This window comes from Acanthaster planci, linkage group LG13 (genome assembly GCF_054643075.1).
Source record: "Acanthaster planci isolate LZ-2023a linkage group LG13, COTS_SCS, whole genome shotgun sequence".
NCBI lineage: Eukaryota > Metazoa > Echinodermata > Asteroidea > Valvatida > Acanthasteridae > Acanthaster > Acanthaster planci.
The window spans coordinates 11,819,756-12,848,041 of NC_141789.1; the positions used below are offsets into that span (position 1 = coordinate 11,819,756).

The window sequence follows — 1,028,286 nt, forward strand, 5'->3', positions numbered from 1 at the left end:
CATAAAAGGATCAGCAACTCATTTCAGAAATATTTCAGTGAGTTAGTTCATTGAACTGGAGTCGTCGGGTTTGGGTACACTCTAGCTCTGTTGCGAAACTTCGGAGCGTTGTAAGAGAAACCATGCTTTTAAAAATGCATTTGTTGTGTCTGAGTCTTGGTATTTTTTATTGGATACGAATTATAACATAGGATAAATCTATTTAAAAGATGCAGAGATGTGTCAGTTGATCATAGGCCCATTTGCTTGTGAACTTGGGCGTACTTATGTCGGCGAAGGGGCGCGCGGCGTGAGCAAAGTGGCAAATGGGCGGAGTGGCAAATGGGCGAAGTGGTAAAGAGGAGAAGTAACACACCGGCTTCATTGATGACACTTACATTGTGTGCAAGGACATCTTATGAGTATGATTAACATTGCAGTACATTATATTACAGATATCATGACATTAACGAACTTTGCATATAAGGTACCGTACAGATCGAAATTTGCACGTTTCACAAATGCACAAATTGTTCTTGTGTACAACTTGTGCACGGCAAATAAATTAGTGCAAGACTGATAATTAATTTCAGTGACAGCATCTAGCATCTTCGGGTGGTGGAATTTCATGAGACTAATTATATGCAAATTCAAAAGAGCAAATTATAAACAGATATTAAAAGTGTAGGCCTGCACCCGATGATGCTGTTGTTGTGTTGATTGGGAAAAATTGTGGATCGATCTCAAACGAGCCTGTGCAAGTATCCGCCCCGAGTTGAAGTGCACCCCTAAGCGGCATATGGTAGTAAGTTTTCCAAGTGCTTTTCTTGCATGCGTTCTACGTGTACGCAAAGACCATGCATTATCATCTTCTGATATCTGTGCATTGATCTCATTGTCTAAATAATGGAGATCAATGATTTATCTCCATTATAATGGAAATCAATGTATTTTGTGTACATTAAAGAATAAATTCTGTACGCGTACTTAGCTCGCTCCACGTCAATCTTCATCACAAACGCGCGCCTATATTTCTATATGCGGTGAGAACATCCGGCGGCGCAACTAAAAGCAGGTGGACTTGACTGCTGTTCACACCCCTCCACATTGCTTCGCTTACATAGTGCATATATGCAACCCTGTGTAGGGTGTAAAACACCGCTTGGTGAAGGGTACAGGACTGCTGAGATAAAATGAGAGATTGTTTTCAAAATGTAAAGAAAAATGCATTTGTGTGTTTGACCGTAAAGACTCCTATTATGTAATTGTTTGGGCACGTATTTCTCTTTGTGAGATTGTAGACCAGTGATCTCTCCCCCAAAGTTAAAATGGAACATTCGATCGTAATGACATTTTGCTGCTGCCAGCTTTAAATAGCACTTTGCATATTGCAAGTTCTGTCAGCCGTCGTCGGTCTGTCACCGAAACGATCAGCGAAATGTGCTGAACACAACACCTTGTGATCCGCATTTATCAGGTTGCAGACTTCATTTTCAAATAGAAACCATGGGGAGTTTTAGGGGCATTTGGTTGTTCTTTCTCCTGTCGTTGTGTCACCTTCTCGGGACAGAATGCAGAATTTACGAACTGGGTGCACGGCTGTTGTACGGGCAATCGGATGCTGCATTGGCTTTCCTTGGCAATGCCGGGGATGTCCTGCAGGACAAACATTTCGGTTTTGGATTGGAAGGGTCACTGGATTTCGAACTCGAGTGCGAACCAACAACACATGTGAGGACGACTGTGTGTATTTCGTTGATTATTTAGTCGTATATAGAAAATAATTATCGATATCTGGTTGGAGGCTCTTCAACCTCCATCATGAACTGATGAATGTACACAGGTCCGCCGGGAAGGCCTCGGTACTGGGAATTAGGGAATTACTTCGTTTGTTCTTTATTACAGCAGCATCAAAACATGAATACAACTGTTTGTGTATGATGTGGGACATATTAATATTGCGTGAATTGGGAAATTTGGGGGGGGGGGTTGATGAAAAGGTAAGTTGTCAGGTAGTGTTGAGACAATAATCAACAAAGTATCAACAAAGTCTGCCAACTGCTGAATTCAGTATTTCCGAGTCCTGCCAGGGTGTGGCATTGAATGCATGTAGCAATCTTCATAAATGTGCTTAGATATACTTTATTGTGTAACAGTCGTCAGGTTTTGTTTTCATGTACAGTACATCATTGGTGTAAGCAGCCAGCAGTAAAAGACAGGATATAAGCTCAGACATCCGGTTGAAATCAGTCACATTTTTTTTTTATGCCCGTATTTTTGTATAAATCTTTCAGAAGAATTCAGAGATTGCCATCCCAAACCTGTGGCTTCTGGGCTGCACAGCATTAGAGAAAAGAGAGGTAAGACAGCAGACTGCTTGCATCTGACAGCTACACATAGTCTCTATGTATGCACTCTATGGTCATTTCTCCAGACTACTGTAGTCACAAGGCCAGACAGAAGACTGGTCAAAAGTAACAGGGAGAACAGTAGCAGAGGAATGTTTTTGTTTTATAGTTTATTTGAATGGCTTGTGACGCACAGTGAGACTGGAGGTCTTGTGTTAGCCGTTGGGTGCACAAAGCCGATCAACAGGAACCGTTCACTGTGCGACAGCGCGCTCATGTGCACTGGTACCCAACGGCCGTTGCTTGTCTACCTTCAGTTTAGGCATAAATAATGAGGAGCCCTGTGATTGGTCAGTGTGACCCTCAGCGCGCCGCAGCCAACTACCATTTCAACCAGCGCGGCTAAGAATTGCACTCACACACATGTACGGAAAGTGGCTGCAGCCAGTTTCCATGTCTTGTGTATCGATCGCAGCCGTAGTCAAGGATTTGGTCGCGGCTCGTCTTCGCAAGTACATAAGTGAACCGTGAGACTCTAAGACACTGATCAGGAAATATTTGCTCCTTTTTTTTGGAAAATGGCATGCTTTTGGCCCTTTTTTTTCTTGGTACTGAAAACAAAGGTATGTAAGCTATTTTACATAACATTTTTGGGGGAAATGAAGCAACATTTCTATGGGTACACAACTCGAATGGAATCCCTGTTCGTCATGTATAACCTATGGCAGAAAAGGCTCTTTTTCTGTAAGGTTCGTGGGAGAGGAGTGGACGTCGGACCCCACAGTTCTGGGGGTAAAGTCCGATTGGTTCAATGTCAGAACAACAACTGTGTGTAATCCAGAGTGGCTATTTATACCTGTACAAAGAACAAAACATTCGATCCTAACATCAAACAAGGGAAAAGCATAAGAAAGAACAAATACAGCATGTAGTGTGGCAAAGACAACTTTACAGGCTCAATCACAAGAGAGCGCTAGCACAACCCAGCAATTTGCGCTATTTACATGAATCTCTGGCTCTCGCACACATGGTAATGATGCATAATGCACTGTCAGCACAGCAGGTCTTGATGGTGCAAACGTAGCGTGAACGCACTGGCTAGATGCCATGCATGCTATCAGGTAATATTAGAGATAACCAGTAATCATTAACGAATAGTCAATAACTGAACTAGGACCTCTTACTTGTTCTTGACTAATTGAATGCACGTACTGAGGTCCTTTTCTTTTCTTTGTGGGAATTTTCGAAAACTTTGATGGCTGATGATTGAGTAAAGTTAGGCTGATTTTATTTTGTGTCTTATTTTTCTGCTCCTGGGGCTGGTCTGGTTGGGACCACACGTTTTGCTCATTGGTCACAGGTGGAACAAAACGCTGTTATGATATACCAAAGCCCTCCTACAATTCGTTGTAAAAGAAATCTTCCCATGGCATCGTGCCAGCCAGTGCTCATTTATTAACCTCCTTGGAAAGTATGCCATTTGTCAATTAGTGAGTTAGCAAATATATTTGTGTACTTAGTGACTGGCACTCTAGTATCTGCCACTGTCATGATGTGGCTACACAAGAATGCACTTTGAAGTGTATTGTATATTGCTGTTTTTGAAATTCGCTCATCGCCTAGCGCCCGAACAGGGTGCTGTGAAGGGCTGATGGCCTTGCATAGATTTTAGTGAAGGAAATCCATCACGCGGTCAAAGCTAACAATGTGCAGAGCATTGCTGGTAAGTTTCTGCCAGGTGCAGAACATATTCTCACTATACTTTATTAGTTCATCCAAAACTGATCAGGATAACCAATGATTTGAAATATATTGCCAAAAGACGTGATCAATGACACTTAAAAAGAAGATAAATTACCGTGATTGCATCAAGGCCATGTTTTTATTATATAAGCCGACACTTTGGCCGTATCAAAGTACATGTATTGCCGTTGGCTAACCAGAAACTTAAAATGACGCCCCGTTAACAGGAAGTTATAATCTTGTGGTTGGAGGTCGTGCACTAAGTAGTCAATCACAGTGCAAAGGGCACTGGGAGATGAGCGAATTTTTGAAACTATTATGGACATCCAACAGAGGTCAAAGTTTAAGTCTGCCTCTCTGCTCTTGTGATACATACATGTAGATAATGGAAGCCGGCCGTACAGGCTTAAACCAAGCCTGTCAGAAACTGCAGTTTCCCGAGGCCGAGGAGAACTTCACCATGCTGTGCGAGGCTATACCCATGCAGCCCCTGGGCCAGTCCCCGGGGGGCAACCTCTGGGACGCCCACCACAGCATCCACCGGGACACCTTCCTGAGGTTCGTCATGCTGCAGTGTCCCCGGGAGGTGCCCAACAAGACCCGGACCAGGGTCGCCGAGGCCCAGTGCAAGGTGATTGCAGTGGAGAAATCAAGATTGGGGCTGGATTGTCTGATACAGGCACTATGCTCAAGACCCATGAGAAATGTGAAGGCCCGTGAAAGTTTGAGAGCCCACAAAAATATTACAATATGCCATAAAACACATATCAGCAGACCTTTTACGAATAGAAAAGGTACTTTTTAAAATTTAGAGTCTTTCTCTGAAATTTCAGTTTCTGGAAAGCTTCACCCTGGAGCTACTACATTAACATAAATGTAATGTAAGTCTCTGTTGCTTGCCAGTGCCTTGAAATTGTTGATGGAACATTGGTGCAGACCTTGCTGTCTCTGACCAGTGGTTAATCTGTACAGTTGTCTCATGCACCTTTACAGTGTTGTCTTCATGAGCCCTAATGCACTGTAAGAAGTGCATTCAAGAATCCTTCAGTGTGTTTTGTTGTAGAGACAATCAGTGATGGATCCTGTTTGGTTTGGTCATATTGGGCATCAAATGGAGCTTTGTGTCAAATCAAACTGGCTGGGCTCTAGACCCTCCTCAGTCCTACAAAACCCTTCAAACCCTCGCACTGGATTCTGAAGAGTCTGGGGGGTTCAGGGTCAGTGTCATCTTCATCAGTAATTGTCAGTGTGCAGAAGCCATCCGTTGCCGTCCCCACAACAGCCCACTTATCCCCTTGGACATAATAATCACCCTTGCAATGTGGACATTTCACAGGGGAGGCTGGTGCTGATGAACAACAACGGCTACAGCCACCTGAGCAAGGATGAAGGATCCCTCCCGCCCATCTACAAGACCCTGTTGGTGTTGTGGATCGTCCTCCTTGCCCTCTGGATTGTGAACTGGTTCAAGTTCAGACAGGTACAAAAAAACAAAAAAAAGCGGTACAAAATCTGAGCAGTATCATCTGCTGAGCAGGTGGTACTGCTCAGCAAATGTATGTGATCATGCAGACATCAACTGGGAACCGGTCCTAACTAACATATTGTATGACATCTTTGCTTGTAATCCGTTTTTGTGAAGCAAATATTTCCTTTGCTTTACAAATCTGTGTGTTCAGCAACTCAATGAAATTTTACGCTATACAAGCTCAGGTCAGCAGTTCGTAAGATTGAAAGAAGCTAATGCTCATCTGTAGCGGCTTAACTCTAGGGAGTGAGGCGTGTAATAGTAGAAGTCTGTGCCCCATGGGTGGCTGGCTGCCCCCCCTCCCCATTGCCCACCATCCCGTTTGAAATGTTGGAACGTGCACAGCCCCAGTCATTTGCTTTCAATGCCTCCTTGGAAAAAAATGTGTGCACCCCTGGGTGCCCCTTCAGAATTTTCGCCCGAGTTGCGCTACTGCCCATCTGTGAAATTACTCTCTGCGCTCAGGTTTACATTTGATAAATTTACCAAAGCCATGCACCGGACACAGGTGCGGCTATCATTGCGCCCCTCTGCATCAAACTACATGTACTAGTACTTGTGGATGGCCTGCGCCCTTGACTCCCACTTCATCATTGTTTAGATATGGAGCAGATTTGTTCCATTTTAAGGGTAAAAACGTAAACTTAAATTGCCCTTTATATCTGCAAAAATGAGTCTTTTTAAAACGACTTTGTGCATTTTTGTTGCCCGTCTTTCTTGGCAGTATTCCAACCGCCTGCACAAGTTACTCTTTGTTGCCCCTTCGTTTAAGTTCCTGCTTCTCATCCTGACCCTGGCATGGTGGGAAGTCATTGCAGCCACAGGTAGGCCATCACAGAGGGTACGGCAGATGATAAGGGCCAGTTCATACCTGGCACATGAGCAGACATGAGCACAATTTTGTGATGTCTGATCGAAATACTTGTGCTGTGAAGTTCCTGAAGTTGAACATGTTCCAACTGGGCGAATATCACTGCAAACATTTCTTGGCATTTGCCTGAAGTACGAGTCGGTCTTTTAACCCCTTCATGCCGGGATTCTTTTGACCGTGACTGCTGGGCTGCGGTATGCCCAGTGTGCAAAGCCCTGTCCAGCAGCAGGCCCACAGATGCATGATGAATAGAGTGTATGTGTGCTATGCACTAATCCTCACACAAAGCCGCTGGTGTCGACGTCTCCCGGAACGAAGGGATTAAAGGGGTTATGTAGCAAACTTCCATGTTGTCACCGGGCCATTCTGTGCTAATATGCAAAAGAATGAAAAGTATCTTACATAGACCTTTTTGCAACAGTAAAGCATCAAAATTGTAGCTCCCAACTCCCAAGTCATTCCTGGGACGTGACCCCAGATAAAGTCAGGTTGGCCTCCCAGTTTCCTCACTCTTCTGGTTTAGTCTAAGTTATCCAACGGTCAAATATTGAATCCCTAAAGTTCCATAGAATCTTATTAACAGCATTCGTTTCTCCAGATACATGTAGTGGTGTCAGCAGAGTACTTCATTATCAAGTACCATTTTCAAACTACGTAGTGTTCAAAAACCAACTAAGTCTCAAGTGTGTATGGAGTCAGTTGCTGAGGTTGCTGAGGTAATGGTCAATGTTTAGAACCAACACTAAGGCAACTGACGTCACCCTTCATCACTCCATTTGTGTCATTACTAATGATCTGTTTAAGCACTGAATAAGACTCAGTGAGTTTCTCAGCAGTAGAAGCCGCACACGTGTATTTACGACATATCGTTTCATTGGTTAACTCGCAGGCTACGAGAATACATCCCTACAGATGTGTCGGGACATGGTGCAGAGTACAGAGATCGCCATGCTGTTCATGAGCATGATGCTGGCCGCCGAGGGTTGGTGTGTCATTAGGCCTCACATCAGGAACATACGCTGTGTCCTGATACCAGGTGAGTAAATTAAACCCACCTGGGGAACCTCACAGGAGAGAGTCAGGCAAAGCCTACATTAAACTTGCGGCCAGTCAAGGGTTAATCCTGGATTTGAAGAAAAGTGGGGTGGGCATTCCAACTTCAGAAGCCCAAGTTGATAGACACAGTTATGACTCTCAGAGCTCACATTGCATTGGGTTTTGTTCCCGTTTATTTTTCTGTTGTAGGATTATTTCTTGTGTTCCTCGGCTCCTCAATATGTGTCATCTGGGTGCACAATTACTTCATGGTGAGTTGAAATTTGCCTTTTATGCATTGGAGCATTTTTTGGTGCATGTATGTTTGAGTTAGAGACAGACTTTCACATCACAGGCAAAATTTGAAATGTCATAAACGTGCCTTGTTGGTATGTAATTTAGATATACAGCGAAACAAATTTCAGGTGTCTCTGGACACCTTCACTCTAATGCTCCTGGATTCTTCCAAAGCCAGCATGAGGATTCATCAGGGGATTTATCTTACACAGAACATGCTGCAAGTAATGTTGTAGCATTTAGAAGGTGCACAGTATCTCACAGTTCCTGTCATTCAAAGGTGCCAATAGGTGCACAGTATCTCACAGTCCCTGTCATTCAAAGGTGCCAATAGGTGCAAAGTATCTCACAGTTCCTGTCATTCAAAGGTGCCAATATTTATCATTATCCCTGTACATCGGACTCATGTCATCTAAACATTCCTGGAACCATCTCAGCACCCTGGGGAGTATACTAGCTCAATGCTGCCATATCAAGTGTAAAAGGCTAAACACAATAACCATATCTGCCTTCCCAGGTACCCAATTAGAGGCATAGAGAGGTTAATGTAACTTGCTAAAGGTCACATATAATCACCTGCTAGGATCTGAAACCCCCACTCTGTGATCAGAAACCGCACACCTTAACTGCGAGGCCACATATCCCCACGTCGTGTTGACTTCCTGCACGATTTTTTGGAAATGCTTAGCTAAGTCTGCCTGTAGGGGTTTGTGTGGATATTTGGAAGAGTTTTTTTTTTCCGTCCTCTGCTGATCTAGGCATTTGCTGTGTGTAGTATTGTGTTCGTTATCTACCGTGCCCTTAAGTGGTGCACCTACAACCTGGACTACCTAACACAGCAGGTCCTGCGCAGCCTGCACACTGCCGCCGAGAAGCGCCTCCGATTCCGTGGCGTCAGCATCGCCAAACAGCTCACGGAGAAGCGCAACATCTTTGTCCGGTTGCGGCTGGTCTGTGCCATCTACACCATTGTCTTTGCCGTGACGGTTACCATGTCCACCTTCCTGACAGAGTACGCCTGGGCCCGGACACTAGCCGCCGAGCTGCCCGAAGTTGCGGCCTTTGCCGCCCTGGGGCTGATCTTCAGGCTGCGGGACTTTGGGCCGTTTGAGCGCATCGAGGTCATCCAGCCCAAGGAGAGCTCGGTGCTCATGCTGCTGCCATTCTCAAGCAAAAAGTGTCCGATCAGACAAAAAATTGTGCTCGGTGATCCGGTGGAAAGTTCCACTGAGTATTCGGACGACGACGGCTATGAGGATGATAAGACATGAAGAGAAAAGTGGTAAACAGTCTCCATACCACAAGCCAACTCACAGCTTGAAAAGCTGACTTCTGTCTACAACCCCAAGAGGCTCCGCCTACGTGATCATTGTGTTAATTCCTTTTCATCACCTGTATTCTGGTAGCATGGCAGTTTATGGAGGTTTACATGGTCAGAGTTTGAATATTGGCCTTTACCCTTTTGCCAACACTGTGTTTGAAGTGCTGTACTGGTATATTCATTGTTTCACCCAGTGGCCTCTCTAGGTCTTAGATTGGGGGGGTGTTGCATAATGGAGGTTTCTTCATCTGCAAAAGAATCCTACTCCCCAGAAAGGTGACAGTCCTGAAATCGCCCATGCTTTCATTCCTATTTATAAAATTAAAACTATTGGTAACAAGTCATTAGCAAATCCCCCCGAACTTGATCGGCCTCTGGTTTTACCAAGAATTTGTTACATAAATCTTCACAACCATACTGTGGTGGGACTCAAACCCGTCACCTCCTACTCATGCAGAGATCTTGGCATTCAACCACTGAGCTTAATAGCGGGGTAAATGCCGGTCCAAATCCAGTCTAGCAACAGAATAGGCAGTAATCCTTTTGTGAGATAAATTTGAATAAAATCTGGTACCCTGAGCTTTATAATTACACATAAACATAATAATTCGAATTCCCCAGACTAAAGACACTGTTGCCATACCCCGTGATTCGGAGCAAGCTTTTGCATAGCGACCACCGTCTCTGGAATGGACTGGTTCCTTTGTGCCCTTCTTATCCATTGAAAACTGTGTATTGATACAAGGCGTCTCTTGTGTAACTAAGCAAAAGCTTGCCCCGAATCACGAGGTATAGAAACAGTGTCTTTAGTATCGATAATTCAAATTACTTTGTTCACATGAATTTAAAGAACTCAGTGTACCAGTTTTTATTCAAATTTAACTCGCAAAAGGCTTCTTGACAACTTCAACTATCTGAGGCAAACATAAAGTAAGTTTCATAATTTTCAAAGTAGTTGAAAACCTCACTCATGCATGTGTTTCCAATGTAAGAGTGCCCATCATCCACCGATGGAGATCAAAAGTCACACATTGCCTTCCTAACTGGAGTATTTTTTGGTGAGAATATTTATATCCGGTTGTAGTCTTCAAGACTGTTCTTTTTTTAATTGTGACATGGGTAACATTAACCAAAGCATTTCCACGTGTATATTTTTTCTTTGACCTCTGGACGCCAAGATTTTTTTTCAAAATGAACCTAGCTGGAGAATCATTCATGGCTCAGAGCTACCATGTTTGACATAAGCTAGGCTGTTTAAAGAAAGCCAGATGCCACAAATAGTCTTGAGGGGGAGCAGCTGCACAATATCTGTTCTGTTCTTCTCACTTCAACTTTCGCAATACTCAGAATCTCATCATTTCCACCATGGAGCAAAATTTGCCATGATGACAGGCTGCATATGGTGGCCAAGTTCAACACGGGGTCTGCCTCCTTCCACTTGTTTGTGTATGTGCTAAATGAACGAGATGTTTGACGTTTTCACCACACTTGTCACCCACATTTATGAAGATACCAACGTGCCCTCCGTGAAAATGTCTTTGAAAATCATTATTAGTATTTATTCATCCTGTGCTGTCAGTTGGTTATAGTAACCGCGTACTCTGAATAATGTTCCTTTTATATTTAACTTTAGACACAACTAACTCTGGATGTAATTTTTTTATGGTCCACCGGCGAAGCTGAAGGGGCTTCCTGTATTTGTTTTTGGACCCCCCATTATGTCAACAGTCATGATTAAAACAATAGAAATGGATTTACCATCATAACTTGAGAAGAACTGGGCATATTAGCTGCCAACTTGGTATGCAGATTGGTCTTGGTGTCTTCTGGAAGCCTATTGATTTTTCAACTTTATAGGCTAAAGGTCATATATTTTAAACAACAGAAATGGGTTTTCCAAGGGAGATGCTTTGTGATGAAAAATTAAAGTCGTGGTTGTAGGCATGGGGTTTTGAGGGGCACCCCTGTATGGGTAATACTCCATTCTTGGTTTTTAAAAGTATAAATATGTAAATATTCAACTCATGAATAAATTACCGTATCATGGACGCATACTTCAATCAGCTATTCAGCATTATTGGTGAAGGTGCTTTTACTGAGCATGCAGATGTTTTTATCAATTATAATATGGCACAACGATAACGTACATGCAAGGCTACACTATGCTTGCACAATTCTTTGTCGGCACCGTCCCATTTCAAATGTTTTTGTGTGCAAACGATAGGATCATTTGATCAATCGTGAATTTTAAGTGCATTGTGTAATAAATTCTCACTAATTTAATGTGCTTAAATTTTATTTAGTGCAATTCTGCATCCTGATACTTGTTTTTACTGTTTGTTCTGGATTTCTGGATAATGAAATTTTATAAATGTATAGATTGTATTGGGATTGCTAAATTATGAGCTGTGAAACCACGAGGCTAATTTTAAACTGCGCAAGTGAATGTAGCTTAGAGCAACCATGTTAATATGTAATTGGTCTCTGGCCTCAAGGTGAATCCACATTTGTGGCATCACTATTTTTATGTGTGCTGCCAAGTCACAAAAAATTAATACATTTTAAGTTGGATGAATTTTAGCAAATGCTTTGTGCATGAATTTTTACACGTGTTCACTTTTACACTATCAACTAGTTGCAAACTGCAGTGCCACAAAGTCAGGGACTAGCTGTAACCTAAGAAAGATTTCATACTGAACCTCCTGGAAAGAAGCAATCAAGTAACGAGAATGTAAAGTTTGTTAAAACTTTGGTTTGTTTTAATTTGGATCATGCATCAGAATTCAGAATTGTGTTCATTTTTACAAAATAAATATCAACTTTTATTTATATTTGATAGAGCACCAAAGTGTACATGCATCTGTGAATTGTATTTCCACTAGGAAAGAAAAATAAACTTAGGAACATTAACAACTATAACATCAACGTCGATGACTGAAAATTTGTTGTTAAAATGTGGTGGTTGTCTTTATTCCGTGAACACATTGAACAGCCTTGTGCTCAACATTCTAATAAACAATACAGAGGAGTGCTCCTTTTCCGGAACTGAATACGTTTAAACCTATTGCCAAAGACAATTTTGGCTTGGATGCATCTATCCTCAGTCCTTCAAAATCCTCCCATTGCATCCATGGAAAATTTGGATACAGTCTCAATCCTCCAAAATCCTGTCATTTTCCTGAACGTTTTCTTGGAGGGGTGACCACTGCCTTGATCCTTCAAAGTCTTCCTGCAATTCCTGTCATGTTATTGTGCAAGTGGTATCCTTGAGCAGCGTGGATGATGTCGCATGTAGTCTAGGTCTGAATTAATGCGTGGCTCGGCATACACAGCACAAGGTCTAGCCCAGGACCTTAACATACCCTTCACGATCAGCCACTCTCTTGGTGATTAAGCTTCAATCCTCCCAAATCCTCCAAAACTGCCTACAGAATTGTGGGTTGAGGAGGTTTGAGTAAACGAATTGGACCATCCTTATGAAAGCCTCTCCCCCGGTTGTTCAGCCTGTCACATACTACCATACACGTGATTTATGCACGTGACAATTTCCTTCTTTCATCTCTCTGTATATCACAAATTAAATAATTTAGATTAGATTAATGATAACTGAAAACAGTTTGATACTGAATACATAAAACCTCTTCGCAAACCAGTCTCCAGCCTTCCTACTGGCAAGCATACAAGTGTACTAAAAGTTTCTTTAATGTTTAAGGCCTTAAAAGACAAGCTACTTTAACCACTTGCTGCTGGGTGGTTTGTTACAAGGCCCAGTTCCCTTTGTCCGATTTCGGAGACCCCGGCCACGCGTATAAACACACGGTGCGCAAAACTGGAGTCCCCGGCAGCAAGTGGTTAAATGTTTATCACCAGCTGCAGTGAAAGGAAATGACAATAGGTAAATAAAGAGCTCAACCATTACTCAAACATGCAATGGGACATACTTCAACCAAAGTAAAAAGTCAATATAAAAATCTGAGATATGATGGTGCACAACGAACACAAATCTATTGGCAAGACCAGTGTTGACCAGTCAAGACCATCACGACATTTCACCTGACCACAGACATGACCAAGTGTAAGACCCGTCACAAGACCCGTCACAAGTAACAGGGTGAACAATGACAAAGGGAAGCTTTTGTTGCAGTTTGTTTAAATGGCTTGTGACTTGAATTCAGGCTTGGCGTCTAGTGCTGGTCTTTGATGGTCTTATTGGGTCTTGTAATTGTCTCGACTACAACCATGTTTTTGACAACAAAACATGGGCATCACCATGAGTTTGTTTGTTTTTTGGGGGAGGGGACACTTTGCAGTGATCTGACAAATTGTAAATGGCAGGAGTAAATTCCAAGGTACTTTCAAGCACATTGGTGATTTTCACCCCCTTTCCCTCGCGTTTTTCCATTTGTTTGTTTCTCCTTCCTCTTTTCCAAAATAAATTGGGAGAGGGGGGTCGACAAGTGCCTCCTTCCCCTCCCCACCCTGTGATTATAGTTGCCAGTGGATTTTTTTTGCTTAGCACAAAAAATACACCAAACAATGTCTCCTACTTAGCACGAACTAGATACAACTGCTCATGAAATCCACAAGTTTCTCATTCTGACAGGAAAGTGGCCTTTTCCCATCATGTGGAACTTAAATTGACACCTAAAGGCATGAACCCACACAACTCATCATCAGATACGTCAAACAAAATATGCTTGCTTTCTTTGCCAGAGTTCACTCCTTTTTTCAATTCAACAAGAATATGAAATATAAGTGGTAAAGTGGGTATAAACTTCATGGACCATCTTGCTTGTTTTCCATTCAAAGTAATGTGACCAACCTGAGGCTGGAAGGAAAATTAGTCTGTTCCCTTTCATCAAAATTTGAAGTTGTATTATTATTGCTCAAGGGGCTACGGGAAACAAGACAAACATGGCAGCATCAGGATGAAGGTCTTTAGAACAGAAAGCGTTCAGGCTATTCAAGTTGCTTCCAATTACAAGACTGAACTCGAGTAAACAGGTGTACCAGAAATGTCATGAGAATTTGCAAACAGACTCTGAGTCCGAGTACTGAGGTTGAGTACTTTTACAAATATCTGCATATTTCTTGTTTATCCGTGTCACCTGTGTGCCCAAGTACTTGTTTTCCCTTCTTACATGAGGAACTCAGCCAACTTTGTCGTGGTACTTTGGTCCTTTTCCTGATGGCTACATTTAAACTTAATTGGGGGCTTGGAAATGAACTAGACCACTGCCCTGCTATTCCCCAAAGCTCATGCCCAACGGATAGAAGACTTCGGCTGTGTCCTCCCCATCCAGATCCTCCCGCAGTCTCTCGGACAACACATGGGGCAGCGAACGGGGCACGGCGTGGTTGATGAACCGCAGGGTCAGCTGGTAGAGCAGGGAGCGTTGGCTGGGCGGCTTGCAAATCTCCAGGTGGTTGACGTCCAGGGAGTGATACTCACCGTATCCAGGATCTGGGATGTTTTGGTCATAAAGAATATACAGCCAAGTCAGTCACTGGGACAACGAGCGAGTTCAAACGACAACTGATACTGACCATGAGACAGCTTCTGGTCAATTTTCCTTGGTAACCTGAGAGCAAACTATATCTTGGGTACCAGGCAAAATCAACCAGTGGTTAGCAAACGGTCTTTGCTCAAACTTGTTCAGAGTTTGAAGGTCTTCCGGTATTCCCTGTATCACAAAGCATAGTACTGTTCACCTTTTCTCATATTCCTTTTAATGTAAAATCACAAGCAACACCATGAACGACAGGAAGGCAGCCCCATTTCTAGACGGCCGGGGAACATCACTGAAGAGATGCGCCAAAAAGCAATACGTGTGTGCACAGCCCCAAATGAGACTGACGCAACGAGCGATGGTATTTGGTCAGGACAAGTGACATAGAGAATGGTGCAAAGGAGAGATAGCTAGGAGAGATGGGTAATAGAACAGCTTTGCTCCAGAAATGCACCTGGCTCTAACTGGTCATTCACTTATGTTGCTTTGCTTCATGCCACACAGCCGTTCTAAGGCAAACATTTTAGCAATTTGATCTCAACAGATCTCTTCTGCCCACTGAGGCTGCATCCGAATCGCTTGTCTAGAGTTAGGTCTAGGTCTTCGCTCCATTGGAAATGCGTAGAGACGCGAAGACAATAGACCTAGCCGTAGCTCTGGAAGCGCGTTTCGGACACGGCCTAAGCTAAGCATCTGCATCTCACGTGAGGATTCGACAGGCACCACCACAGTCTTGACTCCCAGCCCGATACTCATGGGCTTGGTTTCACCAAAGCTGAGTACAGGCAGACGTCTGGACTGCACAAACGCCCGGAAACGCCCATGGAGATTCTTCAGGGATGGGGAATCTGGTAAAAAAAGACCATAAGCAAACAACTCCAACTTTAAATTACCTTTTTTTCAATTAACGGCATTTGGAAATTACAAAAATAAGAGCTAATTAATTTCTACCAAAGAGAAACCAGAGGAAAATATAGGAAATCAATGAATTCTGGAAAAGAGAGACAACTTTTTTTGAATATGCACAATCATTTGTCTAAACTATGTCACAGCTTGGCTCAAACATACATGTATCATCATATAATTTTCGTTCAGTAAACTCAAGGTTTTTCCAAACATTTCCGTTGGTAAGTTTTCAGGTCACAACTTACCATGTACACCCTCAAAACTGATTCCTGAAATATCCTTTAAAATATTCCGAGTCTAACAGGACTAACAAGGTAACAACAGTGCTCAAACATAGCATGGAAAGTGGAATTCTAACCATTTTCTCTCACAAACCACAATATCATTTCACCTTATACCTTGGATTAGTTCCTTGACTTCCACTGATGGGTATATAAGGAGCTTGGCCTGCTGCGATGCCGCGGCCAGCACAGAGCCATGGTGGGGCGTGCTGAAGAACACCACACCATGTGTTTGGTCGGCAACCTCCTGAAGTTCCGACCGCTCGCAGGCATCCAAAAGCATCTGTTTCACCAGAAGTCCTGTCATTGAAAAAACAAGATATCCTACCTTATGGTATGTAGCAGGTCAAGGTGTGATTTTCATGGATACAAGCGTTTTGGGGGAGAAAATGACATGAAGAGGGAGCTCACCTGAAAATTAGAATATTTTTCATCATGGTTGTGCATCTTACCTCCCATGGAGTGCGACACCCAAATGATTGGTCTTTGGCCCACACCTGCGCGATGTAATTTATTCAGTATCTCTGTCGAACGATTGGCAAGTGAGCGTCTACAAAAAAAATTTTTTTAATGTAATCTTTTAACTGAAGTTGTCTTAATAACAGGAATAAGCAAGATGTAAGTGTTCATTTCCCTGTCAGTTTGCACCTGATGTGACAAGCACAAGAACTGCCTTTGCTAATATTTCTGGCTTTCAAGTTGGACAATTATGTTTGAATGATACACTGTCATAACCAATTCCAAGGTGTAACCACTGACCCCTAAATGACACTTTTTTCTCCAACGTTCATATTTTGTCTGATCCCTGCAGCATACTATGCATAGAGAAGCACAAAAAGTGTCTTTTGTAATGCACATGCTGTGATTCTGAATGGCTGAGCTACTTCAAGTATAGGACTTAGAGTCAATATTTGTATCATTCAAAATAAAACCCCGTTCAACGGTGTTCAAAGCTCTCATCCCAACTAGTACGGGGGTTTACCCTACCAAACGTTCTCTAATGCACTTACTTTTCACTCTCAAAGGGGCACTTGGCGGACCACTCTGACATGTGGGTGTCATAAGAGATGGTCAGTACGCGCATGTGGGGGCAGTCCTTGGCCAACCAGGTCTAGATGAATTTGAAAAGCAGATATACCAATCAGGTACTCACCTCTATCAATCAACAGAAATCCAAACCTTGTTGAGAAGCCATAATTTAATATTGTACTTTGTTAAGTATCTGTGTGAAGTGTGAAACAGATATATAAGATGTTTTTACAATGGGGCAACATCAAACTTCCAGATGACAAACCTTAGCTAAAACCTCTCTTGTTTGATTTGAAACCTAATTTATTTTTCCCCAAACAGTCATTTTCCATGTTATTCAAAAACCTTCATCCCTAAACAGAAAGGTACTTGTGAATGTTAAGACTTTATGGGGAAGAAAAAAATGAGATATACGATCAGCCTCAGGTCAGGAACATGGCAAAAACACTTCATGGTAAACAGGGGAATGGACAGAAAAATTGCTCCAGTCTCTTTCTGAACCTTTGGCCAGCAGTCTGTCCATTTCTCATCGGCCGGGCTCATCTCATCTTCCTTTGCCTCTTCACGCTGGGGCTCTTTGGTTTCCTTGTTGGCCTTGTCCTGCTGCCGCCACGTCTTGAAAGCTCCTCCCAGGAGCCCGTGCACAAAGACCACATCGGCCTCCAGCACTTGCCTTGGAGAAGCGTGAAATTAAATAACGCCTTAACTCGATTTCAGTAACTTTCAATAGCTTATGTCAGACGGGAAAAGTTATCAAGAAATGTACTTAAGAAATCAGTTGAATAAAGCAAACACCAAATATCTGTTATTAGCAAGGTTTTGAGCTATACCACCTTTGGATGGTATTATTTTGTCTGAAAATTTGGACTTAGAAAATGACACAGAAGTTAATTTTTGTTAGGCTGCAAAATGCCACAAAACTAACTTGCTAGAGTCCTATTAGCAATATTTTTGCGGTCAGCAGTATTTTTCTTGTCGGAATCTCATATGTTTCAATACCACCAAGTGTGTCTGCAGTGTGATATTTGCGACTGTAACAGGCTGTGCCCAGCGGTCGTATTCAAGTTCAACACACAGGCTGCCTTCAAAGACAATTTTGTGCTTGTATGAAATAAATGGCAAACTGGCTTGTACAAACATCACCCAGAGGTGGATCTGGGCGTGCATGGCGATTTAACCCATCATGCGTGCCTGCGTGCATACATATAGCTTGATCATTTCTAAACGTTCTCCGTCACGAATGTGGTAACAACTCTCTCAAATCAGCAAAAGTCACACACATCTGGATATTTGCCAAGGAGTCTTTACTTGGAATAAATGATGATAAAAGGATTTCGTGATATCTTTGATACAATTCCAAGAAGTTCACTTTCTGGTCATTCTCGTTGGTGTTTTCCGCACTTTTTTGAAAAAGAAATGTAGATCTCCTCACCTCGTTCTGGTTTGGGGATGCAGGAGGAAAATACCGTCATCTAGCTTCTCTGTCGCACCATCACGGTCAAGATTGATCAGAGCCCTGGCAGCGTGAGCCGCAAGGGGGATATAATTGGACTTCATCCACGAGGCAAGAACGGTGACCCAGCCTGAACAGGGCAAAACGTGGCATTCAAGTAACACTGCAAAATGTTACTGACTGCCACCACTGTGATTGGACAAGTGCTTAAATGAACTTATTATGTCATTCCACATTGACAAAGTGTTGTACAAGTACTCTTTTTTTTTGGCACCCACCTGCCTGAACAATCTTGATGTGCAGGTGCTCATTGAGCGCCATGTTGGCCAGGATGCGAGCGATGTAGCACTGCACCTTGAGGCTGCCCACTGCTGCCTTGGACATGCACAGCTTCATCAGCAGCTGCAGGCCTCCCAGCTTCACTATCTCCTCACAGTGGCTTGGGACCTTGGGATCCGATTAAAAAAGTTTTTTAGATCACACCTAAATCTTCGTATCGCGTAGAAGAGAAGTGGCAGGGTTGATCTGGTTTGCCCTGGAAAACCCAGGTTATTTGAATTCTGATTGAAGCATCATAGTGTGGGCACTTGAATGAGGAGCAAGAGGAACAAGAATTGCCGATGAAAGATCTTGCAAAGTCAAGGGCAATCCACAGCACTCCTCTCGTGTGACTACACTACTTTTTGTGCACATTCCGGTGAAAAATTCTTTACTCACCTTCTTGTGCTCCGCATATGGGAGTTTACCATTTGACATGCATACCCTAATGTACAAACATGATGAGCTCTCACAGCACACTTGCTCCCAATCAGGGTATAAATGGCATGGAACTCCCTTCTATATGTGAAGCAAGTCTAAGTGTCAAAGGCTCTGAAATGGACATGGAGCAATGGTGCTCTGTGCACGTGACAGAAAGGCCAAGCTAACAACTGAGCACTGCTGCCATCATCGGCCGTCAAAGACCATACTGGTTACACATGCATTCACAGCAGGCACATGCTGTGCTATAGACATGCAGGCGATTGCATGCACTTGGTGTGTCAGCCCCCATGGGGTGTTACTTCCGAGTACCCTTCCTGGTTTATGCAAGGAACCAATGAGCATACCTCGGAGTGACTGACCAGGGCCTGCAAATTGACTGCCTCCCTGGCCTCCTCGGGGATCTTGCTCAGACCGGTGACAAAGGTCAGGGTGTTCCCGCCAAAAGACAGCATCCCGCTCTGGTCGAGGGAGAGAACAGACACTCTTAAGGGTCCAATTCCGATCCAGCTGTTCAGAATTACCGGTACTTGTAGTCTTAAGAGCAGGGGCAATAGTGTGGTGCTTTCCTTAAAATGAATGATGGCTTTTCTATATCAAAGCTTTCCTGAAGCTTTTTATGTTTGGTTTGGATGTCCAGGCTTGTGTCTTCTGTATGAATTGTTACACTACAAGTTTGAAAGCAGTTTCCAGCACATGAATATGTATTAACATCTTAAGGAGATCTGCACATATTTTGGACACAAATGTGATCCTAATTGGCTTCACCTGAATAAGCAATAGTCACACATAAATTTTGATCCACGCTGGATACTACGGCTTAGATCTTTCAAAAATCACAAAGAGGTTTTGCAAGATTTTTCAAGATTGAGGAAGTTGAAGTACCGAGAATACGCCGTCAGTTTCCTGCACAGTGGTGGATTTTAAAAAGACTTAGGAATGGTCTAGCAAAAAACAATGGCTACAGAATTATGGTCAATAATAATAACAACAATAAAAAAAGACCTGATCGTGGGCCTGGACTGTTTTGCCCTCTGCCATGGCTCTCAGAGTGAAGAACTCGGTGCATCTGTCAATTCTGTCCCTTGGTAGAGCTCCTAAGAGCCTCTTAAATCCTTCCTCTCTGCTTTCCTAATAATGGAATGAAGTGAAACATTCATAAGTTATTACACGATTATTGTTACTCTAGTCTCTAGCAATTGCTGAGATTGACAAGAAACAAATCCTTTTTAAATCCTATTTAAAGGTGCTTGAGACGCAAGTTTGACTTATCATATTCTGGGCGGTAAACTTAAGAAGGCCATCCCTATAAATTAACGACTACAAAAACCAGCTGGGGTGTTAATATACTCAATGAGAATCAATTATTGCATGGTTGCCTGCTTAAGGACACATCTTCACAAATGTTCATGAGACTCGGCCACAAAAATCACATAACTTGATTACAACTTAGGAAAACATTTTTTTTTCAACCTTGGAGTCCTCCAGAGAGGGCGGGGCCAGAAAGAACCTGGCATCCACATCAGCTGACCTGGCTAGACCAATCAGAGTCCTCTGATCACATGCCTGTGCAATGGCTCTATACTCGGCATCTGATAAAAAAGTGGAACCTTAAAGCTACTGATTAAACAAATCCTTTTCTTCAAAATGCTGGCTCAACACTCCCAAGTCTTTCACAACTTCAACATTTTGGGGACCAAACGGACCATCTGTGCAACTATGATGCTAACATGGAACAACTGTGCAAACTAATTACATGTACTTGTTACATAACGCTGCATTTTTCTGAAATAATTTAGATTTCAATTCCTCTTTGGGAAAATTGAATAAACACAGTGAAGGTCAAAATGACCAAGCACATCCTGATTTTCTCAACTGAAAGGGCAGTGGGTGTAATCAGTTGGCAATTGTTGTGAGCCCATGGCATTAAACGTTGTACATTAAGATACCGCCTATGGGTAACTAATGCAACCAATAGTCTTGCAATTGACAGAACAACCACAACTGGGCTCAAATCCACACTTGGACAACTCAGCCACCAGTCTGAACTTTAACCAGTGGACCACAAAGCTCTACAAAGAAGGCAGCACAGAACCAACACAACTTATTTTTATTACTGTTGCTGGGGACAGCAACGGTTTAAGATGGCGCGAGTGTGGCAGAGCCAAAATTTCGAGTAGACATAGAACACATGTAGTCCCCCTAAATGTTGCATCATGGCTGTATTCCCTCATTGTTTATCTTTTACTAGCTGCCCTGTGTGCAGATGTTGCTTATATCAGGTACCATGACTCACTCCCAAGGAATTAGTTGCAGACCCCCCCCCCCTTAGCTTAGAACAAAGGCCCCTCTCAGCCACCCCTTCAGTTGGCAGGTCAGCAGTGTTGGGAGTAGGCATGCCGGTCCTCTCCTCCTCTGGTTTCAGAGTGTACTTGACTGCTAGCGTATTTTCCCTTCCCTGCCCGAGTCAGTGAGTTTTGTTGTTTAGATTGCTCAATTTGTTTACCATTATTGGGACACTGTGTTGGTTTTATAGTTTCCTGTTTTAATTTCTGGTTTAAGTTTCTGGGTTTTTTAGTGTTTGTTTTATTATTTTCTTTGGTCTTTTAAGTTGTTTGTGGCAGTCTTTTCAAATATAATAAATTCTTTTTGTCATTTTTTTTGTGGAAGTCTAGAATTGGTGTCTGAGTCCTTGTTAATACAGTTTCCCTGCGCCTTTTCCCTAAAAGATCTTTGGTTTTTGTTGTTTGTTGCGAGTTTCCCCCTAGTGTCTTAAGTTTTGTTAGGTGAGTCATTTTTCACGGTTACATTTTTTTCTTTTTGGTGGAGAATCCGGGTAGGGAATATGTTTTTTAAACTTAGCTTGAAACTGTTTTAGTAGGGACTAGATATTTAATTTTTTTTAGGATTTTAAGCTAGTTTCCCTTTTTTTTTCTGGTCTTGGTGGCCTTTTGTTTTGGTCGGTCTCAGTCAAACCAACACAGTGTTCTTGTAGTGGGTGACAATATTGTTCATGATGGCAACAGAAGTCCTGACTCCGCTTCAGTTGTGTGGGTTTGACCCCATGCCGGACAACTCCAGTCCTGTGCCCCCTGATGTCCCGGTTGCTGAGCCGAGCTCCAGTATGTTGGAGGTTTTGAGGCATCAAGCCTGTATGCAGCAGGTCATTCTGCAGCAGTTTGAGGAGATCCAGACACTCAAGTCTGCCCTAGCTAAAGTTGCTGGAGAACAGCAGAGGCAACATCACTACATTCGGAGCTTAGAACGGACCCTATATGTACATCAGTCACAACTAAACAGGACGAAGCGTACTGAAGATGAGCCACCCACCTATTTCCCGAGCAAGCCAGCAGCCGTGACAGAGACCCCCTATGTTCCCTCACCAAACCCCGATGAAGTGCCTGCCATTGCCCCGTCAAGTAGCCAGCCAAGTGAAGGTGACGGAGGCGCAAGATGTGGCCCAAGTCTACAAGAATCCCAAAGGAGCGATCCAGCTGTAAGGAGAGTGATGGAGCTCAAGTTGGCCAATGCCAAGAGGATGAGTAGAAGGAAGATGGCGAAAGAGCCTAGGGTAGTCCAGAAGCTGCTCGGCGTATGGGATCACCTTGAGGTGAGGGGTGGACTGCTGTTCTTCAGGAGAGGCACAGAGAACGTTCGGTACCTAACTGTGCTCCCACGCAAGTTACGAGAAGGAGTTCTGAAGAGTCTACACGGCAAGATGGAAGAGCTGAGCTACGCTAGAGTACTGAAACTGGTGAAGGACAAGTTCTACTGGCCAGGCCTCCATAATGAAACAATGGGACACATGAGGCAACACTTGCGGTTTTTGCGTGCACATCAGCAGAGTGACGAGCCACATGGAGAGCAGTTCACGGATGTCCCACCACCGGTAGAATTTCAAGACAAGCCTGCTAGATTCACTTGAATTATTACCCATGATTGTTCTTGTAAATGCGCAGTATGTTATACTTTGCTGTTTCTTTTGTGTTAATGGTTTATGTATGTATAAGCTTTACTTATTTTTATTACTGTTGCTGGGGACAGCAACGGTTTAAGATGGCGCGAGTGTGGCAGAGCCAAAATTTCGAGTAGACATAGAACACATGTAGTCCCCCTAAATGTTGCATCATGGCTGTATTCCCTCATTGTTTATCTTTTACTAGCTGCCCTGTGTGCAGATGTTGCTTATATCAGGTACCATGACTCACTCCCAAGGAATTAGTTGCAGACCCCCCCCCCTTAGCTTAGAACAAAGGCCCCTCTCAGCCACCCCTTCAGTTGGCAGGTCAGCAGTGTTGGGAGTAGGCATGCCGGTCCTCTCCTCCTCTGGTTTCAGAGTGTACTTGACTGCTAGCGTATTTTCCCTTCCCTGCCCGAGTCAGTGGTGAGTTTTGATATGGAAATTTTTTGTCCGATTATTATTATCTCATTATTATTATTAAGTTGTCTTTAAGTGTTTTTTTGTGTGTTAGAAGATAAGGACCTCACAGAAAATTCATACTTATTCGTGGAGATTAAGTTCATTGTTTTGTTCACTAAAACTTGTGGTATTTACGTTCTCTTCTTTTCTACTTGCTCTTGATTTGCAGAGTTTTGTTGTTTAGATTGCTCAATTTGTTTACCATTATTGGGACACTGTGTTGGTTTTATAGTTTCCTGTTTTAATTTCTGGTTTAAGTTTCTGGGTTTTTTAGTGTTTGTTTTATTATTTTCTTTGGTCTTTTAAGTTGTTTGTGGCAGTCTTTTCAAATATAATAAATTCTTTTTGTCATTTTTTTTGTGGAAGTCTAGAATTGGTGTCTGAGTCCTTGTTAATACAGTTTCCCTGCGCCTTTTCCCTAAAAGATCTTTGGTTTTTGTTGTTTGTTGCGAGTTTCCCCCTAGTGTCTTAAGTTTTGTTAGGTGAGTCATTTTTCACGGTTACACATCCATAACATTAAATACTTACCGATCCAGTGATGTTTCTTGGCCAATTTGGCCACTGCTGTCCGTCTGCGTTGGGGGTTATCAAACTGGGCCCTCTTGAGTAAACGCCAGGGGTCATCATTTGTCCGGTCCAGGGGCAACTTGGAAAGGACTGTTTGAGGGTAGAGAAAAATGTCTTAAAGAACTACCTCACCAAAAAAACCAGAAGAAAGTCTAAGCTATTGTGTCAACTTTCAAGCATGAAGCTTAACAGTTCTTTTTGACACTTCATCAGTGAATCAGTGCTCACTAATTAAAAGCAGGTTTTGTCTCGCAGAACAGGTTTTTGAGGAAGGTCAATTATGTTCAATTCTTTAGCCAACAGTCTGGTGATTCTTTTTAACAAGTAAATGGATTTTTGGCTGACCTGTCTCGGAAAAATATGCATCATGCAAGAACGACAAGTCCAAGTTTCATCAAACTGTTGTTAAAAGGGCTGTACAATGTTAGCGACAAATCTCCTCAAGGCTTGGTACATTAAACAAATGCAGTGAGACGGCATTGGAGGAAAGTGACGGGGACAGATTCCATCCCTGCCCCAAGCTCTTTTGGGGTTCAATCCTTGGGAAATCATACCATCGGGGTGTTTGTCTTCAAGAAAGTGCTCCAGGATTGAAAGTCTCCATTTCACTTTACTCCTCATTTGAGCAACCAAGTCATCTGATGGCAGAAAGGTTCGATATTACGAGTTAATATCACTGACAATTTATACTTAACAAGCAGAGTTTATTGCTCTTCATTTGGGGACAGTTAAATGGAACACAAAATCTTGTTTTCAATGGATTTCTGCTGTTTAGGTGTGCTGGCTAAGGAATATTTTCTGTTTGGCACCCTCATGAAATCTTCCAGTTATCCTTTTTATTTTCTTATCCTCTTTTTTCCCAGCCAAAGGAAAAACAAGAAAAGTGGCCCTAGTGTTTGTGATTTCTCTAAATACCTCAGTCAACTTCATGCATATGCACAAAGGTCACAGGGTAAAGATCATAGGTTACTTTTTCTGCGGGCTACAAAGACATGGTGTGGTTTTTACCTAGCCACAATATCCTGCATGAAGATCACATAGTCCTGTTTTTTCTTTATTGGGTGTTGGACACCCACTGGAAATGATTCCCTTTTTGCAACTCAAAGTAGATACCTAAGGCAGGAATTGTGAAAAACTGAGAGTGTCTACGGGGAGTCTGGCAAATAGCGCCACATGCGGGGTCACGCACCTGCAGGGGGAGTTGGAGTGATGTAGATGTAGGTATGCCGCTGGTCTGGAATTGATGGATCCATTTTGTAGTTGAGCGCTCGGTCTAGTCGGAGCCACTCACGATATAAAATGATCCCTCCCCTGAAGTAATTAGAAAGGAAATGCATAATTACTATTCTAGCCTGTTGCTTCACATTCTACATGTACATGTAAATTGTTGACAGAACAACAAATGCTTCAGAACTATGAATTAAGTATCAAGTAATTTCTGATTGGTTTCTTTGCTTTTCTACGATTGGGGAGTTAGTGGCATTTTTACTTCAGGTAAAAGCTTGTACATTTTCCTGGGCATGTGCTGGATAGCATATATTGTACAATAAATGTTGAACTGCAGATGACCAATAAAGCAGTACAAAACTTGCACAATCAATCGGTAACACAGGAACTGCTTGGCCAGCAATGGCCAGAGATGTGGGTAGTTGATGGCATTCTTTCTCTACACAACTGCTCTGTCCTGAGTGACTGGCCATGATCGAGAGGTTCGTTGAGCAGTCACTTTGCCCATGTCCCACTTTGTCTCATTGGTCACTGTGCCCACCACAAAAATGGACATTTTATCAAATACCCCCCAAAATTCTGCATAACTCCCGAATTATGAAAGTTTGACAGTACTAAAACAAGAAAGGGACATGGAGTAGGCCTACAGCTAAAACCTACACGGGCACCTGTGAACGATGAGGTAAAGTGGTTGTGGGCGAAGTGGAAACCACCAACACGTGTAACAGGGGTTATAACATGTGTAACTGATGGCGGTGTGATCAGCCAATGAAATGATTGACTGATTGTGCATCTGCTCAGCAGAATCAACGAATAGATGAAGTATGCTGCAAATCTACCAACTGCGCCCAACATTTTCTCAAGCAACAAACCCTATTCCAACAGTTGCCACTACTGCCACCCCTCGCAGCTTTCCTCTCCATCCCTTGGCAGCTGCCTCTGTCTTTAATTTACTGCTCAGGTTCCGTCGACAGACGAAGTTGAACATTCAGGAGAGATGACAGATCAATTAGCTGTTAATAATGGGAAGGAAATCACAAAAATTGTCAAATTAAGGGGCCTACACTTTAAACCCTGTACCTTTCCCTGAATAACCGAAGTAATTGCTGAATACCCTGCCATGTGAAAATAGCCCTAAAAAGGCTTCGTAGTCGAGTGGAGGTTGTTTAACTTACAGTATTGAAGTCATTTTTGAGAATGAAGCACTCACTTGAATTACACACAATTACAACTCACCAGGGGACAACTAAAACTTTTCTAAGTCCAATATGGGTCCCGGGGAGTGGCTACGGGGATATTGGGATATGAAGTGGGCCTTGTGTGTCATGCAATGCAAAGTGGATGGGGAACCGGGTGGAAGAATTTTCTAAGTCCAATGTAGGTCTCGGGGAGCAGCTACACGAATAGAAGTGGGCCTTGTAGAATACGAGGTGGGCAAGCATGGCAAGGTGAGTGGCAGGGTATTTTGCATTTGTGCCGAAAAACCTTCAGGGAACCCATTACATTCTAGACATAACCATGGCTTAAGTTACAGTAGCCTATCCCCCCTACCCTCCGACAAAATCTCCCCACCACCACTAATGCCATGCCTGTAAAGCAATTTCAAGAAGCTTGAGCTTTGTGCACTCCTGCAAAGGGGGGAGTGGGTTAGTGTATAGGTTCTTTCCTCACTTTGCACCAATGAGGCCCGGGTTCGAGTCCCGGCCTGGCCCAGGCTTTAAGTGCATATGGTTTCCAGTCCATACTCGCTCTCGCACTCCTGCTTCTAAAACTGGACCTTCTTCCTAACTCCGTAATGTGATGCTGATTAATAAAGTGTATGAATAAACGTACAGTTATTGGCACAAATAGGCTAGCCATAGGCCGTTTTCCAATACTCAAATTCGGCTCCGTCTCAGGCTTCAACTGTTTTTTAACTAGCTGCCGTTGAAGCTGTAAGCGCAGGAATTAGTCTAATAGTGCCACGAAACATCAAATAAGATGCAAGAGAGCCAGAAGTTACAGTAATCCAATTTAATTTAAACGCTTCAGGTCCACAATCGGGGATTGGTTTTGGGAACGAAGCCTGAGAGCCCAAGTCGAGTATTGGAAAAGGGCCATAGTTGCTGAAAGCGCCATTGAAACAAAACAACAACAACGCTCGCGCAAATGCTCAAGCTTCTTGAAATTAATAGAGCGTACTTCTGACACAGAAACTTGGAACCTGCGTCTCTTCCGATTAGTAGTATTTTTCTCAATGTCTCCTTCTTAGTTGTGTGTAAAATCCCGATGGTTCGCCAACCATTGCTAACTTTGTTGTTTGTTTACAGAGTAACCTATTTCATGGGCGCCGCCATATTCCGATGATCGTGCGCGCGCGCCCTGGCCTGCCGGGCCCAGCGCGATCAGAGCCGGCCAGAGGCTCGGCACTGAACGAACACAGCAGTCCTTGAGGGATATGCAGACACAATTAAGTACTGTACATAGTGATATTTACTATGCGGGAAAAAGCCGTTTCACTTTTCCCGTTCTGTAACTTGCTACAGAATCATTCGTTTTCTGCCCATTTCCCTACCTCGTTTATGCAAGATTTCTTGAATTAGTCACGGTTCAAGAAACTGTAAATTATTTTTGAAACAATCAAAACAGGCCTCATCATGTAGCGGAGCGGACGTCGCACCCCACAGTTCTGGATGGAGGTAGCCTAATGTCGGAAAGTGTGGTTGGAAAAGAAAGAAGACGACAAAATGCATTAAAATTGTATCTCCTGCTACCAGTGAAGAAAACATAGGATGCTACACCTTGTTTCCATGAGGGGAAAAAGTGCCGGATGGCGCCAGTAGTTCTTATGTGGGATTCGAACCCACTACCCTACTGGGTAAACCAATAAACTTTGTACCAAAAGCTCGTTAGAAACGAAGTAACCACTTGGCTGAAGCCGGCACAATTTCAGATGGGGTAATCTATGCTTATATTCAATTTAATTAAATTACGAGAAAAGTTCGTAAAAAAGAGGTTGCCTAAAGCCCATGGCTTATCACAAATCAATCAAGTTGTGTACACCTGACGAAGAAACTCAAAACCAAAGATCGAATTGCACCGCGTAGCACTAGCAGTGCAAGATGGAGAATTCTGCCCTAAAGGTGTAATCACCAAGGGCTCCATTCGAGTGTGGACGTTCAAGCTTAGGCGCAGGTATACCCAGGGCCGATTCGGGTGTCTTCTTCTTCCTGTGTGACGTTCACGAACAGCTCGATTTGTTGTTCGTGGTCGGCCGCTCGAACGCCGGGAACAAACAACCGGTTATCGCTGGTATAGTGACAAGCAACATTCAACATGGCGGCGTCCATGTAGGCCACGTTATTCGAGAGTTAATGTTCGGATGGGCTGAATTCTTTTCTATATAAACAGGAACATTCATTTCTGTGTTACGGAAAATAATTAATGTTAGTTTTGCAAAAATTTCCATTTTCTATGGCTTTAGAAGCCATCTTTCTACTTTTTGCAGCTGTTCAAAAATCAAACTCTCACGAGTTTTTCCGTGTGTTCCTGTAAAACCCTGACGAGGAGGTGGGGTGTGATCCTGTTCCCAGAACATGTGTTCTTGAGTCGTGTTCCCGCCGTTCGAGCGCGAGAACAAGAAACCCGTGTCAAGAACAGGCCGCCCGAACTGGACCCAGGGGTGCGAGGGCCGAGCGGGGCTGTTGCATTAACCCTACCCAAATGGCGCCTGCACGATTACAGCTTTAACGTGTATTTTACGGTGAAGGTCTCCATGATTCGCCGCTACGCTGAAAACCTGTGTATCCGGCATTTCTGTTTTCCGTGTTTCGGTAAAATCCCGCTGGTGGTTTGTCAACCTTGTTTACAAATTTCATGATTCCTGCTTGCATGCGGAAGTTCACGCCAATGTGTGTTTGCCGGCAATGAGCTGAAAATCGTAGTATTATTACTATTATTATTATTATTATTTATTCATGCCAAAAATTCAATATACATCACAAGCAAGATGGGCATAGGGGAGACAAAAGTAATACGGAATCACTGTGGTCACAGACCTGTCTCCCCACATCAAGATGTGGGAAATTAACAAATTAATAAAATAAGTATACTGTATATACATGTACATGTAAAAACACTGAACATGAAGACATTAAGAATAAATTTTAAAAAACACACATTTATGCACATCCTCGATCCTCCTTTCTCAGTCAGCCATGGAGGTAGAAATAGATTTCTACCTTCACCTTCAGCGCACCTATTGTGATTTTTAAGACGCGGATTTTTCCGTCTGATTAATGGTTCAAACGTTCTACAGAATCAATCATTTTCTACCTGTTTCTTCGATGTGATGATACACCTCGTTTCATACACTCCCTAAAATCGTGCTCCGTGAAACGTGTGCATGCAAGAAATATCCTAGCCATGGTTTAAGAACTTGACGCAAAATTGATCTCGAATCGTGTTGAAAAATAGAAATGGGGAAGAACAGAGAACAAAATGGAACGAAAAACTTTATCTCCTGCCATCATACAAGGAAATTTATCGTGATGCATTAAACCAAAAAGGAAAAATGTGACGGATTGCGCCAGTAGTTCTTACACGGGATTCGATCCCACCATGTACGGTTACACAGCTTTTTTCATCGAAGTAACCACTTGGCTGAGCCGTCCGCGAAAACAAATGTTGCGATTTCCATTTATAACTTATTACATGTACGTGTACATGTATATCGAAAGTTACGTGCGCAGATTTTAAAATAGGATTACTTATGTAGGCCCAGTCACCCACTTTTCTTAAGGATTAGCATGACATGCAAGCATGTGGAAAAATATTTCAAACTGGGCGGTCCCAATAGTTAAAAATTCTTACAATTTCATTTAATTTTCGTTTTAATGTTTTCAATATTAAAATTCTGTCGGATCACGCACTAGGCTGCCGGTGCCATGCTGCCAAAGCAGCCCTAGTCTGGTTCCCCGCCTAAAGATTCCCTCTTGAGTCTGGTCTCCAGACTGCAGACATGTGGGGCGGGCCGGACGCGTCGACGGGGCCCGGGGCCGGAGGGGCAAGTTGGAAAATTGGATGGAGCAGGCTGACGTTGGCGGCGTCCTTCTTGTCGTTTAGGTCAACAAAATTAGTGAAAAGACGAGTTCTGACGGAAGTTCTCTTTGATTCTGTGGAGGGAAAATCATTTCTTCTGAGCGACATTTGGTTTATGTGTAAGTAATGTGTTCTTCACTGTTTGTCCACATCTACGAAAGTGTTATTACTTTGACCTTTGGGAGTGGTTTTGCGGAGAGTGTGTTGTTGTCAAGGATTCCCTCTGCATTTTCTGCGATCATGGCAATGCCATTTTGATTGTGTTGACATGGATGAGCGCGAACGTTAGGCGAAAGGTTAGCCACGTGAATTTCTTTTTATTCACCTTTCCCCAAAGATACCTCAAAAATAGTAGTAAAACTATGCGCTCAGCTCTGAGTATAGCTGCCCGCCTCTATCCAAAATAGGCCTGCAATTTTGGGCTTTTTGTGAAAGAAATAGGCCTAGGCCTACCCCGAAGTGGAAACTAGGGCCTAGGCTCTACCACCTACCCATTTCCAAATTCGGGATTTATAGAAATATTTCTATAATCCCTCCTGATTACGGCATGTCTTATTGTGAAAACCCCTTGGGATCACAAAATATCAATGAGCTCACGCATAGAAATCCAATGATTTGGTGGAATGCACCCATTAACGATCGGGAGTTAATCGCTGTAGTAAGCAAATGACTGGTGTGAAGACGACCAAATTAAACTACATGGACAAAATTGCCCATATTAATACAGCAATGGTCAGTTGGGATGAACAAGCCATACGCGTGAAATGGGATTCATAGAAGGCATTTTTGCGGAGTCTCCACTTTCAAGACTTTTTGTAGTGGACTGAATTGTGTGGCCAAGGAGGTAGTCCAGTAGATTGGCCCCCAGTCTGGAGCCAACCCTGGCTGTGCCGTGTCGGTTTGATTGTCCAACCTAGACATACCGTAATGGGTCTCTGAAAAGTTGGTTTTGCACGATGGAAGAAAGGCATTCAATGTTTGCTCCTTGTTCCTTCCCACAATGCCTTTCTGCTATTTTGCAAAATCACCCATGCAGTACTTGCAGTAAGGCTTATGGGGAATATATATTTTGGGACCCCAATGTTTTCTCATTTTAATCTTGCAGAGCTGGTCAGTTCCCTCCCAAATCAAAGGTAATCCTCTCTTTATTTCGCTGCCCCTATTTTTTGGAAATTTTGACTTATAAATTGTGACCAGAAAATGTAACGTTACATTAAACCAGCCATGCAGAGTTGAATCCACCATGTGTCAAAACACTCACACTTCCCCTCATAATTTCCCTCAAAACCCTTCCTTTTTTCACAACATAAATCCTACAGTTACTGTGCATGAGGTCATAGTCATCTACCAAGGTGAAATTAAAAGTTAAAATGTAGGTCTCCCTTCTATTTTAGGCATATGGTCCCCAACTATACAATCTCCCCATCATGCTGCAGTGAAAGGCTATGAAATCTGTTGACCACACGAAGGCCTATGATGGAAAGAGGGGAAGAATTTCTGAGCATGCATGGACATCAGTGATTTTCCCCCAGTCATCAGTCAGCCATGATAAAACAATAACATGTTCAGTCTGGAGTATTACCATATTTGGACAGCCTTTTATGTTACAGTCTTGCTCAATCTGACCAATCACAATACTTGTTCTAGCAGCTTGCAACGGATTGCTTGGGTGTTTCCATGTTACAGGGTGCATGTCTTACATGTTGCAGCATATGGAGCAAAAAGAAATTTTCAATTACAAATTGTTGATTGGTTGTGCAAAAAAACCTGACTACCAACAACAACTAGAAGTTCTAAAACATGTTTGTACTGGCATCAGTGGGATTTAAAATTCATCGTTGCCAACTTGAGATATTCAAAATTGAATGTTCAGAAAGTATAATTTAGCAGTTTAGCATGACACACCAAAGATTCTTTTTTTGTGTTTGTTTAGGCATTGCATGCATGTAAAATTAGGACCTAGGCCTACTTAGGTGGGGCCAAGTCCACATACAGACAGCACAAATTTTTTCCTGCAGTAACCTGTCAGCAATATGAAAGCAGTAAAATGTCCCAAACAGTCTAATTAAGCACTCTTAGTATCATTTAACCCGAGGCTGGTATAAAAACACAGATTTTTTCAGGCACGTCTCATAATAGGCTTTTTCCACAGGGTGTCAAATTGCATGCATAATTCTTTCCCTCAGACAACTCAACTGTTTGCTAACTCGACTCGGAACAACTCAACTGTTAACTGGTTGAAGACAACTCGGCCAGTACATGTAGGACAACTCGATCGTATGTGCTTCAAATGAACCAATAAATTGACCATTGACAACTTGGGTATTTACATATAAGTGAGTGTGCATGCACTTTACAGTTACTCCCAAATTGTTCAAATTAAAATACGTTTTTTGGGGGGACAGATTTACTGTTTCCCACACAAGAAGACTGGCAACTGATTATCAGTGCAGCCAAAGCACCTGTGCACAGCAAATGATGCGCCGTGCCACATTGTATGCCGCATTGCAGCCTGGCACTGTGCTGGTTGGGTAATCGATGCACCACCCTTTGGCGCCAGTCCTATACATGCAGCGTTTCCGGGTCCCTGTGCATGGCATACCTGGCAAGTGCAGTCGGAAAGTTGCGTGACATATTGCAAATTCACTCAACTCAAGGACACGGGATGATATGGTAAGTGATCGAGTTGTCCCACTGGTTGATTTGTCTCCACAAGTCAAGTTGTCCTGCATCTTAAGTACATGTACATCAGAAATATTTTGATATATTTTTCTTACTAGGTTAACATTTCACAGATTGTCAGTATCACAATGAATCATGCATCTTTGCTACACCATTGTGTGGCTATTCTGGACAGCTACAACCCCGATGCTTTTGGAGTAGAACAGCATCTCAAGACCTATCTCAGTGAGAATAAGGTAGGCATTTTTAGCAGAGAGCCTTCTAGACTTCTGTTGAAGAGGCAGACAAGAAAACAGTCTTGATAGAAAGAGCACTTTTTTGCGAAGAACTGCTAAAGAAAACGAATTGTAAAATCCAAACTCTCAAATCTCCCAACTTTCAAATTCCTTTTGATTTTCTACATTATTTTCCAGTCCTTTTGTAATAATTTTCTGGTTATGACAAGGGCCCAATTTTATTGGGCTGCTTACCACCGAATTCCACACTTACAATCTCCATTCTGCGCTAACCGCACAAGCAGAAAATTCTCTGCTAAACCTTTAAGCACAGAATCCTTTGTACGTACGCATGCGCACAAGCCAAAATTCCTTGCTAACCCATGAAATACTTTTGGTGTAAGTGCAGAATTTTCTGCTACGGTAAGTGCCAATTTTTTTGCTTGCGGTAAGCAGCATTGTGAAATTGGGCCCAGGTAAGTTGGCTAGTCCCAGTGAATTTGTAACAGTTGAGTTGAGTGTACATGACTCTCCCAGGCTCTACATGTAGCACAATGGTTTTATTCTCAAACATTCGAGGGGTCCAGTGTAGGAAGCAGGAGTGACTAATTTGATTAGTTTTTCTGGCTCACACCTCCAAAATCTCCAGATGGATCTTGGAGGATCTTGGAAGGGCATGGCATCATCACTGTGTATAAAGAAATTACATGTTCAGTAAGGCAGTAGATTCAATTTTGTCAATTTTTTCACAGGCTAAGTATGAATAACCAAGATTTGAAAAATAAAGTACCATTGTATTCAAAAGATAAGGAAAATTGCAATTGAAATAAAAATTGTGTCCATCCACAGAGCGTTAATGATGAGGAACAAGTGTTTCTCACTGAGGTCTTCTCAGGGTGTGTCCGCCACACCCACATCATGGGTGTGGTCATCGATGGCTTTTACATCAAGGCAGGCAAGAGTTGCCTCCGAACCGACATCAATCTCTACACAGGTGCAAATAATTTGATATTGCAAATGTGTCTCAGATTCCTCAGTAGTCTTTCTCAACAGTAAAACTTTCTGTGAACGACCTGAACGTACATGTACGAACATGGGTAATTCCAGAAATTAGGGGTCCATTGTTTTTTTTCGTGTCCCTGTCACATCTGACATATGATGTTGTAAGTTCAAAACACATTTCCTAATTTCCAAAAGTGATGAATTAATGCAAATTACCTGCCAAACAAATAGTAATAGTTTGAAATCAATTCTGGTGATATTTCCGTGTCAAATAACAAAGGTTAGATGTAACACGGACACAAAAATATCACGCTTTTGTACCCTTCTTTCTGGAATTACCCATATATCTTGTTTGAGATACATTTTAATAGCAGCCCACCAACACGTTGTTGCTGCGTCAAATGCCTGTGAACTAAATGGGTAGCTCATGCCGACTGAGTTTTGTTTGAACACATCGGTCCATTCTTGAATTGACGCTAATCAACCTGAACATGGTTTCTTGATTTGCTGGATCAGAATAATTTGGATCTTAATACTTTATTCATCTTTCTATCCCCCTTTTATTTGATAGTGTTGTGCTATTTGGCGCTGTTCAGGCTGGACGAGCTGGAAATGGTCAACTTCAGGAAGTTTGTCCGATCGCAAGACGTCAACAAGATGCACAGGGTATGATTGACTTAGCTACAGAGAGATGCTTGCTGCTGCCGCTGTTGTGGCTGTCAGTGCTGTCAAACGTGCCCCTGCTGTTACTGATGCCGCTGTGACTGCAGTAACTGTTTTTGCTGCAAATCTGTTTTTCTTTTATTGGATGATTTGTCGTGATGCTAGAATCACTCAAGGCAAAGGACTTTTTTGGATAAAAGTTGAGAGGTTTGTGGATCCTGTAGGAAAGATTGGCGGTTTCTCGTTTCATTGGGCAATGGGTTTCACAGATAGAAGGAGTCATTTTGGCGCAGCGGTTCTTTCCTCACCTGACATGTACATGTCTGCAATGCAAAACCAAATATTTCTTCACTGTCTTCTTCATTGCCACTGAAAATCATCCTTTAATTGTCACTTAGGCAGCAATTATTGAAAATAAGAAGATGTCACTGTAACGTCTTTCTCCATCTTGCTCTTCCTCAGTTTCTGGCCTTCTTTCTGGACGAGTCTAACCTGAAGACTTGGATCAAGGATGAGTGGTGTAAGATCTATGAACACAGCTACGTCCAGGTGCAACTCGTGTCCCCCATCCTCAGGTTGGTGTAGAATCTTAAGAAAGAGATGCACGGGAAAAGACAGGTCGTGCCATGTTTTTTTACTTAAGTCAAAATGTACTTGAGTTGCTAAAATACAACGTCGTGGCTGCGTGCGTAATGTCTCTCATAGCTGCATAAGAGGGCTAGAAAGCATTATTTTGCAAATCTCAAATCCTCCAAACTTTGATAACTCTATTTTGTTGACCCAAGTAGTGTCCAGGTCAGTCAATTTACCCAGTGCAAGTCCCCTATTTGTAGAGTACAAGGGCCAGTTTATTTGGTCTCTTTGATGTCCTTTATTAGCCACCAGTAATAAGAACTTATGATCTCATGGCTGTACTATTATTTCCCTGAGAAGGTACTGCCGTACTAGTCACAATAGATGCTACTCCTTCCAAATGATGTCATGTCCTTCAAATGTATGCTTTGACCCACTTGCATTTTTCTAACAGTAACATTTTGATTTAAAAGTCCAGACTCAATGAAACTTTGGTATATTCACCAGAGGCCACTTGTGGGATTAAATGTGTGTTACAACATTGCAAAGAAAGCCGTTCATATGATGTCTTATATTCTGTCTTATATTCTGTCTTATATTCTGTCTTATATTCTGTCTTATATTCTGTTTTATGTTCTGTCTTATAATCTGTCTCAAAATGTTCAAAGTTGATCTAATTCTGCTTCTCATTATTTTGATGCTCCTCTTCAATCTCAGATGGCTGCCTGAGTTGACGGAACTGGTCAACCAGCTAGCTGATAAAATTGCCAATAAAGTGAAGACGCAGAGGAAAGTGAAGACCCCCACAGGTAAGCTGCTGGTTATGCGCGCAGGTGCTCATCTCAGTGCGAGTTTGAGTGACGACTACAGTGGACCATAGTTTGACTGACGCCACCCAAGCAGTGGATGCTTGGATTACTCCGATGGACCATTTAAAGAGCCAGACCCCGGGGCGTGGGTGCATCACTTGGTTATTAATAGCTTTTTGCCTGATTCATCATTGAGGGAACAATTGACATTGTGCGGCCAGTAGCACAATGCAAGTGATGGTAGGATTTCACAGAAAAGATTGGACAAGGGTCATTCACGCAGAACCGAGTTACACTTTGGTAAAACGTAGAAGTTAATCAGAGAATGATGTATGGTTTTACCATTTGAAAATGACACCACAAACTGAAAGCCTGTATTGAATATTATCGTATATGTACAAGGTGTTTTCCCTATGCTTTCAGTGGATTTGGGGGCCACTTATCAATTTCACATTCCTTGGCAGACGTGAAGCCCTTCAACATCACGCAGCCTCGGCCCAGGAGTGTCCCTATGCCGGAGAAGATCCCACTGGTGCACAAGCACAAGCCGGTCCCCAAGACCACCTACTCCGGCCCCAGGGAAGAGAAACTCATCCTAGAGGCCAAGGAGAGAAACCGGAGGCGGGCAGAGGTATGTGTAGGCTTGGATGTTTCTTTTCTTCAAGTTTTTGTTTCATAACTTGATATCTGATTTTTTTTTGTCGTTGGTTGACAAGAATTTGTATGAACACAGGTTTGCTTGTCATTGAGATACAATACTATCTGTGGTTCACATGTTCAGCATGCTCAGAAAAAAAAAGTAATAATGGAACTTAATAGTAATAATGGAACTTAATAGTAATAATGGAACTTAATAGTAATAATGGAACTTAATAGTAATAATAGTGGAACTTAAAGCAGAAGCTTCATGGTTGCTAGTGCATTCAGCCAGCAAACCTGTGTTTCACTCGGTGCTGTGTAGTTTGCAGATTTTCCTAACATCATCCGATTCCTTGAGTTTCACTTCCAGTTACAACATTACAAATTTTATGAAGTATAGAGTTTTGCACAGCTTGGAATTTCTTGGTCTTGTTTTTACTTTGATAGAATTTTCTACTGTGCCCAGTGCCAGAATCTTTGTTGTTATAACTATAATGTATCAGGGCTAAAGAAATTTGGCATAGATCTCTTGACCTTGAAGATTGTGTTTTTGTGATCTCGGCTGCTTTAGTGAGAGTGAACCAGAAATGAACCCCCTGTAAAGACAGTGAAAATATAAAGAACAAGTACACAGTCAACATTACTTTCAATTTTGATGGTAGGATCTACTACCATATCTAGACGGGTTAAAAATTCTTTCTCGAAGACTGACACTTGACTGCAGATCATACTGCATGAAACCTAACACCCAAGGCTCTACTCGTTTATACAATTTGCCTGATTTATCCATCTCCCTGATCAACGATGTCTGGTCATCTGTTGGCTCTTGCAGGAGCAACTTTACAGCGCCGCCAAGAACCAGTTTGCCTGCGCCAATGCGGAGAAGTCGGAGAAGACCCAGCGGCGGCTGAACATGATCCTGGCTCAGGAGGAAAGCAAGTTGCAGTTCGACAAGCAGAAGACCAAGGAGATGCCAGCCGCCATCACCGACAACATCCCCATCAAGCTCAATGCCGCCACCATACTGAGGGAGGGAGCCCTCTACCAGAAGCGGGAAGAGGAAGAGATGAAGAAGTGAGGCTGTGAATGAATCTATCAACGGCTGGGTCTAAGTCTTTACCAGTCTTGGAATACAAATTTGGAGATATTTGGATTATGTGCCAGAAATCTTCTTTAATCACTGCATCACGGAAAATCAACATAACTGACTAAATCTTGCAATTTCTACTGATTAAATATATATTTGTGATATTTGTGACATTGATCGTATTTTAAACCAACCTTTACAGTTTTGAACACATTTGATTGAAAGTCACTGCTAATAAAAAACCACAGTAGTTCGAATTGCTTTGTAAGCACATGGTGGAAATAGACATAGCCACTGTTCAGGAAGCCTATTGGAACCCAAGTCTGATCTTGTTTCTTATCACACCAGTTAACATGCAGCAAAATGCATCCTTTGTTCGCTTCAAAAAGTTGTTAATATTAACTAGTCCCCAGTGTCTGAACAGCCCTGAACTTCTCAACAGATAATAAACCTGTATGCAATACTGAGGTCAGGTTTTGGAAGAAGAAGAAAAAAAAAACTAGTTGCTAATTGGTGACTGTTCCTTCCTTCTGTTACGTCCTCAGGCTAGAGCTTCTGGAGGCAGGCGCCAAGGATGCCTCCCAGTTCCTGGAGTGGCAGCAGGAGATGCGGCAGAGGGACATGGAGGAGCAGCTGGCCGACATTGAGCGGCGGAGGCTGGAGGGGAAACTCAGCCATGAGGAGGCCATACTGGCCAGGCAGTCACTCATCAAGGACAACAGGGAGAAGGTGCTGGAGATGAAGAAAGAGGTAGGCTTGTCAGATAGATTTTGGACAGAAAAGAATCTGCTAATTTATTGCCTTTGTTGTATCTCAAACAGTGAATTTCATTATTTTAGTTATCTAGTGCATGCGAGAGCAAGAGTTGGAGCAGTTTTAAGTAACGGCGACATCTGGTTGATGGAGACACACGAGGCTTGTACTTAGGTTTGTGCATGTTTTGCACAGACTATGCTGAGCATAGTCAATCAATCAATATCTGTGGGTTGTACAGTTTTCGCATGTGGGCCAGCAGGTAAGCAGTTGAACCAATCCCCAGCAACCTACCGTTTCTTTGCGAGTGAGGAAGTTACTGCTTCATTATAGAGCAGATATTTGCTTTTGAAAAGTTTGGTTTAAAAGGGGCTTCATTTTTCCCATGAAAGTCTTTAATTGCCATAAGCCACTCATCATGCCTACCATTCAGTCAGCTGTTGGTGTGGTCTGCAGAGGGGCTGCGTCCAAATCACTTGGCTGTGGCTGGAAGTTAGGCAGGACTCTATGGGAACTGGCTGCAGCCACTTCTCATAGAGCGGTGTGTGATTTCAGGCTACAACCCAGTAATTTGGTCTTAGCCATAGACAAAATGGTGGGAGAGCTAGCTATGAAGTTATAAAAGGTTTGCTTTTAATTATCTGTTGTTGTTTTTTCTGCTGTGATTTTTCGGCACCTACCCACAGGCCGAGCAGATGATGCAGGAGTACGTCGCCAGACGACTGGAGGAAGAGAAGGTGCTGAAACAGATGGTGGAAGACGTCATCTCGGGACACAAGAATGCCAAGGAGGCCAAGAGCAGGATACAGGAATCCAAACGCAAGATAGGTGAGACCTGATTCTAACCCTTGGCATTGGCATCAGACTCCAGCGTGAGGGTATTGTAGCTTCTGACTTGAAAGACTCAGGCCGTGCTTAAAGTGTTTGGCTGTAGCTGTAAAAAAATAGAAACACCTGCGACGGTGGCACAAGCATGGAGCCACAAACTAGCATAGGACAAAGCTCACATTTTAGAAATGGTCCAAGGATATGCTTCAAGTACAGATTGTGAAACAAAACTGCTGTATTAGATTCATATCAATCCAAGAAATACAACAGGAGATTATTTTTAAACAAATCCCTGACTTTGAAATTAGTGGATTTGTCTCAATCTTGCAGTGGAAGAAGTCAGTGAGGAGAGCAGAGATCTTCTCCAGCAAGCCTTTGAGCAGGTAAGTTGATTAGTTGTGGTTCATCGTACAGTTTTTGCGGCCTGAATTGAGGGTTACTTCAAATTGTAGCAGAATTCAATGGAAGGGGGGGCAGTTATGAGACCATGGGAGTGAAGGTCGCTGTGACCACGTCGCCCATTTCACTTGTCCAGAGGACACTGCTTTGGAACCTGGCAAGAGTGGGGCCATGCCACCCCAAGCAGTGACAAAAAAGTGGAAGCCAGTGACTCTCTTCACCCCGTTATTTGGCTGCTGTTGGCTCACGGTTAAGTACTGGGTATTTGGAAAGGTTAGGTCTTGTCCTCTGTTTCGCCGATTTTTTTAGTCTGTTCCAATTTGTATTGTGTTCGCAGGCTGAAGCAGAGATGAAGCGTAAGATGGAGTTGATCCAACAGATCCGGGCCATGGAGGCCACGCCTAAGAACCGCACCAAACTGATTGATTGGACGGCCACGGCAGGCCACTCCCTGCTGTCCGAGATGTCCATCGCCGAGGTATGAGGAACTTTATGATCAACCTTATCTGTGGGGCTGTGAAAAGTTCACACACTCTGGCACTTTGGTTGTGGGGACTATACTGAAACATGGACATGATTTAGACCGAACAGGTTCTGGGGACAACGTTTTGTCTCCAAAACTCAGTCTCAAATTTCCTGACCGAAGAAATTGTCCCCTCGCCGCGATAACAGCCTGGGCACACATTCTGGCCCTGTAGCTGTGGGGACTACATACATATTGGAATGATATAGCAAGGGAGACAAATATTATTATGGGATTTTTTTGTTTGTCCTCACAACGCAGTCCCAGACCTCCTAACAAAAGAAATCTTGTTTTGCACGGCAAGAGGGCAAGGTCAGGCAAGAATGCATTTCTCTTCATATGTACATGCACAAGGGTCTGTTTAATTCGGCATGATCCAAGTAGGAACCTGTTGCTGTGACAGAGTTGTCCCCCAGAAGAACATAACAAAGAAACATATCTCTACATTTGTTAAGCACCATTAGGAGTGTGCATTTCTGGGTATTTTTAGAACTGGGTACCTGTTTTATGTCAATACCGGATATCTGGGTACCCTTAAAATATAAATAACATTTAAATGGTATTGTGCACAATCCTGAAACCTTAAAAACGGGGCTCTTTTTTTGTACGTAGAAGCAGCACATTGTTCTAAATGTTAGACAGGAATCTGCCCCTTCCTGTTATTAACAGAAGTGTTACCTTTAATTTGCAACAAAAGTCGCGCCATCGATCTACAGCGGGTTTATCAGCGGCACGATGATTTTCAGCAATTCTGCCCCTCATTATTAAAGTTCATGTTTTATACGTGGGATTTTTACAGTTACCCAGCCCGAAACTACCAGGTTTTGATATCAACGGGCAGGTACCAGGGTTCCCTGCACCGGCCTAGTCACCCTTGTTGTGATTTGCCAAAATGCATATGTTCCTCAGGTTCAGAATGTTCCACTGCCGTAAGCATCTCATAAGGTTAGTCTGTACATCCATGTACTCTGAACACGTTTTAGTTGAAGGAGCGGTTGGCACTCCTGGCCACGGAGCAGCAAGAGAAACTGGAGAGCAAACGGGATGAGATTTTGGAGAGCAAGGAGGCCAAGGACAGGCTGCTGATGGAGAAACTACAGCAGATATCCAAACACAGAGCAGCTGAGGGACAGCTCTCTGCCGTCAGGTGACATCATTGACCCCTCACCTCTCGTTTCTGAACTCTGACCCTTGACATTATCACGATCTGAATGAAAAGCACCTTCATGCATCATGATTCTGAAAGTTTCACTATATTACAGTTGTTACACAAGATCACTGCCTATAATGATTTCTGTGACTTGTTAATCTCAGAAATCTTGTTTCAGGGGAAATTGTCTTTTTGCCACATAATAATGCAGACAACCGCAATCGTTTTTGAAATACAACTTCCTTCTTTCACCTTTCTTCCTTAGACAAGAGAAGAAGAAGGCGACCAGGAACCAGCGTCCAGAGATCAAGGACCCCAAGATCAGCGACCTGCAGGAGAAGCTGGAGAGACGCAAAGAGGAGAGACTGCGAGCCAACAAAGAGATGAAGATCTCGCCCAGCAAGCAGTCCACGGCCAGGATTCAGAGTCTGAATAAGCAGAAGGTAGGGTCAGAGGAAATTCTCTGTAAAATGCCGACTTGTTAGGCTACTGTGGAGAAGCAACTGTCCAGAGAAAGGAGTCAGGCAAAGATATTTAAGCCTGATTTTCTCCCCTAGATATTAAGGGGGGTTATTGAAGGTCAGAATAGGCTGATTGAGTAAACCCCACTCACTGCAAACCATGGGTGTGTACTGATGGGTAGTAAGGCAATTACACGTATGTACCCATTGAAGTGAAATATAGGTACTTGAGTGCCCATTAGAAAGAGCCCATCCCTCAGATTCCAAGAAAAACAGGAAAAAAATTAAATGAAAATGCATTCAAATCGGCAAACACGGGCATCACTAGAGGGGGGGTGTCACACTCCCAGTTGGTTAGTTTTGTTGGCAAAATCATGGTCTGTCGGCAAAATAAGAAAACGTCAGATAGGTGACGGTCTAGGGAATCAGACTACAGTAAGGTCGTTTTGTGTGACTGTCTGTTGGCAAATTTCATGTGGTACCCCCCATTCAAAATGGTCCAGCGACGCCCGTGTTGCCACTTTTTCCTCAAATATCTGAAATGCTCATGACCAATCTTTGCGCAGTAAAAGTGAAATCTGTTGTAGCATTCTGTGTAGCCTGTTTTATTTCAAAATTTCCCATAAAAACAAACTTTAAAAACTTTCTTTTTGTTGTCCCAAAGTTTTGTCGTATTCGACGGTGTCACACTGAGTGTATCAGCCAAGCACATCGTACGGCGTGTCAGAATTCTTGCATGCTTGTCAGGCACATGCCACAGCTGTGATTGGTATTTAGGGTTGTCAGGGAGGACTTAATGGATTAGTGTGTCGATAACAAGTCATTGTTTTTAGAATCTGCATTATTGTACCCTACAAAAGAACATTCATTTGGATTTCCACACACCTCACTTACTGGGTTAAAATTAGAATGTGAATCAAAGTTCCATTCATCCCCCTGCAGATGATGACAGAGGAGAAACGATGGAAGGAGCTCGAGCAACGGAAAGAGCGACAAGCCGCTCTGCAGTCCAAGGGGATTATGACTGACGTGGCCGGCCAGAAACTGAACTCATTCAGCCGGAGCAGACAGCTTGCTGCTACCGCTGCTCTGTCATAAAAAAAAATGAATCCTGCTTGTGAATTTCAATGCTCTACTGCAATCTTCTTGTGACTCCGTCCATGATATGACGAACCACTGATAGTGGTCTTACCATCTTCCAAATCTATCTTGAGAAATAAAGGGTCCAAATCCCTAACTGGCTTCTGAGGGATTTTCAAATCTTCCTTAATCTTCCAGCATCTTCCATTGTGTGGAAACCCAATGTCACATTCTTTGTACTCAATATTTCAATGGGTATCAAGCCTTGTGGAGGGTCACAGTAGCTGGGCTGCCCGTCTCCTTTCATCCTCTTTTACAAATCCTGGTGGTTATGGTAAAGGAAATGCTGTTGAAACATGAAGCGGTGCTCCTCGTTTAGAAATTAGTGCCTGTTCAATTCTGAATCATGCACTGTTGCCTAGAAATGCCAGGAATTTTGGTGTATAAAAGCCAGTCAGTGCATTTGCCCGCCTCATTGAGCACAGCCTGGTCCAGTCATGACCGTGATAAAAATGGAGCACATTTCTTTAGAGACCAAGCCGTGTCCCCTTATAACTTCATGAATGACAAAGGAGTTGTTCTGACTTTCAAGAAACTGTCCTCAGTTGGGAGAATGTCGTCCACAATGAGTTTGAAGTGCCCCCTCACTGGCACAGAAGAGAGGGGCTGTTGGAAAGTTTTCTAATGGAGCATGTGCATTTTCACTTAAAACGAGCGAGAGCGCATATTCAAACAGAAAATTAGTCATCTATGCCCAATGTAGCCTTGGTCAAGGCATTCGTAATTCGGCGCAGCGTGCACCTGCCGCTCGAAATTTCTTAGACCGCGTGAGGTCGCTCTTCGCCTCGATTTCGAGCGGCAGGTGCATGCTGCCGTGCGCTGTGCTGCGACGAATGACGAACGCCTTGACCAAGGCTATGCTCAATGTGTCTTGTGGTAAATGTGCAGGACCATGTGCAAGGAGTGAATTTCCACCAAGGAATATCATCGTCGTGTAAAACATTCCCTTTCTTGTTTTTGCTTGTACATGTAGTTGAATTGCAAAAGTTCTCTCTTAAATTAGTTCCTGGCAGATTCACAATTGCAGTGAATACTGAGAGTGCTTCACCATAATTGCTGCCCTGTTTCCAAAAACAGAGCCTGCTGTCGACTTGCGTTTGGGTATTCACCACTCATTGGCAACTGTTGCAGCATTTGTGGCCCCAGTTTCTAACCCTGCCTGTCCTGACACATTCTTGTCAAGTTACTTCAACAAAGGGATGCAATAATAGCAAAATGTCTTGCTCAAGAACACACAAAACACTCTACCTGTAAATCTGTTCCCATGGGAGGGCCCAGTTATGCAGTTCAGCCATTAGCCAATACAAGATGTAACTGCCTTATCCTTCAATGGTGCAGTTCAACCATATTTCCTTGATTGTAGGCGAGTTGGTAAGAGGCGAGTCGGTCAGGGGGCGAGTTGGAAAGGGGCGAGTCGGTCAGGGGGTGAGTTGACCTGACACCATTTCCTTTACCCCAGTGCATTTTAAAGTAAAGGCCTGCATTGATCAGTTTGTGCATTTTACAAACGAATAATAACAGGTCTGTGCTGGCTCTACTTCCTTGTATAAAACAGATTTTTAAATTCTTATTCAGTGTACTACATCTTTTCTTAAATTAAAAGGGTCTAAGTTACTACATGTATTTGTCAAATTGTATAAAGAGTACACTATTGTTTTTACTTGATTTGTTTTATACAAAGTATCATAGTTGAATTAAGTTCATTGTTTATTAAAGGAAAGTGTAAAGTGAAAAAAACATAAAGTCCAGGGCTCATTCGTTCGAAATGTTTTGTACCCCTACGAAGGGGTGTTTTCCAAACACAAGTTGGTCGCCTGGTAAAACCAGCCTGCCGTTTTCAAAGAGGTTCTCGCTGCCTCTAGATTTAGCACTCCAAAGCTCAAGGGCAAGTTGTTCATGAGTGACATTTGCAAAAGACCCCTATTTGCCTTATAATTCTTGGAAGTCCAAACTATGTTCCTGAATATAAAATAGTGTTCTTTTTCCTTGCGGTATGAACTAAAAAATGGGGCACGGCAGTTCAAGGTAGCTACACGTGACGAATATCCATCATGTCCATTCAGAGCCTCCGTACTGTACTATGTCCCGCGTACATAAGAGAAACTTCTCCTTCGGATTACGCCATGGGAAATAAACGTTAAAACATTTAATTCCTTTATCTGTTTTCACGAAAACCTTTTGATGCAATTCATTTGTGCCACCTTTCGTGCTCTCGGCGTGCCCAGCTTTTGCAGGTCTCCGGTGCATGTTTGTAACAAAGCCATGTCGGCGAGATGGAACTCCGACATGACAGCTTTCCGCGAGGAGTTCTCCCGTGCGAAACGGGTGCTGGTGCTGACAGGCGCCGGCGTCAGCGCAGAGAGCGGGGTACCCACCTTCCGAGGGGCCGGTGGTTACTGGAGACGTTGGCAAGCTCAGGTGAATGTATTTCCGCAGTTGTAGTGCTTTGGGATGGGGAATAATATCCTCTCTGTTTTGTTCACCCTTGTTGTTGTTTTGTTTTAATGGCGCTTTCAGCAACTCAGGCTATTTGCGCCAATAACTACGTTTATTCATACACTTTATTAATCAGCATCGATCACATTACGGAGTTAGGACGAAGGTCCAGTTTTAGAGGCAGGAGGAAACTGGAGTACCCGGAGAAAACCTGCGAGAGCGAGTATGGACTGGAAACCAAATACACTTAAAGCTTGGGCCAAGCCAGGACTCGAACCCGGGCCTCATTGGTGCAAAGCAAGGAAAGAACCGCTACGCTAACCCGCTCCCCCCTTTGTTCACCCTTGAAAATTGAGGTCTTTCTTATACTGTTGTCCGAGGCTATGGCGGTGAAGAAATTGTGGTGGAGGTGAAGGGGGGGGATCTAGATTGCATGTGGTTTATATTTTCGGAATCTGGAAAATAAAAATTCGTACTATCACCCATCACCTTATGTAGGTTCTAGGCCCCAAATACAATGCAATTTCCAATTTATTTTCCATTTATTGTAGGAAAATTTCATTTCCATTGCAAGTTTTTAAAATTAAATTTCCCATTTGTTTTGTCACGGAGGTAGTGTGTGGGGGGGGGGGGGTTAAGGGAAAGCATTCAAGTGCTATACCAAGTACTAGGCCGACTACTAGGTAGGCCTATCATGGTACTATGGAGCCAATAGGAGGCATGTAGCTAAGGAGTATATGTAGGGCTCTACTTACTGATCTGTCCCTCTCCTAGCTTGTTTAAGTTAAGGATAATGAGGGGTTCAACCCATCACTGCCAGGATTTAATTTAGAGACATTTTGACCTACATGTACACTTCAACAGAGCACACGTTGCTTTCATTGTAGTCTACACGTACATGTATGTATGGTGGATATTGTAATTTTTTTCTTCAGGATCTAGCTACTCCCGAAGCCTTTGAAGCCGATCCATCACTTGTGTGGGAGTTCTATCACTACAGAAGGGAAGTGATGGCCACCAAAGAGCCCAACAAGGCACACCTGGTGGGTTTTTGCATCACTGCTGTTGTCTTTTGTCACTTAGTGCTGAATCCTAGATCCGTTGAAGGTTGGATTGATAAAGATATTTATAGCCTGTCAAGCTCATACAACAATCTGTATCGAAAATGGCGACTAAACCTACAATTGGTCTACTTAAACAGATCATCTATTATTATTATTATTTTTAATATTTTTTTATTAAAAAAAATGGGGGGGGGGTGATAATCCCAGTGCTCTGAAATGTTTAAGTCTTATCTATTGGAAGGTAACAGTGGTTACACTGTACTTATCTCACTGTTTCACCTTCTTTGTATCGTTTTTAAAAATCTGTGCATGCCCATTGAAGGTAATGAATGTTTTGTGGACGAATAGAACTGTTTTCCACTGCAAATAATACATTTTTTCATATTTTATGAACTCTCGTGGGCTCCTTTTGTGTATTGATGCCTTAGGCTATTGCGGAATGTGAGAAGCGTTTAGCCAGCCAAGGACGCATTGTAACAGTTGTCACACAAAACATAGATGAGCTCCATCGACGGGCAGGGACGACCAACCTCATTGAGATGCATGGTAACGTATATTGAATAGGCCATAATGAACGAGTTTTACCAGTGGATTTACTGATACATGTAGCTTAGCCAAAAGGTTAAGTGACTGGTTTATGAATGGGGCCCCAACTTTCTACCAAACATAGAATTCTGTGCTCACAGTCTTACAGCGTAAGGAAAGACATCTCATGTTCATCCGGCATTGAAACTGCTATGCACAGTTTCATACAGGACTGTTTCTCAGAAAATGAAAAGTCATTCAGAATGAGCCATTTTTACAACTGAAACACGCTCTCTTAATGTTGGCCCTCATAGAATTTGTTAGAATCTGTTGGGCCATTTTGAAGGATATTGGAGGATTCAGCCCAGAGACTATTGATGGTTCTTGGAAGTGCCGTTTGGGTTCCTGCCCAGTCACAGATTACGGACAACTATTGACAATGTCTTAACCATGCAGGAACCTTGTTTAAGACGCGGTGTGTGAGGTGTGGCACAGTGAAAGAAGATAGGAACAGTCCCATAGTACCAGCATTAGGAGGCAGAGGGTAAGTCTCAATAAGGCTCCTGACACATTCTTAGCCTCTAGCAGATACATTCACTTTAGTGTCATCAATTTTAATTTTTGCCGCGGAGTTCGACATCTTAACCTAGGTTAATGAGGGCAAGGTCATGAATATAGATTTAAAGTCACATGATCATATTTTGGTTATTTTGCCTCATGTTAGCATATTACAAATCAGTAACTGAGTGCATGAAAGACATGAAGAGTTGATTTTGTTGAGTTAATTATGTTGTTTATGACTATTTAATTTTTTTTCTGGTGTGTTACCCAGGGATTAATTAGGGTCCTGTTTCAAAACGAATGACTGTGGAAAGTCCTGAGGCCTGTCTTGAAATTGTAGCATGGTTTTCATGCATGTTGATCACGCAGTTAAGACAGCAAGTGACTTCTCCTGACATTTGGTTTCACTCTGTGATTCAGGGCCCCAGATCCAGATGCTGAAGATGCCAGAATTCCAGAGAAGGATCTTCCAAGGTGAGCCTTATCTCCTTGTGCATTCGCTTGCTTTGCTTTGATCCTCCAAATTGTAACATTGCAAGAAATCAAGGGCACATCCTATCCAGCCCTCTGTTCAGTAACAGTGGCTGGGCTCTACATTCCTCAGTCCTTCAGTATCTTCCAAAGTCTCCTGAGGGATTTGTAAGGATCTGATTGGCTTGGGGTAACAGGCACAGAGGTGGATTGAAAGCCATTTTTTTTGGGGGGGGAGCTGAATAAAAGGGGGGGAGCTGTAACATTTTTAAATTTTTTAACCTTTTCATGACCTCGGGGTGGGGTGAAGCTACGTTTTGAGGTTTTTTCATGTTTGGGGAAGAAAGGGAAATGAAACAGACCCCTCCAAAAATGCACCTCCCCCCATCACTTTTCTAACTTGTTTTGTTTGCTCCTTTATTGGGGTGTGTGGCTCCAGGTGGGACACCCCCTCACCCCCATTCACCAGTGAACAGGCAGTGGAATTCAGTCTTCTGTGAAAAAAAAACATTATATGCAACATTGACGGGTGCTGCTCTAGAAAGTCCATTTACGTACGTCTAAATCGGACTACTATCTTTTTTCAATCCAACAGGTGCAAGGAGCAAGGGTGCGACTCCCTGCTACGGCCACATGTTGTGTGGTTTGGGGAGGGGCTGGATCCGGACGTGCTGTACGCCATTGATGTCGAATGTGAAAGCTGTGACTTGTGTCTAGTGGTAAGACCAAGATTCCAGAGTGCACCTTTTTTGGCTGATTTATTAAAGCCAAAATTAGCTGAGTGGGACCTTTCAAAGGAAGAACACGGTGCATGGCAGGGTGGTTGGTAACCTGTTTTGGCTGAGCTGAAATATTTTCTTCAAGAGGCTGATATCTTGGTGTTCCATTTGACGAGTGGTTAGGGCTGTTCTTAAATACAACTGATCGGGACTTGTGTCTTGTCAGTCACAAGTCACAAAACCTTAGCATTAAGCAGTATGCGAGAATGCAACTGGGACTTCAGAAAAATTGAGAACATTCCTAACTGTGCAAGATTTTCTACAGTGTTTTTCAATTTGTGATGGCATACATGAGCACAATGTGAGGAATTCAGCTGAGCTGAAGAAAAATTGCCCGCAGTGTCATGTTAAGCGACCTCCAAATGGTCTGGCACGTGACCCCTCATATTCCTCCATACCCCCACTCAGATTGGCACGTCGTCCGTAGTGTACCCTGCCGCCATGTATGCCCCGATGATTGCAAACCGGGGAGTCACGGTTGCCGAATTCAACACGGAAGAGACGCCTGCCACCAGCTCACTCAAGTAAGCAAACTTTTGCTGATCTGAAATTGATGTGTTGCAGTTCATCTTCCAGACATTGAACACAAAATCAGTTGATAAAAGCGTTGAGTGGTTGAACAAATTTCCTGACATTGCAAGACAAAGGATCAACAGTGTGACATTGTTTGAATTCTACGCACTGCACTGCTTTTGTCACTGCAGTCTGCTCTGATGACATAAATGAGGTTGTCATCAAAGTTACAGCTCTTCAGAACTTGCCGCAAACCTTCATGTTCAACCTGATCCAAAGCTTTTTTGAAGTCGATAAGAGTTATGGTGGAGGTCATGCTCATGTTGGAGGTGTTTTTTGGGTCAACAGTTGAATATTCAAGATCTATTTAGTCCTACGTCTCTTCAGTCCAAATCCTGCTGGTTCTTCTGTAAGAATTTTTGTGTCTTTCCCTCGAGTCTTTTCAGGGGAACCAGCAGCATGGCCATAAAATGGCGTCATCCTGAGCTGGATGGTCAGTTTGTTCCGAGCCTGTGTGACACAGTACTGGCATTGTTTTCAGGTCAGTACTTTTATGCTCATTGAGGATTGTTGTCACTAATATTTGAGTTTGATATCCTTTGACAGGTACCACTTTCACGGCCCAGCGGGGCAGACTGTCACAGAGGCGCTGACGAGGCATCCAAGTGAGCCTCCGGAATGACGTAGATTCTGAGAAGTAATTCCAAAGTGTACTGCACGTTTGTGAATACTCAAGATTTAATGATATTATGGCATTCTCTTCACTTCTCAGATTGTAAGAAATCAAAGGGGCAGAAGAAAAGAAAATCTGACCATACTGCTTTTCGGGGGGGGGGTTGAAATCTAAGGATTGGCACAAAAATCCTTCACTAATTACAAGTCAGGATTTTTGAAACTGCAGGAAAGTCAGGAAGTGTACATAGCGTTAATATGCTCATATTTGTTGTGGAAGGAAGAATGAAAAAATTGCCTGTCTGCTCCAGGAAACCTTTTTTCAGTGACAATTGCTACCGTCATTGAACAAGATCTCAATTTTTTTTCAAATAAGCATTACAAATAAATGTCCGTGTGGAGAATCACAGGGAATAGCCCATGTGGATGAATGGCAAATTGCCGCTGGCATGCCAGAGGTATGTTGGCTGTGCAAAAGGTGGAACGCTGGAGGAACAGTGCCAATTAAATTGACGGAATTGTCACTGTTTTGGATACCATTCAATAGAGGAAAGACGATGGCCTTATACTGTGTAAAGGCAGGTAGAAACTCACGTATTTCTGTTCAGGTTGATTTTGCATGACCCCTCTCAAAGATTTGCAGCACCTCCCCCATTTTTCTCCCTCTCAAGGCTTGCTGTTTATAATACAAGATGCATTTTTATTGTGAACAGTGTTCATGATATCTGATCACAGAGTTTCAAATTTGTTCCAAAAAATGTGATAAATAAACATGTTACTATAGAGCCAAATTATATTTGTCAATACATTTATTTCTAATTTCTTCTTTTACTTTTAAGCCTCTTTACAATAAAGTTACTTGGCCAACTAGAGGATTGGAGTGGTGTTTTAAAATCACTGAGCTTTTTTTTTAAACCTAAAAGTTGTACTGAAAATGGCTTTAATAAGAATACATTTCAAAACTGAATAAAAAGCTCTTTCAAAACTACAATCGTGACATTTCTTGGAAAGTGGATCATTTTGTAAAAAAAGTACTAGATTTGAGTTTCAACTCAAGGGTCATGTACAAGGTTTTGCCAACAAACTACCCGACTCTGTCAATGCTACATCCTTAGCAAGTCCTTGTTGGGCAATTTAATATCTTAAAATTGACAACTTCATGCACACACAAATATCACCTATGTACTCTGCGTCACATGACAAGTACTTATTCAAATAACGCTGACAATTCTTGGAAGGACGGCATCTCCTTTTGATTTACCTCATGCTCCAACGCATCTATTGCACTCGTGCCCCAAACCACAAACACAGTTACAGGTAAGGTTTGCATGCATGGAAATTAGGGGTTGAAAGGCTTAAATACTAACGTAACGATGGAAATTCAGCCTGAGAAATAGCCACTACTCTGTCATTCTAATATCAGTACTTTTTCAGCCAAAAGTTCAACCACAGTACTTGTAAAAACTGAAATCAGTCAGAAAAGTTGATGTATGTAGAGAATCATACACTATCTGCCTTGGTTTCTATGTCTTTAAATTGGCCCTGTGTAATAATTTACATTGCTTGAATTTACATGACGGTGCACTCTGAGTGACAAAAGTGAAGCACCCAGTGAAGGGTGCATGCATGTAAGGGTGTGCGACTTACGACCGAGTTTCATTGTCCTTACAATATTGCATCTGGCAGCACAGATCACTCGCGATAAAATCTCACATAAAGATTAGTTACCCTAAAATAAGCTCTGATGCCGCAGATATGACCTACCCGTGTCTGTGCACCCCTAGTTATGTGTAAACTTAAGTTTGACGCAATAGTTGAGGTCATCACTATCAAAATACATTAATCAGCCAGTCTTGGACCCAGGAGTATTGACGTATCTGGACCAACTTTATCCATGTGCTCAACAGTGAAATTTGCTACGCAAATAAAATATTTCCTTTGCCTAAAACAGATTACTGGCCAAAAAGTCATTCGGTGTACATCACTTGTTGCTAGTTCTCAGTGGGCATTTGCAGTTTCATCAATTTGCGTCCCGTCTGACCAACAAATAACTACCCTGACGGGGCAGGGGTCAAAGACTATGCCACAACAGGGCACTGTCTGTCATCATCATCGGCAACACTACAACACTATGCACAGTGGTATTTACGTAGAAAGCCTTCAAAACACTGGTAAATAGCCAACATAATGAGAAAACAGAGCTACCGACCAGATCCCCATGATGGTGGTAACTGTCAATTGGAAAGGTGATGACCATTATGCTGCCTGAAGAAGAATTCACGGTTTATTTCACCTGAAAAAAAAAAAGCCTCTCTGTCTAGTGTGCAGTGTCTAGTTGCTAACTAAACACTTGCCCACTGGAACGGTGGCCAACCCTGGGAAATCACGTGGTCACGCGGTAACTTCAGATCTTCTGATCAGACCCTCTTCCTCCAATCAGTGAAGAGAGCTATCTCCTGTACGGGACGGTGTTACTGCAAGGCCGGAAGGGCATGGAGGATATGGGCTGCGTCTGGGCCAGGCGTTTCTTCTCCTTAGCCTTACGCTCCTCAATCGTCCTCTCCCACTGCTGGTAAGCCTTGACGCTCCCCACCTCCTTGTTGGCCTTGGCTTGCTCCTCTTCACGCCGCTTCTCCTCCTCGGCAGTCTTCTTGTCCTTGCGCTCCTTGAGGATGCGATCGTCCTTGGTACTTTTCCTGTGTACATCACAGAGAAATGATGCGTCAGGCACTGTGCTGTGGATGTGAAATGCCCTGCATCAAGTACATCAACCATGTCGTAGTCTGAGATGTCAGTGATTCCAGCTATCAGTCACATTTGTCATCAACAGCAAGTATTTACAAACATTAACCATAATCCTGAGCAATTGGTGGAAAATAAGTGTTTAGCACTGAATTAGGGTAGTAAGAACCTTCAAAATATGCACTTTGCTGGAACGTTGGCTACTCTTTCAAATTTACTAGTTGAAACCCTGCTTTGAACTGACGATGAGACTTAACCTAAACCCCGAAGAGCGTTGTAAATGACACAGAACCTTGGTTATGCCCGGTTGGGGATGGAGAATAACCTGGAAATTTACCAAGATTTGTAAGCGGACTGGGCACTCCTGGCCTTGAATTCCTTCTCCTCCTCGACGCTGTGCATCCTCTCACGCTCGCTGCGGGTTTTCTCCCTGTGTTTCTCCTTGAGCTGGTCATCCTTGTCTGACTTCCAAGCCTCAAATGCCTGTGGGTTACAGGGGTATACACTTCTTGTCACTATGGGTGTGAGTTTTCAGCATTTGGGTATCATAGAGAAGCAAGCTAGGGAAGGAATTCAATGAGTGTGCAATTGGGGAAGTCTGAAAACTTCAACACAAAGAAGATTTTGTGCTGCACAGTGTTTTTCACTTCGTAATGTTATACATATGGGAAGCCCCCCCAAAAAAAATTGATAAAAAGCAAAACAAAAACCCAAACCAAAAGCTAATCAGTTGATCTAATGAGCAGTTGAATGGCTGAATCAAGTATGTATCAAGGAAGGTGGGATTTGACCAGGCGACAGAAGTGAAGTATGATGGGCGAGTTTTTGTCCTTCTCCCACTGCGTTTGAACCTTTGAAAAGAGCTGAAGAGGGACCAGTCTGTGGAACTCGTTACACTTGCTGGTGTGCATTTGTTTGTATCACTCAGTAATCTTAACTGGCACAGATTCTTTTGAAGTTTACCACAGGGTTTTGAAGAATTTTTGCAGGACCGAAGACAGTAAAGCTCAGCTACTCTGACTTTTCAACAGAGCTTGCTGGCCCTCAACAGTGAAAGTGCCAAGGACCTGGTACTGGTTTCCTCCACAGTGGTGGATTTTAGGGGATCCAGGAAGGCTCACAGCATACATGTCTTCAAAGTTAGAGTTAATATTTTAAGAGTCCTTGCATATCAGGGAAAATAACGGAACGCTGAAATGACGAACAATGACAGCGGTGTTGTTCTGTACTTTGTAACTGACAGACAATTCTACCTGAAGCCTAGTACCAAATGTAACCCAACCTGACAAAATGAGACAAAAGTCGCCAGAGCAACATTTTGAGAGAAAGGCCTTTATTAAAGAGAAAGAACGGAATCGTGCACTGTGCAAATCAATAGGAACCCTGAACCTGTTCAACCCCCAAGCGGCCACCTGAACAAAGAACTCAATTTACTCTTTCTTATAAGGTATTAAGACTCATTTTGTGGGATCTGGTCACAAATGTCTAATACAATGGCACTTTAAAACAGTTTCCACAAGTACATACAAGAGGGCCAATCTCATGAATGCAGGAATGCTGAGCAGAGAAAAAAACTAGTTCAATAAACACAGGTTACCAGCTAAAGTGGCATGCAAAGTAAACTGCTTGTGAATGGTTCCCCACTGATTTTTGCTTAGTAGGTAAATATGAATGGAGTAAGTCTATGTACTGATGACGCCGCGCTTTCTTTACATGTGCACTCTCTCCTGTGAAGCCAGCGCGAGGCCGACGGTCCGTCAAACACCACAGGAAAACACAGGCATAAACAGAGTGTTGTGTCATCAGTACAGAGGTCTACTGGCACCAGAGGATGCCAGGCAGTCACTCGCCTTCTTGGCAGTAATCGTCTTCATCATCTTGTCTTCCTTTGCTTCTTTCTCCTTCCTCTTCTTCTGTGCCTCCTCCCGGGCCTTCTTCTTCAGGCCCTCTTTCTTGTTCTCCTTCCAGGCATTGAAGGAGGCAGCGGACTCTGCCCGCTTCTCGAGAGTCTCCTGCAGTAAACAGGGAATGATAGCCCTTTGAAAGTTTCATGCAACTTGAGGATCGGGTCATGAGGAGATCTCTGTGGGATTCCCTTTTAATTCCTGATTGGGTATTAACGAAGTGAATGCTTTCCTGAAAAATTGTCACTGCTTAACATTATCATAGAAGTTGTTTGAAAATTAAAAGATGAAAAGAAAAGAATCTGCAATTTCTCAGTATTTGGAAACCTCCCAAATAGCAAATCATCAAAAGGTGTTGCCACTGAAAATCTTAGTCTCCAGCACAAACACTAGTCATGATGAAGAAAATCCTCCACCACGCTGTCATTCCTCCAAATCTCTCTGCATCTCACCTGCTCCTTCTTCTTTTTTTCTTCCTTCTCCCGTCTCCTCTTCTCCCGGGCCTGCTTCTCGGCCGCCTGCTGCTTCTGGGCCCTCCACTCCTCGTAGATGGCCTGCCGGATGCTGGCCGAGTCCTCTACATTCATGCTGCTATTCAGGCTGGAGTTCAGAGAGCCTCGGCTCCCCACCGCACTGCCTCCCTCAGTAGATGTGGGTTGTCTTGCCGTGGGCTTGGCGATGGTTATCCTAGCAAAGATTAACAGTAGTCAGAGAGGAAGTTATCTTCAGCAGTGAATGAGAGACAACGTACAGAGAATACGCCACCACCACACTATTTTCACTGTCCATACTCACACCAAGTCAAGTTTTTATGTTTCAAATTTTCCAAACCAGAACCAATTTCAACACAGGCTACTGAACTGAGGATTTTTTGTGAAGGGGTCTTTAGACTACCACACATTTTTTACTTCTCTGGTTAACATGGCCAACAACTCCTTTTCCACATGAGGTTAAAAAGTTGCAGACATCCAACAGAATTTTTGATGGCGTCGTAAGAATGGAATAACAATGAATTAATAAACCGGATGTGCCTTTTCAATCCTCATGCAGCATTCTTCTGTCCTCGCTGACAGAACCTATGCTTCTAATTACAAATATTTAGATCTGGAATAAAATGAAATGTGTTACTTGGGGTAATCGATAGAATATTAGAAATAATAGTTATTAGCTTGAGGCTCACCCAGTTTTCTGCTTTCCACTGTCGTCTTCACCAGCACTCTGGTAGCCCTCCTGTCAGTAAATTCCGATAAAAGTCAACTGGGAAATTCTCTTTAAAAAATCCCCAGAAATGTCAGCAGTCACTTGGTGCTGACAATCAGCGGCATAAATCAGTGTTGGAAATGGGAGGAGGGGGATGGGGAAAGGTGGGGGGGCATTGACTTGCCCAGCCATGGAAATTTGAAAATAAAGATGTACGTCTATAATGTGTATCAAGTTCATGCATAATCTTACATCAGAATGGCATACACAGGGCTGTTTAAAATTGCTTTCCCATATTAGTGATATTGCAAGCATTGCTGTCGCTGGAATATCCAGAATATTCGTTGCAAGCCACTTCAATTTTTTAGTTTATCACAAAAGGGGGGGGGGAATGATTCGATAGCCCATTCCCCCCCAACAATGAAGGCGGGCATATATATACCCCCATGCCCCCTCCCCCCGGATTTACGCCCATGATAACAATACTGCTGATGAATTTTCCTCGTTTGATTGGAAGAGGTTAACAAAGAGAAGTTGAAGACATGTTACATGTATGCTGTGGTATGCATCCCAAGGCCTGTGGCTGATGGGGCCTAATTTTAAGAAAATTCTTGTTGCCTAATGTAGGGTTGCTTGTAATACTGGTCCATTTCAAGTAGCATATCCAGGTGGTTTGTGGGAAATGTATGATGCCAGTGCAATCTGTGACATCTTCAACATAAAACTAATCCGCAAAGCATTTTGAATGGCATTTAGTTTCAAGTATTTCTACATGAAACAATTTAAAATAGCACATGTAAATCACCTTAGGCCTCCTTCCTGTGATAACAGGTGGTTTCCTCTTGGATTTGCTTTTCCTGAAGACTTCTTCATCATCAGAGTCGGTGTCATCATCCTTGCTATCCTCTAAGAAATTCTTGGCCGATTTTTTCTTCTTCTTGCTCTTGGGTCTCTGCTGACCTTCGAGGGCATCCAGCAGAGATGTCTTTCTGGCTGCATCACCGACACTCTTGTCATTGTCACTGTCGCCAGAGCCGGAATCCAGAAAATCATCCACTTTGAAGCCCTGCTTCTTAGGTTCTGGCTTAGCCATTGACGGTTTTGCCTCGGCCTTAACTGAGGCCCCTCTGGGCTTGGGTGAGGGAATGGCAGCCTTGGATCCCTTTGGAGATGGTGATCTGGACCTGCCCTTTGATTTCACCTTGATGTCAGCATTGTCGTCCGATGAGTCTAGCAGGCCTTTTTGATTTACACTCTTTCTCCCTCCGATATCCTTCAAGTCCTTTGGTGATGGCGATCTGGACTTCTTGCCCAACCTCCCTCCCGTTTCTTCATCTGATATTGAATCCAACAGCCCTTTTCGTACTGAAGATTTCCTACTGCCCTCCAGACCCTCCCTTGTGGGTGAGGGTGACTTCCTTCTCCTATTTACTCTACCCAATTGTTCATCATCATCGCTCCCATCTGAATCTAGGATTCCCTTCTTTCGTCTTGAGTTTTCTGCACGTTCAGGAGAACCATCCCTTGCTTTGAGCCTGGGCTTTGGTTCTGGAGATCCACTTCTCGATTTTGGTTTTTTGGACATCCCAAGCAGATCATCGAGGACAGAGTCTGGTTCGACCTTTTTCTTTTCTTCCTTTCCTTTCTTGCTGCTGCTCCCATTCAGTAGATCGTCCAAAACTGAGGGGGATCTACTCCGTCCTTTAGGTTCAGGAGAAGCACTGCGCGATTTGGGCTTCTCCCCATGTCCCAGCAGGTCATCCAGCACTGATCCCCTTCTGGTTTTCGAATCAGGGGACTTGGCACCGCTGGAGCTCTTTTTGCGGCTGCCTACCGGCGAACCTTCACCACCAGCTGTGGATGTTCTTGACCTCTGCCTTGGCTCCGGGGTTTGATGCTGACTTTTAGACTCTGGTGATTTGCTGCGTGTTCTCGTCTTGGAGCCCTCCCCTAGTAAGTCATCAATGATTGAAGGCGATTTGGTCCTCTGTTGTGGCTCGGGGGATGATGATCTCTCACTGGCTTTACGGCCAGGTTTTGTTCGAGGTGGCTCATCCTCTTCCGAATCCATTCTCCTGGGGGTTGTCTTCAAGGGAGCCAGTCCCCCCTTTTTATCTGACTGCTCGGACTTCAGCCTAGGGGACTCCCTTGGTTTGGGGAGTGGCATTTCCCTGCCTGGGGAAACAATAGAGTCGTTGGTGTTCCTTCGTGAGCGAGGCTTCGGAAGGGGAGTACTTCCTTTGTCATCCTGTTGTCTGTTGGGTGAGGAGGAAAGTCTCCTCCAGGGAGCATCCTCAGCTTTGTCGATGGACTTGGTCCTGGCCCGGGGTAGAGGCGATGGAAGGCCCCTGGGTGAGGGGAGGCCCCTCGGCGAGGGAGATGGGGAAGATCTGTCAGATGGCTGACGCGGACTTGCATGTGGGGGAGCCCAAGGTTTGGAAGATCCAGCATGGGATGACAAGTCTTTTGAGGTTGAAGTAAACTGGGACAAAAAATCTATGTACAAAACCAAAAGTTACAAAAATCACAGAAAAATTGTTGCTTTCCAAGTTGCTCTTCATATTTAAACAAGAATGCAAAGAGATTACACTGATGACTGTGGCTGTGTAGATAATCTATTTATGATTCTTCTTGCTCTAGCTTTGCCAGAGTCATTTTTTGTAAGATCTCAAAATGAAAGAGCCGGACCTCTTTTTTTCTTACCGTCTCCAGCAGCTCCAGTGTCCAGGCTATCAGCGCTGTCACTCTCCTCCGCCGTGTCACTCAGCCCGTGGGTCAGCCCCCGTCTCTTCCTCTCCTTCAGAGTATGGCGCAGCTCCTCCTCAAAGTTCCTAGGCTTTGTTTGGGGATCAGTCCGATCACCTTAATCACAGAAATTGTGTGTTAAAAACTTACACTTCATTCTCAACAATAAGGGGGCCAGATGGAAGTAATCATCATAAACCAAGAAAAACGTTTCTCTGATGACTATACTATGCCCGAACCACAGCAACGAAAAGCCATGAGAGTTTTTAGAGTTTGAGGAAGTATCATCTGTAGTTTAGTGCCTGCTTATGTGACAGGGCTCTTTCGCCTACAATCCCAATAAGTGCTGAATCAGTAATTACACAAAGATTGTGGAAAAGTTTCAGAAACCAACATTTAGGCCTACATGTACATTACCTTTGATTTTTGTGGGCATCTTTTTCAGTTGATCCTTGCTCTGAAATCTGTATTACAATAAATCAATGACGCAGCAGATCAGTTACTATCTCCATAAACTTTCTAAGCAATGCTAGATGGAAATTTATATCCAGCACAATGAGACTCGAGCTGGACCAAGAGAGGGCGCAATTTTCTTAGCAACGGAGGCTCCTTTGGTCAGAACTGAACTTTGCTGGTTCATGAACGACTATGAAACGTATGCGTTACGGTTGAATCATTACCAACAAATACTTCCACCCAATATGGCTCTTTTCAACCGGTGAGGGGGTGCTTCTGCTCGAGGCAGATAGGCTCGTGACTTGAATATGACCATATCATGAGCCTACTGCACTGGATATTTCAAGTTTCAAAAAGTAATGCATGAAATCACTGGCTGCTACTGCTAGATTGAAAAAACACGGCAATAGCCTAATGTCTGTTGACATGTTGCGTGCGACTGCACTGATTGCGGGTTTATGCCATGTAACTGACTACATGTACATGTTGGACAGTTTAACCGTTTACCAACTTAACTCAGGACACCACGAAAACTGAGAAAACTCGACTGGAGGGACAACTCAACCTTTTACAAAGTCGTCCATTTAGACAAGTTGACTTTGACATGGAAACAACTTGACTGTGGGAAATGTCTACCATGTAGGCTATGTGTAGGGTTTCAACAAAGATCACAAATTGATTCTTGGGAGCATTTGTGTGTAGCATGATGTTGCGATTCAACTCGGGACAGCTGCAACGGCAAGTCAGCGTGCAAGGTGGCACGGTGCACCATCCACATTATACAGGCATCCTAGATGCACTCATCATGATCAATTCAAGTCAGCTACTCTGCCGATGTAAACATGTCAGCAGCGCTTTTTTATTTACCCTACTGATATAAAGATCAAACCCGGCCAAAAAATGTTAAGACTGGTTCCAATAAGAATTTGACTACTGAACACTTCACATTCACAAAAGTACCAAAAGATGCCCGAAAAAAAGTACAACTCACTACAAGTCCCAATATTCTGGCTCACCCACATTCACGCACAACCACCTGCCCACACAGCCAAGTCAACTTGTCTCAACAGACATTACTCCAGAAACTGTGGGGTTTGTCGTCTGCCGCATTCCCACATGAGAGTGCAGCGGAAGACGAACCCCACAGTTCTCTAGGGTATCCTTCCATATGCAGCACAGATGGTTAATATGGTCAAGTTGTCCCATCAGCTGATCGGTCAAGTCAAGTAGTCTCAATGGTCAAGTTATCCTAATTAGTCAAACTGACACACGCGTCAGAGGAAGTTGTCCGAGTCCCTCTGTGATTGACTGACAACAGACCATGAAAGAAGGAAAAGCAACGCGCTGATGTTGCAAAATATGATGATTATTCTCACTCAAGCTCTTGCAGACTACAACTGATAAGGGTCCTTCGTGAGAAAGGCAGAAACAGCGCCATCTCTATCCATTCCTCTGTGTTCGTAGGCTACATGGGGACATGCGTAAATGAGTGAGGGTGTTGTTTATTTGGGAACTCATTTCTTGGAAATTGTAAGTTTGTCTTTTTCCGCTCCCCTATTAATATTTCCGATTTCAAAATGTTTAAAATTTTAAGCAAAGCCAGTATTTAATTCATTGAAATAACGCACGAATAAGAACAATGATTTATGACAATCTGAATTTTAAGCTTTTCATTCAAAATCCACATTCATTTTTGTACGAAAAATCAGTTTGACCTCTGCAATGCACACACGTACAAAAACATCTCCAAAATACGACAAAATACCCCTGCTTTAAATCAGTATTCCTTTGCTTTGCAGAGTCTGATTGTCGGTTGGAATCCAAAATTATATAAAAATGTTTATTATTACATCCTCTCCAAGATCACTTTAAAAAGAAAACAGAAAAAACAGGCCTAACTTTAGTTCAAAAAATTACCTTAAGCTACAAAAACACCATAACACAAAACACAAGAGGTGGAACATCCCGAATGGAGCCAAATTATAAAGCAAGTTCTGCACGACGGCCAGACATTACAGCAAAGACCCTCTTGGAACTGCAGCACAACGATTTATATCTGGAATTTCATACAATCATACAATTTAAAGTTACCTTTATTTACTGTGGTAGAAAAATCCAAACGACATGAACGAGGAGCCGCCTCGGGCATCTCGTCTCGGTCTCGCGCATGAGGTTGTTGACGAAAAAATTGTGTACGCTAGTAACAGTAAATTCTTCAGTATCTTCAACACTATTGGTCAGATTGTTTCTGGAAAACAAATGCGCTATGCCAGTAATTTTGGTTGTTTTTTAAATTTATCTATTGAAATGTTGTAAACTGACATAAATTATATGAAAAGTTACATTAATTTTTACTTTATAGCTCACATAAAGGCAAATATGCGAAATAATCTATGCCTCTGGAATATCATAATAGCCAATGAGTATCTGCGTTGTAATTCAATTATTTCAACGAGCTCCAAAATTTAAATAACTTCTCGCATGGATCCAGTGTGTGAACGGACGTGAACGAGCTCCGCGTGCATTTTGTTGCAGGAAACCCTAGTCTAGCTTGACACTTTCCAGAAGGAGTTTTGTCAAATTCCATTGCATCAGTTATTTTGGTTAACTGCATGTACTTGCAACCAAAGTGTGTCGAACACACGGTAGCAAACACGTTTGTTTCAATGGAAGTTTTGAGGAAAAGAAGTCATTATCTTTGTGAGTGCCACAACATCGACAGTGTTCCCGGTAATGGTATTGACAGCTTTATTGCACACCACCAACACAAGGATTTCCACAATAATGTCGACATGATGATGAACCACGACGCTGCCGGCGATCACATCTTCGGACTTGTGCGTGTATTTCAGGCTTTTGAATATTAATATGGATGTTGTGAGGCACGTAGATAAGCCTACCCCTGAACTTATGGGGTTATATGTCCGACCCCACACTACAGTTCTGAGGGTAGCACACGGAGTGTGCCTCATTGAGTAGGTTGATGGTCAGCATGGTCAGTGTAAAACTTGTCATTTATTCTGCCATCAGCCAATGGCCTTTTGTTTACGATTCATGGTAATTGTGAAGGTGAAAGGGGCGAAGGGAAGTAGGCCTAAAGTTGGAAAGTTCATGCAGAATTGCACAGAGAGTTTGGGTGATGGGGCCTAGAGTGCAGATGGGCTGATCGCACCCAATGTGTGGGAAACCAGAAGGCACCTCCAGTAGAACATGGAGGCACATGTACCAGGGTGTTGTGTACTTCCACCGCCCACCATGTTGAGTACAATTTAGTGCAACTGACCAACGTACATGTAAATCGTAAGACAGAAATAGGAGTAGGCCCCTAGGCCATTTTTAGTAGGTCTAGAGAATGCATTTGAAATTTAAGCCCAGCTTAAAATTCCTGTCCAATTTAAGTTTCATTGATGACATCAGTTGAACGAAGGTGACTGGTCCCATTCAAGCTGATATTTGTCCATCAAATGGATTATGTTGGACCTTGCAAGTTACATGCTCCCTTTAAATTAAAAAAAAAATACAATTTAATGTAAAAATAATACAGGTTTCTACCTTTGCAGCTTGTTACCTTTTAAAACGCCAGGCTACATTTGGAGAATGATTTTATAACATGCATTGTGAATGAAAACAATTACATGTAAGTAAATTATGGCATGCCCAAGGTGTTTTTTCAGAGCCCAGAGTTCGCGAAAAAGATTTTGATATTGCTATCTTGTGGAGCTCAGGAACTATAGTTTAAAGTACTTGGGAATCAGCTGTGTGATTTCTTAATATGTCTGTATGTTTGCAGTACACATGTTCATGTATTGTTCTGAACATCATGGCCTTGAAATGTGGTGCTTCTGTTGGTGTCCCAGGTGTCTTAATTCCACTGACGTGGATTAATATTAATTTTTTTCTTTTAACGCATTCCTCTTTTTCTAGCAACAAAAGCGCAAGTGCAACGGAGTGTCTACTTACTCATCACAAGCGGACCATGCAAAAGATCATGGAGCTCTGCCTGACAAACGTTCGCCTCCTTTGGTAGCATCCATGGGGAATGAAACTGTTGCCATGGCAACTGACACTGTTGCTGTATCTTACCGTCCACACATTCCAGGAAATTCTATACACAGTTCTTGTCACACACCGATGGACTGTGGCGGAGATGCCACAAACACTTCAATATCACGGCGTCCTCAGGTATGCATGTCTTTTTGTTGGGGAAAAAAAAAAAAAATTTGGCTTTCCATTTCCCCACCTACCCTATTTTAACCATTTCCTGCCGGGTGCTTTTAAAAATGCAGTGCCTACATACGGGCGATTTTTTAATATCTTCAGTTTTCAAAAATCTTCAAAAATTGTTGTCTTTTTTTCCTGAACGCCTGAACCCCTCGGAGTGTTTGTGTGAGTGGCTCCTATAATTGGACAGACAACATCTATTGATGCCCTTGTAAAAAGAGCCCAGATTGTGTGGTGTTACATAAGTTTCTCTTGTTCCTGAAACTGGCACAGTGCGCTGCTGGCGTCTTTTCAATACGGGCCAGATTGTCGTGCAGTGGTATTGTATCGCTCATCTCATCTCATGCTGGTGCGCTTTTGTCCTTGGTGGTAATCCGCTCACGCTGAATGCCACAAACAGAGGTATAATCTTTCAAGACAATGACAGATTACCTCTGCTATTGACAAATGAAAAAATGTTGGCAATTCGCAGCAGCTCTGTCTTTTGTTCCGAGCACGGTCTTTTGTTACACCCCGGCTATGCGTGCAAACCCAAGGTACCCAAAACGGGCTCCCCGGCAGGATATGGTCAAAAATGTAACCCTAATGTTCTTTGGGGAGAAAAGTTTGAGAAAATGTAAAATCGGAAAAAAAGGAGAAAAGGTGTCTATTGGTATATGAGAGTGAATGCAGTGAAAAAGATTTAACGAATTTAAAATATGCATGCAACTTGTACCCTTTAAAGTGTTTAATTTATTTGAAACAATTTGCCAACTGACCTTTCTTGCGGTTGCTATTTTGATCCAGATATTCCCTAGTTTAAAAAAGTGAAGCAAAAGAAATAGCAATTCTTACCTACCTACCTACCTTTTTTAAGATGTCAAGTAAAGGGAAGCAGAACTATTTGTTTGCTTTATTTTTTTTGTTTGCTGACAAGAAGTTTCTGACACTTCATGTTAGGAATCAGTACTTTAATGCAAGTAAACTGTTTTTTTGGGAATGGCTTCCAAACTTGTCTTGAGCTCTGATTTTTTTAGTGCTATTTTAAATCCGTGAAATGATTTCTTGTGTATCTGAAAGAGAGGTTAAAGAAAGGGCACCATAACAGTGGAACGAACCCCACAGTGGCACACTGACTCAATGCCCCTGAGGGATACTGATGTTTGGAATTCAAAAAGTAGGAATTTTCAGGGTGTAGTTACCTGTTTACTTTAAGAGACATTTGGTTGAAATTTCAACCCAAGAAAGTGATTCTGATACAGCTAGGAGTGAGACAAGGGAAAGTACTCCGCCTGAATACAAGTGGAAGTGTGTGCCCATGTACTTGACTATGTTTATTGCTTAAGAATGAAGAAGGTACTGTGACCGTTAGGTGATTCAAGTTGTGCTTTAATCCATTTTGTTTTACAGAATCAAGTGAGGGGAGTGTGTCAGAGGTGTCTGTCGGGGGAGCCCGTGAGTAACTTATCACTGCCGCCTTTTCTTTCCACAAAAATCTTCGGCCTATTTCAACACTTCTAATTTTTTTTTTTCATTTGACTTAAAGTGTGCCCGTGGAATACAGGCACCTGCTTACAGTCTTCACAATACAGGTACCTGTTTTGTTACATCAACTTCTGTTTTTCCCTTCTTTTCTCAGGGCCACATCACGCACATTCTGAGTTAATTGCAACCAATGACCCTCCGTGCTTCTGTGACACCAAGGAGACAGCAGGCTGTCTGAGCAGTTATCGACATGCGAAGCCTCTTCGGCATTTTTAATTGTACAGATTTCTTTCATGTGTGTGTATTTATTGGTAGGGTTTGTTTCTTTATGTGTGTGGAAATAGATTCCGTGTACGCTGTAGTTGCGTCGTACGTCAAGCATAGTGTGTTGAAATTCTAAAGTTTATTTTGCAAGTTGCATTGAAACCAGTCCACTCTTGATTAACGTAGAACTGGATTAAGTGAAGAGAGTGTAAACAATTTTGTGGTAATGGAAGACCACTATTTACTCAGGTCATGCTTTGATTTTAAAGGTGGGAAAGCTTGTAGAAAAGAGATGTGTGTGGATTATCCAAGTGCATGTACGTGTTTACTGTATATGAATGCAGTTACATAGCGAGTGTGATGTGATAAGATGAACTTCATTTAATGGTTTTATTCTTCTACGAGCAGCAAACTCAGAGGTCTTTAATTTACACAAAAAACAGTGCTTGAAAGTGTTTTAGTCATATTTTACACGCACAACATATCTGCAACATGTTTCAAACCTTACATGTAGATAATCACAAACAGATAAATTCAACTGCATCGTAAAACTCGGAAAAGGAAAGTAAAAAGTATTAAAATATTCAGTGAACAAAAATATGTGTCTTCCTTCTGTCCCTCTGAAGTCCCATATATTTTAATACCGAAGGATTCTTGCATGGGATTGTACGTTATGTAAACCAGCCTGAGAGTTCTTGCAAATTATGACGCACGGAGGTCGCAGGTTCAAATCCCACTCGGTTTCTTTATTCATGGTTTAAATTAATACATATGTACAAGCACGGCCTAATCAGTTTCCTTATAAGGTCTGATAAATTGACTCTGTGGTCATTATTACACCGTACTGTTATCCTTTCGGTTGCTTTTTACACTAGTGGCAACTGTTTTCTTTCAGTGCCTGTCCATAAAAGAGGAAAAATTTCGGATTGAATTTAGCGGTAACCTGAGATAAGTACACATAACGGGAAGGCCTAACGAGACAGTGTGGGACTGCAACCTGGAAATAAATGAAATTGCCCAAGGTAATTAGGCCAAGGGCGGTCCTTTCAAATTCTCTGCAACAGTCTCTCTCTTTTTCAAACACAGACTCTTCTGGATCCCACAGCAAAAGCAATTACAAGTTATGAACGGATTTTGTTTCATGTGTATGTATTCCACTGCATATACCTGTACATATGTAATGTCACCCGTTCCGGACCCCGTCTGGGTCAGATCAGAGACGTGCCACTCTGTGTGTACGGCGCCGCCACGTGCTCTGCACCGTGTGTTCATCATATCAAGGCTGCTGGTGGGAACTCAAGGCGTTTTGTGATTGGTCAACTGTGCTGTCAGCTTGTGACGAAGTTGATACTCGGGTGGAACACTTATGGGCAAGTTGCGCGTGTTGAGCGATGAATGAACAGGCGGACATGATGAGCAAGTTGTGGACCGTCGCCCAAGTTGTCGTACGTACCGCCGGGACAGCTCATTAATGTGGCATGTTTGTCAGAATGGAGCATGCAGTGGCAAACAAAAACAAGTTGGACGCAACCAAGTTAGAACATCAGAACTGAAGTCTTAAACACAAGGTAGGCGTAGGCTTAACTTTGTCGTCGCATGTTCCAGCTGTCTGAAAGGTGGTGTGCGGTGACTAACCTGAGTAAACTCTGAGTCTGACGCTTACTCTACGAATCGCCCAAAACATTTTGACATGGTCAGGCGATCTACCGGTAGTATCGGTCGCCCATACATGTTAAAATGTTTAGTAGTCCACGTTAATACTCGGACTATATGCGGTCACTTGATAAATTAGGAACATCGTGTCCCACGGCTAAAGGAAAGGAGACAGTTGAAAATTTTACATTAACGTGTAGCCCCCCATGATTTTTTTTTTAGTAAATTGGTAGTCTAAAATATTTGGAAAAGAGTTTGGCATATTCGTCAGTGTGAGTGTTGAATGCCTGTCTCTTAGCCGAGCCCGGAACAATTCACAGACAGTGGTTTTGAAACAAACATAAAACCACTGACCTAGTATTTCAAATACAGCTTGTCAAAAATTGATTCTGCTTCATTGGCTGTTTCGGCAAGAATGCCGAAACAGCTATTGTTTTTGTTAAAGTTTTTTTTTCCTTTTTCAGACTATTTCTTCAGCCAGTCGACTTTTGCACCATAATAATCCGATCGACTTCAAACTTGGCACAATGTTAAAACATCATTCAAGGACAGTCCTAGAAGAAATTTGGCATGATGACCTCTTCAATTTATTTATTATTGATTTTTGAATATTTAATTTTTTCCCATAGACTTTGTGCATAGATTGGAGGCATCATTTTCGTCACTTAGCAATCTCAGATCGTCATCAAAGTTAAACTGAGCAACTACCTTAAGACTAAGACAATACTGAAGTAATAACGGCATGATGATGTCATCACATGATTTATTTTTAAATTTTGAATATTTCATTTTTCTTTATAGGTTTTGTACAGGTTTTTCTTCTACGCGATGTTATCAATCTTAATGAGAGTAGTCCTGAACTTTGGCTGAGGATTACTATGAAAACAAAACAGAAATCATTTTTTTCTTCTTCTCCGTTTGATTACAAATATACCCAAGAGTCCAACTTTCAAATGATATTTCCTAATTTTTTTTTCAGTATAAATGCAAATCATGTTACATGTACATGTACATGACTTTAAAGCTGCAGTTTTTTTCCATAGGTTTTGTGTACGTTTTTCTAAAGTCAAAGACTGGTGCACTCATACATCTGACTGACTTTGTATTGGGAGCATATGTAGTCATCAATCCCTGGGGCTGTCAAAGTAAATTCGTCACAGTGACGTCATCAGGGGTCACGTGACATGAGATTAAAGTTGAAGTCTTCTCAATAAGTTTTGTATACTTTTTTCACTTCGCCCTTTTATCGATCTTATCGGTGGTTCACCTGGGGATTACTGTGAGAATTTCAGACAAATCAGAGGAAACTTTACCTTACAAAAATGATAAGCCTGAAAAATTAAAAACTCCAAAACAGCTCTGTGTTTGTCCACAAACACATCTCGTTTACATATATTTCTGTTCATTGTCAACTTTCAGGCAAGTTGAAACCGCCATCATGAGTTCTGGAAAGCATGACATCAAGAAGAAGGGGCGCCCCAAGAAACTTCGCTCCCAGGTTGCCCTGCCTGGTCCCTGGCGCAACTCCTCCTGGGTCAACAGCTTCGGAGGGAAGGGGGCTAGCCCTCTGAAATACCAGGAGGTCAGCCCTGGCTTCGTCCTGAGACAGCTCCTGGTCTTGATTGAGAAGGGCAAGTTCATCGACGCCTCGCAGCTGGTCAACAAGATCACCATGGATGCCCTGAAGGACGTCGTGAAGGACATTCCCATTGAGTCGACCATTGAGTGCATTCCACAGTCGCTCATCCTGTTAGAGAGTCTGTACTCACGGCTCTTTATCAGCGATGCCGACAACTTCCCCGTCGAGCAGTTCCAAGTAGAGGTTATGGTGTTCCACATTGTGCGTTACTTGTCTATGCTGCAGAGCTCCATGGAGTATAAGTATCCAAAGCCGGAGGATGCCAAGAAGTCCATCATGAACATTTTGAGGATTGTCCTGCACGTGAACCCTGACCTGGTGCGGACTCTCTACAAGCGGAAGAAGCTTATGGACACGGCGCTCCAGGGCATAGGGGAACATGGCCTGATTGAAATGAACGGGTCACTCGTCAGCCTCCACGATGCCTTGAAGCGGGAGATTGGGAGGAACATAACAGCCTACCGGGGTGCCGTCAACACCCTGGAGCACTTGAGCTTCTCCCGCACCAAGCCCATCTCGCTCGCCCTCAACGGCGACAAGAAATCGAGCCACGGTCACAACCACCAGGCCCTGACAAAGCTGAATGAGAGCCAAGTCAAGAGCCGCCTATTCAAGAACAAGGCCCTACTGAACGCCATCGAATCCAGCATCAACAGCCAGCTGCCGGCCCTGGTGGCCACCCTCAAAAACCGCATCGAGTATGACAAGAGTGCCCTGCTGGCCTTTGGGAAACTGAAGTCGGAAATCAAGACGTTCTCCTCCCACACCAAAGTGGTCCCCCTCCTCGCGCAATACTCCAGCAGCCTGCATTCGGTGCTTAACATGTTCAAAGAGCTACTGGACGAGCACTGCGTGTCAGACAAAAGCTCCTATTCTACCCTGGGTTACCATAGCGATGAGGAAGACATGCTCAGTGTACAGGAAGCGGCTGATGATAATGTGAGCCCAAAGCCAGTTGAACAACCAGAAACAGGTAAATTAGATGCACTCATATTATAGCATTTAACAGGCATCCAACTGAATATTCAATTGAATAGATATTTGTTTTGAATTCTCCGATCAAACAATACAAAGTGGAAAAATATAAAATAAAGTACCAGGCTATTTTAAGTAATAAAAAGGAGGTAAGTACCACCAATTATAAAATAATTAATTAGAGCTAATTAATTAAGCTTTGTTTAATATTTAGTATTTGGTTGGACAATCAAAGGGAGATTGTAAATTTGGTAACCCTGTTCCTTTAATACAAGGAAGAGCTACATTCAAACTTTCGACATCATATGCTCAAGAACTGTTAGGGTTGATGATGTCAAAAAAGGGGCAGGGTTTTGAGTTTTGAGGGAAATAAAGGAAAACTGTGAATGAACACACGACACATGGTGGATTCAAATTTGCATGGCCAGTTTATCAGTAAGAAAGTCAAGTTTGCTCATAATTTAAAACTTGGAATAGGGTCAGCACAATAAAAAGAGCTTTGCCTTTGTTTTTTGGTGGGACTGACTAGTTTTACAAAATTAAAATGACAAAAAAAATGGGGGGTCCCCAAGTATACAATCCCCAATCAAAATACCGTACAGTGTGGATATTTTTGAGAAAAAGATGAAGTTAATTTTAAAGGCCTCATAGAATGCATAGTATTGATGCAGTTTTCTTTAGGTACAGGTAGAACATTCAGTGTAAGTTGAATGTACATGTGTAGAGTAAATGTATATAAATGGGTCAACCATGAAAGGGGGTCTTTTTATCACCTCCTTTCAATCAGAGCTCACAAACAGTTTAAAAGACTAACATTGTTATTGGATTGCTCCTGTAAATGCCATGTGCAAACAAGTGTTCATGTAACACATCAAAAGCTCCAAGCCACTGTGACAGTTACATGATTAGATCTTTGGTTTACACATTTTAGCCATAAAGAAAACAGTGATTTTCCATCCTGCACAGAATGTGGATGGTAGCTGGGATGTGTGTTTTGTGGAAGGGCTGAATGCGAGTTTTGACTTTTGGAGAACTGTTCCCCCACAGAGAGAAACTCCTTTCTAGTGTAAATTGTACACGTTCAAGGATTTTTGTGTCAATTTGTATCAATTTCTTAAGAGAAACACACAAAAATATTTGAAAAAAAGTTTCATCCCAGGCTCCCGGCCTGGGGCCTCATTAGAGCAATTTAATCCTGTCTAAAATATTTCAAAATATTTCTGATTTTTTTCCATAAATCAGATTCTTAACTTAAAATGATGCAGTTTTGGGAGACATTTTACATGCATGTATTTTCTGTAGCACTGATATTGTACAAAATATTTTGAAGTGCTATACAATTAAAAAATAAATGGGATGTGATCAAATTAAGTTTACACAGAAGCACAAGAGCGGAGCACAATTACCACAAACATTTACCAAGGCAAAGAAAAATACAGTGCACAAGGACACCTGTAAATCACAAAGTCCGACTGATGTTTACTGCACGCTCTCATCTATCAGTAACACTCCTCCTGAAAGTACATGTAGAATGTGATGCAGCTGCAATCAATGGAAAGCTTTCACAGTTCACATCTCATTAAAAAAAAGATTAAGTAAGCGTAAATTTTTTACTTTGAACACTGGAGAATGTGTATGTTGATGTATTGTGTGTGTTTGTACGTGTAGCTGAGAGCTGAAAGTTTAATACTTTTTAGCTGTTGAAATTTGAAAAGCTAGATTTCAAGACTGAGACATTATTACTGGGCAAAGAGCCTTTGAGCTAAGCTGGTATCAACATGTGATAGGTTCTCAATTCTCAGTGGAAATCTGCTTTCTCCTTAATCTGCTTCTTTTGGGAGCTTAATTCTAACTTACCATTTTAATGACAGTGGTAGTCATACCAACTCCATGCATGTGTACTAATGCATACGTTGACCCCAGGGACTTGGACAGGAAAGATAAATTGGGGTTAGATTAAATGGATCAGTGCTGCTTTCCGTACTTGTAACTTTATTTCCTCATCCTCTGTTCATGTTTGCATTATGAATGCTTTGAGGTTTAAAATTTGCTGCGCAGGGTGAGCCAAAGCTCAATTTTGTTGCAGATTTCATCCACAAAAGGGTAGCCTGGGGGAAAACAGTCTTGAAATGCAGCCGTAGTCCTAGAACTTAAAACCAGTTAATTAGCTTGTATATAGCAACCATTAGAATGTGTTTTAATGAGGGATTTTGTTGGCTTTCATTTGGTAACTTATGGACAATGATAAGGTAGGCCTGCTATGTACATGAACTTCGTTATTTGTACAGTGCTGTCAGCATTTAGGAAGCTTCGGTCATAACTTGCTCGCGATTTAACTTAAACACAATCAGTAAAAAATACTTGAATGCTGCAAAAGGATGTGGAAGATCACAAGCAGACAGATACCACACATCTAGGCCTATACCTTCACATCTATATTGTTTCTTTAAAAAAAAGGAGTATTCGAGACAAAGGAAATGAAACTCTGCAGTAGATGAGTTAGATCAGAGCTTCCAAAGTTATACTTTAAAAACCAGTGGATGGTTAGTTGTCACAAAAACATCCAGCTCACATTTTTACCCTTGCCAATACCAACTGAAGCCTATTATTTGGGGATTAGGTTACTGTGTACATGAACGTACACATGTACGTCTTTATCCCAATCTGTTTTCTTTATAATTTTGCAAAGACCAGCTGATCAAAAGCACACCACACAATTCTCCCCGTCCTTGTGTCTATTCTTTGCCTCGCCCCTGCTGAGACCAAACTGATTGTTGGCCTTTGCTGTAAAGGGAGAAATAGAAATCTATAAAAGTGACTGAACAATGCAGCGACGACCTCCAAGGTCTTTGGTATGGAAGTATTTTCTTTTATTATCTGGCTAGATAAAATGAATGCAAATACTTGTACACTTTGTGTTCATACCCGGCCGACCTCCAATACTTTGTGAAGGTAGTTCCACCCGATGAGCAATAAAATGTCCAGTGAAGACACAAACTCCAACTGTGAAGATTTTATGGCACATTCCTCTGGCTAATGTTAGTCTACAGTACCAGGCTGCTTTGATGTTGAAGTTTTTCACTTAGATGTAATACTACTGATGTCCCCCAATGCACAATTTAATGGTCCATAAAAAAAACCTGCACAGTTTTTAACCACTCACCTTTATTGCATGTGGTGTATAATAAGTGTGCTCAAAGGAGAATGAAGTCTGGCATAATGTCCTCTGGAATGCACAGTACCCTTCTCTTAGCTAACTATGAAATGAGATAAATGTACATTTATTGCATTTCTTTGAGTAATAACAGGCAGTTTACTCGCCATCATCACTCGCAATAATCGTAACAAATGATGCGGAGACTATTTTCCTTAAAGGAGAGTTGGACCCTGTAGGCCGCACACAATTCATGAATGACCTGTCATCATTGGGTGGTCATATAACTGTAGTTGTCTCATGAAAGCTTTTACTGGCTCTAAACGTTGATAGCTGCATGTGTAGGTAGTGGCCAAATCATATATGGAGATGGCTTTAAAAGAGGACCATCACTGTAGAAATTTCTTTCTTTCTTTTTTCGTGGGGAGGGCAAAACAGTCTTTACCCTGAGCCTTTGAATTAATCTGTTTTTACAATGTTTTGGAGCACCATTTAACAACATTATTTTCACAGTGGATTTAACCTGAAAACACTCACTTTGTCAATGTCTACCCTTTTGGCTTCACCTTTGATTTGCAAAATCTCCAAAATGTGCCATTCTGGTACCCATTAGCACCCATAACTGCTCCTTATTTGTCTTCAGCCAGGTTTTACTGGTTTCTTTCAGTTAAGCACAGCAGAATAAACTATTGATAATACACTGAAAAAGTAAGTTAATAGGGACCCTTGATATACTGTTGTTATTCTGGAACTTTTTGTAATATGTGTGTGTTAATTTTTTCACTTTTTCCAAAATCCAAAATTCCAAATATGCGGCACACACATTTTTGGAAGCACACTCTTTGTATTTTAGATACAAGTTTTTCACTTTTCCCTACCATATTCAAAAACTTAAAGAATGAAGTCACCGTGAACAGTTTTCTTTTACTTATGATCCTCCACTTCCCCTTATGCTTAGCTCATACTTTTATATTTTTGAATTTTGGGAAAATTCTTTGAAATGTAAACACCCTGCAGATCGTACATGCAAATAAATGACAGGAAGCTTTACTTTTCCTTAATTGAAATAGTACATTTGTTTAATGGGGAGAGACCCAGGTCAGAGTTGTCATTTGATCAGATACAGACTTCATTTTGCAGTATTTTTGGCAGTGTCAATAATTCTGCATATCATTTTGTATAGTTTGCTCTCCTATCATTACCAAACTGTTACTATTCCAGGGGCAAATATAATAAGTCTGTCGTATCTGCCCAGTGTGTGGATCACAGTAATGCATGTCTTTGTTTTGCTAGACTGTGACTCCCATGCCAACTCAAGCATGCTCAATGTCACCCATGGCAGAAATTTTTCTCACAGGGAATGAACCATTCACGAACAGAGATGTCATTGTGTCCCTCCTTCACAGTTGGACGGGTTCTATTCTTCACCCATTTTTCCCTTCCAACGTCGCCCACTTTTAGGACACGTCCTCGATTGTTGCCCTCTGAAATAAATGCTGAATTTGAAAGCTGTTTGGGCTGAATCTCGAAGTCAAGCGCAGTGGTTAACCTGCCTGCTTGCTATTATCCAGGCTTGCCAATCACTTTGATTGTGTTCAATGAACGTGGGAAATATCTAACCTTCAAATACCCATGAAAGAGGGGTTTTTGGTTAATACATGTGCTGGCATTTTCTACCATAAACATGTAGGATTGAAATAAATCCAGGAAATGTGATTCATGTATTTGGAAAAATAAAGTGTTACAAACAAACAGAATGGAACTGAGGCATACTCAGGAATTGAAGTGGTACAAACTGAAAGTGTCCGCAGGTTTATTCAAGTCATTCCTTAAACTTCTGAAGTGAAAATGATAATCAAATACTAGTGTTGTTACCTAGTCATTTTTTTACATCAAGTCACAAGTTACTTTTCCACAAGTCAAATCAAGTCACAAATCAATTGTTTCCCTAGTCAAGTCACAAGTCAATTTTTCAGGATACGTGGCTCCATAATTGACTCTGTATTTGTACACTTTTGCCAAAATACATGAATGTTATTGCCCGTGTCACAACAGATATTTTGCAGAACTGGTATAGCATGTGCCTCATGTTTCTGTCATGATCTGATGTTTCGTGTAATGAAAAATCGTCAAGGTAATAGAAATGGACAAGTTTTTCTTTGCACATATCAAAATCGCAGACATTCTTGCATTTATATCAACAAAAAATAGCAATGTCAACAAGTCAAGGCTAATGTCCCAAGTCAAATCCGATAAAGAGACCTCTTTGTGCCCAGTCAGGTCAAGTCTCAAATCAGAAAACAACATTGCATTTTGAGTCTTACTCAATTCCAAGTTCTGCAATTCAAGTTGACAACCACATGTAAGCTGACCGGGTATTTTGTACATACATTTTGTACTTGTACCCTTACATTTATATCAAGCGCTGTCGGTTAAAAAAGGAGCATAATCTTGCTGTATGTTTTTAGTGGTTTTCTGTATTAGTAAGATACAACTCCAATAAGCACGAAACATCATATACCAGGGTTGTAATTGAACTCTTCTCTGGCATTTTCTGTTGAAGGCAGTCCCCCTTCTTTTCGTTTTTAAACTTGACCCTTTTGAAATTACCAGTTGGAAAGTGGGCTTTCACTGCAAGTGTTTGTCTAGTTGTTATATGTTTAAAAAACAGCCAAAGATCGGGCTATAAATGTTACAATTGCACAGCAAGGTAGTGCACACAATTACATGTACTTTGGAGCACTGTTGGCTTAGTGTGTAAGCGTCCAAATGTCTGACGTTGTGTTGTGTCATTTCAAATCAGAACAATAATGGGGTAAGCTTTCTGTCACTTCTAATAATAAAATACACCCAGTCCCAGATTATTGAACAGGCCAGGCCCAGAGCTTATGAAAAGTTCAGGGGCCTACAAAAAAGTTAGGGGCCTACCACAGGTGGTTTGCTAGAAACTGGCGGAAGTCTGCTTGTAACAATTATTTCACATATATGTTTCGTGCATGCAGGAATTGTTTGAAAAGTTTTGTCCTTCTGAAGCATTTTGGTACGTACATGCTGACTGACTTTCAAAGCTGCAGTATCAGTTAGGTCTGGCTGGGGAAAACCTCAACATAACAATTTTTGGATGAGGGTGATGTTTAATCTATGGTTGTTTGAAAAGTCACTTTCCTTTCAGCAAGGTTTCGAAAACGTTTCTTGTAAAATCCTTCCAATAAACAAGTTGATTGGGGGACCTGCCACTCTTGGATTATGTATTGAGCATCAGGGTACAGGCCTAGCAAAAGATGTTCACCTGATCTTACAATGTACATCAGTTTTGATTGATGAGACTGAGAGCTCAAGCTCAACTTATGCTCAATTACCGTTAAATTCCACAGTTGCTTGATCACACATGTACTAGATCACTATATGGCTGAAAAAAAAACCTCACATTTCAAACTATTCAATACCAACTTCAGTTCACAGACAGCCTTAATATCAAGTTCCTGATCCTCTTTGTTTGTACTCTGTTCAGTATTTCTCAATGTGCTTTGTATTTCTTTGCAGAAGAAAATACCCCCAAGGAAACGCCCCCGGCCGATCCGATCGAGCAGATCCTGAATCCACTGCTGGGCGAGCAGACTAGCCTGGACAAGCTCAGCCTTCCGGGGGAGGAGGCTCCAGAGAAGCGCTCGCGCTGGTGGAATCATCACAAGCGCAGTCGCTCTGTGGACGTCGGTGGCAACCGCGGGGGCCAGCGCCGCAGGCTGTCAGCTGGCAGTGAGTCTGGGGTGCTGCGTTCACGCAGCAGGTCCGCGGACCGCATTGCCATCTCCAAGCCGCGCCGGGAGAGTGTGGAAGAGAGCCAGGAGTTCCAGACGATGATGACCAGGATCCGGGACATGTCTGCCTCATCGCCAGGTACAGTGGGAATGAGGAACAGGACATGTAAAGTAAACCATTTGCTAACGTCAAATGCGTGGAATTGATTTCATGTATAAACTCTTTGCCTGCTTGCAATTTAGAGCCACAAGTCTTGTCAAATTGGTGGCAAGTTCACTTGTGCTTGTTCCATAGCACTGGTGGTGGAAATTGGGGGGGGGGGGACAGTGGCTCCCCCCCGCCCACTTTTTTGACTGGGAAAGCATGGTTCTCCCCACATTTTGTACGTCCTATAATAGAGTGGGACCTAATAGGCTGGCGTATTAATGGCAGATGTCTGATGGTCCCACAACTCCCGCCGCTTACAAAATCTTTCTGTCATCAGTGTTCCATAGTTGAGGATACCACGTACAGTGTACTTGATGAATAATACTTACTATGTGGACCCAAATTATTGTGGGAACAGGAAAAAGGGCCCAATTATGATGATGTTGGGGTAATCTCCAAAATATAGTCCTGGCAAAAAGAGGCGTGTTTTTACTTTACCATAAGCAGCAGACAAAGCTTCCTGACCGGCAGTGATGAATGCATTCATTAGCTCAGTAGTGTCATTCTGTGCGTAAGGACAATGTGCTGTCTTCAGAAACGTTTGTGCCAGATCGGGTCTTTATTTTGTTAATTTCAAAATGACTTAAATTTATGAAATGATAAAACTAACAAGGTCTCTTAGGTGGTGCTTTTTGAGTAGGAGCATGCATGGAGGTGTGACGCATTGGTTCCTTTTTTTTAGCAATCGGCCGTCGTCAGTTGGAACGCCGTGGTATCAGCCAACCACGGAGTAGAGATTCCTCCATCTCGCCGGCTGCTCTCCGAAAACATTTCTTTGGGGGTGGATCGCAAAGCCCTTCCATGAGTTCTCAGAGTAAGACATCTGAATGCCTTTGACCTGGAATTTACATGTCTATGTTGATAATGTACCACAGAAAGTAGAAATTAACCTAATAGTCTGATTCAGTAAGCCCCGCCCACTGCATACGTGAGCACTTAGAATGTGTTCTTCTCAATGGCACACTACATGTTCTGCGCGTGCATGCATGTTGGGCTTTTATGCACGCATGTCGGACACAAATCACGCCTGGCCACGATTGGTCAGAAGACAATGGAGCGGGGCCTAATGGATTGGTCTGTCTTTATACAGGATGATTGATGATCTGTTGGCAGTCAATGTGAGCCATTTTGTGCTTCGTTGACTCAATATTTCTTTGTGCACTCGGCTAGTGGCTTCCATTTCACCTTAGTCTTGCCTAGGGAAATACACTGTATGGATTCTTTTGCACAAGTACATCCTGTTTTCATGGTTCATCCATACCCAGGTGCATGCCTATGTGAAGAAGCTCTGACTTTATGCACATTCAGACGAAAAATTGGAAGTGTGCCAAAAGACCCACACTTGAATTGTCTCAGGTTTAGAGATATTTAAGGAATGTGTCCCAATGAAAACCTGAATTGCTGAGCTTGCCAAAAAGGTTTTGATCTTGTTTTATGGCAATTGCTGTGAGGTTCTCTTTAATGTGTTGTGCTTTTCCACTCAAGCTGATTTGAAAGACGATCTTGATCCTCTATACGCCACCATCAAGCCAAAAAGTCAGAGGACCAAGAGCTCCGACAAGGAGGCCTCGAAAGATGACAAGGACCTGTCCCAGAGACTGGAAGATGCGCTGAAGGAGCGAGATCGCCTGGCCGAGCGAGAGAAGAAGCTGGCAAAGGAGAACGATCGGCTCAAGGACCTGCTGCGCCTGGTCACTATGGAGATGGAGAAGATGAAGGAGGGGCGGAGTGAGTCAGCCAATGATGAGTGAGTCGGTTGAGTAATTTTTCAGGGTGAGGTAGAGCGAGTGGCCAGCGTTTCAGCTGAGGCCATTATAAGTCCTCTCACAAGTCTGGTTACAAGTCTTTTCATAGGACCAGTCACTGAGTATTAGGGTAGACAGTGACAAAGGAACGCTTTTGTCACTGTCCATTTGAATTCCTTGTGACTTTTGGGACTGGATGGCTCATGATGGACTTGCGATGGGCTTGTAGGAAGTTTGTGATGGCTTGGTTTAGAACAACGTGAGGTGCATTTTCATTTTTTGGGTCGGTGCATGTAGTTCAGTTTCTGACGTCCAGGAATCGTGACTAAAATGCTGTTTCCTTCAGAAGAGGGAAGTATGGTATCAGGCAAAGCCAAACTCTGGTCACTGAGTTGATAGTGAGACTCAAATGTCACCCTATGGTGGCCGAGGCCCTGTCTTTGTCACTGTGCTTGTGCACCGGTCCTTCAGAAGCAGCTCTGTGCCAGCAGCCACGGAGTGGTGCTTGCGAAGCGAGCATGTTTGCAAGTTTAAGAAATGTGTGTAGAGAAGTGCATCCGGGCAGATGCACATATTTGCAGTGCCCGGAGCAGTCTGCTGTGATATCAGTGAAGTAGAGACTAGCAGTATCTTTTCAATGACATTTGATTTTTCTGCCTCATAATGTAAAGCATGTGTTTTTGTCATTTCGGCAGAGTTTTCCTGCTTTCACCCGATTCTGTTGAAAATGGGCCAAGAGTAGCAGCTGAGCTGGCATTAGTGGCAAATCCAGTGGAGGGATTCATTGTGTCTTCCGGTGCTGGTAGTAGTGTCTCAGATGGGGTCTCCCCGGTCTTGTCCGAAGCGATTCCTGTCCCAGAGCAGTTTGCAACTCCAGACCCGGTTGCATCAGCTGAATCTCCCGATTCACCTTCAGAGCAAGTGTATGTCCTGTCAACAGATCAGCCAAACCGGTCGCCACCCCAGTCAAGAAAGACGGCCTCCTTTGTTGAGCAGCAGAAGGCTGTCCTGCGAGAGCAAGCTGAGCGTCTGAGTCAGTCTTTCTCCAAAATTCACCACCAACCACCAGAGGAGCTGCCTGAGTCTATTGTCAAGCAGCGGAAGGCGTCCTTTGAGCGACAGGTACAGGCTTCTCAGCAGGAACCCTCCAAGTCCCCACCTCAAGTCAAACGCCTTGCTAATCTTGATGAGAAGCCTGATGTGCCAAGTTTAGCCGCACCACAAGAGCAAGTCTCTTCTGATAAACAGGAGGAAGGACGTGGAGATCTAGAAACAGTCAAGCCATCACAGAATGAGACAATTCAGGTAGGGTCTTCCTCTGATGATGAACAATCACCTGCACCTTCTGCCGGAACATTGCAGCCTGATAATGAGCCACGAGAGCCTGTTGTAAAGCAGGAATCACTAACTGAGCCCACATCCTCCATGGACTACCAGGAACCTGCAGAATCTCCGGCCCCAATTGATGAGCCTCAACCCACTGCCCACAAGAATGCTAAGTCAGCCGTGTTGTTCAACCAGCCCCACCTGGCCCCAATTCCCGAGACCTCCTCCCCGGTTCTCCACCTCAAGTCCGCCAGCCTGGTCAAGCAGGCCAGGTCACCGGACGGCTCCAACAACCGTCCCTCCAAAAAAGTGGAACAGAGAAAGAGCAAGACTACCCACACCAACCGCCACCTGCCCAAGAATATCATCCGCGGTGTGATGGACGATTTGCTATACGACTACGACAAGTTGTACTCTGAGCAGCGGGCCGTTGCCTGGACAGGCCTCACCATCCCTCCCGAGGACAAAGATGCCTTGCTCTTCTCAGTCATTGTGGTATGCTCTTCAAACTAACATCATTTGAATTTTACATTCCTTTCCAGTCACAGCCCTCTGTCCCAGCACTGGAAAGTTTCCCCAAGAGTGTTAAAAGAAGACATTTCGAGTAAAGGGTGTTTAAAAACACTGACTACTTAAAGTGAAACATGACACATGGTGTTTTGTCAAGTAGAAGAAAAAAATTGCTGATAAAAAATATTAATTATAAAACAAACGTCAAATGAATATCAAAGTCCTTATGAAACCAAATTAATTTTACTGTGCGGGGGACCGATTTCGTCTACTGCTTTACCATTTGGTCTTTTAGTCAAGGATAAGACTAAGACAAAACTGCAATAGCAGTAGCCGCTATAAAGTGCACTAAAAAGTAATCTTCATATTGTTTCTTGCTTTTATTAATGACAAACAACTGAAAGATTAATGGAAGGGATTGCCCAATGATATGGGAGGTCCACTGTTGACTTGCTCCTCTTTTCATCTGACTGGGTTTCCTATGTGGATATTCTGGCAACCAGAGAATGAATGCAAGTGACTGGTCAAATGCTTGAACTAAACTGTGCGTCAGACTCGCCAAGACTTTTCTTTGCCCTCCCCACCTTCTGTCCTCTTCCAGTTTGCCTTCCAGAGTGCCCAGACCACCATCCACGAGCTCCACATGGCCAGGGCCCGGATGCTGCTGATCCCTACCACGGACGATGAGGAGAGCGTCAGCAGCTACACCATGGACATCCGGCCGGACAACAGGTCGCAGGTGGAGCTGCTGGAGCACCTGCGCAAGATGGGCGACTCTTTCGACCTCAATCCCATGATAACGGTGAGACTGCTATGGTCTGCTCCAAGGAGAGGCCGTAACCAGGGTGGCCCACAGTCACAGAATGAGTTTGAATTTATCTATTCAAATTCTCAAACTTTTAACCTCTGATCTGAAAGATCTCACTGGCATTCAATAGCAGCACCTTTGGAACTTCCAAGTTATTTTTCTTTAAGAAGGGGTGAAATTTGAACTGTCAAATATTCTGCCAACCTCCGTGAAAAGTACTGCTTCTAACCTGATGTCTTGCCACAAGAAGTTTGCTTGGTTTTCAGAAAAACCATAATTCTATCTAAAAAAAATAATAAATGCTTCATTTTTGGTAATCTTTTTTATGGCACACAGGACATCCTGGAGCGGCTGTATGAGACATCAGAGCATGCCCCCCTCCTGCAGAGCTCTGCCCCACTCACAAAGTTTGTGACCAGCTGCGTCAGCCTGGCCTGGCAGCTGTCCATCCAGAGCGCCCCCTATGTCATCGACTTTGAGCTGCGATCCTTTGACGCGTCCCTGCACCAGCGGGCGCAGGGTTGCAACCGGAAGAGCGCCCGGGTCAAGGAGCACATCTGGCCCTCGCTCCTGGAGTCCTCCAAGGGCATGTGCGTTTACAAAGGGGTGGTTATCACGTGATGGCAGACCGCAACTGGAGCAGCAAGGCCTGGTTTCCATATCAACGGAAAGTTTGGCAGATAGAGCATTGCTGAGCAGTTTCCGACGATACGCAACCATTTGGAAATATTTTATCCCAACTGATGTAAACAGGGACGGCGACAGTTGGCAGAGTTGAACTTGGTTCAACTCTGCTGTCTGCGTTCAATCACCAGAGTAGGCCTGTACAAACACCCACGCTGGTATGACGGTCATAGTGCCACTCATTTTGCCAATTTTGTCTTTATTCCTAACACATGCAGGACCCAGTTCTGAACAAAATAGCTGACTTTTTGGGGGGTGGAATGACGTCACAAAGCATGTGTTCTGCAACTGTGTTTTTTTGGTCTTGCGTGCGGTCGGCAAATGTGACAACCATATGGAAACCAGGCTTAACTTGGGTTGAAGGATTTAAAAAGTGGAAGCTTGTACGGATGCAAATGTTGATTGCATACAAATCTGTTGTCCAAATAGCTAGGTCTCGGTCTTGTTTCCACTGGAAATACGTGAGGCCATGCTGACCAGAGCTCTAGATGCCCATTTCCGACAGTTTTTGTCCCATCAATTAATACAAGAATTAACTTTACTAGTCATGGAATCCTCCCGAGCTTGGTCTTAGCTCTAAGTAGAGACAAGTTGATAGACTACTCTAAACATTTAGTTTATGGTCCCAGGGTATAATTATGGTGTCTAGCCTGACCCAGACCTGCAGAGAGAGTAGTGGCAAGTTAACGTCAGACTTTGGAACCAAAATGGCTGCTCATTTAGTGTGCAGTACAGCATGCAGCTATTGTGAGCTAATTGTGCATTTTCACTAATGCATAATCCACAATATTGGTTCCAACAATTGAGTCATGCATGTCGCAACTCTCTTTACATGCAGTACAGCTCTTGGCCTGACCTTTTCCCATGCTGGAAACCGTTCCTTTACATTCCGGTATAATGGCCATCACTCTGCGAAGCAGAACCATTCTATTCCCGACTTCATGTACATCTAGTTCAGCTGATTTACAGTAAACAACTGCCACTTGTGAGGAACTAGCTCAGGTGCACACTTTGCAGGTGTCTCTTTTATATTCAGTTGCCTCTTGGATTTATGCAAAGCTTAACAAAATTGGGAAAAAATTACCATGACCAGAATACATCTTGGAGGTGTGCTTCCAATTCTGTGGAAGCACGCCTCCACAGTTAGATGCACGAACGTGTAGAGTAATATCATATCTTTATTTGCTAAAACTCTCAACAGCTAGGGTGGCCTATTTTTGAAGTATAGGGGGCGGTATTATTCTGACCAAACAGAAATTTCCAAGAAGCAAAAACTTTAACTAGATTTTTCTCAGTTTCATATCTGTGTGGCATATCAGGTTCAAGCATGGGGCCACAGAATTGGTTTAGTGCTTCTGTCGTACACAGGTTCTAATAATATTGCTCTCCATCAGTAGCCTTTTTCAGCAACATCTATTTCTGTGATTGTATATCCATTGTTGTAATCTCACTGCAAAATGCATATCATGGCAATGAAGGTTTACATTTTGTATACAAGGAAAATTTGGTAATTATAAATAGATTATTATATAGCGGTTTTGATACTTGGTACAAATTCCAGCTTTGTTTGTTGCATATGGGTAAATATTAGCAAAATCAGTCGGTTCAGTTTGGTAAAAAAATGCAGATAAGAACAGATTTCATGGAAGAATACTCAGAAAGACTGGCTTTGCAGTGGCAAGAGACTTGACGTAATTGTAAAGGCAAGTTATGAAACTTTCCTGCAATTTGACTCTCAAGACCTTTTTTTAGCAACTGCAACTGTGCCCTCATTTCTACTTGTTTAACCACAGATATTGAGTTAGCATGACAGTAACTGTCTTCGAAAAGAGTTTTTGAAAAAAATGACCCAGAATATTTCTGATTCTTGACAGGTTCAAGGGTGCACTAGCTGCATGTTGTGCACCTTCGCTGAAAGTCAAGCGTTGACAGATTTAAATCTAGCTTTGAAGATAGATACATATCTGTTTACTTGGGGCTTTGAAAAATGCATGGGTAAGGTGTTTTGAGAGTGCTTTAAATTGTAGTTTTAGTATACATGTACTTTGGCAATTTCAAAGTATAATTTTCAATATTTCTGTGGCAATTGCATTTTCCCAGAATTTTTTTGCCAGGCAAGGCCTGAATATGAGCCGCACAACTTTCTTTTATTTTTTTGAGAAACATTCAGGCTGTTTTATTTTTTCTTATGCTAAATTAACATTCAAGAGTTATCAAAATTTTTAATTTCTTGGCAATTCTGTTAATTTTTTTTTTTTACGTTTTTGTTCTCCAGATGTCCTTGGAATATTTTATTTTCTGGCAATTGAAGTATTTCATTTCTCTTTTACAGACAAGACTGTCATCTTGTAAATATGTTTCCCCCATATTTCTTTGGATGTGAGCTTTCCTGTTTTCTCTTAAAACTAAAGACAATAAGACTATAGTCTTTGAAATATATTTTTCCTCGCCTCCTTGTCTAAATACATTATAGTGCTTGCTGAAAAATTAAGCGCCATTTGTTGTTGTTTTTCCATATTACCCAACAAATTCCACATTTACCAGAAATTTCATTTCCATATTTCCAGTGAAGCACAATTTTAGTGTTACACCCTTGGCAGTTTAGTTTTCCCGCAATCTTTAACTTAAGTCCAAGGCTATAGTCTTGTCAGTTTTTAAGCTCTTTGAAATTTCAGGAGTTTACTTCCAAACGTAAGGCTGTTCAGTCTTTTCAATTCTATAATTCTATATTTTCATTGCGATTGCTGATTTTTCATTTTCCTTGGAGACACAAGGCTGCATTCTTGTTGAAGTCAAATATTTAAACAATTCTGTAGTGAAACTAAGTTCACCAAATTTTATTTCAACAAGACTATAATCTTCAGACTTCCAAAGTGTGAACATTTCTACAGCAATGTTTTGGTTTGTTTGATGTTTCTGAAAGAGACCTGTTTCATCACCAATGATGCAAAAGACAATGAAAGAAAAAGTAATGCAATCAAGATTAGTCTGCCAGCTGTTGTTTACCCTTTTATTTAAAAAAAAAAACAATTCAAATATGCCTTACAACAGTACATTTACGGCTTGTGCACAAAGGATCTCTGAAGTGATAAGGAACAGCAAACCTAAGAGCTTCAGACAGCCTCACACCAAGACCACAAACCAAAAAATACAATACAGAGCTAGTAATCGATATGCGTATTTTAACCATTCCACCCAGCATGTGGTCACCCCATTTATGAAGACTGTGCATGTTTGTACCACAAATGATAAATGATGAATGTATGATTGTTGACTCGTGGATTATCATTTGTAAATACTTTCATTTTACCCTTAAAAACTCCAAACTGTCTCAAATTTCATTGGAATTACATGTACATGTGCTTGCAGCAAACCTGACAAAAAATACAGTCTCCTTGTAAAAAATCTGTGAGAATTCCGTGCTTTTCAGATGCCATTACACCTGTATCTGTGGGGAATTTTTTTGAAAAATATTTGACTGGTTCCTTGGTTTACATTTCTATGAGGTCTTGAGTTTTAATCAAATGTAAATATCAAAAAGTGATCAACTCTCATCACTGTGCTCAGAACTTTGTAATTCATCGAACCATGATGAAACATTAATTGTGAATATATTGGTAAAGTTGCAAATGAAAACAGTTGCAAATGAAGAGAACTTTCCTTCATGAATGGGGACACACCATTCAGCTCTTTTCACACATACACGTTTGTACTGTATGGTGTTTTTAAACACTTAGAGAAAAAACATTCTTCCGTTTGTGGTCAAGCACACCAAATTTGGGAGACACTTTGCAAGTCGAGATGTGTACATGATAAGAAAAGAAATTATCTCCATTGACCAGCGATGGCCATCTATGACAACTAAACCATCCTTAAAAACATCAACGTGGTGGTGCTTTGTGCTATTTAAATTGCTGGATGATAACACAAATCAGCTTCAGTGACTGATACCTAATTACCGTCTCATCTGGTTACATTTTGCCCAACCATAATGGCAAACAGCACCAGCTTAACAGTGGCACCAGAAGCTTTGCATGGTAGCTGTCTTGCAGGGCACTTGTTTTGTTCCACAGGGAAACCTCCTTTGTGCATACCCTGTGGAACAGAAGCACTAGCCTGCAAGATGGCAGCCAAGCAAACCCTCTATTGGGTCTCAATGCGAGCCAACTTTAGCCCTCAAAAAGAGTCTCACACACCAGAAATACAAGGTACAAAATTCTAAAGAGTTGTAATGAGAATCTACACAGCCTAGGATGCATCTGCCAGTGGAGTCACTACACCAGCAGAAAACTATGCATATTGCAGTGAAAATCTCAATGAATGTCTCAATTTCTGTTTGAAATATACGAGTACCTCAGGTTGTTGCTTTCAAATGACAAATTCTGCAGAGAATTCATTATTTCTTCATTTTTCAAGTCCATATCTCACAAATATTTGATTCAAACCCAGCAAAAGATGAGCATAATACTTCTAAATCCTCCAAATGGATTTGAAAAATATCCTCCAAATTCATAATTCCATCAATTCACACAAAATACAATCCCTTTCATAAAAATAAAATCAAACAGGTACTGAAAAGTTTCAAAAACTGTTAACTGCTTCCAAACTTAAGTATTTGATCCAAGGTCCACAAAGCCAAATGAAAGTTTCATAAAAACTATAAATATTGTTTATTATAGCTATACAAGAATTATATAATCTCACACATAGATCAGACATCTCAAAAGTTATTTCAGAGGCATAAAAACCTGGACACATTTCTTTTGTGTAAGTTGGTAAAGGACAACATGCAATAAACCAAAACGTCAGTGGTGTGTTGAATTAAGTGGCCACCTAAAATATTAAACAGGAACGCCGAGTTTGACATGCGCCCTCTACAGTTGATTGCAAGGTAGTTTCCACTGCAAAGCAAGTCAAACTAAAAACACAGGACTTATGTATTTTGCTAGCAACACATGAATGTAGACAATCTTTATTTTGTCCATCACCATGGAAAATGCTCGGATTTCCACAAACCAGGGCCTTCTTTGCACTAAACACGAACTTCTATGCCTTGACAATTCATCAGCAGATTAGAAAACGCACACATTTAGTTTTAGATGTGAACAGGCAAAATAAGGCAGTGCAAGCCATTTGACATTTCACAGGCAAAAGTAAACTTGATTGGGAGATCCGCTAATCCAGCAAGTTTGGCAGTTTCCCGGAGCTCTTCTAAATAAACTGTTCTTGGATCACTTCAAGCCCGGCCCAGCTCAGTTTCTATTTGCTAATTCTGTCAATCCCCTCCATTGGGAGGAGTAGAGGCCGAGAATGAGGCAAACATGGCCTTTGATTGAGGAAAAATGCCATGCATGGTGCAACACATGTCTCCAGAGTGCTGAGACAGAAATCATGTGCGGTATAATGAGAAGGAATGTGGCATGTTTTCCCCTTGTTTTGGCTGACCAGGCTGTGTCTTGGATCAAATTTTGACCGTTGTGAAGTAAACAAGTCTGGGCAAGGTCTGATGAATGTTGATGTTGGTGCACAGCCCAGTGATACCCTATCCATCAAAGTGTAACCAATTGCAAGACACCATTCACCAAATGCACTTCCAACTAATTGGTTAACAACGCGTTTTCGTGAAGCTATCAAAGCATATGTATGTTGGGATCCATACTTCCCACATCAAGTTGTGGAACCAGTCTCTTTCGGGCAAGGAATAAAAAGCTAGTGGTCACTAGTTATCACATTTATTTAATTTGGCAACAAGCCACTCCAGCATGTCACATATTATGATTTATGCATGTGAACGAAGAAATGCATTGATAAGTTCCTTGAACTTCCTAAAAAATGCATTAACACCGAGTTCATTATTTCCCGTTTCTAAGCTAGAGCAATTCAGTGGCAGTAAATTCTGGTCGACCTCACAGCTTGTAACAAGCGTAACTTTCAAAAAAGCAACCTCTTGCCTTTCTGTACAGTCCCAAAGTATATCTTTCAACTGAAGCATTCTGACATCCAGAAAATAGTCACTACATAATACATATCTCTATGCTTTCTCTGTACAATAGAAATATTACATTAGAGCCTAAATTTACAATAGAATTCGCACAAAATATCTTTTGTTCTGGCCCACACAGTTGGCACAAAGTTTCTACAAACACTGAAGACACCGGTTCATACAATACGATAGACAAATTAGTTTTCTTTCTCTGGTCAATTACTCTACAACTAAAGCAAAATAATGGCTCATTGTGACGACAGCTGACAACCGTGTTGCCCTGCAGCTGGTCTCTGTGCAGACCCTCTGTGAAGCACTATACAAGTAAATGGATACCTCTTCAGACCTTAATGATGGTATGCAGTGGAAACAAGTAACGTTTAAATTTTTTCTCGCTCGACTCAGTTCACTGAAGAGACACCTGTCTCCAAGAAGGGCACAATGGACCAGTCTCGATAATCTGCACAGCGTCCTTGCTTAGTACGGGAGAAAAGCACTTTAAAATGAAGTACCTTTCACTCATGAAAATTCCAGATACCGTACATGTACCACACACATATATCGTTAAAAAAAAAAAAAAAATTCCATGTAGACTAACACGTCATGAAAAATTCAATTTCAACTTATTCAACTTGCTACCCCCAGAGCATCTTCAGGAATTTTCTTTGAGATCCAAAAATCACTGCATGAGATGCCGAAAAGCTCTCATTTTAATAAACATTTGGCTACATGCCACCAAGCCCGATGAAATAAGAAATTACGAAATCTTGGCTTTTCTTACTCTCGGGTTTTTGCATGCACTAGAGACGGCCATTTCTGCCACACGATTCGACATCCCGATGAGTATTGACAGCAGCGTGGGCGGAGATGTTGATGGTTCCAATTGATTTCCACGGTGCAAAATTTGATCAAGGGCCTGCAATTCAATGGGGACTCTGTCTGGTGACTCCTGGCTCATGTCGACTCATACATGTACATGTACAATGACATTTTAACATTCTCACAACTGTCAGCAGGCGGACCGCTGCAGGTGCCATATGCAGGCTTGAACGGGAAATAAAAAAAATCTACCCATAGAACATGCAACACAGAGCGGAAGAAAGACGGGGAAAAGACTGATCTGCTGTGCTCAAATCATTACCTCCAGCATGGGTAATTACAGAAATTCAAACAGCTCTAGGTGACTGTAACCACCCCCCCAAAAAAAAAAAAACTTACGGCAGCAGAGAAGTCTGCTGAAGTCTTGGAAGATTCCAACTTTCTTCAGGGATATCATGAGTGAGAAACATTAAAAACCTCGAGAACTACAACTCGCTGTGGATGATTTGAAATTGAGTTTGTGTCTCATTGTATGTTTGTTGTATAATTACAACCTGTCAAGAGTAAAGACACAAATGTAAAAAAATAAATTAATAAATTAATAAAATTGACTATGACTCTAATTGTCTGCTTCATTCTTATAATGTATTCAATGCTGTCTTCCATTTCACCTGTTCCTTCTCTCTGGGTGCAGTGAAGATGTCTCAAGTTACCCTTACTGCAAACACTTGGTCCCACTTGCAGGAGAGGCAAGGGGAAATAGAAGAAAATTGGCTTCCGCAAACCATACAAACTCACTCTTCACTGGTGTAACCTGACACAAGGTCAGACTGAATGGTGCGGCATTAATGCTTTTCAAGAGATCGATCAGCTAAATAAAAAAAAGAATACAAACTTAATTTATTTTTTGAGTTTTCAATCGATATGTCTGCAAATTCAATTTCAGTTTTCCTCAAAGTTCTAAAAATTCCTAAAAAAATCTAAATGAATATGGCAACCTGCTCTGGTTTACACCTTTAGTCATCGAGCTGAAAATATTAAATGGGATTGATGTTTTGTGCCATCTGAAATAATGTTGGCTTTCCAAGGACTTTACCACAAAAAAAAAAAACCCACAGGAGAATAACTAAATCCCAGAGCTGCGGGAGGAACCACTCCATGCCACCTTGGTCGACATCAATTTTGTCCAGCATGCTACATGCATTGTGAAAAACAATGGAGGAGAAGAGAAACTATTCCAAGTCTTTAACAATTAAGACTTCTTTATCTTTACCTGGAGGGAAACAGTCTCTTTTTGATGGATTTGGGTCCTTCTGAGGTTTGCAATTGTCAGCCAACAAGCTGAGAACTGGTCACGGTGTTGGGAGTGCCAATTCCAAAATCTCTTATGGAACACTCTTGAATGAATCAAACTCATCTGACCTCTGTGAATGTGCATCCTAACAGTTCTAAAATAAAATGGCCACTAGTATCTATAGCAACTACTTGACTGAAAGTCTCCATAAACAATTTTCAGACCAAATTACTCCTTAGGTCTATGCATTTTTTAACTACGTTCCGACAAAATCAGATCAAATCTACTACTTCACAGTGCCAACAGTCAGTCCTTTGCCTTACAGAATACCAACATGCAACTGAAGAGCAAACAGATGCCTTATGAATTCTTTCTTTCTTTTTTAACTGTAAAAAAAGGTTCTTGAAAGAGGCAGCAAAGGTCACGTTTAGTTAGGGGGGGTCGGTGACATCATTCATACGGTGTCCAATCGCTGCCTTCTGATTCCTCTGCCGACGGATCCGGCTCAATGCACATCGTCTGGATGCCCTCTTTGACTTGCGGAGTGCCCTGGTCCTTACCTGCAGAAAGGATATGGGCGGGGGGAGGAACAAGAGGGGGAAAAAAGGAGGGAAAGGTTGATTACATCAGGTTACCATGGAGACAAGATCTCACACAAGGCTTACAGTGCTCCAAGCAATCAGGATTTCTCTAATGAGGATGAGCGCTGTACTCAAGTGGGTTTTTGACATTTTTACACTAAATGCCAGGCACTCATTAAATAGCATTTTCAGAGGCGTACGCAGCATAGTGGCAGATCCCGACTCGTTAAAAGACAGGAATTCAAACAGGTTGAGGGTGCCATGACCCTGTGTGCTCCACTGCATGTATTTCAATGAATCCAGATCCACCCTTGCAGCAAATGTAAGTATTGTAACTATACATCTATGCATCTGTATGTATTTAACATCTCTCCAAATAGACGAATGCAGAAAGCAAGCGCAGGCTTTCCTACGGAACATTACGCTTGAATGACTGCACAAGTGCCCATGAAACACTGATCAACAATGATGGAGGAAACAACCAGCCACAAACGTACACGTGTGTACATGTACTGGGTGACAGTCAAGCAACTTCTAGAACTTTTTTTCCAGCAACATGTGCTCAAAAAGCAAATGAAGGCGGCAAAACTCCTTTGCTGCATCCGCAAAGGCATGCACTCATTACAGATGGTGGTACTTACATGTACCTACGACTACATGAAAGTGCAAGGAAAAACACTCAGCAACAAGAACTAAAGCCGCCATCTTTGTCTAGTGCCATGACCTCTCCCATGATTAACACACTGCCAATGGGCAGAATATTCTAGGGAGCATTCTATCCCCTGAACCTCAACTTTTCTTCTTCTAACGTGTAACATGATGGCAAACACAAAACCAAGACATTTACACTTTATTTTGTGCCCAAAAAATGAATAAAAATTAAAGAAATTAAAATTCACACCTCAAAGAAGTTTCAATCTTAAAAAATGTAACGCACCTCTCATGGGAACAGTCAAAGTACATGTGTATCTGATGTTGGGGAAGAGCAATATATTTTGTAACCTCAAACAAAGCATTTCTGGCCCATCTTGCACTGAAGCAGTGCTGCACTGCGTGCCCCTCGACGACGCGCCTACATTCTGGTCAGCTGCACTTTCAATTATTCAAGCCCTCGGCAACGGCACGGTCTCTCTGGAGATGTATAGGGTGCTTCCATTAATCTTCAATGACCCCCCCCATCTCTTTCTCCCTGCAAGACCCTTTTGCACATGTGCGTGTCATCATCAGGATCGCCGGCACTCTAAAAGCTTGGATAAGATCGTCAGTTTTTGACGCTATCTTCTGTTTGCTTGTCAAGTGGACCGTACGCGTATTTCCTTGTTAAGTGGATGCTGAATGCATGCTTGTATAACAGGAGACAATCTGAAAAATAACACACCCCCTTTGCTTGCCCTGAATCTTGATAGCGTTCCATCAATTTTGTAACTTCTTCCCTCTGCCCCATCTCTCAATGGCATGTGCTGTCTAAATCTGATAGCCATTTATCTGAGTTTTACTGAAGTCAAATACTGCAATTCATCAATTAGGTCTCCCTCTTAACTAAGGATACTGCGTGACTGAACGTGTGGCTCAGAAGTACACACCCACAACAGATAAAGGTTCAGAGAGCAAGTGTAGACTTATCAAGAGTACAATTCTGAAATATTTTCGTGGACGTAAAGACTTCTGTCGGTACGCCATATTGTTACTATTTTGGGGGCTGCCACTTCATGCAAAAGACATCAAATCATACGGAAATTCTGAGATGACTAAAATACGTACATCTACATACGGCGCGTTTAGACTGATCATTCTCACAGCTGAGTTGAGGTTTGAAGTTACAGATATGCATGTGCCAACGATTTTAAGTAAAATGATGGACTTGCCGACTGTGATCCCTCAGAGTGATCTTGCCCTCAAAATCAAATATCCAACTCCCAAACTGGAGAAAGAGATGGCGAGAAAGGCAGAAGGGAAAGATAAGGGGGGGGGAAATTGGCAAGAGTTTCTTTTAAAGCTATCCTGCCTTGGCTGCCGCTTAAGTGCCAAATTAATCTCGAGGCAACTGTGCAAGCGACAGATGTTTGCGGGAGAAAAACAAGTGAATCCCGGGGAATCCAAGGCAATCCGGTCAACTTGATTTTCTTCTCCTCGACAGAAAGTGAAGATCCCCCGAGCTATGCGAATTTGCCCGAGATAAACACCGAGCAAGCATTGTGTGTGTGGGTACACGTTTCCTTTCTCTCTTTTTTCTTGATTTTTTTTCTCCCCTTCCTCCCCCCATTGGATTCCCAATTCAGGTCAGGTGCCTGGACAACGGTTGCCGGCTAGCTGGCTCATTTTATCCGTTAATAATTGAGATATCGGAGGGGTGGGTATGCCCAATGTCCAGAGGTCATGCCAAACAACATACAAGACAGGGGAAAAAAGTCCTGGTCATCGCGGGCAGAATACCAAACTTGTTGTCGGGAAGGATTTGCAACAATCAACAGGATTCTCTGCATTCAGAAAATCATACGTACAGCCTCTATCCTGGAGGGAACTGCAATTGGCTCAATCTGGATATGCAATCCCTTAAATCATTTATGGCGCTGCACTGCAGCACTGCCACATGCTTCGAGCGGAGACGGACTTGTTTAATTGTTTTTGTAAATTGATCCAACGGCAATTACAGATGAGTTTCCTGTTCCAGACTGCACTTTGTAAATTCTTTATCAGTTAATGCCTAAAATAAGGGAACCCAAGCAGATTGGTTTCAATTTTCTAAAGGTGGCATCAAGTGATGAAAAAAAACGTAAAAACTGCAAAGACTGTAGACCACCGAGTATCTCTCATCTGAGATCCCCCGATATCAGCATTAAAGGTGCCTCACATACGAAAGCAGTGTTTACTCTCAGCGATCAAAATAGCATATGAACCTGTATGCCCTTTTGAATTCTATTGAAAAAAACAACACTTCAAGAGGTGCAATGAGAAGTCAGAGTATGCAGGTTGGAAAAAACTTTCTCTAAATTGATTAAAGTGTGGCAAATAATTTAAAGTGCTATAGGCGTAGACATTAAATTCCAAGAAGTCTTGAAACGACAAAGCACCTCTTATATTCTTGGAATTAGTCCCAACACCAGCCATTCCCTTTGGAAATTTTTTCCCAACACTTTCACTTTTTATGCAATATGTAAGCACTGTGCATGTGATAAATGTACGATACATGGACATTCTACCTGCTTTGACAATGGACTCGACCAACCACCAATAAACTGTTCTTTAAACCAGCAAGATAAAAAACCCCACAAAACTACATGTATATATACAAGCCAGGTTACGATTTTCCAACATCAACTACAAAAGACACTCACCAACGTACATGTATAAACGGTAAAATAAATCACTAACAGCTCTGACAACAAATTGAGAAAATCCAGAAAGCAAATACCCCATCTATAGAAAAAACCTTCAATGTCAACAACAAAAGTCATCCGCGAACGAAAAATCTCTACGTGTTTCTTCTGAGCACGCTGAACTTTTACGGTATTTCTGACGCTGTTGAGCGTTTTACCGCATGCATCACTCTTGGTTGTGAGTTCACTGGCCTTTTTTTTTCTTCCTTTGCCGACGGCACAGAAAGAAGTAATCAGGTTTCAGAGAAGCTGACAAGTTCCAAGGCTGCGGGGCAGCAATTGGTGTAGCAAAACAACACCAGACTGACGATCCTGATGAGTCTGATCAATGTGGCTGGCATGGATGGTGTTTTGGACTTCCCCGGTCACTTTGCCAAATGCTTGTAGCAACTACATGTGCATGAACATACAATATTTTTTCCAGCAAAGTGTCAGTGCCTGATTTTTTGCAAGACTGATACAAACTTATAGCATAGTTTCCTTTTTTGGGGGTCAGCCCATGGGCCTGTTCACTGCAAACGCAAATGCAAAGCAAATTTGACACCACGAAATACAATCCTTGCACAATCTGCCGCAGCTGAAACGCATGAACTCGGGCACAGGCATGGTACTGATCCTTCCAGCAATGTTGCAAAGTCGCATTTGTGGTTAACTCTTGTGCCCAGTATGAACCGACCTGAATCTGTTTCGCGTCTTTCTTTCCATCAGTCCTTTTATTGGATTTTTTTACCCCCCCCCTAAGCTGATTTGGGAATTCTAGAGATCAATGAAGTAAATTAGGACAGGATTGAAGACGAAAATAAATGCCAACATTGGCTGTCAAGACACCGATCCTTTTGTAAAATTAGAGACCAGTCGCCTGATCATTTGCTGAAAAAGAAAAGAAAAGAAAAAAAAAATGCTTTACATTTTGTCACAGAGCTTGTTTTGTTGTGTTTCACTCTGATTTTTTTTGGGGGGGTGGAAGAACCAGATGGCACCTGATCAGAGCAATGACCGACTGGACAGACTGTGTGAGCACGAAGCTGAGAGGCATCTTTGCATAAGCACATTGGAACGGTGGGGTGAATGATGAAAGCATAATGCCATGTGACCACACGATTTGCCGGCGAGTACATGAACGGTACACGTTGCTCTAATCGACCCAAGCTGCCTAGTCTACTGACAACGAATAGAGAACAACAAATCAAAAACACTGCATCAAATTTGAAGGCTCAGGAAAAAACACAGACAAATAACGAACACGAAACAAATATCTCCAGCCTGCATCAACATTTTGTTAATTCTTACAGCATTAGCCACATGTTAAACACTGCATCTTAACTAGTGCATCAGCCCCCAAAACACATGCCTCCACACAACGGCAAATCCAAATTCCTGCTTAACTTTCATTCATGCAGAACTCTTCCCATGTCAGAGCCCACCGTAACATTACAAAGCAGCAAATGCAGCACACAGGTAGGCTGAGGATGGAAACTGCATTGGACAATCTGTATTTGAACTGCAACACTTCAACAGCGAAGGTTCAAGCGCCTTGGAACCAACTGGCTATGCATGGTATCGGTAATATTCGTGATGGTACAGTCACCAGTTCCCTATTCAGCCATTTTTACTGTTCAACCAACTAGGCGTCACGATGGGTGGTGAAATACGTAGGGACCTGGCGACTATACAGTCACGGATGCTATACTAATAAATTAAACCTGCTCTAGCTTGATCAAAATTTCTTAGCAAATGCCTTCTTTTTTTCAGGTTGAGTCGCTTCACACCAACCTCAATGCATTTGACAACTGACTGAACTGACGACAAGCAACGGAACAAAAAAGCAGAGGAAAGCCGGCCAATTCCTTGGACAGGATGCGGTGGAAAAGGTGACCATAGGAATGACTGTGAAGCTGACCAGATGAAAGAGCCAGGTCAGCAAGGCTGAATGAAACAACCGTGCGAAGGAAGCGTGTGACACACCCTATCAACCCCAGCCAAGGCACAAGGGCAATTGGAAGTGTCCCTACCCCCCGCCCCTCTTCTTTGCATTTTATGCCAAATATCCACACAGGCGTTTTCGTGTTCAATGTTTCAATGTGCCTTGAAAGGATGGCAAAAATGCTTTGTGTTTTTTTCTCCCTCAGTTGTACAAGCAGCCAGGGACTCTGACCGACATGCTTTCTCGTATTGGGCACTCTGACCCATAAATCTGGCAGTGTGGCGTCTGCCTTTTGATGATAACCATCATTTTTCCTGTTGAATAGTCAGCCTCCCATGGCCAAATTCATCACATAATGTTTGCAAAGCCACTCATTCCTGTGGTGTTATCGTGACCATTCATCAACAGTATGTGTAATCGCTGTCTGTATTCACAAATCTGGTCAGTTTCTGACATCCATTTGACTGGGTTTTCGTGCAATAATACCCACTGACCCTCCAAGCAAACTACAAAATGCCAGTCAGGCTACTTTTCAGGAGGTCACTGAGTAAACAAGAGCCAACAATCACTGATTAAAAAGGACGCACGTACCTTTCAACTGTCAACATTTACACTTAACAACCTTTGCACGGATTTGATAGAGCGTGTCCACACTAACAATTGCAATTTGACAACACGTGCACACCTACCTGGATCTAAAAAGTCAAAGACAGAAATCGAAGAGGGCTGAGACGCTATCCCGGGAAACTCCGACACACAAACACAAACAGGAAAAAAAACAAAAAAAAAACAAGAGCTACAACAATGGGAAAAAGATTCTGCAACGGGACTTTGTGAATACTAAACACATTCAGGAGAGGGAAAAAATATTTAACTTGAAGTTAACTTGTAAAATCTGTTATGTCATGAGTGTTCAAAGTGAAACAGTACGTAAGTGTGTCACAGTGTCTGTGCAAGTGGAAAGAAAAGAAACCAACACCACAAACATGACAAACAGCAGTGATGACTTATTTCTATAGAAGGAGATGGGGTTACAGTAGATGGGACCTGGAAGGGGGGAGGGTCAACTGCATACGTGAAACATGCACGTGGTACATGCATACAGAGAGGTGGAGCGATGAAGCGGTAGGCACTGCCGATATCGTATTTTGGCCGATAGTGATAAATCGTATTTTTTGTATCGATATTTTTGATACATGTATATCGATATTACCAAATAACTAACATCGGTGATACTGATATCAAACCCATATCGATATATCGGCAGTGCTTATGAAGGGGTCAGTGTTGGTTTACTCTACATGGAAAAGGGAGAAATCATTTGAACAAAATAATGTTGAGGAGGGGTTATAAACAAAGGGCCGTTCCAATTTTGGACGTTACACCCTGCTGTTGAATTATAAAAGTAGGAGAATGACATCAGCTCTACAGGAACTTGACCTTAGTGAAAGTACCGGTCAATTCCGTAATACACAGCCCTAGCAAACAGCAAGTGGGCCTGTTTTCCTCGTGGTGCCCGCAAGCTTCTTCGAAGCCCAGAGCATGACAATATGGCCGGAGAAGTCTGCAAGGACCTAGAGGCCAGAAACAAGCTCAACATCATCCATGAAAGAGCCTGCATTCCACTCTCCTCCACCAAGAACACACAACAGCTTGGCATTCCCCAGCCCTTAACCCTAAACGAGCGGGGAGGCAGAAGGGGAGGCAGAAGGGGAGGTAGAGGCTGAATCTCCCTTGACATTTTCCCTGATGTTGCCACAATGCATTTTCTCCCCCCCCCTGGCACCGAGCCTTCAGGCATTTTTCCATTAATGCCTTGCAATTACACCTACCGGTACTTCGACGCCAATTTTGTGAAGATCAGAGATGCCATTCTCACAAAATGCCAATATTTCCCAGGTCAGCCTAAAATGTACACTTTTTTGCCACTGACATGCTCCATGCATACGGGCAGACAGAACCCGACGCCATGAACTTCAATTAGCCATAACGTAACCATATACCGTATGTACGTCAAATGGAATTGAAACTTAAACAGATGTATTTATAATGACTGTTTCCTCAAACATGCCAAGCTCTAAAAGGATTAGGCATTGGACGGTCGAGTTCTTAGGGAGGCAGAATCTGCCTCTCCCCGGCTGTGAGATGGTCCCATTAAAAGCCCAGGTCTTTTAGGGTTACATGCGTACAGCCCCTTTTCTTCGTGAGCCCTGTCTCGCTGTGCGTGTGTACACTGCGCTCAAGTTGTGTCCCACTCTAATATTGACCATTCGTGCTGTTGACACTCTCTCCGCTCAACTGCCACCCGAAATACACCTCATTTGTCTGGGTGAGCGGTGGTGTTTTCTTTGCAACAAGCGCATCCGTTAGAAACAAGCAAACAAAATTTCTGAGGGCAGGTTTTCCGAGCACCACGGCAAAGATTAAAGGAAATTTACACAATCTATACAGGTGCTGATAAAATCGGGGGCACTGAAAGGTGCCATTAATTTCATTGCCTGGAATGTGGAAGAATACGTAAAACTTGTGTACACATGTGTATTAGAACTTTCAAAACAAAAATTTTGTTCACCCTGACACCCTGAAAAAAAAAGATTAACTCCTATGCAGGTGAAGGATATCATTTATTTTGCAACTTTCCCATGTTTGTGTTGGTCTTTTGCTTACTTTGGAGTGCATGTACATGTGGTACCTTAAAAGCAATTCACTTAATCACACGCAGATCTAGTAACAAGTGGTCACTAGTAGCAACGATATTTTTTTACGGAAAAAACAAGTCACAACTTATTTGAAATATTTGCCAAAATGATTCAATAAGAAGCTTTGGGTCAGCAATCACGATGCAAATTGAGCACATTACCAAAAGCGTGTACTGTCGTTCCATGTACTGCACCATACATGCATGTACATGAACCAGTTCTAACCCTTTAACTTTTTTCCATTCCCCTCAATCTAATGAACCAAATTGTTGATCTGACTGTGATATCCTCTCCCCCATCCAATCCATCCAACCATGCAACGATTTCCTAGAAGATTATTTCCCTGCCTAATGCCAGTACCGGTAGGTACTTTTTGGAGATGGGCACAGAAATCAGAGGACTGCTATCTGTGCTTGGAAATGACAAGTACAGTACAGTCTTGACAGGGCCCATGTGGAAATGGTCTAACAGACCACATCCATTCACATTCAGCAAGAGACGGGGGGGTAGGTAAAAAAAAGACATTCATTCGCTCGTTCACATGGAAAGTTCTCTCTTCTGTAGAAATGAATATGGACAGCAAATCTGTATCTTAAACAGGTACATGTACATGCACAATATGTAACAATTCTGACGATACTGTGGTGCGAACCATTTCTTAGACTTAGACTACGACACCGTGCAGAGTTTCTGAACAGTGGGCAAGCCTTGAAGGCTTTGATCAAATGGCAGAAAGTACAAGAAAACTGCAGAGCTAGCACTCATCGTTGAATTAACATGATAATGACAACCATGCATGGCACTCATAGTGACCATACCGGTTCCATTTGGTAAAGAATTCAATTGCTAAGGACACGCCTGCCTATACCAATGTGGTCCAATCATCAGCAAGCCTTGTGGTCATGTGGTATTACCACACCCTCTGATTGGCATCCGCTATAAAAAGCGTACATGTACAGGTCCTACACTCATGTACATGTACCATGAGTCAATCCGGTTCGTAAGTGTGACATCACTTCAGTTTAAACCACGCCTACTGCACACGTGCACTGCACATAGGGTTACATGCATTGATCGCCGTTTACATGGAACCATGGAACGGGAAGTTAACGTGTAACTTTAGCCATTGTCCAATGAAAGCCTGCAAATCATGGCGTGTCTGCCTTCGTGACAAAGTCACTTACGAACTGGATAGATTATCGACCTAGCAACCAGAATTAGAGGTGACTGCAGTGGCACACTCTCTCTATATACTTCAAATATAGAAACTGCTTGTTGCTAGCTAGGTGGAAAAAATTAAGCTACACAGGCAGACTATGAAAATTAATTGTTGCTGAGGGTTACAAAACAAAAACAAGCAAACCTTCATTTTGCAGAAGGTGACCATTTTAGTGAAAAAAAGTTACTCTACGTGAATGACTGTGAGGAGCTACCCACCTACACATACCGTACACATTCATGTACGAGGTGGATTTGTGGGATCCATGCTTCCTTGTGTATGTACATGTATCTCAAGAGAGCCTGTATTACGTTGAGGAAAACAGAGTTACTGTACGCAGGTCTGACAACTATTGAGGAAAAAAAGAGTGAGATTTCAATGCATATTGCACGTAATACGCATGCATGTAATCTTTAGCCTCCGGCCATCTGGAGATGCCATATCTTGTGCAAACACCACTCGTATTTTAAACTGTGACATTTCTCCTTCTTTTTCCACATGACTGTCCCTTGAAAAAAAAAAAAAAAAGGATTTTTTTCGAGCCTTGATGAGTGCTCAGCGCGATGCATGCGCCACAAATACATGTAGCTGGATTTCCCCACGGTGTTCACTGTCCATGCCAGGGGCATTTCTCTCAGGATCATGGATCAGGCGCTTTCATGGTTTTTTTTTTTTTTGGTCCATTCCAGGTTCATACCTTCTGACGTTGAAAAGCAATAACAGTGCATTCATCAACCTGAAATACCGGACAGTCTCACCTAGAAAACTGGGGCAAGTAGGAGTGTACGAATATATGAGAACTCTCAAAATGCGTGGGGTACTCTGCATTTGAACATGTTTAAGAAGACTCCATCTCACACACTTGAATGTCTGACACTTTTGTTCATACGGATACATGTATTTGTCTCAAAGTAGCACATTATGGTGAACCTGCCTTGATCTCCCGAGTGTGTTTGACATCTGAACCTTATGGGGGGGATGTAAATGTCCTCAGGCAGGACCCTTTACAGTGATGCTATTAAGGTGCATTATCAGGAGTGTGTTCCACTTGTGTTTGTCAGGGTGCACCGCTGTGGGGTTTTCTTCCCAGCGCTTAATGTACAGCACAAAAAATCGAAGATCATTTTAATATGAACCCATGTTTTTGAGCCCATCTTTGCAATCGGTTGGAAGCATGCACATTTCAGTAGCCAAAACATATACATGTATATGTAGACATTTACATCGACTGAGAACCAAGAGTTTCTGGTCAAAGAACGGCACATTACATTGCAAGTGTACAGTATAGTTGCTCCACCATTAATCCCAGAGTCAAATGTCTTGCGCAGGGACTGTGCACAGGTGCCTGAGAGCGATCATTCCATATAAAAAAAATAATACTTTATAACCTCTGAATGGTTTGAACACTTGGTGATCACACAAAATCAACACGTGACGGTGGGCTCTTACAAACCGATCTCATGGCCTTAGTTTGGCCAGAACACAGACAAATGTCTCTCAGAAGCAACATGCAGACTGACGGGAGTACACTCACACGTAGTGCCTTAGAGTGGACAGAGACTGCGAGGAAGCTGGAAAGACAGGGAGCCTCAAAATATCCGACACATCTTTAAATGTCATAAGGGAAGAGGGGGGAGAAGAGAACTGCAAAAGCGATCCAAGTTTAGAGCTGGAAATCAATGCCTCCAGCCCTACATTTTCCTGTAAATGTCAAGTAACAATGGACTCTGAGTGAGTAATTAGCGCTTGTCAGGCTTGTCACTCGCACAGCCTTTGCTGTGCCTCCCCCCCCCAATGTTCTGGAGGTTGTATCAGCATGGGGGATGTCTTCCCCCTGTATTTCCCTCGTGGTATCGACCGACAGTTAATGCTGCAGCCAATAAAAGCCACTAGTCTTGACAGAAGTGGCTGGGGAGCCACCGGCACGCTCCGACTGCAAGTCTGCATTGGTTTGGACACCGATGGCTCCGTCAAACTCCATAATTGCTGATTTGACGGGCAGCGTGTAATTGCGAGTGGCTTACAATTCTTGCCTAGAAGAAAATAAACATGAAGCTTCATGTTTCTAGAGGTATACATTTCTTGTGCAACTACATTTATCTGTTTAAGAGAACTTCTGCACTGTGATTTTTTGTTTGACGAGAGGACAACAGAGAACTTTGGTGGAAACAAAGTTTAAAAGAGGAAAGTCTATTATCTATACATGTGCATTGACAGAAATATGATATATGTACACAAATACACATACGATGTACATACATATGCAAGTCCTTGTAGCTCTTAAGTGTGACATATATTCCTGCTGAGAGCGAATAGTCTGGGCTTAATTCTCTGCTGCTGCCCTTAATAAACCTGCTACATGTACGAGGGCAATCAAGCAAATCTCAGATAATCCAGTATAACGGGAATGGTGCAAAGCTGCGCACAATTAGGCAGAGGGAAAACCCATTAACCGCGATCCTGTAACAGCGGTAGAACGCAGCCAACAGGAGGTGAGGCGATGAATTATGAGACAGGCAACGATGCAATGCGGTGGAGACAGGAGATGATAGAATAAGGGCTCAGCATCCATGAGGACATCTTGAGTGTTGAATGGAGGATATTTTTTGGGTTCTCCGCTTGAAGAAAGAAAGTCGACCGCAGTAGCATTGGAAATGAATATAAAACCTGATAGTTCGCAAGGCCAACAACCACACAGAAAGAGTCTCTGCATGAACTCCACATGTTGCTCTACCGGTAGATGCAAGGCAAGGTCCAAAGTTGGGGACCCCCCAATATGTGCAACCCTGCGGTGTGCGCCCATTGTAGAACTGCCCACATATGGCACTGCACATGTAGTTGTGAGGACTGCACACCAGGGCCCAATTTAGCAATACTAAGGACACAACTCCGGTAGCAAAAGAGGAAAAATTGCTTCGTAATGTGACAAAAGAATGGAAATCTCTAGGCGCACATAACCGTAAACATAACCACTCCCAGCACTGCCACACGTGAAATAGTGCTCATAGTTAGCTAAATTGTTTTGCTATTTGAAGCATGACTTGTCTGCTGTTACACCGAATCATGAATCTGCACCCCACTGAACAATAAATATTGCGGCCATTAAATCTTTGTCTCCGCAACTCAGTTCTGACTTGTCCAATGAAAGAAATTGTCCCAAAAATATGGTAACGGCGTCGGCCAGTACACGTATTAGCTTACATTTAATTGCACATTTAACAGTAACTGAAACATTTCTGCATCACAGTAGCAAACCCATAAGCTTCAATAGCCTGGAACAGCGCATCTCCAACCAAAACAAGTGCGTGACGATATTTAACAAGTGTACATTTTCTTGAGATGAAAGTGGACTCTAGCCTCACCAGTGAGGAAACTGCTTTGATTTCAAGTGCAACTTAAATTTGGATAGCTGGGGCAAATCTGTTTGAGGTACGCGGTAACATTGACATTTCTGTCAAAAAAAAAAACTTTCTTAGAAAATTCCCAGGTTGGGACGGTAATGGATTTTTGTCCCCCTCAACTTTCCTTGGGACGCGCTTAATGCAGTCCACTCTGGGGATCGGATTGTGTTACACGAGTAAGTGGCCGGATGAGTGTTTTCTGTGACAACACAAAGTCTCCTTGTTTTCCTCCAGAAAAAACAACGTGTTCGGCGTACAACTTCATGATTTAGCATTTGTTTGTGAGATGGAAAAATTGTGAGAGGAGCACTTAATGATCAATCCGCGAAACACGGGAGGCTTCAAACATGTCAGCTTCTGGCGGCAAACACAGTACTTGTATCGTATACGTTATCTGTGTTTGGTTAATTTTACTATCCACGCACCATATACACCATCTTGTATGTTCAGCTGTCCAAAACCATTACCAATGGCGGTGATGACAACTGCAACTCAAAGCATCTTGTCTGCAGTTGATCTTGCTTGGAAACACAAGTGACACGTATGGTACTTATCACACTGCACACGTACAGCCCCGTACCTGTTCAGAAGTTTATCCCTTTCAATCCAAATTGGATAGTGCAGGGGAAAATTGACACTTTGCAATTGCTACACCATGAAGCGTAACCAAGCGAGACCCATGCCGTGAATAGGCATATTAGATGACAGCGCTGCAAGATGGCACTAACTGATGACCTGTACTGGTATACATTTTAGCACCGGTATCTGTTCCTGTGCACAAACTCAGTTATAAAGCGTAACGAGTCTTACTGTCACTGGACTGGCCCTTCTCAAAAAAAGAAAAAAAGGGAACTACGTTCATGGGTGAATGAGAGTGGTAACACAGCTACAAAAACAAAGCCAAGCACGTTCCCAAAAATTGATGAAAACGAGCAAAAAAAAAAAAATAATAAGAATAAACAGAACAAGAAATGAGCAACAAAAATGCAAGCAAACAGAACCAAAATGACATGGGTCTGAGGAAACGCACACTGAAGAACAAAACTCAAACCAGGGGAAAAAAAAGAGAGAAATGAGATTCTGCAGAATGAGATGAGTGGCTGTGCTGTATCTGTGGAGACAGGAGATGCTATTAGTTATGCACAAACCAAGGTGTTATTTTCCACAGACAAGAAGTGGCAACAACCTGGAAATTGTCCTAACAATATCGGATTTCTTACATGTACAGGTACTGTATATTGAACCTAATTACTGTCTATGCGGACAGTTTTTACACTAGCTTTGTCAGGCATCAGTTCTACGGGCACATGTACATGTAGATTGCCCGGAGGTTGATTATTTGTGCTTCGCAGAATGAAAAAGCTTTTGGCGCAATAAATGTCAAGGATACATGTTTGTATGCCCTATCGGTACAATCTCGAGCAAAAGTGACATTTTCTTCATGAGTGCATCCAACACAATTTGCGCTATATTTTGAATGTAATCAAAACGACAACAAAACAGGCAGCTCTACTACATGTATTTCTGAGAATGCTCATTTTCATTAAATTTTGTTGACCTTTGAAAAATTCTCTATGTAATGAGCACATACCATGCACGAACCATGTTCTGACATTTGTAAAAATATTTCATTCACAGTAGGGTTTTTGAAAATTCAGACAAGCTTTGAGCCGACTTACTTATGAACCGACAGTGGAGTATAACTTTGACAACGTTGCTGGGTTCTGTTCGGCTGACCAGCTCAAACTGTTCCGATACGACACCGTCTCTGTGGTTGACAAGTTGAATAGTGATATCATGGCCCTCACCTGAAATGAGAACAAGTCCAAAAAGCTTCCAAATGATTTTTTCAGTAACGAAGGGCAAACTTTCTTTTAAAGAAAAAAAAATCCACAATAATCAAACTCTCACAAAATGCAGCAATGTGAGTCAATTTAACTGACAATGTTTCAAACACAAATTACTCTTTTTGATGTAGTGGTGGCTACCCGTACTGTACATCACAGTCATGGAGGGCCACCCAGTGTCCCCCCTCTTTTTTAACAGCTATATTTGTATATTGTAACTATTTAAGGGGGATACCTTTTTCCTCTCCCCCTGTTTTTTTTATTTTTATTCTCAACCAGTTCAAATTATCACTAGAAGTAGGCCTCGCCTAGGTATCTTTGGCTAGAGCTCATTAGGGAAACCCCTTGTAAATGCTGCATACCCCCCCTTCTTTGTACCAGTAAATGCTCAATCCACCTGTGCATCCTGCAAGCACTGGTTGTGGTCAAATTCTACACTGAAGTGTCTGACAAAGTCAACCAAAAAATTCACTAAGCATACCTAGGGGCCTTTACACAACTCTACAAGTACTAGAGGGTTCTTAAGTTTTGGCAAAAAGACAGAAGGCCTGTCTGGAAAGGGATTTTTTGTGATGCACTTTGCTGTTAGCAGGGGGTTCAGATTCATTAAAACTGACAAGTTTTTTGTTGGCTTTTGCTAAGGTAAACTTCCCAAATCCATATAAAAATCTGATGAGCAGAAGCACTCCCTCATCGGTTGAAAATAGCCACGTATGGGAAGTGTTGGTGGCCAATCTACTTTAGTGTATGCATTTCATAGTCGTTCGTGGACCAGCAAAATGCGGTTCCCACCAAAGGAGCCTCCGTTGCTTGGAAAACTGCGCCCTCTCTTGATCCAGCTCGGGCCCATGAAACAAAGACCTTTCAATGGCCAGTTACCATTAATGTACACATACACATCACCCTCTGATTGATTTCAATTACATGTAAATCAAGTACAAACAGGTAACCATTTGTAGGGCCTCCTACATGCAATGTCCTTGAACACTTGACAAGAATTGGATAAAAAAAATGGTGACAGAAGATGACGAAGCCTGATAAACAAGGCTAGCAGATAGAAAGGAAGCCATCAATCCAAGCCACTGAATGAGATAACAATCACAAGCTGTCACTGGCAAGCCGGTGACATCGGGATGCACTTTCTTCGACTGCCCCGTCTGATGGTATCTCATGCTTCGCCATGACAACCGCATCATTCGATCATGAGGCACACCTTACATCACGCCAGCTGGAAATAACATGATCAAGTTCTCTGCAGCTATAATCTGTCCAAAGCAGCCTTTCATCGGCGCTAAGCTAAGGCAATCATCGTTTCCCATAAACAAGATGCAAATGACAGACTTTGCCGAGGAAGGAACAGTTAAAGGTGTAGAAACAACTTGGGAAGACACATATGCATACATCTGGACAGATTTACACACAGGTGGAAACATGAGTTTTTACCATGATCTGCTGTATGCATTGAGAGGTGATCAAACATGTACCCTCCCCCCGGTACCAGTCCACAGACATACAACATGCACCGGTAAGAGAAGAAAAGTTTGGAGTGGTTAAACTGTCTACAACAGGAACTTGGTGCTGATGTCACAAATATCTCTATGGTGAAAAATGCGGGGGAAAAAAACGTTGAACAATTCTCAATCCCCCCATGTGATGCATACATGTACATGTACAGTACGCTCTGAACCAATGAGACGCTGTATGCCTACCTTCCATTTGTGTTTTACCAGTATACATGTACATGTACTTGTGTGAACCATCTGCATTTCCTGCCACATACCGGTACTGGTACATGTACACATGTACGTGCCCCCTCTAGTGAGAGTACCTGCACATGTGCATGTATATTAAAGCTACGTTATTTACACTGTATATCAAATGGGGTAATTCCTCAATTTGCCAAAGGTTAAAACAACTTCAGATAGTGTCTGCATGCCTCACTATTGCGTGTGTTTATTTTGGACAGTAATGATTCACCTGAAGGCTAAACAGCAGATGGTAAACAAGGCCAGTCAACGGCCATGAATTGGCCCCAATACACTCAACTGAAAAAAACAAAAAGACAAGAAATCTACCCACTGAAGGTTAACAACACAACAGGCTGGGCCCTGTCAGTTTTATTGCTACTGTGTACCTGACGACAGGATGACATATTCATTGAGTTTTACGAAAAGCACAATAATCGCTTTGGTTCAAATAAACTGTGCCCTATGTGCTCATGTAAAATGGATTTCGATATAATGAAGTTAAATTTTAAAAATCAAAACAAGCTTCAGGGGAGAGTGCTATTGCTATTCCGTATCGACTGCATCTGAAGTAGCTCTGCTTTTAGGACAATATTGAATATCATACCCGGTACCATTGTGGTCGGTGCCGAGATGCCATCAGGCAAGATTTTTAACCAGGCATGTCAAAAGGACGGATGAAGTACATGTACAGAGAGGCAAGGAGGAGATCAAACATCCGATAGCGTTTTTTTATTTTTACTCTCTTTTCGTCCCTGTTCAAGGATTAGCGTCTCATACTCATCCCACAGCATCAAGGGGAGGGGGTGTGGATTACGAGGTCAACTTGCGAAAACGTGCCGCAGTTTCATTTTCTGTCCTTTCTCTTGCTTTCTTCTCAAACCGGGAGTCTCCTGGTTACGTGGCTATCTGCAGGCGGTTCCAGGGAAGTCAGGCAGGCTGTATTTTTCCTCTTTTTTTTTTTTTGTCTCTCTTTTCGGAAGAAGCGAGTTGGAGATATCCGGTTTTGTTTGCCCTTCGTGGAGGGTGTTCTTCCTATTGTGTACATCCCGGGCCACGGCGGAGCGCTCATTCCGAGGGGGGAGCCCGGTTAATTATCAGACAGGGCTTTTCTCCGGTACAGTTTTTGACTACCGCAGCTTTGCCAAACCTGCCCACGCTGGTTCCCATCATTCACACAACTGGCATGATGGTACACTGCTGTTTTCTTTTGGCCAGCAGGGATGGTTTTTATTTGGTGTTTCAGGTTTAGATAAACAATGGTACGCTTTTAACACCCAAACGTTGGTCAACTACAATATGCCGGGTAGCAATGAACAAAATTACATGAATGGCGTCTTTTTTTCCGGGGGGAAAAAAAAAAAAAAAAGAAAGCAACAAAGATGACTTCAACACAGCAAAAAAAAAAACATAAACCTTAAAAAAAAAAAGAGAAGGCATTGAACAAGTCAATGTAAATGCCAGCACTTACATGTAAATGAGGGGGGAATGACATAAAACAATGTTTGCTGCCCACAGAAAGGAAAAATGTCACCTGCAGTCGAACTGGCACCGGGAAAAAAAACCCAATAATGTATTCTCCAGCACTCTTTGGCAGTTGTTTATGCACGTTTGGAGTTTTACTCATCAGAGCATTTTTTTAAAAACTCTTTTATCAAATTCATTTTTTGGGCTTATCAATGCATTCACTCGCACAGACATGACTTTTACGGCCTCTCTCTACATTCTGTTCAGGATGAAATGAATTGAGGGATCTGAGATTTTTTTCCTTGCTTCTGATGATGGAAAAGTATTGCTTGTGAGCATGTAACAGAAAGTGGGTGATGTGGAAACATTTAACAATTGTAAAGGTACAACCTTTTAAAAAAAAAACCACAAAACTCACAATTGTGAGTTTCATGACATTAAGTTGCATTTATGCTTGCAAATAAAGTATGCAGATTTATGATGGACATGCACCGGGTATGCAGAAATGATTTTCAAAGCAGGGACAACATTTTTTGCAGCACTGGTAAATGGACAAAGTGCGAGGGGAAAAATTACCTTTCCTGAAGCAAAAATGCCGGCTTTAGAAGAAATTTACAGTGTTTGTACTAAATGTTTGTACTAAATGAGTCAAAAGCAATCAAAACAATGGGGGGGGGGGAAACGACTGCAAATGCTCAGAGATACCAGTATAATTTAAATTTAAATTTACGGCATTAGAAGCAGATCAATGTCAAGTTATCTGCAGTAAACACGCCGTCAAGAGTGAGTGTATATAAATTCGTTACCTTTTCATCCAGGGGCCAGAGGAAAAAAAATATAATAAAAACGAACATATTGATGGTACGTGCATAAAATAGCCGGCATTCCCAGGGGAGAGGGATGATGGATGAGACCAGGGTATATAATTTGTCTGGTGACCCCCCTCCCTTCCCTTTCCTGAGTGCCAATTAAAATGTTTTCAGACTTTAGCGTTGTCTGATCGGCTACAGGGCGTGAGGGCACAACCCAGGGATGGGTGGCCGTGCACATCAAAGAAAAATAAATCTCATTTGGGGCTGACAGTTAATAAGCAAGCATGCTTGGGAGTACCGTATAATTTGCTTGATTGCAATAACGTGAGGATGACGAGTGTCCTCGACTGAAGCTAATGCCGTCTCCGGTTATATTTTCTGGGATGTACATGAATCTTTTTATACACAAGAAGACCTACAGAGACTTTAATACTTCTCGGGAGGGGAATTCAAGTTATTACTCGGTACATGACAACAAATCAAAATAATTTCCCCAGGTACAGGTCCAAGGTACAGTAGTGTACATGTGCAGGGTTAGTTAAAACATAACCAAGAGGGAACACACACATGAAGAAAGTTACATGTACATGTACATGTACAGTAAACCAGTTTCCAGCATGACGGATATATTGTAACACCAGCCCACTGTACATGTACATGTCTGTAAGTTTTGAAAATGTGCCCAAACATCCTGTTTTGTTGCCCTGCTGCCAAATTTTTCCAAGTCTAACATGCCACAGAAAATCTAAGGGTACGAGTACAGTTCAGTCAATGCAGACATGGAGATATTCTTTTGAAACATACACGAAATATCAAACAGACCACGGTGCCATTTGTAATTAACCAGCTCATTAAAACATACCGGCATAAAAAGCACCTGCCAAAGGGTGTACACTTTTGCAAAATACCAGTAACCATCTCAGGCTTCGTCTCCGAAACCCATCCCCAATTGTGGGCCTGAAGCGTTTACGTTAAATTTAAGTACTGTAATATTTGGCTCTTTTGCATCTTACTCAATGTTTTGTGGCACTATCAGACTTACTACTACGCTTACAACTTCAATGTCAGGTAGTAAATAAGAGTTATTTATAAATAAGCTTGAGACGGAGCCAAAGTCAAGTACAGAAAAATGGCTTTTGAGTGGCACCATACATTTGAGTTGTTTACATGCACAATGTACCAGTTCTAGATAACGTGCACTTACATGTAACATATATCATCAAAGTAAACTACACTGTACATGTACAAAGTAAATTACATAAAAGTCAGTACCGCTACCAAGTACAATTATTTTAAGTAGAAGTACATGTAAGGTACCTGAGCGAGCATGGAGTTCTAACGTACGAAGGGCATTTTGACGGGCACAAATATGGACAAATGAATAAAATTTCCTCGCCAGCCATGCCATGTTTGTACACGTATAAATTTGCCTTTGCATGCATGCCAGCGTGGAGCAATAACGCATCATTATGCACTCCCTGCGTTACTGTTACAAAAGCGTTGCCCTCAAGCACGGTACAACAGAGAACTACCGGTGTTAAGAATGGGCACTGGCGCCAGAGGGAATTCCTGATTAAAATTCAGCAATTCCAATGTTCTCCGCACAACCTCATTTTCCTGGGATTTCGCCCCCTCCCCTTTCCCATTTCTAATCATTCTTCCATACAGTAGGTCATCGGGTTAACGTCCACGCTTAGGGCAGTTGGGTCCTCATCTGATTTGCCCAGTGCTGACGGTGGCAAATTTGACAGCATGCGCTGAAGGCATTCGTGTCCACCGCGAACAGACTAAAGACTGAGCTGTGTTATTGAGTCCTGCTTGTGTCATGCATTCATTGCTTACCCCCGTACATCAACGTATGCATACATGCTTTGTGACGATGTGTACTGAGAGGAGTAACCGGTACATGAACCGTATATCCAGAATGTCACAAAACAAGAGGCAATCATCGATGTGATGTGTCAGTAAAGTGTTCAGCTATAGGGACAATTCACAATACATGTACACCACCGAGGTTGCCCAAGAGAGACCATTTTTCACGTTTGTATTCTCCAGACTTACTCATGTATGAATGTTATGAACATTTTTGAGTGAGGACATACCGGGTACCACTATACGACTTTAAACATTGGGATCTGCCATTGGCTGCATTATGTTTTAGGCACAATCTCGGTGACTGGTACTACAATGAACCTCCACTGACCAGAAGAACTTGCACTGGTACTTTCTGCCCCCTCCTCATGAGCAAAGAAGAGACAGACTGGTGGGCATGGGCACTGTGAGGGCCCAAGGGGGAAGGGGAGTAACGGAGGGGAGCATGAACCCATCACAACACTGATGCAGTTGGTGGTGCCACCTTTATTCATGATCTCCTTTGGTGACTTCACTGGCAGTCCATCATGCAGACTGCCAGCTTTGCCCTGGTCTCCATCTCAAAGTCTGCCTTAATTGATTGAACAGTATCTTCTCTGCCTCCCCTCCCCCTTTGCAGCGCATGTCTTCTCTTGAGATTGACCACACTGACAAGGTTGTCCTCAATCAAGTGATAATCGGGTTCCCTTTCAAAGAGTGAAAGAGTGAGCTGATGATGATGTGGAGACCATCTCCGACTACATGTAGGATGCTCATTCCATCAAGTGAGGCTCTTTTGGAAAGCTTTCAAATCTCCACTGAGCGGGTGGTTGGCTGACGAGTCCACAGAGAGAGATTCTGGGCCTGATTAAAATCTGATTTGACAAGTCACGTCTGCCTTACCATGCAAGGCCAAGAAAACCACGAATATTATAAGCGTTGCTACGAGTGAAAGTTGTAACGGTACATTTTGCTTTGGTGTCATTTACCCCACATACACACTGCCAGGTACATGACACCAAGAGATCACGAATTTTTGGACTCCGAAAAATATATTTACATGTAGGCCTTTATCTAAACATAACGGTCATATCATATCAGTAAATTTCTGATGAAATAAGCAGACAAAAAGTACACGAGCATGTACTATATCTTCCACGCAGGTACATATGCATACACACATACATGTATGTAAAGATATGAAAGAAAATAAATGTTTTCCGAAGGAAATTTTCAGGCCTCCACTGAAAATTTCAATTATTCCTCCAAATTTCAGTGATTGACTGTTTGGAGTACGCGTAGACATGGACCTGTAAAAACTTTGACCCCAGCTCTATCCTTTATTGCTCAATGTCTGGCTCAAGACATTGCATTTGTTTGCCGCTGTACAAAGTTTAAGTACATGTACATGTACCAATCATAGCCTGATATTTATGTTTTTGAGCGTTTGATAGAAATAGTTTGTTTCACCTTTAGGATCCTGTTGGATTCAGCAGTGTCCTTTAAAAAAGTCAAACAAAAAGTAAATTCCATTTATATGCACTCAATCTAATTACTTGGGACAAATATAATACATGTACAAAACTGCTGCAAATGGAGCTAAAATTGGTGCATCATATTCATGTATACATCTACATGTACAATGAATATCTTTCACAAGGTGAAGGACAATTCTTCTTTCAACCAAATCCGCTCAAAATGGTTTGTGACTGAAGACAATTTTGTACATGTAAGTTTGTACCACCTCATCCCTTCAAAAACAAAAACCGCAGAGTTCACTCAAAAGGACAAAAAAATAAAACAAATACCCAAAACAAATAAACAAAACACAACTTAAAAAATTACTATTGGGTAGTCGGACTGAAACCATCAAATCAACAAATTTTTTAATGCTTTTTGAAATTTGTTGAAATTAATTTTAGCACTGCATCAGTCTGTAAAAATAAAAATTCATCTACAACAGCAAACACGCACATCTCGTGGGGTTTCTTTCTTTAGGAATTGACAGACTTCTGATGAATGACCGCAGCCTCTTAGATCAAGGAACAGCCAAAGCCCTGGGGGATCCCTGGTGTAATCCCTTCAAAGCTCAACAAACAAGTCTTCCTGAGAGAACATGGGATGCAGGAATTAATTTTCTGTGTGGACGAGACACACAGTGCTGGCAGTGTGAAATGTGCACACTTTAGAGTTGAGCGGGAGCCATGCCCGTTTAACCTTTTGTATGATACACACGTCACACACACAACTGCATGCTCTGCGTTTACCATTAGTTAAATGTGTACATTACAGAATACCTTTTCAGTGGTCTTTTGGGGGAGGAGCATGATACCATCCTCCTCGAATGAATTGATATGTGTCTTGTACACATATTGGTTGGTAGGCATTCGCCGCATTCAGGGGACAAGTTCTTTGGTTAGGGAAATTTGAACTGAGTTGTGGGGACATTTGAGTCCCCACAACGTTTTCGGTCCCCACAAAATAGGTGAAATGTCAAGTGTATGTCCCCACAACTACGGTGCGGGAGTAGGTACATGTACATGTATGGTCCATTTACATGTAGCAAGTAAAAGCTGGATTATGAGCTACATGTACATGTACTGTACATGTTGAGGCACAGGTACGGTACACATACATAATTGACCTGTGTAATTTTGTAGTTACGTGTACTCTTCAACTGTGAGTTCTACTACATTAACATGCCGGTGTGTACACGTACATGTGTATACATGTACTTCTTCTGCACTTACTCATGAATGGAAGCACATTTGATTTCACTCTCAAATAACTTCTTGTGCTTACTGAAGCCGAGCGTACCGGTAACTACATGTACACTGTACATGTTGACCTCCGGATCAGGCCAGTTAGGCTAACATGTACTAACTCATTCGAGACATTTCTGCTAGGAAACCTTCTAAATCTTCCAAAGTTATCACCACCAGAGGTGGAGCACCCCAACGGCATGCTCTTCAAACACTGAAGGAATGCCAAAGTCCCATGGAAAGCAACCGAAAAGAAATGTTAGTGTGTGGTTAAAAACCTTCCTTTAGGGCCTGCCCTCCAAGATTTAATGGATTTTCCAGGATCTGGAATGGTAAGCTTTAACAACTGGACCTGAGTAGAAGACAAATGGGTACAACCTTTCCTAAGCAAGTAAGATCATTAACATTACAGACAGTTACCAGTACAAAGTTTCCAGCTGCTTTTGTTGCTTACCCTCACATTTCCATAAAATTTTCCATTTTCAAGTTCTTTGTTGGCATCAGTACTGTATTTGTCATCAGTGACATGAATGCACAATACCGGTATATATAAAAAAAGCAGCCACTTTTACACTAATCTCTGCTTTACTGCTGTGACGAGACAGCAAATGACTGACATGACCAAGAAAACAAGGCCCAAACACTGACAGAAGGTTCCCCCCCCATTCCATCCCCTCAAACGATAATCACCGCTCCCTGTGCCATCACTAAATGCCAAGCTGTTGACAGCAGAACATGTACACGTAGGACTGGTTTAATGAAAGGTCGAGAAGAAAACTGCAGTATGCCGGTAAGAAATTTCCAATAGGGGACGAGCTGCGTGCCCAAATGAAGTGATAACCCATCCTCTTGCTGACGGTACATGTTGGGCAGACAGGGGAAAAATTTTGAGGCTTGAACAACCGGTATCGTACGTGCCCATAAGCCCCCGTGTGGAGACCCCCATGGGATTTGTGCATTTTCAGATATACACATTACTTGTTGTGTGCGCCGTGCCAAATGCCTCAAAACAAGCACGCGTACATTATGTGTCGGCCTTAAGCAGCAACGTTGCCATACCGGTAGGTAACCACTGCTCTCTCATGTTTGAGCACAGGTTTGAACATACAGGTGTGTAACATAAGGCTGCAAGTACTGTATACCGGTACGTGTACTGGCTGGACTCTCCACAATCTCATTCATTCAATTTGAATTCTTTCTATATTTGAAAAAGTACCAGTGCCCTGGTTTCTGGGGCCTACATGTACATGTAAATGTATGTTTCTAATGACAACTCATAAATTTATACTGGTATCGGTGCTTCAAGTAGATGTCATACCGGTGTGGTTTTGGTGTATCATTCCGACAGTTTTATTGATGGATGTGGGCAGGATGTGGGTAGAGACATTGTCGGTACTGCAAGATCCTTTCAAAAAGCCTACAATCTACACATCTCTGTTGACTGGACTAAATTTTTGCTGGATAAGGGCACATTTACGTAGTGCACACAACTGAACAGTACCACGTGTACATGTACTGGTGATGTACATGTACATAAAATGAACAGCTGAGAGGGTTATATGTACATGTACTTATACACATGTACATGTAGAATGTGTTTCTTGCAAATTTCTGAGCCTGTGCAAAAGACCTCATTAGCCTCATACCGTATGTAAACGGTACCTGTAGGATACAAGTACATGTACGGTAGGTGCCCTTGGATGCTGCATACATGTAGCAACAGGGATTATGTTTGACACACAAAGCACAAACGTGAAACAGTGCTTGCCCAAAAGAGGAACCGGTACTGCAAATGCATCACTTGGCACCATGTTCATATTAAAGCCGTACTTGCCCTCATGGAGGTGCAGTATAAGACAATCTTGAACCAATGCAACAAAGTTTCTACATGTACATGTACATGTATGGTATCTCTGTGGTAAATCAACAAAAATTACTGAAGCCAGACCACTTCACCCAAAAAAATTACAATGTTAATAACCTGAGAAAACAGGGATGACACCCGGTATTTCTGGGGGTGGGGCGGCAAGGTGGGGACAAACCACTTTTTTACAGGTGGAAAATTTCCGGGGGGCGGGGAGGGCAAAGCACTTGCCATCAATGAACTGGTAAACCTTATCAGTAAGGGGTGGGGATTCAATTTCAAGGTTTTTTAATATTTGTTTTCACACCAATTGGTCATTTTTATCTGCTTTCATTACTTTTGTTTTCCTCTCTTTCACTTTGTTTTGTTATTTTTTTTCCCTTTTTACTTTTCAGTTTTTCCCCATACCCTTGTGAGCCGATTTGCGCCACCCTGTGCATGCCGGCCAATAATCTCCACATGTTCCCAAGGCAGCCAATGCGATTAACAATCCAATTTTCCCCACTCCGATATTAACCAGCAGAATGGCAGGTTAGCAAACTCAAATCCCACTTTATTCAATCAACCTTTCTCCCATGCATGTCCATTAACAGGATGCTGTTTTTGGGCCCCGCTGCGAGCCAAGATGACGAAGCGTGTCTGTGACTCTCAAAATTAAATTTCGTTCCAGGGTCCCTCTCCATTTTTTTGGGGGGTATATTTTTTGTTTTTCGGGGGGGGGGGAGAAGACAGGTTCTTGCTAGCTGTGTCATGTTCATATCCAGGAACCATTGAACCAATATTGGAGTGGGTACCGGAGCTCCACTGAAACTGAGACACGTACATGTACAACAGCCTTCGTCTTTCTGCCGTGCAGTTGGAACTTTCTACACAGATTAAATTACCTCACGAAGCAGAGAAAAGCAGGATAGAATACAAAAACAAAATTGGACGATGTACAGCACGCGTTTAATTTTGACCAGTCAAACTAATGCACGTACCCTAACCCCAATATCCGGTCACTTTGAACATGTACATGTACTTTACAATACACCTGTTCATGCAATTAATCAAAGAAAAACCAGGTTACATGTACATCTTCCCAGGACAAAAAAAAACATATAATTATTACAACTGATAACACAATGCTGACGGACAAGGGTATTGTGTTTAAAATTCTTGGGTGTAGTAAACTTGAGCGCCCTGTAAATTTAACACGAACCTTCACTTAAATTTTGGAAATATGCTAAATTTGACCAACATTTTCAAACATGCATAACCAGTACATACATGTACATGTACATGTACTAGTACATACCGGTATGCAAACACATACATGTACATGCATGTACATTCAAAAATTTGTATCCTTGTGGAGACATGGCTTTGTTCTCCAGCGCTAACTCGGTTGCCTGTGGAACGATGTTTTCAAAATGCTCCCCTTTCAACATGAATCACTCTCTTGGGCTGAAGTTTTCACCGAATGTCTAATATACATGTACCGGTATGAAACACTTCAATTTGTGACAGATTGTGACACATTAAAAATTTCTCCTTTTTCAGCGATTTCCAATATCAGTTTCATGAAATCCTTGTGGAGACCAATACACTTTTAGAAATTCCTAGTGGGGACCTATTTAACCCATTCTCCTGGGTCTCCACAGAGTACCACATTCCGAAACTTGTTCCGTAGATGTGGGGAGATACTGTAGATGTACATGTACATGTACACTCCTCAATGCATTGATTTGGCGGGGACAAAATGTAGTGGGGACAGGGACATGTCCCCACACTTCGGCCTATGCAGTCACTGTACGAGCATATGCTCTGACTTTGAAAGCTCTTATGCCATTTGCTCTTTTGACTTGGCTGGCTGTACTGAACACGTGGGCAAATATAGCATGAATGCACACATGAACTGCACACGTTGATCAAATACAATGTATACTCTAGCAGACGGGTGCTGCAACGCAAACTTGTTTTTTTTTCCAAGACACAGAGACCGATCAATATACACATATGCCAGAAGGTCCTTCTTCCCCTTTATAACAGGATATTTCCGACCCTCCCTTTGCCAAGGATCTTGAGTTTTCATATTTCCTAGCATCATGTTCTGAAGCCGTGTCAAAATTACATGTACTTGGATGTGGCTTGAAATCACACACAGCTCTATGAGAAGTGGCTGCAACCAGTTCCCATAGAGTCCTACCAAACTTCAAGCCATAGCCAAGTGATTTGGTCGCAGCCTTATATGACCAATGGTGCAGAGGCATATTCTACGTGTACCTGACCCTCCCCTTTGCCAAAAAGTAAAATTGAACTCACCAAGCCCTCCCTGCTCCCTTCCACCCTGGCATTTTACCAGGGTGTGAGGATACGCATGACTGGCTGTGGACATTCCCCCCTCCCGGAAACAACTACATGTACGGTGTTGCGTGTGTACATGCCAGCTAACAAAGCACTTTGCGAGTGAAATGTCAGACAAAACACACACTGACTCTGACAAGCGATCAGTGGTGATGTTGGGCCATTTTCACTGGCCCCTCATCCCCTACATGAGTACCTGTATCGTGCCCGTCTATTGTCTCCATAGGGGAAGAGAGTCCTCCCTCCGACCCTAACCATGACTAATCTCAGTGTCACTTCCATGTACACGAGTACATGTAGGCCTATGTACTGTACCATGGTCCGTGATGTAATTCAACAAAAACCAGCAATGTTTTATACATGCATCCACCGGCACGCCTGACTGAGGAAAATGATTTCATGGACTGTGATGGTAATCTCTCTGCAATCCATGTAGTGATTGCATTAAGTGGTCTACTCACCCCATGGTATCCATGCTTCAAGTAATAGCGTAATTTTATACCTCCACACTCTACATGCGTCACCTCCATGTACATGTGTATGTATGCACACTTGCATGCGATCAATTTTCAAGCATGAGCTCTCGGTAAATTTACATGTACCGGTACAGTATACGAACTAGTACATGAACATGTCGCAAATTAGGATACTAATAAGGTTTCTGATTACAGTCATATTGAACTAAACTTTAGGCCCAGGATGTTGCAAGTTTTTGTCACAATATACATGTACACTGTACATGTACATCGATTTGACACTTACCGCGGAATATAATCCCCCTGTGCTGTTTGTTATCCTCAACAAAATATGGATACGCGCATAATGTACGAATACTGTACTTACAGGTGTGGCATGCGTGAAATGTAAAGCTGCTATCCAAAAGGTCCCACCAATTTCTAATTCACCTTAAACGAAGTTCAGTTTCAAGTAATGACTCAAACTTGACACATATGAACGGCACGTAGTTCCCCTCTGGACCTCTTGGACAAATGCTGCAAGGATGGAGAGGAAGGTGGGAACTTGATAAAAGTGCAGGCGGTCGCATGTCTTTGTGCCCGCCTCAATGCACATGCCCAGTGTAATGCAACCTCACGCACTCAAGGCAGGGAGAATTTGATGACCAGGGGCCTGCCTGCGCATGCATTGATCTCACAGGGCAAGCGCACCTGGAGATTACAGCAAGTGCGAGCAAAGATACAACAGGAAGAGAGCTTTGAGAAGAGGCGTGCCTCCTTGCCAAAACCCGCAACGTTAACGCGCGCTTCACGTGCTTAATTGCCTTGGCATTTCATTGACATCACTTGAGGCAGTTTAACCTCTACGGCAAACAGTCTCAAAATGTTAAAGGCAGAGAAGAGAAGCGTGCATGTTGGGCTGACAATGGTGAATAGCATAAACCAGTACAAAGTGAAATCTGCTTTGCTCTTGCATTCACTTGAGAACTGTACAATGTATGTACACAGTACCCTTTACTCATTAACCCTAACACTCCTCAATCCTTCACCTGTTGGAGGACTGAGGAGTGTTAGGGTTAAGTACTCTTCAGGTTTTACTGTACATGTACATGTACGGTAAGCCAGATACGGAATCAGTGCTTTACAACATTTGAAGTACATGTACATGTAAAGTCCCACTTACTCCATACAATAAGATGCATTCCTAATGAGCAAAAGCACTACTTTTGTACATTCAACTGAAAAATGACAATTCAGTTCACTGCACTACAGTGCAGATGTACATGTAGGGTATAGGGTACATGTTCCGTACTGTACATGTACAGTACTTGTTTCTGTGGTTGTGGGGCCCAAGTTTTGCATGGTAAACACTTTGGGGATCACAACTGTTTTGGGGAGACACACTTACATGTACACATGTAAGTGTGTCTCAGTTGTGGAGACATGCACTTGTCAAAATATCATATTTGTGAGGGCCAAAACACATTGTGGGGGCAACAGAAAGTCCCCATAACTCTGACCAATTGTAATTGGCCTAACAATAGAAAACTCCCCCCTAATGTGGTGAGGGCCAACCCGTAAAAAATACCAACCGTTCTGTGTCGGGAAGGCTTCGGCTGCCACTACCCCGGTGCTTTTGTCCTGCAGCGGTATGTCCACGTCTCCCTTGATGGAGTCGCCCACCGTGAAGCACACCCGGTAGCGGTGGCTGCACTGCAGGAAGCCCAGGTTGACGTCAATCATGCCGTCAGCCTCCCGCGAGACATGGATCTCTGGGTCGTGGACGTCCTCCGGGAAGTGGACGCGGGAGCTGCCTCGAGGCCTCGTGATGCGGGGCTTATCTGAGGACAATACATGTAAGAAGAAAATAAACTAGGGATGCATTCTAAAGACTCTTGCATCTTTGAGGACAAAGATAAATGTACAAAACTCCCGACACGTCTGTGATATCTTGATTCAACTGACTCGGGCTGGGACTTCATATACCATTGTCCGCTCTGTCTAGAAGAGCACCCTCACCGACAAAGAAAGGAAAAGCTGGAGGGGTCCATTTCAACCAGGTGCAACACGCACTGTACCGTGCATTCCAACAGAAATCAAACGTAAGTGCTAAGCACGGCCTGTGCCAAGCATACACAAACCAGTGCATGTACACACCGTGTCCACACCGAAAAGACATCGTTGATTTGTAAAAAATATTTCATCTCTAATTCATTCAGAATTCTACTATACATGGACGCCTCAGACATGAATGCAGTACATGTTCCTCAGGCGAACACTGTACATGTACATACATTAAACTACCGTACAGTGTATGTACCAGTAGTTTGTATGGCATAAGTACATCTATATGCACAGTCCTGCTTAGAGTTCGTCACTTCGTAAGTGTGCTGTTTCAATAAAACATGGCTGCTTTTATAAAAATCGATACTTTCCAGCAGTCTATTTGTCTTTCCTACAAGCAACCCTGGCCTGCAGATGGTTCTGTTCCTTTCATAAGGCATCAAGCACAATGGTGCAAGGATGGTCTCCATCGGCCTATTTCTCTTTCTTTGTGTGCTCATCACACATCCATCTGGCAATTAGCTCGGGCTAGAAGATGACTAGTCTTGTTATAATGTCCAGCACACGACTGTACAATGACTGCATACTGCACATGTACATGTACGTTTATGTGTACCTGTACATGTTAACGTACGTGTATGTAAACGTAATGCTGAGTTCAACTACTCTCAGGTAAAGGTCATGCTCAGGTGTTTACTGCAAATGCAGAACATGAAGGCCTGTAAACTTGCAAAAACATGAACGAGTACATGCTGGAGTACCGTACATTATGATGTACCTGGTATGTACATGTACGTCAAAGAAAATGCACTATACGGTACATGTAGGTGCCTGTACATACCAATAAGATCATGTGCATTACAGTACGCTGGCCGGTCATGGCATGCTCTACGGATTCACATGTACTCATAATGCAGACATGGTGAAGGTACTGCACATTACATATATACACGTAGTCCTCCATTTTTCTTGCAATGTAATTGAATTTCCTCTGTCTGGCAGAACACCTCCTTAGACGAGCCGTACACTCACCAAACTAGGAAATGCTGCAGTTGCATTGTGCACAAACAGACAAGTTTGCATTCCATTACCTTTGCGAAGCATGCTGCCAAATATTGCAGGCCTGTACCATGTATCCCTGCACCTTGTTCACTGTTTGAAGGCTTGTCAGGTAAACTGATTTTCTAATTTTCTATTAGACTAGCATTGCCGTTACTGGCCTGCATAGACACATACGTACCAGTTCATGTACATGTCCATGCAACAGTGCATACATGTGTGCAATAATGCTGTCTGATGCAGACAAGAACTTTCTTGTCACAACCATGCTGATCTGTACGGTGCACACACACACAGCAGCAGCGGCAGTGCCTCAATCGTCAGTCATGCTCCTTTTAATACATGACTGACCTTTCAGAATTGTCATAAAAGTTACAATAAAACCTTTTCAGGCATGAACGGAATTGGCTTTCATGGGTACCTGACTGCATACCAGTATTTCCAGCATGTGTGCGTGGGGGAAGTGGGAAGGAAGGATTTTGTTTGGTTACGGTAGATTACTTCCTGTGCCAAGGAGAGTAACAAATGGAAAGTTCTGATTGGAGGAGAAAGGCAAATCAAAAGTTTGAGGCAACTCTTACCCCGCGAGCCTTCTCCCCCAAAATGGTAATTAATATTTCAATTATTCAAAGACAGTGTAATGCATTTTTTGAGTAGATTTTTGTGTTATACTGGTGCGAGTGAATCTTTTTTCTTTACAAAGATCCATGTCTCCAAAATCCTGTTGGCTGATTGCACTGTATTGGCTAGACTAATCCGGTTTCTCCTGTAAGTTTACACTGGTAAATACTCAATCTGTAGAACTTCTAAAGAAGAAAAGAGCTGACGAACGTTGGAAACAGGTGACATTTTAAATGATCAATACGGGTGATAGCGTGCCTCCAAGAGTTTGCAACACTTTGGCCAATCACAATATGTGAAATCCGTCAACCCTTTCCAAACGTGCCTTGGGTCAACAGGTTTCACACACTGTGACTGGCCAACGTGTTGCAAACTCTTCGAGGTGCACCTTTGTGAAACGCTCCCATCATTCTGAAAATAAATGCATCATCTTCATTATGGGAAGACCTCAACGATGAAAACCATCAGTAGTATAAACCAGATGTCCAAGCAATAGAAAGTGAAGTACATGTACTGGAGAGTACCACAGTGACTACGCCACGTGCACAATTATGTGTGTAAAAGGCATTAGCGCAAGAACCAGCGCGTAAACCAACACGGGTGCGTATTCCATTTATTTGTACTACACTTTTTGATTCAAAACGACGTCACGCTTCGGTACTCTCTACCAGATGGGATTCACACACTACTAACAAAAAACCGAAATTAAACCTCTACATGTATAAAAATCCATCATCGAAAGCCTGAAACATGGACAAAAAAATCATGACAAATCACGCCTGTGAGTGTTGCTTTAAAGCATATAAAATACACGTACACGTACATCAATTGAATATCAGTTACTCAGCTACATGTACATACTCTTCATGTAAAGCCCGGCAATTCTTGGGCGCTTAATTAGTATTGCTGGGGACGACCGATGGCCATGAGAGCTGTTTACATCAGCCGCTCCACAGTGCTGTCAGTGTCACTGAATAAGAGACTAATTGAGTTTGGATTGGACGATTGGTCCTCCACTCAATAGCAAATAGGCCATTATCAAATAAATGGAGGAGAGGACATGCTGAATTGCTGCCCAAATTGGGACTTAATAAATGATTATTCAACATGGTTTAGCAGTTTGTCTACAGGTTGATGTACAGTGTATGTTAGCTACTGATGGTGTGTTAGGATCTTCAAGCATGTCACAGTTTTAGATCTTTGAATCAGCATGCATAAGAAACGTACATGTCTGACCCGTAAGTATCTAAGGCTCTCCAAGTGGACTGATAGCACTGCTGGTACAAATGGACTTAGAAACAGAAATTTCCTTGGGAAATTTCTACTAATGTGCAGGTTTGACAGTGGAGACAGCATTTCATTTAAATTCGTAGTGCATTTGTCATGGATGAAAAGCAGACACCCTCCACGGTACATGTACATGTAGTTACACCATACCGGTACATGTTCTATGCCCAACGCCCAACCTTCAAACATTGTACTGGTACTGTACATGTACAGACCTGTACAAGTGCATGGAATTCTGAATACATGTACACTGTACACCTGCGTACGAATGTGTCGGTTTCTGTTTCTGAACTACCGGCAATTATTGAACAATGACATCCAATGTGTCAAAAGCTATGATGATGACGCATGTGCACTATTGATGTTACAGCCATCTGTGCGGACTTGATCTAGGGTCTATAATGAAGACTACCAGACTGCCTAGTGCCACCTGTCGCTCACGTCACGTTAATGGAGATCTCAAACACATGTATGGTTGTCTCACGGAGGTGGCATGAAAGTACAGTTAGCTTATTTACTGAGTTCAGGAAAATTTACATCTACCCCTCAAGTGTACTGTCACGCAGGTGCATACATGTAAATGCAGTGCTATTGTAATTTTAAAGAATTTTCCATTGCTTTTTAACTAGCATTGATCAATAAAAAGGCTCTAAAAAAATCAACTCATGTGAACAGATTGGCTGCCAAAATAGGGAGTTAATCTGACTGCCTCCCCTCCTCCCCGAGGAAAAATGGCCTAGGTAAATAGAATATTTGAAAGAAGGCATGCATGCAGACAGAGAGGAGAAGAAAAGAAAAATTCCTAAACATAACACTCCCCTCTAATCACATTGCTGTGCATGCAGATGGCTTCACATCGCTGCATAGTACATTGCCCCATGGTAAACAATTACAGCTATACTGGACAGTATGCAAGAGCGCACAGTTCTGGAGAGGACACAATTCCATGTAATTCAATTGCATCCTTTCACTGCGACTGGAGGAGTCCATCTCAGACACAGATTCCCAGCACATGCACAAAGTTTATAAATATATACACATGGGTGAACATAAAACTGGAGAACCTGAGACGCCGCTGTGTTGGAGTGGGCACCACACTCGTGCGAATGTTATACATATACACATTCTGGTGCACAGTTTGGCAAGTTGTGACACTCTCACTCCAAGAAGCAATCAGTGGGTGCATGCTGCCTGTGCACCAGCATTGTACATGTACATGTACATGTATGTACCACAGCAGACATGGCTTCTATGGTATTCTACCAGTACACGTACATGTACTTCTAGTCTACAACGCCAAGACTGATGAGGGACCATTAGTAATAATGCTCGGGTACATAGTAACCACATTGAGGGGGATGTACCGTATCTTTTGTTCAGAAAATCATCCCGATAACATTTTGGACCCCAACGTACTCTGCATGTACCAGCACGTGAGTACCAACCCTATTGCCATTTTGTGCAGTTACTGTACATGTACATGTACATGTACCAGCACAAATGCATGTATTTTAGAAATCATTCACGTACATGTATGGAACCCATGTAGCGGTATAGTGTACGTATTCATGAACATTTTGATTTGAAATGCACATTGCTTATGGCATGTCCGATAAAATAACCATGCCAAGTGGTTATTTAAATTAACTGGCAAATTTCCTCAAGACACATTCATGCACAAATCCCACACATGTACCGTTTCTAATGGTCCCTGCTGTTAATGTGAACAACATGAGTACAGTACATACTTGTTGCTGCAGACATGACCCAGACAGGCAGAATGAACACAAGTAATGTGGAGGTACGGTATCCGTAGTTGTATTCACGTCTTTGAACAATGAAGCACTAAATATTATGTACAGGCAGGTACCACTAAGTACATATAAATGGTTGTGTTTTCTTCTTTAATATGTAAAACGCGGTTCTTTATAGCTGCTGATACACCGGCTACGAAATTCTGAATGTATAACTAACCAGTGGGATTGCAGACGCACCTGTCCATATGCAATGCTGCACTGCACGTAATCAATTAACAGATCCAGCCGACAGGTCAAGTGGTTGGAAGTATTCTCTAATCTCAAACCGGGTGTGATAACTGAGTTATCAACCAAACTTTGCCCGCTAAAAACCAGGAGTGGATTTTTGATTTTTTGTGTGGTCCAAACGAATGTTGGATCTGACCTTTGAAATGTTTATTTTAAAGGGAACTGCTGAATGGTGCACTGCTTGGACAAATGCATTTAGAAGTAAACTAACGACTAAAATACTCGTCTCATCATTAAGCCAAATAGGAAAACATAAAGGAGTCAGTTTCAGAACACCTCCTGTAACTTGCACTTTTGACATATTAAATTTCAGCCGTGGATAGATAAGGGGAGCACTCAAACTTAAACAGAGAATGAACACTGAGTTTATGTACCGGTTTAAGGCTTGGAAAAAATCAATATGGCCCAACGAAGATGGTAAAGCGATGAAACTGACTGTTCTGAGATTACAGAATAATGGGAAGTTCACTACACAGAGGGATTAATTGAAGAAAATAAAATACAAACTTGCACTGCACAAGACTTTTCATAGATTTTGACAGCTGAAAAGGTACTAATATGGCATCTTTTTTTTTAAATAAAAAAACAAACACTGATTAATCCTAGAAGAGCAGGACATTTTTAGACCATCTTAACAGCAGAAAATATGGAAAACTATAACCTGGGAAAAAATACCGCTGGGTCTGGTCTAGGGTATTGTCTACATCCAGCATGAGTGGATACCAGGGAAGGTGATGTTGGAGTAAAACAATATGCAATATGAACTATCAGGCAGGTTTGAAGTCCGGGCCATCAAACTGTACAGTGCACATGCACGGTACTGGTACCTACTATATTCTAATTTGATTTGTTGCCCTGGGCTATAACACAATGGAGACATCCTTCTATTAAATTTTACTTTTCTGAAGTCCCTTGATTCGTTATTCCTGCATTGCAATCTGGAAATTTTGTCACATACATCCCTCCATTACATTCTTGATTGATTTGTGGTCATTCTTTGCATTTAGCCTTGCAGGCTGCCTTTGTAAAACACTTCGTGGGGTCAGGGTTCAACTGGAAAACCTCTGGGGAAAAATTACAAGCATGTACTGTGTACTGAATAACATTCTCGAAGTTGTTGTTCTGGATTGGTAAGGGTTCCTAATGTACATGTACACCAAGAGTCTCTTCTGCTGTTTCCATCTACCACACACTCCGGTGCGGTGGGCAGGATCGTAATTGCGACTGCACTTTTGCCGGACCCACTCCACAGGCCGTGGCTGACATCAACACGACGCTAACGAGCCACATGATGAGCTGCCGGATATATAGGGGAAAAAAATTCACTGAATTACTGACGTACCAACAGTTCCAAGGATAACAGGATGCCAGTCAGGGCTTACCTTCTCTGCTTCAGGAGAGAGCATTGAAAAAAAGAATTGTGCAGGGGCAATTTGGAGACTGATCTTCAAACCAAAAGTCGTGCTCGGGTTCACAGGCAAACAAATTACTTCCAGAGCTGAGCATTAACAGAGGTATGAAATGAAAACAATGGATGCTGTTCAACTGAGAATGATTAATAGCGAAGACTTTATACAGGGTTTTATTTGTTGGCTGGAATATCATACACATCACTGACTGAGATTTCCGGTTGCTTCTCCTGACTGGCGAATACTTGATCACTTGTACAAACATTTGCCAGATACAATGTTGATGAAACTATCCTAATTTTAAGCAATATGCAAAAGTATTATTATGCCATGTTTATAAAAGATGCAGGTACTACAGAATGTGCACAAAAGTATACAACGTCCTGTACATGCGTGCATGTATGGAATAATTTCCCAAATGAGATGGTGAGACCTCATCAGGGTGACATTAGATGCATGTTGTACTATAGAAGATTTTATTAATTTGTTAAAACATGTATAATTCATTGTTTGCATATTGCCATGAATATTCTGTTGCGCTGTTTTGTGTTGGCCGAATAAGTAATAATAAATCACATTCATTTGAGTCCTATGGTGTATTTGATTAAGTGAGCCGGTTTTTTTTGGGGGGGGTAATTTTTGTCCACCTTTCCTATTTGATTTCTGTTCAGCGTTCAGTGGTTATTTTATCTGGCTCCTGGATTTGAAATGGGCATCACGAGTAATGAATGTTTTTCAGTTGAAGAAGAAAACAGGAAAAAGAACTTAGCCTTCTGAACAGAATGAGTGCCAGCACCTGTGGGTTTTTTCAGCAATGTTACTTCTGCCAGTCCAAGTGCATGTACACCTATGTATACATACACGCCATTATATTAACGTCAGGGCAAAACCAGGTATGAAATGCACTGATGATGTACATGTACAATGGTTTGCAATTGCGCTTCTCGGCACTCATCGCTGCTGAAATACAAAGCCGACTTTTCGAGTGCAGGAAACAGGGTTATCAACAAACAAGTGAAAGCATCTTGACAGAATGCTGAAGAGGAAGAGGAGATTCTGCACAAGGTGTTTGTCGACTCCATCCATCTCCCAAGTCCCACATATACTGAATATCCACCCCTGCTCGCTGCAGCCAAGGGATGAGGCAAGGTCCCAGCGGACCCACGGCCAATAACGGCCTGGCACCAATCTCAATCCAATCAGTCAAGATTGCAAAAAGCTGGCTCCGGTTACAAAGACCGCTCAATCTCCCCGGCTAAGGTGGCCAGCAAATTGTCAAGATATTTCCTGCCAGCGAGGTACGGTACACGTACCCAAAACGAGTACAGAGAGGTGGCCCCTGCCCTTGGTGTTTTGTGACCAGCAATCCCTGGCCCATGCGCATCATTGTAATTTGTGAGATGTGGTTACACGGGATATAAAGCATCTTGGGAAAAAAAAAAGAAGTGACGTTTAAATACCATCAATGGATATTGTCACAAGTAGGGCCCCCCCCCAAAAGTCCCACAAGGGTGCACTTTCCGGGTGGATGTTGGACCCAAAATGACTTCTGATCTGCAGATGTTGTCACTTCTTTACTGTCCTTTTCCATGCTTTTGGGCTTGTGCTGAACTGTCATGTACATGTGCATGTATGCTGTACCAGAGGACAGACCACGGAGGGAACAAAGGATGTCTCCCTGTCCTCAGAAGTCAGTCTATTGTCCTCAGTGGCATGTAAGTGTACAGGGTAGACTGCATGAGAAATAGGGGAATGTTACCAAAACCATGTTAATAATAAGAGGACTATTGATACTGCATTCAGCTTCTGACAAGGAAATTTTAGGTTCCAATCCTTTGTTCTCCAATTTTCACTCCTGATAATATAAGGTTTCTGTTACACGTACATGTAATCTGTAAAGTCCAAAGGACCTGCTATTGATGAGGTTTGACTACACCCTCTCTAGTACCAAATTACCAAATCGAATCAAGCAAAACTGTATGTGTACATGTACTGGATGTTGAAATGTACTTGTGCATTTGATCCCCCTCAAGTGGGCAAAACAGGACCTGTAACCCAAACTCAAGTTTGCATCAGTTTTCAGAGCAATTTAAAAACCACGGCAAAACAACAGTGCCCTCACCGTACACCTACGTGTACCTGGCAGCACCGAGCAATAACAGCGTGGCCTCAGGCTCTGTTCAACTCATGTACGCATATGTACCATACATGCATGCACAAGAAGTCCATGAAACATTAACTCCCAGCTGCAGCGTGTCCGACTTGAAATAATATTTGTCGGTAATCCACACGAAAGAGAATCTTACTATCAGTCTCCTCTTCTGACCAGGGAAAAAAGAGAGAGAGAAAAAGGAGAAACACGATCTTCCAGAGCTGCCTTCACGAAGCCAGTGAAACTCCCAAGGACCCTTAGGTTCTTAAATCAACAAGATGTCAGACGCTGCGAATCTTATACTTGCAGACGAGAAGGGACATGTTTTTCTCTTTGATCTTTTTTTTTTCTAAAGTTTCCTGTCCATTCCCCTCTTGTTCTTTTCCCGAAGCAACAGATTCAAGGAAATTTTTAAATGTTAAGTCTGCTTGAATTGGCCTTGTTTTAGGCCAACCTAGCGCAGGATGAAATCCTATAGCTGCTGTGTGGAATGCATTACAGAAAATACTGCCCATGGCGATTCAGGGTATTCAAGAAGAAAATTAAGGGGGGGAGTTGAATCAATGCCAACAGATTACGGAAATTGCATAGATGAGATCAATACATTTGTTTCTCTGTGATTAATGTGCACAAAGTTTTAGATCTTTGTTAGTGGGAGGGGGAGGAGGGAGGGATAAACATTGGTGAGAAGTGCTTCAAAAGTCTCCAAATGCCGAATTGTTCTCTCCAAGAACTCAAGATCAAGCTTTAAGAAAAAAAGTGATGCCGGCAGTTTACAGTGTTCGACGGTGGGGATGACAGAAGGATCCGACAATCCTTAATGTGAGATACCATCCCAAACAAACAAGCATAATACCGGTTGGGTATATGAAATTGCACTCCCGTTAACAGCATACATCTACATGTATGTGTACATGAACTGGTACATCATGTGTACTTCATGAAACAATGAGAATGCGAGCATGCCTGGAAAGATTCACTGTACATTTACGGCACAAACAGTGAACACGTACAGTATACATGTATTTTCTAGTACACACGTAGTATGCAGTACATGTACATCCGTACACAGAGTAGGATGCTACACAAATAATTCTGACAGCCTACATGTAGCTATTCCAAACTTTATGAATAATCATGAAGTTCAGTGGTCTGAACACACAAGTACAGGAACCATATACTAAACCTTGCAGGGGTTCAATAGTTCTTAAGTGAAATATGGTTTGTTAATCACACAACATCTGGAATACCAGTCCAGCGGTTCATCATGAATCTTCGGAGCACTGAACCCTCAGATCTCCGGACTATCAATCCTTGACTAATGTCTAAAGTGGGAATGAGAGACCAAAGTCTGTCACTGTTTCAAGGCAATTTAGGTACATGTAGATCCAGAGAGATATCAAGAAAAAAAAATCTGAGGTGTTTGGGTTTGAACAGCAAAAGCGAGGCCACTCTTAAACTACGTCACCTCTTTTAAAAAAAGATAATCAAATGGTTGAAATGCTGGACACTGATCAACACGGTTATTAATCTTTGAGGAATTTTTGAAGAAACAACAAGTTAGCCTGTGAGGCTCACCAGACAACTACTGGTACATGTACATATACCTGTACAGTGTACATGTACAAGGGAACAGGCTCACGCATCTACTGAAAACGGTTTCCACAGCGGCGCCATCTCAATCAAGGGTCTAATCACCCGTCATATTTGCACAGTTGATGTCACGAGCACACTGCTCAGATTGGGAGGGGAGGCAGAAGGATTTCCAATTAAATTACTGTACCAATTTACTAGAGACACTAAAACCCATCCATCATGGGTTCATTTTTCTTCCTAAACTGGATCACATCATGGTCCCTGGAGTGTATTAACAAGGCAATGCAAATCAACAAGAAAATTGGCTGCACAATTTAATAGGTTGAATTCGGACACGAATGCTTTGTTTGGCGAGGGAAGGGGAGAAGGCTATTTGAAAGCAGGGAATTAAGACAATGAGACATCCACTTAATGGAATGGGGGTTTGTTAAATCATGTTGAGCAGTACAAAGTGTGCCCAATCTGTGAAATGAGCATATTTGAGGGAAGAGTTATATTTGAGGGCAGAAGACCTGACAACTTAGAGGCCCGCCACACAGGTACATGTACATTGGAAAATTGCAGTTCCTGCAACATCGAACAAAAACCAATACCTGCACATGTAATTGGGAAATATCAGACAAAATGTGCTTTCTCAATAAATATCAAAAGCCATTAACTCCTTAAACGACTGTCTAAAGGATAAATGTTCAATTCAATGTGCCAATGTTCATGACATAGAGGGGTAAGTACAGGTATATATGTACATCTGAATACATCACACTGCAAATGTAAGCAACCAATACCTACATGTATGAAACTGATCTGAAACAAACTGTTTCCAACATGAATACCTTAATGTTTTCCCTGGTAAATTCATTTTTCTTCATGATTTGTTGCAGAAAGAGTTCCATACTTGTACATGTATACGGACAACCCTAATTTTCCTTTCATATAACCAACTTATTATATAACTGCCATCAGAAAGTGATAACATCTTAAAATGAGGTTTTTTAGCAAGCTCTCGGACAAGCACTGAGCATACAGTGCTTATCAATATACGCTGAGTAAGGGCAAAACCTGTTATATATAATTAAGATCTCCCCAACGCAAAAATACATCTTGAAAATAGTTCGCGGTACCCGCTGCTTCATTTGACTCGGACCGGCCAGCCGACCCCGGCAAGCTCGGTGGTCGAGTGGTTAAGACATCTGCACTAGTAAACAGGAGGTCGTGGGTTCGAGTCCCACCCGAGTAAGCTTATGAGGTTTTTTTTCGCAAGCTCTCGGACAAGCACTGAGCGTACAGTGCTTATCAATATACGTTGGGTAAGGGCAAAACCTGTTATATATAATTAACATCTTAAAAAGTGAAATTTACTGGTACATGTAGGTAGGAAAATTCCCAAGCATTTACATGTACTTGGTGCACACTTAGGTTTTTTCGAACAAGTTTCGTACGTTTGTGTACAGGGGCATCAAGTGTTCTCTGTATACGGAACTCTTTCCTTTGTTGCTGGAGGTTTTTTTTAATGGGAGTTCATTGTAAAACGGCCAAGAACCTTCCAGTTGGTAACACACAAAGTTGTGCATGGTCCACTGCTGTATTAACAGCAACAGCAAAAATATAAAAGAATTAATCACTGTGGGCTCTGTTGGTTTAGTCCAGAAATTCTGGACCAGTACTGTGTTTGTAAACCATAGTGGATATTTGACACATTTGCTCCATTTTACTCATCCACCAGTACTGTGTTTGTAAACCATAGTGGATATTTGACACATTTGCTCCATTCTACTCATCCACCAGTACTGTGTTTGTAAACCATAGTGGATATTTGACACATTTGCTCCATTTTACTCATCCACCAGTACTGTGTTTGTAAACCATATTGGATATTTGACACATTTGCTCCATTCTACTCATCCACCAGTACTGTGTTTGTAAACCATAGTGGATATTTGACACATTTGCTCCATTCTACTCATCCACCAGTACTGTGTTTGTAAACCATAGTGGATATTTGACACATTTGCTCCATTCTACTCATCCACCAGTACTGTGTTTGTAAACCATAGTGGATATTTGACACATTTTGCTCCATTCTACTCATCCACCAGTACTGTGTTTGTAAACCATAGTGGATATTTGACACATTTGCTCCATTCTATTCATCCACCAGTACTGTGTTTGTAAACCATAGTGGATATTTGACACATTTGCTCCATTCTACTCATCCACCAGTACTGTGTTTGTAAACCATAGTGGATATTTGACACATTTGTTCCATTCTACTCATCCACCAGTACTGTGTTTGTAAACCATAGTGGATATTTGACACATTTGTTCCATTCTACTCATCCACCAGTACTGTGTTTGTAAACCATAGTGGATATTTGACACATTTTGCTCCATTCTACTCATCCACCAGTACTGTGTTTGTAAACCATAGTGGATATTTGACACATTTGCTCCATTCTATTCATCCACCAGTACTGTGTTTGTAAACCATAGTGGATATTTGACACATTTGCTCCATTCTACTCATCCACCAGTACTGTGTTTGTAAACCATAGTGGATATTTGACACATTTGTTCCATTCTACTCATCCACCAGTACTGTGTTTGTAAACCATAGTGGATATTTGACACATTTGTTCCATTCTACTCATCCACCAGTACTGTGTTTGTAAACCATAGTGGATATTTGACACATTTGTTCCATTCTACTCATCCACCAGTACTGTGTTTGTAAACCATAGTGGATATTTGACACATTTGCTCCATTCTACTCATCCACCAGTACTGTGTTTGTAAACCATAGTGGATATTTGACACATTTGTTCCATTCTACTCATCCACCAGTACTGTGTTTGTAAACCATAGTGGATATTTTACGCATTTGCTCCATTCTACTCATCCACATACTGCATGAATAAGTGCTGCCTGTAATTCCATATAGGCGCTACTAATTTTTCCCTACAGTAACCTATCAGCCATCTGAAAGCAATAACATGACCTGAAAAGTCAAATCTTTGACCAAAAATAGAACTCAATTTAAAACCTGACATTGCATACACATGTACATGAAAATGCACTTTGTTTGCTTTTACAAGTTGGAAGTCAGTACCACACAAGCAAAACACGTGAATCTGTGAACACTTGGCACTTGATCTATTGAGCATTTAAGCTACTGATGTGGCACAATCATCACCATAACTTAACCGTAACTTAACATAACTTAACTGCTCCGTCGTGCCCATGCAGGAACAAGCAATGGCGTGTACATGTAATTACAAACCAATGCTGTGTCCCTTTCGTGAGGACTCATTGTGAGCACGCACAGGTTGTTGCATATTTGCGACGGGCTGTGCTTACCACCCACAACCAATTTCTGTTGCATTGGAATGTGCGGTCTCCTCTTGTGGGCCAAGCAGGTGCAAGAGCCCAATGATAAACTTCTTTACGTTAGGGCTTCCTTCTGTAAAATTGTAAATCACTTGTAAAGTTGTTCGTATTTTCGGAAAGAGTTCCGTAAACGGACATCACTTGACACCCAGTACACAAACCCTATGCTTCAAGTTCAAGATTTTCAGTCCTACATGTACATTTAAATTTGACTTTGTAGTACATGCCATCACTTTCTGATGGTTTTACACTGCAAGGGAAAATAAGATACAATGTCCTTATATGGAACTATTATTGGTCGCGGGTGACTGATTTTTACCAACAACAAATGAAATGGGCCTAGGCCCTAATCAAAAGGCCAATTTCCCATTCGATCCCCATGCTGATTTTAGCACCCCCCCGCGAGTAAGTGAACAAAGCTAGAGGGGAACCAAATGTCTACAACAATAACAATCATGACCATCCATTCGCCAAACGTTATGCAACATTTTTGTTATGAATTTGTTCCCCTCTGTTAAATCTTCTGAGCATGCACACATGAATTGATGAAACGTGAAAATGTTTTATCATTTATGCTCAACTAATAAGCCTTTTGTCAATAGGGCATGAGTGATTTTGCACAATGATAGAAAGGCATTGTGGGAAGGAAAAAGGAGCAAACCTTGCCCCCTATTTCTTCCCACAATGCCTTTCTATTATTGTGCAAAATAACTCTTGCAGCATTAGCAACTTCTGCCATTGGCTGTAGGTCATGTAGGCTTACAGCCAATGGCAGAAGGGCAGTGAAGTCCAATTTCTTCATTCTAGTTATACCTTCTTCCTCCTCTTCCTCAATGACCGTGGTTTCCTCTACCACGACCTTTGAACCGCCCGTCTCCATCTCCACAACGGGATCCGCAGACACTGATGGGGCAGTGAGAGTCGAACATTCAGCCGTTGCCATGCCTGGTCAAAAAATTTCCCCACTTGGGCTGTCACTGATCAGATAGATTTGCGGATTGAGACAGTCGACGCTTGCAACTTGCAGAGAAAGTGGAGGTACGGTTCGCAGCCTATATCCTCTCAAGTTAACGTGCACTGCTGGGTGTGCATGTAAAATACACTCCGTTCTGCCGCAGCTCTGAAATGTCGATAAACCAAAGTAAAACTTCCTCACAAGGAAGTTTTCTTTACTTATCAGTGATGCAGTGCGAGTGCATTTGCTTTGCGCCGATACATTCGTCCTCGGCAACCCGCAGCGTATGCCGGTTGCGCGGTAATGCACTCGATTGAAATTGATAGTGTAACGAGACTGGTACCGTCGGCTGGAGAATTGACTAGTTCGCAAATTACATAATGACGTCCAGGAGCTTCACCTAATAAAAAGTGAAACTAGCAACGCCTTATCCGAGTCAACTGGCTGCGGCCGGGAGTAGCGCCTGCATCTACGGCAAATAGCTGCAGCCGCTTGTAACTTTTAACAGCCAGTGGCTTCCATTCCATTAAACGCACGTGGGGGAGATATGGGAAGACACTCTCACTTTTTAATTAATCGGAAGTTGCGCCCTCTTTTGAGGAACAGTTCCCAGTCATTCCAAGGATGTTGAGAGTTTGCGACGGCAAACTTCGAGCATTAACATTTTGACTGATGCCTTAAATTAGTTCCCCAATCTTTTTTCTTTACATACAGCAAAATTCTGCATCTAATTGGAATGGGGAGGGGGATTTTGGTCAACGGTTTAGGACTTTCTATATGAGGTGTAGACCGTCGGGTATTCAGCACAACACACAAAGTACCGAGTAGCAACTTTGTGAAATGAACCAAGAGGCGTGCGCTATGACTAGTTTTACATATTTACTGACCTGTAAATTTATTGATAATTCAATTGCAAGGATGAAGAGGAAAAAAGCTCCACAACGTAAACCAATGTCGGAGGTGATGATTTTTTTAGGAATGGTTTGATACTTATGGCTGACAATATGACTCTAATTCTTATAACATGCCTAGCAAAAGTTTCATGATGAAACTATTTTTGGAGAAAACAAATACAGATAACAGGTGAATTCGGGAGGAGAGGTGGGAAGGCAACCTATGAATTTCTTTTTCAAATAATAGATATTTCTTTGTAGCTAGCTGGTAACAGGTACGCAAACAAAATCCCGACTTCATTCTGTTCAATGCATGAGAAACTACCTGACAAGTGCAGTTACGAAGATTGGGGCTCTGCCCAATGTTTGACATCTTGGTGATGGCGAGGTACAAATCACGCTTAAATACACCCGCCCACACAATGAACAATGTAAGACCGTTCAAAAACTGCAGCTTATTCTTTGGTTCTGGAACTAGCTGTGACCTCCAGGGTTCAAATCAAATGAAAAGATCTCCACATTTGTCCCTTTGTGCTAGCTGCACGATTCGATGTCTCCGAAAGAGGAAACTGACCCAAGCTGAGATCTGTCTTCGATCCAGAGCACCTACAGTTAGGATTAAAAATCTGCTGCCTGAGGCCGACACTTCATAAAATGCCACTTTTTAAAATATAAATGGTCCATGAAAATAAGGTGATGAGAACTACCAGCCCTTTAGAGGGTTATCAAAATGTATCTCAAAAGTAGTTCATGGAACTAGAAGGGGTTGGAGCTCCATCACTTAATGATGGCTCACTATGTGATGATGGGGAATACGAGTATAATAAGGGTTTAGTATATGAGGAGAAAACTGTGGAATTTATTTGGCATCATCTCGCTTTGACTTTCTGTTTCGATGTCGACGGCTGGTCCGTCTCCTGTTCGTACTCTATCTCTACGTGCGCCCTCTTCCTCCGAAGCATCTTCTTGGTTTTCTCCTCGTCGTTGTCTTCTTCCGAGGAGCTGCCCTCCTCGCTGTCTCCGGCTCCCAGCCTGTCCATGTCCTGCAACAAGATAGAACCCGCCAGTCAGGTTGACCGTCACTGACCCCAAATCCCTCACCATTAATGCAAGGCGTCTTTCCTAATCCGTCAAGATTGACCGTCACGCAAGAAGGCAATGCCACATTCCTTGTAGTTCAACTTCCTCGGGACATCAGTCCACGTAATAGAGACCTAGCTCTACCTTCCTTACAGAGGGATACTGGGTGAATATTCAATGCCAGCGCCACTTACCTCAAAATCACTCAGGTCACTCTCCTCAAAATCTTCCTCGGCTACATACTCTACTTCTTCCTCCTCCTCCTAATAAAAATAGAGCGAAAAGGGAAAAACCAACTACTAAGTAATTAAAACCATTTAATTTCTACATAAAATAATTCACTGGAAACACAACACGGTGGTTAATGAAAGCCCTACTCAGTGACAAAACACTTGTTATGAGTGCCGGAAGACGTGACAGAAAAAAATTCACATGCGTCAATTCGCAGCACAAAAGCGTTGTGGTCGAGTCCATCACAAATCCTTTTGCTGATTGCTTCATAAGTCCCCTTCGGAAGTCCCTTCAAAAGACCAGTCATACATAACCAGGTGCACAATGAGAAGGGAACGCTTCTGTCACAGTTCATTTCAATATCTTGTGGCTTAAGACCGGATGACTTGTAATGGACTTGATGACACCACAGAGCAGTAATACCTCCAAAGCCATCACTAAGCCAAACGTATAGGAAGCATTATTTGATCTCTTTCCGAGAAGCTGACAATTTGCAATGATTCAACTTCATTTGTTTTACCTCCTCGTCTTTTGCCTCCTCGTCTTCTCGTTCCTCGTCCTCCTCATTTTCCTCCTGGTCATCTAAGGCTCTGTCAAAGGCTGTGACTGGGAAGTTGTAGATGTCGCCATACTGTGATGGAAACAAAAAATGGATGCAACATTTGTCTTGATTCAATACGGCGTGTGCCCAGCAAAAGGTCGTAAGCATGCTTACATCCTTTTTGCCGGGAAGCATGATCACAGCAGAAAAAATGTTACTGGCAAAAGGGCGTAAGAAACACACTCTCTTCATTCAGTAAAAACGGATAAAATTTACTGCAAAATCAACACAGGCTGTGCAAAAAGCAACCTTCGAACAACTTATCAAACAACTTGGCACAGTTACATAACTACGTCCTTTTGCTGGGAAAAGTTTTTTGCAGTGATCATGTTTCCGCCAAAAGGGCGTAAGCGCTTACATCCTTCTTCCAGGCACACGACAATTTCATTCTTCAAAAAAAATGTAAGTTGCAAGTTTTGGGTCCCAACTGATGTCTGAATGTAATGCTGGATGAAAAGGAAGTTGATTCATGAGATTTAGATTACTCTTCTGCAGTTACATAACGAAACTTCAAACTTGCGCATTTACATTTACAGTTGTCAAAATGAAACTAAGCGTTTGCCAGGTAACTAAATTTCATTTTGATGTGGCCTTCCTAATTCCACTGGACAACTGGTTCAGACCTCTTTGTGGACTTTTGCCTCATCTTAAATTTTCTTAAGTTTTATTTTGGTAACAGATTCAGTAACAGGCAAAGATTATGGATGGAGGGCAAATTCATGGAGAGCCAATGTAGGAACGGTGATGTCAAAATCTTTAAAAATCATTGCAGCAGTGAACCGATGATAATGGCTCAACAACTTACAGAGCAGCCAAAATTCAAGAGTGGGCTGGAACAATTGGCCATCTTTTGAGGATCAGTACTTGGGGTGGTCCCCCTCGATGACAACTTACCGTTCCCTTCTTCAATCTCTCCAGGAGTTCCTTCTCAATGGCAGTGTCCAGGCGGGCAGCGATAAGGGCTTTGTCTTCTCTCCGCTTCTCTCGCCGCTCCACCTTGCGATTGAGGGGCACCAACTTTTTCCTGCAGGTCGGTTGAAGAGAGAGATGTCAATAGTGTCCTGAGTGCGAAATTTTCAGTGAAATGTACAGTCACCCCACCAATGTCTCTTACTTCTTTGCAGGTGAGGGGGCCCTTGATTTTGGAATTGACAGGGCCCCAACTGTATAGTTCCGTGAAAATGCAACCGAGGTACCAAACTGTACTTCTGAAATACTCTGTCACTGTGGCTTAACCCTTACTGGATAAGGTTCTACCAACACAGCCAGCTGAACACAAAAGAATCAAAAACAAGTGAAACGACAACCCTGCTGAATTACAACTGTATATAACAAACTGCAACAGAGGTGTTTATGGCACTGCACAGAGCAGTAGACAATCACCAGCCTAGGCACTACCAAGTTACATGGTGTACTCAAGCCGCTGATGCTGACTGCTAATGGACACAATGTACAACTTTTGGCCTATAGTGGATTACGTTCCATTTAGCGGGGCTAGGGTTACTGTGGTTCCAACGTCATTGTCCACGGGGTTAAGCAGCGTGCACATGAATATGTATGTATCTGCGAGACAAAGTACAACGCGGTGTTATCGAATAGGGCCAATCGAGAGAAACCAGCGACTCACTGTCTCTTTAGCGTGAGTTTGCGCATGCGGATCAAGTACTGGGTGATCTTGGTGAAGCGCTGTTTGCATTTGTGCTTGATGAAGCCCGGCCAGTAGATGAGGTGGGTGTTGATCTGCTCCAGGGCCTTCTCGTAGTTACGGGACAGCTTCACTTTCTCCCACATCTTGGCCGGGAAGGCGGCTCGTTCAATGGTCTTCATGTACAAGTAGCACACACCTGGGAGAAAAAAAAAACGTAAGGGAGTCAGGCATACATTTCATTCAAAATATTTGAAGGATGCAGTGCATTTAAACTATGCATACGTCCAAATAATTTGTTGAAAATTCTTTTCAATGCAGGAATAAAATTCCTATCTTTGTGATCTTTCTTCTATATCCTGGATAAGGGTGACGCAAAGAGGGTCAACCTGTACGCTGCCCCACTATTGTTTTCTCAAGCCCCTAAATTGCCTCAATCGCCCACATCAGATTTTGGAAGGAAACAAACAAGTAAACATCCAAAAACACTGTGACTTTATCAATATAAAAGCACCAAAAGATGGATGTGTAAGATCAGGAATGCCTGAGCACTTACAGTACACTGGTTAGGTCACTCAGTGTTGAGACACGGTGGTTAACGTGACAAGTGCCTTACACTCGGTATGAAGGCATGAATATGAAGTGGGTATCTTGAAAATGTGCCACTTTGTTGATGACACTGCTTCCACTGTGCTCACAAAAAGGTTTTCCCAATAAGTTACACTTTTGGCATATTGTTTGATGACTTTTATGCACTACACCAACCTGCTATAAAGTTGTACTCCATGAAAATATGGGGAGTTGTTCTCCTCTTGAACAATTAAGCAGAAACAAAGTAACACAGACAAATGGCTTAGGGGAGTAGGTTTCGATTGGTAGATCTGTATAATTGTTGGATCATGATACAGTACAAGCCAATCCGGTACAAAATCTGTCAATCATGCCGTCATCGGTCAATCACCTTTTCCTTTTAATTCAGGGCAGCGGAACACTGTTTCGGAAAGAAGTGAAGTCTGAGACTTTGTATGAGATAGGCCGATAGCGCAGCATGATCAACTGATAGCATGGCTCGATTGACTGCACTGAATGTAAACGCTTACCATTTTCCTCCCTGATTGTGGCATACTGGCTGTTGGCCAGGGGGCAGGAGGACCTGTTGCACAGACCAGTCAAGTTGTACTCATTCCGACAGAACTGGTGGGTCTTGGCATTGACCTTGTAGGAGCAGAACGTTGTGTTGATGATGCTCCATATTACCTATGAGAGACACATACAGTTTGTACTCAGTAATCCACTTGCACTCTCTGAATTACATTTAGAAAAGGAACATCAGTCAACATAAAAATCATGGTGGCTTGGCATTACAGTTGTCCTGACTACATTTGGGCTTCTCCTGCGGTTTCGTTAGAGGACCATGTTCACTCATAGAGGAAACAGTCATTGGTAACATTCCTAAGTGTCACGATCAACAAGTCGGAAAGAATTCCATATACGAAGTTCACTTTTTAGGAGAAATTTTTGCTCCAGGACAGATTTAAAAAGGGGCGACATTTATTTTTGGGGGATAGAGATGTGAAAGGGGGTTCAGTAACTTAGGGGGACAGGTTTAAAAAGAAGGGGCCCCACGCAATAAAACGGCAAAAAAGTGAGTCCTTTTGCCGTTCTTTTTTTCCCCTACTATATCGTCTACCGTTTCCTTTTCCTTCACTATCCCGTCCTTTTATTTCTCCACAGTTTTCCTGTCATTAGTACAAGGATTATTACAGTTAGTATACACATTTAATACATTTAATCCAAATTGTGTCGTAAAGGGGAAGCGAACCTGCAATGAAGAGAACTGTTAGGTATAGAAATACAGCAGTCTAACTGACCACGCCACACGAGCGCTTGTTGCCGGAGGAACTCGATATGTTCCATATAAAGTTACGGTTGAATTAAGGAGAGGTCACGATGAGGTCAAGATGAATATTTAAAAAAATTAAATATTTATGAAACTGAATATGTAATTATTCACGAATATTTGTATAAATTAGAATATTTGAATATAAATAAATGTGGCTATCCGTTGTTAATATAAGTAGGTTGTGCCAAAGGAAATCAACTAGGTAAGGTACATGTCTGAGCACAATTGACTGTATGACGTGAGTTATCTCTGTCGTATTATGTAAACCAAAAGAGAAAGAACAAGTAGAAATGCAGTCGGCCGTACGAAAGAAGGAATTTCGTTCCAATGCTGTATAAGAACTCAGGCTAGGTGGAGTCTTGCTTCATCCATTAGCAATACATGCACTATGAGCGAGAATTGGAGTCTTACGCGCAATTGGTGAGAGAGGTGACTATCCACACAGTGGAAGCGACCAGTTTGGGTTCTACCTGGCCGAATACATGTGGCGCTGCCGACATGCAGGAGTAGACCACTTCAATCAAATCCTTAAGGATGTTCTTCTCCTGTACAAGCCTCCCCTCACATTTTAGAGCGCAGATAGCCACACAATAATCTAAAGACAGGTTTCAGCTCCCTTTTCCCCTTCCCTCTGTATAAATATAGAAAAAAACTCCTCCAACTGACAAGCACTCTCTAAAAGAAATTTGTCCCTTTTTTTCCTTCTAAACAAATTGTCCAACTTACAAACTGTCTGTAAAAGAAATTGGGCCCCTTTTTTCCTTCTAAAGAAATTGTCCAACTTTAAAATTGTCGCAAAACACGCACTATTTTCCCCCAAGTAAAAATTGTACATGTACATGTACAGTAGGGCACATTGCGCAGCATTTCGTGAACTGTGTAGATCCATCCAGACAGATGACGGCCCTCTGCACTCCTCGTGTTGCGGATTCATGCATAAAATTACCTCAATGCTTGTGGCAGCCCAACCCCTATTACATAATGGTTCTTTCCGGATATGATTCGGTTCATGCGCACACGTCGTGCGCATTCGCCATGTTCTTCAGAAGCAAAGATGGCCGCCTGTCGATGTAAACCTGGTCCATGTGTAGCTCCAAAAGTGTGCCCAAAACTCCATATTTCTGTCCTATGATGTTCAGCTCTTCAATGCCTATTGGAATCGTCTTCATTCAGCGATCATAGTAAGGATACTTTTGTAGTAATTACGCGATATTACAGTGAACTTCGTATATGGAATTCTTCCCAACAAGTCTTGTGCTCAGACCACGTATAGGCCACTCACGCGTGTTTCTGGGAGCACCATGTTTCACCCATAGAGTTATTGCTTATTCTAAATCTCACTTACACCCATTTGAAAGGTATAGGCAACGAAAAGTTCAAGCGCTGTGCGTGTGTCAGGCGAAAACGGTCAGATTTTGAAAGATTTTGAGGTAAGAAATTTCATTGAAGCCCCAACCGTTTGACGTTGGCATTTACGGAAGCCAGTAGGTGGAGTTATTTTTGGTGAGTCTTTGGAATTTTTGAGAACCATTTCAACCTTACTATTTGTACAGGCATAGAGCATTAGAATGACAATCCCGCCCAAAATCGAAAAAGAGGAATAGGCCTACTAACACTAGTAGAGCTAGCCTAGACTATAAGCCTTATCGCAAATACTGCATGGGTGATTTTGCACAATGGTAGAAAGGCATTGTGGGAAGGAAAAAGGAGCAAACATTGCCCCTTTTTCCTTCCCACAATGCCTTTCTACCATTGTGTGAAATCACCCATGTAGTATTTGCGATAAGACTTAGGCTATATACTAATTTAGTTAGGCCTGTACATGTTATACCGCGTGAGGCCCGGTCAGCTGGTAGTGTACACAAAGTAAAAGGTCTCAGGCATGTCAGGTCGTGCTGGTTAATAAGTAAATAAATGGGGACAAAAAAGAAAGAAACGACCGTCGAATATCTCATTTTTTACCATGGTTACGTCATGTACGTGTTAAACTACATTTAAACATGTAGGCCTACATGCACGGCCATTTGTCCGGAAATTGGGCAGTGACAAAGTGTGTGTGGGATGACATAAATCATCAAACAAGGATAACGCACAACATGCGGAATGATACTCACATCGTCGTGCTGCATTCTGAAAAGAAAATAATTACAACATTGCACGGAAATGCAGCCCGTTCTTTAAAAATTCCTCCCAGGAGTTTCATTCACATCACACGTGCAAAATTTACTGTATCACCGTAGAACTTGCTGCAACAATGTGAACACAAGGGGGCGCTAGTGACATCGAACAACAAACCCCTTTTTAGGGTGCATTGAACCAATTCAAGCTCCATTGAAAATAGTGTAAAATCAACCAAGTTTGGAGCCCCATGGCAGGCAACTGAAGTCCATGAGGCCTCTCAAACAAAAAAACAATGTGTTGTTTGGTCCTTCAGATTTCATTTGATTTTCAATTTTTAATAGGTTAACCAATGAATTTTTTAATTATCCGCCCCAAACAAACTCACCCCCCAAAAAGTGAATGTTGCCAAGCCTTCCAAGCGGCCATTTTTCAAATGACATCCCTCACCTTCTCGGGCTCTTCTGACTAATTTTCAATCCCATTTTTGTCTGCTTTGCCCCCAGGTGGGTGCCCCTGAATCTACAGAGATGATCCTGGGCCATTTCTTGGCCCAAACAGACCCCTCTTTTCGAAACAATCTATGGGGGTACTTTTTTGTGCGCCTCCGCCTGGCGGACTTTGAATTGGGACACTGCACCCCTGAGGTCTCATCTCGATCTATCTTTCCCCCCCTCTGGCATTTTTATTCGGGATGTTATTGTGTTAGGCCTTTACGTTTACATCGAGTTTGCATCGTAGGCGCTGTGTACTCATGTTAACGGTACTTTTAGTAACCTTTTTCGGAGTGTGATAACCTTGTTCTTTTTAATCCATGCATTTGTTAAAGTTTTGTATTAATTTTCTAAATGTTTTCCTGAAATTTTTAAACAGCGATTATGAAGAATTCATCAGCCTCTTATCCAAATTAATAAAGACATAACCAATTGGAGAGACTGAAGTCAATGTTCGCCATTTGCTGTTGAATAATTTACATTATAAACGGGTAATACGCCTTCAAATTCCAGTCGATTTATGGATTTCAGAGGTCTCAAATATCAAATCAGTCTATCCCACACGGCTACAGTAATGTTAATGTTTCCCCGTATCCCCCATGTCGTAAACATGGTGGCTTTTATGCTCGTAGATTCACATAAATTCCATAGATAACAAACTCAATCGATAAAAATCTGTCAATGTTAATAGACCGATCAGATGTACAAAATTGTGTAACATTTAGTGGGGCTCACGGTTTAATTTGTTGCGCCCACCAACGGTTTGTTTGATTTGGTGCCTACCTACCTGCTGCTTGTTAACATTGTCAGCAGCAGCCATTGAAAGGAACCAATAACGATATGACCCAGAAGTCAATAAACACACCTGTGTGCCCGCGGACTTCTCCACTTGTGCCATGGTTACGGTGAGGGGATCTCACAACGATGGTTCCAAGCGAATAATTGCATTATGGTGAATTAACCCAATCAAGGATACACTGGATTTGACAACAGGGGTACCAAAAATCTGCAGGTAGTCTAGTGGTCTAAGAGATGGTGAAACAGAGAATGAGATCGCAAAAAGCGAAAGAAATCGGCCTTTAATTCGGGACATGGGCGTCGCCAAGATTCTTGTGGTTTTTTTCGGGAAGGTGGTGGGGGGGGGGCAAAGCACCCAGAAGCAGAAAATTGACAATCCATAAACTGTGCAAAGGAGTCATTTTCAAATTATTTTGAAGCAAATTATCGTTTTCCAATCCCTTTCATCCTTTGCATTTTTTTGCTTTTGCCATTTAACGTTTATCTTTTCTCCTGCTTCTAGCGGGGGGGGGGGAGTAAGCGCCCTCTTGCCCCTGCGACGCCCATGATTCAGGAGGTTATTAAAATCAGTTCAATGATTAACTTTAGATTCTGCGTAGATACTGCTGTGCATTTAAAACACAATTGGCGGACATTAAACATCAACTAGTACTCGATGGATATACATTGAGTATTGTAATTGCTGGAATGAGGATATCAGATATGAACTGATCAACATCTTCAACATCGCCTGGCAGATTTGATGCGGGCTATTTCCGTCAGGCGCACATCCGTCATTCGAATAGCTTTTTGTTTGCCGAGAAATTATAGAAAAAAAATAAGTTGAAGTTGTTCGATAGATGCAAAATGAGAAAAGGAGAGGTTGACGTAGGAGGGTATACCTTGGGTGAAAAGGTGGACATGCTGGCACTAATTGTTTCACGAAAAGGGAAATAACCGGAGACATAATTACCCAAAAAGAAAATGAAAGTTGAGTACCGTTATTCGGGTACATCAGACGAGTGGTAATCAACTCAATTATCAACTGCACTTCGTTTTTGCCATCACTTGAAAGGAATTTCCCCTCAAACTGTGGGCATTTGATACCTCGACTGACGCTGGGCAGGACTTATCGTCCATTTTATTTGTAACTTTTATTCGATTTTAGAGTGTACGAAAAAGGTCCGATATTTTTCTTCCAAAGCACTGTATTCCCTCAAAAAGAAATGTAAGACTAATTTCATGAATGCCGAATTATTAAGAATTTGCAAAATAAAAACCAGTCAACTGATGAAAAAGTATGTTTACTTTGGAAAATCATATCACAAATGTTATCTCAGCAGCGACGCTAACTCAAGTGCTCTTGAAGGAACAAGACGTAATGCGTCCAAATTGAGGTTCAAGAGGGCGACATTACGTGCGCTTGACCTAGACTGGCCGATTCAGGGTTGGGTCAGGAAGAGTATACAAGGTCATGGCGAAATGAGACCGTGTCACCCTGTCATTGGAAACGCGTTGAGGTTAAAAGGGTTTGGTTCAGCAGGTAATTTTATAAACCCGATGTCATCTACACAGGACCGCAGCACACCGACACAGACACCCCCGGTCTTGTTTCTGTGCGAAGTTATCCCTCCGACTACAATGAGACATTCCGACCAGAAATCACGGCGCGTCGTATTGCAGACCCACTCGAAAATAAAATCCACCTCCAAACTTTGCCCAGCGAGTCGCTATATGCTATTGCACTGGTTCGAAACGCGGCAACTTAATAAACTGTCTGGTACGGTGTGTTTGGGGGTGATTTTTATCAATTTTATGGTCGTTTATGACAATATTGCCAAGCATCCACAGGGCCAAGTGTTTAGCAACAGTAAAGGCAATCGCTGGGGCTGAATCAGGGATGATCTAATAAGGGTCTAGTGCTTTCGGTCAACGTGGATCGTATGCATGATACACACACACCAACAGAGCACCATGCTCCCTCACCAGAGATCCTCATCGACCCCGAAGGAAGTGCTGGTGCACAACACGGCCGAGCAAGAGCAGTATCGCAAACGGACCGTGGCAATACAGCGCGAACTCAGAGCAATGGCTGTCTCGCTCAGCGTCAACCGACGCCGGTTCCTGAGGAGGCGGGCCGACCTTCTCCGGCGATCGACTTCGCTCGACGGCGAGCCGTCAGCGGCCGTGACGGAGCAGCGAAAAGCCGACGAAGTCCGCGGGAATGCCGCGGTCAGGGCTCTCTCCGCCGTGCTGGAGAGACCGTGGGACGAGGGCGCCGAATTCGACCCAGGCCGTCAAGGGCAAAGCGGGACGAATTTGGACCGACACGAGAGCTGCGAACGGCAACCGCCAGACACTGCTGGGGAGACAGTCAATCAGACCGGCCAATCTAGCGGTGAAAGGTCCCCTAAAAACAGTGTCGTAAAATACAGGCAAGAAGTGCAGGAGGCCGTCGTGGAGTCCGTAACAGAAACTGCGAGCCGAAAACTTTCCTCGGAGGAAAAGGTGCGGATGAAATACACCCGAGAAAGTAGCGTACCGGGAGCCCTTCATCTAGACGACACTGGGAAATCTGTTTTGAACAGAAGAAATATGAATCGCAGCCCGTATGCAAGGCTTAGGTCTGAGTCCCTGTCAATGACCGTAGTCACACCTCGACAGTCGGACGACGAAACAAGGAATGAATCATCAGTCATATCACGACGGATGCGAGGCATGACGGTGGGCGCCACGGAGCAGCTCAACCTGTCCCGTCTTCGGCAGATCCGCGACGTGCGTGTCGGGTCCGACTCCCTGGACGAGGAGCAGAAATATATCGAGAAAACCCACCGGCGCATCAGGGACTTCCTGGACCGCACCAGCTCCGAGTCGGTCGTCAGCGACGCCTCTGACCTAGCCAGCGAGTCGGGCTCGGACGTTTTTGCCCGGCCACCCCCGGACCGGCGACGCACCGTGAGCCGCGTCTACGCCCTAGAGCACTCTCCTCGGCTTCGAAAGCGCAGCGTGCCCGCCAGGTTCGCCGACGCCGTCGTCGAGGAAGAAAACGATTCCAAGGACAAACTGAGACTTCCTCCTCTGTCCTTGCCGCCAGTTCATTCCAACGTCCCGCTGAAGCTCCGGCACAGGAATTACAGTAAGCGCGGGAATCACTACAAAGAGAGCACTCGCATCTGGACGGCCGAGGAGTGGGAAGACTTAAAGCATTGCAGATACCTGCGCAACAAATCCATCCCTTGATATGATAAAAGAAAGAGACGCGATAACGAATCTGCATTTCATCGGGCATTATACTTCATGCATTATTTGAACTTTTTCATTTAATTTTCACCGGCTTGCACCGTATCTCAGTAATTCAATTTTTAATCGGGCAAGCAATGATTATATGAGGTTTGAAATTGTTCTATCTCGACACAGCAAGACCCCCCATTATCAAAATTGATCGTAAAACATTAACTTAAGACGTTCTACATTCGACGGGGTCTCAACTCAGTTTTATCATGGAGGTAGAATCTACACAAAACGAGGCGCCCATAAGGAATCCCAAATCCTTCTGATTAGACTTTGCACAACTAGTCGTCACATTATTTTTGTCTGATTTGTGTCTAAACCTGCAAAGTGTGCACATTGTGGATTGTATAGGCTTTTGTATAAAGCCTCTTGAACTAACAGTTACTCTTGAAATTAAGTTTCAGTGCCAACAATTGCAATGTATACCGGTAAGCAATGAAGCAACCTTTAACCTCACAGACTGAATGTCAGTGACACATACAGTGTATATATGGCATAACGACCCGGCCAAAATGAGCTAATTTAATATAAAACAAAACATCAAATTGCAGTACAAAATAATAATCAAACGCTAAAGTATTTTCCATGTTTGGTGTCGCTTTGTTGGAAAACTAAACCCTGAATATTGGTTCACCTCTGGTTGTTACAAAGAAAAGAAGCATAACCACAATAGATTCGGTAATGCAAGACAGCCTGGAGCCCTTGAACAGCCCTTGACGTACAAGTGAATTTCTGAATCCCGTATCTCGTGCCGAAGTTGCTCCATGCTGAATTCGAAAAAAAAGCATACGCAGCAAGGTATGAGATGGAGAGAACCCCCCCTGCTTTGTGTTGGTTATTGTCTCACAGGAATCTGGGGAATTCCTTTCAGACATCTTGGGGGATGTGTTAAGTAACAATAGTCTGGAATGTGTATAGGGATTGAACATGTTGGGGGGGGTACCCCTCGGTCTCATTTCTTGCTGGGTATAAAAAAAAGAGTGTCCGTAAACGCATGCTTTCAAACATTCACCAGCTACAGTAGGCCTACTTATTGAAGTGAAGACCGAGTAGAGCTCGCGTGCGATGCGGGTACCGCGAGCAATGGTTAAAATCCAGCACGGCCAATCTCAGCACATCACGGGCATCAGGCACTGGGAGACATCTCGAGCGGAATAATCTTTGAGGTCAGCCGCCAAGGTTATGCTCGGCCGTCAACATGATCGGATTTCCCCCTTGGCAAAGTGCGATCACAGGTACAAGGCAAAAATATCAAATAACCAGGGTCACTGATTTTCTTTTTACAGCACACGCGGTGCCAGCTTTCAGCCTTGGGGACGTTGGCATCCTGGTTCACACACGCTGCCTTGTATTTTGTGGCAATTATCCCGAGGTTGATAAAAACAAAGAGAATAAATAAACAGGAGGCGGGTATTTTTCACGTGCAATCAATCAGTTGCACTCCAGGGGTAAAAAATTGAATGAAATTTTCCATGGTTTAATGTGTAATATTTCAAAAACACAAAAATCTAATGACGGAAGCACACACTGTTTTACATCGGGGCTCAGGGGTCAAGCACAAACAGGAAGAATGTCAGAAAAAAACAGACATGAAACGCGTGGCCGTTTCTACGGTTACTTTTTTCGGGCGGAATGGTTGAAGCATGGTAGGAGCAACTCGTTTCCTTGTTCTTACATGTGATTGATGAGGGTTGGTTTTGGCGGATCTGTGGGGCACACCAAGTCCTGCTTTAGTGTGCACACGTCAGGATCTGTCATCTGGGCACAAAGACTAGTGGGAACGTACGGCTGGCTCAGCCCCGACGGGACACGCTGGGTAAAAAAAACCGACCCTGACGGCACGGCAGTATCGGGTAGAAACTGGGGCTGGGAGTTCGCGACGTCATCCTCAGCGATCAAGAATCGCGGCAACTTGCAGAAATATCTCAGTATATAGTTATCTTATCAGCTACTTACGCAGTAAGCTTATACCTCGCTCGTTACTTCGCTCGGTGAAGAAAACGGGTGGAACTGCATTGATCAGGACACCCTACGAGTCAACAGTCTTTCTTTCGGGCACACCCCCTCAATTGTGAAAAAGTACAGAAGAGAACATGAAAGAAACTGTTGATATATTTCAATTCATTTTAATAGAAATACATGTAGTTGGTAACGATGACCTTGCCAATGAGGGATTGAAAATAAAAAGAGATGGGGTTTAGCGGGCACTCAGGCTGTAATTTTTTTTAACAAATTTGGTTATTCCTAAATATAGGTGACAAAAATGGCACATTTTCACCCCCTTTGAAGCGAAACCCAAAGCTGTAGCAAGAGGCCAAACTCAGGGAGTTGAGCGATCAGAAAAAAAAAAACAAAAAAAAACAGCAGCGCAAGGCTACCAGAAGTCTCGTCGGGAATTTTTTTTTTCAGTTCACGAAACAGGACTCCAGCTGGCGGTCTGACAGTGTTCGCACTGGGAACTCGAGTCGATCGGCTTTGGCATGGGGACAGTTACGAGGTTAACAGAATTCCCTATGGGAATACATGTGACATGATAATATTGGTTAGCCGCATGGGAAAAGGGACAGCAGAGTTTTGGAAGTGTTCCACGTGATGCGCAGGTTTAACTCGGGGACCGGGGGAAAACAAAAACAGCTCATGCGGCACGCCTTTTGATGCTGGCCACGTTGAATTTTTTCCCACTTAAAGCTCTTCATTTACCGATAACACAGTTCATTTTAACCCTTAATTATTGTCGACTGTCAAGGGTCACAGCTTTGGGATGATAAAAGGTTCGCTACTGGATACTGGCCACGGTGAAATATGATACAAGTTCGGCTGGTGAGATTACAGTCACGATGAAATTCTTGACTTCCGTACGGAATTTGTCCTCCAACTTCGAATTCGACCCCCTTCTACATTTGCGTTGGCGCCAATTCGGTCAGTTATCAGTCAAAACAGGTTAAGCTGGGCGATAACCCAAATGTGTACACAAAGTGATTGGTGAATTCTTTATAACTAAAATTAATCAGTCAAATGGTAGCATTTATCATTCCCCCAATCCCTTTACTGGGAACAATGAGGCTTTTCTCTAATAAATCCAAGGGTTGAGTGTTTTTGGTGCCAGGAACTTGGGCCACTGTCCGTAACTCGAGAAAAATCCTTTCCCTCCTTTACCAATTCTGTCTTTTCTTTAAGTGCACACGACGTGTAGATCTGAGTCACTTTTAAATTTGCACAATACTAAAAGTACCAATGGGAAAACACCGAGCGTTATCTACCATATGTCAAAGTGCTTGTAACAAATGTTTCTTTATTTCTGACAAATTTTCCAGCACTTTTCTTATTAAAAGGGCCAGAACAAAAGTCTGTACAATATAACCCACACATACGGACAAGTCCCTTTGGCAGAAACGTGTTTCTGAATTGATTTAGCTGTCGGACGAAAGGTAGTCTTAGCCCAAGACGTCAATGATCTATACAAGTAAAGCGATTGCTGTTTCATCATGGATAAATCTCTTTCTTGAGTATGTGTGGTTCTGAGAAGAATAGGGGAATAACTCGACGTTTCGAACAGTGTACTCCGTCCGCCTTCAGTCGTTAGGGGGCGCTATGTACGGTGTCCGCTATCAAGCACTAACGTCTTGAACCCAAGACTAGACAAAAGACCAAGAGGCTTTCACAAAGGCTTGAAACACTAGGGTCACACTCACCCCAACCGGCTACCCAAAACTGTTCAACAGTTCCCATACATTTCCAATACGCCAGGTTTGTTGAGGGGCCAGCCTCAGGCTTGAGAGCTCATTGTCAAATTCAGATTTTCAAAATCATTGGGGAGACAGACTAGATTTTCAAAATCATTGGGGAGACAGACTAGATTTTCAAAATCTTTGGGGAGACAGACTAGATTTTCAAAATCATTGGGGAGACAGACTACTTCAAGATCAATTCATGACCGTGTCACTTGCATGATAAAGGGTTCCGCCGGAAATCTGAAAAAAAAATCAACGACACCTCCGGGACTTTAAATATAACAATTTCCAAGACATTTCATGCCCATTTCGCGGAGAAAAAATTGTTTGATATTATGAGCCGGAAGTATGCCAAAGCAACCTCTTACATAGCCTGCAAATTTATCATTATTATGTTACCATATCCATAATCAAAAGGGTTTAATAAAAAATAACCCTTGAAGGATCTTGATGTCTGTGATTTTTCCGTGGCTTTTTTTCCCTCTGACGATAGGAGTCTAGGACACCCTATTTTCCCCCCAATTTTCCAAGACTTCCCACAAATTTCCAGGGCAACCTTTCCCCCAGGATTTTCAATGACTTGTGGGAATTCTGATGATAACGGAAGGGTGATGCTTCATTACCCCCCTCCACCGTATTCTCTGTGTTGTACGGCACGAAATGCTCTCAGGACACAAGTTCGTAGCCCAGCGGGTCCAGGTTCTGGTTCAGCAGCTGCAGCGACGACTCGCTCAGCTTGGACAGGAACTGCTGCAGCTCTGGCCGTCTGAACACCTGCAGCGAGAAAGGGTCAGAGGTCATTTGTCTCGGACCAACTCCGACTACAAATCAAAGTTGGATTATCAATCAAAGTGGGTTAATGAGGTTTTAGTACAACTCTCGACTGTGGTACGCTGTTTGACATAAATCACCATCCTTGCTAGAAGAATCATGTCACATTGCGAGGGCTGCAGGCTACCATGAACAGTGCCCCCTACAGTCCAGTGATGTCCAATCCTTCCTTCCCACCTGTTCTTCTTGGAATCTCCCGCAGTTGTCAAATTTCAGGAAAATTTGATCTGATCAACAGATCAGAAGGGTGGCAAAGACCAACTCCAGAACGAAGAACGAGAAACTCCCCCTCATGCGAATTATCTAAACCGACTTTCCACTGACGATGCAAAAGCTTACCTTGTACAGCTGGTTATCCTCGGAGGCTAGGACATCAGCGAGGGCCAGGCACTCCTTGTACTGTTCTGTGGTGTGGAGCACTGTGTGAAGCAATACACATAGCATGGGCAAGCACAGCTCCCGAAGGCCATTCATCTGCTCCAGGCGTGTCTCGTCAACCTTGCCATCCTGTCAAAAAAGTCGAGACACTTACTCACTCTAACTCTAGCTAGTGAATTGGGGAAAGCCCTAAGTTGTCACTCTGGAACTCCAACCGGACTCAGCACAACCTGACCCCACCATACACCCCACCCAATCCTGCCTCACCCCAATCCAACTTTACCCGACTCAACCAAGCCAACCCAACCCACCTTAACTAAACCAATCCAACCCAAGACCAGCCCAGCCCAGCCCAGCTTAACTAAACTAAGCCAACCCAACCAAGACCAGACCAGCCCAACCCAACCCAAACCCAACCTACCCCAACGTAACCCAACCCAACTCAAACCCAACCCCACCCCACCCAACCCAACCTAAATAAAACCCAACCCCAACCCTACCAAACTCAAACCCAACCTACCCCAACGTAACCCAATCCATCTCAAACCCAACCGAACCCAACCCCACCCAATTACAGTGAGACCCTGTCAAACTATCTAGGTAGTAGACAGAAAAGTAGAATAATTCTCTTTAGTCCTTCTGATGCAACTTTAGAGATATTTGGGGAATGAAACCATTTTGCGTGTGAACTGTTCGTACCATTCTCTTGTCAACCATCCATCCATCAACAAACAGCAGCACATTGTAGATGTACTCCTTCACACCCATGCTCTGACTTCCAAGTGCTTGTCGCCACCTCTCCAGCTCAAGCTTCGGGAGAGAAAACATAATGATTCTGGTCACAATGTGGAACTGTTAAGCTATTGGTACTGAGAGAAAAAAAGTAGAGAGCTGTAACCCTGGGGTCTTCGGCCAATCATTAAAGTGCTGTAGTCAAGTCCACTGCATATCCCTGCCAGTCCTTTACAAGTCTGTTACATATAATCCAGTCTTAGCAGTCATATTTGATCAACTGTCAAATATACAAATGTTTACTTTTAAAATTGAATATTCGGAGAAGAAACTCAGTGAAACAAAAGAGACAAATTCAATTATTTGGTTATAAAATTGGATTTTGAAGGTGTTATGAGTAAACTTCAGGGCACCTGACTGTGTGTGCCTAACGTCAAGGTCAACAATTATTTGGCCTGTCAACTTTTTCTCTTATTCACTTTTTGTCGATAAAAAATGCACGTTTTTGTTTCTGCTTTTGTGGGAATTTGGTACAACCAAATATTTGATTCAACCGAAGATCGAATAGTTTAATATTTGAATTCAATTCTTCAAAATGAATCAGCCTCGAATCTAAGCCAAATCACATGCCATTCAAATGAACTGCAACGAAAGCATTCCTTTGTCATTGTTCACCCTGTGACATGGGACCGGTCTTGCGATGGGCTCTACACGTGGATGCCGAAGAAAATTAACGAAGGGTAGCTTTTATCTAAGGGGTCTCTGGGTCAACCATACCTCATACTCCTTCTGCTCGTGCTCAAAGCGCACCATCTCGTGGAAATTGCCGTTGTCTGGCGCCGAGGGCTTCGTCGGTTGCTTGTTGTGGTAGTGTTCGAACCAGTCATTGAAAGAGTCCAGGGCATCCTGTGAGAAAAGGTGAGAAGAGAGATATGACTTACAAAAATTGCTACATTATGATTTGGATGATTATGCCGTCTCTGACGAAAGAAAAAACCTGTATAAAGAAAAGCAAACTGATGACCATTCCTCCTAAACTTACTAGGTAAGCTTTGATGCAGAGGTACTCATTGACGGCGTTCTCATCCTCGGCGGGAAGTCTCTCCCGGCCGGCCTGAGCTTGCCAGTTCCGGCAGATCAGATCGATGGAGTCGGCTGGGATCTTGTGGAAGACTTCTTTGGCCGCGTCGTGCTTCTTGGTGGCTGCAAGAAAAATTGTCAGGGAAACTTTGTTGGTATGTGAATAGGAAAAGAACAGTACGTGCAAACATTTGGTGTGGTTTATCAAAGCCGATGTTACAGTCGAGTCCATCTGGAGTCCTTGACAAGGCCATCATCACAAGCCATGCTGTCACAAGGCAAGTCACAGGCCACTCACAATGAGCTCACACAAAAGTATTCCTTTGTATCTGCTTACCCTCTTTTTAACGACTGGTCTAAATGAAAAGACTTATGGCTGGACTTGTGACAGGACTTCTAGTAGCCTTGCCTACAAGACTGTTTGGGGTTTACACCGGAAACTGATACCACTTATTCTGTACTTAGCACAAATGCTGGTGCTGGATGCAAGTCCCAATTCAAACTAAGTACTTGGAACTCTGCAAAAACTACACAGCCATTCAATATGAAAGCCACAATTTTGTGGTGTCTCCTCAATTCTGAATCAAAATGTACAGAACGTTACCCATGTGGAATGAGCCAATTGCATTCAACTTAAACAACCCCTTATCCAAAAAGCTCTCTGAAAAAAGGTCTTCAAAACACAATACTAAGGGACACAAAGCTATCGAGAGTTTTTCTGTTCGCCAAGGCTGGAAGACAAATTCAGGAAAACTTAAGATGCAAGGGGATGCTTCAAGATAGCTTTTAAAGAGATGTACAATATTAAGGTTGAGAGTGTGGTTTACAAGCAGGCTTGACGATATGAGACGGAGAAACACTTAGGATTCTGGGGGCAAGTTGTGTCTCACCAAGGAATGTCCTGATGATGGCGTTGCTTTGTTTGACTGCCTCGGCTCGCTGTGATGGATCAAACACCAACCAATCAGTGGCCTCGATCTTACGACGATCCTCCTACATGGTTACAGAACAAAGTGATGGTCAGCCAATCAGAAGACTGACGCTTGAACTTGTATCACAGGGAACATTTGAAGACATTGGACAAAATGTTGATATTACCAGATCCGAATACAACAGAACGGCATTATCACAAATATGGCCCCCCCCAAAAAATCTGCAGGTTTAATTCTGCATCCGTCTTCATTTTCAGTATACTATTGGCTACGTACTGCTGAGGTGGCTGCCTCCAGTAAGGACGAACGCTGCGTGTGAGCCGTGAACTCACTCTCGTCCCTGGTGCGGATATTCTCGACGACTGTCTTGGTTATCTGAGCAACATCAAGTCCTGTAATGATGAAATCACGAACAGACAGGGCATCCCGAATTAAATTTCAAACAAGAAACTGTGAGCCTCTCTGGAAAACATGATGGATTTCCAGACACGAAATACACGATGGAAATAGAAACCCGTCTATTTCCTGGGCATCTTTCTCCTGCATTTGAGAAAGCGTCTGCTCGGATCAACAGTCAGGCCCTCTTCCTTTTCCAATAAATACATTTTTGGTCACCGTCACTGTAGCCAGCGAGCAGTTCCCAGTATTGATTTGTCTTTTAGATTTCTAGTCAACTTACCAGCCTCTTCAGCTAAGTGTAGACAATGCTGCCTTTCCTCCTTGTCGTGGATACCTGGTAATCAAATTGGACAAGCGGGAGGGATACGGTGAGGGGGAAAAAAGTTGAAACTTGTGCATTCTAATTTCCATTTACAAGTACGGCCCTGCATAAAACTTAGGTCACAGCAGAAAAAGGGCTCATCTCTGCGGGACAGATAAATCTTGTCATCGTTTTTAAGGTTTCAAGTTTGATGAAGTGGTTAGAAATCTAAACCACTTCCCCGTAATCTGATCACAGATCCACACAAAACATGTTAAGACAATAATCAAACTGAAGAAAAGCCAGGAGAAATCAAGCACTGAAACTGGAATGATCTCTGGGTTGCCTGTAAAAGAAAGGACTCACCCTCTAAGAACCTGGCATACCAAGACACCTGCATGTCGTAGGGTAGCTGAGCTGTGTACATAGCCACCAGCTTGGTGTGCTTCTCGGTGATCAAATCCTGAAATGACCGATTAAAAAACAATAATGCCGACCCAACAACTATTCGGTTTTGGCACAAATGAGTCGACGAGAGTAACAACAACCAAACTCCCCTTGGGTGTAACCTCCCCGCCCAAAACAAATCCTATTAAAGTCAGAGAATGGCATGGACCATCTCACATGGGGGGGCCAATCCTACCTTGACGTAGGCCTCAATGATGGCCACGCAGATGGCATCTTTGGTCTGGAGGCCTAGGGCGCGCAGGAAGAGGACGACGTGGGCCATGAAGCGGACCAAGTGATGGGAGGGCCGGCTGACATCGTCATATATCCAATCACCCATCTCCTCAATCAGTGCTGTGTATCAAGAACACCGAGTGCGACACAAACTTGCCGTGAATGAGCCTTCCTCCTTTCACTAACTTAACCCTCCTATGGTTTTACAGCACAAATGTGCACAAATGCCCACAGTCACTGGTGAGCATGCAGTTTCTACATGGAACTCAAACATGCACAGGTTCAGTGTGTACACAGTAGGTTGTCAGCACAAAATGACCCAGGGTCTTTTGTGCAGTCCTCTTCACGGCATTTGGTTTACTGCACAGTTATGCACATGAAACAGTGAAGCACAGTTGTTGGGCAGCACAAAAGTGCAATTTAATATTCCTGTGAGGGACAGTTGATGCAGTGCACAACACAACACAACACAGCTGTGCTTTTTTGAGATGTTTACCAAATGACCCAAAGAGTGACTTCAGCATAGAGGGGTTAATATAATGCTGAGAAATCTGCAACATAGCAGCTGGCACCGGTGTTGCCAGAGCAATAATCCTGGACAAGTTCCTGACAAGATTCCCTACGACTGGAACACTATCAAGGGTTACTGCAGAGCTCTTAAATCTAAGCAGGCTTTGTTTTACTTACTGGATCCAATCTTTATATTAGCAACTGATAAATAAACAAATTGCGAAAAATGGTACTGAAACAGAGAATTTGTGTAAGGATGCTCAGATATATATTTGAATGCTAGCACGCCTGTCTACAAAATACTGTTTTGAATTCCACTATCTAACAAGATATCGGTAGTGAAAGTACACAGTTTGTAAGCTACAACAAGTCAGCACTCTGGGAAAAAGTCAACCACAGAAACTGTAGTATCCCAATGACACCTGCGATTCTTTTTCGGCAAACAGTCCTCTACTCAGCCAAGCTGTGGCCAATGACCCATCTCCTATTCCACTGAATACAGAGTTTCTATCGGGCAAAGTGAAGCGTACAAGAGACTATTCTGAACTGTTCATGATGTGTCCTTAACAACTGAATGTACCACATCCTATGGCCCGTCTTACCATCAACGTCTCCAAGAATGATGAACTTCTGTATAATGTGATGTTTTTCCTTAGACTGCATCTCAACAATCTGCAAGAAAAGTAACAAAGGGATTCCGATTTTCATAAATTTAAGAAAAAGGCAATATTTATGCTCCATAACCCAAAGAAGGCATCGGACGAGTAACAAGTTAAGTGTAACCAAATCACATCTGATAAACCTCCCTGACCTACTTTTTGAGGAATTTGTCAGGGCTGGTGGATTTTTGAGCCCATCTTGTCATCACTTTCAATAAAGACCAATGTACACAGAGTGCAACTGGTTAACAGCGCGGCATTGATTTTTGAAGCGTTCCAGACGGTTTCACTCAGGTTTCGGTTTCGTACAGGATCGGGCTCAACAAGTAACAAAAATGTATTTATTTTTCCTTTCTTTTCTCGCTTTACCTGTCTTGGGTGGGACTGAAGCTCTTGAAAAATTCTTGACGGTGAGAGCCTGAAAAAAGATGTAAAAAGAATGCATGACTTGGGTTTGAAGAGCTGAATGAGTAGTAACCGTGAAGCACTTAAGAGGTTTAATGAGGACCCCTGCGGCTGACAGCAGAACAAGATAAGAATGCCCACAGTGTTTAACCACTTCCTGCCGGGGCAGTTATCAATGTTGATGATGCTGGGGCGGGATATTTATCATTTTTTTCTGTTTTCAAAATTCTTGTCTAGTTTCTTGAGGAGGGAACTGATGAGAAGATATTTCGTTCCCTCCTGGGCAGAATCAAGAATCATTACCCACTTTGGGGTACTTCCCAGCTGAGCTGATGCCAACATCCAGTCCCACTCCTAGGTGGAGAGAAGCAAGTAGGGTAAGGTTGCTTGCTTGAAGACACATCATATGGCCAGGGGATGGATGTGAACCGGTGACTTTTGAATCCCTACCACTCAACCCCAGCCAACCTTGCCAAATTTGAAAACAAAAAAAAAAATTGGTCTAAATATGGCGACGGCCACCTACTCTTTCTCATAGTAAGCGTCTGGCAGGGCTTCCAGCTCCCGGCTCAGGTTCAGCTTGTCCCGAATCTCCTGCTCCACCTGGCGATCCACAAAGACCTTGAAGTAGGCCCACAGGCAGTCATCCCAGCTATCGCAGGCCGGCAGGAGCTGGGATGTGAACAATGCAAGAACCAAGACAGAGAAGCGGTGAATGGAGGTGAAGACAGGAGTGTGGTTAGAAAAAACTCGGGGATGGGATTGGTTAAAATTTCTCAGACAACGGGATCAACTCACATCTACCGTGGAGTATTTGCGTCAAAAAAGGTCATTTTAACTTTGTGATTGACATCTTGTATGCAGTATCCTACAATTAACCACATGTTGTTCAGTATAATTGGATGATTGGAAGATTTGGTTTTGAGGGTTTAAAAAACTCATCATTGCCACAAAAAAACAAAATTAAACTTGTGCACCGGAAGACAAAACAGCTGCCAAATCCTTACGCGACTGGCGCACAAATGTCAACTTTGTCACAGTGCATAGGAAAAAAAATCGCGCCTGCATGGTAATCTCCAGGCAATGCACTGTATTCAGAACAGACCTCAAACATACTGACGTTAAGCTTTGTTTACGCGCGTGCTTTCCTATGGGGGCTTGACAGATCATATTCAAACCTCGTACCTCGTACACAGTGCGTGACATCATTACGTTATAGGTCTATTGTTCCCACTGGCAACTGACAATAGGTGGAGTGCTCGACCAACAAAGGATCAGTTGCCAAACTGCCCATGAACATTGTCTCACCTCTTTGAGATTCCCACTGAGGGCGGCATAGATGGCCCGCTCGTACACGTTGAATCTCTCGTCCTCTGCCATGCGCCAGCACACCGACTTCCAGATGTCACGGTACTTGTTGCCCTTAATGTGCTGCAGCTCCCCTGTGGCTGGCACTGTGCCAAGAAAAAGGCAAACGATCAACAATTTTACGAAAGTGGAGAGTAAAGCTGTGGAAATCCAGTGATGACATTTTAACCGGATGCAGTGCAAGAAGAGTTCTCACAATGTTATCATCAACGCTGATGTCTGAAAAAGTTGCATGGAGATGGCAAATTTAAACACTGTAGATATGAGACCTGTGGCTTACATAGCCTTGATCACTAAAGCATTTACACTGCTGCAGTCGAGTCTAACACGGGCACCTTCTAAAGTCCCCGCACCAGTCCTTTCATAAGACCAGTTGTGGTTACAGGTGAAAAAGACAAAGGAATGCTTGTCACAGCTCGTTTGACTAGCTCTTAGGCCTGTGCCGGGTACCCGGGTACCCGCCCGTCGATTTCAAAACCCGGTTCCATTTTTCCGGGCCGGGTACCCGTAAAAAAGTAAATAAATTAGGAACAAACATTCATGCATAAAATGTCTGTGAAATTTCTTACTGAAGGACAGACTTCATGGAAAACCACCGTGCCGATGAAAATCCGGTCCCGCAGTCATACATGAAACTTGAATTCGGAGATCGACAGCTAATTTTTTTACCCACTCCGCCCATTGCACCGCAAGTCGTTTTCCTAGTTCCGGAATTTCCTAGTTCACAAGAGCGAAAAAAACACTAAAATTCACGGGCGATAGGTCACTCGCTACGTGTGATTTTAAAGATTTCTTTAAATTGAATAGTCATATAAACCTTTGCATCTAATGTCCGCTTAATCAAAATGACTTTTTTAGAGTTTCCGTTTTTGTTAATTTAGCGAAAACTGCAAGCTTTTCCCCACTCTCGGATCGCGCGGCGTTACCACGCAAAGTCGTTGCGAACTCAACTACACGGGCGCAGCAGAAATGTATGTGACGTAATGGGTTCGTCAACTGTGCGGCGCGGGGAGGATAACGTTGATAGCTCACTGTACAGTTTAAAAGTCGAGTCAAACCGTACGCAATTTCTACCTTTTTAATTCATTAGAATTCTTATTTTTCATCTAATTTTCTCAAAATTAAAAGATTCTCTATTAGAAAAGCAACTTTTTACAATGGTTTTGGCTGAAAATGGATTTTTCGTGTGGTTACTTTTTATTTGTGAAGACGTTTTTGTCTAGATCCTAAACCGATCCAGAACTAGGAAAGGTGTCATCATCACTTTCGTCGATCGATCCTGTGAATCCAAATATAAAAGCTTAGATTTCGAAAAAAAAAATTGAAGTATATCCAAAACACAAAGTTGACTTCTGACCATATTTCACTCGAATTTGAGGATTTTTTAGCTGCAGGAAAATGACTGTACCAAACCTATATGAACAAGAGACCGAAGGAGTTTTGTCTTATGAGGGGGGAGCGCTGTTGATGTACACTTGCATGACTGTATTTGTAACTATCAAACCCTGTCGGCCTAAATGACTTTTGTGCAGAATAAGTAGTGCTTACTGTTTGAATTAAGAGTATTTTTGTCAAATAAAACAATATGAATGAAAATTACTTTATGTTGGGATTGACGACGAAGCGAGAGCGGACTGTGTAATATTCCTGCGGTACTGGGACTCCACGCCGCGTGCGGTAAGTAGTGATCACGTACAAATTGTGCGGTTGATCGGCCTCTTTTGTAATCAAAGCACTAAATGTGCGCTACAAACCCAAAGAGTCAGAGAACCAGTTTAGTTAAGTTTTATACTAAGAAATATTCCGTTTCAAAATTATTTTTAAATTAAAGCAACTTGAATTTCCTCAGTGATTCAGCGGAACTGTGGATGAGGAATTGACCAAAAAAGCAGGAATGATTTTTTCTGTATGTACTAAAGCATTTCAAATCCAAGTATTTTTTCATTCGAAAAAAAGGAAATGTTGACAGGTGCAAGTCATAATACAGTCGGCCAATCAAATATCACTTGTCCAAGTACTTATGCATTAAAATCTCGACAATTTGAACCTCAGGGGAATGGAGTTATCCTGAAAAGTATTTATCAAACTAAACCACTTCATCGTGGTACGTACCTTCGTGTGGCAAAACTTTCGTATCGCTTAGTCATTTAACAACGTGGAGCGCTGCTATTTTTTTTCACTTGGGCTTCCTTATGTGTGGTCACATGACCTTTCTTTTTACGGTCACATGGCTGCTGCAGTGTCAGCGATTGGACTGCCTGAAGGGGACTACAATTGGGCCCGCGTTGCAATCAGGTTAGTTTCAGCGTCTTGAAAGCCAGGATTACACAGTTGCAGCTACGTTGATTTATGCAACGTGCTGGTCCTCGTCAGAAAAGAAATGAACTTGCGATGACTCCTGACCCTATCTAGACTTCCGATTCTTTCAACGCCGTTTGAAGCATTTTGGTGGCGGTTTTTTGAATCAGAAACTTCAAAATAAGTGGATGTAATGGTGTGGGCATTGTTCGAGTTACGGTGGTATTTTTGTACATAAAACTTTGAGCCTTTTAACCCGTGACGTACATAGCACTGATCTGGTCCGCACGTGACACGACCAGCGCTCACCATTCGTGCACGCCACATGCGTTCCGCGTGTCCGTGGTCATGCAGCATCCGGGACATTTCCTTTGAGCGTTTGCAGGTGCGTATATCATGTACGTGGTTTGCAGCTCTGTTCTTTTTTCTGACGTTTCCCGTGAAGATTTGTTTTTCTGTTTCATACACCCACACAAAATTTGAAAACTGAAGGTAACAATTTCGTTTGATAAAAAAGGTAGGAGAGATTATCTCCGACGTTTAGAACAATGTTCTGCTTGCTTCCTAGGTACCAAAAAGAACCGTGTTTCGGGCACATGATCCACCGGGTTGCGCGCAATGCCATTATCAGGCGATCTCTTTTCCGGGTACCCGGGTACCCGATGTTAACAAAAAACGGGTACCCGGTTCTAAAAATACCCGCAAATGCACACCCCTACTAGCTCTTGACGTGATTTAGGACTGGAAAACTTGTGATGGATGTAAAACACCTGACTCCCTTAGGATTTGGGTTAAAAGCTTTCTTTTGAGGCAATCTTCTCGAAAACACTCAGAAAACTGAACACCATAGGATTTTCAGTGCCTGCTGTTGTCTGACGCTTTCAGAATGTTACCAGTAGAAGGTGCTTTGAGGCACTCATTGATATATGGGTTTACCTTCGCTGATGTTGGGATCGTCGTACAGCCTCCAGCCGTCCAGTGTCGCTGCCCGCCACGACTGGCCGCACTTCCGGCAGAGCCGCTGCGCTTCCTCCATCCGCCCCGCCCGGATGTTGCCAAACACTTCGCGCAGGAGACGCACTTCATCCTCCTACGGAGATCCCCAGTGAAAGAGCAAAAAAAAAAAGCGTAAGTACAGTTTTACTTCTGAATAGCCTACTCCACTTTTAGCAAAATAAAGTGGAACACTGGATACAGAAGCAATGCAAAATAGGAGTAGCCTCGGATTATCAATGAGCTAGTTGCAAACAGACAGGGCGTTGGGCGAGAATAAGTCTTGAACTGCATCATTCCAAAATCTGAAACCTGGCACCTAGGTTTGCGGCTCTGCTGAGAAATTCTCCACTGGCGACCACCACTCCGTCCTTGCAGCGCTAATACAGAAAGTCCGCATGAACACCGACAGCACAGAGAGCTTTAGGGATATTCCACTGAGATTAGCAGCGATTTTTGCACGCATTAAGTGAAGCTGTAAAGTTGGACCGAGGTGGTTTATCTAACCTTATAAATACCGCTGCACCCTGCAACTGAAGTCCAAATACAGTTCAGGTATAAAGAATTTTCAACTAGTTGAATGCCCGATGGTGATCTTGGAGTCTTTAACAAGGAGAACACAAATTCGTGAAAAAATGTTCATGCTGAGAATTTGCAGAAGTGGAACATCTTCCAACTTGCGTGGATCTCAACCTAAATGCTTCCTGGTAAAAAATCTGTTTTCCCGCCAAGTGCACACTGGCTTGACTACTTCCACAATTAGGTTTTTTTTTGTGAATGCACCTTGTCAAGGTCAGCCAAGGGTTTGCTCTCTCTGATGGGGGCATCTGGGTCCAGGTGAGACAGTGAGGACTGTCGCTGGCCAGTACCAACCTGCCGCTTGAGACCATGGAGAGTGTTCTCCCTGAAATATGACCACACATGGACTTCTGAATCAAGGAAGCAAAACATAGCAAATGAGGAACATGGAACTGGGCAGTGCCACTCCACAGGTTGGTCGAAATTCAGAGGACTCTGATAAGTGAAATTCATGAACGTTTAGCAGGGTCATACATATTCTGAGACTTGGTAACCAATGTAAAACAGGGAGCAAATCCATCAGACAGATGAAAGTAACAAGGCAAGAAAGCATTATAAAATGTCCCCATCTGAAGGCTTTCAAGGAATATGTACAACATTGGCCAATGGAAGCTTGAAGTTAATGTGTACTGAATGTAACAAAGGGAATTATAACCAACTGGAAGTTAGAAGTTAGTTTGCCAAACCTTGACCAATGTGGCCCTTGGTGAGCCTGTTCTTAGATTTGTTCACCAGATTCAAGGGGGATTCATTCCTACCAGCAGATGGACTTAGAGTAGAACTCGGCCCTGTCGTAGCCGCATCTCAAGACATCTTGGGCGTTCTCCTCCAGCCAGTCCACCACGATCTGGCTCTGTCGGACTTCGCTGTTGCGTAGAAAGAAGGCCTCCATGATGTCCTTCTCACTTTGGCTTGGCGTCTGTCCGGAGAACCACCACATTTGGGTTTTAAGAACATGACGCTGAACAGCGTGGAAATGTGCACCTTTCAGAAGACTTGGCTTGAGTGGCAATAGGAATGTCAGTGCTGACATGTGACGCTATAGCAAGTGTTTGCACTGCGAATCGGCGACACACAACGCTGTGTGACAACAGCGTTGCGATCCTATTTGCCTTCGCCCAGACTGTGAGATGGCCTTTGAAGATCTTCCCAAAAGGATCCACTCTGCTTTTAAATGCATCTAAAATTTATGCTTTAAGTACAACACATCTTGCAAACTTTACAGTCGAATGATCGGAAGTGTCACCCAAGGAGCGCTGGCAAACATGCCGAAGAGCTCCCTCTGTGGTTCCTACCTCTAAATTGACGTCCATATCCTCTTGGTCATCCTCCAGCACGCTCTGTCTATCCTGATATAACGAGCCAATCAGACGCCATGAACATTTCTCCTGGTCAAGCAGGCGCAAGACTTCGACGGTGCGGGCGAACCTTGGCAAAAAAAAAAAAAAAAATGAAAAAAAAAAATAAAAAAGAGCAGCGGTCTCAAATGGGTGGACAGTGTCTCAAACTGCAGAATTAGAAAGTTGGGGAAAGGGTTTGGAATGTTAGTTTTTGTTCAAGTGACTTACTTCTTGGGAATGCCATAAGATGACGTCACGCCTGCCTTCCGGACAAGGTTATTGAGCATGTCCACTTGTTCCATGCACACCTCCTGGTACTTGGCCACCAGTGTGAAAACATCAGTTGGTGACTGGTGCTCGGTGAAACATTGCATGAACTTCTCAAAAAGTCCTTCGGAAGCTATATACAAGAGATAAGACATAACGCGGCTAAATACCGTCAGCAAAGCAGGAGACTTAGAAAGTCAAACACACTTTGTTGTTTTTCACAGATGTTGACTTACAGAGGACTAAAAGCAGCTTAGGATATAAAGAGAATGAGTGAAAAAAATTCATGAAAAATCCAGGTAAAACTGTCCAGATCATTTGACATTTTGTATATATTCCATTGATTGTTGAATGTTACAAATATATACATTTTTTGAAATTAAATATTCAGAGGTGAAAATCTGTGAAATAAAAAAAAGGAAAAATTTCAATTACTTGGTAACCAAATTGCATTCTAGAAGCATACTTTGAGGTGTTACAAGTTAACTTTAAAGGCTGAGAGCACGAGACCAACAATAAAGCCAAACATTTTTCCCCTTAATTTTCTATTCTCACTTTAAACCAAACATGTAAATTTCTTCCCTGTTTTTGTGGACATTTCGATTCAGCTGAATATGCAATCAAAAGGTTGAATATTCAGATATTCAGTTATTCCAATTGACTAAGCCTTAGCATTAGACAAATAGCTTGCAATGTTGAGCTTCTAAAGGAAAGCTGCCATGTGAAAGAAGGCATCGCCAAGACTATCGTCAGTCTGAGCTTCTCAACAAATTTGGTTGTCTTTCAAGATAAGAGTGCAATGCTGAACATGAAAGTTCCTTTCTGTACCTGCTATGCCTGGGTCTTCCGCCAGTAGGAGGTGGACATTGGTGCTGGTGAAGTCTTCCGTGCTACCCCCTGGCGTCTGAACGGCAGTGGATTCCAGGTCTGCCGCAGTGGGCTGCCGGGGTGTGGCCAGGAACAGGGAGGTGTTGAGGCGTGTCTGGTCGACCGCTGACAAGTTGAACTTAAGAAAGTAGAACGTTCAGGAAGAAGTAACATTTCACACGGAACCGCTGCATATTGTTTGATAAAGGTATGATTGTGTTATTAATGAGCATTTTTCCACAAAAAAATCTGTGCATGTGTACCAGTGTGGTAGTTGAGACTCCCAAGACCATCTCGGGACCCCATCACAGGACCAACACAAGACCTCGTCTGAATTTTGGTCACAAGCAATTCAAGTGAACTGCGACAAAAGCATGCCTTTGCCACTGTTCGCCATGCTCCTTTGACTGGTCTTGAGATGGTCTTCACTAAAACACCACTGAGTGCAACGTGTCCGTCATACTGGAGGTATCTCATAAATGCACGGGTCCACAGTGTTCAAGACGTTTTTGAAGCAGAAGCTGTTTTGATATCTTGTACACCAACAGGCAGTGCCAACTTACCGTGGGTCCTGGAGTCATGAGGGACCGGCTTGGCGTCTGGCCCATTAAATCCGAGACATCGAACTGGGAGGCTGTCGGGGGGCGTCTTGGTGTATCTGCGGCCAAAATAAGAATGTTATTACTGAAACACGTATAGAAAAGAATATGCACAAGATTGAAACTCCTGCAGCAATTTTGTTCATCAGATGAAAGTGTCTAACAACCTCATTCCTTAGAATCATTACTCACATGTGCTATGCTTGAGTGCACTGCCTGGTGTGCGGGGTACAGGATGCCCTGGGGTGGTAGTTGTGCCCGTTGCTTGATCAAGTAGACCAATGGCTGCTGAACAAGTTACGGTTCAATCTTTCAATTGGAATCTTCGGTAGACAGTTTTAATTCTTAAGTCATGAATCTGCACTGAAAGTCACTGGTAAACAAATTTGGGGAAAATCAATGTGATTCCTGCCACAGCAGTCAAAATTCGCATCCTCAATTGTTTGTGCATTTTGGCTCTTCTCCAGCCCAAACTCAAAAGATTTTCCTGCTCATTTGAGACACAATCCGGCGGCTCTCTAAGGAGAATAGGGTTTGAGAAATAAATGAGCTCACGCAGCATTTTTGCTAGAGTTGTGGATGTTAAATGGGCATTCTCAGTTTCGTTGTCTTAAGGGCGGTTGGGGCAATTGACTCTTTCAAAACTATTTCTGTAACTATATTTTAAAGATTTTAATAATTATTCCGTTCTTGTCTTGTCTTTTCATAATAATTTAAAAATCAATATTGGTGTCTTTAGATCTTGTATTTCGTCACCAACCCCACGAAGTAACACAAATCTACAGATGTGTGTGCGCTTCAACGCGTATTTTATAGAAATGTGATTTTTTTCGTTTTCACGAAGAGGAACAAATGTCTTGCGTTACGTGCTCCGTGATTTGCCCTATTCAGAAATCGATGTTCTCCTTAATTTACACAGTTACGAGTTTTAAGAGCATTTTGCTTCAGTTTAGTCACCCATTTACGGGGAAAATAAAATCATTTTAGACATTTAAAGCTTTTTTTCTATGCTATATTGACAAAAACACACATTTGTGCTTCTTCATGAAAACGAGATTGTTCGATAATGCATGAGTGTACAATATGCGCCGCACACACATTTGTGTCACTTCGTGAAACCAAAACTGCTCTAATCACGCTTTTCACGAACTAGCACAAAAGTGAAGACGTGTGTCAGTTCATGGTGTTGGTGACGAGTTGTAGATATTATGACGAGATCGATTTTTGTAGTGTGAGGTGAGGGCCCAAATGCCTCACACTACAAAGGATGGGTTATCCTTATTTAGGATTGTTTTACATACACAAAGCAACCAGCAGACAGCATTAGAACATCAATTGACAGTAAAATCTTTATGTTTGGTAAGGATACATCTCCTGATGTGCTCTTGGTTGAGGGTCCGACTCATGTGTTCCTCTCTGGGTGCTGGGGAGTTGGAAAATTGCGAACTGGGAAATGACAACCGGTTGCCTGGTCTGTAGAAGGCATAGCAAAGGAGAGAAAAAGTCATTTACAATGGGTCAATGAGCTGGAGTGTTCAACAAAGCTGCATTTAGGCCTTTTCACATGAGACAAATCTCGGGGTTGATGACTCATACTTGAAAATTTTCAACCCTGCGTCAACCCTGAGATTGATTTCAACTCAGACTTCAACCCTGTTCCAGGTTGAAAATTTTTGGTGCTCATTTCAAGGTTGAACTCACCCTGAAACACCGGGTTGAAAGCGAGGTTGAAAAATCAAACTTTCAACCCAGGGGAGTCACAGATTCACCTAGGGTTGAGTTCAACCTGGGTTGACAGGCTGAAGTGTGAAAAGGCCTATTATTTAGGGTGAGCGATTAGGGGAGGGGTTCAAAGCAGGGTAAAAACTAATCACCTCAGGCCTTGACGAACTGCCCGTTTCCTGTCCACAGATTCGTTCATTGTTTCCGCATTAAATCCTTGACTCTGCCCCTGTGAATACTGAAAGCAAACAAAACATAACAGGACTGCTGTTACACTTGCTGATCACGTGCGTGTGTACATGTACATAAATATGGGGAACGATTGTTTGAGCCTTGCATTTGCACTGGCTCTGGACTGTCAAGAGAAGACTCGGCCCTACAAAAAGCTCATTGAAAATTGTTAAAATCGCCAGGGCTCAACACGGCTCGAGTTTCTCAAGCAAAACGTAGGCCACTAGGGATGGTCAGGACTGGTCACTGCTCTATTCTGGTACTGGGACAATGGATTCTCTCAATATCTAACACGGTGCAATACCAAAAACGTGGTGCATATCTACACAATCTCCTCAGCAAGGTTTACTCAACTGAAATATGTGCACGAACCCTGTTCCACATTCCAACTGGAGATTACATCAAAAGGACGTAATGGAGAACAGTATGTTCCAGTGACTGCCCATTCTATTCAAATTTTAACTAGCACAAAATAGTCTATCGGTCTAAAATCTGACCCAATGCTATAATGCTCTTTTTTGGCTACTTAAGTTAATTCACATTTCCCGACACATATCCCTGATGCAAAAGTACATGTACATCTTGAAATAATTTGCAGTGCAGGCTGCTACATCTGACTTGGACTGGCCCAAAACTCGACTCCAAAACATAAACGCAAACAGCTTTGCAAAAAAACCAAAAAACTAGTGACTTACACTGACAGTTATGTTCATGTCAGGTGTCACGATCATCAAAAGTAAGGTGTGATGTGACCACTGGTAGAAACTCAGGTAAATGTTAAAAATATAAAAAAAGATTTTCGTAGATCAGCTGCGCTAAATTTCCTGCAAAATACATCATCCCACGGGCGTAGGCGTATTCATGGTATTTAGTAATTTCAACACAGCATTTATGGAATAAACCTTTTTGACGTTTGCAATGCGTTAGGGGTTTGGTAGACAAACAAGCAGTGCATTTTATACACAACCCTATGGGGGAAGTGAACCAGTCAGAAATCAGTTTACAGTTTTCGACTATATATTTTTATGTATCTGCTTAGTAAGTCACAGATGTATGCGTATTACCAGATTATACAAGAAACACTTTCATATACGTTTTCAAATGTTTGTAAGCAAAGAAATAACCCTTGGTTTTGTCTTTTTTTAAGGGTACCAGTCACTCTATGGGCTGGTGACTGGTCAATGCAGTATGAATGAGCTACAAATCGTGATTTTGATTGGACCATAGAGCATTAATATTCATGATCTTAGTCAAAGTAGGGTCCAAGACTACAAGTGGTGTTGTTGGATGGGATTCTCCAACTTTTCCTTCTCTGCCAAGCTTTAAACTTCGAAGTTTGTGAATATCTTCATCCCAAATCAATAATGCAACACGTTGTCAGAAGGGGGTGGCTTGAATTGGAGTATGAAATAAAATGGAAACTGATTTAACATTTTGCAGGTGCACTTCTCCCATAGGGTTGTGCATAAAATGCATTGCATGTTTGTCATCCAAACCCAGGTCTACTGAGTGGAGCGTTAGTATTCCTCAGGGATCAGTCATACTAACGCTCCGCGGCAATACTTCGTAAAGTGACGACGGTTGTCAAAAATTCTAGAGACTCACCAAAGCCCTTTTCACCACCTGTGCCTAGTGGCTTTCTGAAATAGTTGTCACTGTACTAGATCATATGTAATGTCGTATGACCGATCCCGTCCAAAATTCGAAAAAGAGGAATCAAACACTCCAAACCTATGCATTTCTAACGTCTGAACATTGAAAAGGTCTATTTGGCTCAAATTTTGGGATACATGCCATACATCATACAAGGCATTTTTCAAGATGTATTTTTTTTTTTTCAAGATGTATTTTTGCGTTGGGGAGATGTTAATTATATATAACAGGTTTGCCCTTACCCAACGTATATTAATAAGCACTGTGTGCTCAGTGCTTGTCCGAGAGCTTGCGAAAAAAAACCTCACAAGCTTACTCGGGTGGGACTCGAACCCACGACCTCCTGCTTACTAGTGCAGATGTCTTAACCACTCGACCACCGAGCTTGCCGGGATCGGCTGGCCGGTCCGAGTCAAATGGAGCAGCGGGTACCGCGAACAATTTTCAAGATGTATTTTTGCGTTGGGGAGATGTTAATTATATATAACAGGTTTGCCCTTACCCAACGTATATTAATAAGCACTGTATGCTCAGTGCTTGTCCGAGAGCTTGCGAAAAAAACCTCACAAGCTTACTCGGGTGGGACTCGAACCCACGACCTCCTGCTTACTAGTGCAGATGTCTTAACCACTCGACCACCGAGCTTGCCGGGATCGGCTGGCCGGTCCGAGTCAAATGGAGCAGCGGGTACCGCGAACAATTTTCAAGATGTATTTTTGCGTTGGGGAGATGTTAATTATATATAACAGGTTTGCCCTTACCCAACGTATATTAATAATTATATATAATCATACAAGGCACTTGTGAACGACATTTGAGCTGCCTCCACCAGGTAAAACTGTGAGAAAAAAAAAGAATGAAAAAAATTTCGCGATGACAGGAGGACTTCATAGCCTGGGCGTTAGCTGAATGCAATGCATGGAAATTGCAATGTAAACGACGTCCACTGGGCTAGTTCAGCATGCAAGCAGCTGCAGCATTTGTTGTCTGTACTGTAGCTAAGGCATGCAGCATGGCATTGGCAGGCAAAAAATCAAACAAGAATAGAAAGGTCTTTCATGCCTTCCATATGTAGCCCAATGTGGTATCAACTGGTTCCTGAAAAGACACAGACAACCGATCTCCTCCTTCAGGTCTCCTCGTCTGGTACTGCCCGTGCTCAACCGGCGACTGCCTTGTCGATGTCCAAGGCTCACACGCTTCCTTTCTGACTCCCGCCATTGTTATTTCATCGCCATTTCATAAACTAGCCAGCTTGGCGCGATCGAAATAAAATAGCTTTCACTGTACATAAATTTTCATATAAGAATGTTTAATTAAACTTAATCTGATAAACATTAAAATACTTTTAAAAACGTAAAGGCAAAAATCTATTCCTTTTTTTTTAAAATTTAATGAACACTGAAGTTAAATGCATTCATCGAGGCTAGAGGTTAGTGATTGACCCAAGCAACGCAATACCAATGCAAATTTCATCCAATGAAAGGTTAAAGAAATTAGTCATTACTAGTTTCAGTGTGGGTACGAACACAAGCCTAGTTGTTCGCTGCAGTATACCACGCCGCGTGTTCACGAGGTCGTCTAGATACCTGGGTACGTTACATTTGACCGTGAACGTATGACCTACGCGACATGCATGATTATGGTGTGACCCTGAGACCGAAAAGCGTAGCCGTATTGTCTAAGTAAAACTAAAAAGTCTTCAAATATGTCGCGATTTTGTCAATTTATACCTACAAGGTACGGGTGCCCAAAGTTTGTTGACAATTGTCTTTCAGTTTCAAGACTCAAAGGTACGTAAAAACTTGTGATCAGATTCAGGAGGAGAGAGATATGATTCAGTCAAATTAAGAATGAATGAACAGGATGAAGCTCGCTTGAACCATGGAGGAAGGAACACTGAACTTCAACTTAAGTTCAAGTTGAAGATCAGTCCAGAAGTCTTGAGCATTAGCCTATTGTCTGGGCCATTATGGAGGCCCTAGCCGCATACCCCCTTAGCCTACCGCGCCTGGCTGCGAGTGTGCGGTGATGTTGGCAGTGACGGTTGGCCCGACTAACTGACTATATCATGACGAACATGACATCTTTAACTTCATGTAGCGTTTGTATGGGGCCCACTATTTAGTCGTAGGCTAGCATTACAAAATACACAAAGTGACAAACCCTGTGAGACTGATCTGAAAAATTCTAAGCTACGTGTTCTCTAAGTAAACGACTTGGTTTTTTTTTCTTCCCAAACTGAATTTTTCTGGACATATTTTTGCTTTCTGAAGGATAGGCCTAGGTCACTGTAGGGAATAATTACTGGTGTCTGTATATGGAACTCTTCCCAAATATGATTGCATAGCAAGTAATGATTTAATGGTTTGGGTCTATAAGCAGGTCAGGGACCAAACCGCAATCTAGCGACGACGCCAGACTATGCATACGCTCCTCAATTATGCAACAGTGGTGTAATTTCTGAACTATTTTTAGATCACGGTTCACAGATGACATTGCTCTCTTTATCGGCTGAAAACTTCAATACAAATTTCTCTGATTGATCAAATTTATAGGAAACATGCTACCTCAGATCTAAATGAAACTTTCCTTTCATTTGGTACACGTATTTCTAGAAGTGGATCAAGGAGATTTTTTTGGTTGAATCTTGCACTGGAGGTGTTGAATTCAGTGTGTAGGCGAGTTCAATTCTGCCGATAAAAATGTTTACGCGAAGAAAATTAAGCTTTGCCAAAGTTTACTTTATGCACGAAAATGTTGCCATTAAAAACTTCCATCGATTCACCGTGGCACATTTTATGTTTACCTTGGCGATTTTCCAAAATAGTGGTTGGAAATAGTTTTGTCGTATACTCTGATAGTAATGGCAACGGCAGCCAGCATTTCAAATCTCGTTATTTTTCCTAAATCTTGTGGGAAAATAACATCATTATCAAATGACCTGATAAAAATGATGTCATTGGAGCTTGAACAAGCTACAGTGTACGTAAGCAGAAACTGGGGACATCACTAGTAAACTTTGTGGTTTGGTCCCTGACCTCATAAGCAGGGGCTTTTGAACATGGAATACAGACTCCACTTGACACCCTGTGAACAAACCCTGTGAGACTGGACTGAAAAATTCTGTTTTCTCAGTAAACGACTTTGTATTTTCCCTCCTAAAATGAACCTTCTGGACGTGTTTACCCTGTTGAAGTTTGCCTTAATGGGTACTGTGGCCCTCTCACTTTTTTACAATCACTTTTTCCATCAGGAGTTTTGTGCTGTAGTTTTAAAGATTTTGTAATGATAGAAAGCTTCCCATTGAAATGGTATTTATGTGTAATATGTAATATTATGTTATAATTACACTACTAAGGACAATCTTCCTTGTTTCTGACCACAATGATCCCAGCAGTTGGGGATGGATATGCAGCATGATGGTGTGTGAGTTGGTTTGAATAGGTACTTTCTGTCCATACTCTTTGTACTGTGCAATGGGCCTGCTGTACCCAATCAAACAGAATCACATAGGTATTAAAGGGCAATTCTAAGGAAAACATGGTTTTTTTTATTTTTATCTGTTCAAATAAATTGGAAACATTCAAATCTAACACACTGTCGTTTGTTTTCAGAGCTCAACTATAACAAGCTAAAAGGGCTTTTTTCCTGTTCATGCCAAGATGCGAATTCTGAACATGCTGAATGTAGATTGCGTCATTCTGAGAAAACAGAGAAAACGAGGGGAACCCTTGTCCTGTGTTCATAGTGGACAAACCTTTGGCTATTGTTTGGCGTGCACAAGAGAATTATCCACTACGAACACAGTACAAGGGTTCCCCTCGTTTTCTCTGTTTTCTCATAATGACGCAATCTACATTCAGCATGTTCAGAATTCGCATCTTGGCATGAACAGAAAAAAGCCCTTTTTAGTTTTAAAAGTTGAGCTCTGAAGACAAATGATACTGCGTTCGATTTCTCTGCTTCCCTATTTATTTGAACAAACAGATTAAGAGAAAACATATTTTCCTTAGAGTTGCTCTTTAAGACAGGTGGAGTTTGTGTGATTAGGGACTGTAAGGTAGGAGTTTGATTTCAAGGTGCTGGGGTTTGTGTGATTAAGGAGGGATACCACCAACAGTCCTAGGGCAGTTAGGGTTAACATGCTTAAGGCTTATCAATATGGTAATTTTGGCCCATAAAAGTCTTCCTTCACTTTACTTCTTTTTTTAAATCACTTTGGCATTTTTCTGCCTATTTTGACATATCCTTGGTTGTGTCCATTTATCTTGTTTGATTTCAGCTGGGAGTGGACCCTGGATTCGGGCTGTTAGTGCTCTACCAAATATATCAAACCATGAACAATACAGGTATGAAAAATAGTTTTCGATATTGAGCCCTAATTATGTGTGGCTGCAGTTAAATGTGAAAGGAACTCACAGAATGTGGAGCCAGTTGTGTACTGGTGGTTTTTTTCGCCTACCCTATGTCATCAACAGAATACTTTGGCCCCTAAGCAGTTCACGCATGACCTGTCCCCTGACAAACAAAAATGTGACTTGACCTAGTGAAATTAGCCGCAAGTCACCAGAGCCAATTTCGGGTCGAAGCCTCTTGAAAGAATCTTGTACAATGCAAATAAGTGGGCTTCCCAACATCCTTCACTCTCAAAAAAGTGCATTTTTTCAGGGTGCGAAACTCAGTGATGTATCAAACAAGGAGCTGAGTTCTTTTCTTCACAAATTTCTGGGGGGGAGGGAAATTGGCTAGAAGATACATTTCATTGGATCTGGTCACAGATACATGTGTATTGGGGGCATAACAAATGCAAGAATTTACTTTAATTAACATATTTGTTTCTTTCCAAGAGTATATCACTGTGCTGCACCAATCAATCCTGAGCTGGTACCATTGCGGAGACCCATACTTTCATCACAGATCAGCATGTGCTGTTTATATGAGTACCAGCAGCCGAACAGGACTGTGCCTCTCGGGCGACCTGTACTTAGGTACAGCACGACCGTTTTATATTCAAACGGCAGGACTCGCTTGCCGCACGAACGAGGGTTCCACATATCCCGGCCTGCTTGGAAAGAACTGGACGAGACGGACACCAAAATCGAGCAGGCCGTCAAGGTCCTGAAGGAGAAAAGGAAAGAGAAGGAGATTGCCGAGATGGTCAAGACTATGATGCCGTCTCCCGAGCAGGCGGCAGACCTGTCCACTTCCCAGGAGGTGGCCCTGCCCAAGAAACCCCTGATGACCAGGATCATGGACGAGATCAAGCATTACTGGAACGGCTTCCGCCTCCTGGGCGTGGACCTCAAGATTTCTGCCAGGTTACTCTGGAGGGTTTTGAATGGACACGTCCTAACGAGACGGGAGTACAAGCAGGTGCGTCGCTTGAAAAGTGCATTGTGTGTCCGGATTGGAACTAATTTACATAAAAGGCACTGTACGAATAATCATCTTTATATCTCCTTTCAAACTGTGGCAAGATATGCTTGACCGTGTTAAAGTGATGTATTGGCTGAGTAGCACTGTGCTTTATGGGGTACGTTACTTGTGCGTAGATCTTAATACATGCACTTGTGCATGTGGGACATAATATCTCTAAGCTTGCTAAGTGGTGTGAAATAACAACCCTGACAGGGTCACAACTCATGAGATCACAAAATTGTCTTTATTGTCAAATATGGTTCTCTCATGTCTACGCTGTTGAATGCTACAGCATTAGATGTATAGCTTGTACTGTAGGTTAAAGAGACAAAATTGTTTATGGTAAAATCTTGGACAAAATAGCTCACCTGCGTTTTACTTGTAATTTGTTGTAGATTTCAACTGAAGGTTTTCAAATTTTCTTCTCTCTCTCAGTTCACGCGGACGGTCTCAGATCTCTTCCGCATGGTTCCCTTCTCCGTCTTCATCATCATCCCCTTCATGGAGTTCTTGTTGCCGGTTGCCCTCTGGCTATTCCCGAACATGTTGCCCAGCACATTCCAGTCCCGGTCGGACAAGGTGAAAAGAAAGCCACCCCTAAAGACCAAAACATTTAACCTCACTGAGAAGCCGTTAGCCCTTGTCGCAATATGAAACCTTTTCGTGGTTTAGACCCGTTAGTTTGCAGCGAAGGTTGACGTACAATTTGTAGCTTGAAATGTCTTTCTAGTTCCTGTTTACGTTGGTTGTTGATGAAAGGTTTTTGTGAAGCCTTGCTTTTCTTGTCAAGTTAGATTAGCACCCTCTGGAGGCAATTAGTAGGTTGATTTATAATCAAATGTGTGAATTAGTTTACTTGACAGTTATAGGAATTGCATTGACTTGTTAGCCGCTTAGTTTTATAGTTAACGGGTAATCAGTGTGGTCGTTGGCATCCCCACAAGTCGATCACAGGTCACCAGTCTTAATCTGTCTTGAGTCAAGTCACAAACTATTCAAGTGAAATGTGACATAAAACATTCCTCTGTCATTGCTCACAATCCTTACGGCTGGTCTTGTGAGAGGACTCGTGAAGGGAAATTTGACAGGACTTGTTATTTTCTTGACTTGTTATTGGCCAACCGTGCAGTGACGGTGACTTTGAAAACTTGTTGCATTGTGGTATCTTGCATACCCCTCTTTGGTTTGCTGTCACTCTGTCTGATGTTTAAATAAAACGGACCTGCGCTGTGTTTGATGTCCCATCACGGGTGCACGAGGAGAGGCAGATTCGTTTCCAACATCTAGGATTGTCTTCTTTTCCCCGGTCTCTAGGAGAAGAAGCTGAAGCAAGAGCTGAAAGTGAAGCTGGAGATGGCCAAGTTCTTACAGGACACGATCGAAGACACCGCCCTGCAGAGCAAGAAGCCCAAAGCCACAGAGAGGGCCAGACAGTTTGCACACTTTATAGAGAAGGTACGGGCCCGACCCCAGGAGTTTTCAAAAGGCAGTGGATACGTAGCCGTCACTGGCAGATTTAACCAAATGATATTTTGCCAAGCACATGCGAAGTAACTTTTTTATGGGGACTTATAAATTCTTAATGTGACAAATCTTAAGTGAGACAAATTTGTGGTAACGCCGTGTAATAATACTATCTCTTTTGTGAGAGTGGTTCTGAGAAGAACCAGTGTAGTGGTTTTTCTCTTCGTTTCGAACAGCGTGCTCCATTTGTCATCAGGACATCAGTGACAAATCTTAGTCGGGTTCTGTGCCACCATAGTTGTTGTGACTTAGTATTCGCAAGATGAGAACCTGACCACTTTACAATTTTTCACTTTTTTCCTTCAAAAATTCTCCAGAGCCATGAATCAGAAAAAGAAAATGGTGTACTCTGTGATACATGATTTAAAAGATTACAAAAGAAAAATTCTTAATTTTTTGGGACCCCCCAAAAAGGACGACAGCTGGGGATCGAAACCAGCCTGAAGCTTATTATGCCATCGCAAAATGTGTGCATTAATATTTGTTTATACGTCTATGAGGTACGTAGATGTAAAGTGGAAACTTGCTTTTGAAATTGGCAAGGCTGTGTTTCTTGAGCAAGAATAAATGAAAAAAATAATCCAAACATCAGCCAGACCACATTATTATGGAAGCTCAATGCGTACACGTTTCCTCCCAACCAGATACGCACCAGTGGGGAGCAGGCCAGCAACGAGGAGATCATCAAGTTCTCCAAGCTGTTCGAGGACGAGCTGACGCTGGACAACCTGAATCGCCAGCAGCTGACGGCTCTGTGTCGTCTGCTCAGGCTGCAGCCGGTCGGCACCAACAACTTCCTGCGCTTTCAGCTGCGCATGCAGTTGCGATCCCTCATGGCCGACGACAAGGTGAGAGGTTTTTTTGTTTCTTGTACACGCTGCTTGCAATTTTTGTCTTCTTGTTTTTGTTCTTTTTTTCAGTTGCAAACCATAGCAATATCAGCGATTCAGTGTCGTAAATAAGGGGGGGGGCACACGAAGGCTACGTCGTGCCTCCTTCCCCATGGAAATCCAAGCTTCCCCCTTTCAGATTTTGAAATGTACACAGCCCATGCACGAGCCACAGTTAAAATTTCCCCTCATTTCACCCTAGTTATGCCACTGCAGGTAATTATTGACAAAAACCATTTGCTGGTGGGGTAATCGAATGGTTGCCCTTACAGCTTTGAGATGGAAATAAACAAAAAATAAATACGTTTTGTCAAGTGAATAGACAAGTCGCTCAAAATGGAGGAGAAAGATGCATCTTTGCCCGACTTAGTCTGAGTCCCTTTTGTTCTGCGACCTCTTTGTTTTCAGATGATCCAGAAGGAAGGCGTGGACAGCCTCACTGTGTCCGAGCTGCAGGCAGCGTGCCAGGCCCGTGGCATGAGGGCGTTGGGTGTGCCGGTCGAGAGACTCAAGTCACAGTTGCAACAGGTAAATTCATGAGATTACAAACTTAGGTTGCATCTGAATCTCTTGTCTAGACCTAGAGCTCTGGAAGCCCAGTTTCGGACATGGCCTGTATATTCACTTTGGGTGTTTCATAATTGTGTGACCCCAAGAGTTTGTAATGCATTGACCAATCACACTGCGTGAAATCTGTTGACCCGGCGTGCGTTTGGAAAGGTATGACAGATTTTGCACTTTGCGATTGGTCAATGCGTTGCAAACTTTTGGAGGCGCAGTATTGTGAATCGCCTGTATTCCTTATGTAATCTATTATTGTGATACTTCTGTCAGAAATGTCTCCCAAGTCCTTCACAGATTTGTCAAATTTAGGATTTTCTGTCAATGTGAGTTTGTGTAAATATCATGTAAAAGAAACATCAACAAAACAAGCAGCCAGTGCCGATGTTACAACATGATATTTTAGACTTTAAAAGACCATTAAATTTGCATTAAACCACCTCCTTAATTTGAGATACTTAACTTTAATTTTGACAAGAAACTGTGTACTTACACTGTCAGGTTTGGAGAAAAAAGATGGTTCATCCAAGAGGAATTAAGTTATTGCTTAATGCTTTGATCTGTGTATGGCCACAGCGAAGTGTTTTTAACAACTTGTGCTCACTTTTTTCTAGTGGCTTGATCTTCACATCAACGAGCAAATTCCGACGTCGCTGCTGCTCTTGTCGCGGGCATTGTACCTGCCGGAAACGCTCTCCACCCCTGACCAGCTCAAGGCCACTATCGCCTCTCTACCAGAGGCAACGGTAAGTGACAACATCCTGGACCGCGAACAAGAAATCAGAAGAATCCTGATAATGCAGTAGCAAAGCCAGTGTGCACAAGGAGTGTGATCTCTCCAGATTTTAACTAGATTCCGGACTTTTTCCAAAATTCTTTACTTTTAGATTTTTCATCATTCAGGTTTTGCTACTTTGTTGGACTTGGTACAAAGGAGCCAAGTGCAAGATTCATTGCATTGGCGATAAGAACTCATGCTTGTCAGCTCGTAAAAACCTGGATAGATTACATTGTTTTTTTTTTCTGCTAGGTGTTTTGTGAAATTCTCTTCATCCCCTAAGATCTCCCCCAAGATTGTAGGCTCAGGTGCCAAGATCCAACTGTCTCTTTCCTTTGTGGAATTGTTGACATGCGAAAGGATTGAAACTCCAAAATTACATGCTCATTGAACAAGAATATGCCAACAACTGGTCACTGATAGCATAACTCACCATTGATTTTCTTTGAACAATATTTTTGCCATTATAGCATTTTTGGTATAAATTCCCCGTGGCACGCAAACTTGCACACTTTTCCAGTCTTGGCTTCTTAGTCAGAGATGGAAGATAATTGAAAGTGCTGTAATTGGAATTGTACAGGCTGAGGAGGCCAAGGTGAAATTGGCCGAGCTGGAAGGCGAGAAGGTGGACAACACGGACAGGCTGAACATCATCCGCAAAGAGGAAGAAGAGATCAAGAAGGAGATGATGGAACGGGCAGAACAACAGGAGCTGGAGAAAAAGAAGGTAAAATATCGGAGGGAGGGTTAAGGGAGGTTTGACAATCCATTCCTCATCCAAGAATCAGAGGGAGGGGAGGGTTAACGGAGGTTTGACAATCCATTCCTCATCCAAGAATCAGAGGGAGGGGAGGGTTAAGGGAGGATACACAATCCATTCCTCATCCAAGAATCAGAGGGAGGGGAGGGTTAAGGGAGGATAGACAATCCATTCCTCATCCAAGAATCAGAGGGAGGGGGGAGGGTTAAGGGAGGATAGACAATCCATTCCTCATCCAAGAATCAGAGGGAGGGGAGGGTTAAGGGAGGATAGACAATCCATTCCTCATCCAAGAATCAGAGGGAGGAGAGGGTTAAGGGAGGATAGACAATCCATTCCTCATACAAGAATCAGAGGGAGGGGGAGGGTTAAGGGAGGATAGACAATCCATTCCTCATCCAAGAATCAGAGGGAGGGGAGGGTTAAGGGAGGATAGACAATCCATTCCTCATCCAAGAATCAGAGGGAGGGGAGGGTTAAGGGAGGATAGACAATCCATTCCTCATCCAAGAATCAGAGGGAGGGGAGGGTTAAGGGAGGATAGACAATCCATTCCTCATCCAAGAATCAGAGGGAGGGGAGGGTTAAGGGAGGATAGACAATCCATTCCTCATCCAAGAATCAGAGGGAGGGGAGGGTTAAGGGAGGATAGACAATCCATTCCTCATCCAAGAATCAGAGGGAGGGGAGGGTTAAGGGAGGATAGACAATCCATTCCTCATCCAAGAATCAGAGGGAGGGGAGGGTTAAGGGAGGATAGACAATCCATTCCTCATCCAAGAATCAGAGGGAGGGGAGGGTTAAGGGAGGATAGACAATCCATTCCTCATCCAAGAATCAGAGGGAGGGGAGGGTTAAGGGAGGATAGACAATCCATTCCTCATCCAAGAATCAGAGGGAGGGGAGGGTTAAGGGAGGATAGACAATCCATTCCTCATCCAAGAATCAGAGGGAGGGGAGGGTTAAGGGAGGATAGACAGTCCATTCCTCATCCAAGAATCAGAGGGAGGGGAGGGTTAAGGGAGGATAGACAATCCATTCCTCATCCAAGAATCAGAGGGAGGGGAGGGTTAAGGGAGGATAGACAGTCCATTTCTCATCCAAGAATCAGAGGGAGGGGAGGGTTAAGGGAGGATAGACAGTCCATTCCTCATCCAAGAATCAGAGGGAGGGGAGGGTTAAGGGAGGATAGACAATCCATTCCTCATCCAAGAATTAGGTTTTTAACATCAGGTTCTATTCAACCAGCAGTAATTAAATGAAATCAGGAGATGTCAAGAGTATTGCTTGTCTTTGTGATGGAAGGTGAAATCTGCCTTCATTTATTGGGGGAGAGCCACTGTTCTGGCATATATTTCCCTTTTATCCACCCAAACGATTTTGTATTCAATGTTTTCTTGCCTGAATGTTCTTTTCCATTTGCTTTGCAGGTTGCCGAAGCCATGGCAGCAGAGGAGTTGGTGGACAACGCCAAAGTTCAGGCGCAGCACGTCATCATGGTCCTCAGAGAACCTCAACGGGTAAGGCAGTGTTTATCTCTCTCTCTTCATCTTTATATCTGGCGACAGCTTGAAGGTTCAGTCGTGATTTGGTCACTCCAGATTTTTGACCCCTTCTGACTCTCTTTGTACCAGTAAGAATTAACATGGGGTGCATATACATTTGAAATGTCATATCATTGTATACACGTGCCTACATTCAAAAGCAGCTTTATGTTGCATTCGGATTGCGGTTAGTCGAAACTCCTTAAAACCAGAAAAAATGATTGCCAAATACCTGTGCTAGTTTCAATCAAACATGTTTTGCTCTTCCTCATATGCTTATTTGTAAGACCATGCTTGCAAATCAACAAATTTCAAGTCACAGAACCAACATGTACTTTTTACATTGTCTTGTTTGTTGAGCGGTAAATTATAAATCAACGGCCTAAGCCTCCATTTTGAATGCGTCCATGTGTGCCCAGTAAGCTCACGTGTGCTCGCTGCCAATTTTGTTTCAACTTGTAGATGGAGGAAACTACTGAAACAGAGAAGGTATGAAGTCACGCGACCAAGTTCCAATTATTCATCTGCTTGCAAAGCTCGCTTGTTATGCATTTTCATTTGGATTTGTGTTATCATTTTCCCAAGCTTGCTTTGGCTTGTTTCATTCAAATAGATCACATTTTATCACCACAAACATCGTAAATTATGATCAAACGCAGTCGAGCGTATCAGTCTGGTCCTGCAAAACGGTTTCCTTGGTTCGATGGTTGTTGTGATGGTAATCTGCTTATTTGAGATAAACTGGTCAAGCATGCAGAGTTTGCACGTGCGCTTGTAAGGTGGTCGAAGCTGCCCGTAGGAATATATGCGATCACCGTGGCCATGGCGGTCCACACGTGGTGGTATTGTTTACATTTAGCGCAATCCAGTCACGTAGGTGAAAAAGGTCTATTAATGTGTGGTGGTGTTCCCTCACTGTCAAGATAGCTTTCCTCTGCCTGCTTTACTGCTGCTGCCCCTATAGTTCATTCAACAGGGAACGTTAGAAATGGGATACCTATGTGGCCCAGTAAAACCGTTTGGTTATATCACTATTTTCTGCAGTTATTTCAATACAAATAAACATACACATGTATATGGGTAATTCCAGAAATTAGGGGTCCCATTTTTTCGTTTCCTTGGCACATCTGACATATGATTTTGTCAGTTTAGAACAAATTTTCTAATTTCCAATAGTGATGAATTAATCCAGAATACCTGCCAAACAAACATTAATAGTTTGAAATCAATTCTGGTGATATTTCCATGTCAAAATTAATAACAAAGGTCAGATGTAACTGGGAGGCCAAAATGCCGCACTTTTGGACCCCAAATTTCTGGAATTACGTATAATTGAGAACATTGCTCGTAGTGCATTGGATAAAATGACCACACAAAATAGTGACATGACTGGCCAGGTTTTCCAAACCACATACGCATATCATTTTTAACAGTTGCTGTTATAAAGGCTAGCCATGCAGTCGTTGGTACATATTTGCAAGTTTTTACAGGTTAGTTATTTGATGCTTTCATCGCTGGTTGGTTTCTTGGTTTTTTTACAGCTGCTTTTACTTTAAGAGGCTTGCAATGTGCTTGCTACTTCAAGCTGTATATTTTGTTTATTTCTGTGCAGATTGTGTTGGCATCAAGATTGCTTTTGCTTAACATGTTGACTGCCACGTCTAATTTCAAAGGGGCGTTCCCATTTGTCAAGTGTTGTACGCATGTGCGCATATTTAATAGGTACCTTGCAGGTGTCTGTTTGAACATTAGCACTGCCAGCAGCGTGTTTGTTGTGTTTTTCAGTGATGCCGGTGTATTCAAATTGCATTACAATAGCTTTTCATTTCCTACGAGTATATTCGTAGTCGGCCGTCAACGTGTTAAAGGAGGTTTTGTGTTGTGATGTGCTTTCCTCCCATGATGCTCTTTGGTCATGCAATATTTATAGGCTGTTATTGACCTACAAAGCTCTATGCATTTGATATGCCTTTTCACAGCATCATTTTTCCTCGTTTACATGATTTCACGTTAGCCAACACTTTGGCTGAATTTCCTGTTTTTTGAATAGACCCCCCTGAATTACTTATCAACTTGAAATAAGTTGAATCACAATTCTGACGTCACATTTTGGCATTCATCATAGGACTCTGCCAAGATGGTTGAAATTTTCACGAATGCAAGAACTTAAAAAACCCTGTCAGTTCATTCCTCTTGCTCTTCCTTTCTCAACCTGTCTGCATCGTGCAGGCAGATGAGGAACTGATGACCAAGGAGGACCTGCAAGACCTCGGGGAGGTCATCAAGGAGATTGCGGAGGAGAAGGAGAGCATGCTATCCGAGAAGGGTGAACTGCAGGAGCTGAGGCAGGACGTGGAGGAATACAAAGAGGTGGGCATTAAGAAAAAAAAATGGATTGATTGAGTCATGTGGGGTAGTAGCACAGTGGTATCTGGGAAAAAAGGTTGTCAGATTTTTTTATCCTGGCCCTTCTCCGAGGTTCTGCTGCAGAAAGCAATTAATTTTTACAGGGTTCCGGCATTCAGTCGCTAATGTCGTCAATTAGGAAATGTTCACAAACTTTGCCTATTAATCTGAGCAGTGGACAAGAAGAAAAGTTGCATTTAGCACAGCGTAAGAATAGTTTGTGTTTAAGCACACAGATTGTGTGTTGAGCTGAAACTTTGCATATTGCTTAGACTTTTCCAGCAGGAACCCTATATCATGAGAGAGCCTCTCAAGTCCATGCAGATGTGATTTTTCGCTATAGCACTGTCAGAACCAGTGGTGGGGCAAGCGTTAATCTGTGACAATCCAGAGGACAGTCGCTCAGGGTCCATGTCTGAGGAAAATCTAATAGAAAGCGAGAGCTTCGGAAGGCTGCCCTCTGATTTTTAATAATTCCTTTACTATTTTTTTTTTTCTAAGTTGTGCTTGTCTGCCTATCCGATACATGTTTTTGAGATTCTCTGGATTGTTCCGTTGTCGCGGCAGGACCTCGCGGACCTGAAGAAGGAAGTGGAGGTGGACCAGGAGGACGTGCCCAAGCTGGTGGAGGCCAAGTCCTCGGCCCGGCTTGGCAAGCGGGTCAACCGCATGGTAGCCCGGCTGGAGAACATCGTGGCCGAGCTAGAGGTTGAGAAGGCGGCGCTGGTGAAGGAGAAGAAAGAGCTGAAGGCGGACTGGGAGCTGCGGATGAAAGAGGAGCTGGAGCCCGACGCTGAGATGTCCCAGAAGATGGAGAGCCAGCTGGATCTCAAGAAGTGAGTTGGCGCGCTCATGCAACCCCCCTCAGTGGCACAGAGAGAGAGAGAGAAAGATGCTGGTCAGCGATCATGGGCACCTGGTGCCGAGGCGGAGACCACAGATTGCAGTAGAAATATGGGGCACTTGCTCTGCCCCGTATGCGCCAAAGTTGTACATGTACGTGGTGTTGCCCCCGAAAACAGGATTTCACTGCTGCGATAACCACTTGCTGCCGGGTGCCTTTGGAAATGCAGTGTCTAAAACCGGGCGATATTCAATATGTTCGGTGTTCAAAAATCTTCAAAAATTCATATCTTTTTTCCTGAATACCTAAACCCCACTAAGTGACTGTCTGGTGGCTACTCTTATCAAAACTGGCACAGTGCGCTGCTGGTGTCTTTTCAATAGAAGCCAGATTAGCGTGCAGCGGTATTGTATTGCTCAACACTGGAGTGCTGGAGCGCTTTTGTCCTTGGTGGTCATTCGCTCACACTGAATGCCACAAACAGTGGTGTAATCTTTCAAAACAATGAAATAACACTAGAAGTTCAACTTGGTACATACACAGTTTAGCCCTACAAGATCAACACCTAGAGAAACACAGTACTTGCCTTGATAAATTCGGAGAGCATCACGTTCATAGAGAAAGGGTAGAGGGAGGAAGTCTGAAGAAGTGTGTTTTGATTCCCTGTTAACAGAAAGAGCATCCTTAGGGTGGAGGAGCTGGTCAACGCCATGCAGAAGTTTGGCAAAGTGTCGGATGAAATGAAGCTGAAACGCATAGTGGAGGTGCTGGACGAAGACAAGGATGGCGTCATCAACATACAGGACGCCATGAAGGTACGATCCAAGGATGATAAGTAAGAACAGAGGGCTTTGCAGAAGGGGGGGGGATTTGTTATGTCTCTCCATTTTATTTTTGTTGTTGTCAGTATAAGACTGTTGCCTAGTTGGCAAAAGAAGCAGGCCAGAAACGTCATTAGTATCAAAACCTGTAAATTACCTCTCACTTGGAATGATACAATCTGGTGTTGGATGATTTCTATCAACATAGTTTCCTCATAAACTTTGACTGCACTCCCCTTCCTTCTTCATCTTGGCGTTAGGTTATTGAGGTGATTGCCAAGGAAGACATTGCCCTCAGCACCAAGCAGGTTGGGGAGATCATGGACCTGATTTGCAAGGAGGAGATTCTGGCCGAACTGGAGGAGGCCGTAGAGAGAGAGGAGCAGGCTGCCACGGAAACCGCCAGCGAGAAGAATGCCTAAAAACACGGGTTTAAAAGTTGTTATTTATGTTTTTATATTTTGAACATTCGACAATTTATATTGATGTCTCTGAGGGTATTTTTTAGTCAGACTCGGCAGATGAGGTAAAAATGATTGAAGCTCGTGTCATGCGATTTGAGAATTTTGGGTTTGAACCCTACTAAAGGACTTGCATGATTATCCTTGAGCAAGGTACTTTGCGTTGTCTGCTTGGTGGAAGCTGAAATCTCAGATTGAAGTTCAAGACTTGTGATTGGAAGGTTAAAGGTTCAAACCCTGCTGAAGGCCACAACTGGTTATCCTGAGCAAGGTACTTTGCATTGCCTGCTGGGTGGGAGCTGAAATGTTGCACCTATTGGCTCCTTGTAAGAGCTGCGTAAGGGCCGTGCTTGCCATGGCACTTTCAGTAACAAGGAAGAGCCATTTTCTGGGGGGGGGACACTCTAAGTCTGGTCATGGTTTCAATGACCTCAAAGTTTCACCTTTTTTTTCTGGATGGAGTGAGGGGAAGATGTTGGGGGGTTGCTTCAAGTTGTTTCTTGGGTGCTTGAGAATGTCTGGCTTAATTGTAAACTTTCAATCTTAGTTTTTTTTGGAGTTGATGTATATTGTTCTTATATTGTACTGGATGATCAAATTTGAATATTTTTTATCCATAAAGTGGTATTTAGTATATGTAAATACGTGTACCTATGAAAACATACGTAGGTGGACTCCCTTTGTTGGAAAGAACAACCCTGTTTGTTTCTGTGTTGAAATAATGAGAATGAAAACAGATTGAAAACATGACATAGTTCACATAATTTGAATATATTATGTATTCGTAATGTTGCAAGGGTGCTTTGCTTGTTAGTATGAGGCTGTGTCCAAACTAGAAGGGGGCGCTTTGCAGCCTTAAGTACAAAGATTGACTGTGGAGTGTGCTCACAAATCAGACTCGATCCAGTGATTGGAGTCCAACTTGAGTCACCTTGGTTTGGTGACTCAACTCAAAGTCCCAACAAGTAAATGACTCAAGTCACTGTGAGTTACTGACTCGGCACAAGTTGCTATGTCAAAATGACCTGACTTGACAGCGATTTGTGTCGAGTCATTTTACTCACAGTGACTCAAAATTGAGTCATTTACCCATTTGGACTTGAATAAGCCAAGAGCATATAATTACCAAAGCTTTTCGTTTGCATAATTCTTGGACATTCTCGACAGTGATACTTTTCTTCCATGAAGGAATGTGTTAGGGAATGTGACTGTGGACTTGACATGACACACAGAAAATGGTAAAAGAAGACTGAAGAATATTTTTGAAATAATTGTTTTTTGAGTGTTTGAAATGAAATGTAACAAAAAATATGCTGCATACTTAATGGAAATCTTCAAAGATGGAGGTGTTGCAGTAATTTTGTTCCAGTTACGCAACAAAATGATGTCTGTTATAGAAAGTCTGTCTCTCAATTAAAAAAATAAAAACAGAGATAAATGTACTTGAGAAATCCCAGCATATGGTGGTACATAAATGATGATTTGGACAGATGGTGCCCCCCAAAAAGGTTGAGATAAATAAAAAACATGATTGATAAAAACCAATGGCTATGTTGAAATAATCGATTTCATATACTTTGAAATCCTTGTTTATCCTTGTTATAATAATGTTTGATTTAATCCTTTGAAAAGATCATCTTGTTCCTATTTCCTCCTCTAATTCTTCATTCTATACTGTTGATATCCTGGGTACAGCATCTGAGGAGCGCAACATATCTCAGAACACCAAGACAAGCAGTGCAACTGAAAAGTGAATTGAAAACCCATTAGTGCTTCGGAAATGTCAAAAGATTCTTTTGCATGTGTTTGTTATGAATTATAGCACAATTAGCCTCTTGATGCGGCATTTCCCATTCTGTCACAACTTCAAAGTGGTCGGATTGCTTCTTGCAATTGCTTTAGAATTGTGGGTTTTGTTCATTTTTTTAAGCATGCAAAACTGCCACAGAGTACCGAAGTGTGACGTCATTTTGAACCAGAAATTGTAGTGCAAACAAATAGTGTACACGAGCATGTTGGTTCACATGCTGGTTACACACACGTAATTGTGCACGCGACGTATTCACTCTATGTTTGAAGAGGCCTGTTTACTGATGACATTGCACTTTGTTTTAAAACCTGTGTGCTTTCCCATGGAGCTTTGAATCCATTATCCCCACATGGAAAAGCGCACATGAATAAGACGTGTGACATCATCGGTAAATAAGCCTATTGTGGCAAGCTTGCACATGCGGTGAAATGCGATATGGTTGGAGGTTATAAATTGCCTCAGGTGCCGTTTGAGATATTGGGGGTGTGCCTTAGAATTGATTGTTTTGTTTTGGGTTAGTTTCATATTAGTTGTTTGGAATGAAAAAATTTGATGTTTCTTCGTATGCAGCTCCTTGCAGTTATTTGTTGACGGAAACGTCACGAATGGTGCTGGGATAAAGATGTGCGATTTTTGTTTTTATTTTAATCCATGAAAAGGCTTTGTACGTTATGACAATGCAAAAAATCTCTTTTAAGATTCTGAAATAGGTAAGCCCAAGCAATCAGTGATGTACAGTAGAAATGTCCAGTAATGAATTATATCTCAGACACTGAAGTATGTGCTATGAAAAGTGGTTGCACTTTTGTTATGTGAAACAGCATAAATAAATGTATTGAAATGAAAGGACACGGTGTTTGGAAGTCAATTCATGCCTCTCTCTCCGCCTTGAGCAGAAGCACCTCTTCATCGGTTGAAAGGGCCATGTTTGTCGGGAATGTCCATTTTGCTGAACCAGCAAAGTGCAGTTCTGACCAAATGAGCTGCCGTCGCCAGGAAAAGTGCACCTTCTCAAGGTCTGGTTTGGAGCTCATAATATTTTGTGTCAAATAATAGGATATAACTGCTATGCAGCAACAGCGGGCGTGGCATTTTTACACCTTGCGCTCTACATTTTACAGTGGAGTAATATTCAGCTGATGAGTGCAGTGATAGTATGCCCGGACCTCTTCCACGAGGCGCTGAGTGTCTGGAGGATTCCTCAAGCCCCGTCCCTTCCACTATAAGGTCTCTTGTTTACATATACATGTACATCAGTTTGGAGAAGACTCTTGTTAACTTGCCAACACTCATTACGCAGACTCCTTTATCTATCTGATAAATTTCTCTTGCATATCTTTTCTCTCTCCTTTGTGCATTTTTACAGAGTGTGAGATGATTACCCAAATAACCTACGAGTGACGCTGACTACACTGCTACACTACACTGCAGGGCACCAGTCTGCCGTATGTGCCATTAATCTACAACAACAGTGATAGAACATTCTGGAATCTGCTAGCTGCCCCGGTAGCTTGTTAGGACTGACTGCCGTGTTAAAACTACAAGATTGCAGGCTCAGAACCCAGCTGAAGATTTTTTTTTTGTTTTTGCAATTCTTGTAAGATATTAACGGTTGATATAAAGCATCTTTGTGGATTTGGACATTAGTTTCGGAAAGGAAATATAAAACATGATAGCCCGTCTTGCTTTGACCATCTTTTACACTGTCTTAACAAGCAGTGAAGATATATGTATGGCAAATTTTTGTCTTTTTTTCACTGTTTGAATCCAAATGCACCGATCGGAAAGATTCACGGCTGTGCAAGTGTGACGTATTGATACTTGTAATGGCTCTTAACAAGAGGGTCAAGGGTTCCAATCCAGCTACTGCCAGCTCTCGCCCGGGGGTATAAATGGGTACCGACACGAGCTGGGGCGCAACTTGTGATGGACTGGGTTCCCATGCTGGAAAAAAGAGAAATATTCTCAGCGGCTTCATGACAAGGCAGCCGCAGATAAATGCCGGCCTAACGAGCCAAATTGGCCCATGACAGACGTTGCTTTGCACCTGCAGTTTTTCTGCTGGTCGAAGAAAAAAATGGGACCAAACGGAAGCATTCAGAGGGTAATTTGACTGTTTCAACATGACTTCCTGGCCATTGGTTGGACATTCTCCTTGAACCATTTGAATTTGGAAATAGTAAAATAACAGCATGTTCCTTGTACATATACACAACAAGGGCCCTCCCCATGTTACAATGACTTTGGCTGGAATGCCACGCTGAAAATCAAAACAAAATAGTGGGGATTTTAGAGGGAGGCGATCTAGTGGTCAAAGGTCACATCCTGCATCCTGGATGGTCACATCCAAATCTTTGAACAAACCTGAACAGAACAAACATGCAACACAGCGACAATATGCTGCCCAAATCTATAATCTGGTCCCTTTTTCTGTCCATTACACATACAGAAATGCATAAACATGTTCAACACTTGTCATCAATTCAGTACATGTACAATATATGAAAATATATTACGCTATTTAATCCGTCATAAATGTGCATTAGAAATTATGAAACATACAAATACAGATAAAAATATGACTGACTGTAAATTCCTAATCACCATATTGCAACAATGTACTTATACTTCATACTGATTATACAATGCACAACTCTGCTTGGAAGGAGCAAGACAGACACTGGTACATAAAAACATGGTTTTTAATCAACACTATAGAAGCTGTTACTGTTCTCATATTAGAAATTAAAAAAAAACAATCAGTTTACCTGATGCAACTCCAATGTCTTGGACATTTAAATTTATCCCCAAAAAATTGCAGTAACCACCACTTAACCAATTCCAACAATATGTGACGTGTTACAATAACCAGTTCATAGAAAATAGTGAGACCAAACAATTAGGAAGCCCTTTAAATATATTACACTTACAATACAGGCAATTCACAATAGTGTACCTTCAAGAATTTGCAACGCGTTGGCCAATCACAACGTGCAAAATTTGTCGACCCTTTCCAAACGCGAACTGGGTCGACAAATTTTGCATACTGTGACTGGCCAACATGTTGCAAACTCTTCGAGGTGCACTTTTGTGAAACGCCTGTATTTATCAGCCTTATTTATTCAAACCACACCCCTATAATAAGTAATCATAGTACTGAGAAATGCTAGATCTTATGCATACACGTAGTCCGTTTTTTTCCTGAATGCTTGAATCCGAACTGTATTATTTTCATCAACATAAAAACACCAGTGCAGAAAAAATCAATTTTATAACTGGTTTTCCAACATTTAGAAAATCACCAGCTGTTTACAAGAAAAGACTGACAGTGGGTAGTAAGAACTGTTCACTTCTTATTAAACATGTCATTTCTTGTGGGAGCTTTAAACTTCATTTCTGACCCAACCTCTGAGCTGATTGGCAAGTCACCAGCATCATTTTCTTGAGTGACGTGACCTTAATATTCCTGTCTTGAATACTATATTTTCATTGGTCCAGAATGATCATGTGACTGGTCAGTAAAAATGCATATTTATACCCTCATCCAGATCATTTTTGATGTCATAGACTAGTCCCTGCCCCACAATCTAAGCCATAATGCAGGGGCCGCTAACCAGACTACTTGCATCTATTGGAGCATGTGCTACTTTCCCTTGTACAATTGACAAAAGTTAACTCTAGAGGGAGCCGTGAACCAGCAAATGATCAACTGTTAGAATGCTTTGTCAAGTTCGAGTTCATTTAACGCAAGTTTGTTTCTTCATACAAATTTCTTAACATGACGTTTGCAGAGATTGATGACACACATCCCCCCAAATGTTTTTTAAGAGGGAAAGACACTGCTTTTGAGCAAGACATGGGCGACAAAACAGAGTCCATACATGTCAGGCAGCAACCGACTGAGATACTTATCGCTTCAACTGACGTTGAAACATTCCAGCTGAGGACAATGTTGCCACAAGGAACTTATGACGGAGGTATAACACAACACTGACGGCTGTCTTGTGGGACGCCATGTTTTCAACACCCTCAGGGCTACATATCACCCCCTTCAGGTGTTCAAATCGATTTTCACATAACATCAGTCAATAATTGTTTAACAGTCCATGTTCCCATCCAGAAATTGTCTGGATTTAACAGTGCACCAGACAGGATGGTGCATCAATGTGATTGAAGGGGCGAGGAATGTTGTTCTACAGCATGAGAATACATAAAGCTATAAAAAATGCATCCCACACTCATTTTGTGGGATTCAGATACTTTTGAAAATCTATACAATTTAAAATTACATGTTCATTTCCATACAAGCATTTTATAACATCAAATTTCAACAAAAAAGGGTTGCTTCTAGTGTCACGATTAATACTGCACGATAATTTGCATCCAGCAGAATTTTCATGGCATTAAGGCCCCCTTACTAAATTGTTCAAAATGTTTCTCGCTATCCAAAAATTTTTGGGGGCCATTCTGGGCTTCACGGAGAACACATTTTTACTCAAAATGTGGTTGCAACGGCAAGAATTATGCAAAGAGAGTGGAAGAACTTCAAATGCACTGAAGCTGAGTTGAGTACTGGCCAGTCTGGTTGAGCAAAGTGTACTCTGGGGTCAATTAGGACTTTCACAGACCTAATTGCAATATGGGCAGGTCAATTGCAAACCAAAATTAAGCAAGACTAAATAAAAAGTGTACAATCCAAAATTTGTATTAGTTGACAAGTGTGCTAACTCCTCCTTCCCTTTGCAGAGATATTTTGAAGCTGTCCTGAGCATAGATATTTAGAATTCATGTGCATGTTTGTAGAACATAATGAAATAGGATGGAACAAATTCGGAATAATGTACTCTATTGTAAAGGGCAGGTGCAATATTCGTGTATTACATAAGTGCTTTTCAATTGATATAATATATCTGCAAGCCTTACTTCACAAATGCTTATTAAAGTGATTGCACATTTGATATTTTGGTATACCAACTGTGATGTCACATCATTTTTGAGAATACACGCTCACATATATGCAAACAGCTTTTCAAACAGCCACACAAATTCTGAGTTTTCCAGAAGTTTATGCACAAATATGGATATACCCACCAGGCTTTGATTTTGCACAAGGAGTTGGTGCACTTGTAATCAGGTCCCCAACTGATACCTAAAAAATGCTGGAATATGGTCAACTTCATGAAAATAACCAATTATATTTCCTTATTTTCAATAACACTATGGAATAATTAAAACAAAAAAAAAACACCAACAAAACCTGCCCGTCACAACAGTGCCCTCTACAATCCCGCATAGATGGGGGCGCCATCCTTGGAGACTGACGACAAGAGCGACTTTTCCACTTCCAGCTTGGCACGTGAGTGCCGGAGGCGTCTCACGACACATGCCAGGGTGACGACAGCCACCACCAAAAGTAGGCCGATCACAACGTAAAAGGAAGCCTCAGGCTTGCAATAATTCTGAATGCAAAATGAAGCAAGGCTAAATATGAGTCACTGTCTAGAGAATAGAGATGGTCGGAACACAACAGAAATTACAAGAGCCTGGGCCCTTTCCTGGTACACGTACATGTATAGAGACATATATGACCACGGCAATGCCATCACTGGTAATTTGCACTGGCCCCTTGTAATGGCGGCAAGTATTGTGAGAGCTACTGTACAGAACCACTCTTCCGTGACAGTCGCTCCGTACAAAACCCAATGCAATGGTTACCACTACTCAAATGGCCATCAGGAGTACCCGGTGAAACGCCAGTGGCTTCGTCTATAACATAATAGTACCACAGCATTTGTAAGGTGCACAATATCTCACAGTGTCTATCTCTCAAAGGCACTGATGCATATAGTGGGCTCACAACATCTGAACATTCCTGATCTCAGCTTCCTGGGTAGGAAACTAGCTCCAGCCATTTCAAGATGTAAATGGCTGTAACACTTTGACCATATCTGCCCTCACAGCTATCCATTTACTCCTGGGTGGAAAGAGGCACTCAGGGGTAAAGTGACTTGCCCGAGGTCATAACGTGTAACCACCTGCCAGGATTTGAACTCCCGACTCTATGATTAGAAGTTACAAACCCTACCTAATAAGCCGCATATCCTTAGCCTCTAAGACACAGTAGTCACATGAAACAATCTCAAAACTTTAAAGAGCAAACTGGAACATCTGGTTGCATGTGCCAGTGTTGTGACCGAGACTATAACAAAATCCAACACAAGACCAGACACAAGACCGGACACAAGACCAGACACGAGACCAGACACAAAACCAGACACAAGATCAGACACAAGACCGGACACAAGACTGGACACGAGACCAGACACAAGACCAGACACAAGATGGACACAAGGCCGGACACAAGACCAGACACAAGATCAGACACAAAACCAGACCACTTGAATGGCTAGGGACCTGAATGCAGACTGGAGGTTTAATGCTGGTCTTGTGGGGATCTCAGCCACAACACTGTCGTGGTTTTGAGTCACGATCTCAATGATTCAGAATCTAACAAAATCTAACAAAACAATTAATATAAATGGCATTTCATGAATCTGGAAGGGTAAGGATTCATTTACAAGTACCAGATTTGAAAATGTCAAAATGAACATTTGAGTAGTTTCCACTTCTGTGTGAAACATAGAAACACTCGAAGATCTCCAAATTCTAATCGATAATTAAGCCGGGGAGGAGGGGGGAATATCTGTCACAAAATTTTTCTGAATTACCTGAGGTGTTTTAGAGAACAGAGGCGAGCAGGTGAGGAACTTTGGCGTCATGCTCCCTTTGGGGCAGTAGGCCTCCGGGGGACATTCCAGGGGCTTGCAGTACTTGCACTGAAAAAGAATGGATCATCCATACCAAAAAGAGGGAAAAAATTCATGAAGTGAAAATTCTAATGTACCTCCGGCAATTTCACTGTCCTTATTGGTTGGAAATCTGTCACATGGATAGTGTGCAGTAGGCCTTAGTTAAATAACAATAATTGTGGATTCTGAGAAATCTTTGGCAAGTGTTGATACAATTCGAGCAAGCAAATTTATGACATGACCTGCCCTATTGGGCAAAAAAAAAAAATTGTCGCGGCCTGCGACCGAACAAGGATTGCTCAATGTGGCTGCGTGTGCGGTTCTGGTAGAACCAGGATAAAAAAAGTGAATTTCGACCCCTGACACTACACATTACAACTCTACCTTTTATATAATATGGCAGATCAAAACTGGTAATGGCAGAACGGAATTGATTCTGTTATGACATTTTGTCCAAGCACTTTTTTGGTCTAATTTCCCACTCTGGGTTGAGAGTTTGTCACATGGCCATTAAATGGTTGATAAAGCACCGTCTGGCTTTGCACCACTCCATGCAAAAAAGGTCAAGTGCACGCTGATCTTTAGACAAGGAGCTTGTTCACGACTCCTCATGCGAGGCACGTGCTACAACGTGTCTAGAGGGATGTTTGACAAAAATGCATTACAATTGTCGAACAAAATCGTTGGAAACTCATAATTTTTTAACTTGTTTTGACTTTCCGACCCAAAAAGTATTAAGAATGGGGATAAAATACATGCATGTGCTTGGCTAGTCTCTGGAGAACTGATGCTCTGATACAGCTCGGGACATTACTGGCATCCATTCTCCTGACAGAACCCAGCACTTCTACACTGTTTCACTCACAGGACAGAAGTACCCAGCAGGGCACTCAATGCAGGTGGACTGGCCGGTCTTGTTCTGGTACCATCCATCTCTACACTCAGTGCACGCATGGCTACTGGCCACCGGCTTGTATTTGCCCGAGTCGCAAGGGGTGCAAGACTTGGCCCTGTCCTTCAGGGATTCGTGGCCAGCCGGACAGTTGTAACAGCTGGGTGGACACAACAACTCGGCTTGATTAAGATTCAGTCACAGATTAATTGTTCGGTAAAAGGATGTATTTTAAAAACTGTAAAATATTGTTTAAATACAGAACACACATTTTGATGAGATTATGTGACTCATCAACAACATGATGCTCTTCAAAGGCATGTTAGGAATACGTTTAAAGCAATACTGAAACAAAAGCAAATATTCTTTCAGTGAGAGCAGGAAATATTTTCTTGAAGAATATTTTAAAATCTGTTTTCTCTATTGTGCAATTTATTGCAATTTCTGAAAAGCTTCAGAAACTATCTGAAAATTCTCTTCATATAGAACCAATAGGTGTGTAGGAAATTTGGGGAAAAAAGTTGTAAAAATCTGTCTGCGTGCCCAAAATATTGGTGAATCTTTTCAAACAAAAAATACACAGAAGAGGAACCACATATTTTTTTCTCTTTCACAAAAACTTGCTTGAACAAAACGGTTGCATTCTCACCTAGTGCAGCCATTCTTGGCACAATATGTCCCCTTGGTACATGGTAAGCACTCTGAATGACCTGCTAATCCTTGGAACGTCCCTGCTTGACACAGAGTACAGTTCACAGTCCTCGTGGTGTCCGACGACGAACCTTGAATTAAGAAGAGCCAATCAGTGCAGTGGATTTGTGAGGTTCTGGGTCGGACCTGTTGCTTCGATGCAAAGAAATGGCTGACAAGACGGACACCCCTTGTTCCCCGGCTTGAGATGATGGTCTTACACATGTAACCCATACATACGATATCGCGGCAAACCAAAGGAATCTTAAGTGAGGACCTTCAAGTGAAAAGCCAGCATCAAGAAGGTGTATAAAGAAAATTGAGGCGGCAATGGCTTAAGGAAATGTGAAGTAGCAAAATCGCCGACTTTGCTATGTAAAGCCACAAGCCAACCCCGACTCCTTATGAACACTTTTCTGACTCCGCTTAAGGAGGCGAATGATTACAGGTCCCCAGCTGGCTACAAATCTGCACTCGGGGGGGGGGGGGATTTCTGTCTCCAGAGATTTCCAAACAGAAATCTGAAATTGTTATCTGTCGTCACTCAGTGTGATGTTAAGATCAAGAATTAAGAAAAGAACAAATGTGACCAACCATTCCAAAACAGGGCTGAAGGCTTCTTAGCGGTTATCTGGACAATGACGCCAGTCTTAGCAATGTCCACTACTTTCACTGCCTGCGACTACCACAGCTTGATCACTTTGAAGAGCAACAATCAGGAAAAAGAATTGTCTATGCCTATTTCAGTCTGGTTTTGAAGTGGTGAGTCACAATTGACCGTGATGATTAAAAATCCCAGGATGGAAAGGACGGGTTTAGAGTTCTGATAGTGTTAGATTTCACCGATGACTCACCAGGCGGACAGGGCAGGCATACTGCACTACCAGAAACATTGGCATAGGTACCAGTTGGACAATTGGTACACTTGGCGCAGCCGTTTCTCCTGTCACAGTAAAAAATCAATCAAATTCAAAATCAAATCAAGCACCCACAGCCGAATATTGCACCATAGAAGTGAATGGGCATGAGAGGCTGGCATGAGAGGCTGGGCACGGCAGTGTTCTGCCACACAGGGAGGAGAGTTACACAAAAAGAAGAAAGGCAATGGGCATTATGTCAAGCCACCACAGACCAGAGTTGTTGTCAAAGCCTTGTCTGAGTCACGAAGCAAACCGAAATATAAGATAAAGAAGTGGGAATCAAGTAATGAGGCAGCATCTAGAGAATGGCGCTAGCTACAGTGTACCTTTACATAATCCACTGGGCTTTAGTATAGCATACGCAATGTTATTCTGATTTAATTTCAGATAGGTGTGATCACTGCTCGTCGTGATTAAACAGGTGATCCGTTGATGAAACAAAGTATCAGGGGACTCATTGAGCATCGGCTGAGTTACCCTAAGATAAGAAGGAATGAAAGTGTCTGCATAGACGTTTTTGCAAAACACTTGGATATTTCTGATATATCTTTTTTGATCAAACAAACAGATTCCTGTTCGAGTCCCACCCGAGTAAGCTTGTGAGGTTTTTTTTCGCAAGCTCTCGGACAAGCACTGAGCATACAGTGTTTATTAATATACGTTGGGTAAGGGCAAACCCGTTATATATAATTAAACAGATTCCTTCTTGTAATCAAAAATACAAGTGTTCACAACAGGATGTTTCAGTTTTAAGCTTGATTCCTGCTGGATTAGCTAAATTTTGATATACATGTACCTCTTGGACACGGCCAAAATGATTTGACGATAACAATGAACGTCATCCATGCTGAAAGGGTATCAACGTGTGCATATGGGTTGTATAGTCCGCTCTGAGCAAGAACAAGAGAGGGTGTGTATTTACATAGCAGCGGCAGCCCTTTGGCAGGAACTCATTGCATGCACGCATAGGTTCATCGGGGGTGTTTGCAAACATGCTGAGGGAGCATGACCAATTTCTGTCTGAATCACCGATCTCTGTCCCTGAATGGTCTTTGCATGTGAGCTCTGGTTGGAAAACCTTCCCACCGAGCTGTCTCCCCTGTGCCGGTGAGGGGTTCGCTTCAACACGGGGTTGGAATACTTGCCTCGCTTCCGTGCCAGTTTCACAGGGCTTGCAGCTGGCTTGCCCCTCCTTGGGCTGGTAGTACCCCAGCGCGCACTTGGTGCAGTTGGACGCCGCCGTGGTGTTGGAGAACGATCCCGGCTGGCATGAGTAGCAGCTAGGGAGTCTGGTTACGTTGGCAAAATGGCCTGACATGAAAAGATGGAGAGAGAAAAAAAAGGTTATGCTGTCTGTGAATATATCTTCTCTTTGTCTGGACTTTGTACTAATCATGTACACATACTTTAACCCTAACTCCCTAGGGTGTGTGCAAAATCATATTGAAATTGGAGGATTCAGGGCTGTTAGGGTTAAGCTTGTGATCAAAAAGTTGAAATACACTTGCACTGTAAGTGTCTACAGTAATTAAAAGTTTTCAGTCTGTCTCTAATCATGGGAACCATTCCTTGCTAAAACTTTTCATCTACGACATCTACTCTACTTTCAATACTTTACTGATAAGTTTATGCAAGTAAATTGGGGGTGTTGGCTGGTCAGCTACAGAAATGGAACAATTACCACAAAGTGTCCGAGTCTTAAAAACTGCAAATACTGTACATGCAGATCCTTTCTGTCCAAGCGTATAAAAATAAAGCATTCAAACTCCACTGCAGTAGCAAACTCTTACTCCACTTCATGAGACAAAGTGTCTGAGATATCTGAACATTATTGAAAGTTGTTTCGGACTTGGCAAGAGTGTTTATCTAGCAAAGGGCAAATTATGATGAAAAACACTGGAGCACCATCCTTCCAAGGAACTCATTCAAGAAAGAAGAAGAGAGTTGAAGGCTTACCATTGTACTGAAATCCTGGACAAAGGAGTTGGAACACCTTCTGGAAAGCGCGGTGAAAAGATCCCCCTCTCCCCCATTTAATGTTGCGGTCATTTATTGGTCCAAGATTCGGCCCAGCTTACCCAATGACAAACAACACTGACAGGGGGCGAGGGGGAGGCATGTTCCAATGAGATTTGTCCAGAATTGTCTCTTAAAAGTCCCCCTAATCCTTATAGGGAGTGCGTACATCCCGTTCTTAAAAAAATGCTGCACATGTGAGCGCGATAACAACCACAACGGTACACCACCTCAACTGAACAAAAGGAGAGTCATTCACATCCTTTTTCTTTCTTTTTGGTGGTTCACCATTGCAATGTTTCATCTGAAACCCAGCCAGAAAATGCATAGAGCTCAGACAGAATTGTGTGCTCCTCATGTAACCATAAAGCCCTTCACACCGAATAAATAACTTCATTTGAGAGAGATGTGTGCTGAAATTGTATGGTGCACCGTTCACGATGCGCCCAACTTATCCCATTTCCAATGGCCAACTTAACTCTTGTTGCTGATACCTGCGAGCAGCAATCCCATCCTCGCAAAGTTACTATGAACGTTACTATGAAACAAATCCTGTACCAATGGGTGATCATAACCCATAGCTGTTGTATCACTAAATATTAAATAACCATGTATTTAAAGGTACTTTTTTTTGGGGGGGTGGGCTTATTATGCTCTTGACAGGGCATACTACCACACCTTGCCTATAATAGTCATTATTTATTCCATTCCAAAACCATCTGATGCTTACAGCATCACACGGCAGTGCCCAAAACAGAAACGCGGAAAACCCCCCGCCCTCCTGGGTAACACAGACCCACACTCATGACACCCACTTTCCACTAAGAAACGCAGACAATCCTGGACAGTTGTGGCAGTGCGAATGGCATTCTTGAGTAGTGCGGTTGATTCAAAAGAAATATCGGGTTGAATTTATGCACGACTGAGCAAGAACAACACAAGGTCCAACCCACGCCCTTCACTCATGGCATCCTTCGCAATCAGCCATGCACTTTTGCTGTTCACTCTCAATCCTCCCAAATCCTCCAAAATCGCACAAAGGATTTTGGAGGATTGAGGAGGGTTAGGGTTAATAAGGGCTTTGAACTATTTTAAAGTTGAAATATGCAGAATACAGAGGAGCGTTCCTGGCAAAATGCAAGGGTAAATGCAGTTAATTGCTAAAAGAGCCTGATCACTCAGAAAACTTCGAGCATGTCACATGTGATCTGATCTTGTTCTTTGGTGTACATTTGGCAAAGCAAGAACAACGTGTGCTTATGATTGTTTTGTAAAATCAAGTCCAACCAGCGAATGAGGCAAGAGCTCACCCGGCGTACAGGCCGTACACTTGGTTTGCCCGCTGTCTTTCTGGCTGTGACCTTTTGGACACTCCCTGCAGATGCGGGAACCCGTCTCGTTGGCGAAGCTTCCCGGCCTGCAGGGCTTGCAGCCAGGGGCACCAGTGATGTTGGAGTAGTGGCCCAGACTGCATTTCTTGCATAGCTGGCTCCCTTCCTCACTGCACAAACCAAAAAGCACCGTGGGGAATGTTAACAGTGGAATGCTTTCAAATGAACACTGATGGGGTTGAACAATGTGCATGGTTCAACTCATGGGTGTACTAGACACCATTTTCAACATCAGGAAAGAACATAAGGAACCCTAGTCTAACATCAGGAACAAACATTTCCCCATTAAGCAGCCCCAAATGTGGATGCACTGAATATCAGATCTATTGATGAAAAATGACAATGTATTTTATTGGTTTTCTTTATCACTGTATTCGTTGTAGATAGTGTGAATGTGAATGACTTCTGGGAAATCCAATTGTTTAGTTATGCAACTCAGTGTCCATTTCTGGTTAAAAATCTCTGCTGGAGAATCCACACCAGGGATGAGCAGCCGCACAACTTTTTCAAGGCTTGTGTCAAATATACAAATACTCCAGAGCAGGGTTTTTATCTAGGACCTGTCCTCTCCCAGGAAAAGCTTTGAAAGTGTCACCCCTAGGTGCTATCTGAGGCCATATTTCCACTACAGCAGGTGTTTTATAAGGAAATGCAAAGATCTTTTCACCAGTGTTGAAGATTTATATGACAAATGGGGGCTTGTAAATTTTGAACAAGCAAAAACTGCCTGTCTGAATTTGTTTTTCCTGTCCTTGGGATAGGTGGACTGGTGGCCAAATGAAACACTGCTTGAAAGACGGTCAAATATTCCCTTCTTTTTTTTATTCTTTGTGACCAAAACATCTTCTTAAAGCGCAATCCAAAAAACGAAAATAACAGTTCTGCTTTCAAGTACCAACTAATCTCAAGTTATTTTTGTGATTACATTTATAATGAATTGTTTCGTGTATAATTTGTACATTGATTGATACCCTGTACAAAAGTGTTTCTAGGGAGGCTACGTGCACTCGCCTGAAACTGCACATTACAACTAAATACTGGAACATTTGATCAAATGTCTGGTCAAATATTGAAATCAATGCAATGTAACTCTGCCCCTGACAACTTTGCTTGCTTACTCTGTGTATTCTCCCGCCGGGCACATTTTGCAGATGGTCTGCCCCGGGTCTGGCTGGTAACTACCCCTGCCGCACTCATAGCAGCCGTCATCGCTGCACTCTCCATGCAGCTGGGCCTCGGCACAACAAAAACATTCCTCTGTACCTGCCATCCACCCAAAAAACGCTATCAGCTCTCAATCCATTTTCAGACTATTACAATTTTTCGTGTGCCATTTTCTTCTGTATTGGTCCATCACAATTCTCTAGTGGCTTGAATACCAATAGGGTATCCCCCGACTTAGGAGGATTTTCAAGTGAGGAGAAGGGGTTTGGTACATGTACATGTTCATATACCTGGTGGCAACAGGTTTCGATAAAGCATTAGGCTCACTTTGTTGGTGTTTGTGACACTTGCAAATTGTGATGGTCCAACATGGAATGTTATCCTTTTCTTTCATGTGCTCTGAGCGTCTTTGGGGAATTTACCATGAGATATCTTCATCCGGTTGCATGCTTACATTACAATTGTCAACTTGTATTCACACGATGGAATTCAGTCCTATTGCAATTTCAGCTTTTCCTCCCCTTAAAAAAAAAAAACAACCAAACATCCAGACCTACGGTTTACAAAAAGAAAAAGTGAATATCACGCAATCTAACCTATGATTGGACTTAAAACAATAATGGCAAATGTTGTGATTTTTGGGGTGGTAAAAAAAGAAATTGGCAACTGCAGGGTTGTACATGCTTACCAACTATGCTACGCAGTCACTCCCTCTGAAGTGGGCATTTAGTAAGTACATAAATTCAACAACAACGGAATAAGGTTGATAAAATGTGCTCTTTTTCAAGCATTAGGAAAAAAAATCAAAGAGAATTTACTTGTGTTGGCAGCTGTTCCAGGCCGACAGGCTTTGCACAAATTTATTTTGAAATCTGTGCAGTTAAACTGTTCAAACTGTGCTTTATTCCACAGGTTGAACCACATTGACGCCTGCACGATAAGTGCTGCAAAGGATCAAAAGTAAAAAAGAGATTTCAAGTGTTACATGCATCAGAATTAAAGTTAATTTAATGTGGGGCTACAGATATGGAAGCTGTCACATGACTTCTAAGCTCTCTAGTTACGGCACTGCACCGAAAAAAAAAAAAAAAAGCTGAAATCCATTCATCATGTTCTTTTCTGGTTCCTGTTTTCAATAGTGCAGACTGGTTAGTTAAAAGTAGATAGCAACCAGTTTAAAGTGCTGTAACTATAGCAACTGAGTAAAAGAACACAGATTGTCTCTGCAAAAGTGTAACATGATCTACATACGTGTACCATCCCAAACTTAATTCATAATTCGTCTGTCTGTAGCCATATTTGCAGGAACTTTGTGAATGAAGAGTGTGTGACTATCTCACATGTACACGCAGTAATAATCTTTGCTCTCTGCTATGACAATATAATCAGGGATTATGGAATGGAAAGCATCCTATACACGGATATAGTTAGTTTCTCTCTGCAGTGTGGTAGATCGGCCATCAGAAATTGATATTGAATTCACATGACCTAAAATGTCCAGGTAAGCAGGGAAAATATTGAAAAATTTACTTAGAAATATTTAAAATTATCAGACCGGTCAGTCCCAGTCTTATGGGTTTGTGCACAGGGTGTCAAACGATGTTCATGCATGCAACTCTTCCAGTACTGGTAACGACAGCCTTAATCATGTTAAGACTGCCCCCCAAAAAAGTTGTTGATTGTCCCTGCCTGATTGACCAAAATACTTCGACCCCACTCCATCTTCTTCTTTTCCAAAACAGTACATACGGTGAAGATTCAGATATCGCAGGAATTCAATTCGGGGTACAAAATCATATTCCACATATAAACAGACAGTAAGAGGACAGACAACTAAGAGTGGGGGCCTTTTTAATTATTTACAAGGTTATATTCATATTAACATTACTTTCTGTATTGGTTGTTAGTAGTTTTTAATACCATGGAGTTCTAGGGGTAGGCCTATATGCACATGAAATTCACACACGATTCCACATTCACATCGGACTTTTTGGAAAGAGTATACGGACAACACTTGATGCCCATGTGCACAAACCTGTGAGACTTGTCTGAAAAGACCTAAGTGTTTTCTAAGCATTATCGTTAATAACAGTAGAGACGCACATCACAACTCGGGAGACTGTCCTTGTACTTGGAGAAGTCCCTTTATTTGAGGACAAAATCAGTCCGTGGAAAGAATGTCCCTCTGTATGGGGTCAATTTTTTTTAAGCGGGCTTGGTGATCCTACCAATGCTCTGGGGATCCTTTTAATGCCTTAATTGGATTCAGCAGAAGAAAACACCTAAGCCTACTTTAAAAAAAAAATTCTACTAATTACTTTTAGGATTACAAGCACGAGCCTTCAATGGCACATAAAGGGTGGGAAGAAGACGACATAAACACAATTTTAGAGAAAATCAACTCTTTATGATATAGTTAATCATGTGACATGGCACAACCTTCATAAAAACAACTCAAATAACTAGGCCTAAACATGAATGGAAAATATGAGAGAAAAAATTGATAATAGCATGTGGATATTTTTGACGTAAGCCCACTTGGGAAAAACCCGCCTTTTAAGGAGACATTTTCCTTTTCAGGTGACTGGTTTAGTCCCCAAATAAAGGGACTTCTCCAAATACAGGGACAGTCCCCGAGTTGTGATGTGCACCTCTACTTAAAGAGTACAAGTACATGTTTGAGTGATTTTACGCGATGCTAGATAGGCATTGTGGGTGGGACAAAGCAAATAAATGCAAAATGCAAATGCAATATGTACATGTACCTGAATGCTGCGTCATGACTGTCCTTATTTATTTACATGTAGTTTTACACAGCCTGTATCGCCATAGTTTTTTGTATTTTTACCCACCTTGAACTAGAGATGAAATGAAAATGATCCACACGATGGACAGAAGCCGTGATGACCTGACAAGCTCAGCCATGATAAGTGGAAACTTCCAATTCCATCATTTTCCAGCTAGCTGTAGCCTAGGCCTAATCATCTTTCCGTAGACTCCGTATCGCTCCGTGAAAAAAATCATCTGATTTCAGCCAAACACAGTAGACTGGGTCATTGCTCACTTGTTTGTGCACAGAGTATTATAGAAGGCAGGGTTTCTGTCAGGTGGGGTGTATGCCGTAGACATACGTTCATATGCCGTCTAAATTTATTGGCTACGGCTGGAGATAACGTGGGCACCAATGGAAGCCGCTCGTTAGCGCTAACGGCTGCCTCTATTTCCAAGGATGGACTTGCGCCGGGGAGATGTTAAAAAGCACCTCTAAGGAAAACACGTTTTCTCTGATTTTATCTGTTAAAATAAACATGGCACCATCCAAATCGAACGCAATGTCACTTTTCTTCAGAGCTCAACTATGACAAACTAAAAAGATCTTTTTTCAGTTCATGCCAGTATGCGAATTCTGAATGTAGATTGCGTCATTCGGAGAAAAATTAAGCACTCGACCACCGAGTTTGGCGGTGTCGTTTGGCTGGTTCGAGTCAGTGGGTACCGCAAACAACTATTTCCAAGGATGGATTTGCGCCGGGGAGATGTTAATTGTGCGGGGGGGGGGCAAATTTCCCTGGGGTTGTCGGGACGCCGGAATTCTTTACAGTGGGGTAACCTTAGCCACCACCTTCCTGGGTTTGCCACAGATTTCTGGGCAGTTTTTAGCCGCGTGAGGAAACGCCTCTAAATTGGGTGAACATTTTGTGCCAGATTAGACCATAATTTCTTTCTGCGAGCGACTGTCATGACATGCCTTTCAAACATAACAGAAAACCAACCAGGAACATCAGATTATAGACACCCACTGGGTCCCTTCACAATATGATATTGGGGAAAATGTCTCCAGGTGACAAACATTGTAATAATCGCTTTAACACTTGTTTTCTATTTCCCTCTTCCATGTAGTTATGGTATGTTGTCCGACTACTGCCACGCTGAGCCTGCCTTTTAGTTTTACTGGTTTCTTACAGTTGTTGTTACAGTAGGCCTTTAGAAAACTGCTAAAGAATTGACTCTTACTAATTAGGTATCAACACAAAAGCAGCAAAGAACAACAGTACAGGCAACAAAAGCACGTGTTCATTTTTAGCCCTTATATTGCAGTATTTCAAAGGATTTGATGTTTTTCTTTCTGGAGTTCTCGGTTCGTCACCAAAGCAACCTATGCAATGTATGCAAAGACATATGACGTCAACGCACAAACGTTCATTGTAGGAGTGAAATTCCAATTAAGAATATAATCGCGTACTTTTTACATTTGCCGATAATTTTCTCGTGCAATGACTCGCAACTTGATGTAGCGGTGACTTTGGTTTCTCGATTCATGAATCAAGTAGGCATAATGACATGGGCAGAGTACGTATAACTTAATCAGCTCAAAACAACTTCTCTATTTTATTTTTATGAAAAACAAAAGGATTCAGAAAACTTTTGCTTTACTCTCCAACCGTCACCAAGGGTGCCAGTAAATCCAGGAGGGGGGTATAATCCCTAGCCTTTTGGCTAACGATGAGCGATGGGATCACTTCTTCCCCTCCTTTTGGTGTTGAGAAACAAACAATGCGTACATTCCAGTTGCAGAAAAGAGGAATAACAAACTGCAAAAGTTTTACGGAGCTTGCAAATACACGAGATTAAATTTGTATCAGAGTCCAACTCTATGGACAGTAATTACGAACAGCGCCCCCTATTGTAGTGTGGTATCTATAGACCCCCCTCCACTTCTCGAATTTCCTTTAGGTAATTTTGATCAAATTAATTGGGTAATAACACGGTTAACCCCCACCCCTAATATCGGAAACGAATTTACCCTTTTGTCTTCAACAATTGTCAAAGTCAGGATTTGGTGTTTTGTTAGCTCTTGGGCGAGAATTTGAAAACAGTGGTTTGGCAAGGATTTGGGGTCACCGTATTATTGTGAACCACATCCTTGCCAGTATCAGTGTGTTCTCCTGTCTTCGTATTTCCTAACCAAGTGCATTCTACTACTCTGACCCCCTTACGCTGGCCGCGCCACGTTACTGGCTTGATAACAGCTATATAACAGTTTGTGGGAAATCTGAAAAAAAAGGCACAATGCATGAGGATTTGCATAAAAAATAAATTTCAATTTGCATGTACATTAGAAACCCAGAATGGAAGGGTTCCACATCCTTAGCTTGTTCAGAGGAATGTCAGGTAAGCATTCATCATCAAGATATTAAGTAATGATGATGTCAGTTATTTCTTTGAGCCAGTATTATTCTGAAGAACAATTTAATCCGCACAAACCATCATGAATCAGCGGCTGTCATTTATCACCAGCACCCGGTGAAATAGGCGTGGACGGTGGTGCGGCTGAGATGAAACTTGGGATGGGGGACTTAATGTAATTGCCTGTAGTTTTGTCATTACCCTGAATAAAGGAGCAAAGGCTAATTAATTATGCAACCCACAAATGACATGGTGCCTTTGCACTCACCAAACCTCAACATCTACCGTAGCAAATAGTTTTCTGTGAGGGATTCATAGTTCATGTCTCCATCTTGAAGTATAAATTATTGATTTGTAAATACTGCGTTTTTATAATCCACGGTAATTCTACTAGTTTGTAATGGTTGGGACAGAGGTGTGACATGTAATTGTCATTTTTTGAATGGCGGAGTGATATGTCTCGTAAGAATCCTTACTTCAGACACGGCCTCCAGGCGCTAGGTAGGCCGGCCGGCGCCGGGCGACGCTGCAATTTGTACGAGAACGTGTGTGTACGTACATACGTACGTATGTGTGCGTCTTTTGTTTCGCCGCTGGTGCTCGGGCAATGCCCAGGTAAGAAAGTTTGCCCCAAATTTCTCACATCCAGTAACTTTGTCTTGTTAAGTGCCCTAGCTTGACTTGCATCATTGTGACTGCTAATCATCCTAGAAAATGTTAGTTGATTCCATACTCGTGGATAATAGTGTTTTAGTCCATTTTGGGAGTGCTTTTATGACCACATTTGTGGGACTGCTTTTGCAGTAGATTTAACATTCATTGATACGTAACGTGTATAATACGTAAGCCTACATTGCATTAATTAATGCTGTATGTGACATGCATGTACGGCGGGATTTGCGTACGACGCGCCCGCTGTTCGGGACACATCACGTGGGCTTACACCTACAGACTTTAGAAGCATGGTGGACACTTTATAAGAAGGTGCTCTTTGAAGTGGCTGATAAAAGACTAATGGGCGTGGCATGACAGCGATTATTACCCATCAGTGTTGTAGTCGAGACCATCTCAAGACCAGACACAAGACCCACCATAAAAGTAACGGGGTGAACATAGGAATGCTTTTGTTACGGATCATGTAAATTAGCGTGTGACTTGAATTCAGACAATAGGACTACAACACTGTTTCCCATGATTGCTGATCTATATATTGGGGAGTAGGCTCCCTGGGGTTCGTGCAGTGTGCATTATCTAGTCTCCTTGCCCTGTTTTAGTATTATTTTATTGTGTGTACTTATTACATGTTGGTAGCTCCACTTTGGCAAGTTCTGCAACCCTTGCTCATGGTTACATGTGGGCCAGCCGTGGTGTATCTAGCGAAGGGGGAGGGTCCTTGCGCCATGGTTACATTTAGGCCAGCCAGTGGTGTATCTAGCGGGAGGGGGGGCTCTGCTATCCTTGATTCACGGTATGGTTACATGTGGGCCAGCCAGTGGTGTGCCTAGTGACGGGGGGGGGGAACTTGCCCTCTAGACAGATTTTCTTCAATCGAATATTAATTAATAATGATATTTTATTTACCAAATAATAGCACCAAACCTTAAGAAAACAGCACCACGAAATAAAAGCAATGATGTCGAGAGCGTGTGTAAGGCTTTTAATATGTTTCGCCCCAGCATTATGTTGAATAAGCCCGAAGCCACATTCGCTTTTAAATTTGGCCCCATACACGGAAAAGCTTGATACTCTGAGTCCAGCCAACCTCTGACAGTGACAGCCTTGTTAGAGTCAAAGGCTAAGGTTCACTACCACACTGGAATTAGTTTACCTAAATGTAAATTTATATTTCTATCACGACTTCCCCCCCCCCCAAAAAGTTAGTTTATAAGTGTATATTAAACATGAAACGCTTTTAACTTTCAACTGTAGGTACATGACATGATTTTGCACACGAGTATATTTACTTTGCCAAGCGAGTGAATCATCAATGAAATCACCTGATCATACACCTGGGGTGTGTGACTTTGTCCTTTGGGGTTGTATACTCTGTGCCTCTTCGTCAGAACCTAGTACCCCACTGTGAATGCCTGTAGGCCTATGTCGAGAATTATATCGGCCGATATGTCAAGAACTAGGGCAAAAACGAAGGCACGTCTGGGGATAAATTCGTTTTTTTTATTATTTAGACTTGATACATCTGCCTCGAGCTGAAGCACCCGTCGTTGGTTGAAAAGAGCCGCATTGGTCGGGAGTTTAATTTGTTGGTAGCAATGCGACCGTGACGCGTATATTTCTTTGTCGTTCGTGAACCAGCGAGATTCAGTACCGACTAACGGAGCCTTCGTTACTAAGAAATTCTCTTGGTCCTGCTCGGGGCTCATAGGTCGAGCTCAGGCGACCTGTTCTTGACACGGGTTTCTTGTTCTCGCGCTTGAACGGTGAGAACACGACACGAGACCCAAGAACACTGTTCTCGGAACAGGATCACACACCACCCCGTCGCCAGGGTTTTACAGGAACACAAAGAAAAACTCGTGAGATTTTGATTTTTAAACAGCTGCAAGAAAAGCAAGACGGTATAGGCCTACAGTGTGGAGTTTTGCTAAATTAACACCAATAGTTTTCCATAACACAGACACGAATGTCCCTTTTAAACAGAGAAGAATTCAGCTTAGTTCCGGCCATGTTGCTATTGCTTGCCACTAACTACGTTCCAAAACGTTGCGTTCGAGCGGCCAACCCACGAACAACAAATCGAGCTGTTTTGCGAACATACGAGAACAAGCTGCCCAAACTCAGCCCTATACTAATATAATTTGAGTAGACGCCGTACCTGCTTTGACACCGCTATCACACCTTGACGCGTGCTTGCATTTGGGAAACCACGACACCGCATTGTTCGAAGAAGCATCTGCAGTAATGGTTTCTAATTCTGGTTGTCGAATTACACAATTGGGACTTGAATTAAAGTTATCATTTGAAGGTTTTGTTTTTCAAACTTTTTTTGATTTTCCCATGAACAATACGTCGTTCAGACACTAAAGTATTTCAGATAGACAACATAACCAGGGATCAACAGTGCCGATTTCTGTTGTTGATGTATTGTTTTTATGTCAGATTTGTTCAGAATACGAGTGACGTGACCCGAGCATACACTGCCAGTAACTCTAACTCTGACGAAATGACTGGACTCGGTCGAGTCGTAAAATTAGGAGGCCTAAGTCAGTTTGGTAACTTGGGCGCCTTTCCAGAGAGAAATCCTTCAGATTGTGGACTACAGACAAGATAAGACGAATCACACAGAATGATGCTAGTGCTTTTAATAAATATGCGTACATCATGAAATGTCATTACAATGTATTAAGTGTCAATTTTTAGGAGTAAATTTTAAATCCACATAATTTAAATTCTGCAAAGATTAAGCTGGTGATGATCGCCGGAAATTACGTGAAGTTGGGTAGTTAAGTTTTTGACATACTTGTGGTATCTCTCCTTTGTTTCTTTCACTGCATTAAATTAGCTATCGCTTTGATTATAGTGTACTAGTAGATGCACTCATTTTGGGCGATGTATTGTGTGCAACGCACAAATTTGTTAACAATTATCGATAATACAGAAGAAAGTGTAACAGTGTACACATATATTTTGGTATATTTTGCATATTTGTATTTGTATTAGTTATTTATATTTATCAAAGGTGCGGTCTGCACTATGAATTTGCATATAGCGCGTAACAAAGTACAGCATACGCTGTGTCAAATGACCTTGATGTATCAGTACGTGTGGACTATGCTAAAGCCAAAGCAATAAAATTCAATAAAAAATACACATGAATAAAACATACATTTTACTAAATAATGCCATTCAAAAGTGGTACAATTTGTGATGTTTCCTCACAAACTCGACGCAGCCCTGAAACCAATAAAAAATTCCTGAAAATGTTTCCTTATGAGCATTGGCACATTATTTATAGTGGGAATATGACATCACGAATTGCAATTAAAGGTGATGTGGTAGGATTAATACATGCTCTCGAGCTTAACAGTATTCAATTATCATAGTACACAGATTATACTCAATACAAAGCCCACCAGAATACCTTAACAGACGAGTTACCAACTATTTTCATATTATAGTATCGATCATCAGGAGTATGCAACGATTATACTTAATACAAAGCTTACCAGAATATTTTAACAGACGAGTTACCTACTATTTCACGTATGCTATTATAGTGTCGATCATTTGGAGTAAGGTAACAATTATGGCATCAGCTTTCACAAACTAAGCCAAAACATCCCCAAACTTCAATACTCTCCAGGCTGCAGTATATGATATTACAGAATATATCTTTTTTCTTTATAAACTTTTTTTTTCACAGAAGTCAAGAATGGTAAAACGTATAATATTGACTGCAAATTATGTATAAGCATATTATCGTAGTTTTGGTGAAAACAACACGGCATATAAATGTAGTAGACGCTTACATGTCACAGGTACACTAATTGCCAGTTAATTAACGTTGAAATATTACTGACAGATGACGTGATGTGACGAGGTATAGTATATCACGACAATTTCCCACGATAAAGTGGCACGGTGTAACGTATTAATTTAATTTTATTAATTAAATCCCTCGCAGCCGCAACGCCAAAAAAGAGGGACCTTTTCTCCACGCGGAGAAAAGCATCGACACATCATTTCCCGGAGTTTCCGGTCATGCCTGAACATGTAAGACTGTTTTATGTTAACCAATACATCCCACAGGCCCCCTCTCTAACTACATTCCATTATGCTGCTGTGGAAGTACATTTGTAGCCACGCCCCCGAAATAACTCCGATCAGCGAGGCGGATGTTTTTACCACCAGGTCATTTCAGGGTCATATGGGCGTCTTGGGGATACTGATCTTTCACAAATTCTTACCCTGCAGTGGGTGGGGTCTGGCCAATGGAAGTCTACAGGTTTTTGGTGTATGGCTTGGGGGGATTACACGGAATCTTTGCCAAATTGGCCCATTGGAAAAAGGTTATGACCATATTAGGTGATATGTGGATACTTTCATCACCGGGGCTGCCATCAGCATGCACAGTTGTGACATTATGCTTCACATCATGTCATCCGATGGCGTGTGATGGTGCATAATATAATGTCAACCATGGATATGCAGTACAGTAACAGCTCTAATGGCACGGTCAGACCAACCCTCAAAGAGCCGGATTATGTTGGACCACTTCACAGCCGGGAAGACTCGAGTCCTCCCCACAGAACCCAGCTCACGTCTGATCGTTTTAAAGTCTAGTAATGGTGTCATACACTCCTTATTGATGCAAATATAAAGTTTAATATTTCTTTATTCAGCATAGGGTTTTGATGTCGTAGTCATCAGAAGTTCATGGCCTCACGCATGTTGATTAGCGCGCATGTATTAGACTGCCTAAAGAAAAAAAAAACTTGTTGGCCGACCCGTCTCGTCGTTGCGTGAGAATGACTTCCCGATTTTACAAAAATTGGTCTTTAAATAACCGCAAGGAGATGATTAAAATTCCATAGGCTGGGAAAATGTTTTGGAGGCAGATTCTGCCCCGGATCTTTTAGGGTTAAATTGTAATGAAATACATTTATACATTTATGCTGCACGTTAATGTGATTTATTGAAAAATAATGGTGTAGACATATCTTATATCATACTGTGATATGCAATCAATGGACAAATGAACGTAATGTTGGTATTACCATATACGCTGGCATTAAATATACATATACTCCAGTGGCAGGTAATGCAATATAGCTCGTATTAAATGCTGAGCAGAATAATTAACTAATCTTAGCGTCGCACCAAGACGTTTGTGCTCAATAACGGATGATGGTCCGGCCTTAAATAGAATAAATAATAAATAATACGACCAGCACGCGTTCTCCACCGAGTGTCTTTTGAAATCCGTTGCAGTTGTTTAACCTTTTCCTTGGACGATCGCGAAATGGCTTGTTGTCAGTCTCACGAAGATTGGAAACATACGCGCTACATGCGAAATTCATCTGTGAACTGTGGGGATCGGTGTATAGGGGTGTTGCTGCATGTAGTTGTCGCCGTGTGTGATGCTTTTTCATCCCTTGGTCTTAAATACCGGTATTTTACATGTAGAAATAACATCCCATATGTTTTATACCTTTCAGGGGGTCTTCCAGCCTTAAAACGCAGGCCAACAAAATGACAATTAGCGGGGGAGGGGGTTACCTCAACCCCTGGATCCGCGCTTGTCAAGCACGCTAACTAGATATGCAACACTGTGATACTAGGAAACCGTCCTTTGTTCAAAGGTATTTATATTTACACTGAAGGTAAAACGGGTACGCCGTCGTTAATGCAAAATTCCCAAGACGTTTTATGTTACAAGCATAGTAAAAGAAAAAAAAAAAGTTGCGCCAGCAAGTGCAACCATTGCTTTGGATCACTAACTTCTTGGACTGAGACAAAAATTCCATTTTCAAGTGACCTCTGCTTGACCTACAGACTAAATCAAATCAAATCAAATGTAAACAACAGATCGACAGAAATTCTAAAGTACAACGTGATTTTGGAAGCCATTTGCACGACTTCTGCTCTGTAGACTTCACACGTGCTATCACATGGGTTGTAATACTCAAGATAGCGGGGAATTGGGTAAAAAGTGCATCCCTTGTGATTAATTTGAGTATATTATTACTGTACACAAACATGAGACGTCGTATACCGACATCTAATCTTAGCAGGTGAAAAAGAGATAGATATCAGTTTTACTTTGATAAGAACATAGCTGAAGATTGTTGCTGGTAACTTTATCAATACTGTTACGGGCAAATCATGTCTTCTTCAAAGGGTTCAGCATTTTACGTTACACGTATCTTTATGTGTGTCGATGCAATTCTACTGAGATAGGTCAGTATCGTGATATCTTGCAGGTGATTTACGTGACAAATAATCATATAATATTATAGTGGGAAAAAGTGGACTATGTCGTTCTCATTTCAGTGATCACTACCCAAGCCATTCTCGGATAAATAGTTCTTTAGAGCAAAGCATGTCGCAGATAAAGTGATTTTGTGTTATGTTTTATCCATCTTAAGCCAGTTCATACTCATTGCAAATGCTAAAACAAAGCGAACTTCACGAAACGTTTCTGCAGCAAACTTTGCTGGTGTTGAAATTGTGTTCAACTTTTGTTAGATCACGGTGTAAATATTGACCTGAAGGCCGTTCATAATACAGGCGAATGTGAAAGCGAATATTACGTCACGAAAGATTTGCAGAAAATATTCGCTCGAGTTGATACGTGCTTAACGTTTTGTTGACAATATTATCACCTCGGAGGAATGTGAAGTTGGAGATCAGTTCAATTGTAGTTTTGTGAGCCGAATGGTTGGTGCGAAACGTGTTATGTTATTCGTACGAATTATATTGTGACCGCGTTTTTATTTATCCTGTTTATCTTTGTTGCTTCAATGAATGTAAATGAACATATTGTTTGATTATCAATGTGAAGCTTTCTTACCATATAATGTACGGATGGCGTCTGAGTGCATTGACAGACCGATGCTTTTCTTACAAATTTCAGAAATTAATAGCCTAATGGAAAGAATAAGATTTCAGTATGTGCTGCACTAGCTGTCTTGATGATCTCCCAGTTCAAGTTTACATGCAGTGTCGAGAGACTACTGTCACCTCCACTTATCCCCAATAGAGCTACTCACCTTCCCCTTCAAGTTCTTGCCACTCGATTACTCTGGTTGTACTTTAGCTCTCCCGCAACTAGCCGAAGCAGCAGTTGAAGTCGTTTGACCCGATAACCCGGTATTTGAAACTCTCCACTCGCTAACCTCCACCTCTCGGTCTAGCTGGATTGCGTATAACTTCGGAAGGTAGACGCAGAACAGCGCCAAGAAGGCATTGAGCAGTATGGCCACGCACAGCGTTGCGACCTTTTGCAGAACGGTGGTGGCCGTGATGTAGACGGGGACGGCCGCCATGCCGAAGACCAGCGTAGAGTACACGCTGATGGCGATGAATCTAGACTCGTTGTAGTTGCTGGGCACCTTGCGGGCCTTGAAAGCGTAGTAACAGCAGGCCAAAACCAAGAAGAGATTGGAAACGAGGGATGCCAAGAAACCGTTCCCAAACTGGCAGAATACCTCAATGTAGTTACGTCGAGGGTAGAAATACAGTTTAGCTGGTAAGGTTGGGTTTGCTAGGGCACCGGCCACGGCGACTACAACCTATATCAAAGGGCACATTCACATAGTAATCGAATTACAAACCACTTTTTAGGTGGATAATGCGTTCATGTATTGTGAAGCTACATTTTATGACATTTTTACCTGTCAAAGTAGAACAACATAAATCTTTAAATTAGTGGCGTATCTGGGGGTACAGTTTGCAAGAGGCTCGGGGAGGGGGTCTCATTTCCTAGAGCGGGTTAGTAACCCCGGGTTACTTAATGGGTTTGGTGAGAGTTAAAACACTGACCAAGGCGGATCATCACGTGTTTTATTCTCTAACTTCTGAGCGGGGGGAAGATATAGGCCTAAGGCGGTGCTCCAAACGACTTGCCCAGTGAATTATCTTTCTTCCAACTGTGTAATATAATATTAAAATTTGATTACTCGTCGCTAGGGACTTTGTCGTGCACGTCCATTCTATTCTTACAAAAATGATAGACACTGTCATATAGTCTCAACACATTTTTTTGGCAAAACTAAGGAATGTTGTTTTATGGGAAATCTTCTACTGATAAAATATCTTCTACAGGTAATAATAATAAATCCCCATTGTACCCGTCTCAGGACTAAAGCATAGGAACGTCAGCATTTTTTATCGAAGAAAACATCCACAAAACCATAAAACCCCACGTAAACTTCATATTTTGTTTCTGTACTCACCATCGATGCAACAATACCTAGAGCAAAGATGAGTTGGACCTTGGGACCAATGTAGCGAGGACACTTGTTGGACTTCCTCCCAGCGTCGAAAATCCTGTAGATGCGATTGACTTTCAGCAGGGTCGGGGCATACGTCAGAGTGAAGCACAAAGTGATAATGATCTCTGATGCACGGCACGAGACAGCAGTCGGTGGAACCAGAAGTGGGAAGGGAGCGAGGAAGGCCAGCGTGAGCCCTAAGATGTTGATGCTGCTCAGTTCACGACTGGCGGCTTTAATCAGCACGTGTCCTCGGTAGTAATAGATTCCGAACGCTGCCAGAAGGGACAGGAAAAGTCCAAATCCGGATAGGATCAAGACGGCAATGACTGTGGGCTCGCTCCAGCTGGGCGGGGTCGGGATAATGGGTTGACAGACTTCGAAATTCTCGTCTGGCCACTCATCCACAGAGCATGACTTGCACTTTTTGTCACTAACAATGGCTTCATCTGGACATCGTTGGCAACCAAAGCAGCATTTTTGCTCCAGAGGTACCTCAATGTATCCTGACGAGCAGATGTCTCGACAAACTGAGACTGGTGGGTCGAGCGTTCCATCAGCCCATTGAATAGCTGATGTGTTGATGTTGAGGCGATTGTGCGCCAGCGCATCCCATGTCCCTAATTCAGCCATTTCGTAGTCATTGTTACCTTTAAACTGAAAGTTAAATACGCCATATTTGCCGCTAGGGTTGCCATCTGAGTCGAAACTGTAATTGCTTACCAATCCCTCAAATTTCAGCCCGTGCAAATATGGAAGTAGATCGTGACCATAGAGGGCTTGAAGTGTTGCGTTGCAGTCGTCACTGTTGTTACAACGATCAGTCAAAAAATTTTGGAGGGCATAAGCAAATGCATAAACCGCATCGACTATAAAGGGAGCGTTTCCATAGATTTTCATTGGACACTGGTTAAAATCGGAGCAGTCATATTTGTTAATGATGTGACGTTTCAAATCCTCGAACCATGGAATGGAAGCCTTTCCACTTCTTTGTAATAAGAAACGGTAATAATCGTGGAAGCCAGGAACGACCTTGTAGACTAAATTGACGAAAATGGTTCCGTGCATTAGGGCGAGGTCAACTCCGTATTCAAGGAGTGAGCCTGGAGTTGCCCATCCGTCACTTCCAATGAAAGTAATATTAAGCGAGGCAATGTCTTCCTTGCTTGCGATTGTCCTGAAAATCCTGTTTGCAATGCCAGTGTCGCTGAATATCACCACCACCCTCGCTTTGCGAAAGATTGCTAGTTTGGCAACTGCTTCTTCAAGTTCGCCTGTTTGTGCTTCTGTGCGGAGTGCTACTGAGAATGCGACGCATATGTCGCGCTCTTCTGTGAGATCTAGAACTCCCTGCGCACCGTGAATTCCGTAAGCACTCAGCTGGAAGTACAGTCCAATGTACTTCCATCCGAAATGCTGCAGGATATCAACGATGGCCGACGCTTGGAGACTGTCTGGGGGGACGGTGCGGAGGAAATACGGGAACCGCCGCTTGTTGCTGAGTTCGTTGCTCGTTGCGAACGGAGAGATGACAGGGACCCGATACAGACTGGCGGCTTGTGCAGTTGGAATTGAGGTTGAACTCGACTGCGTCCCGATAATACCAATGAGCTTGCCGTGAGCCGTTCCAAGAATGTTTGTAAACTGGATATCCTCCTGTGGTTTCTCAGACGTGCTAGCCAGGCCGAAAGCAGACCACAAGGACACAGCCTCCGAGTAACAATTGTCGCGGATGTCGTAGCCGATGGTGACATTTGGCAAGAGGTCGGTACGATTGTTGATGCTGTCGATGGTATATAGCACCAGGGCTGCGCACTCGCTTCCATATGTCAGAACTTTTCCGCTGCAAGCAGGCAGGTTTGGTGAAGAATAAGTATGGAAAGAGAAGGACGCCCCTAGAATTACATCTCCAGGGCTGTTCAGACTAATATGAGCCGCCTCCGGAATGATACCAGACATTGACAGCCCAAATGTTGTAGACAGGAAAATCAGCAGCAAGGATAAAATCATCTTGTGTCCCCGCAATTAAACAAAGTGTTTCATCCAGAAAAGAAACAGCGTGTGTCCTGTGCTAAAATTGGGCTCTGGAACAAGTGAGGTTTTAGTCGAACCTTCTCATTATTACAATATAGAAAGAATGTTAGGAATAATAAATACCTGTCTTTGAAAAGAGACGCCCAGTGTCGTTTATAGTCTGACTTGATTTTTTCCATTAGTATGTGACCATTGACAATCTGGATACACTGTGCTGTGTGCGTACGATACATTCTCCACTTATACGGTCTACTAGCTTTTACCACATTTAAATCGCCGGGGCGGAATAAGAAAAGTGCTATAAGACTTAGAGTGCTTTGCCCCAAGGAGGACAGCTGCTCACTATCTGTGTTTTTCTGCTTTTCAGGCTGAAGAATGGGAAAAAAGCACGATTTGCATGAACACCTCTGTTAATTACATGCCCATTAAAGTACACGGGGCTGACGTTATCACAAGCCCCGGACGTGATTACACAGCATAATAATTGGTAATGCATGATTTGGGTGGCAATTCTGGATATAAAAATGTGAAAGGAAGTACCGTTATTTTGATGACAATTATAAATATCTTGTCTTAACCGTTTTTCTCACACGCGTGTATCAGGAATGAATTAAAACGTTCTTTACAATGTACGTGGTTCTGAACAATTTTACTTATGAGGTGTTTCTCCTCAATTCTTATGTTAACTCTCTGCATAATGCAATCGACTGGCACAACGCCTTTAAATAAGTACTGATACAGTTAGATAACAAGCCAAAATAATGACGATAGCAAATGATTTAGAACCCTAAACTGAGTTGTCTATGTTCTCTGTCGATGTCTTGGGCGATTTTTAACGTAACTTGCTTGCAAATTTCAATTTGAGTGAGCGTACTTAAAATTTGACTGTCGTTTTCCCTCCAATATGACAATGGAACGTTTTAATTAATGTGGAACTATATTGAAATATGCGCGAAGAGTATGTGACTCCAGCCAATTCAAGAGATCACCTTTTCAAATGAGCCAAAAAACGCATTATGACATGCGTACACAGCTGCTTTATCACTTGCTGAACGTGTTTTACACAAATGGTGGAGTGATTTTGAAGTGGCAGGTCTCGAGTGTAAGTAAACAAAAAGTTGCTTGCAGGTTTAGAGTTTCTCCGCAAAACAAAACAAATAAAGATTGTTTGGCAGCATAGTTACAAACAGCCTGAATAATGCAAATATTGAGCATAATTATGTGAAATGGTACCCAAACAACGTTCTAATATGATAATACACCTGTTGTGATCACACCACCCAATTTTCATGCACATCACTTTCGGTAGTTATCAGACACTGGCTGTACTTTGATAGTGCTGGACGCAGAGGAAACGGCGGTTGTGCCGGTGACATCATCTCGAACCTTCCATTCGCTCACCTGAACATCCCTGGCCAGCTGGATGGCGTATAGCTTCGGTAAGTAGACGCAGAACAGCGTCAAGAAGGCATTGAGCAGTATGGCAACGCACAGTGTCGCAACCTTCTGTAGAACGGTGGCGGCCGTGATGTAGACGGGGACGGCCGCCATGCCGAAAACCAACGTAGAGTACACGCTGATGGCGATGAACTTGGACTCGTTGTAGTTGCTGGGCACCTTGCGAGCCTTGAAAGCGTAGTAACAGCAGGCCAAGACCAAGAGGAGATTGGAAACGAGGGATGCCAAGAAACCGTTCCCAAACTGGCAGAATACCTCAATGTAGTTACGTCGAGGGTAGAAATAAAGTTTAGCTGGTAAGGTTGGGTTTGCTATGGTACCAGCCATGGCAACTACAACCTACATGTAAATCAAAGGACACGTGCACAATTATTATGACAAAACTAAGGACTGTTTTTTAAGAATTCTTAATATGTAAAAGAATTTTAAAAAAATTCTTTTACATATTAAGAATTCTTTACAGATCGTGGAAAAAGTCCCCATTTTACCCATCCCAAGACTAAAAGCGTGGATATTCAAGTAGTTTTAACAAAGAAAACGCCCACAGAACGATAAAACACCCATATGATATTCAGATTTTGTTTCAGTACTCACCGTCAATGCAACGATACCTAGAGCGAAGATGAGTTGCACCTTGGGACCAATGTAGCGAGGACGTTTGTTGGACTTCTTCCCGGCGTTGAAGATCCTGTAAATGCGATTGACTTTCAGCAGGGTTGGGGCATACGTCAGAGTGAAACACAGAGCGACGATGATCTCTGATGCACGGCACGAGACAGCAGTCGGTGGAACCAGAAGTGGAAAGGGAGCTAAGAAGGCCAGCGTGAGCCCTAAGATGTTGATAATGCTCAGTTCACGACTGGCGGCTTTGATCAGCACGTGTCCTCGGTAGTAGTAGATTCCGAACGCTGCCAGAAGGGACAGGACTAGTCCAAAGGCGGACAGGATCAGGATGGCAATGACTGTGGGCTCGCTCCAGCTGGGCGGGGTCGGTATAATGACGCGGCAAGCTGTGAAACTGTCCTCCGGCCACTCGCCCTCGGGGCATTGCTGGCACATATTGTCGTGAACAATGGCGTTATCAGGGCAACTTTGACAACCGAAACAGCACTTTTGCTCTAAAGGTACTTCGATGTGACCCGGTGTGCAGACCTCTCGGCATATTGAGGCTGGTGGATCTGGCGTTCCCCCCACCCACTGAATGGCGGACAGATTTATTTTCAGGGGATCATCTCCAATGGCATCCCATTCTCCCACTGTAACATCCTGAAATCCACCATCTTTGAACTGAAAGTTATGTATTTTGTATTTCCCACCAGGGTTACCATCGGAGTCAAAAACATAGTTTCCAGCCAGGCCTTTAAATCTGACTCCAAGTAAGAAGGGAAGGAAATCGTGTCCCCGTGTGGCTTGAATTATTGCGTTACAACTGGTGTTGTCTTTACAGCGGTCGAGTAGGAAATCTTGGAGGCTGTACGCGAAAGCGTAAATGGCATCCACCAAAAAGTTATCGTTGCTAGAAATTCTAATTGGACACTGGGAGAGATCAGTGCATTTGTTGTCTTTCATCCATCGCTTTTTGAACTCTAAAAACCATGGGGAAAAAGGTGTGACTCTTGCTTGTAGAGAGCGGTAGTATTCCTCAAAACCTGGAATTTGATTGTACTTGAGCCCGACAAATATGCTGCCTTCCAGTCCCAAGAGATTGACGCCATAGCGATCCTGCAGTGTATTTGGGAAGGCCCAACCATCGCTTCCAACAAATGTAATATTGTGTGGAATGCCAACAAGTTCCTCGATTGTGTTCACGACAGCGCTTGCATGTCTGGTTTCACTTATAATAACTACAACGCGGACTTTGGGGAAGCTAAGTAGTCTACCAATGGCGTCTTGAAGTTCAGCCTTTGTTGCGCCCTGGCGGACGGGAACGGAAAATGCAATGCATATCCCATGCGGTTCCGCGAGGTCTAGCAATGCCTGGGCGCCGTGAATTCCATAAGTATTTAGCTGGAAATATAGACCGACATACTTCCACCCAAATCGCAACAGAATGTCAGCGATTGCTGTGGCTTGGAGACTGTCCGGGGGTACAGTGCGAAGAAAATAAGGGAACCGGCGCTTGTCGCTCAGCTCGTTGCTCGTCGCAAACGGGGAGATGACAGGGACCCGATACAAGCTAGCAGCTTGAGCTGTGGGAATGGTAGTTGAGCTTGTTTGTGTCCCTATGATGCACAGTAGACTGCCGTTGTTTGGCGGGCTGATCTTTGGGAACTGGACGTCCTCCTGGGGTTTCTCCGATGTACTAGCCAGGCTGAAAGCAGTCCACAACGATAGAGTCTCTGAGTAGCAGTTGTCGCGAATGTCGTAACCGATGGTGACATTTGGCAAGAGATCTGTACGATTATTGATCTGTTCGATTGCAAACAAAAACAGAGCAGCCAACTCATTAGCCCAACGACTGAATGATCCGCTACACGGAGTCCCAGAGGTACTACCATGAAAGGGCAGAGATGCTCCCAGGATCACATCCCCAGGGCTGGTCATGGTAACATGAGCTGCGTCTGGTAGATTTCCACCATCGGATAGCCCCAAGGTCATCAAATATAGAACAAGAAGTGCCAGGGTTGACATTCTGCTATAGTCGTTTCTTAAACTACGTTGAAGAAATGTTAAGACAAGGTGCTAGTCCTGGTTAGTAACTTGCTAAACCTCGGAAAAGGTTTGTGCCTATTAATCAAACCAAGTCATGGATCCGCAGATGCTGGAGTAAATGCTAGATTTAACTTAATGGTTTGTCTTATATCCAGAAGGAAGGCGCCTTGACTGTCGGCACGTTCCGTTCATTGATGACGATGAAGTCCCCTGTGTGTGTTTTTTTTAAAAAGCTGCGCTCAGGAATTCACTGACAGGAAAAAAAAGCCTTGTATTAACGGTTGTACAGGCGCTGATTCTTTTTTCTGCCGATATAAATTGGCGAAGGCTAAATGCTGTTCCTTGATTGTGGCGGGGGCCTCAAGAATTCACTGACAGGAAAGAAAGCCTTCTGTTCACTGTTGTACAGGCGCCGATTCTTTTTTTCTGCCAATATTAATCGGCGAAGGCTAATTGCTGTTTCTTGATTGCGGCGGGGGCCTTCTATCGTTTAGGCAATTTATAATGCTAAAAGAAGTGGTCGGGAAAAGTAACGAGAGCAAACAAAGTCAGCACAATGGCTAACCTTCAATAAAAGCTGAAAAAGAAGCAGCAAAAAGACGCTTTCAGCGCCTCGTACAAACCTTACAAAGGTAGACGTCAACGGGAGAATAAATGCTTTTAAAGACTAGCTGATAAATAATAAATGCACTTTCGACTTAATCGTCATATGAAATTGAGTGAATGAGGATAGAAGAGAATCCGGGCGTGCTGCCACTTTACCTTGGGGAGGTACGGCGCAATGGCCTGGAGTCTATTTCCAATAGTTGTTTACCCCTCTTCAGGGTATGAAAATGACACCTTAGGTAATGGCAAAATGTGTTTGTATACATTTATTTTTTTAAAGTGTTTCCAGCAAATAGTGCTGCTGGGACATCATTTCATGAGGAACACTGTTCACAGTGCCCTGATCAAATTATTAATGCAGTATTTGCTCATTAGACATGGCTACGAGAAACCTTTTTTTCACTGTCTTGTTTTCATGTTGCGATTTACTATACAAACGAAAATCCCCAACATTCTAACAATTGTTAGTATTGAAATGGCTGCGTAACATTGAAGTTTGTCCTGAATTGTAAATCGCCTTGGCTCATAAATACAATCACTTTTTTGTTAACGTAAAAAAGCAGCAAAATCCCTTAAAAGGGAAAAGGGAACAAAACAGAATGTAAGATGAAAAGGGGGCACTAATGTGACAGTTGCACAAGGTTACTCATAGACCGTGGGCCTTTTTTTCTACATTTGTTCTCAGGTACCCGTCAGTAAATTTTGGCTAATTTTGTTGCATCAAAGGAACATGAAGGATTGTACCTTTTCAATTCGCCGCGGCGAGAGACAGCACTTTGAAAAGAAATGAGTCAGTTCGGTTTTTCAAACAGCGAATGTCCAAAACGAAGCGTGTCCAAGGTCCTTCGGACGTTCGTGCGAGATCAGCTCTAACAGTGCAGCTCTAAGCGAATTGACGCGAGTACTTTGCCCCGAATGACCATACCTTTCTGAAATATCAAACTGACTCATTGGTTGTAGCCCTTCTGTGCTTCCGTCGGAGGGCAACCGTGTAGCAGTACGATATTTTTAGCCAGACCTCATCACGTCTGTCAAAAGAGTAAACGTGCGGAGTAGCGCGAACCTACGTACTTCTTTTGTCTGGCGAATAAATAATCTCTCGCTATCTGGAAACAGGCTCTTATAAATAGGCTGCTTAGGTAGTATTTTTTCTTAAGTAACGATTGCAGGGGCTGGCAAATGCCAGTGCAGGTGACTCAGGTGCACATTGTATATAAATTTATCATTTGGTTGTTTGTAAGACAGCCATTGTGCCTTTATTGGAAAACAAATACAGGACGAAACAAATACATGTTGGCCAAAACAAACAGGGATAAAACAATTGTATGACGCGAGAGAATGAAACCACTTATACACCGCAAAGACTGAAACCAATGTATATAGAACGGAACCAAACTTTAGAGAACGAAAATAAGTATAGAACTAATCGATTGAAAATCATGTGTTTGCATATATAAAAACGAAGTACTACCCATGACGCTATGTTGCGAATGTAGAACGAAGCAAGCTGCGATGAAGGAAGCGAACGTCAACTGTTAAATGAAAATACGGTACTCAAGGTACGGACACAGTGTCACTGTAATATAGGCGGCGGTTTTTGATTTGTGAAATCAAGCCTAAAGTCTTTTAGTGCCAAATCAGAAAGAGACATATGATTTTTGATTTCCCTTGCTATTTCCCACATTATCTGAGCATGCACTCCATGTGATGGACCTTTGGAACCCGCAGAATTTGGTAACTTGCTAATGTGTACATTCGTTAATTGATTGTCCTGCCCACCTGTTACCTTAACACTCCGTAGGTTACACATTATATTCCTTCTTATTTCTTGTCATTCGACGATTCTGGTTGTACCTTGGCTATTCCGCGACTTGACGAAGCGGTAGTTGATTTAGTCTGATCTGGTGCCCCAGCGCCCGAGACTCTCCACTCGCTAATCTCTACATCGCGGTCTAGCTGGATTGCGTATAACTTCGGAAGGTAGACGCAGAATAGGGTCAAGAAGGCGTTTAGCAGTATGGCCACGCACAGCGTTGCAACCTTTTGCAGAACGGTGGTGGCCGTGATGTAGACGGGGACGGCCGCCATGCCGAAAACCAACGTAGAGTACACGCTGACAGCGATGAATTTAGACTCGTTGTAGTTACTGGGCACCTTGCGGGCCCTGAAAGCGTAGTAACAGCAGGCCAAGACCAAGAGGAGATTGGAAACGAGGGATGCCAAGAAACCGTTCCCAAACTGGCAGAATACCTCGATGTAGTTACGTCGAGGGAAGAAATACAGCTTAGCTGGCAGTGTAGGACTTGCCAATGCACCAGTCATGGCAACCACAGCCTACAAAAAGAATTTTGTATAAAATATCCCCAAACAAAGAAGGCATTAGGGAGAAATAACAATTGTGAGCGAATTTACAAAAAAATGCAGACTTTTGTGTTTTTGTGATTCGTACTCACCATCGATGCAATGATGCCGAGAGCGAAGATGAGTTGGACCCTGGGACCGATGTTACGAGGACGCTTGTTGGACTTCTTCCCGGCGTCGAAGATCCTGTAGATGCGATTGACTTTCAGCAGGGTCGGGGCATACGTCAGAGTGAAGCACAAAGTGATAATGATCTCTGATGCACGGCATGAGACAAGAGTCGGTCGAACCAGAAGCGGAAAGGGAGCTAAAAAGGCCAGCGTGAGCCCCAAGATGTTGATGCTGCTCAGTTCACGACTGGCGGCTTTGATCAACACGTGTCGTCGGTAGTAGTAGATTCCGAACGCTGCCAGAAGGGAAAGGACTAGTCCAAAGACTGACAGGATCAGGATGGCAACAACCGTGGGCTCGCTCCAGCTGGGCGGGGTTGGTACAATCGGTCGGCAAATTTTGAAATTCTCGTCTGGCCACTCGTTTACAGGGCATCGTTTGCACTCTTTGTCACTAACTATGGCTTCATCTGGACATCGTAGGCAACCAAAACAGCATTTTTGCTCCAGAGGTACCTCAATGTATCCTAACGTGCAGATGTCTCGACAAACTGAGACCGGAGGGTCGGTTGTTCTATCAGCCCATTGAATAGCTGATGTGTTGATGTTGAGGCGATTGTGTGCTACCACACCCCATGTCCCAGCCTCAGTAATTATGTAGCTGTTGTCGTCTCTGATTTGGAGGTTGAGTATCCTATATTTTCCGCCAGGGTCTCCATTTGAGTCGAAACTGTAATGGCCTCCCAGCCCCTCAAAAGTCAACTTGTGTAGATATGGAAGGAGATCATGACCCGAGAGGGCTTGAAGTGTTGCGTTGCAGTCACTCGAATTGCAATGATCCGTCAAGAAATCTTGGAGGGCATAAGCAAATGCATAAACTGCATCGACTATGAAAACAGAACTACTAGTGATTGATATTGGACACAGGTTAAAATCGGTACAGTCATGTTGTTCCATCCAATAACGCTTCAATTCCTCAAACCATGGGCTGAAATTTTTCCCGCTAGCTTGTAAGAAACGGTAATAATCGAGGAAACCAGGAATGAGAGCATACTTGAGATCAACCCAAAGGGTTCCACCCAGTCGGGTGAGGTCGACTCCGTATTTGAAGAGCGTATTTGGGCTTGCCCACCCGTCACTTCCAATGAAAGTAATATTAAGCGAGACAATGTCTTCCTTGCTTGCGATTGTCCTGAAAATCCTGTTTGCAATGCCAGTGTTGCCGAATATCACCACCACTCGCGCTTTGCGAAAGATTGCTAGTTTGGCAACTGCTTCTTCAAGTTCGCCTGTTTGTGCTTCTGTGCGGAGTGCTACTGAGAATGCGACGCATATGCCGCGCTCTTCTGTGAGATCTAGAACGCCCTGCGCACCGTGAATTCCGTAAGCACTTAGCTGGAAGTACAGTCCAATGTACTTCCATCCGAAATGCTGCAGGATATCAACGATGGCCGACGCTTGGAGACTGTCTGGGGGGACGGTGCGGAGGAAATACGGGAACCGGCGCTTGTCGCTAAGCTCGTTGCTCGTGGCAAACGGAGAGATGACAGGAACGTGAAACAGGCTGGCGGCTTGTGCAGTTGGAATTGAGGTTGAACTCGACTGCGTCCCGATAATACCAATGAGCTTGCCGTGAGCTGGCCTGTGGATCTTTGTAAACTGGATATCCTCCTGTGGTTTCTCAGATGTGCTAGCTAAGCTGAAAGCAGACCACAATGACAGACCCTCCGAGTAACAATTGTCGCGAATATCGTAGCCGATGGTGACATTTGGCAAGAGGTCTGTGCGATTGTTGATGCCTTCGATGGCGAACAGTACCACGACTGCACCCTCGTGGTTCCATCTCTCGATCAGTCCGCTGCAAGTGGGCAGCTGCGGAGAGGAGTATGCATGAATAGCAAAGGATGCCCCAAGAATTACATCCCCGGGACTGTTCATACTAACGTGAGCTGTATCGGGAATGATACCAGCCCATGATAAGACAACTGCCGTGGAGAGAAAAATCAGAACCAGTGATGACAACATATTTGGAGGTAAATTAAAAGAAACAGTGAATTCCACGAAATGTTCAAACAATTCTGGGGCTAGATCTCGGCTTGTCCTGAGCGAAACTAATTCGTCCACTCACAGGGCCAAAATAGCCAAAGAAGGTTTGAGTCTCTAAAAGAGTTGCTTGAAGATCTGCGCTCAATACGGTCAAACTCTATAGTTGATGACGTGAACGACAATCCTTGGACGTGTGACCGCTGCTAGTCTGGGTGTAAGTGTGTTATGTAGGTACGAACAATTCTGACTGAAATACATTCTCAAGAACAGGCCGCCGCCCATGCGTAGTCGCTGGGTACTGAGCAGATAAATTGGCATTAAACAGAAAGTGCTTTGCCCTGCGCAAATTTTTTTCTAATCTGGATTTTTTCCCTATTTTCTGCTTTTATTTCTCTCTGCCCTGTTCCGCTTTTCAGGCTGCATATAGAAAACGTAACAATTAAACGGTAAGATTATGCCTATAAGCAAGATTGGAACAACTCACCTTATTGTTTGCCCGTTACAGTACACAAGACTGACGTTATCGGAGATTATATTAGTGTGATTTCAAAGGCCTAATTGGCAAAACTTTATTAGGAGGAGATTCACAACAGTGAAAATTAAAAGAGAACACCTTTATTAGTAGTACTATTATTACATGTATTATTATTATCAGAACTTGCTAATTATTTTGAAGTTAAGGTATTCCATCTTTAATTAATCAGAAATACAGTTGAATTAATTTGGGGGATGTGCGTCTTCGAACAAGATTAAATGGTATTCCGGCTTCAGTCACTGTTTTGATATCCATTGTAAGCACAATATCAATGAGCCAGTTGGTATTTCAAATACCCAAGATCTCGACTTTGCGACTCGACTATTCATTGCTGTTAATAAACAGGGTTTTCACGTCAAAATGCCAATTTTCGACCATCAATTGTCAACCACTGGTTGATTTTACGCGGTGCCTTTTTAGGTTAATTTGGTAAAAAGAAAGCATTTTGAAACAGGAGATCGCATGATACGCTCCCAGCTGGATACCCAGCTAGCTATCGACGTTTTTGTCCCGAAAATTTAAGAAAGTTTTCTTCGATTAAGTTTAAATTCACTCCAACATTTTCATGTAATTACAGAGTATTGCATTTTCTTTTTCTGATTCGTGGCTCCGTAAAAGTTTTCATGAAGGAAATTAGTCGAAAATTGTAGAATGGTCTGATTACCACATCTTCCGAAGTCACAACGACTTAAGTCCTAAAAACAGTTACTGTGCTTGTGTCGGGCTAAATATGGTTTAATTAAATTTCGCCGGTGACGGCTGCAAAAGGATGCAAAAGGAAGCGTAGGCCAATAAATGCCACCTGTAATTTTTATTTTTTTTAAAGTGGTATCTCACTCTGGCGAGAGAGTGGCAAGTTGGCAAGAACCAACCCAAAAGCGGGAAGGGGATTGAACGCCTTGGCACAGTTCACCTTTGGGTGCTCTTTGTAATGAGTACATCCGGTGTGCGCACTTTAACGTTTCGTGCCATAAATACAGCATACTACGATTTTTTTTCTATTTTCCACAGCCGTTTAGTCCTCTCTAGTGTTATGAATATAACACCTCAGGTAAACATTGAATGTTTCTCAGCTTTTCCTGCGGGTGCTGCTGCTGAGACGTCATTTCACAAGGACACTGTTCTTGTGTTACGTATGAACTGAAACAGATGTATTTAAGGTCGAGTTCGGGCGGCCTGTTCTTCACACGGGTTTCTTGTTCTTGCGCTCGAACGGCGGGAACACGACTCAAGAACACTGTTCTCGGAACAGGATCACACACCACCTCCTCGTCAGGGTTTTACAGGAACACACGGAAAACTCGTGAGATTTTGTTTTTGAACAGCTGCAAAAAGTAGAGAGATGGCTTCAAAGCCCAAGACAATGGGAAGTTTTGTAAAATTAACATTAATTATTTTCCGTAACACAGAAACGAATGTTCCTGTTTATATATATAAAAGAATTCAGCCCATCCAAACATCAACTCTCGAATAACGTAGCCTACATGGACGCCACCATGTTGCTTGTCACTAACTACCATCGATAACCGATTGCTTGTTCCCGGCTTTCGAGCGACCGACCCACGAACAACAAATCGAGCAAGCCACCCGAACTCGGCCAATGAGTGAAACATGAGACCATGTAGAAATAAATAAATTTAGAACCAACACACAATATAGAGAACACGAGCTGCAATATTTTTAACAAAGTGCCACCTATGTTGATAGGTTGCAGTGTAGAACGAAGTTTTAATCGCTTATTGCATTTGCAGTAAGGAAGCGATCGTTAAATATCGAACGGAGCAAGTTTCCAATACATGAGACGAGGCGCCATCTACCGACCAACCAGCTGTCTAGCTGCCGCAAGCACAAGCTAATGTACGTGAAGAGTGCAGTCAGAATCTTTGGCCAGCTAATTGGCATTAATTTCCCCCACAGTATCTTTTGAAAAAGGAGGTTTAAAGACTCCTAAAATGGTGAGATTGTGTAAATCTTTGCCAGGATGAACTCCCTGGGTTTGGGACTTTCTTCTGAGAGTAGAATGGCTAAAAAACACGGTTGAAAAATGGTCCTAAGTGCCCAAGAAAGTTAAGGGTTGCCACTTGAAAAATGTCTGCAAGCGGACTTCGGAAAAATCACTTATCGGAGGGTAATTTTGATTTGTGGGAATAACTAAAAATGTAATCGGTAAACCCACAAAAAATTTAAAATGTTTTGAGAGATTGTGGACCATACAACAATTTAACGTGTGTTTCATAAACCTCAGGGATGTTGGCATGCACGTTATTGGGCCCTGAACAATGCTGATTTTACACTATTTTCAATGGGGCTTGAATTAGTGGACTACACCCTGTGTGAACATTAGCACGGTACATCCACTATCACTTTGATTTGTTACATGGTGGTTACCACATTATTGCTGCGGCTGGAAGTACAGTACGGTGCTCTTATCCGCAATGGTAGCTTTTTGGATCTGTTGCTCGCGGAGCCGGTTGATTCGGACACGGCGTATTAACAGCATTCTTGGTAAGGTGTCTTGCTATGAACGCGTGCCTGCGTAAACTAGCTCCTACCTCAAAAAAACTAGACTCTTCTGGACACAAATCCAGAGGGAACTGCTGACTATTTTCCGCAGGTCGCATCTTGTTTTCCTTCGATCAAAAAGATAGTTAGTTTCCTTGAAGCATATGCATACATGTTTGTAAGCTTTTGCATTTATTTCAAACCAAGAACTTTTCTTTAATTTTGTTGTTACCCGCTGAGACTGCACGCTTATCGCCAGTTCTTTACCCCGAAAGGAAAATGTCAAATTTTGCTGCGTGCACATGCAGTTGAAATACCAAACTGGCTTCCGTCCACCCTTTCACATATGTGCACAATACATGTAGGTGAAAGTAGGGTGGGTACCATTGACCTTAAGATAGTATGGTTTGCAGTCCCTTCTTTGTCGTTCGTAAGCTGGGTGCTGACTAGTCTGTGAGGTCATACTCAAGCAGCGCCAGAGAAGACTGCCTATGTGATATACAACGGATGAGGATGAAACTCTCTTTCACAAACCGAGCCAATGAAAAAAAATACAGCATCAACGTTAAAGACAAAGGAAACAGTGCCATTCTTAAAAAAAATGATTTTGTGAAATCGAGGCTATATAGTTCTAGTGCCGAACTGCATACGGACAAACAACGCTCGGTTTCCCTTGCTTTTTTCGACATCATCTGCACTTTATGAAATGCGCCTTTTAAAACCTCTAATGCATGACTACTTGTTAATGTGTACTTTATTTATTAACTTTCCAGCCATCTTACCATTCCGTAGGTTACGCATTTTTTTCCTTTTTATTTCTTGTCATCCGGTGATTCCGGTTGTACTTTGGCTGTCCGGCGACTTGAAGGAGCGGTAGTTGATTTAGTCTGATCCGGTGCTCCAGCGCCCGAGACTCTCCACTAGCTAATCTCTACATTGCTGTCTAGCTGGATTGCGTATACCTTCGGAAGGTAGACGCAGAACAGCGTCAAGAAGGCATTGAGCAGTATGGCCACGCAAAGCGTTGCAACCTTTTGCAGAACGGTGGTGGCTGTGATATAGACGGGGACGGCCGCCATGCCGAAGACCAGCGTAGAGTACACGATGATGGCGATGAATCTTGACTCGTTGTAGTTACTGGGAGCCTTTCGAGCCTTGAAAGCGTAGTAGCAGCAGGCCAAGATCAAGAGGATATCGGAAACGAGGGATGCCAAGAAACCGTTCCCAAACTGGCAGAATACCTCGATGTAGTTACGTCGAGGGAAGAAATACAGCTTAGCTGGCAGTGTAGGACTTGCCAATGCACCAGTCATGGCAACCACAGCCTACAAAAAGAATTTTGTATAAAATATCCCCAAACAAAGAAGGCATTAGGGAGAGATAACAATTGTGAGCGAATTTACAAAAAAATGCAGACTTTTGTGCACCAGTCACCAGTCATGGTAACTGCAACCTACAAAAAGCACATTCGGCATAAACTGTCCCTAACCAAAGAAGGCTTCAGGAAGAGATAGCATTTTGAACCATTATGCAAGAACTTAGAAAAAATGCAAACCCTGTTTTTGTGACTTGTACTCACCATCGATGCAATGATACCGAGAACGAAGATGAGTTGAACCGTGGCATCCGTGTAGCAAGGACGCTTGTTAGACTTCTTTCCGGCGTCGAAGATCCTGTAGATGCGGTTGACTTTCAGAAGGGTCGGGGCATACGTCAGAGTGAAACACAAAGCGACGATGATCTCTGATGCACGGCACAAGACAGCAGTCGGTGGAATCAGAAGTGGGAAGGGAGCGAGGAAAGCCAGCGTGAGCCCTAAGATGTTGATGCTGCTAAGTTCACAACTGGCGGCTTTGATCAACACGTGTCGTCGGTAGTAGTAGATTCCGAACGCTGCCAGAAGGGAAAGGACTAGTCCAAAGGCGGACAGGATCAGGATGGCAATGACTGTGGGCTCGCTCCAGCTGGGCGGGGTCGGGATAATGGGCTGACAGACTTTGACACAGGCTCCGAGTAACAATTGTCGCGAATGTCGTAGCCGATAGTTACGTTTGGCAAGAGGTCTGTGCGATTGTTGAGGTCCTCGATGGCGAACAGTACCACGACTGCACTCTCGTGATTCCATCTCTCAATCACTCCGCTGCAGATAGGCAGGTGGGGGGGGGGGGAATATCCATGTATAGCAAAGGATGCCCCAAGAATGACATCCCCGGGACTGTTCATACTAACGTGCGCCGTGTCCGGAATGATACCAGCGGTTGACAGTACAAATGGCGTGGACAGAAAAACCGGAACCAGTGATAACATCATAATTAAACTGAAAGAAACAGTGGTTTTCGTGAACTGTTAAAGCTATTCAGGGGCTAGATCTCGGCTTGTCCTGAGTGGACCTATTTTATCCACTCACGAAGCCAGGAAAAGGGAAAGATGCTTGGTTTGTGTCTCTAATAAACGGTTTTATTGAAGATCGGTGCCCAGTGAATTCTACATCTATAGTAGACGACCTGAACGAAAATCCTTCGAACTTGTGACCGCTGCCACTCTCGGTGTAAGCTATGCAAGCACTTTGCAATTCTGACTTAAATACATTCTCAAGAACAGGCCGCCGTCCATGCGTAGTCGATGGGTACTGAACAGGAAGATCGGCATTAGAAAGTACTTTGCCCTATGCAGAACATTTTAATTTGGATTTTTTGAACATTTACTGCTTTTATTTCTGTCTGCGTTTTCCCGCTTTTCAGGTTGAATAATGGAAAGGCTATAATAATTAAACGGTACGATCACGCCTAAGCTCAATTGGGACACCTGAGTTATTTGTTTGCCAGTTGTGGTACAGTACATTAGGCTGACGTTATCGCAGACTATGTTAGTATGATTTGAAAGTCTAATTGGAAATGCTTAATTAGCAGGAGATTCCCGATTACAGAAACTTAAAAGAGAGCATCTCTATTATTGTTGTAATCAAAACTTGCTTATTCATTTTAATCTAAGGTGTCTGACTCTAATTCCTCAAAAATGTAATTAATTCCTTTTGGGGAAGTGCACCTTCGAGCAAATTGACTGGTACTCCTCATGGGTCTTCTAATGTCCATTTTCATGACGTTCAGTTTCGTTTTAGGATAAAGTTTGCTTGTCGACGCCATTCGGTGAAATAGCACCAGATCAAACTTCAATTTGAGACACCTCACTTTAATGATGTTCCTGCCCTTCAATTCCTGAGTCTTTTTCCATGTAAGCGTAGTTCCTTCGGCTCTTTGCGCATGGACGTATTTATATAGTCTTTGAAAGGAGAAACAGGGAGCGAAATTAAAGGAAAGGAAAAAATGGACTTGGTCTCGTGGATTCTACACGTTTTTATCCCTTTTTCAGTGTCCTTGAATGTCCAGTGGTATATTTGTCATCCAGATAGAACCAGCGACAATACCAATATGTTTATTTTCGAATGTATACTGTTCTAATGGATATCACCCTTTCATTTATGTGTATTACCCATTGTATGAGTAATATGAGGTAATTAATTAAATCACATTGGGAAATTGTGGAAAATATTTGCCAATTGAGGAATTCAATTTCAGATGACTGTAATCTGCTTAAACACATTGACTTCTCAAACAAAGGCTTTGCCAAAATTGAAAGTTCTTTGCTGGTAATTTTCAATAGACCTTATTCAAAATTAAGCCAGCTGTGATCACGTTCCCCGAGTATGTCTTTTTAAATGTATGTTATCAAAGGGGGTGGGGTCAGACTACTTTGGGTTTCGTGCATCACTTCCATTTTTAAAATGTTGCCTAAAACATTTAGATAAGATAAATCACAAATTTCAAATTACATGTTGTATTTTTCATCACGAATGGAATTAATCTCTAATGAACTTTCATTTCATTGTTTTTATTTGTATTTTGAGGCTCTAAAAGTAGGCCTGAATAAGTTAACCTTACTTTCATTTCAGTTCGGACTTAAGAATGAGGTCACATTGATGGAGTGTGCCGTTACATGTGATTGTCGTAATCACGATTGTGTGCAGAAAGCTAAGTTGGACGTTCAATCGACTAACAATTGGAACCATGCGGTCTAAAACTGCATTTAAATTTGGGCAGAATTGACAGTGCATGCCAGTTGAAATTGAAGACTGAACGAGGAAACCGTTAACATGTTTGTTCGGCTACGTTACAAGTAGCATTCCTCGATGCTGTGTTCAACACTACAGCATGTAGTTTATAAATACACCTTCTTCTATGCGAGATGTTCTCAAAAATAAGGACTTACAGGGCATGAACCCATTTTCCTTTCTTTTCGAAAAAGGAAGATACAATTATTATGCCCTTAAATATTTAACTACTACCCGTAATCTGCATGGCGCAACGGGGAGGGGGGGGTGAGCATCCTGAGTACATTTTAAGGATACATTCTGGTCCAAGCCCCTCCACTCTAATAACTAATCCTGGTTTCACCACTGCTGCAAATCAAGTCAATTCTACAAGCGATGGACTTCCATTGATGTCACCGATTCAATCACGCTATACTGAAAAACCGATTATATGCTGGTTGAGTCTGAGCGCAACAAATAAAATTATTTTTCACCACCAGTGTTGTTTTTTATTTGCAGAGCCCTTCTACATAGTTATAGTAATTAATTTCTGTTCCTGCTATATTTACGTGCATATCTTTCAGGTTGTTTGCATTCATTTCCCCCAGCGTTAAATTGTATTTCAATAACCGTTTTAACCTTTCTTTCGGAGAATACAAATGGCGAAAACTGAGCATTCGTTACGACCTGAATAATTTGTATCGGAAAGGAATTGAGTCTCAATTGAATTGCTGAAGGAGTCTTAAATTATTGCACTTTCATGGACAGAAATTTTGATTACCAGTATGATTTTTATTAATGACGAAATACGCCCAAAACAATAGCCATAACATCGTATAATTATTTACACTGTTTATGCTTTCTTCAGTACAGCTGCAGAACCGAGTCAGGGGGTCCGAAAGCATCATGCACCGTTCCCTGATGAAAAGAAAACTTGACTATAGGTGGATATATGGACGGCGCAATCCTCGTCCAGGATTTGTTTTGGTAGATCCGCCTCTAAGGAGTAGCTGTGTAGTACATGCCATATAACGATGTATTCTACATTTCAACGTAGATGCATTTGGCATTTCGTTGATTATTTTTCAGGAAGTGAATGCTCACAAATGACATGAAGAAATGTCTTAATGTGACACGGACACGGTCCACGGGGAGACTCCTTAGTGATTAAGTCTGACACATTTGCAAAAAAAAATTAAGCTTTGCTTTCCAACTCCAGAAGCTCCTCACAATTTAGATGTTCATGTAGTTGATTAACTCCCTTTATAACTCAACCAAACTGTATGTAATACAAGGATTTTTTACCGCTTTGATATGAATATTCTGACTCAATAGTGGAGCTGACCTGATGGACTGTTGGTAGCGTTATACAAATTACCACCCGACACGACCTACCCCTGTTAATAAACAAGGTTTTTTTAAAATCAAAATGACAAATTTCGCAGCATGGAAGTAATATTATATTATCATGGATATATTCATAGTGTACTGATTGCCATTTCATGACAGGGAACTAACAGATATATGTACGTGTACACTCTACCTAAAATATGCCGTGTTCAAATAATTTTGCACACAACTGTACGTACTTTTCATCTTCATGTCTAAGTAAACCGTTTCGGGGTATAATGTTTTTGAAAACTGCATTTCGAAGCACTGAAAAATCAATTTGCTTTTCCTGACAAGGAAACTGTTGCTTCAAGAAGCCACAGATAATCACCGAAGAGGACCAGATTGCAAAAGACACACGATCAAAAGTGCCCTGGCAAATATTCAGTGCCGATAAACGTTAACACCGAGGTTTCGTCCTGAAACGATGTCACACTCTTACCCTGAAATATTACAATCTTCATCAGCATAAATGTTCAAAGGGTCCAAATGCCCCTAAAATGGGGGAAGCGGGGAGAATAAAAAGAGAAAACAAACTTGCAAATTAGGGTAAAAATATCCTAAAAATTATGTGCATGTGCATTTGCAGAAGCTACACTTCATGCCTTTTTCGTCAGTGCATCATGTGTGGCTGGCCTGTGCATCATTAAAAACAACAAAAAAGTAACAACTTCAAAATTCCTTCGGTAAATAAATCATTAACGATACATATGCGGCTCGAAAGGAATTACTTCACCAGCGTATCAAGTCTATTCATGCATGGTTTAGCGCGCCTAACATGACGCCTTTGTGTTGGTCGTTGTTTGATCGGAATCTCAGGAATTCTGTACGGAATTCTAGGGGAGTGTGTTAGGTAACAATAGTCTAAAGTGTGTATAGGGATTGGGCATGTGGGGGAGGGTACCCATCGGCCCCATATCGTGCATGGTATCGCACCTAAAGCCTCGGACGTGTATAATAAAATCTGGACTGACAATGCCCTTAATCGGCTTATAGAGTCATTGAATCCACTCGCAGCCATTTTACCGAGCCGAATACAAAGCTTTCCTGGCAATGCCCGCCTTTGATCTTCCTGACGTCAATAGAAGGGAGCCAACCCACGCTTTGTATTCGGCTCGGTAAAATGGCCGCTGGTTGGCTTCCTTTTCATACTAAGGCGTTGCAAGTCCACTTTTTAAATATACGTCCGTGCCTTAAACGCCATAACCTGATTTTCTCCTTTCTGTTGACGTCTGGATTGACATTATTCGTTTTACAGAGGGATCAAAGTCTACAGCGAAACGCTTTGCCTTACAGTTTAATAACTCACCACTTCTAAGTGGCTAGCGCAAAATGTTGTCATTATGAATGAGAAAAGAACTCAACTACCGACAAAGAAGACACACACAAATTGAATAAGTCTTTGCGAGTTAAATTTGAATAAAATCTGGTACACTGAGTTCTTTAAATTCACGTGAGCATAACAATTAGAATTCTCCATACTAAAACCACTGTTGATATACCTCGCATATGCAGCAAGTATGAGACGGAGAGAACCCCCCCTGCTTTGTGCTGGTCATTGTCTCCCAGGAGTCTGGGGGAATTCTTTTCAGACATTTTGGGGGGGATGTGTTAAGTAACAATAGTCTGGAATGTGTATAGGGATTAAACATGTTGGGGGGGTACCCCTCGGTCTCATTTCTTGCTGGGTATAATACCTCGTGATTCCCGGCAAGCTTTTCCTTGATTACATAAGAAACGCTTTGCAACAATACACTATTCTCAATGGATAAGAAGGGCACAAAAGAACCAGTTCATTCCAGAGATGGGTAGAACTATACTGTGGCACATTCAACGGACACCTTAATAGTATACTTGTGACTTCAGAAATATCTTCATCACTTCGTCAAACCTAATTCATTAGAAGCATTTGGACATGTTCAACCATAGTCGGATCGTAAAGATTTCGACAAAATACGTATTTTGTACAAAACATGCAAGAAAAGCAACACTATGAAGGTTTTTTAACATCAGTTTTACTGTGCACATTTATTGTAAACGTCACTAAAATGATTATTTGAGTACACAAGACCCGCCCATATACGTGCAAAAAACCATTACCAATTCTATATTTAAAAAACAATTATATGTTAATTAGCTCCAACGGACTCGCCAGGAGAGGCCACTCCCTCTACCGAGTTCTGTGAAAAACAGTAGAAAAACCCGTTAGTTGAAATAAGGATTAAGCTCTACCAAGGGTTAATCTGGGAGAATTGGATTGGCGATAGTTTGAAGTATTGAGGGAGAGAGCAAATTCCTGCAAAACAGATGCCACATTTCTCGAGCAGTCTTGAAAACTCTCTGAGGTGCATAAGATTGATGGCCAATGTGCACACTGGTGGTGCCTTACGAAGATCGATGTCTACTAATTTTGCGTTTTTAATGCTGTGCATGCTAACTTTTTGAGGGAGTCATGAGTTACCTGGAATTCGGAAAACACTCCAAGATCTTAGTACAGGCTTTTGTTAAACAAATCAACTGGAGCGGCTACATATAGGATGTAGTGATTTTAGTACAAATTGTTACAAGCAGTGACAGTCAGATTTCATTTAACGGTTTAACACATTAGCTTTATCTAAAAAATGTTGCAGAATTGTTCATTAAGTGCGGTCGTGACGTCTAATAAAGATTAAGTGTTGAAGAAGAAATTACAAACTATAATCTGTGTTCGAGGTGCGAGATAACTATTACCGATAATCACTCCTCATGCTTTTAGACATTCGAAGAACAGGCGGATAAGGGCGGATCCGGAGGAGGTGGTAACGAGGCCATGGCCTCTCACCAAAAAGGAGCTTTTTGATAAAAGATAAAGATTAGAGAAATGCAATTATGTGTGTGTATGTGTGGGGGGTCCATTTCGAATCCTTTCTTTCAAAAACCACACTGAGAGGCCACAAAAGGTTACACGAAAAAAATTCCAACTTATTTGGCCCTGCTGAAAAATATGTCTGCCGCCCGTAAAAGTTGGTTCTGGATCCGTCCTTGATGCAGCACAAAGCTCGGTGCTACCACATCAGGCGCAAGCAAGTGATCAAACTCAACAACACCTCCTCTGTCCTTTTATACCCATAGGTGGAGAGAAGCAAGTCTAGCGTAAAAATGACTCTTCCCTGCCCAGCTGCTGGGCAGGCACGACCCTCAAAGCCTCACCTCCCTTCAGTCGATTCCCTTTGGAAACGCAGTTTTCAAACAAGCAGTGCAAATAATTATTTCAGTTGTGTTCATTAGTTCGTTTTTTTTTACAAAGAGAATAAGTAATTATCATACATGCAGATGGGCCAAAATTACGTCCCTTTACTTTATGATATATGAAACGGGAGTGACGCATGGAACAAGTTGAGTGTGAAATTAGACACAAAAGACAACCACGCGCAAAAGTCTTGACAAAAAATTGTGATTGCTGTCAAAAAATGTATACAACATGCATTGGTGTGTATCTGATAGGAGAACAAACGGTTTTTACTCGAGTCTTTTCCCCTTTGAAACAAGGAACATTTCCTGAATTCTATACACGAACCGCTGATTATTTAATACTTTCCCCTTGGGAAAAATATGGGTGTTTGTGAAATTTTGTCTAAGTGACGCCACGGGAAAAGTTATATACCGATATATAAATACGTTTAGGGTTGCCGTTAGAGGAGACATATGAGGAGACAGGATATGCAATTCATATGTGTATACGACGTCAGCTTAAATCTGGAGACGCCATTGAGCAAGATATGCAGTCACGTGGTTTTTGACATGAGTTTTTTCTCCAAATTCTGAGCCAGTTTAATAAGGGCCGGTGGATTCGAATGGGAAATGGTGGTTTTGTTTTTCTTTTCTTTCAGTTTTCTTGCTTTTTTGGCTGGTAATCATGCAATTGTATGTTGCCAACTTCAAGATTATTTTCCGCCAGTTATTTCTGCCGTAATGTTGTTGTGAAACAGTCTTCACGTTTATTTGAATACACCAGCTAGGTGGAATTGCCTATTCATTTGTCAGTTGGGTTACGTAATAATGTCTTTATATTTCTGCCACGTTGCTGTGTCGACAACGCCCAGTCGGTATGATTTATTTCTGTATTATGTTCTTCAAAATATGAGTTCTGGAGTTAATAAATTATTTAGACCCAAGTGCAGTTTTCGTCGAATAGCATCTGTGGTGTTGCTTTCTCATGATCCCGAACCTTGATGAACGACACAACATATGACATGCCGCACACTAACCTTTGTCAGACAGCGTTGAATTTATGGTAGGGTATGCTGTGATTATTACTCTTGCTCAAATCCCCTTTCATATCACTCTCATTTTTTTGGTGTTTTGAATTTGATTCCGTTCAGTAATCTACAACTACTAAATGGGTTGCTTATAGATTGGAATGAGTGGATGACATTTTGAGGATGTCATTGCTGGAGGGCTTTCAGTGCGTTTTGTTCACGTTGAAGCACCGTTAATCTCTATTTCGCAATGTGAGGTCGCGGGGGGGGGGAGAGAGCACAGCCCTTGAAAGGGGTTGGTATATCTCAGTGTCCACGCCCCTTCACTCCCTATATCAGACACAAGCAATATATTTAGACAAAAGACACATACACACCTGACCTACAATGAGTGCAGAAAGTAGTTGTTGGCAGTTGTTGATAAGCATTCAGCAATGAATTGAGTCCCAGTGAAATCGACAAAATAAGCCCATTAAAATGGATTCACTTCTCGACTTAAACGATACATACATTAACATGCGAATTTTAGTATGAGTATTACAGACAGAAGTGCAAGGATAGCCAGCAAACAGTGAATAGGAATGGCTAAAGATCTGTTGAAATATAAATTCTCATTCGATTAACTGTCTCAGTCGGCAGTCTGCTGACAACGGGTAGAGCATACTGTCCGAAACGTTGAGTACCCTCCAACTGCAAATTTCTATAACTAACTTGCCTTAGTTGACTGCGTATGGGTATTACATTGGCTGCACACCAGATTGAGAAGCCGATATTTCAGACCCAGCGTCAGCCAAACCAACTGCGGAGCTCCTCCACTCACAAAGTTGGACGTCCAGCTGGAAGTGAATGGCATAGATCTTGGGCAGGTAGACGCAGAGCAGAGTCAAGACGGCATTGAGCAGTATGGCCACGCACAGTGTCGCAACTTTCTGCAGAACGGTAGTGGCCGTGATGTAGACGGGGACGGCTGCCATGCCGAAGACCAGCGTAGAGTACACGCTGATAGCGATGAACTTGGACTCGTTGTAGTTGCTGGGCACCTTGCGAGCCTTGAAAGCGTAGTAGCAGCAGGCCAAAACCAAGAGGAGATTGAACAGGGTGGACACCAACGATCCGAAGCCAAACGCGCAGTAAGCCTCGATGTACCCGGTCGGAGGACTAAAATACAACTTGGCCGGTGCAGTTGGACTAATTAAGGTCCCGGCAGTGCAAATCACGACCTGGAAAAAAATCATTATTAAAACTCATCCGAACCAGGTTTAACAATGGGATGTCATTTTATATATAAAAACTGGCAAGTGGAGGGGTAAGGGTGGCTCTCTACCTCAATTTTACAACCAAGCCCACCAAATATCACTATCCCCACCTACGTTTCCTTTGCTTCTGCTGCTCAATGCCAGAATATTGACAATTGCAATTTTTTTATTTACCTCCAGTTGTTTCACGTGTCACCTTTCAGTTTGTACCTGAGAGAGTGATCGCTCTTGATTATCTTGATTGCTCACCTTACTGACTACATTCGTTTTAGTCATTACTTCTTTGTCTTATTCAAGCTCTAGTTTCCATCTTTGTTATCTTGTTTGTTTGATTGTCGGTCTTATATAAATACACTTCATCCCTCTTTTTCTTGCTGTAAATATATTCTTCTTTTGTTAACCCCCGTTTACTGTCATCTACTTAACTGTTTCCCCCCTTACATAGTTTTTGTTTTTGCTTTGTATTCTTTCATAAGGTGTTGTGCTATGTAACTTCTATGATCTGCTTGATAATGTTGGCGACAACGTACGCTTAAATTTGTTCGAGATGAGTTTAACGGCTTAAACATTCAAGAAGAAGGTTCTTTTTCAATTTTTTAAATGACTTCCAGGAGCCTCTGCAGACATTTCTACGATATACAGGACTTTATTTCTACACTCTTGAGACTTCACCATCTGTGGGTTCATAGAAACGTGGTTTAGAGAAACTACTCCTCCGTATGTTCACGTGATTACTTACAACTTGATCCATTCTTCCCGTTCTCAAAAAATCAGGGGAGGACAACACACCCATTACCCAGGTCTGGTCTACGAATATCATCATAAACAAACAAACATCGACAAACTTACTTGGAGTGACCATTCTGCACCTCTCTTTTCTAGACTCAACACATTAACTCTACATGACGTTAACAAGTTTCACATCAGCAGTTTCATGTATAAGTTCATTGACAAACTTCATCCTTCTAGGCTACCTTTTCATCATATCCCACTTTTCAGCAGTTCGCGATACTCATGGGCACAGCACTCGGTCTCTTCACAATCTTTACGTTCCTTTCACCCGCACAGCATACACTTTTAGAACACTTAGATTTCAGGGGCCACGTTTGTAAAATGGTCTTGATAAGGCTTTTAAAACACAGTCGTCTTTGGGTCGATTCAAGGCCTCTTCTAAATTATTTTTGTTTTCCAAAGTTTCCTTCTTTCCTAGTGCATTACTGCCTTGTTTGTCACACTGTCGTGTTTGGGGGATTTGGTCCTTGCTTTGTGTAATTTTCATGTCGTCTTTCCGCATTATTCCTTCTTGTCCTTATTAATATAATTACCAAATTTATTATCGTTGTTTTATACATAAAAATGAACGGTTTTCTGCCAAAGCAGCTGAGCTCCAAGAGTATGCTGACTGCAATGATATGAAAAGGTTTTACTGTAGTGTAGGTCTTTCTGGGGCCCACGGCCAACAGCCCCGAACAACTGCTGGCTTCGGACAATGAAACATTGCTATGTGAGAAAAAAGATCTTCTCCACAGATGGATGGAGCACATCAAGGCACTATTAAATGACGCGACACTTATTGACCCCAACATCATCGAGATGGTTGACCAATCTCCAACCCAAGACTGGATTTCCGAATGTCCAGATACTGATGAGATTGCCTAGGCTATCAACAGGAAATGCAATAGGAAAGCTCCTGGTGCAGATGGCATTCCAGCTGAAGTCATCAAGAAGGGAGGCGATAGATGGATGTGCGGTATTTTACTCCTCTTTATACCAGGGACGGTGTCTGCACGTGTCCTGCTGAACAGGTTGACTAAATACGCTGAAAGTTTCTCCCTGAAGCTCATTGTGGATTCCGTGGAGGACGCTGGATAGTGGACATGATATTCTGCCTCAAGCAAATCCAGGAGAAATGTATTGAGCAGAATATGCCATTGTACATGATTTTTGTCGATTTCACCAAAGCTTTCGACAATATGAGCAGAATAACGCTGTGGAAAGTTCTAAAGAGAGTGGGTTGCCCCGAAATCTGGATCAAGCTTATCTTGGCTCTCCATCCTGGCATGAAGGCATCTGTGCGTGGCAAAGGCGTGAATTTGGTGTCAACATTGGACTGAAGCAAGGGTGTGCTTTAGCTCCTGCATTATTCTCCATCTATTCAGCTGCGGTGCTTAAGCACGCATTCAGAGATTCAAATCACGGTGTATGGATCGAAAGCCGCCCAGGGGCCGACTTGTTCAATGTCAATCAGTTCAAATCCAAAACAAAAACAAAGCCGGTTCTTGTCCGGGAACTAATATTCGCCGATGACACAGCATTCATTGCTCACAGCTACGATGAAGCTCAAGAAATCATCAGCCTATTTGCACACTCTGCCACAGCATTTAGCCTCAGGATAAACATCAAAAAGACTGAGATGACGTATCAACCACCAACCGGTTTGTCCGAAGACTGCGATGATATACACATTGATTGTCTAAATACGGTTAAAGTGTCAAAATTTAAATATCTTGGTTCCACCGTCACACCAAACAACAGGTTAGATGTAAAGCTAGCCACACGGACGTCCAATGATGATATTATCGTTATTTTTCATTAATTTTTATTTCCTTCATAACGTATTCCCCTTAAGTTAATTTATCGTTGTTTGTTTTTTCGTTTTTTGTTTTCTCTCTGTAAAGTTTGTTTTGTCCAGGGCTTTGCAATACAAGCCTCCCGGCTTGTAAAAAACCCATATTGGTTTCCACTTGTTTTTGTAACTCTATAATTATCTGTCGATTTATAATTTTTTTTCTGTTATTGTTTAATTTTCCTGATCTTCACCAGTATGAAAAAAGGCATATTGATTTGAAAAAAAATCAAGCTGCACTGTTACAAGTTGCAGTGAACCACTTTAGTTTTATTATATCAGTTGTTATACCGCCAATTTATTTTTACATTCTCACAAACGGAAGTTTTGGGCTCGATATTATGAACTTTATGTGACAGGGAAAACACGGATGGTTTGCCAACAACAAAATAATTCACTTATATCTATTGACATATAAATGAGGTCGCTCAGCAACTCACCTACAAAGGTTTTACAGCAAATTTGAGTTTAAATTTTAAAGTTGCAAAATAGAGGTTAACTGGATACTGGAATGTTCTAATTTTAATTTGAGGAACAAATATTTAAATTCTTAATGCTCGCTGTTTTGTTAACTTTTTCTTAATTTGCTTGGTGAGATTCTCGCCAAAGCTGGAAAGATATCGTTTTTTTTTGGAAAAGTCACACTCACCGTAAACAGGCACACAATAACCGCCATCATTAGCTGTGGTCGAGGACCGATGAAGCGAGGACGCTTGTTGGACTTCTTTCCGGTGTCGAAGATCCTGTAGATGCGGTTGACTTTCAGTAGTGTTGGTGCATAGATCAGAGTGAAGCACAAGGTGATGATAATCTCAGACACGCGGCATGAGGCGTCAGTCACCTGGGCGAGAAGTGGAAAGGGAGCAAGGAAAGCCAGCGTGAGTCCTAAGAGATTAATGCTGCTCAGTTCACGACTGGCGGCTTTGATCAGCACGTGTCCTCGGTAGTAGTAGATTCCGAACGCTGCCAGAAGGGACAGGACTAGTCCAAAGACTGACAGGATTATGATGACAATGACTGTGGGCTCGCTCCAGCTGGGCGGGGTCGGTATAACGGGTTGACAGACTTCGAATTTCTTGTCTGGCCATTCGTCTACGGGACATGGCCTGCACTTGTTGTCAATGACAATGGCTTCATCTGGACATCGTTGGCAACCAAAGCAGCATTTTTCCTCCAGAGGCACCTCTATAAAACCACTTTGACAGTCTTCCCGACAAAGTGAGACAGGTTTTCCTCGTGTCTCACTCCACCTCACAGCGCTCATATTCAGTTTAAGTGGATCTGCGGCGAAGGCGCTCCATAGCCCGACTTCAACAGCTCTAATGGCTCCGTCAACAAACTGAAAGTTTAGTATTTTGTAATTCCCGCCTGGATCGCCGTTGCTGTCAAAATTGTAGTTCCCAGCCAGCCCCTCGAATCTTACATTGAGTAGGTACTGCAGCAGATCTTGTCCGGTAAGAGTTTGAATTGAGTTACAGTTGGTACCATTGCTACAGCGATCGTGCAACATGTTATGGAGAGCATACGAGAAGGCGTAGACAGCATCGACCACGACATTGTCGTTTGTATCCACGTCGATTGGGCACTCGCTCAGGTCGGAGCAATTGTGTTCCGCCTTCCACTCACCTAACCATGGGGTGCTAGATTCTACAATCTGTATAAACCGGTCGTAATCGAATCCAGCAATGCGCATAAAACGTTGTTGGACAAAGAGGCTACCTTGTAAAAGGGAAACCTCAACACCGTGTCTTTTTAGTGAAGCTGGCAATGCCCAGGCGTCACTACCTACAAAGGTCAACTGAGACAGGAGTCCAACATCGGACATTGTTGTCAAGATTTCACTTGCTGTTTGATAATCCATAATCATAACAACGACCTTCGCTTTTGGGAAGCTCGACAACCTATCGACAGCGTCGACGAGCTCAGCGGTTTTTGGTTGGTAACGTATCGCAACGGAAAACGCCACGCATATGCCATACTTTTCGGCGAGGTCCAGCAAGCTTTGGGCTCCGTGAATTCCGTAGGTGTTCAGCTGAAAATACAGGCCAATGTATTTCCATTCGAACCGCAAAAGTATATCGGCGATGGCCGAGGCCTGGAGACTGTCCGGGGGAACAGTGCGAAGGAAATACGGAAACCTGCGCTTGTCGCTCAGCTCATTGCTCGTTGCGAACGGGGAGATAACGGGGATGCTGTACAAGCTAGCAGCTTGAGCTGTGGGAATGGTGGTTGCGCTCGTTTGCGTCCCTATGATGCACAGCAGACTGCCGTTGTCTGGTGGGCTGATCTTTGGGAACTGGACGTCCTCCTGGGGTCTCTCCGACGTGCTAGCCAGACTGAATGCGGTCCACAGCGACAGAGTCTCTGAGTAACAGTTGTCGCGAATGTCGTAGCCGATGGTGACATTTGGCAAGAGATCCTCCCGGTCGTTGATCTGCTCGATGGCAAACATCACAATGGCGCTCAATTCCATCCCCCAGCTGTACAGTCCTGCACTACACGGTGCTCCGGAGGACCAGCGGTGAATCGGAAAGCTAGCCCCAAGGATAACATCCCCTGGTCTGGTCACGCTGGCGTGCGCTGCGTTTGGGATGATGCCTGCAAACGCTAGCTTCGCAGCTGCCACAAGTAACATCAGCACCACATACAAAGCCATGCTCAATCTCGTATTTTCTTCTCCGAAACAACAACCTGGAAAAGCTGCCCGTAAATACTGCCATCAAATCGATACGCCTGTATCTTATTTATTTGCAATCGTTCCTTTTGCTTCAGAAAATTGCATCTTGGTATACCGTGCGTTCCGACAGTCCCGACTGGTTTTATCAGATGAAACTACAAAGCGTCTTGCCGGCCTCACACAGTAACAGAAGATCGTGCGCAACTAAGAATGAGCAGGTCACATCTTCGTCAAAGTACCGCCTCATTCATTCTGATGTTATTCTTGTATGGAATAATCTGTTTAACTGTGATATTCGTATGAAGATTTCTGTGCACTGGGAAGACTAATCTCAAGTCTTTTTTACTTATGAATCGTGATGAAATATATTTAATGAATAATAATAATGAATGATAATCTCAACCACAGTCACAGTGAATGGAACACGTGTGGGATGCATTTAATACCAAATTGCATGTCAGTTAATTTAATTAGTGTTTAATTTTCAATTTTTGATTTCAGTTTTTAATTAATTTTTGCCGTGGTGCTTTTTGTAAAAGCCACTTCACATTCTATATTACTGTCTCAGACGAATACCAATTCGACAAAAATGCTGTTAAGTCACGCCCGTGTGTCCAATTACGATGGCGTCCGTGCGTGACCACGGCAACGAAAGAAATTGACTGGTCTTGCTCGCTATAGTTAAAAGGTTTACCATGATAGAACTCCGACTCTCACACTGATAGTTTCTGTCCTTGGGTGGAAAGGATGTCTGCTGATTTCTTTCTTCCTTGTGAGGAGGAACTGAGCAAGAAAGTGGAGTACGGTAAAGTTTGAATGTCACGATTTTTAAAACTTTTCTTGAGACAAAAGCAAAAATCTGGGAAAGTTGTGGGGAAAGACCCATAAGCAAATGGGCCTGGCCAATTCGTGCGGAAGCCCACACAATAATCTGACTTTATCACTAATAAACCCCATAGCAGTGAAAGCGACGCACTGCAGGCTGAAAAGGAGGTGGTTAGTATTTCATATTTGAAAATCCCACACTCGTGAAGTCCGCTGAGCGAACGCCTCTGGTTCCCTGATGATCATCTAATACTCATCTCTGCCTTAATGGTTTGCAGGAAGGCATATTGGGTATTACGCTCGAAACTAAATTTTGCCCAGCAACTTCGAGAAAAGAAAAAAATTAATGCTCATATTGGCATGCATTTTATAGACAAGTCAAATTATAAACTGAAATTAGCGCCTACATGACACACTTTTCGTAACAAGTAGCTTAAGGATAGAAAAAGGCGTACAATGTATGAAGGAGAAAGGTCGTTGTGTTACTTAGCAACAGCAACCCGTATACCACCGAACGCATGTACAATTCATTCATTTTATTAATTCATATTTGGTTTACAGAGATAATATTTGCAATGATCGCCAGACATTACAAAAATATAAACATTAAAAAAATAGATAGATGTAGATAAAATTTGAGTAATTAGAGTGGAAATAAAATGAGAGGAACAAGAACATCTGAACAACTAAAAACCACAACTACTGAGAATTAATTAATTCATCTGATCATAGAGGGGAAAGGAGATTGTTTATATCTTTGAGTATTGATTCTGGGCATGGTAAGGTGGTTGGAGTTCCCGAGATTTCGTTTGGTGAAAGAGAGTCTTGGGCTGGAAAACCTCTTGTATTTTTCGGTGGTGAGCAAGTTTTTGGCAAATTGAGTGGTGACGTCAACACGTCTGTCTGAAAGCGATTGGATGTTCAAGAAATTGAGAGCATTGTTATATATCAAGATATTTGGGTAAAGGATTATGCGAAGTGCACAGTTATGAATTCTTTCGATAGTATGATCTCGACTTAAAGTTTGCTAAGAATGTAAAGTCTACGTGAGTCATTTGTAATGAGTTGCTGAACCTGCTGGTCCCACTTAAGGTCACTTTGGATGGTCACTCCTAGAAGTTTAATGGAAGAAATGACCTCAAGTTGGACGTCATTAAATTGGAGATGCAGGGGAGGAGGTGGGTTGCAAAGGAATGAGATCTGCATAGCTTTGCATTTAGTCAATATTATTGCCATAGTGACGATTTCTATATATTGCCCGCTGGTATGGGTGTGTGCGCGAACAAAATGACCAGTCCAGACAATGTAGAAACTTGATTATTCCGGGGCAGGGCTGGCTATGGAAGGCTCTACAAGCATTATTTGTTCAACATCTTAGGAAGACTTGTTCTGTGATTTATATTTTCAAAATTACCACACACGGACAGACACTTCTCATGCAGATAAGTTTTCCACCATTAAGCGCGAAAATCACCAAAACCCGAAGAGTCAATGCATCTTTTTGTGTGTGTTTTAAGTGTGATAACCTTCGTCATCCAAATCAGGAATGGAAATCTAATTTTACGAGCAGAGAACTGGCTGTATTGAAGGATTCAGTGGTATTACATTGCTGTAATGGATATTACGCAAAATATCGAAAGTAGGCAGCAATGCGATGCTCAAAATACAATGCTTTTCAGCGTCTTCGTGAATCTTGATGCCGCGTTTTAATTCACTAAGCCTCACTTATAGGCCTTGGTTAACATTATTTCCTCGATCACTAACATTGAGCAACAAAAGGAACTTGCCTCACGGCTCTCGCTCACGGATTTGTTGGGCATTTGGATGATTAGATCCAGCATGTTTTATTGGGTAGTACATGTATTGCTGTGGATAAATTCAACCAAGAACATACCAGATGGAGAATCTGCATGCCAAGACATACTTCAAGACACCCACGGCTGCAAATATTCTATATAAAGCTTATCTGAATATAAATATTCCTCTGGGGTTTCTTCCCACCTTTATGACTGTAACTGCTTCTCATTGTATTCCCTTTTCAGTTTTCTTCAGGCTTACGAGCTACAGTGCCTAGGGCGCTTTTGAGGAATCCTTGGTGTCATTACCAGAAGTGATTGATAATAATTTCCAGTATTTCGACTGTTGCCTCTATTTCTGTGCGAAGTACTGGCATGCATTCGCTTACTTCCCCTCACAGCAACACTTACATTAACCAAATAGGTGTCAAACAGCACTAGCACAGTGCCAGTGCCTTATATTGAGTTCAATCTTTGGCCATGCAGCACTGCAGTAATTCGACAGCGGCGTGATACACGGAGACTTAAACGTTGTTTATTTGGTGCGAGGCAAACCGACGTAGAAACGGACCTGTCTTTAATTTATGTGAAAGCACGAAACAGATTAATGGAATACAACGCGCCCACTTTAATAGAACCGATTAGTTACTGAATTTGCAATACTGGCCCCGGACGGTGCAGATTCTGTGCCTTCGTCCCGCTTTGTGTAATGTTATTCAATAAACGTTAAATCTTCTAATTCTATTTCCTCTGTGACTAATTTATGAAATATATTTCTTGAAAGGAAACATTTGGTTCACGGTTAGAGATCTCTATAAAAACAATTAACGATTGATTAGTGTATCGTATTTTGTTTCTGTTTGAGTCATTATGAAAGAAAGAATAACAGCGAAGTATTTAAAATTGTTTATACCTCACAAGTGGACAAAGAGGGGAAATGTTTAAAAAGGATGAGAAAAATAGAATGAAACATGGAAACAAAACAGTACTTTAAAAATGTGACCAAAAGAAAATAAGCCATTGTTTGTTTAAGAGAATCCGAAAAATTGTAGTTTACATGTACAGAACGGAGAGAGGGTGTTTCTCGTGTATAAAATAAAGAAATTACAAATCAGTAAACATGCATCTAAAGGATAGTTTCAGCATCTATGATGAAGGTTCAGGGAGAGTTTCATTTGTACATTTTGATTAAACGGGCAATCCGTGTTAGAACAAAAAGTACTGTATTGATGCGTAATTATTTGATTGAGATAATAAAAATATACGTTCAAGTCAATACGTGGGACACACTTCCAGCGTATTTTTTATTGTAATCTCCCTTTCTGTTCTATACGCATCTTAATTTGCCGTATACCTTGAAGTTTTCCAATTTGAATGCTCAAAATGCTAACATGGTCGCCCATAGACGAAAACGAGAGTAAAATTCGGGATGAATGAGTCATTCCAGTCGCCCAGCGGGAAATCGAATGACGGTTATGCACTATGCAGTTTACGGAATTAGTAGGCCTACACTCAGCGTATCAGTATCGCTGCATACGATATTCACACAAGCTTAGGAAAAATCTTCTTCTGACCATTGATAACAGTCAATCTCAAGCTGTCTGCTCTGCCTAGGGCGCAGCACAGGAGCGGTATCATATTTCGCCTGTCAGTACTCTAATAGATCGTATACATGTGTCTGCCATTTTGAATTTAACGTGAAGTACAAACATCTCATCTTTGGAACATAAGTTAAGATAACAGTGAAAAAAGTTAAATACAAATTCGTGCCATATTTTGTGTAAAATCTAGAAGTAACAAACCTAAATGTTGTAAGCAATATTAAAACAAATGAAAGTGAAATTTAGAACCCAAAATAGTCTGGCACCACCCAAAGATCAGATCGCATTGCATATGACAGAGTCAGGGATCAAGATATAAAACTGACTTTTCCTGTGAATACGATACATTTCATTTGTCAATCGCCATCAGTACGGTGGCATTTTTTTACACTTCTGCTCAAGTAGACACTGCAACGATTCTTTAATTCGACTGAAATCAGGCATAAGTCTTAACTTGCACACCTCAAGAATATATCTGTTATAGTTAAAGCCAGTGTCTTATTCCACATCAGTGGAGAACACGGTATATCCACGTCAACGCGGGACATGAAAATTTCCAAATACATGAAACTCAGGAAACCTACGCCTAAGATAGTCAGCGCCCTTAATCAGAGTTCACCCCAGGGCCTTGTAAATGTCTTGTACAATTTACCCATAAACCTATACAAGTGATTTGTGTACGTGCATCATCCGTGTGAATACTCGCTATTATGTGCCCTTAGCATACTTCCTTGTTAGGACCCTCTTGTCTTTACGGACTTGAAGCTAAATGGTCGCCATAAACTTCATTGCTGCCACCACTCTACTTTAAGCCCTACTTGTACCGCTGTGAAGATATACAGTATACATGCATACTGCTTCTTTTGGCATCGTATTTTTCATTTCGTTTTGGCCTTGGAGAGACGAAAGCGCTGAAAAGAAAAGGGTGCTACTCATGGGAATATCACTGCTTTGAAAGACACGAGCATGTATGCGTTTACATGTTTTGAAATACATTTACACCGAACAGGAAGAGTAAGGCACGTGCCTTTGATACTATTAATCCAATAAATGTGTTCGTACGACTGGCTGTGCTCGCATGTCACGCGTGTAAGTCTTGCAGGGTAAGATATAAAAACGCAAAGGCTGGTAAATTTCCAATGATGGCTACTTTCAGCATAAATAAATCAGTTCCCCAAGTCTCGCTGATAATAATATACCGGTACCAAATCGCTTGGGTAGGGTCCGGCTAAAGGTGATAAGAGCGGATGTTTGGGCCAATAGGGGCCACCCTTCCCCAAACGAGCAATTATTAACATAACGAGAGAGGTGACAATTTTGGTTTGTTTCATTTCCCTCCCTTCAGAAACGTCGTGTAAAGAGCCCCAAATGTAGCCTTTAATCCTTAATTATGAAAAACCATGAAAGGTTACAAGAAAAACAATTCCACTTCCCCCCCCCCGAAATGTGAATCTACCATCCCCCGAGAATTAAGTTCAGGATCTGTTCTTGCAGAGCGACCGCAGATTGAGACAAGTTGTGACCATGTTTCCGCCTAAAATAAAATTGGGGACCTATCCCAGCAACAAATCATAAAGACAAATCTAGTTGGTGAAAACAGACGATCAAGAACATTTAACAGCAATGTGTTTCATAATCCAAATCAGTTATTTCATATGCTTTTCATTGTCTTCATGGGTTCATCGTGTAGTGAACTTGTAATGAGGTCTTCAGAATATTCGTCGAGATCACAAACACAACAGAAGATAAATGCCACGTCAAAGTCGTGTAAAGCGCATTACTTACAAGCTCACTTGATCTCGGGTATATCGCCGGCTTTCGCCAACTCTAGTATTCAGGGCAAATATCAGACACATTTGAAGTAAAGCTGAGAGAATTTTGGAGGCAAATCCCTTTCGCTGTGAGATAGTTTAACTTGAAGGTAGGCCCATTTCGCTCTTCTGTAAAGAGCTTCTGCATTTTAATGTGACGCATAGGCCATTTATCTTGTTTATGCGGTTCTGTGAGGAGTCGGTGTCAGTAACTATCATAACGATGGCGGCAACTCTGCTTCGACCGTAATTCTCTATTATAATTTGTAGTTTGTTAGAACAATAACATTACCTTGCTCACTCCCCCGGTGAAATTAAGACTGATGAAATTCCACGTGGTGCACGCTGTTTCCTGTTATGTTATTGTTGAAACCAAAGGCTTGCGTCATAATTAAGGCATCGTAATGTTGTGTTCTGAAAGCGTTCGCTATTTGTTTTCTGTCCTGGGTATGACGTTTGTCCTGGGTTTGACGTTAAAAGGCAACCGGTAGTGAGGCCTCTATTTGAGAAGGGGCTGTTTTGGGGAAAGTGGAGTTACCCCTTAATTACCACTGCTCCCAGTTCCCCTTTGACCCAGAGGGGTAATATTTGTCTAGGGTGTCAGCTATGGCTCAATAGTGAAGTCAGTAACCGGCGAACTGAGCAGAGGAAACTGTGGGGCAGTTCAACGGTCAGGAAGGCGGTTTCTGTAAGCGTTGTGGAACTCCGAGAGCACGGCACCTGCCCCAAGGTGTCCTGGTCATCCACTGCGCCTTGTCACACCCCAGCTGTCGGAGCTCCTGCACTGCCGTTGGATCCTGGTGTGACACTGGACGAGACAGTGAGGTCGACGCTGCGCAACTCTTCCTCAATATCTGGTTCGTAAGTGACTTCTCACAAAGGCGGACGCGCCACGATTTGCAGGCTCTCATAGGACAATCGCTGAAGTTGCGCGTTAAGTTCCGGTTCCATGGTTCCATGTAAACGGCGATCAATGCATGTAACCCTATGTGCAATGCACGTGTGCAGGGGGCGTGGTTTAAACAGAAGTGACCTCACATTTATGAACCGGATAATCCAAGTCACGCGCAAGTCACCTTCATCACGTTATTCTTCACCTTAAATCCTCTTGCGATGGGCGAGTAGCGAAGCAGCAGGTGTGGTTCCCTGGAGGCTGTAGCTGCGGACCTGCACACAGGCGGCTCAAGCCTAACGATTTTCTCCTCGTTGTACTGAGGCAGCAACAGGACCTGGTGTCAGCTTGAGAGTCCAAGCAGCCCTCTTTAGGACAGCACTGCTTGCCCCTGCAGCATGGGGAGGGGCTAGAAAAGTTGCCCTAAACATTGCCTGCCTCCCCCTTTCCTGGCCAGCATACAGCGACTGGCGGGAATCCCACCCAAGGGGTCGCCACAAACGAAAGAAATTCAAAATGGCCCTCTTGACTGTTAGCGCGTGGAATGTGTGCACACTCCTTGACACTGCCAAAACGGACAGACCTCATAGGGGAATTGCGCTTGTCTGTCGTGAACTTGCCAGGTACGGCATTGATATTGCAGCGAAACCAGGATTTGCAGTGAAGGACAAAAGTGGCGCTGGTAACACCATCTTCTGGTGCGGACGTCCTGTAGGAGAGAGCAGAGAAGCAGGCGTCGGTTTTGCTGTGAAGAATGACCTGGTCATGAAGCTCACGTCTCTACCTCAGGGAGTCAACGACCGAATTATGACACTGAAACTGTCGATTGCTGGAGGCACATCAGCTACCTTCACCAGCGCTTATGCACCAACTTTGATCAATGCAGATGATACCAAAGCTAAATTCTATAAAGATCTCCGTGCCACCGTTAGTGCCATGCCAAAGAACGAGAAGCTCCTCTTCCTAGGAGACTTTAATGCGCGTGTGGGCACTGGCCATGAGACTTGGGCTCCTGTTTTAGGGAAGCATGGCATTGGCAAGTGCAACAGCAATGTTGTACTTTTGCTGCAGTTTTGTTTTGAACATCAGCTGCTTATCACGAACACAGTATATGGACTACCTACTAGAGGCAAGACATCTCGGATGCATTTCCGCTCACGCCAATGGCATCTTATTGATTACGTCAACACCACACTTCAATCCACACAGGACGTAAAGGTGACCAAAGCTTAAGATGTGTGTCAAAGTAAAGGCCCCAAGGCAAGAAGACCCTGAAGCGCCCCAACACATACAAGCTGAAGAGTGGTGACACAGGTCATTTCCTGGCAAGAGAAGTGGAGGTGCACACCAAGGAAATCCACATCTCTGATGACGTTGAGGAAAGCTGGTCATCCTTTCGTCGAATCGTCTGTACCACTTCTTTGGAGACCATCGGCTGTCGACAGAAGAGGCATCAAGATTGGTTTAACGAAAATGACGCACAGATTTCGCACAGAAAAGCACCGTTTGCACGAGTTACACCTCAGCTCCAACACGTGCTTCTCTAAAGAAGCCCTCACTTGCATCAGACACACTATTCAAAGGAAGCTCCGTGAGATGCAGAACTAGTGGCTGCAAGAGACAGCAAAGGAGATCCAGCTGTATGCAGACACTCACAGGATGAAAGAGTTCTACAGTGCTGTGAAAGAGGTCTACGGTCCTAAATCATGTGGCTCATCTTAGTATTCTTAACAGATGGGCGAAGCACTTGGAGGTAGTCCTCAACCGACCATCTAAGGTCAACCAGGAGGCAATCGGTTGTCAACATCAGGTGCCAACCAATCAAGCGCTGGACGCACAACTCTCAATGCATGAGATGGAGAAGGTCATTGGTCAGCTCTCTAGTGGCAAGGCTCCTTTTGCAGATGGAATACCGCCCGAAATTCTCAAGTGCATAGGTCTACTGGCAAAGCAGAAACTGTTGCAGCTTTTTCAGACCACGTAGCTGCAAGTTCCCTACCCCAAGACTTCAAGGATGCGTCTGTTATCCATCTGTACAAGAAGAAAGGCAACCGCCACATTTTCGACAACCACCGTGGCATTTCTCTGCTCTGCATTGCTCGTCAGGTTTTTGCCAACCGCCCCATTTGCTATCTTGAAGAAGACCTCCTTTTAGTATCACAGTGTGGCTTCCGTAAAGACAGAGGAACAGTCGACATGATATTCGTCGCAAGCCAACTCCAAGAAAGTGCCAGAAACATAATATTAAGCTCTACTACACTTTTGTTGACTTGACTAAGGCCTTTCACGCGGCGAGCAGAGAAGGCCTGTGGAGAATAATGCAGAAGTCCGGTTGCCCAGACAACTTCACTCACAAGATTAGACAGTTCCATGATGGACTGCAAGCTCAGGTTTGCGACGGCAATGAGACATCTGCCCCTTTCTCTGTAGGCAACAGAGTCAAACAAGGCTGTGTGCTTGCACCCACCTTATTTAGCCTGATGCCAAAAAAAAAAAAATACATCTTGAAGGCGGGGATGGAGTTAGCTGCCTCGGCCGACCGTGACCTGGACAAGGAGGAGACAGTGATAAATGACAGCGATGGTCTGGTGGTCTGAGTGGACTGAAAACCATCATTGGTGTGATAATCTTATGCTGTGCTACAGCTGCCTTTTTAAAAATTAACCCCCCTTAAGCCACTTCTTCAAGTCAGAGTTTGCGGCAAATGACAATTTAGTTCAACTAGTAAGCAGGATTAGCAACGTAGGACTGTTATCCTGGACTCTTTCAAACTCATACATTCATAATAAGTTACAGGACAGGATTCCGTCGTTTGATTGCAGTTTTATTCAGTCTCAATACAAGCACAGGGTTTGACATTGAAGTGGGTTTTGATAGTGCGTCGATAGATCGGTCTCTCCCTCTCAAGCAGCCTTCCCTTTAGAGTTGGACTGGTAGCTGCATTGACAAGGGAATGTGATCACGAAAATGGTGAATTACAGGAATTTAGTACCTGGCAATAATGTATTATATGAACTTTAACCTTTATTGATACAGGTACATAAACCTGAGACAAGCCAAGCATTAAATTAATTTCGGGTCATAGAGATCAGTCTGGTTTGAAGCTCTTTAACTGAAAAAATAACTCCCAAACTACTTCATTTTAAGCCCTATATAAACCACTTTATATGCCCCATGATAATAGGAGTGTTTTTGCTTTACTCACCCCAGATTATGTTTTTGAACCCTGAAAAACCTGTTATTTTCTGCAGTTCGCTGGCATATGTGATTGCGAGCGATACGATGGGCTTGCTGAAGCGCCGCGTAGGGCTGCATGGCGCACACAAACCATGCCCTCAGCCGTACATGAAGTGCATTCCTACCACATGAAAATGTGCGGTCGCAACACAACATTTGTCGAAAAATTTGTAACACCTGTACGCTTTTTTGTTTTATTGAAGTTTTGATTTGATTTTGTTCCAGTATAAAATCTTTAATCGGCCCTTGTGGTGATTCCGCAAGTCATGGACAACAATCCCACCGTCATTAAGACAAAGTCCAAAATTGATTTGACGATACGCGACGTTAGATGAACTTTATTGACACCTGTGCCAATGGGGCTGCTGCTGTGAGACTGCGTCGATAAACGATTTTATTTTCTTCAGTCCATAGCCATTTGTTACCAGTCGGGTTTCCTTTATACCACATCACCCGACAAGTACGGTCCTGGCAAATAACGTCCTTTCCCCCAACTATCCAACGTTTCGTAACGCCTCACTTGCTTGATTTCCCAGTGCCATATCTTCCTTTCTAGCGCCCTCTTGTGGCCAATGTGACTTTTGTTAATTTTTTTTTTGTAGCTTGTAGCGACCCCTCTACAATGACAGGTGCATGAAATATGCATATAAATGAACTGGTTCGCGCCCGCCTGCTGCATATTGTTATAGATAACAGAGGCCGCATTCTCATTGCGCAATGGGAAGTTCTCTGAGAGGCAGATCGTTACTGTCGGTTGATTTTCAAATCCTCCTTGCTTGCAGCAACAAGCATATTTTGAGTATGTGCCGATTCTAATTCCTAATTATGATTTGCATTTTCTTTCGGCAACTTGTACCTTGAATTGAACCCACTGTTGCCGGGAGGCCTTCGAGCCAATATATTGCTGGGCAGGAACGCAGACGATCCTAGGGTAGCAGATATATTTTGATTTAATTCCTCTTTAGTTTAATGAGTACTTTTATGCCAGTAGAGTGAACATTTGAGTGTGAGGTAAATCTTTACTTCGCCACCATTTATTTTGAACATATTTATAAGCCCCAGTAGGATTTTATGTCATTTCAGATCTGGCGTGGTGATGGAGTTCAGTTCATTCCTTTTGAAAATCGGTCATTTATAGATTATTTTACCCCTTTAATTACAAGTGCATTTACTTGTCACTTTTATAGCTTCATTCACTCGTTCATTACAAATTCATTTATAGATTTGGTTATTTGTTAATTGATTTGATCATTTATCAGTAAACAACTTAATGTCTTTACCATTTTGTTACTTTAATTTGTTCCTCTTTCAAACCATATTTGGAACTGTACGTTTAGAACTTTTCTCTTGTATATAGTTCAGACAGTTATGAATCACATGTATTTCATTTTGAACATCCACTTACATAGAACTATTTAACTTTAATTTAACAAACACTTACGAACATAACTCAGTTTCTCACCCGACTCCTAGTTAAAGTGGTAACCGTTCGGTTGTGCGGCGAGTGGCTTTGGTTAGTTAAAATTTGGCCTGTGCCCTTTCCCCCTCGCCCGGTTACACATTTACTTCATCACAAATTTTGAATCCTATCCCGTAGCGCATTCTGACCTGTATCCACCGCCGCTTGTCCTTCTCGCCCCTAGCGTGGACTCTGAAATGGATAAATCGGTGGCAAAATCTGTGCCAGACGCTGGGGGGGGGACATGGATGGCTTTATGTAAAAATCTTTCCTGGCCCTGAAAATCCCAAAACGGATGGGGAGGGGGGGGGGTTGGACACCTCAGGACACTAGAGGGCGCTGATGTGCATACACCTTATAGTTAGTTAATGCCTTCGCTCGTCGCCCAGCGCCCGAACAGGGCGCTGAAAGGGGCTGGTGGCTTTGCACTGTGATTGGCTACATTGTGCACGACCTGTGATCGCGAGGTTATCATTTCTTGTGAGCAAGCGTTATTCGACGTTTTTGGTTCACCAATGGCAGGAGATTTGGGGTGGGGGGTGAAAATACTGATGCCTAAACTCAAGAGTTGTGTTCCCATATAATTAGAGCAACAAATAAGTTACGAAAAAATCCTGCAGCAGCTTTTTCAGGGAAAAAACACAAGCTAAGTGTCGCTGTATGATAAAAACATGGCCTTGGCCAATCATAGCGTGGTAATTTATATTCTCACTAAGTATCACTAATCCCGTGTCTTTTTTCAATGTATTTCAAATCATTGGTTATCTTGATCAATTTGGGATGAACGAATAAAGTGTAATGAGAATATTTTCAGCATTCAGGCTGAAAAAATATTGAATTGATAACCGCCGCTTATGTAACGCATTCAGCGAGCTCGCACGACTGGCAGAAATTTACCCACAATACTGTAGGTGTCGTTGGCTGTGACCCGTCTCCACCAAAATCTGTGCAAGGCGATTAACCCTTTTCAGCGCCCTGTTCGGGCGCTGGACGACAAGTGAAGATAATTTTTTTCCCCTAAAAAGCAGCTGGGGAATTTTTTTCATAACGTATATTTTTCAATTATATGGGGACACAATTCTTGAGTTAAGGCATCAGTATTTTCACCCCCCCCCCGAGTTCTTCTGTTCAGCCGTTTTTCAACTGGCCTGGTGGCGCATGTCCAGATGTCATATGGGTTCACATACAAAAGGTCCATAACGTACATAGGCGTCACCGTGTGTGTTTAATGTCATTTCTGTTCGATATAACGGAGTTGTTAGTTGGGATTTTGTAACATAATCTCTTTTGTATGTGTGGTTTCGCTCCCTAGCAAATTGGTTCACCCAACAAGGGAGGTCTTTAATCCTCTTAGTTCTTTTGTGTATGATGTGGGCTCTCCAATTCATTTCAAATTACTCAAGAAAGTCATTCATGGATTATCCACCTGGAGCAGAGGCACCCTTTGCTGGTTGAAAAGAGCCATGTTGGTCGGGAGTGTTCATTTTGCTTCGCGGGCATTTCATAGTTGTTTATGAACCAGCGAAGTTCCGTTCCGTATACCAGGCACGAAATGGGACTGAGGGATACCCCCAACAAGTCCAATCCCTATACACACTCCAGCTTATTGTCACTTAACACACCCCTAGCTGTCTGAAAAGAATTCCTGAGATACCAGTATAACAATGACCAATACAAAGGCGGGGGGTCCTCCCTGTACCATAGTTTGCTTAATATGTAGTTCCGACCAAAGGAGCTGCCAGTGCTTAGAAAATTGCACCCTCTCTTGGTTCACCTCGATGCTCATTGTGGCTTGGGGGTCTACTTAGTAGCAGCGTCCGCGTCTAGGATCGTTTTCCGCGTTGTGACTCAACCAAGCACGAGTCCTTAATACGTCAACCGTGGAAATGAAAAAAAAAATTCCTAAACAAATGTACACGTTCTTCGTATAACAAAATGAGAGTGAAAGTGAAAGCGAGAGGGTGCAACATTAACGTACGAACTTTTGAATGAGTGCATCATGGGCTAAAATGCAAGGAAAAGTAGCAAGCTTTGAAAAAAGAACGGCTCAGGGTCTGATGGATGCAACCTGGTAAATAGGCCAGATATATGTCCGCCAAGCTCATTAATAAAATTTGTACACTCAAAATGTTCTGTATTAGAGAGTCCTGAGAGCAATTTGGGTAATTGAAAAAAGTTGCACTCAACCTATGGCCTCGACTCGCGGCTTCCAATTCTGAGCAATTGGGATGCAATCAGGTCCAAAAGTGGCACTATTTAGCTGTTTTGCAGAGGGATGCATTTTCAAAATGGCTACTTCTCCGGGCAGTGAAATGTCCTTCATTTTTAAAGGGGTGGTCTGCTCTGGGTGCGAATTTCTCAAATTTTCATTTGTCAAACCAATAAAAATTGAAAGGAAAATGAAAAAGGACTTGTCAAACATCATTTTGCTGTCCAGCTTGGACACCTGTGAGAGCTGTGAGTATTTCTAGAATAATTGTGAAATTAAAGGATTTATCATTGGTGTCCATGGGAATTTATTTACAAGGGTGCCCCTGATGAAATGTACTCATTTGATTAGGTGCCTAAGTGAACTGTTGGTAAGATACTAGTTGGCTGTATGCCAGACCGAGCTGCTGATGTTGCCGACCCAGTGTCAGCTGGAGCGACTGCGGAGCTCCGCCACTCGCAAAGTTGGACGTCCACCTGGAAGCGAATGGCGTATAGTTTGGGCAGGTAGACGCAGAGCAGGGTCAAGACGGCATTGAGCAGTATGGCCACGCACAGTGTCGCAACCTTCTGCAGAACGGTAGTGGCCGTGATGTAGACGGGGACGGCCGCCATGCCGAAGACCAGCGTAGAGTACACGCTGATAGCGATGAACTTCGACTCGTTGTAGTTGCTGGGCACCCTGCGAGCCTTGAAAGCGTAGTAGCAGCAGGCCAAGACCAAGAGGAGATTGAACAGGGCGGACACCAACGAGCCAAAGCCAAACGCACAGTAAGCCTCGATGTACCCGGTCGGAGGACTAAAATACAACTTGGCCGGTGCAGTTGGACTAATTAAGGTCCCGGCAGTGCAAATCATGACCTAAGAAAAAAGTTGATGAATAAAACTTCACAGTTTGAGCTTGGGGATGTTATTTTATTTAAAAAACTCAAGTTGCACTTTTGTCATAAATCGATTTATTTTTATAATAATCTCAAATGTTAATTCGCCGATTTATTTTGACATGACGTTCTCGCAAACAGAAGTTTGGGCCTGAGAAGTCGTTTTCATTATCATGACCTTTATATAACACAGATAAAAAAATTGGTTTGTCTTCAACCTAATAATTTACTCAACATATTGCCATAAGTATAAGTGAATACATGTATTGCGCAGCGATCAACCGTTCGACTCTTTTTCAAGTTTGCCTTTTTGTTAACCTCTTCTTGATTTGTTTTGTGTGATTCTTGCTAAAGCCGGAAAGATATAGTTTTTGTGGAAAAGTCACACTCACCATAAACAGAGACACAGAAATCGCCAACATTAGCTGAGGTCGAGGACCGACAAAGCGAGGGCGCTTGTTAGACTTCTTCCCGGTGTCGAAGATCCTGTAGATGCGGTTGACTTTCAGTAGAGTTGGTGCGTAGGTCAGAGTGAAGCACACGGTGATAATGATCTCAGACACACGGCATGAGGCGTCAGTCACCTGAGCGAGCAGTGGAAAGGGAGCTAGGAAGGCCAACGTGAGTCCTAAGATGTTAATGCTGCTCAGTTCACGACTGGCGGCTTTGATCAACACGTGTCGTCGGTAGTAGTAGATTCCGAACGCTGCCAGAAGGGACAGGACTAGTCCAAAGGCGGACAGGATTATGATGACAATGACTGTGGGCTCGCTCCAGCTGGGCGGGGTCGGTATAACGGGTTGACAGACTTCGAATTTCTTGTCTGGCCATTCGTCCACGGGACATCGCCTACACTCTTTGTCAATGACAATGGCTTCATCTGGACATCGTTGACAACCAAAGCAGCATTTTTTCTCCAGAGGCACCTCTATGAAACCGCTTTGACAGTCCTCCCGACAAATTGAGACCGGTTTGCCTCTTGTCTCAGGCCACCTCACAGCGCTCACATTCAGTTCAAGTGGATCTACGGCGGAGGCGCTCCATCGCCCGACTTCAATTGCTCTGACGGTGCTGTCAACAATCTGAAAGTTTAATATTTTGTAATTCCCGCTTGGATCGCCATTGCTGTCAAAACTGTAGTTCCCGGCCAGCCCCTCGAATCTTACATTGAGTAGGTGCTGCAGCAAATCTTGTCCGCTAAGAGTTTGAATTGAGTTACAATTGGTACCATTGCTACAGCGATCGTGCAACATGTTATGGAGAGCATACGAGAAGGCGTAGACAGCATCAACAACGACATTGTCGTTTGTATTTATGTCGATTGGGCACTCGCTCAGGTCGGAGCAATTGTGTTCCGCCTTCCACTCAACTAACCATGGGGTGCTAGATTCTACAATCTGTATAAACCGGTCGTAATCAAATCCAGGAATGCGCGTGTAACTTATTTGGACAAAGAGGCTACCTTCTAAAAGGGAAACGTCAACACCTTGTCTCTTTAGATGAGAAGGCAATGCCCAGGCATCGCTACCTACAAAGGTCAAATAAGACAGGAGTCCAACATCGGACATTTTTGTCAAGATTTCACTTGCTGTTTGATAATCCATAATCATAACAACGACCTTCGCTTTTGGGAAGCTCGACAACCTACCGACAGCGTCGAGGAGCTCAGTGGCTTTTGCTTGGTGGCGTACCGCAACGGAAAACGCCACACATATGCCATACTTTTCGGCGAGGTCCAGCAAGCTTTGGGCTCCGTGAATTCCGTAGGTGTTCAGCTGAAAATACAGGCCAATGTATTTCCATTCGAACCGCAAAAGTATATCGGCGATGGCCGAGGCCTGGAGACTGTCCGGGGGAACAGTGCGAAGGAAATAAGGGAACCTGCGCTTGTCGCTCAGTTCATTGCTCGTTGCGAACGGGGAGATAACGGGGATGCTGTACAAGCTAGCTGCCTGAGCTGTCGGAATGGTAGTTGCGCTCGTTTGCGTACCTATGATGCACAGTAGACTGCCGTTGTCTGGCGGGCTGATATTTGGGAACTGGACATCCTCTTGGGGTCTCTCCGACGTGCTAGCCAGACTGAATGCGGTCCACAGCGACAGAGTCTCTGAGTAACAGTTGTCGCGAATGTCGTAGCCGATGGTGACATTTGGCAAGAGATCCTCCCGGTCGTTGATCTGCTCGATTGCAAACATCATAATGGCGCTCAATTCGATCCCCCAGCTGTACAATCCTGCACTACACGGTGCTCCGGAGGACCAGCGGTGAATCGGAAAACTGGCCCCAAGGATAACATCCCCTGGCCTGGTCACGCTGGCGTGCGCTGCGCTGGGGATGGTGCCCGCAAACGCTGGCTTTGAAGTCGGCACAAGCATCATCAGCCCTACAAACAAAGCCATGTTCAAACTCGTAAATTTTGATCTCCAGAAAAATCAACCAGAAAAAGCTGCACCTAAAAAACTTGCCTACCATCTAATCAATAAGACTGCGTCGGTTATCTGTAATCGTCCCTTTTGCTTCGGTAAATTGCATCCTGGTACACCGTGCGTTTCTAAGGTAGCCCCGATTGCTTTTATCAGATTCAACTGCAAAGTGTCGTGCCTTTTGCAGTGAATAACGATTGTGCGCAGCTGAAAGTGAGCAGCTCAGAGTATACACAATCTCAAGGACCATCTCTTTGAATGGATCACGTGGTAGCATCTTACCGGACTGCATGTTGATATCGAGAGTCTTTAATATTTACCACCGTGCTTTTTGTTGTTAAGTCACGCCCAAGTGTCCTACTACGGTGGTGTACGTCCGTGCGTGACCACGGCAACGTAAGAAATTGACTTGGTCTCTCACTCTATTTTTAAGAGAGATATCTTTATTTACAGATATTTGTATTTCTTATAGAGAAATATCCAAAGAAGTAATTAAATCTCTATTTCTAATAAAGATATCTCTATTGGAAAAAGAGATATCTCTGTTTCACGATCAAATGCTAACTCTTCACGTCTAGAAATAGAGATGTCTGTATTTTGTGATTAAATGTCAAATTTGCACGCCATAGTTCATCATAACATATCGTATCCGGCTCATACACAGTTTGTTTCTGTACTCGAGCTGAAAGGAGTCCCACTGATTTCCCTCGAGGGAGTGAGGGTAACTAAGCTATCAATTTGTTCATTGAGGAGAAAAAAGTGGACAAGAAATTGATAAGTCACGATTTTAGAATGTTTTCTAGAGAGAAAAGCAAAAATGTTGGAAAGTTGTAGGGGAAAAACAGAGGCAAAGTAGGCCTGGTTAATCTGTGCGCAAGCACAAAAATATGACTTTTGAAGGCGGCGGACTACTCGAACCCTGAAAAAGAGATTGTTAGTGTCTCATATTTTAAAATTGCACACTAATGAAGTCTGCCGCACGAACAAATCTGGTTCCTTGACAATCCTGAGGTCCCATCCTCGGAAGGGTGCATACTGGGGTTACGACGCTTGCATTTAGGGTATTAGGCTCGAAGCTAATTTTTTCCTACCAAACAACTTCAAGAAATAGAAAATATCAATGTCATTTAAAGTCATGACATGCGTTTTATATACATGTAAATAAATCAAATGATAAATTTAGTAAACGCCTTCATGACACACTTGTTTAACAAGAAACTTAAGGACAGAAAACGACATACAATGCATGACGCAGAAAGGCCGTTGTATTATCATTTAGAAACTGTATCCCGTATAAAATTGTCAGTATTATTGCCATGGTAACAGTGCTCAAATTTAGAAGGGGAGGTGTTGTAAGAGCAGGATTTTATTGCCCGCTGGCGTGGGTAAACGCGCTAACTAAAATGATTATTCCGTTAAGGCTGTTCGTATAACCATGGATGAAGGACACAGGAGTTTGAACTGCCTGTGTCACTGTGTGGCCAATTACCGATTTCTGGCGTATACGGTCTGTCCATATAGCCAGTGCGCATTTAAGCGCTCGCTACGCACCATCCGTTTCTCGCCCATGAGGCCCCTTTGTACCGTTTGATTATTGCTGCAATTTCGTCGCTCGTGATCTGCATCCTTAAAACTTTGTTTGTACTGAAGTATGGGAAACTGAATATTCCTATCTTTGTTGGTGCCTGGTATAATCCCACATCAAATTTAGTGCTTGCGCAGTTGCCTGTGTTAGGCTGATGCCTTAAGTATTCTTGTGCAGTTATAGCCCTTCTCTAACGCCTTTTTTCAGGAGTTATTTGGGATTAAAGAACCAAGTTGCACATTTTTGTGTATTATTTGAATCATTGTTATTCCGGCATCTCTAAAGAAGTATATTTTGTTTGATCTCATGATCTCTCGTGATGAAATAGCGCATTTTATTTGTTATTTGTTATGAGCTTTGCTCTCCAGTGGTGGTCACATGTTGTTGGCCAGTCTTAGCTAAATTCGCACCAAGTCTTGCTTTGATTGGCCCCACTTGTCCAGAGAACTAAGGTAAGGTAATAACGGACATTTTTGGAATGATTTCTGTTATTTGTCTGACTGGGAGGCGGCGATCACCGAACTCTTTCAAATGCCAATTTGTAACTCCTTTTGTGCCCTTCCTAAATGGTTGAACGTCTCAGAAAGACTTTCCCTGATCCTGAAAAATACAACATACGGACAATTTGACATTTCTCACCCAGTGAGTATTTGCACCATCAAGAGTGAACATCACCAAAATATGAACAGTTAGTGCATTTTTGTTGGTGTGTGTGAAATTGCGATAACCTTTGTCATGAACAAATCAGGAATTCAAATCTCGATTTTACGAGCGCAGAGAAAAAGCTGTATTAAGGATGTAGTGGTGCTCCTTTTTGTATTAAAATGCTGGAATCGAGATTACCTAAGAAAATTAAAACACGCAGCAATACGATGCTGAAATTCGTATACAGTATTATGATGAAAGCAAAGCATTTTGGCTTCTTCACGAGTCCCGACGCTACGTTTCCATTCATGCCCAAAGGCTCTCGTTCTGGAATTCGTCGGCCGTTTCGATGATTAATTTAAGCCCAGTACGTTTTATAGGGCAGTATTGCCGTGAATAAATTCAATCAGGAACGCGCTAGGTGGAGAATTTGCAAGCCAAGACATATCTCAAGATATGTGTAACCATTTGCTCTGATCACATGGAAAAGTCCAAAAGTCAGGAGCAATTCAGTACACTGTCAACAATTTTAATTTAAAGATTTTTGTCAATAAAGATATGACCACGCTTTACCCCTATTTCGAATATTTTCGACTGTTACCTTTTTTTCTTTAATATGCAAAATAGTAACATGCATTTGCTTACCTTCCGTCGCAGTAACCGTGATACCATACAGGTATCAAACAGCACTAGCACAATGCCAGTGCCAAAGATCAAGTTCTCTCTTAGTCATTCAACGCTTATTCGACAGCGACATGACACATAGGGCCCAAGCGTAGTTTCTTTGGTGCGAGACAAGCCGACTTATAAACTGACCTGTCTGCTCGTAAAACACGAGACAGAAAAATGCAAGGTGGTGCAAGCTCCCTTGGAATTCATTAAACAGTAACTAAAGGTGCAACCCTGGCCCTGGACAATGCAGAAGCTGAGCCTTCGTCCACAATTTTTATATTATCACTTAAAATAACGAAAGAGGTTGTTTTACTCCTACTTATTCTCAGATGTGGAACATGCATAGCCTATGCATGTAAACACGCAGTGTATCAGTATCGCTACATACGATATTCACACAAGCTTAGCAAAAATCGTCTTCTGACCATTGATAACAGTCAATCTCAAGCTGTCTGCTCTGCCCAGGGCGCAGCACAGGAGCAGTATCATATTTCGCCTTTCAGTGCTAGACTGTATGCATGTGTCTGCCATTTTGAATTTAACGTGAGGTACAAACATTTCATCTTGGGAACATGAGTTAAAATAACAGTGAAAAAAAGTTAAATACAAAGTCGTGCCATATTTTGTGTAAAATCTAGAAGTAACTTGTACCTAAATGTTGTAAGCAATATTAAAACAAATGAAAGTGAAATTTAGAACCCAAAAGAGACTGGCACCACCCAAATATCAGATCGCATTGCATATGACAGAGTCAGGGATCAAGATATAAAAATGACTTTTCCTGTGAATACGATACATTTCATTTGTCAATCGCCATCAGTACGGTGGCATTTTTTTACACTTCTGCTCAAGTAGACACTGAAACGATTCTTTAATTCGACTGAAATCAGGCATAAGTCTTAACTTGCACACCTCAAGAATATATCTGTTATAGTTAAAGCCAGTGTCTTACTCCACATCAGTGGAGAACACGGTATATCCACGTCAACGCGGGACATGAAAATTTCCAAATACATGAAACTCAGGAAACCTACGCCTAAGATAGTCAGCGCCCTTAATCAGAGTTCACCCCAGGGCCTTGTAAATGTCTTGTACAATTTACCCATAAACCTATACAAGTGATTTGTGTACGTGCATCATCCGTGTGAATACTCGCTATTATGCGCCCTTAGCATACTTCCTTGTTAAGACCCTCTTGTCTTTACGGACTTGAAGCTAAATGGACGCCATAAACCTCATTGCTGCCACCACTCTACTTTAAGCCCTACTTGTACCGCTGTGAAGATATACAGTATACATGCATACTGCTTCTTTTGGCATCGTATTTTTCATTTCGTTTTGGCCTTGGAGAGACAAAAGCGCTGAAAAGAAAAGGGTTCTACTCGTGGGAATATCGCTGCATTGAAAGACACGAGCATGTATGCGTTTACATGTTTTGAAATACATTTATACCGAACAGGAAGAGTAAGGCTCGTGCCTTTGATACTATTAATTCAATAAATGTGTTCGTACGACTGGCTGTGCTCGCATGTCACGCGTGTAAGTCTTGCAGGGTAAGATATAAAAACGCAAAGGCTGGTAAATTTCCAATGATGGTTACTTTCAGCATAAATAAATCAGTTCCCCAAGTCTCGCTGATAATAATATACCGGTACCAAATCGCTTGGGTAGGGTCCGGCTAAAGGTAATAAGAGCGGATGTTTGGGCCAATAGGGGCCACCCTTCCCCAAACGAGCAATTATTAACATAACGAGAGAGGTGACAATTTTGGTTTGTTTCATTTCCCTCCCTTCAGAAACGTCGTGTAAAGAGCCCCAAATGTAGCCTTTAATCCTTAATTATGAAAAACCATGAAAGGTTACAAGAAAAACATTCCACTTTTTTGCCCCCCCCCCGAAATGTGAATCTACCATCCCCCGAGAATTAAGTTCAGGATCTGTTCTTGCAGAGCTACCGCAGATTGAGACAAGTTGTGACCATGTTTCCGCCTAAAATAAAATTGGGGACCTATCCCAGCAACAAATCATAAAGACAAATCTAGTTGGTGAAAACAGACGATCAAGAACATTTAACAGCAATGTGTTTCATAATCCAAATCAGTTATTTCATATGCTTTTCATTGTCTTCATAGGTTCATCGTGTAGTGAACTTGTAATGAGGTCTTTAGAATATTCGCCGAGATCACAAACACAACAGAAGATGAATGCCACGCCAAAGTCGTGTAAAGCGCATTACGTACAAGCTAACTTGATCTCGGGTATATCGCCGGCTTTCGCCAACTCTAGTATTCAGGGCAAATAGCAAATATCAGACACATTTGAAGTAAAGCTGAGAGAATTTTGGAGGCAAATCCCTTTCGCGGTGAGATAGTTTAACTTGAAGGTAGGCCCATTTCGCTCTTCTGTAAAGAGCTTCTGCATTTTAATGTGACGCATAGGCCATTTATCTTGTTTATGCGGTTCTGTGAGGAGTCGGTGTCAGTAACTATCATAACGATGGCGGCAACTCTGCTTCGACCGTAATTCTCTATTATGATTTGTAGTTTGTTAGAACAATAACATTACCTTGCTCACTCCCCCGGTGAAATTAAGACTGATGAAATTCCACGTGGTGCACGCTGTTTCCTGTTATGTTATTGTTGAAACCAAAGGCTTGCGTCATAATTAAGGCATCGTAATGTTGTGTTCTGAAAGCGTTCGCTATTTGTTTTCTGTCCTGGGTATGACGTTTGTCCTGGGTTTGACGTTAAAAGGCAACCGGTAGTGAGGCCTCTATTTGGGAAGGAGATGTTTTGGGGAAAGTGGAGTTACCCCTTAATTACCACTGCTCCCAGTTCCCCTTTGACCCAGAGGGGTAATATTTGTCTAGGGTGTCAGCTATGGCTCAATAGTGAAGTCAGTAACCGGCGAACTGAGCAGAGGAAACTGTGGGGCAGTTCAACGGTCAGGAAGGCGGTTTCTGTAAGCGTTGTGGAACTCCGAGAGCACGGCACCTGCCCCAAGGTGTCCTGGTCATCCACTGCGCCTTATCACACCCCAGCTGTCGGAGCTCCTGCACTGCCGTTGGATCCTGGTGTGACACTGGACGAGACAGTGAGGTCGACGCTGCGCAACTCTTCCTCAATATCTGGTTCGTAAGTGACTTCTCACAAAGGCGGACGCGCCACGATTTGCAGGCTCTCATAGGACAATCGCTGAAGTTGCGCGTTAAGTTCCGGTTCTATGGTTCCATGTAAACGGCGATCAATGCATGTAACCCTATGTGCAGTGCACGTGTGCAGGGGGCGTGGTTTAAACAGAAGTGACCTCACATTTATGAACCGGATAATCCAAGTCACGCGCAAGTCACCTTCATCACGTTATTCTTCACCTTAAATCCTCTTGCGATGGGCGAGTAGCGAAGCAGCAGGTGTGGTTCCCTGGAGGCTGTAGCTGCGGACCTGCACACAGGCGGCTCAAGCCTAACGATTTTCTCCTCGTTGTACTGAGGCAGCAACAGGACCTAGTGTCAGCTTGAGAGTCCAAGCAGCCCTCTTTAGGACAGCACTGCTTGCCCCTGCAGCATGGGGAGGGGCTAGAAAAGTTGCCCTAAACATTGCCTGCCTCCCCCTTTCCTGGCCAGCATACAGCGACTGGCGGGAATCCCACCCAAGGGGTCGCCACAAACGAAAGAAATTCAAAATGGCCCTCTTGACTGTTAGCGCGTGGAATGTGTGCACACTCCTTGACACTGCCAAAACAGACAGACCTCATAGGGGAATTGCGCTTGTCTGTCGTGAACTTGCCAGGTACGGCATTGATATTGCAGCGAAACCAGGATTTGCAGTGAAGGACAAAAGTGGCGCTGGTAACACCATCTTCTGGTGCGGACGTCCTGTAGGAGAGAGCAGAGAAGCAGGCGTCGGGTTTGCTGTGAAGAATGACCTGGTCATGAAGCTCACGTCTCTACCTCAGGGAGTCAACGACCGAATTATGACACTGAAACTGTTGATTGCTGGAGGCACATCAGCTACCTTCACCAGCGCTTATGCACCAACTTTGATCAATGCAGATGATACCAAAGCTAAATTCTATGAAGATCTCCGTGCCACCGTTAGTGCCACGCCAAAGAACGAGAAGCTCCTCTTCCTAGGAGACTTTAATGCGCGTGTGGGCACTGACCATGAGACTTGGGCTCCTGTTTTAGGGAAGCATGGCAGTGGCAAGTGCAACAGCAATGTTGTACTTTTGCTGCAGTTTTGTTTTGAAAATCAGCTGCTTATCACGAACACAGTATATGGACTACCTACTAGAGGCAAGACATCTTGGATGCATTTCCGCTCACGCCAATGGCATCTTATTGATTACGTCAACACCACACTTCAATCCACACAGGACGTAAAGGTGACCAAAGCTTAAGATGTGTGTCAAAGTAAAGGCCCCAAGGCAAGAAGACCCTGAAACGCCCCAACACATACAAGCTGAAGAGTGGTGACACAGGTCAATTCCTGGCAAGAGAAGTGGAGGTGCACACCAAGGAAATCCACATCTCTGATGACGTTGAGGAAAGCTGGTCATCCTTTCGTCGAATCGTCTGTACCACTTCTTTGGAGACCATCGGCTGTCGACAGAAGAGGCATCAAGATTGGTTGGACGAAAATGACGCACAGATTTCGCACAGAAAAGCACCGTTTGCACAAGTTACACCTCAGCTTCAACACATGCTCCTATAAAGAAGCCCTCGCTTGCATCAGACACACTATTCAAAGGAAGCTCCGTGAGATGCAGAACAAGTGGCTGCAAGAGAAAGCAAAGGAGATCCAGCTGTATGCAGACACTCACAGGATGAAAGAGTTCTACAGTGCTGTGAAAGAGGTCTACGGTCCTAAATCATGCGGCTCATCTCCTGTCATCAACCGTCCTCACAAACAAGAGGAGTATTCTTAACAGATGGGCGAAGCACTTGGAGGCAGTCCTCAACCGACCATCTAAGGTCAACAAGGAGGCAATCGGTTGTCAACATCAGGTGCCAACCAATCAAGCGCTGGACGCACAACTCTCAATGCATGAGATGGAGAAGGTCATTGGTCAGCTCTCTAGTGGCAAGGCTCCTTTAGCAGATAGAATACCGCCCGAAATTCTCAAGTGCATAGGTCTACTGGCAAAGCAGAAACTGTTGCAGCTTTTTCAGACCACGTAGCTGCAAGTTCCCTACCCCAAGACTTCAAGGATGCGTCTGTTATCCATCTGTACAAGAAGAGAGGCAACCGCCACATTTTGGACAACCACCGTGGCATCTCTCTGCTCTGCATTGCTCGTAATGTTTTTGCCAACCGCCTTATTTGCTATCTTGAAGAAGACCTCCTTTCAGTGTCACAGTGTGGCTTCTGTAAAGACAGAGGAACAGTCGACATGATATTCGTCGCAAGCTAACTCCAAGAAAAGTGCCAGGAACATAATATTAAGCTCTACTACACTTTTGTCGACTTGACTAAGGCCTTTCACGCGGCGAGCAGAGAAGGCCTGAGTGAAGACAACTTCACTCACAAGATTAGACAGTTCCATGATGGACTGCAAGCTCAGGTTTGCGACGGCAATGAGATATCTACCCCTTTCTCTGTAGGCAACAGAGTCAAACAAGGCTGTGTGCTTGCACCCACCTTTAATTTTTTTTTAGCCTTATGCAAAAAAAAATATATACATCTTGAAGGCGGGGATGGAGTTAGCTGCCTCGGCCGACCGTGACCTGGACAAGGAGGAGACAGCGATAAATGACAGCGATGGTCTGGTGGTCTGAGTGGACTGAAAGAAAAAAAAAACATCTTGAAGACGGGGATGGAGTTAGCTGCCTCGGCCGACCGTGACCTGGACAAGGAGGTGACAGTGATAAATGACAGCGATGGTCTGGTGGTCTGAGTGGACTGAAAACCATCATTGGTGTGATAATCTTATGCTGTGCTACAGCTGCCTTTTTAAAAATTAACTCCCCTTAAGCCACTTCTTCAAGTCAGAGTTTGCGGCAAATGACAATTTAGTTCAACTAGTAAGCAGGATTAGCAACGTAGGACTGTTATCCTGCACTCTTTCAAACTCATACATTCATAATAAGTTACAGGACAGGATTCCGTCGTTTGATTTCAGTTTTATTCAGTCTCAATACAAGCACAGGGTTTGACATTGAAGTGGGTTTTGATAGTGCGTCGATAGATCGGTCTCTCCCTCTCAAGCCTTCCCTTTAGAGTTGGACTGGTAGCTGCATTGACAAGGGAATGTGAACACGAAAATGGTGAATTACAGGAATTTAGTACCTTGCAATAATGTATTATATGAACTTTAACCTTCATTGATACAGGTACATAAACCTGAGACAAGCCAAGCATTAAATTAATTTCGGGTCGAAGAGATCAGTCTGGTTTGAAGCTCTTTAACTGAAAAAATAACTCCCAAACTAATTCATTTTAAGCCCTATATAAACCACTTTATATGCCCCATGATAATAGGAGTGTTTTTGCTTAACTCACCCCAGATTATGTTTTTGAACCCTGAAAAACCTGTTATTTTCTGCAGTTCTCTGGCATATGTGATTGCGAGCGATAGGATGGGCTTGCTGAAGCGTCGCGTAGGGCTGCATCGCGCACACAAACCATGCCCTCAGCCGTACATGAAGTGCATTCCTACCACATGAAAATGTGCGGTCGCAACACAACATTTGTCGAAAAATTTGTAACACCAGTACGCTTTTTTGTTTTATTGAAATTTTGATTTTGTTCCAGTATAAAATCTTTAATCGGCCCTTGTGGTGATTCCGCAAGTCATGCACAACAATCCCACCGTCATTAAGACAAAGTCCAAAATTGATTTGACGATACGCGACGTTAGAGGAACTTTATTGACACCTGTGCCAATGGGGCTGCTGCGTTGATAAACGATTTTATTTTCTTCAGTCCATAGCCATTTGTGACCAGTCGGCTTCCCTTCATACCACCTCACCCAACAAGTACGGTCCTGGCAAATAACGTCCTTTCCCCCTAACTATCCAACGTGTCGTAACGCCTCACTTGCTTGATTTCCCAGTGCCATATCTTCCTTTCTAGCGCCCTCTTGTGGCCAATGTGACTTTTGTTAAATTTTTTTTGTAGCTTGTAGCGACCCCTCTACAATGACAGGTGCATGAAATATGCATATAAATGAACTGGTTCGCGCCCACCTGCTGCACATTGTTATAGATAACAGAGGCCGCATTCTCACATTGCGCAATGGGAAGTTCTCTGAGAGGCAGATCGTTACTGTCGGTTGATTTTCAAATCCTCCTTGCTTGCAGCAACACGCATATTTGGAGTATCTGCCGATTCTAACTCCTAATAATGATTTGCATTTTCTTTCGGCAACTTGTACCTTGAATTGAACCCACTGTTGCCGGGAGGCCTTCGAGCCAATATATTGCTGGGCAGGAACGCAGACGATCCTTGGGTAGCAGATATATTTTGATTTAATTCCTCTTTAGTTTAATGAGTACTTTTATGCCATTAGAGTGAACATTTGAGTGTGAGGTAAATCTTTACTTCGCCACCATTTATTTTGAACATATTTGTAAGCCCCAGTAGGATTTTATGTCATTTCAGATCTGGCGTGGTGATGGAGTTCAGTTCATTCCTTTTGAAAATCGGTCATTTATAGATTATTTTACCCCTTTAATTACAAGTGCATTTACTTGTCACTTTTATAGCTTCATTCACTCGTTCATTACAAATTCATTTATAGATTTGGTTATTTGTTAATTGATTTGATCATTTATCAGTAAACAACTTAATGTCTTAACCATTTTGTTACTTTAATTTGTTCCTCTTTCAAACCATATTTGGAACTGTACGTTTAGAACTTTTCTCTTGTGTATAGTTCAGACAGTTATGAATCAGATGTATTTCATTTTGAACATCCACTTATATAGAACTATATAACTTTAATTTAACAAACACTTACGAACATAACTCAGTTTCTCACCCGACTCCTAGTTAAAGTGGTAACCGTTCGGTTGTGCGGCGAGTGGCTTTGGTTAGTTAAAATTTGGCCTGTGCCCTTTCCCCCTCGCCCGGTTACACATTTACTTCATCACAAATCTTGAATCCTATCCCGTAGCGCATTCTGACCTGTATCCACCGCCGCTTGTCCTTCTTGCCCCTGGCGTGGACTCTGAAATGGATAAATCGGTAGCAAAATCTGTGCCAGACGCTGGGGGGGGGGACATGGATGGCTTTATGTAAAAATCTTTCCTGGCCCTGAAAATCCCAAAACGGATGGGGGGGGGGTGGGGGTTGGACACCTCAGGACACTAGAGGGCGCTAATGTGCATACACCTTATAGTTAGTTAATGCCTTCGCTCGTCGCCCAGCGCCCTGTTAAGGGGCTGGTGGCTTTGCACTGTGATTGGCTACATTGTGCACGACTTGTGATCGCGAGGTTATCATTTCTTGTGAGCAAGCGTTATTCGACGTTTTTGGTTCACCAATGGCAGTAGCTTTGGGGGGGGGTGTGAAAATACTGATGCCTAAACTCAAGAGTTGTGTTCCCATATAATTAGAGCAAAAAATAAGTTACGAAAAAATCCTGCAGCAGCTTTTTCAGGGAAAAAACACAAGCTAAGTGTCGCTGTATGATAAAAACATGGCCTTGGCCAATCATAGCGTGGTAATTTATATTCTCACGAAGTATCACTAATCCTGTGTCTTTTTTTCAATGTATTTCAAATCATTGGTTATCTTGATCAATTTGGGATGAACGAATAAAGTATAGTGAGAATATTTTCAGCATTGAGGCAGAAAACATATTGAATTGATAACCGCCGCTTAGGTAATGCATTCAGCGAGCTCGCACGACTGGCGGAAATTTACCCACAATACTGTAGGCGTCGTTGGCTGTGACCCGTCTTTACTAAATTCTGTGCAAGGCCATTGACCCTTCTCGGCGCCATGTTCGGGCGCTGGCCGACAAGTAAAGCAAATTGGTTCACCCAACAAGGGAGGTCTTTAATCCTCTTAGTTCTTTCGCGTATGGTGTGGGCTCTCCAATTCATTTCAAATTACTCAAGAAAGTCATTCATGGTTTATCCACCTGGAGCAGAGGCACCCTTTGCTGGTTGAAAAGAGCCATGTTGGTCAGGAGTGTTTATTTTGCTTTGCAACCGTATCGCGGGCATTTCATAGTTGTTTATGAACCAGCGAAGTTCCGTTCCGTATACCAGGCACGAAATGAGACCGAGGGGTAACCCCAACAAGTCCAATCCCTATACACACTCAAGCCTATCGACACTTAACACACCCCTAGCTGTCTGAAAAGAATTCCTGAGATACCAGTATAACAATGACCAATACAAAGGCGGGGGGGTCCTCCCTGTACCATAGTTTGCTTAATATGTAGTTCCGACCAAAGGAGCTGCCATTGCTTAGAAAATTGCACCCTCTCTTGGTTCACCTCGATGCTCATTGTGGCTTGGGGGTCTACTTAGTAGCAGCATCCGCGTGTAGGACCGTTTTCCGCGTTGTGACTCAACCAAGCACGAGTCGTTAATACGTCAACCGTGGAAATGAAAAAAAAATCCTAAACAAATGTACACGTCCTTCGTAGGACAAAATGGGAAAATTATGCGTGTTTACAAGTCATCCGGTGATACGTGGTGAAGCTTTGAAAGTGAAAGCGAGAGGGTGCAACATTAACGTACGAACTTTTGAATGAGTGCATCATTGGCTAAAATGCAAGGAAAAGTAGCAAGCTGTGAGAAAATGTTCTATATTAGAGAGTCCTGAGAGCAATTTGGGTAATTGAAAAAAAAGTTGCACCGAACCTCTTGCCCGGACCTGCGGCTTCCAATTCTGAGCAATTGGGATGCAATCAGGTCCTACATTTTTAAAGGGGTGGTCTGCTTTGGGTACGAATTTCTCAAAACTTCATTTGTCAACCCAATAAAATTGAAAGGAAAATGAAAAAGGACATGTCAAACATCATTTTGCTGTCTAGCTTGGACACCTGTGAGAGTTGTGAGTATTTCTAAAATAATTGTGAAATTAAAGGATTTATCATTGGTGTCCATGGGAATTTACTTACAAGGGTGCACCCTGATGAAATGTACTCATTTGATTAGGTGCCTTAGTTAACTGTTGGTAGGGTACTAGTTGGCTGTATGCCAGACCGAGCTGCTGATGTTGCTGACCCAGTGTCAGCTGGAGCGACTGCAGAGCTCCTCCACTCGCAAAGTTGGACGTCCACCTGGAAGCGAATGGCGTATAGTTTGGGCAGGTAGACGCAGAGCAGGGTCAAAACGGCATTGAGCAGTATGGCCACGCACAGTGTCGCAACCTTCTGCAGAACGGTAGTGGCCGTGATGTAGACGGGGACGGCCGCCATGCCGAAGACCAGCGTAGAGTACACGCTGATAGCGATGAACTTGGACTCGTTGTAGTTGCTGGGCACCCTGCGAGCCTTGAAAGCGTAGTAACAGCAGGCCAAGACCAAGAGGAGATTGAACAGGGCGGACACCAACGAGCCAAAGCCAAACGCGCAGTAAGCCTCGATGTACCCGGTCGGAGGACTAAAATACAACTTGGCCGGTGCTGTTGGACTAATTAATGTCCCGGCAGTGCAAATCACGACCTGGAAAAATTGATGAATAAGACTTAATTGAAATCACATTTTAAACGTTGGGATGTCATTTCATTTATAACAAAAAACTCAAGTTACACTTTTGTCACGAGCTGAGTAAGTTTTATAATCCGCCTAGAGCAGAAACACCCCCTCATTGGTTGAAAAGAGCAATGATGGTCGAGAGTGTTCATCTTGTTGGTAGCGAGGCGACCGTAACGTATGCACTTCATAGTCGTTCGTGAACCAGCGCAGTTCAGTCCCGACCATGGAGCCTCCGTTGCAAAGAAAATTTCACCAACTCCAGCTCCAGGCTCATAATGTGAGCTTTTATTTCGTCGATTTATTTTGACATTAAATTTTCACAAACTGAAGTTTTGGGCCGGGCTTTTTGCACTGTTATGTTCGTTATGTTTTTAAGAAATGGATGGCTTGTCTCCAGCAAAATGATTCGCTAATGCTTATTGACGTATAAATGAATACACGTATCACGCAAAAACGCAACTGTAAGTTTTTTTAACAACAATTTCGATTTTAAAATTTAAATTTGCAAACTAGGGGTTAATTATATATGGAACGTTTTCTAATTTTTAAAACCTGCCTTGTTCGTTAATCTCTTTTTAATTTGCTTGGTGTGGTTCTGGCCCAATTTGTAGAAAAGTCATGCTTACCATAAACAGAGACACAGAAATCGCCAACATTAGCTGAGGTCGAGGACCGATAAAGCGAGGACGCTTGTTGGACTTCTTCCCGGCGTCGAAGATCCTATAGATGCGGTTGACTTTCAGCAGAGCTGGGGCATACGTCAGAGTGAAGCACAAGGTGGTGATGATCTCAGACACACGGCATGACGCGTCAGTCACCTGAGCGAGCAGTGGAAAGGGAGCGAGGAAGGCCAGCGTGAGCCCCAAGATGTTGATGCTGCTCAGTTCACGACTGGCAGCTTTGATCAACACGTGTCCTTGGTAGTAGTAGATTCCGAACGCTGTCAGAAGGGACAGGACTAGTCCAAAGGCGGACAGGATCAGGATGGCAACAACCGTGGGCTCGCTCCAGCTGGGCGGGGTCGGTACAATGGGTTGACAAACTTTGAAATTCTTGTCTGGCCACTCGTCCATGGGACATGGCCTGCACTTGTTGTCAATGACAATGGCTTCATCTGGACATCGTTGACAACCAAAGCAGCATTTTTGCTCCAGAGGCACCTCTATGAAACTGCTTTGACAGTCCTCCCGACAAACTGACACCGGTTTGCCTCTTGTCTCAGGCCACCTCACAGCGCTCACATTCAGTTCAAGTGGATTTGCGGCGGAGGCGCTCCATCGCCCGACTTCAACGGCTCTGACCGTGCCGTCAACAATCTGAAAGTTCAGTATTTTGTAATTCCCACTTGGATCGCCGTTGCTGTCAAAACTGTAGTTCCCGGCCAGCCCTTTGAATCGTACATTACGTAAGTACTGCAGCAAATCTTGTCTAATAATTTTTTTAATTGACAAATTACAGTTAGTACTATGGTTACAGCGATCGTGAAACATGTTATGGAGAGCATGTGAGAAGGCGTAGACAGCATCGACCACGAAATTGTCATTTGTATCAGTGCGGATTGGGCACTCGTTTAGGTTGGAGCAATTGTGTTCCGCCTTCCACTCAACTAACCATGGGGTGCTAGATTCTACAATTTGTATAAATCGGTCGTAATCGAATCCAGCAATGCGCGTATAACGTAGTTGGACAAAGAGGCTACCTTGTAAAAGGGAAACCTTAACACCTTGTCTCTTTAGTGAATTAGGCAATGCCCAGGCGTCACTGCCGACAAAGGTCAACTGAGACAGGAGTCCAGCGTCGAACATTGTCGTCAAGATTTCACTTGCTGTTTGGCTATCCATAAACATAACAACGACTTTCGCTTTGGGGAAGCTCGAAAGCCTACCAACAGCGTCGAGGAGCTCAGTGGCTTTTGCTTGGTAGCGTACCGCAGTGGAAAACGCCACGCATATGCCATACTTTTCGGCGAGGTCCAGCAAGCTTTGGGCTCCGTGAATTCCGTAGGTGTTCAGCTGAAAATACAGGCCAATGTATTTCCATTCAAAACGCAAAAGTATGTCGGCGATGGCCGAGGCCTGGAGGCTGTCCGGGGGAACAGTGCGAAGGAAATACGGAAACCTGCGCTTGTCGCTCAGCTCATTGCTCGTTGCGAACGGGGAGATAACGGGGATGCTGTACAAGCTAGCTGCTTGAGCTGTCGGAATGGTGGTTGCGCTCGTTTGGGTACCTATGATGCACAGTAGATTGCCGTTGTCTGGCGGGCTGATCTTTGGGAACTGGACGTCCTCCTGGGGTCTCTCCGACGTGCTAGCCAGACTGAATGCGGTCCACAGCGACAGAGTCTCTGAGTAACAGTTGTCGCGAATGTCGTAGCCGATGGTGACATTTGGCAAGAGATCCTCCCGGTCATTGATCTGCTCGATGGCAAACATCACAATGGCGCTCAATTCCATCCCCCAGCTGTACAGTCCTGCACTGCACGGTGCTCCGGAGGACCAGCGGTGAATCGGAAAGCTAGCCCCAAGGATAACATCCCCTGGTCTGGTCACGCTGGCGTGCGCTGCGTTTGGGATGATGCCTGCAAACGCTAGCTTCGCAGCTGCCACAAGTAACATCAGCACCACATACAAAGCCATGCTCAATCTCGTATTTTCTTCTCCGAAACAACAACCTGGAAAAGCTGCCCGTAAATACTGCCATCAAATCGATACGCCTGTATCTTATTTATTTGCAATCGTTCCTTTTGCTTCAGAAAATTGCATCTTGGTATACCGCGCGTTCCGACAGTCCCGACTGGTTTTATCAGATGAAACTACAAAGCGTCTTGCCGGCCTCACACAGTAACAGAAGATCGTGCGCAACTAAGAATGAGCAGGTCACATCTTCGTCAAAGTGTCGTCTCATTCATTCTGATGTTATTCTTGTATGGAATAATCTGTTTAACTGTGATATTCGTATGAAGATTTCTGTGCACTGGGAAGACTAATCTCAAGTCTTTTTTACTTATGAATCGTGATGAAATATATTTAATGAATAATAATAATGAATGATAATCTCAACCACAGTCACAGTGAATGGAACACGTGTGGGATGCATTTAATACCAAATTGCATGTCAGTTAATTTAATTAGTGTTTAATTTTCAATTTTTGATTTCAGTTTTTAATTAATTTTTGCCGTGGTGCTTTTTGTAAAAGCCACTTCACATTCTATATTACTGTCTCAGACGAATACCAATTCGACAAAAATGCTGTTAAGTCACGCCCGTGTGTCCAATTACGATGGCGTCCGTGCGTGACCACGGCAACGAAAGAAATTGACTGGTCTTGCTCGCTATAGTTAAAAGGTTTACTATGATAGAACTCCGACTCTCACACTGATAGTTTCTGTCCTTGGGTGGAAAGGATGTCTGCTGATTTCTTTCTTCCTTGTGAGGAGGAACTGAGCAAGAAAGTGGAGTACGGTAAAGTTTGAATGTCACGATTTTTAAAACTTTTCATGAGACAAAAGCAAAAATCTGGGAAAGTTGTGGGGAAAGACCCATAAGCAAATGGGCCTGGCCAATTTGTGCGGAAGCCCACACAATAATCTGACTTTATCACTAATAAACCCCATAGCAGTGAAAGCGACGCACTGCAGGCTGAAAAGGAGGTGGTTAGTATTTCATATTTGAAAATCCCACACTCGTGAAGTCCGCTGAGCGAACGCCTCTGGTTCCCTGATGATCATCTAATACTCATCTCTGCCTTAATGGTTTGCAGGAAGGCATATTGGGTATTACGCTCGAAACTAAATTTTGCCCAGCAACTTCGAGAAAAGAAAAAAAGCAATGCTCATATTGGCATGCATTTTATAGACAAGTCAAATTATAAACTGAAATTAGCGCCTACATGACACACTTTTCGTAACAAGTAGCTTAAGGATAGAAAAAGGCGTACAATGTATGAAGGAGAAAGGTCGTTGTGTTACTTAGCAACAGCAACCCGTATACCACCGAACGCATGTACAATTCATTCATTTTATTAATTCATATTTGGTTTACAGAGATAATATTTGCAATGATCGCCAGACATTACATAAATATAAACATTAAAAAAATAGATAGATGTAGATAAAATTTGAGTAATTAGAGTGGAAATAAAATGAGAGGAACAAGAACATCTGAACAACTAAAAACCACAACTACTGAGAATTAATTAATTAATCTGATCATAGAGGGGAAAGGAGATTGTTTATATCTTTGAGTATTGATTCTGGGCATGGTAAGGTGGTTGGAGTTCCCGAGATTTCGTTTGGTGAAAGAGAGTCTTGGGCTGGGAAACCTCTTGTATTTTTCGGTGGTGAGCAAGTTTTTGGCAAATTGAGTGGTGACGTCAACACGTCTGTCTGAAAGCGATTGGATGTTCAAGAAATTGAGAGCATTGTTATATATCAAGATATTTGGGTAAAGGATTATGCAAAGTGCACAGTTATGAATTCTTTCGATAGTATGATCTCGACTTAAAGTTTGCTAAGAATGTAAAGTCTACGTGAGTCATTTGTAATGAGTTGCTGAACCTGCTGGTCCCACTTAAGGTCACTTTGGATGGTCACTCCTAGAAGTTTAATGGAAGAAATGACCTCAAGTTGGACGTCATTAAATTGGAGATGCAGGGGAGGAGGTGGGTTGCAAAGGAATGAGATCTGCATAGCTTTGCATTTAGTCAATATTATTGCCATAGTGACGATTTCTATATATTGCCCGCTGGTATGGGTGTGTGCGCGAACAAAATGACCAGTCCAGACAATGTAGAAACTTGATTATTCCGGGGCAGGGCTGGCTATGGAAGGCTCTACAAGCATTATTTGTTCAACATCTTAGGAAGACTTGTTCTGTGATTTATATTTTCAAAATTACCACACACGGACAGACACTTCTCATGCAGATAAGTTTTCCACCATTAAGCGCGAAAATCACCAAAACCCGAAGAGTCAATGCATCTTTTTGTGTGTGTTTTAAGTGTGATAACCTTCGTCATCCAAATCAGGAATGGAAATCTAATTTTACGAGCAGAGAACTGGCTGTATTGAAGGATTCAGTGGTATTACATTGCTGTAATGGATATTACGCAAAATATCGAAAGTAGGCAGCAATGCGATGCTCAAAATACAATGCTTTTCAGCGTCTTCGTGAATCTTGATGCCGCGTTTTAATTCACTAAGCCTCACTTATAGGCCTTGGTTAACATTATTTCCTCGATCACTAACATTGAGCAACAAAAGGAACTTGCCTCACGGCTCTCGCTCACGGATTTGTTGGGCATTTGGATGATTAGATCCAGCATGTTTTATTGGGTAGTACATGTATTGCTGTGGATAAATTCAACCAAGAACATACCAGATGGAGAATCTGCATGCCAAGACATACTTCAAGACACCCACGGCTGCAAATATTCTATATAAAGCTTATCTGAATATAAATATTCCTCTGGGGTTTCTTCCCACCTTTATGACTGTAACTGCTTCTCATTGTATTCCCTTTTCAGTTTTCTTCAGGCTTACGAGCTACAGTGCCTAGGGCGCTTTTGAGGAATCCTTGGTGTCATTACCAGAAGTGATTGATAATAATTTCCAGTATTTCGACTGTTGCCTCTATTTCTGTGCGAAGTACTGGCATGCATTCGCTTACTTCCCCTCACAGCAACACTTACATTAACCAAATAGGTGTCAAACAGCACTAGCACAGTGCCAGTGCCTTATATTGAGTTCAATCTTTGGCCATGCAGCACTGCAGTAATTCGACAGCGGCGTGATACACGGAGACTTAAACGTTGTTTATTTGGTGCGAGGCAAACCGACGTAGAAACGGACCTGTCTTTAATTTATGTGAAAGCACGAAACAGATTAATGGAATACAACGCGCCCACTTTAAAAGAACCGATTAGTTACTGAATTTGCAATACCGGCCCCGGACGGTGCAGATTCTGTGCCTTCGTCCCGCTTTGTGTAATGTTATTCAATAAACGTTAAATCTTCTAATTCTATTTCCTCTGTGACTAATTTATGAAATATATTTCTTGAAAGGAAACATTTGGTTCACGGTTAGAGATCTCTATAAAAACAATTAACGATTGATTAGTGTATCGTATTTTGTTTCTGTTTGAGTCATTATGAAAGAAAGAATAACAGCGAAGTATTTAAAATTGTTTATACCTCACAAGTGGACAAAGAGGGGAAATGTTTAAAAAGGATGAGAAAAATAGAATGAAACATGGAAACAAAACAGTACTTTAAAAATGTGACCAAAAGAAAATAAGCCATTGTTTGTTTAAGAGAATCCGAAAAATTGTAGTTTACATGTACAGAACGGAGAGAGGGTGTTTCTCGTGTATAAAATAAAGAAATTACAAATCAGTAAACATGCATCTAAAGGATAGTTTCAGCATCTATGATGAAGGTTCAGGGAGAGTTTCATTTGTACATTTTGATTAAACGGGAATCCGTGTTAGAACAAAAAGTACTGTATTGATGCGTAATTATTTGATTGAGATAATAAAAATATACGTTCAAGTCAATACGTGGGACACACTTCCAGCGTATTTTTTATTGTAATCTCCCTTTCTGTTCTATACGCATCTTAATTTGCCGTATACCTTGAAGTTTTCCAATTTGAATGCTCAAAATGCTAACATGGTCGCCCATAGACGAAAACGAGAGTAAAATTCGGGATGAATGAGTCATTCCAGTCGCCCAGCGGGAAATCGAATGACGGTTATGCACTATGCAGTTTACGGAATTAGTAGGCCTACACTCAGCGTATCAGTATCGCTGCATACGATATTCACACAAGCTTAGGAAAAATCTTCTTCTGACCATTGATAACAGTCAATCTCAAGCTGTCTGCTCTGCCGTGGGCGCAGCACAGGAGCGGTATCATATTTCGCCTGTCAGTACTCTAATAGATCGTATACATGTGTCTGCCATTTTGAATTTAACGTGAAGTACAAACATCTCATCTTTGTAACATAAGTTAAAATAACAGTGAAAAAAGTTAAATACAAATTCGTGCCGTATTTTGTGTAAAATCTAGAAGTAACATACCTAAATGTTGTAAGCAATATTAAAACAAATGAAAGTGAAATTTAGAACCCAAAATAGTCTGGCACCACCCAAAGATCAGATCGCATTGCATATGACAGAGTCAGGGATCAAGATATACAAATGCCTTTTCCTGTGAATACGATACATTTCATTTGTCAATCGCCATCAGTACGGTGGCATTTTTTTACACTTCTGCTCAAGTAGACACTGCAACGATTCTTTAATTCGACTGAAATCAGGCATAAGTCTTAACTTGCACACCTCAAGAATATATCTGTTATAGTTAAAGCCAGTGTCTTATTCCACATCAGTGGAGAACACGGTATATCCACGTCAACGCGGGACATGAAAATTTCCAAATACATGAAACTCAGGAAACCTACGCCTAAGATAGTCAGCGCCCTTAATCAGAGTTCACCCCAGGGCCTTGTAAATGTCTTGTACAATTTACCCATAAACCTATACAAGTGATTTGTGTACGTGCATCATCCGTGTGAATACTCGCTATTATGTGCCCTTAGCATACTTCCTTGTTAGGACCCTCTTGTCTTTACGGACTTGAAGCTAAATGGTCGCCATAAACTTCATTGCTGCCACCAGTCTACTTTAAGCCCTACTTGTACCGCTGTGAAGATATACAGTATACATGCATACTGCTTCTTTTGGCATCGTATTTTTTCATTTCGTTTTGGCCTTGGAGAGACGAAAGCGCTGAAAAGAAAAGGGTTCTACTCGTGGGAATATCACTGCATTGAAAGACACGAGCATGTATGCGTTTACATGTTTTGAAATACATTTACACCCAACAGGAAGAGTAAGGCTCGTGCCTTTGATACTATTAATCCAATAAATGTGTTCGTACGACTGGCTGTGCTCGCATGTCACGCGTGTAAGTCTTGCAGGGTAAGATATAAAAACGCAAAGGCTGGTAAATTTCCAATGATGGTTACTTTCAGCATAAATAAATCAGTTCCCCAAGTCTCGCTGATAATAATATACCGGTACCAAATCGCTTGGGTAGGGTCCGGCTAAAGGTGATAAGAGCGGATGTTTGGGCCAATAGGGGCCACCCTCCCCCAAACGAGCAATTATTAACATAACGACAGAGGTGACAATTTTGGTTTGTTTCATTTCCCTCCCTTCAGAAACGTCGTGTAAAGAGCCCCAAATGTAGCCTTTAATCCTTAATTATGAAAAACCATGAGAGGTTACAAGAAAAACAATTCCACTTTTTTGCCCCCCCCCCCGAAATGTGAATCTACCATCCCCCGAGAATTAAGTTCAGGATCTGTTCTTGCAGAGCTACCGCAGATTGAGACAAGTTGTGACCATGTTTCCGCCTAAAATAAAATTGGGGACCTATCCCAGCAACAAATCATAAAGACAAATCTAGTTGGTGAAAACAGACGATCAAGAACATTTAACAGCAATGTGTTTCATAATCCAAATCAGTTATTTCATATGCTTTTCATTGTCTTCATGGGTTCATCGTGTAGTGAACTTGTAATGAGGTCTTTAGAATATTCGTCGAGATCACAAACACAACAGAAGATAAATGCCACGTCAAAGTCGTGTAAAGCGCATTACGTACAAGCTAACTTGATCTCGGGTATATCGCCGGCTTTCGCCAACTCTAGTATTCAGGGCAAAGGTCAGACACATTTGAAGTAAAGCTGAGAGAATTTTGGAGGCAAATCCCTTTCGCTGTGAGATAGTTTAACTTGAAGGTAGGCCCATTTCGCTCTTCTGTAAAGAGCTTCTGCATTTTAATGTGACGCATAGGCCATTTATCTTGTTTATGCGGTTCTGTGAGGAGTCGGTGTCAGTAACTATCATAACGATGGCGGCAACACTGCTTCGACCGTAATTCTCTATTATAATTTGTAGTTTGTTAGAACAATAACATTACCTTGCTCACTCCCCCGGTGAAATTAAGACTGATGAAATTCCACGTGGTGCACGCTGTTTCCTGTTATGTTATTGTTGAAACCAAAGGCTTGCGTCATAATTAAGGCATCGTAATGTTGTGTTCTGAAAGCGCTCGCTATTTGTTTTCTGTCCTGGGTATGACGTTTGTCCTGGGTTTGACGTTAAAAGGCAACCGGTAGTGAGGCCTCTATTTGAGAAGGGGCTGTTTTGGGGAAAGTGGAGTTACCCCTTAATTACCACTGCTCCCAGTTCCCCTTTGACCCAGAGGGGTAATATTTGTCTAGGGTGTCAGCTATGGCTCAATAGTGAAGTCAGTAACCGGCGAACTGAGCAGAGGAAACTGTGGGGCAGTTCAACGGTCAGGAAGGCGGTTTCTGTAAGCGTTGTGGAACTCCGAGAGCACGGCACCTGCCCCAAGGTGTCCTGGTCATCCACTGCGCCTTGTCACACCCCAGCTGTCGGAGCTCCTGCACTGCCGTTGGATCCTGGTGTGACACTGGACGAGACAGTGAGGTCGACGCTGCGCAACTCTTCCTCAATATCTGGTTCGTAAGTGACTTCTCACAAAGGCGGACGCGCCACGATTTGCAGGCTCTCATAGGATAATCGCTGAAGTTGCGCGTTAAGTTCCGGTTCTATGGTTCCATGTAAACAGCGATCAATGCATGTAACCCTATGTGCAGTGCACGTGTGCAGGGGGCGTGGTTTAAACAGAAGTGACCTCACATTTATGAACCGGATAATCCAAGTCACGCGCAAGTCACCTTCATCACGTTATTCTTCACCTTAAATCCTCTTGGAGGCTGTAGCTGCGGACCTGCACACAGGCGGCTCAAGCCTAACGATTTTCTCCTCGTTGTACTGAGGCAGCAACAGGACCTGGTGTCAGCTTGAGAGTCCAAGCAGCCCTCTTTAGGACAGCACTGCTTGCCCCTGCAGCATGGGGAGGGGCTAGAAAAGTTGCCCTAAACATTGCCTGCCTCCCCCTTTCCTGGCCAGCATACAGCGACTGGCGGGAATCCCACCCAAGGGGTCGCCACAAACGAAAGAAATTCAAAATGGCCCTCTTGACTGTTAGCGCGTGGAATGTGTGCACACTCCTTGACACTGCCAAAACAGACAGACCTCATAGGGGAATTGCGCTTGTCTGTCGTGAACTTGCCAGGTACGGCATTGATATTGCAGCGAAACCAGGATTTGCAGTGAAGGACAAAAGTGGCGCTGGTAACACCATCTTCTGGTGCGGACGTCCTGTAGGAGAGAGCAGAGAAGCAGGCGTCGGTTTTGCTGTGAAGAATGACCTGGTCATGAAGCTCACGTCTCTACCTCAGGGAGTCAACGACCGAATTATGACACTGAAACTGTCGATTGCTGGAGGCACATCAGCTACCTTTACCAGCGCTTATGCACCAACTTTGATCAATGCAGATGATACCAAAGCTAAATTCTATGAAGATCTCCGTGCCACCGTTAGTGCCACGCCAAAGAACGAGAAGCTCCTCTTCCTAGGAGACTTTAATGCGCGTGTGGGCACTGACCATGAGACTTGGGCTCCTGTTTTAGGGAAGCATGGCAGTGGCAAGTGCAACAGCAATGTTGTACTTTTGCTGCAGTTTTGTTTTGAACATCAGCTGCTTATCACGAACACAGTATATGGACTACCTACTAGAGGCAAGACATTTTGGATGCATTTCCGCTCACGCCAATGGCATCTTATTGATTACGTCAACACCACACTTCAATCCACACAGGACGTAAAGGTGACCAAAGCTTAAGATGTGTGTCAAAGTAAAGGACCCAAGGCAAGAAGACCCTGAAGCGCCCCAACACATACAAGCTGAAGAGTGGTGACACAGGTCATTTCCTGGCAAGAGAAGTGGAGGTGCACACCAAGGAAATCCACATCTCTGATGACGTTGAGGAAAGCTGGTCATCCTTTCGTCGAATCGTCTGTACCACTTCTTTGGAGACCATCGGCTGTCGACAGAAGAGGCATCAAGATTGGTTGGACGAAAATGACGCACAGATTTCGCACAGAAAAGCACCGTTTGCACAAGTTACACCTCAGCTTCAACACATGCTCCTATAAAGAAGCCCTCGCTTGCATCAGACACACTATTCAAAGGAAGCTCCGTGAGATGCAGAACAAGTGGCTGCAAGAGAAAGCAAAGGAGATCCAGCTGTATGCAGACACTCACAGGATGAAAGAGTTCTACAGTGCTGTGAAAGAGGTCTACGGTCCTAAATCATGCGGCTCATCTCCTGTCATCAACCGTCCTCACAAACAAGAGGAGTATTCTTAACAGATGGGCGAAGCACTTGGAGGCAGTCCTCAACCGACCATCTAAGGTCAACAAGGAGGCAATCGGTTGTCAACATCAGGTGCCAACCAATCAAGCGCTGGACGCACAACTCTCAATGCATGAGATGGAGAAGGTCATTGGTCAGCTCTCTAGTGGCAAGGCTCCTTTAGCAGATAGAATACCGCCCGAAATTCTCAAGTGCATAGGTCTACTGGCAAAGCAGAAACTTTTGCAGCTTTTTCAGACCACGTAGCTGCAAGTTCCCTACCCCAAGACTTCAAGGATACGTCTGTTATCCATCTGTACAAGAAGAGAGGCAACCGCCACATTTTGGACAACCACCGTGGCATCTCTCTGCTCTGCATTGCTCGTAATGTTTTTGCCAACCGCCTTATTTGCTATCTTGAAGAAGACCTCCTTTCAGTGTCACAGTGTGGCTTCTGTAAAGACAGAGGAACAGTCGACATGATATTCGTCGCAAGCTAACTCCAAGAAAAGTGCCAGGAACATAATATTAAGCTCTACTACACTTTTGTCGACTTGACTAAGGCCTTTCACGCGGCGAGCAGAGAAGGCCTGAGTGAAGACAACTTCACTCACAAGATTAGACAGTTCCATGATGGACTGCAAGCTCAGGTTTGCGACGGCAATGAGATATCTACCCCTTTCTCTGTAGGCAACAGAGTCAAACAAGGCTGTGTGCTTGCACCCACCTTTAATTTTTTTTTAGCCTTATGCAAAAAAAATATATACATCTTGAAGGCGGGGATGGAGTTAGCTGCCTGGGCCGACCGTGACCTGGACAAGGAGGAGACAGCGATAAATGACAGCGATGGTCTGGTGGTCTGAGTGGACTGAAAGAAAAAAAAAAACATCTTGAAGACGGGGATGGAGTTAGCTGCCTCGGCCGACCGTGACCTGGACAAGGAGGTGACAGTGATAAATGACAGCGATGGTCTGGTGGTCTGAGTGGACTGAAAACCATCATTGGTGTGATAATCTTATGCTGTGCTACAGCTGCCTTTTTAAAAATTAACTCCCCTTAAGCCACTTCTTCAAGTCAGAGTTTGCGGCAAATGACAATTTAGTTCAACTAGTAAGCAGGATTAGCAACGTAGGACTGTTATCCTGCACTCTTTCAAACTCATACATTCCTAATAAGTTACAGGACAGGATTCCGTCGTTTGATTTCAGTTTTATTCAGTCTCAATACAAGCACAGGGTTTGACATTGAAGTGGGTTTTGATAGTGCGTCGATAGATCGGTCTCTCCCTCTCAAGCAGCCTTCCCTTTAGAGTTGGACTGGTAGCTGCATTGACAAGGGAATGTGAACACGAAAATGGTGAATTACAGGAATTTAGTACCTTGCAATAATGTATTATATGAACTTTAACCTTCATTGATACAGGTACATAAACCTGAGACAAGCCAAGCATTAAATTAATTTCGGGTCGAAGAGATCAGTCTGGTTTGAAGCTCTTTAACTGAAAAAATAACTCCCAAACTAATTCATTTTAAGCCCTATATAAACCACTTTATATGCCCCATGATAATAGGAGTGTTTTTGCTTAACTCACCCCAGATTATGTTTTTGAACCCTGAAAAACCTGTTATTTTCTGCAGTTCTCTGGCATATGTGATTGCGAGCGATAGGATGGGCTTGCTGAAGCGCCGCGTAGGGCTGCATCGCGCACACAAACCATGCCCTCAGCCGTACATGAAGTGCATTCCTACCACATGAAAATGTGCGGTCGCAACACAACATTTGTCGAAAAATTTGTAACACCAGTACGCTTTTTTGTTTTATTGAAATTTTGATTTTGTTCCAGTATAAAATCTTTAATCGGCCCTTGTGGTGATTCCGCAAGTCATGGACAACAATCCCACCGTCATTAAGACAAAGTCCAAAATTGATTTGACGATACGCGACGTTAGAGGAACTTTATTGACACCTGTGCCAATGGGGCTGCTGCGTTGATAAACGATTTTATTTTCTTCAGTCCATAGCCATTTGTGACCAGTCGGCTTTCCTTTATACCACCTCACCCGACAAGTACGGTCCTGGCAAATAACGTCCTTTCCCCCTAACTATCCAACGTGTCGTAACGCCTCACTTGCTTGATTTCCCAGTGCCATATCTTCCTTTCTAGCGCCCTCTTGTGGCCAATGTGACTTTTGTTAAATTTTTTTTGTAGCTTGTAGCGACCCCTCTACAATGACAGGTGCATGAAATATGCATATAAATGAACTGGTTCGCGCCCACCTGCTGCACATTGTTATAGATAACAGAGGCCGCATTCTCACATTGCGCAATGGGAAGTTCTCTGAGAGGCAGATCGTTACTGTCGGTTGATTTTCAAATCCTCCTTGCTTGCAGCAACACGCATATTTGGAGTATCTGCCGATTCTAACTCCTAATAATGATTTGCATTTTCTTTCGGCAACTTGTACCTTGAATTGAACCCACTGTTGCCGGGAGGCCTTCGAGCCAATATATTGCTGGGCAGGAACGCAGACGATCCTTGGGTAGCAGATATATTTTGATTTAATTCCTCTTTAGTTTAATGAGTACTTTTATGCCATTAGAGTGAACATTTGAGTGTCAGGTAAATCTTTACTTCGCCACCATTTATTTTGAACATATTTGTAAGCCCCAGTAGGATTTTATGTCATTTCAGATCTGGCGTGGTGATGGAGTTCAGTTCATTCCTTTTGAAAATCGGTCATTTATAGATTATTTTACCCCTTTAATTACAAGTGCATTTACTTGTCACTTTTATAGCTTCATTCACTCGTTCATTACAAATTCATTTATAGATTTGGTTATTTGTTAATTGATTTGATCATTTATCAGTAAACAACTTAATGTCTTAACCATTTTGTTACTTTAATTTGTTCCTCTTTCAAACCATATTTGGAACTGTACGTTTAGAACTTTTCTCTTGTGTATAGTTCAGACAGTTATGAATCAGATGTATTTCATTTTGAACATCCACTTATATAGAACTATATAACTTTAATTTAACAAACACTTACGAACATAACTCAGTTTCTCACCCGACTCCTAGTTAAAGTGGTAACCGTTCGGTTGTGCGGCGAGTGGCTTTGGTTAGTTAAAATTTGGCCTGTGCCCTTTCCCCCTCGCCCGGTTACACATTTACTTCATCACAAATCTTGAATCCTATCCCGTAGCGCATTCTGACCTGTATCCACCGCCGCTTGTCCTTCTTGCCCCTGGCGTGGACTCTGAAATGGATAAATCGGTAGCAAAATCTGTGCCAGACGCTGGGGGGGGGACATGGATGGCTTTATGTAAAAATCTTTCCCGGCCCTGAAAATCCCAAAACGGATGGGGGGGTGGGGGTTGGACACCTCAGGACACTAGAGGGCGCTAATGTGCATACACCTGATAGTTAGTTAATGCCTTCGCTCGTCGCCCAGCGCCCTGTTAAGGGGCTGGTGGCTTTGCACTGTGATTGGCTACATTGTGCACGACTTGTGATCGCGAGGTTATCATTTCTTGTGAGCAAGCGTTATTCGACGTTTTTGGTTCACCAATGGCAGTAGCTTTGGGGGGGGGGTGTGAAAATACTGATGCCTAAACTCAAGAGTTGTGTTCCCATATAATTGGAGCAAAAAATAAGTTACGAAAAAATCCTGCAGCAGCTTTTTCAGGGAAAAAACACAAGCTAAGTGTCGCTGTATGATAAAAACATGGCCTTGGCCAATCATAGCGTGGTAATTTATATTCTCACGAAGTATCACTAATCCTGTGTCTTTTTTTCAATGTATTTCAAATCATTGGTTATCTTGATCAATTTGGGATGAACGAATAAAGTATAGTGAGAATATTTTCAGCATTGAGGCAGAAAACATATTGAATTGATAACCGCCGCTTAGGTAATGCATTCAGCGAGCTCGCACGACTGGCGGAAATTTACCCACAATACTGTAGGCGTCGTTGGCTGTGACCCGTCTTTACTAAATTCTGTGCAAGGCCATTGACCCTTCTCGGCGCCATGTTCGGGCGCTGGCCGACAAGTAAAGCTAATGTTTTTTCCCTGAAAAAGCTGCTGGGGGATTTTTTTCTTAACTTTTTTTTTCCGATTAAATGGGGACACAACTCTTGAGTTAAGGCATCAGTATTTTCACCCCCCCCTCGAGTTCTTCTGTTCAGCCGTTTTTCAACTGCCCTGGTGGCGCATGTCCAGATGTCATATGGTTCACATACAAAAGGTACATAGCGTATATAGGCGTCACCGTGTGTGTTTAATGTCATTTCTTTTCGATATAAAGGAGTTGTTAGTTGGGATTTTGTAACATAATCTCTTTTGTATGTGTGGTTTCGCTCCCTAGCAAATTGGTTCACCCAACAAGGGAGGTCTTTAATCCTCTTAGTTCTTTCGCGTATGGTGTGGGCTCTCCAATTCATTTCAAATTACTCAAGAAAGTCATTCATGGTTTATCCACCTGGAGCAGAGGCACCCTTCGCTGGTAGAAAAGAGCCATGTTGGTCAGGAGTGTTTATTTTGCTTTGCAACCGTATCGCGGGCATTTCATAGTTGTTTATGAACCAGCGAAGTTCCGTTCCGTATACCAGGCACGAAATGAGACCGAGGGGTAACCCCAACAAGTCCAATCCCTATACACACTCAAGCCTATCGACACTTAACACACCCCTAGCTGTCTGAAAAGAATTCCTGAGATACCAGTATAACAATGACCAATACAAAGGCGGGGGGTCCTCCCTGTACCATAGTTTGCTTAATATGTAGTTCCGACCAAAGGAGCTGCCATTGCTTAGAAAATTGCACCCTCTCTTGGTTCACCTCGATGCTCATTGTGGCTTGGGGGTCTACTTAGTAGCAGCATCCGCGTGTAGGACCGTTTTCCGCGTTGTGACTCAACCAAGCACGAGTCGTTAATACGCCAACCGTGGAAATGAAAAAAAAAATCCTAAACAAATGTACACGTCCTTCGTAGGACAAAATGGGAAAATTATGCGTGTTTACAAGTCATCTGGTGATACGTGGTGAAGCTTTGAAAGTGAAAGCGAGAGGGTGCAACATTAACGTACGAACTTTTGAATGAGTGCATCATTGGCTAAAATGCAAGGAAAAGTAGCAAGCTGTGAGAAAATGTTCTATATTAGAGAGTCCTGAGAGCAATTTGGGTAATTGAAAAAAAAGTTGCACCGAACCTCTTGCCCGGACTCCCGGCTTCCAATTCTGAGCAATTGGGATGCAATCAGGTCCTACATTTTTAAAGGGGTGGTCTGCTTTGGGTACAAATTTCTCAAATTTTCATTTGTCAACCCACTAAAAATTGAAAGGAAAATGAAAAAGGACATGTCAAACATCATTTTGCTGTCTAGCTTGGACACCTGTGAGAGTTGTGAGTATTTCTAAAATAATTGTGAAATTAAAGGATTTATCATTGGTGTCCATGGGAATTTACTTACAAGGGTGCATCCTGATGAAATGTACTCATTTGATTAGGTGCCTTAGTTAACTGTTGGTAGGGTACTAGTTTGCTGTATGCCAGACCGAGCTGCTGATGTTGCTGACCCAGTGTCAGCTGGAGCGACTGCGGAGCTCCTCCACTCGCAAAGTTGGACGTCCACCTGGAAGCGAATGGCGTATAGTTTGGGCAGGTAGACGCAGAGCAGGGTCAAGACGGCATTGAGCAGTATGGCCACGCACAGTGTCGAAACCTTCTGCAGAACAGTAGTGGCCGTGATGTAGACGGGGACGGCCGCCATGCCGAAGACCAGCGTAGAGTACACGCTGATAGCGATGAACTTGGACTCGTTGTAGTTGCTGGGCACCCTGCGAGCCTTGAAAGCGTAGTAACAGCAGGCCAAGACCAAGAGGAGATTGAACAGGGCGGACACCAACGATCCGAAGCCAAACGCGCAGTAAGCCTCGATGTACCCGGTCGGAGGACTAAAATACAACTTGGCCGGTGCTGTTGGACTAATTAATGTCCCGGCAGTGCAAATCACGACCTGGAAAAATTGATGAATAAGACTTAATTGAATTCACAGTTTAAACGTTGGGATGTCATTTCATTTATAACAAAAAACTCAAGTTGCACTTTTGTCACGAGCTGAGTAAGTTTTATAATCCACCTAGAGCAGAAACACCCCCTCATTGGTTGAAAAGAGCAATGATGGTCGAGAGTGTTCATCTTGTAGGTAGCGAGGCGACCGTAACGCATGCACTTCATAGTCGTTCGTGAACCAGTGCAGTTCAGACCCGACCATGGAGCCTCCGTTGCAAAGAAAATTTCACCAACTCCAGCTCCATGCTCATAATGTCAGCTTTTATTTCGTCGATTTATTTTGACATTAAATTTTCACAAACTGAAGTTTTGGGCCGGGCTTTTTGCACTGTTATGTTCGTTATGTTTTTAAGAAATGGATGGCTTGTCTCCAGCAAAATGATTCGCTAATGCTTATTGACGTATAAATGAATACACGTATTACGCAAAAACGCAACTGTAAGTTTTTTTAACAACAATTTCGATTTTAAAATTAAAATTTGCAAACTAGGGGCTAATTATATATGGAACGTTTTCTAATTTTTAAAACCTGCCTTGTTCGTTAATCTCTTTTTAATTTGCTTGGTGTGGTTCTCGCCCAATTTGTGGAAAAGTCATACTTACCATAAACAGAGACACAGAAATCGCCAAAATTAGCTGAGGTCGAGGACCGATAAAGCGAGGACGCTTGTTGGACTTCTTCCCAGCGTCGAAGATCCTATAGATGCGGTTGACCTTCAGCAGAGCTGGGGCATACGTCAGAGTGAAGCACAAGGTGGTGATGATCTCAGACACACGGCATGACGCGTCAGTCACCTGAGCGAGCAGTGGAAAGGGAGCGAGGAAGGCCAGCGTGAGCCCCAAGATGTTGATGCTGCTCAGTTCACGACTGGCAGCTTTGATCAACACGTGTCCTCGGTAGTAGTAGATTCCGAACGCTGCCAGAAGGGACAGGACTAGTCCAAAGGCGGACAGGATCAGGATGGCAACAACCGTGGGCTCGCTCCAGCTGGGTGGGGTCGGTACAATGGGTTGACAAACTTTGAAATTCTCGTCTGGCCACTCGTCCATGGGACATGGCCTGCACTTGTTGTCAATGACAATGGCTTCATCTGGACATCGTTGACAACCAAAGCAGCATTTTTCCTCCAGAGGCACCTCTATGAAACCACTTTGACAGTCCTCCCGACAAATTGAGACCGGTTTGCCTCTTGTCTCAGGCCACCTCACAGCGCTCACATTCAGTTCAAGTGGATCTGCGGCTGAGGCGCTCCATCGCCCGACTTCAACGGCTCTGACCGTGCCGTCAACAATCTGAAAGTTCAGTATTTTGTAATTCCCGCTTGGATCGCCATTGCTGTCAAAACTGTAGTTCCCGGCCAGCCCTTTGAATCGTACATTACGTAAGTACTGCAGCAAATCTTGTCCAATAAATTTTTTAATTGGCAAATTACAGTTGGTACTATTGTTACAGCGATCGTGCAACATGTTATGGAGAGCATACGAGAAGGCGTAGACAGCATCAACCACGAAATTGTCATTTGTATCAATGCGGATTGGGCACTCGTTTAGGTTGGAGCAATTGTGTTCCGCCTTCCACTCAACTAACCATGGGGTGCTAGATTCTACAATTTGTATAAACCGGTTGTAATCGAATCCAGCAATGCGCGTATAACGTAGCTGGACAAAGAGGCTACCTTGTAAAAGGGAAACCTTAACACCTTGTCTCTTTAGTGAATTAGGCAATGCCCAGGCGTCACTACCTACAAAGGTCAACTGAGACAGGAGTCCACCGTCGGACATTGTCGTCAAGACTTCACTTGCTGTTTGGCTATCCATAAACATAACAACGACTTTCGCTTTGGGGAAGCTCGAAAGCCTACCGACAGCGTCGAGGAGCTCAGTGGCTTTTGCTTGGTAGCGTACTGCAATGGAAAACGCCACGCATATGCCATACTTTTCGGCGAGGTCCAGCAAGCTTTGGGCTCCGTGAATTCCGTAGGTGTTCAGCTGAAAATACAGGCCAATGTATTTCCATTGGAATTGCAAAAGTATGTCGGCGATGGCTGAGGCCTGGAGGCTGTCCGGGGGAACAGTGCGAAGGAAATACGGAAACCGGCGCTTGTCGCTCAGCTCGTTGCTCGTCGCGAACGGGGAGATGACAGGGACCCGATACAAGCTAGCAGCTTGAGCTGTGGGAATGGTGGTTGCGCTCGTTTGCGTCCCTATGATGCACAGCAGACTGCCGTTGTCTGGTGGGCTGATCTTTGGGAACTGGACGTCCTCCTGGGGTCTCTCCGACGTGCTAGCCAGACTGAATGCGGTCCACAGCGACAGAGTCTCTGAGTAACAGTTGTCGCGAATGTCGTAACCGATCGTGACATTTGGCAAGAGATCCTCCCGGTCGTTGATCTGCTCGATGGCAAACATCACAATGGCGCTCAATTCCATCCCCCAGCTGTACAGTCCTGCACTGCACGGTGCTCCGGAGGACCAGCGGTGAATCGGAAAGCTAGCCCCAAGGATAACATCCCCTGGTCTGGTCACGCTGGCGTGCGCTGCGTTTGGGATGGTGCCTGTAAACGCTATCTTCGCGGCCGCCACAAGTAACATCAGCACCACACACAGAGCCATGCTCAAACTCTTAAATTTCATCTCCAGCAACAACAACCTGGAAAAATTGCACCTAAAAACTTGCCTACCACCCAACCGATTCGCCCGCGTCATTATGTATCTGTAATCGTCCCTCTTGCTTCAGAAGATTGCATCCTGAAATGCAGCGCGTACCAATGTAGTCCAGATCGGTTTCTATCAGATGCAGTTTAGGGGTGTCACGTTTCGCGCAGTATTGTGTGCAACTGCGAAGAGCAGCCCAGATCTTTGTTAATTGTATACACCATCTGAAGGATCGTGACTGTACGGAACGTGCAAAGTGTTGGATCTTAATCACCACACTGCTTTTTTTTTGCGAGAGCCACTTCGCATCTGATATTTCTGGCTCGAACAGTCACAAAATCTACCACAAAGCTGTTTAGTCAAGCCCGAGTGTGCAATTTACCATGGCGTCCGTGCGTGACCACAACAACGAAAGAAATTGACTTCGTGCTGTACTCCACAGTTAAAATGTTTACCATTATAGTCACACTGTTAGAGTCCATGCTCATAGTGAACGGAGCCCTGCTGATTTCCTTCGACCTTTTGAGAAAGAACTCACTGGGCTACATTAATGTGTAAGTCACGACTTTAGAATGTTTTCTGCCCAAGCGCACAAATAGGCGGCGCACTGCTCGACACCCTGAAAACGACAATGTAAATGTTTATTTGAAACTCCCACACTCGTGAAATCCACCAGGCGGACAAGTCTAGTTCCATGATGACCAACCAATCCTCCTTTATTTGTTGCAAAGAGGCAGACCCATCCCAAGTTTTCGAAGACGACCCTGAAAGTCGTATTTTCGCAAGGGTGCACAATGGAGATACGACACTTGCCTTATAGGCATTACACTCGAAGCTGATTTTTTTTTTACCAACTTCAAGAAATGAAATGAAATGCATTTTAGAGATGAATCAAATTATAAATTGAACTACATAACACAGTTTTCTAAACGAGAAGCTTAAGGACAGAACAAGGCAGATGGTACTTGAAAGAGAGATGCCTTTATGTTTCTAATAGCAACTGTATCCCGTAGCACCGACCGTTTGCACAGCTGTTATCGCCATAGTAACAGTTCTCAAGTTTACTAAAGTATGTGTTCTCGTAGCAGGATTTATACATTATGCCCGTTTGGGTGCATGTGCGTGGACAAAAATGACAAGTCCAGACAATGTGTAAGCTTGATTATACTGGGCCAGGGTTGGCTGTGGAAGATCCAACAAGCATGATCGGCATGGTTTGTCGAAAGTCTCAGGAAGACTTCTTGCCTGATTTACAGTATAAAGTTACCACATAGTTACGGACAATTAGACATTTCTCGCTCAGCTGAGTAGTTGCACCATCAAGAGTGAAAATCACTAAAATGTGAAGAGTCAATGCATTTTTGGTGTGTTTGAAAGTGCGGTAACCTTTGTCATCAAAATCAGGAACTGAAATCTTGATTTTACGAGCGCAAAGAACTGGCTGTATTTAAGGATGCAATGGTGTTCTTTCTGTATTGAATTCAGATATTGAAAGCACGCCGCAAAGCGATGCTGAAAACGCATACACAGTCAGTCGAAAATAAAACTTTTCGGCCACTTCTTGAATCTTGACGCTGCGTTTCAGTTCATGAAGTTTTTACTTAGTGGGCCGTGGTTTACATCATTCCTTTGAAAATGAAAAGGAAGCTGTCCCAAGGCGCTCGCTCTGGAATCCGTCGTTCATTTTGATGATTAAATCCAGCAACTTCTATTGGGCAGTATTGCCGTGGATGAATTCAACTAGGAACATGTTGTAGGTGGAGAAACTGCGTGCTAGAGGGGGAGGGGTTGATACCGTTGCGTACACCATGCGTAGGGGGGGGGTGGGTCAGGCCAGTGTGTACCACACGCAAACCGGAAATTTGTCTCTAATGAATCTTCGTCATATCAAGACACTTTCTCATTAAAAAAAATACCAGAATCAGGGTTTTTTTGCGTCAAAAAACCAATCAATTTATGGTTTTATACATCTTTTTTGAGATGCCAAGAAACTATATTTTCCAGGGCCGTATAAAAACCTGTCATTGCTTCTGTCATTTATGATTTCAGAATTTGGAAGCTCGACGTGCGAATAACAGTGCCACAGTAGATGTACAATGTACTGTGACATTTAATGATGCTTAACGAAGATCCACTTTTAGAATAACATTTATTTTATAAAAAACGATTGTGTCCGGCATGTACCGTATGCTTCTCTGGTTAACGACCGCGTTCCACTGTAAACCCTTTTCAATTTGTTCATGGAGCTCTGTGTAACGATTTATCAACAGCGACGCATCCAGCTTTTGGTGTGCGGGTGGGGAAAAATTCAAAAGTGAATGCGGCTTCGGGCTCATTCAACATGATATTTGAAGAGAAAACATACCAAAAGCCTTACTTACGGTCTCGACATCCTTGCTTTTATTTCGCGGGGTTGTTTTTTTAACGGGTTTTGGTGCAAATAAGTGATAAATAAATATACCGATTACTTTCCTACTCACCTAAGAAGTATAATTAAAACAAAAATCCGTCGGGGGGGGGGGGAAGTTAACTCCTGCTTCCCCCGCTGGATACACCACTGCTTATTAATATTGTTTCAGGCTTTTATTTAGGTAAAATACTGGCTTCATTTCGTAAAGCAATTTGCGCATTCAGTTTTATCTCCACTAATTAGTACTTGCTTATTTTGGTCACTTTTTCTCGAATTACATTTTGTAAATCTCTCGGCAGACTTATTGTAGCCAGGGGGTTCGCTTGCACTGTTTCTGTGCATACTTTGTTTTCTCCTGTATTTCGAGTTGTACCTCCGCACATTCGCGGATTTCAACTCTGTTGTACTTATGTTGTCAGGGAAACATTTAAAAGTTATCAACAGTCACTAAAGGCAGACAAAGAATATGATTTCACACTCCTTGGTTATCAGCGAAGAGAGACGATTTAATCACAAACACTTGATTGGTCGAAGAAGCACTAGTAAGGATTTTGACAAGCATTAATGATATGTGCATGAACTATTGAAAAGATTGTAGGAACTGCTGAAAAAGTGCTTTCAACCTGCTTATTGGGCTTAACTGTTGGCAAGGGTCCAATTACTGCGGGGAGGCTTATCATCAGACAATGAAGCTGGTTCTCGGTTTTGATTTGTTAAATATTTGTTAAATTATTGTTAAAGATATAACCATGATTTTACTCGTATTTTCAGTATACCTGTATTGCCGTGCGAAATACTGGCATGCATTTGCTTACTTGCTGTCACAGCAACACTTACATTAACCAAACAGGTATCAAACAGCACTAGCACAGGGCCAGTGCCTTAGATTAAGTTCAATCTTTGGTCGTGCAGCACTAATTCGACGGCGACGTGATACACGAAGGCCTAAGCGTTGTTTATTTGGTGGGAGACGAGCCGACGTACGTACAAATTGACCTGCCTTCACGGAAAAGCACGAGACAGATAAATGCAAGGCGGTGCTGACTCATTTAGAATTGAGAAGACAGTTAATGACTTTGCAACCCTATCACAGGACGGTGCAGGAGTTGAGCCTTTGTCCGAAAAATATTTGCTATCACTTGAAATAATGAAAAAAGTTGTTTCAGTCCTATTTATTATCAGATGATCGTATAATAGATGCATACAAACACACAGCATCAGCAGGGCTACATGCAGTACACAGCCGAACTCGCCAATCGTTTTCGTCGTATCTTTTCTGACGCTAAGAACAATCTCGTCCTGCATGCTTTGCCAATAGCACATCACAGGAACGGTATCCATTTTTCGCCTTTTAGCATGTGCCAGCCATCTTGAATTGAAAGTTGTTTGAAAGTTTTCATTTTGGGGAAAAATCAGTGACAGAATAAAAGGTCAAAACAAATTAGTGGCATTGTTTTAAAGAATGATATAATTCTAAAATTTTGATAAATTATATATCTAAATACCAGTGATGTAGTCGAGTACTTTTTGAGAACCAAGTTCTCTACCAAATATTTAACTAGTTAGGAGGAAACAAAGCTGAAGTATATTGGCATTTGATGGTACATGCATAAAGGTAAGATTATAAAGCAACATGATGACTTCAGACCATCTCTGTTTGATTAAAATTAACTTTTTAAGAGAAAAGTACTCGGAGCGTACTCGGCCGAGTACTTTCCGAGTACTTTTCTCCTTAAAACTTAAATTTTGCACAACTGGGAGTGTCTGAATTTTAACATTTATTTTGTAATCTTACCTTTGCACATTTACCATCAAATGCCTGTGCACTCTGGCTTTATTCCCTCTTACCCAGTTCAGTATTTTGCGGAGAACGTTGTTACTCGGAAAGTACTCGACTACATCACTGCTAAATACTTAAAACAACATTCAAAAATGAAAGTGAGGGTTGGAATTCCAAATAGTCTGGCACCACCTCATAGAGCAAATCACATTGAATGACATTCAGGGAACAAGATATAAAAATGGCTTTCCTGTGAATACGGTCTATTTCATTTCTTGACCACCATCAGTACTCTGTCATTTGTTTGTGTTTCAACTTCTTCTCGATTAGACGGTGCAAAGATTCTTTTATTCGACTGACGTCTGGCGTTAGTTTTAACTTGTACCTTAAGAATATACATCTCATCGTTTATTTCCATCAGTGGAGAGTTCACATCAACACGGGATACACAAACTCGGGAAACCTGCTCCTAAGATAGCCTTACCTTTAGGGCCTGCACTAAGTAAACGTCTCGTATACCTTGCCCATAAACCTATACAGGTAATTTGTAGAACGTGCGTCAACCGTCTGCACGCTCGCTATGTACCCTTTACAAATTCCTTAATTAAAGCCCCTTTTCTGTAGGTCTGAACTTTTTGTAAATTCGGCTAAATAGTCGTCCGCCTTAAACCTCACTTGCCGCGATCCGTTGTCTGTTTATATACTTCAAGCTATAATACGGGCGTTTTGAGATATTTTGAAATGCATTTATACCGCAACGAGGAAGGGTAGAGTGGGGTACGTGTGCTTATGATGCTACTAATCCAACAAATGTGTTCGAAAGGCTGTACTCAAGTCACGCACATAAGTCTTGCAGAGTAATACGCGAAAACACAAACTCTGGTAAGTTTTCAATAAAGGTTACTTTCATCGTAAATAAAACAGTCCCCGAGTCTCACTGATAATAGTCTCCGTGGTAGCGTCTGGCGAAAGGTACAGATGGACAAGTGTGAGTGTGCAGGCGTGGAATACATAGTGGGGACGTCTGCACAAAAGAAATCCACATAATGTAGGGTATGATGACGTTGTGTGGACTCACACATGTCCACATAGTGTTTTCCCCTCTGAAAAACAGTTTCAGAGGCATTTTGGGGTCAAGGTTATCAGTGGCAAACTGACGAGGAACAGTCCAGGAAATCATCATCAAAATCCAGCTCGAAGGAGTTATCCTAGTTTGAGAAAAAAAGGAGCATTTTCCTCAAGTTTCCTTAACTACAGGAGAACAAAGGAATGTCCACATTTTTTAAAGCAGGTAAGTGTGAGTGTGTGTGTGTGGCGGGTGCTCGCGGGTCATCCCCCAAAACGAGCAATTTTTTCTATAACGAAAAGGTGAAAATTTGGGTCAGTTTTATTTCCCTCCCTTCAGACACTCCACTTGTAAAGAGCCCCCCAAAAGTAGTTTGAAATCCCTCAGAAAAGCCCCCCCTTAACAACTTCCCCCAACGAAAACTTAATTTAGGATCTGTTCTTTTGTATATTTTTACATCAGATTTTGAGAGGCTATGGAAATTTTTAGGCCTGTGTAGGGAGGTTCCAAGTGATGAAATTAGGAATACAATTTTGTGATTTTGTAAATACCCATTTTAAGATTTTCCATATAGTTATACTTCCTTTGATTTTTTTAGATTACCTCTGGTAACAAATTTGTACACATTGTGCCAATTTTTACTACTGCAGTGCCGTCTCTGCAGCAGATACCAAAACACCCACTGGAGGTCACACACAACAAACGAACTTCAACTCATTTGAATTTTGTACATGTAGTTCGTGATGGTTTTAAATTTTAAATATGGTATATTGTCTGGGATTTTATATTATTAAGATCATTCATTAAGACATCTGCACTAGTAAGCAGGAAGTCGTGGGTTAGAGTCCCACCCGAGTAAGCTTGTGAGGTTTTTTTCGCAAGCTCTCGGACAAGCACTGAGCATACAGTGCTTATTAATATACGTTGAGTAAGGGCAAACCCGTTATATAATACATCTTGAAAAAAGATCATTCATCATTTTCCCAATTTTCTGTCCGAAATTCCTGTAGTCAAATATCCAAGCCCTACTCACTGAGTTGAATTGTTTATCGGACATGTATTGTATGTGTTATAAATTGTTTATCCCTTGGAAGGTGTGGGCTAGGGGAGCGTTCCAGTAAATCGTTGGATTTCTGCGCGTGCTCATTAATATTTTATGATGGGGTTTTTACAATAAGAAATGTCATAATCAGTAAGGATCATATAAATATTTCCATAAATCCCGAATTTGGGACTGTCAGTTTCAAGTTCAGAGTATTTTGTTTACAAAAAGCCCCAAATTGCGGGCCTATTTTGGATAGAGGCGGGCGGCAACATTCAGAGCTGAGCGCATAGGTTTACTGTTTTAGGGGGATCTTTGGGGAAAGGCAAAAAAAAAATTGTGGCGAACCTCCATAAAATGGAAACGAAACGTGATCTTCTGGCCATAATCTTGAATTTCCAGTAAAAAAAAAAACCAGAGGCCGACCTCTTCGAGAGAGCCAACAGGCGGCGCCATTTCAGTTTGATTTTGTACTGTATTTTATGTGCGCGTATTTGGTGTAGTACAACCCGAGGCTGCACGGGAGTGCCTGCCCAATTTCCTCAGATAACTGTTTCCATTTTTTTTAAAAATTTGCATTGTTTTATTTCGCCACTTAATGTAATATTTAATACTGTTAATTACCCTCATTTAATCCGCTTGTGATTATAGAGTAGTTTGATGGCAGATTTGAGGAGATGAAGATTTTTTAAAGGTGGCATTTTGAAGTCGATAGAGGGAGTACTGCGGTGAAGGGCCGCAGGATTTTGTGGCCCGTGTATCGGTAGCCTAGATACATGTACATGTGACGTGGCTGCGTGCTGCCTGCACAGTGAAGAATAAATTGTGTATTACACCGGTCTTGATGTTTTCTTGGCAGCGAGGAAAAATTCAACAGGAAATGGATAATTGTTTTAGTTGTCAACTATTTTTCTTTCTGCTGAAATGGATGTCTCGGTAGGTCATAGACTGTAGGTTATTTTGTGCATTCAGGAGCATTTGAGTGCATGTGGTGAATGGTAGTGTGGTCAGCCAGCGGCCGGGGTTGGCCCGGACACTTGTGTTTCTTCCTCGATGCCCAATTGCACTCTGCCAACATTAACATACTGAAGTCACATTTTCCACAGGCCGGGTCTCTGACCCCAAACAATAAATCTGCAGTATCGCAGTTTTCACAACCCACCAATCCCCCTGCTCTCCGACCTCACCCCGAACCTGCGTGCCTCCTTCCTAGCGCCGTGGAGCAAAGTCTTTCCACCAGGCACAACCCCTCCCCCCGCTGCAAGACAGCCAACCCCTCCACACCTGAAAGAAGTCACCTGTGATAACAACTGTAAAACTAAAGAGAAATCTGTCTGGGGAAGTTAGATGATCAAAAGATATTCAATGGCAATGTGTTACAGAATTCAAATCAGTTACTCCGTGTGCAGTTTTGTTGTGGACCTGAAAGGGGCACAAATTCTATTTTTCATAATGGCTTCGCATCTCATTTGCAGTTGGTTTGCTTGTAGAGAAAGCTTATCCAATATGAACTTATCCAATCATGTTATGTTTTCATACTTATGCCTTGAAGCAGCATAAGCCATCATGTAAGTCCTTCCCCTGTCTTGGCTCCCTCATATTTCATTTCAACAATAACCAAGTTTAAAATAAAATGAATTTGACCCAGTGTCATTTGGATATTTGTCCCTTGACCCAAGATGAGTTTGGCACATCGTGGCATTGATTTCAGAGGGGGTCGTATACAGATTCCAGATTTTGCCCGAAGCTGTTAGTAACGAGTGATTTCGTCTCGCCTCCGAATTTTTGCCAGGACGACAAACGACGACAGAGGAATTAACCCAATGCCACATCATTGTTGTGTAACGAGAATTACGTAACAGGCTTATTCGGTCTCGGAGACGTCGGCGGCTTTCGCCTCCTCTATTATTCATGGCACAGGTGAGGCACATCTTCATCTTTGTAGATTAGAATCTTCCTGAGGCTTCGCCAAAACTTGAAGCTGAGTGATCCTGGGAGGTGAAACTTTTTCGCTGCAGAAACATAATTTTGCTCGAAGGTAGGCCCACTTCAATCTTTTATAATGAGCTACTGAAATGTGTAATACAACGCATGGACTTATCTTGTTTACGCGGTTATATGAGGGAACGGTATGTGTACATGTAATAATGGCGGCAACTCTGCTTATACTGTATTTCGAAGATTCAGGTGATGTCGTTGGGTTTTTGAGAGGAGCAAAAGTAGTATGCTTCTAAATCGATTTGTTTAAGGCGTCCAAGATTAAACGTGCTGTAACAATAATGTCTCTATTTCACTGATTTTATTCAAAATAAATTATGGGTGACATCCGAACTCCGTTGCCGGGAAATTTAGGGTTATCGTGTATGAAAGTTTCAAAATTCAAAGGATGAAACATTGATGGGGAGTGGTCGTATGACTGAACCTCGGTCGAAAAGTGACGGAGAAGTGCAATGAACTCTTATGCAAGCCACTTACAAGCTGTTTCTGTCGTTATTGGGGAGCCACTCATGGTCATTCCTCGTGTATGAAATGATGCCCCTTTATGAGATGTTTTCTCTTCCCAAATCAGCGTTAATGATACATGTTTCTTACGTGGCGTCCAACATGCGTGGATAATGAAGTTCATCGGGGCGAGGTGTCTAGTTCACATCCCGCTAGACGAGTCCGTTTTGCATGAACCGTTGCTTCACCGCCCGTTCAAAATGACGACTGTCTTGCCAAAGTGCTGGAACAGGGCAGAGTTGGAAATGACACGAAGTTACATACCGAAGAGGATGGGCGGTGGGAAAAGCAAACTTTTTTTGTATTTTAATAAATGGTACCATTGATTGAAGTCAACTCCCTGGAATCAAGACGGCAATGGATTGTTGTGGCAGTCCTTATTTGTGTACATAATTATGTAGTATTACGTTGTATTCTTATAAATTTGTATTTCATTAGAACAATGCCACCACTTTGCCAACTCCCTTGGTTAAATTAAGACTGATGAAACTCCAGGTGCTGGACGCTGTCTCCTTTTGAGGTTTGTGTCGTTATGAAGATCTCTTAATGCTGTGTTCTGTAAGTGTCCGCTATTTGTTTTCCGGCAATAGAGTAGACATGATAACATCAAAACTGCTTGTCGCCCTCCTTGTGGCCGCAGTTGCCTCGCTATCGAGCGCCCTCACCGACGAACAGATCGTCAGCTTCATGACCACGGCCTCTGTCGAGACCAACACAGGTCAGACGGGGATGGTGAGCATCGTCACGGCCGACAGGATGCACACCATCACCAGCAACGGGGTGCCGGACCACCCGACCCCCGAGTACCCGAACCAGGGGAACCCCAACGACATCGTAGTGCAGGCGCACCAATGGACGGTGCCGGTCAACCCCACCGTGGCCACCTCCACTACGGAGCTCCCGCTGGGGCCTATCGGTGTGGCCATCAACGGGATTCCGTTCTTCAACCCTTACACGGCCAAAGGTAGCGTAAGAATAAGAGCCTTGGGGTAACCATTTGCGGGAGAAAACACTCATTATGGCAGTGTCATATTTTCTATTGTTTTTTAGGGTTATTGCTAGGGGCACGAATTCAAGCGGATATTGTGTCCAGCAATCTCTCCTCCCCTGAATGTTCAGGGCCAGGAAAGTTTTTGAAATTAGGCCTAATCCATCCCTGATCATCCTAGCCCCCCCCGGCACAGATTTTGGCCACCGTTGTTTGTCCATTTTTGCACATTTAGGCCTACTCATTACACGCCATACTGAAACTATTTTTTAATATAAATTCTAGGCGAAGATGCGGTACTGACGGAAACCTTTGACAGCTGCGACGGTCACCCGACCAATCGAGGCGTCTACCATTATCACAAGCAGCCGTCCTCCTGCGTCTTCGACATCGTGTCGGGCGAGCCGTCCCCGCTCATCGGCGTGGCGCTGGACGGGTTCCCCATCTACGGCCCCATCGACGAGAACGGCGTGGAGCTGACTTCGGCCGACCTGGACGAGTGCCACGGCCGCTTCGTGGACGGCAAGTACCGCTACCACACCACAGCCGACTTCCCGTACATCATGGGGTGCTTCAAGGGCACTTACAGCGGTTCAGCCGCAGGTGGACGACCGCCACCCGGACAAGGAGGAGGCAATGACAACGACAACAGCGGTGGTGCTGGTGGTCACAGTGGACTGAAAACCATCATCGGTGTGATCCTCTTAGGCTGTACTACGGCTGCCTTTTCTATCAACTCCACGTAAAGTGTTACCACTCAGTAATTGAGGCAAATAGCTATATTTCTTTCAACTCGTTTGTAGATTTACCAACATTTGTCGAAAATTTGTTGTAACCAACGATTCTGTCTCTTATGTGCAGTAACTCTCCACTGAATTATTTAGTCGGGACTAATTTCGAACTAGAAGAAAGTTCTTTCGTTTCATTATGCATTTTAAATTTAAAAGGACTTCATTGACACTAACGCCTTTGAGAGGTTTCATCCTGTCTCCAGAATTGGACGAAATGATAACAGGCTCAATTCCGACATCCCTTTTGCCCTGAGTGATTGTTTTAAGTATTCCGTTTTTGCTTGTACAGCAATTGAGTGGAATAATCTACCTTAGCGCGTGATCTAAACTACCGGTACGTCTCAGAATTTATTTCATTTTAAATTTATTTTTAGTCTAGTAATTTTTGCGTAGTAAGTTTTTATTCATTAAACCCGGGAAGGGGTTCGCGATGGACTGGGGGGTTTTTACCACAACCCCTTGACAATATCAGAAATTAATGATAATAATCAACATTTTTATTAACACTATAAGGTGAGTTTTAATGTGTGATCCAAAGCGGAGGTACAATCGCCCTTCTTGGGCCAGTAGATACATGTAAATAGGGGTTTCCTGTTGCCCACACTATTAGATAACATGAATCTATAAATGAATTTAAAAACAAGTATAATTTATGTCACTTTAGCAAGCAAAAATAACCTAAATAATAAAAATAAAATAATAATAAATAAAATAACCTTCTGACCCCATCCGAGCAGTCTGTTCTTCAAAGTAAGTTTTGTTGTTGGAGAGCTTTCAATCCGGCTACATTTATATCCCAACACTTAGCTTTAATAATTAAAAGCATGAAAAGTTAGTCATTATGACGAAGAATCCTCTGATGGAAGTGATGTAACTGACATCAGTGAGTGAATTTGGTTTCGCGTATAGCGCGTATTAAATGCTACTGATGTGCTGGCATGTCGTGTATATAGCGCCTTTTACCCCAGATGGAGGACTAGAAGTTTGGTTTCCTTTTCTTTTGGGGAGGGGTGTTCAATAGCACATCAGCTGTCAACACAGTCTTCGATCCAAGACGCCTTTCGCAGTGCTGCGATCCGAGATGCGTGCCATACCATGATTAATGTGGAGGACAACTTATTCGATTCAATATGACAGCGCCCTCTTTTTATGCGTACCAGCCGCTGCACGCGCTTCCAGTGATAGCGATTCCTCTAGTAATGGTCGAGTTCTGGCGGCCTATTCTTGACACGAGTTTCGTGTTCTCGCGCTCGAACGGCGGGAACATGACCCCAAAACACTGTTCTTGGAACAGGTTCATACACCACCTCCTCATCAGGGTTTTACACGAACACACGGAAAAACTCGTGAAATTTGATTTTTGAAAAGCTGCAAAAACTATCGAGGTGGCTTAAAAAGCTGGAAACAATGGAAACTTTCTAAAATTAACAATAAGTTTCCATGACAGAAATGATTTTTAATGGAAAAGAAGTTAGCCCAATTATCCAAACATTAACTTAATGTTTATCCAAACATTAACTTTCGAAGAATGCATAAGGACGACGCCATGTTGCTTGCAGCTACAAATAACTAGTACCCATATCCGGTTGTACGTTCCCGACGTTCGAGCGGCCGAACAACAAATCGAGCTGTTCGTGAACACACGAGAACAAGCAGCCCGAACTCAGCCAATGATTCGTGTCGCTGATAGTGATTTGTCATGTGACGGTATGGGTCGCTGAATAAACTACGAGAGGGTCTTTGAACCAAGACTACCATCAACACTTGAAGCTGCCCGTAGGATTACGTGCGATCACCATGGCCATGCCGGGCCGTCCACACGTGGTGGTGGTATTGTTTGGATTCAGCGCCATCCAGTCACGTGGGCGAAAAAGGTCTAGAGAGTAACGAAGTGAATACGTCACACGCACGTAATAGGCATTAGCGCAAGAACATCGCTAATTTCAATGTAGGCCTAGCCTACTAAGTTTCTTTAATTTCTGATGCATTTTCTTAAGCTTACTCATTTTGTCAATTTCTAGGTATCAAGTTCCTTTAATTATAAATGTAAATTAAAAAAAAGGATGGAATAAACGTCTTCTTGAATCTTGAACATGCAAATAAGCCAACACACACGCGTATTCCATTTGTTTGGACTGTGCTCTCTGGTTCAAAATTACGTCTCCAGGCGAATAAATTTTTTTTCGTTGCTAACCCCCAAAAACTGAAACGAAAAGTGCTCTTCTGGCCATGATCTTGAATTTCTAGTGAAAACCGGAGGCCAACCTCTTCACGAGAGTCAACACTCGGGCGACGCGTCGCTATTTCGAGCTGATTTTGCACTGTTTTCTATGGGCGCGTACGCAGGCATGTATTTCGTGCAAACCATACGCGTAGCGCATCTGCGTCGACACATCTGTTTCGCAAAATGACTGGTAGCCAGTCTAACTACATCGTCATGTGACGTCAGACATTGTTTGGGTGACAACAAACATGGCGACGACCGTGAGCTGAACCAGTGAGCCTCGCCGATACTTCATGTAGCCTACAAATTAAATTGTAACTGTTATATTGTTACGTGCTAAGTAAGATAGCCGAGTTTAAGACCTCTTCAGGCTACTCCGACTGAGGATCTGTAGTTCAGACTAGTGAGAGGTTTTTATTGAGTGTACAGACTGAAATTAATCGCATTTATGGGTGAAATAATTCCCGTCAGTAAAACTTCAACGACAGCGGATGAAGCCAGCAGAATGAATGACTTGTTAGACGACGAAAGGCTGCAGGACTTGTATGCGTGGGTCGACGAAATTCCATTAAGCAGGGTAAAAAAAAACATGACTCGTGATTTCAGTGATGGCGGTGAGTCCTTTTGTTTCCAGGCTGACAGCATTTAGCAGTTTAGAGTGTCATTACATTACTAGGCCCTAGCCTAGCCCCATTACAGGGGAGCGCAGCGTACCGTAGGCCACATTAATGGGGCTAGCCCTAGCCCAGGTTGGAAATTGTCTTCATCTCATTAGGACTGGGCTAGAGTGTCATAAACACCAACATAAAATATTCTGACAGAAGCTTTAAGAAAAGGTGCCCTCTTGTCTTGTTAATTTGAGGGTGAGCAACTTGGCCCACACATAGGGCTGTGAATGGCTCAGTGAAGCGCAGTCTTGAACCTTGTGCGGACTTATCATGCTTATTGTACAGTTGTACTAACTTCTGAGTTGATTATCCTATGAATGGATGTTATTCAAAGGCAAATCGACTCAGGATGGAGTGCAATAAATTTGTGCAAGGTTCTAGATTGCACTTAACAGCTCTCTTTCAAACCGAGTAGCAACGTTCTTCTCCAGATATTTTGGTAATGAGGGGAAGCGAAAACCTTTCACGCAGCAGTGAATGCTTCCCTTGGTTTTAAGGAGGTAAAGGTGTTTTCAAATGGTACAAAAAGTGAACCTATTTTGAAAATGAATTTGGTCGACCTCCGACCACTGTGTACCGCCCATGAGTGTGGGGCGCAGGGTAGGGAGGCAGTCCAGTATCTGGGCCCCGTTTATGGGGCTAGTTTTGACTGAGGCTCATGTAACTCAAACTGTAATGCTTATGACATTTGGTTTGTGTATCTGGACATGGGGATTCTTGATTTTTCTGAAATATTTAAAAAAAAAAAAGCAACCCTCCCAAAGCACGAGACCTTTATCTGAAAAAAAAAAGGTTTAAAATGCCTTGGTGAAAACTTCAGTAATAGTTAAACAAGTGTTGTTTTCATTAAAGCATGTCAAGCTATCTGATCCACATTTTCCCTATAAAGTAGGCCTGAATTACAATTTTGGCATTTTTTCTTACCATTCCAATCCTCTGCAGTCTTGGTGGCAGAGATCGTTCACCATTTTGTACCAAAGATTGTTGAGCTTCACAACTACACACCGGCCAACTCCACCCAGCAGAAGATGAGCAACTGGGGAACCCTTAACAGGTACAAGCAATTGGTGAATATGGCGTTGAAATTTCATTCTTTTGAAAGGCATCCTTTTCTCTCTTTGCAAGCTCAAAATGCATCTGTAAGTGTTTCAGTGAGGCCTACATTTTCATGTAGGAGGATGGGTACACTGTTTATGAAATGCCATTATTTTGTGATACATTGGGGGGGGGGCAAACTTCTTTCCCACACTCTCTGAATGTGCCCTCAAAAATGAAAGTAATTTTCCTTTGCTGCACAAGTTAGTTTAAACCTCCTTTAGTTTTAAAGCACAAATATGCACAAGTGCCCAAGGTCACTCTCTTGCATGTTGGTGCAGTGCATGCATGGGTTCGAGTCCCACCCAAGTAAGCTTGTGAGGTTTTTTTTGTCGCAAGCTCTCGGACAAGCACTGAGCATACAGTGCTTATTAATATACGTTGGGTACGGGCAAACCGTTATGTATAACTTCTTTGAGGTGTTTACCAAGTGACCCAAAGAGTGACTTCAGCATAGGAGGGTTAATGAGCACCACATGACATAAAAGGAAACATGAGACTAGAAATATCATTGGAGGGAGAAGGAATATTGCATATTAATGGTCACCTGCTGTAATGGAATTTTTGGCAAGAAAACAGCTGACCTCAGAATATTTAGCACTTTATTGGTCGAAAAAGTATATAATGAAAAAAACTTCTATCCTGTTCAATGCTCAGTGATGTGTTGAGTCAGAACTTGTTGACATCATCTTGAATTGCTTTCAGGTGTGCAGCTGCTGACTTTTTTGGAAATGATCTTTCATTTGCCATGAGATTTTTACATGTTTGTGGATATACTCTTGCGTGAGGCTTCTGTGGAGAGGCACATTTCTCGTGAGCTAATTGCTAACTTTCCTGTTAACGTGCTTCATGTACATGCGGTGCTTGTCTGTCACAGGAAAGTATTTCCCAAGCTGGGTTTCAGCGTGCAAGAGATGGTAATGCGGAGTATTTGCAACAGCAGACCCGGGGTGGTCGAGGCATTCCTGTGGCAGTTGAGGCAAAAGTTAGACACCTATCTCAGGCAAAGCAACAAATCTGACAAGGTATGTGTGTTGGATCTGATGCTTTCTACAAAAGAAATATCATTCAAGGCTGTTTTCTTGTCTGTGGTATTTGTTCTTGATGAGCCATTGCCCTTGTTGGCTTTCTCCAAGCACCCTGCTCAAAATGTTACAAACATGCAGTGGTGAGTTTTGTGGCATTGAGGAGTGTGACCAATAAACACTAGCCTCGGTTCTACCACAGCACATGAAAAAAATTCACAGCTTTCGACGACAGTGGCATTCTCTTGTCTGTGATATGGTTAGGGTAAAAGAAGGCTCAGGGGGCTTAGAAACAAACGAGTTGGTTTTAATTTCAGCGCCACCGTCCATAGTGGATTATTAGATCATGAGAACTGTTATTCCATGGATTAGACAGAAAAATTCAATTTTCTCAGTTGTGTTCTGTTTGCTGGCATGTGCATTTTCATTGGTTACAGGTTAGTCCTGATGGTTACCATGGTGGAAAGGAAGTTGGCTCCGGTGCTGGCAAGGTGGACAAAATGCAAGGTGAAAAAATGCTAATCAGACAAGAATGGTGTATTGTCTCCAAGCACTTCCTCATACTACATTTGTGGTAGCCTTTAGTCACATAGACTTCTCTTTGCTGTTTTTTGTTTTAAAAGATTGGATTTGGTGGAGAATAGGTTGAAAAGGATGCAACCAGAACAAGAAAATAACTCCACAAATGACTGTGCATTGCTCAGTTTTATAGAGCTGAGTCAATTCGAATGATTTACTATGTGAAAATTTGACCTTGAGTTTGATCAAATATCTGAATATTTGGTCGTACCGACCGGCAGATTGTTGATGAACAAACCATTATAATGCACACAATTGTACATGATAATCAATATAATAGCTTCTCACTTCTAGGGTATCTCCAGCCACGATTTAGCAAGATTTAAGAGACGAACAATACTTTTGTCTTGTTGAAAATTTCTATTCCTTCAAAATTTGTAATGCATACATGTAATTTTCTTTTTGAATCTTAGTAACATACTTATTCTGTCACTTTTCATGGGAATCTGCTTGAAACAAGCCTCCATAGGGGGATTTTTCTCATTTAAAACAAAACAAAATCCTCCCTTCCTTTTCGTGACTTTTGCATTTGAATATTCAAATTTGGAAAATAATAACTTGAATATTCGGATACACAGCACAGCCCTACATTTCTGTAGACCAGTAGTTGACCGACTAAACTCATGTGCACCCTGCAAATGGCACACAGTATTCTCCAACCACTCTCCACACGTTGAGCTTTAAACTGTGCAAGAATGTGTGTTGTTAATCATGGTTATGATTAGTCAGATCAACACAGAACGGGGCTTTTTTGATTGACTAAAGTGACAGCCGTCTGCATATGAATGGGATTGATGATACAGGATTTTTACTTTCGTTCTGTTTTTTCTTCCTACTTTGGCAGGCCGTGCAGGAGGGAGCAAAGCTCCTAAACACCCACCTCAAGCTCCCAAGGCACCCACCGTGCACACCAGCACCAAAGGGGCAAGGTAGAACTAGCTCCCACTTGCCCCTTCCAACTCCACGCCTACTCCATCCTAGCCCCACCCTACCCCACTAACCAGAACCCTACCCTAACCCATCCAACCCTGGCCCACCCAAGCCAAGCCCTGACCCACCCCCATTCCATCCTAACCCCATCCTCCCCCACTAACCAGAACCACATCCCACCCCACAAACCCATCCAACCGTAATTCCGACCCACCCCATTACAGAGAGAGGTGCACCAACTTCAGACTTTAGAACCAAAATGGCGGTAACTGTACATTAAGTGTGCAGTACAGCATGCAGCTGTTGTGTGCTATTTGCCCATCTGCACTTCCGCATAATCCACCGTGTTGGTTCCAACAACCGATACACTCACATCGCTACTCTCTCTATAAACAGCTCTCATTCCATCTTACCCAACATCCACCATGTCTCCTAACTCCTTCTGGCCCCATTTTTATGGAATTGCTTTGACCACAGGACCAGTGCGGGTTACCTCAAAACTTATGGAGGACCACAAGTAATTTTCCCTGAACTGAAATGAGACAACTCGTTTTAATAGAGTTGACTTTAACAAGATACTTTATTTGAAAATGTTAAAATCAAGTCCGTGTACAGTAACAGCCTCGTTCATTATGAATAAAACCAAATTTCAGCAAAGACAAAGGTTTGTTCTGTTCATAAAGATGAACATGACTATGTTTGTTCATAAAGTTTAAAATCATGTTTGACCGCAACATTAATAATGATCAGAACATGTAGACAGCACTTAAAGTGTATGTACAGCTGAAGAAAGCAATAACCTTACGCCCAAAATGGTGGATTGGGATCTGGCAGCGATCCTGAATTTTAGCGTGCTGTGTGTTTGTCATTTCTGTAGCCATGTTGGAAGAGTACGACCTCCTAACCACGTGAACGAGCTCAGCACAGAAGTCAGGCTCTTGTTGGAGGAGAAGGAACAGAACCTTCTGGCTTCGCAGGAGACAGTGCAGGTAGGAGGATATCCTGGAGCACCAGGAGAGCCCAGGGTAGAAAGCAGAGGCTGACGCTGGACCTGGCTGAGTTTGTGCAGGGCCCAATTTCATGACACTTCTTAACAATTAGCAGAAAAGTTGTGCTTTCTGTAGCAGAAAAATGCTTGGCATGCTTGGCATAACTGCTGTGCCTTCATAGATATTTCTATCATTACCTCACCAAGTTAGGCAAGTTTTCCTTAGAGGTCAGCGTGCTTTTTTGCTGTGCTCCCTGCATACGATCTCTATGAAATACGCACAGCCTCTGTAAGCACGAAATCATGTGCTTAACAGCGCCATGATATTGGGCCAAGAGCACTTTCCGGAAACCCAGTAGAGTTTTCAAATTCTGTTAGCTCCATCGTAACAGCCCAGTCTCTCCAAAAGTCCTAAGTTTTAATCCTATAACCCATGACTTGTGTCTGTGGGTATTTCATCATATCTCTTTTGTTTTAAAGGTGACCTTTTCTTTCCATTCTGTGAGAACACTCTTAGTGCATTCTTTTGTTAATGGGTGACTTTATGTGCTCTTATGAAAAAGGTTAAACTTGTAAAATTGTTTGACATATTGAAGTGATGATCTTAACAGGTTGCCAAACCCCCTTTTGTTAACGTTTTTGTTGTGGGTAATGCTTCAGTAGAATCACAAAATGTAATTGTCCCCCCCCCCGATTTCCCTTGCTGTTGTCAAGTTCTTGCAAGTTGGTACCTTAACAAGCAACCATAACAAGTCTTCAGGTCGCCAATCAGGTGACAAACTGTTCAAATGAGTTTCAAGATGTATATTGTGTCGGGAGATGTACATGTAACTTTGAATGGTTTCGCGGTACCCACTGCTACATCTGACTCGTAGCAGCCAGCCCACCCCGGCAAGCTGGGTGGTCAAGTGGTTAAGACGTCTGCACTAGTAAGCAGGAGGTCGTGGGTTCAAGTCCCGCCCGAGTTAATTGTGAATTTTTATCACAAGCTCTTGGACAATACTGAGTATACAGTGTTAATTTACACACGTTGGTGTCCGGGCAAATTCCATAATTAAAGTGTTCAAATAAAACTATGATAAAGACTGTCCTTAGTCACTAACCACAGTTCATGATTTGAATGATGATTTGATTGACTTGACTGCAGCCTTGCTGGTTGCTATTTTCTGTCCACATTCCAGCTGACAGCAAATAAATGATGCAGTCCATCATTTGTCAATTGTGCGTTATGTTCCATTAAGGCAGCACAATTACTCAAACTCTAAACCTTCTCACATTCATTCAAATGGGCTTTACGATTTGCTCACCGAACCGCTAAATTAGTGACAGCGCGTACGTGTGCTGGTCAACACTTGTGTGTGCTTCTGATGGCAATTTTCCAAAATGCGTCTTTAGATGCATCGTTGGAAATGGCCATCTCTTTGTTGGTTTCTTCACAATGACAGCTTGCCAGAATGAATACCTTCACAGGGATTTAAACCATTTGTAAATAATTATACTTTTCCACAACACATATAATACAAAATTGCTGCAAACTGCTTGCTGGCTACAGCAACTCACAACGATAATTTCGTCAGTAACTGTTTGGATAAGTGCAAAAGACGGACCGTACATGTACCTTCAATAAGTGCAGTGTACCAAGCATTATCAACAAACAAACAACGTTTCACTCTTGGCTGTATTTTTGTGGGTAGATACTGCAAGCAAAGGTCAGACGCCTGGAACAGTTACTTCACCTGAAGGACATCCGAATAGAAGAACAAGCCAAACGAATAGAGCAACTGGAGAGAAAGTACTAGAACCTTGTACGTGTCAATAGATTGCCACTGTGTACCATAATTTTACAGTTGTATATACATGTATATAAATATGAAACTTGTACATGTACGTAGTGCAGTACTTTGAATGTAAAGGCAGGTGGAAGAAATTTCGAGAGACGGGAAGGGCAAAGGTGCGGGAAGATGTGGACGCATGGGAGGAATCTTCCATGTAAGTTTTATTTCTAAATAAGGGCCTTTTGAGTTCTCCATGCTAGGTTCGGTATGTTGTGTGAACTACATTCGGTAACTTGGGAGTCTTGTATAGTTGAGGCTCATTTCTAACAGTTTTTGATGTTTCACTAATATTATCCCAATGAGTTACTGGAGCCTAGGCTAGCTACTTCCTGTTTCTTATAAGGGCACTTGAGATTTTCTTCGACGTTCAACTTCAGTGGGGGCCATCGTTGGATAATGGTCTGTCTCACTGGGTTAAGAATTTTTCTTCATTTAAACGTTCAAGTTCGAAATCATTCAGAGCAAACTTCCCCTTGGATGTGGGAATGAGTTGGTGTAGAGATGTGCTGTCTTCCAATTGATATCTCGGTCCCTGTCAATTTTTCATGTTTACACATCATCAGTAGAACTGCACAGTTCATTGGATGAATTCCGGTTTGTTCTCCCACCGTAGACTTTCGTAGCACATGTATTAGATAAGAATCCAGAACACGAAGTATGTCAGTATTTGACCTATGTAAACGTCATTCTTTGGCTCTATAAGTGCGCGTGGGCATCGCTGTAAAGTGAGCTCCCCTGAAATTTCGAGTGTTGTGGACCTGTCATCTATATATCACGTGTATTTAGTTGAAAGGTTTATGAAAATCAAGTTTCTTGACAGCCTGAAGGTCGATTAGTCACTGCGAATGTGAGAATCACGGATGCAGTGTAGTTCACCCGCATTTTCACTGCGCTTAATTGGCCCTGCAGCCTGGATCGGGCAAGAGCAAACACGACTGGTTTTGACATGGTGCAAGAAGTTGAAAGCTGGTCTTATCGCCCTACGGATAGATTTTTTGGGGGAAACAATTCAGGGAACTACAGAAAGGGTATCTATTTGCTTTTAACAGTTCAGTTTGCCATCACCTAACTTTAAAACGTGCTATAAACCATTTGACTTTTTTCATCTTTGGTCTTGATAACAGGATCTTTAATATCAGTGAAATCGATGTTTTCACTAATAATTATTCAGGTTAAATCAAAAATGGTGAATGTCTATTTGGACAGTAGTATGGACTTATATTGTATACTTGTTTATTTATGAAATGCTAGTTGTAAGAAAGTTTTGGGGTATAATACATTCAAATTTATGCAATATTTGTATTTTGAAGTGTGAGTACATTTTGTAGCCTAATGAACCATTGATTACTGCACACTTAGAGGTTTTGAATGGCCGCGCCAAGACGTTTTGCGGCGATTGGAGATGTACGTACAATATTCCCTTGAACTACTGTTCAGGTGTTCAAAGAACGGCAGTTTCGAGGAATGATATAGGCCATGCACGCCATCCCGCATCTTAGATTATGCAGCGTCCGAACGAGTGCTTTTGGCACTATAGCACTAGCGATTGTCCTATCACTACCAAGGGGGACGGTTTTAAATGTTGGACAAGAATAATTCTTTCCCGACCCTCTATCCACTGAGCTAAATTCTCAAGAACACCATTTCACCCTTGGGAAACTTCTCATCTGAGAGCCATACCGGACAGGCGCTCCGGGGGGAAAGATGCGGTGGAGGAGGAAGCGAAACACCCAATGAAGGGTCCATACTATAAAACTTTTCTTAGACACGTTTTTTGCAACTTTTCCTTTTTTTGTGAAAATATCTAAATACATGCATTTATCCATACACATATTATCCACTGAAATCTGATATCCTCTAAGGGTTATTACATTTGAAGTAGTGTTTTTTAATGTCCGTGTGTCTTCCAAACAACTGATGGCGCTTTGCTGCGATGTCATTCGGGGAAAGGTGCTGTCCGGTTCATGTTTTTCGAATGATACAGTTTGGTGTTCGTACAGCGCATGCCTTACATGAAGCGCGCGTGTTCGAGGTCTGCCCTATCAGCGCAGCCCTACGCGGACTGGCGGCGTACTTTATTCCCCAATGACCTTTTTTTTTTTAAATGCCCAACTGGTTCATTGTGGAACCAAACATTTGCTTGTGGAAAACTACGATTGAAGTGAGCAAAGCACTCTGCTTTTAAAACTCCAACTTCACATAGCCGAGTGATCGGATTGGCAGCCGCTGCAGGGCGTTGGATCGGCGGGGCCTCTCGCAGCAACATCCTCACCCAGCACGCTCACTCGCCAACCACCACACCCAGGACCAGAGCCAGCACGAAGGTGAGCGGCATGACCCATACCAAGTGGACCAGGCCCGGGGACGAGCTGGCTTTCGGATCTCCTCAGGGAGCTGTACCTCGGTACTCCGAGAACCAGTGGTATGGCACACTGTGCACTACTGGAGTGTCCTCATTCACACGCCCGTCGATGTTGCCGGTGGCCAGACACCACACGTAGGGAAGGCCTTTGTTATTGGAGGGAGGTCGCCTTTGACAATCAGTAATGCCATATCCTTCCTGGAAACGCATACAGAGATAACGTGTGGAATTTTTACCGTAGCAGTTGAATGGCAGGGCCGACATACCTTTTTGGTACTTAAAAAATAACAACGAAACTGATTCAAATCGGAAGATTAGCTGCCACAGTGGCGACTTAATGTGTCTCAACGGTATTTAGAATAACAGTAATCACGATGTTGACGCAATCTGGACATTTGTGCCACGTAGCAACGCAGCAGAACCATTCTTCAAGCGGTAAACAGGGAATTTCATTTCGAACAGCAGCGTCTGTCTTTAAATGAGACATTGACCGACAGTCTGTTATAGACCCCCTGCGTATATGACGTCACGTTAAATGGCATTTCTTTCTTCCTCCAGGATAGGCTTGAGTAAACCTTTTGTGCATGAATTGTCATAAAGTCTAACATGTCCTCTGGGACGGCGCTCCAAGCAGGCCCTCTGCATACGTAACTTCCTAAAAGCAAAAGCGGGTTCGCCCCATGCCCCAGATCAAAGAACCACAGCAGAATTCGCATGGACTTGCAAATGGCGGCCGAGAATGACATAAGATTGGATATTGGACATATTGGTCAAGACAATTTTTCAGTTTATATCTCGAGATGGAAGCTGAAGTGACAGTGGAAGACCTACCAGCATGGGTTCCAACGTACCTGGAACTGGAAGATGGTGTAGCCTCCGTTGGGAACGATGGTAACGTACGTCCTTTCCTGCGGCTGTTATTGTTTCGCGCGATGCATGGAACCTATGGAATTTGCCGATACATGTTGCAGATGAAGGTGAGTGACGACTCATTAGAGTAGTATAATACGGGCGATTCACAAAAGCACGCCTCCAAGAGTTTGCAACGCGTTGGCTAATCACAATGCGCGAAATCTGTACACCCGAATGCGCGTTTGGAAAGGGTCGATAGATTTCGCGCATTGTGATTGGCCAACGCGTTACAAACTCTAGGAGGCGCACTGTTGTGAATCGCCCATATTCTACAAATACTGCTGTTAGTTATAGGCTGTGCTTGGCAGGTAGGCCAACTGCCATGAGGTTTGTATCCGGCCACCACGTACTAGTTTTCGAACAAAATTTCATTAAAGTCAAGCTCAGTGAGGGCAAAACCTGTTATCAAAAATCCGTCAGACCGAATTAGGAAAGAGTTCCATGCAACAAGGACATCACTTATAACACCCTGGGCACAAACTTCATGAGGCTAGTCTGAAAAAAAACCTTGGTATTCTCTAAGTGAACGTTTCAATAGTTTTCCCTGCTAAATTTGACCTTTTCGGACGTTATTGCTTCTGATTCACGGTGATTTACCAACGCAGAGAGGGCGAAATTTCCTAGCAACGGAGGCTCCTGTAGTAGGAACTGCACCTCGTTCGTTAGTCACCACTATAAAAGGCATGCGTTAAACATTCTCGTTGCTACCAGCAAAATGAGCACTCCCGGCCAACATGACATTTTCAATCGACGACTGTGGGTACCTTTGCAAAAGGCGGATAGAGCTTGGTTTAGGTCTCCGCTCTTTTGCAGGGAATACGCGGTGACGCGCTGACATCAAACGTAGCCATAAGCCTGGATGTCTGTTTCCCAGTGTGCCCCAACTAATACAATCCTAGCTACGCCACTGATTGACAAACTGCAACAGTCTCAGAGGACCAGCCCAGAGACCAGCCGAAATTAACGATCGCTTCCCCTGCCGCCAGGAGACCATGAAGACCGACCACGACAAACATGCAAGTGATGCCTTACCTCCCTTGTACGCAGAAGGTCCGCATCCTTGACTAGCCTAGCAAGTCATGGATTCCTGGAGAAGTGGTCAAGGTCTGCAGAGAGCCTAGGTCCGCATATGAGGTCAGAACGCCCAATGGAACTGCCGTCCTTCGGAATAGGTTGCATCTGCGTGAAATGCACAGCAAGCCGACATCGCTCAAGCAAAGTGCCGCGTCTGCCGCAGCTGAGCAGCCCAAACGCCTTCGCTTCCAATTGCCCTTACGCGCTCTCTTTTCTGAGACAGGTTGCGACCAACAAGACCTCAGCCAATCTGATGGGGAAAATAAGACCCACCGACCAAAGAATCCAATCAACGCAGCAGAATACTTCCTGCACAAGCCCAAACCTACACGGTCTGGTCGTGTTGTCAAAGTGCCATCCTCATATGATCACACCAGTTGACCTCTTTACAGTTGTTCCACTATCTGAGAGTTGACTTTTCTACCATGTTGTTGTTTGTTCCTCGTTAGTAAATGAGATACCAATAAGCTGTAGTTTTGCTTATGACAGATTCCAGTTTGTTTTACTACAGTGGACTGTTATTGTTCATGGTAAATCTCCGATTAAAATCTTCTATAACCGGTTTAAGTTTATGAAAAATATCTGTCAAAAAGGATGTAGAAATGTATGAATATTCATAACCCTGCATTATGTACAGCACAGGCACGCTGAAGATGTCTGCCCATAATGTGGGCATGCACTTTATGGAATAAACATGCAGCCATGACTTAGTCCAACTAAGCTGAAGCCGCCTCCGTGTTCCACCTTATTATTACACATCCCAAAACACGCGGATCCCGATTGCGATACGACGCTGGTTCTCTGACACCAGAAATCACCTAATGAAAGCAAACCAGCGCAGCCGGGGATCACTGATCGAGATCCAGAGTCGCGTGAAACAAACAGGCCCGTAAATATACGCACGTGCAGTGAGAGACTTCCTGACGCTTTGTGCCGACAAACATACCGGTCCTTTTTACCAGTTCTGAGCATGCGCACGTTGTTTTGAGTACACGCAATACCTTAAAAAAGGACCGGTATGTCCGCTGCCACCAGCGTCTCAAAGTCTCCCATTAAAAATACCCAGAGGTTGTCAATGAGATTGGTATCCGAGCGGAACAAAAGAGGGCTTTTTTTGGTACTCACCGCGTAGGCGCGCGTTTATGATGGAGATCAAGGGCGCGTTTGACCCGGAGCACGCCGAGTACGCGTAACGAATCTATTCGGTTCGTAAGTGACTTCGTTACAAAGGCGGACACGCCACGATTCGCAAGATCCCATTGGACAATCGCAGAAGTTGCGCGTTAACTTCCGGTTCCATCGATCAATGCATGTAACCCTATGTGCAGTGCGTGTGTGCAGTGGGCGTGGTTTAAACTGAAGTGACGTCACAATTACAAACCGGATTCCTTACACGCAGAACACATGCAAGAACCCGCTTAAAAAACTTACAACCATCCGTCTTTCTACTGCCGCTTGGGGGTGCGCTTCAACTCGGGGCGGATATGGTGTACGTTTGAAGTTGTAACATTTCGAAGGCCGCGCGCCTAAAAACGCTTGGTCAACACCACGTGACTTTTGATTTTCCTGATTATCAAACAATTTGATTATTATATTTTGTAGTGTTTAATTTCCTAAATCTTCATTTTTCTGGATAGAGTGGGCTCAATGCCACAACAGTGGCGGATCTGGGGAAAGTTTCATAACTCATGGTGCATCAGTATATCAACAGCAGACCAAGGGGTGGTGCACTCACCTCGTTGTTGTATTAGAGGAAATCACAGATTGATCACTATTATATACTATGGGTGCGTTCGATTAGCTTACACGTGTAAGTCAAACTTACACGAGAGCGTTCGTTTAGCCATCACGTGATCCTTGTGCCTGCCCTAGCGTCAGCCACTACTACCAAAGATCGTATAGCTAGCGCCGCGTAGCGGCGCAAGATGGGGAACTTCACCATGAATACGCGTAAAACGTTGTTATCACATGGGCGCCATTCTGGTTGGACTACGCCTGCGCAGTGCACGCACACACATTAACGTTCACACTCGAATGGCGCCCGTGGTGATAACACCTTTATGGCCGAATTATCTTGCGCCGCTACGCTGCGCTATATAATCTTTGCTACTACCCCTGTTGGCGAGCGGGTCTCCGGAGGCTGCCCGAGTGTAATGACGTCACGGATGGACTGTTCGTGCATGGACGTACATGTACGTACGTGATGGCACGTGGCGGGGACTTGACCCTTTTCCCAGAATGCCTTGGCGAGTACACTGCATGCAGCATTCGATTACCCTCATTTCGCGGCTTCCCTTGGTGTACGAACTCTGGTGTATTCATGGCAGCTAATCGAACGCACCTATTGATTGCCGTTTATGGAGCCGGAAGTTAACGCACAACTTCAGCGATCGTCCAATGGGAGCCTGCAAATCGTGACGTGTCCGCGCGTATGACGAAGTCACTTACGAACTGCATAGCCATTCGCTGACTCACGTCACGTACGCTTTGTTCCCGAAAAATCCTGGCTTTTTGAAATACTGAGCTGGCTTTATGAAGCCATCAAAATGGGGCCATCGGGAATGTCGAGTGAAAACACGCTGGATAGTTTGAAAAATAAACTAAACGCATCTGTACACTGTCAGTATTTGATAAACACTTCACGGTATTTTTGATCACCATCCATGTGTAATCAATCGTTTTCTCACAAGTTTTTTTCTTACCTGTTTCTTTTTGATTTAGTTTTGTCATGATGCGTATAGTTTTGACCTTGGAGTCAACGAAGAATAGAAAGTTGTTTCGCCTCCTCTTTTAGAGCTAGTATGCATTTATTGGATCATGCTAGCAAGTGTGATGTTTTCCTGCCAATTTTTGTATAAAAGAATGACGTGTGTTGTATTGTTGTTTGACCGGAGAAAAGGTATCTCAAATTATCTGCTATTAGAGCATTTTGTGCCACGTGAACTTGGCGGTTTGTGGAGAAGGATGGAATCTACCAGAAGGACTGCCGTCTTGTATTTCTGAAAGTATCCGACCAACTTGAAAAAAAGAGCCCTCCAAATGCTGATGGGCCATATGACTGTTTAAAGGCGTGATTGTGTCTTTGGAGATAAATTTTTTCAAAATTCATCAGTTAATTGAGTCACTGACAATTGTAAGGAAAATAAAGATGTGGAAGTCAGCTTTTATTTGATGTGTGTCTTGAACACCTGAGAAACTTATGATTATTTTCCTGATTTTTTGAAGTGGGTTGGGGTATTTACCTGCATTGTATAAACTGCTCTGCAGCCCTAAAAAGCTCAGTTGAGGCCACTGGAGGGCGCCTTAACAGCTCACGTGTTGCTCGGCAGTGTCAAATGTGTTTCCTGATCCTGTGAGAATGGACACCTGCGATTTACACTTAGTTGGAAACTGCAATGAAAATGACTTGAAACTGTCCGTGCAGTGTGCAGCAAGACGTAAGTATTTTCGTGGTGAAACTTTAAACAAAAGAGGTCACACAGACGCCCTCGAAAAGGGTTGGCAATAGCGTAGAAAGAACAGCATGACAGGTGCAAACGGCATGGTCAGATGGTACTTGACATACTTGAAGTTGAAGTACCCCCAGAAGGTGTCAGGTCAACTCGACCTGTGGCCAACTCGAGTCAACTCGACTCTCGACCAACTCGACCTTGCAAACGGTGCAACAGGGACAAGGCATAGAAGGAACGCATTTTTCCTAGTCATGGTAGTTCTGGATCGCGCGTGTAATTTGTTTTACTGTGCGTGATGTGATGCCTGCGCACAGTGTGGTTACAGATTTCGGGGGTTCGTGCGTGCGTGCTTCTTCTCAATTTGGTAAAATTATTTTGGAGTGTCTCATTGGCACAAGTTCATTTATTGATTGCATTTCAGTTGATTTCGTGGGTTCATTGAGTTGGTAAATGGTCGAGTCAACTCGACTTTGAAGTCGAGTTGGTCAACGGACGAGTTGGTTCAATGGTTGAGTTGATCGACGGTCGAGTTGGTCAGGAGTTGAGTTGGCAAACAGTCGAGTTGACCTACAACCCCCCCAGAATTAGCATGATTGGGTCCGACATCCTCTATGGGGCGGACGTCGGACCCCACAGTTCTGGGGTAAAGGTGAAGTACATGTACATGTATGTACAGGCGAGGCCTAACAATTACCTAATGGCCTAACCTAACATTATTTATTGGTAAGACATTTGGACATGGTCAGCAATAGTCTATCAAGTATCATATAAATCATGCCAATCCTTGGTGGAACCTTTCATAGGCCTTGTGAACTGCTATGTTAATATTGGGGTTCATTACCATTAGCACCCTGTTCCTATCATAATGAAACAAGTCCACTTTCTCAAACTAACTAACATTTTGACCTTAGAAAACCATTACTCAATCCCGATAGGCCTAGTTTAGGTAAATTTTGACAATATTTAAGCAAGAAATCTTCAAATTTCTAACCCGTGTTTGGCAAAAGACAACCACTCAGTCAAATGACGACATTTTGTTTTGCGTCTGGTTACCTTGACCTGGCCTTTGGATTCATCAAACCAAATCTCCATCCAGGTCAAGGAACCAGACTACATTCACAGCTCTCTTCCTGGCGGGCATGTACGCTGCCGTTTTACCCAAAATTACTCTCAAAAACCAAAAGCCCTGTTCTCTTTCTTTCTGATATGAAAGGGGACATCACCAATAACTTGTTTAGATAAGTTATTTCAAAAAAAGTAGAATTTGTTCCGTTATAGTAGGAACAGGGTGCCAAAGGTAATGAACCTTTCATATTCAGTAGTCCATATTCCGAATCGAAGTCCTCAGATTTCTCCCCAAACATGCCAAACCAAAACAGTCATGAAGCTGCCTACATAACGATAAACCACCTGATAACTATGACAACGGGTCGGGACCAAACCACAATTTGGGAACAATGCTAGTCATGCTAGTAGTACAGGTAGTATCTCACGATCTGCCTTTGTCCCTTGTTCAAGCGGTGATGTCAGTTGTAGCAGGTCATGTGATTATGATGATGTCATTTTTCTTGTGGGATTTTGTTTTGTCCATGGCAATGCTCCTTTTGATGGTTATTTTGGAAAATCACCACTGCAATCATAAAGTTTGCCACGGTCAATCGATGGAGATTTTTTTGGCAATACTTTCATGCATAAAGTAAGTAACTTTTTTTCATTTGCGGAACTCGCCTACCTATGCAATATGGATAGGGGAACCAGTCTAATACTTCCCGCAGTGGCCAACACACATGACATGGCCATCTTGGCCATACATGTACCGGTACTATTGAAGTCTATGGCAATGTCTGTTTCCAATGGCTATTTTGCAAACTTGCCATGGTAATCATAGAATTTGCCAAGGTACATGTAAGTCGATGGAGATTTTTCTTGTGCGATTTCGTGAGAAAAGCGAGATTTGAAAGTTGCAACTCCGATGATGCCAGCAGTCAACATGGCTGCTGCATGTGTGGCCACTGCCATTTCAGTCCATGAGAATATTTTTATGCATGAAGTAAGCTTCTGAAAAACTCTATTTTTTTCACATTAACTTTTTCATTGGTGGAGCTCGCCTACCCACCGATACAAATTCAACACCAAAACACCAATAAATTGAATTTGCTCTTTCCAATACATGAGACCAGTCATGCGTATTTAGTATCAACAAGTGTCAATACACTTGATAACACTCGCATCCTGGCCTCTTAAGATTCAAAAGTGGTATTGTCATATTTAAGAGACTCTGACATCTGCCATTGTGGAAGAACAATGAACTGCTTCGAGATTATTCCGGGAAAACAACCATGTTTTTCCGATTGGTGAGGGCCCCGCCCCCATCATTCTTTTCTCGACCACCCACATGAAAACAAGATGGAGGCTGGTTGGGCTGCACTAAGCATGGCCGACTTATCGCTCAAATTTCAACACCAAAATATCATTTTAGTAAAATGTGACGGTTCGAATATGATATTCAGGAGTCTGGTTGATATTAACAAAAAACAGCATTTTGGCATAAAATGTTTGAATAATTTGCTGACGCTTGTTGATGCAAAATACATGTAGCATGATTCCATCTGACTTGTATCGAAGTGTACACGCACAGTGTAAGTTTGGCCGTGTTTGTTTCACACGTGTCTGAATCGCAATCAGTGATCCGTCATTGGTTTACAGACATCAAAACCCACCTAATAGAGGGTGTGAACCAGCATTAGGATTACTGATAGATCCAGATCCGTGTGAAACAAACAGGCCCTTGGTTGACGAGTCGCTGCCTTGGTATTCCAAGCTCTGTGCTAGCTTGATCTCTGTGATGTCATCTTTGGACATTATTTCAGTGGACTTAAAAATCCAAATTCCTCCAAACAAATGGCTCACAATAATGGTGTAACTCGTTCATATGTGTTTTTTGTCTGTAGTGGGGTACGGAGTTCTCGCCGTTGGCTACAACTGTCCCATTCAAGAGAAACCAAGCAGTGAGAAAAATAAGGTGAGATATCGGGGGAAGGGGGGGTGGGAGGATGCGTAGTCTGGTAGTTGTACCTCAACTAGACGTACTAGTCAATGAAAATGTGACCAGGGTGTAATGTTCCAACGGCACAGACTAGTAGCCTTTAGCTGCAAGCTGTTTGCTTGCTGGATGCTGCTTACTCAGGCCCCAATGAATGTAAATTTGAAAGGATGTTTCAAGAGACTTTTGTTTGGATCGTTGATGTTGGATGTGGTCCATGGACACCAGTCGACTGAAGTAATTTCATTGCTCGATTTCCGTGAATCCACAGTGTTACGTTGTCGAAGAGGTATGTTACTTAAAGGTAATTTTACTGAGTACACTTTGCTATGGAAAAGTGCCCTTTTTAAAGGGTAAGAGCACCTGTCATGTTCGTTCATCTGCAGACGGACGCCGCGAGTACGCTGTTCCCATTAAAAATGCCCTGTAGTTCATGGTTTTGTGGACGATAAATTATAAGACCTTAAATTTTCTCAAAGCAGTTAACTCAAACACAAAGTCAGTCAGTGGAATGAAAACTGCAGTGAATTTTATACCCCAAAATCAGCCAATCTTGTAAAATCGCAACCCCAAAAAGCCTCCCTTTAAAACCTGTTGTTGTTTCAGTTACTTGATTTGATTTTGCCATTTTATTAGCAACATTAGGTTGTGAAACCGAAGGGTTCCCTTTCAGGAGATACAAGAAGCAACTGACCAAACAAATCTTGGAGCCAAAAGAAAAATCCTTGAAAGTGTGCTCCCTGGAAATCGTTCAGACTAAGGGCAACGGAAGCAGCCTTGAAAATTATTGTATACAGGTGCCTTAATATTTTAGAAAGAGTGCCCAGCTCGTAGTGCAAAACAAAATTTTCGTTTGTGTGTGTGAGTTTGTTTCTGCATTCAATTGGGGACCCTGAACAATAGAGGACAATAAGGTCCCCGATTGACAGAGGGTCCCCGATTGACAACTGTGTACAAAACATATGGGTGGTCTTCTAAAAAAGTTAAAGTACAAACAAAAGAGGAACAATAGGGGGTCCCCAGTTGCAGGCAAATACACACTTGGGTGTGTGTGTGTGTGGATTTGCTGCATACTTGAAGTTCCAATTTCTCCAAAACTAAAGAATTTGCATACATCCTTCCATGCCTGAATCACTCGCAGACATGCCGTCTGTGAAGGCCACCTAAACCAAGTCAACAGATACATGTATGGTCCGCTGACAGTATGGTCACCTGATGCCTATCAGCAGATTTGTGCTCGACAGGATGCCTCAATGTCTAACTAGGGCTCTTATTGGCTAGTGCACCTGCGTATAAACTTACATACATGTACATGCGTGTACATGTTTATGTATCAGGTGTTGTTTGAACGAAGGACGATGCTCAGACTAATATTGAGGCATCAGGCGGAGTGAGTTAACATTTGTCTGCGTGTGCAATTCTCTCAGGTGAAACTTCCGTTTGCACCACCTGCTCTGAAGCTGGATGGCCACACCGAAGCAGCTGTAGGAGTGAGTATCCCAACTGCCGCAAACCAGTCTAAAGGATCCGTCTTGGGTGTATTTGGAGGGGATTTGATACCCCACATATCCATCATCCCCAAAACCCATTCTTAAAAAATTAACATCTCCCCGACACCGGTAGATCTTTGAAGACCGTTATTTGGGTTTGTGGTTAGAGTTTTCGAGAACCGAAGCAGCGGGGGGGATGGTCCCTAAAATTAAGGATAACTACATGTATTGCGCAAATAAGTAGAAAAGTGAAGATTCTTGCCAGTTTAATGTAAATCTGAAATCTTTTTAATTAATCTGTAGCACCTTTAACTTTTAACCACTTCGCACCGGGCATTTATGAATGTTGATGATGCTGGAACGGGATAACTTTTTTTTCTATTTTCAAAATTCTTTAAAAATTCATATCTTCATTTACTGGACACTGACACCCACATGAAGGACTGTCTGGTTTCTACTCTAATCTGACAGACAACATCTATTGACGCTGGAGTATTTCAGCCAGGCCTGCCTCCTTGTAAAAAGAGCCCAGATTGTGCGGTGTTATGTAACTTTCTTTTGTTCACGAACCTGGCTCAGTGCACTGCTGACCTCTTTTCAGTAGGGGCCAGATTAGCGTGCAGCGGTGCTGTGTGGTTCATCGCTGCGGCGGTGGAGTGCTTTTCTCCCCGGTGGTAATCCGCTCGCACTAAATGCCCCAAACCATGGTATACTGTTTCAAAAAAAGGCTGGATTATCTCCACTATTGAGAGTGAAAAAATCTTGGTAATTCCCAGCAGCTTGGTCTTTTGTTAGGAGTACAGTCTTTTGTTACAAGGCCCAGTCCCCTTTGTCTGATTTCAGAGACCCGGGCCACGCACATAAAATATACGTGTCCGAAACTGGAATCACCAGCGGCAAGTGGTTAATGACTGTTTTAGGAAAGGATTTTAAGTGGATAAATTCCATATATGTTTGCTTATTTTCTGACATCAGCTCCTGCAGCCTACGGTAAATTGCTTTTTTATTTCTGGCTGTTCATTCCCTCAAAAATGAATTGAGGCTTTTTATCCCACTGTGTTGGTCTTTGTTTTCTTATGAAAGGATTTCTTTGCTTGGATTTGCAAAAACAGGTACGGTCAAAGGGCGTCAGACAATTGTCACGCATAAATATTGTGCTGTCAGAAGGCTCAGAAACACACAAACTGGTGAGTCTGTGAGTCAGCATGGTGTTTACTTGAATAATTCATTTCCACATTGCATTTTTCTAGGTTTTTTTTATGTTTGTAAGTCTCTCGTTATTTGCGAAGGACTAGATTTGACAGGGATGTGAGAATTCAGTTTTTCAGCTGTTTTTAGCTTTCTTTAAAGCCTCGCCGACAAAGTCGAAGGGGGGTTTATGCCGTTTCTGCCTTTTAAGCCCGAAAGGTCAAGGGTAAAGGTCACAATGGCTGTATAGTAAGACATTCTTGTTTGTGTTCCAATAGTTAAAGATGTGGGTCTAGGCATGGGCTTGGTAGGGCAATGGTGTTCGTTAACGCTTCGTTCGTGCTCTTTGTGGCCACTCACACCCCACCAAATTTTGATTTGAATGTTTAATCAGAGAAGATCGATGATAATATATTCCTCCAGACTGAGATGTAATAAAATCTCGGTTTCCCGTGCCCGTTTACCGCTGTGCAGAGGCAGGACAATGTGCAATCCTACGAATTGCTGGCCGTGCAGCCGACCACGGAGAAGATGTTCCACATGGCCTGCACCAAGCTGGAGGTGGACATCGTCTGTCCGGACATGACGGAGAAGCTGCCATTTTACTTCAAGAGAGTGGCAATCAATGCCGTGAGTTTGATGTGGGCTCCCCGTATGGTTCACAGACGACAGTACAGATTTTAGGCTTAGAAAAAACCATTGTCCGTTTCTAGTTGAGACACTTTTTGCGTGTGCAAAATCTGCACTTTGTCTGCAGACAGGATGCCTGTAGGCAGTGGTTAATTAGGTTCACATTTTTGGTTTCCGTCGTCATGCTTTGTCTTGTTTTAGTCTAGTTGAAATGATCATAAATAAATAAGAATAGCGTGGACACTCAAACAAGCTGAAAATGCTCGTGAGAAATGGTAAAATTTAATGAAGTTTCATGGCCAAGTTTTGCCAGGAAAATCTTGTACGGTGCTTCAAACTTGACCCAACATGGTCAGTGCCTGCTTTGAAGAGTGTCACTAGATCAGCCTGTGTGGAGAATATAGAATGTGCTGTTCGGTTACCTCATACCACCACGCATATGAAATGTTGACTCTCCTTTATTCTGTGGTAGAGAAAATCGGGGGAAAAAATGCTCCTTTTTCTCCCATCATGATAACTCTCTCAAGCTGGATTCTAGGATAACCCAATAGCCGATAACCCTTGACCCCATAATGCCTCTGAAGCTATTTTTCAAAGAGGGAAAACACTGTGTGGACATGTAGGGTCCTCATGTCTTCTTAGCCTACATAATGTGGACTCCTTTTGTGTGGAGGACCTCACTATGTATGCCACGCTTGCACACACAGGCTTGTTTGATGGAATCACACACTTTTGAGCTGCAGTCAAATAATTTGAACATGGCCTCTACTTAGGAATCTGCTTAGCACAAAATTATTTGCTAAGCAAAAATGGGTGACAAGCCAAACTGTCGTGGTTTGCGTATTGCTTGTTGCTGGTGCTCTGCTCATTTTTAGGCGGTGTCCAAATTGCTCGGATTTGGCGTGAAATTACACACACGACTCTGTAAGTAGTGGTTGCAGCCACTTTCAATTTTGTTTGTCTTTGGGCCTGGTCTTGCTGCGCAGGCAATTGAGAGAGGCATCTACTTTGAGATCCCCTACGCACCGGCCATCCGCGATGCGACCATGCGGAAGAATGTCCTCAGCAATGCCATGACATTGATCACCCTGTGTCGGGGCAAGAACGTCATCATCACCAGTCAAGCCATCAAGGTTGGGATACCTGTTGAGTTCAGAGTTTAGGGCTTTTCTGTCCTATTTTACAGCCGTCAGCCTTTTTGAGGCAGGAGGGACACCATTGGAGGGCGCTATTTGAAGTGGGTAAATTTTGGAGTTGACCCTGAAGATTTTACCCAAACCAGTAAGTGCCCCCCGTTGTGTCTTCTATGCCTCAAAGGCTTAATTTACTTGAGATACATTCTTTTAATGCAAAAACAGTTTATAAATTCTTTTATATCAGCAACAGATAAATGACTTGTTTTTTTAACCAAGGTCATCTTTAAAAAAGCTTTTGTAACAAAACTGACAAAAATAAAATAGAAGAGAAAATGGATCTGCTGCTTATAATTTTTAATTGATACCCGGGTACTCATGACACATTAATGCTTATTAAGTACATGCATGGAAATATTTGGACAAGGTTCTGCGACTTGGGGGCTACCTTCATATGTGATCCAGTGAGTTCATGACATTCCAGCTCCTTTCATTTAAAAAAGTCGCTTCCAGAAAGCTGATCCTGTAAAAAACTTTGATCTGTTTCAGCCACTTGAAATCAGAGGGCCCTACGATGTAGCCAACCTGTATCCTTTTTCATGATGTGTGTTAGCACCAGATGGGTCTGTAGGCCCAGTGCAGACTTTTCTTCACTGCAGAGAAAGGCGGAGGTCTGGCCAGAGAATTGAGGCATCATCTTTTCTTGACGTGGGCTCAACTTTAATACTCGGATACAATTTTGAGTTGGCATCAACAGGTCAACAGAGTGTACAATAATAGTAATATCGCACAGTTTATGCAATTCAAAGGTGCCGATATATTATCATCATCCCTGCACACCTGGCTCACATCATCTGAGCATTCCTGAAACCATCTCAGCACCTTCGGGAGTATACTAGCTGATGCTGCCATTGCAAAATGGCGCCAGTGGCTAAACCTGACCTCGTCTGCCCTCACAGGTACCCTTTTACTCCTGGGTGGAGAGAGGCACATGGGGGTAAAGTGACTTGCCCAAGATCACACCATGCTGCCACCAGCTGGATTCGAACCCCCGACCCTGTGATCAGAAGCTACAAACCCTAAGCCTAGAGGCTACATGCCCCCATAAAATGCAATTGTGTTGTGAAAAGGATGGCTCATTGGCAATACACCGGACATTAGCACTCTTTGGACATTTCATAAGCCGCTTGAAAGTTAAATTTGAATAAGATCTGGTACATCGAGTTATTTGATTGCACATAACCATGACAATTTGAATTCCCCAGACTAAAGACACTGTTGCTATACCTCGAGATTCAGGGCAAACGTTTGCATAGTCACCACCATCTCTGGAATGGACTGGTTCCTTTGTGCCCTTCTTTTCCATTGAAAACAGCGTATTGGTGCAAGGCGTCTCTTATGTAACCAAGCAAAAGTCTGTCCTGAATCACGAGGTATAGCAACTGTGTCTTTAGTATGGAGAATTCAAATCGTTTTGTTCACATGAATTAAAAAAACTCAGTGTACCAGATTTAATTTACATTCAACTCACAAATGGCTTATTAGTGTACTTGTAAAACACGTCGTAAGGAGACAGTGACACCTTACAGGCATCGGGCAGTGTCTCAGGAACAGAGAGAACTTAATTTTCCATCTAGTTATCATGGCAAGAAATTTTTCTGAACACTTGTCATGTCAGGGGTTTGCTGTTTGGGCTAACAGAACAGGAATCCAAGAATGCAGTGTCGACAAACTGCAGGGCAGTGCTGTATCACGCAGGTTGGTGCGAATGATTAAGTTTTGTCTGCCGAAAGATGTTTGTATGAAAGTTCCGTCGCCGGCAATGCTGTGTTTTCAACTGATGATTGAATGATCTTGGGTAGGATATAATGTGTTGGCTGAAGAGAACGCTTTCCAAACACTCCCAAGGGTTAACTTGATTTCCTGTATGAAGTTGATAGAATGTCGCCACTTTCTGGCTGATGGAAAAAGTTCATTGGGGCAGATACATTTGTTTAATGTACACACAGCGCTTAAGGCAGCTGGGCACGTAACCAACTGTGCCTTTGCCGATAGATTTATTGCAGCATTCTCCAAAGACTAGAATTAGAAGTGCATGGGTTGTGTGTCCCCACTTCGTACCTCTTTGACCAACATGGGTACTTCAAACTTGCCAAAAATCATGTGCCACAAGTAGTGAATTTGTGTGATTGAAATTCCTGCGGTGGTGGTGCCAATGTCACAAATGCTGGATATTTAATTGTTAATATTCCTGTCCTCCTTCAGCTACGAGACGGAACACCATCAAGTCTGTCATGTCACTCCAGCAGGTCAGTGACCTCCCGGCCCAAGACCGGTGGAAGGTACGCGCGGGCCAGGAGGCCTGCAGCCTTAGCATCGAGGAAGATTCCACAGAGGCCGAGGAGACAGGAGTCCTGGCTAGAACCAACAAGCGGAGGAAATCAAAAACCAGAAGCAACTCTGGCAAGGGGGAAGAAGCGTCCTCTAAGAAAATGAAACATGCGGGCGGGGGTGGACCGGCCTCATCGTGATCTCCTAAATGCTCGTTAGGACTAACTGCTGGGTGACTGGATGAAGTGCCAAGGCCGGACTAGCCTGGTCTGGACGTGAGCCCTGAAAGGGTTAAGACCTTAAGAAATCATGCTGGAGTTGAAAAGCCAGTTTCACGGTTTCGCTTTATGGTTGGCCAAAATATGTCTGCCCACTGCAGATACACTGTGACAACCTGCAGTGCGCTCAACAGCACTGACTGGCTTGTGCCTTGCAGGGCGACTTTTAGTGTTCATGACAGTTGTCAAGAAATTCTGCGTATGGAATACATGTAAGTAGACTCCTTCCCGTGCCGACTGTGAGCACCTGTCAGACCAGAGACTCTTTTGAGCATTAACGCATGCCCCTATATGAAATACGGCCCAGGACCAGATCTGGGCTGGAGACAGGCAGCGCTGAATCAGATTCACAGTAATCAGTGGTGTGCCCCAAGGGAAGGGGAGGTGTCATTGTAGGGATAAGAGATTAAACTTTAGTCTCAGATCATGATAAGGCCTGGCCCCCTGCCTTATATACTCAATGGTTATGAATATGTTACGTCACCTGAACACTTAGTTACAGTCACTACAAAATCTACTAACACTGGGGCAATCATGCTTTGATATTGGTAACTTATAGGATCCTTTCAACTTTTAAAATTTTTTTTAAATCTTACATCACTGCATAAGCTGAACTGATCATTGTCACACTTTAGAAATAAACCCACTGCTTTCAGTTTGTAAAAACAGCACAGTGATAGTACACGTTCATGCATTCTCTGCCATGTTGCTGTTAAATGAAAACTTCACACCGAATTCCGAAGTAAATCATACCGTGTACCCTATATAGTGCTTGCGGCGATTTTATTCACAAGAAATTGATATCCATTATTGCTCAAATAAATCCATAAGACTGGTTACAATTGGAATACGGTGTAAGCGTGTTAAGCACATCAGCCTTATTTTTCCATGCATTATGCGATCCCTTGGAAATAGTGTGGATGCATAAAACTAACAGGTTCTCCTTCCCTAGCCCCCCCTGCAAAAAAAAAGATCTTCAAACTCGTACCGGTGTACAGCAATTCTGGACTCATCTTGTGACTTGGTTTTTTTTTTTTCTGTGCATGCATGCAAGCATCTGCCTCCAAGTGCAGAGTGTAGCAAAATGCAGTTCATGTACATGTGGAAACCCTACTGTCTGATAACAAAGACATACAGAGTTTACTCTGGAATACACATGAGAAAAGGCTAACAGCAACATTAGGATTGGAGGATCCGTCCTGTCACTGCAGCGGGAACTCTTCTGTGTAGAGACCACAGAGCTGATTAAATCATATCTGGACTATGGCTAAGGGCTTCATAAGCAGTAAATCTCTGTAGTGTTTGGACACTTCATGCCATGCTCACGGTGCCAGTGCTTTAAGAGTCTACGTTTACAGTCGTAAGACGGAGGCAAGGTGTCCACTGTTGCAGGTCGATTGTTTTTTCTGTATAGCGTCCTCTCGTCAACTTGACGTCTGAGGCTTTGCGGCGGTGGCATCGTCTTTCCTCTTCTCCTGTTTCTTGGTCCAGAGGCCCAGGTTTAGCCCTTCCCGATTTCTGGTGATCTCGACAGCAAAGAACTGTATCCTTGTGACTGGTTAAGGAAAGGAATAACCAACTGTCCTTCAGTTAAAATACACAATGTCTAGATTAGATTGACATTTTTCATTATTACAATGTTGATTTAACAGACATTTGAAACAGGACAGTACTACTTGCAAGTGACAGCTGTATGTTTGCTGTAAGAACACTCCCCATGCTATTCATTACAATATCTCGATCATCCCAGTGCAGTGCCTTATGGGATGCAAAAATGAGCAGGCACTGGTTTCATATGAACTTGGGATCCCCGCCTTCCGTATCCCTCTTGGCTGTCACCATTCTGTGCACACGCACGAGTCCAAATCACACAGGGGGTCTAAATCTCACAGGAAACTGACCGCGTGCGATTTGTGGTCCTGTGGTCCTAACACCAGCTGCTTGCTAATCCTGTCACTATAATCTCATGCCTGCGGGTGGCACAGTATCGGTCCGATTATCCTGCACTAGACGGTTGGTGTTTCATTTTGTCCAGTTATAGCGGAAGTGTCCTTGATACTTAAAGACCCCCTCTACTACTACACTGTCAGTCAAGGCGACTTTGGTTTCATCACATGTGTAAAGTGACGTGTGAAGTAGGGGTCACTATCAACTTTCTCACCGAATATGGAGTTCTTCTCTGAGTAGTCTTCCCGGCAGTCAAGACGGAGCAATGTGCCAAAATTGAAGTCCTCCACAGCGCCTTCAAACTTGTTGCAGAAGGTTCTCCATTTCTGGGTGGGTTGAAAACTTGAATGTTTCATGTTCTCTGATGGAACTGAAATTTGTTTTGTGCTCGAAAACTTGCAGGCTAGAAAAAAATTACGGAACCGAGCTGATTCTACAAATATCTCGCTGTGATATGGACAACAGCAGGATGATCTCAATTGTTACATTTCATAAATACTTACCAGCCCTTTTCACTTCCTTGGCCAATATTCCAACACATCGGGCTGGTTATGTATCGGGCTACAATGTAACCTCTTGACATGCTAAGTACAACGTACATGCAGAATAACATACCAGCTTTGCACCTTTTCAATATTCACAAAGGAGTTGCATCAGTATGGAATTAATTCAATCCCGATCAAGAAATCTGCCACCTGCTGACACTTTAAACGTACCCTCTACAGCTACAACAGGAAATATTCAAAAGAGCTAAACTGTATTACCGACTTGGAAGCCTCGGACTTCAGCTCCTCTGGGTCAACGATGTCAACTCTGAAATTGGGAAAACTCTGTTTAAAGCTCTGGTAGATTTCATCATCTTGTTGAGTTAGCTTTAGGCCACGGTTATCCACAGACGAGACCAGCTGTGAAGCGTAAATATTCAAGATTTCAAGGTAATCTTATATTCATTTCATAATCGATTGTGGCGATTGTGTGCTGTGTATGTGAGTCAGTCATTTAAAAGTTTGAGATGTGCCAGTCTGGTCTTGGGATTCAACTTAAAATCTCTTGGCTTCATTCTGAGGTGCAAATTGTTGAAGATCCTTCTTTTATAAATTTAATCAAGAGGTTAAGACCTCAAGAGTGGCCAGTGAAATTCTGAGGACTGTCTTTGCCTCACGAAAACCTTTGGAGAATGTTTGTCAGTTGAGATGACGTCATTTTGTTATGATGCACTCAAGGCCCAAGTCTGGGAGGGACAGCCCAATTGTAACCAGCCTTTTACACAGTAAAATTGCCATCAAGCATGACGGATAAAGAGTTAGTGAATTTACTGCCAGTGGATTTCACGATGTTTCTTCTTGAGAAATCGAGGAACTAGGTTCCCTTGTTCGTCTTTGCAGAGAATTTTTCCACATGTCATTATGCGGGGCGGTCATTTGCATATGCAAAATTCCCATCTTCTACCTATGTCCGTACCCTCCCCAACGTGCTCAGATTAAAATTTCCTGATCCGAGAAGGAGCTTACATTGAAGTAAGTTTCGGCATGGTGGTAGGCTTTGATGGCCCACTGCAACTCCAGGTTTTCCTGCAAGCCAAAAATAAAAGGAACGAGAAGTTAGAAATTGGGACCTGTGACTTCTGGACGAGATCCCTTTTCACGCACAGTGCCTCCGACGCCTCCTTTTAATCTACCCTGAACATCATCAAGAACCACTCGCAGTACGAAGGAACCAGTTGATGTTTATTTTCAACAAGCTAGGAAGTTCCAAGACAGATCTTCAGAGCTGCAAACTTACGTCATTGCCGTATTCCTCGGCTGGTCTTGTTAATGCATGGGCAGCCGCGCTCATTCCCTCCACCCCCTGAGATAAAGAAAAAAGTAGAACACAAATCAATGGCCAATACCATAATATGTGTAGAGTCTAGTATCTCATTACCAGTTTCTAAATAGAAGGGGAAACTTCTCTTCTTCCCCAAAACTGTACAAATTTAATTGGAATCTCCAATTTCCACTGAATCCTTCAGTTGGTGCATTAGACAGTTCAAGACTGTTTTGGCACATTTGGGAGGGGTGGTGAAATCTGACATATATAACATGTCTGAGGATTTTGATTTGGTGTTTGAGCTGTTTGATGGAAATCAAAGGTGCACAAACGCATGGAAAATTCTAAAAGATTCTACTAGTACTATCGCCGGCCCTGTCAAATGTTAACCCTAACCCTCCTCAATCCTTCACCTGTTGGAGGATTGAGGAGTGTTAGGGTTAAGAGACAATTCCTATGCAATTCGCTCTGTGCATGCTGCCGCTATAGGCATGCAGAGCCTAGACCTGGCATGCTTGTACAATCGCGTCAGAATCGCTTTGTCTAATCACATGGTATAAGAACTATTGTACCATGCGCAAAATTACGTAAGCAACATAATGTACACAAGAATCACTGAACCGGGTTATATTTATTATGTAAAGCTGCCAGATCGAAGCTCTGCATGCCTATGGCAGTGGCATACAAAGAGCGAATACACGTCTGTACATGTACATGGTGTAAGCATGGTCAGATGTAGCTCCAGACTACATGTACATGTACCTCTGTGTACAAAGGTAGTCCAGTAGACTGGCCCCCAGCCTGGGGCTACATGTAGGTCAGATGAGTGCGTGAGGAGCTAGGCCTACCATAGACTTGGCTCAAGTCGGGATCTCTGCGACATCTTTGTTTCTGCTTTGGATACATATCAAGACTGCGCGCCGTTACTTGCTTCGGGCCCTCTTCTGTGTCCACTATGAAATCCTAACTTGACGAATTTGCGAACTGCTTGTACATGTACACAGAGAATGGGCTCATCAACCATAAGTGGTGGCAGCCTATCACATTGCAAGACTTGTTTTTATGTTGTTCATACCAGCATTATAACATGTATAATGAACGTGTCTACTACTAGTACAAGTCTGACTACTTTGATCGTTGGAAATTCCATATATATTTTGTAAAATCATGTCGTTAATATGCAATTATCAATAACTACATATCACCAATGGGGGGGGTCCGATTAGCTTATCCATCAAGTCGGATTTACTGACTGGTGACGTACATGTATGACACACGTTGTGTAATAAACTAAATGAAGGTGCCTAATAATAAGGGTTATGTGAGCTGCCGGGCTGCTTGCGACAACCGAATATATGTAGGCTGACTGGGGAAGAGCAACATTAACATGTAACGTTCATAACGTTAAGTCCGACTCGATTCAAGTCTAGGCCTACCAAAGATTTCAAAACTTCAGAATCCATTGTTTCGGCCGCGGCCAAATCCGGTGGAAACTTTAGTCGAAGGTTCAAGGTGAACGAGAGTGTGTACTGTGTAGTATCTTTTATTTTTCTGTTGAATACACAGGGTAGTCTACGACACTTTGTGCTGACGCGTCAGTCGTAAGTACTACAACACGAAGTTGTACTCTGTACGCGATCACACGAATGACTCGAGTTCAGCGTGGATAGGATCAGGAATGAACACAATGGGCGCGCCTATGCATGCTGTATTATGACATATACATGTACATGTACATGTTCAACACGTAAATAGTGGCTGAGTCTGGATAACAGACTTGGGGAAAAGGTCCCGACTAGTTTTTGGCAATAATGTACTGTATCTTTACACTAAACCTAAAATATTAAATTAGACTGTATGTGACTTGTTTTGTAGAAATAAAAATCAATCTTTATGTATGTTTGTATTTTTAAAACCTTTTATTTGGAAAGAAGAAATAAAAGAAATGATGTTAATGATAAAATTAAAGAAGTGATTTTAGGAACGTCACAAACATCTGCAAGCTCCATGGTTCCCTTAGCCTTACAACGTGATTAACGTAGGCGTGATTTTTAATAGCACACGGTACCAGCGAACTGAACATAGCGCCTGTACTTTTTGTACGTACGTACGTACGTACGGCCGGCCGCGGGGTAGAAAAGTATATACACTGTACATGTACATGCATTATGTTGTATGAGTGATCTATCTGAAGGGTGGTACTGGTGACGACGGTAGGCTGTCCTCGAATTATTTTTGTAAATTTGACGGTATCCCACGACAAAAATGGAGATCAGTACTATGAATGAAGATTCAGTATCAGATTTACCAGACGGGATGGTGAGTGTTTTTCTTTTGACATAATGACCCTTTTTTTTTCATCATGAATCACGACACGAGTTCCACTCATCAATTTTCACAAATTTCAGTGTTAATGGGCCAGCTCATTGAGCTTGGTGAGTAGTCATGATCATTGATAGTGATAATGTATGTTACATTTCATTTGGGCGGCTTGGTCATCATGATGGTACAACTATAGAATACATGTACAGGCCCATCAGGATCATCATATCAGCACAATCAGATGAAGTGAACTGTTCTTATGCTGTGTTTTGTTATTGAATTCACTGAGTTGCTCACCCCAGTGTATACATGTACATTGTAGGGCCTAATATACGGTCATTATGAATGTCATGTTGATATTGTTGAGCAGTGAACAGTGGAAAGAGTTGTCATGGACTTTTGGTTGTGTACCATGGCGTAGCCGGAGGCCTGGACATCACTTGACATCCTGTATACAGACTCAATGTCCAACATGCCTGAACACAAAAAATGTGCACAAATTGCAGTGTTTTTGTAGACCTAAGCCTATAGTAGGGGCTTACATGTATATGTATTTCCGTGTCTCTTCCTAAATTGTGCTCCCTGCTAGCTGAGTTTGACTTTTTGTAACATCGCATGTGCTTCTGTGTTTGGAATTCTTCCCTAAAGAATAATAAAGATGCTCTTTTGCCCTTTTGGAGGCTTATGTCTGTAAAGTCGCCAGGTCCCTGATTTCGCGGCCTTTGGTCAAGTCTCACTGGTTTTCACAGTAAGTGGCGAAATAAGGGACCAAGTGACTGTACCGTCTTGGATGTTAGAAAGAATGACACCACTTCTTCAGGAAGTTCATCCTTGCATTTGGTTGTTACAAAGTCAACAACAACATTTGAGAGTCAACAACATTTCCAAAACTGAAAAAGATTGGAAATGTTTAATCGTTTTTCAGTCTCAGAGTTCATAGGCCTTGTCAGTTCTTGTAAGGCCAATTTTCTGGACAACCTGTGTACATGTATGACTGGCCTAGCCCCACTCGTGTGGCACAGACTCTCACTCCGGCTCCCGCTCCATCCTGAGCCACACATCCGTATACGCAATTTCGTGTCGGTGTGCTGAACATTTTCAGCGCACCCACTTACATGTATCATCGTGGGCGCAATTTCTTTTGCACACAGCGATGATCCTTAGCCTCTCTGCTTTCTTAGCACCATTTATTGAATGATTTCACTCGCGTTGTTCTGGTATTTTCCAGTCTTTCTGCCTTCACCCATTCAATCTCACGGGCTCGCTCTCACAGTTGCCATCTTTAAAATAAGGTCGTTGAACATTATGTCACTTGACCCCTCATTGTCTTAATGGCTGTTCCATGTCAAGACTTATCTAATACACAGACTTAGCGATAAGACAGTACATGTACCAACAGGCTCTTCCAAAACTTGGGCAGCAGATTAGTTGGGCTATAAATGGCCATATCTAGAGGGCTTGTTGCCACAGGGGCCTTCTACGGTAGGCCTACATACATGTACATGTATACATTTATGACTGTATGTATCGTACATGTACATGTATGTACCCCTGAAACTATAGGGCTCTCCATTTAGAGAGGCAGAACAAGGAGCCCCGAAGCCCTAGTAGCCCCTACATGTAGGTGTACGCACCATGCCGACACCTCATGGCTGTTCTATTACATGTACATGTGTTCATGGCTGCACACATCAAATGTGTCTAGTTTCTGTACACATGTACAGTATGTACCAGATGTCTGCGAGGAAACAGCCATGAGTTTTTGCTCCTTTGCATAAACACTGATGAAACTTCTGTGAGCACTTTTGGCTTGTGGTTTTACAAACAGTGAATATAGGCTCAGATCTTAACAGTGAGATGTTAAATTTGTCTTTCATTCCTAGTTGATGTGATTTTCAAGGTTCTTTGGGAAAATTAAGGAAGTCTTACGCAACGCAAGGGATACATGTTTCATTGTCGAGAAAAAAAAACATGCTCGCATGTACAGGTACATCTACATGTTTGTGTATGTGCTTGGACATTCATTTGTTTTTGTTAAGTTCACAGAACTCAGAAAATACTCATTCTTTGCCCTGTAGACACCATTTTATGCTGGGATTCTGTTGATTAATCAAAATGATGTCATACCAGACCACAGTTACTGTCACCTCTTTGCTTGAGCTGACCTTGTTTTGACTTGTGGCAAAAATAATGACCCAAATGAGCTGCCTACATGTACATGTACCCCTGTGCACTGTGTAGTATGTACTGCACCTCATCTGCAAGGCCAGTTTCATACATGTAGCACTGCATAAGCAAAAAAGTTGTTTATGCAGGGGTCGATATTAACAGTGGTCGGCTGGCCCGAGGCCAGTAGAAAAGCCAGCAGACCAGCTGACCTAATAAAACTGGTGGTCCAGTGGGCCAGTTGAAATCTGCATGTCTTTTCTGTCTTCGCAAACATCTTTCAATAACCTTCTGTCACATTAAAATGCTTGTTTTGATATGTCTTCCTACTTACAATGTACATTTGCATTTTTGAAGAAAAAACCTGTTATTTTCATGAATTTCCATTCATGTTTCGCTGTTGCAGTGGTGAAAAGACGCGCGTTCAATGCAATAAACCAAGCTGCTCTGGTTCTTGCCGCGCCACGCCCATGCAAAAGAATGCATGATGGAAATGTAGCAATCAGAACCAGTCTGTACTGTACATGTACTGAATGTTCTGTACGTGTACATGTCTACGTCGGCCGTACACGTCATGAATGCAACCCTAAGACTGCAAGTCGAAAAGACATCGATGTTGCAAGAGGTTTTCTGCAAGTTAATTTACCGAACTTGGTCTCTTATTTATGTATATATTTTCTGCGTTCATGATTTTAATTTGAGCTTGTTCTGCTCGTGGCTCAAGGTTTATCGCCCACCGGTCTGGATGCATCACGCGCACTTACCACACGACACATGGACATTGTTGGCTACACATGTATTTTGCTGTCGCGATCGCCCGAGTAGCACTGTTTGAATTATAAGTTTCTTGTGAATTGCCGAATGTAGAAATTTTTACATAGATTAAGACAGGTGTTAATCACTTCTTGAGATAATTTTGGAAGCTGTCGTCCCCACTGATGCATTCAATCAGCAAAAAAAATCCCCCCCCCCCAAAATTCCGACCTACCGATCCTCTTTTGGGGAGGCATCGCACAACTGTTCGGGGGACTAATACCAGTAAAAGACTGCATGTATTGCAGTAGGCCTAAGTTAAAAAAAAACGTAATAATCGTAGATTCTGAGAAATCTTGGGCAAGTGTTGATCCTATTTGGGCAAACAAATTTATGGCATGGCCTGCCCGATCGGGCAAACTAAAAAAAAAAAGGCCAATTTGTCGTTGCCTGCGCCCTAACAAGGATTGCTCAATGCGGCTGCGTGTGTGATTCTGGTATGGGACCACCAAACTTTCAGCAGGACCAGTGAAAATTTTGAAGTACTGGTCCTGCTGGTTACTAGGAAAAAAAAGATCAACTTCTACCCCTGTTATGAGTGACAAAAACCTTGGTTAGCATGATGACAATCACAAAGAGTTTGAGCTGGTAACCTTTGTTTATTAGGCAATGTTTTTGTCTCTTTTATTCTTTGCTGAAGCAGCTCTATGAAATTGGCCCCTGGTAGTTCTTTGAATGAAGAAGGTATTCGTCATCCATACACTTACAAGTAATTTCAGTTTATTTCCACTTGAAATATAAAAAATGAGGTTTACAGAACCAAAGTACACGTAGTTGATCCAACCTGGACTATCAAGTAGCAAACATCCATTTGTTTTTCTTGAACCCATGAGCATTTCTCCGATCCTTAGATATAATCTGTGCAAATTCACAGCCTGCAAGTGTGTACGTACAGGTACATATGTACATATACAGCGCTTTCTGCATGCGGGACTACTGAGGCATGCGTGCGAGTAGCAAACGATCATCAGTGTCCACTGACTTGCCAGCAAAAACATGCTCAAGCAATAAACTGCAACAATCTACGTGATCTAGGAGAGCAAGGAACAGTCCCAACAACTTCAGGCCATGTTGTTTTTCCTCACTGTACAGCATGACTCTGATTGATTGGCTGCCGGTAGGACATGGAGGAAGATGATACATTGCACATGTAGACCTTGTGTGGTGTCACAGATGCTTGGCTACATGGCAAATGAGTTTTTGTGCTTTATTTTCCAGCACACAGTACATGCATATGTATGGATGTAAGAAGGTAAACATAATTATAGAGTACATGTACATTGTATGTTGTAAATAGCCACAGCATGAGATGACTAATATAAAAATAGGTGGAGCTTTCCTGCCCATAGTACAAGTACTCTGTCCATGGATATGTACGTGTGCACATGTACATGTATATGTCGGTTACATACTTGTACAGTGTAGATCATCTGCAAATTTATGGGCCAGCATATGGGACATACACAGACATGTACATGTACAAATGTAGTTTGAGTGAATCATCTATGCAAAGTATGGGCTCAGGTGTACCTGTGTAATTGTTAATACATGTACATGTTTGTGTAAATTTCATGTTTGCACATGAATTACGAAAACTACACATGTACATATGTTGAGCTGTTCATCATGTACATGTACATCATCCAAGGTACAGATGTACGTGCACATGCACATGTACATGAATAGTATACCAATGCAGACTTGGAGACTAACATTGGGGCAGTTCAGTGATAAACATACACTTACATGTACATGTAAAAGGTGGAAATAAAGTACATGAGTGGTGATGTTAACGTTCTCATGAATAATTTTTAAACCAATAAAAAGAGTCAAGGTTTTTGACCCAAAAGCCATTGGAAGTGATGTTAGTACCGTTACCTTTATCCCCCTTTCAATTCATTTCTTCATACAAATTTGTGATTGTGGGTGTAAATTACATTCACTTGTGCTGTACACATGTATGACTAAAAATGAAGTCGCCATCAATGTGATCAAAATGCCCACTTTGGCACTTTTGCCGTGGAATTGCCCGTTGTTCATGTTCAGGTGGTGCAATGGATTTGATTGGTGTCTCGAGGACAATGCACCTGAGTTCATGTTATGTATTTGGAGTACATGTACATGTATATGTATATACACAGATTAAGGTGTTTCAGGTGTTTGCTAGTGATGCGTCACACCGTGGCCACACATTATGGCTAATGGGCTCATACAGGATGTTGGTCATTTTTCCTGATGAATAGCCTTCCACTTTTGCACTGTGGGTCCTTTGTACATTGTTGTAATATGTGCTCACAGCCCTGTGGATAACATGAACGGGCAAGACAGACACCAGCCAGCACATAGTATTTGAATGACCCACTCATGAATCCACAAATGTAAAAATAGCATGAGTCACAGGAAAAGCATCACATGTAGTTTGAGATTAAAAAAAAAAAACTCATTTGAGGGCGTGCATGTACCTTTTACAGTTGCAAATTAGCATGATATCATCTGTAACTAAATATTCAACTGTTGTGTGGCTTCATGCATCAATTGAAATAATGCACAGGTCCCATAGGCCAGTCATATCAGGTTCCACTATTGCAAACTGCCAGAGTTTCAGTTAGGTACATGTGTACCAGTACCCTGCCGTACTCATTACATGCGCATGTAGGTACAATATGACGCACATGTACAGTACATGTACATGACCCAGTTGTGTGCGTACATGTACATGTACATGCCATGGCGGCGTTTCATAATTTGTGAAATCGAAGACAGGGCTATGAGATTACCACAGTCCAGGTTCACCGCATGCGGGTATAAAGCACCGACCAATTACGAGGTGCAGAACGGACCAAGCTGAGGCTGACCAGCAGGCAATCTGGTCTAGGCAGCAGGGGGGAGGGGGGCTGAAGCTGTTCCCTCCCACAGGTACAGTAATTGCGGTTTGGGCCATCGTCTTAGGTTTGTCTGTCGCCACAGTAGCTTCTATTAGAGATGGATGAGAGAGATGTGGAGAAATGTCTAGATGCTGAGATTAGCATACAAGTACATGTACATATTCAGGGTATTCATGAAAATATAAATTTACATATTTACCGTATAATTAATTATATTTAAAGTGAAAAAAAAGTCTGTTGTTCATATGTAGCATGCTTCTAAAAACAAGTGCTGCACCTGTAGGATTCTCTTATGGCTCATGTATGTGAACTGTGTACTTTTTAGAGCACAATAGTATTATACAATGTACATGTACATGTATGTATGTGTTTATGTAATTCGCGTACGACCCACCATGTTCTGTGTGTGTATGTTGTTGCCCATCTACAGTACATGTGGCACGTACCTGTACATGTACATGTATGTACACATATACATGTACATGGCATTGATAGTGCTGTTGCCATGAATCAAATAGTCAACATTGAGGATGCTATCACTTCCAGGGTACAATGTACATCATACATGTAGCTGTACCGGTATGTGTTCATTTGTACATTTACAGCAAGGAAGCACATGTCTCGACGTACATGTAGGATACTTGCATAATGTACATCGACCCCCCCCCGGTACATGTAAAAGTTGTATACTGTTATTGGAAATCAGGAACTTGAAAAAAGGATGTTAATTGTCATTAATTGTACTGTATGTGCATTCTCATTTGCTTGTGTGTGCAAATCAATAAATCTGGCTAGTCCAAGCAAAGTTGCCGCTTAAAAAGTTACAGTTTTCAGGCAATGGCCTGATTTCAGGTAGTTTTTCTTGAAATGCTGGGCCAATTTCAGGCCGTAACAAGGTACATGTACATACATGCACAATGTATACATTTTTTCACTGTAGGCTTCTCTGGCCTTCATGTCAGGCTCTGGATGAGTACATGTACATGTATTTGTCTGGCATCCCTGTGCTTCATAAGCGTGGACGTGTGCTATTTATTGACCAGAATCCTTGGGAAATCCCACATTTTGAAATATATGCCGGTATTTCAGGAAAACAAGTTGCCAACATTGTCATTGATGTAGGGACTTCCCCTACTCTCCCACACAACTATACAAACGTACACGTACATTGTAATCCTTCCGGATTTCAAGAGCAGGTGAACATGCATTGTCTACATGTAGTTTTTGCATTTTATGATCATGAGCAGTATACATGTATGCATACGTGGAATGATGAATACGGAATAGACAGTGTTGTACGGGTACATTTACAGTACAGTACATGTAACGTACAGTTACATTTTATGTAGCGGTTCCTTTTCATTGGCGGAAGTCATTCTCTGGGCTTGTATGCATGTACACCGGTATCTCTTCCAGCTTGCTTAGAGGGTGTGATCTGAAAACTGTTGCATTTTTTTGTTGGTTTTGTTGACTGGTCGTATGTAATGTTGACCCAGTTTTATCTTTCTATTTTACTATGTCTTGATTGACCCAAGGTTTTGATTCATTTTTCAAAATCACACGCCTAGAAAAATTGCACGCCTGGAAATGTGCAGAAGTGTTTTTTTTTTCACACGCCTGCTATTTCCAAATCACAAGGACTGCTTTTATTCCCATTCTAATTGAAATGAAGTCACCTGCATGTTTCAGACAGGGGAACAGCTCAATGCTAGCACACATGTACATGTATTTGATTGATGCACGGATTCCAAATTTTAAAATTGCACCAGACTTACATGTACATGTACATCTACAAGAAAATGTCTTGTTCACCCCAGAACTACATGTAATACGTGACTTGAAATCTTCCAATTATGAAGACTTCAGCTCATAACAAATTTGACACAGTCAATATTAAATATAGCAGGGTAAAGCATCTTCCATGAATATTTTTGTACGGCAAAAGCAGGTACGAAAAAATAATCTGATTATACATTCACTTTGTAAATTGTGCTGAGTTTCTTGTCATTAAAGGTTTAAACTCAAGGATGACCATACAGCTCGAAGTTAGAACAAAATAAAACCCCGGTTTACAGCATCCTAGGAGACATGAACACATACGTTTACATGTACATGTAGTCAGGTAGTGTGCTGTAAATGTACATGTAATGTGATAATTCTTTTGAAATATATATTGGCAGTTTCACCCCGTCTAGATCAATGGTCACAAAGGTCCATTCTGAAGTGCACCGGTGCATGTGTATGACTTTTCTCACAAAAACATTTTCATTTGCAGCTACAGTGTACATGTACATGTTAGTAGATTTGCACCACAATCCATGTACTGTTACATGAAATTTAATGGCATTTTTTTCCTACAATACAGTGTATCATACTGTACATGGATCCCTGTTATACCAGGCAAGATATGGGACGGAGGGGTACCCCCCTTACCTGTGCAATCCCCGTACACACTGTAGACTATTGTCACCTAACACATCCCCCCAGAAGTCTGTAAAGAATTCCTAAGATTCCGATCAACACAAAGGCCGGGGGGGAGGGGTTCTCTCCGTCCCATATCTTGCTTCAAATGATCCCCCAGTGTACCGGTACAGGCACTGTAATGTACAACAGTAGAAACATAGCCAGGACATTTACAATGTACATGTCCATGTATGAATTTCAGACAATCTGTGGCCGGGTGAGCTGTAACATGAATACAGATTGCTCCTTCTTGTGATACAGTGAACCCAGCCTCCCTCATTAATATGCCTCCCAGTGCACCTCAGGCAAAATAAACTGCTCAACAAATCACCCCTCGAGGCCAGTTTAACTACTCCACTCCAAGCAGTCAATATTTGTACATGTACATGTAGTCTGTTTTAGTAATTCTATCACATGTATGGCGTGTACTGTACATTGCTGTATCGTACATGTACATGTACATTCACATGTGTGCTTACATGTAAATGAACTGTACACGTATACATGTACGTGATTATAGCGGTCATACTTCTTCCTGCATCGCTAACAGTACACATAGCTTGTACATGTACATGTACAGTGTACATCCTGACAGGTTCATCTGCTGTAAAGGTTTCTCGCTGGCCAGGTACATGTACCGTACGTTGTATATGTATCATTGTGTACAGTTTGTTTACTCACCACATGTGTTTTTCCCTTTTATTTGCCTACCCTGTACTTGGATACATGTATGTATGCCTTGTTCCTCTGCCTCCTCACACAGAGCCCCGACAGTAAACATGTACAGTGTACATGTACATCGGCAGTGCTGTAGTTTGCTATGAAAACAGTCACGGCAATAATCTGCCCTGCTCTCTTCCCCAGACGATACCGGTGCGGTCGGTCTCCCGGAACAAAGAGCCCTCGCCCAACTATGAGGGTGAGAAGGCCACCTGTCTCAAGTATTTTGACCTGTGGAAGGAGAACGAGCAGCTGGAGTTTGTGGAGCACCTCATAGCGCACATGTGCCACTACCAGCACGGCCAGCTCAACTCCTACCTCAAGCCCATGCTGCAGAGAGACTTCATCTCGGCGTTACCCAGTGAGTGTTGTCGTACTAACTAGCCGTACGTTACTTGTAAGCCACTCCATCTTTACGTGTGAGGCCTGATGTCCTTTTTCAGTCGTATCGCCGATGGGCTGTGTTGTATTCAGGTCTTGGGTCCAGGGGGATGGGTTGTGATGAAAGTGGTTTTCTTAGAGCAACCGTCCGAATGTTTTCATCCGTAAAAGAATTCTTAAGATAGATGGAAGTACCGTTTCTGAAATGTTGCTGCTTTCGAATCCTGGAAGAAAAATACAAAAAACTGTTGGTGATATTTGCCAGTTGTACCGCTAAAATCACAGCTGTGTTTGGCTCATCAGAGCGCCTGTCATGCTCGATGTATCTCATGTCTTAAGATTGATCTCGTGTACTGAAGACTTCTCATAGTCCTTTGTGCATGCATTTTAACGCTTCAGCACTCGTATCGGTACATGTCTGTTGAATCACAACCACCTCCATGTTTCAACTTTTGCCTTTAACGTGACATTGTTCGCCATAAGAATGACTGACAGAGCGCATTGTGCATCTCCGTCAAATACCAGACTCGCAATCCTGAGAGCAACTTGCGACAAGCTCTGTCTCCGGTTTCTCTCTCTCCGCAGAGAAAGGCCTAGATCAAATAGCAGACAAGATCCTGTCCTACCTGGACGCCAAGTCGCTCTGCGCAGCTGAGCTAGTCTGCAAGGAGTGGAAGCGGGTCATCTCGGACGGGATGCTGTGGAAGAAGCTGATCGAGCACAAAGTGCGGACAGACGAACTCTGGCGGGGGCTGGCAGACAGGAGGGGATGGTGAGAAATTTTGTAATTTTGGAATTAGGGCCGTGTCCCAAAATGTGTGCTTGTGTTTGCCAACAGTGCATAGCAACTGAAAGTTTAATGGGGAACGGGACTTTCTTTTCAAACTTTTTCACTCTCCAGGGAATTCATTTTCATAAAACGAAATGTAAAAACAGTTTCCCACAATGGGAAAACACTCTGAGACCTTTTTGCATGAGTGGGCAAACATTTTCACACCTTTTCACACCAGTGGGAAACATTTTCATATCTTTTCATATGAGTTTGAAAAAATTTCACACCTTTTCACACCAGTGGAAAATAGAGTCACACCTTGTGAATTGCGAATATGAATGAGAAGGTGCATTGTTTCACAAAATTTCCCATTTTTATTCAGTGTTAACTTTCAATTGTAGCACACTGTGTCTGCCGCACCATGCATTGCCAAAACCCCCAAATCCTAGTCAGAAAACAGCCGATGCAGTTCAGCCAAAGCCTCATGCATTGCATGTAAAGCTTGAGTCTTGTACTCCAAAGCTCTTTTCAGAGTGTATTTACAGTCTTAGTCTTTGTGGACAGTTATCAAATGTCACTTCCTGCAGAACTGGGAGTTCACTGCCTTCATTCCCATTGTTGTTTGGCTCATCGGCCCACGAGTGATCCACTTTGCAGTTTGATTTGCTAATGGAAATTTGCTCCTTGCCAATGGCATTGCTACAAGGAATTCTGGGCATAATAGCACTCATTTGTACTCGTACTGTAGGTTCTCAAACGTACACAAATGTTAAAGAAATTTAGCATTTTTTTCCCAGCATCCTCGGAAGGAAAACCCCATCAAGTTGACCAGATTGCCCTTCTGAAACAAAATTCAGCTTTTGAAGCGGACCTTGAGCAGTCCATTTAACAGTTCCCATGTACACCTGCACTGTAGATAAAAGAGGCCTTTTGTAAAATCTTGTGAAAAAAAAAAACATCTGTAGCTTGCAGTTTCTGTTTGTTTTTACCCAGCTGTTTTCAGCTGACCTTGATTACAGTTCAGTCGAAAGTTTACATATATGTACGAAAGTTTACATATATGTACCGGTGTGGCATTTTCAGCTGTCACCCGGTCTCAGCGGTCCCCCCTGTGAATAGCCGGACATTAAACGGACGACTTTCCCGTTGTTGTGCGCAGAGATGGCATGACGTATTTTACCATATTTGGTAAGGGGGACCGCTGAGACCGGGAGACAGCTGGGACTGCCACACCGGTACACTTGGACTGAAAGTAATTAAGTATAGTTCTTTGAAGACTTTTGTCTATTCCTGGTTACCATTCCTTTTCTGTATCTGATCAACTTAGAGACTCTCCTTCAGTAATTCTCTGTGTACAGGTTGATGATTATAAAGTGGATGTGCTTGCTTATTCAGTAGTGAAAAAAATGATTGTGAAAATCAGCAAACTCTTATAAATTGTAATTCCACATGCAGTAAAGCTTTCCATCACAAATATGTATGGATGGTAACTTGCATGAAGCTGGATGTTTTGAAGGTACAGTCGGCCATTTGTTATTTGTGCGGGACATTATGTTCTTTTGAGGCAACAAAAGTGCTCAAAATCTGAAGAATGGTGCAACTAACCATATCAAATTTGAGCTACATGTACATTGTACATGTACAGTGCACCGGTATGTACTGGTACGTGTGACTTGCACTGGTATATTCCAAGAAAAACAGTATTCTGGGATCTCAACTTCAAATAAAAGGTTCTAGAGTCGTTTTTTGAATTGCACCCATATTCAGTGCTCATCTGGGACAGTTCACATTCATCCGATTACAGCTACACAGTGTTGACAGTGTTGCCGACTGAACTTGTGTATTTAAAGCAACCTTGTGCGCATGAGCGTTGTGTCAAGGCTTGTTGGCACTTTACTGCCTTCAAAATGGCAATTTTTAAAAGTACATCTGTGTACATCGTTGGAAACGGTCTTCTTTCACTGCTTTCTCCAAAGTGACAGCTTGCCTGAAAAAAGTATCCCAGAGGGAGCTTTAACCCTAGCCCCCAGGGTGTATGTAAAATTGTATTAAAATTGGAGGATTTGGGACTGTTAGGGTTAAGTCCCATGTCTGTATGTCGAGATTGCTATCGTGTAATTGGGGCGTGATCCCTGGCTATGTGGTACAGCGTGTTTCAGGTTTAATGGTTTCTGCCTAGCGCCCCCGGAACAGAGATATTGACAAATTGGAAGAGCGACCAACATACCGGTAGGGCTGGATAGGTCAGTTGGTAGAGCACTGGTACGGTATTCCGGAGGTCGCAGGTTCGAATCCCGCTCCAGTCCATGTCTTAGTTCATGCTTATAATCATTTATAAGCACCTAGTCAGTTTCCCTACTTGTATATACACTTACCCATACATGTACATGTAGTTTGTTTCATGAGTTTGCTTTTCAACAGTTATTTTATCAGTAACTTTATGGACAGCTGCAAAGGTGGGACTGCACATTTGGACACGGACCACCGATGGGACACTGTTCATGTATATCAGAAGAATCCAAACCCTGAGCAAGGCCTCAAAAGCATTTTTCCCATTTTACATGTACAATTTGAACGATGTTTGCATAACCAGCTGATCACCAGGACTCGCTGTTTATTCTTAATTATACTTTGTGTGTCTGGTAATCCCACAAGGATTTACTGTGCTTTGCCAACATCCGTTTGACATTTTGAAGCGGCTTTGCAATATAAGTAAATGTACATGTACCTACATGTAGCTGGCTTTCCTGGAGACTTGCAGTCAGCTTGTTATTCCAAATTATTCCGATCCTTATTTCTTCATCCAAATGCATTTACATGTACATGTAGACCTGTTTGTATTGTGTGCCAGAAATGTCCCATTGATAAAGCATTTTTCTCTTGACATTTTACACTTGTTTCTTTCTCTCTCTCTCTCTCTCTTGTTTTCATCCAAGGGGGCAATATCTCTTCAAGCCAAAGCCTGGAGAAACGCCGCAGTCCGATATTTACTTTAGGAAGTTGTATCCACGAATTATTCAGGACATAGAGGTACTCTTCTATTTAGCCGTGTTTTGTGGGAACAGTTCACACTTGCAGTTTGCTATCGAGCGCTGAACCCGACGGGGCCACTTTCCAACTTCACGGTCGATACCTCGAGCGTATCATCCGGGAGTTCTCCACGGTCCTTGTGCATTACCATATAACCACAAGGGCCGTTCTAGAAGGGAGCCAACTATACGTACATGTAGTGCCATCTAATCCCCTCCCCTTCCCCCGACCCTGCAAGAAAAAAGAACAAGCAATAATGTTTTGGGGGAGGGGAAATAACGGGAGAAAGGCAGCTTTTTAGGTTCCTTTACTTTCCTTCAAAAATCCTGTCAAAAATCACGAAAATGTAGCCTCTGCACTTAGAAAGACCATAAAAAGTTACCCCAAAAAAGTTCAAATGTTTAACCCCCCCCAAAAAAAAAATTGACCCCCTCCCCGAAAAATTGGTTCTGAGCCCACCCTTTCACAAATACAGACTGATGCTGAAGTCACTTCATGTATTCTTTTTTTCTAATGCAGTGATTAATGTATGGGTTCTGGTTTGTTGTTTTACCTGGTCTGTAGTTACTGGTATGCGTTTGCATTGTACATGCGCAATCATGGCTTTTTGTGTTAAAATCATATTGATACGCTCATGAATATTCCTCAGTGATCGCCATGTTGCATGAATATGTAACGTGCACTATATGTTCCTCTCTTTAAGCACTTTGTGCTGGAGGCATGTGTTAACACTGTCTGGCTGTGTCTACACACGCCTAGCTGATAGGTTAAAACGGCCAGCATGCCTGGATATACATGTACCTCTGGATGAGGTGTTAAGTTTTTGTAAACACACTAATCCACTAGACTCACACACTGTTAGAGAAGTCCCTGGAAGTGGACCATGTGATAAACATGGGTAGGGAATGTTGCTCCAAGTAGCACACCCCAGAGTGTTGAAAAATGAGAAACAGTGTACAAATGCTGTACGTACGAATCATTACTTGTGGCATTTGACTGTATGTTAAAAGTTGGCAGAGATATCTTGCCTTTTTTGAAAATCGGAATTACCTTCCAGAAATAGCACTGCCGGCATGTGCTTAAATGATGCATTCCAAATGGAAAATTACATTTTGGCTTGATAACGAACCAAAGTGTGTGCTGAAACAAGTAGAATTGAAATTTTATGCATGCTTTTCTACATGAACTTCCTTGTTCTGAAAAGGCCAAGTGGCCACTTTTCCTGTTCATCCTCCTGCTTGCATTGCACTTCATACCCTACATGTATATTTGTATAAGACGACGTTCCTTCTGGGATATTTGCTTTGTTTATCTGTTACATTTCGTGTTTAGTCTGAATTTCCTGAAAAAAGTTACAGCACAGGGTACATGTACATGTATTAGTGCTTGTGAATGTACATACATGTACATACTGCACATGTGTGCATGCTTTGTGGTCCTGGCTTACACCTTCTGCTTAACATATTTTGTCTTCGCTGCTCTCTGTTTCCTTTTTTTTTTTCAGAATATAGAGAACAATTGGCGGTGTGGCCAGCACGAATTGTTCAAAATCCACTGTCACAGTGAGAACTCCAAGGGGGTGTATTGTCTACAGTATGATGACCAGAAGATTGTCAGCGGGCTCAGAGACAATACAATCAAGGTACGTGTATGCAGGTGGGTCGTGTGAGACCAAGTCGGAGCTCCCCAGGCTTTACAATCCTGTCCGATTTTAGAGGCAGATTGCATACGTTGATGTACATGTACAACAGACGGGAAATTCTTACGTTCAGCTGAGTCTCGTCTTTGACGCTGTCAGAAAGTTCAGAAGAAAGGTTTGTATTGTTTGAAGTTTGCTGGGTTTTTTTTTTCAAATCAGTTGCTTGGCCACCAAAGTGGAATGATAAAGTACAGGCACTGTGCAATAAAGACATTGCTACAGATTTGACACTTTCTCACCGTACTCTGTGGTACAGTTGCAGTTATATGCCTTGAGGTATCCCTTTTCTTTTCACCGATTCATTCCAAGCAAATTTTTGGACATGTGCAATTTAAACAGAGTTGTGTGTAAAAAGTGGTCACAGCTTTGAAATGCACGTGTGATTTACTAGCACTCCACTTTGAAGAATGGATGATTAAATGCAGGGCAACGTATTAAAGCAAGATGTTAAAGTTCTGCCATGTTGGAAAAACAGCCTCTTGGAGACCTCTTATGGGCTTGTAGGAAGCCTATGTTTGGACCCTGAAGTTTACAAAATAGCCTTTGCACACCGTGTTATATATTCTGTATGTTGCCGTGGACCACTCGTATTTTCCTTTGCCCCTTTGTCACCTGGTCTCTGCAGATCTGGGACCGTCAGACGTTGCAATGTGTACAGGTGCTCACTGGTCACACGGGCTCTGTCCTGTGCTTACAGTATGACGACAAGGTCATCATCACCGGGTCAAGTGACTCCACTGTCAGGTGAGATCCTGGGAGAGGGGAAGATAGTTCCGGTGTACTTCTGGGGCTGTTTTATATTGGAACCGAGTGACCGGTTTTCCCACGCGGTTGGGTACCTGCAGAACTGTGGTTTGTTGGAGCTGCGATTGATTTACTACAGAACTTGCTACTCAGTACCCAAAGTCATACAGAGATATCTGAATGTGTATTTTATATCTGTAATATCTTGTGTACAAAGTTCCTGAACAACCGCGGTTGTACAGTGTGCCTGGGTGTTTCTGTGTAGGCTGTTTGACACCCAACTAATGTTAAGTTATATAGAACAATTTAAACAAGACAGCTAGGCTGTTGAATGTGCTGGATGGAGAACAGTTTCAGCCATTGGACCTTTCCTGCCTGCCACATCAAGCTGACAAAGCAATCCTGATGGGCATAAAACTGCTCTCCATCTTGTAAGCTTCGCAGTCTAGCTATCTTTTTTTTTTTTGCAATGATACCCTTTGATCGTTCTGTGTGCCTTCCTAGCTGTTAGGATGTCTTACGTAGTTTTTTTCTGTGCCGATCATTTGTGTCCTTTGTCACAGAGTGTGGGACGTCAACACCGGCCAGATGCTTAACACACTCATCCATCACTGCGAGGCAGTGCTTCATCTTAGGTTCAGCAACGGCTTGATGGTCACCTGTTCAAAGGTACGCTCTGTTTCCAGATGACGCGATGGGGGGCGATCTCAATCTTTCTCAAAACAAAAGTAGGGCCATGTCCAAATCTGGCATCTAGAGCTCCATGTCGGACTTGGTTCTTCACCGGTTGCAAATAATCAGGCAGATGCCAACAGTGGTTGGCGGACATGGTCATTGCCAGGGAAAGAAATGGCTTACTGATCTGCGGATCTTTCGTCTTGGCAGCTCCCTTCTGTGCTGTGACAATTTGTGCAGTTTGCCAATGTGACAAAAGTTTACATGCAACTATGCCTAACATACGACCCAAATGGAAGATGGCATTCATGTATATAAGTATATTAATGTGCTAGTTTAGATATAACCATTCCTCCTCAACATTTTGTCGTAAAGAGAGAGTGAGGAAAACATTGCAATGTGCACTTTATAATCTTTGCTGCAGTAGAATTGCCACTTAATGTGTCTTGCTGGATGTTTTTGTTGCTAAGCGATGCAATCCAGCAAAATGAGTGGTTTGTTGACCAAGGCCGATTTAGTATTTTTCATTTCTTCAAAGGGTATACGTGTACTTTGTTGTCCTCATTTCTGTTTAAAATCCCAACCTTGACACAATCCTTTGATTAACAGTAGTGGAAGCTGAAATGTGAATAGATTTGACTTTGGATGTTTGATTCCGAGACGTTTCTTCAAATAAGAATTTGACAGACGACTCATTTTGCTCAACTGCATCACACTGATATCACAAAAAAGAAGAGCCTGGTAGGGTGTGCAAAGAATGTGTCACAGGATTTCTTTACTGTGCGATATCTTGGCGGGTGAAGAATAGTGGGTTTGAAAAATCTGCCATTGACAAAACACTGACATAAAGAATAGTGTTAAGGGAGATGTATGCTGTTTCCGGGTACCTGCTTAGGACCGGTCCATCGCAGTGTGGGACATGCGGTCGGCGACCGAGATCAACCTCAGGCGAGTGCTGGTGGGTCACCGGGCGGCAGTCAACGTGGTGGACTTTGATGACAAGTACATCGTGTCGGCCTCTGGAGACAGGACCATCAAGGTAAGGCTCTTGGAAAGGCGGTAGGCTTGGATGCCGTGTAAGTTGCTTCACAAGATGACAGCGTTTTCAGAAGAACTTACGCCTTGCTAGAAGTGAGTGAATCATAACAATGGAATGTTCTTGTATGTGGAACTAGTTCCTCACGTTGAGACTTGGGTTCTTGTGACTTTGTGTGAAGTCCTTCATTGATAGTGAGATACTTGTAGAGTGCACAAGTGGGGGATGACCAATAGCCCTACTTACGATGGTGGCTACCCAGGCCAGACTGTCCCACACATCGTGAATGACCATCCACCGAGGCTTTTCCTTGGTGGTGTTAGGGCCATTCACAAAGTGTCCGATGCTGCCTTGGCCTGGATGACCACCCTCGACCTGAAACTGTAGGCCGTGCATGCCATAGGCAAGGAAAAGAAGACCTTTGCAAATTTGGCTCGATTTTTTTGAAGCACTATGAAGTTAATAGTGGTGCATACATGTACATGTATTTTTATATTGTCTGGGTCATTCAGGACCAGAGCTGAGCTCAGCATGAACTGCAGTCCTTTCACACCATTTTAGAGCAGTGTCGTTTTTATCTCAAACTTCAAACCTAGTAACCCCTAATTTGAAGCTAATTTGACTCATATTTGACTAATGTGAAGTTTGCATTAGCCAGGCAGTTGAAAAAAATCCCAAGACTGAGGCGTCCCTTTGAAACAGTCAGGATTAATTCGGCTATCTGCACAAATCACTGAAAAAGAAAATCTTCAATTATTTTAAAACCACTGATGTGTTGAAACTTTCACGTATTGCCCTCGTCCAGGTATGGAACACCTCAACGTGCGAATTTGTCCGAACACTCAACGGTCACAGGCGAGGCATCGCGTGTCTACAGTATCGAGACAGGCTAGTGGTCAGCGGATCGTCCGACAACACAATCAGGTGAGAAGGGTAGAACAAACCAGCTTGGCAGCACTTGACATTACAAGGAGAGCCTTCAGTTCTAACTTCCAGCCGTACAAATGAACAAACAAATGAAAGGAGCTGTGAAATGTACAATGCGAGGAATTTAAGCTTTGCGACAGTGAATGTTTCTTTAGGGTTTCCAAGACCAGCCCATGCGACTGTTTCACTCATAGTCAACCAAAACTGGGATCGTGTCTTAGAGGTAATGACGTTATGAAAATGCACGAAAAAGCTGGGAGGTATTAAAAATCCAAAGCCCCCTGCTCAGGAACCTTAATCAGCACTGGAAAGGTTAGGTGCAGTTTCTTGTAGAGTTTACAAAATGAAGTTCTCAACTTCTCATGCTACGCTACTTAAAAACCCACACCGCCTTTACAACAAGGCACGACTCAATCATCCCCGAATACAAATGTCCCCTTTTTCCTCCCTGCACAGTCGCACGTGGCATTGTTGCTATGGTCGCCATGATTCAGAAGACATGGGCAGGCCTTGGAGCCTTGCCAGGAATCTTGATGACTCTTGTGTGTGTTGTTTGCGGGCCTGCAGAGTGAGTTGCACAAAAGCTGGATGCGTGCATTTCCCAGGGAGACCAGCCATGCCTTGAGTCACTCTGTTCCCTGGGTTACTAGATGAAATCAACCTGACCAGGGCTATTGGCCTTGACAAATGACATCATCCCATGATGATGAGTTACCAAAGAAAATTGATTTCCAAACCCCAGGACAAATGACATTATTTTGGGTTGTAGCTCATTTTTGTTCGGGGGGGTTGTTGAAATGAATTGGAGGCGTGTTTTATCGGAATGAAGCATTTATTAAAGATCTGTTAATGTTCTATTCAACAATCTCTCGAAGTTGATAGAATTACTTCGTCCAGTTGTGTGTGTTACTTGAAAGAGTAAGTTGTCAAAAGGGGTTGTGCGTCAACGCGTCCTCAGAGAGGGCAAGAATTTTGTATTACTGTGATAGGTTCGAGTAAACCTTTTGTGTATTTGTTGTCACTAAATTGAAATAATGAAGAAACGCTTCGGAGACATGGAGATGCCAGCAGCGCATAACCTGTATAGTGTGAGCCATTTCTTGGGCATACCTGACAAGACCGTGTGAGTAACATTATGTATGAGTGCCCTGACAAAATAGATGGGGAGTTACCAGTTGGACGAGAAATCCTCTTTGGGAAAGACATGTCTCTGGATGAACATCAGGGTAGGTGTTAGCAGGGCAAAAACCAGGGCTTGTGCTGAGAAGGAATTGTGCCCTTGGAGGTTTGGGGGCTGGAGTGCCCCTTCCCTAAAGTAGGAATTCGTTGAACTTAGCCTGTGTTTTTTTGTTGTTGTGGTACTGACAGGTTATGGGACATTGAGTGCGGCGCTTGTCTCAGGGTATTAGAGGGACACGAGGAGCTGGTGCGGTGTATTCGCTTTGACAACAAGCGCATCGTCAGTGGGGCCTACGACGGGTGAGTGTGTCCAGAACTGCTTGCACCTATCTGTCTGCTGCGGCAGTTGTAATAGTGATTTCTCTGCATGGATTGGTAAATTTCAGGGAATTGAAGGGTTTGGATGATTGGCTTTAACCTATTAAGGTAGACAGGGTTCTAGTTGCTTGGTTGTGATTCTCTACAGCTGGTGAGAAAAACAAGTTTGTAATTTAGCCGAGTACAAGAAAAGTGAGTGGCTGCAAAAATATGCATTCATCTGATAGAATGGCTGTTAGTTTAAACTTGCCAGTTGAAACCCTGAATACAATACCATTGGGTGCAATCTTTCCTTTGAATTAGAGAATCATTTAGGAAAGTGGAGTGTCACGCTATGGATTATTTCTTTCATTTTTGCACTCCCCATCAAAGGATTGGAGAAAGTCCCGAGGCAACAATTTGCTTTAAAAGGTTCAACCGGCCTTGTGTTTTAGTCAGTCTTTAGTCATCGTCACCATGGACACGGTTTCATTGTTTCTTGGGAGACGAGTCATGCAGCCTTTTGCCCCCCACTTTCTGTCACCCACACTTTGGCAAACGGTCAATTTAACCAAGCAGTCATGACAATGTGGTATTGTTTGCCGTGCGGGATAATGAGAGCAGGAAATGACAGCAGCGTGACAGTTTGCAAAGGGAAGACTGGCGGGTCACAGTTTGCAGCCTTTTGCAAATCTGACATCTCCATCGGATTGTCCCCCCACCCCCCCCCTCTGCTTTAGTGGCCTTGCTGGTCTGTTCTGACAGGGGGCAGTTATTTCCTGTGCAGATCTTGCGTCAGGATCCCCTACTATCCCCCCCCCGGGGGATCTCTTTGCCAGACTGAGTCATGTAGGCCTGAAGGCCAAGCGATGATGAGGACTGATGAAGTATTTTGGCTCTGGTCCGGCTGAGTTAACACCCACTCCGATGGAGGGGCGGAGGGAGTGGATGATTACCCTCGAGGCCACTGTGCCATCAGGGTTTAGGCTGACTCCTGGGTGGACAAGCTCATTTGCTCACAAACTGCATTTATTCCATAATTAAATGAATGGATGTGATGGGGGAGGGTAGTGCAAAGGAAAGATCTTGGTGCTGTCAAACTGCCATTTTATCTCTAGTCCTTAATTTCCTTCCCTTTCCTGTTTTTATTTTCATCCCTTAGCCCACCAGTTGTTCTCCTTAGCCATTTTAATATCAGATTTCAATCTGTTCTTTTTGAGAGTTTAACTTGCTGTGCATTTTCAAGTTTATTTCATTCTAGCCCTTTGCAACTTGATGAATTCCCCTTTAAGCCAGGCGTTGACATTTTGGCCTCTGACTCATCCGATTTTGTTTTGGGTTTTTTGGGGGGAGGGGGTTTCAAAGCGAGTTGATTCCCCTCCTGTCAAAGTAGAGTTGAAGTATGTGTGTGTGTGTGCTGGATTCATGGACCAGAGCCCAGCTTCTCTTAGCCCAACTATCATAATCAAACATGCTTCACGGTGCCTCTGTATAATCAGATTTTTACACAACATGAAATTGCACTTGTGATCTTGTGTATTTTAATCATATGCTGCTGGGTTTAAGTAGACATTGCGTGATGAGTTCCCGGGGGGATTTTCAAGATTTTCCATTTTCAAAATTCATCAAAAATTCATAACTTCGTTTACTGTGAATGACTGTCTGGTGGCCACTCTAATCTGACAGGCAACATCTATTGACGCCAGAGTATTTCAGCCAGGCCTGCTGCCTTGTAAGGAGAACCCAGATTGTGTGGTCTTGAGTAATTTCCTTTGTTCCCGAAATTGGCCCAGTGCGCTGCTGGCGTCTCCCTGAATGTCACAAATACATGTAGTGTTGTACTGGTTCAAAACAATGACGGATTACCTCCGCTATTGACAACTGAACAAAATGTTGGCAATTCCCAGCAGCTTGGACTTTTGTTCTGAGTACGGTCTTTTGTTAAAAGGCCCAGCTCCTTTGTCCAATTTCGGGTCCCCCCCGGCTATGCGCATAAACCTAAGGTCTCCGGTGCCAGGAACCCCGGCACGAAGTGATGAAAGGTTTTGACAGTGACAACTTGTACATGTACATACACATGATTGGTGAGGTGCTCTCTTTGGGTTTCAGTTTGGCCCAAATCCAAGTGACCACACCCATTTGGCACGAATCCTGGTAAAAAAAGAAATGCTAGCAAGCATCCTGCGTAGTTGGATCTGCGCTCAAGTCCATGATAATTTCAGAAAAAAGAATTGGGGAGGTCTGTGTGCATTCAAAAGGGGAATAGCAAATTTGGATAATCTGGCCTGTTCTTGAAGTATGGCATTTCATTTGTATTTCCTGCATCCTTGTAGTAAAATCAAAGTTTGGGATCTCCAAGCTGCGCTTGACCCAAGGGCTACCTCAGGGACCCTCTGCTTGAGAACGCTAGTGGTGAGTAACAGAGAAACCAATTGAGGAAAAAGTTGGTGGTGCAGGTCATTAGTTCACTTGATTTTTTTAGATCTGTTCAGATCATGTGATAAAAATACCATATGATCCCCAAAGTCGGGATGTTGAGTGGTTTCATCATATGTAGTAATTTACTGTTGTCATTGGAATTTCAGTCTTGAGAATACCTTAGTGTTGTGCAGTGTTGTAGTCAAGACTGTCACAAGACCAGTTACAAGACCAGACACAAGACCAGACACAAGACCAGTCACAAGACCAGACACAAGACCAGACACCAGACCAGACACCAGACCAGACACAAGACCAGACACAAGACCAGACACAAGACCAGTCACAAGACCAGACACAAGACCAGACACAAGACCAGTCACAAGACCAGTCTCAAGACCAGTCTCAAGACCAGTCACAAGACCAGTCACAAGACCAGTCACAAGACCAGACACAAGACTAGACACAAGACCAGTCACAAGACCGGTCATGAGACCAGACAGAAGACCAGACACAAGACCAGACACAAGACCAGTCACAGTACAATACCAGACTCAAGACAAGACATACATGTAAGACCAGACATGACCTGTCCAAAACCAGATATAAGACCCATCTCAAGATCAGTCACAAGACCAGTCACAGACAACAGGGCAAACAGTGTGACAAAGGAGTTTTTTGAATGCTACTGAAATTCATGCGGGAGGTCTTGTGTCAGTCTTGTGTCATGGGCTCTTGCGATAGCCTGAAGTGGTCTTTATTATCGTGCCAGTGTTGTGCCACTATAGAGTTAAATGGCATTTTTTTTTTCATGCAGGAACACACGGGACGTGTGTTCAGACTACAGTTCGACGAGTTCCAGATTGTCAGCAGTTCCCACGACGACACTATCCTGATATGGGACTTCCTGAATGTGCCCCCCACCGAATCACTGTCCAGCACAGGCAAATCGCCTTCACGTTCCTACACCTATGTCACACGGTAGAGATGATCTCGTCACCTGAAGCCGATCTCAAAGGTGTACAGAACTTCAAGGTATATTCAAAAATTTTTACGCCAAAATAAAATTGACTACGGTCAAAAAGACACTCATTTTTTGTATGTATAAGGTTCAGTCTTTGCAATGAGTTGATATTATGTTTGTGATTATGTCAGCATGTGTGGACATGTCAAGGTTTTTTTCATTAGATGCAACTTTTTCCACTGAATTTCCTAGAGGGTACTTTGCATTTGTTGTAACGTGATGGAGCATAAGCATTGTGTATGATAATATAAATGACCTGTTGTGGGCTCTTGGGGGCGCACTTCAAAACGATCAGTGTGAAGAAGAAGTGACAGGGCCCTTTTTCGTGACTCTCATCAAGTCTCGTGTTCAGAAAAGCAGGCCATGTTGGGCCACATTTCCACAGAGGGTGGACAGATTTGCTTTGCACGCTCCAAGCACTTTGAACAGCATGTACGTGATAGGTAAATGGTTTTGATTGAATATGCCTCGGCTAAATTTACCTCCTACCATAATGGTAGTGGCCTGGCTGACTTCACCAGTGAACTCTGTACGCAGCCAGTTGACCATAATTGAGAGCCCTCTCAGATAAGCATTGGCCAGAACTGGACAGCAGTGCTTGGTGACGTGATGGAAGATTTCAAGCGAACTTGGTGTCCTTAAGGAGGTGAACAAACAGAAGACAGCCAACAACTGGAAACGCTGCACTTAAACAGGGCCCGAGATTATTTATGATTGAAGGGTGCTTGAGTATCACCATGGTTCCGCTTGTTGCCAGAGCCCTGCTGTGAGCATGAGCCAGCAACATCTTTTTTGTCTTTTCTGAAGAATCGCATTCCTGTACAAAGCGTACCTGGGCAGGCCAGAGTCATCTTACTCCCTGTCAGTCGTGCAGTGGCTTGGCCCACACACACACAAAAATCCCACAACACTGCAAGTGAGATGGATCACTCTGTAGAAATTGTGGAATCACCACATGCTCTGACAGAATAACGGAACTGTGAGTCCCAGGATTTCTTGACAGTTTTCACAAGCAGAGGTTACTTCTGAGTTTCACACTGACACCCTTCCCCATTTTGTGGGCCAATTTTCATTTCAAGATCCAGTTATTTTCAATTTTGTCACTTCATGCCAGTCTATGCCGGCGAGCCTGTCTGATTTCCCCTTTTCTTCAAATGATCTCTTGAGGGCTCCCTGCCTTTTTTACAGGGCCACACAGCCACTGTGACTAGTACCAATTGCTGTGAAGATGACACTCCAACCGTGGCCGAACTATCTCGCCTCTGATTTAATAGGGCTTTTACAGAACAACAAAGTATCATTGTTCACATAATTTCACTCAGGCTCACAGACTTTTAACAAATACCTGTAAGTCATCGCCTCAAGGCAGTGTGATAAAAAATACAAACTTTGAAATCTTCTCTGGTGTTTGTTTTATGTGTTGGTAAGTTGTATTCTGACAATCAAGTACAATTTAACTAGCAAGTGCTGTCGAGTAATACGTCTGGCTGATTATTCTTAAAAGGGAAATTCTCATATATTGGACTGGAGTCCAAATGTAAATAATTATGTCGAAGTTCCCTGAAATGAGATTTTTTGTTTTGTTTCAGCTGCTTATTTGAAGGGGCGGGTGGGTGGGTTTATTAACCGTTTGACCATTTCTTTGGTGCACTCGATGAGGTGTCAGGCACAAGAGGTTACATATTTTTCAGTTGTTCATTGAACTGTTTGTTTGACATATGATCTTCTCTCCTTTTAAATGTGTCATCTGGGTTCATGCAGTCAGGTTTCATGTTGTCATTTGTAGGCAGTTCAGATTACTTGACCACTGTGGCCTTCTGCCCTACATACACATGGCCCTTATTGGCTTCCAATTTGTTGCGCATTCGGACAGGCTTCGTGTTTGTAGCTGCCATTCAGGTTAAGCCTCCGATAGTGGCCTGTGTGGGCCACTGTGGCCCCTTAAATGCCATTTGTCATTGCAGCCATTACCGGCCCCTTTTCCATAGTGGCCTTCACAGGCCACCTGCCAATGTGGACATTATTGGCCACTCGCTGTTGTGGCCTCTAGAGGCCACCGCCATCACGGCCATTTTACTGGCCATTTGTCTGTAATCTTATGCCCTGCGTGTCCACCTTTCATTGCACAGGCACACGATTAAGTTGAATTAACTTCCAATGCAAATTCACTGTATCCACATAATGTGTAGTTTATTACCAGAAACTCAAAAGATGTACAGGCTGCAGCCGAAGAAATTCTGCTAATATTATTTCAATATCCGTTTACCCTGCTCACATAAGAAAGTCCTGACTGTACCCACTCAGAATCCAAATGATACATAACTATACGCTCGGAATCTGGTGAATTTCACTGAATACATGTACATCAAAGTTTTAATTTTGACCGAGTTGTATTTTGTGTTGATAGAAAAAATGTGACGGGGCACATTTTTTGTTTTTGTTTCTATTGCTCCAGGGTCCCAATTGTCCTCATCAAGACTTCGTGTTGAGTTTTGAAATCAGTTGTGTATATATATGGTCGTACATTAACATTTATTGTCACATGTGACGGATGCACACATATATTCATGCCAATTTTCATGATAACTCGAGCACAGTTTGACATGGTAGTAGTTGATTTCCAGTTTTCTTGGCAATACTGTCTATTTACTCGGAAATAAAGGAACAGTGAAGGCGCCCCCGCTTGACAATACTCTAATAGTGCGATACTTGTGCAAGTGAAAATGGCAACCTAAGAAATGACTGTGACCACATTTTGGGTTGGAAGCTGAACTCAGATGCATTGTTGCAAGATGTTTTCCATATGGGATAAAGTGAAAAAGGTCAAAGAGCTGGGAAAACGTGGCTTCTTGGCTTTTTAAACTGTCAGTGATTCCTGGAAAAAAAAAAGGGTTGACAAGTTGCACTGAATAATAATAGGTGTCGTTTCTTTTGTATTTGACTTTGCTGATTTTGGTATTGTGTACTTCCCGTACCTGATTTTTCTCATTACAGTAAAAGTGTGTCTTAAGTGCATTATAAACACATTGAAATCAGTTCACTTTACGGATGTATACGTACGTTTGCCACAACGATGATGCAATTATGTTTTGTTGGAACGACATCTCCCCTTCCCTTGCCAAAAAAATGCACAAATTGTACCATGGAGTCATGAGAAGTTAAAGAAACAAGCCTTTGAGATCGGTACAAGTGATCCCTTTGGCGGGGAGTTTAAACTGCTCTTCAGTAGTTCCCGAACGACTAAGTAAATGTGCTCTGCACCCCTGACCTTGCAATGTCGGAAACTCAGTCTTGAAGTTTTGTTATTGCATTTTTTTCTTTTCTTCACAGTTTTGGTGTTTCTTTCATTTCCTTGAGGTACAGAATGTTCCCCTTGTTTGGTCAGGCCAGCACCTTTCGTAGGATTGTGTCGTTAGATGTGAATTTATATTTTCCGTGGCCTTTTGGTGGTATGTTATATATCCTACTATTTCAACGAAATTGGTTTCAAGGAGTTTTGCTGTCACTGTGTTCAGTGGTTCTGTTCATTTGGATGTTATCAATTGCAAGCAGGTGTAACTTCTGTGGAATTTATTCAAAGTAGATTGGTGCTCGCAAGATCACTCCCGAGTGGCTCAGAAACTTGAGAACCATTTTTCATATTCTGTTTTTCTTCATGTGGCTGAAGCGAAAACACTATTCCTGGATTTGTGGAGGTCACTTTCTTGTGCATGAATTGTTGGCTTTAAATCATCCAATGATCAATGCCATCAACTCTTACAGAAGGAATCAATCATTGCAATTGTTTGTTTCAAGGTTTTTGATATTAACGTTTTACGTGTGTTTGGCACTGACGTCAAAAGAGGTACCAGAGAGTTTGGTCCGCAATGGCGACTGAGAAGGATGCCATGTTCTTTGTACCGTCACCGATACATTAACATTAAGTTATTTGTGGAATTTTGGGGGGGCTATCCTTCCATTTGTTTTCTATTGTCTGTGTTTTGTAAATTTGCTAAATGCAATTTTCTTTATCCTTTGAAGAGCTCTTAAATGGTTTTAGATGAACTAGACGCTAGATATAGGCATCACTCGGCCTGTGATATGCAGACTTCATTATTTCACTCTAAGTTACCTGGTGAACCATATTGTTGTCAGATGAGGACGACATACACACACTATAGAAGACATCAACCTTCAAGGGTGGCTTTTGGATGATAAGTTTTGCAGTAGTGTCATCCCAGAATGATGACTTCCACGAAGGTACAAGTTTTATTTTTTATGTTTTCTGAGCAGACTTGAATAGTTTATGTAGCCCTCGGTAAAAAAGGGGGGAAAAAAAACAAATAGAAGATGTTTTTTCCTCTCAAATCGCTTTAAGTTGCTGGATTCTGTACTGAGCACAGTAGATTGAGTTGAAATCATAGATCCAAAAAGCCATGTTTCAGAATAAGAAACCTTTTTCTGTTTTGTTGGCAAATCCTCCAATTCCATTGTTATTTTATTTATGTTCTTTTTGTTTAATATAGACCTTTACTAGTATTAATGGCTTAATTATACAGACCTCGAGAATCACGAAGTTGAAGAATGACCAAATTGTCTCGTTTTGTCTCCCTGGCATGTAGTTTAAAACAAATGTCTGACATACAGAGTGCTGCTCCGGTTTGTAGCGAGCTCAATGTGCAGTTTCCAGTCAAACGTGTTTGACTGCAAGCTTTCAGTTTTGATAGAGCCAGGACCTAAGGGCAGTGTCCAATAATGACTTGGCTAGGCCTTGCAATCATGCACGAGCCTATGGCAGTGGCAGCAGCCATTTCCCATAGAGTCGTGTTTAAGCCGCAGCCAAGTAATTTGGACGTACGGGCGCGGCCGTAGCTGTTCTGTGAAATATTGGCCCTTTCTGATTCAAGGTCGTTGTTGCTCAGCACCTTTTTTGTGCCGCGCCAACACGTTCAAACAAGCAACCTGTTCAAGCTGGCTTGATTGGTTAGTGGTTTAGTTCTGCTCTAAGCGAAATTATTCTTGTTCGGTATGGTAGCTTCGACCCTAACAGTTGTCAATCTTCCAATTTCAATATGATTTTAGGGTTAATTTGTTTTATCCACAGCTTCAAAGAAAGTGGCAAGAACTTGAAAATCTCAAGCCAGATTGCCCCCTCCCCAGCTTAAGTTACACCACTTGTGTTCAGTGTTTGGGTCGATTTCAAGATGTTTTATTATTTTTTGTCATTTGGCTCGGTGTCCTTTTCAAAGAATTGGTTTTGACGCATCAATGTTGCCACCGTTATTTAAATGTTGGAGTTCTGTTCTCTTCCTCGACATTTGCCAGAACCTTTTTTTTTTTCATTGTTGACTCGTAGAATGTATTTAGATAGGCCTGAATTAGTCAACGGACAAAATAGTAAATTGAATGAATGTAAATGTATATTAAACATAACGTATGGATACAAAACAACGGTTGCGCAGCGTTCTTATATTCATTTATTCCCGTCGTGTATCCCACAGTTAGTTATTGTTGACTTGCAGTACTTGTCCAGCCCCCCTTTCGCCGTTTTGTGTTCAGGGACACCCTTCATGCCTTTGAGAACACAACCCAGTAAACGGTTAACAAATAGTCCCAGCCTTTAATTAATCTTTCGATTTTTAAAGATTGCGGACCGTGCGGCAACTCTCTTGAAATACCGAGAGAGCGGTTTTCAGTGTGGCCAGCAAAACAGCAGTAGGAACATGCAATCTTGTTCACCTTTTTTTTTTAGTTACAGTACTGTGCCCAATGCCTCCAAGGGTTTAGGAATTGGAGTGATTTTCCAAGGGGCTGTCTGAGAAAGGGAGTTGGCTGTAGAGTGTATCATGGTCCCGTGGAAAGGACAGGTGCCTCTAATTTGCGAGATCATTTTCTAATTCCATCACTGGACAAGAAGACCTTGATGGGGCAGGTGCTACTAAGTGGCAAAATATTCATCATCAGTGGGTGGATGTGCGGACAATTGACTTTGTGGGTGTTGAAAAGGGTCATACAATGAATTTTTTTCCTAGACACACATCTTGGCAAATTGTGTATTGGAAAATTAGTTGTGATGATTGTGTCCTTGCTCTATGGTTAAACATAACGAAAGTGCACATTTTCAAACATTAATTTCTATGCTTTTTGATGAAGAGGGCGCTCTAAAACAACTGTCGATTTTTAATCCCCCTTATGTCTTTCTTGTCTGTTTTCCGTGTCCTTTTAATTTCCCCCAGTTTTTGTCAATGGGCGTGTGTTGTTGACAGATTAGGGGTAAGTGGGGGGGGGACCTCTCCCTATCCCTTCTGAAGCCCTGATGGGCCTCAGTCCATATCTTGGTAAGACATCTTCCATACTCGGACCACCTCCACGCCCACTTGAAATGAAAAACAACAAATATAACACAGACACCTTGGACAAACTGGAATTGGGGAGAAACAAAATCACGAGACCTAACCGTTAAATTTGAGTTGATTGGAGAAGATGTCCTCGTTAGAGATGCAGTCGCCACAATTTGGCCATGCTGTGCTACGTCGTGTGCTGTCGACAGCACAGCGGGTGACGAATTCAGCCATCACAAATGTTACAAACAGTGCATAGCGATCCCAGGAGGTGGCGGTGATGTTTTGAGAGGAAAAACCTTGACAGGAAAGAATTTGATGGAAAAAATGCTTGGAGATGACAACTAGTAGGACGGGGGACTGCGTAGACTGAGGAAGACACCAGAACATTGCAGGGTGAGGCTATAAGCCAGGCACTCCGTGCATGACGTCACCAAGCAAAGCTCGCGCTGCATTGAAAACCATGGCAGACCGACTACAGACAGACACACTGCAAGCAACACATGGGTGTCGTGGCACACGTGCATGTGTGTAGCTACCATGAGCGCACGGTGGTCGCTTTTATCCGTTTATTTTCGCGACTTCGTGTATCATCAAGACAACACGTAAGATATTAGTCTCTGAGGAATTGCTGGCACACCTACGTGGCATGGAGTAAGTACAATATATTTGGCTTTTATTATTCTACACTTAGACATGTACTTTACAGGAATAAAACTCATAGGCGTAGTCCTTGAGATTATAGAGAAAGGAAAAGACCATGTTGAGACTAATCCTGGGAGTAGGGGACCAGGATCAACACTAGGCATGCTTACAGTATATGTACATGGCCCATTTCTGTGAAAATGACATGAGTAGCTTTAGTAAATATAGAAAGGTTTGCAAATATACGTTTGACCTAAAATATACTAAAATACATGCAAGGTCTGAATATTTCGTGTATTGTGTGTCTTTCGACATGTTGAAATTTCAGGTTTTGTTATTTAAATACATGCAAATGTGCTGTGCTCTCTGACCTTTCTTGAAATTGCGCAATCCTAACCTTTAAATATATGTTCCGAAACTATATCTACCAAGAGGCCTATGGCCTGGTGGTTAGCGAGCTGGCTGCCAGGCCAGGGGATCCCGGTTCAAATCCCGGGGTCCCCGGAAAAGGAAGTTTTTTTTTTTTTTTTTTTTTTTATACTAAGTTTTTTAACAAAATTGTGCATGCCCACCTGGAATTGAACCCAGGTCCTTGTGCATTGCAGTTAGTGTCCTTAACCACTATGCCATGGCACTTTCTTGAAAAAATGTGCTCGTTTCTAAATGTTAAACCTTCCATTGTTTGGACTTAGAATATTTTTCAGCCAAACTCTGTACTGGAGATAGGCAAGGGTGGAAGGCCTAGGGGCTGGAAGTCTGAGAGCTGATAGCAAGGGTAGAGTGGATGGCTGAGGGCTTGGGACTATCAGTATTAGAGCTCTGAGGATCCAATGGGGTTGAAGGACATAGCTTCTTAATGGTCCACATTGCTTTTGGATTTGTTGTAGCCCTTATAAAATTGAGACTAAAAGGCTCCAAGAGGGAACTTTATATAAGGAGCTTGGAAGATGTTTAAGACTGGCAGGGCTTCCATGTAGGATGAGGCTGTAATGTAAAATCTAAAGATGAAAACAGATGTACCTTAAACTCTTGCAGTGTAAAATGGCCCAGATTAGGAGAAGAGTTGAGTGGCAAAGTACTACAGTTTTACAAATAGATATACATGTACAAACAAGTTGTTCTGCTAGTTTAAATAAATGAACATTTATTTCAATTGCAAATAGCAATTAACTGGTTATGGCAATAAATGGTGATTGTTTGACATACACACAAAGCATTTTTGCAAGGTAATATTTTCAAACAAAACAAATTTCATGTCAGTGCTAAAAGGTCCTTAGAATGCACTAAAAGGTGTTTAGTGAAAAATATTGTTTTGGACATTATTTGGGAAACAGAATAGGTTAAATTTTGTTGGCTGCAAAAAACTAGGTTTAAGAAACTGTTTAAATCAAATATTCCTTTCGTGCACAGAATAAGGCCCTTAGAGTGTTTTCAAAAATTACATTTTTGCAGTAATTAACTTTCAACACTGAGCCAACAATTTGCGACTTGCAGTTTTGTGATAATTTTACGTGAAAGACTTAAGTGTTCTGGCAATGTGGATGTACAACTTGGAAAACAGAAAATGCACATAGAACTTTGTCCAAGGAAAAATTTTTATAAAGATGAACAAAGAAATTGGCTGGAACAGGATTTGAACTTGCGACCTCTGGAACACCCTACTAGTGCTCTACCAACTGAGCTGTCCAGCCCTATGTCAGTGATAATATCTCTGTTCGGTGGGGCGAACTTGTTAAAAGTGAGGTTCAGAACAGCCATAGGGATGACTGAACAATGCCGGTATTTTGGCTGCCTGAATGGGAACACCATTTAATTTTTAAAAGCAGGCAATAGTTACAAGCTTTTAGTCCTCAAAAGAAGTAGTATCAAAGTGTCTAGAGTCTTTCCAAATCGTCATTATTTGCAAATTTTAAAGTACATCTATAGCATCTTGATAACTTAAATGTAAACATGAATGTTTTTAAATGTGCATTAATGAGTCAATGTATTACAATGAAAAGAAACAAATTAAAGGCGAACAATAGTCTTTCTTCAAAGCAAACTGACCAATTTTCTAATCAATTTACAGAGTACCTCTTAAGTCATGAATAATATGGATATAAGTACTACAGTACGTCACTATAGTGAACAATTCGGTATACGGAACATGCCTCTTGACTGTCAAATTTTCTGCGCACTTTTACTGAACATCACAAATTTGCTTTAAATTTATAGAAAAAAAACAAAACCAGTGACTCACAAGTTAAGATGTCAATAATGTCCGAAATAGGAATGGCTATGTTATGAGCCCATAGCAAAAAAAGCAGCCGCACAACAGAATCTCTTGTACACGGACAAGAACGCACACGTACATGTAGGTGTGTGTAACAACTGACATTGCAACATATTGTAGGAAATAGCGCCCTCTTTTGCCAGGAACGGTACCAATGAAATCGCAATGGTTGGGGAGGTATGCCATACCAAGCATTGTGTATGGACCCTGCCCTGTTCATTATAGCAGCATTGTACTGTATACAAACATACACTACTCAAAAAAATAAAGGATCAAACATTTGTCTTTGAAAATTTCAGCCAGGTGTGTACCTCATTGACTTTACTTATTGTACCCTGAAGCTCATGTTCATGTTTGGTTGAACACCATAGAACGTGAGACAATGCAACTGGTTAGGCGTGTTTCACAGCCCAATTAGCTGGAAGGGTAAAAAAGCATTGGGTGATGTGTATTGCTCAGGTATTGCACAACTTCAAAATGGCCACCTTCCACTCTCTTTGCACATAAATTAAAGATGGGATGACTCTGAGGCAAGGGGGAGAGAGACTGGGAGTGTCTTAGAGAGTTGGGGGGGTACAATGACATGAGACTGGCCAGTGCTATACAACCCTATTGTAGTAAAATGATGTACATGTATGTGTCTCACTTGAGGACATTTTGAGAAATAATGACTGGAATATTGGAACTCTTACCATTTTGTGTTTAGGTTTTGGAAATCTGTGAAGCTGTTTATAATGTCCTGACAACCAGGAATTTGATTTGTTTTTTACCAATCATCATTTTTACAGATAATATGGGGGAAGATTTGCAAACAGATACAAGTCAGACATTGCATTATTTTACTGAATAAAAGGGTCTCAACAGCTACGTGTAATTTTTTCATGCTGAGATACATACATCTTCAAAGTGCTTCATTTCTGTGATGCAGAATCACAAAGAGTGCCCTCACATTACCAGAATATACTCATAAATAGCGCCCTCACATTACCACATTATCATTTTAACTCATATTACTGCGATATCATTCTAACTCATAAACAGCGCGCCCTCATGTTACTTGGTTAAAACTCAATTTATTATTCATCATTTTCAGGGCCGTAAAGGACCTGGACAAGTTTTTTCTTCCAGTGTCGTGAGACTTCAGTACTCTGAAGCGAAAGTTTCTTGTCTTGATGCCAGAAAATGGCCAAATTAAATGATGCTCATTTTTTGCGATGTGAATACCATTTGAAGGTGAATACCATTAAATTATTAATCGCCACGTATGATCCTTTGATCCTTTGAGTAGTGTACAGATGCAGATAGACTTGCTCCATCACTAAGGTGGAAGCAAGGAACTGCATATCTCTGAGAAGATTGAGTCCATTCCTTGCCTTTTTGTGAATCAATGCCTAAGGTTCTGAAGAGGATCCCGCATGCAATCTTGGAAACTGTTCCTCCTCAGTGATGGAGGCGAGGACTGGCATCTGAGTTACTTCCTCTCTTTGAAATTCTGATAAATCGTCTCTGTGAAGTCTCATAGGAACTTGTCCTCCATCTTCCTTCTGTCCAGGTTGAAGGAGGCGAGGGCGCTCTTCTCATCAACATCATGATCTGTTTCTCCTGGGGCATACCCACAGCTTTCATATGAGGAGGTCTGGGGAAGAAATTAATCACAAAAGGAACTAAGTTGCAGAAATTGAGACATTTCTTCACAAATTATAGGATCCTTGTACACTTCTTGTTTTCAAACCTTTTATTTCACAAAAACTGTTAGTGTCTGTTGTTTTCATCCATTTTCATGTCAGAAAATGAATTATGACACGAGGAGTCCGTTGACACTGCTAACCCATTACTTCTGAAAGCATTTGTGATTTGTACTCTTTGTAAAAATATTTTTCCAGTTTAGTGAATCAAAACGTGACTTTTTAAACACTTAAAGTTGTCTTTCCCTTTTCCTAAAAAGTGAGGGCTCTGTTTTACAGTAATACTGTAACGTCAATCAGGGAAGATCACAAACCTAATATATCTATGAACCAACAGGTCCTACAGAAATCAACGATTAATCCCGAAAGCGAGGGCAGAAAAATTTCAATGGAGTGCACAACTCTGTTGAGTTGGATACAAATCGGAAATTTTGGATGGTGACATGGTCCCTTTTTGTGTTTTGGTTCAATATTTGTCAAATATAAGGTAGATACTTCTTTAAACAAGAGCTCTGAACACTTAAACTTTTGTCCATTTTCACTGCTCACCTTCAAAAGCCTGAAAAAATCCCCATAATGTACGTGATTTTAATTTCTAGAGTTTATTTTTGAATTGTTTTGGTACCACAGTTCTCAGTGCTCTATCATATAAAACGAGAAAATATTAAATTGGCTTTTCAAAATATTCACTAAACAGGAAAGTCAGGAACTTATCTGAATTTCAAACAATGTACAGTACACCTTGGCTCCTACTAAAGGTTTGTAATAATGGGCAATATTACCAGGAAGAAAAATCAAACTGTGTCCGGGTTAGAGTAACAGGACCAAATAATGGTTGATGGACAACTGCCACAGTTGACCCCCATCCACATTCTTTGTAGAGCAACGCAGCCCAGTAAATCATGACACCCTAGGGGACAAGGCAGCCATTTGCTCATGGTTATTAAAAATGGAGAGTTTCCTTAAATTATGCCTCAGCTGTTGTCGGTCTAAAGGTATTTTATGTCTATGATTAGACGCTTCATTTCATGAGTTTTACCCAAATTGCTCCTTGAACATGTTGAACATGTCTCAGGAAACGTGGACCATTGATCAATGGTAAATTGTCATGAAACAGCAACGAACCATAAAGGAAAAGGAAACTTGACCAGGAAAATGTGAACACTTCCAGTATAGTGGGTGCATTCAACTAGCTTGCCCTGGTTACAAGGGTTTAACCTCATCCCTATTGTCTTGCTTAGTTGACACAATGCACACAACCAACCTAGGTAAGGGTTGCCATGAAAGGAGATACATAGCTCCCTGAAAGCTAGCCACAAGCACCCAAGGGTGGATCCAGGACCCAATTTTTTTTAGGGGGAGCGGGGACAAACTTGATTATGGGGGCCCATTTTCTTTAAGTTTTAAAGTTGTTTGAGGGGTTAATAGGCTACATTTCCACTTTTCAAAAGAAGGGAAATTAAACAGACTAAAAGGAGCCTTTCATTTTTTCAAATGAAAACAGTTTTTGCTCCTTTTTTGGTCATGACCCCACCTGGCCCCTCCCCCTTTCCCCGATTCATCCTTGCAGAAAGCCAGCAATGATATGAAACAGAGGACTCTTACCTGTCCTACTTATGACGTAACCTGCCTCTTCACTTTGGAGATATCATCGGTCAGTCCACTCGCACCATGACGCTAGCCAGCCTCAACGTTCATGTAGGCAGCCATGGCAGTACATTCACCTGGCAATGAGGCCTTCCCAAATCTAAACACAGGGAAAAATGACAAAAAACAAGAAAAGGTCTCCTAAGGTTTTTCAGTCACACTGCAATAATAATTTTTTCCCCAAATGAGCAAAACATCCACGTATCAACCCATCACCACATAGACTCTTATTGTGGGTCGCTATTAAGATCCATAAAACCATACAGTGCTGGGGAGCGCAGGGTGGAACAGGCTGGGTGGGGTCAGGGCCCAATTTCGTGGAGCTTCTTAACACAGTCAGAAGAAAAATTGGGCTAACTTTAGCAGAAAAATGTGCTAACCTTGAGCACTATTTCATGGTGGTGGTCGGGGTGGTTGTTCTAACGGTTGCGTGCAGATAGAGATTTCTGTTGTTACGTCACTAAGTTTAAGCAAATCGTTCCTCCAAGGTTAGGATGCATTTGGCTGTACTTACTGTTTACGGTATGCAGGAAATACGCAGAGCCTCTGTAAATGTGAAATCGTGTGCAAAGCAGCGCTGAGAAATTGGGCTCTGATTGTTACAAGCAAGGTTCCCACGAAATCTGAAAATTAAATTCAGTGACCTTTCCTGCACTTTCCGGAACTAAAATATGACAATTTCCATGGCATGTAATGCCACTCTGCACAGAAAATTTGTTTGGTATAATAAACAGGAAGATAGGCACTATCCATAACCACCATCAAAATCACCCTTGTACAATCATAGATTCTATAACTTTTCCTCAGATCAATTTCTGTGAGTTTTCCATGACTTTACGGGGAAAGTTTTTCCCAGGATTTTCAATGACTGTGGGAACCCTGTACAAGGAGAAATGGGTTACTGTACTGCGGCATGGCATGCCTAGTGTTGATCTATTCCTCCATTGTTGATCCCAGGCCTGCTCTACTAGGATGGTCTTTTCCTTTCTCCATGGTCTCATCACTCTCAACTGAAAAACTAGGCCTGTGAATTTATTCCTGTAAAGTGTGGAATAATAAAGGCAAAATCCATTGTACTTACTACATCAATGTCATGACGTATGTGTTCCAGCCATTCCTCAACGCTCAAAGACTAATTTCTTGATGATATACACGAAGTCGCGAAAATAAGCGTGCGCTCGTGGTATTACTGCACACGTGCACGTGCCACCGCACTCGCGTGTTTGTTTGCAGTATTACAAGTAAGTGGGTTTCGATGCAGCGCGAGCTTTGCGTAGTGACGTCATGCACGGAGAGCCTGGCTTATGGTGTAGTCCATTACTTCAAGCCCCATTGAAAACAGTTTAAAATCGGCATTGTTCGGAGTCCAATAACATGCGTGCCAACATCCCCGAGGTATTCTGAAACACGCGTTAAATTATTTCATGGTTCCTAATCTTTCACTTTCTTTTCAATTTTCTGTGGGATAAACAATTACATTATGAGTTATTCCCACAAAACAAAATTAGCCTACCCCACGAAAAGTGATTTTGCCGAAGTCTGTTTAAAGCCATTTTTTAAGTGACAACCCTCAACTTTCGGTGGCAATTAGGACCATTTTTCAACAGTATTTTTCAGCCATTCTGCTCTCAGATGAAAGCCCAAAGACCCAGGGATTTGATTCTGGCAAGAATCTACTCAGTCTCACCATTTTGGGGGCCACACAATCTCCTTTTTCAAAAGATACTATGTGTGTGTGTGCGGGGGCACTTTTAATGCTAATGAGCTGGCCAGAAATTCTCACTCGAATTAGTGGACTGCACCCTGTAGACACAGACGAACGCACATTACAAGGTATAGAGTACCGAAGTGTGACGTCACTGTGAACCAGAAAGTGCAGTGCAAACGAATGGAGTACGCGCGCGTGTTAGTTCACGCGCTAATGCCTTTTACACACCAATTGTGCGCGTGATGATGTATTCACTTCGGTACTCTATTATAAGATGAGGGACCTTGAGCGTTTTTGGAGGGCGTGTTTCCAGCAGACAACCGAGGCGTCCACCTAGGTCAGAGTTATTGGTGGTGGTGGAAGGGGACCGGGGAATACGTGGTGCGTGTGAACCGAATGTACTGAATCAAGTTAGAATGCTTAAGTATAATTGTAATTTTGTGTTTATGGAAGCCATTGTGTTCAAACCAGTGCACTTTAATGGATTGCTTTGAGTAGTTATTTTGGCGCTAAAATTTAGATTAAAAATTGAAACAAGAAAATGTTATTTATTGATTGTTCCACCACGATATTGCAAACAATTTCCATCGCTTGCAGCTTTGTAACACAACAGCAGATAACCGGAAAAGAAGATGCGGTCTACGATATAGTTTTGTACCATGACAATATTTTCTCCCCACTCAAAAACACTGTCTTCAAATCGCACATATTTTGGTGTAATGATTAATGGGCCAACTGCAGACTCCAAAGTACCGGGCCAAGGTCTGGGCGCGCGTGTACTCACACGTGCGACAAAGTCATGAGAAGGGAGCAAGTTGGCAACAATGGCTTTGATGTCCCTGTACACAGCATCTCTTTCAGAAAAGAAAAAAATAGAGGAGGAAAATCACAACAGAAACAACAACAAAAAAATAAATAATTTTTAAAATTTACTATTCATTGTTTCCTCTACAAAATTGCAAACAAGTTGCTTTTTACATACTAACAGCGGCCGGTAGCCGGATAGGAAACCTGACTCAACGACGATTTCGCAGCATGACAATTTTCCCACACCCACAAAAACACCCGTCTTCGTTCCAGACGACAAAATGCAGCCCAACGGGGCCAAATGACCCCCTGAAGTACGGCAGGCCAAGGACTGAGAGCGCGTGCGCTCACACGTGCGGCAAACTTAGGAAGAAACGGGACCAATTTGCAACATTTTGCTGTCCATGTAAACAACATCTTTTACAGAAGGGGGGGGCGAGGAAAATCGCAACAAACACGAGAGAAAATTTCAGGGCCAGTAGCCCGTATACCCTGCTTTGTCCGAGCTTTCGGGCTACAATCGCCCCGTAACTGGGAGTGACTATACTTGTTTTCTCGTAAACAGCGGGGGTACGTCACGGATGCGTTAATAAGTTCCTCTCTGGTACGCGAAGAGGGGACTGAGAGGGGAAAATTGAACAGCGAGATAGAAGGAAAGGCATTAGTGGCATTCCGACGTGTGCAAGAGGCGTGAAATTTCTGTGTGTTCAGTCACAGAGGGTGGTTTAAAGGAGGCATCATAAGGTAAGGGCTTGGCCGTGAGTTCTGCGCGACCAGCCCCAGGCTATGGTCTCAGCCAGGGTGATTAATCTTACTAGACTGACCGTTTGTTTGGGTGTCATGCGTGTAGTTTTGAAGTATAAAAACACTAGTCTTGTTAACACCATATAAACATTTATGAACGGTTTGTGCAATGCTCGACATCTCACGAGATCTCATGTTTTTCTTGTGTATTTTTAATTTGCACTACACAATATGTAATGATCCATTGTTCATCACCCAACATTCCGGGTGAAAAATGTACATGTCATGTACGTAGGCGAAAGTCAGAGAGTCCGCATACTTTTATCTACACAGTCCAATGCATTATTTAGTATTTACAAGCCTATAAGCCCTATACTCAATGTGGTTTCCACGATTTTCGGTTCAAATGGTGTCAGAAAATATAAAGTATCGTGAATTGCCGCAATGTTTTCATAAATTTCACAGTACTTTAAACACCGAATAATCCCCCAAAGTTATTGAAAAAGCCCCGAACACATAGTCGTGCGTAGATACACCTAGACCTGCAAACTTGCATCCTGGACGCCTTGCTCAGCGGTTGAGCACGTACATGCGGCATTCTAAAGGTCAAATCATGGTCAATTTAATTGAGAAATGCCAAAGCGATAACATTCAGGAGGACATTAGAGATTACAAGCGTCATCATGACGCCATGCATGGACGGACTCTTTCCCGTTGAGCATCAAATCTGTTTCAACCTCCATGATCCAATCTTGATGATCCCAAGTGAAGTACTCTAGACCGCAGGTGCATACGGCTGCCCGAGTACTGATTAGCTCGTTAGCGCGGAATTGACCATCGAGAGGCATCTTTTCCTGCGGTGTGGGGTGGCGTTCCCATGGTGGTCCTTGAACCACCTCGTAATTTAAAATCTTTCGAGAAATTTACCGGGCGTCCACGAAGCTGACGTAAACAGCATCGACAGACAAGACAATAAGGAAGGGCAGAAAGGTTTGAAGAGAACAATAGTTGTATGAAATGAGGTAAAAACAGTAACGCATTAAGACTTATTTTTTTCGAGGATAATTATCAACTCATCTAATCCTTTTCGAAATAAAAAGACAACCCCTTTAAGTTTAATAATTTTGAATTGAATTTAAATAAAATTTTATAATTAATCATAACACGAGTAATGTATATCTGCATTTTTTTGTCTGGTGCTTTCTCAGAAAGCTAAGAGTCACCAATTTCATAGAGCTGCTTAAGGACAAAATTTGCTGAAGCATGAAAAAACCTTGCTTAAAAAACAAAGGTTATTTGCTGAAACTCTGTCTGGTTGTCATGCTAACCAAAAGACAGCTAACTAAGATCCCAAAACAGTATGCATCACATGGAGTTTTGGCTAGTTACGTGAATTATCAAGTAAGGTTTTCGCGCTTAAGCAAATTTTGTGCTTCATGAAATTGGCCCGGCTGGAATCGTCGCTTAACATGAAATCGTACAAGAAGTGCTAGGCCTTAATTCCTTCTTCCTGAGTTACGGCGACTTTACTGAACCAATGTTCATGATCCTGCATTTGCAAGCAGAGCGCCATGCCAATTTCAATGGAGAACTTACAAGTACAACCCGTGCGGACTGTGGTAATAGTTTTTGGTAGCTGTGATAAGCTTTCCGAGGATTCTCGTCTGGGATGGAATTTGTCCCCTTTACCGTTGCCTGGAACGGAGGCGGTGTTTAGTACAAACATGCCGGGCCTATCCACTGCGAGCAGAAGCACCCCCTCATCGGTTGAAAACATAGCCATGTTGACTGGGAGTGGGAGTATTCTTGGTAGCGATACGACCGTAATGCGTGCAAATAATAGTCGTTTGTGAACCAGCGAGGTTCAGTTCCGACCAAAGCGGCCTTCGTTGCTAAGACAATTGCGCCCTCTCTTGGTCCAGCTCGAGGCTCTTTGCCGTTCCACCGTGACGCCCACACAGAGCTGATAGGTCAGCTACACCCAAGCTCCCGAAATTTGGTGGACCAAGTTCATAACGTGACTGGTTTATTAAACATGGCTCCAAGGCTTGTCAACGTCATTCAAGAACCCCCCCCTGATAAGGCCTTATCAAGCTGTCAAGAAATGACTCGAGTCAATGACTCAATTCGATTCCCGATACTAGAGTCACTGCCAGCAAATGGCTTGACTCGAGTCCCTCCTCAGAAGACCTGACTCAAGGGAAAGTTAAACAGACTTAATTGAGTCCCAAAAATTAATGTAATGTTGATGTCATGTGTTATCATCGAGAGTAAGATGTGGTGTGACCACATATAGAAACCCAGAAGTAAATTAAAAATGCCCTAAATAATTTTCACTATTTTTATTTATCATATTGAGTTCAAATTTCGGTGACTCGAATTGACTCGAGCTAAATACTTGACACAACTCGACTTGTTAGCTTAATGACTCAATTCGACTCGACTCGAGTCACAGAAATTAGTGACTCGTTACAACTGCGGGCCTACATGGCCAATTACACTTGGAAGGGAGTTTACTTCATCATGAAGCGGCAACCAACGAAAGTTCAGAGCCTGCGTGCATGCGATGCTCAATGAGGTCGGGCCTCCAGACGTCACTATACGCGTACTCGTTCCCATGTTCGAAATTCACTTAAACGCTTTGTGTAACCCATTTATTTTTTCCATCAGCGCCAAAGAGGGTATGGTCAGCTCATGAATAATACCAAAAGCTGGTGAAGTCAATCATGGTCACACACAGTAGCCATCGGGAACACTACAGTTACATTGATTAGCTTTTTACAAATAGTGGCCTTCGACGTTTACTGTTTTTTTTCTCTTGAGCGCTGGCATGATATGTTTTCTCCGTAAAGCTTTAGGCTCGATGAAATAACAATTGGTATTGTGCTTTTAACAGAATGCGTTTTAAAAAAAGAACAGTTACCGCCGACAGAGCGGCGGTAGCTAATTTCTAATTTTTATGGGGTTCCACACTTATTTCGATTGCAAAACATAGGTCTTTTCTGGAGAACATATATCATGGTTTACTGAAAATGGATTAGGTTTCACTTTTGAAATGACATTCTCATGTATTAATTAAACATAGCCCTGCTGTTTCAAAGCAGTAAAAAAAATTCAGTCTTTTTAAAGTCAGTACACCATGGATCTAATATTTGTTATTCATTGCCGATAATGTTTATGGATAAATGTACAATTGCCCATAATACCAGAGTTTTGCGACAAACTGAAAACATGAGGTTCCTTAGCATGCATGGGTGAATGTGGGCAACTTGTTCTCAGTTTCACATCTTTCAGTTCTCATTTTTCTGTGCTTGAATTTCGTCTGTGTATTGGGCACTTTGTGTGTGCTTCATGGGTGAACAACAACACAAAAAAAAGTTGAGTAAACATGTCAATCAAAAAATAATCCTGTTTCTGAAACGGTAATTTTTTTTTAATGGTGGTTGTTCTGGGTAGTCAACGGCCCAGACATTAAAACTGGAACTATCCAAAGACACACAGGTAAGTCAACCTACGCCATGCATATCTGCCATGCTCTCATTTTAGCCTTTCCAAGTTCCGCGAGGACACTCACGTGTGCGACCGTCTCCCATAGACACAACTGTGAAATATCGAACCAGACAAATTAATCCCTCTCGAATTAACACCACACGCTTTGCTTCGACCTTGTCACGATGCTTGCTTGCAAATGGGCTTTCTTCCAAGAAATCGCACAACGAAGGAAGCCATAAAACATTCATGTCATTTGGAAACGCACTTACCGATTTTCAACAGCCGTCGAGAGACTCATGGTTGTTAACAAAAATGCGCGCGCACGTCAAGCTTTTGAACGCACTTCTGACTGCGATGCCGTTGCAGTATTGCTGTTGCTGTCTCCTCAGAGAAGTCTGTCAATAATTTCTGTATCTGACGGGTTAAGGACATCACTGATCATGAGTAAAACACACAATCATGTCTCTTTTGTGAAACTTTCTTCAACTCGCGATGGTAATTAAGTTTTGGGGGTGTTTAGGATACGGAACTCCGAACGTGCCATCCGACATAATTGTCGGGATACCTATTTTTATCACAGCATGATGATATATTGGAGACAAAATATCCACGTCTTGAGATAAACTGTATCACAGATCACTTTATCAATGATCATCCTGAGATAACTCATCACATTCTGAAAGTAAGATGTCGATATCCTAAGATAATTCACATCATCAGATAACCCTACAATAAATAATCTCCGGATGTTATCATTTTCCTATTACTATCGCCCTAGATAGGATGTACGTCCATTGCAGGTTGGGAGCCCCAAACCTAACCAATAGGCCAACCGCAATTAACATCTTAGTATGAAATCTGTGTACAGCTTACAAATCCAAAAGTGATTCCTTGTGGTCTAAATGTTCAGTCATGAGCAGAAATACGGCAGGTAAAAACATTTCAATTCCGCATTCTTGTCGGTGACATCCCACGAATAGGTAATTATTGATACTATGGCACAGACTGGCTGGCACAGTTTTCATCCAGCGAGATGTAGCTATTAAACTGTGAATCAATTAACCAACATGCTCTGCTCTGTACCTTTGCATTTCATCTTTAATGTTTCAAACAGTTCAGCGAACCAAGGAGATGTGTACCACCACCGCAACACCATCTCAATGGAACACGACCTACTGTGAAAATAATGAACATTTCCACGCTCACTAACAACTCTGATTGTATGACCTTAATTAATGGACCATTGGGCAATTTGATTAACCTGACAGGATTCTGGGTAACACGGCCAGTCGGCAATCAATACATGTACAGCAATCCATGTATGTAGAGCGTTGTTAAGGATAGTCCCACATCTAAGTCGATAAGCATCTTGTTAGCGGGGCTCTTTACCCGGCTGTAACTGCTCGTTCTGTGCGCGTAGAGCAAACATTGTACCCTCCACCTCGGCCAAAATGCTGATGATGGTTAATTCCATCGAGTTCTCAATGGGCAGATTTTGTCAGCGATATGGGATCGACTCTTCCGTAACGTAGGCCTATGCGCACTCCTCATGGATACGAAAACCTGCGCATGAAAACTCTTGGATGGGGAGGCAGTGGGCAGGGAGCGAGCGAGCTGCATGACATCGGGCGACTCGAGTTGGGTGACCGAGCGGATGATGCCGCTCTCGGTATCGATGCAATTTCTCCTTAGCTAGGTAAATAACAATGGTTTGTAATGAAATGACATATGGTTTGGAGGTATGAACTTTAATCGCACTAACGCCAAGATCACACGATGGTTTCCAGAAACCATTGATTGTTCGAATGGGAAATGGCTACTGAACTTAATAATTTGATGTATAGCACTTAGGGTAGGCAAATGAAAGGTTTGATTTCCTTTGAAAAAGGTTCTCCGAATTATGCGTTCGAGTTGCGTAGACACACTGCTACATCGCTACATAATGGATGGGACATAATTACCGAGCAAAATGCACACTTTGATGAATTTGCAGGAGTTCCTCTCGTTACCGGATGTCTGTGGAACTACATGCATTTCACTGGTCCCCGGCAAGGCACGACGCTGACAGCGCTTTCTATAGGTAATAATTCATCGGTGGTATGCCAAAAACGCTTGCACTTCGTAGAATGAATGCATTAGCAGAAGGTCATTTATCAGACAAGAAAATAAAATTGGTCGAGGCCAGTACCGGCTTTCAGAGCACGCTCGGAGTTCTCTGGACCCCAGTTATGATTTAGATTACAGCACCTGTTACGTGATTAAATAATGGACATGTATACAATAGGTCTAATTAGTAGCAAAATGCATGCCTTTTGCCGTGCACGTGACGCCGGCCGAGTTGGCGCGTGATAGGTTTCCCCAGAGCCGAAAACCTGAAAATTACACGCGAGTCTATGGTAGTGTCTCAGGCCGAGACCCGTAGAGTCGTGTATAATTTCAAGCCGCAGCCAAGTAGTGGCCTTATCATAGGATTTGCACAACGGCCAAATTAACGAATACATTACAGTATTAAGTAGCTATGTAGCGTGTTCACCTCCTGTTTTTCGATGGTACATCCTAAACAAATATGCCTTTTCCCTTTCTCTTCTTTCTCGGTATAATGAACCAACCTCTCAAGTGCAAGAACATTACAGCTCGGTCTGAGGAAACCTTTGAAAGAAAAAGACAAGTTTTACTTTCACTATGCACCCATGCCAACGGAATCAGTGAGGGACTGGAAATCTAATCAACCCACGAGTCGTCCTGGGCGAGATTCGAACCTGGTTCACAAGTCAAGTTGGGTCACACTGCTGCAAAATTAATCATTATTCGTTAAAACATGAAAGCATATTAAATTTACCATAGTGTGATGGATGAGATACTTTAAAACTGTAATATTAACATTCACGGGAGAAAAACAGCAATTAGAAGGCTTGTAAGGTTTCTCAATAGGTTGAGCTATTTAAGAAAATATATAGGTCTTCCTTTTAAAACTTCATTTTATGTAATAACAGTGACTAGTAGCGCTTGGTTCAAAAAGTACAAAAGAGAGCTTTAAAAGGCGTCGTTTTCTCGTGGCTATTCTCTCGAAGCAATCAAGTAAGGCTGATGTAATCCGCACAAAACCTAGAATTCCACGGAATTACCAGTGTCGTGAACAAGAAGCCATGATCCAGCAACGCGCTTGCATGGAGCTCTTACGTTGGTATGACACTCAGTCATGCTTATGAGATACTTCTATTGACACCAAGCGCACGGCAGTGTACCAACAAAGCAGAGCAGGGCGAACCGAGATCCATACCGGGTAACGCCCGGGGAGAGTTTCTGCCAAATTTAGCACTGATCATCCGAGAGCTTCGGCTTCAAAATGGGGGTCTTAGTGACCTAAGAAATGCATTCTTTAGGTTTGCCTGTCAACACAAACTGTACACGGAAACTTCTTAAGATCTATTCTGGCCGCGTTCAAAATAACCTGTGTATAAGACATCAAGAATAAACAGTGGAAAAACGTTCCCTTGTCACGTCTGTCTTGGTGGGGACGTTTTATGGTTTCCTTTAATTAAGACTTGGGTTGAAGTCTTTTCCCGCCGAAAAGGATAGGCCTTTCGTGCGCAGCTGGCTTCAACTTGTCGAGGCGCGGGCTCGATTGAGTACTGTTTTGTCGGTGGTCTCTCGGGACGAATTCGGCGGTGCTTTAAACCACTCGGAGCGCACCACCTACCTACGCGGTTTTAAGGCGATCTCGAGAGAAAAAAAGGCGCAAATTGGCATTGTGGTCGGGATTAAAGTGGATTAGACACTCGCTTGTCTCACGAGCGCTCTACAATTTTGATGTCCCACTTTACATGTCCGCCAGTCTTGGTGAAAGTCATTCTAGCGCGTCAGGTGCAGAGTTGTCCGAGTGAGCAATGTCAACCCGCATCACGAATCCTGCACATGTGAACGCTACTGTCGCATTAAAAATTAACATTTATCTGGAGAAAACAACTCCGTTTTTAGACATTCTGTATAGGAATCCACACCTGACAGAACTCGCGATAATGAAAGTCTTGATGGCCTGTGGATTGTAGTGAGAGGTAAATGAGTCGGGCGGGAAAAGCGCGCGTCGGCCAACACACGCGCGTCATCAGATTTAATCAGATGCAATGTGGAGAGTGCAATTTAACAAGCCTTATGGAAACAATATAGTTGTATCTCTTTTGCCGCGCGGAGTATGTGGTAAGCTTTGGTAAACATACTGTACTTTAGTTGATTGGCTGCTGCAGGGATTCATTGGCGCAGGAAATTGTCATTAGGGATGACAGCAGAGTCCATTCAGTCATCATTTGGCCGTGAGACCAAACGCTGCCAGGACCGACCTTGATGTCTCATAATGAGCCTCGATTAAATCAAATTTGTCGGCAGCGACCACTCGTCGAGGGACTCACAAATAATTGTTTTACTGCCAAAGCTGTCAAACATGCCTGGTGACATCAACGGATTGAACGAGACGAGAATGACAGTGAAATACAATTAAAGTTGGAGCAAGTTTGGCGAAAAGGATTACGCACGAACACTGCGGAACCATCCTGTTTCTACGCAGGTGGTACGCACGCGTTTCCTCTCTGACCAATAGGGCGTCGTGACTTGACAAAGTGCGCGCTCTCATGTTGAGGCATGCGCCAAGTGCGATGGCCCCGCAGGAGTGGAGTCTTCTTGGAATTATCTACGGGCCCAACAATGTCCAGGTTTCGTACAACATCCCAATCTGCTTTTCTTGCAACAAAATCAAACAAAATACAACCTCTGTGCGTCAACTTCATCGTTAGTAACATACACATTGTGTTCCTGATAATTTATTAAATATATAATATGCATATTAACATCTATTAGGCCTACAACTTTTGTTTCGGTGTAGACTAGTTTCCTTCCAATGTGTAAACTATGTATAAAACCTCAAAATATCCCGAGAAATTACAGAGGACCGATTCAGCCTTGTTCAGCGGGGAATGAAGTTATACAATGGAAAAGCGTTCAATACAACCACCACCGACATAAAACTGCAAGACAGGCTTCCATCGGAAAACAAAATTAATGCAGTTGAAGGTTGCTCGCCGTGGAGTTTGACTGGCGAGGGGCACTTTGAAAAGACTTGAAATTGCAGTATTTGAACTGCGTGCATTAAGAAGTATTTGCAGGGGGGAACCAATAAAGGCATATGTCAATGATAACTGCGTAAACGTTACTGAGCAACTATTGCACGGCCCTTTCTAGTTCCTATCGACAGCGTTGGCCCAAAGCCAAACAGAAATGGTCGTAAAATCGTTGAGGCGGATCAGTGCAAATTTACTTACACCTTGCGGATATAGAAGTTACTTGAGCCCGTGAATCAATGTCATGCCTCATCTGTACTGTTTACAAGTAGCGAACTATCAATGAAAAGTGTGCAGATCGCACAGGGCAAGAAAGAAGTGTGTTCCGCGGGCGCCGCCATCTTGGTATTTCTGGCTCTTTCTGTATACAGGCGGCCATAGGGCCTAAAAAAATCAGCACACAACGGGTACACTGGTATAGGCTAACTTAACCGCTATCGAATCCCTTTCCTCTATAGCATTACATTACTGAACAATGGCATCAAAACTGTTTAAAACTGCGTAGATAATCGATCCCAGCAGGATCACATTGGCCCACAAGACAGCCCGTTCAGACGCACTGTTAATCCCAGCGGTTTTACGCGGCTTTTGTGGCGCTCTGTAAGGGGACCCTCCTCGGAGGGCTCCTGCTTTGGGCTGTCGCCGGGAATCACCATCGATCTTCTCTTCTGCATTTTCGGGATGGTAACAACACCGGGAGAAATTGCAACAGGGGTTGCACTGGAGCGTACAATGACTGGAAGGAGAGCTGAATATTTCAGTTAAGGACGTGAGCCCCAGCGGTGGTGGCTTTGCATTACACACACGCACAATGGACCCCCCCCCACAACGCCTAAATTGTGCTAAGGTTTTGCTTAACAAAATGTATTTCTCGTGTTTGAGAAGCAGAAATTTGTTCACGGTGTCTTTGAGGACATCCCATTTGAGAAGGAGGTGTGAAAGTGCAAATCAACTTTTTGGGATGTGTGCGAAGACCACAACATTCATATTTATGTGTATAGTACGACAGGTCACAGGTCACGCTTTTAGCTCAGTCTTTAGCGTATGTTTCACTGAGAGTGACAGTCTTTCACATAAATAAAGTTTCGGCACTGTGTGTCACTGAACATTTGCTATAACCCCATCATACAACAGCTTCATGCCCCAAATCAAGCAGGGAAAAGTAGCAAATTTGTGGGGCATTCATCACAAAAGAAACAAAAATTTAGTCAAAATGGCTTATTTCACACGGTCAACTTCCATGGGGATTAAACACTGCTAAAGGCATAGGAGTTGTGTGCCCTGCCTTCTCGCCACAAATCCACGTCTTAAAATCTGATCCTGTGGGCTTTTAAACTCGTTGCGGCCGGCCCTCGCCTAATTTCCTCTCCAAACATCCGTTTATTTCCGTCTCCATTATCCTGGGTTCCGACAGGGGGGTAAACTGCACCCTACCCTGGTGCCGACTGGTGGAATACTCTTCGTCTTCCGAGCTGTCCTCCTCCTCGTCGTGGTGTCCGTTGATGGGGAAGGTCACCTGGATGGAGGTCACCTGGCGCCGGTAGAAGCTCCCACCAGAGGTCCTCCGGAAGCGGAGACAGCGGCAGCTCAGCATCCTGCGGTAGGTGGGGCCGAAGTCCTTGTTGAAGAACGGGTAGATGATGGGGTTGAGAAGGGAGTTGATAAAACCCAGCCAGAGCAGGAACGAGTTGAGGAGCGGGGGAATCTCGCAGTTGCAGTAGGGCCGCACAAGGGCCAGGATGAAGAAGGGCAGCCAGCAGAAGATGAAGGCGCCCACGATGACGCCCAGCGTCTTGGCTGCCTTGCGCTCGCGTTTCAGCGAAATGCGCCTCGGGCTGGGCTTGACAGATCCCGCCGAGAGCCTCGCCCGCGCCAAGAGGTATTCCGCCACCCTGGTGGCCGACGGTCTCCTCTCTACCGACCTAGGCACGTTGGCGGGGTTATCTTCACACGAGCTCGAGGAATGTGCGGCAGCAGAATCGACAGAGTGACTCCGGTGACTAGTGTTGGTGGTGCCCGAGTCGGGGTTCTGTGCCTCGAGTTTGAACATAGCGGTGCGGTGCCTGTGTCTGAGATCGGCCAGTTCGCTCTTCCGGGCTGCCCGGTAGATCTGAGCGTAGACCAACAACATAACTGTCAGGGGAAGGTAAAATGCTCCAAAGGTCGACACAACGGTGAAATAAGGGTCCTGGGAGACCAGGCAGGTGTTATTTTCATGTTCGTTGCCTCCCCACAGGAACAGCGGCTGAAGTCCGATGAAGGCGCTGACGATCCACACGATCAGAATGAAGACTCCCATGAGGCGTGGGGTGCGCTTATTCACGTACATCATGGGCCTGGTTATGGCTAGATAGCGGTCCACGCTAATCATGCAGAGGGTCATGATCGACGCGGTGCAGACCAGCACGTCACACGAAATCCACAGGTCACAGACGGCGGGCCCCCACACCCACTCCCCCTTGAGCTCGAACGCCGCCGCGAACGGCATGTCCACGACGGCCACGGCCATGTCGGAGACGGCCAAGTTGATGATGAGGATGTTGGGTGGCTTGCGAAGCCGGCGGTCCAAGCAGACAGAGAGGACTACCAGGATGTTCCCGAAGAGGGTCAGGATGATGATGATGCCGATGAGCAGGGCGATCAAGATGCTGGCCCACGGCGGGTACGGGGGTGCGTAGGGCGCGTAGCCCGTCGCGTTGTTGGCGGTGGCAAGAAACGCTGTGTTGAGGGTGGTCAGCCCCGCTCCGGCGTCAGCAGCAGCAGCATGGGCCATACCGCTTGGGACATCGGCAGCCACAGTCCATTCCTCAGTCGACGAAGTTCCGTGGACGAGTACAACATCCAGTTCGACCCTCGGCCCGAGAAAAGACATCCCACGTCAACGGCGAGAGCTGCGGTCTGTGATCGGGTTGAGTGTTGTTCCTCGACCCCCAACGGCCCGTCTTCTCATAAATCGACTCCCATTCTCCTTTTTTTTTTCACCGGCTCATCAAGGATCGATAACCCAACCAAATCCCTCCACGGTTGAGTTGGAATAACACCGGAGTCATTCAGGCTTGTTTGAAATTGAAGTCTCAGGGTCTCGACCTCATTGTCCGCTGTGACTTTATGCTAAGTTGGGTCGGCGGGGGATCACGAGACACACAATATTTTGTGGGGGGTGACCGTACTTGGCACCGTTGTTGGTGTCCAGTCGATAGGCAGAGAAACCCCTCACGGGATGATTTGAATGACAATCATTCGGGAACTAGGGAGATAGAAAGAGGGGTCCGGTGAAAGGTGCCAGACAAGGGTGGATGGACCGTAGCATGCAACAGGCCATCTTCCGGGGGCACTGGCCGGTAGCCGAATTCCCTTCGCCTCGCCGAGTCGTTTTATTCGCCCCTTCAATGTGGACAGTCTCGACTGTAAACGTTTTCCCCGCATGCGTTTAAGTCCTCCAACGTTTATGATCACAAGATGATGAATGCCAATAACATCTCCATAATTATCGAGCATAATTATAAGCACCGTTGGCTTCTTCGCAACTTTTACATCCCAAACTGCGGCCGAAGGAGGCTGCAGTAATAATTACGTCCGCACGTGTGACGTGAAGGTGCGTTCCAGAGTGTCCGTTGATACAACACTCACAGCGCGGCCACTGTTGACCATTGACGCACATAATGTGTATGGACTAGGCACGCACCATCTGCAACTCGCTTGTGTTTTTTTTTCTTAGCAGCAATGTCCGCACGTAATTGGCCGGGCCATGGTCACTACTGTTTGGTGTTAAGGCCTGTGGCCGGTGCGCCGCGGGTGAGCCTTGCCCGCTAGGGACGGCAGTTTCCCGGCAAGGCGCATCCATGCTGGTCACTTCCGCGTATTAATAGGAGAAAGACAGGTCCTCATGTATCGTTTTCTAGACACTGTCGCATTATTTAAATCGCCACAAAGCCCAAACGCGCCCTGAGAGACTGTGCCACCACAGACCACGGAGGAAGGGCAGGGACAAGGCCAGAAATGAGTTATCGAAACCAACAATGACACCTGTCTTCGTAAGTGAAGACAGCAAATATTCCTAATGAAATAAAACTTATTTCACCTTTGCTGCTGCTGTGGCAAACTTTAAACAAATAAAACGTGGAGCCGAATTGGTCGGGTCCTCATTATTGGTACGGTAAAACCGAAACATATCACGAAATAAGAGGAAAAAAAGATGGCAAAACTGTGAACAGACATTAATGGTTATCAACAACCTCTTCCCGACCCCCAGGCCGGCTGGGAACGAGCACAGTATCTGACGTTTCTGGACGATTTGGCAAGTGTCTGCTGCATGCAGGCAGATTAGTGAAGCTCAGTGTTCAAGCCTGCTCATTGCCGATATATCCCGATGATTAAGATGGTTTTAAAACTTCCTCTGAAACATCACAATGGAAGTATCAGGGTGAAAAAAAAACGGTTAGGAAAAATCCTACAACAAATCCCAATCGACGGGAAAAGGGCAAACTCAACCCCTTCCGTCTGAAAAGGAAATCTTTATCCCTTTAGATTATGACGAGGAAACTAAATCATTGCACACTGTTGTTCCAATTCACACCTTGGCAGGGCGGAGGTCTGTGTAGTATTTCAAACAAAATGGTTACATTAATAAATCTTTATCAACAGTTATTTTTTACAAACAAGTGAAATTACTTTACAGGTTAATTAATTCCGATAATGTTTGACCATACGTTTTGCTTAGACTTAGTTCAAACACCTAGGCAGGCTATATTTCAGCCAAGGCTTACGGGTAATGACGTCTACTTATTAAAATCATGGAGCTATAATAAACACATGTTAAAATATTCCATTTTTTAACGTCGTGTGGGAGTCATTCTCCCTTACTCAACGAGAGCAGCCAGTGAAAGAGCAATGCACTTTCCATGCCCTCCAAAAAGTACCTGCCTGGGCGCCGGCCGGTAGGGGACAGATCCCAGTTACGTAACGCTGCGTAAATGTTGGTCTATTTAAAGAATCCCTATAGAATGTTCTGTATGGGTTCATTGTACGGCGTGCAATGACTTCTTTGTGAAGGCTGGGCCGTATGACAAGAGCAACATGGCTGGAACCTTCAGTCTCAATGCACGGAGCTAGCTCTATAAACCTTTATTATGATACTGCCAGGTTTGTCTTAGACCGACTGACACAAGAAATATAACTTCACATATTAAAAAAGGGAAAAGACTATATTTCTTTCCGGCAGTCTGGTTACCGTTGCTTTGCATGGTAAAAAAACAAGATGGCTGCCCCATGATAAAGATGGGCTAAGTAGTAGACAGGGCTACAACTTACAAGATACAGTGTTACACATACTGAAAATCAAAATATGGCAGCGAGGTGATGCAATACCCCCATGTGGGGTCAACCCAATCATTATTTAACACCCCCTAAGGGTCGCCATTTGGGCGTCGAATATTCCGTTTCCCATTAAATTAAGACAAAAGAGGTTTGTCAGTAACTTGAATGATCGACGGACGGTGGATTCGAAAAGACTCCATGTATGCCATGCTTTGATGACTCTCCATATTTGGAACGTATAATGTGCACGAGGTTAAACCTCAACATACACACAAAATATCCTCAGTTGTCAGTCGCCGGACGAAAGCATAAAGTACCCATCGCAAAAACGCGGTCTTTAAAATAGAACGACTTACTAAGAAAATGTTCTCATAGTCATGGTGGGTCTCAATAATAATAACAATCAAACGGACAAAATCTTTCTTTGTGATAAACAAAGCGCCAACTATTATTATACATAACGAATATTTGCTCTCTCGAATGAAGGTCAACAGAGAAAATTTAAAACCAATTTAATTTAAAAATAATTGAAACCGGATTAGTAGTAGATATTCCGCTCACCGCAGAGAAAACAATTTAATTGACACACAAAACCTTGCCCAGCTATTGTGTAGGCCTATAAATATTAACCTTCAACGAAAGAGCAGCAAATTAACAGCACAGTGGGGGGGGGGTTCTAAGACAAGCCAGATTTTTTTTCCAGGAAAATGAAAATTTGGGATAGTTTTCAGCTGACAGGAGTATCAGTTCAATGCAAATCAATGACACGTTTGTAAGGTATGACCTAAATGACTAAAAATTGCGCCATTTTTCCGCATAACTTTACCACTCCAAGATGGCATCTTAAGAATGGCAAACTCGGAGCAGGGCTTCGACCCGTCGACTCACGATGGAACATTCTCCCCCACGTACCCCATTTGAACAGTCCATACAATGTACATTAGGTTGCTTTACAGCTTGCACGGTATCCCATGTCTTCACGGTAATCCGCCTCGAGTAGAAGCACCCCCCATCGGTTGAAAAAAGCCATTTGTTGTTGGAGTGTTGTTGGTAGCGATGCGATCGTGACGCGTACATTTCCTGGTCGTTCGTAGACCAGCGACGTTCATTTTCGACCAAAGGAGCCTCCGTTGCTAAGGGGAAAACATACGCTCTGGTCCAGCTCGAGAGTCACAGTGGCCGGTTGTTCAGTGGAAGAACGTTTTTCAAATTTTATCTTTTCCTTTCAGTGAGCTGTTCGGTTGCGTGAGTTAATACTTAACTTTGAAACATGATTTGACAAAGTTCATGGCATCTTAATTTCCCGTTCATTTAAACCACTCCCAACATTCGATTTAGGTACAAATCAATGCATGACACCAAAACTTCATTCATTATGGCTGTGACCCCCCAAATAAATTTGTTACTCATTAGAAAAACAAATAAAATATCAACAAAATTAGTATCATGCATTTTTCATATAATCCAATTCATGCAAGACTGATTTTCTCTGAGAGTTCAGCCCAGTGATAACTCTTTCAAATACCGTTATGACTGAAATTATCGAGTGGGTAGAGCAAAGCGGGAAGATTGACTGACTGGAGTTAGAGGGGGCGCAATATCTCTCTAAATCATTCATACTGTTACAACAGTCGCGGGGGGTGAAATAAATGATGTATACCGAGGCCAATGCGATAGACGACAACGAACACTATCGTATAAGAGAGCCAATGTCATCCTTGGGCATATACCGGAATGAAAATGTTTGGTCCCTCGGGTAGCCATTATCACACTCATTACCAGAAAGCCAAGCGTACACATCTTTTCCCCTAGCTCGTTTACATTTGATGCTTCGTTGCATTTGTGTCGTTATGATTTTTCTACTGTCCCAAGATTGGATTTTCCAATGACATAAATAATTTCGAGTGAAAAATCAGTCCGAATTTAAAAATAGTTGGAAAACGAACAACTCCCAGTGTGAAACTCGGGTGGGAATCTTGATCTATTGGAACGTTGGAATTTCACTACAGAAGTCGTCTTGAACCTCTAGTTTCAATCTGAGGGAATGAAATTTTCATTCTTTGGAATTTGGAAAGTAACTAATAGAGGTTATGCACGCCGCAGCCATCTTCCCGGTCAGTGTTTCTGTTCAATCGGAATACACATGACTAGACTTTGGTGCATATCCCCCATAACAAATAAAAGCACTGGCTGGGAATATGGCTGCGGTGCATATAGGGTGCAGACCAGTAAATCAGTTGCCATAGACAACAGTGATAAATATTCCCACTTCAAAAAATCAGGAAAAATACTCAACAAGTTTCACAGGTGTTCAAGACACATATTAAATTAAAGCTCATTCCCCATCTTTCATTTTTTCCTTTCAATTTTCAGTGGCTTAACCGATTACTTTTGAAGATATTTCTCTCCAGAGAAAATCACCCCTAAAAGAGTCAGAAGGCCCATCGCCATTTTGGAAATTGATGCCTACACTCCATGGCAAAATAGAGCAATTTGGGGGGGGGGCGTTTGGTCTGATACTTTCAGAAATACAAGCTGACAGTCCTGCCCGCGCCCTTGCATTACATCCACCTTTGTAACAACCCCCCCCCAGTCCACGTGCCATGAAAAGCTCTAACAGCAGAGAAATGGACAGCCAACAAATCGTGATTTGGTCCGCCTGTAACCATAACCAAAATATAAAAAAAGTGCCTGTCTGGATTCACGTGGGTATCCATACAAGTCCATCCATTAGCATACTGACTCCTTTCATGCTCAGTATATTTAGTCTGCTTGTACTTTCGTGAGGCTACAGTGGCTAGGCTACGTGTATTCAGATGTGACAGCCATGCGATTACATTGGCGCAGAAACTGCTGAGCAAACAACTCACAAGACCGCCGGATGAGATTTGTCACATACGTCGTGTCAACAGATCGGAGGCTCATCGGGCCGGGATGTCTTCTTCGCGCGAGAGCCTCGGACGCGCACAAAAAGGTGTCATTGCTGACTGTTTCACGATTGATGGCCACGGTGTTTTCACACCGTTATTATAGCTCTCTGGTCATATCGGAAGGAGCGTGCGTCGTCTGGAGGTTATAGTTACTGAGATAGATTACCCCTGTGTATCAACGACAACCCCCGGCCGACTTGCTTGAAGGCTGATTGGGACATTTAAATTTTTTTTTTCGTTTTTTCTTTTATGTGAGGTATTTTTTTACTTGAGGAAACAAAAACTGATTGATTCTTCTGGATTAAGTTGTTTCTGTAGACTTTCTGTAAACATGGCCACAGACGAGAGGGTTAAACTATGCCTTAACCGGCCTGGAAACTATGGGTCGTTGTAATCGTCTTAATAATATGTCTTGTTACGATCTTCGTTGCTACGCAACCAAAGGCGAGATGCCCATTTATATTATCAAACTCCATTACCACTGACTACTATCAGAAATGAACGTCACTTTCTGGGGGAGTTTTTCTTGTCTGAAACCTATATCAGCCTGTGTTGTACGAATCACAGGAATGTCTTCAGTGAGCTAGACACCGATCGACGCACCCACACGCTTTGAAAGTTTGTTTTCCTGCTGTGGTATTCTATGAATCCCCCCCGCAAGGTTGTCTGGACCTAGGCTATACATTAGGGGAAAATTGAATGCTTCCTTCAGCCCAAAATTCTGATCGATCTCGGCCCTTTTTTTTTTAAAGATAGCCCTCAAGGTGCCAATCATCACCTGTCTGGTCTGGTCATAGTCTCAATGACACCCTGGTTCCAATTGACATTCCCTTTGTCAGGACCCGTCGGTATAGCTACGGTGAAATGTTTGCCCAAATTGAGACGGACGTCTGACCTCATGTTGGGTAACGAGGTCACGTAAATATGTTCCCCCAAACAAAATCCCCCTGAAGAGACAAAAGAAGAGACGAAATGTCCAGTTAAATTGCAGTATTTTGTCCAGATGTTCCAACTCTATCCCGTATGAGTTAACTAGGGTGGACAAGCCGGGGAAGCCGCAAGAACTAAACGTGCGTTGTTTAAGGACATGTAACTTTGGCCGAGTGGCCATCGCGTTCAATTTTGGGATCGCTTTCAGAGCGCGCGATTGAAACTTCACCAGTGCGGCAAAAATGTGTTCTTGCTCACGACAGCGTTAATTATTACACCTGACCTCCAAATGCGTTGCACTGAGTTATTTTAACAGTTCCTCTGCCGAGTAAAAAACCAGGAGAAACGTGACCTAGAGAAATAGAAGCAAGCCATCGTCTCGTCGGTTCTTTCTGTAGCCTCGCGGGCACGTGATATTTCACAGAAAGCTGGGCCGTGCTGCTTTGTTGAAATTGACGTTATCGATCTGTACGCGGCCGGTCGTTGTTCAGTTAATGCCATCGAGGTCATAAGTAAACAGCAAACAATATCAACGGGAAGCATTGAGAATTACGGGGTATTTTTGGAGCCGTTTCTCGAGTTTACCAACAGTGGTAAGGCTACTTTGAACGCCATGCACCGATTGCGCCGGGAGTCTTAGGATCACAAGTAAAATCCTCGACACACTTCCGTTTCTGGGCAAGTATTAAAAACGCATGTTGCGTTTGCACTAAAAATGAGAAAATAATTGTTGCAGTTCGCCCAAGGATATTAAAGGCAGCATACGCCGTGCACACCACACTCTCGAGTAATGCGAGTATCGATATGTGGTAAGGGTTGATGAAAATCGATATGTCAACGGTTGAGTGCCGATGGAGTCATTTCTCTGACCAGGATCCAATCACAGGCCCATAAACGGCCCTACAATCTCTCCTTATTTTACTTGGCCCTCACGCATACTGGTGGCCTGCGGGAACACATTAGGCCTACTTTAACATTACAGTATTTGTATTTAAACAAAAGTTCTAGTTCCACGAAATGGTAGAGCATGGAAAAGGGAATTGCTCTTTTAAGCTGCCCGAACCTTACTGGTTTTCCCGCGCCTCTTAAGCACCACTTCTATATGTCGAGTATTATACGGTATACTGCGTCTGCGCAAGAACTGCCCGGGTCGGGGAGGTCAACGACCCCTACAATAACCTGTAACAGACTGCTTTGAATAAGTATGGTGCGCACTAATAGACTGTTGGGACAGTTGACCTGGACAGCGAGGCCCGACCTCACTCGAACATGAAACTTTACAGATCCTCAAAGTACAATGATCGGGAAAGCTGCTGTGATACGAAGAAAAAAAAAATCGATGCGTCGAACGTCACAGTGGGCAACTGTAAATATCTTAACTGTGAATCGGGCAACGGTTGCTGAGGACTTAGAACAGGACTTTTAAGTTCTCTGAAGAGAAACGTCAACGTTTGAAGGTGCTTTATCCTGAATGCAAACACGGGTAACTACACTTCTTGTAGAAAACCCAAACAAAAGCGAACAAAAACGCATACACACAATCACCATTCAGCAGGTCTTTGAACAAGCATTTCATTGCATAATAGGCATTTTATTTCATTTTAAAAATGTATAAAGTTTTTCTAGCACTTATGTTCAAGAAATATAGTCTGCAATTTTTTTATTGAGCAAAATGAAAAAAAAACAACCTTAGGAGCATTTAATGAAGCACTTTGAAAATAAATATATCAAGAGCACTGTTTTAAACCAAATAAAATTAAAAATGAAATACAATATTCATCATACTGAAGTTAGCTTCCACTGAAAACAACATTGAGACTGTCAAAATTAAAGTGGAAACCCTGTTTGAAATTTGTGGATTTAAAAAAGAAATAAAAGAACAGGAAAAAATGTAGACTTCCCCAATTTTCTGGAGCTGGTCTGGAATTTTCCAAACATGACGAGCACAGCAGACATGCTACCGAGTTCTTGACCAGGCCACAGACAGCTGTAAATTGGGACAGAGTCGTCCACTGAGCGGGGATGGTGACTCAGTTCACATTACGTAATACCGGCAGGGGGTTCACCTTAACCCCTGCCGTGACATGGTCACACTTGACACACTCTATCTCCGGGATTCAGCAGCTTACCCAAAGGGTTCTTTGACGTAACTATCTGCTGAAGGCTGCAGCCATGCACCTCTGAAAGCATCGGCGGCCACATTTTAACAACGGGCTTGAATCCTTCTTGCAGCTTTGGTTCTGGTCTAATCCCAAGGAATACATGTACATGTATCTCTTAGCACCACTCTTGGGACCTGGCACCAGACTCTCTCAGACTTCACCTACAAAACCTGTTATCAAAATTCACTGTATCCCAGGACAATGCCCGGGTGGAATTGTCTTCAGGTGATGACTTGCACCACCCCCACGCTTCAGTCATGTTAGGAATCATGGAAATTGACCTGGATGTTATTCCATATCGGGCTCACTTCAAAATTTAGTTTCCCTCTGTGCCCGTGCTAGCATCAATTCCATGAGATAGCCAACACCAGGCGACTGTGCAGTAGTTGGCAGATACAGAGAGGCCTTGGTGTATTTGAATACGATGCGTACCTCAGGGTGCATGATACAAAGAAAGACGGGTCTCTCAAACGTTTCATTACAATTCAAAATGACAGAGGGCACAGTATTTGATGCGCTTTTGCCATAAATTTACACTGAAGTTGCTGCGCACAGACGTGCGTTCTCAACAGAGCTGAAGACTTCAAAAAAAGGTCAAAAGATCATGTGGGTCAGCATAGACCTCTGCCTTCCCAAACCCACTGCTTGAGTAACTGCGATATCATCATCTTTAAGGAAACTTTGCCCCACCCCCTTTGGGGGTTAGCAAAAACTTCCGAAAAAAAAAAACAATATAAAGGTATCAACTTATCCAGTCACATCAAACCTGCTTCACAGAGTTGTCTGAATCCATTGGTAGGGTGGATGCAATCCCGTTGAGCTCAAAATCCGAGTTTGTTGAGTCGCTGAAAGTTGGCAGGGTCGCGTACGGTGTCAGAGACGCGTAGCACCTGTCGCAGTTGGCATGGGCTATGGGCGGGAAGTGTTGACGGTAGCACATGAATGCGATGCTTAAACCGAGCAGGGAGCCGATCAGGACGTCTAAGAAAAGAAAAGGCAAAGGGAATTTCACCACAGCATGTCAGGGGTCATACTGGAAGGGGCATCCTGGAAGAGAGCCAACTGTTTGCGTGAACCTCTGGAAAGCTTCACGTGCACACACACCAGTTGACATTGGGCTCCTACTTATCCAACTTGAAATATGGGTCTGGGCAAGTTGGGAGAAGACTGCCGCGTCAAACACCTCTGGCTGACGAATCCCCAAAACTTTTATCAAGTTGCTTGAACTTTTACCTGGTCTGGTCTCCCTGACCAAAAGATTCCAACAAGAGAGATCTATAGGTCTGGTAGTTGCACTGGCCACAAAAAAACCCAAAAGTTTTCCTGACCCATTTCATTAATTTTTAAACATTCTAAAACTTGGTGTGCATAAATGTTAATCTCTTCACAGATTTTCTCACATGCATCACAATTTCAAAAAAAAGGTTCCTGAAATTTATCCCGGTACTTTTGCTGGCAGAAATTTACTCTTGCACAACTTTGACTCAGCTGACTAGTGAAGAAAGTAGACGGGCTGGCGCTGCATCTAAAAATAGAAGAGAATATCCTAGACATGATGTCATACCTTATTTTAGTGCATGATAGCTGCCCGCTGTTAATATTATTTGGTACAGCAGGGAACCAACATAGAATGTTACCTTGCCAGTGATGGTGGTAGTCTGCTGTTCTGGACAGGGCAATCAGCGTCGCTGCCAGCATCGGTGTTCCGGCGAGGCACAGCCTCCAAGAACTCCCCCTGCCTTGGGATTCGAAGCAGCGCAGTTTTCCAGCGAGGTACAGGGCTGTGAATCCCAGTCCCGCAAAAGCAACTGGCGAGTTGGGAAAAAAACATATCAGGAAAATACAAGTGAGCGATAGGCCTGCAGACAATATTCATGTATTCGATTAATAATTAAACATTTCAATTTCGATCATTTAATCTGAATATTTGCAGGTGCAATACATCGAAATACAAATGGAAAAAAAATCTGACCGACCCCAGTAAGTCACAATTGCCAGAGCCACTTTTGAGTTTAAGGCCTTTGAAGGGATCTGACAAGTACTTCCTACACAGTTAAACCCCAAGGACAATCAGGGAAAGCTCAACTCATTCAGGAAGCACGCTAAAGATTTCACAAAAATTCAGGCCCACTCTCTACCGACTGGTAAATTAATACTAAGGTTAAGTCCCTCTGGCCAAGCACTGTGAATACATGCATCTCTATTACAAAGGCCCCAAAAAGTGCAGGCAAGGTGAGATAGAGGCCCTTGAATCATGGTAGGATCTAGAAAGCTTTGATAAAAACTGCCTGGGGGCGCTATAAACTGCAGCAGAGTGTGGAATGATACATGTATGTCTGAGGTATGCTGGGCACCGGCCTGCAGTTGGGATTACGTAGTCTCTGGTCAAGGGCTCAGGGGTGCTGTCATCACAGGCTGACCCAAGGGTCAGGCTGTGGAAATGCCAAGAGCAATGTGCTCTTCAACTTGGAAACCATATTCCAGATTTCAAAACAGAGAGGCAATCTTTCGACTGTCTAGTTAATGTATTAATTCATGCATATCTTGCACTGAGGTGAAAACTCACAGAAGCCATTCCGGACACCATCAATGCAGAACAACCATCACAACTTGGTATTTACCTGTAAATTGATCTCTTAAACATTTGGTAGAAAGGAATTCACTAACCACTAGAGGGCGCCATTCAGAAAAGAAACTCAAGGCAAAGCAGTGTAATTTGGAATTGACCACAGTGAGAAAAATGTCACAGCTCTGAAATACTGGCAACTGCCATTCTTGAATTATAAATCCAGTTCCATTTATCTTTTACAGATGGACGGTTTAGTCTACATAGACCTTTCTACAAAGATGCCCATCTTGCTTTTCATTCATATGGGACAGAATTTACACCTTTCATGGGAAAACAATGCATCTTGCTTTGTTATTCCAACAACTCAATTCTTTTTGATATGTTTCACGGCAAAAACAATGTATCTCTGTTCATGCAGATCAGGCATGGATGGTTGCATGCCAGAACAAGACATCTCTGAGTCAATATGGTATTTTAAATGTCACACTGACTTTATTGACTTTATAATTACACTGAATTTTTCCTGGTATCATTAAACTGTTGAGAGCCAGCCAATCATGTTTATTAGCTAGGATGATTCTGGCAAAGCTGCATTTTTTACTTGAAACACAGCTCAAAAACAAATGTCAAGCACCAGCCATGTTGACTCCTATGTGTATAACAGGGCAACTTCTACTGCCGACTGAACCAAATCAATCAACCACATGGCTTTTCCTTCCTTCACCAGAGATGAGCTTTCAGGAGAGCATTCTACCATGGCATGTTCAAATATTGTGAAAATGCATTTTGATGTTCGTTATTTATTCACTCAGTATTTTAAGAAGCTCCTCACCAATATGTTTTAGTCATGGTTTGAAAATAAGTGTTCTTTTTATGAGCATGAAAAAAACAAGAATAATCCCAAATTTGGGATGAGTCTCTTAGCATGTACCAACTTCATCTGTGGATTGCATTTTGTTTATAAACTACTTTTGGCTGCTGTGACGTGTAACTCATAATAGGTTAACATCCACTGTATTATGACCAGAGGCCTGAGGCAGAAAATCTCACACAAAATAAAGCATGTGGAGATGAACTGTTGCCTTATAAAGGTGTTTTCTATCTGGCCAAACAATATATCTTGGAAATGGCTGGTTTGGCCTTATCAAGGCTAATTCAGGGGAGGCATTTAGATCAAAATGATGTAAATTACAGTTAGGTTCTTCATTCAAATATCAAGTCAATCTTCAGAGATCACCATCTTGCATTCAAAAATTGGGTGTCATCTCAACAAAAGGTTTTGCCTGAGAATTTGTTACATGTGATACATTGGTCTGCCCAACAAATCTCAGGATTTCCCCTGAAAACGCTTGAAAAAACAGGTGCTGAGAAACCAAACATCGTACGTGATTCTAACCTTGCTCAATGGATAGAGTTACCCATAACTTGCCTACAATAGGTCCTTATCTCTGTTTTGTCTTGAGAGGGCTGCGGCAGGAAGGGAGAATAAATGTCGCCAAACAAAAGAGGGCCATGTCTAAGTAGTGTATATAGTCACAAGCTCAGACCAACTGTGTCACTTTGGACAGCGTCCCCTTGATTTGCAAGAAAACACATTTTTGGTGGTGTCTGTGGAATATTAAAGACAATGGAAGTGAACTTACAAGAGGAATGGCCGCTTGGGAAACTTTTCCTTCCTTCTTTGATGGTGTCGGGATTTCCGGTGCACTTCATGTCGAGCGTGCTCTTTCCGTCGGGGAAGCAACGCCAGAAGAAATCTGGTCTTGGCCTGCAGAGTAGATAAATATTCAAGAGAAAGCATAAAAACGATACGGTTGAGAGAAGGAGACCATAAATATTCCGTACACTGAAAGCCAAACTGTCATTCTACACAAATTAGCATTATTTACAGTTTGTTGATAATTTCCCACAATGCAGCGCAAAAAAATTGGCCTTTCCATGGCAAGCTCTTGGTGGCGCACTGTACTAAGAATAGGCCATATCAAACACTGTCAGTCCAATTGCATGTCAACTTCTGACCATGTCCAATCTCAAAGGGTGAGCTATTCACAGGATCTGCATGTTAGGCAATATGCATTCCTCTGTCATCGCTTATTAAGTTACAACGTGCATGTCTCCAGGCCTATCCATCCATTTTTTTCGTTAAGAGGACAGCAACCCCTGGAAGCTAATATGGACCGTAAAAGAAAAACTTGTCTCTTACCTCCCTACGGTCAGCTTGACGGAATTTGTGACGACGCCATTCAAGGCAAGGGCCAACGTAACGGCTGCAACAAAGTACAGAACAAAAATCAAGAACAAAATTCAACAAGAAGCAAGATGTAGTTAATCCAACCTTCTGGTTGGCAACTTACAGTAAGTTGAAAATGATATAACTGGCTGCAAGCTTTGTTTCTCTGCCTATAAATGAAGACAGGTTTCTTTTGTCATCTCAGCATTCCTTCTGTCCAGATTCTCTTGACTATCTTTGCTAAACGTTGGCATGTTGCAAAATAAGTTAGCTGGTCTACGACCAAAGAGAGTTCAGTAGATGTTGAGTGTCTTCTAAAAACATCCATCCTTACAAAAGGCAGCTAATCTCTTAAAAACAAGCAAATTCCTGTGGACAACAGGAGATCCAAAACCACTTTTTTGAGGAGGGGCAAAATTGATTCAGAAGTGGCCCCAAAATTTGGATTTCCTTTGGATCGCCTTTTATCGACCTTCAAGGGGTGAGGCTACATTAAAGGGTTTTTAAAGGAAGGAAAGTGAAAATTGCTTTTTTTTTTTCATTGTGTTTTCAAAAGTGAATTTGCGTCCTCCTTACATTTTGGAGGGGGCGTGGCCCCATTGTCCCACCCCCCACGCCAGATCCATCAGTTTATGTGGGTAGCATGCCATCAAAATTCGTGCACGTGTAGGTGCGCACCGTGCATGCGTGTGCAGACGTGTCAACCCATGGACACCAGTACTACATGTACATGTATAAGCTCTGTTCAAGCCTGTCTCGGAGGGTAAGACAACACGGATGCCCTCGTGAAGACTGATGGGTGCCAGTAAAGTTGAATGCCTCACCTAAAACAGCCTGCTGTGTGTCCTTTTTATCCTGTTTGATGATGGCAAATGTTGTAATGACTACTGCTGGCACAAGTGAAATGATTGTCTGTCGGAAAAGGAGAGGTCAGTGTAAAGTGTGTATGCAAAGAAAGTGCCCAATTTGAAATTACTATTTACTGCCCCAGAGTTATCTTTGCGTCAGATTGCAGTAAGTTACTGTTTGGTGAGGAGTTACTCTTTTACAAAAACAGTTCAACAACCTGAAACCTTGGTGAAAACAAATACTAGTTCTAGAATGTAATTTGTTTCTCGTTGAATTCAAACACAAATACTGCTCTTAGCAAGAACCTTTGGCAGACTAAAGCAGATTATTCAATGAAATTCCTTGAGTCATTTCTGCCTTGTGCTGTTGTTGACAGCTTTATAAAACTGCGAAGAAACATTTCCTGCATAACAGCAGGTGGCCAGTGAACATTAAACTTTGCAAATGTTCAAAGCGGCAACCTCTTCAATCAACACACACAGCTGTATCGTATCTCGTATCTAGAGCTAGGCCTAAGTCTTTACACAGGGTGCAAATGTATGGACACCTGCTTAAAACAGATGCAGCCCTGCAAACTCATGTCAGAAATGGCCTATATCTTGAGAAACAAAGTTGGCTTGTAGCTTGGTACAAAAATGGGAGGAAATCTTACAAAAAGCATGGGTGTTGTCGTGTAGCTGTCCGTGACGGGATTCCTGTACAGCCACATCTCTTCTGGCTGAATGATGCGATGAAATGGCTCCATCTCTTCGGTGACCCTGCAGAGATTTGCAACAAAGATGTGTACATTTTCAGCAAATATAAATTTATGGATTGCTTCTCATATGGAGAGGAGGTCTATTCACAAGCTTTAGCACACTGCTTGAGCAGGTTTAGAGTTTACGCATGGGTGGAATTTCAGGAAATATTTCCACGACCTCACTAGCGCAGCCAAAGTTCTTAATCAGCAAGGGCAGAAATCTCCCCGGGTGTGGCTGGGATGATTTAGCCATGGCAGTTGGCGACTGGCCACCTGCCTCATCACCACTGACTTGTAATTTACTTGGGATTGGCTTGTGACTATTTGTGGTGGACTTATTGTCTTTGATTAAACTGGGAGTTATTCTCCGTCGGAACCAACCCCAGGGCTCTTCTTTTTAACACTCACAGGAATATTGCAGAGAGCACTAGACGGACCAGTATCTCTATCATCATTTTGACAGCCGATGGTTTGATTACACATCGCCAGGCCATCAGGTGGTGAGTTCAGGATGAGTTGTTTACGTATCGGACCCTTCGGTTGACCAGGTTTTACTTTTTTAACAGGAATGAGTAAAGTTCTGGCAGAAATGGGCACAAATCTGAGGAAAGAAGAACAAAGAAAAATATTTTTTTTACTGGGTCTACAAAATTATCAGCTGGTACGACAAATGTTATCTAAGCAGTCATTTTGTACAGAGCCCTTGCCTTGAGGGTTGAAGCCATGGTCTCAGTTTTGATGAGTTTACCATTTCGTGCCGGGGTGCCCAGTTTCGGGCACACAGGCTTTATACACGAAGCCGGAAGCCTGAAACCGGACAAAAGAGCAGGGCCTTATAACAGAAGACCGTACTGGAAAAACAAAAGACCAAGCTGCTGGGAATTACTAACATTTTTTTCAGTTGTCAATGGCGGGATTTGTCATTGTTTTGAAAGATTTTACCACCGTTTGTGGCGTTCAGCGCGAGCGGATCACCACTGGGGACAAAAGCGCTCCAGTGATGAGCGATACAATACCACTGCATGCTAATCTGCCCCCTATTGAAAAGACGCCAGCCGCGCACTGTGCAGTTTCGGGGAACAAAAGAAAATTACATAACACCGCACAATCTGGGCTCTTTTTACAAGGCGGCAGGCCTGGCTGAAATACTCAGGCATCAATACATGTGTCTAGTATCAGATTAAAGTAGCACCAGACAGTCATTTGTGTGGATGTAAACGTCCAGTGAATGACTTTATGAATTTTTAAAGAATTTTGAAAACAGGAAAAAAATTAAAAATTACCCAGCCCAGCAGAATCAACATCCATGGATAAATGGGCCCGCCGTGAAGTGGTTAAAGCCTTGGTCCTTGATATATGTACATATTACTGGGTCTTTGCAAACGGAAAGAATTCCATATACGAAGTTCACTTTTTAGGAGAAATTTTTGCTCCAGGACAGATTTAAAAAGGGGCGACATTTATTTTTGGGGGATAGAGATGTGAAAGGGGGTTCAGTAACTTAGGGGGACAGGTTTAAAAAGAAGGGGCCCCACGCAATAAAACGGCAAAAAAGTGAGTCCTTTTGCCGTTCTTTTTTTCCCTACTATATCCTCTACCGTTTCCTCTTTCCTTCACTATCCCGTCCTTTTATTTCTCCACAGTTTTCCTGTCATTAGTACAAGGATTATTACAGTTAGTATACACATTTAAGACATTTAATCCAAATTGTGTCGTAAAGGGGAAGCGAACCTGCAATGAAGAGAACTGTTAGGTATAGAAATACAGCAGTCTAACTGACCACGCCACACGAGCGCTTGTTGCCGGAGAAAGTCGATATGTTCCATATAAAGTTACGGTTGAAATAAGGAGAGGTCACGATGAGGTCAAGATGAATATTTAAAAAAATTAAATATTTATGAAACTGAATATGTAATTATTCACGAATATTTGTATAAATTAGAATATTTAAATATTAATAAATGTGGCTATCCGTTGTTAATATAAGTAGGTTGTGCCAAAGGAAATCAACTAGGTAAGGTACATGTCTGAGCACAATTGACTGTATGACGTGAGTTATCTCCGTACGTCGTATTATGTAAACCAAGAGAGAAAGAACAAGTAGAAATGCAGTCGGCCGTACGAAAGAAGGAATTTCAGTCCAATGCTGTATAAGAACTCAGGCTAGGTGGAGTGTTGCTTCATCCATTAGCAATACATGCACTATGAGCGAGAATTGGAGTCGCGCAATTGGTGACAGAGGTGACTATCCACACCATACAGTGGAAGCGACCAGTTTGGGTTCTACCTGGCCGAATACATGTGGCGCTGCCGACATGCAGGAGTAGACCACTTCAATCAAATCCTTAAGGATGTTCTTCTCCTGTACAAGCCTACCCTCACATTTTAGAGCGCAGATAGCCACACAATAATCTAAAGACAGGTTTCAGCTCCCTTTTCCCCTTCCCTCTCTATAAATATAGAAAAAAAACTCCTCCAACTGACAAGCACTCTCTAAAAGACTGAAATTTGCCCCTTTTTTCCTTCTAAACAAATTGTCCAACTTACAAACTGTCTGTAAAAGAAATTGGGCCCATTTTTCCTTCTAACCAAATCCTCCAACTTAAAAATTGTCGCAAAACACGCACTATTTTCCCCCAAGTAAAAATTGTACATGTACAGTAGGGCACATTGCGCGGCACCTCGTGAACTGTGTAGATCCATCCAGACAGATGACGGCCCTCTGCACTCCTCGTGTTGCGGATTCATGCATAAAATTACCTCAATGCTTGTGGCAGCCCAACCCCTTCCGGATATGATTCGGTTCATGCGCACACGTCGTGCGCATTCGCCATGTTCTTCAGAAGCAAAGATGGCCGCCTGTCGATGTAAACCTGGTCCATGTGTAGCTCCAAAAGTGTGCCCAAAACTCCACATTTCTGTCCTATGATGTTCAGCTCTTCAATGCCTATTGGAATCGTCTTCATTCAGCGATCAAAGTAAGGATACTTTTGTAGTAATTACGCGATATTACAGTGGACTTCGTATATGGAATTCTTCCCTTGCAAACTTAGCATTTCAGGCATTATTTTGGTTTTGCCCAATTTTTCTCCCACATGTGCATTAATTTTGACAATAAAAACACGAGAGGAGATGTTTGAACATTTATCACTAGATTCTTTGTTCCGTTTAGCGTAAGAAAATCTTGATTTTGTTTCTGCATATGATTGTGGTCAGGAGAAAAATTAGCATAAGTGAAAAGAGCAAAATTGGAGATCTGTCAGATTGCTGGGGCAATATAACGCAAGGCAATTGCAAAGTTCCATGATAATCCTACGCTATGATGTTTAGGTGAAAAGAGATTGTTTTCACAATTAAAATTCAAATAAATTTCTGCAAATTACCAGCAAATGTATTTTTTAGTTCATTCCCTAACTGCAATTGAAAAAACTTGCCACTAGAGGGGGCATAGTCAATTTTCCAGGCTGTAGCTCTCATTGATGCATTCATATTTGCTGCTTAAACCATTTTTTCAGAGTCAAGTTGTGACTAAAGGTGGGACGTTTACACATTCAAACGAAAGAAGTTCCAAATCCGTTTACAGGAACCGCGCCTGTTAGAAGTTTGATGTTTTTATTGACTCAATCTGGCATTCCTTTTTATTGTAAGCGATGTCTGTTACAATTCTCCAGCAAGTGAAATATAATAAGCGTCTGTGAATACTGAAGTAACTGAAGAAATGTAGGATACTTACATGTTAGGATGTAGACGGAACACGCAGAAAATCCAGCGTCTTCACAGCTAGCTGTCTATGTCTGATCCACGTTTCACAAGGCAACATTGGTGCGCGTCGTACGTACTTACATTCAAGTGCCGTCGATCAGGGAACCAGTGACAAATCATTATCGTTTGACCTTTAACCCCACCTGCCGTTTCTATGTCATCAAGCAACGCTGGCGCTAACTCTCCGGCTTTATTCGCGGTCATCCTTCTCTCTCCAAGTTTCTTAAACAAATTAAGTTATTTCAAAGCCAGTTAATGAATAATATTCAGCAATGAGCCCATGACAGAAAGCACTTTTACAAAGCGTAAAAATGGCGACGATGACTTCATTAGAAGCCTACCAGGCAGCACTGATTTTGTCGGGGACAGGTGACGCACTGGGCCTGGGGTGCAAAAATGAAGGGAGCCCATCCGGTGCCGAAGTCCAACAATCGATGTCTTCAATGGGCGGTGTTGACAAGATTGAAGTCAAGCCACCAAAATGGCCGGTCGGACAAAACACCGTGCTGCATCTGGCGACGGCCGAGGCACTGGCCACGGGCCGGACATCTGAGACGCTGTGGCCGGAATTCGCAGCGCAGTACGTGGACTGCATGTCGGCTCGCATGATGGAGAACCGGCGGCCCAGCACGAGCCTCCTCCGGGCGACGGCCTTGCTTCGGCCGGCCGAGCCCCAGGGATGGGAGCTGCCGTTCGACGACTCACGCACGGCCGTTGAGGCCTTCCCGGCCGTCCGATCGGTGTGCATCGGACTTCGCTTCCACAAGCCCGGCCAGCTGGGTTGCCTGATCTCCACGGCCGTGGAGTGTGCGAGGATAACCCACCATCACCCCACGGCCTACCTGGGCGCCGTCACCTCGGCGCTCTTCACCTCCTACGCGGTGCAGCGCCGCGAGGTCCGCGAGTGGGCTGCCGCCCTCCTCGACGTCATCCCCGAGGTTCTTGGATATGTCGTCTCGACCGGACGGGATGTGGACGACAACCAGGGGGCGTGGTGCTACTTTGGAGACATTTGGAAGAAGTACGTGTCTATGCGAGGCATCTCGGACGGGGAAAGCGCGCCAAGGTTTCCCCGTAGGTACGGAGCAGAGAGACGGGACGAGGCATATCGTCACTTCGCGATGGACAACATGGTTCCTGGAAGCTGTGGTCATGATGCTCCACTCATTGCGTAAGATATAGTCGCCAGGTTTGCATTCTGTGAATCAGTCATGATTTCATAAATTTTCTCAAGTTCACGTCCCAATGCTGAATTCAATCAGTAAACAAAATGAAAACACCACATCCAATTCTCTGTGTGTTCACGAACTTTTATTCTCTGTGCATATAATCGAGTATACTCCCAATCTCGTGACAACCTCTTTGAAATCGTAAAATAGCTTCTTATAGAAAAAAGACCATGGAAAGTCAATCAAATCCATAATAATACAATGTTTAATATTTACAAAGCAGCACGTGAGTGAATTTGGCTAGAACAACGTTGTTTCAAGCTTATGATGTGTTAGGTTACCAGACTGCATGCTACGACGCTTACCAGCCCATAACTCAGGTCCAACCATCGCGTCCATCAATTAAACCAATCTCTTCAAACCAATTATGAAACCAGTTCATAAATGAAAACCAATGAAACCAATTCATAAACTCCGATGGACTTTGTGAATATTCCCCCGTACGTATTCGAATGTGGCAAAACCCTACAATGATTAAGTCAAAGTCTTCTGCATTGTCATTCATGGTAGGAAGGGAAAAAATACACGCTTAGGGCTCGTCCTTACAGAAGGTTCCCCCTGTTTTTCTGTTGCAGATACGATGCCCTATTGTCGTCCAACTCCTGGCGAGATCTCTGCGATAGAGCCGTGTTCCACTGCGGCGAGGGCAGTTCCAGCGGGGCTATCGCGGCCAGCTGGTGGGGGCTGATCCACGGTCTCAGCGGCGTTCCACCAGGCAACCACGCCCAGGTGGAGTTCCGGGACAGACTTGTGGAAGCTGGGACCAAGCTATTTGCCTTGAGTTTTTAGTGTGCGTTGTGCGCGTTAAGTTGTTATGCAATAAAGGGCAAAGGAAAGAATGCGACGCAGTCAACATTAAATTGGAGTTGTCATAGGCCTACATTAACGAGTAAAGGTTTATTTTATTATTCATCAAAATCTTTTGGAGGTAAAACTTTAGCAAGAAATCTTTATCCTCTTTCCCCAAGTTATGAACCTTACACGTACGAAGTGTGAAGAGGGTGGCTGATTTTGAAGAACTTAGAATTTTGTACTCATCAGAAATAAATATGGTGCTGCGCTGTGCTAGTAATAAATTGACAGTACATAGTCGTTTTGGCTAAGCTCATGTGCCCCGTCTCTCTATCTGTCTTCGTATATGAGTTTGACCGGATACTTCACTGATGCACTGAAGGTTCACGAAAGTCGCCAATTATTTACAATATCTTGTTACGGGCTTTGGTCTTGCTTCATACAAAGAAAAGGCCCAGTAATCTGACTCGTTCGACCACTGCATCACGGCAGCAGCGCGTCTTCAGAGAGCGAACTGATACTTCGAAGTGAGGGCGCCCTCCCGGAGCGACCCGACCTGGTTTCTGTGCCGGGAGTGCAGCACCATGACCACAGTCACCGTGACGACGTAGACGATGACTTCGAAGACGGCGAGTCCCACCAGCACACGCCAGTCGGCAAACACCGTCCACTGAATCAGGAACACGTTGGCGTCGCTGCCCCCTTCCGGCTCACATGTTCCAACGTCCGAGATGAGCCCATCATCGGTCACGACACCCGTGTCGGTGATCGTTGTCTGATTTTCAGGAGTATTATCTTGCGTACGTCCGGCCGATCTTTCGCTGTCACTGGTACTGCCGCACCCACCGCTGTCACGTGGACGATCCAAATGTACCTGATAAAGTTACACGTACAGGAGCATACATTAAACATTGTCAGACTATAGCCAGGGAAAACACGTGCGTATACTACCCTTGTCAGAGATTAGTGCTCATTTGCAATGCAAAGCTATTTTTCGCCGGTAAATTCACATTTTGGTTGACCACAGCGTAATAATGGCTAATGACCGTAAATGAATAGCGTAATTCACCGCTGCCGATGAAGGATACGTGTATGGAATCCAAATTTTGAACCGCTCTGGGAAATCAATCAATTTCCCTGCCTCAAAAAAAGTGGGTCCATCAAGTATAATAGGCCAAAAACAAATGTTGCGAATTTAAGAACTTGTTTCTTCATTAGGCCAAGGAGGTTTGGCATGGGCCGGGTAGAGGGCGCTATGAAGGTGCACGTTTATACTGCTGAAGGAAAACTGCACTTAAACTCCCCTTAGTGGCGTATCCAGGGGGTAGGGGATGGGCGGGGATTCTTTGTCCTGCAGGGGCATGAAAAATAATGTGGACAATGGCTCCAAAGAAAAATCCCCCCGGACTCAAAACCTGGATATAATAATGTGCTGCTTTGGTGACGACATCTTCACTGGAAAGCTGGCACGTTTACGCGTTTAAAACGGTTAATTCAGGTTTGGCTAAACGTTTATCAAATTGAAAGTAAATTCCCATACGCTTTCGTGAGAAGCAGTTGTTCCTTCAGCTGGCGTTGTTTGAACAGCGTCCAACTCGTTCTCGTCCGTTGTTGATTCCGTGGATCGTGGTGTGATGCCTGAATGAATAAATGAGGAAAAAATACCACGGCTCAAAGTCCCATGTAGCCCAAAACTGCATACGAATGTAATTTATATGCACATACTGATCGGTTAATGCAATTATAGTCAATGTCTGATGGGTTTTTCAATTATTCACGGTCATGCAGGTGGCATAAATAAAACCTGTAGGAACACATCGCTGACCCAAATTATTTTTTGTTGGGGAAAATGAATCTTCCAATAAGACACAAAAATTCTTGAATATCCAACACGATCTGTAATTTAAAAATCAACAAGGACCAATTTTAATATCACCCAAATATTAATTCTTTGCCCTTTGGATGACGGTGCTGAAAGCTTTGAAGTTATCAGACTAACTCCGATTTCCAGAAATCTAGAGCCTCAATCGCTCTAACAAAAATCCTACACTCACTTTTAGCGTCCGTAGTTTGAGGGTTCAGGCGAGCATGCCACAACACAACTAGGACCATCACGTAGGTCATAAGAGTGTTTGCTAAATTCACCCCCATGTCCATCAGTTGGCTACCGGACAGAGCTCCCTCGCGGTGGTGTTGAGTGGTGGAGCGTCGGATAAGACGGTGTCATCGCCGTGAGCTTTGCATGGGTCGCAGAAGTTGGCCCTGAAGAGACAACAGGAAAGTCGTGATTATATTTTCTCCCCAAAACCCTCCTTTAAAAAAAAGATTGCACCTCGGAATAAAATCTCGAATAGCTAAGCAAATTATTAGAAAATTTAAGTTACCAAAGGCAAAATCTTTAGTGCATTAGCCGTAAAACAAAAAGTGATACGACAAAAAATCAGACTTCCAATATGGAAATATAAATGCACAGCGAATGCAATCACGGCTTTGCACAACTGAGCATAACTTCACAACAAAAGTCAAAATTCGACACCGAAAAGAAAAATATCTGTGATGTTAAAACAGAAAACGATGCCTATATGATTATCTGTGAATTCTTTCAACAGGACTACGTTATAAGAAATTATTCACAGCTATTTTAAATGCAGTCTTAATTAACGGCAACTCCACCGGGATCAGATGCAGACGACTCATGCAGCGGGCTCTGTTCTATTCTGTGGCTATTCATAAACACCATTCAGACATATCTCCACAAATGCCCGATTTGCCCCGGGAAATGACACCGCGTCTCTCCGTGTGTCACTGCAAACTCTATAGGCCTCTGTGGGCCCTGTGATGTCCTCAGAATGTGGAGAGCCTGATCAGTGTCATGCACGACTGTATACGAGTATCATCTCTTGACAACATCAACCATCAGCGTTCCACAGCAGCTCATGGAGGGTTGAGACCGTTTCCAATTGAACCGGACAGTGGTACGTTATTGAAAAAAGCTTCGGGTCTGTGTAGATCAGACCCGAAATACATGTATTCCGAAATATTCCCACCGTTTCCCAAAGGGTTAATGCGGTGAATTTACTTGGGAACTTGTCTGCGCAAATTGCTGCTTCCCTTAAATTGCAAAAAACTCAGACTGCCACATCCCTTTTTCGGGTTCATTCTAATTGAAGCGTGTCGTTTCTTAATCTTTTAAAATTTCCACAATCTTCCCGACAAAGGAGGTCGATGTTGCTGAGACGTCATTGGAAACATTTTGTGTGAAGACTCGCTAGCCTAGTACAAAAAATTGCAACAGCTTATCATCCAAAAATCTGGCAAATGTCTATGCCAAAATATATACAACACAGATTTTTACCTTGGATGACATCACACTTTTGCTTATAAGCATGCAAATTGGAGTTAAGAATAAAAATGGAAAATAAACAAATAAATGCTCTTAAAAATGGCACCAGAAAACGTAACCTTCATATTAAATGGGACACAAAAAGGCATTTACACGCACTGCATAATAGAATTACATTATACTTCACGGTATAATGTGTATGATTCATTTACCATTCACGACCGATGGAAGCACGGCTCTCGCCACTAAAATGCCTTAGTGGCGATCTCCATGAACTGTCAGCTCAACGAACGGATGATTAGCTCTGACCTGAACGACTGAAGAATTTCACTCACGCTCTCGCTACTTTAAATCGCTACATAAATATAACCTGTTTGACTATTATTTATTCACTGCTGCCCGCCCAATCGATCCTTTGGTACTCACTGCCAGTAACTGCAGAGATGTGGATTATTTATTTCAGAATAAACAGGATCTATGCCCATCTTGCCAGTCTTTGGCACGAAGCACTGATCCGTCCAGGCCAAGCGCGTTTTATTCAAATTCCACTATAGATTTGTGGAAAAGGAGCTTCAAAGGTTTCTTGTACTGTTGACTTCGTGGGGAAGTTAACAAGATGAAAGCGTGACACTGAGGCAAAATGTCGTTTTTTTAAAAGGGGAATTCGCTTATTACACTGCTTCACGAATGAATAAACTCAAAGGAATGGAAAAGGGAAAATGCATAATCAATAGGCAAGCGTGTAAAAAAGTCAATTAAATAAAACATGAACTAAACCAAACATCATATCATCTTGCCATCTCTATACGTCCCAATTATGGAAAAAAATGGATATGTACAAATAAAACACTTGTCAGAGGGTAGAAAATATGCAGGTTGTTATTCCTTATGGCTAGTGCTCCATTGCCATGACAACGCAAGGGATTGGCCTCCGTCGCCACACGCGTCGGGGCGGGCGGCCACGCAAGACCACTTTTTCAATTCAATTATAAGGCGAGAACACAATGCCCAATAATGATATGACTCGATAGATTACAGCAAATATAGCAAAGCGTCACGTTTCATATGCGGAATGGATTACTCATTGGACTACTTTGTGCGAAATATGTTTTTGTTTCTCGAATGAAACCCCCAGCCACCTAAGACGAAGATGTAGCATGCGTTCAATATGTAATGCTTATTTGTTGATTTTCAAGTCTGATCAGTGAAACGAGAGAAACAAAGTTGTCATGGCTCGCCGCTATGCAAATTAATTCATTCAACTAACCAACGGGAAAGGTTCCTGTTTCCTGAGCCTTTTCCAATTAACACAGTTTTCTTATTTCGTGAGCAGATGGTACCTCAAGCTTTAAAACTAGTAAATGATTTGTTTACAATTTGGAGTCACTATTAACCTGCTGCTGCGCGACATTTGCATGTATCGGATATTTAAATATTTGATTAAATCCATGGTAAATGTTGAACACAAAAATACCAAAAAATGTGACCTAGAACATCGTAATCAGCAATAAGTCGCTGAGGCCGTTTTACGTAATGGCCAAGTAAAGTGAGTGAGGATGTGGGTACTGTAAAGGTCGAAAAAAAAATCGATGTGGCGATTTCTGTAAATTTTGGAAGAGTGTCTATGAAAGGTTCCCATCAACACACTTGTAATGTGCACCATTTGAAAGCTTACGAAATTCTCTTTCTGACCATGTACATATCTCGCCAAGTCAATTTGAGACTTATTCCTGATTTTGATATGCTGGGTCACATATGAGACAAGGTATACAGTGCTTATTCAACTGCCGTTTCTGTCTGATCACGAAAACGAAAAATACGAGAAACGACAAAAATAGCCACAACTGAAATGCAGGCTACGGTATATAGAAATCGGTATATTATGGGTTTCGCCGGCTCGTCCAAATGATGCACCATAATTTTCAAGGAAAATAAATAACGCATTTCAGCTGATCAATGTTTTTTGTAAAGGATATCTAAGGTAAATGAAATGCATAAACCAGTGTTGAAATAATAGACTCTACCAGTACATTGTGTCTCTCTGGTATTTCTATCTCCGACTAAACTGAACACATTTTAAGGGTTATACAATTTTCAAAGAAAACAAACCACTTACCAAGGGTCCACGGTCGGAAGAATCAAGCGCCTGAGACAGCGTGCACCGACTCCAAAGCACTGTAGACGTAAAACGAAGTCCCAGTTCGTGCTGGAATCAACGGAAAACAGGCCATGTGTGCGCCAGCACAATGAACCACGAGTCAGGCGCCGTTATTATGCCGTTTTTGTTGGTAACCTGCTTTGGTTTGCAGCTGTCGAAAGATGCAGCTGCTTTCTTTTTCACTGATCCACACTATGCTTGTCCGTTGTGTCGTATAGGATCGCAGTATCTGAGGCCTACATACCAGACGCAAACCATATGATACAACGTACTTCGGGGCGCGTGAGCGGCTATGATCTCCTGCATGTAATTGTGACGTGTCATTAGTTTCACAATCATGCGCATTCCTCTTAATCACGGTGTAGCATGACAGCCTAATGATACCGTAGAATCTACAGGCTTTAGGCAGGGCAGAGACTGTTTAAAATTCGTTTACATAGGCATCAGGCAGAGTTTTCTGATGAACCATCAACGGTGCCGATGTTGCCAGCATATACTGCGTTACCGTAGGGACCGTGGACCTGCACTGAAATTTTATGGTTCATCGATGGAGTCCAATGACCGCAAAGCTTGTGCACGTACTAATTTACCGGTTACTCGCCTGTCTCCTCGCCAGCGGCCGCAGTGATTCCTGTACCCCAAATATAGCGCAGCACTGAAGCGTTCATTCTGTGTCGATTCAGTCCATCCAAAAACATGAGAGCGACACTTCAGAGTGTTACTCGGCACAAGAGCCCACGATATTGTACCGATAGTGCATAATTAAGGCACGAAACTGTGCCGTAGCACGCACGTACCCTGCGGATATCTTATTAACCTGGCTGACGCTATCTATCGACTTACGGTGACTTGCAAATAAGTGACTGATGTTGGCCGTCATGCAACCATCGTTATTTCCATCAGCCAGTTGCCTAACTGGTATCATGGCAGGGGGCGTGACGGCGCGTTTTACCGCTTCTGTCTCGAGGTACACCTACCCGCGAAAACGATTAGTTGTGACAACAAAACGGACAGCTGTAGGCCTATGTGCCGCTTTGCAATTGTGAAGACATCCAATCAAGCTAGGCTCCAGTATTCCTGGGCCTTACTTAATTGGCGTTTTAACCAGGGACCATTGTCCACAATGACAAGTGTCACTTTCGCTCGCTGACTACTAATGAGTTGCAGGTTTAACAATGTATTCACTGCTGAGTGGGAGTCGACAAATTGCCAGAGTGGGTGCTTAGTGGATCCGTTATATGCATGTCCTTTATGCCAGCTAATATATCGAACTCGTAGTTATATTTTATGCTTCATAATTTCATAACAAATTAAAATAAAGCAGCAATATTAAGCATTTCTACGCCTAGTAAAATTTCAATCTTTCAATTATGCAATGTGGAGAAAAATTAACTAATTTATATGTTAATGAATATTAAGCAAACCAATCAATTTAAACGAACGGCTGAGAACTGAAAACATTTCAAACTTAGGTAATAGGTCTTGAGACATGTAAAACGGGTCGTATGAAAATTATCTGTTATCAATTTAGGTCACTTATTTCATTTTCAATATACGTGCAGGACAAAATGATAAGAATTAATGTGTAAGGCCTGGCATATTACAAGGAAATAAGGACCAACTTTTTCGTGTTAGTTATCTTTGGCATATGCTTCCCGATTCGAATTTTCGGATGTATATTCAGTTTTCAGGAAAACGTGTAAATGGAATGCATACAGAGAAACGAAATACAATTTGTTTTCATGGTAAAACGGCAGTCGTGCTTTCGTATCACCAAGTTAGTTTCCTTTGGAACAATCAGCATTATGGACCTGGTTGAGGACACTGAAGAGTAGGCCTACCTCCACAATCGCACAATCGCCAGAAGAACATCCTGCTCTGATTTCGGTTGAGTTCAATCTTAGACAGCCTTACACAAAACAGTGTCATGGTAAAAAGGAATTTGCATAATTAATACAGTGCTTGTGGAGTAGGTCAATTATTTATCATAATCACTACGGGGTTAACGAGCACTTTGATACTGAAAGACAGATGCAGAACACCAATTCAAACATGCCATATCACATCTAAATTGAAAACTTAAAGTTTGATATAGATGGTTAAGACACCACAAAGATTAAACAGCCTTTGCGCTTTGATGAATCTTAATTTGGTTGAATCAATTCGTAAAAGTCCGTAGAAATTAAACATACCGGTGATTATGGAGATTTGATTAGCTATACAGAGGAATAAATGGCGCAAATACGCACTAATCTGCACAAAAATGAAAACAATGCTATAATTGTGAAAAAAGAAACCCCGAAAATAATTTGAACCTGTTGTATAAATGAAAATGAACATTTTGGTTGAAACTGCTTTGGAAAATCTAACACACAAACACTTACTGAGTTTAGGTTAGACATTAAATATCAACAAAATCAAAGCTAAATCCTAATTCAGGAATTTACGGTGATCTCTGATATCTAATCTGTCCAACGTAAGTTCCAGTCACACTGGATTGTATGCCTGACAACCTCAAAGATCGTTAGGACTGGACCGGGTGTCTAATTCTCCCCGCACCGGCACTGCCGTCGGGGGTCTGACGAGGAAGAGACGAAGATAGCCATGAAATCACCCCTCTCCAATGAACCTGCAAGGCATAACATAAAGTGACTAAGGCACACTGCAGAAAACGCGTCTGAAAGTGCCGAAATACGTCTGTCGGAGATTATCAGACTTTCATTTTGTAAGGATTTTAAAAACTTTTTATTTGGAACCTACGATGAGAAGTTCCATTGGAAAAAACGAATGGTAAAAATCTTTCCGTTTGAGTAATGACACATCGGCAATTGGTTTACACATTATAATGCAATCAGTGGACAATATACACCCGGCCGCACTTCAGTTATTAGCAAAGATCTTATAGCGCCGCGTAGCGGCGCAAGATGGCGAACTTAACCGTAAATACACGTAAAACGTTGTAATCGCATGAGCGCCATTTGAGCAAGCGATACGCCTGTTTGCAATGCACATTAATGCAAAGGCGCAGGCGCCGCAGCAGGCACGTGCACCTAGTGAGCCTGCGCCGAAGCATTACCGTAAACTGCACAGGCAGGATTTATATTGACTTTCAGTCGTTCTGGGTTTTTGGCGCTGAGCCAACCCTCTCTGGCGTAATATCGGCCCTCCTATAGTGGTACAAGGGAGTGTAGAGCCTGTGCGTATATAGTGCCATTAGGCTTATAGCATATACCCCGTATATAGGCCTCTAATTATTACAATGATGTTGACCATGGAGCTGCGAATTCGCAAAGTCGACCACATTTCAACTCGAGAGAAAGTCTGCTGCAAACGTTTCATATATGACGTCAAATTCACTTCACTTTCACATAGTACATTAGCATGTATGTGCACCGGCCTTCGGGGTTGATAGCATAGCCTATATGGTTAACCTGCCTCCGGCAAAGCGCTCACATTTTAAAGCTACAAGTCCAACTTCAGGCAGGTCTAATCAGGCAAAGTCAGCAATGAAACAAAGATTTGCAATCCCTGTATCTCAGGTTATAAACTACAAATGTTTAAAAATACTTGAGGCCGTCGGCGCCATTTTGTCGGAAAAAGTTGCACTCTGCACTGAAACATCGCCTGGGTTAGATTTTAACCCAAGGAGGGGTAAAAACTGCAACTACCCAAATATGGGCTATGTTAACCCAACTTTGGGTTGAAAACTACTTCCTGTTTCAGTTTTTACCCACAATATGAGTGGATATTAACCGTTGTTTCGCTAAAACATCCCAGAAATTAATTTCAATTATTCAAATTGGGTTAAAACGACCTAAACTATTGGGTAGTTGCAGTTTTCATCCTCGCTTGGGTTAAATTTAACCCAAGTATATTTTTCAGTCTGGTGCCGTCATGAACCGCACGGGTTCAGCGTTGGGGCAAACCTTTACGAGTTCTTATGCTTACCAGTGGACCAGTTTTCAGCCGTCGTTGTATTAGAGTAGAGTATGGACCGGGGCTTGCGCAGATCGCATGGGGATCGGCGCCCAGGATCTGTGATCACCATAAGCCACCCTTCGCTGTCCTCGCTACATGGAATGTGTTCCTTGGTAATCAACCAACGGCGTGTCCCGTATTCAGTCAGCATCTGCTCTCTGGGATAAAAATATTCACGGGAGAAACCCTTCGAAGTAAGGATAACTCATTCCAGGAAACATTCTTAATCTTAGGACTTGATTCCCCGATCACGGTTTAGATCTAGAAGTCATTATCTGTCACTGAGGACAGGGCAAAAGGACAAAGTGACAAGCCTGCAGTTTAAACTCTGCTGAGCGATCATGGCTTTTACAGTCAATGTGCAAAAGCTTAAGATCACCTGGAATTTTATTGGTATTTCTTTCAATGGGCCTGCATTACATTGTCTTATTGAATAATAATTTAATATGTTTTTAAAGTGGTGTGTAACATCAGTGTAGTGCCGTGATATATACCCATTTGAATGAAATTTTCATTCAGTCTAAGTAATCAGATATAAACGAGGGAATACTAAATACAGTTAACGAATCCGGGAAATGTAGTCAAGTAGCTGTGTAACCAAGATACTAAGTTTACACATTGAAAATAATCATAAATTGCCGTGATTGATTTGTTTATTGCTTGGTTTTCTTCAGGTTAATGTATTTTGTTTGGGTGGTCCTAAACTTTTGCAAATGACTGTACATGTTCTTCATAACAACTTCTAACGTGTTGACGGTTTAGTCCATTATATTTCGGAGTAGCCTGTGAGACTCTTGCAAGAGTCGACTTGTAGTAATCGGATGGAGCTGGCTCACCCTTCCATTAAAAAGATGGCGTGGGTCGATCTGTTACTGAGATCAGTCCAAGGGGAGAAGATCAGCCGATAGTCGGAGAACCAGCTACGATCGCTGGCCGATTCGCCATCAAAGATGAGAGTGATCCTCTCTTTTCCGTCCTTGTAAATGGCGAGTTTCACCTTAAGGATCAATAGTTACAGCCATATTCAAACTTTGGGACAATGACTGGATTTGGAAGACGTTTCACGTCCAACGAACCTTAATGTGCGTTTAGGCCTTCAACCGAGGTAGAAATAGACCTCTCTGAAAATATTTTTTGAGATTTTCACTATTTGCATGTTACACGTGTAATTGCTGTCTAGGAGCTACTTCGAATGAAGTGGGCGTCGTTGTACTGACATGGTATCACACATACGAACAATAAAGACCTTCTCATTACGAAATTCATAAATGGCCCTGGCGGCAGAAGTGTGAGCGGGCCATTCAAAATCTACAGGAGTGCGACTTTGATGATCATTTTCTCTCAGGTTTTCTGGCTTTGTTCAGTTTTGTTCTTGAGAAAATTCCATTAAATCGTTTTTGCTATTGATTTCTTATCTAAGCGGGATTTTTAGTGCTCTAATGTGAAAAGACTTCACAATCGTGATTTTTCCTGTCCGCAAGCGATCGTCGTTTCTTAGTATGGCCCCCTTCCATCATAACTGGTATAAATTAAATCGTTAGTGTTCTTGGAGCCGAGCTGTGCATTTGTAAACACGTACTTATGTTCAATGTACATGTACTGTACGTACACAGCTTACCGTATCGAACAAGGTCACAGCTTGGAATAGGCTAATAGCGAAAGAAATGATACCCAGTTGTGGGTAATTCGGAGGCATTTCAGGTCAGATACTTTGTAACAAGGCTTACACGAAAACATTTCTGAAGGAGTGAAGGGGGCGAATGAGTGGTGCTGGAAAAGACAGAGCCTCTGTGTCCATAATATTGGGGTGGATGGTGCCTAGAAGGAATAAGTATCTTTATTATACAACATCACGAGAGGAAACCGGCTTAATTACGGCAATTTCTTGCGCACAGCAAAAAAAATCCCAATTGTAACGTCTTTTTACACAGCATTAGAAATCCCGATTAGATTCGAACTAATAGCATTTAATTGAGATTTTCTGAAGAAAAAACTGAACAAAGCCAGAAAACCTGAGAGAAAATGATCATCAAATTCGCACCCCTGTACCTTTTCAATGGCCCGCTCACACTTCTTGCCGCCAAGGCCATTTGTGCGCATGCGTGTATAATTATAAATTTATTAGTTGAAAGGTCTATTAAACACTCTTCTTGTGATGAAACTTCAAAAATAGTATTCACGTTTCGGGGCAACCATTCTTCTGAAATTACCCATTCGTGATACTTTGAAATAAAACGATGAATGTACATCACCTTATTGATTGACTGACTTGACAACCACGAGGCGCGACTGGTCTTGTAATTTCCGAGGAACTCGTTGTCCAGCTGGCGAGCGAGAGGGATGTCGGTGTTGATCGACGAGGGAGGAACTCCCCACAGCGGACCGAGAAAGCCGTCCCTCATCTTGAACACCAACTCCCATTGGTCTGCCTCTGTTTTTTTTTAGACATTTTGTGAAACGAAGGTCAACATTTAGTACCAAATGAATTAAGGGAGGAAATTTTGACGGTGCATAATCATCAATAGGTGGTCAAACTTGTTGATTTGGGCCCCACTTTCTTAGGTGACTGTGAACATAATCACGTTCATCTCAGTCTGAATATCAGGACTCTATTATCATATTACGCCTGCAAGATTTCAAGGATATGTCCTCATGACAGCCTCTCTGAAAAAAAGCTTTCCGTTGTTCCTTATGGCAATTACTTCACAGACAAGTAATTATTTCTATGTTTAAATGTAACCGATCTCTCCCTCCAATGACCCTTAGCGTTTCCGAAAATTCTTCCATTTTTCTACATTCTGGAAGAGAAGATTGAACAACTTGAGTAACTTGAGCCCCAAAACTACGATACTTGGACAGCTAAATCGTGATCTTACCCTAACCAGCATCGGGCACAAAAAACAACATATTTTTGCTGTACAGTCTTCCACCATCTGAGTTTCCCCAAGCAGTTGTTGCCAAAGTGTGGCTGACCGTCAGTGAAAAAAATTCTACCAAATGTGTTGACAAAATGAACCAGTTATCGGTGGATATGTGTACACACCTAATACGGGCGATTCACAATAGTGCGCCCCAAGAGTCTGCAACGTGGTGGCCAACGCGCGAAATTTGTCGACCCTTTCCGAACGCGCGCTGGGTCGACAGATTTTGCGCGTTGTGATTGGCCAACGCGTTGCAAACTCTTGGTGGCGCACTATTGTTCTAGGTAGTACAGACGCAAAATGTGGAAGGTTTGGGCAAGGATGTCGCAACGAAAGCTAAAACAGACCAAAGAGAGGTCCAGGGCGCCAGCGCTTATTTCCCATGAGTCTGCTCTCTGACCTGTGCAGTAGGCTGCTGGCTCGTCATTGCCGAGGATGGAGGGGACTTGGTCCAGTCCGAACAGAATGTAATCGCCGCAGTGGATCGCCCCAAGAATGATCTTCTGGTTACAGCAGCCATCTTCCTCTGAAAGTAATACAATAGGGGCGATTTGCAATAGCGCGCCTCCAAGAGTTTGCAAGGCTTTGGCCAATCACAACGCGCGAAATCTGTCGACTTTTTCCAAACGTGCATTGAGTCAACAGATGTCGCGCGTTGTGACTGGCCAACTTGTTGCAACGCCCGTGTTCAGGAGGCTAAACGGCTATCATTTTGTTTGGCTATAGCAGGACTTCTCTTCTGTTGAGGCACCTCACCAAGTTCCAGCTAAACCAGTTCTTCTGTTTCAGGTTTTGTTGTTTACGTACGATATTGCAAAAGGGAAGTGCAGTGTTAAGGCGCCTTTCAATATGTACGTTTTTGCGTTGCGTTCGGCCGTTAAAACCGCCCCTTACACAAGAAGATAAAGGACTGGAAAAACGAGACGGTTAATGCTAATGTTTACCGGTATTGATGCAGCCCGTCAGCGGTTTACGCTCGCCTGGCGTCTCTGGCAACTTGTCATTTATCCAGATCGGATAATGTGTGCCGCAGTAGTCGACTTCCACGCAGCTTGTAGCTATGTTTAGTTTGGCGCCTGTAAAAATACAAAAAATGAAGCATTTTGGGCATCGGAGGAGAATGTAGGAATCCATGCAGAATGGAAGAACTTAACTGCTCAGGCGATCGCAGGTTGATATGGAGGACAATGGAAAAGATGTTGATGAGTTTTACCACATGCATTGCTGGATGGAGCCAAGAAAGCTAGAGTTAGGTGCAATACACTTGCTGAATACCACAGAAACTACTAGCCAAAGCCTGCACATGACGATTAACAGAGTGCTTATACTGAGGGATGTACCTTTGTCGTCAGTCATCCGGTACCAACCGGGCTGTAGGCTTCGGTCATCGACAGAGCCACGGCCACTGTAACGGAGTATATCTGCGCTGCGTCGTGTGTCGGTTATCACTGTATATCTGCCCTCACGGCACGGATTGTGCAAGACTTTCCAAACAATCAAACAAAAAAGACAAGATCATTAACGGCAAAGGTTGCATCTATCAAAATCAAGCGGCGCACTGACTAGGTGCTCAATGCTATTTGAAATTTCTGGGACGAGGCTGTGTCTTGGATTTTCGGCATCCACTTTGTTTTGTAACTATAGAGATTTTTTACTGGTGAAGTGAGCAATGCTTGAAAATCTTACGTGGAGACCTGACGAAGACAGCTAGCACGTCGGCAGTTTCTACCGGACCTGAAGAGAAATAAATACACACTGCGAAGATAAAGTCGATCAAGTGGTGAGTTGGTGAGTTAGGAGTGAGACGCACGGGTCTCACGTAGGAAGAGGCTTCAACCTGACGAATGATTTTTCCATGTGCGAGTGTTTCCAGTCCTGGTTAATTCAGTCGGACGGGGCTGGGTCATTTAGGTACATTACTACCATTTAACGTCTCAGGGAAACGGCAAAGCCTCACTTTTTATCAAGGAGAATGTAGCCCAAGAACCAGCTCCTCAAACGACGGTTCTGTACACGTACTCGTTTCTGTAGCCTCTGCCGTACCTATGTCAGGGTATTGCTGCATCCTACCGAACCTATGGGCCTCCAGCTCTAACAAGAGAGGGCGCAATGTTTTTAGCAACGGAAGCTCCTTTATGGTGGGAACTGCACTTTTCTGGTTCATGAACCACTACGAAATGCACGCATTAAGGTCCCATATCTCATGCTGTAGCAGAGCTTGAAAATGCACTTTATTCCTCAATGCACTGAACCATAAAAATATTCATGAAATCAAACGAGAGTGCTATACCGACACATGTACACACCTTCGTCCCAGTTGACAGCTGCGTCCTGCCCACTGTACACAAAGTTCGTGAAGGCATTCCCCTGCCATAAGCAGTCGTCACTGTTATGGATGACCGCCAGCCAGCCCGATGAGCCCGGGCAGGATTCTGCCTCGATCTCCATCTTGTTAATGACGAACTGTCTTGAGTGTGAGCTGCGTGAAAACGAACACTGGACGGTTAAGCTTAATTTAAGCCTCGACGTTGTCTACGCATAGGTTTCTCGAATCAGTCTACTCTCCTGAATTGAGACCTCTCGATTAGACGTCAGAGTGTCTAAATGAAGGTTGAATTTGTGAACACTTCAATTTGAGCCACAAAATTATTCAACAGTCCGAGGTAGAAGCAGAGGCTTGAGACGAGGCCAAGATTTGGACAATGGCAAATGATCAAAATAGACCTGCAGGTCCACACTGTGTGTTTCAGAAATTGCCCTACACAGGATTTTCGTGGTAGCCATCTTGCAGGGCAGTCCTTTTGTTCAACAGGGAAACCTCCTTTTTACATACCATGTTGAATTAAAGACCTATCCCGCAAGATGGCTGCCACGCAAAGCCTCTATAAGAATGTCAATTCAGTTGCCCGGAGTATACACTTCAATACCATCCACGCCTTCGGCAACCATGCTCAACGTTTCATTGATAACAAGCCTTGAGCACTACGTGTTGGCACACATGTACTCAGTCAATGCTCACTGTACATGCATTCAATCATACTGCGTATGACTTTTGGCCAGTGTTCATTTCCCACGAATTCGTTACTGACAATTATGGAGCCCGACTCTCGAATGGCAAGTACGGAGGCAGACAGGGCATCAGACATTTGAAGAGAAGTTAGAGTTGTGCCATCAGCTTTAGTTGTCTCACTTTCCTTGATGACAGAAGTTTCTCACTCTGCGCCTTCAGTTGTTGCTCACCACAGTGCGCTGCGCCAGTGTTGACGGTACGTCTCCAGCCTGGTCCGCGTTGCTGGCCGATTGTTCCCAGTCGTCCGTATTTTTATACCACACTGTCTCACGTTGTGTGGTTGTAAGTTGTCCGAAACGCTTGCGTTGATAACTGCCAAGCAGGACCGCGTATGGTTGATGGGCTCATCGGGACTAAGCCTTGAATATGGGCTTCACCTAAGGCTGGTGAGGATAGAGCAGAACTGTTTAAGGCCGTTCGGTCTCATCTCATGTCTCCCTGGTACAGTGGCAGTTTTTTTAATATATGATTTCACTGTTTTTACTAAATGGAACTGCAACTGAATTAATGAACGGGCAAAGTGAAGCGCAAAACAGAGCCTATTTGTTTAATGAATGTGTGTTTAAAGCCGCCTTCCCGTATGAGCGTAAACCCCGGCAACAAGCGTTGCATATCCGTCAAACCGCTCCAGGGGCAATTTTGACGGCCCAATGCAACGCGGGTCGGTTTTTGTGTCTGTTAAAGGGAAACGCATGAACGCATCGTGTACGCAACGCACCCATAAAAGTACATGGAAAGGTGCCTTAATGTCAAGCTTGAATTTTAAGTCCTTTGGTGGGCGAAGTTTGCTGGGAGAATGAAGCTGCAAGAATGCGACACGAAGCAGCGACTAGTGAAGAACTGGTGTACATTCACGTAATCCTTAATCTTATAGCCTTCACTACACGGACATACATGTATATAAGAATACATCCACGCGTCCCCGTGAACAATACCAGCTATGTGCCGTATAGACGTGTTCACGGTTAATTGCAGAATAGACCTTCACAGGTCTGTTCGCATATTAATCTCCCATAATAGCCACAGACAATCACGCCTCAAAGCATGATGCAAGCAATAAAACGCAACGTTGACAACGTAGGGAGTATGAAGGACTGGAAATGAAGATTACGCAGGGAAGACGAAGCAGCCTATATCACACGACATAATAGCGACCCTCAAAGACATCAACTATCAACTGACAATTACTGAGCGTTGACAAGTCGTCTAATAACTGTGTCCGGATTAGAAAATCACTTCCTTTGTCTCCATGATGTGATTTCAAAACAGCTCATTGGTATCAGTTCGCTTCAGAATCAACTTCGGAAAAACGACCGAGTTTCAATTTTTAAATGCCAGCTCGGAGAAAAGACTACTTCCAGGGGCAACCTGACAGTGCGTGTAATGGCACTTGGGATTGGTTTTCTCAGTGACAAAGTGCAACGCATCAAAGTCGGGTTTACTCCTAACTACAAAATGTCCCAGGGGGAAATAACGTTCCTTTAGCACTGAAGCAAGAACCAATAAAGACAAAAAGGAGGGGCTACAACAGACACCTTTCGAACGTTGAATGTGGCAATATTGGACGCACCTTCCAAGACTAAAATGAGAGTAGGTAGTGTTTATCTTCATGTCCTTGTAGGGCGTCTCCATGATTCGCTCAGGTGAGAACCAGCTGAAGCGGTCCGACCCACGACCGTCGAATATGAATCGGCGCACCTCAGTGTGATTACCCGTCTGTACAGTCGATATGACGTATTAATTCAGTCTCTCGACCAATCAGGGAACCGGATATTTTGCCATTTTGACATCTCATCAGCATAATTTATTTAGAGCCACGTGAGTTTAGTTTGAGTAGTCAACAAGTCCTGACCAACAGACCGTATTTGCGGAGAACCCAATTTCAGTTGTATTCCTGAACGTATTGTATATGTTTGAAACCCTTAATGGGTGATGTTGGGGGTCGGAATGAAATCGTAAAATAGAGTTTGGTTCTTTAAATTTAACGTTGGGAATCTGACTGAAATTGGGTCTCCCGCGAATATGGTCTATTTGTGCAAGAGGGGTATTCATCATTCAACGTGTGGGTGTTCAACAAAATACAAAAAATGCTTTTTGTTGCTGATTTGCTCTTTCCATTGCACTTTTGCTCATTTCTTGCTCACTGCATTGCTCATGAGCAATGAAATAATAGCAAAGGAGTATGGGATGAGCAAATGACCACCGATATTAACAAATGAGTAATGGAAAGAGCAGTTATTTAGTTTGTTGTCATTTGAAGATCACCCTTCCAAGACTCGACATGAATACTGTTTCTGCGGTCAACCTCATTACGGTCACTTTTGTCACGGTGATGAAGCTGGACGGAGACAACGAAGCATGTGCAATTATGCAGATGCAGAGGACATATTTCAAATGAACGAACTTTATAATTGTCTCAAGGCTATTTCCTCTGGACATTCTGATGTAGAAAAATCCGAACCCGATGCTAAAACGCAAAGATTTGAATCGGGAATTGAAAATTATTAAACTGAGAGTGAAGCTTAGCATTTGAAGAGGGTGATTCGGAATCCCAAACGGAGGTAGAGGTTAATGAATCGTCAGATCAAGATGAGTATACTTTTGGCTTGGCAGATAATGCCGCCTATCTATACTGGTTGGAAGAGGTTGCAGAAAACAACTGGAGACATGTGGAGTGAAAAACAGGAAATGGGCGTCAATGGAGGTTGTGAATGTAATCTGCTTTAAATGAATTCAAAACACAAGCCTTCAATAATGGGGAAAACTTACTGATGGGCTGTGTTACAGCACGGTATCCACCTTGAGCAGTTTAATGAGCTCTACCAGTGAGTGCTTGATCATTTTAGGAGATTTCATTATTTTTGTGCGTCAGTGAAAGCATATGTGAGCTTATAGCATTAGTTAAGGCTCTAGTCAGTTGCATTTTTGTTTGTTCTATACATTCAGACGGTTACAGCAGACATCCTGTGCGTATATTCCACACACAGCAACGAAAAATACTGCACGCACATCTATTTGCAGAGATTGTGAACAAGTATGGCATTTTTTTAAAACAGGGATCAAAATGACTCAAGGTGCAAACCACTAGACCGAACGGGACTGTAATGCTCTTTGGGATGAAAGATTGAGCTGGCTAGAACTTTGTACCAATGTTCAGACCATTCAGACAGCAAGCCACCCAAACATTAGTCACAATTAACAAGCTAATTCATTTCCAATAAGCTGAATACTGTTGTTCAGTGGCAGTTAGACAAGGTTAATCAGTACACTTAATATTACCTTTGGGTCTTTTAGTTGATGGATGAAGGAGATAACGGTGGTTTGAACAGTGGCACTCTGCTCGTTGTTAAGGTTACATCATGGCTTTGTGCCTAGTGAGTACACACCGCACTGATGTTTTCTTGAACCTGGGCCCGCACATCTTAAAACGGCATGCTATTCGTATTAAGAATGCGTACCTTGCTTTGGTGGATTTGGCGACAAAGGAGATGTGTATTAATAACTGTGTTACACCTCGATTTACGGACGGAAACCTTGTGCGTCATAATTGAAGCGCCATTTAGTATACGGATAGAATAGCGTGAAAACCCAAACAGTTCTAGAACAATAAACCTCGCACTCGACCAAGAGAGGGCGCAATTTTGCAGGCAAACGAGTTTCCTTTGCTTGGAACAGTACAAACGACTATATGGAATGTATGCAGTACGATGGCATCGCTGTACAAAATAAACGCTCCCTAACAACATACGGCTCTTTTCAACCGGGGTTCTTCTGTGCAGGGCGGATACCGTGCTGTAAGTTCCACCCATCGGTGAGTTTTTCCACTTTGCTAAAGGCTTGTGTTGTGAATTAATTTATTGTGAACAACCCTCGTGCATGTTTGCACGAAAGGGTGAGGACCTGTTGGCTCCTCAAACTAAGCTCATGTGGTTCCAAAAATTATGCTCCTGAGGTGTCAAATTGGCCGAAATCCGGCTTCCTGATTGGTCGAGAGGCTGAAATAGTTATGTAATATCGCCTATACAGACAGGCATCATTACTCACGTCGAAGTCGTATTTGTAAAGAGACAGTCGGACCTGGGGATTGTCAATGAAACAATGTTTAATAAGGAAGATTGACAGCTTTGGTGGGTATTGTGACATTATCAGTTTCTAATTTCAGAAAATCAGCTGTAACTTATCGTTTTGGCTGCTGCCCCTGCCTCATACCGTCATTACGTCTTTAAAACATACAACACAAAGGATTATCATGGAAAATGATGATTTTAGTGTCCACATGAATGGACACATTCTTTATTCTTGATTGATCAAGAGCTTGTCCCATGAGGTTGGCTCAATTCTTTGCCATCACGCTGTGCATGGCCAAAAACATTACTTGTACATGTAGTTATTTTGGTCGTAGATGTACTCCTTTTATGGCAAAACACAAAGTAGGCTACTCATTTCACTTTCATGATCCACACTGGATGGCGTGAACCAGGCATAAGCAGGCAATACAAAAACCTCTGCTTACGCCGAAAGACCCGAATGGCCGCGCATGATTGGGAGATACGCGGGCGGCGCTAAAGTCAAATTAACTATGTCGGCAAGAGAGACCAAAGTTTGATCGAACCTGTTGCACATGCAATCGATCCCAGTCCTCCACCAGGCTGCTCTTGAAGTGCTCTGGAAACCACGGTGCCGTAATTTGGGCAGTGTCTCTGTCCGCATTCCACGATTCATGGGACGCCCACAGCTCGTACAGATTCCCGGCACTGTAACGTGAAGACGAGACGCCCCTCAGCACCAGATTCCACTCGTTAAAGCCTTTGTCAAAGGTAACCAAATCAGAGCGAGATAACAGTACATGTACAGACTTTCACTTCGCCGTTATTGTGGCCAGAGCTGCACCAGTAAAGAGAGAGGCACCAGCTCCAGATTTAGGAAACAAAATGGCTGTTCACTACGTGTACAGGGCCAAATTCACGGCGCTGATTGCCGCAACCGAAAAAATCGGCGCTTATGATAGAGCGGAAAATTCCTTGCTGACGCAGTCCTATTTCACGGCCGAAACAAATTCTTGTTGATTTGTCATTGCGCATGCGTGTTTTGCAATCGTCTGCTGAAAAACATGTGTTTGCCGACTGCTGCGCGGAATAACGGAAGCCGAAAGTGAAACACCGAAGAAAACTTCTCCTCGCTTAAATTACTAGTGCAGTGCACATTATTCCCTCAACCTTTTACAGTTAAGAGCGGCAAACCATTGAGGCCCCTTTAATTTGAACAAAATCAACGAAGAGGGATTATTGTTTCGGGTTCAAATCTGCATCTGGCCCAAACTTGTTTTGGCGAAAAAATTTCACGAGGATTTTGTCGGTCGGGGATTATGCGTAGGCCTAATCTTGTTTCTTCAAAACGGCGACGTCGGCAGCGCAGCGGCGACCGCTCGCCATTTTTGTTCTCCTTTGTGAACATCGAATCGAATCACAGTCATAGTTTTTGCCTCGCTAACTGTGGCTGGCCGCCACTACAAAACTACAAAATTATTTTAAGTATGATAATATCGAGGGCAGATCCAGACCCATGTTTTGGGGAAAATTTTCTGCGATGGGGGTGGGGAAGATTTTCTGAATTATTTTCTTTCTTATAACTTTTCATTGCACTTGTAATTAGGTTCAATTACACGCTTTGGGAAGAATAAGGAAAAGAAATCTTCCAGAAATCAGTTTCTCTCGTTACGTTTCATAATGCCTCTCTGGATCCGTCAATGACTGTCGAAGACGTCTAAAATACGTGCTTCCCTATCCCGAATGGAGAAAAATTACATTTCGAGACAAAAGCAGTTTCCAGCGAACTTGTTTGCTGCCCATTGCTAATTGAATGCTTGCAAACCAAACTTCAAAGAAAGGTCTATTGTGACCACCGTCTGGCGACCCCAGTCTTGCAGGCAAACGCTGTAGTCTGCAACCAGACGCTAGTTCGTCAAACCCATTCTGGTGTGAGTGCCTACCGGTGCAGTAACCTGCGGTCCGCCACCCCATGCTTTTCAGCTGCGGAAGACGGTAGATGAAAAAACTACCGCAGTTACGGATCAGCACCTTGATTTGCTCGTTGCAGCAACCGGGCTCGTCTGTAACAAGAAACAGGTTAAGACAAGGAGAGAAAAATGACTTTGTTATAACTTGAAACAAGAGCTCCATCTGCTTCCACTGCCGTGTTTAGACTATCACTGATTACGGACTTTTTCTTTGGGTATACCACAGCTGTGGTTGTCTATGGACGGCCTCACTAGCAAAACTGTCAACTTAGTTTTAAAATTATAAAAACCACGAAATAATTGCTACTATCAACCGGAAATGCAAAAAGATTCTTACCTTTTCGAGAAAAAGGTTTAAGTTGCTGACTCTTTTCTGAAACTCGTGCCAGTGACGACAGCCTACACTAAAATGTTTTCATACAATTCAAGGAATACACAATTATGCATAAACACACCTTTGTTGATGCACATGGTGCCCTTGACTGTTTCTCCTGGTTCTGTTCTCGGGGCGTCCAGGAGCCAGATCGAGTAGTGAGCCCCACAGGAATTGAGCTCCCGACAATAGTGAGATAATTCCTCGCCTTGATAAAAGCAAAGCGATCGGCGATCGAAACGGGTAAATAACGAGCTAAATTCGAAAGACTCGAAAGCCAAATACCTGTACTTATTATTACAAAATAATTTACACGATTCGGCTACAGTTTCACTTGAAGCAAAACTGACCACACACATGCATCGTATATAAAGAAGGCCGGATGATGACCAAATTTTCGTGGGGACCAATTTTTTTCAGAGCAAGAAATGATAAATTCTTTAGAAAAGATATCATAGCTTTTCTTTTCTTTTCTTTTGGGTGAGGATAAATTTTGGGCTTTTACAACGCTTCGGACAAGAAGAGAAAGGATATATAGTCCAAACGTCGCTTATCACTTATCTATTTTCAAATAAAATTGTTAATTTGCATGCGTTTCATGCAAACGCATCAATGCATCGTTCACACAACGCACTCACAAAAACGTGAACATGGAAAGGAGACTTAAGCCCCATCCGCGGTTACTCAGACCTTGTCCAATTTACGCATGCAAAATGTGGAAGTTGCAACACCTAGCCGATCCACCCGTTATCAGTGGGGCTAGAATGGTAGCCGTGTCCGAACACATTGTGCTTATCGGAAATTTGCTGCAGACGGCTCCAATGAGCATGAAACTACGTTTTCAACCATTCCCGAGTATTTTGGGCGTGCTATCATGCTCTTCTTCTCATTTCGTTCCAAACCCTTGCAATACCATAACTCTAGGGGGGCGCTGCTCCTGACTTTGGTAAAGAAAAAATATAACCCTCATGGGATGATTTCTTTAAAGAGAAAAAAAGCCATCTGCACGTTGGGGCTTCAAATTTGGCATCCCAAGAAATACTTTAGTTTAAGACAGAGGCAAGTAGGTGAAACGTCTTCTAACCTGTCGGGCTTGTGAAGCGGTACCACCCTGGTTGGAGCCTCGAATCGTCCACGTTGTTCAGGATGTTTAGTCCTCCGGGCCCTCTTGCCTGTTCTCTCAAGACCTGGTAACTCCTCTCTTTACAGACTGGCTCCTCTGGAATTGACAAAATACCATGGGTGTTAATCTTGGGGCGGGAAATAGGGGACATCATCCCAGTTTTCTGGACACGGGGGATGGGTTTACAGGATCGTGCCCCAAGTTTGCCGGCCAAGTAAATATGAAAATGCTCATTGGTACTCCCATGCCATCAATGTGGACAGAAGTAGTACAATATACATCAGCGTAAGATTTTGTACTGGTTTCAGAGAAGATAGAAAAACAGATTTCAGGACGAGATGATTAAGACGTTTTTCAACGATCCCGGTGACTTTCGGCCATTTTAATCAGAATCGATATGAGGGGTCAACCATACCTTCTTACGTCCTATTCGGGCTCAAATTCAGATTTCATTGAGGGAAAAAACCTTCAGGCATACTTTCCAGCTAATCATCGTCTGATATAAGCCAAAGAAAAAAAATGGATCTACGAAACACAATGGAGGTAGCTGACGGGTACCAGTGACAGTGTCAATAGTCTCCAATCGATCCCCCCTGACCCCAACCCTTACCGCCGTCACTCCCCATCACGGGCCCTTACAAGCCAATATGGATTTTACTCAGCTATGAAATGCATTACGGATTACGGTAGTGAAAGTCGTTAAAGGATATAAGGTTTGAAATTCTACGTACTAAGTGAAGCTATATGCATCTCCATATGAAAAATGAATTCATATTCACGGACAAATATATAGTTTTCGGGAAAAAAGTCACGATACAACGAATTTTACCTTCTGTTCTCATATAAATGACAAGCTCGTCTGCCTCACCAACTTGATCTGAAACAAAAAAACAAAAGATACCAAAAATCCTCCAACGAAGGCCGCTTGCCGAGAGACTTCTTTATTTTGGGTACACAGGCTTTGAGATAATATCTTGGTTTTACATGAGCAGCCTCGTCATGCCTATCACCCAGGACATACAGAGTGCTTATCTGAACAGCGCCGTCATTGGACGGTTTAGACGGTAAAACGTAGGTGGTGTCTGAGGTACCGATGTTGACTTATGCATAATCGAGTCCACAGTTATTGTCCTTGGGCATGGATTCGGTCCAAGTCATCATCACTTTATTTTGCATTCCACCACACCGAGCTCATTACCCCAAGTGATGATGCTGTAGCAGTAGTTGAGATCTGAGGTCTCGAGCAAACGACAATGAGTTTGCTGCCACCAAGCGTTCTCAGTGTCTATGGAATGGTCTGTTGAGTGTGTTCAAAACTGGTCAAATTCTTCACCACCATATTTTTGCAACACATGGGTTTTCTAACTTATCGCAATACGCATTGAAATTATCAAAAACTTAACGAACGATATAAATCAATTTACAGGCCTCAACTGGACCGCCGCGTGCACTCCTCCCCCGGGCCACTGGGAATGTAAAACAGGTCAAGGAGCAAAGCAACACAGGGGAACAGCAAGCGTCAACGGGTATCTCTCGTGTTTACCGTTTTCGCTGTCCCACAGGGTAGCCGAGCCACTGCGACTGTACTTGAAGACCGGGAAGTCCCCGGTCCTATCCCAGTTGCACTCTCCTGCTGAGGCCACCACAAGCAGCCAACCGTTGGCATTCTGGCAGTCCGACCGAGCACTGCGACTCATCACAAAGCGGTAATTCTGGCTCGTGGTCCTGACCAAACCGAAATAGACTGGATTCATAAATCATTTCGGCCATCTTGAATTGAAAGTGCAGGAAAACGTTTTTCATTTTGGAAACCTCCGAGCGAAAATATCAGCGACAAATTAGAGGTTTACGCAAATTCATATGCCAGTTTCTGGAGAATGATTTGAAATTTGTGATAAATTATCTTAATGTAAAAAAATAATAAATAAAAAAAACCCACGAAAGTAAGGTTTGGAGCCCGAAGTAGTCTGACACCACCTTATTGTGACCCACTCTGTGAAAATGAGTCTTAAGTCGCCAGAACCACTTTTTGAGTTTTCATTTGTATTGGAAAGAGCAAATTGAGTTTTTGGTTTTGATGTATCACTCAGTTTGGCATCCTGATAAAAGTGGATACTCCATGATTAAAAATACTGTGGTTCCTATTGACTTACACTGTGCAAAATTATTCTAAGGGACTTTTTACTCCAAAGTGGCTCTTGCGACAGAGTGGGTCACAAATATGTAGTCAAATATTTTACCATTCGCTCTAATGAAGGAAAAGTGCACGCAAAAAATGCCCCAATTACTGCCTGCACCCTAGCCAGACAAGCGAGGCCAGTAATATCCTAGTAATACTTGTGTGTTTTGCTTGCAATTATTCCTACAAATGGGTCATTGAGGAGACATGTTATGGTAAATTTTTCGACCTTAGGGAGACATCGGTCATTAGGCAGACATTTCAATGTCTCTTTAATACCCCATCTACCAGAAGAAGGCCGAATTTTAGTGTCCAAATTTTGAGAGATGACAGATTAGGGTCTACATTGAAAGCATACAAAGTTTGGCTCAGATCAAATTAGGGAATATTTAATTATGGGACAGTAAAGTTTGTGCACGTTCTTATGGGAATGTCTCCCAAGTGACCCATTTTCGGTAATTAGTAAATACAAATTATTGTTGTGTCCAGGAAACAAAGAAACAACAATCCCTGATATTAGACCTACTTTTTCAATTGTGAATAACTCTTTTTTAATTTTGATTCACAGTTATCCGTGCAAAGTTTGTAATTTATTCCCCTCCCTCTAGTACATCAGTTTTCATGACTTGATAACGACTTTGGCTAGGACTGGCTAATGAAATGTTGACTACGGCTGGAAAGCTAAGTTCATAAGAAACAAACTGGGGTATTTCATCACAGGGAGTGATCACGAAATCTCATAAAATACACTTTTATGCAAATGCCATAATAAAAATGATTCAAACGAAACACAAAATCTTTTCAACAAGGGGGCAATTTATTCCCAAAATAAGTCCAGGAAAAAATGTTCATTAAGGGCAATGACTGCACATGTACATGTACATTTAGGGCACACGGCGTAATACAAAGTATTGCGCAAGCATTTAGATGTTGTTATGAGATCATACCAAGCACCAACAAATGCATCAATATTCAATTTCCTATACCTCAGTACACAAAGTTTTAAGGATGCAGATTACCAGCGAAAAATTGCGGCGGCGATCATATGGTACAAAGGGGTTTCGTGGTTGTGAAACAAATGGTACGTGGCAGGCGTTCGCTGCGCTCTTCCTATGGATATACTGGACATGCCAGAAAGCGGTAATTGGCCAGATGTTATAGCCTGGGCAGTTAAAACTCCACCTGTGTCCTTCCTCTATGTTCAAAGCACCCTGTGAAGAAAGAATGCTATCCGGAGTCCAGTGCCTCACGGATTTTACCCCTCGGGTACATCGCCGGAACATGGGTTCATAAACTGGAGTTAGAAGTACACTGTTGTGATCCGCTGATCCAAGGGCTCGTAGAGGGATGGATTATGCAGAGGGAATACAGCCTTAGCACAAATCAAGAGTTTTAGTCAGACTGGTGGGGTAGGGCCTACGTAACGAATTGGTGGTAGTTGTTCAGTGTCCTATCCAACGCACAATTATGAAATCTCCCAATATAGATTTCGGAGCGTCCGGGGCTTTCAAATCCAGCTCATGGATGTGGTTGGCAATAAGCTCTGCGGTAGAGGTTGTACTTGCACGTGGGTGGATATACATGATGATGTACAAAAGTTGAGTAAATTGTCTCGGTATATAAAATGCACACGACAGTAGGCATCGCAACGGCTCAACCGTCTGAGCGTAGAGTCAGTACGATTGTCAGTATGACAAGACAAGAGCTAGTTGTCACCAGGACCAGAACCCAACTCATTGATTGATTGATTGCATATGATAATTTTGTCTTCTGACCAATGAGTCGAGGAATATCTCAAGAGTTGAAGCTTAGAAGGAAGGAAGAAGGAATATCTTGTCGAAATGTTATCAGTTTGACCATGGTGGAAGGACACAGAAGGAGTTTGAACTGCCCGGGCTAGGTAACATCTGGCCAATTATCGCTTTCTGGCATGCCCGGTACGTCCATAGCCAGAGCGCAGCGAATGCTTGCTACGTACCGGTACCACCTGTTTCACGACCATAAGCCCCCCCCTGTACCCCAGGATCATCACCGCAATTTTTCGCTGGCAACCTGCATCCCTAAAACATTGTGTACTGCAGTATAAGACGTTGAATATTCATGCCATTATTGGTGCTTGGTATGATCTGACAACAACATCAAATTTAATGCTTGCACAGTTGTTCATGTGCAGTCATTGTCCTTCCGAACGCTTTCTTTTGGAGTTATTTTGGGAATAGATAGCCAAATTGTTTAAAAGATATCGTGTTTTATTTGAATCATTTTTATAAGGGTATTTAAATACAAAAAGATCTTTTATGAGATCTGATGATCACTTCTTGTGATAAAACAGCGCATTTGTTTGTTATTTACTTAACTGTCCAGTGGTGGTGAACATGTTGTTGGCCAGTCTTAGCCGAACTCGTACAAAAACTTTGAAAACTGATGTTTTGGAGAGACAAAAATAAAATTACAAACATTGCATGGATAATTTAACAGTTTATCAAAATAGAAAAGTTTATTCACGATAGCAAAAGTTGGTCAAATGCTAGAGATTTCTGTTTCCTAGTCACTGCGATAAGTTGTAGTTAATTGCAAACAAATTGCACACTAAATATTGCTAGGATATTACTGGCTGGCTCCAATTATCCGGCTAAGCTGCAGGCAGTAAGAGAGCATTTTTGGAATGTTTACTATTGTTTGTCTGACTGGACAGCGATGCTCATCGAGCGCTTTGAAGAGCTAGAGGTGTAACTCCTGTGTCCTTCCTCAAAGACCCAACATGGACGGTGGCCGAGTGGTAAGACGTTCGCATGCGAACGGAGGAGATTGTTGGATGGAATCCTACCGGTGCCCGTGCGGCTTTTTTGTCACAAGATTTTTGAAAGCGCTGGAAGTTAATTGACTCTAAAACCCCTAACCCCCTAGGTTGTATTTAAAATCATATTGAAATCACTGCTTGTTTGATAATTAAAGAACTTTGCATATTACATGTAGTATGATAATAACACTTATTGAAACACGAAACATAAAACTCTGTGTCTTGAATATTCTGTCTCGTTTTACTTACATGATTTGGATATCTGGGAGGTCGCTCTTATCAACGCTGAGGTCCCGATAGGGGCTGGAGACGATCCTGTCCAAGTTGAACCACGACGTCTTGTCGATGCCGGATCCGTCAAAGACGACCCGTAAAACCTCTGCTCCTGCCTCGTACAGAGACAGGCGAACCTTGAAAGAAAAATTCCGGGAACAAACCAAATGAAAAATTAGTAGTTCTTATATAAAGACATCTTTTGACTGTTTTCCCAAGCTTGACTGACAGAGGGCGCAATTGTCCGTACAACGGCTTCGTTGAACGACTACAGTCGCGCCGCTCCGAGCAAAATGAACACTCCCGACCAGCGTGGCTCTTTCAAACCGATGGAGGGGGCTTCTGCTCAAGGGGGATAGCTTCACCTTCCACCTTGACGTCTAAATTTAGTACTAGTGAGGGATGCAGCGGGCGTGGTTTGCTTCCGGTGGCGCAGGCAGTTGCACCCCACCCCAACAAAATTTAACCCACGCACGCCGCTACGCAATGGTAACCAGCACGAATACCAAACCAGCCATCGGTATCAGAAACATCACACTGCGTTCACTGCATAGATACTGGGGGGGTGTGGTGGACGAAAATCTCACATCAAAGGTTCATGAATAACCCCCTGTAGTCGAGCATACCTCAGCAGCATTCATTGAGTTCCACTCCTGCACCAGCTGGCTCTTGAAGTGACCCCGGAACCCACTCCCGATCCGGGCGGCCTCGGGGACGTTCTCGTTCAGCGACTCTCGGCTCATCCACAGCGCGTACGGATCCGGTTGCACTCCACTGACTGCCTTGAAAACCATCATCCACTGACCTCTCTCTGTGTTCATAAACAAGAGATTTAGAAGAAGGGGCCAAAAGGGAAGACAGGGGGAACAGAACACTGAATTGCAGTTAGCATCGTTGTAAAAGATGAGGTTAAAATGGATGTGTCAACATATCAAAGGTCAACTCAATGATTATAAAATTTCCTGTAGCTATGAACAAGACGCCAAAGATCAGGATTTCCAATGTTTCGGCACCCTTTATCGGGGAGAATACCTAGCTCAAGGAAAACAAGACATGGGCCTAGAAGTTCCGCACTTTTACTTTATCAAGCAATTCTTTTTTTAATTCAGAAAGCTGAAGGGTATGAGCCCTGAGCTGGACGGAGAGGACGCAATTTTCGGTCCAAACTGAACTTCGCTGCATGGTTCACGAACGCTGGTTCACGAAACGCGCGCGTTACGGTCGCATCGCCACCAACAAAATGAATCCTCCAGACCAACTTGGCTCTATTCCACCGTTGAGGGGGTGTTTTTGCTCGAGGCGGATAGGGCCGGTTGGAACGAAGTAGCACGAGAAGACCATCAATTTTGACGCTGTGGAGACACTGCTCGTACAAACGTTGGACATATGGCCCCGTTCCATGCCTGCATTTACATTCAACTCACACTCACATAATGATGATGCTATGGACATTTCTTTGTTCCCTCCCACTTCTTCTTGGGAAGGGGAGGATTTTTATTTTTTTGGGGGGGGGTTTAAATCTCCAGCAACCCATCGAGGAACCTGTGGAATGTTTACCGTACCTGTGCAGTATGCCGCTGGCCGAACACAGCGAGGGAGCGCAGGCAGGTGGTACACGTAGTAATCACCGCAGTTGCGGACGACTATTTTGAATTTCTCGTTGCAACACCCGTCGTCCTCTGCAACAAAAAAGAAAGTAATCGGTTACCAAACTCAATCAAATGAGTGCAAAGTCGTCATAACTAACAGTTTATTTATTGACTCTTAAGGTACATGTTTTTGGTGTCATCAACGTGATCCCCCCCAGAAAATTTCTATCAATCGTTGCATGAATATCACTGCTTTATGCAGTGGCATTCGTCCCTCTCGGACAGAGGATTATATTATATTAAGAACGTCAAGGAAAGTGTGGGCATAGAACAGGTGGAAAATAAACCATGATTTTGAATATGACAGGTACGATCGTGCCCACTGCGCTCCGTTTTCCTTTTGTCCCGTCCCGTCCCAACCAATCCCATCCCACCCGGTGGATGAATCGGCAGAAACTCCAAACAGGCAAACATACTGAAAGTTCCAAGAACTGACCTTATTTTGTGTACCATTTTACTCCAAATAGAAAACGTTTAAAATATTATTGTTTTTTCACCTAGAGACACTTCATGTACTTTTACCAATTCCTTTTGCAGCTGGAATTTTAAGATGAAGGTCTAGGAAGGCATAAATTGAATTGAAAGACACTGGCCCGGCCGCTCATGACAAGGCCAGACTTGAAATACTATAAGATTTCCAGAAAAAAAAATGCATCTATGAATAATAATTAGGCTCAGTGGACATTCTTGCCCGGCATACGTCTACAGATATTACTAATCAGTCACTCATGATCAGAAAGGTTTGCTTTTTTTGTTTGAAACAAATCACCTTTTCACCCCTTCGTTCTCTTTAATAATTTTTTTTTTTTACCGCGAGGTCACTCAATCACTGAGCATTAGTTGACAAAAAAAACCCCGCTGCATTTTGCCTCGGCTTAATCTACAGTACAGATAAACATGAAATCGAAGGCCTGATTGTATTGGAGCTGGACGTATGACGTATGTGCTGGTAAATGATTGTTGACATTGTGGCACATAACTAGGATTAATTAACCATTCATTTTTTCGGAGGACATGGACTGCTCAAAGCTGTTAAAAGACGAGTCTTCGATTACAAGCCCAAAAGAAGATGTGCAATAGAAAGTCTAGCGTTATATACATCCTCGGGGAACGTCTCTGTAAGGAAAACGAGGACACGGACAACAGGGGATAAAAATATATGTCCTCAGATGGTGATCCGTCTTAGGTTCGAAATCGCGTTTAGTAGTCAAAAAAGGTGAGTGCACAAATCGGACACAGCTGAAGAGGATTCCTTTGCCTTAAATACGACTTTGATTTTTCTTCGACGAGGATCATTCAGGATACTTTACGGACTGACCAGTGTTAATGCAGCCCTCCACCACGGCTATCTTCCCATCGGCAGGCAGACGGCCGGACATCCACATCGGGTAGCGGGTCCCGCATTGCCCCATGGGCACGCACTCCGTCGGCATCCTCGTACCTTGTTTTTTGAAGCGGATTGGATAAACAGAAAAGTTTCATTTATTTGACTACAGTTACCAAACCATGGCAAACTGATTAGCACCGATTCGGAGTTCAATAGTTGGAATGCACCGGCACACATAACGTCAGAACATTCGTGAATAAAATTTACAAGGCTCTGTCCACCGCGAAAAATTTCAAATGGTTAAGTCACCCGATCCCTCCCCCCCACATAGAATTTGAGCTCACATCACAATCAGGTTTCTAAACATTTACCTTTTCGGTATTAGCGCAAAATGTGGCCCATATAGCCACGTCAGCCACCAAATGATACAGAGCTAAACAAAATGAGCAAGGCGCCTTGAACAAAGACCCTGTCTGGTGGTTCAATCCATACTGCTCAGAATGCTAAAGATGCCCCGCATGTATCTCGCAAAAGTGAAATGACTTTACTCCACGTTGGAAGAATTTAGTGGAACCGGAAACACAAATTCACAGACACTGAACTGGTTCCAGAACCGTGTGGTTGGTTTCAGAGCGGTATATCCGGTTCTGGAACCGGCTGATATTCGGAACATAGCTACATACAACAAGCTTGATCGGAAACTGCAAGTCAGTATGCATGGCATTCACTGTTGAAACACGGTGCTCAAAAGAACAGAATTCAGTATCTATTTTTTTTCACTGGAAGTTTTGAAGCAACTCACAGTAACACATTACTTACAGATCCAAGTTTTCACTGATTTTAGATGATTAGACATGGTTACTCCCATTTCATGTTCCTATTATACTCTGAATCCATTTACCCGGTATGTCGCTAAACCGGTACCAGCCTCCTGTCAGGGCATGGTCACTAATAAGCCGGCTAAGGTCCAGCCGAATGGCGGAGAAGCCGACGCTGCGCCTGGGATCGTCGGGTAGGACGGTGTACTGGCTAGCACTGCAGGCACGGTCGGCACCTGCGGACACCGATCAGAAGGTGTTAAATGTGGCGAATATCCGAGCACGGCTTAAAGTGGGCATGATTACAAGAGGAACATGGTTGAAGAAGGGAGCCACTGTCAGGGAACAAGGTTGAGAGTGGGCATTTCTTATGGGTATATATTCAAAATAGAATGAATTATACACATTTAACGTCTTTGTGGGTGTACACCCATGAAACATTTTACGGCAGGTTAATTAAGGTACATCGGATACAAGGCTGACCACGTCAGTTCTCAAAAATGGGTCTGAAAAAAATCCACATTGTTTTTCAGTTTTCTTCCATATCTTGTTCAACGCTTCTTTATTCCTCAATATCATCGACTGCAGGGACCATGATTAATAACAACACTTTCTTCTTTTCTAAAATTCCCATAAAGCTAAAGCTCGACATACGTTGTGTTTAAATACCCATGTGGTATACCGGTACTGCGTTAATAATGTCTTAGTTGGAACGGTCTAGTGTAAGTTGTCGGTTGATAGCTATCATTTATAAATGGCTGTAAATTTGCCAGGGTTACAAATAAACGCCTTTCAAATTGGTCGACGGCTGCAAGCGCGTGCATCACTGACCCTCTGGCATGCCCTCCCGATCGGTTGGCTGATCGATGACTTCCTGAGCGCTTGGGCCGCTGCAAATCACACCGACCGCCAGCAGGTAGACAAACAAACCAGCCATGTCTGGTGGTATCTGGGGAAAAAAAGACACAACGTTCAACAAAATATTATAAATGGGCGACCAGCGAAAGAGCGGAGTGGAGAGCGGTGGCCATGCCATCAACTCTTGAAGGGTTAGCATTGTGAGTTTTGGACTTTTGGGCTGTTCACGCCGGCTTCGACGCCGGACAAATTACCTACACTTGTACACTTGAAGAATGCACTACTTAATCTATCAATAACTGAACAAGATTGAACCCTTGACCATGCATCTTTGACGTTGCAGTGACTATTATCTAATTGGGCTTTTAAAAACGTCAATACAAATCCTGTCTGGCTGGGCAAAATCATAGTATTGTTTAGCATAGATTTGTGAAGCGAAGCCAGGACAATATTGTTTGGGGACGCCAGGATACCAGACAAAATGTCGGTCAGCGTATATTGCCTGTGATATTTCCCGTTTGATTTTTTGCTCTACCGTTTGAATTTACTTAGCGATAAGTTGTACCAACAATCGGGCCCATTACATCTCCAAACTCAAACGTAAAAAAAAAAAAATCGCACAGATTTTTGTACATGCAGAAGTTAATTCAATTTGCGAGAATGTTGTGTGATGTACAAACGATACCCTCGTGTCCAAAGCAATTTGTAATTTAGGAAGGAGCAAACCACGAAATAATTATTCCACGCACTGATTTCTCATTTCGTGAATGGTTGTGTTCCAAGGTTTTGGTCCTAGTAGCGTTGCGCATTTAAAGTTACATAGATGACTGTATAGAACAAGTTTTTTTTCATAACTGTTACTACAATTTGTCATGAGTATTCCTGTCAGATATTTGACACTGTCAGATATTTAACACTGTCAGATATTTAACACTGTCAGATATTTAACTCTGTCAGATACTTAACACATTAACAAGCAAACACTGTGCCTTAGAATTCTGTACAAAAGATACAGTTACTCAGCTGATGCACAATATGAACTACTTGAAGTCATAAGTCGTTCTTAATCCTAATATGAAATAAAACAATTTATACGTTTTTAATGACGAAGTCTCCAAAAACAGCGAGCTACTCACCGCATCAAACAGATGATTCGGTAAAACAGAAACGAGTTTGTTCTTAAAACGAATATTCTACGTCTTGTGCACTTGAACACTGTTTTATCGTTCAACGATTAATAGACAGATTTGTTACACATTTACCAACCACCAGTTTATATTAAAAAATCTGACAACGTTCCCTCGATGCTTTTACTTTACATTTGTCTAATTGGTTGGTACGAAACACGTGATGCCAAGTATGAGGTAGACGGGCTTTATCTCCGGCGAACTCTGGACTTTTCTTTCCATCTTGAGCTCACAAATCACTCCTGGGGGTCCTGGTCCTGTCTGCCCCTGATTTGTTTGTCTTAGTCGTTGGTTTATTGCCAGCCAGGACCTTGGAGAAGTTATTTTTGGAAGGATTTCGCTGAACTGTAGACCTGGAGCCTCGCTTTAAAAAGTGAAAACAAGAAACTGGTTTAGCTGTCCAAGAAGTTTTATTTTTACCAACGAAGTTCAGTGAACAAATCAAAATGCGTCTGACATGTTGTTGGTCTGAATGATCTGCCAACAAATATTTTATCTTTTGTCCGTTGGTGGGTTTGCTTCAGAAACACCACCATCAGAATTACAGGTTTGAAGCCCGCTAGTCTCAATCACTTTGCACCAAGACTGTGCCCCGTATAAAAACCGAGAATGTCCCACGTGAAACAAAACTAAGTATACCCTCGGTAGAATTACAACATGCTTAGCATAACAGGAACCGCTAACAGCCATTGCTGGAATTGCAGCGACACTTTTTACAAGTCAGGTTGCGTAGTCCTCCGCAAAGCCTCGGCAGCAGGCGTAAATGGGACAAACGGGAAGAAAAGGATAAAACTGACCGTCAGCAAACAGAGAGGTAAACGTGACGACTGCAGTTTACAGCAAGCGACATCTTGGAAATAAATCAGGGATCCTGGGAACAATCCAGCGGCTAGCCCATGCATTTAAGCTTAATTTTGCTGAGTGCAAGGTAAATTCGAAACCTTTTAGCCGAGTTCAGAATAAATCATTTAATGGCAACGATATCGAGCGCGCTTGGCCTGCCCCGTGAAGCGAAGTACATCGACGCACACTGCCACTTGAACACGCCGTGTGCGGGGAGAACACGCGCTGTGATCATACCTGGACGTAACGTGAGGCATAACAGCCTCTCTGACTTGTGCATCTTGTGCAATAGAGTAAAGGGGGAGTATCCCTGTTTTGAGTCCAGGTAGAAGCTAAACGGATTCTTTTTCTACAAACGATTGTCCTTAATGAAATCCTCACCCCAACCCATCTCCTCCAAAGAAAGGCGAACAGTGCCACTTCTGAAGAGATGGCGGATTAAATTCCTTCAAAACATTTGGCAACATGTCCCCGGGGAAATCAGCCCCTGCCAGGGCTGTTTATACCGAGTATAGCGCAGACTTTGGAACAAAAATGGCTGTCGGTAATGCGTGCACCGACGCAAAATCCACCATTTTGGCTCCAACCATTGAAACACTCATATCGCAACTCTCTCAGTAAACATCTCAGGCCCTTGTCATACCTACTCCCCGCTGGTGGACGAGGAATGAACATAAAGGGTGCGTTCGAACTAAGTACTCGTGTTAACACGAGTATACTCTTGAGCGTTCGAACGGCTGGAGTACGACCCGCGGGTCAGCAATAGTAAACTCTCGCTATAAACGGGGGGGGGGGAGTATACTACGTAAGCATATATAGGACATGACTGAAAAAAATGGGCATGCTATTTCGCCCAGGCGGATTAATATTTCACCTGGGCAGATTAGTATTTCGCCGGGGCGAAATAGCAGGCCCATTTTTTTCAGTTTTGTCCTATGTACGCTTCCGTAGTATACTCCTGCACGCGAGTGTAAGGCACACGCATCCTACTCATGTTTACAGCAGTAACCGCGCGAACACACCCATAGCTGCAAACTGTGTTGGGGACCGATTTGGGTGCTCTCCGAGTCACAATCTTCATGAACGCTTATCGGCTCTTCCTCGGGAAACAATGCGACATCTTTCGGTTCCGTCCGTCGTTCAGCACATCTCATTCAGAAACTAATGGATTTTGCCACGAGGCATGAGATGGTAGTTTCATATTACCTCAAGGTTAACGGCGTGAACTTGATAGGCCATGTTCTGGATCAGTGAGCATGACGATTTCCTGTTCGATCGCCAGACGAGACACTGGCATTCGATCTCTAAGATTGTCTTTTTGAAGGAGCTTAAGGCAGAATTTCATGAAGCTTGGAGGTCACTTTGGGGTAAATGCCAACAGGTCGGCTTGCCAGTGGAACGAAAATGACGAGAGGCTGCGAAGTGTTTTTCAAATTTTCGCCGGAGAAGTTTCATTTCTTTCGTTCAGCGCGCCTAAAAATTGAAAAACGCAAAACTCGATCCCCCACATTCTCGTGCAATGACTACACCAGATTTGTCAGACGAGCTAAATAAAAGGGGTCAGATTCCTTCAAACTGCAACGGCGCAGTGACAGACTTGGATAAACGATTACATACAAGTGTAAAAGTTGAAGCCGGACATATCATGTTGCATGCAGTAACGATCATTCGTGTATTATTTCAGACTGTATGCTTTTGTGTGTGGTCAGTGGAAATGTCCACAGTTTGCAATGTACGAATGCGTTTATACAGCCTTGTGGGATACCAGAAAGAGAGGACATATCTCCCCAAAAAATCCTAGTATTTGTTGGATACTGAAACGGTACCCTAAAAAAATTTCACGAAATAGATTTTTGGAAGTTACCCAAAAAGGAGGAATCTACAAGGCACACTCTATACGAGTCGCAAATTGAATAAAAGGCATTTTGGTTGAAATATCAACCAAAGGAAGATATTCTGGCTCACATGGGAGCGATTTGAAAACTGCATTTTACGCACTTATTTTTTTACTCACTAAAAAAAGAAAAAAGAAAAAACAAGAAAAAAAGAAAACAAATGTATGGGCCTGATGCACATGTATGTGTGTTTTAGAGACATTCATGTACAAAGTCATGTACGTCTGATTAAAAAGACGATTTGTTGAGAAATCTTTGGCATTGATATCACCAGTGCCCACTCTTCTTTAACCAATGAATCATCACTTCCTCTCGTGAAGTGTGATATGCATCCTCAAAGGGCAGGCTGAGATGGCTGGAATCCGTCTTTTCAACACCCTTTTGGGTCATCAGTCTAAGTCACTGCCGGCTTTGCGATGGATACTGAGCAATAATCCAGGGCGGTGACACATCAGGTGTTAGCCCCTCCGCTTCTGAGATTGGGAGTTCCTTTCCTTCGGCGACGCGTGTCGCTCACACCGCGCGCTGATGGGGTTGCGCGGGGCCGGTGGGTCGTATTCCATGGCAATGGAACCACGACGGGAGTCGTTGAAAGGAGGGAGGGGTGTTGCTATAATACAGCGCGGAAACCATCGGGGCAGGGGTATGACGGAGTACGTGCAGGGGGAATTGTTTTCACGAGACATTGAACAGAAATCGTCTGTGCACATAGATAAAAAACAAACAACACACAACTCGCTGAAATACATCAAATACATCCCATCAAAATGTGTGGGTTTTCTTGCAGGTAAGTAACATACTCTGCTCTTTTGACGACGGTCAAGATATTCATGCATCACATTTCCACTTTGAAACGTCTCAACGCAACAAGCTGTGCATTTTGTAGCGAGCAATTTCATTTCGAAACCCGTGCAGATCCGGGCGATGATCCGGGGGGGGGGGATGACAATGGATGTTTGTTTGGTCGTAAATGTGCAACAGTCTCTTCTATTGCAATCGACTTATGTACGTGAAAACTTATCTACATGTCAACACAAGTGGGAAAAAAACTCTTTTGATCGTCGCGTGCGAAGGATTTACACCATCTCCTGCGTGGTGCCATTAACGATCACGGTAGGTTGACAACAAATTTCATTTTTCTAATGGACATGTTGCCGGCCGGGCGTTCAACTTTTTCTCTTGTCCCAATTCCGTGGAGCCCTCCCACGTCCACAGCCTAGTTTTCCCGCTAAAACTCGCTGGGTCAGTGTGATTCAGTTGGGAAAGTCTTAAAACGGAGGTTGAAGGCCCCGTTTCAATCGCTCGCACTCGCTTCCATCGTTGATGAGGGCGCCCCCTTCTGGTAAAAACTGGATTAGACCTTGTAGAACAAGTCAGACAAAAATATAGACCGCTTTTGTGTCGTGATATCATTCAAGGTCTCGGGTATGGACTGTGAACTAAAAGCGCCTACTTGGGCGACACCCGCTACTGTGCGCATGGCGCCTGCGCACTTATTGCACGTGCATGAACCTGCCGTTTGCTTGCCCTGTACTGGGTAAAATATTTCACAAAGATCCGCTGTCACATCAACAATACTGGAGACAGTCTTTGGTACGAGCCAAAGTAAGCCTCTCTCCTCAAGAGACCGTTGATGGCGCCAAACCACGGCTTCTAAACCGCCACTGTTTAATGCTTGGGGCGGCAATATGGGACATTTTTCAAAACGTATTTTGAGAACTTTCAGTGCGGTGTCAGTCTGAGCATGGTCGTTCTTTGACTGGACAGCAGAGTCGAGAGCACACTTGGTTGAGTCGCAGACAGTGCATGAACTCCAAAATGACCGCAAAAAAGTGGCGAGGATGACATCACAGTACGGCGCATGCGCACTACATGCAGCAACGTAAATACATGGGTCAATTCAATTCAATTCACATTTATTCTGATATCCCTTACTTCAGAGAGTTGCATAAAAATGTAATGAGGTAAGCAGTGGCGTGGGCGAAAACTTAAGATGTTCCTCTTACAATATATTATCAAGTCATTGGATCCTATGTGCCACCTGCCCTAAAAAGATGGTGCCTATTAAAATCATTTTAAGTTCAGCAATTGTGTACTTGTTAATATTCATGCAATCAAACACGGTGCCATCCGGCTACAGTCAGCCCAAGTGCCCCAACAAGATGGCCATGTCCCCTGACACCCTCCCCCATCCTGGATTACGTAATTGCGGAAAACCAGTAAAAAAGCGCGCGGAGATATTTGCATCGTGTGCCGCGGCCACTGAATGCAAGTGGTATCAGTTTTCGGTTTGTTTTCTGATTTGTTATAAATTTTTTCTCTACGCACCACGGGCTGGAATACGTCATTTGGTATTTGTTCTCACTTAGTACCTGAACACTGTAACCTACAATCATTGAAGGGTCTCTTCATCACCACTTCAAATGGCCCCTCTTACCGCTAGCTCGCCGTACGTGAGACGAGCCCTCGCCAAACATCAAGCGTGGTGTGCCCGGATGCGCCGCCATTGCACACGCGGCCATCCGTCTGCGGCGGCAAACATTCGCGGTCTTCGTCGACTCGCGTTCGCGGTCCATTATTGTGCGTCGTAAACAAACAGCTCTGTTGACACTCTCAACTTCTTTTTCACCCCGGGTTTTGTACTCGAGAAGTGTGTGCGTGTAGGCGTGTGTCGTGAGGGGGCCAGGGTGGGCTGGGATAGGGAAGGCCGGAGGGGGTGGTGAACGACAATCAAATATAGCGATGAACACGTTCGACGTGTCATTACGAGTGATACATATCAGAGCGGTACGGAAAACAAATCTTGACCGGGGCGTCAGATTTTTGAAGACGTCGTGCCTTCTGATTTGAGCGGTATGAATAGTTTCCCCATAGGTCCAAATCCCAGTGGAGATTTCTCCGAACGATAAAAAACTTGGGTTCGTTGCGGATAAAAATACGCAAACCTCGATCGGGAACTTACAGCCGTCTGAATCCCCTAGCCTTGGCAATTTATAGGAAACTCGGTTCAGTGGCTATTCGAGCTAGGCCTATAAGACATCCCCATTGATGTACATGTTCTTTTTTTCTGCTCTGGCCCAAAACAAGAACTAATACATGGAATTTCACTCTGAATTTAGCACCTGGTTAATATCGAGGGCGCTCCCTATGAGCCGAAGCTGAATCCTCCCAAATTTTTTTTTTCATTTCAAATTTGGCCAGTGATTTCTCCGATAGCTTAAATCTATCAAGATGGAGTGATTTCTCTCACTTTTGCGTTAAAATTAGACCCTGCGGAATGCAGGTAGACAAAAATGCAAAACCGTGACCCAATTTGAATTCTTAATTTCGGATTGCACGACTCTGTTTGTATTGAATTTCCTCGCGTCAACACTACAAGCGGCGACTCCTCAAGAGAGTTCTTGACCTGAAAACAGGAAAGTCACTTGACCTCGCGACTCTTCCCATCGAAATTACATCACGGTGTAATTTTTCATCTGCCTCGATCGAAGATACGCAATAATTCTTCTGGTGGCGTCCACTGATTCATCCAGTATTTCAAAGCAAAACCGAGAGGGGCATTGAAATATTTCAGGGAATAGCAAACTAGGCCCGTGAAATACACAACTTCTTGGAACTTGATTACCCAAACACAAACTAAAGAAAAACATTCAGCCTTATAAAGTGTGTACATTTTGGTATTGAGTCAAAACTCAGCGAAAGTACAGGACTCACTAAAATGGGTTGCTTGGCCTCCTTGTCATCGGTAAATTAGTCAGATTCGGTGCAACTCCGACTATGCGTTCCCGAGTGGCATATGGGATCACCCATCGGTTTTCAAAAAGGGGAGAAAAAAAAACGGCTGGAAACTAGTCAATGGCTTTTCCGCGAGAGCGTCTGTGACAAAACACACGGTAAACGACGGACGGTGCGTCGTCGTTATCAAAAACACGCTGGTGAATATTCGTGCCACAACAAATATCTGCCAAAGGGTACTTCAATTTTTGTATGTGTGTATTCTTTTTAATCTCCTCATCGAAAATGGCGAGGCATCGGTAATTTCATCCCCGGAATTGGATGAGATTGATCCCAAGAAACCCGATGACAATCGGTTGAAAGTACGGGACAGGTGGCACTGCCTGCAACCGGTATGCTTTTTTTCTCTTTTATTTGCTCTGGAGGAAATTCAAGACACTGAAACGATGCTTACACGGATGTGTGCCAGACTGTATTTTCGGAACGATCCCCAGTTAACGGAAACGGCCACAGACCGTTGTACCTGTCGGGACAAGCGTGTTACCCGAGGTGCCACGTGGCCTTTTGGGCAGCAGATCAAAATATGGAAAAAAACGGGTCATTCAATGCCTCTGCGGTTAAATGAATCGTGGTTGCGAAGATGAGCAGTCAATTTTTGTCACAAATAATGGAGTGTCTTGCCCCCCTCGGGCTACGGAGCTGTTCGTTCAAACTCACCGGGGAAGAAGACTTAGCACGCGCATGGCATCATTCCAAGTAATTCCATGCAATTCTCTCGGTGCAATATAATAATTCTCTTACTGTTATAACATATCAATATCTACCTTCAATAACCTGCAAAGATAGATCACAACGGCTTCCGTATGACGCGTTTCTTTTCGAGCGACAGGTGTGTAAATAGATATGTATTCCCGATGACATTAATGTGTAACCGAATTCACCGTATAAGGATGCCTAAGGACAATGATTCAAGACGGCACGAGGCCCCAACCCCGATCTTGACTTGATACCCGGCCATAGAATGCCTCGAAAGCTGTGACTGAGAATCGGCAATCTGTCATAACTGTTTGGCATTTCCCGCTAACTGACGGTCATTAATAACTCATGACGAGCCGTCCATTAGCAGCGAGCCCCAGCGGGCGGGCGGAGGTCAGCGGTGACAGCTCATACAAACCGGTTCGGGCAGCACGCTGCCCGGGGCCTAACTTGTCACTCTTCACACGACTTTCATCTCAGCCGAACTTGGCCGAAATACAGACAGAAAAATTCAGATACTTATGGCACTAAAAGTCTAGAGGACAGTTTGGGTCGTGCATCCTTTGATTTGTGGCAAACGTAAGGAAGGATGCTTCAGAAAAGATGTCCCTCATCCATTTCAGAAAACAGTACTCGAAAAAAACTTCCTCCAGACGATCAAGCATAATGCAGACATGAGAAGAAACACAAAGCTTTAAGAAAAGAAACAAGATAATTTAAATAAAAGGTGCAGACCATGCCAATTCATGAAAAATAAATCCCAACAATACACGCTCTTTACACGAATAGTTTCTTTCAAAGAGTATTTTTCCGCATTTCAAGTACGAGGAAAGCGCCCCCGCTTTCCCTCTGCGCATGAGCAGTCGGCACGGATCACCATCTGCTCCGATGACAGTGATGCGCAAGTGATGCGCTTCGTGTCCATCTGAAGCGCGGCCCACAAACGAGTGTTGGTATAAAACGTACGCACACAACCAGCTTAACCGTCAGCTGTGTACTGAGAGCGCTCGTGTCTCGGCAGGCGTCCCGCGTGTGCTCGGCCACCATTGAAACGGTACAACTGAAAATGGGCACATCCGCAGATAACAATAAAGCGCTACGGTATCTGACAGCAATTGCTCCAACGTGAGACGGCATTAGCACTGGAATTTGTCGCTTTCCTCGATGTTGTTTTGGAGTGACGTAAGACTGCTACGCGGCTCTCTCACCACGACACTTTGAATCTCAACTCCAAGTTCTCTGTGTTGTGGGTCATCTGAAGCAAAACCGCCGCTTCGATAGGGAATAACCTCCCATACCAAGACAGCAAACATGGAGAATTCGACCTGGACTTCAGAAATGCACTCCGGCTACACCACTCTGGCGTCGAGTAGTACCAGTAGTAATCAGACCTTCACAGGCTACAGCTTCCTAGACGATAACGGCACGGCGGGCCCCACCGAAGAGGAGCCTATGTGTTTCCAGTCGGAGCTGCCTAGTGCCATGGTGGTGGTGATTACGGTAGCCTACGCGGTCATCTCCTTCTTCGGGGTGACGGGCAACGCCCTGGTGGCCATCGTCATCTGGAACAACGTGGACATGCGGAGCTCCACCAATTACTTCCTGGTCAATCTTAGTCTGGCCGACCTGATGGTCATGCTGGTCTGCATGCCACCTTCTCTGCTGGAGCTGTACTTTCCCGGCTGGGTTCTCGGCGAGTTCATGTGTAAGTACAAAACAATCTTATTTGAAAAGTCGATATGTGGTTGGATTGGTGTGAGAGTATAACTAAATCTTGTACGAGTCATCACTGCCCTATCTGTAACTAAGGTATAACTCAGCGCGGGAGGGGAAGGGATTTTAACTCTAGAGAATCGAGACGCTTATTCCGTCCACCGAAGAAGAAAGGGAGGGGAAACCATTAAGTCTTTTATTGCGTTCAAGTTCAATATTTCCCTCCAAAAGCCGTGCTCTCCTTTCTGAAACTGCACGCGAAAATGAATTCCCATTTCACTAGTATAACTTGTCAGCTCTGAGATCAGCCCAACGGATCTCATGCTCAACCAGCCAGAGCGTACTCAAACGGAATCATTGCCGGTTCACGCTTGACGCAAAAGCGCGTACCTGCTCACGTCACAAAATACGGGCGATTCACAAAAGTGCGCCTCCCAGAGTTTACAACGCACTGGCCGATCAGAATGCGCGAAACCTGCAGTCAATCCAATGCCCGTTTGGAAAGGGTCGACAGATTTCGCGCATTGTGATTTGCCAATGCGTTGAAAATTCCTGGAGGCGCTCTTTTGTGAATCGCCTGTATTCACCGATGCTTAAAATGTGTTACAACCTTTGCCAGTTCGAAGCACCGCAGCGCCTTGGTGAAATGCGCGTTCGTTTTCTCTTCTGCGCGGAGAAGAAGGTGAAAGCGTGATGTCAACGGCAAATACCCGCGCGGCGTCAACCGCTAAAGGTATGTGTGCTTTCAAACAACGGTGCAAATCAACGCGGTCCGATTTCAGAGATTGGCCCGGCACGAAATTGCTGCTCAGTAAATACCTGTAGTTATCTAAGCTAAAATGGCTGAGAGCCAGTCGCCAGTGCAATTTACACATTACCCAATAACCTGTTTTCGCTGGTATTGTTTGTGCGCTTATCGAATTTCTGCGCTCTGCAGTAGCAGTCAAGCTGGCATTAAAAACCCGGACTTGTTCAATCTTAAAATCTACATCACCAACGGCAACAGTCCAACAAGAGGTAACGAGTGGACGGCAGAGGGCCATCGGAGTGAAAAACCAACAAAAGGAACACCTGTTTCGCCAGAGATAATATTTGAACAATCGCGGCGCAATAACTCTGTCAGATTGATCCAATTTGGGGGGCAAACTCGAGGCGTCTGGGGCAGATTCTTTTATCTACATTGTATAATCAGATCTACTGGAATGCGTGGAGAGTGTGGACGTTTCATTCTATGCTAGGCATGTTTTTCGCTACTCTCCAAACGTTGGGGCAAGTCTTGTACATTGCGTTGGCATTAAATAAGACCGCAAAATATACAGGCTTGCGTCAGAAAGTCTTTACAATAGAAGCAATATGCTTCGCACAGGAAACCTATCGATTATGAGGGCTCCTTTGAATTTCCGTGTGTGGATCGAAGCTAAACCCAGATTCTGCATTCTTTCTACCCGAATCAACCATTTTGGGAGGATGAAATGCCGCGTTTTTTAACACATCTTGAAAAAAAAAACACTGGACAGTGTGTCTCATAACTCCAATGTCCACAAATTGTAAGTCCATGCCAAGATTAAACTTTTATACGTAGGCAGCATGCCCGCTCGTACCACGTTGTTAAATAGCCTTACCACCACGTTACGAGTTACACGTGGTATTTAAGAGTTACAAGTCGTATTAAAGTGCGCGTATTAAAGAAGGAAAAAAAAATCATCCATCATTGCCATGCAGTAATCATACGCAAAACTGATACGCTGCTTTCGGTGCAATGTTTGCCTTTGTTATCTGACAAGAAAATCTTCTGAGGATAATTTGCCTCAGGAAAAAAGTCCTTGAGACTTGAAATACAAAATTGAAGACATTTCTTTCTATGCAAAGAATGCCTGCAAACGTGCGTTATTTATCATCGTTTTCTCCTTGTCAAGAACAATTGGTGGTGTTTCAGGATCAAGCCTTGTTCAAACAGTATCTTGCACTAATGGACTTCATTAATCTTTGAGCACAAGTGGCTATGTAGGCAGAGCCTCCGGGTATACCCATTAAAAATGTCGAATCCTTGACAGATTGCATTAAAACGGATGTATCATGAATATGTGAAAAATCCACGTTGTAGGTATGTTGAGACTGTGCGAGAACCAAGGTCTCGCAAGAGTCGAGAGCCCGAGCATTTTTTTTTGAATTTCACGCACGAGAACATAATTAAGGTGATTTGTTGTCGGTCGGTGCGGCGGGAGTGACACGACTGGGTAGACACTACCTGACAAACAGTGCGTTCCGAGGGGGTTGTCATCGGGGTGACTGTCGGCAGCTCCCGAATCAATTATGTCCCGGTCACGTATAGGTGCCGCACACATTCACAATGATTAACTCCTCGTCGCGTGATCTCCTTACTCGATCTTGCCGGCACGCGCCAATGAAAATGCCTGTTATAGCAAAACATATTTCTTACGGACATCATGCACGCATATGATACGCCCACTCCATCTTAATGCCGACGCGTGCTTCAACTTCGCTGTCTTAAGTCGCAAAGCCACACAGTTTGACAAAGGCAGCGTGCAGTTGCTGTACGGTTGACTGGTAGTTTTTGTTGCAGGCGTTCTACCAAGTACCAGAGATACATATACAAACATGAACAAATCTGGTTCACTGCAGAAGATAATTCTAGTGTAAAATGACTACCACATCCACGAAACTGACTTCAGTAAACAAAAATTGTAACTTTTATGTTCAAGTTGCCGGTAACGATGTGCGATGTGAGAGGTAGGTTCCAAACAGCTTCTTGGCAAAAAGAACATCATTATTTTAAACGACCAGCGACCTGCGTTCTAATTTGTAGTTTGTTCTGGCGCAATTCAAAACACGGCAGGGGAACTTTGAATGGAGTTTGTATACAAGCCCCAGAAATATTGTGCGTGTTCTCGTTATTTACGAGTTGTGATACCCGATCGGGCCTGCCCACCGCAGCTGTTGATAAACGTGGCTTTTACAGCGTGCGGGTATAATGCAGCAAAACTGGCATATGAATTATATGCGACACATGTTCAGCAACATTCCTGATATGGTCAGGTATAAAAGAAGGTAAAAGGAGGTCGGTTAAGCTGGCTTTAATACGTGGAGAAATAGGCAAAGTAAAAAAAATAATTTTGGAAGACATCGGTGATTCGAACGCTGGATTCTTCCTATTTTTTTCAGCTTGTTTCCAGTTGGAAAGATCAGTTTCAAAGGTTATTTAATTTTCTGCACAACAATTTGTAGACTTGAAGTATGTTTCAATCAAGGGGGCAAAGCTCACTTCAACACGTTATCGACTTGAGTCTCAGTAGCCCGGCATCGATATATCTCATCATTCGATAATGTATTACTTCCATGTTTCGAATGTTTTGCTCGTAAGAGGCCTCTTTTATTAAGGGGATCAAATGGTTTTGAAGCAGCCAGCAAACGATCTGAGCGATGTTCTTGCTTAAAACAGCCCATTCTACATCTATACTCTACCAAATCTGTATTTAGTATCTCACGGGGGGAAACATTCTCTCGTCAAATGGAATCGATGGTGTGCTTAAACATCAGTCAACTTGCTGGTGATGCGGCACCGCGACTGTGTTTTTAACTTTAGCACTTTCCTTGTCCAGGTCTTAGCAACACTCCAGCGTGATTAACCACCCTGACACATCCAACAAGGAAGGAGTGTTTAAGTCAACATTCATGACACTGGCCCGTCGTCGATGATAAATGGCGTCCAAACGCCCAATCGAGCTACAAGGAGGGGGGGGGAGATTGAAACCTGACAACATACTTACGTTACCGCGAATTGCCAAAGCTTCCGGGCGCATCCTATTAATCTTTGACTCGGTGAGCACAGCAGGCGAGTTGGAGTCTTGTAATTCGTGGCAACCGTCCATACAACGATCGCGGGAAATCGCTCGCTTCCTTGCCCGCCCCTGTATTAATGCACGTCACCCAGCTTGCTCGATTTTTTTTGCACGCGCGCGTTCCAGCGGCGGGCACGGACCGCCGGCTAATGCCGTGCCGATCGAGGTAGTCGCACTTTGAACGCTCGCCGTCTGTGGATGTCGTGGGTTATATGAGGGTTGGAGGAACCTCCGCACTTCGAATAAGAGGTTCGTGTGTTCAATTCCTGACCGACTAATGTTGCGGGGGAGTTCCCTGAGATACGTGCTGTCACGGCTCAGTAAACGCTGGAACACCGGGGAACGAATAGGTTGATATAGTTTCCAAATGGCCCAACCGATATGGCTCGCTGTTGCTAACAGTCTGTTACAATAACGAGAAAATGGAAAATTTGTGGTCGACGCCATATATCGTAGAGATAGGTGATCAGTCTTAACTTTATTTCAGAAAACAGACGTAAGATTCGCTGTGTAAAGCTATACCGAAGCAGCCAAGGGCAATCAACACACACACACCCTTTCATATGTATACTTGTGCATGGGGTATTTCCTTTGTTCTCGTGTACAAAACTCCCACACAACCCGGAAAAAATTTCAAATCACTGCCATTTCAACCAAATTCAGTTTCCTAGGTTGAAATTTCGACCGTATGTCCCTTATATAAAACACTTCAATTTGCGACGGGTGCATCCGTCGCAAACTTGAAAATTCCCCCTTTTTGAGTAAATTTGAAACATTTATTTCGTGAAATTCTTGTGTTTGGTACCCCACAAGGATCAAAACTGGCCTTGTGGGGTACCTTCCATTGTTCCGGTACCCCACAAGGCACCATGCACAAGTGCACCCCCACACACGCCCACTTTATAGTGTGGACATTCCTTTCTTTTCCTGCAGTCAAGAAAACTCAGTGAAAATACTCCTTTTCCTTGAACTGGGAACACGATTTTCAGCGGGCTTTTTGTACAAGGTTTCCTTGACTATTCCCCTTCCTTTTACGACCGACTACCCCTACTCCAAAATGCCTCTAAACTTCTTTATCAGAGAACGGGAAAACGTGTTCCTTTCCTGCATAGTGTGGACATCTTTTGTTCACAAATCCACAATAGATGTTGCACCACCGGTAGATTCCTCCCTCTTGGTGCGATCGAAAGATGAGAAACGGGCCAAGCATCCCAACTGGCACGAAATCGCTGCGCGTCACTATGCGCTGTAAAGGGGCGCTGCGGAGAAATCCAGACGCATTCCCAAAATGAAAGAAACAACCCAGGTGGGAATGTAAACCCCATTCACTTTTGGTTTTACAAGTGCATTCAATGTAAAGTGCAGTTCCCATACGTGTTCATAGATAATTTCTAAATTCCCAACATATAGTAAATATCCCATTCACTAAATCAGCTTTATCTGCTATACAGGATTTAGTGTAAAATGCAAAGACTTGTCAGCAGTTAATGATGCGTGTGGACTATAGAGTTGGTACCTTCCGCTCAATTTCTTGAGTAAAAAATAATCTCACTGACGCTTTCAATTACCAATACAAGACTGGATCGTTAGAAACTCTGCAGATTGTGTGTAACAACTAGAAATCCAATTTTCCTGGATCGCTTTGAAAATGAAGGATCACCCATCAAGGAAAATACGCCTATTCGAAACGCCACATTTCCCCACCACTAGTTCGACCCAAGGATCGTTCACACTGCCGCTACTATTATATTTTCCCAGCCGCAAACCCAGCGGGGCTGATCAATGAATTCAAATCGATAAATGTTTCATTTTCATTTCATTCGGGGGTCCCGGGCTTGACACCTCTGGGGGCTACATACCCGGAATCCACTCGGCAGGGAAAGGATGGCCCGTCCGGTGGCACGGGAGCCTCAAGGACACAAGAGGCATGCATGCCCACGGACGCAACACTCGGGTGTTACGTAGTACGGCCCGGACCCTGATAACATCCGTCGGGTGTTGCTTAATTAAACTGCTGTAGGACAGAAGGCAGCAGTTGGCAATCTCGTCCCACCTTTAGCAGCTTTTTTAGTTTTTCCTGGCGTCCTCCAGGGTTTCTTGGCACGCACAGAAAGCGGTAATTAGAAACGAGTTTTCCCTCCGACGCCAGGAGGTATCTGTCATTAATTGAAATTCGCAAATAACAGATTCTTCCGAGACCTTTTCTGTATTGTTGGAGGTGATATTACTTGGAATCTTGTTCAACAAACATAAGTCTTCAAGGTTAAAGCACGAGAAAAAAATCACAAAGTGCAAAATTACTGTTGCTTCGTGTCGAACACCCTTTTCTATTACCCGCTGTTTGTTAGTCAATGAGACCTTTTTGTGATTAAGACAACATTTTCTTGCAGATGACATTAAAATGATTTTTAATCTACATACTGAAGTTTTATAAACCTTTCCCTTGAAATCAGTAAAAGCAATAACACTCGTTACAACAGAATGAAAAGCCTAGTGGAGAAGACACAACAATCGAAGCTGATCGAAAAGTAACAATCAATTCAAAAGTGTAACAACACGACTCTAATCTTTAATTCAATCGTTTTGAAGTGATATCAATTCTGTGCTATCACCGTGTAGCGAAACGCGTTTGAGATAAACTCCTAAAAAACATAAACCGAGTGAATAAATTTGAGCATTGGAATAATTTTGCACGAGGCAGTGTTTACAAATAGGGCGAAGCGGCCGTTGTATCCTGACCTATGGACAGGCAGGCTGGGGCTGATGCAAGGGCATTCGAGTCCAAACAGGTTGAAGGTAGATTTTTGCTCTTACCACGCATCCCTCTCGTGTAGCGAGGAACACTTCATCTTATACAGTGCGGTAACACGTTCCGCTGTTGTTTTTTCTAATATATCAGTTTCGACATCAAACGTGCTACCTGGTGAGTGCACTTTCCATTCTCAAAGCCGAGTCAAAGAAGTGCGTCCATTGTTTGGTATGCGTTCATCTCATAGTCGATATATCGACTGCAAAATTATTTTACGGGTTTCTGCAGGTGAGAGAGAGCAAAACACCACCTTTCAACACCGACACTGATTCCTTTTGAACAAAGCTCAGAGTGTTACTCCACATAAAGCCCTCACCGTCAAACATCGATACTGCATTTCTGTCTACGATGTGACGAGTTCACGGTCGCACAACAACATTTCCATGCCTCACAGCCCTGCTCGAAAATGCAGCATTCAAGTCATCCTCCAACTCAAACTCATCATCTTAGTCCATCATGGGCTCCGAGCTGGACCAAGAGAGGGCGCAATTATCTTAGCTACAGAGGGTCCTTTGGACGGAAATGAACTTTGCTGGTTCACGATCGAACATGATATGCATGCGTTACGGTCTCTTCGCTATACCAACAAAATTAACACTCCACCTTTTATCGCAAGTACGAAATTGAATTGTTATAGTTATTCGACCTTTTTCAGTGTCATGTAAATCTGTTTTGAACTCAGCCTATAAGGCTGCCGTTCATTTGCATCCTTTTTCGGGGGGGTGTTAGATAACAGTGCTAAAAAGCATTTTCTTAAATTATTCTTTGTTTTACTTATTCCCGTAGACTTTGTACATTTTCTTCTACATACCTTTTTGGTTACTTCTACGACCAATACCACAGTTAGACTTTGCTTACAAGCCTGCTATCCACACGTGATAGGACGACAAATTTTAGAAAGTTATAAATCTTTCCAACTGAATGCGTGATAGGCTCAAGAACTATGCAGGCCCAGATGTAAAGTAAGTGAAAAATGAAGCATGATGTTGTCATCAAATTTCTTTTCTGAAATTTCCAAATGTTCGACATGTCAGAATTCTTTTTCACCGATCTTTTACAGATATGCGGGGAGCTGCGAAAAGTTTGTGACATCAAGATGACGTCACTGACAGTTGCTTCTGAAGAATAAATCTGGCCACTTTTTCCCCACTGCATTGTTCAGAAAACTCAAGACACATTTCTGGTCTGCCCGCTCTACTTTTGGTACAACATGCAAACAGTATCAGGGACATGATGATGTGCATTCATGTGGGACCAGTTGCACCTGTTAACTGTAAAATTTCGGGGGACAAGGCCCACGCTTTACTCCGTGAATAAAAGAACCTTCAGATAAAAAAACCCAAACATAACAAAAACCTAAATTGATTTCTTACGGAGGAGCGTACAATTCTTGATAATGACTAAAAAATTACCAGATGCAAAATACATCGAAACTCTGCAGGTGTGCCTGGAGTATACCGTATTGAGGTCGTAATGGGTTGCCGCAGGCACACTTTTCAAACCTGGATCGTACACCAGCAGTGTGATCAAACTGGAGTTAATCCATCGGGTGTATCGATCAGTGTGCGTGGAATATATACACCAGCCTTTTGTACAGCTGTTTTCAGCGCATGTACATGTACGTCTTCAAGCAACGCCGCTCGTGTGCTCTTATCTTGTGGTTGTGTATTCCCATTTTTCAACAGCTTGCAATGAACGTCATTACCCCCACAACTACACCGTACCTGGAGAAATGCGTGTCATAAATTTCATCAGTTTCGGTAGAGCCTTGTCAGTCACAGATTCCAATTTAAAGGGAGCGAAAGCTGACAGTACCCATCTAAAAAATCTATTCAAAATTGCGCGGAACATGGCCTACATGTGAATAAAATTAATTTTCACTAGATTCTATTGTTATTTCATTAACATCATTATGAAGCCAGAGTTAACCACCGGCACAAACAACAAAAAGGCATTTCAAGTCAGGTCACATCGTCATATTGATCGCTGAACAGCAGTTGAGATATTCCCGATAACATTCTTGGAGCCTGATTTTAGCTTCGTTTTCTATGTATCACTATATCGAACTGCACACTACAGCAGGAAAATTCTGTTGACTTGACGACCCTTGCCAATATTATGCTGTCTTACAACAATATTGGCAGATACCAGATTAAAATAGTGCACGTAAATTGCAACGTTTAGTCAATACATGGATGGGAACATCAAGATATAAGCAAGCTGGCACGATCCCCACATTGCTACCAGTCTGCAGTAATTGATTGAAAGTTATAAACAAAACGTGTGCAGGTTTGGACACGTATCAACTTTATTAACATGGTCGCCATCCCTGATAAGTGGCTTGTCATCTCGCTACAGCGCGGTATCGCAGGCGAGGCTTGACATTAACCGACTTAGCTGCAACAACGGCGAGCAGACGTCAAAGTGAACATTATCCTGTAACCATAGAAACAGGCGTATCTAATCGTAGCTCCGTGATGTCAAGTTTTGCTCGGTTGACCCTGGCCCACGCTTAAATGTGGGACTTGGCGACTGACAACTTGTGACGCTGAAACGAAGGTTTATAAAAACTAAACGATACATTGAAAGTGCACGTGCCTTACTTCAGGAGAAGTAGGCGTTTTCGGATGTACAGGTCGATTTCAAGTAGGTGACTGTGATAATAAGTAATTTACTTGACTGCACTCAAAAAAAAAGGTAAAAGTAAATGTTCTCCACGGCGTTCGAAGCGCAGCTAGCTTTAACAAACTGTTGGTGACAAATTGACATTGGTATTCCAAATAAAAAAACAGTGGAATTGGGCAAGGTTTGGAAATGTCACCCACGAATCGGCCTGGACCGGGGGAAGTTCAAACCCTGGTTAGGGGGCGGGGAAATCCCCTTGCATCACCACGATACTTGAAATGGACATCCCCAAGTGAGCGCAGGCTCTCGCGCTTGAACTGAGAATGCCGTGTAATACGAACGTGCTTTTCACAAAGCGCTGGCACATTACATGCAAACGTGCAGCGAGCTGAGTTCATGAGGAACTGTCGAGATTTCTCTCCTTCTTATCTTTCCATCTGTTCATGAACACCGGGTAAACAACAGAGAACAGTGGCTCATCAGCACGATTGTTTAAAAAAGGAATTTTGGTGTTGGCTCTTTTTTACTCTGACTGCAAAACTCTTGAGCACATTCCGTATCCGCGTTCTACCCAAACTATAACAAACGAACTACGGATAAATAATGATATTCTACAGCCCTCATAATAACACTATTGCGTAACGAGACAAGGTGCTAAGCAGTTAGGTGTGTCTTCGCCTATCGAACGAAAACCAATTACCCATCAGTATAAAACCACAATACATAAATTTAATTTACCATTATGTAACCATTGCTACATCTTATACCCAGAGACTCAGCTGCGGAGACAGGAGCGTGGCACTGTAATTGTGTTTGGAAAACATTAATTGCGTAATTATTCAAAAAATAAAAAATAAAAAACGGATTCAATACGAAACCTGACGTGGGTCGCTTGTTGACTTGAATATTTCAGAACATGCAGCGCGTTTTGGGAGAGATGTTTTGTATGTGTGAAACGCATGCCGGGAACACACTGGTTATTATAATTTACTTACAGTTTCCACGTAACAGGTGTACCATGCGGTTGGCGGGGGATATTTTTTCCTCGAAACTTTAGCGGAAGGAAATCTCCTGGATCTCAAAGTACCGTTACCTTTCAATGTTACCTTTCAACCCGTATGCTGTTTATTTTCTTCTCCCGGACTAAAGCCAATTATCTACCACCGCACGTCATATTTGTTTTGACCTAGAACGAGTTAGTGGATTTATTTACCAGCGCACGGCTAGAAAGTATAGGTCCATTCATCAGTAAATTACGTTTGGTATAACACAAGGACATGAAATGGTCATGACTTAATTAGATCTTTGAAAACTAATGGTCCTACTACTGAAATGTTGGTGTGGATATTGGGGTTTTAACTTTCAGAATAAGTGCACACTGGTCGTGGAGGCAATGTGATACACAAGATTTTAAGCGGAAAAAGTATTCTGGTCGTTTAGCGTCCCTTCATAAACGTAATCCGTTAAAAGGAAAGTCCAGACTACATTTTCAGCATATGCTGCAAATTACAGTCTGTCTCCTACATTAAAAGAATTACATAACGTAACTCCTGTACTTAAATTCATATTGGCGATTCTGCGCCAAAGAAATCTTCCGCACACTTTTATGTAATATAATGTCACATCGTTTTCACCAAGTGTAATGCGCTTATACATGGGGCCTTGTGGGGTACCGGAACAATGGGAAGTACCCCTCAAGGCCAGTTTTTACCTTGCGAAATTGGTACCCCACAAGAATTTCACGAAACTGATATTTGGAAATAACTCAAAAAGGGGAAATTTTTGATGGGTAAAAATTTGTCGCAAATTGAAGTCTTTTATATAAGGGACATACGGTCGAAATTTCAACCCAGGAAAGTGAATTTGGTATAAATTAGAGTGATTAAAATTTTTATGTGTGTTGTGTGGGAGTTTTGTACACGAGAACAAACGAAATACCCCACAAGTATAACCGTGTAAGGGTACATGCACTGACAAGTTTGAGCAGGTGTTTGCGTTTGAAGTTGGCAATTCGGCCACTGCCGTTAGACGTTTTCTGTGACGATGTTTCACGACGATTACTCGACTGTTGTCATGCACGTATTACCGCTTTTCATGAAGTCAACCCTTTCCGGTGGTTACTACTTGATTTTGTTGCTGGTATGCCTTGAGTATACTTCAAGCACCGCACATTAAACTGTATATCCTTGAACTACTGCTCATGTACTTTTCCATGACATGCTTGTTGGGTGCATTATGTAGCTATATTTAAGGCTCCTCGGTCCCTGCGCTGGCTGTTCCTTCAGGACCACGATGCCAAAACGGAGAAAAATACTAAGGCTGGATTACAATCTGCTGGGTAATGTCTTTTCAAGCGAGAGGTGCCTTGATTTGTAGTTAATATTAGAAACATTTTACGAAACATCGCGGAAATTTTGTGCAAGTTTGGTAGAGGTCAGCAGGCTGCCCTCCGTCTGAAATATATAGCTGACACAGTTCATAAAAACAAACAAAAACAACAACACAGTTCATAAAAACAAACAAAAACAACAACAAACAAAAGATAACATAACTCTCCCTCGAATCTGCCGAGTTTATACAAGCGCGTTATTTGCCACAGCATTTTGGTCGTTATTCTGTAAGATTAACTCGCCTCCGACCAAGCCCCAATGGGGAGGAACACCTCGTGAAGTACGTCATCGCGCCCAGTCATGGCTGCCGCCTCAATCTATCAAACACGCTCGGTTGTTCAAGCTCATTACGGCCTCGAACCTGTTCTTGTTCAGCAGCTGGAACTGGTACGAACAAGAGCGAAACAATTTGGTGATGATAACACTGTTTGCACGACTCTTGTGTCACCCGATTCGACTACCCACCGGTACTTATAAGTGAGGCCTGTGCAGCAAAATAGCCTGCAATAACTGTGATGCTAATATATTATATATGCTATATATATTATTAGGCTCCAACAAGCCTCATTTATGAGTTTGCATACTGCATTGCATCATACGATAATATATTATAATCACCGTTAGAGCATGGCCATTTTCCTGCACAGGCCTCGCTTATAACAAGCGGTGTGGGGTCGGATCGGGTGCTTGTGTCGGCTTTGGTGTATACAGGTGACCGATTGGAACGACCGATGCTAGCCAGATTCCACATTCGAGCGCTTTGGCTCGAGGGAGCCCAAGTATTCAAACGGCAAACCGAAGGTCGCACATGCCCCAATTTTTTCAGAAATTCACCTCCTCTGAGTTCGACCACCGTTTTGCTGGATTAAAAATTTATAAATGCCGCCCAAGTGCCCACACTCTACAGACCCTAGCCATGTAACCTTGGTCTTCACTGCATCACATGAATAACATGTGATGCTTTCGCGGCGAAGATGCCTTCATTGTTAATCCCTCCGTGGTGTGTCAACGCTCCATTTTCATATGGCGAGTCTCAATCCTGTACACTTTCAACTTGCGTTACAAACTAACGGACAATGTTCAGTTTCGGACTTCGATTACAAAAATGAGCATCAAAGCTATGACGGGCGTTGCATTAAACTGTTTTATTGGGGGAATGCAGCCTTGAAATCAAGAACCAGGGTTCATAAAGTTCTTTTAACAGGACAATACTTCCCTTCCATTTTCTCTTAAGCACGCTCGCGATAGTTATGTTTATTAGTTGCTGGTACAGCGTAAGCCTACTCTTATTTAAAATATATCTCTTTACGTTATTTATATAACGCCATCTAATTAACAATGAGTTGTAAGGTTGAGAAAAAAATCAACCATTTGGACAATTTTTTTTTAATCTGATCTTAAATTGAATGTCTTATTTTGTTTTCAGTACTTTTTTCTGTCGTGGGAAATAGATCCCATGGAATCTCCTCTTATCTCAATATCGCATATCAATGATGTACTTTGACTTCAACATCAGTTTATTACGAGTCGTGCATGATACGAAGCAACGAGCCGAACGAGAAACCAATAGACCCATTTTGTCCCACACGAATCATCAACTGGCAAAGGGATACACTCATTCTCCTTGTTGTCTGCACGTGTACCCTTATAACCATGAGCCATTTTAAACTAACGTTCCTCCAACGTGCGTAAAGGCAATGCCCACTTAAAGCTAATATGGAATGATCATTTTTTTCCCAATTTCTACGCGCTCATGCACGCATTGACACAGCTGACGGTTGTGAGATTCAAGTCATTTGGTGTCTATTTCATGGAAAGAATCCATCGCCGCATTCCGGTCAAATTGAGACGGGAGCCCAAGGCGCTAACGCAATAGCTGATTTCCTTCCTCAAACCTGCGGTATAACCTTGGCTCTCGTACATCTCTATTATGCCGGAGAGACGTTCCTATTACAAATAACGTAAGATCTATCTTTCCCTCTATTGAAATGATATTCCAGTTCAATAGATGTGGACAAAATGCACCTGTTATTCTAAACACGGTCTGTGCTTCTGCCTCTTTATAAATGCAAACACCACATGTTCTCTCTTGTTTTTTCCCAGTGAGATGCAATCGAGCAGAACAGGCCCGCGGCACAATTGTTAAAAATCAGCGCTCTCCGCCTTAACAATCGCCGTGGTTCCCTTTCATCAGAACAAACGTGCTTTTCGTATTAATTTCAAGGGTGTCTGCACTTAATGATTGCCCGTTTTTTCCCAGCAGGCACTCGGCTTTTTGAGTTGATGGGCTATAAAGTTGCCGCCCACGTGAGTTTGGCTGCTAATTGCGTGGACGAACTTGGCTGATGAGAAATCAGCAGATTGCGTACAGAGGATACCAACAAGAATTGGCCTGAATTGGACCACCACACATTAATCTCAGAGGCATTTTTTCTCAAGTTCTTTCCTAATGAAAGATTTTGACAAGGTTTTTATGTTTTCTGCCTTAAGGACAAAAGCTCACGTCAGCGCCTTCATGATCAGGTAATATCGTAATATACTTCGGCTCCTTTCCGAACAGGGTCATTTCTCTGTAAAAGCCTCATTTTGTTAAGAGCGTTGGGTATTTGTATCTACTGGCTGCTTTTCTGGATGGAGCCGACTCTCACGGTTGCTTCCAGCAAGCACGGGCAAAACGACATCAATCAAAGACTTGGTTCAATAAATTTAAAGGCACACACCGGCAGATATATACGGGTTTCTCGGTCGTTTGAGCCGCGGCGGTTAGTCCTCTAAACATTTGACTTTGACACACTTTATCGCGTATGTGGACTCCAAAGTCAAGATGACGGAGCCCCGAGTTAGTGATAATGCGATGTACCCAGACTGTAAAGGGGATGGCCTAGCCCGCGACAATCTTATCCAATTTTCTCAGACGGGAATCGCTGAAGAAAACTGCATGAACAAAACGAGCTGTTCTGAACATGAGTCTCAGTCAATCAATGATCGGAGGCCAGCTCAGAAACGACGCAGCTGCACTTGAAGCTAGTAAGTTTTACCTTTGGTTATTTGGCGCGCGTTTTATTTGTCTTAAAAAGTGAGTTTATATGGCAGCTCTGGTGCAACATTTTTCCCGGCTCCAAACGTCTGATATGCCCCTGGCAGTTGCAGCTGTGGCGTAACTGGGTACTGCTTGTTATCCGACTTAAACATCTGAGATCCTCGCGGCAGGGTCTATACCCATGGTGGAATGGCTGGCGATGGTGTGTTCGTGGTTCCTCTGGAGCACGTTGCTGCCGGCTAGGCGTGCATAGCAGTCTGGGGAGGGGGGGGGTCGAGCGACCCCATCTCCTGTTCCCGGAGCAGGTCTTCCTAATGTCATTGAGACACGTGGCGAGAGCGGCCCAGGCCCATGGGCGATCGCTACAGGCCGTTGGCTCTTCGTCACATGACCTCGTCCTCTTGGCAGCCGCCGAGTACGCGCGGAAACATCAGCACAGACACCGCGTCGTTTGTCTCCGACTTGTCACATTATGGGGCTTACATTTTGCCCAGTATTAAATTCTGTCCGATGTGCACTGCGTCAGTGCCATATCGTTTTACAAAATCAAACCATTGGCTAGAGGTATAATGCGTCTTCCCGTCTACCGAAGGACTGAAGTCCACGGGTTACATCATGCATACAAACTACATGTACATGTACACATGTAGGTCCGGGGTATGGGTACTACTGCTGCAACCTCGTACGTTGCTCGAGAGAAGTGGCAGTGATGACCTTCCAAGTAATTTCTTGTAGCACATTTGCAATTTGAATCCTCAACATCCTGAGATTGTTGAGGTGCTTAAAATCATGTTGTAGGTAACGACATGAAGCCCCACTACGGCACCCCCCACAACACTTTTATGTAGTTCATAAAACGTGTACTACCACATTGTTTTTGATCATTTCAACCAACATTCCCGGTGGCAATTGATCTGCAAGCTCATCAGTTTGAGTGTTAATGGCTGCCACAAGGGACTGGTTCTAATCGAGAACAAAGGATGGCAGTGAAATGACCGAACACTTCTGTCTTTCCCGAGGGCTGGTGGGGCCTGGGGCACATCCATTATCCAAAGGAATCTTTTTCTTAGCTCCTTCCCATTCAGCAGACTAAAACCCTTTCCCCCGAAATAACTCATAACTTGCCCAAGTGCGGGAAATTACTTCGGATTACTACTCAATGAAGTGACTAATGCATCTTTCGCAAGTGTCTGGAGAAACGAACTCCTCATTTCCTCGTGGTTCAAAAAAGTCCAAAGGGATTTTGGTGTTCCATTAAACACGACAGTGGATCAGAACTGTATAAAGCAACAAAGTGTGGGCTGATCAGTTCTTCAGTATTTCAGCGTTAAGTTGAAGGGACACACAGGCTGTGTTTCGCTCCATGCATCCCACGCCACTAAATCGACGTTGTCAACTTGTCCAAATGTACAGTGTGCCACAAAAGGCGTGCCAGTTTCAGCATAGGTTGATTTTAGAGGACAAACAGGGGCATTCCTCTGTCCCTGGACCTGCCTCGAGACATCTAGAGGAGAACAACTTGAAATTAAAGCGCGGTCTGTTTGCAAAACAAAAACAAGGGGGGTGGTGTACAGACGTGACCCGCTCGCACACATTATAACCGACCCGCCCTGTGCAACACGCCTACCATCCGGGTAAGATATAAGGAACAGAATGACCCAAATCGAGGCCGTAACCTCGTTTTACGCTCCCTTCAAAGTTGACCCTCATAAGAATCCAAGGTCGGAGCATCGAAGCGTTGTCTTGAATCGGCCGGTCAAGGATTTTGACAAATGAATGCTAAACTCACTGAAACAAGAGCGATTCCTACGGACGACAATTTCAGACGTTTAATCATTACGCTGTTTGGTGTTCGTCTAGCTGTGGAGGCACTTTCACGGCTGCGTGGGAGGGACGAGAAGGCCTATCCAAGTAGTTGAAGAGAAGAACGTACCAGTGGACTGTATTTATATTCTTGGCCGGCTTGATATCAGTGCAAGTTCAATTTCACCTTAATGGACTGCTGATCATAGAGTCAACACCAACGGTGCACGGCAAACAACAAATGACGGCGGTTTTCACTTTCTGGCGTTTTATTTTTCCTTTTTAGAAGTGACACCTACCGGGTTACTGTGTAAGCGCAACGCTGGTTAGTAGGGGAAGTTGTGACGATATGCATCGCCGTATATGGCCAATGTCCAGCTCATGTTATATTTGCCTGGCTGTGATGTGGAGGCGGTTTTGCTTTGTTTTCTGTTTTTTTTTTTTTTGCCATACAAAAAGCGGGCCAACCATCAAGTGTGCGATATTGGCAGGAACTTCTGAGGCCAAAGAGCAAGAAAAAGGGAGGCAAAAATGCCTCACTGACACTCAATACGACTTGATAAATGAAAGTGGACTCTGACTACAGATCTCTTATAATTATTTGTAGTTACAAACCAAACGTATCAACTTTGAGCTCTGTATCCGTTCCGAGCGGAACAAAAGAGGGCGTCTTTTTTGGCACTCACCGAACAGGCCCGCGTTTATGCATTTGACGCGGAGCACGCCGAGTACGCGGGGCGAATTTGTTCCTAAATGTATGGTCTATGCGTACACGCAGAACGCGGGCAAGAACCTGCTTGAAAAACTTACTACCATCTTTCTTTTGCCGCTTGGGGGTGCTCTTCAACGCAGAGCGGATTGCGTTTCTGGGTCGATTTTACAGCTCAAAATGTGCATTTTCTCTTGAGTGATACATACATCAAAAAGGATCTTTAAGTTATTTGAAAGTTCAATGTCTTGTCCAAAATCTGGGCATGATGCATTTTACATCTTTATGAAAATTGATAGTGCGTGCGCAGAAGAGCTCTCGCACTGAACATACTGCACATGAAGAGATGTTAACGCCACAGAAATGTCCTTGAGCGTGGCAGGCATTAGGTCTGTTCTTTTAACTCCACAGTTGTGTTTTCCTGCAAGTGGCTCCTAACAGTAAAACAAACTAACCGACAAATGTAAATTTTGAACAAATTTGAAATAACATAAAAAATGACCTAACGGTGATTTTGCTGCAAATTCTGGCCGCCCATACAAATTATAGGCAAACCGAGACTGGTCTATATGGCCCGTGTCCATTTGACTGCTCTCTTGTCTATCCGACTGAACCAGTAGGAGCCAAGAACCGGGAACCGATCGCGCCGCTTTCCATTAATATCCCACAGCGGCCACAGGCCACTACTTGAGGAAACCAGGTGCGGTCGGACGGCCTTTGTTAACAGGACTTTAATTCATTCCAAAAATAGATAAATAATTCAGTGCCTTCTTTAAGCGATACATAAATTCTTTAATAGCGTTCCTACGAACAATGGACCTTGACCGCCTCAGGTTCCATAGAATGTGGCAAACTACTGACGCTTTGTAGGCTGAGATGACGGGGTGAGTTTGAAAAGTTACTCTCGCTTAAATTTACGGCAGCTTGGCATAGTATTCATAAAAACGACGCTTTCCTGTAATACATAAACCCTTTAGGGCTTTCGCAAAAGGAAAATTCCCTTCCTCCATGGCATCGTTCAGCTCCAGGACACTGCTCACGCTTATCACGAGTGCAACTCTCCGTGTTTGGAGGCAGGCACTTAAACGTCAAAATCAAGCGCGGAACTTGATTATGGACATTAACTTGTAAAGAAATAACCTTTGGACAAAGTCCTGTGCGGACGAAGGAGCTTCCAGAATTGTCATCAACGCACCGTAATGTTGTCTCAAGTCAGAAGGGTTGAGTAGATTATGTCGTTTTGCACATAAAAATAGCGTGCGACGGCAATTCCCTGACGGTTTGAGGAGACAGACTGTCTCCAATTTGTGAAAAAAATAACATCCTGAAACATCTCAACAAAATGTCTCAAACTCAATGAAATTCACCCATGGCGGATCCCGCGGAAAGGGCATTACACTTACAATCTCTGTTAAACTCCCTGCTTGTTTTTTTAACGCAGCCCGTAAATACTAAAAAAAAGATGAATTTCAGTACGCTGACAAAAAGTTTTGTCGGTCTTTCACTGGTTTCACAACGGTCCCCCAGTGAATTTGCTTTTACAATTACTATACCGACATGTTGACAGGAATGTGGTAGGAAAACATCACCCTAAATTTGGGTCACGGCCGTTTGTTGTCATCACCGCTGGACAAAATTTTAAGCCCAAAAAGTACCATCAATGATTTTTGTTTGCTTGTTTGATTCCTTGTCATTTTAGAAAGTATTTCAAAGGAACTTTTAAACCGTTCGCCATCAGTCAAACCCTCTCCGACACGTACGGCTCGATAGCAGTGCACTTGAAGCGCAGACGAGTCCCGCTCCGGTGGGGGTTTTTGCTTCACGTCGCTTTATCCCGCCCCAAGTAAAGAAACCACGGCGGTCAGGAACGACCGAAATATCAGGGGTGTCGAGAAAATATGGAAATCGTGTTTTGACGACATAGTCGCCGGCCGTTGATGAGGTGCGTCACGCCATCACGCACGCACACACGTGCGGTTTACTGACGGCAATCGGCGTAATGAGACGGGGCTGATGCACGCTGACATCTGAATTTAATTCCCCAGACAGGGTGAGGGCATTTTAGTTCTGCAGGTTTCAACGAGTGACGAGGCAAATTTAGTTCTCCTCACCTGTGGGTGTTTGGGTGGCAGCGCGATGCGATGCAGTTCAAGTGAACTCCTGCGCATCTGTCCTCGATAAAACACGGTGGGGTGCAGTGATGCCGACAAAATCTACGCAGGATATTCTCGTCAGTCGGTAAAGAGAACCTGGAACTGGTCTCCAAATGCATAGAGGAGCACGCGAAGATACAGACATGTAACTACAGTGAGGCGGCGTACCTGGGTGCATTGATGAATGATATAACGTGCTCTCATTGTGCGCAGGTATACATGCCCAGATGCTCAGCGAATGTTGCTGTGCAGCCGATCTCACCACAAACCGATGTTACCAACGAGGCTGGGAAATGACACTGTTCGGAACGGGGCCGAAATACATCACGGTATTACCTAATCGTGAAGGCGCTGAAGTGAGCTTTTGTCCTTAAAATATGTTTCAGGGCTAAGAGTTTTGGGCATTAAGTACGATAACATTTCAAAACTGATCTTTTCCAACAGGAAAGCATCTGAAACAGAAAAGAAAAAACACGTACACAGGGAAACACTTGCCCTCTGACTAAAGAGGGGGCTTGCGGTAACGTCATGTGGATAGATCTCTTTTTGGAAGAGGTATGGTGCTGATAAGAACCGATAAGTGCATGGCCGACTCGATGATTCGGTCAGTGTTCTCTGGTCGTTCCCAGGAGAACTCGAACCAAGAACATCCACGTACCAATCCTTTTCCTTAACTTCTCTACGCAAGCCAGGGCGACCGAACTTTGTGGCCATGGCACCACACAATGACGCAAGAGCTGTTACGTAATTCAGGCCAAACCAAAATAGATTTCGACGCCGTTCCAAACGGGCAATTCTCCTCAAAGATCCTTTGTTAACAGTGGTGGCGTGATATCCACCTTTTGCTGTTCCAAATACGAGGTACGTATGAACATACATTGTGTCGCATCGTAGGCCTACCACGAAAGCCCAACGCAGGCACATTCCAACTGAAGTCAGTATAGCTTAGACTGGTGATGACACCAAACAAGTTTAGAGCCGGTCTAAAGTTTGGGATTCAATCTCATGAAAACTGCTCCACCTATCTGTCTTTTCGCTTCTAAGTTGAAGTGGTTCATTTCAAACAGGCACCATGGTAGGTTTATGGGGTCGATGTTGAATTACAATCCATGTGAACAGAGTCTTTGATTTGACAGCGCGTCAGACCCAACTCTAAGCTCAGTCGGGCTCATACCCAAGGACACGTACAAAAATCGAATTCTTAGGTTTCCATTAACGTTTTTACACCCCCACTCACAAAAATGTGCATCGTCGGCAAGATCAAACGCGATCAAATGCCTGTTTTGAAAGTTTAGCTGAATTATATTCGATAATGCGCCGTGACATGTTTAGGCTGCGTATCGCGGTATTGTGATGTGCCAATTACGTTCAGCGCAAGACGAATAGAGGGCTCCAGCCCGTAGTTTTGGCGGATGAAAGACACGGCGTATTTTTCACATCTGACTTCCCAGATGTAGTATACCGTTGAGGCTGCGTCTTCGCTGGCTTTTATAAACTCAATAAAGTGGTCCTCGATCTGAAGCTGCTTTCACTGAGAGGCACCTGCGAAACATGAAAGGCCGTTATTATGTTTACATAAATCGGTCCTCTTCTCTGCCGCGTTAAGATCATCATCCACTCGACTGCACCACTTAAAATCGAATTCCTTGAAGGAACGGCAAAGCCGTCGGGAAAACAAATACGGGGCTCATTATTGAAGTCGCACGCGTCTTGGATCATTAGATGATAAAACATCTGTCTTGGGGTTTTGACAGCACTGGAGTAAATATGTGACAAAGGACCTGCAGAAAGAAACGGTTTTGTAGAAATCTTAGCGCCCTCCAGGTTCATTGCCATCTATTATGTTCTTACCTGTAATTGGCAGATGTATATGACCCTGTCTTGTAAACAGGTTGATCTGGAGTAACTTCCACAGCGAGTGACAGAGATGTAGAGACACCAGTCGAAATTTCTGCGTCTCGAGGAATGCCAACTCTGCGACGAGGGAATCTATGATCCCTGCGAATTAATCTGCAGTCTGCAGCGACCCCCCTCCCCCAACACCCAAGTGCTGCAGCCAGTGGCGCGTTGCGTGCCTCGCACCCGCTGGGTACGGAGATTTGCGTAAGACTCCCCCCCCCATTAATAACTGTAAATCATCGGGGTCGGGGATGCGATCCGACCAATAAATTAAACTCCCCGGTGGTACGGATCTGTGGCTCGAGCACTTGACGCTCTTGTGTACTGTCATAAATAGCGAGTGCTTTTATATTTGAAGCGCCATACTGCGAAAGCACCAGCAAAGGGATGCAAAGGGAGCTTCGCTTATCCGGGGAACCACCAACAGGTTGAAAGTGTCAATTTGTCGACGAGCTGCTACTGCTGTACACTTATCGAGAGCACTGCATCTCACAAGAAATTGGAATGCATGTTTAATTCTGTAGATTCAGTGCTTCAATGAAAACAACGCCGAGTCCGTTTACTAAGTCTTCAAATTATAAAGCGCCCACAAGCAGGAGGCAAGTTGACAACAAGGCTCCACACAATGATTGCCCTCGGTCACCGGGCGGACAAAACATTCTGGTTCGGGTGTAAATAAGATCCGTCATTGTGTCAGTACCATACTAGCCTCAGGATTCCGAAGATGTCTGAATAGAATTCAAATTGCTTAGGCCGAAAGAAGAGGTTTCACACGTTGTTGAAGTGAAGTCATCGCTAAAACAAAACCAACGTACAAAATAAAAGAACACAAAAAAATAAAGAAAAAGAAACAAAGTGTTTACATTGAAAAACTAAACAATAACAAAACAACAACAAAACCCAATTACACCGATGTTGAAAGTGAAACTCCCGCATGTTCACACTTGGTTTTGACTTTTTCACTTATCGTAATCGATCTGGACACAGTACATTATCGTAAAAATACTTTTATCCTTCAAGCAATTTACTTCCTAGCCCCTGACAACGACGTCCGCACCTCACCTGCACCTTAGGTTTAAGAGTCACTGCACAGCTAGAAGCCGGCAATCGGGGAATGACAACAAACGTTGACATCAAGTTATCCGCTGCACGTCAAGCCCCCACAGAACACGGTTTGCAGCGGGGGAGAAGTCTGCGGAAACAATGAGCGAACCAAAGTGCGAATCTGAGACCGGAAGAAAAAGGCACCTGCCGGGTGGGGGCCAACTTGGGTCGCGGTCGATTTGAGACGGCTGGCTTCAAAGTTTCCCCGACGCAAGTAAAACGCAAAACAAGTTAGCAGTGTCTCCGGTGCAGATTGCACCTGTCACCAGCTGCTCAGAAGCAATTTCCTAAACACAAAAATGTCTCTGTCCATACAAACAAACCTCCTTTTCAGCACGTAATGTCTTCACAGTGATTGATTAAAAACTCCTCATCGGTTTTTATCTTTGTTAGGGGGGTGGCCCCGTTGGCCCCCTGCCCGTGGTTCGCCCTTGAGCCCGCCACGGTGGTGATGAGCTCCCCATTTCCCGCCAATTATCTCCCCTACTTCCCGCTGCCGTGACGACACCTGCCTAGGGTATCGCGGTGTATACGCGACCACTCGATTTCTCACCATGAATATGTTACAGTTTGATATATTGGCACAGAGTGCAATATACGAGTTTGGTGTCTGTGAGAATTTTATTAGAGAGCATTTTCTTCCTGAGCGTTTAATATTGAAACCATAGCCCTGCATATGAAGCTCAGACACCACGTCACGGCTGGTTGAAGTGGCGATCCACAAAACGTTCATCATCTGTACTAAGGCGACCCAGCTCAAAAAAGGGTATGGAATGCGAAATGTCGGTATGTCTGGTGAAAGTTTAGAAAGAGGCCTTTGCGCAGGTACGCCGCTCGAAAGATTTCACAGCTTCGAGTCAGAGGCTTAATTGTAGCCAAAGGGTACGCGGCAGCAGACTACAACGAGATGGAGATTCTGAAATCAAAATTGGAACGCTCAAAGCAGCAAAGAGTCTGAACGCTTTGCCATCCTGCCATTCATCTACGCGAGTACCAGATTCCGGAAAGTAATCATATATGCCTATATCGGGTGGATTTCCGGGGGTATTTCTGTGCATCATCATTATGTTGCGTTTACGTTTACAGAGTAATCATACCATATTGGCCCTATAGAATGAATAAATTACGGGCAAAACAAGTAACAGATAACAACAGGGCAGATAAGTGATTCGGCAAACATGCAAAAATTGAACATCTGCGCCGCCACGGGTTTTTCCCACTCCCAACTCCGGCTCTGCACAAGCCTGCAGATGCATTATTTGTGTAGATACGTACAGCCCTGCTGTAGAAATGAACACAGAAAGCACTTGGTGCTGTACAGCTATACCAGTCACCAACTACCGGCCACATCGTTTCTGGAACCTTTAACGCACTTTTTTTTTTATACACCGGCGGCCTTTAACGATGAAAACGGACAGTGCTCGAGTGTAATCATGTTAAAATCATCAAAGCTATAGCGGCCCAGTGGTGCAGGGTCGGCTTTGCCCAACTCCAAGTCGCGCCCAGCACTCGGCCCGTTGTCGTGCCCGCGTAATCTAGCTGAGACCCGCCGTCGGTACAAATTTATTACCAAGCCAATCAATTACAGGGGGGAATATTGCCAGTCGTGCTTAGGTTGGCTCTGCTTAACCGATGAATGCGCTTCAGGAAGTGGACATACATGTACATGTATGATGGTCCTGCGCAGGCAATTTGTTAGCTTTTAGGAGTAACTTACGCCGAGTATCATTACGTGACTTGTAACTCTATGCTTCACACGGAAACTTGAGCCTCTATATAGGCATAAGGATAAGCAAGTGTATAGGAAACTATAAACCTTCTCCGTTTAAGATCGAAACAGGTAGAATAATTCTGAAAAAAAAAACACACCAACGAACAGGAGAAGATTAAAGTTGTCTCTCTGAAATGACGGGAGTCTGAATGTAGGCCTATACAAATTATCCAAAATCTGTATAATGTGTGTTCTTTCAGAAATCATCCTACAACTTGGTGCCAGGAAATTTGCGCAGCTCAGCTCTTGAATATGCAGCATGATGCGGGTGTATTTACCAGCTAGTTGAAACAATAACACGAGCACACATTAAATAGTCACTTTATACCAATACTATACGGAACTATCACGACTAGTGGTGTTAGTTGGGATCGGGTAACGCGTCAATTTTTGTTTCTAGAGTAGGGACGATTTGAAGTGGAGTTTTTGTGAATAAGTGATTGACACTCGAACCAAGGCTACGGACCTTGTCAATCTTTTGAAAGGCAGCCACACATGAAGAACATTTCTTAATACTTGAAGAGTGACACGGATCTGTGATAGCTATCCGATAACAAGACCACCAATGCCAAGTATTTCCTTGCTCCCTGTCGCTCCAAGTTTAACCGTCTGGTATCTGAAGGCCGCGGTTAAGCGTTGGAGCGTCATGATCGACTGCAAAATGAATACATGTACGGAGACGCGTCCACGGGGAGTCATGTGGACCAGATTTACTTGTCAGTTGCGGAGCTGGGAAGCTACGGCCCCGATTGGTATCTGGCACAGTTTATACGACCGGGGGAAGGCATCTGCGGCATCCGGCGCCGTACTGGTCGCACTTAGCCAGTGGAATGGTTATGGCTCGCTGGGGACCCAGGTGACACTGACACCCTAATGTGGGCGGCCCAGGGAGCTAGAGGCAGGAGCTCACTCCTCCCGTTATTATGAGAAAGATGGATTGGAGGCCGTTGGACGACCCCAAGTAACCCGGCAGCCGAGTTATGGAACTTGTGCAGAAATTGTTCGAGATCACTGGCGTCTGTATTGGCGCCTACACGTGTCATACCTTCTCCCCAGAGCTACTGGAGAACTTGCATGTGTATACATTATTGAAGGCGCGTCATGTGGCTCCACGCAGCTTCACATGATTCACATTGTCAGCTTGAAGTAGGTGATGCTGATAGCATTACCCTCAAGGCTGATACTCTGATGACAACCTTTTTTTCCTTCCACTTATATTTATATACACACACACTCACACCGGAGGGATCGAGGCGCGATCTTACAAGGGACTCGAATCAGAACGCCGTTTAGAAGTCAACCTTGTCTCTACAGTGTGCGCCTTCGACGCATAGGGGGCTATCAGTGGAAATTCGAATTGTGCACCTTGCAAAACAATTCCAAGGTAAAAATAACTAAACAAATAGGGTAGATTGCCATCCCTTCCAAAGTCTCAAGCGTACAGCCGGCATTTCACCTTGGCCACTTACGGAGGCGTCACCAGCGTTCAATGCCCTATACCAAAAGCGGTACGTCATCTACCCGCCATCTGACCGCCAATCCTGCCAGCGGCGCTCGACTGATGGGAAAAATGAAAGGTTGAAAAAAGCCAGCTTGATTTCTGGTTTAAACCCTCGCCAGCGTCTGGTGTTTAACGCGAGCGAATCGGCCATTGCCTTGGGACACCGATGCGCCATCCGTCTGCACATTAATAGATCGCGCCGTGATGCATATTATAAAAGATCGGGACGATGATAGTGTCACTGATATGAATGTCGCTGCTTAACCTCTGTTCGAGAGGTTCAAGTGCCGCTGCGTTTAGCGCGTGCGTCCTCTCACAATTTACCGGCTCGCTTTCCCTCGGACAGATGTCACAAATCTTGAGGACAACGGTGCCGCGTTGTCTCTGGACTCTTGGTGGGTTTAACTTTCTCGACAGGCTTCCTCTTTTTGTGAAGCTAGCCTCTTCGTTAGATGATAGGGCCGTCGTGTTTGAGAGCTGGCCAAAGAGGGAAGGCCGTGATGGAAAACGCAGAGTCCGCCAATCGTTTAACTCGTTGAATCCGTAGTCACACGCGAGCTGCTTACGTTGCAACTTGAGTTAAACCTCAGTTGTCGTGTTGATTGATGATGTCAGCGTTTTGCGGAGCGGCACACTTAGCCTGGCTTTGGTACAGATTTGCCCTACGTGAGAAAATACTCTGCACATCATGTGGACGTCTTGATGGGATAACCGGAGCAAGAGCGGAAGTCTAAATACCGACAGCAAATTGATATACATGGCCAATTGAAGGCGAGCGAATCTTGGCGCACAAACTGGATACTGGATACAGAAAGCTGATCATAGCAAGAGGCACAGTCGCGAATCCTGCAATTAACCGAAGACCCTGCGGAATGCTCCCTGTTAATTTCGCCGAATGCCAAGAAGGTTTTCCACAGATTCTAGAGTGCGCCGTCACAATACATCCAACCGGATCACCGCTGTACTCAGAGTATGCATTAACTCCCGTGCACAAGCAGATAGCAACGCACTTGCTTACACCCTTTCTGAAAAAAGACTGTGATGTGACCAGAGAGAGCCACGAAAACTTGCAGTTGCCATGGCAACAAACTGAGGCAAATACACTTTGCGATGAACGCACAAAACTGTGTAGTTGGACCATTCTTTTCAAGAAACATTATACACTTCATTTTATCTTGACTGGGCGGGCCAAGCTAGTGAGACGCTTCGAAAGTATAAGTCTTCAAATATAGGTCTTACAACTTAACCTAACCGTCCCGGGGGTTTATGTAAAATTGCACTGAAATCGGAGGATTTGGGACTGTTAGGGTTAATTAGGTAGTTATCTTGAACAATGTACTCGAAACTTATTTCATTGAGACAGACATGTTGATCAACCTCATTTCTCAACCTCGGTGATCAAAATATGTCAGAGCTACCCATCTCTTAAGCACCCTCAGTATTATGAATTCGGACTTTTTTTCACGAATGCAAGCCTATATTTATGAACTACACCACTCATTGAACCCGTCATAGGCCTATTCAAACATTTTGAAAGTCGGCAAATTCAAAGTTTATGGAAGACAGCTGTACCACCATCAACGTCGAAGGAGTTCGGAGAACTCAAACTTTGAGGATTTACAACGAAGAAGTTTTAAATTATACAAAATGGTCCCTACCTAATAAAATTTCCCCATTTTTTCAAGATACATGCAAAGCGGATCAAGTAATGGTTAACAAGAAGCCTTGCAGGTAATTAAGCTGGCCCGGGTCATTTCCTGAGCACATAGTCACAGAGGGGAGTAAAGTCCTGCCCGTCGCCCCTGGAACGCATGCACGTCTTCTGGGCCCGATTACCCCAGCAACAAATGGCACCGTGTGTAAACGAGCGTTCGTGACTGCCGACTGTAGATCGCTGCCAATTAGTCCAGCCAGGCCGACCCGTGCCCCCCCCGAGCTCCCAGCCGATGAGGAGATACTGACCATGCTTTGAGGGACAGGAACAAAACAGAACGGTTATCATATAAAGCTGCACTTCGACCACTTCCGTCTTTTTTCGACGGCAGTGGGCGAGCGGACAACGTTAGGGTGAGGCAGACAAACGTAATTGGCCGTCACCAGTGAGTTGGCGTGGTGCCAGAGAAGCCAGCCAGAGCTTTGCAAAACGGACAGTCTGCCTTTAATATTGTTTTGCCGCTTGTCAAAGCCAGATGGACCTACGGAAATCGCCACTGTCATTTAGGGTCGAAGGCACTACACAATCGCAGGCATTGTCCCTATCGTTAATACTGCCGTGCCGTGTCGCTGTTGCCAGGATGACCCCTGTCATTGGTCGCTGTCATTAGTCAGCAGCACTGATGGTGTGTATAGTCGTTGTCGGGGGATTCTTAATTAAAACGCATCCTCTGCAAGGTGCAAATTCTGGTCAGTGTTGCTAGGTTTGCACTGCTTTGAACATTAAAACTTTATCTTCCGCGATCTGCTTAAGAATCATATATTTCTTACATGGCACACAGCCATCTGTTCAGACTCGGGATACGTGCACAGTTTAAAAGGTATACACTGTTGCAAATATTACATGTCACCTCAGTTGTTGGGTAAAAAAATTGCCAATTCCTAGAAAGACTGTGGGTAGGCCTATAGTAAGTCTCACCCAACGTTTGACAACACACTTAAGTATTGGAAAGCAGTTGCCAAAGAATAAGCCAGGGTCAACTGGGCATTTGACAGGAATTATAATCTGAAAATGAAACAAATTCCTTTGATGTGAAAAGATTTCCAAGAAAGATTATGGTGGTCAGGTTTCATCTTTACTCCCTACGGACACGTTGCATGTATTTTCTGTTTGGGCAAAAATGGAAGAGAGGAAGAGGGCAGGACAGACGTGTGCAAAATACGAGCGGTGGTTTGAAGCCACGCGATGTCAGTCATCGACACAACAACGAACTCACGCCAACAATCTCATCGAATTAAACTGCAATTTAGGTTCCCTGGCATTTTGACCCGCCCTGTATGCGGGTTTCAATTGGTCCGTCCTCGGGATATTAGTACAGACAGTTCGGTTGACTCTGTTGATCCCCGTAAATCCAGCACAGGTCCTTCATATCCCATCCTGTTAACAGACGAGATCATCTCTCGATTCCCTTCCCCCGACGACAAACTCGGCGCGTCGCCACGCTTCTCCCGCCACGCTTCTCCCACCACCGGTCAGTCGACCGTGGAGATCAACCACATTGTTGCATAATCTTTGCGCGATTCATCTTAATTGACAATGCACTGCCAACTTTACTCCCTGCCAAAACCGAGAATTTGAAATAAAGCAAGCAACTGTAGCTTCAGATCGGTTTTCATCCTAAGATCTTTTTAGAAATCAAGTAGAATGATCCACAGACTGTGTCTATATGGTTTTGAAATTTTTCGGATATAAATGAACTAGGTCAGAATATGTTGATTGTTGAGCTGTGGGAGCAAAACATGCGCAAAAACAGTGGCTGGATATCCTGTATCACATTCCACAGGGATGCTTGCTTTGAACAATTCTCAGCAGTATCATTTTTGAAGCTGACAAGTGGATACAAAACGATCATCTGGGAAAAGCATGGTCGTTTCCATCAAAAGCCAGGGAGCATTATCAAGCGTCTTTTTTTTTTCATAGCGACGCAATACCGCACAGAGCAGATGCGGTTTGAGTAGTCCGGGGGCTGTCAAGTCCCCAAAATTGTCGCCGATGCTGGGGATTTGGAACTCAATTGGGAACGACTCGGGACGACAGATCAGTCTGCAATCAATTACAAAGTTTGTCGCTAACATCTTGAATGCCAGCAGTCCGTCTCGAGTCGAGAACCAATCTGAAAATAACCCAAGGGTCAGCTGTAAAAACCTCCGTCGTCTGCTGTGCACAAGTACAGAAAGTGCTGAAATGTCGCCTGTAACCAGCAGGGCAGCGCTCCAGTTACCTAGAAAGTATTCAACTATGAGAAATATCTTTACCCTGTAGCCTTACAGGAAAACATACTCTGAAACTAAGAAAGGGTTAGGCGTAGGGTCTCTGGTGTCCTAAGGACCAAACCAGAAAACTCCTTTTTTCCTTTAGTGTCTATGTGTGCTGGAGCTGGAGTTCTGGCAAGTGATCCGTCAGGAAACATTTCCATCCGTAGAATGCCACAGCGGTGTCTATTAAGTTTGATAATTACAGTAAGCTTCCTCTTCTGAGACGAGGCACATTGTTACTTCTCGTGGAGTGGTTGCAACACCTGCGGGGATACTTGGCCGTTGTTCGGTCAGGTTAGCGGGGGAGGAGGTGTAAAGTGTAAGGTTTGAGGTGACACTCAAGTCGTGTCCGAAACGGACTTTTCCAGAGCTACGGCTACGTCTGTTCTCAGTGCATGTCCGCGTAATTCCAGGGGAGCAAAGGCAACTTGGGTGCAGCCTCAGTTTGAAATGGATTTCGCACAGCTGAAACCTCGCTATCTTCTCGGCATAAGCTTCGGTTCAAAAGGGCCGTAACAAGAAAGGACTTCCAGAGCCAAAAGGACTTCTCCCTTGAGTACGAGCCGCATGCTTTGGCAACTGGCGAGGAAATATAAAAGAGACCTTGCTGTGGACACCAGATTTGGACGCAGACTGTTCCTTACCACAATAACAGCATTGGCACGAAATGGTGAAGTGTAAAAACACTGTCTCGGGAATATGATCAGCAGTACGTGCATCTGAGTTCCTTATTGTCACTTCACCATTGAGACCCCCGATGAGTCAGAACTTCTCAGGAGTGCGTTTGGTTCCACTGGATGAAAGGTGCTTTTGGTTCGAGAATCTTTTCAAGATAACACGTCCTGGACTTGTCAGTGGCAGGGCAACCTCCAACCCAGTATAAATTCAAAATCTGGACTGATTAAGGGTGGCACTAAGGCGAGGCCCCACTGTTTTCAAAACGACCATCGATACAAACTGGTTACACGTGCAAGCAATTGATTGCCTCAGGTAATATAGAAGATTTTGGGACTATTCTAGTGATATGGCAGGCACCTGACACTGAACCAATGGTGTTTCATTGAATGGTCGTTCTTAAAATAAAATGACCACGAATTGATGACATTAAATGACTTGCGTGACATTTATACATTTTTATTGAGAAATAGCACTGAATAATTAAAAGGCATATTCGCTCAGGCGGCAGGAAGCGGTTGATACTCTGACACATAGAAGAATGCCTTCACATGCCGAATTCATCCATCACTTTGATAAATGATACAGTTGATGACTCGCTCGCTGCCTTTGGAAATGCCAATTAAGGCAACTTTAACACCTGCTAGCAACATTCTCGAACCCTTTTTCAGTTCTAACAAAAAAAAAGATACGGCACTCGTACTTCAGCGGTTTGATTCAATTAGTAACGCAAGTGATGTGGGCAAACTCGCATTCCCTCGGGTCAGCATTTACCGGAAGTTCTACTCTAAATAATTTGATTTTGTCTCATCAAGATTTTTTTGGTTTCCTGTGGGACATCAATAGTTTGCTGGCGGTAAAAGAGGAGGTTTGACAATATGGTAATGTCGCAGGGGTAAAAATCGTCGGCCAAAGACTTTTGCTAAAACAAGAAAGAAACATGACAGTCGTCGACTTACAGACAATTAATCGTTAAAAGTTAATTAAATAATGGTTGACATAGAACACAAGTCTATCTATTCCGACGTCCTTCATGCTCTGAATGATGAGAGAAGAACTTCAACTTGAAGTTAAGGACACCGAAGTGCGACTAACCACTGTGCAGAAGGTAGCTAGTGTGTTCTACATGGGTCTGAGGATGTAACTACTATTCGGTATAAAATCACAGGAAACGCACACTGCAGATAAATAGTGTTTTTTTTTTACCTCTTTAATTTAATTTTTCTTTAAGATAAACACTTCTATGGGCTCAGCAAAAATACCAACTAAAAGGCCACATATGGTTTCGAAGGGCCTTCCATGCATTTTCACCGTCTAAACGACACATGAACGGTTCCGGTGTCCTGCGCGATCCACAAGTATCACCATGTGAGGTCATTCGTCCAATCTAACGTGCATGTCGTTCAGACGCCACGCGCCAGTGAAGTTGAAATGGCCAGGACAAATGGGCCGTAATGTACTCTCGGCTCAGCTCTGCCATCCCCACGGAGGCTGCAGATATTTAAAAGAGGGTTTTTTTGCGTCGCAATTTTCGCCTGATCTTCGTAATACTTCGGTGCAACAAAGTTATAGCCTCATCAGCTGCAAAAAGTGTCTCCTTCGGCGGGCTGTTTGATGCATAAATTCCAAGGTTTACTTTAAGATCTGGAATGTTTGGGGTCCGCCGATGGAGCGGCAGTACAGAAAAATTCGGTACAAGAGCAGCTGCTGGACTTGAAGACGAAATGAGGCGTAGCAAATTGAACGTCCAACGCCGGAGCACAGCAAATAAACACCCGCTATCCCCGTCGGAATTGGTGGCGCCTAATTATTGTGAAGTCATCAGAACAAGCACATGAGGGACTGTCTGGATTGCACAAAACCCAGAGGTTTTTTTTATACACCGCACTGTCGCTTGAAACAGAGAAGTTCATGTACTTTGGACGCGGTTTCGTGTTAAAACATCACAAGTACATGCACGTGTTATCCGCGTCTGAATACAGCCTTTTCTTGAAAGAAGTCAAGTGATCAGACTTGGAAGTCCGTCCTCCCCACTAAGGTACGATTCAGATTTAATGATTAATATGGGGTCGCTAGGAGCAGCATTATTTGTAAGAGGATTTACAGCACTTAGGAAAAGCCCTGATGTATGCAAAAGACAAGCGTATACATGTACACGCAAATTAAAGTGACTGCACGACCGCGGGCATCCACTAGCTCCTCCCACAGACGCAATGACACGTTCCCACAGACTAAAACACAGGCACTTACACAACAGAGGACAGAGACCGACAAAGGACTGAATACTGAGGACAGGAAAATCCCTTGACCCCTTTGTGTGTCGTACTCTGTACCAACTGAAAACGTCGAAAACAAAGTACCGAGGACTACCAGGACTGCACTTATGTGCATCAAACGAGATGAAAAGATTCAAAGGACTTCAGACACACACGCCACACTAATATTAGAACGTGGAAAAAGTGGTCAATTTCCGAATCTAATGAAGGAACACTACAGAGACTGCTTATCGCTGCTGATTAAAGGGGGGTCGCCCAACTAAGGACTGAGGCTAAGTCGCCATTGGTGACATAATAGTAGAGATTGGACTCCATTTCTCCAGGTTCTTCTAGGTTTCATTGAGGCCTACAAGCAGAATCTCATCGAAGCTACAAGACTGACAGATGCCACCAATCGCCAAATTGTGGTAACAAGTCGAGTCGTTTTATCTCTGGCATGTGAAACACTGCACACCAATCTCGGCACCCAGAGCGCGTCTAATCCCTCTCCGTGAAGATGTAACGCGATAGCCTTATTCATTTCCAAAGTCAAATCATTGGAACTCAAGAAACAGGGAGCCCTGTCCTCACGTTCTTCTCAGCCTCCCAGGGCGAGAGCACGGACCCTTGACGACCCTGGAAATACCATCACCTAACCCGGGGAATGGGTTCGTCCAAACACGCCGGCCAAAGCTGGGTAAACCGCACAGCGTTGAAACTTCGATTGCGATCCTTCGGCAGATCCAGTCCCGTCATGGCTGCGGTCGCACTCGCATTCACTTTTAATTGATTTTCCTATCTCGGAGTTCCGAGAAAAAAATCCGGAAGGGCGAGAAAGTTTGCACAGGGGACATGCCGTTTTGCTGGAAGTCAATGTTTAATTAACAGATTCGAAAATGTCGCGTTCAACACAGTTTCACAAAAAAAGGTAAAGAAAAAAAGATAGAAATTCGACGTGAGATTAAAAATTGAATGAATCTTGGAACAGCCTGAGACCAAGCATACACAATCAAAATATAAATCCTGATCAAACTGCTTAATTATTTAAATCCATAATTTGAACTTCCCATGGAACATACCGTGATAATGGATACACAAACAACATCGCAGATTGTTGGGCAATCTTGATTTTAACCAAACTATGTATCAAACTCTTTCCCCTTATCACTAAACACATGTGAAGGTAGCTATTCCTGCTCTTATAGGGAGTAAGGAATTGATTCGAGTTTAACAGGGTTTAACGACATTTTACCAGTGGTAGAAGCCAATTCTGGCACCGAAAAAAAGCACTGAGGTCCTTCAACGAAACACAAAACAAAACTCTGCAATACGTACAAGTACATAAAGAGTTAGGAATCTAATCCGTTACGAGTAAACAGACGTTCAGCACATTAATCCCATGATGATGCTGCGATTCTATTTTGCTGTATGTGAGTCAAAGTGGCCTTGACTGAGAAAATATACCAACCCCCCCTTTAACTGCACATACTGTCGCTGACCATTCTGCCGTGCTTCGCTTGAGGAACGGGGTCCGGCATCGTCTTTCAAGTTCGAGCGCATCTCGCTGTCTCCTCTTTCCTGATGCCCGACCGTCTCAAATCTCCCAAAACCCCCTACTCGCATCCATTCACGGCAACCCTTGATAAATGGTCGGAGATCGATTATGACGATGCTACTTTTTTCAGCCTTTGTCAGGTATCGATTCTGGTCCCCCCAGTATAATTACGCTCCCTGCCTTTGAAGGAAGTTCGTCACTACTCCCTAAGTGAACCGGGCACTACTTCGCCGTCGATCGATACTTTATCATGCGCTGCCGAGCATTTTTTTTTCGCGCCTTTTTGTCCTCGGCAATTTGCCGGCAGGACTTTTCTTTCGTATGTATACGGGATCAAACCTCAATATTGTCAAGAGTTTTAGTGAAATATAATATCACTTACGGCACTCTTTGCAGGATCTCGGAGCGACTAACAAGACATGATATAAAATGTGGCAATCGCCCAAGCGTCACGAGACCGAGAAAATGGCTGCACACTCGTCGTCATGCGGCTTTGTGGTACAAGTTTTATTGAACAGATCCAAATCACCCAGGAAAAAGCTGTTCCGGTTGAAATCAAACATTGTAATAAAGAATCTGTGAAGGAGCAGCACATGGCTAAAAAAGGAATTGTTACTAATGCAGATTCCATTACGATAAGTAAACAACGTCCTAGGTGTAAAGAGAGCAGGGTAAAAACAATATCTGTATAACCATTGCGAAGTTTATTTCAAAGTGTGATTTGCTTCACAAGCCCGAAGATTTTGGCTTTATCTAAACATATTATTTCCAAGCCAGAACCTGAAAAGGTCATGTTGATGCACTTTCATTTCGCTGAATAATATCACCACAACACGGCGCTTTCGGAACCACTTGAGAATGTTGCAGGATGAAATGCCGCGGCTTTGAATTTACAGACGGAGGGAAGGGATCTCAGAAGGTGAATGTGGAAAACAGATCCGGGAGCGCGCAAATAAATGCGTCAAGGAGTTCGAAAAAAAAAAAACTGCACAGACAAACTGCCGATTCGGTCGAACCGCGTGGTGGTGAATAAAACACGTTTCGCAGGGGGTGAAGCGCCTCTCCCGCTTCACGAATCGATGCCCGAAAAGAAAACTGTAATGGATGGAGTATAATATGGGAAACACCCTGGGTAGTCCGCCCCTGCTCGGTGATAATGTTCCTCCTCCCCTGAGGAGTTCTCGTGGTTATTGAGTAGGAACTTGATTCCCGTGGCCGACGGGACCCACAGCCGTTTCTGCCAGCGCGGACTTACCGGTTCCGGAATGCGTGGGAACCTCGAGTGGTTGTCATCTCCTGCGATGGCTATTCAAATGCGAAGGGGGATAGGGCAAACATTCTTGGGGCGATTGTGAATAAAATGTATATGTACGCGATTGATTTCGGACGCTGTGGGAACAAGCACACGCACACAGAGAAGCACAGAAGTACGGAAAGTGATGGCTTTGAAACTAGTCGGGCTGCTAAACGTTGGTTACAGTAATGTCAGGTTTTGTCCACAGTTTGTAGGTGCTAAACCCTGCAGAAAACGGGGAGAATGGAAGACACGCGAAAAGGGCAGGAGGCAAGTGGTACAAAAACAAGCTTCGTTCTGTCAGTGCATCATACGAAATTTGTTAGATCCATGATTTAATTATCACTCCAGATTCGTTCTGAGGCTGGTCTTCTGAGCCTCTTAAAGCTACACAGTCGGATTGCAGCTAGAACTCGACACCACATCTCCCCATAACAATTTACACTGGTACTTGTGTGTCAATCGTTACACAAATGAGCTAATGTTGTCCATTAGCACGCGGGGGAAACACTCCCTCGCCAGCTGCGCCCGTCGATGGACCGGGTCAATTCGAGGCGATCCGCGGCATATCGGCTTCAACCGCGTCCCCCCCTCAAGCTCCACCGTGCCATCATCGATTGCGCTAGCTCTGGGGTTGTGCTGGACGATCGAGCCCCGCGCAGCAGGCTCGGAACAGTGCACCCCAGTTGACCCGGACAAGTCCGAGTCCCGCTCCGGCATTAGCCAGATTAGCCTTGCCCAGTTTACGCCGTAACATTCGTTACCACTCCCCAGGCGTATCGATTCCCAACGGGGGCCTTTCTGAGGCGCGGCAAAACTAAAACCGACACCGCAATTCTAGAACTGACGAACTTGAAGGCCGAGGGGTGAGGGGAAGAATGAGGGACGGAGGGAGGCCAGCCGCAGGTCTTGCCTTCCAGATGAATCGCGGCCGTAGTGCTGCTAACGACCACCGGTTGGTCTCCGTAATCATATTTGAGACCAATTCGATACTTCGCCGTGCCTTCTCCATTACATTCTAGTGGGAGTCGGATTCCGTTTAATCATGCACGCAGCAGGATGGGGGTGCGGGGATGCTCCGAACTATCCAAAATGAGACGTTGGGAGTTTGATCGATCAATTACCCAGCTCCAACTTATTCTTCATATGCAAAAGTAGTCAGTTCCCTTTCTACTTTAATTTCTTTCTCCTTAAATCCTGGCTGAAGGTCAACTGAACTTTACCATCGACAGATGTCAGACAAGATCTCAAAACCCTTTAAAACGTTTATATGAAAGGCTATATAAAGTTAAGTGAAAACAGACACATATGAAAATATAACCTCTTAAACGTATTGCAAAAAATGGACTATGCGACTGTGGACTATCCTTGCCATAAGCACAATTTCTCCACAGTGTGTTTAGATCTAACCGATCTAAACGTAAAATCTGTAGAGACCTAACGAAAACAGTCATTCATTTGAGTACATATTTCAGGATTTTTATTTGTATGTATGTTTATCAAATACTTGAAAAGTCTTGGCTGCAAAAGCTGAACAGCGGTAAAATGAACAGCAAACAAAAGAACGTGGAAAATGTACTTAAAAAATCAATGCCATTCGGGCGTGACAATCAATATGAATTGAGAAAAGGAGGTACGGTAACTTGTTGGTACTAGGAGGAAGATCTCTAAAAAAGACATCCCTCACAATCTGGGATTCGGGGGTGGGTTATGTGCAGACAGAAAACTCGCTCTTGCGGACGACTCTCCCGAATCCCTGGACACAATCGCAGAATTCACGTGGAAAACAGCAGGACACAGCTTCTGCAGGCGAGGCCCTGTCGGTTTGTTTTTCATTCCAGACAGCAATTTGCTGGGGGAATTGGCGGATCACCTGAGCGGAGGGGAATCCGTTTTTATTGGATATAACGGCACTTCTCTGGGAGTTGTGATCGAGAAGACACTTCTTATTGTATTTAGGTTATCTGAGCGCATTTTAATTAAAGTCTTCCGCCGACTGCGCGCCATTTTCCTGTTACGTTAGGCGCAAAAGCCACCGTGGCCAACGAAGAAATAGTTGGCCATTCACTTGCCGATCAGCCCCCGTATAAATATAACGCCATTCTGCATGGAGGTACTCGAAAGACATATTTTGCAAAGGATAGGTCAACGATAAAGGCGAATATGTGATGCGTTTCTGCAGGTTGAAGTCACGTGATAGACAAAATAAAATAAGAGGAATTTCCAAAGGCCCTTTATTTTATCTTGTGTTTCTCTCACGCATTCGCCTTTATCGTTGACCTATCCTTTGCAAGATGTCAAGATGGCTTATCCTTGGCAAGATGCATTAGGTCAAGAGGTTTCAAGGTGGTTGGAAATTGCTTGGGGTCCAAAAGTGGTGACATGTGAAAGGAAGATCTAAAGTTAATATCACTGGGGTGGACCAAGAAAAGGTCAAACCCATACATTCAGACTTGCGATCGTTTACTGGCTGTATTTTTTTCTATTTTCACTCTCAGGTTACCTAGTGACCACGATGGACAGTGCCACAGCTCACGCCTCTATCCTGACCCTACTGGCTATCGCCGTGGAGCGGTACTACGTCATCTGCATGCCGTTCAAGGCCAACTACACGTGCACCTCCAGACGGACTCTGGCCATCTGCTGTGTGGCCTGGCTGGTCGCCTTCCTCAGCAGCATCCCCTCTGTCCTCATGACCCGCTACGTTCCCTGCCAGAATCCGACCACCGGCGATCAGGCCGGCGAGTGCACCGGCTACGCAAAGACCAGGCTGGAGGAGGCCTTCATCGCCATCATCTTCTGTCTCTTCTTCGTCATCCCCTGCTGGTTCATGACAGCCATCTACTGCATTATCGCCAAGACGCTGCGCATGCACGACAACTACATGGCCGCCATCCGGAAGAAAGAGTCCCTGCAGGCGCCAGCGTCATCCAGCGACCTGGGGTCGCGTGATGGGCGGGTGGTTGAGCTGGCTTCAATGCCCCGCCGGGACAGCGTGGAGTACCTGATGGAGGGCAACCACGTGGCCGGCTCGCCGGACAGCCGCGTCCGGTGCAGCCAGAGCGAGGAGCCGCTCACGGTAGCAACCGTCCAGCGGGAGGCCAATCACAACACGTCCCTCAGACCGGCCAGTAGCGGCCGGCAGCATCAGGCCTCCTCGAACAGCTCTTGCCAGAGTATGGCCAATGCGGCTACGCGGCAGGCCCACCGCCGCGTGGTGTTCATGCTGGCCAGCGTGGTGGCCGTGTTCTTCGTGTGCTGGTTCCCCATGCGCATTGTGATGATGTGGCAGGTGTTTGCGCCGATGGAGTCAGTTAAAGCCTGGTTGGTGAACAACCACCACACCTTTACGGTTATGTTGGCCGGCTTCCGCATCCTCATATACATCAACTCGGCCATCAATCCCATCCTGTACAACCTCATCTCCACCAAGTTCAGGGCGGCGTTCCGGTCGGTCATCTGCTGCGAGGATGCTAGACGGTCTCGCAGCAAGAGGTCCATTTCTACTCGCTCTTTCACTTCCACGTCCAGTCTGAGAATCCATAGCCGCACCACTGACTACCACGGCTAAGCCGCTAGCTGCTTTATACCATTCATCCCGACGTATCGTAGACCTTCATCACGCTCGCGCTGACGTTCGTGCGAGAAGGCCTCCCTTCAAACAGTCTGTTTCACAAAAGACTTTGACCCAGTAATCGAGTAAAAATTTAAAAAAATAAAAAATACACGCACTATCAAATTGTATGTCAATAAATATTAGTTTTTTTCTGAGGGGACCATTGTGTTTCACGCAGTACAAACTAATTTCGTTTATAGAGGTTGTTCAAATGACGTAACATGACGGGCAAAGGTATGCCTGGAAGCGTACCATGTCTGTGGAGATGCATGCAGTGTCGAGATCTGTGTCCACCTCGACTCCATGGGTTGCGTGCGCATTCCTTCACTTCTAGCCGCTGGTCGTGTAGAATACGCAAGTCACGCTGACTGGCTATTCAGGACAAATATACAAAAGCGTAAATTCAATCACGCGCGTATTTCAAAGGATGCACACTCGCACCTGTGTATTCTCTTGCACGTCACGCACACGTAAATCTGCGTTGCGCGTAAACACACTGACTAAAGTCCCAATTTAAATATCCTAAATTGTGGGATATTTAAATTATACAACACCGTATCAGGGGTTAGATCTCGCAAGGCATGGTGGGAACCATCACGGTGGGAACTAACATGGTGCGACAACTTCGTTCCCATGGAAAGGAGGTTGAACCTGTGTATTTCTGTGGGCAGTTTCATGCACGCCAGAATGTTGAGAACCTCAGCAGGCGCGCGCGTTTCCGTGCACACCTGTTTAAATGGAACGCTGACCGTCAAAAATCACGTGAATGAAAACCCCCTATATATTAGTAACAAAGGGGGGGGGGCAGATGCTCAAATCTGAACGACCCATTAGCAAGTTCAATGACATGTTTGTACGCACTTACAAATTACCCGTAACGCAAGACGGGCAATGATAATTCGGCCGGCGCTTTTGCTTGGCAACCGAGCTCTCACAACAGCGTGATGGAGGTCTCGTCGTTTGGCTACCCTCATGTAGTTAGCCCACCGTGGGTGCCAGTGGTGTGCCTATAGCCGTTGTGAGTTATAACACCTCTGTAATTGTACATACCTCTGTGAATACTGCAGCCACTCTTCACCAACGTCTTGCTTTCCTTAGATGGCTAAATGTTCTTGCATGTCTGTGTGATATAACTGCATTCATAAATTGTGTAAAGCCTATATCAAATGTGATCACCAGGGACTTGCAGATGTCAGAAGTCAACCTCGAGCGTAACTGGTCCCTGTTTAACTTGCTTTGCGAAGATTAATATATCAGTGCGAATACCCGTCGCTTTTGCATTTCGGCGGGGGGGGGTGGATGAAGATGCTGGAACGTCATTCTAAGGCAAATCGTACGAGGTAGACAAACACGACCCGAATGAACAACGCTAAATTCCCACGATGTTGCAAAAGTACTGTGCCCCTTCTGAATGATTCCACGTCAAAGCCCCGCTCCTCGTATAGCACTTAATGGCATGTGTAATCGGTCCTTGTTTAAATATGAGTATCTGAGAGCGGTAAACTGAAATAGCGGAGAAGTTACGCCTGTGGTGATGCCTAACTCAAACATAAATACACCCCTAGGGCATATTCGATACACAATTACAGTGATTACTTACGGATCTAATATCACCAATACCCCCCCCCTCTTTAATGGACGTTACGAGTCCTCTCGTAGAGTTCGTGGGATTCGCTTCAGTTGACAACCAAGAGCAGCCTTCGAGTTTTGCCTTGCCGATGACACGTCTTCAAACAGTCACGGCCGGAAAATAATCTAAAATATTGCATTTCAGTGGCACTGAAGCGCTGTTTTTCGGGCTAATATGTCTTAATTGCTAGTGATGATAACGAGATGGCTAAGATCATCCATCAACTCCGAGGAAAAAAACAGTTTGGGCACGAAAAGTTCTTTGACTTCAAAATATCCTGATTTGAAGGTAATTTTCTTCCACACTCTCGGGGAGACGCTTGCGCGCTCCCCAACGCAACGTTAACACGGCAGGTGCTTCAGACGTCACTCTGTACGTCCACAGCAAACTCACATTCTCAAATCTCTGGGCAATGTCGGTACAAATTCATTATTCTGTGCCAACCTTCGGCGTTGCCCCGTTTTTAATATTTCTTATCAAACGTTACAGCTCGAAATAACGTGGATATCGCCGAGAGAATATAAGTCGTGCTAAGATTAACTGATCAATACCCGGCGCTTTAGAAGAAAAGGCTCAAGTTAACTTAGCCGTCCAAATTGAAACAAATCATGAACGATCAATACCTTTATGCTAGGCAAATTCTTCTGAGATGATGGTCAAACTGTACGCAAACATAAAACGATCGGGGGGGGGTTATTTCATATCAATCCCTCTCACAATGATACATATCGTTTTAATTAACTTGTGAAAGGCTTCCATCAATACGTTTTCAGGTAATTCGTCGGAGCAACAATATCTGTTATAATGAAAACGAAAGTAAAAGTAAAACGTTGTCCTTTTTATTAAATACAAATAATTCAATGAAACCGATTTTTGGTGTTTATTTTCTTCACAGTACTAGACTACGTGATACGTCTCTGCAGAACATATCAACTGGAAATACATGTACGTGTTTGCTTGGTCTCAATAATTTCGTAATGAGAAATACTGTCAAATTTATCTCCACTGCACGAAAACCCCTTCCCATTTGGTATAATTACGAATTGAGAAACACAGTCATAGAGCGGTCACACAGACAAATCAGACATGTGTACAATCCACGCACAGTGGAGTTGAGTTAGGGTTGTCCAAACAGAGCCACCGATGCGATAGGTTAAATCTGAGTGGATGTTCAGTGTACCACATTCTGTCTCGGCTGCTAATGCAAGCAACGTAGTGTTGCAGTCGTTGCTCATTGGCTGCTTTACTCCAACATGCACTTGGGATTGGTCCGTTTGTGGACCTGCTCAACAGCACCAGTAGCTTAATCTGTGGCATCAGCGCTTGCTCTCTGTACTTTTTCTCTCGCCCGATTAAAGTTTCTAGCCAATGGTCCAGCCTTGCCTTTTCTATTCTGTTTTTTCTCTCCCCTGCACGCAGACTAATTGTACCCGCTGCCTTGGCCGTGCAGCCAATACCACAATGGGAACGACGTGACGTCAACGGGCCTCCAATTTGCAATGACTTGTAGCCTGCTCGTAGTCTCTTGTTTCAGTCGCCAATCTAAAGGAACTTCCCCAGTAGAAAACGATATGGGTAGGACAATTTTTAGCTGCATGTGGCGAATGATACAAACAACACAATAGCCCTGGTGATGTCGCCTTACTCAGAGAATAATGATTTCTCTCTAGGACTCACCAATGACTCAAATGATACATGCACGGAGCAAAATTAATCAGCAGTCCGAAAGCGTTTGTGATGCTTCAGTATCTTGTTTTGAATCAAGTGGACTAAATAAACAGTTAATTAATATAGGATGTTGTAGTTTTGGTGCGTCTTCTTCAGGGATCAATGTAATGCGGTGAGTTGGTGTTGCTAGTCCTAGCGTAACTAAGTTCAAAACCCTATTCCCTGTGGACAATGATGTATACCGATATGTTTAAACGACACTTTAACAATTAAATTGATTAATAATACATGTAATTACAAGCCATTTTGAGGCATTCTCATTAATTGTTAATAGAAATTTCCACAGTTGCACAACACAAAGAGGGAAACGAAAATTCGTACTGTATCGTTTTGGCACAACTTGGAAGGACTGGGAACGATCACGCTCCAGTAAAAATGTACATGTACTATATTTCTTAGAAAAAAAAATTGGCTGGCATGTACGATTCAGAAAACATGGTTCAAATTCGGAAGAAAAAAACAAACTGTTCAGACACGCAACCGTAACTAAATTGTTTGATAATCAAATTGTAAGAGGTCGCAGGACGCCAGCTTAGCGCTGATTTTACTCCGTGACCACGAAACACTAAACGAGTCGGATAGTTTACGTGTGCGAGTGATGCCAGTGGGTGTGACTGACAGGGAGGGCGTGGCTTGTGAAATATAGTTTGCGGGTTGAGATGGAAGTGGGTCATTCTGTAAATTTGAGGTCCAAAAGTGTGACATTTTTGTGTCCCTGTTACATCTGACCTTTGTTATTTGACATGGAAATAACACCAGAATTGATTTCAAACTATTACTTTTTGTTTGGCAGGTAAATTTGGCGGGAAAATGTGTTTTGAACTTACAAAATCATATTCAAATGTGACAGGGACACGAAACAAGTGGGACCCTAATTTATAGAATTACCCAAGTGCGATACAGTAGTGACAAGAATGAGAGGAATATAAGCTGCACTGACCGTATTGTAAAACCGTGTCTCTGTCTTAGATTAGCGGGGCCTTTAATTAAATGTACGTTTTTTTGTATGAAAGTAAATAATGCTCTGGGGCTCTGGAAATTTTAAACACTGTTAATATGTAAAACTAGTGTGGCGTTGGCTGAGTTGAAATAAAAAAAAATCACGCTTACTGTACGAAATTGCTTTCAAGCATCAAGTCTTTTTGACCTCTGTTGTGTACGTTGGCCTATGCTTTATGTAAATATACACAGTGGGTTAATTATTAGCGGCACTTAATTACACATATTAGGATTTTATCGTAACAATGCAATTACAATAAATGCAAACCGCATTTGTTGCGCGTACACTGTATAATATTTAGAGTCAGAAAGCATGCTTGTTTTTCTTTTGCTTAGACACACTGTGTGATATGTACAAACCCTTATATTTTTTAGTTCTTAGTTCTAGTTGTAAATAATAAATATTCTACTTACAGTTAGAGTAAACAAAATCTGAATAATGCCAAAGAGCCCGAGTCTTGTAGAGTATTTCAGTAGTCTAAACAAACAAAACAGGCATCATTCTACGAATTCTGAAAAGGAGTTACTCATACCAGAACGATTTGCAGTGTTTCATAAATGGGAGGATTTCATCCCCCACTGTCATCCTTACATAATATAATTAATTTTGTCCTATTATCGAGACAGAACACGCTTTCTTGTCAGTCCTAAAAACTACATGTCTTTCAAGAATGTTCCGTCAATTCCTGAGTTAAGCTTTGTATTTGTGCATGTTCTGGTCCTCTGGCAAATGGATTTTTACGTCCACGTTTTCCATCCATCCCCATTTGGTCCACAGGGAGACTTTGGGAGATGATTGAAGGCAAAAAATACAACCGTTCCGTTGCTGATGTTTTCCACCATGTTTCAACTGTCGGTAGACCTATGCTGAATCGAAAAATGACCATTGTGTTTGCTGCCACCAAGCGTCTCAAAAGCCTCCCATTCAATTACGCTGCCATCGCATTTTGAAATCAAAGGGCCTGTTGCTTTGATGTCTCATCGGAATGGCACAGTGTTAAATGCATTGTTTTGTCTGAAAGTGCAAGCGCATGATAAAAAAAATGAACGGCATCAATGACAAGTTGAAAATGGCATGCCTACGGTTATGAATGTCTTTTACTTAAATGAAAAGATCCACAACATTTGACTGCAAAATAAACACGTTACAAGTGGCTTTGACAACTTTGGCAAGGGGAAAAGTAACACCGTGTCGACCAGTTGCCTTGGCGACACACATCAAATGTAACGTGAAACTCCCACCAAACGTTTGAGGAATGTACTTTGGGACGCAAACGTGCCACAGCGGGGGTGTGCCCGGTCGCAATATCGGCAATCAAGGCGAAAGTGCGCTGTGTTCCCCCAGTCAACCAACAAGCCGGGCGCCGAACTCGGAGACAAAAGAAAGGGTTGGGCTAAAGTGGGCTAAATCTTGCTCAAAGACGCAGGGTACGGGCGGTGGGACAGCTGGGCCTAGATTTTGCTGAAAGGGCATGCCTCATCTCAAATGCCACCTGGGGCGCGCTCTTGAAGAGAGGACAACCTGGCAGAAGAGCCGTTTACGTCACGAAGGAACTCATTCATTGTTCATACCATTGTTGATACCTGCGTATCTCGATACGGGCGTCACGTCTAAGGTTGGTCCATACTTTAAGTTTGAGTTTAGTTTCTATATTGAAAGCACGTGGTGTGTATGTACGGCAAACAACTCTTTCAAATCTATAGGGAAATTTTGAAAGAAAAGCCGAGTTCCAAAGCTGTACTGTGTATATATCGAGAAGCATTTGGGACTTTTTTCTTTTGTTGTGGGGTTTTTATTCTCCCTTTCGGGGTAAATCCCTTTTGGGAGGAGGAATTGAAGATTGACCTTTACGACCCTAAGGAGGGTTGAGGCTCAGTTTTAGGAATCTTTACATTTTTGGGGAGGGAGGAAATTCAAATAGTCCACAAAGAATGGTACACACCCTATTATGTTAAATTTTTCTTCTTTGAAGAGGGCCACTGGGCCTCGATGTGCCAATTATGAAGTTTTGAATGCTTTGACTGGTATTTTTTTCGGATTACAAAGATGCCAAAGAGGAAAAGGCAATTAAGTGATAGCCCAAGTATCACCCGTTGATCAATGGATCCCACACACTCCGCAACAACCCGTGCTGTTGAGGACCAGCGCCATGCACGTCTGACTGCAAGACTGTTCTTAATTGCTAAACGCAATTTTAGGAGTGACGGTATCATTGGCTTTGTCAAAAACATGACAAAATCGCGCCAATTGGTCGAAATCCGGAGGTCAAGAGGGAAATCTGCACGCACGGATGATCATGGACACTTGCTGCGCGGGGGCAGCCACATCACAACGGACGATCAGCACTACACCACATGACCAATCACGTCTTCTGCAGTTGTCCAAACATCAAAACAAAAGCCAGTCTATTTCTCCTGATCTTCCCACGAATCACTGCATCTACCTGACACTCTCCATGCCGCTGGAGACAAAAATGTGTAACGCAGCCACTGGTCTACGTGCAAAAATTGACGAGAACGCATCACTCTCATGCCCTAAATGTGATAAACACCATCATCAGCGATACTGTAATCAAACCAAAGTGCATCCGCACATGGGTGGATATCTCATGGATTCCGCTTGCCGGAGAGCGCCGGGACATTGCATCATACATAGTCATAGCCACATATTTGAAATAAAAAAAAGCTGTGCGTATGGGTAAGCAGTCTTGTTGCGTCCTGTTTAGCTGTTTCGAGGCCCAATTTAACCCAGCCTGGTCCAGCCCAGGCCCAACCCAACCCAGTCACCAGGAAAGACCCGACTTGTCTAGGCCAACACACTTTGAAGCACGTACAGGACCTCTTAAAAACAACAAAACCTAACTAACACATTCAAACTTTGGCTAATACTTAAACCTTGCAGCAAAAACACAAAAATGCCTCCTTTTTGGACCCAAAACCCACGTTATACGGAGACACTCGAATTCCCCAGAAGTGTTAAATGCCTCCCTAAGGTAACAGTGATAAGTAAAAGTATTTCCACTGCTTTTCAATACAGACAATATACAATTGGCCAGACCTAGCCGCAGCCCCAGCCGCAAAGGAATAAACAGCATTTATATGGAAATACGTACAGACAGAATACAAAATACCGTTTCTGTTATATTATGAATAATTAAGAACTTTAGTTACTTTTGCTAGTTTCTTTTGGCAGGTAATGGCACTTTCATCTCTTTACTAGCTGCTTTAATTGCCAAAAGAAAGTGTTTTCTTAAGTTGACATTTACAAAGAAGGTTGCCCTTCAACGCGAACCATCTCTATACAGCGCGCAACCATCCCCCCCGGAGCCCTCACATTGTATACGCCATGCGTGCTAATGAAGTCCGGGAGAGTTATCACCGCTGAAAGTCACCGAATAACAACCCACATGCACGTTGCGAAGTGCATCTGCTTCCCGACCTTGTTGACAGCGCTTGCTTCAGCCTGTCCGGCTGTCTACCTGACCGTGACTTGTTATCCCTCGTCTTCCAACGGCAAATCCGCCGAGGGCCTTTACCAAATCCCGCTAATTTCCTTGACCGTTTCCGGTTGGTCGAATTATACGCAAGCCAAGGTCCTTCTAAATGCGATTTTTGTATAGGGGATTAGAGCGGAGATGTCATGCGTGCTTGCGCGGTGTAACGTACTTCACAGATTTTTTCTGTTGATGCACGAGAGGCAACATTTCTCCTTGCAGAGCTTTCATCGTGATGCCTTCATCAAGACCGCGTTGGCAACCGGGACTGCGGATTTTCTTCAATATCGATTTGAAAAGCAAAACAATAACAACCCTGCAGTGAAACGAAAGGGTGTCATCCAGGAGGAATCGAAGCGATGATTAATTTGTACCAAACAACTTCTGCATTCTAAAAGTCTCTTAACTCTCATGGAAATAAAACAAACAAAAAGCAACCCTCCCAGCAACGAGAAACTACACCTCCTTCTTGTATTTACTCTGAGGCAATGGGCCAAGCTTGGCCGCTTGGTGGCAGCACATTTGTAAGTTTCCTCCGTGAACTGTTTGGTTTATGCTTTTGATGTGCGTACTTGGCGACTTAAACCAAACACTGATTAACGCTGTGCTCAGGATTTCGTGAAATCTGAAAATCGCGGCATTTTCATAGAATCAAGCGTTAAAAGACGACTTCTGGGAGATCAACTTTCCTTCCCAGTATCAGTTTCTCCATGAATTAATGATGACTAACTATCAGCTAGGGAACCGGCCCCCAGAATGCAGCAGGCGCACGCAGTCGAAGGTTCTGACAAACGACTCCTTTCCGCTCTTACTCATTGTGGCAAAGGTGAGTTTGTGACCTGTGGCTCGCCTCCTGAAAGAAACTTACCACACGGAGACCGAATGAATGCCCATGTATATAAATCATCAGTCAAGCGGGCGAAACAGATGTCAATATTTCACTACTACCTTTAAGCCAAGATCACTTGACCCAGAAAGAAAAAAATTCCTCATATATTTAGGAATGACAGCGTTGTATTTCATATTAAAACAACAGCCTGTTCCTCTCAAATATACGTCCCGAGCGAGTTGGTTGCGGGGACCCTGTCCGACTGAACATCAAAACAAGCTTGTTTGGATCGGCTGATTTCCGTGTCCATGACTTTGTACCTGCACTCTGCCGCAATACCTGAGCACGGAATGTCAACATCGAGGCTACAAAATCACACACCTTGAAGTAGATCAACCAAGCTGCCCTGCCCCTTCATCCCGCATCGTCACAGCAGGTGCGAATGAGGCTCCTTGGCATCAAAACCGGTTGGCAGACAGGAGTGAAAATAATTCAGTCACCGAGGTCTCTGGCAATTATTTTCCTCTTCAAGTCCGTCTGAGCACAACGCGACCTAGACGGCAAAACAATTCGGGGTCCGATGGAAAAAAAATCATTCGATTGGCGCGTTAGAGAAGCGGGGACACAAAAATCGGAAAGAACGCTTGCCTTCTTGCTACTGTTATTGTTCACCGCCACCATCAGAACTGGCATTCAAAAATGGGGCTATTATCAAAATCTGTGAATTTTCATTTTTTTTTTCTGCCTTTATACGCTCTGAGGAATTTGAGTGGCCTAAGACACAGTGCACCGACTTCTCATAACTGAGAAACTCAACAAGGATTGGCACAGATATCGCAAAACATGCAGTTCGGCAAACAGGGGGACCGATGTACAACTGCAAGCTAGTTACAGTATGCAAATACGCTTGAACAGAGACTACCCATGGAGGGAAGGAATAGGCCGAGCGAGCAGCTTTTTAACATGCAAAATATCACGAGTGACTCCGTGGGCGGCTACCTTTAAGGAAAGTCCGCTGCTTTTCAAAAGCCGCCATTAAACATTCTAGTCCAGATACGGCTTGACTCCCCACCCAATAGAACCCCCAATCAATTTCCCTAATTGACGGTGCTCCATCTCTCATCCCTCTCCAACTAAAAACCAAGAGCACACCGACACACAAACCCTGCCACAAACTCCCGCCGACAAGTCTTTATCGAAATTAGATAATCCTGTGTAAACATTAACCCTCGCTTATACAACGGGGGATCATTTAACCTACATAGAACCCCCAACGAACTCCTTTGGCGCGTATCCTGGTCTACTGTGGGAGCACCGGCAAGCTAGCTCAATTTGCTGCTACCCGCCAATGGTAGAAGTCTTCCCATAAGACCGGCCGGCGTTTAACCTATTTACCGGGGTATTTATAGGGAGCTGATACCCTTTACACCAGTTTGCAATAACGGAAGGCAGCCCCTCTGCCTTGTAAATTAGCATGAGTACATCGGCGTGGCCTTGTTGTGAAGGGGCGGACGAAGAGTGCGATATGATGCATTAGTGCGATGACGCAGTCCCATGGGACGGGAACTGGGTCCACCGACTTCGACTTAAGGACATAATAATGCTGTGGAGTTCAAGTCCAGCCGCCTGGGAAAGCTAGACTCGACCTTTTTCACAAGAACTAAGAATTGAGAAGGAAATTGCCTACTTACGGGCACGAAGTGAGTGTATGTTGAACGATTAAGAGAAAAACGTTGCTGACACTGAACCCAAGGTAAGGGTTAGGTTGTGAAACGAGCTGAGACTCGTGCCTCAAGTACGTAAAGCAGCTTCAACTGAATGGCGAACCGATTCACCAACTGACCAACAATTGAGCATTATCCCTAGCTATGCCAAATCAAACAAGATCCTATGTGATTAACACTTTTACGAGGTAGCAAAAATGGGGTGCCAAGGCCTCCGCCGGAAAATGCAGTTTTGCACAAACTAGTACGCATTAACGGTAATTGATAGTACACGTACCGTGCAAACTACATACCGTTATACTAATAGCGGAACGTGAAGGTCATGATGACGCACTAATGCATTTTCAAGCTGCTAAAACGTATCAAGGATATTTTCCCAGTTACACAAACCTATATTAAATTACAATCATCCAGGGGGATCAATATAGATGGAGGTAAATGAGGTTGGATACACAGGTTAGTGACAGGACAGATATCTTATATCCAATACATTCTCACTCAAGTGCCTCCAATTTTAAATCTTGGCTTTCCGTCAATACTATTTTCTTAGACAAGTGGAAGATTATTGCGAGCGTAGACAATTTGCTTGGTGTATTCTAGCGCAAGTTTCTTAGTGTTCATTACCCATGATTGGTTTGCCAGTTGGGCACTAAATGTTCCTGAATCATTTCGAATTCTGTGATGTCCCCTTTTTTGGGGGGGAGTATAGTTGAAATGATATCAAACGCGTGTTTCACCTAAGAGCAGAACGTAGATCGCTATCAATTTCGGGTCTGAACAAACAAAATGGCGGATGAAAGAAATTTTTCACAAGACCGCAAAACGAAACACGTCCGACTGCAGGCACAAATGTAAACATTGCATAGGTTGCGTTGCATGAAAAACGCTGTTCTATTAAAACAAAATTGCATATGACGAAAAAGATGAATAAAATCATACGAATCCATAAAGTCTTATGGATATTAATCTGATTCATTTTGCAAAGGCAACTTTCGCATGTTGCAGTTTCAAAACCGAACCACAATTTAAAAGCTCAATCGAAAGGAAACTGGATATTATATCAATTTTGAAATTCTGAGGGGAGCCCTCTGGTGTCTACAATTCAATTATTTTGGACCTCATCTCGGGCACTCGATGCATGGCCCGAGGTCCACTCTGAACGATTTAATCTTCCCTCTCTGAATCCGGTTAGTCGTGTTTTGTTTCTTTTAAATACGATACGTGAGTTTTACGATCAAATTGATGGACACCCGGTATCTTGTCCGATCTCGTTATGTCCGAAATTTATCTTTCGCGCTCTTGTCAGCGCTCCTCCTTAAAGCTGGGCGTGACTGCCGCTACGCTGTTCGTAAGCCTCGCAGATGTCGGTGCTTTCAAGTTGATACCATTAAGCCTACGAAGTTTGGGGATTTGTATCAAGCCGCGGCGGCCGGGAGGCGGGATTTGGACGAAAAGGGGTCTCAGTGTCGGGCATGTTGTTCTCTCTCTTCCTGGCAAATTAAAAAAAATATGTTGCATATCCACCCTGGGAATTTTGCTTTCTTGCAGTTAAGAAAAAAAAACATTTTTCTGGAACTGTGACGGCTATTTTAAGCTGGATTTTTTGGGTATGGTTTCCTTGGCTGCTCCTATTCCTTTCGGAACGAATAGCCCCCGACCCGAATTCCCTCTTAACCCCTCTTTCAGAGAAGTTGAAACGACTGTGGACGGTGTATACGTCCACAGAACGTCTTTCCTTTCTGCATTGAGTAAACAACTTCTAACACGTCCATTTCCTAGTAAGCGCGCAGACATAAACACAAAATCGTGACCCTGTCCAACGCAAGGAGCTCAAACGGACGAGTTATCCCCGCCAACCAGGGTAAGGAATTATATGGCAAGCAAAAAATCACCCAAGAACCAGTCAAAAAGGAAGTGCTCGATGTACGACACTGATATGGTTGGCAACCTGCTTTGTGCTCAGCAGATATTCTGCTTTGCTTAGCATGATCTGTACTCTGCAGCTCTACGAAATTTTGCCACAGCCCCAGGGGGACCCTTTGTAATAATGGAAAGAGCAAATTGTTGCATTCAGCCCAACCGGCTCTTATTTTTCTCCATATACAATGCACAAACATATTCCGGTGCTTCAGGAAAACTTCACCATTTTAATCTCATTCTTTTGTTTCTTCCGATAGGTTTATTCTGGATGTCCCTTGTCATATCTCTCGTAGGCATCATTGGTTCCTTCGTGAGTTTTTCTTTTATTTACGCAAAGCCTCGATCGTGTTTTCCGAACTGGTGGGACAACCTCAACGGCGTGTAAATGTACTATCTTAGCATATCAGAAACGTTACTTTGGGATGTTCTGGCGTTGAGCCGCAGGCTTTTGTACCAAATAAGACTACGAGTAGCATAGCGGCACATATCGTGCGTTATTAGCTCCGAGAAGGTCAGGTATATTCGCGCGAAGTAACGCGGGGGAGTGGACAATGACAAGCCCTCTGGCTAGACGGTGGTATTTAGACGATGACCTCGTGCTTATTCATCGGGTCTCACGGTGATTCGAACAAAATACAGGAGACTAAATCACAATTCACTGAGTTCAAGTGTCGTCCTCTTTTGTGTTGGCGCGTCTCTTGTAAGTCTCCGAACTTGGATTTGGAAAAATTTATTTCTTCCTCGTTTAAAATAATTCCCCGAAGTGACGTCTTTGACTATGTTGCATGTTGCTGTGACAACTTGAATATTGCCTACCGGTGTTTTGGTGTGCGCGGCAGGGCCCAGTTGATGGGAGAACAGTTCATCGCCTTGAAATAACTCAAAATGTGGCACGGCTGCCTACACAAGCATCCAAATATCACACTCAGGACTGTACTGCCGAACACACTAATTGACTCGTTACATTCGTATGCATGCCTGCATAATTTTCAACATGTCACCATACGTAGAACATGTTGGTTGTAATATGTTGGTTATGTCATTTATCCGATGTAACTGGACATCTCAAAGAGTCAAGTATTTTATTCTCCTGTGTGATCACTATATGTCGCTGACTTTTGACTCGAAGATATCTTTTGTCAGTCACGAAGTATGACCCGACAAGTTCTTTCTCAGAGGTCTCGCCACACGCGAAACGTGGTAAGCGACGCGACCGTATAACTCGTACCTTTCATGACCGTTTCGTTTATGAATCGGCGAAGTGCAGTTCCGACCAAAGGAACCTTCGTTGCTTAGAAAATTGCGCCCTCTCTTGGTCCAGCTCGGGGTTAATACTTAGTAGCAACTGTTTCACATGATTTTGTGCCTGTCCTTGTCTGGTTTCACCGATTTAAGTTGACGTGTCTGCGTTGCACACGGGTTAAGGTACCTTTCCATATGTGAACGTCACACTTGCGCCAAGCGTTGCGTACCCGTCAAAATCGCTCCCGGGGCAAATTTGACGGCCGAACGCAGTGCATACGTGTGTTATGTTAAGCCAGGCTTCCATATCAACGTGAGAAACGCAGAGAGAAATGCAATGAAGACGCAAACTGCAACACAGACAAATGGAAACTATCAAACTAAAGTGTCGTCACAAACGCAAACCAGCCCCAAACGGATCGGCAAAATGGAGCCTGGTTCAACTTCGCTCCGACTGTCTGCGTCAAGTCGCTGAGTCGGCCTATACAAACACGCACGCTGGCATGACGGGCGTACAATGATCTTTCTCTCGCTCAGTATCACTCATTTTATCCATTTTCTCCTTATTAGCATATGCAGCCGCAATCGTCAACAAAATAGCTGACAATTAACAAATTACATCAAACTAGAGTGTCAGTTTGGCTTCACGAGGCAACATTGTCATCTAAAAAAGTAATTTTGTTTAATTTTTGGTGGAAGGACGTCGCATAGCCTCTCTTCCGAGACTGTCTGCGTCATGACGTTTTAGCGTCCCGTCTGCGTTACAAACGACCATTATGGAAAACAGGCTTTTGTGGAGTCGATTTCTGTGTCCATGAAAGTAAAACGCATGAAAACAACGTGTACGCAACGCACCCAAAAAAACGTACACATGGAAAGGCGCCTTTAGGCACAAGAGCTTTCTCTTCACACCCCCCCTGGCAGTACATTTCAACACTGTAACCGGCCCGTGGATGATTTTTATCGACCCTACGCGTGTCACAATATAATGCCTGCGATTGAAAATCAAAATGTCAAGAAGGCTCTTCTGCCACGCGACCAAACATTTCCTCAAATTTATTTCCGGTTGTCGACCCACCTAGGTATACACAATCGCCCGCCTTACCGGTAAGCGCTCGGCTCAAGACGACGTGGAATACAAAGACACGGCCACGGCGGCTGGTCTTCACTTCCAGAACAGCTGAACAAAATTTAATTTCAAAATCAAATTAAGACACGGTTTTTTTCCCATCCGATTTCCAGAATGAGTGGCAGGCCGCATTCTTTCAGTCTGACATCCCGACGGAGCGCGACAAACTAAACACCCCTATCTGTGCATGATTGTTTTAAATGGAGACGACTTCCAGCATCATTATGCAGCACACATCAGCGTATCTTTGGCGCGTTATACCAAAACCTCAGCGATGTGATCACTCGGCAGAGACACTCCTTTGCTGCTCGTTCTAGCGCTGACTATCGATTCACAAAAATGTACAGTCTTGAATTTTTGTATTCTGAATATTTTACACTCATTCTGACTCAAAACTTGGGATGTTTGGCTGTGACAATTTTCTTTTCTCATATAAATACGAGAATATAGATGTGATTTTTTTTTCAAAAATACCCCATACACATTCGTGCTGCCAATTATCATACTCTGGCTAAAGGTACAGGCAAATATGATTCAGATTGCTTTATTAATGTGCAGTGTCTTTTCGGGTTTGCAACCTAGCTTTAACTAGAGCATTTTTAGTAGACAAATCGATTTGTGACATTTCTACTGCTATTCCGAATGCAGCTTTGGAAACGAGGATTAAGATTCTTAATATATCTACTGTGTTATATCAATTCAAACTGAATACGTTAATAAGAAGGCAAAAAAAACACCCCCGGGGATGCAATCATCTAGGTTCCGCTCCAAGTCAAGCGGGAGCCAAAGTCTTACACTGATCTGACGTTTAGTTCTCATTCTAAGATCGCCGCCATCCAAATCAGCGAAGACTCAATAAGCATGGTAATGATATAGATATATACGAGTTCAAGTGCTTTTTTATTTATTACATAATTAAGTTCGCTTTTACATCAAATCAGGATGATACAGCATTGCCACAGGTCTCAGGCGTACTGATGTATGCTTGCAACATTCTGTTTACACGCACGATAAAGTCACTTGACTCTCTGGCCACACAACAAGCCAGAGACTGCAGCTTCATTTGTACCGTGGCACTGACTAAACTTGCTGCCTGTTATTTTTCCAACATGGTCCACGTGCATACCGCATACTCGGGACAGGAATGAGGGCATCCGGTGTACTGTAATTCAATGTCCCAGAGATAAATTGCCCCTAATGGGCGAGGATCTGCGGCCTTTCAGCGCAGAGCTAGGAATATTTATAACACCCGTGTATCCACGACAACTCCCCCCCCCTATTACTGCGCACGGTCGTCGGCAACGTAGCATAGCTGGGTCGTCATTCGGACTCGGCGATCATTAAAAGCCTCAAACAGCCGAGAAGGGGGATCGACGCATATAATGACGTCAGGTAAAAATGATCGATTATGCGGCTTGGTATGCCTCTTCCACGATTCATGGCGACTCTAAGCCAAATTTGTCAGCCTGGCTGCATTAATAATAACATACACATATAGCCTATGTGTAACATCAACTCATATACAGCCGTGCACAACAGGAACAATTTCTATTTAGGAAAAGTATAGTGTCTTGCATTTGTTGTTCCATATACGAAACTGCACTAACACAATTTGAGGATGGGGAAACGCACATCACGTGATTCAGTTCAATCATTACAGTTGGCTCTTTTACGAGGCAGTATTAAACACATTAAGACTGAGAAAATGCGCATAGTAGGAGATTATCATTAAAAACACACACCATGAGCTCTGCTTCGTCCAATAAAACTTGTATTTTGAACCTGAAAAAAAAACCGTCAAGTGGTGGTCGTACTGACTGCTTTTCATTCACACCTGGCGTGATATGTCGTCTTGGGCTTCGGGAACGTGGTATTCATGCGAGATTGCACCCCACTGGCAAACTTGTCCCAATGCAATACTTGCAGAACGGTACCCCTGCGCTGTCACGCACCAACGCTGTCGTGAGACACGAACTCCCACGCCTATTTCCTACACAATCACAGCTCCATCTGTATCTCCCCCTACACTGCACAAAAACAACTCCCGAGGAGACAACCAAACAGTAATTTTCTTTTTTTTTTTTTGGTTTACATTTACCAAAATTAAGCCTCATATTATCTCAGACAGACAGTAACGTTACAAAGGAAGTTGACAAGTTCTTACCCCCGAAAAACACTGCCCCTGAAAATCTGGTCTAGATTCGCCCTTCTTGGCCCTGAGCCTCCTACTGTATATATAAGAATCACCGCCCTTGTTGGCACGTACTAAAGCCTCCTCGTATTAAGAGGGGATCAATGCCTACAAATGTGTGCAATGTCTAGTTTCCCAGGTAAAGATGTAATCCTTAGTTCTGCCTGCCCTGGACATCAGTTTTGTGGATTCTGTCTTTAAACATTTGAAGGCCCCTCGTTGCGAGCAAGAATTCAACTCTCCAAGCGCTGCCGTGTAGGCCAACCGCGCAAACACCTTTTGGAGGTGTACGCATCTCGGGTTGCTGCAATAATGTCACTTCCCTGGCTCTATTTGAAAAGCTGCAGACTGCAAATACAGGCCTGCGTACCCTGTGAGAAGGCAGCCGAGGGGTTTGGATGGCGCGGCCAAGTTTTGGCACCACCCGCTGCCTGACACAACACGAGCGGCTGTAGGCTTTTAAGCTTTCGAGGCAGCAAGTGCGCCGTGTATTTGAGTAGTCCAGACATTCTTTACTGCTATAAGAATGTGAATTGGCAACCGTCCAAAAGTCACAAATTCCGTTTGATTAAGGCAAAGTACCTATGAAAGGTAATGTGACACCAACACACTTGCGGAGCGAAACGCCCAAACAAATAAGCAACCCTTTATTCAAAAGCTACTCGAAAGAACGCGAAGACAATTAGAAAAAAAAATGGTGGGGCAGTGCAGTGCAGAAAGCAACTGACGTCATTACGAAATGACGCCATGCAGGATTATCACTTCACGTACCCTGGTGACAAAACCCCACATTATTTTCTGAAACTTTATCAGGCCAAGATCTTCAGAGACACATTTGCGCGACAAAATGCACCCAACTGATTAGCTGCTAGTTTTTTTCCAAGTTTGCCGACTAGTCTGTGCACCAAATACTACACGGCAATTCAAAATTCCACGCCAATCGAAACGGTTCCTTTAATAACAAAATGTGGCAAGCAGAGGCCATTACAATTTCCCTTGATCACCAGAAACATCGTCCCGGCCCACGGTTCACATATGTTACCATTAACGGGTAGAAATGTATAGCAGTGAGACTTCATTTGTTACGCATTACCTCTATTAGCCTACACATTATGTAGCCTCGATCCAACTGGGAGGAACGGACAGCACATTTGGGTAAACAGGGATTAGTTAAAATAAGCAAATAGCAAATAAAATGTTACCAAATTCTCGCTTACCGAAAATGCGTGGCCACACGTGACCATGGTAGATCTGTACTGTAACGTCACACAACAGGTTCCCCTCCACGTTTTCGTCTCGGCAGTCAAATGATCTTCCTGTACGTTGTACGTTCCAATTCCGACGGCCGAGAGCTTCCCCATGAATCCCAAATAGGCCTTCAAAAGCCTTGTACATTCGTCCATCACCAGGTATAAATTACAGACACCATGGAGAACACACTGAATCTCGTTTTCTAAAAGGAAAGGTGTTGTGCGAGTTGGGTTCGCACGCCATGTTGATTTACGTCCCGCCAAGTTTCAAACACGGGATAATCAACAGAGGGCGCTAGACACACGTCAGCAATGCACTACCGTTTTCCAATACTCAACTTCGTCTCCGTCTCGCCATCAGGCTTCGTTCTTAAAACCAATCCCCGATTGTGTGCCTTAGGCGTTTAAATTACATTGGATTACTGTAATTTTTGGGTTTCTTGCATATCATTTGATGTTCTGTGGCACTATTAGACCGATTACTGCGATAACAGCTTCGAAGTCAGCTAGTAAAAAAACAAAACAAAACAGTTGAAGCCTGAGACGGAGCTGAAGTTGAGTATTGAAACACGGCCCTGGATAACGCGCGTCGTGTCGTAATGTATAGAGGGATTTCACATTGGCGCCGTCTGCGCAGGTTCTCTGTGTTGAACTTGGTTGCGCGCGCCCGCGGAAGCTAAACAGTACATGGAGTATCCGGTTCGTAAGTGAGACGCCACTTCAGTTTTAACCACGCCCACTGCACAAGATACACGACCATCGAAGGTATGCTAGTTCGCAGTCAATTGTCGTTATTTTGTCTTTTGATTTTACGTGTCGAGTCATCCTGAAAGACTCTTTCACAAAAATTTGCATCCTGAAAAGTCTGAATTTAACATACCGTTACGTATTTTGTGTCTTGACTCCTTACTTTCAATCGTCTGATCGTATTAAGAATTGAAGCCGACACATAGCCTACAGCCTCGTTTTCAAACGCGGAAGTGCGCAGATCGATGCTAAAAGCGTCGCATTGGGATCCCTCTATACGCCATTGCACACGGATAGTAGTTGGTACAATAGCTGCACGCTGTACTGTGTACATAATGACAGCCATTCTGCCTCCAAAAAGTTAAGGTGGTGCTACTCTCTCTACACAAAGCTCTGAGAATTCCATACTAACACGTACTACTAGAACCAAATCTGAACAATCGCTCTCGGCTTTCCAAACATATAGATTTGTTAGCTTGAGGAATAAAGTGGGCGATCTAATCATGGGAACGGTATGACCTACCCACCATGATTTACTATGTTTACGCTTCCTTTGCCGAATTTTATGGAAAATCACGGTCACCACGCTGGTACTTCCTAACTTTGAAACTACGGACTAGACGGTTAAGAGTCCATCGATTTTAGATTGGAAAAAGTTAGATCAGGAACCACTCCGTGTGGGACCTCGAGCGAACTCTCAATCTATATGGAGTGAAGAAATTTCACTCGAATTCGTCTTGTTTCTAGTTCTAGTCGAAAGGAGTGATTTTCATTCAAAGTAGAGTGATTTTTCACTCTTTCAAATCTAGAGAGCATGCAGCGACCCTGGATACAGGGCAGAGCTCCGAAAACTTGAAGACTTAGGAACGTACTGCGAGAACGTATAGCAGGAAAACATTTGCCTTTTCCACGGCAAAAATATGTATCCAATTTCTCCTCATGTCATCCCACTTCGATCAGTAGGACCATTTTAATGCTCTCACCAAAGCCTATGAATTTGCACTGAGAACATCAGTCACGTCTACCTCCGATCCATAACACTAAGAACGCGGATGGATCGTATAAACGACTAACTTTGCAGCTCCGGGTTTGTTTGCACCGGGCACTCAATCTGTGTCCCTCTCATGCACTCTTCCCTGATGACCAAGAGCAATTTGCTCTGGCAACCAGGCAAAGCCGCACTCTGAAAGCCCCCCACTACATACGCCGAACAATCATCGACGACGCGGTGGGTCCCCACTCCACTTTCTACTAAGCGTGAGAGAGCTAGGCACACGGACAGCTCACGTAAGTGGCACATGCGCGTGAAGGCAAAGTAAAGCGCCTTGATGCAGTCTCCTAGTTACTCTATATCTCCGTGGAGAGAGCAGAACCAGGGAGCGAAGTCTGTCTTGGAATTGATCGATTTTTGCCAACAGATATAGGCCTGTTTGTTTCGAAAGGATCCAGGCCTCGATCAGTATTCTGTTGTAACAGTTGGCCCACTGAAACCAGAACCCGCATATTGAACTCATGGACGAAACCAACGTTGGGACCACTGATCGTGATCCGGATTCTTGTGAAACAAACAGGCCCCTTGATCTGTGTGCGGCTGGATGCTGTTTTAATTGACCAATCACACAGCAGCAATCTTTACTCCAACCATACACAGTGTTCACTGGCTTTTCTCTTCTCCGTTTCACCGCACGCGCTCGGCCGGGAACCACGTTGGTGAGGCTGCTCCACACCACAAGAATAACGTTCAGTCAGCAATAAAGGCGTGCTTGATGTTTCGTTTTCTATGCATAAAATCACTACAGAGACACTGAGCTGAAGGACTACACTCCACCTTACATAATTAAAAAAAAATGCAGATTTCCTTCAGCCCGTACGTAATTTGCTTATATGAATGCAACACACGTCACGACTGGCTTCAGTAAATGCTTGCATTCAGATGGTATGGAAATGAACGAGTGTAATTCAAAGTTCCAGGGGACAAAGTAATGAGCGTTATATTTGCAGCGGCAGGATGGGCTGAAGTAGAACTATCAATGACGTCATAAACTCGGCGAACAATCCAAAGTGATGTAGCGAAGCTGTAAAGAGGTAGCATATAGCATGATGGGAGCAGCATCTGGAAGAATGATTCCAAACCCTTAAACTGAGGAACAATGTACATGTAATCGAGTATTTGGGAAAAAATGCAGACTTTTTGTAAAAAAACGTATGAAATCGAGCCGATGATGAACATTATGCTCAGATACAAACATCATCATTAAACTACCGAACCAATTTGAAGCTTGTACCGAAATATTCAAACCCCCAAACCTCTCCTAAATCACGCGTCCTAATTATCAATTATAACACAAAATCACCAGCTAGCAACACGTTTAGCAGACAGCAATTTGATGGAAACTATACGACAGATACAAGCCCGACTGCAGTCCTCGGTTATGTAGGGAATCTAGTCTGGTACCCTATTGAAGAGAAAACAACGTTAAGGGAAGCCTTTTATTCTGAGGCAAAACGTTCCAGACGCCCATGGAATCCCCAGCGACCAGCAAAACGGGCAGTTTGGTAGGCCAGTAAAACCGGCAAACGGCGCAAGAGCAGTCATAATTGAGTACCTCGCCCGCAGGTATCTTGACTGGCCGGGAACCAGTCACAGTGTAATGGTATTCGCTATTATCTTTGCTTTCTTACTGTGCACGGCCAAAAAATATACTTGTTATGGGGATATGGGGACGAGAAATGTTATGAGGTGATTTTTAGTTCCAACAACTCGGTCCCGACTTTCCAGGCGACAGTATCTCATTGTCCCTTTCACGCAGGAAAGGCCTGAAGTCACCCACGTCAAGAAGCATACAGCTTTTGTACGAAGGGCATTGCTAAGTACTTCGGTTGCTATGGTAGAATAGTATCCGATACCCATAGCAACCGAAGCACTTAGCACTTGATGGGGGTAACGTGAACTCTACGCAGGGTAGGTCATCGTGTTCATCGCGGTGTCAAATTTGTCCAGATTTGATGAATGACACTGTAAACAAGCTCTAAGGGCCACCGTGCGGTCGGTCCAATCTAAAGTGGGACAATGACATTGGTACCAAGCACTGTAAACACGCTACCCAACTCGGTAAACTAGCCAACTGAAACCTAATTATGGTTATGTACTTTGTATTCAAATAACCGAGTTTTTAAAGATTTAAGGGGAAATAAACTGGTTACTGTTTTACGATTAAGACAGAACAAAAAAAAAAACCACAAAGCCTGTCAATAAATATGCAGGCAGAGTAAATTCTAAAAGAATCGATATTTCTTTACGGTGTAGGCCTATATTCCGCATGGATACACTTGAGCAGTGCACCTTTTCGTGAATTATTGAAACCGGGGATCGATTTGTTCATTTATGGTCCGGAAAGAAATGGAGAAACCAGACATGACAAACCAGATCTCAACATTGGATGATTGACCGTTTCTTGTGTACGCACGATCGAATGCGGACGTTGGAACCAAAATGGCTTCTAATCGGAAGTTGTCGCAACCCTACCGGTACATAATAAAGCCCCGGGCACACCACAGAACCTATCCTTAACGTACCACTTCCCGTGAAAACAAGCACATAGAAGAACACGCGCATGCTTGTCAGGTTTTCATGAATTTTCTTCAGGCCTAACGACCTATCGTCGATTCCTCCTAATACGAGACAAAAAATACCCCTGCTCCCATACCAACGCGGCCCTAAAGTCCAACCTCTTTGGACGCAGGCTGTCAAATAAATCGCCCTAATTACAAGCTATAAGCCACGCCCTACAGGCTACCACAAACTATCCCTATTTCAAGAAAAAACGTAAGCAGTTAATTTTAAGTAATTAAAAATAGGCACCTTCTGCCTTCATCTCGCATAATTAAAAACCAACTGTGCTATACGCAATACTAGTGTTCCAAAGAAAGGGAGTTTTCTCAATCTGTGCAGGGCTAGGGATAAAATACAAATGCGATACGTTTTGTCCATTAAATTTATACTATTTACATTCTCAGATAGAGACGGACTCAAAACAATTTTACCATTACTGATTCCATAATATCGCAGATGATTGTTTAAAAAAGAGCCAAGAAACTTTAACCACGATCACATTATTGTCCATCATCCTGTTATAACAAATTATCACAGAAAGCAACAATAACTAATGAAATATGTACTTGTATAGTTAGGCCAACTGGACAAAACGATGCAATATGACAGTACAGGTATTTCTACAACAAAGGAGGCACAGAACGTACCAATAATTAGCGCGTGACGTGATCCCTTTTACAGTTTTTTTTCTGAAGAATGCTCACTTCTATTATGTCTATGCGTAGCTGGGCATCGGTGAAGGCAGCATGGATATTTTGCCTGCAATCTAGTCTTGATACAAGCTTGCTATCTGTATCCTAGCCTGCGTTTTAAAGTTTGGTCCCTTCCGCCGGCGAATCTTCTGTTCAACCCCCTTCTGGGATTTTTACAATAAGACAGGCCAAAATCAGGAGGCATCATAGAACTATTTCTATAAATCCCAAATTTGGGACTGATAGTTTCCAGTTTAGGGTATTTCTTTCACAAAAAGCCCCAAATTGCGGACCTATTTTGGATAGAGGCGGGAGGCTACATTCAGAAATGAGCGCTTAGTTTTACTGATATTTTGGGGTTATCTTCGTTCAAAGGCATATAAAAAAAAAATTCGTGGCTAAGCCCCATGAAATCGAAACGAAAAATACTCAGTATGAGTCAGTAGTACCCGTCTCGTTTCACTGACGGCAGTGCCTTACTAGCACCGGATTTGAACACTAGATTCAGTCGTTATTCAACAATTTTTGCAAAGGATGTGACCCATTACCAACGCTCCAATTAGATGTGGCGGTGGGTACGTGCAAACATCGTCGCATCACTGCTCTGTCGCAGACTCTTGTCCAGCGGCAGCTCGATTTTGCCTATTGGCGACTGTCGGCAGACCTAATTATACCAGCCAAGATATGGGACGGAGGGGTACCCCCCCTACATGTCAAATCCCTATACACACTCTAGACTACCGTTACTTAACACATCCCCCCTAGAAGTCTGTAAAGAATTCCTGCGATTCCGATCAAACAATAAGCAACACAAAGGCGGGGGGGTTCTCTCTCCGTCCCATATTTTGCTTCAAATGGACCTCATAGAAATTGCGTTTCAGCTTCATGTACATGACAACAGCGCAAGACGGCAGCATTTCAAAAGAGCGTCCGCACCGATAACCGCAGTCCGACTAAGATCTTTCTGCTCACCTGCTGTCGTTAATCGCAAATGAACATGCTTGCACTGTCAGCTGTATGGCACAGAGTCGATTTCGTTTTTGTTTCAGTCGACAAACATGAGGAAATCTGAATTGATATTGACTTGGATCATCCAATACTCTAGCCGATACTTAAAGGAGGACAAATATGCCTAGGTGCGCCACAAACTGCAATACACCCAAAGGACTCCAAAATACACATCCCTCAGGCATGCACAATTACTTTCAAGAAATGTAAGCAGCGTTTCACATTCATCAGTATTTCAAGGTGACTGAAAATGTAACTCAACAACATTTGCGCATTCAAGGCTTGTGACCCATGAGATACACCATCTACACAAAAACGGCCGAACTTTTCCATTTAATGCCTTATTACTACCATTAAGAAAACCAAAAACATGACCAACCTTGGGTTATTTCAAAGTGACTGCTATTTCAAAGTGACGAACCGAGCTTAAACCGTGTACTTGTCCTTTAAAGTAGTAATAAAATATACATTTTTGAACGTCCTAAAAACCACATAAAATATACTTTTTATTTCTTTTGCTGCTGGAGATGTTTCACTTTCCAACCCACTCGACGCATCTCCAAAGGAGACCAGAAAAATAAGGAAGGGCATCTCAAAGATAAACAGGGATAGGGCCACGTGATGACGCAACAAGACCTTTAACAAATTCCAACCAATCAACCACCTGGTCCTCATGTTGTCAGCGCACATGAACTATTTGGCGTGGCTTTATAGAACTGTAAAATTGGCATCGGTCAGCAATGATCGGTGAGATTTCATACGAGCAGAAAATTTCCATGACAAAGCACACGCTCACAACTTAAGGCTTTGTGAGTCATTTAAATTGCATCCTTGCCAAAGTTGGTTGCTTAAAGCCTCAGGACTCGTGTAGAAAGCTACAGAATGTCATGGCTTACCCACTAAAGTGAAATGTAAAAGTCATGATGACCTTGGCAAATGGCTTGTTTATATCTCCATGTGCGCGGATTCCTAGCCTACTCTCTTGATGACACACACAGACTTATTTCACTCGACACGAAGGAAAGAAAAATTACCAAACCAAACTAAACAAAAAACAATATTTGGAAGGATATTAAAACCAAAGTCAACGTGAATACCTTAAGCAGCATTTCAGTGCCTTATACTTCACCACTATACCTCAAGATTCCACAAAAGCCTAGGACGTCCTTGTGTACAGGATATCAAGGCCTCAACCCTACACCGTCTTGGACGCAAGAGATTGACAAGACTTAGTAAACGCCTCTTATGCTCAGAGCTTTCGCCCCTCGGGGCACCATTTTTCTCACAGGGTTGTTAGCAATCCCAATCTAGCAGATATGCATCTGTAGTTCATTGTCTTTTCAAGCCTGACAACAAGCCTGATCTCTCCTCCTTGATAATATGAGGCCGCTTCATTTGCAACAAAGTCTTGCCAACCATCTCTTTAATCTTACAAGTCACATCTCCACAGCATCAAACAAGAGAATCCCTTTTCCAGCTTTGGCAAAATGGGCTATGTACACCGATGCAGGACTTGGACCTGTCATCAATTGCTGATGGGAAGATGCTCGTGGCGGTACGCCTTTGGGCCCTCCTCGCCGTACTCCTGTACGGCGTCCCCGGAGCCTTCCAGAATCCACTTGGTGGTGAGCAGGCCCTCGACGCCCACTGGCCCTCGGGCGTGGATGCGGGTGGTGCTGATCCCTACCTCCGCTCCTGTACGAAAGGGGGCAGAGGATTTGTGAGACTGAGGTATGGAAGTTAAATTGCAGTCTATGAGACAGATGCTTGGTTGCAGACAAGTGTCCATGATATCGTCTACGCACATTCACTGATTTCACTGATTGCAAGATGATGCCCCTTGGACCTCTAGATTTTGTCCAATCAGCAGACACATATTATGGACCCTTCGGCTGTGGTAAGCCCACTGATGTAAAGGAAAACATGAAACAGTCCCCAGCCATTACACATACATTTAAGAGTGGACTGGACTGAACAGACCAACAAATGTGTAGTTGGGCTAGAGTCAGTTTGCATTTGTGTTCATGTACATGTACTTGCCACCCAAAACTACAGAAAAGAAAAACTTTTCCAAGGTCTGAAACACCCCCTGACATGCTCAACTCTTATTGGCAAGCACATGGGGCTAGCATAAAATTTGACCATAATGAAACTGCATAAAGACCATGGGTACCACCATAATGAAACTGCACAAAGACCACAAGTATGACCATAATGACAAGCACACTTGTGGACATGAACGTGATACAGAAAGCGTTCCTCACCTAAACCAAATCTGTAGCCGTCAGCAAACCGAGTACTGGCATTACGGAAAACGCAGGCGCTGTCCACTCCCATCATAAACCTCTGGGCTGTTTGTGCTGTGAGAGAAATCAAGTAAAATGCGACATACATGTAAGTCAATCAACCCTTCTCAACCATTTTTAAGACTGAACCTGTTCCTCACAGACCCCTTGCAGCTGGTACTCTGTTACGGTTTCTTTAGTGCGGCAAGAAACTATCGAGAAAACATGAAGAGTAAATCTCTCTATCCAATCCGAGCAGGAACCAAAGAGGGCGTGTTTTGAAATGAAATTGACAGCCATTTGGTATGCACTCATCACATAGGCGTGTGCAAGTTAAAGCACGTTTGATGCGGAGCATGCTGAATACGCACTACAAATTTAGTCTGGAATATATAGTCTTCACGTGCACGCCGAACGCCTGCAAGAACCCGGTTGGAAAACTTAGTACCATCTGTCTTTCTGTCACCGGTGATAGTGCAATTCAGCTCAGGGAGGATACCAAGGGCAAGAAACAACACTGCTTTATGGAAAAGAAAAATTGGCATGTGTGTCCATGAGAGTATTCATGGCAGATAAAAAGTGAAAAAAATTGTCTTTGGAATGCCTCTTTATTTTAATACTGAGTGTCAAGGTTTGGAATACCAAACATGGACCTTTTAAAATGCTGCTCCCGATGAGGCCTTTAATCTTCAATGATTGTTTGACAGGCTTCAAAATCTTTGCATTTCCAAAAAGAGAAAATCTCCACAGATTAAGACAAGAACAAATGATGACAACCCTGCTGTGTTAATCTACCAGATTCTTCAAAATCCACTCGTCGGTTGAGGATTTTGCAGTGCACAAGTAGGTTGATTGTAACCACTTCTTTTGTGGCTTGATGACCATTTCAAAAGATTACACGAGTTAAAAAATGCCATTTGGTCTGCCATACAATTCTGACTCTCAGGAAGTTACCTGACGATAACACCGAATGAGATAAACTCTTGGTCATCGTATTGCATGAAATCACCAAACCACTCTATAGTTTCATGAATTCACCAATGAGCAAATGCAGGAGAATTTGTTTTATCAGTAGGTGTTCATGAGTCAATGATCTACACTCACTATTCTCTGTGACAATCACGTCGGTGTGCGCGCTGCCATACTTGTGGATGTGTTGGATGGCGCTGTCCACGTCATCCACTATTTCGACGGCGCATTCCAGCCCGCCGTACTCCACCTTCAGGCTTTTGGCCTCAGCCGGGCCAATCTTGAGGGACTTGGAGAGGCGCGGTCCGGGATAGATCCTCACCTGTGACAGGGTAACACGGTTATTCTATTTTCAACACAAAAAAACATGAATCCGACCAACTTGGAATGCTGAGTGCCACACAAATGGGACACAGAATGTACACAGCAGAGTTGTTGACTCAAGTAACACAACATAGACCCTCGAGTTGGACTAGAGTCATGACATTAGTCACTTGTGACTTGACTTGGACTTACTAAATGACCTGCTGCCAAGTATGGTACATAGGTGACCTTATCCTACGGAATGAGTCTCAAGGCTGTTTTCCAGTAACTTTTTTTGGAGTTTGCATTGGAATGGGAACGCTGGGCTCTATTTTTGATGAATCACTCTGCTTGCTACCCTTACGGATAAAGAGATTCTGTCAGTAAAAATGTTTGATGGTTCCTTCTGATCCACAATGTGCTATTGACGATTGACGACTGACGCTCACATTTTCCGACCGGAGCATGTCCAGCAGATCGTCAAACAGGGCGTTGTGCCTCAACTCGTTGTGGATCAGGAGCGTCTCCATGGCGTTGCAGGCAGCCGGGTAGTCGCATTTGGAGTCACGCACTGTACACAGAGAAATGAAAACATTTCCATCTGCACAACACGGTCATCGGATCCCTTAGCAAAGTATTTCAGAACACAGATCTCAATTGAAGTGCACTGTGTTGCTGCTACAAGAACATAATTTTATGTGCTCAGATATTGTGAGATGAATTTGGGCAGCAGTGAAAATAAGTCTCAATTAATCGTGACATCACTAATTCTTCAGAGCAGATGAAATCTTCTGAACTTGATCAATCTATCACCAATGAGCTTATCAATGACCTGACACCGAATCCTTTAAATTTCGCCTCAAAACTTACCTGTCTGTTCACACTTATCGGTAGATTTCTTTAAATAGTGCAGTGGATAGTTTTCCCTTTACTAGATACTAGATACTTGCGCTTTATGGGTCAACAGTGCTTTTACCTATCTTGATGGCCATCTGTGGGTCCACCTCCTTGTCAATGAAGACGTGGCAGATGCCCTCGCTGTGACCCAAGACCGGGATACCCTGGCTCTCCTGCTGGATCTTCTGCACCATCTCCTTGGAGCCCCGGGGGATGACCAGATCTACAAGGCCTTCCATCTTCAGCAGGTCCCCTACCTGCTCCCTGGTGTTGATCTGGGGAGGAGGGAAAGGTTACATGGGACGCGGTCTGGAGGGATCCAAGAAAAAAAAACTCAAAAAAGGCATTTCTTGCCAGGGATACCACTAGAGGACTGCTGTTGAATTGCTCCAGTTGTAATGTAAACGGTGCTTGTCAAGGAGTGACAAAAGAGACAGGAAAAACATCAGGTCACAGGTTTTTGGGAGGGGAAAATTCTTATACTAGTACTTGTCCTCACCTTACTGAAGTGTTGTCTACAGAACTCTGAAGATGCTCCAGACTTATCTGAGAAGACACTATTACTGCGAGGGCACCGTACCCAATAAGCCATTTGCGAGTTAAATTTGAATAAAATCTGATGCACTGACTTATTTAAGTGCACTTTGACAAAACGATTTGAATTCCCCAGACTAAAGGCACTGTTGCTTACACCTCGTGATTCGGGGCAAGCTTTTGCGTAGCGACCACCATCTCTAGAATGGACTGGTTCTTTAGTGCCCTTCTTATCCATTGAGCACAGTGCATTGTTGCAAGGCGTCTCTTATGTAACTAAACAAAAGCTCGCCCCAAATTACGAGGTATAGCAACAGTGGTTTTAAGAAGGAGAATTCAAGTTGTTATGTTCGCGTGAATTTAAAGAACTCAGTGTACCAGATTTGGGTCGAAGTTAACTCGCAAAAGGCCTATTGCATGCTTTTAAACTTGACGAGTGGGCATGTTGGCAAGTCACACCACCCTGCCAGAGCAGAAACTTAAACATGACCGTGGTGCCGATCACTTACCAAAGAGATGGCATCCTTGGCTCCGTACATCTCCAGGGCCTCAGTCACCAGCCCCTGCAGACATTCATTGGTCAGAGTGGCCTCCTTACCGCCCTTCAGCACCAGGCCGTTGGCACTACTGATGGCCAACGCTGCCACCTGCAAGGGCAGAGCACAAGTCCATCAGCACCATCTCCTTTCAACATCCCTTGCTGCCCTATGGAGGGATGCCAGGGTTCGGTATTTGAGGTTGATAAAATTTTGGCCGTTTCGGAGTTCCACTTCCAAATGCATTTAGCGATCACTTTATCGGTCTTTTCGGGAATGCATACCTTAACATATTTGAAACAATTATCTTTTGAACACATAAGTGGTTGAAGATATGAAGATAAGTTTAAAGTTTTTCAAAATACTGAGTATCTTTTCTTCTATTTATTCTTTGGCGGGGCTTCTTGTGAAAACAACATTTCACAGGATAAGAGTCACCTGTAATTGTAATGAAGTGTCAACAGAAGGATCCACTACATAAGAAAAATATTCCCAGGCCAAACAGCACTTTAGTCTGAACCTGCCAGCCACACAATCCAGCAATGAAATGTTCAGTGAGACAAGATCCCACTGTCTCAGTACTGGCAATCTGCCCCGAGTTGAAGTGCACCCCCAAGCGGCCAAACAAAAGACAGACGATAGTAAGTTTTCCAGGCAGGTTCTTGCACACGTTCAGCGTGTACGCAGAGACCACACATTAAGAAATAAATTTGTTATGCGTACTCAGTGTGCTCCACGTCAACCGCGCCATTGATCCCATTATAAAAGCGCTCATACATGTATGCGGTGAGTAGTAAAAAAAAACCTGCCCTCTTTTGTTCCGCTTGGAGCGGATGACTGTTGCTGCTGCAGACACCTCAGTGCCACACAACCATACAGATTTGCACGCCACAGGGTTGACATTTGGAGAAAATGAAATATCCACATACACACAAAAATCTGCAGTCAGGCAGTGTAGGGTCCTTGGGCCTTTTTTTACTAGGTACCATCCTCAATCCTCTAAAATTCTCCTATTTTTGACATGAAAATAATGCGTTCACCCTCAACCCTCTGAACGCATTAAACCCTCAAAAACCCTCAACCCTCAAAAATCCTCAAAATTGCTTGAAAATGTTGCTTGCAGGTGTGCCTGCTGCCTCAATTAGGCAGTGCGAATGGGGTTCTTGAGCTGTGCGGTTGAATCAAAAGAATTATCGGGCTGAATTTGTGCTTGACTAAGTAAACAAAACACAAGGTCTAATCCATGACCTTCATGCACGGCATCCCTATATCAATCTTTATATGTTCAAGTTCTGTAACACACGATTTCCCAGACTGTAAAAATGACTGTAAAATCCCAAATTCAGGAAAATCCTGTTGAAAGAATCATGAAATCACTAAAATCCTGACAAATCTCACTCCTGACACCACTCATACGGGGGATCATGATTGCTAAGCCTGAGAAGCAAACCCTGGTGACAGCGGGAATCCATTTCATACACCTGCTGAATACTGAAATTTCAAAGCAAAGAAAATGAGTCTCAAGGTAATTTGTTTCCATTAATTTTGCTCTAGTGTGGATCAAAAAGACCACACTGAGCTCTGTTTTATGTACCATACTCAGTCTGGCTTCCTGGTGACGAAAATGGATAATATGTGGGCCAAAATGTGGAAGGTTCCTACTGATTCCAGCTGGGCAAGGTCACTATTAACTCAAAGGTGGCTTTGGTGACTTCTGACTCATTTTGTTAGGCTGAATCAAATTATTTGCTGAGCAAAACAAATGCTTACCGGCCAAAATGTCATAGACTACACAATGTACATTTCCTGTAACTGGTTCCCAGCTATTAATGTTTGTTTCTTTGGTTGGGACAAGGATTTGCTTACCAAACTTTCCTAGTTGGCAGGGATATGGAAATTGGGAACCTGATCTTGATTTCTCACCCACCTGGGGCAGACAGTCCGGGCGGGACTCGAAGATGACCATTAGCACCCCGATGGGGACCGTGATCTGCCGCAGGGTCATCCCATCGGCCATCACAGTCCGCTTCAGCTCCCGGCCAACGATGTCGTGCGACGTGGTGGCAATCTGCCGCAGTCCGTCGGCCAGGTTGCGGATCTTGGGTGCCGTCAGGGACAGGCGGGCCAGCATGGGGCCCGACATCTGACCTGAGGAAATGAGCATTTGAATATCGGGGGAACGTCTTAAAACATGAAACATAATCCACTCAGAGCAGAAGCACTCCCTCGTTGGTTGAAAAGAGCCATGTGGGTGTGGAGTGTTCATTTTGTTGGTAGCAACATGCATTTCATGGTGGTTTGTAAACCAGTGAAGCGCACTTCCAACTGAAGGAGCCTCCATTTCCAGATAAAGTACACCCTCTCTTGGTCACGCTCAGGGCCGATAGAACATTCCAACAAGGCCTGTGTTTAATTTAATTGGGACCACCTGCAGTTCTTAACGGGAACAGCGTGTGTTCCTAAATGGGAACAACTTGCAAACACTGGTCAAAGCATTTGCAATCCTTTACTCCAAAAAGGCTTGTTACTACGGCAAATTCCAAAAAGAAGCTAAAAGCTTTCTGGAAGGGGGTGCTCCAGCTTTGGAGACATTCCAAGAATGTTTGGCGTGTGTGAGCATTTTAAAAGCAGTCTTCATTAACGCTCACAAAAGGAACCCACTAGTAGCCATAAATAAAAACAGACAGAGAAATACATGCAGCCTCAAAAAAGGATGAGATTGACACACAAAATAGTCTTTGGAATCATTCCCCTGAACAAAGTGTCATTTTCATGGTACTTTCAGCTTTCCTGACAATGGTCTGTCCCTCTTTCATGTGTCTTTTTAGCTGTCTGTCTGTGCATCCAGCAGCCCTACTTACTCATTCTTGCCATATCCATGTCTTGTTTGTTTGCGGTGATGATCTCATCTGACCTCTCCTCCAACAAGTCAGCAAGTTTATTAATAATGTCTGACCTCTGTGCAAAGAAAACACGACACAAAAACGATTGTGGACAAGTCTTGAAACTGATCTCAGATTCGTTGTTTCACTGTTTAAAGTTAGCTTGCTCAAAGGAGCCTGAAGGGGAAGCAGCAGAGGTGTAGTCAACTGAATGAAGATCATTTTAACACACTTCCAGTAAACGTAAGAGGGAAGCGAATTTGATTCAGAAGGCATTTGCAGTGAAATTCCTTTGAGCTGAAATATGTTAAATTGCAGCCTGAAAAGTTGATCCCACATCACAATCTTGCATTCGTGTTCACACCGCACACCAAGCGGCCTTGGGAGCCAGACAAATCCACCAACCTGTTCTGGACTGAGCGACTGCAGCAGCCTGCCACCTTCCCGGGCCTTGCCAGCCTGCAAGTCTGGGGACGGGCCCGAGGGCTTGGTCTCGCTGAAGAACGTTCCGACCTTCCGCCCCTTGACCACGTCCAGGATGACCTGTCCCTCGCTCATGCCGTTGGCGATGACCACGGCGATGCCTCGCTCCAGGGCCCAGTTGGCTGCTTTGACCTGACAACATCAGCACAGAAAATAAGCCACTAACACAATGACAGGTATTAAGAAGACTACATGAGTGGGCAGATCAAGGCCTACAGACAGTATGCACCTACAGTGCTGAGGCTGAAATGAGATCACGTCTTTTCAAGATGGTTTTAACCTGTACCCAGTGGGCAATACACAGATTCACACTTTTGTCTAGCCAAGCAGTGCTGTATTACCATGCAAGTACATTTTCAAGAAAAGCAAGTACAAGAACTGACAAAAAGTTCTCAAGTGAGTACATATTCGAGTACCACAAAACTACAGTTGTACTCAAGTACATTTTCAAGAAGAGCAAGAGCAAGAACTGACGAAAAGTACTCAAGAGCGAGTACATATTCGAGTACCACAAAACTACATTTGTACTCAAGTACATTTTTAGGACACAGGTTCTTGTACTTGATTCCTCAAGTTTGAAAATGAGTATAAATATGAGTATTGAACTGTCACAATACAACATGCAAATACACGTACCTTTGACTCCATTCCGCCCAATCCAACTCGGGACATCCCGCCAAATACGATGTTAGCGGTGTCACCCGGGTAGACGGTGTCCAGTAGCCGGGATCCTTCCTGGTCCGGTGGGGTGGTGAAGATGCCGTCCACATCCGAGAGCAGCAGGAGCAGGTCAGAGTTCATCTCCGCGGCCAGCCGGGCGGCCAGGCTGTCGTTGTCTTTGATGCTGATGACCTGTTGGGAAACACCACGTGTTGACTTGGATTTGGACGTCGAACAGTTGAAGGGAAAAATGATATATACAACAAGCCCAAGCAGTTGAAGGGCAACAACCCCCGAATTTGAAACATTCCCACTGTTGACTGTATCGTTACGGCATGATCCCCGGCTACATGAGGTATTTATGGGTTGATGCCTTTGAACAAGCACCCCAGATTAACCCTAACCCCCTAGGGTGAGCATGTATGCAAAATTATGCTGAATCTGAGGATTTGGGACTGACAAAGTGAGACGAACTACAAACCCACGTCAGTCAGTTTCTTTCTTTGTCCTTATAATGAGCAGAAACTGTACGCTAGAAAATGGTTTGCGAGTGCCAGACCAAATAAGTTACCTAGGAAATACTGTGGAGTATTCAGATGGGATCCTTGAAATTAGACAGCTTTATGACACACAAGGACTGCACTTTAACAAGAGAATTAATTTAGAAATAACTGTCTGTGTTACAGTGGAGATGCTGTGTTCCCATTTGTAAATTGTCATCTCGGTTTGTATCCTGTCCCGCAGCAAAATGCACCCTCATTGGTATAGCAAAGACAGCTCGGGAGGGAAGTTTACCAATGGGGGGGGCAAATTCCTAGAGCTGCTTAAGAACAAAATTTGCTTTAGCGTGAAAAAGCCTTGCTTGACAAATCAGGTTACCAGCCAAAACTCCACGTGATGTACATTATTTGGGAATGGTATTCACCTGCCTTTTGGTTAGCATGACAATCACATAGATTTTGAGCTGATAACCTTTGTTTTTTAAGCAAGGTTTTCTTGCGCTTCAGCAAATTTTGTGCTTAAGTGGTTCTATGAAATTGGCCCCAGGCTTGTGAAGGCGTAAAGACCATTCATGTCCCGCAAAAAAAAAAAAAAAACAGAAAAAATGTTTGTGTATTAACCAGAGGAAAGTCACTTCTATGTGAAAACGCAACCTCTCCCGTTCCCTTCGGAGCAGACATCAATGCCTCTCAGTTCCCCAACCAGGTTGTTATTACCATATTCCGTTTGGTGCACTTTTCATTACTAATTAGCTAAAGCCCTCCTATGCTGAAGTCACTCTTTGGGTCACTTGGTGAACACCTCACAGAAGCACAGCTGTGTTGTGTTGTGCACTGCACCAACAGACCCTCACAGGAATATCAGATTGCACTTTTGTGCTGCCCAACAACTTTGCTTCACTGTTTCATGTGCACAATTGTGCAGTAAACCAAATGCAGTGAAGAGGACTGCACAAAAGACCCTGGGTCACTTTGTGCTGGCAGCCAACTGTGTACACATTGAACCTGTCCATGTTTGTGTTCCATACAGAAAACACATGCGAGAGAGTGCCTGTGGGCACTCGTGCATAATTTGTGCTGTAAGACCAAAGGAGGGCTCAGCTGTGCAAGCCAATAATCGCAGATACTCTGTGCATCCAACAAGCCCCGCTCAAGCACGTCCTGCTGGCATCGGCCCACTGTCTTCAAGACCTTTGCCAGCACCTCACCCCTTGCAGGTCCTTGTCGGGCTCGGGCGGGGGAGCCACCACGTCGTTGGCGTTCAGAATGGGAATGATGTTCATCCGCAGGAGCTCGTTCAGGGTCCCCCTCAAGTTGTTACGAGAATAGTCATGGTAGAAATCAGGTTTGGTCACCAACACCTAGGAAGCAGATGCATCGGGGGGGGGGGGGAATGAACACACTTTTAGTTAACAAACCTGTTCTTTTGGCTCAGTACTATGGAGGAGGTTTGCCGCAAGCACCTTATTGTTACACGGTAGATGTGCTGAAGACGCAAGACGGCATGTGTGTTCACGTACATGAACCCGTCTTTGTGCATACAAAAATCAGGATGCCGTATAGATACTGGGCACAGGGGACCCCAGCTTGATTCAGCATGGTACCATGATGCTTGTCCTCCTTGGGCAAGACAGGTCATGGTAGCTGCCTCTCCCCAATTAGGAGAATAAATGGGTGCATGTGAGCGTAGAGAACAGCCTCCCCTGATTTCAAGCTAATACAGGAGACAGATCTCATGGCCCAGTGAACAGGGGTAAGAATACAAAATGCATCGCGACCCCTTGCAGGGAAATAAAGCAGTATTTATCCATCACTTATTATAATTATTATTCGGCGACTAGGCCAGAACTGTAATTTTTCATTACCCTCTGATTATATACACTGTACACGTACAATGGATTAATAATTGTATAATTTCTAATTCTATGTGATCTGATAAAGCATGAAGCCTCACTTACCTGGGCCGTGGTGAGGCCGTACTGGGAGAACATAGCCTCATACAGCGACATCAGTCCGCTCTGGCCTGCCGCAGCACACGCTCGCGAGTCCAATAAAAAATTGCCCTGAGGCCAAAAGGGGAAAACACAGGAAATTGAATCGGGTATCATTCCATTACATCTCTGAGAATATGGAAAATGTTGGCTGAGCCAGCACATCGGATTAGGCTTGAGAAAAATCATATCGCTTTTAATAGCCTAGCTTGTCATTGTTTCCAACCTGTTAATGCTGATCTAATTGAATTAAGACAAAGTACATGTACATTGTACTTCAAAGTTTTGCATAATTAACAGGTACGTTTATACCCCACGGTATTATTTTTTTGCATCTGCAACCGATTTCACCAAACTTTATTCAATGGTGTAACTCCCCTTATGCCGCCTTTTCTTGCGTAAGTTGCGCAACAAATCAAGACCGATTTCAGGACACTTGCCCATCGCATACATGTACATCGTACACGTACATGCAAGTCCGCGACTTATGCAACAAATTATGGTATAACTTACACAGTCATTTTAGGTGGCGTAAGTTCCGGCAAATGAAGCATATAGGAAAGTGCTGTTCAGTTAAGCCTCATCAAGTTAGCAAGGCTTACATGAGAAATCTCTGCACACAACTTTGTTGCAGATGGTAATGAGAAACCTGTTTGGCTGTGAGAAAACGGCGAGAAGTTTTTGTCCAGTTCCAACAAAGAAGACAAAAACTTTTTGAAAATGGCGGACGGAGGTGTTTCAACTACTTTTTGATATTTGCTGTTATATTAGGAAAGAACGGCCATCGTAAAAGCCATTTTTGTCTCATCCAAGAAACTTATTATTATTAAAACGTGGTGCTGCTATGCAACTTTTCGTGAAATTGAACATACGGGTAACACGTGCACTGTACATTGCACAGCAACAGCATAAATTTGTGGTGGAAGGCTTATGCATGGTTCAACGTTAAGCCACATTTCGTGAAATTCACTGCTGAATGTCTATTCTCAGCAGATGGGCACCTTTTGTGACGTGCATTTCATTTGTGATAATCAGTTTTCATTGAAAAAAAACCTTGAAAAGTTAATCATACATGTACACTGTATACGTCCTATCAAGTCCGGATCCAACCACCTTGCGTTTGGTGGAGTCAACATTCCCGTTTACTGTTAAATGGAATCTTTCAAGCCCACTTAATCTGCAGACAGAATTTTGTGGTACATAAAGTTTTGCCCCATTTGACTTCAATCTGTGGCTTTTAGAAGTAATCAATTTTGTTCACAACGTTCACACTACCTCCATGACACTATATATGTACATGTGCATGCATGCTATGTACCTGCTCCTGGCATTTTCAGTTCACAAAGTGCACATGTAAGTTTTGATGAGTAATCCGAGCTGCTTTCACTTACATGTAGCATTTTGTCAATGCATATTATGCGTGTACAAGCACATGTACAACTGCTTTATTCCCTTATCGGTGTTAATTACTGGAAATTTACAAATGACATTATGTTTCGCATGGTTGACACGGCAAAAAACAGATGTTAGTTTTTCCTCCATCCAAATCAAATCCAAACTTTCACACACCTGTTGCCCACATCTGTTCACAATCAAGGACGATTGTTTCTTATTATACGGAGAACATGTACCTGTGCTTACAAGTTCAACAATGGGTCACTGCTTGAGTTAAATTGTACTTTACAAGCAAAAACATGCAATATTACACGGTCTTTTCTTGTACATGTAGTTTGCAGGCATCTGGTGAAAAAGTTATCATTCTTTGGTGGATGTGTAGAGATCTGCCTACATAGCTGTGAACATACGGTAGAGGTGCATACATGTACTGTACATTGTATACATGTACATACATGTACATGTACCATGAACGTGTGCATCATATACATCATCCATGGGCAAAATGTACTTTTCAAAGCCGATTTCTGTAATATTCAAAGCCATTTTTCTTCAAATGGAGGCTTTAAAACCTGGAGAATTGCGAATATGATATTAACCGGGCAAAATGACAGTACCTTTGTGAGATATAATTCTGACGGCATACAATATGTGACCCACTCTGCAAAAAAGGCTAATAAATTAGTCGTGCAATGCCAAAACACGTAATGGCCTGTTCTATTTGCAGAGGGCCAAATTTCTTCCAAAACGTGATTTTGAGTTTCTTCCTTTTATACTTTCTATAATATTTATATTTTCAGAATTTGTGACTACAAAAATGGATACTGATGAATAAAGATGAAAAATTGATCATTCAGTAGGAAATCCTATTTGGCATTGTATTTTGAAGCTCTACACTTCGTGAGCTTTTTCTTGAAAAGTGCTTTTATTGAATCCAAAAATGTGGATATATACTGTACACATACCCGTACAAATGTCTAAATATCTCCAGAATGCAGCATATTCCAGGGGTTATTCATATATCAAATTGTAGTTTTTGATGTACAGAACCCAGCCATATCAAAAACTCATAACCCAGATCTGGCGACTTACGACCCATTTTTTAGAGCCGGTCACATATACAGAACCAACTTAAACTAATTTACATGAACACAATTCAACACTTTGGTTTTTTTACATTTAGCTCTGTCTGTGAACTATGTAGAACTTCTGCCTTAAATGGATAGAAAACTTAACCTCCTTTTATTTCTCCTCTATAAGCAGGTCACAGAGTTGGCCCGGTTTCAAACTGCCTCTGGGGATTTTGACTGTCTGATGCATGTACACATACCGGTACCTGCAGATGTGCATGTACATGTACAGTACTCTATACGGTGCATGCAATATCGACAGAAGACCTACGTGTACATGTACATGTACACTGTGCATGCATACATGTACATTGTACATGTACATGCTGACACAGCACCTGCACTACATAGAAAAAAAAATATAGCACACACGAACAGAACAGTATAAAGGACATCTGCCAGTGACCATATGGAATCACCAGACACAAGTATTAACGCTCAAGACCTCGGTTGACTTCTGGTAAAACTGACAGGTGGCAAGAGGTTTTCTGTGAACAGAAACGCTGATGTGGCTCATCAGTGATTCTCTCTGTCCCAGGGCTGATGGGGGGGAATGTTGCCTACCTATGGTGTAGGCCTATACATGCAGAGCATTTCTTGGCCTGATAGTGGATTCATTTACATTAACTCATTCTCAACTTTCATCATGTCACTTCAAAATTCTGAATTATGTATAATTTAGGAATATAACGGCAGCATCTTTGATTCATTTCATCTTCCTCTGTCTGCATATGACAGTTGTATATGAATCAAAGTATTGTAGAAAACAAGGTTAATGCTTCAGAAACAAGCATATTAGGATGTGAAACAATCCTCAGTCCTCCAACAGGTGAAGGATTGAGGAGGGTAAGGGTTAATTGATAAGCTGATAAGATTTGCAGTCAGAAAAAAGCCAAATGCACCCTGTTATATTTAACTCCACTGACGGTACATAAAGCCTGCATGAATCACTTTTTAATTACATTTAACACACAGGTACATGCACCCATCCAATTCCCACAAGATCAACACTGTGCTCCAATTCCAAAATGAACGCATATATATACACACCATGCAAAATCTTGAGTATGAAATTAAAAAGTGCATATGAACACTGTGATAAGACCACCTATGGTAGCTGGGACAAAAGCAAACACTCATCTCAACAATACTGACTGTTGACCAAGACTCTTCAGAACAAATTTTGTTTATGATTAAGATTACAGGTGATATCAGGAAATAAACTCTGATTGTTGAAGAAACAGGAAGCTGCATAAATACATGTACAAGTACCAATTTGTGACAATTAAACTCCCCCTAATCCATGTAATCTGCAGATGTCAACACTTCCAAGAAAGCTTTTAATCACAGTACATGGATACATGTAAAATGTTTATACATGTATACGAGTACATCTGAACAGCTCTGTCCACAACTGTGTGCCCACAAGCCTTCTGAGCTTCTCAATAAAACATGGAAACTGGTAAAAATGCTGCAAGTTTAATGAAATGGACAAATCAATGAAATCAATTGTTTCACTCCGAGGCTGATCTGTTCCATTCAACTCATAAATAATTTCAGGATGCCAACGTCCACATGTGTAATGGGCTTTAACCCTGAGGGAATGTAGGCCTACTGTATTGATTGTGTTCTCAGTGGCAGACGTGTCCCATTATTGGACTTCCATTAACGCTAGTCAATGAACGGGGAATTCATGAACTTCATGGAGCGGGCCACAGAAATGAGCTAGCCTCTGAACATTAACTTAAGCAAATAAAATGGGGTTACCAGTGAAAATAGACAGCAGTTTATGCTGTCGTGACCAGTTCTCAGCTAAGGCTTGCTAAGCACGTAATATTTCTAAGCATTATTATTAGCATTTGCTCAAAGTACAGAACATACACACGACTGAACAAATGCAGTTAACTACATGTAGCTAAATGATGTGTCAACATTTTCACCAGCCACTCAACATAAAATGTTTTAGTTTAAAAAAAACTCCATGCAATAGGAAAGAAGATGACAACTTTGCAAGGTGTATTGACATGTCTGGGACAAGAATTCATATACTCGAAGTGGTGAGGCAAATCGGCAGTACTATAAGCATGTACATGTAAATGTTTGTACAAAATGTACATGTGTAGTGTAGATATCGTACACATGTAAGGCATACATGTACTGCTAAGGGGGTGTGTTGTTTTAATCATTCAGCACTAGATAGTAAATGATTCAAAAATTCCTTTAAAATCATTAAAAAAAAATAATAATTTAACCAAGCAATCTCAGATCCCCTCAAAATCCATCTTCAGGCTCTGAAGGATTTTTTAAAAATGAAGGAAAGAAGAGGTTAGCCAATCCTCCTGGAATGCTATGTGCCATAGTTCTCTACAATAGACGATTTGAGAATGTTCTTGACAAATATTTCACGGTATATACTGTATATGTAGGGTTGGTAAAAAAAAAAACAGAGGAATTCCTCCGTGAAAGAAAAAAATAAATAGCGCTGAAAGTGCATGCGCTGTTCCCGTATCCCACATCTTCTCATGGCCTCCCATCCCCTACCGGTTACCCTACTCCTATCCTGTGTTCTAACAAACCTTAAGAAAGATGCATGTGGGTCCCTTATTGATGTGTTTCAGTATCCCCCTCCCGAGGGCCCCCTTTTGTCAATAATTCCTGCCTCCGTGGTATACTCAAGGAGCCGGGGTGCACCGCACCGCGCAAAACTGGCTCTTTGTACAGTGTAAGACGCGTTTATTAAATGCCTGATTTCTGAATCCACCGATTCAAATTTCAAGCCAGTATGTACGGTACACGACCAGCGTGCTGTTTTTTCATAAATTGGGTATATTTGAGTCAATGTAGAAAAGCTCTTGAGGAGCTGCCTAGTCTGCTTGAATTGGCAACGGCGGCGTTAGATTACAGCAGAATTCTGTAGCTTGCCACTGACTGAACTCAAATTAGAATGTCTCGTCTCATGTGTACGTGAACAAATACAATGCAGTAGGTACACGTACTATTCATATAATGCCAAAAAAATATAGTTCTGCTTCCTATTACATGACGTTGGAAAAAAAGGTACATGTATGTGATAACAGGTACCCACCCGTGCATAAAACTAAGAGAGGCTAGAGAGGTTGCATGGTATTTGCTTTAAATGAAACGAACATTACTTTACCAACACCATGCCTTTGATTTTAAAGGGCAACTCCTGGGAGGCCACAGGGACCGTACCCCCCCTCCAAAAAAGGAGCAAATTACTTTTTTGGGGGGGGGGTTAATGAAAGTTCACAGTTTTTGTCTGTTTACTTTATTATCCTTTTAAAGGCGTGTGGAAAGCACCAAAATGCACATCACAACTCTTCAACTCTCGGAGTGGCCTTACCATGCTTACAGCTTACATTTGTAAATCACTGATTTAAATCAACAAGTTTCTTTTTTTTTTTTAAAGTAAAAATGTTTCAATTTTTTAATTCTTTCAATCAATTGGTAATTTTTGCAAGTGTTTCACATTTTAAGCAGCAAATCCCCCTCTGTGGTGAACCTTTCAGTTCCAAGTATTGGTAAGAAGTACATGCATAAATGCAAGCGTACATGTACGGTACAATCTGGGTTGGAAGGATGTATTTTTAGTCATCTAATCCACTCATTTCAATTTACATGTAAACCAGCTTTTTTGATTCAGTAATTGAATTTGATTTACAATCATGATTTAACTTCACTTCATTTACAGGTAAATTGTGCATTTCAGAGTTTGACATTGTAATCAAAGCTTGTGCAATTTTTTGTAATAAACAAAATAAATAAAAGAAAATTAATGCACATGTGACATGCAGCTCATCTGCTTGTTTTGAATTAGATAATTGAGCTGACTTGTCTCCAATTTTTATAACAATAGAAAAATCTGATTTAAATGAAAACAAAAAATCATTTTTTTTATTAAAAAAATAAAAAATAAACAAAATTGGCCACCCTGCTTACATACATACAGTTTCTTTCAAAATAACGTCCCCCTCCCAGTCCCAAATTCCTTCCCAGAAATATGGCTGTTTAATATATTTTTTCCAGTGGGAAAAAAAAATCCTGAGCATATCAAAACCAATTTAATATGTGTGGTCAGTTGCTCTTTCTTGGGTAGGATGAAAAAAACGATGTTGGGCCACAATAAGCCACCTGCAAGTTATATTTGAATAAAAACTGGTGCACTGAGTTATCTGACTGCATAAAACATTACAATTTAAATTCGCCAGTCTAAAGACACTGTTGCTATGCCTCGTGATTCGGGGCAAGCTTTTGCATAGCGACCACCATCTCTGGAATGGACTGGTTCCTTTGTGCCCTTCTTATCCATTGAGAACAGTGCATTGTTGCAAGGCGTCCCTTATGTAACTAAGCAAAAGCTTGCCCCGAATCACGAGGTATACCGGTAGCAACAGTGGTTTTAGTAAGGAGAATTCAAGTTGTTATGTTCACGTGAATTTCAAGCATTCAGTGTACCAGATTTAGGTCAAAGTTAATTTGCAAAAGGCTTGTTACAGTTGTTTAAAAACGTGTGTGTGGGAGAGGGCAGCCCATGTATCCATAACACGTCATCATCCCATCATGCCTGATTACAAAACTTTCATTAAAATTTTTGTCAGACAGTATAAATCTGTAAAAAAAAGATCCATTAAAGGTTAACAGAAATAGAAAACATTTAATTCACGTGAAGTACATGTATTTCAAAAATAACAATAAATGCGTAACCATTTCAAGAACATCATAAATTCAATTGCGCTTCCAGGCTGATTTGATGACGGCATCGCCAGAACAGCTACATGTACATGTACAGTGTACACGAACATTGCATGATTGCACACAGTACACGCAATTTTGCACGCTTGCAATAGACCACGTTGTGCTCGAAGTAGCTCGGCCCACAGGCAAACGCTGTGCTAGCTAGGACTTTGTCTTTTAATTTCTCCCTTGAATTGAGACAGTGTTTGCCTGTGGGCCAAGCTACATCGAAGCTGCATGTACTGAGTGCAACCATGCAATGTACATGTACATGTAGGCGTTCTGGCGATGACGTCATCAAATCAGCCTAGGAACGCAAACGGCCAAAAGGGGATTTTTTGTGGGCGGGGAAAGGAAGGATCTTTTTATTCATTTTGAGGTCACGATTAATGGGAAAAACATTGAATTCATGATTTGTCTAAATGGTTTTGTATTTATTGTTATTTTCAAATACTTCACACGATCTAAATGCTTTCTATTTCTGTTAACCTTTAAGGTGCTAAGTGCATCTACATGTAAGATGAGCATCAAAACCTCACTCTTTCTTGGTTGGGGATGAGCGTTTCCCGCATGCTCTGTGACATGATGACTTCGTGCCTCAGACGCTGCTTGCCAAATGCCACGGCTCCGCTGGTCACTAGCATCACCTGCTTGCCGCTCTGTTGCAGTTCTGACACCTGGACAAAATTGGGGGATTTCAAGAGGAACAAGTGATCAAACTATTGGGTTGCAGTCCATTTGACCCACATAAAAGAGAAAAAATACATAAAGAGAAAAACAATCATAATTTCCCGTCTTATTTTATAATGATTTTTGTGCCAAGCTATTTATGATTTGTTTCCTCATTCAATGAAAAAAGGCACAGCACGAAAAAATGTGCTTGGAGAAAATCATCAGAATTGGATAACACAATGTGAGATCGTACATGTTGCTGATCAGTTGACTTTGTTGAAGCACATGAGGTTCCCACCATCTCCATAGAGCAACTTGGAATTGGGTCTAATGGAATCTTGCAAAAAATCTTTTCAAAAAGGACATTACAGGCCAACGAGGCCACAATGTAAAGCTTCACTTGCTTTGCTTACAAATTTGTAGCTCATCAACCATACCTGTTCTATAATGGTGGCCAGCCGTCCAAGTGCCAGGCCGCACTCGTCGTCTCGTGTAATCACCGCGCTCCCCAGTTTGAGCACGATCCGTCGGCAGTTCTTGAGATCTGACCGATACGCCGTTCGGATCTTCTGCGTACTGGAGGTGGAAATGCCCCTCACTCCCGGGATCTTGGCTGCACCCTTGGCCGGAGGCTGGGAGCTGCATGGGACCCCGCTGCACTGCTGCTGCACAGCTTGATGCGTTGCAGCACCGTCCTTCCATGTGTGCAGGTGTGCCAGGCTTTGGGAATTTTTCCACCGTGTGCCGACTCTCTGAGAGAGTCTTTGGCGGGAAGTACCACTGAATTGAAAGAGCCGACCAATGCCTGCCATAACTGAGTCACAAATTGTTTTCTGGACTCTCCCACACAAAGTTCTACAGTTAGAACAGGATACAGTTGAGTTTGGTTTTAAGAATCGTTTTTAATGCACAGCTACTGTAGCTTTGCAGCTCACTGAACCGCCGTCACATCAGTCTCAGAATTTTTCAACGTCCACTGCTCAGTAACTGCACACTGATATTTGAAGGACGGAAAAAGAAGCAACATTTACAAACATGTCCACATTTACACTGATCACAATGTGGAAGGACTATCATAATCTACAGAACCTAACAAAGCAATTTGTAGACCAAGTCCATGTACGCGCACCGTGTAGTTCTGCCAGAATTATTGTACATGCACGTGTACGTATAAATAAGCCTTACCGCAAATACTGCTGGGGTGATTTTGCACAATGGTAGCAAGGCATTGTGGGAAGGAAAAAGGGGCAATAACGTAATTGAAACACTGGCTTCCAACTACACGTAGTGTACATTTGTACGTGTGAGGAACATGTCTATGGACAGTCGGTATATTCCTTCAACTGTTGCAGTTTCCATTTTTACTATTATTCACGTCAAGGTCCATAAGTCGGGATATGATTATAATGCCGAGTTGGCCTGGCTTGTCACAACTGCCATTGGCAAACTTCGACAGACCATTTTCCATTCTGCTCAAGTTTTGGCAGTTCACAACTGAAAAAAAAATCCATCAAAAATCCGTCATCACAAGCCTCTCCGACCATATAAACCCCCTGGCACATTAAGGCAGAGTCAGAGGCTATTCTTTGTTATTTGAAATTAATTACACGTACAGTGAATGCACAATTTACTCAACCCATCTTTAAGAAAGAAATGCCATCTGTACGTACATGTATGCGACGTCATACGCAGGGGGTATATGCCTGTATGTACATGTACTGACTATGGTTTAAGGTAGCTCTGCCGAGTGGAGCGTTAGCATTCCTCTTTTCTGAATTTTGTACTGGATTGGCTCTCGGTTTGAGGCATAACACAAACATGACAAATCACAGGTATGACTGGGAAGTACAGCGTACTCTCACCCAATTCCGCCCTGTGACTTCTGGTGGCCTGATCACTGAACGGACTTGTGCTAAAAATGACTCGCACTGACTTGAGATAGGGCCTACACGTACAGTACATGTACGTCTGATGCCAGCAACCGGCAAAGGAGAAACAAAATTTAAACGGCCACACGAGACAAAAATGTCAATCACCTTTTCACGCTCCTGCTGAATACAGACGGCTTTCCTACATGTATCCATGATCACTGATGGTACAATTTACAAACCATGGATAGGGGCAGATGAGTAGGAGCGCTGTTTATTTGGAAATTTATACCTCCATGACTGAAGGCAAGAATAAGAACAAAAGTTTTGCAAAACAAAAGTTTTGAGCTTTTCAGTCAAAATTCACACATAGGCTACGTGACGTACTTTTGTGTACAAAATAATCGCTGTTTGCTCTGCATTAGACGTGTACAAAAAACGTCGCACAACATTCTGAGCTTCAAATCTATTTTTCGTTGCTTTCATCACCGTTAATGGCTTTGCAGAGTCCAATTCTATACATGTAACTACATGATGTAGCTCCATGGACATGATGGAATTAAGTAAATATCAAAATATTTCTTCATCTTCGTATCACATCCTCTCCAAGACCACTTCAAAAATGAAACAGAAAACAAAATTTGAAAAAAAATTACTAGCCTCCCAATCATGGAGTTGGAAAAAAAAACGACACTTACCAAACATGCTCAAAATATTCGGCATATGTGGACAGTTTCTTCGATCGAGGAAATCTGACACATCACACCCGTATCGTAGTCGGCGCGCGTGTAGTCGATGATGCAATGCATGCATAAACAACGTGGGCATGTCTTGCACGCGTGGCACTGAGATGTTAATGACGTTGGTTGTTTCTCTTTCAACTTTCTAAAACTTTAGCTCTGACAACTGTGTCGCTGGTACCCCGCTTGAAAAAATACCGTGAGGATGCGCAATGGTGCGCATTGACAGCTAAGAAAATTCACCAACTTAAATGGTTCTAGAATCAAGATGGCAGCGTCCACTGGAACGTGTTTGACTGCTACAACTATCGCTGATGGAGCTTACGGAAACAAAGGAGTTTGTGTCAAAGTTATCGATGAGCTGAGGGTAAATATTGCACACCAAACAGAAAAAGATTAAAGGGAGCTTTGATGTTTGGTCCACATAGGGCTCTAAGTTATAATTTGCTGTATTTTTTGGTCAGCTCAACTGGTCCAGTTTTCGGACAAAAAGTTTTTTTGAGGGGGGGGCAAGGTGTGGTTCTTTAAGAACCACCCCTCGCCCAAAAGAGATTGATTCCATGGTGTACCCGCAAACCCATTTCTCATGTCTCTTCCACAATGCAAAGCATCAAATCTTACTTTGATATAAGTGTGTTAAATCATGCGACAATCATGACCATCTGTTGATCAGTCTGCCATAACAGCCTTTCCTTTTTTATTTCGTTGTCTTACTTTGAAGCTTGTTTTCAAACTAAGGAAGTCAAGTTTCAATATGGTATGAACTAGTTTTTAGGCAATTACTGGTACTAGGCCTAACATTCTAAGAAGAACAGCTCCATATGTTTCTGATTTCAACAGGGAAGAGGTGTGTTTGCCAATGGGGATTTCAAGTCCGATGACACAATCTTCAGAGAGTCTCCCCTAGTGTGTGCTCAGTTTCTGTGGAATGGGTTCTACCGTTACACAGCCTGCGAGTTCTGTATGCGCTCAATGGAAACGGCTCAGGAGATGGCCAGACGGCTGAGCGGCAACCCGTCACTGGTGCTGCCGCATCCTGAATGCTGCACAGTGCACAAGGAGAGGCATACCGCATGCCCTCAGTGCCAGGTATATATTGAACAGATGGTCTGGGCCACTGCTGGCTGTTTTCACCACGCACACCCACTCCTAAAACTCACAGGTCTGCCAGTTTTGCTGGGGATTTCCCTCAGGCCTTTAAAGTCTCCCTCTATGCAGGCAACCAATTTTCCCACTTTTTGTTCTTGAACTTAGAATTTCAAGGGGTACATACAGTATCTGGCTCAAACTGACTGGGCTCTTTACTCATCAACCCTCGTTCCTCTCCTCCACCCTTCCTTGAAAATTTCCTGGTGGATTTTGAGGTCTGTATTAAGTTAGAAGCGGCCATTAAGGTATAGTAGTGTTGGAATTACCCTTCAACGTGTAAGGCCCCCAGAACCCCAGCATGGATGGTGTTGTGACAGTGTGTCACTCTTTCACCAGTAATGAATAGTGCAGTTGCTGTCAACTCTTTCATAACTCTCTACTGTTTGCGGGTGCGCCAAATTCAAAAACCTGGAATTCTAGACACTTCAAATTTCTAACATTCATGTACATATAAGTATACATGCTTCTGAATTTCAACTCAAAGGGTCTTTTAATAAAGGTCTTAGTTTCCCACGCAGTGAAAGAACTCTTTATGATGACGAGCATTGGTTTGTGCATTAGGTTCCCTATTGCAGTGTGGAGTGCCAGGATCATGCCTCCGCCCAGTATCATCAAGTCTTGTGCTTGGGTCAGTCACCCCCTGATCCAGACCATCCTCTCGTTTTCCTACAAGAAACTTGGAAGTAAGGCTTCCCAAATTAATTTGTGCACACCAAAGTAATGGGAGACCAGACAAACTGGTCCTTTTCTGTGGTTGTGCGCATGCTCAGAACTAACAAGCACGCCTAGAACTGCACGTGCATGCCCACATCAAGCAAAAAGGACGGTTGTGTCTGCCACCACCATGCGTTTCAAAGTCTCCCATTAACATGAACTGCCAAAGGAATCATTACCCAAGATCTGGCTTGAAAGGGTATCCAACGTGCAACAAAGAAATTCTCTTTTTTCCTTTGGCGTTTCTTAACTGCAAGAAAAATCACACCTGGTATGTCTGTAGATACAGTAGATGTAGCACCGACATGTATGAATATATCATAGAATACAGTTTTTTTGTGTTTATTTATGATGGCGTTTTTGTTGGAATTAGCAATAAAGATTATTTGAAATATCAATAAATTTTAAATCTTTCTTTTTTTGGCAATTTTTTTTCTTCAGAAACATGCATTATCCCCCAGAGACAGCCAGCATTACATTAATCAACAAAATGATCGCTACTGTAAAACAAGTAAGTAGACATGCCTCAAAGTGTCAGGCTGTTTTAATTCAACCACTATTCAAAAAATTATTTGTTTAATGAAACAATCTTTGATTTTTTTGGTCGTGGAAAGCTTATGAAAATGTTCATGCTAGCTTGCAATTTACCATGCTAACTCTGTCTTTTCTACGTTTGAAGGCAAAGAACAAAGAGCATGTCCTATACACCTTCGGCCACTTTTGCCAGAAAGCGAAAAGCGAGGAGCAACAGCTAGCCCACAAGCTACTGGGCAGCCAGTTTCAGGTCGGTCATGAATATTCATACACCAAAATGTCCTGTATGGATATTTCTAAGAAGCTCTGGTCTCTGCCCACCTCGGTTCAGTCGATTGCATTCTGAGTGGTCTGTATTTGTTTGAACTACGCAGGGCCGGATTGACGCACTTCAGGGTCTGTTGGCCGAAGCGTTGTATGAGGACTGCATCAGTCAGGTAGGTGCAAAGCTTGGATCCTTCATCATGACCGACAATGGAAAATAAGTTACAACCCTGAATTAAGATATGAAATGAAGAAGACACCCCTGCCTCAGTTTTGGCACAGAATAATGGGTTCTTTGCTTTTTTAAAATTTATTACTGTTCATTTCCTTTACTTTCCCTCCCGTTTAATTTGTCAAATGACAATGAGATGTCCTTTTTGTGACTTAACCTTCTACCTAGTATAAGTTATGCAGTCCTCTAGATTACACTTAATCACTGTAATTGTTTTTTTAATAATTCAAATTTGCAGGTGTACAGTACGTATTCCAAAGTTTATTGAAGCCCAAGAAAATGACAACATTTGTAAAGTTTGAATCTGATCTGTGTGGTCACGTGTGTCTATCGGGATATCACCACAATACTTTGTGCATGGTCATGTGTGTTTATCAGGACATCACCACAATACTTTGTGTATGGTTATGTGTGTCTATCAGGACATCACCACAATACTTTGTCTATGTGCAGTTTGTAATGGTAGAAAATGTGAGCATTCCTTCACTTTTCCAGTGGTTTACCGCCGAAGGGCTGCGGTCACTCTTTGCCCTCGTCGGAATGAACGGTCAAGGCGTTGGAACGAGGTCAGGCAAGCTTGTCACTCTCTCTCAGCCAGGTTCTCAGTTCACAAAAAATGGATCACATTCCCATTAAAGAGAATTCAATAAATGTTGCATTGATGATGTCTCCCGGTCTTGTTTACATCCTTCGCCATTCTCAAGCCATTTTATGTTCTGTCAATTGTTACCGGTTTAAATGTACCCCATTTGTTTGTTCACTTGAAAATTACTTGTGTCCCTGAATGTTGCTGACGTTGAAGATTCCTTGCTTTGGTCCGCTGTCCAGTTCTCTGAGTGTTTACGTTCACAACTGTGATGCTTTGGACTTGCCAGATGATGAGAGACAGGCTCTGGATTCCTTTATTGATCAGTTGTACGTGGATATTGAACAAGGTAACCAAGCGTTCTCCAGAGAAGTGGAAGTATGACTGAAATTTTCCAAAACTCACTCGCTAGTGATAAAGGTCTTTGTTGTGTGAACGTGTTATGGCACCTGGAAGTGTTGTGTTAAATGAATACTTTCCATCGATGTATAGAGTACCAAAACATGTCATTTTGACTTGAAAATGTAGTGCAAACAAGTGGAGTACTCACGCTCGTACGTTTACGTACCACTTTTCACACTTTCGTGTCTTTTCGCACATAATTGCGCGCATGACGTATTCACTTTGGTTATTGCAGAGTCCGGTACATTTCTCAACTGTGAAGGATCAGCGTTATACCAGCTCCAAAGTTGCTGTAAGTTGGAATTCTGTTCTGGACATTTGTTAAAGTATTGGTCAATTTTTTTTGAAGGATGGAAATTTTCCTTGCAAGAATAATTGGCCTTTGTTAAGGGAATAAATATGTGCTTGACCAGTCTTAATCATGCATTTAAGACTGGCTCAAGAGAATGGGAGAGACGAATGCCTGAGCCGCAGGTGAGGGCATTATCAGCATTTGTTCTCCTGAGCCAGTCTTTCACATTAGTTTAAAACCAGCTAAGCACATATTTATTACCATTCATAAATACCTTTTGTGTCAGTGAGTCAAAAGAAGTTAATAGATGATGGATTTCCAGCGATTTTGTTCTAGAATTTACTTTTATTTTTCCAAACACCCCCATCCATTTTTTGGAATATTCCTTGTGCAGATTGTCCAATTGGTGTGCACGTGGCAAGCCGTGTGCACACAGACTCTTGACCAATCAGAATCAATTCAACTGTCTTGTATTCAGGTGCCAGCACATGATTTACGCAGCGGGCATTAAATGTTAAAACACAGTCAAGTTGCACGTTGTTGAGTAGGGAGACTCTCTGAGGTATTTATGAATACAACTTTATGCTCGATGGCCTCAGCCATACAGTGTGGTTACAAAAGTGTATTAAGTGGCAGAGTTGTCATCAAGTCAGTCACAAATCACTGCACATCACCGCAAGTCAGTCACAAGTCATCGCACATCACCGCAAGTCAGTCACAAGTCATCGCACATCACCGCAAGTCAGTCACAAGTCATCGCACATCACCGCAAGTCAGTCACAAGTCATCGCACATCACCGCAAGTTAGTCACAAGTCATTCAGCCACAAGTCAACTCGAAAGCTATTTAAATGAACTGTGACAGAGGAATTCCTTTGTTACTGTTCATCTCTTTAGTTCCGCACTGACTTGTGAAATGACTTGTGAGTTGATTTGTGGACTGATTGGACTTACTGGAGGTCCAATTCTGTGAAGTGGCACCTAGGCATTGCTGTTACAGCATTTGTATGACTGTTGCCGATGTATGGATGTTTGGCCTACCACCATTTGCCAAGTGTCAATGCACTTCATTTGGCCGGTTTATTGTATCATCAATTGTCCTGTTGGGCAGGTAATCATAGTTGCCAGCCCAACGCCGAGATTCAGTTCAACGACAACAACTCTACACTAACTGCCGTCGCCCTTCGAGATATCACCGAGGGAGAGGTGAGTCTATCAACGCTTGCATTTTCAGTTTCCCTGTAGTCTGGGCTGGCAAGCCCTCTTGAGTTATGGCCTGTTTTAAGTACTACTGTCACAGGGACAAACGTAATGTCAAAGGAAACCATGCTGGAAATTTTGCATCACCTTCTAGGATATTTGGAGGAAAGTCAGAGATATCGATGCCTTGCCAATTGAAGTTCAACACATAACTGGAAATATAGTAGCCTCTTCCTTTGTAAAACGCAAGTATAAAATTTGTCTTAGGTTTATGCTGTTTCTAACAATGCTGGTCGCACTGCAGGAAATCTGTATATGCTACCTGGACGAGTGCAGCCGAGTGAGAAGTCGTCATTCAAGGCAGAAAATACTCCGGTAAATTGACGCAAATTACATGAAGCCCTTTTCTTGGTTCTACCCACTTGCTAAGTGATATATACACGTAGTAGTAAAGATGCTTCCCCACTAAGATCAAAGAGCCACATTCAGATCGGCCTTCTTTGATAGTTATTCAAATGATAAGCTACATGTTTGCAATCTTTGGTCCGTTAAATATTGATATCGATATTGATATTTGCCCGTTAACACGATGCTCCTTGACAAGTGAGTGTAAACACTAGGCTACACCTGATATTGATTCTAGCTTTGTTGGATGAACGAGTGTTTTCCTTTTTTTGAATGAGTCAAATTCCTGATCCCTTGCCACTGTTTTCTTCCTGGATGATCGGTCGACAGAGAGAACTACTCTTTCCACTGTGGATGCATCAAGTGTCTGGAGCAGTGTGACGATGCTGATCAGACGTCGAGTGATGAGGAAGAGGAGGGGGAGGAGCCACAAGATTTAGAGGGCGGAGATAAGGAAACCGAAATGGACGCATGAACCATTGAGGACGTTGCAACACTCAGTTTGTGTGATTCGCTCGGGAAGTTTCCAAGAATCCCGCTCAAGACGAACAGTTCCACGAGACCTTGTTTCAACAACGTCAGGAATCATGCCCTCAAAATTTTTTGGCAAGGTTTAGCAGACATCTGAAATTCAAAATGCCGAGGATAGATCAGACACCATTCATCCGGATGACAAGAAAGGAGCTATAATGAAAATATTTGTTTGTGTTTGAGGGAATTCGCACACTCCCCTGTGGCATATTAAAGTATTGTGAGCAAGGTATGCACCAGACTTAGTCCCTCAGGAGGTTTGAGGAAATAAAAAATTTCTAGAGGTATTGTTGATTTACACATCTCTAATATGTCTGGATTTAAAACAAATGGCAAAATAGTTCGCCAGTGTATTTCAACAGCTAGCGATACGTGCACCGTGGAGCAGAGATGGATCCAGAACCGAATTTTCGGAGGGGGGCAAAAGTGGGTTTTTTTTACTTGGAATTATTTTATGTGACTTTTGTGTTCTTTCTGAGAGGTGAGGCTACATTTTGGGGTATTTACATGCTTCTTGAAGGAGGGGAAATGGACTAGACAAAAAGTGGCGTTTCGTTTAAAAAAAAATCCACTTCTCACGCCAGCACCAGGCCGCAGCCTCTAAGCTGGCCATGCGCCTAGTTAAATTTAACTTCTTGACGCATGATATTCAGTGACAGTGCGCGCCCTCGCGCGGTGCTTTATTCCCAAATTGCTGAAGATTGAGGGCGCTCTTCAACATTGCGCGCGAGACTCGCCGATTGTTGTCCGCCGTGATCGGTAGTATCGCCTTCACCTTAGGACAGGTGTGTGGAATTTTTCATCACAGATAGGCCAAATGAACCTTTTAAGAGATCTTGTCGCTTCCTTAAATGAAGGCCCTTTTCAACTGTGTTTTTGTTGGGCGTGATATTACCTGTAATCCTGACGATCATTTTCCTACACTTAAAGTTAATGGGCTGAAACCAGAAGCAAATAATTACTGGCTCAAGATCAAAATAACTACCTGTATCCTGACCTCAGAATTTATAATCAAACGAAGGAAAATTCTATGCACACAGCTTGTGCCATTCTAGAGTAATAAGACATGTACATGTGTGACAAGTTTTCCATACCTGTATCTGAAGAAATGTCAGACCATTTTGTCATTTTATTCCTCATTGCGTTTGAGCAGTAAACAATGGACTGCAACATAATACCGTCCACGATGACTGTGTAGCTCGGTGCAGCACAGGTCTGCGTTGCACGGGTCCCCAGTTTCGGACTGAAATTTTTTTAGTCTTTCACTCACAAGATTGGGAAACAACTTTGTTTCAACCTGTGAAGTGCACCACATGCATGATACGGTGCAGCCTTCATTCCCTTTATGTCATTTGTTGTTTTGCAGTGCGGCGTCCCTCCTCGGCAAGGCAGTGACACCATGGCAACCCCTCCTCGTACCTCGGGGTCGGCTGCGACGCCCAATGGCGCCAGCGGCAAACAGGACCAAGAGGAGCTGGAGGAGGACAAGATGAAGCTGCGGGAGATTGGGGACCAGGCAGTGTGGTCGCTGTCGTCGTGTAAGCCAGGGTTTGGTGTCAATCAGCTCAGAGACGACTCTGTTGGTAAGAATCCGCGGTGATGATAAAAAACAGGCATTTGAAAGGGTTGTGTTCTGAACTTTTGAAAACATTGCTTTCTTACAAACGGTCGTAGCAGTCGAGTCCATCACAAGACCTTTCACAAGACCAATCGTTACTGACAGGGTGAACAATGACAAAGGAATGTTCTTGTGAGGGAGTTCACTTGAATACATATAGCTTGTGACCTGGCTTACAACTGGTTGACATGAGATGGACTTGCAGGGACGTCAGGGGGACTTGCATGTATGGTGGACTCTGTTACAATATAGGATGCATTTCTACTGGAGAGAGAATTTGAATACAAGATTTCCGTCCTTCACCATTGTAACATTAAGAGCGCATGTTGTGAGACAATACGTAACTGTTTAGAAACCACTGATTTCCCATCTGTCCAGAAACGTACTGGCAGTCGGACGGCACGCAACCCCACCTGGTCAACATCCAGTTCCGGCGCAAGACCACCGTGCACAGCGTGGCCATCTACGCCGACTACAAGTCAGACGAGAGCTACACGCCCAACAAGATCTCGGTACGGGTAGGCAACAACTTCCACGACCTCCAAGAGGTGGAGCTGCTGGAGCTTGGTCAGCCCAGCGGCTGGATCCGCATCCCGCTGGCCGACGCTCGGGGCCGGCCCGTACGGACGTTCATGATCCAGATAGCAGCGCTCTCCAACCACCAGAACGGCCGCGACACCCACATGCGGCAGATCAAGGTGTACGCGCCCACGCAGGACAACGTCTTCCACCACATGCCCAACTTCTCCACAGTGGAATGCAACATGTTTAGCATCATCAGATGACGAACGGGGGGGGGGGTCGGGGCTGGCATTTCTCTAGGTCGAGTTGACGGGTTCCTGATGCAGATTATTCATGGCTGGTCACCCTTGCTCATCCTTCAAGGAGTTCAGTCCGCACTCTCAAATGTTTCACATTTTTTAAACGACTGTCCATGGAGGATTTTATGAGAGACACTAAACCAAAGCTGCATATTTCTGAAGGAGAACTACTCCATTGCTGCAGTACACAAATACAACTTTAATTTGCAATCTTTCTGTTGGTCCATTTTGTGTAATCTCTGTGACATTTTTCTCGGAACTTTGAAAGCACTATTTCTCAAAATAATATTAGCCAGTTTTTAACTTCCCGAGGGCGCAAGTCAAGTTTATAGACGACCTAGAATCATAAAGCAGTCAGAACCACAAACAGCACAGTGTCCTCGTTAATTTGATGTACGTGAGTAACCCAAGAAAGCCACAATGTCACCATGTGAAGAATTTTCCCAGATCACATCATGTTTCTGCATTCTTAAAGCAACTTCACGAAGAACACTTCCCCCTGCTTGAAATGAAGACAAACTCGGAAACATTTGGATTACAGATTAACAAATTTAATACGTACTGTTACATGTACATATAATATTACTAGATGTGAGATGTAATATTTCCTACTTGTCAGGTTGTCGCTGGTTGGCAGGCTCGATCAAGGACCACTAGTTAACTAGAGGTTGGTTCATGACGTACCAAGCGCAAATACCAGTGTACAGTGAAGTTGAGTGCGAACGACCCTAGTCAACCGTTGTCAGGTTGCTACGCCGAAGGGTAGAAAAGGTGGCCACAGGAAGGGAAAAAAGGACAAATTAAAGTGAAAATTGTTGTGTATTAGTGACATGCTATTTTTCCGGCATTTTTCTTATAACTGGTCCTCTCTGCGCAGTGCTATTAAAAGTGGTTTATGCCAACCAACGACGCGACCGACCTCAATAGGCTGGTCGCGAATAGCTGACTGGACTGATCCGACCATCGTCGACTAACGTGCGTTCGATCGGAGTTGGTCACACTATTGCAGATGATACATGTATTGCACTGCCTCAATGCGCGAGCCGTGAAAGATTTATTTTGCTCCCCAGAAGTGACATACTTACAGGTACATGCAAGAGCACTTTACAGGATGTATCAAATTGAAAAAAAAATAGAAAAGTAACTCCATCTTGTGCACTAACGGGAGGCAAGTTTAAAAGTGCTTATAGACACGTATGCGCTGAATCTGAATCTCTTTTCCCTGATTAATCTCACCGCTTCACGGCCATTATTAATAAGTTAACTCTTGCTCTACTTGGCCCTCCATACTCCATCAACTTTGCTTTTTTGTTAGTACTGTGTGCATTTGTTACTATGTACATTTGGGAAAGGCCTGATAAATATCAATAGACAAGTATAAAACTAGACTTGAATTGAAGTTGAAGGCACATCTGTACATATGATAGGAATATCTTATTTTAAACCCAATCCTGTAGTACATTGTATACATTGATTGTGCTTAGTGCAGGTTCATAAGGGTGCAGCAGTTTGGGACCCTGGCAGACAACGCAGGGTAGCAAAACTAGCCAATGCCATTCAACTGGCCCTCGGCCAATGCAGATGCAAAATCTGTGGGTGCGGTGTTACGGTACTTCTTCCCCAGCCAGCCAAATTTGAAAATTCCATCTACTTCACCGGCACTGACAAGGCGTCACCTCAGAGTCGGGTATTTGTATGAAATTCCTGTGATCGCCAGTCTTTGTTTTCACACGTGTGGCACCCTGAGATCACTGCAATGAGATGAGATGAGCTTGAACAACTCCATGGACTGCGAAGTTTTGACTGCATGCTTCATTTCCGACGTCCAAGATTCAGGACCTAGCTATCGTTGCTTTCAAACCCAGATGGTCGGATGCCGCTACTGGTCCTCTGTCTCCGTCGTCGACCAGTGAGATGTCGGCCAGTTTCGTGTCACCGGGGAGCCTCACAAATATGTAATCAATCTAGCAGGGTGAGAACGAGCACCAGTAATTTTATCAATACTTGGCACCGGAACGTAGAGGCATGGGGGGTTAAACTTAAAACCTGAACACTACTGTTTTGATTTTTGGGAAGCAAAATTATTTCATGATGCAGGCCATATAACATTTTAATAAATGCACAGTGCTGGAGAGAGAGGATTGAAATTTCAATAACAGTTAATGACGGCAGACCCGAATATAAGGCTTCGAAAGAAAAGACGGGGTCAAGAGGAGAAACGCTATGACATAGCACAGTAGTGCTTTGTCTTTAGAACATCATTGGAATACTCGTAGTTACTTTCACCTTATTGCCCTAACAACTCCAACCTGGGTATTCCTGCTAGGACCTCAGAAAGCTTCCTAAATATTTCAAAATCCAGTGATCCAGGCATCAATTCTGAACAATATGGGAGGGATTGGGTTTATTGAAATAAACAAGACCCAAATGGACCCAAAAAAAGGAGAAAAAAAGCACCTCCGATGTCAGAAAGTCCCCGGCAATCTGATTACAACACTGCCAAAGCAGCTCTCAACTTGGGGGGGGGTCAGGTTGGCATAGTGGTTCTTCCCTCGCCTTCTACCTCTGTGGCGCAGGGTTCAATTCCTGGCTCATTCCGCATGTGGACTGGGTTTTCAGTCCCTACGTGATTCCTTGGGTTTTACCCAGAATATTCCTCTGGGGTTTTCCTCCCACCTCTGAACCTGTAACTACATGTACTTCTCACTGTCTCCTCCCTACAGGTTTCTTGCGAGCTACAGTGCCTGGGGCACCATCAGAAATGTATTAATGATGAGGCTGTTAATATTTACCCTCTCACTGAGATGTTCGTTCAGCGCGCTGAATGTCAGTCCTGGGTCTCGAGCCTCCCCCTTTGCATAAGACCCTCTGCCAACCCTGTCGGCATATGAACACAGTTTAATGTCAGAGTTCACAGAGCAAAGTTGAAGTGTACATGTACATGTACATGGCGAGCTGTGATTTGGGGGATTCACAAACTGTGGTGTCCGACCTCGGGCAAGTGCTGTAGCCGTAGTCAAGTCCGTCACAAGTCCTCTCACAAGACCACTCGCATGTACAAGGATGAGCGATGACAAGAAATGCTTGTCAGAGTTCAGTCCGATAGCGTTTGACTCGAGGCTGGATGACGTGTGAAGGACGTGCGGGGACTTGTGATGGGCTCAACTACAACAACGCCTCAAGTTACAAAGTTCAGCCAAGATGGGGGGAAAGGGTCATGCTGGCATTTCAGTTTCAATGTCTGAATTGTAATCTACTCTGTTTGAACATCAGATCCAAGGTGTTACAACAAGCCGAACTTAATCAAAAGGATCACAAGGATTGCTTCTTATAGTTTGCAGGACTCGCCCCATGATCCAAGCATCCTGCAAATCCAGGGGATTTGAGACAGTCTGGGAGTGTTAGGGTTTAAGAGTTGACTATGGTATCAATTTCAAGGCGACCACAACTAGAGTGAAAACATTTTGTGTACTTGCCTGGGTTCCTTGTTCTTCAACAGCCACGCGTCTTGCAGTCCCTCTGTCTTGACGCCACCGATCTCCTGCTCGCCTTGCAGAAACCTGTCATGCAAAACCATGGGCGTAAATTGTGTGAAATTTTGTCAATTTTTCTGCATACCCATCAGTCTTAAGGAGCCTTCTAAAGGACATCCAGAAATTTAGATCCCATCTTTAACATGCTTTGCAATGTTCACAATAAAGGCCTGGAGTTTAATTTATGGCAGATACAAGTACGCGTACATGTAACTATTGCATTCAGGACCGGAGCAGCTTATACATGTAAATTGTCTACACAAAATCGTGTGGCCTAACAATACCCCTTCTGTACAGTAACAATTGCTATGACCTGTTTTCATGGCGTGCGAAGAAAATCTCCTCGGTTACACTACTGGGGCACACTTCACAGCAAAGTACATGTACATGCAGTGGACGGGAAAACTTGAACTGAGATTTGAGTCAGGGGTGGGAGCTGTAACCCTAATGATCCTAAACCAGCCAAACTCCAACACCGGGGTTTGCTGGAATCTGTTCGGATGCAAAATACTGCACTGGTATACTGGGCCTTGTTTTACGTCGGATTAAGCATGTACATCTACCACAAATAATTTATGTAGTCAAACTGTTTGTTTACACTTTTCTATGTATGGAATTGAGATTTGGAAGGATGTGGGAGGTTGCTAGGTAATCACCCCAGGGAGTTAGTGTTAAGGAACATGTACACACACACCAAAGACAATGGATTTTCCCATGAAATATGCCAATTAGACCGGCGCATGCATGCTAGTACCACAGGTTGGCAAGCGCGGCCATCAACACTCTCGACAGAGTAGGAGACCTGCTGTAACCATAACCTGGCCCACTGAAGGTCAATCGGAACCGTCTTGCAGCCTTTTGGGATACTTCAGCAGGCTTTGCTGGAAACTAAATAAAGTTTTTAGTGTCCTGAGGTAAGAAAGTAACAATTCCTTGTCTTTTTTGTTTGGCACTTATGCCAAACTATGTACATGTATACTAGTACGGAAACAGCGCGCACCTGCTCATAGTTGCGCGTGCATAGAGATTTGTATAGTTACGTCATAGATTTAAGCAACTTTGCCAACCAGTGGTAGTAACGCGCATGTGCCTGCCTTATTTGCATATTTCGTGAGAAAGGTCCATTTCGTGGTCATTACAGTTTGTATACATCCAAAGGATTCATGGTCCTGACAGAGGACACACCGCAGTGGCCTACCTTATGATTCTACTCCGGGGGTGCGCATTCAGGTCACCAATGAGCACGGCAGGTCCAGGGAACCTGTTCATGTGATTCCAGATCTCCAGCACACTCCTCTCTCTCGCCGCCTCGCTCAGGGATAGGTGAGTCACAAAAATGTGAACCTGTGAGCAGGCCAACACAACGAGCATAAGAAAACTGGGGGGGGGGGAGGAATCCCCATTTCTGGCTTCAAAACTCTGGACTCCGTCTTACATGCCAGCAAGGTTGCCTCCGTATCACCCGCTCATGCGATATCCACCCCGAGCGGGGCCAAGAGAGAGTGCATGTTTTTTTTTTTCTTTAAGCAACGCAAACTCCTTTGGTGGGAACTGCACTCGGCTGGTCCGTAAAAGTGTCGCCCGTTACAGTCGTACGGATATGAACAGAATGAGCACTCCCACCAACATGGATCTTTTCGACCAATGAGGGGGGGTGCTTCAGCTCGAGGCGAATGAGGTGGCAGTTCTCTGTTTTTAAATGTCAGAGCACCACAAGATGGAACTTGGACCTAGCTAAGCACACCTGTAATTATTTTCTGTGCTAACTGAATGATGGATCATATCGAGTTGTACGCTTTGCAGCCCCCGACACAAGATGCACGTCCAACTCAATTCATTTTAATGAGAGTCACACCAGAGGATTACAAGACAAGATACCAAAACCGCGGATACGCTGTGGATATGGATGCAGAAATGAGTGATACGGACAGGGTTGGGTTTTTTAATGTACAGGTACATGTACACTTGATTAACCCTAACCCTCCTCAATCCTTCACCTGTTGGAGGACTGAGGAGGGTTAGGGTTAATGATTGTGTGACGAGTACTTTGACTTTGGGGTCGACGCAATTAAAGTGGTGGGCAGACGCATGCAATCTGGCGGCAGAGTTTACGGTTGTAATTAGAGAAGGTAAGAGATTGACTGTGACGACAAAGGCACAGAGCTATTAATCAGGCGTCAAGGGCGTGACCATCTGCAGATCATGACAGATTTCTAGATTGCTTTGTCAATAAGCCCAACCCTGCATCCGTCATCGAGGAAATGAAAAAGGCCCGAGAGGAGAACCTGTTCAGATGGTTCCAAGGCAAGCAGTTGCTGCGTTGGAAGAGAGAACAAAGAGGAAAACTGGATGTACAGCCTTGGTTTGTGGTCTCTCTAAACCGAACAGTTGCGACACCGCAGGAACTTTGACGGCCAATCGACAGGTGTGACCACAGAGTCTGCACCAGTAAGACTGCATTGTGGACATTGAAATATTGCCAACTGTTTCAGGCTTTTTCAGGCTTGGGAGGGTTATATTAAAGAAGAAATCACGGTCGTCCGGAACATCAGCTGGTGGATTGAAAGCAACGCTATGAATACCACGGTTAGCACTCCCACATCTCCTGGAGTATGGGACCAGGTTCCATTCTGGTCACATGTCATCTACATCATTCTGGGTGCAGTCACCTTCCCAGTGTATGTGTTTGTTGTGCTCTCAACTGCCCTCAACAAGCGACTGCACAGCGTTTCCAATTACCTCCTTGGAAACCTGTGTACCTCAGAAATGTTTGCAGCGGCAGTCAACCTTGCCACATCTGCCTACGCCTTGACTCACCCTGCATTGGACAATCTGATGTACATGTTCACGGCCGGCAAAGATGCATCTGATGCTTTAAATGCTGCATCGATGGTGTCGTATTGTGCGTTCTGCTTCAGCTCCGTCGTCATCTTGGCGGACCGATACTTCAAGGTCTCTCGGCCACTCCGTTACATTAATCTGGCGACTGGCAAGACATGCGCAAGCGTCATTGCCGTCGACTGGACTATCTCCTTGATTATTGGTGTGCTGATGTTCGTCCTCCTGCAAACGACCGTCTCGGCTGAGCAACTGGACCCGGGAGAGCTGATGAAAAAATTCCAAACCATTTGGTACTCTTTCTTCGATGTGGTGTCTCTGCCAACGGTCACCGCAATCATCGCACTGATAATTGCAATCATGCGCATTTTGAGGAAACACCAGAGGAAAATAAGCGACTTCAGGAAGCTAACGATGCATTTACGAAAAAATCCCCGGCAACCGGTGCAATGGCAGCAACAGCAGCAGCAGGACAAAGACAATGAGCACAGCAGGCCTGACGGAAGCGGAGGAACTAACATGTCTGTCAACAGCAATCCATCCCGGGAAAACCCTCGTCATGGTGCGCGCGTCAACAACAAAGGTCAAAATGGACAGCCCCAGCACCAGCGGGTAAAATGGGGGCAGCAGCAGCGGCAGCAGCGACAACAATCCCAATATCAGCTTGAAAAATATGAATACCAGGACAGCCAGGGAGATCAACAGCAACAACAGATGCCACAAGGGCGACACCTGCCAGGACAACGGCAGACACAAAACCGACAGGAACAGCCGGAGCAGGGTTCCAGAAAGGCACTGCATCACCGGCAACCTGCGGTATGTGAGAGAGACCCCGAGCAAGCGACACACAACAGGCTGCGACCGCATCATAAAAAAACCTGGTACTTCCTGGTCCACTTCTTCACCTTGCTGGTGTCCTGGTTGGTGCAGTTGGTGATCTCGCATGTGGTAGCCTTCAGCAAAGTCACGTACAAATCTACGGTCTACGCATCTCTCTATAGTGTTCTCCAAATCCTAATTTTTTTGCAGATGTTCTTGGGGACTATGTTTCTGGTGTTCACGGAATACGAGCACCAACAAATGCTTTACAAAATCTACAAGAAATTCTGTAAGAAGTGACAAGATGTTCGATGTTTTGGGGGTATTGCTTGACTTGTTAAAAGTTTTAACGTTGTTGTTCATCTCAGTGGTTTTGGAGGTGGGTTTTTTTTTTTTTTGGTTAGCTTAAGACTGTAGCTTGATGATGGTGACGACTAAGGTTTTCATTTGGCCAAGTTTTGGAATAAGAAACTTTGTACAACTGTACCATAAAAAATAGTGTACATGTATTTATGCAGAGTGAATCATCGCGAAGTACCGGTCCCCTTGCGAAAAGCTCACTTTTTGGTAACAAATTAAGAACAAACAGGAAATGTATCAACATCCCTATGCCGCAAATGGTACCGTGCTCCTTTTGCATAAGGGCTCGGCAGAACCAAGTCTTACATACCTAAGATTTGATGTTGAATTTGTGTGTGAGCAACAGAGGTGACAATCCCTTTCAATCCATTTGTACATTGTACTTCCATCGTGTCCATGGTACCACAGAAACAGTGAAGCTATTGCATATCAACTGCCAGTAATGGCCAATAATACAAGTACCAGATTTTGAAATGTTTCATTAAAAAAGTGTAGTGTTTAGGTACAATAAGTTAGATTTTTTTCCATTTGACCACGTCCTTTCCATTAATTGCTCGTGAACAATTCACAGACAGTGATTGCATTCAGGTACATGTACGTGCACTAATTGTGTTCAGCCATGGAGCTGGAAAGCTGCACCCACAAGACAAGTGTGCTGGCACGCTACTGTGTTACTCCCTTCTGTTTGTACTGCATTTTATCTCACCATTGCGAAAGTACAGCTTTGACACTTGCTACACTAGTATGCCTGCTAAAATACAGCGTACGAATATTTTAATGGTGTTTTTGAATTATGATAATGTGGACTTGGAAAACTGACTTAAGTGTATTTTGGAATCCAATCCAGTAAAAAAGGTAATTAACATCTTTAATATCTCTGCTCATAAGGCCCAGAGACATCCCAGAAATTCTCCACCGTCTCGACCTCGGAGGGGGTATGCACCACAATGTTGCTATTTACACTGTACATGTAAGGCGCAAATGACTAAATGACTAGCACAGCTACATGAACAATACCTTGGTCCTCACAGGGACTGGGTGGAGATCAATGGAGACAATTGGGAGTAAAGTGACTTACCCAAGGTCCAAACATGTAACCACCTGCCAGGATTCGAACCCCCGACCCTACGTTTGGGAGTGACTATAACCCTTACCTCTGGCCCGCACACTTTTTCTTGTATATACATGAACATGTCTGTAAAATACATGTATGTTTTTGTAGTACATTCACTGGTAAATTATTCTGATTTCTCATTTTGTGAAAGTATCATTGCAAACAACCTTATTATTAGCGACGGTACAGACAACATACATGTACATGTACAGTATCTATGGTAACTGCACATTTTGTCCAGTGGAACCTGTCTTAGAGCAAGTGGAGTGTCAGTTCAACTTGGTGGCTGCTGGTCATGGGGGAGGGGGCTCCATCCAAAGGACAATGGGGTCAAACTGCCTGGGTATGCACAAGTTTTGGCTCTGGTATCATGTACAAGTACATTACATTCGAGCAACAGGCATGGATTTTGATTTCATTAGCGTGCATGTGCACCATTACTACCTACCACTTGGCTTTTCAAAATGATTTGAGAAAATTACATGTATCTCTTCTGACGCTGTCGGGTCGGATTCAGCTGAAGAGAGTAAGCCTATATGATCAACACGATGTGCGCTTTGAAAATAAAATGTTGTTATTCCCGAATTTCCACTTTCCAACGTTTCCTGTCTTTGCCCTCCCCGAGCCATCTTTTTCATTTGCAGTTATTGCCCCAAGGAATAGATGGGGCAGTGTTATTGCTGATGGAGGCGAAGCCATCAATCAAGGATTCATCGACTACTTACATGTATAAGTGTCGACGGGTTGACGGACCGAGCTGGCGTTTTAGTAAGCAGCTAAGTGCACACCGGCAAAAGCTTACATGTAGCAGTGAGGAATGACGCCACTGGACAGATGAATCCCCAGGTTCGTCATTAAATGCAAAGATGGGCAATCAGTGTTACTGCTTCATTCCATTCAAACAGTGCTGACTCATTGCCTCAAACTGAAATGCATTATCTCTCCTGAAATGCGTCCTTAAGCAGTTATTAAGCTTTTAATGACAGCGCCACAGGAAGTCCATCTACTCCTTTCATAAAAGCCACTGAGAGGATGTAAATCATTAGAGGAACATGTATGAAGCACTTACGGTTGTAGATCCACTCTGATGCAGCCTTTCACAGAGATTCATCATCGCTTTCATAGTTCACTGACAAGTAGTGTTCCCTTGTTCTTTAGAAGAGCATTACATACGCGTACAACATATATATATGTACTTGTTGCAAGCAGGGAGAGCCTTTCTGAAGAACTCTGCTGGCCATGGGGCAGATTTCAGCAGGTGTATTTTCCTATTTTGCAAGCCTTGCTCTCCATTGGCAGGCTCCGTGGAAGCAACATCACTCAGATCTCTGTTCGTGCATTTTGTTTTGTAGGAGGTGGCCACTCCTCCAGATGATTTCACAAGAACTGTCTTGATGGGGAGTCAGCCAGACAAGCTAGTCATGGACTCCGGGCTGAACGACACCGTCGCTCTCTGCACGTTCGTCCCGGTGCAAGTCGGTCTTGGTCTGGCCAGTGCCTTGACCTGTGTCGTTTGCCTCTGGATCATCTCGTCCATAGCCGTGTCCGCTCGACTCCACTCCATCTCCAACTTCTTCCTGGCCAACCACTGCCTCGTCCAGTTCTTGAATGGATCTTTCGGGATGTGGACAGCTCTTGATTACTCTCCAGAGGGGTACTCTGCCCAACACAGTGCAACCATCTATGGCTGTCTGCTGCTACTTCTCAGCAGCTACTTCTTGAATTCCGTGGTGATTGCCGCCGACCGCTACTACAAAATAGCCCGTCCCATGACCTACCTGCGTCTTCTGACAAATAAGGTGTGCTTCATGATAATTGGGAGCATCTGGGTGGTCAGCGTTACCATCGCATTGATCACGTCCTTCGCCACGTGGACAGAGCTGGATGGCCACCCGGGGGATCTACTCTTCCAAGATGCAGCACTTTCGACGCTGAAAATGATCCTGATCAGCGTCTCTGCCCCGATGCTGGCAGCCATCACCATCCTGGTGTTCAGTCTGATCCGCATCGCCCGGCAGCAGCAGCGGCGGGTCCGAGATGAGACCGTCCGACTGGAGCATCTTTGGGGGCGGGGCACTGGACGAGGCGGGGCCCCGTTTCCCAGGCGTCACCCGCTGAGATCGGTCCTGTTCATCGTGGCCTACCTGATCATGATCCTTTTGTGCTGGGTTCCGTTCCTCACCTATCTCCTCCTGTCCATCCTGTGGGACAGCGACAGACTCTTCTTCGCCGTGACGGTGGGGAGCATCTTCGATACCCTCCAAATCTTCTTCAGCACCCTTTTCCTTGTTTACACACAACGCGAGCATCGCCTGGTTCTCCGCCGCGCCATCCTCAAGCTACGTCAAAGTTGTACATGTACTTATGCACAGTGACAATTACATGTACAGCGCTCGCACCTTTCAGCAGATGCCACGTTTGGCTTCAGTTTTTCAGCACTACAATGCGCATGTATTACCACAAGGTACGAATGGACAAGGGGTGTGTGAAATTGAACGCTCAAAGAGTCGGGTTGCCGGTACATGTACCGGGGGTATTTTGACCATCTCACAGAGGGGTGGGGGGGGAAGGATTGCCCAAGAACTTGACTGTCACAGGCCTCGTTTGCTTTTAACCACTTCCTGCCAGGGACTCCAGATCCGGACAGGTATGCTTTATATGCGTGGCCGGGGTCTCCGAACTCGGACTAAGGGAACGGGGCCTTGTAACAAAACACCGTACTCGGAACAAAAGACCAGGCTGCTGGGCATTACCGACATTTTTTCACTCTCAAAAGAGGAGATAATCCTGCCTTGTTTTGAAACAGTACACCACGGTTTGGGGCATTTAGAGCAAGCGGATTACCACTGGGGACAAAAGCGCTCCACCACCGCAATGATGAGCCACACAGCACCATTGCATGCTAATCTGGCCCCTATTAAAAAGAGGTCAGCCGCGCACTGAGCCAGGTTCGTGAACAAAAGAATATTATGTAGCACCACAAAATCTGGGCTCTTTTTACAAGGCTGCAGGCCTGGCTGAAATACTCAGGCATCGATAGATTTTGTCTGTCTGGCTAGAGTGGACACCAGACATTCCTTCACGTGTTTGTAAGTGTCCAGTAAATGAAGACAGAAATTTTTAAAGAATTTTGAAAACAGAAAAAAAAAGATAAATATCCCGCCCCAGCATCATCAACATTTGATAAATGCCCCGGCAGAAAGTGGTTAAACTTAACACGGACATAAAAGCATTATCAGTACAAATGTGAGGTTTCAATTCAATATGACGCAGTGTTTTGGGGTCACTCCATGAGGTTTGGGCACAATTTGTGATGGTGTCACTTGTTACATCCACAACTTTTACCACCTGTCATGACCTGTAGAGTAGGTCATTCACCCTGTCAAAATAACACACACCTCTGTATTCGGCCATGCAAGATGTATAACAATGTCAATGTGCAATCCACATGCAGGGAAATACGTGCAGCTGTTCATTTTTACGGAACCCACGTAACAATGGACACCGTCACAAATTAATAATAATAATAATTCTTATATGGCGCGCGTATCCATCACAACTGATGCGCAGGGCGCTGCATTATCATCATCCCTGCAAATTGGGCTCACAAAAACTGAACATTCCTGAAACCATCTCAGCTCCCTGGGGAGTAATGGGCAGCAACTTGCTGCCCTATCAGGCGCACACGGCTAATCACATAACCATATCTACCCTTACAGGTCCCTACTTACTCCTGGGTGGAGAGAGGCACATGGAGGTAAAGTGACTTGCCCAAGGTCGCAACGCGCTGCCACCAGCTGGATTCGAACCCCCGACCCTATGATCAGAAGCTACAAACCCTAACCACTAGGCCACGTGCCCCAACCTCATGGAATGACTCTTAGATGTTATGGTCACTTGAAAGTCACGACCTCAAACCAAACGTGTCGGCCCACGTGCATTGAGCACACACTGAAAAAAGTATGGACCTTTCGGCTGACCTGTCTCGGGGAAAAATGCAGATCCTGTGACAACGGTTTGATGGCACGCGCCTTCAGTTTTTCAAACAATGTGGAACTCTTTGGACAAATGCAGAATTTGAAATGCACAAAGAAAACAGTGCGTCTACTGTAGCCTAAATGAGGTACCAAAATGGCCGAAATATTTGTGCACACTAGTACCCTTTCAAGAGTTGCTCACTTTATTTGAGACAAAATGCCTTGACCTCCCTTGCTATTATTTTCAACCAGCACTACATGTACCCTTACACTGAATCTGAATTCAAGAAGTGCACCCTTGGAAATATAAATTTCTTACCAGCCGACCCCGCTTTGAGATGCCATGAAATTTTTAGTTTCCGAGGCTTAATTTCCTACACTGGTTCCGAGGCAGTTGAAATTACGAATGGTTTAAGACAAGCAATACATGTAACAGTGTGTACTTACTCTGCCAACAGAGGGCGTCTTAATCTCAGCGTGGAGGCAGATCCGCTGGTGCTGTTGGTCCTCCTCATCGTTCATATCTCTGTACATGGACCCCCCCCCCCAAAAAAATCAAGAAAATCGAGGGAAAATTTACCAGGGGTTATCTTTAGACTCGAGGGTACGCGTAACGTCCCAAAGCAGATAGCAACGGACAAACTTAATGCATGAGGAGAAAAAAATGGCCACAAAAATTCAAAGTTGGAACGGACACTACGACAGGTTTGGCGTTGATGGGGGCACGACACAATTCACCTGTGTACGTGGATATGTACAGGTTAACGAGCTCATTCCCAATAGGGTATTCGACACATGAGAAATGGGAACTTGATTTTGAGACATTGTACATGCACGACTATTCCTGTACGACTGGTCCACGTCATTGAACATGAGTCATGAATGTTGTTTAAAGTAGTGTTTCAGTCTTGCTGAAGTTGCTGGATGGTATAAAAGTTACAGTAAATTCTATATTGATGTATGGAAAAACGTTTCCTGGAAGTTTTCCTTGCGCAATACGGGTGATTCACAATAGTGTGCCTCCAAGAGTTTGCAACGTGTTGGCCAATCACAACGTGCGAAATCTGTCGACCCTTTCCAGATGCTCACTGGGTCGACAGATTTCGCACGTTGTGACTGGCCGATGCGTTGCAAACTCCCGGTGGCGCACTATTGTGAAAGGCTCATATTGCTTCCAAATACAAAAATGCCCTTTGTTGTAAGGTTAACAAAGACGGTGGAGGTACGCTTTTGGAACTGACCGACTAAGGAGGATGTAGTCATGCGATAGGATGGGATGCCGTGAGAAGATGGCCAGGCCTTCCTCGGACCGGTCAAGGCTGTTTGGAACATAGTTGATAGCCGGCTGGTACACAAACTAGAAATTTGGGAAAGAGAGTTGAGATGAGATTGCTACGGCAACTGCTTGAATTTATGCAAGAAATGTCAAATGTGCATACAAAAACTGAATTTAAACTGCTTGCTGCTAGAGTGACCTGAAATATGTTCAGTCAAAACTGGAGGGCCTGACCTTTCAAGCCTAGCAAATCTTTCTCCAAGGCCTTTGAAGCGGATTACTGCTGGGGTCGACACGTCGTTCAAGCCTAGCCAATCTTTCTGCCTGGATCAAAACGTCAGGCCCTCGATCTTGTTTTCGATTTGAACTGACTTAGGCAACTTCTAAAACTCATGATTCCTTGTCTGTGACATGGAAGGCATTTTGAAATACGTGTATGTATTAGTATCATTGTTATTATTACAAAACAAGCTACCTGGTATTGAGGCAAATGTTTTGCAAGTTGTTGCACTTGGCAAGGTCCGAGGCGGCCACCCTTGTTCACTTCAAACCTTACTTCTTGAAACCCGATAATATCAGCCTTTGTGTCAGCTACAAGTCTTCCTAACCGCGTAACCCTCTGAGTGTAGGACCCGACGTTGTCCGCAGAAATACTGCTCCCATAAATGCCGTTGAAGTTCCATATATTTTGGGTGACGATGCTCAGGTTTTGTCCACTGGACTGAGTAATATCTTCAATTTCTTCTGCCTCGGTTCTCCTTTTCGAACTCCAGAGGTCCTGAGTGCCTGACCTGCACTGTGATTGGTCAGCGGCTGTACTGTCGGAATCTTGTAGGCATTCTGATTGGCTGCCGGTGGGCAGCTCCTTGGTTGATGTGGCCGAGAGATCAGATTCGCTTTCTGAGGCAGGACTGCTATCGGCGGAAAAAGTGTGTTCAAACAGAAACATATTTCTTTCCCTGTCTAGTGAGACAACCATGTTGTGTCTGAGTGGACTGGCGGCATTGCTCCAGGTTAAGCCAAAAGAGTACGTCAAGCCATAGATGGCTTTCCTGCGCTGAAACTGCTGTTTTTTGACACTGACAAAAGTGCTCTCCACCAAATAGTGCTGGGCTTTGCCATCTTTGGTTCCTTGCAGTATCTGTGGAGAAAGGAGCAGGAAGTGACAAAATGGAAGAGGGAAAATACATGTACGGGTGTTCTCTTCTTCACCGCGGATGCAGTGTTTGGATAGTGTACGAGTGAACCATAAGGCCGAGCTAAATTAAACAATTGACTGTCCCAGTATTCAACCTTCCATTTGATCCATTACTCAAATAGTCGGTTATACCAATTCCCACACAAGCAGAAACAAACTATGCATGTTGGTGCAATGGCCCACTACACTGACATCACAAACCATATAGACTAAAAACGAACCAAACAGAGGAGCAATTATCCGGCGTACGCATCAGGTGTATAAAGTTTACATGTACTTGTGAAATCATGAAACACAGATGTACCGCTCAGAATGCAATCTTGTGACCAAACAATTTTTTTCCCTTATTAAATGGATTCTCACTTTCAAATATCCGACGAGCCAGTTTGATATTTCAACAGCGCATGCCCAATATGAGGCCATTCGGGAATAGCTACTTTGGGTCACGATAGTCTGTCCTATCAGCTGACTCACACGCCCACTTTGTTACTTGGGTCACTCCATGAGGTTGGGGCACAATTTATGACAGTGTCACGTGTTACATCCGCAACTTTTACCGCCTGTCATGACCTGTAGAGTAAGTCATTTACCCTGTAAAAATAACACACACCTCTGTATTCGGCCATGCAAGATGTATAACAATGTCAATTTGGAATCCACATGCAGGGAAATACGTGCAGCTGTTCACTCTTACGGGATCCACGTAACAATCGACACCGTCACAGATTGTGCCCCAACCTTGTGGAATGACCCTAAAAGACCTTGGCTTTCTGAAATGCTGAACTGACTCATTATGAAAATGAATACTAAGTATTTGAATATTCAGCTCAGCCTTACTGAACCAGGAGGGATTGTAACATTTCCTGCTTTCTCAGAGCTATTAAGACGGTACACCTACATGCATTTATCATGTTCTTTGAGCACAACATGTAAAATCTCAGAGTTGGCCTTGCATGAAAAGAAAGGATGCTTCAAGACTGAGGTGATACGCTTTGTCTACACATTGGTGGGCACAATTACATTGACGAGTGGGCATGCCCAACTTTCGTCAGAATGTGTACAAAACTACTGAATCTTTACATAGATGTCATCTACACAGATGCAATTTCGCTTGTCACGACCCTAATTTTGCACCGTAAAGTGTGGTTATCACCATTCTTTCTTTCAATACTCACCAACTTTTTGAGATCTGACACCAATGGCTCCGTGGATTTTCCTCCAGGATCCTTGGGGACTGCAGCAGGGTAGTTCTCTTCAATGTGCTGCACTGCAAACTAAACCAAACGAAGCATGAAAGCAACCATACATGTACACAGGCATTTCCTGAGATGTAAAGCAAATTAGGAAATTATGAGCAATCGTTCCCCTCAAATGACAGGATCTTGCGATTCATACTGAGCTTGGTCACTCACCTTAATCACTTTGGCGACATCAGAATCGTTGATATTCAAGCTGGGAGAGAAATCTTTGAGGATTCCACCGTAGGCACTCCCTGATTGGTCCATTAACATCACAGGACCTGCAGGAAACAAAACAGGATTTGTACCACAAATTTATGGGGTTTTATGTTTCTTTGTGTACATTTTTCCTAAAAATATAATACCATCTAACAGACCATACTAAGCACAGGCACTTATTACTGAGGACATCACTGCTCTATTGTTTTCGGTCCTACATGTAAATATGTCCCTGTCCACTGTGACAAGGTTTATCAACACAGCAGAGGCATTTTGGAAACTTAACAATCAGTCATCAACAGAAAATTAGTGTACACTAATTTTGTGTGATGTCTGACATCACACAAAATTTAGCAACTGTGCAGATCAGGCGATCATGCTAAACACAAACACTGTGACACTCCGCCGACAGCTTTTATTTTAGATGCAAAGAACTGAATACGTGTACATGTAAGCCTAGGCCTACGATAATTATGAAACTACGATAATTATGACCGCTAAAACTCTACCCTCTGAGAATGTGTCTAGTAAACGCGAAAGGGTCGATCACCAGTATTTTTAGTTAAAGTAAACATTACCCGAGCACTGACTGACAACTGACCTGCTCTGTTTTCAGGTTTATCTGACGCCATGACAGGCTGGAGGAAAAAATTAAACGAACCACAACAAATGATGAATATGCTCAGTATCCAACTGAAGACTTTCTTTGACAGAATTACGGCACAGTTCCTTTTTTTCATGACGGACAGTGACGGACGACATCCATGACAAGCGCACACGTGCATGGAGGCAGGCTCGGTCCATGTGCGTGCGTGCAGACGTTGGCTCCAGGCTACACATCCGTGTTTTAAGCACAGCGCCATCAGCGGTTGGTCGAGGTCGTTTTCACCGCGAGTCCTGCCCGATCCAGTCTATCTGGGGCTACGCCATTCCCAGCGCCCAACCACCAATTAGATTTTTTAAAATGAATCAATAGATTTTTTTCACTTTTGTTCCACACTCTAGGCAGTATGAAACCTGACTCAAAATTATCAAGCTCCATTCACCAGCGCAATTTTTACGATTGTTAAATATATATTTAGTACACCCATTGAGCAACAGGGGGATTAGCTCAAGTGGTAGAGCGCTCGCTTAGCATGCGAGAGGCACCGGGATCGATACCCGGATTCTCCAAGGAAACGTTTTTCGCCTTTTTTTAAATGAAAATATGATTTTGCAGTGTTTTGCACTTTGAGTTTGATCATTGCTCCTCACACATAATTGGATCTATTTTTCTTCCCTTGGGATTGCTACTTATTACGTAAACACGATCACGCAATAAAAAAAAAGCTCATTATTTTGTCTCTAGCAGTTCCTCTAAAATGGAATCCCACTTCTATCTGGGACCTGTTGTTATATAATTTTGCCGTGCACGAAGGGGTGTTCCATTATGTGCTATCGCCCGCGTCGCATTTTTGGATTTCGCGTGGCATTTTTGGATCCGACATTTGGATGGGAGTAAGAATTCCCTCTGTGTGCTGTGGAAGGCCAGGCATGACTTTGTCGTGAGCCGCATGATACGATCTTGTAGAACCTCTTCCATATCTCTCGAAGAACATCCTTTAGGCTGTCGTAGGCGTTGTTAACTCCCTGGTGTGATGATTAAGCGTAATTATCTGTGCATGGAAGATGATGTTAAAAAACTTCAGTTGTCTGGGAACCACCGATGCATTTTCAGTGGTACAGAAAAAGGAAAAAGAAATTAGTATACAGGGTGTCCACGTAAATTATACCGAAATAAACATTTCTGTAACGGCAAAGCTACTTCAAATATGAGGAAGGGAAATATGTATCTCTGGAGAGGCAGAATGCCCTCTTTGCTTGTGGTGTTACACAGATGAGTGAACAAACTCAGTAGACCGACGTTACTGATCGAAATCGGCACTGTGACAAGTTTGATGATATTTTAAATTACAATGAACATGGGGCGTAGGCAATATTTGCTCTTATTGTAGGCCTACCTTCTCAACACATCATCCTACCTGCATTGCGTAACGTGCTTAGCCTACTGGACGCAGCAAAGCATGTTGCATGCTGTATGTAGGCAAGTTTGACTTCATCTGCAAACATGGGCCAGGCTAGCCTAAGTTGAGCAGAGGGCATTTGTTGTCCCGAAGTACCATGAAACAAAAAGGGTATGTTAAAAGGCTCAAAATGCATTCAGGATTCACTTCCGAACTGAGAATCGCCAACAGAACCGGGACTAAAACATGGCACAAGTCTCACAGGTCGACCCATGGGTGTCTATGAACGGAAAGGTCTCGATCAGGAAAAAAGGGAAAATGTCGAATTGGTAGGCGTAAGAGAAGCTAGTTGAAAGAATCCCAAAGATTAGCAGTAGGAGAATGGGTACACCTCATTCGACATTCAACACCATCACTAGAGTGAATTACACCTTCATCTATATCACATCCATGTTCAGCATCAACTCCTGCCAGCCGCTGACAGAAGAGCCATATTTTCACAGCGGTTTGTGGATAAATGTAACAGAGATTAAGAGTTTCTTCAATTCTTTATCTGTTCACTGGAGATGGGGCATGTTTTTGCATGAATAAATGATATAGGCCTACTCATCTATAAAAAGGAGCATAATGTGTATGCTGAACGTTAATCCACCTGCAGCTGCGTCCTTCTGAAACGTTGACGTTTCATTTACATATTATATTTTGGGGTTCATACCAGCAGTGTTTGAAGGCACTAAGGCTATTTCCGCCAATAACTCTGCTTTTATTCATGACCTTTATTGATCCGAATCACATTACGGAGTTAGGAAGAAGGTCCAGTTTTAGAGGAAGGAGGAAACAGGAGTAGCCGGAGAAAACCTGCGAGAGTGAGTATGGACTGGAAACCAAATGCACTTAAAGCCTGGGCCAAGCCGGGACCCCTCACACAATACTGTATAATACATTTTTTTCCCTAGGGGTTGCTACTCAAGTACACACGATCACATGAGTGAAACTATTTCACTCTTGCTTACGATTGTGTCACTTTTTGCACTTTGAGAGTTTGATAATCTCTCCTTACACAGCCTTGTACTTTTCCTCTGGCCTTAACTAAACACGAACAGATATTAACCTCGACGGGCGAGCGGGTTAGCATATTATCAGCATATTACTAACTCTTCAATATATTTATAAAGAATTTCAATTTCAAATTTCAATTTATTTATAAAGAACAAATCAGGAGAACCACTTCTGGTATGAACCTAAATATACGAAGGAATAAAATGTAAATGAAACGTCACCGCATCTTCACCCATCAGCTCCCTACTAGTACTTAAAATCGGGTTCACCATTTGAACGATTACACAATTTTGCTATAGATTTTCTCCCCAGCAGTTCCACTAAGAAGTCCCATTAATATAATAATCAGCATAAAATTCATATCATAAAATACCTAATGTATGTAGTATATCTCGTTTGCACCACTTGTAAGCACGGGGAATTATCTCATCGGGTAGAGCGCTCGCTTAGCGTGCGAGAGGTACCAGGATCGAAACCTGGATTCTCCATCATTTATTTTCTTTTTACAGTTTACTACAAGTCTGAAACTTTTCTTACAGTTTCAGAGTTCGATGATTGCTCCTCACAAAGTATTTTTTTCTACATTCTTGTATTTTTCCTTGGGCCTTAAGTAAAAACAATCACACTATAGTCCTCGACGGGGGAGCGGGTTAGCATGTTAGCGTAGCGGTTGGCATTTGCACCAATAAGGCTTGGGTTCGAGTACCGGCTTGGCCCATTCTGAAAGGGCATTTGGTTCACAGTCCATATACTCGCTCTCGCAGGTTTTCTTCTCCGTGTATTCCGGTTTCCTCCTGCCTCTAAAACCGGACCTTCTTTATAACTGCGTAATATAACGCCAGTTAATAAAGGTTATGGATACAAGCATGGTGATTGTCGCAAAAAGACTTGTGAGTGGATGAAAGCGACATTAAAACAACAACAGGAATAATCTTCGAGTTTGTGGCCCCTAAGAGTTCCTCTAAAAAACTGCCAGCAATTGAATTCCACTGGAAAAAGACCGATTAGTATATTATTGACTCTTAAATATCATAGAGATTTATAAAGAACAAATCAGGAAAACCACTTCTGGTATGAACCTAAAAATACGAAGGAATAATATGTAAAGGTAACGTCACCGCAGCTTCACCCATCAGCTTCCTACTAGTACTTAAAATCGGGTTCACCATTTGAACGATTACACAATTTTGCTATAGATTTTCTCCCCAGCAGCTCCACTAAGAAATTCCATTAATATAATAATCAGCATAAAATTCATATCATAAAATACCTAATGTACGTAGTATATCTCGTTTGCACCACTTGTAAGCACGGGGAATTAGCTCATCGGGTAGAGCGCTCGCTTAGCATGCGAGAGGTACCAGGATCGAAACCTGGATTCTCCATCATTTATTTTCTTTTTACAGTTTACTACAAGTCTGAAACTTTTCTTACAGTTTCAGAGTTCGATGATTGCTCCTCACAAAGTATTTTTTTCTGCATTCTTGTATTTTTCCTTGGGCCTTAAGTAAATACAATCACACTATAGTCCTCGACGGGGGAGCGGGTTAGCATGTTAGCGTGTTAGCGTAGCGGTTGGCATTTGCACCAATAAGGCCTGGGTTCGAGTACCAGATTGGCCCATTCTGAAAGGGCATTTGGTTCACAGTCCATACTCGCTCTCGCAGGTTTTCTTCTCCGTGTATTCCGGTTTCCTCCTGCCTCTAAAACCGGACCTTCTTTATAACTGCGTAATGTAACGCCAATTAATAAAGGTTATGAATAAAAAGCACGCTGATTGTCGCAAAAGGACTTGTGAGTGGCTGAAAGCGACATTAAAACAACAACAGGAATAATCTTCGAGTTTGTGGCCCCTTAGAGTTCCTCTAAAAAACTGCCAGCAATTGAATTCCACTGGGAAAAGACCGATTAGTATATTATCAGCATATTATTGACTCTTCAATATCAAAGAGATTTATTTATAAAGAACAAATCAGGAAAACCACTTCTGGTATGAACCTAAAAATACGAAGGAATAATATGTAAATGAAACGTCACCGCAGCTTCACCCATCAGCTTCCTACTAGTACTTAAGATCGGGTTCACCATTTGAACGATTACACAATTTTGCTATAGATTTTCTCCCCAGCAGCTCCACTAAGGAATTCCATTAATATAATAATCAGCATAAAATTCATATCATAAAATACCTAATATACGTAGTATATCTCGTTTGCACCACTTGTAAGCACGGGGAATTAGCTCATCGGGTAGAGCGCTCGCTTAGCATGCGAGAGGTACCAGGATCGAAGCCTGGATTCTCCATCATTTATTTTCTTTTTACAGTTTACTACAAGTCTGAAACTTTTCTTACAGTTTCAGAGTTCGACGATTGCTCCTCACAAAGTATTTTTTCCTACATTCTTGTATTTTTCCTTGGGCCTTAAGTAAATACAATCACACTATAGTCCTCGACGGGGGAGCGGGTTACCATGTTAGCGTGTTAGCGTAGCGGTTGGCATTTGCACCAATAAGGCCTGGGTTCGAGTACCAGATTGGCCCATTCTGAAAGGGCATTTGGTTCACAGTCCATACTCACTCTCGCAGGTTTTCTTCTCCGTGTATTCCGGTTTCCTCCTGCCTCTAAAACCGGACCTTCTTTATAACTGCGTAATGCAACGCCAATTAATAAAGGTTATGAATAAAAAGCACGCTGATTGTCGCAAAAAGACTTGTGAGTGGCTGAAAGCGACATTAAAACAACAACAGGAATAATCTTCGAGTTTGTGGCCCCTAAGAGTTCCTCTAAAAAACTGCTAGCAATTGAATTCCACTGGAAAAAGACCGATTAGTATATTATTGACTCTTCAATATTATAGAGATTTATTTATAAAGAACAAATCAGGAAAACCACTTCTGGTATGAACCTAAAAATACGAAGGAATAATATGTAAAGGTAACGTCATCGCAGCTTCACACATCAGCTTCCTACTAGTACTTAAAATCGGGTTCACCATTTGAACGATTACACAATTTTGCTATAGATTTTCTCCCCAGCAGCTCCACTAAGAAATTCCATTAATATAATAATCAGCATAAAATTCATATCATAAAATACCTAATGTACGTAGTATATCTCGTTTGCACCACTTGTAAGCACGGGGAATTAGCTCATCGGGTAGAGCGCTCGCTTAGCGTGCGAGAGGTACCAGGATCGAAACCTGGATTCTCCATCATTTATTTTCTTTTTACAGTTTACTACAAGTCTGAAACTTTTCTTACAGTTTCAGAGTTCGATGATTGCTCCTCACAAAGTATTTTTTTCTACATTCTTGTAATTTTTCCTTGGGCCTTAAGTAAATACAATCACACTATAGTCCTCGACGGGGGAGCGGGTTAGCATGTTAGCGTGTTAGCGTAGCGGTTGGCATTTGCACCAATAAGGCCTGGGTTCGAGTACCAGATTGGCCCATTCTGAAAAGGCATTTGGTTCACAGTCCATACTCGCTCTCGCAGGTTTTCTTCTCCGTGTATTCCGGTTTCCCCCTGCCTCTAAAACCGGACCTTCTTTATAACTGCGTAATGTAACGCCAATTAATAAAAGTTATGAATAAAAAGCACGGTGATTGTCGCAAAAAGACTTGTGAGTGGCTGAAAGCGACATTAAAACAACAACAGGAATAATCTTCGAGTTTGTGGCCCCTAAGAGTTCCTCTAAAAAACTGCCAGCAATTGAATTCCACTGGGAAAAGACCGATTAGTATATATCAGCATATTATTGCCTCTTAAATATCAAAGAGATTTATTTATAAGGAACAAATCAGGAAAACCATTTCTGGTATGAACCTAAAAATACAAAGGAATAATATGTAAATGAAACTTCATCGCAGCTTCACCCATCAGCTTCCTACTAGTACTTAAAATCGGGTTCACCATTTGAACGATTACACAATTTTGCTATAGATTTTCTCCCCAGCAGCTCCACTTAGAAATTCCATTAATATAATAATCAGCATAAAATTCATATCTTAAAATACCTAATGTACGTAGTATATCTCGTTTGCACCACTTGTAAGCACGGGGAATTAGCTCATCGGGTAGAGCGCTCGCTTAGCATGCGAGAGGTACCAGGATCGAAACCTGGATTCTCCATCATTTATTTTCTTTTTACAGTTTACTACAAGTCTGAAACTTTTCTTACAGTTTCAGAGTTCGATGATTGCTCCTCACAAAGTATTTTTTCTACATTCTTGTAATTTTTCCTTGGGCCTTAAGTAAATTTAATCACACTATAGTCCTCGACGGGGGAGCGGGTTAGCGTGTTAGCGTGTTAGCGTGTTAGCGTGTTAGCGTGTTAGCGTAGCGGTTGGCATTTCCACCAATAAGGCGTGGGTTCGAGTACCGGCTTGGCCCATTCTTAAAGGGCATTTGGTTCACAGTCCATACTCGCTCTCGCAGGTTTTCTTCTCCGTGTATTCCGGTTTCCTCCTGCCTCTAAAACTGGACCTTCTTTATAACTGCGTAATGTAACGCCGATTAATAAAGGTTATGAATAACAGCATAGTTATTGTCGCAAACAGACTTGTGAGTGGCTGAAAGCGACATTAAAACAACAACAGGAATAATCTTCGAGTTTGTGGCCCCTTAGAGTTCCTCTAAAAAACTGCCAGCAATTGAATTCCACTGGAAAAAGACCGATTAGTATATTATTGACTCTTCAATATCATAGAGATTTATTTATAAAGAACAAATCAGGAAAACCACTTCTGGTATGAACCTAAAAATACGAAGGAATAATATGTAAATGAAACGTCACCGCAGCTTCACCCATCAGCTTCCTACTAGTACTTAAAATCGGGTTCACCATTTGAACGATTACACAATTTTGCTATAGATTTTCTCCCCAGCAGCTCCACTAAGAAATTCCATTAATATAATAATCAGCATAAAATTCATATCATAAAATACCTAATGTACGTAGTATATATCGTTTGCACCACTTACAAGCACGGGGAATTAGCTCACCCGGTAGAGCGCTCGCTTAGCATGCGAGAGGTACCAGGATCGAAACCTGGATTCTCCATCATTTATTTTCTTTTTACAGTTTACTACGAGTCTGAAACTTTTCTTACAGTTTCAGAGTTCGAAGCTTGCTCCTCACAAAGTATTTTTTTCTGCATTCTTGTATTTTTCCTTGGGCCTTAAGTAAATACAATCACACTATAGTCATCGACGGGGGAGCGGGTTAGCATGTTAGCGTGTTAGCGTAGCGGTTGGCATTTGCACCAATAAGGCCTGGGTTCGAGTACCAGATTGGCCCATTCTGAAAGGGCATTTGGTTCACAGTCCATACTCGCTCTCGCAGGTTTTCTTCTCCGTATATTCCGGTTTCCTCCTGCCTCTAAAACCGGACCCTCTTTATAACTGCGTAATGTAACGCCAATTAATAAAGGTTATGAATAAAAAGCATGGTGATTGTCGCAAAAGGACTTGTGAGTGGCTGAAAGCGACATTAAAACAACAACAGGAATAATCTTCGAGTTTGTGGCCCCTTAGAGTTCCTCTAAAAAACTGCCAGCAATTGAATTCCACTGGGAAAAGACCGATTAGTATATTATCAGCATATTATTGACTCTTCAATATCAAAGAGATTTATTTATAAAGAACAAATCAGGAAAACCACTTCTGGTATGAACCTAAAAATACGAAGGAATAATATGTAAATGAAACGTCACCGCAGCTTCACCCATCAGCTTCCTACTAGTACTTAAAATCGGGTTCACCATTTGAACGATTACACAATTTTGCTATAGATTTTCTCCCCAGCAGCTCCACTAAGGAATTCCATTAATATAATAATCAGCATAAAATTCATATCATAAAATACCTAATGTACGTAGTATATCTCGTTTGCACCACTTGTAAGCACGGGGAATTAGCTCATCGGGTAGAGCGCTCGCTTAGCATGCGAGAGGTACCAGGATCGAAACCTGGATTCTCCATCATTTATTTTCTTTTTACAGTTTACTACAAGTCTGAAACTTTTCTTACAGTTTCAGAGTTCGACGATTGCTCCTCACAAAGTATTTTTTTCTACATTCTTGTACTTTTCCTTGGGCCTTAAGTAAATACAATCACACTATAGTCCTCGACGGGGGAGCGGGTTAGCATGTTAGCGTGTTAGCGTAGCGGTTGGCATTTGCACCAATAAGGCCTGGGTTCGAGTACCAGATTGGCCCATTCTGAAAGGGCATTTGGTTCACAGTCCATACTCGCTCTAGCAGGTTTTCTTCTCCGTGTATTCCGGTTTCCTCCTGCCTCTAAAACCGGACCTTCTTTATAACTGCGTAATGTAACGCCAATTAGTAAAGGTTATGAATAAAAAGCACGCTGATTGTCGCAAAAGGACTTGTGAGTGGCTGAAAGCGACATTAAAACAACAACAGGAATAATCTTCGAGTTTGTGGCCCCTTAGAGTTCCTCTAAAAAACTGCCAGCAATTGAATTCCACTGGGAAAAGACCGATTAGTATATTATCAGCATATTATTGACTCTTCAATATCAAAGAGATTTATTTATAAAGAACAAATCAGGAAAACCACTTCTGGTATGAACCTAAAAATACGAAGGAATAATATGTAAATGAAACGTCACCGCAGCTTCACCCATCAGCTTCCTACTAGTACTTAAAATCGGGTTCACCATTTGAACGATTACACAATTTTGCTATAGATTTTCTCCCCAGCAGCTCCACTAAGGAATTCCATTAATATAATAATCAGCATAAAATTCATATCATAAAATACCTAATATACGTAGTATATCTCGTTTGCACCACTTGTAAGCACGGGGAATTAGCTCATCGGGTAGAGCGCTCGCTTAGCATGCGAGAGGTACCAGGATCGAAGCCTGGATTCTCCATCATTTATTTTCTTTTTACAGTTTACTACAAGTCTGAAACTTTTCTTACAGTTTCAGAGTTCGACGATTGCTCCTCACAAAGTATTTTTTCCTACATTCTTGTATTTTTCCTTGGGCCTTAAGTAAATACAATCACACTATAGTCCTCGACGGGGGAGCGGGTTACCATGTTAGCGTGTTAGCGTAGCGGTTGGCATTTGCACCAATAAGGCCTGGGTTCGAGTACCAGATTGGCCCATTCTGAAAGGGCATTTGGTTCACAGTCCATACTCGCTCTCGCAGGTTTTCTTCTCCGTATATTCCGGTTTCCTCCTGCCTCTAAAACCGGACCTTCTTTATAACTGCGTAATGTAACGCCAATTAATAAAGGTTATGAATAAAAAGCACGCTGATTGTCGCAAAAAGACTTGTGAGTGGCTGAAAGCGACATTAAAACAACAACAGGAATAATCTTCGAGTTTGTGGCCCCTAAGAGTTCCTCTAAAAAACTGCCAGCAATTGAATTCCACTGGAAAAAGACCGATTAGTATATTATTGACTCTTCAATATTATAGAGATTTATTTATAAAGAACAAATCAGGAAAACCACTTCTGGTATGAACCTAAAAATACGAAGGAATAATATGTAAAGGTAACGTCATCGCAGCTTCACACATCAGCTTCCTACTAGTACTTAAAATCGGGTTCACCATTTGAACGATTACACAATTTTGCTACAGATTTTCTCCCCAGCAGCTCCACTTAGAAATTCCATTAATATAATAATCAGCATAAAATTCATATCATAGAATACCTAATGTACGTAGTATATCTCGTTTGCACCACTTGTAAGCACGGGGAATTAGCTCATCGGGTAGAGCGCTCGCTTAGCATGCGAGAGGTACCAGGATCGAAACCTGGATTCTCCATCATTTATTTTCTTTTTAAAGTTTACTACAAGTCTGAAACTTTTCTTACAGTTTCAAAGTTTGATGATTGCTCCTCACAAAGTATTTTTTCTACATTCTTGTAATTTTTCCTTGGGCCTTAAGTAAATACAATCACACTATAGTCCTCGACGGGGGAGCGGGTTAGCGTGTTAGCGGGTTAGCGTGTTAGCATGTTAGCGTAGCGGTTGGCATTTGCACCAATAAGGCCTGGGTTCGAGTACCAGATTGGCCCATTCTGAAAGGGCATTTGGTTCACAGTCCATACTCGCTCTCGCAGGTTTTCTTCTCCGTGTATTCCGGTTTCCTCCTGCCTCTAAAACCGGACCTTCTTTATAACTGCGTAATGTAACGCCGATTAATAAAGGTTATGAATAAAAAGCACGCTGATTGTCGCCAAAAGACTTGTGAGTGGCTGAAAGCGACATTAAAACAACAACAGGAATAATCTTCGAGTTTGTGGCCCCTTAGAGTTCCTCTAAAAAACTGCTAGCAATTGAATTCCACTGGAAAAAGACCGATTAGTATATTATTGACTCTTAAATATCATAGAGATTTATTTATAAAGAACAAATCAGGAAAACCACTTCTGGTATGAACCTAAATATACGAAGGAATAATATGTAAATGAAACGTCACCGCAGCTTCACCCATCAGCTTCCTACTAGTACTTAAAATCGGGTTCACCATTTGAACGATTACACAATTTTGCTATAGATTTTCTCCCCACAGCTCCACTAAGAAATTCCATTAATATAATAATCAGCATAAAATTCATATCATAAAATACCTTATGTACGTAGTATATCTCGTTTGCACCACTTACAAGCACGGGGAATTAGCTCATCGGGTAGAGCGCTCGCTTAGCATGCGAGAGGTACCAGGATCGAAACCTGGATTCTCCATCATTTATTTTCTTTTTACAGTTTACTACAAGTCTGAAACTTTTCTTACAGTTTCAGAGTTCGACGATTGCTCCTCACAAAGTATTTTTTTCTGCATTCTTGTATTTTTCCTTGGGCCTTAAGTAAATACAATCACACTACAGTCATCGACGGGGGAGCGGGTTAGCATGTTAGCGTGTTAGCGTAGCGGTTGGCATTTGCACCAATAAGGCCTGGGTTCGAGTACCAGATTGGCCCATTCTGAAAAGGCATTTGGTTCACAGTCCATACTCGCTCTCGCAGGTTTCTTCTCCGTGTATTCCGGTTTCCTCCTGCCTCTAAAACCGGACCTTCTTTATAACTGCGTAATGTAACGCCAATTAATAAAAGTTATGAATAAAAAGCACGGTGATTGTCGCAAAAAGACTTGTGAGTGGCTGAAAGCGACATTAAAACAACAACAGGAATAATCTTCGAGTTTGTGGCCCCTAAGAGTTCCTCTAAAAAACTGCCAGCAATTGAATTCCACTGGGAAAAGACCGATTAGTATATATCAGCATATTATTGCCTCTTAAATATCAAAGAGATTTATTTATAAGGAACAAATCAGGAAAACCATTTCTGGTATGAACCTAAAAATACGAAGGAATAATATGTAAATGAAACTTCATCGCAGCTTCACCCATCAGCTTCCTACTAGTACTTAAAATCGGGTTCACCATTTGAACGATTACACAATTTTGCTATAGATTTTCTCCCCAGCAGCTCCACTTAGAAATTCCATTAATATAATAATCAGCATAAAATTCATATCATAAAATACCTAATGTACGTAGTATATCTCGTTTGCACCACTTGTAAGCACGGGGAATTAGCTCATCGGGTAGAGCGCTCGCTTAGCATGCGAGAGGTACCAGGATCGAAACCTGGATTCTCCATCATTTATTTTCTTTTTACAGTTTACTACAAGTCTGAAACTTTTCTTACAGTTTCAGAGTTCGATGATTGCTCCTCACAAAGTATTTTTTCTACATTCTTGTAATTTTTCCTTGGGCCTTAAGTAAATACAATCACACTATAGTCCTCGACGGGGGAGCAGGTTAGCGTGTTAGCGGGTTAGCGTGTTAGCGTGTTAGCGTAGCGGTTGGCATTTGCACCAATAAGGCCTGGGTTCGAGTACCAGATTGGCCCATTCTGAAAGGGCATTTGGTTCACAGTCCATACTCGCTCTCGCAGGTTTTCTTCTCCGTGTATTCCGGTTTCCTCCTGCCTCTAAAACCGGACCTTCTTTATAACTGCGTAATGTAACGCCAATTAATAAAGGTTATGAATAAAAAGCACGCTGATTGTCGCCAAAAGACTTGTGAGTGGCTGAAAGCGACATTAAAACAACAACAGGAATAATCTTCGAGTTTGTGGCCCCTTAGAGTTCCTCTAAAAAACTGCCAGCAATTGAATTCCACTGGAAAAAGACCGATTAGTATATTATTGACTCTTAAATATCATAGAGATTTATTTATAAAGAACAAATCAGGAAAGCCACTTCTGGTATGAACCTAAATATACGAAGGAATAATATGTAAATGAAACTTCATCGCAGCTTCACCCATCAGCTTCCTACTAGTACTTAAAATCGGGTTCACCATTTGAACGATTACACAATTTTGCTATAGATTTTCTCCCCAGCAGCTCCACTTAGAAATTAAATTAATATAATAATCAGCATAAAATTCATATCATAAAATACCTAATGTACGTAGTATATCTCGTTTGCACCACTTGTAAGCACGGGGAATTAGCTCATCGGGTAGAGCACTCGCTTAGCATGCGAGAGGTACCAGGATCGAAACCTGGATTCTCCATCATTTATTTTCTTTTTACAGTTTACTACAAGTCTGAAACTTTTCTTACAGTTTCAGAGTTCGATGATTGCTCCTCACAAAGTATTTTTTCTACATTCTTGTAATTTTTCCTTGGGCCTTAAGTAAATACAATCACACTATAGTCCTCGACGGGGGAGCGGGTTAGCATGTTAGCGTAGCGGTTGGCATTTGCACCAATAAGGCCTGGGTTCGAGTACCAGATTGGCCCATTCTGAAAGGGCATTTGGTTCACAGTCCATACTCGCTCTCGCAGGTTTTCTTCTCCGTGTATTCCGGTTTCCTCCTGCCTCTAAAACCGGACCTTCTTTATAACTGCGTAATGTAACGCCAATTAATAAAGGTTATGAATAAAAAGCACGCTGATTGTCGCAAAAGGACTTGTGAGTGGCTGAAAGCGACATTAAAACAACAACAGGAATAATCTTCGAGTTTGTGGCCCCTTAGAGTTCCTCTAAAAAACTGCCAGCAATTGAATTCCACTGGGAAAAGACCGATTAGTATATTATCAGCATATTATTGACTCTTCAATATCAAAGAGATTTATTTATAAAGAACAAATCAGGAAAACCACCTCTGGTATGAACCTAAAAATACGAAGGAATAATATGTAAATGAAACGTCACCGCAGCTTCACCCATCAGCTTCCTACTAGTACTTAAAATCGGGTTCACCATTTGAACGATTACACAATTTTGCTATAGATTTTCTCCCCAGCAGCTCCACTAAGGAATTCCATTAATATAATAATCAGCATAAAATTCATATCATAAAATACCTAATGTACGTAGTATATCTCGTTTGCACCACTTGTAAGCACGGGGAATTAGCTCATCGGGTAGAGCGCTCGCTTAGCATGCGAGAGGTACCAGGATCGAAGCCTGGATTCTCCATCATTTCTTTTCTTTTTACAGTTTACTACAAGTCTGAAACTTTTCTTACAGTTTCAGAGTTCGACGATTGCTCCTCACAAAGTATTTTTTCCTACATTCTTGTATTTTTCCTTGGGCCTTAAGTAAATACAATCACACTATAGTCCTCGACGGGGGAGCGGGTTAGCATGTTAGCATGTTAGCGTAGCGGTTGGCATTTGCACCAATAAGGCCTGGGTTCGAGTACCAGATTGGCCCATTCTGAAAGGGCATTTGGTTCACAGTCCATACTCGCTCTCGCCGGGTTTTCTTCTCCGTATATTCCGGTTTCCTCCTGCCTCTAAAACCGGACCTTCTTTATAACTGCGTAATGTAACGCCAATTAATAAAGGTTATGAATAAAAAGCACGCTGATTGTCGCAAAAGGACTTGTGAGTGGCTGAAAGCGACATTAAAACAACAACAGGAATAATCTTCGAGTTTGTGGCCCCTTAGAGTTCCTCTAAAAAACTGCCAGCAATTGAATTCCACTGGGAAAAGACCGATTAGTATATTATTGACTCTTCAATATCATAGAGATTTATTTATAAAGAACAAATCAGGAAAACCACTTCTGGTATGAACCTAAATATACGAAGGAATAATATGTAAATGAAACGTCACCGCAGCTTCACCCATCAGCTTCCTACTAGTACTTAAAATCGGGTTCACCATTTGAACGATTACACAATTTTGCTATTGATTTTCTCCCCAGCAGCTCCACTAAGAAATTCCATTAATATAATAATCGGCATAAAATTCATATCTTAAAATACCTAATGTACGTAGTATATCTCGGTTGCACCACTTGTAATCACGGGGAATTAGCTCATCGGGTAGAGCGCTCGCTTAGCATGCGAGAGGTACCAGGATCGAAACCTGGATTCTCCATCATTTATTTTCTTTTTACAGTTTACTACAAGTCTGAAACTTTTCTTACAGTTTCAGAGTTCGACGATTGCTCCTCACAAAGTATTTTTTTCTACATTCTTGTATTTTTCCTGGGGCCTTAAGTAAATACAATCACACTATAGTCCTCGACGGGGGAGTGGGTTAGCATGTTAGCGTAGCGGTTGGCATTTGCACCAATAAGGCCTGGGTTCGAGTACCAGATTGGCCCATTCTGAAAGGGCATTTGGTTCACAGTCCATACTCGCTCTCGCAGGTTTTCTTCTCCGTATATTCCGGTTTCCTCCTGCCTCTAAAACCGGACCTTCTTTATAACTGCGTAATGTAACGCCAATTAATAAAGGTTATGAATAAAAAGCATGGTGATTGCCGCAAAAGGACTTGTGAGTGGCTGAAAGCGACATTAAAACAACAACAGGAATAATCTTCGAGTTTGTGGCCCCTTAGAGTTCCTCTAAAAAACTGCCAGCAATTGAATTCCACTGGGAAAAGACCGATTAGTATATTATCAGCATATTATTGACTCTTCAATATCAAAGAAATTTATTTATAAAGAACAAATCAGGAAAACCACTTCTGGTATGAACCTAAAAATACGAAGGAATAATATGTAAATGAAACGTCACCGCAGCTTCACCCATCAGCTTCCTACTAGTACTTAAAATCGGGTTCACCATTTGAACGATTACACAATTTTGCTATAGATTTTCTCCCCAGCAGCTCCAGTAAGGAATTCCATTAATATAATAATCAGCATAAAATTCATATCATAAAATACCTAATGTACGTAGTATATCTCGTTTGCACCACTTGTAAGCACGGGGAATTAGCTCATCGGGTAGAGCGCTCGCTTAGCATGCGAGAGGTACCAGGATCGAAACCTGGATTTTCCATCATTTATTTTCTTTTTACAGTTTACTACAAGTCTGAAGCTTTTCTTACAGTTTCAGAGTTCGACGATTGCTCCTCACAAAGTATTTTTTCCTACATTCTTGTATTTTTCCTTGGGCCTTAAGTAAATACAATCACACTATAGTCCTCGACGGGGGAGCGGGTTAGCATGTTAGCGTGTTAGCGTAGCGGTTGGCATTTGCACCAATAAGGCCTGGGTTCGAGTACCAGATTGGCCCATTCTGAAAGGGCATTTGGTTCACAGTCCATACTCGCTCTCGCAGGTTTTCTTCTCCGTGTATTCCGGTTTCCTCCTGCCTCTAAAACCGGACCTTCTGTATAACTGCGTAATGTAACGCCAATTAATAAAGGTTATGAATAAAAAGCACGGTGATTGTCGCAAAAAGACTTGTGAGTGGCTGAAAGCGACATTAAAACAACAATAGGAATAATCTTCGAGTTTGTGGCCCCTAAGAGTTCCTCTAAAAAACTGCCAGCAATTGAATTCCACTGGAAAAAGACCGATTAGTATATTATTGACTCTTAAATATCATAGAGATTTATTTATAAAGAACAAATCAGGAAAACCACTTCTGGTATGAACCTAAAAATACGAAGGAATAATATGTAAATGAAACGTCACCGCAGCTTCACCCATCAGCTTCCTACTAGTACTTAAAATCGGGTTCACCATTTGAACGATTACACAATTTTGCTATAGATTTTCTCCCCAGCAGCTCCACTAAGAAATTCCATCAACATAATAATCGGCATAAAATTCATATCTTAAAATACCTAATGTACGTAGTATATCTTGGTTGCACCACTTGTAATCACGGGGAATTAGCTCATCGGGTAGAGCGCTCGCTTAGCATGCGAGAGGTACCAGGATCGAAACCTGGATTCTCCATCATTTATTTTCTTTTTACAGTTTACTACAAGTCTGAAACTTTTCTTACAGTTTCAGAGTTCGACGATTGCTCCTCAAAAAGTATTTTTTTCTACATTCTTGTAATTTTTCCTTGGGCCTTAAGTAAATACAATCACACTATAGTCCTCGACGGGGGAGCGGGTTAGCATGTTAGCGTAGCGGTTGGCATTTGCACCAATAAGGCCTGGGTTCGAGTACCAGATTGGCCCATTCTGAAAGGGCATTTGGTTCACAGTCCATACTCGCTCTCGCAGGTTTTCTTCTCCGTATATTCCGGTTTCCTCCTGCCTCTAAAACCGGACCTTCTTTATAACTGCGTAATGTAACGCCAATTAATAAAGGTTATGAATAAAAAGCATGGTGATTGTCGCAAAAGGACTTGTGAGTGGCTGAAAGCGACATTAAAACAACAACAGGAATAATCTTCGAGTTTGTGGCCCCTTAGAGTTCCTCTAAAAAACTGCCAGCAATTGAATTCCACTGGGAAAAGACCGATTAGTATATTATCAGCATATTATTGACTCTTCAATATCAAAGAGATTTATTTATAAAGAACAAATCAGGAAAACCACTTCTGGTATGAACCTAAAAATACGAAGGAATAATATGTAAATGAAACGTCACCGCAGCTTCACCCATCTGCTTCCTACTAGTACTTAAAATCGGGTTCACCATTTGAACGATTACACAATTTTGCTATAGATTTTCTCCCCAGCAACTCCACTAAGGAATTCCATTAATATAATAATCAGCATAAAATTCATATCATAAAATACCTAATGTACGTAGTATATCTCGTTTGCACCACTTGTAAGCACGGGGAATTAGCTCATCGGGTAGAGCGCTCGCTTAGCATGCGAGAGGTACCAGGATCGAAACCTGGATTCTCCATCATTTATTTTCTTTTTACAGTTTACTACAAGTCTGAAACTTTTCTTACAGTTTCAGAGTTCGATGATTGCTCCTCACAAAGTATTTTTTTCTGCCATCTTGTATTTTTCCTTGGGCCTTAAGTAAATACAATCACACTATAGTCCTCGACGGGGGAGCGGGTTAGCATGTTAGCGTAGCGGTTGGCATTTGCACCAATAAGGCCTGGGTTCGAGTACCAGATTGGCCCATTCTGAAAGGGCATTTGGTTCACAGTCCATACTCGCTCTCGCAGGTTTTCTTCTCCGTGTATTCCGGTTTCCTCCTGCCTCTAAAACTGGACCTTCTTTATAACTGCGTAATGTAACGCCAATTAATAAAGGTTATGAATAAAAAGCACGGTGATTGTCGCAAAAAGACTTGTGAGTGGCTGAAAGCGACATTAAAACAACAACAGGAATAATCTTCGAGTTTGTGGCCCCTAAGAGTTCCTCTAAAAAACTGCCAGCAATTGAATTCCACTGGAAAAAGACCGATTAGTATATTATTGACTCTTCAATATCATAGAGATTTATTTATAAAGAACAAATCAGGAAAACCACTTCTGGTATGAACCTAAAAATACGAAGGAATAATATGTAAATGAAACGTCACCGCAGCTTCACCCATCAGCTTCCTACTAGTACTTAAAATCGGGTTCACCATTTGAACGATTACACAATTTTGCTATAGATTTTCTCCCCAGCAGCTCCACTAAGAAATTCCATTAATATAATAATCAGCATAAAATTCATATCATAAAATACCTAATGTACGTAGTATATCTCGTTTGCACCACTTGTAAGCACGGGGAATTAGCTCATCGGGTAGAGCGCTCGCTTAGCATGCGAGAGGTACCAGGATCGAAACCTGGATTCTCCATCATTTATTTTCTTTTTACAGTTTACTACAAGTCTGAAACTTTTTCTTACAGTTTCAGAGTTCGATGATTGCTCCTCACACAGTATTGTACTCTGCATTCTTGTACTAAGCGTTCGCTTTTCATGCAAGAGTTATAGGCTAGTGCTTGTTTACTAAACACTTTGTGACTAAGGCTGCATCCGAATATCTGTTTAGAGCTAGGTCTAGGTCTTTGCTCCATTGGAAATGCGTGGAGACGCGTAGACAATAGACCTAGTCGTAGCTCTGGAAGCCCGTTTGGACACGGCCTAAAACTGTTTTATGTTTGCTGAATCGAGTGTGTTTATTGCTGTCAAACAGGTGCCATCTTTTTCCAACACTGAAATCTAAATTATAACTTAAATGCAAAATCGGGGACTTTATCTTTGATGATCAAGATGTATCCTATATACTGTGTTTCGACATGAGTTAACCGTCGGTTCTTCATCTGCCTTGAATTCCTTTGTGGGGTCTGCCGAACACTTTCGTCTAGTCGTGTTTAATCGTCATTCCAATAGGCACCTGCAAAAAAATTCACAATTTGCCATCACAACAATTCGACGCTATGTCTGTGGTTCAGACAGTGCATTGCATGCGCCCTTTAATTTTGTTGAGTGTATCGTAAGAACGGATAGTATATTCTCACCTAGCGCAGACCTCAGCTGGACCGCGAAGGTGTTCCAGAAGTAGCATTTGTGACTCTTACCACTACTTAGGAAAGACATGAAGAGCAAGGAAATACAGGGAAACCTTATAAACCTCACAGTGGCACAAGATTTCCAAGACAATTCGTCAGTGCAATGGGTTTATTACAAATATAAATCAACGAGGCAAACACAAAGGTTATTTATACAATACACATGACCTCACAAGGCAATTCAATAAGCCTCACGTGGTAAACCTAATCACATGGCAACTCTAACATAAGCCAGACTATTGCCAACGATACACACTACTAGCAAGCAGCGATAAGCTACGTGGAGTGTTAATCAAACTAGGGATAATAACCCTCACTAGCCAGGGTCGATTAATCCAAGGGATAATAACCCTCACCAGCCCGGGTCGAATAATCCAAGGGATAATAACCCTCACTAGCCAGGGTTGATTAATCCAAGGGATAATAACCCTCACTAGCCAGGGTCGATTAATCCAAGGGATAATAACCCTCACTAGCCAGGGTCGATTAATCCAAGGGATAATAACCCTCACTAGCCAGGGTCGATTAATCAAAGGGATAATAACCCTCACTAGCCAGGGTCGATTAATCAAAGGGATAATAACCCTTACACGAACCAGAGCGCTCCCAGTGACCCTCAAGGCAAGCCAGTTCAGTGATACCCGGATCGCAACCCAGCCGTCACCCCACCTACGGTGTTCACAGACGGCAAGCAATCCACAACGAATCACCGTACCACTAGCTCTCAGCCAAGGGTTAACAACCAACGCTCTAGACTGTTCCCACTCTAACCAAGACACAAAAAAACAGTTCACTACTACATGCACTACTCCACCTATCGGTCGATACGACGCATCGCAGCGCTCTCCGGCGCAGCGTCCACTCTATCTCGCACAGTACACAGCACAGAACGGTTCTCAGCGATCTTCCCACTCTGCGACCCAGCAGCGAAACTAATAACAGTGCACGCCCTAAGCAAGCTGCAAGCCCAGACCCAGTGCTCTACCCACCGCTGATTGGTCAACGCATGCGTTAATAATTAATTACTTAGACTGGCATCCATGCCTACCCCTGTTTCGTCACAATATTCTATTAATATATTTTTGATCTGAAGAAATCAACACCGAAAATCCCCCAGTTTTCCTTTATTTCCACTCTCTTGCCTTATATATAATACATTTAAAAGCACTAAGATGGCGTTTAAGTAACATGATTTGGGTCCAGGCATTATTAAGATTTTTAGAAGCAGAGGTGACTTCTCTAGATGGACTGGTTCCTTTGTGCCCTTCTTAATCATTGAAAGTGCCTCTTCGTGCAACTAAGCAAAACCCTGCCTCGAATCACGATGTATAGCAACATTGTGTTTAGTTTGTTGGTTTGTTTGCTTATTGCTATTTTCAAAAACACGTGAATTTAAATAACTCAGTGTATCAGATTTTATTCAAGTTTAACTCGCAAAAGGCTTATTGATAGGCTGATGGAGATTAATTGTAAACAACTGCTTTGTATTTATTGAACTCGTCTCTCCAGTCCGCCATGTCGGTGTATTTCCAAGTCTTGAACACTTGTCGCCATTGGCGCTCCACGTCGTCCAACTCTCCTGCAAGTGGGACAAAGCAAAGATTAAGGACATATGCATGTTAGATGAAGTATAGTCTAGCCCACAAGCAGCCAGGGATGCAGAGTTGCACACTGCCACAGGACGGAGATTTTGAAGCCACAGTTGGGACGCTGAGAAAGCGCGCAGACTCGAGACAGTGAAAACACTGAGTGGATTAAGTATTGCAAAAGATCAGGACACAACGGTTGGTCAGACAACAGCAGCCAAGGCGGGCATTCCTTTGCTTTGTTTAATAAACTTCATTGTGTGGAAGCAGTCATACGGTATCCTCACCTAGCGCAGACCTCAGCTGCACCACGTAGGTGTTCCAGAAGTAGCATTCGTCACTCTTGAGAGCTCGGCTCGTGGTCAGGTTCAGATCCAACACCTTGTACTTTAAGTCGGGACTGCTGTACAGGGGCCAGGCGTATTCGTCTGAGATAGGCTGGGACCCAGGCGACTCCAAGCCAGGGTTGCTGTCAAGTGGAAAAGAGTTGTACGATTTACAGATGCGTCGGCACCATTAATATCATGAACGTTTACTTGCTAAGCAGCGATCGGGAAATCGGAAAATCCTTCAAGAGTTCGAATGAGCGCAGGATGCTCGGCGTTCAGCCATAAACCAAATGTTTTAGGAAACTTTGTGCTTTTCTTTGGCTGGAGGACAATACACGTTTTAAAATACCCTCAATTCATGTAGGAGAATGTCCAATGTAGGCTCTCTTCTGGCAGTACTCACCCACTCTTGGCGAAGTTGGTCCACAGTTTCATGACTTTCACAGTGAACGTTTTCTCCTCGTCGGTGAGATTACTCGAAGGGCTTTCGGGCACGAACGCCGCGCCGAAGACAAACGGCAGGTCCTCGGCGTGGGCCGCCCCGAGCCAGCCAGGATTGACTCCCTGGAAGCTGTAGTACGATACGGTAGGCCTGTGGGCCAACTGATACAGGAACACTTCATTCTCCTTTGCGTGTTCGTGGGCGAGTTTATCAACAGTGCAAGAGAATAGCCAGTCTCCCACCAGATTCACCATTGTGCGGAAGTAATCGGCGTCTACGTACTCGGCTTGCGACCAGTCAATATACTTCATTCTGACGGCATCCAGCACGGTTTCGTCATAGACATCTGTGCGGGCAAACCGAAAGCCTATCAATGTAAGTACGTGTACTTGTATAACACCCCACACTGGACCATGTTTCTTTTTTAAATGTAAACGCAATTCCTCTGTAATACAGGAATTAAAACTGGGTCATACTGCATAGTTTTATCCATGCTTACCAAAAGTGTAGAACTGCGTCGCAAGGAGCAATTCAAACACTGTCCTGTTGACAGGGGGCGGGGTTTTGCTATTTCTGTAATCTTCAAATCCAGGAGTGAAAAGAAAGTTCAGTGTTCCCTCGTCAGTGTTCGATCCCAGCAGCATCTTGACGCGGTTGTAGTTTCCGGAGGCGTAGGCTTCAGCTGGTGTCATTTTGAGAAATGTGCCGTCGACGACAGGATACATGCGCCCGTAAACCTGAAATGCGTTAAAGGTTTCTTAAGACGTTACTAAAATTATGGATATACAGAGGCTAAGTGGGTCAGATTGGAGAAGAGGAAATATTATTGTAAGGTAATATCTTAAAGCCACTCGATATTATTTGTTTTAAATAACTGACGGTGTCATACACGTCCTTGTCATTCGAAATAGACGCGAACGTCGGCACATATGTCGACGTCGCAGCCATGACTGTGCTTGTCAAGCATCAGAAATCAGGTTTCAACCTTCTCCCCATGTTTTGGTCTGCTGCACGCTGACGTTCAAACAAATAACGGTCGACTATTCAAAGGCCGTGGGAACAAGGATGATTCTAACTGTCGAAATGTAAATCCCATTCAGCATGGGCAGATGGGACTTTTGGGGCCGCAACGTGAATGACATTGGTAAATGCCACGTGATGCGAGTTCCACCAATCAAATGACAAGGGTCTGCGTATTAGTTGTGCAAAAAATTACATGCGAAAAATATTCTCCCTGCATGGAAAATTATATAGGACAAAGAACTTGAGTAATCGATTGATCGCGGCATATCACCAATGCTGACCTGAAACATTGAGGGCCACGCTGCCAAAACAATTAATTATAAGCTTCTATCCCACACGTTTCTCAAGAAAGGTTCAACATTTCGAATTGAAGCAAATTCAGCATAAAGGACAAGAAAGTGACAGTTTTGTGATCCCTTGTCTTGTGATTCAGGCAACACGAGACTCCTAAAACTTGAAACTTTGATGGGATTTAGGGACCTCATACAGTCTTTGAAGCCGACTATTTCAAGAATTTATAACACATTCTGAAAATAAATCAGAAAAAGGAGACCAGAGTATCTTCCGTAAAACAACCGATGTACTTTTACGTGTCTACTGTAATCCTATATCCTGCCATCGATAGCATCTTCCATTGGATCTTGATCAGAGTTAGAAAACAGACGCTTTGGTGGTTTACCATTGCTTGGGCGTTTATGAGGTCGTCGGCGTTGACGGCTTGAAGGCAGCTTATCAGGGCCGAACTGTCCGATGGACTACAACCGACGACCTCTCCCAACTGGAAGGCCTTCTGACGGAGCACCATGTCCCCCTTCTCAGTTAATGGCCCAACCTCGACCGAAAAGGCCGATCCACTCTACAAGAAAACAGGATTTGACGATATGCCTGAAAACGTTCGAATATGGTCTTTTAACTACACATTTATGTACCCTGAAAGGCAGAACAGGCAGAGAAATGGCATTGATGGCAGAGTGCGGTTAAATTTACATTGTAAAAACCTCTGCCCACGATAAACGCGCCTTCGATCGATTTAACTGTCAACATGTATAATGTAATCGTTTAAATTGAAACACCTTTTGGGAAATAAACGTGTTTCGGTGTTCAGGAAGTGTTACCGACCCATAAACACGTTTGTGTGTCTTCTTGTTAAAACCCAAATGTGTCGTTGTGTCTAAATTTAAAACACATCAATATGTATTTGTTTAAGAAATAAACGTCGCGTGTTTACGTTTGGATTAACACCACAGCACGCTCAGCGAGTGTTACCATGCAGGAAGGCCTTGAAAAACAGTAACACTTGTTTTACATTGCAGCACCCTGAGCATTTAACATCAAGATTTGTTTGATTGCCAATGTACCTGTACTATCGCCTGAGTGAACAACCCCTCCGTCATCTCGGACAGAACTAGGAATGCAACCATCACGCCCCCGGCGCTTTCCCCGAAGATTGTGACTCGTTCTTTGTCGCCACCGAAAGCTGTTGGAAAGAAATAAGAAAGCATGACTCGGCGAAGTCACGGCTCCTGTCGTCGATTCTAATGGCGGATCAGGCTGAGGCAGAACGAGAGGACGAGCCCTAGCTCGTGATCACCGACTTAGAGCCTTTGGTTTTCATTAACTTCCCTTCTTTCTTTTAGTGTATTGGTCCTTTCAGGTGAACAAAGCACAAGTGGTTCTCAGCTTATACCTTCAATGTTCTCTTGGATCCACTTCAATGCTAGGACATTGTCCAGCGAAGCCAAGTTTCCCGGTGAAGCTTCATCAGCTATCGTCAGGAGAAGAAATGAAACACTGTTGGTTACAGGAGCATTGTCAGCTCTGGGGGTTACAGACGCCATGCCCCCCCCTAAACACCAAAAAAGAGGCATTTTTACGCGGGGGGGGATAATCTTCACCTTCCTCCTCGAAATATGCAAAAGCCCCCAGATTTAGCTCCACCCCGCGGTTAGAAGAAAGTCTTAAATTTTCGATGCACGATAGAGAGAAGTCTTACCTTCTCACTCACTGCACAAATGCTCTTCAGTAGACCGTAGCGTCAGTTATAGACGATTTAAAAAAGAGGGAAGAAAGGAGACTTGTGTCTGTTCACGGCTGCTAAATCTTTTAACTGTCGAATCTTAAGAATATAATATGTCTTGCGCGTGGCAGAGTGTGGTTGTAAAGCAAAACATCTTGTGTTCAGCTTATTTAACTTTCGCTTTTTTAATTCAATTGGTGCGGTCGCAGGGGTCTTGACTTCAACATCTGCAAATTACCTGTCGACAGGAATCCCATGACGCCTAAGCGGTAATTGACGGTAACTACTATGACGTCACCGACCGCAGCCAATGGGACGCCGTTGTACACCCGCTCTATCGCTGACCCAAACGTGAATCCGCCGCCGTGGATCCAGACCATGACAGGGACGGGCTCCGACTGAAGGGATAAAACATCAACGGTGAGAGGATAAAATTAGACTGCAGAAGGTCGAAGAAACACTATGGCGAAAATCATCAAAGTATCATCGCAAAGAGCTAGGCGGCGGGACATTGTTATATATTTGTTGGTTGAGGCCCTTTTTAAACCATGAACAGCTATCCTATTGTTTTTCCTAATACAGATTCTGAAGTATTGGGGGAATGTTTCATTTCTTTTAGGATCTCAGGATTATGATATGGTATTATCCAGCGGTTTAGCTCACCAACGTTGCATTAGGGGCGAAAACATTGAGGTGCAGACAATCTTCGTCTATGTCAAAGTCGAGCGTTTGAGCGTAGAAAGGATCTTGGAGGCAACCGGGTCTGAAGTACGTAGCGTTGTAGACCTCGTCTTCCCACGACGCCTTCTCCACCGGGGGCTTGAGCCTCAACGACCCGAGCGGCGGCTCGGCGAACGGTATCCCTTTGAAGACGTTCACCTTCTTGTTGCCCGCTCCGGAAAACCCACCGTCCAGGAAAGTCTCGGTGGTACCGACAAGCGTTCCCTGCGTCACTGTAACAGTAGGCTGGGAGGTTGTCAGTGTTACTAACAAGCCGAGAGCAATCAGGGTGCTACCCAGCAAAAACATAACGGATGGCTGTCCGCTCATCGTGAGCTTGACACCAGCGCTCGCTCTCTTCACATGTACACTGTTCTACTGTTTAACCCCGGCAGTGCTTTTTATCCTTACGGCGAGCCTGCAGTCCTGGGCGCTTTGGTTCAAAGAGCAACTGATCGCGTGAAACTCGACATTGTGTGGAACAATTGAGAATTCATTTTTATACAGTCTCGACTATTCATGAGTGGCACAGAACATTATGCCTGCTGTGAATCATTCTTTTGCCTACGCCAACGCATCCGGCTAAGTAAGTACATGCGCCCTATTTTGCGTACAACACCCATGAGGTGCAAGGTTGACGACTGTTGCATTCACGTTCCGGCGGTGCTGTGTGTGACGCAGTTCAGGGTTCAGTAGTAAAATTTCAGGAATAAAATCCGTTGTGTTGGAATCTTTGAGGTATCTACATTCCGCAAAGGCACTGTCGCCTGGCGTCCTGCATACACTATGCAATTTGAACACGTTATATATGAAAGAACTGAAAAACATATGGCCTATCCATCCATGCCTGCTTTTATTGCATGTATGCACACACATTCAACTTGTGAAGAAAGACGTTTCACAATGAAATGCATGCGAGTAGAACGTTGATGGTAACTGTATAGTGGTCGGCAATGCACTGATTGGTTTTGACCACAGTGCCAAGAACTACTCGTGAGCAGAAACCCCAGCAAGTTTCGTTTGTCATGTTGACGAGATACTCGTGCACTCATGGTGCCGGAGGACAAGCTCGTCATGCTGCAAACAGTCAACAGGGCCTGTATGTTGGGTTCTTGTCAAATGACTCTGAAAACCAGAGCTCTTGCCTTGTCAAACTGACAAGATATGACGAAATTTGTAAAGTTGTTAATTTAAAACTGCGGTGCACACTGTTTCAACCTCAATTTCAACCTGGGCGCAGATGCGGGGGTGGCAATGGCCACTGCTCTGTTAATAAGATTTAATCGATAAATAAATAAAACGAAATAACAATTATAGTAATAATAAAAAACGATCAGTAACATCCTATAATTCCTGTTGATGTAGGGGTTATCATTTTGTACACCAGTAACATTGTAATGCATTACGTATGTGTCTGCCAGTTCGCAACAATTGAACATAAAAAAAATCTTCGGGGCCTGACCCTCCCCCAAGAAAAATTCCTGATTCTGCCCGGTGGTCGAGTGGTTGGTGAGGCGTTTGCGCTAGTACGCAGGAGGTTGTCTGTTCAAATCCCATCAGAGCAAGCATGTGCCATGATATTTTTCCACAAGGTGTCAAAATGCACCAGGACGTCTTCTCCATGACTGATGAATTCTTTTCGAGACAGATAATCGGGAAAAACAAGATTTACCCTGTCAACATGACAAGCTTTTGCTGTAAAGTGTGATTTCACACGCATTTCGATGATCCCCAAACTTATCTGTGTGAAGTGTCATCCGGCCGATTCTGGAAACTTTCACCTTTTGCCCGCTTGTCTTCCCCGCATTATAGACCTAGGTCCAAGCACCCGGCGCAAAGAAACAAAGCCCGCCGTGAGGACATTGTGTGCAAAATATTTGTTTCACTAGTGCATGGAAAGCACCTGTACCTTGTTGGCTTATCGCATTACGCATCATACGCCATTGGTTCAAGTGCATGTATGTTCCACCACACCCGATACCAGGGTACGAAGGTGAGATACTGAAGGGAAGAGGGAACGGATCCATAAATCTATCCACATCACACGTCGCTGGCTCAAGTGTGGTCTGGTCGTCCGTGCGTATGTTCTATATGCACGCACCGCACCCAGTACAAAGGAACCCGAGGTGACGAAGAGTTGATTGTGGTCGGCAAAAGTTCAATTACACTTCGTGCTCAATTACACTTCGTGCTCAGTGTGAAAACTACATCGTACTTATTTGTCTCGTTTTGTAACAGCAATATCTTGACTCCCGAAAGTTGGGGACAAAAATAGAAACCTGCAAAGCGTAAATTGTACATTTGTATAAACGTTTGCAGCTACCTGAACTCCGGTGAAAAAAAAATGAATACAGACAAATCGATGTCCACAAGTTGATCCGACAAGGAAGTGTCGTATCAGACGGGATACAATCATTTTGGGCTTCATTTAAAATATATATACCTGTGTTCGTTGACGGATAATCCTAGTAGTTTTGAAAAGAGGAGTTCGCTGTGCGTGCCGATGTCGTGTTTTATCATCATAAAGAGTTTCCACAGATTACTTACAGTTGGCTATAATCGCGGACGGACGGAGGGGCAGGTAGGTTCTCTGACTAACCGAATGATTTCTTGCGATGACAACAAAGCAGCAAATAATCCAACCACTTTCCCCTCAAGTAAAATGATCACTTTCGGTTGTGGTGGACAGCTGGTCAAATTCATGATACAGGTAGTTTTGCTTTATTATTAAATAAGCGAAAACATTTATTTCACAGATTTGTACACCTATTCCCTCCACTGTAGTATGCATGTACATGTGTATACTGATTTATGCAGGTCGTATTTCTAAAATATTTAGATTCAAAAATCCTTGCCTGAAAAAAAATCAGAACAATCCGTTTGATTGTGATTGACCTCAGTAGTTGGTAGACTGTGAACCATGTGTTGTTTACATTGGCCTTCAATGCTGCACTTTTCCGTTTCCTTTGACATTGGATCCTTTCCTTTCACCATTTATTAAAACACAGTGTGAGGAGCCTTGCTCTGCATTCACCCGTGGCTACTCTCAATTCTGTCTCTCAATATGTGTTAATTCTGAAATGTACAATGCTGTATTTTTGCTTATAACCGTACAGGTTTAATTAAGTGAAATATACACGACACAGGCAAACACAAGTGACACAAAAATGCAATTATTACAAAGCAAACTTCTGAGGTTGTGTCGTTTTTGAAAAGCATTGGTCAAAGTCGTCAAACTATTATCTACCACTATCTAAGAACTTACAGCATCTAAACTCAGCACCATTTGCACTATGTTTTGGTGATACTACTTTACTCAACACAGAAATCTTCTACATGTAAATATAATACGGACGATTTACAATAGTGTGCCTCCAAGAGTTTGCAACGCGTTGGCCATTCACGATGAGCGAAATCTGTCGACCCAATGCGCGTTTGGAAAGGGTCGACAGATTTTGCGCGTTGTGATTGGCCAACGCGTTGCAAACTCTTGGAGGCGCACTATTATGAATCGCACGTATTGCATTCAATCTATGTTTGTCTCTGTATACGTCAGGTGTAACGATCACAGAGCAAAGGACTCCATCCTCATAGCGAAAGAAAATCAGCTGCATGTGATGAACTGAAAAGAATGTTGGATTTTAAGTTCCACCCATTTAATCTGTTGTCATTTTCTCGTGCATAACAGCAAACCCAAAGTGGTTCCTCTCGTCTCCAGCAGCAGTCGCTGGTAGAGAAACTTATTATGTGGCCTACATGTCATCAAATGGGTCCCATTCCCAATTCGGCCAGTTTCACCAAAACTTGAAGAGGGCGCTGTACCACCATCCACGTGACACAATGACGCGTCCACTTGCTTGAAAGTTTTGGCTAAGACTATTGACTTGAACACGTGCACGTGTCGAAGGCGCATGCTGAGCGGCTGTAACCATTTCCCCGAGAGTAGGGGATTACTTCCGGTGTTAATGAAGACTCGGTCCCCCCGGAAATCTTTGCCTGGCTTGTTTGAGATATCATGTCTCCCCGGAGAGTTTATCCTTCCAGTTGGTAATTCTGTCCGCCTTGCACAACATAGGTTAATTACGGACTCTAATGGTGAATAATTATGACCTCCCCACTTCACACGTAACTCGCTACAACTACTTGACTTCGCTGATCTCATAGTTCCCCCTCCCCGCTCATTCTACCGAGCTTCCACGAGTTTTACCTTGATTTAACAGTTGTCTGCATCTACTGCAGAAGTGCTTTTTGGCCAAGTCTACTACGTTTCAAAGAAATTTCAGCTCCATCAATACGACTAGCACGATCTATGAACACACAATTTACCAAGATAGATTTTTACTGCACATCTAGTATGCACTACATACATTTAGTTCTCCAAGGTGGAGCCAAAATTACATTCACTCTTCTTGGTTAAGAAACATTACGGGTATCACAAAATAAAAATTTGAACCACAAATAAACGTTAGATGAATGTACAAGTGGAATTGGACCTGAGGGGTAAATTGCCCCTAGTTTGGGGCAGAACACCCTGGCTTGGGGAGACTTTTCCTTAGCAAATTCTGTTCCCCTGACCGTTGTGCAGGGGGCAGCTTTCTCTACGACACCGGCTGACAGGTTAGTTGGACACACGGCCATAACCACACTAGGTCTGGCGGTGACGGTGTTACGGCACAGCGCCACCACACGACACCTACTCATTCGGCTCGGTGGTGTTCAGCTTGATGTATCCGCTGCCGGACCTCGCCCCCTTCTTCCTGTCCTGTTCGGCACGCCCTTCTCCTCCTACTTCAAGAAGGATGCGCTCGTCCTCCAGGTTCCCAGCTAGCCCCGGCTGCTTGTTGGAGTTCACGTCCGCCCGTGATGGCGGCGAAGCGGCTGACATGGTGCTCATCTCCACCGAGGCCTTCGCCGCCAAAGGACCGGTGTTTCGTCGCGCCTGTCTGCCGCTGATGTCGCTGCTCGTGGAGCTGCTGTTACGCTTGCCGAAGGAAGTGGACGAGCTCAAGCGGCTGGTTCCTGTTGTAGACTTCAGGCTCCAGTCCGACCTTTTGAATCGCTTACCGAGTAAGCGCCGAACCTGTCAAGCACAGTAGAGTCATTTTGCCGTGTAACATTAAGCTTACCCTGTGGAACTTATTCTAGGGTCGGCTATCATTGAAATTGAAAGTAAATATAACTCTTCCTCTCCGGAAATTGGCAGCATCAATGAAAGAACAAAATGAAATTTTCTGTCAAAATTAGTACATGTGTCTGTAAAATCTCCTGTGAATTATTTTGATAGATGAACTTTTAAATCGGTGTTTAAATTTTACGCTAGACTTGGGGGAAAAATGGAGCGGAGGCTTGAAAGCCAAATCAATAATATTCGAAATTAAACTGACACAATTCCATGCAAAGAAAAAGTAAAGATTATAAACCAGATACGATTAACAAGATAAGAAATGGCTTCTTCAGAAACAAGGTCCATTATAAAGTCGAAGAAAATAATGTTAGAGGGCTTTGAACATTTAACAATGTGTACGAATCAACTTTGCACACTACGTACAAAAGCTTGGCTTCTTTCTGGAGTTGAGTGTTTCCCTGTCTTAAATGGTCTCCTGCTGAGGTCATCGCTAGAACAGCTAGCGCAGCCCTGACATGTACAGTTTGGGTACAAGTACGACACAATGATGGTATGCTAACAGGGCTGATTTCAGCTGAAGCACATGCCCGTCCAAAAGTTGTTTTTGTTTTATGTTCGTTTTTAATGTCACTGTGATCGGCTATCGCGCAGACGTGGCAAACAGAATGCAGCAATCATTAATGTTTTTAAACACCACGATAAGTTGTGGGAAATTGTCCAATTTCCATGGCATATGGTAGTCTATGGAGTAGACACTTTGGATCGCTTACAGTTGTTCGTATAGCGGCGACTGACCAAGAGATAACACTTAGACAAGACTGTGGGCATGTGGGGAAATCAGAAACGGGAGTGGTCCGTATGCATGCGACCTTCGCGAACATCAAGAACTATTTCCATAACATCTACGAAATTGGGCCGATAGGGAGATTTCAGACTGTCAAGTTCTGATCCGACCAGTATTTCTGCCCAGATTGGTCAGCAGGCAGAGGCAGCTACCGGGCATATGATTTTGTCAGATTTGTTACAGTCCTTTGGTCTGGCAACCAGACTCTCCTCTGAATTAAAGTAGGCCATCTACTCTGCATAACGTTACTACAATGGTTTCGTAAAGTCAGGGGATCCTCTGCACTAATGGTACGGACCTCGTAATAAAAAGTCGGAATCGCAATGCCCTTATTCTGCCCACATTATATAGGTCACTGAAGCCACTGGCGGCCATTTTATCGTGCCAAATATAAAGGTAATGCAAAGGCTTGCTCGCTATTGTTAACCAAAATTGTTTGTGGCAAAAGTGGTCAAATTGGCCAGCAACCCACCGGTCCCTTTGTCATTGGCACGGTAAGGTGGCTGCTGGTGGCTTCAGTCGATACAAAAGCACTGCGAGTCCTGACTCTTTTTGAAGACGTCCGTGACCGATGGGCTTCGGAACTAACAATGACAGAAGAGGGCGATAATCGGGCGCAGAGCTGTGTATGGAGTTACGACATAAGTGTCTCAATTGATGGAAACAAAATGATGTATTACGTGTCAAGGCACGTCGACAACGATTAGCACAAAATTGACGTCTGTACCGAGCACAGAATTAAAAGCCATTTTGGTTCTAAAGTCTGTGAAGTTGACGCTACAGGGAGCTGTTACACCGCAGCAGGTGGTACGCGGGCGTTGGGTACCTCTGAGACCAATTTAGATATCAGAAGAATCTACGCATGGACAATACAGGGCGTTGCGACTTAACAATTAGTCCACACGCGGGAGTACGGTGCTATAGTTCACCGCACTGATGTGGTGATAGCACCCCTTGGAATTGTCTTTGCTTTACGGTGCGCAGATTAATGATTCCTGTACATTTCGTCGCTCATCGTACCGTACCTGTTCACGTACCTCGCCATTGCAGAAGACATAGAGAGTGCTAACAGCCAGACCCTGTAACGATGAGATGATGTTGGCCACGTAAATTACTATGAAGATGAGGAGGCAGGGTCTTCCGATCCACACTACCAGAATGGGCAGGGCGTAGTACGAACCCAAAAGAATCAACAGGAAAAGGGTAGACTTGGCTGTCCGTCTGCGAATCAACACAGGACACAACAAAGATAATGTCGACGTAGCGAGTTTTGCCATACGGCTCTCCAGTCTGTTGAATTCCGCTTCTATGCCCCACATTCTCTCTTCTGGGGTCAAATTTCCTTCATAGTACATACAATTCATGGCTGACCAGCAATGGATTTATATTCGTACATTGTTTACCTGCATGGCATTCTGTACTTGTTTTATGTAATGCTTGGAATCCTGAACAGGCTGCTTCGACAATCTGTCTTTTTGAGGTGGGGTTGCGTTTTCGGATCCTCTTTGGCTTCACAACGCCCTTGCAGAATCGACACTGTTTTTTGTTTTGTTTTGTTTTGTTTTTTTAAACTGGGCATCACATATTACTGGCCTGCTTGTTTCGCACCGATCCGATCTCGGTCAGTGATTCAAACACTGGTTCAGTGTTACTGAACCAACGTCAGATCGCTGGTCGCGATCCAGAGTTTCGGAAAACAACCAGGCTCCGACGATTTTGATTTAGAATTAAATTAGTTCCATTTTCCCGAACGCCCCCGTCCATTTTATGGTATATTCCTTGCGCAAGTTGTCCAGAAGAATCTCCATATGTGGACTTGGGGCAGGCGTGGCCTGTTCTGCGTGGCGCGTCGCACGCAGAATCTTGACCAATAGGGATAAAGTATTAAAATCGTCTCGTATCCAGGTGCCAGTGCGGTTTTTTTTTTTTTTTTTTTTGGTTTTTTTTAGGCAGCGGGCATTATTAAGTCTCAGCGGGAATTATCAAATGTTGATACACGTTCACGTGGCGCGTTGTTGAATAGGGGAACCGTCCGGAGTATTTATGAATAAAACAATTAAAAACCGTAAACATACCTGTGCCTTTTCCGCTGGTCTCTGCTGTCGCATGCCCGTAGTTTCTTGTTAATGTTTAGTATTACTACGATCAAAACTATTAAATTGATCTGCAAGACAAAACAATACATAGTTGCTAGGCAGAGGTGCAAAGGAAACAAAAGAGAAAGAGAAATGAGAAGTGAAGTTGAAAATATTCGCCGAAATTCACAAAAGAACTGTAAAACAGAGAAGGGAAGAACATGGCTACATGTACGTGTTTGAGATATTGGAGAATTTTCTCCTAAAAAAAGAACCTTAGATTTGTAGCTAAAGCTAGTGTGTAACCGGAACACTTTTTAGTAACAAAACTTACCAGCAATATGACGAAAACGGGAACGATGACACACACGATCGCGGGGGTATCCGGCTTGGTGATGTCCAGCTCAAGAACCCTGTTGTAAACGAAATGGCACTCACACCCGTAAAATATAACGCTTTAACAGAACCGTTCCTTTCTCTGACAAGCCGCTGGAGATTTGGGCTCGCAATATCGAAAATCAAGTAATGAAAAGCGACACTTGTAATGCTTATAAATTACCATCTGCGCTCAAAGCATGCGCAGTGAAAAACTTTCGCGGTAGGGTACGCGCATGGGAGATAAGGGTCTCGCCGAACTCCGCGTGTCTTTTTATTCTTCGACAATGACAGGTCATGACAACGGCTGATGTTGACAAGCTGGCAGATAAATGGCAGTGATACAAAAACAAACATCAGGACCACGTATAGTCTAGTTCATGGGCAACAAAACCTTTACAACACTCTTTAAATTTTTGTCAGAGTGGCTTTGCCAGAATTCGTAGCGGTTTAAACTTTACCTGCAATCTTCAGGTAATGTAAGACTCTCAACGGCAATCCAGATAATAACCAAAACAGCCGGGGCACCTAGCGGCGACAAGGAAAATGGTAAATTATCATTGTAAACCTCCGGTCAAAGAAAAGAAAATATGAAAGTCAAGTTGAAAGTGCACAACACGTCAGATAGATGCGAGGCACCCCATCACACTGCAGTAATAAGTCTTTGTCTTACCCCAGCCCAGGAGACACCACTTGATGAACTGTCTGCCTTTCTGTTCTTGGAAGAAACTTATAACAACGATGCCGAAGAGGATCAGTCCCTCCACCAACATCCAGAAGAAGTTGGCCAGGACCGTGTATGCTATCATCACGTGCAGGACGTTTCGGGCGTGCTGTGAAAATACGTTTACATAAAAGAAACTCTCCAAGTTAAGTTAGAGCTTTGGGATTGCTCTCCACATCATCTCACATCGTATGTCATATCGTATTGTGTCGTATTATGTCCTATCGTGATGCATATTGTTCCTTATCATATCACGTCATGTCACACGTCACAGCATAGCGTTGCATAATCGGCCCAGAACCCTTCTGTGAGTTATATTTTCAGAAAATCTGGTACACTGAGTTCTTTAAATTCACGTGAACATGACAATTTGAATTCTCCATACTAAAACCACTGTTGCTATATACCTCGTGACTCAGGGCAAGCTCTTGCTTAGTTACATAAGAGACGCCTTGCATCAATGCACTGTTCTCATTGGATGAGAAGGGCACTAAGGAGCCAGTCCATTCCAGAGATGGTGGTTGCTATGCAAAAGCTTGCCCCGAGTCTCGAGGTATAGCAGCAGTGTATTGATTTTGGGGAATTCAAATCGTTACGTTTATGTGCAATCAGATAACTCAGTGTACCAGATTTTATTCAAATTTAACTCGCAAATGGCTTATTCCGCTTCCCCGTCGATTGTCCAATTATGTTCGTGTACCAAGGGAGGCGGGTGGACACAATGGAGCACACACAAAAAACCATAAATTACCACATTGGTGACGTAGCACAGAGGCAGAACGCTGTAATCTATCAGGAACACCACGTGGTATATCGTGAAAGATGCAATGAGGTTCCAGTGGACGTGGTACGGACTTCCCTTCAGCCCGCGCCTGAAGATAGAGGACGAGAAAGGACAAGTAACTGCAAATCATAATTAAGACAAGGTCAGTGACATCACTGCCCAGCTATCCCAGAATATTTCCACAGCTAAGGGTCACTGGAGCACATGAAATATCTTCTCGGAGGAAGATTTTTAAAAGTTCAAACACAGTAATGACTATATGCATTAAGAATCATGAATTTGTTTTTTTGTCATTCGTTTACTGATTTAATAATTCAGTCTCGTCAATGATATGAATTAGTATACAAATCGTTGGCCCTTAATCTAATTAATAAGAGAAAGTCAAATAACAGTGAGTTATGTAATTTATTATGCTTGATCTCTTTGGCCTATTCTTGCTTAGTTAATTTGGAATCACAACGAAAATGACGTCCAAATAACTGCTAACTCAAACCATCTTAACGATAAATTCTATGACGAAATCGAATGATTAAATCGGTAAAATGAATGACAAAAAAACGAATTTGCTTTTTCAATTCAACGCCATTCCAGGAGTAAGACAAAAAGGACGATAAAATGGACGAATAAGAACGGTTCTTATCCTGAATTACAGTGCTCTGGAAGTGAAATCTAGTTGGAAGTTGGAATCAACATTTTGGACGAGTAACCCCTTTTTGACGAAATTAAACTTTCGTTAAGCACTTTTAAATAAAAGAAGTGCTCAATTAATACCTATTGAAACGGAATAAGTGCTTCTTAGAGATTCCCTCAGGAGGGTACTCGAGCCTTTGCATGCCACGAAACACCTCTTTTACTATCTGTTTGGTCACAGTATACTGTGTTGTCATCAGCACACCACGGCTGAAAAAAATTGCAGTCCCTACAATGTGCCTTTCCAAATGGCCCGACATCAAAAAGGATGGATTTCAAGGGTTTTGTGGGAAAACTTTGAAGTCATATCAAATTATCACATTAAACTCGACACACTGCATACTAGGGTGAGGTTTGGGGATGTTAATACAAATAATTCAACGACTGAATCGAAATGGCTCATCACCTTGTGATGACGTAAACGACATTTGCGACGATGCACGCCAAGAGAGACAAAGAAAAGCCGACGTAGATGACAACTTTTTGCACCTGTTTCAAATCAGCAGGAAGGAAAAAGACGCAAGCTTATTAATGCGCTTACAACTTCCATGGAAAGAAAAATAGAATTTGGATGTTTGTTCAGATGAGATAAATATTTCAACGTGCAGAGGGTACCTCATTGCAGCCAACTGAAAAATAACCGACCCATTTTTTATTAAAAGATGGTACTTGACCGAAAGAAACCGACACCCCATTAAGCTCTTCACATTTTGGAGATTTCAGTGCGTCCGAGGAGACACTCGGGCTCTCCCGCCCGTCCAAAAAGGGTTTTCTGTGGAGCTACATGTATTGTCAAGTCTGTCACAAGTCCCGTCGTTACGAGTCCATTACAAGTCGGGCCGTCTTTAAACCAGGTCGAAAGCTGTTCCGAATGACCTGTAAAAAAGTGTTGTTGTGTGAAAAGGACTTGTGATGGACGCGACTGCGACGTTGCATTTTAGGGCAACAGCAATTCTAGGATCAATGAAATGAAGAATTCCTCGTACCTGAAGTACAACATCATCTTCCATTGTAAGTTGCACGACCGCCCCGTCCACGCAAATCCACACCGCTTTTTTAAAAGGAAAACGAAAATATTTAGATATAATTCAATTTGGAAAGGCACTGGCCTAAAATTTTCTCAGCTAACTGGGAAGGGGGGATGAGAAAAGTTTTAAAATTGCCCGGCAGGAGAAATTTGAAAACGGGGGACTATTTTTCAGTGTATAAATCTTTATAGCTGTTGGATAGTTCAAATTACATCATTTCTGTTTTTATCTCTCGCTATCACAAGTGGGGTGACTGAAATGGTTCCTATACCCAGTGTTGAAATTGTGGGGGTTAAATCCTCCCATTTACCCTTGAGCCACGCTCTGCTGATAGTTAACAATTCAAACTTTACTAAGTAAGCAGCTTGCTTGTTAAATTTGGATTAAAGCGTCTTTACTGGATAAAATTCATGGGTTTACTGATAAAGCATGGGCACAAAAAACCTAAAGCAGAAGAAAAGATTTGGGATTTGGTACGATGATGACCGCCAATCTCTCTTTACTCCATCCAAGTTGCGGCAGGCTTTCCTATTAGGACTCGTGCACGGTATGAGGGTACAGGCCCGTAAATAGGCCCAAAATTGCCTGCGCCGACCGAATCACGATTTGTAGGCTGTCAAATTCTCTGCCATTAGAGCATTTCGTGGCACGAGGGCTAGATGGTTTGTAAAGAAGGTGGATGGAATCTATCACATGACTGCCAGCTTGTATTTCGGAAAGTATCAGAACAAACGGAGCCCTCCAAGTCGACCTGTTTTGCAATGGGGTGTAGACATCAATTTTCAAAATGGCGATGGGCCTCGATGACTGTTTCGAGGGGTGATTACCTCTTGAGAGAAATATCGTCACAGGTGATCGGTCAAGCCACGGCAAATTGAACGTAAAATAAAAGATGAGGAAGTGAACTCTAATTTGATTTGTATCTTGAACACGTAACTTCTGAGTATTTTTCCTGATTTCTTGGAGGTGGGGGTATTTATCACTTTCGCCTATGGCAGCTCATTGACTGGTCTGCACCCATAACAGGTCGTTGGCCATTCAAAATTAACGCCACTTACGTTTAGGTTTACACACACCACATTCGTTCGTGACATTTGAACATCCCGACTGGTTGCCGTCTGAACCGTCGTCGATGCAATGCCAAGCTGACAAACGACAAAACACAGTGTTAACATTTCGTGAGAACCCCCCCCCGGCATAGTTTGTCACACTTGCTGAGTAATGAAACGACTGGAGGAAACATCTAATACTACTTACCGGTCGCTAATTCCTCGTCAACGGGTGCAGTGGAGGAGGACGTGTTCGTAGCGTTATCACCTCTCGGCAGTTTGCACGCTGCCAACTTAAGCGCCATCAAGAGGGCAAAGACGTATACCAGCAATTTCTGGAAATGCCAAGGCAGATTTTATTATGGGTCGTTAATCAAAGAGAACGGGAAGGAAACGATACGCGTCAAGATGAATATAAGACAATCGAGAAAAACCCTGCTTCACCGATGTGGACTTGCTAATGGCGTTTTGGAGAACTTCCTCGCTTAATTTTATTGTAGCATCAACCCTAACCGTCCTCAATCCTTCGATTTCAATATGATTTGACATACACCCGTGGGGGCTAGGATTCAGACCAAACTTCATAATCCAGATTCCCAAGCGTCTGACTACCTGACGCATGGAGAAAGTTCTAAACTCGGCACTTAGGACTTCCTTCAGCGCAGGCAGATGGTGGGGTTTAGTCTGTCTTCTCGCGTAGTTTAGGAAGACGAGCTCACCCTCGAAGAATAAGACCTATACTTGAATATTCGAATTTCATCCATGATACCGTCCATGTCCTGGCTTGTGGTCACTAAAGTATTGAAGATTTTTTCTTTCAATGGCTAGCTTGAACCAGAGTGTGAGGGGTTTTCGAGTGTACGCCCCCCCCAAAAAAAAAAACACGTGTATGTGTGTATTGCAGAATCGCTGTTTTTTGTTATTAATGGTGCTGTTCTGGATATTGTTTCTCCAGTCTTCTTTTTTCCTGTAACCTAGTATTATTCTCTTGACAAAACTAATTAGTTAATGCAGAGATAAAACAAGTACACAAGTACTTTCGGAAACAAGCGTTAGGCTCGTATCAACTGAAACATTCCCCAAACCAACGGTGTATAGGTTGGCCACAGACTTGGCGAATCGTCAAGTAAATACAAGTATATACACAACGCTGCAAAACGACGGCAGTGTTTTTCTTTGGCCAAATTTGGACAAGCCATCTACCCAGGCTGAAAGGCTGGCTGAAAATGTAAGTAAGGCAAGTTTCATGTTTATCCAAGCCCTTTCGAAACAAGGCAACAGAACAGTTCAAAAACGTTGTGCTTATCGTGTGCGTGCAGAGATGGTCTTCCCCATGCTGCAGTGTGACGTGCGAACCCTACAACACCACTGTTTTATAGGGCATTCATATTCATCAAAATTCTCACAATATAAACTGGGTGTAGTTTTACTGGACACGTTATTGCATGAGGGACGAGTTTCGTGCATAAAAACTACGTTCAAGAGAAAACAAATTAGTTAGTTTTCATTATACAGTTGTTGAGACTTGACAAAAACCATGATTATAAGCAGAACATTGTGATGAAATGGCTAGAAGGAAACTTTAAAAATATAAAGAGATTGACACGCCAGAAGTCGCTCTTAATGACCATATTTTCCTACCAGGGTGCTCTTAATAAACAAAGTTGACTCTAAACTTCGTATTCAGTTACTTGCTTAGTCTGGACTCCCTCGTTCTTCCCGAATTTCCCCCAACAGTGTGGTTTGAACTCGCCCTTTCATCGTGCGCGCCACTTCACAAGGCTATACAGTTATTTCCTGTTTCCGCGTACAATATTTTCTACAAAACGTTTCCCGAGCAGTCATTTCACCGAACTGATAAGGACCTTCGCGGGAGCCCACACAACAAAGTCACGGCACTAAATTCTAAGACAACAAACAACTTTGCATCCTCGTGGAAAACGGCCGTCATGTCGTGTGCGACGGGTGTGAAATTGCGGTATCGGTTTGTACCACTGAAACTTCCGCGTCATGAGGTGCAGGAAACTTTTTCTAACTTCTCTTGCTTGAATTATACCCACTGTTTGTACTATGATTTTGCCAATTTCTGTTTCCTCGGACAGTTGGAATATAGGCCTACCACATGTTTATTTTGATCGTATATGACGCCCTCTGGCGCGCCTGCAAATATTGTTTACATAGTAAAGTGATACTGTGTTGCAGTATGGTGGAATAAAAATGGATTTTTATTCCTCCGTGGTTGCAGTATGCAAGGCCCCCGGCCGTCCGAACACTGTGTGGGCACGGCGAGGCAGCGAGTCTTGGGAAGGGGTCGTGGCGGTCGAGCAGTCACGGTTGTCTGGGTGCTCACTGCCGAAAGTAACGGCAGAGCGTCGACGAGGCGCGGAGTAGGCACCGCGAAGCGGTAACGCAATACCTCGTGCGTGGCGCGCTGGTCCGCGATTTGCGTGCCAAGTCACGAAGGATCGAAGTGATTTTGTTCAGCTTAAAACTATCCGACGCATTGGGAATCGATACCCAAAAAGAAAGACGACAGACCAACCGTACGGATATTTTCCGCCCATAAGGCAATTGCTGTTCAGTAGCTAGGTCCAAAACGCACAATGTCGAGTAGATATAAACGCCACTAAATTTCCATTTTGAGGAAGCAGGCCAACAAAACTATTCCAAGGTACCAAATAAGTGAACTTCCGTGTTTGCAGAGTTATTAGGGATACGTAAGGCAAATCAACAGCCAACATTATCAAGTACTTAAAACAGTTTGGCCAATTTCTAAGTTTAAGCTTGAATGGTATGACGTCCCGGACGCTGCACCAATCACTCCTTGCACGACTTAGTTTAATTCCTACATTATCAAACAACGGTTTAGTATATTTTGCTTCTTTGGAATTTCTTTAATTCCAGTTCTCAACTTTATGAAACTTTATGCTTTGTGCAATTTAAGAGTTTAAAGAGATTGTATCGCGCAGAGAACACAACTTCAGTTGAACCTGTGTAATTTACCTCAGTCACTTTTTAACGATGTGCTGATCTGACATACTTCTGTAACATCACCCGCTTTACACCATTTCATGATTTCGTTCGCTTGTTGATGGAAAGTAACAGAGGTTTCAACATAACACAACAAAAACCGATCAGTTATCGGTGTCCCCATTCTATGAGTCTTTCCAAATGATCTCAAGTATTAAAGGGGTGCCAAATTGCGTGGACAGCAATCTAGCAATATCGATTACGATACGGTACATGCTATTGGACAGAACAAAAGCGGTTATCTTATACGAAGATTATTACATCATAGGGCTTAGATGAAATCCTCAGTTTTCAAAGGTAACATGCCCAGCCTTAATTTAATACCCACATCGACATGTTCTGACCATTATTTCAAGAGGGAATAAATGTTATTTTAGGGTTGGTTATGTGGCGGGACACCGAGTAGACCTATATAGTACAATGAACTCCACTTTACAAGAAAATCAGTGTTCAAATTGACTTCCACAATACGGGTGATTCATAATAGCGCGCCTCCAAGAGTTTGCAACGCGTACCAATCAGGCTGCGCGAAACAATGTGCGTTCAAAAAGGGTCGACAGATTTCGCTCGTTGTGATTGGCCAACGCGTTGCAATTTCTTGGAGGCGCGCTATTGTGAATCACCGGTATTAATTAAGCCAGAGGAAGTTTCGGACGTAATGCAAGAGTATCTTCCTTCAAATGTAATTGTTGAATCAACACAATATCAGTGCCAACAAACAATTACTGATACCCCTGCTCACTGGGCCCATAATTTAATCATCCCAGCACGTACCCTAGAGAGTACAAAGCCTTTTAGAGGAAATAGTGCAACATCCATCTCCATACAGGGATCCAGTTAACACCACACCCCTGCGACGCGACGTAACAAGTTAGATTCGAACATTTAGCGTTCAGATGACAGAATTACGAACATATTCTTTGGTATGACTTGAAGCTTTGCCCGGTGGAGATAGGCTAAAGAGAGGGCTAGTGGTGAATCACCATGTGGATAGATTTCCTTGGGAAGAGCCTGGGTATGGTTCCACTCCTGAGGACGACCAGAGTTCGAGTTCACACTCACTGATTCTTATCAGAACCATACCTCTTCCAAAAGAGATCTATCCACGTGGCAAGCAAGCCATCTCTTTACCACAATCTTGGAGTTTGATGGGGCCATAAGCAGACAGTTTCGGGTAAACGTTCTAGCGAGGTCTAGTACCTCCCTGTGCCCAAGACATAGACCTAACTTGTCGGTGTTCAGAACGAGACGTGAGCATAATGTACAGTACGTGACTTGAAGCTTTGCACGGTGGAGATAGACTAAAGAACTATAGAAGTTTAAACCTGCAAGCTTTTAAGTTGGGCCACTGGTGTCGGCCAAATCGCATCCTAGGAAAGAAGTGGGTCTATGGGCAACTTGAACCCATTACAAATAAACAAGCACATTCTAGCCCGTCATAATACGCTATGTGCGTACAAGGCACGTTGTGCGGATTCGGATGTGACACGGACAGAATAATATAATCATATCTCGAAACGTCGCATAATGATCATTGACTTAGTCTTTGAACCAGGTATAAATTAATATGCACCCCGTTCTGGACTGGTACATGCACGCCAGGTGAAGCTTCAAGCTTCGCTTGTGTCGTGTTCACTTACCATTATGCAGGCCGGAGTTTAGAAACGTTGGCCTAATCTGTGGAATTTTCGACGAGCCAAGTCGATGACACAAACGCAGCGTCTGAAGTTCAAAAACTATCCTGACAACAGCTCTCTCGTCCAAATTTCCAGACGCCCGCAGGTAAAACTGACGCGGTCTTTCTTCGGCAATTTGGAGCGGCTTAATCAGTCGAGGCGGTGAAACTATCGCAGCGGACTCGCGCTGAACACCGGTATATGCCGACGACCGCGCAAACCAGCTACTCGCTACGTCTCTATTTACAGCGATTAACTCCGCCGAGGGAATCAATCGTTCCGTGCGTGCCCCTAGAAAAATTATCCCCGAGTACCGCCAGCCCGATGACGGAAATGTAGATCAAGTACGCAGTGTGCACGAACTCGTCGGCGAACCGAAGCAAACTGGATGGCGTGCCGAACGAGACCACAGTACATATTTGTACTGGTATAACCAGGTTTTGAGTGTCATTGTAATAGGGGATCAATGAGTCGTTGTGCGCAAAAATCCTAGCATTTCCCCGTTTCCCCCCTAGCTTTAGATGGGGATATAAAAACGAGAGCTTGCCAACTACGGCGGTTATGGAACAATTATGTTGCTGCAGTCCATCATTTTTTTGGTTGGGAGAAATTTCAATGGTCCGTCAATCACGCCCGACTGAGCAGCCACGAGACCGCGACAAACAACCTGGAGTCGTGTGGATATACTGAATGGCGGGCATTGGGAGTTAAAAGGAAATGAGTCGCGACTCGCGGAGTGGCAACTCGTTAAATGAGCAGTTAGAGAGGAAAAAAACTACACCGAGCTCTGAAGTTTGAAATATTAACTTTGTTGACTGCAAACGTGTTTACAGACCAAGGTGGCATCTGGGGGGTCCCAATTCGTCGCGACCAACTAGACCTTAACGCTGGAACCCTGAGGTTGTGAAGTCAGTCGCAACGACTGACCCGACCGTCGCTATTGTGGTAGGGTGTTGCACAGGTGATGTCTTTTGTCGTACGCTATAAACAACTTCCTCAAGTTTAAGATTTGGGATCACTTTTGCCAGAGGGTCGTGTAACACCAACTTGCGCGCGCTAAAGTTTGCGGGAGAAAAGGGCGGATTGAAAAGGGATGCCTAATCCCACTGGAATACACTCGGTTGGTGTAAATAATTGAGCTGAATTCGGTTGACAGAAAGTCGTCCGAGCTTAAAAGGCAGGGCCGGATTATTCACTGCACAGAGCCATAAACACACCGTACCCGTGCGTATGCCCACACAAACAAGGGGGGTTTCGGGCGTCTCCCTCTTGAATCGTCAATTCTGGAAAGCTTCACACGGGCTAGCTCTCAACTGACAGTGAACCCCCGTGCTATCCATGTCCAACAGGCTTGAAGAGCTATTACGGCCTCTAGGTTGCTTGGTGTAGCCAAGCATCAACGGGTAAGTTCCAGCGTGTACCAGCGCAAGGGAATTGGCGGCCGTGTTGCCTAGGACGGGGTGTAACGCCGACACGGAGGAGTAGGGCCTACGGAACACTGGTGCCGATAGACATGGATTGCAGGGCACGTGATCCGGACCTGCTTGGTACAATCATTTCAGAGTGAAGAAATATTCATTTTGCATCTGTAATTACCGGTACCCAACCTAACTCCGTACCGCGATGCAATTTTTACCGAATGCAGCTAACAATCCGTTACAAAGACAATTAAGGCAGCATCCAAATCTCTTGTCTAGAGCTAGGCCTAGGTCTTTGCTCCACTGGATATGCGTGGGGGACGCGTAGACGATAGACCTAGCCGTAACTCTGGAAGCCCGTTTCGGACATTGACACAACCTTAGTCAGCCCCAAAACGCGAGACCAGCCGCAGTTGCCGATATACGACGACACCGTTTGGCACCTTGTGTCATCGTCTGTTTGCTGGTCTAATTGGATAGCACCACCTGTTCTGTCCCGTCGGTCGAGGAGAATCATTTCCCAACGTCCGAGTATCGACATCCAGCGGCGCGCGCCTATTGGTCTCGCCTTGGCAGGCAATAACTAAAGAGACGGGTGAATTCCGCACAGCCGACCGCCAACAGAAGCTGCGATGCTTTTCTGAGCTTCTTAATACAGCTTAGAATATTCATGATGAATATTTGTGATTGCTTTGGTTGGAACAGTTTCATGGAGTGACAGATACATAGCCAAATTATTTTGATAGCCACTATGACCGTTTGTTAACGCCTGGATAAAATCCTACATAAGTCCCTGCATCATCTGAACAATTCCTAATTAAATAAATTTCGAACCTGTACTGCCTTGAATCCCTACACGAGTTCAGAAATCTCATACGGCAGCGGGATTGAACTTTTAGATTAACCGTGGAACAGAACTTAGACGTAACAGGAACGACAGAATTCCGATGACACAAGACACGTGGGGAAGATTATAGCCAATGCATCAGTACAGTTTTTACGAAAGTTGCCTGGGAACATTTTGGGAAAATGGTTATAAGCGTTTTTTTTTTCATTAAGGCTCTGTTCACTGAAGTCTTTCATAGAACTTTTTTTTTTTTACTACAGCTAAGACGTCATTAAACGGGTCAAATTTCAGAATTTATCGTTACAGTATACGTCCCATCAGACTGGCAACGGCATAACCGACGGATACAGTGGCGGTGATGTGTGATTTGCCTCCGCGGAAAACTGGGCTAAAATATGCCCACGGATCGCATTCCGACGGGCCGCAAGGGGCTACCTAGGGAATTTGATTCAATCAGAAAATTGAGAGATAGGCAAACGATCGATGCAACGACGCGGTGAAATGAGTTCCTAGGCCCTCTGTCCAGAACCACTGGTCCAAACCCCCCCCCCGCCCGCTCCTTCCCCGATTGGAGATGTATAGATGAATCATCGTGTCGCTTTGCGCAAGCCGGGTATGTGGACTGAATGGAAACAGGATCCCGAGGCGCTAAATCAAGAGTAACATGACGCATACATGCACTCATAATAGGGGTTACAACTCCTTTGGAATGCATTAGGGATGCATACGCCAATAATGGGTGTTTAAAATGTCCTGAAACCTGCCCTTCAGTACGTACGGGCAACACCCAAGATGAAAAAAAAACTAAGGCATGAAGAGCAATTCATTATTGATTGATAAGATCCGTTCCTAGACTTGATTTCAGGTCTGTGTGGGCCAGGGATTTGTTCGTTCGGGAATAGACTGCGCTGGCTGGGTCGTCCTGCCGTCTGACGACTGGTATTACGTCCAGGTGGCTGGATGCAGAAGACAGCAGTCGGAGAGGATGTGGAAAGGGGGCAACCCGAGGGAAAGTCTAGGCGCAGTTCTCTTGGATTGAACGGGGGGGGGCTTTATAGACTTTGTGAATCCATGCAACAGCACTCCCCTTTCCAAACGACCTCCACCTGGGATTTACTTCGGTTTGGGATAAACCATCAATCGCCAGATTTCATTTCGACCTGGCATTCCACTAAGTCTCTCCAAAAATTGAGACAAAATTCAGCTGTTGCCAGGAGCCACTACAACCTTCTGCAAAATCAAGCGGTCGAAAAATGTTCGAGTCCCCATCGCTTTCAAAAACAGAGACACAAAAAAAGGCAAACTAGAGATAAGAACCAGAGTGGAAAATACAAATGACCTCCAGTACATGACTTTTGTGACACTTTAATGACGATAAACGCGTAATTTTGGGTCTGTTCATAGTCTTTTACTAACACGGAAGATGATAGAGGCCAGTGTCCATGACTGTACTTCGCCGGAAAGACCACCGAGTCGGTCAATGGTGCGCGTGCCGTCTCCATCGGTTAAAAAAGAAAAGAAATTGGGACAAGCTTAGAAACTGCACTAACCCCAACCCCCAAAGGTGTGTGTAAAATCATACTGAAATAGGAGTCGAGGATTTAGCCCGGTTAAGCTTAAATAACATTAGGTACATTGGTGACCTATCTGGTTTTCCAAATGGGAGCACTATATGTATGTACCATTCCGATTTTTTTTACCATGGAACACCACCCTTTCCCCGCGGATACGCCACTGGTGCACATTCTAATGTAACATAATTGGATTCTGCGATCTTTTGTTCCAGTGTTGAGGATACCACGTTTATTGACGCCGAGAGGCCCATACGGGCCTTTATTACGCGTTCCTGGAGAGCGCCTCCGGGGGCCCGTAGTCGGGGCCAGTGAACCGTTTGGTTTTCAACTTTAACGATTGGGACAATGGAAAAATGACTAGCAGTTTCCTAAGGGGGACCCCCAGCCCAGGAAATGGCAAAACCTACTGCTGTCCCTTTCATACAACACCCGGATACAGTGTAGTGTGATGATTAAATTTTTAGAAATATATCATCGCGGGAGATGGCATACAGCGAGTTGGGAGACGACGTAGACTCGTATTTTTTTTCTGTGTAATACACAGAAACAATACGTACAGTTTAATCCTGCGCATTACGAGCGATTCACAATGGTGCGCCTCTAAGAATTGGCAACGCGTTGACCAATCACAGCGCGCGAAATCTGTCAAACCTTTCCAAACGCGCATTTGATCGACAGATTTCGCGCAGTGTGATTGGCCAACACGTCGCGAACTCCTGGAGGAGCACTATATATTGTGAATCGCCCATGTTACATGTAGATGTACTTGCATCTCATGCATCCTGTGATGACATGGGATGCGCGTTGCAACCAATGTTTCAGAAGGAACCCAAACAAGTGATGCGATAAGCAGAACGCACCAATCATTTAATCCATCTCCCCCCCGGAAAGAGCAGGTATTTGCAAAAAAACCCATCCCTAAGGCAAATACTGTAATTCTACAGAAAAGTTGGTTCATCCCAATGATATCAACGACTTTTAAATGCGTCGATGAGCAGCAAAGCCGATAACTCCCGTGTGAAAGAACTCCCGTTCTTTCCGGTGACAAAGGAAGTCCAAGTCAAATGTTGCCAAATCTACACGTCGTTTTACAAGCAATCCAAAGCGCGCACTAACCTTTCGGGAGCTTAACAGTGCTTAACAATTAATGTTAAATCGTATTGAAATTGGAGGATTTGGGACTGTTAGGGTTAATGGATCCATTTTGACGCACAAAACACTACTTGCACCTTCGTTTTCATGGTGGCACGGAGTAAAATACCGTCATATATTGTTGCCCTTCCTATATATTATCCAACATTCAAACTTGATTGCCTTTTTTTTAATGCAAAGGTACTGCACGTGTGGCTCACAGAAAGTCTGGTAGCTGGGCAGAAACGGGTGTGAGAAGGATTTTCAGATTACAAGAAACGATGCAAACACTGCCAACTGCATTAAATTAAAAAAGGCTCCTAATCCTGCCACTGCGAGAAGTCCGTGCGGGCAGGCACACGACGAAAACTGAAACTGCGTCCTGGCTAATTCGTGGTGGGTTTCGTCCACTCAAACGACCGAAATTCCCACTCGTCAACAATCCACCTGTCTCAAAACGTTTCCACAACCACTTTGAACAGCCAAAACCGAAAATTATGAGGAAGAGACAGGTCTACGATCGAGGAAATAGTTCAAAGCAGAAGACTGACTACGCAGGTTTGGTGGACAGTGTCATTGACATATATTCCTGTCTCCATTTACAATTATGTATTCAAAAGCGGAAATTCGAAGCGATATGTGCTTACATCACGGACGTATATTAAAAAAAACCTGGACTTACTACGTCTTTGTATGAAATAGAAGCCAATCAGCGGTCATTTTACCGAGCCGAATACAAATGCAGGGGTTGGCTAGCTTCTATCGACGTCAGGAATAACGAAGGCGGGCATTGCTAGGAAAGCTTTGTATTCGGCTTGGTAAAATGGCCGCGAGTGGATTCAATGATCTCTATAAGCTGATTAAGGGCATTAAAGTCCAGATTTTATTATACACGTCCGTGGCTTCCACTATCACCACCAACCAATGTTCCCGGTTGGCGATACGGATGATTAAATCGACAGCACTGACTCATGTTAATATGAATGCGAATAGTCCGCTGCAAAGCAGGATATCAAAATGCTCAATGTGCAGGTTCATTAAGGTCATGGCCTTCCATTCGGTGGTACTGTTTACATTTAGCGCAATCCAGTCGCGTGGTTGAAAAAGGTCTATAATGACTTCTAATGTGCCGGTACATGTATAGGGTGCGTCTCTGAAACTTAACACAAAAATGACAGCATCTTCAACTCGCGTAATCCACAGACTGCATTCTGATCTTGAAGTCCAACTCTCATTAAGGTTGCTCATGAAACTCGGAAAGATAGAAACTTTCAGGGAATCACCGCTAAGACATGAGACATATAATTTCACTCCGTTTCGTGGTCTACATCAGTTCAGTCGAGTCATTGAACAGGGAATCTCACGGTGCCGTGCATACTTTAAAAAAATTAAAATAATAATATCCAGCAAAGACATCATTTTTCCATCTCCCCTATATTTTGATTTATTGAGGGGAGGTTAAAAACTGGACACTCGTGATGTACAACCCGCTGTGCGACCCCCCCCCAAAAAAAAGAAATCCAAAATGTGTAAATACTCAGATCAACCACATTCTAAGATGCAAATGAGCTCGTGCTACTGAATCACTTTTTAATGGAACTCCGAAGAGTGTTCAGCCTGCATATTGCAACACACTGAGAGAACAAAAGAAGAGCCGATACGGACATTTCAAAATAGTGTGCCTCCAAGAGTTTGCAACGCGTTGACCAATCACAATGCGCGAAATCTGTTGACCCTCTCCAAGCGAGCATTGGGTTGACAGGTCGCGAAGTCTTGGACGCGCACCATTGTGAATCGCTGGTATTAATGTTTTTGGCTTTCAACGAAGAGACAAATTATACAGATTAAAAACTCAGCACAAGCGCTTGTACATCTACGAACACGTATACAATTCAGGGAGTAGTCATGATTTTCAAGGTGCTCTCAACATTCAAGTTACTTCTTCAGTGATTAATGAATACTACAGCGATGATTCATCAACATGCATATCCAACTACATTGGCATTTCTTCCTTGATTGTGTTTCATCGGTTTGAGTTCAAAGTGAGGTTTAACTAAAGCAACATTGCTAATCACAAACAGTATTCACAGGAAAAATGTTCTATGATGTATGAGACCGCTCGTCCCTCGTGACTCAGAGTTCCAGCAGGCCGCTCTCCCGGACGACCTCCAAGGCTGAGAGGTGGCCCAGCAGGTGGCGGGCCAGGCCGCGGAGCTCCCGGCGCAGGGTGGACTGGCCGGAGTCCGACCCCGCCCGCCCCGCCCGTGGGTAGGCCTTGGCGTTGAGGAGCTTGTCCAGGAGGTAGTGCAGCCACAGCACGTTGGTGTGGGGGTTCCAGGGCTCCCAGTTGTTGCTTCCAGACGACGATGTAAGACAGGATACCAACAGATTATCAAACATGTAAATGTTCCACCTTCCTTTGCCAAAAGACGGTGGCATTTGTGTGTTAACTCAGCATACCCACTTCATCGGACACTTTTAGCACCATTTACATCTCACTCATCCATATCTACAAATTTACATTTCACGAAGTGCACAAGTCAATAAAACACAATCCTTTAATTTTTTGTACGTGTATATAAGGAGGCACATATGGCAAATCTTGACCAAACCAAGGAAAATCAGTCCAACATCTACCCTCCACCTCTCCAGTTTTTGCTTTCGTCATTCTTCAGCAACAGCGCAACCAAAATATAACACAGATGGCAACAGAGGGCCTCCTTTGCTTGAGACTGATAAGCATCGACCCGGGGGCCAACGAAACCTGACGATGCATTGCATGGCCTCTTAGATGTTACAATTTCAGAACATCTTCGGCAGTGACCTGTATCATTGCTTGGATTCCTTCCAAACCACCCTAAATCATGCAAGAAGACTCGGGTCACATGCTGCTGAATGGTTAACCCTTGTGCTCACCTGTTTTCACTTTGCATCTTCCGGTACACATCAAACTGCAGGTCGCCGCGGCCGGTGAAGAGGGTTTCATCGGTGGAGAGATCACAGTACACGGTGCAACCATCTAAGTCAGAAAAGTGCGCCTCAGCTTATCAAGTTCCATGAGATACACGCACGTGAATGTAGGGTCAACATCCACCCCTAATCACTGGACCAACTTCTAGTACACCATTATCACAAGAGTAGAATAACTCCTACACTGTAACATGTACATCAAATGGGATTCAAGCATAATCTCTTCCCCAGCTGAAACCTGAAGACTTTTTAAAATCTATACCAGATCATCTCAACCTCCCTCAGCCACTCTCTCTCTCTTCTATTATGCCCTATCAACTTTTCTCCACTCACAATCAACTCGGTCTCTACTATTTCCAGCCAGAAGCTGAAGACATTCCTCCCAGCCCAGGACAACTATACAATCCTCCACCCAGGGTGGTTCCCGCCTGCACCCATGAGACACACACCTTGACCTCTTTCACCTCAAGATACTCCTTCCCAACCAGGGACATCTTACAATCCACTGCCCGTCCCCCACAACAAGAAGCTGCCAACCTTTCTCAAGTCATGACAAGGTGAAATCGATGATCTCCCCAAGACGCCAGCTCTGATTTCTTCCCCTTCAAGGAACTCCTTCAAGACCACATCTTCCAATCTCCCAACCCTCCCCCATCTACCAGCACCACAGGCTGCCTACCTTTCTCGAGTCGTGACAGGGTGAAATCGATGATCCCCGCCTGCACCCCATGGGACACCACCCTGACCTCTTCCCCCTCCAGCAAGAAGCTGAGCTGCTTCCTGGGGGTCGGGAGAACCAAGACGTTGCCCCAGTGCAGGTCCCGATGCTCAAACGCTAGGGACTGCTCAGCCACGGCGAGGGACAGCGCGACCTGCTGGAAGATGCTGACAGCCTGATGGACAGTCTCAAGCTGTGGACACGACAAGTGGAAGACTGGTTAAATCTCACAGTAGAAAATGTGGACATACCTGAACGTGTACTTAAATTATGTCTAAATTTATTAGTACTACAAATTGAACAGTATAACAAGCTTATACGTGACCCGCACTGCAAAAAGATGTATTAAGTCCCCCAATGCAAAAACCGCATAATGGCCCATTCTACGTGCCGAGGGTGAAAATATTTGGAATTATTTTGAGGCCACCTGCTTGAACAGAAAGCCTCTGTGGATCCCAGCAAACTCAATCTTGATTATTATCCTCACAGGCTGCAAATTCGATCATGTGCCCATAAGGACTAAGCAAGGACGGCAAGCAGTTCGTACATGTATGTGATACAGTTACGGTACAGAAAACATACACTCATTCGCACACGCATTGGTGAAGTTTGTTCAATAAGGCGACCCCCAAAATAGACAGAGCACGTGTGTAGAACTAGAGGGGTTACTGGTATTGATGTACTCATGCTGACCGATTATCAACCACGGCCTGTGCTGCTAATAAAGAGACATCAGTCAAGCAGTGTGGGACTTGTCATTTGACACTTCTTGGCAATCGCAGCGAAGGAAACTGATACCGAAGTATGATTTCTTTAATGCCGACTTACTCTTAGGAATTTTTGTGCTTTTGTGGGAAAGGGGTCGAGAAAAACATGCCGACTTATATGAAATAACGACTTATAAATGCCGACTTAGAAATGAAATTTTCAATGGAAATGCATTACACACGATCGGGACTTCTTGTCAAAAGGCGGACTTAGGCGATATAAACGAGTTACGCGATGCCGACTCAGTCAGAGTTTACTGTACATATTACTCAAATTCCCAAAATGTGACATACATGTCATACATCTTTTTTGCAGAGCAGGTCACATATTTCTTTGTAATGTGGGACCTGTACAAAAATCAAGCTACTAAAAAGTCAACATAATCAGATTCATTAACCCTAACCCTCCTCAACCCTCCAAAACCCTTTGGGCAGTTGGGAAGACTTTGGAGGATTGAGGGTGAATGGCTAAAGTTCAAAGAATGCCATGCGTGAAGGTTATGGGTTAGACCTTGTGTTGTTTTTGCTTAGTCAAGCACAAATGCAGCCCTTTTGAATCAACTGCATGGCTCAAGAATGTCATTTGCACTGCCTCAATGTAATAACAGGAATTGCTGGAAGATTTCTCCCAAAAAACATTTGGGAGAAATTTTGGAGGATTTTGGCTGAATGCAAGTTTTTCATGTCGAAAATTGGAGGAGTTTGGAGGATTGAGGATGGTTCCTAGTAAAAAGGCCTTGGAGGGTTAGGGTTTAGCAGTTAGTTATTTAAAAAATATCAAGTAAGACCAAATGGATTATTAGGAGGATCTATCAAGAATAAACAATTGAGCAGTGTTAACCATTTCCTGCCGGCTGCTTTTAAAAATGCAGTGCCTATACACGGGCAATTTTTCAATATCTTCGGTTTTCAAAAATCTTCAAAATTCTTATTTTTTTTTCCTGAATGCCTAAACCCCATCGAGTGACTGTCTGGTGGCTACTCTAATCTGACAGACAACATCTATTGATGCCTGAGTATTGCGGCCAGGCCTGCCGCCTTGTAAAAGAGCCCAGGTTGTGTAGTGTTACATCTGTTACGTTACACGTGTTACGTCTCTTGGAAAATCGTCAAAAAAATGTTTGTACATGTATCACAGGCAAGAAAGGGATAGAGAGTAGGCTAAGGAAATTCGGAACATGGACAGAACTAGCGGCATCAAAGTGTCATACGGTACCTTTTTGTTCTCGAGGTCCACTCCACCATCGGCGAATTCAAACACAATGAACAACTGGTCTTTGGGGAAACAATCTGGAAACAACAGTCAAGGCATGTCACAACAATTGTGCACATTAGCAAACAACAAGTGTACCGCCCGTGCGCATTGTGCCTTCAAAGTTAAAATGCAATCACAAAGTTTACACTCAAAGCAGGCATGACATTTGACCTGGAAAGAAATATGGGAAAAAGCGGCCCCCAGAAGGACAGGTGTAATGACTGCAGTGCAGGTATGTCAGACAACGGAGGAAATGATTGGAAAGAAAAAGGAAGACAAAATGAAATCCTCTTTAAGTAGGAAAAATATTATGCCTAAATTTCAAAAACAAAACAAAAAAATTGAGTTTCAGGCAACTGAACTTCAAAAGACTCAGAACTGCAATCACCTACAATCTTAAGTATGCAGCCATACTATGAAGTGTTACAACTCTAATACACTTCTTTCCTCCCGCCTTGGGGATCACCAACCTGGCCTGTCATTCTCCGATTCCTTTCTGCAGCGGTACTCATCCCAGCGATCCAGCAGTGTCTCGGGGTAGCGGCCTTGACAGCAAGACACACCACTGACGGCAATGAACCCGCCTGTGGCGCTTTGGCCGCCTTCAACTTCATTGAGGGCGCTCAACTCCCTGCGAACGGATTGCACGAGGAAAGGGAAAATGACAAATTGGTGAAGCCAAACAAATGGATGAACAAACGAACAACTGGGTGAACAAATGGACAAACAAATGGAAAGTAAACAAAGACGGGGGCAGTGCTGTAGTTAGGACCACCAAAAGTTCTTTTGGAGTCCCTTCACAAGTTCTTTCAACAGACCAGTCATGAACATGAACAACACTGGACAGGGCAGGGCTTGAAGGGATTCCCCCCCCCCCCGATGAAAACAGAAAGATCAGAAAAGAATAACGGTTGGGGACAGAGGACATAGGAATCTGAGGCTAGAGTTACTGAGAGCTATCTTGGTCAAACCTTGAGATGACGATTTCCGGAAGGATCTCTTCAAATGATTTCTGTTGCTCCCCATTCACTTGGAAGTCCCCCTCTATCGGGACAATCTACCATGTGCAAGACAAACCATACAATCACATGACATTTACATTTTCAACACACACACACAAAAATCAAATCTGTGCACTTCTGATGTTGGAAAACTGCACCTTGTGGATGCGATGCCTAACATATGATCACCATTTTCACACTGTGAAACAAACAAGTAAACTTGTACCACACTAGAAACAAGCCTACATGTGCTGAAGAGGGCCTACAGTGTAGTAGGTTAGATGTACCGTGCATGTAAGTGGTTCAAACAAACAACTGAACAAGAGAAACCCGAGAGAAATATGTTTATTGGCCTGTCAGGAGCTCAAAGGAAAGTTTGGCAGCATTATATTGACGCCTGCTAGTGTTACAACCCCCTCTGTGCCAAACAAACTTACATGTACCTTAAGCACCACAGTGTGGCCCTGGGGATTGACGGTCCTGAACACCTCCCCGTAGACCCCTTCTCCAATTTTGATGCACCCCTCCATCATAGCCCTGGGGATACCCTGGCTGAAGGGTACGGGACACGCCTGGTCACACTGCTGGAGGACTTTCTGCCGAGCAGTGATGAACCGGCCGGTAGCCTTGCTCTTCACTGGTGTCAGGGCATCCTACATGTACAAGCACATGTGCCAGTATATCAAAATGCAGAAGAGTCAAGACTGCGTGCCCAATTTCTGCCACTGATTCGTGTACATCAAAAGCCTGTTGTCATGGTTGTGAACTTGTGAGCCTGTTCTGGCGAATGTTTAATAGCAAGAGCTGATATTAAGAAAGAACTGCACCAGTAGCATACCTTGAAACTAAGGCAGTAGCTGTCAGAAAGCAGTAGATTCTTGGAACAGTTGGGAGTGGCAAAAGTTCCCTTCCTCACTAGCTTCTCAACCTCATTTTCCACTTCTTCACTGACAGTTGGCTTTCCTCTCTGAAAAGAGAGTGCTGATGATGAGGAGTGGCGTCTCAGATCATCCTCCGACAAGGGCGCGATGACCACAGAGCAAGGACTGATGACTAGGTCAAGCGAACTGTCATTGCTATTGAACGGCTGGGGTCTCCCTTCGGCCCGGTTAATGCCATTTAGTCCAAGCACAGAGATGTCGTTCGTGAGATCTATGAGGTCCATGCTTTGCAGCTCTCTAGTCTTGCAAGAGGAACACCCACAGTTTGCCCTATGGCCATCTCCGTCCCTCTGAGTGGCATTCTGGACAGGAATTAAAACTGGACTTTCCGTCTCAACATGTCTGGCCCGGTTGATAGAACAATTCCTGGTAATTTCAATATTCTGATGGCTTGATCTGGTCACCCGTCTTGTCCACAGATCGATGCCTAAGCTCTTATTAGTGCAAGTTCTCATGTCATTCGGAGTGCTGGCATTAACATGGCTGTGGTTGCATGTTTTCTCCCGTGAGGGAGGGAACACCTCAGGAGACCCGAACACGCTGTCATCCGAGGATGCTCCCTGGGGATTCCTGCGGGCAGGCTTGTCGGTAGCACAGCTGCCACTATTGGACACGTCGGCTGAGTATTCAAACAGGTCACAGCTGGCGTCAAAGGTGAGGTCGGAGGAGTCTCTCCATCCCCGCTTGCTCGAGGAACTTAAGTTCCTCTCAATTGGGGAGTGAATCAGGTCAAACCTGGCCAGAGCACTCTTTGCTCTGCAACTTCTTTGTTTGGTCTCCTCTACCACTCGGTCCTGCTGACAGCTGCTACTAGCGTCAGCTGCAGCCTTCTGCTTTCTGCTCAGTTTGGTCACCCTCTTCCCCCGCGCTTTCGGGGGGAGTCCCTTGACAGTTTCACTGGGGAGTTGCGCACGATTTTCTTTCCCATTGACCGGTTGCTTCTTGGCCGTGCCCTTCCTAGGCACTGGCTTCTTTCTGGCCTGGCTGGATTTGACATTCTTTTCCTTTTTGACATATGAATTGAAAGAAAAGTGAACAAAACTAATTTGAGATCAATGCATAACTGTTTCCAGTGGTTCTAACAATGTGCTCGAGCACTACAAAATTCGTGTTAGCCACAGGGGACTGTCAATAAACCAGGCATGTGCATAGTTGACTTCAAAGTCACGGTGGATAAAACAAAGTCTGCAGGAACACGTAAAAAGCTCTGATGAGATTTCATTTGCAGAATATTTGAAATGACATCTACATGTAGAGAGAGATCTGTTATGGACACTGTTGGACAGTTATGAGATTTGAAAAGCCAGGTAATTTATAAGTCGTTGTTCAGAGTCTCCAACACAACGAAGCGTCCACAGATGTACATGTAGAATAAATGAATGAGTGACATACATATCTATCTTTGGGGAACAAGCTGATATATTGCCTAATGAGGGTTTAATAGCGACATTATCCACACAGTTTCTAACTTGTATAGGGATCAATTTTTCCTCTAAAAACGCAATCATTAATATGCTGAAAGTTTCAGAAGGCCATTCATTTCCCAATCTTTCGATCACTTTTTAACAGCAAATTACGCCAAACTGGCAGCCTTGAGGCAACCCAACTCCCACCTTACCCTGAGTGCTGTCGTGACTTTGTGCTGGGCTTTCTTGTTAGGAAACCACTCTTCGTCTGTATGGGGACTGCTGCTCTTATCAATGCTGTCGTAATTAATGTAAAGGAAAAGGACAGGCAGATTTGATGAGAACAAAATATTACTGCAATTTGTTTCACTATGCACATGTAAGCCAGTTTGGCGTCACACTACAACGTGCCAAATTCGTACCCAAGAAAATTTCATTGTGCATGCAATTTGTGATGTCATTCTTTAATCCACAAATACAATGTAGGAACATGTACATGTACACATATGTACTAGTCAGCCATTAACATTTCATGGGTTACACCAAGGAGAATGCAGATCTCAGCCAAACACGAAGCAAAGAAACTTTCCCTGTTCACTTGTAACAAGTTCAGTTCACGTTCAGTGTAATTCTTGATACGGTACGTGTACTGAGACTTTTGCTTTTCTACGCCTGTACATGTACATGAAGGGAAACTCACTGAATCAGTTGGCAAACGTTGGCAAATGTACATTTTTCAACTTAGGCCTATTGTTCATGTACACGTATGGAGGATGAAACACACAGGAACTAAGACTTTTGTAGCATTCACTGCATGTGCACATCACAAAGTGTGAAAAAATTTGACCCCTTTTTTGACAGAAAAAGAAAATGTCACTCAGTAAATGTACATGTACGTGTATGCTGTATATTCACTGCTCTGTAAAACAAATACATTTGTACACGGTGTACATGTAAGCTGTCATAATGTGAAGTTTAATTTCCTGCCACTGAGAAACAATGTCTGTCAAAGGCGTGGTGTGGGCTAAACCTTGTGACGAGCAGGCTTACAGGAACAGGCAACCACTGCCCACGGAGATTGCTCTGAAACAGGATGCTGGTGTGGCCAATGGCACTCCTTCATGATGACTTTAACAGGAAGCTGCGTGTGGAACCACAGTGTGGACACTTCTGTCCCTTTCAAGGCCACACAGGACTTGGTAAACAGGTACATGTAACTACATGTACATGTAGAACTGACAACTCAGATGGGTGTGATGTTCTTCAAGGTTTAATATGATGGTACATGTAGGTGTATGCAATGGTGGCTTGACACAAGCAAACCCAGTGTTCTGGACAAGGAGTCAATATACAGGTATGAATCTGTTTGAATTTCGCAGATGCGCCTGTCAATGTACATGTACATGTAAGTGTGTTTGGTTTAAGCAGTTTACAGTTCATACATTTATGTGCATGTACTGTATGGTCGTGTTTATATTTACATGTACTGTACATGCAGTGTGTCATACATGTACATGTACCAGTGCAGATTGTTCAGTGTGTAGTAAGCGGTAGAACTTTCAATGACTTAACGGGCTAAACTTCTCCTTGAATGAGTTGTACATGTACATGTATGTACCGGTACTGCATGCATCACAAGGCAATGAAAAAAGGTCACCGGTGAACCTTGACAGGGTACATACATGTATACATGTACGTACATTGTACATATAATATGTACATGTATACGTGCATGCATGTGTGATGATCGATGGCATCATGATGGGGGGGGGGGGACATGTTGAGGGGGAGGGAACATCCTGAATTACATAGTGCAACAACGAAGGATCGGTTTTGCACCATACATGTACATGTACATATACATGTACATGTACGTGTACAGTATGTTCATGATCTTTACTTGTACAGTGTTACTACTGCACTTCAAGTATGTACATGTAGCTTGTGTAATGTACATGTACAACATGTATGTACAATGTAGGTCTGGTGGTGCTCTGAGGAAAGTCATCAGCACCTCATCAAAGTAAATATGCAACGCCGTCCAAGCTAAACCTACAAGTCTGCACTCGTACACGGCACTAATGTTCCATGTTCACAATCATCCCATTCACCATACAGATACGAATAGATTTGCTGATTAAAACTACCATTCATTTCCAGTAAACCATCATTCCACAAGCAGGGCGGATGAGCGTATAACGAACATCCATGTACATGCCACTTCTATCCAACATAAGAATATGTTGGATAGAAGTGACATGTACATGGATACCTGCTCGTGGAATGATGGCTTACAGCAAATGAATGGTACATGTGTGTATGTGTACAGTGTGTATTTGCCTGCAACTGGGGACCCCCTATTGTTCGTCTTTTGTTTGTACTTTAACTTTTTTAGAAGACCATCCATATGTGTTGTACCCAGTTGTCAATCGGGGACCCTCTGTCAATCGGGGACCTTATTGTCCTCTATTGTTCAGGGTCCCCAATTGAATGCAGAAACAAACTCACATACACATACATGTACATGGGCAAACAGTGGAATGAGTGTGCACCCGCATGGACACCAAAACCAAAAATCAGCTACAAACATTTTGTGCAGACATGCACAGTACGTGTGCACAATGAATGTTTTTGAAAATGCAGAGCAGCCAGATTAAACATATCTTTTTTTTCCTTGGTGCTTCTTATTTTGGGGGTTGGAGCGTGGAAAAAAGGAGGCGGCCTGGGGACTAACAGGTACAAGTACATATGTACAGGTACAGGCAGCAACATCAGCCGCTTTTCAATTCTGTCGACAGTGGTCCTCAATAATATTTACACATGTACAATGTCGTCGTTCTTTTCCACAGGAATTCTCAGAAATTGCTCATCAGAAGCAGCATCTGCCTGTCTGTTTCTATGGAAGTGACATCTGCTGGACTGTGACCTTGGGAGTTCAAAAGACCCCCGTTTACCAAAGCGTTAAAGAGACAGTATTGGCAGATCTACTGAGAACAACACAATAACACTCACCAGCACAATAGCACTAACCAGCTACAATGTAAACATACATGTACATGTATTAAGACCACTGAGTAAAGGGATCTCAGTTCGATCACTGGTACCCGAAGTGGGCTCCCAGCTTGTGCACTTAAGTGCACCTATTAACTGGATTCAAAAAGAAGCTTTGGAATCACAGGCATGGATGTCACTTGCAAGATGCATCACTGGGAAAAGTTCTACGTGTACTGGTGCCGCCTCTTGTTGCTGGGCATCTCTGTGCTGGCAGTCAAGGTAAGGACCAGCTGTTCGGCAAACTACAGCAGCTGCATTAACATGACCAACGAAAGAACTGGCACCCTGGAAGGCCTTGACTGTAATTGCAATAGCCAGATGCTGCTATTGTCAGACCAGCTCCCACAAATAAGCAGCTTAATTCTGGATGGAGGCGACTGCCCGGCGAGCTGGGATGCGGTCCGCTGGTTGACCACACAACTTCAGTCGCCTGAACTCTTGGAATTCCTCTCTGTGAGCAACTCCAGAATGGACATCAGAGAGCATGATATGAACCTACTGCAAAACCTCAAGGAGTTCTCAGTTTCACGGGGATCAGCTAGATTCCTCCATCCTAGGTCATTTTCACAACTGAGGCATTTAGAGAGCTTGACTTTGAAAGGGCTCCGATTGGAACATTTTCCAGACGCAGTAACAGGTAACTTCCAGACATCCATCAACCAAACAGACATCACTGACATGCCGCTGCCAAGCTTGCAACACCTGGATCTCTCTGGCAATGCCATCTCAGACATTCCCGACAGGGCCTTCCTCCACCTGTTTAACCTGACATACCTGGACTTGGCTAAAAACAGGCTGCAGAGACTAGATGCCGAGCCCTTGAGATACCTGAGGAAACTCCGTACCCTCAATGTTAGTCTCAACAGAATATTTGCCCTGCCACACCAAGGTTTTTCGGGCATACTGCCGCACTTACAAACCCTCGTCATGAAAAATGCTGGCATTTTCACCCTCAGTATGGGCACTTTCGAGGGTCTCGCGCACCTCCAGTTCCTGGACATTTCATTTGGTGTTATGGCCACCGTTCATCCATTATCTCTCCAAGGACTGGACAGTCTTGAAGAGATCAATATGTTCTTCAATCCAATGTTGCAATCTCTTCCCGAGCAACTTTTACGTCCAGTCAACAAGACATTACGAAAAATCAACCTTAGTGAATGTAAGCTTTCCAGCATCCCAAAACAATTTTTGGAAGAGCTGCCTTGGCTCGAAGAAGTTAATTTGTCCACAAATAAAATCTCCTCTATGGTAAACATCTCCTTCAAGGGCTCAACCCGACTGAAAAGACTAAACATCGCTTGCAACTCTGTCACCGATATCCCATTGAATTTTTTTGAGCAGACCCCTTCCCTTGAGGCTGTGCACTTGGAAGGGAATTCAATTGCCTCTGTTCGAGGTTTCACTTTCTGGAACCTGGATAATTTGCAAAGCATTGACCTTTCCCAAAACAATCTCACCTTCGTGGAAAAACAAGCCTTTTACAATCTCCAGTCACTCGAGACTTTGAACCTGAACAATAATTTCTTGGCGAGGGTTCCCAACAACGCTTTGTACAACATACCCGCCCTGCAGGAACTGAATTTGGCAGACAACCACCTGACAAACTTTCCAGAGCTGCCATTTGTCAATAGAGATGCCCTGAATGCAAGAATGTATCCCAAGAAGGCGGTAATCGTTGACATGCGCCGCAACTGGCTTACGTGCGACTGTCACACGTACAGACTCATCGGCGATCACGAATACATTGACATGTTTTGGCCTGGTGGAAATCTCCTTGCTAATCTCCGATTCAAGAAGTATGAAGAACTTCTGTGTGTGTGGCCACCCCGCTTGAGAGGTCAAGCCCTATATGCCCCTCAGCAAGAGGATAAGCTTAACCCACACTTTGCCAACTTAAAATCTCACTGTCCCGATCAGTGCGAGTGTTATACACGTTGCAGCGATTCCCTGAACATAACACTTTGCTCCGGTAATCTAAAAAGTGTGCCACAAAATCTCTCCAAGGACACCAACGTTTTAGACCTCAGTGGGAACCACCTTGTGAAGATCGGGGGAACGTTCCAGGGGCTAGCAAGCCTCACGGCCCTGTATCTTGAATATAATCAAATACGTGCTGTTACTCAGGAGGATTTCCAAAGCTTGCCCAATTTGACGTTACTTAATCTTCAGCATAATGCCATTTCGACCATAGAACCAGAAAGCTTTGCTAACCTACAGAAACTGCAGTTCCTGTATCTTGACCACAACCTGCTGACTGGAATGCAAAAGGAAGTCCTGAATAGCATCCCACCACTCAAGGAAATCACCCTCAACAGCAACCCCCTAATTTGCGACTGCGACCTGATGTGGTTGAAAGACTGGCTGCAAGTGCAAGCCATCAGTATGGACGATGTCGACAGCATTAACTGCACAACACAGTCAAATGAAACAGGTGCAGTGGTATACTTTGACGACCATAAATTCATGTGCAACTCCACAGATGTTGATGTTATCATTCAGGATCAAAATGCGGAAACAGTAGCAGTGTGTTTCGGGGTTCTGGTGTTTCTAATGTGCATCTCAGCCATAGCGTACCGATTCCGACGAGTCATCCAGGTGATAGTCTATAATCGCACTGGCTGGCGCTTCAGCAACAAGCTGGACAAGGACATGACAAGGGCCTACCTTTATGACGCCTTCATATCTTTCAGCACCGACGACTTAGGCTTTGTTACCGAGGAGCTGGTTCCCAAACTGGAGGGCCACCAGCCCCCTTTCAGACTGTGCATTCACCAGCGGGACTTTGTCGTTGGGGAGTGTATCTCCACCAACATCATCAATGCTGTGGAGACCAGCAGAAGGACCCTCATCGTGTTGTCCAACAACTTCTTGGCAAGCGAATGGTGCTCCTTCGAGTTCAAGGCAGCCCAGCAACAGCTCCTCAAGGACCACCACAAGCGTCTCATGGTCATCCTCCTGGAGAAGGTCGACAAGGACCAGCTGGACAAGGACCTGAAGCTTTACCTGTCAACCAACACTTACCTGGAACGGAGTGACACCCTGTTCTGGGAAAAGCTCTACTTTGCCATGCCAGACAAGAAAACAGTGGGCCAAATGCATTCCACCAACAATGAAGATGCTGTCACGATGGCACGGGATGAGGTTGAGCTTCAAGGGGAGCTGCAAGAACTGATCCCTTGAAATTTCATTTACTGACTGGTGGGTGAGGGGTGGAGCAAACAGGGTCATGGTCACCCCTCCCCCAATAGGGAAAATGAGTTTTGGGGACCGCCCAGAATTTAGCCTCTCAACTCAAGAATTCCTTATACATGTTATAAAGAAAGACTATGTAGAAATCCTCAAAGTGTGGTCTCCCCCGGCAAACAAAATCGTGGCTCTCTTGAAAATTTGGTTCTGGATCCGCACACACACAAGTACATGTGCTCTACAGTCATTAAACAAACAATAATTTGTGGATTGTGGATTTTTGAGGGGGTGATATGATGTTCGCAAGCAGCATTCTATTGTAATAACAACAGAGAGTGAGAATGTGTTTTAAACTTCAGGGACCTGTGAATTGCAGTATGGCAGTCTACCAGTGAAAGAGACAAGTAATCCGCATGAATCCCGTGCATGCAAGACTTGTCACACCAGCTCAGTAATGGTTCTTGATTCTGGTCACCAAATTGGTCTGTACATAGGCAGCCGCTATGGCATACAAAAAAATAACTCAAATACATACATGTAGATTGCATTTTGTGTTGTCTGAAACAATCAGCTTACCCTGTGACCAGTTAACGTTGGGTTTTCTTCCCTGAAAAAAGCTGCTGGGGCGGGGTTTTTTCTGCAATTCGTCAACTTTGCAAGTTATTTCTGGCAACCACAAAATACATGCGTGTAGGGAGGCATAACTCTTGAATTTAGGCATCGGCATTTTCATTCTTCCCTCCCCCCCAAGTTCTTTTGTTTCAGCCCTGCCCTGGTAAAAATTGTGGCGCATGTCCAGATGTCAACTGGTTCATAGCGTACATGTACGTGTAAATACATGAAGCATCACCTGTGGCCCTGTGTGATTTGGCTAATTGTTTTGGTACAAAGGAGTTGCTAGTGGGGATTTTTGTAATCTTATCATCTCTATTGTAATGTACATGTACATGTAAGTGTGGTTTTGCTCCCTACAGGTACATGTAGCATGTACCTGCTTACCCAAACAAAGAAGGTCTTTAAAAACAGTTCTTCGTCTTCCACGTTTTGATCCAACCAAGCAGGACGCATTATAATAAGTCCATTATAGTTTCTTGAAGTCATGAAAAAAGAATTCTGAAATGAGTGTCCGCATCCCCCTGGGACAAATAAGGAAAATCATGTGTGTTTACACATGATCAAGCGCCAAGTGGTTAATGAGCAAGAGACGCTTATTTCATGTACATGTAAAGTGTATGTGTAAAGATAACCTGTGTGACACATAATAATGTGACCCACCATCCCAAAACCAGGCTGAAGTCAGTACTGGTGATGTTGGACGATTCCTCTCCTTTAACTTCTTTTACACTTCAAAGTGATCCACGTTAAATCGTAATTCTGTCTACAGTAAGCTTCTCACAGTTAGTGACAGCTGTAGAACTTCCTAGAAAATCTGGACAGTGGAAGTTCCACTATATGTATTTCAGGGTTTTGAAGTTTCCTACTTCAGCCTGCTTTTGGGCTGGTGGGTCACCCTTGTTTTAGAAACAGCAGGGGGAATGTATGCCATCCTGGTCTGAAACATTCACCATCCACAGGCATACAAATCAAAGTTTACAAAAAGTGACACTCAGTGCTTATAAAAAAAAAAGAAAGGTCGGCGTGTACCATAGACACATACAAAAATATTTCAAAAACTAAGCTGAATGCAGAGGCAAAAATCCAAGTCAGTCAGACTGTCTCGTGCTCTACATGTACTGTATATGTATAGGCTGGAAGTTAAATGACACTCACAAACCTGTTAGTCAGCGCACCCGAATGATTGGTTGTGCTGCCGACAGTGGCATCAGTGAAGCTGAGGTTTTCGGGAGAGCTGAAGACGTGCTGGGCCTTGGTGGTGGCTTCGGGGGAGATCCAGGCCGCGATGGTGCGCTTCTTGTGTCGGCCGTACGTACGAACGACCTGTGCACGAGAGCTGAATGCCATTGCGAAGAGGCGAGTTTAGACTCGGCCATTCAAGTCTGGTGCTGTAGACGAAAATCTGCTCGCGTTGATTTTCATTCCACACATCCCTGGTAAAATTTGCTGTTTACAGCTGTTACCGATGGAAAGGAAGGTTAGAATTACTTGTAATAATTGAAATTGCAACATTTGGAATTGATCAAAAAAAAAAAATGAAAAAGTGACTGAAACAACACACACCACGCACTCCAGGTTTGACTCTGATCAGATATCAGACCACTCGACCGTTTGCCCACTTGACTTGGGACCACTCGATCAGTGGGATAACTCAACCGTTTATCAAGTCGTCCATAAAAACAACTCGACCGTTCAAGGCGTGTACATTAGAGTTTGAGACATTTGACACAGACTGCAGATCATGTGTTTGGGCAAACTTGCGTGGGTCACGTTACTCCTTGCGACTTGACTGGCTGCACATGGAACCCGATGATGCAGCATGCACTGGACTGGCGGACGGTGCATCGGCCGCCCCAACCACCACAGTGCACAGCCGCTACAGCGATGCAGCATGCATCGGTACTGTGGTACGGCACAAAATCTGCGATGCACAGGCGCCTCGGCCACACCACACCGATAATCAGTTGCTAGTCTACTGGTGTGGGATGTGGGAGATGGTAGAACTTAGAACAAATTTTAGCCTCCCTACAATACAACTTTATAACATTTAGAAAACACTTGGGTTTTTTCATGTTTTTCAGACAAGTCTCATCGTGCTCATGGTTTGTAAACGGGGTCAGCATAGTCAGGGGCATCATATCAAGACGTGTTGTCCGTATAAGCATGGTATAATGTAGGGCCTATGGATCTCTTTCCAAATCTTTAACATGTTAAATCAAAATCTAGTCCATGATAGGGACTGCTACCCCCAGAACTATGAGGGTAAGGCATAGCAGGGAAAGGTACATGTGTACCCCCCGCTCCTCGTCGGACTCCACAGTTCTGCGGCCTTTTACCATGGAGGTATTAAGGCACTAGGTATACGAAGGCCGCGGTCACGGTATAGAATTTTTAGAAACAGCCACAATTCTGAGAGCAAATAATAAAAATAAGCTTCATCCAGTCGTCCACATCTGTGTTCAAATTCATTTTAATCTTCAAGGACCATGTTGTGAACCTAACAACAACAATGGTTGGAAAAATTACCTGTTTTCTACTGTTGAATATTTGAAACATTGCACCGTGAGCAGCCAGTTTAAGTCATTTGAAGAATTGTTCAGCTCCGAGTAGAAAACATCCTGACCATTTGATTGGTCAAATTTCGGGGTTTTACATTTTCGCGCATGCGTGGTAAACGATCACAATGTTATGAAACAATATGGCTGCGCTCATGGAGGATTCATCGTGCAGCTAGACGAGTTATGAAATTTGTTGTTTTTAAAATTGTAAGTGTTAAAAATCATTTTTTGGATGAATTTTTTTGCGTAGTCCAACCATGCGTGGTAGTCGTGAAAAGGGTTCCACCTTTCCTTGTTTTCGCTGTTCAACTGGTTTTCTAACAAACCAGTCAGTGCGCGGTGTGTCATCATCAGGCATGTCAGTGACGAGTGTGCATGCTGTGGTGTTGACGGTGACCTTGGCTTGAGACAAATGGGAGATGTTGAGCGTGTTGAGACGTTCATTGAACTGAAGGGTTATCAACGGGACCTTTCAGTTTCAGAAGCATTCTTTTCAAAGGGCTAAAATGTTGCATCCTGACTCCACTTTTCTCATCATAGGCCTATATCATCTCAATCAAAGTTGGCCATCACAGAAATGCTGGAAAGACACGAATCCTGGAATGAGAAACATTTACCGATGTTTGGAAATACTTAGAAAATTCTCGTCACTCCCCATAGACTTTGTACCCAACTGCTGAAGTGGAGTCAGGATGCAACATTTTTCCTTTTCAAAGTGTACGTATGTATTTGCACATGTATCTTCATTCAGTGATGTGATGTGATACTGGTTTTATCAGAGTCACAAATCTAGATCTAGAACATGAACAAAAACTAGCATGCGAAGCTTGACGTGGTGTAGGGAGGCATATCAATTTTTCAATTTCAACTATTTTTTTTCTGTTTTCTTTTTTCTGAAGTGATCTTGGATGGGGCGTAATGAGATTATGAGTCATTTTGATACAAGTTTGGATTCCATCGGACTCTGTCATGTCTGCAAAGCAAAGAAATCTTGATTTGAAGCAGGGATTGATTTTGAGATGTTTTGTACATGTGCAGTGCAGAGCAAACTGTGTTTTTTTAACACCAAAATGAGCATGATGAGTGTGGATTTTGACTGAAAAGCTTTACGTTCATATTTTCAAAAAAAATCTTTGTTCTTATTACTGCCTTCCAATGAATGAATTACATGCACCTGCCGGCTTCAGTTGAAATTTCAAAACTGTGAGTCATTTTTGTTGTGTACATCTAGTCATCCCCCAGCAAGGCTTGTGGTTGTAGTTTGGCCACGTCATACTTGAATAGAGTCAGTACTTGCAGGTTGGAATAAAATAATGAAAAAAGAAGAAATGCCTCATGTGTTCTTGAAACTGTTAGGATACCAATATGTAACTTCTATTCTTATGGCGTAGCAAGAAGCTGTTCATGTACAGCTTGGCTAATATAACTTATTGGGTCGTATGAAGAAAAACTAGCAAATGCTATGAAGTTCAAGCAAACAGCAAAAGCATTTACTGAAAAGTAAAAGCATTAAGAATAAGCAGTTGCTTGAATTTGTATGAATAAAAGTGTTTCTTTTACTGTTCAGCATCTGCTTGTACAAATAGTAGCAAATGCTTTATGCTTGTGGCTGACTTCACAGCCAAATAATGCACAATAGGGCTTCCATTGTCTGCACGTACAGACACACACAGAGCAGCATGGTGCCGTATCTTGAGACCTCAGCATGGCAGATAAGCACGATGGCAGTAATTTTGATTGCAAAAACCGTGATGAAGAAAATTGCTCTGCCACTCTCAAATCGGTACAACTGCCTGCATCTGGTTTCTTGAGATTCCCTCCTAAAGGCATACAGCTTTTCCTGTCGAATGACATTCATGAACGCTGCCATTTTGAACATTAGTAAATGCTCCTCGTTTTCAAGCTTGCCCTGACCCAGTCTTGAAAAATGTCAAGTAAATGCTCTAATTCTGTAGAACTTACTCATTTTGATTCCTACAAAATGAAGCAACTGCGTATTGTCAAGCACAAGCTTAAAGAATAAAAAGTAAATACTTCTACTTTTCAGCAATTGCACTAAAGTAGAAGTGTTTGCTCCATTATTATTCATACATAGTAAATGCTTCAAAAATGGTAGTAAAAGCAAATGCTACTTTTATTCATGCGACCCATTCTCCATCAAAAAGCACTGGGTGGAGTTAAACATGTGAAAGTTTAACTGCTTTTACACTTTAACAGCGTGCATATGTACAAAACTGTACAGGTACATATACATGTAGAAGCCAACTTCAGAATTTGAGGAGCCCGCTTCACTACCATAGCATACAGAAGTGTGCAGCCCATCCGCAATGGCATCGCCAGTGGCTCTGGTCCAGGGTGCTAGCAGAGGGCTTGGTCTGCAGTTCTGCCGAAGCCTTCTGCAGCGGAGCCCCACGGCCCACGTCATCGCCACCTGTCGCAACCCGGAGAGTGCAAGGGAGTTGTTAGCACTTAAGGTACATGTATTTAATGTTTCCTGGCCCCCCAACAACAATAGCATTAGCCTTAGCTACACTAGAGCTGAATGGTCTATCCAGCTACATCACTATGGCTGGAGTCATCCAACTGTAGTTGGTCCCAATGCTGCAGTGGGGGTGTAACGTTATATATCAATTCCTTACATCTTCGTAGGACTTTAACATCATCTTTTTATACATTGTCTTGGTGTTGCCAAAAGTGATGTGCAAGTTTCTCGCCTTGGTTTGCTCAGGAGGAGAACAGGAATCGCTTGGACGTAGAGAAGATCGACCTTGCCCGGCCAGGGGACATCCAGGAGATTGTGGAGAAGGTCAAACAGAGAGGGGTGAGCAAGCTGGATCTGCTTATCAACTGCGCCGGGATGTTGCACCCCTCCGGTAGAGGCGAAACCAGTCTCAGGGATGTTTCATTGGAGGTAAGCTTCCTGTAAACATGCCTATGAGCAGCACTAATGACTTCAGGGGAGTCTTAATAGACGCGCATAATATCATGTTTTCACTGAAAGATCCAATTGTTTCATGTGCTTATACTGTTTACCCAGACCGTGACGACAAGTTTATCACTCCTTAAATTTTGAATTTGAAAATGTTGTATTTCCAATATGGCCGTGCAGATGTACAGTAAGGTAGCCCGAGGTTCTGTGAACTCCTGTTATCACTTTGAACATGTTGAACGTGTACAGGTGCTTGTACATGTAGTAAGTCTGCCTTCATAAAGTATTCACAGGTGAAGGGATGCACATAACGTGAAGTTTCTGTCTTGTCCACGAGCACAAGAAAAAAAATCTGCATCCCCCCCTCCAAGAGTTCCCACATTATTTTTCAACTTGTGTATATGGTGCGACCTTTCGGTCTCCTCCCCACGGACATTTCAGGGTCTGTCAACCACCCTGACTACAAATGCGGTGGGGCCTCTCCTGGTGGCCAAGCACTTCGCCCCTCTGCTCTTGAAAGGCTCGGGCGGGTATGGGTCGAGAGAACAGAGCAAGCCCCATGCTGGGGTCGTCGTCAACATCTCAGCTCGCGTCGGCTCCATCGTGGACAACAAAGGTAACAAACTCTTAGAATTTAGACAAATCTGTTGTGGGAAAATAAAAACAACAATATACATCACACAGCAACGAAAATAATTCCGAAGTTGATATTTGATTGGGTTGCCCAGAGAGACACTTGGCTCAGAATACCAAAAGCTAATTCGATCCTCCATACAATTCTCAACCGTCAGACTCATTTGTGTGCCAACTGTAATAGCATTTTATTGTAACAAGATTAGGAGGCTTGTTATAGAAGAAGAGAGCTCAAATTTTGGCATTGATCGCTGGGAAAATTGATGTGACTGGAGGGAATTGCCATGTGTGGAGTGAAGAGCACCCTCTGTTGATTGGGCAAATGTTGTGCTGATCATCCGAATCTGACATCAGACTGGTTTTGACTGAAAGCGGCTCAGTCAGATTTGGATTTTTTTTACTTGGTGCCATTGGATCATAGTGACCGTCTTTGATCCATAACCAAACCTCAAATATTTATATTCCTGATTGGGCGCCAAACTCTGGCTCGTCCATTCGCCGTCATTTGTCTGTCGCAATTTTTTGCTGTTTAAAACAACAAATGCGCAGGCAAGGATTGGTGCTCAAGTCAGACATGCGCTGATACTGTACTGTTCCCTTGACACAGTTTATGGCACTGTCGCACAGGTGCATGCACGAGCATTGCTTTAGCTAGGACACTACACATGAACAAATGGCAACTCTCCTACACGATACCTTTCCCTTTTTCCCAGATATTTTAATGGCAACTGAATATGTCTGAGATATGGTTAAACAAATGTAGCAAAGTTTATTTGTGAATTGCATGTAGCTTGTCAACTTTCAGTGCCTCGGGGAGATAAAATCGACCTGTCCACCAACAAATCATGTCAGATTTGTAGAATGTGCTCTGGGATCTCTCCTCCTGCAGGACTGGGCGGATGGTACAGCTACCGCATGTCCAAGGCAGCTCTGAACATGGCCACCAAGAACCTGAGCATCGAGCTGGGCCGGGGCCGCACTCCGGTCATCTGTGTGAGCGTCCATCCGGGCACGGTGGACACGGCTCTGTCCCGCCCCTACCACAAGAGCGTCCCGAGGGATAAGATCTTCAGCCCCGAGTACTCGGTGGAATCCATCCTCAGGCTGGTGGACGGGCTCACCCTGGAGGACACGGGGAAGTTTCTTGCCTGGGACGGCCAGTCCATACCCTTTTGATATAAGAGAGCCTTCAGAACTTTGGATCCAAGACTGTCTGGCGTCCGGAAACTTGTGTGTGGGCTCAGTACCATGGGCTGATATGTGAAATGATGAACAACAGATATACCCAAGTATTCACTTAGGGATTTTTTTTTTCATATTTGCTGTGAAAAACATTGGTCCTACATGTAGATCTTTAGGGGTATTGCTTAATGTGATGTTAAACACAAGGGTTCGAATGATCCGGCTAAGATGCTTTCACCCAGATGGAAGATTCCTGTAGGTTTGATTCCTGTGGGTTTGATTCCTGTGAGATTTGTGACACTTTTTCCCAAATCCTTCAGTGTGCTGTTGAAGGAGTCACTGTAAGCATGCCTATCAGGGCTCTCCGTGTCTTCTGATGCACTATGATTCACCATGTTAAACTAAAAGGGAACATTATAAATGTAACATAACTAAAGTTCAATATGATTTTTTTGACTCATGAACTGCAGTGATGGGTGGCTGGATGGCCCCCGACTCAAGGGGCACTGTTTTAGGCTTCACCTAAACCCCTCCTGTTGGCACTTTTCCCAGATTAAACCAAGATTTGGGCAACTCTTCACAATCACCCTGGGCATCATGGGGGATGGGGCAAGGGTACATACTTGCCCGCCCATTAAAAAAAAAAATTGAAAAAGACAAAAAGAAACAAAAAAGGTGAAATAATTGTAAAAAAAAGATTAAAGAGGACGAAAATCACGAATTTACATCTAAAAAATGTGGATATTTACTCCACTGTGAATGGCCCATCAGTTTGTTGCCGAAAAGTGCTTTGCCCCCTCTTGGAAACATCCTGTTCTGTAATTAGATGGCCATAGATCGTGCCATGCTGGATTATTGGATCCCCTACCCCCCCCTGTCGTTTGCCCCCACCCACCATCAAAATTAGTGGATGTCACATTGATGGCTTCGCGAGACATGTCAGATTGATTCCTCTGCAATGGCCAATATGTACAGTTCTGGGCTATAGATATATTTATTCTGTAAATCACCAGTCTTTCTTGAGGGAATATTTACTGATGGAGTGCAACAGGGTCATCGTCAGTATTACCAATTTTGAGCACCTCTATTCTTGTTAAAATAAATAATACCAATAATGCATTTAACAAAACTGGCCATAATGTCTGTTAACTTCCAGCTGTATCGGCATTCCAAATCCAAGATCACTTTATTTTTTTTGTCAGTTCGAAGTTTAAATGTCACACAAACTGCCTAAGTGGAAGACAGAATGAAAATTCCTCGGGATAAGAATTTGATAGGAGGGGGGGGGACTCTGAAACGTTTTCCAGGGACTCCCTTTTTTGTCTTTTACGCTGGGTTGGGGCATCAACAAATTCGATCTTTATTTTCAAGTAAACCATTTTCTGACCATTCAGAGGAATGACACTAAAATGTGGGGACCGCTTACAGGCTTCTGGAAGGAAGGGCCCGAAGATCGCCTTTGTCCTATTGATTAAGAACATCAAATATTTCATTTTGTAGGGGAGCCCTGGCCCCGTTGACTTATAAATGCATTGTTTGGCAAATATGTGAGACATTTAAATGGGTTTTCCTCAGGGAAAGTAAGGATAAAATTGACATTCTACTCGGCAAGTTGCTGGGGATAACAAATGTGAAACTTATTTATACCAAGAAATACCAAGCAGAAGCCCCCGTGGCCTCTTTACATGGCTTTGTATGAAACCCGCCAAGTTGTTGGGGAAAAACTGAAGTAGGGAAACTTAACCGTTCAAGCGGGCGGCCATCATTATGCGAAAACTGCCTGGCACTCTGCCATGGCGACCGATGGCATCTGTCGTTTCCGTGGCAACCTGGGCAGCGATGCTAAACCTCTCGACCATGAAGTTCTCGGTGTGTGCGCGAGGCAGGCGCTAAGGCCCCCCCCCGCGTTACACTGAGCTGGCAGACAGCCCATTCCAAATGAGAGACCATCGAATGCCTCTGTTCTACGAATGATTGAGCTGGTAACAAAGACCCATCCTTTGTAATTTCATCGCGATCGTCGGCTCATCAGCACCCATTGTGTCTGTTTGTTGAGTGCATCGTTGGGGAAAACATAGATGCCAAATAAATTAATCCAAATGAAAAAAACTGTATGATGAAAGTACGGAGCTCTGAAAGTGCCATCCGACTTGTTAAGATACCGGGATAATTTTTCTTATTAAATCGACTTATAAAGTTTAGTCGATTTAACGAGATAAATGATGTAGTCAAGTCGACTTCTTAATTCTAGTAAGTCGTCTTGGCGAGATATTTCATGACATCAAGTCTACTTCCGGAATTCGTCGACTTGGCGAGTTATTTAGTAAAGTCGACTCCCTTATTTGGTGAGACTTCTTGGCAAGATAACTTATGTCATAGAGTCTGCTTTTGGAATTCGCGATGTCAACTCGTCGAGACAATTTATGTTGTCAAGTCGACTTACTTGAATTACGAAGTCCACTTAATTACATAAATTATCTCGCCAAGTCGATATAGGGAACTCTGGAAGCATACTTGATGTCATAAAATATCTCGCGATGTCGACTTACTAGAGTTAGGAAGTCGATTTAACTACATCATTTATCTCATTAAATCGACTTAGTACGCTTTATAAGTCGACTTACCAAGATAAATTCTCTTGGTATCTGAACAAGTCGGATGGCACTCACAGAGCGCCGTACGAAGGACGACTGCAATGACACTACGTAATTCCTTGGGGCCGGGTCTTGTCCATTATTGATTGACTTGCTTTCTGTTGTCCGATGCCGTCTCGCAGCCTGCGGATTACTGCAAAAAAAAATACAAGGTATTACCACTATAAAAAGCTGACGCTAAAAGGTTGAGACATTACAGAAGCCAGCACTCCAATTAACCGCAAAATGGTGTTCCTGGTTAATTGGTAAGGTATAAAATAAGCCGCTTTGCTTGTAACAGTCACTCCTGACAAGAAATAGTCACATCCAGTACATCACAGAGACACCTCGTTATTTGTTGTTGCTTATTTTTTCCCCAGAAGGAAAAGGGAAAGAAAGACAAAACACATAATAAAATTATGAGTAATAATTAATACTAATAACGTCTGAGGGAGACTCCTTGGGGACAATCTGAACCGGGTGGTACAACTGGAAGCCCAGTTGTACAGAAAGGTCACACTTGGATAGTTGACAGGTTTTTGTCCCCAGGCAAGATGTATACCTCCCCCTCAACCTAGAGAATTCGGGCTTCAATAGTTTCAAGTGTTCCGTGTCACGATGGTACTGGCTGGCCTTTGCTCTTTTTGGCTTCCACGCACAAAAACAAGCAAACGCGCCATCATACACACTAACAAACCAAACGGAGCAATATGTTTGAATTCAAACGGATCACTATTGATATGCCTGGTTACATCTATGGCGACTGGCTTCAGCTATCTTGATAACGGCCATACGGAAGGCTGTTAAATCCGTATGTAAATTAATGATGATCTTCTTGTATGGTTCTAAAAAACTCAAAACGGTACACAGTAGCACTAGAGCCTGCACTTGACTAATATAAATAATTACTCTGTTGCTGAGCACCAGCTTTGGATACCAGTACTGACCGCTGATAATTCTCGCGTTGCCATGGTTTCGATAGGCCTTGTTAGTGATCATTGACTGCTACTGTGGGGGCGTATACTGTGCCCCATAGGAATTTTTTTTTATTGCCGCATTGCGTGCAACTGGACACCAGTGTCATAATAATAAGAATAAAATTTTGGTTAGTGTGAGCTGATGCGCATGCGCCACAAGATACCGATTCGTGGCGCCAGTCGTACTGACGGCCAACACATGAAAACCCACTTGAACCGTCTCGCTATTGGTGCATGTCGTTCGACGAGACAAAAAACGGATGGCCTTGCGACAACGTCACGGTGACCTAATGAACAGTTGGGTTGCGCATGCCAACGTGACATTCTGCATGGAACCGGTGTGTTGCATTTTTTTGGTTTTTTTTACAATGATTTTTGAGGACCACCGAGAACGAAACATTTTCGTCATGATGCATCCACTGACCGTTTGATACCTTTATGCAACTCTGAAATGAAAGCCAGTGCTCTCAACATCACCGCTTGCTCCATGATTCCATCAACCGTGTCGGAAGCGAAGTCGCTCCTGACGTTTAAACCTTGTTAACCCCCGTGTGGCGTTGGAACACGATACGCTCTTTGTTCTAGTATCACCAACCGTTTACTTTCTCTTTAGAGCTGATATTTTGCGTCTCTGGCAGAGCAATATTCCTGTGATGTCGCTGTTGATTTCGTGCCTGGCACATTTTCGTAGAGTGTTGTTTAGATTTCATGGACTCGCAGGAATTTTTAAATCAGCGTGTGTTCTGAAAGGCTGTTGAAACCATATCGATTGGAAACTGACTTTTTAAGGCACACTATATTTTGCGACGAAAATGCCATGAGCCAACCGGATACGAATGTCTGGAGGCAGCAATGATTCCGTGTTGATGATTGTTGTATCTAGAGAGCCCATGTTTGAAATCCAGTGTCGAGATGGAAAGTGATACAGGCCATACCCCGTAATAATCGAGTTCAAGTATATAAATTTGGACTTGGTAAGTAAATAAATGCCTTATTCGTCTCCACTTCCAACTTTTACCGAGTTGCACTTTGATATGGATATTGGAACAGTTAGTGAAATCAATAAATAAATGTAGCCTAATGAATCGCATCAGCCTAGGCCTTCAGCTGTACCCGTTTGTTCGGCTGACAGGAGATGTGTATATATGAAGACCGATTGACAATATAGCGCCAGGAGTGGCTCCCTTCAATTTATCATGATTATAGAGTGGTCTCTTGCTAGCATTTTGCGCGGCAGTAGATTAAAAAGACTTCCGTTGGGTAATAATTTGTAAAAGGTAAGCGAGGGAATAGGACGGAACCCGGAATATTAACCAAGATATCCGTTATTTTGAAGTGGACATTTTTTTCTCAGAAATGATCATTATGCAAGTGTCTAACAGCAAATAGGCTTTTTGATGAGGTGGGTGAGGCCACTGTTTACCAAACTGTGTTTCCAACCCCAATTTTCCCGCTTTTTACCGCACACATCCATAACCATACACCGTCGCCCTCGGCTAACTAACGGGCGGATTTTCGAGCGGTTAAGATGTTGAAATAGTGAGGTAGTAAATGGATTACATTCACTATGGCGCAAACTGAACATGAAAAAGACCAATTTACATTATAAACACTGTATGAAGAGACCAATCAAGAGTATGTGTACGGTGACACCACGGCGGGATTTCTCTCTTGGGACTTTGTTCGGTTTTGACATGAACCGAAGGACCTCTGTCAGAACCTCACAAATTCACAAAAGAGAAGTTGCTGCGTGGTGCTACCGCACACTTACCCTTGTTGCTAACTTCATCAAGCAAACCTCCGAATCTTGTTTGGAGTTACATTCTGCACGCATTCTGACCTTTGGCTCTTTGTGGACACAGATTGACGTGTTTTCTCCCCTGTTTGTTGATGAAGGCCGAGTGGAGACGACTCGATAGGATGAATTCGCTGGCCCCCCACCAGATCATGATGATCGTCATGAACTGCATCGCCTTGGTGCTGGGAGCGCCGGGCAACATCCTGATCCTGCGGGTATACTTCGGCAAGCCGCGCAAGACCAGCACCCACATCCTGATCATGGGGCTGGCGCTCAGCGACCTCGTCTCCCTCTGCTTCACCTTCCCGCTGGACGTCATCTCCTGGAGCCGGGAGTACCAGATGGAGGACAAACGGGCCTTCTGTCGCGTCGTCGGATTCTGCTACCACTACTTCGCCCAGTGCTCGGTGCTGATCATGGTGGCCGTCGCCATCGACCGGTACAACGCCGTCTGCCGCCCGCACCAGTGGAAGATCACAGCCGGCCGGGCCCAGGGAGTGGTGGTCACCTGTCTCCTCCTCAGCACCGTCACCAGTGTCGGGGCACTGTTTTCGTACGGGATCAAAACTATAGAGACCGACGCGGAGAAAGTCTATTTCGAGTCTGATTCTATGACCGACCGTGTGAACGTTACGCTGTGTGTACGGAACGTAGAGGACGCGTTCAACAAGGCGATGCTGGTACTCCACACCATTTGGTTTGTTTTGCTCTTTGTGGTCTTGACGATGGCGTACTTGAGGATTTATCTCACGATCAGAAAGCGAGTCAACGCCGGCGTCGGTGTTCACGAGGAGGGGGACACGTCTCGCATGAGAGTAGTACGACCCGTGATTCGGTTCATATCCCACCTGACGGTCGTTACGAACAGGTCCGGCAGTGCCGACTCCCCGTCGGCCCTGCAGAACGACACCGAAAGTCACGGCCCCGTTGACGACGCCGCCGTCCACCCCGAACTGGCAATCCACTCAAGCAATTCGCCGAACACTTCCGCTAAAGCTTCGAACGAGACCGACGTGTCCTGCTCACCGGACGAGAAGACTGCTTCGCTCAGTGGAAAGAACACAAACGCCTTGGCCCGCGCGCTCCTGCTTGCCGGCGATGTGCCGCACCGCCCCGTGCTGCCCTCCACGCTCCAAGTGGAGAAGACAGATCCCGAAGCCGCTGCTTCACCCAAAGAAGACGACAATGGTCCCTCTGCGTTAAGTCCAGTCAAACCACTGGCGAACCTACGAACGTCCACGGCCTGGAGAAAGATCGTGCCCAGTGTCGTCGTTGCGGCCGAAAATCCTCAAGCAGGGTCGGTCAAAAGGGAATCGACGCTGGACAGTGACAACTCTTCAAACAAGACCGTGACAGCACCCGTTGCAAAGGTCCTACAGAAGCGGGCGGCAGCCACGGCTATGAACCTGAAGATACAGAAGACGACCACCAACATGCTGCTGGTGGCTGCCTTGACTGCTCTCTTGACCTGGTTCCCGACCATCGTCATCGAGGTCTCGATTGGCGACGTCCATGAATGGCTGATTTATGAGGACGACTGGCTGAAAATCCTTACCTGCTTCATGGGCTGGCTGTTCCTCTTCAATTTCGTCACCAACCCCTTCGTGTACAGTCTCATGAACAGCCGTTTCAGGGAGGATTGCGGCAAGTCCTTCCGTGCTTGCAAGCGTGGCCGCAAAAAGGCGATGCACGCGCGGGGCGACAAATAGCCCCCAGTCCCGTACAGAACCTTGGAATAATCATATGTTTTGCAGATCGACATCAAGTCGTCGAAGAGGTCCTGTCCAAAATTTGTGCCAGAAGTTGACTTGTAATATTTCCTGTCATTTCATGAAAGGGCGTGGACGCACCGATCTTTTTGTCTGAGAGTGAAGGAACGTGCCTTATAATTTTGGGAGAAGCTACCCGAACTACAGATGAACCTGCCGGCCTGTTGAATATTCACGTCTAATTTGAATATATGTGTATATGCAATGTTTTCTAAAGTGGTTGATCAGATTACCATCTCTTATCAAACGCCGGCAATGAGCCTGTTCGGTATCCAACAGCGCTTGCCCAAAATGAAGTGCTTCCGAGGTCATTCGGACGCGACGCGATAGGCTGTCCTATCAGTACAGTCCTACAAGGACTCGCGCGCCTGCTTTGTTCCCGAATGACCTTGCTTTTTTGAAGTACCGAACTGGCTCATTAATTATGTATTTCACTGCACCAATCCAGAAGACGCAAAAGCGCCAACCTCTTTCAGCCGATACTTTTAGCACCCCCCCCGTCGTCGGCTTTAAAACTGTGTTACAGGCAAGACAATTGGCATCTTGATTCACAAAATGAGGTTCTCACCGCAAAAGCTTCCAAAAATATCAACTATCCATATATGGGACCACTTGTGCGACATGGAAACTGGACAGTGTAATTCAACACCATTCGGTGTTAAATCATCACTACGTGTATGTAGAAGCGTAAGGTCATGCAAGGGAGAAAATGCCTTCCGTGGGGGCACCTTTCATTGCAATTGCCAAAACCTTGGAAGACAACTACACTAGTACTGTCTCGTTTAATCTGTTATGGAAATCGGGAGAGCGATCCAACAGACAGTGGATGGTTCCAAGTTAATTGTAGTGGCTTCTTTCCCGTTCTCGCGTCCAAATCTCACGATTGGTTCGAGGAATTTTCGTTTGTGCTCTAAAATATGCACGAACTGTAAATAAAATTTACCTGACAACATTCACAATTTACATGTTCAATTCTCTAGATTATATTCAATTTTCTTAACCATATATTGTCTTTTTGTACAGAAACAATTTTCTTTCCGAATTCAATATTGGATATGCATGGCCGATAGTCACGCATTGCCTGCCTTACTTTTTTTCATTTATGCATAACGGTGTTTCTACGTCAGTGTTCCGTTTCGCTTTCAAATCATCCAAACTGTTTCCTTCAATAAACCAAATGTTGTCGTTTTTAATAATATCAACTGGAGTAATTTTTTTATAAGTTGTCTCTTATATGTACTTCCAGAGAGTAACATTTTCACTTGGCAACACAAGCTGAAACTAACTTAATCTGAAGTCCCGTGAGAATATTATACTGGGTTTCCCTGCTGTTGGTTTAAAAATGGGAAAATCTTGAGAAAGCTGAACTATCTCGTCACCTGTGCCTCAAAGATACCAGCACGAGTGGTGACTTAAAGGTCGAGTTCGGGTGGCCTGTTCTTGACACAGGTTTCTTGTTCTCGCGCTCAAACGGCGGGAACATGACTCAGGAACACTGGTCTGGGAACAGGATCGCACACCACCTCCCCGCCAGGGTTTTACGGGAAAACGGAAAAACTCGTGAGATTTTGATTTTTGAACAGCCGTAAGAAATAGCGAGATGCTTACAAAGCCGGAGACAATGGGTAGTTTTGCAAAATGAACAATATTAATTTTTCACAACACAGAAATGAATGTTTCTTTTTAAACAGAATAGAATTCAGCCCAGTTACTCATGCATTAACCCTCGAAACGCCGCCATTTTTTTGCAGTACTACTACCAGCGATAACCAGTTTTAATTCCCGGCGTTCGAGCGGCCAACCCACGAATAACATATCGAGCTGTTCGTAAACATACGAGAACAAGCCGCCCGAACTCAGCCTATATAGCGTAGCTGCATAAAGATTTTTATAAATATTTGGCTGACCTGGATTTACTCTTCATTGATGACTTGTTGTGTAAGTATATGTAGCAATAAGCAGGCAATAATGTTTGTAGTGAGTTATAATTCTGGGTTCACAGTTGGAAGAGAAAACCTACGTGCACTGAATCATGCCTTCCTCAGATGACATCAAAACAACAGCGCCCTCAGAAAATATGGAGAATTTTAAATTTGTAAGTGCCAATTCAATGCATTTAACCTTAAAAGGAAGAAAAGCGTAGAATGGTGCAGATTGTGTCGGCGAGTGTTCATCGCAGCTACACTTTCATGAATCCGTGGAATGAATTTGTCTCAGGCCGTGTCTGAAACGGGCTTTCAGAGCTACGGCTAGGTCTATTGTCTGTATACAGTGAAAAAATCACTTCAATTTCTCCTTTTGAAAATCTCACGTAAGAATAGGATCCGATCACAGTTTTACAAAGAAGTGTAGGCGGTGGATATTTTGGCGCTGACAAAGGTGTTTGCCAGCAACAATTAGTCAGGCTGGTAGGTTCTCTGGGATAACAATGCAGTTGCTGTTATTGTGTCTTGCACATCTGTTTTTTTTAATTAATTTTATTCTCTATTCACATCCTTAATATTTCTGTAACCCAACCTGTCGCTTTCACCCATAACGTATCAATCTGGTGTTTCTTTTCCCCGAAAAAATTTTCCCCGAACAAAATCATTATTGCCCTCCTATAGCCACAAGAGAAGCCTTGGATGAGAAAAATGCGCATTAACCGATCGCATGAGCCTTTTTATCCGTAAAACAAGAAATTGGGCTAAATGTCAAGGAAGGAATAAACGTTACTGAAAAATGTATGATCGACGGCAACAGGGGAAATTAACGGTTTCAACAGAAAGTCTGTGCGCTTCGTCATGTTTTATGCATGCTTCCCTTTGCATGGAAAGAAAAAATCGGGGTAAAATGTTTTGCAATGTAACATGAGCTGTCAGTTATCAGCATTGTGAATAATTGCTAACGCGTAAAGACCAAAGTGGCGGGTCACCGTCGCGGAGTTGCGGGGCCGCGCCGCGCTGGGGAGGCGGGAAACACAACCATATGATCGGAGGTCTCTTTGTTTTGTTTCTGTGGCAACAGTCACGGTCTTCAGACATTGCATCCTTGGGTTTCCGGATCACCGTTACAGACACGTTGAAGTCCAAACGAGAAACACACAAACATGAATTTAAATGATGTCAAAAACGTGTCAATTATTCTATCGAATCGTGCCGTGGATGTAAAGAATTTTTAGTTTTTGTTTATTTCCAGAAAGCATCTTTTCTTGGCCATTCAAGTCAAACTATTTTACCGTATTCTTTTCAAATTAAATGAAGCCATATTTGAAGTTCAAGGCTTTTTTTGGATGTCAAGTCTCGAAGGGGAGGAATTCGGTTTCGAGGGAAATGAGAAACTTATAATCATATTTATTTCTTCTACTTCAGCGGGCGTTTTATTTGTTGCATTAAAATACATATTTTCTTAATTCCTAGCCTAGGTAGCTGAAGGGGGCAGTACTTCAGTCTAAAAGATCACACTTCATCGTTTTGTTATCTTTTTCATACGTACAAAAATTTTGTTTCACAATACAAACCGACACAGGAGGGATCAGCGATACTGTGGTGTTCCCTGGAGCCACCGCACGAGAAATTGCCATGGTTACCGATAAGAGAAAGGAAACACAAGTTTCACATATCTTTATTCTGTCTCCGGGCAAACAGGTAAGTATGAAAACACGTAAAGTTGACTTGACCATTTGCAAGTACGTTTTTCCCATAATTCGGCAGCAGAAAGCCCTTCAGTGGCATCGATTTTGTGCCCCGAAGGCTGAATCTATCACATTCATTGCAGTCCGGAAAACGGGGTGGGGCCAGACTTACCCGGGTTTCAAGCCTCGATTACAGTTTGTGATTTTTTTTTCTTGTTAAGGTGACTTTAAAGCTTTAGATATAATTTTTCCCGAATTAAAAATTATTCTAAACGTAAATGACTGACCTGAATTTGTAATGAACTTTTAGTTCATTGCTGTAATTATTTTTTTACTGTCGGGTTCAGGAAAAAGAACAGTTAGCCTTCCTTTCGATTCAAGATGACCAAAGCACGAATAGAGTCTATACACCAGCTTAACGTTTGCGTGCGTCCACAGTTTGGACGAATGGTGTGGCTACATTTTAAAAGTCTTCTGGATCGATGACACCTGGGGATTTGTGTTCAAAGTAACTGCGGGTTCCGTTATTGTAGCGGCAGATTTCACAAAATAACCATGCTTCTGTCAACATCGAATACAAAACTTGTATGGATGGCGATGGTATTTTGTGCATCCAAGCCGGCCGAGAAAAAGGAAGTGTTTTTTTGTGCAGTTCGGTTTCTTTGGAAGGCACTGCCTACGCGCTACTAGACCTCTGTGCTCATGACACCACATGTGCGTGCTTTTCCAATATGGTGCACTGTGTTCAGCGGACCGTGCCCCCCCCCCACTGGCTCCATAGAAAAGCTCACATGCAAACCAGTGGCGTATCCAGGTTTTAGGTCCCGGGGGGAATCACCATCATTTCTGACAAATGGCCCCCAATTTGTTTGTTGGGTTTTTTTTTTTTTGGGGGGGGGGTTATGTGTGGGTGTGTGAGTGTGTAAATGCCTTCAATCCTGGACCTATAACTATACGGGACAATAGGGTCCACGGTTGCCGAAAAGTCCACGGTTGGAAAACGTGTACAAAACATATGTGAGGTCTTCCGAAAAAATTGAAGTATGAACAAAAGAGGAACAATAGGGAGTCCACGATTGAAGGCGTTTACACACTTGGGTGTGTGGGGTGCCACTTTCAATTTCTGAATAAAAACTCACCAGGGGGCAAGTAGCACCCCCCCCGCAGATACGCCAGTGATATAAACTAAGTGTGATGTCTTCAGTACATAGGTCTACTGTCATGTACGAGTTGACTCAAAATATTTCCACTTATGTGCAAAGGGATCTGCCGTTTCTCCAACCGCGGCAACAACTCCGCCAGGGCTCCCTCTTTGGCTAGGGAATTTTTAGTGTTGCAGACTTTCAGCGCAGAGGCTCAGCGAAGAACAAAGTTACGGTTAAATCGGGCGTGATAGCTTTTTGGGAGACATAACACTTCACTGCATTGCTTGGAAGAATTTGAGAATTGAGTCGCCGGTCGGATCAACCAGCTTGACGGCCGCCTTGTCATTCGTCTGGTACCGAAGGTGAGGGTCCTGACTCGAGACGATGTCCTCTAACAGTTGAGCCACTTCCTCCGGCGTGCAGCTGGCGTGCATGGCGGGGCCCAGGTCCTTCTGGAAGTAGTCGAGGAAGAGATCTTTGGGGACCTGGCCCCAGCCAGCGCACAGGTTGTCCAGGAAAGCACGGGAGGACCGCGCCTCGACCAGGCTCGGTGCAGAGACAGCGCTGGGCTCGAGGATGCTGACCCTGCATGCATGTAAAGATATTTTGTAAGCTTTTTGCGAGATAAACTTGAATAACATCTGGTACATTTGAGATCTTTAAATCGAATTCACGTGAATATAACCATTTGAATTCTCTATACAAAGGGCACTGTTGCTAGCCTATACCTCGTGGTCCGGGGCAAGCTTTTGCTTAGTTACCTAGGATAAGCTTAGCACCAATGCACTGTTTTCAATGGATAAGAAGAGCACAAAGGAACCAGTCCATTCAAGAGATGCAGAATTTCGCTCCAAATAACGGGGTATAGCTTTGGTGTATTTAGTCAGGGGGCTTCAAATTTATGTTTATGTGCAAATAGATCAGTGTACCAGATTTTATTCAAATGTAACTCCCAAAAGGCTTGTTGAAACAAGTTTACATTTGCTATCAGTGACACTTGCTGGGAACATAATGATGCACGATATGCGGCTAAGGGGGACCCCCTCTACGGCGTCTTGTTTGTGTTGATGGAATCTTTGGAATTCCTTTCAGATTTCCGAAGGGGGGAGGTGCAGTAGGCAAAATAGCCTTAGGGTATAGTGTAATTCGACCAGCAGAATTAGAAGCCATTACTGCGGTGGCACAAAGCTCCTGGACAGGTGGTACGCGCGCGTTACGTGCCTGTTCGACTAATAGGGTGTCGTGATTTGCCAAACGCACGCGCGCGTCAAGCTGACGAATGTGCGTGTGAGTGCAGTGCCACCGCAGTTATGGCGTCTTATCGGATTAGTCTATACAGCTTATGCATCACATTGGGGGTTTCCCCTTTACCGCACATCGTGCTGGGTATCGCTGGGCGGCTGTTCGGGACGTTTGACGTAACTTCCGGGAGCGATCATTCATTACGGAGTTCATTTGAATAAGCAGTGCTTCCGGTATGCGCTTAGCATAATGCGCATAGAATGGACACACAATGCTTTGAAGCTGTGAGGTAATTCCTTCGCAAAATTCTGTGATGGGCAACGGCCTTTTCACCATCCTGTAAAGGCCATGGGTTTCCACCTTGAGCAGAAAGCACCCCCTCATTGGTTGAACTGAGCCATGTTGGTGGAGAGTGTTAATTTTGTTGATAGTGATGCGACCACATATGCGTGCATTTCGTGTAATCGTTCGTGAACCGACGAAGTGCATTTCTCGCCAATGAGCCCCTGTTGCTAGGAAGACTAAGCCCTCTCTTGATCCAGCATGGGGCCCATAAGAGCAAAATGGAAGAAGCTAAGCCTTTAACAATTACTGTTACACATAAGCTTTTTTGTTGGCGCTCGTTTTTCATTTCATATTGAATCTGAATCAAGCCTCGGTCAGCAATATTTATTTTCAGACAAAACCTTAATTTTCTTGACCCATGTTTCGACAAGTGGAACAAGAGATGGCGCTATGTCGTCAAGGAGTGATATCCCGATTGAAGAAGAGGCCCAGTTCGTGCATTCTAGATCTGTTCTCCGTTCATTCAGCCCACGCTAGGTGGACCAGGGGAGCGACTCACCCCAACGCTTTCCCTTTTTTTACCTGATGTTGTAAGCTTTACGTAGAACTGGCGCGAGGCTCTCGGACAGGCCTTCTAAGGCGAATTTCGAAGCCGAGTACAAGCTCTGAAAGGGGGCCCCTGTGAAGTATATATCAGCGAAAATTCAATAGCAAAAATAAATGCATCAGAGATAAGGCATTAGACTAAGTATTAAATGATGAGTGAGGGTATGCTGCCAAGCCACATGTGTCGAGTTTGTAACACTCTTTATGGTGTTGAACACCGTGATTGGGCACTGACTTTTTGTGACGTCATAAGAGAAAGGGTCGGGATTAACGAGGTATGTTTCAAAGTATAGCTCAGCTCATGAGCAACCTGTAGCCGCTGTTTATAATAGGAAACTGACGAAAACAGCAAAATGCCTCGTTTGACATTCGGAATCTCTGGAGAAACCTAAGTGCCAAGTTTGAAGTTTCATTGGCACTTTTGGGTGAGAGAAGCGGGAAAATTTTGGATTGGAAGTACAGGAGTAAGACAGGATAAAAAGGTTGGTCTGGGCAACAGATGGCATCTTTATCTATTCAAGTCTCTTTTATCACATGTAGTTTTTTTCTTACCTAGCAGACCTGCCGCGCTGGTGATGTTCACGATGCGGCCCGATTTCTGCTCCTTCATGGCCGGAAGCACGGCTCGGATGACCTGCACAGGCCCCCACAAGTTGACGTTCATCATCTCCTGCGCTCGGTCAAGGGGTTCCATGGGCTCGCCGAAGAACGCGCCGTCGAAGCGACCAAGGCCCGCGTTGTTGACTACGGATACCGACAAAAATAAGGAAACTAAACTAAGTCCACCAGCACTTTAAAAACAAAAATCGCCCTCATCATTATTTTGAGAAGAATAACTGTTTGGGTCCCACTGTGGGGTGTTGCATTTGACTATTGCTAGTTTATTAAAGACTGCAAGGCATTTCTATTCATGATTCTGAATGTTCATTGTCTGATTGTCCAATACGATAACATATTATTTATAAGCTTCGAGACAGACTTTAAACGTAACAGAGTAATTCGCGCCTTACAACCATCAACCCTTCATATGCAAAACATAATATTATGAAGTCAGTTGTTACGGGAATAGTGGCTAGATTATACGCTGGGCGTAAAATGCAGTGCTGGCTTCCTAAACTAACTGCTACACACTTACTGACAACGTCGATTCTGCCGTCCTCCTGAAGGATGTCGCCGACCGCTGAGGTGATGGTCTCCTCCTTCGTGACATCAAGTTTCCTAACGAAGAGTGTCTTGTTGAGGGAGTCGCCGGCGGCCGATTCCAGGTCGTCCTTGAGTGACAGGTCTATCACAGTGGCGTAGACCTATAAGGCGACGAGGAATTTTGTGGATTGTGGGGAAAAAACCTACCGGTACTAGGCCTATACAAAGAACAATGTTGTGTAGTGTTGATATGATATGTTCAGGTTTTATTTTTAATTTTTTTTAGCCTCATCTGTTCAGGTGTACACCGATGTTTCCCCCCCTACACAGAATGACCCCATTCATAATTATATTAGGTGGGCCACGGACTCTCTAGAGGGTCCGTCGGTGGACCCCTTTGGGTTACAAACGGACGATATTTTTTGAAGTCTTGGTTCCAAGATCACTCTGCGACCACAAGCCATTACTGTCACAGAGCTAGAGAGCGCTGTCTCCAGACGAACCGCCATTATTGCCGCGTCCGAATCACTCGGCTATGACTTGAAATTACACACGACTCTTTGGGAACCGGTTGCAGCCACTACCATAGAATCGTGCGTAATACTGATTTGGGGAACAGAACTGTGAAACATCGGGAGGACCCCATTATGCATCTTCGGACGCTGTGCTTGCTTGACGCGTAATAGTTGGTCATTGTTATCAAGAATAGGCCTATGAACCAAAGATCGTATAGAGCGGAAGGCGCTACGCGGCGCTATACAATCTTTGCTATGAACTATAATATAGAATGAGCCTCGAGCTGAACCAACAGATGGCGCTGGTTTTTTTTAGGAACGGCTCCTTTGGTCAAAATTGAACGTCGCTGGTTCACAAACTACTATGAAATGCACGGATTACGAACGCATCCCTATAGCAACAAAATGAACACTCCCGACCAACATGGCTCTTTTCAACCGATGAGGGGGCGCTTCTACTCGAGGTGGATTGCCCAAGGCCGTTTTCCAATACTCAACTTCGTCTCTGTCTTAGGCTTCGTTCCCAAAATCAATGCCCAATTGTGGGCCTGAAGCGTTAAAATCAAATTGGATTAGTGTAATTTTTGGTTCTCTTGCATCTTATTTGAAATTTTGTGGCACTATTAGACTAATTACTGCGCTTACACCTTCAAAGTCAGCTAGTTAAAAAACAGTTGAAGCCTGAGAGTATTGGAAAAGGCCCAACATTAACATCTAGGATTCCCACAGTGCAAAATAATTCAACCCCCTTTGTCACAAGCACAACGTGTAAAAAAATACACGAATGGTTTGAATTGCTGGGCTGTAATTATATTATGTTCCTTATTTCCCCGATGCCGATATGCTTTCCACTAATGACGTTCATTTACTACATTGCTTTTGAGGGATGGTTAATTATGCTGGCACTGGATTGAACAAAATCCTTGGCTTGAAATTACACCTTTAAAGGCCGGTTGAGCAAATGCTAAGGGGCGCATGCTCCAACCGAAGGATACGTCACCAAGATGTCACCGAGTCCCCAGACACAGTTTTCCCAAGAAAAGAAAACAAACATGGAGAAAATCGTGGCTCTTTTTTCATGCTATTAATGGACCAAATTCTTGACTGCTAACCCGAGCCACCAGCCGTCAGCCTCTAGACCTGTCTGTTAACCTTCGACCAGCAACTTTAACTCTTAGCCCAAACATTAAGCATTGGCGTGGCAGTCGCTGCAAAATGAGTAATGATCCCCAAGCGTAGGTCTCACCTTGAAATTGGTCTTGGACTTGCGGGCCAGATGTACCGCAGCCGCCAGGCCGATGCCCGAGGAGCAGCCGGTGATTAAGACCACGGTGGACGCCATTTTTAATTTCCGTTCAAACTGTACAGCTTAGCTGGTTGTCCCAAAGTTTCCTGTGGGCGGTAACCCTATATCAGCACTGTGCGTGATTCGACTCTCACTGCAAAAGCAACAGTATTTTCTAAGCACGTACAAAATGCGCGACGCCGGATACAAAATGTTAATGTCTTGGTTCAGTGAATGTGAACTCAAAGAGCCTACATAGAGTAAACATTAAAAGGCCGCGTGTACTTTTTTCAGAGGGTGGAAATCGGCGAAGGCATTTTTTTTCACTTTCGGCTCCATAGTTCAGCCAGTAATGACACTCAGGTCACGGAATCTGCTTTTCGCATTTTCCTTTTCCACCGGCACCAAAATGCCATAGATAATCATGCTTTCGTCGACCGAACAAAATGGCGGTCAATGTTTGTGAAGAAAAGAAGACTGGTTTTATGAACCAGTCTGGAATCTTTCCCACCGCGCATTTGAGAGTGGTAATTTTTTTTCTCTAATCCCACCCCCGGTTTACAATTTAATCCCTGGAGTTTTCCACATTCAAATGAATGCACATGGCTTAAGAACAAAAAAGATTATTCTTTGAGGACAGTTTCAAAATGTTGCTTTGCAAAAAAGCTCTGCTTTGAACGTAAGGCGCAGACTTGCTGGAGGGCTGAATAAGGGCAGGGTAAAGTTGGCCTACATACAAGCATTTTAACGATGGAAAGGTTGAGTGTATTTTTCGGGGGGGCGGGCGATTTCACATTTCGACAGCGCATCACTGCATCGATCGTGTTGCCATGCACATCGTCTCTAATGCTGCAGCGAATGGTGATTGGTCGTTCCAATGCTGCGGCGAGTGGTGATTGGTCGTTTTAATGTTGCGGCGAGTGGTAATTGGTCGTTCGAATGCTGCGGCGAGTGGAGATTGGTCGCTATGGGCCAATGTGGTAGAGTAGATATGTTGCACAAGATAGTTTGATCAGATACGGCCAATTAGTACTGATGAAGTCCAGATATAGCGGAGCGACCCAAACTGGGTAGCAAGTTAAAGCAACATCGGCAGTCGTAGTCTTCATAATAAAAGTATCACTGCCGTTTTTTAACTGACCTTTTAATTGAAACGAAAAATAAACATGAACTACAAGCACTGTAGTAAATAAATTCATGCAAAATAAAGTTCAAAATGAGTAACATACACCGGATTTTTTCATAAATACAGAAATTGCAAAAGAAGGCAAAAATACTGGATCCACTGAGACAAAAAAAATATAGCTTTGTTGAAATAAAGTGTAGAATTCTAAACCAAACCAGGTCTCCCAGACCAAAGAAAATAAAAAAGAATGAAAGCTTTGTTTTAAAAAATGGGGGATATGTATAAAAACGGCCTTTTCCAAGCAAATCACAAATAAGAATTCAAACAAATTGATGGTTAAAAAAATTCAAGAATTACAGAAATGTACTTGACAAAATTTGTTAATTGATATAAATCTACCCAGTTATTCATTGGTTGATATAGGCCTACAGTCGGGGCCCCAGTTATTAACATAAAGAAAAAACACAGAGCTACTTAAAGCATATACAGCAACTTGAGCAGGTTACCACCCAAACATCGTGGTACGTAGACTGCTGCTGGCTAATATTCTGCTAACCTCTGCAGAGCAGATGGTTAAGATTTCCTACCAAGCAGCTGGTTCTTGGTAAACTAGGTTTAGATCAAACACGGTAACTCGGTTCAGTCTGAACAAAACTTGGGTGAGTTTTATTCGTGAAAAACGGTTTGGTCCCCCGACTTTCGAGCCTCACTGGACACGGTCGGTCAGAACGATTACGACCGGGCACCAGACTACGCTTTCCATTATACTCCAACACTTGACAAATAACTTGATACCTAAAACGGTTCGTGGGAGTTCGACGACGAGGCTTGGAAACTCCTCTCATGAACTATTCCGAAGTCAGGGCAGCGAACGTGCACTGTACACTCAGAGATAATTCTCCGTCTAGACAGTAAGCCTTAGCATGATCACGGCCAAGTGGTGCGTGGAATGATTTAATGGAAACGTTAGCAAGGTTCAGAGACCTTGACAGGGTACTTAGGAATACTCGAACCAAATGAAGAGCACGATAAGATGCAATACACATTAACAAGGTCAAATAACTCCAACACCTGCAATACGGGCGATTCACAGTAGTGCGCCTCCAAGAGTTTGAAACGCATTGGCCAATCACAACGCGCGAAATTTGTCGACCCTTTCAAAACGCGCATTGGGTCGACAAATTTCGTGCATTGTAATTGGCCAACGGGTTGCAAACTCTTGGAGGCGCACTATTGTGAAACGACCGTATTATACTGACACGTGAAAAATGTAACAGCAACTTTTCATCCCTTTCGAGCTGCATTTCGAGGGTACGAATGTATAAGAATTTAGGATAATCCCTTCCTCCACTAGGTTTACCGTTACAAAATACAGAAGGTTTACAATAGTTCTTGATGCCAAAGATCGACACGGCCTGATTTGAATGTAGGTGAGTGATCACGGGACATTCTTAGGAGAAAATATGGCACTGACTGAAGTTCCGTGCAGATATTATGAGAAACACGCTGTAAATCATCACTTCAACCCTTACTGCGCGCTTCCCAATGAACATGTACATCTGGAACTCTGGCCCGGATGCTCATGACATCTGAAAATTCGCGGCCATCTTCTGAACAACTTTTAAAGGGTAGCTGAAATCAATTTGTTTCATTGTGAACACGATTTGCAACTTCTGTTTTATTATTTTGAAGGGTACATTACTTCCTCTTTGGTCTTTATGCTAATTAGCTTTTCCATATTCATGAGCAAAACTGTGACGTCGTCTCAGAAAGAAGCCTCGATGTTGCATTGGTTTATACACAAAAAGTACTGCGTTTTTGGAGATTTTGCCGAGACTTTTGATGAGACTTCACAGGAACAGTGCCCTCAGTTGTTCTGGAAAACATGGGTAACTTTGTAAAAAAAAGGGGGCACTTTTCAATGCACTTAACCGAATGGGAATGCAAGAGTTTCCATACATTGAAAAAGAATACAAAATTGAAGACAGCGAACAGCTTTCTGTCTGGGGATGATCAGCACGACCGACTTGCGCTATCGGTCGATCCCGTGTGAAATCATCAACTTAATCCCTCCCCCCTTTTCTGAAACAGTCTCCCCTTCCTTTAATAACGTGAAGTGGAAAGAAAGGCAGTTTGTCGACAGCAGAATCATCGACCAATCTCACAAGATCGACAGGTTGCACAAAGAATGGCCGATCGCCCTGCTCCCAACATTTACAAGGAAATCAGTAATGCCCATGTATTAAATTGACGTGACCACGTGCTTGGATTTATCCGCTTAGTTACTATGGAACAAATTTGGCACTGTCCCCGAAGATGGCAAAAGGACTATCAGACCGAACACTTCTGTCAGACTTCCCAGACAACCTTTTTTGTATTTTCTAACTTAGAATTTACAAAACTCTTTACCAATGTGGCTAACTACACTACAGAAATAAAGTACGACAAATATATAGGCTATTTTGTGACCCTTTTTTCTCTTTTTGACACTTTTTTTCCGAAAATAAATCCCACTTTAACCACAGATTGCGACTATAAACACGTAGCTAATACTGTCTTGCAGAAAACAAGGTGTTGAATATCATGGAAGATGATCAGGCACGATCAGGTACTAATGCACAGCTCAGAATTAGAGCACTGGCTTCCAAAGCCTCGGAAAAAAAGTTGTCGACGCAGAACTCCATTTGAATACAGCGAGTCCAACGTTGCGAGCGAGAAACGAAGCACACTATTATATAACCTGTGCTGCTCGTATTTGCGAGTCTCAGGAAAGTACAAAATGTAAAAGGTTGGTAAGAAAAACATTAATAACAAACTAAGAATCGTACTTTGCTGATGGAGACATTGACGACTTATCTTGAAATTCAACCCAAAGTGCCATGTAATACTCTAACAAGCATCCACCTTATATACTGTTCCCCGATTTGTTACTTTGGGCTCACAACCTATCGGTGAACGTTTGGGGAAAAACGGGGAGAGGATGGCGTGGCACCAGTGTCCATAATCTGTCGCCCCTTTCTAAACGCGCACAAGGTCGACAGATTTCCCGCATCGTGATTGGCCAACGCGTTGCAAACTCTTGGAGGCGCACTATTGTGAAATGTCCGTATTAACGGGAGTATTTAATACAATGCTTTCACTACAAACCTCGAAATTGCACCTTTAGGTTTCAATGAACCTTATTTCAAATTTCATTTTGCTATTTTAATCTGTAATTGTTTAATAGCAAAACTGGGGTGCCAATGTTGCATTGATTAGTGCGCAAAACACTTGCGCGAACGTGAAGTTTTTTATGTTGTCATCAATTTCCATTTCTTTGGCAAATGATTGCTGTGGAATTAGGTCGCAATAAGCCGGGGAGCAAACGTTTTCTCATAAATTTTTCAAAGAGCAACTTTGGGATTCAAAACTGAAACAGGAAAACACATCAACTGAAGAGTGTATTTCCTGATTTACATCACAGAAACAGCACCCTCACTAGTCCAGAAAGGCTTAGGCAATTTTGAATGTATAAAAAGTGCACTTTTCATTACATGCAACTCCACGAGGATTTCCAACCATTTTCATACATTGAAGGAGAGTACAAATATGGATAAAAAGTGAGTCTAGGAAAAAAAATCATGGAGTGGATCCTTGAACTTCTGCCTGAACTTTCGAAGGGCTTGCAGTCCCATGTAAGGTAACTGACCGAGGTTCAACTTTCCTCGATCCTGTAAAATCTCACAAACTGGTGGGTTGAAGAATTGGAGGGGGTTGGAGCTTAAGACTTTGGCGACTGGTGATTTGTTTGAACAATTTGATATTTAGTGATTTGATGAATTTTTTGTCACTTGGTTTGATGTGATGAGGGTCTGGAGTTAATCTGAAAGGCATTGGAATACGATCCCCCAAAACGGTGCATCTTACAGAATTCTTAAGGCAAAACAATAGGTCATTACAGTACAGAAAAGAAACCTCTAAACCTGAGTCAAGTTACAGAAGGGTAGAGAAAACAGAGGGGATTTGTACAGGCCAGCTAATCTGTCCATTATCTCTTGGAATGCTTGTCTGACAACATTCCATACACTGTTTCAGCTGTTGATGGAAGCTCGTCAGGATCATATGCATTGAGTGTTAAAAGATTTCAGAACCGACAGAACCCGATTTCTTAAGCAAAGGGAGAAGTCCAAAACTACCCTGTTCAAGTTTTGGCTTAGCAGTAAAAAAGTAAATATTCATGCTTGTGTTCTTCGTATGCAATCCCCTTTGATTTGTTTTGATCGCAAGATAAAACTTGGTCACAAATTTGGTCCCAGATCCAAAAACTACTGTCTGTACAGGCTCTTGAAACCAGGATCGGTGCCATTTTGCCAATCACTGGGGTCATCCAAGACTGAATCTGCAGCTGTTGTCCAGGACTGTTGAGTCAGCAACAACAACATTCGACCAGCTTTTTTTCTCCTTTTCCCCCAAATAAAAACATGCCAGACAGCATTTTCATTAGGCAATTTGTGTCAGTCCACTCTCTACTGCAAGGAAGGGTTTTTTGACAATTGGCTGGGTAAGATTGAGAGAGGTTGCAAATGATCCCAAGAGGCCTTGAGAGTGGCTATCCACGGAATGAGAAGCACACCTGCAGCAGGTCAGTGAAGCTTGCCCAGTTCAGCTTTCCGGAAGACCTCCGCTGCCGTGAATATTAAGGAATCGATTATGCCGGCAACGGTGAAGGTACCACCGACGATGGCGCATATCTGATACAACAGAAAAGCAGTTGATAGGGGGAGAGAAAGAGATTGAAGATTTGTAACGGTCGGCCATCACTAAATCCAATCAATCAGGAGGATTGAAGGGGTGTTGCTGGAGGGGAAAGGGCTGTGAGAGGGGGACATTGTAAGAAATCCACCTGTCGTCAAATGTTGTTCCATTCTTGTTTGAACAGAATGCTCACGTTTTATTTCTAGAACCCTGCCTCGACAGACCAATTTGTTTCTTTCAATCGGAAGTGTCAGCATCCCGAGTTCAGATATTGATCGAGTGAAATACTGCATTTACTGTTAACTGCCTGCCATTTTTCATGAAGAGCCGCGCTTCAGCACTCACCCTTGTGCACGAGTGCGCACTTTCATTTGACCAGCTCCTGCACGTTTATATCCACATGGCTTTTTTTAGTGTCACACTATGCCATGCATTGGCCCAAATATTTCACATCATGTGATTAGCGACTGGCCAATTAGATGACGGAATTCGTTCAGGTGTTGCGTGATACATCATCAGTGCGTTCAATTACTTCTTCCCGCACCTCATTTTCCGCTTTTTGTGCCCAAAGTTACCCAGATTCATACAACCAGAGAGCAGATTTTGTTTCTTCCCTCTGAAGCCACGTTGCAACATTCTCACTTCGCTGTTGTTGATTTTATCCATTAATTATTATGTTAATTCACAAAATAAAGGACAGGCTACTCGATTCTTCTACTCACAGTTGTGATGAAGGAATAAAATGGCGCCCGCTTCTCGTGATATTTCACCGTGATTGGGCTGATGTCGTAGCGGAACCATATGGCGGGTAGAACCCGGTGGCCATGGCCGAAACTCTGATATTCCTGCAACCGAAGCAAGAGCGAGAGATGTCGCCAGTCTCCCTATCACTGTCAAACTGTCCGCAGATCTTGCGAGGCTCCACACCACATGGAAATCTACATGGACCCTCGACAGGTCAGTTCAGAACGTCCACATGGTGGCAAAACTTCTCAAATTTTGTGGTGGGGGGGGTCGGAGGAAGCCTCATCACCCCGGCAAAATATCTGCGCCCCCCCAATGCCCCGCATGAAATCTTGAAATGGGCACAACTGGAGTTCAAGCGACAGTCAGTGTGCTTTCGGTGCACCCCCCCTTCCAAAAATCTGTTACAACCTTTGTCCCCCCCTCCAAATTTCAACAAAGTTAAGCCACTCGGTTACGGCTCCCAATAATGGCATAGCTAGAGTGTTTTCTTGGGGCACACAGGGTGCACACAATTTTCCTGGGAGGCACGGAAAACCGAGGACTATGGCCTGGAAGTAGGTTTTGTACATTTCAAAATTTTAATGAGGGGAGGGGGAGCGCATCAGGGCCAACACGAAAGTCACCAGATTATCCCTCAAAATTTGGACACACCGAAAGATGAGAGTACTTAAGCTTTGTTTTTGAGGTGCGTCTGAAAAAAAAAAATTGGAGAATTAAATATACTGTGTTCTGTTGACCAGCACAGATTGCACCCTGTTGAAATGGGCAGGGTTATGCCAGGCTCTTTCAGAGGAAATTACACCAAACACAAGGAGGCTCCATGTACCTTGTACGCAAAAGTATACTGATAAGAAATGTTCTGGTTGCCCCAAAGATCTTCATACACCGTCGGGACGATCTTGATGTAATAATCATGGGATGACTCGGCTGTTAAAAAAAAAAAAAAAAATCAGGCAAATATTCTGATCATCTGATGATGGTTGAACTTGGTTCTTGATGCTTTGCAGCACAACGTTGAATGCACAACTCTCGTCCACACTCATACTAGACGAAAGGCTTCAATCCCCCCCCCTTCGGCCCCACCCCTCTCTCAAACTGGAGTCGAGTCACGAGACTGAAATTGGCTGAATTAGAGACGAGTGGCAGATGCATTTAACATGTATTAATCTACTCTTTATCGCTAACAGCTCGTGTGCACTCCAGCTGGGTTCCTCCCCCCTCTTAAGTAAACATGTACATGCATTTATCAGCCAAATGAGTTACTAGTTATTTTTCCCAGGGACGACTGGCATCGGAATCTTGATAGAATTGCAATTCTTTTGTCGATAACAGCTCATGTGAACCCCAGCTGGGTTCCTCCCCCCTCTTGTACCATGATAGATTACATATACAAGCATTTATCAGCCAAAGAAGCCTGTTATCTAGCAAGCCTTTGGAATTTGATAGCTGAAACGAAACCTCAAAGTAGGTCACTGGGGCACATTCCGTTGGGTACATGCCACATTGCTAATTTACATGTCTTTGCTAAACAGTGGTATTTCCTGGACAACCTTAAAATGATCCAAATATTAATGATTTTGATACGGTGTATATAGTTGCATTACGTAGTAACATCTCCAGTTGTAAACTACTGAATAAAAACTACAAATTTCAAAACATTTCCAGGCAGATGAATGGTAGTTCTAAAGTTATTTTTCCCAGGGACGGCTGGCAGCGGAATTTTGATAGAATTGCAACTTTTGTATGGAATGGGAGTTGATTCCCAAAATTTCGGTATCACCCAAGCTTACAGCAGCTCCCCACCTGAGATTGCTTGGCAGAGGTGAATGTGGTGACAGCTCCGCTTCGGTGACCAGTTTTTACACTGGTCCCCCTGAAGAGGTCTTCCAAAACATTTTGATTACAACCTTCGGTAACATTCTAGGGTTGCATCTGTAGGAGGGGATAACTTCTGAAGAGGGGGGGGGGTTGTTGCACAATTTGTACAGTAAAGAAAGCCAAACAGTGTGTGCACTGTATTTGTAGTCTTACCTTTGGCATTCAACCTGTCTTTTTTTAAAAGTGGGTTGAAAGCTGCTCTCCGCCCAACAGATGAATTCTGATTGGAAACAAGAAAATCTTGCCTTCAATTGGGATTAAATAAACACCACTTTTTACGGACTCCAATACCTTTAATTACCATTACGGAAAGCCTTTCTCTTCACAACAAAGTTTCGAATGGAATGTAGAGAAACATGCAAATGACCAGCACATTGGTCAGTACACTGGTCAGTACACTGGAGTGACTGGATAAACCGCATGGCAAATATAGGCCTTAGGGGTGATATTGGAGGATGCAAATCCATAGAACTGTAGGAACATACAGCGGGGGGCCTGCAGCAATGTTCTTGTGATTTTTCATTGCTATATAGCACCATTTCTCTAGGAAGCGCTATGGTTAGGTGAATGCTGCACTTCAGTGCAAAGGGCAAAAAGTTACAGTGAATTTTGCAGCTGTGCATTTCTGCTTTCGGCTTAAACAGCGCATTACGCAGGCTTCGATATGAACCGTGCAATACAGTTATCTATCACCACTGTTGGTTGCCATGGAGTGACCAATTAGAATTAAGAGTTCAAGTTTGCATGAAGATGAAACCTCAATGACAACACCTCTACAATCTAGAGTTTCTGGGGTCAGATATCACGCGCCTGAGGCCTGGCCTGGTTGGAGGTTGATATGAAATATTCAAATGTCAACAGTAAAGGGTGGTTATTATCTCCGCTGACCCACTTTCTTGTTGCACTATACATGTACATTAATGTCGTTATCAGTACATGTAGATAAGGGGTTGCAACTTGCAACCTGATGCCTGCAGTAAGCAAACTTTGAGGTCCTCTCGGGCAGAAAGTTGGACTTTATGTAAAGCATGGGTAGAAATGTGTCCGGTCCCTAGAGCAGTTGCTTTGATCGATTGTAGTAATACAGACCCACATGCACGGCACATTAATATCTAGTCAATCACACACAACAGCAAATATACGTATGTGCTAATATCCACTGAGCTGCATGATTTTGATGGCTTGTTTCCAGTCGTAATTTCAGGCAAATCCAACAGGCTGAGTGTCCACCACCCATGCTTTTTTTTGTGTGTGACCATGGAGCTTGTCAATTTAACCAGTTCAAGAAATTTTTTTTTAATGCAAAGAGTTAGTGTCATTCAGGCTAAAAGTACACAAAAAAAATTGCGTAAGCTCTTACGAATGTGCCAGCCTGAGGGGTTTCTGGCCATTTGTTGCACATGCCGTGGGCCAGTGTGAACACCTGGCTTTGTCACACAAATACAGGTAACCCAAACTTCCAAAGACCTGGTGACGCAGACGCCCTGCTTTTTGTGGCAAATGTGGACCCCCCCCAGCTCTTGTGTGCCGTCTATAGACCTGGTCAGCTTTTACACCGTGTACATGCACTCCTTTAGCGACCTATACGAACCTGTGCAATGTGCACAAATACAGGCATGAAATATATGTGGGTCTTTATTTGGTGCATTCAGGTAGCTCAATGTTGTGTTACGGATGTGACCAGGATATTCAGATATTTTGCTGCTACACGTTGCTAGTTACGCATGTTCCTTTGAATCTACAATGCCTCACCTGCAGAGTGAAGAGGCTTTTATAGACTGTACATTGACTACACTGTGACGGATCAAAGAACAATATCCCAACACTCCCTTATTAACGTCTTAGTCAGATGGTATTTGACGTCACATGAACCCAACAACTTTCTATTCCAAGCAACAGACACAAAAACTGTGGCACATTACAACAACGATCTACGTGTTTTCTAGAAATAATTTCCAACGTGTGTGACGAAGGATTGACGAGTCATGTATTTTCCTCGTCTGACGGTTAGACACACTTACCGATAAATCATCTCCAAAGGACACTTGGTCGATAAAGTGTGCAAAATCCGGCTTGGCTGGCTGGTTCATACCTGCAGCATGCGTCGACACGTGAAAATTCCCTGGAACCTGGTACAGACAAATGAAATTTACATTTGTTTTTCTCTCTCTGTTTTTGAGTGGAGCTAATCTTGCTAGGAGACACAGGTTCTTTTTTTTTTTTTTTAAGTATATGTATTCGCAAGACGCTGCAAGGCCAGAGAAATTGAGGCTGTAAACTGACCTACTACTGCGCCACTGTGTGAGGATTAGTGCATACCACACATACAGTCTATTCACCATGCAGCTGCTGGTTCAATGGGGCCTGCTGCTGGACAAAGCCCTCCATTCAGGGCATACCACAGCCCAGCAGTTGCTGTCAAAATAATCTGGCCGTGAAGGGGTTAACCCTCCTTTGGTTTTACAGCACAAATGTGCACAAATGCCCACAGTCACTGGTGAGCATGTTTTTTCCATACGGAACTCAAACATGCACAGGTTCAGTGTGTACACAGTAGATTGCCAGCACAAAATGACCCAGGGTCTTTTGTGCAGTCCTCTTCACTGCATTTGGTTTACTGCACAATTATGCACATGAAACAGTGAAGCACAGTTGTTGGGCAGCACAAAAGTGCAATCCTGTGAGGGACAGTTGGTGCAGTGCACAACACAGCTGTGCTTCTTTGAGGTGTTTACAAAGTGACCCAGAGAGTGACTTCAGCATAGGAGGGTTAATACAGGTATTTGAAGTTTTCTGCTGTGCAAATAATTATTGGAGAAATATAAACCAACAAGGTGTCAACCTAGCTCTTACGTGTATTTATTTGAACACAAAACCATTTCCTGCATCAATCATTGTTTTGCATAGTTTACGGGAGCACATATTCGAAGTACTGTATTACATTAACCCTAACCATCCTCAATCCTTTAAAATCTTCCGGGTGGTTTGGGAGGATTTCAGAGGATTGAGGCTGCAGTGCTGATTGCGAAGGCTGTGGGTAAGACCCTGTGCTTTTTATGTTCGGCCATGCATAAATTCATGCCTACAGTTTAGGTGAAATCTTCCTTACTGCTCCAGAATATTATTCAAACTGCCTCAACACAATGAGAGGAATTGCCGGAGGATTTTGGAGGACTGAGGCAGAGGGCATCCCCCCCACAGAACATATGCAAGAAAGATCACAGGATTTGGGGGGATTTTGAAGGACTGAGGGTGTCTCCTAGCCAAAAGGGTCTAGGCAGTTTGGGAACCTACGTTAAGCTATGCTCATCGATTCTAAATAGGCTACGTTACTGGCGGCCACTTCAGATTGGACGATAGAAGTCAACATCTCTGCAAATAATGCAGATGTGCACACTTGGAAGAATGCGCCTACCTTATTGACAGTGAATGTTGTTTCAAACAAGCAGCCCTTCATGTTGTTTATGGGCGTCTTCTTGGTGTTGTCAACATAACCAACTTCATGTCGGCCCATGTCATCTTGTATATCTAGTCCAAGAACTGGAAACAACGAAAACATCAAAGTTAAAATAGTCCGCCATGATCATCCTTCCAACTTTTCATTACCTCTGCCAACGGGTTATTCGACAGATCACAATTACGCAGAAGAGGGCACCGTAAAAAGCGTGTCGAGTGGAAAGTGCAAACGACAAGCAAATAGCAGATGGTGATCATAATACACAAATACAAGGGACTGAAACAAAACAAAGTGAGCCAGACCTGAACAAGACAGTCTCGGAAGGGTAATGTTTAGCCGGACGTCCAGCCGTTCCACAGTTCCTGGGTTGTCAACGTAGAGTTCGCTGACCCTGAAGATGGCATCAAAAAGACCGGAGTACAGTGTGAGCATGCGTAAAGGTGTGGGACATGTGAGAAACCACACAAACTTGCTTTTCCGGATTTTGCACCACGTCATCTAACAATATGTCATGTAACACAATCAACATACATGTACATGTGTATACAGTATGCATGCATGCGGGTATGTATTTCATCCCTGCTCATTGAGCTCACATCTGAGCAATCCCGAAACTACGCGAACCCTCTCAGCTCCCTGGGGAGCCAAGGGTGAATCCGAGGGGAGGGGAAAGGGAAGAAGAAAGGAGGCCCGCAATTTGGCCAAAGTGCTGAAAAATTGAAGCTTAACCTTTCTTCACAGCACAGGCAAATCAACGTTTGGAAAGCACAGAGAACCGTGCACTTCCATGCGCACAAAATGTGTCTTAGAAACAGTTCCGAAAAATTAGGAATCTCCAAACTGCTACAGGTATAATACATGCACTTAACCTCGTACAATACAGATAATAAATCAGAACATCAGAACAACAAGTCCATGTACCACACTTATTTTGACTTTGGCTGAGTAAAACAATGTTGGCGCTCTCTTTGCCCCAAAATGCCAACAGAAGATCCAGTGGTCAATTCTTTTTCAAATTGGACAGGTACATGTATGCACGGATTCCTTTTTGCCTGTTCCTTCATTTTTTTACTTTCAGATTCAAACCCACTGTTGACAAACTAGTCACATGCTGGAGATGAGACCAAGTCGGAGACGATGCACATGAATGAAACAGCAGCCATAAAAGAATCACCAAGCTTTCAATGCATCCACGCATCAAGTGTATCTCCTGTTGCTTTACTGTGCTGTGCTTGTTTGATTTTGCAATTCAAATATGGATTTTTATCACAGCAGATGCAAAGACATCTGCCGGATTACAATATGCCCTGCAAACAAGTGTCGTTTGCATAGGGAATCAACAGTCTACCCAAACACGACTCAAACCGCAGGTTGAAATAGCCAAATGCATTAGCATGAGGACTTTTATTAGCCACGTGTAATGCTGAATAATTTCACTGTATCTTTTAACATGGCCAAATTTTTCATTTTTGGTATTCAAAACCTCAAAGAGCCCATGTCGTCTCGACACATTATATTTTTCCAATTGTGTGGGGTCCTTCAGCCACGGTCAGGGTTTCTCTCCACTAGTTCTTGTGAGGCTTTCGAAATCAATTTCCAAAAGCAAAAATTAGACAAAGCAGATCAGACTGACGTAATATTCTCATCATAAAAGACCTATTTTGCCGAGTCAGGTCGGACAGAAATGTTAATGCAGATTGCACCGAGTGCACGGGCTGCAATGCTTGACGTGAGCTACATGTAAACTTTACAAAGTGACCATACTCATAAAATATAACATCACACACAAGACTGAATTCCAACTCCACAGCTGTACTCATAACAGATGTCCTTACAAGCCTCCAAAGTGTCAAGAAGATCAGTCACGAGATGGTCAAGATTTCACTGCCCCCTCCCCCTTAGGGTTAAGAATGAAGCCGCACCTTCTGATCAAACTTCCAAGCTCTATATGACAATTGCCGTGTAATGAATATTTCTCTAAGTGGGTTTCCCGATGTGACACACTTCAAAAAGTCAATCATTTCCTCAAGCTGGTGAGAAACTTTTTTTCTTGAAGGAGTCACATTAAACCAATATACAGTCGGACCTTGTTAATAAGACGTCCTTCAGACTAGGCAAATCACCTTGTTATAACACGAATCTTGTATTATCAGGAATGAAAACAATGAAAAACAAAAGATCAGGACCTACAAATTTCCTTGTTATAAGGAGAAGCTGGAACTAACGAGGCTTGACTGTACTACATGTAGCTCAAACACCACACTTCAGGTTGACCCCCAAAATAACTTCTTTTTTTGGGGGGGGGGCCATTTAAAGCCGACGGCTTTCTGTTTGAATTTGACATTAAAATCAAGTTACATTGTGCTCTGTGCAAATCATCAACAACAACATGCTGGAATTTTACTTTTTGTGCGATCCAAGCTATCATCCTGTCAACATTGCTGTGATGAAATCTTAGAAATATAGTTTGAGAGTATTTCCATGTTTTAGGGGACGTCATGTTCGTTCCTGAACTGGATTTTTTTAGCCTTGGTATCTTCAACCGTGTTTCTACTGACCAGCTGCATTGTAACAAAAGTTCACTATAAGTGGCAGTGGAGTGGAAGCATTATTTGAAATAAATCATATACTCGTACTTACACATCTGGCTTGATGAACGATGTGAACTCGGACAGTAGTAAGAACACAATGAACAGAATGCTGCAGATTGACACTGCCAACAGATTCAAGAAAGACATGTTGCTTCTTTAGGTTTTGCGAGCTAGATTTCTTTTATATCTCAAAGTGCAGCTGGAGTTCAGAGATTGGGATTAAAGTTGGGGGGAAAAAAAATTAAAAAGGAAACATTTCTGGGAAAGGAGAACTCTAGCAAGAAACAAGAATGGTGTGTCCAAACCAATTCTACGGTACTGTGTTAATGGTAACCCTGGCCTGTAGAACTACATTTGTTGTATAAAAGCCAAACTCAATAGCCTTCAAGACAACATCAAGCTCATCACAAGCTACATACTGTACACATGTACATCCAGTTTTTCTTGTGGTGGTGGGGAAAACCATTTCTGTTGTTTTAACCAATAAATGACCTTGACCTTTGACTTATGGGTCCAAAAAACTTATCTCTGAAGGTCAGGCACAAGGGCACACACACACTTGCTCAGTTCACGGACCATGTACATGTAGTTGTGGGAACAAACAATCCTCGTTACACCAATTTTGTGAGGGGGCCCAAAAAATTATGGTGACAGAGAAATGTGCCAACTCAGTCTGAATTTCCCTAACAAAAGAAACTGTTCCCTTAACCTAATGAAGGCCTACATGTACATGTGCCAGCATACAGAACCCAGTACATGTATGTACATCCCTCCTGCTTCGAATCTCGCATCACTGCAGCGAATGACTGTTACATGAACATGTACAGACATCTATATACTGTACAAAAAGCTAACAATTGAGCCCTCTGTGAACTATTGCAGCAAATTCATACATGTCCTGGTAGGCCACCGACAGGGCTGCACCGAATATCCGAATATTCAATCAATTATCGAATGTTCAAACAATATTTTCTGAATTTGAATATTTGAATGCAGAATTCATGAAAAAGGAAGGGAAAATTTTCTTTTGTTTTAAATGAGAAAAATTGCACTATGGAGGCTTGTTTCAAGCAGATTCAAATGAAAAGCAACAGAAATCTCACAAAGAAAAAGTAAACTATTCTTTAAAAAATCTAACGGGAATAGATATTTCCAAAAGGGCAACAAGTATTGTTTGTCTGTTAATTCTTGCTAAATCATGGCTGGAGATACTCCTAGACGTGAGAAGCTATAATGAACAATTATGTGCGTTATTGCAACTGATTTTGCTTACAGTTTGTTCATCAACAATCTGCTGGTTCGTATGACTAAATATGCAGATATATTCGATTGAACTATTGTATGAATAGTGAATTATTTGAATTGACTCAGCCCTAGCCAAAGAACATGAAGGCTGAGTCCACAGTACATGTACATGTACTATCCTTTGACTTACCGGCAGCTCCAGTTAATGTTGGCTGTGTCAAGTCCTTTGGGATCTTTCTGTAGACATCTAGTCTGTATTCATAGACCAAAATGTATAACATTTGTCAAGACGGGCTTCCATGCACAGCCTGCATGGTATTAAATTTCATAAATGCCAACATCATCTTAAAAAGGGGTCTGAGAAAGTACCCTAGCTATTCCCTTTTCCTTGCTAAAAGGTCCCCCTTTTTTGCACTTGTTGGCATTGGTGAGGCTCAAAAATTGTCAAGGCTTGATGTACATGTAGGACCCTTTCTACCATGAACTTGGGTCCAAGAAGAATTTCATACAGTCAGTCAGAAGTATATATATGATTAGTTGATGAACACTGTTGCTAATGTACGACAGGTCCATCACATTACCAGTAAATCACGTCACAGACACTTTTTGCCTCATACGTAATAAGACTATATTATTACTACAGAAAATAGAGGCCCACATCATAACTCTTGGGACCGTCCCTGCATTCAGAGAAGTTCCTTTATTTGGGAACGAAACCAGTCTCCTGAAAGAGAGAATGTCTCCTTCATGTCTCCTTTCCCAAGTGGGCTTACGTCCAAAATATCTACATGCTAGTATCTATTTTTTCTCTCATATTTTCCATTCATACATGCATTTAGATATTTAAGTTGTTTTCAAGAACTTTATGCCATGTCACTTGATTAATTATATCATAAAGAATAAATTTTAGAAAAAAATTGTTTTGATGTGTTTTTTTGCCCACCCTTTATGTACCTCTGCAGACTCCTGCTAATCCTGGGCTCGAAGTAAACAGTACACAAATATAACATGTAGGCAACTATACACAGAACTCTTGGGGGAAAGGAGCAGCATTTCTATGGGTACATAACAAGAATAAGATCCCTGTTCATGCCCTGTTAAACGTTATGTAGAGCTTATGGCGAAAAAAGGCCCGTTTTCTGTGGGTTCGTGGCAGATGTCTGACTCCACAGTTCTGGGGGTACTGAACGCATAACTGTCTCAACCGACGACTTGTCTCAACGGATGACTTGTCTCTCTTTTTTACGTACGGACGGTCGAGGTGTTCGGACCCCGCCTAGACTTGAATCAAGTCGGACTTACGTTGCTCTTCCCTAGTTAGCCATCCCTTCAGCTGGTATACACTATAAATGGTCACTGCGTTTCGCCCGGCAGCTCGCATAACCCTTATAAGGTGCCCTCATTTAATAGCCTTTATTGTACAATGTACGTCAACATCACCAGTCGGTAAGTTCGACTTTAAGGATAAGCCAATCAGACCCCCCCGTTGGTGATATGTAGTTATTCATAATTGCACAAACGGCATGATCTTGCATAATGTATAGGAATTTCCACCAATCAAAGTAGTCAGACTTGTAGACTTGTTCATTATAATGCAGGTATGAATGACAAAAAACAAGTCCGGCAATGTGATGGCTGCCACCACTTTTGGTAGATGAGCCCATTCGCTGTGTACAAACAATTGGCAGATTCGTCAAGTCGGAATTTCTGAACTGAACTCATACTGTAGTCATAGCAATGAGTGGATGACACGAGGGCGCAAAGCAAATAACGGTGTGTGGTCTTGATATTTATCCAAAGCAGAAACGAAGGCATCACAGAGATCCCAACTTGAGTCAAGTCTAGACAACAAAATGCCTGAGTAGAACTAGGCCCCTACTCACTGATCTCTATTATCTATGCACTAGACAGGCAGCTCAGCAGTAACTGCCTACGTGTGAATTGAAGTGACCAGGCGGCCATGGGATATTTAATACGATGGTCTCCAACTTCAGTCCATTCACTAAGCATGCTAAGTGCACGGCACAAAAAGCCAGTGACTTGAAAAATGCCATTGTATTGAACAGTCTAAGATGGCCGTGCAGTCGCTTCAATTTGCAGAGCAGAGCTGCCTATCCAGTGTACAGAGACCAGTGAGTAGTAGTACTCTACTCAATAGTACACTACTACTAGTCACATAGCCCTAGTACTAGTAGGCACTATTAGGGTGCAGACCACTAATTCAAGCCAGCTCATTAGCATTCTGGCCAGCTCATTAGCATTAAAAGTGCCCCACAGTATCTTTTGAACAAGGAGATTGTTTGGCCCCCAGAATGGTGAGATTGTGTAAATCGCTGCCGGGATCAACTCCCCGGGTCTTTGAGCTTTCATATGAGAGCAGAATGGCTAAAAACTACGGTTGAAAAATGGTCCTAAGTGCCCGAGAAAGTTGAGGGTTGCTTGAAAAATGGCTGCAATCAGACTTCAGAAGAATCACTTTTGCCGTTTTGGGGGGGGGGTGATTTTGTTTGTGGGAATAAGTAAAAATGTAATTGGTTAACCCACAAACACTTGAATAGAAATTGAAAGACAAGTGACCAGAAAAGAATTTCCTTTGTGTTTCAGAAATCTCAGGGATGTTGGCGTGCATGTTATTGGGCCCTGAACAGTGCTGATTTTACACTGTTTTCAATGGGGCTTGAATTAGTGGATTGAACCCATTACTAGTGTGTTGTTAGATTCGACGTCCGGAAACTGGGCCCACTGCTTCACTCACCTTCTTATGTCAAATCCCATTGTTATTCAGAAACCTAAAGGTCAACTGCAAACGACTCGTGATTAAGCCCGTTAAAGATGTTTGTTTACATGCAGAACCACCTTGAAAACAAGTACAATAAGATCAAAGTCACGATGAAAACACGCCGGTGACCTACATACATGTACCAATATGCCTACTAATTGTATCACATGAGCATCATCTCTCCAACTCGCGCGCATTCGATATGTGCATGCAGCATGTGAAGTGGTCTGAACTTGGACTCGCAAAGTATAAGAATGGGAGCCAGACTACCTGGTTTCAACAACCACATGGTGGCTTGTGATTGGCGGACTCCTTGGGTACCATTCACCATATCTAGCAGTGCAAGAGAGTACAAAAGCGAATACGTCACGCGCACGCGCAGTGTGTAAAAGGCATAAGCGCGTGAACCAGCGCGTGAACCAACACGCGCGCGTACTCCATTTGTTTGCACTGCACTTTCTGGTTCACAGTGACGTCACACTTCGGTACTCTTACATGTAAATACTGCAGCCTGGATTCGGGCACGTACGGAAGCGTATAAGGGCCACTTGCAAAAAAAAAAAATTTTGAGATACTATCTTGCCGCGGCAAGTTACTATCTCGCCGCGGCGACTTACTATCTCGCCGAGTTAGCTCAAACTAGCTCAACTCGCTGCATATTAGGACTCAGTCTAGATACCAGACCCAATGACTCTGGCTAAACTTCTAATCAATGGTCATGTGTCACCAAATGTCCATGTGACCAACACTCTCCCAGATTTCCGAGAATAGTCGAACTATTCCGACCTTATCCTGTCCATATTGAATTCAGTTTAACGGCAACACTTTTTTCTTTAATGCTCCTCGAAATGGTAAATTTTTTACAAAGATTAAAATGAATAAAATTGGTAGCCAAATGAGTAAAGGGAGAGGAAAAAGACTATTCGGATTGTATCGGTAATTTTCGGGTATTTCCGGCCGCGTCTGTACCAAGAATTTTGTGAACCGTCCAGGTTATATCGGTCGGAGTACTCCCCAATTACGAAGCAGAAATAGGGCCGAAAAGATTGGAACAAGTTTGATAAACGGACAGTATTTTTAATTGAACGTGTTTTAAAGTGAATGTCTTGTTTTTAATTCGTAATTTAGAAATTTTAAAGAGTGGATGAATTTTCATTGACGCAGTGTATTTTCTAGATGCCAAAGAATTTTAAAAGAACGTAAATTTTTACAAAGACAAAAAATAGACCGAATTTTTAAAGTCCCAACTTTTTTCAGGTTGAAATAAAATATTTTGTACAGAATAGATTGAACATATTTTGAAAATGGGAACACCTTTTCAGTGTGTAAAGCAGCTATTCGGTGCACGTATTTTACACATCCCCATGCCATCCTAAATGAGCGAGCATCCCAATTAATATAAATCCAAATTTATTATTAACCACGAATAAAAAGCAACTTGTGAAAATTTCGCTAAAACAGTTTTGGAAAAATATGCTTCACTTTTTAAAAAATATACTTGAAGCACTATGAGGCTTTTGCAGAATACCGTCTAAAAGATCGAATACTTTGTATTCGCGGCTTTGGATGCATTCTCAATTCGGATGCTTTATCAGATCAGATGCATGATTTCTCAGATCAGATGCATGATTTCTCAATTAAGATGATTTCTGAATTCGGATAAAATGAGATTTCCGTAAACTACATAAGCCGCTACGTTGTAAAAAGTGTCTAAATTTCGACAAAAATATTCAAATTATAAAGTTTTTTTCTATTTTTTAAAGAATTTCGAGCTTTAAAAATTCATTCAACCCTAGAGATTGCGTTGCGTAGGCCCTATATAAAAAATTCATTCGCTCTTTATTAAAAATTCCCTCGATTCGGAATCCAAAAAAAGGAAATGGGATCCGTAAGGTGAAACGTAACTGAAGGACTTCAACCGTCCCTCTCGGTATACATGGGCGCGTTCGATTAGCTTCCCTGTAGACACCAGTGTTACACCAAGGGAAGCCTCGAAATGAGGATAATCGAACGCTGCAGTGTACTCGCCAAGGCATTCTTGGAAAAAGGTCAAGTCCCCACCACGTTCCATCATGTACGTCCATGCACGAACAGTCCATCTGTGACGTCATTACACACGGACAGCCTCCAGAGACCTGCTCGCCAACCGGGGTAGTAGTGGCTGACACTTGGACAAGCACGAGGATCACGTGATGGCTAAACGAACGCTCTCGTGTAAGTTTGACGTACGTGTAAGCTAATCGAACGCACCCCATGTGTAAAGTCTAATTATTGTGCACTGCTGGGGGCGAGTGTATTGTACCAGAATACTAAACTTGCTTCTTTGCAGTTTTGCCACTTCATGTGCGTCGGACTCGCTGACTAGACCGTTGTGGTGAAGTGAATCTGCTCGAAACACGCCATGGAGTTTTACAGTCAGCTGAAAGCCATGTTGCCCGGCGTGATAAACGGGCAAACACTGGACGAGTTGAAGGAAGAATTAGTGGCAAAGCGAAAGACAGGCACTGACTTCGTGAAAGGGATCAAGCTTCCATTCATCGTGCCTGCGTCGAATGTGGAAGCCCTGAATACCTTTGAAGTTCGTCATGATGATGTTTATGCAGTCACCTACCAAAGATCGGGTAAGGCATTTCGCTTTCTCATCGGGCGCTGCCAGGTCACTCTTTCAAAAATCGTTTGAATAAATCTCCGTTTCTTTTTCAGTGTCTTTCCGTCCTTTCCCGGCCACTTTTTCTTCCACAACTTTTCTCCTATCTTAAAAGGTCCGAAGACAGTTTGATGTACAAACGTGTAACTTTAAGCATTCGCGACCCTAACATCTCAAGTATTGCATATTTCTCTTACGTCATGCATGACGTCATTGGGTGTCGAGTTACAAGCAATTAAAGTTTGATATTTTAATCTTTAAAATAATCAACTCTGACATTCTTCATCATGCTTTTTGCAGAAATTGAAGAGTGAATTAAGGTCTTCAGATTTTGTGACCATACCCTTTTAAGCGCTTTTGTTCGAAGCCAGAAACGTCTTGTTATTTACAATTGTTAATCGATACGAACTTGAGTTCAACGGTGTTTTTCCTCTCCGGCAAGATACAAAACTTGCCCCGGTGATTTTATGAAATATTTCCGGGCCCTCCAATGACAAGTTGAAAAAGTCGAAGTCAAAAGTGCATTTTCATTTGCTTTCTGTGGTGAAGTTCACGGTGAAGTGCAATGACCTCCATTCATAAAATGCGTAATTATGTGAGGCAGTGGCGTAACTAGGGAGGGGTGGGCACGAAGGGGTACGGCCCCCCAGGAGATACATGTCTTACCTTGGGGAACCCCCCCCTTGAAATCTGAATAATCTCTGTTGAAATGCAGCTTTAACTTATTTCCTACCTCCTTCTGCAACATGTGTGCACCCTTTAGACCTAGTTTAACCACTGATTTTTTATTATTGAGTTGTTGTTTTTCCCAAAGGATGGCCAATAGTCTGCCTTGGTGATGCCCTTGTCTGGGTCAAGTCTTTGCGAAAACTGCGATCAGACAGCCTGTGCTTAGCACTCTCAATAGCTTCTGCGAGGCAGACTTCAGCAGATGCTTTGGCAAGCGTTTAGTTATCCAGGAACCTCGAAACACTTACTCAGACTTCTGTGCAAACACAGGAAACTAAAAATTGGAACTATGGATGATGAAATTTCTTTATTTTAATTCCTTTATAACAATGCAATTTCCTTAGTTCTAAGTGTCAAAGATGTGCAACCGCAAAAACAGCTGGGTTTGCGTCGGTAAATTTTCACACCACTTAAAACCCCTCTGCTCTTCGCTTCGGAACGTCAAGAATAAATCTTTGTCTGGAAAAGCATAAAGTCAACTTCTTCGTTACAGGAACCCACTGGATTTTAGAAATAATCAGCTTCGTTCTAAACGATGGGAGGAAAGATTTCGACCGCACGTTTATGACTAGCAACTTGGAGTCAACGCACGTAGATGACCCATCGAAATTGGAGAATACAACACCGGGGTATAAATTGTTTGAAGCCGTGGAGTCCCCCAACAGGTGCATGGGTTGCCACTTACCATTCATCCTTCTGCCTCCGCATGTGATATGGAAAGCTAAGGTAAAACACCGGAGAGACGTGTGATAGCGGCATAAGAGAAAATTACCTTAAAATGGTGTGGCCTGGTGTGGGATTGAAGCATTTCTTCTTGTCTAATCGCCCGTCGGTAGGTCGATCGGTTGTTGGTTGGTGAAATACAAGTGTCGCTCGTACTTCTACTAGGGAAATGGGTCTTCATTGGGCTGCCAAATAAGGAAACGGAAGGGATAGCAAGAGTAGACGCCTGTACACCCACATGGTGGCAGCCAACACCAAGCCCATGAGTCTCTCGACACGTTTAGATAATCTGTTCAAGTGCTGCGCAGTTGCCACATAGCTGAACATGTACCACGGAAAAGTACTCTCTAAATTCCAAAGAGTGAAAATTCACTCCATTTGACTGAAAATTCAATCCCTCAGATTGAAATTAAGGACCAGACGGATTGGAGTGAAATTTTTTCACTCCAAAAGACTAAAATCTCACTCGAGCTTCCACTGGAAGGGGATACTTTCAGCCTTTTTCAGTCTAAATTCACAGTGATTTTCACTCTGAAACGTCTTGTCCCTAATTTCACTCTTTCCAATTTAGAGAGTATTTAAACACATTCCTGAATGTACAAACATGTCGTAGTTAAAGTTGTTAAACAAGTTAGCTTTGTTTCGTTTTGTTTGTTTTGTTTTGTTTGTTTTACAGCTCACTCAACGGTTCACTACAAAAACTATGGTGCTAAAATCGACCCTTTTTGGTGTTATCAGATGACCACACCATAGGGCGCTGGCGTTACTTTGAACACCTATAAGTGTTACAATGCACTGGAGGGTGTTAAAAGTAACACCACATAACACCCAAATTTTGTAACACCAGTGAAAAGTGTTCTCTCTAAATCAGAAAGAGTGAAATTAGGGACAAGACGTTTTAGCGTGAAAATCACTCTGAATTTAGACTGAAAAAAGGCTGAAAATAGCTCCCTCCAGTAGAAACTTGAGTGAAATTTTAATCTTTTGGAGTGAAGAAATTTCACTCCAATTCGTCTGGTCTTTAATTTCAATCGGAGGGATTCAATTTTCACTCAAATTGAGTGAATTTTCACTCTTTGGAATTTAAAGAGTTTGTGTAGTCCTATAACACCGGGGATGTTAAATTTAGCACCCCAGTTTTGCAGTATTTGAAAAGAATACAGCTGGACTGCCAACGGCAGCTTTTATATTTCTCTTCCTTTCTTTGTTTTCCATATTCAGGTGGTGTATGTGGCTCGCAATCCCAAGGATGTGCTGGTCTCCTTCTTCAATTTGATAAAGGATTTCTTGCCGCCAACGTTCCGCGACTTCGGCGTGTTCTTGTGGTTGTTTTATGCTGAAGAGTGTTAGTTTTTCCCTAGGGAACGGCGGGTATTCATCCCCCACCCACCACACCACAAATCCACTGACATTTTGGAATCTATCGATTCTTCCGATAAACACGTGTGGGACCGTGAAGACGTTCTGACTCGCAGGTCATGTGAAAGCCCTCCCCCCACAAACACACACGCCTGCAACTGGGGGACCCCCTATTGTTCCTCTTTTGTTTGTACTTTAACTTTTTTAGAAGACCACCTATGTTTTGTACGCAGTTGTCAATCGGGGACCCCCTGTCAATCGGGGACCTTATTGTCCTCTGTTGTTCAGGGTCCCCAATTGAATGCAGAAACAAACTCACACTCCCGCCCATGTTTTACATACAAAGTGTGGACATTCCTTTTTTCTCCTGTGGTTAAGGAAACTAGAGGAAAATGCTCCTTTTTCTCTGACTAGGATAACTCTTTCGAGCTGGATTTTGATGATGATTCCCTGGACTGTTCCTCTCCGTTTTGCCACAGATAATTAACCTTGACCCCAAAATGCCTCTGAAACTGTTTTTCAGAGAAGGAAAAACATTTTGTGGACAGTTAAGCGTCCACACAACACCATCATACCCTACATTATGTCGACTTCTTTTGTTTAGAGGTCCACACTATGACAATGTTCCTCTCATTTCAAACAAAATTTACAATAACATTTTTCCTTTTCTCTACATTTCAGTTGGCTTTGGGACATGGTTTGATCACGTGCTCGGCTACTGGCGAGTAAAGGACCATCCAAATGTTTTGTTCTTGAAGTACGAAGATCTCCATAAGGCATGTATAGTTTTGGGCTCTTGGGGCTTGCCAAATAATGCGCAAACGTTTTAAACTGAATTTGCCTTCAAAGTATGCATTCCAAGTATGCGAGGGTAGACCCTGATTCCGATTATTTTAGAAAATTTCTGAGCCTTGCTGTCCTCTTTACTATTTGACGCGAGTCATCTTGACCGAAATGTTATCATGCAGCAGGTCGTTATAGTCAGATGTTACCTCCAGGCTGCGTTCAGAGCATTTCGTATTACGACACATGACTAGCAATAAGTTTAACAACTTGGAGTCCGCGTTACGAAAGAAAGAAAGAACATGGCAAACAGGTAAAATCCCTTGACTGTACCTCCTCTTACCGCGTTAACCTCGTGACATTACGATGTAGGTCTGAGTTACAAGAAACCCTGATCATTATGAAAGGACTAAAACATCCTTTGCCCAGGTTAAGGCCGGTTTATACTGCAGGCCCGCACTGTTAGAATTTTTTTCTGTACATTTGCATAGAATCCTATGTCAATTCCTAATACAAATGTCATGTACGTAGGCTCATTTTTAACAGATATTTATTCGTGGATTTACAAAGACGTTGTTTTCGGCTTATGTTTGTGGAAGCAAAGTAGACGAGGTTGAGGAAGGCTGCTTACAAAGTTGAGAGAGGCAACCTACTTTTTTCCGTTGGTGATGAAATCGACACGTATGATTATTATTTAATGTGTTCGAACCTATTTTCTTTTCCAGTAGACGCAGTATAATCACAGTTGCTACCAGACAAATCTATAAAGGCACGCAGCTTGCTTATATCTACAATGATTTTTTTCTTTCAAATTTTGGCAGGATAAAGATATATTTGTTTTATAGCAGGCCTTATTTTGGACACTCAAGATGACTTAAAATAACATTCTTTCCCCTCAAATTCATTACCCGTTACTCGCAATGACGGCAACCACAAGCCAAGTGGTGAAACCGGCTTTATGAAAGTGGTTTCGTGCACCAAAGTTAATATGCGAAGTTAATGTTAATTCATGTTACAGGGGAAACTTGTACATTTACAAAGCTTGTTACGGGGTTCTGATGTGACTCTAAAAATCACCGCACAGTCACAGAGTGCGTGTGTTACGGAGATTCTCTGTTATTTACAGAGGCACATCATAATGTTTTTACAGTGCGAATGTGAAAATAAAGACAATTGGACGTCAAAAAAGATTTGCAGCAAAATTTCACGTGAGTTGAAATGTGATTCATAGTTTGTGCGAAATCGAACGCAGGTTTTTCACGTCAGAACAATATCTGCATTGGGAATGCATGCATAAAAGTTTCACATATTTTAGCACGAGCGAAATCAGTGTAGTTGAAAGTGGCACAAGTTGGCCCAACTAAGAAGTCTGGTCATCAGTCCCAGCATAACGGTTTGGACTATGGAGTGTGGGCCAGTCTATGATCATAACGATGTACCGGTAAAATACACCATCAATGATGTGGATAATAATTATGCGTTTTTACGACCTGGCCATGTGATCATAATATATAGGCTAATGGTAGCACTTTTTCACGACAAATGTAGAGGTCTACGTCAGCAAATCAGTTTTTTCGAAACCCAAATTCGACACTCATATTATTGTTTGCTTCCCGCAATCACAGGACCTCAGAGGATCCATTCGCAAAGTTGCAGAGCATGTTGGGAAGGACCTGTCAGACGACGTCATCGAAAGCATCGCGGAGCACGTGACCTTTAGCGGAATGAAGAAGACATACGGCGGAATAAAAGATTCGTACGGCGAGACCAAAGCGCTAAACATGACGAACCTTTTCGGGAGTGATGCGACCTACCTCAGAAAAGGTAAACTGCAAGAGACAGAGGAAGTAATGCTTATGAGCTCATCTCCAGCTGAATAAGTGGTTCTCGAGATGCGTTACCATGTCAACATCGAAGCAACTGGATTGAACTGTATTACAGGCATAGTGCCCACACTATAAAATATGGGTGGGGGGCACATGAAAAAGATATGAGGGCCTACAAACTACACACTTTGCGTGTGCCATACATGCCAATCACATGTAGCGGCGACAAAATTCATAACTTTATTCAAAGGCTTCAAAATGTTGTCAGGAATTTTTGACTTTGTGGAAGATATACCTCAAGGCTGTTGTCAACATAAGCTTGCGAGGTTCCAGGGCTATGGTACACCATGAAATCTGCAATGGTACCCAGACCAAACTATGGAACAATTGTGCCCTTGGCCACTGGTACGGTATCTATAGGGCCTACCGAACATTTGATTCGGCACTGCCACCTAGGGCCATGGACCACTGCCTCGACCTTTGAAAAGGTAGCGACCTACCCGCTGGCCTATGTAACGGACTCTGACTACACGTCCCCCTCTTACTCAGTTACTGGAAGTTGATATGGGTTTCATTAATTAACAACTACTGGAGTACTTTATACAAACAAAATACACATAAGCTATTCAGGAGCCCTTGTGCCACACCTCCAACATGGGTGTGTACGCGGAATGGTAACTTTCCACGCCGCACTCCCCCTTAAAAAAACTGCGTGCCTAAGAACTCCGGCGTATGGTGCCGGTGCAATCATCCATGCGTCGCCTCATATTGGCCCTCGTGCATACTGAGACCTGTGAGAGAATTCTCCTCTCTCTCGTTTTGTTTTTGGTTTTTTTTTGTTTTGTTTTGTTTTGTGTTTTTGTTTTTTGTTTTTTTCTTCTTTTGGTCATAATTTCATTTCATTTCAGGGAAAGTCGGCGACTGGAAGAACGTCTTTACTGTTAGCCAGAACGAACTCTTCGACAAGATATACGCCTTGAGAATGGAAGGAACCAACTTGGAGTTTGACTTTGAACTTTAATGCATTTGTGGCCTACGTTTTTACTCACTGAGTAGTTTAAGGCGGAACGCATGGTTTCTCTTCCCTTAAACTAAAAGAGGCCACTAAAACTGAAAATCTGACCCGTGTAAATTCAAAATTGCCTGATCTTCATGTTCGTGAAATGGTAAACACTTTTCTAAGGAGATAAATTAACAGTTTCATGCATGATAGTTTCTGTCTCTACTTGAAATTCCTCTAATCCTTAACATTTTTGGTAAAGTCCTATTAGACAAGTTCGGAATACATCGCCTACATATTGATTCTGTTTTGCCAAAGCGATGCCACCTGCGGTGTCTTTAAAAGTAACATTAATTTCGTGTATTACATTAATTCATACCCTAAACAGGCTAAGATTTACTGTGCTTGCAGGGAATTTACATAAGCTGAAAAGTTCTTCTTCCTTTTTATGTTTCGATAGCTTGATGAAAGGCAATAAAACCAAAACTGTAATTCCGGTGTACTAAATTCATCAAAACAATGTGGAAATAAAACTTTGTCGAGACAAATTCAGGGGGCCAAATTACCTGGAGTAGACAGAATAACCTAAAGGGGGTCTTGAATCAACGGGACGGGGGATTAACCTATGGATAATTCTGTGCCCCGGACAGTTTTACCGGGGGCAGACAATAAGCACAGTATGGGACGGAGAACCCCTCCCCCATTGTTTAACCGCCTTTGTCGGAGGGGCGCGGCGTGACAGTATTCTACTGGTGCCCATGCTGCCGGTAAAATACTATGAAAATTTACATGAAAATATTTACAGTGTTTATAGGGAGAGTTACCGTCAGCACCAGCGTGTATACCACACAGTACTGTCATGCTTGTCCGGGCTCCCGTGTTCCTGCATCCGACTTCCAGATGGGGGCCAAGTCGTTTGAACCTAATTATCTTAGTTTCATATTCACTCATCATTAAAATTTCCGTTTCAAATGTGGCGTGTAGGTGCTTGTCACACGCCTTTTTCAGATGTGCTATTTCCAGACGGAGCGCGTCGTCGTTCCTCCGAATCAGCTCGTTCGAAGCCAGAGACGAATCCAAGTAAATACATTAATTCGTCCGAAAGCAATGCAAAGGTCCTGGAACCAAGACTTGTCGGGGAGACTTGAACTGGGCCAAATTCGTAGTTCTAAAGCGAGATGGAGACATCGCACGTTGTGACTGTGCCGTGCAAGCGTGACATGCAACTTTAATAAAACATATTTCATGAGAGACGGCAACTTGACTGAAACTTGCAGTTTGTTTTCCGGTTACTTTCGGTTATCTGCGTTCGTGATAAGTTCTGGGCTGCTGCCTCAGGCTAAAGAAGGATATTTTGTGTCTAAGACGCAGCCACGGTCCGACCTTAGCTCTTGGCGTCCGGGGAAACCGTTCGTGAACGTGAAGCCTGTTGCAAGTCATTTGTATAGTTTCCTATCCTCTGATCATCACTCACGTGATATGAATATTGTATATTCTATCTGTTTTACGTGGCCCCAACAGATCACACGAAATATTCACGGCTTTCCCGTCTGGAGATAGCGCCCTCCAACAGTAATGGTTCGCAATCACGGAATAGACTATATTAAGCCAACAAAAGTCTCTGGTGTTTGGTCAGCGAGTGCGTCGCCGTATACCTGCGCGTCGGCAAAATAAAACGTTTTATTTGATATCAAATGATGTCCAAAAGCTGTGAAACTTGCTGAATTGACTGGACTCCTGCAACTGGCAATTATAAACAGTACAAAGTGCGGGAGGGAGTCTATTTTAGTATTGGCAGCGTCCAGCATATCGTGCGTATGTCATCGCGATGGACATAACGCGTTATACGTGCATCATTTTCAGAAAAAAGTGAGGTTAAACAACAAAAAAGCCCCGTCACCACACCACTTTCGGAGCTAGCTCTTGACCAGAAACAGGAGACTTTTTTGGCCTAAACGATCATGGGACCTTGCTCTATGGTCATAGGCACTGGCAGGGATGCGGTGCACGCAACGCGCTGGCTTCAAACATTGTAACTGGCGATATGTGTGCAACCATAGTGTGACAGTGTGTGACAGATCCACTGATCTGTGGATTCGTCATGGCAACTCCCTTTCCCAGCAAAGTCTTAAAACCAAGGCTAGTCTGCACACACAATGATTCAATCGCGACGGAGTTTTCAAGTTAACTTTTTTGGGGGCATGATTTTCATCGTACCAGGATTCTTATGAAGAACGAGCACATTTCACAGAGACCTAGCTAGCTATAACAAGCTACAGAGTGGCAGAAACGTCTTGGCACTGTCTCTAGAAATGCAGTACATGTATTGCTATGTCATAAGAAATTTTCTGTCGTGCGACGCCACTGGTGTAATACTGAAGAAAATTTTGAACGTCATTCTGTTGTTGATCGTCACTGTTGCTGAATTAGGCCTATGTGTGTCGTTGATGTTTTTGCTTACGTAATAAATGGATATGTCCGTTACCGAATCCCGGTCTCCTTTACGTGTAGAATTCGATTTTATCGGTGTTATTCCCTATTTAATATAACCATCGAGTTTGATCAATGCCATGCTGGTGTTTCAGAGGTTGGATATTTTCAGCAATTTTGTATCTCAGTGTGGCCCGAGCATTTTTACCTATCGCCAGTAGCAAAAAGAGTCCTTTTTTTTCTTGGAAATGCACTTTTATTTCTCATTTGGCCTTGTCTTCAATTTTTATTTTCTTGGCCCCTTTTAAGGCAGGTATTTTTCAGCTCTCTGTGGTTTTATATTAATTCAACTTTCCATATATGCATGAGCAAAACTTAAGGGTCACCCTGTGGCAAAAAATTCAAAGTAATCCTTAGTTTGTGTATGATTTCGACAGAGAAGTTTTGATGTTTTCCTGTTGTACATTTCCTTTTCTTAGGCGATTCATCCCTATACCTCAGCACAGGGCCGGCAATGAACATCTTTTTCTCACGTCTAGGTATTTTCAAAGAGCAAAATGTTGCGTTCACAAATTTGCTCGAGGAATCCTCAAACCGAAAGATGTATTCAAACGCTGAGTATAATCCAAGGCCGTTGAAGCATTGACAGTTGTCGATATTTTTAACTTGTCAGTTATCGAAAGCAATGTGATTGCTCCGCTTGCGTACACGTAAAATAACAGTCACGTACCCCAAAATCCCGAACGCATTGTAACAACTGTCCTCCCATTAGCCTTGGTCGAGGCGAAATAACAGGCATGCGCAAAATTGCGCAGATGGAATGTACTTTCGCCGACTTTGTACACTGATGAGTGCGCATGCGATATATATTACAATTTGCGCGTTTAATATACGTGGGACAATAGAATGCAGACTTTGCGGAGGGCACTCGGCAAAATTGTCAGTCTGGGTTACAGTAAGACGTTGCTAATAAACACCTTAAAGCACATTCTTGCTATTAATCGGTAACAAAATGTTTACATGTTACTAATTTGTACCACTGCTGTGGCCATAAGACTTGCAGGCCTAAGACGGCGCGTAACTCAAAACCTGAAACTTAGGCCTACTTAATATACACGTATGCTTGTTTTAACACGGTCAACGTCACGACACTCAGAAGTACCGACAGCAGATCATATAAGATGCACTGCAACCGACAGGCAGACTTCCGAGTGAAATGCCTGGGATTAATTGAATCGAAACTCAAATTGCTGAACTCAAACAAACTCTCTCATCATACACGTTGACATGACCACCCACCATGGGTGCAAACAGCGTAAATTGGCCGCATGAGGTCACACTGTATTCGCCCTTCATATCTTTTGCAAAGGGCTGCTGACATACACACATAAATTATGCATATTGCTTCGTACTCGTACAGTACATGTATAGCAAGATCAACTAGTCACGCCTGTTCACATATTCGCCGACCTTGCCGACCACAAGTCATGGCTGGTGACAAACGACGGTCCCTTATTGTAATCGAGGTTGTCTTAAGGTCATATCACTTAATCTAACGAGCGCTGCATTTTCAACATCAACAAGCGCACACCCTCCTGAAGTACACGTACATATACAATGTACTATGAGGGTGCAGACCACTAATTCAAGTGAGAATTCCTGGCCAGCTCATTAGCATCAAAAGTGCCCCCGCAGTATCTTTTGAAAAAGCAGATTGTTTGGCCCCCAAAACGGTGAGATTGTGTAAATCGTTGCCAGGATCAACTTCCTGGGTCTTTGAGCTTTCATATGAGGGCAGAAGGGCTGAAAACTACGGTTGAAAAATGGTCCTAAGTGCCCGAGAAAGTTGAGGGTTGCCACTTGAAAAATGGCTGCAATCAGACTTCGGAAAAATCACTTTTTGGGGGGTGATTTTGTTTTGTGGGAATAATTAAAAATGTAATTGGTTAACCCACAAAAAATTGAAAAGAAATTGAAAGATAAGTGACCAGACAAGAATTTCATTTGTGTTTCAGAAATCTCAGGGATGTCGGCGTGCATGCTATTGGGCCCTGAACGGTGCTGATTTTACACTGTTTTCAATGGGGCTTGAATTAGTGGACTGGACCCATGAAGGAATCCTGAACAGCATCCACAGGATTCCACTTCAGCGCATTTGAAAGCCTGACCTATCCACACACGTACAAGCTCAGAGTTCAAGAGTAGCAACAACTGACAGAACAGCACGTGTTGATACACAGTACACAGTGTTCATCAGGCTGCCATCATGAGCCTTACCGAGCAGATCCAGGCGATGATGCCGGACTTGATCGGCGGCAAAACCCACCAGCAAGTGGAGAAGGAGTGGGCGGCCCACGAGAAGCTGATGGGCTGTCACGTCGTGGACGGTGTCAAGTTTCCTTTCTATGTGCCTCAGTCGAACCTGGAAGCCCTGAAGACTTTCGAGGTGCGCGATGACGACGTGTTCGTTATCACCTGTCCGAGATCAGGTATGATCTGGCTAAAAAGGGTGAAATTACATAGCACATTTTCCGGTTTTGTCTAAAAACTCGTGGGTCTGATCGGATGCAAAGTCATTCCGAGAAGTTCAGTGATAGGGCAAAATTGTAAACAAAGGAATTAGACTAACCTACTTTCTTCAACACGTCAACTGTTTTCAAAATGATACTTGGGCTATGGGTGTGAGAGGAATATCTTATCAAAACCTTGTCAGCATGATTGCAAACATAATATAATTTGTTTTCTACTGACAAGTGTAGCTGAAACTCTGTGTCCACAATTCAAGTATCGAATGTTTTCAGTGTACCGATGAAAGTATCGAAGATTATCCCGCTCAATCACAATAGTGTAAACTGAATTAGACATGAACATGGAATTTCGTTTCGTTTCACTTGGCTCGATTATCCCTTTTCAAGATGTAGTTTGCATCGGGGAGATTTGAATTTGTAATTACAAGGGTTTTTTTTGCCCTTACCCAACGTATATTTATGAACACTGTATCCTCAGTGCTTGTCCAAGAGCTTGCGAGAAAAACATTCTCAAAAGAACTTTTAATGAAAACTTAACACCTCCCCGACGCAAACTACATCTTGAAATGGTTAGCGGTACCCGCTGCTACATCCAATTCAGACCGGCCAGCCGACCCCTGCAAGCTCGGTGGTCGAGTGGTTAAGACGGACGTCTTCGCTGGTAAGCAAGAGGTCGTGGGATTGAGTCCCACCCAAGTAAGCTTGTGAATTGCTCTTGGACAAGCGCCGAGCGTGCAGTGTTCATAAAATACGTCGGTTAAGAGCCAAAACTGTGCAATCGCTTAGCTCTGTCGGAGCCGTCCTCGGTCTGTTTTGCTATCGGTGCTTGTGTTTGTCACACGCAGCGGCTCTACTCATCTCTTCCGCTCCATTCTGTGACGTAAATTGGCTTAGTCGTGTGCTGGACCATGAAGGTCAGTGGTCTTTCTCTCTCGTGTCCAGTCTGGTAGATCCACCTCAGTACCATTCGAAGGTTATCCAAAACCTTCCACACATCGATCGCATCGGATCGCTGCCACAAGCAAGAACAGTAGAGGGGTACAGTGCACTAATTCAAGCCCCATTGAAAACAGTGTAAAATCAGCACTGTTTAGGGCACAATATCATGCACGCCAACATCCCTGAGATTTCTGAAACACAAATGAAATTCTTGTATGATCACTTATCTTTCAATTCTTTTCAATTTTTTGTGGGTTAACCAATTACATTTGTAATTATTCCCACAAAACAAAATCACCCCCAAAAATGATTTTTCCGAAGTCTGATTGCAGCCATTTTTCAAGTAGCAACCCTCAACTTTCTCGGGCACTTAGGACCATTTTCCAACCGTAGTTTTTAGCCATTCTGTTCTCATATGAAAGCTCAAATACCCAGAGAGTTGATCCCGGCAACGATTTACACAATCTCACCATTTGGGGGGCCAAACAATCTCCTTTTTCAAAAGATACTGTGGGGCACTTTTGATGCTAATGAGCTGGCCAGGAATTCTCACTTGAATTAGTGGTCTGCACCAAGAGGTGTCCGAGGTTGCAGGTTCACAATTGGCCGTGCACACTTTTTTTTTTCGTCAAAAACAAGCTTTCTTCTTTTCACCAATTTCTTCAACAGGCACTCACTGGGTGGGTGAAATAGTCCATTACGTCCTTCACGAGGGGAAGGGGGATTTCGACCGCTCGTTCATGAACTACGCGTGGGAGTTCACGCGTTCGGATGATCCAACTAAAATGGACAGCGTCACCCCCGGGTACAAGGCCTACGCAGCCATGAAGTCGCCCAGGTGTATCTTAACCCACTGCTTGGAGAGGTTTCTACCCCTTCATATCTTGTCTGGCAACGCAAAGGTAATGCATTACAAATGTAATGTATCATTTGTCAGTGGCTCTCGACTAAGGACCTTGCCCTGTTATGACAGAACAAGGACTTAACAAATTGCATGTTGGTTTTCCCGCACGTGTCTGTAATGACAGTGGGCTATGTTTTACATGACCCATGCAGCTGAGTCAAATGAGAGTTTGAAAAATTGACGTGTAAATTCTTCGTCTTGTCCTTTTTTTAAGGTGGTTTACGTAGCCCGAAACCCCAAAGACAGGCTTGTCTCGCTGTTCAACATGGCGTCACATTGGACATTTGACGAGGTGTTCTGGGGATATTGCCTTGAAAAAAGTGAGTTTGTTTACTCTCTTCTAGCAGTCCCAAAATCATTATCGCGGAAATCTCTTCTTGCTGTTTTGAAAAGTCTTGAGCCCTTTTGCGTCTTCAATTTTCGTTGCGCCACTCTTTAAGGGAATTTCAGTGATTTTTTGAAAAAATTTTCTGCTCCCTGGTAACAACTTTTTCCACAATGAATTTCACAAGAATCCTGAACATTTTGCTTCCATAAACTTTTTCTGAATTTTTGTCATTTGCTATTACAGTATTGTAAGCATGTGTGTGGGTAAAATATTCTCCTAAAGGAGAAAATTTGGTAATGAAAACTGGAACCTCACAGCATCAACAGTGTCTAGCTTCCTCATTTACACCACAGCAATAGCCTACTCATTTATCAAGACAGCGTGGAAAATTTCATGTGTTTGAAACCAAACCACACTATTCACCGTATAAACCAAAACGGTGTTTCAGATACCTTTCTTGCATTGAACAGCAGTCGAACGTTGCACAACATGTGCTTCCAGGTTTGCATCATGACACCCCTTTATGTTTTCTTGTGCGTCTGGTATTCCCAGTGATGTTTGGATCTTGGTTTGATCACGTGCTTGGCTACTGGAAGCATCGAGACAACAAGAATCTTCTATTCCTGAAATACGAAGATCTCCATAAGGTTTGTCAGAGAAATTCCCCCCGCTACTGTTGTCTTTAACTTGGTGGGCCGCGCCGCTTAGGCCTACAACTATTTTGTGATTAAATGTACTGATGTCGATAACACTTTACGTTTGACAGATACCCATGATTTTGCGTGAGGCTTACTGAGTGCCTTTTAAAAAGTTAAAGAGAAACATTTGAAATCAAAGCTTACTCAAAGGAAACTCGGCAACTTTTTAGGACCTCAGGGGATCCATCTGCAAAATCGCCAAGAATGTCGGGAAGGATCTGCCCGATGACGTCATCGACGGCATCTTGGAGAGCGTGACTTTTAGTGGGATGCAGAGGACTTACCAACAGCTGGAGAACGATCTGGGCGAGGACGGAAAACGGTTGACTCACTCTGAGGGGAAGGCACCGTATTTAAGAAAGGGTGAGATTACCCACATACATCGTTTTGCGTTCGATTCAGTCAGTGGATTCTAAGTTGTCTCCACCTTACTTTGCTTTTCAGTCCTTTATCCGACTGTGCCGAAAGTAGTATTCGAGAAAAAGGGTTGTGTTGTCTTTGCACGTTTCAACCCTTCTCCACTAGGACGATTTCCGTGGTGTTGATGATTCAACACAGATAGAAAACGAAATACCTTGTATGGCATTAATTTCTGACTTCGTCTATGTTGTATTGAACTCTGTAAAAACACTTCTTGACAAGGAAATTTCTGCGGGGCCTGACTGTTTCCTTTATTTTTTCGTCGCAACAATTTCAGGACAAGTCGGCGACTGGAAGAACACGTTTACGGTGGCACAGAGCGCCCTCTTTGACAAGATCTACGCCTTGAGAATGGAAGGGACGGGCTTAGAGTTTGATTTTGAGCTTTGAGATTTAAAAAGTGAGCCCAGACATCTACATTGCCCCATAAAGCCTAAAATCTAACAATTCTGTCAAAGCCGCAAGGATGTTTGGTTAAATATGTGCTTCTCGGGATTCACTGTATCAAGGAAACTTCGAATCGGGTGAAGTGTATTCCCCTGGAAATGTTGTATGGAGGAGAGCATTGTTCACATGGCTATCCATGATTGCATTATTATGTACTCTGCATTGTAATGACTTTCAATACGGTCGATTCACAATAGTGCGCCTTCAGGTGTTTGCAACGCGTTGACCAATTACAGTGCGCGAAATCTGTCAACCCTTTCCAAACGCGCATTGGGAAGACAGATTTCGCGCACTGTGATTACTCAACGCGTTGCAAACGCTTGGAGGCACACTATTGAGAATCGACTGTAATGTCAGATAGGGGCCATTTTCCTATCGTCAACTTCGTCTCCGTCTGAGGCTACGTCTCCGAAACCAATCCCCGATTGTGGGCCTGAAGAGTTCAAATTAAATTGAAGTACTTTATTATGTTTGGCTCTTACTTGTTGCAATTCAGGTAATAAAAAAAACACAGCTGAAGCCTGCGATGGAGCCGAAGCCGAATATTGGAAAACGGCCAGGGTTTCAACCCAAATGATGATGCCATAGTCGGTAACCTAATACACGTACATGAACCTGTCTGTGAATATTTCTACTGCTTTGTTTACGAGGCCTAGTACCCTGCACTTCCGTCTTGACACGAGGCGAAAATTCACAATAGTATAACAAGTGTAAGGTTTAAATTTTGTCGCATCCAGGTTGATAAGCTTGGCCTGACAAAGAGTTGAGTTAAAGTTGAGACCTGACACAGTCACAATGATATATGTGCTTGGGTTGACGATGTTTTATTAGAAAAACACGGACTAATATCATTGGGCACTAGCGAGGAAGACGGAGTTGAAGACGGAGGGAAGACAAGCGGAAAGACTTGTGGACAGACTATGGACAGACTGACCATGAAAACGATGAAACATTTTGGGGATGGTTATATAGAGGGGGATGCAAGGCTTGGTGGTATAACTTCCTGAAACTGTGGTCATGCTTGTGGTTGTAAAATTATGGCCTAGGGGTCTCGGGGAACGGGGGCAGTACTTGGAAATTGACAACAAACAGGGACTTCATTGGGATATGACCAAGCACTTAAACGGAAGTAGGATCAAGGATATGTGAGGGACCAATTGACTAAATCATGATTAATTCTGGGCTTACACAGGTACAAAAGCCTCAAAATCACTGCCCGGCGAAAATTGGAGCTCCGTAGAGAGCAGAATGTAGGGTATATAATCACCATAATCGACTCATTTACTGCTCACCGTTTCCTGACTTCCATTGTTTCTGGAAATTATTCTGGGAATTATTGAAAGACGCGCCTAGAAATAGAGTCTCTATCTGAAAGGCTTGGCCATGACGGCTGGCTGATCTCGCTTCAAGGCACAAAATATTCATTTTACACCGCCTTTGGAAGTAACTTTGCGATATGCAAAACTTCTCTTGTATTTGTATTTCTAATAAAAGTTTTGAATTGCCCGCATTCAAGTTCAGTGATTGAGTGCCAACAACATGCGATGTCGAGGCTTTCTGTGTGTATCTTTTCACGCGGTGTATTATTATTAATCAGCGGTGAGTGTGATTGTGCCCATCTCTTTGGATCGGTATGAAGCTTCCGTACTGATGTTGAGGTATGCAGTCTTAACAAGGTAATTATCTACAGTATTGTCAACGCGGGCTTTTTTTGGGGGGGGGGTTCTGATGCAGGGCCTAAGTCTAGGACTAAACTGAGCCGAAAACTTGGTGTTTGTCTTGGTCATATTTTATTCTTGACTTATATGTGTCTGGATGTCTCCAAGTCTCCTCCTTAAATTAGTGGCGTAGCCACGGGGAGGGGAAAATGAGCCCCTCTCCCCCCCAAAGAAAAATTCCTGCTGTCCCCCACTGATAAAAAACGGATGAATAGATATTGAACAAAGCTAGCAAAAACTTGCCCCCCCCCAAAAAAAACACACACCACTGATATAGCTGGTGCCCCCATAAGATACTCGTGCCCCCTTTGTCCCCCCCCCGAAATCCTAGCTATGCGACTGGCGCAGCCCCACTCCCCGTTTCTCCCAGGGGGGCCTTCTAAATAGTCAACTTATTCACAGTGGATGCTGCCACGAAAATGGTCGAAGTACACCCAGATGGCATTAACTATTTCCCCCTCGTTGGCTCTTTTAAGATGAAAGATCAACATGCAAAACGTCAGGCATCCTCCACTTTTTACTTCCCCGGTTCCAAAACGTACATCTTTAGGTCGTTTCCAAACGTCTGTTGAAACAACTACTGAATGTGGATCACTCAGAATTAAAGAGCACTGACGGGATATAGTTTAATAGTCTATGCTACTGAGATGGAGGCTTGTTTTCTCTTTATGGGGATGGACGTTTCTGTAATTAAGTTTTTAACGTTAACATTGTAAAGTTGTTTTCAAGGTGAAATTGTTTTGTTAGATTGCTGAATAAGACAGAAGTTTGTACATGATATCAAGATGTGGTGACCGGTCGATTTGTCGTAATATTCATGCGTTCTCCCATAATTTCAGGTAAGCCAAGTCCCTGTCCCACTTCTATAAACACCTCCGTCCTATGATAAACTTTCCTCCTCGACACTTTTCGCTGGAGTCGTTGGAACAGGACAATTTCTTCTGAACGAGAGGCTGGTATTTTACAGCCGGCCCTAGGGGGAGTCTCTGGTCTGTTTACGTATTGTTTAATCGGTCAGGTGGGCAACGCTCGTTTCGGTTAGGACGGTGGACATCTATGTAAAAATCGGGGGACACCACGCGAGCTTGTACGTCACGCACGTTTGGCGCCGGCCGCGTTGAGCACCCGTTACCTATTTCGGCTCGAACCATAAAAATATCAGAAATGTAACCGCTTAAAAATGCTGAAGATGTTTGTGGGTGTTGACAGACGAAGAAACTTTGCCAAAACAGCTTGCTAGTGTGATTTACGTGAGCACATAAGCGTCTCTTCGAATAATGGGCTCCGAGCTGGACCAAGAGAGGCCGCAATTTTCCTAGCACCGGAGGCTCCTTTGGTAGTCACTGCGCATCGGTGGTGCACACACGGCTGTAAAACGCTAGCGTCGCCTTGCTACCAACAAAATGAACTCTCCGGGCCAACATGACTCTTTTAAACCGATGAGGGGGTGCTTCTGTTCGGGGCGGATAGTACAGTACACTTTACAGAGGTGCTCTCACGGGACCTACACACATCAAAATGTGAGACAGTTTGGTGCAAATGTCGTTTTTCACTTGCCCTTAAAAATCGTCCTATCCATAGATGAGTTGGTCTGCAACGTGTGCTTACATCCTTTTTTCAAAGCTTTTTCCCTATAAAATATTTTAAGAAGGCCGGGGCTATTTTGGAATAATAAACCTAGAATATCAGGAAACTTATGTCAGCCAGTAGGTGTGGTATGCATCGATGTGTAGTTTTTTAAGACTACCAGAGAGTAAAGTCAAGGACTTTCACTGTTCACGAGTCTATGAGAGTACCTTCCTTTGCCTGAAATATGAATGTCAATCGATCTGTGACAACAGCCAATAAGCGGCAGAAAACCAGGTCGGAAACATGAATGATCAAGTAGGCCTACTTATGCGCAAGTTCGACGTCTGAGCCTTCGACCTCACTGAATATTTCATTATGCGTTTGAGGAAATAATATACAGCCACGTACAATAAAACAGTCGTGAGTCACTGAACTGTAACGTCCCGCCAGTGTGCGAAGCTATTGAGTAGCTGATCCTGTGTGCCCTGGGTGTGCCCCGGGAAATATTTCCATTGGAACGTCCACACAAAAACGCCGTGAAACGTTTTTTTGTTAAGTGTTGGGAGCCAACGAAGTCGTCAAACTGCACGCTTGTTATAATTCCAGGGGCTACATCATGGACGTCACCGAGCAAATCCAGGCGATGATGCCGGACCTGATCAACGGGAAAACCCACCGACAGCTGGAAGAGGAGTTGGTGACTTACGACCGGTCGACGGGCTGTCACGTCGTGGACGGAGTCAAATTTCCCTTCTACGTGCCGCGGTCGAATCTGGAGGCCCTGAAGACTTTCGAGGTGCGTGATGATGACGTGTTCGTCATCACCTATCCAAAATCAGGTTAGACTGGCTCCCATGGCCTATATGTAACCCCTACACTCTCGATGGAACAGTCAGTAGAGTAGGGAGAAAAATATGACGCAATGCCCGTGCAGCAGTGACACATAATTAGTTAACACAAAGAGCAATGCTTAGAGGGGTTACAGATGAATAATTACCAATACAATATACCTTTCTTTCTCTGTTTCTGTCGGACTTTACTACCCCATATTTGGCTGTTATTTCCATTATCTAAAGGTGATTTGCGATTTTCGGAGTATCAAACATTTAGATTGTCTAAACGAAGTATAGAAACATGTTTTGATGCGCATTTATGCAGACCAAATGTTTAACCATTCTACTGGAAAAAATATACGCAACCTTCAAATAAATTTATTACTTATAAGAGTATTAATCAGCTGTGTGTGCGTCATTGCTTGTCCGTGTATAGCTTATTGGACGACACCTGATTTTAGACACTACACAAAAAAATCCTCATTTCTGGTCTTTGACAGGCACACACTGGATGGGAGAAATCCTTCACTTCATTCTTCACGAGGGAAAAGGAGATTTCGACCGCTCTTTCATGGCCTACTCTTTGGAGTGCACTCTCGTAGGTGACCAGACGAAACTTGACAGCGTCACCCCCGGCTACAAGGCCATTGCAGCCATGAAGTCGCCCAGGTGTATCCTAACCCACTGCTTGAAGAGGTTCCGCCCCCCTCAGCTCTTGTCTAAAAACGCAAAGGTGGTGTACGTTTTTGGAGAGCATTATATACCCAGCAAGAAATGAGACCGAGGGGTACCCCCCCCCACATGTCCAATCTGTATACACATTCCAGACTATTGTTACTTAACACATCCCCCCAAGATGTATGAAAGAATTCCCCAGATTCCTGCGAGACAATGACCAACACAAAGCAGGGGGGTTCTCTCCGTCTCATACCTTACTGCATATGGAGCATTAAGCGAACAAAGGCTTGCATCTGCACGAGTCCCCCAGGAGGCCTTCCACAAGAGCAATCATTGGGGACTGCGTTCGATTAGGTTTCGAGAATTAACTCGATTTTAACCTCGTGTCCGCTGTCGCGCTTGTTTGTGACAGCACACATGGCCATCCCCAGGTCATGGTTGAAGCTAGATCGAACGCACCCACCTAACTTTACACAGTTATACTTGTGGGGTATTCCCTTTTTTCTCGTGTACAAAACTCCCAACCAACACTGAAAAATTTTCAAATCACTCCGGACCCATTAGAACCAGATTCACTGTCCTACTTTGGAAATTCGACTGAACGTCCCTTATTTAAAATACTTCGTTTTGCGACAGATGAATAGCACTTGAAAATTCCTCCTCTTTGAGTAAATTTGAAATATCTATTTTGTGAAATCTTTCCCGGGTACCGTCTCAGTACCCCACAAGCCCCTCTATACACACGCATTATTGTTGACGGGTAAAACAATAGCAAAGGAATGCTGGCGTTCCTGCTCATTTTAATAGCTTGGGGGAAGACAAGTGTAGACTTAAAGATTAATAGAAATTGAAAATATTTAGTTCCCGTGAATTATTTCAGAATAACGATAAATACATAACCAGTCTCAGTTCAAGAAATACACGGTAGGACAATGCCTTTTAACTTCTACCTTGAACCGAGACAGTGATTGTCTGTGGGCCAAGCTACATCGAACACAACGTGCATTCATGGTCTATTAATTACGAGCGTGCGATAATGGATGTACAGTGTGCAATCATGCAATGTACATGTACACTTTACATATACCCAGCAAGAAATGAGACCGAGGGGTACCCCCCCAACATGTCCAATCCCTATACACATTCCAGACTATTGTTACTTAACACATCCCCCCAAGATGTCTGAAAGGAATTCCCCAGACTCCTGCGAGACAATGACCAACACAAAGCAGGGGGGGTTCTCTCTGTCTCATACGTTGCTGCATATGACTTTACATGTAGGCGTTCTGGGGATGACGTCATCAAATCAGCCTGGGAGCGCGAACCACGGACGTATATAAAAAAAAACCCTGGACTTAAGGCCTTTGTATGAAATAGAAGCCAACCAGCGGCCATTTTACCGAGCCGAATACAAATGCGCGGGTTGGCTCCCTTCTATTGACGTCAGGAAGAACAAAGGTGGGCATTGCCAGGAAAGCTTTGTATTCGGCTCGGTAAAATGGCCGCGAGTGGATTCAATGACTCTATAAGCTGATTAAGGGCATTGCGAGTCCAGATTTTTTTTTATATACGTCCGTGGCGCGAACGGCCAAAAGGGGATTTTTTGTGGGCGGGGAAATGCAGGTTCTTCTTAAATGTTTTCAATTTCTGTTCTAACTGTGATTGACTCTAACACTCGCCCACGTACGGTACCGTGGGCAATAATCTATGTACATGTACGCCATACCATGAAGTCATTCCCCCGTCTCACATAACATACCCTTTTTATTCCGTATCCCTTTTGCTTATATACCACTGAGGACAGATAATCAAAGGGAACAAATATTTTACCCTATCCTTGGTGGTCAGTCCTTTGTTCAATTCCATTTGTCCTCGGATATTGTGCCGCTGTGTCGTCCATGGGAGAGACTCTTGTCCTTAGTAAAATAAAAAACTCTGCTTGCAAATGTTTTTCGTCAAATTGAGACAAGCCCAGTCCGTAACCATTTGAATAAGTATGACTTCTTCTCCTTTGCCTTCTTTATAGGTGGTATATGTGGCACGAAATCCAAAGGACGTACTCAAGTCTTGGCTCCACAATGTAGATATGGCGCCACAGTGGACATTTGACGAGAAGGTCTGGGCATTCTGCCAGGGCAAATGTAAGATTTGGCAGAAAATATTGCTGTTAAATGCCGAATTTGAAGTCATTGAAAAGGTTTGTGACTTAATGAGTTCGTTGTCTGTGGCGGATGGGACTTGTCGATTGGTCGCTTTGGATTTTCGGCATCTGGCACAGGTGAAATGTTTGTTGAAGCTCGGACGAGCATTTTGCTTTTCTGATTTTTTGACACATGGGCCTCGAGCTGGACCAAGAGAGGGTGCAACTTTCTTAGCAACGGAGGCTCTTTTGGTCGGAACTGCACTTCGCTTGTTCACGAACGCCGCTGGAAAATGCACGCGTTGCGGCCGCATCGCTACCAACAAAACGAACACCCTGACTATTATGGCTCTTTTCAATCGATGAAGGGGTGCTTTCGCTCGAGGCAGATATTCGTGTAGGGCTCTGGATCGGAATTTACCAAAGTTTGATTCTCGTCATTGTTTTGACACATGTGATTGTTTTTGTTTTTTGTTTGTCGGGTTGTTGGGGTGTTTGTTTGTTGGGTGGTTTGTTGGGGTGTTTGTTTGTTTGTTTGTTTGTTGGGGTGTTTGTTTGTTGGGGTGTTAGGGTGTTTGTTTGTTTGTTTGTTTGTTTGTTGGGGTGTTTGTTTGTTTGTTTGTTTGTTTGTTTGTTTGTTTGTTTGTTTGTTGTTTGTTTGTTTGTTTGTTTGTTTGTTTGTTTGTTTGTTTGTTTGTTTGTTTGTTTGTTTGTTTGTTTGTTTGTTTGTTTGTTTGTTTGTTTGTTTGTTTGTTTGTTTGTTTGTTTGTTTGTTTGTTTGTTTGTTTGTTTGTTTGTTTGTTTGTTTGTTTGTTTGTTTGTTTGTTTGTTTGTTTGTTTGTTTGTTTTTTTTTTTTTTTGTTTGTTTGTTTGTTTGTTTGTTTGTTGGGGTGTTTGTTTGTTTGTTGGGGTGTTTTTTTGTTGTTTGTTGGGGTGTTGGGGGTTGTTTGTTTGTTTGTTTGTTTGTTTGTTGGGTTGTTTGTTTGTTTGTTTGTTTGTTTGTTTGTTTGTTTGTTTGTTTGTTTGTTTGTTTGTTTGTTTGTTTGTTTTCTTGAAGGCGGTGTGATTTTTGGGCTCTCGTTTAACGTAAGTTTTATCACTGTACTAATGACCTTTTTGGTCCTCATTGGTTGTAGTTGTGTACGTATATTGTTGTAGACTTGATAGGTCTTATTGAAGGACTGTTACGGTATATCATCTTGTAATATTTTCACCTCTTTTTTTTTGGCATAGTCCCGAACATTCGATACACGTTAGCTAGCGGGGCTGGCCGCCATGGCTAGTCGTGCTGCCGACCGTCCTGTTGTTCGGGATCACTCAGGTGATCAGGCGACTGGCTTCTCAAAGACCAATGTTGCATCTGAACCTTTCACTAACATAACTCGCGAGAATGGAATCCACTAACATAACTCGCGAGAATGGAATCGTTTTCAAAGCTGAAGACAATGTCTCTGTCCAGTGTTATGTTAATGCACTATCTGTCTCGGGTATGAACCCTGCTGAAATAGTTTTCTGCCTCCCGTATATCAAATGGGCGTGTAGCAGTCTACCTCAAATCAAGGGAAGCGGTTGAGGAAGCTGTTGTGTATGGTTTGGAGTACAACGATTCGTTTTTATCCATCACCCCCTTAGTAAAACCTACTGAGAGACTTGTACTGTCAATGTATATCCAGAATTACCAAATGCAGTCATTGCACGAAATCTATCAAGCTTCTGCAAACCAGTTTCAGCATCAAACCGATCCCCTTGGGAATTAAAGACAAAGAGTTATCTCATGTTATGTCTTTTAGACGTCAAGTGCATGCTATCATAGAAACCAATGTCACTATTCCCGATCACATGAACATATTTCACGCAGGGGTTGAACTACAGAGTTTTCATCTCCAATGATTCTGTTAAATGTTTCAGCTGTGGAGAAAATGGCCACATAAGTAAACATTGCAAAAAAACAACACAAGCTGAACCGTCTACATCTGACACAAACATGGCAGATTTTAACCCACTGAATCCCCCTCCCAAGTTTGTACACGGTAAAAAATCTGACCGAAACATCCATCAAAACAGAGTCGACGAGACAGTTTGACTGACCAGAACAAGCCGTCTACTTCAGATAAGCTAGCTGATACTGATGCGCAGCAACAATCAGCCACTGAACCTGATGCTCGATTTTTAACAGGTACACCTTTAAAACAACAGGAGACAGAAAAACAAAGTGATTCCACTGCAGACAAACATAACACCACTTTAAGTCCAGCTCCTTCAAAGCAAAATACACAACATCTAAAAACATCTAACAATACTACAGTGCCTTCCATCTGGGGTTCGCCTCCAGCTCCTTCTCGTGAAACCTCCTCCTCTCTTTGCAGAGGTTGTTGCCCAAAGGACACGCAAAAAATCAAAGCCTAAAGAAGTTGTGTCCAATCCATTGGTGCAGCTGAAGTCTCCGTCTCCACAGCGAAAACTGCGTAAGCAAAGTGATACCACCCCAGATGGAAAGAAATGAAAGTGTCTCTCAAACTGCCACGGAGGAAAATATCTACCAAATCCGGGACGACTCTCAGATCTCCACAGAATCACCACCGATACACCCATCTCAACTGATTCAGAGAGCGACCATGAATCCGTCTCCTCTGTCGTAAGCGTCTTCGATCAAGAGGGAGATGGGCCAGGGGATCTAAACCTGACAAAAGGACCACTTCAAAACGAGGAAGTCGTCACCTTCCTTAAGTGCGTCAAGTCACGTCGAAAGCCGCTTGACGTTGCCAGGAAATTTACTCATGACATCCCCGGTCTAGGTAAAACAGCTGAAGCCACTCCGCAACAGCCCTACTGTTCACGAAAAATATGCAACAGAGGATTCGAAAGCTTTGTCAGAAACCTCGGATCCCAGCGATCCCATCCATCTTTTTCCATGATGTTTCTACTTTTCTTTGTTTTGTATATGACTTTCACCCTAGTAACCCTCAATACAGGGGGATGTTCCACGCCCATCAAAAACAACTCTGTTCGTGCGTATCTAGAACATAACCCTTGAAAATCCCGATGTTGTTCTGCTACAGGAAACGTATGATCTTAGGAACGAAGATTTGTGTTGGAAAACATGGCCGTATGATGTCTGTTGCGCTCCTGGAACCACCCGGGGATCTGGTGTAGCTACTCTCGTCAAGAAAAATAATAATTTTAACATAATAAAATCTTGTACGATCTGTGCTGGATATGTTCTTTTTCTCGAGCTTAGAATTTATTCAACCACCTATCATATTTACAATATCCTGATTCCTCAGGATGACGTTGCTGCAATGAACTGTCTTATCTCCTTGGAAGAGCAATGTTCTTCACACGACAATCCAGTTATCATTTTTGGCGGGGATTTTAATTGTACACATGACCCGCTTCTGGATCGCTTCTCGCAAAACATTGAAAGGAGACACAAAAATTGCTTCCGCTGTAGAAAATATCATCAATAACTTTTTCTATGTGTGATGTTTGGCGTAGAGAATAATCCCAATTCATCTAAATTTACTTGGTTCAGATACAGCACTGGCAATTTGAGAAGCACCTCCAAAGCTAGACTTGATAGAATTTACTTCCCTGTTCACCTTTTGCCCTCTGTTGACTCCTGTAACATTCAACCTTGTTCCTTGTCGGATCATAGTGCTGTTGTTCTTAAAATAACACTTCCCGATGTAAGTAAGAAGGGTAGCGCCTACTGGCACTTCAATAATTCTTTGCTTCAAGATGAGACCTACAAAGGAATTTTTAAACAATTTTGGGAAAATTGGCAAGCTACAAGATGCCAATTTTCCTCCATCAGTGTATGGTGGGACATGGGAAAGAATCATATTAAATCTATCACTCAAATGTATGGAGCTTAAAATTGCCCGTGAAAAACGGGACAAGATTCATTCTCTTCACAAATCCATTGATAATTTACAGTGTTGTTCTGGTCTTACCCCTGAGGCTCAAAAAACTCTTCACGAACAGCGGATGCACTGAATGAACACTTCAAGCATGACGCTAAAGGGGCTATCATTAGATCTCGCTTTAAGCTCACAACAGAAATTGACACTTGTTCTACATTCTTTTTTAATCTAGAAAAATCCAACTCTACCGCTAAAACTATTTCTAAAATTCGTCTCTCATCTGGAAGGACTACTGATGATCCAAATGAAATAAAATGTCACATCGGAATTCTACAAAGAATTGTACAGTGAGGCCGAAACTGAACCCAGTACTCATGGATCACTTGTTTAAAAATTTACCACCGCTTAGTGAAAGTCTGTCTGAAGATTGTCGCAAACCAATAACAACAGATCCAATGGATATGGCAGTTAACCAATTAAATTTAAATAAGTCCCCTGGCTTGGCTCGCCTTACTTCTGAATTTTATCAAACTTTTTGGAATATCATTAAGGACGATCTCATTGGCAGTACTCAATGAATCTGTTGCCAGCGGCCACCTTCCGGTTTCTTGTCGAAGGGGAGTTATAACCCTTCTTCCCAAAACTGGCCGACTTGCTTGAGATTTCAAACTGGCGTCCTGTCTCTTTTACTAAATCCAGACAACAAAATTTTTGCAAAAATTATTTCAAACCGACTCAAAAATGTTATCGATAGCGTTGTTCACCCTGATCAAAGTTATACTGTTCCGGGTCGTTCAATTTATGATAATCTCATCTTAATCAAGGAGTATTCTTATGTATGCTAATTCTCACTGTATTCCTCTTGCTGTTTTAAATCTTGATCAAAAAAAAGGCATTTGATAATGTGGATCATTACTATTTATGTGCTGTTATGAAGACCATGGGTTTTGGAGAAAGATTTATCTCCTATGTCAAACTGCTATATAATGATGCTCAGAGTTTTATCAAGGTTTGTGGCTCCTTAACCGCACCTTTCCCTTTTAAAAAGGGAATTAGACAAGGATGTCCACTTTCAGGTTTGCTATATGCAATAGCTATAGAACCTCTCCTCCATGCTCTTCGATGTAATTTAAAACCTTTTGGCTTTATGATTCCTAATTCTGATTACACTGTTGTTACCTCGGCCTATGCCGATGATGTTTCTATATTTGTTACCAGTGATAAAGCTTTTAATATTATTCAAGATATTTATCATTGTTATAGCGTTGTTCTGCTGCTTGTTTGAATTTTACTAAATCTCAAGGCCTCTGGGTCGGTTCGTGGATAAATAGAACGGACAACCCCTTAAATTTTAAGTGGAATAATACTGGTTTAAAATTCCTTGGAGTTCACATGGGAAACTCCTTCCATTTTTTTCAACAAAACTGGCAAACCTGTCGAGAAAAATTGCAAAACGTTCTTGCTCGTTGGAAAGGATTGTGTAAACTGCTGTCCTTCAGAGGCAGAGCCCTGGTAGCCAATCAGTTAGCGGCTTCCAAACTTCTTCACGTTCTTGCAGTTTTATCCCCCCCCTCCAGAAATTCTCAGTGAACTCCAAAGGAAACTGGTAGATTTTATTTGGTCTGATGGGCGACATTGGATAAAGGAAAATATTTTGTATCGTTCACCTGAAACAGGCGGTCTGGGCCTTACCTGCCTCCAGTCACGAGTTTTTACGTATCGCTTCTCCTTTGTACAAAGATTTCTAAAAAAATCACCTCACCCTGTTTTCGCTTTCATGAGCTACTTTTTGCGTCAATATTGCAAGTTCGATTTTGATGCTCAAATCTTCTTAATAAATCTTGACGCTAAATTTTTTGTTCACCTCCCAACATTCTACTGTAATGTGTTACAAGCTTGGAAGATATCGAGAGCCCAAATTGTCATACCGCTCGATTCTCTTCATTTCATTTTGAATTTACCGTTAATTTCTACTCATGTAATTAAGTTTGCCGGTATAGATGACCATCTCCTTTGCCCTCGTCTCCGGATGTGTGGTGTTCGTACAGTTGGAGACCTACTGGACGTCTCTTCCGGAAAATGGAAAACAACGGAGGATATCCAAGCTGCAAACCCAGTGCGAAGGTCCTCAAACAGGCTTCTTCGCGCTGAACTCTCTGAAATGACAGATCTCCTCTTGCGTGTCTTCCCGCAGTTTTTCAACCGTTTTGGATACCGTCTCTCCACACGTAATCTTCAGAGCATCCCAGCCCTGAGAGAACTTCCCGTCGTTGTTCACTTCCCTCCAGACATCGATGCCACAGGCGCGTCTTCAAAGACTATTTATAAAACCCTCAACGCAGAACTCAACCAGCTGGAGATTCCTCTTCAGACTTACTGGCATGAACAGAATGTAATCCCAGAGAACCGGAAAATCGAATGGCAAGCAATATATCGTCTGCCTTCCTCAAAGAAAGAGGGCGATGTCCAATTCCGCCTATTACATAACTTTCTGCCCAGCCTACCGGTCCTGCAACACATTAACCCAGACATATCTCCACTGTGCCCTTGGTGTGGACAAAGAGGAACAATCGTTCACTTGTTCATCATGTGTCGCGCCATCCAGCCAGCATTAAATCTTCTGAACTGTCTCTTGAGTCGTCTTTTCCCGAGTGTAGTTCAAGATTTCGACCTGTACTGGTGCCTCCTTCCGTACAAGAATGGACGTTCAAAGGAGATGGTTAATCTGGCAAATTACTTCATTATCAGTCTGAAAGCAACCATATACTTTCTCTACTCGCGTTCATCTACTGCTGACCCTCTTATTGTATGGAAACTTCGAATGAAGAGTAAAAATTCTGATTGATTACCACTTTTTTCTCTGCAAAACACAACGTTGGCCCATTTTTGAGCAAATGGGGACCCCACCAACACCTTGTTCACATTTGTGGACAATAAGCTTTTCTGGCTGATATGAAGACTGATCTTTTTTTCATGGTTGTCATTGTCTATCCCTAATGAGAAGTCTCAGGGTTTTGGATGACTATAAGTGTGGTTCCAATCTTCATGTTATAATTAGCAAATTAATTCTTTTTATCTTTTTACTGAGAATCCTTTCGTTTTTCTGTTAAGTTTATTGTATGTCAGTATTTACTTATTCCACTTGAACCTTGTTTTATTTTAAGAATCGTTGTTTTGTAGATATTTTCTGTCATGAATTAAAGGTTCATTTGGAAAAGTGAAAAGTGTTTGTTTGTTTGTTTCTTTGTTTCTTTGTTTCTTTGTTTGTTTGTTTGTTTGTTTGTTTGTTTGTGTTTGTTTGTTTGTTTGTTTGTTTGTTTGTTTGTTTGTTTGTTTGTTTGTTTGTTTGTTTGTTTGTTTGTTTGTTTGTTTGTTGGGGGTGTTGGGGTGTATGTTTGTTTGTTTGTTTGTTTGTTGGGGTGTTTGTTTGTTTGTTTGTTTGTTTGTTTGTTTGTTTGTTTGTTTGTTTGTTTGTTTGTTTGTTTGTTTGTTTGTTTGTTTGTTTGTTTGTTTGTTTGTTTGTTTGTTTGTTTGTTTGTTTGTTTGTTTGTTTGTTTGTTTGTTTGTTTGTTTGTTTGTTTGTTTGTTTGTTTGTTTGTTTGTTTGTTTGTTTGTTGGGGTGTTTGTTTGTTTGTTTGTTTGTTTGTTTGTTTGTTTGTTTGTTTGTTGGGGGTGTTTGTTTGTTTGTTGGGGTGTTGGGGTGTTTGTTTGTTTGTTTGTTTGTTTGTTTGTTTGTTTGTTTGTTTGTTTGTTTGCTTGAAGGCGGTGTGATTTTTGGGCTCTCGTTTAACGTAAGTTTTATCACTGTACTAATGACCTTTTTGGTCCTTATTGGTTGTAGTTGTGTACGTATATTGTTGTAGACTTGATAGGTCTTATTGAAGGACTGTTACGGTATACCATCTTGTAATATTTTCACCTCTTTTTTTTTGGCATAGTCCCGAACATTCGATACACGTTAGCTAGCGGGGCTGGCCGCCATGGCTAGTCGTGCTGCCGACCGTCCTGTTGTTCGGGATCACTCAGGTGATCAGGCGACTGGCTTCTCAAAGACCAATGTTGCATCTGAACCTTTTCACTAACATAACTCGCGAGAATGGAATCGTTTTCAAAGCTGAAGACAATGTCTCTGTCCAGTGTTATGTTAATGCACTATCTGTCTCGGGTATGAACCCTGCTGAAATAGTTTCTGCCTCCCGTATATCAAATGGGCGTGTAGCAGTCTACCTCAAATCAAGGGAAGCGGTTGAGGAAGCTGTTGTGTATGGTTTGGAGTACAACGATTCGTTTATATCCATCACCCCCTTAGTAAAACCTACTGAGAGACTTGTACTGTCCAATGTATATCCAGAATTACCAAATGCAGTCATTGCACGAAATCTATCAAGCTTCTGCAAACCAGTTTCAGCCATCAAACCGATCCCCTTGGGAATTAAAGACAAAGAGTTATCTCATGTTATGTCTTTTAGACGTCAAGTGCATGCTATCATAGAAACCAATGTCACTATTCCCGATCACATGAACATATTTCACGCAGGGGTGAACTACAGAGTTTTCATCTCCAATGATTCTGTTAAATGTTTCAGCTGTGGAGAAAATGGCCACATAAGTAAACATTGCAAAAAAACAACACAAGCTGAACCGTCTACATCTGACACAAACATGGCAGATTTTAACCCACTGAATCCCCCTCCCAAGTTTGTACACGGTAAAAAATCTGACCCGAAACATCCATCAAACAGAGTCGACGAGACAGTTTGACTGACCAGAACAAGCCGTCTACTTCAGATAAGCTAGCTGATACTGATGCGCAGCAACAATCAGCCACTGAACCTGATGCTCGATTTTTAACAGGTACACCTTTAAAACAACAGGAGACAGAAAAACAAAGTGATTCCACTGCAGACAAACATAACACCACTTTAAGTCCAGCTCCTTCAAAGCAAAATACACAACATCTAAAAACATCTAACAATACTACAGTGCCTTCCATCTGGGGTTCGCCTCCAGCTCCTTCTCGTGAAACCTCTCCTCTCTTTGCAGAGGTTGTTGCCAAAGGACACCGCAAAAAATCAAAGCCTAAAGAAGTTGTGTCCAATCCATTGGTGCAGCTGAAGTCTCCGTCTCCACAGCGAAAACTGCGTAAGCTAAGTGATACACCCCAGATGGAAAGAGATGAAAGTGTCTCCCAAACTTCAACGGAGGAAAATATCTCCCAAATCCTGGACGAATCTCAGATGTCCACAGAATCACCACCGATACACCCATCTCAACTGGATTCAGAGAGCGACCATGAATCCGTCTCCTCTGTCGTAAGCGTCTTCGATCAAGAGGGAGATGGGCCAGGGGACCTAAACCTGACAAAAGGACCACTTCAAAACGAGGAAGTCGTCACCTTCCTTAAGTGCGTCAAGTCACGTCGAAAGCCGCTTGACGTTGCCAGGAAATTTACTCATGACATCCCCGGTCTAGTAAAACAGCTGAAGCCACTCCGCAACAGCCCTCTGTTCACGAAAAATATGCAACAGAGGATTCGAAAGCTTGTCAGAAACCTCGATCCCAGCGATCCCATCCATCTTTTTCCATGATGTTTCTACTTTTCTTTGTTTTGTATATGACTTTCACCCTAGTAACCCTCAATACAGGGGGATGTTCCACGCCCATCAAAAACAACTCTGTTCGTGCGTATCTAGACATAACCCTTGAAAATCCCGATGTTGTTCTGCTACAGGAAACGTATGATCTTAGGAACGAAGATTTGTGTTGGAAAACATGGCCGTATGATGTCTGTTGCGCTCCTGGAACCACCCGGGGATCTGGTGTAGCTACTCTCGTCAAGAAAAATAATAATTTTAACATAATAAAATCTTGTACGATCTGTGCTGGATATGTTCTTTTTCTCGAGCTTAGAATTTATTCAACCACCTATCATATTTACAATATCCTGATTCCTCAGGATGACGTTGCTGCAATGAACTGTCTTATCTCCTTGGAAGAGCATTGTTCTTCACACGACAATCCAGTTATCATTTTTGGCGGGGATTTTAATTGTACACATGACCCGCTTCTGGATCGCTTCTCGCAAAACATTGAAAGGAGACACAAAATTGCTTCCGCTGTAGAAAATATCATCAATACTTTTTCTGTGTGTGATGTTTGGCGTAGAAATAATCCCAATTCATCTAAATTTACTTGGTTCAGATACAGCACTGGCAATTTGAGAAGCACCTCCAAAGCTAGACTTGATAGAATTTACTTCCCTGTTCACCTTTTGCCCTCTGTTGACTCCTGTAACATTCAACCTTGTTCCTTGTCGGATCATAGTGCTGTTGTTCTTAAAATAACACTTCCCGATGTAAGTAAGAAGGGTAGCGCCTACTGGCACTTCAATAATTCTTTGCTTCAAGATGAGACCTACAAAGGAATTTTTAAACAATTTTGGAAAAAGTGGCAAGCTACAAGATGCCAATTTTCCTCCATCAGTGTATGGTGGGACATGGGAAAGAATCATATTAAATCTATCACTCAAAGGTATGGAGCTAAAATTGCCCGTGAAAAACGGGACAAGATTCATTCTCTTCACAAATCCATTGATAATTTACAGTGTTGTCCTGATCTTACCCCAGAGACTCAAAAAACTCTTCAGGAACAGCGGGATGCCCTGAATGAACACTTTAAGCATGACGCTAAAGGGGCTATCATTAGATCTCGCTTTAAGCTCACAAAAGAAATTGACACTTGTTCTACATTCTTTTTTAATCTAGAAAAATCCAACTCTACCGCTAAAACTATTTCTAAAATTCGTCTCTCATCTGGAAGGACTACTGATGATCCAAATGAAATAAAATGTCACATTCGGAATTTCTACAAAGAATTGTACAGTGAGGCCGAAACTGAACCCAGTACTATGGATCACTTGTTTAAAAATTTACCTACGCTCAGTGAAAGTGACTCTGAAGATTGTGACAAACCGATAACAACAGATGAAATGGATATGGCGGTTAACCAGTTAAATTTAAATAAGTCCCCTGGCTTGGATGGCCTTACTTCTGAATTTTATCAAACTTTTTGGAATATCATTAAGGACGATCTCATGGCAGTACTCAATGAATCTGTTGCCAGCGGCCACCTTCCGGTTTCTTGTCGAAGGGGAGTTATAACCCTTCTTCCCAAAACTGGCGACTTGCTTGAGATTTCAAACTGGCGTCCTGTCTCTTTACTCAATACAGACTACAAAATTTTTGCAAAAATTATTTCAAACCGACTCAAAAATGTTATCGATAGCGTTGTTCACCCTGATCAAAGTTATACTGTTCCGGGTCGTTCAATTTATGATAATATCATCTTAATCAAGGATATTCTTATGTATGCTAATTCTCACTGTATTCCTCTTGCTGTTTTAAATCTTGATCAAAAAAAGGCATTTGATAATGTGGATCATTACTATTTATGTGCTGTTATGAAGACCATGGGTTTTGGAGAAAGATTTATCTCCTATGTCAAACTGCTATATAATGATGCTCAGAGATTGATCAAGGTTTGTGGCTCCTTAACCGCACCTTTCCCTTTTAAAAAGGGAATTAGACAAGGATGTCCACTTTCAGGTTTGCTATATGCAATAGCTATAGAACCTCTCCTCCATGCTCTTCGATGTAATTTAAAACCTTTTGGCTTTATGATTCCTAATTCTGATTACACTGTTGTTACCTCGGCCTATGCCGATGATGTTTCTATATTTGTTACCAGTGATAAAGCTTTTAATATTATTCAAGATATTTATCATTGTTATAGCCGTTGTTCTGCTGCTTGTTTGAATTTTACTAAATCTCAAGGCCTCTGGGTCGGTTCGTGGATAAATAGAACGGACAACCCCTTAAATTTTAAGTGGAATAATACTGGTTTAAAATTCCTTGGAGTTCACATGGGAAACTCCTTCCATTTTTTTCAACAAAACTGGCAAACCTGTCGAGAAAAATTGCAAAACGTTCTTGCTCGTTGGAAAGGATTGTGTAAACTGCTGTCCTTCAGAGGCAGAGCCCTGGTAGCCAATCAGTTAGCGGCTTCCAAACTTCTTCACGTCCTTGCAGTTTTATCCCCCCCTCCAGAAATTCTCAGTGAACTCCAAAGGAAACTGGTAGATTTTATTTGGTCTGATGGGGCGACATAGGATAAAGGAAAATATTTTGTATCGTTCACCTGAAACAGGCGGGCTGGGCCTTACCTGCCTCCAGTCACGAGTTTTTACGTATCGCTTCTCCTTTGTACAAAGATTTCTAAAAAAATCACCTCATCCTGTTTTCGCTTTCATGAGCTACTTTTTGCGTCAATATTGCAAGTTCGATTTTGATGCTCAAATCTTCTTAATAAATCTTGACGCTAAATTTTTTTGTTCACCTCCCAACATTCTACTGTAATGTGTTACAAGCTTGGAAGTTATCGAGAGCCCAAATTGTCATACCGCTCGATTCTCTTCATTTCATTTTGAATTTACCGTTAATTTCTACTCATGTAATTAAGTTTGCCGGTATAGATGACCATCTCCTTTGCCCTCGCCTCCGGATGTGTGGTGTTCGTACAGTTGGAGACCTACTGGACGTCTCTTCCGGAAAATGGAAAACAACGGAGGATATCCAAGCTGCAAACCCAGTGCGAAGGTCCTCAAACAGGCTTCTTCGCGCTGAACTCTCTGAAATGACGAATCTCCTCTTGCGTGTCTTCCCGCAGTTTTTCAACCGTTTTGGATACCGTCTCTCCACACGTAATCTTCAGAGCATCCCAGCCCTGAGAGAACTTCCCCTGGTTGTTTACTTCCCTCCAGACATCGATGCCACAGGCGCGTCTTCAAAGACTATTTATAAAACCCTCAACGCAGAACTCAACCAACTGAAGATTCCTCTTCAGACTTACTGGCATGAACAGAATGCAATCCCAGAGAACCGGAAAATCGAATGGAAAGCAATATATCGTCTACCTTCCTCAAAGAAAGAGGGCGATGTCCAATTTCGCCTATTGCATAACTTTCTGCCCAGTCTACCAGTCCTGCAGCACATTAACCCAGACATATCTCCACTGTGCCCTTGGTGTGGACAAAGAGGAACAATCGTTCACTTGTTCATCATGTGTCGCGCCATCCAGCCAGCATTAAATCTTCTGAACTGTCTCTTGAGTCGTCTTTTCCCGAGTGTTGTTCAAGATTTCGACCTGTACTGGTGCCTCCTTCCATACAAGAATGGACGTTCAAAGGAGATGGTTAATCTGGCAAATTACTTCATTATCAGTCTGAAAGCAACCATATACTTTCTCTACTCGCGTTCATCTACTGCTGACCCTCTTATTGTATGGAAACTTCGAATGAAGAGTAAAATTCTGATTGATTACCACGTTTTCTCTGCAAAACACAACGTTGGCTTATTTTTGAGCAAATGGGACCACAACAACACTTTGTTCACATTTGTGGACAATAAGCTTTTCTGGCTGATATGAAGACTGATCCTTTTTTCATGGTTGTCATTGTCTATCCCTAATGAGAAGTCTCAGGGTTTTGGATGACTATAAGTGTGGTTCCAATCTTCATGTTATAATTAGCAAATTAATTCTTTTTATTTTTTTACTGAGAATCCTTTCTTTTTTTCTGTTAAGTTTATTGTATGTCAGTATTTACTTATTCCACTTGAACCTTGTTTTATTTTAAGAATCGTTGTTTTGTAGATATTTTCTGTCATGAATTAAAGGTTCATTTGGAAAAGTGAAAAAAGTGTTTGTTTGTTTGTTTGTTTGTTTGTTTGTTTGTTTGTTTGTTTGTTTGTTTGTTTGTTTGTTTGTTTGTTTGTTTGTTTGTTTGTTTGTTTGTTTGTTTGTTTGTTTGTTTGTTTGTTTGTTGGGGTGTTGGGTTGTTTGTTTGTTTGTTTGTTTTTGTTTGTTTGTTTGTTTGTTTGTTTGTTTGTTTGTTTGTTTGTTTGTTTGTTTGTTGTTTGTTTGTTTGTTTGTTTGTTTGTTTGTTTGTTTGTTTGTTTGTTTGTTTGTTTGTTGGGTTGTTTGTTTGTTTGTTTGTTTGTTTGTTTGTTGGGGTGTTTGTTTGTTTGTTTGTTTGTTTGTTTGTTTGTTTGTTTGTTTGTTTGTTTGTTTGTTTGTTTTGCTTGAAGCTAGATACTAGTGCTAGTGCATAAATTGTGGCCAAACATGGCTACGTGTGCATGTACTGACTGTACTGGTTTTCAATTTATGTATTTCGATTATTTCTGTGTTTCTTCAGTTTTTTACGGATCTTGGTTTGATCACGTGCTCAGCTACTGGAGGCAGCGTGCCTGTGCAAATTTTCTGTTCGTGAAGTACGAAGATCTTCACAAGGTGGGTATAACAAGCTTCGCTTGCTCTGATACGGTCAAACTCGAGCGTTCATGCTCTATATAGGGTGCGTTCGATTAGCTTCCCTGAATACACCAGTGTTACACGCAAGGGAAGCCTCGAAATAAGGCGAATCGAATGCTGCAGTGTATTCGCCAAGGCATTCTGGGAAAAAGGTCAAGTCCCCGCCACGTTCCATCATGTCCATATGCACGAACAGTCCATCCGTGACGTCATTACACTCGGGCAGCCTCCACAGACCCGCTCGCCAGCTGGGATAGTGGTGGCTGACACCAGAGCAGGCACGAAGATCACGTGATGGCTAAACGAACGCTCTGGTGTAAGTTTGACTTACACGTGTAAGCTAATCGAACGCACCCTTTGTGAAAGCCATTCCGTTTCATTTCCCGTGTGGTGCATATCAATGGCATAATTTGTTCAGTGTGGCGTTATCATTCTAACACTGAGCTAAAAACTCCATGTGCAGTTGGGTAAATACAAATTCATACCTCTGGTGGAGTCGACACATCAGCAAAAATGACGTCACGAAACATACGCGTCGGAATTCGCCCTTTTGATCTAGTCAACCAATAGCTCCATGTTTCAACAGAGTGCACGTACTTGTTGGCGTTAGCTTCTGGTTCTGGTGGAATAGTGCATAATCTCCTTATCAGGGATGTAATATGCGGGCGCGAAGTGACTGAGCAGATATTTACATAAAGTGAACCCCCTGATGATATCACCCATATTGAGAGATTGAAGTTTCGACTTGAAAATTGCAATGCTCCGTGCGTGACGTATTTCCGGTGGTAATTTATTCCATTCTGCAAAAGTTCTTGGCAATAATGAGAACTTGTAGCAGTCTTTATCATGTTTATGTGCGGATGGTTTGATGAAGGAGATTGCTACGTGTTGTCTTGTAGAATGGTTTGGTCTGGCCTGGTATGAGTCCGTATTGATGTCAATAGGTATGAACATCCTTAAGTGTTAATGTCGCAGGTGGCGCTGCAAAAAAAATCACTCTATCTATAGGCCCACGAACAACCATCTTAGGCCCACGAACAACCCTCTTCTCATTTGGTAATGGCTGATGTTGATTTCACAGATGTTTGCTCGGGACTTTGCGCAGGAGATTTAATCTAAGGATTTGAGATGACATAACGAAGAGAGAATTTGGCCAAGTGTGCAGGACGGGAAAAACCAAATTCAAAGCTTATTGAAAAGGAAATGCTTCAACCCCGATTATTTTTCCCAGGACCTCAAGGGGTGCATATGTAAAATCGCCAAGCATGTCGGGAAGGATCTGCCCGATGACGTCATTGACAGCATCGTGGAGAGCGTGACCTTTAGCGGGATGCAGAGCACCTATCAACAGCTGGAGGACAATCTGGGCGAGGAAGGGAAACGCTTGACTCACTCCCTGAGGAACAAACCATATTTAAGAAAGGGTGAGATTTATACACGTTGGGAACAAAGTTACCTGACCATGTTCTTGTATAAACATTCTGTTGTTTCTGCATTCAAATGGCCGTGTTCTTTTTATATAGTATCCTCACTTGGGGATGAAAAACTCCTCGAAAAACACTGAGATCGTTGAAGGAGGAGCATTAAAGCTGCAGAGAAGACTTCTTTTCTCTTATAACAGGGCAAGTGGGTGACTGGAAGAACACCTTCACGGTGGCACAAAGCGCCCTCTTTGACAAGGTCTACGCCCTGAGAATGGAAGGGACCGGCTTAGAGTTTGACTTTGAGATCTAGGGAGCAATTTTCCAGTGCATCCTGAAAGCAAATACTCTCCCATATTCTTCCTTTTGCTTGCGATGATCTGACACCCCAATGTCAGTAAAATGGGGGAGAAAATGGAAAGGAATTTGTAGCGACAGTTTATTAATTTTGTGGTTACTCGTCAGTAGTATCACGGCAACAGCGCCATCATTTATTTGACAAATTTTAAAATGGTTAGCTTTTCTATTTGGAATGGTGACCCCGGATCCTTATAGACAGCATCAGCCAAAATAAAAACACGAATAAACTTTATATTCAAATGCTTAAATCTTCACAAATATAATTATGCACAATCAAGAGTCTCACAAGTTTATTTTTTTTTAATGTGACCAGGCACTTTCGGTGCACTGCCCCTTTAAGCTTTAGATCGCCGACCCACTGGTTGCCCTAGCAACAGCCTTCCACTGACACGTACTATGTTCATATCCCCTCGCTTAGTTGGTGCGCATGCGCACCGAATCCCACTACACTGCCAGAAGCCAGCTCTTTGACTCGGGCAGGTGGATCCCAAAAGTAATCGATCAACATCAAGCTCAGATAAAGTTGTTTGCCACTCATTTCCCAACCGATTAGAATTTAAACACTCAAAGTCCCTTTTGCTGAAACTTTTTTCCAAAGTTTTACCCGTCTTTGTCACGTACCTCCAAAGTAACAGAGTCAGAAGTTGGAAGTAAAGGCAACATTTTAGAGGGGATTTTTTCAGTTTTGCTAGGTTTTCCCTGACATTTCTACTTGTTAATGGTGAGGAATATCATGGAATGCTCTAATGAGAAAGTATCATACAAGAAGGAAACCGTATGAATGAGAACGGAATGTTTTTGTTTGTGCCTTTTTAGTTGGACAACTTGACGTGATTGTACGCGTTCGTGCAATGCAGTAGGCCAACTCATACCCCAATGCACTCGTATCCAGGGTGTTTACGCGTACGTGTGCACCATGCCCAAAATCCGGACATCTCATTTTTGACCACTGCCAAACTCAGCGCGCGGCGGAAATTTGAACCCACGTGAAAAACCAACCGCATTTCAGACAAATGGCTCTCGATCTTGAAAAAATGAGCTGCCAGATATAAAAAGAATTATTGGTCTTCCAGACAGTATCACTGAAGATCTGAGGGAAATTTGACACAAGTGTGAAAATTGAGCACTAAGTAAGGTTAAAAAAAAGGGAAAATGACGAAAACGGGTCCCAATGAAAAACGAGGTGAATTTCAAAATACGGTTTTCTTCCAAGAAGTAATAACCTTTTTTGTACATAAGAGTTACTAGTCTTTCATGTGGCATCAATGTTATTTGAAGGTAAACTCGGCAAAATTGTGAAAATTAGACACAAAGCTAGGTAAAAAAAACCGATAATTTTTCATAATTATGCTTTGACATTTCCCACTGTCCTTGATTATTTTCCGGCGATTTTTCTTACCAGATGCTATTAAATATAACCATTTGATAGAGTCTTGGCAATTTATTCACACACGAGGTCTTCAAGGGAAATGGCAGGACAATTCCCCGCATGGGTCACCACCGATATGCGTCGTCTGCTAGAATAATTTTTCAGGCCGACGACCATTATGTCACTATTGCGCATGCGCGAATACACAAACTAAATACATGCACAGTCTACGGGGACCGAACATGCGTGCTAGCTAGGGTCTTGAGTCCATGAATGTGGCCTGTGTGGTGGGCCTTTTGCCACTTTCACACTCAGTGTTCGGCAGATCTACAAGCATCTTCCAGTCTCCAAAGACTGACAAACAATAATCAGAGTACAGCTAGTCCCTCATCTAAGCTGTTTATTCGGGAGTGACAGTGATGATTGATTATTCATGGAGGAGCTTTACACCACACGAACTGTCAATGAGTTGATGCCCCAAAGCCGCCCGCTCAGGAATGATAGATTCCAGGTGTTGTTGTTTTGTTTTAATGGCGCTTTCAACCACTCAGGCTATTTGCGCCAATAACTATGCTTTTATTCATAACCTTTATTAATCAGGATCACTTTACGGAGTTAGGATGAAGGTGTAGTTTTAGAGGCAGGAGGAAAACTTGCGAGAGCGAGTATGGACTGGAAACCTGATGCACTTAGAGCCTGGGCCAAGCCGGGACTCGAACCCGGGCCTCATTGGCGCAAAGCGAAGAAAGGTCCGCTACGCTAACCCGCGATTCCAGGTGCAAGAGCTGGTCGCTTTATATAGACTTCGGGCTCGTCTTGGCCAATGAAAGCACTGGACTGGGGTGGTTATGAATAATTCATAGATGTAGAAAGTCTACGGAAGAAAATTCTACGGGGATTTTGTGCAGATTTGGTCTGTGCTGATTAGCGATGAATAAGGGCGAAAGTTTGGGAGCGAGATAGTGAAAGGCTGCTCGTGGGTGTGCTACGTGGGGCTTGGTCAACGAGGGAAAGGAAAGGGTGAGCCTTTCTCGGTACCTGCATCGAGTTGTGAACAACATTTGCTGGTCTCGGGATGGCCAGGAAATCTACACAATTCTTATGGGGTAAAACTGTGAGTGAGCGGAGGTAACTGACCTCGCCGTGCCGTGACCGGACACAGGCTTTCGGTGTGTGGTTTGGCGGGACACATACGGTATGAATTGGGAGGCTGTGTGGGTCGAATGTACGGGTCATATGTGTGACTGAAAGTAAGACTGACTCGGAGACAGGTTTGGGGCCGGGAAGGTGACAAAGTTGCAAATGTGCTACGGAGTAGCGCGTCAAGGGCATGTCGCAGCATAGTGCGACTGGGTCAAAGGTAGAATTCCAACATGAGTGTTTCATGGGGTGGTTCCAGTTATCATTCTTCCAAAAATTATCGAACGTGATACGACGGCCCAATGTAAAATCTCCATAAGAGGACCGCGCGAGGGTTCCGGAAGCTCGCTGAGTGACCTTTTTACTTTCAGGCTCTATTGTTACCATGGTCCTCTGGTAATAAGCCTACTCCCTAGCTCATTAATATGTACTTTTATTAGAATTTTGGTCCACTGTTTATTGTTCAAAAGGACACTGACCAGCAATCTGACTGTTCTGCTTAGACTGTTGCGAATATTTAATCAGGTGAATTAGGAAGCAAGTTTTCTTTGTCCAAGGACCCTGCTTTTTTCCTCACTGTACTTTACTCTGTCAGTTTATTTCCCTAGACTAAGAATCTGTATTCTCGACAGGACTTGATTTAAGGGTTTATTTGGTTTAACTTGACGTAGTCTTGTTTTACTTGAAATTGGTTTCCCTTTTTAACTTTTGCATGTTTCCATTTACTATCTAGGTAATTTGACATTTGCTATTATCAAATTTTACAACATTACACACATGTACTATTTACTTTACTTCAGTGTCTTTGTTGTAGCTTGCCCATCAACCATTTGTTTCATCGAATAAACTTGTAAAAAGAACTCCTGCGTCACATAAATCATTTTCACTGCAAATTTTACTGTGTACAACTTCTGATAACGTTTGATTGGATTTCAAACTAATTTACAGTGGTTCTAGGTTTCTTTCACATTAAAGACTTTAATGTGAAAGACACCTGCAATTAATGTTTGTGGAAGGTACAGAACTCTCAGGAAGATACAGGAGTCCTCATCTCAGTCCAGCCAGCGGAGGAACCAGGAAATGAATTTTTCTTAGAAACAAATTTTGTGTATCTACTACAATTTAATGTCGCTAAGGGCTCAGCTTACAGGAAAATGAAAGATCAGAGTTAACATTGGCACGATTGGCCTACGCTCATGCCACTGCTTTCTGACTGCCCTGAGATGATTCTCAAAAATGCCGAATAAAATTACTCAAAATTAATCGCAACTCACAAATTTAGTCCAGCGTACTTTGAGTTTGGTTTTACCTATTGAAATACATAATAATACCACAAATTACCTCTATTTGTGGCGGTTCCTCTTTGACAATTTGACAGGACAGTCTCGTTCAGTACACAAATCGCTAGTGTTTACGTCTGTGACAGTCGAGTTTGCCCATGATTTTTGAAAATGGCATTGTCTGTGAAAATACGCTCCGGCGCGGCGCCCGCTGTTGTGGTTATTTATGTCTATGACTGATACCCAGATATGCAATGTCAGTTGCGCCCTCTTGTGACATCTGAAAGGTATTTAACAGTGACTTCAAATCGTCGTGATCAAAGGAAGTATAATATTTGAGTAAATGACCTGAAATACCCTTTTAGACTAAGTTCATTTTTGTTTGTATCTGCCATAGTCGTTACTTTATCCTTTATTGCTGGGAATGTTTACTGCTAAAATCGCCCACACAAAATATTGAGGGGGAACAGAATGTCTTGTTTGGAAGTGACGCAGGAATTAATATACATATCCTCATGAATATGATAATTGGACTTAAAATTTTTCCCTTTTACTGCTACAAAGAAGGTTGATAATAAATCTACGAGCTTCATGTATATTCAAGTCATAAAATCCTAGATTAATACGTTTCTGCTTTAGAGAAGTAGAGAGTTGCACAAAACACTTTTTGGAGTGAAAGTTGCACCATAGACCATTGAACTTGTTCTTGTGAGTTGTTAAGATGTCGTCATGAATGCATAATTTCTTCTTGCATAAGTTCCCAGTCATTCTTGGGGTCCATGTTGATTCACTATGATAAATGGAGTGTGGCCACGCTTTCGGCTAAAGCACGCCATTCGCCCTGCGAATGGTTGTTTATGGTGACGGTACGTTTTCCCCTAACAAAGCAGCCTATGGCTTTTAAAAACTGGTCGCCTTTTGAATACTATACATATACACCCATCCCTGGATTTTGCATTCGAGTATAGGAATAATATAAGTTCAGGTCACCTTGGTGTTGCCTGTCTGTCTGATGTCTACGTCACATGCACTCATTCTGTGATTGTGATTCGCAAGCAGCGCACAAAGAGCATCATAACTATGTTGTCACCAGAAAGGTTCATGTTGGAATTAAGCATTGTTAACATCGTGCTTTGCATACCCAGAGCCAACGGGTGGAGCGCGAACCATCATTGTGGCGGTACGATTTCGTTTGTGTGACTGCAAGCCGTCGTGCAGCAGCAGCCATCGCACACGTTTGATCAAACAGCGGAGAAAAAGCCGCCGTCATGAGTTTTACTGAGCAAATCCAGTCGATGATGCCTGAATTGATCAACGGCAAAACCCACAAACAGCTCGAAGAGGAGTTGGTGGCAATCCACAAAATGGCGGGCATTCATGTCGTGGACGGGGTCAAGTTTCCGTTTCATGTGTTAAAGTCGAATCTCGAGGCCCTGCGGACTTTTGAGGTTCGCGACGATGACGTGTTCGTCGTCACCTATCCGCGATCAGGTAAGGGCTGTCGGATCTTCATAGCGCAGCGCAAAACTTTTGGCTACTCATCACTCCGTACGCTGTGCCATAACACCGTGTGAATTGTTCATATACTGTACATGTACATGTAAGTATAAGAGGTGTTTTTAACGTTGAAATGCGGTGGTTCATTACTAAGTTCATTTGAATGGTTTAATTGAATCGAAAGACCACCGTTTTTGCAGTGACAGAAAAAAATTAGACGGAGGTTATTTACAACAATTAAACACGTACCTAGCATTGATCTCCTAACGTTATGTACTGAATATGCATCCTTTGTACTGTACACCTATTTACTTCTTTTGTTTCTATTTCGAGATAGATATGACGGTTTTGTCGCAAGGATGTCACCTTTGGTGCACGTTTTCAATTACTGGTGGCTTTTGGCATCGACCTCCAAGTAAAAGAATATGGACAGCTCGTTGGCCGTTCTGTTGATGAAAGCTTTCAAGTTGTTTAGCCCTCGATGCAAAACGAACGAGGAAACAGGGAACAAAGAGAAATGTCATTGGAAAGACAAACTTGGAAAAACTCTTCAAAACATTGGGAAAGCTTTCCGTAATGTTTTTTTACACGCATTTAATATGCTTCATTCATTCCGGTGTACATCTTGTTTTGTTCCATAAAAGGAACTCACTGGGTGAGTGAAATACTCAAGTATATTCTCCAGGACGGGAGGGGAGATTTCGATCGTACTTTCATTTCTACCGGTTTGGAGCTCACACGGACAGATGACCCCAAGGATATCGAAAGTGCGACCCCCGGATACAAGATTTACTCTGCCATGAAGTCGCCGAGACTCATGGTTAGCCATTGCCTGGAACGGTTTCTGCCGCCTCAAGTCTTGACGAAGCATCCTAAGGTGATGTACAGGACATTCCAGTCTAAGACATTCATGTTTGACTCAGATACATGAATGCATTCCTGCAATGTCTTTTTCTTCCTGCTTTTTTTCGCAGGTGGTGTACGTAGCCCGAAACCCAAAGGACGTTCTTGTGTCTTGGTACAAGCTGGCGTCATTTGGGAATTTTAGTGAACTACTCTGGGCATTCTGCCTAGGCAAAAGTAAGTTCCAGATAGAAAGTCACTTCCATGTTGGAACAAAGCAAGGCTCAGTTCGTGGTGTAGTTATGGTTCTGCAGTTCGGTCCGGAATCCTAGTTGGCGTCTTCTTCCTAAGCCGTACACTTTTTCTCCTTTTCCACGTTTTAATCACAATAAATGTTTATTTGTCAGCATTTGCACGGCAAACTAAGTACCAGGACTTCTGATAGCAGGTGTGTTGTGTCCTCAGCCACTGCAATAACTCTGCAATAATGTCATGCGATCACTGTATACAAGTGTTACCTTGCGTTTCCCTTTCGTCATTTGCAGTACCATTCGGAGGTTGGTTCGACCACGTGCTCAGCTACTGGAACCGGCGGGACGATGATAATTTTCTGTTTGTGAAGTACGAAGATCTCCACAAGGTGCGTGAAAGACACTTTGCTCGATTAGACCCGATCCACCGATATTGGTCTTAAGAAGGACGAACTTGAAAGATATCCATATTGAGGTTAATATTGTCACGACCATCGCTTCTTGTAAGTCAAGTATTTTCTTTGATGCAGCAATGTGTAGCGGGCATAATATGAAAATTATGACACCTGCTTACATTATTTATTTGTTTACTAGTTTACGCCATTTTATTGTCAGCCAACCAGTGGAGATTAGTGCGTTTCCGGCTAAGTTAGCGAAAGGTTTTCACACGCTGTACGAAAATACAGATATCCTAAATCTAAAGGATACATATATTTAAAAACCCAGGGATTCTGTTCGCACAAGATAATTATTAATTAACAATAAAATAAATGAAGGGCGTAGCTTGAAGTTGCGTTGAAGTTGGGGATGACTTGTCCTTGCTTCACTTGGCACTAAGCTGGGGAGCCTGCAGTTGAAGGACTTGCAGTTCAAGGGGGCTTGAATGAACTCTGAGGATCGTTGGCTATTTGCAGATGGTGTGTTGGACTCGACTGCACAGTCTCTCCTTCCCTGGCTTGGGTAAATCAGGTGTGGGGAACACTATGCATGCGACTCCGCTTCAAGTCACTCCCTGTCCAGCAGTACATACAGCTCGATAGGCTCACTGAGGTTACCTTAGTGCCTCAGTACTGGTGGTGTCTTTGCCTAGAGCAGGACAGGGACGAATATGTAATTATGGCAGGTTCAATGCAAGGAGAGATCACAGAGACAACAGAACAGTCTCTGTGGAGTCCAGTAGCCAAGTGGAGTGAAGGGTCACTGGCCACTGAATTTATCTGCTCCTCCTCAAGGACTCTTGTGGTTGGTTGCAAGTTCTGCTACCAACCTGCCCACACGCGCTGCCAAGCAACCCACACATTTCTAAGAAACTGCATGACCTAACTCTGGGGGAGTTAGAATTTCAAAAAAATGGGGGGCACAAAATTCATCCTATTACAAATGTTTTGGGTGAAAAAAGTGTATAGTCCTCCCCTCTCACTCTGCGTCTCATAGCGTTAACGCTGCTTGCAATCCCTGCTATTTACACACTATTACTGGGAATCATTTGTCAGGACCTCAGGGGGTCAATTTACAAACTCGCAAAGCACGTCGGGAAGGATCTACCTCATGACGTCATCGATGCCATCATGGAGCGTGTGACCTTTGACGCAATGCAGAGGACCTACCAACAGCTGGAGGAAGAGGGTGGGAAGGAAGGGGAACTGATGGTGCGTTATAAGGGACGTCCAATCATAAGGAAAGGTAAAATACAGCAAGGAAAGAAATTTGGCAAGGTGTCCGAAATTGAGGTTGGTCTATTTCCTGCTTTACCTGAATATCTCAAGTTACCCTCGGAGTATAAGTTCAAAGTCTTTTTTCACTTAATGGACGGTTTTATTAAGCGAGTCTCCTTAACGATTAGTTGGGCTGCTTTGGCCCGCGAAAGCAAAACCAACCATGTGAACCGTTTACTTAAATCGCAGTTAGGCTGCTGTATGGACAGTATAGAAGTTGAAAAAATGAGATTGTAGAGAGCTGTTAATGAACAATTTCATCTAGCAAGCTGTCACAGCACCTTTGATCAGTTCGACTCTCATTTTCAAAACAGGACAAGTCGGCGATTGGAAGAACAACTTTACGGTGGCAGATAGCGCCCTCTTCGACAAGATCTACGCCCTGGGAATGGAAGGGACCGGCTTGGACTTTGACTTTGAGCTTTGAGACGTCAGGAAATCAGTCTGATATTTTCTGTTGTTGACTAGTTGCTGTCAACCGGCATGTATTTGCAGTTTATATAAGCAAAATGGGTTTCATTTCAGAAAATGTTCTGCCCAGAGTAGATTACGAGTAATTTACCATAAGTCCGAGTACGTGTACGCTTTTTTTCTTGTGAGTACGAATAATACGAGTACTACTTGACGCGCTCTGACTACATGAGCGTACTATTTGGAAGGCAGGAAGAGATTCGAAAAAAAAACATTATATGGGTACTTTTAATGAAGCAAATTCGTAAAATTTATACACAGTGAAATCAGTCAGCATATCAATATATGAAACTTAGGGTGATGGAGTAAAAATTGTTGTACGAAAAGGAATGTTTGCTTTGCAAGAGAAGATACGCTCTTCATTAAAACTGAATATCAGACAGAAACTTTGCTATCACTTGGTAAATGTGTTCACAAGATAAACTTGTACGATGTACGCTGTGGATGTACGATTCTTAAACATTCATGTCTTGCTAGTCGCTGAACACTAATTAAGTATGTTCACATGGGACGATTAGCGAGAGTTAGAAAAAGTGTGCAATTGCTAAACAGTTTTGGCAGAATAAGGAAAGAATTAAAAATCATCCATTTCGTTGCACTGACTTTAGATCTGTTTCTACAAGAAAGTCGCAGGGATACTGCAATATAGATAAGCACTGTCAGTTGCGCCCTCTTTGGGCAACTGAAAGACCTTCAACAGTCACTTCAAATCCTCGTCGTATAAATCAAAGGAAATAAAGCTCATGAATAAATTACCATAGATACCCTTATATACTTTTTACTTCACCTTATGTGAGAAACCCCCCAATCCCTGTTTATCTGTCATTTATTGTCACTTTATCATCTAATACTGGAAATGTTACTGCTAAATCACCGACACAAAAGACTTGGGGGAACAGATCTGCCTTGTGTGGAAGTGACGCATGGAATTCATATTCATATGCTCATGAATATGGACACTGCAGGATTTGAAATTTCTCGCTTTTACTGCTACAAAGAGGGTGTTAATAAACTTTAAGCATTAAATTTTGAATAGATCTACGTGCTTCATGTATTCAAATCATAAAATCCAATTACGTCAGTCCTGTAGGAGAAGTAGAAAGCTGCACAAAAAAGTTTTGGAGTGAAATTTGCATCGTGGACCTTTAACTTGTTCGTGTGAGTTGTTAAGATGTCGTCATGAATGCGTAATTTCTTCGACTCAGTAATCCAGGTCATTCTTGTGGGTCAATCTTGATTTACTACATTGTATGATAAATGGAGAACGGGGCAAGCTTCCAGTTTTAAAACGTCATTCACCCCCTGTATGGTTGGTTTATATATTGACGGTATTCGTTTTACACTTATGATTATGCCCCTGCTTCACGTTCCTTCCCACACCAAATTTTGAACTAATGCACTCTTAATTCCAAAGGGTGAAAATTCGAGTGATTAAATTCACCCTCCGTTTTCGACGTAAACAAGGGGCAAGGTGAATTTGAGTGAATTTCATCACTCCAATTAGGCATATCATGCGAAATTTCACTCCAGTTCCTACTGCAATTGGTTCCTTTTCATTGCAGTCCACGTTTAGAATTTTACGCAGACACACCACTTGGCTTGACCACAATCATGCTGTGAAAGTTTGAGCCTGGGATGCTATCGTTCGTCGATTATGCATGAGCTGTGTGTACGTTCCCCCAACTAATGCAGTCCACTTATTGAAATCTGCTATAATTTCAGGTTTTAGTGCATCCATCGAATGCGAACATTGTCCTGATTTTTCTCAAAGCATGGAGGAAGTTTGTGTCCTTCCTCCGTGCTCAAAGCAGTGAACACCCAGAAAGTGCATCGGGCAAACAGAATCACGATTCTGAGCTGGAAACTCAAAATTGAGTCGTAACACGATGGCAAGACTTAGTACATTTTAGTTTCCATGTAAGAACAGGAATAGTACAAGTTCAGAGTTCACACTGGTTTGACCTGTGGGTATGACGTTCACGTCAGTATGTGCACGTGCACTCGTTCTACGCTTATCAAGCAGCGCACAAACTGGCATTGTAAACTGAACTGTGAACTAGATAGCATTGTGTTTTGCACACCTGTACCGCGGGGGGCAACAGGTGAGGCGTGAACCGTGAATGCGCTGGTACGATTTTGGTTTTATCACTGGAGGCCATCATACGGTATTAGCTGCACCACACACTTTTGATCCAACAGCTCCCAGATCACAAGCTGCTGTCATGAGTTTTGGCGAGCAAATCCAGGCGATGATGCCGGACTTGATCAACGGCAAAACCCACCAACAGCTGGAAGAGGAGTTGGTGGCCCGCGAAAAAATGATGGGCAATCATGTCGTGGACGGGGTGAAGTTGCCGTTTCAAGCAGTGAAGTCGAATCTGGAGGCCTTGCAGACTTTTGAGGTACGCGACGATGACGTGTTCGTCGTCACCTATCCACGATCAGGTAAGCGCCGTCTGATCTTCATGGCACTGCGCACACTGGCTACTCGATCAAATCTGGGGAGGGAACCAGTCTCAACCGCAAACGTCAGTTAGTTTAAGAAAAATCTTCATAAATTGTTCAAGGACTTGTGAAAAAATGGATGACAGTGGAACATGAAACCAATAGATGAAGCTTATTTTCAGCTCATGATGCATAATGAACGAGGAAACAAGGGAACAAAGAGAAGTGTCCTTGGAAAAAGGAAGTTGGAGAAGTTGTTTAAAACTGAATGATTCGGAAAGTATTGTGTACTCTTTTCTCAAAATGTTTCAAATACACCTTTGCATTTCTTAACTATTGCTAACAACATGGAGGCATAAGAACAGTTCTTATTCCTCCGTGCTAAGAGAAAAACTACATACATTATGCTTCATGATTCCGGATGACCATGTAGTCAAACAAAATCCTCGATTGGTCCATTGTAGGCACTCACTGGGTGAGTGAAATACTGCAGTATATTCTCCAGGACGGGAGGGGAGATTTCGATCGTACTTTCATTACTACCGGTTTGGAATTCACACGGGCAGAGGAACCCAAGAATATCGAAAGTACGACCCCCGGATACAAGATATACGCTGCCATGAAGTCGCCGAGACTCATGATTAGCCACTGCTTGGAACAGTTTCTGCCGCCTCAAGTCTTGACAAAGCAACCTAAGGTGAAGTTTCTGTCGCTGGTCATTTCATTCGGTGATAAATGTGGCTTGAAACCTGTATTTGAATCCACCTATTATGCACAGTCTTTTCTGTCTTTTTTTTTTCAAAGGTTGTGTATGTTGCCCGAAACCCAAAGGACACCCTCGTGTCTTTGTCCAAGATGGTGCCGTTCTGGAATTTCAGTGAGCTGCTCTGGGCTTTTTGCCCCGGCAAAAGTAAGTTCCAGTGAGAGTGCCGTTTCTGTTCTGGTTCTAAAGCAGTCTAGTTCCACAGGTCAGGTTCTGCATCTTAAGTGCTATCTTCCTCCTTTGCCTTACACGTTTTCTGTTCCTTTCCAAGCTTTTATAGTAATATCTTCTTTACCATTTTCTCAGCAAATTAAGTTCCAGGACTTAATTGAACAATTTTTTTTGTGGCACCAGGAAGTATACCGTCAAGTTTCAAACTACTGCCATGCAGTTACCTTCTTGGAAATACGTCGTAAAAAACGTCAAAAGCTCGTTGACTGCTCTATTGTTGTAGGTCTACTATAGCTCCCAATAAGTGAAGCTACGCACTGGTTCCCGAACCATCCATTGGAATCTGGGGGGAACCAGTCTCAACTGCAAACGTCAGTGAGTTTAAGAAAAATCTTCATAAATTGTTCAAGGACTTGTGAAAATGGATGACAGTGGAACATGAAACCAATAGAAGAAGCTTATTTTCAGCTCATGATGCATAATGAACGAGGAAACAAGGGAACAAAGAGAAGTGTCCTTGGAAAAAGGAAGTTGGAGAAGTTGTTTAAAACTGAAACATTCGGAAAGTATTGTGTACTCTTTTCTCAAAATGTTTTAACTACACCTTTGCATTTCTTAACTATTGCTATGCTATTGCTATTCCTTCATTTTCCCCTGCATCATTTCCAGCGACATTTGGAAGTTGGTTCGACCACGTGCTCAGCTACTGGAAACGGCGAGACGATAGAAATTTTCTGTTTGTGAAGTACGAAGATTTCCACAAGGTGCGTGAGAGACACTTTGCTCGATTAGAACCAATCCACCAGTGCTGGTCTTAAAGGTGGTGTACACCAGTGCTGGTCTTAAAGGTGGTGTACACCATTGGTAACATCCCGACAATCGGACTACCGTATAATCCTGGAATATCTTAATTGAAAGAAAGTACACAATAGTCTCAATCAGCCTGTGAAATATTCTGAATTCTGTATTTTTGAGAAAACCAAAAATTTTGTTCTCTTTTATTACGACGGTCGGCCGACCGTCGTAATAGAGTTAAATTCACTTCGCACAGCACATTCCTATTACGTAGTGTTTGCAGATGTCGTGGGAGTCTTCATTAATGGACGGGTAAACCTAAAAGCAGCTAAAAATATACTGACAATTCTTTCACCGAAAACACTGTGAACTGAAATTATAGAAACCTGAGTGTTAGGCGTAAAGTAGAAAATAAATTGGATCCGTGTGAAGTTGAAGTTTATTGAAGGAAAGGTTTTTTAAACGGAAAACTTTGCGAATTCAAAACCACCCCTAGATAATAATAGTATGATTCAATATGGTGGCTGTTTCCGAGCACGATGATTTTCGTCAACAAAAAGTACGATTTCCACACGTTGTTAATCCTCCCTTATTTTAAGACATAATTTTTTTTTCTTGTAATTATTAATGACTGAACTATGAATGGTGTTTTAGACTTTCATCGACGTGCGAACTGACATTATGAACACGATCGCGCGCACATGCATTGTCATATAGGCCCCCTCGTTTCGATGTCACGGACACGAGTTGACTGCTGTGTTCCTGGATGAACTTTTTCCATGAATCCGCAGTGCAACATTGTCGAGGAGGCGCATTACTCCAAGGTAAATTCACTGATTACTCCTAGCCGTTGAAAACTGCTCCTTTCTTTAAGGGAATGAGAACCTGACATGCTTGTTTCCCACCCTGACCCCGTGGACGATGTACGCTTGTACTACGAACGCCCTATAATCTATAGATTTTACGCAAGATAAACTGCAAGACCTTCAATTTAAGCGTTGAAAATGCCGCGCTGTTTTTCTCAATTTTTCACAAAGCACTTGACTCAATCATAAAAACAAGTGAGTGGAATGTAAGTTGCAGTGAATACTACACACCGTAATCAGCCAATCTTGTGAAATTACAACAAAAAACCAATGGTGTACACCACCTTTAAGAAGGAAGAACTCGAAGGATATCCATATTGAGGTTAATATTGTCACGACCATCACTCCCTGTAAGTCAAGTATTGATGCAGTGTTTTGGGTCAAAAAAGTGTAGTTATTCCCTTGACGTCTACACCTGGGAGCATGAATGCACCTTGCATACCTTATTTTTGCCACACTAATACTGGGAATGGTCATTAGAATTTGGATCATTATTCCCCAGGACCTTAGGGGGTCCATTTGCAAACTCGCCAAGCATGTCGGGAAGGATCTACCTGATGACGTCATCGATTGCATTACGGAGCGCGTGACCTTTAACGCAATGCAGAGGACCTACCAACAACTGGAGGACGAGGGTGGGAAGGAAGGGAAATTGCTAGCTAGTTATAAGGGAAGAAAATTCATAAGGAAAGGTAAAATACAGCAAGGAAAGAAATTTAAGCAAGGTGTCAAATATTGAGGTTGGTCTATTTTCCACTTAACCGAATACTCTCAATTTACCCTCAGAGTATGAGTTCCAAGTAGAATGAGTTCATTTAATGGATAGTTTTTTATTAAGCGAGTATCTTTTACGATTAGTTGGACTGCTTTGGCCAGTGACAGCAAAACCAAACTAACGAAAGTTACTTAATTCGTAGTTGGGCAACTGTATTGATGATATCGAAGTTGAAAAAAGTGAGATGGGTAGAAAGCCCTTATAAAACCATTTCATCTAGAAAGATGTCCCAGCACCGTTGACAAGTTCGACTGTCTTTCATTTTCAAAACAGGACAAGTTGGAGATTGGAAGAACACCTTTACGGTGGCGGAGAGCGCCCTCTTTGACAAGATTTACGCCTTGAGAATGAAAGGGACCGGCTTGGACTTTGACTTTGAGCTTTAAGGCCTCGGGATAAAGCAATCTACAGCACGCTCCTGAAATCAGTCTGCTCTTTTCTGTTGGTTTACTAGTTAATTGTTGTCGTCCAGCTGTGGTAGTAATTGAAGTAAAGTACTTTTCCAGTGTCGTAGTGGAGAACATTTCCATGACCTAGTTGGAGTGGAGTACTTTTCCAGTGTCGTAGTGGAGAACATTTCCATGACCTAGTTGAAGTGGAGTACTTTCCCAATGTTGTAGTGGAGAACATTTTCATGACCTAGTTGGAGTGGAGTACTTTTCCAGTGTTGTTTTATAGTGGAGAACATTTCCATGACCTAGTTGAAGTGGAGTACTTTTCCAGTGTTGTAGTCGAGAACATTTCCATGACCTAGCTGGAGCGGAGTAATTTTCCAGTGTTGTAGTGGAAAACATTTCCATGACCTAGTTGAAGTGGAGTACTTTTCCAGTGTTGTAGTGGAGAACATTTCCATGACCTAGTTGAAGTGGAGTACTTTTCCAGTGTTGTATTGTAGTGGAGAACATTTCCATGACCTAGTTGAAGTGGAGTACTTTTCCAGTGTCGTATTGTAGTAGAAAACATTTCCATGACCTAGTTGAAGCGGAGTACTTCTCCAGTGTTGAAGTGGAGAACATTTCCATGACCACGAGTACTTCATCGAAAGTATGAGCACATTCAATTTCTTTCTTGTGAGTACGAGTTGAGTACTATAACACAGGTGCACACTGCGTGCGTGCACTTACACACTGTAATCAGGAGCGTACAAAGAGGCTCATCAGAGGAAGTTAAGATATCAGTAATGATTACGACGATATATTTTGATTAATGCTGCCTGATAAGGCTTCACCCTTGGCAATGGCACCAGCTCATCAAGAAGCTGACTGGTTGTGGTAACAAGAAGTTTCGACCTGCCTGGTTCGTCAGCAGTGGACATTGCCAGTGACATTAACCAACGCTTCATCAGTGTGGCCCAGGATATGCCACAACTCAACGTAAGCCATGCCCTGCCTACTTGCCAGCTGAATCGCCACCAATGTCAGTGTCGCCGCAAAACGTCTTCAAGAAGCTGAAGAGTATTAACATTTCAAAAGGTGGCGGCCCTGACTTTATTCCATCTCGTATTTGCCTTTGAGTTGTGTTTCCCCTCAGTGATATTTTTAATTACTCCCTAAGGGATGGCATCCTACCCGATATCTGGAAGTCTGCATATGTAACACCTCTCCCTAAGACCGATCGATCCTCCAAAGTTGGTAAACGTGCGACTAATTTGCTCTGACCTGTGTGTTTTCAAAAATGCTGAAAGGCTTTGTTGTTAACTGGGTGTTGGAAGATATAACAAAACTCTATCGACATTCATCATTTCGGCTCACTTTAAGGATTATCTACCACTCACTATTTGGCGAAACTGCTAGATGACTTATTTAGGGGAATTGATAAACCTCGGCATTCATCTATTCTGGTCACTACCGACTTTTCAAAAGCCTTCGATCGTGTTACGTTGATACTGCTGGTGTCACTGTGCACATCTACAAGTGTTACAGACATGGCTGCGAATGATGATTACTTAATAAACCATCAACCATTAAACCAAAACAAAAAAATAGATAAATTTCATTCGTAAAACTCATGAATATTTCAACGGGCCTGTCAGTCTGCATATCAAAATGTGAAGTGTATATGGCCATGGAGTGAAAATTTTTGAACAACATGTATGCTTTGTAAAACAGCAGGAAAAATGTGTTCCAAACAAAACCTTGCTATCACTTTGTGAACATGTTTATATGTACAAGCCAAACTTTGGATGCACAATTCATAAACATTAAATTAAAGAATCCGGGAAATGAGTTTTTCTCAGAATCACTTTTTGTGTATCTCTGTACTCTTCTTCCATGTATGAAGACTGTTTGACATTTTCTTTGAGTTTCGTGAATAGAACGGTGCTTTTTTTCAAACATTCAAAATTGACCAAGCATTTCTGGACAAAACTCCATGTGATAATTATTGTTTGGGAATCGTATTTAGCTGTCTTTTGGTATGAGTTTGAGCTGGTAACCTTTGTTTTTTAAGCAAGGTATTTTCGCGCTTAAGCAGATGTTGTACTTAAGCAGCTCTGTGAAGTTGGCCCCAGCTGCTGAGTACCATCAAAACTACAAACGTGCTTAATATTAAGTATGTTTACATGGGACAGATAGCGTTTTTTGGCAGAATAAGGACAGCATTGAAAACTTCCGAAATATTACAGCATGTAGTCACACTGTTCTGAGATCTGTTTCTACACAAAAGGTGAAAAGATATCACTGCCCATGACGCACACTTGCAGGTGCGCCCTCTTTTGGCAACTGAAAGGCATTCAACTGTCACTTACAAGCCTCATTGCGATCGAATGCAGTATATGTCGTGTGCTGATTGTAGTTTTATCGATTTCGACTTTCTTCGTTTATTTTATGTGAGAAACCCACTCACTGGAATCGTCACTTTAACATTTTATGCTGCGAAAATCTACTGTACCATGCTATAATCTGTCATACAATGTCATAATGTTGACGAGAACAGAATGTCTTAGGGTAACTGACGCACGATCGCTGCACACATTGTGATTCATCCAAGAAACTACCCCCACGATCAGCGGGCGTTGCTAGGAAGACGGTATAGTTATTTCTAAGGGAATGAGGGGGGGTCAAAGCACTCACCATCAGTGGATATGATCAATTCTGAGGCATTTTCATGGAGAATGGTAATTTTCACCCCGTTTCTTTCCTTCTGTTCCATTCCCATACCCAATCTCGAAAAAAATATATATTTTTCCATTTTTCGCTTGGGAAAAACGCCCCTCCATAGTGACGCCCCGTCCAGACACCCATGCCTGCCATGAAGCTTGTTAGGTGTATTACTAAATCTAACAAAAGCCCAAAGACAAGCTTTCCGCAATGTCACTGGATAGTACAGGTGAGTTCGACAGGTCAGAGTGAATTCAACTTCAAGTCGTGTTACCCCCCCACCCACCTGGAGGACTCAAGTTTCACTGCCTGTCTGCCACTTTTAAGCCTGAGTGTTTCAATTACAAGACCGATTCCATTCTGGTGGAATCATGGTAGATTAGATCAACTGCAAATCTAAGTGGGCCATGGGTGCAAGTTCTTTGATTTAAAAAAAAAGGACAGGCGGGTGAAAAAGCGTACAAAAATAAAACTCAGGAACACATAATGGTCCGAGGTGACAAGAACGTTATATGCTGCTTTGACTTTACTTCAGTTTAAAATTCCTGACTAAATATACCCAAATCTGGTTTACTTGTACTTCAGAATAACACCCAATGTCGAAGTTTTGTTATACAAGTCACACAATTTTATACTAGCAAATCCAGCCCACACCCCCTCAAACACACACACACACACGTAAATTGGGTTCATTTACACACCAACATTAAACCGATAATGACATTCCTCCGGTCATTATGAACTGCAAAGTACTGAATATGTCAAGAACAAAAGATTTCTAGTTGTATTTTATTTCTTCTCACGAATTGCAGGGAATGGAAGTTCAACGCAGACAGTATTGTCATAAACACCAGGCATGTTTACAAAGTTTTGTACTATATCATGTATTAGCAGCACCTCAATGAATTCACTACGTCAAGAAAATAATTATTATGACAATTTTCGTCATCGCCTACCGCCTCCTCCAGCTTCGAAAAACAAGTTTCGCCCTGACTCTCCCCCACTCTCCATCCAGTGCAGGGAGGTCAGTGGGCAAAGGATTTAATTCTGTGACCAAAATACGATTTCTTCAATTCTTTTGACAGATTGATTTTTTTACTCCTTCTAAATTGACGTTGGTTGCACTCAGACCATAGAGGAGAGCGAGGAAACTACGTGTGATTGAACATGTGGTTTTTTTTATCAGAGACACTTAATATTCATACGTGCGAACAAAGGCACGTTGAAACACACAGCGGGGAACCCCTCCACGCGTGACGTCAAGGTCGTGACTCATGCGCGGACGGATTTGTGTAATTGCTGATTCCTCAGGAAACCACGGAGGTGGCAAAAGGTGAAATTGTTGGAATTAGTGTTACAAACAACGTTTAAACAAGAATATTTAAAGACTAATTGCAATCGTATTAATGTTATTTTGCAATCAAAATGCGCTCTGCCGCTAGGATGTACCGTCGGAACTACTTTTGTGAAAGGTTATGAGTCAGGTGATGCGCCCGCCCTTTTTATGAATGGCGGTGCGTATTGCACCGTGATTGGTCGACGGTAAAGATTGCGGTTTTGTGGCATGCGGGAAGCGTGACCTATGGTCATTCATTCCTTTTCGTCATATCCCTAATTTGGATGTGCAGCTATAAAGCGATTAGATCTGGTGGGGTTCGCGCCAAAACATCAACAACAGAAAATTCTCTCCACGCACAGTGCATGCACGCTTACAAACACGAGTAGTGTACTGGGACTGCCGGCACTGTTGAAACTGTACCGTGCGTACCTGACACACAGGAGAGCGAACGAGGGTTATCTTGAAGATCGATTTCACCACCAATTCTGCGTTTTTTCACCCTGGAATCCTAAACCTGTAGCCATGACGGTGTCTGTCCATGTTCGGCCGATCTCCACCAACAACCTGCGCGATGTCCTGGCCGGCGAACCCGGGGACACACGGCGAGTTCTACTGGTGGACTCTCGTCCCTTCATTCAGTTCAACGATAACCACATCGGCGGGGCACACAACATCCACTGCCCGCGGCTGCTGCGGCGCCGCTCCAAGGGTGCGCTGGCCATGGACTACATCGTGACGTGTCCGGAGACGAGGGCCGAGTTACTGGCCGGGCTGTTCTCGACCGTCGTAGTGTACGACGAAAGGACGAAAGAAATCGGAGACTCAACGGCGAAGGACAACAGCGATCTTGTCTTGGTGTTGGAGTCTCTCCTGCAAGCCCCCGTGTGCCACCTCACCACAGAAATTACATTTCTCCAAGGTAAGGAGCTTATGAATTTGTTCATTGTTTATTGCATTATTTTAAAACATGGTTTCCATGAGCATGAAGGTTGCTTAACATCTCCAGTAATGAATGAAAAATTAAAATACACCACGGCTATGCGCCGATGAAAACAACATTAACCACGGTACTACGACTGTCGGTATGTTGTGAACAAAGAACCTACAAGGAAAACTGAAAAAAAATCATAACAATGAAATTATCTACACATTTGGACAGTTACAATTTAAGGCTGCCAAAAATGCACATGCTCAGTATGCTGTCTTCATGTTAAGTTTAATTCATGTTTCATAACATGGTTTTCAAATTTAACTTCAACCATAGTTACGCTTGGAATTTGTTTTGGTGCTCACGAAGTCAGAATTATTTTATTTCCAAAGAATAAATCTCTAATGCATCTTCAGGGCCCTTTTGTTTCTCGGTCTGCCCCTCTTAGGCTAGTGGAGTAAAAATGACATTAGTAATTTATGTTTTAATTGTTTGTCAATTAACTGACGTTTGTGACATTAAATGGGCAACCAAAGAACGCGTCGATAGTATTGTGATTTAGTGGCTTGATTTAAAAATAGACTGAATTTATTAGGATCACCAGTGTGATTTCCTGTAATTAAATGGCTTTCGCAAGGAAATATGGGAGACCATACAAGATATTAACAAGAACTTTACATGTGCTTGTTTTTATCAGTGTATATGCGAATTTCAACCGCACTGCCCATTCTGGCATGCGACAATTTGTCGATAGCTGAACCCAGACGCGATTTTACACACGCCCACCTCGTAAGTGGTTTAAACCATGCGCGAAAACTGAGTCGGCAAATTCCACTACACAGACGGTAAATGCACTTCTTTCTGTAGACTGGTTACCAAAATGAAAGCTTGCTTCTTTCCCCTACTGTCCACTGATGTTGCAAGTTTCATATTTGGCCATTGGTTTCTTGCTCAGTGGCCTGACTCGCATAAATTGACCCTTACAGAATGTTGCCTCCCACGGTCCCATAGATCTGTTCTAATAACAGGTTTTGGCTTTTCTCTGTTTAACCTCTTTTCAATCTGTGACGAAGAAGGAGAGGGCGCTTTAAACGCTCTTCAATTTTTTTTTAAGACTAGTATTAAGTTCGTTATTTCAAACGCTTTCGGGGGAGCATGTTCGCTAATTTAGCACAGCAATTCTTGCGGTGGATGGTTTCTGACGGAGTTGCACTCAACCACAATCTCGCCGCACTATTGGCCACACCCTGCTAACTTTTATCGTTTCTTTTCTGACGGCCCGAAGAGTAATTTTATATCGCGCCCTGGCAGTTGCCTGATGTAATAAGCTGGAGTCGTCTATTTGTTTAGGTTGTCTCGCGCAAGTTGGTGCGTGTCAGTTCAAATGACAATCTTGTCATTTTGGGGATGTGTTCTGAGACTGGTGAACAATAGCTGATAAACCCCATACATTCCAATACATGATACAGGCAGGCCCAGGCCAGATTTCTTGTTTACTCACGGGTTGTAACAATGACGTGCACGAATGTAAATATTTACCAAATCTTTGACTTTGGATCGCATTTAGCTTACTCAATGCACCCCGCCTGGCTATTTTGGGTTTCCCAAGTGCACAACGATAGCGTTATCGACAAAGCAAAGTCCGGTGAATTATCAATTATTGTAGCGGAGTGCGTTTTCATTTTACAACTGATTACGCCATCACCACCTGATATGATTTATTTGCATGATTCAGTAAATATCGGAAGCACTACTATTTGAAAAGCCTGCCTCTTAAACCCCTACGAAACCTGCTTAAACGTAGCAGTATATAGGTTGCTCGATTTTATGAGGCTGTGAAATGCTCATTCGATCAAGTGTGAAAGTCATTCACTGAATGACAACCATGCGTGTGTTGTGGTTTGTGGTTGAAAGAAAAACAGAAGCGAGAACATTATGCCCACTGCACGAGTGCAGGTTTGCCTCTGGGGTTAGTGCAAGGGCTGGACTGGGTAATTCACCCACCTCCGTTTTTAATCTTGTTCATTGGCTAAATTTGTGGCTTTGTTAACCTGTTTACTCCCGAATTAAGGTACAATCTTAAAAACATATTCGAAATTCACTGCCCCGGGCACTGCTCTGGAAGGAGGCATTTCCGTCTTCATGACATTGTATTTGCATCTAGAATCAAAGGTGAAGTAATCACAATTAAAATACTCAACAAAATGATATGTAATCGAATTAGGTCAGGATATGACAAGAACCGGTTCCGACATGTCTGTTTTTGTTGATAATTTGAAGGGTGAATGTGACATTGCCATGCATGAGAAAAGTGTTTTGTTACCGGCAAAATAGTGAGGCCCATACTTAATTTCGGCCTGACAAATTCACCCGTGGACTGATTAACTTTATAGGCCTATACATGTACTCATTTCAAGGGATATTTCCTATAATTTATAGCTGTTGAGCAATACGTTATGTCTCCTTATTTCCGAGAAATTCATTTATTCCTTTAATTAGGGGATTGTCTAGTACTCAAACTGCGCCCGTTTTGTCCAAACAGAGTTCCTCTGATTCTCTGAAAGAAATCGTTGAGGGGGACACTTTTGAAACAAGTTAGACAGTATTTGGCTACATTCACTCTTCGAACGACTTGAAAGACGGCTGCGGACCACGGTGTGTTTTGTCGGTTGTTGACGTACACCGTCTATAGCTTCAGCTCATAATTTCCCGACCCCGCTCCCTTTCTCTTGAAGTTCTCAGTTCCATCCAAAAGAAAAAAAATAAAAAGACATTGTAGAAGAAGAAAATGGAAAGGTGATGCGCTCCCGAGGAAGTTGGAAAGAATGGCGGAGGTCTCGTCCGACGGAAATTAAAAACCACTACATTGATTGGTCTTTTATTAGATCGATACACCGGGGCGCACAGCTCGCGGAAGTCGCCTGCATTAGCGGGCCAGAGGTCCCTTCGCGCGCGCGCGCCATTGACAGCAGCCGTCGTTGTTGAGACTCGTTGTTCATGTATAGGGGCGGAGTGTCTCCTCGAAGAAAAACAATAAGTACTGGGAGAAACGCGAGATGCCATCTTTAGAAAAGCGTGCCCGGATAAATTGTTTCGTCGAAAGAGGTTACAGCGAACGGGAGAAATTCGAGAGGGACGATCTTGTCTTTCGTTTTTAGGGATGTGTTTTATGAATGAAATGGGACCATGATGCAGATGCGCTATGTTTCGTCTGTTTTTTTTTTTTAAGGTAGTAGCTTCATCCGGTTGTTCCAAAACAAATGAATTACATCCGTGTACTCTCGTTTTAATGGGAACTCAAGCTGCGAAGATTTGAGAACGGTTCACTCTTTTTCACAAAGACCTGCACACACAGGCAGCATGTCACATTCGCCGAACAGAGGTTCTGTATGTCATTTTCAGCCAAAAAATGACTCGTGGTTGTTGCTGTCGGCGTCACAACGAATTCATCCATGCTTCCTTCCATGAAAAAAATGACATCGATTTACTCTCCATTCACAGCCGAAAACACTCAGCAGTCTGTCGAATACAACTCGACGGAGGGCATTTTTGCTTTATAATTTGTAGCTTGTTTGTTTGTATTTCTTTTGTGTGCTTGTAGGTCAGTTCCTCTTATTCCTTGTTATCTTCAGTCTCAGTCACATGTCAGTCTTTTTTTTTTATTTTTTTTATTATTATTTATTTTTTACCATCCATTTCCTTCTCTGTGTCTATAATTGGCAACGAAAGCATTTATATTTCCGGCATTAATTCCCCGGAGGTTGTTTATGGATGATTACTTGCATGTTTGCTCGACGAAAATGATGTCGTTTCGTAACGCCGATATATATATAACTTTATATAGCTCATCATTCAACGCCATTGCGCTCGAAGAGCGAGCGTATATATACGTACTCGGGTGAAAATTACAGCCTCGCCATCTTCTATAACGACAGCGGCCACATTTTGTTCGTTTGCTAACATCCGCTGCTCTGGCGGTGCCTTCCGTTTTGCTTGATGTTTAATTGATCGCCTGACGTGTATTAATGGCCGGAAGCGCTGTCCACCTGATGTCCTTATAGCTGGTTTCGCGTGTCAAATGCTGTGTGAAGTGAAGAACGTCCACGGCCACCGAGAGAACGCGCACTTTGTTCAAGCACACTGTTTAGACTAGTTACTTTCTTAATGCGTATATTCAAAATTACAAAGTTGTTCAGGGTGGTGATTTGATTATACAGGAATGTCCGTTTGAATGTTTTCGTTCACTCCTTGATCACCTCAATTATAAACGTGTCCAACTCAGCATTGGGGTTGAGAATATATTGTTTGATGGCAAAAGCTGTACTCATTGCTTATTTCTCAGAGGATGAGTGATGTCACATCATTAATCACCGCCCGTTATCTTTTCTGTTTTGTTTGGTTTTTGTGTTTACCGAGGAAGTGTTTCAATTCCCGATGGACCTTGTGGAAAATTGCCGCACTGCAGTTCCTGTAACAATGGACCCATTGCACAATTGTCACGACATAAAGAAAATGACATCCTTGCTTTAATATTTATGACTTCTGTCAAACGGGTGGCGATTATACTGGTCTGTGCGATCTGACTTCTGGTTGGAATGGAATGGAGGAAGTGTTCGCTCTCTTCATCGTCAGGAGTATAAACAGGAAACTGGAAACTTCCGCCTGAAAGTGTGATGGATGGAAGGTCCAAAATGTGTCACAAGAGTGTAGTGAATGCCGGCCTTTGCATTCAATGATTAATTCCTAGCTTCGTAATACGCTGTTTTCTGTTTATTTCGTCGCCTTATTTTTAGTGCTCGTGTATGCATTATGCATTGGATTGCCTTCCGGTTTACTTGCGTTCATGCCATGTTGGCAGTCAGCAAGGCACTGAGTAATGGTCGTGGAGGGTGCATTGTTGTAGTCCAAGTCTATTCAGCGAGGGACTCTTAAACGGTCTTTTGGTCTGGTCTTTTGTTTGCTGGATGACTTGTGTTATGGTGTAATCGGGGCGTGACGCTATAGCCATTCTCTGACGAGTTCCGCCCACCTGGCCTTATTTCAAGTCGTCGGTACTGGCTGACAATGCTTGTCTGTCCGAGACTCCGATGACATTTTCCCTCCCATCACGCAGCTTCACGGGGTTTGGCAATCTTCGTCATTTATGTAATTATCACGATCGGCAAATGAATCAGTATTCACCATGACAGATGGGCAAATAAAATGAATGAAGTTAGCTTCACATGGCAATGTGTTCATAATTATGCACACGTGTTGTCCGTAATTCATACGTGTGTCATTTTTGTCGAGGTATTAAATTCAACAAAGGCCTTCTTCCTGTGGTAGATTACTTTATGCCTTTACCAGGATAAAAAAAATGAATAGACTAACGTAGTCAACATGAGAGTATTCCACAAGGAGATAGGAAACGTACATGTATAGTTGAGACAACGATAACTTCTGTGTCCTATTCCTGTGGCGCATTGTGTTGAGTTGATATGGTTTCGAGTGACACAGTGGATCTTAAATATGCAATCGAATATTGTAATTGCCACGTAATTTATACCAGTAAATAAACCCAACGAAAAACCACACATACCTCTCACTGGATGACCGTAAACAGTTTTAGCGGTTTCGGGGGGGGGGAGCAAAAATTCCGAGAAAATGCGGACGTAATTTCTGTGGCTTTCAAGTTTGCCCGCATTGGGGGGGGGTCGCATGATGGTTACATGCGTCCACTGTTTGCAAACTTCCTTTGGAGTTTTCTAGGGATTGCGATATTTGTCCCAATATAACGTATGAGAATATCCCCTCCTGGATATGCGTTGAGTACCGATATGAATATACATACTCTGGGCATTTTACTTTGCGAGTTTTATTACCAAGATTTGTTGTAATTATATGTTGAAATTATTTCTATTCCATCGACAGTATGTTCACTTGCTGTGTCTTTTATTTTAGACTGGAATCCATTTCTTATACTAGCTTGTTCCTTAATTTCGGACTTGTTAGTGTCCTTTTACAGTATTACGGACTACTTACGCATGCAGCATACACAAACAGACGCAAACAGGATCTGAATTTCAAGCAACAATTATCGGTTGTCGTTCATGATTTTGACGTTATAAGGAGACGGAGTGAAGTCCCAGTACCACATCAAGTGAGTTCCTAAGTACCGGCATCCCTGCCATATGATATGATTCAACATGCCACTGCCAGACCCGAGCATTTTGTTAGCACGCGTTCATGAAAGAGACTATAATAAACTTCCGCTCGCCGTGGGCGCGAACTTGATGATTGCATTGACTTAAGGAGCAGTACCGGGCAAAATATCTCATCGGCGATATCAGTACTACCTCAAGAACTTCATAAAACCTCATGGGGAGAATAGCTCGACCATCGCTCTCAACGTGTGTTGTATTTTTGAAAGCGAGCGAGCGCATCATAAATCAGGCGTGTATCCTTGCCGGCGTTTATTATGCAAGGGTTGCGGACCGATTGGAATCTGGAAAATGTTGTTGGTACCCACGCGCGAAATGAAGCTGGCGCTCGTCCCCCTGTGGAGCCCTGCGGGGAGGGAGCAGCGTGGAAATTTTTTCTTGACCGGTGTAAACATGAACGACCGTTCGGTGTCTCATTTGGTGTGAAATGCATTCCCATGTGCGAAGACTAAAACTTAAAAGACATCTGCAATCGGTGTTGAGAGAGACTGGCGGGCGTAAGCCTGAGATGAGATGATATTTATAATTTGCCATATTTTTGGGCCCGTCCCGCGTTGAATTTTCAAAGTTTCCGTGTGCACGCGTAACAACGCTTAGTCTGATGGAACAGTCGTCGCATGACCAGTGTTTTCTCCCCCCCTGCTACCCAAGCCGCTTGTGGGCGGCGCGCACGTCGTAAGATATATCGGAAGCAGTTGGCCCTTGAGCAGCGGAATCTCCTCGCATCGCCTTTCTTCCTATTGACACTCGTATAATTACTTCCGTTTGCCGTCAGCTTTTCTGTATCCCCCCAGTCAGCGCGTTGTATGTCCCGAACCCTCCCCCCCTCCCCGTTTCCTAATGTTGCTTGTGTCCGCGCTTGGATTGGAAAGCCCGATCTGCATGAATAAAATGAAGCGAGAGTCGTAAAAAAAAAAAAAGAATCTAAAAATAATACTTAGCCCTTGGATGCGAAGGGCTTTTGAGCCTCGGTCGTTGTTATCTCATTATTCGAGACTCTAGTAGTTTGGCTGCTGCTTCATTCGCCGTGGACCACGCATATGTAAAAACCGCACAAACTGCTAAAATAAATCACAGAACATGCAGGGAATCCATTTCACGTGTTTTGATGGACTACACGTGCGCATGTAGGCCTATCTCAAAACTGTACACCGAATGCCTGAAGAAATGTGTTGCAAAAGAAGCAACGAGCATAGGTGTACCGTACCATGATTTTTCCCGCTCTCTAAACGTGGGTATTTGCATAATACGCCATACAGTTGTGTACATGTATGACTTCATATTGACCTCTTGATTTCGCTTCATCTTTACTGGCTGAATTCTCTGGGTACAGTTTCTGTCGCAAGTTCCCGTCATGAATTGAAATCCTATCTGACTTTCCGGAATAAGGGTATCCATACACTCAGTGAGCGGTGGCACGACGGTTTGTATTTACTAAAATCTACTGGAGACAGGAGATTTCTGATTTCATACATTTCGCAGTTTGTCCCCTCTGGTCACAATTCTCTCACGCAGAGGAGTCAGAATTCAAATGGAATGCCAGGGGTGTTGAAGAAAGACTTGCAGGCGTTGTTTCCTTTCATTGGTAAATTTTTGCTATAGACTGCAGATTTGTTTAAAAAGGCTTCGCGGCAATTGTTAACGTGTAGCTGAAATCGCCATTGAACTCAACTTTTTAAACAAATTTACACATTGTCACACATTATTCTTTGTAGGGGCAGGTAGAAACCGATCACAACCATGTGCAAACGTGAACAAACAAGATGATTTCGACATTCAAAATTCTGGCACTCATTTTGAAGACCTCCTTTGATTAAGCTTTAGATCCTTTGGGCTTGTGAAAAATTAATAGATCCGGCTCTACCTGACTGAAGTCTCTGTGGAAATTTTGCAACGATTCTCCTGAAACACTGGTTGTAATTTGTATGCGTAGTTTGCGCTCACCGGTTCTTGGTAAAATAACACATCGCACTAACCATACCAGGCACAACCCGTCAAAAATCTGGCCAGGGCCAAAGCCCCGATGCCCGGTGGGGAACGCTGTTGTACCACCGAGGTCGGTCTCATGGTTTTTCGCAGTCGTGGGCTTGTGGATAACAAAAGGACTTGGGTTGTGTTTTTTTCTTCTTTTTATTATTAAATTAGACGTGGTAAAATCATTTGGCCTTCCTTTAATATAAAAGGCGCGAAGCCGCGAGGTCGTCGTAATATGCTGTTGGAGTAATGAAGATGGAACTTTGGGAATGCCGTCCTCTGACTCAAAAAGTGTAGCACGTCGCGAATGGCTTTTATTTCTTTTTCCTAAAATATTTTTGTCTGTGATTGATGTGGCTTCACACCATCTGAAAGCAACCGCAGGTTCTCAGTGAGGAAATAAATACGGCACTATGGCATTTACGTGCATGAATATTGTGTATTCAATGTAACGCCATCATCTAACTCGCGACAGTTGAATATTGGATTTGCAAAATAATGTATGGTGTTCTGATATTGACAAATTCGCTGAAAACTCAGCGCTTCTCCCATAATTTCAACTGAAGATTGATGTGTTCTGTCAAAGGTTTATTTGGTTTTAAAAAAATGACTCGTTGGCCAATGTCAGGGGCAAAGGCGTCACAGAGGTGACCGCTAATGGTGCGGAAATTGAAGGTCGGGGATTCCGGTGGTCAGTGCGCCCAGAATACCATTGACCTACCGGGAGAAGCGACGTGCGCGCCCGTTTTGCCGGTCAAGAGGACACGCTCCGTGACACCGGATCAAGTTCAGAGCGCGTTCGTGGACCTTGCCCCTTTTTTTGTCGTGGTTAAACGCGACCGTGCCCCGGCCTGGGGTTCTGTCGCGTGTCCGGTTCTTGTGTCAACAACTTTTTTAAATGACCCGTTGAGTGGTTCTTGCCATTCAGAAAATGAAAAAAGTGGTTATTCGTTCTGGAAAACTGGAGGAGTTGCTTTTGTTTCGCATAAGAAATGTTGGACCTTGTATCACGGGCAAAGTGCGGCTGCGGGATCAACCGCGGTATGACATCGGATCAGGACGACGGTCAATGCCAGGGATGATCGCTTGGTCTACGTGACGTTATGATCCGTTGAGGGTCGTTACTCTAAAAAAAACTGACAGGCACAGAGCCCCCACAGAAAATGGTTCCCAAAGCCAAGGCCCAAATACGACAATCACGCCGTTAGGCTGCGCCACATCGCCAGCCTTGTGAGTATTTTTGCCTGAACATCGTACAGTTCCACGGCTTACTGTGAAAGGCCAAAGCAGCGTTGTTCGGCATAAAACAGTCCGGTGAACCTCTTTCACAGTACTCATTTTCATAGTGGGAAATTTGTGTACAGAAAAGACTCATACCTTGCTGTTCCAGTCTTGCCCTAGCGCATTTTGTTCTCTTCGGAGAACTTCACACTGGTAGACATTTCATAGCGGTAATTAGTTCTTCCATAACTGGAAACTATGAGGGATATAATAATCGTCGACTTCTCGGAAATATTCCCAGTGGATAAAATGTTATAGTGTTTGTAATCGTAACAGACCCTGTAAGTTTTTTTGTGTGTGTTTTGTTTTTTTTGTTTTGTGTGTGTTTTTTAATGTCCTCCTTTTCCATTCCTTTCCCTCCGCGCTATTTGACTGAACTCCTCTCGGCAGGCTCCGGAAGGGGAATTAGCCACTCGGGAGTTTTTAGCAGGCCACATCCTGAATTACCCGATGTTTCTGTTGCCTTGGAATCGGATGTATCCCCTCCCCCCCCCTTATCAGACTTTACCGCGAGAATGATAGAATCACCGCTTGTCTATGTAAGTGGGGATCTTTGGCGCAGGTGCCTCAGAGCTTAACTGATTGGGCTTGGATATCGCTCATAGCCAACCGAGTGGAAATATTTTTAAGCCGCGTGAGTCTTGTTGGCGCCCTCTTGTGGCGCAGCGTGCAAAGCAAGACTAAGTGTACTTGTACTTCTGTGAGGCAGTGTATGTAATGAGGCCTAATATTGTCTGATTTAATCCCAGCCTTGAACATCCCTCAAGTCGATTCCCGTGTACTCTGTGGGTGATCTCGAGGTTTCCCCTTTCTATTTACTCACCTGTTTCCATGTGCCTTCGGTCTGTGCTATGCTGCGCTGTTTTCCTTCTGAAAATGCTTTCGCTTTGAGGCGCGTAAAAAATTGTAAATTCATTGAAACATCACATTCAAAATTACACCCACACAAAAAGAATACATATATTCATTAAAATATGTAGTGTCAGTTGAGAAAGGTACACAGATATAAATGAAATTTTAAAATGAGTGATGAAAAGACTCCAGCTCTATTCAAATCTATTCTTTATTCCGCCTGCTAGCTTCATTACGGGATGTTTACACTTTCTACCCCCCCCCTTTTCAGTGATTGTAGTAAATGTGGAAATCCTGGCATCAAGTTCTCTCGTTTTGCGAAATGACCACTTCCGCCCTATGTGCGGTTTCTAATAAATGGGACTGGGCCTGCGCATTGATTTCATGGTTGTTGTTTAGTCGCTTGTTTAGTCAATTAGGCGATTTATTCGGCAGCGCAGAGCCACGGCACATCCGGGACATTAAGAGAGTGATGGGCAAACAATAATGTGTCCCTTCTCGGAAACAGTTACTGAGTGTTTTCTGGTCTGGGGGTCTTCGCCGTGGCGCATCGATTCGTGAATTTTTATTAATGTCAATTTTCCCCGAGTGATAATCAAAGTCATCCATGTAAAACAGTTGATTGGATTCTCCTGTCTCGAATGTTTCGGGATGTCCTCTTGGTTTAGACTGGGGAAGTTGTCAATTGGTTTTAATACGTTAATTCGACTGTTCCTCGCGTTTCAACCCACACGTGTTCTGCCTTTCCTGTTGCCGTGAGCTGTATACACCTTTAACGCCTGGGATAATCCGGAGCGGATTGTCCCGTGGACAGAGATTGTTGTGTTCTATTTACATGCTTGTCTATTTGTACTTTTCTTATCGGGTGTTTGTAACGCTCCGTGATGTCATCTTATGGTCACCAAACGTTAAGCGCAAACCGGTTTCTTCCTAATTTGTGTGCATTAAGGGATATTGACTCCGGAGCAGCAGCGCCCTCAGTTGTCGGAAACGGAATTAGCCAATTATAAGAGGTCGAAAACAGATGTAACTGAAGGGGTTCGTTACTGTTCAGGAATGGATATTCGCTCAAACTAAGTTGTGTCACTGCCGTTCAATATCACAATCATAGAACAACCGTATGAATTAAATAGGTTTCGACGACAGCGTCATTGGCAGTGTTGAAAATTCATCCAAAACTAAAATCTGCTACGATAACAGAACCCGGTTTATTGTGACCGTTTCATTTCGCTTTGGTTCCGCTGAAGTCGAGGCTGGAACGGGAGCACTGATAGTGATGGTATCGATTTGTCCACGGGATATTGAAGCTTTCATAATACATTGCAAAACAGTGCCGTGTCTGGTCAGGGTTTAGCTTTCTGTTTTTCGTAGCAGACGAAGGAGAGGGCACGAACAAGCGTGTAATATGTTTTTGTTAATTAATGGCGATCAATCTGATGACAGGTTCCTTTGTGTAAGGTCTGTGTCATGGTGCCTTTAACCACATTCTGAATTCAGAAAACCACATCCGGTCATTAGGGGTCAGCAGAGCATTGATTGTTCTCCCCACAGTAACAATGCGTTATTATTTTTCCAGCGCTTGCTTGGATACTAGCTCTGACCATAAAGGAAGGAAAGCAGACTTATGACCCGGAGAGAAATATCGTACTCCGATGAAGTTGCGAAATCAATGGGAGGAAATTCAACCAGGTTCATTCGACCTTTTGTTGTTTGTTTGCTCCTCCAGGTGGTTTTGAGAAGTTCTGCCAGGAACATCCGTCCATGTGTTCCGCGTCCGCGGCCCGAGCCCCCATGGACACAGAGGAGCCCATACCTGTGGCCGGTCCGGTCGGCCCCTCCCTCCGCCTCCAGCGGCTGACAAGGTGCGCCACCGTGCCCCTCGCCGCGCCGCCCTCCGCCAGCAGCAGCGGCTGTGGCGGCGACGCATCCTCGGTGCCGGCCCGCACCGTCCCGTTGCATCAGGAGGGCGAGCCCGTGCAGATCCTGCCCCACCTGTACCTGGGCAACGCCTTCCACGCCGCCCGCCGGGACCTGCTGGAGGCGCACGGCATCACGGCCGTGCTCAACGTCTCGCGCTGCGTACCCAACTACTTCCTGAGCGAGGGCGCCATTGCCTACAAGAGCATCCCCGTCGATGATGACAACGAGGCCGATCTGCTCTCCTGGTTTCCCGAGGCCATTGACTTCATAGGTGAGTTGAGTGGAGGGATTTGGCAAGAGAATTTGGCACTGGTCCAACTGCAAGCTCCTTGCTCATTAAGCGTGGTTCTTTTCCGCTCTCATTTTGCTGCATAATTCAGTAAGATTTAGAAAGCCAAATTATGAAGAGATGGTGTCATTTAACACGATGGAGAAGTCACACGGTATAAGTATTAATCTACTTGTTGAAAGCAGCTGTGCCAGTCAAAGTCAGTAGGTCGCTGTAAATTCTCATCAGCGAGTGAGGAGCTTTTGTGTAACTTACACGAGGAAACATCTTTTCGCAAACAACTTTTCCAGTTTGACTGGCCCTGCCCTGATACACTGTATTTATATGACACGTTTCGAGGAGTAAGTGTGTGTTCTTGCACACACTTTAAAACGATCATCCTGAGAGCTCCCTCTTGAGATTTTAAAAGCTGCAGTCGCCAGGTCAGTTTTCAGACGACGGTAGCTGATGGTGTCTTACTTTGTCACTTTTTTTTCGCAGACACCGTCAAGTTGTCCGGAGGCTCGGTCCTGATTCACTGCCGAGCCGGCATCAGCCGCTCGGCCACCGTTTGCCTGGCGTACCTCATGAAGGTGCAGGCTATGCGCCTGGAGGAAGCCTTCGAGTTCGTCCGCAGCTTGCGTAAGGTCATCTCGCCCAACTTTTCCTTCATGCTTCAGCTCCTCAGGTACGAGGCCGACCTCAAACAGCAGCGGGAGGCTACCAGCAGTGGCTCTGGCGGTGGTGTCGGAGCCGGATGCCCGGCTGGCCCCGGTCACCTGCCGGGCCGCGACTGCCACACGCCCCATGACTTCACCCGGACCCTACCGGCGCTCTTCCCCGGAGCCCGCCGAACGCGCAGCGCGTCCCTACCCTGCCTGGTCCCCGCTTCGTCGTCAGAGAAGCCTCGGCACCAGGTGCCCCAGCCGAAGTGTCCCTCCGTCTTTAACTTTGCAATAGCGCCCCCATGTGGCTGGCAGCAGCCTGATCACACTAAGGGTGCCAAGCCCATCTGTTCTCCTTCCTAATTTTTGTGTGTGTAATAATGAGTCTATAAGGAATGAGAAAGGTTTTTGCTGCTTGTTTGTTGCATTGTAAATGCTGCCTTATCGGTGTTATTTAAATTGATTATTTATTTATAACGAAGAAATAAAATAATTTTGAGAAGAAAAAAGTTATTTATATTCAGTTCAGAGCCTAAGTTGGAATGCAGTTAAGATGTTAATTAGAGACTAATAATCGGCATTTTAGGTTTTTTTTGATAATTTGAATTTTTTCAATTATGCTGAAACGTATGTGTGTAGGATTAAGCTGTCCAGATTATGTTCATTTTGTCTGACTTTTGTATTTTTAAGTATTGAAACTCGCAATATTGTTGCCTTTGAAATGACCATTTCGTCATTCGACATTTTATTGTCTTGTCGTTATTCTGTGCTGTGCTTATTGTTTTAAAGTAATGTTTGTATTTTTGTTACTATTGCGGTTGTATACTAAAAAATATTCAAACGTAAAAAAAAACCCCACCTCTGCAATCAAAAGTTGATGGAGGACCAGACCTGTCTTTTTAACACCTTGGCTTCCCCCGATTGTACATAAGAATCCAAAGTACTGAGGCTTTGACCGACTCTATCGGCTCCTGCCCAGAAGTGGAAGGAGCCTGCTATCCAGCCAGTGCTTACAGTCTAGGCTCTAGTGTTACTTTGTTTCTAGACGCAGCTACAACTTTTGGACACGGCTTAAGGTTTTTGCCCACATGTATAATCAAGCCGTGTCTGAAAGACTTGGCTACGGCTTGAAATCACACCCAACGGTATCATTGGATGGGGACACGGGCACTTCCATAGACGCGTGTGTAATTGTAGGCCGGAGCGAAGTAGTACGGACGTGGCCATACGAGTCACGGGCACGGCTAAGCTGTGGGTGGATTTGACGTGTTTATAACATTTGAAACGTTGCAGAAAGTTAAAAATGCGAGAACGTCGGGGGGGGGGGGAAACAGTGGCATGCGCAGTATCGATGGTCACTTGTAATGTTTACAATGTCACTGTTCAACTGTATCCACTAGTCACGCTTATTGTATTTGAAATATGCACTCGGATTAGATCCCCTATGTGAAATCCAGCAATTCGACCCTTACTGAAATGCCTCGTTACTCTTAACCGACGGCTATTTCTGTGTTTGTTGTTCATGTGAATCGCGATACTGAAATGTACGCTTTTTGCTGCCATTGTTTTGTTGAGCTCATGTCGAGAAAGGGGAAAAAGACACGATTGTGTCAGTGGCAAAGGTTTTGACATGGACGTTGTCACACTGTTTTTCGTGCGCGCGTGTTTTCGTTGACTATTTTGTGTCGTCTCTGCAGGGTTGGTGGGGAATGACTGGAATAATAATAATAATCATTCACGGTATTGTGACTTTCTTTGCGCATTTTGCTTTGACGTGGTAGGCGTCGTATTAAGCGTGACTGACAACATGGCTGTCGTTTGGTAAATTCCCACATTGTTGGCTGCCGTATACTGCATTTGTAGCGATTTTTGTGCAATTTTGTACACGTTTCATATAGAAGTTTGTACTTTTTTTGTAAGACCTCACCAACTGAAACGATTTTGGGTTCAGTATTTGTATTTGTTTATGATCACTTGCCAAGATAATAACCAATGTGCTAAATACATGTAATTACACAGGTGTTGCAATGCTGTTGTTAGGTTCATTCACCCTTTTCACGGGGCCAGTTGACATTATATATATTTAGATGTTATAACAGGTTTTGATTGTAAACAAAGTGATTGCTTATTTATCAGTGACATATTTTGGAGACGTTTGACCCTGTCAGTGAAACTTTCCATATTCTAATAAAATGTTATTTACGCAAATAGTACTGTGAAGCTCCTTCGGTTGCTGTAGCGTGTGTCAGGGTTTCGTTTGGATGGAGGGGCTACTTGTGGATAGACAGAAGATGGTGTCGGTCGGCTAGTGAATTTCAAGATTTTACGATTGTCACGTCCAGTAACTGCAGTAATTGACCTTTGCCTTAATAACTCTCGGGAAACTTCCCCTTTGAACCTGTTACTTTTTTTACATTTCCCAGAAGCTTTTCTTTCTGTTTCGAAAACTTTACTTCAGTAAGGTATTTTACTGATCGAAAGAACAGCACTGTGCGCGTGTTCAGTATAAAATCGGTGGGCTAGCAACGGTTGTCGAGTTTCTATCTCGGAATACTGCAGCCGAGGAAATACACGCGCGAGGCATTAATAATGTGCTGAAGCGTAACATGCCCACTTCCTGATCTGTGTGTTTCGCGCAGCGATACTGTCCCCCGGAATTCCTTTCTTTTAATATCGCGAGACAGCATTTCAACAGCTTCGACAAGACGATCCTACAGAAATTGCAGGAAATTGCGGAAACACCGCACCGATCCCAACACGACCCATCATGGCGGCGACTGCCGTTTTGCTTTTGTCGGGGCTAGTCTTGATCCAACCCCACCGTGCGGCAACAGCTGGGACAGGTAAGAGATTTAGACCCCTGACATGACCTGATTGTGGGTTTGCGCACGGGGATGTTTTTTGTCGACTGAGGACTATTTCTCTAAAGCTTACACCTTAGGCACTGAAACCCAGACCAACAGATAAAGAAAACGTCAGTTGTCGCTCCCAGAAGCTAGCTATTTGCAGATCTGTTTGTTCAAACGACCAGCCTCGTTATTGGCGTAAATCAGTATTAACGAAGTTGTGATATCCACCTTTGAAACTAAGATTGCGACTCTGGGACGAAGATTTTGAAGTCCAAAGACGAAGATCGAGATGTGTTTCAGTATGTGGTGTTGACCAAGTATTTAGAAACATGAATTAAGGAGGAAACGAGACAAGCCTCTAAGCCATGGCCTCCGAGTAAGCCACGAGTCTCGAACTTATATTAATTAAGGCGCTCACCTGGACTTCGCGGAAAGTAGTAGCACATACCCGGTCGCTTATCGGTACTGTTAGTTTTTTTAGGATGAATTAGAGTCTCTTATACCTAGTGACAGCAAGCGTTGGGAGAACAAAAACCCATCTCTGAAATTAAACCCACCGCCCACAGATCTGATAATTGTGAGCTTAAAAGTTACTTTTCACCGTGCATTGCGGGAAAAAAAGTGAAATGGCCATGTGTGTTTTAAAGTGACTACACCCGATCTGATTGAGGCTCAGTATCGCCAGATTATGTGCGTGTAGGCCTAAAGAGGAGGAAGTTGTCTTCAGTTTTTAAGAAAATGAAAGCGAAATACCTGCACATAATTTTCTGTTATTAGGCGAGGCTCAGCTTTAACAGATCGCGTGACATTGCATTTGGCCTACGCCACACGTGTGGACTTTTCTCTTTCGAAGCATACACCTGCTGAATGAGTTTAACATCACGAGAACGCCACACTCATTGTGCTCTCTCTCATGTAAATGTTGGCCATTATGTTGATTTAAAAGAGAAAACATAGATAAAAGGTTGAACAAAAAAGTACCGGGCTGGTAACACTGAATGTGACGTCGTTTTGAACCAGGAAGTGTAGTGCAAACGAGGGCGCGTTGGTTCACCCGCTGGTTCCCACGCTAATGCATTTTACACCACTGATCTCCATTATAACGGAGATCAATGTTTAACGCACAAATTGTGCGGGTGACGTATAATGGCCGGAATGCAGTTGTATGGCCCGCCGTATCCTACACGCGCACAACACGCATGACATCCGCCGCACCGACAAGAGTCAATCAAATTAATTCGGCTTGCTATATTTTCGTTGATCGGTACGACGGATTATACGATATTTTTTTCGCTTGAAAATCCCATGAAGCTGAGAATAAACTGAAATGCCCCGTCTCACGCAAGGGGTCTTCGCGATTCCGGGAAAAAAACACACAAACTCTTTAAAATTTTGTCGTTTTAATACTGGTATAGAGCGAACCTACGCGTAGTCGTTTTTTATCGTTCTTTTCTGTTTCTCTTCCAAGTTTTGAATGGCACGATTCAAGTTTCACTTCTTGAAGGTGTTGAGTTACTTGAACATTCTGTCAGCTAAGGATTCCCCCCGAATAAAACCGGAACGAGAGCCACAAGTGAAAACCGTACTTGGAAACCAACAAAAAACATGACATCGGACGGCGTCGTAGTTCACTGTTTGCGCTCCGGTCATGTGTCTGTCATCATTTCTTGACAGCCAGCTCATGTCGTTTGTTGCCAATGTTTTTACTGCTGGCATTGCTGCTGTAGTAAACATTACAGGATCGTGTGCGTGCCTTTAGCTGTAGTCATGTTGTCACCGAACGGTGCTGCTTGCTGGTAATATTGACGCTTGTGTTGCGTCCGTCAATGTAACTCGCACGTTGCTGCTGTCTTGCTTCTACAGCAACGGGGACGGTTCGAGCGACGACCGCTTGTCTACCACTGGTCGATTTTCATGGGTAACATACATGTACATGTGCACGGAATGTTATCCTTGAGGCCAGACGAAATCGGCAAAATAGTCGTCGCTCGAATCTGCCCTCTACTCTTCTTGCGTTGATGCTTGCTATGTTCCTCCCCAGAGCGCAAGTGCGTTCAAACTCGCACCGTCCCACCGAGGGGGTTGCTGCAGGCCACTCGTGAAAGTGCGTACACCCATTGGACAATGTCTATCGCCTGGTGTAGACTGGTCGAGACTGACTGATCAGCATAGACCCACTGCATGCCGTGTAAGATAGCAACATCCAGAAATACAATTGCTATATACTCATAAATGGGGTACTATTCACGAGCCACAGCATCGCCCTCTCTGCATAAGGTGCGACGGCACGACGCGACGTGCCGTCGCTCCCCTGTGTTGCATTGGTACATACACTGGCGTTGCGTCTTGCGTAGAGCTATCGTTGTGCCATTGTGTCCTCTTTTCCATCTTGTTGCTTTCATTACCTATAAAGCTACAGCGTGTCCCCGTCATTCATCCATCGAGTCGCACCGTAGGTGCATTCGCGTCGAACATCGCGTCGTACCCTCGCCGTCGTCCTAACCTGTCATCAAAATGGTTCAATGGTGTAACTGCTTGTGGTATTTCGTGCCGACAACGCTTTTGCATACAAAAGGGATTTTCCTTCATAGGAATGCTTGCTTTCAAGATGTTGAAAATTGACAGGAGACGCTAGGGTCGACTTCTTGCACTCAAAACTCTGCCAGGACGATAGGACACCTCGATGGCACGACGCGACGCACGACGTCACGCATGATGAGACTGTACAAAACTTTTACCCGAGAATTCATCCATTTTGTAATGGTTTTTCATACTCAAGCTTCTCCCTGGGATGTCAGTGGCCGTGACTTCGTTTTCTCCTTCCCTTATCCTCCAAACACCTCCGTCAGACCATATCTGATTGCAACAGCTCAGGCTCCAAACGTGAACACTCGAGTGCGCTTTGACTTGCCTGGGCATGGATGTTCACACCGAGCGGACGTAGGGTACGGCGAGAGGGCGCTGTTTTACCTGCCGTCCGTGAAAACCAGGCATGCTCGAAGGGAACTTGGGTCCCTATCGGGAATACGTTTAGACATCGACGAAAACACGGTGGTTGTCAGAGCCAACCGTAGCATCACACTGCAGTGTGTGACCGGCAATCGTGCTGACCGTTTCCTCGTTCATCCTACCAAGGCCCTCGGACTGGATTATTTCATAGCCTCCTCGCCAGTCGCGCGACTACACCTGTTTACAGTTTCGGCTACACAGGACAACACTAGCGTGGATATTAACATGAGATTCCCTGAGTTAGTCAACAAAGCCACCAACAAAACACAGCATATCAACAGGGTCCTGAACAGAAACCAGACTATTTACGTCTCGAGCCTGTTCGATTTGACTGGCGTGCGCGTGACATCGAGCCAGCCAGTCGCGGTCGTGTCCGGAAGCCAACTGGGTGACACCGTGCTCGCCCAACAGTTGCCCCCGGTGGACGAGTGGGGGCACGAATTCATCATGACTCGGTCTGGTTACCCGACGTCGTCCCTGCAAATTCACAGGATCGTCATTCCGTCCCCAAACACATCTCTGTCCATATCGTCGAACAGTACCACACTTGAAGTAAAGGTCGCCGACATTGGGGCGACTTGGTTCGATCACCTTGTACAGAGTGAAGATCATCTCGAGGTGCTTTCCTCTGACAAACCCGTCATGGTGGTGAGATACACCTCAGGCTCAACCCTTCTGATTATGCCGATGGAGCAGTACCGCAGCAATGGTTCGATCCAAATAGAATATATGCTTTCAGAGCCGGCAGAATTCGTGCTGAATTTCGCCTATTTCTGCCAAGAGGAGCCCATAGTGATCACCGAGAATTCTTCCCACGACAAACGGCAGAGCAGTCGCGACAGCACTAAGTGCGTTCGAACCGTTGGCTTCCTGCCAAGTCCCGGGGATCGCAAGTCGCACATCAACATCCTCACCCGGCGGACCGACACCACCTTCGTTTGGGTGGACACCTACGACACGCGTGCAGTAACGGGCTCGTATCATGTGGCCGCGACGATGCAACTCCAGAGCTCGCATGGGGAGGAGTCTTCATTCTTAGCCTTCCCCACCGGCCGCTCCACCAGCACCGGCGTCAGCGCAGAGACCTCGTGGCAGCATTGTCTGAGTCCGACAGGTAGGAGTCGTTCAAGAAGTGTCACCCCTTGATATCCCTGCTAAACAATGGTCGGCCCAAACTAGTGGCCAGAGCGGTCCTGTCTCAAGCGCACCTCCGCCTGGTGGGTATGACACCACCAAAGTGTTTTTTTTTTTTCACTGAAAGTATACACACCATCCTTGATTGCTCCCTTTGGGGCCATAAAGCGCGTTCCATATGAAACGATATTTAAAAAGCTTAAAAAAATACAGAACATAACTGTTCTTCCATTCTTCGCCAGGGAAGACTACATCCAACTCTGGAGACACCACGACGACACCGACTACCAGCGGCACGCCCCTCAGAACCAAGCGGCCCACTGGGTCCGACGACACAGCAATCGTCGTTTCTCTCTCCTTGTCGGTAGCCATTGTCTTGGCCGTCATCGTCGGACTCTGCGTCTTCATGAAAAAGAACAAGTAGGTGCAAGAGAGAAGGAGAGGCTCCCCGGGAAAAACCTTAGCAAGATCTGAACTAGACTGCACGGTTTATATGCGCTCCGTCCGCGAACGAGAGAGGGCGCTTTGTTATATAGTCGCCTGACTGACTGACGTTTGCACTCGGCTGTGATAAGCAAGCCGAAGCGGAGATTCGTTACACTGTTTGCAATCCCTCCGTTCGCATTTTGTAACTGATTGTTTATAAAGCTGGGAGAAAGAGGGTTGGTCCATTTTTTTTCGTTGTTCACTGGCGAGAAAACACTTGTGAACACAACAGTGGATCTAAATTAAAGCCCTGCAATGTATAGTCTCAGCCCTAAGAAAGGCCATAAAAGGTTACATGAAAAATATTGTAAACTTTGGTTCCATATTTATCGGAATCTTTTGGGCGATTTTCCAAGCATTCCTAAAATGTATCACGTTAATCAAACGCCTTTCAGTTACGTTAACGTCAGCCTTTTGTCGATTTTCATTAATGGACAATCGAGCACAAACGCGCAAAACGCCCCCAATGCTGTGTAATATCAGACCTTATGGGTCGACTGGCGAAGTAATATGAGCCGTTTTTATTTTTTTTGCTAGTCGTAGTCATAAACTAACTGAAATCGTACAATCATGGAGCTACAAACCTATCAACTCGTGTGCAACTATGGCACTCACTTCCGACGAACCGCTTCTATCTGCTATCATTAGCATCAGGCCGTGACCAGATATTTGTGCATGGCTACCTGGCCACGACTATGCATTCGATGTAGCCCTTAAATTGCAGATTCTGAAGTCGTATCCACAAAGTAGCCAATTGGATCTTAGCCTGACATGAAAGTTGTCATGTAGACTGCAAGGGATTGTGGGGGATGAGGCCCATTGTGTAGACGATCCACCATGGCGACAACTTTACGAACCATTGATCGTTGGTTGTGGAGCGGTTCATTAAGCGCTTCAGCTAAATAGCAGGCTATAATTTCATGTCGCTTTTTGCACCCCAACAAATTTTGAAAGTAACCTTTACTCGACGTTTTCCTTTTCACAGGATGTTCCCAAGTTTCTCACAGAAGACCAAGCGTACCTATGACGTCACCAATGCTATCTTGGATGGCCAGCAGGCGAAGCGTGAGGTGCCCATGCGATCTCTTACAGAAGCCATCCCCTTGCAGAACCGCTACTCTGTGTCCCTGCCAGATCTGCGTCCGATGTTGTTCAGCAGCGGTTCCGTCGGCCGCGGCCAGCAGGCCCGCTTCCTGCACATCCAGCGTGCGGAGGTCAAGCGACTCGCGCCCATCGCCGAGCACGGGGCGGCGTTGGCCGGCTCCGACGCCCGGTTGGATCGGCACGACACCTTCGTCAAGCCCGTGGAGCACACTTATTTGAGTGTCGACCACCAACCACAGAAGGACCACCGACCTGCTCCCAGCCCCGTCGTCGACCGCCGGCCGCCACCTCCACCGCCGCCTTCCGTGATACCACAGATCAGCGGCTGTAACACGCAAGCCCTGGACGGGTCAGCAACAGGCCAGTTCGCCTCCATCGGCAGGCGTCGACACACGCCGGCCAAACCCATCCCTGTCGAGTTTGTCTTCAAACAACCGGAAACTGAAACTCAGTGGGTCGTATGAAATAAAATCTAGTGAATACTTTACAGCTTGTTTATTTATAATCGACAGAAATTAGAATCAAAAAGCATACATTTTCTTCATCAAAGATTCAAATAATGAGCTGCATATCAGGCTGATAAAGGAGCACGGCTACCATTTTAAACCAGACTCCTTTTTGAGGGGAATCCGCGCAAGCTTTCAGGAGAAAGTCAAAAGCTGTAGTTGTGAAAATCAAGAGGTATAATCCGAAGCATTTGGAAGGCGAAATTTAACATCGTCAACTTTTACAAAGAATACTAGATATCCCAATACAACGAAAATTTCCATTTATGTACGGTTAATAAAATCCAGGGAAAATTCGTGAGCCCTGGGGAATGTACAGTGTACCCAAATGTTCGGTATAGCAGCGGGTGTTCGTCATACTAGCATTGTACTGTACAGCCGGCTTAGAGGTTTGCACCACACGATGTGCTCTCGGGAAATGAAAATAAAGATAGGAAGCAGTTTCGGGACTATAAAAGAACAACCATGCACAAAACATGCTTACTTGTCGCATTGCTGTCGTTTTGCAATCAATGTTATTTCCAACATTATGCGCACTTAACGTCCGTTGCGGGATATGCTGTACTAATTTCTTTTGAGGACGTCCGCTCATAATTCAATCCCACGGTTTTCTTTGGAAAAGGGCGTGGATGAGGTGAATGTACAGTATCGTTTCGTGTTTTTAAAATGTTTATAACCTTGATAATGTGTTACACACATTACAAGTTTAATTGTTTTAATCGTAACGCAATGCAGCGTTTGGTAATAAATTAAATTAAAAGAAGGGTGCTATCTGTCGCAGCGACTGTGTGGCGAAATCCGGGGAAATGGATCTTAAGGACACACTTTCACCCTTCATGTGTATGACAAAATAACCTTGAACAGCTCCACGTACGTTTAGATACATTGGTGTGCACTATACATATCAAACTATCCGTCAACAATTGATGTCTGATTTGCGTTCGGCAACTGGTTGGTCTTGCATACCGAAGAATTCACTTTTCTGCCTCTCTAGTAATACTTGCCTACCGATAATGAACCCTACATAATTACATTTTAATGTAACTATTACACCAGCACAGTAAATTGATGCGACGCGACAGATTATAAGGGTCTTTGAGGAACTCTTGATTATTAATCCTGCGATGCAGAAGTCCATCTCACTCGATTAAGGAGAGGAATTTGCCTTTTAAGTTTAATGTGCTAATGATGTTAGCCTCCTGCTGTGTAATGTTTGTTGCTACAATCATAGGTTTGGGTTCTGTGTTAACTCCATCCTCAGTGTCTTGCCATCATCAGCCTTAGTGGTGAGTCATTTCGAAAGTATTGTTATCGAATGAAAAGCAAAAGGTTTTCATGAATTCTTCTGAGCAGACTTTTGGATTCACTTTCAAAAATACGAGTATACTTTAGATAGCAAAAATCGCTAGCATTTCCTGTACATGCATTGGAATTGTTGGAAACGTGCCAAGTATCGACAATTATTTCCTTATCAAGATAGTTCTACACAAGGAACATTATATTACTTCAGTTGCGGTCTTTATTTTCTAGTCAATCATCTTTGTGAATAGTCCTTTAATATAAATATACCAAACTTTGGCAACCCTGCAGCAAGTGTTGTTGTTGGTATTGTCCATTACGTTCAAGTAGTCAGTGATTTTTTTTACATAACACGGTGTGAGTCAAGGTTAAAATTATGGCTCTGGGGATGTTTTATCAAAAGGAAGTAAAGTCCGAAATTAAACAGGTGAAGCTTTTCCACCAGGCGTGAGGACTAGTCTGCTCTCTAGACTAAACCATTTTTCTGACAAGAAAGCACACTGTGTGTCCCAAAGAATGTTGTGTATTCAAAACATCGCAGGCTGTTCATGCACATGTAAGGAGGCACGCGCAGCATGCAGGGGCTTCTTCTTCCACCGTCGTGCCACCAATTTTGTACGGCGCCACCTATTGGCGACGCCCGAAAATTTTCAGCTATGCAAGTTCCCATTCACGGGCTGCGTGCGTCGGAAAGAGGGCGCTTGCTTTATGTGACGCGCAGAACTGAATAGAGAGAATTCAACAACGGCGAATTTCTGTTTGTTTAACACAGGTCTGGGCCGTTTTCCAATACTCAACTTCGTCTCCGTCTCAGGTTGCGTCCCCGAAACCAATCCCCGATTGTGGGCCTGAAGCGTTTAAATAAAATTGGATTTCTGTACGTTTTGGCTCTCTGGCATCTTATTTGATGTTTTGTGGCACTTGTAGACTAATTACAGCGCTCACAGCTTCAAATTCAGGAAGTAAAAAACAGCTGAAGCCTGATGTGGAGCCGAATTGAGTATTGGAAAACGGCCCTGGATCTCGATTAGTGATTCTGACGCTGTTTCGCACCATCCATGTGGCGAGATGTGGTGCAGTAAACCAACGACGGATCGCTTAGCGTGATCCCTGTAAAACAAACACGGCCTCAGATTTTGGAAACAAAATGGCTGTCATTATGAATGCAGTGTAGCTAATGAACTTTTTACTAATAAATTCATAATTATGCACGCATGTGCACAAATGGCCCATTTAATCGGGTTTTTTTCTATTAGTTTCTAATCTAAGGGTATTGTAGTGATTTGTAAAAAGCCTTTACAATCGTAACTTTTCCTTTGCGCACGAGATTGCCGTATCTAAGCTGGTTTCCTTTCGTGCTGTTTTATAGCAAAAACGATTTAATGAGATTTTCTGAAGAAAAACTGAACAAAGCCAGAAACCTGAGAGAAAATGATCAAAATCGTACCCCTGTACGTTTTCAATGTCCCGCTCACACTTCTTGCCACCAAGGCCATTTGTGTGCATGCGTGTAAATTATGACGTTATTAGTGAAAAGGTCTATTGTATACCGACTGTCTGTATGCGCTGGTACAAACACCTGCTGGTTTGCTTCCCAACTCTCTCTGTGGTCACGGGCAATAAAAAGCCGCATCCTCGAGGTGTATTCTAGACTGACAATTTGGTGAAGAAAGTGGCGTTTAACTCTTGAGGCTAGGGAAAAGGGGGACTTTAACAGAAAGGAATGTGTAATCTTTAGATGAAAGGTAATTCAGAAATTCAGAACTGCACGAAAACATTCGAGACAAATTTTGAGGAAATCTTTCATTTAAAAAAAAGCATTAATTCTCTGGAGAGGTGCCTCCTAAAGCGTTCCTATGAGAGGGGTGGTGCCCGGTAAACATTATGGTTTGGGAAGCAACAGCCATGGAACCAAGTATGTCTAAAGTTTCTGGCAAAACGGCAAAAGGAGAATGGCAGGAACACAAGGCATACTGCATAAAGCTTCATGCTACAAAATGGACGAAAACTGGAGACACCAGTCCCCAGCCGGGGAGTTTGACTTGGCCCGAGCTCCTTATTTTAGGTAAAAGGGACAGACCATTTCATGAGGGCGCCCTTCCAGATTTCGAAACCGTGCATCCATGGCATTTCGAAATTTGAAACCAGACACAGAGACTTCCTCGAAAAGTCTCGATTTCTTGGTGAAACTGGAGATGATACAGCTCTGCATCGTCAGTTACTGACATTCTACGGGACTATTTTGGGATAATTCAAGGATGTCAGGGGTAACTTTGACTCAGCTTTGTTTCTTATAGGCCTATGCGAACTTACAAGCAAGCCGTGATCCAAAAAAAAAATCGCTGTAAGTGATGGGACCAAAAGAATACAAAGAACGCTTGTTATGCCGAATGAGTTTCTGTGTGTGTGGAATGGCATCTATCCGGCCAGACAGGCATGCAAATGACGAACAGCTGAAACTGACTATCTAGTTCACAGGTGATCGATGGAATCGTCAGTTCGTCCTCAATGTGAAACAGTCTGGTGTCTCACAGTCCCCGTGTCCGAGAGCTGGGACCCTGCATGATCAACCCGAGGAATGGAATTCACGGCCATGGGCCACAAAAAAGATCAATAGGTGAGTTTTCAAAATAACATCAGGTTGTGTTGTCATGCATATGATACATTTCACTTTAGATGACGGGACTACTTCAGAGCGTCCTTATCTATGATCGGAAAGTGGCTAACATTTTCCAGAAATGACCAGTGCCGCCAGTGGACCTCCCGGGTTTGACGTTAGGGCTTGTCTTGTGGCCATATGCAGCAAGGTATGAGACGGAGAGACCCCCCCCTGCTTTGTGTCGGTCATTGTCTCGCAGGAATCTGGGGAATTCCTTCAGACATCTTGGGGGGATGTGTTAAGTAACAATAGTCTGGAATGTGTATACAGATTGGACATGTTGGGGGGTGCCCCTCAGTCTCATTTCTTGCTGGGTATATATTCTGACACAAAGTGGGGGTAGTTTCCAGAATGACCTGGAGTCTTCTCTATGTTTTTGATTTGAAAAATGGCCGCCACTGAACTTTCATGTGATAAATTTCGTCCGAACACATCACTCCCCCAAAATATAGATGAAAATACAAAAATAAAAAATAAATAAATAAAAAATGATTACGGAACCTCATAATGGCAGTTTACGCAAAATGTCTAGTTATGCCGCTAGGCATCAAAAATCCCAAATAGTGACAGATATTTGCGGAAAGCAGTCACACATGGGCGACAGTACAGTAGCTGCTCTGAGGTCTTTCAGAAAGACCAGAATTCACGCAATGAGCCATTATGGTATGAAGCGTCATGGATGTTCCTTTCTGGTTGACCGAGCGGCTGGGCACCAGGTTTAAATCCCCGTTGAAGAGATATCACCACAACGTTGGGATCGGTCCTATAGACAAACTCCTTGAAGGATATAGGCATTTACATGTGTACTCATGATCGTGATTGTGCCCACAAGAAAATGCACTACCTCGGTAAAAGCAGGCGGACTGTTGTAATTGAGTAGCCATGAAATAGCGCCCTCTATCATTTCCAACTTCCACCAAATCACTTCCCGCTAGGGACGCTGTTGTTCCGTCATCAGCTCACGACGCTACAAAAAACGCTGCTTTATTGACCAATCTTTCAGAGAGTTGTGGCCATTATTCCTAATTCTTACCTTCAGAAAATGTAGTCCCTATTACTCACATATGTGTTTAATATTCCCGACAGTTTTAAATTTACATTTTGGTGTATATAAAATTAATGGCTTAAACTACATAAATGACTGAGATAGTGTCTTGTTATTGCCGTTGCCAACGTAATGAATGAATGGAGAGCCGCGTCGGAGGCAAGTGAACTGTGCTATTACGGTTACCCACGTCATAAAGGGATTTGAAAAACCATACATTAACGGTTTACCGGTATTTTACTTGAGTGGCCTGATAAATCACAGACGCTCTCGACAAACGTTTAGGCTCGTTTTTATTGGCCATCAACACAGCAGCGAATGAGCCAATAATGCTTGCTCGCCGCCATGCGCCCAGCCTAGAGAGTGGCGGGAAATGGGTCTCTTCCTGTGTGTTGGCAGCTCTAGCGTCGTTGGCCGCCGCATTTAGCGCCATTTCTTTTCCCGCCAAATTTACAGTATCAATTCCCGGGCGTGATGAATTCGCCAAACGCTCCGGCAAACGGTTGACGCTCGCTCTCCGTTCCCCCAAAGCGGAAGGTATCAATGTCCATTATGTACACACATTGTGGGGATTCAGATGGCCCGAATGAGGGCCCCCGATAATGATCCGGTGGGGTGCAATATCGAGAGACAAGATGTATGGGATGTTTGCTTCAATCAAACGGCCTGGAGACAACTCGATTATTCTGGTATTCTCTATAGTAGTGAGTTCATAGCACTGTGGCCTGTAGGCCTAGTGATCGAACCCAGGACTGACCCGGCCTATCGCCCTGTCTCGAGCCAGCGTCACGATTTCTGAATCCCCCCGGCATAACTACGGTACGTTCCCGTTTAAAAACAGGCTGGTCTGGCCCTTTGATCCTGTCATAGATCAAAGGAGCTAAGGATCTTACGGAGGCCCGAATGAGAGGGGAGCCATCTCGGCCGATGTTCATTGCGAATGACGTTGAACCCAAGCCGCAGGGGGGCGGTATAGTGATACCTTGCTCGTCAAGCCTGAGGAAATCCCATCAATTAAAGGACTTGCAATGGGAGGAGTGGGGACTGCTGTTTTAATTGTATTCGTGGGGAAGGGGGGGTTGATTCCTTCTCTCGCTAAATTGGATTTCACGGTTGTTTCATCATGGTTACTTGGGCCTGTTTCCTCGGATTTGTTCGTGGCGATTAGCAGCGTCGGCGCTGGGTATTACACCAATTAAGACCAATTTGCGGGCGCGCTGATTAAAGCGAAGCGCGTTTCCACACGCGTGTATCTATTACCAAAAAGCCCAAGGGAGAGACTCTTTATTAAAACCCGATTGTGCGCGGTTTTTTTTTTTAATAGTTGGCACCCACTTCGCTTTCCGAAATCTTTCCGTAAAGCAGAGTACGTCATGACAGGCTGCAGAGTTCCAAAGATCGCGGAGCAAGGGGAAAGGAGGACACAGTGGCGACGCTGTTGCGGCATCTGCGCGCTATACGACGGGTCCCGATTGAGCGTGGCGGACCTTGGGAGGATTCCCCGGGACAAAAGCCCGGTCGGGCCGGCTGGAGCCAGTCCGTCGAGTCGCTCCTTTTTACGGTGCACTCGCCGTTCCGCTGCTTGGTATTCATGGCGTGATGGTAATTCCGACGATTTATTTGCCAATTATCTTGTTTTGTCCGCTGTAAATTATCCCCAGTTATGTGGGTTAGCGCCGTTTCTGTATTGATCGGTTTTCCTCGACCTCTCCCATCCTCTGTGCTGTGGGCCTATACAATACTCCCCCCCCCTTTTTTTTTTCCTTTTTTCAAAAGCGAGGGCAAGCAATGATGGTTCTCCGTTTGCCGCACAGGTTAATGGCCCATGGTGAATTGAATCCGTGGGGCGCCTTTTCCGACTTCTAATACAAATCACTCAGGAGACAATGCGAACGCCATTCGTTGAACCGTGAATCATTGCTTAGAAATTATCAGACCTTTCTCTAGATTTTTTGGGTGATTTCTGTCTGAAGATTTCTCTTGTTGTCGGGTTTTTTTTTTTTCAATTTGGACATTGGAGGTTCGTGTGTCCTATATACTCTGACTGGTGTAGATGTCATGAATGACGATGTATTTGTCCTAAATTTTTCCAGCCTGTGGCAAACTACTAATGGCAGCGGTATAGTGGCTGGTACACTTACTGTACGTGTATGTGTCGAAGCTTGGTTACCTCTAACAGGGGTGGCTGTTAATAAGAGGAAATTTCAACAACCTTGTATTAATTTGTTTTGTTTTGTTTTGTTTTTCCCTTTGTTTCATTTTTGAAAGCCCAACGGGGCGGAGCAAAACTCCAAAAAGACACCAAAGATCCGCCAATGACGCGCATGCACATCATTGTTGTCGGCGTTTTGTACAGTAAAGTTAAGTTTGGCCGAAGCATCGTCTTTCCCCCCGTGAATCGTTTTTGTCAGCGTAACCACGTTGACAGGAAAAGGACTTCAAGATCAGCATTTTTGGGGGTTGTTACCCGTTCCTAAAAGCAAGGAAATAGGCATAGGCCTGTTTCAAAATTTAACCACAATCGCCATTTATTCCCGAGACGAAACGATGCTGGGAAGAGTTTTCACTCCAGAAACCATGCACAACGCAACCTACGACTGAGCGATTGAGAGCCGATGGGCGTATCGCGCACAATTTTGTACCCCAAGCTTGGATTTCTTTCGGTGCTGATTTTCTGGCCTGTAGTATATACGTACATACGCAATGATTTCTCTTAATGTGTTGGCTGGTTTTGTGGGATTGGATAAAATGAAATGGATTTAATTTGCCTAGTAGCAAGAGGCAGCTGATCCAACTGAACCGTTTATAAGGGTCGACATTTGGGGGGCTTTCAACCCTGGAAAGCTGTGACTGTTTCGCCCTCACACAGTCCGGCGGGAGGATTAGGGGAATAGAGTTAGGCTTGGGGTTCGACCTGACGATTCACAGCCATGCAAGAACAGGTTTACCTGTATTAAGTATGAACAAAAAAAATGTCGGCGCAATATACTATACTAAAGATGTTGCAGTTATGGAAATAAGTATACATTTTATCTGTTTGCATCGCTTCGTCAGTAAACTGGCCAGTGTGTTTCCCATACACGGCCAGTAGCGGTGTCAACCTATGAAATCAGTCCAAATGGGGTTGTCCTCTGGCCTGTTGGTCGGCAGTAGTTCTTTTTCTGACGCAACAATCAGTTTTCATCGTATCGTCAAATGTGGAGTTAAGAGCATCAAAACGTTGTAAAAAGGAGAGGAGAATGTTGCCTCGTATCAGTTCGTTTCTTCAGACAATGCTGCAATGTTGTCTTTGAGGGCCCACCAAGGTGTATATTAGGGTTATTTTCCTCGACGTCCTTATTGTCACTCATGAGGGCGTAAGCCTGAATCGCAATTGTTCCAATGTCGAGATTGGAATGACCTAGTTCTACGCGTTATAGTAATCGAGAGATAATGTAAGGAGGCTACATATTCATGACTCTGAATCTGGAAAATCTCCGAGCCTGCATCTTCGTAGTGGTGACACTGCTTCTCTTTCGGCGAGTTACCGGGAGCAGTTTCCCCCCGATCCAAGCAGCAATTTGCCGATGGCTTGGCCGGCTCGGCAACTTTGAAATCCCTCCCTGAATAGATGTCCGGCGCGCGCGCTTGAGCGCTGACACAATACACCTATTTGGTATTCCCGCTGTATATAAGAGGGTCATGTTTTTTCAATGAATGCCTGCATAAAGGGGAAAGGCCCGTCTATAGCAAGCCAATTAAGAAATGGATATTGTCAATGATGAAAGGATTGGGCACGAGCTGTGTGTGTTTTCAACCGCCCCAGCACCCCCCCACATCTGCTCACAATGGGACAAGAGGTGGCAGGTTAAAGACAAAAAAGTTGGCCTCATTAAAAGTCAGATACATGTACAAGTTGAACTTCTTGGACAATTCTTGCACCAAGACACAGGTGCGGGTAATCTTGGGCATGCAGTATAGTACGCCTACTCGTTCTACAGTGCTCAGAGGGAATATGCTTAGTAAAAAACATCTGTGCGGCTAATCTGTTTCCGGAAGGGAATTTACTATGATTGAAAAGGGAGGCTAGCTAGCATAATCCGTTTGATGCGTGCGAATACTCGCACGTCGAACCAACTTTGATGTTAGGCAGTTTTAATTGCGTGTTTGTTCGGATTTAACATTTTAATCCCGAATACTCAGAGTGTAGAGTGACCTCTGCAATGCGAGATTAAAGTTTCAAATTTTCACACCAAAGACGGAAATCTCCACTAGAAACAGTCGTTGAGTGAGATATTTAAGGATGGGCTCGCTTAATACGGATTGCAGGCTAATACAAAGGCCCGAAATAACCTGAGCGGAATAAAATAGTAATGTTTGGAATATCGTCTCTCGAAACTAGAAAGTTTCGGCAAATACTCAAAAGAAGAGGACTGGAAGGCATTTCTGTAAATTTTTGAACAAATGGAACCCTCGGAGTGTGCTCTAATTTACAGTTTACAGTGGAGTGCAGGCATTATTTTTTTCAAAATGGCGATTAATTTCAATACGGTATTCTTGGCGGTGATCACCTTTGGTCGGTGACCTTTAGGCTCATTGACTGGTCTTCAACGTTACTTAGGGCTAGAGTCTGGTTCCCAAGCCAAATACCGACTCGAGGGAGATATCCTACGTCTGGTAGCCGTCACAGCGACTTCATTAAAAGAAGAATTTTTATCTCCCGTTCCTGAAATTCTCCGAAATTGGCCAAACCGATTTCTTTGATTCTCTGGTGCTGTTGTCAGTATTCGGAAAGTGGGCCTATCGAAGTGGCTTTCCCTCGAAGAGTACCCAACATCCATTAAAATGTTAAAACGTTTCTCAGTTTTTCTTTGTCTTATTTTGCAAATTAATCTCCAATTTTCCACACCTTTGATTATCATGAATGTTTAAAGGCTAACCTAAAAATAGGGGAGGGGCACCCTAAGCATTACGTCATACTCTATTCTTACGGTGACGGCTACCTTACCTCAATATTGATACGGCAGGGAACCAGCCTAACTGTGGGCTTCCACAGCGCCCTCTTGAGGTCCACAAGATCACGCCGAGGAATTAAGAGCAGCTCTTTCAAAAACAGCGATGAAGTGATAAGGGGTTGTTGCTTTACTTGACTGACTGATTGGCTTTGTGCGCTTTGCGATTTTTCCCCTACACTGTCTACCAACGGCACTGCATGTAGCTGGTTCCCAGAGCCTCGTTACATCTCACTAACTTCATTCCATATGGTGCAGCTCTCACATTTATCACCCTCCTCAATTTGGTCTCAACGAGGTGGGTCTGACTTTCTCTTCAAAAGGTCAATCTCGCTTGGCATGTGCTTGCGCGGGAAACACATTTCGAAGTCTTGAGTGGCTGATGAATTCTACAAAGGAACTGTTTTGTCGGTAATGACGTGTTGAAACTGATTGATTCCATGTTATACACGAAGTAATGATGGATGTGATTTTATGTTGTTCCTATTTCAATCCTCCTTTTTCATTGGACTAGTTTTATTTTTCTTGTCATTATTATCTGCTATCTGGTGAATGAAGTGCTACTTTCAAGAAAACTTCATAGTTGGATCAAACCTCTATTTCTGAGGTGCTATCCACTCTGTTTGCCGTGTTTATTCATGAGTATATCTCTCACCCGTTGAAAGCCTCACAAAGAAAGAATTTTGCAAGAGCTGTTCGGTTTATTTGGTATTCAGGTCGCTCTATGCGTCCATTACCCCTCGAAATAAGACGTTCCCATGCTTAAGTCGCTGGATCAGGTAAATCAAAAAGGGAACTTACGGTCGAAAAACGGGTAAAAAGGCCTTTTCGAGAAGCCACCGGCCCAGATGCATACGGGCCGGAGATGATCCAACTTCGTAAAGCCTCTATCAACTTTCCATGAAAGTTTTCCTCCCGCAAATGACGCTGGGGAGCGACGGCGGATCATCCCGCGGCCGTGTACACGATATGTCTGCGCTTCGCTCTTTCATTTCGAATTCCCGCCCCGTAACAACGGCGTCCGGCTGCTCCGGCAGAAAGCTACGCTTCGACTCACCACCAGGGGGACTTGGCAGCGGATCATGGGATTATGCGCAAATGCAGCCATCAGAATGAAACCGTCTGCGGGCGAGATACGGGCCGGGTAATTTGTTTCTGTTTTGTCTTTTGCCTTCCACGTTTGCATATTCATCGAACCATCTCCGTAATTGTGATCTTCTTGGATGAAATCCACATGTTATTAAACTGATCATGCCGGCTGTCTGCATGCCCCCGGCACTTATGTCCTTAAATCTACGGGGGGAGGATATTTTCCTCTTTTGAGGCAATTTGAAGTAAAAGCTTCAGCAGAAGGGTCATGAACCACAAATACCCTGTTCGAAAACATCACTGATAAAAACGGAGCGCCCTGACCCGAAGAGCAGCTTTGTGCGGGGAAGAACTTATCTACAAAGTGAGTCTAATTTTTTTTTCACAGTGGTGTGGAGAAGGAATCCTCGTTTATTTCAATTTTCTGCTTGAACTGCTTGTCGTCGAGGCCGGCGTCTCCGAGTGATGGCAAATCCCATCAAAACCGACGAAATTATCCGCCTGGGCAGTCATTAGATACGACATCGTTATCATGATGGGTCCAGCCAGTCGGCCAGCCTCCTTGGTGACACGATCTCTCCGCCCCCCCCCCATCCCCTGCGTCCATATACCTAATCGGCTCTGGTTAAAACTGACGGGTATTCCCGACAACCAATCATGGGTGATTCTTTGTACTTTCTCGTAGTGTACTGTGCACGTCCTGTTTTGACCTCCCCCCATTGACTCCATTACATTCTGTTACGTTGTATGCGCATGCGTGCGCACGCGCGTGCGTAGATTTCCTTGCTGAGACAATAAGTATCCGGGGAATTATATTGCTTTTTCACGGGAAGGGGCACATTTACAAAGAGAGGATATTAAAGTTGATGGGACATGCTTAATAACTCGCGTGCATTGCAAGGACAGGATATCATCAAAGACTTGCCAGGGTCCGCATCGGAGATAAAGACAGCGATATCCGGTCCGTCGATCGCGTCGGATTAGCTTCGATGGCGAGAGTGGCAAGCCGACATTTGGAAAGAGGGGACACCATTACGGTCTTTCGTAACCAGCGGCGCGGGGTTCTTGATTGGTTTCTTGAAGCACCGGGTGTGCGGGACACGCTGCAAGTTTTGGAATCAAGCAATGAGAATCCTTGCCTATAGACATTTTTGTCAAATGACAATCCTCAATGACCATTTATAAACCATATTTAAAATATTGATTCGTAAACATTTGCTGTTTGGTGCAGTGATGCACCTTAAAGTGAGGAAACACGAATCTTAAAACGGTTTTTATTTACAGTTTTACACCTTATGGAGGTTTTTGTTTTAACTCTTCTCTTCATAGAATTGTTTACTTTATTGTATTTACTTGTATCATGAATTAAAAAAAATAGTTGAAACTTAAAAAATGTTGCAAACTTGTTTCAGAAAATAGTTAAAGTGGTCAAATAATTGCCTCAGATCGCAACACAGAGCATCTAGAATCCAATATTTTCCGCTTAAGGGACCCGGACCCCACGCCGTTCAGGTTTCGTGTTCCACACTCACATTAGCTCGATCACGATTATGCCCCCCCCAACACCACCACATTTAAGAAGTGATTGACGCCAGTGCCACGAGTGACAAAGAACCCTTAGTACGGTGCAATTCAGACGGACAGCGAAAATATCAGTTTCACATTTGAGTAGAGTTTGGTCTGATGTTCTTTCCACTTCCAGTGAAGCGTTATTTTATCCTGTAACTGCGTTTTTGTTCATGTTATTCCTACAATTTTCAATCGTCACTGAAACATCAACCGTGAGAACTTGTCATAGATCTCACACCTGTCATGGCCATACCGTTTTATGACCTTGACCAAGGCATTCCAACATTAGCAAATGAAAAATAGCGACAACAACATATCTAATAGCCAAAAACGGCTTACCAGAGAGTTTGTTGTGTGTTCTGCATGGGGGACTGTATGTTGTGAGCTTTGCAGATCGTCAGAACCTCTCAATTTGCGGGGACGCTCAAAACCCGCTAAGACAGTCTCTCTCACACCCTTCTTTTTGGATGAAATGTTTCCAAGGAAGGGTTCAGAGTTAAGCGCTCTGACGTCAGCACAAACGTCAGGACTAATCTCTGTCGAGCTGCGCTGATTCATATTCGCTTTTGGTTTTTTTCTTCCCCGCCAACAACCTGGCGCAGACGGGAGTTCAGTAACACTAGTCGGGGGATGACCCGGAGGTTCGAAACCCGTCCCTCGCCCGTCGCAAGGTGGTGTGCCTCTCTCCTTCTGAGGCCCGACTGCCAGCAACCCGCCGATGTCACCCAGTCGCGTCCGATTGGGTGAAGACTTCCACCTCGTGTACTGCTGTCATATTTGTTTTCATGGTCTCTCGGATTTGGAGGATGTTGCACAAGGACGATCAGAAAGTCCGATCCGTCTGTTTCTGTGATAAACCAAGTCCAACAGTTTATATGCATGTCGTCCGTTTTGTTTGGGGGCTCTTTTTCCCAGTGTAGTCCTTTCTCTCCGGCGAGAGAGATGCGGTACATTTTCTTAATAAGTTCACGGTATAAGCGGACTATCATCAGATGAGTTTCTCGTTTTAATATTCTGTCGCTTGCCTTCCTGTTCGCTGGTCCTCAACCCTTCGGTTTTGGTTTTTTTTTGGGGGGGGGAGGCATACATAGAAGATGTCTTGGGTGTGAGATTCAAAACTTGCTGCAGAAGGGCATCGTGTATTAATTAAATAGACGATATACTGCTAGAAAACGAAGGTTTGAGCCGTCCTTTAAACAGGAAGTAAAACAGAAAAGTTGCTGCAAACTGCTTGCTGGCTAGAGTTACTTGAAAATGCACAAATCGAAATAGTAAGAGGGCTTGACGTATGGATCGAGGCAGAACGTTTTCAAGGGCAAAAAGCAGATAGTTTGGCAGTCAGTGGGACGTGAACAAAAACATCCTCACAGAAATCCTAGGAAATGCAAAAAAACAAATTCCACTGAATGCATAAAAAGTGATTTACTTTATTTATACACTCGGGTGAAAAACAGTGGAAAACATGCTTGTTGAGACTTAACCCTTGCAAAGGAAAAATGCACCCATTTTGATCGTGTAATCCGAGCGGGCACATTTAAGTATTAAAATTCAACTTGGGGGCCCGCAGTTAAGATTTGTACTGCAAACTGGTTGTCGGAGAAACAAAAACCGAATCGCGAGTTGAGGGGAGATTGGCCGACAGACCCCATGCAATGGTTCTCATCACACGGGTGGTTTGTCGCGACAAGACTGCCTGCTCGGGGGCTCAGTACGCGTCGGGCAGGCAGCAGCCGGGCCGGACGGCCGGGTGCCGGGTATAATGGGAGCCTGGAACTCGCGGGCTGCGGGGGCTTTTGGGCTTGCTTCGCCCCACACGCGAGGCACCTCGGGAGATACGGCACATTCATCTGCTCACAGTCCACGTTAACTTTGCATTATGAGCGGTGGCATAAAAGAATGGGACTACTAAACCTCCACGCCTTGCATGCAACAGGTCCGTTAATAACAAGAGCTGTTTTTTTTCCCCGAAACCATCTCACAGTCGGGCGGCAAGGTCTTGGACTTCTCTTGCCCGACTTTTTTTAAACTTGGCATGCATGTAGAGACAGTCATTAGAAGTACATCTGTGAAGTTTCAATTCAATCCGACGTGGGCTTTGTTGGTTTGACCATTGATAGTTTATTTATTTATTTAAAAATCTTTGGACAGGATACACAATCAGCTCAAAGGTTGTTTGACATCATGGTCCTGTATAATACAGAGAAAATGGACGATTAAGAAAGTAATAAAGGTAAGAATAAAATTGATCAACCAGGGCAAAAAACTGTTTGAAAAATCCTAATTGAAAATAAAGCTTCTTATACATAATATTAAAACCATGAAAAGAGGATGCATTCTGGGATTTAGTTGGTTGGTTGTTCCATATAATAGCCCCAGAATCATGAGTTGAAAGACTTCTTAACACATTCCATGTTAGGCCTAGGGACCATAACATAGGCGTGGGGACCATAACAATAGTGTCATAACAAGTGTCAGCCCGCGTGTGTTCAACCCTTATCGATGGCTGATCCTTCTCGATTAACATTGGCATTGGCGATAATGGCAAACCCAATTTGCCTTTCAAAATGGTGTCAAATTCATCGGAAATGTTGCCAGAAGAGCTTGTGATAGTTCGGTCCAAACAATACATGGCGACGAGGTTGGAAAAATGTCGACGGTTAGATTTCTCCCCACCCCGGTGATTTTGGGATCAATTCAAACGGGGGGCCGTTCGCATTATAAATAGACAACAAGAACCATACAGCCTACCGGGTTGTCGATTTGGGGGAGGGGAAAACCACGTTCTGAATGGGAGAGGTTGATCTTTTTTAACAACGCCATATTAGCATTTCGTAAATTATTTCAGGGGGTTAGCCTGGGCGAATTTCATAAGGCGGTCACTCCGCCCCGACCAACAAAATCTATAGAAATACAACTGAAAGCGTGTGTAGGCTATAACAAACACCGACGACCGTCGCGTCGGCTTGTGGCCGTAGTAATGCCAGTCAGTTCATGGATGCGGAATAAACCCTAGCGGTAGGGCCGGCCGAGCTCATCACCCTGAAAAGCGCCCCCACGGTCTCTTTTGGAAAGCGGAATCTGTTTGGTCCCCAAAGTGGCGGGATTGTCTGGCTGACCCACAAAAAAAATGGACAGAAAATAGAACGATTATTAGGACAAGACAATAATTTAACTTCTGTTGGAGAAACCTCCAGTGATGTCAGCTTGCGTATTACTGAGCCCGGAACTTGGTTGATTTTACACTCTGCTCAGGGGGGGCTTAAGTTAGTGCAATCATCCTTCAAGTTCCCATGAGTCGGGAGAACTAGAAGGAGGTCTGCCCGATAACTCCATGTTTTTGTTGTGATTACCGTGGGAGACGCTCAACTCCGCAAATGCAGTGTGACAACGCTCACGCGTCCGTCGGTCTAATCGTCTCCAGAAACAAATGTAACAAAGCTGTCTGTGGCTATTCTTTGTGACGTCACATCTTTGCTGGTGAGGTAATGGGTACGTTCAGCCGATGAAGAAGAGCTAGTATGTGCAAACAATTGACAGTCTGTTTTTTGGGGTTTTTTTTTTTCTTGTTGCTCTTCGTTTTTCTTGACATGAAACTCCACAGCACCAAACACAGCAAGACTGGCGCTGGCGTGGACCTTTAAACCCGTTGAGCGGAAACACATCTGTTCTTCCTCTATACAGGATCATTGGACCATCATCTTCATTCCGTTCGTAAAAGGGCTCCGAAGACTGCCCAATTACTAATGCACGGTGAGCGACCGACACGGAGCGGTGTCGGCCTCGGTGATCCCGACCCCGTGGCTTCTGCAACTCGCGGAAATATCAGGCTGGCCCCCGGGGTCCCACAGGGGTGTTACCCCCATCGCTGGCACGGACGAGCCGCCACGGCGGCACTCAAAAGGGGCCGCTGTAATTGTAAGTGTATCAGACTTGATCAGCAGTTTGTCTAACGGACGCAAAGCCGGGGTTACAAACCCTGCCGCCGGTATGCGACGTGGCGCCTGCTAGCACGGCCCCACGAGCTCCGGAGGGACTCCGCATGTGGGCCCGTCCAAAGACTCGCTACCAGCAACAATTTCCGACCCAACTACCAATCAAGGAGTAATACAATTAGGGCTTAAATCATAGGATTGATTTCACTGGCGCGGATTGAATATCCCAATTGAGAGTGGCTCGGTCTGGGTTGAGGCTTCCACAGCGCACATAGTGTGAGGAGCGAGCCAGACCCAGCACAAACTGATGAACTGTTTCCTTTGTGCTGGCCACGATTGTCGATATTGTTGAGCCAGTAGTTACAGCAGTTGGTGGGAATGGCGCGTTTAAAATCGGCTTGCTCTTGTTGGCCGGTCTGTTGTGTGCCGCGTCGGCCCGTCAGAACTCACCGCGTTCCCGGCAGGGGCGATAGCGGGGCACCCCGGCGGCGGCGTTTGAACGCGCTAACTTGTTTCCACACTCCCGCAGCAGCGGGGAATCTGTGATTACCGAATCAAGCGTCATGCGAAGAAATTAGTTGGCCCCTCGAATCCCTGGGCCCAAACGACAGCGGCGCTGTTTCGTGGAGGGAGACGAGGTTGATTTTCTTTTAGTCAACAACAAAATGGCGGGTCCAGAAAGGAGTAGTCCACCAACTTTAAGCCCCATGGAAAACACCTCATGGGGTTCCGAAACAAAAGTTAAATTTTGTCTGGTCCCTAATAGGCTCTCGATGTCTCCACGATGTCAATGTTCCAGTAGGTTCCTATGTGAGCGGAATAGATGTATTGATATCCTTTGATATTACATACCTTGGTGTGATTTATAAATTCAGATGTGTTTGAATGCATTCCCTGTAATTTCAATGCATTTTATATCAATACCTAGTTTTATATTCTCAGTGAGTTTATTCATGTCTTATTTTACACGTTTTCATAGATTTTGTGCTTAGTAAATTCCATTGTTATTACCGTTATTTTGTGCTTGTGGGCTTGTCACACAACGGACGAAATAAAAAGAAAGCCCTGCTGTAGAAGATCAGATATTTTTTCCTGCCATGAACAAGATGATTTGTGTGGGGATCTGTTTCGCAACAGTGAAAGCGCATTTCGTGGGATCATAGCTCCATGGTCGGGATGACTACTTGCTGATGGGGGAACAGAGTGCAGCCGACAATTTAAACTTCCAACCCCCCCCCCAAAAAAAGAGGGCTGGGAGAACGGCAGGTGGCCTTCCGCTTGCATGCGGTGAAATCACTTCGCCTTCGAGTTTCGACCCGTTATTAATTGATTGTTGGGGTTCTTGCCTCTGTGTAAGTTCCCCCGATAATGCGACGATTCTCGCTGCCGAAGTATGACCGATTCGGCGGCGGGGTAGTCTCCGACCGTCACGTTCTGTGTCTATGTGTTTCCTTCCTCTCGTGGTCTATACACGACTCAACCTCTGTGACATGCAAATGAAGAGGTTGCCCTGGTTCCGAAGAATGTTCTTGAAGACGCGTTGATGCGTGCCCTATTTTTTTTTTATAGATAATCCAATCTCAACCGCGCGTCACCATTTAGTACGGCATCCCGTGTCTTCTCCGTGAAATTTGCGATCTCCTCGCATGGAGATGCGCAGACTTGGTCCAGTTTTCTGATAGGCACTGTGTAGTGAAACCCTTGTAGTGGTAATGCGACCTTGTAACATGAGGGTTGCAATCAGAAAAGAAACAAGTTTCCCAAAAAGCTATTACCTATTACTAGTTTTAAATTAGAGGTCCGTCCCTTCAGCGCAAAATATTACAGAACAGTGACCTTCCTGACAGAAATACCGACGAAAAGTGAAAGACAAATGGGACTGGGGTTGTAGACAACAATCGTGGCTGAAAGTGAAAGATAAGTCTGACCCCGAGCTTGGGATACCGGGATGCGGCTAGATACTCAACGAGTCCGACGGCGCTGACCCCGAACAACCCGGTTTGCTGATGACTGCCGCGTCGGAACGGGACAGCCGAGCTATAAACAGACAAGAGGGCGGTTAAAAAAAGGATCCTTGAGTCGGCATCGTCGGGGCACCCCACATAACTCTCTCAACCTTCTAAAACGATTTGAACTGGTGTAACGACCAATCTATAAAATATTCTTTTATCATTAGCAGAACAAATACATCAAGGGCCCATAAAGATGGTCAAAACTTCTGCGGGGCCGGGCACTGAGCGGTTTTGCAGCCTCGGCGGGAAGACTGGTGGCGTCGGCCGTAATTCGTGAGTTAACAAGGGACAAGGCCCGGGCCGGCTGGGCCCGTCAGCTTGCGTTTTTACCTTCCTTCGTTTGAAGTTTTTTCCTTGCTCGCTGGTACAACGTATGAACCCAGCAGACCTTCAGAACTCCCTTCCGTGTCCCCGCAGTCTCCCTCTGTTATTCTAACTAATTAGAAACCGTTGACGTTCAGGCTGCCGCTTTTTTTTTCTGCAGCGGCCCACCAATTGGTCTCTACAGGGCCGCTAATGAGAAACACACATGCCACTCGATGGGGCCTGGGGGCCTCGCGGGGCCGGGCCAACTGAAGCCAAGAAACATGCTTCGCAGTGCATTCTTCTCTCCGTCTCCCCCTCTTTTCGTATCCTTTCAGAATATCCCCCCCCCCTCTATTCTTATAGTTGTACAAGAGAGAACCAACTTCTCGACATGCCCGGGGTATAAATTGGTCGCAGGACGGGGCTCGTTGGGCGAAAAATCTGACAATTTCCGAAGCAATCCGGATCACCTGCACCTAGCTCTCTCTCTCCCCTCTGTTTTTTTTTCCCTGGCCAATAGAGTGCACCTGTAGTGGCCGACGGGCTTTTGATCCCAGGGTCCCGCGTGGTAACACTCTCGGGGCTTGGCCCAGCCGGGCTTGGGACCGCGGAGCATGCATGCGGGCGACTCAAGCCTCTCGATACCACCTCGCATTTTGCACCGGTGCTCTGCTCGCGACGACAGACGGCCCAATTACTGTCGCATTTGTCTGGCGTGTTTACACAGTGATTACGCCAATAAGTTAAACAAACATGGCACGCAGCGGGCCTGTAACGCTTTCACCGTAACATACGATATCTATTGACAGACACAGTCAAATCTGATCGCGCCGCGTCCAGAGCTCTCCATCGGCCGCTGACTACCTGAAAATGTCAGCCTCCTTGTCTTGTAAGTTCAGCCAGACATCAAGAGAGCTGACCAAAACCTGCAACTATTTTTGCGTGCAGTAAAAAAAAAAAAAAACGCCCGCAGTTATTTGGCCAAGCCCGCTGTAACGAGTTTGCAGACGCCATTGTTTTGAAAGAACCACCCTAGAGTATCACATGCAACTTGTATTTCTCTAGGGGTTTCACTGACTTCATTGTTAATGAAACTGAACACCGTTCAGAGAATCAGCAGTGTCTGCTTTCCTTAAGTTTTTGCCCCCAAGTGTGTGTGCCTTCCAACAAGTGTTGTGGGTCTGAGTAGTTCCTTGCACCAACCTGAAGTCTGGGCGCTGGTGTCACACCGATTCTCTTCGCTAGTGAAACACGGCTCTGGTGACACATAAAATTATGCAGAACTTCCATTTTACGTGTTGTGGTCGTTCATACGGAGGCTTGCATGGGACACAAAGTTTCATAATAATATTAAGAATAAGCGTTTCGATTAAGTGTCAGTGAATATCTTTACATGCTATATAAAATGCGGTGCTTGAGATGGAAAGTGAAATGTTACGTGGGAAAACTTTTCATCAGTTATCTCGACGAACAAAATAATATCCTTTGAGAAAATCGTCATTGCGATGGATATTCAGCATTAAGAAAATTGTGGTTATTAGGCCTTGACATAAATTCTTTGACTGTGTTTGAACTTAATCAGCGAGGGACTGGTTTATAATTTCTCTACTTCTCGAATCGAGTAAGACAGTAGTGGAGATGCTTGAAGAGGAATCTCTCCCGAGCTGAAGTGCACCCCCAATCGGCGAAAGAAAGACAGATGGATACAAGCGGGTTCTTGTACGCGTTCTGCGTGTACGCAGAGACCATACATGCCAGAATAAATTAGATACGCGTACTCAGCGTGCTCCGCGTCAAACGCGCATATACTTGCGCGCCTCATGGCGCGTCTATGCGGTGAGTACTAAAAAAACGCGCCCTCTTTTGTTCCGCTCGGAGCGGATAAGTTGAGGAACTAATGATGAAAACATATATCAGTTTGAAGTTCTTCGTCCTCGGCTTTCCACAAGGATGGTCTGGGATAAGTGTATAGATATTACCGAGGACGCAACTCACTTTCCCGTTCCTGGTCACCAACTTTCCACCATTCGCTTACCCCGGACGATCAGAAGTTACTGTCCAGCGCGGTAGAGAATTTCCAGCTCTCAGGACCGGTTTGGTCATGTGACATCATATTTCCTGTCTTGCTTTTCCAGGCCCAAACTGACTAAACAAGTCTTCTTCCACTGCATAAGCATACTTCAAGTTTCTGGCATCTGTGATAAGTGCTCAGTGAAGTTGGGCCATCTCGCGCTTTTCCCACCCGCCGCATGTTCGGTCACTCATTTTATCCGATTGTTTTATGGAGTTCCACATTCACATTGGCAGTTTGAGCTGTTATATCCAAAGGAAACGCACACAAATCGCTGAATCCCCTACATGATCGTCACACGTCACTGCTGCACTCTGCATTTTGATTTCAAGGTTTTGAGATGGTGACAAGTGTTGTGCGGCGTGACTAATGCGGGGTACTAGGTCTATTCCGGATCTGAGATGAGACAGTCTGTCCTACATGGGGGTCGCAAGCGGATTGCACCTGCACATAAAATACAGCGCAATCCATACAAATAATGGGACTGCATAGTTACGAAATACCTTTCTCGTAGTGTATGTAAACACTAAATATTATCTCAAATTCTGAACACAAGATCCTGGGTTTTTTTTTCAAGAAAACTGGATTTCCACGTTCTCCTGCTGCGATTGTTCGGACGATCGATCACAGCGCAAACAACACCCTTTGAATACTACATCCACCAACGGGTGTCAAACAGTAATGGACCTGTTGCGTGCGTTGCTCAGGCACACTGGAACGACACTTGGCTCATGTGTTTTTCGCACACATATTAGACGGAGTGCGTTTTAACTGTTGAAAACGAACTCCATTTTCCATGGTCTTCTTTATAATAACTAACCCAAAACAAATAGATTACAAATCCCCAATTTGTTTCCATTTCGTACAAATTACAGCGCAGGCGTACTGGGATAGTGTATTGATGTACTGTCTTCAGGCCTATACTCCATGCAATTGAGTGGAACCGTCGACCTTAAGCCAAGTGACCTGATTATCCGAGTCCAAGTCGAAGAAAGCTGTTTTCGGAGTTCGTGTGCAAAATGCATGTGTATATACATTCTTGAATTTCTAAGGCCCTCTAGTCCGCACATCATTATAAGCCAGCGTCATGCTTCTATCTGTCATTATACTTGAGGCTTGTGTCGTTGGAGATGATTGTTACTCACTGGCATAAAATGTTGCAAGCGAAAAATGCCCCAGGCTATCGATCACCCTCCCACTGTAACCAAAAAATAAGAAAGAAAGAAAGAATCGACACGCTGCTGTCCCAGCGCGGGCCGGGCACGGCTGGATGGTTGGACGAGGCACGCAAGGGTATCACGGGGACGTGTCTCTTTCCTTTCGGGACCAGGAATCAAACTCTGCCCATTGTCAACTGATTCCCTCTCGATACTATACTTGCCCCGGGGCGAAACGCACTCCACCACCGCTTTACGATTTTGTCTAAAAGTTCTCGTACCATTGTGCCACGGATCCGTCGCAGCGACGCCGACGACAAAGCGTGGAAAAAAGCCTCTCAAGAGGAAAGAAAATTACACACGAAACCCCCCAAAAGCCCAATATGCGTTTCATTGGACCATTAAACAATCTCTTGGATGGCATTGTTGTGTCATTTCAGAATTCCAACCAAACTTTTTTTTCGGAATTTATTTTTCTGTTCTGTTGTCAATATTGCCAGCACCTTGTCGGTGGACAGTCAAGCGGAGAGAAAGTCATCCCTTGAACAATGGACGGGGTTTTCCAAATTTGTCCGGCTACCCGTCGAGTATGTGCGGCGCCACGGCTTTTCACTTCGACTGAGGCGGCTCTACTTCCCACCATCGCCACTGGGCCGACAATCCCTGCATTGTCCGTGCCCACGAGGGATGAAAGACGGTGATATGTCAAACTCGTCGCTCTCTCCGCGGAACAGAAAAGAAAAAATGAAATCTCCGAGCCCCCGAAAGTACAACCCACAATAGTCCATTTACCGCCCTCCTCACCATTAAATAAACTTTGCTTAGAACTGTCTGCGCAATTGTTGTGCGCCGGTGTCATTGTTATCTCAGTAAATGTATTTTTTCTTCTTGTTGTTATTCAGAAGGACAAAATGACAGGCAGTTGAACGGACTTTCCCTGCCCAACAGTTTCTTCAATCAAGCGGGGTCCCTCCTAAATAGGTCAAAATTAATGGGCATTGCACACTGACGGTATTGGCCGTAGTAACCAGTGTCTCGCTTTGATGTATCATCGGCCGAAAAAAAAATCTGTCATAAGTTAAATTGTAAATACTACCCACGCGATAGGTGAACCCATTATTAATTTTGGTGACAACGTGGGTCCAGCGCTCAGCAGCTGCACGAGCTTGTCCGTGTACACAATATAAACACCATTACTGAAACAAACAAGCAAACCACAGCGAAGAAATTCCAGTTGTACCGACATAAACTTTTTTTTTATTAAGTCATTTAAACTCGCTTAGGTTGACGGCTATATCACTTGCCAAATATATAGATAAATACACACATTGTATGGTACTTATTTACAAATAACTTACACACTTAAATAGACACTGGCGTAGTTGAACGGCAACCTCGGCTATCTGCATTTTCGTATTTCGAGCGCTGACTGCTTTGAATCGCGTAACACGGGACACGAAACGAAATAACTCACTTTTGTGGAAGATTTTATGGAGAAAAAATTTGCACGTAGAACAGGGTTTTAAAGATGCTGAAAGGTAACTACGATCGTTCACCACACGATCGTAACGATTGGGACCTTCATGAAATGGTCTGCATTTTAATATCATTCCAGGTTTATTTGGGTTTTTTTTTTCATGTATGATCTGATGCCGCAAAAGCAAGATACTTCAGTGGATGCATCGATTAATTCACGTTCAATATCCGTCAGAAATTCCAACAAAAAACAAGAATTGGGGATGCTGTATAATTACTGAGGGCAAAATAAGGAGCCTCGCTCTGGTTGTTGTTTTTTTTTTTCCAGGCCGCGACAAAAGCCTTACTAGTCTTGACTGAGGAAGTCACAGTGACGTAAAGAAATGCTGTGAAGTCATTCAGTGGTTCCTTTGGAGTCACTGATTGTTTGTGACACTGGGTCAATTATCAGTCAGTCTCATCATGGAGCTGTTAAACCGTGGTCTCATCCAGTGGACTTGCCACCTGTTTCGCAGCCAACACCATGAAGCAGTTTCTGCATACAAAACAAATAGTGGTGACATAGCAGATATGTAATAAATGCGAGTGTGCAATGCCCACTGAAGAGCCTTTGATAAGGCTATGCAATGGAAGTGGTCACTTTCATGTCCAAGTACAGATGGCGAGTGTACTTAAAATTGGTCATTTTGACCCCGGAAGTTTCCTGCATGCGTGCAATTTGTCATGACCCACAATGCAACGAGGTTCAAACGCACATCATTTTGTCATCCGGGTGATTTGTCGACACTTTAGAAAACCAATGGTTTTTATTCATGGTGTTTGAGGAAGATTCTGTGACATGCCCTCCAAAAAACCCAAGGATTTTGCTTCTGCGTTCAATTTTTAATGGAATCCCTTTTCCCACGTTTTTACGTCCCAGCGAGACTGGAGCTCTTTGTAGGCCTACTTTGTAAGGTTGGTTAGCACAATATGCATATAATCAATGACAAGTTTGCATGATCACTATTCTTAACGAACACACAGAGAGACCTATAGGCGGGGGCAACGTCCGAGTCTTAAAGAAGGTGGGAGTGCAGAACATAGGAAACAAGATTAAGACCCTGAAATTTTTTGTGAAGAATTCTCGAACAGTTTGGACAACAGTTGAGCGTGGCTATTATCGCCATCATTATGCACAGTGCACAAAATGCCTTGGGACAAACGGAACAGCGACTGGCTTGGTGACCTCAATTTTTACTCTTTCAATTTACTTTTTCTTAAACTGCCCAGCGACAAGTAATGTCAGCTTGGTGGGAATTTTCTTATTAAATCTTTAATACTTTTGGCCATGTGCGAGGGTATTATCCATCGTCAGTCTGTGCTTTCGTCACAGCTTTAAATTCTACTTAAAAAATAAAGGAAGTGGTAGGCCCCTTCCAAATTACGTGTACATGTAAGCCTACATGCACGCTCGTGCTTGGCTACGGCTCCACACCGATGGAGGTCCCAAGCTATGGCCTTCAATGTTGCATTGGATCATGTGTAATTTTCAGCCACAGCCGAGTTATCTGAGCACAGTCGCGTCGTAACCAGGGGTGAACACAGACATGCTCGGTGACTAATAAAGACGGGGGCCACCAATGGACCTTTTAAAGTTCTATATGATCAAGATGTGAAATTTCGGCCCCAGCAGAAACAAAGTGTACAGTCTTCAAGCGTTTTAAAATTCTCGAGTTGTTCTCCACTAATCGTAAAATAGACTTTAAATTTGACTCAGAATTTTTTTATGTTTTTGTTGTAATACTGTTTTTTTCAAATAATAAATCGAATGTAGGCATCTGTGGATTGAAGTTACTACATTCACAGTTGCTTTAAAGGTGGGTTTTTTTTACAAGAGTACGTTTTGCAAGAATGGAGTCGATATTTCTTTGCAGAGTAAGGTGTCGTTCGCCGAGCTTTCGGATAATAGTCTCTGTTGGTCCGTAATCAATCACACAAGTTCAATTTCCAACATGATTGTTAAGGGATGGAACTCATCCGAAATCATCTGGCTATAGCGCTCCCGAAGCAGAATAAGGACACATAAGGCTTGACGATGGTCCGTGATGTGTCGCCGCCGAGGCCGATCCGGGAAAGTACGAGTAGGGTGCGAACTGGAGCGGTTGAATCAAGCCAGGCATGGCCGCGTGGCGGTGGATGTGCCCCAACGAGTAGTAGGTGGGCGGGAACGGGAACCCGAAGCCCGGCGGCAGGACGGGCTTGGCCGCCATTTTGAGCTTCTCCAGCTCCGCCTCTTGGAGGCGCTTGGCCTTGGCCCGCCGGTTCTGGAACCAGATCTTGACCTGGGTCTCGGTGAGGTTGAGGGAGGCGGAGAACTCGGCCCGCTCGGCGATGGACAGGTACTGCTTCTGGCGGAACTTGCGCTCCAGCGACAGGAGCTGTGAGGTGGTGAAGGGCGTCCTCGGCTTCCGGTTGGTCTTGTGTTTGCGCAGCGTGCACTGTACTTTGGGGCCCGGCCCACCCGGCGGGGTCGCACCGTACGGTCGGCCGTCGTTGGTAACACCTGCATTGGATGGAGGGAAAGACCAGATACTGATAAGGCACGGGTGGCGAGAGAGATTGCTTATGGCGCGGGTTTCTGCGGCAGAAGAAAATGATACTCCTGTTGGTTTAGAGATGAGTGTCAGGGTGTCTCCCCCCAACGTCGCCAAGGGAGAGTCTGTGTTGGTGGGTTGACTTAACCCGATACGCCGTGGAGGAACCACCCCGTGACAAAACCAGGCCTCGTTCATGCAGCCGATGGAATTTCCTTATTCCAAGCATCGCCCGCTTATCGCCCCTGCGTCCGCGGGCTTGTTGTTGTGGGGGGCTGACAAATTACATCTCCGCGATTGGGTTCGCGAGTTTGGTTCTGCTGTTTACATTGCTCGCCCGAGCGGCTAATTGAGAACAGTGGCGGGAGACAAAGCATTCAGACATACATTACACGCGGTTGTTGTCCGCGAATTCTTTTTCCCCCAACCCAAGCCCGCAGTACTGTCGTAAAGGACCGTGTAACGATTTGAGCGGACCAGTTGAACCATCTGTAGTTACACTTCTATCTCCCCGTCGGTAATTTACAAGTCGCCGGACCGGCCTGGAATGAATCCTGCGGGACCCGGGAACACCCAGGGGAGGGCAAATAAAATGCTTGATTGAAACTCGGGAAAAGAGGGGCAAACGTACGAGTACGGGCTACCAAGTGTTCACCATCGACAACCATACATATTGTATAATACACTGTATGTACTGTTCTGCTAGTCCCAACACGATGAACAGCAATAGCTACACCGCCGGCCCACATGTCTGCCCGAAAAGTCTGCCGCCAAATTGTCGGACCACAAATTTTGCACTCGATGCACTACTTTTCCATATTTGCAGGCTGCTAGTAAGTCATTACGACTTGGTTCTAGAGAAACAACTGTTACTGTAATTGAAAAGGAAGTGTTGAGAAGTCGTAAGTAACAACGAAAGCATTGCGAAATGCAGTCAAAAGGTCCTCAGGCAAGTTGTTTTAGTCGCCCGTTTTTCAGGCCAAGAAGAAGGGATCCATAAACAACACAATTCAACTGAGAATTTCAGAAATTAGTTTGGGGATGCATACATTGAACCAAAAATCTCCCGTCGTATATACTTCATGCATCGGTGTATGGTCCAGCTGGTGGTCGTAAATTTTACGAAGGGGGGGGGCGGGGATGCTGCCGCAGACCTTCCGCTAACGACAAAAGATGGAACTTGGCAGAAAAACAAACTGTGACTTGTTAAGCGCACGCGGTCGGCTCGGAAAATTAAATTTCTCCACTCTGTGCCGTGCCCTCGATTACGCGTCAGAGATTAGACCCAGTTGTCACTTTGCCCCTCCTTAGTCCTTTGTTGAGTAAAAGTCCTAAAAATCCAAGATTTGGGACTACAATGAGCCAGACATCAGGACAAAGGAGTCTGGCAATGGGTATGAGGCACCTATAGTCTTTGGTTTTGTTCATACTGCGAGCTGCCTGTGTTTTTGTGTCCACCATCTATGGGTTTAATTGATAATAACACTGTAGTGTTGCTGCCAAAGCACTTAAACATGATGTGAAGTACCATTTCGTTTAGTCGTAGGGATGTAGTCGCGTCCAGTCACAAGCCATTCAAAATGATGAACTGTGACAAAGGATATGTCACTGTACATCTCGTTATTTGTGGCTGGTCTTTTGGCTGGACTTCTGACCGGACTCGTGATGGATTTGCCAAGAGCCTTACCAATTTTTGAAGGCAGATGTAAATTAGCTCCCATTTAAATAAAGTGTAATATTTCCAAAATATGTAACCATGCATTTGGAATAATGAACTAACCGTGATACACATGAACAGCGTAAGTACCCCATACAGGCAGTTTAGTCTACTAGCCAGAATATTATAGCCAGAATATTGGATAGAATATTGGCCTCCCTGATTCTTTTTTAGTCCAAAATGGTCTCCAGGAGTTAAAACGTATGTGCTGGTAAGCAGGGAGTTTGCTGGTAAGCAGGGTTTCCAATTCCCGGCAAGGAGTGATTCTGTCCTCCGCTCCAGGCCGCCCTTCCGTACCGTGACAGAGGTCGAGGATCACTCGTTACTCGAACCATAGAGCTACAAACCCGTAGCTCTATGCTCGAATAGTTCAGACACAAAGATAAAGGACGAAACATCACTGCCACCAATCTCAATTTTTTTCAGTCTACACTTTGACTTCAGGGAAACGACTGGCTACGCGACTAGGACCAGGGACTAATTACAGATTTTTTTTTCTCTGTGCCAACCCGAGTTATGTCCATACATTAAGTGCTCCCGAACGCCGCCACAGCGTTCCGGTCCGCGACATCGTTTTACTGTCTTCCCTCGGCTCTGGGCGAGCCGAAGAGTGTTCAGTGAGCAAAGCCATGACTTCCCGTCAGAGAAATTGCTGCTGCCAAGTTGGCCGCAATTTCCCGTACTCACAACAGCTGGGACGGGGAGGGACTAGGTCTGTTCCAGATCTCCAGTGGAATGCGGCCACGATCCGCTTGAACAACTCGCGTAACATGTCGAAGTCGGGTGACTGCGGCGGAGCGAGCCTGATGAGATCGATGCGAGCCGCGCCGGTGTAAATTTGGCGACTAAGCCGCGTGTCTGCTACCGGCACGAATTGTCCCCCACAACTGCAATAGAACGTGCTCCACCCTCACTTCTGAGTTCCTGTGCACGACCTGAACTTGGTTAATTTTTAAGACAATGACCAAGTGCTCAGCAGCAGTGATCAGGATTTGATTGCCAACCGAAGGAATAGTATTTATGATCATGTGCTTGATAATATGACAGAGATTTCAGGACAACATTGGGTCGTGTCCGAATTACTTGAGTTGACAGCGGCTTGAAATTACGCACGAGTCTACGGTAGTGACAGCAGCCCGTAGAGTCGTGTGTAACTTCAAGCCATAGCCAAGTGAATCGGGCCCGAACTTGAGGCGCAGGGCTCTGGGGCAGATAAAGCTGTCCTTTCTCTATGGCAGAACGCACTGCTGAGGAATATTAACATCGGTGTGCTAAGCAAAAATGAGGTCGACACCAGTCATAGCTCATTATAAAGCACACGTTCGGCTAGTAACCACCTTTTTTTCAAGCAAAGACTTGCTTAGTAAAGAGCTCTGTGACATTGACCCGGTTCGCAGTAAAGAAATGACGAAAAAAATAACACAAACAAGATTAGTTATTGTTGCAAAGGGTCTTGCAAGAGCGTTACAGAGGATACAAGAGACAGGGCTAGGTTGGGGTTATGAAATGACAAAATGTATAAGTACCGATAATAAGATCACAGTTACTACAACTTTTTTGTAAAAGATCCTGCTTTTAACAGGATAAATTCGAGACCCCAAGTCTTTGCATTCTTTGCTGTCCAATACCGATAACACAAGGGTCCCTGTCATAACAGAATGATGTGTGAAGTCCCAGTGGCCTTATTTCGAGGGTGGCCGATCGTATAGGCCAACCGACACTATTGAAATATACACTGTACTTTTCCAGCTCGGTGCGAAAAACACCTACATTGAATGATTTTCAGTGTCACCTGGTGACGCTGTACCAAATTGTTTGATGCAGCTGTATGAAGTTTTTTTCCGAATTTGTGGGACAATTTCACTTTACTTACAACTTTCCGTGCGTCTAATCTGAACATCGCCCGAAACGGGAACGTGACACCGCCCTCTGTTGACAGAGTCTCGTTACGCTCGACTTCCGTTCAAAATGCTAACGCAGTATTAACGCGGTCGATCGAATGTGATTTACGGTCCTTTCAATAACTGTTTCAGCAATAATATTGCAGTTTTTATTGATACTCGAAATTCCAATTTCTTGGTGGTTGATCTAATTTACGTACTGGTGCATAGAACTGGAAAAAATGCGGGAAGTAGTGCCTTGCCAGTTATATTCTATTTAAAGAAAAAAATCTGAATGTGGGCTTGCAGTCTTTCACACGTTTTCAACGTGCTATCGAACCCGGACTTGCAGCATTAATTTGTATTCTCAAGTAGCACAACAATTTACAAATACCTGACCCCAAAATTAAGAGGCGTTGTGGATTTATTCAAGGTACGATCCTACCTTTATCCCTTTGAAACTGAGTAGCAAACAACGAGTTTTAAGCAGTTTTTACGAGAATTCTGTTTTCACAAGTAATATTATCGGCGAAAATCAAAGAAAAACTACTTTGGGGTTACAGATTTGGATATGTTTTGAGGAAACTACTTATGTTCTGAGTTGGGAGATGAAAATATTGAGTACGTAAGTTGAGATTTTGAAATTCACTTTTTTGGGGACTGTTCATGAGTCTGTCCATATTCTTTTCGGAATGAATAGCTAATTTGAAACTTAACTAAGTTTGTGAACTTTTGAAATAAAAAGCTTTCTTAAACAATGTTGGAGTTTGTGCTATCAGCAGGAATGCTTTCGTCACTTTTACCACAAACCCCAGATTTTCAGCCCACAATTATCTGCCATGTCTACACGTAGATTAAGTCGATACAAATTGACTCGAATACTTAAGTATTGTGTTCATACTTTCCGACTACCAACAGCATTCATGGCCAATTGCAATGTCAGTCCATAAATCTTTCATTTCGTGCCTCCCACGTCTATATGATAGGTCTACCATGCACAACCATGGTGACTTTTTACCTTGCAATTTCTAATCCACAGTGGGAAAAGACAAACTAAACAGGGGTGTTCTTCCTTTTTTGAATCCGACATTAGTCCGGGAAAACAGGGGCAATGTAACCGGTACAAGCATTTAATACTGACTGACTGTCCCAAGAACACGCAAAAATATACCCCTCCAATCCCCGAACTTTACACGAAGCAAGAGCTTGTCATGTTGACAAGGTAATGGAGATAGGACTTGTTTTGCCCGCGTGTCTGTAACGACAAGAATTTACTGGTCAAAGAGGCAAATTTGGGGTGCTCTTGAAGAGCCCATGAACCCAAAACACGGTTGCTCTAGTGGAATTCGCAGTCGCACCAATGTCTATGACCTCCATTTAACGTCTTTACCACTCGACCAACGAATATTTGCTTCGCAGAACACCAGGCAAGAACTCACACTAAATTTCTCATCTTTATTCACGGTGATCTGGGCAAAACCACAAGGAGTAACTTAAACCTCTGTCGAGAACACTCTCAGTCTCGAGACACATATGAGAAAGTATATACTTTGGAGCGAATTTAAGGTTATGGAAGTGTAGTGTATAATGATAATTCCGCACAATAGTCCGTGTCATTGCCTCTATCTGACCAGCATTTACCGGATCATTTGCTTGAAGATGGTTTTCACGTTTGTAACTACTGTCGAACTTGGAAGGACCTAAATGCTTGTCCAGTTTTGGAAGAATCAAGTGAATGACATGAAGCTCATAATGTCAAAGATCTTCAACCAAATGAGCCCAACCATTTAGTCCACGTCTTCTTTTTTTCCCAAAACAACGTTTCGAGGGCGAGACTATATTTTTAGCGTAAAATCTAGATCATTTTATGCACGCATGCATGCATTTCAGATCCAAACAAAACGGCACCAGAACATTAATTTGGCCATGTCGGCTGACCAAAACAGGGTGACTCAGTCAATGGCATTTTGCCCCGCGAACTCGACAACGATAATTACTGTAACAAAAACGGTGGTATTCTAAGTGCCATGAGTCATAACATATAATTATTTCTAAAGGCTGAATGTTCAACATTAGCCATTGACTGGAACGCTGAGGACGAAACCCTGTCAGAGTCGGTTACACTGATTGCATATCCACAAACCAGGTGGGATTCCAACTATCTGAATACTTCAAATTTTCTCGTGACTGACCGACGTGTGTTCAATTTGGTCGATTCTCCAAGCAAAATTGTTATTTGCTATGCCAACCCGCACCTCTGAAATTTTTGAAGGAGTTACGGTATTTAAGTTGTCTTAAAAACTAGGACATTCACACAATGATATACACGACTTAGCGGGATACCCTCTCTACAACTTACAAGTACAATTACTCTTGCAAGAGACAGTACGTAACTTACTGAGCGAATTGGGCGATAGCTGGGCTCCCTGCATCCACGGAAAACTCGAACTGCCCCAAGTGTACGTCTTGCTCGTCGGGGATAAATCGCCGGGTCTAGGGTGATGGTGATTGTGGTGGTGGTGGGGGTGTTGTTGTTGTTGGTGGTGGTGCTTAAGAAGGTTGTTGGTATTGTGCGAGACGTGGGGCGGTTTGGACGCCAGGATGCCTTCCACGGTGTATGTGAAGGAGGGGCTCGAGGCACAACACGGGGACGTGGCAGGCTTGGACGGAGTGGGACTACTGGCGACGCAGCTCGAATCGATATGGTCCCTGACTGCGCCCGCACCGCCCCGGTCCACCTCAGTGGCCGCGTACGGTGCGGGATCCTCGTGCTTAACGCCGACAAGGGACTCCACGCGGAACGACAGGTTCTCCCGTCCTGGGTCTGCGGGCACTTTCTCGGGGCTGGTCGGCGTGCTGCCCGCTGTCGGCGAGGCGTTGTACTCCGGCCTCGAGAACGCCGAGTTGATACTCACCGTAAGAGTCTTGTTGCTGCTCGACATTTTCGTTTAGAAAAAGGCAAAACGACTGGCGAAATCAGTGGAGACGATCTCTTCTGCGCCCGCAGTTTCCCCTTTATTCTGTCTCAAATAAACTGCTTTAGTTTAAACTTTCAAGACTCTCTAAAACTCCAAGGAGGGTGATATACCGGAAGGCGTGTGGAGGTAGAAAAATGTTTCGTCGGTTCCATCCACGCGGTTCACCGTCATGTCAAGAAGTGTGCGTATCGGTGGCGAGTGAAACGCTCAATAAGCATCCGATCCGACCACGAGAGTTCAAGTCATCTGTCAGTGGGAAATTGCAGTGGGAGAATCTGAGTGCCGCCTTCGGCCTGCTTTTTTCTCCTCTCTTTCTTTCCCCCCTCTCACTCACTGAGGTCCGGCCCTGCCCAATCAAAGTTGGCTACCTCGATGACGCAGCCCCAGTAAACGCGACCAGCGGTCTCCCTGGAGCGCTGTGTGACTCTCTCCAATAACTCTTCCGCGGCCCGAGAAAAACACACTGTTGCACTGCGCTATCCCCTCGACGGCTGGATAATAAATAATAACTATAATACGATAAATTTAGTCGGCGGCGTCCAATTTCATTTGGTATGCGTGTGTTTTGGCATGGGGCCCCAGACCTAATAGAATTCATACACTGTATCTACGGGACCATCTAAATGCAATTACGCAGTGTACATTGGAGTAATGGGCCGCGGTAGCTCTCCCTTTCAACTGCGACTGTTGGAGCCTTCGATACTAAAAGGACCGCTCTTGGAATGAGTGGGAAAAAAAGTTTTTAAGATTTTTTTTTTTTCCATTTCGGTGGCTTTAAAGAGGCTCGGCAGACTGGAACAGCCCATGAATGCCCTCGTAAAATTTTTATTCATGAAGATCAAAAAAGTCATTTGCAGTCTGAACACTCCCCCACGAGCGATCAATTACCAGGAGACCAAGCCTGGGCTAATTGCGCGGACAAACAATCTGTCACTATTTGTCACGGCATTCAAGCAGCAGACAACTTATGTTGTGTGTAGGCGCCAGGCCCGGCGCGATCAAAGGGCTGCTCCGCGGCTACCAATATGAAACAGTTCCCTGGGTGAAGAATGGCGAGAATATTAACCCGAGTCCCCCCATTCACCGGCCGTGCCGCTTCTGTGGCCCAAGGTCCCACGGGGAGGGGGGGGAGTGGAACAAACCCGGATTAAGCTAATCTCTGCCTCGCTGCCATGCGCTCCGTGCACAGCTTCCCCCCCCCATGTCTCCCCTCCTGCCTGTGCGGGTTTTCGTCAGGGTTTGACTTCGACTACCGCATGAAAAAAGATCTACCACACTACCTCCCAATCGACAAGGTAACCCACAAAACTTAAAACCAGCTCGCGCTCTACGCGGCCCACGCACGCTGTCCGCCGGTGCGTAAAGTTCTCTTGTTTGGAGAGTAAATAAATTAAACAACGGGAGGTCACGTGGCGCAAGGATTGGCTTTTGGTCGGTGGAAAAAAAAATAGGTAAAAAAAATGAAGTTGTTCTTGGTATTGGGCCGTTTAACAAAAGGTGCTGGCCCAGCGTGAATGGCGTGGCGGCGACTCGCAGTATCAGGTTTCTCAAAGGGGGACGAAGATTTGCCGCCTTCCACTCGTGCTGTTTTGCTTGCTCCATTTTATACTGCCGTAATTCGCTCCCAGGCCTTTTGTGAAAAGTGATTGGATTTAATTAGGAGGCATAAATAGCCTAGCCGTTCCCACTCGTCGTTGTTCCAAGATTCCCAAGTGAGGTTTCCTCCACACTACCACACATGACATTTTGCAATCACATGCACAAATATTGAAAATGGTTTGTAGGGAGAAAAAAACTCACATGCATTAAAAAGTCATACTGAGTGGTTTCTGATGATTTCCAAAGCAATCTAATAAACTTGTCAGGAGCGTTGCGCAGACGGCATAAATCGTTCTGGGGGAAAGCTGTTCGCTGAATTGGAGAAGTCATTTGGGTTTTGCGCGGGCAGACAGGCAGACGACCGATTGTTGCGCGGCGGAGCGGGGTCGGGACCCCTTAATCTACGCCGGGGAAAGGGATGACGAGTTAAACGGGCGAGAAGTGACACTGTGGGGGAAATGTGGCCACGAGCCGCTGAGCTGAGACGGCCCGGCTCCGGAGTTTCATGGACGGTACAATTAGGTGATAATGATTCCCAATTCTTATTAAATTAACCGGATCGTTGGGAAGTTCAAACTAGTTAAGCGGTTTGTCCCCGGTTCCCAGTTCCGATTCAAGACGCGAGCTGCTTCCAGGCAAGGAGGAGAGTGGAAATCCATCTGCCGTTAAAGCGAACTTCTCAATAGCCTTGGTACTACTAGTCAGTTAAATGTGGTTTCACACAAGGTGTTTCATGTGAAAAGAAGTGGTCATTCCCCCCCCCCTTTTTTTTGGGGGGGGGTGAAATAGACGGCCGATTGTATATGGCTGGCCTAGGATTTTATGCGTCGAATCTCGAATCTTTGTCGTGAGAGGTGAAGAACCAGTCCCAGTCCGGACAAGTGACCGACGTTGCCCCGGCCTCGTCCTTAGAGGACTATGAGGCAAACAGACGGTACACTGAGCCGATGGGGCGCACTCTTCACAGAAGACCTCACTCGTAAACGTAATGACGCTAGACAGATAAAAAGAGAGTAACAGAAAAGACAGATACTCTACGCCAGTGTCGAAACGTCTGGTTACTGTTAACTCGTGTAATCACTTTTTCTCCTACGGATCATTGCGGCGCCCTCCTCTTCCCTTGCCTTAATGCTCGCGTCCTTGGCTACCGCAAAAAAGAGAGGGGGGGGGAGGCCGATACCCCATCAAAGAAAATGGTCTGCCAAATTATAGGATTAAATGGAACCTCTACACACGTCTTGAGAGGAGTGTTTAAGACTTGTATCGGCAGTGTGATGGCTTCTGTAATAACGGGCCATTCTTTCGTGTTGATAACAGATAACCATTGCAAACCCATTTGTTCCCTCGCTGAACCTTTTCAATGGCAATTAAAACGATACCGTTGTGGCTGTGTTCTGCGGCGGCAGCTTATCGTGAGGACCCGAGTGTACTCAGCCACTTTCTTTTATCGCAGACTTTTTTTTCCACCCTTTGGTCTCGGCACTTCCAATAAAGATTTGCCTTAACTGAGCCTCCGATAAGGCGAGCCACGGACCGTACCAGGGTGCTCTCTTGTGCATGCCCCGGAGGAGCGGCGCGCTGAGCCCGGCTGCGGAACCAGCGTGCGACCGATTGCTTGCGGCGGCTCGGCGGAGATTGAAACTGTTGCAAAAGTCTCACGGGGTCACGGCGGTCTCGAAATTCGTTAAATCGACAGAGAGATTAATCGGGGCTCGTGCATGGCCTGGGCCGCCGCCACCATCACCACCGGGCTGCTTTTGTTCCAGGCAGTGCCCAGCCGTGGAGCCGACCGCACCGAGACCAAAACATGGAGAGAAAAAAGAGAGAGACGGACAGCACCTCTTGCCGAGCTTGGAGAGGGCTCATGGCGAAACTCGAGCGTTGAACCTGCAGTGCGGCGGGCCTCGATGTTGGGAGGAAAAGTCACGAAACTACACGTTGACTGAGACCTATACAGAAGCTTTCACATGCTGCACAGGACCAGATTGGGCATTTGCTTGGCCCCTGCTATTCTTGTGTTGAACTCACACGTCACTGAAACCAGCCAAGATACTGTTTGCTCCTGTTGCTCAAACTGCAAATGTTAAAGGAAATAACCATCCCCATTTTTTGTAAAAAAAAAAAGGAAAAAAAAAGAGGCTTATGAACGTTGGTGGTGTACTGACAGCCCCGCCAAGGTTAGCTGACGAACTTTGAATGGTAATGATCTTGACTTCTTAACACTTCGGAATTGACAGAAGATTGTCACACTCGGAGTTCTGATAATCCTTGGAGAGTTTTTCCCGCATGCTCCCCAGAAGGATTACTCTTCCAAAAGGTTCTAAAAATATGAGCCCCTTCTGGGTACAAAAACAATTCCAAAGATACGGTAGAATTATTTGTATTATCTTAAAGGTAGATTCGTCTGTTGTAGCGTGTTGATACACGTGCATGACCCAACACAGTTACCTCTCCTGTCATCTGTCACAGTCCACTTGCCTACCTCATTCAATCTCTCCTGTTCATCCATCACTCGGTCCTCTGTTGTGTCTAGAAATGGTTGCCACAGTGGATTTCGCGTGTAAGTCTTCAAGAACATTTTTGACCTGCCCACATCCCTGTCTTTATCCTCACCTTTTCCCGGGAAGCTGGTAAGTTGGTCGGGGCTGCCCGTAGGTTTTGTCTTCTCAGTGAGAAAATAGGAGCTGTCCCTGTCTTTGCCTCAGAGATAAGAAGAACGAAAATAAACACAGACCCCCACCAGCAACCCGCCCCCCCCCAAAAAAAAGGATAAACAAATAGAGGAGTGCATGGAGTTTTTTTTTTAAGCAAGCATATTTTGGCGCTCTCGGTGCTGACGAAATGCGGATATGAATATAGGGTAAGAATCGGGTAAGAACCCTCTAAGCCTTCGGTTTCAGTTCCAAACGATTGCATCCTCTGCTTTATCCTGGGTTTGGAAAGAGTTAAGCATGGAAACTGCTCGGTTTGACTTCCAGTCTTTCGGACGATATCAGTTCTTGATCTATCAGAAACCTTGCTCCGGAGGAGCTCGGGTTGACACTCCGCCAGGTATTGTTACGAAAGCCTACTTTGGCATGAACCATTATGCTATATGACTCCACGTTCTCCTCATATCAACCCTCAAATGACCTGGAGCAGACTTTCCTGCGATATCGTCGCAATGCGTTCTTGCTGTGCTGTGCTGAGCCTTCAACTTTTTTCCAGTGACGTCTTAACAATAATTTCGACACCAATTTTATAAAAATCGGAGGCACAGTTCTTGCGAAGTGCCAATTTTTCCGAGACAGGCCAGCTTTGACGTACTCAGAGCATGGATACGGGTCAACACGCCTGAGCCCATGAAATGTAAATGACCACACCAAAAAACTCAATTAAAACTTCCTATGTATATTTAGGTTGAATATTAGTACATGCTTGTCAAGTTTCAGTAGGATAAAGTACGGGACAGCCGAGATCTTACGGGCCTCGGCTGTTTTAGATGGATAAAAAAAGCCCAGCTCTCCTAGGATTAAATTTGCACCGCATGAAGGTAAAAATTACCAAGAACTATTTTCGTCCATGCCAAGATTCAAAGTCTCCGACAAAGCGTTTAAATAACAATAAAATTATTCTGATTAGTTCCTCCTCGTCACCAGCCCGTGTAAACGTCTTTGGAGGACTCACAATCACAGTAATGAGTTCTCGTCCAATACTAACCACTCCATCTTTAAGGTTCATGGCATAAATTTTACTTGGGAACATTATTTTATGCAACTTTCAACCCCTCGTAACCGTTTGTCTAATGTTAAGCATTCTGTTCGGGGGGTAGTCTCTTCGAACAGAGCACCTGGTAAACCATCAAAACATTTCCATACCTCTCCTGACGACTGACGGTGCTGTTGCAGTGATGTCAGTGAAAGAGGACACTGCTTATTTTAGGGGCTTTCTGTTTAAGTTTGCAACTCGAAAATTGCTCAATCCATTGGAACTACTCTTAAGAAAGCAGCTCTGTGATCAATTTTATAGTGTATTGAAACAACCGTGAATAACCAAAGGAAACGATACAAGAGGGCAAACTAGTTGGCCTGATGGTGACTCTTTGCATTGGAAGAGTTTTAATTTAACATTAGGCTAAGGTTTTTTTCTGGGATTACATTACGCATATGGCCATGAATATGCAAATTTGCATTATCATAAAAACTGAAAGGACACCAAACATGTCCCTTGCGGTGGCAAGGAGAAACTTGAAAATAGGGTGAAATGGGAATGAAAGGTGGATTTCATAACAACAGTCATCAAAATGACGCAGCACGAGTCCTTTTCAAGATAGCAGTTATACCGACAAGCTTCCTCTCTGCGAGCTGCAATCCGTACCGCTCAGCCAGTCCACCAGTCAAGTTGTTTGTCCGAGCAAACTCCACGCACTACCGTGCAGCCGGTATGTCATGTGGTGATGAGGTGGAAGGTGTAGGGGGGAGATGCGCCCCGTCCCCCCCCCTCCCGTATTTGTGACGTTCTTGCGCCGTGCCTGTATCGTCAAATGCCGGGACTGCTTCTTGATGTTTCGCCGCCTCGGCTTGTCCCTGCCGTTACCCAACCGGCCGCCGCCGGCTCCCCCGCTGCTTCTTTGGGCCCGTGTTGCCGCGGCCCGCCTTTTTTTCCACTCTCGTTCACAGGGAGAATCTTTTTAAAGAGGCATTTTCGGACCAGTCAGAATTCCACGAAATCTGTGCACAGACGGGAAGAGCGTCGTAATTTTGGGCCGACTAATAAAAAAAAACCTAGTAAAAAGCAAAACAAATCGATGGAGTCAATTTCGCCCGTGACATCGGTACTGGTATCCATCTCTTCATGAGTAGTAACAAAGATCACGAGATTGAAATCTGTGAAATGTCTCATGAAAGCACAATTTTTTAAAAGAGTAAACCTTGGTATACGTTCGATCCCTGGTGAATGGACCGTTAAAGAGCAGAATTGTTTTGGGTGGGAAAATAAGGACGAAATTAACGAATTCAAACAGACCCGTTGCATTCTCCCAGAGCAAAGTGTTTTGTAAGGAACAGAACTAGAGAATGATGTGCTTAGGGCACATACGGTCCTCCATTGATAGACTTACATATCCACATATGTGAGCCGTGACCTCTGAATTCAGTCATTTAAAAGTGGTAATAACACAACTGCATCTTTAAGCGAAAAGAAGTGCCGTCCTGGCGCTGGTTAAGTCCTAAGAGCGGCATCATCAAGTAAAGACCGGTTCATCCTAATCGAGTTTGGCGCGTACACAGGCGATCCGGTGCGAATGTTAAATGCCGAGGTCCCTTCCAAAACTACCACAGACCGAAGTTTGAAGCGCTTGCCTTTAAGACGTTAAATGACGCCAATAATTTGTCGCATTCCTCCATTGCGGTAAACAGCCGAACAACTGGAGGGGGACAGATCTCCTTCGGTGAATTTCGCAATGCAAAGCACCTGGGCCAAAGTTCACCGAGCCGGATTAGCATTAGGTCTGCTCAGGAAGTTTTGTGGGTTCAGCGGACTTGCCGAGAAGCAGAGCAATTCTCCCTATTGCACCTAGGTACACCCCCCGCCCCGGAAAGGGTTCGACTTGATTAAAAATGTCGAACATTTCAATTTGCTGGCTTCTTGGTGACGAATGAAAAGTGCTGCACTGTTTTGGAAGGATGTCCCCTCTCTCCAAGAAAGTTACGAGGTAAAATGAGGGTATACCTACGCGCTATTGCGACTGTATCACCACCAACTGCCCGGCAGTTAATTGCTCGCATTCAGTATTTTGGAACTGTTAGCACAATCTTTGAGGTAGTGAAAAACATGGTGTCCATAATGAAGCCAGGGCAGACTTCACCTCAGCCCCACGAGCTGATTTCAAGTGCGGCGGAGCAACACAATGCGAAAGCCATAGCTCCCCATCGTTGGCGGGACAAAAGCAGCGTTTGTTCCCATTTTCCCCTGAATGGCACAATTACACCGGTCCCTCTTTTTTCAGCAGCTCGCGACAAAGAAAATAATCCCCACGAAAAAAAAGTCAAATCTCCCCTTCGCCCAAGTTGGCGCCAGCGTACACTTTTTCCCCCTGTGAGGGTGTCAAGGCAACTCGCTTAATTTCAGTCGCATTCATGAAATAAATCACTCACAAAATTAACTCTGGACACCTATAACTTTTGTCAGCGGAGGTTTCTTTTACCGCACAAAAACCACCCAGGCCAAACAGAGGCGTTGTAGCAGCCACAGAGCTGGAATACGTTCGGACCCCCAGGGGACGTACGTACGGGCAATGATTTGTCACGGCGGTTCTTTGCTACTTCATTTTATTTTCGGTTGCAAAAAAAGAAGAGAAAGAGACAGAGAGAGGGAAATATCAAAAGTTGCCATTTGCTCAAAGAAAATTATGTTTACAATATTTGCCAGTGTATTGGACGAGATGGGCTTGACAATGGCCCAAACTATCGGCATTGTGTTCTGCTAGGCACGCGTTACTTTTTTTACGAGTCGCATTATCGTTCCCTTTTGTGCACCAAATCTGCCTCGTAGTCGACATGTCTGATGCTTTACCAGATTACCATTCAGCTTTGTGGATGCGTGTCGGTTCAAGGTTGCGCTTTGCAGCACAGTAGTTATCAATTATCGTTCTCTGCCGTGATTGCTCTAGCTTTGTATTTCGCCCATGTGACGTTGAGTCCCAACTGGACGACATGAACGGCTTCTTTTACACTTTAAATATGTGACCATGTTACAGACGCGCTCGTCACAGTGTGTTGAAATTATCGATCTCACCTGCGGTCTCGGTGTACACGAACCCTACCTGTGCTGTCGAAAATACATGAGTAGGCCTATAGGTATTTTCTCATGCGAGCCAAGCTTTCGTAATGTTTTAACCGTACTTTTGTTTTAATTTAGATTAGATACGCCTGTCTCATGAAGGCTCTCAGATCAGAGATATATTGTGGCCCGTAAGCACGTTTTGTTGCGGTATTATATTGCCTGCTTATAGAGTCGCGGTAATGTTTCAAAACATAAATGAAGTAAAATTTCGTGGTCCGGAGATTTCGATTCCACGGAAAAGTCTTTATGAAAATTATATATTTATATTTAATTTTATGCCGGTTTGTGAACAGTTTTAACTATGGGTCTCGGTCTTTAACAGAAAGATGCACACACCCGGAACTGTTAATTTATTGTAAACCAGCAATTTTTCAGATCAGAGGAAAGTTGTGGAAGTGGCGGCATTTACTCTTACATTTACAAGTTTGGCTTTTGGGGAGGGTGTTTTTCAGCAATGATCGGTTCTCTCTTACCAAGAGAGTTGTAGTTTGAGACGGGTAAGGATTTCCGGACTTCTTGTCTGTTTTCCACTGAACGGTGTCCACGATTTACTCCAGAAATTAGGGTCTGTATTTGTCACTAATTTCTCAGTTCTCCATAATTCTGTTTGTTACAGAATTTTCAGTGTTAGTTAAGTATGCGTTGTGGTTAGTTATCGACCGCTGGCAACACACTCATACTTACCGTGTACTTCATTTAGATGATTATTTGCACCCGTCCTCCGAGTTCCTGCAGGCCAGCGTTCAAGAAAATCTAGTAAAAATGTTAGTCCAGGTTCCCAGTTCTACAGATCCCGGCTATTTTGTAATCTTTAAACCCAATGGCTGCCATAGTCACGTGACCAAATGAATACCCCCAGTTTCCGAAATTGGCCGAAATAATTTCTGAACCCATGTCGTTGATATTCAGGCGCTGAAGTCAATATCCGCGAATATCAGGCTTGCGTAAACAGCCTCACTTTTGCATTATACGATTCCAAAACAATTATACAAATAATGTCTTTCTTGGCATATCGATGTGCATATTTCCCCAACTTGGATTATGTTCGAAACCCATGTCCTCCGTGGTTCAAATGTACGAGCTGTTCCTACAATGGAAGGGGCATCCTTAACATAACACTCTGGTACGTGCTATACTGTATTCGCAGATGAAGGCTACCAGCTTTCTTTCTGTCTTTTTCTTTCTTTGTTTTTCTTTCTTTCTTTCTTTTCTTTTTTTTCTTTTTTTTAATACGGCAGAGAATCAGCCAGAGACAACAATTCATATCGCAACTCCATGTTCGCATGGCTTGAATTTGACGAGAGAGTAATGACTTGTCCGAATTTTCTTGACTACGATTTGAAATTACACAAGAGCCAATGGCAGTGGCTGCGGCTGCTGCCTGCAGAGTCGTGTGTAATTTCAAGCCGCAGCCGGGGCCTCAATGGCTCGACGCAAGCCACACGGCGTCCGAAACCTGAGCCTTCCGGCTGAGGACTCGGGGGAAACACCCTGTTTTTATGTGAATTGCTGTGTCTATATACATAACGGGTTGTTAGACATTATCTAAACAGGTACGTTACGGCTGTTGGACGAAATACAAATACGCTCCATAACAGTAACAGCACTATATTCGCGCCCGCAGAGTATGGCGGGGTAAACAGGGGTTTATAGTCAGCCACCCACCCAGTGTTTATGTTGAGGGAATGATATCGGATTGAAGATTTAAGGTGAAACGAGACGAGTCGAAACAATTACTTGGCAAGGGACACTCTCTCTTGATGAAGGCCTTCTTCAGGTTTGGAAAACGTCCACAGGGACTGGTAGAACGGGGAAAAGAATGAAAAAAATGCAACGAGGAAATAGAGACGTCGGAGAATTCTTGACCTGTATCAGATGGAAGATTGTAAACAGATGGACGAATTTATGTTTTTGTAGGACATACAAAGTAAGGAACCCTTTTGCTAGGCATGCTGATTTCCAAGACAAATATTTTGCGCTGACGTGAAAAAAAATTCCAGGTTGGGACTTTGTCATTGCAAGCTTGAAAGACAATAGTTATTTTCGTAGTTTCTGGTTGGAGTATTGTACAACACAGTTTGTAGTACTGTATGTCAACCTCTTTACTGTTTCAAGTTCGTTTGATTTACTTTGTCATTCCTGGAGCTTGAGCATTACGTAGTACTTCGCTGATAAAATGGAAAAAGAAATAGGTGTGTACAATGAAGAACAGGTTCTGGTATAGCGAACGAGGAATTTAGGCGAGGAGCACCGACATTGCGCATGCGAGCAGCTTGGAATAAAAAGAGTCCATCTCCACGAACGAATGGAAAGTATTTGAGGAAATCATGTAGGAGTAGAAATGTTGACTGACTGAAGCTGTGGGGTGAGTAATGAGTGTCCTGGACGATCTGATGTCCACTTTGGCATGGTGAGATTCGTTCTGAGCTTTCCCGCCCGAAGTGGAATGAGATCCCTTGAGGCCTATTGGAAACACTGCCGCCTTGGCACTGACTGTCCATTCTCTCTGTATCTGGACACACTCAGCACGGGGTATTTTCAGCACGCTGTGGTCGCACTATTTTTTCAGAAGAGACACTACTTCCTTCGTCCCTGCTTGAATCCCCTTTTTAGATGCGGGGACACAATTTCAACACCTTTCGATACTCATTTTGTTCCTTCGGAGGAGTGCATGGAAGCTACCAAGTGCCTAATTGTGTGATTATCCCTGAACTCTTAGAAATTGAAGTTCTCAGACTTGACTGGCTGTTGACAAAACATGTAACGTTAAAAATAATGGTACGCCAGATTGATAAATCACAACAGGTTTAACACCTGCCAAAGTGCTGGTAGAGTTCATTTCATAATTTAATTGAATCATCCCTGCAATCGAAAGACTGGCTTTCAAAACTCCAATAAAAATGATATATTTTCTTTGCGTGTTTGGCTCCCTCCCGTCCCAAATTAAGATTGATGCCTGTGAGGGGAGTGGAAAACTGCATAAACCCTTTACCGTCTTACTGTCCTGCGCCATCACCAGCGAGTGCCTGTTATTCTAGCGCCGGCACTAAACACGTGTTTTATGCGCCACAATAAAAAGTCAGAAAAAATAAATTTGTTTAATATTGCGAATGGGTCCCCGGGTGCCACGGCCCCCGTCTTGCCTCTTGCCCCACCTGTTCCTCCTCGGTGAGCGGGGGAGATGAATGGCCCGCGACAGCGATATTGAAATGATGTCGCTGGTCCGCGGAGCCGCGGTGGCTCCCCCGCGAGTAAGCCTGGCGCGTCTGAGGGAGGGGGGGGGAGGTTTGGGGCCTGTGCGCGGCGTGCTCATCAGACGCGGCTCGCTCGGGTCTCTCGGGACCGTGCTTAGAAAGGCTCAGGCAGCCTTAACTACGGTTGCTGGGGCTCTAACTAGAAGACGAAAGGGTTGCTGCAGACGGGAGGAGAGAGCGGAGACTTGTTTGTTATACGGTCTCGTCGGTGACCGCGCGCCGGCCGGCTACGCCGGGAGTGATTTATCCGAGGACTATGCTCCACATTCAGGGAACAAACTACCGGGGCATCCCCCCATTAATCTTCCCGCTCGTCGGAGCTCTGCCGCCATCCTTTCCCCCTTTGAGGCCAGCAGGGTTACGACTGCTGTGCTTTTAGCTTTAAAGTTTTAACTTCTGTCCCCCTTGGACCATGAACAGCCAAACATTTTTCTTTTTTTCCTTTACTTAACAAGACCAGGGTGTTTGCTGTTTTTGTTATGAAATCATATTTTATAATTTGGAACTTGCCCTCGGCCCCTGAAGGCGCCCGGTGACTAGGAATGCAGGGGAGAGACATGGGGCAAAGCGATCAAGACGAGAGTGCAGCTAGGTCCCCGTGGGCCCGGTTCTGCGTGACAGAGAGTCGCCACTCGTATACCGGGCGCAACCACCCCAGCCTCCTGGGTGCATTATCCATATCGAGCGAGATATCCTCGTCGTTCTGTGGATGGCTCGGTTTGGCCGAGATTTGCATTGATGAGAGGACCTGTGGAACGAGAAATTCACAGTTTCGGACAACATCGGGATTTTTGGATTGTGGTGAAAGCTGCAGGTGTCTCGTTGAAAAAAAGTCAATTTGGCGCAATCTTAATTGAACATATGCATGTGAGCCTCCTGCTTCGCTGTTGGAAAGGCTTTTCCGTTTTGAGTCCATTTCAAAGTTTTTGTTTGTTTGTTGCAGCTTTGCTTTCCAAAGTCCTCAGATTTCCCCTGATAATTTCAGTAAGAACATTTTTACAAAAAGGAATGCAATTTAACTAGTAACCATGTAAATTTTCAGAGCTTATCTTCGAGTTATTTCACAGCTCTCTTGCCTGTGTCGTTACCTCTCCCCTATTTGACTTATGTCAATAACTTCATCTGAAAAACAGGGTGGTAGATGAAGATACAGATGCAACGGTTCGAAGTTCTGCCGAAGTGGGGTATGCTATGCTTTGTCATACTTAATCAATAGAGGGCGCTGTTTGGAACTTTAGTTTGGAAACCGAATACAGCGAGGGGTTGCGACCTGTAAACAAGCTGCAAACTAGACGACAATGGTTGATATCCATATTTTAAAATATCATGAGAAATACACAGCTTCTCGGGGGCACATGTCAGATTAAAGCTTACTTCTTCATCTTTCTTTCTGTTTTCAGTTTCTGCTGGGTTGACCGATGACTTTTGAAGGTATATGAATTTCCCTCCTGAGATGATCACCCCTAAAAACAGTCGAGAAACCCGTCGCCGTTTTGAAAATTGACACCTGCACTCCATTGCAAAATGGAGCCACTTTGGAAGGCTCTCTTCAATTTTGTCAAAAGCTGTTGGAGGCTTCCACCCCAAATTCACGCCACTGGACTGGGGTAGCGCAGGCAACCTGGGGCCCACTTACTTGTCTGCAACCCTTGGTGGGATTTGAAAAGTACAGCTCTTCTGGTCCTCCCTCCCTTAGTTAAGTTAGTACTGATAAAACGTGTACAAAACCGACAACTTTCTGCTTGAAGTTTCTTAAACCTGTTCATAAATAAATGGAATCGTAGTAATTCAAATGGCTTCAAGTTTTAAATAAATAACTTAAAATATAAAAATTAGTACGCATAAATTTGTCACGTGAACCGCCTACCCCATTTCCAAAAATCCTCCCTGGACAGGCAGTTGTGCTGTTGGTAGATGGAGTTGCGACGTGCATGTCTTAATTGATGGAACCAAAATGGTGGATTATGCATAAGTGCACACGGACAATTAGCACATAATAGCTTCACGCTGCAATGCACACATAATGAACAGCCATTTTGATTCCAAAGTCTCAAGTTAGCGCTATTCTCTCCCTATGCGGCTCTGACTTGGTATTTAGCATGGGGCCCTCTTTTGAAAGAATTCCAACTGAGAGATTTTGCCTTAGTAGAGGGCGCAATGTCAAATGTTTAGGGTACAGCCCACTAATTCAAGCCGCATTGAAAACAGTGTAAAAGCAGCACTGTTCGGGCCAAGTAACATGCGCGCCAACATCCTTGAGATTTCAGAAACACAAATGAAATTATTGTCTGGTCCCTAATCTTTCAATTTGTTTTCAATTGTTTGTAGGTTAAACAATTACATTTTTAATTATTCCCACAAAACACAATCACCCCCGAAAAGTGATTTTTCCGAAGTCCGTTTAAATTTGCAGCCATTTTTCAAGTGGCAACCCTCAATTTTCTCGGGCATTTAGGACCATTTTTCAACCGTAGGCTTTAGCCATTCTGCTCTCATATGAAAGCTCAAAGACCCAGGGAGTTGATCCTGCCAACGATTTACACTGTCTCACCATTCGGGGGGCCGAACGATCTCCTTTTTCAAAAGAAACTGCGGGGGCAATTTTAATGCTAATGAGCTGGCCAGAAATTCTCACTTGAATTAGTGGTCTGCATCCACAGGAATGCAGGCCAGTAACTAGGCCGAAAACTGCTTGCGCGGGCCAAATCACAATTTATATGAACTCAAATTCTCTACAAAACAAAGCACGTTTTGGCCCATGAACGTGAAGATTTGTAGAAAATACAGGTTTAGACGTCTGAGGCTTGCGTCTGAGTGAGACTTGGAAGAAATCAGTGCCTGAAAGGGTATATTTTTCGAGAAGTGTACGTAGGCATCGGTATTTCAAAATGGCGAAGGGCTTCACGACTGAATTTTAGGGGTGACCTTCCGTGGAAATAAATATCTTCAAAAGTCATCGGTTGATGAATGGAAATTTGAAAAGAAAATGAAAAATCATAAACTGGGCTTTAATTTGATGTGCGTCTCGAACTCCTGAAAAACTCGTAGGACTGAGTATTTTTCCTGATTTTTTGAAGTCCGGGTATTTATCACTGTTGGCTAAGGCAGTTTATTTACCGGTCTGCAACCCTGTAAATATACATCATCACTCAAAAAAGATCAGGAGAAAATACAAGTTTCTCAGTGCTCAAGACACATACCAAATTTAAGCTCATTTAAGTTTCCTTTCAACGAGCCACAAAATGAACGGATAGCAGACAATTTGACAGCAGGCAAAATATGATTTGATCTGCGCAGGCAGTTTATTCAACCTCAGGTTAGATTTTCCAGCATCCATGTTTTTCATGTTTAAAGTTTTACTTTTTGGTACAAATTCATACTTCATAATATTTGTCTCGAAAAATCATCTTTAATATTTCGTGTTCAGCTTCGTCTTTCGTCGCTCATTTTGCACTTTGTTCAAATAACTTTATGCAATTTACCATCCTTTTCGTGACAGAACATTCAATATCTTTGTCCGCTATTGACAAACGTATAAAGAGATTTCGTAATTTTGCTATTGGGCGTTCCAAGTTTCTCAAAACCCCACTCGCGTTCTAGTCTCCTCGGCCAACCTTCGTTGTTATAACCAAGACTGACCGAGTGGATTTTTTTTTTTGGTTGAATTTCTTTATTAAAATGACTGTACAGGATTTCCTTACTTATATTTACCTTCCTGTCTAGATAGTTTCCATATCATTTGAAGTCATCATCTCTTTGAAACTCTGTTGTCCACAGTAAAACTGAACAGCGCCACCTGTTGTTCTCTCTTCAACAAGAAAACATATTGAGGGCACTGTTTTCGAGAACTCAACGGAATCCGGGCGAAGCCGTACCGAGGGGGAAAAGAGATTTGGCTCTCAAAAAAGCACCTGAGTTCCGAGACGTTGTAGGTAAGCACAAAATAGTAGGAAAACTGTTGTATTTCGACGAGTGTTGATGTCTGCATCCGGCTGTAGTACGTGGTGATGAAACATGTGCTCCACAGGTGGAAAATCATCGAAAGTGCGGGCTTAGGAGAGACCGTACTATCCTACATTTGCGATCATTTGATGTCGTTCTTCTTTTATCTCCTTCTTTTCCAATCTGTCTTGGTAAACTTCCGGTACAATTTTGGTTAATTTTTGTAAAGTACTTCGGATTTTTCATACGTTTTTGTTGTAAAGATTAGGGATAAGCCTACTTGATGGTGCACAATTATAGGCACTTAATTTCACTTGCTTTTTCACAGTTTTGAGTTGTCTGTCTTAATCAGATACGAGGGAAGATTAGAAAAAATAATAGACTAGAATAAACGATTTTTCAGCAACATGTACATCTCATAACATGTCAATGTCAGTCTAAAAGAGTCGCCATGACTCATGTGAGGACCCGCATTGTCTGCAAGGGCCGATTCTGAACCAAATTTTCGGGGGAAACAAAATTGGGGGAAGGGGCCAAAATGTGAATCGTTATGGCCTTTTTTAGCTGTGGGGACAATACTTTGGGGTTTTTTTTACACACATTGGGGGATGGAGGTGAAACAGTCTCCCAAAATCGCTTTCAGTTTAGCTCTCATTATTTGGCAAAAACAAGAACACTATTTGTACTTTTTATTAGGGATGCCGCCCGTGCCCCTCCACCTCGAGCCGCCGAAGCATACTCTATATCTTCATTATCATTTGACGTTTTATTTGAAGACTTTTTTATAAGCCTTCACCCATAAAATTTGTTTCTGTTATCAGTGCCTTTCACCGAAAAAAAAGGAAACCGCTCTCTGTGTGAAATATCAAAATTGTGGGCAAAGTAAAACTTTCTCTGAACGATAAAGAGAGAGCGTTGACATTTATTCCAAATGTGCGCGCTACGATGAAATTGAACTGAGTCTGACACCACAATCTGAAGAGATATTTCGCGGTTTGAGGTGACGGTCCCAGACCTTTCACTTGTCCGGCAACGCCCTCCCCAGAGTTCTACTAGACTCGGTATCATGTTTTCTGTCAGCGACTTTTACCCCCTCCTTCACCCTCCATTATCTGATCGGGGGGGGGGTCGTCCTCGTGTTACCCGAACCATGGGAGTTGCCCGGCCTGATTTGAGGAAGGGTCTCGCCGCGGAGAGAAAGTGGTCTACTGGGGGTCGTTTTTTGGCACAAGGGTCTTAAGTCATTATTTCCCGAAATTGGTGAGGCACCGCTCAAAATTGAAGATGAGAGACGGGGTTTAGAGGGTCATGAATCACCCTGAGGCAGCTTTAACTCATACTAATGTGACAAGAGGCGTTTGGTTCCACCATATAGTGCACGGCCAGTTGACCCTTGACCCAGCAGAGAAACGGGGTCCGAGCTGGGAGTCGAGTGACAGGTTAAAGAGAAGGAGATGGGAATTTTGACGAGATTCGACGATGCAACCGTACATCTATTATTCAATGTTCTGGAAAAGGAAAATTACAAATACTGCCTTGTTTTAGTTTTGGATGCTTTTGGGTGAAAGTGTTCGGCTCTAAAAGCAGTGGGGGGGGGAGGGGTTCGGATGAGCCCAGGGTCGACAGGTCCTTATATCTAAGCCTGTGCCCCCCCGTCTCTGCTCGGAATGTGGGATAAGGCTTTTGCCTTATGGGTTTTTGGTTTGCTCGAATATCCGAACAAATCCACTTAATCCTTAGTCATTAGTGCCATTAATCCTATGGATAATGACCCTTTCCCCCGTGATGTGTTCCTTTCAAATTGGACACTGTCACAACGACGTTTGGCCATCAAAAAGTTTTAAGACTTCCCCCAAGACTAAAATAGAAATCATTTTCGGGGGGGGGGCAAATAATTCTTGTGTAAGTGTGAATCCTCTTGAGAATGTTCAGGAAGCCCGCCCAAGCATAATGATGAGTTGGCATTTTTTTTTATCAATTACACTTTCGGTTTTGGGGTAATTATTGTGGGGGCCGGAAATCATCGTCAGTATTTCTGAAAGTTCATGATGGGTTATGAACCTTATCATTTTGCTCCTTGTTTAGGGGAACGTCAATCGTAGGCGCCACGGTACGTCAAACTTCCAATCAATCACCGCGTCTAATCAGCCATCCGGATATTAGTATTACTTGGTCACTTCACTCCCCAACAACTTGGAACACCGAGTATGAAGATTGAATTTCAAAAGGACGCAAAGGTTGTTGGAGGGGAGTACTCCAAGGGTTCTTCGAAGGTCCCCGGGTCCTTTGGGGACAGACCGTGTAAGCTCGGGAACAACGAATTCTCTAATGAAAGTGGACTAATGTTTTGTTGAGGGGAAATTAGAGATCGGCCGTGACCAGCAATTTTTTTCTCTGTTGCTGGGAAGGGGCGACTCGGCAGCATCGTGACTCAGGGAATTTGCGAGGGCCCATCGGGGAAATGACTCCCAAGGTTGAGGGGAACAACCTCCCGAAGACCCAGATGATCCACGCCTTGGCGGGAAGATTACAGCAACGGAATGTTTTCCCTGATCCCTTTTTAAAATTTCTACAGTACATGTACGTGTCCCTGTCTTTTGGCTCCGCTGGGTGCCTCTTCAGGGGTCGTTCATAAATACACACAAAATACACCCATACCTGTTTTAATACAAAGTGAGGACATTCCTTTGTTCTCCTGTGGTTATATAAAAGGAAAGCTGAGGAAAATGCTCCTTTTTCTCCAACTAGGATAACTTCTTTGAGCTGGATTTTTGATGAGGATTTCCTGGACTGTTCCTCTTCATTTAGCCACCGATAACCTTGACCCCCAAAATGCTTCTGAAACTGCTTTTCAGAGAGGGGAAAACATTGTGTGGACGTGTGCGAGTCCACACAACGCCATTGCACCCTGCATTATGTGGACTTGTTACGTGCAGAGGTCCACACTATGTATGCCATGCCTGCGCACACATCCATACAGAAGGGAGTTTCTCATTTCATTCCGCTAGAGGTGTTCATATTTTTAAGCCAAAGAGCAGTGCGTTATGTTTTACTCAGGTGAAAGCAACGAGGGGTTTTGAGATGTGATGACCGAAAAGTAAGATAGCAAATACATGTGTCTGGGGCAATCTGCTTTTCACATGCGCACTTGCCTTCCGCGTGTAACTGCTGGAAGCTGGAGTTCCACTTTCTTGAAAATCACACCCCTCGGGGGGCCAAACCAGTCTACACCCCTGGGTGAAAGCCCAAAGGTACTGTTTGATGGGCATTTTAATGAGGTGTGTAAAAGCTGGTCCCGGTAGGTATTAAGATTGGGAAGTATATTAATTTCATCATTTTTCAAAAGAAAAATTAGCACTCTGCGTATGTACACATTGCCTCAGACCTCCCGCCTGTACGCTATATGTACGCCTTGCCAAAAACTTCATCTACCCCGGCGTACATAATTTCTGAAATCAAATTTTGAAAATATGAAAATTTTTATCGCAAATTTTTAGGTTTTTTTTCTTAGTTACATGTATAGTTACTCTCCAGGCTCGCTTTAAGATACCCACACCGTAGAGCTGCATGCTGCTTTTTCTCAATCTCCGCCTTGAGCAGAAGCACCCCCTCATCGGTTGAAAAGAGCTATGTTGGTAGGGAGTGTTCATTTTGTTAGTACATGTAGTGATGCGACTGCAACGCTTGCGTTGCATAGTCGTTCGTGAACCAGCGATGCACAATTCCCGTCAAATGGTGCACTGTCCCGATTCAAGGAAAATTCTCCGTCAGCCGAGGCGCTTAAGCAATACCCCTACACATTCTTTCGAAAAGAGGAGTCTGTGTGGGCCAAGAAATTGTGGCATTTTGTAAGTATGGCTCAGGCTCATCTCTGTGGATTCAGTGGCTCCCATCTAGGGGCAAAGCAGACAAAAATGTTATTGAAAAATTGTCAGAAGAGCCTGAAAAAGTTGAGGGATGTCATTTAAAAATGGCTGCTGAGAAGACTTGGGAACGTTCTTTGTTGGGGAGGTGAGTTTGCTTTCGGCGGATAATTACAAATTAATTGGTTAACCTAACAAGACTTACCTACTGAAAATCTTATGAAATTTGAAGGACCAAACAACACATTGTTTTTGTTTAATGAGGCCTCAGGGACTTGGGTTGCCCACAATGAGGCTCCAAACTTTGTTGATTTTACACCGTTTTTAGTTCAGTTCACCCCCAAAAGAGCTTCCGTTGCTAGGAAAACTGCGCCCTCTCTGGGTCCAACTAGGAGCCCATACTGCCAGCAGACTCTCGGAAGACCTGCACTCCCACAACGTCTTCTGCACGCAAATAACAGAACTGCACGTGCTTCCGATAGACTCCAGTACTGGCGGAGACGCAGGCACACCACTCACTACGGACGCGAATTATTTTGTTGTGCACAACACACTGTGGTAACCAGACTTGAATAAAGGCTATAATTGCGCACCAGGAGGATTTTTTCACAAATAGAAGTTAAGTCAGACATTTCAACAAGGGACGCCTCCACGAGGCGTCTAGACAAGTCTCCTCTAAAAACTGTCAATAAAACCATTTTGCCATAGGAAAGTACATTGCGTATCATTAGACTCTTGTGTTATTTTTTTTAATGTCTAACGGGCATTGCGCACGCGGTCCAAGGGCGGAGCCAAAACCAAACTTTCCGGGTGGGAAACACAATTTCGCAAGATTTCTTTCAAAAATTGGATTGCAGCCAAAAGCATACTAGATGTTGTCGTTGTGCAGGATTGTGTTATCTTCGCAGTAAGGGCTTTTGTCCTTATAAAATAAAAATAGAATGGCACACGGCATCTCCGCGCAGTGACGTCTACCACCTAGATTATACTTCCCATCCCCCCCGCTAAGTCGGACAAGAACATGAAAATCATGACTTAACTTTTTTTTGCCCTAATAAGCTATGTGGCAAACCTGACGCTGAGGGAGTCTTATAACACATACATCCTGTGCTTTCTTTTCCTGTGCGTTCGACATCACCTAACCAATAAACTTTTTTTTTAAGAAACACTAGACTGAAGATAACAGACTGGTCCCTACGGACATTCTTTTTCTTTCAGGTCTTGAACAGTGAGGTTTGTACACTGTATGCGTGCGTGATGTCTCCGCAAAAAACTGGCCTCCACCTAATCGCATGGCCACATTGTGTTATCTGAAAATACAACATTGAAGTGAATCCAATAAATAAAAAGACACCACACACCCTCGTACTTTCCGAAAGGCAGCAACGGAGCGTCAACATGTAAGATAAATTTGGCCTTCACCGTGCACCGCCACCCCCCCGCAAAGCACTGCATATCCCTCTACTGCCATCTTGTTTTGTTCCCCGAAGACACGTCACCCAGATTCACTATTTTTTACCTTCCCTGTACGCATCCTCACCATTGTCACCTTTTATTTCGTTGACTTTTGCAAGTTAGCGGTCCCCTCCATCCCAGTGAGCAGCCTTTTTGCCCTTCAACCGATAAAAGGCCCATTCCTCCCCCATTCCACGGTGATTTATGCCATCTCTGGCGCAGTCCACCCATCTTTATACTCATACATCCGATTCCATTGCCCTCCTCGAAGGGACCTACCTCTTCCCCCTTTCATTGCACGCGTCCAAACCATCCCAGCCTGTCTCTCTGGCCTTCTCTTGAATCCCAACCACACAACAACCTGCTGTTTCCTTAATTGATGCTCTTTTTAGTTTTCTTTGCTCTGAGACTAATGGCCCATAATCCACCTCAACGTTCGCATCTCCGATCTCATCAGCAGATGTTCTTTCCTCGGTCCCCTTTCTTCAGCACCACACAGGAGTGGTGGTCTGATGACCGTCGTGCATGATTTTTCTCCTGTGCTTTCAGTGGTAGTTTTGCCTTCACATGTTTTCACTCAATTATACTTCCCTCCGTTTCATGCAGCCTATCTTCCCTCGAAGCTTTCTCACTGCCTCCATTGCTGTTCGCAACTCCTCCCCGGTATTCATCGGTGGCGCCCACTCCGACCTTCATTTTATTCTCCTCTTAACACCCTCGACAGCAACATCACCACCATGTCCCCGGACCCTGAACCATCTCTTTCACCAGCTTTGTCTCTCCCTTCAACAACTGTCATTCAAACGCAGTGATGTCCAGCGCCCAACTACTGAAATGTCTCCTTCCCAAGTCCCCCCTCCACCCTCCTGCAGCGGGTCTGAACCGGATGACTTAACACTTTCTGCCTTAATGACCCATGTGGCAGAACCGACGCCGAGGCAATTGTCGTATTAACAAGCACCGTTTTCCCTCCCATTCGACATCACCAGACCAATAAACTTTGAAACAGTTTTTGACGGAAGATTAAAGAGAGGAGCCTCCCGGGACACATATTTTTCAAGTCACTAACAGCGAAGGATATTGACTTTCTGATTTCTGAGATAAACACAAGTCTAAATTTCATGCCCAGCAAAGATACGATTTCGTCCCATTCGTATATGAAATGCCCATGACGAGCGTCAGTGTGTACATATTGTACATGTACATGTACATCATTTCTCATTCACGGTAGCCTGTACATGTACGTAGCCATGTGTTTAGCGCGCCAGTGTGTAAATGGCACAGAATCGAACGAGTGCTGCTCCCATTTTATGACCGAAGGAAAAGATTTTACCTACTCCTAACGGCACTATGCAGAGAAAATGGGACTGCGGTTTGAAGGACAAAATACTGAAGCCAAATTAGAACCCATTTAAATGATAGCTTAATTTGGAAGCTGCCGGGATTGCGACATACAGTGCGGATAATCCGCGCTGAGCAGAAGCACCCCCTCATCGTTTGAAAAGAGCCATTTTGGGGGCTATCGATGCCGCCGCAACGCTTGCATTTTTACTTTTAGGCTGAGTTCGGGCGGCTTGTTTTCGTATGTTCACGAAGAGCTCAATTTGTTGTTCGTGAGTTGGCAGCTCGAACGCTGGGAACGCACATGCACAAATGGTTATCGCTGGTTAATTGCATGTAACATGGCGGCATCCATGTACGTTTTTGGAGAGTAAACTTTTTAGATAGCTGGGCTGAATTCTTTTCTATTTTATTAAAAAGAAACATTCATTTCGGAATGAGGAATAATTAATCTGTAGAGGAAAGCAATCTCGCCTGCATGTACATGTACATCAGCAAACCCTCGATTAACATTTTAAGCATTCTCCCTTGATAACATAAACACTGGTCGATTCCAATCCAGCATGTATCTGTAGTCAGTTTCACAGAAAGTGGAAGTGCCTTGCACTTTTCCAAATCGGCGCTCGCTGGTGACGCTTCGCGCGCTACACGTAACCTTAATTTCGATATGTCAAGTCCAGCCCAAGTCGATACATCACCGCTGGTTCTCAGTTGTCGACCCGTAGAAATATGTGACCGGCCCGGCGATTAACATACCTGTCCGCGGTCCCTTTTCCCTCCCCTACTCCCTCCCTGGGCCACCGAAAGTGAGACCTAGTCATGACGGCCATCGGGCGCACGGTGACAAATTGTTCTGTGAGTGGGAAATCGCGGCCGAGCGCATCAGTTTTCACGTCGTTCCGTAATACGGAGAAAGGAGAGTAGGTGAAACAGAAAAAAAGACGTACCGCCTGTTTAGGCTCAGATTGGGTTATACGGAGTTGCTGAAAGCCACATCAATCGTGCTCGTGACCTCTGACCCCAAATGGCGCCCTCGGGGTCGCCGTTTTAATTCCGCTCTGGGCCAATGGGGCAATGATTCTGTCAGTGCCCAGCCCTCGGAGGTCGGCAATATTGTTCACCCGGAATGCTAACAACTCGGCCCGTCAGGTGAATAAGCCGGCTGTCTCCCACTCGTTTCAGTTTCGCCAGGGAAAAAAAGGAGGCCCGGGCCCACTCACTCACGATAACGAGATAACGAAGGAAATCGGAGCTGAGTGAATTCAGGGCTGAAATGTCAACAGTTTAATAAACCCGCCATAAATCAGCGGTCATTTTCAAGTCGAGGGTTTTTTCCCTCAGGGCAAATGTATTGAGACCTCATGGCTTCAATTCGTCAGTGACAACCCTCAATTCACGGTCCAATAATAAGAATGTGGTGTGAAATTAGAAAAAAAGGCTAATGCTCCCACAAACTTTATTTTGAACACAGAACATTATGCAGTTTTGATTTTCGGCAAACGTTTCGATTCTGAAATTCCTCAAAATTAACTGCATCATTGATTTTGTTACAGCGCAATGTCGAAATGTAGATACTCATACTTTGTTAAGACTTTTAATTTCTAAACAGCATTTTGAAAAGCATACACATCTACATATAGAAACATATACGTTTGTTCATTTATTTTGGTTTGGTTTGGTTTGGTTTGGTTTGGTTTGGTTTTCTACCTACACCGTCGTTCCACCCCCCCCCAAAAAAAACAAAAGCATGATCAAGGTTTTTAGGTCAATGTGTATTTGACTCAATGCGCGGGTATTTCAAACCACATAAATTCATGTAGGAGCTGTGTCCCCAATTACGCGGCCATTACCAAAAGTGCGCCGTCTGACCCATAAATCTGACAAGCGAGCTCGTAAAAGGTCAGCGACTCTAGGGGGCGCTCTGGTGACCTTCCCCAAAGATTCCACAAAATAATGACCGTTCAATAGCTCCACTGAGTGACAGGTTGATATAGATGCCATATAGTATGACGATGATTTATGGTCTCATTTCATGGCGTCGGAGTCCTTTTCTACTGTATTATGGTTTTAGCATATGTTACGACGGAGTCGGTCTTTGGGGAACTGTTTATGTGGACTCCAGGTCGCTTTCCCGATATATGTTTACAGGTTTTTTTTTCTTCAATTTGTCTGAATTCAGGTCGGGCTTGATGGGCAAATATTTTAATCTCATGTGATATCCGTTAAAATAAACAGAGGCACCCGAACGGTTACCTTCGTTGGCCCAGCGTTGTTTTCCAGACCAGGCATATGAATCGAGGCGTTCTTTGTTCTGGTTTCGCAATCGACACTGCTTGAGCAAGTTCAAGTAACTAGTGAGCAACAACGGTACTGGGTTTTAAAAAGTGTCCCCTTTTTATAACACCCCCATCGAGAAACAAAACGCTTCATCGTCGTTTCCTAACGACGTTATTGCATACATGGATAACGGTTTGTGGAAAGGACTCTTGTTCAAGCGGTCTGGGGTTCGAATCCTCAACACAAACCTTTTTTTCTTCTGTGGTTGTTGTTGTTTTTGTGTGTGTGTGTGGTTTTTTTTCTCTTGGACAAGGTCAGGTTGTCAAGATTATTCATCCATCCCAAATGTACAGCAAAAATATTTTTCAAGCGAAAATGCGCTCTTTTTAACGCAGGTTGTTTACATTTTGGTAGGCCACGCGTGTTAGCGATTATTTTACATGTCTTGCGTAATACGACTGATATTACCAGCACCCTTGTAGTGTGGCATCTTAGCTGTTAAACCACTCAAGTATTAACTGGTGGAGTTGGATCGGCCGCACAGTTAAACCGTCACTTCAGACCCTTCAGACTGCATCTGGACTTTCAGGAATTGGTTCAAGCAATCTACAGATCAAGTCTTTGGAAGTCAGTTTTCCATCCATTACAATCTGGTCAAAACAACAACATAAATCATGAAGTGAAGAATTGCCTCATAACAGAGTTAGTGGGATGAAGCGTCATGGGTCCATGAGTACGAGTCTACATCGAATGTGCTGGTGCGAGATTACAACGGCGAGTCTCTGTTCTTTCCTTGAGCAATTTTTTTATTAAATTCAGTGACAGCATGTAAATTTAGCTAGAATGCCTTGTGTTTTCACCTCAATTGTATAATTGTGAACACATCTAGTGGTTTCAAGTCAGACGAAGGAGACGCTGGCTTGTTTTTGTTGATCGCTCGAAGTGCGTTGGTGCGCAGGGTTGACCTTCAATCCAGAATCCCTCTTAATACGGGTCTCCGGTTCCACGGTCTTCACACTTGTCGACGAACTGGTTCACCGTTATTTTATCGGGCCAGTCGGGTCGTGTCAACATGTCGGCAATGCCGAAGGGGCTTTGATGGCAATAATTGAAAGAAAACTCGACACCGCTGGTGAGGACTGAACCTGCAATCAATTTACTGTTTCTTTCTCGGGGTGATTTCTCCACACTTACCGGTTTTACTATGATGGGATCGAGGAGTACCCTCATTAGAAAAGTTTTGTGAATCCAATTAAAGGGCACCCATTTTTGTTCCAGTTCGGTGCATGTTGGAACCTTTTGTCGGGAAAAATTATGCTTACAGCAGTAAGTATAATTTTTCTGGTATAGCCTATTGGGAAAACATCCCACAGTTTGTCGATCGTGTCAGTGGCTACGATTTCACGAATGGACTCGATAGAACTTTATCGTGGCCCCTAGAGTCAATTTTTCATTTACCACTATTGACGACGCATGTTTAATACATAAAGTGTTGAATTTGATTATTTTAAGGACATGGTGTAATTAGGCAGCATCTGATTTTGTTGTTGGCTTTTCCACAATTCGACTAATTCAAATAATGCGTGTCCACGTGTCTGAACAGGTGCTTAGGTTCTTATTTGATCTCCCTACTCTTATTTTCACTTCAAAAACTACTCATTTACTCTCTAGTGTTTTGTGATTTTACTCTGTGTGCAATAAGCAGGAATGGAAGTTACGTAAAATTGCCTTCAACTCGGAGCTTTTATTGTCCAATTGAGTTATCCCAAGAAAGCTCCCAGAGCAAGGAAGAATGGAAGATCCGAAGACAAAAGGACACAGGCTTCTAACTTGCCGAGGGAATGCGATTCGACAGATGCGATTCGCCACACACTCTACCCTTTGTCACTCGACCATTTCTTTTCTGACAGTACTGAAACAGGACACGTATTGGAAAGGGCAGGCTTGAGCATGGCTGTTGAGCCTTGTACTTGTTTAAATACATGTACATCAGACCGAATTTGACATTTTTCAGTAAGTGTGTCGGCAATGGCAGGTTTGACAGACAAGCACATGGATTGGACGTGAATCCATAGAAAAAGTGCCAGAATTCACGTCTCTGAAGAACCTATATCAATCTCTCTGTAAGGATAGTCCACAAGAAATGAAGGGACGACTGGCTGTACTAGGGGAAGTTCACTGATACTGAATAGAACAGTGAGGACAAATTCTTTAAAATGCAAACCAAATTTCGAAAGACCTTCAACCCTCACATTTCGTTGTGGACTAAAAATGCGAGGCAAGGATGTTCAGAAAGATTGATGTTTCTCATCGGAAATGTTGCATCATCGGACAGATAAAAGGATCCTATGTTTCATAACTCTCCAGAGCTGAGGTGCCTCCCAAAGAACCATTATCCACAGAAGAAAGCTCAGCTACAATTTCGGCCTCGTGGGTAGAGGGAGTTCGAGGAAGATTGGAACAATGACAACGTAGGACAAAATCAAGGGAAAGGGCTCCGAGACGACAGCCAACATCCACGGAGGATTAAGTCCACTGTTCGGCGACACCAGTTCAAGACTGCCACGTGTGAGAAGGCACGTGAGCCTTGGCTGCCATCAACCGTCAACAGAATGCCTTACCTCGTGTTGAAAGGTATGTTTCCAAAACGTTCCATTTGTTTTCATATTATATGTTCCGCGCATATTTGAAACTTGAGCAAATTTATTGACCATTCTGAGTTGATTGTTATATATGAATGAGCTCTGTTCAACTGAACTTGCTCTGGACAAGGGTCCGAATATGCGCGGGACAACATTTTTCTCAGAATGCTCAAAGGGCGTGCGTAATACCGATTCGTCCCTTTCACTTCAGTTTTTAAATTTTGAATACGGGTCTCGTACTTCTTGTTACGCCCTCATGCAACCGAAGGCCAAGCATCGGTCGACGATTTAAAGTGTAGTGCTACAGGTCCGACCCAATATCACAGTGGGGTGGACCAAATTAAGTTGGGACCGTGCTCAGTTGGGGCTTAATCTCCTCAGCCTGCCCCTGAATGAAGATATCATTTGCACAACAGTTGTATTCAACCCTATACGCATCAGCCACTCGGTGCTGACTTCGGCAGATGTCACCAGTTAGGACCTAATAAGGAGATTTACATAATTATTCCTCCACCGGTACATTAGCAAAACATAGTTAAACTGGACGAGTTAAACTTCCTGAAATCGGTTTTCAGTCTGATAAAAACAAGCGGTGTGGTGTCATACACTGGAAACTAATTTATATCATTAGCGATTAACTTCTGGCACGTCGGAAAAACAACTAGTTCGCACAAAAAATATTGTAAATGTGAGTTCATTTTTTAAAACGAGACTAGTGGAACTATGAAGTAGTCGGAACCAGTCTGTATGCAAACAAGTGATATTATTTCTCGCCACTCGATCTCATTTTGTTCTCTCGTGGAATCTTTTGAAATTATGCCGAGACATAACATCTCCTCTTTAACTATAAGTTATGTCATGTTGCCTGTAGCTGTATTTTATTAGATGGATTTGTGATGTCAGACAAAGGACAAGATTTATGGCAAAATTGAAATGTTTGATTGTTTGCGATTGCATTGGGGGTTTTATTATTTATATTTATATCCAGAGATATGACCTAGAAACAACAGAGTACCGTTTTCAAACTTTCCCACGGTTGTGGGTGCAGAACGATTTATAAGAAAATCCTTGGTCTGACGTCTTCAGACGTGGTGTTGGTAACAGGTCAATAATGTCTCCCGTTGATATAGGAGCGTCAATGCGCATGTATCCAAGTCTTTGTTTGTTGCCTTGTTGACCGAATAATCCCTTCGCGGGGGAAAAAAAGGAGAATGAGAATACCACTTTTGTTGTTGGGCGATAACTACCCGTCACAGCCCGGTGAATTATTCTTCCCTGGGGAGTGCAATGCATCGTTTTGCGAAGCTCGAGGCGTAGGAAAAGTGCCCCTGAACCTGACGGGGGCATGCCAGCGAATTTTCCCTACGCCGACGCCGAGGCAAACCGGGGCCCTCGACGCGGCCGCGTATGGTGGGATCCGGACCGCTTCTCACGGCTTCACGACCGCCGGTGAGTTACGAGTGCGCGCCTGCGTACAAAATGTCCCAATCCCCCGGGAGCTATTAAGACATGTTCGAAAGGGGGCCGGACTCGTCTCTCATCTATCAAAGGTTCGCTTACTTCTTAAAGGTCTGGTGCAGTCACGCAAGATCCGTTGGGTTCTGCTTTTAAAGATATCTCCCTCGCTGAAAAAGGAAGTCATACCCAAGTTCACGTAACCATTTTAAGCGTAGAATTTAGCTCCCTCTATTGACATTACTAGAAAAAAATACATGAAGCCAAATTCCAATTTAGGGGGATTTGTCATCGCGCGACAAATTAAAGTCTCCTTGAGTTCAAAGATAAAAGTGTCCAGCTTTATAAAACTAGCAAAAGTGAAAGTCTTTCTCGGTTGAAGAGCTGACGGAGTCAGAGGTATTGTTCTGCTCTCATGGATCAAGAGAGGGCGCCATTTATTACGAATTTTTCTACCATTTATCCACTGGTGTGAACCTGCCCACGTGTGACGTGTCCGAGAAATGTCGTTTCGACATGTCAGGGCTTTCTAGGTCAGCAGAGGAAGAAGTCGGTCATGGCATTTACAACCATCTTCGTTCTCGCGTGGTACGCGCGACTTTAGGGGACTACTCGGGTGTGTGGTATTGTGACACGGGACACGGACGCACCTGTCTTGGCAGTAAGGGCATTTTTTCACCTTTAATTGTGAATGCAATTTAGAAAATCGGAGGTGGACCGAATGTCCGCAGCCATCAACATTTTGAATGTGCAGTAGCTTGCTATCCACAAAAGTTCCTATATAAATGGTTATCGAGGGAAGTTTTTTTAACCGTCTAACCACAGAAGTGTGTTTAAATTAATAGATAGCTATCCACAGACGTTTCCTTGTAATCACTGGGAAGTCCTAATTACTGGCCATCCATTGGCGTTTCTTGTATGACTGACTCTCCACGGAAGCTTTCCTCAAAATACAGTTTTCTACAAAAGTTTATCACAATTGCTGGAAGTCCACTGACGAAACTACAGAAGTTTCCTTCCTAGATCGGCACTAGTTTCTTTTACAGCTGACAATCCATATTCCCTCCCATCTTGCTGACTATCAATCAAAGCTTCTCGAAGAGGTGACTCTCCTCGGACGTTTCATTTGTTGTTGATTTCCGCAGAAGTTTTCTTTAAGGCTGTCTGTAAGCGTTTCCTTTCGAGCACAGCTGACCACGGAAGATTCCTTTAAACACGCCGGGTACGAGGAAAATGCTGACGCATTTGCCCTGATGGACTGCGGATTACGTGATTCCATCGTTGTTAGCAGCTGACATTTTATCGCTGTCTATGGCTGTTTGACAACAAGGCGTAATTGGTTCATCGATCTTAGGGGTAGTTGGTTATGTTTGTGTCAACCGACTTCACAGGCATGACCGTACATTGCCCTCACCGTTCTTTCCTCATTAGAAATTGATCTTCGTGAATCTGTGTTGCAATCCCTTTGCAAAAACCTTGTGTTACGCAGAGAACCATTCCAACACTTTTCACCGGCGTCAAAATGTGTGGTGTTACATGTATTACATGTTGGTGTTACTTTTAACACCCTCCTACATATTATAACACTGGTGTTAAAGTAACATATTTTGATGTGGTCATCTGATAACACAAAAAAGGTGTTGTTTCAAACACCAGAGTTGTTGTAGTATAACTTTGCGATGGGTTTTACAAGGCACTGTTGGTTTGGGGTTTTGTTTTTTGTTTTTTTTTGTTTGTTTTTTCTATTAATTTAAAGAAGAACAGAATTCTTGATTGCGATTAGTGAAGTTTAATCGGACTTAAACTGATCATCTCCCAGACTTGCCCGGGAAAGACAACTAAGTTACTACAAAATGATCAACGTTCAATTCGTGGTACTCCTGTAAAGGTGCGGTCTCGAATTCACGCACAAGTCGAGCCAAGCCTGCCAGGCACTTTGACCGCGCTTTGGGCTATGACGTGCTTGTTTACGAGGGTATACGCTACACACTCGCCAACTCAGCTGATCTGATTGAACGACTTGTAGCTGCTGGCTGTCATCAAAAGGGGAGCCTTCATCTCCAACGAGACAAGTAAATTGAAAGTATCCAGTCTACTTCGTCAGCCCGATTAACGACGTGAATTGGAGTTGTACTCCTATTACTTGAGCGAGGAGTTTGAAGACATTAATTGCAATGACAGAGCTGCATGCTCTGGAAAAACTTGTCCGTTAAATCCGGGCTCAGTCAAACTCAATCTTCGCTGGATCCCCGTATGAGATTTGAGCCTGTGTACAGGATTAAAGGATGCAGGCTGTTCTTTCCAGATAATGCTGGAGAAGACTTCGCTCCCACATTTACTCAGAAGAAAAAGAAATCTCTTATGATCTCTTCCTGTCTGCACCAGCCAAAATGGACACCATATCGACCTGGGATAGTAGTCTTATTGGTTCCAGATTATGGATGCTGTTTGAAGATTGGGGCGTGTTCCTTCTTGTCAATGCAAATAATGCAGTGAAGAGAACAGTTCCTAGTTTGCATTGCTGTAATATACGATCATAAATGTGCTCAGAAGTCTTCTTGTTTTACTTTGGGGGAATTTAAATAGTTTTCAGATATCCTTGATACCCTTTACATAAGTCACTCATAATTTCTAAATCGTATAGGAAGTTTCTTTGACTCCAGTGTTGATGATTGAGCTCCTGAAATGGAACAAAGAAAAGTTGCAAGGGTGGCTGCTGCGCGATATCCTGGTTGCTAAGGGGGAAAAGTAATTGTTCTAATTAGGATAGAAGTTACACCATCGTGTTGGGGGTGAACTTGCCAGTATTCTCTACTCGTTACCAGTGCCCGCGGATGATTACGAAACCAACAAAAACAACATGCACTCAAACATCGGAGCATGAATAACTCAGCGACATCTCAAGGCTTCACGGCATCTTTAAAATTCTTCCGCAGATGGGAAGAGGTCGGCCCGGCAGCCACTAACATATTTATGAAGCCAGCTGAGCGCGTTAGGTTCGATGTATTTATGCCTTGTCTAAGCCTGCTCAATCATCGTCAGTGTCCAGCAAGATAGGTTTGGAATGGCTCACGCTATTGAGATGCACAGATCATTTTATTTAACGACACAGAGGCTGGCGGGAAGGAGGGAGGGAGCGGAGTGACGTATTAGCGGTCTTGTCACCGTGAGGCTGTTGGGCTTCTGCCCTTGCCGTCAGACGACATTACAGGCGGCATTTGATAGCTTTGCATTTGCAAAACACATCAGAAGAGGGTCGAGACTCCTGACCCCAGCACTTGGCGAAGGAAGAGGGGTGAAATCAAAATGTATTTGTAATCAGCAATCTTCTGACCTATCAAACATGCCATGTCGTGCCTCCGGGTTCGTTGATGATGCTGTCGTCCGTTAGCACCAGTACCGAGGGATATAAGTCTGAGGGCACAGGAGGAGGAGGGGGGGCAGGGCTGGCCCGTTTATACAGGGGAGGCGCGGACGGCCACGCAGATGTCAGGTGCGGGGAGCCTGTACGGGTGGGGACCCAAGTAAGATAGCGAGAGTCGCGGTGCGGACTCCCGGGGTCGGTCGTAGATCTCTCGCCGTGCCCTTTGTTTAACAAGGATCAGCCTCATAAACATGCTATGTTATGTGACAGGTGTGGCGAGATTTCCAGGGAGAGGACATATAAAAAAAAAGATATACATGTACAACACACTTGGTTTTTGTTTTATCTACCCGTCCTAGCCTGTGAACCAGGTGATGGGCCCGCGAAAGAATCGCGAACTGACAGATTGTGTGTTCGGACTTGGCTGCAATTTTGTAGCGGAGAAAATCATTTCAAAACTCACTCCAACCCATAGCAATTGGACATTCATTCTCCGCACTTTTAAATGTTTACTTCGTTGCTTGACAGCGTATTTTCTACGGTGAATGTACACAACACAGGACCTGTGTGCATTGAACATGATATTCCATGAGACCCAGAGGGGGATATAGAGTTCTATCACTCTGAAGTATTTCTTCTGAAATGCAGCATGGAGGAAGGAAGACATGTTGTTTGTTATGGTCCGCAATGACTCAATAAACTGCTGTTATTGGAAGAACCGTCAGAAAGGTCCCAAATAGTTTGAGCGGTAACCTTCGTTGCTTGGTGACCCTGTGTGCCCACGACATGGCTTTGTACTAGAGCATTAATGCACCACTATACTCGATCTGATATCTCACATTAGGATCCGTGGCCCCGCTATTACAAACTGAATGTACCCGTTCAATATTATAACCACCATGGTATAACGCGGCTTTCAAGGAAGCCATTAGAGAGCATACAAAAAAGGAACGCAAGAGCTGGTCTTGTTTTGTTCTGTTTTTCAAACAGAAACCTTGAAAATATTTGTCCATTTTCGAGCACTCTGCACTCACCTACCTGGAGTGTCCTTCATTTTATTGGCAGTCAGTAAATTAAGTCCGTATGAGAGTCGCTTACCAAACATGAGAAAATATACAGAAACCACCAGGGCGGCTTTGAGGTTCTACTCTTGATACCTCGCCTGAGTCCCTTTAAACCGCCGACCCGTATTATCAATAAACCAACAATCATTAAAGTCTTCCTTCTTGTTCCGGGGGGAGACCGTGTTTAGAAGCCCCACACCTGAGCCCACAAACGTTTCCAGATTTTTTTTTCTTTTTAACTGTTAGTGTTGTCGTTTTACATTTTTTCCCCAGGCCGGGTATATGCCGTTGCGGCTCGATAGCTAGAGAGAGAGACCGCTACCGCGCCGATCGGCGCCCGCACCTGTAAAAACACTCGGCTTGGCCGGGCACGGAGGCGCCCCACCGCCGCCCGCCTCGCGGGGGGAAACACGTCCGCTTACCTTTGACTCAGAGGCACTCCGTCACTTCCTGAAACGTATGTCGCAGTCGTTAGATCCACGTCGGGGGGGAACAGTAACAAGTAACAAGACGAGAATTGAAAAAGAGCTGTTCTTTCTCTTTCGCAGCCAAAAAATACGGTTCCCGCTGAGACGATAATACAATTACACATTGTGTACATATCCGGATACTTTTTTTCGTTATAGGTTACTGGCGTGCTGTTCCTAACACGTTGAAGTATTTATGCGTCATACGTGAACGCAGTGTTCGCTCATTTTCATATTTAAAAAAAGATAAACTATTTTAACCTCTAAGGGTGTGAACGACATTCTTTCTTTTACGTTCCTGGAAGAGGTGGCAGTAAAATGTTAGCCAAAAACTGACGACTCAGTGGAAACCCTTCAGCGTGCCGTGTATGACATGGCCGTCTCGCGGATGAGGTGGGTGTGCGAAGTTTGTTCGCACCTTTCAAAACACCAGTCATGCACTTGCAATTCTCTTTTCCAAAGAGTGGTGATTTTGTTTTTCTTTTTGTGTTTTTTCCTTAATCAAGAAAAACCAAGTTGTAAAAAGTGAAAACCAATTTTTGACATTCTCTTTATTCGTTCTTGTAGTTGAGAGTCACTTATAGCTTTTATGGCTTGTGAGATAAATGTTTGTGCCTCGAAACATAATTTGTTTTGTGCAACTTTCGACTTCTCTTAATGTGTGAAAACTGTTTGACATATTCAGTTTTTTTCTGACAAATAAAGGTGCTGTTTGTGCATTGTCATCATCAGGAAAACACTTGTTTTGAGGGGTTTTTCTATTCAAATAGTGAACCCCAAATTAGTTTATTCGAAAACACCTTTGAGAAAACTGTTTCTCACTGGTCTACTGTCATGAACAGAAACGACTATAAATCATTCCAGAAATATCAAGTGTAGTCAGCAGGATATCTAAGTTCTGGCAATTCTTTTCGCTGACATTACTGTATTAAATTTTATATTGAATTTTCTTCCGGCAACGACATCACGTTTTCCTCGTGAATGCAGAATTGGCATAAGGCTTAAAACATTACCCTCCAAATGCCCTGAAAATGACGAAATGAAAATTAACGATAGGGTTCAATGGAAGACAGAGTCCCAAATTTCAGGGACTGCATCACAATGTTGGATGGGCCCTTTAATTTAAACGTTAAAAAAAGGATGAAGGCTAAAACCACATCGCGTCAGCCGTTGGTGGGCCGGAGTTTTAATTGATTTAAGATGAAGGAAATGAGCGAGCAAGACGCCTGCTGTTGTCGGCTTCCTCCGCTCCATTAGCAGGGCCCTTGGTGTAAGACAGGGATCTGGCATCGGTCACTCTGCTTTTCTAGAGGCCAAGTCTGGCCGGGCAGTGAGGTGCGGAAGTTCACGTCGTGGTCAGAGGCTGCGCACATATTAAATTGGGCCCCGGCGAACTCGCGAGACTTGACGAGGCAACGAGACATTCGGGAATCTCGAGTATTGAGAAACATACAGACAGACGAAACTCCTCGATTTTTTTGACAAGTTGGGATGACGAGTACTGTGATTATCGATCCATACAATTTATACTGAATCGTCAGTGAAGATGTTAACAGAAATGTTTCTGACATCGATTACTAGAAGGAAGCCAGATGTTATTCCTTATCAAGCTTCAAAGTGAAGCGTGTATTTTACATCGTAACCTGGCCCAAACTAGTCATTATCGGCATCTTCACTTGTGGGTTGTTGTTTCCTTGTGAAGGACTCCCGTGGTCCTTGAAGGTTCCTGGTCTTGGTCTTTGAGATTGTCCCTGTGATTGCTTCTGTCGCTGAGGTCGTTTTTGTCGCAGTGATGTTTTGGTTGTCATCGGTGAGGTTGCGCAATGATGATTGCGGAAGTGGAAATTGGTTTCTGTGGCGACTGCCCTCGTTGTCAGAAGTGTTTTTTTCCTGAGATTCAAAGTTTGCGTGTTGTAAAAACATAGCAAAGTGTGGTACTGCCATTTTGAGGAATGAGTGCGTAATTCAACAAACAGAAGTAGGAAATCGGACTGCCAAGCAAATGTTGTTCATGATTTTCAAAAATCGAACGATTTAGTCACGTTCTCATAAATCATGGCTGCTCTGGCTTATTTTGCAAACCTCTTTACCTCTAAAAAAGTATAACATTTGACGCATATCAATAATTAAGAACATAAGGCTGTTACACATTATGAGCTCATTGCTGGGTGTTTTGTCCGAACGTAAATAGTTTTCGGATGCCTTTATTAATACAGATTATTTCTTTTCCCGAGTTTACCGCCCATAATAAATTCATAACCGACCCATTTCTCCTTTAGAGGTCATCGAGCTCCAAACAAAATCTGTAATTCCGCAAATTGAGGCGCAAAGTCAAAGTGGCGTGCAAAAAATTGATGAGTTGGTTTTCCTGCTGGGATTAGACGATTGCAGAGAATACGATTCGGTTAATTCGGAGTGACAACGTTACTGTTCTCCCCGTCTTGAGGACCTGCTCAAGGGCCTTGCTTCGTTTCACATGCTACATAATATGTCACTGGGGACTGTTTCTCACAGTTGCGTGCACGTACGCGTGTAAATCCCGCGAAGCCACGAACGATTCTCGTAACTTGTTCGAGGGTACATCTCTCGTCTCGTAGTGTTCCGCTTCTCCAGAATCAAGTTCTATAAATGGGGCTTACTGATATAAATTCCAGCCATATATTTGGGTTTCCAAGCTGGTACTTGGATAGGAACTGAGCCAATCCCGAGTCAGACGTCAGATTACAAGACAGTCTGTCGATGACGATGACAGTGTACACGGGTGGACGCTTTTGGTCACATTCAAAACTCTCACCACTTAACTTGAGACCGGATGATGTATGGCGGAAGTGTGATGTTGCAGCTCTATGGGCCAAGCTATTGTGCCGATTTCATACCATGCGTCAAGCTGCCGTCGTGGGCGTGTTTTTGATGGTCTTGAATTGTCTCTCTTAATCGTGACCGATTACTACGCGCAGCGATAAGTAGGCCTACCCACAATCGTGACCGATTACTATTCACAGCGATAAGTAGGCCTACCCACAAGGTGTTACGGTATTTCTCAGGCTAATCAACTTGCGTACAAAACACATTCTATAGACATCTGCACTAGTAAGCAGGAGGTCGTGGGTTCGAGTCCCACCCGAGTAAGCTTGTGAGGTTTTTTTCGCAAGCTCTCGGACAAGCACTGAGCATACAGTGCTTATTTATATACGTTGGGTACGGGCAAACCGTTATATATAATTAACATCTTCCCAACGCAAAAATACATCTTGAAAACATTCTATAGGGTACCAATTCTTTCTGCTTTGCCAAGGATCTTTACAACTATTAGATTTCAACTTGCATAGACTTCCAAAGTTAACCAAATTAATTTCCCCTTCTTCCTACTGTTTAGTGCGCTATAATGTTGAGTGCACACTTTTAGATTGGAAACCTCTGGACTGACTAGAAGTGGAAAAATGCTTAAGCGACTGAGTTCGCATTTACCCTAACCCCGTCTTTAACAGGTTTGACTTACCAGCTTACACTTCGGGTGTCCCTATTCTGAGCGAAACTGCCATCAAAATGGACCTTGTGAGTCACTCAATCAACCAATCAATCAATTAACATTTTCCGAGAAAAGGGAGCTGATGACTCTGCCAGAAAATAAGCCGAGTGTTTTAAGTTTTCTTTCTTTCTTTATTTATTTTTCTTTACCGAAGATCTTCGAGGGCTTTATATCATGCAAGTTTTAATCTACAGGTGAATTGTTTAGAATATGAAACTGCCACAGATGTCAGTTTCGATATATTCTTGACAAGAATATTTCGGGTGTTTTTTAATATTTTACACAGGTTCTGATAGGGACTGTACTCATTCATACAGGAGTGTACCGTACATGTTCGAAATCCACGGGGCGCGTGCGCAGTTGGAATGTCGAGAAACAACCTTACTGCTTGTAAATTATGACTGCGCACATCGTACACGTCAACGTTCGTTTCCATATGCGCGTGCGCGTCAACACTTGCCCCAAGCGTTGCATGTCCGTCAAAATAAACAGATATTCAACGGACACTTCCAAATATTTCATGCCAAGATATGCAATTTCGGGTTTGCTTTGAGGAGAATATTTCCTTTAATGACGTCTCTTCGTCTTTGAATTAGTTTAATTCATTTAGTCTGTTAACAGCAGGGCGAGGTGGGTGCTTTAAACTCAGCCGAACTTGGATTTAATTCCAAACTCTGCAGAACATTCTGCCCAGTAACCATGCTTCTGAAACGGATATTGAACGCATTTCCTCCTTCCATTTGTTTTAAGAGCAACTTTTTGCGGTTTCAGTAGGTTTTCGGTTTGAACTGTCCCGCTTCTACTCCAAGTCTTATTCCGAAGGTCCCCAGTTTGTCCGACAAATCATAACTTTTTTCGCTTGTTCATCACCCGAATGAGTAACCTATGCCTTAATTATCGAAAATGTGCGTTAGATAAGCATACCGCATCAAGGAGTGTCTCGAAATTGAAGATGGCAGCTCCAAGGCCGCCATCTGTCGGTGAACTCTTCCCCCTTAATTGTTTGAAAATCATTATGATCTCAAAATGTCAAGAAATGTCATTTGGTCTTGGATACTGCAAATGCAATACCCCCCCCAAAAATACGATGAACCGGGCCCCATCTTAAAGGAATCCCTGCAGTGTTTTTTTTTTCCCTAGATAAGCATGCTGCGTTTCTTTTAAGTACTTTAAATTTTGACATCCCTTTTGGGGGTTAACTATATTGAGAAAGTCCCAAAGTGTCCCTTTTAAAAATTAGCGCTGTGGATAAGATGTCACCTTTGGAAGACACTGCTCGTTTTGGGATTTAATTTTCCTTCAAATTGTGAACTGGGAATTTGCTCATGGGAAAAGGTTTTTGAGAAATGGTTGTCGATTGGCTGCGTGCCCTGTATTTTAATATCCAGCTGTAACATCACCAAAGAAAGGAAATGTCACTCCTGCAAAATTTCTGATATTTCGGTGACTTTTCTTACGAGGCATTGGCGCATTGTTGTGTTCTATCCTTCCCTAGTGATAGGTTCATTGCACTAGATGGTCGGGACCGATAACGCACACCATCTTGGCGTGGACCAAATCCACATCATGTAGGCCTACAGTGGGTTGGACGTGGTCGCGTCATTCTGAAGTGTGACAGTGTGCTGATTCAAATGCGCATAATAAACTGTCCCCCACATTGCATTGCGGATAAATTTTGATTTCAAAGGTGACACTGGTGACTATTTGAGGATAAACCAGGATCTTCCAGTTGCCAGTGAAGACTGCGTAATTGTTGTCGATGACGAGAAAGAGAAAAAAAAAACTTCCACAACCTTGGCGTTTGACCGGACTACAAAGGGGGTAATGCAAAACCAAGCGGCGTTGGATATGTCGCTGGTAGTAATAGTCGTCTTTTCCGTTTTGCGCAACTGTCGGTTGACAGAGAGGCTCCCTTGGCAAGCTATGATCACTTCTGGCTGATCTTCCGCACTGCCATACGTGTACTGTAACGGCGCCGAGGAGTCTTCATTTCACGAGCAACATGCGCCGTGCAAGGTCTGGTGATTACACGGCGACGGAAGTCGCATTTGTCGAACAGCAAATGGTGACGAGGAGAGAACTACGCACTCTCAAAAACGTCAACCATTAGGCCCTAGTTACTTTCATTTTCTTGCTGTTAGTCCTCGGGGAAAAAAGTCAGTAAGGGCAAAACTGACCAACTGGGAGACAGGGAAATCCCCGGTCTTATACCATACCCCCACCCCGGTTGAGCTTTCTTTTCTGCGGCAACCTCGCGGGTTTCGAGTGAATCCTGGCCGCACACCCATGCGGACGCTCATGTTGGAGCAGGAGGGTACAATTTGACCCATTTTTATTTTCAGGAGAGATAATTTAAGTCGGACTTTTGTCTGCGGGTGAGAGATGACATTTATCCACAGAATACGTCTGATGCCTATAAATTTCGTTTTATGTGGGATGAACTTCTTTTATTTAGGGAAGGGTGAGGTGGGAAGTGCCGATTTTGCCCTCTACTGATTACAAACCGAAACCAAACTGCGTGGGATGTTGGCCCGTAATCGGTCTGCAAAACGCCCGCTGAAACGTGCTTTCATTTCCACGTTGCTGAACAATGTCCGTTTTCCACGCTCATAAGCTTTGCGGATGCACATGTACACCAAGTGTGTGCTCCCACGTCGACGAAGATTGCCAACGTTCTTCTCGTTTATTCATGAAGTCTAAGCGACGAGACGATGCGAATGTCACTGCTCACTGTGCCCTTGCCAATTTATCTCAGGCCGCACGCAGGCAAAGTATTCTGTACTAATCCGTCGGTGCGTAGTGCAACTTGGTGTCGCCCTCAACCTTGATATCACTTTTCATCCAAGTCTCCTCGTTATCCCAACACAATGTGACTTTGTACATCACTGCCGTCACAAACATGTCATTCACTAAGTACTAACAACTGCAGTGAGTTGTTGGAGAAAAATAGTACGTAGAAAAGCAATATCCAAAATTATGGAATGGGGGACCTCGGTTGCAAAGTAACTGTAACATAATAGGATTTTGTTCTAAACTGACGCCACAGTTTTGCTCTTGAAGATTTGAATTTGCATTTTATTTCAACGTGAAACCGGAAAGATGAAAATTGAAAAAAATGAGACCCAAAATACTGTATTCCCATAGGCTGCATTAAAAGAAACTGCTTCGCATGGAATCTTTCAGGCGCACCGGGGGATATCCAGTCACTGACGGTGAGAGGCAATCAAACCCTCATCAGACGTCAGAAACAAGGTTTAAATCTTCCCCCTCGATAAATCAGACCGAATGAATCGCCAGCCCACGACAGACATCCTCCTAAGAGGCCTCTGTATATTTTGAAGAGGGATTCCTTCAAGTCCAGGATCGGTGAAGAACGTACCCCTTTCAGCCGTCATTCACTTTTCGGTGTTGTGATAAAACGTGCCTACCTTGCTGCCAATCGGTAACACCAACCAGCATATTACAAAATGGCTCTTCGATTTTTTTTTTTCAATCCGGAATGAACACCCTATCAGAATTTCTGTCGACAATAAGTGCTTGACCTCTCGCTCTTTCAGGACCTCTGGAAAGCGCCTTCAAACGGGACCCCCGGCCGTGACAATTGCGAAGCCAGTTTACCCGGCGATGGAAGTTGGTTAGTCCCGCAGCGAGCGAGGGGCTTTCCGCTGCGCAACGACCCGCGTAGCGAGTCAGGTCCGCATTCGTCAAACCCCGCGCGGTCGCTATGTCATCGCCGCGCGCGGTGAATTTCCTTGCCTGGCGTGCCTGTTGTGCGAGCCGTTTTTTTCTGTGCGCGCTCTGATGCATGGTGTCGTATACGACGGTGCCTGACTGCCTGGAACTCGGCCATTCGGTTTGGCTCGTTATACGCCGAGGCATTATATTGCAGTCCTGATGGGTAAGGGGAAATCCTTGTTGGGAACCATGTTTTTTCTTCGGGAGCGAGGTGTATTTGTATGTGCCGGCTGCCTCCTCCGTTTGGTTGAGCAGAGACATGTCTTCGTTGTGATCGGCCGGATGCGGCGGGTTCACTCTGAGCCAGAGCGAGAGACACTAGGGGCGAATAAGCCGCAGGGCTGGGCCAGAGTGGAGTGTGTGACTCAGTTCTCTGTTTAATATCGGGCTGGCACTTCCCTTCGGGGGAATCTTCAGGGAATTCGCCCCACCCCAAAGTGGAAAACATTATTATATCGCGGGGATTAATCGACAAGACAGATCGCTCCTAGTGCGGTTTTTATGCGTCGGGAAAGTTAAACCAAAAAAAAAAAGAATTTGAATTAAAGCTTTTCATCTGGCGACCTCGTGTTTCTCTAAAGATGTACTCGAGACAGTATTTTTGTTGCGGGACTTTTTTTTGTAAAGCTGGCTCTGCTGGCGGTTTTGGATTTTTTTTTGAGCTGCGAGCCACGCGCGCTGCTGGATGGAAGACCTGCATAATTTGGTCATGGCGGGGACTAGACCACATTACCCTCAACTCACCACATGTTTCTGACATCTTTTCTTCCCGAACTAACAGCTCACAAGGTACCGAACTTATGTAAATTGCCCTCAAAACGTGCCAAACGACGATTATGAGGCTCGCAGGCGACCTTCTCACAAGGCTCAGTCGTGTTGATTAATATTATAAACGGGCCAGATGTGTATCAGTCCTCCCAGCACCGAAAAAAAAAGCCCAGAGTCTCGTAAGTAACCGATCTAACCCGACAAGGTTGGCTATAATTAGCCTTGTGTCCCGTAGAGATGGCAAACCAGAAGAATGATTAGGTCTGTATTCACACCACCGCCAACACCGCGCTCGGGTAGTGTCCCGTCTCGCGTTTACTGTAGGCCTAAAGCACGACGTTCGAAAGCTGAGAACAACCCCAAAAGAAAACAAAATAGAATTATTTGGCACGTAGTTTTGGGGCTGGGACTTGGTTTATTTTCCCATCTATGCGTCCGGCCAGTCAGTCGTGTCAAGTCGGGATGATAAGTTGCTAAATGCTGCAACGCCAGCCCAAGATTTACGGTTGCGTATGGCGCATCAGTCACCGCGCGGCCGTGAATTAAGACACCGCTTTACATGCTATATACCCCTCTCATGTTTTTTAAGTGATTTACTGCCGACTGAATGAGTTCACATAGGACAGATTTTCACGTCGGACTTTTTTTTTTCTTCCGTCCCTCTCTGTTTTCTGATTCAGGGAAATTAACGGTCCAAGGATGCTGGGTTGGGTTTTTGTGCCTTTTCAGTTGGGACGCCGGGGGAACCCGGTGCCAATTAAAATTGGCCGTGTTTTACGGTCTTTTTTATGGGTGTGACCCGGGTGACTTGAGTTACAGTGCGTGCGTTGGTGAGGATGCGAGAGCACAGGTCGAAAAGGGGGGGGGGGCACTGGTTGCGGTGACGGGGTGTTTGAAGCACTTGACGAAAGAGGCCGAAGGAAATATACCGTGTGACTGATGATTCGATGACGAGCGGCCTTGGATGGAGATTAGAGAGTCGGCGTTATTCCATCAACCCAAGCTGTCAGGGTGCCTGACGTCTCAACTTTGCCATCGCGGTGCCCGATCAGCCTACAGGGCCCTCTACGGGGATCAGTGATTTGCGCGCGGAAGGTCGCGCAAAACAAATTAATTATATCACTTTGTAAGAAAAAAAAACACTTCGGCAAAGGTTGTCACGAGTAACCCGAGACAAGAGGCTCGGTACTTTTTTTCCTCACGCTCTCTCTTTCTGCCCTCTGTGCCTTTCTTGAATGAAATGGGAGAATGTTTAACTTTTGATGGATGGCCCGATTGTGGAAGGGGGAAAACGAAACGATTTGAGGGCGAACAGCTGAACATATCACGGCGCGCGCCAGGGGTGCCGAGTGGTTCTGGAATTGCAGTAAAAAGGCCGATAAGTGGCTGATAATATACCCCAACAAGACATTGATTACCGACACGGTAAAATGTTACATCCACCGAACACGGAGAGACCTTGGGACCTCGCGCGAAGTTAGCTCCAGCCGCTGCCGGCCGGCCACGACTTGCCTGCCGAACTCCGTCTTCCTCCAGGCCCGGGCTCGGCACCGTCGGCTCCGCCCAGTTTGCTAAGATCCGCTCGGGCCTAACCTGCTGTGATTGGTGGAGACAACTGTATAAATAAGCCGTTAATTTGATTAGGAGCCAATGGGGAAACAGATCGGCCAATTAGCATGACTAACGACGAGAGTGACAGGTCGCGGATGTTGCTGTGCCCAGCCTAGCCTGCGCACACTCCTCCAGGGTCGACTGATTGTGTGATTGCCTCGTTAGCTGTAGCCGCGTCTACGTCTGATATACGGTCTGGCTCGCATGATCAGCCTCCCGTGTGCGTGTGATGACGAGGCACGCTTGCCGTCACTTCGTCACTTAAGTGAGCAACGGAGACGTACCACATGGTAATTCTGTGCTATGACTGGTGATGATGCCAGGTTCTGTCGCTGGACGATCGGATGGGCCCCTCTTGTGCATGATTATCTCATAACCGTCTCCCACCTCTACATTTGGATGAAAGTCCGGTATAAAAAGTCACCCCCAGGAACCGATCTTGGATAAATATAGGAGCCGTGATCTTAGCCGGTGAAGCTTTAGAAGACACTGGTCGCGATGGCTCTAGCCCCGGCATTAGGTAGCCATGGCGGAGTGTATATGCCTTACCAGCGGGTCTCCGCCGTTCGCTTGCAGCTCCAGCCTGTTCACCATCGGACCAACCAGAGACCTTACACGTCCTTCTTCATCAAAGATATCCTGGGCTCCAAAATCGGCGGGGTCGAGCCGGAACGGGACGCGACGACGCCCTGCGGCCCCGCGCCCGCCCCGCTTAGTCCGGCCTCCCCTTGGTCCGCTCCGGCGGGTGCCACCACAGGGTCCTCGCAGCCGTCTCCACCGAGTAAAGACGCCCATTTCCCCGTGCGCGACGCGGAGAAGACATTGGCTGCTCCTCCTTGCGGGATTATCAAGAAGGACGCCAACGGCTCACCCCTCTCCGCCTTGGAAGAACTTGCCAACAAGACGTTCACGGGACTCGAAACAAGCATTCTCAGAGCAGCTGAAGGTACGTTATGAGTTTTGTTTTGTTTTGTTTTGTTTTGTTTTGTTTTGTTTTTTGCAGAGCATTGTAAGTAAATGGTAACATCTATACATTCATTATTAACACTGTAAGTTTGACTTACAGGACTAGGGGGCAATGCTTACACGCTGTTAACATTGTGTGATTAGATTTAAAATAGGCTTAGGACTACTTCAAAAGTAAAATTATACCTTGAAACGTGGTTGCCTCCTTCACCTGAGATCTACCTCAAGTTTGCACTGTGAAAAATACTCGTCAAATGCGGTCTTGGTTACAGTTGTCACTAAATTATTCTATGAGGGAATGACGCATTTTATAGTCAAGGAAAGGCTGGATATTTGCAATACATTGGGAGTCGAGCGCGAAACGGTTTGCACTCATTGCGTACTCACTGCTGCCGCCATCTTGAATAGGGAAAAGAGAGAATGGTGACCCCTCCGGCCCGTCCCTGTGGCTCAGTTATTCAGTTATCAGGTCAGGAATCCCGAGTCAGGACAAGGAAACCACATTGAAATCAGTGAGCCAGATTCTGGCAGATTTTGCGGTCACGCAATATTTTTTACAACAGCGCAAGCCCTGTTCAGTGGTACTGCTGCTGCGGATTCTTGTACTGAATGATTGGGATTTGGTAAATTATGAGGTCATTCAGTGGTGTAAAGGTTTCTTTCTGTTCCACAGCGCCCAGCAGGGCTGCTGTGAATCCCAGTGCTAGCAACAGCCCCATTTCATCTGTTCATAGGACATTTTCGAGTGAAAAATGAGTTAACAAGCCCGTCCTGCGCCTAAATTAGTGCATATACCCAGCGCCACTTTACTCCTGTACCGTAGAGTTTACACACACCAGAATACACGGCAAGCGTGCGTGTCATACCGCTGTGCCAGTCTACATGTACATGTACGTGTACATGTACAATGTTGTCGCCAGTCTTTAATGACGAAAACACAGTTCGAAATCGAATTTACCCTGCTTAATGTGATAATGAATTCACGGAAAGCAGACATACCTGTCCCAGCCGGCTGCTCGCCCAGCAAGCACCTACCTCCAAGTCTTCCCATCCCTCCAGTCTCGTACTCTGGCTTCCATGACTATGCAGCCAATACAAAAATAAACACAGAAAACCCAGGAACATTGACTTGAATAAATGGAGAGAATAAAGCATGGGAAACGATTGCACACAGCCACGAAAACCGCCTGAGCGCTGCGTGCTGCGTGAGAGTTTTTTCGGGGGGGGGTGTCCGGGAGTCCGTCGCTTATGATTAAGACAAATCCCCGGAACACGTAAAATATTTCCAAAATCATGAACACACTCTCCGGCAAAGTGTAGGGCGTGCAGGCTTACTTCAAGGCGAAATGTTAAATTCAAACCAGTAAAGCTATTCCGGTGGGTCCCTTTCTGCTGATAGCAGAGAGAATTGCATAGCTATACTGGGGCAAGGAACGGACATGACTTGGCCCTATGAGGGCTGGGGGTATTATAATTGATAGCCGGGCTCCGCTACCGAAAACAACATATACGAGAATAGAAGAGGGTACCATTATTCAAGCTGTCACATCTAGATAGGGTTTTTGTGCTGTCGATTCCGAGATGAGGTGGCAGAAAATGTTCAGTCACCGATGCAAAAAAAGTCTGTCACTCTGCCGCGGTGTCGTTTTTACGGGAAAGAAGTGTTCTGCCGCACCGAGTTCCTGTGAAATTATAAAATCAGCAGAAAATCTCGCGTGTGGGCGGTCTATTTGGGCAACCTAAAGAAAGGGTTTGGCTGAGGGAACAGATGCAAGAGGGATCTGAATGTGTTTAAAATAGGAGAGGGCCGTCTGTCCCGGATTACTGCAGTTGGGACGGATTCAATGTATGTGGAGATTGACCGATGATTTTGAGGTATTAATGTACTATTTACCTACCCCAAAACGATGATATTTCGGTCTTAAAGAGAGTATAATACGATAGCATGAAACAAAGAAGGGAGAGCTTAATGACATGGTTGCTGGGAACAGCGGATATTCAAAGCTAGTTTTGAGTGCAAAATGCCTGAACTAGAAAGTACGGAATCACCGAAGAAAGTGTGTGGCACAGTTGGAAGGGACGTGCTGAACTACTCTGTTGTGAAAACCTGACGTCACGCAGAAGGTGTACGAATACCTGGGGAATCATCAGCTCGACGACAAACATTTCAGTACTCAAATTGTGTGGAATGAATTTGCCGAGGCAAATCTTGAAAAAAATCACGAAGTGGGAACTTGAAGAGAGTGTGCATAGAAAAGTTATTATACGGCATTTGAAAATAATCGATAAAAGCTACCGCCAGAACTCTTGAGAGGCACCGCACGATTTCGTTTGAAGTCGGCGCAAGCTTTTTACAGCAAGAGACGTGAATCCTTCGAGCAGGCAAGAAGAAACAAAAATCGTTGTTTGGCGAAAGCAATGTGTTTTCTCTGAAGGAGAAACAGTACACAGGGGCGTCTTGTAGAAAAATTCGCCTCCCGGTGTTGGCAACTGGGGGTACCATACTGATCAGCATGTTCTAGTGCAGCATCGCGACATTTTACAACGTCCTACCGTAGCTCAGAAATTCCTGTTAAGCGGCTTGGCTTATTGGATGGCGTTTATCGAGATTAACCTATTACAGAGGAGGAAAAGGGAAGGCCTTATAATACGTTGTTCAAAACTATTCGCTACAAATGACGGAGGGGTGCCCCTTCTATTTGGGCTCGGATCTTGATTTATTTTTTTTTTCGTTCTTATATACGATCTGAACTCTGATTATAGAAGCAGTGACGGTTTTCTGATTCAAGTTGTCTCAGAGTTTGCACGGTAAAACAGGTCTGCTAAAAATGTTGACAAGCTTGAATTCCCGGTTAAATTTGCCCAGTATTTGAATCAGTCCCTTTACCCACAGACTGCCCGAGATTTGACGTTTGAACTGTGTCTTGGGTACAATTTCATCCGGTGGGAATAAGTAGTAACAATTTGTATTAATTTTTCACCCTAGACCTGTCTCCTCCGGCTCAATCCGAGCCCCTTTCGGACACCCCTCCCCCTTCCACGTACCACCCATTTTGGGGAGGGGGTTCTTAGCGGCAGAGCCAAACAGTCATGGTACAGGAACGAGATGATTTTTAAAAATTGGCGAACGCGTTGGAGTTGAAATCGACACGGATACGTGCCAGTGTCAACAGTTTTTTAAGGCATTAAATTCAAGTACATAGGATAATGTTAGTCTTAAATGAAAGTGTATATTTCTCTATTCCCAAAGGTAAATTTTAGAAGTAAGATTTATGGTTCGGTTGTATCAACCAGATATGGCGCGATAAAGTATAAGTCGCTGTCAAGGTTTATGTGACCGAGTATCCTGTGCCCGGCTGAAGTAAAGTAATTCGGCCGCTGTATCCCTCTTCCATTCTATCAGTTTCCATACTTCAAAGTGATCCAAATGAATCATATTTAGTCTTCAGAAATTAAGATGTTGTAGTTGTGGGCAATAAATCGTGTGTTCATGTTTACTTGAGTGTCATTCCTGGTATCATTTTCCAGTTAATTGCCTGTAATTCTTCAGCCAGGTTTTTGAGCGGAAGGTCACATAACGGACGGGATTAATTATGGATTATGTGTCATGATTGATGAGCGTACATTACGCCAAGTAAGAGCAAATTCTTAAGATAATACTCTCGCAGATATTGTTCCTGTCAATCATTAAATCTTGTCCGTTTTTCATTTTCTTCCACAGCAGCCACTGTTAACGGCAAGCGAGATCCTCTTCACCTCTTCAACCGGCAACCGCCCCGGAAGAAGCGCAAGTCGCGCACGGCCTTCAACAACCAGCAGATCTTCGAGCTGGAGCGGCGGTTCCTCTATCAGAAGTACCTGACGCCGGCCGACCGGGACGAGATCGCCTCGGTGCTGGGGCTGACCAACGCCCAGGTCATCACCTGGTTTCAGAACCGGCGGGCCAAACTCAAGCGGGACATGGAGGAGCTGACCATGGACGTGACGGTCACGTCCAAGAAGTGCGCCGAACTGAACCTGACCGCCGAGGAGTCGACCGGGCCGACGTCAGCGTCCGCCGCTCCCACGGTGCCGCCGGCCCGGCTGAAGGAGGAAGAAGGAGGAGACGAGGACGATGATGACGAGGACCGGTTGAGCACTGCCTCGGAGCAACAGCAGTGCCGGGAGCAGTACAGTCTCAGGCTGGCCTCGGCGGATGACAACTCCCAGCGCCGTCACCACGATCACCGCCATCACCCCCATCAGCACCACCTTCAATTGAACCTGAACACGGATGAGCAGGCCACGCCCAGCAGCAGTGGCTCGGAGCCCAGCGATTGCAGTGAGGGCAACGCACCAGGGAATGCCGAGGCGGGTTCCACAGGCGACAGCATTAGTGGACACGGGATGGACGCCGCCTCCTGCATGGTATCCAACGCCGTAGCCGAGACGGACGGAGAGGAGGAAGAAAGCATGGACTGTAGCACCTCCCCTTCTAGTAGTTTCCACTCTGAAAGCGAGGAGAAGTGACTTCCTTCACCTACCAGACACGTGGTTCAACATTTCAACATTCTGCAGCCATCTTGGATTGATATCGGAAAGACGATGCCCTTGGCAAGTTCACAGACAATCCTTAGCGGTTGCACCCTTGCCGTTTAGTTTCAAATTTCTTGACTTCTTGTAACGGCAGATGTCTGGACTAGGAAACAAGAAAAAAATGTCTATCACTTCTCCAGAATTTTATCTTTGTACAAAGAGTTGTAAAATGTCAGTGCCTTAGGAGTTCCCGCGAGGAAAGCTGTATATGATTGGGTCAAACCTGCTGAAGGTCTTCATACTTCACGAGGGCTTATGAAATAGCTACTGGTCAAAGTTACACGATTAATGTAAATACATGTAATTAAATTAAAGCGAAAGCACGATGGCTAAAAATCAGCTTGTAGATACAATGTAAATGCAAACTGCACAGCAACTAAAATATCGCGAATCCTGCGACCGCTTATCATCGGTCAACTCGGGCTGAGTATCTATTAACCTCGTCAGAAATCTGACGAGTATTCATGTTGTTTAATAAGAACAGCCAAAAAGAGTGACATGTCGCTCACTGTTAGACCAGATCAATGGGGGCTAATTAATGACATAAGGGGAAACGTCATAAAGTGCCTTAAAATTGATCAATAATTGATGAACATTACAGTTTGAAATCCCTGACCCTTTTGATTTCATATCTTTAGTTCCTTTTATGTTTTGATGCTAAGCGTCAACAGACTTGGGTCTAAAATCGATATAAGAAAACACCATCCCTCGTATTAGGGATGACGAAAGAACATTAAAATTGAATTTGAAAAATGGTTTTGTAAAATGTTCCAATGAAGACTTCTCTGATAAATACTCACGCGTGAGGAGGAAATCGTTTTATATTGTGGCATTCAAACGAAATGATCAGATAAGCTTCCGTTTGGGTCTCTGGGGTCTGTTGCAAAAAAAAAAAAAACAGTCTGGATTCTACTTGTGGATATTTTTCCTTATGGGCAGGTGTGGCCGTATGAGGGAAGTATTCTACATTTCATTATTTCCTTCGAAGTTCCGGAAATTGAATTACTGTTTTGATCAAAATAGGTTTTTTTTATCCAAATACTCTGAGTTAGCATATAAAGAACCGTTGCCCGTGAATTCTGATGGAATTACCCTGCCATTGCTTTCGATTTTTGAAGGTAGCATTTTGTAACAAAAAGAGCGAAGGAATAGGGTTTGCACAAAGTGTTTGCAAATTCACTTGTTTCTTTCTTGCTCGCTTTGACAAAATAAGGCTCAGGCTAGTATTAAGTACAATTCCTTTTCTAGTATAGTAAGATTCAACCACCTGAATCGGGCACATTTGGGGGACTCTTAAACCCCCCCCCCAAAAAAAACCGATCCTGGAACATGTCTTGAGACAGTGGCTGCGAAACAAATGGCTTAATGCACTGTGTTTCCGACAAAATCTGCACAGTGTATCCCCGCAATAGATTTTGCCCGTGGGGGGAAAACGAAAAAAAAGGGGATCCCCATTGGCTTAACGAACAACAGGTATATATAGAAAGTGACATATCGGAAATGGGAAAAACCTGCAAGACATTACGGAGATTGATCACTGGTGCACTAGCTAGAAGTATGTGACCGTGTATCTGTCTGTTTTGTGGGGGAGACGGGGGGCTATGTCACTGGAGGGGGTTTGAAGAGGAGTTGTGTATACTGTTAGGGCCCCTCAAGTTAACGGTGTACGCAGATGCGTAGTTTTGCGGAGTCTGTCAAAATTCGACAGTCAGGGCCTGCTATCACTATTTGTAACCACCCCCCTCCAGCCGGAAGAAAATTGCACTGGGGAGAACCGAAATACTTCTCGAAGAAAGAAAAGGGAAGCAGCGACACAGAAGCAGAGTGGGTCCCTTTTGGGGGGGTGTATATGTACTTCATCTCAGTTGACATTCTGCTTAGTGTACAAGAAGGCCTTGTGTTGTATTTTTTTTTTCTGTTGAAAGACTGATGTCTTTTGTCTGTACTCAAAGCAAATGACTCTAACATGGGTTTTTTGGCTCGGTCACCGGGGACTTGTGATGGCTTACGACCGGCAAGTGTGGCTGTCGTAATTTCTTGTACCGGCTGACGGTGGAAAAATGTTTAATTCCCACCACATGTACACGAAGTGGAGGTAATTTTGTCAATAGAGGTCACATTTTTCATTTTGCTCCATGAAAAAAGAAACAAAAAGAATAATTTCTTTTGCATCTCACTGAATGCTTGGGAATCAAAGACAATAAAAAAAATTGATTTTTACCATATCATGAGGTTGCTGTTCAATGACATTTTCATGCAGAGGGGAAAAGATGAATTAATAAATAAAACTCAAATATGATGGATGCGAAAAGTAGTCTGGTGCTTGCTGAAAGGTTTCTGGTGACTGCTTTGCCCATTTACCCTCCACCTCCGCTGTGTTCCAAACTTACCCGATGAACAGTAATAGTGGTTATAATCAACGTGTTCCATCCTTTTCGGCCCGTTCCTCAAACTTCTATGGCTATTGTTTTTGTTAGAATCATAGTATGTCTGTTTCGTGTACATACTCTCCTTTTAATTTTAGCGATTTTCATAAGAAATTGTGGGGGAGTAGCCGGTCAGCCAAAGGTGAACTCGCATCAACACTCCACATTAAGGGGACTTGGAAATCTAACACAAGCAGAGAAATCATCAATCAGTTGTCCCAGCTTTTTTTTGACGGTCACATTTTCATCTTGGTATGTCACTTTGCGCCGTGTCGCCGAAACCGATCGTTTTATTTATGCACCACGCTGAGTGTTACATAGCTGCGTTTTGTGACATGACGCACACACGGCCCACAGTTCAAGTGGACGTTTTTGCCAATCAAGAGTGCCACTGACGGGTGCGTCGCTCGTAACATGGGGGAGACCACTGTGCCGCCGAGCTTCGTGTAAAAGCCAGAAACAACGTCCATTGGCTGCTTTGTATAATAACGTGCCGAATGACACACTTTAGACGCTACACTCTTGCAAGACATGAACTATAGCGACGCCCTGATGCACGTTTATCAGCGACACATTTCCACTCTTGCTAATATTTTCACAAGTCATACCGAATGAGCAGAATCTCGCAAAAAATAGTTGGGAAGTAACACTGCATAACCAACCTGACCATGTTATCAAAGCTGCGTCCCTGAATGCGTTATTAAAAGTTCACTTCTTTTTACTTCGTAAGTGTATTTGTCGCTGTTGCTGATTTTATTGTGCAATTTTTATTTGCTGTTTCATCTTACGTCTCCCTTTTAAGTTTAACTTCTCTCATTTAACGTCTCTTCTGAGCATGTGACAGTCCAGTGACACTTTATTTAGTCCTTAATTTTATTATCAAGGGGTTTTATGATGTCGATTGTATCAATGCACCGATATTCTGATCCTCATTTTATTCTCACTATAATAATTTGTTCCATTTTCATCTGATTTTCAGTTTAATTATTTAATTATATCCGGGTAGTGGTTCAAGGTAGACTGTACGATCTTTTCCAAAACCTTTGACATTGTCAGAAATTTATTAATAACAAAAATAATGACTTCTTATCCAAGGGCAGGCGCTTTCTGTTTTCGAGTGAATAGAGATTAGAGGACAGTATTTTAGCGTTTCTTTATTTCGGTTTTTGTGAGGATTGTTCCTTTTTGTGAGACACAGGAATGGTTGTCTGAGTTCAAATCAAACACTTAAGCAAATGACCGAAATGGTACGCATGCGTGGAGAACTTCGCCCATTGCTGAATTCCTAACCCAGGCTACTCACAAGCCCATCAAATTTTTCTTTGGATTAGAATTTAATCAACAGAGAGCCAAGTTTTAGCCTGTATCTCTAAACGCCTCGTTGTTTATGTTTTATATTTATTAAATAGTTTATGTAATTTATTTCAACAGCCCTAACTGTGGTTAAACATAAGCAAGCAATAAAAGGCATGTGCGATGTCTTCATCGCACTAACAGCGACTGCAAGGTTATTTCAATAGCGCCTCCAACGATTGATTTTGACGATGAGACAATCTCGGGTTGGTAAAGTAGTGTTTTGCCAACTTTGGCCCTACATCCAGACACGCAGATCATCTGGTTCAATATCTCTATATTTTATGTCTCTGTGTTGAAAATTATCTGGCTTCCAATTCAGATTTGGCAATATGTTTTCAGCCTTTTTCTGAGTACAAAATAAATCCTGTTTGTTTCAAAGGGATTTGGTGTAATGTGCATATGCCTTTTAGATTTTCAGTAGCAAATTCATTGTTTTTTATTTTTCTGTAATTTTCTCATGCACGCCTTAGTATACTACAAATTTGGAGCTGTTTCCTGACGACAAAATGCGTTGACACCGATTTATGAAAGTCATGGATTATTTTGGAAGTATTGCTGGGGTTCAGACGAGATGGCGCCTACTATAAGGAGGCAGTAACCGCCCCTTTCCCGGCGTCTCTTCTGTGGCCAAGCTGCACGGGCCAACTTTGAGGGGTGCACTGGGTGCCCTATAATTTTTTGAAAAGGGAGCGCCCAATGGATCATCTCGTGACAAACACATAACTCTGTAGCGTTGATGCCACAAATTATGAGTAGAGTGGGGGAAATACCTTGACCAGGGTCCGTTTCCTACCCCGTCTGTGGTCTACCTTTCAGTTAATAGGTCAAGACGCCCCCAAAAGGCGGATCCTCTGAGTCCTCCCTCCCACCACCGGCTGAGCCGCCTTCCAATTAACAGGTTCCAATTTGAGTAGGTCCCGAATTTCATGCTTCCAGCCCTAAGGATTCGTCTAAAACCCCAGGACATATATGTTGCTGGGCGTTTTATCATTGGCCCATTGCACAACGTTTCTCAAAAGGGCTTACAAACAGCAGGCCCATCAGAATCGGTGAAACGGAAACAGCAAAACTCTGGGGGCCAAACGCCCCGCTATCGCCGGCCCTTTCGCATTACACTGTTCTTGTCAAGGGGGGAAGCAGAACGCCTCTAGGGTGCAGACTGGGAAGTCTGATCATGTAGACCCTCTCTCAACCGCGCCTTGTACCTTCCTCGGGGGCCCTTGTCGGGCCCTGTACCACCTGTAACTTCTTAAAATCGATCAGTGTGGCGCTCCATGGCTGGTGCCCCCTTTAGTCGTATACCGTGTGGTTGAAGGGTCTGTCACGTTCAATCTCCGTACTTGCCGTAAGACAATATTTTTCATTTGATTGATAAACAAACACAATATATATGGCAGCATCGCACTCGACAATTTGAGGCCAAGTTAGGGGCCAAAACTACTCTCAGCTCAAATAGTCTTATAGAAAGGATCGTATCCAAAGCATTAGGCGCACGACTTCGCTGGCAGTTTATTTATAGTACTCTGTATTGCATGATTCGTTTCATAAGGGAAGTAAAAGTAAGGGACCATCGACTTACACAGGATCGAAAATTCACAGTAATGAAAACTTTTGACTTCCGGAGGGCCCCATTTAGTATAAATTAATATGATCTTAAGCATTTCTTCTAACTCTATGTCTCATTTAACCCTTGATTTTCAGTGTGCCATTATGCAGGGGCGTTTCGGTGTCTTCGGAGTTTTGTACTCATGCAAAATCCGTATTCACGATCATAATTTTTGAGGTAATTTTTTGCAGTCATAAATTTTTTCCGTTGGTTGGCTGTTTTAGTGCACGAAAGTGGGCCAGTGAGCAAAGCTTTCTTATTGCTATTACCAGGAACCAAACTTTGTCCTCACGGTTTCAACAAAAAGACCCTCAAATTAAATGGCATCGTCCAGCTAAAAAGACGTCACTTTAACAGTGCCTTCATTTGACAGAAAATGCATGAAATAATGTCTAACAGTTTGGAGAAGTTCAGTTTTCAATAAGATGAACCAAAAGGAACGTCATAAAGCAAAATTCTTGCCATGGCTGCTTTAGTCATGAGCAAAGGGGGAGAATGGGGCCGGGGGATTCCCCCTTAGCCAGACGCCAGAATTAAATACACTTGTATGCCGATCAATTCTTCAAATTCAAAGGCCCAGCTATGGACGAGACATGTCGCTGCATTAATGATGGAGAATACCGGCACACGTTCTGAGCACCATAATCCGGTGGCTGGATCTAAGAATGAAATCGAAAGCGAAAGACTGGAGGGTAGGGATAATTTTTTTTAGCCTGTTGTTCGGCCAGTCCGACGCTTCTTTGTACACATTTGGATGAGGATTGAGTGCTAATGAAAGCAAACTAAGCTCTATTCTTCAGAGATAACAACTCGGCACTTGTTTCATAAATACAAGTTGTCAACCGCGGCGTTAAAACCAAAAATGCTGTTGGCCGTATTGGAGCGAAACGCCTGCTTAATGCACCACCGTGGTACTGCGATCATCGTCTCCATTGCTTTGATATATACTTTGGTACAGGACCAACGGGGTCTGAGACATGCCAATGTTCAAATGCCTCTTCATCGTCGCGACAAAGGTACCCTAGACTTTATTTCTCGACTTGGGCTTCATTCTTATTACATGTATATTGGTATCGGCAACTTGCATCAAGATTTAGCCACAATTCTGTGAGGCGGGAGAAGGTGCCCACCTTGTAACATCAAAACCTATAAAATTATTGTAGTTTCGCAAATAGAGAATCGATTCCAATCGAGAGATTGTTCCGGCATCGACCGAGTGTTAAGGTTTTAAGTCAGTGATAGCCCCCGCCGCTACAACATGCAGCGACCAGCATCTCCTGCAATAAATATAAGACCTTATACAGTTCCGCCACTTCTCCATGTGGAGAAAAATCGATCCCAGTATGTCTCGCCGATTGAGTATCGACCACAGAGTTACCGTCCCCCTCCTGTCGTCACCACTTTTTGCACCAGTACACCCGCTTGAAAGCAGACTCCATCAGCTTTTCGGAGTTTTTTTGTCTGGTAGAAATCACCTCTGAGAATGAGGGGTTCAACCACCGACTGAACGCGATAGGTCCCAGCTGAACAACGGTAGCAGCCGTCGGCTGACTTGCCCGCGGGACCCGACGGGCTTGGATGATGGATATGTCTACCTGTATAGTTGCATGATGCATGATGATGGGCCGTGGGGGGGGGTTCAGACAAAATAGTGAGAAGAAAATCTTCGCTTCGACAAGATGAAGAACCTGGAGCTTTGGGGGAAATCCACACCCTCCTGTGCATGAGGCTGTCAAAGCAAAGAATCCCCCCTCCCACTGTCCCCCACGCCCCTCCCCCTCTAAAGGCTACTCCTTTGTTCTGTTTGTCCGTGTGTCCAAGATAATTTCATCTAGCCTTACACAGGGCTGTCCGTGAATCTGTATTTTTTCGCACAGTACTGGAACATTAGCCAACAAATAGCCAAGGGTCGAATACAAAGATGAGTTGGAGAGACTTTCCTCGTTATCGGTATTTCTACCTCCTGCTAGGCTCCTACCTTCTGAGAGGAATGAAATACCTAAAATGCTTGAAAACTTTACGATAACTGTGTGTAGTTATTGCATCTTTTCAAGTTTTGATATGGCCTTTCATTTCGGATGTCATTCGAAATTGAGCCAGTAAGAGCAAAACCGTGTTACGATTTTTAAATTGAAAATTAATTTCAGAATACGTGGTTTTCTCAGTGGACCTCATTATTTTAAATATGCAAAAGAAATACCTACAAAAGTTTAGCAATTCCTATTGGTCGACGGCCTGTCACGTGGACGGTCTTAAATGGTTGACAGAGCAAGGGCTGACTGAATGTTTCCGACGGAATCACATGAAATTAAGATTTCTGCCTTCTTTCCATCGAGAGTCTCAAGTTCAGGCTACACTGGCTCGTCGGGTTCCGCGTCTCCTCACGCAGTACCTCGCCACACCCGCACCAGTACGACTATTCGCTAGAGGAACATAGGCATAATTATTAAAACACAGCTAAAGGGGTCGTTTGAACAATTCTCGTACAAAATCCTCGGAAATTCAAAATATTTTAAAATTTGCTTCAACTTCCGGACTTTTGAAAGATATTTATGTGTGCCGAATCAGATATGTGCTTGGCCGATCTTGAACCGAAATCGTTCAAGACCGCCTCAGGAAAACGGACAACGATAATGTCTTTCGTCTTCGGCTAGGGTCATTAATTAGCATCTATTCCCTGAATTAAAAGCGGGCCGAGCACATACAATTCCCTTATTTAATCATAAAAAGACAGAGGTAGTTTTATTTTTTCAACTATAATTTTGTGGCCGGATGGAAATGTTCTAGCTGCTTCGGTTCACCCAGAAAGATGAACGTCTCTTCTTTTTTAAGAACGTCACCTTTTTTCACCTGCTGTTTGAGGCAATTCCCAGACGTTAATGAGGACTGATTGATTGCTTTCAAGATTCTCTCTCTCTCTCCCGGCCGGCCGGGCAGGTAGGCCAGCATGAATCAGTCGCGGCCGCCACAATGGCTCGTGCCTACGTCAGATTACGAAGCTAGACACAAGCACCGAACAGAACCGTCTTTGTGTTTCGGTGTTCCAATCGTCTGGCACTTGCCAGCCCGTTTCCCGCCCGAGTCCGGGTCCGACGCGCGAGAGCAGGAATTGAACCATAGGTCTGACCATGGTGCACGACTGCCTTCCCCCCCCCCCCTCAATCGCTATGAAAATGGTGCGCATTGTTGGTGGAGTCCCGCCGGCTCGCACTTCTAAACAAACACCCTTCTGTGTGAAGTTCACCTGCTCGGTGCGAGACAAACTACTGGTTGGTGTCTTTCTCTCAGTCTTCTGTCACAATCAACGTCAGCTCCTTGAACTTGTAACCGGTCGAGACGATCTGTCCTCGCCTTGTCTTTTATCTCCCACACCCTGGCGTAATTGACGCTGACTCGGGCACCGCGGCTTCCCCGGTGCGCTGTGGGGCTGGGCTGGACAGACACCCATGTAGTCCTTTTTTCATGGCGCTCGTCTGACGACCGACACCTCCGGTTGAACTTAGCAGTTTGCGTGCTATGCTGACCAGTTAATCATCGTGTTATGAACTGATTAATCTGATAGGGCTCTTCTAAGGGGTCAGCCGAATGCCTGCGATATTTCCCAGCAAGGGTTACAGAAAGTGAGAGCTTATCAGATTCGAAAGTGTGAGATCGGTTCAGCGGTTGCCTTGGTAAAAACAAGTCAGAGGGGTAAAGCAGCTGTTTTGTGTCAAGTGTTGAGTAGGACATTAAAATTGTATACAATATCTTTACATTTTAATCCGCTTATTCACTTATGCGTCTTGTCATGTTATCCATAACTGATGTTTTGCCACCGGAACCTGGCCAGAATGATCGGGAGAAATAAATGCGATATTCTAATCCACCGCGCATGCGGATGCTATGATGTGTACTCTATACATAACGTAATCCTTTGACCCAGAGATCAAGGTGAATACTGCCTATTTGAGTTCATAGAACGGGCTTTGTTTGAGCATGGCACGCAGGCCGACAGCAGATGTTTCCTGAAAGAGCTTTATATTATAACAAGGCCGCTCAAATCTACACCAGAACACAGGAGTAAACGCTGCATGACGGTCAATGTCATAGGTCACATCAGCCCAGAGCATTAGAGCGTTGATGGATTGGCTCCGCAATTTGATTTTCGGTAATTGTTAACACAGTGCCGGTGCACTCAAATAACAGTAATCTTGGTCGAGAGGGCACACCTCCCATAGCTTATCACGTGTCACGTACGCGTACCTGACTTCATGTGCGCAAATACGGGGGCCTCAAAAGGATTACGCTTATTACGCAGGGGTCATATTAATATTCTGGCCACATTTATATCATGGCACTTTCTTAAACTGTGTTCTGAACTTGTGGGAATTAAATGACCGACAAATGTGGAAAGTCTGGAATTTATTTGAGATTGAAAATGACTTCTTGAGAGTATCTGATACAAAAATATAGAGAGGCGTTTATCTTGTTTCGCGTGAGCGTCCTTTCTTTATCTTGTTTTAATATCACTCATAAAGCATCTCTCGCGTGAATCACAGTTTCGCCAGTTATGGATTCGTTCAGAATTAATCAGACTGAAGACTATTGTGGTCAAGGTCACCCTCTAAAAATTACCACATTTCAGAAATATAAAATCAAACTTGCCAACCTTGTTGCAATCAACGAGGCAGGTCCCTCTGGTCCCTTGCTCTCCAAACCTGGACTTGCCTCAACGGTGAAAAATAATAACCAAGAGTGCAGATGTTGATGGGTACCGAAGCCGCGGCGTGCTCCAATTCAGTGGGGTGCGATCGGTTGAGGTTACACGCAGTCTCCTGCCCACCTTCATAGGTATCAACATAAAAGACGTCAATGTAAAAAACAGTGTGGTCCGGTGTTCATCGGTTAGCTAACGGTAAGCAACACAGGGCGATCCATGCTACACGACTTATCTGGCGACATCCACCTTGAGCAGAAGCACCCCCTCATCGGTTGAATAGAGCCATGTCTGTGGGGAGTGCTCATTTTTGTTAGTAACGATGCAACCGCGACGCATGCATTCCATAGTCGTTTGTGAACCAGCGAAGTGAAGCTCTCACCAAAGGAGCCTCTGTTGCTTGGAACTTGCGCCCTCTCTTGATCCCGCTCGAGGCTGATAGAGAGCCCTTCCTGTGACGGTACTACGCTCGTGCACAGAAGGTACGCGCACGGTGAATACCTCTTCGACTGATAAGGTGCAGAGATTTGCCCAAATACGCGCGCGCTTTGATTTTCAGAACCTGCGTGTGTCTCCTCAGATTACTCTACGGTTCCCCGGCGGGATCTACGCCCCCCCCCAGCTTTTTTCCAACCCTTATCTTCCAAGACCATTGAAAATGCCTGAAATTAGCGAGTTATTAGTCTGGACAGAAGAAAAGTGGGAACCCCGTTGGTCTTTTTATCGTTCAATATTTCTGTGATGAATAAACAAAAACCCATCGGTAAATTCATCTCCGCTTTCCTCACGACGGGAGACTATTACGATGCCGACCCAAGTTGCCCATTCGCCATGGCTGCAGGTTCCACCCATTCCGCCCCGTATGTGCAGGGACATCCACTCCTCAAATCCAGCCAAGCCAGCGCAAATCGCTCGCGTTTGACTTTATCATAACTGGCAGCTTATTAACTTATCAAGTGTTCAAGATATGCTTCATAATCATAACAGAGGATATGATACATGTGTTTTCTTGATACGTCCGGCCGTCAAAGCAGTTGAAGCACTCCGGTGGCAGATCGACAGAGGCCGGTCCTATCCTGAGCTGGCAAGGCTCCCGCGGAACTGCTAATAGAGACCTGCTGCCTGTGACGTGAAGGGGGCTCCGGTATATTAAACCGTCGGGGAAGGGGAGGGAGTCACCTTGAAACTGTTTGGCCATGATCTGACTCGCTGTTTTATTGCTGCTTGTCCTTACCGTGTACGGACCTCGGGGGCGGTGTAAGGCTACATTTCCCCCTCCCGGAGTCAGTCTCTGACTAATGTTGTGAGACTAGTGAAACGGGACCCAGATATCAAGGGGAATGCTACTTTGTGTAATATACTCGCGAATACGGGCATTTCACAGCAGTGTGCCTCCAAGAGTTTGCAACGCGTTGGCTAATCACAACGCACAAAATCTATCGACCCTTTCCAAACGCGCACTGGGTCGACAGATTTCGCACACTGTGATTGGCCAACGCGGTGCAAACTCTTGAAGGCGCACTATTGTAAAACGCCCGTATTGTCTTAGAGTATACAAGAAAGCATAACAGATTTCAACATTTTCCAAGAGGCCGGAGCCAGCACCCCAAACAGGGTCTTACTTGCCATGTCCCTACTTCAACAACACCCCCTCCGCTTCTTCAAACTTAGATCCGCCCCAAACTTAAAACAAACCGTCGTGGGATCTGAATAGCTTTACGACAGAATTCATTTTACCCACGTCGTTGAATTCCATCCCGTTCTCACATCTGAGAACGACTTTGGAAGACCTAAAACGTGTTCCAATGGACAGCCAGGGATCGACTGGATATTTCGTGGTGCATGCCAAAAAACGTCTCCACTTAATATTGGACTCGTTCAGTCCATTATTTTGTCAGAGGTACAATCGGGTATTTTGGTTCAGATCAAATGACCACAAATAAAATATAAGAGGCGAGAAAGCTCTTGAATTCTCAACCCCTACAGAAGCTCATGTGACGCCGATCTTTTTGTCCTTGATCCTCACTTCTGTTGTCAACTCGCTTTTGCTTTTGATCTCAAAATTCCGTGGTTTTTTGGTAGCCTTATAGTCTTATTAGCCCAAACCGAACCTTGGGCACATTGTTTTCGCTTCACTGACGGTGACTGACCAAGCAACCACTCTGGGGCCGGCAAGTGCTGCCTAATGACAGCTTCTGCACTCTGGCCCATTCAAAAAAAGAAAACAAAACAAGCGGCAGTTCTCCTTCGCTGGCGTCCTCAGAAAAGGATGCCCATCTCTCGTCGACCTGCCGGATTCGACTATACATAGCGCTCGTGGTCTGACTGCTGAGCTCTGTCGTCGCATTACACCCAGTCCGTCAGAAGAACCCCACTTTTTTTCTGGAAGTGTGCTCCGACATTGTCTTTCACTTGGGCATTTCGCCAGAGACGTGAAAAGGATTGGTGGGATCCCTGTCCTCACCCAAGGCGTCGAGTGGTCCAATCTGTGAAGGGTCTTATAGGCCTACATCGGCAAAAAAAAAACTATTAGAGCGCTATATACCCATGCGGTTGAATTGAAACCGACAGGGCTTTTATCGTCTAAGGAAAACTGCTCACTTGACATCTCAGTTCTGATCATTCGTCAGGTTGTCAAGATAACACAACAGGCTGAATCTGGAAATCAAAGTTTTTTGGGGGGGGCTATTAAAATTGTTTTTCACGGGCCACATAAATTCAGAAATTTCTTTGAGGTGCGGCCTTTCTCAGGCTGGGGATAAGTTTCTGGGTTTTACACGATTCTCGAAGGAAGGGAAATGAAATATATATCCCAAAACGCATTCCCCTCAATTATTCTACTCCTTTTGTGGACGGGAATGTGGCCCTTTTTGGCCCCTTTTGTTCCCGCTGGTGGATGGCGCCTAGTCGAGAGGACGAATTGTATTTAACAGAATCACAATAGTGAAACCCTTCACAGATCAGTTTAGCCTTCCGTAAAAACCACGCTTGTCAGAGTGACCCGTTTTTTTTTTTTACATTCAGTGGGCGGCAAATAAAATGTTCTGGGGACTTGGCACACCCAGTGCTCCGTAGCTATCTTGTAGCAATTAAACACAGAACAGTCGTCGGGGTCAGTTGATCACGTTCCCACCTCTATGAGGAGTGACATGTTTGTACCTGTCTTCTCTCACTGCAACACTATGCATAATGCGTACGTAAGCCACGCCATAGTGAATCGAAGGATACAAAGCAATGTTCTGCACACCCAGTTTTTCTTAGCTCCTCGCCATTAGGGGAATTGTCTTCAAAATCGGCTTTCTCTTTAGAAACCTTAAGTGACTCACATGGTTGCGACCCCCTTACTGGGAGAACCAGACACACCCAATTCTGACATCTGTGAGGAAAATCAAAATTTCTCAGGAAGTTGCTCAGGATCAGTTGAGTGCGATGATCGCAGACGGACGAAAATTGATCGTACCAACTTGACACCGCCACTTCGGAAACTATAATTCAGGCTCAGCCCATGAGCCACTTTGCCAAATCGCGTGGGAGGGGCTGGGGACGAAACGACTGTTCCTTGCGGGATTTCTGATCGCTCCATCCCATCGGTTATCAATCATTATAATTAATCACGAAATTAGAGGTTAACGTCACTGGTTGACGTCAGCCAAAGAGGGATGTCTATTTGAAATTTGCTTTTGAACATAACTTTATCAGAACTCTTTGACTGCGGGGCCGCGAAATCACTGTTTTTATTTTCACAGCCTTCTCTAATTATACCACTTCTGGTCATAATTGTTTGAAGCAGGTATTGTTGGTTTTGTCCTTCCCAATCCTTTTTTGGGGGGGTACCCTGAGTCCTCAGATTATTAAGTTTGACAGAACTGAATCTCAGCTGGCTCTAAACTGCACAGTCACAGTTAAGAACATTTCCCGGACCGTGTGGATAATTGATTTACGAGCATTTTGAGCGTGTAGGATAAAATACTGCAGATTGAAAGCAATATTTGATGTGATTTTTTCCTTGGCAACCCAGTCTTTACTCATTGAACACTTGAAAAAAAACATCGTGCGTTTACTTGTTAACTTCTTTGTGCAACTTAAATGCAAGATTATTCCTCCGTTTGTTCGACATCAAGGAACATCGTCTTCTGTTACATTGATAAACGAAGTAAATCAGTGTGTAATTTCCCAGAATAGTCGCTCTGATACGGGCACCCCCACGGCCTGGTTCTGGTTACGAGGTAAGACAACCTCGATTGTTTGTCACGCCCCGGTTTATTGGTAAGGCATTCTGGCCGGGTTGCATCCAGGGTCACGTCAGCAGACTGAGACAGTGCTGCGCAACGCCCTCAAGCGGAAGTCAGCCACCAGTTGCGTCATAATTTGGTAAAACAACACCGCTCACGAAATTACCAAGGGGGAATTCTCTTGTAACTCCTGCCTGACGGGCCGTCAAGCTGTCGGTGCCTCATGTTTCGGTAGACTGGGGGGAGATGCTGGTCGTCTGCCCTGGGGTTCTACCAGTCCCCCCACCCCCCCACCCCACCCCCCTCGTCTAAATGCGCAATCTGACTCATCCTTATTGGGGGTATATTTCTTTACTGTATGAAACCAGGTGAGGAGGCAGATTGGAGTAGACATTTTATTTCGATGTTTTACGTGCCGCCCTTGGTAATTGCTAGCACAGATCCGAGAAAAGCCCCACGAGGTATTTGGGTTTCAAGAGGAATGTGACAAGAGCTAGATTAGAAAAGTAGCTTTAGGATTGGCAACACAAAACGTCAAGGCACCAGGTAAGATGAATAAAGACCCTTGTGTTATTCACTATGGAGGCAGCCGTAGTACATGTACGCATATACATCTGGAAGTTGCTTTCTGAACATTTAATCATCCATCGGGTTTAATTTACAACATCTTTCAATTCTGATTCACGAGTCGAATTTAGCCAAAGAAGTTTAATTTGACCTTTGGGTAGTGGTCTATATCACTAGTCAATGCGGTCTAATCTAATCATCTCAGAGCTATGGACAGTAGGATCATCAAATGATGACGAACCCCCCCTCCCCACACACACACACACCCATACACACACCCACCCTCACACTTATGTGATTGAAATAACGTTTGTCATTTCGCCGTCAATCTTTTCCTCACCGACTATATCTGCTTTCCTCCGCCTGAAATTTTCTGTCAGCGGGCCGCGTCGGAGGGCGACGAGATGCCGGAGCAATCGGTGGGTGCTGGCTGGGGGACACGCGATGCTCGCCCAGCCACTTTAGTCTCTGGTCTAATCTGCTGGGGCAGGCCCGGGGGTGGGCCCTAGCTGGAGGGGTCCTTCCCCCCCCGGCCCTATACTTTGCCCCTTGCCACACCCCCTCTCCCCTTGACCCTTTTATGAATTTTGGAAATTGAAACGGAACTCTGGTTTTTAACAATTTGACACGGAGGACAGCCGCTTGTCGTCGAGTTCAAGTCAGTGATTTCTGCTCAGCTTGAGGAGTGTAAAAAAAGCAATTCCTTTCGCACCGAACCATGTCGCAACACCAATTTTCTGCTTGTTTTATTATCGCTTCGGATGAGGACTAGGAGAAATTTCAGCATGCTGTATTGATTCATTTTAAAACATTGATTAATGTTATTCAGTAAGCATAATAAATTCCCTCCGAAGATTTCATCACATTCCTGCCTCGTCCCCAGAGCGCACTATTGTCAAGAATTGAGGGGAAAGTGAAACATTCAGTACGGAGGCTAAGGATCGAGAAACAGAGATGGAAGTAGGGATGAAGGGTGTGACATTTATGTTTAGTCCCTATGGGTGGGGACACAATCAACGGGGGGCAAGTGCCGCCTCCGGGAATGCAGCTGTCAGGAAGAAGACTCTTTCTGGGCGAAGGATTGTCCAAAATGAATAATTTGATGAGACCGAAAGTTAAATTGTAGATTGAAGCTGGTGCGGAGAAGTGGTGGGGCATCTCCGACGCATTGGAGGGCAGGCATCGCAACGAGACATCAGTGGCGGCTGTGGGGTAACAATATCCCAAACGTTGCCGGTGCGGTGGGCAAGAAGTGATGAGCCTTGTCCCGTCATATCTTGTCCCATCCCCGGCCCCTCTTTCCTCTTCTTTTAACAGGGCCCGAGTGCAAGAGGGCCCGCTAATCCTTCGAGGGGAAGTATCGGGTTTCGCAAGGGGTAACCCGTCTGTTATCTCCCTTTCTTGTCTCCCTGCCCACAGGCCCCCTCTCCTGCTCGCGGGGCCTCCTCGCCAAGCGGTGGTGACTAATTTCTTGGCCGTTCATTTTGACTTGACTGCAGTTTCCCGACGATGAGTGATAATCTGCAAGTATTTTCACCGTGTTTTTCTCAAGAACTGACAAATATTTTGTTTGACAACCGAAGACAGACGCTTACTTTATTCTCTGCCCTTAAACAGAGATGTGACAGGGTTCATTTTGTCTCGCGAAACGTGGTTTAGAGGTAAAAAAAGACGTGCAAAGGTCCATAGCGATCTTAAAGAGATCGGAAGTTAGACTGCTCTGTAACGCAATTACACGTAGACTGTAGACAAAATTTTAAAGTCCATACCATAGAAACGACGGTCCAGATATCTTGTATTGCTCATTTTTATTCCCCTCTTCGTCTTAAATGCGATCCAAAATCAATGGCCCCCGAGAGGGAGACCCCTTCCCACCTCACGGGATGTGAAATTGTTTTTTTTCTCGGTATAAATAGCAAGAATGTTCCCGTCAACACATTCTGACATTCGTTCTGAATTCTCTCAACATCTAACCGCCTTCTCTGGCCCCCTGCCAGATTTGTCAGAGAATTCAATTTTTTGATTTCTGTTTTTTTTTAATTGCATAGTCACTTGTCATTTTAAGAGTATAACAGACCATGGCCGCTCGGAATTCGGCCATCATTTCAAAAATCCCGAGATGGCTATCGCGGACTTCACCTGTTGTGCCGCGTGTTTTCCGGGAGAGGAATCCGACACTACGCCCTGCTAAAGAGAAAGTGCCGCTCGGTGTCGTTGGTTGGCAACGAGGTCCAATGCATCTGCACTTTCCCTCTTCCCTATCCCGGTGCTGTCTCTCCCCCCAAAGGGGCAATTACCACACCTGGCCACTTCAAGTCAGTTTCGTCGTTCGGTAATTGAGCGATATGTTACATCACGAACAACCTCTGTCCCGCTGGCGGTTGAGGGGTCCGTGCAGGGGACTTGTCAGTGTTAATTAGTCGGCCCACGGCGGCGGAATTCGCGCCGAGCTTCCCGATTGTGGAAAAAGAAAGAAAAAAGTTGTGGGCACCGTATACCGCAGTGAGCTCCTGCGGGAGAAGGGGAAGGAGATGGAAGCGGGGATTGGGGCGGAATGCCCTCCGCATCTGCCGCCGCCGATTTCGGCCGCGTTTTCTGCCTAATTAAAACGCACTTTTCCCCTGTCAGGGAGACGGGCGGGCGGAGGGGGGAGGGAGTGATACCGATGAGAGGCCGTCAAGACCTCTGCGAGGCGCCTCGTTGATGAGCCTCTTGCCCCTTGCGTCAGAGCCGGCCCCATGTCCGAGACTTCTGTCTCCTTTTTAAGACAAACTCCCATCCCGGTGAAGAGAAACGAGGATGGACAGAAATCCAACTCAAAAATGGGTCGAAGGAATGCCACCAGTATAGGATCAGTGCCTTGTTCGGGTAAGCTGTAGCTTGAGGCGGCCTGGTGAGCACGCGTACAGAAGCGTAATGCTGCCGACCGAAAAAATGTATATATTTTATCTCGTTTAAACGACTTAGTTATCTTGTTTAAATGACCTAGTATCTAGCTTAAAGGACTTAGTATCTCGTTTAAACGACATACCGGTAGCTATCTCGTGTAAACGATTTAGTATCTCGTTTAAGACATACATGTAGGTATCTCGTTAAAACGAGATAACTAAGTCGTTTAGACGAGATAACTACACATTTTTTTCTGGGTAACATTTGGCGAACTTTTGATTTAGAAATTGGTTTTCGTGATGTTATTTTCTGATTTTGACTTCGGTTGCGATTTTTTTCTGTTTCTTTGATGACTTATTATTTTTGTACTTTTAGTTTTACAGACTTGGCAGTATCGTTGCTTTGGTATGCTTCTAAGTGAAGCGTCGGCGCTGGGAGCGATACGCTTCCACACGTTAGAATGCAGCTGTCGTTTTCCAGTTCATGATATAAATGAACTTTCGATGTTGCTCAGATTTATTTGATGCAAGTCAAATTTCAGGGCTAACTCTGAAGGGTAACTTTGGAGCTCTCATCCTGAAAAAGTAGCTAAATACTACTTTGAATGCAGACGTCTCTGTCTGCATTCAAAAAAGCTGAAAATTGCATGCAAGCCACTCTTTTGGGGAGGGGTTAGGAGGGGCATATACCCTTTTGCCCCCCAGTAGGGGAAATACCGATAACAGCTTTGCTCGGTAAATACCACCCCAAACCAACGGTGAAACCCGTTCTTTTGTCTCAGCACCTGAAGTGCTATTGAACTAAGCTGCCAACCCCCGCTCTGCTAGCTCATCTAATGCACTCGGTGAGCATCTAGACTGCGAACTTACTGTAAATTCTGTCAAATGTCAATGATTTTTTTTTTACGACACAATCATCATCAAAAGCAGCGAATGGTGGGTGGATTTAAAGTTGCGTCGTTTAGTTCCGGTTTCCACCCATTCCGACTCGGCTACATTGATAGCCCAGGTGTGCTGAAAAGGAAGACGTGATTTGGCGACCCACCCCAAACAATACTGCACAGGTTTCAGGAAAAACCAAGAGAAACATATGAAGTAAGATATGGGACGGAGAGCACCCCCCCCCGTGTTGGTCATTGTTTGATCGGAATCTCAGGAATTCTCTACAGACACCTGGGTGTGTGACAGTGTTTGGTAATAATACTCTAGAGTGTGTATAAGGATAGGACATGCATAGGGGGTTACCCCCTCTGTCCCATATCTGGCGGCGTATATCCTTCAGATCAATTTTCTCCTGCGAGAGACGGGAAATCACGTCATAGGACATGCTATTAAAGATGAAGTATTCTGACGGCTGGAAAGCTAACACAATTTTCTCCAGCATGGTATACGTGCGTCTTGTAACAGCTTTACTTTCTATATATTTCTGTCGTTACTCAGCACATTCGTAGCAGACTGATCAAAAGCGATAAGTTAATTCTTCCCTTACAAATGTCCTGGGCTGTCATATTCAGACTCCTGTCAATGTCACCCATAACCCTTTTTTTTCACGATAAAATAAACTGGGCTGATTTTCCCTGCATTTTAACGTTTAGTCAATTTACGCCCAGGCTGTCTGGGGCATAGTTTTTTTTAAATGACATACACTATACAAAGTACGCTCTAGAAACAATTGGGATACTGGAGCAGGTACATTATATTCATTTCAGGTGCTAATTGCGTGCGTTCTCATATCGTTCTGGTGTCGATGAAAAATACGCACCTTCTTTGGCGCGCATGTGATAATGTGCGTCACGGTGTCGTATGCGATACAGGGAAGTATCGCCATATTTTTTATGAAGCCACCATCACCATCCCAGAACCAGTAACCTTGTCACCAACTGTATCAGCCTCAAAGATACCTCTTATTTTACCTTTCCTAACCTCAAAATACCACTCTCACGTAATACGGAAAATCAATAACTAATGATAAAAATAAACAAAGCAGTATTTGACAACTTATTAGCAATTTGCTCACTAATTTTCGGCTTTGCCTTTTATATAAAATCGGTCACATATGGACGGTACCTTTTTGAGGTACGCTTTCTTCCTCAAATGTTGACCTGAAACCTCATTTTCTCTCATAGAAGAGACAACCATTCAGTGAAAAAAAATTAGCCTGAAAAAAATGTGCCACCTCTGTTCCCTGCTTGCCAGCGGTCGTGGAAATTTACCAGGTTGCAGCGCTAACCGACTGAAGTGACTTGTCAGCGGCTGCAAAGACGAACAAATCTCCCGCCAAAAATCGAATCCAGGGGAGTTAAGCACATTTCCCCAACTTTACGCGCACATGCCAGAACGCGGTAATCTAGCCTCCTAATTTTGATGTAATGAGGCGGGATTAAGGTTAATCTGCGGCGACCTTGTCCAGAAATTTGCCCAATTTCCGACTGGAATTAAGCACATGACACAAACGCACCGGCGGGTGACTTGGAGTGCCGACTCCCCATTTTGTACAGAAAAAAAAGAAATGTTCGCTTCATAGTTTTAGCATCTGTTAATTTCTGAAATTAGTTTCTGGAAAATTCGTCTTTTTTCAATTGGTTGTTTGATTGGTTGACTGGTTTTGTAGGGGTGTAATTATTTCGTTTTAGTGGATATTTTCGTTATCGAGCCGTGCAAGAGGTACGTTTCTGAATGCTTTAATGCGTCGATTCATTCTATCAAGTTGCCTTTTATCGATCTCATGGTGTTGATGTCTGTTATCTTTCTTTGCTTCGCTTGCATGCCTTGGGGGCACACCCTTAACCCCGGGTGATGATCTCCTCGACAGTTGTGTTACCATCAAGGGGGTGGGGATTTCCATCGGAGTTGTAACCGTAGGGTTGCCGTATTAAACTGTAGAAATAGTCAAATAGAACAGATGAAAGTGTCTACAGCATGAGCCCTGAGTTTGATGCCACGAATATTAATTGCCACAGCATGATTTGACGACCCACGGTACATACCCACTCTTGTAATTACCATGCCGTCAGTGCCCAGTGTTAGAATTTCTGTTGAAATACCCACAGGCCTTTTTATACTGAGGACAAAAATTGTACAGATTAATTGGTACAGGCCTTTCGCAGTTGCTAGGACCAAGTCTGAAAACGTCAGATCATTGACCATGGGTGATACTAGAATGTAGTTTCTTTATGGCAGATTGTCTGCTTTGGAAAATCTCGGTGTTAAATTCACACTCTCTGTATAAAAATCTACGACGGAGATAAATTAGCGATCCAATCTAGATATTAGGGGTGTCTATTTTACACCATGATTTTGCAAGACAGGCTGTTTTCATTACACTTGGCTGCGTTCGTGTCTTTTGATGTGGTTGGGCATGGGTTCGCTCTGGTTTTGGTTGTTGTTGGTTGGTTGGGTGGGTGGCTGGCTGGCTGTGGTTTTGAGAGTGGCTGTGGGTTTGATTTGGTTTGGGTTGCGGCTTTTCTCTGGTTTGGTTGTGGGTGCGGTTTTTTATTTCGTTAGGTGAAGCTTTGGTTTTGGTTCCGTTTGTAATTTTGATTTGGTTTGGGTTTTGACTTGGTTGCAGTTTGGATTGCGGTTTTCGGTTTTGATTGTGTTTTTGTTGTATTTTTGGTTGCAATTACTTTTGGTTTTGATTTGGTTTTGATTGCGGTTGTGCTTTCCGTAAAGTTGTGGTTGTGGTTGCGATTTTGGTTGCTGTTTTGGAACGGTTTTTTATGTTTTGGTCTTGGCCGGTGTTGCAGTTTCGATTTGGTTTGGGTCGTGGTTTTCATTGCAGATTTGGTTATTTTGGTTATGGTTTTAATGTGGTTCTGAGTTTGAATTGAGGGTTTGAGTTTTGGGGTTCTGGGTTTTTGGTTGGGGATTCATTTCAGAGTTTGGAATTTGGGGAAATTAAGGCTTCTAAAATGAAAGCCGTACAGTGCGGTCTATCGCCAGGAAATTAAAATAGTCAGCTCTCCATACAACAAATCCGCTGCATAATGAAATCAAACTTTCTTTACAGGTTCGTTTTCCTATGGCAGTAAGGGGGGACATCCATAAAGCCTCCATATAAATGCGAACATGATTTTAAAAAAAGCGCAACGTCATTATGTTTTGGGTCTGTTCCTGTCATCCTCGATCTCTGCGTCGTCCATCCATAGCTGGACCCCTGGACACATTCAGTTATCTTAAGTCGCAGTGGGATTCCTCCCCATACATATCTGATAGGAGGAGTAATCATGTGTCAATTCCAGTTTTCGCTTTCCTTAAAAAAAAATCAAAATCCAAGTGAAAATCACACTGGCATTGCTAAGAGGGGAAACAAGTTGCCCCCTGGGCCAAAACTGATATGGGTCGGCAGGGGCGGACTGGGGTGGTCAAGTGGGGGAAATTGCTGATCATTAGTACGCCCGGTTGCAAATTGCATCTCAAAGTAATTCCCCGCGCGACCGATACGGCGTTGCATGATAATTACAGCACGGGGCGCCACTGGACCTACACCGAATGCACAGTTATAAACAGCACTTACAGTTGCCCAAGCTGCACGCTGCAAACTGGAGATGGGTTAAACGTCGGACTGTCTCGCGTTTATCCCCATACTTCCTCGAGTTTCCCTAAGAAATTAACACCTTGTCACGGTCCATCAGTTTTGCCGGGGGCCAAGCGCCCTTCCTTGGCCTGGAATCAAGGTCGATGCTGACGGCTTTTGCCAATCGAGAGCACGGTGTTCCCGAGTTGCAATAAATAACAGCGCTCCTTCTATGAGCACGTCATATTGGTGAAACCCCGGTACAAGTCGAGACGAAAATCGCGATGTAGTAACTCCTAGCCGAACTATATCATTCTTACTATTCTCTATACTGGTAATTTCAATGGGCAGAGGGTCTGTTGATGCTGAGTTGTGGACAGTTTTCTGTATCTCTAGGTTTCGAACACACCTTAGGGTAGATTGCTTAAAGGGCCTGTACAATGTAATTTTTCCTTTAACACAAACTTCTGAAACGCACTCATTTGCAATGTCTGTTTCAATATTTGAAAGGATGTTTAGTTTCCTATATATATTTCCATATTCGTGAGCTAAACTTTGATGTCATATCTGGGGGAGAAATCTCACTGTTACGTTGGTGTGTGCACAAAAAGTTCTGCTTTTCAGATTGTACTGACCTACACGAGAAGAACAAAGTAAGCAACTCATATTTAGAAGTGTTTTCGTTGGTGAACTTAGGCTCTAGGTTACAGTTTGAACAGAAAAAAATGAACTCAACCATGTCTCCCCTGGATGACATCACAGAAACAGCGCCCTCAGTTGTCCAGGGAGGCGTGGATAATTTTAAATGTTTTTATGAATTACACTTTCCAATGCATTTTACTTAATAGGGATGACAAGTAGTTTTCATACATTGAAGAGCAGTGTAGAATGGCAGAAACTTTGTGTCAAATTTTGCTCTAAAACTCTTTGCAGTCGGTATATTCTGGAGTTACCCAGATGCTCCACGTGCAAAAAAAACGTGCTTTTTACACTGCACGTTTGTCCCTGAAGATATGGGTGCATTGATATTTAAAATAGTTATTTTGCTGTCAGTACTGCGATGGATCAAAAAAGGTAGAGGGGTCAATTTATTTTGTTTCGCCTGTCACAATGTCTCATCGTCTTGGGGATTTGTGGTCTGCCGGCGCCCTCTATTGTCTCTGTGAGTAATCATTGGTGGCGCTACACACCGCTAGGGAGCTGAATCGTGGGCTTGCTGCCTGGACATTTGTACTTGTAGATGTCTATCTGTTTGGATTCTGTTCGAGCGTTAAGGGGAAATGGGCTGTCAACCTCACTTACGCCTTGGCCTGAGCTGCAGTCAGTGTGGGCCGAGTCTGCGATAGTACAGTACATGGACTGCGCGAGCAATCATCCGGTACCTCGCACGAGCAGGGAAGTTGCTAGCGGCACTACCATCATAGCAAAGATGAATGACCGATTAACATGCAGTTGAGGACTTTTTCTGGCAGGGTTTTCCAACTGCTGCCAACAGTCACTCGTAGAAATTTCTGTCGTAGAAAGCCCCATTTAGAAATTTAAGTTTTGTTTCAATTTCACTTTCTTGCTACGCTCTGGCAATAAGCCTTTTGCGAGTAACATTTTGAATAAAATCTGGTACACTGAGTTCTTTAAATTCACGTGAACATGATAATTCGGGGCAAGCTTTTGCTTAGTTTCATAAGGTACGCCTCGCACCAATACACTGTTTTCATTGGATTAGAAGGGCACAAAGGAACCAGTCTATTCCAGAGATGGTGGTCGCTGTGCAAAAGCTTGCCCCGAATATGGTTTTGTTCTGTTAAAAAATGGTGGCTGGTTTCGAACATTCCCAGAATTCTCTTTGCCAGCAACTTGTATGTGTCGCTGAAAGAATTCAGGGATGTTTCTATTGTGAAAAGAACGTGTGTTTGAAATCTCAGTCGCAATAATGTCGAAACCTGTTCCACGGTGGCGCTACACATCCCAGTAATATTATTTCAGTTTCTGAAGACCGACACAAATCAAACTTTGCCAAATGGAAACCGCATCCGCACTCGGAAAAGGGGGACACGCCATGGGGTTCGACCTGATGATTTCAAGGCAGGCAGCGAGAGAGAGTGGGAGGAAGAAGGGAAACGAAATCTGCGGCGATACGATGACAAGACAGGAGGAGCCACGAGCCCTGATCGATAAGGCGCAGTTGGGATTAATCCGGGGTGTCATCCATCAAAAATTAAGGAGATTTGCAATCATCCATCAAATTAAGGGCCGATTCCCCGAAGTGACACCGCGGAGGAAGAGTCAATCGAGGGCGGCCACTTGGCCCTCTATCCTCGCCGGCCCTGCTGACAAATTTCCTGGAGTGAATCGTTCCCAAACTCGGGGAAGGGGGAAGATCCGGCAGAGGGTGCGGACGTCTTCAAAACGAGCTCTTTCATCATTGGTTTTAATGAGGCTCCTTGTCGGGTTTACGCATTTTCTTTACTTCGGGTCGTGTACTTTTTTTCTAAGTACTTCTTTTTCTATGGGCCGGGGGCCGGGGCTGTTGTGAAACAAGTTCTACTTTGACGGTGACATAATTTAGTTGAAGGGAGTTCGTGCTGGACCCCGGGGGCAACGTGGGTACCAGGTCATTCTAACTCCATTCCGCCGGCCGAGGGCGCAAACATTTTGTGAATCATCCAGACAGATCCCAAACCTTTTAGAGTTAGTAACATTCTAATTAAAAAGGGTGTAGCCCCTCAAAAGGTCACTTTGAAAAAGCGGTAACACAAAACAAACTGCAAACCTTTCACTGTGTTTATGATGTGGAGAAATAAAAGAGGATGTTTCTAATGGTAAAGATAACATCTCCATTAAAAGAAAAATTATCGGAAGTTGCTTTTATGCATCTCTGCGGGTGAAGACGTAAATAAATTGTGGTGAGATGGTATCACCCGCACGATAATCAAACCGGGTAATCTCCCTCGGTCCTTTGCTAAGACCTTGTAGGCTATTATGTGTAGGCTTGTATGACAAGAGAGACGCAGTGAGAAGGGAGGGGGCATCTAAATACTCTCTCATTCGTGCCCTACTAGTTCCCTACCCCCATGGGACCAGCCGCGGGCAGGGTGTGTACCCCCTGCCGGAAAAAAGATTGCCCTGATGTCTTGCCTGATTCCCCCGTCCCTAGCTACTGCGCTTTTCTCGGCCACCGCACTCAGCTCTTCCCTCTTCGTCACTCATCGCGACCGGGGCCCAGCCTCGTTTAGCGGCCGGGTTCAAGATCAAAGTGACGTGTCATCTTGGCTATCTCGTGTGGCTCCGGGCTGCTGGGAGCGTCGATTGCTCCCTGACATGCTGCGGCATGCGGTTTAGCGCGACTGAAGATGCGCGCGTGAGCTCGAAAGAACTGTAAACGGACTTTGTGATATATCCCTGTTCTAGCTCTAGAGCGAGGCCCAGGTATTAAGGAGGTCAGCCAAAAAGTTAGACAAAGCAAAACGCAAGGTGGCGATATGCTATCCATTGTTCTACTCTTGTGTGGTTTCACAATTGTGCATCGTGGTTTGCTTTTATCCCCCCCCCCGTCTCTTTCTTTCAAGAGGACAGTTCCAGTGCGATGACCCTCATAAAAGAGCAAAATATAATAGATTTATTGGCTGACGTGGTGACATTAATTTACGTGGTCAGCGGACCGATTGCATGCAGACAAAGTGTCGGCAGTGATGGCAGCGTGACGAGTTGAAGAGCACCCAATCTGCGATAACCACAGTTTACAGGAACTGTCGGGTCAGCCATCATAACTGCCTCTTCCCGTACAGCCTTTTATACATTTACCCCCTCCTTTCTGGCTCGCCAGTTGTCTGTGGGTCGTGGGCCCTCTAAAGCTAAGTCTTAAATCAAATCTCAACCCCCCTTGCCCTGGGTCATGCTGCAGGGTCCCGTCTACTAATTCAAGTGAGAATTTCTGGCCAGCTCATTAGCATTAAAAGTGCCCCCTCAGTATCTTTGGGAAAAGGAAATTGGTTGTCCCTCAGAATGATGAAATTCTGCAAATCTTTGCCAGGATCAATTCGCTGGGTCTCTGGGCTTTCATCTGAGAGCAGACTGGCTAATAATGGCTAATAAATGGTTGAAATGGTGGATGTCTGTCGGTCTGCAACGTGAATTTCGTGGTCGTCATTGTTGGAACACACAAGTCTCCCCGCTGGGATGCGTCACGAATTATTTCCATAACACAGAGCAGAATTTTTTGTGCGCGGCCGGTAAGCTGTCATGTTTACGTTGATAAGGCTTATTTGTAAAAAAAAGTTGCAAAAGGCGGGACCTACAGCTGGAGGGTTTTCGTTATTTATGGCATCTGGCTTTTGTCGTATTTCCCAGTGGTTACGTCAGTTTGGATCGCTGATTTAAACAAGACACGATTCTGCAGCGTCGAGTGCCTTTGCTTCTTCCTCTTGTCTTCATAATTCGCAGGATTCGCTGATTATAAGCTTCAGTGGGTAACAGTGTTAATGAATTCCCCCAAATTTAGGAGTATATCTCATTCTTATTTCTGTTCAAGTTTGTGGATCAACTGTGGACTTTGCCGACCATGTGGACCCTATTGCCGTATTTGCGATATTTTTGCCTTGTAAAGTTTACTCATTTTGCCATACTTGCAATATATTTTGCCTTAGACAGTTTACGCATTTTCAACATTTTAGGTGGCCGTATTTCCTCCCAATTTCTGTGATTTTCAGTTACCATGTCCTTTCCACTGGTGGCCTAAATGTGGTCCAGCAAAGAGAAATCAGTTCCTTGTCAAGATCATTAACATGGCATTTTGAATGAAATTAACATAACATTGATGACTAAATCTCTAACATGCCCACAATCCATGCCTGTCTGGTGATACTTTTTTCCGGCCAGTCTGCGGATTTGAGCAGAGAGGCTTTCCTGGCTGTCCTTCAGACGAAGTTCGAAGCGTCCATGGGCCAGATCAAGGGTTGCTCCCCCTCGGCGCAGCACCGTCGTGACAAACTGCCAAAAAATTGGCACGGTATCGAAGACACCTGCTAAGTTTTGACCTACTTTCCACTAACACAAGTAGTCACACCTTGACGCTACGGCAATTTCCGAGGCTCATTTCGAGCACGTACATGTGCATACATGGCAGGCCCTGTGTTCCTGAGCTCCGCGTCTGGTTTTGGCTCTGGGGGGCACTAGGGACGCGTGCTTCTCAGACGCGCCGAACAGGAGAAAAAAAAATTGCGCCTGGGCCAGACCCGGCTGCCATCTTGCATCAACTGGTCAATTGGTCAACTTGTCAGCTACGCCCTGACTTACACTGTCCGCTGGGATGAACCTAGAAACCACTTTCAGCTTGCAAATAGGGCTTAGTCACGAACTCACCGCTGGTTGTTCGTTTCTCTCTCTCTCTCTCTCTTTCTCTCTCTCTCTCTCTCTCTCTCTCTCTCTCTCTCTCTCTCTCTCTCTCTCTCTCTCTCTCTCTCTCTCTCTCTCTCTCTCTCTCATTTTACCTTTGACTCGTTCTTTCGTTGGTTGCTGAGTTGGGTGCTGTGTGTGCAATTGTGTGTTTCTTCATTGCCCTCCGCGTGCAAAGCAAACTCTATCAACCACAGTGGAAACCCAACATCGTGGATCTGAGTTCCATGATCCAGTGCATGCGCCCATTACTGTTATTACGAAAAGGATCGGTGGTGTTTCCATGTTGAGAGCTTGAAAACAAAGATTTCCCCCATCCCTCCTTTTTGCCAGTTCCACGTTGTTCCCTAGATTATTCCAGGCAACATTTTTACTCCTAGTGAATGGTTGAAAAGTATTTGGCCTCCATTTCTGTCAATCACATTGAGAAGTGCACTTTTTAAGCCCTATTTTAGCACTGCCTTGCTTTCCCAACAAATAAGGGCGCTGCTATACTGTACATGTGAAGGGGTTTCATTGAAGGGGTTTCTATTCAAATGCACTTGTTAACTTCAACACCACGTACACCCTTTGGAAAATCTTAGATCCGTCACTGATTGAACACAGATTGACAGTGGGATATCAAACAATATTGCAGGACATCGTTTTGAACGTTACTTCTTTTATAAAGGTTTGAAAGGCAGGCTTTATAACATTTGCTCACCTATTTCCAAGGTTTTTATTCACACAGACAAATGGACTTTGTCAAACTGCGTGGACACACGCATCAAACCACAGTGCTCAGCTTGACGCCTCCGAGTGTAAATATACCGGGAAACAGCCGTATCTAAAGTAGCTATGGAGTGCTTGGCACTTGCCCACCTAAAATGTCTTTTTAAAAAGTCCCGCCATCTTTTCCACCATTACCTCCAACATTAAATAATGAGACTTACCCTCTCTGCAAAAACCCTCATAGTGGTCTGAACGGAGCACGTGACAAGTTTTACGTCGGCTAAAGTCCACCTAGGTGCCCCGGCAGCCTAGTTGGGTGTTGAAGGACAGGAGGAGACGTCCACGGCGCAAACCCGAATGTTTTTCAACGCCAGATGGCGCTGTTGATCGGGACCTACGGCCTGCACGCGCACAGCCAGCCGTCCGTCAGGATTATCTCGTGACACCTGATAAAGTTTCGTTGGATGTTCTGTGATTCGTAACAATAACTTTCGTCCTCTATTTCAGTCTCAGTTCTCTGACTGAGTCTGTTTCACATTAGAGGAAGCAAAAGTGCCCTTTGAAGACGGAAACCCCGGGTTCTGATTGTGGTGTTCAGGTTGCCAACTTCATGTAGTTTTGTCTGATCTATAGACTCTGACGTCAATGGACGCCGGGCTGCTTGGGGCACACCGGCTGGAGACCGAGTGCTCCAACCTGAATTCAGAGAAGACAAAAGGATCTCTGTGTACTATTTCGAAGCTATAATTGAACTCTCTGCCACCTAGACAAGGAAACCCTAAGTGCCCCCCTCCCCATAAAATAGACCCAAATTGGAGTAACTGCAAGAAGCTCAGGCCAAGTAAAACAAAAGATATCAAGGCATTATAACTTACACCTATTGTTCAAAAATTGGAAATTGGTACCATTTGCGAATGTCTATTTTTAAATTCAATTCGTTAGTAGTAGGATCCATTTGTACTGGTTGTCTGAGATTTTAGTTAGACTACAAATATAAAACCTGTAATTGTGAAAAATAAGTAGCTGAATCTCTTAGCGAAGGGCGTGTACTTGCGTTGTTCCCCCAGGTTACCTATTTACAGAACAAAGCCATGGTAATTGCGACCAGGCCAAGCGGAGCATGACGCAAGCGTGTATTGGGGTGGGTCCCATAACACCACACAGTCTGTCGTCCGTAATCCTTCTCTTCCGGACCGCGTGCGTAATGAAATCAATATTCTATTGTTGATATGTCTTGTCGGATTCGCCATTTCCAGACTTATCAGCCGTGTCTGGCCGCCACATGTACTTCAGACACAATCTGTGAGAAGGATGTGGCTTTAACTTAATCAAAAGTTGGTGGTGTGGATGTCACGCATTCCGAGGAAACGACGGGATATTGTCAAGGTATCTTTGTATTGCCACAGCTGGCTTGCTCGACTTACCACAGATCTGATCAATGTCAAGTGGGAAGAGCGCCCTCAAACGGCGACGGCCGTGTCGCAAACGCCTCCGGCTTGGCTACGACTAGAAACAACACATGCGTCTGTGAGTTTTGCATGAAGCTAGCCGTAACCATGATTCGGACATGAACTTACACGAAGAACGCAAAGAACGAACCCACTTCACTTTAGACAGACTTGCCAGTCCTGGACACCGGCACAAAACTGTGGTCATGCCTTCGCTCGTCGCCCAGTGCCCGAACAGGTCGCCGGGAAGGGCTGATGGCTTTGCGCTTTGATTGGCTATCATAGGTTATAACTTCCTGTTAGCGAAGCATTATTAAGGTTTGTTAGTCAATAGCAATGCTATAAACAGGCTAAAGTGTAGGGATATTTTAGTTGATGTAACCTGTTTAATGGGGTGGTACAAGGCTACCTTGGGTTCCAAACCTCACTTCCGGCTTCTTCTTTTGTAGCTTAAAGCATTTAGATATAATTAATCACAAAATTTAATTCTAATTTGTTCAAAACAAGACCTGTCTTGAATTTGAATACATTTTCGTTTCTTCACTGCTATTTTTACTCTCGAGTTTCCAAAATGAAAGATTTTACCTCAGTTTTCACTTCTGGAAGGCCGACACATGCATACTGTCTGTTGGAAGTTGTTGCATTTTTGGTACATCTTTTTCCAGCCCCGTCCAGTCTCCTTGCATTTCCTTCCAACACTTTGGCTGCACTGTAAACAGTCAAGATTATCTTGAGAGAGTTATGGAAACAAAAAGGCGCTCAGGAGGAAGGTGAGGGCGCTATACCAGCAATCTTCCACAATTTTTACGGCTATACAGTTCGAAATCTTTTTCAGGGCAAATCCGTGGCTTGTTCTGTCTGCAGTAAATCGAACTAATAGCGCCCTCTGCTTCTTTGTAAACAATAGGTGGCGCTGTTTCATTTTCTGTTCAGGGCACAAGCCAATGAGTCGGCCAGATGTTGCCTGAGCACAATTTGCGTGGCACTTCAGGGCTGAGTCCTTTTCCTAAAGTGAAAAGTCCCAGCTCTGAACCGTACAGCAGGCTTGACTCTCTAAGAAATCCGCATCAAAGTGAGCCCTAAAATTGCTCCATTGTCAAAGGAAGTGAAAGGATTTCTTTTCTAAAGGCCATGGGCATCCGGAGTAGGCCTACTTCAGGGGTAGCCTGCACCTTATTTGCCGGAGATCTCATTCAAATGTCACCGATTAACCCTTTCAACCATCATTTGTCGTATAGAAACCTCAACAAGAATCAAAACAGGGTTAATTCTTAGAGACATACAGCACATGGGAAAGAAACATCATGGACAACGATAAAGAAAAAAGGGATAGTATCTTCGATACGCAGTAATACCAAGAACGAATTCAAAACCGTTCATGCTCGATTGCTGACAATGTCATGATATTGTTTTGTTTTGCTTCAGTCAAATAATCATCACTGAGTTCCATGAGAAAGTGCCCCCCCCAATTTGAAGCAGCGAAGCTCACCCACATCCTGCACGTGTTTATTTGAGAGTGGACATAAGGTCCTTCTCAGCCTAAGACATATCTCGCGATATGTAAAACGTTTTAAGCTTTTGGCGATGAGTTGTCCCTCTGAACAGGCTTATTCAGGTTCACCCTTGCCTAATAACATCTTGTCCCATTTCTTGCCGAGATCGACAAAGTCTGATTGGTTGTATCCATATACAGTCGTCTTTCTCATAATCGCATACTACTATAGACAGTATAAATCTCCTCTATTCGGCGCCAACAGCTTAAAACGTTCTCTGTTCTATGATGCGTTGGCAGGTCACGTGCAGGTATCTTTGCTTATCTGTAATTAGAAGTCGTTTAAATAAACAACCAGTTTGGCGTACGAAGTAACACTTTTTTTGGTGGGGTGTCCACTTACTAAGCGAGCAAGCCGAGTAGCTAAATATAGACCCTCATTAGGGAAGATATTTGTGTGCCTTTGTTACTCTTCAATGACAACAGATCGCATCCTAGAAATACATGTAGTTAAAAATTGGGTTTAATTCGAACCCCTCAAAATACAGTAAGGTGCTCTATGATTTACATCAAATCTCAAAGATTAGGGATGGGCTACTGAAATGCCCTTGACCCACGCTTTTTGCAGAAGGCGAATGGCTGAATGGAAACTAGTGGAGTTCCAACAATGTGCGAGCGGCCTCTGCTCTGTTGCTGATAATCGAGTATCATGGATCCAATTGACACATTTCTTGGTGTCGTTTAATAGTTTCCTACGCAGAGGAGATACCCGACTGTCAACCCATCGGAGAAGACGCTTCATCACTCCCATGTAACAAAAAGGATGAGAAAGAAAACAGAGAGCTATATGAAAACGTCATTGTCTTTGTGTTTTCGACCACGCCCGACCGCGGCCCAACCCAATCAATCGGTCTGCCTTTATAAATCTAGATTCATCGGTGAACGATTTCCACTGGGCTGGTTTGATATACTTGTAAAGATTTGAGCGTTTTCCCTGGAAACCTCGTTCCCTCCGTCATGGAAGAACTGTTAGCCTCGAGCTGGACAAATTTTCTTCACAACGGAGGCTCCATTGGTCGGAACTGAACTTCGCTGGTTTATACGAGCAACTGGGAAATGTACGCGTCACGGTCGCGTCGCAAACAACAAAATGAGCAATATGGCTCTTTTCAACCAATCAGGGGGTGCTCCTGCTCGAGGCGGATAGCAAACTCCACCTTTTTCCCTCTCTGTCGGAAGTCAACTGTGTGCCTAAAGCTACCCAGTTCCCCCTTGAGTTTGGAAACTGGAGGGGAATGAAGCGCCCTCAATCTAGCAGATTCTGGGAGCGGGAGAGGATAATATCCCCCGATTCCTCCATGTGTAGGCCCCATTCGTAATTGATTCTTTTCCCAAACAGAAAGGAGGGGGCATCAATAGTCAAGTTCGGGTGGCTGGTTCTTAACACTCGAACTCAAACAGCGGGAACACGACCTAAGAACACTGCTCTCTGAACACGATCACACACCACCCCCTGTTAGGGTATAGCACAAACATGCGGAAAAACGCGTGGGGTTTCAATTTTTGAAGAGCTGCAAAATAAAACGAGATAAACGACACAGGTGGAGTAGATGGAAGAGTTTCGTTAATTAACCATTAATAATTTCTCACAATAAAAAAAACGATTTTTCCTTTTAGAATATGCAATAAAGCAGCCTAGAAATTCAAACTTTAAACCCTGGAAGGGGCACATGGACGCCGCCATGTTGTGTACCGGCGATTAGCGGCCAACCCACGAACTAGAAATCAAGTTGTTCGTGAACGTAAAAGAACACCCTGCCCGAACTCAACCAGTGTGATCCGCTATGATCATTCTTTCTAATAAGATGTTGTTATTTCCTGATTATCTTGAAAACACAGGAACGACATTGGAAGCACCAGAGGTATACAAAAGAAAAAAACTAGTTCGCCCGTCAATAAATTTCCCACACTTATCTCGGAGCACGATTCATGAGGCCATGGTGACCGCGTCTAGCACGGATGTAGACGGTGACCCCACGTGTGACCTCGTCGTCCTATCGCCCTATCATTTTTAATATCTCCTTGTCATAACAGTGGCAACCACTAAATACCCTGGGGCTCGAAGAGACGCGTTGAGAAAGTCCATATTGTTCCCCCCATCTCTGGTGACGGCTGCAAGATGGCGTTGCGTGATCATTAAAGGGAATTGCTGCCTTAAAAAAAATCAATTAAATTTCGTAACCATGACAGGATATTGCCCTCCTCTGAAATGCGGATGCGCGTTCACCTTTGCTCTCTGGATAAATGCTCCTGCGCGATGTCTTTGTTTGAAGGAGATAACGTTTTCTTTTTTTATGATTTGAAACAAAACCGTTATCAGGTTCTTTTTTTATAGTCCGAAGAAAGGCAGGGATGTTTAAAGAAACTCTTCAAATTCACTGCCTTATTTGAGCTATTGGCCTATGTCCAACTTCTGAGCTTGGTAACAGTCAAAAGGAATGGAACCCATTTAATTTATTTATTCAGTTTGTTTAGTTCACTTCGAAACGAACAGACAAAAACCCTCAGAACCTTTGAGAATGGAATATCGGTCGCAGGCATGCACGGTTAACGAAAGCCGAGCGCTCCACCACCAACCTGCCAACCATCACTCTGGCCCCACGACTTATCTCCCGGCGATACGGTGACGGCTAATCCCCGCCGCGGAACCGCGCGGGTGTCTCAACGCCGCACCGACGCACTCATTTTTCTTTCGCTGATGGACATTTATGGGGTTTCTAAATTCCTTCCCTGTTTTTTCCTCCTGATAACTTCTGAGACGGGGAGGGCGAGAATCCAGTCTCCCTTTTTTTTGCGTCCTCGGTTTAACCCCCAACTTGACTGTTTATTTGATTAGAGGAATTGTCAACCCTGAGTGATGGATGCACTTTGCCAGTTTTTTTCTTTCTTTCTCTCTGGGACTTTTGTTTAAATGGAGATCTGGGAGAAACATGCCAAATCTGAACCAACAGGAATGTCTGAAAAGCAGTCGAAATCAAGGTGACAACATCGACCGTTGCTTTCGTGAGACCTATTAAAAAAAAACTAAAACTTGTACCAGAAATCTGGGGCGATGATTTTTCAAAGCAGAATTCTGTGTTCTAGCCGTTGTACAACTGTCGGTTACTTATTAATTCAAGTGTTGTCTGAGGTCCGTATTGACCAGATAAGATATGTGAAATTTATAAACACACTAACATCAGTATCTTAGCTCTTTCTTGTTATTACTTCCTTTTACGGCGGAATTGGTGTCGATTTTTGTCCTCTTTCAAACACCGCGTGTTTCGCTTTAAGAGTGGCTCACAATGGCAGGCAGCAGGCCGCAGTCCCAACCTCGCCAGTTTGGTGGGGACGAGTCGAATAAATAACGAAATTCCTCCAAACAATGCCATTAATAGCCGCATAATCGATGCCGAGACATGCCAGCCAGTCGCGGAAGTTTACCCCGGCGAGGAAGTCCAGCTGCCAAACCCGGGGAAGAGATATGGGGTCCGCGATGGCCCGGTTTGAACCCCGGCCATTGGACCAATTAGCGACGGTGAGAGAAAAAAAAAGTCCTGTGAAGAACTACTACAAGCTATATCACAGGCTGGTTGTCCCTCCTTCAACCCCCCCCCCTCCTCCCGCCACTAAACCTCATTTACTATTTTTGCTTTCTCTTTCGTTGGGTGATGGTTTGTCGTCTTCTAAAAGCAAACAGAGAGTGAGCTAGTGGTGAAGAGACTGGAGGCGTCGGTGTCGCATCCAGTGTGTAGTCTAGCGCGAACTTGGCGAGGACAATTTGTGTCACTCAGACGCGCCCCGGCGTAGCCTTAAAAATGTACCCCGAGGCCGAACGTCTCTCTCTCTCTAGCTGCCCCTAATCAGCACCCAGGCTCGCGTCGTTTTTCTGCCCTAACAAGTGTCAGGCCCTTTTTTATTTTGTCGTCGGTGTCCGCTGCCGTTTCTTTTACCACCGGCCCCGGAGTCCATCAGCCAAGAGCGCAAGGAGCGTAAATGTTGACGCTGCCCTCCCCGTGCCCTCTGATGGATCGTCCGCCCCTGAACGGCCAGCCCACCAAGCAAGATCAGCGGAGGAGAAAATGCGATCAGACGAGGAGCAGAAATCACCGGGACCGTCACGATCTTTCTCCTTCCCTCCCCCCATCAATATTTTCCTGATCGAGTCATTAGCACAATTGGCGCTCTTGTCGGAGCTGGTTTGGCAGCCAGTGTTAAGCCCGGTCTAAACATTTACTTACGTTAAGTAAATGAACGGCCGTTACAGCTAAACAATATTGACAGTGAATGGCTCCACGCTAAGTGCGGCGATACAGAGCCTAATTGATTGAATAGTCTGCTCTGTCATCGCCGGTTCTTTCACGGCACTTGCGGCCAATCACCTCGCTCCTTAACTCAACATACGGGGGGGACGAGAGAGCTGTAAGACACTTGACTGAAGACACACTGGAGGAGACCCCCGTCCCCCATAAGACGATCAGTCACCCCAAGCCCTCCCCTTGATGGTCCCGCCCAGGCTTCATGTCATCTATAACAGCCATCGCCAGAGCTCTGGATACTATCCAACCGCTATAATGGCCAGTTGATAAGAGAAGTCGAACTCCCGAAAAGAAACAAGATAGGGGATCGGGGATACTGGGGGAAAATTGAGACTCCAGAAATGTTGACGCGGAAATGTGGAGCATTTACTCTGCCAGAGACAATGCAGGAGACCGGGACTATGTCGGGATACCACGGCTACCCTCAGTCGATGGGCTACCACTCTTCAACAACCCCCACCACTTCCCCGGCCGCTTCCACCACCCCCTTCTCTGTCAAAGACATTCTATGCCTGGCCGCGGCCCAGCAGCACCAGCACCACCACCACCACCACTCCCGGCACCAGCCCGTGCCTCAAGCCCCGGCCATGCAAGGCTATCAGGACCACAGTTTGTTTCCCATGACAGACGAGGCCTTCCTGGTGGACACCGCCGCCTTCCCCTGCGACATGTCGGCCGCCTCCTGCGCCGTCAGCTCCCCGGACGAGGCTAGGTCGTCCTGCTCGTACCCCTCCGCCATGGGCTTCGCAGAGGTTGCTCCCTCTTCCACATCACCTCTTGATCAGAAACTTCCAATTCTTCAATCCCATCAAAGTGAGTATGACATTTAAAACCAGGCTTTTATTACCCTGTTACTGGTATTAGCACAGTAGCACTCCTGTTTGCGTGTAGCACTCGAAGACTGATACTCAGTCCAATTACGGGCTACTTTCGCAGCTGTTTGGAACAAGTGTAAAGTGACGTTTCACGGCACTGAAGTGTCCAAGTGGTGAACAATTCACAAGCTGTATCTGGGACAGAAAACACTTGCCGGCTAATAATACCGCCCTCCAATAATAATTCCCTTGCCGGTTGCCGACTGCCAACCTGTAGTGAGCAATATTTACTCACCCGCTGTATGGCCGCTTGGCGTTCAAGTGGGAGACGGGTTGAAGAGAGTTGTTGAAGATTGATAAATAAATACAGGGGAAGTTGAAAAATGTGCACGTTCATGCGTGCGTGTGCGTATGAAGTGGCTCGAGCTTTATGGGTGGTACAAAATCAACCGGTTAAGAACTCGATTCGACACCCTCTTAACTTGGTTGTCTCTCGAGTGGAAGTTAATTATTCATTCAATTTACAGGTAGTCCATTCTCTGTCTTTGGACCAAGTCCGTGCTTCAGGCTTACGCCACGTAAACCCAACTTCATCTCTTATTTTGAGAGAACCTGTCCATTTGCTCGGTGTCACTCAGCAAAGCTTCTCGTATCACGTTTTGCTGGTCGTGCATTTCAACACAATCCTTTTGAAGGCATGAAACCCGCATTTCAACATGTGGATGATGTTTCTGAAAGAACGAACCGTAGCATTATTTCTGCTTTTTCTCCTCGATTGCGTTTTTTTCCTCTTTTCCTATAGTATTTGTTTCAGTTTCTGTCGGTTACTTCGCCGAATTTCACGGCAGATTTGGGTTTCCAAAGTTCATGCACTTTGTACAAGTTAATGCAGGGTTACATTGTAGAAAACTAGAAAGGACTGACCGTTAGCTGCGAATAAGTCTTTGATCTTCTGGAGTTTTTATCCCTCCTAACAACCTGAGGCTTATTTACAATGCTGTTTTTAAGGATATTTTACCTATATGTTTCAAGTTCTGGAAACACTGATTTTCCATAATCGGTACCCACTATTTGGATGGCCTTAATGTCTATTCCTTAATCGGTATTTGAGATGTGAACCTTGAAGTTTCTGTGCTCCTGTTGGCAGCTATTTCTTGTCAGGAGATTTGCCGATCTGTAGATACGAAAAGACCAACGAATCATCATCACCACCCCCAGCTTGGAGGGGGCGGAGCGATGGGAGGCGACAAGCAGCCCAGCAAGACTCGCCAGCGGCGCAAGCCCCGGGTCCTCTTCTCTCAAGCCCAGGTCTATGAGTTGGAGCGACGCTTCAAGCAGCAGCGCTACCTGTCGGCCCCCGAGCGAGACCAGCTAGCCACCCTGCTCAAGCTCACCCCGAACCAGGTCAAGATCTGGTTTCAGAACCGGCGCTACAAGAGCAAGAGGCAGCGCCAGGACAAGAGCCTGGAGCTGGCCGCCGGGGGACACCACCCCCACCACCAGCAATTCCCACCCCGACGGGTAGCCGTGCCCGTGCTGGTCCGGGACGGCAAGCCGTGCCTCGGCAGCTTGGGGGCCGCCGCCTCCACGCCACACTCGGCACCTCCCCCGCCTCCACCGCCGCCGCCGCCCCCTCCTTATGGTTACACGGCCTGCGGCGGCTACAGCTCCGCAGGCGCGGGGAGCTCAGTCAGCTCAACGGGACGATTCGTCAACTCGTGCTCGTACACGGGCGGATTACCTACGGGAGGAGCGAGTTCGCACAGCAACGGTGTAGGCGTTTATTCCCAACCCACCATACAGCAAGCAGTGAGGACATGGTGAAATTCAGACTGATATCTAAAAAAAAATCTATGACTAATAAATCATGTGGTGGACGTCAAGACACTATCCTAACAACAGAAATGAGCCACTTACGTTGTTTCTTTATGGACGTGTTCAAACTTGTTCATAGCACATTATAATTCAAGGCGCAGAACAGAATTATATTTTCTATTCTTTTCTGTCATTATATTTAAAAATTTAACCAACTGAGCCTTTGAACATAGGTTTTCTCCTTATATTGAGACAAATTCCTCGGTCAGAGAACGGCCTCTGATAATGCTTGACCCTCAGAAGGAGAGGCCAACATGTGGTTTCGTGGGCATGCAGATAAATGAACTGTGATTCCTGAGATACGATGTTACCTGTACACCCTTGCCCTCGAAAACACACACTTCTGAAACAATGAAGGCTGAATTTGGATAGTCACGGGACTAGATTTTCGTAAAATTGGCAATGCTTTTTTTTTTCAAAACAAGAGCCTTGTTTCGACAGTTATTCTTCACATAAATACAGTATTTCGAGGGGGATACAAACAAATTTTACCAGCTCCCCATGTCCAATCATCCAAGTACATGTAAAATCAAACCTGTTCAAGTCCCTAGGTCACGTGATCCCTCTCCTATCCAATCAAAGAACATCAGTAGTCCAGCTCTCAGCTGGGTGACCAATCGAAACTGGATTTTACAACAAAATCAACGAATGTCACCTGCTGAACTGATCTTGATAATAAAGGGCGCGTGGCTGGCTGTCATATAGAGTTAGAGAAAATTTGGATTTCACAGTATCGGTAATGCTAATTCCACGGCTTATTTTCTTAAACGGATGCAAGGAATCTATCTTGTATCAGTCTGCAGGGTCTACTGCATATTTTCGAGTATTTCTTTCTGTTTTTACCCATACACTTAGTAACTCCTAGGAAGAGGGACTTGTCCAGGCTAAGGAAGACAGAGGAGAAAGAGGGTGAGTGTCTGTATGTATGTTTCTTCTGGAAATGAAAAGCCTACAGACGACTACCTTTTGTGGAGTGAATTCAAAAGTAACTAGTTGGGGGAAAGGTTGCAGGTGATTTGTGGAGAAACTATTTCAAATTATAACTGGCAACATTTTTTATAAATTGGTTCACTGCTGTTTCAAAGGGTAAAGACACTGCCTCTCTGTCTTTGTTATGGCTTCGTGTAACAGATAACTTCGTGTAAAGGCTTAAAGTCGACAACGTAAGCAATAGTTTTCGTAGTCGGTGGACTTAATTCAGTTTGACCAACATTGTGGATGATCTTAATACGGGCTATTCACCATAGTGCGCCTCCAAGAGTTTGCAACGCATTGGCCAATCACAAAGTGCGAAATATGCCGACCATTTCCAAACGTGCATTGGGTCGACAGATTGGCCAGTGCGTCGCAAACTCTTGGAGGCGCACTATTGTGAAACGCCTGTATTCAGTCTGAGTGGTATGATAGGCAGAGTCACTCTCCTTTCAATAAATATGTGGCGCATATATGTCGGTACACTTTTTTAAAGGATGATTGATTATTGTGTCTGCAATGGCTATTATTTTATGCACAAGCATTCCTGTAAAAATAGAATGATTTCACATTTACCTGAGAAATCCCACTAACAGAATGTACAAAGATTTCAAGTAATATTATAACAGTATTATTTTACCTTGTGAAGATTGCGCTGAACATTCGTTACATTAAAAACGATGTCAGAATGAAGGGATTAGTTTCAACAAGTGGTATATCATTTAATGAGGTCTGGTTAAATCGCCCAATCGGGATGACATATTATGCGATGGAGATAGGGACTTACCTGTATTGACTGAAAATTATCCCGCAGGTTTTGAAAAATAAAGTATCGGGGTATATCGAAAAGGTGGTGCATGTGACGTCCAAGAACCAGCGAATACAAGAATAAGGGTGCACCTGTAAAGATCACCTGTCTTGGTCACAGTAAAACAATGCACGCGGCAGTGCCTACGGCTAGAGTCCCCTGAATGAGCGCCAATCAGCATAGGCCTACAGAGGTGTGTATTATCATGTGCAAAGCGATAAGAGAGGGTCGGTATGGGTTGTTTTCTTACACGGCAAAAAAAATTGAACTAAAGAAGGAATTCCTCAAATCAATATGTGTTTGCTTCCTATGAAATCGCGTCGGCATGAGCTGTCGTTCTCGAATGGGGCACGGGTGCAAGTCGGTTGCAATTGGAGTACACTCATTCATACTAGGTCTGTTTGACAAGAGTAAAATCCTAGTTTCTGAGAATGTCTTTAGCCCAATCACCCGGGCGTTGTGCAGATGGTGTTGAGTCGTTCTTCATAGCGCGTAGCTATTATTATGAGTGGTTTGTCATTTACCGGTAAGCATCCAGTTTTTTGGCATCGGGTGAATGGACTCCTTGGATTGGGTTTACATGTAGGCGTATGTGTCCATTACGGAATGTGTGTGGGGCCAATCGGAGCGATCAGCTGGTGGTCAGCTTTTCCCGATCCAACGATACCCATCCCCAGGTCAACTCCCAGCCAATTTTCGGTGTTCTACTCAAAAAAATGTTACGAGGTGTAAATGGTGTTTTCTCGTCTTTCTGCGATGATGTTCGGAGGTTACAATGCTCTTGAAATGCAGTACTTGGATCATGTTCTTCCTAGAAAAATAAACACGATGTTTTGACTTATGCTCCCCCAGTTTCCCGTTTCACAAAACCCTTCTTTTTCTGGAATTTAACTTCAAATATTCGTGCGGTGTTTATCTCAGCTTCGTGTACCAAGGATTTCCAAAAGCCAAGCCGGAAAATTATTGATATTTGGTTATGGTTTTAATAACATTGTAAGTTGTGACATGAAAATAGTGTAAGCTCGAGTTTCAGTCCGGTCCATCGTCGCCGTACCAGCAGCGAGCAGCCAAGCCGGCCGCTGGCAGAGCACGCCGGGCACAGTGCCTGCGAGCCGACACGGCTGGGCTCGCTGCACCGTTTATTTGTCTTGAGCGAACCCGTCTGTGTGTCTTAATTGAGGAAAATGTTAGCGGTCCATAAACACTGGACCCCGCCGGAACAAAATTAATAGTTTCCCGCTGACCCCGGAATGGTCAGGAAACAGACAGGATTCTGGCTAGGAATGCGGTGATGTTTGGGAAAGCATTTTCTTTTTTTCCCCTCTTCGGTCGGGTAACTCTGGCTTGATGATGAACGATCTCTAGTTGTTCAGCACTGTTGACATTGGTTACGGGGAAAAAAGACAGTGGGTTGTTTATATCGCGATGGAATGTTAGAAATTGACAGGTGGTTTCTACACTACGTATCACATTGTGAGCGCTGTTTACCCTGTTCCTGGTTTACCCATGTGCTTTGCTTTTAGCCTAGGCTATCCAACCCTCCCCCCTCCCACCACGCATGGCGAGCATGCGCCATTCAATGCAAAGTAAACTCAGCACGACGTAGGCTAGTCCACCTTGCAACAATATTTAGGTTTTATATGTCTAGATCAAGCTGTAAAAGTTTGAATTCATTTACCTTAACTTGTTTGGGTCACAAATTGATTGAAGTATTCAAGTCAGGTTCCTTTATGCCCCTTGTACCACATACCTCCTTTCGAAGGTGGAGAATCAAATCCGAATCAAAATTCAATTAGCTATAAATCATACCACCGAAATGCAATAAACATCATAAACAATTCGACCACGCGCTCCGGAAGCCTAGTTCTCTGCATGGTTTACCGGTAAATCGTTGCTCCCCTTTCCAACTTTTTCTTTGAGCATGATTGTCACGCGTTTGTCAATTAATTTTTGTTGGATGATAAAAACAATCTTACTTTGGGACACCAAACACATTCATTCTAAAATTTGATATTTCATTCCTAAAAAGCATTGTATTTCTGTTACAGTTCAAGTACTGGTGTAATTTAAAGGGACTTTGACAGGGACCTTTTTTCGCGGGAACATATTTCGTGCATCTTCATCTTCCTATATACCCATCTTTAATGTAAGAAAAGTGTTTGACATCCTTTTTTGTTTTGTTAATGTTATTTACTGAGTGTAAATGTTAGACGTTTTCCTGACAAAATGAGGGCGCTGTCTCTCACGTCATTTAAGGAAGACACTGGCCATTGTGAGGGTTTTCTCTTCAAACTGTTGACTCGAAATTTGCTCACTGAAAATATTTGTGGGGAAAAGCTTGATACCTGGCACCAGAAGCCCTTAAAATTGCAAACTGAAAATTGAAAATAAAGTTTAAAGGGAATGAACGGGTTCATTTAAGTGCAAAATAGTTAAAACAAACAAATTGGCATGTTGACTTTTTTCCGAAAACAATGAAAGCTGTGGTGAACTTAACTTTCCTTCAACTCACTTCTGTTAGATTAGCCCTATATTGGAATCGTGAAGCTCATTTTCAAGTGTGATTGACCATGCGAGGCCCTGTATATAACAATATTATTTATTACCATTCGTGTGACGCTCTGTCGATTGCAGTCGGCTGGAAACCAATCTGTTAAACATACAATCTATTTCGAAATTAACGAAATGTGGCCCCGTATCCTACATGTTACACTTTGCGCGTAATCAGCACTCGCCATCAAAAAAAAGGCGCGCTTGGGACAACCGAGAATGCGAACAGCCTTGTAAAAGTAAATAAAACACAAGTAGTCGCGCGTGGTGAGATTGAAGGGGCAACATTTCGTAAATTACTGCGCAGGTGCGGTTATTGCTAGGTGCTGATTTATTCCAAGTAGATGATGTTTACATAACAACATGAAACTCAGGAGGGGGATGTGCCGGAGACATTAATTGTCATCTGCACGGTGCGGGAAAATTGAGTACACGAGGTGTCAAAACACGACTGGTTATTGGTTAAATTTCATATCACAGTGAGCCGGCGTAAAGGGGGATTTTTTTCCGACGGTGATGATATCCAAAAAACTTCGACCGACTCAGTTTATCGCCAATTCAACTAAGCACGCCCAATCTAGATAATTGTATCGTTTTATGGTCTCTGTTTTAGTTTGTTTGTTATTTTGTGAGGTTCTAAACTATATTGTTTAGGTCTTTTGAAATGGGGGGGGGCTAAAGTCACTTGGACTCAAGTGTAAATGTAAGGGAGTGAGGCCAGATTGCGCTACGCTAGCCATACTCTGAAATAATTAGAGCAATAAAAAGTAATACAGCAAGCATGCTCGATGATTTCAAGAGAGCTGCATTATTCTTTCGGTTTAATGAAAATCTCCGTGTCAAACCAAAGCCCCAAGGGATCCCCTGATAAGTTTCCAGACTTTTAGATCAGGCGTGTGGGTTTTTTTTCTTCTTCTTCTTTTTTCTTTTTGGACCACTGGATGGATGATGAGAAAAAGTGCCACGATTTCCGGGAAGTTGAAAAAAATCGGAGCGCTATATGTATCTGTCTCTATAGGTGGCGCTGTGTAAAAGAAACTTGAATTTACTTGCAGGATGACGTCACAGCATGATTGGCCATTGTTGTACGTCTTGGTGTAAAATTGGGGAAATAGTCCCTCGAAACAACCCTCCGCCACAGCCGAATTTACACCCTGACCCACAGTAGCCTGGTTACTGTGAAAATAGAATTAGAACTAGGTGTGATGAAATACGGATGTCGCTCACCGAACTGTACACGAGACAGTGCAGAGAACAATGACAAATAGCCTACAGTCATGGAAGCCCTGAAAAGACAAAACTTTACGTGACGTCGGCAATTATACCCAAATTTTATGGCAAGCAACATGATCAGCGACGCAAACCACGAATGCAGACAGGGTTTAAATTTAGGATGGTAATAAAATCCATCCCAAGCACCCATCTGTTGCAGACATTTTCGACTCCTCGAATCTCTGTCACGCCCTTTTTGCCATTCTGCGCGTACATTTTGGAGTTTCGCGCCACCCGCCTGTAAAAACTACCCATATTGCTTCTGTGTTCCGCAAACTGCGGACTTTACATGACGAAGCATACAAATGCAAATTGTATTTAACAGAGTCCACATGTTCGTTACTGTTTTGGCTTGTACCCTTACGTGCCCTTTGTTGTCTGTGCATCTCCTCTGCCAGCATGACAGTCATTCTCCGGTCACCGAACTGTCAGCCTAATCACCAGCTCGTCGTGTACTGCCAAATTATTGCCAGCAATTCCCGCCTCTGGTGCACGATGGCGTCGTTAGGGCCTAGTTCTATTTACATTTTCCCGCATTCCTCTGTCTCTTATCGATGCCAAAAAGACCCCAAAATGTCGTGGGGAGCTTTCCGTTATCTCTCCCCACGGCTTGTCTGGTCCGGGCCCCCGGTCCATTAGCTCCGTCTGTTGACCGTGATTTAAAACCAAAAAAATTATGATCATGATAATACCACCGTGAAAGTTGCTAAAGATAAACGGCAGCAATCGATTTTGGAACATTCTGGGCGAAGTGGGGGGGGGTCGTTTCGGTGTTGTACGTGCTGGAAATAAAATCTGTGGTCCCCTGCCTGTGGGAACCTCCCATTTTCAGATCGCTCTCTAGTAAGATTGTGAAGTTGTACACGATACCGACTTGAAAATATTTCAGTATTCCTAGTCGTTTATTTAGCCAATTTCATGCGTAGTTTGGTCGGCCTTCAAACACCAGACAACGCTGCCAAGTTCGAGACAAGAGAGGAAAGCGTTGTTTCTCTCTAAAAACTCTTTTCCTAAGTCAAAAGGCACTTTTCCTGGTCAAATGATAATTTTCATAGGCCATTTTTTTTAACCAACAAAAATGTTTTTCTTTTAAACCCGCTAAAGTTTTAAGAAATTTCGGGATTCCATTTGGGTCAATTGACCTGGAGGGGGTTACAGTGTTCTGTTGAAGCTGTGAGGTCTGACCTGTATGTGTGAAGTTGATTTCCTGAAGAAATAATTAAGTCAAGAACTGTCGAAAAGCACTCATTACTAGTAATGTTAACCGAGGTATTTTTAAAGAAACGTTTTCTTAGAGAAACTGGACTTTATTCCCGCTGATAACCAGACAGAATTTCTTCCTACGGTCTCGGGTCATCACGTAACGTTTGAGATTTCAAGATAGCTGATATTTAAAGGGTAGCCGCAATGAATCTTTCTGAAACACAATTTTTCTCCAACTTGTGCTCTTCTTCTATGTATAAACACTCTTCTACACTCCCATTTGGTTAAATGCACTGAAAAATGCACTTTTTTAAACACTTAACATTATCCATGCTTTCCTGGACAACGGAAGACATCGTTCATCGGGTAGGTTTTGTATTAAAATAATAAAAACGACAATTTACTTACTGAAAACATTTCTGAGAAAAGCATTGGTGGTCACTTATTGTTAATATGCACAAAACACTAATGAATCAGCAAAAAAATCAAATTAAGTCCAGCATAATCTACAAATATACATGGCTATTTGCAAACAGACCAATGTAACGTTTGGACTTTTTCCTGGGATGACATCACAGTTTTTCTCATGAATATGGAAATACCCACTAGCATAGAAGCAAACAGGCCGCAAAATGCCCTTTCAAATTGTGAAAAAAAGTTGAAAATAAGTTTAAATGAGACATAACGGTGCATTTTAAAGGTTTCTATAAAAACAAATCGATTTTAACTACCGTTTAATACATTAGCTTCGTGGACATGTTGGCAACTGCTGTTCGGGGTTACAATAAATAGATTCAAACAGAAACATGTTGAATAAAAATCATAATATGGTTCAGTAGAAATAATCAACACAAATGTTATTGCAGCATCTACGAGTCTTTGTAGAGGTTTAACCCTTCTTATTAATGTTGTGAATCACCGTTTTCACAAACGAAGCTGAAGATCCATGAGGTAAAATATCTCGATAGCAATATCAATATCCACACAAACGATGGAAATGTCGCAACTTTCATTGTCCAAAATACCAAAGCTCTCTGCAGGCAACTTCTCGTACACCTTAGTTCACCTTGAAGCGGCAATGATTAAGAGTGGGAGAGACGGATTGTCCAACTTCTGAATTACCTACAGCCTTGTTTTGGAATAGTGGGCCAGGGTGACTAGAATAGATCTTAGCCCCAAATTTTAAAAGTGTTCCCACTTCATGAGACCAAAGAGGAGACATCATTTTGAGCGACAATCACCCAAAATCTGCGTCACTGAGGAGGAGGGCGTTGCTTGCCGTATCCCCTCACCCCCCAAAAAATATTCTACCAGTCTTAAACCCTACAAGAGCCAGGGGCGCCCCTCGACTTTTTTTTCCGATTTCGCCACAGTGATTATTTTTCAGACATTGAGCCTTAAGGAGTATTTAGAGTAACTCTTTGCGGTCATTTTAGCACCAGTTTTGCGAAAGTCGAACAAACCGTTCTCGCGCAGAGCGCATTCTTTCGAGACGGTTCAGCCAAAAATGTATACGCTTTCCACTGCACTGCGGTTCTCAGAGCAAGAGTACGGGCATGCATGTAGTCATGAACTTCAATTTGATGATCGTAACAACAAAACCATATGCCTGACTGAGTTCAAACTTCACGTTTGTAATGATCAGGAGTGTATGTATGTGCTAAGTTTAAAAAAAAACATATGCAGCAAGGTATGAGACGGAGAGAACCCCTCCTGCTTTGTGTCGGTCATTGTCTCGCAGGAATCTGGGGAATTTCTTTCAGACATCTTGGGGGGGGATGTGTTAAGTAACAATAGTCTGGAATGTGTATAGGGATTGGACATGTTGGGGGGATACCCCTCGGTCTCATTTCTTGCTGGGTATATAAAAATAACCCGGCTCTTTAAGAGTTGATCGGGGAGATCCTAGCTTGCATTGCAATCAGAAGTGATGGGTCGGCTTATCGAAGTTCTGTCCTTGGTGTACTGTGATTGAGGTGAAACCATGGAGCTGTTGGTCGCCGTCAATCAGTATTACAAAATTGGTTCTTTGTGTCAGTTTTGTTAAGACCTGAAAAAAGTCCATTATAATGTCCATTGTCTAAATGTGAGCGCAACAAGCTAACCACCCACTGCTATGTAAACTACTTTATTATGCTGAGAAGGCTTTCCGTTTTGCTTGGCTTTTGTGAAAGACAAAGCCGAAGTGTCAACTTTGACTTCTTTTCTTTTGGAGAGAGCAGCCCGCGACCGGGCGGCAAACAGTGGTGGCGACACGCTGGCGATGGAGATCCGCGGCAGGATGACGAGACAGTCTTCCCCCGGCCGTCGCACGAAGTAAAGAGAGAGAGACATCAGCCGGGGCCTCCCGGTTGACCCGCTACCGAGGGCCCCCCTCGTGTTTACAGTGGTTGACCCGCACGGGTCGACCCGTGTCATCAGCGACGACGAAAACAGCTCCGATCCCCTTAAAGGTTTGTGACAACACTGTATGGCCCCGCCACTCGTTCGCTCTGCTAGTGAATTTTAGGGCAAACTGGACCATCTTCCCCTCTATCTTATTTTGGACCAATACAGAGATACGCGTAGATCTACGCAAGCGCTTTTTCTCCAAAACTCTGCACAGTACTGCCCATCAATGGTTGCCGCGACATACGCCAAGAATCATTCTCATCCTGTTCTCCCCAGGTGATTTGAAAAGGCCTTTAACTGTTACCCATAAAGCATCGCACACATTCCTGTGTCTTGAAACCAGAGAAGAAGACTGACAAGGCGAAAATAAACTACCAATAATTTATACTTATCCATGAGCCCATGGCAGTCGACCACGTTCACTTACCCCCAAAACTTAAAATGCCATTGCCAGCATCCACCCCCTCCAACCCAAAAAGCTTCTGGCGATTAAAACAGCATGTTAACAGCTGACGCGACGTTGCCAAACAGGTTGGAAATGTTTAGAGTTCCTACGCGAATGTACATGTGATGACATACGAATTCAGCTGGCCAAAGTGCCTCGATCTGGTGTTATTATTTTGCGCTCTCAGCCTGAAACTTTGATTCCTCTGTGAAACCATTGAGGGCGCTACAGAGGATTTCCGTCCAGAGCCATTTGGTATTTCGGAGTTGCGTCAACTGGCCGCCAGCGGGCACAGAATGGCTTCCTGCTGTGGCGCCACACGCACACACTGGGACGAGCTGATGATGCCGGTCACTAGCCTCTTCGTCGTTTGATGTTTGCAATGTAGTGCTTTCGACTGGTTCCCTCCTTATTTATGTGTGAAGTGAGAGAAAAATGACAATCGACCGCACACTTTCTGATGAGCAGCTTTGAGCATTGAGAAATAACGATCGAGCAGATGGCATCACTGTACAGTCCTCTCCATTTTGTGTCCAGATTAAGACACACCTTTGTCGCTTTTTCTCCCTCTCTCCTCTCGCGCAGTCCGTCCCAACTGCACATGTATCGTGTCCACCTCTGCGCTCATCGTGCATGCTCATGCTCCCAGGGCTACGGCTACGTCTATTGTCTGCGCCTCTTCGCGTGTTTCCAATGGAGTGAAAACCTAGACCTAGCTCTAGACAACAGATTTGGGTGTAGCCTTTTAGTCTGCCACCGGACCACGTCTGCACAAAGAGTATGGCAGTTGGCACTGAATATAAAAAAATATGTGGCTTCCGGAACCACTTTCAATTTCGACTAACATCTAAGAAGGGCCCAAGGAGGGAAGATGCTCGTCACTTTATACTTTCGACTTTCAAAAGCATCTCGACAGGCCATGAACTGGCTGAGGACAATGCTCTTACCCGTCACGGAGATTTCAGTCCATGTCCTTGGTCTTGTAAATAACCCCTCTTCTTACACTTCTTTTTGCATCAATTTTCAATTCACCCTTATCTCCAGTCCATTTCATCAAAAATTAAGTGTTAATTTGTAAGACGTGTGTGTGTTGATAATGGCGCAAGAATCACTAGTAAGTCTCGACAGGTCTCCCGCTGCCTCTGTTTACAGTCTCGCAGAATCAGAAACTAGGAACTTGAGGACGGATAAAGTGGTAGACTTAATTTGGTTTGGGGTGCCTCTTTAATTCATACTTGAAACCCTTTTGGTTTTTCGTGTCATTCTTTGAGCGAATGCTACAGCTAGGATTGCACCATTTCGGTTAAATCATGCAAGGTTGATCCATGACCAAACAAGGCGCAGCCGTGTGTCCTTCAGCGGAAGCCCAAATTCATGGTGGTCCAATTAGCAAAAGCAATAAAATGGGACCGCGTTTATACCGTCACTGTACACGCATGACCTGGTAACTGGCAGTTGACTGGTTCCCTGTGGCTAGTGGATGCCCACCGAGCGAGCCGTAATCTGCTCGTTAAACGTGTTTGTTTAGGTGCACTGATCCTCACAACAGTCTACTCAGGAAAAAATACTGTGGGCGACTCAAAGAGAACGGCTGGTAATTTGCCTGAAGCTTGTTACAGAACTGACTCGTCCCTCCTGCTATAAATACAGCATGGAAGAAAAGATAATATTGTTTAAATTTTATAATTTTTTTTGTTTAAAGGATGAACAAATTCCAAAAGATTTGTGTCGAAACATAATGTGGTCAGTGAGGTACAAGACATGAATGCATATCTCTATTAATTATTTAGTTCAAGAAACAGCCTTTTCTGTCCGCAGTTGGGCAAAATGGCAAAAAAACTTCGTTTGTTCCAAAATCGTAACACCAAGTCTTGATTCGTCATAGAAATGGGAAGAAGCACTGCGCAAACCCGCCTGCTGCAGGCTGCACCTCCTTTCACTGCACCTCCTATTTTGTCATTCTCATTTCCGTCTGGCCTTTATTTTGGATTCCAATCGAGAAAAAACACCCAATATCATGTCACCCACCCTGTCCGAAATTTATGAAAGGAAAAAATTCCGATTAAACGATAATCTTCAGGATTTCTGTGGGAAATCGTGTAAGTTTTCCTTTCCCGTAATCGTCCGGCTCTCTCTCAAGTTAAAAAAAACCACGAATGAAAAGGGTCTCCAAACGTATACACTGCGCTGACTAATGTGTGTGTGGGGGTTTTTTTTCGTACAGCATGACAAATATTACTCAATTGGTCTGGACCCCCCCCCCTCAAATAAAATCGCCCATCCTCTGGCAATGTACGTGTACTGTACTTCGTTTGACATGCGGGCACCCGTCACTTTGCCTATAAAACACATTAACAAATACCGCTAACAGCTCCCACACCACCCCTCGTGTCACTGCTTACGCTTCGTTTTCACTTGACCTCGTTTGACCCCTGTGGCCCCGAAGTTCACCATTTGATGAGCTGCAGCCCCCATCTCGGATGATGGCTGTGGAACTTCGGTTTGTCATGACAGTATTGGAGGAGCAGCGCCCTCTTGTGGCTCCCGGTTCTCCATTCTATTATTCCGTTCCCATAAGGCAAATGCCTTGTCAGAACGAGGGGAAAATTCTGCAAAACTTTGGGAAATGTGAAGGCTTACATTTAACAATTTTGCAGTTGTTTTCTGGTATTTGTTGGTTTTACTTGGCGAACCTCAATTGCTCCAAATTCAGACAAAACGCGACAAGCTGACAGTCCTCCGTGTCGCCTCTCAAATAAGCAGTCTCGCTTGTAAAGGCGCATGCAGGACTTCCCAAGTTGCCTACGAAATCATAACGCTGTCGTATTTCACGCTTAGGTCTAATTGCTGTTTCAAAGCATGCGCTCTTTCTAACAGAACAAAATAGTACAGTCCCCCAGTAACTTATGTTACGGGAAGTGATGGGTAATTTGAACACTGAATAGGGACAGACCCCACCCATTTTTAAAGACGCTGGGCCCCTGTAATCCGATCCGATCCATGGTATATTGCCGGGCACATCTCGCGGGACAGATTCGCCGTTTATTATTTTATCGCGCGCGAAAACAAACTGTCAATCACGTCACAGACAAGTATTAAGGGGAAATGGTAATGAATTTTGTGAAGGCTCGTGAATGGACGTGAGTTTATGTTATCAGCGATAACAACAAAAAACGCTACGGGGAATGAATTAAAGGGAATGGATGATGCCTGTAAAAAGTGGACTAGTTATAATTTCGATTTTAAAATAGGAATCTTCCGTAATTTTCAGTATCAATGAAATGTGTTTCTGGTTTACAAGCGGAACTAACCCCTTTATTCGTAAAGATTCTGAGGGTTTTTTTGCATTCGTGTCTTTTACAATTGTTTTTGCTGATGAATCTAAGGCTGCATCCGAATCTCTTGTCTAGAGCTACGTCTAGGTCTTTGCTCCATTGGAAATGTGTGGAGAAGCGCCGACAATAGACCTAGCCGTAGCTCTGGAATCCCGTTTCGGACGCGGCCTTATTCTCCCAGCCTTGAATACTGTCAAGAAAATCGCGGACTTCCTCGTTTGATTGGGTTCAAAATGGTGCCGAAGTAAGCTGAGATTTCCGTGTCTGTGGAGATAAGTCAACGCGGAACGTGTGGGAAACAGCTGTGAATGCAACTAGAACGACCCATGCCATTTTTAGAAATGTTCTGAACGAAGGTTTGGAGTAGAAACTCACCGTCGCAATTGTAAATTCTTCAGCGCTCACTCCTCGCCAGTTTCCATTCGATGGGAGGTGACAGGCACAGACGCCCGAATGTTCCCGACGCTTTTTCTGTCGATCTATATACATCGGCAATCGATGCGTCATTGCTTCTGCTTTGGGGTTTGGGGAGTCGGTGTCCTTTCTCCACTTACCAAAGACGAGTGGACCAAGGTATGAGGCATACCTTGGTCCACTCGTCTTTGGTAAGTTTCTTGCTTTGTGAACGTCTTTGTTTGATCTTACTGTGGGCCTCCCGACTTAATTTTGGCCAATGTTTTGTTGAAAGACGACAATACTTCTGTTTTACATTGAGAGGCGTTTACCATAAACTCTTGCAGGAGTATGTCCAGTGAGCGCTGCTGTGCGGGCTCACATCCGAGCTGAAATCAGCGAATCTCCCCTTGTGTTTTCGAGTTCGAAGCTGTACCTTTAAGGGTTCTCGGGACGGAATATTTGGACAATCACTTTCAATAACAGGCAATCAGTGGGCTGCGGAAGAGATCGAGGGAAAAAAAACCCGCGCCAGTCGCTAATCGTACGGCCATTAGTCATGTTTGTCGATTGCCTTCCGACCATCAATAATAATTCACCATGCAGGTTTTGTTTCTTTTAATTGTTTAAACAACTCGCTGCGTTTGTTTAATCACTGATTAAAAAAGGGAGAAAGGAGGTTAAACTGTGCGACAACTCGGACAAGATTGACTTGTGAGTGGAAAAGTCAAACAATAAACAGCGATTCAATCTTAAGCCACAGTGTACAATCTTTGTTATAAAAAGGGTTTCTTTGAATAAGCGACCCATTCCACGATCAACTTTGGTTCCGACAATAAATCTCTCTCAGCGCGAATGCGTGAATCGCGTACACTTAACGGTTTTGTACTTTTTACAGGCCAAAAGGGGAAACCAGTCAGACAGATTTTTTCAACGAAAAAAAAAGTCAAAGATGCTTACAAACCGTTTTGGTAGTTTTTGTGTAGTGGAACTTTGAAAAGGTAGGGTGTACTTTTTAAGGGAAATATCTTTGTCGCTTGAAAGAGTCCCAATCTAACCACATTGGCAACAAGTGTTATTGTACGTCGTTCACTGAACTGTTCGTCAAAGCATTTTAAGAACGGCATCCCCACTTGCGCTCTCTTTGGAAGTCATCCGAGTGATGACTTCCACACACTGCAGGTCGGTATTTGAATTTCATGGGCCGAAATAGCTTTGCGTGTCTTAAGCTTCAATTTTTTTGCTCTTGCGTGGACAGTCCGTGGTCTCCATGGTATGCTATCCCAAAAGGGAACTTGTTGTCAACACGATTTGCGAGCTGGTTTTTTCCGTGAAAAAAAAGGAAGAAACGGAGTGCTAAAATGTTCACTTCTGCATCGCATTGGGTTCATCTTTTATCTTCTCCTGACTGGCCAAAATCCTCATTACTTTCAAAAGGGATCATATCTGGAAGAAAATCTCTCCCCGAATCATTGGAGTACTCACAGAATTGAACAGTTTTGCATAGAAGCTGAGAGATAGCGAAATACGCTCTTATTTTATGTGTCTTAAGTACCCGAGAGAGTTTTTTTTTTAATCGAGGAAACTACTTAAAAGTACTTTTCCCTGATTTTTCCTTTTAATGAGATATTTTTTATCATTGTCGTCAATGATAGTTTATTTTCTGGTTATCAATCCCAAGCTATGGGACACCGCTGTGAGTTATAGCGCCCTCTCGCACTGTTCCCGCCCTCTATCCAAATAAATCACCCCCCTTCGTGCCAGAGTAAAGCCGCACACGTCATGTACTCAGGGGCTGCCGCGGTGACTTGATCCATTATTTAGAAATTTGTGCCCGGCCGGGCTCACCGTTAATTGTTTGTATGCACGATGGATGTATACACAAGATTAGTGGACCTCCATCATTATGTTTGTGGATATAAGTCTAATGCGCCCCCTGGGTCAACCTCACTGGAAACCTTTTCTCCAAACCTCGTATACCCTCTTCGCCTGGTGCTTGCTCCGGGGTGAAAACCGCACCGAGCCGTGACTCGACTCTATCTCCCGGCGGGGCCCCGCCGTGGAATAACATAACACTCGCCCTGCTATTAAGGCTATGGGGACCGTTTACCGGAATCAAGAGATAGTTGTCGAGACCGGGGGAAATCCGCAGAAAAGTAAGCCCAAAGTATTTGTTGACATATGGTCCGCCTGCAAATTACTTATCTCAGTGTGAATTCCCCCGGGCCCGCGCGTCAGTCTTCCGCGGACGCAGCGTGACAGCTCGGTTGGTCGGACGTCCGGCCAATCGGGCGGCCGCACTGACGGCAGCTCTCGGGCGAGCGCAGGATAAAAGGTGGACGGCGATTGGTCCGGTAGGTGTGTGGGGGGGACATCGGTCAATCTCACGTCAAGTTCGTGCAACGGTAGTGGTGGTGGCGGTGGATGGGCCGGGGACCAGTCACCTTGTCAAAATAGCCTTGAAGGAGGAGGACCACCCAATCCGTTTTGGCAGCTCTCCTGCTCTGCGTCAAAGAAACTCCTCCACTTTTCCACCTTGGCTTCCTCTAAATAAAGACACCCCAAACAAGGATTGAGTGTCAGATAAAGATCCCTGTCGTTTACACGAACATTCCACACTCTCGCAGTAAACAAGAATGGCTTATTTTAGAAGAGGAAAATACGGTGTTCTCGGGACTGTCTTTCACAGAACTTTCTCCTCTCCTTCCATTTTCTTGCGTGAAGTTTAAGACCGTTCGTTCCACAAATTAATTGGGTTATTTATTTGGCTTGGTCGAGGCTGACATGCACCTTTTCACTCATTAACTCCGACCTAAGTGGCTGTTAATCATCGCTTTTTACAGCCAGTACTCTGTTCTCCAGCCAGAATAACAATAACGCGGGTTGAACCGCTGTCCTGTCCAAACATTACAGTTGGGGGTGCGGTTTGAGGTGTGCGGAGGTCCCCGAAGTCAATGACTTTTTTGGCCGAAGTGCACTTGATCGTAATCCGGTGCTGTAACAACAAAAGCCAAGTACTGTCACTCGCTGGTTGAAGAGGCTTCATTCACTTTCCTAATGACCAGTACGAGTACTGAAATGACTGGTATATGACAAGACATAACCAGTCTCAACATTATATCAAATGATATTCTGTCAATGTTGCCTTTAGGATTTCGATCGTCATATAATTTTATGTCGTTTTTTAAGTTAACGCAATCTGGCTTAAAGTTAAAGCTTGAACTTCAAGTTTGAATTCGTTTTTCCTAATTCAAAGTTTTATATAACAAGCTCATGAGACATCGATCAAACTTGAAAACGTTGCAATTTCATTCTATACTTATTACGAAGTTCGTATTACAAATTCAGTCGCGTCGGCGTGGCGCAGCCTGCGCTCTAAATATTCTCTGAAGACGTTCATTAGATTCCCCCACCATTTAGTCTTTAACCCTAACCCCCAGGGTGTATGTCAAATCGTATTAAAATTGGAGGATTTGGGACTGTTATGGTTAATGTGGTGGAGTTATTGGATAAAAATGTACAGCACAACACAGCACTCCAAGCAATGAACAAAGTTTTATACTTGTGTGAAGACAGACCATTGAAGAATACCGTGAACTTGTGCTCTCACCCGGCCTTATGCAAAATCAACCATGAGAGACGTTCGTGACACCACAGAGCAATAGTGGAATCCATGTGTGGTTAGACTTGTCACAGACATCAACTACTCGTTTTTGACAGATTATAACTTGACACGCATGACGGGCAGGTCTGCAGCGCTGAGCGAAAGCCCAACCCGTCCGCGGGCCCGGGTAGGTATGTGCTTTGGCAAATCAATTAGATTGAATTGCTACCACTTAGGCCGCAATTCAGACAATTGGATAAGGTGGGCGATAATCCAACGGTTGGGGGACACCCCGGGGCCAGCCCCCCTGTCCACCAATCACTCCAAGAAGGAGAGGGTTTATCTCTCAACGTTGCACCGGCTCCCTCGCCTTGTGTGGTTTTGGGACTTGATCCTGTCTTCATCATGGGGGCTGTAGCTGGCTCAGGGGTGCATTGTTTAACGGAGGTGCAGTTGCTTAACGACACGCAGCCAATGAGCGGCCGCGTCCCTGCTTAATTGCACCGATCACCCTCCCCCCTGCGATCGCTAACTTAACTCTCACCGGGCTGTCACTCTCACTCAGGGCCCGTCAATTTGTTCAATGATTAGCTTCAAACGGACCCGGAGTAGTCAGTAAATGGACCACGCGTGAAAGCCGTAGGAATTGCGACGGTGGTCTCATTACCCCAAGAGGCAACGAGTTGTCTGCAGCGGCAGGATCGGGGAGGATCTCTCGTTGAGGTGGTTCAGTTTATCCTTAGATACCGAGCCTGAAACATCAGCAACCGCAATTTTATACCGCTGTCACTTTGCAATCATCTGGGACCCTCCCTCGGGACGAGTTGTGCGCACACACCGTACCGTGAAGACTAAGATACCGGGCCGTCATCAGCGCTGCCAGAAAGAGCCGAACACCATGGTCGGCTCGACAGCCTCCCGTGTCAACGGCTCGCTCACGCCCTTCACCATCCTGGACATTCTCGGTCGGCGGAGCAGTGACAACAGCCAGACGTCGGCCGTCGATTCGCCGGAGGACGAGCTGCCGGTGCCGAAGTTGCGTGAAAGGCGAGCGACGTCGGCAGAGAGGTCTGAGGGCCTCCGGATGAGGACTGTCCCCGTGCCCGAGCGGCTGGACGCGCTGTACCCTGCGTCGACGGTGCGGCAAGCGGAACAGATGTCCCGGGAGCATCTTGCTCATCAGCGTCGTCCACATCATCAACAGCAGCTTCAAATTCCAAGGGAGGAGTTGGCACGATGCCGATACACGGACAGGGTATTCATTGAAAGAGAGGAAGGGTTAGAGCATGACCCAGTTCTTTTCTCCCGCCATCATCGACACGTTGCAGAAAAGTCTTCGAGAGGGGAAGAGAATCAGCGACCGGAATCACGTCTAGTTGAGACAGGTAGGTCTTTCTAATCTAAAAGCAATCAGATGGAATTCAAGCAGGATAAGTGTAATTGTACAGATAGTAAATCAACAGTGACCATGCAAGATCGGGCTAAAAGGGTATTTACCTCTCGCTAAGAAATTTCAATTTGTTACAAGACTGATAAGACTGGAACCAGTTTGATTGTGGCTGTTTTGTTTTGTTTTGTTTTTGAAGCATCTGTCACAAAGCAACCTTTTCTAAAATTTTGTCCTTGTTATCAAACTGCTGTTTTCAATTCGAAAAGTTTATGTTTGAGAAATTTGGATAATAGGATGTTGCTACCTCAAAACCACAATAAATAATTCAAAAGGGCGTTTTAAATATCTGAAGATAAAACCGAAACGGTTTAAGAGCATCAAAATCTATCTTTATACCAGTCTAAGTCACAGTTTTTCAGTAATACAATAATTCCTGTCCTGTTAAGCCAAATTGTCTCTAGCAACCAAAATTAGGATTTAAAATAATGAAAAAGCTGGCATCCCTCATTATCCCGTAGTAAAATTCACAGACTGACTTGTCCATATTCATCTGTTCGTGCTATGGTTGTTATCTCGATCAAATTTCATTTTAAATCGAAGATGGAAGCCTTATTTCAATAGGTACTTTTCAGCATCGCTGAAAGCAGCCAATATTTACATTTATTTACACAAAGTTGGACTACTGATGGTATGAGCCCCTTGCATATGACAGCTTTTCCGTGTCCGGTCCGGCTGTCTTCCTTCACAAACTCTAGTGCATGACATTCAACATCCGAATTTTACTGCCGTAAGAACGTGGATCCGTGCGGTTGGCCGACCAACTCAGTGGCCCGTCCCGGCCAAGAAAACATACCATGCCAGGCTTCTTATTGCCGTACCCGCTCCTGACGCTAGACCACCAAGAGTTCGAGTTTGTTTAACGGTTAAGAGCGTGCTCACGCTTCCCCGGGAGATTGTCAGCTTTGATTACAACTCATGTATTGGGACATTTTTTTCCCCTTTCTACCTTTTCTGACTCACCAGACGATCGAGTGATAGCTGAAAAATTGGAGGAAGAGGACGAGAAATCTCACCAGTCGCCCGCCCCGGCGTCGTCAGCGGGCTCGCAGAAGGAGGGACGTAAGAAGCGCTCGCGGGCCGCCTTCTCCCACGCGCAGGTCTTCGAGCTGGAGCGGCGCTTCGGCCACCAGCGCTACCTGTCTGGCCCCGAGCGGGCCGACCTGGCCGCTGCCCTCAAGCTCACCGAGCAGCAGGTCAAGATCTGGTTCCAGAACCGGCGCTACAAGACCAAGAGGAAGCAGATGGCGGCCGACATGATGTCCTCCCTGCCCGCCAAGAAGGTGGCCGTCAAGGTGCTGTTCAGAGACCCCCACGGTCAGCCGCCGCTCTACCCGGAGAGCTCTTTGCCCCTGCCGACGTCTCCCGTCACATACCACGGACTTCTTGGCCAATTCGGTTGCCACGCGTACCCTCCTATGTGCAGCCACTCGCATTACCCGTTAAATGGCCTTTTGTTTGGCCAGTAAGCTAAAAGTGGCTTTGTAACTGTGTGGTCGTCAACTTTGCCTGTGACTGTTTGGCCGTCAAGTCGGCCTGTAACAAAAATTCGCCATTAAAAATGGATCAAATATGGGGCATATTATGAACTGGGCTTCGATGATTCTACTGTATATAATCCAAAATGACATGTATTTGACCATTTTCCCGCCGATGTAACTTAAATATACGTAAGGAAACAAAGACACTCGTTTAACATTTTGAAAATTTGGACCCATCATTTCGTCACTATTCCAAAGAGGCTTGGTAATTTTGCGTTTTTCTTATCAACTACGCATTTATTTCACAGAAAGTGCGAAAGCTCTTTCAAAGGAATTCTAACTGCGTTTAATGTTTTACTTAATGGAATTATTGGAATTGTGTTCGAATTCTGTCTGCATTTTTTTCAGGTATTGTTGTGTTTCGATAACCGAAACATCCTTTAATCGTTGAAGGTCTCCAAGTACTTTGTTTGGAGAAACAGTCGGACTCCAAAAGAAAATTTACACAAACTACCAAATAATTCGACGAATTATATTATGGTCGTGGTCACTGATAGTACTGTAAAGATTGTAAATTGATATATCGATATTGTCATGTATGAATAAAGTCTGTGAACCGTAGACATATCATATATAAACTTTTCTTGAACAGATGTGAAACAAGTGAATTGAAGTTCGTCTGGACAATTTGTCTTTTTGATGTGATTGGGTCATGGTTAATATACGGAGCGATTAGTTGATTCTGTGGCGGCACTCAAGAAAATAAATACTCCCTCTCTGCAGCGGATAATTTATTGGCGACGGTATACACAGGGACCGCCGAAAGTGCCGAGCCCCCGCTTGCGTGTATTATGGCGTAGGCGCGAGAGGGTCCGCTCCGTCCGACCGTGACACAAGCCAGGCACGGCTCGACTTGAACTCGCACTTAACACTTCTCCGGCGGAATTGACGGGGCGGATTGTTTATTGGGCAGTGAAGTACAGCCCCGAAGTTGAGTTATTTTGCCGAAAATGTGGGCCCAAATGGTCCACCCAGCTTGCATACCGGGCCGTTGTTGGAACCCACATTGGCACGGCGACTCACGCCCTGGCAAGTTGTCCACTGGAAGGCAGCACTTTCATTACAACGTTTGGAGGCATTTACAGACTAACCTGAAATGAAAAGCGTCCAGAACGATACACGAATAAACTTCAGGCAAAGTAACGGAAACGAGTAGCCAAGACATCACGGGTAATGGCGGGCCTTGGTCGGTATTTTGCAGTAAATACTTCAGTACTTTAATGACGGAGTCATAACCCATACGATAAAATTCGAACTCTTAAGAAATCAGTTTTCCTATGCGGCCTCATCCTTCAGACGTGTAGTTTTCGTTCTTGGAATTAGTCCACAAATTGGAAATACATTCAATGGGTCAGTCGGTTAATGGAACCAGTAATGTCTCTGCAGCTGAAGTTGGATCTGAAAAGTTGTGAAAGAAGGGAGTTTCACCCATTCAAACATGTTAGACGAAACAGTTCCACGTGATATTTTGCTCAGTCCGGTCTTAACGCAAGGTAAAGTATATAAATTGTTCTTAGGAATAATCAAAATGCCAACCGCTCCATCACGCTTTATTCTACATATATATACATAACATAATGGGGGTGCGTTTGAAAGAATGTCACAACCGCAGCGGTGGTTATCCCTGAGGTTGACAGTGTCCTTGCATCGTTAACTTCTCGTGTCTTCTTCCGTTGTTTCTTTAAACTCACAAGATACAGTGGGTTTTTTTCTGGAAACCTTCGGTATATATCACAACCAGAAAGCGAGAAGCAATGCAAAATGAAAAGTGGGCCTATCACGTCAATAGTGAAACGAATTGCTCACGAAGAAACAAACTCATCAGATGTGTCGACAAAATTATCATTTTTGCTCTTTTCATTGAGGATTTTTTTCAAGGAAATTACAACATCAGGGGGCTAGACCTACCGATGTCGATTTAGTGGTCAAAACTCGAGCGACTTTCTCCACGGTTCGGAAAGATCAAGCCGCTTGTCAACACCCGATAATGTGCTGATCGTCCCCTTGATGAATAATCCAATTTGTATTGGTCCAATTGGAAATCCTCCGTGTTTATCTTTAGTATTTCCGCAGGCAGCGATATGCGTCAAATTAATTACCGTTGCCCATTAACTTGGAGAAACAAAGACAGCCACAGAGTGCGCGAAATGTGGGCTAAGTGATATCACTTTAATTAATTTGTTAGGCTAATGGCTAATTTACATGAAATGTTCTTTACATGGATCGTGGGGCGTATGAGGTAGCCTGGAAAGTGGCATGCTGTAATGTAGTTTTGATTGTCGGATTTTTTTTTCCTTTTTCTTTTATTAATTGAATTTTGCGGCTTGGTACGGGTCTGGCGTAGCACAATGCCCGTACAGGAAGGATCATGGCCCGCTGCCCATTCCTGCAGTGTGTTGTTTTAGCAGTTAGCCCCAGCAAACACATTAGCGCAGTAAATATTTGCACCGCGCTTACGGTGTTGGCACACGGGTGAATGGCGCGTCATTTACCCGGCGCGGCAGTCGGGCCGTAATCCCCTCTCATCCCAGGGACTTCCCAAGAATACGCCCAGTTGTGTGCCGACTGCATTTTGGGACTCGAAACCCCCCTCTTTCAGAGCTGTGTGCTCAAGAACTTTTCCCATTCTGCGCCGAGTTTTTCCCCTCCCCCTCCCCCTATGTCGTTTTCTTTGTGGCTTTTGTGCCTCTTGTATTATTCTGTTTGTACTTCCTGGGCTTAAGAAGTACTTGCTAAGTTGTGTACAGAAATACTTCCAGGATTTTTCTTCCCAAACCATTCAGTTAGATGCAAAAATATGCCGAGCTTGTTTGACTCGTCTGGGCTGATACCCAATTCAAACTGAATTAGTTGAAAGCAGCATTAAAAGGGCCTTTTCGATTCTGAAATGGCACACTCGTATCAATCTGTTGTGGATGAAGCGAGAAATTGTGCTTCATCGAAGAAATGGGCTCGTCTGTTTGTTTGTTTTTTTTTCCAACTTTTTAAACAAGGGGATTTTTCAAAATCAAACAGCATCATACTTCCTTTAAGGTCGAATCAACCTCGACCGTTACCTTAAATTTAAACCTCGACAATTATTTCAACTTTGAACCTGGTCATCTATTCACTTGTTTATATTTGAATTTTGAGTGGGGTGCTTTGTATAACCTTTTCTTCTTTAGTCAAGCACAAAAAAATGCGATAATATCTTTATAACAGCCAAGCTAATAAGTTTCTTCGGTTATGGTTGCTATGGTTTCGCGAACACTTTCTCTCCCCAGGCCTTTAGAGGAGAAAAAAAATATGTCATGTCCGGGGCAGCGTTGCGTCGCTCCAAGCGACGACCTCTTAGGCGAAGACAAGTGATGAAATAAATCCCGGTCGCTCTCTTTTCGTATAAATATATTTACCTCTCTGGCCATTACACGCTGCAAGCGCCCAGCAAAGTGGTCTGAAACTTGCCACTCTTTACACAATCCATTAAGCCGTTCAAACACAGACCGATGAAAAAAAAATACAGACATATCATGGGTATGGGGGAATCTGTCACACATGCTATGCAGCAATGTGCTTTTTTTTCCTAGAGAGCTCTGTCTACTAAACGCTATCTCTCACTTAAAGTCGACAGACGCAAACACTTGACTCGAAACGCTGTGTGATGGCACAGTAAGTCCCCTCTTTTGAAAACCCGTTTTAGCCACACACGTAGCGGCCGTTTTTGCTGGCTGATGGGTACTCTTCGATATTTTCAAGCTGAGATAACCGATTTCCTTTTTCGACGTTAAAGTTGAGTTTTGCAAGTGATAGAGAACAGAGTGTTTGATAGAGGACAAAACGCAAATCCGGGAACCTTTTGGATCACTAATTTTTAAGGGGTTATAGCAGCATACGTATATATTTAGCACGAAATTATTTATTTAGCGCGTCATTTTGCTGTGTTAACGAGAACATTATTATGTTTATCAATCTCTTGTTGAAAAGTTTCGTCTGATCAAAGGAAAGACGAATGCTCCCATCAATGAAATCATTTTTTTTTCTGAAAGAGAGAAAGTTTGCAGTCGTCAAGGTGATACTCTACGCAAAGTTTTACCCTTATCAAAACTGGATTAACTCTTGTGAAAGTCTGCTAAAAAAAAATTGTTCCAATTTTACCCGACTGAATCACTAATTGGTACACTCTCATTCACTGACCATTTCACAACGATGCTCAATTTCTGAACCAATTCTTTTTTACATTGCTTTATTGTTTAATAATTACCGATGTTTTTTCGGGAATTCTGAATTCCCTTGAAAGTGCAGTTAAAAGTAAAATAATTATGATATACATTGCGCATGCATGGTCAAGCTGGCATCTCGTAGGGCACCAGTCAAAAAGTGGTGTCTGGATCGACAGACGGGCTGACCGACAGGTCTGCGCTCTTTTGGTGTTTTTGCTCACACACTTGTAGTCTCTGGGTGGCCGTCTTTCCTTTATACATGTCACTCTGCCCTCCCACTCACCGGGGATATAAGAGGGCCTTGTCGCCCCTCATTCCAAAACACCGGGGATGGTGTTATCACAAGAGGGTACCGACCAGGCAGACGGAAGGTCCCCCGGCGTTTGAGCCGTTATCAAGTACCCCTGTGTCCTCGTGAAATCGCTTCCCTTCAAACCCAGCAACTCCCTGGCACGGCAGAAACCCGGCTTTTTGTGGAATTTTTCCTAGTTATTTTCTTAGCGCGCTGTCAGTGTCCCCAACACAGCCCCCCTTCTAAACAAATGTAAACACATACAATATTAGGCGCTAAATTGCGTGGGACAGGTCGGATGAAAAATGGGTCATTTTCCCCCCAGATGAGATGTGGAGTGTGACTTGATTGCATCCCTAGTACTGCCACATTCTGGGTGCTGAGAGGAAACGTAAGGAGGATAGTAATGGAACTGTTCCGAAAAGTCCAAAGCGCTTGTGGCTCCTGGATTTTGTTTGTTGTATTTTTGTGTGTTTGCTGTTCATTGTTGTTTGTTTGACTGCTGCTGCTGCTGTTGTTGTTGTCGTTGTCGTCGTCGTCGTTGTTGTCGTCGTTGTTGCTATTGTTGAAACGGTCAACAAATTCGGCAACATTAAAATCAGATGATAAACTTTACTTCACTGCAAATTATAGAATATTTCACCACCAATTATGAAACTTGTAACTTACAGGTTTTTAGTCTTCTGTGTTATCACAGAGCAAGGAAACTGTGATATGAGTTGGAATTTCGTCGTCTAGTGGAAGGAACTTGCTCTGCGATATGAGTTGGTATTTCGTCATCTAGTGGAAGTGATTCACTTCATAATGTTTGACTGATGTAAGATCTTACTTAGCGTTCCACGAAAAGTTTTGGCGTGTATAAACGTCAAATCTGCCCACCGGTAAATGACTGCCGGCAGCTTTGGATGTTCAACTACACTGTGTTGGTGAAAATACAAAATTTACATTGTTTATTTTGATTACCATAACATTTTCAAATTTGTTTTGGGAAAAACCCAAGAGACAGCCACACTTTTTTGCACGTCATGAGCCGCATCGGAGGGTGTTCGTGGCTTGCTCCATTTCTTTTCTCGGAAACGTTAAGTCCCCTACGGCTATACGTCTTGGCCTCTCATCGGTATCGGTCCTGTCACCCCCCCACCACCACCACCACCACCACTATCACCACCACCGCCATACGAACGACAACCCCCCCCCACACACACACACACATACACGCATGCACCTCCGGTCCCGTCGCCCGACACTCGGCTCAAAATTACTGCCCATCTCTGACAATGCCACCCTGAAAGTTAAGTGCCGCAGTGCGAGATATTGTGTAAACCATGTCACTCTTATCATGCATGAGGAGACCCTCAAATTACCAGGTGAGCCAAGCCCGCTGGGCCTCCTAGAGTCCTTCCTCAACCAGCCCCTATGCCAAGTACCTCATCTCCACTCTTGCGAAATGCTGCCGTTATATCTTGACAGCGTCGTAATCTAAACAATTATGAAGTTTTCTCGCGTCCTTATCTCCAGAAAAAGAGCAGTATACTTCAACCTGCCGCGCACTAAAATCTTCGAGCCCCTCTATTTTGGGCCACTGTTAAGTTCCCAGGCATAAATATTTACACCTGTAGGTGTTTTTATGAAAACTCCTTAAATGCCACACCATCTTCCCTCGGCTAAGAGCTTAGGGCCGACCTGCACACCCAAGTCCTTGCCGTTGCGCCTGTGGGGGGGGGGGCTGTATATTATGCATAAACATCTTGGCCTACCTACCTCATGGCATACCTGAACAGCCAACCCCCCACCCCCCGGTATAAACACGGCGCGAATGACGGACGGCGTGTGATGTGTGGTTTGGCGTCCACACCTGGGGAACAGACGCGACCCCCACGGAAGCCAGCGTGCATGTGAGTGGTCCACTGAGTCAAGAAACTAGAAAGGACAGATCCTCCCCTCCGCCGCGAAAGTATAGGGTCAATTGATCGTAATGTTGTTGATGGATAATGGATCCATATTTGATCCCTTCTTCTGGACCATTCAGTTTAGGACTGTTCCTTTCAACTGGAAGTTACAAGTTAATCAGTGTACCGCCTCTGAGGTATATCGGTACTGACACACCCAGTTGAACGCCCTTGTCCATCATCACAAGTCGCATCCCTTTTAGAGACTTACTTTGGAGAGTGAATCTACCACTGCTTGCCTATTCCGACACCGCCTCGACAAAAGAAACACCCCGCATAAAATCCCACCCTACGTTTTCACAGCCTCCACCGTCGTCACGACGCCGCTGGATCGACTTTGCTTCGATCAATTCTGTCAGAGGCCTGATTCCATCGAATACAAGACATCAAACTGCAAGTCAAAATTTAAGAAAGTTACAATCCATTAAAGTTTGCACCGAGAAAAATGATGAGGCGCTTTCTTCCTTTCGACTTTGTGAGATAAATCATGTTTTGATAGTCCTACCTGGATCGTTTGATGGCAGACAAGGGCCGGGAAATGACCATAACACGCACCTAAATAATAACCGAGACATCTGGAAGATGCACGCGAAAGAAATGTTATTGAAACCTACGACGGTACGACGCAGAAAAGTCACTCGTATATGTCACGAAGTCCCATCTGGGGAAAGCGGTTAAGAAAAGTATGACGGAATTTGTCTTCGAAGGAGCGATAAAAAAAACGAAGGGTGCTTTACCAACAAGTCAACAGCGCCATAAAACACGGACGGCCCGCAGGGTTTTTTAACTCCGCAGAGGGGCATGATGGGTCGCACTAATAATAAATATTTCCATCAGATTTTATGACGTGGGTAAGGTGAGATAATTCCCTTGTTTAGAATGCCTGAACGTGGAGGGTCCGAGTGGCGTACCGGGGCGACTTCGCCCCAAAAGGTGCAAGTCGCCGAAGTGGCTTTAAAGTGTTCGGTGTAAAGCCTACGGTCGAACTTTGACCCTGACGCCGTAACTTCCACTGTGGAATTACTTTGGATTTTACAGAAGCCCTTCTCGCCGAAGGAATTACACTTTTTACACGTGGAGTTGTGGCAAAATAATAACAGTCCTCCTCTCCAGTTTGGCCTCTCCCCAATATTTAGTAAATGTTTTTGCAATTAAGGTTGCCACATTTTGGGGTTATTCGTAAACGGCGGCCACGTGACAACACAATTGAGTTGTGTAGACCAGAACATCCGGCCTGGATCCCTGGCTAAGTGAATGAATTATACGGCATGCCTGTCAAGCGGCCCGTATGTCAACGGCCAGATACATATCATGTTTTGCCATCCGAGGAAATTTCTCCCCGCGCGGAAAATATTGCAAAATCTTTCCGCGATTAAAACAATAAGCAAAACCTCCGGTGCGGGGCCCAGGGGTCCTGGGTTAGAGTAAACTGTTCGCTGCGCATATGTGTGACGGTTCGCGTTGGATGGTCGGCGCTGGAGCACATGCACACGGTACGGCGGGCCCTCAGCCACCGAGGTATTTACGCCTCGGAGCAGGACCACGGTTGAGGGGAAAAGACCACAACTTCGGCAGGGTTTGGTTTACACACGCCAGATCTACCTATGGCCCCCCTCGACAAATAGGCAGGAGCGATGGGAGCCTCGTCACTCGTCGACCTTGTAAATGTAGGTCTAAGTGACTCTTGGCCGGGAACGAGGCCCCGAACGCCCGCGAACACTTAAGCAGGACTTGGCATTTAACACTTATTAACCGGACTCGGGGGGAAGTGCGTGGAAAGACCTCGCAGTCAGACGCGCAAGACAAACAGGGGAAATCTCCGAATATTTGGGGAGAAAATCCCGAGGGACTTGGCCTTTGTTAAATATCATTACGGCGTGGATATAACACACCTTGATAACTTCATTGAATTTGTAGAAACTCTTTGCTGGAGTGATTTGTGAAAAGCTGTCGAAGGAAATGTTCAATTGATAAAATCAATATTCTAGTACATGTATTTGGAGAACCTCGCGATGCTTTAAAGGGGGGCTGTACTCTAGGTTGTTTGTGTGATGAGTTATTTTCCTCCTGAAGTGACTTTGGGAAGACTGTAATTTACGAGAGTCAATTATTACCGAACGACTTCAGGAGGACACCCCCCCCCCGCGTCCCATTTGTAAAGGCCGGAGTTTTTACAGGTGTGCTTCAGGGGCGGTTTACAAAGACCAAGGTGTTGAGAGTTGTGTTTAATTGTGTCAGGGAAGACCGCCCACCGTAAACAAGTCAGTCCGGCCGAAATGATTTTAATGATCGCGGTTTTTTCGTGGCTTGAAAGAATGATCGCCCTCTTTTCCGTAAGCTTCCGTCCTGTTCTCTTTTTTCTGCTCTATACTTTCTTGATCTCCTCTACCACCCGGGCTCACTACCTTGGGCGGATTGCTTACTGGGGCTTTGTTAGGCCAAGGAGACGGACACAAAGCGCTGTGAGGCTCATCTCTTCTAGGTTTTTTTTTAAGATAGAGGGGGGCCGGGTGAGTGAGACCCGAACAACAGCCCCTATCGCGTCGTCGATCCCGGCCCCGTGCACATCTGCTCAGCATGTCCAAATGCAGGGGCCTATTGTTCACCGTCCCGGTGAATGACAGAGGCAGATCTTCCGCCCCATTGCGCCGCATTAAGCGCGGCAATTAGGCCCCATTATACCGGCGTGTTATACCCAACACTTCAGCTGAATACGCCAGTCATTAAACTCTCCAGCGGTTTCACACTTGGAATAATCTTGGCCCATTCAGGGCCCGCGACGGGTACTTTGGGCCCTTCTTTGTGGCGAGTGATGGCCCAATAACGGGATAATGTCGCCCTGCGGATCGTTAATGCCCCTTTTCCGGGGACAATATCTACCTGTGTCCCGTTAGATTGTTCGCGGCTGACCAGACATGTTGTAGTTTATTAGAAACCTAATACCCTACTTCTAAATTAAGGTAACGATTTATGGACCCCAAATGAAGAGGGTCTCTGACTGCATCTGAGACAGGTGGCACAAAGGGTGGGGCACAGGGGGAGACACAAAATGGAGCAGAAAATGAGACAAAGAAAAAAATATGTGCCAGGGACAGGCATCAGTCCTGAGAAAAACCGGGATGGGGACCGTTAATGTGGCACAGTTGTCTCCAGGGGCCATTTGTTGGGTAGGCCTAAATGCCGAGAGAGCGCATGCCGTCGAGCTGAAAATCACAGAATTTATGAGGAGAAAATTGCAGGGTAACCTGGCAACAACGAGTGATCACTGACAAGGTATCAACGACGGACCGAATGGGGTAGGGGTGGAGTACGACAAAACGACGGTGTGAGTGTTCCCATGGCTCAGCCCCATTCGCGCTTGTCACACAGGGGCGAGTTTTAAGTACACAGTCGGCCAGGCCCCCGCGGCGTTTTTCAACTGGTTTGTATACATTCCACGGCGAAGAAGGTGGGTTTTCTTGGAGTTGTTACGGAGGGGGGCTATGCCCGCTTAATGACACCTCATGGGATGTTGAAGAGGACTCCCTGAAAGGACCGCTAGGAAGTCAATGGACGGAGGCTGTCACTCAATGGGACGGGGCTTTGTGCCAAGTTACGCGGCGGGGTAATCACATTGATTTCCCACTACCTCTTGAGAGACTGGCATCCTTTTGAAAACTGGGGGAACTATGTTACGGAGCATTTTCTTCTCCTAGTTTTCATTCCTTGGGTCCGGACGTCAGTTTAAGGGGGTGGTTGGATTATAGTGCGTTAGCTCGGAAAACATTGACCAGGTGTATTGTGGTGAGGTGTTTACCTCAAACACTTCAGCGGTGTTGGATTTATTTGGGAAGGAAGGCGATATTATTCTGTTGGGACGAGTGGGGAACGTAAGAATGAAAATAAGGCGCAATTAAGAAGGGTATTGTCACGGCCGGGGGTTAGGAGACTGCTTAGATCGTCCCCTGGGTCGATCCGTGATGTGGATCATTCATTTGGAAATTCGTTTACGATTGTGTCATCGCCAGGTAGTAGACGTGTCATGAAATTATCAAGTATTAATTAAATGTATATTGAGGAATTCAAAAGCCTGATAAAAGTCTGTTGTACTACAAAACCATCAAGTGGAATGAGGGACATCTTCACCTATATTGAAACCACGAAGAGCGTCACGCGCACGAAAAAGTTCAAATTCTTGAAAACTGAGACGATCTGGTAAGATAATTTCGATGCAAATTTGAACTTTGATTGGAAAATGACCAAGGACTAATCTTTTTCGTGTCGTTACACCCGAGGAGTCATGTTGGCGTAGTGGTTCTTTCCTCGCCTTCCACTTCTGGGGTCGGGGTTCGATTCCCGGCTCGGCCCATATGAATTGGGTTTTCAGTCCCCACCTGATTTCGTGGGTTTTTTCCCAGAATATTCGTCTGGGGTTTTCTCCCACCTGTAAATCTATAACCGCCTCTCATAATCTCCCCTCAACAGGTTTCTTCAGACTCACGAGCTACAGTGTCTAGGCCTATACAGGGCATTTTTTAGGAATCCTTTGTGTAATTACAAGAAAGGATTAATAATACTAATGATAGTGAAATCAAACTTTGAACGACTCAGTTCAGGGCTGACCATGAACTGAGCAAATTAGAAAGTCTTGGACTTTGGAACCTAACATTCACTGAAGAACTCTCGTGCAACACCTTTAAGTCTTGACTGGCGAGACCCAAGCCAGTCAGGGTTCAATGTCAGTGCGCGCGGCAGACACACCCAGAGCCCTATAGCCTTCGTAGAGTGGGACCAACTTGACGGTTGTAGAACAACAAACAATGCCCGAGCTCTCAACGGTAATGATGCTGACTTGCGTCCTGGGCAAAAATATACAATCGCTCATATTTGTCAATCACGAAAGATGTGAAGTATGGGATCCTGTAGTGGACGTCGTTGACAATCCTCTCTTTCAAATATGAAATCCTTATTAATAGGTAATGGCGGTTAAAAACAAATATGAACACTTTGCATCATACCTCGTACACAGTCCTATGGGCCCCGAGCGGGACCAATAGAGGGTGCAATTTTCCTAACAACGGAGGCTCCTCTGGTAGGAACTCCACTTCGCTGGTTTACAAAAAACTATGAGATGCATGCGATGCACTCCCGTCCCTGCCAATCAGAGGAACACTGCCCGCCAGCATGGCTCCTTTCAATCGATGAGGGGGTGCTTCTACTCAAGACGGAAACGGTCTACGGATCGGGACGCGATCTATGGCTCAGATTTGTGCTCACAGCAACGAACAGCCGTAGCTTGTCCGTATCGTTTCGGCCACAATCGGCTTAACAGCAGAGATGGCAGATCAAGAGACAGTTACATCATTGCGTATACGGGTTTGTAGCTCTATGGTTTACGTAAGTCTCTTGTTTGATTTTCTTTCCATTTTGTTGCTCCCCACAGCAGTGATGGTATCTCTTGACGCTCTGTGTGAATTCAGGGATTGAGGTTGGCAATCTAAAAACTGTTGTTGTGTAGCAAATAGTTTATCACTGAGTGTAATTGCGAGTTCTCGTCCCAATGTTGTACCTGAAGACAGTTGAGATAACAGAAAAGGAACCCAATTCTATTTGATTCAACGCATCCTTTGTCAACATGTGAAGCTTTCTCACTACGTACGTACGTGTAAATTTCCAATTGACAGTTTCGGTATCCAAGTTAATTTGTTCGTGTCCGTATACGTATCCCCATGACACCGCACGTACACGGGTACGTACAAGGTTTCAAACATTTAGTTTCGGCATGACTCGCACTTCCGTACGTGATGATGCACGCGGCAATGTAGCAACATCGGTGGCACTGATTTCTTCAAAAGCTAAATTTATTCACCCCAAACTTAACTCCAAGAGATTGCTATCCAATCAAACGATACATCAAGTTTCGCGAAAGTAGGAATTTTTTTTGTTTCTAGGGGTACAATTTGGTACTAATGATGTGGTGTGTGCAAAACCGAAACTTCATACGTACCGATTCCGTACCAAGTTGCTTCCATACGTTGCCGTCCGTGCAACTTCTCCGCATCACGTATAACAAAAGAGTCTAAAGTGATGACATCATCAGCCCAAAAAAAATACAGATATGTGATACGCGAGCGGATTTTCTCTTTGCCGAAACTGCATATCTGTATCTTTGCAAAGGCAGGTCCGAATGGCTAACATTTTTTTCGATGACTTTAGCGAGCCTTCGTAGTGAAATGCAAGTCGACTCACCTAATAGTCGGTGCCGTAGCCTGAGGCCGCGCTGCAGCATATTGAGAGGGTGGTATGGTAAACACACGTGTATCACACGCATAGCCGTGTATGATTGACACGCACCAATCACGAGAAATGCCAGGGCATGCAGAAAATGACGTTGTTTAGTGTCGTGGGGAAGACGTATTGGAAAAATACTCCCGGATGTTTGGAATGCTTTGGGAAATACTTAGAATCATTTGGTGAGAGAGAAGACGAGGTATTCAAATAATGAAGGGCAGGCCGGCAGTGTGGGGTGACATAAGAATGTGCGATGGACTTGCACATGTCTAAATTCTGATCGTATGCTGTGTTCAAATTCGGCACCTTAAAATCAAATTATAGAACCAGGATCGGTTGGATAGAACAAACCTGCAAATCTAAAAAGCAAAGGCACAAATGCGATATTTCATATCAAGTTCAATTTTTTCTAGCAATTTCAAATTTTCATGTCATCGAAGAATCTTGATGACATCCGCCAAAACACATATAGTGGGTGTCCGGGGGGGTCTTCCCGATGCTAACGCCTTCATAGACTGAACAACTTACAGAATAAAACAAGCAACTTTAACAACAGGTAAGTTCTCGCTGATTAGTTACGTGGTTACTCATTATAATCACTGAAAAGAAAAGTTACTTTAAGTCCCGAGTCAAAATGTTCAGATTGTTTAGTAACTAATCGTTGGAAACCGGCAGTCTATTTAAGGAAGCCGAAAGCTGTAATGCCCTTCCGGTAAGAAAACCAGCCCTGTACATTTAACCTCATTTTCTGAACTGCTACTGGTAAATCCTTTCCAGTTGAAGTGAATATATCTCAGCACCGTGAGAGTTAAGGTACATAACATTCTTTTACCTGATTCCTGAATACACCGTACATGTATGTAAAACATACACGACCGCCCTCATGAAGGTCAAGCATTCTTCTGTAGTCACATTTTGCTCCAACATAAATTGAGACATCATCAAAATGTTGAGCCTATTATGGTTTTTCAGGGTTTTTATTCCAGGCATACTTGGATTGTTTGTCCGTCTTTACTGCATATATGCAATCACTACGTGCTCCCACAATCAAGAGCATGTTGAAAACTGGGGGAGTATTTAACCGAAAACGTCAGTGAGCAGGCTACACTTGTGATGTCAGGGAAAACTTTGGTATAATGCAGCAAAAAGGGGTGGCGCGGTATAAAAAACAGGAAATATGATGTCTCACCCCAAACCTCGAAACAGGTGAATTTCCAACGGCTAAAGGATCAATCACACATTTGCTGACCATCTGTAAAAATTACTTCTAGGTTATAGAAGTGAAACAAAAGGCCTGGTATCGTCAAAGTAGGGTGTTCTCTTACGTTGATACATTAGTTGGCCAAAACTATCCATTCTCTGAAGAGAAAATAGGTTAGTTGTAATTTTTCAACAGTTTTATATCTTTTTCTAAACTGGTCATAACCTGGGGTGTAGAATTTGTTATTTCTTTGGGTTCAAATTTAATAATTGATTACAAGAGGCACCAGTTGATGAACTCTTAGGACCGTGTGTGCCCATGGAGCAGGCCTCTTTATACGACAGGTTGTGAAGCTTTAAGGTTCTCGGGCCAGTGTTTGATTGACAGGCAACAGTACCCGCATCGTTTGGGTCATGGACAACAAATACCCCGATAATGAACCTGAATACAGGAAGACGACAGCCACAAGGATACCGAGGTTGTGAGGGGGGAGGGGAAGATTATGGGGAGGGGATTAACAGGAGGCCACTTGAGAACGTGTCGAGCAACAATGGCGGCCTAATGATGGAGGGTGGGAAAGCCTAAATTTTAAGAGTCGAGGACACTGGATGTTGTGTATCATCCCGTTGGAGTGCGAGTATTCACTGTGGTGTGAGCTCGCGAGAAACAGTGCAACTCGCCAAGAGGATGACCACTGGGCCCGGCTTAACTTGGACGACTTCTGCCCAGCCGTCACCGACATTAATGTTTTTGGTAGCAGAGATAACATGTTGTCAGATGTCCACTCGAGTGCCGTGAGAGACAGGCCGTGCAAACAGGCTCGCAGCTGCTTAAGGAGGGTGATTGACAGGTTTCAATGTCAGTTATTTGGGGGCCGACATAGATAGAGAGGGGTTGACTGCACTTTTCGGCGTTCGCAGGCCAGGAATCTGTGAAGGGAGGGGCGTGGCTGGAAAACGTAGAAATTCATGATTCACAAAGAAGCGGTATTTTGTACGACAGTGAGTACCTCAACTTGGTTCCCCAACTTGTGCAAGCATTGCAAATAAAATGCATGAAATCTGCTGACAAAAACGTGCTGCGGTTGTATTGGACAACAAAATGTCCAAGCTAGTTTTTAATTCGGCGGATAGAGGGCGCCCTTTGCATAGAACAGAGTGACGTGATACGGCACGTACGATGCTCTGCCAAGTTCCCGTGGTTCTTTACGATCCAGTTAGCTTGCCTTTAAAAATTATGTTCATCAGCTGCACGAAAATAAATAAATGATGCTAGTAACGCATCCCGAAGAGTATTTGATTCGGACTATTTCGTAAAGGAAAAGAGTTTTAGACTTCCATCATCAGTGGCGAGATCAGGGCATTACTGTACCTAAACTGTTGAAATAATGTTTGCTCTTGAGCTACGTTATTTATGGCAGACCTTCTACCTCGCCTCAAAGTTGCAGTTTTATTCTTACAAGTTTTAAATTGTACATGTACAACATGAAGGAAGCATGGAGGCATTTCACTACCAAGACCTAGGTGATGCAATGTAAACCAAAGTTAGTCATTTTGTGCCCACAAATTCGCCAAACTGACTAAAATCCGGGTCTCGATGACTTAATAAATCAAGACTGGAATAATCTTGAATCAACGGTGACTGACTTTGGTCAAATTTGGATAATATTTGACTTCTCTTTGACTGCTAAATGTTAGTCATTGGCCTGCCTGACTAATCTAATTTGATCATTTGAGACCTAGAGCTGGACTTACTTTTTTCAGTTAAAATGATTATTTGTTTTTACAGTGTGACAACGCAGAGTTAAAAGGAATCTCTTTTTGTAGGGAAATAACTCACAAATTTGGGCCATTTTATCAACAGTTTTTCCACCACTTTCTTTTCCAAAATTTGTGTCGGTTCTACATTAAGCGTTGCTTTCATACAACCATCCTTCCCCACTGTCGGGGTTTCAACAAAAAGTGTTTGGGTTCAGGGCCCACTCAACTTGTTTCAGGGATTTTACCAATAACACTTCACCAGTTTCTCCTGTCAGCGACTTATACACTTCGTGATGGCTTTTTTCTTGAATATTCTCAATTGGGTCTGTGACTGAACCAGTGTTGGAAGTTGAGAGTTCTAAGCTTCTTTCACCAACGTCACTAAAACACAGATTGCCTGTGTTTTCTGCATTTTACTGAATCCCAATTTTTGGATAATAAACTTTAAAATTGATCATGATTCGAATATTTTACACCATTTTAAACTCCTCGGAAATTCATGTGTTTCAACATGACAGTTGTTGGGGTTATGGCTGCAGTTCTTTTTGGTCATTTAAAGAGAGTAGCCACGGACACGGGAAACATTGCCTGTCTTTGGAAGTGGTCACACTTCATCTCAAAGGACACCACAGAAGGTTAGTTGGTTTCCTGGATGCCACAGACGTGCTGTGGCCAGTCCCCTTCGGTAGTCTGGGCACTAGCTGGCCCACTGGACAATTGTCGTGAATGTTGTAGGCATCACTGCTACTAACTCATTAGCAAAGGTTCGGTGGTACTGTCCTCCTCCAAACTCTGCGGTTTGGTTTCAGGCACCTCGGGGAAGCCAGCTAAGAGATCTGTCCCCGCCTTATCTGATGATATGAAGAAATGAGATAAAAAAATGAGGATTCTGTGAATCAGTGACTGGGCCTATTTTACTCAAATGACCAAATCGCGTTACCTAATGCTGCGAACGTACTTTGTCCTATTCATATCAGTTATAAATGATTGACAAATGCAACTGAAGAAAAGTGCACGTATTTTCAAATTCTAACTTTGAGTGGCGCTGTAGGCCTGTGCTGATGTTTTCAAGCAGTTTGTGGCTTGTTACCATGTTTCACCGACAAAAAGTGAAACGAATAAGACACTGGTAGGATAACTCTCATGAACATTACACCAAGAACAACGGAGCATTGATCATTACCCCCTCCCCAAAGATATTCTTCCAAATTTTTAAGGAAATGGAAATGTTTTCAAACTGGTACTAGCATATGAAAAGCCCTCCCCACCACTTCTAAAAATATATTTATTGAATGTATATTTTTGTCAGCAAAACAAATCCCTATTCCGCCCCTCCATGTAAATCCACAGATTCTCAGGAAATAAATGCTCCGTAATTTTTTAATTAACAACAGTCTATACCTTTCTGATGTTAACAAGAATGACTAAAGAAAGCTCTTTGAGTTTAAAAGACGTTTTTCTTACTTGTTTGTCTTGTAGTCACCCCACTTTCCGCGAGGAGATCGGCAAGCTCAGTTTCCAGGGCATCTGCATCTAGGCCCGCTGAGAAAGAGACTGATTCGTCAATGGACTTATTTCCCTGGGACATGGTGTCATCTATTTCAGCGCACAGCTCCATAACCTGAGAAGAGAAACCATAATGGTAACACAACCAATGGTGATCACTCATATTTGTTGCAGAAATCCCGTAAATCTAAGACTTCAGACAATTCCAGTTTGTGAGGAGTTAAGGAGAAGAGTACCTTGAATATACTCAGCCGATTACTACTACTAATATTAACAACTTCCTTTTTACCAGATGCCTTTTCAAATATTTTGTCTGGAAACAAGTAAGATTTGAAGAGCTGATTAGGTGACCTGAAGAGTACTGAGGTGCATTTGGAGGGTGGGGTACATCGAACAGAACCAGCCCACATAGAGAAGGGGAGAGTTATGAGTTTTCTACCTCCTGAACATCCGACAGTGTGTCATCCACAGCCTCTGGTGTCAAGCCATTGGCTTTCAGTGTCTGCTTCAAAGCGCTGGCCCCCGCTCGATATGCTTCCAAAGTCTGGGCATGAAAAAGAGACACCTATTACGAGTAAGAACGTAGTTCGAATTCCAACAAGAGTCTGTTTCCAGACAAGCCGTTCTGAAGACTATCAAGTCCTTCTGAGGCACAACGTGGTTGCCTTGTAAAATGCCCACAAAGCAAGTCATTTTACATCGCTGCACTTTCAAGTCAGGTTGCAATGGCGCTGAGCAGCTCTCATAAAGAGACAAGGCTTTGAAAATAGCCAAGGATATGACTCACAGTGACAGTATTTAAAGTTATCTGAATGGAATAGGCACAAGTTACGTCTACTGTCCTCTCACCATTGTATTTGTTTCGGCTCCTTGAATCTGATCAAGCAACTGCTGTAGCGTGTCTAGTGTGGTTTCCTTCTTGGCCAACAACCTCTCGATAATCTTTTTCCTCCGCAAGATGTTCTTGGCCTTTCGAACAAGGAAAACAGTTACCAATCAAGCACATTTGAGTGGTTTACACTTGCTAGTCCAGGTAAATGTTGCGTAGGGAAATACGTGTCCATCCAGGCTACCACTTCCAGCCCCGAATAACCTTGTGCTATCAGTAAACGTATGCCACAGGCTAAAAATCTCAATGAGCAATCTACTCACGGAGGACTTGAGACCCTTTCTGACCATCAAGGCTGCCTCATCGCGCAGATTGTTCATGTCCTTCTGGTGTCGTTCAATCTGCTTCTTCAGAGAGTTGATCGTTCTCCGTAAACTGAGAAAGAAAAAACATCACTCATTACAAATCTGCTGCTTTTGTTCTTTAAACCACCAAAGACAATCACTCACAGCCTTGGAAGCAGCCAGATGATCGCACTCACCCCACAATGCCGAGTTCTTTCTCACAAACAATTACTCACAGTGTTGGAAGCAGCCTTATGATCGCACTCACCCCACAATGCCGAGTTCTTTCTCACAAACAATTACTCACAGTGTTGGAAGCAGCCTTATAATTGCACTCACCCCACAATGCCGAGTTCTGTCTCTGTTAGTGGAGCAACAGTCTGCTGATTCTTGCTGACAAATTTCACGACCTTCAAAATTGTGCAGAGGGGAAAATGCAAAGTTGTTTTAAAAAAGTAATTAATCTCAAACTTTAAGCCTACTCTGCCAACACCCAGCTGTTTGATATTCAGTTCTTGAAACAATGCCTGTTGCCACTTCTAGCTGTTCAAATGTACTACAGGAAAAGTTATTGCCTGTCAGGGGAAAACAAAAAACTTGAAGTATTAAATCAGGGTTTGAAGTTCAGATCTAATAAGAGAATCATTCTTAAGAATAAATAAGACTTTCTGACGAATACCCATGAAGTGAGTCTCAGGCAAATATATTTTTCACTCATTTACTCTTAACATGTGTTACAACGTCATTATATTTTTACTTTGACAGATGAATCGGTTGGCTTTCTGATGAGAACTGACGTTATAAGGGAGAAAACTACGACACTTCATAGTGAGGTCTATTTCTCATAAGGAGTGCTGGTGACTTGTGCCTCATTTTGTTGGGTTTTATGTCTGTCCTGAATGAAGCAGCTTCCAGATCATTCCAGCGGATAAGCAAATAGAAAGATTCAATGATTTCTGTTCTCCAAAACATGGGACATTGAGCATGCAATCCTGCGACAGGAAAGTCTGACCTTCGAGCCATCGGCAATTGTTTCCACATGGACACTCTTGGCTTTCTGCAGGTACAGCAGCGCAAGGTCAAGAGTCATCTCATCACTGCAAATCTCATGGCACATATCTCTCACAGTGGTATACTCCACAATGTTGTCCATGTTTTCAAAGTTGCTGCATCGTTGGTGGAGGTCCAGTACAGATCTAGAAATCTCCTGTTTTCAACAAAGCATGAACTTGATGTAAGACGTGAGCTTCCACTCAATCTGTGATGTTCACCAATTATTTCCTTTGAATTATTTTCACTGTTTCCCTTTTGAAATACAAATCACTGTCAACGGTTCTGTCCGATGTGAAAAACTCAAAGAATACAAAAACCAGACTTTTAACAACAAAAAATCTGTCTCATTTTGGGGAAGGTCTAGATCTGTAATATTGACATAATCTTCCAAATACATCACATGAAATTGACGGAATTTATTTCTTTAAATACATTTTCTTTTCACCAGGAAGATCTCAACACTGTTTTGCATGCTTTACATACATTGATATAAAGGGTTCTGATATATGAAAGCCCTCACTGTTGTACACACTATGTGTTCTTTCAACAAGTGTAATAGTTGACGTAGTTTAATCCAGTGTTTGACATGTGCGTTTGGATGGAACTGTTGACGCACCTTTAAGACATCCATGACGATATAGCTCCCCGTCAGTGGCTGCTCGTTGCGCTTGAACACTGAGCCAACGGCCCAGGTCAGGGGTTGTCTCAAGAAGGTGTGGACGCCCCAAGAAAACCATGTGCTATTGAGACTGTTAGAAAAGTCGGCTGTGCTGACTATCTCACCAGTGCTGTATTCAGCATAAAAAATATATTTTTTAAGACTACACTAACACAAAATGTTCCTCTAACAGACCTGTACCACAATGACGTCATACTTTGTTCACGAGGGCTTTCTTATCACAGTGGGGTAGGATGCGATTCACCATGTACCCGTAGGAAAGCGCACATGTAAACAAAGCGTTACATCATTACGTTACTGCAACGGCAGGATGCATTTAGTTTAAAAAAGGAAATTATATGTTGCATTAACAAATATGTAATCCTTCACCCAGGCTGCTGGCACAGTATGAAACACAAGTAATCTTGTTGAGTTTAGCCTGCATTTTTCCCCTAACAGGACTTGGGGACTTTGTTTTCATGGCTGTGGGCGTGATAGACTAAGGACCAAATTTTTTTTTTGGTGACCTCACCTTGCCATTTCTCGAAGCACCCTGTTGATTCCCATCGGTAGCCGGCCTTTCCTTCGAAACCCCTCCACCATCTTCTCGCAGTCCATCACGGCGCACTTGTCCTTTCTGCAGCAGTCCCCGACCAGCTGCGACCAGAACTTCAGCTTGTTGTCCCAGTCGTTGGGGTTCACTGTGCGATTCTGGCGGAAGTCCGAGAACAGATAACCCATCCGCTCGTCGTCGTCCCAGCAAGAAGGGAAACGGTCGGATTTTGTTGATTTTTCCGACATGATCGTAGCAGATAGGTCTGCAAAGAACTTAGAATACCACCTTTGTGATATTTGGGCTGATAGCAGGGAACAAAGTAAACAGAAATTCGTCGTTTTAGTTTACATTCTCACTCTGACGCTGACACACATCATATCCGTACATTCATTCGTAAACATTGATCAGATGTGAATAGTCTGGCTTACCTCCATGCCAGTTTAAACAGGTATTTGCGGCGGACACCAGACTCCATTGGATTGCCTAAAGCCTCGCTCTGAGAAGACAAGAAAGATTCAACGGCGCTGATTGGTCGGTTACAGTTTTTGCAAGAGGCACATATTTAAAACTATAAAAGGAATTCCCCGAACTTTGACACGTATCAGGCGGACTTTAAACGCTCAAATATTTGAGTAAAAGGTTTTTTAAGGAACGTTTTGAGCCGAAATGGAAGATATTCTATGTCAAGGTCATGGTAAGCACGTTTTCTTTATTTTTGTCCTTTACAATTAGGCGGAAAATAGCATCGTATTTTTATGTTCACGGACATGAGAGAGACCTAGGGCATGTAGGGAGACTGGTATGGTTTAAATGCCATTGATGTTCGCACTGGGTGTAGGCGTAATCTGCTTATTTTCGACACAAACTTTAGACGCATAATTTGCTAGCATACAGTGCGGCTGTGAAGTTGAAGAGTGTCGCACTTTTTTTTAAGTTCTCCCAACTACGCAAAGAGTTCCATATATGGACGCCAGTAATTATTCCCTAAAGCGACCTAGAGTACAGTAGGCCTACAGAAAACATGTCAAGAAAAGTTCAGTTAGCTGATTCGGAGGGAAAATACCATGCCATTTAGGCCTACTTAGAAAACACTTGGAATTTTTCAGACCAGTCTTAGAGGGTTTATGCTCTCCCCAACGACAAACAGCAGTAAAGAAAATGTTGTAATTTTTTATAATGGCATGAATTGAACTGAAGTAGGCTAGTACATTGTTGACGTTGTAAAATATGCCAAAGTTCATTCTCATCCTTTTTTTATTTCAAGGTAGAATGAAATGGGGGGAGTGAAAGTTTTTGAGATGTTTAATGGATTTTTTTTACCCTTGCTAACAGTTTTGTGTCTACAGGAGTTTTCACCCATCCATTCCAACACCCCCAGAACCATTAGAACTGTGGGGTCAGACGTCCACCCTGCTCCTAGGGCGGACGTTGGACGTCGGACCCCACACCCCAGTTCTGGAGGTACCCATCCAACAGGCAACATGAATTCAAAGCTCATTTTGTTAAAGAACTAAGTGAAGTCGCAATGCCTTGCAAACATTAAAAAAATGTAATCAAAAGTGACAAAGTAAAGAAGAAGAAAGCCAGAATTGAGCTAGAAGACAAAACCAGTTTATTTATTCACTTCGCCTAACTTGAGGAAACCTTTTTAACATGTTTAAGTCTGTCTTGTTTCAATAGGAAAAAACCAACAAGAACAAAATTGAGACACAGCTCAGAGAGATGGCAGTATAACCATTGTAATCATCAATTTGATGTACACGATGTACATTACTGATGCATCATGTCCTGCAGAAAACTAGACCAGTCCTGAACTAGTTGATGCATCCTGCAAGATTTGATATATCAGTTTATTTTGTATTATTCAGGGAAGCCGTGTTTCCTGAAGACGGGTACCAAGGACGGACCCAACAAGGGGAAAAGCTACTATATCTGTAGCATGGGACCAGGGAAGCAGTGCAACCACATAAAGCAAGCAAGGTGTTGATGCAGGATTCCTAGCCCACGATCATCTCTAGCTATTCAGGAACTGAGCTAAGCTTAACAAGACCTCACTTTGGAGTACAAATAGGAACATCTTATGCCTGAACCCCCTAAATACATTTAAACTTTCATATAATCTTCTCGCAGTATAATTACATATACCTGTATGATAAGGGATATTTCTTTGTTTACTTGAAAGAAACAGAGGGTTTTCTGTAACATGGCCTATAGACTAATCCGATTAAACACCATAACTGCAGTGGAACAGCACTCATATACATTCTTCAGTGTGACACGCGCATATATTTGCAAAATCATGATATCCTATTAGTCAGAGGCATGTATCATGCGTGTACCACCTGTCCACAAGCATTGTACCACCACAGTAAAGGCTTCTTAATTCTGGTTGCCAAATGACACTGTACTTTTCTTATCATTCCCAGACTACCGGTGTCTCGTTGCTTGGTGCATGATGGTGACATTGTGGAGCTGCAGGCACTCGGGACTAATCCTTCAACCGGGGAACAAAAGTGAGTATCCCGAAACAAAACAGTGTGTCTCAGAGACCGTGCACTTTCTCCAACGTATTTTGCTGTGCTGCAGGCAAAATCTAGCTCATGCTTTGCGTCTATCGATATACTTGTCATCATTCTAAGTTAAGCCTCTTTTTCGTGACTTCTGTCCAGGCGTTACTTTCGATGCAGCAAGTACAGGGAGATGAGCAAGGGGTGGTGCGGCTCCGTTGTGATCGGTAAAGTCAACCTGCAGGTGTGTCTCATGCCAGTATTTCCCTGCCTCATTCTTTGTAATTGATTGTTCACCTTGGCAAAACTCTGGCTTGTCGTCAACTTTGACCTGTGCCCATTTGTGTCCTGGAAATCATTTTGACAATCCTTTTAAATTTCACGTAGATAATTTTACTTGGGTGTACGTACCATTTTTTTCCGCTAATTCTTGTTATTAAAAAGACTAAAGTGATCCAGCATTCTAAATAATATAATCTTTTTTCCTCTCCGGACATGTAAATGATAGGGTGATGCCTTACAGCGCAAGCCATTGAAAGACTGCAATGGAACTCAAGAGTCTCAGGGAGGATTTAACAAACAGATTATGCCAAAACCCCAACAACAGAGAACCAGCAACACTGCAACGACAGAGCATGTACACCCTCAGAACAAACTGGCTAGCCAACCAAGTAAATCGGGAAGTACGTCAGTGAACGATCCCACCTCTGCCACCACAGAGTCAAGGATTAGAGGCGATCAGAGTAGGGGTCATGTGGTGCAAGAGGGTCAACGAGTTAACTCCAACGAACTGAGGCAGCATGCCGAGACTGTTCACGAAAGCAGGTCGACTTCTCAGGCCTCAGCACAGAAGGACAAACCTTTGCCCAAGACGGTGTCTGAGCTGCGGTCAGAGATGGACGAACTGTCGGAGAGCTTTTCCTCCCAGATGGACATTTCTGGCGGTGAGGATGTCTTCGTCTCCAGTTCCTTGGCTGAAAGACCTCATCAAGGTCTTGCTGTTCCCAAATCTACCAGTGGAAGGGAGGCTGCTGGATATCAACCCAAGGAGTTAGTTCAAGACAGTGTCGGAAAACAACGAGGAGGGTCTGGGGACATTGTTTCTGCCAGAAGGCTTACTGAACAACGAACAGTGCCAGCAGCTGGCCCCGGAAATGATCGGGGAACAAGCGCAGGGCCCACCAAAGTAATCCCTAAACCTTCCAATCAGGTTAGTGGCAGTGGCAAGACAGCTGCGGCCAGCAGCCAATTATCTAGCAGCTCTGGTGCGACTGTGCAATCAAAACCCAATGCTGCTCCTGCGGCCGAGAACGCAGCAGCCCCTGCCGTCAATTCACTTTCAAAAACACATCAAACCTCCCTTGGAGCCAAGCCAAAAGAGGCACAGCTTGCCTCCGCCAAACAGCCAACTGTAGTTGATGTCATAGACCTCACATCAGATGACTCCGTCACACTCACAGAAGCTCGAACACTGCCGTCATCTCACAACCATGCCAGAACAGTGATCTCAGCAACCCTCCCTGTTACACTCCCAATGTCAAGCTCAGCCAGTGGACAGACCAGCCTCTTCCAATCTTTCGGGAAGGTGACCTCTCAGAAAGAACAGACAGCACTAGCTGTCCAGAAGGACTTACAGCTCAAACATCAGCTTCTCAGAGATCTTGACAAACAGAAGGTGAGCAGTGATCCCACAGTGACCTTTTTGGTTTTTAAAAGAGTTCAGAATGAAGCTTTTTGATAATAAAGCTAAATATTCAGTCAGTCAATGATTTATACAGGAAGGCAGTACTTTGGAAAGTTACCCGGAGACACACTTGGAAATTTGCTTCATGTTGCGTTTCATCTTCAGATTTACACTTTGAAAACTTAGCAATTGAATTAAAAAAAATTGAGATTTTTTTTCCAATATTTACTAAGTTCTCTTTACTTTGAACAATCCTTACAATCACTTCCGTTAACCACTTGATTTCTTCTGATTTCAGGTCATAAGTAACAAAGAAGACAAAACCTTGCGCATTGGAGAGTATCATTTAGCATTGTTTGTATTTGTCTCAGCTCTAAAAGCTCACGCTTCTTTGCCTTTTTTTTAAACCATCGTCACTTTGTCAACTCTCAGAATGTTGTCAAGACCGTTCCCCTCTCCATGCTGCCTGACAAGGGGGCCAAGCTAGTCCAGCGAGTGGCCTCCACGGAGTCACAGCTGAAGGAAGTTGAGGCCAGACTGCAGAGGGCCAAGATCGATGGTATGGGATGCTTGCTGGCCAAAGTTGTTTTCAAACGTGATACCATGTTATCTTGAAATGAGTAGACATAAGAGGAGATTTTGTAGTGCTTGAGCAAGTTTAACCTTAGAGGCAGAAGCTTTTTCATTCTGTACCTTAATAACACTTTTGAAATTTTCCAGCCCCCCCTCAACGGTCTTGATACCTTACTCTCCCCACGCCTTACCCGTGAAACAATATGAGCATTTTTACATCACACCCTTATTGGTCCTTTGTTACAGGACTGTTGCCTGCTCAGACATTGAACGGAAGATTCCAGCCTGCGTCGTCATCATCAGGCCAGCCCACACAGCAGCAGTCCTACATGGCTTACCAGACAGCCTGTAAGAAATGCAAACCCCTTTTTCTCCGTCCGATGAAAGTTGCGGTGCTTTTTAACAATTTTAGGATTTTTGATTTTACATTTGTGTTATCAGTACATGTACATGCCTGAAGTTGCTCTGCCTTTTTAAGAATGCATTTCTCTCAAAGAATGTCGGTTTGTCTGTAAAGCGCGCTCCACCACAGTGAGGGTTTTTTGTGGGGGGGGGGCAGCTCGCTTGTAGCAGAATGGTAAAGCACACGCAGGGTTTCCCTGTAATACTCTGCCCATCGTCCATGGCACTTCAGTTTTCGTCGGCAACACCTTTCCAAATGGTTGTTCCCTTTGTAACGTTTGCACTGTCCAGCTCAGCCCCAGGCATTGACACTGTACGGTGGTCGCATGACAACTGTGAGACAGCGAGAGGTTGGAGCTATAACCAAGGGTGCCATCGACAAGCTGCATAGGTAAGCTCACCGTTGATGTCACTGCAAGCGTACACACGTGCCTTCCCTACATTTCAATTGATCACCTGAGTGTGTTTACTGGTGAGAGACTTTTTGGGGGAGGGGCATGCTGCAGAGTGGGTACCTGAAGGAAGACGAGTCTTACCGTGAGAAAACCTGATGTGTCAAAAATCCAAGAAGGAAAAGGGCCTTGACAAGAAATAGCTACGTGTATATACAATAGTTACAATATTTGCAGTCCCGAGATACTTTATTTTTTAGACTCAGAACATCTCTTACAGTCTCCACGCTGATTTTTCAATTCTTGACATTTTGGTTCCTTCTGCTAATTAGTGTGACTTCCTAAGCTTAATATTTCTTATTTTCAAAAGGTTAAATTCGGCAGCCTTAGGCCTTTCAGTAGGCTGTAGCTTGTGTACACTACTCAAAGGAAAAGCCTCTTGATATGCCACAGCAACCCTACCCCCACAATAATGGTCCCACCTGTTTTGTACAACTCATAAATTCTTCTCTCAATTTAGCTCTTTGCAAACTTGCCCCACGGCCGACGCAGAAGCCGAGGACCCCTCGGGATTAAAGGTCAGCCTGATGACCCACCAACGACAGGCCCTGGCCTGGCTAGTGTGGAGAGAGAAGCAGCATCCGTGTGGGGGAATTCTGGGTAGGTATCCGCTGCAGCTCAAATTCGCAATAGTGTCACGGTGGAAGACGCAGAGCACATACTGACCAGTGGACTTTTTTGTCAAGTTGTCCTGGCCAGAGAACTCTTGATGTATTCTCTGCATCTTTGTTTGGTTTCCCACAGCTGATGACATGGGCCTGGGGAAAACCCTGACCATGATCTCGCTGGCTCTGTGGCAAAAACAGCACAGTGCTGCACCTCCGGAGAAAGCAGAAGATTCAAAGACAGGAGGTGAGATAGTATTCATCATATGTCAGGCCTTTAGTTTAGAGATTTCACTTACAAAAGTAAATGAATTGGTTTGGATTGCTTCGATGCTACATTGTTGAAAATTTCAACTCATTAATGTGAAATTGTTGGACAGCTCAATCTGATAATATTCAGGCACTGTGAAGTTTGCAAGTTGTTTAATTTGCAAGTTCCATGGGAGTAAAAGGTTTCACTTGGTTTTCATTGTTGGCCACCGATACATGCTGAAGCCATTTGTAAAAAACACAAGCAGAATCCTGAGCTCTTCCGCCCTAACCTACCCAGATCCCCCAAAATCCACCAGAAGGTTTGGGGGGAATTTCTATGATTGAGTAAAGTACAGCGTAGCCACTGTTGCTTCATGTGGGGCTTGATTTCCTCTGAAAGTTAAAGTGCAAACGAATGTGCCACTGGTTTGGATGTAGTTTGAATAGCAAAAAATCTGTGTGATTATTCCATAACCAGTGCAGTCAATTTTGCACACCCAGACAAAGGTTTCATCACCTCCCAAGCCACCTTGGTCGTGTGCCCTGCCTCCCTCATGTCGCAGTGGCAGAAGGAAGTAGAGCAGCGCTGTGCACCAGGCCTCCTGACCACCTACCTGTACCACGGCACCAACCGAGAGCGCAGCGCCCGGCGGCTGGCCAAATACGACATGGTCTTCACCACGTACGAGATAGTTCGAAAAGAGCTTTCCTTCCTGTCTGCTCAAGAGAAAGGAGAGGAACCAGTGAAGGTAATGAAAATCGTCAGACAGATTCTTTAGACCTTTCTATTAAACAGTAATACATCCCATGCCAAACCCAGAATCCGTGTAGCCTGTACAAACCCCTCCAAGGCCTTCAAAATCCATTGTACTGGGAGTGATAGCAGGATTCTCTCAGATTGAGGAAGGCAGATCCCAAAGTCTGGTATCTGTACAGAATAAGGAACGTTCCATTGGGTTACTGCACAGTGTTTAAAAAGTTTGCAGCAAATTTTCTCGTTGACTTCAATGTGTACCTGTGAATGTGCATATGATCGGGGTTGTACAGTAAGAAAACTGGTAACCACTTTCTCAGACACAGTTCTTTAACATTTGTGAGCTTATGGTATGAATGTCGGTAAACAATTTGCAAAGTGTATCCATCAGTTACTAGCCTGAGGTGATAATATGCCAAATGGAAGCTGCTCAAAAAATTCAACTGGACTCTGGATCTGTTGAGTTCACAGTGTTCAAAGTCGTTCAACAGTTGTCCTCAGTAAAAAAAGACCCACAAATAATTTGTACAAAACCTCTGGCATGCTGACATTTCTGTCCACCCTACACAGGATGGCTCAGATCTGCCCTCCTCCCCAGCAGAACATCCCCTCTTGCTCCAGATTCTCTGGGAGCGTATCATCCTGGACGAAGCCCACAACATTAAGAACCACAAGAGCCAGACAGCCATGGCCGTGTGCCGGCTACGTGCTAGGGCTCGTTGGGCCGTGACGGGCACCCCTATTCAAAACAACCTTGTGGACATGTACTCCCTCCTGAGGTCAGTTCTGGTTTTTTTTTAACCCTAACCGTGCTTTTGTGTTACTTGGTGAACTCATTATGTGTCTTGTAACTTTTGACAGGCAGGACAAAGTCCCCTATTGACACTGACTCTCCAAGAGCCTTCATAATCCATCAAGAGGTTGGGGGGGGGAAATGGATTGACCTTCAAAGTCAGTCTTTCTCCAGCTGTCTGTGAAATGTACATCAAGCATAACGTGCTTCTTTTGATGCACTGAACAGATTTCTGAGATGCTCTCCCTTTGATGAATACAAAGTTTGGAAAAGGCAGGTCGACAATAACAGCAGTAAGTCCTGGAACCTTTTACGTAATTGAAGTCGTATCCTCCTTGTGTTGCCCTTCTTTCCTTCACACTTGGTGTCATTGTCACATGTAAATTCTGCTATAAATTAAATTGGTTGGAGTTCTGAAAACTCAGTAAAAGATTTTTACTGCTTCCATTGTAATAACTGACACATTATAATTATTTTTCCCCCGAAAAATGAGTGATGTTGAATTTAGGTTGAGTTGTCTTTAGAAATTGGTATTTGTCTTTTTTTAGCGATTTATGCTTCAGGTTTCATGTTCTGAAGAATGGTCATAACGTCATGTTGCATTTCTACCAAAGACAACCCAGGCATTAATATAGTCCACGTTAATCTTGTCCACCCTAATGTAGAGTCCGGTAGCAACAGACTGAATGTTCTGGTGAAGAGCCTGCTACTCCGTAGGACCAAGGACCAGAAGAACACAGCCACAGGCAAGCCGCTAGTGGCTCTGCCCGACAAGAGCTGCCATAGCCACCATATAGAACTGTCTGCCGACGAGAGACGGGTTTATGAGAAGCTCTTCAGAGAATCAAGGTACTAAACTCAAGTGATTGAGCAGACTGTGTCAAAGTGGAGTACATTCCCGTGAGTGTGAGTACTTCACCACGAGTAGGAGTATGAGTGCATGGCATTTTCGAGTGCGAGTGCGAGTATATTTTCATGAGTATGAGAAACAAAATGTGTACTCCAGTGTGAGTACAGAAACCACTTGCTGCCGGGTGGTTTGAAACATGTAGTGCACATAATCAGGACTTTTCAAGATTTTCAGTTTTCAAAATTCTTCAAAAATTCATCGTTTCAATTAAAGGACGTGTACACCCACATGAATTACTGTCTGGTGGCCACTCTAGTCTGACAGACAAAATCTGTTGATGCCCGAGTATTTCAGCCAGGCCTGCAGCCTTGTAAAAAGAGCCACATTGTGCGCTATATATATATTGTGCATTATATAACTTTCTTTTGTTCACGAACCTAGAACGGTGCGCTGCTGACCTCTTTTCAATAGGGGCCAGATTAGCATGCAGCAGGGCTGTGTGGCTCATCATTGCAGTGGTGGAGCGCTTTTGTCCCCGGTGGTAATCCGCCCGCACTAAATGCCCCAAACCGTGGTATACTGTTTCAAAACAAGGCTGGATTATCTCCACTATTGCGAGTGAAAAAATGTCGGTAATGCCTAGCAGCCTGGCCCTGTGTTCCGAGTACAGTTCCCTTTGCCTGATTTCGGAGACCCCGGCCGCGCGTATAAACACACGGTGCCCGAAACCGGGCCCCCCTGCAGGAAGTGGTTAACACAGGAGTAAGGCACCTATTGTTACAGTAATTGTGTGCATAATGTTTGATGATTGTCTAAAGAGGACTGTATTCAAAGCTCAAAGCTACCTGACCTAGTACTCACTATGAAGCTTGAGACAGCCGACCACCTTTGGCACCTGTGCAAGGACCCTACAAATTTGCAAAACCACCCCTGCATTGTGTCTGGAATGGAAGTTGCCACATTTTAAGCTAGGTTTTACATTTCCATTCATGCTTAGAAACGGCTTCTTCAGAACTTCCAAAAATGATGACCACATGTCTTAAGATTTGGATGTGTTTATCTTGTTTTACCCCTCGAGATCCAAGGTGCAGAACTACATCCGCTTCCACGAGGGGAAAGAGAAGGCTCAAGGGTCGGGGGTCACTAGCAAGACCCCGGCCCTATTCACCAGTACTGGCAGCGCATCAGCGGCCACGGGTAGGGCACCAGGTGGGGCCGCAGGCGGGGCAGTCAGAGGCACCGCTCAAGACCAGGAACAGCGCATGCATGCCAGTCACATCTTGGTCTTGCTGCTTCGGCTGAGGCAGTGTTGTGGGCACCTCAGCCTTCTCAAAGAGGTAAGAAGGATTGATCGTGAACATTGGAGTAGAGTTGGAGGAGATGCCAAGTAGTCGCTGGTGATGGGGTATCTTCTGGTATTCTTTCCTCATTCAGTAATGAGAGGTGGATGTTGGTGGGCACCCATGCATGAGCGTAATGCACAGCGGCAGTCTTTGCTGAACAAATCAAACATTGTCATTGGCTGGGGTGATACCATCATACATCATTTAATTGTCAAAACTGGTATGCAAATGATGTGGCCACCCTTCTCAAGACCTTTATTCAAGCATTCTTTGCTCGATTAAGCTGCTGAATAACAGCTGTCTGGGGGCAGTTTACCTTTAATAATAACCCCAACTAGTGGCTGGTTTTTAAAAAGTGAGGCTTGGGGGGGGGGGTACACAAAGCTTGACTAGCTTTTTATGATCTCGTCCGAGTTCATTTCACTCCGTTGCCATTCTGAGGATTGCTTCTGTTGTTTTCATGACGGATTCCCAGGCTGTCGACACCAAGAGCTGTGAGCCAGAGGGCATCGACTTGGACCTGGTGGGCCAGATGAAAGAGATGGCCATTGGAGATGAGGAGGGGGAGGAAATGAAGAGAGGAGACAGGGAGGAGAGGATCGCATCCAAACTGTCCATCTTTGACAAGATGATGCCCAGCACAAAAGTGGGGCTTTTTGTTTTTGCTTTTGTCAGTTTGTTCCTTTTTTTGTCCTGTGGAGGCGTTGCTAGGACTATCCTAACCCTGTTGAAAGAAATATATTCAGTTTGACCCTGAAGTTCAAACCAGATTGTGCATACTCTATGCCAAACAAAAACAAACAAGTAAGAGCATGAAGCATGTTGGTACTTTAGGACGTCATTCATAGATGACAAAACACCTTCTCTTGTTGAACCAGACAGGCCCTACCTTGAACCAAAACAAGCATTCTGCCCTCTTGTGACCAAAGACCCCACAGTGAAATTGTTCCCTCGTCTCCCCAAAACTTCAGATAGCAGCAGTGCTGTCCACCCTGGCAGACATCCGGAGCAAAAGCCCCGCGGGCCGGCCTATGAAGAGCGTGGTGGTGTCCCAGTGGACCCAGATGCTGGACGTGATGGGGGCCCACCTGACGGCCGCCGGCTACCGCTACTGGAGCATCCGGGGCGACGTCCCCCCGAAGAAGCGGGCTGAGGCCCTGGATGACTTCAACACGGAGCCCCGGGGCAGGGAGGTGATGCTAGTCTCGCTGCAGGCCGGTGGGGTGGGGCTGAACCTGATCGGGGGCAACCACCTGTTCCTCTTGGACATGCACTGGTGAGCAGGCATTATTCAGTCGCTCAATTAATTGACCATGTCAAGTTCAGATGATGATTATAAGCTGCCATTTTATCTTTTGGCTGTTGTGCTTCTTGGTCAGACGTTCCATAGCTATCTCTGCTAGGGACCTCTAGGAATCGTCAAAACTTCCCTCCCCCCCGAAGAAACCAATGGCATATTTATACTGTAGCTTTCAAGAAGCATGGAGCCCTTCCTCCTCAGACCTGCAAAATGCATGAGTGACGGTGGCATCGTTGAAATTTCTGGGGGCACCAGGGATGCAAACAGTTTTTTCAAGGGGCAATGGTCTTTGGATTTGGTGTTTATTTATTGGTCATTTCAGGATTATGAGTGGGGCATGCACCCAGGGGATAAGGGCACTGGGGGTGACACCACTCTGAGGGTTGGAAGTTATGGCCGCCGTATGGCTGACGAGTATGGCGGACCAAGATCTGCAATTGAATGCTTGATACCACGGCCTCGTGTTGGGATTAGCCAGCACACTGTATTTCTGCCTCGTCCCCACTTTTTTTTTTTGCCACTTTCTCCCCTCCCTGACCCGTCCCCCCAGGAACCCAGCTCTGGAGGACCAGGCCTGTGACCGGATCTACCGCGTTGGGCAGACCAACAATGTCTCCATCCACAAGTTTGTCTGCCGCAACACCATCGAGGAGCGCATCCTGGAGCTGCAGAAATCAAAGTCCAAGCTGGCATCCGACGTGCTGTCAGGGTAAGTCCTTCCGTCCGTCTTTGTGGTGATTCTGATCGTCCGTCAGTCTCTCTCTCTCTTTGCTCTTAAAGGACTCCGTAAAACATGCTGACGTGTAACTTTGAGGTCTGTCTTTTTTTTTCCATGACAGAGCAAGATCTCAGAGTCAGAAGCTGAGCTTAGCCGACCTGCGTTTCCTCTTTGGCGTCAACTAAATGAGGCAAGGCAGTCAAACTAATCTAATCAATGTGTCTTGTGCCCGGCAGAGGGACATTTGGGCAACATAGCATCCACTAGTTATTAATCTCCATAAGCGTGTAATCTTGATCTACACATTGATTTTTATGTATCTGATCTCAAAACCCTTTGTAAAAAAGGAGCACGGAAAACTCAAAATAAACTGTTCTTTTTTTTTTTCAAAGAGCATATACATTTATACGTAATACACTGACCTTAATTACTCCCTATTACCGGGCATATGACAGGTTGTTGTGAAGTGAAAGACTTATACGAAATTTAAAACCACACCCTTTCATGTAAAAAAATGTATTTTTTGAAACTACTTGTATCATGTTCACAATGCAAAAGAGGTTATCTCTTTCTGAAACTCGTAAATGAACTTGATAATTTGAAGATTCAACTCTGATCCTTATCATGGATGTGAAATATTTTGGGTGTTATTGTCATTGCTATGAAACCTCCGTTTCATATCTTATTTATTCAGTAAGTTTAATTAATGCAACACCTGCATAAATCCCCGTCATCTGATTGGTGGATCATTGATCACATGCACTGAATTATTTGTACCAACACACAGCTGCTGCCCGACGCCCGCAGCGCCCAGGCAGAGTGTAAACTAATTCTAACAGGGTATGTTAGAAATGAATAACGAACACCTCCGGATTGATTGCACTGCAGCTTCTAGTGACGCAAGTTTCTCAATGGCAAAATGACAAGCCATCAAGCTCTGCCGTTCACAATTCTAGGAAATAATTAATAAGAACTTGTTTTTGTAAGTAATGCTGATGCTGCCAACATAAGGAAACAGATAAAATGCTGCACAACTGGACAACTTCCAGTTTGAATGGGTTAATTAATCCAGCTATACTCAGAAAATCAGATGACAAGGATTTATACAGGTGTTGAATAAAACAAATAACGAACCTTTTGCATTTGTGCAATACCAAGGATAATTGCATTCGGTGACAGATAAAACAGTCTATCCTATTCGGCTTCACCTCCTGGAACAGACGGTTTCATCAGTCACCTCATGCAATTATTCTTACCGTCGCACTCTGAAACATTACATGTATTTGTATAGTGGCAGGACTCACATGTGCTATCGCCCAAGTTTGAACTTAGAACTTTTAGGTTCTATAATTTGTGAGTTTATGCGAAAACATGAAAAGCTTCCAAACATGGAAAGACAGAAGTATTACTCTGGTCTGAATGCAATGTCCTATCCTTCACATAACTGTTGCTTATATTTTTATTTATATCGGATATACAGTTACTTGTACAATAGCTTTTTTTTTCCTGCAAAACTCAAGAAAGCAGCAAATACACAGCTCCTAACGCCAAACCACAAGAATGCACCCAAAAAAAAAACACACTGGACAAACTCTTCTCAGATCGCTCGAGAGACATTTATTGATATTCAAGATGTAATATGCAGAATGCCCCAAAAAAGGGACAGTTTACAGGATCTCTGTCCATTCGGCGAGCTGACGGCCTACAGCAAGCATTGTACCGCTTTATACGCAAATTATCACAGTTGGAGCAGATTTTGTAGAGCTTCATTTCCCGCAAATTGATAATAGGTCCAGTCACAGTGTCTTAACCTCAAGAAATCTCATGAGCTCTATTCGTATACACTGCCCCTGCCCCCCCATGCCACATCCAGTAAGCAAAGATTCTTAGCATGCTATCATTTGTGTGAACTAGTGATGCACACAGAAATTGATCTCACTTCTAGACTAGTCCCTGCCTCCTCCTTTTACCACATTCTACAACGCGATGGGAGTGCCGTGAGCCAGCCCACTCGGCCCTCATTGTTACTTGTTGCTTCACTGGTGTGCAAAGCAATGATTACAATGATCTGAGCTTGTGTGAACCAGTGACACGTTTGCACTCAGATGGGCCTCACCGCTATGAAACATGGCATTCTTTTTGCACCAGACTCCTCTTAAAATTGATGATGCTTACAGGGTTTTCACAGATTGCTTACTGCATTTCGTATTTACAGACACAAAAAAACCCCAAACAAACCCCATAAATGCAAATTATATTGTCGACATGCAACATGTACAGTATACATTCTGAACACCAGATAAGTTCCTTCTTTTTGGTTGAATAAAAAAATAAACCTGTTACTGGAAAATAAAACTGCACATGTTCTTGTAGAGGTACCACAAACCCAACTAAGAAAAAGCAACAAAATTCAAATAATTAAATCTCCTCTTTTACTTTTACAAAATGAAATGGAGCAAAAACCAAACCTGACCCAACTAACTACTTGCAACTCCAAACCGATACACCTCCAATGCAATGTGAGGTTTCTTGTTGGAAACTGAACGGTAAAACGGTGATCAACTTTGTTTTATCACCAGCGCTGCAACCGAAAATGAAATACAACAAAAAGTTTTTAAAGAAAGCGTAATGAAAACCAAACACCCGCATCTTTTCTAACGGCAAATACGAGACGAAAAGGGGACACAAAATGCAACAAAATTCCCCCCCCAAAAAAAAAATCTGTTACCATCTTGTACCACACTATATTCAGATGGTACCACCAGGCCCCCAAGTGACGCCTTGCGAACTTCAATGAACCTCCTCAAGATACACATCTCAAACAGACCTACAAATTAACAATGTCCTGTCGTTACCAGCTTGTCAAAAAAAATATAAAGACGACCTCAAAACGCCTCTCAAATATAGCATATTTGTAATGGGAATATCAAAAAAAGACCTGAATATACAACTTCACCTTGTATCTGAAAAGCCTTGCAGTCGAAAAGTATCCGCCTCAAACTTATTTTTAAGGATCTAGTATCTTTGTTCTTTTAAACTGACATTTGGTTTGGTTTTTTTTTTTTGCATTGTCAAGACTTGGTACATATAAATCTGTGAGTATCTGGCGAGTATCTGGCGAGAAACAGCTCATGTTTGGTTAAATCCTGAAGGTTTTGATGTCAGAAAATAAACAAGGAACCCTGATAAATACTGTTATTTATGATACATTAAGTACGCACCAATAATCTGATGATGTCATGGAAATGTACACTTGAGTAAAGGAGCACATCTTGGCACTATACCCTTGATACAAGAAATGGAAATGGTCCCTACGTGTTGATTACGTAGTTCGCTTTTTGCAAGGACGCGCTTTGAAATAACATCAGTGTATGTACACTGCACCAAATATGACCAACCGATGTGTGTGTTGTAGTCAAGTACTTTTTCAAGAGGGCTAAGTACTGGAAAAATTTACTGTGGCTGTAGTCAACTACACATTCACAAATACAAGTGCTACTGTGTTTTCCCAAAGTGCAGTTCACTTTCCTTTCTGGACAATTTGCAAGTATTGCCCTCAACTGACTGGTGAGCGGGCAAGCTCTCTCTTTCTCTCCTCAGACCATACCTTGGCCAAGTTTTCCGAAACTGATCGTAGATCATTACAAGAGGCCAGTGGGTTTTTTTTTGGTCTAGTTTCAAAGCTCTCAAACAAATGCGGGGAAATCAGGCACAACTCGCTCGGCCAAGACGACCACAGAAGTGACTGTGAGGAGGGATTTGAACCCGAGACCCCCAGCACACCGTTCTTGCCCACAACCAATCGGGCTTTCCAGTTTCCTCGTCAATATCACAACTCAATGTGAATGTTTCTATAAATGTATACCGCTGTTTGCTGTCATGCCTTTCGTGCACATGTACAGATGGTACAGTCGACACTGCACAGTAGACTTCTTGCCCTAGGCATTATATACACCAGATTTTTTTTTAACACATGTACATGTATATTTACAAGCGGCACAGTCTGAGAAATGAATATCGACCATGGAAGTGAGAGTCGGAAAATTGTACATCACAGAAGTCACTACCCTTATTGAGAATAATTGGCTTAAGGTATGGCACACATTGCAAACGGGATGTTTTCGTTGGCTGTGACATTTCAGCTGTACAGAGCTTTATAAGCATCTAATTCAAAAATAAATCAGGACGTTGCAGAACTTTGACCAAAAAAAAAGGAGACGTTTAAAAGCAAATTGCTCAGGCTATTCTGGACCAACATTCCATAGATGAAATTCGTCCCCTTACAACTCCCTAGGGTGATCTACTCCATGTGGCAACCTTTCGCATCCTTGAAAATCCAAACACTGTATGGTAAACTGTGCACATAAATGTATCATTGTAGCCAGTGCAGTGCTCATCCCAACAATTCCAACAAACCCTGGTGTTGGAGTTTGACTGGGTTGGGTTAACATGCACTTCTTTGGTATACTTTATGCGTGTGCAATCAAACCTGTCAGAGTTTGTACACGATTGTCGTGTTAACAAGTGTATTATTTGATGCAGAAAAAAAAAAAAATCATATCAGCCTGCTCTTTCCCAAGCATGGGTCTCCACTGTCTTGCACATTTCTGTGGCAGCAAAGATGGCTGCCACCTGTGGCCACCTGCACACAAGAACCTCTCCCATTGGGCAAATTATATCAGTTACATATCAATGATAAATTGCTTAAAATTACCAGCTGCGTTTCAGAATCCATAATAATAATAATAATAAAAAACAAATCAGGTAACGATAATTTTTGTTCTTGCTTTAGGCAGATCTGTATCCCGTGGCTTAAGTTCCAGAAATCAGAACAGCCGTAAAAGAAAGGCAGTTTCAAACTTGACACCGAGAAGGAATGACCAACCTGATTGATACGCCGATGGTGACCAGCTGGGCTCAAAAATCAAAGCCTTACAAACGACGATGTTAAAATTGAGTCTCCTTTCCAATATTCTCTCACATACTGTGATGATATAATGCAAGTCCAAAGTAAATACACGTAGTAGTTTTTAACAGGTGTTAATTTTTTTGCTGTAAGTTCCCCTTTTCATGTTAGGTCGTAACGAGCGGTCCACACCTTGGGTTTAGATTGCCACTGAATATAAGCACCCACCTGCACCGGACGTCATGGTTTATACGTTAAGGGCACCAGGGGGGGAAAACAAATGGTGAAAAAGCCTAACGCAGTCTGCAGTCGGAAGAAATTTCAGGTCTGGAAGGGGGTGACCTGGAACATGTAGCATCGGTTGCAGACGCGGACCGGGCTGAGCTGGCCGTACCGCGGCAGGGGGACCGAGTTGGCCGAGCAACGAGCGCAGAAGATCTGCAAAGGGAACAGACCAGACCTCAGTGAAGGACTTCCACTTTCAAAACGTGTGAGGGGCTCAACTGTGAAACAGCCAAACCTAGCATCTCTTGACCAACATGAAAATCAGGTTAATTGGGATATGAGGGGATATAGAGGCTTTTCAGTCACATTAGTTTTGACAGTCGGCGTTCAATTGACACAAATGTGCGTGGAAACGCGCGCACCTTAGAAGTCTCTTAGTATTCCGACAGATATGGAAATGCCAACAGAAACAAACAGATTCAAAAATGGGCACACCTTCACAGACATGGTACGCCTTCTGAAATGCCTCTGCCGGTCATGTTACGTCACATGAAAAATCACTATTTACTGAAACTTGCATGAAAAAAATGACACTGCATGGGCCCTCTCAATCTTCCTTATGTGCTGCTGGTTCACAGACACACTGACACACACACTGCACTAACCCACGCTCCACGAGCTTTCCCCTCTCAACCTCTCTCCCGCCCACCTCATCCGACTGCCCCCACCCACCCCCTCCTCTCTCCCCACTCAAGACGGTACCTTTCCGCAGTTTCTGCAGTGGTGTTTCCTCCTCAGCATGGTGAATACAGCCTTGCAAGATGTGCACTCGGTGGCGCTGTCGTCGGGAACCCACAGCGGTGGTTCTGACAATGAACAAAGAATGGGAGCGAGTCACCATCCTACTCAAGGAACTCACGAGATGATCCACTACCAACCCAAAGCTGACATTCACTAAATAGTGACCTGATACACTTGGAACAGCTCTCAACTCAAGGACTTTCATGGTCCAGAAACCCGATGTTCGGGGACCAAACTCCTGTCAATATTGATGGTTTACTGGTGGTCATTTTTATCTGTACCAAACGTAAGAGCATTGACTTATCACGGGACAGGGATCCACTACTGATGGTGAATTTCGCCAGTTGACGACATACTTTTACACCCGTTGTCAAATAACTTCATACCTTTATCATAAAAAGTAAATTCTCGAGGGCTTTCAAGGACCTTACGAGCCCTGCGTATCATGTGAAACCAGTGAAAAATGTGTACCTTGGTAAGTGGCGGTTCTTCGGTTTCTGGAGCCACTGCGATGTCTCCTTCTTTCTTTCTGCTCTGAGGATGGACCCTCTACCTTGGACGTACCCTCAGACAAGGCCCCTTCACTTGGCCCATTGCTGCTGACAACGTCTCCAGAGACACCATCAGAGCTGTTGTCATGTGCAGACCCTTCAGCAGACGACAAGCTTTCTGTGGGGTCTCCCGAGACATCGGCCGAGCCCTGGATTTCAGAATTTGCATTCGAGGGGATGCTGCCCACCGCGGCTGTCCTTTCGGTATCATCCGCTCCGCCCTCGAAATGGACTCGGCCATTTGCGGGTGACGTACTCCCGGAGGCCGCGTCATTTCCGGCGGCATCCCCGTTGCTTCTGCCGGCGCCCTCTTGTGGCAGCCCTTCCGGGGAACTGCCACTCCCGCTGGCATCATCTGGGGTAGCGAGGCAGGGTTCCGAGGCACACATGATGAAAACATTCTTGAGGATGTTGCGGAGGTCACTGGCGTAGTTTGTCTGGAGCTGGTCAGCAACACCTTAGAAATAAGAAACAGAATCGCAAACTTCATTTATTCAGTCAGACAGTAGTTTGAAAGTCTCCGTATGATTCACATATAAAATTCAACAACTGATTTCAACACAAGGCTGACAGTATATTAAGACAAAGCTGCAGAAAACTCACAAGCCCTCCACTTTGAAGGTTTCTCACATTTTAACTTGGAGACAAACATCAAATGTACAGAACCTTTCTAATTGGGCAGCTTTATCAAGGCACTGACAACTTTTTTTTTCAGTTTTCCAAATTTCGGCTCCATCTCTGGCTTTGCCCGATTTTCATGTTCACTTTCAAGCAAGCAGCGCAGCAAAAAGCCATGTTGTGCAAAAAGAACATCAAGCTGAACACTGTCAACCCAGAAATGGAAGCATTTTCATGTTAATTGGAACACTACCAACCTATGAGATGTCTGATGGCAGCGCCTGAGACAAAGTGAAGCTCAGGTTGAACCCCTCTCCCCTCGACACGCTTACCTGCGATACAGACAAAAAGTCGGTGCACCAGGTCGCTGGAGCTGCGGAAGTGCGACCTCATCTCCTGCCTGGCGGCAACCTCCGCTGCCTCAATCGCCATGGCGATCTCCAGCTCGTCATTGTTCTCAGACAAGTAGGAAGTGCTGTCGCTATCACTACAGAGGATCAAACGAGAAGGATGAGTGATACAGAATGAGGTGGGTAGTGGCTACCAAAAACAGCCCCCCATACTTTCCAGAAGAGCCTGTTACATTTTACCCACATTTGGCGTTTACTACCCCTTACCATCAAGCCAATGAATAATTCTGGACCTATTGCAAGAGTATTATATATGGCCTAAGTATAGTATATTGCCTTCTTCACAGACATGTACAGCCAAATTTATGAACATGCAAAACTAGAACCACCCATAAAAAAGAGGCTTCTTTAAAAACAGTTTTTAATAGTACGGCATTTTGCTCTGATCGTCAATGTTCTTCAGATCCACGGGTCAGAATGTCTTCTATGGAAAACAACAGGTGGACTGCCATCAGTACCTGCCGTCTGATTCCCACTGGTAACTGCAGATGTCGTCATCGCCTCCGCAGCATGATGAGGAGCAGGAGCTGGAGGAGCCCCCGTCGTCCCTATCACACTCAGGGAGGTCACAGGAGCCCGGGTTTGCGGTCCGCCTCACCCCACGACTCCCCTCTACTCTGTTGATTGCACTTGCCGAGATGCCCCCGTTGGGGCTGGACGCGCGGGACAACTCCTGGTCCGAGGACCTGTGGCCGGAGCCGTGTCGGATGCGCTGAAGGAAGGAGGTTGCCTCATTCTGTCCATTGGGTGAGGGCGTGTCCAGGGAGCCCTGATTGGTTATCCGGTGCGTGGGGGATGCCGTCCCTTCGTTGGCAAAATCAGAATGGTGTAGATTGTTGACCGTGGGACTAGTTCTAGCACCAACCAAGCTCAGCTCCGTGCTGGGTTTCCCTTTCCCGAAGCTGGAGAACTTTGGAGCAAACTCGTTCCCCGTGGGGGATGTGACTGCCAGGGGGCGGGCAGGGCCACTGGGTGAGGCCACCTGGGTTCCGGTGTCGATTCTCAGAGGGTTGTGGTGGGCCTTGCTGCTGTGCGGCACTGACCCACTGTTCTGAACCTGGACAAGGCCCTCCCCTCCATTCATGCCGATCTCGACACTGCTGGGCAGCATGGGTGGGACGTTAATGAATAAGTCCATCATCTCAATCTCGGGGGCGGAGCCCAGCCCACTGTCTTCCCGGGTCAGGCGCGGTGGGTGGTTCTCTCCGTGGGCCGGTTCCAAGTCGTCGAGAATTGGCACTTCGCTGGGAGTGGAATTCACTTCATTGTTAGAGATTCGGAGTCCAAAAAAGTTGTTGTTTGCCAGATCCCCGTTTCGGAGTTCGTTGAGATGTGGTGGTAAGCCATGATCTGGCGTAGAGGAGGATGCTCCTTGCTCCACGTCCTGGGCTGCACAGTTTTCCCTTTCATCCTTTGACTCGGCAATCGTAGACACCTTGCTGTCACAGACAGTCACTTCAGGCGCCGTGTCCCTTTCAGAGGCTTCCGGGGGAGTCTCCAGCCCACCACGGGCTGCCATCTCGGCCAGCGGCTCCTGGCCGGACTCTGAGAAGCTCAGCCGCTGCATGAGGAGGTCCGCCCCCTCGGGGGTGGAGAGGAAGCTGGAGCTGATGACCGAGCACTCCGTCATGAGGCTATCGCAGGGTGACAGGCAGATGGAGTCTGGGTTGCGGCTGGTGCGGCGGGAGCGGCCCCGTGGGGGCGTGTCGTAGGACAGACTCATCTCGTTCAGCTGGCGTTCAATGACCTCCCACGAGTCCTTGGTGCTACACAAGGCCTTCTCCAGAAGATGCAGTTCCTCCTCATGCAGGGTTTCCAGTAATTCCCTACAATTAAATATTGACACACATATAATAAACAAAATTTCTTAGGTGTAGTTTAAACCTATTGTCTTTCTGATACGTTAGAACATGACAGAAACCCGACAGATTACGTGAAGAAGTCGAAAACTATAAGAGCCCCGAGCTGGACCAACAGAGGGTGTCGCTACCAGCAAACTGAACATTCCCGACCAACATGGCTCTTTTCAACCGATGCTTCTGCACCGGGGGTGCTTCTGCCCAAGGCGGATACTGCGTACTGCTCTGAAGAGGCCTCAGTGCATGTGAAAGTGCAGTGAAATGCAGATAGCATACTCTTCTCCAAATTACAATGTACTTGGGAGGGTTGTGGGCTAACTCTAAGCAAAAGTGCAGCAGCAAACAGACAACAATATTGTGATGAGTTTTTTATTAGGCTCCCAAGTTTTTCTAGATTCTACTCTGCCATTATTACTTGAGTGGGCAATGCTGTCCAGTCACCACTCATGAAAAGAAACCAAAATAGTTCAGTGAACAATCAAGAAAGCATAGGAACACCCGAGCTAGCGCTCTTACTTGATTTTGAGCAGTAAACCCTGGAATGGTCTGAAGAGCTCCGAGATGTTCCGCGAGTCCCTTTCCATATTCAGAGGTCCATCCGGAAAAATCAGCAAACCACTGGAATTTTGAAGTGGGTGATAACAAATCACACAAAATATGCCAAGTAAAAAGGAGGTTAGTGCACGCATACATTATATTTGAAACACCTCCATGAATATGAAACATCCAAAAACATAATAAGCATCACCAAATAAGCATCATTAAAATTCTGGATTATAAAGATGAACGAAGAAATTGACTGGAGCAGGATATGAACCTGCAATCTTGTGTAATTGGGGCACGATCCCTGGCTATATGGTGTGCCAGGTTTATATGGCTCCGGGCTAGCGCCCCCCGAACAGAGATATTGACAAGTGGGAAGAGCCACCAACATAGGGCTGAATAGCTCAGTTGATAGAGCACCCGTACGGTATTCCAGAGGTCGCAGGTTCAAATCTCGCTCCAGTCAATTCCGTTGTTCATCTTTATAATCATTTTTAAGCACCTAGTCAGTTTTCCTATATAGTTTGTTTCATTAAAATTCTCGGCAGTTTTCCACATTGAGATTCAACACCTGTGGCACCAAACGGTCTTACTAAATTTGGGTAGAGTGCAGTCACCCAGTTCAAACCTAACAACGCCTTGAAGTAATTTACAGTGCTTTTGGAGCACGTTTGTGACCCTGACTACTGCTCGAGTTGAAAAATGCTATCGAGACAGGTTGACTTCTGCTACCTGACTATGACCAGTCTGGGGATGGTGAACATCAAGGCGGGGTCGTAGTCGTCCACTCTTTCCTGCGTGATGTATCCCAGCTTCAAAGCCCTAGAAAAACACATCCACAAATACAAAAAAGGGGATAATTTAGATTCTAAAGGCCCAGGATATTTTTCTCTGAATCTTCCCAAATCCTCCATAAACATTAGACTGTACAGAAATCTATCGGTGCATTTTGTTTTTACTTAAACTTTTATGAGACATCAGACCCAGAGTCAAAAGCTGGTGTAGGTTTTTAGGGGGGGACACGTGGATGTAAAAAAATGCCATGGACCACAGCAATCAGTAAATGTTAATGCGCCAATTAATTCAATCCACTTTGATGCCTTTAAAACTGAGCAGCCGAGGGCAAATTCGAGCGACGTCTGCTTGACAACCACTGGCAGATTTTTTTCCCTGGTAGCCTGTTAACTCGACCAGTGGCACTAAAATATTACCCTAAGATAACAAACAAACTTCTCGGTATGAGTTCAGGTTCCCACTGACCTTTCGATGGTCTCCGAGAACAGGATGATGACATCCTGCTGAGTGTCATATTCCCACGCCGTCTTGACGGGGACCATGGCACTGACGTAGCTCAGCTCAAACTCTGCAAACACCTCGTCAAACTTCCGCAGTCCCTCTTTAACCTGTGAATGGTATGCACGCCTTTAACATCAGTCTTTCTCTCACGAACATCAAAGTCTTATCAGTCCTGAGGTGAGTGATTGAAGATGTGGTGATGCTTTACACCAGGAGTACTCGGATGAGTAACTATCACTCATACTGCTGGATTCGTAACTTACTGAGATTGACTCACATTAGGATGTTGATCCCGTGTCTTGTGACCAGTCTAGTGTCTGGTCTAGTGATGGACAGAAAATGCAAACTAAACTAAGAAAACTGACTTTCAAAAAAACCACTCTGGCACACAAACTCCCTCCGACATTACCTTGTCGCTGTAGTGGTTCAGGTTCTTGTAGCACTGCTCTCTCAGGATGCTGCGTAGCACGTCCAGACTTCGGGTCAGCCCTCTGGCCAGTGGCCGAAGCGCGGCACTCTCGATCTCGCGATTCATGATGGTTGTACCAGCAGCCAAGCACTGAATAGTGGAGGGGTGGAATGGTCATTTGGAAATACTATTTTTGAAGTCACCATTTTACCTACTGAATGACTGATTCCTATTGTGTTTGCACAAACACAGAGGCTCAGGACAAGTGGGTCGAGGGTGTAAGAAGCCTTTAAACAGCTATGGGCCACTGCAAGGTCTTGCAGAAATGTCATTCCCCGACACTGTCGCAGTGTCAAAAAGCAGGATGATCAGGATGCAGTAAGAAATGTGACACAAATCTCAGCCAAATGAACATCAACACTCTGCAATGCAAAGTCCAACGATGCAAAGGACTGTGGTCGTGACATCTTGTCAATTTTGAAAAGTTGGTAGTCTGGGCCAAAAATAATACTTTGCCTGAGTCAATTTTGGTATGGAGTAAAACCCTCTGGGGGTGGTTGACAAAGGAAAGCCTGGATTTCAACTTCTTTGCTCCCTGTCTCCCCTCCCCCGCCCCAAATTACACGAGCACCAGGTGAGCTTGGCGACCATCACCAATTCCAAAAAAAAAAAAAAGGGGTCGGTGATGACGAGTGAGAATCCCTCACCTCTGCTCCAAACCACAGCTGGCCGGCCAGCCCGTCCTGCAGGACATCGTCAGGAAACTTGGCCCGGAAGTCCCGATTGGCCCGCTCCTCCGCGATGGCGTGCTCCATCATCTGCTCCACAATAGCTGAGCAGGAAAACAAACATGAAGACAATTCAAAAGCACACCTCAACCATAAATTATACTTTGTACAGTATCCATCTACTCATCTGACTTAATGTTGACCAGTAAGATTTCCATAAGTACTATGTTCGAATTCCTTCTGGTAAGTTTTTGAACTTTTCCCAAGCTCTCTGAAAACTCAGAGTACAGAATGCAAAATTCTGCTTCCAATGTGTTGTGATGCCAAATTCACTTACCGTTCGCATTCAAGAACAGTCCTCAAAAGAGTTTTTTTTAAATTACAGTAAAATAAAAAAATCAGCAAAACACTCCAAAATGCAAACAAAGAATCAATCTACAGACCCAGCACTTTGTCCTGGCAAGCTCTGAGCTGGTTGACGAGCAGCATGCACCTCTCGGGGTCCTGCCTTCCATCGAAGCTGTCCAGTTCCTGCGACACCGCATTCAGCTCTTCGTCACTAAAGTAGAACTGGGCTAGGAGCTGATTGTCAGTTTTCTGGAAGACAACAAGAATACAGAACCCTGTCATGAAAGTGCAAGGCAGGAAACTGGATGGGTAAACGTCTTACAGAAGCAAGGAACGCAGTTTGTAGCCTTCATGACCCCAAATACAATGTATGTATGAACCTACCTCCAAAACCATTTTCAGAGAGGGGAAAACATTGTATGGACCTGTGCGAGTCCACACAAGGTCTTGAAACCATATGTTGTGTGGACCTTCTTTCATTCGGAGGTCAACATAAGGTATATGTATGTAAGGCTGGCGTACAGACATACCGGTACACAAAGCAAAACAGTTTGGCCGGCAACCTACATATGCCAGGTGAAAGCAAGGACAGCAAATGTACAGTGCATGCTGAACCTACTTCTAAGCCGGAGCTCTAGGAAAGTGGCCCTACAATGTACCTGCGGACAATATACGCTCGACCTGTACCAATCATAATTTACCTGTGCAGGTTTAGGTTTTATTGTTTTGCATACATCTCGTGGCCTGACGGCCAAATTACATGTACATGTATGTTACACATTAAAAAGTAGAAACTAACACCAATTTAAATTAAATTAAACAAAAAATAAAAATTGAAAAACACACATGATGATGGACTTCTTGAATCTCGTGGTTCCACAGCGACTTTGTGAAAGCTTCTGACTATTTCTCAGCTGTCTTCTGTGTTGTTCAAATCTTGTTGACGGTAACAAAGAACAAGTGCGACTGTCGTTACTGAGAGTTTGAGCGAATTGAATACAATGGGCAAGTCTCCTATCTTCCAGGGTTTCAAAATTACAGATTTTAAGATTGTCATCGTAAGAGGCGGAGTGCCGGCCCGAGATCATCTTACACGCTCTCCTTTGAATGGATTCAATTTCCTCACAATGTATACGGGTGAGACCCGAGTGCCAAATGACATCCGCATACTCAAGAACTGGTCTTATACAACCAGTGTACACAGTGCTAAGTTCAGAGGGACCAAAACCAAATCTCTTCGAAGTGCCTCACAAAAACAGTAAAGGAATAAATATACATGTGTGGTTGGCTGCACTTGTTTTTTCCAAGAACGGATCTAGAGAATAGACAATGATATTGCCCACGCCGAAGGCGGGGGATATTAAAGTCAAAACAAGTCGAAAGTTATGCATTTCCAACTACATGTACTTTGTTCGACGAGTTTAGCTTTGTTTTTTTTCCAAACACCCCTCAAGCCATATTATGGCATGGTCCTCTTGTTAGTACTGTGTTAATAATCTCTTCATACTGAGGAACAGAGATTGGCTCATGCATAGCATGTTCAGCTTGCCAGTGTGGCTAGCTACTGTACCGTACATCATGCCAAGAGCACATGCATTTCCAAATGAATCCGCTAGTCAGTCATCATCTGACCAATTTTGATCCAAGAACCCCGGGGAGGGATATGCTTCTGATAGAACACCATCCAGACAGGTAAATAAGTCTACCCATTACTACTACCAGCAGCCATTTTCACTACCCTGCGCCTGTCCCTTACTGAAACCACGTAACCCCCCTAAAAATTAATCACAACCAAGTTGTAAACCTGTTATTCTTTCCAGTCCTTTGCTGTTTGCCCTCCAAATCCATTCTTACAACCAGTTGGGAAAAAAACCCAACTCAATTAGATCAGACCCATTCACTGCACCCTATGGGTATCAATGTAACAAAAGATGGCATGGCCAACAACAGACCCCAAGTTCTGGGGATCTTTTTGTTGGCATCAAGCGATGCGCAGCCTCGCCTGACCCCTGAATGACATTAAAAGTGTACAGCTCAGTTGATGGATCCATGCATACGCTGTACTGATAACAGTACATCTACATGTACATGTCTGACAATATTAGATGAAGCTCAACAGTACCATTTTCAACCATCTGTAGGTGTTGGAGGTTCATGTACATGTACATGTGATAAAGTGTATGAAACGTTCGCCTGAAAATAGACAGAAGTCGTGCACTACAAATACGCAGGCAGTGCTGATGCTTTACACAGGCAACATCATTCCTGAAAGAATGATTAACTTCGCTTAGTTCATCTTTTCAGTTTTTACGTTTATCCCCCGCCCATTTTATTTGTTTGAACTTTTTCAAGCATTTTGCTGCATCTTTAAAGGTACATGTATTTACGTCGTCCAAATTTAATCAATTTGATCATGGCAGGAACAGGTGGGCTTAAAGAAGGAATTGCACGCATCAGACATCGTCGTGCCAGCACCATACTCCTCCCCCTTTTTCCAGTGAGCTGCACCGCCCATTATCCTCATTATCCCATTCGGCTGGTTGTTGAACTCTGCAACTAATTAAATGCGCATGTACATTCCATCTTGTATCTATGGTACCTGTACATGATGATTATGAGCTCTTGTATCAACTCAAATAAATGTGATGTACATGTACACTTTACTGAATGCACATGAAAACATGGGTGACACACACGTACTGCACATGTACATGTGTAGTTAAAAAGTTGCAATGAAATCATTGACAAACTAAGTAAATGAGCATAGTATTTTTTTTTCTCACTTTATTTTCATCCCAATGATCCCAAAATCTGGTCAAAGATAAGAGTTTCCAGGGTAATCAACACAGGATTTGCAACACTTCATAACTGGCCTTTTTTTTATTTTCACCATCTGGGCGATTGACCCATAAAAACAAGAAATCTGAAGTCCCAACAATTATTTTTAATGAAGCCAGACATTTACAATACAGATAACGCAAGTCATGCGTGAAAACTACAAGGCCGAGGAGTTACTGAAATCTAAGCCACCTTCAGCCCATTTTTTTTTGTTGGCAATTATTCCGAGCATCCAGACGGAAAGACTGATTTGTAGCTTTTCCAGAAGGTACTGAGCCGACATCTCATTATTGCAATTCATCCAGGGTTTGGCAATATCCACACTACCGAGGAGCCTTGCTGCGTGTGTACATCAGTGTGTGTGTGTAACAGACCAACACAATCTGCCAACAGCTGCCCTCAGCTGAACCTGCAGGTATATCTCCAGCCCGTCTACATACAAACATGTAAATGTGCAGCATGTACATGTACATCTGCACACAAGATAATGGCATTACATGCCACATTGCTTTATGCGTAAATTATGCACAGCCCATTACTTCTGTTCGAGTGCAATGATAGTGTACACATTTGTGAATGCATATACTCCATGTACAAAATGCCTGACCGACATCAACCCAAAGCCCCCATTGTGTATGTGAAATCATATTGAAATCGGAGGATCGAGGACTGTGGGGATAGTGTTTGGAACACTATCGGATTGTTGGGCTTTACGTCCATACCCCAACATCAGCTGAATCTTTCCAGTCCCAACGAAATGCACAGTTCACGTCGACAACATCCGTATACATTTTGTATACATAAGAGACGAGATTGGTGGCGCATGGATTTGATCTGTTCAACGTCTAGCCTTAGTGCACGACTGGGTCGGTGCTCAGTAGACTTGTGTGACCAGACAGGTGTACATGCACATGTACAAGCTTAACTGAAATTACAATGTAGCGTGATTATTTCAATCTGACATAAAAAAACGCCCATTGCATTTTCTATTCAGTATGAGAAGACACTCATGCAAATATGTGCATCACTTGACATGAAACAAAATACATGTACACTGACAAAGTGCACTTTTACGGGCACAGATGCACTTTAGGTTTATTTTAAAAAAATCAATCATTTACTCATTCATTTTCAATTCTTTTAATCTTGCCTTGGGCACGTGGCCAACCGGAAATGTTGCCCGGTAATGAGGATGTAGGAGTATTTTCTCATGGTGTTTTCTGTGACAGATTTGGCCAGCGCCATATGGTACCCTCGTTTAGTTGGGCACTTGTCCTAGGCCAAGGCTGGGTCAAGGCTGGGTGGCTGCAAGGGGAAAGCATTTTGTCCATTAACACACAGACAGCTCTCTATTTAGACAGCCTAGCAGTTTGCAGTGGCCACTGAAGCCATGCTTGCAGGCTCAGGTGGACCTAATTTGATAACAATTCAGGTACAAACGAATGACAATTCAGTTACCAATGATGCCTGGCAGTTCAAGGCTTACATGTACCACACCTGTGCACTTGAACAAGCTTTGCCTAGTGGGCATGTACATATACAATGCACTATTACATGTATCCTACATGTACATGTACATGTATGCACATCATTCATGCACATGAACATTATGCACAGTTATGCTAACAAGATCACGTACATGTACATTTGTTCACATATTTTACACCTGTACTGTATTCACATGCACCTGGACGAATATTCACGGAGAATGCTTAAAACACAAAGTGAAAAATGCAAGTGCTGCACCAAACAAACTCTGCATCTAACAGATGGGTCCACGTGGGCTACACCACCACCAAGTTACATGTACATTTCCATATAAGCGTTGTCAAGAGCACCATGCGAACCCTGTCGTGTAATAAAGGCTCTTACAACTCTGGCTGCCATACCAAAGTGATAAGAAGAGGGGTTACTGACCAACACCGCCCCGCTCCCATGTGGGGTGGATGTCGGACCCCACAGTTCTGGGGGTAACCAGCACCCCGTACATGCTCCATAGGTTTCCACCCTCGCACAGCCAAACAAACACAAACAGCCCGATCTCAACCTGGGCCCACTACGGAGCACCTGAAGCCAGCCCTCTTGTGCCTGCTTCAAAGGTGTTAAGTCCTTGGATTTCCTGGATACCCTCTTTCCAGACAAGATTAGACTGTCTATTAAAGGAAACATGGACAGGCAGAGTACCAGTCTTGCCTCCATGACAGACATAACATTAACCCTCCTGCCCTTGTCACAGTCACAGGCGGTCAAAACTTCCTTCTTCTTCTCTTGCTACAGCAGACATTCTTTGTCATTTGACTGATTTCGACCGAGAGGACAACTTTGCTTTGGTGCAGAATGAATCGTTGCATAAGAAGGTTGATAGTGTCAATGCAACCGTCAATGCAGTGTGCCAATCTGCCGAGGTGTAGGCAAATGTACAAACTGTTGAATTAAGTTGGACAACTGAATGTTCTACTTCAGGTTATTTTTCCCCCTTATAATTACATCACTGATTTAAATTTCTCCCGAGAAATCAGAAACAATCACATGAGCAAAGCTCCACTGCCCTTTGTTCTTGCATGAACGCATTTAGCTTTGTAATTTGCGATAAAATATTCCATTAGTTTACAATTTCTTTACAGACATTTTCACTTGAGAACTTATCACACTCTCCAGAATTTCCAACAGATGCACATCAACTTACACTCACATGTTTTGGGTCGTACATTGTACATGTCAAGGCATCACCAGTTTCGTACAAAACACTAAACCACAGTGCACTGGACTATGCAGACGGGTGCATGAAAAATCCTTAATCTGAAATTTCAATACAGCGCAGGCAGTGAATAGGAGGGGGGGCTGGGCCCAGGCCTGCAGTCTCATGGTGGCAAATACACAAAGAACCAGGCCTCACAGGCCATTGTCAGTGCTTTAACAGGTCTCAGAAAGAAGTTCTGTATGCCCAATAATACCTGGGTGTCTGGTGACCTTTTCATAATTATCATGGGCTTAGGGGATACAACAGCACAGGTGTATAGGTGTTTTAAAGGCACTACCTGTGACTGATCGTGGATTTTAACTGAAGAAAGACATGGAATAGGAACATCATACTTTTCGATTTCCAGTGTCATTGATAAGCTGCTGGTAAAAGGCGACGCTCGTAAGGTGAATTTTAGTGAGGAGGGGGGTTCAGTACCTCAAGGGAACAGGACTTCAATTTTTTCCAGGGAAATGTTTTGTTGACTCTTTTTTTTTAATTGGTTGTAAATTTCGGCCCCTTTTTGATCACTTGTGACAACCCTACATAAATTTTCACTTTTAATTGGAGTCGAACGTGTAAGCATTACAACATCTCTTTAAACACAGACAGAACATTCCTAACAGGTGGCCACATGTATGTATAAACTGTGTATATCCACACATGTACATGTACTTGGCCAGACATACAGGTAAACAGAAGCAAGTCTCTGTCCATAAACAGACTTTGCACTGTGTGGCATCTACAGCATAAATGTATGCCCCATAAGCTCAGGTTACTTTATTTTACCATGGCAGTACAAAAAACCCAGGGTGCCCTGGTTAATCCAAAAGTACATTGGCCACAAGGCAAAGAACTACATATGTATACATGTATAATGTATCCTGCCAGGGGCCTCCCATTACATAATGCTTTTAGAAGTTTCCTGTTTCAATACAAAAATGTCCTTCGGCTTCTATTGTGCACCAAACCCGTACTGTAGGCTGCCTTTTTATTGACTTGCTGTCTATGCCGGGAAAGATCAACACTTCTTTTCTTGGATCTTGGACTGATGTCCTCCTATGTAAATACTACAAATTCAATTTGTAATTGACCGTGTAAACCTGCTGATAAATGATGAAGTAGACACCAAATGATCACTTCTGTGAAAGACAAATTTTCAACACAAAACACTCACTATCGGTACATGTGTGTGCATGTATGACAGATACATTTACCGTTTCATCAGGTAACAGGGAAACTTATAAGAGGGTAAAGTACATGCATACCGGTACGTATTTGGACAAACCTGGCAAGTGAAAATGTTATCTTCCTACTGGGTGAATTACAACTTAAGCCATCCATCCATCCATGATTTGAAAACCAGACATTCTTGAGCATTCCTCCAACTCTAAGCTGTGATGCACCAAATTCCAGGTTTATCCCTCTAATGACAAAACCCAATTACATGTACAGTACATGTAACCAACTTCAAACACAGTTGTGAAGTGCCTGTGGGAGACTTGCACCAAAAGTGCTACGTGTACTAGTACACTGTGTGCCAAAGGAACCCTGCTCGGCATCCCACTCTGTGGGACCGCTTTGATTTGGTTTGATTTTGGAGGGCAGAATTGATATGAAACCGTCAAAGTAACACATGCCAACCAGAACCCTCTCCTTTGTGACTGAATAAAGATGAAACCTACTTTGTAAAGATTGATGTGAGACGTGATAAGCAGGATTTCAAATGGAGCATTGGACACTGTGTAACAATTGACAGGTGTTAAAGGTAGCGTCCTCCAGACAACCCTCACTCTGGTTCAGTAGCGTTACTTGAATCAATCAGTATACCATAATCCAGTTGTACTCAGCACACTATAACCAATCAAATGTTGTTTCAGGGGACAGGGCATGATGTGAGGCGATGACGTAAAACAAAAGACACGGATCTACTTCCCATGTGTACAGGTACTGTACTGGCACTGTTAGTACAGCATACCCCTGATGTGCCATGTACATTATACATGTACATATATACAATGTACATACATGCACACTGCACATGGAGTTTTGTACATGAAGGGTACATGAAGGCGGCCATTAGGCATTTGAGTGATTCACTGGTATAAATTGCCAAATGTTGACTGATCTGATCAACTACCCTCACAGGGTAAAGTTTACACCCCCCCAAAAAAAAAAGAATCTCATGCAATCTTGGCAAAGTATTGCACAACTGTGAATGAGATGATTTCAAACTTTAGGCATGAGTGTGTACATAACACTGATAAGAGGGGGTGACTCATGGCTAATAAGGATTACATGTGTGTTTTACATTCAGTGGGAAAAAAGCATGTTAACTATCACTTGTACATATTGTAACTGTCCTCAACAATATACATACTGGTATAATTCTAATGACAACACCTAAAACCTTTACACCGTTAAGTGGGTAAGTGATTAATTGACCGTGCAAAATCTCCTGGTTTCTTTAACACAAGTTTGTTCATAACAATATAAGAAGTACCCCGGTAAATGCATTAGCATATGTATGTTACCCGGTGTATTGGAGAGGAACCCAGAATTTTAGGATGAATTACAATGCAAACATTTGGAATGACTTGCAGAGAAACACTGCGAATGGACCAGCAAGGACAAACACTGTCTGACAATAACCTTGATAATCCCATGAAGTACATGTGCTACATGGAAACTACAAACTTAAGCCTGTACTGTAAAAACCGAATGGTAACAGAGAAAGGGGAGCTCCATCAATTCATTCAGCTAAATTCCTGGAATTCCTGCACGTCTGGCATTCACCAGTATACAGTGAAGATATCCAAGGTACGATTAAACGGATGCCCTGCACACTTAACATTCATGGCTAGATTATGTACATCTATTACCTACGTACATGCACATGTACATCCACTGCAATGACCGATCAGGTTCTGTCGGACCACTTTAAAGCAGCACTAATCCTGCTGGTTTCAGTTTTGTGCTGACAGGGTGATTTCCCTGAAATTTCCGACAACAGTGCCCCTCAATGAATGCATACAGCTGTACATGTACGCCCTTTATCCGAGTTTAATGTTTGTTGGTACAGCGGCCCATATTCAAGATTCCTACCCTCCCAAACACAAACACGTGTGAATAATACGCATTCCTGCTTCCCACCACTGAGTGAATTACATGAGTAATAACCACACGGACTGCGATGACAGATGAACATACATGTGGTAAAGGATCCACCCATACCATTGTTACGACCAGGATATCTGGTTGCTGGAGATTCAAACGGTCATTGTGTGACTTCCTGCCTCGGAAGATGTTGTCATGTGACTGAGTACATGACTACATGTACATGTGCGCGTGATCTGCTTCAGCACACTTAGTTTCACATGGGGCACAGTTTGATGATGTAAGCATCTAAAGTATTCGTTTCTTTTTTTTTTAACTTTTGAATTAGCTGGCCACACATACCGGTCAATGGCACATGATTAAAAATGCGTACTTCTAAAGGAATAAAATCTGAATTTCAAGGATTCCCCTCTCCCTACATTATGTGTGCCTACAGTCAAAGAAATTTGGAAAGTTGGAAAAATATACGTGTCAAGTGCTGTCATGTTTTTCTGTTTCCACAACATGCAATTACTGCAACATTGATTCTGGCTCTAAAAAGTATTTTAGCCATTATTTGTTAAACTACATTACAATGTACATGTACAGGTGAGGTACATTCTTTGAAAAACAGTATCAACAATTTGTACAGCTCTTCAACAGAATTGGAACAAGAAGAGAGACTTCGATACAGAAGTGCACCCTGCAGCAATTGTGCATCTATGGGGAAACATTTTGCTTAACATAGGAACCATTATGGAAAACTGATGGGAAGCGTTTACGATTGTACCTTAATAACAGATGGAGATACAAATAGTTAACTCTTAAATGATGAATATCACAACACGTTATTATCAACACTAGAGGGCCCTACTATTGGACATGTGAGGGCTTTCATCTACCTCTTCCTCAGCATTACATCCTAATTTATGGACATTGCTGACTACAACAGTTAGGGGTCAGGTTGGCGCAGTGGTACTCTCCTCGCCTTCCACCTGTGCTCCTGGGTTCAATTCCCGGCCTGGTCCACATGCGGATTCGGTTTTCAGTCCCTACATGACTCTGTGGGTTTTACCCAGAATATTCCTCTGGGATATTCCTCCCAACCACCTAAAACTGTAACTACTGCTCATTGTCTCCTCTCTTCAGGTTTCTTCAGGCTTGAGAGCTAAAGTATCTGGGGCACCTTTGAGGAATCCTTGGTTTCATCACCAGAAAGACTTAGATGAAAGTAGACAAAGTAGAAGTAGGCCCCTAATTTGATGTTAGAGACCTGGAAATGCACTATATGGCCTAGGCATAAACTCAAAGCACGAAAGAGTATTTCTTATACCGCACATGCCATGCTTGCACTATAATATCTGGCAATAACTGATTTACTGGTAGGGAACACTTACTACTCTGTCATACACGGTAGGACCTAAAGCATAATTTAAAATGCAACACCAACATGACCAATCATTCTCGTGCCACAAATACTGCATTTTCAATTTTGCTTCAGAATAAAAAAACCACCAAAAAACGCCTTTTTTGTTGGATGAACTTTTGTTGGATGAACTGTTGGTTTCCGTCCATGCAGTAACCGCGTGCCACATCAAACTTCCCAGCAAAAGAGAAACTAAAATATGGACCGTATCGCCATGCTCGCATGTCGATGTACACAAATCCCCACACCAGCACGCCCACGCATAGACTGTGCGTACGGACCTGTGACCGACATGGGATCACGAGGCGGTGTAGAAATTTCCCATCTGCCCATCCCGCCCGGCGTGAATTCGCGGCTACGATTTCTTCCCACTTCACGGCTTCCCCTGAAACATATACAATGGATACTCACTTTGGGCTTATACAACCACTTGCGTATTGACATCATCTTGAAGCCGAACGACGCTAGTAAGTTGTCATAATTTCCCGAAAACGCTGAATTCGGCAAAATTCAATACACTGCGATCGTCTGGTGTCTCGTCAATGAATGGAAAATTTATAAATGAAAACATTGTTGATGCGTGGTGACCCTTGACATTTCTGGCGAGCTCGCTCGCGCGCGCAGCAAATGGCAAATAAACTGGTTTCCTGTCCTAATTTATTACATGTACATGTATTGTTTCAACCAGCACCACAGAATTATATTTAAAAACCAGTTCAGGTCCTTTGTAGATATTTCTTCTGCACATGAACCCAGAAGTCTGGCGTATAACTTGTATATAATCTTGCCTTCGAAAAGTGTTCACTTGAATAGGTTTGACACATGAGCAGGAATAGAGCGTAGAGCTAGGAAACAGATGAATAGAGGTTGGAGTAATAAATATTTGATATTTGAAAAAAAAGTATGCGTTAACTTGTGAAGAAAAATGGAGGGTAGCAAGATCTGCGCTCCCTCAATGCACACACAGAATTGTTGTCAAATTTTGTCTTTGTATGTTCCGGCCATCGGCAGCTCCGTCTGATTTTTACCCCACACTGAGTTTGGAGTTTTTAGCTCAATAAACATAATGTTTTACTGGAAAGGCATCGAACTCTCAGCTATGGACCCAACGATGGGAGTATTTGTATTATGCTTGGGCAATGTAGGCCCAAGTGGAGATAAAGCTGAGACTTGGAAGAACCCCAAATTCCCCACAGGTGTATCCTCCGCACGTATCTCCCTCCCCCCACCTGCCATCCACTCTGATTTTCTTTACACCTGTTTTGAACTTTACTTCTGATTGTGGAGTTTTGATTCCATTTTTCACGACCAAAACTAATTCATGCATATTTCTAGTAGAGGAGTTTTTCTTTTTCTCCCATTTACTGTTTATTAACGTAGGCCAACTACTGGTATACAAAATATTGTACTACAATAGCGCCCTCTATTGTCAAGTTCCAATACATTGGCCAAACTTATGGTCAGCAAATGGCCAAGAAATGCAAAATCACCCGAGACAAAATTGATTACTTGTGTGAGATTCTTAATACTGTATGGGCAGTTATAAACTGTACATTCCCCAAAAATGTAAATTTTCACTGCAAATAGTGAACACACTGGTGTTTGAAATGTTTCGCATAAATTGACCACGTAATCCATGAAAACTCAATGCAAATTTTAATGAGGGAAAACAGCCATATGTACATGTAATTGTAATTTCATCTTGTTTACTAGACAAGTGAATTGCATTTGACAGTTTAACATCCAGTACATTTAGACATGTACACTGTTATAACAGCACTTGAAAAAAAAAGAAAAGAAAATAAAGGGAAAAAAAGATCCGATGAGATGCGAGAAAGAACACCAGAGGGTCAAAAATCATGTGTTTACTTGGAAATCGGAACTGAACCCTTCCACTGTTAATGGTTGATCAGTTTATTGCTGATGAGAGCTATGCCCACCCTCCCTCTAACCCCCCCATCTCCGAAAAAGCCCTCCCCTCTCCAAACAAGCCCCCCCCCACAAAATCCTGGCAAGTAATGCCCATGATGAAAGCTCCAAATGCGAATGCTCACATGACGATTTGTCATTTATATGGGAGGTCAGCCAGTGCAATTTACGTTCTCTGCATCATCAGTCAAAAGAGGAGGGTAAAAAGCGCCCTCTTGAGTCTGGGCATAGAGAGATTGCAACTCCACTATCTTTTTAGTTCCTAAAAGATTTGGGCAGAATCAGTTATCATCACTTGCTTCTAGCTTCTAGAGCCATGGCAATGTCTACTATCAATAAGTGCCCCGATGCTTGCCACTAGCAAAGACCTCAGAGATTGTGCCCCGGGCACAGATGATTTTGGACTCTGCCTTCTGTTCTCGAGGTCCTCAGGAAGAGCCGATCATGTCCATGTCCACGTGGTGCTCAATAACCTCAGGTTTCTGTCTACTCTGCTCCCACTTTCGGGCTATTTGAAAGGGAAACGCAAAAAAAGACATGGAGCTTGGATAGCTGTGAAATGTACACCGACAGAGGCAGAGAGATTATGAAGTAAGGCCAGCATCCATTTGCATGAAGTCAAACTTTAGATAATGCCTGAACTGTTACTGTGCTTTTTTACCTTTGAAATTCCCAATTCACCTGTTTTCCTATTTTACTGAAAATTATGTCTCATTAGCAAGGCACAATTTTGTGGACCTTTTCAGCTGAAAAAGTCGATCAGGATATTTTATTGTTCAATTAAAATAAGCTAGTAACCAGCCACGAGTAGCACTTAACTGGTTACCCACTGATGCTTGGCGTTAACTTAACATATTGCTAAGCTGATCTGAATGCTTGAGATCTGAGTGGACTTACTCCCTCTGCCTAAACTTCCTTAATCGACTTGCTGAGAAAGTGCTTACAGATATAATACATGTTGAGTTGCTGTCGCAGTCGGACTTGCTTGAGTTCTTCCCGGTATCGCTGGGTTCTCTCCTCCATGGCCGCAGTGGGCCGGGCAAAAAACCGGGCAAACATTCCCTTATGCCTTCACAAATAAGAAAGAAATTAAAGGTGTGAAACAATGATTTCGGAACCAGCCTGGTGTTCTCAGGACCAACGATTTCATATTTCTGTGGAAACATGGAAAGACTTGAGGCAATAGACCGTATTCGTGGGGGACCCAATTTCAGTCAGATTTCCCAACGTAGTGTATTCATTTGAAGAACCAGACTCTCTTCTACGATTTCATTCCGACCCCCAAATTCACCTAGTACCATCCCATTAAGGATTTCCAATGTATAAAACATGTTCAGGAATACCACCGAAACTGGGTACCCTGCGAATATGGTCCATTTAACTTTCATATAGTTTCATGAAAGAATTTGGCCCTACTACTAACTTGATGTCGCGGCTACCAGATGTTGACAAGCAGAAAAAAAAAAAAAACTCGAACATTTTCCCCCCCCCCCATTCTGTGGTGTGAGGAAGACATTTTCAACCTGCTCATATTTTTGAGAATATTAGTAAAGTGGTTTATTTATTGCCAAGTCAAAACCATCAAAGCTTAACATGCAAGTGCGTCATTGAGACAATGGCCTGGCATACATAGCAAGACCCCATGGACCAGGACCCCAGGTTTTACAGCATTCTTCTGAAGTTTTCCATCGAACACCAAGTCTGCTGCTGGGAAAAATAATTCCAAATGAAACGTTTGTGCAAAGCAGAACAGAGCACAGCACATCACTTCCAACTTTATGTCACCGAGCTCACCTCTTCAGATACACAAAGAGCCAAATTGAAACCACGAAGACCACCATGTAGATGTTGGTGGCCTCGTTCCAATGGTCGATATGGACTTCTGGTGGCAGGCCGTGATTCTCACTCGCCATTTTGGAGTCAGACTCAGTCTGAGTCGGGTTCGAGCACCATCAACAAACGACCTAATAAAAGTCAAATCAGAGGACTAGCTAAATTATGACAGTGTATCCCACAGCACGAACACGTCAATAATTACATCCACAAATAACACCGATGTAAAGTTAATTCCTCGTTCGAAGTCGACTTTGACGTGTTGAACAAGTAACCGTTTGTAAATCCAACGTTGAATATGGTAACAGTTTGGCATTCAGGATACACACCCCTAGAAACGATGGAGTGCAAAAGGGACAAAAAAAACAAGCTGCACCACCATGCACAGTCATTCACCTGTACCTTATTTACATTGTACATGCCATTTCACAATGAAGTATACACATACAAGTCTCTCCCACGGAGGCAACCCAGGGCATGGAGTTTTTCGGGGTCAAACAAGCCCTCGAAGGTAGGTGACGATTTTACAACAATATAATTATTTGAGGGGAAAAACAGTGAGTTATACCTGTTGTTTTAATTGAAACTATTCAAGTCAATCAAAATAATCAAGCCCACACATCGGGTCTAAACTTACTTTCAAAGTGTCTCTGTACTCTCTAGCGACCCCGCTGCATCCAATGCAACTAGGGCAACACGGTTTTCTACGGTCAAAACGGCTTTGACTTGAGTCTTGTCAGTGGAGTTCTTCATTTACAAACCACATAGGAAAGTGAACGCATAACATCAAAGGTTTCTCACATCGAAATAACATACCTAAACCCCATGCCCACCACCAGATTACATTGAAGTGATTCTCATTGATTTCCTAAATCACTGACGAATCCTTGCAACCTGGGCATACGTTTTTTTGGGGTCAAACAAGCCCTCAAATGTAGGTGGTACAGTTTGTTTTTTGTCTCTTTTGCACTCAAGGTTTCTAAGGATGTGCATCCTGAGCGCTCGCCAAAGACGAAACTGTTACTTATTCAACACTGAATATCAAACAGTTACTCGTTCTATGTTGAATGTTGAACGTCAAACGACAAATAAGTAATTTAACACACACTGCCAAAGATAACTAGGCCCTCACTGGTCTAAGTGCTTAGTCCAGGCCTGGGACGGGAGGGGGTTACCATTTTGCATTCTCGACAAACCCTAGTGGGGGAGGGCCTCAGTTTATGACATCATGACCATGACGAGTATGACTCAGACACTTGAACAGACAAGGTGGGTGGTGTAGAGAATAACAAAAGGCAATGCTATATAGGAATGGTATTTTCGGGGATAAATGAAGTCGACCCGTGTAACATCTGGTCACCTTCCTCCATGGTATATGCAGCACCGTCTCTGGCAGGTCTGGACTTAGACCCGTAAGCAGGGCCCGAAGAATACTTCTCCGTCAGAGGAGTATTCGTCGGGCCCAGTATTCGTCGGGCCCAGTATTCGTCGGGCCCTGTTTACGGGGTCTGAGTTTGGACTCTACGGAAAAATTTTGAGTAACAATGATCAAATGATCGTGATCATTTTTTTATTGAAATAAAAGCTAATAAACGTACCGCTGCAGTCACTAAACTGTGACCACGTCTGTCACATTCTTGATCAGTATCATTTTTCGACCACAGAATCAATGGAAGGTCAGGGGTTTTATCAATACTCAGGCACGAATCTTGAGGAAATATAGTCAACAAAAGCAAAGCACAAAACTGCATTATTAGTTGAGGGCGCTGTTTAATATTATGGTGGGTTTGGCTTTTATCACATGATTTTACATGTGACTAAGGGAAAACCCCGAAGTGCGAGCGCAGACGTCCGCTACACCTCGTCCCTTTGTCTATTTCCGGTATCTAAAAAACAACAAGTGTTCGTCATGGCGTCATTAGTTCTCAAGATAGCAATTATTGGGCTTGCTTTGTCGTCGTTGGTGACAAACTGTGGAGCTGTTTCTGTGGGTGGCGGCGCCGCAGAAGACTGCCGGGTGTTTGTGATCAGAAACTTTTTGGACAACACCACGAACACGCTTCTGGCTTTCCGAGTCTCTCAAGGGGGTCTGCAGTACGCCAAGACAGCCTCCCAAACCCAGCCTTATGCCTGGTCCAAATGGGTGGAGCTAGGAGCTCCCCCCGGTAGTAAAAACCCTTCCAATGTTTCTGCAATTGCTTCAAACCCCGTGGGCCTTCACGCGAGCAAAAACCAAACCCAGATTTTTGTCCAGGCAGGCGACGGGCAGGTTTACACAATAAGTCAAGAATTGACGGGAACAAAGATAGCCTTTGGGAAGTGGACCAAGTTGTCCCCCCTGGAGTATCAGAGTGGGGCGGTTCTGAATGGCCAAGACTCTGTCACCATTGGAACGTATAAGAGCCAGATTGTCATCTTTGCTCGTTCGGTGACTGGGAAGTCAGGACTCTTCTGGTGTAAAGGAGATGACAGTGGCAGATTCTCCCCCTGGAATAGAATCGGCGATGCCTTAGATGTGCACCTGTTTTCAGATGCCACAGTCATCTTTAACACATTCTCTGGCTACTATGAAGCCTTTGCAGTGATGAACGATGGCGACGTTTACCGGACTTGGCAGAGAGATGACACACGCTGGGCAAACTGGAGGAGTATGGGTAATGAACGCAGAGTAGCGTGGAAACGAGAAAATTTCATGAATCATTTTCAGTTATGATGTTCTGTTCTTACAATGTTGTAGTTTTGGAAACGAGCACTGTCGTTATATTTATTTAACGATGATTTCATTTTCTTTCCTATACGATTACATGTATCTGGACTTTCTTCATCTCTATGCAGGCATTTTCCAACCTAAGGTCACCTCCAAGAGCCGACCTGTTTCCAACGTGATGTCGCATAGCTTTGCCAATGGTGTCCTGGAAGTATTTGCTCTCGGAGCAGACAGCACAGTCAAGCACATCTTCCAGACAACGTGTGACAGGGTGGACAACCCCTGGGGCTACTGCACCTGGGGCTTGTGGCACACCCTGTCGGGCAAGGTGCCTCCTACCATGGGAGCCAATGTCATCGCAGCGGGTACTAACGTCCACCTGGGTGGGGAGTTGTTTGCTGTTGACACCAAGGGAAAGTAAGTACAGAAATATCATTGCAAACATACTAACAGTAAATTCTAACATCTGACCGTATAGTACCCAGGTCTCTTATTTCGCCACTTACTGTGAAAACCAATCATACTCGACAATAGGTGGCAAAATTAGGGACCTGGCAACTATACAACCACAGACATTAGCGTGTCTTCCACTTTGAAAATATGGCGTAACTTGGGGTGAAGATCCCCCGGCCAGTTCCCCTCGTTACACCCCTTGTATTGCTTGGTATCAAGTGTCCTTGCCTGGAAGAAATGACCCCCGAGTGCTCTCTTGCCCGCTGGATTCCAGTTACGTGTATGTTACTGCCTAAAAGCGAGTTTCAAACCCAAGACAGATTAATCTCTTTTTTTGCTGGAGAATATTGTTTTTACTATTCACAACAAATTCAAAGCTGACATCCAGCTAGATTACTAATATGAAAAAATATGAATGAATAAAAAAAAGAAATTTTTCATCTTTGACTATGCATGTGCTGTAGAATTTGCACATCTTGTTTTTTTGTAAATTCACGAGTTTACAAATTTGGTCTGCTTTAGGAATTTGTGCATTGCAATATTGTGAATTTGTCCGAAATCTTTTTGAACAAAAAAGTAAAAAAAAGAAAGATTACTCCGGCCTAACTTGGCAAGCTCTGGCTGTCGTATTTACACAGCGTGAATTTGACGGTAGCATTACAGCTCCGATTTCACAAGCGAAGGTGAAGCAGATCAAGCTAAACAAGAACTATGCCATTGTTGTCATTCTTCTTATTTTTTTCATATTTTTTCAGACCCTGGCACATTTGGCAGTTAGAGAGGGGAAGTTCTTGGAGTGACTGGCAGCAGGTTCTCACCTCCGGATCCGCACAGCCTGCTATCATCGGCAAACCTTTCGTGAGCAGAGAGGACAAGCTGTGGTGGAGGGTCTTTGCACTGAGCGGAAATGGAACGGTCAGTGTGGCTGCGGTCGGACTTGTGTCAAGTCTGATTTCCTGTGTTAGTGTAGTCAAGATGTGCCCTTAGGTTGGTCATACCCCTAGTCAGTCTTGAATGGAGTCTAAATTGGTGCGCCCTGTTGCGCTCTCTGTAGTCACTATTTGGGCTTCTGTGCTTTGGGGAAATAGGTTCACAGTATGTTTTTTGACTGTCTTGGCACTGATGAGGCTGAAATTTCATTTCTTATTCATGTGAATTGAAAACAGAGATGCCTATATATTTATTAATTTCGTTTTTCAACATTTATCTTTTTTATTTAAAGACCGTGGTTAATAGTTCACTGGGAATGAGTTTTAGTTCTTACTTTCTAATTTTTCCACTTGTCGGTTCAGAAGTCTAGTACATGTGTATTTGTTCCTTGTTTCACAGACGTCGTAGTTGCATTAAGCCCCTTGAGCCGATGAGAAAGTTGCAAAAGTCTGTGTGGTCTCTTTACAGATGGTTGTGGTGGAGCAGGCGAGGTCTTTGGATGCTGACCCAAGCCGGGTGGCATATGGGGGTAATCTAACAGTGTCTTGGTCTGTACCACTGGATGAAGCCACAAATATGGACTGGATCGGAGTCTACCCAGCTGGGGCCAATAACGATCAGTATGTAGACTTTAGGTGAGTGATATTCAGATGTAACAACCAGGCTAGATTTGTGTTGGAGTTTCCTCAGTTTTAGCTTGTGTCATCAGTCTTTGAGCCTTTGGTCTTCTAACATTTTTGAGCCGTCAGTCTTGGGGTCTTCAGTTTTCTCATGCAGGATTTGTCACATGAGCCTTGTTCACGAATAGCTCGATTTGTTGTTCGTGGGTCGGTCGCTCGAATGCCGGGAATGTACAACCGGTGATAGCTCTGGTAGTTATTTGTGGCAAGCAACATGCAACATGGCAGTGTCCTTGTGCATTCTTCGAGAGTTAATGTTGGATAACTGGGCTAACTTCTTTTCCATTTAAAAATTCATTTCTGTCATGGAAAATTATTAATGTTAATTTTGCAAAACTTTCTATTGTCTTCAGCTTTGTAAAGCCATATTGATACTTTTGCGGCTGTCCAAAAATCAATTCTCCCAAGTTTTTCCGTGTGTTTGTGTAAAATCCTGACGAGGAGGTGGTGTGTGATCCTGTTCCGAGAACAGTGTTCTTGGGTCGTGTTCCCGCCATTCGAGCGCGAGAACACGAAACTCGTGTCAAGAACGGACCGCCCGAACTCGACCTACATGTAGGTCCACCAGTCAAATTGAAGTTTGTGTCAGAGCTGTTCAACTTTTGATTCCATTCGAGTTACTGTTGGACTGAGAGAATTTAAGTTTGGGGCAAAATGAAACAAATATGTAGCACACTCTTGCTCGGTTCTACATCAGAATCAAAATTCATTGTCCAAGCCATACTTTCAGACAAGAAAAGAAATTGACAGAACCAGAATGTAATCCTCGTTATCACTGGCCGTCTAAGCATTGAGCCATTGTGTTACTCTGGGGATGTTCAGATGGCAAGACGACAAACCCTCGCCAGGAGAAAAGGATACCTCTATTTGCATATGTCACAGGTTCTATCTGATGGGTCACAGGCTCAAATCTTGTGAATTCGCAGTTGTTTAACCAGAAACGGATTGAAAATCAAACTGATCGGTTTCCCTCATGAAATAATTTAGAATTTAAAAAACCTCTGCTCAATCTGTGCAGTGCTGTGTTGTGGGCACAGCGGTCTCCCTTGATGACCTAAGCACTGAAACTGAGTAATGGAAGACTTTATTATTTGTCATAAAATTCAATTCATTTTTTTTCGATTAAATAAAACAAAATAACACCGCAGGTATGTACAAGGAGGCCAGAATCCTATGGATAATGCAGTACCAAAGGGGAAAGTTGCACTGGAATCCTACCTTCCGGATGGGAAGTACGACATTCGCTATCTGGTCAACAGACAGTTTGTTGACGTGATTGATAAATGTAAGTGCTTTTATGCATGTGATGTAGTCTTTACTGTATCCGCCGTGCTCAGTGACATTAGTGCACCTATAGCAGAAAGTATTTACTGACAGCTGCCACTTTTGCAAACCCCTTTTGTTCCAGCCGTTGTATATTACGGTGGCAGCCGTGACGCGCCTTGGGTACAAGTTTATAGGGGGATCTTCCGAGGCTTGGGTACCAAGACCACCGACTTCAAGCAGTGCGTGCAAGACGGAAACAAGACCGTGGCCACATTCAGAGAATCCTTTGAGGCATTCCGCAACAGAGAGGTACTGTAAAATTGATTTCCGTACAATATTATCCACCCCGAGTTGACCTACATCCCAGTGGTGCAGTCGAAACCATGTAAGACCTTCAGAAGGCCATAAATTCAAATGGAAATTGGTCGTGTGTGCACAGTGCACGTCCTGCACCAAAAATACAGGAACTTACAATTCCCGCCAAAGGACTGCCATTGCTCTGCAAAACATGTCTGATCTTCCTGCTTGGACAGCGGTAGTGATAGAGCCACCGCTTAGAAGGAAGTTCTCAGTGTTGTGCAGGAAACTGAAGAAATGCCCCCCACAGTCACGGGGCATCACTGAGCCTAGGGAGAAACAAGATTGCGAATGCATAATGTAGGATGTTATTCTCACTTTGGCTTCATTGTTATTGAAGGTGTACAAGGGTCTTCAGGTGTTTGGCATGGGCCTGAAGGATGTCGTGGAGACCTTAAGAGTCTGCCTGGAGACGGACATCGCCAAAGCCGTGGAGCGATTTGTGGAGGACCTCACCACTTGCATTGAGGGCCACTGCGAGCACTTCGTCATCGATGCCCTTGACATCTTGCTCATCTTGTACGAGGACGTCTATGAGATTTTCGGAGACATCCGGGCCGCCTCCAATTCCTTCAACGTGGCCAGTGCCTACGAGCAGGGTGGACTGTGCATTGGCCGCGTGGTGAATGTTTGTATCAGTTTGCCACGGCAGAACAAAACCGAGTAACCAAGGAAGTCTGACAAGATAATAAAACGATGCAGTAAATAATTAGACAAAAACATGTAATATGCAATATTAAAGAGCTTTTTGTGTCATTGACTTGCTGCCAATGGAACTGCTTAGTCACAGGACCTGAAATAATTGGAAAATATTGTAACAAAAAAAAACTATTTGCGCTTTCATTTTTCTTCTGTTGTAACAATCAGGGGCCAATTTCATAGCGCTGCTTAAGCACCAAATTTGCTTAAGCATGAAAAAACCTTGCTTGACGAAGCAGGTAACCAACCCAAACTCCACGTGATGTATATTGTTTTTGAATGGTATTCACCTGTCTTTTGGTTAGCACGACAATCACATAGATTTTGAGCTGGTAACCTTTGTTTTTTAAGCAAGGATTTTTTGCGCTTAAGCACATTTTGTGCTCAAGCAGCTCTATGAAATTGGCCCCAGCTGGTCAACAATTTGCCAGTACCTTATCAATCAGAGTTGTAACAACTTAAGTTATTTTTGTGCCAGTTACAGCAGTGCTTATTTTAAATATTATACAAACCGTTGCCTTGCCTCGGCACGAGGGGCCCTTGCGGGCTGTGGCCACACAATGGGATACCACATAAAACCATTCTTTACACATATATAGTGGAATTTCTGTGGTTGAGCCGGCTTGATACTTCACTATAATAGCTTGCTGTAGTCTTAGCTCAGTGTGGGTTTGGGACTGGGCTTTGGCTGTGTGAGGTTCTTTTAATTTTCCAACCACATGTACCAGTAGGCCTGCACTGCTGTGGTCTGGTTTATTACCTTTGAAGCAAGATATAGGATGGAGAGCACCCCACCCCCCACAGACACACACATTGCGTTGGTTGTTGTTTGATTGGAATCTCAGGCCGTGTCCAAAACGGGCTTCCAGAGCTACGGCTAGGTCTATTGTCTACGCGTCTCCAATAGAGTGAAGACCTAGACTTAGCTCTAGACAAGAGATTCAGATGCAGCCCCAGGAATTCTTGACAGACATTTAGGGGGGGGGCTTCTTTAGGTAATAATAGTCTGCAGTGTGTATAGGGATTGGACATGTAGGGGGGTACCCCTCCGTCCCATATCTTGCTGGGTATAATTTTCAAAATGGAAAAGTTCATTCATTTGTTTTTAAGCAACCCCAAGTGATGAGCATAGGAATGATGTAGCAAAAGAATGTAAATTTGGAAACAGAAAAGTTTACTCTCATGTGTAAATTTTGAAAAAAGCCATTTGGGGGGGGGGACATTTTTGTATACTGCTTTTTTGAAGCAGGTTTACACATTTTGACAGTTATGCTGGGAAAACATGTCAGTTTTTCGCGCTTTTTTTTTTTAATCGAGTAACAGATTTTGGTGATCGAAAAAGGATTTTGCTGGAATTGCTATCAAGGCTGCGTATTGCAGGCCAGAAATTTGTGACTATCACAATCGGCAGATGGATAACATTTTAATAGTTCCAGATACTTTCAAGACAGGAAACCTTTGAAGCTTTACAGTGATGTGACAGACAAGTATCGTGTCCTCAGATTTTGGTGCTGGATAAATCCACAGATCATTCACTTGCAAGTCCTTGTGCAAAATGTGTTGCATAAACTTGCCTCGTTTGGACTTCCTCTTAAACAAGGGCTCAAGATCTTTTTTTTCTTAATGAACAGCTTTATCTTGGAATTTTGGCTGGGTGCAGTTGGTCAGCTAATCATTGTACAGAGACCTTTCGGAATGAAAGTGACATAATAAAGTTTGTTCATGAACAGAAGACCTTCTTTTGTGATCTGTACATTTCCAGACATTTCAGTGAAGACTTCGATGACTTGCCCCACAAAGCTGTGCTTTTATTATGGACCAAAAACATAAGCCAGAAAGCAGTAACATGACACACACACCCTGAGGGTGAGGTTTTGCCGAATGATCATGCAAATGCAGAATTTCACAAATTCACGTAAGTTATAAAGAGTGCCACCATTACCTTACTGGCACTAGAGAGCACCCCGACACTTCCCAACTTCCTAACTGTGTACCATGCTCCGAGGTTAAGCAAAATGCAGCTGTTCTGAACTGCCTCTGTGCATCACCTGGAGAAAATTCTGGCTGAATTTCTCTCTCATTTCTTACGATGATTCGCACTCCTTATAGGTGTCCTGCACAAAACTAGAATCATTTCCCTTTTTTCCCCTGTGGACTTTCTCCAGAAGTATCCAAATGCAAATTTGGTTTACCGTGCTTATCGTGTTTTTGTATTTTCGTATCACTTTTCTTTTTAACATGGGTTTGTGCTAGTCCTGAGTATTTCACAAATGTTTTTCTGCTATCCACATTCCAGTGGTGTAGCATGAAGGGGGAGGGGCTAAGGGGTATTTCCTCCCATATTTTCTGGAACAAATCCCCTTTTTCACGAGTGTCTTTTTTTTCTTCAAGAGTCCTTTGTTTAGGACAACTTTGTGCTAACATTACCCCCCCCCTTCAGTTTTACCGGTTTTGGGTGATGGGTGAAAAACTTGTCGACTTCAAATTGTAGCATGGATGATGAGCAGTTCCTTTTTCTTCCCTACCCCCCCCATCAAGTTGCCACGGCCAATGCACTCTTTCCCTCAGCTACATGTAACACCATTGCCACATCCAGCATGCCATGTCAATTTCCCATTATCTGCTTTAAAAGAGAAAGGAATCTTGTCAAGAACTTCTCTATCGCTTTAAACCTCTCGAGTCGCCATCAAGGCTGTGTAAACAAATCCTGATTGCAGATAGGGATGGAAGTTGTCTTATCCAGGGGCTGCTCGAGAATGGATTATGCCACGATCCTTACACAAATCAGCTCCGAAAACTCTATCAGACAGAGACAGCAACTGCTGATAAGACAGGAACCTTTTCACAGTGGCTGAAATACAGGAAAACCTCTTAATTCATGTATCTTTCAGCTGGAAACATTTGTGCGTGGTTTTGATATTTGATGTGTTGCGAGTTCAGGTTAGTATAGTACCCATGTAGTCCATACATCTACCACTTTTTATCACCGACTCGGGTTCGAATCCCAAGCAGGCCATCTTGTGCATTGGTTGTGGCACGGACTTGTAAAAAGTGCCTGACTTAAAAAAATTCAGTCAAAGTGCAATCCTGATTCTGTTGAGGAAATTTGACCATTTTCCACGAGGCTACTTTCTCACAAATCACTGATTTATTTTACATCATAGTACAGAAAAAAAGGAGTTAAACTACATTCACTTTTTTGCATGGATAAAATTTAACTTAAGTTGACTGAGGAAGTGAGTATAATAGCTACTAAACCGTACAGTTGTAGTACACAAAGTTATTGCACATTGTTACTTTGTCTCACTAAAAAAAAAAAAACCTGATTAAATAGACATCTTCAGAAGGACAGCTTTATTAAAATGAGATATGGATGGATTCTACTCAACCTTTTCTTTCCATTCTTTGAAAAATGGTATCAAGCTCCGCTTTTAGACTCCTCATAGGGGTCCAGGGGTTAACGGTTGTTCTTTCCATGGCTATTTGCATATTAATACTGGCTGGATTTCCCGCAGCATCTTCGGCAAAGTATGACTTTGTGCTTTCTGCTATTGTGCGGTCACAAGCTGTCACAAATGAAGCCCTTTTTTTTTTGCACACTTCATGGGATACATGTCCACACCAGACAAAGCCTGGGATTGACAGCTCACCCAAAAATCTTCACAGTTGATGACAAAATTCCCTCAATTGGATCTTAAGCTGTGGTGTACTTTCTTCCAGATGCATTTCAATTACAGAAAAAGTGATAGCCACAAAAAAGTGGATTATTTTTGATGAACATTTCACAATCACCCGAAGAACCAGTGTCTCATTTATTTTCTTGCTGTGCGCAAGACTTGTATGCCTAACAAAAGGAATCCCGAGGGACAGCAACTTCCAGACAGTTATGCATTTTTTTCGTGGGAAAAAAATGCCAGCAAATGTCATTTACTGTTTGTTCACCTTTGTTCTGCGAGTGTTTGATAATGCATCTAGACATTAAAGGAAGACGGTGGAAGTGGATGCTCGGAGAAAATTGAATTTGTGATCAAGAATGCAACCGTTTTGGACATGGATTCTGTTCCTATTCGGAGGAAGAGCCAGAAGCCAGGAAAAGAGTTCTATTTGTGGAATGTTTATGGTGTTCCAATATGCAAATATTGATAGTGATATAGCAACATTAGCTTCCCGAGGTGATCTGTTGAGCTTTTTTTTTTGTTTCCCCAAAGATGAGGCTGGGGGAAATGTGGAATTCCCAGCAGATCACCTTGGCAGGTTAGTTTACAGCACTGTGAGACAGAGCAGTAAATATTTGTTCCATAAAGTCTGGCCCACACTTACTGCACAGGTTTTAGTGATGCATCATCAATTGAAACACTGACTGCTGTAAATCTCTGTATTCAATTCAACATGTACTTGAAATGTCTCCAGCTCACTTCCAAACTTCCTCTTAATTGCTGCAAATGTTTCTATCGACACCAACCCTCAACATATACATTCCAAACACTGTTAGCCCACTGAAACGTATTTCAATCAGTGGCTAAGCACACAACACTTCCCAGAATCACTTTGCCAATGTAGTACACAATGAAATGGTAGAAATAGCAGATACTGTGCGATATCCTCCTAGCCAATGTTACAGGAAGCATACTAGAACATGTAGAGGGAATGTATATGCCGTATTCAAAATGGCCGCTTTTGACTTACAATTAATAACCTACGACCTTCACTATGGCTCAAAGACCCTTAACTTGAATTTTGAATACACAAAAAAATGAATGGTACAAGCAATATAAAATAGTCATACCTGAATAAAGTGTATGGACTTTTGCCAACTTTGATCTCAGATTCATGTTATTAGCCACTGTCAGCCAATTGCATTGCTGGCAATAAAGTGAGAGTGGAACAATTTTAAATTGCTCAATACCACATAATGAGTCCTTTCATCTTTTTGGGTAATTTGGTTTTAATTTGCTTTGGAAAGGAGCAAAACTGTTTTGATGTTTCACTTAGCCGAGATGAAAACGGACATTATGTGGGTGAAAATATTGAGGATGTTACCAATTTACACGATGCAAGACGCAAAGAGGATTCTGTGAAAGGCTTCTTAACTCAGAAATGGCTCCGGCAACTTGTGACTCAGGCCGGGTCAACAAGAGAGTCTGATCGAGAAGTGACTATTTGGTCATTTGACCAATTTTGCCAGCCTGCAGAAATAGGTAACACAAAGTTCTTTTCAGCTGCATACACCACACTACAGAATAGCTGAGATATTGTGATGTCCCGCCCTGACTCAACTGAGGATTCTTTCCATTTTTGTCTAGTATTACCACACAGCTGCACATCACAAATCAACTACTGGTATTCTCCAGTGGTCTCTTTAATTTACTCTGTATTTATACTAACATTCATTGCACTTCACTTTTTTTCTGTTAATATATTATTTCATACTATATTACAACAGATATAGATAGAAATATTCATATAAAGATAAGTATCCAACACTAACAAAAGATGGAGTTCAAATATAATACATGTACTATGGTATACTCTTAGTAACAATAAATACTATATAAAGTGTAATAAATCATCCTTGGCTACATCTGGGACTTCTTCATGCCATGCAAACAAGATTTCAAATTTGGAAACACTGTTTACTTTAGTGGAATGATCTAATGAATAACTAAGGAATATCTTGAAAGAGTCCCACGTACTAAATGTTATTGCAACCTCCAAATGTTGGAGAAATAAGAGTGAAAGGAAATCAAGACACTCACTAAAATGTCATGACAGTGTGCTGTGCATTCATGCTGGACACAAAACTGATTTTCTGTTTACATTTTTGGGGTTTAAAGACGATGTTAGTGGAAGTACGTTCACGTTTATAATATGATACAATGGGTCAAAACTGTTACACAAAGCAATGACCAAAAAACACGCTTGAGTGGGGAAAAGGTATGGGCATATCGGCATCACCGTGCAAGTCAAGCAATGGATTTGTGAGCAAACAAAGACGCAATTTCATGATTTCAAACTAAAAAAAACAAACGAAATGTTCTCCAAACATTAATCGCAGGGAACATGGAATTTGAGAAGCATCGGAGAGGACAAACATTGAAATGTACACACTGGCAAACTACATGTGCAGCTGTGACTTTGAACGTGCATCCAGCTGTAAATTACGAACATTTCACACTGGAGGAGAAAACTAGACGTGAAAAACCTACCACAGGATAGGTCAGCCCACCAACAAACGAGAATAAAAAAACAAGTCTCCTTTAATATTATGCTTTATCTCAATTTGGGATACATTTCTGAGGGTGGGAGTTTTTTTGAGTGTTAAGTGCCAGCCATGACTGCTGACGTCAACAGTGGACTTTGTAACTCATGACAAGCTTCAAGCTACTGCGCTGCAGTCCAGATGGTCAGCAAAAATGGGAGGGGGGGGAGGAAAAACAGACAACAGAACTACCAGCGGGCAACCTTTACTAAAATGTGCAATGAATGTGGTCATAAGGATACGGGAGCTGTATTATTAATGGCAAGCAATCACAGAGAGGACGTTAGATAACAGAATGACATCAGACATGTTTGGGAACAAACAACAGGCTTGGGGCAACTGAATCAAAAAGCATCTAAACTCAAAATCATTGCCCTGACTCCTCCTTTTTTTTTTTTTTTTAAGGAAGCATCAAATCTTCATGGTGACCCCTTTTAAACCCAAAGAGGATCAAATCCAGGCTGTGGCCGACTATTTATGCACATCCTCAGAGACATAAGCCAAGTAAAAGGCCGCGTCCAAATTACTTGGTCGCGGCTCAAAATGACACTCAAGTCCGGGACACTGCAGGCTGCTGCTAATAACTGTAGGGTCGGGTGTAATTTCAGGCTGCAGCCGGTAACAAGTAATTTGGATACGGAGCCTAGTGACCTTGAATGACACCCAGTTCACTCGTGAATTTGATGGGGACTTTTACCATATTGGGAGCCAGGAAAATTTACCGTTGAGCTCGCTCAAGATAATGGCTAAGGTTACGTCCAAATCTCACCAGCTATGGCCGGGAATAAAACACACGTTTAGGGAAAGTGGTTGCAGCCACTCAAGCAATCATTCCACCAAGACAGAATTTGTTAGCCCTACCTGCTGTTCTCAAGGATCTGAATATCAAATCTAATCACATAAAACTTTCAAAATTATTAACGTCAAAATAATTAAGTATGCACATAGCTGATGAAGGCAATTAGAAGGGATCAAACCCTGATTTTGTTGATAAGAGATACACTGTGCATACTACTGTAGGTGTACCACGGTTTTTGAAATGTTAAAACTTGGGTCACCTATAGACCGATCTGGTGACAAGAATCAGGAGCCATTACTGCGGTGTCCCCGCGCGCGTGAACAAAGAGATGCACATCGAATGCCTCCTCATCAGCCAATGGGAGTGCACTGCTAACCAAAATCACCTGCTTGTCAAGCCTAGGAATGCGCGCCTGAGTGACGGGGACACCGCAGTAATGGCGTCATCGAATCGGTCTATAGAATGTTTATAGCGAATGGTTTTGTGAAGGACCAGGCCACAACTCTGTCAAATTGTGCACTCTGAATTTGAGGCATGCTTGCACGGCAAATATGAAGTGCACAGGGTGTGGCCACGCACACAGCGCATACAAAGTGGGAGTGTGCAGACATTACACATGTTCCTCTCATCAGCACAACTGAACTTCAAACGTGCAGCGCAAGCATAGAGCGAAAGAAAAAATACTATCAGGAGGGGATCGAGACGTTGAAAATGGCTTTGGAAAAGGAGACGATGATGGGGTAACTCGAGGAGGAGGAGGGGAGGTGGATGACAGATGGCAGACAGCTTTGACACAAGTTTACTTGCCGAAAAAGCCGCTTATTTTGTCTGTGAGAGGCGTGAAAAAGTTCATGACAGTGTCGACGAGACCTGGATGAGAGAGAAAAACCGAGAGAGCAAAAGAAAGAAAAGAAAAACAGAGACCGTTTCAGCGAAGGAGAATCAAGATGACGTGCAAGCTCAACACGTGTCATGTGTCATTTCATTTCCCCCTTAGCTACTAATCTACTGCTGATGACCGATGTGCATTTTGAGTGGCAGAGACTGCTTGCAATTATATGCTTATATCCTGTCCTATTAAATTTTTTTTTCCATTTAAAGATATGGGAACAAACTTTTGCTTCAACGGAAAACATCTTTAAAGCCAACCTTGTCCAATACCAGGATCAATGACCAACATCTACAGTATCTAGAAAGACTTCTGCAGGTCTGACTTTTTGAATTATGCCAAAGAATTAAGTACTGATACATCCACCTAAAATCCTAATTAATTCAAATTTTCGTGTTTAAATATAATTCCATGTATTCCTTTTCTAGCACCACAGCCATTCTTTCAATGCCTGATTGTTGATTAAACAAATTTTAAAAATCCACCCATTTGTATAATAACTTGCCCAAACTGTGAGAGGCCACCCCCCCCCAAAATGGGAAAAATCAACACCACGGGTAAAAATATTCAGAATCAGATCTTTGGAGAAATATAAGCAAGATTACTTTCTCTAGTTGCCTTCCTCCAATGGATGCAGTACATTTGCTCCTTGTTAAAAGCCACATCACGCACATGCCATCATGCACACAACATGCTTTGTGTCTTAGTGGTGTGCACCTCTGACAAATTCTCCCTCATCATTCAATCCATGCATATACATGTGGTTAGTCACCTGCTTCACGTGTTTATGACAATGACATTATGCACTCTCCGCATGCGGCCTGCTGGCCTTATATATGAACTCTGTCAGTTCACCATACACGCATCAAGAGTCTTGATTACTCGTGAAGGGTTTGATTTTTAGAGGGTTTTGTACATGCATGAATTTCAGTGGCACTCACATGTAAAATGCTAAAACCTTGAGTTTTTTGCCAACGTTGATAAAAAACAAAGGAAATCTGATTTAAGAATCTTGTTGAACATTCGCATGTGTTGCAAACAGGCCGGATCAGCTTTAAACTCCTGCAAAAAGGACTCGCTTGTTTATCACAGCCTATGTTTTCGTGTGTTTCTGCTTCACAAAAACAATCTTAAGAAACAGACTGCAGGTACATGTACATGTATAAAGCCATCGGAGACATGTGCAATCCCTCGCCGGAGGCAGAAACAGAGAAAAACACTGTACATATATGAATTCAAATCAATTTCTTCACATCTGATTTGCTGTTTTCCCCGAGCTCTCGCCAGTCGTTCAGAGACAGTAAGACTTGTGTTGCCCGGGGGCCTTGAATGGCATTTTTGCGGTGAGCATATCCAATCTCCGAGTGAAAGAACTTGGGATTTGTGGTTGCAGAGGGCCCGGGACGGTTTTATCCCCCATCTGTAAGTATGGATCTTGTTACAATTGATCAAATGGAATGGGAGGGCAGCACATTAGAACTTTACATAGTTAGATTTTTTTTTTCCAAAAGAACATAACTTATTGAAGTAGAAATTTGAGTGGGCGAGTAAATGATTTCAGTAACAGGGGAATTTTTCCTTAAGAGCACTGTTTTCGGTAGAGTGTGATATCCAAATATGATGAGGATGACAGGCAGGTTAACAATTAGACACACGCCGTATCAATGGACAAAATCCTTGGGGCAACATATCACTTTTCATATCCTCTATTCACAGACAGTTTTTATCATCCTCATATATAGATTAACAAGTTCCTGAATATGAGTTAGCATATTAGTGGTTTTGTTTGAACATTCTGAATGTCCCTCCAACCATCCAACCACAATTCCCAAGCAGGGTTGTTCCAAAAACCATGGATAAATAGCAAGTCCACTGCCTTAGAATGAGACTAAACATTCAACTCACATTTGACCCGAATATACATGTAAATTAAGAAAATATTTGCTGATTGGGAAAAGTCAAGAGAAAAACTGGAAGTACTGAGGTCTTTTTTACAGAATGTTTTCTACAAAATTACTACGGTATTTCTCAAAGGTTTGAGAAATAGACATCAATAGAAATGCCATCAACAGAGATCTACGGGTGTGAGTAAAATATACAGAGCACATGACCAGCCTACACAAGAACTTATACTTACAGGATGGAACTTATTACGTTTGAAGAACTGAACCTTTTTATTTTCCTTTGTACACTTCTTTTTACACAACTATCACCGCAAAGCTGAAACAAAATAGGGCACCTGCGTGGTTAAAAATGATCTTTCGAACTTGATTAATAGATCTCAAATATTAGTCATGTTGCGAATGTGTTCGCATGTTCAGTTGGAGTGGTCACATTACCTTGCAAAAGTTTTTCTGCTTAATTACCTGCACAAATTGTACGCATAATGTGTTGTTAGATATCTGCAGCCTTGCGCATGCACATATTCAAGCTACGCGATAAACAAATTCATTATGCACAAATGTTAAAGGCAGAACACCAAGCGTGCATGCTTCATCTATACAGCCAAAGTACGATCATCGATGGATGCCCCATCAATTTAACCACGCAACATTTTACACAGGGATTGTGGATGTGCAGGTGCAAGGCACAGCACTGGATCCATCAAAAATATTCCTGGAGTGTGTGAAGAACAGCCTCGAGGGGAGAAATATGCTAACATCAGAGTTTCTGATTATCAATCAAACTAGCAATCGACCTATCTCAGACCTGCATGTACAGTACTACCCATGTCTGCTGTAGTGAATATTTTTGGACCCTGAATGGCAAACAGGTGGGCCCCATTGCTAATTTATTTAACTTTTAAATTGAAAATTTAAATCTGTTTTGAAAAAGACTTGCACATAATTTTCCCTACACTTCAAAAATGAAATGAATTTATGAGTCTGAATGCTTTTAACCGGTAAATTATCAAGCCCCATACAAGCAAGACAACAAAATGGGCAGGTACGTACAGTGCACATGTCCATGTAGTAGAGGCTATGGGGAAGGTCACTCTGACATCCAACACAACCAATTAATTCACCTGATGTCCACTAATTGTGACCGCCATGCTGAGAACAATGTCTATTTGCCTCGTGCCCACCTTGTAATCAGATGTGCTTAGGACACCCATCATGGCCTCATCTAACGTGCACACACATATGAATAATGTCACGGTCGGCAGGCCAATGGTGTCACTAGTTGGGTTGCCAGAAATGCTACCCCGAGGACAGAGCGCTGTCCATCAACCCTGAATCTATCGACGACGTTAACCGCCTGAGATGGGGGGGAGGGAGGTTGGAATCTATTTGCAATGCTAAGTGGCAGACAAATATTCAAGAGGGGATTATATATCTGTATTTATTTGCAGGAAGGCCATCAAGGTTTGCGGCCCATGTCGCTTCTGTCGATGGCGACAGTGAAGGAATGAATCATCAAAGTGATGTGTACATGAAGCAACGATTCTTGGGGTGCACATGTGCCATATTGTTTTGTCCAGCAAAGCTTGGATTGCAGGTTGTAATGTCTATTAAGATATCCATATTGGAAGGCACTGAAGCAGTTTCAAACTCTTACATAGATTAATAAAAATAAAAAAAATTTGAGGATTCTAGTGGAATTCTGAAGTGTGTGATAGAGTAAATACCTAAATTTTATTAAGATGTAAAATATTGTTTTACATCTTAATAAAATTCAACCAGTGGGACAAACCTTTTCTCTGCATACAATATCATATGTTGAGCTTTTCTTTTACGAGACACCCTTTTGGAATCTTTGGCATCTTTTCAGAAAATCCTATCTACTTGAACTAAAGAGCTTTTGATGGATTATTGAAGTAAAAATGCAACAGTTTTAGCAACTTCCAACTGCTGAGGCCACCGCAGGGCTAATGAATACAGTGTGATCCTCTTTACAGAATGGAACGATGCACGTATTTGTTCTCTTAACCTGCATTTCCTTCAGTGTCCATTACACTCCAAGCACTTTGCATCAGGAGCTTGCAGGCAACTGCATTCTGACGAGTTCATATTCAACAAAGCAATACATGCCGTGAAGGGAACTGAACGGGAAAAAAAATGCATCAGGGACAAACTAGTTGTAGATGCGTACTTAGAACCAGTTTTTCTTGGTTCTCTGTTTCTTTGGTTTTTTTTGTTTAAGGTACGTACCTTAGTGGCCATATAAATATTTAAAATATTTAAGGATTGGAGGTACACTTTGTCGGAAGTTTACTTTGTCAGTGTGGAATTTTTGGAGTTTGATTGGAGCAAAAGACCCTGAATTTAAGATAGACACCTGCTGTAAAAAGGAGAGAGCTGAGCATGTCAGTGTGCACAAATAGCGCATTGTCTGAGCCAACGTCTAAGCAATTTTTTTTACAATTATTGGTTACTGCTTAAGATTCTGGAAAACAAAAAATTCCAATTTGCTATTTGTACAAATTTTCGCAAATTTACAAGCACATCAATTCACAGACAGACAGACAGACAGACAGACAAGCACAAATATATCCCATGGTTAGTATTTACAAGATGATGATACTGTGCACGTAAGACAACAGAGAGTCGAGGGAGTGTGAGAACAACTGAGTCAGGCAAGATTCATGCGCACAAGATGGCTAAATGATCATCCAAAGCCTCGTGGACAACACACCGATGCAGTGTTCATGCAGTTGACAGAGTTGTCACAAGAAAACAATGCAAGAATTCAGAACCAGGCAGATCTGGGACTTTCTCACTGAGGATTCCCAACATCCCTCGTTCCTGTATAAGTGCTCCTAAAGCTGCCTTATTCCTTTTCCAAAATCATCCAAACACTCTGCTTCACCCCAGGAAATCCAACTTTGGTTAAAAAAAAATTCCTTCGGAGAATTACCCCCCCCTCCTCCCAGCTCCACCAAAATCCAGGAGGAAAACTGGGAAGGATTTCTTGTGGATTTAGGAAGGTAGAGCCCCACTACTCTCATTCTGTAAGGTGCATGATACCTGTTGAAGGTTGAAGTGAGGAGAGCTTGTAACTGGTAACCTGCACAGTGCAGGATTTGAGAAGATTCATACAGGTTCCCATGAAAAGACCTTGGTTACCGTGCCAACCTGTTCAGATACACAACCTAGGGAGGACAGAATCTTGTTCATGTTACCCCTCTTAATGTGGGGCCTTCGCATCTTGATGATGATGATGATTTTACATTGAAAAAGAGCCCTGTGCGACAAAATGCATGAAGAAGACATCTTCAATGTCCCTGTCTGAGATCCCCCCCTCATCATCAATCAACAATCTGCCTGCGCTTCTGCAGTTTGTCGCATTTAAGTGCCAATAATCAGAAAATATTACATCTGTGTTTTCCAGGAAAAAAAATCCAGGGCATGGGGAAATGTGGTACAAAGACAGCGCCCACGATTCCTTCTGCAAATTAAGTGAGATGTCCAGTTAATTTCATCAGAGCGCATCAGCGAGTTCATGAACTTAAGCCTGACCAAACTTATACAATGTGTCTCCACAATATGCAACACACAGGATCTGGGAGATGCATTTCCTGTGCTCATCAGAATCTAATCCTCTTGCCATATGTCTCAAGTGCTGGGCATCATAAGACTTTATCCGTTCATTTTTAGATCAAATAAAAAAGGAACACTTTTATGTCAAATAGGAAACAGCTATTTGACTTTTTAGGGTTCAATAACAAGCTAACAGTGTCAAAAAAGGCCATTCGTATGTCAATGTCATTTTTAAAAACATAAATTCATAACTGGCTGAGTTACACAGAACCATGGCTGATCAACCAAAACAAATAAAAATTATTGAATTCTGGCAACTTTATAAAATGATCCCTGGTGTAGGTGACTGCATTCGAGTCTACATGTAAGTACATTTGAAAAAATATGAGATAAGCCCTGTCAAACATTGAAAAAAAAAAAAAATTCTGATGAAAAACATATTTCCCTGCAAAATAAAAAAGCGGCTACATTTAAAACACAGGTATGGCTATTTTCATGCTGCGTGTATACGTGGAAGCCACACACATATATGCCACGTATACGGGTAGAATACACAGAAACTGCATGGTGTTATCACCCAAAGTCGCACAGGAAAAATCCATTCGCTTCTAGGCAACCAGGTCTGGGGTTTTAATATATACCGAGAAAATAATAAATTGCCTTTCCCTGGGTATTGAGCTTGTAACAACAAACGGAGTTGTGCCCAGTGCAAAAAGCGGTCTCTTGTGGACTTAGCGTTGTCTGTAACCAGGGCTCAGTTTCACAGCACTGCTAAGCATATGATTTTACACATGCACGTAGACTCCATAATTTCATTGGTGACCGTAAGCAGTAACATGGCAAAAGGCATGCTTACCTTGGAGGAAAAATTTGTTTCACGTAGTAACAACACATTGGAAATCTCTATGCATGTGCCAACCAGGTCAAGCATTGCCATGTAATGGTGCTTCAAGGTAGCAAATTTTTCCGCTGTAGTGAGCAGGATTTTTTGGCCAACTGCTAAGCAGCCCTGCGAAATTGGGCCCAGACTAGCATCTTGCTCTTAGCAAGTTCAAGAAACTAACGCTACATATCCATGCAAAGTATGTAAAATGAGCTCTAAGAACTAAAGACAAAGCACTCCCAACGCACTGATCTTATTCATATATTGGAGGCTGTTAAGCCAACAGGGCAATCTTGCAGAAATGCCAATGTCTCAGCACCACTACTGAAAACAGTAGTCTGCAAATGGGCACAATTTTAATGGAGCCGAAAAACTTCTGCTCCCAGCATGATTATTCACTGCTCTGCAATTCTCTCCGCTGCCCACATCTGCAGCCTCCTTGATCATGAATAAGATCACCGCATCGGAGATTGCCCAGAGCCGCTACAGATTCTAAAGGAAATCAAAACAGCAGCACAAGCCGTCTAGCAGACCTTGTTCTTCCTCTTCTGCAGGTGGACCCATCGCTGCCTGCATCTCGGCCGGTGTTTTCTTCTTCCGAGAGATCCGACCGGCACTGTCCGCTTCCGGGTCCTCTTTCTCCTTTTTCTTCAAACCGTACTTTTTTTTGGGGGGGGGGAGAGAGACGGAAGAGAGGTAAAAAGTGGGACAGAACACTGGCGGATGAAGGCAAGGGAGAACGGGGAACATCAACCCATCCCCCGAAAAGGAGCTCTTTGTGTATTTGTTCTTGAAATTGTATTTATTGAAATTGTTCCACTTTCTTTCCTTCCCAAAAAGTTGAACTTCCTGAATTTGAATCCCCTGAACCTGAGTTCCTGATCTACCCTTGGTACAGAACGTTAATGGGTCATTCCATGAGGTTGGGGCACAATTTGTGACTTTGTCAGTTGTTACATAGGTTCTGTAAAAATGAAAAGCTATTTCCCTGCGTGTGGATTCCAAATTGACATTGTTATACATTTTCCAAAGCTGAATACAGAGGTGTGCGTTATTTCGACAGAGTAAATGACCTACTCTACAGGTCATGACAAGTGGTACAAGTTTTGGATGTAACAAGGACACCGTCACAAATTGGGCCCCAGCCTCATGGAATGACCCACATAGAACACAGAAAGGTGGCGTGATAGTTGTTCTGCAAAGTTACGCCAGAATACCAGAGATCTAGCATTTAGTATCAAATGCGTGTACCCCTCCTCTCTTCACAACTTATGTTTTCATCTACGTACCTTTGCACATATCAAGGTTCAAAGCTAAGTGTGGAAACCTTCTACAGTGAGCAAAGGAAGGAGGTTGCAAGCCCAAATGTCATGCCGTGTTTACTTTTTGCGACTGGTTCACAGATGACGTTTGCTTAGAACATAAACTTGCTAAGCAGTGCTTTCTGCTTAAGAGTAGTTACACCAATTCTTTCCTCCTAAGACCCATGGATAACTACCCAAATAAAATGTATGCACTGCTTGTGATGTTGTAAACTTGTATTTTTCAAACAAGGAATAACTGCCCACACCAAGAGGCAGTGCACAAGGCATTTATGTGTTTATGGAAACCAGAAACCTGGATACAAAATGGCCTCTGCATGCTGCAGTGCATGCAGTCCATAGGCCAATAAGTTAAGTGCAACAGTGCATTGTAAAGCCATTTTGTCTCCAAACAAGACATGCAGTTGTGTCAAAATCCTCCTCCTTTCTGCATTTTGTTCCTTCTTTGGTGGTCTTCGCAGGCCTGCATACAGTACATACACCTACCTTGTCTCGTATTCTCTGCCTCTCCACCTCACGCTCTGCCTCCATCTTCTCGTGCCGCGCCTTGCGCTCATTCTCTTGCTCCTGCCGCTGCTCCTCAATCAGCTGGGCCTGCTCCGCCTCCTCCTCCGTCATCTCTTTGCCTCCCAGGTTACCCAGCTCCCCTGGAAGGAGATCAGGGAAGATGTCAGATCAGGTACAAACGGGGTCATGACAGAAGTTCACTTCTCCAGAAGAAAGACAATTCCCGAGGGGGGAGTTCTCTGCTAAAATGCTGTTACAGAGGTTACGGAATGTTCCAAATGCCTTGCAAAGTGAATCTTGACTCCTGAGGAATATCCATGTACTGGTAAAAATCCTGATGATCATTTTTTGTAGACGATGACAAACTGTAAACATACGCTTACATGTAGGTAACCCAGAAAACTGACACAGTGGGGGAAGGAAACCAAAACAGCCAAAAATCATCTGAACTTGAACTGGGGATTGCTAAGAAGAGGCACAGAATATCTTTTAAACAACAAACAAACAAAAAACCAAAGGACAACCAAATACTGGTTGGAGTAATACAACAAAGATCCATCCACTGGCAACATTATAAAAAACAAACAAACGGACAAATTAATTCACCTCTTCCATTGGTATCGTACATCTTGTAAATATTGCAAGCATTGTGGAATGATGTGGAAATTACCTTAAAAAGGAATGTTCAAGAAAATAATTGCAGGATCTGCAGTATTAAAACGGGTTTATAGCAAAGCGTCTGGTTGCACTCTTTAAAACCAAACTATTCCTCAGAAACAAGTAAGAATGTTCAACCTCTCTGTACAAACATTGTATACATGTCTATCGGCTCCCAGCTTATTTCGGCAGTAAATCTGTTGGTGTCACACTTCCAGTCCTTTGATATCTTTGCCACATTTTAAGTGATACTCTTGTCTTTGAAATGGCAGCATGTGAGAAAGAAATACCAAATCTGGCTTTCCAACATTCACTATATCTACAAATTTTAAATTACATGGTATACATGTTTTTGATTGATGGTTACAAGAATAACCTCTACATGCAAATTCAACTGATTACGGGCAACGGCCAATGTGAGGAGAACAAAAGAGAACACAATAGCGACAGAGGTTGACAATATTAATTTTTAAATAGTTTGGCAGACGCTGATGTGTGATATTGCCAGAAGCGATGACACACGCGACTTGATTCGGCAAAATGAGTCTTAAGTCCACTTCTATCAGTCCACTGTGTTTTGGTTTGCATTTGCATCAGAAAGGTGATTGAAGCACATTTTGCTGGGGCTAGCTGGGGCGTGTTTGTCTGTGGCTACATGTACATGTACAGGTACATGTATACATGTGCATTATGTTCTAGCATTCAAGGCATAAGTCTGTTCTGCTATGTTCCACGTAGTTTTTCCATTTTTTACATACAACTGTCAAAACGACATGTAGATGTGGCATTTACTTTGCCAATGTGCATTCATGTACATGTATATATGGCTAGCACAAATACACGTGTACATGCCCATACATTTGGAAATAAACAAACAATCTCCCTATAAGCAATTTCATATGCGCCTCATAAGAGATCAGTATTTACAAATCCATGTGCAGGTCTCATGAATTTAAAAAAATTGTCACAGGGAAAACATTGACGTTATGGTTAATCTACTTAAAATTTGAATAAGATTCTAGAATGCCAATATGGTGGACTGGCACACTCATACATCAACCATCAAAAGGCTCTTTAATACTCGAAGGATCAATATACACAAACGGTCCTTTGTTGTGTTTCGGCAGCGAAACACTACAAATGAGATGCGAGCAGACCCCCAAATGTGCCGTGCATGCTGTCCATGTAATTAGCAATATCAGGGATGTCGCTGGGAGTGATGTTCAATGGGTGCACGCATGCATGCATTATGGCCCCATGACGATAATGCGTGTGCCATACGTGAAGGTGGTTCTGGGGGCCAACTCAAACACATATATACCGGTATACTGTAAGCATGTTACAACTGTTCAACCAGTTTGTTTAGTATACAATTATATGCTTATTATTTGAGAAAACTGGGGACAAGAACTCCACCAAGTTTAAGCAGTTCAAAAGCCACTGGTCCCTTACTGAAATATGACAATTCCCATGAATGGGAATTAATTCTTTTACAAAAATTCTGTGAAAATGCTGTGCCATTCAAGTAACTGGAGATTTTCTCTGCTGCTGTACTAGATCAAAATACGGATAAAAAATAAATCAAAGGCCTGCAGTACCGAAGGAGAACACAAAGTGAAAAATCACACTATTTGGGCAGACAAGACATATATGACATAGCAAAAAAAAAAAAAAAAGGGTTCTTTTTACTCTCAACATATTTACATTGGTTCTCTTGCTTTCCTGATTCAGAAATGGTTATTCAAAACAAACCCCCCAAAATGCTTATACCAGTTTCTCGAGTCCCTAGATAATGCTGTTTACCCAAGGGAATGTACTGGCATTTCAAGGGATGTCTTCTAAAATATGCTTCTATATATTTGGCCAAAAAACATGGTCTGAAGGGGGGGTTGAAAAAAGAGAAAAATTCTCCTGGAAAACTTTCCCCTCACTTACAGAGGCAATCTAAATGGTAATGAAGCAAGTTACATTTATTCAAGCGGGTGACTGAGATGCCTACAATTTAGTGGTCCATCCTAACAGATGAAGTATTTCGTGGCATACCAACAAACGCCACTGAAGTGAAGGGCCGGAAGCATGCGATATCTTCCTGATTATATCTGCCTGATTACTTCAACATTTCTTGGTGAGTGGTGGTCAGTGGCATATGTGGGATATTTTCTCCAGGGGGGAGGGGGTTTCGGGAAAAAAACAAATGGACATGCAAGTTTCAAAACTGGAAGATTCATAGTAAATATAGTACAATTTTTGTTTGTTTGTTTGTTGGGGTGTTTGTTTGTTTGTTGGGGTGTTTGTTTGTCTGTTTGTTGGGTTGTTTGTTGGGGTGTTGGGGTTGTTTGTTTGTTTGTTTGTTTGTTTGTTTGTTTGTTTGTTTCTTTCTTTCTTTCTTTTGAAGTTTAGTACACTGATTTCCATTTTTTTTTAAAGCCATTTACATGTACGTCTAATCTTTTTGATATACACACATGAGCTTTGTCTTACACCTTTTGGTGAATGGGGGTGGTATGGTGGCTCCCCTTCCCCACCCCATCAAAATCAAAACCCCGCTGGTGCTGACAGTAACAGATCTTCAAACAAATCAAGAGCTAAATACATACATTTCACCTGTTTGGGTGAGAGACAAAATTTATGGTATCCAAGTTTAATAATGGGCCGAGTTTTATACAAGAGGTAATACAATACAGAGTCCATAAAATAAGTAAATAAAAAACAGATCTCTGGATGAATTTGTAGTCTCAAAGGGAAAACAAATGTTGTTGACATATGAAGCAGATAACTTGTAAGAACAGGCCAGGGGAGGGAGGATTGAATTTGCATAAACACCAGCAGGCTCTGACGATGCCGTTGTGGGTGCAGAACATGTTATGTCTCACTCCGCAGGAAGCGCGGGTGCTGCACAACAGAATCCATGGATAATTGCATTTACCATTGCGCGATACACAGTAGGAGGTGGTCCGAGTCATCAACATCCCACGATGCAGTGCCGAACAGGGATCAGCATGGTAAGGCAAGCCCCCCAGATGGATAACGCGTGCACACAGACACACAAACAGTTAGGCGACAGGGCTGCCTCGCCCAGGGTATAGGCAGCGGCTACGTTTCAGAGAGGGATTGACTCCCCACAAAGGGGACATAAACTGCATAATGGCGGCCTGACAATGGCGGGGCTTGCACCGGGTAACGGATGCCATGAGGCTAGCGCGTTTAGAATTACGGGATTCAATTCACTATTCATTGGGTAGAACCTAACAAGGCAGGTTGGAAATCTTGAAAATAACTGTGCACGTATTATGGTCCCACCTTATTGACCCATGATAAAATTAATTCAGTCATCACAGCTTCATGAAGGCTGAGAGATCAAATACATGCTTTGATCTAGGCCTCTTTTAGCATTTTCCATCAAACCCTATGGCCCGGCTATTCTAACACATATGATCCAAATACTGAGGCAGTCACATGTAAAAACTCATCATCCAAATTATTTCAATGCACATGTAGAACTATGACTTTCCACAAAATGGCAAAATGCAGACATATGTGCACCATTAAGTAGTGTTCTTTACATGGGACGTGTGAAGTAAGAGGTAACATTTCACAATCAATTTCCTGCTGCAACGAAAATGTACGGTGCTTTGGGGGGCAGAAGTAATTAGCGGAGAAAGGCTAATACCTAGGGGAATGTTCAGTGCAGCCAATTTATTATTCTTGGAGCAAGGCAACCTCAAGAGAATAATGTCCTCTCTTTTCTCTTCCACCATCAGGGGATTTTAGAGGTCTACTCCTAAAATCCGAACTCCTAAAGTACAATAATTAGCAGAGAAACCATTAGGAATTTTGCTTTCTACAACACCTAAAGGTCCCAGGTTTTTACTTCTTTTCCCCGAATGAAAAGGAGTGGAAAAAACGTTTTTATTAGGCGAGATCCATTTCTTGTAAGCTCCTAGACTGAGAAAATTATATAATCCGGGCAACAATTTCATGGAACTCTTTCACAAATGACGGCTTGGCAAATTTATGTGATAAGGAAAATGCAGTCAGGCACCACTTTAAAATGCTATACAGTGCAACATAAATTTTTGAATGGTAACTGATCTCCACTAAGTGAATAATTTCTGTGCTAAGCATGTGTACAAAATATACCCATATACTTCCTACGGGTATGTACAGAACCTGTATCATGGATGATACTGTTCTCATTAAACTTGAAGTCCTTTTGAAAATGAATGTGTGAATTGCAACAGAAGCCACATCGCCACAAAATTAAATACAGATTGATTGTTTTTTTTGTACTGTATAGACTAGAATTGAAGCATCAAAGCAGCACATGCTGCTGAGTTGAGCTTGAATCTCTAAACACTCTGCACAGTGAATTACACAGACCTTCCAGCACACACACAGCAACTAATTTCAATAGTCTGTATTGATTAACAGCAGACCCATATCAACTGAAAAGGCCTGGGTAGTGAGCAGCACAGGCAAGAGAAATGGTTGACATCCAACGTCAGTCTGCTGAATAGCCAGTGTAAATAAAATGATAAAAAAGTGACGATAGAAGCGGGGAACACATGTAGCAAATACATTGACAAACCCAGGGCGTGATATTAAGATTTGTCTGAATAGAGCTGATTTATGAAAATAGTAAATAGAGTCTCCAAACGAACTGTGCAATATGTGTACGGTAGACGACAAGTCAACACATTGATTTGGAACATTTTAGTTTCACTTTGACATTTTATCTGATTGCACAAAAAATAAACCCTCTGAAATCACTTTTGTGGTGTTTTTTTTCCCAATCTATCATTACATACATCAGTACTGTGCCAGGTAACTTAATTTTGGTGTTTTTACATGCAAGCAAAACACCAACGATAAAAGAAATGGTTGACTAGAATTTCATTCTGGAACAGAAGGAAAAAAAATTAACATTGAAAATGTCAAGAGGGAGAACCGCACCTCGCTTGGCCTGGTTCAGTTTGCAAATTCGGTGGATGGATTTCAAAGCACACACCAACACAGAGACCATGGCAGTGAGATTTCGTGGGTGTCTTGTAGAAGTGCAGATGACATTCCAAATTAAGTACCACATACATACATGTATTCCGATAGCTGTTCTTATGAATACATGTAAACAGAATCAAAAGCATTGCAATTGTTTAAATTTATTCTTAAATCCAGTACAGCAGAGATGGCCATCTGGATATTTCAGTTTAAGTACAGGAACATTTATTAACATCTTAATTTTGGAGAATGATTAGAACACACAGCACAAGTTGGTTCCCGATATCTTGTTGACTTCTTTCTTTCTCCTTTTTTTTTCAAACGAGGCAACATTCCCAGAATGGTTTGGTAGTGAAATATCAATCACTGTAACACATGCATTTAAACGTGTGGGTGGACAGGTGAAAAGGAACGAACATGTATTATTGTGTCCGCGGATCACGGACACTTTTCACAAACCTGGCAACACTCACAAGAGCCTTCTGATTAAAACCCAGGGGGGAACCCCCACAGGGACAAAAAGGACTTGCATGTTTTCCACTAATTATTTTCCCCTTATTTGAACTGTTTCTTTCAGAAAATAAGCCTACGTGAATATTACACAGCTGCTCCACAGAAAAAAATAATGCTTAGCCACAGAAAAGACTCCTGTAGAGAGCCTGTCAGAAATCCAAAGCAAGTTGTATCTATTTATATTTGTCCTTCCGTTTTGTTCTCAACTCCATTTTAAACATGCTTAAAATGCAAAATTTGCATCGTAATGCACATCTGTATTTTTATACACAGCCACAGTATTTGACATTTTTAAGGCTTTCGGGAAGAGGTATTTATGTGAACTATCTTCAGTTCCAGGCACGTCTTGCTTTTGTCCTTCCATTTGGGTATACATGTACTTACACATTTTATTATTCCACTGTTTTCATGCTGAATACATACATGTAACAAAAATAAGAGTCTTAGATGTACATACGCTGTTTTCTTTCTGACGGTAATATTTTAGTGATGCAAAACTTGCTTGAATTGTAGTTAGTTGTTCTATATACAAATACATGTACATATTTGTTCATGCATACTGCTTGTTACACAGGTGTTTAGCTTACTCATAGATCCAAACATTTACATTTATCAAAAGAGTCAAAAGAGTGCATATATGTGAACGATTTTGATTGTGGAAATACTTCAAGGACAGATGACAGACAAGCATGCAAAACATACTAAAATAGTCGGTAAGTGGAAGGAAAAAAGCAGGTAAGGTTATAATGCAAACTGCAGAAAAACAGTAACTGTACAGATCTCAGCCAATCATAAGATGGGTAACACTGACCCAATCTAAGGACGACCTATTGGACATCAATGGGCAATCCTTGATTCTGGCATGTTGCCTTCTCCTGTGCTGCTTTGGAATGTATTTTGGGCATTCCATAGTTTTCTGCCTGTGTGAATGACCACACATCTGATGCCTTTTATAGCAGAATTCCTATTTTTGGACTCTTGTGTTTTTTTGGGGGGGGTTAGGATTAATTTTAGGATTAGCTTGATCATTTTAAGATTGATTCTTCATGCCTGGTACACCAGTGAACAGTCGCAAATACACATGTGGAGTTACTGATTCCCAAAAAGTGTTAGTACACGCAAACACCATCATATTGCTTGATATTTCACAATTTTAAGACGGAAATGTGGGTGAAATCTGTTGAATCAAGTTGAGATCTCCAATCAGCAGGCAGCTCAGGGTGGGACCTGCCTGACATGTGGGTGAAATCTGTTGAATTGAGTTGAGATCTCCAATCAGCAGGCAGCTCCGGGTGGGACCTGCCTTACAACTTACCAATCAATGAAGCCATTTTGGCCGGTAACCCAAACTACTGATGCTACAAGACCACAAAGCAGTGGCTTGGCAGCAGTCAACGGAGCAAGGTTGAGGCTCCTCACTACGCAGCTTTAGGGAAAACACACCACAAGAATCAAGGATTACCACTTTAACAGTAAAAAAAAAAAAACTGATTTTTTTTCCTTTACCTTTAACACTATCTAACTTATTCCCCAAAATCATCTTCGCCGCCATGCCTGCCATCTTGGGAAATTAAAGGACGTGTACGTGTCGATGCACAGACGGGCGTGATTCCGGATCAGGATTTCTGCTCAAGGGTCCTCAGTCCAGTGCAAGGACCAAAAAAAGGAATTACCGTGCTGGAGTCCTGAGAGACTTGGCCAGGGGACCTCTGAGGCAATTTCTAGGATCTGGAAAGGAACAGGGGAAGGAAACGCAGGTTGAAAACTGACAAATCCTGTAAATTGAAAGTAGGGCTCATCTCAAGTGCATAATCCCTTGCCATAACAGGAGCGACACGGAAAGTTCAATCTCCTGGCCTGTGAATGGTGTGTTGTAAAATAATCCAACGTGACAGTCAAGGACCAAAAATAAAAGTTTTGGTAATTTGACATTAATCCTCTCCAAATTTTTATTTTTTGGAGAGGATGAATCAAAGATTTGCTGAACTGATAAATTTTGTTCATCAAAAAAAAAAAAGTAAAAAAAAAATTAATAAATAAAATACATAAAATCAGCCCAATGTTCGGTCTTTTTCATTTCATTAACTGATAACCTTTTAAAGTTTGCTTCAAACATAATATTTGGATGGGAGAAGAAAAAGCAATTACTGTGAATTCATGGAAAAGACCTGCCAAATTATCTACGTGTGGGTGGGAAATGATGTGGGTAGGAAAAAAAATCCAACTTTTTAAACCCTGTGTTAGTGAATCGACTATGTTCATTTCTGAGAGCCATAAATAACACTACTTCGTTACCTGTGTTAAATTAGTGAAGTTTCCTTACCCAGTTTAATTCACTAGAAGTCAAGTTTGTTTTCTTAAAATACATCCTCCGTTACTGGCTAAAATGTGTCAAACGAAGGTCAAGTTAACAATACACATGTACAAGCATGTGGAGGCAACAAATCCAAGCATTTTTAGTTTTTTGGTATTGATTTTGATGATGGTACATGTAGGTTATATTTATTTATCTATATTTTGATGTACAGCACCTGGGAGCAGCTTGATGGATTGGGCGCTTTATAAATGTCAATTATTATTATTATTATTATTATCCAGATGGGTCAGATAGCCATGAATTCCCAATTTTTAATTTTTTTTTCAGCCTAAGTAATACTGCCTAATATTCTCTGCTTAACTATTTCATAAAATTCAGCCTAATCCCCACAAGCAAGCATGGAATCTATTACTGCACATTAGAACACTCCATCATGCACAGTACACAAGTTCTCATAAATTCATGATTAAATTTATGGAACTGTATTTGAAGAAAAAGTGCAGTCGTGCTGCCTTGCACATAATGGAGTGATGTTGGCTTCTACTATTGTTTACAAATACTCTAAATATGAAGGTTCTTTTATAAATGATTCACACACAAAAAAAAAGGAAGAAAAAATGTCAGAAGATGATAATAAATGAACTGGCATTGGGTCTATGATTAAAACACCTCAACATCGAAATGTTTGGCATTTTTCAAGTACATGTACTTTCAGCCGACCAAGTGCTGAAAACCATTTAAAATCAACTGTTTTAATTTTCACTGCTATGATATCTTTGCCGTACTGGTAGGTTCCAGTGACATTTAATGTCAATTTCATCAAAAAATATGGGACGAATTAAACTTCTACAGGCTGGCAACACAATATACATGTATGTACATGTATCTTCAATGTTTAAATAGTCAAACTGCAAAGATGTCTTGCATTGTACTGCCTTTGATAATAAGTAATCCATGCATTTTGGCAATTTATAAGTTCCTAATTCTGAAGAGAAATAGTTCATTGGTTTTAAACGTGATTCAATGAGGTTTTCTTTATTACGTATTCATAAATATCCGGGACAGTTTTTCTATTTCTATTGATCGAAACGTGTCACATGACTGTGTACATTAATGCCCGCTGAGAAGCGATAATGCCCACTGCGTAAATTACATACTTACACATGGACACGAGACAGTGTAATCGGGTCTGATTGGTCAAGAGTCTGTGTGCATGTGACATGCCAAGTTCATTGAAAGGGATTCTATTGGACGACTTTCAAAAGGAATACACCAAAAAATGGACGGGGATGTTTGGGAAAATGAAAGTAAAGTTTTAGAAAAAAATCGTTGGAAATCCACTGTATGTTGATTTCTTTTGACTCTCTGAATAAAAGGGTATTTATAAATGGGAATAAATATGTACCTGACCAGTTTTAGACTTATGTTTAGGACCGGCTCAGGAGAACGAACGCTGATAATGCTGCGTCCATTCTCCTGAACAGGTCTTAAAAGCACAGTTAAGACAGGCCAAGCACATATTTATTCCCTTAATTATAAACTCTAGTTTCTCTCTGGGTGGGAATGGATAGTAGTCCAGTGCAAGTACATGTATACTGTCCAATTTTCTGATTTTAAAGCAAGATTAAAAAAAAAGAGCCCTAGCAGCATCATTGCCAGTATCATCTTCACCATCTTTTACCATGGTGACACATCAATCTACAAGACCTGAGCAAGAGGATCACCATTTTAACCATGATTTTCACCACAGTGACCTCCACAACATTAATCATTGCCATGACCACCACCACATCACAGAGACATGTGGCCTAGAGGTTAGGGTTTGTAGCTTTCGATCATAAGGCCGGGGGTTCAAATTCTTGCAGGTGGTTATATGGTGTGGCATTGGGCAAGTCACCTCAACCCAATGTGCCTCTCTCCACCCAGGCATACACGTGTACCCGTGAGGGGAGGTATAGTTATTATCCTTAGCCATCAGTGCATAATATAGCAGCGTCAGGCTGGTGTACTCCCAAGGGAGCCGAGATGGTCTCAGGAATGCTCAGGAGTCATGAGCCCAATGAGCAGGGATAATGGAAATAAAATTATCGGAAAGAGTTCCACATACGGCACAGACAACACTAATTTTCCCTAAACATCTTACAACAGCCATTGGGGGATGAAGACAATCCTAAAATGTGAAATCAAGCTAGGGAAATTCTCAAGCATCTACTTAGAAAACAAGTTTTTTCAGACAAGTCTCACAGCTTTGTGCACAGGGGCATCAAGTGTTGTCCGTATGTGGAACTCTTTCCAAGTTATCTGTGCCTTTGAATAACTGACCTTGTTAGATACTAATTACTACGTGTATGAGCCTTTATCAATGCTTGGATATTATATATCATCATATCACACCACTATTTCTTCATCTTCCTATCCTCCTGACCTCCCACATCACCAACATCACCAACAGCATATGTCTCTCATGATCACCAATGTCAAATTCAGGGTTTGTTCAAATCGTTGTCGTGCTACCTAATCCAACCATTGAGCAAAGACCCAACCAGCCGTGGTCCAGGCATTATATTTGGTTGGGCCATGTTCCAGCAAAATGTAAACAATGGGATTAGACCGGACCTAGGTCCTCATGGAATGTACACGGCATACGCGGTGCGTGCACGGTGCGAGCGTTCATCCCAGACCCCCACTCCACAGTCGCTTTCCCGGGCACCCCCGGCCGGCCCCTCGCATTGCCAGACCCTACTCACCGATTTGTAAGAATCTGCACTCAGCCTCGTCCGATCCGAACAGCTGCAAACCTCTGCCGTGCCGGTCAGATCCTCCACAGCTTAAAGACTTGCAGAAGACCCGTTCAGCATCCCTTCATCATTAAGCACTTATCCGGTCAGATACAAGGGAAAATGGGTCCGACTACGCTCACGTTCTCGACGTGTCGATCGCTACCCAATGTGTATGCAGGAATTACAATGGCAATATGCACGCCGTGTACTCGCGTCCATACCATGTACACCCATACGATCACGACACGACGGTTCGCGGGTTATGTTGTTGACGTACACAAAAATTGGAAGCGTGACTTGGTCAATGACCCCGGCTCTTCCGGTTTGAAATGACGTCATGCAAAGTTATTAGAATTTTTAAAATTAATTAGCCGATATAATATTGTTCCAACAGACAATCGTCATTGATATATAGTGAACTGTTTCTGGGTTTATTATCAGCATATTTTGCTCTTTAAGAGGAAATCATTACTGGGATATTGCCCGAAGTTTGTCTAGCCCATAGGGTCCGTAGTACCATGGGAGAGGGCCGGTTGGGCGGTGGAAAGGGGGCTTTAAAAAGTTGCTTGCTTGTCTTCAGAAAATCTGATATTTGTTTATCTTTCTTTCTCGTTTTTTTCTTCGTAGGAGCGTCCACACAGTGTTGGCGGCATAAAGAACTCTTCATGGGAACAAAAGGTGACTTCTCTGTCTTTTCTCTATGTGCATTCTCAAGCGCGTGTGCTACAAAATGTTCGACTGCTTTGGCGTGACATTTCCACTGAGCTTTTTAAAAAGGGGCACTGTGTATATTTGGATACATCTGACATCGCCCAACCCTGTATAAATATCAAAAACGCGACAAATAGGGTGTCAGTTACGAGGACCGTGCAGTCAACATAATCATATTTAATGGCTCAGAAGACTATATATTTCCATGATATTAAGAAAAAAAATCGCGAGCCCACGAGGAACTAACAGAGGGCGCTACACAATTTTATCGTGCCAAATACTTTGCCTTTTATGAAATTATATTTTCGTTATCAAAGTGGCTTCCCAATTAGATCTGCAATCAGTTTCAAGCATTTACCGTAGTCAAATGAAAACAGGTACACTACGATGTGACATTATACGATAATTACCAGATGGAGCAGGAGATCCTCAGATCAGAGGTCTAAATTAAGAAAAGTGAAATCTGAGGCTGAATACTGAAATGAAGCCGTGATTTCAGAAAGAACTCAGCGCACGAAGCTGAAGATGCAGACTGCGAAGATGGCTGCTGCTGAAGTGGACTCGTACTGTTCTGATGCAGACAGCGACGTGCCGTTTGTTCTCTATCGCGACAGGCCAGACTGGAAGGACGTGGAAGCGTTGCCGCAAAACGACGGGCCGAATCCGGTGGTCCAAATATCCTATTCTGACAAGTGTGAGTTTATAGTGAACCAAATGGTGTCAATTTCCGCCGAAACCCGTGCCCAATTTCCGGACATTCGTGTTTGCCAATTTTTCTGCACCATCCAAATTAATTAGGCCATAGCCATGATAACCGGTGTCACGGATGTGAAGTTAGTTACTTATTCCTCGTTTGACGTTCGACATTCAGTGTTACAGAAGTTCAAGTAACTGATATTCAGCGTTGAGTAAGTAACCCTTGGATGGGACACACTAAACAAAAGTTGGGACCTACGCCGAGACATGCTAGAGCAGAAGAAAAAAGCAAAGATTATGTGCTCCAATAATATAATGTACAAGATGGTGAATGGCCTGGGCGGCTTTACTGTCACTTTGCCCCATTTCCTCATTGCCCCCCGTCCGTGCTCGAGTGTGTTACAACAAGCCTCTTCTAAAAATGGGCAAGAGAGGAGTTCCACAAATGACATGGAATTATACATGTATATGAAACTCGACAGTATTCACTAAATTAACCCCAACCCTCCTCAATCCTCCAACAGGTGAAGGATTGAGGAGGGTTAGGGTTAATGTCGACTGCGTTGTCCATGGTGAATTAATACATATGGTTGGACTAGCATAGGGTTTATTTCTCATCCTCTTGAAGTTTATTTCAAAGCAATACACAATTCTGCACATATCCTTCTGGTAATTGTCGATGCATCCAAACAGCTGTGCCCCGGTGATCAGATGAACCTCGGCGCACCACAGCAGGAATTTTTGTGGAAATGCGCTTGCTTCATATAGAGGAAAACAACCTAAAACCAGAAAATACCTGTACACACATAGACAAGAAACTAAGTTTTGTGAATTAACTTGTTAGGTCTTGCAACATCCTTTTTTAGATGCGTGAGGTCACGTACATGTACGGTCACTGCGGCATGAATAGACTGGTTGCCACACTCCATCATGCATCATCACACATTCTCTTGCATGGGTGCAGCGCGGCAGGAACCAGTGCTTTGCGCAGGTATTTTTACCACAGCTTGATGACATGCTGTCACTTTCTGATGCACTGTCACTTTCTGATGGTTGATAGACCACCGTAGGGAAATTTAGCTATGGATTTTGATTGCATGTTGGCACGGTTAACGGCTATTCCTCTTTCTCTGTCACATTACAGTCCGAGATGTCTATGATTATTTTCGTGCCGTCATCAGGAGCGACGAGCGCAGTGAGCGGGCTCTGCAACTGACGAAAGATGCCGCTGATCTGAACCCTGCCAATTATTCCGTCTGGTGAGAGTAAAACTGTGGAACACTCTTCAAAGCTGGAGGGAAAATAAGAAGCTATCTGTATCCATTCTTGGACCTGTGTAAAAGCGGACAACCGAAAGAAAGCCAAACAAAAAAATCAAGACCGACATCAGCTTATAGGGCAGTTATGTATTGAGAATATTTATTTGTAATTAACTCTTCAGTTATGGTGAAAGCCACAAGAAAAGTGCCAAATTATTTTATTTTCTTCTGTAAAGGTCAGTAGTTTTTGCCTACCATTGGCTGAACAAAATTTGACTGACCATCAGAACAAAGTCGGTAGAATAATTCTAATATTGATTTAAAAAATGTGCATAGCCATCAGTGCTGTACTTGGTTTAATGGTGCTCTGTGACAGGCACTACCGCCGTGTACTCCTTCAGTCTCTTAAGAAGGACCTCTGGGAGGAGATGGGATTCATCAAGCAGGTCATCGAGGAACATCCAAAGAACTACCAAGTCTGGTAAGAGTCATTCATCTCAGGATGGTTATTAGTTACAGTGACAAAAAGCAACAAAGAAATGTCTTGCCGAGGCTTGGGTCGCTTTGTAAACTTGCACTCTTGTTAAATTCGGCCCAAAGACTGACCTTTGGGTATAGGTGGTCCCGATTTGTTGGTTGGTCACTTTGTTTTGTTTTGTCCAGGCACCACAGGCGGGTCCTTGTGGAGTGGCTCAACGACCCCTCGGAGGAGCTGGCCTTCACCGCCTCCATCCTGCGCGCCGACGCCAAGAACTACCACGCCTGGTCCCACCGCCAGTGGGTGCTGGGCGCCTACGAGCTGTGGGGGGAGGAGCTGTTGTTCGTGGACCGGCTCTTGGAGGACGACCTGAGGAACAACTCGGCCTGGAACCAGCGGTACTTTGTCATCAGCAACACGGGTGGCTTCATGGGCGAGGTCTTGGCCAGAGAAGTCAAGTGAGTACATGTATAAGAGAATGTTGCAGTCGGATGCTTCAAAAGGTACCTGTAAGTCTTCAAAGTTACATCACAGGAGCCCCAGACCCAATAATGCATGAGCTATTTATGTGAACTGTACTGAAGGCATTCCTTCATTGTTGTTCATCCTCTGTATACGAGAGTGCTTTTCCACAACCAGTGAAAAAATATGTATGAAATACATATTAAGTACTATACTGCAAAACTCTTATTAAACTTGAGCAGAAAAACAATTATTAAATTGTCATTTTGCCCTTTTTGAATGCAGGAATTAGATAATTTAGAGGTATGACATGAAACACAGTTAATGGAGCTGCTCAGTATGGCTGTGCTTTCCTGATGATTTTCCAATTGTGTCGCCACCTGAACACCACCAAAACGCGTTGTTTGGTCAGCTTGGTGGCCGTATTACTGGAGTCAAATCGTGGAACATTGATGTATCAATTTGTGTTGCCATCAAAAATTGATGGCAGAAATATTTCTGTCCGTTTGTCACTGAAAGGGAAACGACTTCATCTTTACTTTCTTGCCAGAAAACTGTTCTTTGGTCTTAATCCAACTACACGTTTACATGCCACATGCTCATACATAAAACAGGTCTTTGAATGTTCAAGTAACAACAGAAATCTTCAACGAACTGGGAAATACTGCCAAAGTCACGATAACTTACTGGCCTCCTTGCTTTGACCATTTTCTGAAATACCACCTCATTCTTTAATACTTTTTATGAATTGTTTTTTTGTTTTTCTGACAGGTACACGCAAGACATGATCAACAAGGCTCCCAACAACGAAAGCGCATGGAATTACCTCCGAGGGTAGGTATTGGAATAAAAAATATTGGAGGAACAGAAGGAAATGCTGCAGTTGGTTGCAAACGTGACACTTTGTAGACATTCATGTCCAAGAGACAGTTTGTATGTGTACTGGGCATTACAATATGATTATTACATTGATAGTCTACAAGAGAATTGAATATTTACAAATACATTCCTCAATTACTGATTGGTCACAAGTCGATGATCAAAGTGAAGGCTCATTTACTCAGACATGCACGACCTCCTTTGTGCTTGTTAGAGACAAATAAAGAAGCTCTGAGATGCATTGTTACAAGATTTCAATCGACAAGTCTTGTATCCCGACTCGCTAGTGCCGTTGCCTTTGCCGTTCTCAGGGTGCTCGCGGATACCAGCATGAACGACTTCCCCGGGTTGTCCGACTATTGCCAGGGAATGTTTGACGGCAACATCCGGTCGCCGTACCTGCTGGGCTTCATCATCGAAATGCAGGAGGAGTTACTGGAAGAAGGAAAAGGAGACGAACAAGTCCTGCACAAGGCCACCGAGGTAATAGGATCACAAACAAGACTTTCGATTTTCTTTTGATTTTTAACTCCATGGGAAAGGCCCTTCGTTGGTGTGGCCACAATAATCGTCCATAACATTTCAGGGGCCTGTTTGTCCCTTTAAAAAGTGTATGGGAAATTTGAAAGGATTTATAGTTCCTGAAATGCATGTTTTCATACTTGGTGTATTTTTGTAAATTTTGATTGCCCGTGAAATGAAAGTAGAATGGATTATCCCCTTTTTTTGGAGAAGGGATTCCGTTGCACCAGAAACAAATTTTCAAAGGGGAATTTTACAGGTATTTTCATTGAAGTCTTCCTTTGATTTCCTTTCTCTCCTTGAAATTTTCCGAATTGAATTGATTCTTTCAGTGTGAAATATCAAAGTTAGAATCCACGAAATTTGAGAGCATGTAATAAAAACTGGCGACCAATTCTTCAAGCAATTTAGTTTAAGCCCTGCCACATGACCAGTTAAAATACAACTTAAAACCAACTTTTTTGGGGGGTATCTTGTCCGTTTTTCCTTCCTCCAGTTGTGTGAGATGTTGGCCGAGCAGTTTGACCCAATCAGGCGCGAGTACTGGAACTACGTCTCGAGATCGCTGCAACTGCGATTTGGCAAAAGTCGTCCAGGGGAACCCGAGACCCATTGATCTCCTCAATTCCCATCCCCCCCGACACGAGGAGCGATGTTTTTTCTTAGCCAGGGACTCGACAACTCACAGTGGACTTTCATGTACAGAGCTACGGGACAAATCTGGACTGCCCTCGGACCACGGCGGTGCTTTCCTGAAATGTTCAAATTGTCCTTCATGTCCCAGTGTGGAAAGTGTACGTGCCTCTATCATGTAGTTGTCCTTGCTCATGCTCAAAAAGTGTCATGTAAAAAGTAAGTGCATTGTATTTTCAAATTGTACACCTGCTTCAGATGAAGCGACGTGAACATGTACGTTGTTGCTTCTACACTTGCATATACACCTGTATTGTAAAACGAGGATGTTGTTAAGTGTTTCGGGCATTTCCTTTTCTGTTGCCGAAATTTGTGTGTGCTTCCCTGCCAAGCGTATTGTTCGGGAGAGAGAAATGACTTTTTCAGGGATTGACAACTGTGCACATGCCCAAGCACGGACCACAAGTTCATCTGATTTGGATTTGTGACATGCCCTGAGAAAGAAGCCGAGAGAGCCTTGGTACACGCAGGCCGGTCTGCATTTAGACTAGTCCAGTGTTGGCAAAGTCCGATGGGCTTGGTAAAAGTTTTGAGAGCTTCAGTTGGCCATGTATCTGCATGCAAATTAAAGTTGCTTTCCCGGCAATATCCAAGAACCAGATATATCACTCATTGCCTATATTTTCTCCCTCTGTCGTACATTGATCAGAGCATTGCTTTGGGACTTTTCATCTGCAGTGCTCAACACATCTATGTGTCTTGGTTTGTCCTTTTTTTTTTTTCCCAAGAAATTTCGAGGATATTTGTGGTAATCTGTGGATGATGTGACCTCTTGAGCCAAAATGTTGGTTGTCACAAAATTACACGGACAAAAGATGAAAACACGTAAATGTATTATCAAATTTATATTCACTACTCCAAAAGTTTCAATCTAAATACCTTTGTGAAGCTTTGACACAAAAAGACAATTTTGGAACGAGTTTGTTAACATGAACACTTTATTGCCATGCTGATCAGACTATTTGTACATGATACTTAATTTAGGGTTGCACTGACCAATCCGAATACAAAATTAAGTATGGAAATGCAAGGCATCTGTTAAGAAAATCCACAGGTATCTGATTGGTTGGTAAATCCAAACTATAATACGCCATTGGCCAGTTTCTCTATCTTAGTGAAATACTTGGGCCTAGTCACCTCATAAAGACAGTGGTTGTCGTTACAGTGGTTTCATTACAACAAGTGACAACTCTGTCATTTCATGTCTAGGTTCAAACTGCTAGAAAATAGGAAAGATGTGTTTGGGAAATGGCAATCCTCAAATTTTGAAGGGACCAAAAAAAAATTTTCTGTGTGTTGTTGCTCTACCGTAGAGGAAAGAAGGATTCCTGTCCACTTACAACCGGAGAAATACTGCTCTGTTGGAGACTTACTCTTGAAATGTATTTATAAAACAAAACAGGACATTTTTGTTCACAATTTTGGGTATTAAAAGCAAAAGAAGTGTGTCTTCATGAGTAGATACTCTGTCAATGTGGTTACTGTCGGTGAAAATGATAAGAAATTAAAGGTTTCACACTAAACATCGTTGGTCGATGCATCTATTTCTACAGTACAACGAACTACAGTGCAATATAAAATTAGAAAAAAGTCAAGTGGATTGTTTTTTTAAAGGCCTGTAATATCATTTGACTCCATCCAGAAATCTGGCAAGCAATGGTGACAAACCATTCTCGGTTTCCAAGACCGGCATGATAGAGAACACCCGTGGCATGTTGTCGTATTGATGGGGAAAAATCATAGGAACAGGTTTAGGAACTAGGACTGATGCCATGTTTTCATTTGGAACAAATAGGGTCATTACCACAGTTCAAATTTTAACACCAGACATTCCAGCTCCTGTACCAAAATCCCTTAATTCCCATGCACAACTCCCTAGAGTTATGTCTTGGATTAACTCTGAACAACCAGAAAAATGACACTCTGATGTGAAATACAGAGACATCATTTGAAATTTAGGCTGCATCCTAATCTCTTGTCTAGAGCTAGGTCTAGGTCTTCGCTCCATTAGAAATGTGTGGAGACGCGTAGACAATAGACTTAGCCGTAGCTCTGGAAGCCCGTTTCGGACACGGCCTTAGTCACACTGTTGCTAATTTTTTTTTTCTGGACAAAATGTAAGATCTTCCAGCCCCATCGTGTTTTGTCCTTTTCAACTTGTGGTTTGTCTCCCTAAAACTCGATCTCATCAAATCACGATTATATACACTTCATTCAAGATCCAAATCAGTCTTGAGGAAAAAATACACAACCAAGCTACGATGGCTAAGTACGATTACACTGGTCATTTTAAATAAGAACACTTCTAAGGCTACGGAAGCTGACCTATTTCCATTGACTAAAAGATAAGAAAATGAATATGAAAATAAAACTTTACTCTCTCTATACTGATCGTTAAACTCGACAACTGAAAACAGATAGCCTTGAATCTGGCAAGAAAATGAAAATGCACTGAAGTTATGATCATAAGTTTCAATTAACTCTCTAGCACCAATAAATATACTATAAAATATTATATGTTAAACTATAAGGAGCTTGGGCAGTGTATGAGACTATGGCGGAGGGACCAAACATTTCTTTCGTGTTTTGTACCCTGCGTTAAAGAGAGCTGTGCCGGCAAGGGGTCTCTGGGCTACACCTGAGTCAGGGTACCAAGGGTCCAATTACTTAACCATGCCAGCTGATATTTTGTGTATGCCTCGCAATGTATCATCCCTTTTCGAATCATCGAAAAAAGTACCATGAATTTGCCTATATGCTCTAGCAAGAAACCAAAAGCAAACCAAGAAATTTCTGATATGTAGAAAGACGACACTAACAAATAAAATCTGTTCTATCATTTTCAATATATCTGGAAACTAACAGGTTTAAAGGTCTGAAGGGAAGAGATGTGAGGATTCCTAGGATTATAAAATCTCTGAAATATGAACAGTTGTAAAAAGCAGGTGGACATTTAGCTTACTGAACTGGAGAAAAGTAAAAACGAAACCATTGAAAAATTAAACTGCTCAATGGAACAAAAAGTCAGTTTTAAAAACCTTCATCTTTTCTTTGGCCTTGGTAATGTTTAATGTTTGTTCTTAAATTAACAGTGAACACCGGAAATATAATTAACTTTGTTCCTGAATTTGGTATCCAAAATGGCACAAAAGGATAAAAGTGATTTTTGAAAATATGCAGAAGCTGAACAAGTTACAACTTTGATTTGAAAAGGTAAGATTCTACGAGGTAACACTGAAAGTGTAAAAAATACTCTCGTGCCAATTACTTTTTAATGCAAAATAGCCACCACGCGTCTGCTTCGTGAAATGTGCTGAAACTTACACTCCTGGAAAAAAATTTCACGAGGACAAAATCAATAGGAAAAAAAATCCATAGCAACTTTAGGCCATGGAAATGATGTGCTTTGATTTTTTTGGCACAGCACAGCCTACAATGTGACAAATTTCCATTCTCTTGGAAAATTTTTTTTAAAAAATGACCAAAAAGTAGGCCTCCAATTCCTTCCGGTCAAATCTTCAGAATGTGATGAACTTATGGTCCAATCGGTATCAGATATTTTTTCCTCACCAGTTTGTCAGCGTTTCCGATCTATCTTCTTGAGAAATGCGGAGCTATAAATGCACAACTTCTAAAGTGCAGACAAATTTTGCTTGGCTCAAAAAGAAAAACCACACCCAACTGGTCAACACTTTATAAAAATTACACACAAGTTTCTAATTGGGGCCCAATTGCATGGAACTGCCCGACTGAGAAATTCTGCTTCCGAAATTTATACCCTCAACATGAAAAACAACTGACAACCATACACCAGCGATACAAACCGTAGAACATTTTGGCGGGCAACATATGCTTACTTGGTCCGTTTGTAGCGCTCGGATTTGAAACCGGCCACAATTTTCAACTCAAATGGTGTTTTAATCAAACATATTTTCAACCCAGCAGTTCCACGATATTACCAATTATCCCTGTGAGCGCGAGTGGAACACTGACAGGTTGCGTCCGAATCCAGTATACCATAAGGTTGAATGTGTAAGCAGTACGTGAGATGGAGATGCAGTACATTATTCAAAGTTCCTCTAATCCAAGTGGAATAACCAATTCAATTTGCTTCTTATGTGCTACTTGTGGACTCATTGGGCAGCGCTGTTTTGCTCAAGGGAGGGACTGCATTTTTAAATGTAGAGCCATTTCTGATTATGAAAATATGGCAAACATTTAAGAACAGGACACGAAACCTCACACTGTCTTGACGCAAGGGGCGGCGTAACCGTCCTGCAAGTTGGGCTGCTGGTGCTTGGCCAGGAGCTGCTGAATGAGCAGTACGCTCTGGGTCAGCTCTCCCTGGCAGGGGAAGCGGTGGCGGTACAGGCAGTCCAGGATGCGACGCGCCTGGCCCCAGCGCTGGCCGTTACAGCACAGCAGGGCACAGCTGACGCCCAGACAGGACAGGGTCTGCTTCAAGGTGTTGGTGGCGGGATCGCTGACTGCAGTGGGGCGAGAACAAAAAGGGGGAACAACAGAGTGAGAAATTGAAGATAGGAAAGTGACAATCTCTTCTACGTGGCCGTGCAGGACAAGAACAGAGTGGAACAAACTGAGCACACTGCCAAACTAATCTGTTCTTGAACTTTGTTCAAAGTTTTGCATGAAAAAAAAATAGGTGCTGGAAAAATGTTACAAATGAAACAAGAATCCCCCAGGGTTATTCTTTAGGCCCAGTTCCATCTGCTTCTGCAGAAACAAGTCATGTACTGAAGACCTATGCTGCGATCAAGTCCATGCCGGGTCATTTAACGAGTCAACTCAGGCATGCGGATGAACTAAACACAAAGGAATGCTTCTGTCAAAGTTCATCTGAATTGCTTGCTATTGCAAGTGGGTGACATGTGAAATTAGCAATTATGAAGACTTGTAGGAACTCCCATGGACTTGCGATAGACTTATGAGGACTTGAGATAGATTTGAAGGATTTGTGAGGACTTATATGGTGTTATGATTAGACTTTGGCAGGAACTTGTGAGGACTTGTAATTGACTCGTGAGGAGTTGCAGAGGACTTTTGATAGACTTACAGGTTCTTATGGTATAACTGTGATATGGTCTCCACTGCAACACTGGCAGACAAACTCTCCAACCCCAATCGTCCCTTACCATTCTCTGCAAGGTACCTCCTGAACACGGCCACAAAGTTGCCAAACTTCTCGCCCAGCACCTCAGGGCCATCATTGGGACTGGCTCCAGCCCCTGGCCCCTGGAGCTTGGCCATCAGCTCCGCGACCACGGGCTGGCAGCCAGCCACCTCGGGCCGGTGCCGGCAGAGGTCCAGCAGCGTGTCCCGCGCCTCCCGCCACGAGGTGCACTGCTGGAGGGAGTAGGCCGCCTCAAAGATGGCGGCGGGGGACGCGCTGCCATCCGATTCCAGGCTGCCGGCCGATTCCAGGCTGCTGGCCTCCGCCCTCTCCTCGCTCCTGCTTAAGGGATAAGAGATAGTACTTAACTGTCTGTCTTGAAGAGTTGTAGTTGATTGTTTCACTCTCGAGTACTATCCCCTTATAAAAGCAAGTACATTCACAAATACAGTCAGTCAGTGGTGTAACCAGGAGGAGGGGGGGGTTAGGACGTGTCTTTTTTTTCAGAGTTGCAGTTGAGTACTTTTGTAGTACCTGATTATGTTCACTTGTTACTGATTAGTAGCATTACTATGAATGGGGCACAGGGCACATGTCCCCCCTGGAAGTTCGTGCCCATGAATGCCACCTTTTTTTTCCCTTTTGACACGTACACAGCCTATGTGCTCCCCTGGGTGCTCCCTTTCAAATATCACCCTATTTATGCCACTGCTGTCAGTGCATGACGTGGATGGACAATGACAGTGGAATGTGATAGTACGGTATGCAGAGCTTGCATCTTAAACCGAGAACAAAGTACTTGTGAAGATGTGTCATTTTAACTATAGCGCTTGTATGTGACTGAATACAGGAGAACAAGGACTTAGAACTTTCTTCCAAAAAGGAACAAAACGTGATAGAATTGGGCCTTTACTGTTCTCATGTACTCAGCCAAAGTATGTTGGTGCCTGCGTGATGCTTTGACGACTATAGTTAGTTGACCAACCCAGACCGGTATCCACACACACACCAGTGTATGCAAGGGTGACTGAGGATTTGTGACGACGTCCCGTTCTGACCAGTCAACCTGAGGGTGCTCAAACTCAACGTTAGTATGTCGGTTTGCCAAAAACGGCCGCCAGTTAAACCGTAATGGTGTACGAAAATGGTCACAATGATGTGCATTACTATTGGAACTGTTCACACAATAACACCACAAATCACCATCCTCCCATCACCATCCTAACCTCCATCACCATCATCCCATCCCTACGACAACCACCACCATTAAAATAATATAATCCATGCACTACAGTCCCCAAAATAGACATTCTTCACAATCACCTATCCTACTTGAGTATCTCATGGGCCTCCAGAACCTGTGAAAAGGACAGTACTCAATGTATTTTACAAAATCACAAGAATATGGATCACAAAAAGGGAAGATGTGAACATTAAACAACAGTGAGCACAACTTGCTCAGAGGCACTTTCTAAAACCTTGGCCTTTGTTTTAGCTTCCTTTTTTTTAAGAGCCCGCGGTCTCGCTCCAAGAAAGATAAACCTCGCAACCAAAATCTCACCCTTGGTCATGGCTGTGCCGGCCCCCTCTTTGATGCACATTCAATGCCATGCTGCATTCGTTCACCTGTGGTTTGAGGAAGGGAATTTATGGTGCATCATCTCCTGATCGTGTCCAGTTGGATTGGCAGAATCAGCATTTTCACCGGTCCCACTTTTCCCATGGTGGAATGTACAATATGAGTGAAATGTAAACGCTTCGTCAATCCAGTGGACCAATTTTAAAGGAAACTGCCATTACTGGGGAAGGAGGTCTTAAACTGTTCTTCAGAAAGTATTGCTAGGAGTATTCTCACCCCAGAAACTGCTTTACCCGTTATTTTTTTACTGAAATCAAAATCACAATTTCACTTGCAATTTTTAAGAAAACCAATTTTTCTGTTTATTTTTGATGGGGACCTTAACTGCAGTTTAGGATTTATTGCTGGGAACCTGACTAAATCCACGAAAATCTGAAACAAAGCATTCCCAATCTCTGAACTGAACATTTCCAAACAATAACAACAGGACCAGGAGGAAACTGATTTCAGGCAAGTAACGACAAACTCACCAACGCCAGTATATTTTGAGTGTCTTCGTGTTGCTCTGTTGCGGGCGTCCTCTGCGGATCGATGATGACTTTCCTGACTGACGGAGGACACTTCAAACAACCAAAAAAAGGCAGAGTTTTGCTCACTGTACATGACACACGAATCTGTCAAGCAATATTTTCTGTTTTACTCCTGTCAAACTAGGCTTTAGACAATCTGACTGCCTCAACAGTCTGCCCAAAAAAGGCAGGTAGAGCTCGAACCGTTCTAGCCGTACCTGGGGCTGCGGTGTGCCACTCTGGGGCCTGGGCCTATCGTGTATGTAGGGACAAGCTCTACGCAAGCAGCGACCGTTTCGCACAAAGTCGTAACAGTAGCCTTTGGGTATCGCCTGACATAATTGGGGAGAGAAAAAACAAACAAACAAACACACGTAGGTATGGCAGCTGAACAGGCACACCAAGTCGTTGTTCCAGTCTATCTAGCAGAGCCAGATTCTCAAAAAAGCCTATACTTCTAATTGGAATGGCAGGAATTAAGAAAAAATTGCAACAAAACAAACTAGGATGTGGGTCATTCCAGAGATTAGGGGTCCAAAAGTGTGACATTTTTGACCTTTGTTATTTGACATGGAAATATCACTGGAATTGTTTTACTGTTGTTCACGATTACTATTTGTTTGGCGGGTAATTTCCATTAAGTCATCACTCTTGGGAATTAGAAAATGTGTTCTGAACTTATAAAATCATATGTTGGATGTGACGGAGACACAAAAAAACACAGACCCCTAATTTCTGTAATTACCCATATTCCAAACTACACACGACTCTCTGCAGTGTTTTCCAACTCGCAATATGGCCTAGGCAAGTGAAAAAAGGAATCAGTTGATTGATCCAATGACAAAGTACATTGCTATCAATGAGGGAGAGAGTAGTGGACTTTCTTCGGAGGCATGCTCACTGGGACATTTTAAAATGCTGTTTTTACTTTTTATTTTTAAGTACCTGATTTCTTAAAGGAGGATGCGGTCGACTGTCTGCTGACCCCTGGAGGTGGGCTGGTGCCGTCCAGCTCCTGCCAGGAGCTGTCGGCACTGGCGCGGACTGGTTGTCCCTGCGGATCAACCTCGTCCGCAGGTCATTAGTGGGACAGTCCCCGCCGGCGAGGCTCCTGCTGACTGGCTGGTACTGCGCCACCTCGGACCAGTCCACTGTCTGCAGGGGTGGGTGCTTTCGGGGGGTCCCGAGTACACTTTGTGGCTGGCCGTCTTTTCTAATGGAGTGACAAATCCAAAAAAGTTAATCCCTACACTGACTGCCCCTCACTGTTTTCTTTTTCAAGCTGAACTCCATTTCTCACACCACACTTGCTAACGAATTATACTGCGCAGGTCTCCCAGAAGTAGTGGATTTTCTTCCTAACAGACTTTCCAAGAGAACTGCACTGCGGTTAAGTGAGGCTAAAAATTCAAATTTGGGTTTCCAACTGATTTTTCTTGACTTCTAATTGCCTGCGAGCCGACAAACTTTAAACCGAGTGAGGTTCTGCTTAACTTCGATTGCTTTGCATGTTGTGTCACCCACTCCTATGGGGCAGCGTGGACATCCGGGAGTTTCACGAAAACACGGATAGCAGCCACACCGCGCCAGTGAAAACAACTGCAGCGAGCACGCGTACGTACAGATCAAAGAAAAGATTGTATAACCCGATCCTTAGACTGGCCGATGCGTGCGTACGTCACCAAGGTCGCTGTTTTCACCGGCGCAGTACCTGTCATTTTGCGAGAGTCCCGGATGTCCGATTTGCCCCATATTGGACTCAAACTGGCAAACTGGAGGTACATTTGATAGTAACAATAATTTTAGGTATTACTTCAAAAAATTGTATTTCCACCAACCCAAGTTGATTATTGGTACCACTGGTTCCCTGTGGTTGGTTCCCCCTTTGGAATGGAGATCCTGGCTTCCTTCGCTTGTCTGTTTCACTGGGCAAACATTTAAACAAGAAAAATCCTGTATAAATCCAACAGGCAGTTTTTGTAACATCAGTTTGTGCCGAGTTATTACTCACTGTGACTCAAGTGAACCAAATTTCGAGTCTCTGAAAATAGGTGTACGAGTTCAAAAAGTCACAAGTTGTACAACTCTGTCCCCCTTTTGAGTTTTCCCGAGTTACCCCATCTTGCGGTCACTCTCCATCAGCTCGTCCCCAAAGTCGCTGAGGAAGCTCTCCGTGTCGCAAACCAGGGAGATGCAGTCCTCCTCTGGGAAGTCGCCAAAATTCGCCCCCAGTGGGGGCAGGGGCAGGGACAGGGACAGGTCATCGCTGAAATGGCTGGGGGCGGTGTGTGAGACCTCGTCGCTGCTCAAATGTGGGGCTGTAAGGAGGACGGCAGGACTTGGACAGACATTTGACACACCTAGGAGCAGAGCAGTTTATTCTGAACTTGAAGAAAACCAGTTTGGGTACTAGTTTACTTGACACTCTTTTGCTCAGGCCTTTTTTCCGGAAATAATCCTCTTTAATCTCCCACTCTGCAGGAAATCAATGGCACAATCTTAGGACTTCAGTACGCAAGGCAGTCAAATAGCCATAACAATTCCCTGAAAGTAGGAACTGTTAAAACGCGTATGGTACTCTGGCCCAGCTCGGCAAAAGCTTGTTGAAATTTTAAAATGTTGCCATGTAACCTTGCAAAAGGTATGATTGAACAAGCGACTTTTTAATGGGTGTCGAGATCTGTCTCCCATATATGTGTAGAATTCATGCATGGCCCCCATCATAAAAGCCCATGCATTACGTCAGAAACTTTTTTGAAATATCAACACTTGAAATAAAGAGAATATTGAAAATGTCTTACCATTCTGTGACATCTCTGAAGAGTCCACTGTCTTCTGCCCTTCAGGGACGTTCGGGTTTTCGCAACGATTCTCTGGACTATTGCGTCCTCGCACTAATGCCACGGGCGGCACGTCCCGAGGAGCCGTGACGCATAATGACGTCTCCGCCATCGTCGCCAACAGTGCACTGAGGACCGGGGAGGACGAGAGGACCGGGGGAGGCTGGGTGGGGCCAGCCACACTGCATGGGACACTGTGACTGACGGGGCTTGTCACCGTGGGCACTGTAGTATCTGCAAAAAAAAAAAAATTACGGGTAAATTTAACTTTCGGGGGTGCCGTAAGATCCAGTGGCTGTCAGGGCAGGTTTTCAGATGAACTGACTCAGTGGACATCACAAGAGATGGTAGACTGACCTTCAAAGTAATTTCTACACTGCCAATGTCTATGAGCTAGGCGATTCACCACAATTGTATTATTGTCTTTGTCAGCCTACTCTTGGAATTCTGGCGATACAATAGTCCACCAACAAGCACATCTTTACCATTCATACTGCTCAAGATATTCCTAGCATGGTGGAGGATTTCAAGGCGTGCACGATAATCTGGGTCATCCTAGGTGCAAGAAGATGAACTGCACATCTGTTGTCATGCCGCAACTACTTTTCCGATTACTCGCCTGTGATCTGTTCGGAGTCTGTTTCTCCGGGACTGGACTCTTCTGCGGTCCCTCCAACATCACTGTGCTCAGTGGTGCGGTCTCCGGTCAAGGCAAGTTCCCTGCAACTCTCGACAGCCTGTTGTTGAGCATTTTCCTGATGCTGTTGGTTCACGGCAGCTTCTCCGTGGACTTCTGTCTCCAAGGTTTCTTGCCGAGTCGGCGTCACTGCCTCCCCTGAGCTGTCACTGTTTGCAGCCTCTTCTGAGGTCAAAGTTTCCATGAGCAGATTGATTAGGGGGTTCACCGGTTCGAAGCACTAGCGTTCCTAAAAACTGGGGATCTGACTCGAACACCAAGATCGAATCTTTCACTGACTTTAATAGCAGGCTGCTTGAACATGTGAGGTCATAATTAACGGGCCAGAAACAGTTTTCGTGTGATTGCATATCGATTTTTAAATTGAACAAAAAAACGTCCAAAAAACTTAGTTTGTGAGGATCTGCAATCGTAAAGTGTCACCAAACTTTCACATGCAATGAGTGCCCCTGTCCTACATAGTTTGCATACTTTGTTTGCTCGGCTACTATTGATTGCCCCGTGCATCAAAGTGCATCAGACTTTTTCACCTGATACACTGTGCTAGCTGCGTCTGGCTGGGTTAGGGTTAAGGATGGGGGAGTTAATTGTAACCTTCATTGTGTGATCCCTCCCACCGCTCTGCTCTACCTGGACAACACGGACTTCTGACTTCCTCACTCGCGGAACATCCGTCAGTGGTATCCGACAATCGGACCAATTCAGGCGACAGCAAGTCGGCACTCAGTTGGCTAGCCAACTCCTGGAGGGGTACAGCCAGCTGCTGCGACTCGGACATCCTGCTGAGGAAGATCTGCATTGGAGGCAGGGTGTGGGAGTAGGCCAGAGCGACCTCGGGCCTGGCTTCAGACTGCCGATAGGCACTGGTCAGGGAGACTAGGGGGACGTCATCGGTGCTGTGTGGGCGGGTAAGCGCAGTGACGACCACTTTCATCGGCGGGGAGGAGAGGCAGAGTTCTGAGCAATCCTCAGATGTTGTATCAGTGCTACCAGGGCCCATTGACTCGTACTCGCTGCTTATAATTTGAACTGAAACAAAAGAAAGAATAATCACCTTACACAACATGCTATGGAGGTAAAATTTGTGTCTCGATTTTAAGTCTTATCTCAAAGCGAAAATCTAGCCAACAGTCTCTTTAGAAAAAATGGCTGAAATGTTTTATAAACTTATATCTTTGTATTATTGGAACTGTTAATAGAAGAAGAACATTTGCGCTTTTTTAAATATGCAGTGCACACATACGGGCGATTTTCTTTTGTCCACGGTGCTAATCCATGGGAGCGCTATGCCCAAAACAGTGGTACACTGTTTCAAAACAGTGATGGATTAGCTTCGAAAAATGCAAACTGAAAAATGATCACAATTGCCAGCAGCAGGTCTTTTTTTTCCCGAGTACAGTCTTTCGTTACACAGACCAGCTCTTTTGTCCCATTTCGGGCACCCCGGCTCTGCGTATAAACCTAAGGTGCCCGAAATGGGGCTCTCTGGCAGCAAGTGGTTAAAGTCCTTGTTTAAGTGCCAGAAATCTTAAAATTCAATAAAAAAACATTTGGTGCCTTCAGACAGCTTTTGTAAAACAAACATAACTCAACCTTGGTTGTCCAACTCATAATCAAACAATGTGTCTTCTCCAACATAAAGCTGGGAGGATTTTCGGCCACAGGTCACACTTTCAGACTCAGAAGGAACCCTCTCAAGCTCCTGGGAGTACAAGTCGTTGCAGGGCACAACTCCTTCCTGCGTTCCACTGCCAACTTCTGAGCACGTGCAGTTGGTAGTCGGAGGAGGAAACTCCGTTGAGGTGACCTCCACGGTGTGAGCAACCTCTGGTGCCTCAATGATCTCTCCTTGGATCATGAGGGTAAGAGTAACAAAGTAAACCACAAATTGTTACCAGAATCAAAAACTGAGTTTACAAAAGGTAAAATCACAAGCTACTGAGACATGCGGACATGCTTTTCTGGTAGAATTTCACTGACTGTTAACTTTATTCACTACGTGCCATTCATTGGGTTGGAACCACGCGGGTTGCAGAGAAGGTGTCCCAATGGAAAAATCCTGTTCTCCATTTCCACAAAGGGCCAAATAGGTGGTAGGGGTGGGGTTTCCTTTCTTGAAATGGCAGCGCTGAGCTATAATATCTGCAGAGAGCTTTCAAATTGCCTTTTTGGAATGCTGCGACTTCACAGATTCTGTACCTGAGCAATCAAGATATTCAGCAACACTGTCGTTCCTCACAGGTTCTGCCTGTCTTTCAGAGTTAACCAAGGGGAGAGTTGATCTGGAGTCCTGTCCTGAAACTTGGAGTCCTCCAGAAGATGAGGACTGAGGATGGGCAGCTGCCGAGGGAAGTTCATCAGCGAGGGTATCACTGACAGGAGGGACAAGCTGAGATGGCCTCTTAAATCCCTGCAGGCTCTGGGTCCCTGCCACCTTCTTCTGACCGCTGGTGGTCAGCTGCGCCTCCTTGACCTTGGTTGTTGTCTTGCTGGGACGCTCCCTTGCTCCCCTTCGCTCACAAGCCTTTTTCAGACTGATGCAATCCAGTGGAATTGAGATGTTGAAACTAAGTTTGGGCAGGAGGACTTGGGGTTGGTTGGCCAAAATCTTAGCGAAAGGGACTCTTGTGGCCTCTGGAACCAACTGGTGGTCATTTGTCCCTTCTAGTCCTTGACTGATGCTTTTGACATGGGTGAAATATTGAGCTGACTCTGGAGTTGCATCAAGAGTTTGAACCCCTTTGGTCTTGGAGAGAAGTTGGTCACCAGCTGTCTCTTCTGGTTCCAGATTGATGCCAACATCTTGGACCAAATTCTGATCTGACTGTTGAGTTGTATCAAGGTAACAGGCTCTGCTAGTCTTGGAGAGAGCCTCATGAGTGCCTGCCCCTTTCACTTCCTGATGACTGACTCTAATATCTCTGGCATTTTCATCTGATTCTGGAGTTATATCCAGGTAGGGACTTTTGCCGGTCTTAGTAACGGGCAGGCCTGCATCTACCCCTTCCGTCTCCTGACTGTTCATTACGTCTTGAAAAATGTTCCGATCTGCTTTTGGGGCTGCATTAGGACCAGGAGCCCTGCCAGTTTCAGGATGGGGCAGGTCGGAATTTGCTCTTTGCGGATTTTGATCCTCTCTAGCATCTTCAACATTAACATTCAAGCCTGATATTGGAAATGTTCCAAGGTAAGGAACTCTGATGGTCTCAGGAATAGGCTGGTCAGCATTTACTTGATGCCCTTCCTGATTGACTGCTGCATCTTGGACAATATTCTGATCCGATCCGGGAGTAGCATCAACCATCTCAGTAGAGGCTGTTTTAGAAAAACTGTATGGCAGTTTATCTGCAAGCACATTTTGTTTTTGTTTAGGGCTGGTGATTTTAATTTGCAAGATTTGTTTCTGCTTCTTAAAGGATGAGCTAGCAGATTTTGGTCTGTGATCCACCAAGACTTCACATTCATCCTGCTTCCTCCTCTGCCTTTTCTTTGGCCCTCTGACTGGACTATATGACTTTTTCTTCAAAGCTGTCCTCTTAGCTCTGCTTTTTTTGACATTATCACCTGCAAGATCTGGCAGCTCAGGAACGTTTCTCTTGGTACCTTGCCTCTCTTGTGCAGCCCAAGCAGATGGATTCTTTTGTGGTTTGATCTTGTCTCCAGCAACTGCTTTATATAAGACTTGTGCCACTTCTGCCATCGTGTTTGATGAAGGTTGAACAGAGTGCACAGACTGCAACTTTGATTTCCGGCCCCTATTCTTAAGCACCAAAGTTCCAGTAGTAGATTTACTGCGTGTTGTTACACCCCCTGATGATTTTCTAGGAGGTGCTGTCACCAAGGTATCGTCCCTTTGGTCACTACTATTAATAGCACAATCATCCTTCTGCCCCTTTGACTTCTTGGCACCTTCAAAATCCGGTGACTCAGGCACCTCTCTCGAGGTACTTTGCCCTTCCTCTGCAGCCCGAACAGATAGACACTCTCGTGGCTTGATTTTGTCTCCAGCAACTACTTTGTGTAAGATTGGTAAAACTTCTGCCACCATGTTTGATGAACGCTGTAACAAGTTCACAGGCTGTATCTTTGGTTTCCTTCCCCTTTTTTTAAGCACCAAAGTTCCAGTAGTAGAATTACTGCGAGTCGTAACACCTTCTGATGTATTGCCAGGAGATGGTTTCAGTAAGGGATTACATGTATCCCTTCGATCATAGTTATTACTGGCACAATTATCCCTTCGTCCCTTTGGCTTCTTGGCACCTTCAAAACCTGTTGTCTCAAGAACATTTCTCTCAGTGTCCTGCCTCTCTTGCGCAACCCGAGTGGATGTATTTTCTTTTGGCTCGATCTTGTCTGAAGTAACTGCTACATGTAAGACTGGTGCCTTTTCTGCCACTGTGTTTGATGAAGGTTGTGCAGGGTTTACAGACTGCAGCTTTGCTTTTGGGCCCCTTTTCTTATGCATCACAGTTCCAGGATCAGAAAAATTACTGCGAGTTGTTACACCTCCTGATGCACTCTTAGGACTGGCAGGTGGCAAGGTATTATCCCCTTCGTGATTCTTATTACTGACACCGTCATTCTTGTTTCTTTTTGGCCTCTTGACCTTCCTCAGAATGTCATCTTCTGCTTTCCGAGCCCTCTTCCTGCTGTTTTGAGATTGCCTGGAATTGTCTGAGACCTCCTGGGGTTGACCACATTGCTCAACAGAGCCCTGCAGCTTCTTTCCTTCCGACACTGAGACATCATCCCGTGCCCTGCTTCTCTTCAGTCTCCTCCCTGGCTCTTTTTGAGATGGATCCTCCTTTCCTTTGCAATCCTTGGCCTTCCTTCTAGGCCTGTCATGTCTCTCATTTCCCGTTCGACTAAGGCCAAGCTCTGCACCAGGCCCCATTTCTTTTGCTTGGCCTAACTTGCGAATTACTTCACCTCCTTCCCGGGGCTTCCGACAAAATCTGCCCCTCTTTCTATGGGGTCCCTCAGTGACTGCAACCTGTCTCTGCGGCCTTGTCTGGGGGACTTCAGGAATGTCTGGGGTGGAAGCATCCTTACTGGTCAATTTGTTCTTAACCTTGGCATGCCGTTCAACCTTCCCACTCCTAGCCTGTCTTTGCCCAGCACTTTCCTGCCTGGTCTTTCTCAACCCATCTCTCTTACCTCTAACTTTCAGAAACGTAACCCCGCCTGCCGTGCTCTCTTCGCATTTTCTTTTCCTTGTTTGAGGCCTGCTTTTAGTTTCCGACTTGTTCGAGACAACTGGATGAGAAAACTCTGTGGGAAGGTAAGACATTTCATCCTGGAGAGCTCTTGGTGCATTAACTAATTCCTTCAGTTCTGGTAGACACACATCCTTTTTTCTCTTAACAGCTGCTTTGTCTGCTTCCTCCACTTGAGCACAAACAGGTTTATTTGCGGTAGTGGAAGTATCAGAAGTCTCCTCGCTGTCAGTGAGGACATCTGTCCCACTGCATTCATCAACCATCTGCCCGATGGAAGGGCTAGTCCTCGGGCTCTGATTATCAGTATCTTTCTTCCTGTACGAATCCTGACTCAAATCGAGAGAGCTGGCCTTGACTTCTTTGGTGCTTTTATCCAGGCAGCCATTATCCTCTCCACCTTTTGGACTTTCATCCCCTTGACAACCTTTGCCCCGAATGTCCTGCTCCTCCTCTCTGTCTGTGCCTTCTGAGCTACTTGTGTCCCCGGCAGACACACCCTCATAAGAACCCTCATCAAGAGCTTCCTCAGATATTTCACTTTTGCCCTTACCCTCTTCCATGCTGGTGTCTACTGAGCTCTCCTCTACTGATTGGTAACCTTCCCCTCTTTTGTCAGTTGCATTGACCTCCATGTTTTCCTCACCCTCCACCTGGAAACTCTTGGAAACACAGGCATCCACTCGGCCATTCTCCCACAAAGTTGAGCCCTTGTCATTCCACATTCCCTGTCCACTCAAGGAACTCTCCTCAACTGGGACGAGTTTAAGCTCTTCCTCCTCCTGATGAATGTCACTGATGTCTTTATCAACACCTCTGGTGGATTGTGTAAGGCAGATGTCATCTTCAGCACAGTCCGTATCTTCAGTGTTTTCCTGCGGGTGATCCTTGTCATCTCCCGTATCAAAGAGGAGGTCACCTTGTTGCACAGTCTTTCTGTCATAATGTTTGTCTCCCTTGACGACATCAAGGATCACTTTCCATACTTGGGCAGTTCTACAATCCTGTGTCTCTTTGCCGATTACTGGATCAGTGTCTTCAGGACAGAAATCATCTGGTGGGACGTAAACCTTAACGTTTTTCTCCTTCTCCTCATGGTAGCTCTCATCACCTCCAATGTTCTCTCTTCCAAGGTCCTCTTGGGGGTCACTTTGCTTGAGGGCATTACCGTTGTTGCTTCCCTGATCACTGCAGATGATCCTCTCATCTGACTGGTCGATTTGACACTCCTCATACTGTAAACTACCACTGGTCACTTCACAGACATCACCACTGGCTTCTTCAGGACACAGCACATCCAGAGACGAGGCAAGATCTTCCATGTCTTGATTGTCTCCCTTCTTGCATTTCTCAAAATCTCCAGCATCCTCCTCAAGGTTGCTTTGTTCCACTGTCTCCCCGTCTCCTTTCACATTTCTTGCTTCATCATGAATTTCATATTCTTCTTGTTGAGGGCTACATACAGTCTCCCCATCAACACCACTGTCAAGTTCTCCAAGATGTGACTCATCTTGAGAAGATACAACATCCCCATTGTCCCCATCATTCTCCTCGCAGCTGCTCTGGTTATCTGCAACATCTGCTTGCAGACCATCTTGCATCTCAGCTTCTTCTTTGTTGTCACTCTCTTGTCCACTTCGGGTACTTTCCCCAACTCCCTCTGGAAACCTTTCATCCTGCTCTCCATCAGCACTCCTGTTGGACTCTTCTGGCCAAAAATCACCCAGAGAGAATTTGAGAAGTTCAATCTCTTCCTCACCCTCTTCAAGGCAGCTCTGGTCCTCCCCAACATTGACCCGAGGGTCATCGAGTTGAACAACTTTGTCACTACCCCTGTCTTCCCATTCCTCAGGAATGATGTCCCCCTCCACTGGGTCGATTTTGTTTCCATCCTCTTCCTCCAGAGAGCTCGTACTCGTCTCCTCACTGAGGTCACCTTCCCGTTCTTCAGGGCACAGCTCGTCTGACGAGAACTCAGCCTCTGCATTGTCTTCTTCAGAGTGGTCAGACTCGGCCATATCCATGGCAACCACATCTTCTCCATCATCTTCATCATCGTTCCTCTCCTCACCGTGGAAATTAAACTGGCTCCATCTGACTCGGCTGATTGGATTCTTCTCTTGGTGATGGGCCATTTGGAGATTTCTGGTCATTTCCTGGAAGCTGTGACTCGCAGGAGCCAATGACATTGCTGGAAAAACCAGAAACAGGAATTCAGTCTAGGCATAATTATAATCTTGAGTCTGATAAACATCATTTTTATCTCCATCAGTTTTTTTTTTACAAATTTTGACAGCTCTAAAGTGAAATATTATGAGATATCAATTCCAAACAAATTTTGACAGCTGAAATATTATATCAATTCCAAGTATTGGAAAGAATCAATACTCGGAAAAGTCACAATCCTCATAATCAATATTGAATTGGGATGTGAAAAACATCACTGAAGGCTGTGGTCAATGTGCATTACAAATGAGGTGAGAGAAATTTCATAATGCTGTTACAAACCCTGTTCTCTGCATTTCTTAGCCTCCCTCTCTCGCAATATTTCATCCAAAGTTTTCACGTGCACAGAATTTAAATCCACTTCTGAAAAAAAAGGAAAATTACAAATTTTCAAACCCAGGGAAGTAAGTAAATGGAATCTACAAGAAAATGAGCAAATGAAATTCATTTTCCCCCACAAACTCTCTCAGGGTCATCAGCCTCAACATAAAATCTGATCAAACATGACATTCAAAAGGAAAGATACTTCCGAAAATCACAAATGAAGACGTTCCCCACAACCTCCATTAGCTCTTAAACTATTCATGAAATAAATAGAAGCAGCAGTGCTAAATTTCTTTTCTATTTAAATGAGAAACTGACCTCTATTCAAGAATGTACATTTCAGTCCATGGATGGTTACTATGAAAATCCTAACTGTGAAAGCATCCAATATCAGAGGCATATCCAGGAGGAGGGCTCCCTGGAAACATGTTTTCATTTTTTTTTTACATAAAAGGAAGCGAGGGTACCAGTATTTCAGAAATGGTAGTACCCTTTTGGGAGGGGGGTGAAATTTTTCAATGGATTAAAAAATTTGGACAGTTGGTTTAAAAAAAAATAAAAACAACATGGGATTGGAGGATTCCAACTTTCCCCCATGGGTGCGAGACTGTCCAACACTGTGCTGTGTTCTCCAGGATACTTCGGACAGCAACAAGATCATTCCGAATTTCAAGGAGATTTAAAACTGCCTGTTAAGTTCTTTCTACTGTTCAGCTTCGGAATAAAGTAATGTAGGCATTTGATTCTATCTAGAAAGGATGCAGCCTTCAGATTTGGTGGGACTGAAGCAATGTATGCCAACCTGGCAGGACTCCGAAAGATCGGGGCCAATGTCGCTGCCATCGGGAGTTCCGCCGGGGCCAGACCGGGTCTCTGAGATTAGCCCACCACTTCCCTTGTCGGGGAGTCTTGGGCACTGACGAAGAGCCCTGCATTCGGGACCACCAGTCCCACTCCATCTTCAAGTCTGTTGGAATGAAGAGGTCTGGAATATCAGACGGCATTTAGGCATAATTCCCTTACTTAACATGTCAACAGCAGCAAAAAGGCAATTTTCACTTCATCAAAGCTTTGGGAGAAACCAAAGGGGCAAGCCTTTTTGAGAGTGGGATTTTTGGTCAGCATTCTGGGGAGGTGGATGACATTTTGAGGAAAAAGTCCATATGCAAACTACCAAATGTGAAAATCTGATGAAACAAAAAAAAACTCTTTCTTTGAAAACACTTAGACTTTTTCCCGTCATTGCCTGAAGACTTTCTGCACAAGGTTTACTGGGTGGCAAATATGGAACTGTTTTTTTCGGTGGGGGGAGGCAGACCCACCCAAAATGCATCTTTTTCCCTTAACCGCACTCAAAGTGCATCTTTGAAAGAGTGCAGCTGTGTACAAAACATCTGGAAGATTCCAAAATTTCTTCAATCCTAGAAACAACTGGGTTATTTTGGACCATCTTAAACTTAAAGCTGGGGAAGAGAGGAATTCTAACCCCCCCCTCATGTCCAACCATTTTAGAAACGTCAAGTGAGGCTTAGCATGTACCTAAACATGCTAAAGACACTTTTACTTAGGTTTACTAGGCCTATTATAAGTACAAGAGTGAAGTTTCCATTCCGTATTACCGATAGGACATATAAGGTTTTGATGTTATGGTAATTTTAAATTCATGACCTCAAATGTGTCCCGAGCGTTCACTGATGGGCGCACGAAGTTACATAAGGTACATACATGTACACTGTACATGTAAAACATGCTCGGCCCTACTAACTTGCAGCAGATAAACTTCTTCCAAGTTGTTTTCACGACAAATGTGGTGAGTTACATATTCCAATTTTCAATTCCATTTTGACAAGTCAATAATTAGGTCTTGCAAACAGCCCAATCAAGCTACTGCGATAAGGTCATGGATAAACAGAAACTCACCGCAAATTTGATAACCTCGTGTAGCTGAAAATTGTCTTGAATCTTGTCCCTAATTGTTGTCTAGCGCCCTCTAGTTGCTGCGAAATACAGGTTCATTTTTCTTAACTTGTGCAATCTCGTGGTGGCGTATATTTTGTGTGACTATCCGCGCTGCTAGTGCGGGGTGCTGCAATTTTAACGTTTTTTTCCAGCGTAAATATTAAGCCAATGGGTCGGAGCAGAAGTCGATCACCTGTAAGAAGAGGTCAGCAACTTAAGTATTATTAAGCAAACATCAGGGCTTAAACCCACATCTGACATTTTTATGGAAAGAGTTCCATTTAGGACGCCACTTGACACCCTGTGCACAATCAAGCCTTATGCCTAGTCATCGGTCGACTGGTCGGACATGTCGGAAAATTTAAGTGTTTTCTAAGTAAACGACTTGTTTTTTCCCTTTCAAATTGAATTTTTCTCTACATTTTTTGCTTTCTGACAGCTAGTAGGTCGCTGTAGGGAAAAATTACTGGCGTCCGTATATGGAACTCTTCCCTCATCTTTTTATAGGCCTCTAATCAAATCATGATAGGCTATGGCCATTCTACCTCCATGGTTGGAGGTTGTTCCATTTATTGCACTCGACGTTTGGGCAAAGGGGCAACTCTCCATTCACTTTGTACAGGGATTTGCATGTTTTTATCTTTTTTGCAGCAATATGATAAAAATAACTTAAACCATTTCAGTACAGTCATTGTGTGGGAGATGTATAGGCCTACACGTATAGCCCGTAAAAAGTGAAATTTCAGGCACATTTGATGTAAAGGTCAAGAGTTTTGTCAATAATTCACATTTTCCCCATAGACGGCTACACTATTTTTGCCCCTTTGAGTTTTGAGTGTGAAATATGGAATAGCCATCGATTGACCAATCAGAGAGAAGAATCAGTGACGTCATCCCAACCTTGAGAATGCATGCCATGAGAATGAACATCCTTGATTTCCGTCAGGACAGTTTTGAAAACCGATGAGGGTTTTTTTCATTATTCATTAGTTGGTGTACGCACTGCACATCGATAACGTGTACACATCCATGCAAAGGGAACCAACGTTGAAAGTAGAGTAGCCTAGCTCTGAGTTCGTCTTGCATCATGCCATTTTTTATTTGTATGCGGGTGCACCATGAACCCCCGATTTACTTTGCAGCCATTTTTTAACCACGACCAATGGGAAAAAAACAACGATTCTTCCGAAATATCTTTTTTGAAAATAATGAAACTCTTTGGCGGCTGTGTCAGCGGTATGCAGATGGTGGACGGAAATCCAAGGTATTCATTCTTCTGGCCTATAATATAACGTGCGTGGCGGTATAGTCGCCATCCGCATCTGAATTTTGGCCTGAATCATATATTGAGATCAATTGCAGAATACCCCACTACCACGCACGACCTTGTACCCATGTATCCAGTCATTCCAGAGGTCTTTTGTCAGAGTGGCTCGGTATTATGCAATTATTCCATGTATTGTTTCGTTTGTTTTGTTATAACAAGATACTTGGAAGTCTGCTTCCATTTCAACGTGGTTTATTCTTCCTTGACACGAAGATGTCTTTCTGATGATAAATTTAAGTCGGCGCTTAAGTGGTGACTTTACGGCTGCATGTGTGTCAGTTTGCCATTACATTATAATGTGTCTGTTATTCTGGATTAATTAGCACAATTGACAACTGCATACTTTTTTTAGTAAAATAGGTGCAAATGTTCTGATATCCCTCCAGAAAAACGGAGGGGAAAATATATTTATTACAAAAGCCAAATGAGGAGTCACTTGCATTGCTGCGGGCGGAGCCTCATTGTCATTCATAAAATCCTGGGCAAACAAATGCATTCTGCATGGGACAAAATCATTTGGAGGGAAAGGGGACCAGGAGCAAGTAACTTTCACAAAGGGAGCCACAGTTCTTATGAGAAAGAGGGTTAGAGAAAAGCTTACCTGTATACGGTGTGGCTTTGGACATACATGTACATGTACTGATACACTTACACCACACGGTCTGCGTCGTTAAGAATACACGCAGTATAATTTATTGCCAGCTGCCCTGATTTCACCAGGCATCAGAGTTCCACCAACCACAAAGTCGCCACAACAAATAACATTATTTTAAATAAGATTACGCTTGGGAAAACCCTATCTACCGTCTCTTAAAAAGTATCCATCCGTGGCATAGCAGAGTAAACCTGAAGAAGAAGTTGCAACACAACTGTTTCGGGATGTAGGTGGGACCAAACTTTGAATGACATGTGCGCACCGTCGCCTGAGTGGTCGGAACAGCTCATTTGCATATGCATGATTGGTTGAGGCATGAAGACGCTATGCAAAGCTTGAGGTCAAAATAACCTGCTGTAATTGGTGAATCGGTAGGCAGACTAAGTATCGTAAAACTTTTGACCCTTAAAGAACAACTGATTAAGACCTACAATTGTTCTTTGCACCAGTGGAGACTATAGGGACGTGGTGACCATACCCTCACACACATTAGCCCTAGTAGTAGGTCTGGCCATAGGCCGAGTAACTTGGACTTTACAAATCGCCGTTTTCAAAATTTGGACATGGTTAGGCAATAGAAGGGTCCAAGTACCTTCCATGGGGTTTGGCTTCCATTAATTCATTTCACCCAAACAGCTTGTACCCTGAATCAAAATCCTCTGAATTCACCTCCAAAATGGTTGTTAAACTGTCTAATGTGCCTGGAGTGGGATCAAGTCAGAATCGGAGATTCCAATAATGATGGTAAGGTTTACTCACATATGGGAGGAAAAGAGAAATTTCCCCTTTAAATCGGAACGGTCTTGTCATCAAGCGCGATGTCGCCATCTTGTTTTGAACTGTATGTTAATGTCCTGGAGACGACGTGATGGCGCATCGGCCTAGCACATCATTCACATAAAGCATGCCGTGTCGGCACACGCGCACCGACATCTGATTCCTGAGCGTAGCATGTTCAGTATCTGTGATCACATTGAAACTGTACGCCAGACATTGCGGGGCTCGGAAATCATTTAAATTGCCGTGTCAACACACAAGCACCGATGACTAATTCCTGAGTGTAACGGTTGGCAGCTGTGATCACATTGAAACTACACCGGACATTGCGGGGTGCAGGAATCAGTAGTCGGTGTGTGTGTGCCCACACGATATGCTTTTTGTGAGTGGTCCACTAGGCTGGCACGCCATGACGTCATCTCCAGGACATTAACGTACAGTTTAAATGTGATGCCTGATGTACCGTGCCCCAGCCCAGGCCCCTAAGTACACGTACGTGCCACTCTTTACATGCAGCGAGAACGTCTCGTGTGAACAGACCAGACAAAATCATGCAAAACATGTAGTTGATGTTAGTCTCTTAAGTACAACTGTTGCCTGTGGTTCATGTCTCCACGAAATTTTCATCACTGTGCGCAATTTTTATGGCAATTCTCTGATTTTACAAAAGTTAAAAATTGCACGTGCAAATTTAAAATTTGCACACTTCCAAAGATTGCACTCCACATTTTTATTCGAGTCACAATATTGGCCACTGGACTTGAGTCCCAATGACTTGACTCGAGTCATTGCAGGCGAGGCGAATGACTCAACTCCATTCAAGTTCTAATCATAAGGCCCAAGTGACAGTTAATATGACTCAAGTCCCATTGATAAAAGTAAATTTCTTGGTGACAAAATACTTTGCAATGACTTCTCGTGCTAGTTTGTAATATTCACAACATGTGTTATCATCGTGAGCATGATGAGTGCATGCCCAGTTAGCAGCAAAATATACACTTCGTTAAAATACATAAACGTAGAGTCATTTGTACTTCTTTTCCCGATTCCAGAGAGGCGGCGATCGCTCTCAAGGGAAAGAGACAGAAGAAGAGGTGAGCGAGAAGGGACCTCAAGTTCCCTCATTGTTCAACTTTTTTGTGTGAAAAGGAAAATACTTGCTCATGCCAATCGCTACACTGTTAGCACAGTCAGTATAATTGTCCTATGTCAGTATGTTCAAGAGCATAAGTGCTATGATTTGTTTCTGTACGGGGAGACCACAGTCATGACACGTTTCCTTGGCATTTCTGCAAGGGACTGGTCCCCCCTCCCTTTCCCCAAATCCAGAAAATGATTGGAGCATTGTTTACACTGTAACTTTCAATTGGCATCCAGCCTGTTTGGAATAATGCGAGGGGAGGAGGGGATTGCCTTTCAAGATTGCCAAAAACCTCCCGAAGGATTGCGAAGGAAGGTTTGGGATTGACTGGAGATTTTCAGCGACTGTTTCGTGGAATGATGTTTGTCTTTTTACAGAAAGGCGACGAAGTCGTTCTCGATCAAGGTCCCCAAGGCGTAGACGAAGATCAAGGTATGTGCAGTGTTCTCCAACCGGCAGAAGCAGCTCGATGGCCCACCAGTTTTTGCTTATCTCCAATCACGTTTAAAATGAAGAGACCTAGCTTTCAAGTCTGGTCGCCAAGTGAAGAATTTTGGATGCTGCATTTACATTCGAGAAAATTTCAACTCAACGCATAATCTGGATGAAAAAAAGCTGTCTGTGCATGTCTGTAGATACTTCCAATGTCAAAGATGACAAGAAATAAACTGAATCGTTGACAAGGTCCTTATTTTTACTTTTTACACAACTTCTTCGGGGAAAAAAAACAGTACTCGTTATATTTGTAAATTCTTTCGAAGGTTGTCAATTGATTTTCTGTTGACTGACCTCTACTGTCAATTCCCTTTCCATCGGATTAATTGATTTATTGACCAGTCTCTTTCCTTTTTCTTTCCTTTATTTACTCCTCTTTGTCAGATCTCGCTCCCCAAGGAGACGAAGGTATTTGTAGATTCATGTTTGTGTGTCAAGTCCTAATGGGTGATTAGAAACAGTTGGTGCATAATTGACAGGGATGCATATCAGTGGCTTTCAAGCCATCAGACAATTTGCAATGTGCGGTGTGGTGTTAAAGTAAAGCTTTGTCCAACCAAGGAGCAAATAGAAGGTTGAACTGAACATATGCTGCAAAGGGGGACCTTCTCTATTGTGTCTTCTTTTGTGTCGATGGAATCTTTAGAAGCCCTTTCAGATTTCCGAGGGGGGGTGCAGTAGGCACAATGGCCTTAGGGTATACAACTTGTGCATCGCATTGGGGGGGGGTTCCCCTTTACCACATGTCCTGCTGGGTCTCGAACTGAAGAAAACTTGTCTGCATCCCTCCAAGGCTGATAACTGTCCTTGGTAGAGAATTACCTGCATCATCTGTAAGGAGTTGTTCAGAAGGAATGGCCTTGTGCCGTCAACTGTGAACCAATTTTGGCATGAGGAACTGGTCATTGAACTGTCTCTAATCGGCTGTAATGACTTGGTGTACCTCTCCAATTTACAAACGCTATAGTGTCTCTTCAGGTTAAATTTTGTTAAGAAATTTTGAATAACTTTCAGAGGATCATCCATTATCATGTTTTTCGTTTGTCTTGTCTTTGAGACATGTACTTGTGTTGCATAATTTCAGTAAAAGAAGACAAGATTTCATCCATCGACTGAATGCCACGTCTTGTTCCGTAATTGTTGACTGTGTTAATCTGATTTCAGGAAAGACAAGTTTAATCAGTTAAACCCTTCATTGAAGTTAATATAGATTCTGTCCCCTGATAATTGCTGTGTATTCCTTTCTCTTATTGTCTGCATGTTTCATGTGATATTTGTCAGCCTTTTGGGAGAGACATACTGTTAGCTATCTCAGATTCTGTTTTTATACGCTGTTCAGGTCTCGTTCCAACAGCCCAAGAGGACACCGAAACCGGTCTCCATCGCCGTATGTATAAATCAATATTGCTGTCAAGTACTTTTCAAGTTCCAAGTTCTCCACCAAATATGGAATATGTTTAGTAGAGAACAAAGCTGAAAAACATCGGGATTTAGTTGGTAAATGTTGGTAAATGCGACAAAATAACAGGATGACTTTAGACCATCACTGTATAACAAAAGCTCAGTTATTATGAAACGACTACGCAAAACGTTTTCGTCCAAGTATTTTTGTTGGTACTTTGCTCCTTAAAATCTTGTGCATTTAAGTGTTCATTGTTCACTAGCTTTATTACCTGGTAACCAGTTCAACAATTAGCAGTGAACCTGATAGTCATGAAGTATGCAGCTACAACACTGGTGTAAATCAATTCAAAAACAAACAGGGTGTCCCCCTTTTGAAATGCCATGGCTGGCACAGAACCAAAAAACATCGTGTTACTGGTCCACAATCGTAAAAAGAATAAAACAAGATTTCCGTTTCCAAAAGTGTTAAATGACTATTACTGGCTCTCGTCTCTGACTTGGAGCACATTAAGATCCACCAAACGCCTTTGTCTCTCCATTTCCTGCTCATGCCCGCCGGTACTTTTGTTACACTTCTTACTTTCTTTGGTTTTTTTACAGGGGGTCCAGTAAGGAAGCGATAACCCAGCCTAGCAGGCCTGTCATTGATGGTAAGATAGTGTTGTGTCTGTAGTAAAAAAAATAATAAAATGGAAATGCACCTGTTACTCATATTTACCAGGTCATTGAAGTGTTCTCAGGCTGTTTCAGACCCTTCCGTAGCATCCACTCTGCGCAGGATCAAGAAATTGCGTGTTTTTATATCAAAATGACCTCCCTCAGGTTGAGAAGAGGCACATTTCTTTGCTCATGTTCAGCGTGGGACGCACTGAGCATGGCGGCCAGTTTTTATTTCATTGAGTTGAAATCTTTCCAACCAGCCTCTCTCACCTTTGCCAGTGCAAGGGCCGGGTAGGGTTACGTTCCGCCTCGGCGCGCGGTATTTGATGTGAGGAAGGATTTCAAGCTTTTGCACAGTCATCCATTGTTTGCAATAGCACCTCTGTAAAATTTGTCTTTAGAGGAATTGTGGCAAGGCATTTAGGCTCCATTGAGTTTGGGTAGTGGTTTTTTTTTCAGCAGATATGAGACTTTCTTCTTTTTTTTTTCTTCACCAGAATCCCAACTGGAAGGCAAAACAGAAGAGGAGATTGAGATGATGAAAATCATGGGCTTTGCAGGTTTTGACACGACCAAGGTAAGTGTCTAACGTCTTCATCACTCAATCCACCTTATTAGAAGTTGGCCATATTGAATTGAATGAGAGGTTAACTTTTCTGTTTTGGGAAACCTACGTATAAAAATGAAGGCGACGAAATAAAGTTTGTTACAGATTAATTTCATTTACAATAACGAAAAGCTGACAATTTTTTAAAATACCAGTTTCGAGGTCTATAAGTGGATAATCAAAAGTTTTTACATTGTTCTTTGTGAAGATTTCTTTTAATTGGCCTTGAAAAGAGTTTTCTTTATGTTGACAGGGTAAACATGTCCCGGGCTCCAATAATGCCTCCTTTGTATCTATTCAGCCCAAAAGAAAATACAGGTAATGTGACACAGTTTCTTATTTTTCCCAATCAAAGCATGTTACAAAATTGCACGTAAATGTCTCCTATTGTAACTCAGTAATGTATTTCTGTGGCACACTGTTAAAATTCTAACTGCAGTTCGCCTGTGTAAGTCTTTTTATTTCCCCTGAAGCACTGTTTTCTACAAGGAAGCTCTTCATAAATTTTTTACAAAGAACGGTATTTCTCAAGCTTTCCAATTTACCATTAGTCTCGTCGATCCAGTCTCTTCTTTCGGCTGAGTTTCCTTTGCTCGCCCCAGCAAAAAATATCTCGCCCTCATATTTTCATTTGCCTTTTTTTTTTTTTTCTGTTCTGCAGGCAGTACATGAACCGACGTGGTGGATTCAACAGGCCTCTGGATTTCATTGCATGACACCTGTCTGGTTCCTGCTCCTTGATCATGTTGGATATCTCAATCACGCTGGCTGATTTCGGGCGGCTTGTTCTTGTATTTTCACAAACACCTTGATTTGTTGTTCGTGGGTCGGCCACTTGAACGCCGGGAACGCACAACCAGTTATCGGCTGGTAGTTAGTGAGAAGCAACATGCAACATGGCGGTGTCCATGTACGTCATTTGAGAGTTAATGTTTGGATAGCTGGGCTGAATTCTAAATTTTTTATTTAAACAGGAACATCATTTCTGTGCTGTGGAAAATAATTAATGATAATTTTGCAAAACTTCCTATTGTCTCTAGCTTTGTAAGCCATCTTTCTACCTTTTGCAGCTGTTCAAAACTCAAAATGTCACAAGTTTTTCTGTGTGTTCATGTAAGACCCTAATGAGGAGCTGGTGTGTGATCCTGTTCCAGGAACAGTGTTCCTGGGTCGTGTTCCCACCGTTCGAGAGCGAGAACAAGAAATCTGTGTCAAGAACAGGCCGCCCGAACTCGACCACTGTTAATAAAAACAATGGACTTGGTTTGGCATTCATTGTGAAACAAACGTATTTCCAACCTCAAAACCGAGAATGAACCCAAAGACGTAGCTGCCTGAAGCAAAATGCCTGATGCTCAACCAGAACAACCGACACTCAAACAGTTACTGGTCACAGCCATCCTTGTATCATTTGGTCCGGTCAGAGATCGGCAAACCAGGAATTTCATTGAGCTGCTAAGCACCATTTGTCAAGCAGCAAAGGGGTCTTGGCCAAAACACCACGTGTTGTACAATCCTCGCGACCGGTTCCCACTTTCATATTTGCTCGGCAAGAGAGATCTGCTAAGCCATGTCTTCTGCCGATGAGCAACTCAGTTAAATTTTAGCCCCCTCCCCATCCTGGTCTTAACTTCATGGAGAAGAAAACGGGGTCATGTCTAAAAATGGCAACTGCAGACTGTGAACCCATTGAGGTTACTGGCAAGTGGCTGCAGCTTCTTCCCCTAGATTGCATATGACAATCCTAGCCGCAGCCAGTTGATCTAGATGCAGGCTTTTCATTCAGTGTATAGACATGCTAAGGAAAATCAGCTTTAAAATCAGTACCACATAACGTCCGTCACATGACGGCTATCACTTGTCAACCGGTTGAAATCCTAAGAAGCAGCATGGAGCACGACACAGACTTTTGTTTGTTTGTTCTTAATTTATTTACTTTTTCTTTTATTTGCCCAGTAGTAATGTAAAAGTAGAAAGGTAAATGCAGGTTAACATGTATAGAAACTTGGATGAAATTGTTAGTTGCGAGAGGTTATTAACATAGGTAAGAAACTTTTCATGTATTTGTTGTAACTCGTGTCTTGTGTGTCTATAATATGATTTGTTTGAAAAAGTAAATTCTAGGTTTTACCTAAGTAGGTGTGGCCATTTTCTTGAGAGAGGAAGGGAGGGTTTAAGACTAGTTTTATTTCCCTCCCAAGAGTGTGTATGAAACCCCAAAATGTATCCTTGCCCATCTGAAAAGCCATAAAAAAAGCCATAAGAAATGTTTGTGTTTGAGTCCCCTCCCGAAAAATAAAAATTACCCACTCCGAAAGTTCGAAAATTTTATGCAAAATCCTCACTTGTTTGTACGTGATCATCCTGCTCAATATACATGTACACTGTCCTGTACTTTCACTGTGGAAAGAGTAGACGGTTTTTCACTGATGTTTCCAGTGTTTTGTGTTACGTGCTTGGTAAAGATATTATTTGGCATAGTTTATCAGTTTCGGCTAATGAAGCGTGGCGAACTGGCCACTATTGGTGCATGTGCTGGGAATAGCAACACTAAATCATGGCGAGTCGATGCGTATTGTTGGAATTGGCTTACTCGCCAGACTGTAGACCCTTATAATTTTGGACCGGCTGTTGCAGTCCGTCGCACCTTTACGCAACAACCCAAGCGATCTCTGCACTCTATCGATGATTGTGTTATCTTGTGTAAGGCCTCGGTATCAGAGCACGTAAATCCAACAATCTTTGGGCCCTGGGTATGAAAGCGCGCAGCGCCTCCCGTGTAAGCTGTGGTTCTCGAGAGAGGGGAAGAAATGATTTTCTTGCACTTCATTTAAATGTCCTACAAGGTCTGTGTAACAGCATTCGCCCATTGAACAAATTTCAAAGAGATTAAATCCAAATCTTTTCGCATCCGAATTCACAGTAAAAATTCAAACACCATTTGAAGCATTTCAATTTTTTTGGGAAAAAAAACAACAAATGAAGTGGTTCCCATTTCACGCCAGCTCTCCCCAGCAGCAGAAAACAGAAGAGATTTCTTGCTGCGGGCACGAAAACACAATTAATTTCAAAGTTTCTTGTGGTGGCTGAAGGTGACGCTATAGGCCTGTAATAGGCGCGTTCAATTATAAAATTCGTTTCAACATACTCGGTCACCTTTTCCTGATCGCCGTTGGACATCCTAGCTTGTCTGTGACTGCCTTTTCCTTCGAAAGTGGAGAGCTGAAAATTGCTTGTTCGAGGAAAAATTTACTGCCAAGAGCGTATCCACATTTAATTGTGGCCTGCTGTTCATTTATCAAAATTCTCTTGCACTTTTTATTATAAATTATTTATAAAGTTATTTTAAGGTAGAGTATAGACACATCAGCGTTAGTCTTTTTTTTCCAAAACCATGCACACCGCCCTGTTCGAGATTTCGGAATTCGGCCTACATAACGGTATGGTCCAGACGTGACGTGCATCTGGGGCACATTTTCCGTTGAAGTCTTTCATGCCTTTCCGTTCCAGGTGCCCCGTGAGAAACGTTCCGTCGGACGTTAATTTTGGCCGGAAATTGGGGGGAGGGGGAATGACTGGCCCTGCCCTGAAAATTCGAAGGGGGGGTGGCTGGTAACACCACATGAATCTATATAGAGGTCAATGTTTATGATATATTGACGTACATCCGTAAAATGTATTCAGAAAAGTAAATTAATGGCTTTTTCAAATTGTTTTCCCCGTTTTTAGTGCCTATTGAACGCATATTGGTTGATGAAAGTCTGAAAACTTCACAGTCTGCTTTAATCTTTTGCTCACCACAAAAGGGGGGGTCAATAGCCCACCCAACCCCTCAAAAAGTGTGTGGGGATATATATACCCCATCCCTCGGGATTTACGCCCATGCCGTCGGACTTTGGGTTCAGTGCCCGATGCCGTTGATGTTCGCCTTCAACAAGGCCGTCTGATATCGAATATTACATAGAAACGAAAATTATCGGCCTCCGCCAAGGCTAGAGCGTTACTGATTAACCATAATCGAATACTAAAAAGGGTGAATTTATAGCGAGGGCAATTATGAAGCAAGAATTCTATAGTATTCGAGTGAACGACATTTCCTGGGAATATCGTACTGACAAATTAACTACAATGGCTCCGAAAAATTACATCTTCGTGGAATCTGAAAGAGCTGTATATATAATCGTGATCAAACCAATCCTTAAGTGTTAACTGTAGTTGAACCCAAATGGGCTTACAGTGACCACTAAAAGACATTCAAAGTTTGTATACTTTCACGAAAATAACACTCATTTTCGGCTTTCCATGATTCAAGATAGGTTAGAGAGCCCGATCACAACCCCCCCCCCCCAAAAAAAAGAACAAGAAATAGAAATGAATGAACGGACGATTTGATTTTAGGGTCTTTGGAGAGACAATTTGCTGACATTTACATCTACCCGTGGCCTATGTTCGCTGAAGCGACGAGCCAGAGCTTTTTTTGGGGGGGGGGCAGAGGTTTACCCGTCCTCTTTGATGCTGTCTTTGGCTGCCTCCAGCCTTGAAAAGGTTTGCTGACCCAACACCACGCACAGGCTGAAGCAGTCGCCTTTCATAGAGCGCCAGAGCTGCGTGGAGAAAGTTCATGTATACCCATGCGATCATTGCAACGTTCACGTGACACGCTCGTGCTAACTGTCAAATTTGCATTGGGTCGATTTTCTGAGTATTAGGTTATCAGTTGCGACTTTAAAAAAGAAGGTCGCTCCTCTTGAAATGTATTAT

The 1,028,286-nt window shown here is 43.5% G+C and overlaps 63 protein-coding genes, 3 long non-coding RNA genes, 2 other non-coding genes and 1 pseudogene across 108 annotated transcripts; 35 read left to right on the top strand and 34 right to left on the bottom strand.

Annotated features, from left to right (window-relative positions):
• Positions 1-1,371: 1,371 nt before the first annotated feature.
• On the top strand, positions 1,372-12,041 carry LOC110983113 (uncharacterized). Its single transcript, XM_022242079.2, has 8 exons — positions 1,372-1,710; positions 2,274-2,339; positions 4,453-4,701; positions 5,407-5,550; positions 6,323-6,422; positions 7,359-7,505; positions 7,715-7,776; positions 8,560-12,041. Exons 1-8 carry the CDS (start codon positions 1,486-1,488, stop codon positions 9,070-9,072), a joined length of 1,506 nt encoding a protein of 501 aa, XP_022097771.2. The 5' UTR covers positions 1,372-1,485; the 3' UTR covers positions 9,073-12,041.
• serac1 (serine active site containing 1) lies at positions 11,855-28,540 on the bottom strand. Of its 4 annotated transcripts, XM_022242038.2 has the most exons (17): positions 28,407-28,540; positions 27,829-27,957; positions 26,147-26,287; positions 25,237-25,358; positions 24,602-24,685; positions 24,009-24,137; positions 20,534-20,652; positions 20,066-20,191; positions 19,408-19,521; positions 18,580-18,748; positions 18,281-18,431; positions 17,350-17,521; positions 16,830-16,930; positions 16,272-16,369; positions 15,937-16,119; positions 15,337-15,480; positions 11,855-14,586 (listed from the first exon to the last, which is right to left on the bottom strand). In XM_022242038.2, exons 3-17 carry the CDS (start codon positions 26,260-26,262, stop codon positions 14,366-14,368), a joined length of 2,049 nt encoding a protein of 682 aa, XP_022097730.2. In that variant the 5' UTR covers positions 26,263-26,287; positions 27,829-27,957; positions 28,407-28,540; the 3' UTR covers positions 11,855-14,365. The 4 variants fall into 4 exon arrangements, with proteins under 4 accessions (XP_022097730.2, XP_087001036.1, XP_087001037.1 ...); XM_087144910.1 differs by lacking the exon at positions 28,407-28,540 and having other exon boundaries at positions 27,829-28,189; XM_087144911.1 differs by lacking the exons at positions 27,829-27,957; positions 28,407-28,540 and adding an exon at positions 27,478-27,709.
• On the top strand, positions 21,855-23,988 carry LOC147797001 (uncharacterized). Its single transcript, XM_087144913.1, has 2 exons — positions 21,855-23,444; positions 23,650-23,988. The coding sequence occupies exon 1, from the start codon at positions 22,074-22,076 to the stop codon at positions 22,983-22,985; it is 912 nt and encodes a 303-aa protein (XP_087001039.1). The 5' UTR covers positions 21,855-22,073; the 3' UTR covers positions 22,986-23,444; positions 23,650-23,988.
• A 1,796-nt stretch (positions 28,541-30,336) lies between the features above and the next one.
• Positions 30,337-44,923, top strand: cfap99 (cilia and flagella associated protein 99). Of its 2 annotated transcripts, XM_087144886.1 has the most exons (16): positions 30,362-30,472; positions 31,459-31,486; positions 33,134-33,271; positions 34,100-34,244; positions 34,824-34,918; positions 35,378-35,490; positions 36,206-36,297; positions 36,762-36,928; positions 37,769-38,010; positions 38,569-38,773; positions 39,463-39,604; positions 39,935-39,987; positions 40,341-40,481; positions 41,510-41,673; positions 41,942-42,119; positions 43,080-44,923. In XM_087144886.1, exons 3-16 carry the CDS (start codon positions 33,164-33,166, stop codon positions 43,233-43,235), a joined length of 2,001 nt encoding a protein of 666 aa, XP_087001012.1. In that variant the 5' UTR covers positions 30,362-30,472; positions 31,459-31,486; positions 33,134-33,163; the 3' UTR covers positions 43,236-44,923. The 2 variants fall into 2 exon arrangements, with proteins under 2 accessions (XP_022097677.2, XP_087001012.1); XM_022241985.2 differs by lacking the exon at positions 31,459-31,486 and having other exon boundaries at positions 30,337-30,472.
• sirt5 (sirtuin 5) lies at positions 44,566-51,089 on the top strand. 2 transcript variants are annotated; one of them, XM_087144887.1, is made up of 9 exons: positions 44,566-44,702; positions 45,503-45,695; positions 46,649-46,756; positions 47,206-47,323; positions 47,759-47,846; positions 48,284-48,337; positions 48,930-49,053; positions 49,522-49,637; positions 50,233-51,089. In XM_087144887.1, exons 2-9 carry the CDS (start codon positions 45,540-45,542, stop codon positions 50,306-50,308), a joined length of 840 nt encoding a protein of 279 aa, XP_087001013.1. In that variant the 5' UTR covers positions 44,566-44,702; positions 45,503-45,539; the 3' UTR covers positions 50,309-51,089. The 2 variants fall into 2 exon arrangements, with proteins under 2 accessions (XP_087001013.1, XP_022097679.2); XM_022241987.2 differs by lacking the exon at positions 44,566-44,702 and having other exon boundaries at positions 45,130-45,695.
• Positions 51,090-61,571, bottom strand: LOC110983069 (uncharacterized). The gene is made up of 9 exons (XM_022241984.2): positions 61,437-61,571; positions 59,307-59,353; positions 58,848-59,006; positions 56,950-58,640; positions 56,125-56,174; positions 55,397-55,631; positions 54,891-55,052; positions 53,378-53,523; positions 51,090-52,994 (listed from the first exon to the last, which is right to left on the bottom strand). The coding sequence occupies exons 2-9, from the start codon at positions 59,323-59,325 to the stop codon at positions 52,748-52,750; spliced, it is 2,709 nt and encodes a 902-aa protein (XP_022097676.2). The 5' UTR covers positions 59,326-59,353; positions 61,437-61,571; the 3' UTR covers positions 51,090-52,747.
• A 239-nt stretch (positions 61,572-61,810) lies between these two features.
• LOC110983112 (uncharacterized) lies at positions 61,811-65,892 on the top strand. Of its 2 annotated transcripts, none has more exons than XM_022242075.2 (4): positions 61,811-62,182; positions 63,270-63,527; positions 64,956-65,000; positions 65,185-65,892. In XM_022242075.2, the coding sequence occupies exons 1-4, from the start codon at positions 61,958-61,960 to the stop codon at positions 65,209-65,211; spliced, it is 555 nt and encodes a 184-aa protein (XP_022097767.1). In that variant the 5' UTR covers positions 61,811-61,957; the 3' UTR covers positions 65,212-65,892. The 2 variants fall into 2 exon arrangements, with proteins under 2 accessions (XP_022097767.1, XP_022097770.1); XM_022242078.2 differs by lacking the exon at positions 61,811-62,182 and adding an exon at positions 62,194-62,340.
• Positions 65,893-66,765: 873 nt separating this feature from the next.
• Positions 66,766-84,193, top strand: LOC110983109 (uncharacterized). Its single transcript, XM_022242068.2, has 8 exons — positions 66,766-66,862; positions 68,367-69,559; positions 76,259-76,612; positions 77,364-77,495; positions 78,167-78,428; positions 79,122-80,247; positions 80,864-81,064; positions 81,407-84,193. The coding sequence occupies exons 2-8, from the start codon at positions 68,386-68,388 to the stop codon at positions 81,689-81,691; spliced, it is 3,534 nt and encodes a 1,177-aa protein (XP_022097760.2). The 5' UTR covers positions 66,766-66,862; positions 68,367-68,385; the 3' UTR covers positions 81,692-84,193.
• A 544-nt stretch (positions 84,194-84,737) lies between these two features.
• LOC110983110 (adipose-secreted signaling protein-like) lies at positions 84,738-135,085 on the bottom strand. 5 transcript variants are annotated; one of them, XM_087144636.1, is made up of 5 exons: positions 134,631-135,085; positions 119,793-120,041; positions 104,731-104,859; positions 96,422-96,479; positions 84,738-90,410 (listed from the first exon to the last, which is right to left on the bottom strand). In XM_087144636.1, exons 1-4 carry the CDS (start codon positions 134,758-134,760, stop codon positions 96,436-96,438), a joined length of 552 nt encoding a protein of 183 aa, XP_087000762.1. In that variant the 5' UTR covers positions 134,761-135,085; the 3' UTR covers positions 84,738-90,410; positions 96,422-96,435. The 5 variants fall into 5 exon arrangements, with proteins under 5 accessions (XP_087000762.1, XP_022097762.2, XP_087000763.1 ...); XM_022242070.2 differs by lacking the exon at positions 96,422-96,479 and having other exon boundaries at positions 134,631-135,081; XM_087144637.1 differs by lacking the exons at positions 96,422-96,479; positions 134,631-135,085 and adding an exon at positions 125,206-125,366.
• A 553-nt stretch (positions 135,086-135,638) lies between these two features.
• mak16 (MAK16 homolog) lies at positions 135,639-143,397 on the bottom strand. Of its 2 annotated transcripts, none has more exons than XM_022242081.2 (7): positions 143,240-143,397; positions 140,323-140,479; positions 139,205-139,421; positions 138,472-138,601; positions 137,497-137,607; positions 136,940-137,005; positions 135,639-136,708 (listed from the first exon to the last, which is right to left on the bottom strand). In XM_022242081.2, the coding sequence occupies exons 1-7, from the start codon at positions 143,252-143,254 to the stop codon at positions 136,535-136,537; spliced, it is 870 nt and encodes a 289-aa protein (XP_022097773.2). In that variant the 5' UTR covers positions 143,255-143,397; the 3' UTR covers positions 135,639-136,534. The 2 variants fall into 2 exon arrangements, with proteins under 2 accessions (XP_022097773.2, XP_022097772.2); XM_022242080.2 differs by having other exon boundaries at positions 136,940-137,008.
• Positions 143,398-151,071: 7,674 nt separating this feature from the next.
• On the bottom strand, positions 151,072-171,624 carry LOC110983106 (nuclear pore complex protein Nup107-like). 2 transcript variants are annotated; one of them, XM_087144826.1, is made up of 25 exons: positions 171,424-171,624; positions 168,630-168,715; positions 168,125-168,228; positions 166,948-167,043; positions 166,720-166,814; positions 166,118-166,295; positions 165,251-165,422; positions 164,978-165,110; positions 164,441-164,601; positions 163,887-164,007; positions 163,047-163,200; positions 159,753-159,898; positions 158,971-159,116; positions 158,409-158,457; positions 157,983-158,052; positions 156,833-156,990; positions 156,556-156,652; positions 156,169-156,222; positions 155,766-155,881; positions 155,448-155,550; positions 154,520-154,680; positions 154,255-154,383; positions 153,445-153,555; positions 152,707-152,874; positions 151,072-152,310 (listed from the first exon to the last, which is right to left on the bottom strand). In XM_087144826.1, the coding sequence occupies exons 1-25, from the start codon at positions 171,580-171,582 to the stop codon at positions 152,203-152,205; spliced, it is 3,075 nt and encodes a 1,024-aa protein (XP_087000952.1). In that variant the 5' UTR covers positions 171,583-171,624; the 3' UTR covers positions 151,072-152,202. The 2 variants fall into 2 exon arrangements, with proteins under 2 accessions (XP_087000952.1, XP_022097754.2); XM_022242062.2 differs by having other exon boundaries at positions 166,948-167,040; positions 171,424-171,623.
• A 363-nt stretch (positions 171,625-171,987) lies between these two features.
• letm1 (leucine zipper and EF-hand containing transmembrane protein 1) lies at positions 171,988-189,027 on the top strand. 2 transcript variants are annotated; one of them, XM_022242059.2, is made up of 15 exons: positions 171,988-172,154; positions 174,647-174,713; positions 175,212-175,737; positions 176,218-176,361; positions 177,097-177,237; positions 177,951-178,154; positions 178,605-178,724; positions 179,372-179,503; positions 180,116-180,262; positions 181,726-181,815; positions 182,302-182,328; positions 184,069-184,209; positions 184,813-185,081; positions 185,763-185,904; positions 186,171-189,027. In XM_022242059.2, exons 1-15 carry the CDS (start codon positions 172,070-172,072, stop codon positions 186,330-186,332), a joined length of 2,397 nt encoding a protein of 798 aa, XP_022097751.2. In that variant the 5' UTR covers positions 171,988-172,069; the 3' UTR covers positions 186,333-189,027. The 2 variants fall into 2 exon arrangements, with proteins under 2 accessions (XP_022097751.2, XP_022097752.2); XM_022242060.2 differs by lacking the exon at positions 182,302-182,328.
• Positions 189,028-190,577: 1,550 nt separating this feature from the next.
• On the bottom strand, positions 190,578-205,093 carry LOC110983102 (uncharacterized). The gene is made up of 10 exons (XM_022242055.2): positions 204,916-205,093; positions 202,882-203,007; positions 202,018-202,162; positions 200,819-201,009; positions 198,638-198,803; positions 197,427-197,515; positions 196,532-196,664; positions 195,856-196,042; positions 194,910-195,017; positions 190,578-193,640 (listed from the first exon to the last, which is right to left on the bottom strand). Exons 1-10 carry the CDS (start codon positions 204,986-204,988, stop codon positions 193,461-193,463), a joined length of 1,398 nt encoding a protein of 465 aa, XP_022097747.2. The 5' UTR covers positions 204,989-205,093; the 3' UTR covers positions 190,578-193,460.
• A 2,712-nt stretch (positions 205,094-207,805) lies between these two features.
• Positions 207,806-310,440, top strand: LOC110983391 (uncharacterized). 2 transcript variants are annotated; one of them, XM_087144917.1, is made up of 4 exons: positions 207,806-207,865; positions 305,591-305,836; positions 306,891-307,264; positions 307,574-310,440. In XM_087144917.1, the coding sequence occupies exons 3-4, from the start codon at positions 306,898-306,900 to the stop codon at positions 308,032-308,034; spliced, it is 828 nt and encodes a 275-aa protein (XP_087001043.1). In that variant the 5' UTR covers positions 207,806-207,865; positions 305,591-305,836; positions 306,891-306,897; the 3' UTR covers positions 308,035-310,440. The 2 variants fall into 2 exon arrangements, with proteins under 2 accessions (XP_087001043.1, XP_087001042.1); XM_087144916.1 differs by lacking the exon at positions 305,591-305,836 and having other exon boundaries at positions 207,817-207,865.
• LOC110983086 (metabotropic glutamate receptor-like) lies at positions 214,967-218,163 on the bottom strand. Its single transcript, XM_022242013.2, has 2 exons — positions 216,166-218,163; positions 214,967-215,502 (listed from the first exon to the last, which is right to left on the bottom strand). The coding sequence occupies exons 1-2, from the start codon at positions 218,161-218,163 to the stop codon at positions 215,008-215,010; spliced, it is 2,493 nt and encodes an 830-aa protein (XP_022097705.2). The 3' UTR covers positions 214,967-215,007.
• On the bottom strand, positions 219,535-222,542 carry LOC110983087 (metabotropic glutamate receptor-like). The gene is made up of 2 exons (XM_087145107.1): positions 220,291-222,542; positions 219,535-220,035 (listed from the first exon to the last, which is right to left on the bottom strand). The coding sequence occupies exons 1-2, from the start codon at positions 222,325-222,327 to the stop codon at positions 219,535-219,537; spliced, it is 2,538 nt and encodes an 845-aa protein (XP_087001233.1). The 5' UTR covers positions 222,328-222,542.
• LOC147797002 (metabotropic glutamate receptor-like) lies at positions 224,776-227,450 on the bottom strand. Its single transcript, XM_087145108.1, has 2 exons — positions 225,408-227,450; positions 224,776-225,288 (listed from the first exon to the last, which is right to left on the bottom strand). Exons 1-2 carry the CDS (start codon positions 227,448-227,450, stop codon positions 224,776-224,778), a joined length of 2,556 nt encoding a protein of 851 aa, XP_087001234.1.
• Positions 231,321-246,810, bottom strand: LOC110983088 (metabotropic glutamate receptor-like; annotated as a pseudogene).
• LOC147797003 (metabotropic glutamate receptor-like) lies at positions 240,960-244,861 on the bottom strand. Its single transcript, XM_087145109.1, has 2 exons — positions 244,754-244,861; positions 240,960-241,442 (listed from the first exon to the last, which is right to left on the bottom strand). Exons 1-2 carry the CDS (start codon positions 244,781-244,783, stop codon positions 240,960-240,962), a joined length of 513 nt encoding a protein of 170 aa, XP_087001235.1. The 5' UTR covers positions 244,784-244,861.
• LOC110983089 (metabotropic glutamate receptor-like) lies at positions 260,704-263,890 on the bottom strand. Its single transcript, XM_087145110.1, has 2 exons — positions 261,884-263,890; positions 260,704-261,471 (listed from the first exon to the last, which is right to left on the bottom strand). The coding sequence occupies exons 1-2, from the start codon at positions 263,888-263,890 to the stop codon at positions 260,959-260,961; spliced, it is 2,520 nt and encodes an 839-aa protein (XP_087001236.1). The 3' UTR covers positions 260,704-260,958.
• Positions 276,912-280,103, bottom strand: LOC147797004 (metabotropic glutamate receptor-like). Its single transcript, XM_087144968.1, has 2 exons — positions 278,098-280,103; positions 276,912-277,438 (listed from the first exon to the last, which is right to left on the bottom strand). Exons 1-2 carry the CDS (start codon positions 280,084-280,086, stop codon positions 276,935-276,937), a joined length of 2,493 nt encoding a protein of 830 aa, XP_087001094.1. The 5' UTR covers positions 280,087-280,103; the 3' UTR covers positions 276,912-276,934.
• LOC110983379 (metabotropic glutamate receptor-like) lies at positions 294,286-297,458 on the bottom strand. Its single transcript, XM_087145111.1, has 2 exons — positions 295,449-297,458; positions 294,286-294,789 (listed from the first exon to the last, which is right to left on the bottom strand). Exons 1-2 carry the CDS (start codon positions 297,456-297,458, stop codon positions 294,286-294,288), a joined length of 2,514 nt encoding a protein of 837 aa, XP_087001237.1.
• Positions 310,441-310,546: 106 nt separating the features above from the next.
• spef1 (sperm flagellar 1) lies at positions 310,547-318,717 on the top strand. The gene is made up of 7 exons (XM_022242660.2): positions 310,547-310,917; positions 311,914-312,025; positions 312,944-313,091; positions 313,529-313,598; positions 314,515-314,599; positions 315,478-315,589; positions 317,283-318,717. Exons 1-7 carry the CDS (start codon positions 310,752-310,754, stop codon positions 317,385-317,387), a joined length of 798 nt encoding a protein of 265 aa, XP_022098352.1. The 5' UTR covers positions 310,547-310,751; the 3' UTR covers positions 317,388-318,717.
• A 462-nt stretch (positions 318,718-319,179) lies between these two features.
• LOC147797005 (uncharacterized) lies at positions 319,180-322,412 on the bottom strand. Its single transcript, XR_015427489.1, has 3 exons — positions 321,730-322,412; positions 320,637-320,728; positions 319,180-319,983 (listed from the first exon to the last, which is right to left on the bottom strand). It is a non-coding gene; the product is annotated as an uncharacterized LOC147797005 (long non-coding RNA).
• Positions 322,413-324,096: 1,684 nt separating this feature from the next.
• On the top strand, positions 324,097-336,164 carry LOC110983424 (ribonuclease P protein subunit p30-like). 4 transcript variants are annotated; one of them, XM_087144665.1, is made up of 10 exons: positions 324,097-324,390; positions 325,039-325,208; positions 328,175-328,245; positions 329,694-329,756; positions 330,869-330,943; positions 331,419-331,574; positions 332,561-332,707; positions 333,257-333,294; positions 334,386-334,465; positions 334,973-336,164. In XM_087144665.1, the coding sequence occupies exons 2-10, from the start codon at positions 325,130-325,132 to the stop codon at positions 335,236-335,238; spliced, it is 975 nt and encodes a 324-aa protein (XP_087000791.1). In that variant the 5' UTR covers positions 324,097-324,390; positions 325,039-325,129; the 3' UTR covers positions 335,239-336,164. The 4 variants fall into 4 exon arrangements, with proteins under 4 accessions (XP_087000791.1, XP_087000792.1, XP_087000793.1 ...); XM_087144666.1 differs by having other exon boundaries at positions 324,097-324,251; XM_087144667.1 differs by having other exon boundaries at positions 324,097-324,246.
• Positions 336,083-340,767, bottom strand: pbdc1 (polysaccharide biosynthesis domain containing 1). Of its 2 annotated transcripts, XM_022242678.2 has the most exons (7): positions 340,509-340,767; positions 339,835-340,056; positions 339,046-339,111; positions 338,775-338,834; positions 338,028-338,168; positions 337,478-337,589; positions 336,083-336,871 (listed from the first exon to the last, which is right to left on the bottom strand). In XM_022242678.2, exons 3-7 carry the CDS (start codon positions 339,097-339,099, stop codon positions 336,741-336,743), a joined length of 498 nt encoding a protein of 165 aa, XP_022098370.1. In that variant the 5' UTR covers positions 339,100-339,111; positions 339,835-340,056; positions 340,509-340,767; the 3' UTR covers positions 336,083-336,740. The 2 variants fall into 2 exon arrangements, with proteins under 2 accessions (XP_022098370.1, XP_022098369.1); XM_022242677.2 differs by lacking the exon at positions 339,835-340,056.
• Positions 340,768-341,125: 358 nt separating this feature from the next.
• LOC110983423 (F-box/WD repeat-containing protein 11-like) lies at positions 341,126-375,503 on the top strand. Of its 2 annotated transcripts, XR_015427450.1 has the most exons (13): positions 341,126-341,391; positions 350,586-350,802; positions 351,408-351,594; positions 354,531-354,624; positions 356,129-356,266; positions 356,949-357,067; positions 357,631-357,736; positions 358,638-358,781; positions 359,584-359,702; positions 361,074-361,184; positions 363,515-363,593; positions 364,417-364,634; positions 375,413-375,503. XR_015427450.1 is itself a non-coding variant. In XM_022242674.2 (12 exons), the coding sequence occupies exons 1-12, from the start codon at positions 341,338-341,340 to the stop codon at positions 364,582-364,584; spliced, it is 1,536 nt and encodes a 511-aa protein (XP_022098366.1). In that variant the 5' UTR covers positions 341,127-341,337; the 3' UTR covers positions 364,585-370,053. The 2 variants fall into 2 exon arrangements, 1 of the variants encoding a protein (XP_022098366.1); XM_022242674.2 differs by lacking the exon at positions 375,413-375,503 and having other exon boundaries at positions 341,127-341,391; positions 364,417-370,053.
• On the bottom strand, positions 373,568-378,673 carry LOC110983400 (uncharacterized). Its single transcript, XR_002598712.2, has 3 exons — positions 378,274-378,673; positions 377,151-377,292; positions 373,568-375,496 (listed from the first exon to the last, which is right to left on the bottom strand). It is a non-coding gene; the product is annotated as an uncharacterized LOC110983400 (long non-coding RNA).
• An 8,669-nt stretch (positions 378,674-387,342) lies between these two features.
• LOC110983378 (5-hydroxytryptamine receptor 1F-like) lies at positions 387,343-393,223 on the bottom strand. The gene has a single exon (XM_022242595.2). The coding sequence runs from the start codon at positions 391,924-391,926 to the stop codon at positions 390,385-390,387; it is 1,542 nt and encodes a 513-aa protein (XP_022098287.1). The 5' UTR covers positions 391,927-393,223; the 3' UTR covers positions 387,343-390,384.
• Positions 393,224-399,800: 6,577 nt separating this feature from the next.
• Positions 399,801-410,700, bottom strand: LOC110983403 (phospholipid phosphatase 5-like). The gene is made up of 8 exons (XM_022242644.2): positions 410,513-410,700; positions 407,188-407,380; positions 406,693-406,798; positions 406,016-406,103; positions 405,165-405,228; positions 404,605-404,729; positions 402,030-402,200; positions 399,801-401,373 (listed from the first exon to the last, which is right to left on the bottom strand). Exons 2-8 carry the CDS (start codon positions 407,271-407,273, stop codon positions 401,153-401,155), a joined length of 861 nt encoding a protein of 286 aa, XP_022098336.2. The 5' UTR covers positions 407,274-407,380; positions 410,513-410,700; the 3' UTR covers positions 399,801-401,152.
• Positions 410,696-412,878, top strand: LOC110983402 (ADP-ribosylhydrolase ARH1-like). Its single transcript, XM_022242643.2, has 2 exons — positions 410,696-411,712; positions 412,346-412,878. The coding sequence occupies exons 1-2, from the start codon at positions 410,853-410,855 to the stop codon at positions 412,557-412,559; spliced, it is 1,074 nt and encodes a 357-aa protein (XP_022098335.2). The 5' UTR covers positions 410,696-410,852; the 3' UTR covers positions 412,560-412,878.
• On the bottom strand, positions 411,831-419,055 carry LOC110983404 (uncharacterized). Its single transcript, XM_022242645.2, has 4 exons — positions 418,022-419,055; positions 414,617-414,824; positions 414,103-414,200; positions 411,831-413,436 (listed from the first exon to the last, which is right to left on the bottom strand). The coding sequence occupies exons 2-4, from the start codon at positions 414,717-414,719 to the stop codon at positions 413,065-413,067; spliced, it is 573 nt and encodes a 190-aa protein (XP_022098337.2). The 5' UTR covers positions 414,720-414,824; positions 418,022-419,055; the 3' UTR covers positions 411,831-413,064.
• A 141-nt stretch (positions 419,056-419,196) lies between these two features.
• On the bottom strand, positions 419,197-512,990 carry LOC110983420 (uncharacterized). 2 transcript variants are annotated; one of them, XM_087144759.1, is made up of 24 exons: positions 512,709-512,990; positions 445,422-445,539; positions 444,674-444,826; positions 443,764-443,886; positions 442,359-442,475; positions 441,423-441,607; positions 440,773-440,933; positions 437,088-437,269; positions 436,374-436,421; positions 435,506-435,640; positions 434,504-434,629; positions 434,022-434,141; positions 432,645-432,838; positions 432,077-432,109; positions 429,603-429,748; positions 427,269-427,441; positions 426,649-426,696; positions 426,303-426,446; positions 425,907-426,038; positions 425,363-425,488; positions 424,294-424,472; positions 422,878-423,038; positions 422,012-422,199; positions 419,197-420,692 (listed from the first exon to the last, which is right to left on the bottom strand). In XM_087144759.1, the coding sequence occupies exons 1-24, from the start codon at positions 512,892-512,894 to the stop codon at positions 420,607-420,609; spliced, it is 3,264 nt and encodes a 1,087-aa protein (XP_087000885.1). In that variant the 5' UTR covers positions 512,895-512,990; the 3' UTR covers positions 419,197-420,606. The 2 variants fall into 2 exon arrangements, with proteins under 2 accessions (XP_087000885.1, XP_022098360.2); XM_022242668.2 differs by lacking the exon at positions 512,709-512,990 and adding an exon at positions 446,585-446,720.
• On the top strand, positions 454,823-499,082 carry LOC110983415 (pyrokinin-1 receptor-like). 4 transcript variants are annotated; one of them, XM_022242659.2, is made up of 4 exons: positions 454,823-455,569; positions 493,488-494,484; positions 497,131-497,180; positions 497,655-499,082. In XM_022242659.2, the coding sequence occupies exons 1-4, from the start codon at positions 455,176-455,178 to the stop codon at positions 497,657-497,659; spliced, it is 1,446 nt and encodes a 481-aa protein (XP_022098351.1). In that variant the 5' UTR covers positions 454,823-455,175; the 3' UTR covers positions 497,660-499,082. The 4 variants fall into 4 exon arrangements, 3 of the variants coding, with proteins under 3 accessions (XP_022098351.1, XP_022098348.1, XP_022098349.1); XR_002598714.2 differs by having other exon boundaries at positions 493,488-497,180; XM_022242656.2 differs by having other exon boundaries at positions 497,131-499,082.
• Positions 512,991-519,107: 6,117 nt separating the features above from the next.
• LOC110983345 (delta-1-pyrroline-5-carboxylate synthase-like) lies at positions 519,108-541,506 on the bottom strand. 3 transcript variants are annotated; one of them, XM_087144695.1, is made up of 16 exons: positions 541,360-541,486; positions 540,830-540,882; positions 539,231-539,787; positions 538,661-538,798; positions 530,809-530,913; positions 530,059-530,211; positions 528,327-528,542; positions 527,613-527,822; positions 527,187-527,283; positions 526,253-526,473; positions 524,299-524,436; positions 523,335-523,530; positions 522,808-522,929; positions 522,191-522,377; positions 521,066-521,161; positions 519,108-520,496 (listed from the first exon to the last, which is right to left on the bottom strand). In XM_087144695.1, the coding sequence occupies exons 3-16, from the start codon at positions 539,603-539,605 to the stop codon at positions 520,327-520,329; spliced, it is 2,424 nt and encodes an 807-aa protein (XP_087000821.1). In that variant the 5' UTR covers positions 539,606-539,787; positions 540,830-540,882; positions 541,360-541,486; the 3' UTR covers positions 519,108-520,326. The 3 variants fall into 3 exon arrangements, with proteins under 3 accessions (XP_087000821.1, XP_022098225.2, XP_087000822.1); XM_022242533.2 differs by lacking the exon at positions 540,830-540,882 and having other exon boundaries at positions 541,360-541,505; XM_087144696.1 differs by lacking the exons at positions 519,108-520,496; positions 521,066-521,161; positions 540,830-540,882 and adding an exon at positions 521,708-521,803 and having other exon boundaries at positions 541,360-541,506.
• Positions 541,507-541,531: 25 nt separating this feature from the next.
• LOC110983347 (protein-lysine N-trimethyltransferase SMYD5-like) lies at positions 541,532-547,653 on the top strand. The gene is made up of 12 exons (XM_022242537.2): positions 541,532-541,768; positions 542,242-542,490; positions 543,112-543,233; positions 543,706-543,775; positions 543,944-544,048; positions 544,173-544,235; positions 544,790-544,860; positions 545,123-545,229; positions 545,518-545,574; positions 546,685-546,779; positions 547,078-547,148; positions 547,509-547,653. Exons 1-12 carry the CDS (start codon positions 541,670-541,672, stop codon positions 547,651-547,653), a joined length of 1,254 nt encoding a protein of 417 aa, XP_022098229.2. The 5' UTR covers positions 541,532-541,669.
• A 149-nt stretch (positions 547,654-547,802) lies between these two features.
• On the top strand, positions 547,803-550,977 carry anapc10 (anaphase promoting complex subunit 10). 2 transcript variants are annotated; one of them, XM_087144698.1, is made up of 3 exons: positions 547,803-547,938; positions 549,076-549,292; positions 549,706-550,977. In XM_087144698.1, exons 2-3 carry the CDS (start codon positions 549,109-549,111, stop codon positions 550,110-550,112), a joined length of 591 nt encoding a protein of 196 aa, XP_087000824.1. In that variant the 5' UTR covers positions 547,803-547,938; positions 549,076-549,108; the 3' UTR covers positions 550,113-550,977. The 2 variants fall into 2 exon arrangements, with proteins under 2 accessions (XP_087000824.1, XP_022098230.1); XM_022242538.2 differs by lacking the exon at positions 547,803-547,938 and adding an exon at positions 547,997-548,494.
• On the bottom strand, positions 550,684-567,629 carry LOC110983346 (uncharacterized). 2 transcript variants are annotated; one of them, XM_022242536.2, is made up of 10 exons: positions 567,322-567,563; positions 566,676-566,782; positions 566,439-566,537; positions 564,541-565,206; positions 564,031-564,146; positions 563,237-563,315; positions 554,880-555,025; positions 553,625-553,708; positions 552,941-553,025; positions 550,684-552,112 (listed from the first exon to the last, which is right to left on the bottom strand). In XM_022242536.2, exons 1-10 carry the CDS (start codon positions 567,503-567,505, stop codon positions 551,981-551,983), a joined length of 1,698 nt encoding a protein of 565 aa, XP_022098228.2. In that variant the 5' UTR covers positions 567,506-567,563; the 3' UTR covers positions 550,684-551,980. The 2 variants fall into 2 exon arrangements, with proteins under 2 accessions (XP_022098228.2, XP_087000823.1); XM_087144697.1 differs by lacking the exon at positions 554,880-555,025 and having other exon boundaries at positions 551,973-552,112; positions 567,322-567,629.
• Positions 567,630-567,820: 191 nt separating this feature from the next.
• Trnaa-agc (transfer RNA alanine (anticodon AGC)) lies at positions 567,821-567,893 on the top strand. Its single transcript has one exon. It is a non-coding gene; the product is annotated as a tRNA-Ala (tRNA).
• A 6,878-nt stretch (positions 567,894-574,771) lies between these two features.
• Trnaa-agc (transfer RNA alanine (anticodon AGC)) lies at positions 574,772-574,844 on the top strand. The gene has a single exon. It is a non-coding gene; the product is annotated as a tRNA-Ala (tRNA).
• Positions 574,845-586,599: 11,755 nt separating this feature from the next.
• LOC110983418 (acetylcholinesterase-like) lies at positions 586,600-594,470 on the bottom strand. Its single transcript, XM_022242663.2, has 9 exons — positions 592,581-594,470; positions 592,156-592,315; positions 591,588-591,665; positions 591,259-591,377; positions 590,580-590,756; positions 589,377-589,614; positions 588,839-589,223; positions 588,394-588,575; positions 586,600-588,099 (listed from the first exon to the last, which is right to left on the bottom strand). The coding sequence occupies exons 1-9, from the start codon at positions 592,965-592,967 to the stop codon at positions 587,984-587,986; spliced, it is 1,842 nt and encodes a 613-aa protein (XP_022098355.2). The 5' UTR covers positions 592,968-594,470; the 3' UTR covers positions 586,600-587,983.
• An 865-nt stretch (positions 594,471-595,335) lies between these two features.
• Positions 595,336-610,821, bottom strand: LOC110983417 (vasoactive intestinal polypeptide receptor-like). Of its 2 annotated transcripts, none has more exons than XM_022242661.2 (12): positions 610,002-610,821; positions 605,540-605,666; positions 605,341-605,427; positions 604,241-604,305; positions 603,661-603,743; positions 602,532-602,652; positions 601,730-601,889; positions 601,518-601,584; positions 601,016-601,094; positions 600,682-600,770; positions 599,632-599,827; positions 595,336-597,717 (listed from the first exon to the last, which is right to left on the bottom strand). In XM_022242661.2, the coding sequence occupies exons 1-12, from the start codon at positions 610,002-610,004 to the stop codon at positions 597,331-597,333; spliced, it is 1,464 nt and encodes a 487-aa protein (XP_022098353.2). In that variant the 5' UTR covers positions 610,005-610,821; the 3' UTR covers positions 595,336-597,330. The 2 variants fall into 2 exon arrangements, with proteins under 2 accessions (XP_022098353.2, XP_022098354.2); XM_022242662.2 differs by having other exon boundaries at positions 599,644-599,827; positions 610,002-610,815.
• Positions 601,516-605,198, top strand: LOC147797007 (uncharacterized). The gene is made up of 2 exons (XR_015427494.1): positions 601,516-601,605; positions 601,735-605,198. It is a non-coding gene; the product is annotated as an uncharacterized LOC147797007 (long non-coding RNA).
• Positions 610,822-616,422: 5,601 nt separating the features above from the next.
• On the bottom strand, positions 616,423-633,550 carry haspin (histone H3 associated protein kinase). 2 transcript variants are annotated; one of them, XM_022242577.2, is made up of 11 exons: positions 633,447-633,550; positions 632,080-632,376; positions 624,278-624,362; positions 622,557-623,663; positions 622,162-622,371; positions 621,689-621,774; positions 621,188-621,348; positions 620,679-620,752; positions 618,657-618,888; positions 617,924-618,026; positions 616,423-617,360 (listed from the first exon to the last, which is right to left on the bottom strand). In XM_022242577.2, exons 2-11 carry the CDS (start codon positions 632,265-632,267, stop codon positions 617,141-617,143), a joined length of 2,466 nt encoding a protein of 821 aa, XP_022098269.2. In that variant the 5' UTR covers positions 632,268-632,376; positions 633,447-633,550; the 3' UTR covers positions 616,423-617,140. The 2 variants fall into 2 exon arrangements, with proteins under 2 accessions (XP_022098269.2, XP_022098270.2); XM_022242578.2 differs by lacking the exon at positions 616,423-617,360 and adding an exon at positions 617,367-617,516.
• On the top strand, positions 625,172-631,017 carry LOC110983365 (uncharacterized). Of its 2 annotated transcripts, none has more exons than XM_087144923.1 (2): positions 625,172-625,464; positions 626,915-631,017. In XM_087144923.1, exon 2 carries the CDS (start codon positions 627,246-627,248, stop codon positions 630,297-630,299), a length of 3,054 nt encoding a protein of 1,017 aa, XP_087001049.1. In that variant the 5' UTR covers positions 625,172-625,464; positions 626,915-627,245; the 3' UTR covers positions 630,300-631,017. The 2 variants fall into 2 exon arrangements, with proteins under 2 accessions (XP_087001049.1, XP_087001048.1); XM_087144922.1 differs by having other exon boundaries at positions 625,172-625,419.
• A 36-nt stretch (positions 633,551-633,586) lies between the features above and the next one.
• Positions 633,587-639,351, top strand: LOC110983367 (uncharacterized). Of its 3 annotated transcripts, none has more exons than XM_022242580.2 (5): positions 633,587-633,685; positions 635,721-635,952; positions 636,207-636,389; positions 636,849-637,023; positions 637,930-639,351. In XM_022242580.2, exons 2-5 carry the CDS (start codon positions 635,806-635,808, stop codon positions 638,214-638,216), a joined length of 792 nt encoding a protein of 263 aa, XP_022098272.2. In that variant the 5' UTR covers positions 633,587-633,685; positions 635,721-635,805; the 3' UTR covers positions 638,217-639,351. The 3 variants fall into 3 exon arrangements, with proteins under 3 accessions (XP_022098272.2, XP_087001050.1, XP_022098273.2); XM_087144924.1 differs by having other exon boundaries at positions 633,593-633,685; positions 635,696-635,952; XM_022242581.2 differs by lacking the exon at positions 633,587-633,685 and adding an exon at positions 634,623-634,777.
• Positions 639,352-641,995: 2,644 nt separating this feature from the next.
• On the top strand, positions 641,996-646,592 carry LOC110983428 (uncharacterized). Of its 2 annotated transcripts, none has more exons than XM_087145056.1 (2): positions 641,996-642,806; positions 643,695-646,592. In XM_087145056.1, exon 2 carries the CDS (start codon positions 643,723-643,725, stop codon positions 645,337-645,339), a length of 1,617 nt encoding a protein of 538 aa, XP_087001182.1. In that variant the 5' UTR covers positions 641,996-642,806; positions 643,695-643,722; the 3' UTR covers positions 645,340-646,592. The 2 variants fall into 2 exon arrangements, with proteins under 2 accessions (XP_087001182.1, XP_022098373.2); XM_022242681.2 differs by having other exon boundaries at positions 642,002-642,806; positions 643,729-646,592.
• A 2,138-nt stretch (positions 646,593-648,730) lies between these two features.
• On the bottom strand, positions 648,731-655,420 carry LOC110983376 (retinol dehydrogenase 8-like). The gene is made up of 5 exons (XM_087145057.1): positions 655,195-655,420; positions 653,426-653,594; positions 652,843-653,034; positions 652,267-652,363; positions 648,731-650,742 (listed from the first exon to the last, which is right to left on the bottom strand). The coding sequence occupies exons 1-5, from the start codon at positions 655,288-655,290 to the stop codon at positions 650,430-650,432; spliced, it is 867 nt and encodes a 288-aa protein (XP_087001183.1). The 5' UTR covers positions 655,291-655,420; the 3' UTR covers positions 648,731-650,429.
• A 936-nt stretch (positions 655,421-656,356) lies between these two features.
• Positions 656,357-674,021, bottom strand: ergic1 (endoplasmic reticulum-golgi intermediate compartment 1). Its single transcript, XM_022242642.2, has 10 exons — positions 673,767-674,021; positions 671,202-671,263; positions 669,816-669,888; positions 667,478-667,566; positions 667,134-667,258; positions 665,740-665,847; positions 663,872-663,938; positions 662,667-662,767; positions 661,816-661,938; positions 656,357-661,089 (listed from the first exon to the last, which is right to left on the bottom strand). Exons 1-10 carry the CDS (start codon positions 673,784-673,786, stop codon positions 660,982-660,984), a joined length of 876 nt encoding a protein of 291 aa, XP_022098334.2. The 5' UTR covers positions 673,787-674,021; the 3' UTR covers positions 656,357-660,981.
• A 1,748-nt stretch (positions 674,022-675,769) lies between these two features.
• On the top strand, positions 675,770-685,283 carry LOC110983375 (sulfotransferase 1B1-like). Its single transcript, XM_087145249.1, has 6 exons — positions 675,770-676,411; positions 677,660-677,892; positions 679,111-679,234; positions 679,930-680,024; positions 681,657-681,855; positions 682,766-685,283. The coding sequence occupies exons 1-6, from the start codon at positions 676,192-676,194 to the stop codon at positions 682,876-682,878; spliced, it is 984 nt and encodes a 327-aa protein (XP_087001375.1). The 5' UTR covers positions 675,770-676,191; the 3' UTR covers positions 682,879-685,283.
• Positions 685,284-687,403: 2,120 nt separating this feature from the next.
• On the top strand, positions 687,404-693,426 carry LOC110983405 (sulfotransferase 1C2A-like). Its single transcript, XM_022242646.2, has 6 exons — positions 687,404-687,776; positions 689,424-689,656; positions 689,873-689,978; positions 690,539-690,633; positions 690,855-691,047; positions 691,382-693,426. Exons 1-6 carry the CDS (start codon positions 687,554-687,556, stop codon positions 691,492-691,494), a joined length of 963 nt encoding a protein of 320 aa, XP_022098338.2. The 5' UTR covers positions 687,404-687,553; the 3' UTR covers positions 691,495-693,426.
• A 1,775-nt stretch (positions 693,427-695,201) lies between these two features.
• LOC110983386 (sulfotransferase 1B1-like) lies at positions 695,202-717,870 on the top strand. 2 transcript variants are annotated; one of them, XM_022242614.2, is made up of 6 exons: positions 695,202-695,677; positions 696,172-696,404; positions 698,376-698,490; positions 712,605-712,699; positions 713,952-714,144; positions 714,342-717,870. In XM_022242614.2, exons 1-6 carry the CDS (start codon positions 695,455-695,457, stop codon positions 714,452-714,454), a joined length of 972 nt encoding a protein of 323 aa, XP_022098306.2. In that variant the 5' UTR covers positions 695,202-695,454; the 3' UTR covers positions 714,455-717,870. The 2 variants fall into 2 exon arrangements, with proteins under 2 accessions (XP_022098306.2, XP_087000789.1); XM_087144663.1 differs by lacking the exon at positions 695,202-695,677 and adding an exon at positions 695,754-695,914.
• Positions 717,871-719,252: 1,382 nt separating this feature from the next.
• Positions 719,253-724,104, top strand: LOC147797008 (sulfotransferase 1C2-like). The gene is made up of 6 exons (XM_087144664.1): positions 719,253-719,781; positions 720,432-720,664; positions 720,762-720,867; positions 721,176-721,270; positions 722,375-722,564; positions 722,911-724,104. The coding sequence occupies exons 1-6, from the start codon at positions 719,559-719,561 to the stop codon at positions 723,021-723,023; spliced, it is 960 nt and encodes a 319-aa protein (XP_087000790.1). The 5' UTR covers positions 719,253-719,558; the 3' UTR covers positions 723,024-724,104.
• Positions 724,105-725,143: 1,039 nt separating this feature from the next.
• LOC110983374 (sulfotransferase 1C2-like) lies at positions 725,144-731,120 on the top strand. The gene is made up of 6 exons (XM_087144662.1): positions 725,144-725,512; positions 725,977-726,209; positions 726,317-726,422; positions 727,116-727,210; positions 728,610-728,799; positions 729,156-731,120. The coding sequence occupies exons 1-6, from the start codon at positions 725,188-725,190 to the stop codon at positions 729,266-729,268; spliced, it is 1,062 nt and encodes a 353-aa protein (XP_087000788.1). The 5' UTR covers positions 725,144-725,187; the 3' UTR covers positions 729,269-731,120.
• Positions 731,121-731,267: 147 nt separating this feature from the next.
• Positions 731,268-749,615, top strand: LOC110983409 (dual specificity protein phosphatase 1-like). Its single transcript, XM_022242652.2, has 3 exons — positions 731,268-734,238; positions 746,281-746,745; positions 747,244-749,615. Exons 1-3 carry the CDS (start codon positions 733,842-733,844, stop codon positions 747,768-747,770), a joined length of 1,389 nt encoding a protein of 462 aa, XP_022098344.2. The 5' UTR covers positions 731,268-733,841; the 3' UTR covers positions 747,771-749,615.
• A 239-nt stretch (positions 749,616-749,854) lies between these two features.
• LOC110983426 (uncharacterized) lies at positions 749,855-758,088 on the top strand. The gene is made up of 4 exons (XM_022242679.2): positions 749,855-750,250; positions 753,036-754,379; positions 754,642-754,819; positions 755,871-758,088. Exons 1-4 carry the CDS (start codon positions 750,175-750,177, stop codon positions 756,451-756,453), a joined length of 2,181 nt encoding a protein of 726 aa, XP_022098371.2. The 5' UTR covers positions 749,855-750,174; the 3' UTR covers positions 756,454-758,088.
• A 21,765-nt stretch (positions 758,089-779,853) lies between these two features.
• LOC110983414 (uncharacterized) lies at positions 779,854-789,960 on the bottom strand. The gene is made up of 2 exons (XM_022242655.2): positions 788,670-789,960; positions 779,854-782,643 (listed from the first exon to the last, which is right to left on the bottom strand). The coding sequence occupies exons 1-2, from the start codon at positions 789,211-789,213 to the stop codon at positions 782,132-782,134; spliced, it is 1,056 nt and encodes a 351-aa protein (XP_022098347.2). The 5' UTR covers positions 789,214-789,960; the 3' UTR covers positions 779,854-782,131.
• A 41,570-nt stretch (positions 789,961-831,530) lies between these two features.
• On the top strand, positions 831,531-842,142 carry lbx1 (ladybird homeobox 1). Of its 2 annotated transcripts, none has more exons than XM_022242621.2 (2): positions 831,531-833,383; positions 837,128-842,142. In XM_022242621.2, the coding sequence occupies exons 1-2, from the start codon at positions 832,936-832,938 to the stop codon at positions 837,910-837,912; spliced, it is 1,233 nt and encodes a 410-aa protein (XP_022098313.1). In that variant the 5' UTR covers positions 831,531-832,935; the 3' UTR covers positions 837,913-842,142. The 2 variants fall into 2 exon arrangements, with proteins under 2 accessions (XP_022098313.1, XP_022098312.1); XM_022242620.2 differs by having other exon boundaries at positions 831,543-833,383; positions 837,125-842,142.
• Positions 842,143-872,795: 30,653 nt separating this feature from the next.
• LOC110983373 (homeobox protein Nkx-2.5-like) lies at positions 872,796-878,020 on the top strand. Its single transcript, XM_022242589.2, has 2 exons — positions 872,796-874,478; positions 875,628-878,020. The coding sequence occupies exons 1-2, from the start codon at positions 874,007-874,009 to the stop codon at positions 876,302-876,304; spliced, it is 1,149 nt and encodes a 382-aa protein (XP_022098281.2). The 5' UTR covers positions 872,796-874,006; the 3' UTR covers positions 876,305-878,020.
• Positions 878,021-893,484: 15,464 nt separating this feature from the next.
• On the top strand, positions 893,485-896,877 carry LOC110983390 (uncharacterized). The gene is made up of 2 exons (XM_022242622.2): positions 893,485-894,713; positions 895,742-896,877. The coding sequence occupies exons 1-2, from the start codon at positions 894,227-894,229 to the stop codon at positions 896,242-896,244; spliced, it is 990 nt and encodes a 329-aa protein (XP_022098314.2). The 5' UTR covers positions 893,485-894,226; the 3' UTR covers positions 896,245-896,877.
• Positions 896,878-912,044: 15,167 nt separating this feature from the next.
• Positions 912,045-917,327, bottom strand: LOC110983371 (charged multivesicular body protein 7-like). Its single transcript, XM_087145083.1, has 9 exons — positions 916,910-917,327; positions 916,336-916,507; positions 915,679-915,873; positions 915,006-915,076; positions 914,646-914,757; positions 914,343-914,462; positions 913,933-914,037; positions 913,452-913,608; positions 912,045-912,838 (listed from the first exon to the last, which is right to left on the bottom strand). Exons 1-9 carry the CDS (start codon positions 917,176-917,178, stop codon positions 912,735-912,737), a joined length of 1,305 nt encoding a protein of 434 aa, XP_087001209.1. The 5' UTR covers positions 917,179-917,327; the 3' UTR covers positions 912,045-912,734.
• Positions 917,328-917,451: 124 nt separating this feature from the next.
• Positions 917,452-930,586, top strand: LOC110983387 (transcription termination factor 2-like). The gene is made up of 19 exons (XM_022242615.2): positions 917,452-917,627; positions 918,802-918,913; positions 919,360-919,446; positions 919,603-919,684; positions 919,949-921,115; positions 921,557-921,683; positions 921,944-922,045; positions 922,391-922,490; positions 923,012-923,151; positions 923,296-923,403; positions 923,910-924,157; positions 924,733-924,941; positions 925,184-925,248; positions 925,621-925,804; positions 926,884-927,142; positions 927,624-927,794; positions 928,120-928,424; positions 928,999-929,157; positions 929,288-930,586. The coding sequence occupies exons 1-19, from the start codon at positions 917,600-917,602 to the stop codon at positions 929,349-929,351; spliced, it is 3,717 nt and encodes a 1,238-aa protein (XP_022098307.2). The 5' UTR covers positions 917,452-917,599; the 3' UTR covers positions 929,352-930,586.
• Positions 930,587-930,760: 174 nt separating this feature from the next.
• Positions 930,761-952,528, bottom strand: LOC110983388 (lateral signaling target protein 2 homolog). The gene is made up of 12 exons (XM_022242617.2): positions 952,372-952,528; positions 941,956-942,109; positions 941,492-941,616; positions 940,785-940,934; positions 940,340-940,482; positions 939,812-939,901; positions 939,053-939,154; positions 937,136-938,503; positions 936,600-936,754; positions 935,570-936,106; positions 935,060-935,163; positions 930,761-934,510 (listed from the first exon to the last, which is right to left on the bottom strand). The coding sequence occupies exons 1-12, from the start codon at positions 952,405-952,407 to the stop codon at positions 934,394-934,396; spliced, it is 3,081 nt and encodes a 1,026-aa protein (XP_022098309.2). The 5' UTR covers positions 952,408-952,528; the 3' UTR covers positions 930,761-934,393.
• Positions 952,529-953,301: 773 nt separating this feature from the next.
• LOC110983355 (small integral membrane protein 19-like) lies at positions 953,302-957,485 on the bottom strand. 3 transcript variants are annotated; one of them, XM_022242551.2, is made up of 4 exons: positions 957,321-957,485; positions 955,684-955,853; positions 954,834-954,958; positions 953,302-954,397 (listed from the first exon to the last, which is right to left on the bottom strand). In XM_022242551.2, the coding sequence occupies exons 2-4, from the start codon at positions 955,800-955,802 to the stop codon at positions 954,318-954,320; spliced, it is 324 nt and encodes a 107-aa protein (XP_022098243.1). In that variant the 5' UTR covers positions 955,803-955,853; positions 957,321-957,485; the 3' UTR covers positions 953,302-954,317. The 3 variants fall into 3 exon arrangements, with proteins under 3 accessions (XP_022098243.1, XP_022098246.1, XP_022098244.1); XM_022242554.2 differs by lacking the exon at positions 957,321-957,485 and adding an exon at positions 957,083-957,216; XM_022242552.2 differs by lacking the exon at positions 957,321-957,485 and adding an exon at positions 957,064-957,205.
• Positions 957,486-957,529: 44 nt separating this feature from the next.
• Positions 957,530-964,546, top strand: LOC110983351 (uncharacterized). Its single transcript, XM_022242545.2, has 7 exons — positions 957,530-958,376; positions 958,558-958,846; positions 959,638-959,797; positions 960,281-960,447; positions 961,641-961,777; positions 961,901-962,067; positions 962,456-964,546. The coding sequence occupies exons 1-7, from the start codon at positions 957,632-957,634 to the stop codon at positions 962,780-962,782; spliced, it is 1,992 nt and encodes a 663-aa protein (XP_022098237.2). The 5' UTR covers positions 957,530-957,631; the 3' UTR covers positions 962,783-964,546.
• Positions 964,547-965,940: 1,394 nt separating this feature from the next.
• On the bottom strand, positions 965,941-990,461 carry LOC110983354 (uncharacterized). Of its 2 annotated transcripts, XM_022242549.2 has the most exons (5): positions 990,186-990,461; positions 986,628-986,849; positions 978,933-979,093; positions 977,658-977,784; positions 965,941-970,742 (listed from the first exon to the last, which is right to left on the bottom strand). In XM_022242549.2, the coding sequence occupies exons 2-5, from the start codon at positions 986,680-986,682 to the stop codon at positions 970,672-970,674; spliced, it is 414 nt and encodes a 137-aa protein (XP_022098241.1). In that variant the 5' UTR covers positions 986,683-986,849; positions 990,186-990,461; the 3' UTR covers positions 965,941-970,671. The 2 variants fall into 2 exon arrangements, with proteins under 2 accessions (XP_022098241.1, XP_022098242.1); XM_022242550.2 differs by lacking the exons at positions 986,628-986,849; positions 990,186-990,461 and adding an exon at positions 986,437-986,557.
• Positions 990,462-991,268: 807 nt separating this feature from the next.
• On the top strand, positions 991,269-996,519 carry fnta (farnesyltransferase, CAAX box, alpha). Its single transcript, XM_022242546.2, has 7 exons — positions 991,269-991,623; positions 992,770-992,884; positions 993,261-993,365; positions 993,548-993,820; positions 994,596-994,658; positions 995,015-995,186; positions 995,722-996,519. The coding sequence occupies exons 1-7, from the start codon at positions 991,455-991,457 to the stop codon at positions 995,839-995,841; spliced, it is 1,017 nt and encodes a 338-aa protein (XP_022098238.2). The 5' UTR covers positions 991,269-991,454; the 3' UTR covers positions 995,842-996,519.
• A 316-nt stretch (positions 996,520-996,835) lies between these two features.
• On the bottom strand, positions 996,836-1,016,497 carry LOC110983349 (uncharacterized). 3 transcript variants are annotated; one of them, XM_087144868.1, is made up of 16 exons: positions 1,016,421-1,016,497; positions 1,015,303-1,015,467; positions 1,014,459-1,014,536; positions 1,008,934-1,014,141; positions 1,008,328-1,008,582; positions 1,007,365-1,007,763; positions 1,006,657-1,006,899; positions 1,005,999-1,006,271; positions 1,005,314-1,005,557; positions 1,005,036-1,005,122; positions 1,004,143-1,004,410; positions 1,003,416-1,003,529; positions 1,003,159-1,003,248; positions 1,002,611-1,002,675; positions 1,001,072-1,001,388; positions 996,836-1,000,405 (listed from the first exon to the last, which is right to left on the bottom strand). In XM_087144868.1, the coding sequence occupies exons 2-16, from the start codon at positions 1,015,457-1,015,459 to the stop codon at positions 1,000,158-1,000,160; spliced, it is 8,046 nt and encodes a 2,681-aa protein (XP_087000994.1). In that variant the 5' UTR covers positions 1,015,460-1,015,467; positions 1,016,421-1,016,497; the 3' UTR covers positions 996,836-1,000,157. The 3 variants fall into 3 exon arrangements, with proteins under 3 accessions (XP_087000994.1, XP_022098232.2, XP_022098231.2); XM_022242540.2 differs by having other exon boundaries at positions 1,006,657-1,006,896; positions 1,014,459-1,014,539; XM_022242539.2 differs by having other exon boundaries at positions 1,014,459-1,014,539.
• Positions 1,016,498-1,016,531: 34 nt separating this feature from the next.
• On the top strand, positions 1,016,532-1,025,851 carry LOC110983353 (U4/U6.U5 small nuclear ribonucleoprotein 27 kDa protein-like). The gene is made up of 9 exons (XM_022242547.2): positions 1,016,532-1,016,664; positions 1,020,271-1,020,312; positions 1,020,737-1,020,791; positions 1,021,239-1,021,262; positions 1,022,194-1,022,241; positions 1,022,859-1,022,908; positions 1,023,416-1,023,495; positions 1,023,779-1,023,843; positions 1,024,187-1,025,851. Exons 1-9 carry the CDS (start codon positions 1,016,628-1,016,630, stop codon positions 1,024,239-1,024,241), a joined length of 456 nt encoding a protein of 151 aa, XP_022098239.2. The 5' UTR covers positions 1,016,532-1,016,627; the 3' UTR covers positions 1,024,242-1,025,851.
• The last annotated feature ends 2,435 nt before the right edge of the window (positions 1,025,852-1,028,286 follow it).

Coding starts and splice junctions, on each gene's coding strand:
- LOC110983113 (XM_022242079.2), top strand. CDS start 1,486: ATGGGGAGTTTTAGGGGCATTTGGTTGTTCTTTCTCCTGTCGTTGTGT. Junction 2,340..4,452: donor CAGCATTAGAGAAAAGAGAG/GTAAGACAGCAG, acceptor ACATACATGTAG/ATAATGGAAGCCGGCCGTAC. Junction 4,702..5,406: donor TCGCCGAGGCCCAGTGCAAG/GTGATTGCAGTG, acceptor GACATTTCACAG/GGGAGGCTGGTGCTGATGAA.
- LOC147797001 (XM_087144913.1), top strand. CDS start 22,074: ATGATGGCAACAGAAGTCCTGACTCCGCTTCAGTTGTGTGGGTTTGAC.
- serac1 (XM_022242038.2), bottom strand. CDS start 26,262: ATGTTCAACTTCGTCTGTCGACGGAACCTGAGCAGTAAATTAAAGACA. Junction 18,432..18,579: donor CATCAAGATTGTTCAGGCAG/GTGGGTGCCAAA, acceptor TGCCCTGTTCAG/GCTGGGTCACCGTTCTTGCC. Junction 15,481..15,936: donor AGTCAAGGAACTAATCCAAG/GTATAAGGTGAA, acceptor TTTTTTTACCAG/ATTCCCCATCCCTGAAGAAT.
- cfap99 (XM_022241985.2), top strand. CDS start 33,164: ATGAATCATGCATCTTTGCTACACCATTGTGTGGCTATTCTGGACAGC. Junction 38,011..38,568: donor GAAGAGGAAGAGATGAAGAA/GTGAGGCTGTGA, acceptor TTACGTCCTCAG/GCTAGAGCTTCTGGAGGCAG. Junction 41,674..41,941: donor GGACAGCTCTCTGCCGTCAG/GTGACATCATTG, acceptor TTTCTTCCTTAG/ACAAGAGAAGAAGAAGGCGA.
- sirt5 (XM_022241987.2), top strand. CDS start 45,459: ATGCAATTCATTTGTGCCACCTTTCGTGCTCTCGGCGTGCCCAGCTTT. Junction 46,757..47,205: donor AGCCCAACAAGGCACACCTG/GTGGGTTTTTGC, acceptor TTGATGCCTTAG/GCTATTGCGGAATGTGAGAA. Junction 48,338..48,929: donor CCAGAGAAGGATCTTCCAAG/GTGAGCCTTATC, acceptor TCAATCCAACAG/GTGCAAGGAGCAAGGGTGCG.
- LOC110983069 (XM_022241984.2), bottom strand. Junction 58,641..58,847: donor CACTGGAGCTGCTGGAGACG/GTAAGAAAAAAA, acceptor TTTTGTACATAG/ATTTTTTGTCCCAGTTTACT. Junction 56,175..56,949: donor TCACAGGAAGGAGGCCTAAG/GTGATTTACATG, acceptor ATTTACTGACAG/GAGGGCTACCAGAGTGCTGG.
- LOC110983112 (XM_022242075.2), top strand. CDS start 61,958: ATGTACTTGCAACCAAAGTGTGTCGAACACACGGTAGCAAACACGTTT. Junction 62,183..63,269: donor GCGATCACATCTTCGGACTT/GTGCGTGTATTT, acceptor CTCTTTTTCTAG/CAACAAAAGCGCAAGTGCAA. Junction 65,001..65,184: donor GGTGTCTGTCGGGGGAGCCC/GTGAGTAACTTA, acceptor TTCTTTTCTCAG/GGCCACATCACGCACATTCT.
- LOC110983109 (XM_022242068.2), top strand. CDS start 68,386: ATGAGTTCTGGAAAGCATGACATCAAGAAGAAGGGGCGCCCCAAGAAA. Junction 80,248..80,863: donor TGCTCTTCTCAGTCATTGTG/GTATGCTCTTCA, acceptor GTCCTCTTCCAG/TTTGCCTTCCAGAGTGCCCA. Junction 81,065..81,406: donor ACCTCAATCCCATGATAACG/GTGAGACTGCTA, acceptor TATGGCACACAG/GACATCCTGGAGCGGCTGTA.
- LOC110983110 (XM_022242070.2), bottom strand. CDS start 134,760: ATGGCAACGGCTGAATGTTCGACTCTCACTGCCCCATCAGTGTCTGCG. Junction 120,042..134,630: donor TGAGGAAGAGGAGGAAGAAG/GTATAACTAGAA, acceptor TATTGTCCTCAG/ATAAGCCCCGCATCACGAGG. Junction 104,860..119,792: donor AGCCTTCCCGACACAGAACG/GTTGGTATTTTT, acceptor TTCTCATTTCAG/GTGAGGGCCATGATATCACT.
- mak16 (XM_022242080.2), bottom strand. Junction 139,422..140,322: donor CACAATCAGGGAGGAAAATG/GTAAGCGTTTAC, acceptor TTTTTCTCCCAG/GTGTGTGCTACTTGTACATG. Junction 137,608..138,471: donor AGAGATTGAAGAAGGGAACG/GTAAGTTGTCAT, acceptor TTTCCATCACAG/TATGGCGACATCTACAACTT.
- LOC110983106 (XM_087144826.1), bottom strand. CDS start 171,582: ATGGCGGGAGTCAGAAAGGAAGCGTGTGAGCCTTGGACATCGACAAGG. Junction 163,201..163,886: donor CCTTGGCTGACCTTGACAAG/GTGCATTCACAA, acceptor GGATCTCCGTAG/GAGGATGAAGTGCGTCTCCT. Junction 152,311..152,706: donor AGGATAACCAGCTGTACAAG/GTAAGCTTTTGC, acceptor TTCTCGCTGCAG/GTGTTCAGACGGCCAGAGCT.
- letm1 (XM_022242059.2), top strand. CDS start 172,070: ATGTCGCGATTTTGTCAATTTATACCTACAAGGTACGGGTGCCCAAAG. Junction 175,738..176,217: donor CGAGACGGGAGTACAAGCAG/GTGCGTCGCTTG, acceptor TCTCTCTCTCAG/TTCACGCGGACGGTCTCAGA. Junction 182,329..184,068: donor AAACTACTGAAACAGAGAAG/GTATGAAGTCAC, acceptor TGCATCGTGCAG/GCAGATGAGGAACTGATGAC.
- LOC110983102 (XM_022242055.2), bottom strand. CDS start 204,988: ATGGCTGAGCTTGTCAGGTCATCACGGCTTCTGTCCATCGTGTGGATC. Junction 197,516..198,637: donor GAAACTGGCACGGAAGCGAG/GCAAGTATTCCA, acceptor TTACTGTGACAG/GAGAAACGGCTGCGCCAAGT. Junction 193,641..194,909: donor TGTTCTCTAAAACACCTCAG/GTAATTCAGAAA, acceptor TTTTGCATTCAG/AATTATTGCAAGCCTGAGGC.
- LOC110983391 (XM_087144916.1), top strand. Junction 307,265..307,573: donor CAACCCTTACACGGCCAAAG/GTAGCGTAAGAA, acceptor TATAAATTCTAG/GCGAAGATGCGGTACTGACG.
- LOC110983086 (XM_022242013.2), bottom strand. CDS start 218,163: ATGTCTGGTATCATTCCGGAGGCGGCTCATATTAGTCTGAACAGCCCT. Junction 215,503..216,165: donor TAGGTATTGTTGCATCGATG/GTGAGTACAGAA, acceptor CCTTTGATATAG/GTTGTAGTCGCCGTGGCCGG.
- LOC110983087 (XM_087145107.1), bottom strand. CDS start 222,327: ATGTCAACCCTGGCACTTCTTGTTCTATATTTGATGACCTTGGGGCTA. Junction 220,036..220,290: donor TAGGTATCGTTGCATTGACG/GTGAGTACTGAA, acceptor ATTTACATGTAG/GTTGTAGTTGCCATGGCTGG.
- LOC147797002 (XM_087145108.1), bottom strand. CDS start 227,450: ATGTTGTCATCACTGGTTCTGATTTTTCTCTCCACGGCAGTTGTCTTA. Junction 225,289..225,407: donor TCGGCATCATTGCATCGATG/GTGAGTACGAAT, acceptor TTCTTTTTGTAG/GCTGTGGTTGCCATGACTGG.
- LOC147797003 (XM_087145109.1), bottom strand. CDS start 244,783: ATGATGGCGGTTATTGTGTGCCTGTTTACG. Junction 241,443..244,753: donor TTATTGTGTGCCTGTTTACG/GTGAGTGTGACT, acceptor ATTTTTTTCCAG/GTCGTGATTTGCACTGCCGG.
- LOC110983089 (XM_087145110.1), bottom strand. CDS start 263,890: ATGGCTTTGTTTGTAGGGCTGATGATGCTTGTGCCGACTTCAAAGCCA. Junction 261,472..261,883: donor TTTCTGTGTCTCTGTTTATG/GTGAGTGTGACT, acceptor CTTTTTTCTTAG/GTCATGATTTGCACTGCCGG.
- LOC147797004 (XM_087144968.1), bottom strand. CDS start 280,086: ATGTTACTTGTGGCAGCTGCGAAGCTAGCGTTTGCAGGCATCATCCCA. Junction 277,439..278,097: donor TTTCTGTGTCTCTGTTTATG/GTAAGCATGACT, acceptor CAATTTTTCCAG/GTCGTGATTTGCACTGCCGG.
- LOC110983379 (XM_087145111.1), bottom strand. CDS start 297,458: ATGGCTCTGTGTGTGGTGCTGATGTTACTTGTGGCGGCCGCGAAGATA. Junction 294,790..295,448: donor TTTCTGTGTCTCTGTTTATG/GTAAGTATGACT, acceptor CAATTTTTCCAG/GTCGTGATTTGCACTGCCGG.
- spef1 (XM_022242660.2), top strand. CDS start 310,752: ATGGGTGAAATAATTCCCGTCAGTAAAACTTCAACGACAGCGGATGAA. Junction 310,918..311,913: donor TCGTGATTTCAGTGATGGCG/GTGAGTCCTTTT, acceptor AATCCTCTGCAG/TCTTGGTGGCAGAGATCGTT. Junction 313,092..313,528: donor AAAGCAACAAATCTGACAAG/GTATGTGTGTTG, acceptor CATTGGTTACAG/GTTAGTCCTGATGGTTACCA.
- LOC110983424 (XM_022242675.2), top strand. CDS start 325,130: ATGGACACCTGCGATTTACACTTAGTTGGAAACTGCAATGAAAATGAC. Junction 328,246..329,693: donor CAAGCAGTGAGAAAAATAAG/GTGAGATATCGG, acceptor CAATTCTCTCAG/GTGAAACTTCCGTTTGCACC. Junction 331,575..332,560: donor AGAGAGTGGCAATCAATGCC/GTGAGTTTGATG, acceptor CTTGCTGCGCAG/GCAATTGAGAGAGGCATCTA.
- pbdc1 (XM_022242677.2), bottom strand. CDS start 340,535: ATGGATTCTGAAGTTTTGAAATCTTTG. Junction 339,112..340,508: donor CTGAAGTTTTGAAATCTTTG/GTAGGCCTAGAC, acceptor TCTTTATCTCAG/GGGGTGGAGGGAATGAGCGC. Junction 337,590..338,027: donor AGTCCGAGGCTTCCAAGTCG/GTAATACAGTTT, acceptor CAACCCACCCAG/AAATGGAGAACCTTCTGCAA.
- LOC110983423 (XM_022242674.2), top strand. CDS start 341,338: ATGGAGATCAGTACTATGAATGAAGATTCAGTATCAGATTTACCAGAC. Junction 361,185..363,514: donor GTCAGTGGGGCCTACGACGG/GTGAGTGTGTCC, acceptor GCATCCTTGTAG/TAAAATCAAAGTTTGGGATC. Junction 363,594..364,416: donor TCTGCTTGAGAACGCTAGTG/GTGAGTAACAGA, acceptor TTTTTCATGCAG/GAACACACGGGACGTGTGTT.
- LOC110983378 (XM_022242595.2), bottom strand. CDS start 391,926: ATGTCTTTTCTCGGGCCGAGGGTCGAACTGGATGTTGTACTCGTCCAC.
- LOC110983403 (XM_022242644.2), bottom strand. CDS start 407,273: ATGGCCTGGCGATGTGTAATCAAACCATCGGCTGTCAAAATGATGATA. Junction 406,799..407,187: donor GTGCTCTCTGCAATATTCCT/GTGAGTGTTAAA, acceptor AAATCTCTGCAG/GGTCACCGAAGAGATGGAGC. Junction 406,104..406,692: donor CGACAACACCCATGCTTTTT/GTAAGATTTCCT, acceptor CTTTTCCGACAG/ACAATCATTTCACTTGTGCC.
- LOC110983402 (XM_022242643.2), top strand. CDS start 410,853: ATGGCGACGATGACTTCATTAGAAGCCTACCAGGCAGCACTGATTTTG. Junction 411,713..412,345: donor CATGATGCTCCACTCATTGC/GTAAGATATAGT, acceptor TTTCTGTTGCAG/ATACGATGCCCTATTGTCGT.
- LOC110983404 (XM_022242645.2), bottom strand. CDS start 414,719: ATGGACATGGGGGTGAATTTAGCAAACACTCTTATGACCTACGTGATG. Junction 414,201..414,616: donor TCAAACTACGGACGCTAAAA/GTGAGTGTAGGA, acceptor TTATTCATTCAG/GCATCACACCACGATCCACG. Junction 413,437..414,102: donor CAACTGCTTCTCACGAAAGC/GTATGGGAATTT, acceptor TAACTTTATCAG/GTACATTTGGATCGTCCACG.
- LOC110983415 (XM_022242656.2), top strand. CDS start 455,176: ATGGAGAATTCGACCTGGACTTCAGAAATGCACTCCGGCTACACCACT. Junction 455,570..493,487: donor GGTTCTCGGCGAGTTCATGT/GTAAGTACAAAA, acceptor TTTCACTCTCAG/GTTACCTAGTGACCACGATG. Junction 494,485..497,130: donor AGACGGTCTCGCAGCAAGAG/GTCCATTTCTAC, acceptor TTTTCTTCACAG/TACTAGACTACGTGATACGT.
- LOC110983420 (XM_087144759.1), bottom strand. CDS start 512,894: ATGGACGAATGTACAAGGCTTTTGAAGGCCTATTTGGGATTCATGGGG. Junction 426,447..426,648: donor TGTCTTCGTCAGGTCTCCAC/GTAAGATTTTCA, acceptor TTGTTTGGAAAG/TCTTGCACAATCCGTGCCGT. Junction 424,473..425,362: donor GCCAGCAGCCTACTGCACAG/GTCAGAGAGCAG, acceptor AAAAAAAAACAG/AGGCAGACCAATGGGAGTTG.
- LOC110983345 (XM_022242533.2), bottom strand. CDS start 539,605: ATGGCAGGCATTGGTCGGCTCTTTCAATTCAGTGGTACTTCCCGCCAA. Junction 538,799..539,230: donor TGGCCACCATTATAGAACAG/GTATGGTTGATG, acceptor AATTTTGTCCAG/GTGTCAGAACTGCAACAGAG. Junction 530,212..530,808: donor ACGGCCTCACCACGGCCCAG/GTAAGTGAGGCT, acceptor TCTGCTTCCTAG/GTGTTGGTGACCAAACCTGA.
- LOC110983347 (XM_022242537.2), top strand. CDS start 541,670: ATGGCAGCGTCCACTGGAACGTGTTTGACTGCTACAACTATCGCTGAT. Junction 543,776..543,943: donor TGATCGCTACTGTAAAACAA/GTAAGTAGACAT, acceptor CTACGTTTGAAG/GCAAAGAACAAAGAGCATGT. Junction 547,149..547,508: donor TCAAGGCAGAAAATACTCCG/GTAAATTGACGC, acceptor ATCGGTCGACAG/AGAGAACTACTCTTTCCACT.
- anapc10 (XM_087144698.1), top strand. CDS start 549,109: ATGGCAACCCCTCCTCGTACCTCGGGGTCGGCTGCGACGCCCAATGGC. Junction 549,293..549,705: donor GCTCAGAGACGACTCTGTTG/GTAAGAATCCGC, acceptor CCATCTGTCCAG/AAACGTACTGGCAGTCGGAC.
- LOC110983346 (XM_022242536.2), bottom strand. CDS start 567,505: ATGCACGTGTGCGCTTGTCATGGATGTCGTCCGTCACTGTCCGTCATG. Junction 566,783..567,321: donor TAAACCTGAAAACAGAGCAG/GTCAGTTGTCAG, acceptor TGTTTCCTGCAG/GTCCTGTGATGTTAATGGAC. Junction 553,026..553,624: donor TTGAAGAACAAGGAACCCAG/GCAAGTACACAA, acceptor ATATGCCGACAG/GGTTGGCAGAGGGTCTTATG.
- LOC110983418 (XM_022242663.2), bottom strand. CDS start 592,967: ATGAGCGGACAGCCATCCGTTATGTTTTTGCTGGGTAGCACCCTGATT. Junction 590,757..591,258: donor TCACTCAGGCGATAGTACAG/GTACATTGGCAA, acceptor GTTTTCTTGTAG/AGTGGATCGGCCTTTTCGGT. Junction 588,576..588,838: donor ACCAACTTCGCCAAGAGTGG/GTGAGTACTGCC, acceptor TCCACTTGACAG/CAACCCTGGCTTGGAGTCGC.
- LOC110983417 (XM_022242661.2), bottom strand. Junction 602,653..603,660: donor GTCGTTTACGTCATCACAAG/GTGATGAGCCAT, acceptor CTCTATCTTCAG/GCGCGGGCTGAAGGGAAGTC. Junction 601,890..602,531: donor TGTGCTACGTCACCAATGTG/GTAATTTATGGT, acceptor GTATTTTCACAG/CACGCCCGAAACGTCCTGCA.
- LOC110983365 (XM_087144923.1), top strand. CDS start 627,246: ATGGATGTCACTTGCAAGATGCATCACTGGGAAAAGTTCTACGTGTAC.
- haspin (XM_022242577.2), bottom strand. CDS start 632,267: ATGGCATTCAGCTCTCGTGCACAGGTCGTTCGTACGTACGGCCGACAC. Junction 623,664..624,277: donor AAGTCACGACAGCACTCAGG/GTAAGGTGGGAG, acceptor TATGTCAAAAAG/GAAAAGAATGTCAAATCCAG. Junction 621,349..621,688: donor CCGGAAATCGTCATCTCAAG/GTTTGACCAAGA, acceptor ATCCGTTCGCAG/GGAGTTGAGCGCCCTCAATG.
- LOC110983367 (XM_022242580.2), top strand. CDS start 635,806: ATGGCATCGCCAGTGGCTCTGGTCCAGGGTGCTAGCAGAGGGCTTGGT. Junction 636,390..636,848: donor TCAGGGATGTTTCATTGGAG/GTAAGCTTCCTG, acceptor CGGACATTTCAG/GGTCTGTCAACCACCCTGAC. Junction 637,024..637,929: donor CTCCATCGTGGACAACAAAG/GTAACAAACTCT, acceptor CTCCTCCTGCAG/GACTGGGCGGATGGTACAGC.
- LOC110983428 (XM_087145056.1), top strand. CDS start 643,723: ATGAAGGCCGAGTGGAGACGACTCGATAGGATGAATTCGCTGGCCCCC.
- LOC110983376 (XM_087145057.1), bottom strand. CDS start 655,290: ATGGCGTCCACCGTGGTCTTAATCACCGGCTGCTCCTCGGGCATCGGC. Junction 653,595..655,194: donor AGTCCAAGACCAATTTCAAG/GTGAGACCTACG, acceptor GTCGCCTTATAG/GTCTACGCCACTGTGATAGA. Junction 650,743..652,266: donor CGTAAAGCTTACAACATCAG/GTAAAAAAAGGG, acceptor ACATGCATGCAG/GGTCAGCATCCTCGAGCCCA.
- ergic1 (XM_022242642.2), bottom strand. CDS start 673,786: ATGGGATTTGACATAAGAAG. Junction 667,567..669,815: donor TCGTTCATCAAGCCAGATGT/GTAAGTACGAGT, acceptor TGCCATCTTCAG/GGTCAGCGAACTCTACGTTG. Junction 661,939..662,666: donor AGTATACTTTTGCGTACAAG/GTACATGGAGCC, acceptor CTTCGGTTGCAG/GAATATCAGAGTTTCGGCCA.
- LOC110983375 (XM_087145249.1), top strand. CDS start 676,192: ATGGAGTTTTACAGTCAGCTGAAAGCCATGTTGCCCGGCGTGATAAAC. Junction 676,412..677,659: donor AGTCACCTACCAAAGATCGG/GTAAGGCATTTC, acceptor TCTTCGTTACAG/GAACCCACTGGATTTTAGAA. Junction 681,856..682,765: donor TGCGACCTACCTCAGAAAAG/GTAAACTGCAAG, acceptor ATTTCATTTCAG/GGAAAGTCGGCGACTGGAAG.
- LOC110983405 (XM_022242646.2), top strand. CDS start 687,554: ATGAGCCTTACCGAGCAGATCCAGGCGATGATGCCGGACTTGATCGGC. Junction 687,777..689,423: donor TATCACCTGTCCGAGATCAG/GTATGATCTGGC, acceptor TTTCTTCAACAG/GCACTCACTGGGTGGGTGAA. Junction 691,048..691,381: donor GGCACCGTATTTAAGAAAGG/GTGAGATTACCC, acceptor CAACAATTTCAG/GACAAGTCGGCGACTGGAAG.
- LOC110983386 (XM_022242614.2), top strand. CDS start 695,455: ATGGACGTCACCGAGCAAATCCAGGCGATGATGCCGGACCTGATCAAC. Junction 696,405..698,375: donor TCTTGTCTAAAAACGCAAAG/GTGGTGTACGTT, acceptor CCTTCTTTATAG/GTGGTATATGTGGCACGAAA. Junction 712,700..713,951: donor AGTACGAAGATCTTCACAAG/GTGGGTATAACA, acceptor TATTTTTCCCAG/GACCTCAAGGGGTGCATATG.
- LOC147797008 (XM_087144664.1), top strand. CDS start 719,559: ATGAGTTTTACTGAGCAAATCCAGTCGATGATGCCTGAATTGATCAAC. Junction 721,271..722,374: donor AGTACGAAGATCTCCACAAG/GTGCGTGAAAGA, acceptor ATCATTTGTCAG/GACCTCAGGGGGTCAATTTA. Junction 722,565..722,910: donor ACGTCCAATCATAAGGAAAG/GTAAAATACAGC, acceptor TTTTCAAAACAG/GACAAGTCGGCGATTGGAAG.
- LOC110983374 (XM_087144662.1), top strand. CDS start 725,188: ATGCGCTGGTACGATTTTGGTTTTATCACTGGAGGCCATCATACGGTA. Junction 726,210..726,316: donor TCTTGACAAAGCAACCTAAG/GTGAAGTTTCTG, acceptor TTTTTTTCAAAG/GTTGTGTATGTTGCCCGAAA. Junction 726,423..727,115: donor GGCTTTTTGCCCCGGCAAAA/GTAAGTTCCAGT, acceptor CATCATTTCCAG/CGACATTTGGAAGTTGGTTC.
- LOC110983409 (XM_022242652.2), top strand. CDS start 733,842: ATGACGGTGTCTGTCCATGTTCGGCCGATCTCCACCAACAACCTGCGC. Junction 734,239..746,280: donor AGAAATTACATTTCTCCAAG/GTAAGGAGCTTA, acceptor TTGCTCCTCCAG/GTGGTTTTGAGAAGTTCTGC. Junction 746,746..747,243: donor CGAGGCCATTGACTTCATAG/GTGAGTTGAGTG, acceptor TTTTTTTCGCAG/ACACCGTCAAGTTGTCCGGA.
- LOC110983426 (XM_022242679.2), top strand. CDS start 750,175: ATGGCGGCGACTGCCGTTTTGCTTTTGTCGGGGCTAGTCTTGATCCAA. Junction 750,251..753,035: donor TGCGGCAACAGCTGGGACAG/GTAAGAGATTTA, acceptor TTCATACTCAAG/CTTCTCCCTGGGATGTCAGT. Junction 754,820..755,870: donor GTCTTCATGAAAAAGAACAA/GTAGGTGCAAGA, acceptor TCCTTTTCACAG/GATGTTCCCAAGTTTCTCAC.
- LOC110983414 (XM_022242655.2), bottom strand. CDS start 789,213: ATGTCGAGCAGCAACAAGACTCTTACGGTGAGTATCAACTCGGCGTTC. Junction 782,644..788,669: donor GCTATCGCCCAATTCGCTCA/GTAAGTTACGTA, acceptor CATCCAATGCAG/GTGTTACCAACGACGGCCGA.
- lbx1 (XM_022242620.2), top strand. CDS start 832,936: ATGGCTCTAGCCCCGGCATTAGGTAGCCATGGCGGAGTGTATATGCCT. Junction 833,384..837,124: donor CATTCTCAGAGCAGCTGAAG/GTACGTTATGAG, acceptor TTTCTTCCACAG/CAGCCACTGTTAACGGCAAG.
- LOC110983373 (XM_022242589.2), top strand. CDS start 874,007: ATGTTGACGCGGAAATGTGGAGCATTTACTCTGCCAGAGACAATGCAG. Junction 874,479..875,627: donor AATTCTTCAATCCCATCAAA/GTGAGTATGACA, acceptor TCCTGTTGGCAG/CTATTTCTTGTCAGGAGATT.
- LOC110983390 (XM_022242622.2), top strand. CDS start 894,227: ATGGTCGGCTCGACAGCCTCCCGTGTCAACGGCTCGCTCACGCCCTTC. Junction 894,714..895,741: donor ATCACGTCTAGTTGAGACAG/GTAGGTCTTTCT, acceptor CTGACTCACCAG/ACGATCGAGTGATAGCTGAA.
- LOC110983371 (XM_087145083.1), bottom strand. CDS start 917,178: ATGTCGGAAAAATCAACAAAATCCGACCGTTTCCCTTCTTGCTGGGAC. Junction 915,874..916,335: donor TCGTCATGGATGTCTTAAAG/GTGCGTCAACAG, acceptor TGTTGAAAACAG/GAGATTTCTAGATCTGTACT. Junction 912,839..913,451: donor GGTGACTACAAGACAAACAA/GTAAGAAAAACG, acceptor TCATATCATCAG/ATAAGGCGGGGACAGATCTC.
- LOC110983387 (XM_022242615.2), top strand. CDS start 917,600: ATGGAAGATATTCTATGTCAAGGTCATG. Junction 919,685..919,948: donor TCGGTAAAGTCAACCTGCAG/GTGTGTCTCATG, acceptor TGTAAATGATAG/GGTGATGCCTTACAGCGCAA. Junction 924,158..924,732: donor AAGGAGAGGAACCAGTGAAG/GTAATGAAAATC, acceptor CACCCTACACAG/GATGGCTCAGATCTGCCCTC.
- LOC110983388 (XM_022242617.2), bottom strand. CDS start 952,407: ATGATGTCAATACGCAAGTGGTTGTATAAGCCCAAA. Junction 939,902..940,339: donor TTCTCGGAGACCATCGAAAG/GTCAGTGGGAAC, acceptor GTGTTTTTCTAG/GGCTTTGAAGCTGGGATACA. Junction 939,155..939,811: donor CCCAGACTGGTCATAGTCAG/GTAGCAGAAGTC, acceptor TCAAAATTCCAG/TGGTTTGCTGATTTTTCCGG.
- LOC110983355 (XM_022242551.2), bottom strand. CDS start 955,802: ATGGCGAGTGAGAATCACGGCCTGCCACCAGAAGTCCATATCGACCAT. Junction 954,959..955,683: donor CTCTTTGTGTATCTGAAGAG/GTGAGCTCGGTG, acceptor TTATTTGTGAAG/GCATAAGGGAATGTTTGCCC. Junction 954,398..954,833: donor ACTCAACATGTATTATATCT/GTAAGCACTTTC, acceptor CCTTTCAAATAG/CCCGAAAGTGGGAGCAGAGT.
- LOC110983351 (XM_022242545.2), top strand. CDS start 957,632: ATGGCGTCATTAGTTCTCAAGATAGCAATTATTGGGCTTGCTTTGTCG. Junction 959,798..960,280: donor CACTGAGCGGAAATGGAACG/GTCAGTGTGGCT, acceptor GTCTCTTTACAG/ATGGTTGTGGTGGAGCAGGC. Junction 960,448..961,640: donor GATCAGTATGTAGACTTTAG/GTGAGTGATATT, acceptor ATAACACCGCAG/GTATGTACAAGGAGGCCAGA.
- LOC110983354 (XM_022242549.2), bottom strand. CDS start 986,682: ATGGCAGGCATGGCGGCGAAGATGATTTTGGGGAATAAGTTAGATAGT. Junction 979,094..986,627: donor TAAGTTAGATAGTGTTAAAG/GTAAAGGAAAAA, acceptor ATCTCCTTCCAG/GGGAGCTGGGTAACCTGGGA. Junction 970,743..977,657: donor TGCAGAAGAGGAAGAACAAG/GTCTGCTAGACG, acceptor TCTCTCATCCAG/GTCTCGTCGACACTGTCATG.
- fnta (XM_022242546.2), top strand. CDS start 991,455: ATGCAGACTGCGAAGATGGCTGCTGCTGAAGTGGACTCGTACTGTTCT. Junction 991,624..992,769: donor AATATCCTATTCTGACAAGT/GTGAGTTTATAG, acceptor GTCACATTACAG/TCCGAGATGTCTATGATTAT. Junction 993,366..993,547: donor CCAAAGAACTACCAAGTCTG/GTAAGAGTCATT, acceptor TGTTTTGTCCAG/GCACCACAGGCGGGTCCTTG.
- LOC110983349 (XM_022242539.2), bottom strand. CDS start 1,015,459: ATGGAGTGGGACTGGTGGTCCCGAATGCAGGGCTCTTCGTCAGTGCCC. Junction 1,014,540..1,015,302: donor ATCTTTCGGAGTCCTGCCAG/GTTGGCATACAT, acceptor CTTTTTTTTCAG/AAGTGGATTTAAATTCTGTG. Junction 1,007,764..1,008,327: donor TTATGAGTTGGACAACCAAG/GTTGAGTTATGT, acceptor CTTTTGTTTCAG/TTCAAATTATAAGCAGCGAG.
- LOC110983353 (XM_022242547.2), top strand. CDS start 1,016,628: ATGGGTCGGAGCAGAAGTCGATCACCTGTAAGAAGAG. Junction 1,023,496..1,023,778: donor CAGGTTTTGACACGACCAAG/GTAAGTGTCTAA, acceptor TTATGTTGACAG/GGTAAACATGTCCCGGGCTC. Junction 1,023,844..1,024,186: donor CAGCCCAAAAGAAAATACAG/GTAATGTGACAC, acceptor TCTGTTCTGCAG/GCAGTACATGAACCGACGTG.